General features: G+C 46.3%; 1 protein-coding gene across 1 annotated transcript; it reads right to left on the bottom strand.

Annotated features, from left to right (window-relative positions):
* Window positions 1-55639: 55639 nt before the first annotated feature.
* Window positions 55640-925334, bottom strand: PCMTD1 (protein-L-isoaspartate (D-aspartate) O-methyltransferase domain containing 1). The gene is made up of 6 exons (XM_069621034.1): window positions 925036-925334; window positions 808652-809083; window positions 585404-585506; window positions 339143-339314; window positions 205111-205234; window positions 55640-62708 (listed from the first exon to the last, which is right to left on the bottom strand). The coding sequence occupies exons 2-6, from the start codon at window positions 808956-808958 to the stop codon at window positions 62338-62340; spliced, it is 1077 nt and encodes a 358-aa protein (XP_069477135.1). The 5' UTR covers window positions 808959-809083; window positions 925036-925334; the 3' UTR covers window positions 55640-62337.
* Window positions 925335-1153433: the final 228099 nt, after the last annotated feature.

Here is a 1153433-nt window from a genome sequence, read left to right on the forward strand (position 1 = left end):
TCTTTAGCTCTGTGTCTCATTGGGACCTTTTCCCGTTGCTGCTTTGGTATACCTCATGAAGTAAGTACTGGGACAAGGAAGAGTGGACGTGGAGGTAATGCTCTGATTACCTACAGGTAATCTTCATTACTCCTAGTCCTACTCTTCCTCGTCACAGTACTGATGACCCTCCTCTACCTCCCTGCGGGGAAGGTCCCATGCTCTGGCTTGGTAATATGAAACTGAGTGACGTGGATGTGGGGGAGGAGTTATAGGATTTAAAGAAATAGAAGAAGGTCCTGTGTTCAGAGGCAGGGGCCTCATGAAGTAAGTACTGTGACGAGGAAGAGTAGGACTAGGAGTAATGAAGATTGCCGGTAAGTAATTGGAGCATTACTATTAAATAAGTGATGTGTTTTTAGCTCCACAGAACAATTTCACAAGTTGCATACATTCCAAATGCATCAGCAATTCATCCATTATATTTCATCCTCATCATTTAAACCTATAATACACATATTTTCACTTACTAAAGCTACTCTTTTCTCATAATTCCACTAAATAATAAAAACAATCATTTAATTTCATATGAATTCACACAATTTAACACCCACCACTGCCCATACATTATATAGTGCGATCATCAGGAAGTGTTATTAGAATTCAGGCAATAATTCCCACAAAACCTGAAAACCAATAAATACATTTAAAAAAATAAGAAGAAGAAGTCATGCAATAATTCCAGGTGGCTCCTCGCTTATATTGTTGACATTATGCACAAATCGGGCAAGCAGCTTGAAGTATAGGTGTCCCAGAGTCTCACAAGAGGTCAACATATGCTGTGCAGTCTCTGAGAGGTCAGATTTAAACAAAGGCGACAGGTACGCAACTTCCGAGCTATAAGAAGTGTAGGACCCACAGTGGTCAGTGTAGGGCGGTGACCCAGCCTCAGCAACAAATAAAAGCTACGCACCAAGCTAGAAGGACATTTCTGCAGGTTGTGCTGCAGAGTCGAATATGTATAGCTCAAGTGGCGATATCTTTTGAGGGATTGAACATGTGCATAATAAGCCACCCAATTCCATGCCTTTATTTCTTTCTCGAACTCCTTCTTCAGTTGGTGAAAGTCAAATGATCAATCCGGGGTTCAACCAAGCAATTCAAACAAGTCAAATTTTAACATTGCCCATGAGTATGGCCTATTGCCCTTGACCTTCTGCCAAATCAAATGACTCATACCTCTCAGCAGTGGGCACTTGGGGTCCTTCCATGCATTCATGAGCAATATTCCCCTTCTCCTAAGAATTAAGGAGGGGAGAGAGCAGCCCAAATGCAAGGTGCACAAGCTCAACTGGAACAGACCTGGGTAGGTTCAGTATACATCTCCAAAATGTACCCTCGATTACGTTTAACCATGACAGGTGGGTCATAAAGACTGCTCCCTGCCCCTATACTATGGCTGGGCAAAAGCTGTGTTTATACATAAGGACAATGACCTATAGCTGTACCCCGCCGTCTTGTTAGCAATGTTTGTATGAATGCAGTCTGGAGGCAAGCCTTACATTTCTTCTCTGCCATAAGTTCCACATGCTTTCCATTATCGAATTCCAAACCAAGATATCTATAGCAGGAAGTAAATTCGATCTTGCCCTCAGTAAGCATTATAGGAGTTTTCTTATGGCCCTTACCATAGCACATAAGATGTGTTTTGTCAGACCCACGTAAGTATGGTGAAGCAAAACAATGTCTTCCGTGTAGGACAGCCAGTGAACGTGTTCACCCATCAACTTCGGGGGGCAACCATTTACTTTCTCAAGGTAGTCAGGCAGATCTGAGATGTATGGGTTAAACAATAGGGGGGAAGCACACAATCCGGCTCTACCTAACAATTAGTGGGAACAGCATCAGTGCTGGTCCTGCCACTGTCCAACTGAACACAAATATAGGCTGATTTGTGCAGCTGTTTAATCATCTCCAGCAACCAGGCAAGGATGCCAAAGCACATAAACTTCTATTTCTTTATTTATTTATTTGTTTTGCAATTTGTATAGCACACGCCGGTCGGAGGCATCTGCGCGTTGTTCTTGACCGTGAAAGAACAATGAAAGTTACATGGTTACACAGGTGTTCTTGACAATAAGGGGTACAGTAGTTACAAGGTTGCGCATATGCAAAGAGTGGTACGTTACATTCTGCACGTTAGGTAGCAGTGATCATTTAGCTGTTAATAGGGTGCAAAATGCTGATAGTTATTTTAGTAGTTCCTGTGTGAAGAGCCAGGTTTTCAGATGTTTACGGAAGGTCCGGAAGGAAGCTTCTGACCGTAGTGAAACTGGTATTTGTATTTGTATTTGTATTTATTTATTTGTAATGTAATATTTGGTAATGTGTTCCATTGTTCAGCAGCTACCACTGGGAAGCTACTGCCTCCAGATTTCTGACGCTTGACTCTGGGGGTGGAGAGTTAATGTGCAGATGCTGAGCACGTGGGCCTATTAGTTTGGTTAGTGGTGAATTTGTCTGCCAGGTATTTAGGTACAGCTTTATGTAGACATTTGTGGATCACAGAGAGTTTTTTTTAAGAGGGTACGCTCTTGCATAGGAAGCCACTGTGTGTTCCATCTAATCATGGAAATGTGGGACTTTTTGGGGATATTTAGCGTGGTTCTCAAAGAGTTGTTTTGAATCACCTGCATTTTTTTGATATTGTATTTCTTGGACCTGCATAGAGGGCATTACAATAGTCAAGTCTGGATAAGATGAGGGCTCTGGCTAGCGTGATGCAGCTGTCGGTTGACAGAAAAGTCCTGCAGGCATTGATAAGCTTAGACATGTAGGCAACTGCTGATGCTGTGGCATTGACTTGTCTAGTTAAGGTGAGGGTTGAGACAAGGTAAAAGCTGAGAGTTTTGATTTCCTTGGATACCTTGATAGGGTTGCCGTCTACATTGAAGGATTTGAAGGAGTCTGAAAGTTTGTTAAGACGGTATTGTGATCCAATGAGAAGTTGTTCAGTTTTTTCATCATTAAAGCATAATCCATGTTGGGCCATACATGCCTGGGCGGTGTGAAAGATTATGTGATTCAGAATCAGTGTCATGAGAGCCCGGAGATGGGTATGAGGATTTGAGTGTCACCTGACTTATTAGTATAGATGACACCCAGATCGTTGTGATGGTTGAATAGTGCTTTTGTGAAAATATTATAGTGTGGGTGAGACACAAGAGCCTTGGTGTACACCGCATGTGACCGAGGCTGGTGAAGCTGCAGAGATAGGTGAAAAAACTCTCATGGTTCTGTCTGTGAGGAAAGATTGTATCCAATGGATGGCTTTTGGTGAGAAGTGGGCCGCTGATGCCAGATGAATACAAAGTATATTATGGTTGACTAGGTCAAATGCGGCAGACAAGTCTAGCAGGAGGAGGAGAGCTAAGATGCCATTGGGCCTCATTCCGAGTACGGCGCTAACCAATGGCGCTATTAACGCCTTGGTTGACGCCGTACCCGGACCGGCCGCGCCTTGGTGGATGGCGGAATCACCGCCCCATTCCAAGGTTGGCGGGGCGGTAATTCCCCAATCCCCATTTACCCTTCCCCATTCCCATTCTTGCCCCATAGGGCATAATGGGAGTGGGGAAGGCGTTAATTACGCCACCGTAAATTACGGTGGCGTAATTAACATCAAGGTCCCTTAGTGCCATGGATTTTAACACCTGCTAAAAGCAGGTGTTAAAACCTCCATGGTGCAAAGGGAACTCGGAGTATGGCGGTAAGGGATTACCGCCACTGCTCTCGTTAGCGGTGGCCGCTATCCCTTACCGCCATACTCGGAATGAGGCCCATTATCTTTCAACTCATCCATTTGTATTTTGAGGTCAAGTAACGCTGTTTCAGTCTCATGTCTTGGGTGGAAGCCAGATTGATGTCGGCTGAGGAGGTTATTCGTTTCCAGATAATTTTGGATCTGGAGATACGCTGCTCTATCAAAAATTCTGAGGAGCAATGGCACTGTGTTTATAGGTCAATAGTGTAACAGAATGTTAGGGTCAAGAGTAGATTTATTTTAGCAGAGGAAGGACCCATGCATCTTTAAGATTGGTGGGACAGTGCTACTTTCGAAGGAAGCGTTGATTAGTCTTGTGATGAACTGTATCAGTTCAGGCGCAACGTCTTTGATAAGTGAGGCTGGATATATAGTCACCTTGACATCTTGAAGGTTTGAGACTGGCTATGATTTTCGAGACTTCAGCATCAGATACAGGTGTGAATTTGAACGGCACGCCCGTTTTGTGACCCACGTGACTAAGAGTCTGTTGATGTTGGGAGTGTTTAAAGTTGATTTTTTTGGTTTCAATTTTAGATTGTAAAAGGGCTATTTTATCAAGGAGGGCTTTTTGAATGCCAAAGCACAAGCTCTCATCTTTGAGGCAGGCTTCTAGTGGTGGCACTGGTGACGAAAGTTCTCTCAGAATGTCGAAGAGTTCCTTGGTCCCCGATTTAGCATAGGTGATTCTCTCATTGTACATGGCACTTTTAGTTTGGAGGATAGCCTGCTTATGTTTTTTTGAGGCTTCGTTGAAGGTTGCTTTGTTCAGTTCAGTCGGGAATTTTTTCCAGTTGGACTCTGCAGTTCTCTTTGTGCTGCGCAATGTTTTGATGTTGGGGGTCTACCATGTATTAAGGGTATACACGCATTTCGCCGACCTATTTTTGGTCGTGGTACTTTTCATCGCTGGATTTTACATCGCCAGAAACCCCGTTTTTATTTTTTTTTATTTTGGGGGGTGTTTTGTTGGTGTTGGGGTATTATTATAATAGTAAGGGTGGGTCTGGGGGGGAACCCCCCCTAATAAAAAATAAAAAAAACAGGGTTTCTGGCGATGTAAAATCCGGCGATGAAAAGTACCACGACCAAAAATAGGTCGGCGAAATCACGTAGAACCATATTAAGGTGGGCTAGTGGTTTAGCTTTACACAGGGTTAGAGGCGCTACTTCGTCAATGGCTGCTCTGACAGTTTGCTTGTATATGTCAACCATGACTGCTGGGTCGTTAGTATGAAGGTTATGGCATGTAGTGATGGGGTGTAACAAAGGAAGCATATTATTTGCTGTGATGCTTCGTGAATTTCTCGATAAGGCAGCCGGTGCCATGGAGGGTGGGGAGTATGGCCCCAAGTTCTTGGTGATATTGAATGTGATGGTCAGACCAAGGGCATCGGGATTCAGAAATTATGTTTGTGTTGCAGTTGAGGTCCACTAGCCAGTGGAGTGTGCAACCTTTGATGTGTGTGGGGTTGTTGATCTGGTGTGTGTATCCTAATTCAGTGATGGTGTTAGCAAGATCTAAGTCATTGAAGCCCAGGTTAAGTTCTCCCAATAGCAAGGTTTGGGAGCTAGGCTTGGTATTGGTACAGAGGACCTGTGCTACATCATTCTCGAATGAGGAAATTGGGCCAGTAGGTCTGTAGATAAGGTTAGTGTTCAAGGTAGCCGTGGTGGGTAAGGCCCTTTTAATGGATAGTAATTCACCTGAGTGGAAAGTGTGGTTAGGAATTTCCCTGATGTTGGGAGTGTTCTTGCCGATAATTGCTACTCCACCGCCTTTGGCTGCTGGTCTATCAGTCCTATAGATGGTATAGTTTTCTGGGACAGCGAGCGAGAGAGCTGGGCCTGTAGCTGTGTGGCTAAAGAGTCAGGTTTATTGGCAGTAAGAAGGTCAGCGATTTTTAGGGCATGTGCTATGAGTGACCTGGCATTGATGACGGCACCCTGGAGAGTGGTTGTTTTCAGGTTAGTGTTGTGAGTTAGGGTACGAGAAGGGTCTGTGTTTTACAGTTGTATCAAGGTTTGAGGGACAGGTTTGCTAGGATTCAGCTACTGAACCCCTGTTACATGGAAACCCAGCCACTAAACTCTCAGTGTCATTGGGGAAGCTGGGCAGGGATCAGGCCTAACTGACTCAGTTACATACAGTGATATACATATTTCTGGCATCTCAGCACTCCGACCAACTGAAGAAATACGAAGATGCACTAGGCAATTTGCTCAGACCGTGGGGTTGGTCTGTCCATTGACCTGTTTCCAGACATGGAGTGATCATCTGTCCATTTCCAGGTCTGTGTTGGAGTACACACACCCTACAAAGTGCAGAGTGGCATGAGGCAAATGGCTTAGGAAAGTGCTTATTGCAAACTGTGTGCATGTTCTGTGGTGACATTGGCACATATGGTGCACTGACAACTTTTGTTGCCAACTCAGATCGCTATTTTTGGGAATGCATGCATATGGTGGGCCCTCCTCTCAGCTTTGACTCCCTCAATTATCCCTACGTGCAGATGTCGATGATGGTCAGTGTATCCTCCTCCCAAGGCTGCAGGCCCTGGAGGTGGAGGTTGTGACAGAATGCCATCTGCGAGGGTGGAATAGCCAGAATTTCTTTCCATTTTTGGTAATATAATTATGCAGGTAGATCCATCTCTGAAAGTGAGGTCTGCAAATCAGAACCCCTCTGCCTTCATAACACTCCATGCTGAATAGCATAGTGCAAACATGCAACTGTGATGGGCCCGTCTACTAACACCTCTCAGCAGCTGCATGTATTTTGCCAACATTAAAATACAAAGTGATATGTGCAATCCTGCCCCAAAATCAATCAAGCCCAAAAATCCGCTTTTAACTGTGGAAAGCCCTGATCCTAAATTAAATCATATATTTGTATACTCCCAGAACTTTGTTGCAGTTGATTAATAATTAAATATAAACCTTGTCTGCTTATGAAATGATGGTCTCAGGGAATCCTCAATTACACTTGCCAAACCCTTTCAGTGTCATTTATTGTCAGCTTGGTTTCTAGTGACCTTCAAGTCGGGGTCTCTTGTGTATTCACAGTTTGGGACTGAGTTTCACTTAAAACAGAGCAATTGGGTTCTGTACCAGTAAAAGCATTTGACTTCGCTAGGAAGGGTTGTCAGGAAATACAGGCACTGCCACACTGTCTGGGAGAGGTCCAGTACTTTAAAGGATAGGCTCTACCAGGCCAAAGGAAACCACACCAGGATGTAGGAAGGCAGGAGAAGAGGGAAAAGTTAGAGAAGCATCAGTCTACAAAAGGGTCCCACGTTCTTGGATTCTCAGAAGGCTCCCAAACTTCCTGTACCTCTACCCCACTTCCTGTAGTCAAAGCAATCTGGGTATAACATCACCGACAGAAACAGCAGGAGAACGAATCTCCTGCAGATTATTGCCTAGTTAACAGGTTGAGATCACCCCCCTTTTGAATCACTGAAGAAGGATAAGATTTGAAACTTTGTTGGGAGTGCAGTCTGCTCCAAAGACTTCTTCTGTATAAGGGAAGGCAAAGACATTCAAGAAAAGGGCACGTTTTTTCACTCAACCATCCACCGAGAGGAACATTTGGGGTGATCTGGTGGCTGTACCCAGGAACTGCTCACTGGAGGCCACATGCCCTGCAAGTGCTCTCTGAAAACCTTCCTGGATGGGAAGTAGCCCTCCAGATAGGTGTTGTACCAGGCTTTTTTTATGCATTAACATTTTGCAAATACCACACCTTTTATCTTTCGATGCGTACCATTTATGCACCAGATGATAGCAGAGGTCACTGCAAAGCACAGGTGACTTGACAGAAATCTGAGCACATGTTTTGATTCTTACCTGCATGGATGAAGTGGCACACCATGAAGGAGAGCGGTACAGACATTTTTCTCTAAGCTGTGCTCTCTGAACCTATCGGAAAGAGCACACAGTGAAATGAGAAGAACAAGTGACTTACCGCTGTTAACATTCTTTCGACTGGATGTTCCTCCTACATATTCCTCATCTTTTAATACGTTGTCAGGGTTCAGCTGCTTTGGAAAACAATTTTCGGCAGAGGGCACTGTGCGTCGATGGCATCGACTTGATGCCCCTCGAAGGCCTCCGTCGAGGATGATGTCAACGAAGGCATATATAACACGCACAGCACCCGTGTCTTCAGTTCTGTTTTTCCCCATTAACAGCAGAAAAACCTGCAAAACACGGGAGTGACCATACACATCCTTGATGGAAAGGAAGCTGTAATAGCACAGGAAATTCTACTGAGGGGTAGGATGGAAGGATGATGAGGAATACATGGGAGGAACATCCAGTCGAAAGAACATTACCAGGGGTGAGTAACTTGTTCTTTGAGTGGATTGTGTCCTCCCACGTATTCCACATCTTTTGACAGACTCCCACAGCAGTATTTGGTTTTGAGGAGGGAGTAGAATTTGATTTTATATATTTTCATTGACTGAGTGCAGGACGGCCTTACCAAAAGGTACCATTCTGACTGAGGGAAAATTCCAGACAAAAATGCTTTGTGAATGTGTGGATAGTAGACCACGTTGCTGTTTCACAAATGTTTTTAATTGGTACAACACTTTGCAGGGCTGTAGATATAGCCATGCCTCTGGTCGAATGGGCTCTTAAACCTTCAGGAGGATCCTTCCCTGCAAGCCTGTAACATTATGAGATAGCCAGAATTATCCATCTTGATAAGGTCTCTTTAGTAACAGCATGACCCAGCTTACGACCTGTATATCCAATGAAAAGTTGGTTATCAATACGTAGTATTGACATTGTAGATATATAAAAGCTTAACGCTCTCCGAGAGTCTAACCTATGTAGTCTTTCCTCCTCCTTGCCAGGATGAAGGTTTGACCATTAGAACAACCCTATCCTTGTCGAAGATAGTAAAGGGTGGCTTGGACAAAAGTGCCTGCAACTCGCTCACTCTACGGGTTGATGTTATAGCTATCGATAAAATGGTTTTAAAGGTTAACAACCTTAAAGGCCGCTCAAAAGGTGCACACATTAGAAATGTTATAACCAAATTAAGGTCCCAAACTGGAATGTGGAATAGAGATGGGGTGAACTAATTGGTTAGACCCTTCAGACATTGTGTCACCAGTGGTTGAATTTTGAAGTAGGAACATTCCTCTGACTAGCGCTTAAAGACGGAGAGTGCTGCCAAGTAGCCTTTAATAGTACCAATCTGGACCCTCAGTTTGGCTAAAGATAGTAGAAAGGATAATACATCTGGTGTTTTACATAGAAAACGATCTACATTCTTTTCTCTGCACCAGTTGCAGAATTTATTCCAACGGCAACAGTACAGAGACTTTGTTGCTGGCCTTCTGGCCAAAAGCAAAACCTCCATTATGTCATGTAGGAGGTCCCAATCCTTATATCTCAGCCTTTCAGAAAGCAAGCATGAAGGTTGAGTGTTTTGACCTCTGGATGGAGAGCCCGACCCTCCTCTCGCAAGAGAAGGTCCTCTCTTTGTGGAAGATGCATTGGAGGACAGATGGACAGGTCCGGGTACCACATCCTACTGGCCCAATATGGGCCCTTTAGGATCATGTGCTTCCCGAACCTTCTCAACCTCCTGTTCACATGAGGAATGACGGGGACTGAGGAAACACATACAGGAGTGGGAATTCCCAGTCCACAACAGACGCATCTCCTAGACCTCCTCTTGTGGGAAATTCCCTGGAGCAATACAGTTTGCACTTCTGGTTGATCCTCGTCGCAAACAGATCTACTTGAGGGGTTCCCCAAAGGGTGAATATCTCTTTAAGGACTTCCTGAACTAGTCCTCACTCGTTGGAGATGGTGCTCTGCCGGCTCAGAATGTCTGTCGCTGTGTTCTCCTCTCCGGTTATGTGAACTGCCGGTACACCTCCTCTTTTGTTTAGGTAGTACATGGCCACTGTGTTGTCTGTCATTATCAGAACATTCTTTCCCCGTAAAGAGGACAGAAAGGCATTCAGCGCTAGTCTGATTGCCCTCAGCTCCAAAGGATTGATGTGTAGTTTGCACTCCGATGGAGACCAACGACCGCTGACTGTCAGATCGTTGGCATGGCCTCCCCAACCTGTGAGTGAGGCATCCACCACTACTGTTATCTCCGGCCATGGTTGCCAAAAGGGTTCTCCCTTCTGAATATTGTCCTCACAGGCCCTCCACAGATGATCCTTTGAGACCCTGGTTGTAACTTGAAGTAGGTCCGACATCTTTCCTGACAACTGGGACCATTGAGTTCTTAGAGCCCATTGAAGGGATCTCATTCTCAGGTGGGCCTCTGGCGCCAGAAAAATGCAGGATGCCATGAGGTGGAGCAACCTCAAACAAATAGAAGGCCGGTAAACTGTGGACATTCTGAAACATGATAACCATCTGAAGAATGTCTTGAGCCCTCACCTCGGGTGGCGAGCTCTTTCCCAAGGATGTATCTAGTACAGCTCTGATGTACTGGAGCTTTTGAGAAGGTGTCATATGGGACTTTGTGTAATTGAGGGAGAAACCCAGTCTGTGAAGAGAGTGGCAGGCGACGTTGAGATGATCCGGGCTTGCTTATTCAGGAGAACGCACCCTGATCAGCCAATCATCAAGGTAGGGGCAGACGTGAATCCCCCCCTCTCCTGAGACTCGCTGCCACCACCGTCATCAGTTTGGTGAAAACCCTCGGGCGGAGGTTATCCCGAATGGCAGAACTCGAAATTGATAATCTGAACAGCCAACTGCGAACATCAAGTATTTTCTGTGCTTGAGATGGATTGGCAAATGAAAATAAGCATCTTGAAGGTCCAATGACATCCACCAATCCTGGAGTTGTAGGGCCTGAAGGATCTGATAAAATGTGATCATCTTGAACTTGTCCTTCCTGAGGAACTTGTTCAAGTACCTTAAGTCCAAGATGGGTCTCAGTCCTCTGTCCTTCTTGGGTATTAGAAAATAAGGGGAGTGCCATCCCTTGTTCCCATCCACTACAGGCACTAGTTCTATAGCACCTTTCTTTAGCAGGGTTAAAATCTCCTGCACAAGGAGCGGATCCAGAATCCTCAAAGAGTGGTTCCCAGGTGGATTGTTCTGAGGTCTCCTTATAAAAGAAAGGCAGTAACCGTGGGCTACAGCGTCTAGAGCCCAAGCATCCAAAGTAATGTCTTGCCATTCTTCTAGATGCTGAGACAGTCTGCCCCCCACTGGTGAACTGTGACTCAAGACCTCAGAGATGTGTTGAGGCGGCTGATGCACTGGCCGATGGAAGGAGGCTGCTGCTTGAGATAGCTTTGCACCTCTTCCTCGTCCACCACGAGGACCTTTTCTTCGGCCCCTTTGACTGGCCATTCCTCTCACCCTTCCAACTGAGGAGTAGTAGCGAAAATATCTACCCCTCAAAGGTTGCCGACTAGAATGAAAAGGCTGAGGTTGCCTAATAGCGCCGCCTAAATATTTTACTGCCACCTTTGAGGTCTGCAACTTCTCAAGACTCTTGTCAGCCTTGTTGCCAAAAAGATGAGACATGTCAAAAGGCATGTGGGAAGTCTGAATTGCACATCCGATACAAAACCCGACTTCCTCAACCATGCAAACCTGCGCACAACAGTGCTGGTAGCCATGGCTCTGCTGATGCTATCAGCAGAATCCAAACCTGACTGAAGAGACTCGCACATGGCCTCTTTGCCATCTCTAAGTATGGCTAAGAAGCCATCTCTTTCATCCCCTTCGGGAATGTGCTCTGCCGCCATGAGTGAACGTAAACTTTGCTGGGCACAAGTGGAGTTGGCAGATTTTCGTGCCATGCTCCCTGCAGAGAATACATTCCTTGCCCATCCATCTGCATGTTTGTTGTCCCTATCAGGAGGGATGGGAGGGTACGCTGCTTGTTTTGATGTTGCAGTAGCTGCCTGCACCACCAGGCTCTCCGGAGTGGGGTGTGTTGACAGGTAGCCGGGGTCACTACTGGAATGGCGATACTTCTTAGTTAAGTTTTTATCAACTGCCAGATTGATCACAGATGTCTCCCAGTTCCTGGTCACCCTTTTTTTGCCAGGCCAGGTGGAATGGTAAAATGGGATCGGACGGTGGGCCTTTGTCTAGAATGTCAGTAAGGTCGTCCTGTTCGTATGGCAATGCAGGCCTACTCCAACCCATGTAATCCACCACCTTTGACATGAGCTGCCTGAAGGACGCATCCACATGCTCCCCAACCTCCGGTTTCCCAAATTCTAGTTCAGGTGAGATATAAACCCCACTTGCAGTCTGCTGATTTTCATAAAGGTCCTTCATCCTGGACTCTTCCACATTGAAACTCTCTGGTATATTGGCCATACCATATTGTAGGCCAAATGGGGCCTCTTCATCAGACTGCTCCTCTTCTTCATGAATTGAAGAAAGAGATTTAAAAAAGTCTTTCCTAGGTAGTGGAATATAGGTTTTGCCAGGAATTATGGGTTTTGACAGAATTGGCTTTGATGCTGTATTAGTCGTCAATGTTTTCTTTATCGGCGCCATTGGTTTAGGAGGGGCTCTCTGTGTCGACGGCACAGCTGGTAAAGATGGTGCAGCTGGCATCCAAGTCTTCACCGTCTATATCTCGACACCAACCGTCTGGTAGGCGTCAAAGGCGCCGCCGGCGTTGAAGATGTCGATGCCATAGATGACCTCGACTTGTGCTTATGGCTCAAGTGATTGTTCAATGTTACATCGGATCAAGGCCTGGAAGGCTTTTTCCCGGGCTCAAGGGCACGCTAAACTTATGCTGAGACCTTTCCTTTCCGGCTTCTTTTGAAGGCCGGAGTGGACGTCTTGGTTGGACAACCAACTCTTTCTGGGTTAAGTGTCCGACGACAAAGTCGAAAAAGGCGACCTACAGTGCCTTCTCTTTGACTTCTTTGGGGACGAAGAAAAGTGGTGTGAGCCACTGCTCAACCTGGACCGCTTGGCCTTCTTCCTCCGAGGAGAGTCACCTCTCGACTCGTCAGTTGAATTTTTCACTGATCTGGTAGGGGATTTAGGGATTTTGCCTACCTTCAGCTTCCACTTCCGTTCCCTCAAGGCCTTTCCAGCCATAGACTGGCACTTAGAGCAGTCAGAGGTGTCATGGTCCGCTCTGAGGGACCACAAACAGATACAGTGCGGATCAGTCAGGGACATTTTCGATCTGCAATCCGGACACTTTTAAAAACCAGACTTTGGAATCGTCTGTGTTGATGATGAAGACATCTCAATGTCCAAGTGTAAGAAAGACATCACAAGATGTGAGAAAGTGCGCCTTATTTCTTCGTAGCTATCGCAGAAAAACAGAACTGAAGCAACGCGCGCTGCACGTGTTATATATGCCTTCAATGATATCCTCGACAGAGGCCTTCAAGGGACATTCAATCGATGCTATCGACGCACAGCACCCTCTGCCAAAATTTCTTTCCCGAAGCAGCTGAAACTGGACAGCATGTGTCAAAAGATGAGGAATACATGGGAGGACACAATCCATTCAAAATGGTTTCTTTCTGTTCAACTGCTGATGTGTTTTGTGTCTGGAGAGGCGCCTTATGCATGCATATCTATGTACCTAGCATTTTAGGATCATAGGAGTAATAAAATGGAAAACTTAGTTATAATTCAGAAGTATCGTTTTAACAAACAAATGATGCCTTTTGTTGCTTGCATTGCACAAAAGTATTTTTGTGAGTTCGGTGTTGTGTGCATTCATCATAAAGTTGCATCTTTGTGGTGCATTCATACTAAATGTGTAGGAGAACCATTTCCTCAAATGTAATTGTTTGAAGCCAGACATCTTTACTAAACAACTGTTTTGGTTATGTTTTCTATTCATTTTCAAGTTAAGTAATGTTCCGATTGCTTGTCCCATACTATTTACACTCTTGCTGATGCAAATAATATTTGCTCTTGCAACGTAATTTTGTTAAACCAGTGTGTAAAATACTTCCTAACGTAAAACATTATCTGGGGAATTGACGAGTATGCAATGTCTAGTTTAAACTTCCATTAAACCTTAACTTGGTGTCAATGTGTTAAATGGTACTATAAATTGTCAGAGGCTGCAAGGTCCTTGCTCAAGCGTGAGTGATTGTCATTACACCAATAAGAGGGGTCAAAGCTTCTTCCAAATCTTCAAGACTACACTTAAAGCATTCAAAACCTGACTCTCAAGCCAGTGCAAGGGCTGTTACAAAATAACAATGAAATGGTTGCATTTGCAAATGAAATATAAATTCAGTAAACAGGACTTCATGCAGAATACCACCAACTTCTAAGCACTGTTGTTATTATCTTAGTTGATAGTCAGTTTACTGACTTCTGAAGGATGCAAAGCTAACTAGGGCCAGCCAACATTTGACCATGAGATTAGATGTAGATTCTGACATTGAGCACTTGCCTTTCACATCACAATGCAGGCATACAATTAAGCATCACTAGGTCCAGTAAATGAGATCTTTCATGAATCAACAGACAATTCTGGTATCAAACCTCGAGACACATAATACAAGTGATTGTTAGTTTACTGTGTAAGTGGCCAGGTTTTGTGTGTGTTCAAAATTAAAATGTATACAAAGAACACATGTGCAAGCCTTTTTAAAGGAAAAATGAAAGTCTTAGTGAGTGACCTATCCCCTGTAAAATTAACATCCCCTGTTGCAACATGATTTATGAAGTGGAACAGCTGTGGAGTGGCTGGAAAATGGTCCACAAATGGTTGGTTGTGCTGAGGTTTAATTCCTTCTAATTACAGATTACTAAACTGCTTTGTGAAGTTTTTCTGATTTTGGTAGCAATTCACCTTAATATTTGAAGTAGTTACTATCAATGATCTATAAGTCTATCTGTGGGGAGCCTGCACTGTAGAGGCAATTCACTACTTCATGTTTGTGTGGGTGTTGCTCCCACTGCTCTTATGCTATTCATATTCTATATTTGAGGAGAGCTTGGATCATTTACCCCCTGCATGGCATGTTTGTTTGTGAGAGGAATTTGGACTACTAAGCCTATGCTGTTCCTATTCTATGTGAGTGTAGTTTGCATTCCTGAGGCCCTTCATTTACCTGTGTGGGGGTGTTTGCACTGCTCCATCTCATACAGTCCCTTCTTTGCGAGTGGAACTTCTAATGTTTGGACAGACTTCTCTGTAGTAATCTTGTACTACTACATGACGTTCCGATTCTATGTGTGGATTGAATGATCTACCGAGGCCCATGACATACCCTTTCTAAATTAGGAGGGGAGTGTGCACCCCTGAAGGCTATGTTGCGCCTGTTCTATATGAGGAGAGCTTCTACTATGGAACCCATTCCTTATCTGTTCTCTGTGTGGGTTTCTTCTACCCTTGCTTAACTTGCACTAATCCACTCCTGTAGCCCTAATTCTCCTTTCCAGTTTGTGTGAGGGAAGTCTGTTTGGCTCCTACTCAAGATGGCCGAGTCTGTGTGAGTGAAGAGCTGAAATGTGTATGCTGCTGTTGTACCGATTCTTAGAATGCAGCGGAGGAAGAGCACAGTGTTCGTGCTCATCCCTTCCACTTGCAAGAGGGTATTTGTTTTGCTGTAGACTGCTTTCCTGTCATGATGTGGACCTGCCACATAATGATTACCATACAGTTTTACCTTTTTAGATACGTCGGCTGGATTTCACACACCTTTTACTCTGTTGTGGAGGACAAAACTAATTTTCTCTCCTTTGAAATCGGATTTTAAGCAGTAAAATAGTGCCAAATCAAAATCTTATCTGGAGCAGCGCTGGAAAGTGAAGAAAAGGGGATTTACCTTGCCCCTAGAGGCCCTGGACAGGGTGCCCAAGCAAGAAGTCAAGAAAAAGATCTGGACCCTGTTATCCATCTTCAATCCAGTCTCAAGCTGGCTTGACCGGTATTGTATCAAAATAACGAGGCCCAACACAGCAGGTCACAAAACAACACTTTAAAATAAAATATTCTCATAGTTTTTCGAAAATTTAGAGATCCAATTGACCATCTCAAAACCCTTTGAACTGCTGCAAGCACTCGAAGCTGCCTTTTACACAGGCAGATTTCTGAACCAATGTAGAGACATTGAGCTACTGGCTCGATACATTGCCTATCTGTGCTCTCGCCACTTAAGCCGATCGGAGTGGCGCATCACATCATCTGACCTATTCGAGCCAACTTGACCGATTCTAGACACAAACTTGACCCATCACCTGCCTGTTCTTGACATCCGATCACTGCTGCAGGACCACATCACAGGAACTCTCAACACCTGTAATCCATTGGGAAGCATCGAGCCGAAACATATGAATGCCGACTGAACACATTTAAAGCACAGAGAAACCTGGCGCGATGCTGTTAAACCCGAAGAACAAGCGTTAAATGTATCTGAAGTAGTCCTGCCCCCTTAAAGGGCCCAAGCGACCAATAAGACCCCACTGTCTACCTTTTTAAAAGGCATCTTCATCAAACTTAATATTGCTGCTAAAGGTATTGCATGTGCACACCCTTATTTAAAAAAGCCAGAGTATCTCATTTCATTAAAAAGTCTGCATATTCTGTTTATTCTGTTTCCTCTTTTAAAGTGCGGTGAGGGGGGGATATAATGTTTTTGAGTAGTGCGTTTGTACATTTTAATCTAATTAAATGGTCCTATTTTTATAGAACCTTGGTTGGACATCATTTTGTTTTGGTACCACAGTCCTATTGGTGTCTGGACTACTTCTGTGCTAGCTCCCCCATGCAGAGTATGGCCTGCCCTTGGCCCATGCTACCTTCAAAAGGTGAAGAAGTTATATCTGTCGGGCATGCCTCCTAAGGGCAGACCTGTTTGGACTGCATGCCAGAGTGTTGACATTAGCCACGGTGGCCTTCTAGAGTGTACTGCTCTGGTGGAGTGGGGTCCTCTAGTAGGCGTGCTGCATCCTCCATAATGCCATACACCAGAGGCTCCACCTCTCCATCTGAGAACTTTAGATGTCTCCACTTGTACATGCTCCTGGAATCAGTATAGTGGTGTGGGGCAAAGAAGGAGGCAAGCAGGTCGGGCTGGAGAGAATTGTCCGACACACTGATGTTTGTTGGTGTGACTGCGAACGGGAAAATAAGCATTTCAGGGTCAATCCAGGAAAGTTAGAGGCAGAATGGGCAAGTTGCTGGTGCAAGGGCCGAAGGGGGAGCAGGAGAATGGGGGACTGTGTACTGCAGTCAGAGAGGGAACATGGGGTTAGAGGTTGAGCAGAGAAGTCAGGATAGGGATGGGTCAAAGCAGTCAGAAATCTGACAGAACAGCGATGGGGGGAGTGGATCAGCCAGAGAGGGCTGCACAGGGGCATAAGCAGGGGAGCAGAGAGGCAGCGGCAGACAGGGGGGGGGCACATGGGCGGGGGGGCGAAGCAGTGATGGAGCAGACCCAGGGGCAAGTACAGGGAACGTGTGTGGAGTCAGTTAATTCAAATGTAAAAACTATACAATGAAGATGTGACTGGCAGGCAAAAATGTGCTTTTGGGGATTCTGGGTGTTGTTTTCTGTAGAATGCAATAGCTTGATCTAGTGTGTGTTGTGTGGGGGTCTAGTGTTTTGGTTGACGTGAGCGCCGTGACTGTGTCATGACGCTCACGTGCGTGTGTAATAAAAGGGGCTCTGCTGGCGCTGCTAAGGCAGAGCAGCAGAGCCCCAGGAAGTGGCAACTCGTGTCTGTGTTTCTGTGTGTGCGGCCTGCCACGTGGACGTGGCTTATTGTGTGCCGCGGCCCGAGTATCCTCGGAGCCGCGGTTGAGACAACTGAGGGTGACACCCTCGCACCGTGAGTCTTGCGCCCGTTGTGACCGGACGCCGTAGGGTGCTCCCTATGCGCGGTTCGCCAGCTGCTACCAGGCTCGCCTCTCGTGTAGGGATCACCCGACACGAACGGTGGGCTGCCCCGGACACTGGTGGCAACCCACAACAGTGTGGTGCATCCTAGCACTGTCTGGCTTTAGATTTGCTGTGCATGGGCCCAGAAGCTGAAGTGATGCAATACGGTCAATCTGTGCCAAGTTCACACACATAATGCTCATCCTGTTTACCCATGACACCGTTTTTCTATGCAGACTGTTAACTTTGCATAGGAAGACCATGTCTGGCGTTAATGCATGAATATCATGCGTAAACAACCTACCACACACTTGTGCAGATTAGGTTGTAATTTCCAGAGCATATTTAGCAAACTCAGGAAAATGACCACATTTGTATCAAGAACCAGTAGTAGAAGAAAAGAAAGGAGTGTTACTTGCATCCAATAGTTTGAATACACTATCATGGACCACACAACCCTAAACAAAATGTAATTTGGAAGCCTTATATAGTACACAGTGCCTGCTTAAGACAAGTAAAGATGGGGGCTTGTATAAGCGCCAAACATGCTGCCCTGATCCATTCTTTCAGTTCAGTAAAGTTATAATTGGAGTTAAGCCAGTAGCAGCCGGTGAGCACGGGGGCAGCAGGGCGCAAGTGTGTGAGTCAAACCACTGCAAAATGCACAAGATTTATTTCCACATGCTGTTAACCATTTGTAAATCTTTCCTCATGGGGCACTTTGAAATGAGCACCAAACCTTTGTTGCAAGAAGTCAATCAGTTGCTGTCTACCACGTTCACAGCAAACAACTACTCTCAATTTGTGGCTGTTTGTCACAAGTGATTTAACAGAAAGCGCCAGCAGTAGAAGGAGTCCCCTTTTCCACAAGTCAAACTTTTGACAGGCACCCTGCTTCCAGTCTTAGTCCCACCCCCTTTTGACATGCTTTGATATAAACTTAATATAAATGTTGATATGAAAAGGATATACAAAAATATTGATATCGATTTCATATGCAATGTATTTTGAATACAAAATGTTTTCTAATTTATATAAGTTTTGATATAAAGTGAATATACATTTTATATAAAATCTATGTATAGATAGGAGCGGTGCTCGATGATGTTGCTTGGTTGGGTGCCAAGACCGAAGTGAGCTCTGAATAGAGGGACTGTGAATCTAGGGTTTCAAAGAGTGATACAGTGATGACGTCACAGAGGGGTTCTGCCCCGCTGTGATAGGAAGCGGGTATACATTTTAGGGCCGATTCATGGAATAAACGTGCGCCGAAAATCTTTGCGCAAGCAGGCGCAAGCGCAAAAAAACAGGCGCACGCGTGCGATTCATGGAAGTCCCTGTGCGTGTTTACCTCGGGATGTGCGCCAAACCCGTGCATGGCGCACACGTCACTGCAACATCCCGAAAGGCGTGCGCGACGCGCACAGTGAAAGCGCACAACCTCGGCGCATACACCAGAAAGTGGGCGGAACACGGGGCGTAACGCGCGGAATGGGGAACAACGGGCGTAACTGGGGATGTACTGCAGGGAAGCAGACGGAACGCCCACACGCACTCGAACCACACGTATTCATGCAATCGAATAGGGCAAAGCCACGCACAGCCAAAGACACGCACAAGCCGAAACACGTCCGCCACACGAAGGCAGGCGGTAGCGTCCCTGCGCATTACAAAAGTGGCAACATACAGCAATTGGGCCTGTGCGAGCGGGGCACGTGTATTTCGGGGGTGCGTGGGAAGTCACACACGTGATTGAGCGGGTACGTGTATTTCAGGGGTGCGCGGGAAGTTACACACGCGATTGAGCAGGGTACGTGTATTTCGGGGGTGCGCGGGAAGTTACACACGCGATTGAGCGGGGTATGTGTATTTCGGGGGTGCGCGGGAAGTTACACACGCGATTGAGTGGGGTACGTGTATTTCGGGGGTGCGCGGGAAATCACACACGCGATTGAGTGGGGTACGTGTATTTCGGGGGTGCGCGGGAAGTTACACATGCGATTGAGCGGGGTACGTGTATTTTGGGGGTGCGCGGGAAGCTACACACGCGATTGAGCGGGGTACGTGCATATCAGGGGTGCGCAGAAAGTATCACACGTGATTCCATCAGGGTACGTGTATTACAGGGGTGTGCGGGAAGTTCCACACGCGAATGTCCAGGCTACGTGTATTTCGGGGTGCGCGGGAAGCCTCACACGCGATTCCATCATGGTATGTGTATTCCAGGGGTGCGCGGGAAGTTCCACACGCGATTCCATCAGGGTACGTGTATTACAGGGGTGCGCGGGGAGCACCACACGTGAATTGCACGTGTGGGTCCTCCCAGGTGTTCCCTCTACACCCTCCACGGCCCCTGCAAGTGGCTCACACCACAGGGGCCTACCCTGCACATGTCCTGCAGGCACCCCATCCACCATGGCCATGCCCCCCAGCCAACCCACATGTCAACTTGCACTACTGCCCACCAACGCATGTCCCCCTGCACCCCCAGCCACCAGGGGCACCCTCCACCAGGCCCCCACCCATGTCTCCCACCACCCCCACCCCCCAGCAATGCAGGGTCACCCTCCACCAGGCCCCCACCCATGTCTCCCACCCCCCCACCCCCCAGCAGTGCAGGGTCACCCTCCACCAGGCCCCCACCCATGTCTCCCACCCCCCCCCAGCACTGTGGGGCACCTGCCAGCAGGCCCCCACTCATGTCTCCCACCCCCCCCACCCCCCAGCACTGTGGGGCACCTGCCAGCAGGCCCCCACCCATGTCTCCCACCACCCCCACCCCCCAGCAGTGCAGGGTCACCCTCCACCAGGCCCCCACCCATGTCTCCCACCCCCCCCAGCAATGCAGGGTCACCCTCCACCAGGCCCCCACCCATGTCTCCCACCCCCCCACCCCCCAGCACTGTGGGGCACCTGCCAGCAGGCCCCCACCCATGTCTCCCACTACCCCCACCCCCCAGCAGTGCAGGGTCACCCTCCACCAGGCCCCCACCCATGTCTCCCACCCCCCCCAGCAGTGCAGGGTCACCCTCCACCAGGCCCCCACCCATGTCTCCCACACCCCAACCCCCCAGCACTGTGGGGCACATGCCAGCAGGCCCCCACCCATGTCTCCCACCACCCCCACCCCCCAGCAGTGCAGGGTCACCCTCCACCAGGCCCCCACCCATGTCCAACTCATGTTCCCCTGCACCCCCAGCACTGTGGGGCACCTGCCAGCAGGCCCCCACCCATGTCTCCCACCACTCCCACCCCCCAGCAGTGCAGGGTCACCCTCCACCAGGCCCCCACCCATGTCTCCCACCCCTCCCTACCCCCGAGCACTGTGGGGCACCTGCCAGAAGGCCCCCACCCATGTCTCCCACCACCCCCACGCCACAGCAGTGCAGGGTCACCCTCCACCAGGCCCCCACCCATGTCTCCCACCCCCCCAGCAGTGCAGGGTCACCCTCCACCAGGCCCCCACCCATGTCTCCCACCTCCCCACCCCCGCCCCCCAGCACTGTGGGGCACCTGCCAGCAGGCCCCCACCCATGTCCAACTCATGTTCCCCAGCCTACATGTCCTCACAATCTAAATCCCTGGTCCCTATGGTCAGCCTCCAAATGCAAAACACCCACCCGAGTATTGCATCCACCCACTCATAATTGGCAATTACATGACAGAACACCAATTGCAAGTTCCGAAACAAACACATTTCCCTCACATACACCCAATGGGTGTCAGTGAATCTCAAAACCCATATCATGATATGCATGAAACCAATGAGATGATACTACACATTGAAGGTTGATAAAAAATATGTATTAAAGGACACATAAATAGAATCAAAAATAAAGAAACATAAATGGGAATGTACAAAAATGAAAAGAAGCATGTCGGAAAAAAAAGCAAAACCAAAAATCAAAATCCAAAGTAATGGTGTCCAAAGTCACTGTCCACAAAACAAAATCCAATGGGAAATAAAAAAGAAAGCCATTGCTCCATGGTTAAAATGTGAAAGAAAAATACAATCCAACAGTGAACTATGTACATACGAACAAGCCAGGGTCCATTATCCCAACAAAAGAAAGGAAACCTATCTAACTACACTAACTAATAAAATAAACTATATACAAAAATGTGGCCAATGTCCGAAAGGTCCAAAATAAATCAAAAAAAAAATGAAACCTAACACTACCTACATAACTATGTACAAGGGCAGCAGGCTAGTTTGACGGCTCACTTTTGGATATCCCGGGCCAGGGCATCATCGAACTCCTGCTCAATGTCCCGGAGGCGGTCCTCCTCCATGGCCCCGAGGGTCCGCAGGGCCGTCGACGTGTCCACCTCCAAACCCCTGCGGATTGCCTCGAAGCACTCGGCCCGCCTCAGGGCCCTCCGCATGGAGTTCTCCGCCCTGACCATTGTGAGCCGTGCCTCTTCCGCCCGCTGCCGCTCCGCATCTATGGCGTGGCCCAACCGCTGCCACACGGAAGACACTCTCTGTCCTTGGTCCTCCTGCCCTCCGGCCGATGCCTGCCCCTCCGATGTTGAAGGCCCCGAGCCTCTACCCGTGCACTGCCTCCTGCTGCCTGCACATCCTCCGCCGGCTGGGGTGCACTTGTTGATGTGGCCACCCCTGCTGGACGTCCGACTCCCGACTGTGGCAGGAATGCCTCCTCCATCAGTCTGGCCGCACCGTCAGAGGCAGCTCCACAGGGCCCCCAGGTGACTGATGGGTGGGAAGATGGCACGGAGGACGACTGGCGCGTAGGGGGTTCAGTTGAGGAGGGGGTCGTAGCAAGCCCCATCATACGGAGGAATCCGGCCTGGGTGACCTGTCCCAGCAGGCTGACGTGGTCAACAAGCCATTCGAGATGACGTCCAGTCTCCTCATGAAAAGACTGCAGGTCACCTCGCATGGCCCATTGACGCAATGCCACACCACTCAGAACAGGCTCAACCCGGACCCGGATAGCCACGTCCGCAGGCAGAGGAAGGCCAGTTGTCGTGAGCTCATCCCCTGCCTGAAAACGGGTCTGGACGTAGGCATCCCTGCTGGTGCAAGATGATGCAGGGACAGGATTGCACACAGGCACCTCCGCGGCGGCCTATGCTGCCTCCTGTCCATGGTCCTGCACTGCACCACTAGCACCAGTGGGATCCCCACCTCCAGACCCCGTCTCTGTTGCTTGCACGGCCTCCTCCACCACCAAACCCCCCTCCAACCTGGATGACTCTGTGCCATCTTCCCCCGTTGGGCCCTGTGGGGTGCCAGCTGCCCCTTCTGCTGCCGAGGGGTCCAACTCCAACCTCCGCCTCTTGGACCTCCCCCCGGCAGCTGCGGCCTGGGACGCGGCACCGGACTCCTCACTCCCCGACGAGATGACAACATGGGAGGGGAGCTGGGCCTTGCGTCTCCGGCTGGCGGTGGGATCCCCGCCGCTGTGCTCCACAGCACCTTCTCCGCCCTCTTCATCAGTTGACGCTGCAGACAGGGAGAAATAAAACACAGGCATCAGGGCACTGTACAATGGACACATACACACATGACAGTTGTACATGAGTGGCATTGGCAAACCTCAGACATGTCATCACAATCCCCAACACACATGTCATTTCAACTCGCACACATGAGCCATACCACAGCCATATCGCAACTGCCAGCACCATCCATACACATACAACAGCATGAGCAGGCAAAGGTGAGCCATCATCACATGCAACACAGGAAGTGCACCACACATGTACACACACCACCACACTTGCATGCATGTGTACACCTCTGCCAAGTGTCGCAGTGTTCATATGGGCATCCATGTCACATCTGCCGATCAGGCTCCCACATACCGCTGTCACATGCATCCATGTAGCATCACTGTTGCACCCTTGTCAAATACACACAGATGCACATGTACACAGTGCTCATACATGCAGCCGAAAACAACATACATGCGTGACATCACGGACATGTTGTCATGATCCCTGCTTCCAAGGGGTCAGGACTTGCCCCACGACCTTGGAATAAGGCCCATGACTCTGATCCCAGGAACCAGCCAGTCCCTATAGGGACCCTCTGGACCTTGTCCTGGCGCCAGTGGCGCCAGGCTCATGATGGTGACTGGTCCCGGCACAGGAAGCGCCGGGCTCATATTGGATAAGAGTGCTTGGTGGACCTACCTGTAGCAGACCATGCTGCTTACTTACCAGCTAACTGGTCTCCTGATCCTTCTCTGCCTGGAACTACTTTTTCTGTCTGGGTGGAGCAGGAGCCGCTCCCTGGAAGCAGAACACAGGAACTCTTTTAGAAATCTGGAACTCTTTTCTTACCTGGGTGGGGCCGTGGAAGGAGACGCCTAAGCACTACAGAAGGCTATTTAAACCACACCTGATTGGTTTCACGTGCTTCGCGTTATTCTGCATCTGCAGCAGGACGCTCACCGTGTCAGCTCCAGGAAACCTCCAGCTCCAGATCCTGTGAACACGAAATAACCTGCTGGAATCCAATCTTCAGTCTTCTTCAGTCTTCTGCAGCTCCTGCAAAACAAAGGCACAGGTTAGGCTAAAGTAAAGGCAGTGAATCTACTTACCTAATCCAACGGCAGCATCCAAGGCGCCTTTTTCTGCCTTTCTCTTCAGGCATCCGACATCTGCAAAGAGAGAGAACATCGATCAGTTATATTCGACTACAAGTTCTGCTTACCTGTGTTACGCCCGTTCCAACTCAGCTCGCGCTGCATTCCGGCACCTGTAAAGCAAGATACATCGGTTAGTAACGCTTAGTTACAAGACTGCTTACCTGTGTTATGCTCGCTTTCAATCTGTTCGCGCTGCACCTCAGCACCTGCAAAGACAAAAGAGGCATTACGGAGCATTCTCCAGCGCTAGTGCAGTCTTTCTACTTACGTGCCATTAGAAGGATAATCTTCATCGTCACAGCATCTGAAAAGGGAAAGACATAGACTTTACAGACTTAAGACTTTTGAAAGAGAAGAGAACAAGGCAAAAGGAACTTTAACACTTACAAGGCACGCTCGTGCATTAACGGCGTCTTCGCTCTCAGCAAATCCTCTGCTATCAAGAGGCAGAGCTCGCATCCAGTGAAGCAACTGGATCCAGCGCCCCTGCATAAGACGCAGGATGGAGAGCCCGGCATTTACCTATATAAGGTAAGCGCAATATCACCCCAGTTCCACGGAGAAAGAAAGGGCGAGAGGGGCTAGGAACTTTCCGAACCTTCCAAACACTAATACCTTGGTTTACCCTTGCAGACACCTCACTCTTCAGCTTAAACTGTCGGTGGGAAGGGGGCCCAGTCCGGGAGCAAAACGAACCCTGCGCCTAACACTGAAGACAGTATCCTCGCCAGATCAAGACCTGCGCCTCCGGGGGAACCAGGTGAGCGTTACACATGTCTACTTACATACACATTCATCCAAACATGTGTGCCCACACAACTGCATTTGGCATGCAAGCCTACACACACAAGCACCATCCATGTCTCACACATTCCAGCCCTCGCATGTGTTAGCCCCACAGCCCTGTACACCCCCACCCATACTCGACCCCATACAAACAGATGTGCAACCTGCACACTACTGAAAAATCACCAAACGCACAGCTCACAATCAGGATGCATGTACACTTACCGCTCGACTCCAGACGGGTCTGACTCTCAAGGACCTGGACGTGGAGCGCTGGGGATATGCGTTCCAGGACCCTCATCTGTTCTTCCGACAAGTGGCCCCTTGGCATCCGCTGCCTTCAAGAGGCGCTGGCCCTTGTTCAGGGTCCTGGACCTGAAGTCCTCCCAGCGCTTCTTGACATGTTGTAAGTCGCGGACTGCCACCCCCTCCGCGTTGATGGTAGTCACGATGTCAGTCCAGATCCAAGTCCGTCCTTCCTTGTCGGCGCGGGAACTTCCGAAGAGGGCATCATACTGCCCCAGGACTTGCTCCACCAGGACACCAACTTCGGTGGCACTGAAGCTGGTGCCCCCCTGCCTCTCTGGCCGGGGGTTGTCAGTGGTCTCAGATGGTGTTTGCCCCGACATGACAAGCCCAGAGGCAGGAGTGGGTGGTCAACTGGGTCCTGGGGCTGGGCTGTGGAGCGATGGAATCCCAGTCGGGAGTCTTCGGTTCCAGCAGGGGTGGTCACAGCAACAGCACCCCTGGCTGATGTGCAGGTAGCAAATGGCAGGGCACGTGGGCAGCAGGCAGTCAGGCAGCAGCAGATGGCAGGTGGGAGCGTGCTCGGGGCTCTGGGGGGCAGTAGTTCGGCCTTCTGGGCAGGAGCGTGGTCTTCCGTGTGCTTACGCGTGGCCAGCTTGATACAGAGTGAATTGGCACGTGCAAATCCTGCACGTTTGCGTGTAATTCGAGGAAAGGCCCTTAGCGTGTATGCACGGCAGCACGCATATGCGATTTCATTGGACCAAAGGCCCTTAGCGCGTGAGCGCATCTGTGACGTGACGCGCGCAGGTGTTTCCCTCATTGCACGTGATGACAGAACACACGTGGATTTCCACACATCGCGTGTGAAAGTTCCCGCGCACCCCGGAACACACGTACCCAGGCTAATCGCGTTTGGAACTTCACGCGCACCCCGAAACACACATACCCAGGCCAATCGCGTGTACGCTCACTTCCCTCCGATCACACGCCATGACACTCGGATGTACAGTTTTACCACGTATCCGAATACGGAAAACCCGCGCACGGCAGAAGACGTGCACAGGCGTCAACGCGTCCGCCACACGAAGGCAGGCGGAAGCGTCCCGGTGCACAGCATAAAAGTGCGCGCAAACAACAAACGCATATATACAGCTACGATTAATGCCCCATTTGTCGCAGCACTGATCGTGGGACACCGCAGGAGGAGGAGAATAGCCAGGGCACGCATTTTCGCACCACGGACAAGCCTTTTTGGGATGCCTGACGACCAGGGCTATGGCAGGTATAGGTTTCCACCCCATATCATCCTAGACCTGGTCAGGGAGTGGGAAGATGACCTTACATCCCCCACCCTTTGCTCCCAAGCATTGAGCCCCTTGGAGAAGCTGCTCAATGTCCTGCATTTTTTGGCCACTGTGTAATTTCAGCGGACCACTGCCATAGTGGGGGGGGGGGTCTCACAGGCCACGCAGTCACGCTGCCTACACCAGGTACTGGCAATCATGACAGCGCGCCCCTCAGTCCGCAGGCACATATACATGCCCAGAACACCCGCAGAAAGGCAGGCCGTTGTCCTGGATTTTTTCAGGGTGGCACACTTCCCCAAAGTGCTCGGTGCCATAGATTGCACCCATGTGGCCCTACGTCCACCTAGGGCCACTGAGCACATCTACCGAAACCGCAAGCACTGGCATTCCATCAATGTACAGGTGGTATGCGATGCAAAGGGAATCATCACCTCTGTCTATGCAAACTACCCTGGCTCCATCCATGACAGTTTCATATACAGAATGTCCGCCCTGAGCCGGGCCCTGGAAGCTGGGCAGCATGGCGACACATGGCTCCTAGGTCAGTACAAATGTCCCTGCACATGCATGCAAGTCACACACAGACAAATATCCAAACCCTAATAATCTCAACTATTATCACCTCCCCAGGGGACAGTACCTACCCTCTGAGCAACCACATGATGACGTCAATCCGGAACCCCACCACGCCACCCCAGGAAAGATACAACGCCGCCCATATTGCAACCAGGGGCATAGTGGAGCGCACATTCGGAGTGCTCAAGTCACGTTTCCGCTCCCTTGACCACTCTGGTGGGCAACTACTCTATGCACCACCAGTAGTGTGCAGGATCATTGTGGTAGCATGTGTCCTGCACAATGTTGCAACACGGCAGGGCGTCCCGATGGACATGGTGGTGCCCCCACATCCCCAACCACAGGCACAGGCGCTGCCCATGGGAGGGGACAGGGCACGTGGAGAGGAAGCCCGGACCCAGCTTGTGGCCAGATTTTTCACCTAAACTCCCACCCCTGCGGAGTGCACACAGGCCTGGCACATACCAGGTGACAATCGATGATGACGAAGAGACAGTCAACTGTCACAACCCTACCACCCTGAGATAGTTGCCATGGAAGTGCCACATCGTCTGCATCCCTAGCTACTTAAACACAAGCTATCCCGTGTGACCAAAAGGCACACATATGACATATGACATGATATGGCCTATACACAAGTATTTCAAGGTGCGATGAGGCAGGGACGGGGGAACAAGGGAAGACAGACAACGGTACTACTAGGCCAGGTGTCATTGAGATTGTGCAAGTGCAGGGGTAGGGGGAAGGGAAAAGTGCAAGGGGAAGGGGCGGGGTGCAGTACAGGGGAAGTAGACCAAAAAAAAAAAAATACATAGGTCGGCTGGTGGCAACTGCAAAGGTAAGTGCAGACAAGTGCTGGGAAGGGTGGGCTGTAGGGATAGAGAGACAGTACCGCAGTGCAGGGGTTGCCAGGGAGGCAGTGCAAGTGTAGAGTGGCTGGGCCAGGGACCGAGGTCGGTGAGAGTGGCCCAGTGGCAGCTCCAGTGCAGTTCCAGTGAAGAATCCTGCAAGGGAGAGGCAGAGAGAAAGCAGAAGCAAAAAGGAAGGTCTTGAGGTGCTTCCAGAACTGGAGATGGTTCCCGTCAAGTTCAAGTGAGGCAGGAAGGCTGTTCCAGAGGGAGGGCCCTGCCGCGGAGAGAGATCTACCCCCAGCTGGTTGCTCTGAGAAGCGGCTGACCCTGACATACAAGGTGTGCATCACACACACCTGCAAAACAGGCCATGGCCATCACTGTCATGTCACTCAAACCCTCCCAAACCACAACATGACATGGCAAGCAATACCCATACACCAACACAGAACGAGAAGGAACACATTGCCACGTCCTAAATGTACAGTCGCATCAGACAATGATGCCTGACCCGGAATCAGATGAAATGACAGACCAACCGAATCTCCCACCCAAAATAAGTCATTTCCAAATGCATTACAAGAGTCGTAGACGTAACATAACCATGAATGCTTGTCTACATGCACATTGTGCATTGCAAAATCAACACTGCAGCTCATGTGTGCTGTGTCCTACTCCTGCAACACACTGCTCAGCGCACAGCACAGTGAACAGCCATTGTGTGTGATGCACACCCTGAGCATCACATCCAAGTGACAGACCACATCAAACAGCAAATCAGGCATGTACAGGATCCATAATCGGTCACAGAACATGTGCTGCAGGGACACAGTGGGCACCAGAAGGCAAACAGTGTACACGTGGATATGCAAGGGTGGGAGTACATGTAGTGCATCAGAGTGCAAGTGTGTGGTTCTGCAAGGACATGCACTCCACATATGCATGTGCACTCAAGTGACCATTAGTGTTCTCCACACATCACATGTGAACATTCACCATGTGTACACCCCAGCATGTCAAACCACAACTATCCCCTCGCACCTGAAAGGAAAACACAACACATGAACAGGCATTGATCAGCAGAACACAACATTTACCTAGGATACCACCATTACAATGTCAGAGTTCCCATCACACTGCAGGGCAAGGCAACTATCAACAACAACCCCCACCTCCCTCACAAATGACCATGACCCACTGAACAACTGCACCTGGGTCATGGAGCCTCCAAACCTCAATTCCACTTGGCCACAGGATCACCTTTACCCTTCGTCACCATCTCCCACCTTGTGTGTAAAATGGTGCCTGCACCCTCATAATCCACACTCGTGTCCAAAATCACAAAATCCAAGCCAGAAAAACGAACCAGAACACCCTCCAGTAGATGACTTGACGTAGCAGTACCTCACAAAGGCCAAGTACTACCACAATGATGCAACAACCAAGGTAGCACAGTAAAACAATGTCACAACAGGATGTGAAACATGTGTGGTACATGACATAGGATGATGCACCATGAACGGATGTGTACTGTCACAGGTCCCCTGTACAGGCGCGGGAGTTTCACGAAACAACCACCCCCACCATGTCCCGGGTGCCTGCAAGGTCAAACTCACACAGGCCCCTGAGACCCTGGTGGGGAAGGAGGTTCAGGGATATGCAGTCGGGACAGGTCTTCACACACTGGATGACTGGAATGAGTGGCAGGAGAGGGGAGGAGGAATGACACATGAAAGTAGGGAATGCACGAAAATGTACTACCTGCATGAACACATACACAATCCAAACAAACTTGGACATCATTGTCATGGCCTTCTGTAGTCCAGGCTCAGGAGTGGTACGAACCAACCACCCCCTCTAGGGTTTTGGCGCCTGCAAGTTCGGGGCTTACACAGGCATCCGCAACCCCAGCGGGGAAAGAGGGTCAGGGAACGTTGCTTGGATAGGTACGGGAAGCAGGAACACCGGGTAGAGGGTACAGGGTTGAAAATTGCATAGGAGTATGGGTGATTAGGGAGAAAAAACATACCAAATTGAACCACACATACATCCATGCATTAGTACACTCCCCAGCAAGCCTATGCAGAGCAGTTCGAAAGAAAAACAACAAGACACTTAGCTCTGGTTTTGAGTGCTGGCCCCCTGCCTGCGCACTCTCAGGTCCGGTTACAGGAGCACTGCAATGCTGCAAAGAGAGCCACAGTCAACAACCTGTACGTGCCAATTACACAAAAACACTACACCAAACATGCCCCATAGCAACAAACTACTCTACAAACAGACAATCTGGTGTAGATGCTTCGTCCCCATATATAACATCAACCCTGTGACGGGTCATACACAGTCAATGCAGTAAGTCAGCCGCCGGTGGGTGCGTGGCAAATGGAACACCAATGTGTCACAATTCACACAACATGCAATGTTCCCTGGGTAAGCAGACAGACCCATATAGCAAGCCATGACTTTTGAGCAAGTTGCGTACCATTATGGCCGAAACAAAGTTGCCAGTGCATTTATCATAAAGTACATGGAAAATACATACACTGCACCCGAGTATGTCCCTTGCTGTATGTCCCTGTGAGCTGCCCCTTTCCATGTCTCGGAAGGCTACATGGTTGAAACAAGTGCCTCAATGGACCTTGGTCTACCGGAGGGTATGTGCCACTGCCCCTGCATGTGTCCCAGACAACCCTAATATCAACAGCCATCAGTCCACCAACACATCTGAGCTGCATTGTGTGCTTCAACACCAATATTCGTCTAAGCTCACCCTCAGTGCTGTGACTAAGCCTGCATGTGCAACTCGCCTGGTGCAAGCTTTGCTGTGTCGTGGCCCCCCTGTGCTGCTCACCTTGCCTGGAGTTCCTTGGAACATGTCAGCAGTTCTAGGATGTGGGTCTGCAATCCTTGTGCCTCTGCTTGTGCACACATGTGCATGTGGGCACCAACAAACGTGTCCAGAATTCCGTCGTCCAATGGGCATGTCTGCTGGCAAAGGTGCTCTGGAGGCTCATCCCCCTGCAGAAAGGGCATGAAACACATTATTAATGCTTCAAAGTCATCTGTGTGTGTCTCATCAGGCATCTCATTACTTGACCATGTCAGAGAGTCACATCACAAATCACACCATCAGTCCGTCTTTCACATCCAAAGAGTGGAACACTATCTACAGCATGAATTGCAACAAGCACGTGTACAGTAAAGATATGAAACATACTACACAATTCATAGCAATTAATGTACACATTAATCATGACACACCCCATCTAGCAAAAGGTGAACAGTGGACAATAACACCAAAATCATCCCCACTAGGGGTGTCAACACAAGTCACACAGCACCAGACATGCCACAGATATGACAGTCCAAAGCCCTTGTGTAAAATTCTGTAAGACCGAACCATCCTTGCGAGCCCATGGATAAGGGAGGCAGGAGTGGCATATGTGACAAGCCTGAAGGGCCCAGCTGGAACAGACAGTGGATGCCTTCAAAAGCCACAAAGCACCGCACCGTCACATGAAAGCACAATAGACTAGCCATTTTAAACTAAATCAACTATTAACTAATTACACTAACAATGGAAAACCTACATTACCTAATTAAACTAACTATCAAACAGAAACTTAACTAACTAAACTAAAAGAAAAATCAAAAATGGCCACATACGACCCGGGGGGGAGGGGAGGCACCCAGGAGGGAGAAGGTACAGGGTGCTGCTCAACATCCACATGCGATGATGCTGAGCCAAAAAAAAAACCTCCATGGGCTCGACGCCTGCACAGCCCGACCTATGTGGGAGATAGATGGTCGTCCGAGTCTGGCTCATCCTGTAAAGGAGGACGTGGCACAGTAGCCTGGCCACACCCAGCCGCAGCTTGCCCCTCGTCGGCAGCAAGTCTGCCGGACGGGTGAGCCTGGTTCTGTGTGGCGATGTGACGTAGGTCTGCATGCAGAACCTCACGAGATACACGTGCTTCCTCTTGCAAGGTAGCACGTGCAACACGGAGTTCCTCCTGCAAGGCCTGGCTGGACAACCGCTGCACCTCCCGGCAAGCCTGTAGCTCAGCCGAGATGGTGCTCTCAAGCTGTGCAAACCTCTCCTCTGCCTGCTGCCTCTGGAACATCATAAGGACACCCAGAGTGGATCTGAGGGAAGCATACGCCTCCCTCAGGGCATCCATGTGCGCCTCTGCGTGAGCAGCAATTGCTTGACGCAGAGACGACATTTCAGCCTGGCGTGCCCTGTCTGAGGCCGCCATGCCCAGCCTGAGCGAGCGGGCTGTGGACCGTGCCGCCTGCTGCTGGAGAAGCACCTGCCTAGCAGGGGGGAGCACAGATCGGGCCACGCGCTCCATGCTCTCAGCGATGTTCTCCATTGCTGCCCCTGCCGTTCGGAATTGGCAGTCATGTCTTGCTCCCACTCAGTATACAGCGGTTGCGCGCGGCGACCGCGTTGCCGGGCTTGACCCCTGCGGGACCCAAGGACCGGGGGTCCTCGCTGTGTTGGCACCGCCCGCGGCTGCACGACTACATGCCCCCGTCGACGTGATGTCCCAGGCACATCAGTGACTGGTGTGGAGGGTGACCCTGCGTCCCGATCCACCACGGGCGGAGGAACCAAGACTGTCTGATCCCTCAGTGCAGGGGTCGCAGACAGAGGAGTGTCCACATCAGAATCACTCACCCCTGACACATGGACCTGATGCTCATCTAACTCAACATGGGCGTCAGAGTCGTCATCAAGGCTGGACTCATAGGCAGCCAGAGACAAGATGGACTGCAGCACTTGGGGGTTTTCATGGCCTACCACCCCACGACCCCCACTAGTGCCGGGTTGATGTGGTGTTGCCAACCCTGTGTCTGGCATGACAACACCATCCTCCGCCTCCATTGCGTCATCAGCTTGTTCGTATGTACATAGTTCACTGTTGGATTGTATTTATCTTTCACATTTTAACCATGGAGCAATGGCTTTCAATTTTATTTCCCATTGGATTTTGTTTTTTGGACAGTGACTTTGGACACCATTAGTTTGGATTATGATTTTTGCTTTTGCTTTTTTTCACGGACATGCTTCTTTTCATTTTTGTACATTCCCATTTCTGTTTCTTTATTTTTGATTTTATTTATGTTTCCTTTAATACATATTTTTTTAGTGAACTTCAATGTGTAGTATCTCATTGGTTTCATGCATATCATGATATGGGTTTTGAGATTCACTGACACCCATTGGGTGTATGTGAGGGAAATGTGTTTGTTTCGGAACTTGCAATTGGTGTTCTGTCATGTAATTGCCAATTATGAGTGGGTGGATGCAATACTCGGGTGGGTGTTTTGCATTTGGAGGCTGACCATAGGGACCAGGGATCTAGATTGTGATGACATGTTGGATGGGGAACATGAGTTGGTCATGGGTGGGGGCCTGCTGGCAGGTGCCACACAGTGCTGGGGGGTGGGGGTGGTGGGAGACATGAGTTGGACATGAGTGGGGGCCTGCTGGCAGGTGCCTCACAGTGCTGGGGGGTGGGGGGGGTGGGAGACATGAGTGGGGGCCTGGTGGAGGCTGCCCCTGCACTGCTGGGGGGTGGGGGTGGTGGGAGACATGGTTGGGGGCCTGCTGGCAGGTGCCCCACAGTGCTGGGGGTTGGGGGGGTGGGAGACATGGGTGGGAGACATGGGTGGTGGCCTGCTGGCAGGTGCCCCACAGTGCTGGGGGGTAGGGGTGGTGGGGAACATGAGTTGGACATGGGTGGGGGCCTGCTGGCAGGTGCCCCACAGTGCTGGGGAGTGTGGGGGGTGGGAGACATGGGTGGGGGCCTGCTGGCAGGTGTCCCACAGTGCTGGGGGGGGTGGGAGACATGGGTGGGGGCCTGGTGGAGGGTGCCCCTGGTGGCTGGGGGTGCAGGGGGACATGCGTTGGTGGGCAGTAGTGCAAGTTGACATGTGGGTTGGCTGGGGGGCATGGCCATGGTGGATGGGGTGCCTGCAGGACATGTGCAGGGTAGGCCCCTGTGGTGTGAGCCACCTGCAGGGGCCGTGGAGGGTGTAGAGGGAACACCTGGGAGGACCCACACGTGCAATTCACGTGTGGTGCTCCCTGCGCACCCCTGTAATACACGTACCCTGATGGAATCGCGTGTGGAACTTCCCGCGCACCCCTGGAATACACATACCCTGCTGATGTTGCGTGTGATACTTCCCCCGCACCCCAGAATACATGTACCCTGATGAGATCGCGTGTGGAACTTCCCGCGCACCCCTGTAATACACGTACCCTGATGTAATCGCGTGTGGAACTTCCCGCGCACCCCTGGAATACACGTACCCTGCTGATGTCGCGTGTGACACTTCCCCCGCACCCTGAAATACACGTACCCTGATGGAATCGCGTGTGGAACTTCACGCGCACCCATTAAATACACGTACCCTGCGGAAATCGCGTGTGGAACTTCCCACGCACCCCTAAAAGACACGTACCATGCGGAAATCGCGTGTGGAACTTGCCGCGCACCCCTGAAATACACGTACCCTGCTCGCACGGGGCCAATCACGTGAGGTACTTCCCGCGCACCCCAGTGATACACGTAGCCCGCTTGCCGTGCTGGTACAGGGTTGGCGCAGCCCTTTGCGCTGGATTGGGGATTTTGATGGCTTTTCCCTGCGCGAGAGGCGTTCTTGGGGGCGTAACTGGCGCTGCTGCAGGGTCGCTGCGCCACGGCTGGTTTTGGTAGCTGGAATCCATGAATACGCTGTGTGCGGAAATGGGTTTTGGCGCACGCGGCTGGCGCAGGGATTCGCACGTGCACACTGTGCGCCAGCCGCGTGCGCCACTTGTGCGCTGAATTCTATGAATTACCCCCTTAATATTAAATTGATAAGCCACCCCAAGGTTTTTGATAGCTATTTTATTTAGCCTCAATACTTTTTATATAAACATTTTATATATTTTAAGAATCCCAAGAAAGTTTGCTATAAATTTTGATCTAAAGGGATGGCCCTATGGCCATGATTGCATAGAGTGGGGGGGGGGCTGAATACCCGGAAATGTAGCCTTTGTGGAAACATAAGTACTCTTTCATCTTTCCAAGGGTTATTCAGGAAACAACGATTATGAACAGCTACAGTTACGATGAGGGGAAAACACCCCCTGAAAACCGCAGGTTTATGACAATAGTCATATTTCTGATTGCTTTACAGTGTATGATGGAATGGAAGATGCCCAGGATTTAATGACCGACTATGAACCCAAAGAGTTTTGGGACGATGATGATGTGCTTTTGGAGCAACCAGCCACGGCCAATGTGGTCTCTGAAGACAGCGACTGTGAATCTAGGGTTTTGCAGGCAGTGATAATGTTGGAGACTGATCTAGCCCCCGGGTACTTGAATAAAAACAGGTCCTGTGTGCAGGGGTGAGAAGCGCCATGCTGTATCAGAGACTATCCATAGTTACTGTGTTTGCTGCTCAAACCAACGTGAAAACCCGGTGAATCCTGACAATCGCCTATGTAAGGAATGTGTTTTGCTAATGAAGACCGGTAGCATTAAAGACAACGTTATTATTCATTGTGTCTTGTGGCATCTTGTAGCATGTTTCATGATAATTCGATCTGAGAGGTAACATAGTGCCGCATTGCTCATGCATTTGTGTGTAAGTGAGGCAATTTTTTATTTGATTTTATCATGAGTGGACAGCCAGTTGTTATCTCTTCTCGTCACCGAAATGTGATCTCTTCTAGCAATTCCAAGAGCAGCTCCGAGAGCATTATTTTGCAAGAGTTGAATTTTCTTGATAATTTGTTTATTAGCTCCTATGTACAAGGCATTACAATAGTCAAGCTTAGATAAAATGAGTGCTCTGGCAAGGGTGATGCAACTAGTGTTTGAGAGGAAGGCCTTACCAGCTCTAATCAATTTGCAGGTATATGCCGTGGCCAAGCCCATGGCATTCACCTGTTTGTGGAACAAAAGAGTTGAGTCCAGGTAAAACCCCAGGGTTTTTACCTCCTTAGCGACAGTGATGATATTGTGGTCAATATTAAAGGCTGAGTATTTGGGACTCTGGTTTTTAAGGGAGGAGGGTGTGCCAAGGATGATGAGCTCAGTCTCATCATCATTCAGGCATAGCCTATGAGTGGCCATCCATGCCTGAATGATGAGATAAACCCTATTCACCAAGGCCAAATCTGTGGAGAAGTATATGGCTGAGTCCAAGTGGCTGCATAGTACCTGGTGATCAACCAAGTCAAAAGTGGCTGATAGGTCCAGGAGGAGGAGAAGGGCCGATTCCGCTTTGTCTCCGAGTGCATCGATCTGTCCTTTAGGTCTATTAACACTGTTTCGGTCACATGCTGCAGCTAATTGAGACCAATACCGACACGCCGGCTCTTTCCTGCATTGATATTCAGGCCATACAAGGGTTCATGACCATAGTGGCTGGGGCGTGTTTAAAACAACACTTTTTACAGATAGTGCTACAGACATTCATTGTGTCTGCTGTTCAAAACTAATTAGAAGCCCAGGGGATAACAGTCTGTGTAAGGAATGTAACTTGCTAATTGAGACCCATGCTGCGGCCGGAAACCTGATTGCCTTACTCCTAGTAGCGAGTTAGATTCCAAGTATTTTTGAATTTGTGTATAGGCCATTTTATCTAAGATTTTCAGGAGAAAAGGGTCTGTACTGATCGGTTAGTAGTTAGTGGGAATCAGCGGGTCTAAGGTTTGTTTTTTCAATAATGGGAGCACCCATGATTCCTTGAGGTTAGATGGGATAGTATTAGACACAAATAATGCCTCGATGAGTTTTGTAATAAAGGGGGCTAGGTCTCTAGCCGCATCCTTTATAAGTTGAGGGGGACATTGGTCGCCCTGACAATTTGATGGTTTGAGAGATAATATAGTATTTTCAGTTTCAATTATGGTGACTTTAGAGACTTAAAACGGGAAGGTAAGGTTGTGTTAATAGATGGATGTATTTTGGTGGACGTATTGCTGATTAATTAAGTTTTTTTCTGAGGAATTTTTAATTGTAGAGTTGAAACGTTGTTGGCTAGTGCTTGCTGAATGTTCGAGCACCAAAGTTTATCTATTACGCAATTGTCTGGCACTGGGATAGGAGCTTCTAACTCTTTAAGGATGACAAAGAGTTCCTTCATGCTAGAGTTTGCTTGGGAGATTCTGGCATTATAAGTTTCACGTTTAGCTAGGAGTATTTCCTTTTTGTATATGGCTGTGATGGTGCTAAGATTTGTTTTGTTTTCTTCAGATGGGAGTACTTTCCAAGATGTTTCACATTGCCTTTTTTTGGTGCGTAGTGTTTTTAGGTACGGTGTGAACAATGAGTTGAGATGGGCCTTGGGTTTGCTTTGTCTTAGTTTGAATGGCGCAATTGTGTCTAAGGAGGTGTTCCTGATATGATTATATTAAATGACCAAAGCATCCGGTCCTAGATTTTCCGGGATAGCATTGAGTGTAGGGAGGATATGTGGGAGTAAGTTGTCGCAGGTAATATTCTTTTTGTTCCAGGTGGGAATGGGTGGGGCTAGCAATACAGGCGTGGTAATGGGCTTTTCAGTGTGTAGAGTGAAGGTTATGAGATGGTGGTCAGACCAAATCTGAGGTGCTATAGCAGAGATACTGGCATTGGAATTATGGTCTGCTACCCAGTCTAGTGTTCTTCCTTTAACATGTGTAGGGTTGAGTACTTTTTGGCAAAGCCTTGATCCATTACAATATTAGCCACACTTGATGCGTGTGCATCTTTCGGGTCACTGTAACATAGGTTAAGGTCCCCTAGTGGTAGAACCTGAGAGGAGTTTTTTAAGTTATTGGATACAATATTAGATATGTCATCCTCAAACGTACCAATAGGGCTTGGAAGTCTATATATCAAATGGATTGTGAGTGTCTGGGAGCTGTTTATGTTGAGCTTGGCTGTCAAGTGCTCGCAAGTTTTGGTGGCGGGGGCTGGCACTAGTCTAATCAGAAGATTGGCTCTAGCTATGAGTGCAATCCCACCTCTGCGGGTATCAACTCTGTCTGATCTTAGGATAGAATATCCATTGGGTATAGCTAATGAGAGAGCTGGTCCTGCAGCGGCATGAAGCCAGGATTCAGTGATCGCTAAGATGTCGAGGTGTTGCGTGGATGATATCCGCTATCTGTGTAGCATGATCGACCATGGATCTTGCATTAATTAGGGCACTCTTAAGACTATTGGTGGCTGGTGCTGGTAGTGGTGAGCCTGCTATAGTTTGGGGCTTGGGGGTGGAAAGGTTGGGGGCAGTAAGTATAGGGCATTTTTTTGTTATGGTCATAGGGGAGACTGGAGTATGTTTCGATATTTTATTGGTGGAAGCAATGGATCTGGCTAAAGGTTCATAGAGTTTGGGTAATCTAGCATGGAGTCTTCCATTCCTGACAGTGGGGTTACACGGTTGGGCATTCAGTGGAGGACCTTGCGTGATAGATACAGTAGGCCAATGTTTACTTGTGAGAGTAGACGGTAGGGCCATGGTCCAATTTTGGGTGGTAAGGCGGTGGTAGTCTAACAGTATGATTGCTAAACATTCGGTCACTATTGCAGTAAAGAAGGAGGGTCGTAGGCTCCTACTGGTGTGCATGTTTGGGCGAGTGTGTGGTCAATGACAGGATCTAGTAGCTGGTGTCACAGTGGGTGAGTTAGGTTAGCAGTGAAGGATGTAAAGAAAAGGTTGCTTAGCTCGTCTGAAATACTCCTCCTTTCCCACTGGTAGGGAACAGTGTCATTAGGTGATCACCGCTTTATAGGCTCGGAGCTATGTTGCACTTGGCAGGCAGTACAGATCTAAATCAGGTTCGCGGATCATATTTCAAACTAATGTGTTGCAAGCAGTGAATATTGCAGGTGGGTAAAGCAATCTCAATACGGGCAGGCCACAGGCAGTGATTCTGGTTGCAGTCAAAGCAGTTCTATCGTGTATCATGCAATCTCAATACGGGCTGGCAACAGGCGGTGCTGCAAATGACAAACAAACCAGTTTTATTGTATATTAAGCAATCCCAATACGTGCGAGCAATAGGCGGTGCTGCAAGTAACAATCAAGGCAGTTATAGTATATATCATATGGTCATCAATTCTAAGCCAATATAGGAGGAACTGGAGTCTGCATAAAGTAGGCATAACTTTGTGTGACATTTATCCAGCTTGGGATGGTGATCGAATCAAAGCAGATTGTTGTGGCTAGACATTTGGAGGAGTTATGTAAAACTTAATCGAACAATCCTGTAGAATCAGTAGTAATGGCCTAATCAGACACAGCGTTCCAGTTAGTATTCAGTATACAGATGCAATAATTGACAAACTGGTAGATGAGGAAGCAGTTATGACATCATGCAGAGCCGTGCCGCAGGGGTACGCTGCTTATTGTGGCGAGATTATGACTATAAGGAAGATAGGCTGGAGAACATGGGCTTATGTTGATCGTCGGTCTAATGCTCCAGAGAGATACTGTGGGACGTTATGGAAGTGTACGCTCGTTGTGAAAGTTCTAGACTTTACATGATGGTGGAATATAACATAGTTACAACAATTCAGTTAGGGAGATTAGGCGGTGCGAAACAGTCAGGTGCTACAATGATATACTAGGGTGTCTTTAGCACAGGCTTACCGCTGCTTGGAACGAGGCGTTTCTTTGCGGATCTGCATGGTCCAGAAAGCAGTGAGGAGGGGCTTAAATCCGACCATGTGGATCGTCAATGGGGAGCGCTCCGGGCAGGGGTTTGTGCGCTGGTCACTGGACAGTCTTGGACAGGCACGGGACAGGTGCCTTATTTTGGTGCTTTTGTTTGGCCGGCTAACGCCTGCCAATGCACCCGGATTGGGTGTAAATACAGATGGCTGGCCAATCCCAGCATGCAGCCACTTCTAGCTCCTGGAGTGCTTCTCTGCTACAGGGGCGGCCATCTTTGTGAGGAAAACTCACATGGCTTCGGTGCAGTAAGGCGGCAAATGCACACAAAATGAGATCTGATGAGCATATAATTCAAAGAAGCTTTTTCCTCCGATGTGCAGAGGAGTTGTACCCATCACGTATGGGCTGTGTGGGATAGTAGCTGAAGATTATGCAAACGCACTGTATTAAGCGCATAGGCTTACCGATTCAAAATAGGGTTGGGCGAAGTGGGTAGGCTGCTCCTGCAGCCCACGGGAAGAGGGGAGCTCCTGCTCCTTCCTCCAGTGGATGGTGGATGAAACTGGCTCGAATACATTTTTGAAAATGTATTCGAGCAATCACAATCAAAACTATCAAATGATGCCAGATTCATTAAAAAGACATTACCTAATGTGTATAGATGTTGCAAAATGATCACAGTGTCTAAAAAATGTAAATGTGGGTCGTCTAGCCAATGATACACGTTTCATAACTTATTTTACAATTCGAAAACATTTATTAATAAACTCTCCCATATCAGTCCAGCCAGCCACATCCTCTGCAAGTTCCATCTTATGCAGCAATAGGTTGCCATAGGTTAATAGCGTTGGCTAAGGGTCTTCACCAAGTCAGTCGGATCAGGCCCTGGTGGAGCCTTCACACCACTAGATACCTCGGGAGGCATGAATAAAGTTAGTTTGTTTCTCTCTGCATCGCTGTGTCGGGCGTGCCTTAAGTATTTATGCAGAATATCCATATATAAGGCTGCTTTATCATGCACCAGTAAATAAGGTATGTTTAAAATATCCTTCATTTCCGGGGCGAGACGCATGGTGGTGGCCTTTTGTATATCCCAATCCGGCAGGCGCGTGGGGTCTTAAGACTTTCGAACTGCAGGTTGTCCACCAAATCCATTTTAGGGGTGCGCTCCATTAGTGACCCCTGAGCAAGCTGGTAATTAGCAGTAGGGCTATGCCTATCAAAAACCCTATGAATCCACCAGCCTGCAAGACCACTTTTCTTTTAGCCCTCAGCAATATTCACTTGTTGACCAGCTTCTTGATGACCTTCTTTTTCTTTTTCAACACACTTATTTGACGATGTGTTAGGGGCACGTGCCCCTTTAAAGTGTTCTGAGCAATCACCGAAATAGCGGCCATGAGATTGACGGAGGCCATGACTAGAATGACCTTGCGTTGCTGTGGGGTGGCATACAGAAGCCTTTTGAGCAGCTCCATGTTTCTCTGTATGCGTGTGGACACGGTGAAAGTACGACCGGTTACTGATGCTGTAATGAGATTAATGTTGGTTTTTTTAGATGTCTTTTTAGGAATATAAACAGCAGGTAACCCGGGCGGGAATATATTGGTGCACTATCTACAATCATCTAGAGTGGTTGCGTCTTCAAAGCCTCCATAAAGAAACGCGTTTTGGATGGAGACATCTGGTGGGCTATCACGGCTAATTATTGTTTATCCCAGGGTTAAATAACACTATGTTACTAGTGTTTAGCATTATAGATCTGTTACTCTTGCCCCAGTTGAACAAGTTCTGCACAATGAAACAAATGCTTATATTGCAGTGGTGGGATCATTGAGTAAAGTCTTTTTCTAGCTCAGCTTTCTAGTCCCATCGTTCATCAAATCGTTCCTGATGATCATATTCACCATGCTAGGCAGAATCAAACTATTGTCATTGAGTCTGTCGGGCATACACTCTACAAACAGAAGGTGTGTAAACAGCGGTCGCAAGGGGGTATGAAGAGAATGCCAGCAGCTGTAGAACCACAAAATATTATATAGAACACGTGTCATCGCTGTATGGGAATTTTCTAGAATTTTTCAGACAAAAAAACTCTTGCCGCAGCTGGAAAGTCCTGTCAGCACACACACACACAAATGGATATTGTAGACTGGTATCCATAACAACAAATACTTGAACACTAACAAACCATGTACAGATAGCTACATGCAAGCGCCCCGGGTGAGGTTAAATCACAGCAGGTGGTTAGCCGTTTAACCTTCTAAGGGTTGGTAAAACAAAAACTGCTCTAACTGGGCATGTATGTTCTGCGCTTATGCGCCACATGAAAAACTACAAATGAAATGCATGGTCTTCTCTCGCGTACCTAAAAGCAGTGAATAAAAACATGTGACAGTTTTTGCATATTTCCTCCAGCTATATGACATTAAAGACTATACAAAACACACATCCACTGTATATAATACACAAAATACCTTTAGATGTTATAATGAATCATCCAACATATAGCACCCCATCCATCACCCCTGTAGAAAACAATGGGTTGCCATTGGTCAGACACCCCATAACTCCTGTTCACAAGACCCGTTGATAAATCAAAAGGACAAGTCCGCTCATTGGGGTCCCAAGACGTTCCATGGCCTTTGATGAATCAAAACAAAAAAACGAACAACTCCATGCGTCGGGGCCCCCAGACATTATTTTTTAATTATCATTTGTTTATTTGAATTTTTAGAGCGCACTAGCAGCTAAGAGGCATTGAGGCGCTTGTCCAATGAAAATGTCTTAGTTACATGGTACAAAGGTTGCTACTGGTTACATAAAGTGTAGCAGTAAGGTACAGACAGTACAATACTTTCTGTTAGTTACATGAGCGGTTCATACGAAAAGCATGGTCTTGACTGCTTTGCAGAAGGCTAGGTGTGAGGTTATTCCTCTGAGATTAGGTGGTAGCGTGTTCCAGTGGGAGGCCACAATGAATGGAAAGCTGGCGCCTCTGGCGCATCTTCTCAAAACCTTGGGTACTGCGATACGGTTGGTGTATGGGGTTCGGTGGGTTTGGCAGTGTGTGGTCTCGAGATTCTTTGAGAGAGATACAAGGGGACTGTGTCATGAAGGAATTTCATGTGAGGGCAAGGGTTTTGAAGATGACCCTTTCTTTGATGTGGAGCCAGTGGGCTTGTTTCCTGGCAGCTGTTATGTTGTCTCTTTTGGGATGCCAATGGCTGCCCTGAGCGCTTTGTTTTGGACAACCTGGAGTTTTTCAATGTTTTTGGCAGAAGTGCCAGCCAGGAGGGTGTTACAATAATCAAGGCGGGATCCAATTATGGCTCTGGCTATGGTTAGGCAGTTTTGCTGGGAGAGGAAAGGTCTGGCAGCGGTGAGTAGTTTGGAGTGGTAGGCCGCTGCGGAAGATATGGTGTTGACCTGTCTTGACATAGATAGGTTAGTGTCCAAGTGGACACCAAGTGTTTTGATGGCTTGGGAGACAGATATGTGGACATTGTCGATGGGGAAGGCGTTGCATTTGTCATTGAGTTTCCTTAGGGTTTCCGGGGACCCAATTAGGAGGCGTTCAGTTTTGTCCCCATTAAGACAAAGCCAATTTTCAGCCCTCCATGTTTGGATGGCGTAGAGTTGAGGGTTTTGGTGTCAGATCCGTAGTCACTGGAGTGGGATGAGTGCCTGTGTTTCATCTGCGTAATTGGTGTAGGTGATGCCTAGGGCGTCAAGGATGAGGAATAATGGCCTGATGAATATGTTGTACAGAGTGGGGGAAATGCAGGAAACCTGCGGGACACCACACTTGATAATGTTGGGGTGTGCGGAGGCTTGGTCAGAGAAAATCTTCATGGTTCTGGAATGAGGTGACACTGGCTATGGCATTAGGGGAGAAGTTGGCAGCAGAGGCTAAGTGATGGCAGAGGGTGTCGTGGTCATCGAGGTTGAATGCTGCTGACAGGTCTACGAGGAGGAGGGCTGGCTTGCACTTATCCCTTATGTCATTCATTTGGTTTTTGAGGTCTAACAGAGCTGTTTCTGTCCTGTGACAAGGGCGGAAGCCAAGCTGGTGGAGACCAAGAGGTTTGTTGGTGTCTAGGAATGTTTGTACTTGGAGATATGCTGCTTTGTCCAAGATCTTTAGTAGAAATGGAACTGTGGTGATAGGTCTGTAGTCTCTGGTTTGGTTGGGTCAAGCAAGGTTTTCTTTAGGAGGGGGCGTACTCAAGCTTCCTTGAGGCTGGTTGGAACATGTCCAGTTGCGAAAGAGGCCATAATAAATGCGGTGAGAAAGGGGGCAAGTGTAGATGTGCATTCTTTGATAAGATGGACAGGGCAGATGTCACATTTGCAGTTGGATGGTTTAATGGAATTCATAAGATCAATGACTTCCTTTTCAGTGATGTCCTGAAAGTAGAAGAGGGGAGATTCACTCCCTTTGAGGTTTGAGGGGTTTTGAGGTGCAGATGTTTGGGGGTTTAGGGATTGTTGGTGGGCTCAGATTTTATTTTGAAGGGTGTTGAATTTGTCCAGCATGTCAGATTGGATGCTGTTGCACCAGGCTTTGGTGAAGGATTGCGGGGGATTCTACTCCCTGAATAATTTTTTTTTTGATTTACGCATTTAGTTTTTATTCAATCAAGAACAAACTTTTGCATATAAAAAAACACAAATTAAAATAGCATTCCTGCAACACAGCTTAAATAGCATTACCTGCTACATTTGGGGGAAAACCGATTCATCAACACAAGTAATTAAAAAGCAAAAACACCTCTATATATAAATCTGATCAGTCACCATTTGCCATATATGATAGGCAGCAGTGTTATGTACTATTGATTCTGCCTCTATCAGGTCCGACCAGAATTGGTCTCTGCTTATGCTCTCTATGTATGTGCCACGACCTCCATATCCTTTAATGTAGAGGGGTTTCAGTACAGTGCATGCAGTCAATGTCGAATTGTTTCCACTTCTATATCGCAATGCCTACACATTATATCTTCGACTTCATGGGCAGCCCTATTCCACTTGTTCATGTATTCTTTAGTTCCCAATATATTGAGTCTTAATTAAAGCGTAAATCTCCTAAGGATGGATTGGACCATTTCATTAGGTAGGTTTTGGGTTTACCCATCTTGAAGCCTTGGTGAGAGTACTCTCTATATCAGCTGAGCTTACACAGATTGTCTGTCAGTTACCATATCCCTCTCCCTGGATTTCTTTTTAATCACTGACACATAGCCCCATCGATCACATATTGTCTCTATATTTAGACCCAATTTGCGCAGATAGTCTTCTGTGAAAGTGCTCAGCTCCTTCCTAAAGTAGTTGGAACATTCACGCTTTGTTGTTTTACCCATTAGCTAAAAAAGAGGATTTGTGCCTGCTACCCTTTTTCCAATTGTTAGGTACAGAAGGGTTTTCTAATGGACCAACTTGAAAGTAATGGCTATGATCCATACTCCAGTTGCAAGGCCTCCACCGGAACACCCCTGGGCATATTCATTATGGACCGCAGAATTTTGCCTTCCAGTTTCCGTAACCACCCGACATCCTCTTCTGGCAGTGTCTCAAGTGTGTATAGTATCACCAGGCTCACACTAGATTTATAGATTTGTATAAACCCTTCTATGTTTCTGCTACCTCTGTGCTCCACGTAACATTTTATTGCCAAACACCTTCTGCATATCTTAGTTACAATATGTTCTTTATATTGCAAGGCCAATGGAGTCGCCCATATGGGGAAACCCAAATATAGCGCTTCTGTTGCCCTTTCCAATGTTATACTTTCCAAGAACCATGATTTTTTTTGTTTTTCTATAGGAATCTTTCAAACCCATCGTTCTTGTCTTGTTCTTGTTTATAATCATAAAATTCTCTTTAGCATATACTTCTAGGGCGTTCAGGGAGCGCTGAAGACCAATTTGTGTCTGGTTTAGGATTATTATATCATCGGCGTAAGCCATCATGAATATGGAGAAGATCTCTTTGGTGTCTGACTTGGCATTGGCTATTCCCGTGTTGAAAGAGGTGGCTTTGATGACAGCCATTTTGTACTCTTTGGATATTTTATTGAATTCTAGTTTTGTGACGTGACTTGGTTTGGCTTTCCACATCGAGAGAGCTTCTCTTTTCCTTGTGCGTAGTGCCAGGAGTTCAGGGGCGTACCAGGCGTTAGTGTGCTTAGTATGTTTAGCTTTCCTTGAAGTGAGAGGGGCCATGGAGTCTACAGCTTAAGTAATGATAGCGTTGAATATGTGTGCTAGAGACTCTGGGTCATTGGGGAAAGAGGGCTTGAGGGAAGGCACTAATAGGTGGGGTAAGAGCCTTTCTTTGGTCAGCATGCAGAAGCTTCTTGTGATTGCCGGGGGGAGGGGAGACTTTTGGCTGGGGGTGGCTTTAGTAGTGGACAGGTCAAAGAGAATGATGTGGTGGTCTGTCCATGGAAGGGGGAGTTGGAATTGATGGTGATGTGACAGTTGTGGTGTGCTATCCAATCAAGGGTGCGTCATTTAGTGGGGGTGGGACTTGTGATGACTTGTTTGAACTCTAGAGTTGGCAAAGCATTATATAAGGATTTGGCAGAGGTGTCATTGGGGTCATTTAGGCCCAGTTTGAGGTCTCCGAAGAGAATGGCTTTGGTGGTTCTTTTTAAGTTGTTGGATAGCAGGTGCAGTAGGGAGGCCTGGAAATTGGTGGCGGTTCCTGGAGGGCGGTAGACAATGTGGAAGGTGATGGTGCTGTTAGGGGATGGGCTTAGCTTGAGGGGCAGGTGGTCACTTTGGTTGCTTATCTCACGGTCCACCTTTCTGATTGGGATGGATTCTCTAGCTATGAGTGCCACCCCTCCTCCTTTAAGGTGAGGGCAGTCTTGCCTGATTACTGTGTAGCTGGGCGGGACTCCAAGGGCTAGTGCTGGGCTGGACGCTTCATGAAGCCAAGTTTCACTGATTATAAGGTCTAGATTCTGGCTGGTAATGAGACTGTGTATGTCTAGGGCGTGGGCTGGGCACGACCGTGCATTAATGAGGGCGCAGCTGAGTGTAGGTGTTTGTGCTCTGACAGGTTGGTGGTTTGCAGGGTGGTGGAGGTGGAGATCTTAAATGAGTGGTTTCTATTGGTCTTGTTTTGGGAGGGCAGCTTGCTTGAATGTCTCGTGAGTTTTGCATTAGTTCTTGAGGGCATCATGGTGTCTGTGGTAGTTGCATTTTGTGCAGGAGACATTACTGTGTTTCATGTCTGGAGCAGGGGAAAAGAGATATCCTTGTCAGTAGCAGATGCAGGAGGTTTGGCATATGAGTTGGCATGAGTAGGGGTAAAGTGAATGGCAGCAAGTATAGTAGTGTGTTCCAAGCGAGGTGAGTGCATCAGTGAGGTTCATAGATTTACTGGAGGGTGCATGGGGTTCAGGAAGTATTGCAGTGCCATCGGGTGTACGCCGTTCAGCAGTAGACCTTTTAGCAGAGTTCAAGGGCAGAAGGGGGGGTGACTTGGGTAGGAAGTTTGTTGGGGCAATATTGAGTGGGTTGGGGAGTACAGTAGCCATTTGTAGTTTTTGTTGATTGTGTTAGGCAGGGCTCACTAACTGTGCCATGGCCATCTTTAACAGAAAAGCTATGTAGGACGTCGGTGAGGGCCCAGGCCCTATTCTGTGTGATTCAGTAGTCCGGTTCTGTATGTAGGGCTGCCAAGGGCAGGCAGGCATAGTGCTAGGTGCAGCCAGTGAAAGGGTGCCCCAATGAGACTGGCGCCTAGAATCAACATTAGATACAGGCAGGAAGTAGGGCGTATAAATCACTATTTGTACAAATAGATAGCACAGTGTGACTTTTTTACTAGGTACTGTTGCACTGTATGACTAAGGAGGTAGACATGTTGGCTAATATATTTGGCATAGAAGGAGTTTGAGGCAATTGGCGTTACGTGAGGTTTGTTGGGCTACTGCTGTGATAATTAGAAATATGCAGGGCAGTCACACTAGTGTGCTATACGAAGTTCAGGCTCGAGGCAATTGTGTGCAGATTTCCAGAATATTCGGAAAGCTAGAGCAGTGTGCTTTCAGAATGATTAACTATGAAATCCTGGCTGGCGCACGTACTAAATCATACTGGGTAAAACAACTGGCAGCACCTTTAGGAGATGTACATGGAGTTCAGGGCGTTGTGGGTTTTTCAATGTTTGTTATGGGCAGCTGCTGACGTATACAAAAGATACTGGCTGATGCAGCTACGGGCATCTTTGTAAAGGAGTAAATAGTGGCAAAATCTTTTTTTTTTATGGAGACACAGCAGAAAAAGGGGTGGGAGCTTGTGAATTTCACACTGCTAGTTATAACCAAATGCTGACATATTCAAAGATATTGGCAAATGCAATTAGGGGCCCCTTTTTGATAATAGCTATGGCAGACACATCTACTTTTGAGCAATTGCAGCAGTGCGAGCGGTGTAGGCATTGCTCTGCTAGGTATGAACGGTTGCTAATACACATGAAAATATAGGCTGATGCGAATAAGGGCACCTTTTAGAAATAGTTGCGAAAACAATCCCATGTATCCAGTTGCTAATACACATGCAAATATAGGCTGATGCGACTAAGGGCACTTTTTAAAAATAGTTGCAAAAATCCCTCAGGTGAATTTCGCATTGCTAGCTATAACCCAGTAATGACACGTTGTAAATTATTGGCTATAGCAACCTCAGGCACGTATTAGTAATCTGCGGCTATGCGGGGAGGTGTGAGTTGCCCGATACTGGCTAAAAGCTAAAAGATGCGATATAGCAGCCAATGGTTAGTTGGAACTACGCAATGTTTGGCGCAAATAAACATTGAGGTACGTCTTTTTCACTAGGTACTGTTGCACTGTATGACTAAGGAGGCAGACATGTTGGCTAATATATTTGGCATAGGAGGAGGTTGAGGCAATTGCCATCACGTGAGGTGTGTTGGGCTAGTGCTGTGATAATTAGTAATATGCAGGGAGGTCAAGGTAATGTGCTATACGAGGTTCAGGCTCGATGTAACTGTGTGCAGATTTCCAGAATATTCAGAAAGCTAGTGCAGTGTGCTTTCAGGATGATTAACTATGATATCATGGCTGGAGCACATACTAAATCATACTTGGTAAAACAACTACCGGCACCTTTCGGAGGTGTACATGGAGTTCAGGGCGTTGTGGGTTTCTCAATGTTTGTTATGGGCAGCTGTTGACGCATACAGAACATACTGGCTGATGCAGCTACGGGCATCTTTGTAAAGGAGTAAATAGTGGCGAAATTAATCACACATGCAAATATAGGCTGATGCGACTAAGGGCACTTTTTGAGTTGCAAACATCACTGAGGTGAATTTCGTGTTGCTAGCTATAACCCAGTGATGACAAGTTGGGTTTTAGCAACCTCAGGCACGTCTTAGTAATCTGAGGCTATGTGGGGAGAGTTTGAGTTGCCCGATACTGGCTAAAAGCGCCAGGGATGCAATATAGCAGCCAACAGTTAGTTGGCGCTACGCTTTCACAGTGGACAGGTGAGCATGTGCATACGCCAGTCTATCTAATTACATGCCATTTATTGCTGTGGGTGGGGAGGTCCCAGGGGAAGCGTTCAGGTTCATAAATTACTTGGCTAGCAGAGGGGCTGTTTGTGCCATGACAATGTTAGTGGTTTGCTTGTAACCTTAGTTGAGCAATAAGGAAAATGGTAGTTTCTAGGAAGAGGTATACATGACAATTCTTATGCTAGATTGAGCCATGGTCGACAGTTACTGTTCATGGTGCAGCGTTTCTCCGTTACTCCCAGCTCCAACAGGCTCGGACAGGGCCTTTTCAGTAGGCCTTCGCTGGGGGCCGGCTTACACCTGCCGGTCCTCATATATAAATGAAGTCAATCAGCCAATCAGGTTGCAACAGAGGTTGCCTGGACAAAAGAGACCCCAAAACAACTTGAATATTACTCAGCAGACATCATTTCGTTCATCGTGATACACAGTATGCCCTCGTGCTGAGTATGTACTTGCTATGGGTGCACGAGGCGAATAGTCCAACTGGAAGCAGTGCACAATCATCTATGAATAAAGTGCATATATCTCATGGGGGGGGTCAGCAATAGGTGCTGCACTGCTCCTGCAGTGCACGATGTGTAGAGGCCTTCCTATGCTCTATGGCCCTTGAAAAAAAGAAAAAAGAACTATGCTCATCGGGCCTACAGACAATCCATGGCCCTTAATAAATAAAGAAGAAGAACAACTCCACGTGTGGGCCACCCCCGGAGATTCCATGGCCCTTGATGAATAAAAACAAATAACTATTCTACTCATTGGGGGCCCCAGACATTACATGGCCCTTGATGATTTGACAAAAACGGGCACCCCCATCCTAGGACCCTCAAAAAACAATGCTTCAAACTTAAATACTGTAGCAGCATCATCACATCCTGTAGTGCCGGTTCTTGATGTCAGAACCACGATCTATAGCACCCCATGATTTGTATCTTGATGGCTGTGTTATTCTCACAGCTGCATGTCCTCTGGTAATAAAGAAACAATGGGGGTCATTACAGGCTGTTGGGTTTGCGGATAATGGGGGCATCCAAAAACACTGTCCATTCCCAGGACACTTATTGCTGGAGCTCCTTGAACTACCTCAAAAGCCATTATACATCTTCGTGGCAAACACAAGCCCTAACACATTCTGGTGACACATTCCACAAATCCTTGCTATGCAGCCCCATCCTCAATGATTGTGTGAACTCGTCATCCATATCCATGGAAAACCCTAAATCCATGGTATCGTCGTATGTTGTTTGCAAGAGGCCACAAGCACACTGCGGGAACAGCAGAGAGACCATGATGGTTTGTCGGGCCCCCAAACACCATTCTTGGGCTGTCAAAACATCCAGAAATTGTTGAATTAGGTGCAGAATTGGTCATAAACCCAAGGAGCGTCGACTGCTGAGCTACGCAAGCAGTTTTTTCAGGGGCGGCCTGCTGTAACACCCAGTTGTTGGAAAACATTTATTAAAAAAACTGAAAAATATAGAAACAGGAGACAGCACCTTTTACATAGCGAGCATCAACACATTACAATATTCACCAACAATGTTATAACTATAGCAACACACAGTATGTTGCAATGTCAGCATCACCATATTTGATGCAATGTCACAACCAAGTACAGGTCCCTAAGAAATTTAAATTTAAATCAGTTCATATACAAGAATCACGGCTGTATCATTTGCGCAACTTGAGTGAACTTTGCCAAGTACTCAAATACCAACGTCAGATTGCACGCATTTGAAATATTTCATCAACTTTATTGCTGCTGTGAAGCTGAGACAAGGCATTGTGCGTGTTCAAATATGACACTTCACAAAAAGACAAGTGCACCAAAAGTGCAGTCAGTGTGTATTTAATGTTTAATTTAATGTTTGGAACAGCAATAAGGGCAGCAGGTTACAAGCTTTAATATTGAATTGTCTGATTGACTGTGTGAGTGTCTGAATGATTGTACGAGTGTCTGAATGATTGTGCTAGTGTCCGATTGATTGTGTGAGTGTGTGAATAATTGCTAACCTTAAAATGTCATCAACTGGAGTACTTTGTACCACTAACCATGGCTGTACCGTTTGTGCAACATATGTGATCTTGCATGCATTTGAAATATTTCATTAACTTTATCGGCACTGTGACCATATGTGTTTTCTGCTGATGCGTCTAGAATACTTCCCTATGAGTCACCACATTCCTGGGATTCACCAGGCCTTGTCGTAGATAAATACACCTAGCAGTGTTGCTTTGCAACTGCTTTTTGATTCGCATAGCGGCAAAGAGCCACACGTTGTTTGTCAGATTGTCAAGGCAATACTTTGCTTTTGCACAGTGTCTAGGGAACTCACTTTACTTATAATGTAAAAAGCTTTAGTTATTTCCAAGCCAATAGTTTGAACTTTTGTACAGGCTCTGGTAAGCACATTTTACTTATAAAGCAACCTTCTTTTCATTATTTATACTCTGTATCAAAGCCAGTTCATTTGAGATTGCTATACATTTTTATATCAAAATTGATACACATTTTTGATATCAACGTTTTAGGGGAAGTTTATATAAAATGTGTCATATCGAAATAAGATTTTGTATATAAAATTCTATATAAAAATATGATTTTTTAAAATATTTTTTGCATACATTATCAGAAAATATTTAAATATAAAATTCCATATAAAAAATATGATCTTTAATATTTTGTATATACATGTTTATATCGAAAGATATTTAAAATATTTTTTATATAAATGTTTAGATCGATAAATATACATTTTTATATAAATGTTTATACTAAAAAGATATAAAAATTGCTTGATATTTTCTGCTTCCTGTTGCAGCTAAGCGGAATCTCCCTGTGATATTATCAGTGTGTGACTCTGCGAAACCCTACATTCACAGTCCCCGTCTTCAGAGCTCACTTGACTCTCGATGGAGCAACTAAACATACATTTGATATAAAATAGATATCAAACATTTTTTTATATCCTTTTATATAAAATGTATATTACGTTTATATCAAAGCACATCAAAAGGGGGAGGGACTAATACTGGAAAAAGAAGGGGGTGTGACCACCCATCAAAATGTTGACTTGTACAAAAGGGGACCCCCTTTCTACTATTATTGCCAAAGTCTGACATTCCACTAGTTCCCCCCCTTGAAATGGGACTGTGAGTGTTGTTGGCAGAAACAGCCCTGGTGTAAATAGAAGCAAGAAAGCCAGCAAAGTGACATGGTTGATCCATGCTCAATATTGAGAATTCGAGTTAGATGTTTTCCAAACCTTATCTCATGAAGGACAAAAGCGAATATAATCATTGCAACATGCAATATCCAGTCTGATTTATTGGAATCATTGTGCTTGAAGGATTACGCAACGCCCAGCACGATTCCCCTACACTTGTCGTGAAGTTGTACAGCTTTTGCGCTCAGAGAAATCATTAAACTGGGTAAGATATGTACACCCTAATGTTTTAACACTCTATATAAGAACAATTTTGAGGCCGGGGATAGAACCCTTTCCTTAAGATACATTTCTTCTCTACCTATAGGCGCTTTGGGGTTTGAGAATTATCTGCAATCGTCAGCAGGCATCCAGACATACACAGAAGTTATGATGTTGTAGCAACATGCATTGGAATTACAAAAACGCAGTAAGATCAATAGATCTCCTATGAGTGATAGTGAGACCTTCCATCTTTTAGAATAAGACATGCATTTAGTGCTTATTAAATTTACTTAACTATTTTCTGAACAAGTACACACTTCTAAACACACCTCTCTGTTCATTTTGCGACAGAGAGAAACAGGAGCTTTCCACCACATTTTTACTTCCTGTCTTGATCAAATCCTCAGCAACATATATCAGCTAATGAATATTCATAATATGAATGGCCAAATACTGTTCTGTTGACTCCCCTTTCAGTGTCCATTTTTACACTGCAAATGTTTGTAATCTGATACATGTTGTCTACATGTTCATTTGTTTCACCTTGATCCCTGACCACTACAAGGGTATATACATTTTGTTTTACACTGTGATCTAGGCATATTCACCTGGATTAACAATGTATCACTCAGAAATACTGTTTCTGAACTGTTAAGTGTCCTGTTAAGATTCTTTAACAAAAACTACTTTTATGCATTAAATTATTTGGTAAAAATTAAGATGGTCTTTTGCCTGGCAGCAATGTCATTAATATTGTGAAACCCGCATAAGGTGTGTACACCACATTCAATCACCCTGATCACTGTTTTGTTTTTGATTATAAAGTATTCCACCACAGCACATTTCATGAAAACCAATGAGGGAAAAGATAACATTTCTCTCTTCCTGCTCTATGAGAGTTAGAGACGGCTTTGCAGCATGACTTCATACAGTGAAAGGGGTAACAAAGCATACCAATTTTCATTTATAAAAAACTGGATACCTTTAAGGAATATCATCCTTTTCCAGTGTGTTCATTTTAATATTAATCGTAATCCCACACATGCTACTTTGCCTCCAGGTCTTTCCTCTCTTCACACTACTAAAGACCCATCTTTAAGTGCCAAGCAGATTCCAATTACCGTGTGAGCTTCAATTAGCAATCATTCTCATGTTTGCACTGTTCTGAAAAAGTTCCTGTATTGCTACCCTTCTGCCTCCCTGTATTAATCCTCTGCCTGTCTGTCTCAGAAACCTTTGTGTGTTAAACATTTCTGTTTTATTGTTATGTCTAAGATACCTGGATTGCAGAAGTTTAATGTATGCCCCACTCCACCACCATACTACAAACACCTGTTCTGGAACAGAAAGAGGGCAATCTGGTAGAGTACATTTTGGATTGTCTACAATTGTTTGTTGTCTTTCTGAAGGAGGAGATTCCACATCTGTACACAGTACTCCAGCTTGAAGTTTTGTCATGAGGCCATCATGTGCATATATTGTATTCTCAAGAGAAAAGAAGCTTATTTCTTAACATTTCTTTGGTCATAATCTGGCAGGTGGTTTTCTGTCACGTGTAACAGGAAATGACTACACCAAGAACAGAAGTACAAGAAACACCATCTCAAATACGGAAACGACCCTCTTGAGTTGTGGATGGGACAGAGGTGGAGTAAAAAGAAGCCAATAGAATGACTGGTTGGTTCTCGAAATAAATACAAATACTGCAGTTTAGGCATATGATTAGTGAGATAGTAAAACTGACTGACAAGCTCTTTTTGCCCATTAGAAAACAGTGTAATAGTGCAGGAAACTCAAAAGAGGTCATTTTCCTCGCAGGCATAAATTGCCCCGAGAGGACCAATTATGTTTGAAATTAGGAGAAAACATGAACCCGCCAGGCAATTTTCATTATTTGCACAGCAAAAAAAGGTGTCAATAGATGCGTAATTGACTTTATTCCTTGGTTATTTACACTTTACAGTGAAAACACAGTTAACACTGCCAGCCATTGTATGCATGGTTTCATCTGCTTTTAGCTGTGTAAAAAGCAGGACAATTCCATAGCAATCCATTGGTTGCAGGCTAGCATGAACATGTCATGCTGGTGTAAAACCAAGTGGCTTTTGGAGGCAGAAGGGAAAAGAAGCAGAAACGCAACTCTCGTTCAATGCATTTGAGTGTAAATTAAGGTGTTAACACAGATGTAACACCTTTACACCTGTCTTTAGAAACTATAGTTATGCTATTGGGACCTGGAAAATGATTTCCAATATGACACTGCACCTTTTAAATTATGAAAAAGTAGATATGATCATTTGAATTTACAACACAATGCACTTGTGAGAATATATTCAATATCGGTGACAAAGAAATTGTTAGGACTCTTGCATTATATAAGTAAATGCCACCCATACTTTCTTTTCCACGTTTGGAGGCAGAACAATTAAATAACATACTTGCATCATTCAACAAATTGTTCTCAATACATTTCAACAGTTATATTGTGCGCAATAAACCCAAGACCAAAATGTGTCTTGCATTAGGTGATATTAGTTGAATATGTGAATACCTGTGCCAATCTGAATAAGTGGATGCATATTTTCTTTAAAAGCACGTCACACAATTCCTTTGCCAAAAATAAAAAAGTAGTAATACAACTTTTTTAAATACATTAATTTGTTTTATTGCAATATTGTCCCAATTGTCATTAATTACAGGAAATTTATTAAACTATGATATAATTCACTATTTCCTTATTTTAACTTCAGTAATATAAATTGGAAGGCAAACATGAATTCAGATCGTTCAAGCAAGAAAAAAAGATTTTCTTAAAAAATACAATTGGAGTTGTTAAATCACCATTTTCAATTTAAACATGTACACAACCAAATTATTGATTCTACATGTTATGCAATCCTCAAAAGCATTAGATTCAAAAGGTAGATGCAAAAAATAAACCATACAACCATTTGGGCTAACTGGGAAAGAAACATTTTATTGTAACATTTAGACTCCATGAAAAATTACACATGTTCCCTGCTATTCTAATGGAGATCAATCAAACAAAACATTAATATCAGCCACAGCTGCAATGGTCAACCTTTTTTTGTATTTGGGAAAACATTACATGTGTTTGCCTTTCTGCTATCACAATAAATGGCTGGTAGCTACAGCCAACTACAACATTAGTTTGAAAGTGCTCCACAACATTTATTTTGGAGGACACTACACTATAAATAAACTACATTCTGTAAAATAATATTTTAATTCAAATAGGCCATTTTGGATGACAAAATACACATCCGTTCCATAAACAAACTCAGTGTCCAAAATCTCCTCACCCTGCTGTGTATACAATGCTCAAAATATGCAGCGTATATTGTATATTTAAACAGAGTGGTATATTACAACCTTTTGAAGAACCTGTTGTATCGATATAGCTAACAATGTTATTAGCTTTAAGTTATATGCTCAGAAAAAACAACTAATGTACATTATGTCAAAGAAAAAGTTACCTACCTCTATTACCAGACTTAAATATTTTCAGTAGATTCACTCTCTGGGAGGTATATCCACAGCTTCCATTGTTAACATAAACTCCTCTTGCTGTCAGACCGGCGATAAATGAGGAACTGAAAATTCATTTTATCTTCAAATTTTGTTGGAAGTTGGAATAAAGGACATTTTCTAATAAGGGAGGGTTGCAATGGGTCTAAAAAGAAACTAAAGCTAGAGTGCTACTGTTACATTTAATCATTTATTTTCTAAAATGGAATAGTCTATGGGTTCACATGTTAATTAGACTAGAACACAAAACATGAACACTGAAGGAAAGGAGAGAATTAAATAATACATCTACAGCTGAGCAGGATTTGGAGAACATTGTCATTAACTTGACAACCATTAGGATCAGAGGCCAAACTGTAATGCTTACAGAAGTGTTACATTATTGTGTAGGTGAATGTTTAGCATAATCTGGCAAATGAATTCTATGAACAACAGAACAATGAGGTCCTTGATTCTTGTAGTATGAGAGCTAGAACTGAGTGGCACTGGGGTCATGTGGGGTGTGTAACCATTCTTACGGTAACATTTGTAGAATTCCCCATAACAATTAACACCCAACATACAGAATAACTGAGCTATATTCACATAACTTAGTTCTCTCATATTGTGTCAAGATTTTGCAAAGACTGATCAGTCTCTTCTAAACCAAAACACTATCAAATGGCTTGTAAAGCATAAACTAGAAAAGTTAGGTTGAAAGCCACGATTAGCTCTGAAAACGAATTGTTCAAAAACAGTACAAATGTAATCAATGCACAGAGAATGAAAACCACTGGGGTCTAATTTTTATTAAAATATGTAAACTGAATGGAAGGGGCCACCTATGTTTGCATATCCATGCATTTTAGCCCCACCAAGCAATTTTCATCATTTGCCAGATTTAGTGCAAAAGAAATTGTTAAAGCAGGTCAAATCATCTTACCACCCATTTTTTGACTTATTGTTTAGCAACAATCGTGCATACTGACCGATGTTTATGCATGGAAGACAGCATTTGCAATGTATTCCTATGGGTTCCACCAGTTTTTAGCATATTAAAAAATTAGGGAGATTCCATAGGAACCCATTGCTTGTCACCAGCATGAAAATGAGATGCTGGTGTAAAACCATTCCTTTTTTAGGCAGAGCAAGAAAGCACGGTAGAAACGGTCATCTCATTCTATGCCCCCACTGCAATATCTCCCAAAGTATAAATAAAGGTGTTAAACCTCACATAACCATTGTACACAACGTTTTTACACTTTAGTTTTATGTTCTGGCGTACTGGAAAATGAGCATGTAGTTGATCTAGAAGAAGCAATAGTGACTAAGATAATTCTCAAGTAAGAATCCCATGGTCCCATTTATGGAAATGCTCTAAAGAAGCTGTGTGTTTTTGAAAGAACCACATCTGGTTCTAAAGTCAGTGCAAGCCTCTTTACTGGGATATTCTCTTCTGCCATTTATGAATAGTATTAATCACAGTTACTTGAAAAAGACTGTTGTATGAAATGTCTCTGGAAGGCCCTTGAAGCTGATAGATGAAATATAATGAAATGCTATTAAAAACTGCACCATGTTAAGTACATGAGATGCAGTTGACCAAACCAGCTTTAAATTACACTGCAAAATATTAAAAGATGTTATGAAGGAATCTTTACTCAGAATTGACATAGGTTGGTGATTGACATCTGTCCAACGTCAATAGGTAGGCATGTACATTGTTTGACAAGTTACTGTGAAGCAGAGCATAGCCAATCCAGCAAAAGAGCTGTAATAGTGTTATTTGGCAGCTTGATTCAAAGGACCTAAAAACACTGGCCACGCCACAGTACCAAATCAGGAAATGCCAGGATACAGGAAAAATGCAGTGAAATTACAAATTTAATAATACAAGATATTAGTGCATAAATTGACAGACTCACATGAAAACTTAACAAAAACATTTTGAATACACTCATCAAGAGTCTGGTTTTGCATTTTTATGTGATGAAATGCAGAAACGTCCACAATGATCTCAGACTGCTGACTCTCAGATTCCTGACATTTTTAGGCATATTGCCAAAGCTGCTCTGCCAAGAGATTTTATTTTACTGATAGGTGGTTCGCTGAAAACGTTACACAGAGCCAAATCTTTGCAGCGTTGAGAACAATGTGTCGGACCCTGATCATCCCTCTTTCTGAACGTGCATCATTTCAATCAGATATTTCAATATTGATAGTCCCATTCCCTGACGAATTTCACTCAAAAGGCAATTAGCGCAAAAAAACATAAGGTGCTATTAAGTCTAGAAGGGTTTTACTGCATGTAGACCATGCAGTCAATAGAAGTACTGATTAGCTGATGGCACACATTGGATGGTTTCATTTCCAGCTCCTTTCAGTGGCAGAAATAGCATCCCAGTGGCAGAAATAGCATTCCATTAGGGGAAATTATTTTTCAACCTTAACTCATATTCCTTCGGCTCCTCTGCATAGGATTCGTTTGGATGCACTCAGACTCATTTTGACTCAGCATGGGCTTTGCTGGGTATGTCACTACAAATGTGCATCTTCCTGGAGAGTTTTGGGTATCTCTGACGTCTGTGCTTGACGAGAAATTATTAGGGATACTAAACAATTTATAAAATACAACCCTAGAATTATATAATTTGGCGAAGATTACAAGTGTGCTGTCCCTGTGGAGATTTATTTGCTGTTTTTCTCTTTGATTTTCAGGATTTTAAACTTCTAGAGACACATCAAAAGCATATTTATCGCTTTATTGAGAACATCAAGTTAGAGTCAAGGCTGCTCAGACAGGAATGTGTTTCAGTGAATCTCAAAATGTAAAGAAATGTAGGTCTTTGGTAAACATTAGGCTCTGTTTGGAAGTCAGTTTTGATCTACCAAAATTACATGCCATCTGGAAAATAGTAGCGCACAAAATGTTAATTTGGTCAAAAGAAAGCCTAGAATGCCAGAAGTGTCTGCGAATGTCACACTTGATGTCAGATGATTTATGGCCTTACTTTTGCTTCCCCATGAGCACTGGTCAATAGAAATCTGGATAGCAGATGTGTGTGGCCAGGTTAGAAATGTACTGTTAACATTCCAAAACCAGCATTTCATTTACAGGCTAAGCTGTTCCTAGGTACAGAAATATTGACAGATGCAGTGGAAGGCTTAAAGAATTGTCATCTGTGCAATGAACGAGGATGGAGAATCTTTACCCTCGGCTTCCTTCACAAACAATGTGAGGTCAAATTGTCAGCATCACCATCATGCTGAATGCAGAATTTGTCTTAAGAAAATATATAGGAATACAAGGAAAAGAAGAGCAGTCTGTTTGGGTGTCCCTGATTTAAGAGAGGAGAGGTCCTTTCAAATCTGTCAGTGACAAGGACCTTGGAGCCAATTACTTTGTAGAATATTTATTTTTGTTTGGATATGGGGTCTAAAGGATGAGATCAAGAGGACTGACTGAGAATAGAGACCCTATATGTTGGAAGTTAGTGTACTTAAGGGTGAACTGGACATTTACAATGGAATTTATCAGAAGCCATAAATGTGGTAAGCATTCTATAGGATCCATAATAGAGCATGCTGAAGTCACCAATGGGAGTTGGGGAAATCCTTCAAGGTCCCTCCTTTCCAAATCCTCAACAGCGAACAGAACAAAGAGGCATCTAATGTCAAAAGCCAAGACATTGTATTCCCCAAATCATCTGTACATCTTAAGAAACAGTCATTTACAGACATAGATTTCTGTTGCACCTTTGTTATGTGAAGAGCCATAAAGGCAACCCTTACTATTGGCATTACCTATCATTTTGATAGAGTCAGTAAAATGAGTTAGTTTCATTCCGGCGAAATTGTATAGAAAAAGACAGTAAAAAAACAAAATCAAATTGTAAAAGAGCAAAGTAATACAAATAAAATGTTTGACAAAAGACGTGCGCATTTAGGAATCTAGAGGAGGAACCATCACTGGTCAACAGATTGCTTCCAAATAATCAAAACAATGAACAGTTCTACTGAAAATAGTAAAAACAAACAAAGAAAACAGAAGAACAAAAAGAGTCTAACAATACCAAATAGGATTGTAGAAACGTTCAAGTGTCATGTGATCTTACTGTGTGAAACAGTAAAAGGTGCCAGGCCTTTTAAGAGATTTCAAATGCCACATGTATAGTTTGAATGCCAATGAGAGGCTAAACATGTTTTTTTACTAAAAGTGAGCGACTTCTCTTCCCCCGACACCAGGTGCTCTACCAATCATACACACCTATTGGATCACCCATCCTAATGAAATGTGTACCTATTTGTATAACCCACTGTTTGCGATTGCTTCAAAACTGACACAACAAGCGACTGTACTTTCAAATTCAAGGTTGCTGGTGAGTAATATCCTCCACTGGCAATGTTTTTTGCCTGTGCCATCTAGAAAAGGCATTTTCACGAAGTTAAAAAATAAAATCAACAGAATAGAAGGTCAAACATGTAAACACAATTGGCTTACCCCCTTTATTTTGGGATAGGGAGATTTCATCACAGTAGAATTAGTCAGATTCGTCAAATTTATTTACACAAATTTGGCTGCAAATATATGTGGGGGAGTGAGTAAAGGTAATATTTAAGGAACGGGGTGTGGGGGGGACTGCGGGCGATCCCCCTCCCATAGATTCGCAGCCAAATTGAATACATGAAAAAAATAAATGTGACGAAATCAGATTCAATGGTTTCTCCTCAGTGAAATCACATAGAACCCTTTATTTTAGAACAGAGTCCCAGTCCCAGCTAATTAGACATGTGAAAGCACAGATAAAGCTGCAATTGAACATCACAGAAATTAACGGGACCAGCATTGTTGGAAAAAGTGGTTGTCAAAGGATTTTGATGAGCCCTGTAGCAGCCCCTACATGGAAAGGATCACTGTTATTCTCTACTTTCAAGTACAATTGTATTTACATTACATTTATCATCAAACCATTACAATGCTGAGAGTGGCCCCAAAAACAAACATGGGTAAACTAACTCCAGCATGGTGAAACAAAACATTTAATTAAGTACAAAATTCATTGACTAAAGTGCATCTCAAAAAACCTTAGTAAGTGCTGCTTCTACAGCGGTCCATGGAAGTAAAACATGGTCATTATTTGAATCAGAAGTGCGGCGTGAATAACTCCGAATGCAAGTAAGCAGCTGAAATTCTTTAAAAATACTGACATTCGTGAGGAGTTTTCTACAATTAGGATTGTCACAAACCACTCTTTTGCTGCCCTATATTTTAAGTATGGCCTTCTCTGAGGCAGTGAGTGCGTAGTAAAATGTGTCAATTAGGTCTATATTTAAGACATACTGAAAAGGTTAAAATATTTCAGAACTGATTAACTGCTACAGAAATGTTGAACAGGTGCTATCAACCAAATCGATTGGCAGTAAGCAAGGCTTCAGGAAATCAAATGATTCAGAAAGTATTACCTCAGTGTGTTTTGAAAAAATGTTAACTTCAAATATCAAAATATTCATATGGAGTCCATGACATGTAATCTCCTTTACAGCCAACTCTATTAATGTTAGAGCACACACTTATATATACTACACTCATGTATTCCTTGGAATACATCAATACATAACACAGATCTAAGGGGCGTACGTAACACAATCGAGCAGAAAGAATAAAATGGTTTGCCCACGCCAGCTGATAGGAAATAGCTTGTTCCACCTGTACAACTTTCCCTACGGTAAGAAATACAGATAGTGGCAATTCAAGTCATAATGCATTTATCCCACTGCTATGAACTTAGCATCACATGTACAAAATGTTTGGGTATGTGACTCGCCCTTTAGCCATATCCATGTTCTACAAACCAAATAATATTTGCCATGCAAAAGTTTGGTTAATGTCACAAACCAAAACAGTTGTTCCTGCAAGTTAAAACAGTGTTAATCGTTGCTCAAGATCTAAAAAAAACCTTGGCTGTTGATTACAAAATCTGTATACGGCCAAGAAAGAATATCTAAGATTGTTTCGTAGTCTGAATACCAGGTGTAACCTGCCCAGCTGAATTATTTCCTGATAAATGCTACATTTTCAAGAAGGAATGAAACATCAAAAGGCATGAGAGTTTGTAGTTCAGGCACGTCATTTGTCTCTGTAGTATGTCAAATATGCCTTCAGAGATTCCGGCAGAGGCAGACTCATAATTTTCTCCCGGAGTACATTTTGAGCCGGTTCCTCTGGCTTTGAGGATTCAGTGTGCTCTTTTTCTTCTTCCTCTTTATTGTCCTCCTCCATCTTTTCGTCATCATCGCTATCCAGAGGTTGAGGGATGAGCTGATTGCCTACAAACACATAGGTGCCAAATCTACGTGTGCGACACCTTCGTCGCTTTCGTTTTGCTGGAGCTTTCTGTGGAATACCTTTGGCCAGCATTTCGTCATTAATGAAGTTTCGAAGAGTGCGACGAATGTAGATTCGAGCCAAGTCTTGCAGATTTCTCACAGCACACTCCGCTTCAAAAAGAAAATAAACAGGTATTAGAAAGTGCAATCTGATATTAAAAACTTGTCTGATGTATTTTCAAATGTTACTTAATGCCAACTTGGAGCACAAATGATGACCCAGCTATATTTACACTTATTGAACTTCTAAGCTCTCGTAATAAATGATGGCACGAGTTAAAACCAGTATTACCGTGTTCTACTATATAAGTGTTTAAAAAAATGTATTTGACTGTTCAATACGGAATCCTACTGTAGATGTACATAAACATATGCAGCTACTCTACTGTTCCTCCCCAGGAAACCATCATAATGGTAGAATACCTGTGCTATACACATAAGGCATTCTTTGTATTGTACTATATTGGTCAAGCTGCCACTTGAATGTAGCAAACATTACACTGTTGAATGTTCTGTGGCCCTGTAACACATCAAATCCAATTAATTAATTTAGCATTTATATGCATGCTTGATTATATACATTAATATATTATATATTAATTGATTTGGCACTTGTTGCATATGTTGGTAATTGCAAACATCTCCCTGAAAGATCGTTTAAATATCTTCATTTGTTTGTGCTTGTACATGATAGTAGGTAGAGCTGGCCCAATCACAAAGAAATACCTAAACAGTTACAAACCAATGAGCTTCTCTTATATGAGTCGATGGAGGAATATTATGCGAATAAAGATAAAATGAAGATGTCATCTTCAAATATGTACATATATTGTCACAATCAGAAATTCATCCATATCAATCTAAAAGATCTCTTGCATGTTTTGCAAACTCATAAGTGAAACTACAATACCAATGTGTGTTGCTTTATGAAGGTATGACTTGTTGCATACCTCGCCCTTCTCTCTGATCATAGAGGATGCACCACTATGATGGAGAATGACAGATAGTCTTTTGGGCCGATATACACTTTCTCGTCATCCTTATGGGAGAAAAAACAGTTTGGGAACCAGACGACAAACGGGAATTCCCTTACATTGTCTGTCATATGTAGCAAACATTTAACAAGTAAGATGTCAACAAACACCAGTTGAGAGATAGCATACGGGTAGACAAATTAAGCAATGCAAACAATTTATTAACATGAAACTCAAACTACAAAAATATCAATCGAAAAAAATTGCAATTGAGCTAAAATTATATACGTTTAGTTACTAGACTAAAGGGTATGTTAGGTGATGATCATAGTCTATGACAGTATACACATAGCTCTCTAAAAGGCTCTCTAAAAAGGCGGCAGGGTTTCTCTGAAGATTTTTATATTTAGCAGAGCAAGAGCTAGTCTAGCCAGAAGCCTTCATTAAACCAAGATGTAGTAGAGCGTGTTATTGCTGTTAACTATTTTAGACGTTTGTCAGAATCTTTGTATGGATCTGATTTCAGTAGGAGGGGGCCCAGTTGCGGCAGTACCAAGGTGAGTTTACCGTACTAGGATCGGCTGGGAGGGTGCTCATGGCAAGAAAGTCTTGAGATGGAGAAAAAGCACCACATTGGGCAAAGTGCTGCTGGAGACATCACCTGACTGGGTTAGTGGATTACCACGAGTTGGTTTAATGGATGTTGGTCTTTGAAGCAACATTCCTGAGGGGGTTGAATGTGCGTTGGCTAAGACAGGGTAAATGCAGGTATGATGCTTTTCAATCCGTTCAACAGGATTCCTCAAAGAACTTGAAAAACAAAGAAGGTTCTGAACCATTGTTTTCTTCTGCAGGCCACAGGGCACGTATGAGTGGCTTGACACTTGTTCCGACAGCAGATTTTAGTCAGCAACTCTTCCATAAGACTTGTACAGTTTCAATATGTGCTGTCTGGTCTCTCTTCTACAAATACTCCAGATACAGCATCTATGTTGTACCTATTCATTTATTTTATTTGTGAAACAGTGGGGTGTTGGCCTATAGCCTAAGCTCCTCTCTATATAGATAGCCAAACTAAGACTCATATGCTGGGTCAATATTGGATTGGAAAGAGACACTGATGAGGAGTCTGGCAGATTCAGCAGGAGGGTTTCCTCCAACAGTTTTTTAAAAAAATGGTTGATGTGGATCTGCTGGGGAGCCTACCCACAACCTATCTGGTATAGATGAATACACTTCTTCAGAGGGCAAGGGGGAAAACGCCCTGAAAACTTCCCTATTTGGAATGAAAGAGGTTCAGATGGAAGGTGGGGCAGATATAATCAGAGATTTAGGTGCTAGGGCCAATATGACTAATGCGAGAACCAAGTGAGATTTGTATGAGATAAAAGTGCGAGGAAAGAGTGTTGCAAAGGGCTTGCGAAGGGAGCAAGATGTCGAAGGGGGCTTAGAGTTCCTGAATACTACAATGATTTCGAGGGTTGGCAGACATCAAAAGACGTTTAGATTAAAAGTTGTATTTTTCCATCCAGATTGATTCATGACATTGTTTCTCTTCAGTATCTCAAAAGTGAGTTTCTCGCTTGCGCTTTATTTATGCCTTCATTTGTGAAGGAAATGCATGTTAGTTTCTTAAAGTTTCTTAAGATTTCCTGAGAACACAGCAAGGCTTGTGAGTCTTATCTTTTTGGCTGTTTTAATGTGGGAAAACACATCAATTGCTGTCAGAAACCAATCGTCAAATGACTTTAAACCTTAGATTGGTGAGCAATGAATGGCAAGAGCAGGAGTTAAGAAGAAGAGGTGTGGCATCCTCCTTGACATTAATATCTTTTAACTCCCTATGGTGAAAGGAATTCATAGGTGTAGCTACTGTTGACTTTATGGAGGAATTTGGGCAGAAAATAGAGCTATACGGTCTACCCACTGTAAGTGTAATAAAGTGAGTTGAATGAAAAATGTGGGACCCAAATATGACATAGACTTTGTGGCCTGCCTGATGTGTTGCCTCTGTGTGCAGCACACGTAGAGTCAAGGCTTTACAGTAGGAATCAGGTACTTTGTCAATCTGTTTTCATCTCCAGCTTGATGTTAAATTACCTAAAGACAGAGGTTTGAATATATGTGAGAAAATCGGTAATGAAATCAGCCTAATTCTCCCCGAATCAGGTTTTGTAGATGAGGAAGGAACCAGAGTATGTGAGGTTAATTTCCTTTTACAGAGAAGAGACTTGCATAATCGTGCTGCGATTTCTGGGAAGGAGGTGAGGGATATACACTCTTTGTATATAATGGCCAATCCTCCCCCTCTTTTCCCTCTGTTTTCTAACAGTTTATTGCATTCCTCCTGGAATTACTTTATGTATTACAGGAGAGTGATGGCAATTAAGCCAAGACAAGAACAAATGATCAGGGTCATGGGTGAGTATAAAGTAGCAGATATCTTATTTATGTTTAGAAAAGGCATGCACATTGAATAGAATGAAAATGGGAGGAGAAACTGAAGAGCCTAGTTTCTCTGACGTGATGTGCTTGTTGGGGGGAGCAGGTATAGAAGACGAGTCAATGACGGACATGTCAGTTCTTGGGTTTTAATGGATGCAAGATGGAGTTTATTGCAGTGGCAGTGCTTGTGCTTTCAGGAGATACTAAGGGAGATTTGGTGTGGCAGGTGTGTGGAGTGAAGGGGGAAGTTGTACTGACTTGCAGCTTTGAATGGGCTGAACGCTCTGGGTGGATGAGGTCCCTTTGTTCGAGGGTTGAGGCAACGGGTTGGGATAGTACGGAGGATTATGCGGGGTGGCGAAGGGTCAATTAAGGAACAATGTGCAATTCCCTATCACTTGTCTAGTAAGAGGTCTGATTTTGGGAATTCTTTAAGGCAAGGCAGTAGGACTTTTGAGGGCAAGCATAAGGGTAGAGGCTCTTCCTGGCTCACCACTCTATCAGTAATTTAATCACTGAGTAAAGTGCATATGGAGCAGGGGCATTTGCTTTAATAGTTATCGGGAAGGGTCTTCTAGTAGCAGTCTTGATGAAGGTGCAGGATGATTGTGTCAGTATTGGGTTAGACATGGGGCAGAGGAGAGAGGTCTATTGCCTCGACAGGGGTAGGGTGTGGCATGGCCATCTGTAGGAACGTTGAATCTGCCCTTCTCTCATTGCTACATGTGTATATTAAAAAGTATTTTTCTCCACCTGCCTGTAGGAAAGTTGAAACTAGGCGCCTCTTTAACATCTGTTACCCATTAGATGATTTGATGATTTGCTTGCTCTCTATGACTGTTATAGACTGTTATGGAATCTCAAATCTAAGCGTTTGTTAAAATCTGTTGCCCATTTGATTTGCATGCTTTTATGGCTGCTGGGGAATCCCAAATCTAGGCGTAAGCGTTTGCTAATATCTGTTGCCCATTTGATTTGCTTGTTTCTTGTGGTTGCTCTAGAATATCAAATCTAGGCGTTTGTTCAAATCTGTTGCCCAATCGACTTGCTTGCCTGACATTCATTATCTGGGAGTATGTAAAATGTGTTGCCCTGCTCTGGCATTCCTCATGTCTGTTTCAACTAGCAAATCTGGGTCTTTAACCATGCTGCCCTCATTCAATCTTGTGTAAAGTACCTGCTTCCATTGTTCCTACTTGGCTGCTAGGCTGCCTGGTGAGTTATTTTGTGTATTGTGCAGTTCTCTGTCTCTCGCTCCCCTGCCCCCCTTCCCTCCCCCTCTATGGTGCTCTCCATCTCCCCTATCTATTCTAATTGCTTATCTATCACCTGCTCTCCCTCTCTTTCAAAGCCTGGAAGGAAAAAAGTTTAAGAAGGCTATCCTGGTCTCTAACCCTGGTCTGCCCATTGCCAACAATTATGTCAATGCTCTCTACAGGCAGACTATTACCAACATTCTCCTTGTTGTTCCCTCCCCAGATCTATGGACCCCTCCATATGGTCTTTGTCCTCTCCCCCTTCTCCTCCTCTTCCATTAATGGTGGAACCAGGTGGGAAGTGCTCTTGGCAATCATCCAAGTGCATCATCAATGCCTACCTGAATGGCACTATCATGGCCCAGGGCTCTTGGCCCAAACTCTTCCTTCTTGACAGACGTATTTTGTCTCTCTTTAACTTCCTCCATTCTCCTTGCCCGGTCTACCACCTCCGCACCTTCTTTCCCCCCTCTGGTGGTGGGATCCCATCCGTGTATCCCTCCTAGGAAAACCTTTAAAGGGGGCAACCAGCTTCACTAAGATATCCTCAATTCTTGCTCTGCTGTCAACCACACTCCTCTGACATCTGTCACCTTCTTGAAGACTTTAACATTGATGTCTTCGCGCTCACCGAGACGTGGTTCAACGCCAGCTCTGTCAATGCATTTTGACAGTCTTCTTCCTGAGGGGTACACAATCCTCTCCAGGTCTAGGCCTAACCAGCCTGGAGGTTGCATTGCCCTCGTCTTCCCTGAATGGATCCCTGATTCTAACATACCCATTCCATCCTACTCCTCCTTTGAATGCCTTGTCTGCAAGGTTTGCATGCCCTCTACCCTATCGATCACTCTCGCTAGTCCCTACCATTTATAGAACCCCTGGGCTGATCTCCCTCTAACTATCGGAGCGGGCCATCCTCACCTCTTCTCTCCTGACCTCTACCTCAAGGTTTCTCCTCCTCAGAGACTAACATTCATATGTATTCCCCTGCTGCAGCTCTCACCTTTGGCAACCTCTGCGATTCCTTCTCCCTCAACAGTCTTCCCTCCAGTCTGACCCACTCAACATGCGCTCATCTCAGCTGACCTCAGCTGACCTCTCTCTCTCTCTCTCTCTCTCTCTCCCCCTCTCCCTCTCCCTCTCCCTCTCCCTCTAACCCTCTCAGTACACCGGTCTCTTGGTCTGAACACGCTCTCCTCTCCTCCTACCTGAAGCTCATAGGCTCCCCGGCTAAGCCTCTGTCTGCACGGTCAGCCTCCTCCTCCATCATCCGACCTATGAAGCGAGCGCAAGTTGCTGCCTCTTTTATCACTCCCCCTACTCCTTCTTTCGACTCTCACTCTGACTCAGTCCTTGCTAACCTTCACCTTTCCATTTCAAACACCCTTGACATCCCTGCCATGAGGATCTGTATGAAGCCTGCCTCCAAATGCAACAGTTGGCACGATTACGACCTAGACTTGTTGAAAAGCAAGTGTAGAGTTGAGGAATGGAAATGGCTGACTTCTCGCACACTCTTAGACAAACTGCTGCTGCCTGCTCCAAAGGCATTACAGACCCTACATTCGGTCCAAGAAGCAGGCCCACATCCAAGCCCGCCTCTCGGGGGCCACCAAAAGCACGGCTGAACTTTTCAAAATCTGTAGGGAACTTGCCAATGCTACTGCAGTCCCTACTGCTCTTCCTTCCCAGGACCTCTGCATGGCCTTGGCATTCGACTTCACAACAAAAACTCAGGACATCCTGTCCTCACTCTACTCCTCACTCCCTCCCTCCTCCACTTGATCTCAGGCCTCCCTTGGCCCCTCTCTCTCCCACCCCCCTTTTCTCCTCCTCCTCACCAATTGCACCCGATGAAGTCACCAAGACTATCTGTTCTATGAAATTCTCCTCCAAACAGGTGCTTCCCTGCTCATCGAGAACTATCAAGCACAATATTTCTGCCCTCGCTTCATCTTTGGCTGAGTTCTGCAACCACTATTTTACCACTGGATCTTTCCCTCAACCTCTCAAGTACTCGCGTGTGCACCCCTCTTAAAAAAGCCATCTGCGGACCCTGAAGCTGTTGGCTGCCTCCATGACCACTGGTCTTGCTTCACAGCAGCCAGAGGCACGGAAATTATACCCCTGAATACCTGTGATGACTTGCTCTCCAATATCGACTCCCGCTCTTCCCTCTGTTCTCATCCTCCTCGATCTTTCTTCTGCTGCGTTCGACACTGTCAATCATGCTACCTGCTTAAAGCGTCTTTGCGATACTCTTGGTATCACGGCCCGTGAACTGGCCTGGTTGACCTCTTTCCTTTTGAATCGGCCCTAGCAGGTTCAAATGGGCCATTCTCTTTCTCCTCTATCTCGCTCTCTACCTGAGGCGTCCCTTAGGGCTCTATCTCTCGCCGTAGCTTTTCAACATTTACCCTGCCCCTCTTGCACACTTGATCTCGAATTTCTCGCCTCATTTCCAGTGCTATGCCAATGGCACACAGCTTTCCTTTAAGCTCCCCTCCTCTACCACCCCTCTTTCCTCTCTCATTCACGATTGTCTGATAGCTATTCAGGCATGGTGTGCTCCTAATGATCTCTGTCTTAATGCCAGTAAATCTAAGATCCTCCTCATTGGAATGCCTGCCCCTTACCTTTCCCCCTAATCTCTGTCAGCCCTCCTTGTACCCTCACCCACCACCCTCTTGTGAGGCAAAACACCTGGGAGTCATCTTCGACTTCTCTCTATCCTTCTCACCTCATATCGCAGACCTTGCCAAGAAGGCCCACTTTCAGCTCTACCTCCTATGGGGCATTCTCCCTTTTCTCACCTTCCCCCAGAAATGCAATGTCTACAGACTGGACATTTGTAACAGCCTCTTCCTCAATATGCCCCTCTCCTCCCTCCACCCTCTCCAACTAATCCAGAATAGGACAGCAAGACTTATCCTTGGCCTCAAGTCCATGGACTGCATCTCTCCACTGGCTTCTGGTGGCTGCACGGATCAAATTCAAGACCCTCTGCATCATCCACAAGGCTTTCTGTGGCCTGGGGCTGCGCTATATTCAACATTGCCTCCCCAAATACCTCCCTTCTAGAGTTCTTTGGTCCTCTAGCTCTAATTCTCTGTAGGTCAAATGTTTCTCCAAGCAAAGAATGGGGAAATTATGTTGATCTCTTTCCTCGGCATGAGCCAGTTAGGATCCCGGCGGACAGACCCTCACTTACCCGCTTATCGGGACAGGACCGGAGCTTCAGTGCTGGTGCAGGCATGCCACAAGCACACCTGATCCGCAGGAGACCGGTCTTTGTGATATGCCGCTACCGTCTCCCTCTGCGCCTCAGGGACACCAGGAGGTGTTCTTAGTAAAACACCTCCATTCTACCTGTCCACGGCAACGCCGCGTGTCAGCTGACTTGTAATGTTGCACGAGATTCCTTTCCTCTAATCAGGACTAGCGCGCTGAGTCATGTATAAAGCTCCAGTATTACTAAACCGCTTTGTTCCCGCAATGGTCGCATACTCGTACAGCCAGAACCCAGTGCATTCAGACTTCATATAAGATTCCAGTTATTTAGGTATTAGTTATTTAGATAGGGACTGGATCATTCATTGAGTTCCTTGCTAGGAGCCTGCTTCCTTTTGGGTAAGTCTGCTATATGTTTTCATGTTAGTTGCCTGTCTCGGTTTTCCCTCTGCACTTTAACTAATTGTTCCCTCATGTCTACCATGCAGTTTTTGATCTTCTTCAAATCCTCCATGCAATTCTGACAGACCTGAAAGAGCCTCCCTCCGGACTGGCATCCATGCCCCTCTCAGACTTCAGCCGGATCTCCTAAGTTCTGGAAACTTCTCCAAGAAAAGACTTTCCTCTTCTCCTCTGCCTTCCCTCTCCCCCTCCCCTGCTTACTCCCTCCTGCTGCTAAGACTGGTTGTCTGCTCTATTCTGAGCCCTAGAAGGGCCAGGCCTTCTTCCTACCAGTCTTCCACAGTACCCCATTACCAGCATTTGCCTTTCGTGCACCTTCCCCAGACTAGCCTACTGAGACTGGTCCACCACTGCTCCTCACACTTGCCCATAGCCCTGACTCCCTTCGCACTTGCCCTCCATGTGTTAAAACGGATAAAATATTGTTTCGTACTCATTGTATATGTTGGCCTATGCCCAGTCGCTTTGCGAGGAAATCCGCATCACAACGTCGTGACCTTAAGTTAATCAAGCCTCCATTTTAGGTTAAAGCCGCCATTTTAGTTTGTCGTGCAAAGTCACCCTGTGGCCTAAAATGGCCGACCTGTGTTCTCTTGTTCTTACTTAACCTCTTCAACCTCTGTAGGCGAGTTAATGTCCAACCTGCCTGCAGGCTACATGTTAGGGTCATGTAGACCTTGTCCTTTGTTGACCTAGGGATCAGGGGATTACTTGAATCGGCGATGTTAACCTACAAGTCTACAAGAACAATAACGCCATTTAAACATGACATGCAAAACATCTGTTTGACCTGCATTGAAGCAAATGTGTAAAGAGTGTAAAGTTAAACCCAGAGAATAATAGTATTTGTTAGTAACTGTATTAAGAAGTAAACTGCATGCACAAGATATGTAAATTAGGAATGAACCTGGCGCGAACCCTAGCCCAGTACATGATTAATTTGTAGGAGGCTGGACATCGTTATGAAGAAACTGTATAAATATGCTGATGTCCACCTAGCAATTCCTGTTCACTGCTCACATTGAACCTGCTGGTGGTCTCTGTGATGTACTGACGGCCAAATAGCTATTTGTGTACTTTGTTTTGTAAACTGTTCAGTGTTGCAATAAAGATTCTGGGAATCTTTACAAGCCAGTGTTGGTGTATTTCTCGTTGCTCGGTGTAAAAGCCTTAATATTGTATTTTCTGATTCCACAGATGGCGCCCGAATAGGGACCCTCAAGATTGACTTTGTCTCGTTGAAGGTTGTCTCGGCTATCGGACCGGGATCGGACGGTGCCAACAAAACGGCCCCTCTGGACGAGAAGCGAATTCCTCGACAGAACAGCACGATCTGATCCCTGAACGGTGAGCTGTAGCCCGAGACGACGTCTTGACGAGGGTCCATATATCGAGGTGGGTAAATTTGCCGAAATCATCAGACACGTGGGTCCTTAGAATTGTCCTTAGTAACCCGATCGGGCCTCCCAGTCCTTTGGTCAGGTGAATCATGACCCGATTCTTAATTTAACCCTGACAATTTGAATTTGGCACATTGTACTCGCGAGCACAATTATTTGACCAGGTAACACCAGAATTCTGACATGCCTGAGAAATTGTCTGCCTGCTTCAGGGCATTATTCCGCAGCGACAGACAATCTTTGGAAGTTAGCCGTCCCGCACCACAGGAAGGGTCGCCGGCATGTACTATGTACTGTAAGAAAGGCTTTGGTAGTATAGAATTTAATGATATTTGGCACAGACAGAGCAGACATAACTCTAATCTTCGGTGGCCAACCAATGGTAGCTTTGAAATCCCTCGGTTAGAATATTTAGAGTCTGTATTGATAAAGAAACAGGCTAGACCTGCAGCATTTGACGCATTGCACAATTGAAAAACAGAAGCTTTGCAGCAACAAAAGAGTAGAGAGAAACATATGCGTCGAAATATGATGAATGCCGAAAAGGCACTGTTATATGATCAAAATAAACAATTGGAATCAGTTAGGAACATGGACAGAGCGTTTCAATTAGGCATTCAGAAAATGTACCCTTCAAAAGATTTTCATACGTCCGATGAATTTATTAACAAACCTTTGCATGAACGAAGGCCCGATGCCTCTGCGCCACCCCGTACGTCCCTCCTCCTGGTGCTTTGCCCCTTCCTGTCGTTATTCCTCCTCCTATAGTTCCTCCGGTCCTCCCTATTGTTTTTCCTGTTGTTCCTCCAGCCGTCGCTCCTTTGCCTGCCCCCTTGCCTCCACCTATCGACATTCAAAATGTGCCTACTCTTCCTCTTCCAAGTGATTCCGCATCGCTTGTAGTAGACCAGGGGGCGGGATCAAGGGTTGTGACTCGTAATACTGTGTCCCTAGATAAAAAGAATGAATTGATTGCTTGGGCTAAACATTGTATGGAGAAGGGTGAACAAGCTGATGTTTTTTCCACACTCGAAAATTTAAAAAGTATTCCTGAGAAAAATGTTTTTATTGAAGGGTTAGGGATTCATTTGAGTATAATGTGGAATAGATTAAACGATGTAGATCTCCCACAAGGGTTACGGGATTTGAACATCTTAGCGTTGTCTAGAGATACTGCGGAGAAAGTATTTGAGCATGTCAAGAGGATTTGTGTGTATAGGAAGGAGTTGGAAGAGTTACAGAATGAAGAAGCAGATGGTGATAGTTTAGGCGCTATGTTCTTACAGAAACGGTTTTCTCCTCGCCGTGAATTGATAGGTGAGGAAGTGCGAATTTGTACAAAGGATGCGATAAGATTGATTTCGGATATGTCGATAACTCCAGATGAAGTATATGACACGTATGGTCAGTATACGTTAGAAATGCAAAAGAAAGTGATACAGGTTATGGTAGAATACCTGCAGAATGAGTGTGTAAAAAGAAAGATTTGTTGTCCCTCAGAATTGTTGAGTGTTTATAAGAGAGCCTTTTCAATTGATACCTCTTCGACTGCCTTAGCGCTTGATTTGGCTCTGTTGCTTAGTAAGCGTTTGGAGCTACCTACTTCTCAGTTGCCTATAAGAGAGGTCCCTCCGACATTTGTCCCAAAAGTTGAGATTGCGGCCCATGCTGCACGAGGTATAGTCGCTGTGGACATTCCTGCACATTATGTTTCGCAGTTTGTTCACGTCCCGTTCTCGAGACAGGAAGTGAACACCATAAAGCAATCTATTCCTGATATAAGAAAGAATCCGATGGGGTTCTATAAAGAAATAGAGTCGGTCTTACAATCATTGGTATTCATCTTAAGTGATATTGATTTATTATTTCCCGTACTCCTGCCAGTTGATTTGTGGAAACAGATTAGGACTGTAGATGATGTACCTGGGTTAAGAGATACATGGGATAACATGGTTAGGCTCGACAGAGAAAAACCAGCTGGCGAGCGACCGCCTCAAGTGATATTAACTTTGCCTGATAGGATTATTGTAAAATTAAAAACCATAGTTCCTGAAAAAAGAATTATTTGGGACAAGCGTACAGCCTGTGTCCAAGGAAAGTCTGAGGGTGCTACCGAGTTCTTCAATCGGTTCGAACAGGTATTTTCAGATTTCAGTGGACAAGACTTAGGCACAGAGTCAGGGAAAAGGCTGTTTGTCGACAAATTTGTACGTGGATTGCTGCCTGACATCCAGTTACAGATTATGTCCTCCGAAAGCGCTTCGCAGGCGAAGTCTCAATCAGATGTACTGCATATGGCTCAGTACTATGAAAATCGTGTGAATAATGAAAAGGAAAAACTTGAGAAAAGAAAGGGTGACCTGAAAACAAAAGTACTATTACAACAGATTGTTAGAAGCCCTAGAGGGTGTAATACGCAATTTAGAGGTCAATACGTTCCACAGGGAAGTATGCCCCTGGCTCCGGTAACCATTAACCAGTGTGCCTATTGTCGACAGGAAGACCACTGGTGTGCACAATGTCCGACCTTGCAGCAAAGGTAATTTGGGAACATGGGTAGACGATCCAGAGGTCACCCAAGTGTAGAGGGCCCTGGTAGAGGTCAGTTTACGCCAGAATCACAGCAACCTTTTTCACAGGATAAACAAGTATCGAGTGTGGATAATAGAAATATTTTTGATCATCGTTCTGCCGCGTACCTCTCTGAAGAATTTCCTTTTGATGACATTCTGTTTCGTTAGGATTGCCCGAAGCAGGATTTGGAACCAACGCATATTCCCGTTCATCAGAAAGGTCCTTACGTTGAGATGGTGGTGGGAAATAATCTATTTTTAGTAGATACTGGAGCACAAAAGTGTTCCATTGACCATTCACGAGTTCCAAACATTCCCCTGTCAGGGCAATCCAACGTTTCCGTAGGGTTTTCAGGCACACCTGTAGTTTGTCCAGTCTCTTTGCCGGTACCGATAACACTGGGTCCCTTCACTGAGCAGTGTCCATTTCTACTTACTACAAACTGTGGAGAGAATTTGCTGGGGTTAAATTTGCTGAAGGAATTGAATGCAGTAATACATTGCTCATCGGACGGAGTTCGGTTAACAATTTCACCTCAGCAATCACTCGCCTCTCAGTTTTTGACTCGACCATTACCGCCAGAATTCAGTAACATTCCGGAATGCTTATGGGCAATTGATGATAATGATGTGGGCATTCTTCAAATTGAACCTGTTAAAATTATTCTGAAACATGGAGTAAAACTGTCGACATTCCACAATATAAAATCTCAGTTGAAGGCGAACAGGCTTTGAAATGCATAGTTTCTGATTTTGTACATCGTGGAGTAATTGAGGAAATTACAGGTAGTTTGTGTAACAGCCCGATTTTGCCGGTGTACAAAAAAGGTGATAATGCAATTACTGTTCGGTTTATAATTGATTTGCGTGCTATTAACAAAATTGTGGCTCCTCAATTTCCCATTGTACCTGATGTAACTATGATACTGACTAGGATTCCGGCTTCTGCCACTCACTTTAGCGTTGTGGACCTCAAAAATGCGTTTTTCAGTATTCCTATACATAAGGATAGTAGGTATTTGTTCGCGTTTACCCTAGGTGGACGCTCGTTCACATTCACTCGTGCACCACAAGGGTACACTGAGAGTCATAGTATTTATAGTAGAGCATTGAAAGAGCAACTCGATACTCTTGAATTGCCTACTACTTGCACTTTACTACAGTATGTAGATGATCTCCTCTTGGCTGCTGATTCTGAAAGTGCCTGTAAAGAAGGCGCCATGTTGTTGCTTTGTCATCTAGCAAAACATGGTCATAAAGCTGCACTCAAAAAATTCCAATATTGTTGCCAGGAGGTCGCCTATTTAGGCTATCTCCTGTCAAAGGAGGGAAGAACGTTGACACCTGAACGAATAAAAACTATTTCTGGCATGTCTGTCCCAAATACGCAGAACGAAGTTAGAGCCCTGATAGGTATGGCTTCTTACTGTAGATTGTGGATACCTAATTTTTCGTTAACGATTAAACCATTGCTGGCTTTGACAAAGAAGGGCATTTCTTTGCCATTGCCATGGACTTTGGAACACCAGACAGCATTTGATTTACTAAAAACTGCACTGTGTTCGGCACCGGTTTTAGGAACTCCAAATTATGAAAAGGCCTTTGTTTTGTATGTGCATGAATGTGATGGATGTGCTTCGGCTGTCTTAACGCAGGAACATGGAGGGAAGAATAGGCCATGCAGCTATTTCTCATCCGTCCTTGATCCTGTTGCATGCGATTTGCCGAGATGTTTGAGAGCTGTCGCTGCTGCTGCTGCCGTGTCTGTAAAACAGAGCAAGGGAATGGTTCTGGGTCATGCGTTAACCCTAATGGTACCTCACTCTGTAGATGTTCTATTAAATAGAACTCAAACACAACACCTTATGTCTGCACGATTGACAAGATACAAATTGATCTTATTTGCTCCCCACATCCAAATTCAGAGGTGTTGCATATTAAATCCGGCTGAACTTTTACTTGTCCCGCAAGATACTGTTGATGGTGACGAAACGTCACACGATTGCCTTTACTCTACAGAACAAGAGACTAAAGGTAGAATCGATTTGAAAGGCACGCCTTTGAATAGCCCACAAGGAGAGCTATTTTGTGATGGCTCCTGTTTCAAACTTCCGAATGGTACATCCACGGCTGCTTATGCCATCACTACCTTAAGCACGATTGTGGAAACCAAAAGAATTATGCAAAATTACGCGCTGGCCGCAGAAATTATAGCATTAACTCGAGCTTGTGAACTTTCTGAAGGGCTCAAAGTATATATATATACACCGACAGTCAGAATGCCTTTGGGGAGGTTCACAACTTCAGTAGACTTTGGAAAGAACGAGGTTTCTTGACCTCACATGGCACAAAAATACAGCACGGCACTTTAATAGTGCAATCACTTTCAGCGCTCACACTCCCTGTTCAGTTAGCCATTGTAAAATGTACAGCACGTAAGAAGGTTACAGATGATACAGGAAAAGGGAATGCTTTCGCTGATCAGATAGCTAAACCAACTGCCACTGATTTTAGTTCAGAAATGTATGCTCTAAGAGAAACTGTAAATGTTTGCACTTTTGGTGAAAGTATCGATTCTGTAAAAGACATTCATGCATATGCTACTGTAGAGGAGACCAAGAAATGGGTCGAGGGTGCAGGGAGATTGGATGGTGATGGGTGTTGGGTGGACAATGTTGAAGGAAAATGGTTACTCCCTGACGCCTATATTACAATGATGGTCATTATGGCTCATGGTCCGACCCATGCCTGTGCGCGTAAATTGACTAAAATGTTACACAGTGTAACATGTGTAACATTAAATTTTCTAAATTTTCAAAATTGCGGAGCGCTTTGTCCAAGGGTGCATGGTATGCTTGCAGCACAATGTAGAAAAAGGTACCTCGACTCCTAGAGGAAGTTTCGCTCCACCTTCTGTTCCGTTTGAGGTCATCCACTTTGATTTTATTGAGATGGAACGTTGCAACAATCTTAAATACGTGTTGGTTGTCATTTGTGCATTTAGCAAGTGGGTTGAGGCCTTCCCTGTCAGAGATGCAACAGCCATAACCACGGCAAAAACTCTGTTGAAAGATTTCTTTCCTAGGTTCGGGCTGCCGAGAGTCATCTGGTCGGATAATGGGCCACACTTTATTGCTGCTGTAATCCTACAAATATGCAAAGGATTGCAGATTGATAAACGGTTCCATTCGGCCAGACATGCCCAAAGTGCCGGATTAGTGGAAAGGCATAACAGCATTATAAAGAACAAGCTCGCTACGACGTGTGCTGGCACCAAGTTAATATGGCCGGACGCCTTACCGATCGTGTTGCTGTCGATGAGAACAACCCCTCAAACTAAGACTGGGCTCTCTCCCTTTGAGGTGGTAATGGGGAGGCCTGCTAATATTTGGGGTATGCCAAAGAGTCGCTCATTGTGAGATGTAGAGAATGTGCTTCTTTCAGATTACTGAAACCAGTTGACTAAAAATCTATTTGCAATTTATCACCAGGTGCGAGAGGCATTACCTGTATGGCACGAGGGTCCCGGTCACAGTCTACGACCGGGGGGACTGGATCCTCACGAAAGTTTTCGAAAGGTCGTCTTGCCTTGCACCTCGGTGGAGGGGTCCCTACCAGGTCCTGCTAGTCACCCAGACTGCAGTGCGGGTAGCGGGGTGGAAGAACTGGATACACGCAACGCACACCAAACAGATCCCGCAGCCAGTGCCATATGATACAGAAGACACACAATCCCTTTCCAATGTTGTAACCAAAGTGCCCGAAACAGCAACAACGGACAGGAGAATATCGGAAACCGTTCCAGAGTTCGTAAGGCCAGACAAAACAGCCATCTTGTCTCCGCACTCTCCAACAGTGGTACTTCCGGATCATCCATTTTCTGATCCCATTTCCGTTCATTCGCCACCTCCAGTGGGAAGTGACAACATACTGTTTTCTGATCCTTCAGCACCGGAAATTGTGAAATATAATTTACGTCCAAGAAGATAGACGTACGGCACGGTTTGACTGTGCGATTGAGGAAATCATTTGAGGGCTTGCCTTTTGGCCCGACTATACAAAAGGATTCTGTTGGCTAAGGGTTGTGGGAAAGACATTAAGAAGAGGCGCGACTGGAGTCGCCAGCAAACGAACAATTGGTGTTTTTCGATTGAAGACTATGATGTCTGCACCCACTACCGCTCGTACTGAACTTTTAGATAAATATGTGACTAGCAGAGACAATGATCAAGCATGTAAGGGGACCCCGAAAATGTATTGTTGCCTTTTTGTAATAATAACTGGGTTTTTAGTAACTACTGGTTTTGGGTTATGATACCTGGAGGAAGCATATCCGCTAGAGGACTTTTTACCTGTTGAAAATGTATCTGTTTTACCCACTTCTTCCGTGCAATTGCATACCTTGTCGCCTAGAGATTTTTTCGCATAGACGGAACTATCAGAATAATACTCTTTTGTTAATAATGAATGCCACTCATGCAATTTTGAATAGGACCAACTGCTGGATCTGCTTGCATTTACCGCAACATGGGGATAAAGGGCTAGATTGGTACATTCATCCTTTACCTTTGACAACTGCTTGTTATGCTTCTCTTAGAGCACTATTCTTTGGCCATTGGAATGACAGCATCTCAGGGTACTTTGATGGTACAAATTTGAATAGCTTTGGAAAACGTGTTTTGATGCCCCTGGGATGCTCGCTTTTTGCAAATAGGAGTAAGCCAAATGTTGCTTCCGTTAGGCCCTCTGATAGATTGTCTCGTCTATTTCAGTCTTTGATCTCTTTCAAAATGGCTCCTATAGGCAATAAGGATGCCACGCCTCCATCGTATTCTGTTAACCATAGCATAGCCCCGATTCAGTTTCCTTCTGCATACAGAGGAATGGAACACAGTCATTGGGTGATTTTTAGAAGTTGCGCCAACGTTGCGAATTTGACTAGTGAGAACAGATCTCTGTATGTAGGTGAACCTGTCTATTTTGTTTGCGGTAATGTGGCATTTCCATGGTTGCCCAGGGATTGGCAAGGAACTTGCTATTTAGGGATTCTATTACCTGGGGTATTCATTGCCAGTAATGCAGACATTTCGAAGACTCGTCCACGACGAGATGTGAAGGGGGATACTACAGCGCAAACTCTAGGAGAAATAATGAAATCCTTTGTGCCATTTTTTGGGCAGATTATGAATTCAGAAGACACCAGGGGACTAGCGAGAGTACTGGAGAGAACCATCAACCGGACCACTGACATACTCTATAATATGACGTTAGAACAGAAAGCGCTAAGATTAGTAGCTCTTCAGAACCGGATGGCATTAGATGTCATTCTGGCTGAGCGTGGAGGAGTATGTAAATTAGTGGGGTCCGCTTGCAGCGTTTACGTACCAGACTCCTCTCCAACGATCTTTAGGGCAATCCAAAATCTACATGTTCTTAGTTCGGAAGTGCATGTTCCTGAGGGAAACTGGGAACTTAGTGGTTTTGGGATCTCCTACGGTCGTGGGGATGGAATTTGCTTTCGGCCTTGCTGATTATCTTGGGTAGTTTACTGTTCCTTTGTTGTTGTATACAGTGTCTCACTGGTATATGTTCGGTATTAGGGGGATGTTGCGCGCAAGCAACAAGTGTATTAGGGCATAAAATATACGCCCCAGATAAGGTTTCCAAGGAGTATGTGTTGAAAGAAACTTTAGTGTCTGATCTAATGGCAATAGATATGTCTGATAATGATTCGGGGTGTATAGACATTGAAATGTGGAGTTAGTCGTAAAGTGATTAGAAGTAGTTTAGCGCTCTGCATAGGCCAAAAGGAGGGTTTCTTAAAACTGATATAATATTGTTTTGTCCTCATTGTATATGTTGGCCTATGCCCAGTCGCTTTGCGAGGAAATCGCATCGCAAGGTCGTGACCTTAAGCTAATCAAGTCTCCATTTTAGGTTAAAGCCGCCATTTTAGTTTGTCGTGCTAAGTAACCCTGTGGCCTAAAATGGCCAACCTGTGTTCTCTTGTTCTTACTTAACCTCTTCAACCTCTGTAGGCGAGTTAATGTCCAACCTGCCTGCAGGCTACATATTAGGGTCATGTAGACCTTGTCCTTTGCTGACCTCGGGATCAGGGGATTACTTGAATTGGCAATGTTAACCTACAAGTATACAAGAACAATAACGCTATTTAAACATGACATGCAAAACATCTGTTTGACCTGCATTGAAGCAAATGTGTAAAGAGTGTAAAGTTAAACCCAGAGAATAATAGTATTTGTTAGTAAATGTATTAAGAAGTAAACTGCATGCACGAGATATGTAAATTAGGAATGAACATGGCGTGAACCCTAGCCCATTACATGATTAACTTGTAGGAGGCTGGACATCGTTATGAAGAAACTCTATAAATATGCTGATGTCCAGCTAGCAATTCATGTTCACTGCTCACATTGAACCTGCTGGTGGTCTCTGTGATGTACTGACGGCCGAATAGCTATTTGTGTACTTTGTTGTGTAAACTGTTCAGTGTTGCAATAAAGATTCTGGGAATCTTTACAAGCCCGTGTTGGTGTATTTCTCTTTGCTCGGTGTAAAAGCCTTAATATTGTATTTTCTGATTCCACACATGGACTCCTTAGCGCTTACCCTGCCTAAGCCTTGTGGTCTCCTCCCCCCTGCACTTGTATACTGCACTTGCACGGTCCAAATGTCACAAGGCCTATAGGACCGTTTCTTCTATTTTATCCTCCCCTGCTCCCCTTCATCTTGAGGCACCTGGAAACACTTTGTGCTGTGCAGGCACCATAAAAAAACAGCAAAGTATAACAGTCCAAAATAAAGGAATGTCCAATCAAGGTTCTATAAAAATATATATACTTTAATTGAACACACTATGTACAACAATAACTAACATGAAAAACACTACACAAAATCGACCACTGAGGAAAGAACACAGTTTAAGCAAAGCTAGTAGATGCAGCACTCTGGGTAATGAATCAGGGGTGAAAGTTAAGCAAAAGCAACAACGTTTTTGAAAAAGTATATATATTTATGAGCATTGTTAGGCAAATTTATATGCAGTACCCTTTGGGAACACCACATACAATTAAGACTACAAGTGTAAGAACGATTTCACCTTTGGTACAAGCCTGTACTACACAGTAAAGTGGTAGCGATGACTGCGCAGCCAGACTTATCTCAAGAGTAGAGTGAGCAGTGTCAGAAGTTACACAAAGGAAAACAATTACTATGATTCAAGCAAACACTGATTCAATGTTTCTGAGTAAAATAATAGTTCATTATTATAAAGCAGTAAAGCAGCAGAAAATCACAAACTTAATACACTACAATGACCCCCAATAAATTCTGGACAAGTTAAGCTAAAAAATGAAGTGTGAGCAAAATGGTACTCCAGCAATTTAAAAGGGAGGAAAAGCCAAGGTTATTCAAAATCAACAACACCAACAAGTGATAGGCAGGGCAATCTAGAAAAAGCTTACTACAACATTCATGTCAATAGGCCTGGGCCAATGTTAATGGTTCAGAGTCTTTGCAGAGGATCACACAGTTCAGAGTAGTTTGCGGTTAAGTCTTTGCCAAAAGTTCAAAACGAAGTTGGTCGGAGGAAAACTTATTTAAAGGAGAAGAGAAGGACAAGCCTTCGGAGAGGTGAAAGATTTCAAACACTTTCACCTTGGTCGGACGGAATGAACGACCGGATTTGCACAGTACCTTAAATGAAGAAGAATGCTGTAGCTGAGGTGGTTGTTCCTGGCAGTTCCTGCAGGTTCACTCTTCCTGAAGCTACTGTTGGGGTGACAAGAAGGAGGAAGACTGGAGGGTCCTGCACTGCCCAGGGAAGAAGCCAGCAGCAGAGCAAAACGCAGAATAAAAGGTGCGCTCCTTAAAAGCACAAATTGACTCTCTCTCACTCTCTCACTGGCTATCCGGTTTCCTGTAGCACAGCAAATTCGACCAGGCTGAAGAGGAGGTCCAGGGGCTTTGTGAGCTGGTTGGCCCCACCAGGCTCAAGGGGAGAAGACTCCTTGTGGATCTCCTATGTCATAGAAGTTTCAGGCGATTCGGCCCTGCAGCAGGGCTTCACCGGGTGTCCAGTAGTTGCAGCAGTCATCTTCCTTCAGCTTCTCGTTGGTTCTCTCGATCCAGTGGCGACTGCCTTCCAAGCAGTTTTCCCCCATTCACACAGCCTGGCTCTCAATCACACAGCGGGGTGGCTGTCCTGGCAGGACCTAGCCGATCAAACTAGAGTGCAATTTGAGTCTCCAAGGAGACCCTGTGCAGGGGGCCTAAAACCCCTCCCTCACATCCTGTCCACCCAGAAACTCAGGCACCTAAGGAAGGATTCTGTGCAGAAGCCCGCCAAAGGATGGCGAACAAAGGAACCAAACCTGGTTTGGCGCGCAGAGTAAAACACGAGAAAGACCTTTACAAAAAGAAATGGCGAATAACCCAACCGGAACCGAATAAAAATAAAAGGGGTCCAGCGGGTTAGGGTTTGAGGCTACCACCATAGCCTCTAATGTTACCGAAGCTATTTTCATAGCCCGCTGTAAAATAAAAATGGTAGCTACCACTGCCACCAGCCAAATCTTAGAGAAAGGGGAACAAAATAATGTTCCCTGAGAGTCAGACAAAAAGGGATAACAATTAACCCCTCCAGTACTCTATTGGAAGATAGGTTGTACTGGGTTAGTAAATTTAAAAGGACTAGTAAAGTCAATGGCAACTTTACATGTTCTGGGAGACAGTAGTCAGTCCCAGAAAATGGAGATTAAAGTGGGAAGTCTAAGAAGACAACCCTGTGTCACTGCACTAAAGGTGCTGTGTGACACACAGTAAAAGGATGATGCCTATGGAGTGGGTGAGACTCCATAGTCCATGAGCACAAAAAATGTACAACACTTTGCAAAAACACATGTAAGAGTGGGAAGAAAGGCTCACACTCTTACGAGGTGAAAAAAAGAAATCCTAGAAATCTAACAAAGCTGCTGAGGGACTCAACAGGTAAGGGAAATGAGCCATTCTGGAGAATTCTAGTTAACAAGCATTAAGGGTTCAAACTGGCCTAACCAGGCGCTATGACCCAGAAATAGACCAAGGGGGTAGTTAGCAGCCAATAGTACCTTTTTTGCAGTTCTTGGTGGTTCAGCAGTGCTGAATCAGACTTGCATACTTCCTGATGCTTTGTGAAGATCAGGAGAGCACAGAAGGCAGCATCGGAGGGTCCTGCTAGTAAACATGTGTTTACCAGTTCCTGAAAAACATTCCAAGCAGTTCAATGGCAAGAAACACTTGGATCCTGGCAGTCTTGGCTCTTAGGGTGCTGTTAGTCCCACTCCATGGACTCAGGGACAAGATGGGTCCTTGTTCTCTGGCACACAACTGCAGGGGTCCTCCATCATGGTGAGGTCACGGGTACCGCATTGGCTGGCAGAGTGGCAGGTCCTGTTCCAGCAGAACACCCTCCAACAGTCCCTGGGGATGGTTAGGAGAGAGAGCTCTCCTTTGCCTTGGAACACCTGCCTTCACCACACAACTGGAGGACTCTAGAAAGGACTGCTCTCCCAGCAGGCTGCAACTAAATCTTCTCAAGCGATGATCTAAAGATGCTTCAAGATGATTCAAAGAAGTTGTGGTAGACCCCTTTAGTAGGAAAAAGTCTCTAGGTGATTGGACCAAGGCTAGTCAGCTTTAGGGCTCCAAACCCTGCTCTTCAAATGAATAGACATTGCCCTTTTGATGTCACAACCAAAGTACTTTGCCAGAGGAAGTGGAGTAGACAGGAAAGAGAAAGAGGGGCAAAGAGATTCAAGAAGTTGGAAGCCTCGTGCTCTTGAATAATGGTCACCTGACTACTGTAACACCGCCCCATCCCTTCTCTCTAAGAACAAAGGCCTTTAGAAATGCAGCCCCCTGGCATGAGACCAAAGTTGGATGTCACTGTAGCTTTCACAGGGGGGCCTGTTCCCTCTGAGACTGCTCTGTGCAACTGGTAGAGCATATGCTGTAAATCCGGATACTGATGCAGCGGGGCACAAGAACACACTATGCTTTTGGCATGGAGCTTCTGAAAGGGAAATATGATTAGCAGATTTCCCTTTCAGAGATGGTATTACCTGTATCATTTTATTTTTTAACACAAATCAAACAGCCAGGGCTTTCATACTCTTGCCAGATGGCAATTCATAGCACGACACACAGTCAAAAAAGTTAGAGAGATGTCCCAATGCTCAAGCTCTTGACCCTTCTCAACCGTGGTGCACTTTCTCTCTAATACCATCACCAACCTGTGAAGACAGGTAATAGGCTGATCAGTGACATCTGGGCTCAGCTGCACTGAGTCCACTCCAATTTCAGTTTTACAGGTGCCCTGTGTTGCGTTTATTTCCCTGTCCATAGTCTGAGTTATATAAATGGGGCCCTGCTTAAGCTGGCTTTCAGTGCTGGAAAGTGGTTTGGCAGGAAGAGGCCTGCTGAGGTTTCCATGGTGTCTGCACGGTGACAGAGATGACATGGGGTCCCCTGTCAATTATAACATCTTGGGGGGTATCCCACATGAGAGAAGTTACTTTTCCTCTCAAATGACCAACCAACCAGATGTAGTGGATTTTAAGTGGTCTGGTGTGTCTCTCCTGTCTTGTCAGTACCTAGGCAGGACTGATCTGAGGGCACAGTTAAATGATCTGAAAAGTTGTCAGATGTCCCAGCCATAATTAAGTGTCCAGCAGGTTTGTCAGGAACCAAGTCTTGTGGGAAACTCTTGGGCCTGGTGAACAACCAAATCCTGGATGTGCCCTGCCCCAGAATTCTTGGCCTCCTTGTCTTTGAACTGTCTAGGGCTTTCGCCTTGCACCGGCTCCTGGTTTTTGCATAGACCAGGGCTTTCACCCTACACATTTTCCCCTTTTAAGAGTGGTTCAGGACCTCCAACATGTAACTGATTTTCCGTCTGCCTCAACAGACTCGCTAGAGTGCGACAGTTCCTCTGTTCCTGGCAAAAGTCAACCTAATCTGGGCCTACAGCTAAAGACAACTCATCCAGCTCTTGCAGGCCCATCATGTCCGAAACATCCCAGTCGGCCATTCCAGGTATCTCCTCTATGCCCCTAGACAACCCTGAGATCACTGAATCTGGTGCTAACTCCATAATCACCTCAGTGGCCGCTGAATCCTCTCTCGCAAGAGTAGGAGCCTCAGGGGACTTCTGGCCTGTACTGGGAGCTACCGGTGAGGGAAACATACAAAAACGGACTCAAAAATGTTGACTGCGCTTTTCTGCGCTGTTGGCATTTTAGAGTTATGAGGGATCACTCTAGTATTAATAAATAGATTTCATAGACAGTGAGTAGTTTGTTTGGGTTGAAAAGAGAACCCAATTCTTTATTAACTTTTTCTTTTCTCTTTTATAGATTTCAAGTAAAGGATACGTCTTCAAGGTAGAGTCTTCAGTAAGCTGTAGCTGAATTTGCGCTTCAGGATGTTCAAGGTAACTTCTATCTTTCTGTGCTGTCTTTATATACTTCCCCTTTCTTTTCTAAACAGATTCCTATTACTGTCAGTTCAGGAAGATCTACAATCTTTCTCTTTCCACTCTTCGTGAATTCTGTTCTTTTCTTCTCTTAGAGTTTCCCTGTATTTGTGCTATGTTTTAATTTTGTTTTCCTTTTCCATTTCTTCTTCTTTCCAGAATACCTCTAATGTCCGTGTTTCCTGTTTACTCAACTAACGCAGGTTTCAGGGTGCTTGTGCTGTTGTAAGTGATTGTTCAAAACCTGAGCAATAGAGTTCATGAAAAACACTTTTGAAGGAGTACCTCTGTGAGGCGTTCGCTTTCATTCCATAAAACTGCTAATGAACACGTGAAAGTCTCTTCGTCTAAAACTGGGTTTCCTTAATAGTCTTTACCTCAAGCAGTCTTTATCAGCTAATTCTTGTTGGCTCGGATCTCAAATTCCACTGAAAAACCACTCCCCTTTCTTTACTACTCGCCCGATTCATTATTACGGAACGAGATTTCCTGAACAGCTGACGTCTTCAAGCAATCCTGCGGGTCTGCCCCTGCTGCGGCTGACAACGAAACAAACAGTCCTCCTCCCCTCAAGGCAAAGAGCGGTATGCTTCGATCTGCTGTCAGACGCTATCTTCGTTTGTTCGTTTCATCATGCTTCAACACTTACATACATAAATGGGGTCGGTTCGGAACCTCTCCTCAGCACAACGGCGCAGTTACTCGTGGCTCTGTTGAAACGGACAATCCGTTGGACTTCTCAGCTCCACTGACCTCACAGCCCCTCGTCAGTCGGCATTTTCACTTGTTCTTCTAACCGCCAGCAGACGGCGTCAATTTCTTTAACTCTCGAAGACGAGTACGGCTACTTTCGGCTTGTCACCAAAACAAAACAGCTCATTGGCGCAACAGCGCTTCTCTTCGCATGAAGCGACAACGATCGCTTTTGGTTTAACAAAACAAACAGCTCATTGATGTACGAGAATTACAGTTTCTTCCGATCTCTTCTCACTCTCAATAAGCCCAGCTGCAACCATTATTCTCCCCTTCCTCATGACGCCAGTTTCCTGGGCAACCATAAGCAGAGTGAAAAACATTAGAGGAACTTCCTGTATTTATAGCCTAGGCATCTGTAACCCAATGCAAGTAGATATCTACATTGTCACAAGAGTATGCTGAATCCCATTACTGCGCCCAAGTGGAGAGGGGGCTGCATGGGTGTCACCTGCTCTCCTTGGTCACAGTAATGGGAGTCAGGGGTTACAGGGGTGTCCCCCGCTTACCATTACAGTAAGCGGTGGACAGGATTAAGATAAAAGAAATGTTTTTAAAAAGGACCCTGCAGCGTCAGCACCGCCCCTGAGTGGGAGGAACTGGCGCTGCAGGGGTCCAAAGGAGTCTGCGGCGCACACAGAAGTTAATTGGGGTGCAGGAGGGGGTTGGGGTATTGTAGGCGTAATAGTGACCTATCTGATCACTGCTCCATGCCGTAATTGGCGTCGACATTTTCGTCTGTGTATTTATGGGTGGCGCAGTGATGAGAGAGAGACCGGTCTCTCACACTCTCCAGATGATGAAGCCTCAGGGCCTCATCCCTCAAGCGCTTCCTCACATGCTACTGTTTGAGCTAGCGTGTAAGTACTGCCTCGACTATGTCTGAATAAAGGAGGTCATTTCCTAACAAACACCCTACTGGAAAGGGGTTCTTGACTGCAACACGGTGCAGGGAGGTGTTACTGTCCATTGGCAATGGTAGAGCCTAGTTGGAGGTTAAGTCAGACCATCAAACCCTCTAATCAGTTGTATTAGTCCTGGAAAGTACTGCCCTTCCTTCACCCATTGTTGCCGGTCAGCTGTGATACTCACAGCAGTATCACGCAAAGTGGGAGACTTTTCCCCATTTATGGACAGTGTCCTGTAATATCTGAGTATTGACGGAAATGGGAGCCGCCTCAAAAGACCCAATACCATTCCCACACAGAATGAAGGAATGTTCAGCCACTCCCTGGCCTTGTGGGACTTCATCTGCTAAGATGCCCACAGTAAGGAACAAGTTACTTACCTGTAACTGTTGTTCTCCAGCATGGGTCTGGCATGGATTCACATGCTCATGAATATTCCCCGTCGTCAGGCTGGGAATCCTCGGTAAAGAAAAAATCAGTATCAGTTTCGTTTCTGATCTGTCTTTCTTAGTAGTAACCAATCACTGGTCTCTGGGTCATACTGCCCCCAGCCAATGACTGCCCTCTACCTAAGCCCCGCCCCTGGCAGCCATCCTCAGATTTGGTAGCACATAAAGTGGCAGTATGACCAAGTGAAGAGCCGCAGAAGGGTGGGAGGGAGATTTTGCATGTGAATCCATGCCAGACCCATGCTGGAGAACAACAGTTACAGGTAAGTAACTTGTTCCTTCTCCAGCATGGGGTCTGGCATGGATTCACATGCTCATGAATATAAGAATTCATAGCAGTACACACATGCACAACCACAGGAGGTGGCAAAGGCTCAACATTAAGCATTACATAAACTCAACATTAAGCAACTCTTACCTCCTCACCAGGCCCACCTTCAGGCGAACAGATTGCGCAGCACTGCTTGGCCAATCCTGGACTCCTCCCTGGAATCCCGGTCGATGCAGTAGAATCTCGTGAAGGTGTGCGTCGACCTCCATGTAGCAGCCCTGCAGATATCCAGCAGAGGCACACCAGACAAGAACACCATGGTAGCAGCGATCGCTCTGGTCGAATGGACTCTCGGACGGCCGGGCTACGGTCGGTTTGCCAACCGGTGACAGTGCATGATGCAGCCGGAGAGCCATCTGGAAATGGAAGCCTACAAGAGGGCCTTCCCTTGGTTCACAGTTGCAAAGTTCACAAAAAGCTGTGATGTCTTCCGAAAACTCTTTGTGTGGTCCACGTAGAACTTCAGCGCTCTAGCTACATCCAGCGAGAGCAAAGTCCTCTCGGCCGGTGATGAAGGCGACGGGAAGATAACTGGCAACACCAAGGGCTCGTTGAGGTGGAAGTCCGACGACACCTTGGGCATGAAGGAGGGTTGCGTCCTCAGCACCACCCTCATCTCGTGGAAAGTCAAGTATGGAGGCTTGCAGGACAGGGCCTGGATCTCTCCCACTCGTCGTGCAGTGGTGATGGCCACCAGGAACTCTGTTTTCCACAACAGGAACTTCAACAGTGCCGAATGCAGAGGCTCGAATGGCGGCCCATGAGCCTGGTCAGCACCACGTTGAGCTACCACACCGGGGCTGGAGCCTTCACCGGCGGGAACGATCGGAACAGTCCTTTCATAAATTCCTTCACCAGGCGATGAGACCACAGGGATGACAGTACTGTAGTCCTGGTGTATCGGGAAATCGCTGCCAGATGTATCTTGATGGAAGCGTGAACCAGTCCAGCCTTGGTCAGCGACAGTAGGTACGGTAGCACTTGAGGGGCCGTAATCCGTAGAGGGTTAATCTTCTGTGCACGGCACCAGACAGAGAACCTCTTCCACTTGTGTCCGTAGCACTTGAGAGTTGAGGACGCCCTGGCCTTTGCAAGAACCTCTCTGCAGTCCGCCGGGATATCGTACGCTCCAAACTCTAGTGCTGCAGGAGCCAGGCCTGCAAGTTCAGCGACTCCGGGTCTTGATGAAGGACGGCACCTCCTTCTCTGGAGAGAAGATCTGCGTCCATCGACAGTTTGACTGGTGGGGATGCTGACAAGTCCAGAAGGTCCGGGAACCAGATCTGTCTCGGCCACGCCGGTGCGACGAGGATCATCCTGCACCGGGACCTCTTGAGATGGTTGACGAGTTGCAGTAGCAACGGCAACGGAAGGAACGCATACAGGAACAGGCCGTCCCAGGGGAACGAGAAAGCATCGGCCATGCTCCTCGGCTGGGGAAACCTGCTGGCGAACCTCTGGCACATGGAGTTTGTCGCTGTCGCAAACAGGTCGATTTGGGGTTTGCCCCATCGTTGGAAGAGTCGATCCACTTGGTCCTGACGTAGTTCCCACTCGTGGCACGAGCGCAGCTCCTTGCTGAGTGAGTCGGCGATGGTGTTCTTTATCCCTGCTAGATGAAAGGGTACCAGAAACATCCCCTTGGCAACGGCCCATTGCCACAGATCCTGGGCTTCCTTGGATAGGGCTGGGGATCTGGTTCCTCCCTGCTTCCGGATGTAGAACATCATGGTGGTGTTGTCAGTGAAGATCCTCACCACCTTGCCCCTGAGGGACGGGAGAAACGACCTGAGGGCCCAGAACACTGCTCGGAGTTCCAGGATGTTGATGTGGAGTGGCCTCTCCTCCGGGAGCCAAAGGTCTCTCACATGAAGATCTCCGGTGTGCGCTCCCCACCCTTCCAGGGAGGCATCCGTCATCACTGTCACCTGGTGTGCTGGGGTCTGAAAGTCTGTGCCCGCCGCGAGATGCTTGCGGGTGCCCCACCACCGAATTACTTGACGGAAAACTTTGTTGAGCGGGATCTTGTCCTCGAAACTGCCCGCCGCTTGCATCCAACGGGCGTCGAGGAACTCCTGTAGGGGACGCATCCGAAGCTTGCATAGGCGCACCAGGTAGATGCATGAGGACATCATCCCGAAAAGGGACTTGATGGACCACACCCTGGCAAAGTCCGTGGCCAGCAGACGCTGCACCTTGCCCAGGATGGCCTTCGTCCTTTCCTCCGACGGCGAGGCCTGGCTCCCAGAAATAGTGCGACCTATGACAGAACCAGGTGGGATTTGGGGAAGTTGATGGAAAATCCCAGGTCCGTGAGCAGCTGGACGGTCTTTGCTGTGTGCTCGACGGCAAGTTCCCTTGTTCTTGCTCGGATGAGCCAATCGTCCAGGTAGGGGTAGACGTGGATCCCCTGCAGGCGCAGCTGCGCCGCCGCTGGTGCCAGGCACTTGGTGAATACCCTGGGCGCCGACTTCAATCCGAATGGGAGGTCCTTGAACTGGTAGTGCCGTCCTTGGACCATGAACCTGAGAAACTTTCAGTGTCCTTTTAGAATGGGGTTGTGAAAGTACGCAACCTCCAAATCCAACAATGATAGGAAGTCGCCCTCCCCGAGCGGGCACAGCACGTGCTGGAGGGTGACCATCCGGAACCTCTGTGCCTTGATGTATTTCTTTGATCGACGCAGTACCCTCCGGAGCCCCGGAGCCTCTTTGGGACAAGCTTGATGGCTCGTTTCTTGAGCATCGCCCTTACTTCTAACAGCAGTTGAGGGACGTGGTTTTCCTTCCTGGCCACGGGATGAATGCGGGTGCACTTTTTTAGAAATTTGAGAGTGTGCCCGCGGGCCAGGGCATCAAGCACCCAACGGTCGGTGGAGATGGACTCCCACACGCTGATGAACTACGCCAGCCGGCCTCCCACTGGGGTGCTCAGGTGGGGGCCCAACGCTACGGCCGGTTCCGTCTTGCTTGGCCACGGCCTTGGCCTCCCTGGTGACGACGGCGAGATCCACCCGACTTGCCTCGTCCTCTGTAGGCCTCTTGCGACGAGGAGCGGGCCGTCTGCCGGTACGTCGAGGAGCCACCGCCAAATTCTTTGGAGGCAACCTGCTTGCCGCCCAAGTTCCGAAAGGGCAGCTGTCGTTGCTGTAAAACTCCCAAGGCCCGAGCCATCTCTGTGTCGGTCTTGATAGCCTGAAGTGACTCATCCAGTGTTTTTCCAAACAGGTTGTTCCCGTCGAAGGGCATGTCCAAAACTCTGTTGCCTTGAGTCACCTCCGCTGTCGAAGGCAAAAGCTGTTGCCCAACTGGCGGAAACCAGTGTCGGCAATGTCCGTGGCCACCGTTATGGCGTGGTCCGACGCCACCTCACCTTCCTGTAGGATCGCCAGGGCCTCTGCCCTCTTGTCGTTCGGTACGAAGTCCAACAGGGGGGGATCTTGTACCACAACTCCCTGTCGTAGCGGGAGACAATCGATAGGGCGTTGGCCGCCTTAATCGTCGTCGCCGCAGACGAGATGACTCGTTGTCCCATGGCGTCCAGTTTCTTTCCCTCGCCGTCCGGTGGGGAAGTTGAAGCCGACGCCCCCGCCGCTTTCTTCTTGGCCGCCGCCTAAACGACCAAATCCGGGGTCGGCTGTGCCCTAAGGGACAAAGGGGCGGCATCGGGGACCCGGTACTTCTTCTCGTACCGGTCCCTCTTGGCAGGCATCGTGGTCGGGTTCTTCAGAAGAGCAAGTACCTCGTCCCAGATGTCATCCAGCAACGGCACCGCGAGGACTGTCTTCCTCTTGGCCTCGCGTCGTTGGTAGAGGAAGCCTTCCTTCTTCTGCTCTTTGGGGCAGAGCTGGAAAAGCTTGGATGCCCTGGCAGTCATGGCGTGGAAGGAGCCAATTTCGTCGGGCGGGGAGGCCAGGGATAGGGGAAGGCGATAAAGGCTGTGAGGGTTGGAAGCGCAGGGGTGGATGAACTCTCCTCCTCTTGTTTGGTGGACTTCCCAACGGGCCCGGTTCTGCTGGGTCGTCCATTGGGGGTGGGGCAATCTCATCCTTATCTCCGTGCATAAGGTTTGGATTGCCATCAAAATGTCCACCTAGTTGTCCTGTGGCTCAGGTTGCGATGGGCGCGATGGTTGCTCCTCCTCCACGGAAACCTTGTCAGCGTCACCATCGCTCTCTTCGTCCTCCTCGTCGGGATTCCTCCCGTGGGACGGACCTCCTCAAACTTCATGTTGCGGCCCCCCACAACTTCAACCAGCTCCTCCTCGGAGGCTGTATCCGTGTCCGTAATGGCCATCGTCCCTCCTCTTTTTCCACCGGGGTCTTCACAGGGGTCTTCTCGATGGGCTGAAAAGAGGATTCCCTCTGCGGTGCCAGGGAAACTCTGGGCCCCAAGGTCGCCTCCACTGGGGTAGCCTCCACAGGCTTCGCCAGGGCCACTGCGACTACCTCGGTAGAGGCCTTAGCCGGGTGAACGAAGGCCTTCACCACCTTGTGTGTGCCTGAGGCCTTCACCTTGGGGGGAGGGTCACCGCCTCGCTCCCCCTCCGCTGGTTCCTTCGAGATCGACCGGGGCCTCTCCAGAATCTTAGCCGGGTTCTCGGATTTTCTCTTCCCCGAGCCAGAGCGTTGGCTCGTGGTTGATGGCGCCAGTGAAGGTGCGCCCTACCTGGCAGCCGAGGAGCCCGACCGTTCGGCGCCCCCGGTGCCCGCGGACTTGCAGTGCTTTGCCTTTTGTTGGGCCCCCGTCACCGGAGCGCCCTCACCGGACTTAGAGGACCGCTCAGACGTCTTCTTCTTCTCACCTGCTGGAATCTTTCCTTCAATCCAGTTGGCGAGTCGGGTCCGACAATCCCTCATAGTCCGATCCGTCATGTTCATGCAAAACAGCAGTCCTTCTCCACATGCGTTTTGTCTTCGTGAAGGCAGTAGAGGCATCTAGAATGATCGTCCTCCTTGAACACATTCTGTAATTCGCATCCAGGACAGTTCCTAAACAGTTTGGATCCGGGTGTTGAGCTTCCCTTTTCCTGGGCCATGTCCACAAGGTAGGCCTCAGAAACTTCTGGAATCCTCGAAGAACCGTAACTTGACGAAAACTTCACCCTTGAGGGGCGTAGAAAATTCCAAAACGGGTCCCCTTTGATCGGAAGTAGAAACGGTGGAGCTTGAGGCTCGAATGACCTAAAAAATGAGAAACTCTTTGAAAAAATGCAAAAAGCAGTAAAGCTCAAGAGCTATAGTACGAGGACTCCCAACACTTGAACGTGCAGTAAAAATCTGAGGATGGCTGCCAGGGGCGGGGCTTAGGGAGAGGGCAGTCATTGGCTGGGGGCAGTATGACCCAGAGACCAGTGATTGGTTACTACTAAGAAAGACAGATCAGAAACAAAAATAATACTTATTTTTTCTTTACCGAGGATTCCCAGCCTGACGACGGGGAATATTCATGAGCATGTGAATCCATGCCAGACCCCATGCTGGAGAACTCTGGTCTCCTCTTCTAGGAGGCCAACAGTTACCATTGCTTGCTTAGGTATCCTCTAGCAAGCTGGATCTCCCTTTCTATGTGTTTGATCCCCACACAGAAAACAATCTCTGGGTGTAGAGGGTGCAGACACTTCAGTGCTACAGGGGCCTCGCTCTTCATTTCTACAGGGGCTGACCAACCATGGGGCTGTGATTTCCCTTTGTGTTTTTGGGGGCTTTCTTTGATGAAGTGTCAGAAACTCTGTCTATTATCATTCTCCTTGTAATCCGATTTATATGAATTAGTCTGGGCCTTTTTCTGGACTCAAGTACTGACATACTTGTCAGCAGCGTTAAAAAGCTCCCTAAGATCTGTGATATTCTTGTCCACTAAATGTTGGTGTAATTCCATCTCACATTATTCAAGGATAGTCTCAAATGCAATCAGATTGAATATTCCGTGGCATGTGTCAACTTTGTTACCTGTAAACCATCCTTTAAGATATTTCAAAGATTGATGTGCAAACGTCTGAAAGGTTTCACCTCCTTTCTTGGTGCGCGCTCTAAAGCTCCTGAGGTACTGGGTATTGTTTTGGAGTGTGTGGTGGTTCAGAACTTCCTGTGGAGGACAGCTTCAATTTTCTAATAAATAGATCTCTCCTTAAGAGCCAACTGAATTATCACATCAGTACCAGCCATCGGTAGACGACTCATAAGGGTTGCGCCCAACTCTTCTTCCACATTCTGCATGCAAAAGGCGAGATCCAGTCCCTCAAATCAATCATTTCATGTCCTTCCCCATCTCATAAGGAAAGATTAAGTCTTTGGGGATGTCGCACCCTAGGCTTCCCTTGGGTGCCACTGCTGGAGGTATGCCCTTCCCCACTGGAAGAGCATAAAGCCTGGCTGTTTCTACTCTCTGCTTTTGCTCCTCTAGAGCAGCAACAACCCGCTGTTTCTGTCTCTCCAGAACCAGAGCATCCCTCTGTTTCTGTATCTCTAAGGCTCACTTCTTTTCCTCAAGGAAGAGTTCCCTATTGGTTAAATCTGCTCTGGGTTGTCTAACCCGGGCCTTATTGGAAACCCTTGAGCTTATAGAATGTCAGGACCTAGCTGGGGCCTGGGACTTGTGGGACCTCCGGGAGACTATGCTACCTGCTCTCTGAGAGGAATGCTGGGAGGCATCATCAATGTCGTCCTCCCCATCCACTTCCATGCCCCTCCCCAGAGAAATGGGATCTTTAACTAGAGGCTCAGCACTGCTGGTGGCTTCCGGTAATATTCCAGCTCCCTACCTTCCCCAAAGGCTTGAATACTCTTCAGATGTTCAGTCTTCATCTTACTGCCACATGTCAGACCCCTGGCTTGACAAGGCTCTCACAGTTCAACCACTGACAGGTTGGTTGCAGAGCTCATATCAAGTCACTTAGAAAATATGCCTTGACAGTGAAACTAATGTTAAATGTGCACTCTTAATTTGGCTGAGCAGGCAATCTTTCTCTTTCTTTTTTATTGCCAAGAACAGGAGTCAATAATAACAATATGCTGATATGGAATCTGTGTAGATCACCTTCTAACTGTGTCACTGAAGTGCAAGACATAAGGCATAAGCAGTGTCGCAAAGCAATTTGCAATGCAATTCTGTAGGTTTGCTAATTAAATTGGTACTTGTGTAGCACAGTTGGATATTTAAATTACCTTGTGAAATGAAAGCACAGCTCACCCTGCATTTCTCTCAGGCTCTCTCCACATTCTTTTCTCTGCTCACTGCAAGTTCAAAGGGGCTAACAGAGACAGTGCAGCATAAATCATCTCTTCCACTCTTAAAAATGGCCAAGGCCTTCATGGAAGTGCTAGGCCAGAAATAGTCTTTTTTTTCAAATAATTGCAAACCAGAAGTAATCGGGAGAATACTTTTTATTAAGCTAACTATATCCCGTTTGGCAAAGACCAACTTGTGTTAAGACATTCCTGCTATTCCATTGCCAAAAATTGTAAGCCGATACATAATGCGTAATTACAGTATTGCTTTTGTAAAACATTGCATTGTCTCTGGTTTTCAATACCAGGCTGCAGATGCGTCCACTGCAAGAGTTCCTCGACGCCCGTTGGATGCAAGCGGCGGGCAGCTTCGAAGACAGGATCTCGCTCAACGAGACTTTCCGCCAAGCGATTCGGTGGTGGGGCACCCGCGCGCATCTCATGGGGGTATGGACTTCCAGACCCAGGCACATCAGGAGACGGTGACGACGGATGCCTCCCTGGAGCGATGGGGAGCGCACACCGGAGATCTCCACGCAAGAGGCCTTTGGCTCCCGGAGGAGAGGTCACTACACATCAACGTCCTGGAACTCTGAGCCATGTTCTGGGCCCTCAGGTCGTTCCTTCCGTGCTTCAAGGGCAAGGAGGTGAGGATCTTCACCGACAACACCACCACGATGTTCTACATCCGGAAGCAGGGAAGCACAAGGTCCCCAGCCCTATCCAAGGAGGCCCACGATCTGTGGCACTGGGCCAGTGCCCAAGGGATGTTTCTGGTACCCTTCCACCTGGCAGGAATAAAGAACACCATCGCTGACTCACTCAGCAGGGAGCTGCGCTCGTGCCATGAGTGGGAGCTGCGACAGGATCAAGTGGATCTGCTATTCCAACGATGGGGCAATCCCCAGATCGACTTATTTGCGACGGCGATGAACACCAAGTGCCGGAGGTTCGCCAGCAGGTTTCCCCAGCCCGGGAGCATGGGCGATGCCTTCTCATTCCCCTGGGATGGCCTGTTCCTCTATGCGTTCCCGCCATTGCTGTTGCTGCTGTGACTCATCAACCAACTCAGGCGGTCCCGGTGCAGGATGATCCTCGTTGCACCGGTGTGGCCGAGACAGATATGGTTCCCGGACCTTCTGGAAATGTCAGCGCCCCCCCCCCCCAGTCAAACTGCCGACAGACACGGATCTCCTCTCCAGAGAAGGAGGCACCATCCTCCACCACGACCCGGGGCCGCTGAGCTTGCAGGCCTGGCTCCTGCAGCACTAGAGTTTGGAGGGTACGATATCCCGGCGGACTGAAAGGAGGTGCTTGCAAAGGCCTGGGCGTCCTCAACTGTCAAGTGCTATGGACACAAAAGGAAGAGGTTTTCTGTCTGGTGCCGGGCACAGAAGATTAATCCTCTGCGGATCACGGCCCCTCAAGTGCAGCCGCACTTGCTATCGCTGGCCAAGGCGGGGCTGGCCCATGGCTCCATCAAGATCCATCTGGCGGCTATCTCCCGCTACACATGAACTCCGGGGCGCTCATCCCTGTGGTCCCATCGCCTGTTGAAGGAGTTCATGAAGGGATTGTTCCGATCGTTCCCGCTGGTGAAGTCTCCGGCCCCGGCGTGGGAGCTCAATGTGGTGCTGACCAGGCTCATGGGCCCGCCATTCGAGCCTCTGCATTCGGCACTGTTGAAGTTCCTGTCGTGGAAAACAGCGTTTCTTGTGGCCATCACCTCCGCACAATGAGTGGGAGAGATCCAGGCCCTCTCCTGCAAGCCCCGATACCCGACTTTCTACGAGACAAGGGTGGAGCTGAGGACGCACCCCTCCTTCATACCCAAGGTACCGTCGGACTTCCATCTCAACGAGCCTTTGGTGTTACCTGTTTTCTTCCCGTGGCCTTCATCACCGGCCAAGAGGACTTTGCACTCGCTGGATGTAGCTAGAGCGCTGAAGTTCTACGTGGACCGCACGAAGTGTTTTCGGAAGACATCACAGCTGTTTGTGAACTTTGGACCTGTGAACGAAGGGATCGCCCTCTCGAAGGCTTCCATTTCCAGATGGCTCTCCGGCTGCATCATGCACTGTCACCGGTTGGCAAACCGACCGTTGCCCGGCCGTTCGAGAGCACATTCGACCAGAGCGATTGCTGCTACCACGGCGTTCTTATCTGGTGTGCCCCTGCTGGACACCTGCAGGGCTGCTACGTGGAGGTTGACGCACACCTTCACGAGATTCTACTGCGTCGACCGGGATTCCAGGGAGGAGTCCAGAGTCGGCCAGGCAGTGCTGCGCAACCTGTTCGCCTGAAGGTGGGCCTGGTGAGGAGGTAAGAGATGCTTAATGTTGAGTTGATGAAATGCTTAATGTTGAGCCTTGCCACCTCCCGTGGTTGTGCATGTGTGTACTGCTATGTATTCTTGTATTCATGAGCATTTGAATCCATGCCAAACCCCATGCTGGAGAAGGAACAAGTTACTTAACTGTAACTGTTGTTCTCCAGCATGGGTCTGGCATGGATTCACATGCGAATCCTCCCTCCTACCCCTCTGTGGCTCTTCACTTGGTCCTACTGCCACTTTACATCCTACCAAATCCGAAGATGGCTGCCAGAGGAGGGGCTTAGGTAGAGGGCAGTCATTGGCTGGGGGCAGTATGACCCAGAGACCAGTGATTGGTTATTACGAGAAAGACAGTTCAGAAACTAAACAAACTGATTTTTTCTTTACCGAGGATTGCCAGCCTGACGACGGGGATATTCATGAGCATGTGAATCCATGCCAGACCCCATGCTGGAGAATGAACACTTTTGAAAATGTAAATGATTACATGGCCAAATGCTTTTGATGGAAAACCTAATTATGTGACTTGCTGGGTGCATACATCTGTGCAAATGGTGCTAAACCAATGAACTGATCCCAAACTCCTTGAATTTATATATATACTGAGCCTATTGCTTTATACCAGGTACCCTGAAAGTGAGATGGCTGCAAACTACAATATTCTACCTAGTATGCCCAGTTATCTGCCTGCTACGCCATCCACTCTGCTTAGTCTCTTACTTTCTTTCCTCTTACATAATGAATATACAAAGCTAACTAGATATTTATGCAAAGTAGTGATCAATTGTTCCATCCAATCTGTAAAGCTACATATCTACTGCAATACCATGCACTATAGTTAGCCACCAGAGCTCGCTTTGCTCTAAGATTATGAGTGCATTAAATATTGCCACCATGGGAAAGAGGTTGGGAACGCAAGCAAAATCTGCAAGTAGTGGGCCATATTTCATGCCGGGCTGCTGCGTCTCTACCTTGTCCTTGGTGGCGGTACCCTAGGACAAGTCTCCAATGGATTACCACACCTCCACACCCCTTCCCCTCCTGGCTCACATCCAGGTCCTGGAAATACTTATTTCCAATTGCAGACATATGTGTAATTCTTTTTCAAGGGAAGAATAAATGTACAAAGCCTGGTTCCCTTAAAAACGAACATAAAAAAGTATCAACATCTCAGATGAGACTCTGACTGCTGATAGTGATTAAATACTGCTTTCATGGGTGTGCAGGAGTGGAATTCTGCACTTGGGCCTACCTGGGTTCGGCTTGAGGACCTTTAGAGGCCCTGCCCTTCCCCAAAAGTGGTTTTCAACAGTATATTGAAAACAGGTGACATCAATGACAAGCAAGGGCCATCTTGCCCACCAGATGTTTACGATTACTCTACCTGCCGCAACTCCATACTATGTACTTAGTTTCACGCTATGACTTTCCTTTAACATTGCACACATTTAGATTTACAAAACCTCTGAACCTCTTACACTGCAAATGATGGGTGAAACATACAATATATGGGACAATGCCCTGTGCAACACCGATTGCACTCCGTTGCACAGAGCCTTGCACTGAAAACTGTTTTCGGAGCCTTTTTATAACATCTATTTATTTGTGTCCATTCATGCAGCTAAACTGTACATTTTACAGACACTCAACTCACTAATGTCTTACTTCAGCGGCACACAAAAAACCTGTCTTTTATGTCTTGGGTACAAATAACATCTGATGAAATTAAATATATCAGTACAACATTGCTAATCAATATTTTTGTTTGCTAATCAAGAAAACTTTAATTAGTAAACTCTCCTGATCAATTTATGAAAACTAATTTATGCCTTGAAAGTGGCTGTGAGAATTACATACAACCAGTTTGGTTTATGGTATTAAATAAACTAAACACTACATCCATACGTTTGCCATAGATCACATTTTTTGGAGTGCATGCATAGGGATGAACCTTTCTAAACTTAGTCTGTAGGGACAGCCTGTTCCAAATCCCAACCGCTGCCCACCAATATAAATAATTGACTTCTGCCCGGCAGAAGTACAAAGATGAGTGAAACTAAAACATCCATTCAGCCCCCACACTTCTACAATCCAAGAGCCAACAAAATCATATAGGTAGAACAGGCACAGTTAAAAGATATACCTCCTTTACCTTTTGTGACAACGTGAGCCAAGGGAAGGCTTTACTCTCAAGAGGGGTGTGAATGTGGTTCAATAGCAACACAAACAGCGAACTATAATAGTACAAAATAAAGCAATGTCCAATCAAGGTTCTGTACAAATATATATACTTTAAATAAACACACCATGTACAATAATAACTAGAAAAACTACACAAAACCCACCCCTGAGGAAACAACACAGAACAAGCAAAGATAGCAGCACATTGGGCAATGAATCAGGGGTGAGCAAAGTTATGTAGTTGTGAGCAAAAAGGGTTCAAAGTGACCTTGCCAGTCTCGACGGCCCACAAATGGACCAAGGGGGCAGTTGGCAGTCAAACGTACCTGCTTTGCAGTTCTTGGTGGTTCAGCAGCGCCGAGCCAGACCTCTTGGTGCTGTGTGAAGATCAGGAGAGAGCAAAAGGCAGCAAAAAAAGGTCCGGCTGGTTCAAGTGTGTTGAAAAGTTCTTTAAACATGCTCAAAGCTGTTCAATGACGAAAAACATTAGGCTCTCGGCTGTCTTGGCTTGCAGGGTGCTATGAGTCACAAACCAGGGGCTCCGGGACAATACAAGTCATTTTCTTGCGCTCCCAAACATGGGTGAGACTGGCACAAAACTGCAGGGGTCCTCCAACATGGTGAGGGCCTGGATACCGCTGTGGCTGGCAGAGAGACATCTCCTGTTCCAGTAACAGATAATCCTCAATGGTCTCTGGGGAGGGTTAGGGGACCAGGCTCTCCTCTGTCTTGAAACACCGGCCTTCACCTCACAGCTGGCGGAGTCTGGAAAGGAATGTCGTCTAGCAGTGTCCAACAAAACCTTCTCAAGTGATGATCCAAAGATGGTTCAAAATGATTCAAAGAAGTGGTGAGAGACTCCAGGTGATTGAACTAAAGCAAGCCTGCTTTAGCGTTCCAACCAATGTTCTTGAAATGAGCAGATCATGTCATTCTGATGTCACACCCAACGTGCTTTGCCAGAGGAAGTGGAGGGGACAGAAAAGAGATAGAGAGGCAGAGAGATTCAAGATGGTGGAAATCTCCTTCCCTTCAACAGAGTTCCCCTGACTACTCCAACCCCACCCCCTTCCTTTCTCTCTAAGATCAAAGGCCTTTAGAAATGCAGCACCCCTATGGATTGGGTGACCCTGGTAGAAGGGTGTTAACTGTCCTTACGAAGGATCAAAGAGACAATCCCACCAGGCTACAATCCTGCCAGCATGGCAGGGTCTAGCCTGTCTGGGCAAATACACATAACCCTTCCACAGCTGAACAGGGCCCACAGGGCTGACACATGTGCAATATCAATTTAATTTGGCTGAGAGAACTCGGAGATGCTGGCCGCCATATCCCAACTCAGATATGGCTTATTTGTACGGTTTAGCGTGCCAACAGGACAGATGTTCAGCGATATGCAGTTTTTTGGAACAGGGGTGCATATTTTAAATGCAGCCCTTGCGCTGCAGAAACTTGGATGTCTCTGCAGCTGTCAAGGGGGGACCTGTGACATCTGACCCTGCTTTGTGCAACTGACATAGCAGGTGCTGGGATTCAGGATGCGGATGCAGCAGGGCACAAGTACACACTTTGCTTTTGGGGATCGAACTATGAGATTTCCCTTTCCGGGATGGTATTATCTGCATCAATTTATTATTTAATAAAAACAAATAAAAGCAGGCCCTTCACATCCTTGCCAGATGGCAATTCATCACAGTTACCATGTGTATGACAAAATGCAGATAACCTATGTGCAATATATCAATGGCTACTCTTTTGATATATGGAGCAACAATAGAGTAAACCACAGTTGGGGTTTTTCTATACTATACCCTGTGAAGTAAATCACTTTTGAGTATTTCCAAGTGTGGGAGATGAGGCGCAGCAAGATGAAATGATTTGCCCTATATCACACACTTTATTTGGTTGTTACATACTGGGATTTGAGCATAGTTTGCTGTTTTGGCAAGCAACAACAAATATTCCTCCTCTCTTCCTGGGACTAATAGCAATATTTTGCTTTACAAAGAGGACATGAAAAGGACACAAACCATACAATAACCAAACAGGATAGTTGACAGAATTCCAATTTTACGGGATTCTATGGTCAGTTTCTAGGCCCAATGAACTTTTGGCTTTTTCGCCCTGCATGTATTTGGATGCCTGACTTATTCTGGTGGACAAAGGGACTTCTCCTGAAGCCTCCTGCCATTTCAACCCTTTTTCCTTTACTTATGGTATATGGTCATGGGTCGCACATAAGAATTCCAATCCCAGGCACCTTATGTTTGCCCTATGGTGATTAAAACTGGTTATAGGTAATAAGATGGTAGAAGGTGTAAAGGTGCAAGCCATGTTGCAGCATTGGTAGCCCAATGAACCTTTTGGTAGCCACTGGGATAAGAATGTATTTTCTTTAGTCCGGCTTTTAGGACTTATTTTTTTTCCGGGCAACCACGAGGCAAGCCTAAAAAGGCAGTTCTGGTCACATAGGCACTTTGTGAGCCCACATGGCAGCCTCCATATTGGTTCTAATTGATTAAGACCATTCCTATGTCCCCGAGATCGTCCTCTCGAATCCGGTGGGGGTGGTGTGGGCTGGGTGGCAGTTCTACTGGCCATTCACACAACATAATAAGGCCAGTTGGGTACTTTGATTCTTTCCAAACCCGAAACTGCTCAGGTTTAACACATCATACAAAGAATCACTGTGAATCACTGGTGCTAGGTGTCACTGACTCTTGCCCTAAAGAAAGTGCTAAGCCTTCCCTTAAAAATTGAAGGATATCCCCTAGTGTACAGTGAGTAAGTGAAAATGTGAATTTTAAAAACACAAAACATTGAACAGGAAGGAAATGTATCTTTCCTCTATGTCTATCAATATTGAGTTAAAAAGTAAACCAATATAAGATCATGGGAATGGCACGTTGAGATGATCAGATTGAAATAACAGCGATAACTAAGGAAACACTGTGCGTCATTATGCTCACTGTATTGCTCCTGTCTGGTTTTGTTTATATATGTTGAAATTATAAAAACAAAAAAAAAAAGATACATTTTTTTTTTAAAAGTAAACCAATTAATGGGGAAAACATTGAAAAAATGTAAAAACTGTTATGGCTAACAATTTTACAAACTATTTCTCTAGGGTAGCTCAAATCGATAACGGATATCTTTTTTTTCTGTTGACCAGTTTCAGCGTTGCCGGATTACTGTGCCGCTTTCTTCAGGACCGGCTGCTACCTTTACTAATATTGGGGTCAAATATCATGTAATTGTTTCATGGAGTGACTCTTAGTGTGGCATCTTTGCGTCTTTAGAGGGTTTTGGTGTCTATGTCCTAAGAGCAAAATTATTTGACATCCAACAGCCACTGAAGTAGGTAATCCTAAATGCGCCTTTGTGGTGAAGAAACGCCCAGGGTTTTACAGTATAGTTGGCCACCGGAATACTCTGTCCCTATCCCCTTTTGTGATTGGCGGTCTGACTTTGGCAAGCCCCTAAGGGCAGTGGTATTTTATGGTTTCTCCTTCCATTACTCACTTTCTTGTTGCAGAATCTTGGAAGAAGCTGGACCGCTGTCTGGAGGACTTTCCTGTGAATTCCTGATATTCTGTGCATTTTAGGCCCAATCTGGCTATACTGGCTGGATGCAGTGCCTTGGGTACCTCCCGGTTTGGAATTTTCTCTTCCTGGAAGACGAGGCTGGACCTTCTGCATCCATTCTCCTGCTTGACCTACTTTGGTGCTGGACCAAACCTCCATTGCTCGGACCATTTCACAGGCCATTTACCACCACTACCTGCTGTTTTACATCAGGGTCTTCCACCTTGTTGCAGGTAGCTGCTTCACCTAAAAGGGTGCTGGGACAAAAAGACCACACCTCATCTCATCGGCTCCTTTGGCCATCCTGGGTCATCTCCACCTTCGTTCTTATTGTGGCACTATCTTCTGTGGTCTTGCCACCCCTCCTTTTTCCACTGAGCTGCCAGAGTCTGTCTTCGTGTGATTCGCCTTCCCTGAGCCGTCCTTGCTGTTTTTTTCACTGCTGGCTCGAAGGGCTCAATCGCGTGAAGGTCCTTTGTTCTTCTTTTCCATCTTAGGGGTCTACATTGACACAGAGTTTAAGTCAATTGGCACCGGATGCTGTAAAAGGCCCTTACAAAAGAAGCCTGTACTTAATTGGGTTGTGTCGTGCTGCTGGGGCTTTTTCACCAAAACTGCAGATGTGACTACTTACTTCTGGGTTGTGTGATTATTGGAGATACTCATCCTCAGTGGTCCCTCTGGCCAAGGGTTAAGAGGCTCTTTAAGTGAATCTCTGCTGCATTTACCATTCATTAACATTGGGGGGTCTTCCTACTGTGCTGCATCTTCTTCTGGGGATTTTGGTTATGGGTCCAACCGCTTCATGGGGTTCTCCTCTGGTCCTCCCTGGGCTTATTTGCTAAAAAAAAGCTGAACCGCTAGGTTAAAAGAGAGACATACCTTCATTTTCCCCGAACTTGCAAATGCCCTTTGAATTCTCATAAAGTGCCTTTTGGAACATTAATCTCCCCAAGGACATTTTTTCTGTACTCAAAAGGAGCCCAGGGAGTTCAAAGCGAAGAAATTGATTTTTATTATTTACCCTGGATCTTTTATGTACTTTTAAAGTCATGCTTGCTACTTCTCTTACTGTGGATGCATTTTTACAATATTGCTATGACAACTATTTTCCCCTGAAGTGTATTACACTGGCAATTGTTTTCAAAATGTGTCCTCATTTTTTTGAGACGTTTGTATTCAGTTATTTATTTATTTTTATATTTGTTAAACGCACAAAACCCTCAGGCATCAAGGCGCTGTTACAAACAGTTACACTCAAATTATGAACCATGGAGGAGGGAGATACAGGTTCAAAGGAAAACATACATAAGTCTGAACTGTCAAGTGTCTTAAGCGAAGAGCAAGGTTTCAATGCTTTTCTGAAGGACCAGTATGATTGGTCAACTCTTAGATGTGTTGAGCAAGAATTCCACACATGCGCTGCTACTGATGGAAAACTTGCACCACCACTTTTTACCCATTAGGATTGGTTAAGTCTGTGGGTGTACGCCCATCTAAAAGACTGGGCCTTCGAGAATTTTTGGGAGAGGTAGGGAGAGGCGGAGTTAGACAAGCATTTGTGGGTGATGTAGCCTTTAATAGTAACAATCTGGAGCCCCAATCTGCCAAAGATAGCAGAAAGGATAAAACATCCGGTGTTTAAGGGTCTAGATTCTTTTTTCTGCATCAGTTGCAGAATTTATTCTAACGGCAATGGTACAAAGACTTTGTTGCTGGCCTTTCGGCCAAAAGCAAACTCTCCATTACGTAAACCAGGAGGTCCCAAACCTTGTATCTCAACCTTTCAGAAATCAAGCGTGAAGGTTGAGTGTCTTGACCTCTGGGTGGAGAACCTGACACTCCTCTCACTAGAGAAGGTCCTCTTTTTGTGGAAGATGTATTGGAGGACAGATGGACATGTCCAGAACCACGTCCTCCTGGCCCAATCCGGGGCAATTAGGATCATGTGTTTCCCAAACTTTCTAAACCTCCTGATCACTTGAGGAATGACTGGGACTGGAGGAAATGCATACATGAATGGAAATTCCCAGTCCACCACAAACGCGTCACCTAGAGCTCCTGGAGCAGTACAGATCACACTTCCGGTTGGCACTGGTCACAAACAGATCCACTTGGGTGGTTTCCCAAAGGATGGAAATCTCTTGAAGTACTTCCTGAGCTAGTTCCCACTCGTAGGAGACTGTGCTCTGTCTGCTCAGAATGTCCGCCGCTGTGTTCTCTTCTCCGGCTAGGTGAACTGCCGACAGGGAGATTCCTTCTTGTATTTCTCGTACCAGAGTTGTATTGCCTCTCTGCACATTGGAAGTGAGCCCACACCTCCTCTCTTGTTGAGGTAGTACATGGCCACTGTGTTGTCTGTCATTATCAGTACATTCTTTCCCTGTAAAGAGGGCAGGAAGGCCTTCAGCGCTAGTTTGATTGCCCCCACCTCCAAAAGATTGATATGTAGTCGGAACTCGAAGACACTGCCGGCGTCGAAGGTGTTGATGGCGTGGACAACCTCGACTTATGCTTTCGGCACAACTGATCCTTCAATGGAACTTCATTGGATCGAGGCCTCGAGGGCTCATGATGTCGATCGGGCCTTTGTCCCAGGCACAGCGGCGCGTGGCATTTAGGTCGAGCCATTTCCTTCCCAGCTTCTTTCAAAGGCGCGGTAGGAGTATGGCTTAGAAGCTTTTGTTTTTCAAATATTTTGAGAATCTCTGCTCAGCAGGCCTCCCACTCAGCCGGAGTGGACTTTTTGGCTGGGCATGAAACTCTCTTGGGGGAAGCGTCCAACGATGAAGTCGACGAAGGCGACCTACGGTGCCTTCACTTCGATTTCTTCGAGGACGATGACAGAGGTGGGAGCCACTCCTCGATCTCGACTGCTTGGCCTTCTTCCTCCGAGGAGAGTCGCCTCTCGACTCGTCAGTCGAAGGTTTCACGGTCAGGGTAGGAGATTTAGGGATTCGTCCTACCTTCAACTTCAAGGCCTTTCCAGTCATACTGGCACTTGGAGCAGTCGGAGGTGTTATGGTCCACCCTGAGGAACCACAAACAGATTAGATGGGGGGGTCAGTCAAAGACATTTTCGAACCATTATCCAGACACTTTTTGAACCCGGATCTCGGAATTGTCAGTGTCGATGATGAAGACATTTCTCGAAATAGCGAAGACATCACAAACGTGAAGAAGGGTGCCATATTTCTTGAAGCTAAAGCTGTCGCAGAAACACTGAATTGTAGCCAACGAACATCGATGCACAGCGCCCTCGGCCGAAAAATAAATAAATTCTGAAACAGATGAATTGAGACAATACATGTCAAAAGATGAGGAATATGTGGGAGGACACAATCCATTTGAATGGGGCGGTAGTTGGCTGGGCAAGCCGGGTCTGCAGAAGGTTTTTTTTAGGAGAGGGTGCACAAGGGAGTGCTTGAAAGAGGAGGGGAAAGATTTGGTTGCAAAAGAGTGGTTGCAGAAATCAGCAAGCGCAGGGTCAAGAGAGCCAATATTGGCCTTAATGGTTCTGGAGGAGCACAGGGAGACTTGTTTGGAGGAGACCTTCATGGAGCAGACCACTTTAGTAACCTCATTAGGTGTGATAGGAGAGAAGGAGGAGAGAAAGGCAGAGGGAGGATGGGAGGCTGTAGGAGGCAAGGTGGTGGGGAAAAGGTAGAGGGATGCGAGGGTGCTTAGGATGTCCCGAGTTCTCCCAGTGAAGTGTGTGCCCAGTGCGTTGTATAGGGCCTAGGAGGGAAGAGGTGAGGAGGAGACTGCGGAAGGGTTGGCTAGCCCCCTGCAGATTTTAAAGAGTTCAGCTGTGTTGTTGGATGCACCAGAGATGCGAGCCTGGATGTGGGCCCTTTTCTTGGTGCGGGTGGATAATCTGCATTGCCTTTGGAACAGGCTGCAGGCCAGTTTGAGCCTGAGGTCTGCCACTTCCGTTCCACAGCTCTGCAAATGCGTTTCAAGGCTGCAAGTTCGGAGTCGTACCAGGTGTTACCTTTGGAGGCATGTTTCAGGCGGATCCTCATGACTGGGGCAAGAATGTCAAAGGGTGTTAATAATGGCAAGATGGAGGTTGGTGAGAGCCGAGTCAGAGGTAGAGTCTGTAGTGGGGGTGAGTGGGAGGAAGGTAGATGCGAAGGCAGTAGCTGACACTCGTTTCATCGGGCGGATGTTGGTGAATGAGGTTGGCAGGGCTGGGGGAGTTGGGGTCAGAGGACAGAGAGGACCAAGGTGAAAGTAGAGGAGAGAGTGGTCGGACCAGGAGAGAGGGGACATCAGTGGGGAGGAGAGTGAAAGATCAGTGTCGATGAAGGCATCAAGAGTGTTTCCAGCTGAGTAAGTAGGACCAGAATGGAGAATCGAGAGGGAGAGCAAGGTGCAAAGGTCACAGAAGAGAGTGGATGCTCTGGTCGAGGCATCAAGGTGGATGTTGAAATCGCCCATGAGAAGGAGTTTAGAGGTGGTTGTGAGGACAGAGGAGGAGAAATCAGCCCATTCACAGAGGAACAGGGTGGTGGAGCCAGGTGGCGTGTAGTTAGTGGCAAGGGTCAGAGAGGAGGTGGGAGAGATGACCAGCTTGCAAACCAGGCTTTCGAAGGAAGAGTAAGGCTGGGTGGGTATGAGGGAAGAAGGGACCCACTCAGGAAAGATAAGAGCAGCCCCACCACCAGCACAGTTTGGGACGAGGCTTGGAGGTTATCTTGTAGCCATCAGGGAGAAGGGAGTCATAAGCAGTGACTGAGCTGACATTGAACCTCGTCTCAGTAATGGAGAGGATATCGAGGTCAAGGTCTTCAAGAAGGAGGCATATGTCGGAGGAATGTTTGATGGCAGAACGAGCCTTAAACGTGGCTAGGTGCAGGAGGTCCCCACCTTTGAAGGTCTTCCGAGGAGGGGTACAGGGCGTGGTACACTAGCCAGAGGAGGGAGGCCAAGAGCGAGAGGTGAAGTGAAGACCTGTCAGGAAGTTGCGCTGACATAGGTGCTCTGGATGTCTTTTTTAAGCTTTATTCTTCCAGACTTCATTAAAGAGTGAGGATAGGTGATAGTACAGCTGTTAGAGAAGACAGGGGAGATGGTGAGTGCCATAGGTGAGGAGGAGGGTAGTTGGAGGAAAGAGGAGGGGCTGCACAGCACTGTCCTAGCACAAATTCACCAGGCGGCCTAGTCGCGCCAACACACACAAGAGAGCAGGTGCACTAGGAATACTTTAGTACCGCAGATGGGGGCAGCAAAGTAAAAAAGAAGAAAAAAAGACACAACCCCAGGTGTTGAACCTCCAAAAGGACACAGAATGCAGTGCAAAAAAGTGTGCAAAGATGTTAAAAATACACACCTAGCTTCGGATTTGCAAAAGGACCCAGAACACAGTCCAAAAAGGGTGCAAAGATGTTAAAAACACACACCTGGCTTCGGACTTGCAAAAGGACACAGAATGCAGTGGAAAAAAGGGTGCAAAGATGTTAAAAAAATACACACCTAGCTTCAAATTTGTAAAAGGGCACAGAATACGATGTAAGAAGGAATAAGTGGGGCAAGGAAACCTAAGTGGTGTAGGCACACCGTGGTTCAATAGTAAGAGAAGCAGAGCCAATATTCAGCCTTCACACAGGTATTATGCATGATGCGTGAGGTTGCAGAACCCCAAATTCATGGGTATAACAGGCTGCCTGCCTGAGGACTATTGCATTTTTTGCTGCAGGGCAAAAAGAGGAAAAGAGCGCTTCAAGCCCTCCTAGGCCTGGACAGGCACAGACAGGGGCCTTTGATATGGGCCTTCAGTGCTCGGGGCCAGCTTAGTTGCCTGCCGGCTTTGGATTGGCTAGATGTAATGAGCTGTGGGCCAATCAGTGACAAGGCGACATGGATTCTATGGCAACCCTTGGAGGCACTCCGGTGCCGATGAAGAGGGCGGCCATAATGCTAAAAGGAAAGTCTCCATCTTGCTCTGCAAAGCGCACATTCATTTTCAGTTTTCTGGCTTTAAGAGCCTTGTTGGCAGCCCATGGCCGGGTGAAGCGCTTGCGGTGCAAATATGGATATTATATTCAATGAAACAAACAAAGTGCTAATGTGTGCCCCTGGTCCAAGTAGGCTCACCTTGGTGCTTAGCTCCAATGCTGGGACGACGTGAGAGATGCTGGGAGGGTGGGGAGAGGTCTTCCCGCAGCCACCATGCTTGCAGCTGTGCTCTCTTTTTGGAATGTTAAGAGCCCCTCGGATAGCATTGTTCAGGATCACTTGTAGTTTGTAGATGTTCTGCATAGAGGTGCCTGCGAAGAAGGCATTGTAGATGTCTACCCTGGCTCCAATGGTGGCTCTAGCAATGGTCAATCAGTTGTTGGGGGCTAGGAATGGTCTGGCACTGTTAATTAGCTTTGTGGTATAGCTGGCTGAGGTAGAAATGGTGTTGACCTATCGTGTCAGCAAGACCTGTATGTGGGAATTGTTACCAAGCTGAGCACTATTGCTAAATATAATTTTTGCATTTGTATTATTCAGATACTGCGCTCATGAGGGCCAGAGTTAATGTTGTACTTAGGGACCTTGATAACTAGTTTTCCTATTTGGCAAAATATTTTTATTCTGTTTTCTTCCCGCTGTTTGTCTATATGTGCTGTATGATTACCACCAGGTTTAGGGCCTAGAATATAGAGCAGGAGTAGTTTGTGCCTTTAACCTGATGTGCTATCTGTTGTGCAAGCACTAGGCACCTTGAACAGTTTTGTTGGACTGTCTGCCCCCTACAATATGTTGTGGGCCTATCTGTGATAGCGGACCCATATTTAAGAACAAGACATTTCTGTGTGTGTTGTAAGGAACTCATGGTGGCAGCAGTAAAGACGGACACAAGTGATCACAGTTCAAGGGTGTTTATTGAACTGTATACATAGGTTGAAAAATGCTAAATCTAAGATGGGTGCAAGCTTCGACCATCAGACAATAATGAGGCAGTACTAGTGGTGTTTTTGTCAAACAAAAGGGCCTATACTAAAAATCTATTACCAATCTTTACGCTAAATACAAAAAGAAGTGTTGGATAATGTTCATAAGAAAGAAGGAAGTGTTCACAAATAATAAATCAGGATGCGGTACTTGGGGTCTCCCTTCCCCACGTTTTCAGCATGAGATAAGGTGGGATTTAGGGGCACAGCACACGATGAAGCTTTTCCAGCACAAGCTAAAAGTTCTGCTCTAAGCTATCAGGGTCTTGGGTGGTTAAGTCTCTTTTTTACAAAAAGTCTCTTACTGCTGTAGGCCGGATATATTCGAAATAATAAACACAGGTTATTTTCTGCTTGCATGTTGGGTGATGCCTTTCATCCTTGGATCCCCTCTTCCGGGCACAGGTCCCTAGAAAGTACCTTAATGATAACAGGACCAACGGTAGTTATGTTTTCTTACTTTCAAGGGCCTGACAGGTTCAAAGTAAACGTTTCAACAAAAAGTTCTAGAGGTTTGGGTTTTATTTTGGGTGACAGTTCTTCACCCCTGGGTTCCTCCTCTTCCAGGATCAGACCCCTCTTGAATATTAGCTTTTGTCTGTCTTGTGCCACTCTGGCATAGCATGCCTTCAAAAGGCTTTCCCTCTTGTACTTTGCATTGTTGCAGTCACGGGTCGGTGGGTGTTAGCTTCTCACCCTTGGACCCCCCCCACTTTTCGGGTTCAGATCCGACTCGACTGTTCGCCTCCCTCGATTGGGTCCACTATGGCTTTCAATGCAATTTTGTTGTGACCTTTCCAAATATTAATGGCTTTTTATACAATTTACTGTGGACATCCCTCTGGCGGGTTCACTGGTGTCAACACACTGTATTTCGGGGCTTTAGACTTCGCCCCCTCTTTATCGGCTTCCCTCTTTTGGGTTCACTCTTGCCAATTTTGTCAATCGTGCCTTTCTCACTCAACTCTTACGATGCACGACTAATTTTCCTTGGCTTCACAATCACCTGTTGGTGAAAGACTTTTGACTGCACAGAGGACCCCTTCTATGACCACTTTGACCCCCTTCTTGCCACTCCCAAGACCTTCTGTTTATGGTAGCTTCATCAATCGGATAATCGGCCAGAGTTTCCTGAGTGAGCACTGATGTCGTGCCGGACTCCTCTGTTGCTGGTTTTCCCGCTTTTGGATCAAATGCTCTTTATGCTTTCACAGTTCAATTAGCCATTACCGCTTGGCTTTCTTGCTCTGTGGAGTCAAGGTTGGTACCACAGAGACAAGTGTTTCTCCCCGGCTTGGTTATCAGTGGAGGAGGATCTCATTTACCGTTGACATCTGCTGCAGCACATGCTGGCTATTGTCCGCTGTCTTACGCTTCCTTCTGCAAAGGTTTTCACGGGCCTTGGTCGGAAAGGGCAAGGTCGCTTCTCTTCTTCTCACCCTCTCGGTATGTGCCATCTTTCTCCTCCTCTTGAACTGCCGTGCTGAGTTACCTCTCACGTTGTGCAGTCTGCTTTGCTTGTATTGTGCTCTTGTGCTCCACCTTTTATCCCCGTGGGGAGGAGAAAAGGCTGTCAGGTGTGTGCGGTTCTGGTCAATTGACTGACTTTGCCTGACCCTGATGTTGGGACATGTCAGGTAAATGGTTTGAGTGTTAGTCCATCGTCCTTTGTAATATGCGAAAGTGTTTGCATCGGAAAAGGGGGGGGTGGTAAAGTGTTTGTGCATCCTACGTGGAAGGTTGGGAAAAAGTTGTCATAAGAAGTGGGCTACCACATCTCACCAGTCGGTGTCCCAATTACACTCTCCGAGGACCCCCACCATCCAGGTGAGGCTCCTTCACTGGTCCACCCCCAGGAACTGAATCCAATAGCGATGGCAGTGTCCTGGCCATCTGGATGACAGACATGGAGACACCTTCAGGTTTCTCACAGTATGTGTGTGTGTATATATATTCACTGAAAAAACGTTGTTAAAGGGACGTTACGGTTAAGTTGCACTAGCAAAAACTCATGAAATTCAGTGAAAACATGTTTTTAAAGGGACATTATGGTTATAAGTAAAACCCTTGAATTCGCCAGTTATGGTACACCAACCAACACTAACTCGCGCCACCGCCGTGCACTGCTAAGACTAACACCAAGGACATAAAGGATGACATCACAAATGTCATTGATGACATCAATGATGACATTACATATGAAATACACTACCATGGAATGCACCAATGACAAACAATGACTGCACACTTCATATAATCTTCTCACTACAACTCTGCATACAGATTGAGAAACACCAAGTGCTTATTGAACAAATAATTCTTACTAAACAGTAAGTGCATTGCATTTATTTCTCTATTATTAGCTTTCATTATGTAAACATGTGTTATAAGACAGAAGCACTTTTTTTCTCACAGAAATGGCAAGCACACTTGAGTGGCTAGAGGAGAACTTCCCAAAAAGAAGAAATGAGTGACGATAACCTCTCCTTTGGTATACAATACATATTTGAATGTAAACACATAATCAGCCTCATCACGAGTTTTGCAGTAACCCTTAAATGCAGCGGTAACGCTATTACTGCTGCACTTAAGGGTCCACCAAATCACGGGTTTGGCAACATTTACCCCCAGCTCTGAGCTGGTGGTAAATGCGCCAGTATAATTCCCAAATTTCGGAGCGCAATGAGGAATGGGGAATTGCCGTTACCGCCAAACCCGTGATCCGGAACTAATAGCGCCAGAGGGTTTGGTGGTAATGCTATTAGCCCAGGCGGTATCCCAGCGGCAATACCGCCGGGTTACCGCCCAATTAGTGATGAGGCCCAATGTATTTTGTACACACCTTACTAAAATAATAATTTCTATTTTTCTTACAGTACATAGTTTTCATGAAGAAACCACGCCCAAACTTTTACAGTATGTCAAAAATCACGTAATTAAAAAATGTCCCCATCACTGTCCTTCTTGCACCTGTCACCCTTGGTCCCAGCAATCATCCCCATCAAATTCTTAACATTTTAATCAAAGACGCTTTGATGAAACCTCACTCCCTTCCTCCCCTCATAATTATTGTACACAAATTCCTAATTCTCCCATTTATGTTTCCCATTCCGCTACCCCATCTCTTTCTTGAATAAATCTATTTTTAGTACTATAAATGTTTTATTTATTGTTGTTTGATATTTCCTTTTTTTTACTCCCATTATGAATCCACAGACACTATTGTCTGGGGTGTCCGCACTCAAAATGGAGGTGCCCCCGGACTGGCGCGATGTTCGGACATGTCCGGTTTTGCATGACATACTTAATTAGTCCGCGGACACCGCACCTGTTCTACAGACACCCAGCGCATGGGCCCTGCGTTTCCCGCTCGATGGGTGTCTGCGGACGGCCGCAAGACCCGCTGACGGCCGCGGACGTCATCATGTGACTGCACCTGTGCAGCATGACATGGTGTCCACGAACGGTGTGCGTGGCCGCGGATAGCTTAAAAGTGCTTTTCCAGCCAATTTAGGGTGTTTCAAGCAGAAACCTCACCCTTGCACAGATCCCAGACCCATTTTAAGTTGATCTGGCAACTTTTTACAACTTTTCAAGGCCTATTTTCAACTCCGTAGTCCGCGGACAGCAAGACTGCCCACGGACAGTTCCTTAGAAGGGCCCCACCCATTACTTTTCCTCATTCTCAATCTGGCTGTCCAGGAGAGAGCATTTGGGAAACACCTGCTCTGCAGATTTTTGAAAACCTGCCGCAATTACATCTACTATGGCTATCTCTGCTTCCTAACTACCCCCACCACCATCATCATCATCTGGAGGGCCTGTAGAGGGGAACAAGTCCAGTTATACAGAAGAGGAAGATCAACGGGAAGAAGAGGATGAAGTGGAGGAAGTCCCCCTCACGAGTACTCGATTTTAGTACAGTACGAGCAATTTTTGACAACCGTTGGAAATGTTCCAAAGGCTCTTTCAAGCAAGGTTCGATGCACTGAGTGCAAGTTGCACTCAGTCGCGGGAAACCTGGCTTGTATTCCTATGGGACTACTTCCATGAGGCGCCACACCAAATCGACCCACCCGACTGCTCTGAGAAGGGTAATACCTTTCGCAGGTAAGAGTAGGTTGACTTCCTCCAACCCATCATCTTCATCTGCTCCTGTCACCACAAATGATAATCCTTTGGGGCAGAGGATCCCAGTGGTGGCTTTACAGGCTATACAGAATGCTGTCAGGGTTTGCAACTGCCAGGGAGAGCCTGGTAAGCTAGAAACAAACAGCTACAACAAGCTACTTTTGACGCATGGGGCAAGTGGTGCCATACAAATTTAGCTATGTGATATTAACTATGCATGTTTGGGGATTTATATAAAGGACGATAAAGAACACACTTAAGGAACATTTTGAGCATTCTGGAGAACATCAAAAGTACAAAATGTTTCATCTTGTGCAAAGTTAGATTTGTATGTACTAGCTCCTGGTTCTCCAGAGGTTGCTCCTGCCTATCTGATTATGCCAGATACCCAGGAGCTGCTTTTTGCTCCTGGTCAACAAATCCCAATTTCGATCCCTGCTCTGTTGACCCTTACATTTCAATGGTCACTGTGCAATATATGTACTGTGAAGCACCCATCTGTAGGTGGGGGCAGTTTTGGGGTGCTTTCAAGGCTGCAGTTAAGGAGCATGGGAAACACTGCCACCTACCTGATTAAGTCTCGCCAAACATCTTCCTCTTGCCACTTGCCCCTTCATGCATGTGGTTGGTGCACCTTACCTCCCCTACTTTGCCTCTCCTGAAAAAAAGTCCCCTAAAAAACGATCAGAAAAACACAAAAAAGGTTTGTTTAGGAGCCACCTTTCAGATTTAAAATACAGAAGTGAGAAAAAAAATCGCAGGCCCCTGTGCAGCCTGCATAGTCCACGGACAGAGCGGTAGCTCGCGGAATTGTACAAAATTTGATGTGCAACGGGACAATTGAAAGCATTTTAATTGTTTTACGTTCAAAAAGGGTGGCTCTTAAAATAACCTTTTTGTGTTTTTGGCTTTTATTTTTTTGTAATTTTTGGTTTTATAAAAATAAATAAGAAAACATTTCACTGAATTTATATATTCTCACTTTCACAAAAACTGTTTCAAAGCATTTTTAATATTTTCCATAAAAATCTGATTACCCACATCAGTTAGATGGACTCCATCCCTCCGCAAAATGTTGGCCCTGTCAAATTTAATATTCTCATTATGAAACAATGTCATGCCAACATCTTGAACAAAAGCACACACAGCTTTATTGACGCTGCGCCTCGCTCTTTCCATTTGCAGACAAAATGAACTCGAACGCATCCACATCTGTCTCTGGGCAATGCGTGAAAAAATAATTTTTGAATTAGGGAACATTGCCTTTAACTTTACCAATGTCTCCTTCATAGCAAACTGCAATGACATTTCAGTCACGTTCCCCAAACTGTTCCCTCCACAATGAATGTCCAGTTGTCTCAATTCAACCATATTTGCACAGAACGGGAGCAAGTCCACCAACTTTATGCCTCGCACTCCATACCAGAACACTTCCAATTCAGGGAATCCAAGATTTTTGCATATTCCACAATGCTCAGCATACACCTTCAACCAATGAACCCAAGAGTCCCCCAAAATACAAACACTCTGCCTGCTGAAAGACATTGCCATGGCCATTTTCAATCCTCTCACAACTCCTACTAACAAAACTCCTGCAACCCTCTTTTCCTGTACACCACATCCAGGAAACCTGATTGGCTGATCCTCCAATGTCAGCCGACACCCACGACTGTCCGCGGTCTATGCAGTCTCCTTTCCATGCCAGGCAACCTTAAAAGACCCTGATGTGGCACGTGCCGTCCGAGGACTACCATAGTGTCCACAGACATCGCGGTCACTGAAAGGGGTGAGTGGAAAAATTAAACACAATTTAAGTTATTTCATCTTTAGTGGTGGCTTTGAAAAGAACCTTTTTTGAGTGAGGGGTTGTTAACAAACAGCCTTTTTTCCTTTTTTGTTTTTATATACAGTAGTACTGTTCACTCAACATCTTCCTTTACAATTTTCTTGCAGGGCATTTTTCAATGCATTATTAACATTGTAAAGGAAAATTGCATTTCCGACATGAACTCCATCTTGACAAAATAAATTCACACCATCAGAACTTATATTGTCATTCTCAAAAGATAACATTCCTGCAGCATACAAAAAAAGAAGACAGCTTTATTGACAAGCTGCCTTGATTCTTCAATATGTGGACTAAAGAAAATTGTCTACATCTCCATGTTGGCCTCTGATTTATTTCAGAAAAAATTATCTTAGCAGCAGGAAACAGTTGCATTAGGGTTTTAAAGAGATCCTTCTGAGCCACCTGCAAAGACAATGGAGTCTCAAACCCCAAAATGCCCCCTCCACAATGCACAATTACAATGACTGGACATTTAAAGTGAGCCATACTCTCACAGAATGAAAACAAACTTCTCCAGTATAAGCAACAAACTGCGTGCCACAAAACATCCACTTTTGCCAATCCAATAGTTCTAAGGATGCAATGATTTTCAGTATACACCTTCAATGACTGAATTGAAGAGACCCCCCGGGATCCACACAATCTGCCTTCTCAAACACTTAGCCATAGCCATTGTCAGTGCTCTCACAACTCCTGCAAACAAAACTCCTGCTACCACCTCTTCCTGTACACCAAACCTGATTGGCTAATCCCCACAGTCGCCTTTCCATGCCAGGCATCCACAAAACACCCAGATGTGGCATGTGCCATCTGCGGACAACTGTGGTCTCAACAGACCCTGTAAAAAACAGTGGAAGCCCTTCTACCCTTTCCACTTTCATGTTCTCAACACTCCCTCATTGGCTGCTTTCAAAGAGTCACACATTTATCACATCCAAAACCTCTACACCTAACCCTATCATCTCACTTCAACACTTCAGATGTACATTGAACTCTCAGAGTACATATCTCCTGTTAATGAAAGGCATCTGCATAAGAAACTACTGTGCAACTGTCCAAGATTTCTATTTCCAGATTTAACAAGATATGCATCTAACAAAACATAGTATAGGTATGCTTATATTTAAAAAAATGTTTTCTCCAACTCTTCCAGAATATATATATATATATATATATATATATATATATATATATATATATATATATATATATATGATACATTACTCACCGTAATCGTATTTCTGATGCTTGTATCTGCTTAGATTCACATGCTGTGCATAGGCCGACATCTAGTGGAAGCTGTGGAGTATTACAGTTTGTTTTTCGAAACTCGAAAATGGGCGTCGACACAGGGCGTGCCAGTAATACTATCCCTAGTGTGACGTCCACTGAACCCAAGATCCCTCACGTGTCTAGGATCCTCAGATTGTATTTTTCTGACATGAGGTAGCATGAGGAGTAGCGCGAGTACAGATAATCCAAGCAGATAGACGGAAAGGTAAGACTACCAGCAATCATGCTCCTTCTCTCAGAGGGGAGGAAGGGTGGGTTGCATGTGAATCTAAGCAGATACAAGCATCAGAAATATGATTACGGTGAGTAATGTATCCCTTCTGAGGCTTGTGGAATCTGCTTAGATCACATGCTGTGCATAGATTAGCGAGCAGTACCTGAAGAAGGAGGTGGGATGTGAGAAGGGTCATGAGCAAATAAGTGTCTTAGAACCGCTTGTCCCACTTGTGTATCTGCCTTGGAATGGGTGTCAATGCAGTAATGCTGAGTAAAAGTGTGAATAGAGCTCCAAGTAGCTGCTTTGCAAATGGTGTCAAGGGGTACATTTGCAATGAAAGCTAGAGTGGCCCCAATGCCTCTAGTAGAGTGGGCTCTTGGCGTGAAAGGCAGCGTTCTTTCAGAGAGTGAGTAACACAGATGGATACACTTAATAATCCACTTCGAGATGGCACCTTTAGAGACGCGATCCCCCTCTCTGCCTGTAGCTACGGAGACAAACAGTTGATCTGTTTTTCTTAGCGGTCTGGTTTTATTTACATAGTAGAGGACCGCCCTACGCACATTTAGGGTGTGTAGTTTCACGTCAGCCGAGCTTTGCGGGTCCTGAAAGAAAGCCGGAAGCTCGATGGACTGGTATACATGGAATTTAGATATAAATTTAGGTGAGAACTTAGGGTGTGTGCGTAAAACCAGTTTGTCTTTATGGACAGTAAAGAAGGGATCCTGCACCGACAGAGCGTGAATTTCACTGACCCTTCTTATAGAAGTAATAGCTACTAAGAAGGCCGTTTTATAAGTCAGGTGTTTGAGACTGCTTTTATGCATGGGTTCGAAAGGGGGGCCCATGAGCTTGGCTAGCACCACATTAAGGTCCCACACTGGTGGTGGGTTTGAAATAGGAGGGTGAAGTCTCTTTACTCCTTCCATGAAGGCTTTAACTACTGGTACTTTCCACCACAAAACCTTGCTATGGGAAGTGGTGTAAGCCGACAGGGCTGCCAGGTGTACTTTCAGTGAGTTAAAAACCAATCCTGCATCTAGCAGGTGGAGCATGTATATAACAATAGTGGAAGGAGTGCAATCAACCGGGTTGATTGATCTACTCTGGCACCAGATAACGAACCTCTTCCATTTGTCAAAGTAACAGTGCCTTGTGTTTGGTTTCCTAGATTCCTTTAGGATGTCCATACACCTCTGTGGCAAATTGAGATGTCCAAACTCTATGACCTCAGGAGCCAGGCTGCCAGGTTCATTGAGTTGGGTTGCTGGTGCACTGTTTGACCTTGGTGTTGGGACAGTAGGTTGTACCAGGCTAGAAGTTTGATGGGCTTGCACACCGACCATCCTGCATAGGTGTGGGAACCACGGTTGTCTTGCCCACATGGGAGCAACTAGGACGAGCGTCATTGACTCTCTGTTCATCTTGTTCACCACTTTTCTGATGAGAGGAGTTGGTGGAAAAGCGTACGCAAACATCCCTGACCAGTTCATCCACAGGGCGTTCCCCTGGGAGTCTGGTTGGGGGAACCTGGATGCAAATCCTGGGCATTGTCTGTTTTCGCTTGTGGCGAATAAGTCTATAGTGGGGAAACCCCACTGAGAGAAGATATTTTCTACGACCTCTCTGTGTAGAACCCATTCGTTTTCCTCTGGGAGGGAGTCTCTGCTCAGAGCATCCGCTAGGGAATTGAGCTCCCCTGGAACATGTTGTGATGACAGGAAGATGTTCCGTCTGAGTGCCCATATCCAGATTTTCTTCGCAAGCTTGGACAGATTTGGCGAGCAAGTCCCTCCTTGCTTGTTCAGGTAGAACCTGGCTGTTGTGCTGTCCGTCTGGATTTGCACTGACAGGTTTAGTAGGTGGGGCTCGAAAGCCTGAAGCGCTCTGAATACTGCCAGAAGCTCTAGCAGGTTGATGTGGTTCTTGGCCACTGAGTGAGACCAGAGACCCTGAGCTGTGTGGTGGAGATGGTGAGCTCCCCACCCCGTCAGGCATGCATCTGTAGTGACTATTGCCTGTACTTCGGGATCGTAAAATGGTTTCCCCTGTGCGAGATTCTCTCTTGTCCACCAGTGAAGGCTTTGTACCACTGTTGGCGAAACGACCACTAGATCGTCCCACTGACCACTTGCCTGAGACCACTGTTTCGCCAACCATTCCTGCATGGGACGCATGCGCAGGCGCGCATGGGGGACCAGGTAAATACATGACGCCATCATGCCCAGTAAGGAACAAGTTACTTACCTGTAACTGTTGTTCTCCAGCATGGGTCTGGCATGGATTCACATGCTCATGAATATTCCCCGTCGTCAGGCTGGGAATCCTCGGTAAAGAAAAAACCAGTCTCAGTTTCGTTTCTGATCTGTCTTTCGTAGTAACAACCAATCACTGGTCTCTGCGTCATACTGACCACAGCCAATGACTGCCCTCCACCTAAGCACCGCCTCTGGCAGCCATCTTCAGATTTGGAAGCACGTGAAGTGGCAGTATGACCAAGTGAAGAGCCGCAGAGGGGTAGGCGGGAGGGTTCGCATGTGAATCCATGCCAGACCCATGCTGGAGAACAACAGTTACAGGTAAGTAACTTGTTCCTTCTCCAGCATGGGGTCTGGCATGGATTCACATGCTCATGAATAAAGAATACATAGCAGTACACACATGCACAACCACGGGAGGTGGCAAAGGCTCAACATTAAGCAGTACATCAAACTCAACATTAAGCATCTTACCTCCTCACCAGGCTCACCTCAGGCGAACAGGTTGCGCAGCACTGCTTGGCCGACCCTGGACTCCTCCCTGGAATCCCGATCGACGCAGTAGAATTTCGTGAAGGTGTGCGTCGACCTCCACGTAGCAGCCCTGCATATGTCCAGCAGGGGCACACCAGAAAGGAACGCCGTGGTAGCTGCGATCGCTCTGGTGGAATGGGCTCTCGGACGGCCAGGCAGCGGTCGGTTTGCCAACCGATGACAGTAAATGATACAGCCGGAGAGCCATATGGAAATGGAAGCCTTCGAGAGAGCCTTCCCCTGATTGACAGGTCCAAAGTTCACAAAGAGTTGTGACGTCTTCCGAAAACACTTTGTGCGGTCCACGTAGAACTTCAGCGCTCTAGCCACATCCAGCGAGTGCAAAGTCCTCTCAGCCGGCGACGAAGGCGACGGGAAGAACACAGGCAACACCAAGGGTTCGTTGAGATGGAAGTCCGACGGTACCTTGGGCATGAAGGAGGGGTGCGTCCTGAGCACTACCCTCGTGTCGTGAAAAGTCAAGTACGGGGCCTTGCAGGAAAGGGCCTGGATCTCTCCCACTCGTCGTGCGGAGGTGATGGCCACAAGAAACGCTGTTTTCTACGACAGAAATTTCAACGGAGCTGAGTGCAGAGGCTCGAACGGAGGTCCCATGAGCTTGGTCAGCACCACGTTGAGCTCCCACGCCGGGGCCGGAGCCTTCACCCGCGGGAACGATCTGAACAGTCCCTTCATGAACTCTTTCACCAGACGATGAGACCACAAGGACGTCCGCCCCGTGGTTCTGGTGTATCGGGAGATCGCAGCAAGATGAATCTTGATGGACACGTGTGCCAGTCCAGCTTTGGCCAGCGTCAGCAGGTACGGCAGTACTTGGGGGGCCGTAATCCGTAGAGGGTTAATCTTCTGTGCGTGGCACCAGACAGAGAACCTCTTCCATTTGTGTCCGTAGCATTTAAGAGTCAAGGACGCCCTGGCCTTTGCAAGAACCTCTCTGCAGTCGGCCGGTATGTCGTATCCTCCAAACTCTAGCGCTGCAGGAGCCAGGCCTGCAAGTTCAGCAATTTCGGGTCGTGGTGGAGGATGGCGCCTCCTTCTCTGGAGAGTAGATCCGCGTCCACCGGCAGCTTGATTGGCGGGGACGCTGACAAGTCCAGAAGGTCCGGGAACCATATCTGCCTCGGCCACGCAGGTGCGACGAGGATCATCCTGCACCGTGACCTCTTGAGCTGGTTGACGAGCCGGATTAGCAGTGGCAAAGGAGGGAACGCGTAGAGGAACAGGCCCTCCCAGGGGAACGAGAAAGCATCGCCCATGCTCCTCGCCTGGGGAAACCTGCTGGCGAACCTCCGGCACTTGGAGTTCGTCGCCGTCGCGAACAGGTCGATCTGGGGTGTGCCCCACCGTCGGAAGAGGCGATTCACTAGATCCTGCCGTAGCTCCCACTCGTGGCACGAGCGCAGCTCCCTGCTGAGTGAGTCGGCGATGGTGTTTTTTATCCCTGCCAGATGAAACGGCACCAGAAATATCCTTTGGGCGATGGCCCAATGCCACAGGTCCTGCGCCTCCTTGGACAGTGCTGGGGACCTGGTTCCGCCCTGTTTCCTGATGTAAAACATGGTGGTGGTGTTGTCGGTGAAGATCCTCACCACCTTGCCCTTGAGGGACGGAAGGAAGGACCTGAGGGCCCAAAACACTGCACGGAGCTCCAGGACGTTGATATGTAGGGATTTCTCCGTCGGGAGCCAAAGGCCTCTTGCGTGCAGATTTTCGGTGTGCGCTCCCCACCCTTCCAGGGAGGCATCCGTGGTCACTGTCTCCTGGTGGGCTGGGGTCTGGAAGTCCAAGCCCGCCGTCAGATGCGCGCGGGTGCCCCACCACCGGATCGCTCGTCGGAAACTCTCGTCGAGTGTGATCCTTTCCTCGAAGCTGCCCGTCGTTTGGATCCAGCGCGCGTCCAGGAACTCCTGCAACGGGCGCATCCGGAGCCTGCACATGGGAATGAGGTAGATGCAGGAAGACATCATTCCGAGGAGGGACTTGATGGACCTCACCTTGGCCGCGTCAGCCACCAACATCCACTGCACCTTGCCCAGGATGGTCCTGGTCCTCTCCTCCGACGGGGAGGCCAGAAGGGACACTGTGTTGAGCCTCGCTCCCAGAAACAGAGCGTCTTGCGTGGGTACCAGGTGGGATTTGCCGTAGTTCACAGAGAATCCCAGGTCTGTGAGAAGTTGGACGGTCCTTGCCGTGTGAACCACGGCAAGCTCCCTCGTCTTGGCTCGGATGAGCCAGTCGTCCAGGTAGGGGTAGACGTGGACCCCGTCGCGGCGCAGCTGCGCCGCCACCGGTGCGAGGCACTTGGTGAATACCCTGGGTGCCGACCGTAGTCCGAAGGGGAGGGCTTTGAACTGGTAATGACGCCCTTGGACCACAAACCTGAGGAATTTTCGGTGCCCCTTTAGGATGGGAATATGGAAGTAGGCATCCTCCAAATCCAACGATGACAGGAAGTCTCCTTCCTCCGGCTGACCCAGGACGTGCTGGAGGGTGACCATCCGGAACTTCTGCACCTTGATGAACTTGTTCAGACGTCGCAGGTTCAGGATGGGGCGCCATCCCCCCGTCTTCTTCTTCACGAGGAAGTATCTCGAGTAAACTCCGGAGCCCCAAAGCCTCTTTGGGACGAGTTCGATGGCGCCCTTCCTGAGCATCGCTTTTACCTCCAGGAGAAGTTGAGGGACGTGAAGTTCTTTCCTGGCCACGGGGGGGGACGCGCGGGCACCTTCTCTGGAACTCGAGCGCGTGGCCCCGGGCCAAGGCGTCCAGCACCCAACGGTCGGTGGAGATGGACTCCCACACGCTGACGAAGCTCGCCAGCCGGCCTCCCACCGGGGTGCTTCGGTGGGGGCCCGACCCCACGGCCGGTTCAATCCTGCTTCGACGAGGCTTTGCCGCCTTGACCTCCTTGGCGACGACGGCGGGGTCCGCCAGACTTGCCTCGTCCTCTGTAGGCCTCCTGAGACGACGAGCGGGCCGCTTGACGGTAGGTGGAGAAACCGCCGCTGGAACCTTTGGAGGCGCCCTTGCCTCCGCTGCTCCGAAAGGGCGTCCGTCGTTGTTGCAGAACTCCCAGGGCCCGGGCCGTCTCAGTGTCCGCTTTAATGGCCTGAAGGGAATCGTCCACTGTTTTCCCAAACAGGTTGTTCCCATCGAAGGGCATGTCCAGGACTCTGGTCTGAACGTCTTGACGGAAGTCCGTAGCCTTGAGCCATCCACGCCGCCTAAGGCAAACGCCGTTGCCCAACTGGCGGAACCCGGTGTCGGTGATGTCCGTCGCAACGGTAATGGCGTGGTCCGAAGCCACCTCACCTTCCTGCAGGATCTACAGGGCCTCTGTCCTCTTGTCGTCCGGCAGGAAGTCCAGCAGGGGAGCCAGTTTGTACCAGAGCTCCCTGTCGTAGCGGGCCACGATAGCCAAGGCGTTGGCCGCTTTAATCGCTGCCGACGAGATGACTCTGCGTCCCATAGCGTCCAATTTCTTTCCCTCACCGTCCGGTGGGGAAGTCGATGTGGAGGCCGCACCCCCCCCCCCGCTTTCTTCCTGGCTGCCGCGGAGACGACGGAGTCCGGGGTAGGCTGCGCCCGGAGGCACAGGGGGGCCGTGTCCGGGACCCGGTACTTCTTCTCGTACCGGTCTCTTCTAGCTGGCGTCGTGGAAGGGTTCTTGAGGAGGGTGAGGCCCTCATCCCAAATGTCGTCCAATAGAGGCACTGAGAGGACCGTCTTCCTCTTGGCCTCTCGCCGCTGATAAAGGAAACCTTCCTTCTTCTTCTCCTCAGGGCAGAGTTGGAAAAGCTTGGATGCCCTGGTGATCATGGAGTGGAACGATCCAATCTCGTCGGGCGGAGAAGCCCTGGTGGGAGGCGACGACGGTACATCCTCGTCGTATACCTCGTCGTCCGTACCCGTCGCTGCCGTGTCAGTCCCCGTATCATCCCCTCGGGTGGACGGGGAGGAGTGCTGGACGGGGCGCGACGGCTGAAAAGTAGGTGGAGGGTGGATCCTTCTTTTCTTAGTAGGGGGAACACCAGAAGGTCCCGGTTCTGGGTCCCCCAACGGGAGAGGATCCTCCGTCGGCAACAGTAGTCTCGTCCTTATCTCTGAGCATAAGGACTGTATAGCCAACAAAATGGCCGCCGAGTTGTCTTGCGGTGCTGGCAGAGGGGAATCCGACGGGCGATCAGGGGCCCTGTCGGTACCCTCGACGATGTCGTCGTCACCTGCGTCGGGATCCATCCCGACGGGCCGGTCTTCTTCCACGCCTAGGCCGTGGCTTAAGACCTCGACCAGTTCCTCCTCCGAGGTTGAAGCCGAATCTACGACGACGCCCTGCCCCCCCTTTCTCTTCCCCTCGGGGGATTTCACGGGGGTACTATCGATGGGCACAAAAGAGGACTCCCTCCGAGGTGGCAGGGAGACTCTGAGCCCCGAGGTCGCCACCACTGGTGTAGCCTGCACAGGCTGAGCCAGGGCCGCCGCGACAGTTTCGATAGAGGGCTTGGCCGGATGGATTAAGGCCTTCACCACCTTAGGTGCGCTCACCGCCTTATCCTTGAGGGGGGGACACCGCCTCGCTCCCCCTCCGCCTTCGAGCTCGACCGGGGCCTCTCCAGGAGCTTCGCCGGGTGCTCGGCCTTCCTCTTACCTGACCCAGAGCGTTGGCTCGTGGTTGATGGTGCCGGGGAGGGTGCGCCCTGCCTGGCGCCCGTAGAGCCCGACCGTTCGGCGCTCCCGGTGCCAGCGGACTCGCGGTGCTTGGCCTTATGTTGGACCCCCGTCGCTGGGGCGTCCTCAAAGGTCTTAGAAGACAGCTCGGATTTCTTCTTCTTCTTCTCGCCGGATGGGCTCTTCGCTTCTAGCCAGTTGGCGAGACGTTGATGGCGGTCCTTCATGGTCCGCTCCGACATGTTGCCGCAAAACGCACAGTCCTTCTCCACGTGCGTCTTGTCCTCATGTAGGCAGTATAGACAAAAAGAGTGTTCGTCCTCCTTGAAGACGTTCTGCAGCTGGCATCCAGGGCAGACCCTGAACAGCTTTCCGGGCGTCGAGCTTCCCTTCTCCTGGGCCATGACCGGGCCTGAGAAACTTCTGGAGTCCTCCAAAAGCGTAGCTCGACGAAATCTTCACCCTTGAGGGGCGCAGACGAATCCGACACGGGTCCCCGTTGATCGGATAGAGAGTCGGTGGAGCTTGAGGCTCTTTTGACCGAAAAAAACCGAAGTTTTTGAGAAAAAACGTGAAAAAATAGCACTAACGCTCGAGAGCAATAGCACGAGGATCCCAACACATGAACGTGCGGTAAAAATCTGAAGATGGCTGCCAGAGGCGGTGCTTAGGTGGAGGGCAGTCATTGGCTGTGGTCAGTATGACACAGAGACCAGTGATTGGTTGTTACTACGAAAGACAGATCAGAAACGAAACTGATACTGGTTTTTTCTTTACCGAGGATTCCCAGCCTGACGACGGGGAATATTCATGAGCATGTGAATCCATGCCAGACCCCATGCTGGAGAAACACATTGCTTTGCGTACCATTATTTCTTGACCGGACTGATAATGCGGAATTTGCAGTAGTATATTCCAAATTCTTTCTTCTGAAGGAAAGGTCAACCCCTCTTGGGTATCTAGGATTGCTCCTAGGAATTGTTTTGAGGTGCTTGGCACTAGGCTTGACTTTTTCTCGTTGATTGAGAAGCCTAACTCATGGAGGAGGTCGATAGTCCTTTGAATGTTTGTCCTGCAAATTCCTGGGGTTTCCCCCGTTATGAGCCAGTCGTCCAGATAAGAGTACACTGGGATTGTCTCCCTGTGTAAGTGTGCAGCCGCCACCGCCAGTACCTTGGTGAATACCCTTGGTGCTGAAGCTATCCCGAAGGGCAGTACCTTGAATTGGTAGTGTTGACTGTCCACCTTGAAGCGCAAATACTTTCTGTGCGCTGGGAACATGGAAATATGAAAATAAGCATCTTTCATATCCAAGGTTGCCATGTAATCCCCCTTTTTTAGGAGGGGGATTACCTCTTGTAGCGTGGTCATACGAAATTTTTGGGGCTTGACATACTTGTTGGCAGGCCGTAAGTCCAATACTGGGCGCATTGTCAAATCTTTCTTTGGCACAAGGAAGTAAGTTAAATAAATACCCTTGTTTACCTGGTGTCCCGGGACGATTTCTATCGCGTCCTTTTCTAGCAGAATGGCGATCTCCTCGAGGAGAATCTTCTGATGTTCTAAAGAATGTACTCTTTGTCGTGGAGGATGGTTCCGGGGACGCTGTAGTAGTTCTATACAATATCCTGTGGATACTGTTGACAGCACCCATCTGTCTGATGTGATCCCTTCCCAAGCCTGGGTGAAGTTGGAAATGCGTCCCCCTACTGGGGTTGCGTGAGAAGGGACCCTGAACTGAGCGTCACTGCTTTGGTGGAGGCGTGCCGCCTCCCTTGTTGGGGCTGCCTCTGCCCTTACCACAACCTCTCCTATTACCCCTGCTGTAACCCTGGGTAGACTGTTGGTTGTTGTTCCACTGTGTACCCTGCCCCTGGGAATAGGTAGATCCTCTCTGGGAATTTTGGCCGCGTGGGCGATGAAAATTACTATTCCCTCTCTGGTTAGGGGGTTTATGGGTTAACTGGCCAAGGGACTTGAGTGTTTCGTATTCGTCCTTGGCATTCTTCAGTGCGTCTTCGACTGCCTTACCAAACAACAGATCGTTTTCCACCGGTTTGTCCAATAATGATGCCTGGGTTTCTGCCTTAAAACCAGACTGCCGTAACCACATATCTCTCTTGATAACAGTGCCTTCCGCTATCAATCTGCCTGCGTTGTCCGCGGCGTCGAAGGTTGCTTTCAAAATGCAACCAGACACGGCTCTACCCTCTGCGGAAATCCGAGCTAACTGGCTCTTTAAAGGTTCAGGAGCAAAGGCTATGAGTGCCGCGACTTCTTCCCACTGATGGCAGTTGTAGCTGGCCAACAGGGTGGTGGAGTTTGCAATCCTTGCTTTATAGACGGACGTTGAGGCTACTTTCCTGCCGAAACCGTATAGTTTTTTGCTCTCCTTGTCGGGAGGAGCTTCGGACGATGACAAGGGTGTTCCAGCCCTCTTACGAGTGTTGGTGACAACTAGGGAGTCTGGCTTCAGATGTCCTCTTATATAGAGAGGGTCAGACTGGGCCGCCCTGAAAAGCTTTTCAACCCTGGGATTGACTGCTCTGGTGAGGTTTGGGTTCACCAGGGACGGATCTATTCTCCGCTGAATGGACTTAAGGATAGGGATGGTCTGGGCAACAGGCCTCCTTTCTCCCACTAACTCTTCTGTGAAGTCCCTTTCCTCCTGGACACCGTGGGTGTCAATGTGGAAATTTTCTGCTGCGCGTGCGAGAACCTCGTTTAGGAGGGGTTGGTTATCGACCGGGGAGTCGGTAACCGGGGCTTCGTTCTCTACCGGGGAATCCACTCTGTATGTTTCCGGGTCCTCCTCTTCTTCTTCCTGATCCTCATCATCCCCATAGTAGCCCGTCCCGGTTTGCTCTTCTATCATACCAAATTCTTGGTCCTCACCAAAGGAAGCCTCTCCTTGATACAGTGAGTATGGTCTTGCGTATGGTTGTACCTCAAAGGGTTCTGACCTCATCGGAGTTTCAAACCGGGGCTTTTTATTTGGGGGGATAGGATCAGTAGAGCCCGAGGGTGTCGCCCCTTGTGGATCATACGAGAGGAAATGTTCTGGATTTTTATCATAAAAATCAGCCAAAGAAGACATTCTTGACATGACCCTATCTATGTCTTCACTGGACCATTTTTTGGAACTGGGAATGACTCACTCAGCAAGTCTATGGGATTTATCCTGAGTAGCTTTGCTGGTCTTAGACATATCAGCAGACCTGGTTTTGTCTGCCTGTTTAGGGGGAGTGGTGTGTTTCACAGGTGTGGAAGAGTGCAAAGGTTGTTTCTTCTGCTGTTTTCCCCCCTCCCCGTGCGTGGAAAAATGTTTTCCCTGTCCTTTAGTGGCTCCGGAGGTTTTCGACGCATGGCGTCGAGGATCGGGGGTGGTGTCCCCGTCCTTCGAGCGTGGGGCCTCGCTGGCTTTAACTGCGGGCTCTGACTCCTGGAGCGCGGCCTGGGGGTGGAAGTCGTCTTTGTCTTCCGACGATCAAACTTCTGTTAGCCTAGGGAGCGAGGCACTCTTGGCAAGAGTGGATGATTGCCTGGAGTCATGCGGCGATCTTGATCGAGAGCGCCCAGAGGACACCGAATCGGACCGTTCTGTTTGTGCCTCTTTCCGAGAACTCAACGTCGAGTCTCGGTTGGACTTAATGTGATTAGTGTGTGTAGTATGTGAAGCGCTTGTGTCACCGGGGGTCTTCCCCATAGCCGCCCTGCCGGACGACCTTCCGAGGTCGGGGACCTGCGCTCGGCTGTCTTTCAACGCCGTAATGCCCTCGCCGTCCGAAAGTACGGCGTCGCTGCCGTCGCTGAAGGCGCCCTCCGCTGCCATGGCCGCCTGCCTGGCGTGGTGGGCCCAATGCTTCGTCGAACGGTCCTTAAGTGTCTTAGGTTTAAACCTACTACACGCTCTGCAGTTCGCTTCGGGGTGGTCCCTCGGCAAGCATTGATTGCACGTGGCGTGCCTGTCGACCCAAGGGTATTTGCGATTGCACTTGGGGCAGAATTGAAAAGGGGTACCCTCCATACGCACCTTGAGGCAGCGGGCTGTTAAGTGTAGGAAATGTATAAGGTGTACCTATATACCAAGAGTGTAGAGTATGTACCACCCCCCACTCTCCCAACTTGCAGGGCCGAGGCCAGAGGCCTTCCAAGGCCCGGGCCGAGGCCAGCGGCCTTCCGAGGCCCAAATCCGTCGTGCAGCAGCCGACGGTTGATTTCTTCTCCAGCCGGCGTCGAGTGTCGAAGTTCGACGTTGGGGTGGGGAAGGATGTCAATAGATTATTATTTTAAATTTTTAGCAAAAGTATGGCTAAGGCCAGGGGACTCTGCAAAATGCTTCCGACCAGTATGGCTGAAAAAAACAATCTGAGGATCCTAGATGCGTGAGGGATCTTGGGTACAGTGGACGTCACACTAGGGATAGTATTACTGGCACGCCCTTTGTCGACGCCCATTTTTGAGTTTCGAAAAACAAACTGTAATACTCCGCAGCTTCCACTAGATGTCGGCCTATGCACAGCATGTGATCTAAGCAGATTCCACAAGCCTCAGAAATATATATATATATATTACACGGCCTGCGGTAGATGGAGTGTAGTTATAGTCAAACTCATGGGAAGAACACTTTTTGGGCGGCTTATAACTTCGCTCCCCCTGGACGAATCCTTATAAAACTTTGCAAAATAACTATATGGCCCGCTCTGAATCTTTTGGGCTAGTTTCATGAGGTTTCGTCAAGGAGGGGGCAAAGTTATAGGGGGGTCCCAAACATTTTATTTTCCATAGACGCAATGGAAAAATAATTTTGCTAACGCCTACACCCCAAACCGCTGGACCGATTTTCACCAAATTTGCAGCAGGAGCAGCGGCTTGGTCCTGAAAGCGTGCTTTTGTAAATTTGGTGTACATCCGTCCAGTAGTTTTATTTAAAACAAGCAAAATGTAGGTCCCAACAAATGAGTGATATCTGGGTCCGCTCTGCGGACCCATTTCCGTGTTTGCTCCACGGACAGAACTCCCGATTGGTCCAGGGGGCTGCGTGATGTCCGTGGATGCCCAATGCGCCCGCTGATTGGCTGGTGAAAAGCGTGATGTGCGTCATATTTTTCCGAAATGCCCGCCATGTTCTATCCGCGGACAGCCGCAGCTGTCTGCGGAAGCACGGTGGTGAACAGGGCTGGAAAATTGGGGTATCTGGTGTTGGGAAGAGGAGGTGGGACGGGTGGGGGATTGAAAGATGGTTGAGATTTGTATTTGTTTATTATTTATTAATATTGCGCACCGAACCCTGAGGTAACTGGGCGCTGGAAAAGACTTGTGAGTTACATACATGGAAATCAATGAAATCAATGGCAGTACAAATGTTGTTAGCAAGATCTGTGGTTACAGAAGGCCGTAAGCCACACACCCAAGAGTCTAGGGACTGGCCACAACCACCACAGAATAATGCATCCATGCACCCAACAATCTGGCTACTGGTTGCAAGTACTGTAATAATATGTGTACAGAAGTGAAATGTGGCCATTGGAAAAAACCATTACAATAATATGTGTATAGTGGGCCACAGACCAGGCCTTCGGGCGGACAGCTTATGTGGTGACTGCAGGCAGGCTTTGTTAGTGTAGGCGAGTGCAATGTAGATGATAGGAGGATGTTTGCATATGTTAAAAATAGGCCATACGCCCAAGAATCTACGCACTGGCAGAACAACTGCAGTATCATACGGCCATGCAACAAAGACTTTACCCACAACTATTGCATTAGCTAGTGTTTGGAGGGCAGTTTTAGAAACATGTTTGAGTTTGAGTTTATTTGGTGACTGCATCAGTGCTTCTTACAGTAGGAGAGTGGAGTCTGGATGATATGGTGACATTGGGAAAAATAGGGTTGGCGGTCTACTTTAATATGTGCATATGGTGTTCAAATTGGGAAGGTAAGGGCAAATTGTTGTGTGTGGGTTGTGGCCACTGGCCAGATTCTTGGGTGCATGGCCGTATTATGCTATGGTGGTTGTGCCATGCACCCAAGAGTCTAGGGGCTGGCCACAACCACCACAGCATAATACAGCCATGTACCCAAGAACGTGGGTACTGGCACAAACATTGCACTAATACGTGCGTAGCAATGCAATTGGCACCATTGGAAATAAGCATGAAACTAATATGTGTATACTCATTATGGATACTGTCCAGGCACTGTATAGTTTTTGGAACACAGTAACATAATACCATTGAATTGGAAATAGCACTTTTGATTGATGTGCCATTGCGGGCACACATTTTGTTTCTTGCACATGGCAATGCAAGAGAAATCTTTGCTTCTTTCTCTGTGAACAAAACAGCATAATGTGTTAGGTAAGGTACTTCATAATGTCATATTGTACACAAATTTCACATATTCAGACATTAGAAGTACAATGCTTCAAACAACTTTATGTGTTCTGTTGCATAATCATTGGGTCTGTGGGAAAATAAATCCATGCAGGATAAAAAAAAACCTAGTACATTTTTCTGATGTTCCGTATTACACTACGTTTCACTGAAGTGTGCAGTACTTACAGGAATGTTTAAGGTGCAGAACTATGTGTTTTGCTGTTACAAGCATTTTTGCAGTAGTAGGAATTGAAATGGTGTATGTGTTTTGCTTTTCGGAAGTGGTGGTGGTATGGTTGCAGTTAGATATCAGTTGGCGTATTCTAACTGTTGCTAGTTCTCCAGTTCTTGGTGCTATGTTTTGAAGTAGTTTGATTCCTGAAGGTGGATTTTAGCAGTTTCACTACTGTAAGTAATATTAGAGTACTATGGGTGTACTGATATAGGAGTTGGCGTATTCTTACTGTTGATACTTTATGAGTCTTGAAGGGCATCTTAAGAAGCATTTTCATTTTTGCTGGTCGATTTTACCTTTCATAGTAATGGAAAGTAATATTGCAGTATTATGGGTGCATTTAGATACCAGTTAGCGCATTCTACTTGTTCACAGTTTCACAGTTTTGCATGGTATGTTTCGAAGCACTTTCATTCCTGTTGGTGGATTTCAAGTTTTTCACTATTGGCAAGTGATTTTGCAGTATTATGGGTGCAGTTAGATGCCAGTTGCCGTATTCATTGCAGTGGTATGGGCACAGTTAGACAGCAGTTTGCATATTCTAACAGTTGCTAGTTTTACAGGTTAGTGAATACAGTTTGTAGACCCTCAAATTCAGTAAATTTTAAGTACTATGGGTGAAACAATATTAGTGCATGTTTTCCACAGTTGTTGTTTCTGTGTCTATAATCATTGGGTCATTGGGGAGAAAACTGTACAACATGCACATCTGTTGCCATATTGAAACTGTTTTCCATTTTAGAAACAGCATTGTAGCACTATGGATGTACTCACGTACAAGTTGATGTATGCCAAGCTGTTATAGTTTCACAGGTCAAAAGACTATTTTTCTTTTGCACTGAAGTCTACTGGGCAGTAGGTTATGCTACTTTTACAGGTCAGTGAGTACATTTAGATTTGAGGAATATTAAGAAGGCATTTGTTAGATTTGCTGGAAATCCCTCTTTCAGAGTAACAAAAGTATCAATCCATTCAAACCACCCACTCTTCTTTTTAATGTATGCAGTATAGTGACCTGCATCGGTTGTGGCACCTGTCTGGTAGATTATGCCTACTGTTGTGAAGGTTTTCTTACCAATCGATACTTTCCCGTGTGTGAAGCTAGTAAGCTTTCAGTTGTTTTTGGTACCATCTGCGCTGTATCTTAAAAGCATTACTATTACGTATTGACTATGTGAGTTTATGTGTAAGGTGGAACGATTGAATTGTAAACAGTACATAATATGCCATGATTTGCATTTTGCACCAGCTGCTGAAATGGAATGGATTCACAATTAGGTATAGATACATAAACAAAGCGCTCATTAGAGACTTACTCCTGCGCAACATGGTTGCAGAGAGTACATGTATGTTTCCACATATATGAAATCTGGAAGATTTCATTTATAGGTATATTTTTACTTTCTAGCACTTGCAGTAAGTACATTAGAAATTCTTGAGGATCTTCTTGTGTGTTTATGGTGAATATCACCATTCCCGCACAGTAGTCCAATTCCTGCCTTATTCCTGAGACACTGTAAGTGTTGTCAGGATTGTTTGTTGCATTTCTATGAAGGAGGAGCATTTGCAAACACAACTGGTCTGCGCCGTTCAAGTAAATGTTTTGAACAATTGGTGGCAATTGGAACAGAACATTGATTGCTACATTTGCATAGCAATTTACACAATTTGTGCTGGAATATTTGAATGGACCTGGTGTCATTTTCTGGAGCTCCACTTGTTTTTTTAGAAGACATATTTCTCTCTCTTTGTGCTGATGGATGTGCACCTGCGTTTGCACTACATCCTTTTGTGGTAATGCTCTTTGATGGAGTAACAGCTGCTTTCACTTGGTGGTACCGTTGGGAGATCTCTTATAAGTTCTGTTTGCATTACTTTTCATTTAACAAGTTTTCCTTTTTGAGGAAGAGGGTACATATCGAGATGGGATGTGTAGAGTGCACGTAGTCTGTTGTACTCCACAATGCAAGGAATGTCAGCTTTGACTTTGTATCAAAATTGACTAGAAATAGTTCTTCCAGTATATGTAGCCGTGACAGTGCTACGTAACTCATACCTTCTTTAAAGACTGTGCTGCCAATGTCAACCAATGCCTGATCTATGGTTAGACTTATCTATGAATAGGTACTGCATATGCAAGAGACAGGGAGAACTTGTCTCTGCGTACATACATGTCTTTCAAAATAAGTAATCGTGCTGTTCAGCATCCTATCCTTTTAACTTCTGAAAGTTTATCAAAGCGGATGTTGACAAACTGAATTTTGTTGTCACGTGGATATGTCTGGAAGCCAACAATTGTACCAAGTGCTCAATTAACAAAAACTTGCTCCACGTCAAGGTTACATTGTAGAATTACTCTACAGTTTAAACACAATGGTGATATTTTCTCCAAACCAGCTGTGTGGGAGATATAGTTTTCTAAGCTATTTATTTGTGCCGTGGCTTGTTGACACATAGGGAGTGTCACGCTGTGCACTTCCAGTTTGTCTGTGGAGTTAATTTGCACTATTGGTTGCATTTCTTTTAACATTGTCTCATTGAATTGTGTACAGCTGGCTAGGGTTGGCATTAAGGACATACATTTTGTGTGGTAATTGTTCTATGACATCAACAGGAAATGTGTTATGCCCGTATAGCTCATGGAGGAGTCTACTATTTAAGATAGATTGTGCATCCTTAGAAAGAAGACCAATCTGAATGCTTTTTAAAATGTTAGCATAGGTGAGTTCTGCAGACTGTCACATGTTTTGAGTTAGTTCCATGTATTGGAAATATTGCCAGAAATGTAAATTTCCTATGCTGCCAAGAGTGTTACAGCACAGTTTTTATCCTAAGGTTTTAAAAATAGGTTCACCTTTCACTGGTGTTAATTGTAGATCATCTCTGAAAACAATAACGTGTTTTCCTCCAAACAGTTTTTGAGGTTCATTTTAAGGACCTCTTGACATCTGAGGTGAATCAAAGCCAACATTAGGTTGGAGATCATGCTCACCTCATCTATTAGGAGAATTTCCATTTGAGAATTCTGCGCAGCTCCATAGCAGCTTCTGTTGAAAGTTTGTAGTACTCTAATTTGTTTTGGTGTTCTACTGGGAGGAGCAGCAGTCTGTGTAAAGTAACACCACCTGTGTTGTAGGAAGCTAACCCTTTGGGGGCTGTTATAACAGATGAAAGCTTATTGTTTGTTAATTTTTGGAGGAACTTGCTGATGATTTGTATTAAGAATGATTTGCCTGAACCGGCTTCACCATTTACATACAGGAGTACAGGTTTATAATTTTGACAGCTAAAAGTTTTAGTTTCGTGCTGCACACCATTTCTTTAGTTACTTCCAGGAAAATGCTACGTTGCTCATCATTGAGTTGTGATTTCAGCAGAGCAAAGTTTTCTTCAGATTCCTCATATTGACAAATGGTGTTTTCTACTTCAGCCATGGCTAATTCTGCTTCATTTACTATGAGTAGCTCTTCAAGTTGTTCTTGGCTTCCTGTAACAGAAGGTTGACTGCCCTAAGGAATGTCTTTATTTAGCTGTGCTTAAAACTCTTCCTCCTTCCTCTTGTTGGTGTTCATTGTTCAACATTTTTTGTACTACTTGAAATTGATATTTGTTATGCTGCTTTCATTTGCATTGAAAGCATCTTCATAGGGGTTGTGGGTGCCTAATAAATCTTCTTTTGTCCATGGTTTAAGAAGATGGAGTAGGGACATGTAGTAAAGTTCTCCATGTTGAGGAGTTTTAAATGATAGCTTTACATGATTAATCAGGCTTGCTTTGGTAAGTTTAACGAGACTGCCCTCACAGGTTTTGACTATGTATTTACCTTTTTTTCATCTGGTTTAATTTATGCTTGCATGAGAAATGTTGGGCTATGTTGTATATATTTATCTGAGTCACAGGAGACCCCACACTCTGGGTCTGGGTATTAGTATACTGCTAATTTCGGAAGAAAGATCCAGAGGATACAATTTAGACAAAAGGGAATCAAGAAATTAAATTAAACCTGATTCATTATTTAAATGTCAGAATTTTAATCATGATTTAATCATAGCACTCATAACAATTTCACATTGCAGGAAAAGGTTTAAGAACACATAATGTTACATACAATTCATACCATTCATACACATGCATCCATTAGCCATTCATACTAGCAATACAATAACAGGTGTAAGCTAAAAACTTTTATCCTAAAAAGGTCATAACAATTAATTATTGTCTTCATTAGAAAGAAAAATCTATAATCAATATATAAAGAGGACCACATCAAATTGCACAGGTGGTCATAAGTTGGGATGGGTCATATCAATGTCCAGAATCAACTTCATCTCTAATTTCACAGTTTCTAAACCTGTTTCGACGTATTTAACTTTAATTGAGTTTCGTCTTCATCAGGAGATAAGCCATTGCAATCTGAAAAAACAGGGAGACATACATACATGAGACCCCGTTTTTAAAGTGACCAAATAGGGAGAGCCCTCAAATTGTCAAACAATTAAGATTTTAAATAGAAATAATTTAAAACAAGAAAAAAGAAGAAAAAACAACCTGCCTCCACCCTTGTATCATAACTCCAAGGGGGAGCCTTTGCATGCTAAAAAGTGCTACCACTATAATTGATGCCCCATAGTGCAAGAGAGAACCTACATGTCATGGTCGACATAAGAGCCTATTTTTGTCTAAAGTGCAAGTGCATAGTGGTCCCATAAATTTACATATTGTGTCTTGGAACCCGAAAAGTATACTACATAAAATAAATAAACATGCAGTTGGCCTAATGGGGTCACTGACCTTTAAAGCGGAGACAAACAGCTAAGAATTCCTGATATAAATATCAGGAAGAAGCTGCTGCACCGAAAAGCACTGTCCCAAGAAATCTGAGCTGCATAACTGTCAGCCAAATTATGGTAGTAATCCAGTCTGTAATAAGTAATTTGCATCATTAGAAACTACGAACGTATATGATTAAGAACTTTTTTACTCTAACACACATAAGTAATACTTTCTACACTGACCAATGAATCTTACCTATAGTGTCTAATTCAATGAAGAATAGAGAAAATTATTGGGGAAAGGTGTCAGTCCTCCAAAAGTTATATTCATTAGCGCGATGATATTAGGAAAGTCAACACACCACTGCAGCTCTCGCGTTCTCTATGTAATAAAAGAGAGAAAGGGAGATCACAAAGATGGTCTATTCGGACACTCCCAAAACACGTAAATAACAATGGTAAATCTAAGCCAGGCAGAACAAATAAGCCCCAAGTTACAATAATTAATCGCAGAAAAAACATCCACCATAATAATGCAGTTAATTCCTTTGCAATGGCAACCAAAAAACAATAATAATAAAGCAACAATGTCAAACTACGCATAAGCGAAATGGTAACATCTTATACTAAGTACGGCCCGAAATAGTCCAATTAGTTCCTCCACAGTGGCGCGCCTGAAATGATTAGCGAAAAAAGTGCCAAACTATACATTAACGGACTAGCAGCATTTTATGCTAAGGGCAGCTCGCCGCTAAGAATTTACTGAACAGGGCTCGAAAAGGTGCCGCGTTCTAAGAGACCCATCAGCATGTTATAGAAACTCACTCACCATTCCAAGAAGAGCTGTCCTGCTCAAATACAACTGCTTGCGGGAGAGCCTGAATCAACCGGACGTCAGGGAAGCTCGGGCAACATGGAAACCAAATCAGCGTCATGTTAAATAATGAATCAATGTTGTCAGGTGATCACGATGAAGTGACACATGACCTGGGAACCGATCATTTGACTATTACTTATCCATCGAAATAAAAAAGGGACTATCAGCTTCATGCCGGCATTCGCTCATTAGTATACATATACTCAATATAATCAGACGGCTGTGCATAAAGACCCGTGCACGCCCGGGCAATCTAGTATCCAATGCTAATCAGTATAATCAGGGACCAAAGTCCTTGTTATAAAAAACTTTATACAGTTAGCCACAGTAAACGTAAGAAACAACAAAAGAGCTTGATATACGGAGGAAAACAAATGGGTGACCTTTTAGTCGACCACTAATGAAGGCACTTTAGGAATATGAATATCCTGTTTCTAATGTGTTAAGATCATTAGTTAATGTTTTCAAATTGAAAATCCATAATTGTTCTTTATAGGACAACATTTTTGTCATTTGGACCATATTAGGAACTTTAACTTTTTCAATACAAAACCACTCAATTTGTTCTGCAGTGTGGCCCATCTGTACAAAATGAATAACCATGGGAGCATTCAGATTCCGAGTGTTGATTTTTGAGCGATGCTCGTTAATACGAGTGCTCACTTCCCTCGTGGTCTTTCCAATGTACATCATTTTGCAAAGACATAAAATCGCATGAATGACATTTTTACTTTTGCACGTTGTAAAAATACGCAGGTCCCAGATTTTATTTTCCATTAAAAATGAAGTCGTTTTTTTGGAGAACTTATAGGCAGTGCATAAGGTACATAGGTAATGACCCAGCACTGGATCAAAATTGGTATCTCGAATGCCAGTAGTCTTCACCAAAGTTCTACTGGCACGGGTCATTTTTTGTTTTAAGTTTTTTCCTTTCTTAAAAGCAAATAGAGTCTTGGGCATAATCGTGCCCGACGCCTTGAGGATACGCCAACTTCTCAGGATAATGCCTTTGATGGCATTGCTATATTGGCAATAAATTGAGACACAAACCAATTGTTCTTTTTTGGTAATATTGTTTTTTGGTAACAATAGCAAATCTCGATTTGCATATCGGGCTCTCTTTCTGGAATGCGTGATAGGTTTTTTTGGGTAGCCACATTCTAGTAGTCTATTTTCCAAAATAGTGGCATGTTTGGTAAAGTTATCAATATCAGAACAGTTCCGGCAAAGCCGTAAAAACATGCCAAATGGTAAATTCCGAAGTAGTCTAGAAGGATGTTGGCTCTCAAAACCAAGTCTGGTGTTCCGTTCCGTTCTCTTTCTAAATAGTCAGTTCGGAGAACGCCTCCTTGTTCAAAAATAGACAAATCTAGAAAGGCAATCCTAGAAGTTGAGTACTCAAATGTAAAGTGAATGTCTAGGTCTACTTTGTTGAGCCATTCCACAAATTGTTGTAAGGACTGGGGACTCCCTTCCCATATTAAGAGAATGTCATCGATATATCGACGATACAACTTAATCTGTTGTATACAGGGATTGGAATCTGCCGGGATTTTATCTTCCTCAAGCAAAGCCATAAAAATTATGGGTAAATTTGGAGCAAATGTACAGCCCATAGCCGTCCCTTTGGTTTGTACGAAGAATTCTTCCTTAAATTTGAAAAAAGCTGTTAGTAAGAACTAACTTAGCAACTTTACACAAAAAGTCAGTGGGGACAGTATGTGGGAGTGGTCTTTAGCATAATTTGTAAACTTTGAACTGCTCTCTCTTGAGGTATGTTAGTATCGAGAGCCTCAATATCAAGCGTGACCAATATTTGTATATTGGGGTCAAAGTTCAAATTTTCTACCAAATTGATTACATCTCTCGAGTCAAGAAGGAAGGTAGGTGTTGACATAGCCAGAGGTTTGATGAAAAAATCAATGTACTTCGATAAAGGTTCGAGAATCGACCCACACCCTGAAACAATTGGACGTCCCGGGGGATTTACAATATCTTTATGTATTTTAGGCATGATGTAGAAAAGAGGAATACGGTCATCTGAATAATTGATGTATTCAATTTCTTTTATCGAAAGAAAACCTGCTTGGCTAACTTCTTCTGTGAGTTGCAATATTTTAAGTTTGATCATCTTTGACGGATCTTTGGCTATTTTGGTGTAATGACCTGGGGTGTAAAGAAGTCTCAAGACTCTTTGATCATATTTATCAGCATCCCACACTACTATCCCCCCACCTTTATCAGCAGCCTTGATGACTATAGTGGGATCTGAGGCCAGTGTCTTAATGGCCTGGAATTCCAATAGTTGAAAATTCAGTCCTGGCTGGTGTTTGGAATAACGGAACTGTTGTTCTAACTCTTTAAGAACCAGTTTTTCAAAAATGGCTACTTCAGGAGGGAGGGAGGGAGATCACTTAAACTTGGAGTAAACGAGGAAGGTTTAGAGAGACCAGAAATGTTAGGTTCCCTCGGTATCGTGTGCTCCAAGAAATAGAACCGAAGTCTGAGTTTACGTAAAAATTCCTTGATTTCACTTATCAGAGACATCGCACTGGGGTTCTGCGATGGAACAAACGATAGGCCACATTTCAATACTGCTGTCTCTGATGATGTTAATATGCTGGAAGAAAGATTAAAGATTGGTAATGTTTCGCTTACCATCTGTAGGCTCGGTTGCGTGTTTGAAAGTCCCGATGCATCATTCCCTGTGCGGGATTGTTCTGCATGGGCATACTGCGAGACATCCGGCCTTGGGGTGCATTTCTGCTGCCTTTTCGGCCGCCCCTTCCTCGAAAAGGAGAATTGCCCAAAGGTTGATTATTCGGGTCTTCATTACCCAAATTACTAGATGAAGTGTCTGAAAATGTAACCCATCTTTTTTTGGGTCCTGTATTCTGATTTGCATTAGTTTTCCAAAAAGTTTGGGGATTAAAGTCTTCTGCAAGGTACGGATATACCAGTTGCTTTTTAAAGAGTGAAATATCTTTCTTTCATAATTGTTAAATTCTTAAACTCTTGAAAAGACTTTTCAATCTGCTCTCTAATTTTTGTTTGGCTTCTGTAATTGATTCATTTGTCAGAAAAGACTTCTCCTGTTCCAATAATGTTTCCAGAATCTTAGCACTGACTCTCTGGGCTGTTATCATTAGCACCAAGAGATCCCGGCTACGTTTTGTGGCCACTTTACTAAACGCTATCTTATAATCATTGTCATCTAGGAAAAGACATGGAATAATTTTCACCTGTAATCCCTGTGGTATGATGCTTGATTTTAAATATTCTTTTAATACGTGCCCATGAATTTCGGTGCGAAATTGCTTCTTTTTCAGTCTGAAAAGTGTCTCGCATGTGGACCCTTGATTTTGTATAGGTAGTTGCAAATTCTCAAAAAATAAGGGGCCCTCAATAATTTCGGCTATTTGTGCCTACGTAAAATGAATAGTATAATAGTATGTGGTATAGGCACATATTTTTCAAAGTAGTACTCCTTTTTCAAAGTATGTGTCCAATAAATTGTTTTTCAAAATGTCCTGGCTGGTGGGATCATTTTTGGCTATGTCTTGATACGATTTGACCACTCTTTTTCTGAATGCAGCAGGACCAAGGGTTAGCCACACTATGTTTTCAGATTTCCCGTATAAGGCTGTGCCTGTTCCATGGTCTGCAACTTTGTAGCAACCACATTCTCTATGGGAGAGAATTTTTATGCCAAAACTGTATGATTTTTGTGACACTGTTTTGTCAGATGATTTGTCATCCCAGAGGTCTTTCAGCTCTGTTTTCTCAGCTTTGGTTAGGTAGGCTGTCACATATCGCGCAACAGTACTGTACATCTATGTTTGCATTCCACAAGAGGGTAATGATTGCATTGTAATCGTTGATGTACTTTGAAGCTTTACTTCTTTTAATGCAGTATGTTTTCTTAGCGGGGATTTGCCTTTTACACTGTGTCTAACAGAAGACATGAAACGGTTTACTTGCCCTTTTACTGAAACTGGTCTAGGGAACCCAAAGCGGCATTTGGTGTAGTATTTGCCTTTGTTTTTGAATCTGCGTCAACAATATTTGCCACATTTATATCTTTGAAAATGTAAAATGTGTGTATGTAGCTCTCTATGTGTGCTTTCTTAAGGGATGTTGCAAGTTACATATTGTGAATGAACTGCAAAACAGTGGCATAACTGTCCTGACAAAATTTAGGAGCGTCTGCTATCCACAAAAGCATGTGGATGTGTGGTGTTCCACTGAATTGATATTCTTTTCTCCAAAAGAAGTGTTGCACTTCTCCCAGGGGAGGAATTCCTGTATTACAGATGAAGTGCAGCATGGCAATAAAGCTGTGGAAGTACCATGATACATTTACGAGGTCAAGAGAGTAGAGTTCTCCTGATGTTTTAATGTCTATCCCTGCTTTGTTTTCATTTGCTATGCGTAGGAAGTCATGCACGTCTTCCCATGCACACTCTACACAGCTTAAAGTGACAAGTAACGTGGGTGGGCCTAGGTTCTGTAGCATACACTGTACATCTGCGTGACGTCAGAACCAGTATTCTATTGTACCACCCATGTCCACCAAAAGATTTGTGATACTTGACTGCAGACATTGTTTAAAAAAATTGGAACCTGTTTTCAATGTGTGCAACTCCGTAACAGAGTAGCTAGTTCACTTTCAAACAGGAGGTGGAATATGTATTCAACGTTTTGTCAGTATCTGGGGTCTTCAGAATACATTTGTAAAGAGCGTAATTCAGCTGCTGTTATTTGTATGCATCTTTCATAATACCTTCCCCCTTTTCCAGTAGGAAAGAGCAGAGGAGTGCTTCTAGACTTTTTCCCCATATGCTGATTGGAGATCCTTTGGCTTGCTGCATTTGATAGGTTTCTAATGCATTGTCTATGCTGTCTTTGGAGTGCAGTGGGTGAATTGTATACTGGTCTTAAATATTGGATGCTGTAATTGGATCTACACATTCAAGTTGGCCAGTTGATGAGGAATCCTGAATTATTTCTGTGGTTTCCCATAGGATTTCCTCAATGTTTATTTCTATGCAGTATTCATTGTTCTTTTTAGGATATTGTAGGGCTTCTCTAACTTTGTATAAGTCTACTAGTTGTTGCCAAATATGTTTGTCTTTCGTAGGTACACCATTCACTCGGATAATATTTCCAAGTTATTAGTGATAGCCTGTGAAGGCATTTGGTTATTATCAAGCTATGTAGTGCAGTATGTGCAAAGTATTGAGGGGTTAGTAATTGCGTATTTGTTTTCTGCTATAAGGTAGAGAGCTAATTGGAACCACTGGGATTCCTCATTATCTTCAATTTTGTATGTTATATCTACAGATTTGGTGCTCTTTGTATAAAAAGTTCTGCGACAACACACACATACTTGGTTTGGTACCTCAGCAGATGTGCTTTTAAACATTTCTTTTTTGTACGTGTGTATTAGAAGGTTGGCATATGTAAATTTGTCGCTACTCTTCTCGAAAGTTGCTGGATTTTCTAACTGCTCTTCACTTCCAAAATATTTGCTTTGGATATGATCTATTTCTTCAAGGAGTTCTTTGGCTGTCCCATGTAGGGGAATGTGATTAAAATGTTCCAGTTCTAAAGCAGGACTTTATGGCAATTGGGTTTGTCTGCTCTTGTTTGTATACCTCTTCATTGAAATATGGCTCTGTGCTGGTTGTGTGTATCTAATCACCTGCACATAAGTTTGCAAAGGTATCTATGTTGATATTGCGCATGTTGCAAAGTACAATTTGTAGTTTACTGATTCATTTTGTTAGGGGTTTTATTCTTCTTAATACATTTCTTTTTATTTTTACCTTTTGGAAGAGGGGCTAGGTGGTTCAGTTGTGTTCAGTGACTGTATTAACTGTTTTGTTTGAACATTTGCTACAAACTCTGCTAGAGGTGTATGACTATTTTGCATGCTTTTAGTTTTATCTGCTCTATTCATGCGTTGTTTTCTATGGAGTTGCTTTTCGGTAGACATTCTGTTCTGGCTGTTCGAGAAAAAAGGGAAAGTGTGTGTTTCAAAGTTGTGCAATGTATTTGTGTGCACTGTGCATGAGTGTCTGAATATCAGGGTAGACGGATGTGTGATTGTGCAATGGGCTGTTAGTTCTGGTTGGGAAGGTTGTACTAGTAGCTGTGTGTGTTGATATATAAAAGGTTTGCTTCAGAGTGTATAAAAGTGCAGTGTGCATGAATAAGTAAGGACAGTACGATGTGTTCATGATACTGGTGTTCAGATGAGAATACAAAGAGTGTACCTGCTGAGTGCAATGAGTAAGAGTGGAGCAAATGCTGTTGGATTCGATTAGAATTTTGCAGGCTACTATACAACAACACTGCACTGTATGAGTAACAGGAAGAATACTACTACACTATTGCACTTTGTTGGATGTGAAGAATAGTTTTCTTCTGGGTTTTATCTTCTAGTAGAGACGTTTCTGGCTTTCATGAGGCAGTTCTTCACTGCAATTACGAAAGAAGAAAATTAGTGGGTATGTGTGTTAATGGCAAGATAATTGTAGTAGGAGAACACATTATTTTCCACCGTAGTAGGATTTGTTGGGAAGAAGGGTTAGTAACATTGCACATGATTACGAATATGGTTGTAAAACTGCTGTTGGTGCAGACGGGTTGACAATAGATTCCTAATACTTGTTTGGCAGCAAGCTCCCCAGTGTCACTAGGATATTACAGACAATGTTGGCCTGGAAAGTCAGGCGTTGCAAAATGTTAGTCTGTATGTGTGTGCAATTGTACATAAGTGTATATGAATGGGGACTTGGGAGCATCAGCATCGTTGGTATTGGGGCTGGTGGTCCTGTGATAAGTATGCCCTACGGAGCTGCAGTTTTCCAAGTGTGAGAGTTGTTGTTGCACTGTTTGTATTGGAAATGGAGTAGTGCAAGTCCGAGTAGGTTGAGAAAAAGGCAGAAGCCCAGAAAGATGAACAGATTAGAAAGAAGAATGTTAGTGTGGGAAATTGAATTAACTTTCCCACACATGGATGCTTGCTACATGAGTCCTAATGCAGTATGTTGGAAAAATCCTTTCCTGTTTCTTTCCTTTATTTATTCTAATTTACAGACAGCAGTGTTGTAAATGTACACATGCATTCATTTGGTTTTCCTTCAGATGGTGCTGAAATTAGCAGTTTTAAGCGCAGTGCATTTTGTTAATTTTGAAATCCATGTCCCCGGCATGCTTTGGTAACAAAACAACAACAAATATGGACCTTGGCACATGAGATCAGAACATTTCTTAAACTTGATAACAGCATTTTTTGTCAAAAAATATATTTAGTTATATATATATTCAGTGAAAAAACTTTGTTAAAGGGACGTTATGGTTCCAAGTAAAACCGAAAAACCCTTGAAATTCGCCAGTTATGGTAAGCTAAGCAACCATAACTCGCGCCACCACTGTGCACTGCTAAGCCTAACACCCAGGACATCAAAGATGACATCACAAATGTCATTGATGACATCACTGATGACATCACATGTGCATTTACCTTTCATGAAAAGTCTGTACAAGGGATTCTTAGTGTAATGTTAATAAAAAAAAGTGTCAAAGATTATTGGAATAAATATCAAGTGCTAATCAGAAGGGAGACACAGGGCATGACCGGCGGGGTGGGGGGCAACAGGAGAGAGACACGGGGCATGAGAGAGGGGTGGGGTGTAACAGGAGAGAGACACGGGGCATGAGGGAGGGGTGGGGGCAACAGCAGGGAGACACGGGGCATGACCAGGGGGTGGGGGGCAACAGGAGAGAGACACGGGGCATGAGAGGGGGTGGGGGGCAACAGCAGGGAGACACGGGGCATGAGCGGGAGGTGGGGAAACATGAGGGAGACCCGGGGCATGAGAGGGGGGTGGGGGCAACATGAGAGAGACACGGGGCAGGAGCAGGGGGTGGGGGGCAACAGCAGGGAGACACGGGGCATGAGCGGGGGGTGGGGGAACATGAGGGAGACACGGGGCATGAGAGTGGGTGGGGGGTAACAGGAGAGAGACACGAGGCATGAGCGGGGGTGGGGGGCAACAGCAGCGAGACACGGGGCATGACCGGGGGATGGGGGCAACAGAAGGGAGACACGGGGCATGACCGGGGGGTGGGGGGCAGCAGGAGAGAGATACGGGGCATGAGAGGGGGGTGGCGGGTAACAGGAAAGAGACACAGGGCATGAGAGGGGGTGAGGGTAACAGGAGAGAGACACAGGACATGAGTTGGGGGTGGGGGGAAACAGCAGGGAGACACAGGGCGCGGTCGGGGGCTGGGTGGCAACAGGAGAGAGACACGGGGCATGAGAGGGGTGTGGGGGGTATCAGGAGAGAGACACGGGGCATGAGAGGGGGTGGGGGTAACAGCAGGGAGACACGGGGCATGAGTGGGGGGAACACTAGGGAGACACGGGGCATGAGAGGAGGGTGGGGGGTAACAGGAGAGACACACGGGGCATGAGCAGGGGGAGAGGGGCAACAGCAGGGAGACACGGGGCATGAGCGGGGGGCAACAGGAGAAAGACACGCGGCATGAGTGGGGGTGGGGGTAACAGGAGAGACACGAGGCAAAAGCGGGGGGTGGGGGAACAGGAGAGACATGGGGCGGGGGTGGGGGCAACAGCAAGGAGACACGGGGCATGACCAGGGGGTGTGGGGGGCAACAGGAGAGAGACACGGAGCATGAGCGGGGGGTGGGGGGCAACAGCAGGGAGACACGGGGCATGAGCGGGGGGTTGGGGGCAACAGCAGGGAGACACGGGGCATGACCGGGGGGTGGGGGTAACAGGAGAGAGACTCGGGGCATGAGCAGAGGGTGGGGGGCAACAGCAGGGAGACACAGGGTATGACCAGGGGGTGGGGGGGAACAGGAGAGAGACACGGGGCATGAGAGGGGGTGGGGGTAACAGGAGAGAGACACGGGGCATGAGCAGGGGTGGGGGTAACAGGAGAGAGACACGAGGCATGAGAGGGGGGTGGGGGCAACAGCAGGGAGACACAGGGCATGACCGGGGGGTGGGGGGCAACAGCAGGGAGACATGAGGCATGAGCAGGGGGTGGGGGTAACAGGAGAGAGAAATGGGGCATCAGCGGGGGGTGGGGGGCAACAGGAGAGAGACACGGGGCATGAGCGGGGGGTGGGGGAACATGAGGGAGACCCGCGGCATTAGAGGGGAGTGGGGGCAACATGAGAGAGACACGGGGCAGGAGTGGGGGCAACAGCAGGGAGACACGGGGCATGAGCGGGGGGTGGGGGAACATGAGGGAGACACGGGGCATGAGAGTGGGGTGGGAGGTAACAGGAGAGAAACACGAGGCATGAGCAGGGGGTGGGGGGCAACAGCAGGGAGACACGGGGCATGACCGGGGGATGGGGGCAACAGAAGGGAGACACGGGGCATGACCGGGGGGTAGGGGGCAGCAGGAGAGAGACACGGGGCATGAGAGGGGGATGGGGGCAACAGAAGGGAGACACGGGGCATGACCGGGGGGGTAGGGGGCAGCAGGAGAGAGACACAGGGCATGAGAGGGGGTGAGGGTAACAGGAGGGAGACACAGGACATGAGCGGGGGGTGGGGGGTATCAGGAGAGAGACACAGGGCATGAGAGGGGGTGGGGGTAACAGGAGAGAGACACGGGGCATGAGCGGCAGGTGGGGGGGGAAACAGCAGGGAGACACGGGGCATGACTGGGGGAACACTAGGGAGACACGGGGCATGAGAGGAGGGTGGGGGGTAACAGGAGAGACACACGGGGCATGAGCAGGGGGTGAGGGGCAACAGCAGGGAGACACGGGGCATGAGCGGGGGGCAACAGGAGAAAGACATGCGGCATGAGCGGGGGTGGGGGTAACAGGAGAGACGAGGCATAAGCGGGGGGTGGGGGAACAGGAGAGACATGGGGCGGGGGTGGGGGCAACAGCAGGGAGACACGGGGCATGACCAGGGGGGTGTGGGGGGCAACAGGAGAGAGACACGGAGCATGAGCGGGGGGTGGGGGGCAACAGCAGGGAAACACGGGGCATGAGCGGGGGTGGGGGGCAACAGCAGGGAGACATGGGGCATGACCGGGGGGTGGGGGGTAACAGGAGAGAGACTCGGGGCATGAGCAGGGGGTGGGGGGCAACAGCAGGGAGACACGGGGTATGACCGGGGGGTGGGGGGCAACAGGAGAGAGACACGGGGCATGAGAGGGGGTGGGGGGTAACAGGAGAGAGACACGGGGCATGAGCAGGGGTGGGGGTAACAGGAGAGAGACACGGGGCATGAGAGGGGGGTGGGGGGCAACAGCAGGGAGACACAGGGCATGACCGGGGGGTGGGGGCAACAGCAGGGAGACATGAGGCATGAGCAGGGGGTGGGGGTAACAGGAGAGAGAAATGGGGCATCAGCAGGGGGTGGGGGGCAACAGCAGGGAGACACGGGGCATGACCGGGGGGTGGGGGGCAACAGGAGAGAGACACGGGGCATGAGAGGGGGGTGGGGGTAACAGGAGAGAGACACGGGGCATGAGAGGGGGTGGGGGGTAACAGGAGAGAGACACGGGGCATGAGCAGGGGGGTGGGGGGACACGAGAGAGACACGGGGCATCAGCAGGGGGTGGGGGGCAACAGCAGGGAGACACGGGGCATGACCGGGGGGTGGGGGGCAACAGGAGAGAGACATGGGGCATGAGAGGGGGGTGGGGGTAACAGGAGAGAGACACGGGGCATGAGAGGGGGTGGGGGGTAACAGGAGAGAGACACGGGGCATGAGCAGGGGGGTGGGGGGACACGAGAGAGACACGGGGCATGAGAGGGGGTGGGGGGTAACAGGAGAGAGACACGGTGCATGACCCGGGGGGTGGGGGGCAACAGCAGGTACACATGTGGCATGAGCGGGGGGTTGAGGGTAACAGGGGAGAGACGCAGGGCATGAGCGGGGTGGGGGGGCAACAGCAGGGAGACACGTGGCATGAGCGGGGGCGGGGGGGGGACACTAGGGAGACATGGGGCATGAGAGGGGGTGGGGGCAACAGCAGGGAGACACGGGGCATGACGAGGGTGTGGGGGCAACAGAAGGGAGACACAGGGCATGACCAGGGGGTAGGGGGCAACAGGAGAGACACGGGGCATGAGAGGGGGGTAACAGGAGAGAGACACGGGGCATGAGAGGGGGTGGGGGCAACAGGAGAGATACACGGGGCATGAGCGGGGGGTGGGGGGTAACAGGAGAGACACGAGGCATGAGCCGGGGGTGAGGGGCAACAGCAGGGAGACACGGGGCATGAGCGGGGGGGCAACAGGAGAAAGACACGAAGCATGAGCGGGGGTGGGGGTAACAGGAGAGAGACACGGGGCATGAGCGGGGAGGGGGGGCACCAGCAGGGAGACACGGGGCATGACAAGGGGGTGGGGGGCAACAGGAGAGAGACACGGAGCATGAGCGGGGGGTGGGGGGCAACAGGAGAGAGACACGGGGCATGAGAGGGGGGTGGGGGTAACAGGAGAGAGACACGGGGCATGAGAGGGGGTGGGGGGTAACAGGAGAGAGACACAGGGCATGAGCAGGGGGGTGGGGGGACACGAGAGAGACACGGGGCATGAGAGGGGGTGGGGGGTAACAGGAGAGAGACACGGTGCATGACCCGGGGGGTGGGGGGCAACAGCATGTAGACATGGGGCATGAGCGGGGGGTGGAGGGTAACAGGGGAGAGACGCAGGGCATGAGCGGGGTGGGGGGGCAACAGCAGGGAGACACGGGGCATGAGCGGGGGCGGGGGGGGAACACTAGGGAGACATGGGGCATGAGAGGGGGTGAGGGCAACAGCAGGGAGACACGGGGCATGACGAGGGTGTGGGGGCAACAGAAGGGAGACACGGGGCATGAGCGGGGGGCAACAGGAGAAAGACACGAAGCATGAGCGGGGGTGGGGGTAACAGGAGAGAGACACGGGGCATGAGCGGGGAGGGGGGGCAACAGCAGGGAGACACGGGGCATGACAAGGGGGTGGGGGGCAACAGGAGAGAGACACGGAGCATGAGCGGGGGGTGGGGGGCAACAGCAGGGAGACACGGGGCATGAGTGGGGGGTGGAGGGCAACAGCAGGGAGACACGGGGCATGAGAGGGGGTGGGGGGTAACAGGAGAGAGACACAGGGCATGATCGGGGTGGGGGGCAACAGGAGAGTGACACGGGGCATGAGAGGGGGGTGGGGGTAACAGGAGAGATACACGGGGCATGAGCGGGGGTGGGGGCATTAGCAAGGAGACACGGGGCATGAGCTGGGGGTGGGGGGTAACAGGAGAGAGACACGAGGCATGAGCGGGGGGTGAGGGGCAACAGCAGGGAGACACGGGGCATGAGCGGGGGGGCAACAGGAGAAAGACACGCGGCATGAGCGGGGGTGGGGGTAACAGGTGAGGCATGAGACATAAGCAGGGGGTGGGGGGAACAGGAGAGAGACACGGGGCATGAGCGGGGAGTGGGGCAACAGCAGGGAGACACGGGGCATGACAAGGGGGTCGGGGGCAACAGGAGAGAGACACGGAGCATGAGCTGGGGGTGGGGGGCAACAGCAGGGAGACACAGGGCATGAGCGGGGGGTGAGGGGCAACAGCAGGGAGACACGGGGCATGACCGGGGGGTGGGGGGTAACAGGAGAGAGACACGGGGCATGAGCAGGGGGTAGGGGCAACAGCAGGGAGACACGGGGCATGACCGGCGGGGTGGGGGACAACAGGAGAGAGACACGGGGCATGAGCGGGGTGTGGGGGGCAACAGGAGAGAGACACGGGGCATAAGCGGGGGTGGGGGGCAACAGCAGGGAGACATGGGGCATGAGAGGGGATGGGGTAACAGGAGAGAGGCACAGGGCATGAGAGGGGGTTGGGGGCAACAGCAGGGAGACACGGGGCATGAGCGGAGGGTGGGGGGCAACAGCAGGGAGACCTGGGGGGTGGGGGGAACACGAGGGAGACACGGGGCATGAGCAGGGGGTGGGGGTAACAAGAGAGAGACACGGGGGTATGAGCAGGGGGTGGGGGGCAACATGAGAGAGATACAGACACGGGGCATGAGCGGGGGGTGGGGGGTAACAGGAGAGAGACACGGGGCATGAGCGGGGGGTGAGGGGCAACAGCAGGGAGACATGGGGCATGAGCGGAGGGACAACAGCAAGGAGACACAGGGCATGACCGGGGGGTGGTGGGCAACAGGAGAATGACACGGGGCATGAAAGGGGGGTAGGGGCAACAGCAGGGAGACACGGGGCATGAGTGGGGGGTGGGGGGAACACAAGGGAGACACGGGGCATGAGAGGAGGGGTGGGGGGTAACAGGAGAGAGACACGGTGCATGAACGGGGGGTGGGGGGCAACAGCAGGGAGACACAGGGCATGAGCGTGGGGTGGGGAGGCAACAGCAGGGAGACACGGGGCATGACCGGGGGGTGCGGGGCAACAGCAGGGAGACACGGGGCATGAGCGGGGGTGGGGGTAACAGGAGAGAGAAATGGGGCATGGGCAGGGGGTGGGGGGCAACAGCAGGGAGACACGGGGCATGACCGGGGGTGGGGGGCAACAGGAGAGAGACACAGGGCATGGAAGGGGGGTGGGGGTAAAAGGAGGGAGACACGGGGCATGAGAGGGGGTGGGGGGTAACAGGAGAGAGAACGGGGCATGAGAGGGTGGTGGGGGGAACACGAGGGAGACACGGGGCATGAGCGGGGGTGAGGGGTAACAGGAGAGAGACACGATGCATGAGCGGGGGGTGGGGGGCAACAGCAGGGAGACACGGGGCATGAGCGGGGGTGGGGGGCAACAGCAGGGAGACACGGGGCATAACCGGGGGTGGGGGCAACAGCAGGGAGACACGGGGTATGAGCGAGGGGTGAGGGTAACAGGAGAGAGACACGGGGCATGAGTGGGGGGTGGGGGGCAACAGCAGGGAGACAAGGGCATGACCGGGGGGTGGGGGGCAACAGCAGGGAGACACGGGGCATGATGGGGGTTGGGGGGCAACAGGAGAGAGACACAGGGCATGTGAGGGGGGTGGGGGGTAACAGGAGAGAGACACGGGGCATGAGAGGGGGTGGGGGTAACAGGAGAGAGACACGGGGCATGAGCAGGGGGTGGGGGGAACACGAGGGAGACACAGGGCATGAGAGGGGGTGGGGGGCAACAGCAGGGAGACACGGGGCATAACCGGGGGTGGGGGCAACAGCAGGGAGACACGGGGTATGAGCGAGGGGTGAGGGTAACAGGAGAGAGACACGGGGCATGAGTGGGGGGTGGGGGGCAACAGCAGGGAGACAAGGGCATGACCGGGGGGTGGGGGGCAACAGCAGGGAGACACGGGGCATGATGGGGGTTGGGGGGGCAACAGGAGAGAGACACAGGGCATGAGAGGGGGGTGGGGGGTAACAGGAGAGAGACACGGGGCATGAGAGGGGGTGGGGGTAACAGGAGAGAGACACGGGGCATGAGCAGGGGGTGGGGGGAACACGAGGGAGACACAGGGCATGAGAGGGGGTGGGGGTAACAGGAGAGAGACACGGGCATGAGCATGGGGTGGGGGAACACGAGGGAGACACAGGGCATGAGAAGGGGTGGGGGATAACAGGAGAGAGACACAGTGCATGAGCAGGGGGTGAGGGGAACAGCAGGGAGACACGGGGCATGAGCGGGGGGTGGGGGGCAACAGCAGGGAGACATGGGGCATGAGGGGGGGTGGGGGTAACAGGAGAGAGACACAGGGCATGAGTGGGGGTGGGGGGCAACAGCAGGGAGACACGGGGCATGACTGGGGGTGGGGGCAACAGGAGAGGGACACGGGGCATGAGCGGGGTGGGGGTAACAGGAGAGAGACACGGGGTATGAGAGGGGGTGGGGGGTAACAGGAGAGAGACACGGGGCATGAGAGGGGGGTGGGGGTAACAGGAGAGAGACACAGGGCATGAGCGGGGCGTGAGGGGGCAACAGCAGGGAGACACGGGGCATGAGAGGGGGTGGGGGTAACAGGAGAGAGACACAGGGCATGAGCGGGGGGGTGGGGGCAACAGGAGAGAGACACGGGGCATGAGAGGGAGGTAGGGGGTAACAGGAGACAGACACGGGGCATGAGCGGGGGTGGGGGCAACAGGAGAGAGACACGGGACATGAGCAGGGGGTGGGGGTAACAGGAGAGAGACACGGGACATGAGCGGGGTGTGGGGGGCAACAGGAGAGAGACACGGGGCATAAGCGGGGGTGGGGGCAACAGCAGGGAGACACGGGGCATGAGCGGGGGGTGAGGGGCAACAGCAGGGAGACACGGGGCATGAGTGGGGGGCAACAGGAGAGCAGGAGAGAGATACAGGGCATGAGCGGGGTATGGGGGGTAACAAGAGAGAGACACAGGGCATGAGCGGGGGTGGGGGTAACAGAAGAGAGACACGGGGCATAAGCGGGGGGTGGGGGCAACAGCAGGAAGACACAGGGCATGACCGGGGGTGGGGGGCAACAGGAGAGAGACAGAGAGACACGGGCCATGAGATGGGGTTGGGGGGGAAAAAAGGAGAGATACATGGGGCATGAGCGGGGGTGGGGGGCAACAGCAGGGAGACTCGGGGCATGAGAGGAGGGTGGGGGGTAACAGGAGAGAGACACGGGGCATGAGCGTGGGTGGGGGCAACAGCAGGGATACACGGGGCATGAGCGTGAGGTGGGGGCAACAGGAGAGAGACACGGGGCATGAGCGGGGTGCAACAGCAGGGAGACACAGGGCATGAACGCGGGGTGGGGGGCAACAGCAGGGAGACACGGGGCATGACCGGGGGTGGGGGGTCAACAGGAGAGAGACACGGGGCATGAGCAGGGGTGGGGGGGCAATAGCAGGGAGACACGTGGCATGAGCGGGGGTGGGGGGCAACAGCAGGGAGACACGGGGCATGAGCGGAGGTGGGGGGACCACGAGAGACACGGGGCATGAGCAGGGTGTGGGGGGAACACGAGGGAGACACGGGGCATGAGCGGGGGGTGGGGGGTAACAGGAGAGAGACACGGGGCATGAGGCGGGGGTCGGGAGGAACACGAGGGAGACACAGGGCATAAGCGGGGGGTGGGGGGCAACAGCAGGGAGACACGGGGCATGAGCGGGGGGTTGGGGGCAACAGCAGGGAGACACGGGGCATGACCGGGGGGTGGGGGTAACAGGAGAGAGACTCGGGGCATGAGCAGAGGGTGGGGGGCAACAGCAGGGAGACACAGGGTATGACCAGGGGGTGGGGGGGAACAGGAGAGAGACACGGGGCATGAGAGGGGGTGGGGGTAACAGGAGAGAGACACGGGGCATGAGCAGGGGTGGGGGTAACAGGAGAGAGACACGAGGCATGAGAGGGGGGTGGGGGCAACAGCAGGGAGACACAGGGCATGACCGGGGGGTGGGGGGCAACAGCAGGGAGACATGAGGCATGAGCAGGGGGTGGGGGTAACAGGAGAGAGAAATGGGGCATCAGCGGGGGGTGGGGGGCAACAGCAGGGAGACACGGAGCATGACCGGGGGGTGGGGGGCAACAGGAGAGAGACACGGGGCATGAGCGGGGGGTGGGGGAACATGAGGGAGACCCGCGGCATTAGAGGGGAGTGGGGGCAACATGAGAGAGACACGGAGCATGAGCGGGGGGTGGGGGGCAACAGGAGAGAGACACGGGGCATGAGAGGGGGGTGGGGGTAACAGGAGAGAGACACGGGGCATGAGAGGGGGTGGGGGGTAACAGGAGAGAGACACAGGGCATGAGCAGGGGGGTGGGGGGACACGAGAGAGACACGGGGCATGAGAGGGGGTGGGGGGTAACAGGAGAGAGACACGGTGCATGACCCGGGGGGTGGGGGGCAACAGCATGTAGACATGGGGCATGAGCGGGGGGTGGAGGGTAACAGGGGAGAGACGCAGGGCATGAGCGGGGTGGGGGGGCAACAGCAGGGAGACAGGGGGCATGAGCGGGGGCGGGGGGGGAACACTAGGGAGACATGGGGCATGAGAGGGGGTGAGGGCAACAGCAGGGAGACACGGGGCATGACGAGGGTGTGGGGGCAACAGAAGGGAGACACGGGGCATGAGCGGGGGGCAACAGGAGAAAGACACGAAGCATGAGCGGGGGTGGGGGTAACAGGAGAGAGACACGGGGCATGAGCGGGGAGGGGGGGCAACAGCAGGGAGACACGGGGCATGACAAGGGGGTGGGGGGCAACAGGAGAGAGACACGGAGCATGAGCGGGGGGTGGGGGGCAACAGCAGGGAGACACGGGGCATGAGTGGGGGGTGGAGGGCAACAGCAGGGAGACACGGGGCATGAGAGGGGGTGGGGGGTAACAGGAGAGAGACACAGGGCATGATCGGGGTGGGGGGCAACAGGAGAGTGACACGGGGCATGAGAGGGGGGTGGGGGTAACAGGAGAGATACACGGGGCATGAGCGGGGGTGGGGGCATTAGCAAGGAGACACGGGGCATGAGCTGGGGGTGGGGGGTAACAGGAGAGAGACACGAGGCATGAGCGGGGGGTGAGGGGCAACAGCAGGGAGACACGGGGCATGAGCGGGGGGGCAACAGGAGAAAGACACGCGGCATGAGCGGGGGTGGGGGTAACAGGTGAGGCATGAGACATAAGCAGGGGGTGGGGGGAACAGGAGAGAGACACGGGGCATGAGCGGGGAGTGGGGCAACAGCAGGGAGACACGGGGCATGACAAGGGGGTCGGGGGCAACAGGAGAGAGACACGGAGCATGAGCTGGGGGTGGGGGGCAACAGCAGGGAGACACAGGGCATGAGCGGGGGGTGAGGGGCAACAGCAGGGAGACACGGGGCATGACCGGGGGGTGGGGGGTAACAGGAGAGAGACACGGGGCATGAGCAGGGGGTAGGGGCAACAGCAGGGAGACACGGGGCATGACCGGCGGGGTGGGGGACAACAGGAGAGAGACACGGGGCATGAGCGGGGTGTGGGGGGCAACAGGAGAGAGACACGGGGCATAAGCGGGGGTGGGGGGCAACAGCAGGGAGACATGGGGCATGAGAGGGGATGGGGTAACAGGAGAGAGGCACAGGGCATGAGAGGGGGTTGGGGGCAACAGCAGGGAGACACGGGGCATGAGCGGAGGGTGGGGGGCAACAGCAGGGAGACCTGGGGGGTGGGGGGAACACGAGGGAGACACGGGGCATGAGCAGGGGGTGGGGGTAACAAGAGAGAGACACGGGGGTATGAGCAGGGGGTGGGGGGCAACATGAGAGAGATACAGACACGGGGCATGAGCGGGGGGTGGGGGGTAACAGGAGAGAGACACGGGGCATGAGCGGGGGGTGAGGGGCAACAGCAGGGAGACATGGGGCATGAGCGGAGGGACAACAGAAAGGAGACACAGGGCATGACCGGGGGGTGGTGGGCAACAGGAGAATGACACGGGGCATGAAAGGGGGGTAGGGGCAACAGCAGGGAGACACGGGGCATGAGTGGGGGGTGGGGGGAACACAAGGGAGACACGGGGCATGAGAGGAGGGGTGGGGGGTAACAGGAGAGAGACACGGTGCATGAACGGGGGGTGGGGGGCAACAGCAGGGAGACACAGGGCATGAGCGTGGGGTGGGGAGGCAACAGCAGGGAGACACGGGGCATGACCGGGGGGTGCGGGGCAACAGCAGGGAGACACGGGGCATGAGCGGGGGTGGGGGTAACAGGAGAGAGAAATGGGGCATGGGCAGGGGGTGGGGGGCAACAGCAGGGAGACACGGGGCATGACCGGGGGTGGGGGGCAACAGGAGAGAGACACAGGGCATGGAAGGGGGGTGGGGGTAAAAGGAGGGAGACACGGGGCATGAGAGGGGGTGGGGGGTAACAGGAGAGAGAACGGGGCATGAGAGGGTGGTGGGGGGAACACGAGGGAGACACGGGGCATGAGCGGGGGTGAGGGGTAACAGGAGAGAGACACGATGCATGAGCGGGGGGTGGGGGGCAACAGCAGGGAGACACGGGGCATGAGCGGGGGTGGGGGGCAACAGCAGGGAGACACGGGGCATAACCGGGGGTGGGGGCAACAGCAGGGAGACACGGGGTATGAGCGAGGGGTGAGGGTAACAGGAGAGAGACACGGGGCATGAGTGGGGGGTGGGGGGCAACAGCAGGGAGACAAGGGCATGACCGGGGGGTGGGGGGCAACAGCAGGGAGACACGGGGCATGATGGGGGTTGGGGGGCAACAGGAGAGAGACACAGGGCATGAGAGGGGGGTGGGGGGTAACAGGAGAGAGACACGGGGCATGAGAGGGGGTGGGGGTAACAGGAGAGAGACACGGGGCATGAGCAGGGGGTGGGGGGAACACGAGGGAGACACAGGGCATGAGAGGGGGTGGGGGGCAACAGCAGGGAGACACGGGGCATAACCGGGGATGGGGGCAACAGCAGGGAGACACGGGGTATGAGCGAGGGGTGAGGGTAACAGGAGAGAGACACGGGGCATGAGTGGGGGGTGGGGGGCAACAGCAGGGAGACAAGGGCATGACCGGGGGGTGGGGGGCAACAGCAGGGAGACACGGGGCATGATGGGGGTTGGGGGGGCAACAGGAGAGAGACACAGGGCATGAGAGGGGGGTGGGGGGTAACAGGAGAGAGACACGGGGCATGAGAGGGGGTGGGGGTAACAGGAGAGAGACACGGGGCATGAGCAGGGGGTGGGGGGAACACGAGGGAGACACAGGGCATGAGAGGGGGTGGGGGTAACAGGAGAGAGACACGGGCATGAGCATGGGGTGGGGGAACACGAGGGAGACACAGGGCATGAGAAGGGGTGGGGGATAACAGGAGAGAGACACAGTGCATGAGCAGGGGGTGAGGGGAACAGCAGGGAGACACGGGGCATGAGCGGGGGGTGGGGGGCAACAGCAGGGAGACATGGGGCATGAGGGGGGGTGGGGGTAACAGGAGAGAGACACAGGGCATGAGTGGGGGTGGGGGGCAACAGCAGGGAGACACGGGGCATGACTGGGGGTGGGGGCAACAGGAGAGGGACACGGGGCATGAGCGGGGTGGGGGTAACAGGAGAGAGACACGGGGTATGAGAGGGGGTGGGGGGTAACAGGAGAGAGACACGGGGCATGAGAGGGGGGTGGGGGTAACAGGAGAGAGACACAGGGCATGAGCGGGGCGTGAGGGGGCAACAGCAGGGAGACACGGGGCATGAGAGGGGGTGGGGGTAACAGGAGAGAGACACAGGGCATGAGCGGGGGGGTGGGGGCAACAGGAGAGAGACACGGGGCATGAGAGGGAGGTAGGGGGTAACAGGAGACAGACACGGGGCATGAGCGGGGGTGGGGGCAACAGGAGAGAGACACGGGACATGAGCAGGGGGTGGGGGTAACAGGAGAGAGACACGGGACATGAGCGGGGTGTGGGGGGCAACAGGAGAGAGACACGGGGCATAAGCGGGGGTGGGGGCAACAGCAGGGAGACACGGGGCATGAGCGGGGGGTGAGGGGCAACAGCAGGGAGACACGGGGCATGAGTGGGGGGCAACAGGAGAGCAGGAGAGAGATACAGGGCATGAGCGGGGTATGGGGGGTAACAAGAGAGAGACACAGGGCATGAGCGGGGGTGGGGGTAACAGAAGAGAGACACGGGGCATAAGCGGGGGGTGGGGGCAACAGCAGGAAGACACAGGGCATGACCGGGGGTGGGGGGCAACAGGAGAGAGACAGAGAGACACGGGCCATGAGATGGGGTTGGGGGGGAAAAAAGGAGAGATACATGGGGCATGAGCGGGGGTGGGGGGCAACAGCAGGGAGACTCGGGGCATGAGAGGAGGGTGGGGGGTAACAGGAGAGAGACACGGGGCATGAGCGTGGGTGGGGGCAACAGCAGGGATACACGGGGCATGAGCGTGAGGTGGGGGCAACAGGAGAGAGACACGGGGCATGAGCGGGGTGCAACAGCAGGGAGACACAGGGCATGAACGCGGGGTGGGGGGCAACAGCAGGGAGACACGGGGCATGACCGGGGGTGGGGGGTCAACAGGAGAGAGACACGGGGCATGAGCAGGGGTGGGGGGGCAATAGCAGGGAGACACGTGGCATGAGCGGGGGTGGGGGGCAACAGCAGGGAGACACGGGGCATGAGCGGAGGTGGGGGGACCACGAGAGACACGGGGCATGAGCAGGGTGTGGGGGGAACACGAGGGAGACACGGGGCATGAGCGGGGGGTGGGGGGTAACAGGAGAGAGACACGGGGCATGAGGCGGGGGTCGGGAGGAACACGAGGGAGACACAGGGCATAAGAGGGGGGTGGGGGTAACAGGAGAGAGACGCAGTGCATGAGCAGGGGGTGGGGGGCAACAGCAGGGAGACACAGGGCATGACCGGGGGGCAGGGGGCAACAGCAGGGAGACACGGGGCATGAGCGGGGGGTGAGAGGCACCAGCAGGGAGACACGGGGCATGAGCGGAGGGTGGGGGGTAACAGGAGAGAGACACAGGGCATGAGCGAAAGGTGGGGGGCAACAGCAGGGAGACACAGGGAATGAGCGGGGGATGAGGGGCACTAGCAGGGAGACACGAGGCATGAGCCGGGGTGGGGGCAACAGGAGAGACGCACGGGGCATGAGCAGGGGGTGGGGGTAACAGGAGAGAGGCACGGGGCATGAGCGGGGGGTGGGGGGTATTCAGAGTGGGCCATATACTTTTTTTGTAAAGTTTGGTGAGGATTCGTCCAGGGGGAGCGAAGTTATAAGCCGCCCAAAAAGTGCTCTTCCTATGGAAACAGAAACTTAACCATAACTACATGGCCACTACCCTGGCCATGTAATATATAACTTTAAATATTTGTTCGTATACTAGCTTTCGTGATACCATCAAAATATCTCTTATTTCCAACATCCACATCTACATACCATCATTCATTCCATTCTTCATTCACACTATGACTTCATGTATATATCTTCCACAAACAGGGCAATGTATAAACCTGAAAGCTCCTACTTTTACATAAATCACAACACCTCTCTCAATTTTCAATAAGTGTTAATAATACAAATCAAATAGCATCATGCTTATTCAATGTGACTCGACACATGTTTGATGTTTTGGTCGTCAAGGGGTAGACTCCCAATTGAGCCAATCAGTATAGGCGACCTTCTTCATGAGACGGATGGTTGGATTGAAACCACTCCGAGATGTCACAAGGTGGGGGATGTCATCTAGCGTCAATCTATAAACACATGTACAATACATTGAGGTTCCAATCTCTTATTTCTCAAGACACAGAAAAAACTTGTGTGCATACATCGATTAATATGTATACTTGATGACACTCACCTCCACAAACAATGACGGAGTCGCGTGTCAGCAGGGAAATTAATCTTACAGTTGTTGCGGGTTACTCCGCACAGAAAGTGCTTGGTGGTAGATAAAAATAACTTTTCGTATCACAACAGTTCGATATCCTCCTATATCCCCAACAACTGTTTTGGGCTTCTATGAATCACTTTGCCCATTACCCTTGTCAGTTCATCACAGCACTGCTGCCAGTATCGCTGAATAAGAGTGCATTCCCACAGGATGTGATGGAAGGAGCCTTCCTCACTTTTGCATCTCTAACAGGATGGATTGGTGGTTTTCCCCCCATCTGAATAGTGCTACCCTTGGATAATAAATTCTATGCAATATCTTCAGTTGGATTAGCCTGAGCCTGGAAGAGATAGCCGATTCTCTGGGAAACATCAATGCAGTTACCCATTCTTCCGGAGGTATGACACCCACGTCCCTCTCCCATTTGGTTTTCAGCCCTATTAGTTCATTGGTAGCAAAAGAGGTTATGGCACTGTACAAAGTTGACATAACTTTGTGTTTGATCATTTCTGGGAATAGGTTGCGTTCCAGCGGGGTATAATCAGGCATATCAATCATGTCGGGGAGATGGGCTTGCAGCACATGTTTAAGTTGCATGTAATGGTACTGCTCGTTCGGGGGGAGTTCAGAGGTGGTGACTAGATCTGTGAATGGTATTATCTCGTTTTCTCTCACAACATCTCCAATTTTTGTTATGCCTAGTTGTGACCAGGAGGGCCATTTAGGTAGCTTGTTCACTTCAGGAAGGTGTTTGTTCCACAGTGGTTGTACTGGGGTTAGTTTTTTATCCCAGCCTAAGTATTTGTGTGTGTCCGTCCATATTTGAGTTATGTGTGACAGCATGGACGGGGCAGCTGGCCGTTCAATTTTGAGATAAAGGTATTTCATGATGGACTTTTCTTGTGGATTTAGGTCTAGTGTTCTGTTGTGTGGCAGTGTAGTATCTCCGTGAAGTTTGTCGTTCACTATTGCCATTTGACTGGCCCAATAGTAGGTTTGTAACCGGGGGAGTCCAATCCCACCCTCCCATACGGATCTTTGTAAGGTGGTAAGTGCTAGGCGTGGGTGACCCCTGTTCCATAGGAGTTTCCTAAGTGTTTGGTCTATTTAATGAAATTCATTAGGCGCTATGGGTAACGGAGCGTTTTGCAATATATAAAGAAAGCGGGGGAGAGCCATCATCTTGAAAAGTGCTGCACGTCCTAGTAGTGTTAGTGGTAGGGACATCCAGTGTCGAGCGTCTTCCTTGAACCTTACCATTATTGGGTGTAAGTTTATGGGCACATCGTCCGTTAGCTTATGCGTGATTTGCATGCCTAGGTACTTGAAATGCTGCTTTTCAACGCGGTAGGGGGATTCGTCCGCCACTGTGTTATCTATTTGCTTCAATGGGAACAATATGGACTTAGACCAGTTGACACGGAGACCACTAAACATGCCATATCTATTTAATAACTGTGCCACGATGGGGCAGGATTCTCGCTGGTCTTTTAAGTATATTAACAGGTCGTCCGCATATAAGGACACCTTGTCTCCCCAGTCGTCCGACCACTTGAAGCCACTCCATGTTTGTGTGGTTCTTAATAGGATTGCCAGAGGTTCGATTGCCAAGGCAAAGATTAAAGCCGATAGGGGGCAGCCTTGTCTTGTACCTTTACCTAATTGGAATGGGTCCGAAACATGCCCATTTACCTTTGTTACTGCTTCAGGGGAGTTATATAGTAGTTTAACCCAGCTCAGAAAGTACAGTCCTATGCCCACGCGTTGCATAATTACCCAGATTGCTTCCCAATAGACCGAGTCGAAAGCTTTTTCAAAGTCTATAGCGAGTAGGGCCAGGGGACCTTGGAGCTCAGGTAGTTTTTCTAATGCTGTATGTAATCTATATATATTATGTCTAGTGGATTGTTACGCTCACCTGGCTCCCACAGAGGCGTCAATCTGAACTGGACAGCTGCGGTCTCCACAATGTGACGCGTAGGGCCGAGATGACGGACTGGACTGGCCCACCTAGCTTCGTTTGCTTGGCCCGTAGGAATATTCTTCTGCAAATGGAGAAAGGGAATTAACCACCCGTGGAGTTGAGCGTAAATCCCCCCACCCCCGCTGTTCTCCCCACTGATCACCTTGGATGTCCCCTCTTACAATCTCACCTGAGGGTTTGAAAAGATGAGCTCTCCATCCTGCATTGAGTACAGGGACGCGTAGATAACAAGTTGCTTCACTGGCTCGAAGGAATTGGCGAGTTCCAGAACAGCAAGACGCCGTAAGTATGTAGTTCATAAGAGTTCAAATGCCTGACTTTCACTCTTGTCCGATTCCTTGCAGGTTGCAGCTTGACCCTAGTGAAGAGTTCATCGTGGCAACCGGTAATATTCTGGTAAGGATTTGTATTATACAACTCAGTTCGATAAAATAATGTCAATATATAACCTGTTGCTTTCTCCCTTATTCAGGTGCTGAGAGAAAGTATGAAGTCTCGGGGAATAATGTCTCCGGCGGTAAAATCAGGTAAGTCTATTGTGGTGAGGAGGGTTCCCCTTGTTAGTCCCTTTGTTTCACCTTGCTGTCCTTTTGTTTTCCCTTAGGGGCCGGGGTTCGGCAAAGATGCAGTGGACGCTGCGCCGACCCGTGAAGAGGAATAGTACCACCGGTGGTAAAATCAGGTAAGTCTATGAGGGGGTAACTAATATTCCTCTGTGTATTCCCTTGGCTCACCTTGCTGTTCTTGTCTTCTCCTTAGGTGCCGGAGTGCGGTGGGAACATGCAGGAGGATGCGGTGGAACGTGAAGATGCTGCGAAGGCCGGTGAGTTCAGCGCGGCGCTGCAGCAGGCGAGGCGACGCGCATAAAATAACTTCTTTCTTCCAGCTCGAAGGCGCGATGGATCAGGAATTCAGGTAAGGATCAAAGGTATTGCTCTTGTTCTAACCTTTTCTCCTTCTTTCTCCCTTTTTCCTAGGAGCTCCAAACTCGAGGCGGGCGTGGCAGAAGACTGGATGCAGACTTGTAGGCACAGTGAGCATTACGCTGCTGGATGCAGAATAACGCGAAGCGCGTGCTGCTCTTCGGGCGTGGTTTAAATAGCCTCCAAAGTAGTCCCAGGTAAGTATTCCTCCCCAGCCCCACCCAAGTAAAAAAATAGTCCCTAGGTAAAGTAGTCCCTTCCAAGCCTCTTTGGGCTTGGAACTCTTGCAGCATGGTCTGCATCAGGTAAATTTGCAGCATGGTCTGCACCAGGTAAGTTTTAATCTGCGAGCCTGGCGCCTATGGCGCCATGACCGACTCTCCATATGAGCCTGGTGCCATAGGCGCCAGGACTGCACCCAAATAGCCCCTAGCAGGGGCTGTTGGGCTGCCTTGGGTTAACTTGATGCCTGCTTCCGGGGGTGCTGGACTTGGTCTGGGTCCCCGGGGGTAGGCATCCTGACATGGATCTTTGTGGCATGAATCCACATTGGTCCGGATGCACCACAAGTGTATTACTTGTTGCAGCCGGTTGTCCAGCACCTTCGCTTATAGTCTGGCCTCACTATTTGTAAGAGAGATGGGTCTGTAGGAGCTGCACTAGTGAGGGGGTTTATCTGCTTTCGGCAGGACTATTATCGTGGCTTTTCTTAGGTCTGGGGGGGGAGGCAGCCTTGTGAGTGTGAATGCTGTAATAGGCGTAATAAGTGTGGGGAAATTACATTTGCACCTATCTTCTTCCATACTTCGATGGGGAAGCCGTTCGGGCCTGGGGTTTTACCAGATTGGAGTTCTGACATGGCCAGGGTTATTTCTTCCTCTGTGATTTCTTGTTCTAATAGGTTAGACTGTTGTTCGTTTAGAGTGGGGAGGGCAATTTCCTCCAGGATGTCGGTTACAGGCGATGAGGATGGTGCTTTGTACAACTCAGCATAGTACTTTGCAAAGCCTTCTGCTATGTCTTGGTCTGCCATTAGTGGTTCCTATTCCCCTGTTGACAGTTTCTTGACTTGGGTGAGGCCCAGATCTATACGTTCTAGCCATGCCAGTATTTTCCCTGCCTTGTCCCCTTGCTGCCTTGCTCGCATCGCTGTGTGTGTGCTTGTTTTGCATTATCTAAAGCTATGTGTTGCAGTTGTTTCTGTGCTAGTTGTAATGCACGGTGTGTTTCTGGTGTGTTTCTGGTTGGTCAAGAGTCAGGTGGGCAGCCTCACCCTTTGTGTGCTTTAGTCCAGGACATAATTTCACCTCTGAGGACTGTTTTAAGTGCCTCCCATAGCATTCCCGGACTATCTACAGAACTGGTATTTATCTAAAAATATGATTCCGTGATCTTTTGAATATGTTCTACTAAGTCTGGAAATCCCAGATAGTAGCTATTCCGACGCCAATTGGGAGGGGGGGCCGATCTATTGGTTTTGATAGTTATTATGAGTGGGGAATGGTCCGATTTGCCTCTAGGGAGTAGTTGTGCTTCACATGCTTCATGTATATTAACTAATGGCAAGAATAAGTAATCTAGTCTAGACAGTGAGACATGTGCTCCGGAGTGATATGAGTATTCCTTTATATCGGTGTGTAGTGTCCTCCACACGTCTTGCAGCCCTAGTGCATTAGGGAATGTGCCGAGTTTGGTGCGTACGTCTGGGTTCCTAGATCGTACATGTGTTCGGTCAAGGTCTACGTTCATCACTTCGTTGAAGTCTCCTCCAATTATTGTGAGATCTCTAGGGTTGCTGGCAAGTAGGGGCGTGATGTCATTGGTCAGGGGGGTTCGTAAATTAGGTGGTGCGTATACAGCAAGCATGGTTATCGTATGTTCCCAAAGAGTCCCTGTTGTGTGTATAAATCTACCTGCCGTATCTTGTGTGACAGTAGAAGGTATGAAGGGGAATCTTTTGTGTACTAGAATTAGTACCCCTCGTGAACCCATGGTGAATACAGAGTGTAACGCCAGCCCAATGTGTGTTGGACATCTGGGGATGCGGTATGTTTGGCGTCGTTGTTGGGGGTTTTTCGCGTCCATGTGTGGGGTGGTCATTTAACTGGACATGCTCACTCGTTTGTGAGACGTGACTTACTGGTAAGGAAAGCATTACATCGTACGTGTTAGAGATGGTGTGATTTTTGAAACTACAACTTTGATCCCCCCACCTTGAAGCATCTGTCGCCCAATATAACAAAACTAAACTTTACTGTCGAAAGTAGACAGTTAACTTGATAACCCAATCGGAAGTGTTTATAATCCTAACACTTTGAACACTTTGGTTGTTAACTGCACCACGTACATCTACTACAACGCTCTATAGATCTGATGTCTAACCCTGAGGTGAGTGGTTGGGGAGAAGCTACCTTACGTGCTGTAGTGAAGGGGAGGGGCACACTAAGAACAAAACAACAGGGGGGTAGGGAGAGAGGGAGGGTGGCCTCCGCGAGACCGCATCATGAAAGCATGTCAGCATGTCTCGCCTTGTGTGAGGTATCAGAACATTCTACAGTACCCTGGGCACTTACCACGCACTGCTATTCGTGGGCGGTTTGCTGTGGGTCGAGGCGGGGCTCAACCACCAATATCTTCTGGTGGGTCATGTGCTGGTGCGTGGGGCAGGACTGGGCGCTGGTCGGATGGTGGTCTGGGGCGCCTGCCCCTGTTGCTAAGTGCTGTTGCCCAGTCCCCGTCTATGTGTTGCTCAGCCCAGCGCCATGCTTCTTTTGGATCGTTGAAGTGGACTGTTGTCCCTTTATGATAGATTTTAAGCTGAGCAGGGAAAAGCAAACCGTATTTTACTCCCATTGTTTGAAATTGCCTTTTGAGTTGGTCAAAGGATTGTCTGGCTTTCTGCACTTCGCGTGTGTAATCGGGAAAAAAGGCAACTCTGGAGCCATTGACGGTGATGGTGCCCTTGGCACAAGCCCGTTGTAGCAATGCATCACGGTCTCTGTAATTTAGGAGTCTCGCTATTACGGTTCGTGGGGGCGCACCAGGCAGTGGCCTTCCCGTGGGCATACTTTGAGCCCTCTCGATGGAAAAGAACTTCGAGAAGGAATCCGGTTCGAATAGATCTGTAAGCCATTGTTCAAGAAAGAGTTCCATGCAGGTGCCTTCAATTTTTTCGGGTATGCCTGGTATCCACACATTGTTCTGCCTGGATCTCCTTTCTCTCTCCTGAACTCTGTCTTCCAAGGTCTTGAGCTTGGCTGTGACGCCCTGGAGCTGTTGTTGCATGTTGGTTAGGCCGTCTTCTGCGTTGGAGATGCGTTGTTCGGCTTTCCCGGTACATGCTGACAATTTCTGTAGGTCATGCCTGAGGAGGGAGACGTCCAAGCTTATCCCGTCCATCTTCTGCTCCATTGATGTGCGTGAATCTGCTATAGTGGCCATGACGTCCTTCAAAGAGAGCATATGTTCAGGCTCCATTTTCATGGGGTCCGATGGTTGGAACTCCTGGGTTGGGATTGGGGGTATTGTGTATTGGTCTATTCTATTTTGTACGGGAGGTTTCTTCAGTTTGTCCTTTCCTATGTTTGGTGGCAGGTCTCGCCTCTGAGCAGGTTTGATTTTAATGTGTTGTTCGCTCTCTTAGCTGACTGGAAAGCTGTGTGTTACAGTTCAAGGTCTCATGATATTCGACACGCAGCCTTCTTTTGGGGTACAGTCGGTATTCTCATCTATCTGGGGGCTGTGCTGCGTTCGTATACCTCAGCAGGGGGAGAGGCAGCGTGACCGGGGGCAGGTCCCGCTGGGTGCGGAGGTGGCGTTGCACAATGTCGCCCGTTTAGCCCTTGATGGTTTCCAGGGGTATTCTGGTGTTCTGGCGCATTAGGTTGTATGCAGGGGCGTGCTCAATGTGCTATGCTTTTTGCTGGGGCCTGGACTTTTGACACTATCCACCACTCAACGTTGTTGGGGCCCAAGCGGCGATCCACAGCTCTGCGGCCCGTGTGGTCTGTGTTTCAGGGCTATGCTGACTCCTTCCTTTGGGTTACCTCTATGTCTGTGGGCCTCCTTCCTGGCGTGGGAGCGGTCGGTTGCCAAGGCAGTCGTGTGGGTGCTGTGGGCACTGCGCTCTCCTTGGAAGGGGCTATTTCGGCAGGGGAAGGTTCACTGGCGCAGAGCACAGCACATAGTGTGTCTCAAATTCTCCAGTTCTTGGTTCAGAGTGGTTAGTGAGGTTCTACAGGATCCCTTCAGTGAGTTACTGCTAGTATTCTATATAGTATGCACCTTTTCGCGGGGCACTGCGGGATTTCGGGTCCTTATGCTCACTGTTTCAGCTCTGGTTGCTTGAGAGCTACTTTACTGGGTGCTGCTCCCCAACTGAGGTCAGTACAGGCAGAAGGGGGACACAGAATTCGCACCTAGCCCCCAGTCCTTTCCCCCCCAGCCCCCACTTGGTTTTGTGTGAGTTGATGGAGTCACCCACTTCGATCTCCTTGTGCTGGGGGGGTTTCCCCAGAACCTGCGATGCGCGGGCCGCCGAGGGCACTCACCAGTGGGGCAGTGTGCTGGTCGTCTTCTACTTTGTGTGGAACTGGTTGTTAATTGCGTGTGTAGAGCACCCGTGTCCGGGGGGGCCGCAGCGGGGCAAGGCCAGCTCAGTGATCCACAGGGCCGGGGCGCATCTGCCTGCAGCCTCCGCTGGCTCGGTCGTCGTCCGGAGGCACCCTCCTCGGGATCCTGCCTACAAGGCGGCGGCTGCTCCAGGTCCGCAGGAGGGCATTTGCTTCCGCCTGCCCACCTCTCTCGTCCGGGACCGCAGGCCAGCAGCCAGTTGGGACAGCCTCTGGGCAGCAAACCCGCTTCGTTGTAGGTGTCAGGAAGAGTACTTGTTTGGAGTCCACAGCGGTGCCGTGCTGCTCGCCATACTCCACACGTAGGGCGGCCTCGCCTAGGAGGCCATCTTGGAGATGCGTGAGTCGGCACCCGTGCCTGTCTTCACTCGGTCTCAGCTCCGTTCCCTGCAGCCGATTTCCTTTGTCCCGCAGTCCAGTTGGGCACAAGGATGTCCGCTACATGTGGGGGTTATTCATGAACCCTGCAAATGATGAAAACAGGGGATTTTACCAGGATTGATGCCGCGGTCGCGGGAGCGGCAGAGACTTACGACGGTCTCATCCTTGATTTGTATTATTAACACTGACTGAAAATTGAGAGAGGTGTTGTGATTTATGTAAAACAGGAGCTTTCAGTTTTATACATTACCCTGTTTGTGGTAGATATATACTTGAAGTGAGAGTGTGAATGAAGAATGGAATGAATGGTGGTATGTAGATGTGGATGTTGGAAATAAGAGATATTTTGATTGTATCACGAGAGCTGGTATACGAACAAACATTTGAAGTTATATATAAATAAATATATTTTTTGACATAAATTGGTGTTGTCAAGTTTAAGAAATGTTCTGATCTCATGTGCCAAGGTCCATATTTGTTGTTGTTTTGATATATTTAGCCTAAAGGAACTTTGGCAGTTTAGGCATCCTGTATCTTTAAACATGCTTTGGTAACATACATGCACTTTTCGTTTTCTGTGTGCATTGTGGGAGTTTTACTACAGGTGTGTTAGTGAGAGAAGTGGTTTTAAAAGTGACACAATGCAAGAATAAGAGTTTGCACATTAGAATGGGTGAAATGGGCAAGCATGCATGTCGTGGTAATATATTGTACTTTCACATAGTATCTGGCAATTGAACATACTGTAGAAACGTTCCCAATTTGGTTTTCTTTTTTTTATTTTCTTTTTACAAGGAAATCACTGAGAGTGCTGCTAAAATTGAAATATTTGGTATGAAACTGTTATGAAAGTGGGCATTAAAAGAAAACTTTGAAAGCACAAAGCATTGTAAGTAACTGCCACTTGAAGTCAGGAGATGGGACAAATGAGAGTATGATTATTGAGTAGGTTATGCAGTTAAATTGGCAGGAAACCTGTTAATATGCATTTATAAAAGAGTTGGAAATGTACTGTACGAAATATATGCATACCTGTAGTTTGTGTTGATGGATGCAGATGTGGAAGATGCTGTGCTGGAAGTAGAAATCTTGAAGAGTTTTACAGTAGTTTTTGATGGAGGTGCTTTAGAATAACAGGAGACCTGTACTAGTGTTGAACAGTACATCTGAAGAGTTGAACTGTGATGACAAAGTTAGATGAAGAGATCTTGGATGTGATTGGTGGATGGGTTTGTGGCTGATTAACAGCAGCCAATGAGGGAGTGCTGCAAAGAGTGAAGTGGAAAGGGAAGAAGGGCTGCCACCTGTGTTATGGGGTCCGCGGACACCGCGGTAGTCTGTTGACAGGGAGTGCCACATCCGGGTCTTCTCAGCATGCCTGGCATGGAAATGGGACTGTGGGTATTAGCCAATAAGGTGTTGCGGTTCTGCTTTATAGGAAGAGAGAGTAATACCTTTTTTCATTGCTGTGTGCAGTGAAGATGGCAGAGATCCAGAGAGTCAGTGTGTTGATGCTGGGAGATTCTTTTGTAAGTGATCTGCAGAGATATACAGAGGGAAGAGGCATTTCTGCCAATCTTGGATTTCAAGTAGTAGAGGCTTTGTGGTGCGATGAGCCTGGCTGCAATTTGCAAGGATTGCTTGGACTTTGCAGAGATATGGCCACTTTCAGTACTCCTGATGTTGTAGTGGTGCATTGAGGAGCCCTGTATGTGGGTTATATTAGTGCTCCAAGTTTGCTCACTGCACTGAAGGACTTGCTGAAGGCACTGATGCTGCTTTTTCCCAGTGCAAAGGTGGTTTTCTCACAGATACCAACTAGAGCAGTATGGAACAACACCCATGTCCTCTGTCTTCAAAAAGAGGCTGGAAGGTGTCTTGTAAATAGAGGCATGTCTGCATTTTTTCATAGTGCTGCACAGTTCTCTTTCCACAATGAGAACATTAATTCTCTTAGTGTGAACTTTTTCATTGCAGATGGCATTCCTTTGTCCACCATTGGAAATGCCATTTTCTTTGACAATCTAAAGGATGCATTGAAGAGGTTCATGTCAGACTGTAAGGAGCAAAAGAAGAGAAAAGGCCCCAAAAAAATACAAAACACAAGGTATTTGATTACAAGCACCTAAAAAAAAAAGTCTCTTCAGAGCCACCACTAAAGAGGAAATCTCCTACCCGAGTTAAATTTCTGTCCCCACCCCCTTGAATTGGCTGATTTATCCACGGACACTGCGGTAGTCCACGGATCGCATGTGCCACATCCAGTGCTTTTGAGGATGGCAGGCATGGAAATGGGACTGTGGAGGCCAGGGGATTGGCCAATAAGGTTCCCTGGGTGTGGTGTGCAAGGAGAGAGTGTGGCGAGAGTGTGGCAGAAGGTCTGTTTGCTGAGAGGAGTGCAGATGGCTATGACTATGGCTGTGTCTTTCGGGGGCAGTGTGTCTGGATTTTGGGGATTTGTGGATACATTGGCTGCAGGTGTATGCAGAGCACTGTGGAGTGGCCCCACATCTTGGATTTGATCATATGATGTGCACTGGTATGGAGTGCGTGGCATGAAATGGGTGGACTTACTTCCCCTTTGTGCCACTTTGGTGATGCGCCATCATCGGCCATTATTATTGTTCATTGTGGAGAGAACAGTTTAGGCCATATTACCGGAATCTCACTGCAGTTTGCGACAAAGGTGGCATTTGGGAAAGTCATGGACATGGTCCCTACTCCAAAGTAATTTTTTCTCGCATTGCCCAGATACAGATGTGCCTCTTCATTTGGTCTGCAAATGGAGAAAGCGAGGCGAAATGTCAACAAGGCTAGTTGCGCATTTTTGAGAGATGTTGGCATGTCGTCCTTCCACAATGAAAACATTACATATTGTAGCACCAATACTTTTCGCAGAGATGGAGTCCATCTTACCGATGAGGGCAATCAGCTTTTTTTTTTGCGAAATATTCAAAATACTTTGCAGCCATTTTTGCAACTATAGCAAGCATCTTTCAGTATTTGTTGCCTACTTTTTCCCTAAACCTTCCAAAACAAAAAAAACAACAACAAGGCTATTTTCACAGCCACCACTTTCCCCCACTAAAGAGTGCAATGGTTTAGATGCTGCCACCACCCAATTTATTTTTATGTCTGCGGACTACAACGCTGTCCTCGGACTTCGCAGGCTGCTCTGGGGCGTGCACCATTTTTTTGGTACTTCTATTTTTCAACTGTGAAAAGTTGCTCTGAAAAGAGGTATTTCTTTTTTGATTTTTTTGTTTTGTTAATTTCTTTGTCTTTTTTGACATGACACAGAAGACAAGGAAGTGAAGGGAGGGCAGGGAGGGGGCACCAACCACAGGGACAAAGGGGCAGGCACAGAGAGGAAGATGTTGGGTGGGCCTCACTTAGGTAGGTGGCAGTCTTTCTCATGCTCCCTGGCTGTAGCCTTGAAAGCACTTTGAAATTGCTCCCCCCTGCAGAGTACTGAGTCGCAGTACAAACAAAGTACAGTGACACTCGAGAGGCAAGGGTCCACTGTTTTGTGTATGGCCTGTGAGGCTTGGTCGAGGATCCGCTGTCCCACAGGAGTGTTTCCTGTGGTGACAGGAGCAGATGCAGAGGATGTGATAGAGGAACTCAACCTGCTACCGCCTTCGAAGGGGACGACCCTTCGAACTACTGCCTTGTGGTTGGACCTCGGGTGTCGCCACATGGACGCGGTCCTGTAGCTGTACAGCCCAGGCTTGCCGTGACTCAGTAGCAAACCTTGGCCACATGCACCTTTGCTACCCCCCCAATGGCGGTAAAGAGCCTCCACACCCAAGACTCACGTTGGCAGCTGGTAGTAGGACTTCCACTACCTCATCCTCTTCCTCTTCCTGATCCCCCTCTGCATCACCACTCCTGTTCCCCTCTCCAGGCCCTCCAGAAGGTGGTGGTGCTGGTGGTGCTGAGGAAGAGGCAGCAGGAGGAGCAGACATGGATACCGTTATCCATGTAATCTGGAAACCAGCAACACAGCAATCTGGAAACCAGAAAAGAGACAGCTGCAGCAGTGGTCAGTAGTCCTGCTCAGCCAGAAATATAATTAGGAGCAGTAGTGGGGTGTGCCTTTTAAAGGGGTGCAGGGGAGTGCTCCTCGAACAGTTGTGCGCTTCACTGACACTTCGAGCCCCAGGTTAGGCTAAAAAAGTTGCAAAACATCTCTAGATCGACCAGGGTATAGTCTAGGACCTCTGCAAGGGTGCAGTTTCAGCTTAATACACCTTGCATTGGTCAAAAGGACTTTTTAGGTATCCACGGGTACGAACAGTGTCCGTGGATACGGACCGACACTGAGCATGGGTGCCTTCACATGGTGACGTCGCGAACGCTTGCGGATGGGACACCTGTCCATAGTACAGCTTTTGACTGGGATGTGATGTGCGCATGCGCCCAGGTATCTGTATGACAGGGTCGGGATCCCAAACTAATTAAAAGTGCGGCACGTGCAAGGGACAGTTCCGGACATATATATATAGATAGGGTTCCTGCTACTTACCCTGTAATAAGCTTCTCAATACGCATATTCTCTTTTTTAACCACTCTAGCGAATGCCATGCATTGCAACATTCATCACCTGCTCACATGAAGCAGCAAACAATTACAATGCTCTGTACTTCAAAATGTTTCTATTTACAATCATTGTGATGAAAGTAAAAAAATGCATGTGTGCATGTATAGCAGCACTGTGTCACTGTTTCATAATATAAAGGAAAAGCAGATAAAATAGATCTTTAGACCATTTCTAAGTAGCACTTAGTGTCTGCCAGTTTAATATGTTGGCAGCACATACATACATCCCAACCACACCCATTCCAATCTAAAGGTGCTTGTTAAGTCTTTATTTTTTCCTTTGCATTCTGTCACTTCCAATTGACGTTGCACGTTATAACACTGAAACTACAAATACCAGAATGCAAAGAAAAAAAAGACAACTTAACTTCAAGATTCAAAACTGTGACATGTATATCAAATAAACATACACCATCTGTGCTTTTCTAAATATTCTTTAAAATGCATATCTGCATTTAGAGCAGAACTGTGTCACTTTTTTAAAAAAAAGTAAAAGCAGATAAAATAGATTTGTACACCATTTGTAATTAGCACTCAGTGTGTGCCAGTTTAATTTATTGACAGTACACGTATACTTCCTAACATAACTCATTCCAAATCTTCAGCTGGTTATGTAGTCATACTTTTTTTCTCTACATTCTTTGACTTGCACTCCAACTTTCACAATGGTAAAAGTGGAACTACAAGTTCCAGAACGCAAACAAAAAATCTAGGTCTACATAAACACCTACAGATTAGAATGCATCATGTTGGCAAGTATGCATATGCCCCTTCCACACATCAGCTGCCATTTAAAAGTGTACTACAAATCCTTTCCATCAACTTTTCTTCTCTTTTACAAAACATTACAGAGATTCTTCAAATGCACAAATGCATTTCTTAACTTTCATGAAAATGCTCCTAAAAGCAACCATTTTTAACAGTCCACCAATTTTATTAACTTTATTCCCCACCACTCCTCCTTCCTTCATAAATATCAACCTTGCATACTAAAAGTACTTCACCATTATCACATAGTCCCACTAACTATCTTTTACAATTACAGAAAGAAGCACTTTACCGAAGACAACAACAGAAAAGCAAATACCCTTTGCATCCAACCAAGTACATTAATGTACAATGTATATTCACTAACAAAAACGTTTTTAAAGGGACATAATGTTTGTTCCTGACTGTTAGCGAAGAAAAGCACCTGGCCTACTTGTGGTAGTGAACAAATGAGAGGGAGACACACATGTGATGGCATCTTTGATGTCATGGGTGTTAGTCCTTGCAGTGCACACTGGTGGCACGAGTTATGGTTGCTTAGCTTACCATAACTGTCGAATTTCTGGGGGTTTCCGGTTTTACCTGTAACCATAACGTCCCTGTAACAAAGTGTTTCCATTGAATTTCATAGGTTTTTGATAGTATAATTTAATCATAACGTCGGTTTAACAATGTTTTTGTTAGTGAATTTCATAGGTTTTTAGTAGGGCACTGTAAGCAGAGCGTTGCATTAGCATAGTGTATTTATAAATGGTGTTATGATTGTAGTACCACAGCTGCACCATAACGATCCTTTAGCAGTTTTTTTTGTGGCTGATAATAATATAAAGCTCCTTGCAGAGTGTCACAATGTAAGTGGCAATGAAGGGAGGCAATGTGACGCGCATCATATACCCTCCACACAATTGTGTGCTAAATGGAAGGAACTGTGGTACTGTGGAAAACACTGCAGTGCAAACAGTTATAAATGGGTGGCCATTGAAACAGATGGTTGTGTGCGTTTTCATGAGCACAAGTGCGCAACAGCAAGCACAAACATTATTCCTATACTTCCAAAAAGGGCAGGAAGGCAATGTGTATAGAGCGTGCAGAATACGGAAGTCCAGTAATATCAACAAGATATCTGTGGGGAAACTGCTCGTGTTGTGAAATGATAGATTCCCATTTCTACAGTACGACAATGACACAAGTTGTAAAAAGATACAAATAGAGATCTTAACAATGTACCACGCTTTCTCAATTTCTGGACCAAATAAAAAATAACGGGCCTACCAGGTTGTCTGAATATTGGGATACAAAATTATGCAGGAGATCGGAAACAGAAGCATTACCTCGCCTACTACCTCCCTCTGCACCAACTCCACTGAAAACCCTGTTACATGGTCTGCATTTGTCCCTCCACAATCAATAACAATAATATTGTTGGGATTGAGCGCCACCAAAGTGTCACACACACAAATGAAAAGCAATCACTGCAGTGTAGGTGCTCCATACGCGTACAGACCCACATGATACACTCCACACAACTCCCACCGGACTGTTTTCCATTCACTGTCAAGTAATGTGCATACATTTCACCCACAAAGCATACGCTGTGGCGCGCACCACACACAGCCAAAAGCTCACCCTCTGCATGTAGGTCGCAAAATATACTGTATTCCACAGTCTGTGCGTGCACTCCACACCCAGAAAGCCTATTGCGCAATCCTGTGTCCTCTACAATCCCAAATATAAGATGGCCATATGCAAAAGGGGCAAAGGTTACACATTCAACCCTCCAACTGTTGCGATGTCCACTGACTTTTGCAGGTGTGCGTGTGCAGGAGTACGTGAATAAATGTCAACCAGGGTAGGGTATGTCTTTTGTAGTTGTGGCTCTTAAAAATGCCTTTTTTTTTATTTAAACCAGCTTCCACAGTAACAAATCTTTTTTTGGGCTTTCATAATTGTTATTATTTGTTGCACGGCGCCTCACATTCTTACAATAGCATTTTCAGTGCAGCTTGTAGATTGGAAAACCAAATGTCATTGCCACTGGGCAACAATGAAATGCCATTTCCATTGAGAAGGTGCACATATCGATAACCAATGTTGTCCTTCTCACAGGAGTACATTCCATCAGCACGCAAAAAGTTGCACATGCTTCTGTTGATAAGGCTCAGGCTCAAGCAGTAGCTCATCAGGCAACGGGTCAAACTACAATTTCCAACCATACACACCACAATTTGGTCATCTGGAGTTCCAAATACCCCTGCCCTCACAGTTCCCTTTTTTAGGTTCGAGGAGGACAAGGAACAGGATGGGGGCCACCTATGCAACCCCCCCTTGGAATATGCCCGACCCGGGACAACGCAAGCGCTTCAGGCAACGGAGGCTGCAATAGACTGCATTTATGAACACCTCACTCTTGACAATACTCAATCTCAAGTCCCACCTGAGTTCATTATTGAACTCACCACTTTAGCTCTTTGCAAAAAAAAAATTACTTTCAATAACCAGTTTATTTTTACAAAGGGGACAGCGATGGGCGCCACTTTTGCCCCTAGCTTGGCCATTCTCTTCATGGCATCCTTTGAAGAAAAATACATTTATAGCCAGACCAACCCATGGCAAACACACATCCTAGAATGCTGCAGATATATTGATGATGTCATCTTTCTATGGATCGGTGATGAACTATCTTTTAAATCTTTTCAACAGTGGCTCCATATGTGCAACAGTAACATCCAATTTACCATGGAGTACGACAAGAACTCGGTACATTTCTTGGATCTTCAAATTGCCTGTCAAGAAGGGAAACTTACATGCAACATGTATAGAAAACCCACTGACCGCAACACCCTTTTGCATTACAGCGATGACCATCCCTGTCACGTTAAACAAAATCTCCCATATGGACAATTTTGGGGGATCCGCAGAAACTGTTCCTTGGTGCAGGACTTTTATACAAATTTTGACACTGGCTGACAGACTAAAACTAAGAGGATATCCTTAAAAACTAGTGTTGACTGCAAGGAGCTAGATTTACCAATCGAGGCACACTTCTGGAATTGGGATCCACTCAAGATCAGGAACAACCAGACAGAATCACATGCGTGACCACACATGGTCCGAATTCTTTCAAGATCAAAAAGGTGATTCATAAATACTGGCCGATAGTTAAACTATAATTGCCAGATGAACCGCCACTGAGATTTGCTTTCAAGCGAGCAAGGAATGTCAAAGAACACTTAGTCCACTCAATGTATGTTCGAGACACCCCCCATTCAGGTCTCTGGAATCTCTGCAAGGTAACAGGACACTACCCCTGCGGGTTGTGCTCTGTATGCAGGTTCACAAGGAAAATCCAAATGTTCCCCATTGGAGAAAAACAGTGGACCCTAAAACACCAACCAAACTGTAAAAGTAGTCAGGTGGTGTACTGCATTGAATGCCCTTGTGGTTATCGCTACATAGGTCAAACCATGCGGAAGGCAGGAACCAGGATCTCTGAGCACCGCTCTAGGATCCGGTGTAAGCACATTACATCATCACCCATGGTAGCCCACTATTTGATGACCCAGCATACAGCTGATGATCTCTTATGGTGGGTTTTGGAGAAAATCAATTTTGGCCCAAATATTCAGACCAGACTCTTAAATCTGGAAAGTAGGTGGATCCACAGGCTGGACACTCATGAAAATGGACTCAATGAGCTATATATCCCCCAGACGTGAACATGATGATCCACTCATACGAATAATTCTAAAATGAATCAACTCTGGGTTGGTCTCTGCACCCAATCATAACTGATAAACTGAATAACACTGGGCTATGTGCTCCGATGCTGGTTCACCATCATTCCAACAATTGCTACAATGGGCTCCCAGAACGTGATTCACACAGTGTTCAACAGGGCCGTGCCTGCAATAGGTACTTTGCGGCTAGTGCATTTTTTCCTCAATCAGCAAAAAGATCTGCAAGGTCTGGGATCACAATAACAAAACAAACACTTCATTTTGGGTATCTTATAGGTACACATCCACCCTGTGCACTCATACGAGCCCGACGCATACCCCTTGAAACCTCTTGCGCTATGCACCAATAAGCATCTAGATGCCACTGCACGTGTGTTCCTGTCGGCTTTTTCCACACCGTCATGGAGTCTGTGCGAACGAGCCTTTGCCATGCCGTTACACTTGCTACGCAAGTGACACACGGCCTAGCTCCCTCATATTTACAGTCTTAATGGGCGGCACATTTTTCCGCTATGTGAAGTCCCACCCAGTAAATGACAAGAACCGATGGAGGCGTGGTATTCCGGCCGCACCTCCCTTCTTTTCTCTTAGCCACCATGCACTGATGAGCATTCTCATCTCCGCGTCCACTGATATAATGGGTGGCGTATGATGACTCTGTTGGTTCCCTCCAAGCAGTGACGAGCAGCAATGGGGACGCAGGACTCTGTTCGCCCCTCCTCTCATTTTCCTTAACAGCCATATGCTACCTGGTCTGCTAATTTCCGCATTCTGCAGGATCCCGGGCTGAGGGAAGCCCGACACCAGAAGAACCGGCTGCATACGTACTCGCTAGCGCTTACTCACAGGTAAACAAGCACAAAACCCCCCACTTTTCTCCACCCTTCTCATTTATGGAGACACAACAATGCCGGCTCCATGTACCCATGTACAGCCAGAGAAACATTAGTATACAAGAAAGCGAACTTGTCACCTGTATTTTTTTGCCAGGCAGTTTCCTCTTACCGCGACGCCCCACAGAGGCACCTTAGCCTGAACACAAATCTCTCCACCGGCCCCAGCCAACATCCCAAGCGTGGAACACCGATGTGAGACGAGGGCAGATGGACTCAGGTCACCCCAAGGTAAAAATCTTTTTTACAGTTAGGACTGTATTTCTTCCTCCACACACACATAAAAAAACACTTTCTGCATCATTACACAAATAACTGTTCCATTAGGGACCTACCAAGCAGCTCCCTCTCATTCTCTGTTATTTCTGCCCACAGCCGTTCATGCCAAGCTACAGGCACCTAGCGGCCCAAATCAAGACCGTCTCTGGCCACTTGAACTAATTTCAGGCAGCTGCCATGTACCTCTGGTCCTTTTGGACCACACAACAGGAGAACCCGAATATGTGGGATTATTTCCTCGAGCTCCCCCTAGATGCTCATTTTCTGTAAAGGTACTTATAAACAAGGTTGTCACAGTGTAGAGAGCAGGGAGTTTACCACTTGCTATTGCCTCTTTTAGAGACATTTCTTCTTCTTCATTAAGTTATATCTGCCTTTGACAGGCTTTTTTAAACACCCACCAAGAAAATTCGACTGGTCATACCCCATTTGTTTCTTCTCCTTTTTTGTGTATTGTATTGCAGGATTTCATGACTGAGGTCCTGGTGAAGGCGGAACTTTTCACTTTCCATACTTTGGCCTTTCCCGCCAAAACACAACATTTGTGAGGGGCTTACAGGTTTTTTTCTATAAAATCACACAAGACCTTGCCTTCAACCAGCTCTCCCACTGCGTTGACAGATTTGACCCCGGGAAACAAAGTCGTCCCCGAGACATATTGGTTTTGTATGCTTTGAACCTATGTTCATATTATAATTAGGATTGACAAGTTAGAATCGTGACTATGAGCTACATACTGAGTGCCTAGATCAGCATTTTGTCTATTAGACATGGAAATGATGCATCAATTTTGTCATCCTCCACTGTCACACCCCTTCGAGTTGTTTTTCTATATATTTGCAAAATTAATTTTCTCTATAGGTCTGTTCCCCCTTCCTTCCCCTTTTTCCTTTTCTGTTTACGGTTAACATTTAATGATTTTTTTAACATATGCATTCAGATCCTTTCTAACAAATTGTTAACTTCTGTACTGGCTCACATTATTTGAATGTTTGTTGTTATTGTATTTGTCTAACAGCCACCTGTTTGTCTGTTTAACTGAAGACAGAATTAATTCAGATCTCTTGGCCACCAGGTGTTTCCTTTTCCTGTCAAATGGCTGAATGTGATTTGCATCAATTATTTTTGGTTGTGTAGAGGTTTGGCATAAAGAGGTTACCAAATTAATTAACCTATTTGCTCCAAACCTCGGGTGCAGCAATATTCTTTTCCTTGGTTCAATCTGTTGATAAGACGCCTTGCCACCTCTGGCTGCCGACAACATTTATTGGAATAGTTATACACTGGACTTGGTGGTATACATGAGAAAAGCACCTTTGCAGTGGCAAAAATGCGCTGCACTTCTTTCATCATCTTTTTTGAGTTGACAGTACACACTTGCACAAGTTATGGAACCCAAAAGCAATGCTCCATAGTGCACTACCACAACGTGTACAGTACCTAAAGTGGCCACTCCTCGACATTCTGCAAGCAAATGGCCGTAAATATGGATGGGAACCCCGCACCATAAAGCGTCCACTTTGTCCAAATTCAAATTGCCATTAAGGCCTCTTTCCATGGCATCCTGGAGCAGATCTAGCACAAAGCAATCACCCACTATGAAAAATGTGCATCTCTCCATCTCTGCCAGCCTCACTAAACACAGTAATGAAGCCAAATATGGATGCCCTTTCCTGTGACGCACACTCTAACCACCTGATTGGACAATTGCAGCAATCACATTTCCATTGGTCAGCATGTTCAAAAGCGCAAAGTATCATGAGAGCTGCAACCCAGTAAATCATGAACATTCCCTTGTCCCTTTCCACAATCCGCTTCCCACCCCGCACTTATTAGATATTGGTAAGTACTCACACACGCATCCACCAACGCCTTCCAAGAATTCACCATCTTACAATCACAGTTCTACACAAGATTTCATATGTACAGTTACAAAATCACCCGGCACGTGTGCTGTATTTCGAAGTACGTCCAGTGGAAAGTTCAGTGAAACATTCCAGGAGTTAAACATGCACATTCATCCACATAAGCACCCATGACCACAAAACAGAGGTATGAAAATGTTTTGGGCAGTATGGTCAGAACTCTGTTTTAAGTGCCTCTGCGCATGATATCTGCCTCTAAGTGTCCACTATGTGTTTAAAACGCATACTGATGTTCCTCCCATCTCCTACCATGAAGTGCTAATTTGTTGGTATGTGCTTGCAACATTTTCATTTACCCATATCATACACTATCTTAGCGAAACAGGAACTCTGTTCCTTCTACTACATAACTCGTAAAAAGAAGTCACTAAAGCCACCACTGAATGTATCTTAGCAACCTGCAGTCATTTTCCAAAAGGTCAGTGTCTGCACGAGTATGGTGCTTTGTACGTTGCACTGTTGCCACAGGCTCTTTTCAAATCTGCCAGCTTCCACTCTGACCCCTCAGCAAGTCATCCATAAGAGGAGAGGGCAACTTGTCCTTCGCCTAAACGGCAGGGATTGCATCTCTGCTCGACTGAAATGAATGCAATAGCTCCCATTGGGTGTGAACAATAAAATAAAAGCCCTGTGCATTATGCAGAAGGTCTTCTAGTTCCTGGGACCTCAATACCTTGCACTCTCACTTCCTAAGTATCTGCTTGCTCCAGCTCTTCCCAAAACGCCTCCTACTCCGTCCAGGTCAGTTGCTTCTACACGCAACCAGATGGTGGTAGATGTGTTTCTTCTGCTGAGGCCTCCCTGTGCAACACGCTCTCTGTCTCCCTGGAAATTGAGGATAAGCATTGTAGGCTCTGAAAGCACCTGAAAACCTTTCCATGTGCTTCTTCCTTTTCCCCTCCTCACCCCTGCTCACTTCCTGCCTAAAAGGTATACTGCACTGGTTTCCTACCCACCCTATAATCTGTGCCCCAGACCACCTCCCTCCCTACAGTTCCACCCCTGCACTGGCTTTCTGCCAACTCCTGCACTTGGGGACTATTTTCTAAAACCCTAACAGTCCAGCCACCACTTGATGTCTACACTTAGCCTTGCACTTGCCAACACCGGGCTTAGTTGAATTTATTTCTAGTTTTTATTGTTCCCATGTACTGCACTTTGCCCTCCCCCTTCACATTCACTTGGGCACTCTCAATGTCAGCTGGCCTAGAGGAATCAATGTCTCTGTGTGGCCTCCTTTCCGCCTCCCTTTCCTCTGTGCGCCTTTACACACTTATATGGTGGCATGATACAAATGGCAAAAAATACCATAGCACATATCATATGATGCACAAACTGCACTCATAGCAACATGATGCCTGCCAGGTACCTTGTACACTTCACAATACGGTCTTCCCATTGTAATACATGTACTACAAATGTCGGAGAAGGGATCCCACAAAAGCAGCAGGGAATGTATATTAGCAACGTTAAGTAAGTGCGTGCAGTGCATACATACAAACAGGATGCATGCCACTTATCTTGCACACTTTCACCATATCATCCTACATTTATCTGTACAAACAGACCTTCTGTCACAGTGTTTGTGTACACTCCACAACCAGCAACCACATTGCCCAATGGCTTAGCCTCCACATTGCCAATGCTATAGGCGCATTCCTAAAAACAGCCGGATCTGCCACGTCTAATCCACAAAGTCACATGGAATCTGAAGCATTACCGTGCTAGAAACTCAAGGGGAGTATTCAAGGGGTGTTGGGGGGGTCATATAAGACAGGGGTGGGGATTGTGTCTTTAGGAATGTCTCTAAAAACGTATATATATATATATATATATATATATATGGGATACAATACTCACCGTAATCGTATTTCTGATGCTTGTATCTGCTTAGATTCACATGCTGTGCATAGGCCAACATCTAGTGGAAGCTGCGGAGTATTAGTTTGTTTTACGAAACTCGAAAATAGGCGTCCACACAGGGCGTGCCAGTAATACTATCCCTAGTGTGACGTCCCCTGTACCCATGATCCCTCACGTGTCTAGGACCCTCAGATTGTGTTTTTTCTGACATGAGGTAGCATGAGGAGTAGCGCGAGTACAGATAGTCCAAGCAGATAGAAGGTAGAAAGGTAAGACTAAAAGCATCCATGCGCCTTCTCTCAGAGGGGAGGAAGGGAGGGTCGCATGTGAATCTTAGCAGATACAAGCATCAGAAATACGATTACGGTGAGTAATGTATCCCTTCTGAGGCTTGTGGAATCTGCTTAGATCACATGCTGTGCATAGATTAGCGAGCAGTACCTGAAGAAGGAGGTGGGATGTGAGAAGGCTCATGAGCAAATAAATGTCTTAGAACCGCTTGTCCCACTTGTGTATCTGTCTTGGAATGAGTGTCAATGCAGTAGTGCTGAGTAAAAGTGTGAATAGAGCTCCAAGTAGCTGCTTTGCAAATGGAGTCAAGGGGTACATTTGCAATAAAAGCCAGGGTGGCCCCAATGCCTCTTGTGGAGTGGGCCCTAGGCGTGAAAGGCAGAGTCTTATCAGAAAGTAAGTAACACAGTTGGATACAGTTAACAAACCACCTTTAGAGACGCGATCCCCCTCTCTGCCTGTGGCTACGGAGACAAACAGCTGATCTGTTTTTCTTAGCGGTCTGGTCTTGTTTACATAGTAGAGGACCGCCCTACACACATCTAGTGTGTGTAGTTTCACCTCAGCCGAGCTTTTGGGGACTTGGAAGAAAGCCGGAAGCTCGATGGACTGGTTTACATGGAATTTTGAAATAAACTTAGGTGAGAACCTAGGGTGTGTACGTAAAACCAGTTTATCTTTGTGGACAGTAAAGAAGGGAACTTGCACTGACAGAGCCTGAATCTCACTGACCCTTCTTATTGAGGTAATAGCTACTAAGAAGGCAGTTTTATAAGTCAGGTGTTTGAGACTGCTTTTATGCATGGGTTCGAATGGGGGCCCCATGAGCTTAGCTAGCACCACATTAAGGTCCCATCCTGGAGGTGGGTTAGAAATAGGAGGGTGAAGTCTCTTTACTCCTTCCATGAAGGCCTTAACTACTGGTACTTTCCACCACAACACCTTGTTATGGGAAGTGGTGTATGCTGACAGGGCTGCCAAGTGTACCTTCAGTGAGTTAAAAACCAGTCCCGCATCCAGCAGGTGGAGCATGTAAGTAACAATAGTGGAAGGAGTGCAATCAACTGGGTTGACTTTCTTACTCTGGCACCAGATTACGAATCTGTTCCATTTGTCAAAGTAGCAGTGCCTCGTGTTGGGCTTCCTAGCCTCTTTTAGGATGTCCATACACCTCTGTGGCAAATTGAGATGTCCAAACTCTATGACCTCAGGAGCCATGCTGCCAGGTTCATTGAGTTGGGTTGAGGGTGCACTGTTTGACCTTGGTGCTGGGACAATAGGTTGTACCAGCTCGGAAGTCTGATGGGCTCGCACACCGCCAGTCTGCGTAAGTGTGGGAACCATGGTTGTCTCGCCTACATGGGAGCAACCAGGACGAGCGTCATTGATTCTCTGTTCATCTTGTTGACCACCTTCCTGATTAGAGGAGTTGGTGGAAAAGCATGCGCAAACATCCCTGACCAGTTCATCCACAGGGCGTTCCCCTGGGAGTCTGGTTGGGGGAGCCTGGATGCGAATCCTGGGCATTGTCTGTTTTCGCTTGTGGCGAATAAGTCTATAGTGGGGAAACCCCACTGAGAGAAGATATCTTCTACGACTTCTCTGTGTAGACACCACTCGTGTTCCTCTGGGAGGGGGTCTCTGCTCAGAGCATCCGCTAGGGAATTGAGATCCCCTGGAACATGTTGCGATGACAGGAAGATGTTCCGTCTGAGTGCCCATATCCAGATTTTCTGGGCAAGCTTGGACAGATTTGGCGAGCGAGTCCCTCCTTGTTTGTTCAGATAGAACATGGCTGTAGTGCTGTCCGTCCGGATTTGCAATGACAGGTTTGAAAGGTAGGGTTCGAAAGCTTGAAGTGCTCTGAATACTGCCAGAAGCTCTAGCAGGTTGATGTGATTCTTGGCCACTGCGTGAGACCAGAGACCCTGAGCTGTGTGGTGGAGATGGTGAGCTCCCCACCCCGTCAGGCATGCATCGGTTGTGACTAGCACCTGTATCTCGGGATCGTAAAAGGTTTTCCCCTTGGACAGATTCTCTCTTGTCCACCAGTGCAGGCTTTGTACCAGTGTTGGCGAAACGACCACTAGATCGTCCCACTGACCACTTGCCTGAGACCACTGTTTCGCCAACCATTCCTGCATGGGACGCATGCGCAGGCGCGCGTGGGGGACCAGGCAAATACATGACGCCATCATGCCCAGCAAACGCATTGCTTTGCGTACCATTATCTGGCGACCGGACTGGTATTGCGGAATTTGTCGCAGTATATTCCGAATTCTTTCCTCTGAAGGGAAGGTCAAGCCCTCTTGAGTGTCTAGGATAGCTCCTAAGAATTGTTTGGATGTGCTTGGCACTAGACTTGACTTTTTCTCGTTTATTGAGAAGCCCAATTCGAAGAGGAGGTCGATAGTCCTTTGAATGTTTGTTCTGCAAATTACTGGGGTTTCCCCCGTGATGAACCAGTCGTCCAGGTAAGGGTACACCGGGATTGCCTCCCTGCGTAGGTGTGCTGCCGCCACCGCCAATACCTTGGTGAATACCCTTGGAGCCGAAGCTATACCCAAGGGCAGTACCTTGAACCGGTAGTGCCGACTGTCCACCTTGAAGCGCAAGTATTTTCTGTGCGCTCGGAACATGGAAATATGAAAATAGGCATCTTTCATGTCCAATGTTGCCATGTAATCCCCCTTTTTTAGGAGGGGGATTACCTCTTGGAGAGTTGTCATGCGAAACTTTTGGGGCTTGACATACTTGTTGGCAGGCCGTAAGTCCAATACTGGGCGCATTGTCAAATCTTTTTTTGGCACAAGGAAGTAAGTTGAATAAATACCCTTGTTTACCTGGTGTCCCGGGACGAGTTCTATCGCGTCCTTTGCTAGCAGATTGACGATCTCTTCTAGGAGGATCTTCTGGTGTTCCAAAGAATGTATTTTTTGTCGTGGAGGGTGGTCTCGGGGACGCTCTAGTAGTTCTATACAGTACCCCTCGGATACTGTTGACAGCACCCATCTGTCTGATGTGATCCCTTCCCAAGCTTGGGTGAAGTTGGAAATGCGTCCCCCTACTGGGGTTGCGTGAGAAGGGACCCTGAACGGAGCGTCACTGTTTCGGTGGAGGTGTGCCGCCTCCTTTATTGGGGCTGCCTCTACCTCTAGCACGTCCTCTCTTATTACCCCTGCCATAACCCTGGGTAGACTGCTGGTTATTATTGTTCCACTGTGTACCCTGCGCCCCTGGGAATAGTTAGAACCTCTTTGGGAATTTTGGCCGCGTGGGCGACGAAAATTGCCATTCCCTCTCTGATTAGGGGGTTTAGTGGTTAGCTGGCCTAGGGATTTGAGTGTTTCATACTCGTCCACCGGTTTGTCCAATATAGAAGCTTGTGTTTCAGCCTTGAAACCAGACTGGCGTAGCCAAGCGTGTCTCTTAATAACAGTTCCTTCTGCTATTAATCTGCCGGCGTTATCCGCGGCATCAAAGGTTGCCTTTAAAATGCAACCGGACACAGCTCTTCCCTCCGATGAAACTCGCGCCAATTGGCTCTTTAAGGGTTCTGGTGCGGAGTCTATGAGTGCCGCGACCTCTTCCCACTGATGGCAGTTGTAGCTGGCCAACAGGGTGGTGGAGTTGGCAATCCTTGCCTGGTAGGCGGAAGTGGAGGCCACCTTCCTACCTAATCCGTACAGTCTTTTGCTCTCCTTGTCGGGAGGAGCCTCGGACGAAGATAAGGGTGTTCCAGCCCTCTTACGGGTGTTAGTAACAACTAGTGAGTCCGGCTTCAGATACCCTCTTATATAAAGTGGGTCTGATTGGGCCGCCTTGAAAAGTTTTTCAATCCTAGGGTTCACTGCTCTGGTGAGGTTAGGATTGAGGAGTGACGGGCCTATTCTTCTTTGAATAGATTTTAGGATAGGGATGGCCTGAGCAACAGGCCTCCTCTCCCCCACTAACTCTTCTGCGAAGTCTCTTTCCTCCTGGGCACCCTGGGTGTCGATGTGGAAATGTTCGGCTGCTCGAGACAGCACTTCATTCAGGAGAGGCTGGTTGTCGACAGGGGAGTCGGTAATGGGGGCCTCTGTTTCTACTGGGGAGTCTACACTGTAGGGGTCTTCCTCCTCCTCATCTTGATCCTCATCATCCCCATAGTAGCCTGTCCCAGTTTGTTTCTCCACCATGCCCAAATCTGGATCCTCAACAAAGGATGTCTCTCCACGGTAATGAGAGTAGGGCTGGACGTAGAAGGGGTCTGAAGACCCTGATGGTGTCTCAAAGTGGGACCTTGTACTTGGAGGTATAGGATCCTTAGAGCCAGAGGGTGCTGACCCGTCGGGAGTATAAGCAAGAAAGTGCTCTGGGTTTTTTGCATAAAAATCTGCCAAAGATGACATTCTTGACATTACCCTATCTATGTCGACACTGGTCCATTCTCTGGAACTGGGAATGACCCTTTCTGGGAGTTTTGAAATTTATCCTGACTAGACTTGGTAGCCTGTGCAGGGGTTTTGGTGTCATTAGAAGACCTGGACTTGTCTTTCTGATTTTGAGGAGTGGAGTGTTGTACGGGCTTGAAAGCAGGTAGAGACTGCTTCCTTTGCTGTTTCCCTCCCTCCCTGTGAGTGGAGGAGTGTTTCCCGTGTGTTCTTGGGCCCTCTGAGCTTTTCGACGCCTGGCGTCGAGGTTCGGGGGTCTTGACCCTATCCTTCGAGCGTGGAGGTAGGGGTTCGGGATCGGGCGCCGACTCTTGGAGTGCGGCCTGAGGGTGGAAGTCGGCTTCGTCTTCCGACGATCGAGCTTCCGTGACCTTAGGGAGCGAGGCACTCTTGGCAATAGTGGATGCTTGCCTGGCGTCGTGCGGCGATCTAGATCGAGAGCGCCCAGAGGACGCCGATTCGGACCGTTCTGTACGTGCCTCTTTCCGAGAACTCTACGTGCGCGTCGAGTCTCGGTTGGACTTTGTGTGTTTTGTGAAAGTGTTATGGGAAGCGCTCGTGTCGCTGGGGGTGTTCCCCATAGCCGGCCTGCCGGTCGACCTTTCGAGGTCGGGGACTTGCGCTCGGCTGTCTTTCGACGCCATAAAGCCCTCGCCGTCCGAAAGTACGGCGTCGCTGAAGGCGCCCTCTGCTGCCATGGCCTCTTGACGCCTGGCGTGGTGGGCCCAACGCTTGATTGAACGGTCCTCAAGTGTCTTAGGCTTAAACCTACTACAGGCTCTGCAATTTGCCTCGGGGTGGTCCCTCGGCAAGCAGAGATTGCACGTGGCGTGCCTGTCAACCCAAGATTATTTGCGATTGCACTTGGGGCAGAATTGGAAAGGGGTACCCTCCATACGCACCTTGTGGCAGCGGGCTGGTAAATGTAGGAATATATAAGTGTATCTATATATTACAAGAGTGTAGAGTGTACAGTATGACCACCCCCCACTCTCCCTACTTGCAGGGCCTTGGCCAGCGGCCTAGGCCCGGGCCGAGACGGAAGCCTTGAGGCCCAAAGTCGTCGTGCAGTCGACGGTCGAAATCCTCTCCGATCTGGCGTTGAGTGTAGAAATTCGGTATCTCGACGTTGGGGTGGAGAAGGGGGTAAATTATCAATATTTTGCAAAATTATGGCTTAGTGCCAGGAACTCCGCGAAATGCTTCCGACCAGTATGGCGGAAAAAAACAATCTGAGGGTCCTAGACGCGTGAGGGATCATGGGTACAGGGGACGTCACACTAGGGATAGTATTACTGGCACGCCCTGTGTCGACGCCCATTTTCGAGTTTCGAAAAACAAACTAATACTCCGCAGCTTCCAGTAGATGTCGGCCTATGCACAGCATGTGATCTAAGCAGATTCCACAAGCCTCAGAAATATATATATATATATTATATTGTTTTTGTTGTGTGTTTTATTGGTACGTGCATTCAAACATATATTTTCTTGTTTGTCTCTCTATTGCTCACTGTCTCTTCGCCTCCTGACATTTTTGTCGACTGAAGATCGACGGTTATCTGACATTGCTACAAGATTCTCTGCAAAGCTTTGTGCTGAGTGGCAAACACAACAGCATTGCCAATAGAAGTAAAAAGAATGCCATTTCCTTGGAACCACTGGAAATCTTGCTGTTTATTCTGTTTATTAATGCTTTCATAGTCGATGCAGAACATCCCAGCACTGCACAGAAAGTCGCACATGCTTCTATTTATCCAACGTCTCCCAACCTCTGGCTGTGGACAAATTACACCAGCATTCTCCCGATGTCCTCTTGGTGTCAGCAATGAGAAAATCACCTTTGCAGTAGGAAATATCTGCATCACAGCTGTCATCAACTTTTTTAAGTAAGCGAACAAACGTGAGCACGACATGCGCCCCAAATATAGTCCTCCAAAATGCACGACTACCACATCTACAGTACCAACAGAGGCCACACATTTGAAAAGGAGATCCAGGCACCCGAAACCCCACTCAAACTGTGCCCCAAAAAGCCTGCAATCCTTCCAAATGAAAGTCAGTATCAAAGCCTCTTTCCATGGCAGACCTGTGCAGATCATGCACAAAGGTATCACGACTATAAGCACTCGCCGTCTGTGCATCTCTGCCAACTTCACTGCATCGAGCTTTGGGTAAATATGTCACCGCCCCTTCCGATGAACCACACCCTTGAATCCTCATTGGAGAATACCCAACGTTCCATTTGCAAAAGATCCATCCTCAGAAGGCCATGATGTGGCACGTGCGGTTTCCCAGCTACAGCTAGGGACACGTCCCAGTAAAGCAGGCACAATTCTTACTTCCTTTGCACACAAATTTTCCCACACTCCCTTACTGGTGGCTATTGGCGACTATGCAATTTGCAAAAACACCTGCAACAATCACTTACTGAACCTCGGCATTGCACACTATCATTTCTGTACACAACTCCATATTTCCCGTTAAGCACTCTAAGAACATGTTCCCTTTGCTTCCAAAGCCCCTCCACCAGAAACATTTCCTACAGGATGCCCTATTTCAGCATACACAATGATCCTGCAGCACACCCAGCACACTTTTCGCCATGCACACAACAGTCCACCCTTGCCCACACCCAGAACAACACTATGAATCCATGCATGCGACCATGTGGGCAGCTAACATTGTGCACAAGCGTAACAACATACATAACGGCACCTCAACCCAACTCCCTCACACCGGAAAGCACCCATTCGCGAAAGCAGGTCGCAATTAGCAGCATCCATCACCCGTACCCACTGCCATTCACAAAGTATTATGTCACTACCAACCTATCCACAACCTTTTCACAACATTAGCTCTACTTCAACAAATTAGCATACAGCATAGTAAACAAGCACATTTCAGGTGCACTTCTACCATATCCTCTTCCATACTGACAGTACGCAACCCCAGCACCCACTGCCCACACTGCATGACTTTTCACACCACCATCGCCAAGTACACATCAAAAACTTTACCATGTTGTGACAGTGTCCTCACCTGCAAAACCAAACATGCACGCATGGCACCTCACTTCTCCTGCTCTATTACGTCTCAAATGTGCTCCACACCCATTCTTTACCACCCTCTAACTGCTGCAGAATCCAAAATGCATTACTGCAGTGTGTGTCCCACCCACAACCTTTTCAAAACATTGTCCCTACTTCAACAAATCAACACACACCATAGTAAGCAAGCACATTTAATGTGAACTTCTACCATATCCTCTTCCATACTCAGCAAACCCAGTGCCCACAGTGCATGCCTTTTCACACCACCGTCACCAAGTACACATCAAAAGCTTTACTATGTTGTAACAGTGTCCTCACTTGCAAAAGGAAACATGCACGCATGGCACCTCACTTCTCCTGCTCTATTGCGTCAGGGCACCACCCTCTAACTGCTGTAAAATCCAAAATGCATTACTGCTGTGTGTGTCCTAAAGTCCAAGCCTTTTAGTGCATGGCCTACGACCTTTGGCCATGAACCCAACAATCTAGGCCTTCAACACTCTCACTGCTACATAATGGCACTATCCATTTCACCATGTCACCAACTACGACAATCCACATACATAGCACTGCCACCAGCACTCCTACCCAACCTGCACACTGTCATACAGCTATACACGTAAAAGTTGCTACACTTACCACAATATAGAAAAACAACTCTGTCTCCTGCACCCCTGTGCACTTTCATTCACATAGTACGTATGTACCCAGTGCCATTCACAAAGTAATGTGTCACTGTAAACCTACCCACATACTGTTCAACACATAGCTCCTACTCCAACCAATCTGAACACACCACTCTATGCAAGCACCCCCCTCTACCGGATACAGACTCACACATGCATTGCAGCGGTGTGTGAGCTGAAGCCCTAGGCTCTTCGTCCATGCACCCAATAGTATAATCCTTCACCAAACCCACCCCAACTGCATGCACCCATGCATGCAACCATGTCCTCAATCACTGCTTCCACCCGCATAGCACAGGCACCCGTGCTTCCACCCACCATGTGCCATAACCAGTTCACTCCCGTTCTGAAAATCACCTGCCACCACTCACCACGGAAAGAGGTCGCCACAGACAGGTCACCAATATAGAACCAAAACACTGTCCCTGCACCCATGCGCACTTTCATTCACATACTACGAACGTAGCCACTTCCATTCACAAAGTATGGTACCACTGCCAACCTACCCACACAGTGTTCGCTACAGTAGCCCTACCCCAACCAATCTGCACACACCACACTATGCAAGCACCCCCCTCTACCATATACAGAGTAACACATGCATAGTAGTGGTGGGTTAGCTAAAGCCCTAGGCTCTTCAGAGCATGGGCTCTGGCCTACGGCCTTCGGCCATGCACCCAATAGTCTAATCGTTCACACCAACTACTGTAATCCATCCACACAGTACAGGCACCCATGCTCGCACCCATGCTCCCATCCACCCTATGCCATGTGCAAATCACTCCCCTTCTTAAAATCACCTGCCACCACTCGCCACGGAAAGAGGTCGCCGCAAAGAGCTCTCGGCAGAAGATAGCGTGCCATTACGACAGCAGCCTGAAATCACCACACAAAGGTAGGTGTCGGCTGTCTATTTACCCGGGAAATCGCGCCATACGCACCCATACTGAAGTCACTCCTCCGTCTTCTTCCACCTACCTACATATGTCACATAAACCACTTGTCACTCCCCACCCTTCCCCTCCCTTGCTGCGGCCAACACATTGTGAACGGTACATTCTGCAGATCCTTCCGCCGGTGCACTGTCCTCCGAGACACCATGGCAATGTTTTGCAAACATTGACGCACAGCACGCTTCCCTCCAGCCAACCACAGGCCGCGTCCAAAGTTCTCTGACAGCACGCGGTACCGCAGGCCAATGATACTTCGGTCCGCTGAGGGAACAGGGAGAAATCACTAATTTTTAGAGACGTACATTTTAAGTCATTTCCAACAAAAGTACGTGTCGGATTCCTAACGAAGACACAAAAGCACGCTTTCTGATCGAAACCCCTGCTCCTGCCGCAAATTTGGTGAAAATCCGTCCAGCCGTTTGAGCTGCAGCCGTGCGCAAAGTTTTTCCCCATTCAGTCTATGGAAAAAATAATAATTTGGGAACCCCCTTATAACTTTGTCCCCCACGAAACCGCCCGCAACCATATACTTTTTTTGCAAAGTTTGGTGATGATTCGTTCAGGGGGGGCGAAGTTATAAGCTGCCCAAAAAGTGCTCTTCCTACGAGTTAAGCAACTTAACCATAACTACACGGCCGCTACCACGGGCTTTGTAATGTATGTAAATACAGCAGCACAGTTCGACTATATATTACGCCAGACTACTCTTTTCAAACCAACATTTCTTTCACTCTAGCCCATTATGTTCCACCATTCACCCTCTTACTATTCCCATCTACACACCACCTCAAAACAGCACACTCACCCAATAGATTCCATCACACCACCACTCCCTTACTCACTAACCCAACACCATCACACAACTGCAGACTTACTCTCACAACCTCCCGAACCACACCTAAAAAACATCCTCATAATCAAACAGCACACTGTTCATCTCTACAATCAGACCCACAAACCCATGCACCATACATTGCAAAACTTTCCAACGCAACCTTTCTCTTTTCCCAACAGGCACAAAATGCCTACTAAAAAGCAACTCGTTAGAAAAGAAAGAAAAAAATAGAGCAGATAAGAATAAAACTACACCATATAATCTTCCACTTCAAACAATTTACAGAAAACATTTTAAAAAAAGCTAGTAAACCTCACTCAACAAAACTAAACCAGCCACGACTAAAAAGGTAAGGCGCCTCTTCGAAAAACCAAAAGTAAAAGAATATGTACAAAGAAAAGCAGACGTACTAACAATCCTAACCCCCTATCTACCAGTGTTAACATAGCGATCCAAAAAATGTATGGTACAGAAAATGTTCCACCGCATAGTTCTTCACAATCTTATAACAGCTGGGAAGTCGCGATCTACCCTTAACCTCTTAAGTGCCAAGGACGAGCTATCTCGTCCTTGACATTACCTCCGTATTGCCAAGGACGAGATAGAGCGTCCTTTTTGGCACGTCATTTTGTGCGATCCCTGCAATGCAGGGATCTCACATAATTGAAATCCAACCACCGGGCTATGTGAGGAGGAGGTTCCTCCTCACGATCCAGGGATTGGATTTCTGTCAGTTTCACGTTAGCAGTGTCTCAATACCTCCCCAAAGGGAAAAGCTGTAACGCAGCCCAGCCAGAACTCTAGGAAGGTTGGAGGGGATGTCCCTGGCCCTTGGCATCCTTTTCCCATGTGGGTGTACCATCCACAAGCACAACGCCAGCTCCAGGGAGCCCCCCAGCATGCCCCCCCCCCAAGGGAAATTCTGTAACGTAGCCCAGCCAGCGCTCCATGATGGTCGGGGGTGATGTCTCTGACCTTGGGCGGCTGTCTCCCATGTGGGACATCACCTCCAACCGTTCTGGAGTTTTGGCTGGCCTGTGTTACAGCTTTTCCCCACCAGATAGTCTCGGCAGTGGGCCAATACCTCCCCGAAGGGAAAAGCTGTAATGCAGCCCAGCCAGAACTCCAGGACGGTTGGAGGTGATGTTTCCAGCTGTGGATGGCTGTCTCCCATGTGGTTTGACTGTCCCCAAGCCCACCAGCTGTTCCAGGGAGCCCCTGCAGGGTCCCCGAGCTTTCCCGGATTGGAGAAGCTGTAACGCAGCACAGCCAGCGCTCCAGAATAGTCGGGGGTAATATCCCTGGCCTTGGTGGGCTGACTCCCATATGGGACTACCATCCCCAAGTGCAGCGGCTGTCCCAGGGAGCCCCTGCAGAGTCCCCATCCCTTCCCTGGGGCAAATTCTGTAACGCAGCTGAGCCAGAGCACCAGGATTTGTCGCAGGTGATGTCCCTGGCCTTGTGTTGCTGTCTCCCATGTGGGGCGACCGTCCCCACGTCCAGTGGCAGTTCCTGCAGGGTCCCCATTCTTCCCCGGAGGGAAAGGCTGTAACGCAGCCAGCCAGAGCTCCAGGCTGGGCTTGGGGATGGTCGACCCTCATGAGAGATGAGTGCCCAAGGCAAGGGACATCACCCCCGACCATACTGGAGATCTGGCTGGGATGCATTACACAATTTATCTCCGGGAAGGGAGGGGGGCTCTGCTGGGGTTCCCTGGAACCGCTGCTGCACTTTGGGATGGTCGCCTCATAGGGGAGACAGTCCACCAAGGCCAGTTACATTACCCCCGACTATCCTGGAGCTCTAGCTGGCCTGCGTTGCAGCTTCTCCCTCTGGGAAAGGTTGTGGCCCTACCGGTGCTCCCTTGGACTGCCGTAGAACTTGTGGACAGTTAACACTTTTTCTTTTCCACCCAGGTAGGTGCACGCACACATGTGTGGTACTGTTTCCCTTGGGACACCTGTGGGAAAGAGCAGGGCCATCTTAAGCACTTTTGGGGCCCTGGGCACGGACATCTTTGGGGCCCCCCTCCACCAACCCGAAGGAATTAAGTGATCAAGAATATCTGCTCTGCCCACACCACCCCTGCTGCAATCACAACCCATAGGTTGATATGCAGCCTCACAGCATCAAAAATAAGGATGTTTGCTCCCTTTAAGTCCCCTTACCCTCTTCGTTCTTGCTCTAATCAGAATGATAAACCAGTACCATTTGGAGGCCAACATTATCAGTCTACGAAGAGGTTACTTCTGTTCTAGCATAGATACATGAGACTTTTTCATCAATAGAATCCAGGAAGGTATGCAGCATGTAGTATTAACGCAGGACTGTAGGTACATGTAACCCAGAATAGACCGAGAACTTACATTTGCTGCCTCACAGAATGCAAAAGTGCTCAAGCATGGATCGAGGAGACCAATTGGTAGGAAGTAGAAAGGGATATAGGCTGGTTCATGCGCTCTGCACACTACTCATTAATATTAGGATTGTGCTGCGTTGTAGATGTCTTAGCCAGGTAACCACTAATGCCTGCTAAGGTGATACTCTATAAGATAAAGTGAGATGCAAATCACGCTCTTCCTAAAAATAACTCAAATATAATTATATATGATATCCCAATCTTGCACAAAATTAAAGTTTATTGATGATATTGATGGAAGGTCAGCCGACACTTGTTTCGACTACAAGTCGTTCTCAAGGCTGACATAATGTTCATAAAACGTATTAATACGAAAAAAAACAAAGAGTTCAAATGCATGAGGAAGAGAAACATCAGTTTGTAAAAATATTATCAATCACATACCCACATGTTGGTGAAGTTGGTTGTGGACACAGATTAAAATCATCAATGGTAGTAACAGTACGCTCATGTCTTCAAGCATTGGGTGTGCAAGGACAGAAACACAGGGTGACACCTCGCAGTCTAAAGATGGAGCTGGCTAATTAATAGAAATTGTTAAATTAAATGGTTGTGCGCCCATAAAGTGTAGTATAAAATAATTCATGCAGAAAAGTAGTTGATATAAGTTTGATAGCATAAGCCAGTGATTGATACGATATGATGTGGGCTATATGATATTAAAAAGCCAAACCACAAATTAGTTGGAGGGTCAGACACGTGATTGCTAAAATGAAATTAAATCTCAACTATTCTTATAACGATATGGTATATCAGAGCCTGGTAATAATACCGATCAATCAAACGTAGAATTGTCTTTAAAGTAGAGCTGTTGCAAGTAAGAAAGTATAAGAATGTTTATGGAATAGAACTGAGACTGCATAATTAAATAGTCAAAAAAATATATGTAATACGGAATAATTTTAGCTCACCCCTTGGCGTGTGAACACTTATATATGTTGCTCAAGATTCAAGGTAATGTCCCTCGATGGACGAATGATTCATAAATTAAGCCACCTATTGAAATGTAAAGTTTGTCGTCAATAATCTCAAAACGAGAGTGTATACGTGAAGTCATAAACTAATGGAAATTAGTCTGGTTACCTGTATAAATGGGCTCAATCCCGTTTAATACTGAAGCTGCTCTCGCTAATGCGAGTGCTGTGTGTGCAGCGTTTTATCAGTGCTGTTGCTATCAGGGATTCCCCATTGGTCCAAAAAAAGGGTGTTGTCAATGCGCATGTTCAGGGCGGCAAACCCTAGTCACCGACACATGCGCAATGGCTGATATGTCCCCGTACTACGCATGCGCAATGTTGAACCGGAGCCCATTAAGTGTATCTGAATCAACTTATGTGCAGTTAAAAAATATGCCGGAGAAATATGATGGTGTGTATAGAAAGTGTAAATCCACTGCATTATAAAATAGGAATCTGAGGTGAATGTGTCACTGCCCACTGTGCAAGCACACCCACGCCTGATATATCTTAAAGTGTGACTCTCACTGCATGTATGCTTAAACTGAAGCATGCACTATTGTTATGGTAATAATATAGTAAATCCTAGGTATGTAAAACGCTGTGATGTCCAATTTAGCATGAAGTCTTGTCTAAAAATTATCAAATGTATATATATAGTATGTTGCACACATGCTCAATTAAAGTTAAACTTTGCATAATCAACAGTAAGGTCAAAGTGCAAATAATTCTCATATACCATGCTGAGTCAAATTATAGGAACACATACATCTCATTGTCTGAATTGAGACCTTCCTGTGTACATCGAAATAAACAAATGCATTTAGCTTCTAATTGCCTGAGTTTCAGTACAATGTCACCACTTCTCTTTCCTAGTCTGGCCTTCATCAAGCCTGCAAAGCGAATATCGTCATTATTGTCATTTTGATCCAGATTCACACCGAGCCTAGGCACTGAGAATGTCATTGAGGCTTTTTACCAAGCCGACACACGTGATATACATCAACACATGGATAGGAAGACACACAAGACTAGACGCACATTTTCCAATCTCACACAGGCAGAAATTACATCACTTAATCGACTAGCTTCAGACCAATCTACCAATCTATTACGATTATGGAAGCGGACAAAGGGGGCAACGTAGTAGTGCTTAACACATCACACTATTTAGATATGGCCAATAAGCATTTAGCAACCCCGAATTGCTACAGATGTCTGAAAACCAATCCTACAAAAGAAGTTGTCAAAAACATGCTGACCATGATTAATGAATGGTACCAGTTGGATTATCTGACTGATTAAGAAAACGCATGTCTCAGTATCACTGATCCAATCATGCCGGCCACATATTTTTTGCCCAATATTCATAAAACGTTTGAGTGGGATAGGGTGGGCCACTGAAGGTATTTCAACATATTTAGATAATGTCATGAAACAGTTCATAACTCAAATACCATCATTCATTAGGGATACAACCCACGTGCTTCAAATGCTAGGTCAAATTCAGTGGCAGGCACATTATATGTTGGCAACTTTTGATGTGTCTGCCTTGTACATGAGTATAGACCATCCTTTAGCGATTGCAACTTTAGACTATACTTATCGTAATGTATCAGCCTCTCATCGGACTCATATCACTATTTTGTTTTTGAAATTCACACTAAATAATAATGTGTTCTTATTCAACAATCAATACTACACCCAGGTTAAGGGGGTGGCCATGGGAGCTAAATATGCCCCATTGTTGGCGAACCTATTTATGGCCCAAGTGGAAGAAAGTCATATCTTTCATCACACTCACTACACGTCTAACATTGTGTTATGAAGAGATTTATAGATGATGTATTTATGATATGGTCCGGGTCTATTTCAGACTTAGAGCAATTTATTATCTACATCAATAATAACACTTTTGGAATACAGTTTCCAGGACAGTACAGCACAGAACAGAGAGACTTTTTAGATTTTAGAATTTTCATCGAAGATGGTATAATTAATACCAAAACCTATCGTAAACCATCAGAGGTTAATTCAACCCTTTACTCTATGAGTTGTCACCGCGCATCTACTATACGTCCAATGGGCGAATTCTATAGGGCGCGCAGAAATTGCAACACGGATCAAGATTTTCACAATGAGTGTCAACTCTAATCTAACATATTCTCACAAAGAGGCTATTCCAAGGAGTGCATTAGGAAAGGTCTAGGCAGATATCGCACCATGGATAGAGCAGATACTTTACAACTCGAACAACCTAAATCTGATACATTAGGCACTGTTGACATCATCACCAAATACTCTAGAGACTCCAAATTTCTGTATAAACTTCTCCATAAGCATAGGGACATCCTTTTATTAGATAAGGACATTGCACCTTTTTTGGCTAATAACCCAAGACTCATATTCACTAGATCGGGAACCATTAGAGACAAATTCAGTCCATCTTTTCTGCAACTTCACAATGATGCACCGAGCGAGAAGGCTACTTGGTTGTCCTGAACCAGAAACTTCCACAAATGTGGCAACTGTTCCATGTGCAAATTTGCAGATACTAACATCACCAAATACACAGATGCCAATGGACAGGAAATACAGATCAGAGACTTCATTAATTGTCGAACAACTCATGTTGTCTATGTAATCAGATGTGTCTGTGCCAAAATGTATATTGGATCTACAATTAGACAACTACGTATAAGGATACGAGAACATTTGTCAAGCTTGGGCAGTCAAGACCCTAAACTGCCACTTGCCATACATTGGCAAACTTTACGTCAAAATGACAATAAGGACAATATTCGCTTTGCAGGCTTGATGAAGGCCAGACTACGGAAGAGAGGTGGTGACATTGTACTGAAACTCAGGCAATTAGAGGGTAAATGCATTTGTTTATTTCGATGTACACAGGAAGGTCTCAATTCAGACAATGAGATGTATGTGTTCCAATAATTTGACTCAGCATGGAATATGAGAATTATTTGCACTTTGACATTACTGTTGATTATGAAACTTTAACTTTACATGAGCATGTGTGCAACATACTATGAATGTATATTTGATCTTTTTTAGACAAGACGTAATGCTAAATTAGACATCACAGCGTTTTACATACCTAGGGTTTACTATATTATTACCATAATAATAATGCATGCTTCAGTTTAAGCATACATGCAGTGAGAGTCACACGTTAAGATATATTAGGCGTAGGTGTGCTTGCACAGTGGGCAGTGTGACATTCACCTCACATTCCTATTTTATAATGCAGTGGATTTACACTTTCTATACACACCATCATATTTCTCCGGCATGTTTTTTAACTGCACACAAATTGATTCAGATACACTTAATGGGCTCCGGTTCGACATTGCGCATGCGCAGTACGGGGACATATCAGCCATTGAGCATGTGTCGGTGACTAGTGTTTGCCGCCCTCAACATGCGCATTGACAACCCTCTTTTTTTGGACCAATGGGGAATCCCCGATAGCAACAGCACTGATAAAACGCTGAACACACAGCACTCGCGTTAGCGAGAACAGCGTCAGTATTCAACAGGACTGAGCCCATTTATACAGGTAACCAGACTAATTTCCATTAGTTTATGACTTCACATATACACTCTCGTTTTGAGATTATTGACGACAAACTGTACATTTCAATAGGTGGCACAATTTATGAATCATTCGTCCATCGAGGGACATTAACTTGAATCTTGAGCAACATATATAAGTGTTCACACGCCAATGGGTGAGCTAAAATTATTCCGTATTACATATTTTTTTTGACCATTTAATTATGCAGTCTCAGTTTTATTCTATAAACATGCTTATACTTTCTTACTTGCAGCAGCTCTACTTTAAAGACAATTCTACGTTGGATTGATCGGTGTTATTACCAGGCTCTGATACACCATATCATAAGAATAGTTGAGATTTCATTTCATTTTAGCAATCACGTGTCTGATCCTCCAACTAATTTGTGGTTTGGCTTTTTAATATCATATAGCCCCCATCATATCGTATCAATCACCGCCTTATGCTATCAAACTTATATCAACTACTTTTCTGCATTAATTATTTTATACTACACTTTATTGGCGCACATTCATTTAATTTAACAATTTCTACTAATTAGCCAGCTCCACCTTTAGACTGCGAGGTGTCACCCTGTTTTTCTGTCCTTGCACACCCAATGCTTGAAGACATGAGCGTACTGTTACTACCATTGATGATTTTAATCATGGTAAACATTGTTCATTAAGTTTTCTCTCTTCTTTTTGCTTCCGACCTGCATCTGTGTCCACAACCAACTTCACCAACATTTGGGTATGTGATTGATAATATTTTTACGAACTGATGTTTCTCTTCCTCATGCATTTGAACTCTTTGTTTTTTTTCGTATTAATATGTTTTATGAACCTTATGTCAGCCTGGAGAATGACTTGTAGTCGAAACACGTGTCGGCTGACCTCTCATCAATATCCTCAATAAACTTTCATTTTCTGCAAGATTGGGATATCATATATAATTCTATTTGAGTTGTTTTTAGGAAGAGCGCGATTTGCGTGTCACTTTATTTTATAGGGTATGAAGGAGAAAGCTACACATACCATAGCATGGATAGTGGATGAAGATTAGAAGCTGCCAGGAAGGTTTATGTATCCAGACAGACTGAGACATGGTGTTCAAATAGTGTTGCCATTAGAGGTCAAAAGAATAAAGTGCCTGTTATGTGCAAAATATCAATGCTCACTATTATAGTGAAGCAACACTATATCCAGTGAAACCAGGAGTGATGCTATTTTGAAGACCATACCCTGAGAAGGAAATCTCTCTGAAGGCCTGACAATTCTGAAAGGTTTAGGGACTGGCAATTTCGAGAGGCTAGCCAATACAAGATTACACAGGCTAGGCAATACAAGAATACAAGATTAAATTAGATGCACAGCATTGGGGTGAATCTGTGATGTGTGCCAATTCTGCAATTCCTACACTTGAACACTTTCATTACCAGTTCTTACCATGAACTAACACTCATTTTATAAAACTTACTTGGAAAGTACACCAATCACATTATGAAACATGATAGTTTTAAAAGAATAAGATATTATAGAGGGGTGTAACACAGAATGATTCTAGCTTCATTCTCTCCATCATCAAGAGAAGTATATAAGTATCAGCATACCAATCAGTGTGATTTCACAGATTTAATCTGGGTTGGTCTTTTGTATTTTAAAGCTTAACATATTTCCAAAACACTGGCTTGTGAAATTGTCATTTATAAAGGTGCAGAAAAACCTTTGACTTTTACAAAAATGCAAAGTGTTTTTTGTGTCAAACGAGCAGACTTTAAAATATGCTTGCCCGAGTCCTGCAACATCTGATCTGCTTACTTCTGTCTACCACCCCTTACACTCAAATGGCCTACATAAGAAGAAAGATCAAGTAATGGGTGAAACCATGCCACTAGCATGCAAGGAGGCATACCTCACAGAAAACAGTACAGTAATGCACAAGATATTAGATGATTTGACCAGGATCACTGCATTGTCTGCTGGCAAAGCCAGAATACGAGCATGAATGCTTTGGTCCCAAATATGGATACTTATTCATCTCTTGGACTAACAGTTTACGCTCATCGTTGGAGGTGATTGCCTATGTTTTACAACACCCCATCTGAACAAAACAATTTCTAGACCTTCACCATAAAGATGACACGTTCCTTTTTATAGCAACCACTATCAGGTGCAGGTACATTGCTGATAACAGCATCTGTTGTGCTGAAAGACAAAGTATATATGGAAGCAGGTTTATAAACGTCGGACATAAGAAAGGCTCAGTCAGCCTTACAGGAATGTACTATTCTAATCTTGCATAGAAACACATCTCTGCAATGAGTGCTTAACAAAATGAGCTAACTTCTGAACCGTTGTGGCACTCAATTTACCAATATATATACCACACTGAACACAGAAAGCACTGCATGATGAATTGATCGAGGCAAAATGTACTTGCCAAAACAGACAGGCAATAGGTTTAGAGCCTCAGCACCATGCCATAAAATATCCTGATGTGTGCTATTTAAGTCTGATGAACAAAGGAATCTTACTTCTTTAGATCAGGCAGTCTTGTGGGGCCCCCTCCAAGGTGGGGGCCCTGGGCAAGTGCCGCTTTTGCCCTCCCATAAAAATGTCTCTGGGAAAGAGGGAAAGTAGGACATGTGTTGTTGACGGCGTGTTTCGGTAGGAGGGCAGAGGGAAATGTTTTTTCCACCGAATTTCGCATTTTGCTGGGGCTTGTAGCTAATAAATTGTGGGGCGATTCACACAAATCAGACCTCTGTGGATTCCCACGGGTGTCTTCTTTTCGGAAATGATTGGGCTCCCTGTTTTCCTTGGTGGCTTCGACCCCCCAGGCCCAAATCTGTAGGTTGTCCACAAGAGCAAAATTTGTGGAGTGGTGTCTCTGACAGCTGCTTGCAGGAATCCTCACCACGCTCCTCTTTTGTCATGCCTGGTGCAGGCCTGCACAGTGTTCCTGTTAGGGAAACTGACAGTGAAAGCTCATGTGTGACTGAACTATCTGTTATGGTGTCCTTGACGACCCTAGAGTGAAGACGGGTGACCTTGGTCGCTGTGGGTTGTACTTGCCTGTGGATTAAGGGCCAGCATCTTTTGTAAAGAAAAAAGCTGAGGGTAGATCTCTGCCTTCGGCTGGTGCCTCCCTTTGGAACAGCCTCCCGGCCACCTTGAAACTTGAGGAAAACCATCTTCGGTTCCGGAAGCATCTCAAGACCTTCCTCTTTGCCTCTGCCCCCCTTCTACGCTGTTGATCTGTTTTTTCTTTTTGGCATTGTGCACCTGGCCACCCTCTGTCATTCAGGCCCAGGTACCTGCTCACCCTGCCACTCTCCTGCACTGCCTCCAGGCCTCCCTCTGCACTAGGCCACTGTATCTGTACCCATACATCCCCCCCCACATTTCGTCTGCACTTATCAGATATACCATATCGGACTAATTTTTCATTTGACACTTGCTGGCTGCACTATCATGGTTTATCACCCTTATTTGTTTATTATTTACTTATTTATTTATGTTTTATGTTCAGCCCTTTTCACTCCCCCCTTCCATGCACTACTCCCCCCTTCCAAGCACTTTCCCCCTTTTCCTTGCACTTTCTTAAATGTCACTGGTCCTAGTAAGATTGCGGTTTTCTTTTCTGTACTCCTTTGTTCCCCACCCTTTTTGCCTGGTCGCGCTCTGAGCACGATATAAATAAAATATCATTTCATTTCATCATGAGGAAGTTGTGCTAGTGACAACATTGCAGGTTGAAAAGTATCAGAAGGTTCCTGCATAGAGAGACAATTCCCTTTGATCTCAAGCTCTTTTGTGCTCTGCTTTGTCAGTCGCTTTAAGAAGCGGTTTTCCGGGGAGAACAAGCCTCTCCTGCTGGACTGCAGAGAAGATTTCAGAGCCTACATATATAAGCACTTTTAACTCTGTACCTAAGCCCTAGCCTGCATGATTTGGTGAACGAAAATGGCTGCCTTTGGGGGGAAAGCACATACTGTACACCCAATCACACCATACTGCCATCAATAACCGCACATCCAATCAGGTACTGCTTACATCACAAGAAACTTTAGCATCACCCACAAATCAATACATGGACATTGTCAGATACCTTTTACAACAAAATGTATCTGTAACTTGTTTATTTTAATACAAAATACATTAAAATATGTTACATAAAATAAAAGCTATTGTAAATATTTTGTAAAGCATCGAACAAGTCAAATAACTTTTTATTAACATTAACATACTCCTGCAACGACTCAAATGTCCCATCAAAATGGTCCTCTAGATAATGCAAAGCTCCTTTTTACTATCTTCATAATGCAGAAATGCAGACTACCTAAAATCTTTTCTATACTGTCCTGACAAGTTTCTTAGGTTAATCCAGCCCAGACGTGGCCAACATTTGGGAGATATGTAACCTTAAGCCATTATACTACTCACCATCTGATTATTAGGGTAATGTGGCAGCATGGAATGAGGAGTCTGATCAACATGGTGGAATAGTGGTTGCCATAGACTTATTTTAAAGCATAAAAAAATATCTATATCTCTAACTAGATGTGGTTTCCTTACCAAACAGTACAAATACCTTCAGATTCTAAACAATTACAACTGCAAGCAATTCAGAAGAGAGACAAATGAGTAGAATCTAGGGCTGATTCAGAGAAACCCTAACATCTGGTCCATTAAAAACACATAATGCTGAAAAGCATGGACGGCGGAAGGCTGTGTGCCATCTCAGACTAAGAAACCTTCTGGTAGCATCCTTACAATGGGACAGATTATTTGCTGCTGATAGGGCCATTCTGATGCACGCTTGTTCCCTTCAAGTGGCAACACAGTAGGGGCCACTTAGTTTTGCTTTGCTGTAGGACCAGCTATGTTAATTAGAAATATAGTTGTGCTAGGTCGCCATCAAATGTTAAGCTCACATTTCGACTATTGTTCATAACATTAAATGCTGTATGAATTTCTGGTGTACAAAAGATTAATTTGAAGTAAAAAGAAAATGTAGACTTTGCTTTTGTAATATATAAAAGTTAATTTATAGAATTGGGCGCAAAAAATATTTGGCATTAGAATTTCAAATAATAATAGGAGGACATGGGGATGACAATTTTATACATTAAAAACTTACGCAATCTAACAGAGTCAGATTTGTTGTTGTCATTCTTATTTGGTTGAATCAAAGGAGCAAAGGAGACCGCCAGGATATTTTTACTTTCCCACGTGCTTTGCCCAGTTCTCAGGATCTGAGTTAACTACACAAAAGAAGAAAAAAAAGACAAAACACTTCAGTTCTTAACTTGAAGGCATTCATATTTACAGACCTCTGTTACTGATCATTGTGTCTGCATTATTCTGGTAGATCCTGTCTAGATAACACATACTCACAAGCCACAATGAAAGAAAATACATTACGACAAGCAGAAGAAATATGCCTTTAGTTTACAATTGTACTAGCTCAAAATGTGAATTTCTAGGAGAGGGTTACGTGCATTGCCCTGGAATTTTGAAAGGCACGCACGTTTAATCCCTCCCAGTGAGGTTCTAAATTTTACATGCATTTTCCCTTCATATTTTAAAAATATCTTTAGTGGCCACTGGTGCAGTGGGTGGGTAAAAAGTCGTTAAGGCAATGTTTAGCAAAGTGTACAACAGAAAACAATCTCAAGGAGCTCTTCACGTGATGCTAACTAATTATTGCTACAATTGCAGATTTTTAAAAGGCAAGATTAGGGTAGGTTGCTTGCAATCAAAATTATAACAAGATGTGGCTCTGAGCTGATCCCATCATTTAACTTCTTTCCAGTGAAGGCAAGAGGAACTTTCAATGCTTTTGGGCATTGTTTCCAAGCAATCACATTAGAGATTTTAGGTCAGGTGGTTGTGCATGTGCCGTACTTTGTGGGCATGGAGAGACAGCGAGGAGCATCACTGCGCATCTCCACCACCACATACTTTTCAAAATGCCAGAGGCAGGCAGACAAGAACCGTGACATGAAGGCCCTTCTGGAGCCCCAGAGAGGGGAGTGAAAGTGAGAGACCCCCAAAATACAATTAAACCTCCCAATGGAGTCCAAAAGGACACCTCTCAAGAGGGAATGAGACCAAGACCAAGTGCTAGTGGTAAAGAAAGTCTTATCTAAAATAGGGCAAGCAGAATCTACTCTGCTCACGCCAAGAGCGCTCTGCAGAAAACATGTTACAACTCATTTTTATACAGCTTTTTTGTCATCCAGGAGAGGGGAGGCCTAAGGGGCACAGAGTCAATCGGGATTGGACACTAAGAGTGGTCACCTATAGGTGCCATAGGGCTTGGCGAACTTGGTTGGTGTAGAGGCACGTGGTGAGATGACGTGGTGTCCCGGGTTAATCGTTCAGCTGGGCTCATCAGGCTGGCACGCTGTGTTGAGATTTGGATTGTATCGTTGGAGTCATGTAACATTTGTCCTTGTGGCCACACATTCCCATTCATTCACTACCATGATTTGTTCGTCCGGTGACCTCAGAGGCCATTATCTTAATACTTGCAAAACATGGTTCAAGTGTACATTATTTATTACTGTTCATAGATCTGGCTTCATTAGTGAAATACTGTGTAGGATTTGTTTAGACAATTGAAGATATACTGACTAAGGGGTAGAGTCCTTGGGGTCATAGTAGGGTTTAGGGTGTCCATCTGGTAACAACAAAGGAGATGCTGAATATATGACTGAAAAGGGCTGGGTCACAAAAAGGCACATATCATCATGGATCTACATTTTCATTGTGGGTTCAACGATCAAGTGTCCAAATACCATTAAATTGTTTGCTGACCTCTTTTGACACCCTGATGGCATGGGAGAGTTAAGGCCTTCTTGTAAGTTGGTTATCTGTTGCATTATGTGACAGGGCTATTTAAAACACAATTGTACATGCAGGCTTTTGCACATGGCTTGCTGAATTACACTTAAATTATACTAGGTTAAAACATACCGTATTACCCTTTTAACTCATCGTACTTGCTGTCACAAAATGAAACATTAAAGTTCACAAAACACATACTTAGTTCAATGTTTATCGTTTTACATATACAAGGAAGCAGGGCGCTTCATAACGTGCGGCCTATATGCGAAAATGTACAAAGATTATGGCTTGCTGGAAAGGATTTGCTACTTCATTACTCTCGTGCACTTGTAATGGAGGTCCCAACCTATATAAATGTGTATTGAATCAACAGCTGAATGAAGTGGAGCCCCCCCCCACTTAAACCTAACCTGAGAAAGTCAAAGGGACTTATGTGGTGTTGAATTATGCGAAAATGGGTTTTATAATGTTACAACATACTAGTATTCTAAGGCATTGTGTTTATAAAGTCGAAAATGGCATTACCATGTTGTAGTAAGGTGGCAAAGCACAGAATGGACAAGGAGATAGTCTATACACGGACAGGAAATCATTCATGCTAAAAATGCCTTCAAATGAAAATGCATGTAACCAAAATGTGGCTTGAACACGAAGACTGAAGAGCTCAAAGTATGCAATGATGAGATCATTTTAAAAGTTGAGGCGTTCAGGGACAATCATGCCTTCAGAAACTTGACTAATGGACAAAAACTTAGACTTTTAATGAGGATGTGTCTGAAGCCTTATCTGAAAGAATCCAGCTGCCTAATTATAAGTTGAACCGAACATCGAAGCAGAGTTAGGAATGCATGTGAGAGTGTATTTCATTTTTGAAGGGTTTAGTCCAATTAAAATTAATTGGACAATGAGCTAATGTAATGAAGTAGTAGGCTAAGACTGTGCAGGGAGAGGTGGGGGCATTTTGCTCCCTCCATTTTGCTATAAATGTGTCCGTGTAATGCTGAGAGTGGTTTTCTTTCGAGGCAGGGAACATGTCCATAGCAGACAGTGCTGTGCCAGCAGGGAAATGGAATACATCTTTATGAACTTAACAGTCTCTGTGCTGATCCATTTGAGTGGTCCTTATTGAATTGTGTTGGAGTATGTGAACCCTGCACCCAACCTCATTGAGGTGCAGCTTCTTTGTCTTAAGGTATTCGAGGGCCAGCCCTGATCACATGGCCCGTCAGAGGTCATTAGGTCCTCGTTTACATTTGGTAGCAAGAGGACGGTTTCTGATCATCAATTATTGATTAAAAAAAAATGTCACCTAATGGCCGTAGACAAAGTAACTCTAGGTCTTTGGCAATATCACAAGTCCTTCGCCATTTCGGGCTGAGTGGACTGTAAAACTCCCCATAGACAATGACTGCAGACGGGGCCTGAAGGGACCAGCGGACCAGACGATAACCTGAAGAAGGCAGTGATCAAGAGAGGGTCGGGAGAACAGAAGGTGAGTGAAAAGCTGCCAGAGCCAATAGAGAGGGGGAACAAAACAAATACGTTAACTGCATTTAGAAATTAATAACAAGAGTAAAATATTAATGAGGGACATGCATGCAGGTGGTTGGGGTCTGTGTCTAACTCTGTTACATGTCACGCTATGTGTCTAAAAGTTGTATGTTGTGGCTGTTCATGAGGCTCGCTTCGTGCGTGCGCAGTTAAAACATTGGAACTAGTGTAAAGAATGATATTTTAAGCTGAATAAATAAATTGGCGTCAAGCCAAGGTTTTGAAATTGCAAAAATTGCATCAACAGAAGTGGTCAGATATTGTAGTTTAAAAGCACACAAATTCGTGGTGATTGCAGCCCAAACTGAGTTAGAGAAACTGTCAGAAGTGTAAAAATGCTGGTACTTTAAGCGAACACATTGTGTTTCAAACCAGCAGCTATGGATTTAAAGTTGTATTTCCTTGTAGCAGGCAAGATAGCTGATAGATCGTGCTAAGGATGATACATTTTCGCATTGAAATGGCTGAGTTATATTTGATTTATGGAAGTACTGCTCTCGTGCATTAAGCGCACTGCGCGAAAGGAATGCAACATGTGGCAATGTTTTAACTGTGAGGTGTAAGAGAGGTCCGGCTAAGAACCAGGAACTGAAAGCCTGGAATGTGTACAAATATAAGAAATGGTTGAAAAATTCTTAAAGCAAAAACAGAGCTTTGATTTTGTTAAAATGTCTGCATGAAGTTACAAGTGGGGATTAAACATAGTGTTCTTTTTGCTGTTTTAATAGAAGAGCAGCAGTTTGGAAAAACACAGTTGAGAACGAATATGTGAAAAGGGGGGTTGACAAGAGAAATAAATCAGACCCCTCACTAAGAGCCCACAAGAGAGAACGCGGTGATCAAGCCAGAAAGGAATGTGCAAATTAGCAGCCCTTGCAGATAGGCACGGAGTACGCTCTCCATGTGCGCCTTGCGAGATTGTCTAAATCACACAGAATCTTATAAAAAGACAGGCAGCCAAATATTTCCGTGGGATGGCTGGTAAACGCAGGGCTCAGATCTGGCTGGGTCATCACATGTTTTAATATTGACTCGTGGTGGGCATGCTAGCAGCCGATGTAATTGTGAGGTTATTTCAGTGATCTATAAAATGTTTGAGTGCATGTGTGTTATACATTGTATTTTTATTTTAAAACAGAGTGCATTGCATGCAGATTGAATGTGCCCCATGGCAGAGCAGCCCAGCAATTGTAGAAAAAGGGCTTGATTGCATGTTAATGCATCCGGCCTGTTGTGGAAAACACTGCAAGATTCTTTCATTTTAGTACTGGTAAGCGGACATCCCAGCTCTTAAAAGCCGGATGATTGAAGCTAACATTCCGATAAGGATGAATGCGCGGATGAAAAGACATCTGTTGCGTGCTGCCAATGAGGTTAACAAGAAATGCATTCTTACTAATAACTTGTGCGCTTCTCTCATGAGAGGCATTTGTATGGGAATATTCAGTATTACCTAGAGACTGCACTCTCTATGAGACATACTATGCTGCTGTTCAGCATTCAAGTTAAGCATGTGTCCGCCCATTTGAGGCCCCTACCCTCTCCATTCTTGCGCTATTCAGAATGAGAAACAAGAAACATTTGAAGGCCAACATTAGTAAATCTGCAAAGAGGTTACTTCACTTCTAGTATACAACCAAGATACCTTTAGCATCCGGAAAAGTATGCAGCCTGCAGTATTAATGTAGGACTATTTGTGACAAGATACATGCAACTCTGAATAGGCAGATTAGAAGCTGCCAGGAAGGTAGCTTTATCCAGGCAGACAGAGTAGGAATGGGACATGGTTTACAAATGGTGTCGCCATTAGAGAACGAGGGGACACGTTTCTGTAATATGCAACATGTCAACGCTCACTATCACATTGGGAACGACCACATAGCCAGTAATGGAGGAGTGCCACAATGAAAAACATACGCTAAGAAGAAAATTACCCTGCAGGACTGATGATTTCTGAGAGGTTAAGAGACTGGTAATTAAGAAATATTAGGCAATAAAAGATTAAATGAGAAGTCCAGGATCACACAGTGCTTAAGGGGTGAAGCTAAGATTTGTGCCAATATTGCAATTCCTGCAGTTGAACGCTTCTCTTCCAGCTCTTAACATGAACTAAGACAATATAATGTTATAAAATGACTTGCAAAAGTATGCAACCCGCATTTCCAAACCTGACAATTTAAAAACCTAAACATTACAGAAGGGGTTACACAACGTGGGAATGAAGTTAGCATCAGTTCTCCATTATCAAAGGGATTTCCTGCATGCAAGTAGGTAAAACCTCACAGACAATAGCACAGGAATGCAAGGGATCCTCTTTGTGTTGACCAGGATCACAGTACCGTCTGCTGGCACAGCCAAGATACAAGCATTAGCACAGTTGCTGCACGGCCTCGAATTGGCATACTTGTTTGCCGCTTGGACAGATATTCTATGCACAGCTTTCAAGGGATTGCTTAGGTTTTGAGAAATGCCCAGCTGAGCGAGCTAATTTTAACCCCTATCTGGTGCAGGAACAGTGCTGCTAAACGTGCCGCTTGTGCTGCAAAACCCAGTAATTGTGCAGGTATATTTGTCAACTTCAGATTTAAAAACGGTTCAGCCAGCCTCACTGGGATGCGCCCTTCTGATCCTTCACATGAACATATATCTCTACAATAAGTGCTTAACACACTGAAACAACTTCTGAACCCCCGTGGATGAATATGGATTTTAACTTTGGCTATTGCACAAGATCAGCAACGTTCCCACAGAGGAAAAGTAACGCTACAAAGGTCGTGTTACCCAAACTATGTATTCCACAATGAAAACGAAATGCAGTGCACGTTTTAATTAATCAAGGCAGAATGTACTTGTCAAAACCGTCAGGCAATGGGTTTGAAGCCTCAGCAGCATGCAGTCAAATTTTCCTGGCATGAGCTATTTTAGCCCAATATAAACTGGAATATTGCTTTAGACCAGGCAGCATTGTGGGGGCCCTAGACAACCACCCCACAAGCCCTCCAATAAAACGTCTCTGGGGTCTACTGTCGTGTGGCAAGGAATGAGCGATTCCTAGTAGCACGGAGCATTCCGAAGCCCGTAGGCATTGTGGTGCTATTTTAAAAAGGGCTTGCAGAATTACAGCAAAAGACATACACCAGGGGCTGTGTGATGAAGCGTTTCCTGTGGTTGTGGGACAAATAGATGTATGTTGTGGTTATTATGAATGGGCTGCATGTTGGGCTCACACTGGGTGGAGTATGTGCGTAGGGCACAGCATTGTGGTTAATTTAGCAAAAGGGGAATGAGTGCAGACACTGCTGGGAGAAAAGATAGAGGTAGGTAACCAAAGCAGGGTTGACAATTTTGCAGGAAATAAGAAGGGATGGTTCTGCGCCAAATCCACTAGAAAAGGATTCCATGATTTGGGGACAAGACGGGGGAGCTTAGCCCTGTGGCATTAGCCCTTTTGGTGAATAAGTACAGCAGTGGGTAACAAGGAGTCTGTGAGCAAGAGCACTGGGGAGTAGCGCAGGATTTAAGAAATGCTTGCTTCTCGCATTGCATATCGGAAAAGCTTCTCACCTAGGTAGGCCCTGCAGTCACATATGTGTATATGTCTATGTATGTACGGAAACAGAATGCTAGCAGTAGTGGTGATTTTTAACACTAATGTTGCAGAGTGAGCGCGCTTAACTGAATTGTTAAATGAGGATTTTAATCCTCGCATTTGGAAGGGAGAATTCAAAGCTGTGTGTGACCATCCTGCGCACCTAATGGGGGAACCAGCTATGACAATGAAACAAGTCTTAACTCCATTTCTATTCCTTTATATTGTGGGGTGGCAAGCAGCCTAGTGCAGGTAGCAATCCGGCCCTGGCCGAGCATCACAGAAAAAATTGGCTGGGCCATTGCGCCAGCAGTCCCAGTGGCACATACATGCAGGACTGCTAGCAACTTAGGCAAATGAAAGATGACAGTCGGTATGTGAATGTTGCTTTCTATAGCATGTGTGGCTCTGAAGGAGCCAGAGAATGGAGGTCATAGCCTAATTTAGCTGTCTCCTTGCTCTCAACCCCTTTCTGGGCTAGCAGGGATCCTGTAATGGGTAGATTCAGTGTCTGTGCATATCTGTGAATGCCACCAGCCTCATACATGTCACTCAATGGGGTGCTGTTGTAAAAACAAGGAAAAGATATCGAGGCTGAATACCCCAAAAGGAAATACACCGAATGCAGGTTACAAAGGAACATACAAAGATCTTTATTTTATACTGAACAGTTTCAAAGGACAATGTAACCGATAAGCTATCAGTCCCTCAGTACAACACAGCGAACTCCAGCATGGTTCGGTGTGTTCAGTGAGTGGGACTGTACATTAAAATAGTCTCGCTTTATATACCTTTGAAAACAGGATGTTCAACCCTACTGCGAGTTAATATTGGTTAATGCATTACAGATCTAGGGTTCGCGCCGAGTTCACACATCTGTACATTTAGGGTTTGCCTTTAATACATTCGCTAACAAGCCTCAATGGCGACAGTGTATTTTCTCGTAGAGCCTTCTCAAACCGTTTTATACAATGTAGTCAAATACGTGTCCACAGTTCAGCATTTGGATACGTTGTGTTTGACATATGCTCGCGGATTAGCTTCATTGGCACAAATAATCCTCTACACACAGGTCAGCGAAGGACAAGGTCTCAGTTTATTACCCTAACATGTGGCCTGCGGGCAAGTTACATATTAGTTTGTACACAGAGGTCAAGATGGCCATGTTACATTCAGAATGACACTGTCCACCATTTTAGACACAGGGTGACTTTACAGAGAGAACCTAAAATGACGGATAGACCTAAAATGGCAGCTTACATTAACTCTGAGGTCAAGACCTTGCGACGCGGATTTCCTTGCAACTGGCTTATAAGCAGCTTGGCGTAGGCCAATACACATATATTCATCAAAAAGGAGGCACAATATAATTTCCAGTTGGACACAGTTTGGACACGTGGCTTTCATGCCCTTTGGTTGCAGACACCTTGACTCAGATATTGCTCTATTTCTGATATGTGGACCTTTAGTTAAGTTCATTGTGTTAGTGCGTTGTATGGCAGAGGCACAGTGTTCCCAGTTTCTGTGAACTGCCTTTGGGGTTGTTGATAGGTGCTCTATTTTAGAAAATCATATTCGTGTGCATTATTTGTTAAATGCCCTCACATTAGTCCAGACCAGGTGTCAGTGAGCTGGGAAAAAAATATTGCAGACATTTCAGTAGGTTCCAGGCTGTTTAGACTAATGATTAGTCCAGGATTTGCGATGTCATATGTCTGTGGGCTTGAACAGTAAATTGCACATCTTGGAAGTTATTCTTTCCAAAATGCTTTGCAGAGGGAGAAGCCACCAGCACACTGAGTGGGGTGAGGTGGCCTAGCTCACTCCCAAATTCCCGCAAAGACATGTACCCCCCCACCAACTTCCAAGTCACCAGCCGCCACTGGGCTGAACGGACCCTAGCAGCAGCACCAGTTAAATGTACCAGCGCTGTGTAAGACTTACATTTGTGACTTTAAAAGAGTAGCCTTTCCTCCATGGTTGGCCAGTGAGCAGCTCATCTGGCACAAAGTCAGGTGTATTCTTTCAAAGAATACTGAGACTTGCATACTGCGGCACCCTGCACTTTTACAGGCTGTCAGGATTTTTGTGAGATGCCTGCAAGGATGGCGGAGTATTAATACAATTTAACACTGATAAGGACTCGAGAAATATGAGCAGGTGGGGCAGGTATGGCAGGGAAAGGAAAAGGCCGGAGGCATTAGCGTACACAATATTGAAAGGGAAGTAATGACACAGGCACATCGTCCCACCAAAAGGAAAAGAGGTAGCGGAAGTGACATCTCATGACCCTTGACCTATGATGATACCACTATAGGAAAGGGGTTAAACATTTTTTCAATCTCTAGGGCAGCAAAGGGGACCGCGGGGCAACGGGATACCTCTGGGGGTGCAGCCACAACCCTTGGCGACCCCCAAAATGACGTCCCTGCAATGGCACTGTAGCGATAAAAGAGCAGCAAACGGAGTGTAGCATGTAACCTGGCATGGTATTAGCAAGGGTTATTTTACAGCTACAAAAGTAGTGTTAGAATTAAAAGAGGTAGTGATAAACTTCATGAGATGAGGAGCGAGTGATTTTACATCGGGTGCTTAAATTAACGTGCAGGCAGGAGCAGGCACTGCCCTGTAGCTGAATGGTCCATAGCCATTCATGCGTTCTATCATTTTTTATAGAATGCCCTGAAATTAAAGGAGATTACTGGATCACCTACGACCGGCTTTTGGGAAATTTGGGGATAACACACATGTAGTATAGGGGCTTTTTGGGATGCTCATAAGAATTGTTTCTAGGAGCTACCCCGTGACTGGTAGGACAGTGTGCATGGAGTCATACCTGGGGTGGTAGGTTACAATTTTGAGACCTTGTCAGCCGGAGTGGAGAGCATTTTATTAAATGGAGAAAAAAAACTTTCAGTTTGAGACGGGCGGTTGAGATTCTGGTACCATAAGAATTAGATGAATGAAGAAAGACTTGAATGACAAAGCGTGAAAGCATGATGACAGTATTGTGCTTACCAGGGAAAGCATGATTATTTAGGGAATGCCTTAGTTAAACACAAGCAATTTTGAAGGCATAAACGGGGCAGAAGGCCAATGAGATTGGGTGAGTGAGAAGTAAAAGATTTTTAGTATTTTTGCAACATAATGAATATAGCCAGCGGTGTGACCTGGCGGAGGAAGAATGACATATTCTTAGAAAGGCAGGCGCAGACTGCGAATTATGAACATTTGCAGACACGAGGTAGAAACAGATGGCCTCCAGGAAAATAAAGGCAGCCATAAAATAGGGAAATATGGCAAATAAATAAAAGAACAAGTAGAATTAAATAAGAATCATGAAGGACAGTAGTGTTTCAGGTAAGAATTCCGGGGTGGGACACCGAGATAAAAACGTAAGAATTCCGGGGGGACACCTGCGATAAAAACGTGAGAATTCCGGGGGGACACCCGAGATAAAAACGTAAGAATTCCGGGGGGACACCCGAGAGAAAAAGTAAGGATACCGGGAGGACACCTGAGAGAAAAAGTAAGGATTATCAGGGGGGCACCTGAAGAAAAACGTAAGAATTCCAGGGTGACCCCGAGAGAAAAAGTAAGGATACCGGGAGGACACCCGAAAGAAAAAGTAAGGATTATCAGGGGGGCACCTGAAGAAAAACGTAAGAATTCAGGGGCGGGCACCCGAGATAAAAACTTAAGAATTCCAGGGGGCACCCGAGATAAAAACTGTAAGGAATACCGGGGGGCACCCGAGAGAAAACTGTAAGGAATACCCGGAGGGCACCCGAAAGAAAAATGTAAAATTTGCCTTGTTCCTGCCCTTTACAGAGCGGTCAGAAGAAACGTGAACCCAGAGCCCACATGATTGGGGACGATAGGCTACGGTGACGATTGAAGACGGCACAAATGGGGTTCGTTTAAACCCCATGTCGGGGTATTCATTAGAAGGCAGGTATATGTGTGTCCAGTTGGTGTTTGTTATACATGTCCTGTTGCATGTCAAATGTAAGGAATTTTGTCTCCTTGTTGGTTGAAATCAAGTAAAAAGTTTAATGCGATTCTACAGTTGAGAAGGAATCGCACATAGATTGATGATCTCGAGTAAAATGGCGGAAAAAAAAAATAATAATTTGCGGGAAGGGTCTGGATTGGAGCTTGCTGCATTTGATGCTCGTTCATAGTAATAGGAATTTTGGACTCACATAAGGATATGAATAGAAACAGAGTTAAGGCCGGAAAACATTGCTCCAATTGGAGGAGTGGGTTAAAGGTACCGCCACAAGATGTTATGCCCCGGCCACAAATTGAGCCTCAATCTAAAGCCATTTACCACGCATGGCAACTAACTTGCATGCCACACATACAAACAAAAAATTAGAAAAACGCTATGCTTCTCTCGAATTGTAAAAATATAAGAGCAAGGAAAGGAGGAAGAGCCTCCAGCAGCTTGGTTGAAATAGGTGGTGGGGGGGGTGAGACACCTGCAGCAACGCCTGCCCTACCTGAAACAGGAGCCGAGGGATGTAAGCCAAGGGGACTTTGCTATTATAGAGAGTTAAAAGCAACCACAGGTTATAGTAACCCCGCTCATGAGACACCTTCATACAGTAGTAGCAAAAAGCAAGAAAAGGTTAACAAGAATCTCGCATCCCTAGCCAAGGGACAAGGGGAGACACAATGATGCGTTAATGAAGAAGGGGATCAAGCACAGACAAGGGCATCTCTCAACAAGAGAGAGAGAAGGAAGAGGAAAGAAAGTGAAGACAGAACTGATGAGATAGCATTTACAAAGGACGAATGGATGGGAGGACAAATCTCATTGAAACTCAACGGGATAGGAAGTGATGATGGGAGGCCTGAGGAGGAGTTAGATGAGGCACAGAGGAAGAAGAAAGAGAAGGATTTAAGGGACGGAAGGATAAGAAGGAAAGTTAGGCTAAGACGAGAACAGCTTTATCGCAAAGAGCAAGGAAAGCAGCTCGATCGCAAACCAGAGAGCAGCCTATGAACATGACAGACAGAAACAGCAAAGGTTACAAGAAAAGCAAAGGTACGTGAAAGAAGGGATGAGGAAAGTCAAAGGAAAAATGAATATAGAGATAAGAAGAAAGGAAAAAGATTGGGTCAGAGAAGAGGCGAGGAAGCGCAAAAAGATTGATCACAGAAACAAATAACAAATGAATAAACAAATAAATAAATCAGGAAATACTGAAAGCAAGTGTTATCTTGGATAGAAAATGAATAGAAGGACAAGGGATACACTCAAAAGCATGAAGAAAAAAGAGCAGAAGGTGGAAAACAAATAGCACTTATGAGGTTTCCTGGCTAACAGGAAAAAGGAGCATTGGCTAATAAAAAACATCAGGAAACCTTGAAGACCAAGAAAAGGAGTATGGCAGATAGAATTGGGTAAATTAAACAAAGGAAAACTCGCACAAACCATTTTTTAAGTAAATATGGTGAAGTAAGCAAAACCACTTGTGAATGCCAGTAACAATTTTGATTTATTTTACAGACAAGCTATGAACCGCTTGCGTGGAAGCACAAGAAATCGTCTGCATGGCCTTAAATTAGGGAAAAAAGAGGAAAAGTTAAGTACTAGTTCACGCCAAAAGGGTGTGAAACGCAATTGATCAACACTGAAGGTAAGAGGATCCAGGTGAGTAACAGGAAAGGGTAGCAAGAGACGCAAGGTCTTCACAAGCTAGCTGTTTTTCCCAAGATAGGTATAATCAGGTGCGGAAAGAGTAGAGAAATAGATAAACAGCAATGCCATACCGGACAACCACAGAAAACAGAAGTAAAATTGAATGTGAGTACGTATTTTTATGTTTATAAGGTCAAATGGAGTGTGATGATAGAGGTATGCAAGCATTAGAATAGGCAAAACATGAATGGGAACAATAAACGTGGAGGCAGGTAGTAAGAATTGGTGCCATAGTCTTTGAAGACAGGGGTAGGCTAGACCAAGTCAGACAGGGACGGTGTGCAGCGAAACGCCTCTGTTTTATCTCCCTAGGATGAACACAAAGCACAAGCATAGACCATGGTCCAACCAACGAAGAAGAAAAGAACAGGAAGAATGGCTGCTAAGCTGAGGAAGTATGTGCAGCTAACCAGGAAGAATGGCTGCTAAGCATGAAGAAGAATTTACTGCTAACTAGGAAGAATTTACTGCTAACCTGGAAGAAATACAGCTAATCTGAGCAAATAACCCAGCCAAAACAAAATATCCCCGCGGGGTGGTTTGGGAATTAGTTGTTTATGTGCACCAACGAATAGGGGAGAATGAACCAGAGAGTATTTTTTGATAGCAGAAAGGGAGGAAGGGGGTTAAAGTCAGAAAGAAAACCCGACCCCTTGCAATTGCCCGAATGACTTTTTCCTTTATTCTGACTTTCTACAGACGACAGGGATCCCCACGGACATTTCCGTCATCTACTACGGACGAGCCTAGAAGGCCAGGAAGGAAGAAGACGTCTTTAATTGTTTTATCTCCTTAGGGTTGTATGTGGTACCCGGAAGGGGAAAATATGTCCCATGAAGGACGTGTTGTAACAAGTGATATTGAAAACAAAAATCATTTCCCAAGCCAGCTGACACAGTGCTAGGAATGGGGGGTATTTTAGTTATGGTGTAAAAATGACCCACAAAAGGGAAATGTTTAAAAGGAAATGTTTTGTAGCTTGTCTAGGAGGCAGTGGTGTCAAATAAGAGGGAATGTCTCAATTTCTAGGGAACAGGGTAAAAGAGCAAATGCGAAAAGAGGTTTTAAGGAAATGGGTTGGTAGGAAATGTGTTAGATAAGTAGAGACCCGGTTATTTACAAAAGAAACTCATTCCGTTTTATATCACAGGTATACGTCGAGGGACCTGTATGCCTTGGGAAATTGACGCCGAACTGCGTGAGGAGAGAGAAAGGTCATAGAGGAACCCAGTGAAAGCCCGGCGCTGAATTATGTCTGCAAAAGGACTCCCCCAACCCTGTTCCCCATGCCAAACCGTCCCCTCTTGTGGGCTCATTGAACCATGAACTCTTTTGAAAGAGAGACGCTGAGAAAAAAACAACACTGTACCTCATGTGATAAAGAAAAAACAATGGACTTCTGGTCTAAGTATCAAAGGAACCTGGGAGACCAACTGTGAAAACAGCACAATGGAAAGGAAAAGGCGACAGGACACAGACGGTCCACTAACGCCAAACTCATGACAACTACAATGGAAGATACAGAAAAGGAAAGAGTGTGGACAAGAGGAAAGGACGAAGTGAAATGATATTCATGGGCAGGAGAAGATGCTCAAGGAAAGACTGTACCTTGATGGGGTGGGAGTTGCAGACAAACTGTGACATACAGAGACACAATGGGCTAATGGGTTACCTCAAAGCTTGACCAAACCTCTTGAGTCTCACAATGGCTGTTAATAGTCCAAGGCATACAGTTAGATTAAAGGCACACAATTACAGGAAGTAGACACACATGTTTGTTTTAGTATGACAATGCGTTAGTATATGCCGAATTATAAGATCGTGTTAAGAAATGTTTAGATAAATGGTAAGGTGAATGGAAATAGAATATAGTTTAAAGTTGATGGTTTACAAACAACTGAACTTCAAAGACGGGGGAGTGTAAAGGAGGTCCCAACCTATATAAATGTGTATTGAATCAACAGCTGAATGAGTGGAGCCCCCCCCCACTTAAACCTAACCTGAGAAAGTCAAAGGGACTTTGGTGTTGAATTATGCGAAAATGGGTTTTATAATGTTACAACATACTAGTATTCTAAGGCATTGTGTTTATAAAGTCGAAAATGGCATTACCATGTTGTAGTAAGGTGGCAAAGCACAGAATGGACAATGAGATAGTCTACACACGGACAGGAAATCATTCAGGCTAAAAATGCCTTTAAATGAAAATGCATGTAACCAAAATGTGGCTTGAACAAGAAGACTGAGGAGCTCAAAGTATGCAATGATGAGATCATTTTAAAAGTTGAGACGTTCAGGGACAATCATGCCTTCAGAATCTTGACAAATGGACAAAAACTTCGACTTTTAATGAGGCTGTGTCTGAAGCCTTATCTGAAAGAATCCAGCTGCACAATTATAAGTTGAACCGAGCACCGAAGCAGAGTTAGGAATGCATGTGAGAGCGTATTTCATTTTTGAAGGGTTTAGTCCAATTAAAATTAATTAGACAATGAGCTAATGTAACGAAGTAGTTGCTTAAAACTGTGCAGGGAGAGGTGGGGGCATTTTGCTCCCTCCATTTTGCTATAAATGTGTCTGTGTAATGCTGAGAGGGGGTCCTCTTTCGAGGCAGGGAACTTGCCCATAGCAGACAGTGCTGTGCTGTGTCAGCAGGGAAATGGAATACATCTTTATGAACTTAACAGTCTCTGTGCTGATCCATTTGAGTGGTCCTTATTGAATTGTGTTGGAGTATGTGAACCCTGCACCCCAACCTCCTTGAGGTGCAGCTTCTTTGTCTTAAGGTATTCGAGGGCCAGCCCTGATCCCATGGGCCCGTCAGAGGTCATTAGGTCCTCGTTTACACACTGTATGCTCATATTTTTACATTTAAGCTCATAGGTTAATGGACATGAGGTAGCTCCATGCTGGTGTGCATAAGGTCATAACGGTACAGATGACATTGTCATACGTTGTTTCCATGAGCACTCTTATATCCTGTATTAGTATATGTTATACGCTCATTATTAAGGTTTAACATGAACATTTCTGGTTATACCTACATATTACATTGGCTACTTATGTTCATGTTGGCCCACGTAAAATTTACATAATTCTGTTTGCACAGATGTGTACAGGCTCTGTCCAAGTTACAATCGTAATGGATCAAAGCCTCAGGGGTCGCTCTTGTCTGTTGACTTTATCCAGGGGCATCATGTTTCTATGGCCGGGGTCTGTGGGGTTGTCAGTCGGGTTTATGGAGATGAATAACTTCTGCCCTGACACCGGCTCAGGGCTGTATCTGGGTTAGTGAAGTAAGACGGAAGGCAGAAGATACAGTGTGTATTTTGTTGCATTCTCGCAGACAGTCTTCTCATGGGAACTGAACGATTGCAAGGATGGTGAACAGGGGGAGGAGGTGGGGGGAACTCCCTCGCGGTGTGCGCCTGGCTGGGAGAGCTGCAGGCTTGCATTGGAATCACACGATTGTTCTATCATTTACAAAATGGAGTTGGGGCTTTACAAAATGGAGTAATGTCCATCTCCAATTCTACACTACTATGAGGGACGTCACAAGGGGGGTCCCGGTTCCAGAGGAATTCCCACGTGAGTGTGCCGGGGCAGTGAACCCAGAGCAGCCGCCACTGGGCCTACCAAGGAAGTACAGGAATAGGGGAGGGGGTCTAAAATACCCCCTCCTTTTACTCATTCCCCCCTTTTGTTACTTCAGTAACGAATAATGTAATCGTCCCAATCTCTTACGTTCCTCCTCTTCCGCCACTGCTTCGTCCCATGCAGGTGTTCCCTTTATGGACATCCATGCCCTACATACCGCTCTGAGGCTGTGTCCCCTTCTAGCGTACTCATCCAGGGTGCAGCTTATATAGATACACCCTTCATCACCTTCCAGATCTACCCATAATTCCTTGTACCATTCCAATTCTCTGGATTCCTTTATGGTTGTGTGATATAGACTGTCCACAATGTACCCTGTGTTATATACGGCAGTCATTCTATACTCGGGTTCTGAACTCTCCCCTGTTTGTACTTCTGCCTCATGCTTGATTTGTGTCATACCGGTTGCACGACCCACTGTCACCATCATCATTGCACCATTTGGCACCGCATTTGCGCAACATCGGAGTCCCAATTGACACACAAAAAATGAGAAGTAAAAAGACGATGAGTGGTACGAGAAATATTACTGCCATTCCTAGCCAAGACGGTACCCATGAAAAAAATATTGTCAAACCAGGTTCTGGACTGTGCCCCTCCCTCGTCCTTCAACCGCTCTCCAAGATTGTGTACCGCTGCTATTACGTGGGACAGGGAACCGTTCTCACATATATTACCCCTTGCGATCGAGAGTAACACGTTCGCTCGTTCTGCAAAAGTTCAGATGAAACTGTGTGTGCTTGAAAAGAGCTTTTTATGCGGCATAGTGCGAGATGTAGGAGACACTGGGCCTCTGCAAGTGGAATTTCTTGTGGCAACAACACCTTAGGCGTGCCCGAGGCATGAGGTATTAAGGAGCACACAACAACTTTCGTTAGTTGTTTGTTTGGCTGTGTTACTCATATCTGCATACCACTTGTTTGACTGATGGGGGTGCTGTGGGTCTTCAACTGTATCGAGGCGGATTTTATAATGTTCTTCCCATTTTCCCTGTTGTGGCTCTCTTTTCATCCTCCTAGGCCCCCCTTTCTCATTTCCCTGTGCCTGTGCACCATCCTCCTTCCCCTTCTGCGGCGTATACAAATTATAGTACACGGTTGTCATTTGGTTATCATCATCCCTCCTCTCTACAGTGTTTTTTTCAGAAACTAGCATGGCTGTTGGATACGGGTGATTCTGCACCCAAGTAATTTGGGAGGGGGTTTGGTCATTCATTGTGTACACACTGAACTCTGATCCATTCACATGTGGGGGCTGGGGGTGGCTGGGGTTGCTTCACTGGATGTGATACCTGGAGTGTCATTGTACTCCTTTTCTTAGTCCCTGTATGCCCATACCAACTTCGTGCCATCCCAAATCAGATGGGTTCCTTTTTCTCTATACCCACACACCCCTGGCCAGTATTAACTGTGATATACGTAATGATCCAATACAAGAACAGGCCAAACAGTGTAGTGAAAAATAATACTGCACACACAAATATATATATATCCTTCTATTTCTATCTACACTATTAATCATGGTAGATGGGGCCTCATCCATGCCCATTCTAGTTCCTAATAGGTGAGATAAAGCATTTGTTAATCATGAATACGGCCCTTTCTGCATTTCACATATTATATACATCATACATTTCTTCTCTTTGTTCATTTTCACTTTTCTGTTCCCTTACCCACATGGGTGAGTTTCTGTAGGAACCATTATGTTTGTATTTCACGTCCTTCCGTTTTCCTCCTCCACACCTCAAGTCTGGTGGAGGGAAACCAAGTTCTCGTATTTTCACTCTGTTGCTAAGGAAGGAAAAAGTCATCAGTGTAAACATTTTCAACTACTGGAACAGGAAAGAAGAACAAAATAACAAAATGAGAGAGAGAGAGAGAGAGAGAAAGAGAGAGAGAGAGAGAGAGAAATCATTTCATTTTATATCTCATCTTGTCACATACCACTGATGCTTTGAGAACCCATACATTTATGTCCAGTTTTTTTTTTTGTTGCTTACATTCGCACAGGGTCAATGTATTACATTTGTGTGCTTTGCTCATCCCCGTTATCTTCGTGATCCGTGCAAACTGTGCTCTCATTGGCCCTTCGAACAACTGACAAGTGTATCCAGTACCTTAAGCCTTGGACCTTAACTGCGGTTGGTGTGCAGTATATTAACCAGGTTACTCACCGTAGTGACCACCTACTCCTAGTCCATAGTCCCCTTTCCTCCATACTTATGGGACATCTCTCCGTCCTGTGGGACGGGAGCGAAACACTTTGTAAAAAGCATCCCAATTTTTTTTTTCACAAATGTGTCCTTCCTCTCTTTATTGTGCGGGGCCCAGCATGCGGCCGTAACCCCGCCCACCTTGGCTCCACCCCGTGCATCGCCCATCAGTCCTTTTCTATCGCCAGGTCAGAGACCCATTAGCAATAACAGAGGAACCTTATTAGAGGGGACAGCGGGCGGGCGTATCGAGGAAAGGGGACTATGGACTAGGAGTAAGGTGGTCACTACGGTGAGTAACCTCGTTATACTCCTACGTCCCATCCCCTTTCCTCCATACTTATGGGAGATTCCCAAGCACTTCTAACAGGAACTACGGGTGGATGGAAATACCCCTTACTGAAAAAGGTTCTTCAGTACAACCTGACCAAACTGAGCATCAGCTCTTGAGCTCATGTCAAGACAATAATGCTTACAAAAAGCAGATGGGGAGGCCCAAGTAGGTGCCCTAGCCATGGACTCCCAGGGGACATATTTCTGAGAAGCAACCGCGGCTGCCTTGCCCCGCACCAGGTGTGCATGAATACCCTTAGGAGGTTTCAGCCCTTGGACGATGAAAGACTCGGTAATGCAGGCGGCGATCCACTGGGAAATAGTCACCTTAGACGCCTGCTTACCTTGAGGGTTACCAAAAGTCACAACCAGTTGAGAAGAACTCCTAAGCTCGGAGGATCTGTCCAAATAGAACTTAAGAGCCCTTCTGACATCAAGACAATGCAGAACCCTTTCTGCCTCTGAGGTAGGGTTCGGAAAAAAGACCGGCAGGGAGATCGACTGATTCAGATGGAATTCAGTTACCACCTTCGGCAGAAAAGCAGGATTTGTCTGTAGGACTACCTTATCCATGTGAAAGACCAAAAAGGGATGCTCCACCGACAAGGCCTGGAGCTCACTCACCCGCCTCGCTGACGTAACGGCGACCAAAAAGGACACTTTCCAGGATAGGTACTTGAGGTCCACCATGGCCATTGGTTGAAAAGGTTTGTGGAACAACGCCGTCAGGACATTTAGATCCCACGGCGGGTGCGGACTACGAATTGGAGGGTAGAGGTGTGTCAAGCCTGCAAAATGCCTCTTTACTACTGGATTACCCAGAGAGTAAGAACATTGGACCGCAGAAAGATAAGCGGAGACCGCTGAAAGGTAAGTTCTGCATGACAGAACGTGAACACCCGACTCTGCTAGGAAGGATACGAAGGACAGCACCGTGTCAATCGTAGCCCCCCTTGGGTCCAACTGTTTTTCCAAATACCAATGACAGAACCTGAGCCATTTACTTCTGTATTGGGATCTAGTCGAGCATTTCCTGGCTGCCTGGATAATACGCATGTTATCCGCAGACAAGTTAAGATGTTCTAAAGACTTCAACTCAGGCACCATGCCGCCAAGCTGAGCGATTGTGGGGAGGGGTGCCACATCTGCTGTTCCCCTGGTTAAAGAAGATCGGGGGTCACTGGGTCACTAGTAACCTGATCGGCGGATATACCGACAGGTGTTGAAATTCTGAGAACCAAAACCTGGCCGGCCACCACGGGACTATGAGCAGAAGGGAACGGTTCACCGAGTTCTTCAGCTTCCAAATTGCTCGATGGACTAGAGGCAGAGGCGGGAAGGTGTAAGCTCTCATGTTGTGCCATGGAATCTCGAGAGCATCCCCAAGAGAGGAGGCTCCCAGCCCCCCTCTGGAGGCATACTGAGGAAGCTTCTCGTTTACCGCCGTAGCAAAGAGGTCCACCTACGGTGTGCCTCAATGGAAGAAAATCCATGAGAGGACCTCTGCCTTCAACTCCCACTCGTAGCTGACCACTGTCCGCCGGCTGAGGGCATCCGCTGTGACATTCAGCTGGCCTGGGATGTGCACTGCAAGCACCCAAACAACATGAAGCACAACATACTCCCAAATCTGGATGGACAGGTCCACAAGAGGAGGAGACTTCGTTCCCCATTGCTTTTGTAGTAATACATCAACACCACATTGTCCGTACATATGCGGATCACCTTGTTGGCTATGACCGGTCTGAACGCCCTGAGCGCTAGGAAGGTTGCCAGAAGCTCTGAATAATTTATGTGGAGGAGCTTGTTCTGAGGCGACCAGAGATCCGAGACCTGAGTAGGATCTAACATTGCACCCCACCCCAGGAGGGAGGAGTTCATCGTGATCGTCACCGTAGGGACCGGATCCTGAAACCCTGCACCTACCGACAGGTTGCTGAGAGATGACCACCATTCCAGGTCCGCACTCATGGAAGCCGGAATCATTATCAGCTTGGAATCCAGGTCCACAGCCTGACACCAAGAACTCCAAAGAGCCATCTGGGTCCGCCTCATCTTGAGACGAGCAAGAGGAAGAGCCAACACGCACAAGGCCATGAGGCCCAGAAGCCTCTGGAACCACCAGGCCGACATGCTCTCCGACTGCGCGAACATCTGACACGTGGCTAACAGATCCGCCATCCTGTCCCCGGTCAGGTACACTCTGCAGTCGATCATGCTCCAGCGAAAACCCAGGAAAATCAAGTCCTGTGAGACCGTCATGGAAGATTTCCGCCAGTTCACTGACAGCCCAAGGTGGAACAGCAGCTGAAGGAGAGACTGAAGATTGCCCGCTGCTTCCAACGTACAAGGGCTGCGTAAGAGCCAGTCATCCAAATACGGATACACTTGTATACCCTGCAGACGAAGATAGGCCGCAATCACCGACATCATCTTCGTGAAGATACGCGGCGCAGAGCCGAGGCCAAAAGGAAGCACTCGAAACTGGAAGTGCTCCTCTCCCAAAGAGAAGCGGAGATATCTCCTGTGTGGATTTCAAATCAGAATATACATGTACGCATCCTGAAGATCCACCACACTGAGCCAGTCGCCCCTCTGCAAGGAGGACCGTATCTGGCTGGGCGTGATCATCTTGAATTTCTCTTGGGGTAGGAAAAGATTGAACTGGGAAAGGTCTAGGATGGTGCGCAGGCCAGCCTGATTGGGTTTGGGCACCGTAAACAGCCGTGAGTAGAAGCCCTCCCCGCGCTCCCCGAGGGGAACGGGTTCCACAGCTCTGAGGTCCAGACGTTTCTGAACCTCAGCTTTGAGGGAGGGCGAGGGAGGGTTGAAGGGTGGTGTAGGGGGTAGGGGTAAGCGGAAGCCCGCCCGAGCGACTGACAAGACCCACCTGTCTTCGGTGATGGTCTGCCAGGCCTCCCAATGAGACGCAATGCGTCCTCCCACCGGGGTCTTGTGCGAGCGCGGAAAACCCTCATTTTTTCGGTGGTGTTGCCACCTGAACCTGAGGAGGAGGCTGAGGAGCGGGAGAAAAACCGAGTCCGTTGTTGCCTACGGTGGTTATTCCCCGAAGGGGTATCCACTCGGCGAGATTTCCGGTCTAGGAAGCCCCTAAAGACAGAGGAGGGTTGGTTCTTTACCAGTGGTCTATGGTTTTTGAAAGGGGTCTTAACAAGGAGCGATAAGGACTTAGCTATCTGAGTGCTATCCTTCGTCTTGGTGAGCTCTACATCTGTTGTAGAATGAAAGAGCTCCTTGTAATCGAACGGAAGGTCCAGCACCTTGTCCTGCACTTCTTTCGAGAATTTAGTGGCATGCAGCCACGCCTGTCGTGAGGTATCAACCCCCAACATAAGGCCGAGCAAAGGTGTCTACGTGATAAGCCGCAGCCTCCAGGAGATCCTGGGCCAAGACCCTGGTGTTGGATAATCCCGCTTTAAAGTCTTCCAGCTTCTCGACCGGGATGCACTCCTCAAACTCCGACAGACCTTTCCACATCTGCATATTAGCCCCCGCTAACACCAGTTTGGCATTGGCCTGCCTGAGCTGCAAGGCCGAGTTGGCGAAAACTTTTCTCACAAGGGAGTCAAGGAGCTTATCCTCCTTTTCCAGAACCTGAGTAGCCGTCGTGGAAGAGGATGCTGCAGGCCTGGACTGCAAAGTGGCCGCAGCCACCACTGTGGAGGAGGGGGGCGGACAAGATGACAAGATCACCTCTTCCGAAGAATGCAGCCTGTATTGCGCGTCAATTTTCTTATTGATGAAAAGTCCAGAGTGTGGCTTCTCCCAGACCCTACATACAAACCTCGGCCAGAACGTCCTTCTGCAAGAACAGGCCGGTACGCTCCAAAGGAGACAGGGTGAACGCCCCAGAAAGCACGCCCTCCTGCGGAGTGGGTGCCTCGGGTACCGGAACATCTAAGAAGGCCATCATGTCCAGTACCCGGCCATGGAAAGCTCTAATAGAGTGTGGCAGGTCCTCGTTGTCCTGATCGCCTTGCGCGTCATCCAACAGGTCAGGATCCTGCTGAGCCGTGTCGGGCGTTGCCTTGTCCACAGGGGACAATGGGGACAAAGGCGGAAGAGTCGGGGAAGGCACCGTAGGCAAGGGAGGCGCCGGCGGAACCACTGGAGGAACAGGTGGAGCCGGAGGCGCGGGTGGACATATCTCCCTAAAAAGCCCTTTGAAATATTCCCTCATGGGATCGGTACATATGAGCGTTTGAAATTTACCGAAAAAGGCTTCCTCCTCCAGGGACTGCTTTGGAACCTGAGGCGGCCTGTCATGAGGAGGATAATTCCAGGGACGTAACGGGGAATGGGTCCACACCGGCCCCTCCACCGACGTATCCACATAAATCAACGGTGCCGACCCTGCAGGCAACAAAACAGTGTGCGGAAGGGGCATCTGGGTGTTCCAATCATAAACTGCCCGATAAGGATGCGCACAAGGGACTCTATGTTCACCCACGGAACCAAGCCTTACACCTGAGCCCGATGGCGTAGTTGTAGGGGCAGCACCCAAAATGGCCGCTGCGGTTGTGGTGGGAACGGGCGCCATTTTGTCATCACCTGAGGGGAACTGCGGCACGTGAGGAAGTGAGGCAAGGGTCCCCGTCGATGGATCAGGGGTCTTAACTTTAGCCTTACATAAGTGACCTCGGCAGAGCTGGTACTATGAGGCCTGGAATGTTTATGCGACATACCAACCGCCAAATTAACCTTCCAAGGAAGGACCTCGGCACTGCCCCCTCAACAGGCCTGGTGTCGCCACAAGAGCGGGAATGGTGAGAAACAGCTTTCACCGATAAGGCCTTGCCAGGCCTCTCAGAACTGTTGGTAGCGAAGACCGGTAACAGCCCTATCGGCGCAGGCCTCGAACATCCGTTCGGTGACACCAAGCCCGACCAAGGCCTCGGGGCACACCCCGGTCTTATTCTTGAGGGAAGCCGAAAGAGGCCTCCGAGCGAGCTCCGGTACCCCCCCGAATCAGTAGAACTGGGTCTACAAACAGCCCCCACAGGAGGGGCCTCGGAGCGTGCTCCGGTATCCACAAGCCCCTTACGGAGACCCTTGAAGAAAACTCTGGTACAATTATTAGGCCCAACGGGCACCTCAGGGCAATACCCGGTGACAGAGCGATCAACGCTCCTCCCAGCCCGGGAGAAACCTGGGAAGGTATCCCCCAGCCGAGGTGCTCTGAAAAGTAAAGAACTTACCGGGCGTTTCTTCTTTTCGTCGATGAACGCTTGAAAATGCGAAGGAGGAGTTTGTCGGAACACCTGCTCCCACTGCTCCAACTGACGTTGAAGTGCCCAGACCGAAAGGGAGTCGCAGTAAAACAGGAGTCCCAACGGTGATCCGGACCCAAACACTCTAAACAAAGAGGATGGGGATCCACCCTCGCGAAGCGTCAGTGACATGATGAACAATCTGGAAAGCCTAGTTTGAACGACATAGACAGACTAGTACATGATCGCTAGCGAGAGCCAGAGAGGAAAGAAGGGAAGAACATTTTCAGAGGATGCAAGTGCGTCCAGTCCCGAACAAGCGGAGAAAAGGACTGATGGGCGATGCGCCGGGTGGAGCCAAGGTGGGCGGGGTTACGGCCGCATGCCGGGCCCCACACAAGAAAGAGAGGAAGGACACATTTAAAAAAAATAATAATTTGATGCTTTTACAAAGTGCTCCGGTCCCGTCCTACAGGACGGAGAGATGTCCCATAAGTATGGAGGAAAGGGGACGGGACGTAGGAGTATACCTTATATGGGCCGTGGAACCTTGGTCCATTCCATCTACGCACAAAACTCCTTACATATACCATGTCACCTGTCATCAGCTGTGTGATGCTGGAAATGCATCGGAGGGACAGGGCCTCCGTATCCTTGTCCTTTACTGCTTTTTATCGTGTGTTCTGTTGTGTTTTCCGCGCAGGAGTTCATGTGGGACTCCTGGCGGTGCGGCTCTCTTTCTTTTGGTTTGGTGAACGGACCCGTGGGATACCCTTATGGCACCCATGGGTGGGGGTACAACCCTGTGCTCCTAGTGTATGTTTTTGGGCACCTGTGGGTGGCCCAGAGAGCAGGGTATGGGCTGGTGGCAGCTCCATGCTGAATTTGACAGGTGCGCGGAGTATCCTCCATTTTGGGATACCCCGGCCCTGCCATTGGGATCAGTTGATTCCTGATGGAAAACAAGATGGCCCCGGTGGCCTCTTGCTTTCTATTACACATTACCTTGTTTTCCCAAAGTCCTGGGAAGCCCTGACTCTGTCCCTTCCCCCTGACTGGCTGTTGGATGGAAGTGCCATATATGGTGTTGTTGTGAAGGCCCAGTCAGACTAGCTGGAGCCTTCCCGGTGATTTATGTTGTGGGTACCTCCTGTGGGTGGGACCTGGGTGAATAGAGTGTGTGACGAATATGCATTCTGTGTTGTGGGTGTCTAGTATCTGGTGGTTGACACAATGACCGAGACAAACCTGCCCGAAACCGGTATGAATGCAGCTTGGAGTGTTGAATGGCTCGGTACTTGTCCCAATACACATAACTTGTTGTGAGTGTCTGCCTGCCTGCATGAATGCCCGTAGTCGTGATTGGATGCTTGAGTGTGACCCAGTGGAATGAATGGGAGATCAACAGTATATCTGGGGACCTCTCACTGCTAGGAATCGTGTTCAGAAGCTGAAGTCCACTACGACGAGTAACTGGATTAACTGACGCTTGAAATTGAAGCCGTGCTGGACGAGAAGAATTGCTGCGGCTCTCCTTCACAATCTGAAAGCTGCTGTGCCTCCAAGGACTGACCCAGAGAGGATCTGGTAAGGCGCCCTCTTCCCGAGCTACGAGGGACCATCGTGCACAGCTGATCTTTGCCAACGCTCCCTGGTAGACAGACCTTCGACAGGCTGCCGACCCGATACGGGGACTGCTGCGGAACTCCAAGGAGAAGCACTCGGACTATTGTCCGCCACTGTTGACGACTGCCGTCGCCGACCGGAGCCGCTGTGCTCCCGTTTGCCTAAGAACTTCCATTGATCATCGGACGCTCTCGTCTGCATCGTCACCCGCTTTTCTCCCGCTGGAGAAGGCCCGACCATCGACGCGCCGAGGAGTATCCACCGGTGGGTTTCCCACCACCTACAGACCGCAGAGACGCTGATGACTCGACGCCCTTGCTGGGCCACAGTTCTTCATCATCTCTTTGCAGTCCAGAACTACTGTCATCGAGGTGCCCCGCACGCCTCTTCCTTGCAGGACGCCAACGCTCTGTCGTCGACGAGCACCGCTAGGAACGAAGCGGCCACTTCCCTGCCATAGTTCACCCTGTTCACTGTCGGACGTTCGACGACCCGTGAATCCTGCATTAAAGGGAGGGCACTCAAGAAGGGCCGTCGATTCCCCGACACCGAATGCCAAGATCCCCGACACCCCTCGACGATCCGTGGCTCCCGTCTGAAAGGGAGGCACTCAAGAAGGATTGGTCGGTGCATCGTCGGAGAACTCTACTCCACCAGGTACATTCGGGGGGGTAAAACCTTAATAGGAAGAAGTAAGACTATTGAACATTATATGGACTGAGCTTGTGCTATATATCTTTATTTACAGGTTGCCCACGTGGGGGGGATCTCCACACAGAACTGTGCCTAGGGTACGGGGACAGTATGCTGCCTACTGTTTCAACCATCTTGCGTTCCTTCCTATCTCTATTGCTGGTTTACTCGTTATTGATCTGTGTGACATTTTAACCGTACAGTTGATGCACTTTAATGAGATTTGATAACATTAGTGGTACCACTCTAGACGTGTATATATTTATCATTATTGACTTCCAAGTACAAAGTGCGCTATTGTGATTGTGTTCATACCTTTGAATATTAATTATATAAAGACTGTTTTCAGTAATACAGTGTGTGGACATTCCTTTGGGGGGGTTTGGGGACTACACTGTACTTAGGAACCAGCCTGCATCACCTCCTGAGAAGCTAGGCCTTGAATCCTCGTCCATTGCTACCTTATAGAGAATCTTGGCTGGGGTATTCTGTGCCTCTCCTCTACCATATAGAGAGCAGAAGTACAGACACCCCCTACCGGTCTTTACAAGCTGGCAGTTTCGGCTATCTGTAGCTGGTGTTATTGTGTCAGTAGCATTTTCCTGTGTAAATGGGAGTGCTAGTTGTTTTGCTATAGCTCGGGCTGCTTTTGTCAAGTTTCTGAGATACTCACAGAACTCTTCTCCTAGAACTGTCGCACTTTGGTGTGCATCTGATTGCCTGCGCAGAGGACAGTGGGCTGTATGCATCCTCCTTCCTGTCACAATCTCATGGGGTGACAGGTGGTGGTTCTTGCTGGGTTGGTTTCTCATCTCAAAGAGTGCCAGGGGCAAACAATACACCCAATTTTTCTTGAGGGTGTGGCATAATTTTGACAATCTGCTCTTAAGTAGTCCGTTCATTTTTTCCACAAACCCATTCGACTGTGGATGATAAATCATGCAGAGCTTGTGGGTTATCCCTAACATCGCCGTGATGTGTTTGAACATGTCATTCACAAAATGCGTTACGTTGTCGGAGCGTATGACATCGCAGATGCCCCAACGGGGAAACACCTCCCCTCACTAAGAATTTGGCGGCGCATTGTGTGTCTGGGTGAGCGCAGGGACCGGTTTCCACCCACTGGGAAAAGGGGCATACAACAACAATTAAATATTGAGCCCCGTTACAGCGTTCTCCCATATCTGCATAATCTATGTGCAGTTCTCTGAAGGGTCCTTCTGGTCGTAGCAGTGTTCCCCTAAGGGTTTGTAATGTCATGCCCGAATTATACGTTTGTCAGGTGAAGCATTCTGTTATCAGCTTATTTACCTGTTCCTGTATCCCGGGGGAAAACCACTTTTCTTGTATATTTGCTATGATATGTTTTGCATTGTGGCAGGGAAGTGTAATTGTGTGAATGCGATCCCTAACCGTTTTGATGGCATCACTACCTTACCTGTATTGTTCTGTCTCCATAGTAAGTCTGTGGCAAACTGACTACACCCTCTCTTCACCCACATGTCCTTCTCCTCATTTGATGCATGTTGCTGAAGCTCAATGATTTGGGAAACTGGTAACGAGTTGAACCCATCTGGCAGTGTGTCTTCTTCTACTTTCTGTAACACATACTCACCTGTTGGGGGTTTTGGCAAGTAGGAGGCATCCTTTGCGGCTGTGTCCACTGCCACGTTCCCCAATGAGATGACGTCATCACCTCGCCTATGGGCCTGACACTTCACAACTGCTATGAGTGCTGGTTCTTTTAGTGCATCAATTAATTCCCCTAGTAATGTTGCATGCTGGACTGGGGACCCATCTGCCCTCCTGAATCCTCTTCTCCCCCATCTTGCAAGACCTCCATGTACTGTTGTTGCCATATAGGCGGAGTCTGTATAAATTGTTACTATGCACCCTCTTGCGGTGTGCAGTGCTTCGATGAGCACTACCAGCTCTGCTGCTTGGGCGGAAAAATGCGGTGGTAGCCTTTTTTGCACAATTACCTCAAATTCCCCGTCCTTTACTCTCGCTACTGCTGCTCCCACGTGTTTTTCTCCCATCTCACAATCTATGGAGGTGGAACCATCCAGAAAGTATATTTCCCCTTCTGACAGTGCATTCTCGTGTGCTTTGGGTGTGTCATCATCATCTCCTGTGTATGTGGCGCAGTCGTGCTGTTGCATATCTTCTTCTGTGCATGCTTCTGTAATGAATGTGGCCGGGTTTACACTTTTACACAGCACTATATGAAGGTTTGCACTGGAAATAATCAATTTGTATGCTGTGGCCCTTTGAGTTGTTAAGGTTCTCTTAGATCTTTCAAGGATGGCAAACAAGGAGTGTTCTACGTACAATGTGACAGAGCATCCCAACACAATGGTAGAACTTGTTTCTATTGTGAACGCGGCAGCTGCGAGAGCCTGTTCGCATGCAAAGTGTCCCTGCATCAAGAGTTCCACTGTAGAATGCCAGGGTTTGTGACCCAAAGATGTTTTAAGTGTCAGTACGGCCATCATGAGTGTGCCATTACAATGTGAGTATATGTAAAATTCCTGCTCATAATTAGGGGTTGCAAGCACTGGGGCCGTGGATATCAGTTCTTTAAGACTGTTAAAAGCAATATGCATTTCCTGTGTCCAGTGCAGGGTTGTGTTTTCCCGCTGCGCATCCTTGAGCGCCTGTAAAAGGGGCTTTGTGTATGCTGCATAATCCAGTATCCATGCGTGGCAGTAGTTGCACATACCGAGAAACTTTTGCATCTCTTTTACTGTGTTGGGCTCTTATGGCCGCTGCTCTGTCAGGTATGATTCTTTTACCATCTTTAGATATTAACTGCCTTAGATACAGGACCTCAGTCAGGCAATATTGCAGTTTTTGCTTGTCAACCTTATACCCCTTTTGGGCAAGATGCGTTAGCAGAATGATGGAATCCTTTCTGCACTCATTTTCATTTCGTCCGCAGACTAATAAATCATCTACGTACTAAATTCTGGGACTGGTCGTGTGTATGTTTCCAAGATCTTCATGCAATATTCTGTTAAAGATACTAGGGCTTTCACAGCACCCCAGAGGCAATCTACAGTGCTCGTATCTTTTCTCCCCTAGTGTGAATGCCGTCAGGTACCATGACCCTGCATCAAGCGGGATTGAGAAGAAAGCGTTTTTTAGGTCCACTACTGTGAAGTAAGTGGCTTCTGTCGGGATACTGCATAAAATTGAGGCAGGGTTCGGGACAAGAGGGAACTCTTTTTGTGATACGTCATTGAGGGGGTGTACGTCTTGGATCATCCTCCATGCCCCTCCCTTAGCTTTCTTGATTGGGTAAATGCAAGTGTTACAGGGTGAATTGGATGGTAGTATGATTCCTTGCGCCATCAGAGCAAAAATCATGTCTTTTTTCACTTCCTCTGCTTCCCTAGATAGGGGATATTGCTTTACTCGGGGCAGAATAGCCCCTTGTTTGAGCTTCATCTTCACCGGGGTTACCTGTGTAGCAGTCCTACATTGTGTGGACCTGTGGTCCACAACTGCTGTGGCACTTGAGACATATCGCCCTCAAAGTATGCTGCTGGTGCTTTAATTACTGCCACAAGGGGTAATGTTATTTCCCTTCTCTGGATCATAACATCACAAGGGATAGCAATTTCCTTCACCACTTCCCCATCATCTTCTGAATCGTGGAAAAGTTCCTCATCTGTCGGCTCACGCAGGGCCGTACTGGCATTGATGCATAGCACTGTTCTCCACTGGCATCCCTGCATGTCCATTGCCATCACTGTTGTCTGTGATTGGACGGAAGACTAATTCTGATGGCACTCTCCATTCTTTATTTTTCAACTCCGGCACTACTCTCGCAAGAATTCTCAGTCCCTGAATGAACATGTCCGGGTTCACGGGTATGCCGTGTGTTTGAGGGAAATTCGCTTGTGTATGTATCACTAGCATTGCGCAAACTGCACATATGCCTGGCGTAGAGCACACAATCCCACTTTCAGTGAAAGAAATAGTCATGTTGAGTTTGCTAAGGAGATCCCTCCCCGGTAAATTAATAGGTGACTCTTTGTAATGCAGCAGAGGTGCATGTATAGTCTTACCCCCCCACCGTTATGTCTAGCTGTTCAGTGTATGGAACCTCGACCACCGCCCCAGAGAACCCCTGCGTTTCCAATGTCCAATTAGAGAGTGGTAACCTACCTTCCTTGAGGCATGATTTTTCCGCTCCAGAATCCACCATGAATACGAATTGCTTGTTTCCTATCGCTGCCCCCACCAGTGGTTCCTCTGCTGCGTTACGGGTCGTCAACAGGACTGGCCACGCAAGTGCTCTCTGTGGGCTGTCCTATGCTGAATGCCACGGGAGTTCGTCTGCATCAAAAACATTTCCTGTTACCATTGCTGTCCCTCTACACAGTGTGGTTGGTGCGTCATTCCCTGTTGTAGCGTAAGCGTTATTGGGCACAGGGGTAACATTGTCGTGGCACTGGGAATGTGGCGCTCACTCATGTTTCGTCGATCAGGCTGGCCGTCTCTCCTGTTCCCACCCATTGGTAGCCCATAGGGGCTTCCTGGGTGAGGGTGTCCGATCTGGTGTTCGCTTGGATAGGGGTTACTTGGCCTGTTTCGACATTCTCTCATAAAATGTCCCCACCTCCTGCAATTCCAACACTGTCCTTGCCCTCCCCCACGGGGCCCCCCATACCCTGTACCTCCTCCTCTCAACCCCCTGAATCCGCCTCTGTTGCCCCTCCCCCCTCTCGATGGCCATTGTGGTTCCTCATACTGATTTTCCCCAAACCATTGTTCTTGGCCGTTACCTGTCCAATTCGCCACCATTTGCATTGGCATTCCTGTCTGGACGTCTTCCTCTTCTCGCTCCCTCCCTGCTGCGCTGGTTGCTGCTACTGTACTGACCTTCAACAGTTTGCTTTGCACTAACTTAGCTTCGTCTGCCAACGGCCGCTGGGCTATCTCCTTTTCCTTCTCTTTGATCCTCTTACAGTGGTGGACTATAATGCTTTGAATTTCAGGCCACCCGTTGGCTTCAATCCCGGCTATTTTATCAAGGGCCTTCTGCACTTCCTTCGGGAGCCCCCCTTTTATAATGAAGTAAAACAGGGATGTTGATTGATCACAGGCCGTACCCGTTTCCGCCCTCCACATATCCTGCACCCGGAGAATGGAGGATATCGCATCTTCCTCATCATTCATTGTACATTGCATCACTGACTGTAAATCTGGAGTGTCTGGGAATGTTTCTCTCAATGCATCCCCCACACGTGCTTGCACGGTGTTGAACGAGGCCACTTCGTGGCAGTGACAATCTAACGTTATTCCAGGAAACCCCGTCTTTGCCCAGACACTGTTAGCTTGGTCACCCACTCTAGATACCAGCAGGATTTTAACATCCCCCACTGCCAAGGGCACTCCTGCTGTGTGTTTCTCAAATGCATATATCCACTTGCTGGCGCCTCCTGACAGCAGGGGGGTAACTGCTTGAGTAAATTGGCCTTGTCCATTTGAGCCCATGGTATGTAATTTGGCCTTCCTGCCCCCTATGTATCAGTGGTAGCTGTAACCCTTTTCCTCTTGTCATAGTACTCACCTTCTTCCCCTTCTTCCTGATCACAGCCATGCACCCGGTTCCGTTTCTTAGCCTTCCCCTCCATTCTTCTCCGGCAGACAATCCCTCTCCCGACCCAGTCCCACCAGTGGCAATTCCCAGCCTTCCTCCTTCTTCCTCTTGTTCTTCTAAGTTACTCCAATACTCCTCTTCCCGATCTGATGCCATCCCTTCCTCTTCTACCACATGCTCACTATCAGCTGCATTTATTTCTATGATTCGTGTGGGAGTGTCATTTATCCAAAATAGTATCTCACCTTTCTTCCATCCATTATCCCCTGCCCCTACGCTCGGCTGGGGCGTCTCATCGCATTCCGCTCGGGGGGCAAGTGACCCCCCCTTGCTCACCCACAGCTCCCAGATGGGATAATTCAGCTCGAGCCATCGCTAATCGTGAATCTAAATCCTGTGTGAGTTTGTCGATATCGATTGTAGGGGTACTTACCTGTCTGATTGTCCCCTGACTCTAATAAGGGGGTGGTGCTGTGTTGGATGGTTTAATTGTGGGTGGCGCTGTAGGCTGTGCTACATATTTGGGATCACTATATCCTTCTGCAGGCACTGGCTTTGACAATAAGGGATAAACACGTGTTACCTCTACCATTCCCTCACTCTGCATGGTCGGCCCTTAACTGCCAGCTGTTGTCAGGGGAGATGTGTTATTCTCATTCATTTTTCTGGAAGCACTTCCTCGAACAGGTGCCACAAATCCAATATTTCTCTTCTATTCTGTAGCTGTTTTCCCTTATATTTAATGAACAAGCAAGTGGCGACCATGTCTATTACCGTTTTATAAAAGGACCCTCCTTGTGGCCATATCTGGGGCAGTCCTTCTCCCTTCAGCTCCACGACCCATTGGTCGTGATACTTATTTATTTTATCAGCATACCCCGGTAGGGTCTTACAAATATGAGCAAGGGGCGTTTCTGCACCCATTGTTTGTTAGTCTCAATGTAAGTCAATTCCAAATTCGTATATATGGGATACATTACTCACCATAATTGTATTTCTGATGCTTGTATCTGCTTAGATTCACATGCTGTGCATAGGCCGACATCTAGTGGAAGCTTCGGAGTATTACAGTTTGTTTTTCGAAACTCGAAAATGGGCGTCGACACATGGCGTGCCAGTAATACTATCGTAAACCTTTTGTGTAATGAGCTCAACACGCTTATGCAATTCTGCTAACAAATCAAAATAGTTAACTTACTTCTTGACACTTCTAGACAGCATCTCTGTCAGTACACCGCGTGTCATGCAATGTCGAAACCTCTTCATTAATACTTATCCACATAAACAACACTGATTTTCATTAAAAAAATCAACAAATGACGGACTGCACAAACAAAATTAAAAAGGACACATACTACACTTTATCGTCCCAAATATCCTGGTTGTCCCTACTTGGCTGCCCCCTTTGCTATTCCCCACCTCCCCTCTACTTGTTCCCGCCTACCCTGAACGGGGAGAAAAGGGGGATAGATAAGATACAGTTGGAAAGAAGCGTTTCTAAGACTACTCCGGGTCCTCCTTTGTGACCTCTACGTTATAGTTTTACTTTATATTTCCCATACTCATATATCCTGTACTAGTCGAGATAGCACTATGTGCCGCCGCCTTCCACCCCCCAACAGAGATAGGATTCCTTAACCTCTTCACACCTTATTTTCCCTCACCGTCCTAATGGCCATATGCGATAGACAAATAATAGATTGGAATATAGAGACAAAATAATAGTTCCCAACCCCTCTACTCTTCTCTCCTATACTCTATGTTTCACCACCCTTTCCTCCAACATTATGTAATCTGTCCCAATACCCTCTAATCTGACTCCCACCCACCTTTCAGTTCCACCCGCACTTGATACTCACGTGTCCGTCTTGATCCGAGACCCTCTGGACCCAATCGGTCAGTGCGCCGCTCCTCGCTCAAAGACCACGCCTGGCTCCGGCGAGTGGTACGTTTGGGTTTTGTTAAGAGGGTTTCCGTATCCGCTCTCCCTACTGCATGCACACGTCTAGGTGTAGCGGTTACCGTTGGCGGGTAGCTCTTGAGGGAGAGCGCTCTGGGTCAAAGCACGGGGACACCTCTCAAGAGAGAATGAGACCAAGACCAAGTGCTGGTGGTAAAGAAAGTCTTTTATCTAAAATAGAGCAAGCAGAATCTACTCTGCTCACGCCGACAGCACTCTTCAGAAAACATGTTTCAACTCATTTTTATACAGCTTTTTCGTCATCCAGGAGAGGGGAGGCCTAAAGGGCACAGAGTCAATCGGGATTGGACACTAAGGGCCTCATTACACGGAAGGCGGAGGACCAAGGTGCTATTAGCACCTTGGTCCATGCCGGTAAAATACCGGCACCGCCTTGGTGGAAAGGGGAATTACCGCCCCATTCCAAGGTTGGCGGGGTGGTAATTCCCCCTTCCACCACTGCCCTTCCCCATTCCCATTTTTGCCCCATAGGGCAAAATGGGAATGGGGAAGGTGCTAATTACGGCACCGCAATTTTGCGGTGCCGTAATTAGCACCAAGGTACCTTAGCGGGTTGGTTTTTAACGCCTGCAAAAAGCAGGCGTTAAAGCACCAACCCGCTAAGGGACCTCGTAGTAAGGCGGTAATGGTTAACGGTCACCGTTACCACTAACGGTGACTGTTAACCATTACCGCCTTCCGTGTAATGAGGCCCTAAGAGTTGTCACCTATAGGTATCATAGGGCTTGGCGAACTTGGTTGGTGTAGAGGCACGTGGTGAGATGACATGGTGTCAATCGGTCAGCTGGGCTCATCAGGCTGGCACGCTGTATTGAGATTTGGATTCCTTGTATCGTTGGAGTCATGTAACATTTTCCCTTGTGGCCACACATTCCCATTCATTCACTACCATGATTTGTTCGTCCGGTGACCTCAGAGGCCTGTATCTTAATACTTGCAAAACATGGTTCAAGGGAACATTATTTATTACTGGTCATAGACCCGGCTTCATTTGTGAAATACTGTGTAGGATTTGTTTAGACAATTCAGGATATACTGACTAAGGGGTAGAGTCCTTGGGGTCATAGTAGGGTTTAGGGTGTCCATCTGGTAACAACAAAGTAGATGTTCAATATATGACTGAAAAGGGCTGGGTCACAAAAAGGCACATATTATCATGGATCTACAATTTCATTGTGGGTTCAACGATCAAGTGTTCAAATACCATTAACTTGTTTGCTGACCTCTTTTGCAACCTTGATGGCATGGGAGATTTAAGGCCTTCTTGTAAGTTTCTTATCTGTTGCATTATGTGACAGGTCTATTTAAAACACAATTGTACATGCAGGTTTTTACACATGGCTTGCTGAATTACACTTAAATTATACTAGGTTAAAACATACCGTATTACCCTTTTAACTCATCGTACTTGCTGTCACAAAAAGAAGCATTAAAGTTCACAAAACACATACTTAGTTCAATGTTTATCGTTTTACAAGGGAGCATGGCGATTCATAACTTGCGGCGTAGATGCGAAAATATTCAAAGATTATGGCTTGCTGGAAAGGATTTGCTACTTAATTACTCTTGTGCACTGTATGCACATATATTTACATTTAAGCTCATAGGTTAATGGACATGAGATAGCTCTGTGCTGGTGTGCATAAGGTCATATCGGTACATATCACATTGTCATACGTTGTTTTCCCGAGCACTCTTATATCCTGTATTAGTATATGTTATATGCTCATTATTAAGGTTTAACATGAACATTTCTGGTTAGAACTACATATTACATTGGCTACTTATGTTCACGTTGGCCCACGTAATATTTACATAATTGTTTGCAGGATGTGTACTGGCTCTGTCTAAGTTACAATCGTAATGGATCAAAGCCTCAGGGGTCATTCTTGTCTGTTGACCTTATTCAGGGCCATCATGTTTCTATGGCCGGAGTCTGTGGAAAGAGACTGGGGAATCAAACAGAAAAGTGCCAAGTGTATATCTCCATTTCCTATATTTGGGATACTGATCTTCCTCAGGATGTCTATTCTCAACACAGTGTCTGGGCTAGAGTACCCAGCACATTTCGTTTATCATTGTCAGAGTCTTGGACATGCATTATCCACCTTACCTTTTCCCTAATCAGTGTCACTGGGATATAGACTTGGTTAGCGTTGTTGCACCAGTCATAACTATATAGAGCCCAGCTTGGTTATTTGCCCCAATCACATTGACATTCATGCAGCACCCATTTTGCTTCCTGGCTTCAATCACCCAGCATGATTTCCTGCATCAATTACAATTGCAAGGATATAGCACCCACCATGCTATTTGTAATAATACCAGGAGGATAGTACCTGGTTCACTTATTCCTGATCCTCAGGAACCAAAGTAATATGGTTCTTTGAAAATTGGAACCTCTTTCAGCATCTTCCAGCATCCTAATATTTTGGTGGCTCCTGGTACCTCTTTCCCTTTCTAAATAATGCTCTGCCCGTATGAAGGCCTTTGCATCGTGTTGTTCCATTAGCTATATACTAGATCTTTTGTGAGAAAACCACTGATACACATCAGCTACTTTTTGGCGTTGCAGGTCTGCAGCTTCTAAAGGTTTAATAATGCCTGGCGGCCATCGTGGGTCCAGAGGTAAGTCCAGAGGTAAGTACTGAGTGTTACGTTTGGCTACATTCCACTCTTTCTTGGCTCCTCTGCAATTTTTGAAAAAACTACTCTCTGCAACAATGAATCTATTGGGGCCATCTCTTGTTCGGTTGATTTGGTAAAAGTCTGTGGGGAGCCCTCATAGAATATGGTATGGTGCAGCACTGCATCATGCCATCTACTCATTATGCACTGGTTTCTGGGTCATGGGCCATTCAACATTCCTCCACAGAGGTTCCTGAATCTCTTTTTTTCTTTTCCACAGCCTTTCTATTCAGGAACTCAATATTTAAAAGGTAACTTCCACAAGGGTCCCCAGGGGCATATGGGTGCACAAGGGAGTGTAACCCTGCATTTGGATCTTTCTGCATTGTTCCTGAGCAAGGAGGGCCTGCCAATAAAGAGATTTGCTTCAGTTGGGTCCTACGTCCCCTGAATGACACAGATTGTGAATAGGTTTTTAAGGAGAGGGCATAGGTATCTCAGGATACTCTAGGCATTCATTGTCTAGGTGCTCAGATTCTCAAACAATGTATCCTGGAGCAGAGGTGTACCCCCTGTACCATTTCTTGGTAGCTCACTCCTCAGGTAACTACATTCTGGGGTATGCCAGCTTTTTCCGGGCTGCATATTCCGCCCCCGCATGCCTTGGGATGGAGTCAGGTATCTGACCTCATAACAGCTTTTACAATCCAGTGTCAGATTGGTGGAAAGAACAATCTAATGGTGTTTCAAAGATTGTGCTTTTCATTTTATGGTATGGATAAAATGTATGTGATGGATAATGTATTTGCACTGCAGCCATAGCATGCATTGCAGAGAGACTGTAGATGACAAAACACATTTTAAGTTGGGGGGTATACAATAATGGAGTTGTCCTGGCTAAGAGACTACCCTCTGCACACCTCCATCCACCATGGATCAAAGCCTCTGGGGTCATTCTTGTCTGTTGACCTTATCCAGGGCCATCATGTTTCTATGGCCGGAGTCTGTGGAGGTGTCAGTCGGGTTTATGGAGACAAATAACTTCTGCCCTTACCCCTGCTCAGGGCTGTATCTGGGTTAGTGAAGTAAGATGGAAAGCAGAAGATACAGTGTGTATTTTGCTGCATTCTCGTAGACAGTCTTCTCATGGGAACTGAACGATTGCAAGGATGGTGAACAGGGGGAGGAGGTGGGAGGGCACTCGCTTGCGGTGTGCGCCTGGCTGGGAGAACTGCAGGCTTGCATTGGAATCACACAATTGTTCTATCATTTACAAAATGGAGTCATGTCTATCTCCAATTCTACACTACTATGAGGGACGTCACAAGGGGGGTCGCGGTTCCAGAGGCATTCCCGCATGAGTACTCCGGGGCCCTGAACCCAGAGCAGCTGCAACTGGGCCTACCAAGGAAGTACATGAATAGGGGAGGGGGGTCTAAAATACCCCATCCTTCCACTCAGGAGCTATGAGAAAATCTGTTGGCTACACAGAGCAACCACATGCTGCCAACTTTGACAGACCCATTTTCTACCAATATCAAACTCATTCCCAAAGAGTACACATACATTACAGACATTGGGCCTCATTCCGAGGCTGGCGCTATCCATGGAGTAAATAGCACCATGGTAAGCAACCATGGAGCTATTTACTCCATGGAAATCCAGCATGGTGAATGGAGTAATTACCGGTCCATTCCAAGGTTGGAGGGACCGGTAATTCCCCATTCACCATACCGGTTCCCCATCCCCATTCCTGCCCCCATAGGGCTCAATGGGAATGGGGAAGGAGTAAATTACGGCACCATAAATTATGGTGCCGTAATTTACTCCAAGGTCCCTTTGCGGGTTGGATTTTTAACGCCTGCTAAAAGCAGGCGTTAAATGCCAACCCGCAAAAGGGAACTCGGAATATGGTGGTAAGTGTTAACGGTCACCGTTGCCATTAACGGTGACCGTTAACCCTTACCTTCAACCTCGGAATGACCCCCATTGTTCTAAAGAAGTCAGATATGTAAGAAGGGAAATGTCATTTATTTTTTTACTTTAAAAGGTTGAGGCTTATCCTTCAGGAATTTAACAGAATCTTAAATTATCATTGGCATTCCTTATGGAAATAAGGAGGACATTTCTACTTTGAATACAGAAGTGTGTCTTACTCAGAGATCAAAATGAAAGTTGTCTGAGTAGGAGCAGTCCCTGTGAGTTCTGCTAGTCATTCACTCCCCAGGAGAGCTAGGCTTTGCGGCGGACTGACAAATAAGTTACACAAAAAAACTATAGTACTTGATTTCTTGTAATCAGGATGTGGTTGGGAAACCCCTTTGGGGACTCCAGGTGTATCTACAACTAAAAAGTGTTTCCCAGTAAGAAAGTGGGATTAAAGGGTCACTCTTCAGAGCCTAACATTATGACAAATCTCCCTTTGAATCTGAGGTCATCCCTACTTCCTAAAATATTGACCAGAGTAGGTCTTCAAGTCTTCTATTCATAACAGATGGTGAATAGTGGTGCAGGCCTATGGGACCTAGGGGTTTCCCTTCAACAGAAAAAGAGGATCTGAAATTGGAGCAGTCAAAGTGAAAGGAGACTGGGGAATCAAACAGAAAAGTGCCAAGTGTATATCTCCATTTCCTATATTTGGGATACTGATCTTCCTCAGGATGTCTATTCTCAACACAGTGTCTGGGCTAGAGTACCCAGCACATTTCGTTTATCATTGTCAGAGTCTTGGACATGCATTATCCACCTTACCTTTTCCCTAATCAGTGTCACTGGGATATAGACTTGGTTAGCGTTGTTGCACCAGTCATAACTATATAGAGCCCAGCTTGGTTATTTGCCCCAATCACATTGACATTCATGCAGCACCCATTTTGCTTCCTGGCTTCAATCACCCAGCATGATTTCCTGCATCAATTACAATTGCAAGGATATAGCACCCACCATGCTATTTGTAATAATACCAGGAGGATAGTACCTGGTTCACTTATTCCTGATCCTCAGGAACCAAAGTAATATGGTTCTTTGAAAATTGGAACCTCTTTCAGCATCTTCCAGCATCCTAATATTTTGGTGGCTCCTGGTACCTCTTTCCCTTTCTAAATAATGCTCTGCCCGTATGAAGGCCTTTGCATGGTGTTGTTCCATTAGCTATATACTAGATCTTTTGTGAGAAAACCACTGATACACATCAGCTACTTTTTGGCGTTGCAGGTCTGCAGCTTCTAAAGGTTTAATAATGCCTGGCGGCCATCGTGGGTCCAGAGGTAAGTCCAGAGGTAAGTACTGAGTGTTACGTTTGGCTACATTCCACTCTTTCTTGGCTCCTCTGCAATTTTTGAAAAACTACTCTCTGCAACAATAAATCTATTGGGGCCATCTCTTGTTCGGTTGATTTGGTAAAAGTCTGTGGGGAGCCCTCATAGAATATGGTATGGTGCAGCACTACATCATGCCATCTACTCATTATGCACTGGCTTCTGGGTCATGGGCCATTCAACATTCCTCCACAGAGGTTCCTGAATCTCTTTTTTTCTTTTCCACAGCCTTTCTATTCAGGAACTCAATATTTAAAAGGTAACTTCCACAAGGGTCCCCAGGGGCATATGGGTGCACAAGGGAGTGTAACCCTGCATTTGGATCTTTCTGCATTGTTCCTGAGCAAGGAGGGCCTGCCAATAAAGAGATTTGCTTCAGTTGGGTCCTACGTCCCCTGAATGGCACAGATTGTGAATAGGTTTTTAAGGAGAGGGCATAGGTATCTCAGGATACTCTAGGCATTCATTGTCTAGGTGCTCAGATTCTCAAACAATGTATCCTGGAGCAGAGGTGTACCCCCTGTACCATTTCTTGGTAGCTCACTCCTCAGGTAACTACATTCTGGGGTATGCCAGCTTTTTCCGGGCTGCATATTCCGCCCCCGCATGCCTTGGGATGGAGTCAGGTATCTGACCTCATAACAGCTTTTACAATCCAGTGTCAGATTGGTGGAAAGAACAATCTAATGGTGTTTCAAAGATTGTGCTTTTCATTTTATGGTATGGATAAAATGTATGTGATGGATAATGTATTTGCACTGCAGCCATAGCATGCATTGCAGAGAGACTGTAGATGACAAAACACATTTTAAGTTGGGGGGTATACAATAATGGAGTTGTCCTGGCTAAGAGACTACCCTCTGCACACCTCCATCCACCATGGATCAAAGCCTCTGGGGTCATTCTTGTCTGTTGACCTTATCCAGGGCCATCATGTTTCTATGGCCGGAGTCTGTGGAGGTGTCAGTGGGGTTTATGGAGACAAATAACTTCTGCCCTTACCCCTGCTCAGGGCTGTATCTGGGTTAGTGAAGTAAGACGGAAGGCAGAAGATACAGTGTGTATTTTGCTGCATTCTCGTAGACAGTCTTCTCATGGGAACTGAACGATTGCAAGGATGGTGAACAGGGGGAGGAGGTGGGAGGGCATTCGCTCGCGGTGTGCGCCTGGCTGGGGGAACTGCAGGCTTGCATTCGAATCACACAATTGTTCTATCATTTACAAAATGGAGTCATGTCTATCTCCAATTCTACACTACTATGAGGGACGTCACAAGGGGGGTTGCGGTTCCAGAGGCATTCCCGCATGAGTGCTCCGGGGCCCTGAACCCAGAGCAGCCGCAACTGGGCCTACCAAGGAAGTACAGGAATAGGGGAGGGGGGGGGTCTAAAATACCCCATCCTTCCACTCAGGAGCTATGAGAAAATCTGTTGGCTACACAGAGCAACCACATGCTACCAACTTTGACAGACCCATTTTCTACCAATATCAAACTCATTCCCAAACAGTACACATACATTACAGACATTGTTCTAAAGAAGTCAGATATGTAAGAAGGGATATGTCATTTATTTTTTTACTTTAAAAGGTTGAGGCTTATCCTTCAGGAACTTAACAGAATCTTAAATTATCATTGGCATTCCTTATGGAAATAAGGAGGACATTTCTACTTTGAATACAGAAGTGTGTCTTACTCAGAGATCAAAATGAAAGTTGTCTGAGTAGGAGCAGTCCCTGTGAGTTCTGCTAGTCATTCACTCCCCAGGAGAGCTAGGCTTTGCGGTGGACTGACAAATAAGTTACACAAAAAAACTATAGTACTTGATTTCTTGTAATCAGGATGTGGTTGGGAAACCCCTTTGGGGACTCCAGGTGTATCTACAACTAAAAAGTGTTTCCCAGTAAGAAAGTGGGATTAAAGGGTCACTCTTCAGAGCCTAACATTATGACAAATCTCCCTTTGAATCTGAGGTCATCCCTACTTCCTGAAATATTGACCAGAGTAGGTCTTCAAGTCTTCTATTCATAACAGAGGGTGAATAGTGGTGCAGGCCTATGGGACCTAGGGGTTTCCCTTCAACAGAAAAAGAGGATCTGAAATTGGAGCAGTCAAAGTGAAAGGAGACTGGGGAATCAAACAGAAAAGTGCCAAGTGTATATCTCCATTTCCTATATTTGGGATACTGATCTTCCTCAGGATGTCTATTCTCAACACAGTGTCTGGGCTAGAGTACCCAGCACATTTCGTTTATCATTGTCAGAGTCTTGGGCATGCATTATCCACCTTATCTTTTCCCTAATCAGTGTCACAGGGATATAGACTTGGTTAGCGTTGTTGCACCAGTCATAACTATATAGAGCCTAGCTTGGTTATTTGCCCCAAGGAGAGGGCATAGCTATCTCAGGATACTCTAGGCATTCATTGTCTAGGTGCTCAGATTCTCAAACAATTTATCCTGGAGCAGAGATGTACCCCCTGTACCATTTCTTGGTAGCTCACTCCTCAGGTAACTACACTTTGGGGTATGCCAGCTTTTTCCGAGCTGCATATTCCGCCCCCGCATGCCTTGGGATGGAGTCAGGTATCTGACCTCATAACAGCTTTTACAATCAAGTGTCAGATTGGTGGAAAGAACAATCTAATGGTGTTTCAAAGATTGTGCTTTTCATTTTATGGTATGGATAAAATGTATGTGATGGATAATGTATTTGCACTGCAGCCATAGCATGCATTGCAGAGAGACTGTAGATGACAAAACACATTTTAAGTTGGGGGGTATACAATAATGGAGTTGTCCTAATATTTACATGCAGAGGAACACAGAACCTGAGGGCTGCAAAATGTGGTGGCTGGTAGAAGTGATTAAAGGTTTCAAGTGTGAGGGTTAGGTGTCCATAGGAATGCACTGGCTCACTGTATGGTTTTCTCTGAGAATGTAGAATTCTGGGGAGACAATTCAATGAACCATTTTCCAGAGCAGCTGAGAAGTGGTTTAGAAAAGCTTCATGTATTCTAAAGTTAGGGACTCTGCCCTGTAGAAGGGAGGCGAGGGGGCATGTGCATGTTGTTCTCTGGTAGGGATCAAAGATAAACATCCCCCTCTCAGATCTCAGTATGAAACATGGTCCTAGAATATCTATTTCAGGACTCTAGAGTAGGTTTGGGGTTGTTTGTTCTGCATTGGGGTCTGCCTGTTGAATCAAATTAAAAAGCAGCCTTAGGACAGTCTATGCTTTTGGAGGGTGAAACGGTTATTTTCAGACTCTAAGTGGGTAGCGAAAGAGAATGTTACAGCTACACAGAGGCAAGAAAGATCATTGAAAAGGCTGAAGCTTGCGGTAAGGAAAGAGAATTTTAACAAATACAGACATTATCAAAACAGGCTGAATTTAGAGCAACTAAAAGGATGGTTTTGAATGTTAACAACCTTAAAGGCCAAGAATGATTAGGTTTGAATGAGGTACACATAAGAAATTTTAGAACTAGGTTGAGATCCCAAAATGGAACCTGAAATGGGATTGGAAGGTACACATCCGTTACTCCCCTAAGACATGTTATCACTAGTGGCATTTTGAAGAAAGATACCTCTTCAGACGAGCTCTTAAAAATGGATTGCGCTGCCAGATACCCTTTAATTGTGCCAACCTGGAGCCCCAGATTAGCCAGGTGTAATAAGAACGCTAACAGCATAGGTGTGCTGCGCATAAAAGGATCCACATTCTTGTTCCTGCACCAACTGCAGTGCGGTACAAAGATTTTGTTCCTGTCCTTCTGGCCGAAAGCAAAATCCCCATTATGTCATCCGGGAGGTCCCAATCCTTATATCTCAACCTCGCAGAAACCATGCGTGAATATTGAGTGTCTTGACCTCTGGATAGAGAACCCGACCTTCGTCCTGCGTTAGAAGATCCTCTTTTTGAGGAAGATGTATGCATATGTCCAGAAGATCCGGAAACACGTCCTCCTGGCCCAATCTGGAGCAATTAGGATCATGAATTTCCCAAACTTTCTCAACCTCCTGATCACATGAGAAATTACAGGAACTGGAATAAACGCGTACAGAAGTGGAAACTCCCAGTGCACTACAAACGAGTCCCCTAGACCTCCTCTTGGGGGAAATTCCCTGGAGCAGTACAGCTCACACTTCCGATTGACACCGGTTGTGAACAGATGCACTTGAGGGGTTCCCCAAAGGGCGAAGATCTCTTGAAGGACTTCCTGAGCTAGTTCCCACTCGTGGGAGACTGTGCTTTGCCTGCTCAGAGCGTCCGCCGCCAAGTTCTCCTCTACGGCTTGGCGAATTGCTGATAGGGCTATCCCTTCTTAAAATTCCCAGAACCAGGGCTGCATTGCCTCTCTGTACAGTGGAAGTGACCCTAAATCTCCTCTCCTGTTGAGGTAGTAAATGGCCACTGTGTTCACCGCCATTATTAGAACATTCTTTCCCCGTATAGAGGGCAGAAAGGCCTTCAGCGCTAGTCTGATAGCCCTCAGCACCAAAAGATTGTTATGTAGTCTTGACTCTGATGGAGACCAACCACCGCTGATTGTCAGATCGTTTGCATGTGCTTCCCACCCAGTGAGTGAGGCATCTGTAATTACTATTATCTCCGGCCATGGTTGCTGAAAGGGTTTTCCCCTCAGAATTTTGTCCTCGCAGGCCCACCACTGAAGATCCTGTGCGACTCGGCGTGGAACTTGAAGAAGGTCTGACATCCTGCCCAAGAATTGGGACCATTGAGTCTTGGGAGACTATTGAAGAGATATCATTCTCAGGCGAGCCTCTGGCACCAGGAAAATGCAGGATGCCATGAGGCCGACCAACCTCAAAAATTTAAAGGTGGACTGGCCACCGGGGAGCACAGAGATGTGTTGATCTCTCTGTGCTGCTCCTCACCCTCGGGCAAGAACGGGACCTGAATACCCACTATAAGCCCCTGCTCAAGGTTGCAGCCACCCCCACACCCCTGTGTGCATTGAAACGCTGCAACCCGGCAGAAACAAGCCCTGAGTCCTGGGACACAGAGAAGCCAGAGAAACTATCCCTGCTTGTGTCTGTGGCGCAAGCCCGGTTCCCAAGACGATTTCTGGAACCAAGCCGCATCAAACAGAGCTCAGAGCCCACCTGCGACCTCCACATCACCGCCATGCGGCTGGTGTTTGCATCATCTATGTGCCGCCACTGCTTGCTCCTAGAGGCCTGCTGACCCCCCCCCTCCGTGGGGGAGTGCACACCATGAAGCCAAAGGGAACCTGAACGAGGGGCGCACAGTGAGAGCCCCCCCTTGGCTCAGGACGGAGAGGCTCAGAGACTACCCTCTGCACACCCCCATCCACCTACTGAGGAGTTGTGGGGGATCCCACACCCCCACCCTTGCCCAAAGGCTTCCCACAAGATTGGCACTGGGGCTGGACCGCAAAATTGGTCCCATCGACTCGCCTTGCCAAGGCCCTTCCAGCATCCACAGCGAAATTAAGATTTCCAGGCGTACTACGGAGGGCCACCCTGACCACAGGCAGGGCCACATATTGTCTGCCTTTTGCTCTTTGCCACCAGACAGAGGGGCCAACCCACTAAGCTCTTGAGTGCCTAACAGAAGCGACACACGCCCCCCCAGCAATAAAGGCCCGAGAGCACCTTTGGTTTCTGTCAGATCGATGTGGGGACACAAAACCAGTAGAAAGCCACAGTGTCTCCCACGATCGCTTACCAAGGCACATCTGTGAAGCTGTTGTAGGCGAGCACAAACCCCTGTTCAGGTTCAATGACCCCCGCCCCCCACGGTGCTACTTCCTCCTCAGGGCAGAAGAGGCCCAGTGGCAACAGGCCCTCCCCACACCCCCCATGAGCTGGGCAGCCTCATTCCATAAATTCCAGTACAAAGAGCTCTTTAACGATTCGTGAGTTCAACCGTTCAAAATTAGACCTCATGTTCCTGCAGGAGGCCCACTGGCAGAAGGGGGTGGAGCCATCCCTTAAAAGTAAGTCCTCATGCTTGTCTAAAAAAGCACAATAGAAAGACCCCAGTGGCCGCTTTGTAATGGTCAAGAGGAACATCAGCGGCCACACACTAACTATGGTGTCCCTATACTGCCCGAACAAAGCCCAAGAGCAATACTGGGACACAGTTAAGGGTGAGGTCCAAACATTTGCTGAGGGTTCACTGATAATAGGGGGCGGTTTTGATATGGTCCTAGATCCCGAGCTAGACAGGAAAAGGGCGGACCCATGTAACACCCCAATCACAGTACACAAAGGCCTCCACCTTTCAGCGAATCAATTCGGAGCTTAGGGTGGCAGATTCCCATACACCAACACTTGGCCTGGACCCCCTGTTCACTTACTACTCAAGGGTACACAATGCATTTTCAAGGATCGACTGCACCCTTGCTGACACCCCTCTACAGAATAGGATATGGGAATCAACAACGGAAATCATCCCGTGGTCGGACCATGTCCTGGTAAAAATCAGAATAAGTGAACTACCTCCATTGAAGTACGAGTCTAGATGGTCTTGCAATGATCTCTTGTTAAGAGATAATGAGCTTGTTCTTGTGCTGCTGAAACAAAACAAAAAATTGAGAATATGTTGAACTCAACGACAATGGCGAAGTATCGATCCCAGTAGTTTGGCACAATTCGATGAGCCCTGATAGGGATGGGAGCCAAGAAAGAGAGAGAAGTGGAAGTGGAGGCTCTTAGGTGGAAAATTGAGGCTCTTCAGCTGGGAGGGAGACTGAAATCCCAGATGTTCCCAGGGAAATCGAACAAACTCCAGGAAAACAAAGCAAGGCTGAAGGCCCTTTTGATTGGCCAAACCGAACGTAAATTAGCGTTTCTGAAAAAGAAATACATGGAAAAGGGGGAGTGAGCCAATAAAATTTTGGCCTTGACGTTGATGGAACAGAGGAAAGCCAGAAGGGTAGCTACTATACATTCAAAAAAATGAGAACGGCATCTCGAAGACAGACAAATAGTTGAGGAGTCCCTAGCATTTTATGAATCTCTCTATAGAGCAGAATATACAGGCGATGGAGCTGAGGTGGACAGCTTCCTGAACTCCCTCCTGATCCTGAGCCTCCCCCCAGAAGAAGCAGCTGCCCTGGAAGCCCTTATCACCGAGCAGGAAGTAATCAATACTATCAGTGGCCTGAAGGGGGGCACTACCCTGGGGGAGGATGGGTTCACGGTCTACTTTTTCAAAAGATTCCACTCCACCTTAGCCCCATTCTTGACAAAATTGTTTAACAACACGATGGAGGCAGGTTCTCTCCCTGACTCCATGCTCTCGGCTTTGATAATAGTCATCCTGAAAGATGGAAGACCCATCCCAATGCCAATCCTATTGCTCAATCTCCTTAGCTAATACAGATGCAAAAATCATGGCAAAGGGGTTGGCCAATAGACTCCACCACTGTATGAGCACCTTGGGCCACGGTGACCAAGTGGGGTTTCTCCCAGGCCGCCATGGTTCTGACAACGTGAGGAAAACTATAGGTCTAATGCACGATGCACAGTGCCTCGGAACAGGGGCATACCTGATTTCCATAGATTCAGAAAAAGCATTTGACCAAGTGGAGTGGGGTTACATGCGAAAAACCTTACAAAAATGAGGGCTTTGCAGTAACTTCAGTTGGTGGATTTCAGCCCTGTACAATAACCCCTCCGCAAAGGTGGCAGTGAATTGCATCACCTCAGCAACCACTCCATTTGACCAGAGGTATGAGACAGGGCTGCCCATCTCTCCCCTGTTGTACGGCCTTACTATGTAACCCCTGGCAATTGCAAATAGAGAAACCCCGGTGATCACAGGAATCCAATGTGGTGAAATCAACTTTAAATTGTCCCTATTTGCTGATGACATGCTCTGGTACATGACTAACATTGAAAAGTCGCTTCCTAAACTCCTAGGCCAAATAAAGTGATTCAGTAGATTTTCAGGCATGAAAATAAACATCCCCAAGCCAAATTTGATGCCCATCGGAGTCAAAGACGCAGCAACATAAGGTAGACACTCCATATGTGCAATGAGAATTTAGAATTCGGCCACCCCATACTTGGGGGCTAGTCTACCCAGTGACCTCTCGAGGTTGGTAGAGCTTAACTTCCTCCCACTACTAGAAAGAAATTAGCTTGGACCTCTCTCGCTGGGCACCCCTTACTTTGTCGTGGTTTGGGAGTATGGTGTCTGTAAAAATGAATATTCTCCCTTGCCTCTTATACCTGTTCACAGTACTTCCCTCACCCCTCCCGGAATCCTTCTTTGCCAAATTAAAATGCATGGTAACTAAATGAATATGTAATGGAAAGAAACCCAGAATTAAATATGACACTAACTCTCCTTAGGGACTTTGGAGGCTTCGGTCTCCCTGATTTAAAGCAATATAATAAAGCTGCACAATTGCGAGTCATGTTGGGACACCTTTGAGATGATCTGGGCACTTACTGGACCAATACCGAGGACCTGCTTACCCACTCTAAAAAAGTCAGAGATTTGTTATGGTCCCAGAGCAAAGTGATCCCTAGCCTCATCAAAATCCACCCTACCCTGGTGGTACGATGGAAGTTATGGAAGGAGAGCAAAGCTAATGCCTTCCTCTCCTCCTGGCCATCGCTGCTGATCTCGATATGGGGTGATCCACTAGACATGGGGAAGAGGAGCTTGCGTCACATACAAGCTTGGTCAGACGGGTGGGTTAGAGAGAGGCAGTTAGCTGTTTCCCAGATGGCACTTTATCGATTACGAGGCCCTATCTTAGATCTTGGGTGCAAACTCTATGAGTATACCCGACTACCTTCGCTTGAAAGGCAACACCTTAAGCGAAGCCACCTTGAGGAAGGGGATTCTTTCTAGAATATACAAGGTGCTAGTCACGGCAGAGCAAAAACAAAGGGGTGATGGCTGGAAGGTTTAGAATGAATCTTAACCAATGGCATTGCTCTGGGGAACCCTCCAGTCCATCGATCATCGCCTGCCAAGCCATTACAGAAGGGGAAAGACCATATTCAAATCAGGCTTGGTTCCACCCCTAAAGGGGCAGTCCAGCCCAAACTGCTAGGTCACATCCTTTCTGCATGAGACCACAAGCATCCCCAAACATGTTTCGGCCTTGTTGGGCCTCATCAGTGAGGAGTAGCTTGGGTCTCTAGGCTCAGCAGGCACGGCAGAACTAGGAGGTAGGCAGAAGTTTAAGCAAGTGTGGGCGGCCCAGATAAGGGGGGAAATCCCAGATAACATGTGGAGCAAGATATACAAGCTGATGTTCTCGGGTAATCTTTATACGTCAGCTATGGAGCATAACTTCAAAGTTTTGCATTCTTGGCACTTGCCCCCCATTGAAACTCTCAAAAATATTTTGGGCGATCCTCCCCCCTCTGCCCCAGACAATGTGGTCAAACGGGGTCATAGTGCCACCTGTGGTGGGAGTGCCCCCCACAAATACAGATATACTGGTCTGAAGTTCTCAGCTGTATCAGAGACACGATTGGTATATCCCCTAACCTAGATCCCCTCAAAATACTATTGGGCTTCCCAGAGGCTGACCAGGATGAACCCACATTCCCATAACTTACTGAATCTATGCGGAGAGCAGGGAGAGTAGCCCTGGCACAGAAATGGAACGACAGGGCCTCCATTGCAAGAAGGAATGGATGTACAAACGGTGGGATATATTTACATATGAGAAACTGGCAGCTGTGGTGAACTACCACCTGGAAACGTTCTCTCTTGATTGGGGAGCCTTTATTCTGAAATGGGGAAGTGGAAACCCATATGAGAAACATGAATGGAGGAGGTATTGAAGAATTACAGAACAAACCCTTGCCACAAAAAAAAATGTTTTATTCCAGCATTAAGTAGTTAATCCAATGTTCTGTCACCCAGAATTGTTATGGTTGAACAACCTAGGGGGAGTGGGTATAAGGGTGGGGGGGGGGGGAGAAAAAGGGGGAGTGACTGTCATTGCTTAACCTGAATGTTTGAATTATCTTCCAAAAAATTCCAACAAAGACCAATGAAAAAAAGAAATCAAAGGCAGGAAGATGCTGGGCACCCTGGAATTGGTGACAATCTACAGAATGTGTTGAGCCCCCACCTCGGGTAGCAAGGCTTTTCCCTGAGGATGCATCCAGGACCGCCCTGATGAATTGGATCCTTTGAGATGGTATCATGTGGGACTTCTGGAAATTTAGGGAGAAGCCCAGTCTGTAGAGGGAATGACAGGTGATACTGTCTCATAAAGCCCTTCATTCTTGACTCTTCTGGCCACTGGAACGCCTGGTGTTCTATAATCCAAGCCAAAAGGATGTGCTTCATCCTCTGATGGTTCATGTTCTTTAAATATTGAAGAGAGAGATTTGAAAAAATCTTTTCTTGGCAGAGGAGTGAGGGTTTCTGTTGATTTTTCAACATCCTTCGACACCTATGTCATTTTCATTGTTGAAGACGCTGTCGAAGTATTGCGCCCTCAACGCCGACAGTTTTGATGACCCTGGCAAGGGGGCCGACTCCTTTGACATCAAAGATATCTGAGTTGTTGCCTTCACACCTGTAGGCTTCTGACTCAACTGAACCTTCAAAAGTTCTCGAGGAGTTTTTTATGGTCACTCTGGCTCGATGGCGCACAGGGTTTGTCCTTTTCCCTTTCTTTGTCAAGTTTCTCCTCAACAGGGGCATGTCTCCTACTCTTCTACTTCGAGGGGGTCGGGCTGCATTCTCGAAGACTTGGAGCATTTTTTGGCTGAATCTCTCCCATTCAGCCAGAGAAGCTGATTTCGTCGGGCAGGTTACCCGTTCAGGGGAGAAACTGGATGAAGAAGACAGCGACCTGTGACGCCTTTTCTTCATGCGTGCTGAAGACGACGATGAGTGGTGAGATCCACTCCTGGATCGAGAACGTAATTTAGCTTTCTTCCGACGAGGAGAGTCGCACCTCGACTCATCCGAGGATCGCTTTTCGACAGAGTCGTCAAAGGGGATTTATGTGACCTACCTGCAGCTAATTTCCCTCTATGTTCTTTCAGGGCTTTCACTGTCATCAAAAGGCAGGATCCACACTCGGATGTCTTATGATCGGATCCCAAGCACCACAGACATACCCAATGGGGGTCCGGAACTGTAGCCAACGGTCGGTGCGTGTGCTATATGTACCAGTGATGATGTCGACATCGAGACGAAGGCCCTCGAGGGACATCAAGTCGACCAGCACCGATTTGCAGCACCGCCTGCTGGAAAATGTTTCCGAAGCATCTAAAGTTGAATATGGATATATCAAAAGATGAGGTATACGTGGGAGGTCACAATCCATTCAAAAAGTTTGTATATTTGTCTCTGTAACTAGGGACAGAGTTCCATTGCTTACAGGACTTCAAAGGTTAGTTGGGGTCAGCGTTAATGTTAGACAGAAACAAATATCACTTTGATAAGCATCCATATAGATAGAGACCACAAGATTTGGGGAAGATCTTGATAGAATCTGAGTCCTTGTCCTTGTAGGTAACTGACCAAAAACCCAAACGATAAAAACAATCCCAAATAGGCAAAATAATCAATGCACCGTTTGCAAGAAAAACATTTTATTACATGCAAAAATTATCAGACAGTCCCGTGAAATCGAACTAACTCGGAGCTCGCCCCACCCAAAGAAGTTACATCTTTTATAGCGGAAAAACGCAAATTAACAAAATTATGCATAATAACGAATGAGACATGATCTCACACTCCCCATAGGCTAACACCTTTATAAAATTTGAATTATCCCCTATACTCCATTACCCTATTGGTCACACAATACCTGAAACACATTCCCCTAAACACGTGACCTGCTTTATCTTTATTGTTATAGAAAAAAGGGAAAAGGCCACAACAGGAAAGTAACCTTAGTATCAGGGGGCAGTCACAGTGAAAAAAAGTAAGGATACTCAGAGGTGAAACTTAGGAGTTGATTGACTACCAAGTACATTGTTACCATAATACATTTCTCTAACGAGTAAACGTTACTGACCATCACATGATGTGCACCCCTCCGTTGGAGCCTGATCAAATTATGAAAAGCGAGGTCAACATCTGCATGGATAATACAATGGACCTGCTCATTATACCAGACACTATGGCATGCAGAAACCGCTCATTGCCCTTATAGATAACTTAATTGGCATCACCTCTGCTCCTCCCGTCCCAAATCACGGTAGAGCCCTAGCACGTCTCCCCCTTATCTCTCTGGGAACCCAGGTGCCCATGAATGATGTGATCAGGGCACAACTCTTATGTTTGAATTGTGCTTTTTTATTGATCCCTAGAGCGCAGTGCCTGCAGTTTAAATAGGATAACCGCTCTTCGGGTGAGGGCAGTAGTGCTCTAAATCTACATCAGGACTCTTGGCATCACAGAACCCCATGTCCTGTTCACATGAACTCAACCTTCAAAAGGCACAACCCCACCCTTCCTCCATGGACCTAACATTCCTTTCTCAGCTTCTCTGAGCTCTACAGCTGCACTCAATTAATGGTTATCGACACCACGCAGTTGCCTGTGGCCTAGGCAGCATAACTTCTCTCTGGGGGGAAGGAAGGGGGACTTGTCTCAGGATCAACTGGACAGAATCGCAGCTCCATGTTAGGCCTGTTTCTCATACATTCACCTGTAACGTGCCCTAAAACCCAACATGAAGGAACTCCTGCTATCTAGCCTCTGGACCTCACCTTTAACGCAACATTTCTCTCACTCCATCTCACATGCCTACGTATGTCAGTGAACTTCTAGCGCATACCCTAAAAAATAATACTGTATATTACTGCTAAATGCAAAATACAATACCCTATCTTTAAACTCTGCATCCCTAGCAGGAATACATTGTTTTGGTGTGGCTGTATGGTGTTTCTAATATGTGTCAAAGCTAACTACAAATGTATACATGTGCATTATACTGCACCCAACGAGAACTGCTAGCACTAGGCCGCCTGCTAATATGTTTTACACAGCCTAAATCTCTTCCCCTGCCTTGGACGTTGCACTTCCATCCAGGCGCCCCCCCCCTTTAGTTAAAGCTCCATTAACTAACCCAGCTGCTTCTCTTCTATAATCGTCTTTGGGCACCCACACTTTGCGCAGGTGATGTAAACTTTCCCCCATCTATGCATATTCTTCTGGGGTACAAGTCATAAAACAGCATCCCCCATCTCCTGCCAAATCTACCCAATGCGCCATGTAATCTTCTGGATCAGGTGGGGGGTAAGACAGTGTCCCGGGGGACCAAATGGTTGTTTTACTCTTACCATCCTGTGCTCTATTTCCTCACTCCACTTCTCAGTCCGTTTTTATTGAATTAAGACCCTGCTCTGTCTGGTTTGCTATCTGGAGCATCTATCATCTGGTTATCTGCAACCACTTTGCATTGGTTTTAATTTGGATGCCAGGCACAAGGAGGGAGGTAAAAAGTGTCTGCCTTTGTGAACAGACAGAACTGTTGTTGGATCGCTTTGAGCTTGTCAGACCAATAATTTGATCTCTTTTGTCGCTGAGCTCTTAGTGAGCACGTTGATGGGGAGGTGGTTTAGTTTTAACTGGAGGTGGCACATTTATGACAGTCAAATGGAAGTCGGACACTATGAGAACGGCCGAATGCAAGGTGGTGAGCGAGCAGACGCCACTCCAGGATGGGTGAAGGTGGAGAAAAACGTATTGCCCGCACACTCAATAGAAGTTCATTAATGCGGATGTGTCATTAGTCAGGTTGGGAATAAAAAAAGTCTTACTGCACCTTTCATTTGTACCTACGAGTACAGTGCCATTTCGTCTGAGAAAAAGGAAAAGTATGCCAGCATTTCCATCTTAGTGGGTTTTTCATTCAGTTTGATCCAGTTGAGTTTTGACACGTAGGTGCTCCAAGTTTTATAACGTTTCTGGTTGACACTTGCCACTACATCCTCTGAGAACCCCAGTAGACCTCCAATGACACCGCTCACTAGTCCTTTCACCCATCTATCATTGGAAAATAGTGCACCTTCCAATTACAGTAATGGTCTTATTTGACATTGTGCTTACTCTTTATTCTTGGCACACTCGCTTTCATCTCTGTCCAATATGACTGCCTGTACCATGTGTCCTTGAAACAGGCTTCGTATTCTGCAAAGGGTCAAATTAACTAAACATTGGGCTATAAGAGGTAGCATGTCTTGCTGCATAAAAAGCTTGCCAGGGGGTACGAGGGCCCATATGTAGCAGCTCTCATTTTACATTACGTTTTCCACCTCCCTCATGTAGTTGTACCACATATTATCTGAGTTGGAGATGATGCATATCTGCAACTGTATCTAAAATGACTCCTTTGTATTGATTATATTCAATTTCATTTTCTGTTTCTTTTATTTATTGATATCCCTAATGTTATCTGTTTCTGTGGCATTGTCATTACTGTACTCCCCCTGTATATGCACACTCCATATAAAATTACCTACAATAAAGGAAAGAGGAAGACAGAAACAGAAGCAGCCTATATATAACAATACGTACATTGCACTACTCCTTAATCGTGGGCGCTCTGGGGAAGAAAACAACAGTTTCACAGTGCCCGCTGGGGTGCATTTGTTGAAAGAATGTCACTAGAAAGGCAACTACAATAATTTTTTAACATCACTGTTCTTGAGGGCCTGCAGGAGATGAGGCTGTGCGAGTTGGTTTTCGGACGTCAGATGTATCCAATACCTCAGCTATTTCACTCATATAGCAGACAGGGTGGAATAGATGACCTTGAATGGACCTTGATACCGACAGTCGTTCCACTTCCTCACAGACGTGGATGAAATCTCTGGGGTAGAGCTGAGGCACCTGTAGAGACATTGGGTCAAACGTAAGCGTGACAGCTGTTTCTTCTCTCCTCGGGGCTAGCTGTTGGGAGATTACTTCTATACATTTTGTTAAGTTCCTCCAATACTCCTGAAACCCCTACTCCAATATCTCAGCTTCCCTGTGTGCATCCATCTGATACAGTGCTTGCAGGTGTGAGTGGTGTATGCAGCCTTCTCTCCATCACTATCGTGTGCGGGGACAAGTGGTGTTCCTTACCTGGCTGGTTCCCAAGGCTGCACAGAGTCAGAGGAAGACAATGCAGCCAGTTCCTCCCTAAAATATGGCACAACTTTGACAGTTTTTGTTTCAGAAGACCATTAAGAAATTCCACAAATCCGTTGGCTTGTGGGTCGTAAATCGAGTACAATGTATGTTTATTCCCTAGTAGGGATGTAATCTCATTAAATAATTCAATGCAAAAGTGAGTCCCATTGTCTGACTTTAGGACATCACATATCCCCCAGCGAGGAAAGACCTTGCGTACTAAAAATGTGGCCGCTGATTTAGCATCTGGTTCTGAACAGGAGCCTGCCTCAATCCAACTATAGAATGGACAAACCACAACATTAAGATAATGAAAGTTACTGCACCTGTTCATCATAGCCACATAACCTATGTGGAGCTCCCGAAGGGGTCCCTTTGGAAGGGATAATGTGCCACGCAACATCCTGTGGGTGTGACTGGTACTGTATAGGTGGCAGGTAGTGCAATTTTCCACAGATCTATCAACATATTCTTGAACATTGGTGACAAACCAGTTCTCCTGGATATCTGATGTAATATACTGTTTAGACATATGCGTTGAGTAATGCAGTTGCTCAAGAGCAATCATAATCAATTCCCACAGTATTACTACTTTACATGTAATGATTTGTCTCCAAATAAGATCTGTTGGTGAAATTGAACACTCACGTTTGACCCACAGGATCCTTCTCCTCTTGGGGTACCTGACCTTGCACTTCAATTATCTGAGCGAGCAGAACTGCTGTGTAAGGTACTGCTAGCTGCAATTGTTGCATGGCTACCTCAGGATATGCTGTGATGTCCGGCACTTAAATATGCTGCTTCTTTGGAGGGCCTGTCTGCGGCATCATTGAAACAAAGTCTGTGTCTCCAGTGTGGGCGGTGCATTTCACCACTGCTACTACTGATGGGGGGGATAAGGCATAAAATAATCTTTCTTGCAATACTGCATGCTGCACAGGCATCCCATAGGCCCTTTTGAACCCCCTCCATTGCCATCTGGACAACCCTAAATGTGTTGTAGATGTAACATACGCTGAATCAGAATATGTAGTTACTAGACACCCTTGTGATGCTTCTGGTGCTTCAATCAGCGCAAATAGTTCTGCTGCATGTGCAGAATAATGTGTTGGTAATCTCTTTTTAATTTCTACTTCACAGTCCCCATCTATGAGGTGCACTACCACAGCACCTGTATGCATTTGGCCAGTCTCCTGATCAATCGGCAATGAACCATCGATAAAGATCACCTCCCCCTCTTTGAGTGCATCCTCCCTCATTTGAGTCAAGTCCTCACAGGACCTTCGTATGTGACACAGTCATGAACCTCCTCCTCTGGCTCAGTTGGTACTGCAATTAATGTAGCAGGGTTCTGTGATGAATTCGATGGAGTCATCACTGATTCCCTGGAGGTTACCTCCTCCCATGTAGCCAGGGAATGGCAGCCGCTACCTGATCCTGACGCTGGGAGTGGCTATATAAGGGAGGATCACATGGGAGGAGACAACCTCCGGGGAGATGTCATGGCTTCAGTGGATGAGACACGGTATTGCCCATTTGCCCTTGAAGATAATTCTCCTATACAAAAGACCCTCATGGCTATTGTCATACATCTCCCCCTCCTCTGCCCCTAGGGAAAATAGGAGAAACTTTTCCCCGAATCTTACAGACCAAACCCTCAACTTTGGTCTATCCGGTAGAAATTACAAGACTACCTTTTCCAGTTCCATATTTCCATCATCCAAAACTGCTTTATCATTTAGAACTATTAAAAGTGATTGTTCAAGCTTTGTAAATCCAATACCTGGACTTAGTGTCCTAGAAACACTCAAGTACAGGGATGAGGAAGAGGCAAAGAGCAGTAGAGAGCGGAAAATGTCACAAGCCCATTGAGCACTCTAGTTGTTTCCCTGAAATACCTGTGCCTGGGAAATTTAAAGAATGTAAGGAAAAGGCTAGAGGCTGCTGTTGGCGAGAGAACGTTTCACCTCTTTTTTTAAGGAACCGAAAAAGCAGAAGCAGGCGTGGTGGAGCTGGGCGGCTCACTATACAGGAAGAAGGAAGGTGCTGCACGATTGGAACATGCTACCGAAATGCTAGGAGCCTGTTGAAGACTCCTGGCATTTGGCGACCGCAGAAATCAGTACCTTATTTACCGAGCCTGAAGAGAAGCATGCGTGTGGAAGAGATGTCATGAGAGACAGGAGAATGAAAAGAAAGCAGCCACAAAGGGAGAGAAGATGGTGTACCTTCACCGGTTGACCGCAAATGTATCCATAAACGCCAGCAAGAGCCGGTGAGTCAACCTAAAGACAGTGGGGACGCCGGGGCATATTGGCTACCGTGCCAAATGCAAATAGCATTAAATACAATAAAAGACAGAGAGAAAGCGAATAGACTAATTGCAAAAGGTTAAGAGAATCAAAGCCCTTATCAGTATATGAATTTATGGAATGTAAATACATGGGAACACCAAGTCGAATAATATATCAAGATGATAGATCATCCAACCAAGTAACTATACCACTGTGAAGATGGATATGAACGCCCTGTGAATGCAAGAAGCCCTGGCAGGATAGTTTACCACGCAATTACAAGTGTGTGATACAAGAAGCCCTGACAGGAGAGTATACAAGGGCAAATACAAGTGTGCGAATATGAGAGGTCCTGGCAGGAGAGTATACCAGGCAATCACAAGTGTGTGGGAACAAGAATTTCTAAGAAAAGGACTGTGTTGAACGGATAAGGAAAAAGGAAAGTCCCGTCAAACAAGGAAACCAGGTATTCTGAAACAAATAGAATTACAAAGCTAAAGAGCTTTGTGCGTGACAGTGACATTGTGGGCCAACAAAGACACAATTAACTATTGCATGGAGAACTATTTGTATTAAAGAGCAATCCAGGGAAAGGAAATCATCAAGGATCTGTAAACCTTGGAAAAATTGTTGAACTCTTCATCATTCATTGTTGGAATGATTTATTATTCTTTTATGAACACTTTTGCAAAGTGCTTCAAATGTTAAAGACATTTTCCTTTTCACCTTTTTAGTTCAGTCTATAGTGTGAGGGTCAGAATATAACTTTTGGGCAGAAGGACAGCTATGATGTTGACATCCTGACATAGATAGATCATTTGTTTTGGTTTAGGTAGGGAAATCCCTGTTAGAGAAGGGTGTCAGAGAGGCATTTTCCGAACCCTTTTATTTTTTAATAAAATCCTTTAACCAAAAGCATGGTTAACTCGTATCAGAGTTTCATTCCTGGCTCTTCACAGTTCACTGTGCGAAACCTTACAATGTGAATTGAAGGATTGGATAGTATGACCTCATAACCCGATCCTCTTTGGGCAGTAAGGGTTGATTTGGATCTCTCCAGAATGGAAAAAAACACATACTCCACATATAAATCAGCTGTAGCTGTTAACACCTGGTCACACAGGAAATGACCCGGCATCACTGTCTAAAGTCCTTCTGTAATAAGCTAAGGGCTTGTGCCCCAAAGATGTTGTCTGGGTTAACACTGCTATCATTACAGTGTGAAAACAAATACAATTCCTTTGTGTAATCAGGGGATGCTAACACTGGAGCTTTACTTATGGCATCCTTACGTTTTTGGAAACGTGATCATTTCTCCTGTCCATGTGAGTGACCCTTTAACTTGCTGTGCTTCTTTGAAGCTTTGCAACAAGGGCTTTCTGTAGCTAGAGAAGTTGAAAATCCATGCTCTACAATAGTTACGCAATCCTAGAAACTGCTGCATCTCTTTCATGGTGGTAGGACGTGTTGTGTTCTGTTCTGCAGTTGCTTTCTCTGGGGTACCCTTTTTCGTGATGAGGATATAATTGGTCCGAAATATACCACCTCTTTCTGGCAATGCTGCATTTTGTCTTGGTCCACTTTGTACCCCTTTTCTGTAAGCAATATCAGTAGTGCCACTGAGTCCTCTCTGATGGAGTTCAACACTGGATGCAGAGCTTGCCAACGTTAAATGACATTACAGAACAGTCAGCCATCTTTAATATTACAGATTTGCTCCTTTCGGGAAGTGAGGTTTCCCTCTTGAGTACGTGACTCTTTTGTCCCTAGCCAAACCCATTCTGATAGCCTTTTGGAGACTGTAATCAGGCAATTTCTTAGGAAAGTCAGATTAAGATTCTACTTTAGTGAGAGTGAAGGAGATATGATCCTTTATCACCTCTATGTGAAATCTAGTTTTCTTCTCCCCACGAAGATATGCAGGGTTCAAAATTGAGGGGAGCTATTTACCGCCTGCTTCTTGCTTAGTAGAGCCTGGTTAACTTAAAACCAACAGCTGCTAGCAGCTACTTTTGGCTCCCCAGGCCAATTGGTGTCTTACAAACATGAATATGTGACATTAACTTTGTGTATTTGACAATGCTTATAAAGAAGAATTTGGGCACATCTGGTGCATATTTAAACATAATGAATCATACAAAATGATCAGAAGGTTAATGTGTGCATCTCATGTGGAAGTAAGATTTTCGCTGCGCTGGATCCTCGCTCATGCTTCCCCAGCAGTAGCTCCTGCCTACTGGCTGATGTCTGACACCCAGGAGCTGGTTTTAACTCCTGCTCATTGAATCTTAATTTCAAACCCTGGATATGCCCAAAGAGGTTTTGACTTATGAGTCAGTAATCACTAAGGGGGTTTCCCAACCCCCGAGACACTCCACCCAGATGATAATCCCTCGCTTGACCACCACTAGGGTGAGGATCCAAAAGCAATGGCCTTTGCCTGAACACAGGCGTAAAGGAGCCCAGAGTAGGAGTGAGAATACCCTCAGGTTTCTCACATACACTTCCCCAATGAGGGTTGGACCGGGGGTGTTTCACAGAGAAACTGGGAGAGGAAGCATATGTTACCTGGCCCTTGGCCTCTCTGGGTTTCTTACTGTGGAGGAATCTAGGGAACGGTCCAAGACACCCCGCATATCTTTTAGGCTGGTTTCTCTTAGCTCAAGTGTTGGATTTTCTTCCAAAAAACAAATATATTCTCTTCACCACTATAGGTTCTTTGAAGGAAAACATTCAGTTTTAATAGTTTTTAATTTTATTTGTGCTATCTGAGAATCCCATTGATCAAAATGGGGTAACTCTGTTCCCAGAGCTAATTGGGATGGCAAGTTGGGAATTACTGCCACTGCCAGATGCCCTTCTCTACTCAAGATGGTAATGGGTATTTGAACTTGTGGGTAGGTTTCAATATGCCCACCCTTTTCTCACCATTCATGGGGCAGTAGTTCTGCTCGTAGGCACATTTCCTACCCCCACTATCTAGTTGGGCCCAAAGGGGTTTCCCTTCCAAGACTACAGGAACCCCAGTATATAAAAGGGGTAGAGTCGTCATCTGTTTTTAGTTTTCTTTCTCAGTTTATCAGGTTTATTTTCATCTCCTGTTAGCATAGCATGGGACTGCTTTGGGACTCACTAGGTTAGGAAATTCAGCCTAAAGAGAGAATTCTCCCTAACAGACCCTCCCAATTCTTGGGTGTTCATTAGGGAAAGGTTTTCCTTGCTTTCATTTTCAAGGTTAGGGTTCTAAAGGAGGGCTGTAACAGGTTTTGTGGTTTCTTGTCCCATAAAACTTGGATCTGTTTCAATTTGTTCTCTGCTTTTCTCTCCCTTTTTAAAACGAACTATTAGAGTGCCATCTACGTTAAGCGCTCACCGCTGTCTGAAAATAAGTGTTGCTTTACTTAAGACTTGTCTAACTAATCGTTGAAGGGAGTGTATATCTTTTAGTGACCGTGTCTTTGAACTGCTTGAGATTAGTGCCAGTGTGTTTTATTATATGTGGTTTAAAATAAATAATGATATCTCTTTTACACCAAGCTCTGGTCAGTGTTTGCTTGTTCTACTGTGTTCTTTTGACCCATTGTGAATACTCTGTATACTGCCTAACTCTTCTTGAGGGAAGTCTGACTGCTCAGCCACAGCTACCAAGTGAATCTGTGTGGTACAGACTGCTACCAAGTGGGTTTACTGCCAAACACCTGTAGTCTTAAATCTTTTTCAGTGGTCCCAGAGGGAACTGCACAGGTTTCTGCCTAACACTGGTCGCAGCGGTGGGATTCGTATTGAGTATACACTTTAGTGTGCTTTTTGAATACTTTAGGACAACTAACCACAAAGCTTAGCACTAAAAAGCTGATTTTCTAGCTATGTCTGCTATGGAGAGTTATACCCTAGAATCATTGTCTGCCAAAACTGCTGATTGCTTAAAAGTATTGTGTAGACATAAGAATCTCTCTGAGAAGGGCAAGAAAATGGAACTTGTAGAAAGATTGTTAGAAAACCAAAGTCTGGGTGGTACGGAGGAATCTACCCCCCCAGCAAATGTAGAAAACAGTGATGGTATTGACCTGAATCAAAGTCTTGATAATGAATCAGAAGAGGAAAGTGAACCTAATGAAGTTAGCCACTCGGAGCCTCTGTCTGCCTTACCTACTGTACGTACTGGGCCTATACCAGGTCCTACATGTAACCCTGCTTATTTCGAACTGGAAAAAATGAAGCTTGAATTAGAGTACAAACATTTTATTGCTCAATCTGAAAGAAACCAAGAGCTAGAGTTCAGAAGAATGAATGCCCTGGCTGAGCAGAAGCAAGCTGAGTTAAGACTCAGAGAAATAGAGCTTAATCATGAACTAGAAATGAAAAAGTTGTCTGTGGAAAATGCTTCTCTCTCCTCTGGTTCCTCTAGGAGTTCCAGTCCCAAAAGACCCTGGATGCCTAAGGACTTAGTGGGTATGTATGAGCCTAAGTTGGATGTGTTGGATTGGTTAAAAATGTTTGAGTACAATAATGGGCTCCAGGACATCACAGGGAATGAGTTACTTCCCTGGTTGTTCTCTAGGCTTCCCCCTGTTGCGACTGATCTGGTAATGGAGTTGGGGGAGGTGGATAAGAAGGATTATGAATGTGTGAAACTAGCTATAATAGCTAGATTTGGGAAAACCCCTTCCCAGTACCTTAAGAGGTTTAGGACCCTCAAAAAGCATGATGGTACTCATTGGGCTACCCGGGTGAGTGAAAGTTTGAAAAACTTAGAGGGATGGATTAAGGGTTACAGGTTTATCACTTATGAAGGAATGAAGAATCTTGTAATGTTGGAGTCAATTTATGATGCCTGCTCTCCTGAGCTCAGACAGCACTTGGCTGATTCAAAGGAATTGGATTCCAGGAAGTTAGCTAAGGCTGCTGACCTGTGGGTTGCCAACAGGGCCACTCACAAGGATTCTGGGGCTACTCAGAAAAAGGATGAGGGAAAACAGCCAAAAAAGGACTCCAAAGAGAATTCTAATAATTCCAATTCCAAAGAGGGCCCCAAACAAAACCAAAAGGGTAAGCCACAAGGGAAATCAAATCAGGCTAGTGTACCTTCTGGTGCCAAACCAGAAGGAGGTCAGAACAAGCCACCATTCCAGAAAGCATTTGGTAAATGCTTTGTTTGTGGCTCTACTGACCATGTCAAAGGAGATCCCAGATGTAAGGGTAAACCTTCAGGGGTCCAGCTTGTCTCCTTAGCCTTCGCTCCAGAGGAGGAAGTACAAATGGCAAGTGGAAACTTTCTATTGCTGGCTGATGAACCCATTGGAGTCTCAGCCAGTGTTTCTTTAGTGTCTCTGGGTTTGTGGGAACAACAGAATTTAGATGTCTATAATTCTATCCCAGATAATACTAAAGAGTATTATAAGGACAGTGTCCAGGTGAATGGTCAGGAGACTCCTGCCATTAGGGACACTGGGGCAGCATAACTGTGGTGGACAAATCGTTTTTTTCAGGCTGAGGATGTTGCTAAGGCACCCAAACGCCTCACCAAGGTAGCTGGAGGGCCTGTGCAGATGCTTCCCCAATTACCAGTTCTCATCCAGTGTAATGACATGACTGTGAAGATACCTGTCAGCATACAAAGTGAGGTGCCAGGAAGGGTTCTGTTGGGTAATGACTTGAAAACTCTTGGAGTAGTGTCACATACCCCCAGACTTCCTAGTAAAAGGTTACAGGAGCTCACCAGACCTGCAGATGACCATGAGAGGTGCTCTCAAGGGGATGACGAAGAAAGAGATCACTCCTGCCCCACTGGAGATGTCAGCTGCTGTCTCTAAGAAACTAGAAGAAAAAGGGAAACATAAAACTTCGAAAAAGAACCCCACAGCCAACACTCCAGTGCAGCCAACAAGGACCTCTCCCTAGGTTGTCCAAAGTTACACCAGTAACTCCCCCTCCAGCTGAGGCTGAGAGGGAGGTACAACCCTGTGTGGTTGAACTAGACTCTGAGGAAGAGCTAGTGGAAGGCCAGGAACTCATTGGAGATCTGGATCCCGTTGACCATCCTGAGCTGCAGTCTTTACTGGCAGAAGGTGGACCCAAAAGAGCAGACTTCAGTAAGGGACATAGAGAATGTCTAACTCTGGAAGGTCTTTGCCACTAGGCAGATGCTCAGGCTGAAGGGCAAGAGCCTGGGAAATATAGGTTACACTGGGAAGATGGCCTCTTCGACAGTGAACCAACGCAGTCTGCACCTGGGGACAACAAACGACTTGTAGTACCCCAAGAGAACAGACCACAGTTCTTGCAGTTAGCCCATGAGATTCCTTTGGCTGGTCACTTGAGTTTCAAGAAGACTAAGGAAAGGCTCTCACTCTACTTTTATTGGCCAAAGATGGGGGCTGAAGTAGATAAGTACTGCAGGAACTGCCACACCTGCCACACTTCTGGTAAGGTTGGCTCCAAGAATGTGTCACCTTTAGTGCCTCTCCCTGTAGTGGGAGTCCCATTTGAGAGAGTAGGGATTGACATTGTTGGTCCCCTTGATCCTCCAACCTCCTCAGGCAACAGGTTTATACTTGTTGTAGTAGACCATGCTACTAGGTACCCTGAGGCAATTCCTATGAGGACTGTTACAGCTCCGGCTGTGGCTAAGGCCCTCCTTGGTATTTTTACCAGGGTTGGGTTTCCTAAGGAAGTAATCTTTGACAGGGGGTCGAATTTTATGTCCCACTACATGAAAGCCATGTGGAAAACCTGCGGAGTTACTTACAAGTTCTCAACCGCAGACCACCCTCAGACAAATGGGCTGGTTGAAAGGTTCAACAGAACCATGAAGAGCATGATAGGTGCTTTAGAGGACCCCCTTAAAAGAAAGTGGGACCTTCTACTGCCATGCCTTCTCTTTGCTTATAGAGAAGTCTGTCAGGAGGGAGTAGGTTACTCTCCCTTTGAACTTCTTTATGGTCATCCGGTCAGAGGTCCATTGGCCCTGATCAAGGAGGGGTTGGAGAGTGCTCCTTCCCCCAAGCCAGTCAGAGTGACTGACTATGTGATAGGTCTCCGGAGGAGAATGTCGCAAATGATGGCAGAAGCAAGTGATAACTTGAAAGCTGGACAAGCATTGGTCAAGCACTGGCATGATCAAAAAGCTAACATGGTTGAGTTCACTCAGGACCAGCTAGTTCTCGTTATGATTCCAACAAGGCAGAGGGCCTTGCAAGACAAATGGATGGGGCCCTTCAAGGTTGTGGGTAAACTTGGAGAGGTCAACTATCTGGTGGACTTGGGCAATCCCAAGGAGGCTCCAACAGTCTTCCACACCAACAGACTAAAAGCGTATGTCTCCAGACCTGATGTAGGAGCTTTGCTTCTAGCATCATCAGAGGAAGAAGAAGAGAGTGAAGCTCTTCCTGATCTCCTCAGAGGCTTACCTTTAGACGAAAAGATTGAAGGAGTAAAGCTCTCTTCAAATCTGACACCTGAGCAAAAGGAAGAGTGCAAATCTATGTTAAATCAGTTTGCCTCCCTGTTCTCACTTTCACCAGGCTTGGCCCCTTGGGGACAGCAAGACATACTCACGGGTGACTGTCTGCCAGTCAAAAGCAGAGGATATCGAATGTCAGAGAATGTAAGAACCCACATCAAAGGTGAGGTCAGCAAGATGCTTGATATCGGGGTAATAGGGCCCTCTACTAGTCCATGGTCTAGCCCAGTTGTGTTAGTACCAAAGGCAGGATCTAAAGAACTTAGATTCTGTGTGGATTACAGAGCTCTTAATGCTCTTAATGCAGTCACTAAGACTGATGCCCACCCTTTGCCAAGGACAGATGAGTTGGTGGATAGACTTGGTGCAGCCATGTTCCTCAGCATATTTGACTTGACGTCAGGCTATTGGCAAATAGCCCTGACAGACCATGCCAAGGAGAAAACTGCATTTTCTACCCCAGTTGGCTTATACCAGTTTAAGGTTATGCCTTTTGGATTAAAAAATGCACCTGCTACATTTCAAAGGATGGTAAACCAGGTTCTGAATTGGATGGAGGACTTCTGCATGGCATACTTGGATGACATAGCAGTGTTCAGCGTTCAGCAATTCCTGGGAAGAACATGTGGACCACCTGCGATATGTTTTGCAGGCTCTTGGAAAGGACAATCTGACCATAAAGGCAAGTAAATGCCAGATTGGACAGAGTAAAGTGGTCTACCTTGGACATGAGGTAGGAGGTGGAGAAATAAGGCCTTTGCCCAGTAAGATTGAAGCTGTGCAAAATTGGACAACACCTACTACTCAGACCCAGGTGAGAGCCTTCTTAGGCCTCACTGGGTGCTACAGGAATTTCATAGAGAACTATGGGTCTATAGCTTCTCCACTGAATGTCATCTCCTCTCCTAAATTCCCTAAAAAGGTTAGGTGGAATGAGGAATGCGATCAGGCCTTTGAAACCCTGAAAAAGGCTCTTTGCCAAGCCCCAGTACTCAGAGCTCCTGACTACCACCAAACTTTCATTGTGCAGACAGATGCTTCAAATGTAGGAATAGGTGCAGTCCTCAGTCAACTGGAAGGGAAAGGTAGGGAGCACCCCATTTGCTTCATCAGTAGAAAACTGAAGGATCCTGAAACAAGGTGGGCAACCATTGAACGAGAGTGTTTTGCTATTGTGTGGGCTCTGAAGAAGTTAAGGCCATACTTGGACGGTTCTACTTTTGTCATTCAGACTGACCACCAACCCTTGAGATGGTTAATGCAAATGAAAGGGGAAAACCCAAAACTATTGAGATGGTCAATCTGCCTGCAAGGGTTTGATTTCACCATTGAGCACAGGTCAGGGTGTCACCACCAAAATGCTGATGGTCTCTCTAGGATGTATGTCATCGACTAGAGGTATGAGATTCATCCAGGAGTGGATTAAATCCTCCTGTCCCTTAGTCTGGGGGGGGGGGACGAGTGTTAGGGAGAATTCTCTGTTTAGGCTGAATTTCCTAACGTAGTGAGTGTGAGTCCCCCAGCAGCTTTGCTGGATTTCTGGAGTTTGTTTTTTTCTCCTGCCAAGAGTGAGTCTCTTTTCCGCACACTCTTGTGCAGTGACACAGGGGTGTCATAGTGACACCCCACCATAGACTCCATACCCTGGGACTGACTACTGTCTCCCAGGGCATGTAAAGTCACCATTGGCTTTTCTAGTCCCAAATGATTAACAGAAACCAGTACAAACCATCATATTGTGGACGTACTGGTCGGGGCAATTCGATTGCCCCGGGGTCTGTTATTCGAGGGGGCACGTCTCCGTCCCCCCTGATCGAGTTTTGGCTGGTGGCAGTGGATACTAATTTTTATATTCAACCGCAAATATATCTCTATGGGATTTTCCCATTGTTCGAGGCTACCAACTTTAATTATTTAATTCTCATAGCCTCAAACATACCGCCGGTTTATTTATTTAATATTAATTCGCTGGTTGGTATTTTCTGCCAGAACTCGATTCTAAAATGGTGTTTGTGTTCTCTTCTGTGACTCCAACCCAAGTCAAGCCCTTTGTTCCACTTTTTGGCGGGCTTCTCCACAGAAGCCTCCAAAAGTGGTGCCACTCTGTCTGGGTACCACACGGAGTGTGGGAGGGGGTTTAGGCACCCTGGACTGAGTTACCTTGGTAACTCAAGTCGCACTCTTGTGTGATTGGCCCAAGTGGTGAGCCGGCCGGCTCACCACTTAGCATGTTTGATTGACAGCTAGGCTGAGTGAATGGGGGTGTGCTGCATAAAAGCAGGGCTTTTGGGACTGGAACTTTAGAAGTCGCCACAGGACCTGAAAATCCGATGAGGGAGAAGCTGAGCCGACCTGCTACGATGACACCACCGGTGGAGCCCTGCTGAACCGACTCACCACTTCCCAACGACAGAGAAAAACTCCCGGCTGGAGAGTCTTCTTCCCCTGACTGGTGGGCACAACCAGTTTACCTTCTTTTTCTCGCATCCCCAGACGTCTTGTGGTCGAATTGCCCGTGCCAAGCACCCCAGCAACCGGATAGCCACTTACCACTGGACCGCGAATAAAAGGACCACTCCTTTTAACTGAGAACTCCACGGCTGGTTTCTTCCCTGGCAGTGCAATGGACTCCTGTCTTCCTCCCCGACGAGATCCTCTCTTCCCCCGGATGAAGCACGACTTGCACCCGCTGGTGTATTCTCACCACTTTAAGGTACTGTGTCCCACATGCCTCCCTTTCTAAAGATTGCTACAAGATAATAATGATCCCTTAACCTTCTGGACTGGGCTGGCTGCCTTGACCATCTAACTGGTCCCTTTCTTTTTGGTCCAACTCTTTCTGAACTGATTGCGAGACTTTTGGCACTTTGAACCGTGTGACCTTGGACACATTTCGACCGGAGCCTCTTAAAGTGGGTCTGGCCTTGTTAACTTTGACTTTACGGTTTTAACCTGCCTTCTTCTCCTACCGTCTTCTTCCGAAAGTGTTGGGATCTGTTTCTATCTTTGCTCTGCCTTTCTCTCCCTTTTAAACCAATTGATTAGAGTGCCATTTTCATTAAGCGCTCACCGCTGTCTGAAAATAAGTGTTGCTTTACTTAAGACTTGTCTAACTAATCGTTGAAGGGAGTATATATCTTTTAGTGACCGTGTCTTTGAACTGCTTGAGATTAGTGCCAGTGTGTTTTATTATATGTGGTTTAAAATAAATAATGATATCTCTTTTACACCAAGCTCTGGTCAGTGTTTGCTTGTTCTCCTGTGTTCTTTTGACCCATTGGGAATACTCTGTATACTGTCTAACTCTTCTTGAGGGAAGTCTGACTGCTCAGCCACAGCTACCAAGTGAATCTGTGTGGTACAGACTGCTACCAAGTGGGTTTACTGCCAAACACATGTAGTCTTAAATCTTTTGCAGTGGTCCCAGAGGGAACTGCACAGGTTTCTCCCTAACATCCTGTTGCTGCGTAATGCATAAAGCAATGTATGATATCCCTATATACGCTATGATTTCCTAAAAAATGTACATGTTTACAAATAGATAATTAAGTGTTGGAATAGGTATAGTTTCTAAATGTAATGGGTGCCAACTGTATAATAGAGTGTCCTTTGTAGCATTTGTTTACCCTCTGAGCATTGAGTTACACAGTCATATTAGGAGCAGAACCCACCCCATTTCAGAATGTGTAGAGCAAACTGGGCATCACTTTGCTACTCGGAGTAGATATCTTGTTTTAGAATTCAAGTTCTCTCTGGAACTTGAAAGGAAAAGATGTATAAATCAGGGATGGATTTATGAAAGATAGGAGGGAGGCGAGAATATTTATGATGTAAGAGTGCAGATAATTGGGTCATTACATGATCAAAACATGCACTTCATTTTGAGACAAATATTAATACATCTGCTTCACAGTGGTGTACGCATGAGAGGGAGAAAAGCTATACCAAGAAAAGTGCGTTTAAGGAACAAAGTTAGTAGGACTGCTGCGCACTAGCTTGCTGCATAGGACATAGGACGGCAAGTTTCTTTGAGGTGACTTAGGCCCTAATAGATCCCCATACTACAAGGGCTATGTATGAGGTACCCTTGGCCCCCAAAGGATGACCTGTAAAAGGTTCATTAAAAGCAGAGGAACCCTTGGCCCCCGTGCCCTTTTTTCGATAACATGTGTTACGGCTCTGCTGAGCCTTTTTCAAATCAGGGCTATATCTATATACATTTGTTCAACCATGTATACACGAAACAGTTAGCTAAATGTTTCGTGTATACATGGTTGAACAAATGTATATATGTGCAGCAGAGCCGAAACGCGTGTTATCGAGAAAAGGGCACGTTTGTACTGAGTTATGATTAAAGCATAAACATTACCAACTGAAAATTGGCGCAGAGTCCTGAAGTTTTTCTTCATTTTTACTGTATTATATGACGGTTTAGGCTTTATACCGTCTCACTCCAGTGAACTGTGACACCTCACTTATATCGTATGATTTTACCCTATGGACCACATCCTAAACTGTTTGAAGGAGGAATCAAGGGATTGGGAGGAGTCGCCGAGCAGACCAGCTTTCAATAAAGCCACTCCATTGACTGTATGGAAATATACCTAGTCTCTACTTTTGCTGTCTGGTTTACTATTGAATTCCTTTGTAAAGTGCTGCAGGATTCGACACTTCTGGTGTGCTCTTGATCCCTTTAGCCCATTAAGTTGTGTCCACATCCTTTGCATGAATTTCACATTGTCCATTACACTGTTGCCCAAGTCCCCTGGCGCCCTCCCAAACTGCCATGCCCCGGGCTGCCAGGATTCTCCAGAAAAAGCCCATAGGTAAGGGTTGGGGGTAATGGGGACTATGGATCTCCCCTATTATGAGCCAATAGTCCAAAGAGGTATAAAATTAAATTCCTCAATGGCTCAAATGTGTGGCTACCACTGCTGTGAATACACAAGGTGCCAAAGCAATTTCAAAAGAAGGACCTTGAACTCAAAACAGACACTTAACAACCTTGAATCTGAGGTTTTGTGATGACCTGGGAACACTGAAATATGAAATCATGCACATTTGGTAACTAAGGTTGCCATTTAGTCCCCTTGCTTTAGAAGAGGGATTACCTCTTGAAGTGTGGTCATTCTGAATTCATGAGTTTTGACAAACTGGGCCGACAGACGTTGGTGTCACACGTCAGTGTTTTCTTTTTTGCTAATAGGAAATATACAGTGTTTTTCTGATGTTTCGGTGCTTCTTCCATGGGCGTAGTAGATCCACTTCACTTTGAAGCAGCTCTTTGTGATATTGTAGCATTTGTCTGTAGCATGTGGGTAGATCGCACTGTGTCAACATTAGCTCAATGCAATATCAAGATTTTACTGTGCTTAGCCTCCACTTGATTGTTAAGATCCCCTGCCGTATGTGGGTGAATGATGTGATTCAACCACTTACTGGAGTGACATAGGAGGGCCCTACATGTGAGTCACTACTTTGTGGAGGAGGCCGCTTCATTGGAGAATGCACCTCTTCCTTGCTGCTATGACCTTTAGAGGGAGGTATACAAGCTTGACTGGCCTCCTGATGTGTTCTGTACCCATCCCCCTAAAGTTGGTTGGGTATATTGTGAGGAAGTGTGACCGAGGCCTTATCTATGAAAAGTATGTGTGCCTGACATTGTCCCTCGTCTTTGGTATAATCTACCTGAGATTTGCCCAATTGATGTTAGAGTCTCGTGCTCTTTGTCGGCTTTTTCAAGGGCATAACTGTTGTAGTACTAAATAGTAGAGAAACTTCTAGAGTCTTGTGTCTCAGGTTTAAAACTAGTGGCATTTAACCATGCTTTTTAACAAAAGCAGCTCACACAATCTGGCGTCCAGCAATTTCTGTTACATCTAGTGCATTCTTTATGAGGCTACTGAAAGACTGCTATCCATCCAGCAACATGTTTTGTACCCGTACTTAGAAGGCATCGTGCTTGAGAAAGTCATTAAGGTGCTCGGTTATATCTCGCCATGAAGTACTTGCCACATTTCCTATGTGATTACCTTTATTCAAACCCCATTTGCCTTTGGCTCCACATCCCATGATTAGAGTGTGGGGGGAGGCAGTCCCATAATTAAAAATAGTAGGGAATTAAGAGTCCTCTTACCTCAGATGTACCCTCGACTTGTGTTCTGCATGAGCCAAGAGAAACCATTAATACATGTCTGTGTGAGGATGGAAGTAGGGTTTTCAGTTACTTTTCATGCACGCTAACAGGCAACTTGCAAGAGCTTGCAATGTGTGTGATTCAAAATGACAGTTGTAAATTGTAGTATCCATTTTTGTTCATTGCAACCAAGAACTTTGCATTTGTAAAGCCCAACAATTTCAGTAGTACTTTTTTTGCGTATACAACATCCATCCTACATGTGGTCTCTGCTTTTTTGTTAATCTGTTCTTTGTGGGATTGTGTGCATTAAATTATGATGCGATGTCGAGCAAAATGAAGAGAACTAAAATTAATCTTGAAAACACCTTTAAAATAGTGCCTGTAGGTTTTTAAAAATGTATTTGTAAGGTTGGAATGTTATTTATTTAAAAAAAAACAACATGGCTTCATATTCAGCCAAATTCTTCACAAACTATTTAGTATTAATACCAAATACTAATTATGCTATTCAGTAAACCCCTACCATTAGGGCTCTGCCATTAGCAGCCCAAACACTTCAGAATGGAGACAGCAGAAGTTGCCAACTTCTGTGCCACAGAGTAAGTCTTCCTGCTCTCTCCTTGGGTGGGTGCTCAGAAAACAAAATGGTGCTGCACCCCTCTTTCTGGCTATTGTTAACCACTAGAGAATCAGATACTAGAGGCCTACTTGATCTGGAAGGGCAGCCTTCTTGTATTTTCTTTCTCCAATACATACTTTCATGGCTCTTGTTGAAGTGGATTTTAACAATGCGAGATGTGTTTCTTCAATTAATTAATTAATGGAATGCAATGAGCCATGAGTTTGGTTCTTCCAAAGTATCCTTGATGAAGTGTACATCTTCATCTGTCTCTTGTATTTTAATGCTGAACCTAAAGGTTGCCTCTTCAGCAGTGCTGTGTAGCAAACATTGGTTCCCAATACTATATGTAGGATGATTTGTTTTTGGGACTGCAATTCAGTCTTTGAATGCTTGGGCCACTTCCGTTTTGCAGTCACTGGGGCGCCAGAAGTCTTCTCTGTAGGCTGGCCCATTATTTTTTTTTTAAAACTTTATTTTTGTTTTTTTTTTAAAACAAAGCAACCAACAAACAGGCCCTGCACCGGCCGCAACTAAATTCCCATTTGTCTCCCTTCTCCGCTCCCTCCCCCCAATTTAGCCACATCAGAGTCAAACGCGCATCAGCCAGATTTACGTGGAGCCGTTGTCAGCATTTTGATCTGGAGGTGTTCGCTGTGTTGCTGCTGGGGACGAGTTCTGAGAAGAGACTGTCTGCAGTGGTGATCAGGTATGCGATATAGGGTCCCCAGATGTCGGGAGGTGAGGGGGTCGAGAGTGCAAAAGGAGAGTCTTTAAAAAACATGTCTCTTCATCCTGGCAGTAGGTCACATCATTTAGCCAGCGTTTCAGACCCAGTGGGGGCCATCATCCCCAGTTGATTGCGATCCTTCTTCGTGCCAGAACCAGCAGTAGGCTTTCCAGTTTGCGCCCTGAGGCTGGTAATTGCCTAGTTAGGCCAAGGAGTGCCAACGTAGGTTCAGGATCCAACTGTGTCTCTATAATTGCTGAGGTTTTCTCAAGTACCAGGTTCCAGAATGAGGAGATGCGCGGACAATACCACGCTAAATGAATGAAGTCTGCATCAGAGGCGCCGCAGCGGCTGCATTCTGTCGATATTGTTGGACGTTGTGCATGAAGCTTCGCTGGTGTGTGATACACTTGGTGCAGGTAATTGAAGTGTATTTGTTTATATCTTGTATTTAGTGAGACCTTCTGAGTCTGCCATAGTATATAAGCCCAGTCTTCATCTGCTAGTGGAGTGCCAAGCGCTTTTGCCCATTTTCCTCTGGGCCCGTGGGAAAGAGAGTTGTGTTGGCTAGGAGTGACTTGTATATCTTTGAGACCAGTCAGGCTTCTCCCTGAGATTGTATCACCCCATGCAGGAGTTGCCACGTAGGTGGTTGATGTGAAAAGGCAGCAAGGGTGGTTTGAAGAGCGTTGAGCAGCCGGAAGTAGATGAACATGTTTAGGGCGTTATTGCATCCCATGTCTCGGGCTTGTGGTGGCGATATAAATATGCCCTCAGGGAAGAGGTCATTTAGTGATTTTATATACAGTTTATCGGTCCATTGTAGGTAGATCCTCTCTGTGGTTATGGGCAGTCCCGGTATGAACCTTGCGGGGATGAGAGGGGAGAACCTGGACTGGATGTCTCTCTTTTGCGCCATTTTTTTTCAGGTGGTGTATGTGGTGAAGACTATATTCATTGTCGTACGAGGCGCTTGCAGCTGTCCAAAGATGATGGCTCTAAGGAGGTACAGGGACGCCAGGGCACTTTCAATCTGATTGTGGGGCCTGATAAAGTGTGTAGCGTACCAATGGGTGAGAAATTGGGCCTGTGCGGCCAGTAGTAATGTTCCAGGTCCGGAAGAGCAAGACCTCCCTTCATCACAGGTTGGATCAGTATGGTGTAAGCTACTCTCGCCACTTTGCCCGCCCACAGTAGGTCGAGGATCATGCTTCTGATGCGACCGAGAAAGCTTTGTGATAGCAGCAGCGGAATGTTAGAGAACAGGTATAGAAATTTAGGTAGGATAACCATTGTAACCAGGGAGACCCTCCCCCACAACGTAAGCGGGAAATGTTATCACCTGTTCACTTTGCTTTGAATTGTTTCTACTGTTTTTTCGTAGTTGTTTTGCATGATGTCTCGGGCGGAACTGGACTGCAGAAACCTAGGTATCTGACTTTTGATTGTTGCCACCGGAATCCAAAGTCGTCTGCGAATTCTTTAGTGTTGGCCGTCAGGAGGAATATAAAGGATTTCGAGTGGTTAATTTTCATCCCTAAAAAATTGATGAATTTGACCACTTCCCGCATCACCAGGTTCAAATTCTCTGCAGGGTTATGGCCGAATTGGGTTACGTCGTCTGTGTACAGGTAAATAATCAGTTTATGGGGGCCGAGGGAGAGGCCCTTGTCTAAGTGGTGGCATCGAAGATCAGAGGCACGTGGTTCCATTACCAGCGCAAATAGGACTGCAGACAGAGGGCAGCTCTGTCTTGTTCCCCTCTGCAGTTTTATGTCAGCTGACCAAGTGTTTCCCAGGATAATGTTTGAAGTGGGGTGTTTGTACAGGAGAGTGACTAACCTGACAAAGTAGTCGGCTAGGCCCATGCACCTCAGGATGGTGAAAAAGAAAGGCCACTCGACTGAGTCGAAGGCTTTTTCAGCATCGAGAAGGATTGCTGTCGCTTGGCACTCTGGATCAAGTCCCTCCATGACACCGAACATCCTTTTCATGCCAAAGGTTGTACTGCGGCATGGTATGAAGCCTGCTTGATCTGCTAGTACCATGGCAGGCATTAGGGGAAGCAGCCGTGCATTCAGGATATTTGTTAGGATCTGGTTGTCAAGGTTTATTAAAGAAATCGGTCTGTATAAGGTGCAATCTCCCTTTGGCTTGCCGGTTTTATGGAGAAGGATGAGGTTTGCCATTTGGAGGGTTGGTGGTAGTGTTCCGGTGGTCAATGCCTCATTATATACCTGCAACAGGAGTGGGGCTAGCAGGTGGGAGATGGTTTTATAAAATTCGCCTATTAGGCCATCTGGGCCTGGAAGGTTTTATAGAATTCGCCTATTAGGCCATCTGGGCCTGGAGCTTTGGTGTTAGGGAGTTCTTTCATTGCTTCGAGGATTTCTTCCAGGGAGATAGGATTGTTGAGTGGTTCTCTGAGCTCAGGTTTAGCCAATACAGTTCAATGTCGTCTAGGTATCTGGACAGGTCCCTTGGATCGGTGGCGTAGTGGGAATTGTATAATTTTTGGTAAAATTCACTAAAGGTTTCAACGATTTTTTCTTCAGCGTACACTAGTGTGCCATCTTGGGCGTGGACTCTTTCCACTAGGGTTGGTTTTCTTTCGGCTGCTACTAATCACGGCAGGAGGGCTCCGGGTCTCTGACCCTCGCCATATTGGTGTACTTTGTGGCCTCTGAACATTTATTTAGCTTCTCTCTCCACTATGGTTCTGACATTTTGAAGTTCTGCCTTGAGTGCTGCCTGGAGTTGCGGGTTGGTTCACGATGAGCACGCTTGCTCAAGCTCTTTCAGCCGGGATTTGCTGGTATTCAATGCACTCCTAATCAGCTTCAGGATCCAGTTCCCTTCCGGGAGGGATATCCCCCTGACATAGCACTTCAGCGATTCCCAGAGGGTGCCTGCTGATGGAACGGAACCTTGGTTTGTTTCAATAAAGGATTGTATTTCCGCTCGTAGTTCGTCTACGAAGACCGGATCTTGTAGCGTTCCAGGTTTAAATCTCCAATGGCAGTTGTCCTTTTTACTGCCCGCTATGGTGCATTTGAGAGTCACTGGGGAGTGGGCTGATAGAATTCTAGGCAGGATTTGGCCATGCCTACAGTGGAGCTGACTGTGGGAGGATACCAGTAAGTAATCAAGGCGTGAGCTTATGTTATGCACCCATGAGTGGTAGGTGAACTCTTGCGCCTCCCAATGTTTGTGCCTCCAGATGTCTCTGAGATCATAGGCAGCACATATTTCAGTGATCTGAAGGCTAGCCTTAGATAGGGAGCCTGTTGAGCCGTGAGATATATCTTTCCAGGGATCTAACGGTGTGTTCATGTCTCCTCCGCAGATGATTGTGGCTGATCCAGTGGTTTCCAAGTGGGTCATTACCCAATCAAAATTATTTGAACCATCAGAATTTGGGCCATAGGAGTTCACCAGAATGATTACCATACCCTCCAGTATCCCACATACCAGGAGTGCCCGTCCTTCTAAGTCTTTTTCGGTTGATGTTAGTCTAAACTTTTCTTTTTTGTCAATCAGGATGGCGACTCCTCTAGCGAAGGAGGAGTAGGAGGAGAAATATCTATGACAGACCTAGTTGTGGGCCCAGTTGTTCTCGGTGCTGGGAAGAAGGTGCATTTTCTGGGTCAAGGCATCGTCAATCTTGTGTCTTCGTATGTATTGTATTATTTTGCAAGCTTTGGTCGGCCAATTGCCCCCTCTGATATTCCAAGTAGCTATATTGAACATGATGTTTGTCGTCTAATCTTTGGCTGGAGTTTCTGGTGTTTTCTGTGCCTCGGGTTAGGGTGCTGTGTCATTCTGTCGGCTGTATGCTTATGATGGTCGGTCAGCCCACTGCGGGCTAGAGTTTGTGAGTTAGGGAGGGAACTGGCTTCGGGGCGGCTTGTACGTAGCCAGTGCATCTTTGAAACTGTGTACTTCTCTTGCTTGGGCAACCCCCAACTTGCCCACAATTTCCCACCCTGTCACACGGGCAACCCCCAACATGCCTGTAAGTTTACCTTCCCCTTGGAACACTATTGTGAACATTTGATGCACTTGAGGCGCTAGTGTCCTTCCAAGACATTGGGCTCCCGTATAGCCTCATAATTTAAGAATCCAGTGTGCGTGGTCGAGTCTTGAGGAGTGGATCGGACCCGGAAGAGGTGTGGGCTCATGGTGGGTTCAAACTAGCGCGGCCTCTCCTTGGTGGCTGTGGGTTATTATCTGTGGGTCTGTATCTCACCCGATCCAAGAAGGTGATTGGGTCTTCTGGTGAGTTAAAGAATTGTGCCTTTTAATCGTGCTGAATGTGAAATTTGGCCGGAATCAGCATGAAGTAGAGTAGGAGGTTGTCTTGCAATATACGCTTTACTCCTGCGAACGACCTCCTCTCGCTTGCACCGCAGGAGAAAAGTCTGGAAACAGCTGAATATTGTCTCCGTCGAATTGTAGTTCGCCTTTCTCTCTGGCCATGCGTAAAATGGTGTTGCAGTCTTTGTAATTGAGGAGCCTAGCTATGATCGGTCACGGAGCGGCTGCGGGGATGGTGCGGGTAGCGGGGACTCAGTGGGCCCTTTCAACCACGAATAACTGCAAAAAAGCAGAAACTCCTAACAGTTCTTTGCAAATGTTTTCAACTAGGTCTTCCATCTTTTTCGGGTTTTGTTGTTCGCGCACCCCAACCAGCCTGATGTTGTTGCGCCGAGAGCGTCCCTCCAAATCTTAATTTTTGGCCATAACGGCCTTCATCTGTCTTTCTCGGGTGGAGACTCTCGCCGCAAGTGAGGTTGAGCTATCATCAAGGAATGAGACTGTCAGCGATTATACTTTTTGGACATAAATGAGATTTTCTCCAGGTGAACAGAGAAGGAAAACAGAAAATCACCTACCTGAACTGAGTTAACGGAGAGCAATGTCCCGTGGACTGGTGATATCCAGTAATGAATCGCTCTGTGACCTTCCCTGCAGTAATTAGGAATTCCCCTGAAAACCCCTCCGGAGTCCGGCACAAAGGCTTGATCCCCGGGAGGTCCCCAGGGAAACCCTCACAGGGAATAGAACCCTGCGGAGAGCTGCTAGGGAGCGTTGTCTCCCCGAGATGTTCTTGCGCAGGATGTGATTCCGCCTTCTGGTGTTGGAGGCTTCTTAGCGAACGTAACTAAGGACTGGATATGAAGGTAAAGATTAGAGTAGGTTAGAGTAGGATAAGATTCCTTCAAGCTGTCAGACCTCCAGTAATATTCTATTCTATATCTTACCCCCGGTTTGTGGAAAGAAAGGCGTCTTGGGTAATAGATATGAAGGAAGGGGGAGGCCGCCTGGCGTTCCCAAGAATACTGGATAGATGGGCTAAGGAGAACAGTATAAATATAAACAGGGTAGATGAGGAAAAGATGATACAACAATAGCAACAATCCAAAGGAGCAAAAAAGAACGAAATACAAACGCCTACCGGTTTGTGAACAAGGGAAGCCACCCAGAGACTGCTCACGGGGGAGTGGCTGTAAGCCTGAAGTGTCGTGGTAGAAAGACCGCGCTAGAAGGAAAGCATGAAAAAGGGAACAACAGAGTACCCTAGAATGCAAATGGAAGGAGGATCAAGACAGGGCGTAATGTAATACCTCGTGAAGAGCGAGGATCCGAATACCTAAGCAAAGTGAGACTGGGCTGAAACCACGCTCCTAAAGGGCGTGGTTTTAATCGTCCGAGATCAGGTAACGATTTCTCTCGAACTGCCGTACCGGTCTGCGGATCAAGAATAGAAGGAAGGGTTAGCGAGGTTATGAAGAGCGTCAGAAAGGGAGTCAAGAGTAAGGAAGTAAGGATAGGTAAATCACAAACAAACTAACTCACATAGTGCTTGTATACTCCTATGAGAGTAGCAACGCACTGGGCTCTTGGAGGATTCTGTTGATAAGCTGTTTGGGAGTATGTGAAATCAGTGAGTTGCAGTGTGTTCTGGGATAGAACATCTAGACTGTTGCGTTTGCAATGATCGCCAGATAGGGCGGCCATGTTGGAATACTTCCAGGAATAAGAATCTGCCAAACAGAACATGACAACACGTTGTTCTACCGAGTCGAACCTGTCTCCGTGCTTGTCTAATCTATGTTGTAGCCGATCAACCTTGCAGGACAGGCTGTCCAGCTTGTTATCGAGACTGCCGATGCCTGCCTTCAGTTCCAACAGGATTTCTCTTATGTCATTGTTCAGGGGTGGTGCTTCGTCATCTTCTGCTATGCTGGCGGGAGACTCCGGTCGGTCGCTGTACTTGGATGACTTGATCTCCGAACCCGCCTCAAAGTTAAGTTTTCATTGGGATTTGTTGGTTTTCCCCATCTTGCGCGGTCTGTGTTTACTTCTAGAGAATTGGCCGCGCAAAGTGGATCTCTTTGGCAATTAGTGTGGGAAGCAGGTGTTCGCTGGAGGTTGCTGTTTTGAGTAAGTGTGATGGTGTGGACCTCGCTGGCGTGTTTAAGTCACAAGATGGGTCGCAATGGGGTTGTACCACCGTACCAGTGCAAGGAGATCGGTTCAGGTCTACCTGGCTGGCGATAGGGTCGCCTGGACGTGAGCTGAAGGTGACGGCGCAGTGCGATCCTCCCATCGCGGTTGAGTGGCCTGGACCTTGCTAGGTGCAGCTGGGGCACGGGGGGAAGGTTTGCTCGCTTGTGTGTAGGTGTTGCTGCGAAGCAGGAAATTGCGTTTAAGGCGAGGAGGCTGCCAGTGGTTGTCTGGTATCTTAAAGTGAAATCAGGATCACACCTCCTCATGTTTTGTGCCACTGGCGGAGATCAGGGGAATCAGAAAGTCGAGGTCTCTCTGTGGGCGCTGAGTGCAGTTCAAATATGGTGTAGCGGTTTGTTGACCGCTGTTGGAATCCCCCGGGGAGTCACTGCGTGGTGCGCTCCTATTGTGTTATTCCGTGCTACCGGGGACCCGCCGCGGCTCTGGGGAGCTGGGCCTGGCGTTGTGGGGGCTGGTGTTCTCCTTCAAGGAGCTGGGAGTTTCAAGGTGATTACCTCCCTTTCTGCTGTTGGTGCGGCCTCCTCGCTATCAAGGGGGTGCCGCGCTGTGGAATCAGAAAATACAATATTAAGGCTTTTACACCATACAAAGAGAAATACACCGACACGGGCTTGTAACGATTCCCAGAATCTTTATTGCAATTCTGTACAGTTTACAAAACAAAGTACACAAATAGCTATTTGGCCGTCAGTACATCACAGAGACCACCAGCAGGGTTCAATGTGAGCAATGAACAGGATTTGCTAGCTGGACATCAGTGTATTTATACAGTTTTGTTGCAACGATGTCCAGCCTCTTACAAGTTAATCATGTACTGGGCTAGGGTCGCGCCAGGTTCGTTTCCTAATTTACATATCTCGTGCATGCGGTTTACTTTTTAATACATTTGCTAACAAAACACTATTATTCTCTAGGTTTAACTTTACACTCTTTACACATTGCTTTAATACAGATCATACAGATGTTTCACATATCGTGTTTAGATAGCGTTATTGTTCTTGTATACTTGTAGGTTAACATCGCCGATTCAAGTAATCCCCTGATCCCGAGGTTAACAAAGGACAAGGTCTACATGACCCTAACATGTAGCCTGAAGGCAGGTTGGACATTAACTCTCCTACAGAGGTTGAAGAGGTTAAAGCAAGAACAAGAGAACACAAGACGGCCATTTTAGGGTGACTTTGTATAATATACTAAAATGGTGGCTTTAACCTAAAATGGAGGCTTGATTCGCTTAAGGTCACGACCTTGCAATACGGATTTCCTCGCAAAGCGACTGGGCATAGGCCAACATATACAATGAGGACGAAACAATATTATATCAGTTCTAACAAACCCTCCTTTTGGCCTATACCAAGCCCTAAACTACCTTCAATCACTTTGCGACTAACTCCACATTTCAACATCTATACACCCCGAATCATTGACATATCTATTGCCATTAAATCAGACACTAGAGTTTCTTTCAACACATACTCCTTGGAAACCTTATCTGGGGCGTATAATTTATGCCCTAATACACTTGTTGCTTGCGCGCAACACCCCCCTAATACTGAGCATATACCAGGGAGACACTGTATACAACAACAAAGGAACAGAAAACTTCCCAAGATAATCAGCAGGGCCGAAAACAACTTCCATCCCCACGACCGTAGGAGGTCCCAAAACCATGCACTAAGTTCCCAGTTTCCCTCAGGAACATGCACTTCTGAACTAAAAACATGTAGATCTTGGATAGCCCTAAAGATCGTTGGAGAGGAGTCTGGTACGTAAACGCAGCAAGCGGACCCCACTAATTTACATACTCCTCCACGCTCAGCCAAAATGACATCTAATGCCATCCGGTTCTGAAGAGCCACTAATCTTATCGCTTTCTGTTCTAACGTCATATTATGGAGTATGTCAGTGGTCCGGTTGATGGTTCTCTCCAATACTCTCGCTAGTCCCCTGATATCTTCTGAATTCGTAATTTGCTCAAAAAATGGCACAAAGGATTTCATGATGTCTCCTAGAGTTTGCGCTGGAGTGTCCCCTTTCACGCCTCGTCGTGGGCGAGTCTTCGAAATTTTTGCAGTACTGGCAATAAATACCCCAGGTAATAGAATCCCTAAATAACAGGTTCCTTGCCAATCCCTGGGAAACCAATGCCACATTACCGCAAACAAAATAGACAGGTTCACCTACGTACAGAGGTCTGTTCTCACTAGTCAAATTCGCAACGTTGGCGCATTTCCTAAAATTACCCATTGACCGTGTTCCATTCCTCTGTATGCAGAAGGATACTGAATCGGGGCTATGGTTAACAGAATAAGATGGAGGCGTGGCATCCTTATTGCCTATAGGAGCCATTTTGAAAGATCAAAGACTGAAAAGGACGAGACAATTTATCAGAGGGCCTAACAGAAGCAGCGTTTGGCTTACTCCTATTTGCAAAAAGCGAGCATCTCAGGGGCATCAAAACATGTTTTTCAAAACTATTCAAATTTGTACCATCAAAGTTCCCTGAGATGCTGTCATTCCATCAGCCAAAGAATAGTGCTCTAAGAGAAGCATAACAAGCAGTTGTCAAAGGTAAAGGATGAATATACCAACCTAGCCCCTTATCCCCATGTTGCGGTAGATGTGAGCAGATCCAGCAATTGGTCCTATTTAAAATTGCATGAGTGGCATTCATTATTAACAAAAGGGTATTATTCTGATAGTTCCGTCTATGCGAAGAATCTCTAAGCGATAAGGTATGCAATTGCACGGAAGGAGTGGGGAAAACTGATACATTTTCAATAGATAAAAAGTCCTCTAGCGGATATGCTTCCTCAAGATACCATAACCCAAAACCAATAGTTATTAATAACCCAGTTATTATTACAAAAAGGCAACAATACACTTTGGGTGTCCCCTTACATGCTTGATCATTGTCTCTGCTAGACACATATTTATCTAAATGTTCGGTACGAGCGGTAGCGGGTGCAGGCATCGTAGTCTTCAATCGAAAAAACACCAATTGTTTGTTTGCTGGTGACTCCAGTCGCTCGTCTTCTTAATGTCTTTCCCACAACCCTTAGCCAACAGAATCCTTTCGTACAATCGGGCCAAAAGACAAGCCCTCAAATGATTTCCTCGATCGCACAGTCAAACCGTTCTGTACGTCTATTTCCTTGGACGTAAATTATATTTCACTATTTCTGGTGCCGAAGGATCAGATAACAAGATGTCGTCACTTCCCACTGGAGGTGACGAGTGAACGGAAATGAGATCAGAAAATGATTGATCCGGAAGTACCACTGTTGGAGAGTGTGGAGACAAGATGGCCGTTTTGTCTGGCCTTGCGAACTCTGGAACGGTCTCTGATACTCTCGCGTCAGTTGTTGCTGTTTCGGGCACGTTGGTTACAGCAGTGGAAAGGGATTCTGTGTCTTCTGTATCGTATGGCACGGGCTGCGGGATCCGTTTGGTGTGCGTCGCGTGGATCCAGTTCTTACGACCCGTTACCCGCACAGCAGTCTGGGTGACTAGCAGGACCTGGTAGGGACCCCTCCACCGAGGTGCAAGGCAAGACGACCTCTCTAAAACTTTTGTGAGGATCCAGTCCCCCGGTCGTAGACTGTGACCAGGACCCTCGTAACGTACAGGTTATGCCTCTCGCACCTGGTGATAAATTGAAAACAGATTTTTAGTCAACTGGTTACAGTAATCTGAAAGAAGCACATTCTCTATATCCCGCAACAAGCTACTTTTTGGCATACCCCAAATATTAGCAGGCCTCCCCATCACCACCTCAAAGGGAGAGAGCCCAGTCTTAGTTTGAGGGGTTGTTCTCATCGACAGAAACACGATCGGTAAGGCGTCCGGCCATTTTAACTTGTTGCCAGCACACGTCTTAGCAAGCTTGTTCTTTATAATGCCGTTATGCCTTTCCACTAATCCGGCACTTTGGGCATGTCTGGCCGAATGGAACCGTTTATCAATCTGTAATCCTTTGCATATTTGTAGGATTACAGCAGCGATAAAGTGTGGCCCATTATCCGACCAGATGACTCTCGCTAGCCCGAACCTAGGAAAAAACTCTTTCAACAGAGTTTTAGCCGTGGTTATGGCCGTTGCATCTCTAACAGGGAAGGCCTCAACCCACTTACTAAAGGCACAAATGACAACCAACACATATTTAAGATTGTTGCAACGTTCCATTTCAATAAAATCAAAGTGAATAACCTCAAACAGAACAGAAGGTGGAGCGAAACTTCCTCCAGGAGTCGAGGTACCTTTTCCTACATTGTGCTGCAAGCAGACCATGCACCCTTGGACAAAGCGCTCCGCAATTTTAAAAATCTTATCATTGGCCCATACACTGTGTAGCATTTTAGTCAATTTACGTGCGCAGACATGTGTCGGAGCATGAGCCATAATAACCATCATTGTAATGTAGGCGTCAGGGAGTAACCATTTTCCTTCAACATTGTCCACCCAACAACCATCATCATCCAATCTTCCTGCACCCTCAACCCATTTCTTGGTTTCCTCTATAGTAGCATCTGCTTGAATGTCTTTTACAGAATCGATACTTTCACCCAAAGTGCAAATATTTACAGTTTCTCTTACAGCATACATTTCTGAACTAAAACCAGTGGCAGTTTGTTTAGCTATCTGATCAGCGAAAAGCATTCCCTTTTCCTATATCATCTGTAACCTTTTGATGTGCTGCACATTTTATAATAGCTAGCTGAACAGGGAGTGCGAGTGCTGAAAGTAATCGCACTATTAAAGTGCCATGCTGGATTTTCGTGCCATGTGAGGTCAAGAAACCTTGTTCTTTCCAAAGTCTACCGAAGTTGTGAACCACCCCAAAAGCATACTGACTGTCAGTATATATATTTACTGTAAGCCCTTCAGAAATTTCACAAGCTCGAGTTAACGCTATAATTTCTGCGGCCTGCACGGAATTATGCATAATTCTTTTGGTTTTCACAATCGTGCTTAAAGTGGTGACTGCATAATCAGCCGTGGATGTACCATTTGGAAGTTTGAAACAGGAGCCATCACAAAATAGCTCTCCTTGTGGGCTATTCAAAGGCATGTCTTTCAGATTGATTCTACCTTTAGTCTCTTGTTCTGTCACATAAAGGCAATCGTGTGATGTTTCGTTACCATCAACAGTATCTTGCGGGACAGGTAAAAGTTCAGCCGGATTTAATACACAACACCTCTGAATTTGAATGTGGGGTGCAAACAAGATCTATTCATATCTTGTCAATCGTGCGGAAGTGAGGTGTTGCGTTTGAATCCTATTCAATAAAATATCCATTAGTGTTAACGCATGACCCAGGACCATTTCCTCACTCTGTTTTACAGACACAGCAGCAGCAGCGACAGCTCTCAAACATCTCGGCAAAGTGCATGCAACAGGATCAAGGACGGATGAGAAATAGCCGCACAGCCTATTCTTCCCTCCATGTTCCTGCGTAAACACAGTCAAAGCACATCCATCACGTTCATGCACATACAACACAAAGGCCTTTTCATAAGTTGGAGTTGCTAAAACCGGCGCCGAACACAGCGCGGTTTTCAGCAAGTCAAATGCTGTCTGGTGTTCCAAAGTCCATGGCAATGGCAAAGAAATGCCCTTCTTTGTCAAAGCCAGCATTGGTTTAATCGTTAACGTAAAGTTAGGGATCCACAATCTACAGTAAGAAGCCATACCTATCAGGGCTCGAACTTCCTTCTGCGTATTTGAGACAGACATGCCAGAAATAGTTTTTATTCGTTCAGGTGTTAACCATCTTCCCTCCTTTGACAGGAGATAGCCTAAATAGGCGACCTCCTGACAACAATATTGGAATTTTTTGAGTGAAGATTTGTGGCCATGTTTTGCTACATGACAAAGCAACAACATAGTGCCTTCTTTACAGGCACTCTCAGAATCAGCAGCCAAGAGGAGATCATCTACATACTGTAGTAACGTGCAAGTAGTAGGCAACTCGAGAGTATCGAGCTGCTCTTTTAATGCCCTACTATAAATACTTGGACTCTCAGTGTACTCTTGTGGTGCACGAGTGAATGTGAACGAGCGTCCACCTAGGGTAAACGCGAACAAATACCTACTATCGTTGTGTATGGGAATAGTGAAAAACGTGTTTTTGAGATCAACAATGCTAAAGTGAGTGGCAGAAGCCGGAATCATGGTTAGTATCGTTGTAACATCAGGTACAATAGGGAATTGAGGAGCCACAATTTTGTTAATAGCACGTAAATCAATTATAAACCGAAAGGGAATCGCATTATCACCTTTTTTGTATACTGGCAAAATTGGACTGTTACACAAGCTACCCGTAATTTCCTCAATTACTCCACGATGTACAAAATCAGAGACTGTACATTTCAAAGCCTGTTCGCCTTCAACGGAGATCTTATATTGTGGGATGCAAGGCAATTTAACTCCATGTTTCAAAATAATTCTGACAGGCTCAATTTGAAGAATGCCCACATCATTATCATCAATTGCCCATAAGCATTCTGGAATATTACTTAATTCTGGCGGTAAAGGTAAAGGTCGAGTCAAAAACGAAGAGGCGAGTGATTGCTGAGGTGAAATTGTTAACCGAACTCCGCCCGGAAAACAATGTATTACTGCATGCAATTCCTTCAACAAATTTAACCCCAGCAAATTCTCCCCCCAGTTTGTGGTAAATAGAAATGGACACTGCTCCGTGAAGGGACCCAGTGTTATCGGTACCGGCAAAGAAACCGGACAAACTACAGGTGTGCCTGAAAACCCTACGGAAATGTTGGACTGCCCTGACAGGGGAATATTTGGAACCCGCGAATGGTCAATGGAACATTTCTGTGCTCCCGTATCTACTAAAAATAGATTCTTCCTATTTCCCACCGCCATCTCAACGTAGGGGCCTTTCCGATGTACGGGAATAGGCGTTGGTTCCAAATCCTGCTTCGGGCAATCCTAGCAAAACAAAATATTGTCAAAAGGAAGCTCTTCAGAGAGGTACGCGGCAGAAGGGTGATCAAAAATGTTTCTATTATCCACATTCGAAACTTGCTTAACCTGTGAAGGAGGTTGCTGTGATTCTGGTGCAAACTGACCTCTGCCAGGGCACCCTGCACCTGGGCGACCTCTGGACCGTCTACCCATGTTCCCAAATGACATTTGCTGCAAGGTCGGACATTGTGCACGCAAGTGGCCTTCCTGTCGACAATAGGCACACTGGTTAATGGTTACCGGAGCCAGGTGCGTACTTCCCTGTGGAACGTACTGACCTCTAAATCGATTACCCCCTCTAGGGTTTCTAGCAATCTGATGTAATAGGACTTTTGTTTTCAGGTCCCCTTTAAGTTTTTCCTTTTCATTATTCACACGATTTTCATAGTACTGAGCCATGTGCCATACTTCTGATTGAGACTTCGCCTGCCAAGCACTTTCGGAAGACATAATCTGTAACTGGATGTCAGGCAGCAATCCACATACAAATTTGTCGACAAACAGCCTTTTCCCTGACTCTGTGCCTAAGTTTTGTCCACTGAAATCTGAAAATACTTGCTCAAACCGATTGAAGAAATCGGTAGCACCCTCAGACTTTCCTTGGACACAGGCCATAAGCTTGTCCCAAATGATTCTTTTTTCAGGAACTATCATTTTTAATTTTACAATAATCCTATCAGGCAAAGTTAATATCACTTGAGGCGGTCGCTCGCCAGCTGGTCTTTCTCTGTCGAGCCTAACCATGTTATCCCATGTATCTCCTAACCCAGGTAGATCATTTACAGTCCTAATCTGTTTCCACAAATCAACTGGCAGGAGTACGGGAAATAATAAATCAATATCATTTAAAGTGAATATCGATGAATGTAAGACCGACTCTATTTCTTTATAGAACCCGGTCAGATTCTTTCTTACATCGGGAGTAGATTGCTTTATGGTGTTCACTTCCTGTCTTGAAAACGGGACGTGAACAAACTGTGATACGTAATGTGCAGGAATTTCCCCCGCGAGTATTCCTCGTGCAGCATCGGCCGCAATCTCAACTTTTGGGAAAAATGTCAGAGGGACCTCTCTCATAGGCAACTGAGAAGTAGGTAGCTCCGAACGCTTACTAAGCAACAGAGCCAAATCAAGCGCTAAGGCAGTCGAAGAAGTATCAATCGAAAAGGCTTTCTTATAGACACTCAACAATTCTGTGGGACAACAAATCTTTCTTTTTACACACTCGTTCTGCAGGTATTCTACCATAATCTGTATCACTTTCTTTTGCATTTCTAACGTATACTGACTATATGTGTCATATACTTCATCTGGAGTTATCGACATATCCAAAATCCATCTTATCACATCCTTTGTACAAATTCGCGCTTCCTTACCTTTTAATTCACGGCGAGGAGAAAACCGTTTCTGTAAGAACATAATACCTAAACTATCACCATCTGCTTCCTCATTCTGTAACCCTTCCAACTCCTTCCTATACACAAAAATCTTCTCGACATGCTCATATACTTTCTCCGCAGGATCTATGGATAACGCTAAGGCATTCAAATCCCGTAACCCTTGTGGGAGATCTACATCGTTTAATCTATTCCACATTATACTCAAATGAATCCCTAATCCTTCAATAAAGACATTTTTCTCAGGAATACCTTTTAAATTTTCGAGTGTGGAAAAAACATCAGCTTGTTCACCCTTCTCCATGCAATGTTTAGCCCAAGCAATCAATTCATTCTTTTTATCTGGGGACATAGTATTACGAGTCATAACCCTTGCTCCCGCTCCCTGGTCTACTACAAGCGATGCAGAATCACTTGGAAGAGTAGGCACATTCTGAATATCAACAGGTGGAAGCAAGGGGGCAGGCAAAGGAGCAACAGCTGGAAGAACAACAGGAAGAATAACAGGGAGAACCGGAGGAACTATAGGAGGAGGAATAACAACGGGAAGGGTCAAAGCGCCAGGAGGAGGGACGTACGGGGTTGGCGCGAAGGCATCGGACCTTCGTTCATGCAAAAGTTTATTAATCAATTCATCTGACGTATGAAAATCTTTCAAAGGGTACATTTTCTGAATGCCTAATTGAAACGCTCTGTCCGTGTTCCTAACTGACTCCAATTGTTTATTTTGATCATATAACCGTGCCTTTTCAACACTTGTCATATGTCGACGCATATGTTTCTCTCTACTCTTTTGTTGCTGCAAAGCTTCTGTTTTCCAACTGTGTAATGCGTCAAATGCTGCAGGTCTGGCCTTTTTCTTTACCAATACAGACTCTAGATATTCTATATGAGGGATTTCAAAGCTACCATTGGTTGGCCATCGAAGATTAGAGTTATGTCTGGTCTGTCTGTACCAAATGTCATTAAATGCTATACTACCAAAGCCTTTCTTACAGTACATAGTACATGCTGGCGACCCCTCCTGTGGTGCGGGATGGCTATCTTCCAAAGATTGTCTGTCGCTGCGGAATAATTCCCTAAAGCAGGCAGACAATTTCCCAGGTATATCAAAGTTCTGGTGTTACCTGGTCAAATAATTGTGCTCGCGAGTACAATGCGCCAAATTCAAATTGTCAGGGTTAAATGAAGAATCGGGGCACGATTCACCTGACCAAAGGACTGGGAGGCCCGATTGGGTTATTAAGGACAATGCTAAGGACCCACGTGTCTGGTGATTTCGGCAAATTTACCCACCTCGATATATGGACCATCGTCAAGACGTCGTCTCGGGCTACAGCTCGCCGTTCAGGGATCGGATCATGCTGTTCTGTTGAGGAATTAATTTCTCGTCCAGAGGGGCCGTTTCTGTTGGCACCGTCCGATCCCGGTCCGATAGCCGAGCCAAACTTCAACGAGGCGAAGTCGATCTTGAGGGTCCCTATTCGGGCGCCATCTATGGAATCTGAAAATACAATATTAAGGCTTTTACACCATGCAAAGAGAAATACACCGACACAGGCATCCCAGAATCTTTATTGCAATTCTGTACAGTTTACAAAACAAAGGACACAAATAGCTATTTGGCCGTTAGTACATCACAGAGACAACCAGCAGGGTTCAATGTGAGCAATGAACAGGATTTGCTAGCTGGACATCAGCGTATTTATACAGTTTTGTTGCAATGATGTCCAGCCTCTTACAAGTTAATAATGTACTGGGCTAGGGTCGCGCCAGGTTCGTTTCCTAATTTACATATCTCGTGCATGCGGTTTACCTTTTAATACATTTGCTAACAAAACACTATTATTCTCTAGGTTTAACTTTACACTCTTTACATGTTGCTTTAATACAGATCATACAGATGTTTCACATATCGTGTTTCGATAGCGTTATTGTTCTTGTATACTTGTAGGTTAACATTGCCGATTCAAGTAATCCCCTGATCCCGAGGTCATTAAAGGACAAGGTCTACATGACCCTAACATGTAGCCTGAAGCCAGATTGGACATTAACTCTCCTACAGAGTTTGAAGAGGTTAAAGCAAAAACAAGAAAACACAAGACGGCCATTTTAGGCCGCAGGGGGACTTTGTACAATAAACTAAAATGGCGGCTTTAACCTAAAATAGAGGCTTGATTCGCTTAAGGTCACGACCTTGCAATACAGATTTTCTCGCAAAGCAATTGGGCATAGGCCAACATATACAATGAGGACGAAACAATATTATATCAGTTCTAACAGCGCGCCGGGTGTCAGCTGCCCACGTAGGCCCAGTTCTGAAGCTGTGCTGAGACGTTGGACCCTGTGTGTGTTGTCAGACCGGTCCATGCGGGGCACAGGGGCCTCCGGGCTTCAGTTTCCTCGTAGCAAGGGTCTATGGCCCGGTCTTGTCTCTTAGGGCCCCACCAGGTATGAATGGAGATGGGCGCAGGGTGGGGGGGCTGCTTTTGCCTCACCTTGATTAGAGCCGTGTCTTGTTCGTGTCAGCAGTGGTGGCCGATGCGGTCGGCCTCCTTGAGGCTTTCGGGTCGCTTTTCTTCTGCCTGATGATGCAGCCGCTCCAGCGATTCCGGCGCGCTGTCCCTTCCAGCACACCTCTGTGGCCACGGCACCCCACAAGAGACCCGATCCCAGCGTCTCCACTCGGGCAGCCCCGCAGCACCCCGGCTGGTGACCTCCGCTGTTCTGCGTTCGGCAGCCGGGGGGTGGATGGGTGAATGGCTCCCGATGCTGTCCGGGTCGTCACTGGACCAGCAGTAGCCGTCCAGCCAGCCTTGTCTGCCCGTGGAGTCTCTCGGCTGCTTCTCAGGATCCTACAGTGTGTCAGCTCCAACACTGATTGGGGCCGGATCTCTCGGCTCTCAGCTTAGGGCCGCAGGGTGACACGCTCCGCTCGCCGCGTGTTATTATGAGCTGGGCTCTCGAGGGGTTTCTCCCTCCACTCTACCTCGCTGCTTGTCAGTGGCGTCGCTCGGGGAGTACCTGGGGGCCAGGGCCCCCGCTATGAAACCCTGTGCCCCTCCTTGTGCCCCCCTACCTAAGACGAGCAGTGACCATGTTCTCACCCTACTTTTGTCTGTGCCCCCCCACTTTTGTCTTTTGCCCCCTCTGTGCCCCTCCTAAATTTGATTCCTGGCGACACCACAGCTGCTTGTTCCTTCAATGTTCAGACACAGTTATGCATCGGCACCAGCCAACTGACGTACTGGACCACTTGATTGTCAGGATTAATTCGGGAGCCACGTCGGAACTCACAGAGGAGGCGCCATCTTGGTTGGCCCTCTAGCGCCCTCTTTCTGTAGGCTGGCCCATAGGTCTTTGGAGTTAGGGGCCAATTGAGAGGATGTCTATACGGAACACTACTTTGGTTTCTGGTCAGGATCGGTTTTGTCCCCCGTCTTCCATTCATTGACCACTAGAAACTTATCGCAGACAGAGATCGTCCTATTCTTGCTCTCTGTCTGCATAGTGTAGGTCGGAAAAATGCTTAACTCAACACTCTTTGAGAATCCTTACTTCAGATGTGTACATGCCGAGCAGTTGTCCTCAGCATGCTTCATTGGTAGGCAATGGTTACAAACCCTATGCGTGTCTTTCCAAAGGAACTTTGTGTTGTAATTGGGGCAGAATATGTACAGCGTCTTCTCTATTTGCAGACACGTAACCGTGGCACTATATACGTGTAGGTGTGTGGGAATCTGAAGGCATAGTAAAAGTCTGGAAAGAAATAAACATTCCACCTGCATGCCCCCTAGTGTACGGCGGGTGGCGGTTGTTGTCTAAAGGACTGGAATGTGTCACTGCGGATCCGTTGAAATGTCCACATATCGATTCGACAACTGGTAAAAATTGTTAGTCTGTGTCGATTTGTCTGCAATGTCAATAAGATAGAGTTCTCTGCGTACTCGCATGTAAAGAACAGAGGATAGCAATCTGAGGACGTCGATGCATGAAGGATCATGCATACCTGTACGTGTACGCTATGGATAGTGTAACAGAAGTGCCCCGTCTAAGCCCTTTTACTTTTTAAGTAAACAATCTGCAATACTCAATCAAACCACCGGATGGCGGCCTATGCAAAGTATTTGAGACTAAACATATTAATAAGCCACATTAAGATCTAGTTGGGTGAAACAAATAAATGTGGAATCCCCACCTCCCACTGAGTAATAGAGGATGGATTATATGCTGATTGTGCGATTTTCACTCAAGGAATTCTTAGTGCCACCAAACCAGGAGGACAATGACCCTCTCCCACTGCCTCATAAGCTTTATTATAATATGCATACATACATAGATACATAATTTTCATGCAGTGTATATTCATGACCTAATTATTTTAAGTGATGAGAATTTGACAAGAGCCCAACTTCATATTCTGGTCAGACACATCACGTAGGATTCTCCTGGTTACCCACACTTCACAGATGTTGTTCAAGGACTGTCTGCATGCATGCAGAGACTAGTAGGAAAAAATCCCTCAAAGGTCTTTCGTAGAGTTTCTGCATACATGTGAAAAATCCTCGTTTTCTCACAGCCATGTAGCTGCACAGCTCAGAGAAATTAAAGGGGCATTCTTTACGTTTGTATTCTTGTTCTGCAAGGACGACCCTGTACACTCCTACACTGGAGCCTTTCCCCATAAAATATAGCCGTGCTAATATTTTTTCATTCGCTGGCTGTGCCAGGTTTGAAGTGGTGTTCAGTTCCCAAGGTACAATCAGTTTCAGGGGACAACAGTGTCTTCCCATGCCGCAATGATAGAGCAGGCATGGAAAAAAAGTGCTCACATGCCACTGCTCTCTGCACAGTCACACAGGAGGAGGAGGATGTAGAAAGTAGTCCTGCATGACCATGGCGGTCTTGGTAGATTGTATTTTGTGGGAATTTGAAGTGATGTTTGGAAATCATTTTTGAATCCTTTTGCAGCCCATTTTGCTTTTGAAATTAATTTGGGCTGCATGGGTTAATCCTAAATGCCTTAGGTTTTCTGTTTTTATTTTTATTTTCATTGTGACTTGTCTTGCAACAATGCTTTTTCAAGTCACCCCTTCTAAAAGGGTCTGGAAAGATGTGTATTATAGTAGTCTTTCTTTTTTGAGAGAAAAGAGTCATAGTGAGGACTGTTCGTGAATGTTCTGTCAGGCTCCTTATTCAGATCATTTAATTAATTTAAGAGATGAAGTATACTAATCTGCAGCAAGATGCTCCCACGGGTGTCGAGCAGGAAGTCCAAGCTGCAATAGAACAAGCAGCGCAGAAACAAATGTATGTGCCTATTGCGTGGTTATGTGCTGTGTGTGAAAAAGCCCCTAAAAGTTCAGCCAGTAAATCAGCCATATACTGGTGCTACTGTATGCAAAACGAACAGTGACAACTATTTACTAGTTTAGTTTTTTTTAGATCCATGTGGACAATTAGTTACTCAATGAAGTTGTTCAACAAATCAAGTTGCATACCAGCAGTACTCAGGGGCCCATCTCTTTGTGAGATTTAACAGTGTGGGGACGTAACCTATTTATGGGTATAATTCACAATCTGTCTGGGCCTTTTTACTGGTCATATGAACCCATACAAGCCCTATTTAAAATGGAAATGATTACTTGATTTTGAGACGATTGCTGCATTAAAATGAGAATGCTGGTGATTTACCAAGAGAGCACGCAGATTGCGACAAGCCTTACAAGTTTGGACCTCTCTGCTCGACCACTTTTCCAAGCATTTTCTTGAGGTATGGACACTTGCGAATAATATTGAAGTTGATGAATCACTGATTCTGTTCAAGGGGTGTCTAGTGGTCATACTATGTATATAGAGCAAGAGAGCCTGGTACAGAATCATGTGTTGTGTGGAAGTTGTACTGGCTAAATCTACAGTTATAGAATGTATATTGATGGTGTTTGGGAACGTATTGAACTTGGGCTGCTCTTTGTACCTTGAACACTTGCATAACAGAATAGAGTTGTTCAAAGAGGTATTTATAGTAGGCACTCCATTATGTGGCATAATCCAGAGCAATGTACAAGGTTACCCTAGACATCTTGTTTGTAAAAAGATTGAAGAGGACAAGAAGTGCCTTAGAGAGCACGTGTATTGAATGAAGAAAAGTTACCAAATGTTTGAAGCTTAAAATCCAGACTGTAAGTCTCTTGTTTGCACAAAAGAGTTGGCTGTGCATATGATACAGTTAGCAATGCACAATGCCTTTGTTGTTTATTACTGTTGTATAGTGCCTGTCTTTGCATGTTGGAAGCCTGTGATAACACTTGGAATGTTGTGCTGTGAATGAGAGAATGTTTGGTTGAGGGGTCCAAGCCCAGGCAGTTAGAGAGTCCCTGCCTGGGTGATAGGTGCCAGTGTTTTGTATGTCCTATGTGATTTATATGTAACTTAAGAAGCTGTCATTAAACCTACAGTAACCTACAAGAAGCCTGGAGGTCACTTTACTACAATTTCTAAACCACCTAAGGTAAGGACATTGATTATTGCTATTCAATTATTTGGTGCTCCATTGCTCTAGACATTGTAGCACCACTCCATGGAATGGTGGAGAGTGTTACCAGGCTGGTGAGCATCACTTTTCTACTGTATCTTAGCCCCATATCAAAGAAGAGTGTTCCATTCCTGAGATGTCGACTCTGTGCCCAGAAAGGAATGAGAAAGACTCATCATTACTGTGCCCAAATGCCTCTACCAACAGGTTACGGTAACCCTACTTCTATAGACTTCAGCAGACAGAGCAAATTATTGGGAGACTTCCGGTCATGTAAATGCAAGACGTGTGTGAAAATTAGTACACGTGTCGCAAATGTTTGGCATATGGTTTTCTACAGGCACAATGCTGTTGAGTTTAGAAACAAAGAAGTTGTTCTTATGAAAATAAATATTTTACCTTGCATTTTCTTCATTCCTTGCCAACTGATGTGGGGTGAAAGTATGTTTCATGCAATGTCAATGTTGGATTCTATGTGGAGTTGTATAACTGGCACTTGCCCCACATCTGGTTTACGAAGTGGTTGGCATGTGAGCAGCATGTGACAAAAGCCACATTACCTGGACCAGCTGAAGCGGTAAGAGGGTTTGGAGGGCCAGGGATGCTCAAAAGCATGGTGATGTTCTCCCCAGAGGAGCTAAGGAGGACCACTCAGACTCCCTTCTGCACTAGCCAACCTTTTTTCCCTCTTGGAAACCATAGTAGCGGTTGCACACTCTGTAAATCAACTTCAAGAAAGATAAAAAGTATAGAAACCTGTTGCCACATTCTTTCAGTCAGACCACTCTGCCCCATCTATAATTAATATTTATACTTCCTATGATGGTCCCTTTTATCCCCAACCTCAGAGCCCACTTCAATGCCGTGTTCCATTATTCGTAAGTGACGTAGAAAGCTAGCTTCAGAGGTCCACTGACTAAGAGGTTCTGGCAAGAGAGCACTCCAACAAAGGACATGAGTAAATACTTACCACAGGCTCGGCTGTCATCAAAACCAAATATCCAGCGCGAACAAACTCACCACCCAGGTAGAGCAGAGCTCCAGAGCCCTGCTTTGTGGAGCCGCACAACAAACTGTTCCACCTACCTTCAAAAGGGCAAAACAGGTCTTTAAACCCTGGGTTCATATCAGGAAAGGCAGACAGCCAGCTAATCACAAAGATGAGAGCCAACACCTAAGAGACTCACAAAGGCAAAAATGAAAATATGAAAGGGAACATGGAAAACTAGGGCTGGTCCAATCCAGGATAAACAAGGAGCAAGATCAGATGAGCAAAAGAGCAGATGACCAACCCCAAGGATCACTGAACAATCAGAATAATCTGTAAACTATAATAGTTCATCTCAGATCAGGCAAAGGAAGGGTTTACTGGAGGGAGAGAAAAGGATAGAAGGACACGCCTGCTGAGCACTATATCTCAGACGCTGAATAAGATCAGCAACAAAGGAATTGCTTTCTGGGGGCTGTAAACCACAAGGTCAACCCCAGGCAAGCGGATGATAATAATACTGCCTGACAACAACCCTGGAAACGAGGAAGAAATACGTGCTGTCAAGACCAATACATTACCCTGGAAAGCGGGTAGATGTACTTGCTGGTACGCTCATTAGTAAAACATTGCAAAGAGGTGGGAGGGTGGGAAGACATACATACTAGAAAGGTGGTAATCTAAGGCACTGGGGGAATTAAATACTTTCTAGTAAGAGTGTGTTGTCATCATCTTAAGGAGAGTAGGCAGGCAACCCGCAGCAAGAGGGTGAGATTATCCGTGCATAGAAAAAACGTTGCGCTCTAACCCTGAGACTGTATTACAATAGGGGTGTCCGGCAAACACAGGGAGGCTTTTATATAGGTCTATGGATCCTATTTGAGTTATCCATTCAGAAACGTGAACAATTATTTACAGTTTAACTCTATACTCTATAAATAAAACATTCTCTGAACCCAACCTCTGTAAGTATGTTACAAAAGGAGTGGAACATGATGTCCTGTCTGAAGTGTTCTGTTAAAGCTCAATGAGCCTTCAACCTGTCTGGGGTTGCTTGTGTTATCCTGCAGGAGTAATGTGATCTAGCAGTTCTGGCTGGACTGTCCTTTTGGGGTGAGTCTAAACCTGATTTGTATTTGGTCTGTGTCCTTCTATAATGACATGGCAAGCTAAAATATGATGCCATTGGGGCGCTGTTGAGCGAGGGCCAAGATGGCGGCGTGAGCTCCGTAAAAAGTGGAGACTTGCGATGAAATGTTGGACCGTAAATGTGGCGTTCTTGATGATAAACCTGAAGGAAAAGTCTACCAAGGGGTGGGGGTATGCTCCACCATTGTTGAATAGAGCGATAAAACTGCTGAAGCCGTGTAGCTGCTGGCGGAGTGCAGAAGAGTCTGGAGACAACATTTTGCTGCAACGGGGATGGCGTGCAACTGTTGGCTGGAGGCCCTGATTGGTGCAGATTCGGAAGCGCAGCTGTTTATGCCGGCAGCCCCGGGAAGAGGCCTGCGAACCTGGTGTGTGTGGCCACGATGCAGGCGCTGTGAAAGGCAGGCCTGCCTGGAATATTGTCTTCCTATAACAGGTTGTTCCTGCAGACTTCTGCTGTGAGCGGCACCTCCAGGCTGATCAAGGTGAGCACTGCCTGGCTTAGGGGAACCCATGCAGGGGTTCTCTGAGCAGTGCTACATTGGGGACAGGCACGCATTAGGGCCCCTACCAGGCAGAATTATCTGCTGCAACTGGCAACCACAGGGGCTGCCGCAGCGTAATCATAGTGGGCGCACGCCATGGTGGGGACCCGCCGCGTGGTCATACCACGTGCAGTGGCTGGGGCCTGGTTTCTCTCAATGCTGCGCCCCTGCCACATGTGATGAGACGCTTGTGGTGAAGTGAGGGGTGTTCATAGTATCCCGTTCCTTGCCTCAGGTCTGTTGGCTGTTAGGTTAGAAGAACTGTCTTTGAGATGACCACCATATAACAAGCTCAGGACACGCTTGAACTGCTGGACGGAGGTGACGCTGCTGAGTGGTTGTGCGGATACTTCACTGGCTGGCTGGGACTCTTTTCCTATTCTGGACATCTAAGCAAACAAGGAAAAGGGAGTATCGGATCTGGTGCTGTTGTTGGGGCTCACTCCCTGATACATTGCAGCCTGGGTAGGCTGAATATAGAGGAAGATAACATGCCTAAAGGGGCCGGACCCAAAAAGAGTGGATATATGGATACATTTGCTAATCCCACTTTGAAGCCTGTCGAGATGGCATGTGAAGGTGCAAGTATCCAGGTACAGGTGGTGGGGGCTCTGTCCTCACCGCCCATAGACCTCCAGGGTGTCATGGCCATTATGCAGCAGGGATTTGCTTCTATCAACGACAAAGTAGATGGCATCACTGTTAACGTCACTACCATACGCGCTCAACTTGAGAAGGCTACGCAGTGGATCACAGAGACGGAAACACAGATTAGTATGGCCGAGAACACCATAATAGCACTTCAGGGGACTGTGACGTCCCTGGCTAAAGATATGGGCAACATCAAGAATAAGTGCAGAGATCTGGAGGCGAGGTTGAGGCAGAATAATGTCTGCATTATTGGCGTACCGGAAGATGCGCTGCAAGGGGCAATGGAGACAGCATTGGAGGAGTTACTCAAGGAGCTGCTGGGTGATCCTGCATTGTCCCCACTGTTTAATGTGGAACAAGCACATAGGGCTTTGATGGCAAAACCAAAGCCAAGGGGATTTCCTAGGTTGATAATTGGTCGAATAATGAATTATAGAGATAGAGACCTGGTGCTGAGGGCTGCACGCGAGAAGTAGGAGTTTAGAATGGGATCCAATGTGGTCAATCTTCCCAGACTATATGTTGTCGGTACAGCAGGAAAGACGCACTTTTGTTGGCATCAAAAAGCCACACAGGGAGCGCAAAATACCCTACACTATGCTCTACCCCGCCCGGCTCCGCCTTCAGTTCAATACCAAGACATATTTCTTCACATTCCCTGAGGAGGTTGCTTCATTTGTGGAGGCCACCATCCCACTCCCTGTGGGGCGTGAGTCAAGGGCAAAATGAAAGCTCCCTACGCTATGCTCAACAAGACATAGGGCCTCATTACGACCCTGCCGGTCCGGAAACAATGGTGGCAGTAAATCTGCTGCCACCGTTGTTTCCGGACCGGCTGATTCCGAGTGATGCAGGCGGGAGGTGTCACTCCCGCCATGTCTGACCTGACGGGAGTAACGCCCCCCCACCTGCAGGTGGAAATGGAAACACTGGCTCTTGTCATAGACGGAACCAGTGTTTCCATTGTCCCCATCCCCATGGAGTCCTATGGGACCCCATGGGAATGGGTATTTACGGAATTCCGCTACTAGAATTACTAGGTCACCAGGGTTGTAATGCCCCAGTGATTCCGGCAATCATGGAGGCGGAATGGTATTTCGGGTCAGGCGGCAGGCTGCTGGTTTTTCTGTTACGGCTACCGCCAGACTCGGAATGAGGCCCATATTCTTTACATTCCCTGAGGAGGCTTCCTCATTTGTGGGGGCTAACATTCCACTCCATGCCGGGTGTTAATCAAGGGCTAAATGATATAGGTATACAAAGTTGTGTGTATAGTTATACCTGGCAAACAGACTTCTTAATCGAGTATTCAATACTCTATAGTTAATTCAAGTCCCAGAACATAGTCAAAAACAAATGTAGCCATCCAGGTATGTGTATGGTGATTTATTCTTTTCACAGCCGACACGTGTTTCGACCAATCGGTCGTCCTCAAGGCTGTTGTGAATATTTGTGATTGCAACAACTGAATCGTCATAAACAAATATACAATTGTTGGTTTGTGGTGAATTACAAACATCAACATCACAAGTTATGCAAAGTCACCCAACATGCAATTGTGCAAGTAACAGTAACATTTGATTCCAAATTCATGCAATGTAAGTAACAATAAAAGGGTATACATACCCATGGTCAAGCAAAGACAGTCAGGGAGGATGGGAGCAGTTATGGGGGAACAAGATGTCAGTCTTTTAGCATCAGATCATGATTAATATCAAGATAATTCAATTCTAACATTGTTTGGCAAAATAATAATTGTTTCAATATTCATGTCCTGTATTAGAATTACACCCAGTTGTTAATATTTAGGTATAGGTGAACTGTGAATATTGGTTTGATTGTGCATTGATGAGACCCATTGACCAAAAATTAGGCATTCCAATAGTGCATGTTAGAAGTCATGCGATTTGGGGAGACTGAGGACTCACCAAATAGTTCAAGAGATGAATCCTACAGTAGTTAAAATAAAATAAGATAGAATACATTTTTGAATGATTATGTAAACTCAGCAACAATATGTATTCAAGAATTGGGCAACTCAAAGTTGGATGTATCATTGTAAAGTGGGATTCTTACCCTAGCAAGTTGTGCGCAATGTTCATCTAGTGATGGAAGTAATTAAGTTGTTGTTCGGATGTGTACCCATTTTCATTTTCTATTGTTAGATATCATCATGGATTGTGGCATAAGAGCCTAGAAGGATAAATAAACCCATTGGCTATGAGAACTTAATCTGGTGCGAAAAGCAAGAAGAGAATTCTAATCTCTAGGACACATTTACATTCAAATTACAGTTTTCTTTGCTCTCACCTTAAATATATTATGTAGATGCACCTTAGCCTCAATGAGTGACGAATTCTAAGTTTTATAAAGGTTCTAATACCTACAGTAGCAAAGAGATATGTGGTCACATAACCTTGATGTTATGTCCGCTGTTAATCACAAATATTTAAATTTAGCAAGGTTTACCTCCAAATATGTGTATCAGGGATGAATCCCGGGAGGATCGTCTGCAGTGGAGAGACCGCGCTATCCTGACGCTTAGTGTATGCGTGTATCGAGCGCGTGTGTCGTCATGCATATGCGCATGATGTCACGCGCATGAGTGTGTGACATCACGCACATGCGTAAATGCGTGTAATGGCATTAATGTAAACAAAAAGCCTAGAGTTACTGCGTTATATCATTTACTGATGCAACAGGATAAACAAATTGAAATATATGCAATTACTAATATAAAGAATAAGGTTTACTATGAGGTGGATAATAGAATTATTGACTAATATCCAATGTGCCAGTGAGATATAATTCAGTTCGAAAATAGAAGTCTGGCAATCGTGTATTGGACGTTGGGGTGGGAGTATAGTGAAGTGCACACAATTAGGTCTCCTGGTAGCCATATAAGAATCAGGAAAAACACGGGCCTGTGTGCTTGTGTCATGAAATTATTGTGTATTGACATAGATCATGCTCATAACGTGTGAGATAAGCCAGCTGAAATAAATGTTAGTTGTATTGATACCCATTGGATGGTCTTGATGACGCATTAATATTAATAAATCATTTGGATGGTGGGAAATTGGGTATGCTGATAGCCATATGACAATCAGAGGAAACATGGGCCAATGTGCTGGTGTCATAGGATTATTGTGTATTGAAATAGGTTATGCTCATATCGTGTAAAATGTGTCCACTGTAATATATGATACTTATATTAGTACCCATTGGATGGTCTTGATGGCTCGTTAATATTGATAAATCAGTTGGAAGTTCCAAAAATGGTGACTACATTATACAGGTCTTAATGGTGTAAGGATGGAGCTCACCAAGGCAAAAGCTATATTCGGGTTTACAAGTGGCAACATATATCCAGTATCATAAAAAACATTCATTTCAAGGTCCGTGTTTAAACCGTGTTGGACACATCGTAAACTGCAAATGGTCTTTGCTTCCAATTGTCTCAGTTTGAGTTTCAAATCTCCTCCTCTCTTGCCAATAGAGGCTTTCTACAGGCCGATGAATTGTATATTATCCACACTGTCCATCTGGGGGCATTCCTGCCAGTGAATGGCCAATGGTAACAAATGGTCTTGTTTATTGAGACTGCTGAGATGTTCTCGAATGCGAGTGCTCAGCTCCCTGATGGTACTGCCTACATATACCTTTAGGCATACACATATAAATCGCATAGACCACAAACTTGGTCCTACAGTTGATGAAGTCAGTAATCTTCATTTGTATACCTAGCTGTGTAGTAAATTCACTGCAGTCCGAGTGTGCATGCTTGCAAAACATACAGATTCCACATTTGTGAAACCCCTTCGCTGATTTCAGCCAATCTGATCCTTTGGGTTTAGAATTTATGATGTGTGAAGGGCAAGGTCTATTTTTCAAAGTTTGTGCTCTTGTATATACAAAGGATGGTTTGTCACTGACAAAGGGCACGATATCACTATCCAGTTTCAATAAATCCCAGTGTCTTTGCACAATGATGTATAACTTGTGTGCATCAGTGGAATATTGAGTGATGATATCTATACATTTCCTAGGTGTTCGTGTTGGTTTGTTAGTATTGTCAAGTCTCAGTATATCAAGTCTAGACTTCTTGTCAATTTTGGTTTGTGCTTTGGCTATGACATTTTCAGAGTAACCTCTTTCTCTGAATCTTGTGGTTATGAGTTCCTTCTCCTGTGCAAATGAGACATCAGTACTGCAGTTGCGTCGTGCCCGGTAGAATTCTCCAGCCGGGATATTCATGACGGTTGTTTTAAGATGGCAGCTATCAGCATGTAATGTGCTGTTAACCTCAGTCGGTTTGCGAAATGTCATGGTCTCAATTTTGCCCTGAGAAATGTAGATTCTTAGATCTAGGAACTTGATCAATGTGCTATCACACCCAACAGTCAGTTTAATCCCAAATGCATTGTTGTTTAAGTACTTTTCAAAGTGACAAAAAGCGGCAGCTGAACCCTTCCAGACTGATTGATTTATTTATAGAGCGCTTTACACCAAGGCGCTGGTATCAGCACATCGACAATAAAGCGTTTCCACAACAACACATTCTTAAGGTATGTTTATTATTGAAGATGTGTTGGTCCTCAAAATTGAACATAAAAAGGTTGGCCAGAGAGGGAGCGTATTTGGCCCCCATTGTTTCATCAAAAAGAAAGGCATTGTTGTTGAAAGTGAACTTCAAAAAGTCTTTTAGCATCTCCACATGTACTAGAAATGAGGCAGAATGATCTCTGAAAACATAATCAATAGTGCGTAAAGCCAGCTCATGACTAATTGACGTATAGAGGGCTGTCGCGTCCATAGTTGCTAGCATATAATCATCCTTCCAATCAATAGTTGATAAAATTTGGAGCACATGTGTACTGTCCCTAAAATAAGTTGGCATCTGCAGTACAAAGTGTTAAAGTATGTTGTCTATGTAAGTGGATAATACTTTGGTGGCCCACCCTATCCCACTCATAATCGGCCTTACTTCTGCCAGTGTACTGTAAGTTTTTTGGATTTTGGATAGGAAATACATCACAGGGATCACAGGATTACATATCTTCAAAAATGATCTCTCCTCATCAGTGATATTACCTTTGCTGTGCCATTTGTCAATCAGTAAATGCAAGTTTTGAATGATATTCGTAGTTGGACTACTAAGAAATTTCTTGTAACACCCCGTTGTCTGTAGGTGCAATTGTCCCATGTGAAGATAGTCCTTCATATTGAGCAGCACAAAGTTACCCCCCGTGTCAGCTTCACAGATAACTATGTTGGTATCTTTGCACAAATTATCAAGAGCTTTCTTTTCTTGTCTAGTTAGGTTACCTTTCCCTCTGTAAGTGAGGATCCTGGTCATTTTGCCTACATGCTTATGGATGTCCCTGATGACTGCTTGCTGAAATGTTTCTATGATATTCTCATTAGATAACTGTGGGGTAAATTTAGACGTTTTTCTTCAATACCTGTACAGGAAGGTTGAGTGATTCCACTCCCAAATCCTGACATGTCTCAGTGAGTTGTAGTGCAGAGTCTGAGACTAGCGAGACAGGCAAGTTGGTATGCACAGTATCTGCAATGGAAAAAGCACTAGGAACATCCGTAGTGTCCCCAGGTTTGTACTGTTTAACCTGAGTAGCAAAATATTTCTTGAGTTTCAGTTTTCGAGTGAATTTGAAAAGATCACTCTGGAAGTCAACCACATTTGTAGACACTGTAGGACAAAACAATAGGCCTTTGTTAAGTATTATCTCTTCTTGTTGTGTAAGTGTTCTATTTGAGAGATTGATAACTATCAATATTAACAAGCCATCAATACCATCCAATGGGTACTAATATAAGTATCATATATTAAAGTGGACACATTTTACACGATATGGGCATGGCCGATTTCAATACACAATAATCTCATGACACCAGCACATTGGCCCATGTTTTCTCTTATTGTCATATGGCTATCAGCATACCCAATTTCCCACCATCCAAATGATTTATTAATATTAATGAGTCATCAAGACCATCCAATGGGTATCAATACAACTAACATTTATTTCAGCTGGCTTATCTCACATGATTTGAGCATGATCTATGTCAATACAGAATAATAATTTCATGACACGAGAACACAGGCCTGTGTTTTTCCTGATTCTTATATGGCTACCAGGAGACCTAATTGTGTGCACTTCACTATACTCCCACCCCAACATCCAATACATCATTTCCAGACTTCTATTTTCGAACTGAATTATATCTCACTGGCACATTGGATATTAGTCAATAATTCTATTATCCACCTCATAGTAAACTTTATTCAAATGGATTGTGTCCTCCCACGTATTCCTCATCTTAGATAGATTCGCCAGCTTGCTGCTTCTTTCGGAAAATGTTTTTGCCAGAGGGCGCTGTGCTCGAGGCCGCGTAGCTAGCTTGGTCCCTCGAAGGCGGCCGTCGAGCGTCGACGTCATCTGTCGTATAAAGGGCTCGAGCCACGCCTGTTTCAGTTCCGTTTTTCCGAGCCTCTGCTTCAAGGTATCGAAACGGCGCGTCAGTTTTTTCATCGATTTTTGTCTTCTTCCTCAACTCCAACAACACCCAAGACAGGTTTTTAAAAGTGTCTGAAATGCAGAAGAGAGATTTCCGTTACGGATCCTCACCGCAACTGTCTTTGGTGCCTTAGTCCTGATCACTGAGTCGACGAGTGCGGGTTGTGCTAGGCGATGTCGAACAAGGCTCTTAAGGAACGGCAAGGTAAGCTAGCGGTGGGGCAAGAGTCTGAAGTTTGCGAAAGGACTAAAACACTCGGGAGAATCGAGAAAAAAAACTCCTCATGAGTTGAGGAGATCGAAGTCGAAAAGTCACTCGAGGAAGTACTCTTCCTCTTCATCGAAAAAATCAAAAAAGCGACATCATAGATCTTCGTCCTCTTCTTCCTCGCCCGACAGAAGGTCAACTTCTTGTCTTTCTAAACATGATTCCCCAAAAAAATGGGAGGACTTTAGGGCTTCAATGCTAAAAAAGTTTGAGAAGGCGGCTCTGACTCCCTAAAAAAAGTTGCGCGAAGAGCATGCCCGTGTCCACTCTAAAAGTGACAAAGGGAAATCTAAAACATCTCATGCAAAATCCGTCAAAAAGTCAAGGGCGTCCTCGGACGATGATTCTCCAGCACGTCATGAGACTATACAAAAACCTTTGGTGCATAAATCGACGTTGCCAGAGGACAAAATGGCATCCTCATCATCGAAGTCAGCTATCGACTCGGCGCGTCCTTCGACGACTTTGTCGAAGGCAAAAATGGCGTTGATACCTTCGGCCTCAGCGTTGAAGCCTTACTCGACATCGAAGCCCTCCTCAATGACCTCAGGGATTCCTTCGAGCATATCGATGCCTTTGTCGGGCAAATCTTTTATACCGTTTCCCAAGACGACAACTATGGCTAAAACTAGGTCTATTCCACCTTTACCAGAAAAAAATTTCCACCCTCAGCCCAGGCAGGACTTTTTTAAATCTATGTCTGCTATTTTTGAGGAACAAACCTCTGATGAGGAAATTACATCAGCTGGTGTTCGATTTGGGACAAGAGAAGTCCCTGAGGAACTACTAGATCCTAATTCAAAAATGACAGACCTTTATGACTGCCAACAATCGGCCAGTGGCCTAGATACCTCACCTGAGGTAGAATTTGAAAGACCTGACCCCACTGACCATGCTGAACCAGGGTATAGGAACGTCATGGGAAGAGTGATAGATTTTATGGGGTGGAAGTTAGTGTCTCCAAGATATGACCAGGACGACATAACTGATATTATTGATGAAGGACCTCAGAAAGACCCAGTCCTTCCTTTCCACAAAGCTCTTCAAAAGAGTTATGACAAATTGGGAGACCCCGGAGTCTTTACCAGCTGTAAACAAGAAATTTGTAGGAAAGTATAGACCTGCTCCCTCAGATCCAGAGTATTTGTCAAAACACCCTTCACCTGAAAGCTTGGTGATTCAAGCTGCGACTGCAAATAGACAATCGGCTTATCCCTCCATGCCCCCTGACAGGGACAAACAAAAGATTGACGCCTGGGCGAGGAAAGTTTTTACTTCCGGTAGTATGGCCCTTAAATCTACTAATGTGACTTGTACATTAGCTAGGTTTGCTTACAACCTGTGGAGCTGTTTAGATGCAGCGGCTGATCACATCCCGGAGGATGAGGAGCGGGATGGTTTCCTGGCGATAGTAAATGATGGGAAGGAGGCTATGGAGGAGTGCCTCAAGTCAGGATTGGATACTGCAGAGAGTATAAGCAGATCCATGGCATCTAGCGCAGTCTTGCGTAGATTCGCATTGGCTAAGGAAATCTGGCTTTGCATCTGACGTACAGTCCACATTACTTAATATGCCCTTTGACGGCTTGAGGTTGTTTGGCAGCAAGGCGGACGAGAGCTTGGAGAAGCTGCAGACCTCGAAAGTGGCAGCAAAATTACTCAGCGCTGCTATAAGGCAACTTCAGCAACACTTTTACGCAGGCTCCTCTTCCTGGAAGAGTCGTCCCTTTCGCTTCTATTCCTCTTTTGGAAGAGGGAGAGGGCAGGCCAGTCAGAGAGGACAACAAAGAAAACCCTTTTGTGGTGGAAAAGGGAGAGGCGCACGATCAGCCACACCAGCGGCTACTACCTCTTCAGCCACTGCTGCAGCCGCTGCAAAGCCACTTTGAGGTCTTAACGCACAAGACCCCAGTGGGAGGCAAAATCACTCAGTATCTGGACGAATGGCAGGGCATTACGTCAGATGCCTGGGCACTAGAGATAGTGACCCATGGTTACTGTCTTCCTTTTCATCAAAGACCTCAAGATCATCCACCGGGAGCCAACTCTGTCAAAATTCCAGACCCGCTCCTTGTGCAGGAGATTTTAACCCTGCTAGAGAAAGGTGCAATAGAAAACGTACCTGTAGCGGAGAGGAAAAAGGGTTGGTACTCCCCTTATTTTCTTACTCCCAAAAAGGACGGAGGATTGAGACCCATCTTGGACTTGATAAATTTGAACAAATTCCTCAGGAAGGACAAGTTCAAGATGGTGACCCTTTCTCAGATCCTTCAGGCTCTTCAACTTCAGGACTGGCTGGTTTCATTGGACCTTCAGGATGCTTACTTTCATATGCCAATCCATCTCAAACACAGAAAGTACCTGAGGTTTGCAATTGGCCAATCTCACCATCAGTTTCGAGTTCTACCATTTCGGCTGACCTCCGCCCCAAGGGTCTTCACCAAACTAATGGCGGTGGTGGCAGCGAGTCTCAGGAGGGAGGGGATTCACATCTACCCTTATCTGGAGGATTGGCTAATCAGGGCAAGTTCACCCAAATGGGCCCAGGAACATCTAGCCATGACCTGTCACTTCCTACACAAACTGGGCTTCTCCCTCAATTACAAGAAGTCACAAATGATTCTGAGCCAAAGACTCCAATTCATCAGAGCGGTCCTGGACACCACCTCAGGGAAAGCCTCGCCTCCCGAGGAAAGAGCTCACCACATTCTGCAGATGGAAACAAAATTTCAGAACGCCCAACATCTACCAGCATTCGACTTCCTCAGGTTGCTAGGCCTCATGGCATCCTGCATTTTTCTGATGTCAGAGGCTCAACTGAGGATGAGATCCCTGCAATGGGCCCTCAGGATTCAATGGTCCCAGTTTTCGGGGGAGATGTCAGATCTTCTACAAGTCCTGTCCAAGGTGGCTCAAGATCTCCTATGGTGGGCTTGCAAGGAGAATATCCTCAGAGAGGAACCTTTTTGGCAACCATGGCCGGAGATAACTGTAGTGACGGACGCCTCCCTCACAGGGTAGGGGGCCCACACCAACGATCTGACAATCAGCGGTCGTTGGTCTCCATTGGAGTCTAAACTACACATCAACCTTTTGGAGCTGAGGGCAATCAGACTAGCGCTGAAGGCCTTTCTGCCTTCTGTACAAGGAAATAATGTCCTGATAATGACGGGCAACACAGTGGCCATGTACTACCTCAACAAAAGACGAGGCGTAGGATCACTCCAACTGTGCGGAGAAGCAATGCAGCTCTGGTTCTGGGCAATGCAAGAAGTAATCTCTCTATCGGCAGTTCACCTAGCCGGAGAGCTGAACACGGAGGCGGACGCTCTGAGCAGGCATAGCAGTCTCCCACGAGTGGGAACTAGTTCAGGAAGTCCTTCAAGTGATCTTCGCCCTTTGGGCAACCCCTCACATGGATCTGTTTGCGACCGGTGCCAAACCGGAAGTGCAAACTGTATTGCTCAAGGGAATTTCCCCTGAGAGGAGCTCTAGGGGACGCGTTCGTAGTGGACTGGGTATTTCCACTCCTTTATGCGTTTCCTCCAGTCCACGTGATTCCTCAAGTAATCAGGAGGTTGAGAAAGTTCAGGAGAATCATGATCCTAATTGACCCGGACTGGGGCAGGAGGACGTGGTACCCGGACCTTCTGGACATGTCCATCTGCCCTTCAATATGTCTTCCACAAAGAGAGGATCTTCTCTCGCAAGAGGAAGGTCGGGTTCTCCATCCAGAGGTCAAGACTCAACCTTCACGCTTGGCTTCTGAGAGGTTGAGATATAAGGATTGGGACCTCCCGGATGACGTTATGGAGATTATGCTTTCGGCCAGAAGGCCAGCAACAAAATCCTTATACCGGTGTCATTGGAAGAAATTCAGTAACTGGTGCAGGGATTAGAATGTGGATCCTTTTCAATGTACCACTCCCATGGTGCTTTCCTTTCTATTACATTTAGCCAACTCAGGGCTCCACGTTGGAACTATTAAAGGATATTTGGCAGCATTATCTATCTTCAAGCGCTCCTCAGAAGAAGCTTCATATTTCAAAATGCCTTTAGTTATCCAATTTCTTAAAGGGATAACAAATGTGTTCCCTCTTACACCTTTCCAAGTTAGCATTTGGGATTTAAATTTAGTTTTAAAGTTTCTTATGTGTGCCCCTTTTGAGACTTTACATTCTTCTCCTTTAAGGCTCATAACTTTAAAAACTGTTTTACTAGTGGCTCTAACTTCAGCCCGCAGGGTGACTGAGTTACAGGTGCTCTCTTGTAAGCCTCCTCACGCGATTTTCCACAAGGATAAAGTTGTTTTAAAGGTCAAGCCTTTTTTCCTACCTAAAATAGTTTCAGATTTCCATCTGTCAGAGAAGATCACTTTACCGTCCTTTCATCCTCCTCCGCACTCTGGTAAAGAGGAGGAAAGATTCCACAGACTAGACCCCAAAAGGGCTCTCAGTTTCTACATATCTAGACTGGAAAGATTTAGACAAACAGATCAGTTGTTTTTCGGTTACACTGGACACAAATTGGGCCTTGGTGTGTCCAAACAAACCAGATGGATTATCCTAGCAATATCTGAATGTTACAAACTGGCTGGGAAGGAGCCTCCAGATGGTTTAAGGGCTCATTCAACCAGGGGCATAGCAACTTCCACGGCTCTTCAGAGGTGTGTCCCAGTGCAGGACATTTGTGCTGCGGCCATTTGGTCATCAATGCACACTTTTGCAAAACATTATTCTTTAGACACCACTTCTTACCAAGGAGGCCTTTTTGCAAAAGCCGTCCTTCATTCAGTACATATTTAAAAAACGATGGTACTCCCTCCTCCAAATTACAACTGCTGTGGGAGTCTAAGATGAGGAATACATGGGAGGACACAATCCATTCGAAGAACAAGTTACTTACCAACTGTAACGTTCTTTCGACTGGATGTTCCTCCCACGTATTCCTCATCGATCCTCCCAAACTACCCCTCTGTACAGTTTTTAAGCTTTTTGCACTTGTACTTCCTTCCTTAAGAGCCTGACATCTGCCGGCACAAAATACAACTGATGCGACCATTAACATCGAAAAAACAGAACTGAACCAACGGGCGCGGCTCGAGCCCTTTATACGATGGACGACATCGACGCTCGACTGCGGCCTTCAAGGGGCCAAGCTACGCGGCCTCGCGCACAGCACCCTCTGTCAATTTTATTTTTTTTCCGAAAGAAGCAGCAAGCTGGCGAATATATCCAAGATGAGGAATATGTGGGAGGAACATCCAGTCAAAAGAACGTTACAGTTGGTAAGTAACTTGTTCTTCTTTACATTAGTAATTGCATATATTTCGATTTGTTTATCCTGTTGCATCAGTAAATGATACAACGCAGTAACTCTAGGCTTTGTTTACATTAATGCCATTACACGCATTTACGCATGCGTGTGACGTCACACACTTGTGCGTGCATGCGCGTGACATCATGCGCATACACATGACGTCAGATGCACTCGATACACGCATACACTAAGCGTCAGGACAGCGCGGTCACTCCACTGCAGATGATCCACCTGGGATTCATCCCTGATACACATATTTGGAGGTAGACCTTGCTAAATTTAAATATTTGTGATTAACAGCGAACATAACATCAAGGTTATGTGACCACATGTGTCCTAGAGATTAGAATTATCTTCTTGTTTCTCGCACCAGATTATGTTCTCCTAGCCAATGGGTTTATTTATACTTTTAGGCTCCTATGCCACAATGAAAATGGGTACACATCCGAATAACAACTTGATTACTTCCATCACTAGATGAACATTGTGCACAACGTGCTAGTGTAAGAATCCCACTTTACAATGATACATCCAACTTTGAGTTGCCCAATTCTTCAATACATATTGGTTATGAGTTTACCTAATCATTCAAAAATGTATTCTATCTTATTTTATTTTAACTACTGTAGGATTCATCTCTTGAACTATTTGGTGAGTCCTCAGTTTCCCCAAATCGCATGACTGCTAACATGCACTATTGGAATGCCTAATTTTTGGTCAATGGGTCTCATCACTGCACAATCAAACCAATATTCACAGTTCACCTATACCTAAATATTAACAATTGGGTGCAATTATAGTACAGGATATGAATATTGAAACAATTATTATTTTGCCAAACAATATTAGAATTGAATTACCTTGATATTAATCATGATCTGATGCTAAAAGACTGACATCTTGTGCCCCCATAACTGCTCCCGTCCTCCCTGACTGTCTTTGCTTGACCATGGGTATGTATACCCTTTTATTGATACTTACATTGCATGACTTTGGAATCGAATATTACCGTTACTTGCACAATTGAATGTTGGGTCACTTCGCATAACTTGTGATGCTGATGTTTGTAATTCACCACAAACCAACAATTGTATATTTGTTTATGACAATTCAATCGTTGCAATCACAATAATTCACAACAGCCTTGAGGACGACCGATTGGTCGAAACACGTGTCAGCTGTGAAAAGAATAAATCACCATACACATATCTGGGAGCTACATTTGTTTTTGACTATGTTCTAGGACTTGAATTAACTAGAGAGTATTGAATACTCGATTAAGAAGTCTGTTTGCGCGGTATAACTATACACCCAACTTTGTATTGCTAATTTCTCTATGAGGGACCAAGAGGAACATCATGTATAGTTTCTGCTGCAACTTGACAACCATTGATTTAAGGAAGTTGAGAGCACCACAAACTGTTACTCCCCTACATTTATCTGGTACATCTACATGATATAGGGCTGTAGCAAATTCTCTCACCCATGATAATGTAATATGGATGTGTTGATGGTAATATTTACTTTGTTTTTGTTTATTCTGTGTCAAGAAGTTATAAGGTTAGAGCGCGGGACTCCGCTTGCTGCGGTAACAGTTGCCCCCAATGCGAGTTCATATACATGTTGGGGAGGGTAAGGTGGAGGGAGTAGATGAGTTGGGACATGCATAGTCAAAGTTTGGGATACTATGTGGGAGGGGGGTTTTGGGAAGGTGTTGGGTTATAAATGTTATAAAAATGCACACAGTGAATACAGTGAACGTGGATGGTCACAATGGGTAGTTGGATGAGGAAGCGCTGTTTGATGCATATCGTGGTGCTATGGCGGAAAAGGATATAGGTAATGAGAAATTATTAAGCTGGAATGTGAAGGGGCTGGGGTTCCCAATGAAAAAGCGTAAGGTGGTTTCATATGCTAATAAACTTGGGGTCAAGGTATTATTTTTGCAAGAGACCCATCTGCTAGAACATCAATCGCTCCTGGATGGGGAGACCTACGTTACTACACATCTTATTCTTATAGGGTGCCGGGGGGTCATGATCCTAGTATACCAGTCATTGCCATTTATCCATTATGAGACCGTGCAGGATGATTGTGGTAGGTTTGTGGATGTTCATGGGAGATTGGGGAATCTGGAGGTTCTTCTGATGAATGTTTATGGGCCTAATGTGGATGACTCAATCTTATGAAATTTTGTTTTGAAAATGTGGCAAATACCCCACAGCGTCAATTATTTGTGGAGAGGATTTTAACACTATATTAGACACAAAGCTGGATTGCACTTCTCCAACACCTGGGTCGTTAAAAAGCACTGCATGCACCATACACACACATATTGAGGATTTGGGGATGAAGGATGTGTGGCGTGAACTGAACAAAACACTGCGCGCACATACATTCTACTCATCAGTGTATGATATGCACTCACGCATCGATTTATTGTTAATAACGCATACGTTGCTGAGCTGGGTGGACGAGTGCTCAATACTACCTAGAACTTTGTCGGATCATTCCCCGATTCTGCTCTCGCTGTCCATTACCGGGAATAGGACAAATAGACCTCAGTGGCGCTTTAAAGCTGCATTGTTGGGGGACCCTACCTTCCAGGTAAGCATGTTGCAACACAGATAGTTATTTTGACATCAATGACGGGTCGCTGAGCATGCATGCTGTTCTCTGGCAAGCTTTTAAAGTATATATACATTAGGGGTATTGCAATGTTGACTGAATTCGGCAAACTGCATGATATTAGGGGAGATATGAGGAGATAATAGCGGAGTTATAAAAGGACAGCCCTGGCGATTCTTCGCCAAGGATCAAGAATGACATGAAGACATACCTAGATAAATACCGGGATGCTGCGAATAGGGAGCTATGTTATTTTGACAGGTCTGCGGCAGTACACCGATTTGGGGAACGGGATAGTCCTGGGAAACTACTGGCGCAATTAGTTCGTAGCGAGAGGGGCCGCGCCAATATCCCAAGCATAAAGAGATCTGATGGCACAGTGCCTAATAAGGTAGATAAGGTGAGTGAGGTATTCTACTATTTATACAGGGACTTATACTCCCCTAAAAGCTTGGCAACAGAGGTGGAGTTAGCCTAATATCTTGCGAAAATCCTTACTACGCTCCTGTCAGCGGAGGCGTGCAGTGCGCTGGAGGTGCCGATTAATCTAACAGAAATTAAGAACACTATTAGTGATCTTCTAAATGGGAAGGCCCGGGGGATCAGATGCTGGGGCAGAGTTTTATAAGGAGTTTGTGGATGTGCCATCTCCACGACTACTGTCGGTGTGGACAGGGGCACTGGAAGTGGGGACTTTCCGAGAGTCCATGCGGGAGGCGATAATCATCTTATTACTTACACCGGGTAAGACATCAGATGAATGTGGGTCATACTGACCCCTATCCTTAATAAACACTGATGCAAAAGTATTTGGCAAAATGTTGGCAGCCATATTAAACCAGTGAATGCCTTATATGGTACATGAAGATGAGGCAGGGTTTATATTGGGAAGGTCAACGGCATCTAACATACGCTGAATGTATAATGTGATTGCACGAATACCGCAGGGCGTCCAGCGGGTCGCTGGTTCTTTAGACATGCAGAAGTCATTCGACACAGTGAACTGGCCCTTCTTGTTCAGGGTGCTGAATAACTAGGGATTCGGGATGAACTTCATAAGGTGGGGGAAGATTCTATATACACAGCCATATGCCATAGTGTATGTAAATGGGGTATTATCACCGGTATTGACTTTGGAAGGCGGCCCCAGACAGGGGTGCCCATTATCGCCCCTGCTGTTCGCTTTAGTGATAGAACCTCTGGCAGACCTTATGAGAGCCCTCATTGTGAGTGGCGGCATTGAGATTACCGGGCGGGTGGAACTTATAACATTATATGCCGACGATATAATGATGTATATAAGGGACACGGCGAGACACTTTCAGAGGATATTAGCTGTAGTTCACACATTCGGGAAGTATTCTGGCCTGTGTTTAAATAATAAGAAATCAGAGGTATTTCCATTAACAGATGTTACACAAGAACCATCTAATATGTTTGGGCTGAGGTGGTCACACATGAATATAAGATATCTCGGTATTGTGATAGTGCACTCATCTACCCTTGTCAAATCGCTCAATTACGATTTACTGATCATCAAGCTGGACACCCAACATGAGCGGTGGAATTTACACCCCATCTCAGTGATAGGAAGGGTTGCATTGGTAAAAATTATCATCCTGCCCAAGCTTTTCTATTTGTTCAGCAATATACCGCTTTGGCCAGGCAGGTCTCTTTTTACTTAAGTGGCTAGGGCGTGCTCCTCATTTGTGTAGATGGGACAGGTATGTGTCCGTTGGCAACGGCTTATTTTGCCATACAAGCTTGGGGGCCTGACGGCGCCAGACTTTGAACTATATTATTTGACTGCTCAGGCATATTATGCGATATACTGGGTGGATGTGGGCCCGCAGTCATCACACATGGAGTTGGAGAAGTAGGGGGTTGCTCCGACCTTATTGATACACACATTAGAGACAGTGGAAGCTACACTTAAGGCTTGGTCTAGGCTAGTCAAGCGCCCTAAGAATACAGCACTGTATAATCGTGCCATACCAATACGGGACATGTCTTTTCTGAGTCCAACATGGTGTAAGGTGCTGGCAACACACTGGCGGGAGGCAGGTATACTACACCTGGGCGATCTGTTTTATGAGGAGGAATTTGTCTCATGGGCTCAGATCAAGGAACATGTGGGGATACATCGCTCCGCAAGCTTCAGTATTACCGAATTTGTTCTGTCATGGCTGTAGTGTGGCCAGAATTCCCACAAGAACCTGTATCACACCCATGTCTTAGTTATGTTCGGACGCTTGACATGAGGAAAAAGTCAGTATCTGCGCTTTAAAAGCTTGCATAGTTATCATGGGGGGGCAAAAACAGTGGACATCAGGGGTAAATGGGAAGGGGATCTGGAGGTCGCGTTCACAGACACACACTGACTGCAAGTATGTAGATTGACAAAGTATCATTAAGCTCTAGGTACAGGTTGATACACGTCAAGTTCCTAAACAGAACGCACCTTTCCCTGGCCCACCTTAAGAATATGTTTCCTACATTGGAGGGGAGGTGCCCCAGGTGCAAGGTCCTGGATGCAGATATAATACACATGTTGCGGGCGTGTCAGAAACTTTCTGAATACTGGGGGGCAATATGTCATGCATTGGAGGAGATCGTTGGTCAGCCCCTGCAGTGGGAACCATCAACGTGTTTATTGGGATATGTTAAGAGGTTGAGCCCTGGAAAACGTACATTGATTAACCTGGGCCTTGTTCTGATAAAAAGAGCCATTTTGATGCACTGGAAACAGACGGAAGCCTCCATGTATGATAACTGGCTTCACGGTATGGTTTGGGCCAATTATCAGAAAGAAGCGTATGTCAGCTTGGTGGTTCTGGAGGGTCGCACGCGGGTTATCTGGGGAGACTTTCGGCAATACTTGGAATGTCATAATGTAAATGGTGATGATAATTGATTGAAGTCGTGTTGCTTTGTATACGTCCCAACAACCTAATGACGACTGTGATGTGTAAAACTGTAACCTTGTGCAAGTTACATAAAGTTGTTTTCTTTTAAATAGGATGCCATTGAGTGTTGCCCAAAGTAATGCCAGAGGTTATGATTATTGCAAATCCTTCAAGCCTTCATGCTTCTGTCATACCATAGAGCCATACACCACTTCTTTGGGAAAGGTCCAGGATCCTTTGAGAAACATTATTTACTACCAGGACAAGCAAGGCCACAAGCCAAGACTGAGTTTACCAAACTGGAGCATAAGAACCAAGTAACAACCTAGCGATCTAACAATAGACTCTACTTAGGGAGAACAGAAGAATTGTTTCTGCAAATGTGCACAAACAATTGTAGATTTTCTATTTGAACAAGTGCTCTTTTGCACTGCAGCGGAGGCAAAAAGGATAATTGAGTAACACAAAATGCTTTCCTCTATACGAATGAGAATGTTTTTTGTGAGGGAACAAAGGTGTTGCCCCAATTGTCCTGGTGAACCCTCGCCCGATTTCCCACCTACCCTAATAGACAAACGTCCTTGAGTGGGTGGTATTCAACTGGATCACTAAGTACCCTGAGCAAAATGGCCTTTAAAATGCACTTTAATCTGGGTTTCATAGGAAGAACTCCATCGAGACTGTATTCCCGTATGTCTCCAACTTTTTCCCAACCACTTTTGACACTGTCAACCACACCTCTTTGCTAGCCACTTCTCTAGGACCTTGGGTTTCCAAATCTGCTCTGTCTGTATTGCTTCCTGTATAATCTCTTGCCACTTGCAAACCTCTGACCCCCAACCCTCTACGTCCTCCTAGAATGACTCCTTGGACCTCTGCTCTTCACCCTGCACATCTTTCAACTAGGTAGACTTACCTTGTGCTTTGGTTTTCATTACCACCTCCTTGCTGACATTTAAATCTTGTTCACCCTTCCTCCTTCACCCCAGTGATCTCAGAATGGATTACCAACTGTCTCACTGTAATCTGTGACTAGGTGGCTCTCCACTACCTTATGCGGAATTCTCACAAAATGACAGTCATATTTCACTCAGCTTCCAACTCCATCCCTGCCCTCCCTTCTCTTCTTTACGCTCTCCTGCCCATGGATTGCAATCTTGCGATCTCTTTAATAGCAATCTCCAACTCACTCCAACAATTTATAATTGCCGCTGTGGCTCATATGAACCTTCTGAACAATAGAAAATGTGCCATTTCTTACTCCCCACTCTATGAAAACACTAATCTCCACCCTCGTGCTCAGCAAACACAACTACTGCTCATACCTTCTCCATGACCTCACCCCCTTCCTCCTTCTACACAAAGTATTTTACTTCCCTACTTGTACACTCTACCCATATCCTCCCCCACTTACCTACTAACACCATGCTGAATGGCTTCCGATGCACAACCACTTCTTTTTCAAGTTCCTTCTCCTAGTCTACCAAGTTTGCTCCTCAGCACCTGGCTGACTGCATCTCGGTCTACTATCCATCTCGTTCACTCCGCTCCTCCTTTGTACTCAAACTCACTGTCCCATGCATATTGTGACTACTCTTACCCTGCCCTTTTTTCCCCTACTAGCCCCACTACAATGGAACCCGCTGCCAATCAAAATTAAAGGAGCCCAACTGTGGATCTCCTCTAAGTGTGGCTTAAATTGTATATACTGATCAAAGAGGGAGTGTACCAATCACCATCCACCCCACCACTCTCCTATGTTACACAATAGTTTTACATATCTACAGTATGTACAGTACTCCTCTTCAGTTTGCAGCACTTGCATCCTAGATTTCTGTTACCTTTGTCATTTTTGTTCCCAGTCTATGTTCCACTTTGGTCACACTCTTCTAGACTGGCTCTCATTTTTGTTTTGATGCTGTTGTACAGGCACCCTTGGAATACCTCTTCCATGTGTAAATGTGCTATTTTAAGTAATTTCTGATCAAAATGGATATCACTGTTCTTCAAATAAATACAACTAAAAAGAGCCCAGGCTGACAATCACCTGAACTCCAAATTGCTGTGACAATCAATGCATCCGGATAGGACTGGGTGAATATTAAATATATTGGATTCCTACAAAATGCACAAGAGAACCTATTTCACCTGCTAAGTTATAGAGGGAAAAGCATACTTAGAAATGTGTTTCTATCTCTAGTGAGAAAATGTGTGTGTGTAACTGGAACTTTAATGCCCTGTAGTGCACGGGAGGCACTATTTCCTACTCAGCTAAATAGCTGAATTGAAGGAATGGATTCAAATGGTTTAAGATCTTTTGAAGAGCCAGCACTCTTTGAGGTAGCATAGTCAAGCACTACCCCTGTATTTAAAGCTACAAAATGAATGAGAGGCTTTGAGACTGTTATTGTTTTGTTTAATTTAAGACATTTTTCCAGCATGAACCATATCAGTATTTGATTATCTGAGCACTGTAAAACAAATCGAACAAGTGATTGCACCACAAGGATCAAAATGAACGAAAAACAAATCGATAAAACGTGCATACAATAAAAAGTGTATGATTAAAAGATGTTAACCACTTCACCCAGGATTAAACTCAGCAAACGATAACAACACAACTGATGGCATAATATCATTAATTGTTCTTTGGGAAAAATAAATGTTTTCAAATGTTTCCTAAAATCAATGGAAGAAGGGGCTGACCAAATAAAGACAGGTAAAATATTCCCAATTAACTGCATTGCATAGGAAAATGCTTGTTTCTGAATCTTTGTTTTATTCAGTTTGGGAAGTTCAAGAAAAATGTTATTCCAGTTTCTGAAGGTTTCATTTTGGGACAAAATATGCAGTTTCAAAATAAATTAAGATGAATGTCCTAATCTTAAGGCTTTGAAGATTAAACAACCTAGTGTCAAATGGATATGATCCTCCAGCGGGAAGCAATTAAAGCTCTTCAAAATGGGTGACAGAGTCAAACCTTTTTGCTCTGAACATAGGTTTCTCACAAGCATGATAAGCTCGTTTTAAAGGCCTCAATAGATCTATTGGAAGGCCCACAAGTATAGCATTCCCGCTATCAACATAGGATATAACCAAAGACTGAATTACGTAACTGAATGAGGCAGGAGGAATAAACTCTACATTCTTGCATAGATGAAAATGTTGATAGTGAGCCAACTGAACATAATTTTTGATATACAGAGTCTCATTAGCAGATCAATATCACTGAAAAATCCCAAAGATTTAGCTGAAGAAGACAAACCTAATACCTAGTTCCTTAGGCTTTCTCATTGAATCTTCAATGGTGGATAACCAACTACCTAAACTAATAACAGCTTCGCATTTCACAGTTAGACACAGCTACGCATGGTCGGCATAGTGCTGTATATGGACTCTAAAGATTGACACCAGTTTTTCCAAAGTTGATCATATATAAATTAAACAATAATGGAGACAAAATGGAACCTTGTAGGACACCACAACAAACTAGTAGAGCAGAGGACTTGGCAGTGTCATTCATTTTGGCTGATCTGGTATCTACTTGATAGAAAAGAGCAAAACCGATTTAAGACAACATTGTCAATACCTATACGAAGTAACAAGGTGTCCAGCAGCATCTGATGATCCGCAGCATGAAATGCAACTGATAAATCAAGCAACACCAACAAGCAGGTATCCCAACAGTCAGTAATTAGAAGATCATCCATCACTTGTACTGTAGCAGTCTTGATACTATGATTAGCTCTAAAGCCTGATTAATAAGCTTTCAATAAGCTTGTATTATACATAGAATTAGCTAACTGGAACAATACAGCTTTTCCTAGAATTTTCACGAGGAATGGTAAACTAGCCACTGGACGAAAGTTGTTCAATTATGTGGTGTCCAGGTGATCTCTGTTTAGCAAAGGGATAATGATTCCCGTTTTAAACAAGGAAATATGCCATTTGTGAGGGAAGAAGTCATGATTTGATAAAGGGCATTTAATGATAATGATGATAAATTCTAAGCAATGATTACTGGAATCAACATAAAATGTAGGATTTAATTGTATGACTATTTTTACAAATTCTTAAAAAGTTGATAAGGTAAACGTATGGCAGTTTCTGTCCTTGGGTTTGATAGTTAAATTTGAACATGCCGTTGTATTCAAGGTTATGAATCCATGGGATTTATGTTGTCAATGAAAAAGATATTGCATTTTTAACAAATATCATCAGAGGCTCCTATAGTGTCTATTTTTAAAATACATCAACATTTCTTTACTGTTACAAACAGGATCTTTGGTTTATTTTCAGTCGCGGAAATTATTTGTGAGTAAGAATTTGCTTTTGCTTTTTTAAATCCATCTTTGGTTGGCTGTGGCAGTTTTTAAACTTAAAGAATCATCTCTGTTTTTTAATATTCATCATATTGTTTACTGTTTCCTAGTTTGACATGTATTTCCATTTAGATGTGTGTTATAACATGAGTTATTGACTTTCGTTTTTAATAAACAGAGCTTGTGGGGGAAGGACAATATCTAGGGCTTCAGATAATGCATTAAAATAATTTTCTACCAATGTGTCTTCTAACTTTTCATGCGGGAAGAAAGAATATATTATGACATTTTTGTTGACCTTGCTGGAGATCTGATATACGAAGAAAAGTAAAACGGAATTAAAAAATGCTTTGGCCAGTCTATTCGAATGGACAGTTGACAATGTAGTGATGAATGGTTGCCAATAATTAAATCCAGTAGATATCCCATTATGATGTATAGGAAAAGAAATATATTGAGGCACTTCTCCAAGATTTCGTAAAATTCATTCGATAATAGGACCTGTGCATTTCAGATGGCAGATTAAAATCATCTAAGAAAATCTTTTTGGCCCTTTCACTTAGAAAAATGAAAAAAAGTGGGACACACACCAGGATATCTGCAGTTCAAGTGGAAGTCATAGATGAGTTAGACACTTAAAGGAGAAAAAGGGTTTGTTAGATAAAATAGTTAGTTCTACAATCTCTGATAATCATGACCACATTAACTCCTCCAGTGCTGCTCCTATGAAACTAATATTGAATTAAATATTAAAGGTGTTGGGTATTATCTCATAGCTGTTGAGTTAAACCATGTTTCGGTTAAAAACAGTAAGTCGAAATCTGTCTCCAAATAACATTATTGTCATTTGAATAGACAGCCACTGATCAGCAATTTACCAAAGTGGCATTAATAGTGTGCAATGTCTCTATCGTATTAGGTTGTAGCTATTCAAAAATAACTAAGGGAACATTTTCTAAATTGTCCTGCACTGGCCCCTTTACATTTTATATTGATTTAAAACATGAACAGGACTAGGGAGGGCATTACGTAAAAAGCAAGTCACAACATTATTATTTAAATGGAGAAAGGTGTGGTCAGCTAATTTATTCCCTGTGTTGGGGACTATGGCATTATTATCCATTCCTAAATGTTTCATTTTTGATTAGTAATAATGCCAGGTGCCTATGGGGTATGGAAGAGTGGGATATGAATCTAAAGGTAGTGGCAGTTGCTAATGGTGGTTGTAGAATTCCTAGTATACGAAGAGTAGGTAGTCCTAGTCATGGAGTAGTCCAAGTAATGTCAGCATTATGGTGAGTAGATAGTTTTGGAGGAATTAGGGTTAAATGATCCTTTAATGTGTACTTCATAATGGGAAAACAAGATTGATTGGGCTTGGGTATGGTGCTGGAAATCATATGTCCTTTCAATGAAGTGCCAAAAATCTATTTACAATATTAGTGCAAAAAGATGAAATTCAAAAGAATTTATAGTAGCCCCCATCAAGAATCTAATGGGCCGATCAGTAGCTCAAATCATGTCTATTGAAGAAAGGAACTTGTGCAGCGCACAATTCAAAATCCATAGAAAGTCACAACAATCCAAACAGACGGAGTGACTGTCAGACCAGACAAAGGCAAAACAGGTTTTGCATCAGTGCACCTGAGGGGGCAGACAGAGAGCGTCATGGTATGCAGCGTACAGACCAAACAAAATGGGAAATATAGGCCCAATTCTTATAATGGATTGTATGGGACTGCATGCGATGATTTTGGCATAATTGTGATGTGCTTAAAGAGGTCTAGATTACAAAAAAGATACAACAGCTACTAAGAAGTATGAACACACTTAAGAAGATGATCTCGTAGGCCATTTGCTAAGAGAAAAGTTTAGGCCAGACAGTAGGACCCTGCACTATTATTGGGCTCCTCCTGTAACATGACATAATAATTTCCAGTGGGGCTTGCAAATGAGTATGCATTAATATGCGTCTTTCAGATCAGTAGCACAAAGGACTCCTACTGCAGAGCAGTGAGACTGTGTCTCAAACTCACTAATTCAAGGATTCATTTGTAAGGAACAACCTGAAATTGATTTTTAAGATGATATGTAGAGTGATGCAGAATCGATCTTTAACACAGTATGTGATTTGACTGACTAAACTAACCAGTCAGTCAGTCTTGTTTTGCTTGCTCAGCAGCGGATGTAGGGGAGAAACTCATAAACCGTCTGTTACCTTCGCTCGCCAGTGGCTGCCCTTTCCTGTGTTATCTTGCACTTGTCAACCAACAACAATCCTTGAATAGGCCTTGTCTTTCTTTGAAGTAAATCAAGACATTTACCTAAAAGGGAGGTTTTGCTGCAATGATATCCAGGGCCTTGTGGTAAAACCCCCAAGTCAGACTTGGTCAGCAGCTCAACTTAAGGAGTTAAAGGGGAAGAGAATAACTTTTGCTAGCTCATTTTTTATTATTAATAAAGCTAGTTTACAAAACTTAGCATTGCTTACAATTAATGTGATAAAAACAGCACAATAAATGCATTGCAGCTAAGATTGCCCAAGCGCACAGCGCAGGAAGTCTTGATTCTATTAAAGCCACAGAGGCAAGCATTGTGCTTTATCTTCTTTCATCTGCTTAACAACAGCTTTTCAAATCTTTTTTAATATACAGTCTTTTTTTCTACACAAGCCCAACTGGCTTAAAAAACAAAGAAACAACAAAATAACATGAGTAGAAATGGAGCGGATCAACTACATCTCCCATGATGCCCTCTCTGGCTAGTAATCCAAGCCTCAATCCTGTGCACCAATGAGGGCCCCTTCCCTAGTATAAGTCTCTATCAGCCTAGGTGCTTTCCTCTTCTTTTGCCTTTCTTCGAACTGCTAACATTAGGAACAGTCTATATGATAGTCTGATAACAAGCTTGCTGTCTTGTCTATTCTGCATGCTTCTCTGATCCTCCCAGTTGCTCTGCTAGGAGTTCATTCTTGAGAATTCTTCTCCTCCTCTCCTATGTGGAAAGAGATCAATAATTTAAGGGAGGGCAATTTGCTGCAATCCATCCAGAATATAACACTTTTCACTGATCATTTTCTGTTATGACAACATATCTTGTTATTTACATTCAAATTCCCAGAGGGAGGGATAATGCTCGCCTCCGTGTGTTTAATAGAATCAAGACTTCCTGCGCTGTGTGCTTGGGCAATCTTCATTCTATGACAAGACCGGAGGCGAGCATTATGCTTGTTCAAAGGTTTGTACTACTGCTGATGCAATATTAGAGACTGGCTTGAAATAGAAAGTTCTGAACGCTGAATCACTCGACCAGTCTGCTGCTTTCATGATCTCCTGCAGCGGAGCTCCGGCTGCAAAAGCTCTGTAAACCATTGCTCCTCTGGCCGAGTGGGCCCCAAAAACAGAAATATCTATCCCCGCTAGTTCCATCACTTCTTTTACCCATCTAGCTATAGTAGCTGATGACATTGTCTTATATGGTTTCCTGTGTGCTATCAATAGCTGGATTACACCTGTCGGTCGTAAATCTGCTGTCGCTGCCTCATAAGATGTTATGCACTGAGCTACGCAGAGCTTGCTGTTATCAGGGAAATAGGGGTAAGTAATGACTTAGGAATTGGTCTTAGTACGCTGCGCGATATTAAATGCCTTCCGGATAAAAGATCTTTCTGTCGATCTCGAGCGCTTTGACATCTGATACCCTTCTACAAGACACTAAGCATAGAAATGTGGCTAGTTTCCCCGACAGTTGTCTTCGTGAAAGGAGGTCATTTCTTGGCCATTGCTCGAATAGTTGAAGAACCCTATTAACATCCCAAAGGGACAAGTACCTTGGTAGCGGTGGCTTACTCACTTTCACTCCCTTAAGTAGTCTTGCTACGGCTGGGTGCACTCCCACTGCGGCGCCATCTACCAGCTCGTGTCCGGCTGAGATGGCCGATCTGAATACTCCTACTGTCCTAAAGGCTTTTCCTCCCGTGGTCAGTGATGCTAGAAAATTTATGACCTGAACTATAGGGACTGAAATGGGAGAACTACTCCTCCTCCTGCACCATGATTGCCAGGCCTGCCAAGGCTCCTGATTGTGGACGGAGCCCATGAGACTTTGATAAGATCTGTAGCCTACTCTGAAAGGCCTGGCAAGCACCACCTATGCCTGAAATTCTGCAGGCAAAGAGGGTCAGCGTCTGATTCTGGATTAGAGTATGGGGAGCTCCCACTGGATCTGAGAGGAGATCCGGCCTATGAGAAATCCTTTGGGGGAAATCCGTGGAAAGTTCCATCAGAACTGGAAACCATGCTTGCGATTTCCATTCCTGTGTCACTATCACTAGCTCCGCCTTGTCCCTGCGCACTTTTGCTAGTGCCCTCGCCAGCATTGCGAAGGGGCGAAAGGCGTAATGTCTGTGTTCTCCCCAGTAGTGCAGGAACGCGTCCATCCCCACTGCACCTGGATCCAGCCTCCAGCTGAGGTATCTTGGCAGCTGCGCATTTAGTCTCGAGGCAAAGAGATCTGTATGTAATGGCCCCCATCTCTGTTGTAACTTGTCGAAGGCTGACCTGTGTAGCTTCCAGTCGCTCGAGTCTACCAGGTATCGGGAGTTCCAGTCTGCTACTGTATTCTTTGCTCCCGGAAGTGTTCCGCCCTAACTTGTATCTCTCTCTCTAGGCAGGAGTGCCAGAAATCCTTGGCTAGTTCCGCTAGCATCTTGGACTTTGTGCCTCCCAGCTTGTTGATATACCTCACTGCAGATATGTTGTCCATCCTTAAAAGGATGCAACATTGCACTCTGCCTTTGGTGAAGGCTCTGATTGTGAAGAAGCCCGCTAGGAGCTCCAGTTGATGTGCAATGATAGTTCTTCCTGAGATCATTTTCCCCCCGTTTCTGTGTGGCCGTACCTGGCTCCCCAACCTGATTTGCTGGCGTCCGATGCTGCAAGTAGTCCCACTATCCTGGCTAGATTCCTAATCAATATAACTAGCTTCTTCAGGGCTGTCCTTAGATCCCTCTTTATCGCTTTATCTTGTGTGCAGAGAGTTCTAAGGTGGATTTCTTGGTGTCTATTGTAAAACCTAGGAATTCTAACCTCTTGGATGGAGTCAGTGACGATATCTCGGTGCTGATGAGGAATCCCAGCCCCGAGATCAGAGATGCTGCCCATTGGACCTGTCTCTGCAACCTCTCTTTGTCTACTGACATAAACAGGATGTCGTCCAGATAGATGATTATCCGAATTCCTTGATCTCGCAGGGCGGTTGCTAGGGGCCTCAGAAGCTTGGTGAAGGCCCATGGAGCGGAGGCTAGGCCGAACGGTAGGGTTTTTAACTGCCATATCTCCTCTCTCCACCTGAAATGCAAGAAATGCCGGAACTGAGGTGCTATGGGTAACGTAAGATAGGCGTCCTTCAAATCTAGACGCACCAACCAATCGTTGTTCCGTAGAAGACCGGCCAGGAGATGGATTCCTTCCAACTTGAAATGCCTGTATATCAGCCAGCTGTTCAGCTCCTTTAAATTGATAACTGGTCGAATGTTGCCTTTGCGGTGGACAAGAAACATGTTGCTGAGGAAACCTGCTGTATGTTGCTGGGCCTTCTCTATGGCTTGTTTGCGCGCCAGCGCCTGAATCTCTGCCTCTAATAAGTCTCTCTCTGCTTGAGAAGTGTGCATGCGCTGTGAGGTTGCTATCTGTAAGGGGGCATCCAGGTGAAATCCCTGCACTGTCTGCAATATCCATGCGTCTGATGAAAGCTTGTGCCAATTGTGCATAAAAAGCAAAGTTCTCCCTCCTACTGGAGGTATGCTGCTAAACGCTCTCTCACCTGAGGTGTTATGTTGTCTGAAGAATCCTCTGCCTCAACGGCCTCTGAAGCCTCTGCTTCTATTTGGGAAAAAGGCGTCCTCCTGCCGTGACTCCCAGTTCTGGGCCCTCGGACCCTGAGGTCTTCTATTAGAGTTGTATCGACCGGTCAATCGACCTCTGTAATGGCCGGCCCCTGCAAAAACCCATCCGGGGAATACTTTACTTATTGAAGCCTGCGCTTTTTCGAGTACTGTGTAAGTACCCACAAATTTGTTCATCTCTTTGACGAACGTGTCGCCAAATAGCAGGCCTTGCGCTCCTTCGCCAGCTTCATAAGATGCTAGGTCCCCCAGTTTATTATCTATTTTCAATAGCATTGATCTTCTTCTCTCGGCTGAAATTGCGCTATTCGCGTTTCCAAGCAAGCACACAGCACGCTGGGCCCAGCCTGCTAAGATGAAGGGGTCTACTGGCTCTCCCGTGTCCTTGGATCTCTCAGCTAGGTCCATGATTTTAGCGATGGGACCTGTAAGATCCAGGATCTTATCCTGACAGGACCGCCATGCCCGGTCCATTTCCTTTCGGGCGTCCTTGTTAGCCTTTGTAACGAAGGTGAGCATCTTCGGATCGAGTTCCGGGGTATCGCCCACCTTACCGGCAAGCTCTGGTCTGGGACATTCGGCTCTGAGCCGAAATCTGGTCTCCTTCTCTAACGGTTTCCTAATCTTTTGGGACATGTAAATTGCCACTCTCGGAGATGGGGTCCATTCCGTGGACCTAGGGGGCCTAATGACCTCTGGCTTAAACATAACTGATGTGTCCTCACCTTGGGGACTCTACACTAAGCTGGCTTTGGTGTCTCGCTCTTTTACGCTCTTTTTATCGAGGCCGATGAAATCCTCCTTGTCCTGGGCACGGCTGGTACTTTTGCCAAGAAGGCATTCTCGAGTCTGTTGAACGCATCAGCAGCCTCCTGGGGCTTTTCTCTTTTCCCCATATCTGAGACCGGGGGAGTAGAAGAGTGCTTTCTCTCCGGGCGACCTTACTCCCCCTTGAGTTGTTGTCTAGAGGCTTCAAAGTGGAGGTCCCCTCACCTGGGTCATCCTGCAAGCCAGCTCTGGTGCCCAATTTCTCTTCCAAGACTTGTAGTCTGTCTTGACTAGGCTGCACGCCCTGCGCTACCGCTTTCACTAGAGAATCTCCCAAAACTCTCTTGAAGCTCTGGGATAAGTCCATCTCTTCTTCCTGAACCTCCGGTTCGTGGTCACTGTACTCATACCAGTATTCTTCTGGTCTGCCAGAGGCCATAGCTAATCAAATTATACAGGAAAGTGCAGCAACAGGCTCTAGGGCTCTGCTAAGTTGACCTGTTAAGAGCACAGCAGTGCTAGGTCGAGCGTTCCCAAAATGGTTAGTCTTTTTTTTTTTTTTTTAAATGCTCTCAGGCTCTGTTTATCCTTGGGAACGCTGAAAGTCACGTTCAAAACGAGCAAATATAGGCAATTTTATAGGCAATTGTACTCCGGAGTGGCACGAAACGCTCTCCCGTTCGAAAAGGAACACTGGAGGTACTCCGAGCCTAAGGCGCATGTGTGCGCTTAGAGATGGTGCGTCACATTCCTGTCAGGCCGTATGATCCCCTCAGGCCTCGGGAACCTCTGCGCGTAAAGATACACTGAATGAATTAATGAATGCAGCCCTAAATGTGAGCAAGATCGCTCTCGGGCTGCTTTACAAGAACGGATGATGAATGACATGAGAAAACTTTCTAAGCGATTATCACAATTTATTTACTCATGTAAGTGCGACCACGCGCGCTGCTTCCCATATGCTGCACGTCCTAAATCATTATTACTACATTCAATGACTTGTCACACTGTAAATACACGCTTAAAGTTTTAGCTGTTGAAAGCAGCAAAAAAGACGAGGAAAGCACCCAGGGTGATATAGACTTATACTAGGGAAGGAGCCCTCATTGGTGCACAGGATTGAGGCTTGGACTACTAGCCTGAGAGGACATCATGGGAGATGTAGTTGATCCTCTACATTTCTACTCATGTTATTTTGTTTTATCTTTGTTTTTTAAGCCAGTTGTTCTTGTGTATAAAAAAAGAAAAACTTTATATTAAAAAAGAAGATTTGAAAAGCTGTTGTTAAGCAGATTAAAGAAGATAAAGCATAATGCACGTATCCGGTCTTGTCATAGAATTCAAAAACAATACAATTCATGTGTTCCTATAATCAGGAAATAGGTTTACACACAATTAAAATATGTACTAAAAATATTTCCTCATTTCCAGAACTATTTTAACAATTCCTTCAGTTCAACGAAAACACAGCTGTTCGAACTATTGGTATTGAATTTTCTAGATAGTCAGGAAGAGAGATTTTCCGGTTAGCATGATAAAACATTCTGATTCATACAATCTCAAGACAGTTTTAGTTTTACCAAGTCATAGGAACCTAAAGGGAAATATCAGGTGTCCTAAAGAGTATGAGGTTATCTCAGGAAGCTTTGCTTACCCATGGAGAAATCTGAATACGTGACATACCGGAAAAACGATTGGAGGAATAAAAACAGGGAAGGGCTGTAAAGAGTCCCGAAGAGGAGCTTTCATTTAGGAAAAAGAAGAGATTCTGCTTTCAAGCATCTTTCCGGAATCATCAGATGTGGTAACAGACCCAATGAAAAGTTCAATGAGGAAAGAAGGAAAGGGATCAGTTCCCTAAATGCCAATACCAAAGACTAAGAGCAGGCTTTTGAGCACTAGATTAGAAAATTAAAACCCTAACACAAAAAGAAGAAAGTGGGTTGGGGCAATGTCCACTGTGATCTTGGGCTCATCCGTGAGATTTGACTTGTGTGGATTTTGGTTGGTGCAGAACAGTCATGGTTGAGCTACATTTTGAATCCTTAGGCCTAGGAAGCATCTCCACATGCCATTACCTAGGTTAAAACTTTGAAAGCCCCCAAGAAAAGGCCTAGATAGATTTAGCAATAACAAGAGTGTTGAGTCTGAAACTGCAATACAGGCATTGGGGCGTTATTGTTTCTTCACTATCTTGAGATGGGAAGGCATCTGATCTTAGGCATTTAAATCACCTCCAGAACCCAATCTTTAAAAACATTTTTAAAAAATGCCAGTATCAACCTAACCCAATCTTGGTTAACCATTCACAGATAATTGTAGGAATTACCTGGAAGTAACAAATTACATAGTTGGGGTGGTGCCAGGAAATAAAAGGCACACTCACCCGAGACTTCAATTGAGCACTCTACTACACTACACAACTATTAAGTCCTGAAGCTAGGGCTGACTGAGATTGAGGGAAACAATGGGGATATGAATGTAAGACAGTGGATCCAAAGTGAAAGACAAACCACACTATTAGGGTAAGGCTGCTTGGGTTTCAGGCATTTATGGAAGATCCAATGCAACTCAGTTTTAAAGGTAACCTTTTTTCACTGAGGGAAAACAGGAGTCAGGAGCAAGACACAGTCGGAAGTCAATGTATGTGTCCAAGGTTCTAAAACATGGAGAAATAAATAGGCTAACTATGGGCCAAGTAGGGAACAGTTAACCAGGAGCAGAAGACTAAAACTATCATACGTGTGCATAAAGGTGGAGTCTGTGGCCTACGATTTACACTGGGATGCTTTTAAAAATAGATCCTGCTAATCAAGGAATTTTTCAGAATGCTGTCCTGCATTAAATACATCCCATAAGTCTGGATTAAGGGTCACAAAAATACCAATAAATACATTTGGATGATACCCTATGTGACAAATCCAGGGTAATTGTCCCTTCTGCCCAAGTCTAGGGAGGTAAGCCCGCTCATTGGGAGTGACTCCCCCTTGAGGTACAAGGACCCCCAATCGTTATCAAGATCTTAGTCCTCTCCACATATATGGGAGTAAGAGAGGCTTTTAAACTGGTAAAGCCTTTGGCTCTAACCAATCTAAATGCTGACCCTCCCTCAAGTTTGAAGCGTGGTAACCAACAGAACTGCATCTCTCATTAACCTCTTTAGTGCCAAGGACGAGGTATCTCGTCCTTTGGATTCCCTCCCTGTTGCCAAGGACGAGATACCTCGTCCTTTCAGGCACTCTGTTTTGTGCGATCCCTGCAAAGCAGGGATCGCACAAAACTGTAATCCAACCTCGGGCTATGTGAGGGGGAGGTCCCCCTTCACTGCCCGGCGGTTGGATTACCTTCAAGTTCACGTCGGCGTGCGTGACGTACGCCGACATGAAACTGAAAGTAAATTAACTGCGGCAGCCATTTTCGGCTGCCACGGTGAAGAGAGAAGGTAAGAGCCCCGCTCCCTCTGCCTCAATCTCTGGCTGTATTTCAAGCCCGAGATTGAGGCAGGTATCGTTGGAAAGAGGAGATTCTCCCCTTTCCAACGATACCTTGTGTGACAGCATTGCAGCCCGCGGATCGAGCGCAGAGCTCCATTTTTGAAGCATTGCTGGTCACAGATCGGCGCCGAGCGCTCGATCCGTGACCAGCAATGGCCACTTGATCACCAGGGATACGTTTGTGACTTGGGGGAGGGGGGCTGCTTACAGTAAGCAGCCTTCTCCCCCCCGGGCCCCGAAAGCATGGGGGCACATATCTAATAAACCCTGGGGGCAGATGGCTGATCATCTGCCCTCAGGGAAGGGGCAAAAATAAAAAATAAGGGGCTTTTGGGTGGGAGTGGGGGGGCACTAGCCACCAAGGATTTATTTTACAGAAAAGGGGGGTGGGCCTCTCCCCCTCACCCCAAGGGGAAATGGGGGCACCCCTTGTAGCCCTCCTTGGGGGCAGATATCTGCGCCTAGGAAGGGGCATCTGACCCCAGGGAGGGCTGCATGAGATGCCCCCCTCTTATCTGCCCCCAGGGAGGGCTGAATGATATGCCCCCCTGCATTTGGTGTGGGGGTAGAGGGTCACCCCCCATTACATTAGAAAATTACCTGGCGGTTTAGGGTGCCCCTCAGCCTGTGTAGTGTACCATTTTCCATTTTTTTCTTTGTTTACAAAACTTGCCTTGTCGCAGAGGGGCACATTGGTGTTCCATATGGGTGGCGGGGGCACCTCATGCAGGCCTCCCTGGGCCTCCTACAAACGGCTGCGTGAGGTACACCCCCCCCTCCATTTGGGGTGTGGGGGAGAGGGCCCCCAAAAATGGTGGGACAGGCCCCCCAGTGGGTGGGGCAGTAAGGTTTGGGTACCCCGGGGCCAGATTGGCACACCAATGTGACCCTCCGCGCCAAGGCAGGTTTATTAAACAAAGAAAATAATTCAAAATGCCAGGCTTCCCTTTAGCAGGGGCAGAGGGGCCCCCTACACCGCTGTGGAATTTTCTAATGTGAAGGGGGTTGCACCTCTCCACCCCTATCTCATGTAGCCCTCCCCAGGTTCAGATAAGGGGGGGCTGTCCTGCACTCCTCTCTGGGCTCAGGCGTCCGTTCCTAGGAGCAGATATCTGGTTCCAGGGCGGGCTGCATGACATGGCCCTTCTCCCATGTGGGTCTTTGCCGGGGGTTCTGGGTAGTAAATTCTGGGCCGATTTGCTTAAGTCAGACCTATGTGGATTCCCACGGGTGTCCTCTTTTGGGAAATGCATGGGGTTCCCTGTTTTCCTTGCTGGCTTCGACACCCTAGGCACAAATCTGTAGGTTGCCCACATGAACAAAATGTGCTGTGCCGAAAGGCTTGGGGTTACCAGTTGGTTACCCTTTTCCTTTTGTGCCCCCGGTAGGTGCACCCACACAGGTGAGGTACCGTTTTCGTCAGGACACCTGTGGGAACGCGGGAAGGTAGGCCATGTGTTGTTGGCGCGTGTTTCGGTGGGTGAGCGGAGTGAAATGTGTGGAAATAGTGTATTTTTTCACCAAATTTCAGAATTCGTCAGGGCTTCTGGGTAATACATTTTGGGCCAATTTGCACAAGTCAGCCCTCTGCGGATTCCCACCGGCGTCCTCTTTTCAGAAATGCATGGGGTTCCCAGTTTTCCTTGGTGGCTTGGACACCCTAGGCCCAAATCTGTATGGTGTGCCTGTCTGCCGAAAGTGTGAAATTCATGGGGTTTACTGTGTTTTAGGCTTTCCCCTTGGCGCCCAAGTAGGTGCACCTGCACATGTGAGGCACCGTTTTTATCGGGACACCTGTGGGAACGCGGGAAGGTAGGCCATGTTCTGTTGGCGGCGAGTTTCGATGGGTGAGCTGAGTGAAATGTGCGGAAAATGGGTTTTTTTCCCCACATTTCGGACTTTGCGGGGGTGTCTGGGTAATAAATTCTGGGCGATTTGCGCAAATCATACCTCTGCGAATTCCCACGGGTGTCCTCTTTTCGGAAATGCAGGAGGTTCCCTGTTTTCCTTGGTGGCTTGGACACCCGAGGCCCATATCTGTATGATGTGAGAGTGTGAAATTTAGGTGTGAAAACAGACTTGGGGTTACTTGTGTTTTAGGCTTTCCCCTTGGCGCCCAGTTAGGTGCACCCACACATGTGAGGTACCGTTTTCATCGGGACATCTGTGGGAACGCAGGAAGGTATAACATTTGTTGTGTTTGTGTGGTTTTCATAACGTTTTGACCCATTTGCTGGTGCCCTTTGTCACACAACCCTTTAATTTCCCAAATGTGACCTACATTTAGTCGCTGCTTTAGGCACCATACACTTTTGTAACCTGCAAAAGTCACCAACCCTTGAAAAGGTCTGCCTGTGCTCTTTCAAAGAATGTATGCTTGCCGTTCCTCACCACATTGGTTTTCCCGATTTACACATGCTAAGTGCGTCTGTTCAGGACGTGAGCATAAAACTCCTGTGTACTATGGCTCAGTGTTTGGCTTGTGGTATGGCTTGTTTTGTAAAACACTACAAAAAATGTGTGCTTTCCTAACTGCAAGAGTCGGGGAAATGTAGCGGAGCATTGCTTTTCTCAAAATTCATAGAAGCCATTGCCGTACCAAGCCAACAATGTCCAACACATACCTTCTTTTTTCTGTCATTTTCCCGCTTTTCCCCCAATCTATGGCATTTTCCCCTACCTAGTTGTTGCCTGACCTACACAAACCACCCGTTCCTAAACTTGAAATTATGTCTACCTTTCAGAAAGATATGCCTTTCTGTCCTCCAATTCGGCATTCCTACCCTTTTCTTCCATTCCGTCCATGCATGTCCAATTGGCAAAATGGCCAAAATCGCCTACCTCTCACAAAACAGTTGATAACCACATCAAAATATATTTTTTTTCGTTTCCACTCAACCTGTTCTTGAAAGCCAGGCAATTGGGGAATTCAGCACAGCAAACCATTTGTTCCTAGCACTTACAAGGAAAAAACCACAGGCTTCTTTGTACATCATTTTATTGGAATTTTTTGAAAACCCCCCAAAATTTCGCTCTTTTTGCTTATTTTCTCTCAACCCCCTGCAGCAACCTAAGATTCCTGGGTGGCGTTACGACCGCCTACATGTGGGAAGAAAAGGAGCCACATTTGGCCGAGATATATCGTGTAACAAAAAAGTTACAAGACTTTGAATGGCCACATACCAAAATCACCAAAAAAGGCCTTGGCACTGGGGGGAAAAAAACCCATGGCAGTTAAAGGGTTAAAGAGGCCCATATGAAGACCTTTCAATCCTCACCTGTAGCGAAAGACCAGCCGGTGTTGAGTCAATCACCTGTGGTCAAGATGTGAATAGCAGATGCAGCTGCTATCGCACAAAACCACTGCTGCCTGGATGCAGGACCAAAAGTGTATGTGGTGGGTAAGTAGCCTGCAGAACTTTGCTGAGTCCAGGAACGCCAGCCAAATAAATGTTTTGCTCTCGTCCGAAGAGGCGCAGACAGAGGAAGAGAAAGACACCACAAAGTCCCTGAGAATGCTGCCACCAGAGAAAGCCAGAGGAAGAGACACCAGCAAACCAATGAGAAGGCTGCCGCCATATAAAGCTAGAGGAAGACACCAGTGATTCTACGAGAAGGTGCCGCTGGAGAAAGACAGAGGAAGATACATCAGCAAGCCCACGAGCAGGCCGCCACCAAAGAAAGCCACAGAAAGACAATGGCGATCTACCAAGAAGGTCGCCAATGGACAGCGCCAGGAAGGGGTCCGATACAAAGATGTCTGCCGCCGATGGAGCCACCAACCTTCCCTGGAGACAGTACAACAGAATATCAGGTACATGGTCTGGGCATGAAAAGCAGAGGCAGGCGGTCAAGCTCTGTAACAAGTATGGGGAAGTAAAAAATCTAATGATATCCAAGGTAGGCAAAGTCCATGAGACCGCTGGTTGCCAACTCCACAAAGAGATACATATAACTCACAAGAAAATAGAGATGCAAGTCCAGCTTACATCAGACATATCAAGCTATGGGCTAAAAACACCAATCAATTAGATAAAGTGGACATTAATATCCATAGCAGGGTGTAAACCAAGGGACGAGAGAGCCCAGTAAAGGTCTAAATCGAACAATAAAAACACAGAAATCAAAGATAGTGAAGAGGGCCAGGAGGACCCTCAGAGAAAGTTGACAATAGCTCAAACACTGACCACAGCTCAGAGAAGAGGTGTACTTGTTCTGGAAAAGGGGCTGTTGAGATATCACAAAAATTTGGAAGGGGATGAGAAAAGTAACCTTTTTTTGCTTCAGTGACGCTTCCAAGTTTATGGAGGCTGAATGTGAAACCAGTTAAATTGGGAATACTTGAGAAGCAAATTGTGTTTTCATGAATAACAGCAAAACGGAGTGACTTTCGTACAAGGAACTGTTGGGAAACACCAAATAGAGAGAACTTTGATGAACATATATTTATTAACAGAGGAGAAGTTTAGCTACGCGATCCCAACAGCCCAAGCCTAACAAGCATTTACTTTAGGTGTTCTAATTTGTGTGTAGTGGTAGGACCAGTTAGATTAGGTTGAGGACCGAGGACAGAGTTATGTTGACCAAACATCCTGACGAGCACCTTCGGTTTTAGTTAAAGATAGGGAACCTCATCATAGCAGTAGGGCCACGTGAAGCAGTTTTCATTTTCGTTCATAAACAACATTCTGTTTAACCATGTCCAGTGGTCTAACACCGGTTTCTGGTTAACAAATCAACCACCCAACAAAAGCTATGTTACTGACAGTTTGGAGTTCTATAGCAACAACACAACTGTAAATCTGTAGCAATGCAATTGCGAATTATATTTTTACTATAACTATCTCTGCAACATAAATATGAAAAATAATGAGAGCTTTAGATCACCTGATCTTCAATAGGCATCACTAAAATACCCCCGATTTTCAGTAATATTTTCATATAGTTCTCGTGGTCTTTCTGGACACCTGCTCCACAGTAAATCCGATCATACTGGTGACTGTCAGATGAAATCTCCAGGCAGTTCCCTACCACAAAGGCAGGTTCACACAATTCAAACCTATAAAAAGAAATAATGGCTTTCAGAAAAATATCAATATGATCAAAACAGAATCAAACTTATGTTTAGTATTCTACATTCATGCACCCGAGTTTGCTTAATTTCAAGTATTGGGATACACCTGGATTAATTCTATCAGCAGGAACAGGAGCCTTTTTGTACCACTTGGAATAGCAAATGAATGTAATTTAAGCTGCAATGGTGAAATCAATCTGTGCTGTTCAATTGCTGTTCCGTTGCTGGCTTCACTAAATAGCATTAAAACATGCATGGTTGTTTTCACCATTGTGATGCCATAGATTGTTGCAAATGATATGGGCACTCACAGTGAAACTTCGTGGGTATAAATCAGCAGAAAATAATGAGCAGCTTTAAATCAACTCACCAGGTTGGCGAACTATTATTCTGAGAAAACATTGCTCTGTGTATGTATATAGTTGACTTACATGTCGCAAACCTGGCTAGAGAACAGCAGTGATCATGTGAGTGTCTACATGACAGCTGTTATTCACACTGGCTGCTTCTTGCCTAGAAAATCAAAAGTACCTGCTGGTTTATATCCCAGTCACAAAACATGGATATGAGACACACAAAGGTTAGCACATGGAGTCATGAAAACAAGAAAAGCAAACAGTATCACTACGACATAATCGTGTCTGGTCAACAAATGTGTATCTTCCAAAAGTACGTTTTTTCAAATTCAGATCACCATTTTGAAAACTATACTGCGTTACAATTATTACACATTTACACAAAGTAGATAAACTCACAGAGCATTTGCAAGGCACAAACGGAACGTCTTTTTCTAAAAATATAGGCTCTTTGCGTGAACACTACGGCCGACGTATGAAAAAAGTGCATTGCTTCTTCCATCCAGGGACCACCAGTGACTACACTTAGACCTCTTTACTAACAACGGGGGCACACAAGAAGAAGATATGCCAGGCTGCACGTGCTTCAGAGCCAAGGGCCCGCCTTTGCCTTTCGTAACAGCAAGCGGATACCTATTTTGCATACATTGGCATTGCTACCAATGTCTCGGGAGGATTGTTCAGGGGCAACGTGCTCGCCTTGGAAACAAGATAACAGAGCAACACAGGTTTGATCCCCGGGTCCGCGCTACCTATCATTCACATCACATCAATGGTTGGGCACACCGCAGGTGACAACCGTTTAGGGGATGCCGACATGCCATGCTGGTTTTACATTTCCACCTCTATTACAGGAAAAGGGTATTTCATATCAGGTTGGGGGGGGGGTTGTCTAAAAATAGCCCTCTCTGCATAACCGAGTCCCTTGCTAGTGGACAACAACTTGGCAGAATCGCTGTGGGAAACGCATCAAAGAGTGCCTCGCTTTGCGGATAGTGGATGAGGTGAGCTTTTAAACACCCTGGCATGACTAAAGCAGACCCGTTTTGCAATAGGGTCCAAATGTATGCGAAAAGGCATTTAGTCAATTAGGGTTGTTTGTCTCATGCACTCATTGCCCCTATTTGTATGTCCTGGAAGTATATGAAAGTCGAGCACATTACACTATGCCAAGCAATATAATCATATTAAAATGTGTGGCTCAAAATCAAGTGTGAATGTAACGATCCACAGCTGCATTTTTTGCCAAAATACTGAAAAGTGCTTTGCAAGAGTTTTGGTAAAATGAAGTAATCCATAGTATGCATATTTTCGTCCGACGACATTGTATTACAAATCTGCTTACTAGTTAGGTCTCTGCTTCAGAAAACGAATTAGAAAATATAGGATTTCAGCAACAAGTTTGCATGACACGTTAGATTCTGCAGACTGCGGAGATGTTCAATCAAGATCAACACAGATAAGCGTGTTCAACATCTGACAAGTCAAAGACTGGCTGTCATTATTGGCTTGGAGGAAGACCAAAGATAAACACTGACTAGTCAGTAAAAAACGATACGACGATAGGTGTCCATATCTTCGCTAGAAGGACATTTCCATAATTACATGGCTCAGCAGCACCCTCTCTAGAATACTGGTCAAGTAAGGGGTGTTCAGCAGAAGAAAAAAGAAAAAGAAAATCACATGACAACAGTTAGCGTGCAAACCAATCAAGGCCTTTGAAATATCGATCCTGTGTCTAATCCAAGAATGACAGCTTTAGAACAATTATAACTATAAGGGTGAAACAGCTGTGTACAGAGAAGGATTTGAAAAGAGGAGAGAGAAAACCAAGAAATAACAAATGAGGGGGAAGGAAAACGAACAGGCAGATCAACACCCCTAACACCTAGGTCCATACACTGTCCTCTCTTTCCTCCCCTGATCACTTTTCGTTCCATTGCAGACTATTGCCCTCCCTCCACTGTAGAGATCCCTACTCACTTGTTCCTATGCTCCTTAACCTTATTCTTCCCTCTATGATCGTAAAGCACTCCATTGTTTCCAGAAGCTAGGTACACGCTCCACAAAAACCCTAATAATAATAATGATAATAATAATAATAATAATACATTGAAGAGATAGTAAAGTAGGCGAGACAGTATTGACACCTGTTATCTGGATGACAGCTCATGACAACTAAGCAATAGGGTGGAACTTACCATCAGTAAGCAAAACTCTGAACCTAAATAAGCTCTACGATGGCATTTTACCTTAGCTCACGCTATATATCACATGCTTAGAATAGGACACCATCTAGTATTTGGCTTGGAGTATTACATTTATGGGGGATTTGAAAATAGGTCTTCACCAGGGGGTTGGGGGTTCCTTTCATGCCATCCCTATCCTACCTGTACAGGGGCCCGTGATCCCATAGATGTGGACATCCTCAAATAGTTTGATTTTCTGACAATTTAGCTGATTTGATGCTGTCCCGCTGGGAGGGCGCAGGGAGGGCACATGTCATTCTAAGCAGATACAAGCCACAGAAAGAGGATTACTGGGTAAGTGGTGTTTGTCTTCTGAGGCTTGTGAATCTGCTTAGATGCACATGCTTTGCATAGGCTAGAAAGCAGTACCAGAATAAGGTAGCGGGTGAGCTACGGTTACAGTTGTAAATAAATGCTTAAGAAAGCTTGACCTAACTGTGAATCAGCTCTTGCTTGTGTATCTACACAATGCTGTGTGAAAGTGTGTACTGAACTTCAAGTTGCAGCCTAACAAATCTCCTCCCATGGTACATTACCTACGAATGCAAAGGTTGCGCCTGTCTTACATGTGGAATGGGCCTGCGGGATGAAATTTAGTGATTTATAAGTCAGTGGGTCTCATTACGATACTGACAGTAGCCATGCCAGTAAAACAGGCACGGCTACCGCCGGTATCATTTTGTTTCCGGTGCCCGTGAATGGGCAATTACCGGATCATTACGGCCTTGCCGGACCCGGTAATTGCCCATTCACGGGCACCGGAAAAAAATGCTCCCCATTCCCATTTCAGCCCCATAGGGCTCAATGGGAATGGGAAGGTCGTATGCACCAGCACCATTCAGAATGGGGCCTGTGCATCCGACATGCTCTGCTTGTGGGTTCTGGTACGCCCGCCAGGCACCCGCGTGCTGAATTCATAGTTTTCCGGACCGGCAAACTTATAATGAGGTCCAGTGTGTTACAGAGTAGAATTCAGATAACAATTCATCTAGCAATGGTAGCTTTTGTCACTGGGTCACCTTCTCTACCAATCGCAAAAAAGAAAGAAAGAATTTGTTTGTTTCACATATTTCTTTGGTTCTGTTAAGGCAGAACATCACGACTCTGCAGACATCTAGAGTGCCCCACCTCTACTTTGTGGGTTTTTAAAAAAAATGACTGAAATTCAATGGATTGATAGAATATTGAAATCTATTTGGGTAAAAAACATGGAAGTGTCCTTAAGACCACTTTATTTTTGTGGACAGTAATACATTGTCGTGTGACAGAGTGGGCCAGCAGCTCACTTATCCTCCTGCTAGATATGACTGTTATTAAGAATGCTACTTTGTAATTGAGCTGCTTAAGAAGGACTTTATGCATCGGTTCAAATGGAGCCTGCATAGGAATTTGAAGGATTTACGGTATTAAAGTCCCATCCAGGAGGCGGGTGAGCAGCTGGTGGGTAAATGAGTTTTACTAAGGATACCTTGTGTTTTTTGTGTAATCAAACTTTATTTCAACATTTTTGACATAGAAGAATATGCATCTAAAAAACATACAATTCGTAAAATGTCTGCTTACAAATACCGTACAAATTCATAAACATCATTACCAAAAATAAAATCCATCATTCAATGCTCGAAATTGTGTTGCCTATTTTATTCTTGGATGTCAATAAGCGGTGCAGATTGGCTGAGAGATGGATTTTAAAAAGAGAAAGGAACATATCATAGTTTTAAACAGAATCCATCAACATAAAAAAATACCTAAGAACACAGGTAGAAAATATTCAGTAATCAGTCCAATATTTTTGTCTTATCAGCCATGCTCTTGATGAATAACTAGGAACTTCAAACAACACCTCCTTATGTTGTGTCATTATGCATAACGTAAAAGCATCTCCCATAGTTTTGTGCACTCACCCCCAGTCATCCATCTCACTGATGCTTATATAATTAGATGACAGCCTTTAACAATGGTAAGGGTACATTGTTGTTCACCAATGATTTCCATGGTTCTGATCTCGGAATCCGATCAAATGCAGATTTCAGACCCATGAACATTAGGTAAAACAAGTTACCCTTAAGAGAAATGTATTAGTTCATCAACAAGTAGAGCCTAAAGACTTTGTCAATAGTGCAGACTTCCTTAGAAAGCTCAGCTTGTAAATTACTTATTTGCAGGATACACTCCTCAAGCCTAATTAACAGAACCTTTCAGTATATTTTGCCACTCACGCCAACAGTAAAATTGGTCGATAACTACTGGCATTTGCACAACCTCCTGTCTGGTACGGGACAACATATGCAATATTCTAGGAGGCTTGGACCGGACCTCATTTAATTACAACATTAAAAAGTAATACAAATCTGGTGCCCAAACCAATGACTCATCCTTAAACAGATCCACAGGTATCCTATCTAGGACTGGTGCCTTACCCTGTGCTTGACTCATAGTGGTATAGACCTCAAATAGAATAAGTTATACATTTTCTTGTTCAGATTTCTCTAGTATAGTGTTTATCAATTCCTCAGTTTGGCCAAAAAAGGATAATCTGTGTTCCTAATATAGCACAGAAAAATGGTTGGACTAAATATTTTCAGGAATTACCAATTCAAGTGGATGGCCCACATTACTTACTCATTCAGAAATATTTTGCCAAAAGGTTATTGGGTCTTTTACATCAGTGGTCTGCATTAAGGATTCCCATCTTTGGCATTTTCCTGTTCAATCATTAATTTATATTCCCTTTTGAGTGTTTTCACCATTTCATGCTCAGTGTGGTCCCTCGATGTTATTGCTTCCACCAACTCATTTTCTTTCTCCTGCAATCATTGTCACACCAGCTAGCTCTCACAAGGTGTTTAACAGATACTGCTTTAGTTGGTTTTGTAGGTTTTGTAAATAAATAGTGGAGCTAGTATCATGTTATTTTCCTCAAGTGAGCTAAAAATAAAGTACCTATTTAATTATGAATATCCTTGACCTTAGTTTGAGCTCCAATGATCACAGCACCATCATTGCTTCACTTCTCAAGATGATTACCATTTCATGCACACTCTTCAAATTTTGAATGCTTATTTAGATATAATCAATACGGCTAGTTTTAAAACAGTTGTGGTAGCTGGAAATAGGTGGTATATCGCCAATAATTCCCTCATTGCAGGCCGTATCGCCTTTAAAAAATGTGTGCATTTTCAAGTGAAAATATGTAATACCTTATAGATTTTAAAGTGGTAGAGAGGGGATATGTCAATTGAGGTCCCCCTCTTTAACAAGAGCAAACATCTCGGATATGTGAGAAACCTGAGGGCGCCCTCACATTTACTCCCCTTGGGCCTTCTACGCATTTGCCAGGGATGGGACATCACTTTTGGATCCCAACCCTGAGGGTGGACGAGCGAGGGAGGATCACCTGGGTGGAAGGTCCTTGGGGATTGGAGATGGGAAGAACTTAGGTGAGATGTGGTATTCCACCTTATCCTTTCCTGAAGGAAACCCTATCCCAGATAGAAGAGGTGGTTATGGGATATTGTTCCCCATGTCCCCTTGTCCCTGAGAAGAACAGGAGATATTAAAAAACCAGACTTACCAGAAAGAGGAGAAGAAGGATTGGGAATAAAGTCCCTTGGGAAAAACCACACTATCCCTCGTATCCTCATGATAACCAGCCTAATTCCTCCCTAACCTTTATGCGTCATTATAAGCTAGTTCTCCTTTGCTCCCCTTTTGCGGTATCTAACAGAACTGAGAAAAGGAATAAACAACTGAGAGTAATAGACACCACTTCCTCTCACCACTTGGGTAGTGGGACAAATAAGGTGCATAAAGGTCAGGCATGTCTTTGTAATCAGAGTCCGGCACCTTTAATTAATGGAATACACCTGCAGCCCATTGAAGGACCACGTATAAAAGGTGGACTGCAGATGCATTGGGGAGCAACGGGAACGGGAAGACACAGCATAAGGAGCCGTATGATAAGCTGAGACACCTATCCAGATTCCTGCAGCCCTGCTGGTGGGACTCTGCAGGAAGGAGATCCCTGGAAAGGGGAGGAGGGAAGCAGAGGCTGTCGCAGAATGGAGATGGAGCTGAGCACAAGAGCCGGTGTATGCTGGATGAAGCACCCGGCGAACAGGCTTTTCCGTCGGGGGGAAAAGCCGCACAGACAGGAGCTGCCAGTCCGGATAAGTGTCAGAGACACAAGAAGCCCCCCGAAGGGCTCCAAGGCAACGCAAATAACAGAGGTCCCTGAAAACCGTCAAACTTAACCTTATTAAATATCTAATTTAACAAAACCGGCAACGTTGCCCTTATTGAATACCAAATTAAATGAAACAAGTCAATTTACATTTATTGAAGATCGAATTGAATGAAACAAGTCAAGTTGCATTTATTGAATACTGAACTGAATGAAACATTCAACGTTGCCCCTATTGAATACTGAATTGAATAAAACCGGCAAAGTGGTATTTAATGAACATTGAATTAAACGAAACAAGCAAGGTTGTTCTTACTGAACTCTGAATTGAATGAAACCAACAATGTGAATACCGAACTAAATTATATATGCAAAACCTGCACCTATTAAATATCAAAGTGAAAGGCAAGACAAAGACTAATCATTTTTTAACATTGAGTTATATGAAACAGCACAACTACTAATATGAAACAATGAACTGAAGGCAAACGGGAAACTACATTGAATAAAAGACTCTGGACCTCATTCAAAGTATGCCAGTGAAAAAATCGTAATTACCAGCATGCCGGTGCTACTGTGTCCGTGCGGCACTGCTGCCGGAATCAACGGCTGATTCCATGTCAGCGTGAACACGGATTTTGGCATGCCAGAAACGGTTGCACCAGCATGCCGGTAATACCACCAAACTCCCCCCCCCAAACTTCATGCTCCCGGAATAACCGACACCGTTGTTACCGGTGCCTTTATTACCATGACCGGAAATAACGTGATTGCTGGAACAGGAAATAGGCCGGCGGCCATTAACAAAACACAATCCATTGCAACCCTCTGTGCACAGGAGTCACAGCCACATTCCAGGCACAGATACACAACCAGAGACATGGCTTCCAGTGTACCAGCAGCACAGAGTCATAAGTTGCGGTTCAGCAAGGCTGAACTAAATATGCTGGCTGACACGTTAGTTGAAAATGCTGATGAAATGTTCAGCAGTGACCTACGGCGGCAAGCGCAAATGTGCAAAAAGACCATCTGGGCAGAGGTAGCCAGGACAGTCATGGCGGTCGGGACAACCCCAAGAACAGTCCAGGACTGCCACAAAAGGTGGGATGATCTACATCTCAGGGTGCGGAACCTCCTGTCAGGACAGCGCACCTAGGGCACGGCCACAGGAGGCAGACTGCATCCCCATCCACCAGCAGCCATGGGAGGAAACGTGCAGCAGTGTCATGCACCTCGAGACCATTGAGAAAGTAGGAGCAGCGGAAGCTGAAGGTGCAACATCGGATGAGGCTGGTGAGCACCCATAAACCCAATGTCAGATTGCACACCTTGTACCCTGTATACAATTGAGTAGGAAAACATGTCACGTATGTTGTACCCAACGCCAGTACAGCCCTGGGGCGGCCCACCGCCCTTCAACCTGGTTGCACACATACACAGAGCTTGCTCCCAAACCACAATCATACACCACTCACACATCACACAGGTCCCCTGTATTGCCCTCACAAGATGCACCTGCAGGCACTCAGACGCACATCCCCCTGACACAGCACAACTTCTGCTATCATCAACGTGCTAGGACATGGACAAAGTCACGTCAGCGTCAAGCACCTCCACCAAAAGCAAATGACCAGATGCACACATTAATGATACATGTGGCCCACTCACCCCATCCACCACGGCCCATCCCACTAAATCATCACCAATGCAGCTACTACCATAGGCAGCAGTCACATTGCCACAACACCATATCATACAGCTTGTGTGGCACACCCATAACATCCAAACCGGGAATCACCATTACCCCACGCAACAGCTACTGCACAAACCATGTTCGCACACCACACAGGCACCCATACAGCACCTCCGACACATGCATGTGTGCACCAGGCCATGTCCATGACGCAGCATTCACATCAGAATGTACTAGGACTAATGCCTGTCTCATGAATCCACACCCATCACTGATGCCCTGCTTTTCTGACCCCCACAGGCACATTATCTGCCAATGAGGCCGAACAGTCTAGCACATCCAGGACCACTAGGCCAGACCGGTGCCGGACCACCACCACCACCACGTCCACCCAGGACTCTACTGCATCTCCAGCTGACGAGAGCGGGCAACAAGTCCTTCCCCCCAGCCACCCACAATCCAAGAGGCAGCTGGGTGAGGGGCAGTGGAGAGGGATAGTAGGGGAGGGAGTGTGGGGATAGTTGGGGAGGAGGTGTGGGGAGGGCTAGTTGGGTGGGATTGTAGAGGGAGTTAAGGCTATTCACTTTTGTAAATAATTGTTTTTTTCGCAAAATGTTGGGTGTTGAAAAAGAAATCAAGACTGGACATTGATCCTTCCGTGTGAGTGCATTTATTCATGTACAGTGCCCAGTGTGCTAGATGCCCTGTGCCTTGTGAGTGATAGGTGCTCAAAAGTAGTGGTGAATGAGGTCTCCACGTGTGACACGTCCCTCCATGCCATCGCGGCACAGTGCAATAGACTGCTCATCTTCACTGTTGTCCTCAGCCTCTGGTGGGTGCATGTCCATGTCGGGGGGCAGTGGGACTTTGCGCATGATGCATATGTTGTGCAACATGGCACAGGCAAGCACAATTTTCCCTACCTTTTCAGGGCTGTACATGAGTGCACCCCCGATCTGCTGAGGCAGCGGAACCGGGCCTTCAACAAGTCAAAAGTATGTTCAATGGTGCAGCGAGTATGCACATGGGCACGTTATATGCCTGCTCGTCGATGTTTTGGGTTTGCCAGACAGGGGACATCATCCATGGCATCAGGGGATACCCAGCATCACCTGTACAGGGGCAACAGAAAGTGTGCATGTCAATTGACTGGTCCTTTCATGCTGGCACAGGCTGTATATTGTTCATTTGCAGAGTCAAAAATGCAGAAGCATGAATGAGATTAGCTAGCATATGTAATAATTTGGCTACCAGTACGGCTTTGTATGATGCGCGGGGATGTGGGGGAGGGGTTGTAAAGTGACATTCACATTAGCCATTCACAGTCAACATGAACTCTGACCCTTTTTGTAGAACTGACACACATGGAATGGATGGATATGTCACCAATGTGTTACATATTTATTCATGCCATATGGCCATGTACGACGGTACATTTGACATTTCTATGAGATGCATGTGTGGTTGTGACTGGCAATGTACCTTTCCAATTTGCATGCAGCAAATTATTTTGGTCCGTGCTTCAGTGTTCTCTGGTTGTGCATCATGAGTTGTGGTTTTGCTTCCCTGGGCCTCATAAGTTTCGCGGTAGCCTTGCTAGTAAAACCGGCAGGCTGCCGCCAAACTTGGGAAATATTCCGGCGCCCGCGAATGGGTAATTACCGGGTCATTACGGCCCTGCCGGACCCGGTAATTAGCCATTTGTGGGCTCTGGAATGAAATGCTCCACAATCCCATTTGAGCGCTCGCGGGTGCTGGTAAACCGGCAGGAAAGACCTGGCTGGCGGGAAGGCACCCGCGAGCAGAACTTGTAGTTTGCCGCTCTGGTAAGCTTACTGGTACTGTAGTTACCGGACCAGCAAACTTATGAGCCCTACTGTGTTTGTGCCTGTCATTGTCATTATAGTGCGGTGCATGTAGCTCATTGGTTTTTTGCTGTACAGGATAGATGTGGTTATGTTAGCACTGGGTATTTTTCATACATGGATGCACGTCTGTCAAGGACTTGCGCTTTGCCATGCTACCACTGTGCTGCACCTCCAGGAACACCTACCCATTTGCACATTTCATGCACTGCCAACCCTGAGTGGGGTCATCTTCACTTCAATGTATCAGGTGTACTTGTTTTACAGTTGTTGGTAATTATGTTCCTTGCTCTTGTTCACGGTCTGCCTTCCCCTTTTGCCACACTATCCGGCCTCTGTGCACTTACATGGAGGTTTTGTAATAGTCTCATCTAATTTCTGTGGGAGTAAAGATGGGTTCATGCATGCAGTGTGCTCATCCACTGGTCATGGCTGGTAAACTGGTCCATGATACGACACTGCACATGGCCTAGTAGTTAGACTCACCCAGCATCCAGGTATGCTATTCTGTTTACTGCCCCCATTCCCCAATTGTACACTGCACATGGCCTAGCAGTTAGACTCAACCAGCAGCCAGGTATGCTATGCTGTTTACTGCTCCCCCCCAATTGTACACTGCACATGGCCTAGTAGTTATAATCACCCAGCAACAAGGTACGCTGTCCAGTGTGTGGTGCCATGTACTGAGGCAGTGTGGAGTTGTGCAGCACCATGGAGTCGTGTGTTGACCCGGGATATCTTGCACAGCAATGGGTGATGGGTTGGCGGGCATCACACACCATCTGCACGTTCAGCGAATGGAAGAGCTTCCTGTTGCGGTACACTGCCTTCACAGCATGCCTGGCCACCAGCTCCACAAGTGTGCAGTCCACAGCACCAATAATGTTAGGCATGCCTGCAAGGGCATGGAAGGCAATGTTGGTGGCATTTACCTGGTCAACAGACCTGGGCATGCTGATGTGGTCTTGTACGTGACACAGGAGTGCACAAATCACCTGGAATAGCACGCGGCAGAAACAGGTTTGCAAAATGCCATGCAGCTCACCAACAGTGTGCTGTATGTACCTGTGGTCAGAAAGTGTAGCACAGAAACTACCTTCAGCAAGGGGTGGATGGCGGCGCAGATATTGATGATGCTGACCAGGTCGTCATGGATCATGTCCACTATTGAGGTGATGGTGTCCCTGTCTAGCCGGTACAGGGTGTGGATCTGACCTGGGCTGAGGTTGAATGGTGTGGCCCCTAAGGGAGGGATTGGTGCCTGCCTATGGGCTGCAACCTGCTGGACACTGTGTATTTGCTGGGTCATGATGGCCCTCCTCCTCCTCAAGCGCCTCCGCTGCATCCTCCGCCTCACTGCCTCTTCAATTAATAGCTCTGCAGGCATGGCCTCCGTCTCCAGTACTGCTACAGCAACTGTCAGCATTGTAGTGTTGGAAGGGGTGTGGGAGTGGTTCTTTCATGCTGTGGCACAGCCCATTGGGTCCACCTGTGCTGATTTTCAGCACCTGAGACATGTTTCTACACACCAGATTCCACTTACTGCCTGGTCCGTGATGCAAGTGTTTCCGGCATCATTTTCACATTCTTACCATGCCGGTGATTGCGTGTCTGTGCACCTCAGAATCTACACTTACTTATGCAATGCCAGTATCTCAGGCACGGCTGCCGCGTTTCTCGTTTCTCAGCAGATACCGGCAACGGTGTTACCGGATGCGGCGGGGCACTTTTGGTGTGTTGTTACCGGCATCGTTACTTGGACTACGACCATGCAAGAAAAAGATGCCGATACGGATATACTGGCACCGCTATTTCTGGACCGGCATACTTGTAATGAGGCCCTCTGAGTGCAAAGTGGGAGTCTAGGTTGCAAAACCACTTGTTTGGCTGAATACTGAAGTACTCAACGAGACCTGGAAATTCCTAATTGCGTGACCTCTATGGATTGTGCGATCCAACAACGGCACCTAGACCAGAGTAGTACTACCTATTGAATAAAGAACTGTTGAAAGTGAATAAAAGGTTCATGGTTGTGTGACCTGTAATGGGTGGACTGTGTGGTCTAACAACTGCGCCAAAACCAGGGAACCCTATATGCCATCAAGGATGTTTGCTCTTGTATTGAAAAGAAAAGCTAGCATTGGTGCATATCAGGTTTATTAAATAGAACCCTGAACTTTAAATAAATGTTGAAACACAGTCTAAAGAACAAAGCCTCAAGATACTTCTTTTTGTGTCATTCTTTAATATTGAACTTGGGGAAGGGAGCCCTGAAACGCGTTGCCCTGGATCTATTTGTAACTTGGGGAAGGGTATCTTGCCCTTTATAAAAGTATGGAACTGTACAACCTCAAGTCCACAAGAAGGTAAACTGAACATTGTAATGAACTTCTTGACATTTTGGGAAAAGATGCTGAAGAGTAAGACTAAGCTAGAAATAGCTCAGAACTTTACTTTTGGAACATTGTTTAGTTTATGGTTGACATCCCTACACATTGTATTGATTTCGTTGAGGACAAGCATAGGGTTTGGATACACTTAGAATTTTCAGTTGAACTTTCTGACACAGATTTTACTTAGTTTCCTTAGGTATGGAAATCCCACCTTAGCATAGGGCTAGTTAGGCCTTACTCCATCCTGACATTTTCTTTAATAAAAATCCTTTGTTATACATTGCATCTGTTGTCTGTGTCTCCTTCCATGATGCCAATCTCACAGCTAGGAGTTCAAACTGCAGAGTTAGACTACCCACATTTCAAGTTTCCCCCATATTCACTAACTCTTTGTTTGCAAAACGTCTCCATATTCTTGGTCCTGTATGGGTGATTGTACATGTTAAAAAAATCAAAAAGGACTATCCATGGCAACTTAAGATGTAATGCTTGTAAACACAGGAAATCCTTTTCCAGGACCTCTACAGAAGCATGTAACTTAATATACGCCCATATGATTAGTGCCCCCCCCCAACTTGGTCGACCTTGGTTACCTGCATCTTGTACCGCTGGTTTGATATAACAAGCATAACCGTACAACGTCAATTTTTAACATGCCCAATTTCTTGGAAACAGGCAATATCATACTGTGCAGTAAAATGAATCCCTTTAAGGCAAGGCAGACAAGTCATTTAAAAGGCTTGTGTCCCGCAGTGCAAAGGCCGTAGTGAGCAGGGGGGCTGGGAAGAGACAAGAATGAGCAGATCTTGACCGCGAGGGAGGAAGCTGTTATCTTTTAATTTTCCATTAACGTGAGTAACACATGAATTGTTCCGTCTCCTGCATTTAGTCTGAGCATGGAGGGAAACGTGAAGGACAACAAATGCACGCTTTAGAAATTGTTTTTCTTTTGAACAACGCCTGTTATGGCAAGCCAAACAAAGACTTGGACAACTGAATATGTTGTCAAGAAACTTTATTTAACTTAAAATTAACAATGCTTTTATAGCCCTATTGCTAAAGGGACGTTCCCTTCCTATTAGAACTATAACGAAGGTGCTCGTCGATAGTCAAAACAAAAATACTCCTCAAAACAAAAATACTCCTCAGTCCAAACCTATCAGCTAAACTGTACTCAGAGTGGTTTCAGCCCGATCTCGGTCTGGCTTCCCAGGGGTCTCTCCTGGTTCTGAATTCAATAATTGTAAAAAAAGTAGAGAGAATTGTTTTTTTTACAGACACGTCTTGGCAGTCTCTCAAAGTTCTGAAAAGTTCCTCACAGAAAGTATCAATTCCCTGAAAAAACAAAGTGTCTCAATTTCTTTAGGTGGAGGGATATTTCCCTGATCCCTCTCGACATCAACTTGAAGTGACCGCTCCCCACTTGCTTCACGTCTTGGGTGCATCTGTGCTCTCCTTGTATTCGTTATTCACTGTGTTTATTGGGCTTCTGTAGCACCTTTGGTTTTCCCTTTCCCGATGTCTTTCTGATCTCTCTTGGGATTTGGTAAACTCACTTTGTATGTGGCTCTTTCAGCTTCCTGAGGGGGGGGGCTGCAAGTTGTCCCATGGTTTACTTTGTCAAAATGTATCCCTTATCACTTTGGGGCATAGGTAAACCCTCTTGTTCTCTGGCTCTCTTATTTGTGGAGAGTTTCTCTGAGCCATTTGGTGGATTGCTATCCTCAGGTATCTTGGGGTCCTGGAACCCATTTTATTCTCTTGTTCCTTCTCTCTTTATGGGTCTCTGACCCTGGTTGGGGTATAGGGCAATCCTTCCTTCTTCCCCTTTTGTTCTCTCCTCTCTTTGCCTGCCTCTGCCCTGGATAACTCAGATTCCTTCTGTTCCGTTGGATTTGCTCCAGTGAGGCAGCGTCTCTTCAATAGCGGTGGCGTTCCCCACAGCTTCAAGTTTTTCCAGCTAGTATGCAAGCAGGCTTTCTGTTTCATCCCTCCACTCTTAGGCTCTTTCATTGAGAGCGCAGGATTCGCTCCTCCTCGACCCCTGGTTTCAGCAGCAGTTTGCGGGCGCTGGGCACAATAGTCCTCTGCATGGTCACGCCTTCAGGTAAGGTGCCTTGAGCAGCCTTTGCCTCTCTGGCTTTGAATTGCCCCTGTGTCGGGTCAGCGACATCTCACCTTCGTGTCGGCCTCTGCCCGTGCCACAGCCAGCTCCGCTGTGCAGCACGCCTCCTCCCCTCAATGACGTTCTCACGTTGGAGGATCGCCTCTGCTTAGCTTTCTCTCCCTCTATTCAAGGAGGTTAGTCCCTTTATTCTCACTCTGCTAATTCAAAGAGGCATATTGTTTATCGTCAACTGCAATTCATGGAGAATCCAGCACTGTCTTAAACACATAGAAGTAATAGCAGTTCTCCTATTCCTATTTTCTTTTAGACATAAGGAATGTCCCATGGGAGTACTTGTTCCCTAAAAGGGGCTCGGTGGCCACAATATCTTCCTTTCCCAAACTCGTAGGGAGTGCCTTGCTGAGTGGGCTCACCTCCCTAGCCTCAAAGGAATTGTCTCCCCCAAGTCTTCAGATTCGTCTCATTGTATATACACACACAATGATTATAATCTATGCAATCTAGTTGCTGTTTTTGTTAGGCCTATGCTATGGTTTAACTGCCAGTGTGATTGCTTTTATGACACACTCACCTGCTTGGGGAGTCTCCTGCATACATTAAACTATACTGCTTATTCTCTTATCCTGTGTCATTCATTCAAGCAACTGTCAAAGCGGTCAATTGAAGCCAGCGGGCCCCTAATCACTATTATTGCAAGACTGTATGTTAAGCCATGCAGATGGGCTCTCTGGGCCTTGTACAATGTGCAGAGCGCTAGCATGTGTAAATGGCTAGTCCTTTGGCATTAATGTAGACATGATGACTACAGCAATAGATCAAACTCCGACCAGGATATTGTGGAGAGTATTGGAGGGACAATGTACATGACTCCCCACATGCTCAATACCAAAAAAAAGAAATAATTAATTTGAAAACTACTTGTGTACTCTATTAAAGCGATACAGTGAATGCTTCACGTTGATTTCACAACTGCTCCACTGCCATGTTTAGCTGCAACAAAGACTGCCTTCCATAAATTCAGGTTGAACATTTCTTGTTGGATAAAAGAATGCCAGTCAAGATGAGCTCCACATGTTCACATGATTTTTTGGATCAAATGCACCAAAATCAGGACTTGGCAACGATGCCACTATTCTAAAATGTATAGAAAAAAACACATCACATGTTAAAACTACAGAAGAAACCAATTAAGACCTAGGAACCAGGAGGCTGCGCGTCCAAAGACATAAATGTGGTACACACAAATGATGCAGTTACAGAATCAAAGGGTAGTACTACACATCCTGCTGTTTCGGTCTCCCAAGGTCTGTATGCTCAAATGGTCAGAAACATAGTTTCACATCAGCTGTTAAACACTGGGTTTCTGGCATGTCTCTTGAAAATAAATGTAATATCAAAAGAGACAAAGCCTTCAAATACATTAACAAGTACAAACCAATCATTGCTTCCATATTGAATGCGGAAATATAAGTAAAGGTTTTGGCAGACAGTTCCTCAGCAGTAGCAAGGCTGCTGCTTATCCCATCAAAGCTGAAAAGGGTGATTTGAAAGACCTCTTGGATGACATTTCATTTGACGAAGCTCTTTATTAAAAATTATACAGCTTTGGTAGAAAAATCCTGTCACACATTGCTGTGCATACAAAGTGGGAAACTGCTTAACAGGCACAGTACTGTGCGTTAGATGTTGTGTCATTCAAATTTTATACTGCACAGATCACCACCATAGTGATCTCAAAAAGTCAAGCCTTGTCTGTGTTGAAACTAATTATTACACCCACCCAGGGTGGCTGCCAGACCGTGGTCTGTGGGGTGAATAGGAAATCCGGTCAAAAGGAGTGGCAAAGGAGGAAGAGTGGAGAAAGTCAGGGAGACAAAGACATACAGACTTATCTCACAACATGCAGGAAATTAAAATATAAAGGGGAGAAACAGTTATTGCTGCGATGTATAGTTTTTAGTGTTTTGACCGGAAACAAATGTAATTAAAAGAAAGGGCGAGAGCCTCACTTATTAGCTAGCAGAACATACATACAACTGGTGTGGTGTTATTACATGAAGTCATTTTGTGGATGTGCGAAGGCCTTGGATGTGCTCAAGTGTTTCTGGGAGTTGTGGGGGCTAATAACCAGATAATAATATTGGATTTGCTCCAGCTATTACCCGCAACGGGTTTTAGGTAAAGCAGAGCACAATTGTCAGAGTCAGGAATTGGTGGTGTTCAGAGTGAGTGTTGGAGACACAAAATGAGAGTTTGTCAGATCATCTCCCAATTCTCGAGCCATATCAGACTGGCCTTTGGCGAAGAAGAGAGCATATTTATTGAATCGGTGAATAAGCCACTGGAATTCAGTATGAGAGAATTAAATTAGAAGTAAGGTTATAAAATAGAGCATGACAGTCTAACTGGACTGAAAGAAGCATTCATAATAAGGACAAAGACCCAATGTGGGTAACAATCTATTTTAAGATCTGTGTGCAGAAGTAGCCTGGCACTGTAGGCACATGCCTTAGAGGCAAACTGCACTGTCTAGCTGTTTTCGAATTTGCATCCAAGGGAACAGGAGAGCACACTACTACTTATTTTTAAGCCCAGAACGGCCACAAATCTTCAGGCTCCGTAGGCAGAAAAGCTGGGAAGAACTACGGGAAGTCTTGAATGAGAGTAGGTTTTTATTTATGGCCCCTCTGGGAGCAAGGCCACAGACTGGTCTACCTGGAAGTTCTCGAGGCCTGCTAGGAGCTTTACGTGGCTTGTAAGGGCGGTGTAGCAGGTGTATTCCACTTGGGCTGATGCCGGACTATTCTTGAAGTTAAAGTAAAAAATCCAGCCTAATCTACATATTATCCAAACAGAAGTGCTATTTTAGAACACGTGCTTGTAGGAGGTAGCTCAGGATTAGATGAATAAGTTACTTACCCCAGGTAACGTTCTTTCGACTGGATGTTCCTCCCACCTATTCCTCATCTTGGGATATCTTTGTTTCCAGCTTCGGCTGCTTTGGAAAAATGTTTCTCTTGGCAGAGGGCGCTGTGCGTCGAGACGGTCGAGTCAATGTCCCTCGAGGGCTTCCAGCTCAGCTGACGTCATTGTTGAGTACATATAACACGCGCAGCGCCTGTTGGCTTCAGTTCTGTTTTTTGCCACCCGCATGCAGAATTACCACTCTTGATAAGAGCCTTTAATTTATCAGACCCTAAAAGAGCGCATGGTCTATAGCTCGAAAATTCTACAGTGGGCTAGGTTGGGAGGGATCGATGAGGAGTACGTGGGAGGAACATCCAGTCGGAAGAAGGTTACCAGGGGTAAGTAACTTGTTCTTTGAATGGATTGTGTCTTCCCATGTAGTCCTCCTCTTATGATAGATTCCCAAAGAAGTATTAGGTTCTCTTGGAGTAGAGAGTAAGAATTTGAGAGTTATTGTTTGTCCAGAATGGAGCATAGAACAGCATTCTGTAAGGAACTCATGGTGGCAACAGTAAAGACAGACAAGTGATCACAGTTCAAGGATGTTTATTAAACTGTAAATGCAGGGTGGAAAAATGCCTAATCTAAACCTAAATCTAAGATGGGAACAAGCGTCGACCATCAAAAGAAAAATAAGACAGTCCTTGTGGCATGTCAAAATAAAAGGGCCTATGCTAAGAAAAACGTGTGGTACGAGGGTTCAATAAAGAAAGACGTGCTCACCAATAATAAGTCATGATGTGATTGCCAGGGGTCTCCCTTCCCCACATTTTCAGCACGGGACAAGATGGATCTCCTTAGCACAGCACACACTCGAGCTTTCCCAGAACGAGCCGACAGTTTAGTTCCAGCTATCAGGTTCTTCAATGGCTAAGTCTCTTTATAATAAAAAGTGTCTAGCCTTCGAGGGCCTGATAATTTCCACAAAAGAACACTAAGTTCAGTTTCACGTATACCTTTGGGTGACGACTTCACCTCCGAGTCCCCCTCTTCCGGGCGCAAACTCCAAACACAAAGTTCTGCTTTACGGATGGCTTTGGGCGACGACCTTCCACCCCGGATCTCCCTCCTTCAGGCTCAGACCCCTTTTCAATCGTCAAACTCTCTCCTTTGGGTACACAATGGCTTTCCTTGTACTCACAAATCACAATGTCCCTTTAACACATATCACTGTGGACATCCCTCCGCCGGGTTCACTCTTGCCAACACAATGTTCCTGTACTTTTCAAACCATGCAGGATTCATTTCCCTTAGTTTGCCAATGCTCTGCCAGTCAAAGACTTTTGACTGTACGGAGAATTTGACAAGACCCCCATAGGACCACTTTGACTCCCTTCTGCCTTTTCCTAAGGCCTTCTGGTTACTGTAGTTGAGCAGCAGGGTCATCTCCCAGCATTTCTCAAGGGAACGCTCTTGGGAAGGAGCGAGCACCTTCCTTCACCCTCAAGCTCTTTAGAATTAGGCAAGACTTCTTTTGACTGCTTCTAGGCACTACAACGGACCGGGGGGAGGAAGGGCACAGAGAAAGCTTTTTCATGCAAATATATGCAAAGAATGCAGCCTGTGCTGAAATAGACTACAGGCATTGCCATGGTGTTCGCTAGTACTGGAAGAGCACACTAAGTAACTCAGCAGCTGTTTGCTGTCTGTCAAAAAGCCCATGCAGGCTAAGGCTCGAGGCACACAATGCAGAATTAATGGAAAATTAGTTTTAAAAGAAATTACAGGACCACATAAAAAGATGAGTAGAATAAATAAAATATGGAGAGCATGACGGGGAAAATGTTTTTATATATACGTCTTGATAGGTAGCAAAATAATGAAAAACATGAGCTACAGTGTTTTCTTTGCATAAGCTAGCAATATGTTAAGTAGCATGGCCTGACAGAAATCGCTGATGCTGAAGAAAGGAAGACTGGAGCATCCCTTGTATGGAAGCAGGACGGTGTGGGATGGAGCCATGCCCATATCCAGTGACCAAGCCAACAGTATAAAAGCTCCTGCCGGGCTTCAGTTTAGCAGGAGAAAGGAACAGTTGAGGGACAAAACAGACCGTTCTCTCAGCAGAGTTCTTTGCTCCTATCCTCATTTCTGTAAAGAATAAATGTGTTATCCTTGCAAGATAGTCTCTTGGCCTTACTTCCCTACAGGGGTGTACTTTACTCTGGTATGAGCGTGATTAGGGGCATCATTATAATTAGGGATATCCCTGTAAATTGGATACCCTTACACCACATACGTGGGGTTTGATTCTGTTATGCTGGCTTTCCCCTTTTCTCATACCAATAGTTGTTGTTCATTCAAAGTTCAGTTAGTTATTTGCTGCTTTCGTTCAACACAGTTCGATTTTTTTTTTTAATTGGTTCTCTCCTCGACTCACCGTCTGTGAAGAACTGCTTAACCTTCTTGTCTTGTAGAGTCAAGGCCGGTACAATTGGGCCATGCGTCACCCCCCGGCCTGGCTGTCAGCGGAGGAGGTGCCCTGGGGACCGTTGACATCTGCTGCAACACACACTGGCTATTGTTCGTGGTCTTACGATTCCTTCTCTTGAGGCTTCACAGGTCTCTGTCGATACGGGCAAGGTCACTTCTCCCCTTGGTATCTTCTCAACTTGCACTGTGTTTTGAGTTAGCTCTCACGTAGTGCGGTCGGCATTGCTCGTCGTGTGCTGTTGTGCTCCAGCTTTTATAGGGAAAGGGCCATCGGGTGTGGGTGTGCGATTCTGATCAATTGCCCGACTTTGCCTGACCCTTGTATTGGGACATGTCAGGTAAACGGCTCTGGTGTTAGTCCATTGTCTTTCGTGTTGTGCGAAAGTGTTTGTGTAAGAAAAGGGGGGGGCGGGATTAGAATATCCTATGTGGCAGGATGGGGAAAAGGTGTTTAAAGAAGGGGGATACTGTGTCTCACCCGTCGGTGTATCACTCCCCAAGGACCCCCCCCATCCAGGCAACCCACCCCTAAGAACTGGATACAAAAGCAATGGCCATGTCTTAGCCACCTGAATGAGAGAACCTCGGGGACTAGACAAGGAGACACCTTCAGGTTTCTCACACTTCCCAAATCTTCTTTCACTGTCAGAGATGTCTAAACAGTAATGTTTTGGAAACGTGTGAATGGTGGACCAGCTAGCTGCCTCGCAGATATCCTTTATAGGAACTCACCTTTGAAGGGAAGAGGAAGTTGCTATTCCCCTAGTGGAATGAGCCATTGAACCTTCACGTGGATCTTTCCCAGCTAGTGTTTAGCACTCCAAAATAGCCAGTATGATCCATCTGGATAGTCTGTAATGTAACTGACAGACCTATTTGGTTGTGCTGTCGCAGCTTTGCCATCCTTGAAACATAAAAGCTTACACCTCTCTTCGGATCGAGTCTATGAAATCTTTCCTCTTCCTTGCCAGGATGAGGGGGAGGATAGAAGGGCGGAAGCACCATTTTTGGTACTAAATGGTAATCCGATACAATCTTGAGTAGAAAAGAGGGTTTGACTTTAAGGACAACCTTATCCTAGTAAAAGGTGGTAAACTGATGTTAACAGAATAATGCCCGTAACTCACTCACCCTGCGTGCTATTGTTATCACTACTGACAAAATAGTTTTGTAAGTAGCCTTAAAGGGCAGGAATGGAGTGTCTTGAAAGGAGCACACGTCAAAAACTTTGAAACCAAGTTAAGGTCCAAAGTTGGTATTTGGAATGGTGTAGGAGGAAACACATTTCGGAGTCCTTGAAGAAATTGAATTATTAAGGGTATTTAGAAGTAGGTGGCTTGAATATGGAAAGTGCTGCTAAATATCCCTTGATTGTTCCAATCTGGAGCCCCAGATTTGCCAAATGTAGTAGAAAAGATAGCACCGTAGGTGTATCGCATTGATAAGGGTCCACATAATTTTCCCTACACCTGGCTGAATGCAAAATCTCCATTTCGTCATCCGGGAGGTCCCAATCCTTGTACCTCAGCATCTCAGAAACCATGAGTGAAGGCTGAGTGTCTTGACCTCTGGTTGGAGAACCCGTCCTCCTCCGCAGACGTATTGGAGGGCAGATGGACATGTCCAGAAGGTCCAGGTTAAAGGTCCTCCTGGCCCAATCCGTGGCAATTAGGACCATGGATTTTGCAAACTTTTTCAACCTTCTGATCACGTGAGGAATGACGGGGACTGGAGGAAATGCGTACAGAAGTGGAAACTCCCAGTCCGCTACGAACACGCCCCCTAGAGCTCCTCTTGGAGGAAATTCCTTGCAGCAAAACAGTTTGCACTTCCGGATGAGACTGGTCACGAACAGATCCACTTGAGGGGTTCCCCAAAAGTTGAAGATTTCTTGAAGGACTTCCTGAGCCAGTTCCCTTTTGTGGGGGACTGTGCTCTGCCTGCTCAGAGCATCCGCCGCTGTGTTCTGCATTGCTTTTCTGCACACTGGTAGTGACACTACGCCTCCTCTCTTGTTGAGGTAGTAAATGGCCACTGCGCTGTCCGCCATTATCGGGACATTCTTTACCCATACAGAGGGCAGTAAGGACTTCAGCGCTACTCTGATTGCCCTTAGCGCCAAAAGGTTGGTGTATAGTTTGGACACCATGGAGAGCAACGACCGCTGATGCTTGGAGGTTCTCCTATCTCCTTTCAGAATGTTGTCCTCGCAGGTTCGCTACAGAAAGTCATGTGTGACTCTGCTCGAAATCTGAAGGAGGTCCGTCATCCTGCCTGAGAAATGGGACAACTATGTCCTGTGAGCCCATTGAAGGGATCTCAATCTCAGATGAACCTCTGGAAGTGGAAGATGCAAGTCGATCTAGGTCACCTACCCTAAGCCCCGCCTACCTGGTGCCTTCCTGGCTGCCGCTCTTTTTCACCACTTAGCAAGCCACGCCCACCTGGTGCCTTCCTGCTTGCCGCTCTTTTCCCTACTTACGGAGCCCTCCAGCCTCCTTTCCTTTGCAGCTGGGGAGCATGGTCAAGTGGATCTAGGTCACCTGGCCTAAGCCCCACCCACCTTCTTAGACCTGCCTCTTCCTTCCTGCTCTTAACTCTTAGATAAAGGGTCTCTCTTGCCCTGGCCTCCGAAGTGAAGGGCAGACAAAGAAAAGGGAAATTCCTGTTTGGATCTGTTCGGATCAGGAGGACCCAGGGCCCGAACCCCTGCTCAGACAGCAGGCAAGCATGCACCATCATGTGTTTACACCCTCGGTCCCCTCAGACCATCCCCAACCCCTCTGGTCCCCCAGTGATGTTCCCTTGTGCCACCCCTTCTCGCACACAGGTGTTGCCTGTTTTGCTTGGTTCTTCTACCCTGCTTCCCCTCCCCCCTCCAGCCTACTTCGGCAGGAGTCTGTCCTGATACATTCTGGTTACACCATCACCGTCTTATGGCCAATGCTGGATTTGACTTCTATGGACTTCATTGATTCACAGTGCGTCACCCTTTCTTGGACTTCCTTTGCACCTTGTACTCATGGTGGCCCTGAATCATGCTGTTCCCATCTTCGTCTTGTATCCTGGTTTGCAACATTATGTGTTACTACTGACATCTGCAATTGTATTCGCTCTCCCCTCTTGCTTCTCCACTCTTTTTGACTGCTTACTATCTGTTCTCTCCTCCTCTCCCTTTTCCTATCTCCTCCCCTCATCCCCTTACTTTCTTCTATGCACTTACTCTATCAGAACTATCCCTGGACCTAGTGTGATAGCAACCTTGTCTGTCTCCTCCCTCTGCCCCTTACTGTCCCCCCGCCCTCCAGCACTATCTGAAATGTTGTCAGGCCTAGTACGATAGTTGCTTGTTTTGTTACTCCCCTCCCTTTCTGCACCCCTCTCCCTCACCTTTTGTTTTTCTCCAGCTCTACCAGAAATGTTGTCAGGCCTAGTACAGTAGTCGCCGTCTGTTTCCATTTCCTTCCCACTCTCCCCCGCGATTTCTTATCTATGTCTTAGCTCTTGCACTATCTGAAATGTCATCAGCCCGAGTACGATAGTTAATTTCACATCCTTACTGTTCATGGCCTGTAAGAATGTCATTGTATTTTCCCTTGTTCCCTGCCTTGCAGCGCTTTGAAACACATTGTGTATAGGCGCTAAATAAATAAACTATCATATCATATCTTAACTATCATAACCACAAGAATACAGGATGCTATGAGGCCGAGCAACCTCAAAAAGTCGAAGGACGGAAGACGTGGGCACTCTGAAACTTGGTGACCATGTGTAGAATGTCTTGAGCCCTCACTGCGGGTGCCAAGACTTTTCTCAAGGATGCATCCAGGACTGCTCCAATGAACTGGAGTCTCTCAGATGGTATCATATGGGACTTCTTGTAATTGAGGGAGAAGCCCATTCTGTGGAGGGAGTGGCAGGTGATACTGAGATGTTCCTGGGCCTGTTTGGATGAACGTGCCCTGATCAGCCCATTGTCCTGGTAGGGGTAGACGTGAATCCCCCCTCTCCTGAGACTCGCTGCGACCACTGCCATTAACTTGGTCAAAACCCTCAGGCAGAGGTCAGCCCGAATGGCAGAACTCGAAACTGATAATGGGAACCACCAATGGTGAACCTCAGGAACTTCCTGTGCTTGTGATGGATTGGCACATGAAAGTAAGCATCCTGAAGGTCCAACGATACCATCCAATCCTGGAGCTGGAGGGCCTGAAGGATCTGAGAAAGTGCGACCATCTTGAACTTGTCCTCCCTGAGGAAAATTGTTCGAGTATCTAAAGTCCAAGATAGGTCTCAGTCCTCTGTCCTTCTTGGGGATTAGGAAATAGGGAGAATACCATCCTCTGTTCCTCTCGATCACAGTTACTGGTTCTATAGAACCTTTCTCCAGCAGGGTCAACATTTCCTGCAACAGGAATGGATCTGAAACATTTAGAGAATGGCTTCCCGGTGGATGATCCTGAGGTCTCTGTATGAAGGGGAGGCAGTAACCCTGGGATGCTGTTTCCAGTGCCCATGCATCCAAAGTAATACCTCGCCATTCTTTCAGATGCTGTGACAGCCTGCCTCCTACCAGGTGTTTTGTTAGTCAAGACCTCAAAGTGGTTTTGAGGTGGCGGAAACTAAGAGGGTATGGTCTTCACATACGAAATTTAAGAAACATTTAAGATACATTTTATGTAATATCTATCAGAATCAAAAGATGACATTTTGTATTGTGCAAGTGTAATAAACATCAATTGCAATGAACTTATTTTTTTCTTCTTCAAAAAACAAAGTGTACATCTTGTTCTAAACTCAAGCAGCTCAGGTGTACTCCAAATGTACTCACTATACATGGTGCTATATGTTCTCTTATTATGGTTTTACACTGTAATGCATATCTATTGCATCTGCACTCAGTTAAATCTACAAAAGGTATACATTTAATCAAAAATACTCAATAAAATGCAATAAATTAACAATTCCCAACACATAACACTTACATGTATTCTTATTTACATCTATACTATATAATACAAGTAGAAATTAACAAAGACACTACCAATATATAAAATGCACTTAAATTGCCCATTCCTCCTAGCCTGCAGCCTGGGCTAGGCTGCAGGACGAATCGTTTTGTGTGACGAAGAGGGCGTGGCTTGGCGGCCATGCGGTAGGAAGCACGACTGAAAAGCTCCTTCGAGATCCTGAAGAAGATCTGATCAAACTGGTACCAAAACGCTGGGGATTTATCTGAAAATCACAGAATAGACGTCGGAATACCTGCAGAACATTCGCTGAGTCTCCCGAAGGAAATCGGAGGTCGAATTGCAGAGAAAAGGCAAAAACATAAGCTGCCCACGCGAAACAAAATGGCGGACGCGAGGAGCTGAACGGCCGGGGAGAACGCCAGAACCTTGTGAGCGAGGAAATCACAGGCGTGCAGCGGCAGGCCGGAGACAAAACAACATCCAGCTGGTCCAGGGATCTGCCGGAGAGGGGATCGACGATCGGCACAGGCGACCCAGCAACGAGCCCGGCCCGGCCACTCGTAAAGACACGGAAGCGGTGAAAGTGGGGAGAGCACGCCAGGGGCCCCACCCTGATACGGCAAGGCGGCGCACGGACTGCATCGCCCTCCCGCAAGCATCACAGCCGCAAGGCGGGAAGAGACGGCAGCAGGAAGGGGACCCGCATAGACCAGAAATTTGCGGTAGACAGCAGGGGCACATACGGCCGGGAAAGCGGACTCTAATTCGGCAGACAGGACGCCGGAACATCCGTACAACAAATCGGCGCTCGAAGCCAGGGGAGGACGGGAGCGGCCAGCCCGAAAAACAGGCAACACCCGGAGCAGTGGTTGGAGACCCAGGAAGGGAACCCGTGCGCACAGAGGGGGACTTCCAGGAATCGACGACCCCGGGCACGGTCGGATCCGGATTAACTGAGGGCCAGGCCGCACCAAGCGAGTCCCGACGGCATAATGCCAAGTCGAAAGACGGAGGGGAAGGCAAAGCAGACCAGCATAGAAACGTTCACTACACCACCTGGAAATAAACAACCTGCCCAGCCCACTACGGCAATGGCCTCCTCAGCTACTGGACAACAAGCGGGAAACACTATGGAAGGACCGATCGAGGAGGCCATAGCCGCTCTGCAAACATCCCTTGAAGCCAATATGGACGCAGCGATAGGGGCCCTCAAGGCTTCCTTGGAGAACAAACTCGACACTGTCATGGTTGATGTGGGCCTTCTTCGGCAGGACGCCAGAAACTTGACAGAAAGAGTAACAACGGCAGAACAGCAAGTGCAGCAAAACACCACGGACGTCGCGGCCACACAAGCACAAATGTCGGAGGCAGTACGGAAGATCAAGATCCTGGAACAAAGGACCGAGGACGCGGAAGGAAGGGCACGAAGGAACAATATTCGTATAATCGGGCTTCCGGAGGGCGAAGAAGGCAGAGATTCCACAGAATATGTCGAATCTATGCTGCTCCAAGAGATTGGTGCCGGATCACTGTCCCAGGGCTTTGCGGTTGAGAGGGCACATAGGGCATTGACCAAAAGACCACGGCCGGGTGCCCCCCCAAGAGCGATGATTGCCAAGATCATGAACTTTAGGGACAGGGAGAAGATACTAACATTCTCAAGAGAAGGGGGAGAGATTATAAGGAACTCTTCTAAGATCGCCATTTACCCCGACTATACCGTCATGGTCCAGCAACAAAGAGCAAGATTCGGCCCAACCAAAGAACATCTCAGGTCGGCAGGAGTGCGATACATGCTCCTATATCCAGCCAAACTTAAGGAACTACACCAATGAAATCATGGTTCTTTGACTCAACGGAAGAAGCCCACATATGGATGGACCAGCAGGGCCTCCCCCAGCAGGGACGGAGAAACATGAACAATAATGAGAATCGGCCCCGGTGAAAAGGAGCACAGACTCCCAGGAACAAGACGTCAAGGTGATTTGACCAGGCCAGATGCATAGCACGAAAGAGCAACTCGCTCTAACCCAGCTGGGATGGCACAGGAAAACCACCCCCCAATTCAGAAAGTTCTACAAGTTCGGATGCCAGTTTGGAGGCATCACGCTGCGGCAAGCCAGTCCCTCCTCCTGGGACAGAGCAAGAGAAGCGGCGTGGCCCGAGCAGGGGAAGGGTGGCTGGGCGTTAGTTTGAAAGTTATGGTTTATGTGTTGGTTGGCTGTAGGTAGGGCCGGCTGGCCCACGGCGGCAAGGGTGGAAGGAACAATGTATATGTACATGAAACAGCTCGAGTGAGCAGGTACCAGGTCGACAGACCGCAATGCCAAGAAGGAAATCACCCCAAGCGCAGAGGCAAAAAGGACATAGGGGAAAGAGGTACGCCCCGAAGACCGGACGGAAAGAGAAGAAACAAGGGAAAACACGAATGGAAGGCTATGGGACAACGGAGCCAGAGTGAACACTACAAATATGGGTCTTGACGAAATAACTATAGCAACCTGGAATGTACGAGGACTCAATGCTTATGTCAAAAGACTCAGGGTGTACGCCTGGTTGAACAGAATGAAAGTCAAGATAGCAATGCTACAAGAGACTCATCTGACAGCGGATAAACAGGCCAGGGTGAACATGAAATGGGAAGGACAAGTATACAGCACAACATACTCAAACTATGCAAGGGGAGCATTAATATGGATTGCACCGGGAGTACCGTTCCAGCTAATAAAGCAGGATAGTGACCAGGAGGGGAGAATGGTGCTGGTGGACGGGATGCTTGAAAGCAGGGAAATATGCTTGATCAACACCTACGCCCCAAATCACGTCGCCACCGCCTTTTTTAGGAATCTAGCGCCCAAACTGGCTCAGTACAGGGGAGCCATGTTCCTCTGGGCCGGAGACTTTAACTGCACCTTGAACCCGCTTCTAGACAGGTCGGACCACAAGCACAAGAAGCCAGCACCCCCTACCAGGGAGCTTCACAAGACCCTCACACGATTGCAGCTGGTGGACGTCTGGAGGCAGGTACATGGAGATGGGAGAGGGTACACACATTATAGCGCACCCCATGGGGTATTTACACAAATAGATTCCCTATTCACTGGCAGTGACTCTCTGAAAGAATTCACGGAAATCGACATTAAAGCATGTACACTTTCAGATCATGCCCCGATACTGGCAACATGGGTGCACACACACAGAAAAACCCCAATACCAACATGGCACCTCCGCGCAGGAGCACTAGGAGAGGGCGAATTTAAGGCATATCTGCAGGAGGTGATAGAAGATTATTTTGAACAAAATGAGGGGAGCGTGGAGAGCAATGCCACGCTCTGGGACGTCTTCAAAGTAGTGATAAGAGGGGCGGCAATTGGGAAAACGGCAGGGTTGAATGGTGCAATCGTGGCTGAGCTGGACGAAATAGAAAGGGAGGATAAAACAGAGGAACGAAGGGCGGAAAGGGTGGGCCGGGAACCCAGGGAATTACTGGAGCTAAGAACGAGATGTATAGTACTCTGGGAGAAACTGGGGAAGCTGAATTATTGGAAATATTTACAGAGATTGCATGCAGAAGGGGATAAACCCAGTAGGCTACTAGCGTGGCTTACCAAACAGGACAGCAAGAGGGACCCCATAGCAGTATTAAATGATGACACGGGAACAGAGGTTAGGAATCAGGAAGATATAAATAACCTGTTCCCCGACTTCTATGAGCGGCTTTATGCTCCGAATCCGGAAGTGGAGCCGGAAGACATCCCAGACGCCCTAGCAGAGATTAGGTTACCGAAGCTGACAGCAGACCAGGCCCAACTATTGGGCGCCCCGATTACAGTAGAGGAAATTGAAATGGTGATCTCTGAGCTCCCCTCGGGTAAAACCCCGGGCCCGGATGGGCTCCCCGGGGAGTTCTATAAGACATACAAAAGCACCATTGCCCCAAAACTGCTGGAAACATATCAGGAGGCATACGAGGAGTCACAATTGCCTAATAGCATGTCGGAAACGATAATAGTCCCGATCCTAAAGCCAGGGAAATCCCCAGTAGAATTTACCTCATACAGGCCGATCTCCCTCATCAACCAGGACACCAAAATACTTACAACGGTTCTAGCGAACTGTCTGAAATCCGTTATATCCACGTTGATCCACTCAGACGAAACGGGCTACGTCCCAGGGCGAAACATGTCATGGAACATCCGCAGATTACATTATGTGATAGAACAGACGAATCAGAGGAATGCGCAGTAGCGTCATTAGACGCCGTTAAGGCCTTTCATTCTGTGAGTTGGAAGTGGTTGCTGATCGTCCTCGCCCACTTTGGTTTGGGGAGGGATTTCTCAGATGGATTAGATTGTTGTACGGGGACCCTAGAGCTTGAGTGAAAACGGGAAGGCACATTTCAAAAGCTTGGAGGATATACAGGGGAACCAAACAAGGCTGCCCTCTGTCACCGATGTTGTACATACTGGCTTTCGAGCCGTGGGGGTCTTCCTCCGTGCAGAGTATGGGGACACAGGGATTGACATAGACGGGGTGGTCCATCAGATCTCGCTGTACGCGGATGACATCCTTCTTTTCGTTGAAAATCCGCGCCCCAAACTAGCCTGCCTGCTGGAGGCGGCGGATGCATACGCCAGACTTTCAGGGATAGCCATCAATAGAGAGAAATCGGTCTTATTCCTCTTGGCTGACTTAAGACAGGTCCCCCGAGACAGACTCCCAGATATGGGGATAGCTTGGGCTCAGGGCTCCTTCCGATATCTGGGAATAGAGATACACCATAACACTGCAGAGTCACACAAATATAATACACAGGCAGCCCTAGATAGAATACAAAAGGCCATGGGTTTCTGGGAGACACTCCCATTGGGGATGATAGGGAGAGCGGCCATCCTGAAAATGGTAGTACTCCCACAGTTATTATACTATTTCACAAACATTCCCCATGCCATACCCAGAGCTTTCTTCATGAAGTTGAACACAATGACACGGAGGTTCCTATGGGGAGGGGGAAGGTGTAAAATTGCCATGTCAACATTGCAGAGGGGCCACGAGGAGGGGAGCATCAGGGTGCCGGACTTCGAAAGATACTACCTGGCAGTGCAACTCCAATATGTAGTTAAATGGCTGGGAGAAGATGAATCAATAGACAAAATACTCTTCCAACCAGCACTGAGATACTTTTATCTACGGGAAATCCTATGGATAGACAAACCTCTGCTCAAGCCCCTACCCAACATGCTTAGGATAGCAACAGAGCTCTGGTTGAGGGCATGGAGACTCCAGGGGACCAAAGACCCTTGCTTGCTGCAGATTCCACTAAGGGGAATAATAGGCAAGGACACAAATACACTAGCAATATATAGATCCCACTGGGAAGCCAAAGGAATAGCGTAAATAGGAGATTTGAGGAGGGAAGACCAATGGGCGGAGTTCAGAGATATGGTGGAAGAATATGACATACACGAAGGCCAATTCCTCCTATATAATAGAATGATGCTGACAATCAGGAAGAGGTGACCGGACTGGCCAGAACAAGAGGATACAGGAGGAGAACTAGATGCATGGTATGATATATCGGAAGGGGGACATACAAACTCCAGGCTATACGAACAGTTGTTAAAATCCAAGAATTCACAAGTCCTACGAACAAGAGGGAGATGGGAGGACGAACTAGGAAGACCCCTCAGCGATCATGAATGGGCTAGGGCGCTGAGATACCCCAAAAAAGTATCAAGGAACGCAAGGTTCAAGCAAGCACAATTATACACTACACACAGGGCGTACCTCACACCTAAGAGAATGAACAGGATGCTGCTGGGAGATCCCCGCACATGTCCCCGCTGCCCGGAAGAGGATGCGGACATGATACACATGTTCTGGACCTGCCCAGTGATACAGGTCTTTTGGGATGGAATCAGAAGCAAGGAGGCGGGAAGTGGACTCCAAATACAAGCGAGAAGTCCAGAAATGTATCTGCTGGGCCTCTTCCCAAGAGGAGGCAAGAATAGGTCGCACCTCACGAAAATGAAAGACTTGATATGCATACTGGCCAAACAGCGGATAGCGATGACTTGGAAACCGAGAGAGGGCCCGAGGATAGACTAATGGTGGGCAGATTTTCAGAAAAGGGCAATGACTGAAACGGCGGTGTGGATGAGGGCAGTACAGAAAGGTGAAGGGGAAACAGGACAAAAAATAATGGCATGGAACTCACTGATGCAGAGCTTATTTGAAAACAGGGAGGAGAGTGGAGAGGCAGAGCCGGGAGGGGAGGAGGAGCGGTAAAGGGGAAAAACACAGGTCAAACCTTCAAGCAAGGGTGTGCCACGAACTAAGACACTTTCAAAACCACTACGGGGAGAGAGACACCTTAAAGCGAAGAGATTCCTTGCTTACTCGAAGACGTAACAGGCGGAGGAGTAACCGCGCTTGGGACCGACAGCCAGCCTTGTTTTTTGTTTATGTTTGTTTATGAAGTGTTAGTTTGTTTGTTTGTAATGTTATCTAAAAACCCAATAGGTATGTGGGACGAAGAAAATGAGGAGTGGCAACAGGGAGTGCAGGCAGCGTTGGGAGGGAGGGGTAGATCTGCGCAGATGGATCAGAGTTTAGGAAACAAAAAATGATTGCGGTTGCAGGATTAGAGGCAACTAGGAGTTCCCTTACTCCACTGGAATACATGTGTACAGCACTCTAGCCGTACCAGGAAAAAATGATGAAGTACCATAGGGAGTGGAACGCTGATACAAGAGGAGGGATGTACAAGCCGTGGCCCGAAGAAGGAACAAATAATAAAGATGTTCTGGGCCACTTGTACACATATTTAGCAGCAAAATATAAGAGGAGGAAGTTGAAGAATAGGAAGGGTATTCTTTACCTCCCGAGAATGGCTAGGGATGTGTAAAATGTCCCAGAGGACCCTAAAAGGAGAGAAATTGTAATACAAGCCCCATGTGTCACCCCCACACTTAACATAGCGCCTACTTCCTGTGATAAACCTACAACCCCCACAGCCCTGTCACCTCCACAGGGGTGTTACCCTATGCAAGCAGCTGAAGGTTATACTAATACACAGCATTTCCCCCATGCAGCCTAGTGACAGAGTCCCTGCAACCTTTGAAAATGTCCCACAACCCCCAGCAGCAAATGCAATGCGCGACCCATTAGAACAGAGAACAAGGCACAAAGAGACTTAGAAACAGCGCTGCAAAGGACAGAGGCGGAACCTGAATGAGAAAAGCTAGAACAGGAGGAAGGGTGAAGATCACCAATAGACACTGATGAATGGAGAGCGGGTGATATTTTATTTAGAATTGATAGTTCCGTGATTAGGGACTTACATGTTGAAACGAAGGACGATTGTCACAAAAATGAGAGGTATTGAGAGGGACTACCACAGGCGGACAGTTTAGAATACGGTCAATCATATCAGATGCCGATGCAGGAGCAGCAGAGGAGGAGGAATGGGGAGCAGTTGAGGAACAGGGAGATGAGATGCCGCCTTGGGTGACACAGAGAGCAGAACGTTTGTGGGTTCCAAGACTGAGAGCGCGGCCGCATGACGGTGATGAAGGGCCAACGAGTGGGGAAACAAGTTACCGGCTAAGCAGGTAGGAACACAGTTTCCATTGTTACATTAAGGTCCCGGCAGAGTATTCAGACAACAAAGGTCACCAGGGAGGTTATCAGGGAGGTTACCGAAGAGGGAGAGAGGGATTCTGAGGAGAGCTAGGAGGTATTTTGAGGGATGGGGTTGAGAATTGGTGGGCCAAGATCGTGTTGGTTGTGTGGGAGAATGGGCCATTTTGCACGAGAGTGTAGGAGCAGGAAAGCACCTGCGTATGATCCCTGCGCATATTCCAGTGGACCGGCATCCCCAGTCACATATCAACGGCAGTATGGAATCATGGCTGCAAGTGCCCCATACAGTGGGGTACGCGCAGGTGTCCAAGCAGGGACAAATGCCCCAGTATCAATATCAGACGCCTGTGCCACAACAGATGCAACCCCCAGTGCCCAATAGCATGCCAATGTATGCACAGCACCAGCCAGCACCATAAATATGGGACAAAAATGCTTTGCTGCATGGCACAGTGACACTGTATACAAAGGTGAGTGCGATGGGCTGTAACCCATTCGTATTCCCAGGGTTGAACACATACCCAGATTAGGACAGCCCACAGAGAGCTCTGATGGGCCCAGTCCTATCAGTCAGTGCCGACCCGGAAGAGGAACTCCGGGTAGGTGTAAATATAGGCAACAAATCATTTCTTTACATGGTTGACACAGGTCCAACAAAATCATGCAAGGAAGGGTGCTTCCCCTTATCAGGAAAGGTAATGGACATGCAAGGGTTCTCTAGGGCAATATATTATGTTCCATTTGCAGAAGCCTTAACCATCAAAGTAAGCAACCAAGAGGTGTTGGCTCTGCTACTATTTTTAACTGCAGCACTGGTGAATTTGTGAGACATAGGTCTGTTAAGCAAGTTAAATATGACAATGTAGTTTCTCAGAAGAGTGGATAGTGTGTTCTACACCAGGAATTTGTTATGGTAGGGTTCTGGCGATAACATGTGCATTGTACAGTGATGGCGACACAAGAGGAAAGCTTCTGCACCCGGATTTGTTTATTTATGGAGAGACCCTGTGGTTGAATTGGGTGCCAGGCACCAGAAAGAAACCATGGAGAGTGCCCTACAAATTTTTGTTTAGGCCAGCAGTGCCCCAAGATCATGCTCCGGGTACCATTATCACATTAGATTTGAAGGAGGTGCTGATTGCGGACTACAAGATAGTGTTGATAGGGACTGATGAAATGAGAGATGAGTGGCGTACAGTTCTGTGTATTGACCCGGCTCAATCACTGAGTCAGGTGTCAGATGGGCAGCTGATTGAAGATGCTGATAATGATGGTAAAATGATACTGGAGGTTTGTCTCCCATGTCAAATAATGACTCAGTATAGGAATGTACCGTGCCCCATACTCATTGGCAAGTGCATGCATGCCTATTTACAAGAAGATTTGATAAGGGGCCCAGCACTTTATGGGCAATCCCCAAGATGTAGGGCTCTTGAAGAGCTTAGGAGCAGTATGTATAAAGTTGACAGAGGGAACAGGATTACCCAAAGTGCAACTGTATCCATTGTCAAGGGAAGCAGATGAGGGAATACATGAGATAATGGTGGCGTTATGGAAGCGGGGCATTATAGTACCCTCAAAATCACCATGTAATAAGGCAAGATATCCTGTCAAGAAAGTGAAGGGGGCAAGCTGGAGGATGATCCAGGACCTACGTCCATTGAATAATATTGTTGAAGCAGATTTTCTGGATCTATGTGATTTTGTCACATGCGAGATCATCGAACAGTATTTAATTAAAAAAAAAAACAAGATTGAAAAGCCAAATTACACGGAAAGCTAATAGGCACACATATAAATCTGATGTAACTGCCCGCAATGCTTTTTCGGGCCAAAATAGGGGTTTTCATAAACCACTTACAATTGTGTGCAGCCTTGTCGGTTTCAAAGTGAAAAGGAATAAGAGTTCCACATTCGTGTTAATCTGCCAAAATCTTGCAAGATTATGGCACAGCAGAAATAAACTTTGCAAGCCTAATAAGAGGACGTACTTAACATATTGATGAAATGGAGTTGCAAATATTTGAAAGAAGCGGGGGATATCCCTGCAACTCCCAATCACATGTGACTACTACACGCCTTATCCCAAAAACCCACATTCCCAAAACAAAATAAACTTTTTAAAAACTCATCAATGAAAGCTACCTATACCGATTTCACAGTAGAACCGAACCCAGCCACGATCCTTTGCAATATACCCGTTGAGGCCACATCATCATTGATTTTAAAAAATGTGTTCTTTTCCATTCCACTGCATCACGATTCTCAATATCTCACTGTGTTTACCTATCGAGGGCAAAGGTTACAACAAACCAGACTTTCCCAGGGGTACTGTGAGTTCCTTAGCCTTTTTAACAGAGTGCTCCATATGGATATGGGCAACATACATATACAGAGTATGGTCATTCAGTACGTAGATGGCCTCCTAGCATGCAGCACAACAGAAGACATATGTAGAGCAGTTACACTGCTAATACTGCTTACATCCAAAGGATACAAAATAGATAAGGATAACATGCAATACTGCAAGAAAGAGGTGGTGCGTTTGGGACAAATAATATCGTCAGCAGGGAAAAGTGTAACTCCAGAAAGAGCAGCTGCAGTACAGAACACACCACAGCCCACTAGGATTAAAGAAATGCAACAGTCTTTGGGTTTGTGTGACTATTGTAGAGCATGGATTTTTGACTATTTGGGTTACACAAAACCTCTACTGCAGGGGTTTAAAGAATCACAGAGAATAAAGGAACACCAACATGGACAGAAGAAATTATAACATGTTTCCAGGAACTCAAAATGGCCATAAGTAACGCAAAAGTAGCAATCCCTGAGTAAACGAAACAATGTTATTTGTGCTCACATTCCAATGGTCAAGTAATGACGGCTGTGTTGGCTCAGCAAACAACCCTAGGACACAAACCCATAGCATATTGCAGCTGCATATTAGATTCAGTTATGCATGGTCAATTCCCTTGTTAACAGGCACTGGCCGCTAGCAGACTTTTTTACCGAATAATCCTCAACAAATAATATGGGTTACTCAGTGACACTATATGTAGAGCACACAGTGTTCACAATTTTTGAGCAATCTAAATTCACTTTAACCACACAAAGGGCCTCAGCATATGAAGTTATTTTGGCAAGCCTGTCTAATCACAATGTAAGGTGTCGCACTGTCGAACCCTGCTACGTGTATTGCAATACCTGTAGAAGAAGGTGAGGAAGTGCAGGATTGTGCTACATACAAAGGTCCTGAGGATGATTTAATAAGAGCAAAGGAGGATGCACTTGAAGAGGGGGAAGTCTTCTTCATTGAGAGATCATCAGCGATTGAACAGGAGACTGTCCAGAGACACACAGGTGCCGCAGTGGTGCGCCTTGTAGATGGGGAATATGAGGTTGTAGTTCAGAAAAGGTTGCCAAAATAATATTCGGTCCAGGCAGCAGAATTGATTGCATGAATTAAAAGCACTAGAAGCTTCCCAAGGATGCTTAGTGAAGTTATATTCTGAATCCGTGCATATGACCACCAACGTACATTTAGGGTTGTCCAGATGGGAAAGGAGGGGATTTCAAGGTCAGATGGCATGCCTGTATGCTTTCATTGCTCACAACATAATTAAAACAGAATATAGGTTTCTTATCTAGAATATAGGTCAGCAAAAGGCAACCATTGTATTACAGATGGCTATAGGTCTCAAAACCCCATGAAGATTTAGAAGTTCTGGAAACACAGAAAATGTGCTGTGTGCAAATCAAGAAAGGGGGTGTCTGGGTAGAAGCCAAGGTTGACTGAGAGCAGCTGGGAACAGGTGCAGATCAGTTGGCAACATTTAAGAGCACAAGATCTGATTTTCAATGGTGCGACCCATAAAACGAAACTGGAACACAGTCAAAAATAGATAAGCCGGGCGAGATGGCCTTGGACAGAATGTACTAGAAATCTGGAAAGTAAATGCGTCATTTCTAGAACTTGTTTTGTTCAGTTTTAAGGTTGCAACATATATCTGGTGGTTCAGTGAAATTTGGCAAACTATCAATCTTGCTAATTAGCATAGGAAGTCATGTGTTTCAGGAAATGTTTTTGTCCAATGAAAATCAAGTGGTGTTTGACCGTTAAAGGATAGTTCCGGGACTTTTTTTTTATTGTCCCTACGGTTCGGCCATGTGTTTTTAAGCATAACTCGGTAGATCGTAGAAAACTTTCCTATGGACCTTAACCGACTTTTCGTCCATTAACGCACTTGAAATCAGCTGCCATTTTCTGATAATCCTATCATTTCCCCCCATCGCCCTGGCTCACCTGCTTTTGCGGCACTAAATCAAATCCCCGCCCCTGAGCCTGACATCAGCAGACGCGTACCGCCCATTTCCCAACGCCAAAGCACGTTTCGTGTCAACAATCGCTGCGCCTCAGCTAATGAAGTGTCGCCATGGAAATGGCAGGACGCCTCTTTCCTCAATAAGTATAAACACACCGTTTCACAACACACAGCAGCAGATTTTCGATTCCATTCCTCTCTCTCTGTGTTACTTTGAGTATTCTGTGACTCGTTTCTGTGCTCTGGTCAGCTACCTTCGCCGCTTCTAGGCCTTGTGAACACCTGTACCATCTCTGTAAATTATTTTACTTTCTTTACCACACAATGGCTACAATAATGCCGTATATGTACGAGACCGAGTACACGGAGGAGGAACTACTGGAAAGGCAAGCACGCGGAAACGATGGGGATTCGGACGGCAGTTGGGAGGACCAGTCAACGGATGAAGAGCCTGGACCATGTCGCATGGACGGCGTCTCCACCTGGTGCACGTGCAATCGGTGCGAGCTAATGCCAACTGAGGAGGAGAACTGCTGCTGCCGTGAAAATTCCGGCTGCTTGGCCTACATTTCGGAAGGCGAGCCAAGTCCGCAATGCATCACCGAGCTGCCAGAGTTCAGGGAAGCCTGCCTCTCACGGACCGTGTTGAGGATGATGATGGTGCTTATGCACGAACTTCGCGGCACTGTTCGTCTGCGTAATCCGAGTAACGAGTAAGTATACTCTGGTTGTGATGTCAGTGATGCCACTACTATGTCATGGTCGTCTCCCACATATAAATTACATCTACATATCATTCGAATGCATGTAAATTGGTTCCATATTGTGCATTTTCTAGATAGAATTTTTTTCTAAGCAGAATGACATTTTTTACCTGAATCGACAGTGATAAGAAAGTTTTGTCATTTTAATACAGTTTGCATCTTTCATTTTCACAGGTGGTACAGGCTGGTGGCCTATCGTTGCTTCACTTGGTGGCTTCACGGGAGGCTCGGACACCGCGTTCGGAGAGTAATACCTGCCTGTGCGGTACTTGCCATTAGACAACATTTCCCTAGCGAAAGTGGACAATACCGCGGATTTTCCCTGGATGTACTGCAACCGGAACTTTACAATGTGTAATGTTTATTATTTATGTTCAATTGAAATTAAGATCTAAAATAAAACCCAACATATATTTTAACAATGGTTGTTTTGATTTTTTAAATGAATCTAGTGTGTCTCCATTGAATAGTCTTCCTGTGCCTTGTCTTGTCACACCACATGTCTCGTTGACTAACTGCCTAGGCATCCAGGGTCTCCAGGGTGAACTGCACCCATATATTCTCCTGGGAGGGTGAGGTATTTATAAACTCACCCCCTGCCTTCCATGTACTAGATCCTGCAGCCTGCCTCTTACATGCAGTTAGATGGCCTCTCCTTGGTGAGGCCCTGCGGCAAACGAGTCTTGTCTGCACGACCACCGCCCCAATCCACACCCCCCCGCCCTATCAAAGGCATTTCGCACCGGGGTACTTGTGTTGGCAAGTGGAGCTGTCAGGGAGCGATAAAGGCCAAGAGGTGCCAAAGACCATGTACACTTCAAAGTGGTCTATAGAGCATGAGTTGTTGTTCCCATGTCTACCTCCAGACCCCGTGTCTCCTGCCAAGCATCCCCCTCACGCTGGACGCCCCCCTGCAATCCACAAGTGTGTCTCCATTCACGAGTCTTCCTGTGTCTTGTCTGCACGACCACCGCCCCAATCCACCCCCCGCCCTATCAAAGGCAGTTCGCACCGGGGTACTTGTGCTGGCAAGTGGAGCTGTCAGGGAGCGATAAAGGCCAAGAGGTGCCAAAGACCATGTACACTTCAAAGTGGTCTATAGAGCATGGGTTGTTGTTCCCATGTCTACCTCCAGACCCCGTGTCTCCTGCCAAGCATCCCCCTCACGCTGGACGCCCCCCTGCAATCCACATAAGTGTGTCTCCATTCACGAGTCTTCCTGTGTCTTGTCTGCACGACCACCGCCCCAATCCACCCCCCGCCCTATCAAAGGCAGTTCGCACCGGGGTACTTGTGCTGGCAAGTGGAGCTGTCAGGGAGCGATAAAGGCCAAGAGGTGCCAAAGACCATGTACACTTCAAAGTGGTCTATAGAGCATGGGTTGTTGTTCCCATGTCTACCTCCAGACCCCGTGTCTCCTGCCAAGCATCCCCCTCACGCTGGACGCCCCCCTGCAAACCGCATAATGCCACGACATATACACGTCATTCATTCACAAACACACCCCTGTTTCGAATCCTTTATAACCCACTTCATATTTCTAATGAGCACTTCTTTGCGCTTTGCTAGTCAACCCGTGAAGGTGCTGGTTATCTGCTCTTCGTCTCTGTGAACTTCCGTGACCACTTCGAGGAAACTCCTCAGTTTGCAACCTGTGAACTGCTCCCTGTTCTACGACAAGAAACTACTCTGATCCCTGCATCTAACTGTTTGTTCGTCAAGGTAAGGCCATGTACCATAATCATTTTGCGTCCAATTTCTTTTCGTTCAAGACAGTACATGCAAGGAACTAGTCACATGTTCTGAGTTTAGTCAAATTATTTTTCTATTTTTTTTAAAGTTATTCAAATACTTATCCGCATGTGAATAACGTGTATAGTTACAAGAACCAAAACGAACCTTGCATTGAACCTTTTATGTGTCATTTAATTTTTTAACACATTGGTATTCATAGAGAATTGTTGATCTTTACTTTTCAGAACTTTCCACAATGCCTGCCTGTTCCATTGGCGGTTGCCCTTCGAAGACCCATAATAAATCTGAAGGTACTATAATGCATGTTTTCCCTAAGACAATAGATCAGATAAGAGAATGGGTCCGATATTGCGGATATCCACCGTCTGAGCTTGAAAGTAGAGTCCTAGAAGTCTTTGCGGACAAGAGGGGTGATCGATACCGCATCTGCAGCAGGCACTTTAGCTCAGACATGTACTCCACATCAATGCTAATAAAGAAGAACACACCGCGAGCGAGGCGAAAATTGCTCTCAACCGCTATTCCCACTCTATTCGTCCACATCCCTCCACTGGTGAGTCAAGTTTACGTATTTATCTCTCGGCCTTGCGGTAGTGTGTAGCATTAGCTAACAATAATTTCTCCATTTATGTATCCACTCAATATGAAGGCGGAAGATTCTCCATCCGTGTCGTTATTGCAGTCATCAGCCACTTCAAGCGCCTATCGGGTAATCTTACTTGGCTATTCTGCCACTGACTTCTTTTAGGCATGTAAATCAATAATTTTAATTGATCGTGTAATTATTTTACCTAATGGTACACCCTTGTACTCGTCCTCTAGTCTTTGTTTTCAGTTATAATTATTGTTATCCAAAATAATGCAAGTACTGTCTTTCAGGGAGATGCTGAGGAGTCCAACGTATTGACGACAACCGTTGATGTCACTCAGATGCTCGAGGTACGTTTCCGGACAGTTCCATCGATGGAGATCATCAGATCTTGCATTCTTGTAGCGTGATTGTTACACACAATGTTTCTTTCGTTTTTAGCCATTGATATGTCCTTCTGTCGTCGCCCTCCTATGTGTCTTCTTTTTTCAATATTGTGTTCATTACTAATGAAAGTCCTATGTTTCAGGGAGTCGATGGAGCATTAGTCCAAGAAGAAGGGGGAGCATGCAGTTACGGGTCGGCGCAACAGCTTGCAGAAGTGTGCACCGCAGTTACATCGTCCCTTGATGTTCTTATGCATTTCGAGGTATGGATACTGACAGTTCGATCAAGCGAAATCATATGACCTGATTACATCCGCTATACTTCCTTCTTTATTAACGCAAGTACTATGTTTCAGGGAGATGACGGAGCTTCTTCTACAAGAACATCACCCCTAGTAGTTGATGCAGATCTCTGGGTGGTGACACTTCCAACGATCGAGCAAATCGAATCATATTTACATATCCATTATTTATTTTAGACAACTGATCATTTGTGCAGGTCTATTTAGATGAGCCGTTGACGCCTGCACAAAGTTTATGTTCTTTTTAACAAAATAGAAAACCATACTAATGCAATTACTGTGTTTCAGGGAGTTACTGAAGCATCATCTTCAATAATATCATCAATGGAAGTCTATGAGGAGCCCGAGGTATGGATCTTGACAGTTCCATCTAACTAGATCAACAATGCGTGAATAATTGTCGTTTGAATGTTCTACACAAAGCGTTCATTCGTGTTTTGCTATTGAGATGTACGTGGGTATTGGTCCCCAAGTACATTTTGTGTTTTCGATATTATTATACATACTAATGAAAGTTCTATGTTTCAGGGAGTCGATGGAGCGTCAGTGCGTGATGGATGTGCTTATCATGAAAATATAGTCGTTGCAGCGCAAGAGGAAGTGGAGACATGCACACACGAGTCGGAGCAACAGCGTCCCGATGTTGAAGTTCGAGGCAAGAAAGTTTCAAAGAAAAGAAAGAAAAAGAAGGTTAGTGTCCTGGTCACTATATTATGTTGTTTTTCACTGTAAATAGTTCAATACTGTAAGTTGTGTTTAAACTGAACATCCCTTTTCCAATCTGTCCTCTAGTTGCGAGTGGGTGTACGAACTAGATCTACACAGACAGTGAAGCGAACGAGAGATGTTGCTTGTCAAACCTTTTGGCAGGGACTTGAGACTGGAGATGGATCGTGCCAATGGGAAGAATATGAAGTGATTGACAACGGAGCTATACCACATCCAGCCATTGATAGTGAATGTCCTCCTGGTAGTTCGGATGCAGTCGGAGATCAATTCACAGAATCCACACCCGCAAAAACTAAGACCGCAAGAAAGTTGAAGAAATTGTCTTATTCACCCATCGCCGGAGAAGGAACAGATGTTGCAATGGAAGAGAATGAAGTGGACTACAATGAAACACCATCAATATCACTGAACATAGCGGAAGACGATATCAGAGATTCTACCTTTCATGTGAGTGACATGTCCTCAACGTTACAGGCCGAACCTGCTGGGATGCAGAGTGACAGTATAAGGAAAGAGGCCAAATTCATTGTATTCGATAGTTGTTTGATTGATATTATTATTCGGTTGAAATGTGGGCATTCGGTAGGTGGGGAAGTATGTGGGGAGCCATTGATTAATGTGACTCGTGCAATTCGAGGCACTAACCTTAAAATACATGCCACCTGTACAAAATATCATCCTTTCTCATGGTCTGCACAACCCATGCTGGGGCAACTGCCAGCAGGCAATCTACTTTGTGCAGCGGCTGCACTTTTTAGTGGTTCAAGTTTTAAAAAGTTAGAGTCTTTCTTTCAGTTTGTGGGAATCCATTTCATTGCGAAAACTCAGTTCTACAAATACCAAACCGATTATCTATTTCCAGCCATTAGCGAAGCTTGGAGAATGGAAAAAATGTCTATTGATAGTACATTCGCGGGCAAACGGTTCAGGCTAGCCGGTGATGGACAGTGCGACAGCCCAGGATTTTCAGCCAAGTACTGCACCTACCACTTTCAGGACATGGAAAGTAAGAAAATTGTGAGTTCGGTGGTCGGGCAGGTGTCACAAAGTACATCCTCAGTGGCCATGGAGAAAGTTGGCTTTGTAGCATCATTGCAAGAACTACAATCGCGGGGAATGGTGATCGACCTGATAGCCACGGACAGACACGTTTCAATTGCCAAGACAATGAGAGAAGAGTACAAAAATATAAATCACCAATTTGACGTTTGGCATCTTGCAAAAACAATCAATAAAAAAATGTCGGCTGCAGGTAAAAAAAAAGAAATGCAAGGTATTTCACAGTGGTCCAAGTCAATCAGCAACCATCTTTGGTGGAGCTCAAAAACATGTGGAGGGTCGTTGGAAATTCTACTGGAAAAATGGCGGTCAGTAATGCTACACTGCACAAACGTTCACAGTTGGAACGCAAACCAACATTTCCACAATTGTGAACATGGCCATTTGTCCACAGAGGAGGCACGGAAGAAGAAGTGGTTGATTCCTTCATCACCCACTCACAAAGCCATTGAAAAGATTGTATTTGATAAAACTATAACAAGAGATTTGAGGGGACTCACGGAATTCTGCCACACAGGAGATTTGGAGGTGTTCCACAATATGTGCCTAAAGTACAGGCCAAAACGATTGCATTTTGGCATGGAGGGCATGATAAATCGGACTCTTCTAGCGGTCTTGGCACATAACCATAATGTTGGCCGTCAACAAAGTAGGACGACCGGAACTTTAGGGACGCTTCGCTACAATAAGGCCTTCACTAAAAGAAGTAAACAATGGGTGATCAAACCAGTGTTTGAGGATATGCAATATGAGTTTATTGAGAGACTTATTGTTGACGTCCTAGATAGGCACATAAATGGAGTTGTGAACGAACCTGTGCAGGGGACAACTGCATTGCCACCCAACATTGCCTCTGTTCCATGTCCACCTAAAGAAGAGCTCATTGAGAAATACACATCACGGTTTAAATGATTGTAATTTGATTGTCTGTTCTCTCGAGTCTCCTCATGTCGCAGGCCCATTGAATATGTGTATCTATGTAATATGTAAATAAAAGTGATTGCTCAGTGTACATGCAATGTGTCTCTCCACCGTTGCCCCTCCCTTCACCGTGCAGTTGTGCGAACCACCCGGGTGTCACCTGTGACTTTGCTCTGGAGTCTCCTCATGTTGCAGGCCCATTGAATATGTGTAACTATGTATTGTGTAAATAAAAGTGATTGCTCAATGTACATGCAATGTGTCTATCCAACCTTGTTCATTTGCGCATTAAATTAAACCAAACAGTAATATAAATCATTTTTCAAAAAATATAGAATGTCTCCGTATTTATGGTTCTCTGGGGCTGCAAAGCATGCAGACAAAATGCAAAGATGGAGTGTAAATTTCAAGTCCTGTGAGATGGCCTTACACTGAATGTAGCTAACTAGGAATGTGTGCTCGTTCAAAGTGAAGGTCAGCTGCTTTGATTTTTTGCTCGGGTGCCGGAATGGCCCACGACTCAGTATAAGGTTCTATTGTTATTTGACCTTGACAGGCCGGGACCATCCCGAAAGACTTCTTTTTGGGGGTGTGGGGCAATAACGTAAGAAACGATAATGAATATAATTTCAGAAAGAAAGCCATATAATGTTCGTTCATTAGAAGAAATAACGTCGGCATAGAAGGAGTGGTATTTCGGGGCTGCCCTACGCACAGACACAATGGAAAATGCAAATATAATGTAAGTAACTCTTTAGATGACTTTATACCGCAATTTAATTACTATACAGTAGCTTTAAAGACGGGATTAAGTTGTACTTGTTCGTTCTATGTGGCATATTGTTTTGTACCGCGCACTATTTTGAGGAGAACCATCTCCTTTTACGGAAGCACCTCAAAACCTTCCTCTTTGCTTCTGCTTTCTCTCTCCCTCTCCCCTGCTACAACTGGTCCACTGTCTGCGACCTCGGTCCTGGGCCCTTCCACTCTCCACCTGCACTGCCTCCCTGTCAACCCCTGCACTGGGGGACTGTCTCAGTATCCTACAGCCCCCCCTTGACGTATAATACCCAGTTGCACTGTCCTAGCTATGAAATAATTTCCCGACCTAATATATAAAATGAATAATTTTAATAAAGATCTGATGGTGAGACTAATTTCATTTTTTATGTTTGTCAAACAGGTACATCATCCATTATTGTCTGTGTCACGAGTACCAGACACCGGCGGATGGGTTTTTCAACCGCCAGTTGCTTCTCCGCGTGAACAACGTTACCACCCTGACCATTTTATGGGACGATCGCCAAGTACAAGTATGCCCTTACGCGGTACTAACGGCTAGATGCAACATACAGACCGTTGTGGTGGCCTAGTGCCTCGTTGTTGGAACAGCCATGCGATTATCAGTGCGACCGCTGAATATTCAAATCGCTGAATATTCTCAAAACATTTGATGTCAAATAAATGTACTTTGCCAAATGTACAATCTTGCCGTTTGCTTTTAAACCACAGTTTCATATTCCGAATTGTGGCGCTGTATTGTGAGATGATCTAAGACCCTGTGTACAGCAAAGGAACATCGTGTGCCTCAAAAACGAACTTTTTGGAACGTGAGCAAATAAAAATGCAAATCACTGAATATTCTCAAAACATTTGATGTCAAATAAATGTACTTTACCAAATTTACAATCTTGCGGTTTAATTTAAAAGTACAGTTTCATATTCCCAATTGTGGCGCGCTGTGTTGTGTGAGCTCATCTGTGTTGATTTCCTGGTTCTGTGTGGAGTCGCGTAGAAGACGTCTGGGCGCGTTTGCCTACGCAGCTCAGTCACGTCACGGATAGAGGCGGGGAATATGAATGTTTTGATCAAGTCTGTTTCAGGGGCGGGGGATTTGATTTAGTGCCGCAAAAGCAGGTGAGCCAGGGCGATGGGGGGAAATGATAGGATTATCAGAAAATGGCGGCTGATTTCGAGTGCGTTAATGGACGAAAAGTCGGGTAAGGTCCATAGGAAAGTTTTCTACGATCTACCGATTTATGCTTAAAAACACATGGCCGAACCATAGGAACAATAAAAAAAAAGTCCCGGAACTATCCTTTAAGTAAAATGGCCACGCAAAGCCTATTCAAATATAAGGTTTATATTAGCATAAATGATTGTGCAATCTGTTGCATGTATACAAAAGTGATGTGTGAAGTACAAAGTTGAGACATTTCCTTTTTCAGTTTTAAGAAGAAGTGATCATATCAACCATTTTGAGGCAAACTGAGCAACGTGTCATCTTTACATCACTGGACAGACTCTCAGGAAGTTGCGTGGCACATTGCCCATCTGATTGGACCCTTCCGGGAACGCCACATTGATTATGTGGACATGCTTAACAGGTGCAGTAATTACTGGTACCTTATTGTTGTAATATGTCTGTTCTCCCGCTGGATGGAGGCTCGTCCTTGTGCACAACCCGATGCAGAATCGGCAGAAAACTTTCTTGTAAGCAAGGTATTGCCTGGCTGAGGGGTATGTGAGGTCTTACAATCTGATAATGGAACTCACTTTTTTAATGAATTATTTAAAGAGATTGCATTCCTATTAGGTATACGGCACAAACTATGCTTGATATATCATCCTCAGACCAACGGGATTCTAGAGAAACTGAACATACTATTAAAGAGTAAACTGTTGAAGATATGTACTACATTAGGGAGGAACTGGCTACACTGTCTCCCTCTGCCTTTGTTTAGTCTGAGAATGCAGTCCAGTAAAGATCACTACTTGTCCCCGCATGAAATAGTGACGCAGAGAAGAATGCACACACCTCTCACACTTACATGCAAAGTATCATATGCTCATAGGGCAGCAGGAGTTAGGGAGGAGTTCAGGGGTATTTGAGGGAGCTAGCAAAAAACAAAAAAGTATAAAGCTCTTGTCTCGGCAGGTTACTCCATTAAGAGAGCAGATAGCTGAATCATCGCTGACAGATGAATTGAACTTAACAGTGGCACAACTATACCCCATGGACCAGGTGTACGTCCATAATTTTGTCTGGAGCTGGAAATAGCAGTGGTTACAGGGACCCTTCACTGTCGTCTTTGCAACGCCATTTGTAGTTCGTGTGAAAGATTTGCGGTACTGGGTCCACTTGTCTGATGTTCGGAAAGCACCCGGCAATGCTCCACCTTCTCGCCAGGATGAATAAGTTACTGAGTAATATTAAAGTATACCTTGCTGAATTTTTCTTTATGATACTACAATTGGTCAATCCTTGTAATATGATGAAATGTATGGATTGTTCAGCATGTTTTCCGTTTTTTTTCTATCCCTCTTCAGGTTCAGCACTACAAGAGTGTAATAGATATGCTATGTTGCATACGTTGTATTCTTTTTGGAGTAGGTATAGTGTTTCTTTGTGGTTATTTGATATGGTTGGGGTATGTGAAGGTGAGTATGGAAATGAAAATGAAAATGGTGCAGATGTATCATTGGGGATAACACAAACCAGGAGGGAAACTGAGGCAGAGATCGGATATAATCAATATAAAGGGGTAATGATGGACACTATGGTGGATGTGTACTATCCCGAATTGGATAACATGGGATATAATCACATGCACGAAGTGGGGAGGGAGAGGTCAAACGAGAACTGCTATGTATGCTCTTTAACACCTAATGTGCCGGGTGCACCCAAGTGGTTTATATCTCAAGAAATGCCACCTCTTATAGCCTAGTGTTTGGTACACTTGACCCTGTGCAGAGTACAAGGGGACTTATCAGAAGTTGGGCGGTGCAGCAAAAATGCAGCGGTAATAGCGTTTCTGCCGCATTACCACACTGTTCAATCACGGGTTTGGGGGCAAGTTGGAGAATTCACCTCAAGTTCTGAGCTGGAGGTGAATGCGCTGACTTTCCACCCATTTTCAGCGCAATTACTGCCGAAAATGCTCCATTGAGTCCTATAGACTCAAATAAAATGAGGACTTACACCACCACCGCCACTTGTGATCCGGTGGTAATAACGCCGGACCAAGTGGTGGTAATGGCAATTGCGTTGAGCAGTCTTCCGCCGGGAAACCACCCAAATCCTGTTGAGGCCCAAAGTCTTTTCCCCAGGCACACGGTACAAGCAATAATAATGGACAGAGATGATGAAGAATGTGCGAAGAAGAAAGAACAAGCATGTTGTATAATAAGTCTCTAGTTGAAAATGGAAGGAGTGCTGTTTTCCAACGATAGATGGATGGCACTTTGCGCTCCTCAACTGCTACCTCCACAGATATATGATCTGATAGGTTATTTATAACCCGCTCAATACCTAGAGGCTTCTAAGTGCGGACCCGGGGATCGAACCTGTGGTGCTCCTTGTCGTCTTGCTTCCAACACGGCCGGGCTCCGATCCCAAATGACAAGGCCCTGTGACTTTCCCTCTATTTGGTTCACTTCCGTCAACACACTGTTCATAGGGACTTCAGGCCTCACCCCTTCTCGTTAGCATCCGTCCGCCGGGTTCACTCTTGCAAACTTTATGAAACACAGTTCATTGGGCTTTGCCCTTGGTTCTCTTTTTCCCTCTGTCGGGTTCACTCCCGCCGACTTTCACCAGCAATGACTTCTAGACTTCGCCCCCTTTCATTAGAATCCCTCCGCCACGTTCACTCTTGCTAATCTTCACCATTCGGGATTCACTTCCTCTTCTTCACAATCATCGGTCAATGACTTTCGACTTACAAGACCCCTGTATGACCACTTTGACCTCTCTTCGCCTGTTCCCAAGGCCTTTTGGTTACTGTAGTTCAACAACAGGGTAATCGCCCAGCGTTTCTCAAGTGAACACCCACATGGTGCTTAATTCTGTTATGATGGCTTCCCCCTTTCCTCATATCAATAGTTCTGTGTTCATTCAAAGTTCAGTTAGCTATTTGCTACTTTCGTTCAACACAGTTTGGTTTCTTTATCGGCTCTCCCATCGACTCACCGGCTGTGATGAACTGATTTGCTTTCTTGTCTTGTCTTGTAGAGTCAAGGCCGGTACCATTGGTCCATGCATCTCTCCCCGGCTGGCTGTCAGCGGAGGAGGCGTCCGGGTACAGCTGACATCTGCTGCAACGCATGCTGGCTATTGTTTGCGATCTTACGATTCCTTCTCTTGAGGCTTCATGGGTCTCTGTCGACAAGGGCAAGGTCACTTCTCCCCTTGGTATCTTCTTGACTCGTGCAGTCTTTCTCTTCCTTTTGAACCGCTGTGCTGAGCTAGCTCTCGTCGTGTGGTCTGCCTTGCTTGTATTGTGCTGCCGTGCTCTACCTTTTATTCCTGTGGGGAAGAGCGTCAGGTGTGTTTGATTCTGGTTAATTGCCTAACTCTGCCTGGCCTTAGGGTTCGGAGATGTCAGGTAAACAGGTTTGGACTTGGTCCGTTGTCTTCTGTGGTGTGTGAAAGTGTTTTTGTCAGAAAAGGGGGAAGCCGGAGTTAGAGTGTTCAAGTATCCCACCACAACAATGTATATATTGAACAATCTGCTTGTATAAAGACTAAACAATCTACATATAAGTTGTTTAGATGAATACAAACATTTCAATGGTCTACCAATTTCTGTGACACACCTCGGAATGTATGTCTGCTGTGAATCAGAGTCCACAGGTTTAGGGCAACATGATGGAATTTCAACCGCGCCTGATATATTATTTAAGGTACTGTGTGCACTGTGTATTGTCGTAAAATAGTGGTTCTACCCTTGGCCATGATACAATTTTGTGAGTTTCTCAAATACCTCTAACTCAAGTAGCAGTGGTGAATCAGATAGTGGTAATACAGCGACCACCTCTAACACCAATGGACAACCACAGTTTTTCAGTGGGAGAGGGCGACTGTCCTGCAATTGGCAACAGGGACCACCGAGAATGCAAACTTGCAAATGGCGGGGACCCCCGCTGACTTGGCGATCCCAGTCTTTAACTTATCCTCACACCTTCTTTATCCTCACACCCTCTCACTCTTATAGAAAACAACATCTTAAAAAACGGGTTGAGTTTCGTACCCACGGCCCCAGCCAGAGATTTTGAAACACAAATCGAGCTACAAATTTTCTTTAGGCTAATACGGTTGAAATTCTTTTTCAATGACTCACCGCCATCCAATAAAGAACAGAGTGTTACAGGCCTAAAACCACCATCAATTTTTGCCCCTACCAACTCAATGGTCTCACCAGCCATCTTGGCCTTTGAGAATAAAGTAGTTGAAGACATTCAAACACTCCTTAAGACAAAAAACCATCAAAAAGATAATATGTCAAAAGAAGAGAGACTGGCGTTACAAGCAGTTAAAAACAATTCCTCTTTTCACATAAAACCAGCAGACAAAGGCGGTGGAATAGTCCTGTTGGACAAAATCTTATACGAAACCGAGGTAAATTTCCAACTCAATATCCCCATGTTCTATCGGAAATTGGAAAGAGATCCAACACCACGTATTCGCAATGAAATTACAGGCCTCATGGACCACGCTTTGGGTGAAGGGTGAATAGATCAGGATGAACATCATTTTTTGATCAATGAAAATCCCACCATTCCGGCTTTCTACCTTCTCCCCAAAATTCATAAAAACACCACTACACCACCAGGGAGACCGATTGTTTCTGCCCTAAATTCGATCCTTTCCATCTACTCTGATTTTTTTCTAAGACTTTCGTTAGATCAATGAATTCCTTTGTGAAGAATACCACTGATATGATCTATTGGTCACCCTCGATGCTACTGCCTTATACAGCAGTATTCCACAGGCTGAATGTCTGCAAGTCATGGAATCATTTTTGAACAAATGCATTTCCACAATTAATAAAGTACCAACAAACTTCATTTTGGAATGCATTAGACTAGCCCTGACAGAAAACTGTTTTCTGTACAATGGTTGCTTCTACCGCCAGACACATGGTACGAGCATAGGCGCTACTTTCGCCCCTGATCTGGCGAACCTTTTTATGGACTCTTTTGAGGCATCGTCCATATATCATGAAGCCAACCCATATCAACATAACATTATAAAATGGTTCCAATACATTGATGATATGCTGATGTTATGGAGGGGTGGTATTCCAACTTTACAAACCTTTTTGACTTGGCTTAATAATCAGAACACATGCATTCAGTTTACCATGTCCTTTGAGTTAGTACAAATCTCTTTCTTGGACCTTTTGATCAAAAAAACAACTGCTGGGCCCCTCATAACCACATTATTCCGAAAACCCACCGATAAGAATACACTATTTAAATACACCAGCTTTCATCCATTGAGTCTTCACGAAAACCTCCCGGTGGGCCTTCGCATTAGACGCAACTGTACATCTGTGAACGACTGTGTCTATGAAGGAAAAGACCTGAAACTGAGGTTGAAAGCTCAAGGATATCTAAATAAAACTATCCATTGTGCTTATAAACGAGCACAACATGCAGATAGGGACAGGTGCCTTAATCCTGACTAAACTATTAAGGAAGACACAATATCACTTGCATCAGCACTATCAGCAATGGACTAAGACGCATTATCAAAAAACACTGTTATATGTTAAGAACAACAGACTTCAATCCTGTGACTCCCCGGTTCGCTTTTAAGAGACAAAAGAACTATAGGGACATATTAGTACATAGATATCCAGTTCCATCTAAGCCTATCCAACAGACCACATTATGGGGTTTGCCCCCTGTGGTGGGGCACTTTAAATGTGGGCGATGTTCATTCTGTTCATTGACAAAAAACATCATGTCCATCGACCTCAACGGTAAAAATTGGCAACTGCGGGAATTTCCCCCTGCACACACCTCAATCCCCCCCAATATGCAATATAGAGAGATAGGAGGAGAGAGAGAACAGGTTTCAGGAATGCAGAATTCAAGCAAATATATCAATCCCAATTTCCCCACAGCAAATAGAAGAGAGAAACAGAACTAATTGGCAAACTGTCCAAATGGTTTTAAAGTTGGCTTGGAATGAATAGGTAAAACACTAATTATGGGCTTAGTCACAGAAATTGTTGAAATTCTAATGGGAGCCGCTTTATATGGTTGCAGACAAACACTAGCAATGATTTGAGAGCAAACAGCAAGTTGAAAACTTAATTTTGAGATCGTTTGCAATGAAAAGCTATTTTACATGTAGATTTTGCCAAAATGAAAAATTTGCGGCAAACCTTTCCACGCACGGTAATCGTGATCGCGGGAGAGCTATGAGGATTTGGGATCCGGTTTTGGGTTCTCTAGAAAGCTTAGGATGTTAGCTACAAGCAGACACTTACATTTTCTAGCATGAAAATTGAAGAAGTTATGAACGTTTTCAAAGATCTCCTCCCCTGATTTAATTCTCACAAATGTATGACTTCCTGGCCTTGGTGGGAAGCAGGAGAGAGATGCCTTTTGTTGGGGGAAAGCTGTGGAACTGGTTTGGGTGGCTTTGAGTCAGCTTAAATTGAATGTCATTTTCTTATATTTTTCTTGGTTTAAAACAAAACTTGCAATTTTCACACAGCAGCTAAAACTCTTATTCCAGCTTCTAAACCATGGAAATTAAATAGTTACAACATAGGTTCCGCTTAATAACAGGCCACTTAATTTCCAGACATTTGATTTCAATTGCACAAGTTTAAACTTGTGATGCAAATTAATGACTGCTGTCATACAGTCGGCCTCTGGTACTGCACCCATATTTTGACAGATTTTCATAGGCAGGCACACTTTTACTGTGGATATTTTGATGACAGATTCCGCTTTCCATGACATTGTAGGTTCATAATGATTTCTTAAAGGAGGTGACGGGTAACACCCAGTAAGGATGTTGGATGTTTTGTGGTGTTTTGGACCGGTATTTTGTATTTTCAGCAACCAAGAAAAAGGGATTTAAGAACAATTTCTGGTTTTTCTTCAGTAAAGCACTGCCTTTCATGCAGTTTCAATTTTTACTTGGTGGGCAGCCCAGTGGCATGTTTCAGCAGTGAGGTCTCCATTCCACCACTGACACAGGCAAGGTAGATTTGGCAGCCATCTTTTTGTGCTTGGTAGAGTGCAATTTCCTTAGGTTTTGGCGCGCATGGGGTTTTCGCAGCCTTTTTTCTGATTCTGGAGCCACCAGCACACAGTGATGCCGCAGGGCAGAGCTGATGCCGCAGGGCAGAGCAGAGTGGGTTAAAACATCCCACAATGTGGTTTATGTATCTGTGGCTTATGTTAGCTTCAAGATCACTTTTGTCTGGCACATGTTTGTTCAAAAATATATACGGGGATGTCTTGCATCCAGAAGGCTGTGCTCTTTCCAATTGAACTATCGGACACTGACAAGACCAAACACAGCCTTCTGGATGCCCCATATATATTTTTAGAACAAGGGTGTCCTATACCGTTAGGACTTGGGGCAGATTCTACTCATATAACACTGTGTGTCCTAAGAGTCAAATTCAATCAATCTGAAATTCATGTATCATTCAGAAACCCTAAACATGGTATTCAATATGTATTTCCCTTCTTAGCTATTCAATAATTCAATAACTGACTCTTTTTCTGTGAAGTTGAATTTTCCCGTGGGGCTTTTTTCATTGCCCATTATATTTAGTATATATTTTTCTTTTTTTCTCTTTTTCAAACGCTAATAGCAATTCATTTAGGGCTCTTTAGAGATAAAAATGTCCAATTTTCATTTATACATCGACGTGACATGAGACATACATTAGAAGAGCAGTACATTGTGCTGCCAAATGCATCACATTTAAAAACAGATACAGATATAAGCAATACTTTAACAAAAGAAATACATATCAAAGGAAAAAAAATCAAAACGGCAAACAGGCAAAAAAGCTAAAGAAACAAAAAAACAAACAACCACTGTACAAATAATCATTTGGTAGAGTCTACCCCTAAAATGCCAGAGTGTTCTTCATTTGTATGTGTGAGCTTTGTACGGTATTATTCTTCCTCAGCTATCCCCACTTATGGGCACAAAGGTAGGATCTATTAGGGCGCAATATTGGCTATAGTGGTCCGTCTTGACCAATCCTTTGTCGACGTTGCTAATAGTTCGCTATTTGTAAACCCAGGGGTTGGATTAAGGGAGATCCAGACCCTTCTTTTGACGTTTCAGCAGGACGTGGTGAATTCAACTGCCTTCTTCTGGACATAGATTGGATGTCCCTGAGAGGAGAAGAGAGAATGAGAAAAGTGAAAGAACGAACAGAGAGAGAGATGGGAAAGAGAAAGAGGGGTGAGAAACAAACAGAGGGAGAACAGGCACTGGATTATTCAGGTTGTGTATGTATGCACTGTGCACCAGTTAAAGTGTACATTCAAACTTTAAAATGAAAGGGAAACGGAGGGCCCTTAAGGACCATTCAAACACTAACCTTAATAGGACCAGGATTAGCGGGTATTATAAGGAAGGCATAGTATCAACAGTAAGACAGACACAAGTGACCACAGTTCAAGGGTGTTTATTGAACTTCAACAAGGGTATGATGAACACCTATCTAATCCTAAATCTACAGATGGGAGCAAGCTACGGCCATTAAATAATAATAATAATGCAGTCCTGGTGGTGTCTTGTCAAAATAAAAGGGCCTATACCAAGAAAAATGAAGCCATTCCTTACCTGTAAATACAAATAGTGTGGGGGTACTGTTTATGAAAAAAAATGAGTGTTCACAAAAATAATATGAAAAAGGAACAAACCAAACTGACTACCCCTCTCTCTACGGCCTGTCGATGACACAGGTGAAAGTGCAATAGAACTGTGTTATATTTTTACAGTCCCACAAACCTTTAGTGAGCCAGTTATGTGACTGAGTCCGATGAATACAAAATTGTAAATCACTTTAATAGTTACATAAAACCTTAACATAAAAACAATCATTGGATAATTCATTCATCAATCACACCTTTCATTCCAATTCATATATTATATGGACTAGGGGTTAAACAGATTACAATTTTTTAAGCATATTGGCTGTTTACAATATGCATGACAAAACACATTCCGTTGTCATGCATATTGTAAACAGCCAATATGCTTAAAAAATTGTAATCTGTTTAACCCCTAGTCCATATAATATATGAATTGGAATGAAAGGTGTGATTGATGAATGAATTATCCAATGATTGTTTTTATGTTAAGGTTTTATGTAACTATTAAAGTGATTTACAATTTTGTATTCATCGGACTCAGTCACATAACTGGCTCACTAAAGGTTTGTGGGACTGTAAAAATATAACACAGTTCTATTGCACTTTCACCTGTGTCATCGACAGGCCGTAGAGAGAGGGGTAGTCAGTTTGGTTTGTTCCTTTTTCTTTTCAATAAACCTCCCTGTTTACATATCTGACCCCCCGAGAACAAAAAATCTGGGAGGACCCATTTTTATTACTTCCACAAAAATAATATGTCTGGATGTTCAGGCCGTTAGCCTCCCTTTCCCACATTTTCAGCATGGGACAAGTAGGTTCACTTGAGCATAGCACAATCTCTGGCTTCTTTAGCAAAAGGATACAGTTCAATCATTAGCATCAGGGCCTTCTGTGCCCAAGTCTCTTTGCCTATCAAAGTCTCTTCATGCAGAGGGCCTGATACAACAAAGCAAACAAGAAGTTATTTTCCTCTTACAAGTACTCAATCAATTCAGGTGATTCACTATTCACACCAGGTCCCCTTCAGCCAGGCTCAGATCCCTTTAATACAGCAATCATCACTTTGGATCCCCCTTTTCTGGGCTCAGATCCCATTTCACAATGTTCATAGAATTTTCTTTCTCGGGTGACTCACGGTTCACTCCAGATCCCCCTCAGCCAGGCTCTGATCCCATTCTTAATACAATTAGTCTCAGTCAGCCGGGTTCGGACCAATTTCATTTAGCATCAACTATCGATGCTTTTGAATGTGCATTGAGTTTGGCTTGACCCGTTGCAGGACCACTTTGATTTCCCAATTCCTTTTTACATTTGCCACCTTTCAGTTGGATACCCAACAGAGACCTTCGAATGAGCACCCATGTGGCTCCAGACCACTCCGTTTACGGTATCTGTCTTGGCTTCAAAAGTTCAGTCACTCATCAATTATATTTGCGTCGCTTGTCACATACGCTTCACACACTGTTCTCTTCAGTTTTCTCTATACAATGTTGCCTCTTGCAACCTTGGCTTTAACACAGACTAGTCTGGTATCAGTCTCCTTAACTCACCAGCTGTGCTGATTTTACTGGCACTGCTTTGTTGGAGGAGTCAACAAAAGTACCACAGCGGCAAACAATCCTGCCCGCATTGGCCATTGACGCGGGAGAGCCCAGCGCTCCTGCGACACACAATGCAGGTTTCTTCAACTTTGATTCTCGGTCTTATGTTTCTTATTCACAAAGGCTCATGAAAGTAACATTTTTTCTCTGAAAAGGTCAAGGGCCCTTCCCTCCTTGCAACCCTCTTCGGTCTTGCTGTCTTTCTCCTTGTATTAAATTGCCATCTTGGAACTGCTGCTTGCTCGTGTGCTTTGCCTTGCTCAGAGTGCGTGTTGGTGCTCGCCTTTCATCCGTGTGGGGAAGTGTGTTGGAATTCAGGTGTTTGGAATGATCATTAATTGCCTGAGCCTCCCTGAACATTGTATTGGGAGATGTCAGGTATACGGTTCGAGTGCTAGTCCGTTTTCTCTCACAGTGAGCTGTCCGTGAGAAAGTGTTTGTGTCGGAAAAGGGGGGGGGGTTGAGTTCCTAATTATCCTACCTGGTGGGATGGAGAAAAGGTGTTACAGGGAAAGGGGATACAGCGTTTCGTCGTCCGGTGTCCCACTTCCACTCCCCGAAGACCCCTCATCCAGATGATGGTCCCGCACTAGTCCACCCCAGGAACTGGATACAAAAGCGATGGTCATGTCCTGGCCACCTGGATGACAGATCCCTGGAGACTAGCAGGGGAAAGACCTTCAGGTTTCTCACAGTATGGAGGGTCAAGTGGGCGGCCAGGTAGCAGCTGGGTTCTATGGCTAAGGTGTGTATCTGTGCTGGTTCAATGTGCTGACTGCTAGGGTATCAAGTATGTTGGCCTGCCTGGAACTGAGTACTTCGGCGAACACTGTATATGAAACACAAATGGGTAGATGCTGCTAGAGATCTCAGTTTCCTAAATTTACCAGAATGGACAACAGGGCCCATGCCAGAGCCATTGTATGCAGTTCTGTAGCTGGGAGTCCGAGAGTTTGTGTATCCGTAGTTTGGAACGCTCCCATCCAGCGCAACGTGTTTAAGTCATCAGCACATTTCGGGAATAGATAGCAGCGTTTTGGGTCAAAACTCTAAGGAGATCTAAATAAGAATAGAGCAGCATCGGTATTCTGGGAACATTTGAGAGAGGGGGTGGAAGATTATTTCAGGAAAAATACAGGTAGTCTAAACTCAGCAGGAACACTGAGGGAAGCCTTTAAAGTAGTGATTAGGGGGGTGGCAATAGCCAACGCAAAGGGTTCTGGACGTCATCATAGAAGAGGACCTGCGGGAAGCAGAAACCAAGGTAGAGACTATGGATTGCTCAGACGACACGTCCAGGGACCGTACATCGGAGGTTGCCCGGCTGAAGCAGGAATGTTTGGGACACTGGGAAAGTTTGGGTACACTTAGCTACAAGAATTATGTAGAACGACAACATGCTGTAGGAGGCAAGACGGGACATTTACTAACCTTACTTTATAAAAGCGAATCTAAGAGGGAAATGATAAGGGTGGTAACAGGTGAGGATGGTGCGATGTGTAAGACACAAGAAATTATAAATAAGCACTTTTATGACTATTAAAAGGTGTATGCAGAAACCTCAGCGACACAGTTGCCAGAATTAGAGGAGGCTCTGGAGCAGATAGACCTTCCCAAGCTGGTTCCAGAAGCAGTGAGTCGGCTAGAATCTCCGATTACTATTGAGGAACTTGAAGCACCATTAGAGGGCTGCTGACAGTCAAAGCCCCATGAACAGATGGGTTGCCAAGTGAATTTTATAAGGAGTTCCTAGCAGAGCTGGCACCCCTGTTACAGGTCATGCTGAATGAGGCATTAGACGTAGGCATGCTGCCGACATCATTGAGGGAATCTATTACTGTCCCATTGCTGAAGCCCAATAAACGGGACACAGATTGTGGATCTTATAGACACTTGTTGCTGCTGAACCAAGATGGGGAAATATTTATAGCCCTCATGGCTAATAGGCTTAAACTGGCGATATCTACACTTATACACCCAGATCAGTCAGGTTACGTCCCAGACAGAAATATCACATGTAGCCTGAGGAGGCTGCATCATGTCATTGACCACACGCAAGCCAGCACACAAATATGTCGTAGTCTCGTTGGACGCGGCCAAGGCATTTGACTCGGTTAGATGGCAATGATTGTTAGCAGTGATGCAGAGGTTTGGTATGGGACCCACATACATACAAAGGGTATGGTTGCTAAATAGCAGCCCAGTATCTATGGTCAAGACAGGAAACTACATTTCAGAACAATGGTCACTGGGAAAAGGCACCAGACAGGGCTGTCCATGGTCAACCATGCTATTTATTCTGGCCTTACAGCCATTAGCGGTGTATTTCCAGAAGGACTATCAAGATGCGGGTATAGTTATACAAGGTGGCAATCACTTGATCTCATTATAGGCGAATGATATGCTTTTGTACTTGCAACAACTGGAAACCAATCTACAGTATATCTTAGATGTATTGGAGCAGAAATCGTGTTTGTTGCCACTGGCAGGGTACAGGAATACTCTGCTGATCAAACTACCAGAGCTACCAATCAAGTGGGAGGGGTCTACATTCGGATACCTGGGAGTGGATGTGTTCCATGACCCTAGCACAGAACATTTACAGAATACACAGAATGAAGTAGATGAAGTAGAAAAGTCCATGACTTTTTGGGCGTGGCTGCTGCTCTCACTGATGAGAAGGGCTGCACTACTAAAGATGGTGGTGCTTCCAAGGCTTCTCCACTTCTTTACCAATATCCCTTACAATATACCTAAAAGAGTTTTTAACACACTTGACACTATATGTTGCAGCACCTTGTGGAACAATTCGAGCAGCTGGATGGCACTAGCAAAACTACAGAAGCTGCATGAATTAGGAGGCATAAAAGTGCCCAATTTTGAAGCATATTTCATAGCGTGCCAACTGCAATTTGTCAGATGAGCAGACACATGACACTGTACTGCTACAGCCATTGTGCGCCCAGTTTTTCTTGAAAGAAGCTACCTGGACCTTAGTGCCGCAAGCCCTGAGGTCACCAATGCTGCTGACACTGGCAGGAATGCATGGCATAAAGCTTGTCATTTTCTGGAGAAAGAATTGCCCTACTCCCCCCAGGTCCCACTGGTGGCATTGAAGGAGGAAGACCCACAATTTGGACTAAATATAAGATACTTTGAACCTACCGGAGTGGTGACGGTGGGTGACCTACTGAGAGAAGGTTGACCTATGGACTTTGATACACTTACCTCAGAACTGGGTGTACACGAAGTACAACATATAATACATGCTTCACTCCGTGTCAGACTAAAACGGAAATGGGCCAGAATTGAAGGACGAAAGACGAAACGATAGAGACATTTTATGATATTTCGGAGGGTGGGTACATGGTGTCTAGAATTGACGAATTATTAATGACACAGTCAGGGGACATGCTAGTACAGACCAGACGTAGCTGGGAAGCAGACCTGCAGGAGTAGCTGACAGACGCAACCTGGCGTAGGGTGCTAATTTATCACAAAAAGGTGTCCAGAAATGCTAAATTCCAATTGATTCAATTGTACATAACTCAAAGAGCATATCTAACCCCGAAAACAATTGCCAAATTCAGTACGACAGTGGAACAAGCTTGCCCAAAATGTGGTCAGTTTAATGTAGACATAATGCATATGTTCTGGGCTTGTGCGAAGATCCGTCAATACTGGGAAGACATAGCCCAGGCTTTGGCTGAGGCAGGTATAAAGTTGGACACGAGTTCTCCCACAGCCTGTATGCTTGGAATTTTTGAACGCCCAAAGCATGTAACACTTGCAGTAAGTTAAAAGATCTACCATACATCTTGGTGAAACGCAGAATAGCATTGGGGTGGAAGGCACAAAACAGTCCGGGAGTGCGCCTATGGTGGAGTGACTTACAAAAATGGTCACTAGCAGAAACGTCAGTATGTCAGGAGTCGTCCCGCTGGGGCCAAAGAGAACAGAACATAGACCTTGATTCTTGGAGGTATATGGGGCAAGAACTGACAGCTTTGGCACATAATGCTACCAGGGAAGAAATAACCGAGCCAACACAGTCAGTTACATAATGTAAATGGATAAACCAAATACAGTCAGATGTGCTAAGTGTAACTAACGAAGGTGGAATAGGCTGGGGTGTGGGGCGTTGGGGGGGTGGGGCACATATAGATAAGAATGTTGGTATTTTATCATGCATTGTTTAACATGTGAGTATAAATTACAATGTTGTGCATAAACCAATAAAATAAAAATAAAGAATAGAGCAGCATCCGTTTTTAGGCAGACCCTCACTGGGGCACAATTCTGTCCATAATGGGTCCAGAGAGGCTGGGTACTGATATTCCATTTACCTAGCACTGATCTGCAAGGTCTGTGCCATGTGCAACATTTGCGGCGGGACGTGGTCGGTTGCCTTGGTAACAGGGAGACACTAGTCCTGCGCACATGCGCATTACACAGTGCCCGAACAGCATATCTGTCAACCCATGAGGTGGCCATATTTGAGCTCAGTGTCCGTAATGGATGCCTGGCAAACAACCAGGTTACTCACCGTAGTGACCATCTTACTCCTAGTCCATAGTCCCCCTTCCTCCATACTTATGGGACATTCCTCCCTCCTGTGGGACGGGACCGGAGCACTTTGTAAAAAGCATCAAATGTTTCCTTCCTCTCTTATTACGCGGTGTACCGCACGCGGCCGTAACCCTGCCCTTCTTAGCTCCACCCAGCGCATCGCCCATCAGTCTTTTTCTATCGCTAGGTCAGAGACCTATAAGCAATAATATAGGAACCTTATTAGAGGGGACGGCAGGCGGGCGTATGGAGGAAAGGGGACTATGGACTAGGAGTAAGGTGGTCACTACAGTGAGTAACCTGGTTATACTCCTATGTCCCGTCTCCTCCATACTTATGGGCGATTCCAAGCACTCATCACAGGACCTACGGGTGGATGGAAACCCCTTACTGAAAAAGGTTTTTCAGCACAGCCTGGCCAAACTGAGCATCAGATCTAGAGCTCAGGTCCAAGCAGTAATATTTACAAAAAGCTGATGGGGAAGCCCAAGTAGCCGCTTTCGCGATGGTCTCCCAGGGGACATACTTTTGAAAGGCAACAGCAGCTGCCTTGCCCCATACCAGAAGTGCATGAATCCCTTTAGGAGGCTGGGGACCCTGAATAGTGTAGGACTCCGTAATACAGGCAGCAATCCATCTGGAGATAGTCGCTTTGGAGGCCTGCATGCCCTGCGGGTTACCAAAGGTCACCAATAGTTGAGAAGAACTCCTAAATTCAGATGTTCTGTCCAGATAGAACTTAAGAGCTCTTCCAACATCCAGGCAATGCAAAACCCTCTCAGCTTCCGAAGCCGGGTTTGGAAAGAAGACAGGCAGCGAGATTGATTGATTTAGATGGAAATCAGAAACCACCTTTGGTAAGAAAGAAGGATTTGTCCTAAGGACATCTTTGTGGAAAATCAAGAAGGAATGCTCCACCGACAAAGCTTGGAGCTCACTCACACGCCTTGCCGAGGTAACGGCGACCAAGAAAGACATCTTCCACGCAAGTTGCTTAAGATCTACCGTAGCCATTGGTTCGAAAGGCTTATGGCACAAGGCCGTAAGAAACACGTTCAGATCCCACGTCCGATGCGGTTTGCGAACCGGAGGGTAAAGACGCATTGGACCCGCAAAGTGCCGTTTAATCACTGGATTTGACAGTGAAAAAATGCACTGGTCCGTGGATAGGTAGGCGGCCACAGCCGAAAGATAAGTCCTGCATGACAGGACATGAATGCCCGACTCTGCTAGATGTGAGACGAAGGACAGCACCGTGTCAATCATAGCCACCCTGGGGTCCAGCTGTTTGGCTAAGCACCAGTGACAGAACCAAAACCACTTACTTCTATACTGAGACCTCGTCGAGGGCTTCCTGGCTGCCTGTATAAAACGCATGTTTTCAGCAGACAGGTTGAGATGTTCTAAAGATCTGAACTCAGGCACCATGCCGTCAAACTGAACGATTGTGGGGAGGGGTGCCAATGCGGCCCATCTCTCTGGTGAAGCAGGTCGGGAACCAGCGGAAGCCTGATCGGTGCACACACCGATAGATGTTGAAGCTCTGAAAACCAGAACCTGGCTGGCCACCACGGAGCTATGAGCAGAAGAAAACAGTTCACTGTGTTCTTCAGCTTGCAAATCGTCCGAGGAATCAGAGGCAGAGGCGGAAAAGCATAGGCCCTCATGTTGTGCCATGTAATCTTGAGAGCATCTCCCAGAGAGGAGGCTCCCAGCCCATTTCTGGAGGCATACAGTGGAAGTTTCTTGCTTGCTGATGTTGCGAAGAGGTCCACTTCCGGAGTGCCCCAACACAGGAATATCTGTAAGAGGACCTCCGCTTTCAATTCCCACTCGTAGCTGACCATTGTTCGTCGGCTGAGGGCATCTGCCGTGACGTTCAGCTGCCCCGGGATGTGCACTGCTACCAGCCAGACTCCATGCTGAACCGTCCATTCCCAAATCTGAATGGCAAGATCCACAAGAGGAGGAGACTTGGTGCCCCCCTGCTTGTTGATGTAAAACATGGACACCACATTATCCGTGTGGACATAACCACTTTGTTGGCAATGAACGGCCTGAATGCCTTGAGCGCCAGGAAGATCGCCAAAAGCTCCAGATGATTTATGTGAAGGAACTTGTCTTGGGACGACCAGAGATCGGAGACCTGAAGAAAATCCAACGTCGCACCCCACCCCAGAAGGGAGGAGTCCGTCACCATTGGGGCAGTGTCTTGAAAACCTGCGCCCACTGACAGGTTTCTGAGAGAAGACCACCAGCCAAGGTCCATTCTAATGAAAGCCGGAATCGATATTATCTTGGAGTCCGGTTCCACAGCCTGACGCCAAGAACTCCGAAGAGCCATCTGCGTCCGCCTCATCTTGAGCTTAGCAAGAGGAAGAGCCAATACGCACAAGGCCATAAGGCCCAGAAGCTTCTGGAACAACCAGGCCGACATGGTCTCCGAATGCGCAAACATCTGACACGTGGTCAACAGATCTGCCATTCTGTCCCCAGTCAGGTAAATTCTGCAGTTGATCGTGTTGCAACGAAAACCCAGGAAAGTCAAGTCCTGGGAGACCGTCATGGAAGATTTCCACCAGTTCACCGACAGCCCACGGTGGAACAGGAGCTGGAGGAGAGACTGAAGTTTGCTCAAAGCTTTCAGCGGGCAAGGACTGCGCAACAGCCAATCGTCCAAATACGGATACACATGGATACCCTGAAGCCGAAGATAAGCTGCGATAACCGACATCATCTTCGTAAAGACACGCGGTGCCGAGCTGAGGCCAAAAGGGAGCACTTGAAACTGGATGTGCTCCTCCCCCACGGAAAACCGTAGGTATCTCCGGTGTGGATTGCAGATCAGAATATGTATATACGCATCCTGAAGGTCCACCACGCTGAGCCAATTGCCCTTCTGCAGCGAGGACTTTATCTGACAAGGCTTGATCATCTTGAATTTCTCTTGGAGTAGAAAAAGATTGAACTGGGAAAGGTCTAGGATGGTGCGCAGGCCAGCCTGGTTGGATTTGGGCACTGTAAGCAGCCGGGAGTCAAAGCCCTCCCCTCGCTCCCCTAGGGGAACGGGCTCCACCGCTCTGAGATCCAGTAATTTCAGAATCTCGGCTCTGAGGGAGGGCGACCCTGACTGCTGGAAGGGAGGATTAGTGGGTGGGGTAGGGGGAAGGGGGAAGCGGAAGCCCGCCCGAGCCACTGGACCCACCATACCTGGATGGTATGCCACGTCTCCCAATGAGACGCAATGCGTCCTCCCACCGGCGTCTAGTCCGAGCGCAGAAAACCCTCATTTAGCTGGTTTCTTGGTTGAAGCGCCACCTGAACCTGAGGAGGAGGCTGAGGAGCGGGAGAAAAACCGACTCCGTTGCTGCCTTCGGTGGGAATTTCCCGAAGGGGTGTCAACCCTGCAGGATTTTTGATCTAGAAAACCCCTGAAACCAGAGGAAGGCTGAGGCTGCGACAACAAACTCTGTGTCCTGAGAGGTGGTTTTACCAGGACAGACAAGGACTTGGCCGTCTTAGTGCTGTCCTTAGTTTTGGTCAGCTCCACATCTGTTTTAGAATGAAAGAGCTCCTTGCCATCAAAAGGCAGGTCCAAAACCTTATCCTGCACATCCTTAGAGAACTTGGTGGCGTGCAGCCAAGCCTGACGAATCCACGCCAGCATAAGGCCCCAGGCCGAGGTGTCGACATGATGCGCCGCAGCCTCCAGCAGATCCTGTGCCAGGACCCTGGCATTGCGACAATCCCGCTTTGAAATCTTCAAGCTTTTCAGCGGGAATAAACCCCTCAAACTGCCATATTCGCCCCCACTAACATCAGTTCTGCATTGGTTTGATGCAGCTGCAGGGCTGAGTTAGCGAAAATCCATCGGAGAAGAGGATGCCACAGGTCTGGATTGCAAAGTGGCCGCAGCCACTACCGTGGAGGAGTTGGGCGGACATGACGCTAAGGCCACCTCTTCCGATGAATGGAGCCTATAGCGCACGTCAATTTTCTTGTTTGTCCAGAGTGTGGTTTCTCCCAGACTTTACGGACCTCGTCCGAAATGTCCTTCTGCAAGAACAAGCCGGTACGCTCCGAAGTAAACAAGGTGAATGCCTCCGAAAGCACGCACTCCTGCGAAGCGGATGCTTTGGGTACTGGAACATCCATCATGTCCAGCACCCGGTCGTGAAAGGCTCTGATAGAGCGGGGCTGGTCTTCGCTGTCCTGATCGCCCTGTGCGTCGTCCTACAGGTCCGGATCAGGCTGAGTCGCATCAGGCACCACAATGGTCTTGTCGACCGGGGACAACGGAGGCAGGGTTGGAAGAGTCGGGGTATGCCCAGCGGGTAAAGGCGGCGTCGGCGGAACCTCAGGAACCGCAGCTGGGACCGACGGCGCAGACGGGCATATCTCCCTAAACAAGCCTCAAAAGTATTCCTTCATGGGGTCAGAACGCATACATTTTTGAAACTTGCCGAAAAAGGCATCCTGCGCCGACGATTTAGGCGCGACCAGAGGAGGCCTTTCATGAGGGGAGTAATTCCAGGGACGCAAGGGAGAGGGTTGCCAAGAGGGCCTTTCCCCACTGGTGTCCACATAAATCAATTTACGGTTCAAAACCTCACTCCTTGCCCCCTCAATAGAACTGGAGTCACCACAAGAGCGGGAACAATGAGGAACACACCAAGACCTTAACAGGCCTCTCAGAACTGTTAGTCACCTTAGCCTCTAAACGAGGGACATTGGACCCGAGTCCGGTAAAAGCCTCTTCACGTCGGGCCTCAAATTTCCATTCGGTATCAACAACCCCAACCGAGGCCTCAGGGCGTACCCCAGTGTTTTTACGGGAAGCTCCAGTCAAGGAGACCTCGAAGCAAGCTCTGGTACCAGAACTGGGCACACAAACAGCCCCCACAGGATGGGCCTCGGAATGTAATCCGGTGTGATCCGGTGTGAATAGGCCCCTTACGGAGGCCCTCGGAGAAAACTCTGGTACACGTTTTAGGCCTGGAAGGCACCTCAGGGCAAGCCCCGGTAATAGAGCTTTTGACGCTCCTCCCAGACCGGGAAGACCGCGAGAAGACCGCGAGAAGGAGTCCCCCGGCCGGGGTGCTCTAAAAAGTAAAGAACTCACTGGGCGTTTCTTCTTCTCGTCGATGAAAGTTTGAAAATGTGCCGGGGGAGTACGGTGAAACACCTCCTCCCACCGCTCTTAATGACGTTGAAGCCCCCGGACCGAAAGAGAATCGCAATAAAAGCACGAGTCCCACTGCTGGTCCGGACCCAAACACTCCCCAAAAAAAGAGGATGGGGATCCGCCTTAGCGAAGCGTCGCTGACACGAAGAACAATTTGGAAAGTCTAGCTGAAACGGCATAGACGCGACCGCTAAGCCAGAGGAAGAGAGGAGAAAACTAGAAGGAAAAAAGTCTTCCGCAGATGCAAGTGCGTCCAGTCCCGAACGAGCAAAGTAAAGGACTGATGGCCGATGCGCTGGGCGGAGCTAAGAATGGCGGTGTTACGGCTGCGTGCGGTACCCCGAGTAGAAAGAGAGGAAGGACACATTTTTTAAAAATATTATGCTTTTTACAAAGTGCTCCCGTCCCGTCTCACAGGACGGAGGAATGTCCCATAAGTATGGAGAAAAGGGGACGGAACGTAGGAGTAAAAATGGATACAGACATATTGAGACATCTAGGGTGATCGAACTGGCATAGCAGACTATGCATGAGCACATTTATGGTACCCTCATAGACAGGACCCCTCCGTTAAAAAGAGGGGGCTGCAAGGTCTATAATGGTATGTGGTATATAGTCCATGACTGGACTGTGGGTACCTGTGAGGGTGCAGAAAGTGCAAGAACATACATATTGGACCCCCAATTTGCGTGCATGCTGGATCAGACCCTAAAAATGTGTTTTTTGTATGTAAACATATTGCCAGTAATTGTGCTGGGGTACCATCTCATTCAAACCAAGTGAGTGGGCCTCATTACGACCCAGGCGGTAATCTTCCGTCATTACCGCCATGGCGTAATGAGCGTTTACGCCGTGGGCCGATGGCGTAAAGAGCACCACATTACGACCCATCCCGCACGAGCATTACGCCATGGCGGTAATGCAATTAACGCCATGGCGGAAAAGGCCCCTACCGGCATCGTAAAGCAAGCAAGGTGCACTTCCGCCACCGTAAGTAGCGGCCACCGTAATTAGCGCCCACCGTAAGTATCGGCCACCGTAATTTGTGGCGGCCGTAAAAAGCAGAACCGGAAATAGCGTCAGCGCGCCGGAACGGGAAACAGCACGTCGGCCATCTTCAAAAACACAATCCATTGCCATCCTACCGAACAACACCAGATCCAACCCTGACACCTGTCCCAACCAATCACCCACCCATCCAAGTACCCGAAAATGCCTAAAGTTGTAAAGAAGGCATGTGACCGCCAGCGCCAGGAGAGATTCAGCCGGGAGGAACTCTGCATGCTTGCGGAGACCCTGCAAGACAACGCAGGTGTCGTTTTCTCCCCGGAAATGACCAGGACAGCGATAGCGAAGAAGAAGGCCATCTGGGCCCTGGTGGCCGAGCGCGTCAGCGCGGTGGGGACCGTACCCCGCACCCGACAGCAGTGCAGGAAGCGCTGGGATGACCTACGCATACGGGTCAGAGCCGTCATCTCTGCAAACCGCAACCTTGCCCTGGGTACCGGTGGAGGGCCGGAATCCCCACTAAAACTCCAACCGTGGGAGGAGATCTGTGCAACCACGATTGGCATGGAATCCATTGAAGGCGTCGGAGGGATGGAAAGGGGAGCTCCGAAATCAGGCGATGAAGGTAGGTGCCTCAAACAAGACATGCCATAGTCACTGCAGTCCATTCATGTGTAGCACAAGGTTGCCCTACAGTGTAAATGCAACACATTTCAACACTGTCCATAGCCACATGCGAGCACCACCCTGTATACACTGCTGGCACCCGCATACCTGCATCCACATTCCACACTAAAAGGAGACAACCTGCATGGCCCTGCCTGAAATCTGCCTCATCTACTGACCAGAATAATGTCAATCATTGTCATTCCAAAGTCCGCAGACCCATCAATAACGCCCTCCCTCCTTTGCTCCACCACAGGCACAGATTCACACCCCGAGGACCAGGACACCCCTGCGACGAAGAGAGCCAAGAAGGCCATCAATACCGTCCCCGCACCCTCAACCTCAGCTGCAGTGAGGCAGACCCCACAACAAGCAGGACCCACTGTGAGAATACCGGACGTCCCACCGGCAAGCACCCCTGTAGGCAGCAGGCCAGCAGCAGCTGCTCCACCTCTACCGACATTGCCTGCCACAGAAGGCACCGGGTCAGCGGCCAGCAGCAACATCGGTGAGACAGCTGCAATAGCTGCATGTTCAGACTCAGACATGGAGCACGAGGTCAGAAGCCCCACTGACCTACTACATTCCCCCTGTTTCTCAGACGCCAGCCCCCATGAGGAACACACACAGGGGGACACAGAGGTAGAGGAGTGGCCTTCCACCCCATGCCCAGTCCTCACTCCACAGGAGGGGAGCAGCCCCTCCATCACACCACCAGCACTGGCCATGGGCCAGCAGGGGCAGCAGTCCCTCGAGGACATCACAGAACGGCAGCAACAACTGTCCACGATGCTGACTGAGCATGCCGCGGAATGTGTGGGGGCTAGGGCAACCATTGAACAGGCCACGGAGACCCTAAGGGCCAAATTAGCGCAGAGCACTGCCACCCTGAGGGATGCCATGCAGGCCATGTCCATGGACATCTGTGCTGAACTTGCCGGCCTGCGTCGTGCGCTCACTGAGCTCACCCACACCCTACAGGACGTGCATGCACGGGGGCAGGCAGGGACATCCTCCACTGCCAGTTCTGCACAGAGCAGCCACTGTCACAGGCATCTGTTGACACCTACATGGGGTGTGTTGGGGTGTGCAGGGGGGAGGTGGGGGGGGTGTGTTGGGGTGTGCAGGGGGGAGGTGGGAGGGGATGTGTTGGGGTGTGCAGGGGGGAGGTGGGGGGGTGTGTTGGGGTGTGCAGGGGAGGTGGGGGGGGTGTGTTGGGGTGTGCAGGGGGGAGGTGGGAGGGGGTGTGTCACGACGATTCATAGTTTGAATACACTTTTTTCTTTCCGAAGAAGAAATGTGTGGACATTTTCATTGCGTATGTGTGCTTTATTGGTGTACAGTCCACAGTGTGCATGTCCCAGAGCCACACAGTGCCCCAAGTGCAGTCACCATGTGATACACACCAGCCGTGTGTGCTAGAAGCAGTGGTCGATGATACTTTGGCGCATTGCACGCCCCTCCTGTGCATCGCCTCCTCCATGGGGTGCCGCCCCATCTGCACCCTCCTCATCCTCATCGTCAGGTGGTTGCAGTTCTGCGTCAGGGGGCAGGGGCTCATTCCGTCTGACGCACATATTGTGTAGCATGACACATGCCATGACGATCTTTGCCACCTTCTCATGGCCATACAGGAGTGCCACACCAGACCTGCTGAGGCTTCGGAACCGTGCCTTCAATAGGCCGAATGTCTGCTCTATGACCACACGAGTACGTGTATGTGCACGGTTGAAGTCCTCCTCGTGCTGGTTCTGCGGGTTCCGGACTGGTGTAAGGAGCCACCTCTTCAGGGGATAACCTGCATCACCTGTATGTAGGCGAGAATGTATGCGTCAGTCATGTTGTTTGATCAAGAACATGATGTTCCACCATGGCTTGCATCCAATTGTTACTTTGGCTCACTTCTACATGCACTAATTGATTCACACAATGCAACCAGTATATGCTCATGGCTCCCATGGCCTGTTTTGCATGCCATCACCCAATGTATGCAGAGGGGTTGTGTGCATTGTGAGTGCCCATTCTCTGTCTCCGTTCTCTGTGTTACTCACAGCCAGGTGGCGTATGCATCCCCCCCCCCCCTTTCAGCCTGGTGGAGTATGCATCATCCCCCCCCCCTTTCAGCCAGGTGGAGTATGCATCACCCCCCCCCCTTTCAGCCAGGTGGAGTATGCATCATCCCCCCCCCCTTTCAGCCAAGTGGAGTATGCATCATCCCTCCCCCTTTCAGCCAGGTGGAGTATGCATCGGTACGTCATTCACCTGCCCACCTCCATGACATTGGACTCACCGAGTAGCCAGGATCTTGGCCCTGCATGTCGCTCCATGTAGCGTGGTATTGTGGAGTTCCTCAGGACCATAGAATCATGGGTTGATCCAGGGAATTGGGCACAACAATGTGTGATGATCTTGTTGGAGTCACAGACCATTTGCACGTTGATTGAGTGGAACTGTTTCCGGTTGCGGTACGGTACCTCCATGGCACGTGGAACCACCAATTCCACATGGGTGCAGTCGATGGCACCAATGCAACCGGGTATGCCGGCTAGTGCATGGAAACCCACTTTGGTGTTTGCAATCTCCTAGCCAGTCCGTGGTAATGAGATGTGGTCGTCTGTGTGCTTGAGGAGGGCATCGAGCACTTGGATGAGTGTTCGTGAGAATAATGGTTGTGAAATGCCATGCAGGTGCCCCACTCTGTGCTGGTAGGTGCCTGTGGCCAGGAAGTGGAGTACAGACACTACCTTCAGTAGGGGGGGGATGGCGGTTGGAGTTTCTATCATGCTGACGATGTCGTTGTGTGTCATGTCTATGATGGCGGTGATGGTGTCCCGGTCCAAACGGTACAGGGTGTGGATCTGCTCAGCAGTGAGGTTGAATGGATTGGCTCTGATGCGTGGGATTGGGGGCTGCCTGCGTGGTGGCACTGGCTGTGCTGGTGGGGCTTGCTGGGCCTGCCTTGCCCTCCTTCTCCTCCTGCGTCTCCTCTGTGCTGCCTGTTGTTGTTGTTGCTGTTGTAGCACATGCATTGCTATCAGGTCCTCCAGCCCCAACATTGCTAGTCGTATTGGTATCATTGTGGAGTGTGACTGGGTGTGGGAAGGGGTGGGGTGTGCTCTTTTTGTACTTCCTGAGTCTGTATTGCCTTCACCTGTGCTGTTTCTGTGCACCTGTGGCAGCTGCATTCACTTAACATGGCCCTTTACGGTTGGTTCGCAATGGCGTTATTAGCACCATGGCGGTAAGGTACTTAACGGGCTGGGTGATGGCGTTCGGTGCATGTCCGCTTGGGTCGGCATTTGCGTACCTTTCCGCCATGGCGCTAAGTACGGTGTGGGCGGTCGCGTGCGTGCACCCTTAGCGCAGTTAGCGGCAGCGTTAACTACGATGCCGCTAATGGCATCGTAGTTAACGGTCACGGGTCATGATCGGACCTGGCGGAAAACGATGGCGGTAACCATTTACCGCCATCGTTTTTCACTTAGCGCCAGGGTCGTAATGAGGCCCAGTATGTCTAATCTATGAATCCAACAAGCCTCCTTATATAGCAGAGCGTTCTTAATATTGGTGTTTTTTATTTACTAGATCCACCACCCACCACAGTATATCACCCGGCCCATGTTGGACTTCGATAAAATGTTGGATCATAGGCAATGTGTGCACTTCAATCTAATTTTGGAGTGGTGTTCACCAATCCTTTTTTTCACAGGGCATATGGTCTGCCCCACATAGCGCAGGCCACAGGGGCACCAGATTACGTATATCACTTTGTTAGTCTTGAAGCTTGAAAAGTGTCTTAGTGTCCATTCCGTTTCTGCTATTGTATACGATTTAACTTTCTTTGTGAATCTGCAAGACATGCAGTTCCCACAGGGGTGATGTCCAAGGGTGAAGTCCAGTTATTGCCCTCAGGTCCCACAGATCACTTCTCGTTTCTTTTTTGCCAATGTGTGCATGTGTTAGATACTCCTTGAGGTTCTTTGCTCTTTTCAATGCCATTCTTGGAAGTGGTTCTCTTGGCAAACCTAGCTGTATCAGGGGCCAGAACCTTTTAATTATGGCCGTTGTTTTGCCAGTATTGGGGCCAAAGGTTGTCACACATGTTAGCATGTTATCCCCGCCATTGTTGATTTCTGAAAGAGAGTCAGTTATTGAATCATTGAAAAACTAAATGAAGGGAAATAAATATTGAATACCATGTTTACGGTTTCTGAATGATACATGAATTGAAGATTGATTGAATTTGACTCTTAGGACACACTTTGCCTAATTACAAGTTTGCCTGTCCGGAACATCCGACCCGCGACGGCAGAAACACTGTCACCGCAAAGTGACCCCCACAGTGCTGCTGCACCGTGGGGGTCACTTTATCCTGCTGTAACCGCAAACAGCAGGACAAATCACTGTACGTCCCTGAATTACCAGCATGTCGGTATACCGGGTACATTACGAGTACCACCTACACGGAAACACTGCCATAAAAATGCTGTTGGCACCGTGACCACCGCGCCTGTATAACTGCCACCGCGGACTAGGCGTTAAACAGTACCAGGTGAGCACCAACATGTCCCAGGTGGCCAAAATTAGCCCAGCTGCACACCATTGGCCACTGGGAACCTAAAAATGGACCACACCCACACCCAACCCACCTCCCAACACAACCATGTTGGCAGTCGGTCTGGCAGCAATTGGGCTGGAGAACCTGCAAGCAGCTATGGAGTTAGAAGCAGCACTGAGGCAGAGGAGGAGCCATAGGTGCAGGAGGCAAATGAGGATCCAGTTGGCCATCCCAAACATCCTTCTGCAGCAGGTAACCCCCGCAGGCAGCCACCAATACCCTGCATCAGGGCCTCGCCCTGGAACCTGACACCAAGCCAAATCCACACCTTATACCGGCTTGACAGGGACACCATAATGTCAATAGTCACCCTCATTAATGACGGCATCTGCAGCATCATAAATATCCAGATTGTAATCCCACCCTTGCTGAAGGTAGTGTCGGTACTGCACTTCCTTGCAAACAGCACATATCAGCACACCGTTGGAGAGCTGCACCAGCTGTCACAACCCTGTTTTTCAAGGATAAAGTTCCAGGTACTGGATACGCTGCTGCGCCATGTGTCAGACCACATTGCCCTACCCCGTACCCTTGCACAGGTCAATGCAACCAAAGTGGCCTTCCATGCCCTTGCCGGCATGCCCCATTGCATAGGTGGGCTAGATTGCACCCATGTGGAGTGGACTGCCAGACATGCAATTGAGGTGGTGTATAGAAATCGGAAACAATTCCACTCCCTCAACGTGCAGATGGTCTGTTATGCTGAACAACTCATCACCCATTGCTGTGCACATTTCCCAGGATCGACACACGACTCAATGGTTTTGCGGAACTCCACATTGCCAGGGTACATGGCACGTTACCACGGAGAGAGAGCACATGGCTGTTGGGTGAGTAGAATGGCCAATGCAGGACCTCTGTGTAGTTGGGGACAGGGGGCAAATAGACACTCAGCAGAGGGCTCATGGCTGTTGGGGGTATCCAGGCATTGTTTCGAAAACATAGTTTCAAATGCTGAAGTTTTTTTAAAAAAACGCATCGAAAAAATTCATTTTTTTGTAGGGATAGGATTTTTTTTTTTAATAACTAAAATGGGTGTTAAGGGTTAAAAAAACAGGGTTGGGGGGACCTCCCCCCATTTAAAAAAAATGCATTTTTTCGATGCATTTTTTTTCGAACATTTGCCATTCGAAACTTTGGCATTCGAAACAATCACTAGGAACCGCTGTTGGGTGAGTAGAATGACCAATGCAGGACCTCTGTGTAGTGGGGGAGCGGGGGAAAATGGACACTCACCAGAGATCACCCAGTTTACCGCTGCAATAGGCAAATTACAGTTTGCCATGTCACAGAAATCCATATACTGGCTAATGGTAACACCCCAGAACCATGCAGTGGCAGACCATGCAATGGTGACATGTGAATTTGAATATCGACCCCGGCGAGAAAGTAGCAGGTGCTTCCATGTGCACAATGCCTCTTTCGCCCACTCCGCACAGCAGTGTCTTCACTCCTGTGCGCTGCGGTATACAACGCTGATTTTGACAGCACCTTACAAGACATGAGGCCCCTAGTACAAACACAAACAGCATTGTGCCCTACCCCCCTGTACAAACATTTTAAGGAATAAGACATGTAGTTGCCTAGAAGGTATCATGTATGCACACATTGAGCACATCAAACAGTCTCAGTAGGAATGAGTGAGCCAAGTGTGTAATATTGAAGAGTACATCCAAGACAATTTGGCAGGTTGCATTCTGAAATCTGTGCCATGTACTATGTACTGTGCTAACAAAATACTTGCGACTGTGTACATGCTATCATCGCCAATGCACAATTCCCACCATAAACATCAGATCACCTTTCTGTCACTACCATGCAGGTGATGCCAGATACCCCCTCATGCCATCTCTCAGGACACCCATTAGACGACCACGGAACAGGCATGAAGAGGCCTACAACTGGGCACACATATATGTACATGGGGCATCATAGAGCAGACTTTTGGACTGCTGATGGCCATGTTCTGCTGCCCCAGCAGATCCGGTGAGGCATTGCTGAATAGCCCTGTGAAGGTTGGGAAAATGGTACTGGCATGTGCCATGCTGCACAATATGTGTATATGCTGGAACGTTGCACTACCCTGGACATGCACCCAGCAGATGAGGAGGAAGAGGATGACGACAATGATGATGGGATGGGTGTGCAACCAGGGCAGGGTGCCATGGATGGAAAACATGCACAGGAAGCACTTATTCACAATTTTTTCTGACCAATCACCACAAGCACATTGAGCACATATCCCACACGTTACTTTGAACACTTGCATTAAATCATTCATTCACACACAGAAGAAGATTGTCCACTCGTTATTCTGATTAACAACTGAGTGTATTAGGAATGAAAAATTAAACAGGTGCTACAACAATACACCCACAAAAGTACCCTCCCACCTCCCAGGCCCAAGCTACCTATCCCAACTATAGACCCCCCTCCACCTCCCAAACATACCCACCCACCTCCCAGGCCCCAGACCTAATATACCAACATGTGCAACAATTGACAGTCAAACTGCACTACTTCTTGCCATGCTTGGGCGCATGAATGTCCCTCTGTGATGCCCCAGACAGCCGCGTGGACCTCCTCCTGGGCCTGCCTGCCTGTGAGCTGGTTCGTGTGGTGCTGGTGGAGGCCATTGTGGGGTTATGTGGCGGTAGGTGCATCATGGTGGCCTGTAGGGCCAGCGCCATTGTTTCCGCTATTGTTGACTGTACACTGGTTCCATCACAGACCCTCTGTGACAGCTGCATATTTGAGGTGGCACAACGCCCAATGACACGTGCAACCTGGCGCCCAATGTTCTGGCTGCTCTCACGTTGCAGCCTAGACTCCTCCAGATACTGCTGGACCAGTGCGGCCAGCATGTCCTGCCATTCCTCAATCCGTTGTAGACGGCTGCCGATCTTCTGCAAAGATGGGGTTGGGGGCGCATGGGACTCCTGGGGTTCATGGGGCTGAATGTGCCCAGTGGTTCAGGGGAGTTGGGGTTCTCTCCACTGCCAATTCCGGCTGCCTCAATGGGCAGTTCCTCTGGACTGCTGTCCGTGCCCTGGGACTCGGCCTGGTGGGGTGCTGGTGGTGCACGTCCCTGTGGGATTGCAGTGGCAGCAGGGGTGTTGGGCTGGGGTGCCTGCTGTGTCCCAGGGGCAGCAGAGGTGTTGGGCTGGGGTGCCTGCTGTGTCCCAGGGGCAGCAGGGGTGTTGGGCTGGGGTGCCTGCTGTGTCCTAGGGGCAGCAGGGTTGTTGGTCTCCTGGGCGTGGTGTACCTGGGCCTCCGTTACTTCCCGGATGGCTGAGGTGCCTGCAGCGGATGTTGACTGACCTTGTGCTGGCCGATGTGCACGTCCCGTCTCCCTCAACGTCCCTGGTTGTTGGCCATCGGTCTAAGATGATGTTGCTGTAGGTGAATGAAAGGCGTTATGTTAGTGGACTGACAGGATGTGTATAGTACATTGACATGCAACACAGTTATCGGGCAACATTGCATTGTGGTTACACGCATTGATGTGTGCTGCATAGTCATGTGCGTGGGTATGGGTCAAACCTGGTTGAAAGCCATCTGACTGGCTCTACACTGTATTCTGTGGGGGGGCATGGCAGTACTGGTTGTGCGCAGGTTGATGTGGACTGTGATATGTGTATTTCTGTGCATTGATGGGGGCAGTATTAGCTTGGTACAGCTTCATATTTGTGCACTTTCTGTACTCACGAGCCTCGCCAGGTGTCCCAGCTCCTGCCTCCGCTGCACCGACTTCATAAAAACCCTCGAGGTGCAGCACACTGCTGCACTTTTCCTCCGATGGAGAAGCTTTAGGGGTGAGTGTGGTCCACCACCTGTTGCAGTGCATTGACGTCTGTGGGCTGACAGAAGGTTGTCCACCCTTATGCAGAGGTCATCCCATCTCTTATGGCAGTCCTACAGGCTGACACACCCACAGCTGTCACCTTCTGGGCAGCCTCAGCCCATATGGCCTTGCGCCTCAGCTGCGTGCTGCGCCGCTGGTCAGCTGAGAATAACTCCCCTGCATTTTTCACAAAGTGGTCAACCTGCAGGGTGAGTTCTGCTTCACTGAAGCATGGCTTGCGCACGCAATGCTGTGGGATTCTTGATGCCATGTCCCTCTGTGTGCTTGGTCCCTCACTGTTGCTGGATGCCTTCTGGTACAGGAGGATTGCAGTGGATTGGTATTTTTTGTAATGGCTGTCGCTCTTTCCGGATCCGGTGATCACGATATTTCCGGTTCCGGTGTTTCCGGCTCCGAGTATGCGGTGCCGCTATGTCCAGCATGCACGTGGCAGAGGCGGATGCACTGGCAACTTTTGTGGCGGTACATCTGTTACCGCCGGTGTTTCCGTGATGGCGTGGCACCGGTTCCGCACATTAGTGATGCACGTGTGCGCTAAGCGATAATCCTACCTTGTTTCTGCCACCACATGTGGTGGTGGAAACAGCACGACCACAATCACGGTAACACCAGATTTTTGCTGCTGGACCCGTAATGAGGGCCACTGTGCTATATGAGTATCCCCATATATATTGACAGAATGACAGAAATGTGCTCTTAGAACTAGAAAATAATCACAAACTGGTCCTGCGCGATGGTGCTACTGTAAAAACCTTTTGCTGTTAATCCGAAACTGTTCTATGATATGATATGACATGATATGATGATTGGTTATTTATGACGCGCTTAATACTAGGATGTTGAGGCCCTACTTCCATGGGACCCACTTCACTGCGTATACTCCCCCTCAAACCTTGAAGTGGTTGATAGATTTTAAGGGAGAGGATCCAAAGTGGCTCAGGTGGTTCATGAGTCTGCAGGCCTTGAACTTCACTATTGGGCATAGACCAAATCCCAAATGTAGCAATGTTGATGGGCTGTCCAAAAGGGATAACCGACTGGAATAGAGGACCCATCCAGTGGTGGATTAGTTCCACCTGTCCCTTGCGTGTGTTAGGAAAGATAGTCTTTACTGCACCTTTCCTTCCATTTTTATGGAACCCCTAAACTTTTTGCTTTTATTTTTTAATCTGACCTGTAGTTTTTGCAGTACAGTGAAGCCTTAAGCTTTCACTGCACTGGCCTTTGCTCATACGTTATGGGGGAACTGATATGTCCTTCGGGCTATCAGTACTGGGAAACATGTCGTGTTACTATGTTGCTACTTGCGTTCACTTTTGTATCACTTGTGGTAACTTTTTTTCATTTCACAATGCAGTTTACAATGCAGTGCAATGGGGTGCATTTTTGTTTTGCCCTAGACTAACACTCAGAGGAGTCTTTGGTTACTCTAGGTGTGCTTAAACGATGGGCTGGTGGCAGCAGTGACTTGTCCCCACTTTTTGGGGAATTTCATTTTAGCTTCAAACTTACGTTGACTACTAAGTGTGGCTACTGGTCAGACATGGCCGTGCCATGAGATTTGTCATCTGTTCTCTTTCCATCTTGTTGTTTAGCCTTCTTCCTGGCCTCAGAGGCCTGGTAATTCCTTATAAGGACTTCCAGGGCCCGGGAAAGCAGAAGGTTTTTGGCGGGCTACCGGAGGGTTGTGTGTGTTTGCAGGCAGGATGTGTGGTGGGTCAGTCTGACTCCAATGCACATGGGGGTTTCTGTGTGTCTGAGTGGTATGCATGAATGTTCCTGCCAATGGTTCTCATTGGACCACTGCTGGGGTGTGTGCAGGTCTCCAGATAAGGTGCGTACTAGGCCTTTTTACACATAAAAATCTTGTAAATTTGACCGCTTTATTAATTTCCTGTGTACATTTACACGCAAGTTTAGAGCATAGGGCAGTGCAAAGGTCATGTTACTAGAAACCAGAACGATTCTTTTGATTTTTATAAGCATAGATGTAATTGCAAGCCATGGAGAAAAGCGTCTGAAACATAGTATATATGTTATGTTATGTTACTTGCCATTTATATAGCGCCTTATATATCATTGGTATGACCTCAAAGCGCTGGTAAGTGGAATGCCCTCGGGAACTGTAGTTCAAGTCAGTAGAGAGAGATAGTGTTGTATGGTGCATGGGTGCACCGGCTATGTGTGCAGCTGGTCTAGTTGTTGGATGAAAGCTGCTTTCTAGCGATAGTTGTGGTGATGAAGATATGAGTGGATGTGTGCAGTCTGGTGGGTGGACACTCAGACTGGGTTCTGGCTGTGTTAGGCCTGAGGAACACCTATGAGAACAGCTAGGCTAAAATGTGCTCAGCTAGCTGCGTTTTATTAGGGTGATGAGGTGTTCATGGGGTCGTATTTGTAAGTGAACAGCCAGGCCGAATTATCAGGGGTATAGCTGTGTTCTAGTTGAATGCTGGTGTATACTAGAGAGTTTCAAGCGTAAGCGGTGTGATATGGTGGTTAACTGTAGAAGCGCCTGAGACAAGGCACGTGGACAGGACGGTGGGGACATACATAGCGACATACGGATAAACAGTGACAGGAGTCAATACAGGTATATATGGGGATAGAGATATATACGGCGATACATACATATATAGCGTAAATAGGGAATACAGATGTATGGCAACAATTCCATCCACTCTGTCCAACTGCACCCGCTCAGTCCAGTTCCATCCACTCTGCCCAGTCCCATCCACTCTGTCCAGTTCCATTCCATCTCTGAAGCCTTTAAAAAAAAGAAACTGCACACTGTGATAAAAGGAATGGTTTCTTTCTATTCAGCTTCTGGGGTGATGATGCTCATGGAGCAAACAGCAGCACCGTGCATATGTATTTTCCCAGCATTTTAGAACTGTATAATTAATACGATTTAAAACTAAGTTGAAATTGAGAATAATCTTCTATGCTTTTTTTCCAGTGAAAAGAAACCAGTGTAGCACAATTGGGTGCTTGTGCTTTGTGCATATCATGCGTAGGAGGATCGTTTTTATACTCATAATTTAATTTACACTCTAATTGTAAAAACAGTGTGTAAAATGATGAGTATGCACTGTCTAGTTTACATCCATTCAACCTTGCAGTCAATGGGGTACATTACTATAAATGGTCAGTGGCAGCAGAGTCTTTGCTCAAGGGTGAGTGATTGTCATTACACCAATCACAGGTGTTCTAGCATCTCAAATCTTGAAGTCTACAATCAAAACATCCAAAACCTGACTCTACAGGAAGTGCAAGCACTGTTCAAAAACAAACAAATGAAATTTACATTTGTAATTGAACTGGAAACTCAGAAAAACCGGTCCCTGTGATAATCTAGATAGGTATTTAACTTCATGTAGCGCTTCATACATGGTTCATCCAACATCTAGGCACTGTGATTTATTTATTGATTTATTTATTCAGATTTGTAGAGCGCACGTCAGCCCGTGGGCATCGTGGCGCTTGTTACAAACAATGTCTTAGTTACGCAGGATGCAATATTTACATACAATTACAATATTTACAATAGACATGTACACATTAGCAGAGCAGTATATTTACAAGGATTCCTGTAAATTTCCTATTATTTTGCATGGAATGAGGTTTTCAGTTTCCTGCGAAAAACAGAGAGAGAGTTTTCCGCTCTAATGTCTGCAGGAAGAGCGTTCCAGGTCTTGGCTGCGATGTAGGGGAAGCTTAGACCTCCGGCTTTGGCTTTATTGATGCGTGGGATGCAAAGTAGGTTGGAGTATTGCGTCCTGGTGGGACGGGAGGGGGATGGTTTGAAGATGGTTTCTGATAGATAGGACGGGGCGGAGAGAGAGAGGCATTTGTGTGTAAGTGTGAGGATTTTGAGAGTGATCCGCTCTTTGACCGGGAGCCATTGGGCTGAGTGCCTGGCATGGGTGATATGCTCTCTTCTTGGGATACTGAGAGCGGGCCGGAGAGCATTGTTTTGCGTGACTTGTAGTCTGTTTAGGTTTTTGGCTGATGTGCCTGCTAGGAGTGCATTACAGTAGTCCAGTTTGGCTCCAATGGTTGCTCTCGCTATAGAGAGGCAGTTGGGTTTGGAGAGGTAGGGCTTGATGGCGTTTATGAGTTTGTTGGTGTGCGCAGATGAGGAAGTGATTGCGCTGACTTGTCTAGTCATAGATAATGAGGAGTCAAGGTATACTCCCAGAGTCTTTACGGTAGTGGATATGGGGATGATGCAGTTGTCAATGGAGAAGTTAGCGTACAGTTTGTCAAGTTTGTCTAGGGTGTTCTGTTGACTAAATATCATGATTTCAGTCTTGTCTCCATTGAGGTAGAGGCCATTAACTGCCATCCATGCCTTGATAGTGGAGTAGATTGTGTGGAGAGCCGTAGCGTCTTCGTTGTATGATCCTGATAGAGGTAGAATTACTTGTGTGTCGTCTTCGTAGTTTGTGTATGTGATGCCGTAAGAGTCGAGTTTCTCAAAGAGGGGCTTGATGAATAAGTTGTAGAGTGTGGGTGCAGTGCATGATCCTTGAGGGACCCCGCAGTGGATTGTCGTAGGGGTGGCGTTGGCGATATCCGAGAAGACTTTCATGGCTCTTCCCTCTAGGAAGGAGGTGATCCAGAGAGCTGACTCTTTAGAGAAGTTGGCTGAGTGTGTGAGGTGTGAAGTGAGAGTCTTGTGATCAACCAGATCGAAAGCGGCTGAGAGATCTAGAATGAGCAGAAGAGCAGGCTTGCCTGTGTCCATAATTTGGGTGATCTGGCTCTTCAGATCCACCAGGGCTGTTTCTGTGCCATGTCTTTTTCGGAAGCCTGATTGCCTAGTCCCGAGGATGGAGTGGGTTTCCAGGAATTGTTGGATTTGGCAATGTGCGGCTTTGTCCATTAATTTCAGGAGGAATGGCAATGTGGTTATAGGTCTGTAGTTGTTTGGTTGTAAGGGGTAGAGAGTAGGTTTTTAAGGAGAGGCCGGACCCAAGCCTCTTTGAGGTTAGCTGGGATGATGCCGGTTTTAAAGGACGCATTGATGAATGCCGTGAAGAGCAGCGCAAAGCAGTCTGCGCAGTCTTTGACGAGTTTAGGTGGGCAAATATCGCCATTACATGGGGAAGGTTTGCGATTTTTCAGTAGGTTGATGACTTCTGATACAGTGACGTCTCTGAAGGAGAAGTCAGGTATGGTGGGCTTGGGCGAGGTGGGTGGGTGTTGGGTGGGTTTGGTTTCTGTCTGTTGAGGAAGTGCTTTGCAGTGGTCTTTGATTTTTTTTGGAGGAGGTCATTTTTATGTAGCATGGCAGCTTGAATGCTGGTACACCAGGCTTCATCTTTGATTATTTCGTCTGGTGTATTGTGGGGGGAGATAAGCTCATTAAAAATGGTGAAAATCTCTTTAGAGTGTGATTTGGCATTAGAGATTCGGGTGTTGAAAGCGTTGGCTTTGGCCTTGGTGATAGATATCTTGTATTGGTGGGAGATTAGATTGAAATTGTTTTTGGTGCTAGTGCAGGGGTCAGATTGCCAGTTTTTTAGTGCTGCTCTTTTGTCGAATTGCATAGATTGCAGATCTTCAGTAAACCAAGAGTTGGCGTGTAGAGATTTCTTCTCTTTTTTCTATTTGAGTGGTGCTATTTCATTGATAGCTTTGGTGATGACATCTTTGTAGATGTCTGCTAGAACATTGGGATCATTAGCGAATGGGGAGCTAGCTCGGGGGTATTGAGGTAAGGACGCAGGTTATCCTCTGAGTTTTTTTGAGCTTCTGACTTGTGCAGCGCTAGCAGGGGTCAGAGTTTTGTGGTTTTGGGTGATGGGAATAGAGAACTCGATGCAGTTGTGGTCAGTCCAGGGCAATGAGAAGTTAGAGATGATAGTGGAGAGGCAGTTATGGTCTGCAATCCAATCAAGGATGCAGCCTTTGGCGTGAGTAGGACTTTCTACTTTTGGGTGAAGCCCAGGTCGATAAGTTCCTTGGTAAGAGTGGCTGCAGATTTGTCTTAAGTATCGTTGAATCCGAGATTGAGGTCCCCTAGTAGAAGGGTTTTGGTGTAGCTTTTGATGTTATTGCTGAGGATGTGAATTATGTTATCCTGGGAGTCTGGGGTGTTGCCTGGGGGGCGGTATAGTAGGTGGATGTTAATGGTGCTGTTGGGTGACAGTGTGAGTTTGGTCGATAAGAGGTCAGAGTTGTTGGTCGAGGGGTGTTGACAGGTCGGAGCTGGAGGTTTTCCTTGTAGATGAAGGCTACTCCGCCTCCTATTCGATCTGGCCGGTCTTGTCTGAGTATGGTGAAGCCAGGTGGTTGTGCAAGAGCAACGGCAGGGCCTGATGCTTCATGTAACCATGTTTCAGTGATGGCTAATAAGTCTATGTTATTGTTGACTATGAGGTCATGAATATCAGATGCATGACCTGGGAGTGATCGGACATTGAGGAGGGCACATTTGTTGTGAGGTGTGTGTGGTTTGTTTGTGGGAGTGTGAGCGGTGGTTGTAGCTGATATGTTGAGTGTGGTGGTATTGTGAGGTGTGGCGAGGTAAGTGGGAGGTGGACTGTGGGAGAGTGGGTGTCCTATGCGGGAGTAGCATTTGGAGGTGGTGCGGGAGCTCAGTCTATAGTTTCTGTGTTCTGTGGGAAGGGGTTGTGTGCTAAGTTCTGTGGTTTGTGTGCGAGCTCTAAGCCTTTCTCGTCTATGCATAATTGCGACACAGGGTGTGTGAGGTGGCATGGTTAGTGAGGTATCTGGGGTAGCAGGATGCATGGGGTAGGGGAGTGGTCTTAGTGTTGTGGGCATGTGGGGATGTGTAGGAGTATGGAGTTGTAGAGCAGTGAGTGTTGCGAGGAGAGTGAGCAGCGTGGTGGTGGCAGCGGTGGGCTTGCAGGACACTGTGGGCATGATTGTATGCTGGGCGAGGATGTGTGAGGAGGAGGACACAGTCAGGTAGGGTGGACCTAGCCAGAGGTGGCAGGAGTGAGCGACCATAAGGCACAACACAGTTCAAATGTGGTCTGAAAAGCGACCATAAGGCACAACACAGTTCAAATGTGGTCTGAAAGGCGACCATAAGGCACAACACAGTTCAAATGTGGTCTGAAAAGCGACCATAAGGCACAACACAGTTCAAATGTGGTCTGAAAGGCGACCATAAGGCACAACACAGTTCAAATGTGGTCTGAAAGGCGACCATAAGGCACAACATAGTTCAAATGTGGTCTGAAAGGCGACCATAAGGCACAACATAAGGCACAACACAGTGCAAATGTGTTCTGAAAGGCGAACATAAGGCACAACACAGTTCAAATGTGGTCTGAAAGGCGACCATAAGGCACAACACAGTTCAAATGTGGTCTGAAAGGCGACCATAAGGCACAACACAGTTCAAATGTGGTCTGAAAGGCGACCATAAGGCACAACACAATTCAAATGTGGTCTGAAAGTGACCAAGAGGCATTACACAGATCAAATGTGCAGCGATCAATGCTACATTCAGAAAGGCACAGTAGGGCTGAGATGCAAGGTGGGTGAAACGTGATGGATACAATGAGTGGGCGCCTTAAAATGGGATAACATATTTGGGGTGGATAGTAACGTGATACTTATGGAAGCAGTCAGGTACAAAAGTAAGGGGCGCAAGTAGTATAGTCATTAGGCAGCGTTGTTAAGGCAGCTCAGTGCTGGTCCATTAATATATTGTGGAGTGAGCAACAGAGTTAAATGAATCCGGGAGGTTGCAGTACATTGAATCACAAGTACATTTGGCGACTGGGCGCTTAGAGACCAGGTGTACTGCATTAGTTGTTGGGCGTGTGCATATTCACTAGTAGTAACAGGGTTGGAGTGATAATGCAACAGTGTCACAGGTGGTTGTAGTGATTACCTTCCGCGCATGTGGATTGGCGTGAGCAGGGGTTCTGTACTGACGGCCTGACGGCAAGTGACAGGCTCGGGACAGGCACTGTGAGAGCCTTTGTCGTTGTGTGCCTTCGTTGAGGTGGGCCGGCCTGAACTCGTGATTATCATACTTCAGTCGAAACTCAGTTTACCGATCTCTGAAGGATGTTAGCCAATAAGATAGCTCAGCCGTTTGAGTGCTAGTTGCGATCTTTGTGTGATCTGTAGTTTGCAGGTTTGAATCCCGGCAAGGCCAACTCAGCCTTTCATCCTTTCGTTTGGTGATCATTGTGATAAATATGTTCTATGTACAGCGTTTTGCCAAAAGCGCTATACAAATAACCATTTGACCATGAGATTAGATATATAATTTGGCATGGAGTCTTTGCCTCTCTGCACTGTTGTATCATAACATAGGCATACTGTCAGGTAGTAATAGCTCCAGGAAATGAGGACTTTAAGCATCAAAAGACAATCCTGCTATCGAACCTCAAAACACACAATACAATTCATGTTGGCTTTACTATGTAATTGGCTAGGTTTTTGTGTTTTCAACATTTAAATATATACAGGAGAGATCAAATGGCCAGACCTTGGAGAAATAATGAAAGGTGTATTCTGTCACAATGCAGAAAATTGCCACATAGTAATGATTTCCATACAGTTTTTGCACACGTCGGCTGGATGTCACATACATTTTACTCTCTTGCAAAGGAGAAAAGTCAGTTTTACTCTCTTGAAATCAGATTTACTCTCAAGATTTAAAAATAGAGAGTAAAATACTCCCACCTCAAAATCCTATCTGGAGCACTGGGTGTGGGTATGGGCTAGTCCTTACATTGGATTGTGGGAGTTTCAGCTCTTACCTGGCTTTCAGGATAAGAAGAGGACCCCTGCAGCCATTCTTCAGAGATTCTGGAGAAACCTGAAGGAGCCAAGTATCCTGTCCCGCTGTGACACCCGCAAAGAAACCTGAAACCTGACTGAAGGAGGCCTGGCTACCAACTTCTGCTGCAGTCTGGTCGAGCCCTGTCTTGCTCGTGATCTTTAGTAGCCCTGCGAAGGTGCTTGGAGTAGAGGGATCATCCATTCCCAGCGTATGCTCGGTGCCCTGCCGAAGACAGCCTTCAGACATGCCCTGGAACCATCCTGGTGCTGACCAGCTTTGTTTTTATGGCTACTGTGCTAGCGAAGTCACTGCACCGAGTTTCGGCCTAAAACCTGGTGTACCCTCGGCTGCCACTGCAAGGCCCCCCTCCTGCGAAAATTGGCGTCCTAGCACAAAGGGGACCCGAGATAGACGGGAAAGTCTGACCGCGGCTACTGAATCCTGTTGCATCGCTGTGCGCGGCGTTCACCATCCGAAAACTGCTTACCCGACCGGAGTCCAGTCGTGAGAGGGGTGCTGAATCATTTTTGCATTCTTTGACCGAGAGTCCTCGCACTAGCAATAGACACCAACCTGAGTGGAGCTCGAACCTGCAACCCCTGGAAATCGAGGCGGAAAAAGCAACATAGGACACCCTTCCTTTGTTCTACCAAGTCTGAGGAAGATTTGGAGTAAGGGGGTTAAGTTACTGAGCTTTTAACATACCCCTATACTCCCATTATAAGTCAATGGGCTTATAATAAACCTATTTCCAACACTTTTGGTTTTGCCATTGCTTGCCTATGCAAGACTTCTGACTGTTGGGGCTAATGTTGGGCATTAGTCTACATTGAACCCTAACTCTAAGAACCCTTCACTGGACCCCAGATACTCTACCAGAATTTTTTCCTGCATCCTAAATTCTGTTGAACTGTATCCAGAACAATAGGGCACAAGGCCCCAGGCAACTCAGGGCTGGACAATTTTATCTAGGGATCATCTCTGTAGACCTTTTTGTGTATAATACTTGTCTAACCTTTCCTTTGCAGGAGTATCTGATTTGTATTATGCATTTGAACCAAGTGAATGTGTTTAATAGCGTTGTATGATAAGTCTACCTGCTTGTAGTCATTTTCCTATCGTGTTTTTTGGCAATAATTAAATAACTGTATTTTTATACGTCCTGTCTAAGTGTAATTTGTGATGCCCATTGCGTGACCTCATTGTGGACCCTTTACAAGCTCACCACCTCTGAAGAATTTAGCCTAGACCGCCTGTCACTGGTACCTAAACTGGTTTGGCTACAGCTTCCCAGAGTTGTTCCTGTCACAAAAGTGTATACTATAAAGCAAAGACAACGGTACAAATGACATTCCTATGTCTTTTGCACTGCTCCACGTAACTCTCAAATCCATGCAAAAAAGGATTTCTCCACTATATTTTGAAGTAAATGTTAGTTAAAACAGACAATCAACTTTGAACTCTGCCGATATTTCAATAATTGATCAAATGTAAAATGAGAAATAATAGATTTCAATACATACATTTATGATGTGTACCATTCCTGATACAATTTCAATTATTACAATACAGTAGCATATTATATCAATTTGGGCGACCTTGAGATTATTTAAGAGCACACTACCAATTCTAATATTTGGAAGTGGTGAAAACAGTACAATCTTACATAAAGAAGCACATACCATCTTTTGTCATTCCCAAAGGCTAAAACCTTAATACCAATGAGAATTGCAAGTACACATTGTGGAGCATTATGGAGCACAAGGTAGCACAAATAAAAAAAACACAACTCACTCACAAAGGAGACCTGCATGCTTTAGTTTCGGAAACACCTTTCCAACACAAATGCAAGACAATCTTCCAGCACCATTTTAGGTGCTTGGGGCATATATAACAGTGACATGGCTTTAAAAGGGGGTAAGAAAGTAGACCTCAGGAATTCCTTACTCGGGTGGCCACGGGAGGGCTTGCGCTCTCAGATCTCAACCCTTGAGGTGGACGAGCGAAGGAGGATCACATGGGTAGCGGAACCCGGGGTTATGCTTGGGGGGAAAACTCCAGGTGAGACGCAGTATCATGCCGAGGAAGAAGGAGTGAAGAATGAGATCCTGGAAACCTTTGTAGGTTGTACCACAGCTATCTCTCTTCCTCCCAATGAAGCGCCCCTTTTCGAATCCCACCACCCATAGACCGCTGATAAAACAATCAAAAGCCCAAATCCCGTCATAGTAGGAAATCACCTCTCTCAGAATCCTTGATTTCATGTTGCTCACCAGAATACTCCCGGTCATGCTTCTCCATGTCCCCCTGATAATTAATTCCCGAACACCCAATCTACCTTGACAAAACACTACAGTTCCCCCAATCCCCCCTGTTCAGTTCAGAATCGCGGCTATCCCTGTTCGCTTCCTAAACCCCATCAACCCTGTCCTTCGGATGATCATTTTCTGAATTCCCAGTCGAATCTGACCAACATCTACTGTTCCCATAAACCCATTTACCCATTTCACAAACCCTACACAAACCACCCTTCCAAGATTACCCAAACCCCTAGGAGGAAAACTACATTTCCATATAACACCTCTTTCCCTTCCGACCCTGTAGGATACTTGGAAACTCGACCAGCTTCCTTTTCTAACACAAACACCTTCCCCTACAGTAAAAGACAATGGATTAAATCTGAAGCAGTTTACCTGACATGTCCCAACCCAAGGGCCAGGCAGAGTCAGGCAATAGACCCGAATCACACACCTGACGGCCCATTCCTTTCCACACAGGGATAAAAGGTGGAGCACGACAGCACACGACGAGCAAAGGCAGACTGCACAACGTGAGAGCTAACTCATCACGGCAGTTCAAGAGGGGGAGAAAGACGGCACGGGTCCAGAGGATACCAAGGGGAGAAGTGATCTTGCCCTTATCGACAGAGACCCGTGAAGCCTCAAGATAAGGAATCATAAGACTGAACAATAGCCAGCGTGTGCTGCAGCAGATGTCAACGGTACCTGAGCACCTCCTTCGCTGACAGCCAAGCCGGGGAGAGACGTATGGCTCAAAGGTACCAGCCTTGACTCTACAAGACAAGAAGGCAAAGCAGTTCATCACAGTCGGTGAGTCGAGGGGAGAGCCGATAAAGAAACCGAACTGTGTTGAACAAAAGTAGCAAGTGGCTAATTGAACTTTGAATGAACAAAGAACTATTGATATGAGAAAAGGGGAAAGCCAGCATAAAAGAATCAAACACCACGTGGGTATTCACTTAAGAAACGCTGGGCGATTATCTTGCTGCTGAACTACAGTAACCAGGAAGCCTTAGAAAAAGGTGGAAGGGGGTCAAAGTGGTCATACAGGGGTCTTGTCAAATCCTCCATACAGTCAAAAGTCTTTGATCGGCAGAAGACTGGGAAACAAAAGGAAATTAATCCCGCATGGTTTGAAAAGTACATGAACATTGTGTTGGCAAGAGTGAACACGGCGGAGGGATGCTAATGAAAGAGGGCGAAAAAATAAAAGTCCCGGGAGGAATTGTTGGTAAAGGTCGGAAGGAGTGAACCCGGCAGAGGGAAGCCGACAACCAAGTGCAAAGCCCAATGAACTGTGTTTCGTAAAGTTGGCAAGAGTGAACCCGGTGGAGGGATGCTAACGAGAAGGGGCGAGGCCTGAAGTCCCTATGAATAGTGTGTTAACAGAAGTGAACCAAATTGAGGGAAAGTCACACTGCATTGTTTGAAAAGACATTAAGATTTCTTTAAGCAGGAAATGATCCAAGACAAAGGGAAATTAAGTGTCCCCCTTGTCATTTGGGGTCTGAGCCTGGCCGAGGGAGATCCAGGGGTGGAAAGTCAACACCCAAAGGAAGGAATTACTTGTTCTTGCTTCCATACTTAGTGGGTACCTTCCTGAGGCACCCCCTATCAAGTGGGTAAGCATTTTCTGTCTTCCACCGTTTCAAGATTGTAACACAATATGTGAACAACCCGTAGGTTCACATATATATATATGTAGGGGGCGTGGCTACATGGCCACGTAGCAAGACGTGGTCCCGAGGTGCTCCTGCCGATCCGTTCCTGATCCCTTAATATATACATGCTTGGAGGCAGTTCAGATAAGGAAACCAGAACCCACAGAAGTATAAAGGTGCCGGGCACACTGCGGTCGATACCCTGGTGAAGATCGGAGCATTGGCAGTGAACCGCGGGCTACAGAAGATTTCAGCACCTGATGAGGGTGACAAACAAGATGGCGGCCTCTGGGGAACAAAGGAAAGCACCGTGAGACGGCTGGTAGGCAGAGAGAGAAACAAATGTAAAAATCGCACCGCAGCCAAAAACGAAGACGGACCCTGGTCGGGGAACAAGAGGGGCCGGCTGAGAGAGAGACACTAACAGCCGCCTGCGTCTGCCTGCCACAGAGGCGGACGCACTAACAGAAAAAGGAGCTTCGGTGACAGCCAAAGAAGCAACCCACAAGAGCCCAGCTGACTGTGAGGAGCACGAATTGCTGGCCCTGGCGGAGGAGGAAACCAGGGATCTCAGCGTGAGCCACCTCGACGGAAGAGGAAAGGACACCGGAACGCCAACTGGCTTCGGAGACCCCAGCGGGCTAGCAGAAGTGTCCACAAACGTCCCGCAGAACGTTTGGAGCAGGGGTGTAGACACAATATCGAGCGGCGGGGGCCACATAGAGCCCGCTGCAGTGGGCGCATATACAGCGTGCTGCGCAGGAAAATACGAACTCTGCAGCATCCAACATTATCGTGGCAAACCCGTCTCACCAGCGTGACACGGATTATGAACACACAGTGCAGCCGGTCACTAAAGCGGCCCCACCAATTCATGAGCGCACCTCGCCACATTATGACAACAACCTGGGGGGATCCCTGCGCCTCCCGGACAGGCTGACCTGGACGTAATCCCAACCGAGAATGGAACCACAAATGGACTTCCCAAGACCACCTCTCAATGGGTAAGAAGTACAAATAAACACCGGGAGGTAATAAAAAATAAAAAGCACAATACGCAATCCCTCAGGCCATACGAACAAGGTGCACATAGCAGCACATTGCAAAAGGGAGATAATCTGCACAAGGGTGTGCTCGAAAACTGTAGCCCGATCAGAAGGTAGAAGGGAAAGCAAAGCGCACAACCCAGGTGTGCAAAGGAAGAACAATAAGCCCTGGAAGGCCGCACGGCTTGAATCACAATTAGAAACAGCCAATGCACCCTCTGCCTGGAGACCCACCATAAACACCAGATAAGGTGTAGTTGTGGCACGCCTCACAATCAACTTGGATAGCTGGGAGAGAGCAGACAGCAAATGTGCACATGGCGAACAGCACAACAGTCATGGATCGTGCGGCGCAGAGGCTGGAGGCAAACTCATGAGCACAAACATACGTGTGAATGCCAGGCACGGGCAGGCATTACAGTCCGAACAGGGAGCGTAGCAAAGAGGCCCAGTGGCATTCAAAGAACCAACGGGACAGACACGAGTCCGGCATAGGACCAAGAATCCCAAAGAGCAGATGCGGTGACAAGACCCAAGGAGGGCTGGTATACAAAGGCATCAGCAGCGTCAGCAGTTGAGAGACCTAGTGGAGCACAACCCATTTGTAGGAGAATACAAACAGCACATGTGGACTCAACAACCAAGTCTCCCCCATGAACCACAGCTAACTACATAACAAACCTGAACTAACGTGGGAAACTAAACTGGAGTCAGCGATGGTTGAACTTAAGGCAGCACTGGAACTCAGAGTCGGCGCAGTCCAGGAGGAAGTTAATCTTCTCAGACAAGATGTCAGAGCGCTAGCAGAACGCACAGGCGAATTAGAAAGAGAAGTGACCCCAAACACTGCCGCATGTGCGTCCCATACATCAGAGATCCATATCATGAAGCAACAAGGGAACAACCTGGAAAATAGAGTGGAGGAAGCGGAAGGACGCGCTCGGAGAAATAACATGTGGGACTACCAGAAGGCACAGAGGGACCAAATCCAACGGACTATGTGGAGACGATGTTGCTGCAAGAAATAGGGGGAGGGGTGCTCACCCAAGGATTTGCGGTGGAAAGAGCGCACAGAGCTCTAACAAGGAAGCCACCGCCAGAAAATCCAGAATTATCGAGAAGATCCTACAACACTTCCGGAAAGGTGGTACGATACAGAGGGCTTCTCTGAATATTACTGCGTACCCGGACTACACACTCCTGGTGCAGCGAGGACGAATGAACTATGGGTCAGTGAAGAAAAGATTACGAGGGGCGGGTTACAAATATATGTTGATGTACCCGGCGAAACTGAAGGTGTATCACAGGAGCAGAGCTCTGTTCTTTGACACCCCGGAGGATGCAATGGAGTGGCTGGACACCCAGAACTGCCCGTCGGAAACAGACAATCAGAAAGAAGATGGACCAGATCAGTAAGACGGCGACTGCAGTAACCGAGGTGCCGTAAAATCAGACATTGGGACTTGAATATAAGCTAGGGCGAGGCCAGTTGGGATAGACTAGAGGTGGGTTAAATAAAAGGATACGACCGAGCATGGCGCAAAGTACAGAATTGCAGGAACCTTGATTGACTCGCTCTTACACCCTCACAGATAGCTTAATTAGGTTGCCAATAGATTGGCAGCCCCCTGCAGGGATCCTAAAATCGGCAACACCGAGAAAGGACCAAATGCGGGATAGCCTGAGATCCAGGGATGGAGCTGGCCAACAGTTGGGTATGGGACGGGTGGGGGGAGGAGGGGAGTTGGGAGGTGTGCAGTGTATTTAGTTGGGAAGATTGGAGGGTAGGGGTAGTTGGGGGTTTCATGTTGAAATTAGACAGGGAACGAGCACACAACCACGCCAAATTGTGGAGGGAAGGACAAAGAGGGAGGGAGAAGGGACAGGATATGGATGACAATGGGAGACCTTAGAATAGTAACCTGGAATGTTAGAGGCCTCGACAGCTACCTGAAGAGAAACAAGGTGATGACGTACCTGAGAAGGCAAAAAGTGGATATATCCTTATTGCAAGAAACCCACCTCACCAAAGAGAAACAAGAGGTGGTAAAGAAAAAGTGGAGAGGGACCGCCATAGGAGAAACGTACTCGGCATACGCCACAGGGGTAATCATTTGAGTGGCGCTACTCGTGCCCTTCCAGTTGCTACAGGCCACGGAGGAGCCGGACAGGAGGATGGTGGCGATTTGAGGGCTGTTAGAGAACAGAGAACTGTGTATTATAAATACTTATGCCCCTAACCAAGACACAGTGGCCTACTTTAGGACACTACATAGCAAAATCGTCCCCCACATGGGAAGCGGGGTTCTATGGGGTAGGGACTTCAATGGCACGCTGAACCCCAAAATGGCAGGTCAGATACCAGATTGGATAAGCCCACTCCCGCAGCGTAAATGCTACAAGCTCTGCTGGGAGACTTCGGGCTGGAAGATATATGGAAGCAGCAACACCCAAATGATCGGCATTGCTCACACTATGCCGCCCCACACAGCCTGTACATGAGACTGGATTACATGTTCACCACTTCGGAACTTGCTGGGGAAATGACGGGTGCAGAATATAAGGCGAGAATACTATCAGACCACTCCCCTCTGGTCCTGGCTCTAGGGGGTGACATCAGCCCGCTAGAGCCAGGATCCCTACATGGAAGCTTAGAGTTGAGGCACTGAAGGACAATGCATTCCGAGATGACTTAATTGAGGAGATAATCGGGTGCTTTGAGAATAACACAGGAAGCGTGGAGTCAGAGGGAACCCTGTGGGAGGCCTTCAAAGTGGTAGTGAGGGGGCAGCCATATCGAAATCTAAAGGGCTCCAAGGGGGTATAGTGCGTGAATTACAGGAGACAGAAAAGAAACTAGAAGTAATTATGAAAAGAGGGGGCACCTCACTGGCAGATGCCGAACAGGTGAGCCAATTACAACAGGCTTGTAGTGGGCTCTGGGAGAGGCTATGCAACCTGAATTACAAAAAATACCTTGAAAGACAATATGCAGGGGGAGACAAACCGAGGAGGCTGCTAGCATGGCTATACAAAAACGAGACGCCAAGATCAGCGATTAGGGAGATAACGGGAGAAGCGGGCCACATCTGGAAAACCCAGGAGAGTGTGAACGAGACATTCCTTAGATTCCATAAGCGCCTCTATGAAGATGCAGGGGAGTCCACAGAGCAGGAGACTCAGGAGACGCTAGAATACATAGGATTACCTAAATTGAATGAGGAAGACAGAGAGAACCTGGATGCTCCCATCACAATAGATGAATTAGAGACAGTGGTAATACACCTGCCCATGAGCAAAGCCCCTGGGACAGACAGGCTCCCCAGTGAATTCTATAAAACGTAAAGAAAAGATGTGCTCCCCCCGCTACTGGCAATGCTAAACAAGGCCTTCGAGAAAGGGAGACTGCCTCAATCCCTGAGGAAGGCGATGATAATTCCACTTCTCAAACCTGACAAGCCAAGCACAGACTGTGGGTCGTACAGACCCCTATCCATGCCAAATCAGGATAGTAAAATCCTTACGGCCATACTGGTGAATAGACTGAAGAGGGTAATAAACAAACTTATACACCCCGACCAAACCGGATATGTCCCAGCCAGAAGTATATCTGATAACCACAGGAGGCTCCACCAGATTATAGAACAGGCGAAGGGCGAACCAAGCGAAATTGCAATAGTCTCGCTGGATGCAGTAAAGGCCTTTGACTTTGTAAGGTGGCCTTGGCTGATGGCAGTCATGAAAGAATACGGGATGGGTCCAGGGTACCTGCAGTGGGTGAAAATGGTCTATAGCTCCCCGACAGCTAGGGTCAAAACAGGAGCGATCATTTCAGAAAAATGGCAATTTAGCAGAGGCAGGAGACAGGGATGCCCATGGCCTCCGATGTTGTACATCCTTGCGTTAGAACCATTAGCGATCAGTCTGAGACAGCAGTACGAAGAAATAGAGGTCTATACTAAGGGGGGACCGCACTTGATATCAATATGTGCGGATGATATGCTGCTGTACCTGCGGTACCCAGAGGAAAACTTACAATACATCTTGGAGGTGATGGAGCGCTACGGGACTCTGTCGGGCATAGCGGTAAGCCCCCAAAAATCGTGCATGTTCCCATTGGGGAGGTACAGGGGAGTCCCACGGGAGAACTTGCCCATTTTGCAGATAGCCTGGGAGACCACAGCATTCAGATTCCTGGGGATAAACATATACCACACGATTGAAGATGAGCTTAAATATAATACGGAGAGAGCAGTGGAAGGAATCAAGAATAGCATGGGGTTCTGGACAAAGCTCCCCCTGGCCATGGTGGGAAGGGCGGCTTTGCTGAAAATGGTGGTCCTACCCAGACTACTACATTTCTTCGTAAACATCCCACACATGTTGCCCAGACTGTTTTTTAGCAAGCTCGAGAGTTTACGCAGAGGTTTTCTGTGGCACAATTCCAGAAACAGAGTGGCCCTATGGAAGTTACAGAACACGTATGACAGAGGGGGCATAAACCTGCTGAGATATACCACCTGGCAGGGCAGCTACAATATGTCGCTAGGTGGCTGTCGGAAGATGAGACAGCAGAATCTAGATTGCTGAAGGGTGAATGTGACCCCTATTTCCTAAAAGAATTGATATGGCTACCCAAACCAGAGTTGCAGGGGCGACCGAGATTGCTGGAACTGGGGTGGAAGACATGGCACAAAGCGTGCCGAATCATGGGAAACCCGACCCTGTGTTCCCCGCAGGCGCCACTCGTGGCGCTACGCGGGGTGGATGAGCAACTGCGGAAAGGGATCCGCACACTAGGAGCCGGTAGGCCTAGCGACCCTGGGAGATATATGGCAAGAAGGGAAGGCACTGGACTTCCAAACGATAGTAGACCAGACAGGGGTACACGTGGGGCAATAAATCACATATAATAAAATAATCAGACTGGTGAAAGAAACATGGTCCGCAATAACACTAGGAACAACCTGACACTGCCATAGAAACGATGTATGATATCTCAGAGGGAGGGCATGAAACATCCCGAATTTATGAACTAGTTATGTCCAGAGTGGGTAAGGAGCTGCTCCATCTGAGACATGATTGGGAGGAAGAAAGCGGGTGAACCCATACTAAACGGGCAGTGGGAAAGAGCTCGGAGATACCACAAAAAGGTGTCTAGGAATGCTAGGCTGCAGCAGATACAGCTGTACGTCACTCACAGGGCACAACATGACCCCCAAAAAGGTTGCCAGATTTGGAAGTAATGAAGAACAAAAATGTCCCAAGTGCGGGGAGGTTGATGCCAGGATGATCCATATGTTCTGGGCGTGCCCGGAGGTGGGAAGATTCTGGGAGGCAGTGAAGCTTCGACTATTTGAAAAGGGCATCTAGATGTGGAATCCATATGGGCATGCATGATGGGAGGTTTTACCAGACCACGCAACTTAAAACATGCATCCAAACTCAAGGACCTGGCCTATATCCTGGCCAAGAGGAGAATAGCCATGAGCTGGAAAGCAGCCCACAGACCCAGATTAGAAGTATGGTGGAAGGACCTACTGAAATGGGCAGAAGCCGAGACAGTATTATGGTACGAAACAGCCAGCAGAGGGGAGGATGGCGAAGCGGGACGTCTGATAGCATGGAGATAAATGGTAGTCACATTGTCGAGATCCTCTCATGCCAATTCTAGTGAACATGACACGTCCAAGAACGATGAAGTGGATTAACCCCAAAAGGAGGGCAAGCTGATGAACTGAGGTGGAGGCTCGAGTTGGAATGGGGGGAGCAGGAAAGACTGTAATAAAATCTGCATATGTATGCTAAAGAAGCTTGTAACTGAATATGTAGGGTGTGATGGTTATGTTTTGTTTGTTAAAAAATATATGGGATACATTACTCACCGTAATCATATTTCTGATGCTTGTATCTGCTTAGATTCACATGCTGTGCATAGGCCGACATCTAGTGGAAGCTGCAGAGTATTACAGTTTGTTTTTCGAAACTCGAAAATGGGCGTCGACACAGGGCGTGCCAGTAATACTATCCCTAGTGTGACGTCCCCTGTACCCATGATCCCTCACGCGTCTAGGACCCTTAGATTGTGTTTTTTTCTGACATGAGGTAGCATGAGGAGTAGCGTGAGTACAGATAGTCCAAGCAGATAGAAGGTAGAAAGGTAAGACTACAAGCATCCATGCGCCTTCTCTCACAGGGGAGGAACGGAGGGTCGCATGTGAATCTAAGCAGATACAAGCATCAGAAATACGATTACGGTGAGTAATGTATCCCTTCTGAGGCTTGTGGAATCTGCTTAGATCACATGCTGTGCATAGATTCGCGAGCAGTACTTGAAGGAGGTGGGATGTGAGAAGGCTCATGAGCAAATAAATGTCTTAGAACCGCTTGTCCCACTTGTGTATCTGTCTTGGAATGAGTGTCAATGCAGTAGTGCTGAGTAAAAGTGTGAATAGAGCTCCAAGTAGCTGCTTTGCAAATGGAGTCAAGGGGGACATTTGCAATAAAAGCCAGGGTGGCCCCAATGCCTCTTGTGGAGTGGGCCCTAGGCGTGAAAGGCAGAGTCTTTTCAGAAAGTGAGTAACAAAGTTGGATACAGTTAACAATCCACTTAGAGATGGCACCTTTAGAGACGCGATTCCCCTCTCTGCCTGTCGCTACAGAGACAAACAGCTGATCTGTTTTCCTTAGAGGTCTGGTCTTGTTTACATAGTAGAGGACTGCCCTACGCACATCTAGTGTGTGTAGTTTCACCTCAGCCCAGCTTTTGGGGACTTGGAAGAAAGCCGGAAGCTCGATGGACTGGTTTACATGGAATTTTGAAATAAACTTAGGTGAGAACCTAGGGTGTGTACGTAAAACCAGTTTATCTTTATGGACAGTAAAGAAGGGATCTTGCACTGACAGAGCCTGAATTTCACTGACCCTTCTTATCGAGGTAATAGCTACTAAGAAGGCAGTTTTATAAGTCAGGTGTTTGAGACTGCTCTTATGCATGGGCTCGAATGGGGGGCCCATGAGCTTAGATAGCACCACATTAAGGTCCCATCCTGGAGGTGGGTTAGAAATAGGAGGGTGAAGTCTCTTTACTCCTTCCATGAAGGCCTTAACTACTGGTACTTTCCACCACAACACCCTGTTATGGGAAGTGGTGTTGGCTGCCAAGTGTACCTTCAGTGAGTTAAAAACCAGTCCGCATCCAGCAGGTGGAGCATGTAAGTAACAATAGTGGAAGGAGTGCAGTCAACTGGGTTGACTTGCTTACTCTGGCACCAGATTACGAATCTCTTCCATTTGTTAAAGTAGCAGTGCCTCGTGTTGGGCTTCCTAGCCTCTTTTAGGATGTCCATACACCTCTGTGGTAAATTGTGATGTCCAAATTCTATGACCTCAGGAGCCATGCTGCCAGGTTCATTGAGTTGGGTTGAGGATGCACTGTTTGACCTTGGTGCTGGGACAATAGGTTGTACCAGCTCGGAAGTCTGATGGGTTCGCACACCGCCAGTCTGCGTAAGTGTGGGAACCGTGGTTGTCTCGCCCACATGGGAGCAACCAGGACGAGCGTCATCGATTCTCTGTTCATCTTGTTGACCACCTTCCTGATTAGAGGAGTTGGTGGTAAATCGTACGCAAACATCCCTGACCAGTTCATCCATAGGGCGTTCCCCTGGGAGTCTGGTTGGGGGAACCTGGATGCGAATCCTGGGCATTGTCTGTTTTCGCTTGTGGCGAAAAGGTCTATAGTGGGGAAACCCCACTGAGAGAAGATATCTTGTACGACTTCTCTGTGTAGACACCACTCGTGTTCCTCTGGGAGGGGGTCTCTGCTCAGAGCATCCGCTAGGGAATTGAGATCCCCTGGAACATGTTGCGATGACAGGAAGATGTTCCGTCTGAGTGCCCATATCCAGATTTTCTGGGCAAGCTTGGACAGATTTGGCGAGCGAGTCCCTCCTTGTTTGTTCAGGTAGAACATGGCTGTAGTGCTGTCCGTCCGGATTTGCACTGACAGGTTTAAAAGGTAGGGTTTGAAAGCTTGAAGCGCTCTGAATACTGCCAGAAGCTCTAGCAGGTTGATGTGATTCTTGGCCACTGCGTGAGACCAGAGACCCTGAGCTGTGTGGTGGAGATGGTGAGCTCCCCACCCCATCAGGCATGCATCGGTTGTGACTACCGCCTGTATCTCGGGATCGTAAAAGCGTTTCCCCTTGGACAGATTCTCTCTTGTCCACCAGTGAAGGCTTTGTACCAGTGTTGGCGAAACGACCACTAGATCGTCCCACTGACCACTTGCCTGAGACCACTGTTTCACCAACCATTCCTGCATGGGACGCATGCGCAGGCGCGCGTGGGGGACCAGGTAAATACATGACGCCATCATGCCCAGCAAACGCATTGCTTTGCGTACCGTTATCTGGCGACCGGACTGATATTGCGGAATTTGCAGCAGTATATTCCGAATTCTTTCCTCTGAAGGAAAGGTCAACCCCTCTTGAGTGTCTAGGATAGCTCCTAAGAATTGTTTGGATGTGCTTGGCACTAGACTTGACTTTTTCTCGTTTATTGAGAAGCCCAATTCAAAGAGGAGGTCAATAGTCCTTTGAATGTTTGTTCTGCAAATTACTGGGGTTTCCCCCGTGATGAGCCAGTCGTCCAGGTAAGGGTACACCGGGATTGCCTCCCTGCGTAGGTGTGCTGCCGCCACTGCCAGTACCTTGGTGAATACCCTGGGGGCCGAAGCTATCCCGAAGGGCAGTACCTTGAACTGGTAGTGCCGACTGTCCACCTTGAATCGCAAGTATTTTCTGTGCGCTAGGAACATGGAAATATGAAAATAGGCATATTTCATGTCCAATGTTGCCATGTAATCCCCCTTTTTTAGGAGGGGGATTACCTCTTGGAGAGTTGTCATGCGAAACTTTTGGGGCTTGACATACTTGTTGGCAGGCCGTAAGTCCAACACTGGGCGCATTGTCAAATCTTTTTTTGGCACAAGGAAGTAAGTTGAATAAATACCCTTGTTTACCTGGTGTCCCGGGACAAGTTCTATCGCGTCCTTTGCTAGCAGATTGACAATCTCTTCTAGGAGGATCTTCTGGTGTTCCAAAGAGTATATTTTTTGTCGTGGAGGATGGGACGCTCTAGTAGTTCTATACAGTACCCCTTGGATACTGTTGACAGCACCCATCTGTCTGATGTGATCCCTTCCCAAGCTTGGGTGAAGTTGGAAATGCGTCCACCTACTGGGGTTGCGTGAGAAGGGACACTGAACGGAGCGTCACTGTTTCGGTGGAGGCGTGCCACCTCCTTTATTGGGGCTGCCTCTACCTCTACCACGTCCTCTCTTATTACCCCTGCCGTAACCCTGGGTAGACTGCTGTTTATTATTGTTCCACTGTGTACCCTGCCCCTGGGAATAGTTAGAACCTCTCTGGGAATTTTGGCCGCGTGGGCGACGAAAATTGCCATCCCCTCTCTGATTAGGGGGTTTAGTGGTTAGCTGGCCTAGGGATTTGAGTGTTTCATACTCGTCCTTAGCATTCTTTAGTGCGTCCTCGACCGCCTTACCAAACAACAGAACCGGCTCCACCGGTTTGTCCAATAATGACGCTTGTGTTTCAGCCTTGAAACCTGACTGGCGTAGCCAAGCGTGTCTCTTAATAACAGTTCCTTCTGCTATTAATCTTGCAGCGTTATCCGCGGCATCAAAGGTTGCCTTTAAAATGCAACCGGACACGGCTCTTCCCTCCGCTGAAACTCGTGCCAATTGGCTCTTTAAGGGTTCTGGTGCGGAGTCGATGAGTGTCGCGACCTCTTCCCACTGATGGCAGTTGTAGCTGGCCAACAGGGTGGTGGAGTTGGCAATCCTTGCCTGGTAGGCGGAAGTGGAGGCCACTTTCCTGCCTAACCCGTACAGTCTTTTGCTCTCCTTGTCGGGAGGAGCCTCGGACGATAAGGGTGTTCCAGCCCTCTTACGGGTGTTAGTAACAACCAGTGAATCCGGCTTCAGATGCCCCCTTATATATAGTGGGTCTGATTGGGCAGCCTTGAAAAGTTTTTCAATCCTAGGGTTCACTGCTCTGGTGAGGTTAGGATTGAGGAGTGACGGGTCTATACTTCTTTGAATAGATTTGAGGATAGGGATGGCCTGAGCAACAGGCCTCCTCTCCCCCACTAACTCTTCTGCGAAGTCTCTTTCCTCCTGGGCACCCTGGGTGTCGATGTGGAAATGTTCGGCTGCTCGAGACAGCACTTCATTCAGGAGCGGCTGGTTGCCGACAGGGGAGTCGGTAACCGGGGCCTCTCCTTCTACTGGGGAGTCTACCCTGTAGGGGTCTTCCTCCTCCTCATCTTGATCCTCATCATCCCCATAGTAGCCTGTCCCAGTTTGTTCCTCCACCATGCCCAAATCTGGATCCTCAACAAAGGATGTCTCTCCCTGGTAATGAGAGTAGGGCTGGACGTAGAAGGGGTCTGAGGACCCTGTTGGTGTCTCAAAGTGGGACCTTGTACTTGGAGGTATAGGATCCTTAGAGCCAGAGGGTGCTGACCCGTCGGGAGTATACGCAAGAAAGTGCTCTGGGTTTTTTGCATAAAAATCTCCCAAAGATGCCATTCTTGACATTAACCTATCTATGTCAACACTGGTCCACTCTCTAGAACTGGGAATGACCCTTTCTGGGAGTTTTTCAAATTTATCCTGACTAGACTTGGTAGCCTGTGCAGGGGTTTTGGTGTTATTAGAAGACCTGGACTTGTCTTTCTGTTTTTGAGGAGCGGAGTGTTCTACGGGCTTGGAAGTGGGTAGAGACTGCTTCCTTTGCTGTTTCCCTCCCTCCCCGTGACTGGAGGAGTGTTTCCCGGGTGTTTTAGGGCCCTCTGAGCTTTTCGACGCCTGGCGTCGAGGTTCGGGGGTCTTGACCCTATCCTTCGAGCGTGGAGGTAGGGGTTTGGGATCTGTAGTAATTCGGTCTGCGGGCGCCGACTCTTGGAGTGCGGCCTGAGGGTGGAAGTCGGCTTTGTCTCCCGACGATCGAGCTTCCGTGACCTTAGGGAGCGAGGCACTCTTGGCAATAGTGGATGCTTGCCTGGCGTTGTGCGGCGATCTAGATCGAGAGCGCCCAGACGACGCCGATTCGGACTGTTCTCTACGTGCCTCTTTCCGAGAACTCGACGTGCGCGTCGAGTCTCGGTAGGACTTTGTTTGCTTTGTGAAAGTGTAATGGGGAGCGCTCGTGTCGCCGGGGGTGTTCCCCATAGCCGGCCTGCCGGTCGACCTTCCGAGGTCGGGGACTTGCTTTAGGCTTAAACCTACTACAGGCTCTGCAATTTGCCTTGGGGTGGTCCCTCGGCAAACAGTGGTTGCACGTGGCGTGCCTGTCGACCCAAGGGTATTTGCGATTGCACTTGGGGCAGAATTGGAAAGGGGTACCCTCCATACGCACCTTGTGGCAGCGGGCTGGTAAATGTAGGAATATAAAGTGTATCTATATATTACAAGAGTGTAGAGTATGACCACCCCCCACTCTCCCTACTTGCAGGGGCTTGGCCAGCGGCCCAGGCCCGGGCCGAGACGGAAGCCTCGAGGCCCAAATTCGTCGTGCAGTCGACGGTCGAAATCCTCTCCGATCCGGCGTCGAGTGTAGAAATTCGATATCTCGACGTTGGGGTGGAGAAAGGGGTAAAATTATCAATATTTTGCAAAATTATGGCTTAGTGCCAGGAACTCCGCGAAATGCTTCCGACCAGTATGGCGGAAAAAAACAATCTGAGGGTCCTAGATGCGTGAGGGATCATGGGTACAGGGGACGTCACACTAGGGATAGTATTACTGGCACGCCCTGTGTCGACGCCCATTTTCGAGTTTCGAAAAACAAACTGTAATACTCCGCAGCTTCCACTAGATGTCGGCCTATGCACAGCATGTGATCTAAGCAGATTCCACAAGCCTCAGAAATATATATTCTAAAAAAATATATATATGTAGGGTTATCAGAAAACCTGTGTTTTACTAAACTGATAATTTGGATTATCTTTTATTAACATCCACACCCCCTAGATCAGTACTACAGGTCATTAAACTTGTATTCTTAACTTGAGTAGTCTGATCTAGTGTGTGATTATGCTACCCTTGCTTGTTTTTTACTGCTAGTCACCCTGCATGCTACATGTTCCACGCAGTGTGTATGACTCTATTCTGTTCACGGGAGATCATTCAAATACCCTAATTATATTCTGTCAGGTGCATTCTAGAAATTGGTAAATATTCCTTTCTGTATTCTTTTAACTTTTAGATAAGCAGCACACCAGTGATTTATAGCATTAGAGGGCACATAGGTAGCGCTAGATAGAACCTCCTTCTATCCTTCTGTCTCCTTTGTATGCACACTGAACATTAGGGTGTCTCCTGTTGCTTTTCCGCAGTAGCTCTCTTCACGAGAGCCCCTACGGATTTACGTGACTAATGTTGCTACCGTTCTTGGTATAGGACCTTTTATTTTGACACAGCACCACAAGGACAGCCTTATATATCTTCTGATGATCGATGCTTGCTCCTATCTTAGATTTAGGTTTAAATTAAGTGTTTTTCCTCCCTGTCTTTACAGTTTGATAAATACCCTTCAACTGTGATCTTTACTGTTGCCACCACAAGTTCCTTACAGCATCCATGATAGAAGACTACTTCAATAACAGGAATCAACTCTTTCCACAAGAATATCAGTTAAAGAAGTGACCCACTAGAACTCACAGGTGAAATCTCCAGTTTGTACTACATAGCCATCTCCCAAGTACATTTTCCTCTCACAATACCAGAGCTAACCCACCACAGGAAGATCAAACAAAAAAAGAACATAATTGAAAACAAGATTTTATAGATGGTAAAAGGCAAGGCTCAAAATGTGCACTTGCCACTAGCCATTGGCTAGTGACAATTGCGTATTGGCGAATAAGAAATGGTGCTATGTTTGTATATGTAGAATTGAAGTGAGAGACGTATTATGGCTTGGTTATGGCTTGCAACATAATTTCCCCTCGGTAAAGGTTTCCCTTCTACACGTAATTTCTACTGAAATCATACACTGTACAATCCAAACGTTCAACCTCTCCAAAATATTGGACTATATTCTCCTACCCAAGATGCAGATGCAGCTATGGCAATAGAAATATTATCAATAAACTTACAGACTTTATAAATTATCACTGCTATTGCTATGGTCCAGTTACCTTCAGCAATACCTTGACACCATTTGATTAGGTTTGTTAATTTATAAACACGCATAATTCCTTATTTGTGGATAAAGCCAGACAGATGAGAACTAGAGTTGTGGAAATTATTGGAAAAGGTAGGTTTTGAGGATTTTTTTTAAATAAAAAAAAATCAATTTTATGAAGATCAATAGGGAACTAGTTCCAGGAACGGTGACCCATCACTGAGAAACACCCATCACCTCTGTGCACAAAGTGGGATGAAAGTACAACGAAGAGGTGTTGATTGGAAGATCATAAAGATCATACAGATTGGTAGAGCACAAGCTTAGTTGAAAGGAAGCCAGGGGCATGGCCGTGAAGGCACTTGAAAATAAGACATAAGATCTTAAAAAGAATCTTCTGTTCCACCAGTAGCCCACAAGTGCTCTACGGTGAGAAGAAATGGCACATGCAAAAGAACTCTGCCTTTTGGGCTTTTTGTACAATGAATTTGTTTTGCTGGAATTCTTGAAAGGATACAGTTGCAATAGTACAGTTTGGAATGTATCAGTGAGCCGGCAACTACCCGTGGATCATTCTCTTGAGATAAGAGAAAGTATTGGTAGTAAGAGTCTAAGGGGATAGTAAATAGACTTCACTGTTTCGTTGACCTGCTGATTGCAGTCCAAATTGGACTGACAAAGGCAGCTGAGATTTTTGACCTCATGTGCTTAAGTAAGAAGGTTAAGTAAAGCAGGAAAGGAAGGTAGTTTAAATGAATTATCCAAGAGATATTTGGGACCAAAAAGAATAAGAATTCAACTGCACCATATTGGACATCAACCAACTTTTATTTCCAATGCACAGTCAGAAATCCGTTTAATAGACATAAGAGTGGCAGTGTAAATCAAATTTTGTGAAGATACTGAAGAGAGGGTCACAGGAATGCCCCACTTATCCCCTCATCCCCATGAACATGACGGCCCGAAGAGTCAACAATGCACAAAGTCACTCATTATTCGGACAATCCCCAGGAGCATCAGTGACTGACACATTTGCAGAAAGATATTCTCTCAGACAGCCATTCCAATCTTATCCAGTGAATGTCTTTAAGGATACAGGGGCTTCAACAGTGTTCATGGACCCAAATGCCATGATGAATAACGTTGACTAAATGCTGAGAAACCACTGTGCTGACGTCATTAGGGACACCACGGCATAGGCACGTTAGTCATGAAGTACACTTGCACTGTACACAGCTCACACACTCACTCGTATACACGAAGAACATGCTTACACAGTTCTGTAGAGGACAGATACATACTGTCAAATCTTTTATTATTTCTTTACTTAGCCAAGTGTAGAAACACTGAACGCAAGGCAAGCAAAGAGATGCAGAGCAAGCTTGCAGATTCTTATGGCAACTAACACTATGGAACTACATGATTACATAAGGACCCTTGTAGGATGAAGTACGACTAACCTATGGGAAATGTAGCACAAAATAAGTGTGTAGAAATCATAGTATAAGTCTAATGAAAATCACAGAAGGCCTCAAGCCGTAGGACAAGAGATGAGGGAAGCAGAACCAGGCTGCCAAGCCAAGGTCAGAGATAAAAAGCACACTCCAAAACTCAAGCCACAAGGGGCCAGCTGCAGAAAGGAAGAGCAAATCCCCATTATTGCAGACCTGGAGAGCTCCATTTTGTGGTCCACAACCACGTAATGCGGCCGAGCTAGACAATGGTCATTCACTGCAGTGGGAAGATGAACAGTTCTCAGCCACCCAGACAAGAAGTGAAACATGAACAAGTTAACAATGTTAACGTGGAGAGAACTCCCATAGGCAAGTGTGGTGTTGCTACCAGATACATTGGGAACACAGTCATTTCACATCACCTTGAAGAGGTGCACAGTGGGCTGAGAACCAAACTATGTCCCAGGCCTGAGAGACCAACCAACCAGGTGACAGAAATCCAAAGGTGGATGGCAGGGGGCAAGGGCCAATGGTAATTCTGCGACCCTGCAACAATGTAATAGTTTCTTGGGGAAAGGGGCAGACCAGCCACTTGCCATGGGAGGACCAATGGAGTAAGATGTATATGGGCAATCTATAGGGTCTACCTATCTGAGCACCCTATGAAAACGTGTGATAGGTTTTTTGGGGAGGGCCTAGGTGCTGATGCAATTCTGCATCAAAAAGGGGAGAAACGTTTGTTGGAATTGGGGACTCTGGAGATTTGCGAATGTCCTGTATGATCCCTGTTCTAATGTTCCGTTGGCCGAGTCCTCCGTTTGTTCTGGGGAAAGGGTTCTTGGGCCCTTGGGAGCTGAACAGGTGAGCTTGTAGCAATCCCCAGACATCTGGCATACCGAACAACCTCACCAACAAGTTGGAAGCAGAGAATCGGTTGGCTACGCCCGTTCGGCATGGAGCCGCCTCTCCCGCCGAAGCGCTTAGAGGGCTGCGAGGCACCTTGCGGGACGAGAGACAATGGGGAAGTGCACCTCCATACAGAGGCCGTCAGGAGCCAGCCTGGAAATCTCCTGCCCATGATCCATGAGGAGTCCAGCAGACCAGAAATTAAGATTCTGCTAAAATTGGATGGGAAGACAACGAGAGAAGCAGCAGAGGAGATTAAGAAATGGAGGGCCTTAAGGGGAGCGGCGAAGTGAAGAAATGGGCAGAGATAATGGAAGAAGCAGAGAAAAAGGAGAAGGAAGAAGAGGAGAGATGTGAAAAAGTGCATAGGGACAAGCAAAGAGAGGAAGAGAGAGCATGAGCAGCAAGAGAGGAGAAGGGGGAACTCGCAGAGATAGAGAGATGAAAGGAAGAAGACAAGAAGGAAAAGTTTTACTCAAGAGGAAACAGAGAAAGTGGGAAATAGAGTGACTCACAAGAGAGCGCAAACGCAACAAGGAGGAGGAGCGCGCGATCAGAGCCATAAGGACAAAGTGGAGAATGGGCACGGGAGACGACAAAATGGGAGGAAGTAGACTAACAGGGCCAGATAGTCCCACCACACAGGATTGGACAGCCACTTTATCAGACAAGACAGCCATGGGATCTTTAGGGGAAAGGGACACCGAGGAATTGATTGACTTTGCAGGGAAGCCCAGCGCAGACAAAGGCTTTGGGAGGCTGAGCTTCATTGACAATTTTTGCAGCGCTATGGACACCAACTCAGACAGAGGCGCAGGGGGAAGTGAGGAAGAGGGTTGAGGCGATCCAAGCATAAGTCGACGGGGAAAAGAGCAGATAGAAGTGTTACATGTGAAGTAGGAAAGGACACAGGGGGATCTACAGGTGACAAGGACGATCGATCACAACAGCCCATAGACGCATTGTGCAGTCTAGACAACCTGATCCCATATGTGCAGAGGCTTAGAGATCTCCCAGGGTGACAGAAGGGGGAGCCAACAAAGGCATGCACTGACATTAGAGACGCCGGCCGACCTGATAGACAGATCAGGATGACACGAGGAGCAAATGGGGAGATTGCATTCACACAGTTGCCCCTACTGGAAAAGGGAGGGGGGACGACCTCAATATATACCATGAAAGCACAGACAAGAAAAACCTGGGGTGTAGGCTACCCTTGTTGACCGCGGGTGCAGGGAAATGTATATATGAAATGGAAAGAATGACAAAGCGGGACAGAAACTAGCCATGGGCGACGTAAAGGGGCTACTAGTGGCAATCCTCTGGGAGGACGCTGATGATGTATGGAGAAGGGCGGGGGACCCAGGAGTACCCACGCAGGACAATGGGCATGATGGTTGGCCATTTGCAAATTGTTTAGTGGCCGTATGGCAAACGTTAAGGACACAATAGCCAGACATTAGTGCGATTATGGCACGCAAAATGGGGGAAGACAAAGACCCCTTACACTACATTCAGATGATTCAAGAGCTTTGGCACCACCTTGAAACGCGAGAACCATGGGATAAAACAGTAGCATTATTCCATCACATATTATGCCAAGGGTGGCCAGAGCAGGTGGAAAAGCAACTCAAGAAATTGATGGGGAAGGAGGCAAAGCCTTGGTCAGAAACACAACTCAAGATAGTACAGTGTTGTAGGCTAATACAAGAAAACATGAGGAAAAAGCGCAAGGAAAGGAAGGAAGAGGAAGCGAATTTAGTACAAAGGACGCTATCTAAATACACCATAGAAGGGGCAGTGTTGACGAGCATGGGAAGACAAGGGGCCCCGCAGTACGCACTGCTGCCCACGGGGAGAGGATTCATGGGGTGGGGGAATGCACAGCACAGGTTTCCAGGAAGGGGGGCACCTAGAGGACACAGGTACGGGAAACAGATGCAGCAGAATCAAGTGGTGCTTCCAGAGGGGGGTGGGGTTCGGGGATACGGGCAACAGATGCAGCCAGGCCCAGGGTGATTTTCTGGGGGGTCCCAAGGGCAGGAGAGGGAACCACCCCAATGCTGTGTGTGAGAACAGATATAACACATCGAGAGTGTGCAGAAGCAGGGGAATTCCACAGAATGGGGGAATGGAATAGCAGCTAGCATACCAACAAGTATTACACGTAGGACCAGACACCACCCGCAGGCACACCAGCCCATGGCACAGGCACCACAAATGCAAGAGCCTATGCACCAGTATTCGCAAGCACCACAGATGCCACAAATGCAGGGTAACAAAGCATGCATATACGACACAGCAAATGCCACAGATGCAGAACAGCACAAAACCAAATGACGGGATGAGGGCATGCACAGACACTATGACCACGACTGCCATTAGGAAATTGGGGGGTCACTGTAGTGGGGGCAACCCATTCCTAAGGAACGGGCTATCTTTATACCCTCAATAGGACAGCACACAGACTGACTTGATGTGTTCCATCCCATCAATTACACCCAACCCTGCAGAGGAACCACGCATAGGGGTGAAGATAGGTGACAAAAATGTTTCATTTCTTGTAGACACAGGGGCGACTAAATCCTGCATATGGGAAGGGAAATATACTACGTCAGGCAATGCCATGAATGCTCAAGGATTCTCTCGGGCGATGGAAGTGGTTCCTTTTACAAATGATATTGCCCTTTCTACAGGGGAGCCTGATCTATCTTTCCCCCTACTTTACTCTCGACAGACACCTGTAAATATATTGGGGAGAGACAGTATGAGCAGACTTAACATGACCATTTAATTTACTGATAAGGGGATAATATGCTCCATACCAGGGATACACCTTAATGTGAGGGAAATCATTCAAGCCTATTGTGGTCAAATGGTAGTGGCCAGTGGGCGAGTAGCTGTTCCAATAAGGGACTGAGAATGTAATAGAATTGCTTCCAGGTATCCGTGGGAAGATGTGGCACCTTCCAAATGAGTACTTATTCAGGCCAGAGATACCATTAGATGAGGAGAAAGGGACGATAGTGCCACTAGAATTAGAGGCAGTAATATGGAAGACGATTGGATAGCAGTGCATGGGACAGATGACACAGGGTGACCATGGTGAGCAGCGATCACCATAGCTGAAGGATACAGGCTGACCACAGTCACACATGACAAACTGTTTAGATATGACACCAGGAGGGGCCTGAAGCTGGTGAGGACAGCAACAGCCTATAGGACTTGATTATCCAGCCACCTTTATATCCAGGAGACCAGGTTCACCTTAAATTTCTCTAGACGGTGGGATGTGCCTAGGTTCACGGGCCCCCACACCATTGTGACAGCGACTGAAAGAGCGATCAAACTAATTGGGAAAAGTGTTTGGAACCACTTGGGAGACATCAAGCTGTGGCCTCACCTGGCAACAATATCGACAGGGCTAACAATACTCAACAAGCGGAGCAAAGAGATGATTCAAAATCAGCACTGCCAAGCAGAGGACACCCAAATGTTACCCGCTCAAGGGCAGCAGAGTTTGGGCAAGGACTTCCTACACATCCAGATTGAGGGTACACTGTTAGTTTTCTTTTCGCACACATTCACTATGAAAGTGCAACAGTTTTATTGCATTTCTTCCATGCTAGCCACTGATCCTCAACCTGATACCTTTCAAAGCCAATTTGTCCAATCTATTAGAAGGACCAACAGATTCCGAGCATGTCTTCCTAATGTGTATTATGACGTCTTCATAGCATACTTGGCCCAAGCTTACCCACAATTTGAACAAGGAAACCCATCTTTCCTTGCTGTACTCAGAGACCCTAGAATTAGGACTGTGTGGGAACAACTATTCATTTTTGCCATGACAGATTATATAATCAACGGGGCTTGAACTACTACAACACTAACACATTAACGCTTAGTATTTGCTCATTTCAGATGGGCAACTGATGTCCTCGGGCTGCACAAGGATCCAAGCAGCACAGGTAATGGAGAGGGTTACTGACAACATGCTCATCTTGTTTTGTCTCTTATTTCCGAGTGGTGTCATCTCTCTTTTGTGAATATCTCTTGTATCCTATACTAATACTATCCCAAATCCAGCAGGTGGAACAACCATGTCAGGTGGACACAGGAGCACTGTAAGCACGGTAAGTAGAGGTAAGCGCAGTGCTGACACAGACATGGGAGTGGTGGACCTATATCTCACCGACACTGCTTGAGTGTCCAACAATATGTGGTACAAGCACATAACCAAAGTAGGTAAAGAAACCAATGGGGAGAGATGTTATGTATGCTCACTAATCCCCTATGCCATGAGTGCCTCCAGATTGTTTATAGCAACTGAAATATCAGCAGTAAGAGCACAATGCCTTATGTACCTATCCATGGTCACAACCCGAGGAACATTACAAGGGAAAACAGTAACCTTGAGATGGATTTCTTAGACAACATTCCCCTATGAAAACAGTTATATGAAAACTCTTGATGTGATGAATAATTACTGGCAAGCTATACAATACGTAACTAATGGCTCACAGAAAGAGAGACAAAAATAATAACACTGAAGGACCTACCATGCCTGAAGAGGGGGGGTTCAAGGAAATAGGAGAATCAGGATGCAGGGAAAGACCACAGATGCTTGTGTATGGCCAAGTATAGACATCAGAAGGATGGAAAGAGGGAGTAGTAGAAGCAAAGCACACACGCTAGTACAAGCAGCAGTGAGCACAGTACAAGGAGAAAATGACAAGGGTCTGAAAGAATGGGATGCAAGCACTAAGCTGCTCACCTGGGTAGACAATGAAGCTGGACCAATGCCCATAATACCACTGAAGAAACCAGCAGTATGTTACCAGAATGAAGGTGCAGTTAAGGTTGGAGACAACACAGAGCGGAGGTTCACAGAAAAGCATCCAGCAATGAAGATCGGCACAGCATTATTAATGGAACACTATTGGGCGTGTGGATGCAAGGCATAGGAGAAGCTGCCACCCAACTGGGGAGGAGTTTGCTCGTTGGTACACATTAATATGCCAGCACTGGTAGTGCCACAAAAAGGCGTGAAGATAGACGACTTCCCTAAAATGGATACTAACACGAGAAAGAAGAGACGATAGAGGGGGAAGAGAAGGGAAGAAAGAAGCGGTTAGTGGAAGTGAGTAGAGTGAAGAGAGACAACTATTTCTCATCGAAATCAGAAGCATCACTAGACGATGTACCACCTGAACATCAGTTATTCAACATGACAGAGACGTTTTTCGCATCACTGGTTCCAGCTGTCCAGACAAATACAAACATGAAATGGGTGCAGATAACCAGATGGGAGCTCATCCAGACAAACTCTACAAACAGATATGTTCTAGACCTTCTCACAGTTATAGAAGGAGTTTGCGCCAAGATCGGGAGTTCCTGTTGCACATTCGTGCCTGCCAATGACAGAGAATGTTACACTGACAGAAGCTGTGACAAGATTATCGAAGATGCACACCAAGATGGAGGCAGAAGCCAAGAGGGACAGGAAAAGACCAGAGCTGTTTGTCATAAATATGGTCCTGGATGCCATCATCGCTAGTTGACGGACTGAAAGTATTACTAGGGCACTAATATTAGTACTAGTGGGACTGTGTGTGGTGAAGATCTGTATTACACAATGCTACAAAACTACTAAGAAGAAAATAGGGATGAAGCTGATGGTTGATATGACTATGGAGAAAGAAAAATACAAGATAGTAGAAGAAAGAGACAACCTGAGGACAAAGATAAAGGAATGTCCACTGTACCCGACTGAGATCACTTTTTTAAATTATTTTTTTATTATAACATATAGTTTATTACAAACTTTTATTACAAAAATGAACCAAGAAAGTTCCTCTATTTCTATATCCCACCTGTAACAACTAATTTTCTACTTCTTTACATCAACTTTCACACCATTTCCACACATGATAGTGTCTACAAAATGTATGACGGAGCATGACATATGCACTGAACTCCCGCTTATTAATCAAAACCACCAATCATCCATATCCATGTTTTTAGGAGCAAACTGTCCCAGATGCAGAGTTCTCAAGTGTTTAAGCATATGACAGTCTGTAATTAAATGCCTCATCGATTCTATTTCAGACCCACAATATCTACATACATTGTCCTTTGTGGTCTGATCATGTCTCATTAATAGCATTTCTTTTGTTTTGATGGCATTCAATAGCAAGCGAAGAAAACCATCACAATGATGTTGTGACGGAAATTGCAACAGATACCTCGGCATTACGTTCAATTTATTCTTGGTGGGGCCAGGTTTTGGGGCAGTTGGTAAGCTTTCAAGTATTGCAAGGTTTTGGATCCACGCCCATTCTTGCAGTTTTCTTTTTGCAATTTGTGGTTGGGCCGTCAGCATCTCACTATTTATTTCGGCAGCGTGCATAATTGCCTTTAGGTCTTTTACCCATTTCGAGAGTATTCCCACATACGGTCGACTACGATTGGGTGCAAGTATTTCGTACGCCGGTTCCGGATTTGGGATTATCATCTTTCTTAACAGGGCTAGCGACTTCCAAATCACATTTACATAAAGTGCATCTAATGCCAACTCATGTCTAATAACTGTGATCGATATATATTTTGGCAGTTTTAATACTCGCTTCCAGAATAGCCCTTCCAATTTTGCCCAAATTCTGTGGTCTACATTCCACCCTGCTTCTGCACCAAAGGTGATGGCCGGTATTATCTTCTGTAGGTAAATCGTCCGTACTGATGTTAATATAAATTTTCCATATAGATTGTGGATTTGTGCACCTTGTATGGCTAAGGTTTTGGTTCAATGCACAATATCTTGTACCCAACTCCATTCACATATTGATTTGCTGACCATGACGCCCAAGTATCTGATTTCCACTATTTCTGCGAAAGATATGTTTTCAATCCTCCAACAAAAGTTTTTATTTTTGACACCTTTTACTGATCCAATTTGCATGATTTTTGTTTTGCTGACATTTATTTTTAACTCATTGCGGTTCATATAAAGTTGGAGATTTGTCAGCAATCGTTGGAGTCCTATCTGTGTAGTATCCATCAAGACTAAATCGTCAGCGTAGGTTATACAATTGATTTGTTGCCCATTTATCTTAGGAGGAAAACATTTCACATCACTCAATGCAGCAGGTACATCGGCAATGAGCAATTTGAACAAACATGCAGCAATCGGGCAGCCGATTTGAATTGTTGTCATTGTATGTAGGGCCTTTATAGGTTGTAAGAGACTTTCCGGACAATCCCAATTTTTTATTTTCTGCCACAGCATTTCCCGGTTAATTGTATCGAATGCTTGGTGCATGTCAATATATGCTATAAAAAGCTTTGGTTTTTTTTCTATAGCGTCCAATTTTAGAATGTTTACCAATGTCAAATTGATTTTTGTCCCTACACCCTTGGTGAAACCAGTTTGACGACAATCGGTAATTTTTTTCTTATTTGCCCATGCTGTTAGTTTCCGCTGTAGGAAGTTCGCAAAAATCTTTCCAATTGTGTGAAGTAGGGCAATCGGGCGGTAGTTGGCTGGATCGGCCCGATTGCCCTTCTTAAAGATTGGAACTATTATGGCCGTTGTCCAAGAATGCAGTATTTTCTTAAGCTCTGCAATTCTTGCGAATAGATTTGCAATGAAAATCGACCATTCATGTTTGTTTGATTTCAACATAACATTAGTGATGCCGTCCCGCCCAGCCACACGTGAGTTTTTCAACTTTACAATTACGGCATATATATCTTCGGCTGTCTCATTGCAATCCCAACGCGCCGCTACTTCTTCTTGTATAGGGGCGGATGTTACATTATCTTTCGAGAACACTTTGTTATGTTTTTTCCAGTCACTTTCAGCAAACCCATTGGCCATCGTGTCGGCTTGATTTCTAGTGCAATTATTCATGATACGCCAAATTTCTCTACAATTGTTTGATTTAATTAGGCCCAACATAGCTTCACCTTGTTCTTGATCACGAAAAAAGGCAAAGGCTTTAACCCAATTACGGTATTTTTACTTCCGTTGTTTGATCAATGCCAGGACCTTCGGCCCACCTTGCATTTTCAGTTTACGCATTTCTTTGTGAGCCTTCTTTTTTTCCTCTTTGACTTTCGTACTCCATTCATGAGTGTGTATTTTAGTTGGGTTTTTTCAATAAAGATCTTTCTTTTTGACGAAGAAGCAATACAAGATAATTTAATGCATCTCCATGAGACTTGGCCAGTTGTTGGAAATTATTGTTCAGTAATGTTATTTGTTTATTACTTATTCTTAACCTGTTTTTCCCATTTGTCACCTCCAGATTTTGGTCAATTGTCAAAATATCTGTTTTTAGGGGCATGATCAAGTCTAAAACCAAGACATCATGATCGCTATTTGTTGTCTGGATTATTCTCAGTCTCACAATTTTATGCCAAAAGTGTTTCGACAACCAGATATAATCCAAGATTTTCTCACAGCCCATGTTATGCCAGGTCGCGTGGGGCGGTATATCGCCCTCCACCTGCCCATTTACCATTGCACAATCACGTGCCTCCATTTCGATTTCCCATTTGGCACTTCTTGAGTGCATAATTTGCCCTTCCTTCCTGGTCGCTTCCATTCTTTCTCCATTTGTGTTGAACCAGGTAGTATTCATATCACCGCATATGATTATAGTCAAGTCACGATGGACTTGTTGATGTTTATCTATAATCATTGTCACTGATGTCACACATTTTTCTGATACACATTAATTAGCAGAAAATACTGCATTTTAGATGTTTTTGTGGTATCGTGTTGCATCAATGTACTTTGCACAAATAAGTTTGGATTCTCAACTTCGAGCACTTTGCAATTTGTCCCAATTTTTACCATCGTTATTAATCCTGAGAATGGGCGACCTTGGGCGTTTTTCCCTGCGGGATTTAGTAAGGTGACATATCCGTCTTTCACCGGAGTGCTAAGCCATGTTTCCTGGAGACATATTGCCAGGTTATTGCTCAGGTGTCCAGGAAAGTCCTCGTATAGATGATGAAATCCTTGTGTATTCCATGATAACAGTGTAGAGTATGATTCTCCAAGGCTCTGTGTTAGCTAGCGGTTCCTCCCACCAGTCTTCCCTTTTCCAGATATTTTCTGCTGGTTTGGCACTGTGGTCAGATGTTGTCTTATCTCATCCCTACGCTGCTCTTTAATGAGCTCGTTCTGGCACTTCTCACTGTTTTTAAATTGATTTGACTGTGTTCCATGCAACACTTCAGACAACTCAAAACCTAACAGCAGCAGTTCTTCTTTTGCAGACAATATGATCTGGAGTACGGCCTGAGATTTTATATGCAGGTATACTTGGTCAGCTTGTTCTTCAGAGATGTATTCAACAATTGAAATATCACGAGCGGACACAGTTCTTAAAGCCGGTACTGAATGCAGAAGTCGCATTATGTTTCCTCTATTTAGATTAACATCGTTTTCATCTTCAAAGATGTTCGCGACCAAGATTTTCAAAGTCAAATATTTGAAGTCCACCCTAAAAATATTTTGTTCAACTTGAGTTTGCTCCTTCTGTCGCTGAGCTGCAGTTAATTTGGGATTCGCGCACCAAGGAAGTGCCCAGAAGTGCCTGTTAGCCTGGAGAAAACGCTGCTGGACTAATCTCTCGTTATCTCAAGGATAAGCCCCGCCCCCGGCTCCCAGAATTCTTCAAGAAGGCTGGGCTGCGCGCACCTGCGCGCGCGCACCAAGGAAGTGCCCAGAAGTGCCAGTTAGCCTGGAGAAAACGCTGCTGGACTAATCTCTCGTTATCTCAAGGGTGAGCTTTTTTAGCTCACACATGGACACAGTGATATCAATTTGTATTGAAAGTAATTGTATTTACTAAAGAAGGCAACATCAAAAGCTAAAAAGCTTTAAATACTTATATATCTCTTTCTTTAGATAAGCCCCGCCCCCGGCTCCCAGAATTCTTCAAGAAGGCTGGGCTGCGCGCACCTGCGCGCGCGCACCAAGGAAGTGCCCAGAAGTGCCTGTTAGCCTGGAGAAAACGCTGCTGGACTAATCTCTCGTTATCTCAAGGGTGAGCTTTTTTAGCTCACACATGGACACAGTGATATCAATTTGTATTGAAAGTAATTGTATTTACTAAAGAAGGCAACATCAAAAGCTAAAAAGCTTTAAATACTTATATATCTCTTTCTTTAGATAAGCCCCGCCCCCGGCTCCCAGAATTCTTCAAGAAGGCTGGGCTGCGCGCACCTGCGCGCGCGCACCAAGGAAGTGCCCAGAAGTGCCTGTTAGCCTGGAGAAAACGCTGCTGGACTAATCTCTCGTTATCTCAAGGGTGAGCTTTTTTAGCTCACACATGGACACAGTGATATCAATTTGTATTGAAAGTAATTGTATTTACTAAAGAAGGCAACATCAAAAGCTAAAAAGCTTTAAATACTTATATATCTCTTTCTTTAGATAAGCCCCGCCCCCGGCTCCCAGAATTCTTCAAGAAGGCTGGGCTGCGCGCACCTGCGCGCGCGCACCAAGGAAGTGCCCAGAAGTGCCTGTTAGCCTGTTAGCCGGGGGCTGGGCGCTGGAGGCTGCGAGCATTGTTTGCTCGCCGTCTTATTTAAAACGTTGTGAGGAGCTAGTGGGATTGATCACTCTTCTGACAACACTCTGTCGTCTGCTGGCTAAAAGTCACTGTAACTGATGTTGAGAGGTATGTGTTTAAAGAAATTGCGGTCGATTTTTGCCAATATCTGAGTAAAGTTCTGATTACTGTGGCGTTTGAAGTGTTGAAAGCATTCCGCACACGGGAGTCTGCAGAGAATGCAAGCGGCTAAGTGCTGTGAAAACTCAACAGCCGTGTGTTATAAAATGGTAATGACGAATGCACAACGTAGATAATCTCGTAGAGGCACGAGTCTGACACATGTGCTTTTGATATTTAATGAAGATCTGTAAAACTACAACGCCGCTGCAAGATATAGATTGCAATTTAAATAACATAAGTTGAGAACCATATAAGCACTGTTGGCTGGGTTTGCCTGACCTCCTGTCCTAATTTCGTTTGGAGGACGGCTGAACCCGTGAAATGGTCCTATCGCCTAACTCTATAGGAAGAAGGCTTTTTCTCACTGCTGGAAATCGCGCTCCCCGTTTTTGAAACGCCTCTTCCTGGGTCGGTAATAGCTTATTTACTAGCGCACTGTGCGCACTGTTATGTACCATACAGGTACGGGTGTTGTTTGCTGTATGAAGTACAAGGTGTGGGGAAAGGCTACAAAGCAGTAAGAAATTAACCTTCTTGTAGAAATCATATAACGAGTGTGCTGGATGGTTGAGGATATAGAAATTAGGATATTGACAAAACCCATAATAAGTGCTGTATGCATTTATCCCTTACATTAGTGGTTAATAACAGAAATTTCTGACTGTGGTATCAAAGCATGGTGAAAAAACTAAGGAATGGGAAAAGGTGTCTGAATGGGTCTCCATCATTACTTGGAGAAGGAAACATGTCGGATGACGAAATAATGCATGACACCATAAATCAAACAAAAAAAAAGGGGAGAACTAATAGTAAGATGGCTAGTGATAGGGAGCTAGCATTACCATCAGCAAGCTCACTTATTCCTAACTCAACAGTAGATGAGATGGTAAACTCAAATGAAGCACCAAAAATAAATAAAGTTATATCAGCCCAAATACATATGGAGAACACGGAAGGGTTTACATATCCGATAAACCCCATATGTAATATACCAATCACTGATAGCTCAATGCTAGGTGCAGTTAGTGAGGAACACAGTCTATTTACTGGTGATACCTCTCTGGTTGCACCAGCGGTTCTAGCAGAACTACATAGTAGAGCACGTCTATCAAATGGCCCATCAACTCCTGCAGCGAGCTCGCGGGGAGTGAGAGATCAAGTTCATTTCCACGCAGCAATTGCTGCCAATTTGGAACAATTAAATGAAAAAAGAACTAATGGGAAAGAGAAGGGTGAGAAAGAAAAGAAACAAAATGCAAGCTCTCCAGCCCACGATTTAGTAACTAATCCATTGGAGATAATTTATCCACACTCACCTGTGCTAGGGGCCGATTCTCTTCAAGCCAAACCACTATCTGACTCAATACGCCAACCGAACTCATCTCTGCCACTGTTTCCACTTGAAGATACGCTCGTGGATTTGAATCAACAAGAATTACAAAACTTCCCTGTGTTGGCAAGGATTCTTAACTTACTTGATAAGGGTCACGAATATACCCATGGTGCAATTGGTGCATTGAGCACGGCAATGTCTGACATTGGTAACAGAATAAGTAGAATGGAAGGATATATGATGGCTCAGGAAAAATGCCACACTTTCTGGGCTGAGCAACTTCTCAGAGACAAAATCACCAAGGAGAAAATGGTGGTAGAGAAAATGGGTACGGCAAATAGTGGTGCTATTCCTGCTCAAAAATCACAATTTACCCAAACACAGTGGGGGAGTATAGAAAATGGTGCTGAAGAAACAATAGAGTCCCACTCACTAGATAAGAACATAGAAAAACTCCCCACTTATGCAGAAATTGCAAAACTCCAGCATGACAGAATTTTGGCATTAGAACAAATAGTACTAACTGCAAACTTAGCTTCTGATGCCATACATGTTGGAGAACAGACGGCTCAAGAGGATATGCGTGACTCTCTGACACATAGAGGGCCTGATAGTCCCTCGGATCTTACAGACCTTATTGATTTGACTGAAGGAGCTAACGGGGAAGCACCTCCGTCAAATAAAAATGACAATGAAGAACCTGTGGCAAATCAAACATTATATTTTATGTCCCGAAAAGCAAAAAAACTTCACGCAAGAGCAAAAAAAAGACAAGCAATTAGAGGAAATCAAATGACTTCAACTCAGGTGGTGGGCATTACAAACAAAAAAGAAGAAAATAAAAATCAAAAAAAAGGATTGGTGACAGGAGATTTCTTTAAAAAGAATAAATCTAGTGTAAATAAAGTGAAGGAGACACCACAAATTGATCAATTTCAACTAAATAAGGAAAGTCAGGTACACTTGGAAGAGAATGATAGTTTAGTTGATATTAAAGACACGACGAATATATCGACACCTCATCTTATACAAACACAACTTCAACGCTTTTTTGAGAGGATGGATAAGAAAATATCGTCCTTTACTCAATCATCTCAGGGTACTGGGCAGATGATCAATGACACAGCTCAGATCACAGCTTTAGGGTCCAATAAGGACATATTGACGGCACAAAGAGAGGAAAAAGAACCTGTGACATCAAGGGTAAGTGAGCATGTTAACCCACATGTAAATACATTACAAATAGATGCACACTCTAAAGAGAAATCGGAAATAGAGATTAAGTCACAGGGTAGTTGCAAGGCTAAGGATGGAATTGACTATAAACAACTGTCGCCCGAGATGAAACTGGTGATGGGCTGGACGGTAGATCCAGCAAAGGTGGAAAAACCACAATTAAACCGCGCATCACTAATGAAGGTATTTCACCAAATTCCAAACCTACGTAATTTGGTATCAAATGATATTGATTGGGTCAGGCTCCCCTATGTTCCAAACTGCAGGATGTTATGTAAATATCAAAATATAATAATTGCATCGCTAATATGGCAACATGTTAAAGATTTCGAACTGTTGGGCTATGAATTGTAGTTGTATGTTTCAATGGAAGAAGCGAGTGGTTTTGTTGAATATCAGCCAACATTGGGCCATAGTGATTCTAACATAGGAGGGCGAGAAAGTGAAATTGTAAGAATCCACGAAAAAATAAGGGAACAATCAGAAGCAGTCGCCCAGATAGCCACTACTCTTGCATTGCTTGAGCCACTGATTAAGACTCTAAATAGTGAGCAATTAGGAAAAACAAACCTATAACATAGGCCTTTGAGTATATGTTCATGGAACTGCTGTGGTTTAAAGAACTTGCAGGCATGGTTCCAGAAAAGTCATCGGGAGGAATTGCCTGATTTAATTGTGGTACAGGAAACAATGGCATTAGCGGATGTTTACCTGGAAGGATACATGGCATATTGTGCACATGCAGTGAGGGGCAAAATGGGGCGGCCAGCTGGCGGATTGGCGATCTTCGTGAAACATCTATATGCGGTTAAAATACGGCAACTTTTTACATTTGATGAAATACTTGCAATAGAAATTAGATCAAGTAACACCGGGTATCCACACATATTATTAATATCTTTATACTGGAATCCGTCTACAATCACTTTAGATACCATACTAGAAAAATTATCAAATGTGATGACGGTAGTCATAGAAGAATCCCCCAACGTGATGATCATTATAGGTGGTGACTTTAATTGTATCCTTGATAAAAGCAGCGCAGACCGAATGATATCTAACCAGGGTTATATTACATCCTCCGTGGAAAGGGGACAAATTTGGTTAAAATTTTTTGAACAATGGGACATGAATATTATACCTTATGCTGTCAAAGAGCCACTATTTACTTGGTCGCGCGGGTCGAAGAAATCCACAATTGACTATATTGTGATGTCTGGACCAATAGCGAACACTACATCCTTGTGCACAATCACACAATCACAATTTAGCGACCACTGCATATTGGAGTGTTATTGTGAATGTCCTCTCCAAAGATATGATGTACTAGTGCCACTTGTACTATTGGAAATAGATCGGCAAGCACTATCAATACGATGGAATACGAGACTATATAGGGAACTTAACTTCCTGGTGAATAGGGACATGGTTAAAATGAATCCACAGTTCTTGAGTATAGGAGAAGCTAATAATCTAGAATCAAAGAATGCCATTATGATACACAATCATATTGAAAGGTTAGCAGCGCAAAAAGATAACAACATACAGAAAAAGAAAACTGAAAAGAGATTATATAATGCAGAAATTGCCAATAGGAAAAAAACCAAGAATCGAGAACTGCGGAACCTACTAAAATTTGGGAATGGTAACTTCGGTAGCACATACTATAATGAAAAAAAGGCTATTATGAGTAGCTATAAAAATGATGTAAAACAAATAAAAATGGTAAAATATCAAAAAGTTAATCAGAACATGATATATAACTTATGCCAAAAAAACACAAGAGAAATTTGGGCACTGTTAAGAGATCCTGCAATGATGGAAGGATCGTCTCTGCCTTCGGCTGTCAGCGGTGAAGCCTGGACAGAGGTATATAATAATAAATATGCGATGCCATCAAAATTTAAAAATATGTATACCGAAGTTGACATGACAGATTTGCCAACTAAATGCCCATGGGGACTAGAAGATATTGAAATGGTTATAATGAACCTAAAGTCATCTAAGGCGGCAGGTCCCGACGGAATTCCACCCTGTGTTCTAAAAGATGACCCTAAGTTGTGGGCGGCTATTATACTGAGAAGCATAGAGGGTGTGCTGAAAACTAAGAGAGTACCGACATCATGGTTGTCGGCGATTGTGATCCCCATTCACAAAAAAGGGCCACTGAATGATCCAGCAAATTTTAGACCGGTGGCACTTATAGATGTAACAGCGAAAGTATTTGCTGCCCTTATTCTAAAAGATTTAAATGTATTCATCACAAAAAAAGAAATTTTATCCCGATTCCAAACTGGATTCAGAAAAGGGATGGGAACACAGCTAAATGCGACTGTTTTGGCTCACTTACTAAAATTAACGAGGGTAAAAAATCATGGACCGATTTACATGGCTTTGCTCGATATATCAGGAGCATTTGACTCAGTGATAAGGCAGATACTATGGAAAAGAATGAAAGAACACAATATACCAGCACAAATTATAGCAATGATTGCACTACTCCATACGAACACAACTTATAGGATAAAGATAGATCAAAATGGATCGCTTACTTCTCCAATTAAAACATATATTGGCGTAAAACAAGGATGTAATTTGGCTGCCACACTATTCAATCTGTATCTAACAGAAATTGGTGCAATATGGTCAGGATGTAATGCCTTTTCAGTAAAATTGGGTCTACTCCGCTTGGATTGGATGGCATTTGCGGATGACTTGATACTATTTGATCCTACTCCCTTTGGACTTCAAAACAAAATGACATGCTTGGCAGAATTTTGCGCTAATCACAACTTGAAAATAAACACAAAGAAATCAAACATTATGATCTTCACAAACAAAAAAAAGATTATTCGGTATAACTGGAACATTGATGGGCTATGTATACCAAGGGCATTGGGACTGATCTATCTGGGGTATAACTTAACAAATGCCGATTCGATCGAAAAATGGCAGTCGCAAATTAACACAAAAGCACTGCCACTTATCTCTCAAATGAAACTAATATACAAGAAATGTTGTCAATTTTCATTGATACCACTGATTGATTATTATATTCTTAAAGTGGAACCAATAATTATTTACGGGTTAGACTTATGTACTCTCGAAATTGGCAAAATTCTTAATAAAGTACAAGGAAAAATATGGAAACAAGTATTGCGATTACCGATGTCATTGCCCAATGTGATAATTATTCATGAATTAGGGTTAAACTCATTAGCCTCAAAATATTTGTGGCGCAAAATAGTTAGTTATGCAAAGATGTTAGACCCTGTACCAAATTCATTGTATGTAGATCTGGGTGAAATGTTAAAACTGGGAAATCCTAAATGGATAAAAGATGCAGGACAACAATGTATAATAGCGATGGAAAGCTTTGCAATGAACTCAGTGGACTTAATTACACGTCCACAAACAGTGAAGCTCAAACTACGCGAATTTGATTGGGCAGATACAGCCGACAAAATTGGGCTCTATAAATTGTATAGAGAATATGCAAAATTCCGTCATCCCAGAAAACCAGTACTGGGATATATCATGCAGTTACCTGGTCAAAAGCTTAGAGAGAACTACATGCGTTTTAGATTCAATCTTTTTAGAACGAGAGAGAGGATTAAAAACTGGAATCAGATGGTATCAGCCTATGTAGAAGGTTGTAGATTCTGTAATGTAACAACAATTGAGTCCTTGAAACATCTGGTCATTTATTGCTCCTATTTTTCCATGCAGAGGCAACTTTTTTTGGGAAAATATTTCAATGAATCTAATAACCATGACCTGGAATTATTATGGATCCAATGTATGTGGGGAGTAAGGAAATCATTGATTGTCGATCTGCACTATTTTCTGATTGCAATTGAAAGTAAATTGGAAAGTGAAGCGGTTAATGAGAGTACGATAATGATGTGATTGGGCCTCAATGTTAACTCCTACCTGACTGCTTTTGAGGAGAAAATTTCTTTTTATCCGTTCTGTTTTTAATATTACGTAAATGAAATTGTTATACTAGAGTAATATGAATATGGTTTGATTTATGTAATTTTATGCGATCTTATAAAATTTGGTTGTTGTAAAGATTTTATTGAAAAACAACACAATAAAGTTTTAAAAAAAAAAAAAAAAAAAAAAAAAAATTTGGGATTCAATTTCACTGACGGTTTAGATTTCGATTTTTGATCAACAATTTGTTGGCTTTCATTGACATGTCTTTGGATTTGTGCCAATATGGCCTTTCCTTTCCTTAGTCCGCTTTGTCTATGCCGATCCTTCAGGGTACCGTCATAATCGGAACTTAATCCAGTATTTGTTATTAGAGTCCACGGATTTCGAAAGTTCACCTCAGCCTTATTTGCCTGCTTGTCCAGATCATCAGGACAAGTTGCACTCTCTTCGCACCCATCGAGGGAATTTTCTTCCTCATAATTTTCGGAGTAAGTGGAGAGGTTACACAATTCTTCGGATGACGTCACTGACTGGATTGACTCTACTTCCGAGTCTAATCTTAGTCTTTTTTTAGGATTTGATGTAACCAATGTCACCGTTCTGACCTCTACAGTTTTCAGCGCATCCAAGTTGCGTGATTTGACTGTCTCCTCCTTTTTTTCTCGTTCAAATAGACTTGGTTTCATTGGTGTTGTTAGATTTCGTATAAACTTTGAGTTGCTGTTCGTTTTATTTGATGCACAATTTTTCTTTTTCTCCTTTTTTTTTTGGTTTGGTTAACACCTGTCTCTTGCACTTTCTGCTTTGAGTTTGTGGTCTTCAAATTTTTTGCAGCTCCACTAAATATGCTAAATGACATTTTTGTTGATGAGCAGTGTGCAATGACAGGAGATTGTTGTAAAGGGGCTTTTTCTACCACCTCGTTATTTGCCTTTTTCTCTGCCTTATCAGCAATTACTAACGGTCTAATTTCCAGCTCAATAGTTTCTTCTTGAGTATCTTCTGTCACATATGGAATCGCACTCTGAATGGCCGGTGTCTCATTTGGCATCAATGCTAATAAGGTGTCATTTTCTTTGGGAATTAAATTTCTAGATTCTTGCAGAGTGTCGAGATTGAGGACAACAGTTTGCTGTATGTTTATCATGGAAGCTTCACTACGGCTAACCTCAGAGACCACTGTGGGATTTTGTCCCATGATATTAATCAATTGATTCATACACTTGATCATCGTGTCCATCAGTACTTTCTTTTCCAGAGTGTCAGTCACAGCTATTTCATTCAGTCTATTATGCCACAAGGTCGAAGTTGCGGCTTCATTAGCCAGTCGACCTTCTAGCATTGTGTGCAAGCTTTCCATTTTTGTTAACTTTTCATTTAGTTGCCCTACCATTACCCCATTATTTTGTACCGCTTCTTGTAAGTTTTCATAAAGCTTGGTAAATGGAATGAGTGCCAATGATGTCGCTGCTAATACATTGTTGTGGATCTGAATAGCGGCTGCTGCCGACAGGTTGGATTTGATAGCAGAAGATGCCTCTTTTAGAGCGTGCGTCCAATCATTTTCATTGCTCGTGTTACACGGTTCAGAATCATTTTGAACCTCCAGTCTCTCGAGCCCCTGCAACCGCTGGTTGGAGTCATTCAAATTGGACTGTGTCTTTGGGGTAGAAAAGTGAGTCAGGTGCCTTGCTGGTAAGATTTTATCTTAAGTATTATGAAGGGGCTCGTTGGCTCGATTATGCACTGATTTGATATTCAAGCCTTGTTCGAAAAATCGACCGGACCTCAAATCCTTGTACTGTGGCAACTCTGCATATTGCATTTGGTCTACATGGGTTGGCTGTAAGTTTTGCAGCAGACTCCATCCTTCCACCATTTGCGACTTTTCAGAAGTCGGGCCCTGTGGTTTTTTTCCAACATTCACAAAGCTCTCAGACAGACGACCCTTCAATATCTCGAAGTCTGCTCTGAGACGCTCTGTGAGCCGGGCTTCCGGCCCAGCAAGATCAAGCCCGATGGGATCCACGATGGATTCTTTAATCTGCACTCTTCCCGTTTTTATGTGCAATTGTGAAGTCATTTTATGCGACTCACTCTTTGCATTGGAAATGGGATTCTTCAGTGTTCCTTTCGCATCTTTCTTTGTGAACATGGTATTTGTTTTGTTAAAATTTGTTTGCAGTACCATTTTAGACTGCTTCTCGATAACGGATGGCTCTAAGACTCTGTTTCTGATATTAGCAAGACGGGTACTAGCCGCTTTTGTTTTTTCAGGAAAAGAAAATTTTAAAAGTCTTGTATCATTGTTGATTGTAGGCACTTCCATCTCCAACAATTCGATGTCAGTTACATCGAATGGAGACTGAAAGGCGGTGATTATCACTTCGATCGTATTTAAGTTGTCTTCCATGTTTTTATCGACAAGCGAGTCCGTATTTCCACCGTTATTCATGGTGAGTTTGCAGTCGGCCTTTGCTCTATTAGCAACCTCGCTGGGTGAAACCTCTGCCTCAGCCTGCGGGGCGCTTGTAGCAGCGTTGGCTACACCATCGTCGCCATGGGTACTGGCGCTGAGTACAAGTGCTGCATTAATTTCATCTGCTACGATTATAGCTACATGTGCTGCCATTGCGTCCTGACTTACGGTATGCAGGTGCTTCGTTACAATGTGCACTGGTGAAGAAGGGAGGCTGCTTGATGGTATATGGGGCGAGATATGTGGGGGAGAGGTACATTGTCAGTGTATTGTGAATGTTCAGGATTTTGAGATCCAGGTCTAACATCCTCATGCTCTTCCGTCCCCCTCCTTGACCAGTCATAGCCATCCAATGACTCGGATAGTTTTGCCCCATCCCCATCTCCTTGAAGTTCCAACATATTTTGGTTTACAACACAGTCTCTCAAATGCAGGGATTGTTTTAACTTGGAGCGTGTCTGTGGGCCGAGTTCGGCCATGTATTTAGCTAGAGGTAAGCCTCTGCGTACGTCTGCGCTCTGTGCCCAAACTCCTCCAGATGTACTTCTGTTGGCTCAGTCCAGGGTCCGTAGCCTACTGCCAGGTGTGTGCATCCAACTGTTATCGCCACTCAGAGCCAAACAGCAGCAAACCAGTTCTGGTAAATACAGAATGCACCGCCCTTTACTCCGTGGCCGGGCTTAACGCCGCAAGGGTGATTGTGGCGGCTCTTTGAAATGGGTAAAAGTCACGTGATTGAACACGTGACCGCCAGCAGGCTCCGCCCCCTCCGGGGAGCGAGCGTGATGCAGCAAGAGTCCTTCATGACTCGCAGTGTTGGGGTTGAAGCAGCAAACACACAAACGTTCCTTGTGTCAAAAACAGTTCACCTTAATGCAGCAATACTCACCGCTCGGCCGATTGTGGCTGCTCTTTGAAGTGGGTAAAAGTCACGTGATTGAACACGGGACTGCCAGCAGGCTCTGCCCCCTCCGGGGAGCGAGCGTGGTGCAGCAAGAGTCCTTCGTGACTCGCAGTGCTGGGGTTGAAACAGCAAACACACAAACGTTCCTTGTGTCAAAAACAGTTCACCTTAATGCAGCAATACTCCAGTAATGATATGATAATGAGATGATAACATTTGACAATCCCTTAGGTACAGGTACCAGGAGAAATGGGTGTGATGCAACCCAGAAGGAGACTTTAGCTTTATGACCTGGAGTTTCTATGATCATGTAAATTCCTATGTACATCTTGGAGGGGTAACGAAGATATGGCTACTAAGAACAAGAGTGACAAAGTATGGAGGATTGGGTGACCAGAGGGGGGAATGAAGAGAGGGTCCCAAGAAAACCACCCTCTCATCCCCATGAACATGACAGCCCGAAGAGTCAAGAATGAACAAAGTCACTCATTATTCGAACAATCCCCAGGAGCACCAGTGGCTGACAAATATGCAAAAAGATATTCTCTCAGCCATTTGAACCTTATCTAGTGAATGTCTTTATGGACACAGGGGCTTCAACAGTGGTCATGGACCCAAATGCCATTATAAATAACGTTGACTAAATGCTGAGAAACCCCTGTGGTGATGTCAATAGTGACACCACGACATAGCCAGGTTAGTAATGAAGTACACTCACAACCATGCACAGCTCACACAAATACACACTCGTATACACGAAGAACATGCTTACACAGTTCTGTAGATAGAGGACAGATACATATACACACACTGTCGAAGCCTTTATTATTTCTCTCATTAGACAAGTGGAGGAACGCTGAATGCAAGGCAACAAAGAGATGCAGAGCAAGTTTGCAGATGCGTATGGAAACTAACTCTATGGAAATAAAGGATTACATACGGAGCCTGGTAGGACCAAGTACGACTAACCTATATGAAATATAGCACAATATAAGTGTGTAGAAATCATAGAATAAGTCTAATGAAAATCATAGAAGGCCTTAAGCCGGAGGACAAGAGAAGAGGAAAGCAGTGCCAGGCTGCACACAGCGGGAAGGCCAGAGCTCGCTGTCATGACCCTTGCCCCTGGCCCTCACTGGCAAGTCAGCCTTCCAGTTAGGACCAGGTCAAAGGCCTTAAAACCTCATCCAAGACACTCTTGGAGTCAGTCTTGGCGCCTTTGGCGCCAGGCTCATAACCATCATGAAGACCAACATTAGAATGGGACTATTTACTTGGGACTATTTAACTTGGGGGAGTTCAGCCAACATGGAGGCACACACATAGCTCAGTTACAAGGAACTGAGCTATGCAGTCTAGTCGTTTGGGTGTGGCAGGCCTGGGACTACTTTAACCGGACTACTTTGGGTGTGGCAGGAGTAGGACTATTTTACCTGGACTACTTTACCTGAGACTATTTAAAGCAAACCCAAAGAGCAGAACATGTTTTGCGTTATTCTGCTGTGGGGAGCGTAACGCTCACTGTGTCCAGTTCTTTGATGCCAGCTTACCTGAAACCAAGGACCTGCAGAGAGAGAAAGAACACTACAAAACTTACCTGGAACAGTATCCTGTCTTATCCGCAGCAAACCTACGGAGTCACAGCAGGCCTGGATTCCCACAGGGGGGCTTGCACCAGTGAAGTAACTTGGTCGCTGCTCGCCCCCCACATCTACTCACCCCTGCCACGAGGAGCAGGATGGAGAATCCACCTTTTACAATATTAAGGTGAGGAGAAGGCCCAAGGGGGAGGAAGGAGTCGAGGCCAGGGGCGGTGGGAAAACAAAGACAATCTGGTATTGAATCCAGCTCTCCTATATTGCAGACCCATCTTTAACCAGAGGCCTTACCAAGGGACCAGGAGAGGGTTCGAGAGTGCAAATCATCCAATCAGGGCTGGGTGGCGTCTCCGTGGATACCAGGTGAGCATAACACTCAAAGCCAAGGTGAGAAATAAACAGCACATTCCAAACTTCAAGCGACAAGGGGCCAGCTGCAGAAAAGCAGAATAAATCCTCATAATTGCAGACCTGGACATCTTAATTTTGTGGTCCACAACCACCTGATGACGCCGAGCTAGACAATGGTCATTCACTGCAGTGGTAAGACAAAGAGTTCTCAGCCACCCAGAGAAGAAGTGAAACATGAACAAGTTAATAATGTTGCAACGTGGAGAGCACTCCCATAGGCAAGAGTGTTGTTGCTACCAGATACATGTGAAATTACTGTATTCCCAATCACCTTGAAGAGGTGCACAGAGAGCTCAGAACCGAACTGGGTCCCAGGCCTGAGGAGACCAGTTCCAGCCAACCAGGGGACATAAATCTAAGAGTGGATGGCAGGGGGCAAGAGCCAATGGTAATCCTGCGACCCTGCAACAATGTAGTAGACAATTTCTCGAGGAAAGGGGCAGGCCAGCCACCTGACATGGGAGGGTAAATAGAGTAGGATGTATATGGGCAATCTATAGGGTCTACCACTCTGAGCACCCAATGAAAATGTGTGATAGGTTTTTTGGTACGAGCCCAGGTGCAGACCCAATTCTGCATCAAAAAGGGGAGACACGTTTGTTGGAATTGGTGACTCTGGAGATTTGTGAATGCCCTGTATGATCCCGGTCGGTTTTTGTAATAAACAACAGTTCTAATTTGCCCTTGGCTGAGTCTTCCGTTTGTTCTGAGGAAAGGGTTGTTGGGCCCTTGGGGAGCAGAACGGGTGAGCTTGTAGCAATCCACTGGTCTTTGGTATACCGAAAACCAAACCAACAGTGCTTGGAGGGCTTCGAAGCAACTTGCGGGACCCGAGACAACAGGGAAGTGCACCCCAGCACAGAGGCCGTCAAGAGCCAGCTTGGAAATATCTTGCCCGTGATTCATGAGGAGTCCAGCAGACCAGAAAGGTGGCGTGGCAGCTTTGTGAGCCCCGCTAGCCGAACAGCATTAGTGGATAACGGAGTGTAAGTATTGCCTCATCCACACAGCAACTAAGGGGAGTGGGAAAGTAACGGAGGTGCGAGGTTGATACCGAGTATTGTTGAGTATTGCCTAGTATTGTCGAGTATCGTCAAGCACATTAGGGAAAGAAGCACAGGTAGATGTCATTTTTGTGGTTAGAGCACATTCAGTCTTGAGGAAAAAGGTTCTGGTGAATAACCTAGAGTATTGACTTAAGGGCACCGATGACAGAAGTTCTGTGAATTTTGGATTCCCTGTGGGTTGGGCGTTTTAGCTTGTGTCATAGATGATGGTAACCTTGTGTAAGGTTTAGCAGAGAGAGCTGGCCTAAATTGCGGAAGGTTTGCGTCTGGTCAAGTGTCGATGAGATGTATTATTTTCAAGGCGTCGCTGCAGATAGATTGAACACAAAGAATATTGGCATCCTCTGTTAGAAGACAGGAAGACAGCTGTGGGCTCATGGTGGGTTTTTATAAATGTTTGCGTAGCAGGACCTTAGCATTGTGCCCGCTGTAAGTGATCTTTAGCACTACCTTGTTTAGTGAATTGGTGACGTCACCCATTAGGTGTTGTGGTAGCGGTGTTGAGGAAACTCAAAATTGACAGAGGAGGTTGCCCACTGGCAATGCGCGGAAGGCGCATGTGCGAGATTGGTGGGTGTGCCTGAGGAGGCGAAGAGTTGCAGAAGCGCGGTGCATGGAGCCCACCTGTCAGGTTGTAAGAAGGTCAAGTAAAGCGGGGCAGGAAGGTAATTTAGATGAATTGTCCAAGAGATGTTTGGGACCAAAAAAAATAACCTATGTTTTGGAAGGATTCAACTGTACCATATTGGACATCATCCAACTTTTTATTTCTAATGCACAGTCAGAAATCTGTTTACTAGACATAGGAGTGATAGTTTAAATCAAATTCAGAGAAGCTACTCAAAAGTGGCCAAATGTATAATATCATATGATGTGGCATTTATAACACGCCTCTACACAAGTGTTTCTAGGTGCAAAATATCAAAACACAGGGGTGATAGAGAAGAAGAGCCCTGTGGAACCCTGCATGGGACTAGGTGTGGGGTGGAGTAATAATCTCCTATTTTGACCTGTTGGGTTCGTTCAGACAAAGAAGAAGTGAACCATTTTGAAGAATCTTCTGACACATGGGCAACTTCAATCAGTCTGGACGTAAGAATATTAAAGTCAACTGTGTGAAATGCCACCGAGAGGTTGAGAAGGAGCAACAGGCTGAGGTCACCTTGGTTGGCTGATCTCAGAATGTTGTCCCAGACTATGATAATTGTTTTTGCTCCATGACAAGGCCTGATGCCCTACTGAAATGGATCTAAGAGACAGTGTTCTTCCGTGAATTTTTGTAATTGAACAGTAGCTACCTTTTCAAGAATCTTTGCAGGCCAGCAATGGGGCAATCATTCTAATACTATGGTTCAATGAGCGTTTGTTTAGCAAAGGGGTTATGATTGATCCTTTAAGTTCTTTGGGATCCATACATTGAGAGAAGAAAGAAATGAAAAAGCAAACATGAATTCACTTAACTCAGTAGCATGGTGTTTGGTCAAGCATGCAGGCAAATAGTAATAATTATGATTTGTGGGTTTCAGGGTCATAATTAAGGTCAGTATTTCCTCAGTAGTAAATTGAGTCAATGTAAACGCATACGCATGGACAGATGTCATGGGATTTATTCAGATGTCGTGGGATTTATTTCAAGTATAGACGTGTGAGGGATAGAAGTATGTGTATCAACCTTCTCTCAAATTGTGTTATCTTTATTCAGGAAAAATGCTGAACTCATTGGGCAATTTAGGGGGCAACGACAAGGTAGACGATATGCATGAAGGGTTAAATAGTCTTCTAATGTCATCTAAAAGCTCTATTGGCTTGTTGATCGCTGTATTAATATGGTATTGCAAGAAACATGATTTAGCAGAGGGGTCTTGAGGGCTATTATGGCTCCCAAACCATAAGCAGGATAATTTGTTTTCACCACATTTTCTCATTCTTATGATAATGCTGCTTAGTAACCCGAAGGGTGGTAGAGTATCACTTATTGTTCTTGTTTTACCTATCTAGATTTGACTGGGGCGATTCTATTACAGACTATGCACCGCTTAGTCAGATTTGATGGAAAAAAGTCTTTGCATGCAAAATGTGCAAAATGTGGTGTTCGGGGGTGCTGTTGTGCGAGCGACAGGATAGCAGTGGCTGTGTAAGCTCCATGTGAACAGTGAGATTCCCGACAAAATCACGACATGCATTGAGGCGTGTTTGGCGTGAAAAACCCTGAACGGCTGTGTGAAGGGTGTGGGCATAACTAGCCTTGATGGCGAGCGGACTGCTTCGATACCCGCAGAGAAATCACGTTAGAAAGTATGGCGGCCCGCACTGAGCAGACTTACAGTGCAGCGTACTACTTAACAGTAGAAGACTTCTCCTGCCGGGGAGGAGCCTGCGGCGGATAGCCGGTGGAGCCCGTTGCCAAAGAAATATGCGGGCTGGCGAACGGGGGCCATGAGGAAGACAGGGTTGCTGGACTGCCCCCTAGACAGCAGGAAATCATGGCAGGCTGTGGCGGCACCCGCCGCGTTGCAGGCACTCCATGTGAAGAGGGAGGTCCTTGGCTTCCCCCAGGCTGTGGACATTCTGCAGAGGGCTGCGGTGACGCTCGTCGCATTGAAGATTCAATTGTGACGGAAAGTGGTTACTGGCTCCCCCGGGGCTGTCAACACTCTGCAGCGGGCTGTGGCAGCGCCAGCCACAGCGCTGACAATTTGGGAGGAGGATGAGACCGCTGGTTTGCCCTGGCTGCACGTATACTGCAGCGGGCTGTGGCAATGCCCGCAGCGTTACAGTAATCGCATACAAGGGAGGAGATTGCTGGCATACCACAAGGCTGTGAACATACCGGGCTGTGATAAGGCCCGTCATGTTGCAGGAGCACTGTGTGGGAGGAGTTGAAGCCAGATGGAGATCGGCCCAACTCGTACAGCTGGGTCCATAGGCGGCCCCACTGATGCCGTGGAATACTGAGAGCTGCGTCTACAGTCTGCAATAGTGGGCTATGGAAGTTGGTTCAGAGAAGGAACAGTGACAGTGACGGTGCGAGAGGGCCTCGGCTCGCAGTGGTTCCTGCTGCGAGGCAGCATCCAGGGCTCTTTCTCATCTAGGCGATACCAGCAGCCGGCGGAGCAGGTAGGTGCTGGTCTATGTTTCTACAGACAGAGGAGTCTGCGCTGGAGGCTGTATTTCTGCCCCTCCCACTCTACCTAACATTGCCCCTCCTCCCTATGCAGTAGCTGTGCCCATATCTAGGCACTGGGGGAGATGGAGACACTGAATGCTATTGCTCCCATGCTGGGGAGCTGAAGACAGATCGGGCTGACTCTTCGGTAGCAACCCATAGGGCAGCCAAGTTGGAGGAGTACTGGTTATTGCAGCGAGCTTTCCGAGACCCCACTGTTCTGTGGTCTCAAGCAAAAGGGCGCTGCCCCCCCTGGGTGAACAGGCAGCGCTCCCATCTCATCTGGAGCTAGGTGGTCCTTGGCCAGGTGGTGTGGATTGAGTGGGGAAGCATCTTCTTGTCGTCTGTCGCTTGCTTAGTTCCTTCTTTCCGCTCGCTGGGGCACATTTAGAACGTGGCAATGAGGCCAGTGGCCTCCAAATAACATCCAAATCAACAAGACCACATTGGTAGGGATCAGGGCCTGTGCGACTTGGATAAAAAAAGGCGCGTGAGCAAGGCAGGTGAACGTCTGTAAAGACTCAGTGGGCTCTTGCTCTAATGCCTGTGACACAGTCAGTGTCTTCTTTGGGTAGCGTACTACAAATTCGATTATGCCAAAGACATCTATCCTGCTGAGCTGTAAATTGGGAGGGCGGACTGAAAGACATAGCGTAATGCCTAAAGGTGCTGGCCCCAAAAAAGAGCGGCACGATGGACAAATATACCAGGCCCAACTCCAGGCAAGCAGAGGTGGTGTGCGAGGGGGGCAAGCAATGTGGGGCAGGCAGAAGCAGCACCCCCGGTGGTGCCCATTGATCTACAGGGAGTCATGGCCATTATGCAGCAAGGATTCACTTCCATCAATACCAAGCCAGATGCCATTACCATCAATGTCACCACAATCCGTACTCAGCTTGAAAAGGCCACCCAAAGGAATACAGAAACAGAGAGGCGGATCAGCACAGCGGAGGATGCTATAACAGCACTGCAAGGGACCGTGACGGTAATGGCGAAAGATCTGGGCAGCATCAAAATTAATTGTGAGGACCTGGAGGCAAGATCAAGGCACAGGAATGTTCGCATCATAGAGGTCCCGGAAGGCACCCTGAAAAGCCCTATGGAAACAGCAATAGAAGAACTGCTAAGAGAACTGTTCGGGGATCCTCAATGGTTTCAAATGTTCGTAGTGGAGTGAGCGTACAGGGTGCTGATGGCAAAACCCAAAATAGGAGGATTCCCCCAACGAATAATTGCATGCCTCATGAACTACAGAGACAGAGATTTAGCTTTGAAGGTTGCATGAGAGAAACAGGAGTTAAAGATCGGCTTCAGCGTGGTCCATATATTCCCAGACTACACACTGGCAGCGCAACAGGAGAGACGCTCATTTGTGGGGGTTAAAAAAAGCTATTGAGCGAAAGCAGAATCCCTTTACGCCATGTTACACCCTGATAGAATGTGCCTAGAACATAATAATAATAAGACCTATTTTTTTTATGTTCCCAGAGGAGGCGGCATTCTTTGTGGAGGCGAACATACCCCTGCCGGAAGGGCAAATGTTGGAGGCAACTTGATTTCTAAAGCTACCAGTGTTCCACACCTGAACTATGTAAAGTTAGATGTGTTTATGGTAACGTATGTCAAATCACTATGGTTATGGCTCTAATCTAGCCAAGGCAAGACAATGTAGAAACAGGGATCTCCACACACCATGGAAGCTGTTGCCCTGAATGCTGGTGCAGGTATTTGTTGGGGAGGGTTCGGATAAAGGGCAAAGCATAGTCGAAGTGTGGGGTACTATGAGAGAGGGGGAGGGGGGATCCGGGGGAGTTGGGGTGTAACAGTTAAAAAACGCACATGTTAAGCATGGTTTATTATGGATTGGTCAAGAGATAGCACAAAGTTGAGTGGAAGGTCTGAAAATGCATAGTAGGAGATGGCAGGACACGATCCGAGCGATGTTAAGCTATTGAATAGGAATGTGTGGGGTTTGGCCATCCCTATGAAGATGTGTAAAGTGATGGCATATGTAAATAGACAAGGGGCCAAGCTCCCGTTTTTACAAGAAACACACCTGATGGAGCATCAGGCATGTAAGGTTGCCCCAGGTTGGGGGGGATTAGCGTTATAACACTTCATACTCTACTAGAGCAGGTAGGGCTATGATCCTGGTGCACCGGTCACTGACATTCACGCATTATGCGACCAAGTGTAATGACTGTGGCCGGTTTGTGATTGTTCATGGGAAACTGGGCAGTCCAGAAATACTCTTGATAAATGTATATGGTCCAAATGTGGATGACCCGGAATTCTATGAGGCCTTATTCCAAAAGTACGCCAGGTATCCTACTGCATTAGTAATTTGTGGCAGTGATTTCAACATGATACTTGATGTACAACTTGACTGCACATCCACCACACTTCAAACCCTAACAAATGCAGCGCGCACTATACACACGCACATAGAGAATCTAGGACTGAAAGATGTTTGGCGCACACTCCATGGCACGCAAGGCGTTTCACTTTTTACTCCTCGGTGCATGACATGCACTTGCGTATTGATTATTGGCTGACATCCCATAGGTTAGTAAATTGGGTGACTGAATGTTACCTACTGCCCAGAACTCTGTCCTATCACTCTGCAGTGTTGCTTTCATTGAGCATTCCCGGTGGTGCGCCCTAGCGACCACAGTGGCGCTTTAAGGCCACATCCCTGATAGAGCCAGTCTTCCGGGCTAGCATGGCGCACCACATAGATAGCTATTTTGAAAATAACGAGAGATCACCTGGCAGGCGTTTAAGGTGTATATGAGAGGGGTTGCAATGTCAACTGAATTTGCGGTATTGCGCGACATCAGGAAGGAATTAAAGAGGCGCGAGGACACATTGGCGAAACTGCAGGCAAAAAATTTGGAGAACCCGTCACCGCACATTAGCAAAGATATTAAGGCACAGTTAGACGAATATTGGGATGCAGCAGATAGAGAGTTGCGTTACTTCGATAAGCCAGCAGCAGTGTGCCGGTACGGGAGGCAGGAGAGGCGGCGGCAACTCCTGGCACAGACAGTTTGCTGCAAGAAGGGTAGTGCTAACATTCTGTGCATAACCAGGGTGGACGGAATGGTGGTCAACCGACCGGAAGAAGTGAGTGAGGTGTTTTATGATTTTTTAGGAGAGTCTGTACTCGCCACAAAGTGTGGCTACAGGAGATTAAATAGATGAGTATCTAGCCAGGATACCCACGACGCTTCTGCCGGCAGAAGCTCGGAACACGCTGGAAGAACCAATAACGTTGAGTGAAATTAAGGAAGCGATGAGGGGTTTTCCGGGTGGGAAAGCCCCAGGTTCAGATGGTCTAGGTGCGGAATTCTGCAAAGAATTCATAGATGTATTATCTCCCCGGCTGTTATTGGTGTGGGCGGAGGCACTAGAATTCGGTGTCCTGCCGGAGTCAATGCACGAGACGGTAATCACTCTAAAACCGGGAAATGCCCCGGAAGACTGTGGGTCGCACCGTCCATTGTCCCTTATAAACACTGATGTAAAAGTATTTGCAAAAATACTAGCTTCTAGGCTCAATCCGTTAATGCCCTACAAGGTGCACAAGGACCAGGCAGAGATTGTACAGGGGAGATCGACAGCATCCAATATTCGTCGATTATATAATATAATGGCGCAAATTCCACAGGATGTCGAGGGGGTTGCTGTATCCCTAGACATGCAGAAAGCATTCAACACAGTATATTGGCCCTTCTTGTTTAGGCTCCTACATAACTATGGGTTCGGAATGAATTTTGTAAAATGGGTGCACATTTTATACTCACACCCCTATGCCAGGGTGCACGTGAATGGGGTGCTGTCACCGATAATTGCACTAGCAGGAGGCACTAGGCAAGGATGCCCGCTATCCCCTTTACTGTTTACGCTGGTGATAGACCCCCTGGCAGATCTTATGAGGTCTCGGCATTCCCGTGCCGGCATTAACATCGCTGGGCAGATAGAGCTTATAACATTATACACTGATGACATCATGATGTATGTAAGAGATCCTGGGAAATATTTGCAAAGTATACTGGCTGCAGTTCGGGAAATATTCTGGACTACGCCTGAATAACAACAAGTCGGAGGTCTTCCCACTAACGGATAGTACACCTGAACCTAGAAACATGTTCGCGTTGAGATGGGCACATCAGCATATTAAATACATTGGGGTTCAGATTGCCCGTTCAGCAACCCTTGTTCGGTCCCTTAACTATGGCCCGGTGGTCCAGGCAATGTGCGCCAAATTGGAGTGGTGGAATGAGCTCCCCATTTCTCTGATGGGACAAGTGGCACTAATAAAGATGATTATTTTGCCAAAACTTTTTTATCTCTTTAGTAATGTGCCTGTATGGCCTGGCAGAGCCTTTTTTACTAAAATTACTGGAGGGTGTTCATCGTTCGTATGGAAGGAGCAGATAAGGGTCAGCTGGAAGCACCTCACATTGCTGTATGAGGGAGGAGGGCTGGCAGCCCCAGACTTCAAGCTTTATTACTTAGCGGCTCAGGCATATTATGCAGCACACTGGGTGGAGGGGGGTCCTCAAGTATCCTATGTAGAACTAGAAAAGCAGGGTAAGGCAAAAGCAACTCTCCTGAACAAGCTGGCCATAGGAACATGGGGGAATGTTAACCAACTGGATCCTGTGTCCGTCACCCAGGAGGCATGGTCGAGACTAGTCAAGCCTCCCAGGAATATTGTATTGTACAGTCAGGGCATGCCAATTTGGGGCAAGCTCTTCCCTGGCCCGGTGAGGGAGGCACTGCTGGCGGCACACTGGCACAAGGAGGGCATATTGAATATGGGTGAACTGATTCACAAAGGAGTATTTGTAACAGTGGACATGATCAAGGAGCATGTAGGTGACACCCCAGTTTGGAAGCTTCAATATTGTAGGCTTCGCTCAGCTGTGGCATCGATGTGGTCTGAATTTCCACAGGAGCCACCTTTCTACCAGAGTCTTGATTACATACTGTCCCCAGGGACAATGAAGAAGTCTGCTTCAGCAATATACAAACTACCACAAATATCCAGGGGGGTGCAAACTCCAGATGTTAAAGGGGATTGGGAAAGGGACCTGGGTGTCACCTTCACTGAAACACACTGGTTACAAATATGTAGGCTGACGAGGCAGATATCGTTCAACTCCAGATATAGGTTGATACACTATAAGATCCTGAACAGAGTACATTTTACCCCAGCTCGCCAAAACAAAATGTATCGTAACTCGGGCGAGCTATGCCCCAGATGCATGGAGGGTGATGCTGATATAATACATAGGTTGTGGGCGTGCAGGGCATTGTTGAAATATTGGGATGAGCTATGTCGAGCGCTAGAAGAGATGGTGGACCAGCCCGTAATGTGGGACCATACGACATGTATATTGGGATACGTGCATAAATTGAATCTGATGAAGCGTAAATTGATGAATATTGGTCTGTTGCTGGCTAATAGGGCTATACTGATGAGGTGGAAGAGCAAAATTGGCCCCACAATTGATGACTGGCCTGAGGACATGATTTGGGCAAATGATAAGGAGTTATACACTAGCTTGATACCGCCGACAAGCCAACCAAGGGATATATGGGGTGGCTTTCGACAATATCTGATGAATAGAAGTGTAGATGAAGAAGGAGAAGTGTACTGTAAAATGGTATATGTAGTGAGCTGCTCTTAATAATGCTAACATATTAACTCTCTGTGCTATGTACTCTATGGAAAGTATGGTTTTACAATGAGATGTATCTGTACAAGTAAAATAAAGTTTTTAAAAAAAATGTGGTGTTCAAGGTAACAGTACTGAAGAGAGTTCCTGACCTGAGATTTTATTAAGATCCTTTATGCTAAATCTTTTTTTTTTAATTGTTTTAGCTGAAACAAGTCAACTTTACAATTTTTGTTAATTCTTATTACATAGGTACAAAATACATAAATTAGAACAATTAATCAATCAGATTAAAACATAACAAAATTTGATCAAATCACCATGTATGATCGGAGAAACATATTTGTAATTGAATTTTCATTTCACAATTTCAGTTCTCCATGCGTCTATTCAACTCTGGGATACTTCTCAAAAATCGGATAGTACCAATTCTTAGAGATACAGAAAGACCTGACTTAATCATAAGCCAAAGAGTATCCTTAGAGACATCGTAATGTTCTTTAAGGGGAGGTTTTAAATACAATAATCTTCTATCACATGTCACATAACATTCAGTCAGTATATGTTTTAAAGTTTCAACTTCTGTAACACTTTTACATAAACGGCAGAATTTTTGGGTTGGTAGAATGATTTTATGCTTTGCTTGTACTTCTTGATTTGGCCAGAGATGTAATCTTATTCTCAGGAAGTCAGATCTATGTTGCATTGATGGTGACTTGATCATATAATATAAGATTCAGCAAAACTATATTTTTTATGTAAAAAGACGTTTCCGTAAAAAATCTTTGTATTTAAAACAAGTAAGTCTGTTTCTTGCCCAGTCCCATTGAAACAGCTTTGTCTTTACACGTGTTGGGTTTTGTAAAAGCAGTTCAATTGAGGCATCAGCATAGGAAAGTGCATTAATGGCCTCCTGATGCCATTTTCCAGCAAAAATGACTTTAGATTTTAAAAATTAATGGGCTAGGATTCCTAATAGCATGTTTGAATCATATTCTTGGATGCATTTATGGAACAAGGATAATATTTGCCATAAGTAATGGCTGAACAATGATGTTAACCCTAATTCGTTGCGAATAAATGCAATTGGTGTACATCCCGGTAAACATAAAATACGTCTCCAAAATTTTGCTTCGAATTTTTCCCAAACTGATTCTGATATAATAGGTAAGGTCTCAGCACCATATTGAAGAATCGGGGTCACTTTTTGTTTAAAATATATCAGGACTGGTATCACTGAAAATTTCCCAAATTTAGCTTGAAATATAATAGATTGTGAAATCATTGTGTTGAACTTAGTCTTCCATCTGACAACTGAGCACCAGTTCCAGCATCTGAGATGGCTATACCTAGGTAGATGTATTTGTTCACCTTCTCAAGATTTGTACCTTGTAGTGACCATGTATAGTTTTTGCATTTAGAATTCTTTGGTAGATTGCGCAACATTACTTTAGTTTTTCCAAGATTAATTGTTAACAAATTTCTGTCAACATATATAGACAAGGCATCAAGAAGTCTTTGTAGTCCTGAAGGAGATTTTGATATTAGAATCAAGTCATCTGCGTAAAGCAAGGCTGGAATCTTTCGAGATTCAATTTTCGGTGCGTCCGATTCAATCTCAACAAAATCTTTACAAATATCTGATATGAAGAAACTGAATAGCGCTGCAGCTAAAATACAACCCCGACGCAGTCCTCTCTAGGTGTTTATTGACCTTGACAAAAGCCCTTCTAGGTTTAATCTGACAGTAATATTTGTCCTGTTATGAAGGGCGTAAATAAGAGTGATAATATAAGTCGGGCAATTGTTTTCTGTCAGTTTTTTAAGAAGTTTACGAGATACAGAGTCAAAAGCGGCTCTTAAATCAACAAACACCATATAAAGAGGTTGTTTCTTCTCTGAGTGATGGTTTATAAGGGCCGTCAAGGTTGTTAGATTAATTGAGGTTCCCAAGCCCGGAACAAACCCTGTTTGATATGGGTCTCTCAGTGAACTAGAGTTTAGCCAATCATTAAAGTCCCTCAAAACAAAACGAGCAAACAATTTCCCAGGGACGTCCAAAAGGGCGATCGGTCTATAATTTGTTGGTTTAGATCGGTCGCCCTTTTTAAAGCCAAGAGGGCGGAATAATATCTGTCAAAAGAACCTTAGAGAAGATATTACATAGAATCCTATACCATAACAAGGGATGTTGTTTAAGAGTATAATTACTGAGACCATCTGGTCCGGGAGCTCTAGAGTTATGAAGTATAAAATATATTCTTCTAGGATCTGCATATGATTCGTTCTTGGGCTTAGTTTTTGAATATCATACTCTTCTAGAGTGGTATTCGCATATAGGGTTGTAAAGTGTGTTATCCAGTCTGCTTCGAGAACTCCATTTATTTGTATTGGATATTGAGTAATTTTATTTGACGCATTTAGAAGATTCCAAATTTGAGCTGAGTTTTTGGAAGTGATAGCGGCTAGCATGGTTTTGCCATTTTGTTGATAAAGCCAAGTTTTATGACTTCGGGTCCAATTTCTGTATTTGTTTTTTAAAACTCTTAAAACTTCATATCTTTGGGAAGCAGGGAGTTGTAAGGCAGTTCTTTTTTCTTTGCGAAATTGAGTCTTACGTTGTTGCATCATATTGTCGTAAGAGTATCGTAGGATTTTTTTGCATTGGGTAATAGAACCAGGTTGCAATTTATAGTAATGAAGTGTTGAAATATACGTTTTTTCTTCCAAATTCGCAGCAATTTTAATTTTCACAAAATCCTTATGTAAATTTCTCAGCATTTTCTCATTCCAGCGAAATCTAATTCTGCTGTTGTTTACAGAGAGTTGAGGATCATAACGCATGGTATCTTGAGTACTGGAAATATCATTAAGTTGACAGCATGCAGTGAGTATTTCATGGTCACTATGCGTTGAGTAGATCACTTCAAAGTTGGAAACCAGGTTATATGTAGCACTATCTACATAGATGTAATCAATGATCGATGAGTTTAGACCTCGCTGCCAGGTACAATGAGCTGGAATGTCATTCTTCATGGTACCATTCAACATTTGAAAATTACGGCTTTTTATTATCTCTTACCATTTACCACAAGATTGATTTTTTTTAGATAAAGATGTTGACATACAGTGAAGATTCAAATCACCCACAATAATAATGTTCGTTATCTCAACAGACAAATATATGATGTTTAACAGTTTTTCTAATTCTGCAAAAAAGACCTTATCAGCTAGCCCGATAGGGTTTCAATAAATATTCAGTAGAGCAAAAGTGTTGTCTTGTATGGTTATTCTAACCAATTGCAAATAGGGATTCGGTTGGACCCAAGGGAAGATTCTAAAACCTGATTCGAGTCTGACAGTGACCAGAAGTCCAGAAATGGGTCTTCCTTTCAGCCCCTTACTCTCTGGGGAAAGTATAATTTCATATCCATTTCAAACTGGGGCAGACATGAACCACGTTTCCTGCAGGGCTATTACATTAAATGATGAAAGGTAAGAGCTGTCCTCCAGCAGATGTGAGTGCCCACAAGTGTTCCAACTTGCAATGGTAAAGATCGTATCATTTTTTGTTGTATTTAGTTATAGAGGGTGATCATAGGTATTTGTACGCAAATTGTTTGTTTGTGTATCTCTTGTGGCAAGTTCGTTTTGGAACTGTTTTTCGTTCGCATTATAGAGCTTCAGCTCTCCAGTCGGGATAAATGGAGTATTTTGGGGATTCTGAGGTTTTTCTATAATCTTGGGAGTAGGGTGAATTGCTAGAATGAAACCACACGCAAACAGGTCCATACGAGCTTGCCAGAGAACATTGCGTACCACATTTGAGCTCAACCACAGTCTCACTATAGTTAGAGTCACATCACTTATAAATTCAACTTGCACTATATCCTTGGAAGTGATGTCACTCAAGGCAGGAATATCTTCAAAAATGGCCAAGACACTAGCTCGACATAAATCGTATGCACCAAATGGAGCATCTCTGCATTTTAGTATAAACCGATGGTTATCGCTTTGGTCGAGTGTGTGTCTTGACAATTTGTTGGTTACAATTGGAATATTCGGATGTAGTGTTTTTTTACATTCTGAGGTGTAGTCTGGAGGGGGATTACTTTGATATTCTCTTGGATGTGGGGTCATCAGATCATTGTTAGGTTCAAGAGTATTTAATAGAGAACCTTTATTTTGGAAGTATTCGTCCATTGCGTGATGGACTTCTGTCCTAATAATAGAATATGGATTGTCTCTCCCATTATGCTTAATCTCATCTTGCACGTCTGAATGACGAGTCAAGTTAGTCGATGGTGGATCAGGGTTAGTAAAGGAGCGAGGTTGGCAACCTTCATCAAGATTTCTAGAGCCTTCCTTCATTTCCAGTATATTTACGTTTGGAGGAACAACTGGTTTGAGAGGCAATACAGGTTCTAAATGAGTAGATGTAAATTTGGATTCTTGAAATTGTTTGTATTCTTCTAACGTTCTACGAATTTCTGCTTGGATATCTTTCAGAATTTCGTTTGAGAAAAGGGATTTATTTGTGCATTGTTGAGGTTCATTCGCAATTCTCAGGTTTAGTGATTTGGCATTATTTATAGGACCAGTGGTTTTACTTGCTACCTCAGGTGGTTGTGCCAAAACATTTTCACATTCAGCTAGACAAGGCGTAATTTTGTCTACAGCAGGGCAATTGTTTACAGTGCTATCAGCAACTAAAATGGGATCTCTATTGGCCTGATCATTTTCCGTGATCGAGGTTTGCAAGGTATTCGGGGACGTGATCATTGCTACGAGATCATTTAGAGGGACATAGTTTTTATTAAGAGCAAGAGAGTCTTTTTTGTTTATTGATTTGTATTTATTTTGTAGGGCTTTCCTTACTGTGGTTTTCAAACTTTTAACCGAAGTCAGCCGTTGAACAAATTGCTTGACATTTGAAGAACCAAGAGGACGTGGATTCTTTAGTTTTTTGTTTTTTTTAAAGAGTTGTCAACAATAGTAATTTGAGCTAGGTCTTTACCAGTTTTCTTTGTAGAGGGGTCAAACAAGTTGTAAACAACGCCTGTCTTCCCAGGCGGTGGTATCATTGGAAGTGAAATAGTAGGTGGAAGGTCTTTTTCTGTAAGGTCAACCATATTTCCAGAATTAAGACCTATGATTTTATTAATAGTTGGATGTGGACAATCATGTGGTATTGAATTGGGTTCAGATGATTTAAGAGGAGGGTTCACACTTTTAGTTATCGATTTCTCACAATTTCCATTTGTTTGTAAATTACAGCAAGAATTTTCAACTATGCCTCCTTCTTTTTTGGTATTTGATATTTTATTCCACTCATTCATCCATTTAACAATCTTATCGATTTTTTTAGATTGTTGTGTGATCTTGATTTCTAGAAACTCAAATAACTTCAACAGTGACATAATGGTAGTACTCATAGCGTTAAGGGTTATTTCGAATAACAGATTTTGTTTCTCTGGTAAATCAGTCTGTTTTACAGGTGAGTGAATATTAGAGCTACTAGTTTGTTTCTTTCTCGGAGTTGGTTGAACAAAAGAGATTGGACTTCCAGGTATGGAGTCATTTGAGTGATTAAATAAGCTCGGGGACTGGTATAGGCTTATTTCATCAACATGGGTCGGTGACGATGTTAACATCGGTAACTGAGTTTTTTTACATGGAGATAGCTTGTTAGAGCGGCTACTATTCGTGTGAGCACTTCCCATTGAAATGTTATCACCAACAACAGAGTCATCTTTTTTTGTAAGGCATGTAGTATTCAAGGTTGTGGAAGAGCCTTTTTCAGCATTATGTGCTTTGACCTGAGAAGTTAAATCTATGATAGTAGAGACAACATTTCCACTCGAAATGGCAGCCATAATTTGAGTATCTGAAAACGTTATCTCAGATAGTGGTACTATCGGCTCTTTTACAGTATCATTTTTCACTGTTGTTTCAGATATCGGTACATTTGCAACAGGAATGGTGTTCGTGATTATGGCAGGCATAGGTACAGTTATAGCAGAGCTATCTTCTGAGGTAACATTAGTTGCAATACATGGAAAGTAAAACTCACGAATGTCTGTTGTAGGAGTCTTTTTTCCACGGTGTTTGGAGGTTGGCCACAAATTTTCCTTTTAATTGCAATGTTTGGTAACGGTCTCATAGGAGATGCTTTCAGTTGGAGAGAGGTACATGAGGTCATGAGACCGAGAGGCATTCCAGATTTCAAGGTGAAAGGCAGATTTTTGCTTGACATTTGATCCAAAAGGAAAAAGAAAAAAAAGGGGACAAGGGAGGGACACAGATGTATATATCCGAAAGTCGCGTTTCGCGTCAGCTGCTCAGCTGAACAGCTTAACAGTGTAACAGCGACTTTTGCAAGCGACTTGTTTGAAGTGCGTGCGCAGAAGCGCGCGACCGTTGCTTTTTATGAGGCTTCTGGGTAATTTGGGCGGGAAGTACCACGTATGGAGGCAGAGAAATCCTTACAGCAGCAGCAATCCAGGTAAATCCAACAGCCAATTGCCTTATGCTACATCAGGTAATACCAATAGAGTGGCATAACCCAATGGATGTAAGGGGGTCTTTGTGGATCCTAAATATCCTGGCATAGGGACAAGACCATGCAACTAGTATGGTCTCCTGTTATGCAAGTCCCTGGCCTTTATATAATATTACGTCGAGACAATGTCCTTGACAGAAGGCGGGAGAGGAAATACTATGTGAAAATGTATTTCGTAAGTTTAATTATGTCCGGATTATCTGGAATATTGTACCAGATGTTAAAATCCCCAAGGATGATTCATTTAGAATATTTTAGGGCAGTGGTTCCTAGGAACTTGTCTAGATTTTCTAGAAACAAATTGGTGGGGTCCTGGAGGACGATAGCAAATAACCATATAACAAGAACATGTAGGTGATCAGTGTAAATTAAAAACATAAATCTGGGATACTTCGTCCCAGATTAATTATTCGAAATGTCTTACGGTGAAGAATAAATTCAAAACAATTGACCGCCCCCCCACCCTCCTTGGGTCTCCCGATTAATCCATTTAATCTGGTACAGGGATGGAAATTAAGATTTGATAAACAGGAGCAGGAGCTAAATGCAGTTTCTGGGTATCGAGCATTAACAAGTGACCAGGAGCTACCAGTGAAGAACCAGGAGTTAGTAACATAGCGTTTTGCCCATCTAATTTACAAATATGCACAAATATACCATATTTTGTCCATTATTTATGACTGACCCCTTATGCTTTAAATGTCATAGATGTGTCATAATGCTGATTTATAGTGTCAAACATGCAGCATTAAATCCACATAAGGTGTGTTTGTACTTCATCAGTTGGCCTTGGAAGCCAAAAGAAGCTTCTGGAAGCTGTTGGTGTCAAGCTAACCAGGCTCTTCTAGGCCACAAACAGGAGCTAAATAGCTCCCCTCAATTTCGAACCCTTTGGTAGTCGGGAGGTGACAAAAGGTGAAAAACGGAGGTAAAGCTGACATTGAAACAGGTATCATGTTCAGGTCATGCAATTCAGTAAAGTCAGCTGTGTTCTTCACTACTGATCTGGCATTGACCAGGACAGCGCAGAGAGTAAAAGCCTGGTCATTTAGTGACCTTACAGATAAAGATACAGGAATATTGTGGGATTTCTTTTTCTCACGCCATTTAGCCTAATTTTATTTAAGGTAAGAAGAGTAAAGGAGTAATGGCTGTTATTTAGGGCCAGAGGGCCACTGGTTCTGCTTTCATGTACATTATAACTAATGTAATTTAACGAGAACAAAGTTAAATAATTTACCCAAGAAGGTCGGACTGAATTCGGTATGAATATAACAAACTGTATGAGCGGAAGGAATAAAAAAAAACAATCAGAATCCCTCGTCAACCGACAAACTTTCCTATAACAGGCTCAAACACGTTTTTTTTCAGTAACCTGGAATGATTACTCCGCCTTAAGCATGCACATCTAGAATGTTACATACCTATTAAGTGCCAAGTTCTCAAAACCTCTTTACACACCAATAATGAGATGCAGTAGCACAAATTATAATTTGCACCATAAAACATGTACCCTGTTCTCAAGTTGCATGTATATGTGAACTTTGTAATACGCTCATAGAATGCCTTTCTCGCCCGTCTCGGTTTGCGAAAATCAAGCAGCATATATATACATTGTAAAACACATCCTGTGTTCATAAAAGGGATAATCTTTACAAAACACACAAAACTAAGAAATTCCCTATGCCTCTTTGGAAATGGCACAAACGTATAAAACAATGATTTTTTATTTATATATTTATATTTCGCCAAAGTGCTAAAATATTTACATGCAATTATCACCCAACCGAAGATGGTACTCCTGTATCGACCTTGGAAGGATAAAAGGCTGAGTTGTCCTAGACGGAATTCGAACCTGCGACCTACACATCAGACACAGATCACAGCAGCAAGCGCTCAACCCACTAAGCTATCCTGCCAATTATAGAAATCTATACAAACAATAACCAAATTAATTCGGACCCTGTCAAGTGACCCTTTTAAGTGGAACAGCAGCAGTAGAAAACCCTCCTTCCCTCCAATAAGCATATACAAGCTTGTTGTGCATATCACAATAGGGGGATAGAACATTATCCATGCCATTATTTATTTATTTATTTATTTATTTATTTTTATTTATTTATTTGCATTTATAAAGCGCACAGAACTGCCCTGGGGCATCGTGGCGCTGTTACAGCAGACTTAGTCATGAACACAAGCATAGGAATGTGTTTACAGATGTAAACCGAGTTACCGAGTACATTTCACATTGGTAATAAACATTGAGCTTAGAGGTTATGCTATGCTGTGGTTACAATGCTGTGGTTACAATGCAAGCATGAGAGTGCATGTGGAAGACTTTAGCGGAATAGGTTTTATCCTTTTTAAGGGTGCTGTGGGGTGAGGGCAGAGGGAACTTAAGTGCCCATTAAACATTTTGGAGTATTTGCCAAAGAAAGGCGGTTACATTTTTTACCACTTGTGATCACAGTGAATCGACCATATTATGAGCATCAGAATGTCAGGGATTTAACCCATTCCTGGAGTCCAGATGACTACACTGGGAATATGGAGGATTTACTGATGGCAGTAATACCATCCCAGGAAAATAAACATTATGGAGGTTAAGTAGAGGAAAAAAAAACAGTAAGTGCTTATGGTAGTTCCTTTATTTGACCCAGAAACTCAGAATCAAGCAGAGAGGGAAATTAGTGGTAAAATTACTTACTGCCAAATAAATTTAACGACAATTTCCTGCACCACCAAACCTGTGATGATGCAATTTGTATTGTTTAGGTTGCACATATATATTAATATCGTATTTATTGAGCGCTGACCTAGCTTCGAGAAGCAACAGAGCGCTTTACAGAGGTGTACAGCATTACAGATGCATAATGGATCACTTTTCCGTGGTAACAACAGAACAGATATACAGTGGGGGTAGGATAAAGAGAGGGACAGGAGGGGTACAGCTGTACCAGATGTGGGGAGGAGAGGGGCGGGTGGCATCTAGTATGTCAGGTGGCGGTAGGGGTGGCGTGATGGCCAAGGTGTTGAGGAGAGACTCCGTGAACAGGTGTATCTTGAGTTCTTTGCTGAACTGTAGGAGTGAGTGGGTGAGACTAATGCCGACAGGGAGTAGGATCCATAGTCTTGGGGCTTAGGCAGAAAAGGCTTGTTTTCTGGTCCTTCCCTTTTTGCAGCAGCAGATTTCAACTCTGCACGTGTCAGGGCTTCCAGTGGTTTGCTGTCTGCCAGAGATACAGAGGTTACCGCGAGGTAGCTGAGTGACTTGAGGGCAACTGCCTTATAGAACTGCCTTAAAGATGATGCACGAAGACTTGAAGGTGATTTGTGCTTGCAATGGGAGCCATTGAAGGTTAATGAGGGCCGGGGTGATGTGCTCATATCTGCGTAGACCCATGATGAGCTGTGCGTCTGTGTGTCGCGCGTAGGACACTTCTCAGGGGCACAAGGGGGGGTGACGGGAGGCCTTCGAGGAGTGCAATGCCCCCATCCAAGTGGGATAGGACCAGTGCTTTAACGGTGGATCTAAATCTGTCCAGAGGGAAGAAGGGCGTCACTTTTCACAGGAGGGACAGCTGATACCAAGCTGTCCGAGTTATTTTGTTAGCTGTCTTGATGGAGAGGTGTTTGCAGGGGTGGAACCTGAGTGACTTGGCGCAGGAGGTGATCTCGGGTGTGAACCCCTCAGAGGTCATGGTTGATAGCCAGGTCTGTATATCTGGGTGTTCAGGGTTTTGTTGAGGAGTAGGAATTCGGTCTTGGAGGGGTTGAGCCTCAAGTATGCACTGGACATCCAAGAGTGGATCAGCGAGAAGCAGGTTTTGAGCCCATGGATGTCCTTGATTGAGAGGTATAGATGTGTGCCGTTGGCGTATTGGTAGATATGGATGTTGTGTGTGGCTAGGAGGGCTCAAAGCGGCTCGATGTATAGATTTAAGATCACTGGGGACAGGATGGATCCCTACAGGACTCCATAGGTAACAGGTAGCATTGGCAATTTAGAGGAATCCATCTGAACAAACTGCTTGTGGTTGGCGAGGTAGGTCTTAAACCAATGTAGGACAAGGTTGTTGATCCCCATGCACCGATATAGGGTGGTCTACTGTGTCGAAAGCGGCCGAGAGGTCGAGTAGAACCAGGAGGCAGGGGTGGCTGTCGTCATGGACTTTGAGGGCATTGCCGACCACCTGTATGGTTGCTGTTTCCGTGCTGCATCTGTGTCTGAATCCGGATTGGTAGGTTTGGAGGAGATTGTTGGGGTCGATGTGTTGCTGCAGTTGTGTGGCTACTGCTTTCTCAATGATCTTATCTAGGAAGGGAAGATGGGTCATGGGGCGATAGTTACTTAGGTTGTCAGGATCCAGAGTGAGATTCTTTAGTAGAAGGAGGATTTGTCCTGTTTTAAGGGTTGATGGAAAGGTGCCTTGAGTTAGGGAGCTGTTGATGATCTCCAGGTATGTAAGGAGAGCTTCTGCGGGTAGGGTATTGAGGAAGGATGCTGTGAGGATGTAATCTGTACACAATGTGGCTTTGAGGGCAGCCAGGGTTTCTACCAGGTCCTCTGTCGAGGTCTTGAATGTTGTCCAGGGTGTGGAGTTTTTTACGAGGAGGGACATGAGGTGGCAGTGTGGATGCAGAGCTGGGGTCTATGAGCTGCTGAATCTAATTTTGGCGATGAAGGTGTTGATGGCAGTGGATTTTTCGATGGAATGTCATATGGCAGAGTTGGGTAGTGGGTTGACACACTGCTTGATCGCTTTGAAGAGGGCTCTACTTTTGTTGTTGACTTCTGCTATGGTATTCTGATAGTAGGAGGCCTTAGCTGTGTTGATTAGTTGTCGGCAGGTTGCTCAGAGTTCCTTGAAGAGTTTTGATGTATTCCTGGAGCGGCACATTGTTTTCTCTCGTTTCCTGATTAATCTTTTGCTGAGGTGTACCAGGGTGCTGACGGTTTCCGTTTGCAGGTCTGTTTTTCAGCGGCGTCTGTTGGTTGTTGAAGGCTGAGAGGATGGTGTTGAGTGCTTCCAGTAGAGAGTCGCAGTTCGGTTGGTGATGTTCGGTCCATGTAGGTTGCAAGGTCTTCTGTGAGGGCTCCCACTGGGAAGTTCTTGAAGGAACTCAAGGATTGTCTGCTGGGTTTCTGCTGAGAGTGCTTGACTTGGGTAGTGTGCAGGATGTTCAAAGGCATGGCTAGTTGGTCAGACCAGCCAGGCGGGAGAAGAGAGGAGAGCTGTAGTGGTGGGAAGACAGTGCAGTGATGATTAGTTTGAGGCAGTTACCTTTCTCGTGTTTTGGGTCTTTGGTGTACTGTGCGAGGCTAAGGGTGTCAAGAAGGCAGAGGAGAGCTTCCTTCATCCGTTTGGTGGCTTTATTGCCTGGGAGGTTTAAGTCCCCTAGAAAGATGTTGTTTGCGTGCGTGAGGGACATGGTGGTGACCAGATTGGTGAAGTCTCTGATGAAGGCGGGGTTGGATTTGGGTGGTCTGTAGATGAGATGGATGGTGACTGTGAGTGTCGGGGAGAGTGGGAAGTGGCAGGATAGGACTTGAAAGGAGCCAATGTTCTTGATGTCAAGTCTGGTGCAGGGCCACGAGGTATTGTGTATGAATGCAAGGGCTCTTTCTGTCTTGTTCGGCCGGTCTTTCTGTTGGATGCTATAGCCGTTGGGGATATGGGCGCCTAGGATGTGGGTAGAGGTGGGTGTCAGCCAGGTCCCAGTGATGAAGATGGCATCAGGTTAGTGTGTAGTGATGAGGTCAGTGATGTCTAATGCATGGGTGACAGCTGAGTTGAAGTTGGCGAGCATAAACTTGCATGTTGTGGACGGTGGGGGTGGGGTTGATGGGTTTGAAGCTGGTGTGGGTGAGGTTGCTGCATTTCAGAGTCCATGCCTTAGAGGAGGTGCAATGTTGTTGACCTTGGCGTTACCTGGTGATGGTGGGGATGGTCTGTGGGGACAGAGGGAGAAAAAACATGTTGCTGCATGCTTATCTGTTGTCTGAGCAGGGGTTCGGGCCCTGGGTCCTTCTGGTCTGAACAAGTCCAAACAGGAATTGCCCATTTATTCATCTGCCCTTCACTTTGGACGCCTGGGCAAAAGACACAGTTGATCTTGAGAGCAGAAGGGAAGAGGCAGGGCTTAGAAGGTGGATGGGGTTTAGGCCAGGTAACCTAGATTTACTTACATTTGCTCACCAACTTCAAAGGAAAGAGACTGGAGGGCTGCTTAATTAGGGGAAAAGGGCGGGAATACAGGAAGACGCCAACAGTTTAAGGTGATTGACAGGTGGGCGGGGATTAGGCAAGGTGACCTAGATCCACTTGCACCTGCTCACCAACTGCAAAGGAAAGAGGCTGGAGGGCTGCTTAAGTAGGGAAAAGGGGTACGTTCCTTACCTGTAACTCCATTTCTCCAGCATTGGTATCTTTTATAGATTCACATGCTACGAACAATTCCCTGACGTCAGGCTGGGGATCCTCGGTTAACTTTTTACAACAAAAATTTGGAGAAATGGAGTTACAGGTAAGAAACATACCCCTTCTCTAGCATTGGATCTTTCATTTATTCACATGCTATGAACAGATTTTAAAGCAGTATGAACTTAGATGGCAGTAGGATAACGGTGAAAAGCCTACCTTATTTGAATAGATGCTGCAGGACTGCCTCCCTTTTCTTGCATAAGCTGTGTGTTGTTCTTGAAGGCAGTAATACCTCGTGAAGGTGTGCGGCACGGCCCATGTGGCTGCTTGACAAATGTCTTTGAGCGATACCCCTGCCCACATTACTGCTGATGCCGCTGTGTCCTTTGTTGAATGGGCTTCAGCAGGGCCAGTCAGTGGTTTGTTAGCTTTGGTGTGATAGAAGGATATGGTAGAGGATATGTACCTTGCAATTCCCTGCTGCCTTTCCTTTGTTTGGATGCCCGTAGTCGAGAAACAGAGGAGTGGAATTCCTTGAGGATTGCGTCCTGTGTAGATAGTAATTTAGTGCTCTTTTAACGTCCAAAGAGTGCAACGCAATCTCCACCGGGGTCTTTTGTTCCTGGAAGAAAACGGGCAGCGTAACCGATGTATGTTTACGGAATGGAATGCAGATGGCACTTTGGGTATAGACCGTGGGTTGGTTGTAAGGACCAATTTGTCTTTGTAAAAATGTAAGTATGGCTCTGTGACCGTGAGCACGTGTAGTTCCGACACTCTTCTCAATTAATTAACGGCTATGAGGAATGCCACCTTCCAGGAAAAGAATTTTAGGTGCCCTGTCGCTAATGGTTCAACTGGCGCTCTCATGAATCCCGCTAGGACAATATTGAAACTACATTGTGGTGGAAACCTTTTCGCTGGGGGAAAGGTTCTGAACAGCCCCCTGAGAAAATACTTGACCAGACGATCACTGAAGAGTGGAGATGTCCCACTTTTTCTGGTGTACCTGGAGATGGCCGACAGATGCATTTTTATCGAGGTGTGCGAGAGTCCTCCTTGAGCTAACGATAGGAAGTAAAGTAGGATAGTTTCCGGGCTTGTTGAAAGCTGTCGAACGGTTACCTGCCCTGCACACCATGCACAGATTCTCTTCCACTTGCTTTGATAGGAATGATTTGTGGCCGGAGCATGTGCTGAGGTTAGGATGTCCTTACATTCCTGTGACAAATTTACGCCACACAGTCAACTTTAGTGATTACGGGTTGTGATGCAGCACTTTTCCATGGCTTTGCGATATTATGTTGGCTTGATTGAGGAGAGGGATCTGCGGGCCCTCTAACATATGAATAAGGTTGGAGTACCATGCTTGCCTCTGCCAGTTCAGGGCTAGGAGCAACACTGTGCACAGATATGTTTGAATCATTTCGATCACTTTGCAGATAATTGGAAAAGGTGGGAAGGCATAGGCGAAGAGGTCAGGCAACAGGAACGAAAATGCATTCCCCATCGACCCCCGTTGTTGTGTTCTGCTAGCAAAGTATGCACATTTGGCATTCTGCTTTGTCGCAAATAGGTCGACTTCCGGATACCCCCACTGAGCAAATATGCGTTGGAGCTGGTTGTCGCATGGCTCCCAATCGTGGCACTGGCGTGGACCCTCTGAGACTGTCTGCCACCTTGTTTATTCCCGGCAGGTGAACCTCTTGGAGCGTTATCGCATTGGTGATGGCCCAATGCAAAATCTTTTGTGCTTCCTGAGAGAGGGTTGGGTACCTTGTCCCCCCTCTTGCTTCCTGAGGTAGTATGAGTTCAGGGCCCAGCCCACTGCCAAGAGTTCCAGTGCATTTATGTGTAGTCTGGCTTCCTCTGCAGTCCATTTTCCTTTTATGTGGAGAGAGCCCACATGCACACCCCACCCGGACAGCAAAGCACCCGTCACCAATGGGGTATTGAAATCCGCCCTTTCCCCCCTCTTGCTTCCTGAGGTAGTATGAGTTCAGGGCCCATCCCACTGCCGAGAGTTCCAGTGCATTTATGTGTAGTCTGGCTTCCTCTGCAGTCCATTTTCCTTTTATGTGGAGAGAGCCCACATGCACACCCCAGCCGGACAGCAAAGCACCCGTCACCAATGGGGTATTGAAATCCGCATCCAATGCTGATGTCCGATTTTGTCCACCACTGTAGTTGGGGGTTTAGTTGTGCTGTAATCCGCAGCTTGTCGTCCCACAACCCTGTGACCTGGGACCATCTACTGGCGAGAAAATCTTGCAGCAGAAGCATGTTTAGTCTGCAGTACAGTATGAGGGGAATGCAGGAGGCCATGATCCCTAGGAGACCCATGCATTTCCTGACTGATAACCACTTTTTGGTTTGAACAGAGGAATCATTGCGAACTAGGGCTTTGTATGTTGCGAAGAGAGCTCCCAGAAAGACCAGGCTCTTGGATGGTGATAGAGAGGATTTTACTAAGTTTATCTGGAATCCCAACTGCTGCAGTAAGAGCTTTGTCTCTGCAATTGATGAGTGGGCGTCTCCCATGGTCTGTGCTCACACGAGCCAATCGTCTAGATATGGATAGATGTGAGGGGGCGCTGTTGCGTGGCTTGTGATATGCCCGCCGCCTTAGAAGCTCTGGCGACGGCTACATTATCCTGATCAATATCCTGCACCCTGGGACCCAGTTCGATCTCCAGAGGCAAAAACGAGATCTATGAAAGTTGCGGGCTTGCTCGAGGCTTATCCGCGCTTGTCCTGGTCCCTTGTGAAGAGCGGAATTGACATCGAGTGACGGCGGCCTTGCTGGGCCCCGGAGAACGAGGTGGGGGAGGGGCGCCCGTCCTGAGGACGGACTCTGAGCCCGTGGCTGGCTGCAGTCAGAGTATTAAAGGCTACGCCTAGAGCCATGAATAATTGATTGCTGAGTCTCGCCATCTTTACACTGCCCCGGATAGGATTCCACTGTGTGGGTGCTGCCGTCTGGAGCCCCTGGACACCTGCTGGCCTGGGCGGGTGAGGCCCGGGGGACACGGCGGACTGGTTTGGAGTTGCCTCTGTGGTCTTGTCTTGCGGGCAGGCCGATCCTGGCCCGGCGCTCCTCTGCTTTCTGGACTGCCTTCCCCAGGTACGCCTGGACTGCGGGGGAGGGCTGGCGTGGTCGCATGTCGGGGTCGGGGTTGGCGGCTGTGCGGACCCAGAGCGGATCGTTGACGTGCACTGCCCAGCGCTCCTTTGGGCGGCCAGCTCCCTGAGTTGATGACGACAGAGGATCCAACACCTGCTCTGGAGTCGGGGCCCGACCTGGAACCTTGCCACACCTTGAAAGAGGCCCTCTGCGGAGGCTACTGGCATGTTACGTGGTATTGCCGTACCAAGTCTACCCGGCGTGGCTAGGGCTGGTGGCTTTGTGGCGCCCGCTATGTCACCACTGCCCCCTGTGTGAAGAGGTGAGTCGTTGTGCTGGTCCCTAGCTTGGAGCACTGTGCTGGTGGGGGGGGCTCTCCTTCCTGGCACTGGACACATCCTGCGTGGACTGCAAGTCTAGCCTGGGGGGCAGCGCAGGACTTTGGGACCCTTAACAATATTGGAGGGCTCGGCATCGCCGTGACCCGCTCAGGCGCCGGCCCTGCGCATGCCTCCACATAGGGACGGGCCCCGCCCGGTTGATGCTGTGGACGCATGTGGGGGTAGAGGCTCAAACATACTGGAAAAATCGGCGGGGCTTACCGAGCTGCCCCTGGGGGCTGGATCAGCACACTTACATCGCCATTGACCCGCTATTCGGCTGGGTGTAGCCTGCAGCAACAATCACGGCCCTGGATGCATGCGGCTCACTCCGCCGGTGGGTGTGGGGCGTGGCGGCATTTGGGAATGCAGACACTGATTTTAGCTGCAAAGTGATGCCGGGAGACACTAGCATGGAGCACAAAGATTGCCATGAATAGTTGGTGCATATTCCTACAATCACTGCTCGGCCCCCCTCTGGAACTTATTTATACCTTAATGACTCTACGCCCCTGGGGGCACCCTGGCTTAATACTACTGGACGGCAACTGGAGGCGGAAGCTGCGGACCGGTGATTCAGCTCCGGGGGGCTTGAACCGTTGCTGTGTGGCCCTGCAGCCGCCTGGCCTCAGTACTGGCTGGGATGGGGGCCCGTATCCCTTTCTGCAGGCAACACGTGGTTTCTCTCTCTTTCTCGGCTGCCAGTGGTCTAATCCTGTACCGGAATTGAATGAGTGTCGCTCCCGCGGAGAAAAACTCAGATATAGCCCCTAGTATGGGAATCCCCTGGAAACAAGCCAAGATGGACTAATTTGCCAGACCCGATCAGGCCCATACATCACCAGCTACCTCGACAGGCAAACAGCAGGCCCAGCTGGATGTGGCTGCCCTGAACCAGAAGCTACTGGCCCTAAAGTGCAGCACGGACGGTCTAGGGGCCAAAATTGATGCCCTCACGTATAAGGTTGACGTGTCAGTGGTACAAATAGAGAAACTGTGTGGCCATATGACTGAGGCTGAACAACACACTGGGCGGGAGAGGACAGAGTGGCCACTCTCCAACGAGAGATGGCAGAAATACAACTAACGGTTAAGAAGATAAGGGCCAACAACGAAGACTTGGAGGGGCGATCTAGGCGTAATATCCATATACTGGGTGTGCCAGAGTCGACAGCCATTGAAAATATGGAGACATTTGTGGAAACTCTACTAGTGGAAGTGCTAGGCAATCCCCCACTCACAACAATGTTTATGGTGGAGAGGGCCCATAGAACCCTGGCCACTCGGCCCCACCAGGGACCCCCGAGCGACCAATCATAGACAGAATATTCAATTACAAAGATCGGCACAATATTCTCCGCATAGCCAGGGAGAAAAGGGAATTGCGGTGGGGCTCCTACACGATCCGGCTGTTCCCCGACTTCAGCCCGGGGGTACAGGACCAGCGGAAAATGTTCCAAGCTGCAAAAACAACCCTACGCGAAAAAAGTAGCAAATAGGCAATGTTGTTCCCCGCCAAGCTCCAGGTGCAACATAATGGATCAATGGTCTTCTTCACATCACTGTAAGCTGCGGAGCAATTCGCGTCGAATTTGCCTGACCCCGGAGGATCGCCAGACCGTTCTCCACAACACCCCTGATCAGTTATAGCACTACAGCGAGCCCTGGAATGTATGAGTAACAATGTTCTAATTAAGGACCTGAAATAACTGGAGTATGTCCCAGTGGTGGCATTATGATAGCCGCCACCAATTGGAGCACGTGAGCCGCCCTTAGCGCACCTCTATCCGCAATCACAGCGGGTTGTTCTGTTTGCAGCAGGGGTTTAGTTGACAGTAGGGTGCGGGTGGGGAGCTGGTAGGTTTTGGTTTCTGGCGTGGGTGGGAAGGGGCAGGGGGGATGCCAACTATTTGGCGGGTACATTTAATTGTTCTTGGTGTTGGGAATTTATGTTGGTGCTTGAAAACTCACAGGGGATACACAATTACAGCGGACAGTTTACTTTAACATCACACCTCATGCACACGTGACAGACCTCATGACGATGAATAACATGACCCTGCCTGGGACGTGACTAACCCAACCCCTGGGGGATCCCCCGGGATGACACTGACAATTCTCTCCTGGAACATCGGGGGGATTATCAACCAAAAGAAATCATGCTTAATAGCAAACTATGGCATGAACCATGGGGTAATGTTTTGTGCCTTCAAGAAACACACTTAACCCGCGGCACTCCTCTGCCTAGATTACCAGGGTGGGCCATCCACAGATATGACTCCTCCTACATCTCCCATTCCAGAGGGGTTGCCATTTATATACATAGTTCACTACAATTCAGACTGCACGCACAGATCAGATGAAGAGGGGCATTTCATAATGCTTGCGGGTGAGATACTTGGCACTAAACTCCTGTTGATGAATATTTATGCACTGAATACTGACTCGCCCAAGCTCTTTTATCAATGCACTAGCCATATATGCAAGTTTACAGGATATGAAATATTATGGGCAGACGACTTTAACCTCGCCCTCACCCTAGATCTGGATAGATCCACAACAACGCAAATAACCCTGCCGCAAGCGGTTAAGGCATGGTCTTCGATATCCCAATATCATGATCTGCTTGATGTGTGGAGATGCAGGCATCCTGAGGGCAGGGAATACACATTCTTCTCCGGGGTACACGGTAGTGAATCCAGGATAGACTATATTATGGCCACCTACGCCACGTTGAGTGGAGTCTCCGAAGCGTCCATTCTATCCCGGACCCTCTCCGACCACTCACCGTTCAGGGTTCGCCTGGAGATCTCCAAGACTCCCCAGGCCCACTTAGGTGGTAATTTAGGGCCTCAACGCTTGAGGGCGTGGCATTCCGCTCTGAAATTGAGCAGGATATCAATACCTACTTTAAAGCAAACAAGTGATCAGTGCCTGACCAGGGTGTAATCTGGGAAGCCTTCAAAGTTTATATAAGGGGCTGTTGTATCTCCAAAGAAGGGGGGGTCCTAAAGGCTATCCGTCGTTCAAGGGCTGGAAGTCAAGATCTGCGAAAGGGAGAACAGACAGGGAGAGCAGGATACACCTGAACTACGTAGCAAACTCAGGGAAGAGCATCGACAACTGGCGAATGATGAAGAGAGGTTCATTGGAGATCCAATTCTGGCAGCCAAACACGGGGAGGGCAACAGACCGAGCAAAACACTGGCTTGGGCCATCTGTAAGGAACGCTACTCCACCTCTATAGCAGACATTGAGGGCAAAGACGGGTTGCTAAAGATAGACTCACAGGGGATTAATAAGGAATTCAGGGAGAACTATGAACAGGTATACCTCTAGACCCACTCCCGGGCATGATGAGCTAATACGTTATTTAGATGAGATAGCCCAGGGGTAGATAGATCGGGACCAGGGCAGCGCTCTCAATGACCCCATTACAGAGTATGAGATACGGGCTCCTATTCAGTCTCTCCCCAGCGGGAAGGCCGCCGGGATGGATGGCATAACGGCGGAATTTTACAAACCATACGCTGACCTGGTAATCCCTCACTTGATGGGTATGTACGAAAACGCCCTGACCATCGGTACCTTCCCTGAATCCAATAGATCTGCATTAGTGACCGTTCTCCTGAAGCTTGGCAAAAAACCCTGATTGATGATCATACAGACCATTATCACTGATTAACAAGGACAATAAAATACTGGCTAAGATCCTCACAAACTGTATCCTTCCTCATAAGCCCTCCTTGGTTCACCCTGATCAGACAGGATTTATTCCTGGTAGGTCCACCAAACATAACCTGCGCTGGCTCTTCACGCTCATGCACAATGTCAATCAAGAGGTACCCATGGTGGTCGCTGCGCTGGATGTGGAAAAGGCCTTCGATTCAGTCGAGTGGCCTTTCCTATTGGAGGTGCTGTGCCGCTCGGGTTTTGGGCTTACCTACATCAACTGGGTCAAACTATTATACACAGCCCCTCACGCAGCAATATACATGAATGGTTTGGTCTCGTTGTATATTTACCCTACACGCGGCACTCGGCAGGGCTGCCCCTTCTCACTGGTCCTATTTGCACTCGCAATGGCACCCCTGGCCAGCCATATCCGAGAGCTACATGCACAGCGCGGGATTCATATCCAAACCCACCTATCCACCATATTCTTATATGCCGATGGCATATTGCTCTACATTAAACATCCTTGTGAAAACTTAAACCCACTGACACAGGAAGTGGTTAGATTCGGCGAACACTCGGGACTCAGGATTAACTAGGACAAGTCCGAAATACTCCCCCCTCACCCACTCACCCCAGAAGGGTGAGGTAGGCGACAAATTCCGCGTGTGTCCACCAGGGATACAGTACCTGGGCATCATCGTATCCACTGAAAGGGACAGGCTATACAGGGATAACTATACAATCCCAATGGAAGCAATAGAACAAAAAGTTGAGACATGGGTGCGGCTCCCTATCTCACAGGCAGCCCTTGTAGCCCCAAACTTCTGTATGTCTATAATAATGGACCGGTGTGGCCCCCGGTTCACTACTGGAGCAGCATAAAGAGAATGATGTCCAGACTAGTGTGGGCAGGGAAACGGCCTAGGATAGCCTATGATATATTGACCCGACCATACGATCTTGGTGGCTTGGAATACCCAGACATGTATGTATATTATTTGGCGGCCCATATACAATACATAGCCGATTGGAACTCCCCGACTAGTGCCACCCCCACATACCCGATTGCCGAGAGCTATCACCAGCCCGGATGCACTGTTGGGCATGCTTTGGGGGGAGAGGGGTACATTCCCACAGGACGAGATCCAACCCATAGTGATAACAAGTAGAGCCTGGGACCGGATGTGTCAATTGATAGGTGCCGCCTCTCCTGATATGCCCGATTTGCCTCTATACAACACAATAGGGATCCCCACTCACGCATGAAAAGTCATTCAGGTAACTCTTTCAAACATTGAGAGTCGAGACCTTGGGGGACATGGTGCAGAATGGACAATTCATACTATGGGAAAAGCTTTGCTCCAGAGGTGCACATAATGCAGTGACGCTACTACACTATCATAGGCTACACAGTATCCTTAAAAATAAATAGCCTAACTTCCTGCTACCCCTACCCCACACCCTGCATAAAGTCATGTGATTAACCCTGTCACAACTGGAAAGTTGGTCTCCATTATCTAAAAAATGGTTAGGGCTGGAAGAGGGGCGGAAAGGCACTGTTACAAAACCAGAAGGGAAACGACATGGGGTAAAACGTTAAGTGAGGCCCAATAGAAACTTGTTTGTATGCAAACCCGCTATATATCTATGAACTGCCGATATAGAATGATACATTACAAGTTTGTTCACCAGATCTATTACTCCCTGTATACCCTAAATAGGTTCTTCACGGATAGGTCGCCTGCCTGCAGGAGATGTGGTACAGAGCTGGCAGAATTATGTTGCGTGGTGTTGCCCCGCGGTTCAAACTTTTTGGAACTCCATAGAAAATGCAATGTCTGGAATGTTGTCATCTACAAGGACTTACGAACCAGACTTATGGTTACTAGCCCTAATTGAGGGAGGAACCCGTACCGAGAAAACACTACTAGATATGGCCACGGTTGTGGCCAGGTCCCTTGTGGCAAGGACATGGCCCAGACCCGTAGCCCCCATGTTTTCAAGATGGCTAGACAGCATGAGACTCTGCAAACAGAGGGAAACCAGGTATGCAGTGACACTTCCTGCCTCCAGTCACCCGTTTGACTGCTGGCCCCCTTTCAGGCAATACTTGATTGAACTTGATCAGGAACCCCAGTCCCCGGAATCCACCCCGAGTTAAAGACCCACTAACCGCGGACTAGATCCACACTGGCAGTTATAGTGAGATGATAGTGTTCTTGTGTCCAAATATTCTTTTTTGTTTTTCTTGTCCGCTTGTGTGATACCAACAAACTTAAGTGAAACGTGTTACTATTGTCGCTGAATTGTACCTATGTGAGCGCAGTTTGGAGGTATGGGGGGGTGTTTATTACAATAAAAAAAGAAAGTTTAAAAAAATAGATATGGATAGATGTGGTGGGCCTTTTTTTTGAGGGCTGCTGCGACTGGTTCTAGGAATTTGGTAAATGTTTGCAGCGCTGATTTTACCCGAACAGAAGCATCTTGAATTGATAGTGTTGAATTGATAGACCTGCTACCACGAAGCATAGATACTGTTGATGTTTCCAGTGCACCAGGATGTGGAAGTACTTGTCTTTTAGCTCGTAAAAGACACCAGGAAGTCGTGCAGTTCTACCGCCCGTATGACTTGTTGCAGCGTGACCATTTTCAAGCGCTGCTTTTTGATGAATTTGTTTAGCCTGCGCAGATCTAGTCTCGGGCGCCACTTCTTGTCCGGCTTCTGCACCACAAAGTATTGAGAGTAAACACCCTTTCCTCTTTGTTGATTTGATACTTTTTCTATTGTGTTTTTTTTTAACATTGGTTTTATTTCTTGTTTGAGCACCTTCATATGTGCAGTGGAGGTTTTCAATGGCGGGATGTTTGGTGGTTGTTTGGTGAGCTCTAGCAGGTGACCTGATTTGACTACTTGCAATACCCACTCGTCTGTTATTTGTCACCACCGATGTAAATGGTGCACCACTTTTCCCCCCGCAGTTGCTGTCCGGGATGTAGAGTCAGACCTGAGGTTTTGCTCTACCCCTCTGTAAGCCTGAAGATCCCTGACTCTACTGTTTCTACCTGTATTCTCTTGGTCTTTAGTAGCCTTGGGATGGTTTCTTGTATCCCTGTGAATAATTTGAGGTTTTGCAGTACTGCCTGGAGCCTCCAGCGTTTCCCAATGGGGTTAATCTTCCCGTTGGTTCCCGAAACATACGTAAATTACGTTTTGTTTGTAGGGTGGTGAGAGAGCAGACTGTGCCTGTCAGTTTTAATCGTCTCATCGATTTTGGGCCCAAACAGACTGTCACCTTTGAAAGGCATGTCGAGCACCTTCTGCTGGACATCAGATCGAAAATCTGTGCAGTGAAGTCATCAGTGCCTTCTGCAAACTACCCCATTGTTAATTTGCTTAAATCCAGTCTCGGCTGGATCAACTGTGACGTTGATGCTGTGGTTCGCAGCCTCCTCTCCTTCCTTCAAGATGGCAATTGCTTCGGCACACTTCTGTTCCGGCAAGTGCTGGAGAATGGGTGCCAATCTATACCACATTTCACAGTCTTACCTGGACATGATAGCTAGCGCGTTGGCCTCTTTTACTGTAGTGGCCCCCACCGTAAGTACCACCTTTCACAGAGTGCCCATCTTCCAGCTTTCTGTTTCTGGTGACACAGTACATTTACGTGACTGAGTGTGCAACTTCCTGCTGGCTGCCGCTGAGACAACTGACTCCAGGGAAGGCCACGGCGTGAGACACTTGAGAGTGGTTTCTGGTGACTTGAACCTTTTTTCTAGCCTGCCTTTAAATGCCAGCTCTGTAAAATGGTGTCTCATGGTACTGAACCACGTGGTCGAGGATTGGAATTGCCACCACTGATTTCCTTCTTTTGTTCATATGATCGAACAAAAATCATGTTGTTTTCTCCTAGGAGGGGATAAGGCCAAGCGTCTGTAATGAGTGAGTGGAATGCCCCAATCTTGTCTGGCAGTGATGGTTTTGGGCTTCCTCCGGCTGGTGGTCCAACTGACCGTCCAACTGACCATCGTCTGTGTCCCACTGGTCATCATCCTGTGGTGGCGATGTAGTGGTGGAGGCTGTGTCTTGCAGGCCTTGATCTGTGCCCGTATCCATATGCTCCCCTTCCTCTTGGCAGATGCAGCGTATTTCTGCTTTATTAGAGCCTGTATGCCTGGATTTCGCTTGCCTTTTAGGGCTGCAATGATATGGGGAGAGCAATCTCTCTCTTTGTTTTTGTTTCTTGTTCGCTTTTCGTGGACAATAGGCGGTCATTTGTGGCTGGTGTCTGAGTTTTGTAAGTGCCAATGGATCTATGGGCGGACCCCCTTATGTTTCTGGGTGCCTTTGTGGTGCTAAAGGTGGTTGTGAAGCCACTGGGGCCTGTGGTCCAGTGGAAAGTCCAGTGTCCTGTTGACGCCACAAATTCTGGAGTGTGGACAGAACCTGCAGTGAGAAGAGATTGTGGATTTAGCAGGGGCTCTTGTGGTTGTGTCACAGGAATATCCCTTAGCTCTGCTATGTCGTGGCCGATGTGGGAGATGTGGCAACCTTAATGGTGGAGGGGTTGCAAGAGCCTTCCCATGGTTGTGGACTCGTCTGAGTCAGAACACTGGCGACGCTGTTGCGCTTCAAACAGGGAAACCACTTTGTACTGCAGGATGTCTTTGAACAGGATTGGTGAATATGTGATTGGGTGGTGTTGGATTGTTTCTCACACCCCTGATTGGTCCAATTCCGCCTGGGAAAGTTGTGTGGATTCAGCACTTGCAGGCTCCTGCCTGTGCTTGCCTTTGTCCACAGGTCTTTTTCCGTCCCCAGGAATTGTTTTCCCCATAGACAGTTGTTTTTGTCTACCGCTGTTTGCCCATCGACTACCTGTCTCGGTCAGGTAGATTTCTGTCTGGCGGCGAGTGGGTCCTGGCCGCCTTTTTGCCGTTGAGCGCTCGCCTGTGGTTATATGTTTTTCCGTCAAGGCCTGGCCCTTAGCAGTGATTTGTTTTATGACTAATTAAGAATGTTTTGCTGGCCTTTCTTCAGATGTTGCCCTTTTTGACCCAGATTCCCTTTTTATGGACATCTTGGGATTGCCAGGCTTCTTGGGGACTCTGCCTCTGAAGTGGGGTGATGGCCTTCATTCAGCCAGCATACCAGGTGTCTCTTTATGTCTTTCAGTGTTTTTGAGCTGAAGGTTTTACATATTTCACACTCTTCAGCAGAGTGGTCAGTGGTGTGCGTGAAGGCAATAAACACATTCTTCATGCCTGTCCCCATCAAAAACGTTTTTTAGGCCACAGTTACAGCAGGCTCTAACGAGGGACTTCCTTCACTCCATTTCAATGCCCCCCTTTTTCACTTATCTGACAGAAAAAGGTGAAGCTCCTGAACATATATTTTCGTTTTTGAAAAGCTGTCGAGATTTCTCTCTGAAGCAACACACGAGAACTCCTGGCAGCATGACTATAGACAATTGCTTATAGCATTTGAATCTATTTAAGGTCCAATGCTGGAGAAACATAATAACTCAATTCTTCACTCCATTCTCCCTATAATGCTGGTCCATATGGAACACCATAGAGGATGGAAATGGGAGCCAGGTAGGCCAAACACCACATCAAATTATAGGTGGTAAACTATAAACTAAGGAGGGCATTTCACTCCAAGTTTCTGACTAACATCGCAGACGATTTGAGCTTCCTTATCATTGCCCATCAGATATCACATGATAGCCCTCACTGTAGTATATCCCCATAGTTGATAGCTACCCATCTACGATTGTATATTTATTTTATTATAATCTATATGCAATTCTCTCTTTTATGTAACAAGAGATCCCCTGCCCCCACTGTGGAGTATCTAAGGGGCATGTCAGCATTCCCAGATGGCACGTGCAATGTCTGCGAGCACCAACAGTAGTTCCCAGACATTGCAACAGGGCAAAAATAGGTTTCCTTCTTCTCTTTCAACTCATATATCCAAGCCTAGAAACTCTGATTGGCTTACTTCAACCAGACACACACACATTCAACAATCGAATGAACAAATGCTTGATCAAACCTTTTCATCTCAGCTCAACACTCATCTTTCACCTATGCAAGAGCACTTCTGCTGTGAATCAGAGCAAGATATAAAAACACATTCTGACATTTTAATCCATCTAAATCCTCTTTTGCAGTATTTCTCTGCATATGTTTAAAACAGTAGTATACATTTTAAATTCTTTAACTATATATGGAAAAGTATGTTCTGTCTAAGTAACCAACGTAAAAAAAATCATGAGGTTTAACAGGGAAAGTGAGCTAGAAAAGAGAATCTAAATGCCTTCATACATCAAGCTGATACTTACATGGCAATTCCTATTTGAGGTATACAAATAGAGCATCAACTGATAAAATATGCTTCTGAATGTAACAACACAATTCACCTCAGTATTAACCAAACTGAATAAAGAAGCCAAAAACTGAACACACACATGATATGATATGATATGATATGATATGATATGATATGATATGGCATCTATAGCGCGCCTATACACATATACACAAGTGTTTCAAGGTGCAAAACAGAAGAAGATGATCAAGAAAAGAAGATGAAGATCTTGCAGAATCTTCAAGTGGTTATAACAAATCTGGCATACAAACGAAAAACAAAACATTTTCCCAGTTGAGCATTTCTACATAATGGATCTTATACTGTACACTTCAAAAGAATGAAAGCTGCATCAATGACTTGTCTGTGTCTTCTATACAGTTGCAGCTAACGTCCAAAGATGTGCACAGACATTTATTTTCTTTAACTATGTTTTGAATTGTATTCTTTCCTAAACTCCTTGTAATACTTTAAAACCTACTAAAACATTCATGACTTTTAAAAAGAAAAGAGAGATGAAAACACATTTAAAATGCCCAAATAGATCATGTGCACAATTACATGGAAATTGGTAGTTGACTGTGTCAACTTATGCTACTACATCAAAACAATGTAAATTATGCAATGTCAACCTTAACTGGTCTAAATAAAGAACCAGTCAGAAATTGCACACAAATCACATGAGGAGATTACAATAACAACAGTACACAAAAGCAGTGGTTGAAGAAGAGAAGGTAGAAGATGTAGCTTGATGTTCAAATAGAAGTAGGAATCTTCAGTGTACAAGTAATAAATAATTACTCACAACTCTACGAAGTAGAAACCACTTATGCATGTTCTCCAAAAGGTATTCCAGTTCCAATTATGGTTTAGTGTCTTTGTAGGTATGCTGGCAAATAGATAGTTCAACCAGGTGCTAAACATCCCCAAACTCACAAAAGTGCCTAAAACAAATATCCCTTTTTTCATACAAAAATGTCTGCAGACATCATTATTGTTTGCAGACGGAGTACAAAAAGGATACTGGTATTGTATCATGGCAAGGACTAGTATTCTATCATTTTGCAAACTTCTCCCAACTGTAGAGAGAAGTATGTAGGGATAACTGGGGGCTATGAGGTACAGGAGTTCATGCATATGTAGGGGTTTCATGTAGAAATACAAACATCATAAATGGTTGGCGCACATCATAAATGAAAATATTCTGGCAGTGAGCACATGTTTTAAAAATCCTATAGTTCAGGATAACATTTCATCTGTCTGGCTTGCACTATATTTTAGTACTAATATGAACTAACAATCCCTTCCCAGTAATCTATAACATGTCATTAACAAATTAGTGCAAATGGGTTCAGATGAAATAACCTGAAGATGAGTTTGGTAAAGTGCTCTTCTGCAATGGAGTTAAAGGTCATGCCCAGGAGCTGGGCTGAGCCAGTGCTGGTAGCTGCTAGGATCGGGACATTCCTGATCAGTGACACACCAAGGGAGAGGGTTCTTCCACAGTCAGCAGTGCAAGGAATTTCACCAATTTATAGGTAATTATGGTTCCAAGTGAGGCGATGATGGATTTGCCTGTTCGATAGTCAGTCAGGAGGGGGTAATTTCATGTGTAATGTTTCAGTGTTAAAAGTGTTTGCTGTTCTGAACTTATACAATTTTTTTTTTATGAGGATATTCACAAAGCGCAAATCCTGCCAAGTCAAATAACTCAAGGTCGGGTTGCCAGGGCGGATTACAGTTCATTCTATTCTTGAGATGTGTCTTTTGCAATTGTTTTTTTTTCATGTTCGCACTGGCAAATGTATTCTAGGCACAGCTGTTACCATGTGCAATTGGTAAGTTTATCTGTCATGATAAAGACACAGCATAAAAATTACTTTGTGTTCTGATGCATTCTGTGACCTTTGGTTATTCTATTTAATCTTCACACCCAGGCAATTGCGTGATAGTGAATACTTTCATGGGAATGATTTGATGTGAATTCTATATTTAGAAAGTGTGCGATTGTGCAGTATTTCATTTTGCATGTTTAAAACTGTGCAGATCTGCTATCAGGGCATTTTTCAGCATCGTACATAAGTTGCTGAATGGTAAATCTACCGCCAAAGCTAAGTGTATTAAGTCCAGTATCTGATATAACAAAAAAAACGGGATGAGAGAAGACATTTGTTAGAGTATATTCTGAGGAGAGTGGCAACATTATAAAGGGGGATTATCACAAAGGTGTTATGCTACAATAAATATCACTACTTACCACCTAATAAGCTACCATAGAATTAGGTATAACTTCTTCAGAAAATATAGCTAACATATTTAGGGCGTATGCCTTTGGGAACTTTAAAGCAGCTACTGGGCGTGACATTGTGTTAGGCATATAGCCATTGGGTGCACTTAAAAGTGAATTAACTCTGAAGAGATAGTGCAGTGCTGTGTGCAGTGTCACCCTGTCCCAAGTAGAAGCTGATTTTTCTGATCTGGCGAACTACCTTGAGGCAAAGCTTTTTGCCAATGGGGTTTGGTCTTTAGAAAATGCAACCTTATGGAAATACAGGATATGCGGAGAAGTGCAATATGAACCACTGCAGGATATTTTTGAGGAAGGGAGCATCGTACAAGTATGTCTCATAAGACTGTTTAAAGCTCTAGACTGAAAGGGGGAGATGGATTGTATAATACGTCTATGGGCTAAATTATTGTTTCTCCTACACCGGTCTTTGAAAATGTAAGGAAATGATACTGAGTTAATTAGTAAATTGCCGGGCAGTTTGGATGATGCAATTGATCAAATAAAGTGCCTAAAAGCGGAATTGGAGCAGTCTAGTACAGAATTGCAGTCTAAATGTAACAATATGGATACTCAATTGACTCAGAAGGAAAAACAATTTAATGAAAGTGAGCAAAAATTGATGCACTTAAAGAGGGTCTTAGATGCAATAAGACAAGACAAGGATGATGCCATTTCAGAACACTTAGAAAGAATAAAATGGAGAAAGATAAGGAATTCCGTGCTGTAGAACAAGAAATGGTTAAATTGTTGGAAGAGAATGACAAGAAAGAGAGCTTTTGACCAGTGCCAAGTACAAATAAGCAAACTGCAGGCCGTGATCAATAAAATTAGGGATGCCAATTCTAATCTTTGTCAGGAGGCAGAACGGCTTCATGGACAATGCAAGGATCTGGAACATCAAATATTTCGTTTTAAATCGCAGGAAAAGCGGCAAGGCACTACATTCAATAGAGTTGAGATTAACCCCACCTCTGCCCAAAGGATAAGTGTACCAATAGCTACTCCTGTGGCCAGACCGGATTATAGCCCGCTGGGGGCGGGGGGTATGAGTCACCGTCAGTGGGTACAATCATTCCTGCCCACCAGAAAACAGAAATGAGCGACAGAATGATGCACCCCAAAATGCACACCAAAATGCACCATGTAGCCCTATCAAAATCATGAAGTCAATCAAAACTTTAATTAAACCATTCAATAAGGGAGGCAACTGTTGCATGGAAGACCATTTAGAAACAGTCCACAATATATTCAAAGCCCTCCAGATACCCAGGGAGCAGTATAGACAGTACTTTCACCTAACACTTTACTCAGCAGCTTCTAGTGTCATTGGAGGTTAGCCATCAATTTTCACCTTATCAGTCGATACAAGAGGCCAAAAAGCAGCATATACAATGACTGCAAAGTCAGATACGTCCCATCACCAGTTCCCCCAAGATTTAAAAAAAGCATTTTTGCGCATTGATGTGTCCTTTCTGTGTCCTTTCTGCAGAATTTAAGACTGCATACTTTAAAAATATTGTATTCCAGTTAATTTGTGAATTTGAGAGGGGAATATCATTAGAATGGATAATAGAACAGTGGAACCAAACTATATGAAGTAATCTATTGTCAGAGAGAGGAATGGTCTAAGAATAAAGATGGAAAATTGAAATCTAAAGAATCCACACCAGCAATAATGGAGATAAAATCTGCAGCAATGCCACTTGAATCAGCCCAAACTCAGGCAAGGAACAACATGACACCTAATCAGAGAGGCATAGCACCACAGAGGATACCACCCCAAACTCCAGTGTTTCAATCTGTTGATCCGAGCAATAGGTAGTCTTACATAAGCCCTAGCTATCTGGGCAATGCCCCCAGGGTGGGATTTGTGCCCCGATATGTCAGGCATGAATAACAATCGAAATCAAATGTATAATGGCCCATACCAGACACTGGGGGCGCAGAGCAGATTTTACCCTAATACAATGACATATGGCCACCAAGAAAGACCACGGTATGTGGATAGATTCAATGAAAATGGAAATCAGCATAGGGGACAATTCCCACCAAATGAAAGACAAAATATGAATGATGTCCCGCACCATTATAACCAATCACCACCACCAGTCGACCATGGTCAAAGCATGGTCACACCGCGTTCCCCGCCTCCTATGGCCCATGAGTTCAGAAATAACACAAATGGAAATCAATTTCCTAAGAGGTACCAAAATAGGGCCAATCAGGGTGAGTTTAATCAATATAGGCCCAGGCCACAAAGAGAAGAATCCAGGGACATGGACAGGTTTCAATGCCTAGAGGCCCAAATTAAAATGTTGTCTGAACAAATAGGAACACATAGTGCAGTTCAAAAACAGAAGCCAAGTTAAGGTGCAGAATACCATAGGAGTGATCTTGTGCGTTCTGACAAGTGAATATTTAATAGCCCCTGCACTGATAAAAACACAGAAACCCATGAATCAACTTGGTATAACTGTCCTGAATTGATTGCTGATCCAGAAATAAGAAGACAAACAAATGGAAGTGAGACAATGAATGCCCCCACACACAAAAAAGAGTGTGGTTCAATATGGAGTTGAATCATACTGTTAAAGTGTGTGCTGATGAAGAACAAAAAGGGGAAAATGAACAAGAAAAACCTAAAGGACAGAGATACAGATTTAAAAAGGAGCATGCAATGTGAAAATAAAACACCAGATGAAGAGGTAGGATTGGTAGTTCCTCCCCTGATAGTCAAACTACTGTTGTGCTCCAGACAGAAACAACGGTAGCTCAAAAGGAGGGTGTAGCTCAGTCACCTGAGGAGTATTCCACAGATATTCCAAAAGACAGAAAGGTCAGGCACCATGCAAAACACAAATGGGTGCCCTGAGCCAAAAAATGACAGGCTGCCATGTGACACCTGTGGAAATGTTCAGTAAAAAAGCTGCATTGTCAACGCTGATAGTCCCAGGTCAGAGGGGCAGTCAGTGGCTACGCTCCAAATGGGTTCTGAGCCCAGAAAAATAGATATAGAAATCCAAAACGACGTGGGTAAAAAGGGGGGACAAATATCAGTTCACATGCCCAAGTGTTTCGCAAGGAGTGAAAAGGGGCTAAGAAAGGTGAGTCCTGAAATCAGCAAGAACTCACACTTTTTGTGTGTGCTAGAGGAAGTTGAAGATAGGTACAATACTCCTATCACTGTGGATGAAAAATGTAATGCATTTACAATGAATGACACGGGTGTGCAGGCCACGATAATGTCCAAGGAGTTGGTAAAAAGTATCAATGATGGGAGATCCCCACAAAATCATATAAAGGTGAGACGAAACAACGGCCCTGTGCACAATTTCAATGGTGAGTAAATACCTATCGAAGGTGTGACTGAGGTTGACATAAAGACAGGGAAGCATGGGATGAGACAGGAAGTATTGATCACATCCATCAGTGAAATACCTTTTCTCATAGGGACAAATTGCCTGAAGAGGTTGTCACCCCTCATTGATGGGGTAAATGGGGTCTTATGGTCCCTACCCAAAAAACCATTGAGGCCTAAGAAAGTGATGTCACAAAACAACAGTATAAAAGAATGCCATTCCGTGGCTAAGGCAGAAAGTGCAGTGGAAGCATATCTTCAGAATGGCTGTGTGCCTAGTGTCACTGTCACTCATGTGTCAGGGTGCAATGTGAGGTGAAAAAGAGAAGCAGTCTCTGAAAATGTATTTGGACCGCAAGAAGAAATGGCAAACAGAAATAAATGAAAACTCATTGCACTTTTATTTCAAAGGAAGAGACGTGCAAGTAAAATGTCACTCCAGAGATAAACACAGAAAAGCACATTTCAACTCTTTCTGAAATAGGCATGGGAGATGGGCAGCCATGGATCTCTATCCATGTAAATGGGCATTCTGAAATGATAGAAGCCACTTAGCACTTAAGCAGGAAAGAAGTTTTATTAATGAAAAAATACCCAAGCAGATAATTGACAGGGAGGAGATCCCAAAATTCAGAATAAAGAACCAACACATATTTGGGTTGGATGATCCAGAGTCAGGAAATAGGGTTGTAGGGAGGCGGATGTTAAAGATTACAATTGGCCCTAAGAGGATCCATCACAATGTTTGGATCGTAAGTGGGACACAAAATACATTTTATTTGGGAAATGACATGTTTATGGTGTTAGATTTTCTTAATCAGAATGTTTGATCCAGGTTGGGAGGGGCTGCACCTGAATTTGAGGACAAGAGACAAGCTTATCATTGCACCCAGATAGCCCCATATGCAATTGAATTGCAGGCGGGAAAGGATATTACCATGTCCTTATTCACCGAAAAAGTGGTAATAACACTAAAATACAGAAAGGGACAACAGTTAAAAGATTCTGATTCCTAAATGGATACATGAGGCAGCAAGGGCTGGAATGCAAATATACACCACTGATAGAGATTGAGGATGGACCTATTAAAATGCTGGTGGACAATAAAGTATGCCAGGACATTCATTTAGAGGAGAATTCAGCAATAGGAATGGCAATACAAAAATCTCATCATACTGCACATTTCAGTAATGCAGTGATTGGGAACATCCCTAAAAGGTAAATGACTGTGCAGGGTGAGTTGCTGGAATCCTTGGACTCTCAACCCAAAGGAATCTTTAACGTTCAGTATGTGTATCCTTATGAGTCAAGTGAAACCGTGTGCTGTTATCAAGATGATTGCATCCTATTTGATATAAATGAGAATAAAACAGAAAAGCAGCATATTGAAATGGTAATCAATGTTCCAAAATATTTCAATGTGTCGACTCTCCAAAGAGATACAGCAACACGGTTCGAGGAGAGTACGCAGGTTCCTCCGTTGGAGGACTTCCCAGTGTGGGGTACATTTACGAGCCCTAACAGAAATTCCCTTCATCACAACACCACATTTCAACATTTCACCCAAAAACAACTGTGTTGTGTTCTCCTTGGCACATGTGTGAAGAGCTTTGGACACTGTCACCCCAGAGAATGGCTGCATTTGTTCTGCTTCAAATCAAGCGCAAGAAAAATTACCTGCATTCAAGACGCCATCGCAATTTGTCCTCCTTTCATTTTGAACACCATAAAGTTTGGCTCCATTAAACACAGCTCTGCTTTGTATTTCATCTGATTGCCATGAAGTAAGGCAATACCTTCCAGAACAGCATCATTTTCACTGAGAAAGTACATGCAGAGCAAGCATTCTGTTACAGTCAACACAGCTATGATTTCCTTTGGAAATAGATCGGAGTACTAAAATTACTGCAAAGGAAAGCAATAGCGTGGCTCTCTCTCTTGTTCCATGTCAATTTCAAAGAAATGCCTGGCAGTATATCTCTCGGTGTCCAGAAACTGACCGTATCTGTAAAAGCCCTACAGAAGGTTAAGTAACAAGTAACTGTGTGTGGCAGGAACCGCATTTGTAAACTTGACATAAAAGAAAAATGAAACCATGTGTAAAACAGTGCTTTTGCAACACAGGAGAATGCCGTTTGAATGTGAAATGCAATTGCAGCCTGTGCGCACACAAAATGGGATTAAATATGTGGGGATGGGGGTCTTGCTATAAAATGTGTATTATATTTATTCCCAAAAAGACTTGGTTTCTGTTGAAAGAAATAAAAAATAAAAAAATATGTGAAACTAGCAGAACAGGTTTGGCCCAGGCACTTACTTCAAAGTTGCCTTGCCTCCCATGGGAAAAGAATTACCTCCACAAGTGAACCAGCTCCCATGGGCATATGAAAGGCCCAAATTGTGGAAGTTTGTGGCCTCGTCAGACTGGCCGGCATCCCTACAGAAAGGAACAAAGGACCGAAGGGGAACTAGCATTTTCACCAAGAGGTGTGATTTCCTTTGACATCCCTCCTCAGCCCCAACTGCATGGTTTCAAAGGGCATCATGGAAACCCTTTGTTCAGATTGACCCAAGGGAAGACAACTTGGCTGTGAGGGTTTGCAGCACCACCGACACATGTGAGTATTCCAGCCCATTGACTTTAAAGAACTTTTTATATTAAGACATTTCTCCCAATGCCCCGAATAAGCAGTAATGTTATATTATGCCAGCATTTTATGTGAGTTATGGACACACCCAAAGAGACTAAGCACAGGTTTGTAGCACCTGGGGAACTGGAATGACAGGAAAAATGCATTTCTGGGTGAAGTATAAATGATACAGACCTCGGACTTGGTGAAAATATGCAGAATAGTAATGAGCATATGTGTAGCCACTTGCAGAATTTTAAATATTATGTTTCTCCAAAAAATGTTGGCGATTGGACTGTCCAATTCCCTTTGAAATATGGAATCTGCATATCTGTTTCTTATTATGGTGACTAATATAGATTTGAAGTTTTGCTCCATAACTTATTTTTGTAAAAAGTAACTTTGGGAAACAAAGAAAGCCTTGAATGCAAATGCACACACATAAAATGATGTAATTTCTGCTGAACCAATCAACCTGGAGGGAGGAGGGAATACCAGGAGCCTGGCCTCAGTAGAGGGTTAAGTCCAAAGTACTTCCACCCAGTTTGTAAAATTATATGATCTCACTATGGCTATATAAAGCAGGAGACAGAGATATTCAAGGGATTCAAAAACTCAAAAACCAGAGGCAGCTGATTTCATCCAGGCAGAACCATCCAGGCAGAAACACCTCTCCAGATCCAGCCATATCCTAGCATCCAGGGAGAAATGAGGAAAGGCAGCTGATCCCATTTAGGAGAGCCCAGCGACCAGATCTTTCTCAGCTGCCCCATCCCGCTGTCCACAGTGGCCAGGCCTTGCCCAGCTGATCCCATCCAGGAGAGCCCCGCTGTCCCAGTGACCAAATTCCTTGGCCCCACTGTCCAGAGACCTCGCTGGCTGTCCAAATTACCAAACTCAAGCTTACCTTGTAAGTATCGCATCACCCTGTACCCAAAAATGGCATATCCCGCTCTTTTACCCTTGCATCCTATTCAAATCCTATTAAAATCCCATACAAAATCCCAAATTGATAGTATCGCCTGTTCACCTTTCCTTTGAAGAATCTGTATTAGTCCATATCTGTTAGTGTATTCCTTTTATAATTATTTCAGTTACCTGTGGAAGTCCTTAGTAGCATTTTGAAATAAATTAACTAATTCCCCTATAAGGAAGTACGTAGTGCAAGCTGATTAAAATTCCAAACTAACCCCTTTGCGCGCAGTGTCTTCTTTAATAATATAGTCATTAAAATGAATCCTCAGTAGAACCAGTCATTGTGCAACAAAAATCGAATTTGCCCATGTATTGTGCTTTCTAAATTCTGATTTGCCTTGTTCCTATAAAAACCCCAAACATATCCCATTAAGAATATTCCCTTTCCTTCAGAATCCGGTCTGTTATGTGCCTTTGTTTCTCCTCCAAAAAACGATTTCCGATTTTGACAGCTAAGCCCCTTTTCTTAGCTGCTTGTCATTTTAAAGCCTGTGTGAAATAAGAGTTGCAATTCTTCCGCATGTGTTTTCTTTTGCATTGTTTTCCTCCCAAAATCAATGTTCTTACCTGTGTCACGTTGCATTGGTGCCCTGTTCAGTAGTCTGTAAACTTCCTTATCATTTAAGTGCAGCCACACACATTTCTGTCCTAGCTATCATACCGCAATTGTAACCCGATATATAAGTAACTAGTAATATCCGAGTATGCCATTTTGCTCCTTTTGAAGGTTTTCATTTTCATTTCTGGCCTCCCATCTTGGAGTGGTGGGCTGAAGTTTCAATTTGATTTTCCCTCTTCTTTCTGACTCCTTGTCACTGCTGTGCAGGGGGGAGTGCTTAAATTGTGTGCTATCTGTTATTTTGAAGAAAAGTTATTTTGTTCCTGTTTCTATTTAAGGTTATGCATCTTATGTTAGGAGTGTGAAGTAACAGTATTGTGGGATTTTTGCATACATACTGCCACTTTGTGGTGGCTGCTACCCCAATTGTGATTTGCTTGATTTTCTTTGAATTCTAAAAATGAAGAAATAATTCATTGTTACACACCGGCCTGGCTCATAGTCCATTGCGACACAGGGTTTTTGTTAAGGTGGGTGCAAGACGAGTTGAGTGCCTACTCAAACCAAGAACCCTGGGTTCAAATAAAGATAAAAAGCGTTTTTATTGTGCGCCGCATTCATTGTCAGTAGAAAGAGTGCCTGGCTGAAGTGTGCCGTGTTCTAAAACCGTTACACCAGAGTTCTCTGAAATGGTAGAAGAGCAGATTGAAGCTGCAGATGCGAGCACACATGAAGAAGAAAAGAACCAATTGAGAAAAATATTTATAGTATTTAAAGAGGTTTTTGCCAAAGATGCATATGATTGTGGATTAACAGATTTACATGTTGCCACATTACTAGAAGGACATGGTAGGTAACCAGTATTTGTGCAACAATATCGGTTGCCCCTGGCATGTTTGGAATCACTAGCTGAAATAATAAAAAATTTAGAATCCAGAGGAATCATTCGGCCCATTCATAGCACATCAAACACTCCCATATTAGGTGTGTTAAAACCTAATGGCCAATGGCGTTTGTGTGCGGATCTTCAAGAATTAAACAAGAGAGTACCTGTTTCAAGGTGGCCACTTCCATTTATTGATCAGGGTCTTGCCCAGCTTCACGGGTCAAAGGCATTTACCACCACATTAGATCTTACAGCTGGATACTGGGGTGTACCACTGGCTGAAGAAATCCAAAACATGTTTGCATTGTCTTTTGACAAATCACAATATGCGTGTTCCCGGACACCTTTTGAGTATGTCAATAGTGGGAGTGAATTTGGGATATTTCTAAGCAAGGCACTCCCAGATATGGCTGTAACGTTCACCTGGCTCCCACAGAGGCGCTGGTCTGGTCTGGGTTGCTGTGGCCTCTTTAAGTGTGATGCGCAGAATTCGGACCACCGATTGAACAGGACCCCCAAATCTTGCTTGTCGGGCCCGTAGGAATATCCTTCTGCAGATGAGAAAGGGGATTAACTGCTTGCTGCAGAGTGTGCTGGCTTTCACTCTTTCCCCCTTCGTTCTTCTCCGATTCCTCCAAAACCCCTGGTTTAAGCTCACCTTATGGTTTGGAAGGATGAACTCTCCATCCTGCTTCTGGTGCAGGGGCGCGCGTTTGTCCAGTTACTTCACTGGTTTTCAGAATGGCGCTGGCACAACCACTTGACTTTTCTGAGCGATACGCCGTAAGTATGAAGATGCAAAAGTTCAAGTGTGAGCCTCCTTTTATGTTGTCTTTTCTGTCCTTTATTTCAGGTGCAGAACAAAGGCGATGCTTTGAGGGGTTAAATTGCCGGTGGTAAAATCAGGTGAGTTAGTGATGAGGGCGACCCCTCTAAATGTCTTTATAATTCCCCAGTAATGTCTTTTGTCCTTTCCCCATAGGGGCCGGGGTGCGGTACCTGCCAAAGATGCGGCGCCGACCCGGGATGTGGAATGGTTCAGCAAGAAAAGCCGGTAAGTAATATGGCTGAAAATTCGTCTTTCCTCTTGTGTTCCCTTGCTCACCTTTTGTCTCTTCTTCTCTCCCCTAGGTGCAGAGATGTGGCGACCGCTGCTGAGAGCCGCGATGGAGCCGGGCGGCGTCTCGGGAACAGGTGAGTGAAGCGCGGCGCTGCAGCGAGCAACGCAGTGCTTTTAAATGGAAGTCTTCCTTCAGGAATGCTGGCGTGAAGATTCCAGATGCAGGTAAGAAGGTTGAAAGTCCCAGCTGAGTCCTTTACGTCAGTGTGTTCGTGCCCCAGTCACCACAAGGGGTTAACTGCTTTGTGAGAAGGAGAGGAGGAGGCGGAGCTGCTTCAACAAGAAGCCCGGGAAGCGCGGAGCGCAGCGGAGTCCCAGCTTAGTCCTTTACGTCAGTGTGTTCGTGCCCCAGTCACCACAAGGGGTTAACTGCTTTGTGAGAAGGAGAGGAGGAGGCGGAGCTGCTTCAACAAGAAGCCCGGGAAGCCCGGAGCGCAGCGGAGTCCCAGCTGAGTCCTTTACGTCAGTGTGTTCGTGCCCCAGTCACCACAAGGGGTTAACTGCTTTGTGAGAAGGAGAGGAGGAGGCGGAGCTGCTCAACAAGAAGCCCGGGAAGCGCGGAGCGCAGCGGAGTCCCAGCTGAGTCCTTTACGTCAGTGTGTTCGTGCCCCAGTCACCACAAGGGGTTAACTGCTTTGTGAGAAGGAGAGGAGGAGGCGGAGCTGCTTCAACAAGAAGCCCGGGAAGCGCGGAGCGCAGCGGAGTCCCAGCTGAGTCCTTTATGTCAGTGTGTTCGTGCCCCAGTCACCACAAGGGGTTAACTGCTTTGTGAGAAGGAGAGGAGGAGGCGGAGCTGCTTCAACAAGAAGCCCGGGAAGCGCGGAGCGCAGCGGAGTCCCAGCTGAGTCCTTTACGTCCTTCACGGCAAGAGCGTAGGAGTGTAACGGCGATGAGCTGCATTACATCTCTATAACCCCCGTGCACACGTGTCCATCCGGTGGCCGTGGGTGCTTTAAAGTGTGTGGAGTTACAAGAAAGCCATCTACGACGGTTTCCGCCTGCTGACATTCTTGGAGTCAGGTACGTCCGGCACTCGAGTTCACTTGAGGGTTTCAGCTGTCTCCAATTTGCATGGTAGGAGGGTGGGGGGGGGAGAGACGGACTAAGGCTGCTCCTTAAGCTGTCGGGCGTTCCCCCGCCCTTCCAGATTAGTGGCACCGTAAACGGCCTTGGCCTCTATGGTTTTTGGAGGGAGCGCACGTTTGGATGTGCCTCCTTTGTAGCCAAATGGATTTATTGGGCTAATGAACTTTAAGACCATAGACATTTATCACGTCGCACTTTGCACTTTGCTCTTTTGCACTTTTTCTTTACTATGGCAGTAAAAGGCCTATAGGACAAAGAACACTGGACATTGGACACTGGACATTGGGTTATAAAACCTTATTTTGAATAGTTAAAGTGTTTCTGTCATACCAGTTTATTCATTAATTTATTTGTTGGCTATTTTTTGTTGTCGTGGTTGTTGTTGTTGCCATATTAGGAGGGATTTTTAACAGGTGGCTATTAATTTTATATATCTTTTTGTCTTTTACTTGTATTTTATTTCATTTGTACCCTATTTCCACCTTTTTCTTTGGTAGGAGGTTGCGTGGGGGTTGCGAGATTTTTTTTTTTTTTTTTTTTCTTCTCCCCCACTCCTCCTACTCTTTGGCGTCTAACCCCCCATTTAGAGTCTGAATCTGTGAGGGTGAGTGGTTGTTTCATCCCCCTACCCCCCCCTCCCCCTAAAGCTTGTGCGGATTTAGTGGTATCTATAATCCGCTTATATGGGGAAGCGTAAAGCAGGAGAGGGGGGGTATAGGGAACGGGGCAAAAAAAAACAAAAAATGCAGCTACAACTAAAATGAACAAACTTCCGAAATCGGTTAAGTCTACAGCGAACAGAGTTGTTAACCCTTCCCAAAGATCGCTGGACTCTTACATGGATGTCATGGCCAGCAAAATTGTGAATTGCATGAATGCAGCGGAGTGTGCCCCTAGAGTGGTTAGCCCACAGCATAATGGTAGTGGTTTTGTAGGTCTAGAGGGGTTGGGAGAGGGAGGTGCAGCCCCCAGTGTAAGTCCCAGGCCGACTGGGGCCATAACTCAAGCAGTGGTAGATGGTGCAGGGATACCCCCGTTGACGTTACAACCCCAGTGTTTGAGGGAGGAGGCCCCTAGATTCATTGGTAAAGAGCTTGAGATTTTGGATCCTGGGTCTCTGGATAGCTCTATAGCTAGCGAAGGAGATAAAGTATGGTTAGAGGCCCTACTGGAGGAAAAACTCAAACCTCTACAATTATTGCTGAACTCTCTGAAGGGACTCAAAGAGGGGGTATTAAACACTCTGGCCATAATGGATGACTCCATCAGAGCAGTCTCCCTTAAGATGGGCACTCTGGTTAATGTTGTGGAGGAGCTGGGAAAAGTGGCTAGGACCTGCCAATGCACACTATTAACTCCACCATCCAATGTTATTACCTCGAATAGTGGAAGGGGTTTAGATTTACAGGGGAGGGCACCTGATGTTATTGTTATAGGGCATGCGGAAGTAGCCACCGAGGCCCAGAGGGGGGCAAGGGAGTCTGAGTTGGACAGAGTGAAGGAAGGGCAAACATGATGATAGGCCAAAGTCACAAGGCCCGGGGTTGGGGCAGGGGAGTGTAACCATTTTAAATCTCCCCCCGGAAGCGACCCCTTTTGTGGGGATTATCACAGGACTACCTGGGCTTCCATCCGGAAACTTTGAATCAACTCTCTCACTGATTAATAAAGCATCCCACTGGATCAACATCAATCTGATGGGGCCCAAGATAGATCCCAAACTCATTCGCATGGCTAGGCGAGTGGGTTGGGTGGGGAACAGGCCAAAGAACTTGAGCGGGGATTGTGTGGTAATTACACTATCAGATCCACAGATTATGGAATATCTTCTGAATACTAATTTGGCCCGAGGCCTTAAGTCCAATGGTAATCAATTGTTTAGCAAATTACTCCCTTTGGACTATTTTTATGCACGCGAAGGGGGGCAACTGGTGCATAATCAACCCACTAGAAGCTTGAGGCGAGGAGGGTCTGTAGGGATCGATAACATCTTGGGTGGGCAGCCCCCCACCAACAACTCGGTGGGTAGTTGGAGTACTGTCCGGGCGAATAAGGGTCAGTGTATTGTCCCGGGTAGGAATGTCTCAGCCCCCCTGCCCCTGGATAACCGATTTGAGATCCTAACATCCTGTGAGGATATAGACTGACAATTGGAGGATGTAGTGGGAACTGTAATGGTGCAATCCTTGTCCGTACCCCAGGAGGCATGCGCAGATGAAAGGCCACACCTGCGCATGCTGTCTTGGAATATAGCAGGCTCAGTAAGAAAATTGAAGTTGGTCCCGGTGATGGAGCTGCTGCAAGCCAACTCAGTAGTTTTACTCCAGGAAACATGGGCAATAGAAACCCCGCACCTTGATGGTTTTGTCTCCTTTGATATCCCAGCCAATAAAAAACCGAGAGGCAGACATTACGGTGGTCTATGTATACTAATAAAGACTTCTCTTGAATGTACGATTGAGCGGTTACAGACAGGGTTGGATTTCTTACAGGCGATATTTCTAACTACTCGTAAGGGAGCCGTCTTATGTATTATCAACTTCTATAACAGCCCCCATATCTCTGACCTGGACAGGCTAACTAAAGTTAAAAAGTTTATGGAAGATCTACTGTCCAGGGGCAGGAACAAAAGTATTTTTTATATCTGGGGAGGTGATTTCAATATCAAAATGGGAGGGGGGATTGACTTGGACATTCTTGATCCTTTGGAGGATCAGATAGAGAATATCCCGCCCAGATGTATGCGAGATGGGAGAGTCTGCCCTAAGGGTTTACAGTTAAGTTTATGGCTGCTGGAGTGGGGTTTTCGTATAGTGAATGGCCGATTGGCTCCAGATATACCGGGTGAAGTGACTTTTAATAACCATCTTGGAAGTTCTACAATCGATTATTTTTGTATTTCCATAAACCTCTGGGAATCAGCTGTAAGCTTTGAAGTGTTGGCTGACCCACACAGTGACCATCTACCCATCTGTCTGAAGCTGAAGGGATTGATGGGGGAGGGGGTCTCGCAGGTAATAGCCCCTACCCCTCCCATGGGCCTATTTACTGGCACCAGAAGAATTAATTGGGGGAAAATTCAAAGGGGGGATTTACACTATAAAGCCATCACTGACAATATATCCCTCGTGATGGATATTCTGGATGATTGTTCACCCCCGGGGGTAACTGTAGCGAAATTTGTGGAACTGACGGTTGCCTTCACAACCAAATTTTCGACAGTAACTAGGCCAAATGGTAAGGAAATAAACAGAGGTTGGATTGATGAAGCTTGCAAAGGGGCAAAAAAAACTCTGCTACTAACTTTAAAGGATCCGTCCAGTAGTAGATCTACGATTGCCCAAGTTAGGAAGACCTATAAACTGGAACTAAAGAGGAGGAAAAATGAGTTTGGAAAGGGCAGCCTGGGAAGGTTTTTTGGAAGTCGCTCGAAGGGGGGATCAGAAGGCCTTTTGGGCCTATGTAAAAAGGGGCCCAGAGGGATACGGCTCCAACGAAGGAAGGGGTACTCACGTGGAAGAAGGGGCTTGGTTATCCCATTTTGGGAATTTATTTGGGACAGAGTGTGCACAGGCTGCTTTAGATCACGCAGACGCCTGCTTGAAATTTGAGGTGGAGGAGACGGTAAAGGCCATAAAGCTCCAAGCACACAACCGAGCTCCGGGGCCGGATCTGATCCCTTCGGACCTGTTTCAGGACCCTATTGATTTGTGGGCACCGCTTCTAACAGTGGTCTTTAATGCCTGCTTAAAGTTAGGGGAGTATCCCCCGTCCTGGAAAAAGGCCATAATTTTTCCGATTTTCAAAAAAAGAGAGATTTCCAGTCCAGGTGCATACAGGCCAATCTCCTTGCTGGACTCTTCCTTTAAGATCTTTGGGAGAATTCTGTTAGCCCGAATCGAAAACTGGATTGGGGCACAGTCGATCTTGTCAGATATCCAATTTGGTTTTCGCCCTGGTGTAGGCACCATTGAACAGAGCCTTAACCTTTATATTTTGGTGGCGAATTCGGTATTTAGTCTGGGTGAGTCAGTATATCTGGCTTTCATGGACCTAAGCACTGCCTTTGATAAAGTTGATAGAGCTAAGCTCTGGGCAGTGCTTGGGTCCTTGGGGTGTCCTGGGGAGATTCTGCAGGCTTTGGTTGACCTTCACACGGATAACAAGGCCTGTGTACGTAGTGGGCCGGGTGGGCACTGTACAGCTTGTTTCCGGGTGGGTTGTGGTGTAAGGCAGGGGTGTGTGCTCGCTCCCATCTGTTTTTGCCTCTATATCAATGGTCTTTCGCGGGACCTCATTGATGTAAGGGCAGACCATTTGGTTTTGGGGGGGAAGGGGCTTTCCGGTTCTGGCTTATGCGGACGATACAGTCCTAATAGCCAGAACGCCAAGGGCACTACAGGTTTTGATCGATGCCTATGCAACCTTTATGAACAATCTGGGCCTAAAAATCAACACTAAAAAGTCAGCGGTTATGGCATGTGTTGGAAGGAAACGTTCAGCACCAATGAAACCCATGCTATGCGGTGGGGAAACAATCCCTAGAGTTAAGGTGTTCGACTACCTTGGGATTCGTTTCTCAGAGGCCCTAAATGGAAGGGCTCATGTGGCGAAGCAATCGGTAAAAATGAGCCAACAGATAGGTGGACTTTTTAGATTTGCGTCAAGAAGTAGAGCCCAGCCTCTTGACGTGATCTTGAAAATTTATGGTGCACAAACTTTGGCAACCACCCTGTATGGTGCAGCCATTTGGGGTTTCCAAAACGCGGCTGAAATTCAAGGTAAAGAAAATAAATTCTTTAAAAACCTGCTGGGGCTACCGACCAGCGCCCCCGGAATAGCTATTCATAGAGAACTGGGGGCAGAGTTCTGGGAGGATCAGTGGGCGATGGCACCTCTACTCTTTTGGATTCGGCTGTGGGCTAATGAACACGCAACTCTGTGCCATTTTATCTTACGTACTGTGTTGGGCAGACCAGGATGGAAAAAAATCCCATGGTTAGCCTGTGTTTCTGCTAAATTGGGGGAAGTTAACCTAAGTGCCCTGTTTCCGCCTGAATTCTTAATTACTAAGCCTGAGGGGGCAGCCTATAAGGTTAAACTGGGAGAAATTGTAGCTAGGAAAAAAACTCTCCTGGGACACACTCAGAAACGTGATTCTTTTCACTCTAGCATCAGCAATCTCTCTGGAATCCAAGCATATTTGATTAGGAGCACTTTTAAAACAGACAGGTGGCTGATTACGAGGGCCCGCTTCGATTGTCTTCGGCTACAGGGAAATACGTGCAACTGGAAAAGTTTTCCCAGTGATGCCGGCTGCCCAGTCTGTGGCCACAAGCGTGAGGACCTTTTGCATTTGTTGTTCTTTTGCACAGGTTATGCGGGTATCCGCAGAATGACCCTGGTCCCCGCCCTCAAGAAAACGGAGATTCGATCACACAAGGTCGCACTCGAGTTTCTTTTGAGTGCCGAGTCAGTTTTTACATCCTGGGCTCTGTTGACCTTTTTAAAAAGAGCGATGTATTTTAGAAAGAACTTATTAAACCTGCAAGGTGGGGGCAGTTAGTGCCACTAATTTTTACGATGAATTGTGTATGGGGAAAAGTGGTTGAGTCCTGTTTTATGCTTGATTATAATGTATAATTTTTAAATATCCCGTCCCGATTGGCAAGTAAGTGTTAGTTATTTTTATCATTGTGGATTGTGATTTGTAATTTTTGGTATCTACCTTATATGTCTTTTACACAATCGGTGTCTTTGTAATGTTGAAAATGTATAATCTATTTTTTTTTTTTGTCGTTTAATGGAATTTTTTATATTCCCGAATAAACTTGTTTGATTGATTGAATAAGTTCTTGGTTTTCACCTTTCTCTTCTCTTATTCCCTTACAGGTGTTCCAGGTTCGAGGCGGACGTAGCTGGAGTCCAGTTGCAGGAGCAGACACGGTGAGCGTTCATCTGCTGGGATGCAGAACAACGCGAAGCACGTGTGGCTGTCCGGGCGTGGCTTAAATAGCTTTGGAAGAAGTTCCAGGTGAGTATTCTTCCACAGCCCCACCCAAGTAACAAAATAGTTCCTTCAGAAAAATAGTCCCTCCTAAGCCTCATTTGGCTTGGTTCTTCATGCAGCATGGTCTGCATCAGGTGAGTGTGCAGCATGGTCTGCTTCGGGTAAGTGCACCAAACACTTCCCCTTATGAGCACCAAACACTTCCCCTTATGAGCCTGGCGCCTATGGCGCCAGGACTGATGCCCAACATGAGCCTGGCGCCAACAGCGCCAGGACAGAGTCCAAAGAGCCCCTATAAAGGGCCGCTGGGCTTTTACCCGGGGGCGTGATGCCTGCTCCCGGGGGTGCTGGGCCTGGCCTGGTGCTCCGGGGGTAGGCATCATGACAGCACTCCCCCCCAAGGTCGTTTCCCCAGGAGGTTTCGGTTTGTTCGGGAAATTCCGATGGAACCTTTTTACTAGCCGAGGTGCATGTACGTGGTCGTTGGGTTCCCAAGATCTTTCCTGAGGCCTGTACCCCTTCCAATCAATTAGATAGAAAAGTTTTGATTTTGAGATCTTAGAGTCCAAAATATTCTTCACCTCGAATTCAGGCTCCCCATCTATCTGGATTGGTTCTGGTGGCTTTATTAATCTCGTTCCTGGTTGCACTGGTTTAAAAAGCGACACTTTAAAAAACGGGGTGAACCCGCATGTTAGCTGGTAGATCTAGCTTGATTGCCACTGGGTTAATTATAGCTTTGATCGAGTAAGGGCCTAAATACCTTGGATTAAAAGTCCGAGGTCCCTTGAGCGATAAGTGTTTGGTAGCCAACCATACTTGATCCCCAATTTGGTATGGAGGCGCCTCCTTTCGATGCAGATCTGCATTCTTTTTGTATTTCCCTTTCGCATGTTGTAAGTGTGCAGTAACATCCTTGAAGGCTTGAGTAATCGTAGAATGCAAATGTTCCACTGCGGGCATTTCGAGGCTCAAAGGTGAGTCCAAGTCTGAAGTACGAGGGTGATGTCCATATAGGGTATAAAAGGGGCTCTGACCAGTTCCAGAGTGTATCGAGTTATTGTATGCATATTCAGCCACCCATAAAATATCCTTCCAATTACCCTCCGATTGGTGCAACATACATCGTAGATATTGTTCAAGGGTCTGGTTCGTTCTCTCCGTCTGACCATCGGTCTGTGGGTGGTGGCTGCTTGAGAGTCTTACGTCGATTTGTGCCAGTTGACAACACTTTTTCCAAAAATGAGAAATAAACTGGCTTCCCCGATCGGAGATTAGTATGGACAGGAATCCATGAAGACGGATGATATTTTCGAGGAATTCCTTGGCAAGAACAAAAGCTGAAGGTAATCCTTTCAACAGAATAAAATGGGCCATCTTGGAAAATAAATCCACCACAACCAGAATAGTATTGTATCCATTACAAGAGTGCAGGTCCGTGATAAAATCTAGTGACAAGGTGTGCCAAGGTGCTGGTGGAATGTCTAAGGGTTGAAGAAGACCGCCGGGTTTTGTTTTTTTACCTTTGTTTTGGGCGCAAACTCCACAGGACATCACGAAAGATTTAATATCCTTTCGCCAGGACGGCCACCAGAATTGTCGTTTAACTTTTCCCTCTGTTTTGGCAATGCCAGGATGTCCTTCCATCAGAGTATCGTGATAACGGGAAATAACCAGTTCTTGCAATTCCTTTTCTGGCAAAAATAAACGTCCTTGGAAGTAAGGTAAGCCATCGTTGATTGAAAAGGCAGACCCCCTTTTGATCCAATCCTGCAAGGCTGAAGAGTCCAGGAATAGTTTAACCCGTGCTTGAATGTCTTCAAGGGTTTGTAAAGTGGTTATCCCCAAGATTCTTTGTTTGGGAATTATCGGCACAGGTTCTGAGTTTGTGTCCATTTCTCCCATTCCAATTCGAGATAGCGCGTCCGCTTTGTCATTCTTACAGCCGGGACGGTAGGTGATTTCAAAATCGAACTCAGCAAAGAATAAAGCCCATCGGAGCTGTCGTGAAGACTGAGCCTTGGCAGTTTTTAAATATTGTAAATTTCGGTGATCAGTGATCACGGTGATGGTATGCCTGGCGCCAAGAAGATAATGCCGCCAAGCCTTAAAGGCGGACTTAATGGCTAATAATTCCTTATCGGTGATTGCATAATTTATCTCCGGCGGTGAGAACTTTCTGGACCAAAATGCTACGGGGTGCAGTTGGTTGGTTTCGGGGTCTCTCTGAGACAGGACAGCCCCCATGGCTAAGCTGGATGCGTCGGTTTCGACTATATATGGGAGATCAGGACGCGGGTGTTTCAAAATAGGTGCGGACGTAAATTTAGCTTTTAATTCCTGAAAGGCCTGTTCAGCTTCCTCGGTCCATTCAAAACGTTTATTCTTCCGCAAGAGAGCAGTGATGGGTTGCACCACCCGTGAAAATTCCGGGATAAACCTGCGATAAAAATTGGCAAAACCAAGCATGCTTTGGACACCTTTCACCGAACTAGGTGATGGCCATTTGAGGATGGCATCCACTTTCCGTGAGTCCATTCGGACCCCTTTAGATGTCAGGATGAATCCAAGAAACTCAACCTCGGTGGTATGGAAAACGCATTTTTCCAGCTTTGCAAACAGTTTGTGCTGCCGCAATTTCTCAAGGACGGCTCTGACATGTTTTCTGTGATCAGATTCCGAAGAGGAGTACACCAGAATGTCATCGATATACACGACAACACAGACATCGATGAGTTCCCGAAGGACATCGTTCATGAAGAATTGGAAGGCAGCAGGCGCGTTGCACAACCCGAAAGGCATCACCTGGTATTCGAATAGTCCATATTTTGTACGGAAGGCCGTTTTCCATTCGTCGCCTTCTTTTACTCGTACCACATGATAAGCCCCCCGGAGATCTAACTTGGTGTATATGCAAGCGTCCTTCACCTGGTCAAGGAGTTCAGGATCAAAGGCAGAGGGTAACGATTTTTAACAGTTATCTGGCTCAATGCGCGGTAATCGATACAAGTTCTAAGGTCGCCTTCTTTTTTTGGCACGAAGAACAAAGCCGAGGATGCCGGAGACTTTGACGGGCGAATGAAACCATTGGCTAGGTATTGATCTAAATATTGTCTCAAATGCAGATTCTCCGGCTCAGTAAGGGCATAAATCCTGCTACAAGGGGGTTGTGCACCGGGCACCAGATCGATTTGGCAATCGTACGATCTGTGAGGAGGTAACGTGTTTGCCTGTTCCTTTTGGAAGACGTCCTGAAAGTCTTGGTATTCCGGAGGTAGTTGCATAGAGACAGAGGTTACAGATGCTAGACTGATCTTCAGATTTTCTGGGTAGCAGGTTCGTGCACACTTGGGAAAGGTTATTCTCTTCGCTCGCTAATCAATTCGAGGATTATGTGTCTCTAACCAAGGGATTCCGAGAATAACCTGAAACTGTGGAGCATTGATTACATCAAACACAACTGCCTCCCGATGGCCGTCCGGACCTACAAGTGTCACCTCAGCTGTGGAATGTGTTACCGGTCCCGAGGCAATTTCGGTTCCATCAACTGTGGTCATGAGATCTTTGCTGGTTTTAGGACGCAGGGGAAGGTTAATCCTGGAGACCAATTCACGATCCACGTAGTTTCCTATAGCCCCACTATCGATGTATGCCTTTATTGCATGCAACCCCTTAGGCTGTTCCGGATCTACGAGGACCATTGGCACAGTGAAATGCGAGGTCTGAGAGTTCATTTTCAAGCTCGGCAAGCGGACCCCTACGCTTGTCGGGCGGGGTCGTTTCCCGATACAGAGGTTTCATGGATTTTATCAGCGGCTCCTACCACCTTCCTGGGCGTCCTTGCCGGACAATCTCCTAGAAAGTGTCCAGAGGATCCACAATAAAGACATAAGTGCATCTGCCGTCTTCTTTCACGTTCCTTTTGCGTTAAAGGTCCTTTAACTCCTCCGATTTGCATTGGCTCAGAGGCTTCAGCCCCCTTGAGGTTAGCGTGGGTCTTGACTAACACCCGGGTCTCAAACTTGGACCGATCAGCTTTTCTGTTTTGCAGTCTGTGATCCAATTGGACCACTAAGTCTATATATTCTGAGCATTCTTGGGGCGGATTTACAACTTCGGCCAGGACATCTTTAAGTTCTCCGCGTAGACCTCGATAAAATAACGTGATTCTTTTATCCTCTGGCCACCCAGTTTCCACAATTAGTCTATTAAAGGTTGCAATGTAGGAAAGGAGGTCTTGATTGCCCTGTCGCAGAGATAGAAGTTCGTCATCTAGAGCCTGCCCCTGGGAGTGACGAGCAAATAACCTTTCCATGCTTGCTTGAAATCCTTGAAAATCACGAAGAATCAGGTCATCTTGAGTTACCAGTGGAACTGACCAATCGGCAGCACTGCCGCTGAGATATGACAATACAAAGGCTACCTTGGTCTGGTCATTAGGGAAGGCCCCAGGTCTGCACAGGAAATGCAAACAACACTGATTCATGAATACGGCAAATCGTTTGGGGTCCCCAGCAAAGCGTTCGGGTGGGGCCAGCGGCATGTTTCCAGGTAGATTAATCTGCACCGGGTTACTGGAAAGCACAGGAGCGGGGTTCCCTCTGGAACCGGGTAAAGGAGTTTGTCCAGCTTGACCTTGCAAAAGCTGTCTAGCCAGGTCATCAGCTCTTTCCTTTGTTACAATCACTTCCCTCCTGAGAGCATTAGTCTCTTGACGAGCGGCGTGTACTTCGGCCCGTAATTCCCCCAGAAGTTGGGCCAACTGGTCAGTCTCGGAAGTTTCCATAGCGCCTGGGTGGGAATTTGTAGGAAGGCTTCGCGTTCTGTAACGCTCACCTGGCTCCCACGGAGGCGCTGGTCTGGGTTGCTGTGGCCTCTTCAAGCGTGATGCGCAGAATTCGGACCACCGATTGAACAGGACCCCCAAATCTTGCTTGTCGGGCCCGTAGGAATATCCTTCTGCAGATGAGAAAGGGGATTAACTGTCTGCTGAATAGTGTGCTTGCTCCCCCCTTTCCCCCTTCGTTCTTCTCTGATTCCTCCAAAACCCCCGGTTTAAGCTCACCTTATGGTTTGGAAGGATGAACTCTCCATCCTGCTTCTGGTGCAGGGGCGCGCGTTCGTCCAGTTACTTCACTGGTTTTCAGAATGGCGCTGGCACATCCACTTGACTTTTCTGAGCGATACGCCGTAAGTATGAAGATGCAAAAGTTCAAGTGTGAGCCTCCTTTTATGTTGTCTTTTCTGTCCTTTATTTCAGGTGCAGAACAAAGGCGATGCTTTGAGGGGTTAAATTGCCAGTGGTAAAATCAGGTGAGTTAGTGATGAGGGCGACCCCTCTAAATGTCTTTATAATTCCCCAGTAATGTCTTTTGTCCTTTCCCCATAGGGGCCGGGGTGCGGTACCTGCCAAAGATGCGGCGCCGACCCGAGATGTGGAATGGTTCAGCAAGAAAAGCCGGTAAGTAATATGGCTGAAAATTCGGCTTTCCTCTTGTGTTCCCTTGCTCACCTTTTGTCTCTTCTTCTCTCCCCTAGGTGCAGAGATGTGGCGACCGCTGCTGAGAGCCGCGATGGAGCCAGGCGGCGTCTCGGGAACAGGTGAGTGAAGCGCGGCGGCTGCTTTTAAACAGAAGTCTTCCTTCAGGAATGCTGGCGTGAAGATTCCGGATGCAGGTAAGAAGATTGAATAAGTTCTTGGTTTTCACCTTTCTCTTCTCTTATTCCCTTACAGGTGTTCCAGGTTTGAGGCGGGCGTGGCTGGAGTCCAGGTGCAGCAGCAGACACGGTGAGCGTTCAGCTGCTGGGATGCAGAACAACGCGAAGCACGTGTGGCTGTCCGGGCGTGGCTTAAATAGCTTTGGAAGAAGTTCCAGGTGAGTATTCTTCCACAGCCCCACCCAAGTAACAAAATAGTTCCTTCAGAAAAATAGTCCCTCCTAAGCCTCATTTGGCTTGGTTCTTCATGCAGCATGGTCTGCATCAGGTGAGTGTGCAGCATGGTCTGCTTCGGGTAAGTGCACCAAACACTTCCCCTTATGAGCCTGGCGCCTATGGCGCCAGGACTGATGCCCAACATGAGCCTGGCGCCAACGGCGCCAGGACAGAGTCCAAAGAGCCCCTATAAAGGGCCGCTGGGCTTTTACCCGGGGGCGTGATGCCTGCTCCCGGGGGTGCTGGGCCTGGCCTGGTGCTCCGGGGGTAGGCATCATGACAGTGGCAGAAAGGGGGACAATAGTTTACGTGGATGATGTGCTAATTAAAAGTGAGAATCTGAAAAATAATTTCAATGAGATTAGACATGTGCTTAGCAGGTTACAGAAGGCTGCAGCCACAGTATCTTTACAGAAATCACAATGGTGTTAAAAATGGGTTAAACCCACAAAAGAAGAAGGTGGAGGCAGTACATAAATAGAAAGATCCTACTAATTTGAAGGTGTTAAAAAGTGTATTAGGGATGACAGGTTATAACAGGAAATTAATTGAGAATTATGCAGAGATTACACAACCTTTAATGAGATTGCTAAAACAGGGTGTACCCTGCAAATGGGAAAAAGAGCAATGTGAAGCGGTGGCCAGGCCAAAGGAATGTCTCATGAAGGTGCCATGTCTGGAATATCTCATAAAGAACCAGGATTTCTTTATAGAGATAGGGTTCACTGATCAATGCATGTCAGCCATATTATATCAAAAGCATGATGTGAATAGCAAAACTATTGCATATGCTGGCAAGGCCTTGTCACAGGTTGAAAATAAGTTCAGTAAATGTGAAAAAGCACTCCTAACCGCTGTCTGGGCGTTACATTTCCATTCTATAATTCAAGGGGAAAGAGTAATTAATGAAACAAATCATCAGCTTCGGCAATTTCTGCAAATTAAAAGAGATAGCGCTTCGGAGCTTTCCTGTAGAAGTGAGATATGGGCAAAATAAAAACAGCCTGCTTGCCCAAGGGCTAGCAGATTTGCATGATTGTGCAGCAGAATGTGCATCTGAGGGCGCAGAAATGGAATCAAGTTTGGATGAGTTTGAACAATCCCAACACAAAGCATTCAATGAGGAGGCAGGTAGGGCTATACCAACTGTATATTTAGATGGCTGTGCATACCATGTGGAGAATAACACAGAAAAAGAGCTTGTGGCAGGAATAGGAAATATCTGGTTTAAACGTGACAACATTCCAGGGGTCTCATCACGAGTTGGGTGGTATCCTGGCGGTATGACCGCCTGCGCTAATAGTTCTGCCGCCAACCAGTCTGGCGCTTTTAGTGCCAGATCACAGGTTTGGCAGAACGGTAGTTCCTCATTCCCCATTGGGCCCATTCAGGAATTCCCCATTGGATCCAATGGGGAATTTTCGGCGGGATTACCATTGGCAGTATTGCAGAGCGGTAATAGTGCTGAAAATCAGCAAATTCTTGGCACATTTCCCCCCAGCTCGGAGCTGGGGGTAAATCCTAACAAACCTGTGATTTTGCAGACCCTTAAATGCGGCAGTAATAGCGTTACCGACACATTTAAGGGTTACCGCCAAACTTGGGATGACCCCGCAAGAGTAAGCATAAGGATTGGGCCTAGAAGCAGCCAGGTGGCAGAATTGGTCGCTATTTATAAAGCAGTCTCTACAGCTGTAATAAACAAACCCAAAGAAATAGTTCTAGTAACTGATTCTGATTATGCATGAAATAGTTTTGTAGAATATTTACCTGGCTGGAAGGTAAAAGGCAAGATCACTTATAACAAAAAAACACTCAAAAATGGCAAGATAATTCAAGCCATAGACAAACTTATATCAGAAAATGATTTGGTAATACATTGGAGGAAAATACGTGGCCATTTGAAGACACTGGGTGAGGACAAAGAGGGGAATGACAAGGAAGATCAGTTAGCCAAAATTGTAGCTGTGATGGGAGAGTTGTTTCCTATTGAAGACCTACTTGGTGAAATACAGGTAGATGCGATAACACGCTCCAAATCCCCTAAGTAGTTGAGCAGCCTGAGGTGCAATGGAGTTTTGATACTCCAAACCGGGACCTGGTCAAAGCGCAAAAGGAGGATCTGATTTTAGGCATATTCTATAATCATCTGTTAGATGCTGAGAAAAATCCTCTGACTGAAGAAGTTTGTAAAGGGAAAGATGAGTTGGGGCTGTTGCCAAAAAAGAAAAAGAATTAGGTTACAAGATGGACTGATGATTAGAGAATCTGTGACCGGTGAAATACAATGGGTAGTGCCCATGTCGTTTCGGGGACTGATGTTACATCATGCCCATGATGCTATGACTGCAGGACACAGGGGTTCACAGAAAACTTTGGAAATTTTAAAAGATTATTCTTATTGGTCACACATGTTACAAGATGTTGAACTATACACCGGAAGGTGTCTAGTATGTGCACAATTCCAACCTGCTTCACCTATGCATAGAGTACCATTAATGAAAAGGGGTTTGACCCTCCCATGGTCTGATTTGCAAATTGTCGAGCCTGTAAATGTTATATGTTAACAGTAGTTAGTTTAATGTCCAAATAGGTGGAGTGCATTCAGCGCCAGATTGCAGTGCACAAACGGCAGCCACGTTACTTGGGAATCATATTTTTTCAAGATTTGGGTTAACCCAAAGGATAGAGTCAGACCGGGGAAGTCATTTTACTAGTGGATTGATGACAAAATATGGCATATTTTGGGTGTGAAAAGAAAACTACATATCTCATATCAGCCTTACTCTTCAGGTGGAATGGAACGGTGTAACAGGTCAGTGGTGGAGATGTTAAAGAAATTTGTGGCTGAAACAGGTTCTAGTTGGGACCTTTGGCTCCCATTGGTATTAATGGCCATTAGGTTGACTCCAGGTAAATCAACACATCTCAGCCCTGATGAAATTCTGACGGGAAGAAAAATGGTGTTGCCACAGCATTTACTTTACAAGAACCATGAACAAACCCTTGTAAATGCCTCCACAATTCACAAACATGTGGAAGAGTTGAGGAAGCACTTGCAACATGCATTTGCATTTGTGCAGCAGAATTTAGAAAAGGCCACTGACAGTGCAAAAACATATTAGGATAGGAAGACATCTACAAAGGAGTATGAGATCAGATTTATAAATTTGACTTTGGAAAGGGAAGACATCAAAAACTCTAAGGGGGTAATTCATAGAATTCAGCGCACAAGTGGCGCACGCGGCTGGCACACAGTGTGCGCGTGCGAATCCCTGCGCCAGCCGCGTGCGCTAAAATCCATTTCCGCGCACAGCGTATTCATGGATTCCAGCCACCAAAACCAGCCGTGGCGCACAGTGGCGCAGCGACCCTGCAGCAGCGCCAGTTAGGCCCCCAAGAACGCCTCTCGCGCAGGGAAAAGCCATCAATATACCTAATCCAGCGCAAAGGGCTGCGCTAACCCTGTACCAGCACGGCAAGCGGGCTACGTGTATCACTGGGGTACGCAGGAAGTACCTCACGCGATTGGCCCCGTGCGAGCAGGGTATGCGTATTTCAGGGGTGCGCGGGAAGTTCCACACGCGATTTCCGCAGGGTACGCATATCTCAGGGGTGCGCGTGAAGTGCCACACGCGATTTCAGCAGGGTACGTGTATTTCGGGGTGCGGGGCAAGTTTCACACGCGATCTCAGCATGGTATGTGTATTTCAGAGGTGTGCAGGATCTTCCACACGCGATTGGGCCTGTGCGAGCAGGGTACGCGTATCTCAGGGGTGCGCGGGAAGTGCCACACGCGATTTCAGAAGGGAAGGTGTATTTCAGGGGTGTGCGGGAATTTCCACACGTGATTGGGCCCGTGCGAGCAGGGTACGCGTATTTCAGGGGTGCGCGGGAAGTGCCACACACGATTTCAGCAGGGTACGTGTATTTCAGGGGTGCGCGGGAATTTCCGCACGCGATTGGGGGTACGTGTATCTCAGGGGTGCGCGGGAAGTGCCACACGCGATTTCAGCAGGGTACGTGTATTTCAGGGGTGCGCGGGAAATTCCACACGCGATTTCATCATGGTACGTGTATTTCAGGGGTGTGCAGGAATTTGCACACGCGATTGGGCCCGTGCGAGCAGGGTACGCGTATCTCAGGGGTGCGCGGGAAGTGCCACACGCGATTTCAGCAGGGAAGGTGTATTTCAGGGGTGCGCGGGAATTTCCACAAGCGATTGGGCCCGTGCGAGCAGGGTATGCGTATCTCAGGGGTGCGCGGGAAGTGCCACACGCGATTTCAGCAGGGTACGTGTATTTCAGGGGTGCGCTGGAATTTCCACACGCGATTGGGGGTATGCGTATATCAGGGGTGCGCGGGAAGTGCCACACGCGACATCAGCAGGGCACGTGTATTTCAGGGGTGCGCGGGAAGTTCCACACGCAATCTCATCAGGGTATGTGTATTTCGTGGTGCGGGGGAAGTTTCACACGCGACATAAGCAGGGTACGTGTATTCCAGGGGTGCGCGGGAAGTTCCACACGCGATTCCATCAGGATACGTGTATTCCAGGGGTGCACGGGAAGTTCCACACGCGATTGGGCCCGTGCGAGCAGGGTACGCGCATTTCAGAGGTGCGCGAGAAGTTCCACACGCGATTCCATCAGGGTACGTGTATTACAGGGGTGCGCGGGGAGCACCACACGTGAATTGCACGTGTGGGTCCTCCCAGGTGTTCCCTCTACCCCCTTACGGCCCCTGCAGGTGGCTCACACCACAGGGGCCTACCCTGCACATGTCCTGCAGGCACACCATCCACCATGGCCATGACCCCCAGCCAACCCACATGTCAACTTGCACTACTGCCCACCAACGCATGTCCCCCTGCACCCCCAGCCACCAGGGGCACCCTCCAACAGGCCCCCACCCATGTCTCCCACCACCCCCACCCCCCAGCCACCAGGGGCAGCCTCCACCAGGCCCCCACCCATGTCTCCCACCACCCCCACCCCCACACCCCCAGCACTGTGGGGCACCCACCACCAGGCCCCCACCCATGTCTCCCAGCACCCCCACCGCCCAACAATGCAGGGGTAGCCTCCACCAGGCCCCCACCCATGTCTCCCACCACCCCAGCCACCAGGGGCAGCCTCCACCAGGCCCCCACCCATGTCTCCCAGCACCCTCACCCCCAAGCCACCAGGGGCAGCATCCACTAGGCCCCCACCCATGTCTCCCACCACCCCCACCCCCCAGCCACCAGGGGCAGCCTCCACCAGGCCCCCACCCATGTCTCCCAGCACCCCCATCCCCCAGCACTGTGGGGCACCCACCACCAGGCCCCCACCCATGTCTCCCAGCACCCCCACCCCCCAGCAGTCCAAGGGCAGCCGCCACCAGGCCCCCACCCATGTCTCCCCCCGCCCCCCAGCCACCAGGGGCAGCCTCCACCAGGCCCCCACCTATGTCTCCCACCACCCCCACCCCCCAGCAGTACAGGGGCAGCCTCCACCAGGCCCCCACACATGTCTCCCAGCACCCCCACCCCCCAGCCACCAGGGGCAGCCTCCACCAGGCCCCCACCCATGTCTCCCACCACCCCCACCCCCCAGCACTGTGGGGCACCTGCCAGCAGGCCCCCACCCATGTCTCCCAGCACCCCCACCCCCCAGCAGTGCAGGGGCAGCCTCCACCAGGCCCCCACCCATGTCTCCCACCACCCCCACCCCCCAGCACTGTGGGGCACCCACCACCAGGCCCCCACCCATGTCTCCCAGCACCCCCACCCCCCAGCAGTGCAGGGGCAGCCTCCACCAGGCCCCCACCCATGTCTCCCACCACCCCCACCCCCCAGCCACCAGGGGCAGCCTCCACCAGGCCCCCACCTATGTCTCCCACCACCCCCACCCCCCAGCAGTGCAGGGGCAGCCTCCACCAGGCCCCCACCCATGTCTCCCAGCACCTCCACCCCCCAGCCACCAGGGGCAGCCTCCACCAGGCCCCCACCCATGTCTCCCACCACCCCACCCCCCAGCACTGTGGGGCACCTGCCAGCAGGCCCCCACCCATGTCTCCCACCACCCCCACCCCCCAGCCACCAGGGGCAGCCTCCACCAGGCCCCCACCCATGTCTCCCACCACCCCCACCCCCCCAGCAGTGCAGGGGCACCCACCACCACGCCCCCACCCATGTCTCCCACCACCCCCACCCCCCCAGCCACCAGGGGCAGCCTCCACCAGGCCCCCACCTATGTCTCCCACCACCCCCACCCCCCAGCAGTGCAGGGGCAGCCTCCACCAGGCCCCCACCCATGTCTCCCAGCACCTCCACCCCCCAGCCACCAGGGGCAGTCTCCACCAGGCCCCCACCCATGTCTCCCACCACCCCACCCCCCAGCACCGTGGGGCACCTGCCAGCAGGCCCCCACCCATGTCGACCACCACCCCCACCCCCCAGCCACCAGGGGCAGCCTCCACCAGGCCCCCACCCATGTCTCCCACCACCCCCACCCCCCCAGCAGTGCAGGGGCACCCACCACCACGCCCCCACCCATGTCTCCCACCACCCCCACCCCCCCAGCCACCAGGGGCAGCCTCCACCAGGCCCCCACCCATGTCTCCCACCACCCCCACCCCCCCAGCAGTGCAGGGGCACCCTCCACCAGGCCCCACCCATGTCTCCCAGCACCCCCACCCCCCAGCCACCAGGGGCAGCCTCCACCAGGCCCCCACCCATGTCTCCCACCACCCCCACCCCCCAGCCACCAGGGGCAGCCTCCACCAGGCCCCCACCCATGTCTCCCACCACCCCCACCCCCCAGCAGTGCAGGGGCAGCCTCGACCAGGCCCCCACCCATGTCTCCCAGCACCCCCACCCCCCAGCCACCAGGGGCAGCCTCCACCAGGCCCACACCCATGTCTCCCACCACCCCCACCCCCCAGCAGTGCAGGTGCAGCCTCCACCAGGCCCCCACCCATGTCTCCCAGCACCCCCCAGCCACCAGGTGCAGCCTCCACCAGGCCCCCACCCATGTCTCCCACCACCCCCACCCCCCAGCAGTGCAGGGGCACCCACCACCAGGCCCCCATCCATGTCTCCCAGCACCTCCACCCCCCAGCCACCAGGGGCAGCCTCCACCAGGCCCCCACCCATGTCCAACTCCTGTTACCCACCACCCCCACCCCCCAACACTGTGGGGCACCTGCCAGCAGGCCCCCACCCATGTCCAACTCATGTTCCCCACCACCCCCACCCCCCAGCACTATGGGGCACCTGCCAGCAGGCCCCCACCCATGTCCAACTCATGTTCCCCACCACCCCCACCCCCCAGCAGGCCCCCACCCATGTCCAACTCATGTTCCCCACCACCCCCACCCCCCAGCACTGTGGGGCACCTGCCAGCAGCCCCCCCCCATGTGCAACTCATGTTCCCCAGCCAACATGTCATCACAATCTAGATCCCTGGTCCCTATGGTCAGCCTCCAAATGCAAAACACCCACCCGAGTATTGCATCCACCCACTCATAATTTGCAATTACATCACAGAACACCAATTGCAAGTTCCGAAACAAACACATTTCCCTCACATACACCCAATGGGTGTCAGTGAATCTCAAAACACATATCATGAAATGCATGAAACCAATGAGATACCACACATTGAAGTTCACCAAAAAAAATATGTATTAAAGGAAACATAAATAGAATCAAAAATGAAGAAACAGAAATGTGAATGTACAAAAATTAAAAGAAGCATGTCCGTGAAAAAAAGCAAAACCAAAAATAAAATTCCAAAGTAATGTTGTCCAAAGTCAATGTCCACAAAACAAAATCCAAATGGGAAATAAAAAAGAAAGCCATTGCTCCATGGTTAAAATGTGAAGAAAAATACAATCCAACAGTGAACTATGTACATGGGAACAAGCCAGGGTCCATTATCCGAACAAAAGAAAGGAAACCTATCTAATTACACTAACTAATAAAATAAACTATATACAAAAATGTGGCCAATTTCCGAAAGGTCCAAATAAAATCAAAACAAAAATGAAACCTAACACTACCTACATAACTATGTACAAGGGCAGCGGGCTAGTTTCACGGCTCACTTGTGGATGTCCCGGGCCAGGGCATCATCGAACTCCTCCTCAATGTCCTGGAGGCGGTCCTCCTCCATGGCCCAGAGGGTACGCAGGGCCGTCGACGTGTCCACCTCCAAACCCCTGCGGATTGCCTCGAGGCACTCGGCCCGCCTCAGGGCCCTCCGCATCGAGTTCTCCGCCCTGACCATTGTGAGCCGGGCCTCTTCCGCCCGCTGCCGCTTCGCATCTATGGCGTGGCCCAACCGCTGCCACACGGAAGATACTCTCTGTCCTGGGTCCTCCTGCCCTCCGGCCGATGCCTGCCCCTCTGATGTTGAAGGCCCCGAGCCTTCATGGCTCCCACCACGTTGCTGCTGCTGCTGTGCCTCTGCCCGTGCACTGCCTCCTGCTGCCTGCACATCCTCCGCCGGCTGGGGTGCAGTCGTAGATGTGGCCACCCCTGCTGGACGTCCAACTCCCGACTGTGGCAGAGATGCCTCCTCCACCAGCCTGGCCGCACCGTCAGAGGCAGCTCCACAGGGCACCCAGGTGACTGATGGGTGGGAAGGTGGAACGGAGGACGACTGGCGCATAGGGGGTCCAGTTGAGGAGGGGGTCGTAGCAAGCCCCATCAGACGGAGGAATCCGGCCTGGGTGACCTGTCCCAGCAGGCTGACGTGGTCAACGAGCCATTCGAGATGAAGTGCAATCTCCTCATGAAAAGACTGCAGGTCACCTCGCATGGCCCGTTGACGCAACGCCACACCAGCCAGGACAGGCTCAACCCGGACCCGGATAGCCACGTCCGCAGGCAGAGGAAGGCCAGTTGACGTGAGCTCATCCCCTGCCTGAAAACGGGTCTGGACGTAGGCATCCCTGCTGGTGCAAGATGATGCAGGGACAGGATCAGGGACAGGATTGCACACAGGCACCTCCGCGGCGGCCTGTGCTGCCTCCTGTCCCTGGTCCTGCACTGCACCACTAGCACCAGTGGGATCCCCACCTCCAGACCCCGTCTCTGGTGCTTGCACAGCCTCCTCCTCCACCAAACCCCCCACCAACCTGGATGACTCCGTGCCATCTTCCCCTGTTAGGCCCTGTGGGGTCCCAGCTGCCCCTTCTGCTGCCGAGGAGTCCAACTCCAACCTCCGCCTCTTGGACCTCCCCCCGGCTGCTGCGGCTTGGGACGCAGCACCGGACTCCTCACTCCCCGACGAGAGCACAACATGGGAGGGTAGCCGGGCCTTGCGTCTCCGGCTGGCGGTGGGATCCCCGCCGCTGTGCTCCACAGCACCTTCTCCGCCCTCTTCATCAGTTGACGCTGCAGACAGGGAGAAACAAAACACAGGCATCAGGGCACTGTACAATGGACACATACACACATGACAGTTGTACATGAGTGGCATTGGCAAACCTCAAACATGTCATCACAATCCCCAACACACATGTCATTTCAACTCGCACACATGAGCCATACCACAGCCATATCGCAACTGCCAGCACCATCCATACACATAAAACAGCATGAGCAGCCAAAGGTGAGCCAGACATCACATGCAACACAGGAAGTGCACCACACATGTACACACACCACCACACTTGCATGCATGTGTACACCTCTGCCAAGTGTCGCAGTGTTCAGACGGGCATCCATGTCACATCTGCCAATCAGGCTTCCACATACCGCTGTCACATGCATCCATGTTGCATCACTGTTGCACCCATGTCAAATACACACACATGCACATGTACACAGTGCTGATACATGCAGCCGAAAACAACATACATGCGTGACATCACGGACATGTCTACTTACATACACATTCATCCAAACATGTGTGCCCACACAACTGCATTTGGCATGCAAGCCTACACACACAAGCACCATCCATGTCTCACACATTCCAGCCCTCGCATGTGTTAGCCCCATGGCCCTGTACACCCCCACCCATACTCGACCCCATACAAACAGATGTGCAACCTGCACACTACTGAATAATCACCACACGCACTGCTCACAATCAGGATGCATGTACACTCACCGCTCGACTCCAGACGGGTCTGCCTCTCAAGAACCTGGACGTGGAGTGCTGGGGATATGCATTCCAGGACCCTCATCTGTTCTTCCGACAAGTGGCCCCGGCGCCCCTTGGCATCCGCTGCCTTCAAGAGGCGCCGGGCCTTGTTCAGGGTCCTGGACCTGAAGTCCTCCCAGCGCTTCTTGACATGTTGTAAGTCGCGGACTGCCACCCCCTCCGCGTTGATGGCAGTCACGATGTCAGTCCAGATCCGAGTCCGTCCTTCCTTGTCGGCGCGGGAACTTCCGAAGAGGGCATCATACTGCCCCAGGACTTGCTCCACCAGGACACCAACTTCGGTGGCACTGAAGCTGGTGCCCCTCTGCCTCTCTGGCCGGGGGTTGTCAGTGGTCTCAGATGGTGTTTGCCCCGACATGACAACCCCAGAGGCAGGAGTTGGTGGGCAAATGGGTCCTGGGGCTGGGCTGTGGAGCGATGGAATCCCAGTCGGGAGTCTTCGGTTCCAGCAGGGGTGGTCACAGCAAAAGCACCCCTGGCTGATGTGCAGGCAGCAAATGGCAGGGCACGTGGGCAGCAGGCAGTCAGGCAGCAGCAGATGGCAGGTGGGAGCGTGCTCGGGGCTCTGGGGGGCAGTAGTTCGGCCTTCTGGGCAGGAGCGTGGTCTTCCGTGTGCTTACGCGTGGCCAGCTTGATACGGAGTGATTTGGCACGTGAAAAATCTGCACGTCAGCGTGTAATTCGAGGAAAGGGCCTTAGCGCGTAAGCGCGTCTGCACTCATATGCATTTTCATTGGACAGAAGGCCCATCAAGCGCAAGCGCCCCTGTGACGTGACGTGTACAGACGTGCATGGGCATTTCAGCGCGTGTGAAAAACTGCACGTCCGCGTGTAATACGGGGAAAGGGCCCATGCGCGTAAGCGCGCGTGGAAAACTGCACGTCCGCGTGCAATACGAGGAAAGGGCCCATGCGCGTAAGTGACGTGACGCGCGCGTGCGTTTCCCTCAGCACGGGTTAAAGGTGAGCGGGCCCAGCAGTTCGCTCTACGTGCCTTTCATGGAGACCGACGTGTGTTGCTGCTTCCTGTTGTTTAGTGCGCCATCACAACTTCACAGCTATCAAGGACGTATCTCTTCTTTTGTCAGGGGTATTGGCTACGCGTGTTTTTCTGCATCGCGCTAGTCAGACGGTGAGTCGCACACGCTCTTTTTCCCACTGCGGGTGCGCCCATTTTCGATGTCATAGTAGCCTGCGTGTCCCACGCGTATGCGTTATTCGTGTTACTGGGTGCCACCGCATACTGCGGGAGGTTGAATCCACGCACGTAGGCTGCAGGGTTGCGTGCACGGTTTTACTGCAGTTTTGGGGTGCCCGAGCGTTGGGTGACTCGTCACCACATCACCGGGGTCACATACAGCCTTGCAGGTGCAGGGGGGCTGTTAACATCTTGCTTCCCACCCCCTTCACCCCAATTGCCCAGGTCAATTGTGGTGTACACCTCCCATTGGCACCACTCCATCTGTGCCAGCACTACTACATCTGTGCCATGGTTGGGAGGCCACCAAAGGTGAGGGGCGCCTCAGCTGAGCGTCCTCCTCGTGGCGGGCGTGGTCGGGGACATGGCCGTGGTGACCAGGGAGTAGGGGGACTCCAGGGTGTCCAGGGCAGCCACAGAGGGGGAAGAGGCAGGGGTGCGCCACTTGAGCACAATGTTGTGCCATGTGTCGGTGCAGCCATGCCACCACCCCCTGTGGTTCTGGGGGATGCAGCTCCTGCATCTGGCACTGGCACCCGTATGACCCGGCAGTCCGTTCCATCGACTGCCACGGGCCCAAGGGTAGTGGTAGCTGCAGGTGCAGCTGTGGACACCGCCACCCAGGCTCAGGGTCTGCCAGCGCAGGCTGCGTTGGCACTTGAAGAGCCCTTGGTAGATCTCCAACAGGCCAGGGGGGAAACCATAGGGGCACGCCGGGCTGCTCAGACCAAGACACGTGTCCCTGGGGCAGCCATGTCATCTGCTGCCCCGAACAGCCGGGTGTTGGCAAGTGCAGGGGCAGATGCACCCAACAGCACCCCGGTTGTGAGTCTGCCAACCAGGACCGTTGCGGTCAATGACCCTGCCACAGCTGATGTTGCTGTGCAGGGTCCATTAGTGGGCACCCAGCTGCCACTGACACAAGTCAGGCCTTTGGTCATCCCTCCACCTGCCACTCCCTTGGATCAATCCACCGAACCCACTGGCCATACTGGTCAGGGTGGCATTAGCCAGCCAGGGTCTGCGCCACCGTCCAAGAGGAGGAAGGTTGCACCTGCAGCACAGGCTGGGACCTCACACACAGCCACGACCTCCTGCACGTCGAGGAAGAAGCCTTTCTGTAAGCAGGAACTGGACTTCCTCGTGGACTACGTGCGGGGCCACAGCCGTGACATGCTAGTGGGTGCCAATAGTCAGACTACGGCTGCCCAACGATACACCCACTGGAAGCATGTTGCGGAACATGTCAGTTCATTCGGCCATGAGGTGCGCACGGCGCAGGAGTGCAAAAAGCGTTGGAATGACATCAAGCGCAGCACTAAGGCCAAGCGTGCCTCAAATTACAACTTGACTCTGGTGACTGGCGGTGGGCCTGCACCAGAGGAGGAAGAACTCACTCCGCATGAGGCTCTCGTTGCGGAGTTCATACCACCTGAATTGGTCGAGTGGGAGAGATGCTGGACTTTGATGCCCAGTCCAGTGAGTGTTGATGCGTGTTTGTTGAGGACGTGTGTGTTTCACTTGCGGGATGTGTTGTGCATGATTGCTGATACATGTGACGTGTACATGGTTCTGATGTGTAAGTAATGCAATGCTACCGTCATGCATGTCTCCTCTGCCTGCATGCGGGACTCCATGTGGGCATGCTCCCTTGCCCCTCCTCCGCCACTCTGCACTCCAGTTCCACCTTTGCACCGGTCTGCTTCAATCTTGCCAATGTGTAGTTTCTTGTTCATGTGTCCTGTGTAGATGCTAACTTCCAGCGTAGAAACTGCCAGACATATGCCGTGTGGTACAGCCTTAGTACTCGATGCAGGGTATCTCACTTGTACTGTGCATGGGTCAGATGTCCCACAGGGACATGAGTGCCCATTCATGCTCCATGTGCATTGCACGCATGCCCCTATGTGTCCTTGACTGGATGCTCACTGTAATTTGTCCTTGGTTACATACATTGCCTGCCATCTCATCGGCCTCCCCATGTCAACTGTGGCTCAGTCCTGCGTTGCACACATGTTTAGGCTCTGACAATCTGTGTGGCTCACAGGCCTCAGCCTGTTCAATGGCCAATGACTCTGTCCAACTCTTGTTGTGTCTTCTTCACACGTGGGCGGCCTCCGGAGATTTCATCATGTGTCCTGCCCACTGTCCCAGCATCATTTGCAGTGTTGTAATTTGAATCACATTAAGCTGTTGATGCCAGTCAACACTGCCTGTCAATACACAGGTGTATGGTCAGCCTTTTGATACCATGCTAGGCATCCCTGCTTTGGTACTGGGGAGGAGGGGTTCTTGGCTTCTAGACATGGTACACATTGAATGCACAATGCACGTGATGTCTGAATTTGACATTGCACTGCCTTCACATTTCCTGGCACACACCATGGAGTGCTTGTACATGTAGGTAGTGAGTGGCGTACACATTTTCTGCACTGCATAGACCCACTTCCATGGAAACTGCCACCTTTCAACAGGTCTGATCACAGAAGCTATTCAAAGTAGACCCAGCATGCATGCCAGGTCATATGTTGTGTGTCACATGTCTGTCGGATGCCTTTGCTGACGGTGTGTGTGTGTGTCGTGTGCTTCTGACATGTGTAGTGACCTTTTTCTCTCTATTTTTCAGGTGATGACGCAATGGAGGCGGAGGATGGTGTTGTCATGCCAGACACAGGGTTGGTAACACCACATCAACCCGGCACTAGTGGGGGTCGTGGGGTGGTAGGCCACGAAAACCCCCAAGTGCTGCAGTCCATCTTGTCTCTGGCTGCCTATGAGTCCAGCCTTGATGACGACTCTGACGTCCATGTTGAGTTGGATGAGCATCAAGTCCATGTTTCAGGGGTGAGTGATTCTGATGTGGACACTCCTCTGTCTGCGACACCTGCACTGAGGGATCTCTGTCTGCGACACCTGCACTGAGGGATCAGACAGTCTTGGTTCCTCTGCCCGTGGTGGATCGGGACGCAGGGTCACCCTCCACACCAGTCACTGATGTGCCTGGGACATCACGTCGACGGGGGCATGTAGTCGTGCAGCCGGAGGTGGTGCCAACACAGCGAGGACCCCCGTTCCTTGGTTCCCGCAGGGGACAAGCCCGGCAACGCGGTCGCCGCGCGCAACCGCTGTATACTGAGTCGGAGCAAGACATGACTGCCAATTCCGAACGGCAGGGGGCAGCAATGGAGAACATCGCTGAGAGCATGGAGCGTGTGGCCCGATCTGTGCTCCCCCCTGCTAGGCAAGTGCTTCTCCAGCAGCAGGCGGCACGGTCCACGGCCCGCTCGCTCAGGCTGGGCATGGTGGCCTCAGACAGGGCACGCCAGGCTGAAATGTCGTCTCTGCGTCAAGCAATTGCTGCTTACACAGAGGCGCACATGGATGCCCTGAGGGAGGAGTATGCTTCCCTCAGATCCACTCTGGGTGTCCTTATGATGTCCCAGAGGCAGCAGGCAGAGGAGAGGTTTGCACAGCTTGAGCGTACCATCTCTGCTGAGCTACAGGCTTGCCGGGAGGTGCAGCGGTTGTCCAGCCAGGCCTTGCAGGAGGAACTCCGTGTTACACGTGCTACCTTGCAAGAGGAAACACGTGTATCACGTGAGGTTCTGCATGCAGACCTATGTCACATCGCCACACAGAACTAGGCTCACCCGTCCGGCAGACTTGCTGCCGACGAGGGGCAAGCTGCGGCTAGGCGTGGCCAGGCTACTGTGCCACGTCCTCCTTTACAGGATGAGCCAGACTCGGACGACCATCTATCTCCCACATAGGTCGGGCTGTGCAGGCGTTGAGCCCATGGAGGATTTTTTTTTTGGCTCAGCATCATCGCATGTGGATGTTGAGAAGCACCCTGTACCTCCCCCCTCCTGGGTGCCTCCCCTCCCCCCCTGGGTCGTATGTGGCCATTTTTGATTTTTCTTTTAGTTTAGTTAGTTAGGTTTCTGTTTGATAGTTAGTTTAAATAGGTAATGTAGGTTTTCCATAGTTAGTGTAATTAGTTAATAGTTGAGTTAGTTTAACATTGCTAGTCTATTGTGCTTTCATGTGACGGTGCGGTGCTTTGTGGCTTTTGAAGGCATCCACTGTCTGTTCCAGCTGGGCCCTTCATGGTTGTCTTGTGTATGTGTTTGCTGATTGGGGTCCTTGACTCACATATGCTACTCCTGCCTCCCTTATCCATGGGCTCGCAAGGATGGTTCGGTGTTACAGAATATTACACAAGGGCTTTGGACTGTCATATCTGTGGCATGTCTGGTGCTGTGTGACTTGTGTTGACACCCCTGATGATTAAGGTGTCATTGTCCACTGTTCAGCTTTTGCTAGATGGGGTGTGTCATGATTAATGTGTACATTGATTGCTATGCATTGTGTAGTATGTTTCATATCATTCCTGTACACGTGCTTGTTGCAATTCATGCTGTAGATAGTGTTCCACACTTTGGAGGTGAAAGACGGACTGATGGTGTGATTTGTGATGTGACTCTCTGACATGTTCAAGTAATGAGATGCCTGATGAGACACACAGATGACTTTGAAGCATTAATCATGTGTTTCATGCCCTTTCTGCAGGGGGATGAGCCTCCAGGGCACCTTTGCCAGCAGACATGACCCATTGGCCGACGGAATTCTGGACCTGTTTGTTAGTGCCCACATGCACAGGTGTGCACAAGCAGAGGCACAGTGATTGCAGACCCACATCCTAGAACTGCTGACATGTTCCAAGGAACTCCAGGCAAGGTGAGCATCACAGGGGGGCCACGACACAGCAAAGCTTGCACCAGGCGAGTTGCACATGCAGGCTTAGTCACAGCACTGAGGGTGAGCTTAGACGAATAATGGTGTTGAAGCACACAATGCAGCTCAGATGTGTGTGTGGACTGATGGCTGTTGATAGTAGGGTTGTCTGGGACACATGCAGGGGCAGTGGCACATACCCTCCGGTACACCAAGGTCCATTGAGGCACTTGTATCAACCATGTAGCCTTCCGAGACATGGAAAGGGGCAGCTCACAGGGACATACAGCAAGGGACATACTCGGGTGCAGTGCATGTCTTTTCCACGTACTTCATGATAAATGCACTGCCAACTTTGTTTCGGTCACGGTGGTACGCAACTTGCTCTGTAGTCATGGCTTGCTATATGGGTCTGTCTGCTTACCCAGGGAACATTGCATGTTGTGTGAATTGTGACACATTGGTGTTCCATTTGCCACGCACCCACCAGCGGCTGACTTACTGCATTGACTGTGTATGACCCGTCACAGGGGTGATGTTATATATGGGTACGAAGCATCGAGCACAGATTGTCTGTTTGTAGAGTAGTTTGTTGCTGTGGGGCATGTTTGGTGTTGTGTTTTTGTGTAATTGGCACGTACAGGTTGTTGACTGTGGCTCTCTTTGCATCATCGCAGTGCTCCTGTAACCGGACCTGAGAGTGCGCAGGCAGGAGGCCAGCACTCAAAACCAGAGCTAAGTGTCTTGTTGTTTTTCTTTCGAACTGCTCTGCATAGGCTTGCTGGGGAGTGTACTGATGCATGGGTGTATGTGTGGTTCAATTTGGTATGTTTTTTCTCCCTAATCACCCGTGATCCTATGCAATTTTGAAACCTGTACCCTCTACCCGGTGTTCCTGCTTCCCGTACCTATCCAAGCAACGTTCCCTGACCCTCTTTCCCCACTGGGGTTGCGGATGCCTGTGTAAGCCCCGAACTTGCAGGCGCCAAAACCCTAGAGGGGGTGGTTGGTTCGTACCACTCCTGAGCCTGGACTACAGAAGGCCATGACAATGATGTCCAAGTTTGTTTGGATTGTGTATGTGTTCATGCAGGTTGTACATTTTCGTGCATTCCCTAGTTTCATGCGTCATTCCTCCTCCCCTCTCCTGCCACTCATTCCAGTCATCCAGTGTGTCAACACCTGTCCCGACTGCATATCCCTGAACCTCATTCCCCACCAGGGTCTCAGGGGCCTGTGTGAGTTTGACCTTGCAGGCACCCGGGACATGGTGGGGGTGGTTGTTTCGTGACACTCCCGCGCCTGTACAGGGGACCTGTGACAGTACACATCCATTCATGGTGCATCATCCTATGTCATGTACCACACATGTCTCACATCCTGTCGTGACATTGTTTTGCTGTGCTACCTTGGTTGTTGCATCATTGTGGTAGTACTTGGCCTTTGTGAGGTACTGCTACGTCAAGTCATCTACTGGAGGGTGTTCGGGTTCGTTTTTATGCCTTGGATTTTGTGATTTTGGAAATGAGTGTGGATTCTGAGGGTTCAGGCATCTTTTTACACACAAGGTGGGAGATGGTGACGAAGGGTAAAGGTGATCCTGTGGCCAGGTGGAATTGAGGTTTGGAGGCTCCATGACCCAGGTGCAGTTGTTCAGTGGGTCATGGTCATTTGTGAGGGGGGGGGTGTTGTTGATAGTTGCCTTGCCCTGCAGTGTGATGGGAACTCTGACATAGTAATGGTGGTATCCTATGTACATGTTGTGTTCTGCTGATCAATGCCTGTTCATGTGTTGTGTTTTCCTTTCAGGTGCGAGGGGATAGTTGTGGTTTGACATGCTGGGGTGTACACATGGTGGATGTTCACATGTGATGTGTAGGGAACACTGATGGTCACTTGAGTGCACATGCATATGTGGAGTGCATGTCCTTGCAGAACCACACACTTGCACTCTGATGCACTACATGTACTCCCACCCTTGCATATCCACGTGTACACTGTTTGCCTTCTGGTGCCCACTGTGTCCCGGCAGCACATGTTCTGTGACCGATTATGGATCCAGCACATGCCTAATTTGATGTTTGACGTGGTCTGTCACTTAGATGTGATGCTCAGGGTGTGCATCACACACAATGGCTGTTCACTGTGCTGTGCGCTGAGCAGTGTGATGCAGGAGTAGGACACTGCACACATGAGCTGCAGTGTTGTTTTTGCAATGCATAATGTGCATGTAGACAGGCATTCATTGTTATGTTACGTCTACGACTGTTGTAATGCATTTGAAAATGACTTATTTTGGGTGGGAGATTTTGTTGGTCTGTCATTTCATCTGATTCCGGGTCAGGCATCATTGTCCGATGCCACTGTACATTTAGGACATGGCAATGTGTACCTTATCGTTACTGCGTTGGTGTATGGGTATTGCTTGCCATGTCATGTTGATGTTTGGGAGGGTTTGAGTGACATGACAGTGATGGCCATGGCCTGTTTTGCAGGTGTGTGTGATGCACACCTTGCATGTACGGGTCATCCGCTTCTCAGAGCATCTAGCTGGGGGTAGATTTCTCTCCGCAGCAGGGCCCTCCCCCTGGAACAGACTTCCTGCCTGACTTGAACTTGAGGGGAACCATCTCCAGTTCTGGAAGCACCTCAAGACCTTCCTCTTTGCTTCTGCTTACTCTCTGCCTCTCCCTTGCAGAATTCTTCACTGGAACTGCACAGGAGCTGCAACTGGGCCCCTCTCACCGACCTCGGTCCCTGGCCCAGCCACTCTCCACTTGCACTGCCTCCCTGGCAACCCCTGCACTGCAGTACTGTCTCTCTATCCCTACAGCCCTCCCTTCCCAGCACTTGTCTGCACTTACCTTTGCAGTTGCCACCAGGCGACCCATGTATTATTATTTTGGGCTACTTCCCCTGTACTGGACTCCCCCCACCCTTCCCCTTGCACTTTTCCCTTCCCCCTACCCCTGCATTTGCTCGATCTCAATGACACCTGGCTTAGTAGTACCGTTCTCTGTGTTCCCTTGTTCCCCCCTCCCTGCCTCATTGTGCCTTGGAATACTTGTGTATGGCCCTTATCATATGCTTGTGTTTAAGTAGCTAGCGATGCAGACGATGTGGCACTTCCATGGCAACTATCTCAGGGTGGTAGGGTTGTGACAGTTGACTGTCTCTTTGTCATCATCGATTGTCACCTGGTATGTGCCAGGCCAGAGTGCACTCCACAGGGGTGGGAGTATAGGTGAAAAATGTGGCCACAAGCTGGGTCCGGGCTTCCTCGCCACGTGCCCTGTCCCCTCCCATGGGCAGCGCCTGTGCCTGTGGTTGGGGATGTGGGGGCACCACCATGTCCACCGGGACGCCCTGCCGTGTTGCAACATTGTGCAGGACACATGCTGCCACAATGATCCTGCACACTACTGGTGGTGCATAGAGTAGTTGCCCACCAGAGCAGTCAAGGGAGCGGAAATGTGACTTGAGCACTCCGAATGTGCGCTCCACTATGCCCCTGGTTGCAATATGGGCGGCGTTGTATCTTACCTGGGGTGGTGTGGTGGGGTTCCGGATTGGCGTCATCATGTGGTTGCTCAGAGGGTAGGCACTGTCCCCTGGGGAGGTGATAATAGTTGAGATCATTAGGGTTTGGATATTTGTCTGTGTGTGACTTGCATGCATGTGCAAGGGCATTTGTACTGACCTAGGAGCCATGTGTCGCCATGCTGCCCAGCTTCCAGGGCCCGGCTCAGGGCAGACATTCTGTATATGAAACTGTCATGGGTGGAGCCAGGGTAGTTTGCATAGACAGAGGTGATGATTCCCTTTGCATCACATACCACCTGTACATTGATGGAATGCCAGTGCTTGCAGTTTCGGTAGATGTGCTCAATGGCCCTAGGTGGACGTAGGGCCACATGGGTGCAATCTATGGCACCGAGCACTTTGGGGAAGTGTGCCACCCTGAAAAAATCGAGGACAACGGCCTGCCTTTCTGCGGGTGTTCTGGGCATGTATGTGGGCCTGCGGACTGAGGGGTGCGCTGTCATGATTGCCAGTACCTGGTGTAGGCAGCGTGACTGCGTGGCCTGTGAGACCCCCCCCACTATGGCAGTGGTCCGCTGAAATGAGCCAGTGGCCAAAACATGCAGGACATTGAGCAGCTTCTCCAAGGGGCTCAATGCTTGGGAGCAAAGGGTGGGGGATGTGAGGTCATCTTCCCACTCCCTGACCAGGTCTAGGATGATATGGGGTGGAAACCTATACCTGCCGTAGACCTGGTCGTCAGGCATCCCAAAAAGGCTTGTCCGTGGTGCGAAAATGCGTGCCCTAGCTATTCTCCTCCTCCTGCGGTGTCCCACGATCAGTGCAGCGACAAATGGGGCATTCATCGTAGCTGTATATACGCGTTTGTTGTTTGCGCGCACTTTTATGCTGTGCGCAGGGACGCCTCCGCCTGCCTTCGTGTGGGCGGACGCATTGATGCCTGTGCACGTCTTTTGCCGTGCGCGGGTTTCCCGTATTCGGATACGTGGTAAGACTGTAGGTCCGAGTGTCATCGCGTGTGATCGGAGGGGAGTGAGCGTACACGCGATTGGCCTGGGTACGTGTGTTTCGGGGTGCGCGGGAAGTTCCACACGCGATTAGCCTGGGTACGTGTGTTCCGGGGTGCCGGGAACTTTCACACACGATTGGTGGAAATCCACATGTGTTCTGTCATCACGTGCAATGAGGGGAAACACCCGCGCGCGTCACATCACAGACGCGCTCACGCGCTAAGGGCCTTTGGTCCAATGAAATCGCATATGCGTGCTGCCGTGCATACGCGCTAAGGGCCTTTCCTCGTATTACATGCGGACGTGCAGTTTTCCACGCACGCTTACGCGCATGGGCCCTTTCCTCGTATTACACGCGGACGTGCAGTTTTTCACGCGCGCTGAAATGCCCATGCACGTCTGTACGCGTCACGTCACGGGGCGCTTGCGCTTGAGGGGCCTTCTGTCCAATGAAAATGCGTATGCGTGCAGACACGCTTACGCGCTAAGGCCCTTTCCTCGAATTACATGCTGACGTGCAGATTTTTCACGTGCCAAATCACTCCGTATCAAGCTGGCCACGCGTAAGCACACGGAAGACCACGCTCCTGCCCAGAAGGCCGAACTACTGCCCCCCAGAGCCCCGAGCACGCTCCCACCTGCCATCTGCTGCTGCCTGACTGCCTGCTGCCCACGTGCCCTGCCATTTGCTGCCTGCACATCAGCCAGGGGTGCTGTTGCTGTGACCACCCCTGCTGGAACCGAAGACTCCCGACTGGGATTCCATCGCTCCACAGCCCAGCCCCAGGACCCAGTTGCCCACCCACTCCTGCCTCTGGGGTTGTCATGTCGGGGCAAACACCATCTGAGACCACTGACAACCCCCGGCCAGAGAGGCAGAGGGGCACCAGGTTCAGTGCCACCGAAGTTGGTGTCCTGGTGGAGCAAGTCCTGGGGCAGTATGATGCCCTCTTCGGAAGTTCCTGCGCCGACAAGGAAGGACGGACTCAGATCTGGACTGACATGGTGACTGTCATCAACGCGGAGGGGGTGGCAGTCCGCGACTTACAACATGTCAAGAAGCGCTGGGAGGACTTCAGGTCCAGGACCCTGAACAAGGCCCGGCGCCTCTTGAAGGCAGCGGATGCCAAGGGGCGCCAGGGCCACTTGTCGGAAGAACAGATGAGGGTCCTGGAACGCATATGCCCAGCGCTCCACGTCCAGGTCCTTGAGAGGCAGACCCGTCTGGAGTCGAGCTGTGAGTGTACATGCATCCTGATTGTGAGCAGTGCGTGTGGTGATTATTCAGTAGTGTGCAGGTTGCACATCTGTTTGTATGGGGTCGAGTATGGGTGGGGGTGTACAGGGCCGTGGGGCTAACACATGCGAGGGCTGGAATGTGTGAGACATGGATGGTGCTTGTGTGTGTAGGCTTGCATGCCAAATGCAGTTGTGTGGGCACACATGTTTGCATGAATGTGTATGTAAGTAGACATGTCCGTGATGCCACGCATGTATGTTGTTTTCGGCTGCATGTATCAGCACTGTGTACATGTGTGTGTATTTGACAAGGGTGCAACAGTGATGCAACATGGATGCATGTGACAGCGGTATGTGGAAGCCTGATTAGCAGATGTGACATGGATGCCCGTCTGAACACTGCGACACTTGGTAGAGGTGTACACATGCATGCAAGTGTGGTGGTGTGTGTACATGTGTGGTGCACTTCCTGTGTTGCATGTGATGTCTGGCTCACCTTTGGCTGCTCATGCTGTTGTATGTGTATGGATGGTGCTGGCAGTTGCGATATGGCTGTGGTATGGCTCATGTGTGCGAGTTGTAATGACATGTGTGTTGGGGATTGTGATGACATGTCTGAGGTTTGCCAATGCCACTCATGTACAACTGTCATGTGTGTATGTGTCCATTTTACAGTGCCCTGATGCCTGTGTTTTGTTTCTCCCTGTCTGCAGCGTCAACTGATGAAGAGGGCGGAGAAGGTGCTGTGGAGCACAGCGGCGGGGATCCCACCGCCAGCCGGAGACGCAAGGCCCGGCTCCCCTCCCATGGTGTGGTCTCGTCGGGGAGTGAGGAGTCTGGTGCCGCGTCCCAGGCCGCAGCTACCGGGGGGAGGTCCAAGAGGCGGAGGTTGGACTCCTCGATAGCAGAAGGGGGAGCTGGGTCCCCACAGGGCCCAACAGGGGAAAATGGCACGGAGTCATCCAGGTTGGTGGGGGGTTTGGTGGAGGAGGAGGCTGTGCAAGCACCAGAGACGGGGTCTGGAGGTGGGGATCCCACTGGTGCTAGTGGTGCAGTGCAGGACCAGGGACAGGAGGCAGCACAGGCCGCCGCGGAGGTGCCTGTGTGCAATCCTGTCCCTGATCCTGTCCCTGCATCATCTTGCACCAGCAGGGATGCCTACATCCAGACCCGTTTTCAGGCAGGGGATGAGCTCACGTCAACTGGCCTTCCTCTGCCTGCGGACGTGGCTATCCGGGTCCGGGTTGAGCCTGTCCTGGCTGGTGTGGCGTTGCGTCAACGGGCCATGCGAGGTGACCTGCAGTATTTTCATGAGGAGACTGCACGTCATCTCGAATGGCTCATTGACCACGTCAGCCTGCTGGGACAGGTCACCCAGGCCGGATTCCTCCGTCTGATGGGGCTTGCTACGACCCCCTCATCAACTGGACCCCCTACGCGCCAGTCATCCTCCGTGCCATCTTCCCACCCATCAGTCACCTGGGTGCCCTGTGGAGCTGCCTCTGATGGTGCGGCCAGGCTGGTGGAGGAGGCATCCCTGCCACAGTCGGGAGTCGGACGTCCAGCAGGGGTGGCCACATCTACGACTGCACCCCAGCCGGCGGAGGATGTGCAGGCAGCAGGAGGCAGTGCACGGGCAGAGGCACAGCAGCAGCAGCAACGTGGTGGGAGCCATGAAGGCTCGGGGCCTTCAACATCGGAGGGGCAGGCATCGGCCGGAGGGCAGGAGGACCCAGGACAGAGAGTGTCTTCCATGTGGCAGCGGTTGGGCCACGCCATAGATGCGGAGCGGCAGCGGGCGGAAGAGGCACGGCTCACAATGGTCAGGGCGGAGAACTCCATGCGGAGGGCCCTGAGGCGGGCCAAGTGCCTCGAGGCAATCCGCAGGGGTTTGGAGGTGGACACGTCGACGGCCCTGCGGACCCTCGGGCCATGGAGGAGGACCGCCTCCGGGACATTGAGGAGGAGTTCGATGATGCCCTGGCCCGGGACATCCACAAGTGAGCCGTGAAACTAGCCCGCTGCCCTTGTACATAGTTATGTAGGTAGTGTTAGGTTTCATTTTTGTTTTGATTTTATTTGGACCTTTCGGACATTGGCCACATTTTTGTATATAGTTTATTTTATTAGTTAGTGTAGTTAGATAGGTTTCCTTTCTTTTGTTGGGATAATGGACCCTGGCTTGTTCCCATGTACATAGTTCACTGTTGGATTGTATTTTTTTTCACATTTTAACCATGGAGCAATGGCTTTCTTTTTCATTTCCCATTGGATTTTGTTTTGTGGACATTGACTTTGGACAACATTACTTTGGAATTTTATTTTTGGTTTTGCTTTTTTTCACGGACATGCTTCTTTTAATTTTTGTACATTCACATTTCTGTTTCTTCATTTTTGATTCTATTTATGTTTCCTTTAATACATATTTTTTTTGGTGAACTTCAATGTGTGGTATCTCATTGGTTTCATGCATTTCATGATATGTGTTTTGAGATTCACTGACACCCATTGGGTGTATGTGAGGGAAATGTGTTTGTTTCGGAACTTGCAATTGGTGTTCTGTGATGTAATTGCAAATTATGAGTGGGTGGATGCAATACTCGGGTGGGTGTTTTGCATTTGGAGGCTGACCATAGGGACCAGGGATCTAGATTGTGATGACATGTTGGCTGGGGAACATGAGTTGCACATGGGGGGGGGCTGCTGGCAGGTGCCCCACAGTGCTGGGGGGTGGGGGTGGTGGGGAACATGAGTTGGACATGGGTGGGGGCCTGCTGGCAGGTGCCCCACAGTGCTGGGGGGTGGGAGTGGTGGGGAACATGAGTTGGACATGGGTCGGGGCCTGCTGGCAGGTGCCCCACAGTGCTGGGGGGTGGGGGTGGTGGGAGACATGGGTGGGGGCCTGGTGGAGGCTGCCCCTGGTGGCTGGTGGTTGGGGGTGCTGGGAGACATGTGTGGGGGCCTGGTGGAGGCTGCCTCTGCACTGCTGGGGGGTGGGGGTGGTGGGAGACATGGGTGGGGGCCTGGTGGAGGCTGCCCCTGGTGGCTGGGGGGTGGGGGTGCTGGGAGACATGGGTGGGGGCCTGGTGGAGGCTGCCCCTGGTGGCAGGGGGGTTGGGGTGCTGGGAGAAATGGGTGGGGACCTGGTGGTGGGTGCCCCTGGTGGCTGGGGGGTGGGGGTGCTGGGAGACATGGGTGGGGGCCTGGTGGTGGGTGCCACTGGTGGCTGGGGGTGCAGGGGGACATGCGTTGGTGGGCAGTAGTGCAAGTTGACATGTGGGTTGGCTGGGGGGCATGGCCATGGTGGATGGGGTGCCTGCAGGATATGTGCTGGGTAGGCCCCTGTGGTGTGAGCCACCTGCAGGGGCCGTGGAGGGTGTAGCGGGAACACCTGGGAGGACCCACCTGTGCAATTCACGTGTGCTGCTCCCCGCGCACCCCTGTAATACACGTACCCTGATGAGATTGCGTTTGGGACTTCCCGCGCACCCCTGTAATACACGTACCCTGATGGAATTGCGTGTGGAACTTCCTGCGCACCCCTGGAATACACGTACCCTGCTGATGTTGCGTGGGATACTTCCCCCGCACCCTGAAATACACGTACCCTGATGAGATCGCGTGTGTGACTTCCCGCAAACCCCCGAAATACACGTACCCCGCTCAATCGCGTGTGTAACTTCCCGCGCACCCCTGAAATACACGTACCCCGCTCAATCACGTGTGTAACTTCCCGCGCACCCCCGAAATACATGTACCCCGCTCAATCGCATGTGTAACTTCCCGTGCATCCTCGAAATACACGTACCCCGCTCAATCGCGTGTGTAACTTCCCGCGCACCCCCGAAATACACGTACCCCGCTCAATCGCATGTGTAACTTCCCGCGCGCCCCCGAAATACACGTACCCCGCTCAATCGCGTGTGTAACTTCCCGCGCGCCCCCGAAATACACGTACCCCGCTCAATCGCGTGGGTAACTTCCCGCGCACCCCCGAAATACACGTACCCCGGTCAATCGCGTGTGTAACTTCCCGCGCGCCCCCGAAATACACGTACCCCGCTCAATCGCGTGTGTAACTTCCCGCGCGCCCCCGAAATACACATACCCCGCTCATTCGCGTGTGTAACTTCCCGCGCGCCCCCGAAATACACGTACCCCGCTCATTCGCGTGTGTAACTTCCCGCGCGCCCCCGAAATACACGTACCCCGCTCAACCGCGTGTAACTTCCCGCGCACCCCCGATGTACACGTACCCCGCTCAATCGCGTGTGACTTCCCGCGCACCCCCGATGTACACGTACCCCGCTCAATCGCGTGTAACTTCCCGCGTACCCCCGATGTACACGTACCCCACTCAATCGCGTGTGTTGCTTCCTGCGCACCCCCGCAATACACGTGCCCCGCTCGCACAGGCCCAATTGCTGTATGTTGCCACTTTTGTGATGCGCTGGGACTCTACCGCCTGCCTTCGTGTGGCGGACGTGTTTCAGCTTGTGCGTGTCTTTGGCTGTGCGTGGCTTTGCCCTATTCGATTCCATGAATACGTGTGGTTCGAGTGCGTGTGGGCGTTCCGTCTGCTTCCCTGCAGTACATCCCCAGTTACACCCTTATTTTCGCGCGCTGTTCCCCATTCCGCGCGTTACGCCCCGTGTCCCGCCCACTTTCTGGTGTATGCGCCAAAGTTGTGCGCTTTCACTGTGCGCGTCGCGCACGCCTTTCGGGATGTTGCAGTGACTTGTGCGCCATGCACGGGTTTGGCGCACATCCCGAGGTGAACACGCGCAGGGACTTCCATGAATCGCACGCGTGCGCGTGCGCCTGTTTTTTTCCGCTTGCGCCTGCTTGCGCGAAGATTTTCGGCGCACGTTTGTTCCATGAATCGGCCCCTAAATTTCTTGCAGCGTGGCAAGGGCCATATAAAATTACAGACAAGATATATCACCCATAGTGTATACAATATCTAAAAAGCAGGGTGAGACGACAGTGGAGCAGTTTGTCCATGTTAATCAGGTAAAACCTTTCACCTGAAACATGAGGAGAAGAGGCTTAAGCAAGATGAGACTAGTAAAAAAATTATAATAATGAGTGCAAAGAGCCCCAGCCAGGGGGTAGATGTGAATAGTACTTGTAAAAGGAAAGTGCTAAGGTGTTCTGGTATAAAGGTATAATGTGGGGAAGTGTGTGCTTTTTGGAAATTGTTTTGGTTGCATGACGTATTATTTCCCTGATTTGCATAATAATACATTTATTTTCAGGTGTTCTGCATGGCGGACTGGTACCTATGGTTGCGCTAAATAATAATAATACCATTTAATTTCAGGTGTTCCAGCAGAGGAGGGATGAAAAATGTATTGTGCTTGGCACTTAATGTGTCTTTCTTTTTACTCTAGAAAATGTATTCATTACCTCATCAGCGCCGGAACCTGGGAGCGCTGGACCCATGGAGGATACCACTGGATCGGAGGCCCCTGGAAAGCCCCCAGGACCGAAGAAAGGGCGTGAAGATACAGAGCCCGAGACACCATAGAAATTATGCCTTTGGGGGAGGTCCCATGGAGTCAGGACTGGAGGAGTTCCATCAACAACAGCGTTATGTGCATTGGTAGTACAAATATTGGCGGACAGTATAGACCCGATGCGTAGTGCGTTCTACTCTTGTTACCAAGAACTATCTTACCACAGGACACATACAGTTTTTTTCTTTTTGTTTATTTTCATCTTTTTCTTTTTATTGATTTTACATTTAATTAAATGACACCGATGTGTAAATATTGTCTGGAAATGGTAATGATTTGATTGTGATCTATTACAAAAATAATAATAATAATATATATATATACAATTGGATCACCAGCAAAAAAAAAAAAACATTGAAAGATGGTGATCAGATTAAAAAGATAAAGATCTCTTTAAAAAATAATAAAAGAAATGATGAGATCTGATAAAAAAAAATTATTGTTTACAAAATATACACTATTTATTTATGTTGAAATATTGCTATTGTATCTATGAGTGGGAATGATAATTGTTTGTTTGAGGCAAGGGGGATGTGTAGGATCTTCTGATGCCCGGGTTTAATGTATATAATATTTATTTTCAGATATAGAAAATTCAATTGGGAGCAACACATACATTTTAAAGCGTTTGGCTTTGTTTCTCCTGCAGTGATGTCCAGTGGATCCCAGTAGTAGAAAAAGGAGGGATAAGTATGCAGGGATAACTGGGGGCTGTGAGGTACAGGGGTTCATGCTTATGTAGGGGAAAGGGGTTCATGTAGAAATACAAACATCATAAATGAACAGCGCGCATCATGAATGAAATGCACATATTCTGGCAGTGAGCACATGTTTTAAAAATCCTATAGTTCAGGGAAACATTTCATCTGTCTGGCTTGCACTATATTTAAGTACTAATATGAACTAACAATCCTTTCCCAGTAATCTATAACATGTCATTAACAAATGAGTGCAAATGGGTGGAGATGAAATAACCTGAAAATGAATTTGGTGAAGTGCTCTTCTGCAATGGAGTTAAACGTGCAAGCAGTAATCAACTGTGTGGTTTCATTCAGCATGGCATGAGCTGCGAAGATGGAATGTGCCCTTTTGAAAAACAACATTGTGTGTGCAGGAAGCAATGTTACAGTTAAGCAAGATTGTTGTTTTCACAACATCATTAAGCTCCTGGCGGCCGATGATGCAATCGACGAACCAAGGACCGAACGGATCCACAGAGCACAAGGTCCGCCGAGAGGCCCAAGATCCGTCCTCGCTCACTTACATCGATATCAGGACAAGGCTAAGATTCTCGAAAAGGCAAGGCGTGGAGGTGTGATCACTCTTAATGAAGCACAAATAACTATATACCAGGACCTATCCGCCATGACGCTAGCTCTTAGGAGGATGTGTGGCCCCCTGACGAAATGGTTGAAGGAACGAGACACCAGATACAGGTGGGGATACCCCTTCTCCCTCCCTTTTGAGCATAGTGGCACGAAATTCAGACTACAATCAGAGAGAGAAATAAAGGCATGTATATCCGAGCTCGTGGAGACACGTGAGCAAAGGGACAATGGAAATGCACCAAGAGGCCAAGGGAGAGACTGGCAAATTCAAGGTCCTAAGAGACGGAGAGTGAAGGGATCGAGAAAATATCAAAGAGGCAACATTTCCCCAGAGGGGGGCAAGTGAACCCAATCAGAAATAACGGCTTCATGCTATGTTGGCGATTCGAATATTGTCTGTTTTTGATCCTACATAAAAAGTTATGTTTGATTGTTGTAAAATGAGGTTTGAACGGGGGGAGGCAGTAGGGGCTCAAGGTTATGTGGAAGTTATTTCAGCAATAAGACCGTGAGGTAATGGTCCCCTCTGGTGGTTCGTTGCTGGTTCAGTGTATCCAACTGGATCTGCTCGGACACCGCCACGCGAGGGGCAGGAGGTGTGTGGGAGGGAGGGGGGAACAGTTACAAGATAAGGTAGGGGTAAAGACCAAAATAGAATCATTAACCACTGCTGATGGGGGTAAAGTATCACGGCTCGATCAAGAGACAGAACATAGGGGGTTGCAGCTTAATATCTTAAATACCTCGATGCAACATAAAGATGGCCATCATTCCAGATAGCACACGGGGCCCCTTGACGGTGGGGACTAAAGGGCTTAATTCGCCAACCAAGAGGTCACTAGTATTGAGGGAATTTCGGAGAGGCAAAATTGACATTCTCCTCCTACAAGAAACCAAATACATGAGGGGGGAGGAGAGATCTATCCTGGGAAAACTTATGGGCCTGGAATTTTGGGGATCTGAAGCGCTGCATAGAGGTGGATTGGGAATCCTCATTTGAAAGGGTATCGAGTTCTAGGCCACTAAGACCTGGTCAGACCCAGAGGGGCAAGCCCTACTAGTAGTTGGAACCATTGGAAACGTCGTGGTGACGATAGTCACAATCGACTTCCCTAACGTGGGTCAACTCAGGTTCCTCTCTAGAACCATCCCCAAAATAATGTTGGAGGCTACTGGGCACATGATTCTGTGCGGGGACTTTAATCTATGGGCAAACCACGACTTGGACCGGAAAGCAGGCAACCCAGCCCCTGATAACGAAAATAAGAGGGGACCGTGACGATTATGCAAAAATGATGCAAGTGCATGCGTTGGTTGACGTATGGAGGGAAATGCACCCGGATGAGAGAGGATATACATTCCATTCAGCCCCACACAACACTTTCACCCAAATTGATTATATTTACCTCTCACAAGAGTTACACAACGTCACAACACACTCAGAGATCATCCCAATAAAATGGTCAGATCATGACATGGTCACAGTTAACATACAGTGGGAACATTTACCGACCAGAGGTGGGAAATTGAGATGTAATGAGGCCCTGTGGAAAGACTCTGTCTTTAAAACCGAATTGGAAACAGAGATTGAAGAATACGTCAAAGCAACAACACCGGGGAGGTCTCTAAGCAGGGGGTGTGGGAAGCGGCCAAAGCAACCTGGAAGGCAGTCCTCATACAGGAGGGGGCCCGGAAGAAAAGAGAAAGAATGCTAATTGGAAATAGACTCAAAGGTGAAATATGTCATTTAGACAGGGAAGCTAGGGAGGGAGACATCACAGACCCCAACAAGATTCAAGAGGCAAAAATGAAACGGGAAGAACTCTGTCATTTAGAGAACGGCCAGGTAGTGCGTAAACTGCATCTTTTAAAAAAAAAGTTTTATGAAAAAGGTGACAAAGCCGACGCACTACTAGCAGCTAGACTCAGAATGCAACGAGCAGCGCGCAGGGTGATAAAGATAACAGATGACAAGCCCGAACAGGGGTCAAGTAAACCCTCCATCCCCGAAGCGTTTGCTAATTTTTATGAATCTTTATACACCTCAGAGACAGATCCAGACTCAGGGGAAATAGACAATTACCTCGCTGGCATCGACCTCACCAAAGTGGCGGCCATGGACTCAGCCCACCTGGAGTCCCCCATAATAGAAGAGGAAATACAGGACGCAATTAAAAGATTGGTATTGGGCAACTCCCCGGGAGAAGATGGATACACAGCCGGCTTCTACAAAACCTTCAGTGCCCACCTCACTCCATTCCTAGTCGAATTATTCAATGAAATTCTTGAATCAGGAATAGCTCCCGATTCCTTTGTCCGAGCGCTCATCACGGTCATTCCCAAGGAAGGAAGAGATCCCAAACAATGCGGGTCGTACTGCCCTATATCTCTACTTAATGTAGACGCCAAAATCTACACAAGGGTATTAGCAGCGAGACTAGAAACCCACATGCTCCACCTCATCCACTCTGACCAAGTCGGATTCATAATCGTGAGACAAGGGGCAGATACCATGCGGAAGACCCTCCATTTGGTTGCAGCCTCCCAAGGTATGAATGACGAGCCCGCTCTACTTTCTATTGGCGCTGAAAAACCTTTCGACAGAGTGGAATGGGACTTCCTCGCAGCAGTCCTCCGCACAGTAGGAAGAGGACCGAAACTCAGAAGGGGAATAAGAGCAGTTTATACAGCACCCAAGGCCTCAGTATCTGTTAACAGGGAATACTCAAGATGGTTTGAATTAAAACGCGGCACCCGGCAGGGATGCCCCCTCTCAGCCATCCTCTTTGCCCTTTCAGTAGAGCCTCTGGCCCAAAAAATTAGAGAGGATATCCAGGTAGAGGGAATGCGACTAGGGCAGGCGGATTACAAAGTAGCACTGTACGCCGATGACATGCTCCTCCATGTGACAAACCCAATTGCATCCATCCCCAGAGCACTGTACCTCCTGGAGGAATACGGCCACATGTCGAGGGTTCAAAGTTAATAAATATAAGTCAGTAATCTTCCCCCTACAGGGATCTGCATAAATAAACAATGATATATACTCCCTGATAGGTCTCACGACAGAACATAGTAAGTTAAAGTACCTAGGAATACAAGTCACAAGAAAATTAGATGATCTCTACGAAGCCAACTTCCCAACGCTCCTCCAAAATTTCCACGCGGACCTTGCCCGGTGAGACAAATTGACCATATGCTGGCTAGGACACCTCAAAGCAATAAAAATGACCTGTCTCTCGAGGTTTCTTGCTCCCCATTAAGATGCCACAACAATTCTTTGCAGAAGTCAAGAAGGCGATTGTAAAGTTCCTTTGGCAAGGGAAAAAAGCTAGAATTGCATACAACAACCTGACACTACCCAAAGATAGAGGTGGCGTGAGCCTCCCAGATAATCCAAAATACTATGAAGTGGTCCAATTACGAGTTCTCATTCCTCACCTCCGCAATCAAAAAGAGCCCCAGTGGATCTCGATGGACAACCACTACTTGTCCCCAGTGACGGTCTCTGAGTGGCTATGGGCCCCTTGGAGGAGAGTATTGAGGAGATCGAAAGCACACCCGATGTTAGAAACTATATGGGAAATATGGCGAGATAGTATGGAAATGAAGAACATCACCACATGGCCGTCACCACTGAGTCACCTGTGGTCCCCCGGCATTAATGACCAGATTCCCAACATAGAAAGATTTCAATCCTGGTATGAAGCGGGCATAGAAAGGGTAGGACAGCTCCTGAAAAAATACTCATTTATCATGCTCCCGAATTAGAGGAAGCCTTGGGAATAGGCGTACTGTCCGCAATCCACTTCCTGCAGATCAAAGGTGTCCTAACGAAACCTGAATGGAAAGATAAACTGAGAAGAGAACTCACCCCATTTGAATCCCTATTGAACTCTAGGACAGAAACGAAGGGACTGATTTCGGTTCTATACAAAACACTGATAGAAGCAGGAAAGGGCACAACAGAACCCCTCAAACTAAAATGGGAGTAAGATATAGGGGAAAATATTGATCCAGAGACATGGGAAAAGATATGTCGAGCAGTGCCTAGAGCCTCGATTTCATGCCAATACAATCTACACGCAATCGAAGTATTAAACAGATGGCAATATGACCCGCACAGACTCTCCAAAATGTACCAATCATCCAGTCCACTGTGTTGGCGAGGATGTGAATCCTCAGCAGACTACTGGCACATGTGGTGGGGCTGCCCTCGAATTAAAGTATATTGGGATGAAGGACAGCAAACCCCTATCTCGTTTTGTTTGGATTTGAAAAAACTGAGGACGAGGGGAGGAGGGTCATAGACCTGGCTGCGCAGTTGCTATTAGCTGCAAGGGCTCTGTTAACCACAAAATAGAAATCGCCCACAGTCCCAACTGAGAAAGAATGGGTAACGTAATATCCAATATATGCACCATGGAGAAAATAACATCATCCCTACATGGGAAATCCACACAATGCGACATTCTGTGGATGGAGTTCCTCAATAAGTATATGCCAGGACAATACATTAACATGTGACGACTAGCCAATCCCATGACCCCATGCTGTGAAAAGACACCCTCTAAAAGATCACACAACTCAAGAAGGAGATGTAACATGATAAGCTCCCCAACAAGGTGGTCTCCAAAACCTGCTATGCAACCCACCAAATGCTAGGCAACACAACCCTCATCAGATGTAAATAGAGTCTTGGTGGGAGGGAAGGGCGGCAGGGAGGGAGGGAGGGAGTGAGAAGGGTATAAGAATTGCAAATGCATATGGTCTTTGCAAATGGGTACAAATTAAGGATGGAAAACCTATGAGATTCATGCTGATATACAATTCTGAATTATTATTCTTTTGAAAATGCCTGACAAAGATATAAATTTAATTTTCGGTCGATATCCTGTAAATTGCTGTGACCTCGTTTGAAACAAAATCTAATAAAAACAAATTTTAAAAAAAGAAATTACTTTGAGTTCTGATGCATTCAGTGACCTTTGGTTATTCTATTTAATCTGCACACACAGACAAGTGCGCGATAGTGAATACTTTCATGGGAATGATTTGATGTGAATTCTATAGTTAGAAATTGCACAGTATTTCATTTTGCATGTTTACAACTATGCAGATCTGACATCAGGGCATTTTTCAGCATCGTAGAGAAGTTGCTGAACGGTAAATTTACTGCCCAAGCCAAGTGTATTAAGTCCAGTATCTGATATTACAAAAGAACCGGGATGAGAGAAGACATTTGTTGGAGTTTATTCTGAGGATAGTGCCAACATTATAAAAGGAGATTATCACAAGAGGTGCTATGCTACAATAAATACCAGTACTTACCACCATAATAAGCTACCACAGAATTAGGTATAACTTCTTCAGAAAACATATCTAACACATTCCAACATAACCAACTCACACGCTCACTCACAATATTTTAAGTTTAAGACTACTGTAATGCTCCTTTTTACCTATTGTGAGTAGCACCCTGTCAACAATCTGATGGCTAAATGCGCAGACATCACCAAGAAAATGACAGCTTCATTTGGCCCTTAAGTAAACATAGCCCACCCAATAGTGACCGACTCTCCCTCTCCCACACCCTTGACATTGCAGTATGCAAAATAGTACTGCCATATTATATTTCTGCAACTTTCCTCAACGCAATGTGGATCGTTTTACTTATTAAGGGCATGGCTGCTTCCAAACTTGTAATGAGGCCCATAGTGTCTATTTCTATTTTTGTTTACATTCTCTGTGTTTTTTCCCAATATAAGTCAATTGAAATTTTAAAATGTTTAGGACCCTCCTTACACTTTGTCCAACAACCCCCCGACGAAACATCATAAAACCTTCCCAAAAATTCAGTTAGGTCCATATTTTTTGGGGAAAGTTTTGCATGGATTTGTCAAACAGAGCCAAAGTTAATAACCGCCAAAAAACTGCTCTTCCTCTGCTTCTTATGGGAAAAGAAAATTGACCCTAGAGTCACTATTACAGACGCTCTGATGAGGAAAATGCTATTTACCTAGTAAAGGTTTTTCTGGCGCTTGCATCTGTTTATAGTCACATAATATGCATATTCAACCATCTAATGGTAAGCCTGGAGTATTACCATGTGTTTTCTTCAGACCTAAAAGTAGGCATTGACAATGGCATTCCAACCACATTATTCCTCTTTAAGGTTGGTGGTACACCCAAAATGCCCTGTAAAGTAGTGACAAACCCGTTTTAGAACTGTAAGCCTTCCTCAGGAACCAGTGTTAAATCAGTTGAGCCACCTGAGACAATATTGGAGATTCTGTGACCCCGGTTTCTTTAGATAAAACATTGCTGTTTTGTTGTCCGTCTTTATGTGAACACTCTTGTTGATTATTAGTTATTAGAGTATTAGTTTGGAAGTAATGCCTTGTGGACTGTTAGGGCTTTAATGACACTGATGTGTAAATGAGTCCACTGAATTTTCTCTCTTCCTTGGACGAGGGACCTTTGTTCAAGCTCCTGCAAGTGAGCACCCAATGGTATTATGGAGAAATGGCCCCAAAACAGCCAGATTATGCACCAGTGGAAGGGCTTTACTAAAGCACACTCCTTGTTCTTGGCAAATGGTGTGCTTCCTGGAGACTGTCCGCCGCAGTATTCATGGTGAAGAGGATGTAAACATTCTATATTTTGTATATACGGATAAAGTCACCTTTGCAAATGCTGTACATCTAGAGGTGATTGAACAATCCCACAGCGACCATAACATGATAACGTTAAGGTGGCAGCTGGATAAATCAGACCTAGAGACAATGAAGTCGCTGTATCCTGGCCAGTTAAACATCAACCCAGGTAAAAATCATTTGCATTGGTCCATTGAAAAACTTGGACAGTTTAAAAACTAAGTGGAAAATCATCAAGGGTCTATTCAAGAACATGGATATCATCTAGTGGGCCATTAAGTCACCGTGTTGCAGCTCTTTGTTGTCCACTCCTCTAATACAGTGTAACTACTTCACAGACAAAAGCATGCGTATGACCTGGAGCTGCGTTTGAAGAAAGCAGAATATCGCAAAAATAAGAGAGTTGCCAAACATATTGATACATTCGATAAAGCAAATGCTTTAAAAACGCGGTATCAAAATTGGATCTGCAGCATACGGGCATATATATATCAACAAGATGGAGAATCCATGTTGCGGGTGCTTGCATTAAAGTCATCTGCAGCAACCTGGAACATTCTGAAAAGTGTAACTAACACTTCTCAAGGAGTGACAAATAAATGGTGTGACGGCTAAGCCGTGGTATGATCATTTTCTTCATCTCTACGCTGCAACAGATTCTTCCTTATGCTGCCCCTTGGTGGATGAAAAACCATCCACAGTAATGAACAGCTCCTATTTTGACCTAGACATCTCCAAGGAAGACATCATGTACTATATCCAGAAGTTCAGTCATTCGAGAGCCCCCGGGCCCGGCGGCCTGAGTAACAGCATGTTCAAAGAACATTCAATTGAATGGGCAGCTATATTATATGAGCTCTTTGAACAGGTCATAACTACGAATGCATTACCAAAGTCATAGTTAAAGTCAGTAGTAATACTGATGCACAAATAAGGAAACAGACAGCCACCAACAAACTACCGACCAATCACGTTGCTAGATGCACCAAGTAAAATATTTACACGTTTCATCTTAGAAAAATGTAATCAATGGACCGTAGACTCTAGAAATTGCGATGTCTATCAAACAGGTTACGTCACGGGCCTAGGCACATCAGTTCATTTGATGCTTATTTCCATCATACAAGCGCAAGCCCGGACTCAAAAGCAAGCATTGTATTTTAGTTTTATACACTTCGGGCTGCCTTTGATTCTGTTTCAAGACACCTTTTGTATAAAAAACGAAATGCAAACTGTCCAACATCTATCTTGACTTTGATCATGCTATTCCACACAAACACCTCCATCCAGATTCGACTATCACTGAATGGTTTGTTACTGGAGCAGATTGCCATTTTTAGAGGACTGAAGCAGGGGTGTAGCCTCGCTTCAGCCCTCTTCAATTTTTTAATTGCAGACTTGGTGAAGGACCTCATGCTCTTGTTGACTGATGCACCCAAGGGGGGCCCTCATTGTATTCCGTGCCTATTCTATGAAGACGATCTGGTGCTGATGTCCAAGACGCTGAAAAGATTGCAAAAGATGCTAAATGCTTTAGACATATATGCTACTCAAAACTCTCTTAATATCAGCTTAGAGAAAACTAAAGTGATGATATGCCCATGATATGCCCAGGTAAAGCATAAGAAAATCATTACTAGAGCCTGGACTTTTGCTCATACACCTCTTGAAAATGTACACCAGTACATTTACTTAGGAGCTCACACAAATGATCATCCGTCTGATACCCCATACCTGGCCTCAATTACCTCTAAAATATATGTGGCTATCTCACAAGCTAAAATCATACACGCCAAGTATGGTAAATTGTCATGCCTACCAATCTTAACCTTTTTTAAACAAAAGGTGGCTCCTCAAGTACTATATGGAGCAGAAACAAAACCAATGATGATATAGTTATTCTGGCTAAGATTGGAAGGCAAGTACTGGACACAACTTTTGTGTTTGCCCAAAGCCTCCCCTATTGCCATAGTCAGACACAAATTGTGTGCCTCTTCCTTGTATTGTTTATACCTGTGGTAATTATGCTTATTCTACAGAAAGTGTTTATTATGTACAGATGGACATTATTTACTGACTGTTTTAGCAAATTTCTTTTGTTCATCAAACCTCAAATTCATTGTGGAATCGAGGAAAACTGACTGATGTTTTAATCGCAGCTGATGTTAAACGATCCAACTCGAGCAAAGTTGATTGCAATACAAAGATTTCAACCAGAATCCATTTATTCCTAAAAGCACGGTAGATGGGCATATGGCCAAATGTCCCTCCCCAAAGCTCAGAAAAACATGGATGCGAATAAGACTCAATTTATGGCCGACTAGACACGTTTTGACGCGTCGTTATATGATATCTCTAAATCAGAATGGTTGTCGACATTGTCATAAATTAGAATATGATGAGACGCTGAAGCACTTAATAGCGGAGTGCTCCAGCTTAAGTGAAGAATGTAATTTACATTTTAGACCACTTTTTTTGAATCATCAAGGCCTGGATGTTGATACCTATTGGATTTTGTTTTTACAACTAACAAAATCAGTTTCAGAATAGCCACAATTAATTTTTGAGGCTTTAAATTGGGATGCTGAAGAGTAATCATGTACATCCAATATTTGTTTATACATTATACTTTAAGTCAGAATTCTTGGAGGTATATATTCTTCAGAATCTCTTGTCATATGTATTAGCTGTTGAATATATTTCTGTATGTTTTGTTTGTTTTACTTGCACATTTAAAATAATCACATAGTACACATTTAAAAAAGAAAAAAAAATACTAAAAGAAGAATAAAGTAAAATAGTACACACAGAATTACCAAACAGAAAAACAAAATGAGTTAAGAGAAAGATAATCAATTTGGGTTCAATACATCAACAGAAGTTCGCCCTCAAGGTGAATTAACTGGGTTGATTCAGTGTGCACACAACAGTTAATACCACAGATAGAGCAGCATATAAAAAAAGGTCAGCAATGACATTCATATCAGATCTTATATACTACCAGTTGTAGTATAAAAACAGTGAATACACAGGCAATTCAAATAAAATGAATAAATTCAGAATAAGTCTAAATTTTGCAGGTCGCGTCAAGTTAAGTAAAAATAAAATGCATCCCCTGCCAAGTATCATCAGTTTACCAGTTCTACAAATTCAATGATTTGATGAAACCAGCTACGGCCAACCCTTCCCGGATATTAAAGTTTTCAAGACAATGTTTCCATATCATATTTTCATCATAAAGGAATGGATTCATTACTAGTGGTCCCAGATACTGGATTCTTAAGGCCTCTAGTGGCAGGCATTCAAGCACCAGATGCCTTAAGGTTTCCAACTTTGCCATACAAAACCTACAAGTAGCTAACTCTGCCGTGATAAGCAATCTCCTAAGCTGGATTTCCCTGGTTGGTAGCAAGTTCCACCTCACCCTTAATAGGATGCCCCTGTAGTGACGATTAGGAAATTGTAACAGGAGCCTACTCAAGGTTCCTCTTCGTCTGTGCTCATGTGTCAGGTGGCACATAGATGGGTAAGAGTGAAACGTATCGGTATTCTGAGACCAATCATAGTCAAATAAGGCTCACTTAGCCTTAGTAGGGTTCGAGATCAGTGTTTCCACAGACACACCAATCTCATTTAGGGTACATTCAGACCGAGCTCGAAAGGCTATTAATACAGATGAGTGTTCCATATTTCTGCTCATTAGTTGGTATAAGGAGTCAGGAATGTGCGCAATCATTTTTGACTAGAGAACAATGGAAGCCCTTTGAAACCGTGTGCACAACAACACCATACCAAACTCAAAGCGGATATCTGAGATCAGAATCGCGTTTGGCACTACAAGGATTCTCCTCCAAAATGTTTCCTCAATTCTGCTCAAGATTTTACACAAATTATCAGATCTTAATTCTAAACCATAAGTCAATTTAGGCACAATTTTGCCTTTGAAGAACATCATTGAGGGTTTGAGGGAGAATCTGCCAAACTTTCGGTCAATTCTAATAATCTGAGCTTCTAAGAGTTTAGCCTTGTGCAGCAAGATTTCATTAACTATTTTAGGCCCTTTACAGGTGGAGAAATAGAAGCCCAGATACCGAACTGAATCCGCTAATTTCAGGGGCATGCCTCCAACTATACATACAGGGTCTTTAGTCAACCCTATTGCTTTCTTAAAGGCGAGAATCTTAGTTTTAGTTGGCTTGATAATAAGCCCGTTGTCATTGGCATAGTTCTCAAAGTTGTTTAGAGATCTTTGCAGCCCACCTTTAGTGCAATCAAAAATCAGTACATCATCTGCATATATTCGACATATCATTTTTTCCTTACCGATCCTTGGGGCAATCAGCCCCTCTTTAGCCAGTGACAGTATTACATCAGAGAAGTACTGAATTAATAGCCTAGGGGCCAGGACACACCCTTGCCTCATGCCCCGGTAGGATCGTACTCTCCTAGAGATGTCCCCTTTTAAGTTAATCGGACCTGTATGCCACAGTTTTCGTACACACCGCTGAGTCTTAGCAGCCCATCAGGCAACACCCATTTGGCAAGTTTGAACCATAATCTGCCACGGTCGATTCAGTCAAATGCGGCAGTTAGATCAATTGAGGCCATATAAGTACATCCCTTAATTTGAAGCCAAGCTTCTTCCTGCACAAACTTGAGTGCCAAGCCGTTAATGTTTGTAGAATATCCCTTCCTTGGGCCAACGGATGATAAGTGGTAGCCCAATCCTCCAAGTGTGAGATCAGGAATGCTGAAAAGATTTTACCATCGGCATCGATTAGAGAACTTGGTCGATAATTACTGTGATCAGTCCTGCCCCCACACTTGAAGATAGGGACCTCATGTGCCGTATTCCAGGAGCTCAGAGTGATCCCGGTAGAAATGATGTCTCTAAACTCCAGATACAGGAGGTTCGTCCACAAATTACGGTCTCCTTTAAAGGTGTTATTTGTGAGACCATTAGGGCCTGAGGCACGAGATGACTTGCATCTAGAGTTTAAACCATAAATAGTGGATAGACCCAGCTGAGGATCCCACGTGGCATTTCCTGTTGTTTTGTTTATTGTCAGGCTATTGGTCAGCGGGTGCCAAAGTCTGTCCTCATAAACTTGCACCCACTCTTGTTCAGAAATTGAGTTACGCTGGGATACAACATAATTAGGGTCTTACCCATTGACCAGATACCAGAATGAGCTGACTTCAGATTTAATCAAAATCCCAAACATCTGTTCTGCATCTCGCTGTAGAGTAGAGTAAGATATTTCTGGGATTTGTCAAAATTCCTATAGGACTTTCTGACCTTTCTAGTCAGCTCATTACATGTAGCCTGTTCAGAGTTGGTACATTGTATTATTCAAATTTCCCTTCTCATAACCCTTTTTGCTTCTGCTAATTCCATACTAAAGCCATGGGTATGCCTAGGTGTTTTTTTTACGCTTGCTACCTGGTACTGCCCCAATATCACATACCAAGCCCCCAACAAGATTCTGGAATTCGTTAGTATTGAAACAATTAATCTTCCACTCATAGGTGGATAAGTCGAGATTGTTCCTTACCCTTCCTCAGGTGCCCTGCTGTATCTGTACCTCCCCGACATCGTGCGCAATCGTAAATCGCTATCTTTTCTCATAATTCGCAAAAACGAAATGCAGGGCGCATTGCAGCGCCAGATCGAGGCTGGGCGTCGTACCTGTTGCTAAGCACACTTTTGAATTTATTGTGGAACATACGCCGCTAGGCGGAAGGAGTCGGCCAGACGAAGGCCTGAATGGGCCCTGATCGCCACAGGGCGCAAAGGAGCTATCTATATCTAATGCCATGCTGCCACAAATTTGCAGCAGAAGGCAGATAACTCTGTACTCCCATCGAATCTACACTCATTGCTCTACGTAAACACTCGCGCAACGGCCTCTCTCATATGTATAGTATATCATCTGCCCACACGACTTGAATACTATATGCATGTACACGTCGCCATAATCGTTTCAATCTTCTCTATGCTATTTGCACCCATACTTGTGCCAGCACGCCTCCTATGAAGCCAGAACGGTAGCATTTGATTTTGATCTGCAGAGCCTCGCAGATTACTGCTCAGCACCCCACCGAACTATTTAAAGTCGCTGCTACAACACGAGTGCCGTCAATGCTTTTCGTACCGTATAGCTTGGTTTCTAGTAGCCCAGCAACCCATATAATCCCCATAACTTGCTGATACCACTTGAGTGCCTCCCATTGATCTATGTACCGCACAGCCCTGTACGATAGCATCTAGTATGTTTTCACTTGTACCCACACTCGATCACCCCTGGATCTTTTGCACGGCATAGTTCTGCCTACATTAGCAGTACAGTGCTGTATCTAATGCACCTATACCTGTGGATGTTATCTGGGTACATTCTGTTCCTCTGCACGGAACAATCCTGCATATTAGCTGCCTAGTGCTGCATTTAACGTACCTACACTTGCTGATGTACTGTATCCTATTTTGTTCTAGTGCTGCATCTAATGTGCCCAGACCTGGTGATGCACAGTATTCTACATTGTTTAATCCGGCTTATTAGCAGCCCAATGCTGTTTCTATAAAGGTGTTTATATTCGTTGTTACTACTAGAGCATCTTCTCATGCTCCTCTGTTCAACACATTCTGGCATATTAGCAGCTTAGTATTCCTTTGATTGTACCAAACTCGCTGCTGTTACTCGAATGCCCACCCACTATCTACGTACCACACAGCATTTCATGATATGCTATTGAGACTCCCACTATGCGTACCACCAGCCTCAATTTCAACATCTTAGGCACAGTATTCATACTAATTATATTAACATGCTCTGCTAGACCATCCACCCCTTACTGCTGTTATCCCTTGGGTCTGAACAACCCTATAATGCTCTCAGACACCTCACTGCGCTTACCTGAACCTAGCAATCTAACCCAGGCTCTATTCCTAAGTAATCCCTGTAATACAGACACTAGGAATACCAGACTCCGTTCCAGACTAGCCAAATTATTTGAACCCCTTGCCAGATTTACCCCCCCCCTGGACTTTAAAAGTAATCATCCCCCCTCCAGTCAAACCTTCCGACAATTGGGCCCTTCTTCCTGCTACTCGCAAGTACTGTACCACTAAACAACCTAAGAGTGGTGCCACTAACATCCCTCCTATATCCGCCTCAGATCACCTTATCCCTCCGTTCAAAGGGGCACTAATAAACGCTAGATCTCTGGTTGCACATGCCAAGGAGATCGCTGACCTGATTCTGGCAGAAAATCTTGACCTTCTGGCCATCACTGAGTCATGGCTGCACGCTGCAGCAGGCCCCATGCTCATGCTAGTAGTTCCCGACGGCTACTCGATTCTAAGACACGATAGACAGGAGGCGTGAGGCGGAGGCACTGCCATCACCATTTTGAAACAGTAACCTGGCAGACTTAATGGAGAAACGTTAGCATGGTAACTAGCTATGTATTTACTTATTTTACGTTTATAATCTGCTGCACAAAAAAATTATTTAGAGATATGTTTACAAAGCCAATAAAATATTGGGGCACATTCATAAAGTTATTTCAAATGAATATTACTAAAAGTGTGTTAAGGCTTAATTGCATTTGATGTGAGCATCTTCATGGGTTATCTCATGCAGACTGGAAGCCGACATTGAATGTTTGAAATTGCCCGTTTCTGTAGAGCCAGGCATTGTGCTAATTGGGGAAGACGGAAACCCTCCCTAGTGAGGTTATGAAACCTCAATTTTACATCAATGTACTGTAAAGTGCATTAATGGTAGTGAATGTTGGGGCAGGTGCCAGTCTGGGATTGCATCGAGGACAGCATGTTCTTGTAGGTGTAAACCTTGAGGTGCGGTCAATAAAGATTTGACATACCAACCTCATCCAAAATAGAGTCACCTGTGACTTTCTGAGACAAGGTACTTTTGTAGTAATAAAAAAGTCATATCCAAGGGTGTATTTCAGTCACTTGATTCATAATCAATAGAGCATCCCAGCATAAAGCCATGAATAAAAGTATTCAGTTTGACTCATGGCTGAACAAAAACGTAATTTTTAAACTGAAGATGCATGAAGATAAACACCTCGATTATTTGTGTATTTGTGTCCATGAATGTTAGGATGAAGATATGTTAGGCTAGCCATGACAAATGCCCTGTGCACTGCAGTATATGTTAACCCTTATTTACTAATTCATAATTCATAACTAGATGATACAATGACATAACTAATCACAATTACATAATTCAATGAAGTGCACTAAATTGATCCTAAATGATCTAACACAATTCAAAGTATTGCAATGTGGTCTGAAAGTGATCTAAAGCAATTCAACAATAATCCAAGAATAATCCAAAGCAATGCGAAAAAAAATGAATTACTCTGAACCTAAAGCAAAGCAATCTGAAATAATATGAAGTAATTTATAGTAATATGAAGACATTTGAAATTAAATTCAAACTTGTGTTCCTTCTCAGAATACCACAAATGGCAATCTATTGTTACGAACGAAAATATATTGAGCTTTAACAAATAATAAGTATTAGTAAAGACAATAGGTTTGTTTTATGGTTTGTTAGCCAGTGTTAATGGCCAAGGAAGGGCAGTTAATTGTTTGTATTCTTTTCTATGTAAAAGGTAAACACTAATAGTAACTTTATTAATTTTAAAAGGATGATTTGGAGAAACGTCGAGCTTCCTTTCTCCTGGGCCATGTTCGGGTAGGCCGCAGAAACTTCTGGAATCCTCCAAGAAGCGTAACTTGACAAAATCTTCACCCTTGAAGGGCGTAGACAAAATCCGACACGGATCCCAGTTAATTGGATGTAGAGACGGTGGAGCTTGATGCTCTATTTGACCGAAAAATGAGAAATTCTCTTTGAAATAGCGCAAAAACGCAGCAAAAGCTCGAGAGCCAAGCACGAGGACTCCCAACACTTGAGCGCGCGGTAAAAATCTGAAGATGGCTGCCAGAGGCGGGGCTTAGAGAGGGGCAGTCATTGGCTGGAGGCAGTATGACCCAGAGACCAGTGATTGGTTACTACTGAGAAAGACAGATCAGAAACGAAACTGATACTGATTTTTTCTTTACCGAGGATTCCCGGCCTGACGACGGGGAATATTCATGAGCATGTGAATCCATGCCAGACCCCATGCTGGAGAAGAACAAGTTACTCCTTACCTGGTAACGTTCTTTCGATGGGATGTTCCTCCAACGTATTCCTTATCTATGATATTTGTATCTCCAGCTTGCTGGCCTTGGAAAAAAAAATTTCCCAGTAGAGGGCGCTGTGCGTCGACGTCCGTCGAGTAGGTGTTCCTCCACAGCCACCGTATCGACGCCGACGTCATCATGCCTATAAATGGCCACGCGCAGCGTCCGTTGCTCAGTTCCGTTTTGTAGAGTAAGGTAGTTATTGCATGAATGGTTACTACGCTTGAAGGAGCGTAAGCTGCAACCACAAGGGAAAAGTTACTGCGGGGATGGATGGGAGGGGCGATAAGGAATACGTCGGAGGAACATCCCATCGAAAGAACGTTACCAGGTAAGGAGTAACTTGTTCTTCGAAGGGATTGTGTCCTCCGACGTATTCTTTATCTATGATAGACTCCCCTAGCAGTGGTATGTGATTGGAGGTGGGAGTAAGAGATGCCATACTACACTTTAAGAATGAACAGAGTGTAACACAGCTTTGCCAAATCTAGTCTCTTGACTAGAGGAGGAATCCAGGCTATAAAATTTGGTAAAGGTATGTGCGGAAGACCATGTGGCAGCCGCACATATGTCTCGAATTGGTACCCCTCTTTGAAGAGCTGAGGAGGCTGCGATACCCCTGGTCGAATGAGCCCTTAGATTTTGAGGGGGCTCTTTCCCTGCCAGTTTGTAGCATTCCAGAATGGCTAAAATAATCCATCTGGAGATGGTTTGTTTGGTTATTGGTAATCCCAATTTATGTCCTGCGTAACCTACAAAGAGTTGGTCTGCTTGTCTAATTTTAGCAAGTCTACTGATATAAAAACTCAAGGCTCGCTTAGGGTCCAGCCTGTGTAGTCTCTCTTCCTCTTTCCCCGGATGGGGAGGAGGATAGAATGAAGGTAAAGTAATCTTCTGAGTAATGTGAAATTCAGAAACTACCTTTGGGAGGAAGTTAGGCTTCACCTGTAGAACGACTTTGTCCTTATGAAAAATTGTATGAGGAGGTTTACAAGATAGGGCTTGTATCTCGCTAACCCTTCTAGCAGATGTTAATGCTACCAATAAAACAGTTTTGAGGGTGAGAAACTTCAATGAACAAGAGTGGAGTGGTTCAAATGGAGCACCCTTTAGGAAGTTTAAAACTAGATTTAAGTCCCATAAGGGAACTTGAAATGGTCTTGGAGGGTAAACATTAGTTAGACCTTTCAGGTATTGTATTACCAATGGAATTTTGAAATATGAAGGCTCCTCTGCAGTGCGCTTAAAGATCGATAGCGCTGCGAGATAGCCCTTAATAGTGCCAACTTGAAGGCCCGAATTTGCCAAATAAAGTAAGAAGGATAACACCACAGGTGTACCACATGAAAAGGGTTCGATATTCTTTTCTCTGCACCAGCTGCAAAATTTATTCCAACGGCAGCGGTATATAGTTTTAGTTGCTGGCCTTCTGGCCGAAAGCAACACCTCCATGACGTCATCTGGAAGGTCCCAATCCTTGTACCTCAACCTTTCAGATACCAAGGTTGAGGGTCTTGATGGCTGGATGGAGAACCTGACCTCCCTTCTGCGAGAGAAGATCCTCTCTGTACGGTAGACGAATTGGAGGGTGGATGGACATGTCCAGAACGTCGGGGTACCACGTTCTCCTGGCCCAATCCGGGGCAATTAGGATCATTGTCTTCCGAAACCTTCTCAACCTCCTGATCATTTGAGGAATGACAGGGACCGGAGGAAACGCGTACAGAAGTGGGAACTCCCAGTCCACTATAAACGCGTCTCCTAGAGCTCTCTCGGGGGAAATTCCCTTGAGCAAAATCTGTCGCACTTCCTGTTGATACTGGTGGTGAACAGATCCACTTGAGGGGTTCCCCAAAGGGCGAATATCTCTTGAAGGACTTCCTGAGCTATCTCCCACTCGTGGGAGACTGTTCTGCCTGCTCAGAGCGTCCGCTGTCAAGTTCTTCTCTCCGTCTTGGTGAATTGCCGATAGAGAGATTCCTTCCTGAATTGCCCAAAACCAGAGCTGCATCGCCTCTCTGCACAGTTGCAGTGACCCTACGCCTCCTCTTTTGTTGAGGTAGTGCATGGCCACTGTATTGACTGTCATTATCAGGACGTTTCTTCCCCGTACAGACGGCAGAAAAGCCTTCAGTGCCAGTCTGATGGCTCTCAGCTCCAACAGGTTGATATGTAGTCTGGACTCCGATGGAGACCAACGACCGCTGATGGTCAAGTCGTTGGCATGGGCTCCCCACCCCGTGAGTGAGGCATCTGTGACTACTGTTATCTCCGGCCATGGTTGCCAAAACAGTTCTCCTTTCAGAATGTTCTCCCGACAGGCCCACCACTGAACGTCTCGAGCCAGTCTGACCGGAATCTGAAGGAGATCTGTCATCCTCCCTGAGAATTGTGACCACTGAGTCCTCAGTGCCCATTGAAGGGATCTCATTCTCAGGCGAGCCTCTGGCACAAGGGATATGCAGGATGCCATGAGGCCTAGCAACCTCAAAAAGTCGTAGGCTGGGAGACTTTGGGCATTTTGAAACCTGGTGACCATCTGCAGAATATCTTGAGCCCTCACCTCTGATGGCGAGGCTTTTCCCAGGGACGTGTCCAGGACTGCTCCAATGAACTGGAGTCTCTGTGATGGTATCATCTGTGACTTCTTTAAATTGAGGGAGAAGCCCAGCTTGTGAAGGAAGTGGCAGACATAATCTAGTTGGATCCGAGCTTGTTCCGAAGAAACTGCTCTGATCAACCAATCGCCCAGGTAGGGGTAGACGTGAATCCCTTTCCTCCTTAGACTTGCAGCCACAACCGACATTAGCTTGGTGAAGACCCTCGGGCGGAGGTCAGCCCAAATGGCAGAACTCGAAATTGATATTGAGAGTTGCCAATTGCGAACCTCAGGTACCTCCTGTGCTTGGGATGGCTTGGCACATGGAAATAAGCATCCTGAAGGTCCAGAGATACCAACCAGTCCTGAAGCTGGAGGGCCTGAAGGATCTGCGAGAGAGTTACCATCTTGAACTTGTCCTTCCTGAGGAACTTGTTCAATTCTCGTAAGTCCAGGATGGGTCTCAGTCCTCCGTCTTTCTTTGGTATGAGAAAGTAGGGGGGAGTACCAGCCCTTGTTCCTGTCCGCTACAGGTACCGGTTCTATGGCACCTTTCTCTAGCAGGTCTACAGTTTCCTGCAAGAGGAGCAGATCCGGCACTTTCAGAGAGCTGTTCCCCCGGTGGATGGCTCTGAGGGATGCGTAGAAAAGGCAGGCAGTAACCTTGGGCAACTGTCTCCAATACCCAAGCATCTGACGTAATAGCCTGTCGTTCCGTCAGATAGTGAGTTAACCTGCCCCCTACCGGTGTCTTGTGATGGGGGACCTCAGAGTGGTTTGGGAGCGGCTGATGCAGTTGCCGAAGGTAAAGCGGCTCCTGCTGATGTGGCTTTCTTTCCTCTACCCCGTCCACCACGGGTAAACTTTCCTTGGCCTCTTTGAGCCGGCCGTCCTCTGCCTCTTCGATATGAGGAATAATAGCAAAAGGACCTTCCTCTCCAAGAGGATCCTGAGGGACGAAAATTAGTTTGGCGGATTGCAGCTCCTAGTGACTTGGCTGCTGCTTTAGATGTTTGCAGTTTTTCCAAACTGTCATCCGCCTTTTTACCAAACAGGGAAGAGCCGTCAAAGGGCATATTTAAAAGTCTGGCCTGTACGTCAGAAGCAAAGCCGGACTTTCTCAACCACCCATGCCTGCGGATTGTGGTACTTGCCGCCATGGCCCTCCTGATACCGTCAGCAGAATCAATGCCAGTTTGAAGGGACTCACACATTGCATCTTTACCATCTGATGATATTCAAAAATGCGTCCCTTTCTTCTCCTTCCTGGAGGCAGTCAGCCGCTGATGAAGCACACTCCCAAAGAGTGTGGCTGAACCTAGCGAGCGTACAAGTCGCTTTAATAGATTTTAAAGCCATGCTACAGGCCGAGAAGACTTTCTTAGCCATGGCATCATATTTGTTATCATCCCTATCCTGTGGAGCAGTGGGGTATGCAGATGTACTGCCTGATGAAGTTGCAGCCTGGACTACCAGACTCTCTGGAGTAGGGTGTTTAGATAGGTATTCAGGGTCAGAAGCAGATACCCTATATTTCGCTGACAACTTCTTGTTAACCGCAGGGATAACTTCTGGAGTTTCCCAGTTAGTTAAAATCTTTCTCTGTAAGGCAGAGTGAAATGGAACCACAGGATCCTCCTGTGGACCTTTATCCAAAATGTCAGTGAGGCCATCCTGCTGAAAAACAGGTGAAGGTGCAGACCAACCCATGAATTCTATGATTCTTGACATTAGGGTTCTATAAGGGGTTTCAGCATGTTCCCCTGGGTCTAATTTGACAAATTCCACTTCAGGGGAAGTGTCTAAACCACTTGCTTCCTTTAATACATCCTGAAGGTCTTCCAACCTTCTTTCCTCAGAGTCAAAAGTCTCTGGTTCAGGTGATCTGGTCCTCTGCAGCCCAAAAGGCCTTTCTTGATCAGAATCTTCCCTTTCTTCATAAATTGAAGTTAAGGGGGGATGCTCTGGCCTGTGAAATGGTATAAAACCCATCTCTAAAGCAGAGGGAGCCATCATCAGTGGCCTTGAAAAGGTCGATGTCGTCGACGCCGATGTAAAAATCCTCGAAGGCGCCGACAAAGGCGTCGAGAAAACTGGGAGAGGCCTCGAAGAACTCGAGAGGATCGGAATCCTGCTCGAGGATGTTGACGACATTCTCGACGTTGTTTCGAAGGCTCTCGGTGTAACCGTTGGCTGTGGAGTAGCCGTGGGTTTTTCTTTTATCGGCGTCGATGTCGGCGTCGACGCCGGCGTCGACTCGATCGACGGATGCGAAGAACCCCTCGATAACGGCGTCGATGGCGCCGATCTATGCTTCGAGGGGACTTTCGACGATGGCGTTGAAGATGCTTTGTTTCCCGATGGCTCGTGGCGCTTTCGGGTAGACTCTTTCGCCGGGTACTTCGACTCACGGCGTTTAGATTTTTTGGCCTTTTCACCCGGGGTATCACCCTCAGCTGTCTTCGAGGGGGTCGAGGCCGCTTTCTCGAAGACGCTTAGCATCTTTTTTCTGAATTCCTCCCACTCAGCCTGAGAACTGTGTTTTGTGGGGCAAGGTACTTTTTCAGGGGAATTAGAAGAAGATGTTGACGAGTGGTGGGAGCCACTTCTAGACCTAGAATGATAGTGTTTTCGATGGCGAGGAGACGAATGTCTCAACTCTACCTCGGAAACTTTCGAGGAAGTTTTAACTGACCTACCTCTCTCGAGCTTCCCCTTACGCTCCTTCAAGGCTTTCGCCGTCATGGACAAGCATTCCTCACACTCTGAACACTGGTGCTCGACTCCCAGACACCACAAACATATCCTGTGAGGATCCGTCAATGACATTTTCTTCCCACGGTCTCGACATTTTTTGAAGCCGGACCGAGGAGTCGTCGGGTCGGAGGAGGAAGCCATCGAGTACGAGTCGGTATTCTCGAGGAATAATGAAGTATATTTCAACTGAAGAACTGAGCAACGATATTCCGAGGCACACGAAGCGCGGAAAAACGGAACTGAGCAACGGACACTGCGCGTGGCCATTTATAGGCATGATGACGTCCGCGTCGATACGGTGGCTGTCGAGGAACACCTACTCGACGGACGTCGACGCATAGCGCCCTCTACTGGGAAAAAAAAAATTCTGAGGCCAGCATGTTGGAGATACAAATATCATAGATAAGGAATACGTCGGAGGACAGAATCCCTTCGAAGTGTAATGTATATAAAACTTGCAATGTTCAAAATATAAAAGGATAAACAAAGAAAAAGCTTCTGGTGTTGTCACTGTTTGTGTATTCAATGAAAGAAATTGCACACAAGATATTACAGATGTGGAGTACATATTTATGACTCTGCTGGATGTGCAGGACATTTCAGGAATAATCGACAACACCCTATTCCTGAGACAAGAAAAGCAAGCTATGATAGGGTGCTCCTGTTGGAACACTGTCAGGACTCATGAAATTGGCCAATCCTCTTATTTTTTTAATGGCTGTCCAATAAAAGGGGCTAAGAAACAGAATGCCCAGGAGAAGTTAACTTGCTACATCATCATGTCTAAGTAGGATATGTGGCAAACCAGGAGTGGCAATCCAGGAGAAATGGACTACCTAAAAAAAAATGTCTCTCTGACCCCATTTCTATGAGGGGTTTGCCTACCTATAAAGTAAACTAAGGGTGCTCAGCATTCATCAACAAAAAAGCAGTCCTCAGTCCGTAGCCTATCTACTATCTAGCCCTACCACTAAATTCAAATAACATTAAATAAGCCATGGTGATGGTCTTCTCACTTAGGCTTTCTTGGGCCAATTTTCAGAGGATCTCACTCTGGAGATAGTTTTCACAAACAGTTCAAAATAAAAAGGGTTTCTGCTCTCCTTTTGAACTTTTTAGGAAAAGTTGCAAGTCTCTCTTTAAAGTAAATGTCTCTAGTTCTTTACATGTAGGAATGATTTCCTTATCCTTTTCCCACCTTCTCTTTGAGATTTATCTCTTGACCCACTTGCTCAGACCCTCCGGGTTCCCTTCTCTTTGGATTTCCCAAATGTCTCTGTGGGGTTATATCAGGACCCACTTACTTGAATCTTCTGGATTCCCTTTTTTGGGGGTTTCACCAAATGTCTCAGATTTCTTTTGAGCCTTTCAGACCCCCTTTTCTCCCTGTGTTCCTTAAGGACTGTGCTGGCTTCAATGTTTCTACCACATATTCATTTCTCAGGTTTCTCAGGGTCCCGAGGCCCTCTTTCTCTCCGTTTGTGGGGTTCCGATTGCCACCCTTTGCCCTGAGCAACCCTGGGACCTTCTGTGTTTCTGAGCGTGCTCCAGCGAGGTGACTTTCCACCGGGGTTGTGGCTGTTCACCTCCAATTTCGGGTGCTCTTGACCCGTAATTGTTCACTTCTGCAATGCTGCCACGTACGGCAGACTCCTTGGGTATCCAGAACAGAGAGATTGTTTCCTCTGCTCCCTTCCTGGTCTCAGCACCATTTCTCGGGTCCCTAATCCACCACAGCTGCAATGTGGCCGCACCACCCAGGAAGATGGTTTTCCAGTCTCTGTTTCTCATTCGGCTGCATCGCCTCTGTAGGCATCTGCTTCTCAGATACTACCCAGCACGACAAACTCCTTGGATCTCACATCCCGAAAGGAGGCTTCTATCTTCTATTCTCTCCTGGTCTTGGCGTTATTTCTCCGGTCCTTGATCGGTGGGTCAATCCTCCATTCTGGATATGAGATTCAAGGCGTCGCGTGGTCTCGGCTGTAGAGTGGTCTCCCCACCAAATTGGACGGTTCACGCGTCACCATCTATCTTTCAACTGTGTCGCCTCTCTCAGCACATTGTGGGTCTTTTCTTCCAAGTTTCTCTTCCACACTATAGCTGGCTCCGTGGTCTAGCGCTAGAGTCTTGCCTATGCTGTTGGGGACAACAACTCCCATTCCAGTAAGGAACTCCCAGTCCTTGACCCCCTTTCTGCCTATATGGGTGTTGGAAATACTTTGGTATCTCCTGTTATGACTATAATCAACTAAGACCCTTCTTTCACTCTTTTGGATTCAGGTAATGCTGAAGATCGTCTGAATACCATAATCACAGAAGACAAACAATTCTGTTGGATTTGATGACGTGCACAACAGCAGAGCGGCCTGCGAATGGAGGAGAGACTCCTGCGGAGCTAGGAGAGTAACTGCTATGCAGCGGCAAACGTCTGTAGAGAAGACGCCCTGTAGGTGGAGAGCCACGCCAAGCTGCAGAACCACAGTGGCGTGGAGGAAGCAAGACCCGCTAGCTGGAGACTGAACGGCGGGCAGAGATAGCAATAAAACTGTCTGTACTGGTGGAGCCACCACTGAAGAGCAGTGGTGGCCCTGGCGCCTGGCAACCGACGCCGAGACTAGAAGAAGGAAAGGAGCCCAGGACCCCGAGTTCCACACAGCAAGTGCCATTGCCGCAGAGACTAACACCAACATGGAAGTAAAGGTCTGGACGTAAGAAGGTCAGTGAGGGCTATGAACTTTGGATTCCAAGCTTACCAAAACCGACAAGGTTATGGAAACCGAAAAACACCAAAGGAGAGATCCACGGCTGGGAAAGCCAACAAAGGTACGAGAAACTGAGAGAATGGAACAGGCACACACCACGCCATGTAGAAAAGAGTGAAAGAGACATATTGTAGATCAAGGCTGGAGGATCTGACAAAATTATGAGCGCCTGAAAGAACTGAACAGGCATACGCCACGTGTAACATGGAGTAAAATGAATATTTTTTTTGTTTTTTACCAGGACTGGCAAAGCCGACAAAGGTACGAGCAACTGATCAAATCGGACAAGCGTGCGTCGTACGTGAAACCTACTGAAAGGAGAGCGAACACTCTGCAACCAGGCTGACAAATCCAATTACAGGACAGAAACCTGCATAAATAAAATAAAAGTGTAGGAAGCAGTTGAAATGTGCACTTCAGTGCACTGCACTGAACGTTCCCTTAAACAGCAGGCACATTTGTTTGGGGGTTTCTACTATGTGAGGGAGGGGGCGTGGCAACCGTCACGCTTACCTCTGGTGCCCTGCAGGAGTGCCAGGTCCGTCGGTGCTGCAGAATGGTCCATGTGCTGATCCCCTTTTCAACCGGCCGTATGTCCAAAACCACGCCTTGCCACATCTGTCTCCTGGAGGAAAGACCTCCAAGGGGGCAGTGAAGTTGGGATGGGTTTGGGTGTGTTCGGGACTTGCGTTCTGGTGTCCGGGGTGTGGTGGAACCTAAGAGGCGAACAAAGGGTAAGTGTACTGTGGGAAAGTACGGTAGTGTTCTCCCCCTCCCTTCTTCCTTTTTCTAATCCCCTTAAGCTGCGAGGCTGGCTGGAGTGCGTGGTTGCGGCTCACCTGTGGTTCTGTGTCTGCAATCGCGGCTCCGGAGATGAGTCCCGAAGAGGGGTTGAAGCTGGTAACAGTCTCTGTAGTTGTGCTGTCTTTGTTAATTGTCTTATGTTCTTTCTCTCCCTCCAGTTGTGGGAGCGCGGGCGTTGAACTGGTGGAGGAGCCTTGCAGGAGACTCGCTCGTTCTGGGATACAGGTAAGTTCTCGAGTTCTTAAGTGGGGAGTGGTTCTGATGGGCGAAGGACGGAAGATGGACACTAACCCTGTTGCTTGCATTCGAACAGGGTCTGACACCAAGAGCTGAGGGAGCCTGGAATACCTAGGGCGAATAGCAGGTCCCCGCGGATGCGGGGAGGATGGAGCCCGCCGCACAGCAGCGTTAAACAGGATGCTGAAGGCCGAAGACTGTGATGAAAGGCCAAAGTCCTGAAGATCGCTGGAGGATGCCGAAGCACCGAAGGATGCGGAAGGACCGAATGATGCAGAAGGACCGAAGGATGCGGAAGGAGTCCCAACTGGATGCAGATGAATGCTCTTGATCGAGGAGCTCAACGCGGCAAGATGGTTGAGTGCCGGAGCGGTAACCGAAACACTACTCTTGTTAGGAGCAGAAACAACGCTAAGCACAGGGTGCAGTTCGGGGCACGGCTTTATAGTCCTGCGCCACACCCTGCCGACGCTAGATGCGTAAAGGCGTTGGCTTCATGCATGTACCAGGTGAATTACTGCACATGCCGGGCTTGCACGTGCCCCGTGCTTCTTGGCTGGTGATGGGCAGTGCCCTTGTCTTCCGCTCTTTCCTGTGGGCCGCAACCAGACCACGCCCACCCACACGCTCACGCCAGCCAGCCACCATCCCTGTCCACCTTTTCCCTATTGTATAATAGGGGGGTTCCCTTCCCCTGTTAGCCTGCCTCCCCTGGGCCTATAACAGGGTCGTGACAGCAAAAGGGTTTTTGGGGAGTGGGGCATGCCAGCATGGAACATAGTTCCACTACTTCTTTTCATACACTACAACCACTGCAAGGCGGGTGGCTCCCCCATGGGGAGAAACAACAAATTTCATAGATATGTCAAAGATACTATATAAAAATAGCAATGCTCTGAGCTTCAAAATTATTTGAAGTTGTAACCAATATTGCGGCTTCTAACTCTCCTGACCGCATTTCCAAAATGACATATTTTAACAAACGCAGATCGGAAATTGTGATTTTATTTCGCCAGTTCAAAATAAAATGTTTATTATTTGCGATTAGGTTTCAAGCCTCCCAATGCCATTCTACTAGTAGTTTAAAAAGACATTCTACTTCTGATAAAGAGACCCAAACACGCTGAAGAATAGAATAACTTGTCAAACAGCACCTAATTCTGACTGCACCGCAATCTTCTTCGAACGCATCCCAAATGTGTTCAGTTTCTCCATTCAGCAAGGTTCTGTTCCAAACTCCCTCACAATTGGATATGCCACTCTTCGTTTCAAAAAGCCCACATTTAGAGCCCTTTATTTTGGGAACATAATGCCTAATAGCTGTTGTATCCTGGGACGCTAAAATTTTAGAAGATGGTATCACCAACAACTCCAGACCAATGTAGAAAACCATAAACAGGGATACAAATTTAAAGTTGCAAGCTGCTAGCCAGCCATAAAAACAGACTTGTCCACTCAGTTATGCGCATGCACACAGCACACAATTTCCTACTCTACAATGGCTAGTGCAGAATACACATTTCGTGGCTGGACCATAATATGTTCCACAACCTGACCTTCAAAATAGTCTTTGAACTGACGCAACACCTGTGAAAGTATGGGATGACAACCTTCATATGGCAGACCAAAGCACACCCTCAATACTCATTCTCTTTGATTTCTAAGCGGCCTTTAGCAGTGTAAACCACAATTGCCTCTTGTAGCAATTGGGTTCAATTGGATGGACTCACAAGAAACCGCCTGGAGATGGTTTCACAACTTGCAGTCCAACAGCATTAGAGACCAACAGTCAACAGAAAGTAAGATTGAGTGAATCCTGTCCTCCTTCCTATCTTGTTTCATAGGGGTTCCCCTAGGCTGCCTCCTCGCCCCTGTACTCTTCAAGCAGCTTTCAAACCTATGCTGATACAGAAATTTACCATAGCAAATCAGCAATGAAGACATGTTTGTAACAACAGCACCTCAGCAGCCTGAAATTAAATGAGGGGGGGGTGCAATCTTTTTCAGCTCAGCAATCCACATCTCCACCAAAGTGAGGGATTTTGAATACATTTGTTTTGTCCATTTGAAATGCATACTAATGCATACATTATCTATTCATTGCAGTTATGAAGTCCTCCTTCAAAATTGAAGACTGTAAAAAAGTATTTCCTTTCATTCCCAAAGAGATGCATCCTTCTGTAGGTGGTTCCCTAGGTTAAGACACCTTTCGATTAAGTCAGCCAATGCTTGTAATGTTCAATTTGTAATTTGTGGACTATAAAACGTAAAGGCTGCAAAAAGGTTTCAAACTCTGCCTAAAAACTCATCATTGGAATCCAAAAGAACCTAACAATCACTCTGCATAATAAATACCTGCAGTGAATTCCAGTCCTTTAATATTGCACAGATAACAGAATCCAAATGTCTGTCCTGTTCAAATACCTTCAATTAGTTTTTTGCTAGAAGCATGTGAGCAGGAAAGAGCAGATTTTGTGTTGCTTAATCAGCATCCCTGCTTCACTTCAGAGAACAATTGAAAACATTGCTGTCCAACTAATACAAACTGGGCTTTTGGTTTCGTACCATCGATACCTCATACCTCGAATCAGTGTGGAGTTCTTCCTCAGTCACTCCTTCTCTCTTCATTCTCTGACCCACTGCTCTTGCTTTCTCTGCTTTGTCCAGTTCATCTTTCTACTCCTTTTGCATACCATCTTCCTGTCTTTTCCCAGTCTACTCACAATATTGCTGTGTCTAGTAACAAGCAGCAAGACATTCTGGGCCCAATTCACAGAACGTTTGGGATTGCACCATTATAAAACACGTCTGTGAATCAGGCCCATTGTGTTTCTTCTCAATATAAGAAATTAAAAGCATATACACCAGAACATTTTACCTACATCTCCAAAAGCATGCACCATAAGGTGGCATTAAGCTTTCACTAATTCATAAAAATAGATGTTCAGTTCAGATAACCTAGCCAACAATAACTGAGTAATATGTTGAAGAATCGCAGCTGCTATGCTATTTGCGCACTGCAAAGCAATAACAGTTATGACCGTTTACAAAAAACAAGGTGTTGATAATATTACATACAAGCTAAACAAAGAAAAGGCAATGCCACACTTACTTGTCAAAGCTATCACTATTTCTGATGAAACACTCTAGTTTTTCCTTGGCATACTCGACCACGTCAGAATGAAGTTCAATGCCATGATTTATTCCAAAAGGACCTGAATCAAACAGGAAACAAACTCACATGTAAATTCAAATACAGCTTACTTAGCGTTTTTATTAAGTAAAGTAGTTTGTATCACCAGTGTTAACTAAACAACAAGGCAACGCACAGTGAAAGTGAATTAGCACACACAAAGCACATCTGGTTGCAACAAAAAGAAACAAAGCATTGCACTGGTCTGATGAAGAGGTACAGTCAAACCAAAGGAGCTAATCCATAGAGCACTGATAACAAGTGCTGGAGAGAAGAGCAGTCCAGGTTGGACAATGGATCCTGCTTATTCATTAGAAACTGAACACCACTTCATTAGCTGCCACCATTGATCCTGCCCAATTCAAAGAGGCTGATCATTTCAGTACAGGTTTATTCAATGAGAAATCACTTGGCCAAGGGTGAATGGAAATGCGGTTTCTAATTCCTCAGTGCACTATACCATGCAATCATCTGTGTGACACATGGACAAATAAAAGCATCAGCTAATAAAATTAAAGGTGTGGGTATGCACACTTGGATTGGAATGTTTATGCTTGGTCTTTCCTGAAAGATAACCACCTAATGCTTTTGCAGGGAACCCGCCTAACAAACTGCCCTCAGGTGGATGGTTATGAGCTCTTCCATCAAGCAGTTAAATCAGGGGTTACGGGTAGACCATCTGCGAGGTTAATTATTGCAATACGAACTGGCCAAGGCTTGAAGAAGGAGCAAATTGTTAATTTACCTTTCGGGATCTTGGCAGTGGAAATGCACTCTCCGGAATTGTGTGTGCCCATACTCCTGGTAAACATTTACTGGCATAAAGGGATAGCTGACCTAGACGATTTCCTACACAGTTTGCAATTGTGCATATCAGATTGGAAAATGTTAAACAAGAGGGGGTCGATTCTGGTTGCTGGAGATTTAAATGCTCACTGTCCTGACACCCTATTAGATGAAGTTCTTGGCCGTGCCTAGACGGGATTAAATTGGATAGGCTTGTTAGGCTTGTTAGGCTTATGTATAATGAACAGGGTCAGTTGCTCTACGGGCAAATGACTACCTACCTGGCATAAAGGGACAAATTACTCTAGGCTGGATTACATCTTTGTAGATCGACTCTTACTTGAGGCCTGCACCGATTTCTTGGTATTGGAGAATAAGTGACCACAGTATGATAGTGGCTAGTTTTGATGAGATATATTCTGGGGTAAAGCCAAATGGTTCAGTGAATCTGACTGTTAATAATATAAGGAACAGGTTGTCATGGACTCACTGGGCCTCATTAAGGGTGCCGGTAATCCCTTACCTCCATATTCGAGGTCCCTTAGCGGGTGCCTTCCTTAATGCCTGGTCTGACCAGGTGTTAAGGACAGGACCCGCTAAGGGACTTCAGAGCTAATAACGGTAACGCAATTAGCTACTTCCCCATTCCCATTGAGCCCTATGGAGGCTCAAATGGGAATGGGGAATGGGTCTCAGAATGGGGATTTACCGGGTCCTTCAAGGTTGGAATGACCCGGTAAGTACCCATTCCGAGAACCCGGACCCGGTATGCGGTAAGGGGGTAGCCATGGTGCTTGTAACACCATGGCTACCTCCTACCTTGTAATGAGGACCACTGAGCCACAATGAAAATGAATAAAGTACTTTAGGGCCTCATGTATAGTTCAACATATGAATGAAAACTAGTCTGCTTTGGGGTGGAGGAATTGCAGATACTATATCTCTCTGCTTGTCTAACATGACAGAGGGCCAGAGTAAATCAAAGTGTGCCCTTACACCATTACAATGAAAAATTGATCATAAAGAAACGGTTATTTAGAGAGCGATATTAGGTCAGTAAGGAATCAGTCATGTGAGCAACCTTTAAAACATTTGAAAATAAAATGTTTAAACAAGATTACAGAAATGTCTGTTGAAAACACAAAGGAGTTTAACTACAAGATGATGAAGAAGCCATGTTAAGAACTCTAATCAGCAAAGATTCATGTAAATTCTGGGATACCGTGAATTCAATAATCAAGTCTCAAACTTGTATACAGTTGAATGCGGTGTCGGAATCTGCGTGGGTATACCATTTTAAAAATGTGCATGTAAGGGAAAACATACTCGCGAAAGACTTGATCCAGCTGCAGCCGGTACTAGATGTAGGGCTGTCTATTCCAAAACCAGACCCCGAAGAAATCCTGGCAGTAATTTAAAAAGCCACGTCCTCAGGGGCCCAGGGCCCTACGGGCTTAATGTCTTGAAGTGCGATCCACACGTCTGGTCGGTCATTCTCTCTAATTATAATCGCTAGTGTGGTGGGCATGTGTTCTATTGGGTCATTTAGAGAGGTGGGTAAGGTCCACTGGTAGATTAGATTTCCATCAAACAGGCTTTTGCCACAGACACTCCACTTACATAAGCGGTGCAGTCATGTACGAGCTTCAAGAGTCAATAAAGAGGATGCTGAGGCAAACAGTTTTTGTTGCATTAACAGACCTATATGCGGCCTTTGACACGGTGGACCGTGGGAGGCTGTAGTCCAAACTAGCAAATTGGGGGGGTACCCACTGATCTCCTGCGTTTGATTATTTGCCTACATACTAAAACAGGCATTCCTGTACGATTGAATCAAGCAGGGGATCTGTCACAAAGAGTACTCACTGAGCTGGTACTCAAGCAGGGATGCATGTTGGCTGCCTGCCTTTTTAACTTGTATGTCTCAGACATCGGCAAAACACTGAAAGTGGCAGTGTTAATTCCCCCTATCTTTGGTGGAGTAAAAACCTCATGGATGGCATACGCAGGTGACTTCCTGCTCTTTGATCGATCAAAGACAGGTATGCACAGACTCCGAATAGCGTTTACCAACTATTTGTATTTTGTATTTGTATTTGTTTATTTATAACGCGCAAACCATCAGGCCCGGGGGCATCAGGGCGCAATTTGTACAAAGTTGCAGAAAAAAATACAGACAGAAAAAAATGACATTCCAAAATTTACAGTGAGAGCATATTAACTGTCTTTCGAATTACATATATTACATAGATTACATTGCCACTAGGAATAACAGAGGAGATACCTTAGGGTGTACAGAAATAGTAACAGAGGTATCGGGCCAGAAATAGTATCAGAGGAGGCGCACCAGAGTATGTAGGACAGAGACGCCCAGCATGTTTTATTGCTGGTCAAAGAGCCAAGATTTGGTTTTGGTCTTGAAGGTGTTGAAAGAATCTTCAGCTCTGATAATAGCAGGGACGGTGTTCCATAGTTTAGAGGCTAGGACAGGGAAGCTAGTGCCCCCCACTTTTTGAATCTTAAACCTGGGGATCGATAGGCAATGAGCCTGGGCAGTTCTTAGTGGTCGGGCGGTAGAGTGGCGAGATAGCCGAGTGCAGAGATAGATCGGGGCTTTGTTGGCCAGGCATTTGTGCGTGAGGGCAAGTGTTTTTAAGGAGATTCTCTGCTTGACAGGTAACCACTTTAGGTTGGTTCTGGCTTCTGAAATGTGGTGGTTGCGGGGGATGTTCAAGGCCGCTCGAATGGCATTATTCTGGGTAGTTTGGAGTTTGCTCAGGTTCTCTTGGCTGGTACCTAAGTAAATAGCACAGCAATAATCCATTTTTGCCATAATGAGGGTTCTAGCTTTAGTGACACTGTTGGGGGTGGTAAGAAACGGTCTGCAGGCTGCAATAAGTTTGCACGTGTAAGCAGAGGCAGACCTGACTGCATCTATTTGTCTGGATAGGGATAGGTTGGAGTCAAGGTAAAAGCCTAACGTTTTGGTGTCTTTCGAGACTCGTATGATATTACCATGTATGGTGAATGACTGATAGGACGGCTCAAGTTTGCTCAACTATGCTAAGGAGAATGTGTTTGAGATAAATCCATCAAAAACAAAAATGCTAGTTTTGTCCAACGGCAGGAAGTATGTGGGAGGTAAATGGTGGTTGCATTCAAAAGAGTTGGAAGAGGTTTCCAGCTTGACATATTTAGACTATTATGTTTCATCTCGATCCAAGTTCCAAGACATACAGGCATTAGTCATTTGGAAGGCGAAGAACTTGGCTAATCGGCTAAGCTTGATCGGCAAGAGATATGGAAGGTTCTCTATTAAGACAGCCTACAATTTTATGAAGGAAATGTGATTCTAAACTTGATATACAGGTTGGAACTTTGGCCAAATAAGTTGCAACTTTGGCTAGACACAATCAGGGGAAAATGTGGACACATGTTTTGAGAATCCCTAATGCTATCCCTATAGCAGCCTTAAGATATGAATTAAGGCTTTTCTCTCTGTAGGTTCATGTGCAGTGGTAGACTCTGTCCTTATATTATACAATCCTCACATCTGAGCAGGGCACATTATATTCAGAAGCCTGATTTGCATTGGACAGACAGAAGGGGTCTCGATCAGTAGGCTTCCTACACAAGTTGAAAATGCATAGCAAATTAATTCTTCACAAACTGGGTTTAGAGGCAGAGTTTTGGAAATTAACGCCGGGGAAGGATAAAGTTGCCCTGTACGAGCAAGATTGGATAAAGACGGTGGACACCTTCCATCATTAGGGTTTTCTTCAACACAAGTCTCACGAATATAAGAGGAGAGGAACGGTACACCCCTACTTATTAGTCTTTCCGAATAAATATTTTCATTCCATGATACTCCTTCTTCGCTGGAACTTATTTCACACAAGGGAGATTCTGATAAGGTGGGGTCTTACTGATACCTCAAACTCATCTTGTAGACATTGTAATGACAATAAGGTTGTTGAGAATATTAGACATCTGTTCATGGATTTCCCAGCCCTACAGTTTGAACGGAGAACATATTTTAATAGAATTATAGGTGCTGTTAATAAATGGGCCCTAAATGAAATGTGGAAAAGAATGTTGAATCCAACTTTGACCGCTGAAGGGCTGGCAATAGCTGCATTTGTAAAAACATGGGAAATATCGATATCAAATGAAATAGCTTAATGTTTTGGGGTTGGTGGAACTCTTTTAGAATGGTTTATGGGATCTGCATTTTTCGGTTACAGGACGAATCCAATGTGTACTGGTATATGAAATTTTATCGTTTGTGTTAATATATGGATTTGTAGGATTGTTTTATATGATTGTTCCTATATTCTGCTCTGTACTGGTTAATATTTTTTTTTCTTTTTTTGAAAAGGTTTGGAACAAACCAAATACAAATAAAAAAAATAAAGAACATGCAAATCTACAGGAAACTGACGATCTTGATAGGTCATTTGCCTCTGAAGAAGAAAGTTATGTAAAATCACTGACAGTTTCACATGTGTGCCAAGTTTGCATTCAAGTAAGAAAAAAAAAAAACATTTTGCAGGTGCTTTTCTTAAAAAAAAAAAAATGCATTTGCAAATCCCATTGTGCATGAAGAGCTTATACCCCCATAAAACGTGTGCTTCTAAGGAATGTAGCAGAGCAGATGCCTCACCCCTGTGAACATCCCCGATTCACAACATCCCTGTGCCATTGTTGAATAAAACATCATATCATTTAAATAAACAATTATGAAGTGCTTCAAAATGGCAAAAGTAGAACCCATATGTGTCTGAAATATAGCATGGGGGAACTACAAAACACAAAATGGCATACGAGATACTCTCAATGACATAAGGGTGTCCCAAAATGGTCTACGGCTCATCTACAGGCCTACTTTGCAGAATATGATAAGCCTACATGTCCAATTTAGTGAACAAAATGGCACTTTGAACAGACTGAAAAGTATACTCCACTAAAGCAAAATGATACAAAGCATTTATAGTCCTGCTATGATCCACACATGGGTGCAAGATCAACACATGGGTACAATGTCATTGGGCACAAAAATAGATAATTTACAGGTGTGGAATGGAAGGGACAAGTGTCTCCTATGCATATTAATTGAAAGCATCCTTTCCTTTTTAAGACAGGGTATACATAAAAACAAAATGAACCACAAAACCTAGCTCCATACAATGAGATTGAAAAGTATGCAATACATTAAATTCACCCATGGCTGATTCATTAGCAATAGCCAACTGCCCCAAGTTATACTGCTCTTAAGTCCTCAGTTCCTCTAATCCTACATCTGAAGGCAATGACCAGTACCCAGCAGCTATCAAAGAATTACTATCATGAAATTATGATGCCAGTAAAACAAACTGGGAGGTCCAGTTCATGCAAGGATTAGGGCTCAACCCATGGAGCTCCAAAACAGAAAGGAAAATGGGTGATGAGATCAAATCAAAGAACAATACCTGCCTGTGATTACCAAGCTAAACCACAAAAGATCTTCAGTGATAATGGGAATGATATTTTGGGATAATAACTACTGGGGAATTGGGTATTTCAGAATTTCAAACTGCTTGCCCACTGTATGCGAACAAAGCCGTTCATTGATGAAAGTCAAATGGGAAAGTGCCCATTTCAAAATAACCTGCAGAAAAAGTGCGACAGAGAGGTGGGTAATTGATAAGACCACCACAAAGTGAACTATATTAATGAAAACCATTTGGTAAGGCCAAAGACTTATATAAAGCGTGCCACCCCTATATGGCAAAGTCAAAAGGCTGACCAGGAGAAGTCAAGACAGTGTAAAGCTGCATGTTTTGTGGGGGTTGAAGAGCGTAGGGTTCCTGGTTGCGCGACCTGTGATGGGTGGGTTGTGCGGTCTGACATCTGCACCTACACCAGGGAATCCTAAAAAGTGAAAACCAAAGACATTGTAAAATACACCAAGAAAGAACATCATAAGTGAACTGTTGATACAACCCAGAGGAAAGGTCAAGCTAACCTGGAGTTGTGCTGAACTTTTGAAACCCATGGACAAGTATAAAATGCTACGTTGAAGTCTTGGGGAAGGGAACCCTGAGTCACGAGGAATTGGAGATGCTGTCTTGAGGACAGAGCCTCAAGACCCTTTTCCTATTGAGCTGTGTTGCCTTGAACTTGGGGAAGGGAAGCTGAAAAGAAAGCAAAGAGCTGGAAGAAGATCAGAACTTTCTTTTGATCACTATTTCTTTGAATATAAACACCCCTACACATTGTTTAGCTTTAGTTGTGAGGGCAAGAATATGTTTTGGACACAGACAGCTTTTTAAGTTGAACTCTTTGACTCAGAATTTCCTTAGTTTCGTTCAGGAAGGGAAATCACACCTTAGCATAGGGCAGGTTAGGCCTTCTGCAATGCTGACATTTGATTTAATACATAATTTTTGTATGAATTTTGAATCTGTTGTCTGTGTCTTGCTTCATGATGCCTTCACAACCACCACTCCAAATAATAGCAATGGCGGTGGTGAAATATTGTCAGTATTCCAGAAATTGACTGTGGGCAGATGTTGCACAGGGTATGCTATTTCTTTTGGTGCTGGTGCTCCACATTGTGTATGATGGCCTTGCTGATTACAGCTTGCCTTAAGTCTGTGTGTGTTGTGCCTTCCAGCTTCTTCTCTGAAAGTCAAGAGCGACGGAGGAGGCTTCTGCAGTGGGTGCCAGGCCGGGACTAAAGAAGGTGAGAGGAGGGGCTGGGGATTCTGACGACAATGGTAGCCCATGGCGTCTAATAGCCTGTGGGAATGTGGATCTGTAGAGGAAGTCTCAGGCAAAGGTAAAACTTTACCTGGGCCTCTACAGACACTCGGTGTAGGCATTGTGGTGCCAGTTCCTGGGTGAAGTTGTGTGCAGTACACAGGTGCAATAATCCACCCAATATTGAGATGTCTGGGATCAGCGGGTGGTATATTTTGAAATCATGAGCTACTGGACAAGCTGCATGAGGCAGGTCTCTTGGCTCTTGGTTGTGGTAATATTAATCTATGCACCATAATGGAACCAGTGAGAGTAGTGCGGTAGTTGAGCCAGAGGAAGAGGCACAGAGCAGAACTATGTTGCCCAACAGATAGACCTAATGGACAAAGCGTTCAGTCTCTGCATGTATGAACTGTGAGTTATTTCATGATGGGGAAGGCCGAAAAGCATCAGAACTTTGGCACAGAGTATTATAAACAATGACAAATATAAGTTGTCAGAGGAAGTGAGACAAGTTGTGTCTCAAATTCCAAAATACAAATTCATGTTTTCTGTATTATCGATGGCATTGGCAGTAAACAGGAAGTGGTGACCTGTAAACTGGAATTCATTCCAGTTAGCTAGGAAAGCATGATACCAGAAGAGAGAATAGCCAAACTTGATAGTGTGAGAGGTAGTATGAAGGTGTCCATCCAAAGTTTAGCTAAGATGGTCAGGTGAACAAAACCAAAAACGAGGACCTATAGGCACACTCTTAGAAGAACAATCTGCACATTAGCAGCATGGCTTGGGCTTCAAAGATCCCAGGGAGGAGTTTGTATGTAAAAGACAAGAGAAATCCTCAATTAACTATGGGCAAACCTTGTGTTATGGCCCACAAAACACTTAGATCCCTGGAGCCAGGGATCCAGTCGAGCACCACCTCATACTATTTTAACTATAACATGCTGTCAAGGACATACTGTTCACATGCCTCCCGAAAATGGGGCTCACTGGAGTGCCCAGGGGTGCAACATCTGTATTTTCTAGAAACTTTACTGCAAGTATGCAGGCTGGTATAAAAACACCTCATACAGTTGTAACAGGGTTATTGACTTGACCCTGTCAAGAGGGGATGGGGACCCCTCTCAGCCTGCAGTGGGAGGTCTACCACTGAGATCCACAGAGCCAGTCCTGCCCCGCAGGTGGGGTGTGAGTTGGGAGAACCCCAGTGCATGTTCCTTCTGTTTGTGCGTGAAGACAGTACCAACATCACCTCATATATACACAGCACCATTCTGACCAGTGTCTTTCTCTAGGTCTCTATGGATCTACAAGGTAAGAGATATAACACAGAATACTAAAGGAAAAGGAAAAGGAAAGCTCAAAGTCCCATTAAGGAACCTATACTAATCTACAGACTGATACTAGAAGTATCCGTACGAGAAGGGAGTCATTCTACGAGCCTTGATTAGCTTATATAGTGGTAGGGTCAGTTAGGGTAGTCTGGACAGCAGACCTCTTTAATTTGACTTCGACGTCAGAATGAGAAGAACATTAGTCAGTAAGATAGGTAGGGAACACCCATAGTGATAGGGAAAGTTAGGCCTTACAATTCTTACTTTAATAAACCATCCTGAAAATGGCAGCTGAGAGTCTGTGTCCTTCTGACCCACCACAATTTCCATTCCGATGCAAACCTGCTCTGGAAGATGCATGGGACATTTCGGACTGAGTTGGATGTCAAAATGTGTTTGCAAGCCAAGTCGATAGGGTAACTATTATGGTCCATGTGAGTGGGGACGTTTGCCCTGGGGAACCAGCACTGTTGGTTTGGAGCAGATAGGTCACTTTCCTTGCACCCAGGTACATATTTGATGGATATTGTAGGGCTGGTGTCCTGGCTAAGTTTCCTATTACTATTTCTGGCCCAATAATGGGGACTAAGTGAGGGTGAACAGAGGATCCTCCCCATACTGCACCTAGGCCCATCTTCCACTAGATTGAGGAGGCATAGTTCCCCTTCGTCAAAGCAATGGAAGTTCCCAGCGTCAGCAGGGAACTTCATCACAGTACATAAGGTAATGCATTTCCCTGAGAGGAAAGCTTTGTTGTATAGTTGGGGCAGGTGGGTCATGCTTATGTGCTCTGCATTTGCGACAGGACCAGACAATGGATAATGTACACAGCACTGTGAACATATATATGGGATGAAGATTGCATTACGATCTTAGATGTGAATCTGCATAGGTTAGTTTGGTTGCTAGTCATTGTCAGTCTTATCACCAGCAATAATTCAGTTGATGCAATTCTATGGGATGAGTTGAGGTACTTGCATATCAAAACGTGAATCCAAGAGCAATATTACATAAGGATGGGACAAACCATAGAGTCTCAAGGTCTGTAACCCATTAAGAAAATTGGTCTCCCTCAAAGTCATTATTTTGTCCAACAGTCTCTCTGATGTAGCATCCAACATACCTCTAATCCAAGTAGGAAGATTGTTGGTTAAATACCCAAGGGTTCAAGAGGCATTAGGATAGAAATCATAGGGGTCACCAATATAAACTCAAGTAGAATAGAATTAGTTGCAAAATTAAAAGGTAGTTGTGCCACATTGAGGGAGTTTGGTTGCAGCATACACTGAGAAGATCACTGAGAAATATAGGGTGCTGAATACACTGTGAAGATTAGTAAGAAATACATGCACAAAGAAACACTATTCCTGATGAACATGGCACGTCACTGAGGACGAATGGCCTGGATGTTGGGTGAGTACATTTACAATCCCAGCTACCTTGCAGCTTGAGTGACAGGCAATGGGGGGTGTAACAATATAACATATGCATGTCCGAAATGCGCCCTGCACATGCAGGACCCACCTAAATTGACAGGCCACAACAAACAGGGGTAGCACATGACTTATGATGTAGCAGTCACTAAGCAGGCCATTGCAACCCCAATGGGACAACCACACGCAACGTACTACAGGTACCAGGATGCAACCCCACATCACCCCCAATGAAAAGGCAGTGTAACATCAGACATGGCCACTTAGGGTCACCAAATGTATGTCCTGGGACAACACCCTGAGCAGTGCAATACGCATGCAAGGACTGGAATGTGAAACAGTGTGGCACAATGTGAAATGGGACATGCATGCACAGACTGACCATTGCAATGCCACCATCACGGGCAATGCTGTTACCAATCTACAGTACTGACACCTATTCCCCTCTACCTTGTAGGTGACTCTGGATACCCACTGCTTCCATGGCTGATCACCCCTCTGAACGATCCCCAGACGCCAAAGTGGCATACAACTGGGGACCAGGCTGGGGATTGAGCGGACCTACAACATCCTGAAGGGCCGAATCAGATGTCTGCACATTTCTGGGGGTGCGCTCATGTACAGATCAGAGAAGGTGGGATGGAATGTATTGGCTTGTGCAATGTTGCACAATAGCTCCATCAGGCGCAACATACTCTGCCCCCAGATCTGGACATCCCTCCTCCAGTCTGTGCCAGTCTGTCACATGCAACCGCGCACTAAGCGTTTTGAGTCCAGGGATCGATGCATGACCCAGCAAGAACTCACTGGTAGCCTTTTCCGAGTTCAACCTCCACTAAGCACTACCCTTGCACATTACTGTATATCATGCATAATCACAGTAAACTCTTGCTTGAAGAAATGGAATGTACAGTCATTGCTTCAAGTGAAAAGAATGTAATAACAGTAACATGAATGCACACATACCTTTCACCCATCCACAAACACCCCCTACCCAAATACACCCCTCCATCTCCTGCCCAATTACACCCAGTAGAGCACCCAGTATTGTAATTTTCACTTGCGGGCCCTCTTGGCCATGGGGCTCTTGCCAGACTCCTGTGTGGGCCGTAGTCTCTGTGACCGGTGCATTGGGCTGCCTTGCTGGGAGCCCTCAGTAGTGATCACATATGTTCGTGAGTGTGACCCCTTGGCATGCTTGTTGTCCAGGCAGAGTTGGGCGACAGGTGTCATGACCTCTACCGCGGAGGAGGTGATCTGTTTTCCCTCACTCACTCTTTGTGCAAGGGTGAGGAGGGCTGCGATTGCATAGCCTCAGACTTGGCACTCCTGTGACTAGAGGCCTGCATACACTCCCTCATGAATCTCAACTCATTGAGCTCTGAATGTGCAATGGAAGTAACATCTCCCTTCTGGGATTCTATTGCACGCAGGCGTGCATTGATGGTACGGAGGCTGAGCAGTGGTATTGGTGGGGGTCTATGCGATGGCAAGGGGCTGTAACGGGCAGATGGGTATGTTGTGTTGTTGTCCTCCTCCTCATCCTCCGCAGCAACACAGTCATGGTTGCCAGGCGGCTGATACACCTGTGGTGGAGTGGAGGACACAGGAGGGACATTGGAGCCACAGACCACAGGTGTGGCGGGTCCAGCCGTGCCACATGCAGCGGTAGGTGGCGGTGGCGATGGCACTGGTGGTGGGGCTGATGGTGTCTGCGATATGGCAGTTGCACTGCCCTGCTGCCTGGGCCTGCTTGCCTCTGCAGGTCTGTCTGCAGCTGCTCAGCCTGATGGCGGTACTGGGACGTCACTGTCGGAGGATAGTGTGCCTGTTGGGAAGAGATGACCATGCTGTTGGTATTCTGGGTGTCACGACTGTGGCCTTGCATTTCATTCATGGCACATTGTGTGTGTACTGCTCGTGTCGTGAGGCTTCTCTGTCTGTTGGCTGCCAATGTGTGCATCTACAGTGTATGGTGGTAGTGCACATTGCATGTTGGTCTGCCAAGGTGGCCTGTTGTGTGTGCGGTGGGCCTACGATTCATGTCCTGTTCTCCCTTGGAACACATGTGTTGGACTGTACATATTGGCAACAGTGCTTTTGCATGGCTACTTCTACCTGCATCCCCTTGCATGTGTCTTGGATCAGCCATTTGCTATGTCTGACATGTATTGGACTGGGGATGCATGTATTTGGACGCAGGAATGGAATTTACATGGGGAGTTTCGTGCTTACCACCATCATCTTGGGTTCCAGCTCCTGCTTCTGCTGTCCCACCACCCTCGATGCCCTTCAAATGCAGGATGGAGCTGTGCCTTTCCTCCCAGGGCATGAGGTTGAGGGGTGATGGCGTCCCTCCACCTGTGGCTGAGGATTCCCTCCTGTAGGTGGTGATGATTTTACGCACTCTCAGAAGCAGGTCATGCCAGCAGCGCGTGTGGAAGTCCCTGGTTGGCTTTCATGCTGTCTGCAACCTCACGCCATATGGCGTCTTCCACTTTTGGCTGATTTTGCGGTGTCTGGCCCCAAAAAGCTCCTTGGCGTGCTGGACAACTGTGTCCACCAATGATGTTAGTTCAGCCTCTGAGAAGTTAGGTTTCCAGATGTGGATGTCAGCGACACGTGCCTTCTTTTCCTGTGACAAGTAGTATGTCTCCTCTCATACTCAATGCAACAGGAAATGGGCGATTGAGACTGGATTGTGTTTTTCAAGATGGCCACCAGCAAACTTCCCGTTCTGTCAGTGACGCAATTTCTGGTGCCATTGATTCTGGAAGTTTGGGTGCCGGTATTGAGTTACTGGCACACATCTGCCGGTGATCGTGGCAAATTGCTGTTGGTGCCAGTATTACCATTATCGGCGGGTGGTGCGCGCGCCCGTAGAATCGTAAAATGGCAGAAATGTCAAGGATCGCCCCGCCAGTAACGGTAATACCGGCACGCAAGTATTACCGCCGTTTTGCTGGCATACTCGTAATGAGCCCCATGGTTTTTTTGGAAAGACAGCACCTCAACAGTGCGGATTACCATGAGGCCCTGGGACTGTACATATGCTTCCGCAATAATTTTCTGAGCCCTCAGAATCAGCAGGTTTAGAGCAGGACCCGCCAAGCCTCGGTTCCCACAGAAGCAGTCAATGCATAGAATATGAAACAAAGATGGTGCCAGGCCTTAACATATCACAAAAAATAAGTGGGTGATCACCTTAACCCATTGACAGCAGAGTAACTGTAATCAAAAACTAATGCACGTGGTGTCACATGGGATACATTAATATTCATCAATCACACAATGTAAACATCAATTTGAAAATATTTTCTTATCCTGAGCTATGACACATAAAGGTGTAATTTGTCAAGCATGAAATTCCTTTAATGTACAGTGTGTTAGTTCAGCAATACATGTGCTGGATTAAAAACCTAATTTACAATTAATTACAATGTACAATCTGCAATACAATAATAAATACATGAATCATTTCTTCAAAAAAACACAAACGCACAGAATCAATAAAATACACCGAAAAAATAAAAGTTGAATCATCAAGTTGGGTCAATTAGCTGTGGTAATCCATTTATACTCCAGGACCACGAATAAATGTCCCAAAAAACCTTCATGTCCCAAAAAACCTTCAGTATTTCTTGTTTTGACAGAGACTTAGTTAATATGTTCATTTGGCTTCCCCCGGACCAAAAACGCTGGCAAACTGAAAAATAAAAACCATATTGAGAAAAGGAGAAAGATACATGTGTCAAACAACAAGAAAGTGGAATATGTATTATTGAAAAGGTTAAGAAAAACCATTTACCTCTGTCTCAATCCATGCGTGTACAACTGTTTGTCCTAATTTTACAAATTAATTATGTATGTCAGGCCTAGCATTGCTTGCAAAGAATATTACAGTGTTATTGTGGCAAAAAGCTTATACTACACTGGAAAACATTGTCTAGTTCGCCATAAATCATGACCTTGTTTCAAGCGTATAAGGGGTGGAGGGAGCCATCTTCTATTCAGCATTACCTCAGGTGTCAGTCTAGATGACAAACGGCAGACCCTCCAATGCTGGGATGTACGTGATTATTTTGTTGACGAAAATGTTGAATTCGAAAATCACAAATTCAAAATACCAGTCACTAAATCTCATACATGACCGCAGCCCCTTAAACCCCACCCTGCAACCCCCTCTGCATGCTTGTGTGTGTGCTTCCAGGATGTGGGCTGGACTGTCTGGTTCCAATACACATCCTGGGTACCAGAGAGTCTGGTGTCCTGTGAATGCCTGGGACCACCGTGGTCCACGATTGGTCCATGCATGGTGTGCCTGTATGTGAGCAGTTCTCTCATTGGGTCGTCTTCGTTTTGGCGCAAAGGAGATTCTGGATAAGAGAAGGCTCCAAACACCCATAACATGTAGATCTCTTGAGTTCTCACTGAACGAAGAATAGGATCCAAGTATCCTGAAACTAAGAAGCCGAGTCGAGGAACCGCTGGTGGCCCTCTAGATGGTTTGGAACCCTGAGCCTGCTGTTGTCCCGCTGGACCCTTCTGCAATTGATCGAACTAGAAGGTCTGCGAAGACGCTTCGACTCATTGGAATAGTGGGACTAACCATTCTCGGCACCTTCATCAAACCCTGCACGTAAGCCTTCTCGGGAGTGTCCAACCAGTGGGCTGACCAGCTTGCACAGGATCTTTGCCCTAATACCGCCGACATTTCGAGGAGACCTTTGAAACTTGGTACATCGCAAGCTCTATGTTCACGGCACTCTCACACCGTATACTGGGCGTTCCCAGGTCTGGAGTAAAGAGAGAGCACCGGAAACCGGAGTTCACACTGTTACCGTGTCGCCAAGCCATGGTGACGAACTTTGCAAGTGCATTGCAGCTGTGCCCTGAAGGCTGCTACAGTGAAACAGGCCTGATCCAGCCACCAGGAGCAGAGAAATCGCCACTGTCCCATTTGGGAATCAACACTGTAACTTCGTTGCTGAAAGCCGCAGAGCTGCGACGAGATTGCCGCATTTGAATCTGCAACCGAATTGGACTCGACTGCCGAAGTTTGGTCCGTATTGCGCCAAGGGTCGGTGAGTAATTGCAACCCTTACCGGTGACCCCTAGCGCATCTATCCATTTCTACGCACAAGTGGCACCAGAAGGACCCTCTGCTTTCCACAGATAGCCTGAGCTATCAAACTATTCCCAACTCCTGGAACCTGTTCTGCCCTCTCGGGGAGACCCTCCACAAATAGTGGGAACCTATTCTGCATCACCTCACTCACCTTCCTGGGCTGCTACAGACCCTACAAGAGACCCCATTTTCACCCATCTGCACTACCGCATGCACCAGGATTGCAGTTAGGATTGTGAGTACAGCAGAACTGCTAAAAGACTCTTTGCATTACCTGCTTCCATCCCTTTGCTAGGCTGTGGACACATTTCATGCATTAACCCTTTAGGGCCCTTGGTTTTGAATATATGTATTTTAGAAGGATTGTGTTGGTTTAACAGTGTTACTGTTAATAACTATTGTGTTGAAACTCAAAGGACTAGAATGAATGTATTTGTATTTTTACTATATTTTTAATATATATACACCTGACTGGGAGTGATTTGGAAGTGTCCTTTACTCTGTGTGCTCATTAAGGTTTTTCAGTCACCCTCACCCCTCCTGAGACCTAGTCTTGACTGCCGCCAATGCTACCTTGCTTGGTTTGGCTTGTCCAGAAGGTTACCCTGTTCCAAGAAACTAGGCTGGCCTTCTGAACCTCTGCCCACCAGGTCATTGTTCAGAAATCCATCTCGGGTGTGCATTGTGAACAGGAGAAAAATGAAGATTCAACAGCAGTCAGGAAAAACATGTGTACCAAGTGCTTGTGTTCAGCAAGAAGACAAAAAAATAAAAACATGAACTCACAGAAAGTCAGGGAGCCTCAGCTTGGGGTCAGCAGTCTCCTATGAAAGCGCTACAAGATCATAGCATAGGAGGTGGGTTCTAACCATAGACTTCAGGGCCCAGGCCACAGGCCAGATATATTACTGAAACATGCACAACAGCTGAAAACAAGTCAAAGTAAATGTCATACACACATGGAGAAAGAAGAACCATTGCAGAAATTCTATCAATTAGCAAACCCCCAATGAGAAAATAGGCCCATAAATCAGAACACTCACTTGGACAATAAATCTAAAAACACTTGTACAAAAAAGGCAAATATCAAGAGCAAGCTTAAGACTGAGATAACGAAGTGTGATGGGGCAATGAATAATCACTGTGAGTGACAAACACTGACCATGATTGATGCCATTAAATACTTGATTAGACTAGAACAAGGACCTTAGGTGCCTTTAGAGAACCTCCACTGAATGTACTTTTTTGGGAGGGGTAGAGTTCTGCCCTATGCAGAACATGCACTGACCAATTCCATTATTTTCCACTGGAGTAGCTGGCAAGGCCACTAGCAGGAAATAGACTACATTCATACCTTTGTTTGCATTACTTTTGCTGGTACAAGTCTTGGTGCCAACTAGGCATTCTGTTTGTTTTCGTACCTGTTGCCCATGCTACCTACTCTGTCTGATCCCCTGAATCAAAGCAGTTACCTTGAGAACTATTGCTTTGGTAGTGTTCTGTACATCAGTGTAGCTCTCCATTTATAAAACTATTTCCCATAGGAAGAAACAAAAAACAGTAATTCCAAATGGGGTTGGAAATTATGAATATACTACCCTACATCGTTATAGGGGGTAAAAGGTTAAGGAGAACTGTAAGGTGGATATGGTGATGGGAGATGGGGGCATGAATGGCAAAAAAGGATAACAAAGAGAAACTTCAAACAGCCATGTGTTTATTCAAAAGTTAGCAATTCATTGAGTCAGGGGTGGCAAATAGATTGGTTCCTCTAAAGATGCCACTGTTCATACCAATCCTTGGAAACCTTATAAGATATATGCCTGAACACTAAAGGTTGACACCAACCCAGATTATGGTGGCACATTGAATATTCCAGTTTTCACCACAAGAACGTTTTCCAGAAACTTTACCCCACTAGCTAAATATTTGCATCTTGGCTTACACGACTCCCTCAGGTAGCTTGCTACAGATTTTGTCATGTGATCACGGTTTTATGTTCTTACATCGCCAGTTTTATTTTTGCAGAGATTTTTGCTGAACATTTGAGGCTGAAAAAACCCAGCAAATGTTTACAAAAATATTTTGGTGGGTTCTCTCCCAAGCCCCATTCCCTATTATCTTGTCCCTATTCCCCATGCCCATCCCTTGGATCCCCATTTACACCTCCCTCCATCCCCATCTTTTTCTATGAGTTTTTTTTGGCAAAAACAACTCCCCAAATAAAAGCTGGCATTGTGACGTTGTACCGTGATCACATAGGCTGCTTAAAAAGGAAAGTAATTCCTACTGCTTCTGCTTAATAAGGAAAGCAATTCCTCCTGCTTACTCAAAAAACCCTCACTGTTCCCTTCATGCTGTGTTCTGGGACATGGGTGCATGAACTGATGCAAGTACACCTGTGGGTTGTAACTGGTGCTTCCTTTCCTACACAAGATGTTAAGGTCTGGCTACTAATGTAGGGATTTCGAGCAATGACGACATACAACACAGATTTAGTTCAACAATGTTTCATTAGGATTCAAAATATCACATTTGTGGTTGGATGAACCCCGATAGGCAGTAGGGAATTGTTCTAGAAATAAGGAAACTCTTAAGAAACTAGTGTAAAGGTTGGGTTAACTGTGTGTGTTCCTAGTACCTCAGGCTGATCAGATCACGGTCATGACCCCATTCTTAGAAGTCTCTGTTCCTAAAGGGACGCCATATTCTAACAACCAAAATGCAAACTGTGATGGCCAACAGAAAAGTTCCAACCTATTCTAATCATTAAGCCTCCACACTAACCTTAATTTAAACTTAATTTACAGCAAAACGGGTTCTTCAAGGAGGGCCAACAAAACGTTTTCATAAACCAAACCTAGCCTTTGAAAGTCCATCACTATTCTGGAAACAAGTAAACAGCAGTAAATGCTATCCTCAGCAACCCCACCCTGTGGTTACTTACAGTTCAACCTTCAACAGGATCTGTAGTCGCACATTGTTTTAGGCCTCCCATGGCCATTGCTTCTTGAATACATCAATCTTATTTGGTTTCCCCCGTGCAGGTCTGTACACAACCTTAGATTCATTCAACACAACATTCTTGACAGTAAAGGGTATTTCTCCACCTATCTTTCAGGGTCCTTTTCATACAGACTATAGCCTCACCCTCCGCCAAGGGTGCCTCTTCCCAGGTTTCTCAAGAAGTGGCTTGCTTTCAGGACTTTTCCTCTGGTATCAAGTTCTGTGACAAGAACCTGTTCCTAGGTGCTCTCTAACACAGCTCCAGCCCTTCTGGTTGAAATGCTGATATCCTCTTGCCAGAGTAACTGTTACACAGCAATTAGAAAACACATTACCTTTTCCCAGGTTGTGCTCCTACCATGAATCAAAGGAGCAGATTAAAGAATATACGATTCCCGTCATCTCCGATTGGTGTTTTCCACCTTCTTTGAAGGGGCTGAACCATTGGGCAATTTCCTAAACCAACCCAAGACTGTTTCTTTCAGTGTGTCTTGTTTAAACTGTCCTGATACATTTGTTTTCTCATGATGCTGCATTTGAAACATGGGCGTATTATTGTTACCTTTGAGTATAGATCAGGGTTTAATTGATGTTTAAATTGCATAACTGTCGTCCCAAGCTTTTACACAGGGACCAAGCTCTTGGCAGCATTTTGGATCTGTAAATATGTGCAGGGGCTCTTCCACAGTGTTCCACAGTGTCCAATGACCACAAAGTGAGTTTTATGTTTTCAAGCAACAGCAAGCATTCTGGTTCTCACTGGGAAGATAGTGCTTCTCCAACTAACCACACCATAGAGGTTGAATGACTCTACAAGTGTGTTCACCTAATGGGAATGAATCTGTGAGAATTATGAGCGAACACCCTCCCTGTGGGGATCACTGGTAGGGGTGTTGGTGTGGGTCTGGGTCTGGGGGCCCCACGGCTACTCCTTTTGTGGCCCTGCATATTACCATGTAATGTGGGGTCATGAACAACCCTGTACCTATACACTTGGTGGTCCTACATAGGTGTATGGGTGGAAGAAGAGTAAGCATTCCTGTGACAGGCCCCTGCATTAGGGTGGGAACACAGGGCGGGTGGATCCACGTATACCACTTCTGGGTTCATCATCCACTAGCCCAGGGTGGCATCCAGCCCAGTTGTCCACCCCATTGTGGTTTCCCAAGTTTAGGAAGGGTAATTTGTAAAGCCTTGCAGAGCCAGGTACTATATTATGTACCAATTACTGACTAACAGCTTCAGCTTAAGTCATCATGTGCAGTTACAGTACATCCTCATGTGACCAATTTGAGGCCCTCGTGGAATATAATGTAATGTAAAGGGATCTTGTATTGCTCACTTCTGAAATGGCAGCCTTGTTGCGTGTGGCTTTGAAATAAGGCAGGAAAGGGAGGGTGTGGCAGTACAATCAAGGAGAGGTGGGTGCAAAATCAGAGGTGTTGATGAGTGCAGGCTAGACAAACCAAATTCCTGAGTGCTAGTATGGGCTGAGGTGGTTTGGCAGTGGTACTTGGGTTCTGTGTTTTATCCAGCGGGAGAGCCCAAGATGTAAAAAATGAGTACTGCAAGATTGGGTTGGCCACTGTCCTAAAGGTGCGTTTGATAGAGTTAAAGATTTCCTTGTTGGCACTGCCCAATCAGGTTAATGAGTTATTGCAAGGCATCAAATTGCTGATTGCAGTAGAGTCTGTGCATGTAGTTCAAGGTGGTAGGGGATTTAGAGGAGAGTCCTTTTGTGAGAATATTTGGTTTACATGAAGTCTTCTTTTATGGCATCTTACTGCTTCACAGAACCATTAAAGTTCCAAACTGCAGTTGGTCCACAAATGTTTTTTAATCTAGTTGTTCTCTTTAGGGGGGAAGCATCTTGTTGTTTCAGTTTGTTTGAAAAAAAAGAGCAGAAGAGACCAAGCAGTCTCAGTCCAATCTCCCAAGTATATTGATCAATGTTTTTATGGGTTGGTGAGACTAATCAAAAGGATGCCGCCTCTGTTAGGTTTTTGACAGGATACTTGTTCCTGGCTTTCATTTTGAAAGAGCGTTGTTTATCTAGGTCTGCCGGTCATCAGTGTTTCAGGATTTCTGAAGGGCTTCATCTTTGGCTGTTTGCTCAATTGTCAGTTTGTTTCCAAAGGACATTTGAATCAAATAGGACTGCTGGTTGAGGTTGTTCTGGTAGAAGTGTATTTGTTCTGGGATTTGAGGGTGCTTTCTAGTGTATCAGATGCATTCTTGAGACTAGCCAGGTTTTGAGGGAGCATATGAAGATGAAGTTGGCTTCCACTATGCCCAGACACCTATGCATTGAGTTTCACCCGTTTAGGATGAACATGAGAAGATAGATACACTCTGACAATTCCGTTTGAAGCTTTTAACTGCTAATGAAGCTGCATTGTCAGAGCGGAGCTCTCTAGCTTGGTTTGTACTAAGTGAATTTCCTGTTGGTTGATGTTCTGAACTCTGGAGTGGAAAGGAAGGTAGGCAACCCAAAAGGTCTTGAATTGTACCCTACATTTGACCAGGAGTCAATGGCATGTTTGGAGGGTCAGAGTGATGTGAGGTGGTCTTTGGAGTTCCAGAAGGAGCTTGGCTGATGTATTTTCAGCTCTTTGTAGTCTGTTTAGTTAGTATTATGGAAGGCCTAGGAAGAGGCTGCTTGTGTAGTCTGGACTGGAGAGTACAATTGCGATGACCACCATGGTTCTTTGTGGGAAATTAATGCAACAAATGTTTCAGTGGCGGAAGAAACAGCTTCTTACAATAGACTTTACCTGAAGTTACAGTGTGAGAGCAGCCCATAAAAGAGCCTGAGGTTTTTGATCATTGTAGTCCATTGTTGGGAGGCTGTTGGTAGGTTCCCATTTTCTCACGCTGTAGTGTTTGTTGTGGTGCCGCTCATCATCATTTTGGTTAAGTTTGAGTCAGTTTGTCATCATCCAAATGTCAACTTGCGCGAGGCAGGTGATAAAGTCGGATGTTGGTTAAAAGAACGTGGATGAAAAGCTCGAAATTGCAAAACAGAGAAGCCCACTCTGCCGCATTTTGCAATTCGAGCCTTTCTTTTTTAAATTGTTTTTTTGTCCCCCGCATTGTTTCATCTATGCTAGGGACACCCCTGCAGCCCCTGAACGGAAAATACCAAAGTAGGAGTAAGGGGGACACCCCTGCAACCCCCCTCACCTACCCCTGTATTTTCGGATTCAGTCATTTATACCTGTGCCGAATGTGGCAAAACCGTATCTACGACCCTCTAGATATGATCTTTTGGGTCGATACCGATAAAGTCTAGTTTATGTAACAGAGCTGTTGGTAAATTTGTAAAGGATTAAAGTATTGCAAAGTTGAAGAAGATGATGTCTGAGATGCTGATGGGTTAAAGAGGGGAGTGTCACAAGGGTGAATAGTCTCCTCAAAGGACATAAGCAGTCAATAGGTTCAACTTAACTTATTAGTGATTATTTAAGAGGCTTGGCCAAAAAGAACAAATAAAACTGATGGTAAGAAAGGCAAGCTCTCCAGTTGCTCTTGTTTATCAGTCTTCAAAGTCTATAGGCCTCATTAACAACAGTGCAGGAATAAATGGTGGGAGTTGGTGGTAATTCAGTTACAGCCACTTTAATGTGACATTACTGCATCACTGTAGTATTGGTTACCTCCTGTTTTAATTCTGAAAAAATCCCCATGGATTCCAATGGAGAATTATACAGTTGTCCTACTGCTCATGATCCTGTGGTGATTAACCGGGAAGGAGTAGCAGTAACGGTAATCGATTTTTGTGATCCTTCGGCAGAGTTACTGACAAACCTATAACAATACCCAATGTCTTTTTAAAAAGTCTTTCTGGCTATCTTCCCTGCATCCTCAGAGTCTTTCCATGGAAACACAGGTTCTACGTTTAGCTGATCTTTCAGCTTTCCTTGACTTATAACTGGTGGGTGAATCAGTCTTCTTGCCCAGGTCCCTTGGTTGCTGGATGCAAAAAGTCCATACTTTGGCTTTTATTGGGCTTAGTATCCACAGGACCCACTGGTTCCTCCAAATGTAAGTCCATAGGCTATTTGCCAGGCTCTAGAACACCTCCCTATCCAGGGGTCTTGGTTCTACTGCCCACTATCCAATTCTTGCTTTCCTACTCATTGACCAACCATGTGCTTGTGTCTAAGGGTCCTTAGAGTAATCCCTTTCTGCCCTCCTTACTACTTGGTAAAAAAAGGTTACTCACCGTAGTGACAACAGTATTCATAGTCCTTAGTCCCCTTTCCTCCATCCTTATGGGCGTCCCCCAACGTGGGGTACCGGAAACTTTTGGCAGCGTAATATATGAGCTTCCCCTTTAAATTTAGGATAGTGCGTGAGGGCGCAGCCACATGCATAGGCACGCCCACAAGGCCTCGCCCTCAGGCGCCTCACCTCAGTCCCCTTTTGACACATCGGACACTTGTAAACCTGGCTGTACTAATTACCTTTTAGCCCCTGGCCTACTAGAGGGGGACGGTGGGTGGGATGTATGAAGGAAATGGGACTAAAGGACTAGGAGTACTGTAGTCAAAATGCTGAGTAACTTTTATTACTCATACATCCCGTCCCCCTTACTCCATCCCTATGGGCGATTCCACCGAAAAGCAAAAAAAACTGGGTGGTGAACACAAGTCCAGTTAGAGGCAAACAAGTTCTGGAGGACTGCCTGCCCAAACTCAGCATCCCTCCTGGAGCTGATGTCCAAAGAGTAATGCCTGCAGAAGGCTGAGGGAGAAGCCCAAGTAGCTGTCTTGCTAATGGTCTCCCAGGAAGGTTGCCTTGCAACGCCACTGCTGTGGCCTTGGCCCTCACTGCATGAGCGTGGATTCCTTCTGGCACCTTTCTACCCATGGCCGTGTAGGACTCAGAAATGGCCATAACCAAACAGCGGGCAATGGATGCCATAGAGGCCCGAGTCCCAGGGACTGTGCCCCCAAACGTGACAAACAGAGTTTCTGCCTTTCTTAAATGCTTTGACCTTGAGAGGTAGAATTTAAGCACCCTCTGCAGATCCAGGGAATGCAGAGACCATTCCGCTTCTGACTGCGTATTGGGAAAGATGATCAGTAGGCATATCTCCTGATTCAGGTGAAAGAGAGAACACTTTCGGCAAGAACATTGGATGAGTGCGAAGAACCACCTTATCCTGGTGGAAAACCATAAATGGCTTGCAAGCAGACAGAGCTTGCAGCTCGCTAATCCTCTATGCTGAAGTGAGCACCACCAGAAAAGCAGTCTTCAGTGTTGCCCATTTGAGGTCAGCTGAGGCCAATGGTTCAAATAGATTGTGCCGAAGTGCAGAAAGCACCACATTCAGATCCTAAATAGGATGCAGTCTATGAGCCAGTGGAAACAGTCGCAGCAACCCCTTGAGGAGAGCCTTGGCCACTGGATTTACTGCTGAAAAGAAGCCATCATCCAAATTCTTGTAGGCCCAAATCGCTGCCAAGTAGGTGCAACAAGTGTCAACCGGAAGCCTGGTACAAGCCAGGCGGGCCGGGAGCAGAGAACATCATTCATTGAGCAAAAGAAAGGGTCAACCCTGCACTCCAGAGACCAATGACAGAACCGTGGCCACTTGCTTTTATACTGTGCACGGGTAAAGGGCTTTCTGGCCTCCTGGATTATATCCCAGTTGTCCTCCAAGGCAAGCTGCTAGGGACAGCCTGGCTTGGTCCGGGTGTTGCAACACTCCAGCCCTCCCACCCTCTCCTTCTAATGTGTCAGGAAGCTCCCGTTGCGGATCAGCAGCGGGATTGGTCCCTGCGCCCTGACCTGGAGAAGGTTGAAAAACAAGGGCCTCGAAAGGAAATGAGGGTCAATGAGGAGATGTCTGCTGCAAACCGCCACCCTGAGCTTGCGGAGAAGCCTTTGGAGCAAGGGACGAGGAGGAAACACATATCCATTGAGGTTGTCCCAGGAGAGCTGTAAAGCGTCCCCCAGGAAACCCAACTCCTGTCCTGCCCACGATGCTAACAGCAAGCACTTGTGGTTGTCCTGAGAAGCAAAGAGGTTGACGTGAGGCATGTGGCCCAGGAAAAAGGTACAATCCAGGACGTTGTTGTCCAGTTCCCATTCATAAGTGTTTGAACCCAGCCAGCTCAACCAGTCAGCTTCCGCATTGCCTGGAAGATGAACTGCTCTGATCCAGATGCTCGAGACAGAGCCCATTCTTGGATCGAGACCGCCTCCATGCTGCGTGCCCTTGAGCTGGTCCCCCACGCCCCCGCTTGTTCAGAGAACACTGTTGACGGATCGTCGGTCCTGACAAGCACCGATCTGCCTTCTAACAGGGGAAGAAAAGCCCAGAGTTCCAAGGCCACTGCCATGAGCTCCAGAAGATAAATGTGAGAATTGGTCTCCTACATGGACCACAAGCCACAAATGGAATACACCGCTACCATCACCCTGCCCCCATCCCTGGAAGGACGAGTCCGTGATCGCTACCAGAGAGGGTTCCAGAGGAGCAAATGGGGCACCCCCTGCCACATTGATGTCGAGCAGCCACCAGTGTAGGTTTGGGTGAAGAGTAGAAGGAATGCACAGCTTGTCTGACTGTGATCCAGGTTCCTGGTCCCACGAAGCTGCCAAGTGCAGCTGGAGCTTCCTCCTCTTGAGCCTGGTGTGAAGAATTTTAAGGACACACAAAGCCAGTAGGCCCAGCAGGTGCTGAAACTACCACGCTGACATTGCAGAATTGCGAGGGAAGTGGTGCACCGCTTTGCGGATTACCGCCAGCCACTCGGGAGTAGGAAAAACCTGAGCTGCTGTATCCCACGTGACTCCCAGGAACTGTAGAGACTGAGAGGGGATTAGCTGGGACTAATTCAGTTCAGCGAAAATCCTAACTGGAAGACCACATCTGCCAGCCTCTGGCACGACTGGAGGGCCTTCTCTGGCTAACTGGACCTCAGCAGCCAGTCGTCCAGGAAAGGCTACCGGTGAAGGCCCACCAGCCTGAGGAGGCTCGCCCCGGCCGAATTGAAGCCAAACAGCAGCACATTGTACTGAAAATGGTTGTGACATGATGGTGAACCACAGTAAATGTGTGCGGTCAAAAGATGGGAAAGTGGAGATATGCATCTTTTAGGTATAGGGAACACATTCAGTCTCCTGCGTATAATGGCTCTGCAATTTGTGCAGGCAAGATAATTTTGAAACGTTCCAGGGGTAGGGACAGGTTGAGGAAAGAGATCCAGGACTACCCTCAGTCCCGCCGGGTTGGTTTTGGGTACAGCTTCAGGATCTCTCTCAGTAAGGCTCGGGAGTGTATCTGTGGCAGTGGCGGTGAACGGGGAAGGGAGGAGCCAAGGGTTTGTGAACATGTGCTTCCACGCCTCAATATGCAAAGTCAGACAACCCCCAACCAGAGAGCTGTGGTTCCCAACCATACCTTAATTGTTTTTTCACCATCTGAGGCAGGGGGGAGGAATGAAAAAAGCCCCTTGTGGTGCGTTACTGCTTTCAGCGATGTGCACTGGGCGACCTGTCGGGCTGAAGGGATTTCCTCATCTGGAAGCTCCTAAACCCCACAAACAAATGAGTCTTATGGTCAGACCTGCCCTGGCTGTGAGGAAAGGATTTCTGCCCAGTCTTGGTTACAAGGGCCAAACACTTTACAGTCTGGGTCGAAGTATTTTCCCTTGTCAGCTCGTCATCTGTTGACGAGTGAAACAGACCCGAGCCCTAAAAGGGTAAGTCCAGGATCTGTTCTGGAACATCAGTGGAAAACCTGGTGGCTTACATCCACATGGTCCTCCGCATCGGCACCCCCACACACATGTCCCTGCTGGCCGTGTCAATATGAGAGACCGCAGACTCCATCAGGTCCTGTGCAAAAGTCCTGGCCTGCATGAGGCCCACCTTGAAGGCAGCTTGCCTCTCTGCTGAAGATCAGGGAGAACATTGCTGATCTCCCTCCACAGCTTCTGATTAATGGCTCACAGAAGTGTGTCCACATTTGTTTGCCAAAGGTGTAGCCAGAATTAAGGTAAACCTTCCTGCCAAATGACTCTAGCAATTTGACCCCCTTTTAGAGGCAACTGGTCGCCGAAGACAAGGAACCCGAAAGCTTAGAGTACAAAGAGGGCACCACTACAACCGACGAATGCGGCTGAGGGTGCGCATAAAGCAGCACCAGATCCTCCGCCATCTGCTGAAAATGACCATCAAGCCGCTTGTTCATTTGTGAATTGGCACCTGGCTTTTCCCAGACCTTCGGGTGACTGAAATGACATCCTTTTGAAGGTGGATGCAGGAGTCATCATCAGTTTCATCCTGGGCCTGAGAGAGAACGTCATCCCGCTGGTTACCTGGGGAGACTGCCTGGGGATTCGTGTCCTGGATGGCCAAAGCCAGTGGCTACGGAGGCGGCGGGAGAGGTGGAGCCATGGGAGCCTGCAGTGGAGGCATGGGAGCCAGCGGCAGCACCATAAGCAAGACCAGAGGAACCGCGGCAGCCAGGGGTGGTGGCGGGGGCACTAGTGGGGGAGGCGTGGCAGGCAGCATCTGGGGCACCATGTCCCAGATAAGGTAGTTAAGCTACCCTGCCATTTCTTGTGATTTCATGAGTGTTAAGAAGCGCTTGAAAAAACAGTCCTCACACGCTGTATGGCTCAGCCAAGGGGCCCGGCCCTTTACAGCACTTGGAGCCCATGGTTGATCCCAGACCTCGGGGCACTAGATGGCCTCGAAGGCTCCACCCTCCTGGGGGCGTGAAGAGGGTAGCCCCATGGCTGACTAGAGAACTGTTACCCTTGAGGAGACCAATCGACCCAGGCTTGCCTACCTCTGGCAGGGCAGGGGTTTATGCTCCCTTATGCGGCCCACAACAAGGGAGACTGTGGCACCGGGGGCCAACATCAGGGCCCAAAATCCAGCCTTGATGCTACCGCTATGGTCTTGGAATATGACCTGGGGGCGGGGAGGCTGTGCGAGATCCTGTCCTCTTGTGCAGAGTCCGGCCTGGAAGGTGGTGCCATGTGCTTGCCCGCCATTTTGTAGTCACGCGACAGAAGCTGAGCAATACTTTGGGCCTCCAAACAGGATGGCCCAGCCTGAGCATCAGGGATCTCAGACAGGACTCCAGAAGGTGTGGTACCTCAGTCGAACGGCTGGTAGTCCACTGGCGCTAAACCTTAACCTTGGAGATGGCTATGGTTGGTGCTCCGCCCTAGGTGAAAGCACCAGTAGTCTATGCGCCCTCTTTTTTGAGCTAGAGCCCAAAGGCCCCTCAAACCCTGGTGTGGTCTCAGATCCAAGAAATCCCTCAGAGGCAGAACTGGTAGGGCCCCTTGTAGCCTTCACGGCCTCAGGCCTACCTCTGGTAGAAGAGCCCCTCCCAGATGGTGACCCTGGGAAGGAATCACTGTGCTGGGTTGCTTTATTGAAGCAGTGACTAACCTTGTCGTACCGTGATGATTTGCAGACTAATTCCTTCAGATATCTGGGCGACGAAATGTTGAAAATCTCACGCGTCCCAATGGTGGTCTGGCCCTAAGCACTACAAGCAAGTGCGTGGGGGTCCGACACCGGGAAGGACCTGTCACACGAGGCGCACCTGGAGATGCCTCCTGCTACCTACATGTGCCAGGGAAGGTGAGGAACCGAAGGGAGATAAGAATGAGACGAGAAAATTGCAAGGGGAAGTGCGAGAAGCTCGTAAAAAGAGGCCCACGCAAGCTGTCAGATCCGTTACTTTCCGAGCAGAAAAAGGGACTGGGGTGAGGCGCTGAAGGGTGTGGTCTAGTGGGCATGCTTACACCTGCGGCCGCGCCCCTGCACGCTATCCTAAAATGATTAGGGAAAGCTCATATTTTTCGCTGCCAAGAGGTTCCAGTACCGTCCCCACACTGGGGGATGGGGGAAAGGGGATGGTACTAACGAGTACTTCTATTACTTCAGTGCTTTGTCATGGGCTTCTTGTCCCTCCACCCACCACTCTCGCACACACCACAAGAGTGCATTGCACGCAACCCTGCCTGTTCTCTCCATCCCTTAACTGATCTTATTTCAGCTCCCCTCCTTCAGAGTTCTCCGAAAACCATCACCTCCTCTGGATATCAAAAGCTCCTCCTGACACCTCTCCTCCTCTTCAACTCCTCCCAACACCTACAGCCTTCTCTCTGCCTCTAGCACTTCTGCTCTCCAACTGCCTCCAAAAACCCTCTTCTCACTTCCAAAACACCCACAATCACCCTCTCTGTCTTCCATGTTTTAAAATCCTGCTGATCCCTCTCGTGGGCTGTGCCTCATGTGAGTGTTTGCATCCTTGAGGGATTTTCCATCCCTGAATATGATAGACTGTTCCTTCATTGGTTAACAAGTTCAAGGCGTTTCTCTCTTCCCAGCATGGGTCACTTGGGCAATGCAGACCAAGCCAATGAAAGGCCAGTCTGCCATCTTCAAGCTTTCCCTATTCGCATGGGAGAGAGGGCACCATCCTACACAGACTAAGCCAGGGCTGCCTGAAGTGCATCTCTAAAGTTGGTCCCTTTTAACTGCAACAACCCCGATAGCTCCAGATTTTTATTCTGGCCCAATCAATCACATTACTCATGCCCACTTCAGTGAGCAGGACATTTATTAAAGGGACCACAGACTATCTGGCTTGCACCCTACCAGGCATAGTAACCTTTGTTGTATCGCTACTTAAAAAGGGGAAGTAGTCGTATTAGGGCACATGTGGCGAACCACTGTCTCAGGTGCTATGAGGGTGACCACGTGTTCCTCCCTACACCACCCCTGGGCCCTGCATCCATAGGGGCAGCGCCAGGCCTGTAAGGATATTTGGCGTGTTACAGTACAGAGTACAGCACTACTGCACAGGTAGCAAACAGCACAGAGTACAGCACTACTGCACAGGTAGCAATTTTTTTTCGCAGCACCACCACAAGGGTGCGGTGCATTGCTATATGGGTTACCAGATTAACAAGGAAAGACAGGCTATTCAGTCAAAAACGATTTTAACATATAAGATGCAAATCTATTTTTACAGTTAAAAGCACACGTGCTCATTTAAAAATGCACACTATTTTTCACCTGAAATGCCTATGGTGCGAGAGACACATTTGAAAATTAACAGCTAACCTATTAACCATTAACCTGACTAATAAAACCTTATTTAACATAACCCACTAATAAAATGTGTTCTCCACTGCAGAATTAGGCATACTCTGAAAGCCATTTAAATGTGTGTGCAGATTTTTTTTCTTCTCTTCTCTGCCTGATTCTCCGTGTTTTTGTGCACAGTAACTGCAGGAAGAAGGAAGTCAGATTTGCAACAATTGCAAATGTATAAGCGAAGCTATTGTTGAGAGTAGGAGGATGAGAGATGATGGATTTCATTGGGACACGTCATACAGAGGGCTGAGATGAAAGTTTTAGTGGGCAGTATCGGGGAAAAAGACAGACAGACATTTTTCTGCACTACTGGGGAGAAGACCTGGCTGTGGGGCTCCTGACTGAATGCAGATTCCTGTGTCCTGCTGCAGTCGAGATTGGGGAGAGCTGAAAGAAGGACCTTTCCACTGGCTGAGGCATTCCTATCTGCAAAAGCTGAGAATTCCAGGCAATGACCCCGGTTTGAGAAGGCAAGCGTTCCTTTTTGCTGGAGTTAATCTTCAAGGGAGTCACATTCACAAAGAGAACAGCCAAAGAGAACAACTAAAAAGATAAGGTAATGAGAAGTGTGGGAGCTGAGTGTGTACGGTAATATGCAGTCAGTGTAGGATTCCTGTGCGTGTCTTAATCAAATACCAATGTTGCAATTTGAGTTCTGTTCTCCGCCACGCTCTTTGCAGTGTGTCATAGACAATGCTTTTACTGTACCATTTTATTTATTTCTGTAAAGAATGAGATCGTGTTTAAATGCAACTTTTATAATACAGAAAAATATTTGAAAACAGACGGGTGGTGTATTTACTATTTACCATTACAATGCCGATGATGTGGGGAGATTTTTAAACAGTGCAATGGTCATTTTAAGACAGATGTGTGCATGTCAGAATCAGAATGAATAATTGTGAGTGACTGTAGCATAGCTCGTTGGAGGTACATGAGCCAACGGGAAGAGAGACTCTCTGAACATAGCTCCCTACCGTATATAAGGTAGTGGAAATTACCACAAGACTACCATATATAGCTCTCTGTCGTAAATAAGTCAGTGAGTTCGCCCATGGTGGCACACCAACACTATCACTGAAAAATGTGGTATTCCTAAAATGTAGGTCTGGGGTCTCTCTAGTGATCACACGAAAAATCTAAGCAAAGATAAGGGATTCTGGACATTGGGGCCACAAATAAAACAAGGGAATTATGCTCACCAAAATACCACCAACCACGTATACCAAATATGCAGGTCTGGGTGCTGAAATAATGCATGTCCATTGTATTATTGTTGCACATGGCCAAATCTGAATACAAAGAGTGATTATTGCTAAGTTATTTTTCGGCGGTAATAAAATACCGTCAGGCCCCAAATCTCCACAAAATACCCTACATATTTATGGTGCGTTGCAGGCCGGGAAAGTGATCCTAGAGTACCTACTGGGCGTGGCAAGCGTGTCTCACACTGCCATTTGCACATTAAAGGGAACCCATTTTATAATAGCAGTGTACCACTAAAAACGAATTTCAGAATGCCACAAAGGGAAACCACATTCTCAGATCTAGTGCAATATTTAGAGGCAAAGTTATTTGCACATGGGAATTGGTCTTCGAATAGCACGTTAGAATGGAGTAACCGCATTCAGGGTGAGGTGCAGAAAGAAAAACTAGACAATATTTTTGCAGAAGGCAGCATAATTCAGGTCTGCCTTACAAGATTATTGAATGCAGCCGATAAAAGTGCAGAGAAAGACTGTTTAATACGGCTATGCGGCAAAATATGGTTTATTTTAAACAAGTCCCTGCGAATGCAAAAGAATGATACTCAGCTAATTAACAGGTTAAAGACTGAATTAGAGGGGACAAGTAAAAATCAGGAAATGTTGAGAGTAGAATTGGATGTATGCCAAAAAGACATGCAATTAAAATGCAGAGACTTTGATACTCAGTTATCCAAAAGCAAGAAACAATTTGAAGATAGTGAGCAAGAATTGGCACACTTAAAAGCCTTAGTGGATCACATTAGGCAGGATAAAGATGAGGTTGTTTCAGAAATGCAGATTTTACAAAAAGAACATTGTGAAAAAGAAGGTGATCTCCAGAGTGCAGAACAAGAAATGATTAAAATGATCCAAGAAAGAGACAAGAGAAATAAAGAGTTCAATGAATGCCAAATGCAAATGTGCGAAATGCAGGAGGTGATTAATAAAATGAGTGATGAAAATAATTATTTGCATGATGAAGCCAACAGACTCCTTAAAAAGTGTAAGGACTTAGAACAGCAAATGTGCATTCCCAGGTCCCAGGAGAGGCGGCAGGGTACCACATTCAATGGAGTGGAGGTGAATTCTAGCTCTGCCCAAAGAGCTAGTGCCCCAGTGACTGGGCCGGTGACTGAACTTGGTTGCAGCGCCCTTGGGGGATTTGATACTCCCATTGGGGGCAGCCACCAATCTCATACACCTGAAAACAGGATTGAATCACAAAATAGTGCAATTCCATGCATTGCAACAAGTAGCCCCATAAAAATAATGAAATCCATTAAAGCCCTGATCAAACCATTTAAAAAGGGAGGAGAATGCTGCATTGAGGATCACTTAGAAGCGGTGCATGACATTTTTAAAGCACTCCAGATACCTAGGGAACAGTACAGACAATATTTTCATTTAACTTTAGATGCCCCGACGGCCAGCATCATAAGGGGATTAAATGAACAGCAGAATATGACATGGCTGGAGTTTGAAAAAGAAATTAGGCGTCATTTTTCTCCTTTTCAGTCATTGCAGGAGGCAAAGAAAGTCGCGTACACAATTACTGCTGGACATAATACATCACCTCGCCAATTTTTACAAGACTTAAAAAGAGCATTCTCTCGCTTTGATGTATCTTTTGACTCAAATTCCAATGAGTTTAAAACCGCATACTTCTATGGGCTACAGAAAGACATCATATCCCAATTGGTCCCTGAATTTGACCGTGACAAGTCCCTTGAATGGAATGTACATCAAAGCACAAAGCTATATGAGGTACTCTATTGTCAGGGTAGAGAAAGTGATAAAATGAAAGATACCAGGCCTAAATCTAAAGAACCCTCAGCCACAGTAATGGAAATCAGGTCAGCCAAAATGTCCCTTGAGTCTGCTCAAAGCCAAGGTAAAAATAATGTGACACCTGAACAAAGGGGTAATCAACAAAGATCGCCATTTCCTGTACCAATGTTCCAAACACATGATCCTAGTAATAGAGAGAGCTATATCAGCCCTAGATATTTAGGGGATAGACCCCGGGTAGGATATCGGCCTGATATGGCAGGTATGAACAATAACCAGAGACAAAATCAAGATCAAAGAAATGATGGTCCCTACCAGTCATTGGGGACACAGAGTAGGTTTGATCCCAACACCATGATATATGGTAATCAGGATAGGCCCCGATATGTGGATCGATTTACTGATAATGGAAATCAACATAGGGGCCAGTACCCACAATCTGAGAGACAGGACATGAGGCAAAACGTGAACTACAGTCCACGCCAGTACAATGATTCCCCACCAGGGGACTATAATCAAAGGATGGGTGCAACCCGCTCCCCTCCACAAATGAATCAAGAGTTCAGAAACCATCCCAACCGACATCAATCACCTGAGAGGTATCAGAATAGATCCAATCAGGGGGAAAACAACCAATATCGACCTAGGCCACAGAAAGAGGATCCTAGAGAGATGGAAAGGTTCCAGTGCCTTGAGGCCCAAGTGAAAATGTTAGCTGAGCAAATAGGAAAGCTCTATACAGCGCAAAAACAACCTTCCAAAGAGGGGGCTGATGGCCATAGCAATGACCGGGGGGCTTCCGAAAAGTGACTAAGTACTCATGATAATCGCAGTGCCAAAATGACAGATTGCTCTGATATAATTTTGCATAACAACTCTGAGATGCCTAATGGATTAAAAATGAAAGTACCAGTAAATGAAATTGTGATAGCAAGTGCAAATATTTCTAAAAAAGAGGTAAGGTTTAACTTAGAGCTAAATAAAACAGTAAAGATTTGCACAAATCAAAAAGAAACATTAGGAATTCCAAAAGAACAAAGGAACAGATTTAAGAAAAATGACTCATGCATGGGGAATACCAGTGAACAGGGGGTAAGTGGGGATGCCATAGCTCCTTCCCTGGGCAAGCAAAACAATGACCAAACACAGACAGAAAAAGGAAATACTCACAAGGAGGGTACAAGTCAATCACCTGAAGAATTCTTTGAGCCACATATTTTTGAAGAGGCTGAAAGGGCTGGTATTACACTAAATGATCACAAATGCACAGAATTAAAAAATGACAAATTGCTGAATGATGTTGTTACACATGTTCAGTTGGAAGGTTGTAATGTGGTCTCTGATGTTACCCAGATGGATGGGCGAACAGTGGCCACACTCCAAAAAACCTCTGAACATGGAGAAATGAATAAAATATCTCGCACAGAAATGGGTAAAAAGGAGGGAAAAATGTCTTTTCATTTACCAAAGTGCTTAGCCAAAAGTGAAAAAGATCTGAGAAAGGTGAGCCCTGAAATCAGTAAGAATTCACATTTCTTATGTGTATTAGAGGAAGTTGAGGACAGATATTATGCACCCATCACTGTAGAAGAAAAATGCCACACCTTCGCTATGATTGACACTGGCGCACAGGCCACAATTATGTCCAAGGAGCTGGTAAAGAGTATCAATGAAGGGAGGCCTCCACAGAGTCAGATCACAGTGAAGGCAAATCAAGGCCCAGTGCATAACTTTAATGGGGAGGAGGTGCCCATCATAGGTGTAACTGAGGTTGACATAAAAATAGGAAAGCACAGAATGAAACAAGAGGTATTGATCACATCTATTTGTGAAATTCCATTTCTGATGGGGACAGATTGCCTGAAAAGATTGTCTCCTCTCATAGATGGGGTGAATGGAGTGCTGTGGTCCTTAACCAAAAAACCATTGAGGCCTAAGAAACTAAAATCACAAAACAGCAATATAAATGAATGCCACACCGTTGCCAAAACAAATGATGCTGTGGAGGTATATCTCCAGAATAGCTGCATACCTAGTGTCACTGTTATATTAATGTGTCAAGACAAAATGCAGAGCGACAATGAAAAACTACCTGTACAAATATACTTGGACCCAAGGAAAGATTGGCAGACTGCCATAGATGAGCACACATTACGTTTCTATTTAAAAGAGAAAACATGCAAACAGAATATTATTCCTAAAACAGATTCAGAAAAACACATTACCACTCTGGCAGAAATACACATGGAAGATGAGCAACCATGGGTTCATGTTGGTATAAATGATTATCTTAAAACAATAAAAGCCACTTTAGCACTTGAACATGAAAGGAGTTTCATTAATGAGAAATTGTTGCAAAAAATTATGGAGAGGGAAGAAATCCCGAAATTTAGGATTAAAAACCAATATGTTTCTGGGTTGGACAGTCCAGACTTTGAAAACCGAATTGCAGGCAGATGCATGCTTAAAATTAGCATTGGGCAGAAAACAATTTACCATAATGTATGGATAGTGAGTGGAGCACAAAATGAATTTTACATGGGCAATGACATCATGCACAGAATGTGTATGGTGTTAGATTTCCTTAATCAAAAAATATGGTCACGCCTAGGTGGCCCGGCACCTGAATTTGAAGACAAAAGAAGGGCTTATCATTGTGCACAACTGGTTCCTTATGCAGTCGAATTACAAATAAGGAAAGATACTATTATTCCTGCATTTACAAAACAGTTTGCAATAACACTGAAATGCAAAAATGGGCAGCAGATGAAAGGCTCTGATGCATTTGTATGCCTGAATGAATCCATAAAACAGCAAGGCCTGGATTATGAATACATTCCATTGATAGACATTGTTGAGGGATCTGTAAAAATCATGGTAAATAATAAAGGTTGTCAGGATATTCATTTAGAGGAAAACTCCCCATTAGGAATGGCCATACAAAAGTCACATTATACGGCAGATTTAAATAACATGGTGATTGGGAATATTCCTGAAAAATATGTAGATGCCAAGGGCGAGTTGCCATAACACCTGGACTCTCAGCCCAAAGGAATATTTAAAATTCATTCTGTGTATCCTTATGATTCAAATGAGACAGTGTGCTGCCATCAAGAGGATTGCATAATATTTAATTTAAATGAAAATGAAACAGGAAATCAGCCCATTGAAGTGGAAGCTGATATGCCAAAATATTTAAAAGTGGCAGCTCTACAAAAAGACACAGCCACACAGTTAGAGGAAAGCGCTGAGATTCCTTTACCAGAAGAGTTTCCAGAATTTTCCAGAATGGTAGAAGAGCAGATCTCCTTAGCGGATGCATGTGACAGCGATAAGGATAGAGACGACCTGAGGGAAATATTTATGGAGTTTAAGGATGTATTTGCAAAAGATGCTTATGATTGTGGTTTAACTGATTTACATGTGGCCACACTACCAGAAGGTTGTAGCAGAAATCCAGTGTTTGTACGCCAGTATAGACTACCGCTGGCATGTTTAGAATCATTGGAAGAGATTATTAAAAATTTGGAATCACGGGGAATAATCAGGCCCATTCATAGCACATCCAATACGCCTATTTTAGGTGTGTTAAAGCCAAATGGTCAATGGCGGCTGTGTGCAGACTTAAGAGAGTTAAATAAAAGAGTACCAGTATCTAGATGGCCACTACCATTCATTGATCAGGGCCTAGCTCAGATACATGGTTCAAATGTATTTACCACATTAGATCTCACATCTGGATATTGGTGTGTGCCATTGGCAGAGGAGATACAACACTTATTTTCCTTTACATTTGACAGGACTCAATATGCCTGGCTTAGAGCTCCGTTCGGGTACATCAATAGTGGGAGTGAATTTGGCATATTTTTGAGAAAGGCCATGCCGGATGCAGCGGAAAGAGGAACAATAGTTTATGTGGATGATGTCCTGATAAAAAATGAAAGCCTGAAAAGCCATTTTGATGAAATAAGACATGTACTTGGCCAATTGCAGAAAGCAGGCGCCAAAGTATCTTTGCAAAAAGCACAATGGTGCAAGAAAAAAGTGAACTTTCTAGGGCATGAAGTGACTGAACGTGGGCTAAATCCACAAAGGAAGAAAATAGAGGCCATACAAAGATTAAAAGATCCTAAAGATGTGAAAGGAGTAAAAAGTTTATTAGGGATGACAGGCTATAACAGAAAGTTCATTGAGAATTATGCAGAAATCACTCAACCATTGACTAAACTGCTTAAACTAAATACTCCCTGGAGATGGGAAAGAGAGCAGTCTGATGCAGTGGCTAGATTGAAGGAATGTCTTGTAAAGGCACCATGTTTAGCATACCCCATAAAGGACAGGGATTTCTTTATAGAAATAGGTTTTTCTGAACATTGTATGTCAGCAGTGTTATCACAAAAACACGATTTGAATCACAAAACCATTGCATATGCAAGTAAGGCATTTTCCCAAGTTGAAATGAAATTTAATGAATGTGAAAAGGCCCTATTAACCACTGTGTGGGCGCTACAACATTTCCGCCCCATTGTTCAGGGAGAAAAGGTGATTATTGAAACAAATCATCAACCTTTGCAATTTTTAGAGAGTAAAAGAATTAGATCAGGCAATCTAGCGCAATCCAGAATCACTTCATGGACGCTGGCATTACAAGGTTTTCCCGTAGAAGTGAGATATGGACAAAATAAAAAGAGCCCAATTGCTCAAGGGTTAGCTGACTTACATGACTGTGCAGCTGAACAAATACCAAATGAAATGGAAGTGGAAACTAGTTTACAGGAATTTGAACAATCACCACACAAAGCTTTTGATGAAAAAACATGCAAGGATTTGCCAACTGTATATGTGGATGGTTGTGCTTTTCACATTGAAAATGACAGTAATAAACAATTAGTGGCAGGAATAGGAAATGTCTGGTTGAAATGTGAAGGCGTTCCTAGTATAGGGATGAGGATTGGAGATAGGAGCAGTCAGGTGGCGGAATTGGCAGCCATTTATAAAGCAATTGCTACTGCAGTTGATAAAAAGTTCAGTGAAATTGTCCTGGTGACTGATTCTGACTATGCACGGAATAGCTTTGTGGAGTATTTGCCTGGTTGGAAAGCAAGAGGCATGGTTACATACAACAAAAAGCCACTTAAACATGGAAAAATGATACAAGCCATAGACAAATTGGTGTCAGAAAATAATTTAACAATATACTGGAGAAAAATTTGTGGGCATTTAAAAACACCAGGAGAGGATAAGGAGGGAAATGATAAGGCAGACCATCTGGCTAAGATTGGGGCTGTGATGGGAGAATTGCTACATATTGATTATTTAATGGGTGAAATACAAATTGATGCAGTGACACGTTCTAAAGCACCAAAGGAGGTAGATCAACCGGTGGTGCAGTGGAGTCATGACACGCCAGACCAAGATTTGATTGAGGCACAAAAGAATGATCAAATTTTGGGAATCTATTATAATCATTTGATAGATCCTGAACAAAATCCTTTAACAGAAAAAGATTGTATGGGAAAAGAAGAGTTGATGGTGTTATTAAAGAACAAAACACAAATTAGATTACAGGATGGGCTCATGATTAGAGAGTCCATAACAGGGCAAATACAGTGGGTAGTACCCCTTTCATTCAGAGGACTAATGCTACACCATGCACATGATGCCATAACTGCAGGCCATAGAGGTTCACAAAAAACATTAGCAATACTAAAAGATTATGCTTACTGGCCACATATGTCCCAAGATGTGGAATTATATACTAGAGGATGTCTAGTATGCGCCCAATTTAAACCTGCTTCACCAATGCATAGAGCACCATTGATGAAAAGAGGCCTAACTCTTCCATGGTCAGATTTGCAAATAGACTATGTAGGTCCTTTAAAAAGGTCGAGCAGGGGACACCGTTATATTTTGAGTGTGGTATGTTTGATGTCAAAGTGGATTGAGTGCATTCCTGCACCAGATTGTAGTGCGCAAACAGCAGCCACATTGCTGGTGAACCATGTGTTCTCAAGGTTTGGGTTGCCACAAAGAATTGAGTCAGACAGAGGAAGTCATTTCACAAGTGCTCTGATGAGTAAGGTATGGCAAATACTAGGTGTGAAAAGGAAACTACATATCGCATATCGGGCGGCGTCTTCAGGTACAGTTGAAAGAAGCAATAGGTCTGTTGTGGATATTTTAAAGAAATTTGTGGCAGAAGCAGGTTCCAGCTGGGATTTACGTTTACCATTGGTTTTGATGGCAATCAGATCGACTCCTGCCAAAGCAACAGGTGTTAGCCCTCATGAGGTCTTGACAGGTAGGAAAATGGTGTTACCACAACACCTACTATACAGAACACATGAGCAAACTCTAGTGAGTGCATCCACAGTTCATGAATATATTGATGAACTGAGGAGGCATTTGCAACATGCATTTGCTTTTGTGCAGAGAAATCTGGAAAGAGCTGCTGACAGTGCAAAGTCATATTATGATAAAAAGACATCAGCAAAGGAATACAGTGTAGGGGATCAGGTGTACAAGTTTCATTTTGGAAAAAGTAAACAGAAAAATTCTAAATTTCTAGCAGCCTGGCAGGGGCCATTTCGGATTATAGATAAGGTCTCTCCTGTAGTGTATAAAATTTTGAAAAATGAAGGTGAAACAGCAATAGAGCAGTTTGTCCATGTAAATCAAATCAAACCATGCCATCCCAGACATGAGATCAGGCGGCTTGAGCATGTAGAAACAGATAAAATCCCTTGAACACAAAAAGAGAAAATAAATGGGTACAATCAGGAGGCAGTGACAAAGAAGTTAAAAAAAAGTTGATTGTTATGATGGCACATAAACACTGTAGTATATGTAAAATATAATATAAAATAAATATAAATAAATAAATAAATAAATGCACATATAATGGAAGCTCATGGTTGGTGTGCAGAGAGAAAATGTATTAAATATTGAATGCTGTTGTATTTGTGATTGTTTTCTTTTAACTTGTGTTTAATTTCAGAAAAAAAAAAAAATGAAATATTTTTACCAAGCATGTTTTATTTTTGGCAAAAGGATGAAGTTAGTATTGTGCTATGTACTTAATCTGTTTATTTTCTATTTTGATTTAGACAATTAACATTATTTGGTCGGAGGTTCCGGGATCAGAGGCCACGAGAGACGATGGAGTCCTGGAGTCCCCTGGATGAAGACCAAAAGATGCCTGCCTCCAGGTGGAGGTGAAGACAAAATAACCGGAATGCCAAAAGAGATGACTACTGTGGATTCAAGATTGCCAAGATGAAAGAGTACTCGAATGAACCGAATAACATCGCTGGTCGGGACATACCAAAAGAGACAAAACAAAAGTTCCGGCATATGAAGTTCCACGTATTTATTATTTTAATTATTTATTTTAATTTGTTATATTAATTATTTGTTTTAGTTAGTTGTTTTATTTCGTTGTTTTTAATTGACTTGGAAAATTTAAACTTAAAGTAATGCCACTTCAACTGAGAAGGCAAATGTGGAACATTTTATGAACTGATGGACTCAGATGAAATGTTGATTGCAAATTTTCATTGATGCACATGAATATTCATTTTGTTGGATTGCTATTTTGTAAAAAAAAAAAGAAAGAACAAGTTGTTTTTAGGAATTGGCTTGGATTATAGCCAAGTTCTAAAAACAAAAGGAGGGTATATGTAAGGATATTTGGCGTGTTACAGTACAGAGTACAGCACTACTGCACAGGTAGCAAACAGCACAGAGTACAGCACTACTGCACAGGTAGCAATTTTTTTTCGCAGCACCACCACAAGGGTGCGGTGCATTGCTATATGGGTTACCAGATTAACAAGGAAAGACAGGCTATTCAGTCAAAAACGATTTTAACATATAAGATGCAAATCTATTTTTACAGTTAAAAGCACACGTGCTCATTTAAAAATGCACACTATTTTTCACCTGAAATGCCTATGGTGCGAGAGACACATTTGAAAATTAACAGCTAACCTATTAACCATTAACCTGACTAATAAAACCTTATTTAACATAACCCACTAATAAAATGTGTTCTCCACTGCAGAATTAGGCATACTCTGAAAGCCATTTAAATGTGTGTGCAGATTTTTTTTCTTCTCTTCTCTGCCTGATTCTCCGTGTTTTTGTGCACAGTAACTGCAGGAAGAAGGAAGTCAGATTTGCAACAATTGCAAATGTATAAGCGAAGCTATTGTTGAGAGTAGGAGGATGAGAGATGATGGATTTCATTGGGACACGTCATACAGAGGGCTGAGATGAAAGTTTTAGTGGGCAGGATCGGGGAAAAAGACAGGCAGACATTTTTCTGCACTACTGGGGAGAAGACCTGGCTGTGGGGCTCCTGACTGAATGCAGATTCCTGTGTCCTGCTGCAGTCGAGATTGGGGAGAGCTGAAAGAAGGACCTTTCCACTGGCTGAGGCATTCCTATCTGCAAAAGCTGAGAATTCCAGGCAATGACCCCGGTTTGAGAAGGCAAGCGTTCCTTTTTGCTGGAGTTAATCTTCAAGGGAGTCACATTCACAAAGAGAACAGCCAAAGAGAACAACTAAAAAGATAAGGTAATGAGAAGTGTGGGAGCTGAGTGTGTACGGTAATATGCAGTCAGTGTAGGATTCCTGTGCGTGTCTTAATCAAATACCAATGTTGCAATTTGAGTTCTGTTCTCCGCCACGCTCTTTGCAGTGTGTCATAGACAATGCTTTTACTGTACCATTTTATTTATTTCTGTAAAGAATGAGATCGTGTTTAAATGCAAGTTTTATAATACAGAAAAATATTTGAAAACAGACGGGTGGTGTATTTACTATTTACCATTACAATGCCGATGATGTGGGGAGATTTTTAAACAGTGCAATGGTCATTTTAAGACAGATGTGTGCATGTCAGAATCAGTATGAATAATTGTGAGTGACTGTAGCATAGCTCGTTGGAGGTACATGAGCCAACGGGAAGAGAGACTCTCTGAACATAGCTCCCTACCGTATATAAGGTAGTGGAAATTACCACAAGACTACCATATATAGCTCTCTGTCGTAAATAAGTCAGTGAGTTCGCCCATGGTGGCACACCAACACTATCACTGAAAAATGTGGTATTCCTAAAATGTAGGTCTGGGGTCTCTCTAGTGATCACACGAAAAATCTAAGCAAAGATAAGGGATTCTGGACATTGGGGCCACAAATAAAACAAGGGAATTATGCTCACCAAAATACCACCAACCACGTATACCAAATATGCAGGTCTGGGTGCTGAAATAATACATGTCCATTGTATTATTGTTGCACATGGCCAAATCTGAATACAAAGAGTGATTATTGCTAAGTTATTTTTCGGCGGTAATAAAATACCGTCAGGCCCCAAATCTCCACAAGCTATGAGGGTGACCACGTGTTCCTCCCTACACCACCCCTGGGCCCTGCATCCATAGGGGCAGCGCCAGGCCCCCAAGGTCCACCCCAGACAGCGTACATATCAGGCATGGAAAATTGTTACAGGAGTCATGTAAATGTTGAAGAGTACTGGTGAAAGACTGTATAGTTCGGAGTACTCCATAGGTGATGATGCAGTGGCACAAACTAAAAATGACATAAGGGCAGCCTTTGTCCCATCCAGCTGTTATCAGGTAATCCAGCAAAGCACAATTCCCTCTACTTCCCTCTAATCCTAGTAATCTTTTGGCTGATGGTGTTGAATGTTGCTGACATGACCAGGATGATGATTGTGAGAGGGACACAGATTCAAAAGGGTTAGCTTGAAAACCTTTATTTACTAAAGCTTTTGGGTTGGTGTAATGCCTAACTGGCCCCAACTCTAAAGGGGAAGTTCCCTTAACTGATGTTTCTAATGGCCCTCGTCTAGTAGTCCAAAATAAAAGTCTGTCTGTGTCTGAACATATGCTTGCCTTCACTATTTAAAAATGTGATAGGGAGTCTTTAAAATAAAAATAAGAATATAGTGGCACGAATAAAACGGGAACCGGGGTTGGTTCCAGGTGTTCATATTACCAGGTGCTGCTTGATCAATGTCAAACAATAGAGCTGTTTGTAGGACCTTCTTCTTAGAGCCTTGTAGTTAAACAAAGTTCTTAATTCTCTGGGATTCCTTTCCTCACATTTCAGTTTGGTCAAACTCCAAAATACCATAAAAGACACATGTATAACAGTTCCTTTCGTAAGCTTCTTGGGGTTCCCTTCCACAAGCTTCAAATCTCTTAATAACACAACCAAATGTCAAGTCTTCAAGCCACTTGAGGTTCTTTTCCCCAAGCTCAGGCCCCTTTCAACTCTTGAACACAAAGTCACTCTTTATCAGGTTGTATGATTTACTGAACAGTTCTTTCATACACGGTTTCTTCTTGGGGGTAGGACCAGAGGCTTTCGAGAACGGAAGGCTTTTGGCTTTTCCTAGGTGGGACCACTCTGACCCTGTTGCCCCTATCTTGGCTCTTGTTTCTCTCTCTTTATCTTCGTGCCTTTTGCACCTTCTTGCTTTGCTTGTGCGCCTGCACCTTTTGTTTCATTCACTCATCTCTTCCCGGGTCACTTGTCCACTCGTGACTCTCTCGTGCACTGTCACACTTTCCTTTCTTTCACTTTGCTTCTTTCTATCTGCTTTGCTCCTTTTGGGCCACTTGCCCAGCTTTACTTTGAACTTGCTTTTCACTTTTGTTTCGGGCCACTTGCCCACTTTCAGTTCTGCTTACTTTCTGTCCTTCTTGCTACTATTTCTGCTTTCCGCTTTTCACTACATCTTTTATCTTGCGTTACTTGTCTTTCTCTCTGTGTCACCTCGCACTTTCACAATACTGTTATCCCACTTCAGTCACATACGTCACTGGGTCTGTATTTCTTACCCCATGAAGCGAGGCCCTGGTGAGTCCTTCCTCAGGGATGCAGCTGGGCTCAGCGACTCACCACCTGCCCCTCAGACATCTCTGGGACCAGCTAGCATCCCAGAGAAATGAGCACTTGCATGGACCTTGCCAGCAGGGTCCCAGCTACCTTCCTCCGGCTTGCAGGAGGCATGGCTCCTTCAACACGCTACAGCCCACTCTGCACACCTGTTCAGTGTTCCATCATGGCACTCCTCCGGATCCTTCTACCTGCAGCTCCCAGCTTCTCGGCTTCTCCTGTCCTCTGTGCTTCCCCAGCTCGCTCATTCAACCGATCGTAACTGCACCTGATCTAGGGAACAGGCTTGTTAAGTGGAGTCAGATGGAAACAGTCAGTATTGGGTGCCTGACTATCAACGAGACATTGTATTTTCTACAGTCGGTTGCCCTTGCTTTCCACATTTTATTCCTAGGGGTAATCTTCATGGATCTCAGTGGCCTCCTCCTCGTCTCAGTATTTCTCAAGATTGGGGAGGGGGACATGAAGTGTGATTGTAAACGCCCCCTTCAGTTTAAGGAAAAATGTTTAAGGGGAAACGAGATTTAGACGGTGTCTCAAGCATTTTATCAGGATATTGATAAGGATAGTAAGAAGATCTCCCGAGGTGCCCTTCCCGAGAGGAGGTTATACTCTCTGTTATACCTTTGGATGGTTCATATATGCAAAGTTCTCTATATGGGCTTCTTTATAGTTGGAATATGATAATGGAAGCTTGTTTCCAGAGCTCTGGCTCTGTGTTATTGGGACCTTCCTTCCTTTCCCTCTTGGGTATTCAATTCCTTCTCTTCTTGCTCTAGGGCCAGGATAAGTAGAACGAGATTGACAAATCTGGTCACTTGGATTTGGGTTATGGGAACCAAGATATCCCAAGAAGGCATCTGGGACTTCTTCATCCTCCTTTGTCTGGTGGGGATACCGCGTCTCCCTTAGGGCATTCCCCCAAAAGCAACCCTGGTCTCCCCTACCCAGGTGATTCTCCCTTGCTTGTCCACCCCCAGGGTTGGGATCCAAAAACGATGGCCCTCCCCTGGCCAGCTGAATAGAGTATTCTTGGAGTCTGAATGGGAGAGTACCCTTAGGTTTCTCACATGATGCAGATGGTGTGTTTGCATCAGCATTGTTTAGCGTGTCCCAGATGGAGGAGAATATCAATAATTAACGTTATTTACGTTCATCCATGTTATAATTTGTTTAAGAGGCTGTTTGTTTCTGAGAGATCCTAGTTCTGATATATGGATTTCTCCAGGATTCTAGCTGTATATGTTGAGTTGGAGATGAAGCAACAATTTTTCAGGTCAGCTGTCGATTTTTGGAGCAGAGACTTAACATAATCTTTTGAAGACTTGTGGGGTGATGCTTGTGCTATAGAGGAGTTGAGGAGGCATTGGAATATATGCGCAAGGCTAGATCATTGAATTGTTAATTTGGAGATGTTGGGGGGCATCTGTCTAAGCAATCACGTGTTGGTGGCATGGAAAGTGGCTGCAAATTCTTTCAATGAGATGGGCTGGAAGGCTCCTACTGTGTTCATTGTCTGTTTGATGCTACTTCCAATGTTGGGTTGAGTGTGGTTGTGTCTTGGCGCCTCATTCCAAGTAGGGCGGTAAGGGATACCGGGCACCGGTAAAGAGACCGGTGCCGGTAATCCCTTACCGCCATACTACGAGGTCCCTTAGCGGGTCCCTTCCTTAACGCCTGGTCTGACCAGGTGTTAAGGACGGGACCCGTTAAGGGACTTCAGAGCTAATAACAGTACCGCAAATTGCAGTACCGTTATTAGCTACTTCCCTATGGGGGCTCAAATGGGAATGGGGAATGGTTTTTTCAAGGGGGACTTACTGGTCCCGCAAAGGTCAGACTACACCGTGACCGGTGCTGGTACTGTTATTAGAGGCAGTCATGGTGCAAATAGTGCCATGACTACCTCCAATCTCGGAATGAGGCCCACGGTCCTGGAACTTCTGTTTTCTCGTTGAAGTGACCCGAGATAGCATTGCAGTTGTTAGGAAAGGGTCAGAAATGTGTTCAAGGCATAAGCATTTTTAATTTCCTTGATCATCTGACATTTTATTCAGGCCACATTGTGTAGACTATTCTGTGTGTAGAAAGAATTGTTTGATTATCTTTTCTCTGCTCTGGACTTGTAGCTCATTCGCCATTCTGTCCATTGGTGAGTAGCTTTTGCTGCATTTTCACTTGCGCCTCCCATTTTCTTTTTTGGAGTAGTTGAGTCCTTAAAGCTTAGTTAAAGTTGTAATTGTCCAGTTAAAACCATTATTAGCACCCTTCCAACCTTCTTAGAACAGACATGCCAAGACCAGCTTCACATGCCTACATAGCCCCACCATATGTAGCCTCTAGCTCACCCTACCATATGTAGCCTTTGATGCTCAGGTACTGTTATCATATGCCAGTAGCAGCATAAACCCAGCTATAAATATAACATACTTAGGAGACAAAGTGTATGGACGACTTAAAAGATGATTATTTCAGAGAAGCAGGCTATGGAAAAGAGGTCTTCTTAACAAGGGCTACCCTGGACACTGCCTTAATAGAACTGAATTGCACAAGAGAAAGAATCCATGGATTCTGTGGGATAACGCGTCATCCTGCCAAAAAATCTAAAATCTTGTCCTGGACCAGAGACTCATGGACCCAGATAAATACAACATTTTAGTATTACCTTACCGTGGGGAGGAAAGTAAACCACTTAGAGTCCTCATGTTCTTTAAGCTGGACAACCCATCTGCTGCCTCTGCTGTCACCCTAGAAAGCCATTGAAGCCTCCAGAGGTCCTAGATCTCGAGTCATCCTTAGAAGAAGAGGCTGTTTGGAAGGACTTTGTCGGCTATTTGTTTAGCACTGCTAATGATTTGTCTGTCAAGGTAGTGGTCTTTTTCAGAAGCTCTTCATCAGTCAAGCAGTGAAATAGCTCTGGCTCTTCAGAGTGTAAAACTAGAATGTTCTCATGTACATCTTGAGCAAAATTTGAAGAGTGTAGCAACACCAGTCTCCACGTGTCCACTCCTATGCGCATATGCTGTTATTTTAGAACCATTTGTAGAGTGCAACTTACACCACAAATGGTTTCTTGGTGCTAGCATATTGTCCCAATAGCATCAAGATTGTAAACATAAGGCTAGATCCGCAAAAGCCTAATTGTACAACAAAGTCTTACGTTTAGTTAAAAAGATATTAAGCGATGGGGATTTGCATAACGATATTGGATGATTATTCCAAAGATGCAGTGGCAATGTTCAAAAGGCCCAACTGCCCTTTCAGGCATTTCTAAAACGAGGGACACTAGTAAGCCTAAAATGTTAAGATCTCCGATTGCAAGAAGGTACATAGGCCATAAATCTTGAGACCAAACATTTAGGTGCAAAGACAACGATAGGTGAGACATTGACCCTCATTACAAGTTTGCCGGTCAGGGAAAAATGCTGGTAAAAGTGGCAGTAATACCGTGACCGGCACTTTCCCCAGACCGACAAACTACAGGTTTGCCAGTGGGGGTTCCCTGATGGCCCCCACTGGCAAACAACAGCTGGTATTTCCCTCCATGGAGTCCTATGGGAATGGGGATTTACCGCCCTTTCTGCCGCCTGTAATATCCCAGTAATTTCCGGGATATCAGGTGGCAGAAACGGTAGGTCTGTTTAACGGTATCCCGCCGGAATTAGCGGCGGGATACCAGCAAACTTGGAATGAAGGCCAATGGGTCTTAAAATTCACTCTTTGACCAGAAGCCAGTGAAGACAAGCCAGAAACGGTGAGCTAGATCAATACTTCTTAAAACTGAAAGTCAGATGGACCGCCGCATACTTCAGCAATTGTAGGTGATATATACAATAGAGAGAAGATCCTGGCTATCTCGCACTGGTATATTTGGAAAGGATAAATATCCACGCTGTTTCAACTTCTAAGGTCTTTATAAAGGCTATGGTCCGGGTTGGGGTGGTGGGGCTGGTCTTTAGTCCCGGAAGGGGTCCCTGTTAGGGATGATCGGATTCTCTATGGTCACAGTCTCGGGTCCTGGATAGGCCTATTGGCCTATAGTAGCTGGTCCTGTATGGAACGCTGTCCTAGATGGGTCCCATCCGGGACTACAGACCACCGCCACAACCCGGACCGTAGCCTTGATAAAGATCCTAGAGGTCGAAACACGTGTCGACTGACCACTACTAAGACCAAAAGTCTTCACTTAAATAAACGTACACCATATTAACTGCACACAGCGTGAATATTCATCCTTTCCAAATATACCAGTGCGAGGTAGCCGCGATCTTGTCTCTAACTTTACCAAAGAGGTGTGGGAGTCACCTCCACCAACCTGTGACCTTGCAGTATATAATCACTAGAGCACCAGAAACCCAGAGCACAGCGCAGGATTGGTCGCAATCTAGGGCCTGCCATTCTTCCATTGATATATACAATAGTTGGGCATTTCGAGCAGCAAAAAGTTGGCATATGACAAAGAAAGACTGAATTCATGTTGTAGCTGTGAAGATGCAAGCAGCATGGATCAAAAACAGAAACAGTTGATGAAGGACTTTTAAGTAGTAAAACCAAAGGGTTTGCAATTGATGTGGGTTTCAAACGAAAACTCACAATTAAATTGTACACCCAGAATTTAAATTACAAAGTTGGGACTACAATGTGAACCAATATCAGAAGGCCAAATATATCACTCCATAGCTCGATTTTAACTCCACAAACTATCACTTCAGCTTTGTCAGTTTTGATCCAAAGATAGCTGTTCTTCATCCATGCAACTATGGCAGACAGTTTTGAAAACAAGCGGAAGACACTTCACGATCACTGTTAAACCTGATTATAAGGTGGGTCACTGCATAAGAAATGAAAGAGTACCAACATGATTCTATGAGTACGCATTAATGCCATGAGCGACTGTACATATATGTTAAAAAACAAGGGGGCAGTGAAGAACCTCATGTACGTCCAGTCTTAAATGCTTTGAAAAAACTGTGTGCTGCCAACTTGTGAGACAAGACTCAAGCCAGTCAAACACAGAATCTACAATCACTGCCTCTTTAAGACAAATGTGATGATCAATAGTGTCAAAGGAGGGAGATTTCACAATTGCAATTACAGTGCAGAGTTAGCGTAAACCATTTTCCACCAGCGAGTCCTAACTTTTTTTCTCCTTACCAGGATAGGACGACGACCTGGGGGATGATGAGGAGACTGCACTTGTGGGCCACTTATGCTACAGGGATGTCACCACAAACACTGACGAGGACAGCGGACGGTGTACAGAGAAGTACACTTAATAGAAAGGCATAGGTCTGTACTTCAGGTCCAGCATTTTACTGGTTGGAGTACCCAAACAGGGCTTGCACAAAACCTTTGCTGCATGGCCAAAATGTCTTTCAAGGGAAATCCTTCAAAGGATCTGCTACTTTGAGCCACAAGATACTGGACAAGACCATATGAGACTATCATGGGGGGGTTTGGTCCTCAACTGGCGGGTCTGTTGGAGGTAAATAGGCTGGCACTGGCAAAGGACCTGGAGGCATTGGTGGGGGAGCACCAATGCCAGGGTAGTTGGTCCACCAAGGAGCAAGCTATGGCCCAAGCAGGGGAGGCAGTGGAAGCAGAACTGGAGCAGAAAGAGGGAGCAGTTCATTAATGAGGCCCATAAAGTAAGACAACATGGCCTGGGGTTGCATTAATGAATGAAAATGATCGACTAAGTGGTCCTGGGTGTGGGCAGATATTGAAGTCCAGGTAGCTGAAGAGACCAGAGTTCAGATTGTGCAGTAGCATGGTTGATTTGGCTAGTTGGCCCAAGGATCAAAAAAACGTGTTGCCGTGGAACTACGTTGGCCAAGAATGCATTGTCATAGGAGACCCATGGTGTAAAGGAGCCCTTGGGCTTGGTCTGGTCTAGAAATCTCTAGAACCTTGAGGCAAGTCACCCAAGCCCTGAGGCGAGTAGATCGCTGGCACATAATCAATGGAGATCAAGATGGCACCCGACTTCCCCTCATGATGTGATGCCATTTTGTGAGATGAGGCTTGTGATGCAGCAGAGGACTTTGCAGCTGGTTCAGGCTTCACCTTTTCCCTGGCTCGAGGCTAAGCCCAACCCTCAGGCTGGGATCCTGTTGTTATAGTGCAGACTTCAGAGCAAGCTTCAGCAGAAGGTTGTTGTCCCTTATAGCATGTCACCTCAGTAGGAGTCTGTTAGGCTCTGGCAAGCCCTCTGCCAGTAGACTGGTGAAAACCCTAATAGGCCCTCAGTGGTGACACTGGTGCAAGGCCCCTTGAGGTCCTAGCATGGGCTCCAGTGAGAGAGCCTTGGAGGCTATGAGGTTGCCAATGGGAGAGATGCCGGTAGCCACTGAAGGGCCCAATCGGTCCCTCCCAGGAAGTGGTCGCCCCACCAGAGTGCCTGGAAAAAAGGGTTCGCTCACCTGTTCTCCTTGAGTATAAATGAAATACATGACGTGTTCAAAAGGAACCCTGTGGAAGATCTCTGCCTAGTGCGCTAATCTCTTTCAGGGCACAGCAAGAGAGGGAGTCGCAGTCCATGCACGCGTCTCCACAGTGATCAGGGCCCAAACGCAAGGAGTTTGTGTCCGGCACTCAAAAATTACATAAAAACACGACTGGCAGAGAGCAAACCTTGCTTTTATCCCCAACAAACATGCAAGGATTTGCAGGAGCCACAGGGAATATATTGTAAGAAAAAATAGAAGTAAAAAATAAAGTGGGCCACGGTAAGCCCTGCTGTCTGACCAGGTAAGTTAGTGGGGAAAAAGAGACTGCCAAATGGGTTCCATGTAATAATGTCCCCGCAAAAATGTCCCCTGACAAAAAAGCTGCAGTTTTTTGCAGGGACATTGCATTGAACATGCGGGGGGCAACCCCTCTTTTTTTGTTTTTAATGGGAGCAGGAAACATCCCCGCAACCCATCCCCAGACATAATATCACCGTATATAATGTTGGCAATGGCTTTTCCTGGCGACATTATGCATGGGGGCATTATGTATGGTGACATTATTACCCGATACCGCCAGATGTTGATGGTGAGCAGAGTCTGCGAGCACTGTAATCCCACTCTATGCTTGGGCGTGCTCTGCCCTGAAACTTTACATTTGGAGACATGTTTTGCTATGCAAATGTATCTGTCCCAAACTGTATGGGGCAGACACCCATGAAGTATGGAGGAAAGGAGATGGGGCATTTGCATACAGGTGTTTTGTTGTGCTAAACTGGCACCTTAATGTCTTTTCAACTGGTTCACCTTAACTGATTCTTAACTAAAGATATTTCACAGAATTTCAAAGGATTTTGGTGCATTGGCCTGATTCTGCGTAATTGTTTCTTAACTAAAGCTTTTGCACTGTATTTCAAAGGTCTGTGTTGCATTGACCCGATTCACCTAATTGTTTCTTAACTAAATAAAGATTGTGTTATGCATTATTTCACACTACCTGCAGTACTAACGTTTTTCATTTAGATGTTGCAATTTATGTCATATGCAAAACTATCAGTTTGTTTCCAAGGTATGCCTCATGGGATTCTCCACATTTTGGGTCTGTGGAACACAGGATATGTCGTAAAGCTGTGGCCAGTGGCTACTTTGTCTGGTGCATGGCCTTTGACCATGCCCTAACCCCGGTTTTACAATCCGATAATGGAAAGGAGGAAATGGGACAAGGAAGAGGGACTGACCTGGATGCACCCATAGAACTGTCATGCAAGGAACTGTGACAGGGATACATGCAAGGGACTGACGGGGATGCACATAAGCATAGCTCTCAACCTTTTTTGACACCAAGGCGGGTGAAAACTAGGTTGACCAGATTTAAAAAAAAAAAGAAAAAGCATACAGGCCATAAACATAGAAGTAGGACTGCCCTAAAAATAAATACAACGGTAGTCCTACTTCTATGTCGCTGACCTTTTGCGGGAGGGGTATGGGGGGGTGTCTGATCCCTCTTACAAGGCACAATCCTCTCATTGGAGGAGAGCGCCGGGGGGGATGGGGGAGGGGGAAGATATGTGCTTTTCACGCCCCCATTCGCACAGGAAGAGTCGCGCCGGGACCCGATTTCGGGATTTCGAAATCGGGTCCTGGCAAAAATTAGTCCATGGCTCCAAGGTGGGTGAAACAGATGAGCTGGGGGGTGGGTGGGTGTCTGGATGCTTTTGTGGGTGTTTGGATGCTTTTGGCGGGTGACACCCGCCAAAAACGGGTACGTTCAGAGCTATGCATAAGGGACACTTACAGGAATGCAGCAAGGGATTCTAAAGGGAGATACAAGCGACTATGGCGGTGAATGAACACGAGGGACTGTGACAGATACTGCACATGAAGAACTGTGACATGGGATTTGTGCAAGGCGTAGTAATGGAGTTCTAACAAGGTACCAAAGAGAGGATGAGGGTGGCGGGGGTAATGGATTATTAAGGAGGAACTGGGGAGAGGAAATAGGTGGCGGGTGATGGATAACTAATGGGGGGACCAAGACGAGGGACGTGGGGATGATGGATTACTAATGGGATACCGGGACGAGGAAGAGGGAGCGTTTTGTTTATGAAGAAAAAGGTTTTTTTTGTATGTGACTTTTAGTGTAGTAACATAATGACAAAACTTCAGTTATAAAAACGTTTAAAATTCATTGAAAAAACATCAGTAAACGGATGTTAAAGGAATGGTTCGGTAAACATTTTTTATTGCCCCTACGGGTCGGCCATGTGTTTTTAAGCCTAAATCGCTCGATTTTAGAAAAATTTCCTACGGACCTTACCCGAGTTTTCGTCCATTAAACACACGCGAAAACAGGCAGTAGGGCGCCGCCATTTTGTGATAATCTTATCACTTGCCGCATCGCCCTGGCTGACCTGCTTTTGCGGCACTAAATCATATCCCCCACCCCCGAGCCTGACATTATCAAAACATTCATATTCCCCGCCTCTCTCCGTGATGTTTCTGTGCTGCGTAGGCAAACGTGCCCAGTCGTCTTCTACGCGACTTCACACAGAACCCGGAAACCAACACAGATCAACTCACAACACAGCGTGCCACAATTCGGAATATGAAACTGTACTTTAAAATCAAACAGCAACACGGTACATTTGGTAAAGTACATTTATTTGACATTAAATGTTTATAGAATATTCAGCAATTGCCATATGAACTCAGAATGCCATTTATTTTCTTTTATCTCTATCCGCAAATCCGTAAAAGTTTATTGTGAGTCACACGCTGTTCCTTTATGGTACACAGGGTGTTGGTTTTCGTTAAAAGAAGCACTTTGGTCGCACGGTGAACCGCAAGGCTGTTCCATCAAGTAGGCACTAGGCCAGCATAAAGGTTGATATGTTGCTTCTAGCCGCTAGTACCGCGTAAGGGCATATGGGCCCTTGGCGATCGTCCCATAAAATCGTCAAAGTGGTGCATTTGTTTACAAGAAGCTGCAGCTGGCGGTTGAAAAAACCATCTGCCGGGGTCTGAAACTGGTGGCAGTAGCAGTAGGGAAGGATATACCTGTTTTGAAAACATAACATTTATAATTAGTCTCGCCAGCCGACCTGCATTCATATTATTCATTTTATTCATTACGGCCGAGCTGAAACTATTTGCTTTCAAGGATAGTGCAATGGAGTATGTTCGGCTCTAAAATCAATGCGAAAAGTAACGAAATAAATCGAGGTTAGCACACAATGAGAAACGAATGTCTACATGCGTGTGGAATGTGGACCTGCATGCCCATGTGCCCGCTACAAGGACGATTCCACAAACGTTTTCCTAGCTCTTCATTCATTCATTTATTCATGCATCCATTCATTAATTCTTCATTCCGGTATAAAAGCGTCTAAAGAGTTACTTACATTATATTTGCAATTTCCATTGTGTCTCTGCGTAATGCAGTCCGTAAATCCCACTGTGCTCTTGACAATGATTTTTCGTATACTGGACTTACATGAAACTCGGTCTAGTCTCAGAATTTTTTGCCTTATCATCTCTTACGTTATTGCAGCCCCCCCCTTCAAATGAAGTTCTTTCGGCATGGTCCCTGTCAGGGCGCGAGCTGAAAATCAAAGCCGCTGACCTTCACTACTAGAAATTAGCATACATTCTTTCTTTGCAACATCCCGTAGTAAAGCCATCTGTGAGAACTTGAAGTTTCAAATCCATCTATGTACTGCGCCTCAATGTGCAAATGCGAACTGGCTTCTCTCCCATCTGCAACGGCTCGCTTGGCGCATTCTAAGGCCCCCAAATTTTGTCCTGGTTGTCTGCGAGCTTTGAAGCCCCAAAGAACCATAACTATTGAGACTTTTAATTTTTTGGGGAAGGTCAGGGAAAGTATAAAGTACCCGAGGAGTTAGTTGAAAGTGAGATTTATTGTTTGTTTGTTTTATTATTTGTAATACGCAAGCCTCCCCTCGGTTAACAGTGCGCAGCATTTACATGAGATTGCGAAATTTAGTTACATCAACAAAAATATATACATACACATATAGACAAGGTCAGCAATATGAGGTGAATAGAGAGAGAATTCAAAGATGACACCCAGGTTGTTCGCCACCCAGGATGGTGAAGGTAGGGGTTAGGGTTAGCGTTCTTTATATGTACACTGTACAATAACATTTATTTACAAAAAGACAATCGTATTACAATTATTTAAACCGCGATTTGTACTTCACAACCAGCTCTCCTTTGGGTGGACATGGCACAGTGGCAATGTTGGGTGGCAATGGATCAGTGCTCTGCACAGAAACGTTCAAAATTCCATATCTGTGCTTCTCTAATGCAGCAACAATAAGGCTTTTGACAAAGTCGAACTCCATTTCCTTATTGACTAGTTTGATCACCCATTGCTTACTTCTTTTTGAAAAGGCCTTAGTGTAGCGAGGCATCCTTACATTACCCGTAGTCCTAGATTGTTCACGACCGAGATTCTCATTATGGGCCAAGACGGCAAGTAGAGTCCTATGTCTCATGCCCTGTATGCTGAAATGCAAGCGCTTTGGCCTGTACTTTAGGCACATATTGTGGAACACCTCCAAACCTCCGGTGTGACAGAATTCTGTCAGTCCCCTCAAATCTCTTGATAGAGTTTTATCGAAAACAATCTTCTCAATGGCTTTGTGTGTCAGTGAAGATGGATTCAACCACTTCTGCTTCCGTGCCTCCACTGAGGACAAAGGGCCATGTTCACATTGGTGGAAATGTAGGTTTTCTGACCAGCGGTGCACGTTGGTACAGTGGTGCATCAGTGACCGCCATTTTTCAAGTAGTATTTCCACTGATCCTTCACAAGTTTTGGAGCTCCACCAAAGATGGTTGCTGATAGACTGGGATCACTCTGAAATACTTTCCAAACCTTTTTTTTCCCTGCAGCCGAGATTTTCTTATTGATTGATTTAGCAAGATGCCATACGTCAAATTGATGTTTAATATGTGGGAACTGCTCTCTCATTGTCTTGGCAATTGAAACGTGTCTGTCAGTGGCTATGAGGTCGATGTGCACGCCCCTCGATTGTAGATATTCCACTGATTTTATAAATCCTAGTTTCTCCATGGCCACTGAGGATGTACATTGTGTAACCTGCACGACCACCGAACTCACAATTTTCTTACTATCCATGTCCTGAAAGTGGTAGGTGCAGTACTTGGCAGAAAATCCAGGGCTGTCGCACTGTCCATCGCCGGCTAGCCTGAATCGTTTGTCTTCGAATGCACTTGCTAGAGACAATTGTTCAATTTTTTCCAAGCATCACTAATGGCCGGAAACATCATGTTGGTATTTGTAGTACTGCGTCCCACAAACTGAAAGAAAGGCTCTAACTATCTAAAACTGGAGCCACTAAAAAGTGATGCAGCTGCACACAGTAGATTGCCTGCTGGCAGTTTCACCAGCATCGGTTGTGCAGACCATGAGAACGTATGATTTAATCTACAGGCGGCATGTATAGTTACGTTACTGCCTTGTTTTTGACGAGTCACATGAATCAATGGCTTCCTACATACTTTCCCTCTGACGGAATGCCCACATTTCAGCATACTTATAATATCCATCAAACAACTGTTGAATACTATGTATTTACTCTCTTTCATTAGACTGTCATCCTGCGTCAAAGTTGTTTCGGCTTGTGACGTTGAGGACATATCACCACATTTGAAAGAAATATCGCTGCTATCAAGTTCTGATGCGTCGATGAATGCTGCTGCTGGTTCATTCTCTGTCATTTCAACATCTGCTACTTCAACATTGATGGGAGAACACAAAAATGTCGACAGCTTTTTTGGTGGCAATTTTTTGGCGGGTGTAGATTGTGTGAATTGATCTGCGACTACTTCAGAGCTATCTTCAATACATCCGGTATCATGTTGTTGTGGTGGTGCGGTCAAACTGTAGCAATGGTCCAATACAACTTTGCTGGATTCTCCGGGCGCATTCATTTCATGTTCTGGCCATTGGACATGAGCATCCCTAGTCTCAACATGCTGCGTCTGAATTAATAGTTCCTCCATAGTGTAAATGGTCTGGCAAGCAACATCTCTCATTTGCTTCACTGTCTGTGTATGTATAGTTCGTAGACCCACGGGTAACTAGAGGACAGATTGGAAAAGGGATGTTCAGTTTAAACACAAGATAAAGTATAGTACAATTGACTGGAAAAAAACATAAAATAGTCCCCAGCACAAAACAATTTCCAAAGTTATGAACTGTTTGTAACTAAACTTATTTTTGTTTCTTTTCTTTGTAACTTTTTTGACTCGACCTTCAACATCTGCACGCTGTTGCTCCGATTCGTATCCGCATGTCTCCCCTTCCTCTTGCGCTGCAACGACTATATTTTCTGCATCCGCATAGATAGCACGGAATGAGGCCCCATCGACTCCTTGAAACATAGTATTTTCATTACTGTGTATCAAAATATTGTTAGTATAAAACACACGTGAGGACGAACACACAGGTACATCTCAATAGCCAAACACGATTTAAACATTGTGTGGAACAATCAAACAACAAGTATTCGAGCTCTGATGACCTAGTTCGATGGAGCTGTCAGTATCCATACCTCTGGCTCTGCATGGACTGCCACGAATGATTGTATTGAAGAGGAGGCATCAGCAACTCCCTGAAACACAGTACTTGCGTTAGTATGGTTTTCAATATTGTAAACATAACACACACTTGGGGTCGACGGCACAGGTACATATAAAGAGATAACCACAAATGTTGCATTGTCTAAAAGAAACAAGGAATATTTAAATATGATCAGATTTAATCGACTTATTGCTCCGATTTCTTTACATCTGCATCGTCTAAATGGGTTCTTGTGATTGTAGTGGAAGCTCCATCGTCTCCCTGAAACACAGTACTTGCGTTAATAGGGAAGAAAGTATAGCAAATGGAATCACGTTATATGATCATGCTCGATGGAGCTGTCAGTATCCATACCTCGTGCTGCTGAAGAATATCTATGGATGTTGTAAATGTGGTGCGCACTTCCGAAAGCTGTTGCGCCGATTCGTATCCGCATGGTTACGCTTCCGCTGGAATTACTTGAATGTCAGGCTCCGCATCAAGTGCGTGGATTGACTCTTCAACAACTGCCTGAAACATAGTATTTGCATTAGTAAGGATTACAATATTGAAAACACAACACACACTTGGGGTCGACCGCACAGGTACATATCAATGGCTAACCACGAATGAAACATGGTGTAGAACAATCAAACGACAAGTGTTCCAGTCCTGATGATCACGGTCGATGGAGCTGTCAGTATCCATACCTCGTGCTGCTGAAGAACATCTAGGGCTGTTGTCAATGTGGTGGACGCTTCAGCATCTCCCTGAAAGACAGTACTTGCATTAGTATGGATAACACTAATTATAACTGAAAACAAACACCAGGGGACGACAACTAAGGTGTATATCAATTGGAAAGCACTAACCAAACAATTGGTAAAATAATCACACGATACATAAAAACTATTACTTGACATGCATAAAACAAGTCTGTAGCGGAATAGCCAAGTATGATTACCCGATACGTGCTAGAAGTGGTTGATAACTGCGGGCATGTCATGGATGTAGAATGTTCTTGCTTCAGATTCAGTGGATAGTCAAGCAGTTGTAAAGGTAAATTATTGTTTGATGATGAAATGCAAATATTAAAAAATTGCCATGTAAACCGACAGAATACTTGAGAATAATTCTATTGAAAATGCGCAATATAGAATAGTTCCCTGTGCCCATAAATAGATTTCCTTTGGGGGTTATAAAATCGAAAAATAATTTATTGATAAATGTCATTATTCAAAAAGCTATACACTCACATCAATATCGAAAGTATTACAAGGGACACAACACCTAAAATATCAATTAATCCATTTGGCTACCTACACACTACCGCAAGGCCTAAAGCTAAATCCGGACACTTGACTCACCACTGGTGGAATGTGGACGAATAGAGTTGGAATAGCGTTTGCGAGCAATTTTCGTGTTGTTCGCCATTTATTCTTCTTTGTTACCCAAGATGTGGTGTACATGTTAAAGGAAAAGTGCTGGCTGCAGATGCGGTATCGATCACCCCTCTTGTCCCCTAAGACTTGTTGGACTCTACTTTCCAGCTCATCTAGTGGATATCCGCAATGTCTAACCCATTCTCTTATTCGATCAGCAGTTTTCGGGAATACATGCATTGTAGTGCCTTCAGATTTAGCATGGGTCTTCGAAGGGCAACTGCTAATCGAACAGGCAGGCATTGTTGAAAATTCTGAAAAGTAAATATCAAGATTATTATAAAACCATGATGAATAAAAATGTCATAAAAAAGTAAATGAACCATACCATGCTCAATGCAAGGTTTGTTTTGGTCGCCGGAACTATACCAGTTCATCATGTGCAGCTTAGTATTTGCATAAGTTACAGAACTTTTTTAAATTATGTGACTAAACTCTGAACATGTGACTCGTCCCTTGGATGTTCTGTCTTGCACGAAAAGGAAACATGCTTACATTATAGACTGGACCCCCGAAGGATGCAATTCGATGACAATTGACACAGATGAAAATAAATAGATCTATTGATAGCATAACACTTGAAACTCAAGTCAATAGCAATGAGACCAATGACCATAGCACTATTGGGTACTGTAATCGCAAATAGATAGAAATGTAAAAATGACCGAAATATGACTTAGATACATGGCCTTACCTTGACCAACAAACAGTTGGATTCAGCAGGCCGAGCAGTATGTTGCAGGAGAACAGGTAGATGGCCACAGGCGAGTTTGCTCGAAGCGGTCACAGATAGCACGACGACGAGCAGATAAGCATAGATCTCAGTGCTTATCAGGTAGAAGGTTCAGGAGTTGACTTGCAAAGCACAAAGATGTTCTCATGAGACATATCAAGTGCTTTATAAAGTATTAGAAACAGGGGTGTGTTTGTGAATGAATGACATGTGTATGTCGTGGTATTATGTGGTTTGCAGGGGGGCAGCCTGCCTCAGGGGAGGCCTGCCTGGAGACACGGGGTCTGAGGAGGCCATGTGAGCGATGGCCTCTGGGTGTGGGATGCCTTTTGAAGTGTACATGTTGTTTGGCACCTTGGCCGTTTGCGCCTGTGACAGCCCCCCATGCCAGTGCTCATCCCCGGGTGCGAACCGCCTTTGATAGCGGGGGGTGGGATGGATGGGCCTGGGGTGTGCAGATAAGGCACAGGAAGACTGCTGAATGGAGACACACTTATGTGGATTGCTTGGGGGCGGCCTGCCTCAGGGGAGGCCTGCCGGGAGACACGGGGTCTGAGGAGGCCATGTGAGCGATGGCCTCTGAGCTTGGGATGCCTTTTGAAGTGTACATGCTGTTTGGCACCTTGGCCGTTTGCGCCCGTGACAGCCCCCCATGCCAGCGCTCATCCCCGGGTGCGAACCGCCTTTGATAGAGGGGGGTGGGATGGATGGGCCTGGGGCGTGCAGATAAGGCACAGGAAGACTGCTGAATGGAGACACACTTATGTAGATTGCAGGGGGGGTGGCCTGCCTCAGGGGAAGCCTGCTTGGAGACACGGGGTCTGAGGAGGCCATGTGAGCGATGTCCCCTGGGCGTGGGATGCCTTTTGAAGTGTACATGTTGTTTGGCACCTTTGCCGTTTGCGCCTGTGACAGCCCCCCATGCCAGCGCTCATCCCCGGGTGCGAACCACCTTTGATAGAGGGGGGTGGGATGGATGGGCCGGTGGGCATGCAGGCACGTGTGTGGGAGCGAGGGGCCATCAGGCCCCTCTCATCCGTTACTTCTCAGCATCTCAGCAGAAACTCGGACCAAGTGCCTCCAGTAGTGGGTTCGCCCCTTGCCCTATGTGATAACTTTGGTTGACATTCGCGTAGATGGGACCACTGAGCAGAACACGGGGCATCCATTTTTGTACCCCCTTTCCAATCCATCTTGGTGACCAGGCCTCACTGCGCACAGCACATGGTCCCCACCCTCGTTCCCACTCTGACTGGAAAACTCCAGAGGTATTTGCAACAGCTAATAAATGTAACACATCACTCTTCCTCATCGATCACTGTCCTGCATGTGAACCAGCCTGAACTAAGCACATAGCTCGTTCATCTCCACAAACGTACCCTCAATACCTGCATGCATTATTGAGAATATATTATGTTAGCGTAGATAGTGACCAACCTGCTTCACAGCGACCTGACCTTCACCCATTCGGAGCACAGATGTCTGACGTCCATCCTTGAATGGAGACACACTCGATTCATTTAAAAAAATCGAAACAACCGTTGTTAAAATATATGTGGTGGTTTATTTTGTATCTTATTTTGATGACACAAAAATACAAAACTTTACACATTATACAGGTCAGGTTGCAGCACAGTGAGAGAAAATCCCCTGTACTGACCGCTGTCACTCGGGAACGTTTCTCTTACGGCACGAACAGCACAGGTGGGTATTACTCTTCGAACGCGGTGTCCAAGCCTCCCGTGGAGCCACCATGTAAAGGAACGATAGGCCACCAGCCTGTACCACCTGTGAAAAGGAATGAAAAACTGTTTTTAAATGACCAAGATAAGTTTAATAAACATTTGTTGTCAATGACAATTCTTGTAACTAATGGTATTCTGCTCGGACAAATGCTATCTAGACACTGCACACTATTGAACGACTTTCATGCGTTACAATGATATGTATATGTAATTTTGGATATAGTAGAAGACAATGAAATAGGAGTGGCATGACAAGCAGAGTATACTTACTCGTTACTCGGATTACGAGGACGAACAGTTGCACAAAGCTCGTGCATAAGCACCATCATTATCCTCAACACGGACCGTGTGAGGCAGGCTGCCCTGAAGTCTGGCAGCTCGGTGATGCATTGCGGTCATGGCTCGCCTTCCGAAATGTAGGCCACGCATCCCAAGTTTTCACAGCAGCAGCAGTTCTCGTCCTCGGTTGGCATTAGCTTGCACCGATTGCATGTGCACCAGGTGGAAACACCGTCCATGCGACTAGGTCCAGGCTCTTCAGCCGTTGAATCGTCCTCCCAACTGCCATCCGAAGACCCATCGTTTTCGCGTGTTTCCCTTTCCAGTAGTTCCTCCTCGGTATACTCGGGCTCGTACATGTAGGGCATTATTGTAGCCATTGTGTGTTAAACAAACTAAAATAATTTATAGCGGTGGTACTGGTATCTGTTCACACGGGCTACAAGCAACGAAGGTAGCTGACCAGAGCACATAAACGAGTCACAGAATACTCAAAGTAACACAGAGAGAGGAATGGAATCTAAAATCTGCTGCTGTGTGTTGTGAAACGGTCTGTTTATACTTATTGAGGAAAGAGGCATCCTGCCATTTCCATGGCGACACGTCATTAGCTGAAGCGCAGAGAATGTTGACACGAGACATGCTTTGGCGTTGTGAAATGGGCAGTACGCGTCTGCTGATGACAGGCTCAGGGGCGGGGGATATGATTTGGTGCTGCAAAAGCAGGTCAGCCAGGGCGATGGGGGAAATTATAGGATTATCACAAAATGGCAGCTCCCTGATGCCTGTTTTCGCGTGCGTTTAATGGACGAAAACTCGGGTAAGGTCCATAGGAAATTTTTCTAAAATCGAGAGACTTAGGCTTAAAAACACATGGCCGACACGTAGGGGCAATACATTTTTTTACCGAACCATTCCTTTAACGCTATAAAAACATGCATATAAAGTAAAAAAATGTAGTTGAAGGGCCGTTACAGTTCCAGTTATAAGCTGCATAACCACAACTCCCATCCCTAGCATACACTGTTCACAACATCATGCATGCCATCACAGATGAGATTACAAAAACCATAATCAATGAAGTCACTGAGGACATCACATTATGCTACCAATCTGTAGACATTCTGACAATATGTGCTTATTACGTTTTTTTGTTTAGGGTATGCCAAATTGATTTTAATCCTGTTTTATAGATATTTTAATATGTTTTGCATTTAGGGTATGCCAAATTGATTTTAATCCTGTTTTATAGATATTTTAATATGTTTTGCATTGTAGGTTTTGCTTGCCTGAAATTAACAATTGATTTGAATCCATTATAGATAAATCTTCTACGTACAGCACTTGCGCTAGATAAATAATGCATTATTATTATACCTTCTTCATCGCAATTCCCCCCTGAGCAACTCCCATCTGTGTTACAGTCCCCCATCCGCATCACCCGACACGTGAACCCTGTCCTCGCCTTCCATCCTCATCACAGCCCTCCCACATGCATGCATCCCATCCTTGTTGCAGTCCCACCTGCACGCGCTTCCTTTCCTCACTGGTGCCCCCCGCCCCCCAAGGCGTACGTGCAACCCATCCTCTTTGCAGCCTCCCAACCCCACACGTCTCCCATCGCAGTGTGGTAAAGGTGCAGATTCAGCGGTGCCAATGGGGGTGCGCCTACTAGCTGCGCAAATGATGGGATCGGGGACGGGGTATCCCCAGAAGGGACATCGTAGACAGCTGCAAGTTGTAGTATATGTGCCGAGTTCCCACGTGCAACTGGAGATGTCTGAGGGCAATACAGGAGCGGAGGGCACTCAAGAGGGGACACATGGGGACAAGGGAACACAGTGCTGAAGCGGGGGTAGAAATGATAGTACAATGCAATGGGAAGCACATAGCCATCGTGGTGCAAAAACCACAGGTAAGTAAACCACTTGTGTTTCACACTGACAGGCCCTGCATAGCGGGAAGACATACATTTCACGAGCGCCTCGCAAGAGGGGTGTGCTGGAGAAAGGTTGCAAGCTGGCTGTTCCCAGGAGACAGTAACTGGGAAAGGGGACTGGCAGATGCTTACAAGGTCGGCGAGTCAGGCTCTTGGGCGCTCACAGGAAAAGGAGAAAATTAAAAAGGCATGGATGCATTCCAGGAGAGAAATTCACAGTGGGGTCAGCAGATTCAAATTGCCCCTTGGCAGATGGGCCAGGGAAGAAGGTTGCTGGGCGAGGAGATGAGACAGAAGGGCCAATCAGCAGATGAGTTTTGGTATCCCAGAGATTCAATAGTGTTTTGTGTTTTTGTCGATGTGTGCGGGGCACCTAATTGGTTGGATGGCGTGTGAATGCCTCCCTTCTCACAAGCTCAGGGTGTCTCGCGTTTCTCATGTGTTCTGATCAATGGCAGATTAATAAAGTTCCGGTGGTCAGCGCACAAATTATATATTGCTAATAAAAGTAATTCCTGGGGCAGAGGAGGAAGGTATGCAATGTCACGTGGGTGGTAATGAACAGAGGGGTCACAATTGTTTGCTCCAATCATTTTTGATTAACCTATGTCTAGCTATAGGGGACTGACGTAGTACCACCAATCAGCTTTGTTCAATGTCTAATATTTTGAAACAATACTTGCAACTGTTTCTGAGCATGCAAATAGTGTGTAACTGTATACAAGATTTCTCGTCAGCCCCTATCAACCAGTTCCATTCCACTGTGCTGTTTGATTTGTGCTTTCCCAGTTGTAATAAACAGCATTACTTCTTGCTTGGTGTACACTCCTTTTTGGATTACATTTTGTACCCCAGTGATTACCTGCCTTTGGGGGACCCCATGTACATTTTGGAGGCCCCAGCGAGATCCTCAGTACTCTCTGCCAGCTAAGATTATTCCAGCCACCATACTGGGGGTATGGTCAGCCAGGGCTGGTCCGGCGACCGCAGACCCGTTTCACGCGCACATCCGAGGAGGTTGTGCACAAGCTCACAAATGTCTGCTTGGTCCCGAGGGCCGCCCGTGCTCAGGTGGAGGAGCGGGCCATCAAGGAAGGCTTGGTGCGGAAAGGGCTTGAGGATCTCTAGGACACCTGAGTGCACCCTTGCACGAATGCGCCATACCGTGGTTGCATGCCCTATGGATGGGGAGGGGTTTCCGTTAATGGTGTTTAGGATGCATCCTCAAAGAGGGAGGACAATCGGCCATAGTAGTTATAGATTTTAGCTCCATCCACCTGATATGGAGTGGACGCCTGGCGGGCACATCTGTGTTAGAGCAGAAGAGTGCGTAGAAGGTGGCGGGCCCCGTTAGATGGGAGTTGCGTGTAGTGCAGGCAAATGTATAGTTGCATCATTGGGGAAGAGGAGGGTTCTTTTTTGATTTGTTGGAGTGTTGGAGGATGCAGGTGGTAAACTAGTACATGCAGGGATGTTCGTTGTGCAGTATTTATTAGTTTGTGTGGGTACGGCTAAGGTGGAAGCGTCAACACCCAAGGTAACTTGTATATAAATTGTGCTTGGCACAGTAGCGGTGGACACCAGCCCGGAGAAGCGTTGTGGTCTGGTGGCTGCACACTAACATAGGGGAAGGTGGGCCTGCAGAGAGGGCCGATGATATACTAACAGAGTGAATGGGTGGGCCTCAGGAAAGGACCGGCGTGTATCGTACGTGTGAGAGGGCAGGACTGTGGATAGGGCCATGGCCGTGAACAGGGTGTAAGGAGAATGTAAGGTAATAATGGACGTTTGAGAAGTTAATGGGAGTTAAGGCGTGAGTGAGGAGGAGGTTAAGCAAGGGTAAGCATGAAGGGGATAAGGGTGATTTAAAAAGCAGGGAGGAGCTATTGGGATATAAAAGGGGAGGACATTCTTAGCAACTGGAGAAGACACATAAAAAGGGGGGGGGGTAATGGCATTTAGGGATTGTCGCCTGGACCATATGTGTGATAAGTTACCCCAATATCGCAATAAAATATTAAAATATAATTTCGAGTGGGTTCAGGACACTGCAGCCCAGGGGAAGGAATGTTCAACAGTAAAGTTATAGAACACATGTTCTCATACTAGTTAACAGAGTATAAAGGTTCTAAACTTAAGAGCAGACAAAATAGTTTAGGGCTTTGGAAGCTCTATGAAGAGAAAAAGGAAGAGCCTGTGGCAGAACAGCCCAGTGCCCCACCTCCTCTGTACGGAGTGTGCCCGATATTACAACATGCCTCAGGGTATACCAATTCACGGCATGGGTCCCTAGATAGAGGAGAGGGGGAAAAGGACAAGCAGGGGGAGCGGACAGGAGGAAAGAGAGGACAAGGGAGCCAGAAGGTACCTGACAGACATAGAAAAAGAGCATGCAGCAACATGTAGACGATTTGTTTAATGAGGCATAGAGGGTCATAGAGAAGTAGGTGAGGAGGAATGAAAAGAAACAGGGGGACACAGGATGAACAAGGGTGGACATCAGAGAGGATAACGTTTAAATGGGATTGCGAGGAATACGACAAGGGGGAGGAGGAGGTGGAAATGTGGGACGATGACATGGTCGTCTCAGACGAAGAGGAGAGGGAGGTGTGAGAAACCTTATGGTATTCTCCCACCCACTCCCTCAGGATCTTCCATTCAGGTGCCCAGGGAAGGGCCATCGCTTTTGGATCACGACCTTGGTGGTGGACAAGCGCGGGAGGATCACCTGAGTGGAGAGTCACAGGGGGATTGGGAGGAGGATACCCGAGGGCAAGACATGGTATTATCCCAGTCCCAAAAATACCCTAACCTACTCTCCCACAAAGCCTCTCCCTCAGGCTTTGTGGGGTATCTCCAATCTCACCCCATCACCCCCTCCCCATTTCCAACAAACACTGAGACGAGGAGGCAACTAAGATCAGTACAGATTACCCATAGGAACATGGGGATGATAAGGGAAACCTACCTTAGAAAGAACTCAGGTTGTCCCACTAATAGATTCAGGCAGGGTCGGACATTCAGTAGTAGCCACTCACACCTGACTCCCCTTGACTGGTCTGTTCACTATAAAATGTGTGGTCTTGCACATATGAATGAGCGAGCTGGGGATGCAATCTGAACCTGAAGAGCCCAGGAGCAGAGAGAAGCAGGAGCTGCAGGCTGGAGGATGGCATGCAGAGACGCTGGCCAGGTGTGGATTAAGGGCTGCAGCATGGCGAGGGAGCCAAGTCTGTAGGGAGCTGGAGAAATGCAGCCTGCACCCTGTCGGCCAGGTTCAACAGAGCGCTTGTTCCCTTGGGCCCTGTGCTGACCACAAGGGTATCTGAGGGGCAATTTGCGAGACCCTGAACTCAAACCTACATACCCCAGAGGTAACAGAAAAGGGGGTGCAAGGTACCATGAGAAGAGTAAAGGAGTAAAGGAAAACTGCCAGGGGAAAAAAAGGAAGGCAACAGGGCACGTGTGCACAGAGAGGAAAGGAAAGGTAAAGGGGTGCAGGAAGTACCTGAAGAAGACCGAAAGAGAAGAAAGAAATACAGAGAGGGGTGTAAGGAACTCATGGTGGCAACAGTAAATACAGACACAAGTGAGCACAGTTCAAGGATGAGAAAAACACCTAATCTAAACCTAAAGCTAAGATGGAGCAAGCAACGCCCATCAAATAATAAGGCAGTCCCAGTAGCGTCATGTCAAATAAAAAGGACCTATACTAAAAAAAATAACTATTGCCAATCCTTACTACTAAGTCACAAAAAGAGTGCAGGATAATGTTCACCAGAAAAGAAAGAAGTATTCTCAAAATAAGTCAGGATGGTATGGCTGGGTCTCACTTCCCCACGTTTCAAGCATGGGACAAGCCGGAACTCCTGAGCACAGCACACTCCTGGGCCTTCCAGCACGAGGCTCACAAATCCAGTTCAACAATACCAGAACCGTAAGGAGCCAAGTCTCTTTCCTCAAAGTCTCTAGCCTTCGATGGCCTACTGGATCAAAATAACAAACAGACAAAGGTTCCTTCGATGGTCTTGCACCTTCGGGCGATTGCTCTTCGCCCCTAGGAACTCCCTCTGCCGGGCTTGGATCCCCTTTAAAAAACGGGCCTCCCTCTGTCGGGTTCACTACAGCCTTTCTTTAACACAGTTCATGAATTTCTAACACAGATCATGATTTGCTCAATTTCACCAGAAAGCGGGGTTCCCTTCCCCTAGCTTTCTCTCGGCCATGGGTCAGAGACTTTCGATTGTACAAAGGATTTGATGTGACCTTTGTAGGATATTGATATTGATATTTTATTGGTATCGCGCTCGTACACAACTGTTTCAGAACGCGACAGGGCAAGGCAGGGGAACATGGGAGAACAAAAACGACGCTCTTACTAGGACCAGTGACACTGAGAACGAGCAAGTGCATGGGAAAGGGAAAGGGGAAAAGTGCATGGAAGTGTGGAGAAGTGGAAAGTGCGGAGCAAAGGAAAAACAGATAAATAATAAAAATGAAATAAATAATAAAATGCAACAAACAGTGGTAGTGCAGCCAGCAAGTGGCAAGTGCTGGGTTTAAGGCATCAGACAGGGTATGTCTGAAAAGTGCAGGAAAGAAAGGGGGGGACGGCATAGTTACAGATACAGACCCCAGAGCAAGGGTGGGTGGAAGGGTGAGCAGGTACCAAGGCCGGGAAGACAAAGGGTAGGCCAGGTGCACGGTGCAGAGAGAGAACAGATCAGCAGGGGAGAGGAGGGGCGAAGGCAGAAGCAAAGAGAAAGGTCTTAAGGTGCTTTCGGAACCGGAGATGGTTCTCCTCAAGTTTCACAGTGGCAAGGAGGCTGATCCAGAGGGAGGCCCCAGCCGAAGACAGATCTACCCCCAGCTCGTTTCTTTGAAAAATAACTAACCCTGAGGGAGTTAGAGGTAGAGGAGCAAGGAGCACTCTGACATCTCATGTCGCCCTTTCCTAGGGCCTTCTGGTACTTGCAGTTTTCCACACAAAAGGGGCCAGCGAGAGTCCTTCGAATGAGCACTCCTACGGCGACTGACCAATCTGCAGCTGGCCCTTCACTGGGCTTTCACAAAAGTTCGAACACACACAACTTCTTTGTTCCAGTTTCCTGCGTTCATCCAATGTTGCTACTTGCAACCTTGGGCTCAACACATGTCGGTTTTCTATCAGCTTCCTCCGACTCACCGGCTGTATTGAACCCATTAGCTTGTCTTGCCTCTGGAGTGAAGGATGGTGCCACGATAGCCAGCATGCCTACCTGCCTGTGCTATTAATGCGGGAGGCCCCTGTGTACCGTTTGCATCTGCTCCTCCATACACCAACTGTAACTCCCGGTCTTATGATTTCCCTTTCGGAGGCTTCCCGGGTCGGAGTTGAACAAGGCAAGGGCAGTTACCCATTCGTCGTCCCTCCAGGTCTTCTTTTCGCCTTTCTCCTCCGTTTGAACTGCTGGTCTGGTACAGCTGTGTCCTTGTGCGTCCGGCCTTGCTTGTAGTGTGCTCTCGTGCTCTGCATTTTATCCCTGCGGGGAAGCTAAAGTGCCATCAGGTGTGCGTGGTTAGTGTCAATTGTCTGACTCTGCCAGACCTGTGTGTTGGGACATGACAGGTAAACGGCTCTGGTGTTAGTCCGTTGTCTGTTACGGTGTAAGAAAGTGTTTGCATCAGAAAAAGGGGTGGAGGGTAGAGCTTCTAAATGTCCTACAGGGCAAGATGGGGAAAAGGTGTTACAAGGAAGGGGTACCATGTCTCGCCCGTCGGTGTCCCACTTCCACTCCCCAAAGACCCATCATCCAGGTGATCCTCCCTCACTGGTCCGCCCCCAGGAACTGGATCCAATAACAATGGCTGTGTCCTGGCCACCTAGATGACAGATCTCCATGGACTAGCGGGTGAGACACCTTCAGGTTTCTCACAAGGGTCATAGGTTGGAGTGGTCACGCTGAGGAAGAGCAAATACCCTGGCATTTTCTAAAGTCTCTAACTTCACCCCATGAGCCAATGATGTGCAAAGAACTGTATAGAAAAGGCAAGGTTCATCCTGGCAACTTGAACAGAGTTATGAGTTGAACTGATGTTTTATTTTAAGCTCAAGAGGGGCCCACGCTTGGGGAAGGGAACCCTGAAAGGCCTACCAAAAGCTGAGTACTAATTTTGGAAATAACGAGGCATAAACTTGGGGAAGGGCACCCTGAGAAGCCTAAAAGGAACTGTGATATATTTTGTTTTGTGTTTGAAAGCTGGAAGAGGCCTTAGTTTGGAGAAGGGAACCCTGAAAGGCCTACCAAAGAAATCAAAGAACATCCTGATAACACCGACGTTGTGTTTGAAGGCCCAACCAAGTTGGAGACTTATTTGTTTTCTTTATGGTGTTGAAGGATTGAAGAGTTGGGAAGGGGACCCCGAGAAGCTTAAAAAAAGGAACATTGTTACATTTCTTCTATGGTATTTGAAACTTGAATAAGCTGAGGTTTGGGGAAGGGAACCCCAAGGAACTCAAAGACACTGAAGGTAGTTAGAATCACTACAAGGGCCCTGTGGAGAAGGCATTACGAACAGCCCTGCTGATTGAACTCTCTTTTGTGAAATTGACCAAACTGCACCTGGAGAGAAGACCACCTGAAACCAACTTTGGTTTCCCACTTTTTTTGTTGAACCACCATTTTCCTTTTCAAAAGACCTCCCATCACATTTTTGTAAAGAGTGAGGGCAAGCATAGGTTTAGACGCAGGCAGACTTTTATTTATTCTATTAGACAGCGATAGCCATTATATACATCAGTTCAGGAACTATCCCTGTAGAGTTACGGCCAGGCAGGCATTACACCAACCCACAAACTTCAGTAAATAAAGTTTTTAAATGCCTGTCTCACAGAGGCCAGCAGAGAGGATGATGAACTGTGGAAAGAGGAGAAAGAAAGATGAGGAAGGGGATAAAAGCAGAGGAAGGAAGAAAAGGGGGAGCCAAGCAGAAACTGGTCCACGATCCCCCTGAAGCGGAGGGGGAAGACAAAGATAGGACAAAGATAAGAACAACACAGGTAAAGATAGGGGGAAGGGAAGAAGGGCCAAGGGCAATGCAAATGCCACTATTACAGAAATGGAGGGGAGAAGCACACTATGTACCATGGCAGACAATGGACAGAGACAATCTCATTTGTAGCTTGCCTTCCCTCATGATGGAGGTGAGCAAGTGGATACACGCTCTTGAGAAGGAAACAGCAGGGGTAATGCTAGCAATAGGGGACATGAAGAGCCTATTTGCGAACATAATAGGGGAGTGAGGGGACAAAAAATGGGAACAAGTGGGGTACAACGGGGTGAAATTCAGCACAAATGCACACGATGGAGCCCCATTTAACAACTGCCGCGCCCATATGTGGAGGGAACTAAGGAGTATGTACCCCGATAGTTTGGATCTAGGACCCTGCAGAATATATACAACAGGTTCAGGAGCTTTGGATATTGGAGACACCGAAACCCTGGGACAAATACATAGATTTATTTTACCATATATTGGTCAAGGGCCTCCCATCAGATGTGCAGGCCGCCCTAGGGAAAATAGTGGGGATAGAGACAAAGGGTTGGCCAGAAATACAGACAACAATAGTACACTATTGTAAGAGGAAGCACGAGAATGAGAGGAAGACAACAGATAATGCTGCAAAGGCAGATAACAAGCTGGTACAGAAAAAGCTTGCAAAGTTGGCGATGGAAGGGGCGATGCTCATCCCAGATGTTGCAGCACTGGCCCCGGCCCAACAGGGGGGGTTCCCAGTATGGAGTGTGCCACAGCCAGCGGGAGAAGTACAGTGACAGAATGCCGCACAATGGGGGGTACAGCAGCCACTGAGTTATTTACAAGGGGGGGATGTACCAGCCCATGGGATATTATCCACAATGGAGAGGGTATTCACAATGGGGTCGAGGAGACGGGCACAGAGGACATTTCACACGTATGTGCCCTTTTGGACAGCAAGCGCAAGCATACCAACTAGCAAAACAGCGAGTTCAACCACACAGCAGGCAAAATCCCAGCAGTTCCAACAGCAGGTGCAGCCCCAACAGCTACAAACCCAGCATGTGCAACCTCAGCCCCTGCAGGCACAGCCTTTCATCCAAGCAGGACCAGTAGGGGTTCAGGGGACCCCTCCAGAGTGTATTACACGCACTGGCACACACTCAAGGGGACAGTAAACTATTGGGCCAGAATGTGGTACCATAACTACACGGAAGTAAGTGTTCAGGGGGAGATCCTGGCCTGTTCCTGCAAACTATAGCACCGCAATACGAGTGCCCACAGAAAGCGCACCTTGGGCACCAGTTTGGCTTTCCCACATATCTCAAATGTTCATGTGGCATGTGGATGCGTGGAGTGGCTTGCATCGTGTTTTTACTCCTCTCTCCATGATGATTTGTTCTCTCCATCTCTGTGTCTTGCTACACTTTGTTTTTTTCTTCATTTTCTTTCCCTTTTTGTGAATTTATCTCACATTGTATTGGACTGTGAGCATGTTTTCTTCATGTTTTATAGGGTCCTGAATTCTCCCATTCAGATGGCTCAATGATGTCAGCAGTCCTTACAAAGAAGCAACCACAGGGGCAGAAGCCTCTGGCCTACTATAGCCATCTTTTAGATCCAAGGAAGGAAATTAACCTCTCCTATCCCCTTATGCGCTTTAGGGTGAAGTAAGTCCCATAGATACGCTTGCGATGTACCAGGGGGGTATGCGAAGACACCCTGCACAAACACAATATTACAAAAGGATAGAATGAGTGCGCACATTTGAAGAAGCACCATTTTTGTAGTTATGGTAGGAACATACAGCCCTTCATGGCTGCGCGGTAAACACAGGCCCAACGAAAAAACCTGAACAGACGCAACCACTGATGGCAGAAAGATTCACGCTGCTAACTCCCATAGAAACCTCTCTTTGTTCCATAACTGGTGCAAAAACTTGTTATCCCAAGAAGGAATGCACCCTCCAAGGCGCCGAGACAGCACCAGGCGCCTCACTGTGCACATTCATCAAAGCCAGGCCAAAAGCAGACCTCCAGCCCCCACCCAACCCACCAAGAGTCATGATACCCACAGCTGCCCCAGTACAAGACCCTTAAATTTCACGATAGCTGGTAACCCCAGACCACCACCCATAAACCCTGTGGTCAAAAAAGATCTAAGAAGACCACAACCCTATTTCATAATGACTTTGTAATAGGAGGTACAGGGTGGAATACATTATAGTACAAAGCGAGGGTGGAAACCTTGGGTGCGGATAGTGCGATATAGAAGGAGTGAAGAATGTGTGGGTGAGCATGATCTTAAGCCTCACTGTGTCAGCCATAGAGCTTCTCAGGTGCCTGCCATAATGATAGAATAGCATTGTTTTACAATAGTAAATAATGGAGAACATGACCTTCATTCCCTGGAGACGATGAGCCCAGCTGACCCCACATGATGGAAGATGGACGGACGGGGATGGGACCAATAGCAGCCTGGTATCCACTATGGAATAGGCCACCCATGTATACGGTCTCACCAACCAGCCACGCAGGTTTTTTACTGTACATGTGACATCATTAGGGACAATGTATTCCCTTATAACTTTCTGCTTGTACTATTTTTCGACAGAACGTTCTCGTGCAGCAGAGTTCTTTGCGGGCCTACCTATTTTTTTTGTGTTTAAAAACGTTTTATCCTTGGAAGAATCTCTTGGCCTTTTTTCGAAGAGGGTTGTATTTTTTGTGGCGTGAGCATTCAGGGCATGCCCTCTTTTGGTGACCCCAACGTGATCCCAGCACCCCCGTACCTGCAGAGGTGTCCAGTCAGCCGCTTTGGAAGGGCCGCGCGCACCTACAGTGACCAGCCCCAAAAACACGTATCCCTGAGTGGCTTTGCAGGAGCCGTCTTTTCAGAATTCCTGTCTACTCTTTGGACTGGGGCACGGCTCTGAGGAAAAGTGCAGGCCGGTGTTGTTGGAACCCCGTGACGGAGGAGTTTGGGTGAAGGCATGCATGTGAGTATAGCCTTGCAAGGGATAAAAAGTAGGGGACAGATGTATGGGAAACTGTAAACAGTGTGAACACGCCGAGATTGAAATTGGGAGTGGGGCATGCATGTGGTTTGTTTTGCTTTTTGTTTTTATTAACTTTTTAAGGAGAATAAGGAAAACGGAATGGTAGGTAGCATCCCTGAGTGAGGGGAGAAGGTGGCGCCACCCATATTGTTTAACAAAGAAGAAAAAAAGGAAATACATAGGAGACACGTATAATCAGAAGCCTCAGGAATGAATAGTAGTGGTTATTTTAGTTTGTTATTTTAGCTTGTTTTGTTCGTGTTTTTATTGTGTAGTATAGAGGCCCAGGAGGGGTGTTGTGTGATTTTTGGTGTGTGGGAAGAATGTGGTTTGTGCGAGTAAGGAGACTGAAGGGAGGGGGGAAATCGAATGTGTTTTTGACAATATATAAAACTGTGTAGCGCATTAGCACAGGTGTAGCAACAGCAAGGGCACAACCAATGGGACTATGAAAGGAGAAATGCCCATAGAATACATGTGTAAGGCCCTGCTGTTATACCGAGACAGGATAAAAAAACACCATAACCAGTGGATGATGGAGACAAGGAGACAGGGATGCCCCGCTCATGGCCAGAGCAGGGCTCCTATCACAGAACTGTTCTGGAACACATGTCCATATTTTTGACAACAAAGTATAAAGGAAAACAATTACAGAACAGAAGGGAAATATTGATCCTCTGGAAGATGTTTGAGGATACAGAGGAGCTCAAAGAGGAGGAGGGGTTGCACTGTGATAGCAAAGACGCTGGCTTGAGTGAAAATGGGAAGATGTCGACTGGACAAGGGAATATAACCCTTAGCAGCCCACCCGCAGTAGGACAGACAACCCCAATTTACATGTCAACACCGGCAACAGTCCCACCAACCCCATATATATCCCCACCGGATGTTGCAGCACATGCAAACATCAATAAGAGAAATTTAGAGGCAGCACCTGCCTCGACGCGCACAGAACAAAGAATGCGGGCTGCACAAAACGTGACTCAGGTAGCCAAGCCAGCAGAGCCGGGGGCAGATGAGTGGAAGTCAGGAGATATTTTGTTCAGGATCAACAGCGCGCCCATGAGAACTGTACAAGTAGAGCATGATAGTGAAATTGATAGCTTGAGTTATGAGAATGTTGGTTCCCGTAGGGCAGAGGAAGATGGGTGGAGCACGTTTGACGAAGCAGGGGATGATGAGGAAAAGGAGGCAGAGCAAGCGCCTCAACGTGCCCGCAGACTAGAGAGCTTATGAGACAGAAGGTTGAGAGAGAGGTTTGGTCTGATGGCAATAGCAAGGAGCAAGGAAAGAGGGATATCCGAAGAAGGGCGATAGAAATAAACCAAAAATGCAAATGCCCCTAATACGCAAGGGTACTGGGAGAACGCACTATGTGCTATGGGCACAGATGGACAAAAGCAACTTAATAAAAGGCGCTTCCAGCCCTTACAGCGGGTGTGGGGAAATAGATATACACATTTGAAAACCAAAAGACAGGGGTACCCCTAGCAGTAGGAGACATCAAATGTTTAGTGGTAGCTACTATCGGAGAGCAGGCTGCCAATGTGTGGGTGAAGGTGGGGTAACCGGGAATACCTCTGGGCAACGATGCACATGATGGAGCTTCCCTTGGGGGGCGTGGCCAGCGAGCATGCCGTGAGGACGTGTGCTCGAGAAGCTCCTGCCCGCGATCCTGGTACGGGTGAAATTGCGCCGACCTAACAACCCCATAAGCGCCCAAAAATAACATATCCGGAAAGGGGAGCCTCTCCCCCCTACCTGGAACCTGCTCCCAAGAAAAACCGAGCCGGGCAAGCCCAAGAACGGGACCGGCGAAGAGGTGCCCCTCGGCCCCACAAGATGGCGGCGCCCGTGGCGCTGGTGGGGGAGGGGGACTGGAGCTCCCGGACGAAGAGACTCTGAGACCCCGGCGGACCAGCGGAGACCACCTCACGCTTGCCCCATCCTAGCGCTGTGAAGACCTACCCCCGAACTGCTGGAGATCTGGCTAAGTGTGTGGCTGGGCCGCGGTGTGAATTGAGAGGAAGAGGCGGACACCTGGGCGAGCGGGTGCCCCTCTCCTCAACCGGCGTCCTCGGAAGCCCTACCTCGAGCGAAAGGCGGCGAAACAACGGTACCGCTTGAAAGGATTGGGAGACACACCACGCGACCTCGTCGTGCTGAGCCAGAGGAGGAGCAGGAGAGGCGCCTGGAGCTGGAGAACGGAACGCGGACTGCGGCGTCCGCGGAGGCCTACCGCGCAGGGAGGTGAGTCCAGGGTCCGTGCGGCCGCCGGGGAGGTCAAGCTGCGGCCCCCGTCACCCCCACCCCCAGTGAGGCCACACTTTATCCCTTGACTGCCACGGGCAGGAAAAGGCTCGCGACACCTACGGAGCAGCTTCTCCCCACTGCAACTGGGTGGCTACACACACGCAAACGAAGATTGCACCCCACAGTCACAATCTGAGGCGACGCATAAGCCCACAAGTGGAACTAAATCGTGGCTCAAAGCAAGCTAGTACCCTACTTAACACTGGACCTACAGGCAGAGATGCCCCCAACTAAAGCGAAGACAAAACTGTCAACGACAATGGACTCCTACACGACGGTCAGGCCCAAACAGCCGTTACAGCAGGCCCCAGACCCCAATGCAGCGCAGTCGCAGCCGCAGCCGGAGGCGGAACCCAAGGACACAGTGGTCCTTCAAGCTATTGCAGCACTGCGCACCTCTATCGAAACAAAAATAGGGGAAATGAGGGCGCAACCTAACGGAGAGAGTAAACACGAATGAAGCTACCCTGCGAGACAACGTCGCTAACACCTCAGACCTGAAGGCAAAGGTAACGGAATTGGAACTGAAAGTAGCGAGGCTGGAGGCGAGATCTGAGGATGCGGAGGGCCGCGCACGACGCAATAATGTCAGGATCCTGGGGGTCCCGGAAGACATGGAAGGCTCGGACCCCACAGACTTTGTAGAGACATTGCTCCTACAAGAAATCGGGGCGGGGAAACTTTCCCAGGGGTTCTCAGTGGAGCGTGCCCACAGATCTCTCCAAAAGCGCCCCCCCCCCAGGGTCGCACCCGCGCCCGATAATAGCAAAAATCCTCAACTTCCGCGACAGGGAAACAATATTACGCCACTCCAGGGAAGGCGAAGCGATTAGAAGACAGGACTCCAGAATAGTCGTATACCCTGATTACACCCCTACGGTACAACGAGCCAGGAATTCCTTTATACCAGTGAAAGCCAGGCTACGAACGCTTAACATAAAATACATGCTGCTCTACCCATCTCGCCTTAAAGTCTTATACAAAGGGAAGGCAATCTTCTTAGAGACCCCAGAGGCGGCAACCATGTGGATGGAGCACAACAATTTGGCCGGGAACGGAGAGGACCCTCAAGAAAACAGATAGGAGCGAAATGGACAACAAAATGAACACCCATGAAATGTCCCACACTGGTGATGAGACACTTAACCGGATACTACAAGGGACCGCACTGAGAATATAGCTACGTCGGGCAGGACCACGAAGAACCACGAGCAAATACACCGCTGACACGCCCCTTCACGGCAGGTGCAGGTCAAATGCCTACACACCACCCGCGCAGAAAGGCCTGGAGAGGCCCAGAAGGCCCGGGAGCCCCTGAGCGCTGCAAGTTAGAAGCAACTGCTGGGGGCAGTTTGCAGTTAAACATTTTTGGTTATTCATCCGTTCAGATGAAAGTTACAACCGTTGGTAAGTCTCCAGAATGTATCAACCTGAATGAAGGGGAGAGGGCTGGAGGGGGCAACACCCTGGGGGTAACCTCCCTGCGAAACATTGAGATCAGTAACCTCCAACCTAAAACAAAATGGCGGGAAATGTGAAAATAATGACATGGAACGTGAGGGGTCTTGGTACTTACCTCCGAAGGAATAGAATTAAGTCATATCTACAGAGGAAGAAGGTTGGGATAGCGCTCTTGCAGGAGACGCATTGCACAACGACATCTATGGACAAACTTCAGGAGCACTGGGGGGACAGGGATTTGGTACTGCCTACTCGAAATATGCTAGAGGGGTATACACATGGATCCACCCCCAGCTCCCCTTCCGTCTATCCAAATTTATTACCGATCCTGAGGGCAGGTATGTGATTGTATGGGGAAACATCGAACAACAAGAGTTATGCATAGTGAACTCTTACCTACCCAACATCAGCATCCCGGCATACCTGGCCTCGATGTACGACATAACCACCCTACATAGAGACTGCCTTTTTATTTGGGGTGGTGACTTCAACTGTGTACGAGATCCCATGCTAGATAGGTCGCTACCACCGCCTACCACCACTATGGCAGCCTCGACAGCACTAAACACGCTGATAGACAGACTAGAACTGGCTGATATATGGAGAGAACTACACCCCCATACACGGAATTATTCCTACTTCTCATCCCCACATGGCCTCCACACGAGGCTAGACTACATTTTTGTCGGCAGGGAACACCTATCCCAGATGGAAGAAGCAGAATACTTAGGAAGAACGATCTCAGACCACTCCCCCCTAATGGTAAATTGGAATCGTGCTGGCCCCAGGCCCCCCATCCCTATGTGGCGCATGCCAATAACGGCTCTGAAGGACCAGGCATTCAGAGACGAACTGCAGGATACGATAGACGACTACATAGAGCTAAATAAGGGAAGCGTAGATTATGTAAGCACGACATGGGAGGCCCTAAAGGTGGTGACCAGGGGAGAGATACTGGCGAATGCGGGTGGCATCAGAAGATCGCTACGCAAAGAATTAGAGCTGGGCGAGGCGGAGATTCAGAAGCTTAGTACGGACCCCATAGACCCACAACAGCATGAAGGCAGACTTCGTACACTCCGCGGAGAATGCTCGAATGCTTGGAGCAGGCTCGCTAAGTTCGACTTTGCCACCAGAATGAACAGGAGGCACACAGAAGCAGATAGACCTAGTAGGCTCCTGGCCTGGCTCTGCAGGAAGGAGCACCCCAGACACACCATTACCCTGATCCAAGATGAACAGGGCAATACACACCAGACTCAGCAGGAAATAAATGACACCTTCAAGAATTACTACGAACACCTATACTCCCACGAAACAGAAATATCTGGGGACTACATAGCAGACACCTTAGACGAGATAGGGCTGCCTAGGCTCTCCCCGGAGCAGGCCGAAGAACTAGAGGCAGATATTACAACAGAGGACATTGCCGAAGCGATCAAGGCACAAGCTGCGGCTAAAGCTCCGGGGAGCGATGGGTTGCCCTCGGAATTCTACAAAACTTATAGCTCCTCTCTGACACCACTCTTACATGAGGTCTTCCAGGAAATATACGAGCGAGGTATCTTACCCGACAGCATGAAGGAAACCCTAGTGGTCCCAGTTCTTAAGCCGAACAAGCCAGCGGAGCACTGCGATTCATACCGCCCGCTGGCTATGCTCAACCACGATGTTAAATTGTTAACCACAATCCTAGCTCAGAGACTGTCCAGACAGATAGGAGACATCGTACACTCAGATCAGTGTGGGTTTGTCCCAGGCCGAAATACGACCATGAACTTACGCAGACTTCAACACGTTATTGCACAAACTGATGCGATCACTGAACCCTACGCCCTGCTGTCACTAGATGCCATCAAGGCGTTCGATTCCATATACTGGGAGTGGCTATTAGCAGTTCTGAAGGAATTCGGGTTTGGCCCACGCTTTATCAGGTGGATCCGAATACTATACACCGAACCAAGAGCACAGGTAAAAACTGGGAGACATGTGTCGGAAGTTTGGGAGATATGCAGAGGTACCCGTCAGGGCTGTCCGCTATCCCCCATGCTTTACATACTGGGATTAGAACCCATAGCTATCTATTTTCGGAAACAATTTTTCGATGCCGGAATAAGGCTAGGGACGACAGATCACATAATCTCACTGTACGCGGACGATGTGCTTTTGTATGTCAGGGACCCCCACCTCAATGTCCCAACCATGCTAGACGTCCTTGATAATTTTTCCAAAGTCTCAGGCATACAATTCAACAAGGCAAAATCCTGCCTATTCCCACTAGCTGGCCTTAGGGACAGATGCTCGGAGGAGCTTCCAACACTAGGGATACAGTGGCAGACCACCAGGTTCCGCTACTTGGGCATCCAGATCATGCACACTCCCCAACTGATGCACGAAAATAACACTAATGCAGCAATACCTGTGCTGCGCAGATCAATGTCCTTCTGGGCAAAGCTCCCACTGTCGGCAATGGGGAGAATTTCGGTAACCAAAATGATAGTCCTCCCTAGGCTCTTGTATAGGTTCCAAAATGTGCAATATTACATCAAGAACTCATTTTTCCGCCTCTTAGGGTCCATAACACGAGATTTTATTTGGGGGCGGGGCAGGCACAGAATAGCACACTCCACACTAGTTCTACAACACGCTCAAGGTGGAACCCAACTCCCGCACTTCGAAAAATATTACTTGGCAGCCCAGCTCAGCTTTGTGTCCAAATGGCTAGCTGACGAGATCACATCCGAGACTCCCCTGCTACAGTCCCTGATTTCTCCACTGCAACTTAAAGAACTCATTTGGGCACCACAACACCTGCTGAGTGACACACCCTTCATAGCCACTCTGGGGAAACAAATTTGGCAAAGAACGAAATCACTAAGGAATCTAACACACCTGTACTCCCCAGAAATACCACTGATCTGGGACCTGTGTAGGTCAGACTTGGACTTGTTGCATCTCAGGACCTGGGAGAAGAAGGGGGTTTACACGTGGGGAGATCTTTATGAAGAAGGCTCCTTTAAAGAGTTCAACATACTACACAACGTAGACGGGATACCCACTAGTCAATACTTGTGGTACCGAAAGATACGCGAAATAGCAAGACACAAATGGGACACCTGGCCAGAAGAACCTGAATCTGATCCTCTCACAACTTTATTATATAACCTAGGCGAGGGGCAAAGGCCGGTCTCCCAAATATACAGCCACCTCAACGATAATCCCAACCCAAAGGGAGAGACCCTGAAAAACAAATGGGAAACGGACATTGGCCGAGAACTCTCGGAGGCAGAATGGTCCAGGGCGCTAATATTCCCTAAGGCTGTGTCGAGAAACCACAGATTCCGCTTTATACAACTAAATGTCCTGCATCGGACATATCTCACCCCGCACAGACTGGCGACATTCAACAGGAATGCGAGCTCCGACTGTCCATGGTGCAGGGCAGAAGGGGCTGACCTCATACATATGTTCTGGGAGTGCAACAAAGTACAATCCCTCTGGGCAAAAGTCAAGCTAACACTTGAGAAGGCAGGAACCTCCAAATACAGATGGACTCCTGAAGAATGCATCCTAGGAACGTACTCTAGACCGGCCAAACTTAAGCACCTGGTGAAACTAATGGACCTATCGTGCCTTCTGGCCAAAAGACATATCGCCATGTCCTGGAGAAAGCCAACAGGGCCCAGATATGGCGCCTGGCACAGCGAACTTATCAGATGGGCAGATGCAGAAACTAAGGCTTGGGAAGACAGCGTTTCCAGATCTACCGATGAGTCCAGCTCCACCCTAGAAGCATGGAGGGAGATAGTTAGAACTATAACATACCCCTCGGACGATAAACCCCCGTGAACAGGCACTAACTAGATTGTGCTGAACTGCAAAACCTAGAAACTCATGTGGGAGGCCCCCAAACACCTATGGAAACTGCTGCATTCAAGAGCCCCCCCCCCCTATACCACCCTCTACAGAAGCCTTGGCAAATGCACGAGGAAGACTGGATACGGAGACAGTTTATGTTAATGTTATCAGTTTACTGTTTATTGTTTGGAACACTCCCTCATTCTATATCTATTGCTTCCCCGCTCCCCCCCTCTCCCCTCTCTCTCTCCCCCCCCCTGCTTTCCCCCCCCCTTTTTTCGCCCTTCCCCCCTTCTTCCCATCCCCCCCCTCACCTTTGTTCACTAAGATATTACTGCAAAGAGTTAGCATCATTTGGCACGATTGACAGGCTATGTGCTACTGATTTTATGATAAATGCCAATAAACAAATTTGAAAATAAATGATGGAGCTTCCCTTAATAAGATTAGAGCGAAAGTATGGGATGCGCTGCAGCGTATTTTCCTGGACACACCTGACTTGCAGTCTATTATGCAATGTAGCATGGGCGATAATGAAGATGCCAGGCAAATTATTCTTAAAGTCCGAGAGACATGGAGAGCAGGGACAGAGAACTCATGGGATCAATCGATCCCTTTTCTATTTTATTGTCAAGCAAGGCTTACCCAAAGAAGTAGAAAAGGCATCAGACATAATTGTGTCGATCGAAGCGAAGGGGTAGGCCGAAACACACCACTGCAGAAGAATAAAAGAGTGTGAGAAGCAAAGAACTCAGAGGAGACAGGCAGAGGAAGCAAAACAAGTACAAAACAAATTAGCCAAAGTAGCTGTGGAGCCATCAGTGTTTACGCCAGCACACATGGAAGTGGCAGGGTACACCCCTAATTTTGCGAAGGCCAGAATCACTGTGGTGTGGTCAGGAGGAGGACAAGGATAGTGGGGCGGGAACACACAATACCCTGGCTTGCACTGGCAAGGAGGGCAACATAGAGGAAGAGGTGGGTTCTGAGGATCACAGGGATGGGGGTTTGGAGCTTTGGGATCCCGAGAGAAGGAATGGGGCAATGCTGCAACTGTGGGAAGTGGGGATACTTCTCAAGAGAATGTAGAAGCAGACAGGGGATGGGATACAGTTATGGCCAACAGAATTATGGTATGTCCCCTCAAGGGGCACCGCAGGGGCTGACTCCCACAACGACGCCAGGCATACATGCAGTTTCCCCTGCAAATACCAGGCCCTGTCCTACAGCAAAAACCACAGCAAGCGATACAACAATACCTGCATAACAACTTGCAGCAGGCAAGAAAAGCGAACCCCCTTTAACAGTACGCACAGTGGCCCAGTTCTAAGGCGCTACAGTGGTGGGGGGGGAAACTACTTCTCATTCCCGGGGACAAGTACCTATCCTGACTAGGACAGCCCACAGAGAACGCTTGCGTGTCCGGTCCTGTCAATGACCCTCAACCCAGAAGAGGAACCCTTGGTGGGGGCAGAGATGGGAAACAAGCAATTCATTGTTATGGTTGTCTCGGGAGCTGAGACATCATGCATCAGTGAAGGGGACTTCCCGTTATCTGGCAAAACTCTCGACACAGGGATTCTCTTGGGCTATTTCTACAGTTCCATACACTAAAGATTTGGCTGTAAAGGTGGGGGGGGATTAGTACGTGCTCCTGTATTGTATTCTGAGACCTCTCCTGTCAACTTGCTCCGCAGGGATCTGCTTAGCAAGTGGAACATGACAATCTCACTTACCAATAACGGCATTGTCTGCGCCACTTCAGGAATGTGCCCAATGAGAGCAATGCTCATAATACACGCCATGACACGTGACATAGTAGTATGAGGCATGCCCGTGAACCCAGACATGTTCATCTATGGCAGGGGTCTCCAACCTTTATATTGGCGTGAGCTACTTTCAGTGGAGGGCCAACAGCGAGAGCTACTTGCGGGCGATATCAGGGGTCGAGGATGTTCATAAACATTGGAACTTGTACACTGTTTTTAGCTGTAATTTTCCCTTTATAAATATAGGGAATAACATATCCCTTCACGATTATGTTAGTAAGTTCAAAAACCTCTTTATTGCATTCTTTTTCATTAGACGCTGTCTCATAAAAAGAGTTTCAAAATATAGGAAAATGATAGGGACATTCAGTGTGAAGTTTGACACTGCATGCCATCCACCAGTGCTCTGTAGTCTGGTGTATAGTGCAGATACCCTCCTTGCCATTGGGTTTGCACCTAACTGCACATCTGAAATGGCAGACTGGTTTTAAAAACCAAGTAATATTCTTTTGTCTGGCATTACTTTCCATGGTGCCCTGTAGGGTGGGGAAAATAAAGCTAAAGCCATACTTATTTTACTCAAGCTGTTTCTTTAACAATTTACATAGTGTATGTTTAGTTTATCATGACATACTTGTTTATTATGCTGTGGTCTAGGGCCACAATGAGTCCACACAGAGCAACAACATTAATTCCATTTATTAGGCCTTCACAATGCACACTAAGCAAAGTAAAATCTACTAGTCAGATATTTGACAATCATGACATAAGGATTGTCCCTCCCTATTCAAACGTGTTACCTAAGGGCTAGACCCCACTCTTATTCTCCCTGGCTGGATCTATTTGACACTACTCACCCATTCACACTCCACACAGGTACCGTTTGCAGCCTCCCACTTTTTCCCGCCCTCCCTTCTTGATTCCCAATCAATGACAGCAACCACCTCCATAAATTAGCTAAATTCCAATGACCAGTTTCATGATTCCCCAAGAAGTAACTGGTCTCAATAGGGAGCCCTCAGTCCCTTATGGTGCTAGAAGTTAACTCCAACAACCATGATGGTGGATTGCACATCTGTAGATCCTGTGATTACTGCAGCTCCATTTCGTGTTTGTATTGTGTTGCCACGGTTTACTCTTTCCAGCTGCTTCCACATCCAGTTTATTGCATTAAGTACCACATCATGACTAAAGCACAGAACAAAGGAACCGTGGAGTGACCTGCTGACACTGCAAACACTCACTCACCGACCCACATTCCAACAAAACATTCCATGCACACATATGAATGTCCTACTGTCCTGGCAAGCATATTAGTACAGACTGTCTCCGCCATCAACGTGTACTTTGTGCAGTGCTTTTAGTCAAAACAATTTTAATTTTAATAAACAGATGTGAGTAGGTTATACAATTTTTAAAAATTTGACCTTTCCAAGCCAGCTAGGACATAATTCATAGCTCTTAATGTCATCACGGAGAATTGAAGACTGTCCGATGAACGAACATACCGTTGGTTGCCTAACCAATTTGAGGCCATTAAGTCAAACGCCACAATTGCAATCAAAAATGGATTCAGCCCTGCCAATTTGGGCCGGTTTGAGGAGTTAATTACCTCTGTGGCTCGTAGTTTTAACCAGTGTTGCTGAATAAATGTTCTTTAAAATGCACAATTTGCATTATGCGTTGTCAAAACACTCCCCTTTGGTTACTATCAGTTTCACAAAAGCAATGAATAGCCATTTGCAACTATGGGCCTCTTGTTCATTGATGCTCCGAGACAATTGTATCGCCCAGTCTGACCCTTGGAGTTGGGCTTGATCCCAGAGCCCGGCTGTTTCTAAATTTAGCCTCTGTAACTGAAAATTAACGCAAGACGAAGTGGAAAAATGCCTCCATTTCACCCGAGGCTAATTTTCAGTTACAGGAGCTCAATTTGGTAACGGCAGGGCTCTGAGAGCAAGCCATGCTTATTTTCTAAATGTGACAAGCTGAACCAGTGTCTGTATGACAGCTTTTCACACGTGCATTCGTGCAAACGGAGCAGGGCTTGCTCCCAGACCCTGCCATTTCAGAATTGATCTGCTGAGGCAGGTAATGAGTGCAGCGCGAAACGAAGGGATGAAGCTATCATGCTGAATGTCTCCGCTTTGCCCTATGCTCATTTGAAGTCATAAAAGCTACTCTTAGAAACGGCAGTGCTCTGGCAAGTAAGTCCTGAGAGGGCTTGCTCGCCAGAGCCCTGTCATCTAAAAGTAGCTTACACGATTGCAAATGAGCCCAGGATGAAGCGGAGACATTAAGCATGATAGCTGCATGCCTCAGTTTCACCCTGTGCTCCGTTCTGCTGAGCTGGCGGCACTTCCTCCAACAGCACAAATGAAAGGAGGAGGGGCCGCAGTGACTCGCAGACAAACAAAAATAAATGCATAATCAACTTACCCCGACCCGACCTCACTTACCGTAGCAGCTAAAGATTAGCTCTATGCAGCTTGTCAGTGCCCGTCCTCCAATCCAAGCCCGGCAAACTCACTAGCACAAAGGGAAGTCACTGTGGCCAATGGGAGCACAGCTTCAGGCAAGGAACTTGCTCTGGCCAATCACAAGGTGTAATCTATATGCTATACAGATTTGCAGGCCTGTGATTAGTCAGAGCACTTCCTTGCATCATTTTTTTTTCATTCTTTTTTTTTCGAAAGTCGAGCGCCAGCGACTTCAAAGGCTCAGGCGAGCTACTGGTCGCTCGCGATCGACTGTTTGGCGACCACTGATCTATGGCATAACAGTGCTTGTAGAAGCAGTGCCACAAATTGCCAAAACCTGTTGGAGTGCCAACTGATTTCATTTTCCGCCCTGTGGTGTCCCCAGAATTGGTAGCAGGCATAATACTGTCCGTACATTTACAAGGGTTGTTAGTACTTTCAAAAAGGGTGGTTGTCCTTGGAACAGACAAAGAAGGGTACCAGTGGTGTACTGTATTGTGCATCGACCCCACCATACCCCTCAAAGAAGTGACAGATGCAGATCTTTTCGAAGAGAATGACAATGACGGGGAGATACTTGAAAATGTGCATCCCCTGCAAGGTCATGGTGCAATACAGAACAGTGCAGTGCCCCCTAATGGCCTTTGTCGCCCCACCTCCCTTCATCCAGACTGACTTAGAGTATGTGCCATTACAATTGTGGACAACCAACCTGCATGACATAGGGCTACTAAAGGAAGTGACACTAGTGCAGATCACAAAAGAAAATGAAGCAGTATTACCCCGAGTAAAACAGTACCCATTATCAAGAGAGGCAGAAGTGGGGATAAAAGACACAATACAGACTCTACCACACCAAGGGATAATAGAGCTCTCTTCCCCACCATGAAATACTGCCATATACCCTGTCAGAAAAACAAGGGGGCAATTGGAGAATGATCCAGGATCTCTGCCCACTTAATGATGTAATACAGAAAGAATTTTCTCTAGTTTCGAACTCTGCCACCATTTTGAGCAGTATCCCTAAAGAAGCAACACACTTCACAGTGGTTGATTAAAAGAACACCTTCTTTTCAATACCCTTGAACCCTCAGTCACAGTACCTCACATCATTTACACATTGAATAACGTGCTACGAGCACACTCTTTTGCTCCAAGGGTATTGCAAAAGCCCAAGCACATTCAACAAAATATTACAGAAAGACTTAGGCAACACTCATGTGCCCAGCACACTAATCCAGTACGTGGTCAAATTACTGGTTTGCAGTGAAAGTGAGCAGTACTGTCATAAAGATTCTATTACCCTGCTACAACTATTGGCCCACAAGGGGTACAAGGTTGACCAGGATAAACTCCAATACTGCCAACTTGAGGTGCTCTACTTAGGACAGCTGATCTCAGCAGATGGCAAAAGAATAATACCAGACAGAGCAGCAACTGTGCGCGCCACGCCCAAACCTATTATAGTATAAGACATGCAGAAATTCCTGGGGTCGTGTAATTACTGTAGGGAATGGATTCTGGACTAAGCAGCATACACGAGACAGCTCTTACAGGGTCTCAAGGAAGCACCGAAAGGAAACCATGAACTAGAATGGACAGCAGACATGGTACAAAATTGTAATGACTTGAAGGAGGTGATTTCCACAGCCCCGGTTCTTGCTACCCCAGATTACACACAAGAGTTCTATATATTCTCACATTCAAATGACACACTCATGACTGCCGTGCTAACACAGAAGAGCATAATGGGCCAGAAGCCATTGGCCTACTATACCGGTACACTAGATTCAGTTATGCAAGGGAAGTTTGCATGTGAACAAGCTCTTGCTGAAACTGCATTCGCCAGTGAGAAAAGCCCCACAACCGTAATGGAATGCTCAGTGACATTGTACATGGAGCATTCAGTATTTGCGATCTTGGAAAGATCAAAGTCTATCCTGACAACCCAGAGCGCATCCGCATAAAGGATGATTATCTCAAGCCCAAATATTCATGTAGTGCCAAGCAAAACCGTAAATCCAGCCCTGTTCCTAAAAGAAGTGTGCACAAACGAGGACTTGCAGCAACACAACTGTGCCACATACAAAGGTGAAGAAGATGACATCCCGAAAGCATAGGACAGTCCACTAGAGGAGGGGGAGGTACTTTTTGTTGACAGGTCAGCAATAATTGACCAGGACACAGGCAGTAGTGCGACTTGAAGGGGGAGAATATGAAATGTTAGTGATGAAGATGTTACTCATGCACTATTCAGCACAGGCGGTGGAGTTTGTGGCGCTCATCGAGGTGCTACAAACATGTCAAGGATGCCATGTAACCATTTATTCAGACTCTGCATACGTCACTACAACAGTGCATGCCTGGTTGTCAAGATGGAAAAGGAGAGGGTTCCGCAGAGCAGACTGTTCCCAATACAACACGCCACACTTTTAGACACACTCATTTCTGCACTGTCACAACCTTCTGTGGTAGTGGCCGTTAAGTGCGCCGTCCACACTGGTAACACTGACGAAATATCATTAGGAAACGCTGCAGCGGATACTACAGCCAAAATGGTGGCCTACCTTCCTCTCCCAGTAATTTCAGAGTAAATCATGACTACATCATTGCATAATACACAACACATATCTTAACACAGCGCTGCCCATCATACAACTGATTGAACTACAGGGAAAAGCACCAAATGAGGGAAAAGAACTATGGTCCAAGAGAAGGTGTAAACAGTCCCCCATGGACTTACTCTGGAGACAAGAATGCACTGGCAAGGCAGTAATGCCTATAGAGCTCTTGGCAAAAGATTTCAACCAGTAACACCATCCATCCCACAGCTCCAAACAGCATATTGCGACAGAGATACAGGAAGATTGGTTCATACCAAACCTTCAGAAGCATCTCACAAACAGGATTATTTATACACTGCACCACTTGTCAAATTTTCAGCACTGGTATGACTCTCCGAACAATACGAGGCACCATGCCTCATCCCATTGGGCAATTCCGTGAGTTACACATAGATTATCCAGACATGTGAGAAAGATTAAATGGTTCACGATACCTGATAGTAGTAGAATGCCCTTATTCACAATGGGTTGAAGCTGAACTTTGTGCAAATCCGGATGTCAAATGCGCTGCTAAATTTTTAGTGTGCAAGGTTTTACCTTGATGGGGAGTGTGCAATGTAATAAAGTCTGACAACGGCACCCACTTCTTCAATGAAGTCTTCAAAGAAATCACAGCAGTACTTGGCATTAAACACCAGATGTGCTCAATTTAAGACCCCCCCAAGCAAACTGCATTGTTGAACAAATCAACAGCCTTCTTAAAAGCAAGCTCTCCAATCTCTGTACCACCTTAAAGAAAAACTGGGTGCATTGCTTACCCCTGGCCTTGTTCAGTTTGAGCACTTAGCCAAGTAAAGTCCATCACGTTTCACCAGACGAAATATTAACTGGCAGGCACATGCATACACCCAACTCCCCAGTAAGGAGAGCATCAGAGGCCCATAGAGCTGCAGCGGTTCTGGGTGAAGAATTCAAACAGCACTTAAAAACTTGACACTTGCAATCAAAGATGTCTCCCAACAGAACAACACCACCCGCGCAGAAAGGCCTGGAGAGGCCCAGAAGGCCCGGGAGCCCCTGAGCGCTGCAAGTTAGAAGCAACTGCTGGGGGCAGTTTGCAGTTAAACATTTTTGGTTATTCATCCGTTCAGATGAAAGTTACAACCGTTGGTAAGTCTCCAGAATGTATCAACCTGAATGAAGGGGAGAGGGCTGGAGGGGGCAACACCCTGGGGGTAACCTCCCTGCGAAACATTGAGATCAGTAACCTCCAACCTAAAACAAAATGGCGGGAAATGTGAAAATAATGACATGGAACGTGAGGGGTCTTGGTACTTACCTCCGAAGGAATAGAATTAAGTCATATCTACAGAGGAAGAAGGTTGGGATAGCGCTCTTGCAGGAGACGCATTGCACAACGACATCTATGGACAAACTTCAGGAGCACTGGGGGGACAGGGATTTGGTACTGCCTACTCGAAATATGCTAGAGGGGTATACACATGGATCCACCCCCAGCTCCCCTTCCGTCTATCCAAATTTATTACCGATCCTGAGGGCAGGTATGTGATTGTATGGGGAAACATCGAACAACAAGAGTTATGCATAGTGAACTCTTACCTACCCAACATCAGCATCCCGGCATACCTGGCCTCGATGTACGACATAACCACCCTACATAGAGACTGCCTTTTTATTTGGGGTGGTGACTTCAACTGTGTACGAGATCCCATGCTAGATAGGTCGCTACCACCGCCTACCACCACTATGGCAGCCTCGACAGCACTAAACACGCTGATAGACAGACTAGAACTGGCTGATATATGGAGAGAACTACACCCCCATACACGGAATTATTCCTACTTCTCATCCCCACATGGCCTCCACACGAGGCTAGACTACATTTTTGTCGGCAGGGAACACCTATCCCAGATGGAAGAAGCAGAATACTTAGGAAGAACGATCTCAGACCACTCCCCCCTAATGGTAAATTGGAATCGTGCTGGCCCCAGGCCCCCCATCCCTATGTGGCGCATGCCAATAACGGCTCTGAAGGACCAGGCATTCAGAGACGAACTGCAGGATACGATAGACGACTACATAGAGCTAAATAAGGGAAGCGTAGATTATGTAAGCACGACATGGGAGGCCCTAAAGGTGGTGACCAGGGGAGAGATACTGGCGAATGCGGGTGGCATCAGAAGATCGCTACGCAAAGAATTAGAGCTGGGCGAGGCGGAGATTCAGAAGCTTAGTACGGACCCCATAGACCCACAACAGCATGAAGGCAGACTTCGTACACTCCGCGGAGAATGCTCGAATGCTTGGAGCAGGCTCGCTAAGTTCGACTTTGCCACCAGAATGAACAGGAGGCACACAGAAGCAGATAGACCTAGTAGGCTCCTGGCCTGGCTCTGCAGGAAGGAGCACCCCAGACACACCATTACCCTGATCCAAGATGAACAGGGCAATACACACCAGACTCAGCAGGAAATAAATGACACCTTCAAGAATTACTACGAACACCTATACTCCCACGAAACAGAAATATCTGGGGACTACATAGCAGACACCTTAGACGAGATAGGGCTGCCTAGGCTCTCCCCGGAGCAGGCCGAAGAACTAGAGGCAGATATTACAACAGAGGACATTGCCGAAGCGATCAAGGCACAAGCTGCGGCTAAAGCTCCGGGGAGCGATGGGTTGCCCTCGGAATTCTACAAAACTTATAGCTCCTCTCTGACACCACTCTTACATGAGGTCTTCCAGGAAATATACGAGCGAGGTATCTTACCCGACAGCATGAAGGAAACCCTAGTGGTCCCAGTTCTTAAGCCGAACAAGCCAGCGGAGCACTGCGATTCATACCGCCCGCTGGCTATGCTCAACCACGATGTTAAATTGTTAACCACAATCCTAGCTCAGAGACTGTCCAGACAGATAGGAGACATCGTACACTCAGATCAGTGTGGGTTTGTCCCAGGCCGAAATACGACCATGAACTTACGCAGACTTCAACACGTTATTGCACAAACTGATGCGATCACTGAACCCTACGCCCTGCTGTCACTAGATGCCATCAAGGCGTTCGATTCCATATACTGGGAGTGGCTATTAGCAGTTCTGAAGGAATTCGGGTTTGGCCCACGCTTTATCAGGTGGATCCGAATACTATACACCGAACCAAGAGCACAGGTAAAAACTGGGAGACATGTGTCGGAAGTTTGGGAGATATGCAGAGGTACCCGTCAGGGCTGTCCGCTATCCCCCATGCTTTACATACTGGGATTAGAACCCATAGCTATCTATTTTCGGAAACAATTTTTCGATGCCGGAATAAGGCTAGGGACGACAGATCACATAATCTCACTGTACGCGGACGATGTGCTTTTGTATGTCAGGGACCCCCACCTCAATGTCCCAACCATGCTAGACGTCCTTGATAATTTTTCCAAAGTCTCAGGCATACAATTCAACAAGGCAAAATCCTGCCTATTCCCACTAGCTGGCCTTAGGGACAGATGCTCGGAGGAGCTTCCAACACTAGGGATACAGTGGCAGACCACCAGGTTCCGCTACTTGGGCATCCAGATCATGCACACTCCCCAACTGATGCACGAAAATAACACTAATGCAGCAATACCTGCGCTGCGCAGATCAATGTCCTTCTGGGCAAAGCTCCCACTGTCGGCAATGGGGAGAATTTCGGTAACCAAAATGATAGTCCTCCCTAGGCTCTTGTATAGGTTCCAAAATGTGCAATATTACATCAAGAACTCATTTTTCCGCCTCTTAGGGTCCATAACACGAGATTTTATTTGGGGGCGGGGCAGGCACAGAATAGCACACTCCACACTAGTTCTACAACACGCTCAAGGTGGAACCCAACTCCCGCACTTCGAAAAATATTACTTGGCAGCCCAGCTCAGCTTTGTGTCCAAATGGCTAGCTGACGAGATCACATCCGAGACTCCCCTGCTACAGTCCCTGATTTCTCCACTGCAACTTAAAGAACTCATTTGGGCACCACAACACCTGCTGAGTGACACACCCTTCATAGCCACTCTGGGGAAACAAATTTGGCAAAGAACGAAATCACTAAGGAATCTAACACACCTGTACTCCCCAGAAATACCACTGATCTGGGACCTGTGTAGGTCAGACTTGGACTTGTTGCATCTCAGGACCTGGGAGAAGAAGGGGGTTTACACGTGGGGAGATCTTTATGAAGAAGGCTCCTTTAAAGAGTTCAACATACTACACAACGTAGACGGGATACCCACTAGTCAATACTTGTGGTACCGAAAGATACGCGAAATAGCAAGACACAAATGGGACACCTGGCCAGAAGAACCTGAATCTGATCCTCTCACAACTTTATTATATAACCTAGGCGAGGGGCAAAGGCCGGTCTCCCAAATATACAGCCACCTCAACGATAATCCCAACCCAAAGGGAGAGACCCTGAAAAACAAATGGGAAACGGACATTGGCCGAGAACTCTCGGAGGCAGAATGGTCCAGGGCGCTAATATTCCCTAAGGCTGTGTCGAGAAACCACAGATTCCGCTTTATACAACTAAATGTCCTGCATCGGACATATCTCACCCCGCACAGACTGGCGACATTCAACAGGAATGCGAGCTCCGACTGTCCATGGTGCAGGGCAGAAGGGGCTGACCTCATACATATGTTCTGGGAGTGCAACAAAGTACAATCCCTCTGGGCAAAAGTCAAGCTAACACTTGAGAAGGCAGGAACCTCCAAATACAGATGGACTCCTGAAGAATGCATCCTAGGAACGTACTCTAGACCGGCCAAACTTAAGCACCTGGTGAAACTAATGGACCTATCGTGCCTTCTGGCCAAAAGACATATCGCCATGTCCTGGAGAAAGCCAACAGGGCCCAGATATGGCGCCTGGCACAGCGAACTTATCAGATGGGCAGATGCAGAAACTAAGGCTTGGGAAGACAGCGTTTCCAGATCTACCGATGAGTCCAGCTCCACCCTAGAAGCATGGAGGGAGATAGTTAGAACTATAACATACCCCTCGGACGATAAACCCCCGTGAACAGGCACTAACTAGATTGTGCTGAACTGCAAAACCTAGAAACTCATGTGGGAGGCCCCCAAACACCTATGGAAACTGCTGCATTCAAGAGCCCCCCCCCCCTATACCACCCTCTACAGAAGCCTTGGCAAATGCACGAGGAAGACTGGATACGGAGACAGTTTATGTTAATGTTATCAGTTTACTGTTTATTGTTTGGAACACTCCCTCATTCTATATCTATTGCTTCCCCGCTCCCCCCCTCTCCCCTCTCTCTCTCCCCCCCCCTGCTTTCCCCCCCCCTTTTTTCGCCCTTCCCCCCTTCTTCCCATCCCCCCCCTCACCTTTGTTCACTAAGATATTACTGCAAAGAGTTAGCATCATTTGGCACGATTGACAGGCTATGTGCTACTGATTTTATGATAAATGCCAATAAACAAATTTGAAAATAAATGATGGAGCTTCCCTTAATAAGATTAGAGCGAAAGTATGGGATGCGCTGCAGCGTATTTTCCTGGACACACCTGACTTGCAGTCTATTATGCAATGTAGCATGGGCGATAATGAAGATGCCAGGCAAATTATTCTTAAAGTCCGAGAGACATGGAGAGCAGGGACAGAGAACTCATGGGATCAATCGATCCCTTTTCTATTTTATTGTCAAGCAAGGCTTACCCAAAGAAGTAGAAAAGGCATCAGACATAATTGTGTCGATCGAAGCGAAGGGGTAGGCCGAAACACACCACTGCAGAAGAATAAAAGAGTGTGAGAAGCAAAGAACTCAGAGGAGACAGGCAGAGGAAGCAAAACAAGTACAAAACAAATTAGCCAAAGTAGCTGTGGAGCCATCAGTGTTTACGCCAGCACACATGGAAGTGGCAGGGTACACCCCTAATTTTGCGAAGGCCAGAATCACTGTGGTGTGGTCAGGAGGAGGACAAGGATAGTGGGGCGGGAACACACAATACCCTGGCTTGCACTGGCAAGGAGGGCAACATAGAGGAAGAGGTGGGTTCTGAGGATCACAGGGATGGGGGTTTGGAGCTTTGGGATCCCGAGAGAAGGAATGGGGCAATGCTGCAACTGTGGGAAGTGGGGATACTTCTCAAGAGAATGTAGAAGCAGACAGGGGATGGGATACAGTTATGGCCAACAGAATTATGGTATGTCCCCTCAAGGGGCACCGCAGGGGCTGACTCCCACAACGACGCCAGGCATACATGCAGTTTCCCCTGCAAATACCAGGCCCTGTCCTACAGCAAAAACCACAGCAAGCGATACAACAATACCTGCATAACAACTTGCAGCAGGCAAGAAAAGCGAACCCCCTTTAACAGTACGCACAGTGGCCCAGTTCTAAGGCGCTACAGTGGTGGGGGGGGAAACTACTTCTCATTCCCGGGGACAAGTACCTATCCTGACTAGGACAGCCCACAGAGAACGCTTGCGTGTCCGGTCCTGTCAATGACCCTCAACCCAGAAGAGGAACCCTTGGTGGGGGCAGAGATGGGAAACAAGCAATTCATTGTTATGGTTGTCTCGGGAGCTGAGACATCATGCATCAGTGAAGGGGACTTCCCGTTATCTGGCAAAACTCTCGACACAGGGATTCTCTTGGGCTATTTCTACAGTTCCATACACTAAAGATTTGGCTGTAAAGGTGGGGGGGGATTAGTACGTGCTCCTGTATTGTATTCTGAGACCTCTCCTGTCAACTTGCTCCGCAGGGATCTGCTTAGCAAGTGGAACATGACAATCTCACTTACCAATAACGGCATTGTCTGCGCCACTTCAGGAATGTGCCCAATGAGAGCAATGCTCATAATACACGCCATGACACGTGACATAGTAGTATGAGGCATGCCCGTGAACCCAGACATGTTCATCTATGGCAGGGGTCTCCAACCTTTATATTGGCGTGAGCTACTTTCAGTGGAGGGCCAACAGCGAGAGCTACTTGCGGGCGATATCAGGGGTCGAGGATGTTCATAAACATTGGAACTTGTACACTGTTTTTAGCTGTAATTTTCCCTTTATAAATATAGGGAATAACATATCCCTTCACGATTATGTTAGTAAGTTCAAAAACCTCTTTATTGCATTCTTTTTCATTAGACGCTGTCTCATAAAAAGAGTTTCAAAATATAGGAAAATGATAGGGACATTCAGTGTGAAGTTTGACACTGCATGCCATCCACCAGTGCTCTGTAGTCTGGTGTATAGTGCAGATACCCTCCTTGCCATTGGGTTTGCACCTAACTGCACATCTGAAATGGCAGACTGGTTTTAAAAACCAAGTAATATTCTTTTGTCTGGCATTACTTTCCATGGTGCCCTGTAGGGTGGGGAAAATAAAGCTAAAGCCATACTTATTTTACTCAAGCTGTTTCTTTAACAATTTACATAGTGTATGTTTAGTTTATCATGACATACTTGTTTATTATGCTGTGGTCTAGGGCCACAATGAGTCCACACAGAGCAACAACATTAATTCCATTTATTAGGCCTTCACAATGCACACTAAGCAAAGTAAAATCTACTAGTCAGATATTTGACAATCATGACATAAGGATTGTCCCTCCCTATTCAAACGTGTTACCTAAGGGCTAGACCCCACTCTTATTCTCCCTGGCTGGATCTATTTGACACTACTCACCCATTCACACTCCACACAGGTACCGTTTGCAGCCTCCCACTTTTTCCCGCCCTCCCTTCTTGATTCCCAATCAATGACAGCAACCACCTCCATAAATTAGCTAAATTCCAATGACCAGTTTCATGATTCCCCAAGAAGTAACTGGTCTCAATAGGGAGCCCTCAGTCCCTTATGGTGCTAGAAGTTAACTCCAACAACCATGATGGTGGATTGCACATCTGTAGATCCTGTGATTACTGCAGCTCCATTTCGTGTTTGTATTGTGTTGCCACGGTTTACTCTTTCCAGCTGCTTCCACATCCAGTTTATTGCATTAAGTACCACATCATGACTAAAGCACAGAACAAAGGAACCGTGGAGTGACCTGCTGACACTGCAAACACTCACTCACCGACCCACATTCCAACAAAACATTCCATGCACACATATGAATGTCCTACTGTCCTGGCAAGCATATTAGTACAGACTGTCTCCGCCATCAACGTGTACTTTGTGCAGTGCTTTTAGTCAAAACAATTTTAATTTTAATAAACAGATGTGAGTAGGTTATACAATTTTTAAAAATTTGACCTTTCCAAGCCAGCTAGGACATAATTCATAGCTCTTAATGTCATCACGGAGAATTGAAGACTGTCCGATGAACGAACATACCGTTGGTTGCCTAACCAATTTGAGGCCATTAAGTCAAACGCCACAATTGCAATCAAAAATGGATTCAGCCCTGCCAATTTGGGCCGGTTTGAGGAGTTAATTACCTCTGTGGCTCGTAGTTTTAACCAGTGTTGCTGAATAAATGTTCTTTAAAATGCACAATTTGCATTATGCGTTGTCAAAACACTCCCCTTTGGTTACTATCAGTTTCACAAAAGCAATGAATAGCCATTTGCAACTATGGGCCTCTTGTTCATTGATGCTCCGAGACAATTGTATCGCCCAGTCTGACCCTTGGAGTTGGGCTTGATCCCAGAGCCCGGCTGTTTCTAAATTTAGCCTCTGTAACTGAAAATTAACGCAAGACGAAGTGGAAAAATGCCTCCATTTCACCCGAGGCTAATTTTCAGTTACAGGAGCTCAATTTGGTAACGGCAGGGCTCTGAGAGCAAGCCATGCTTATTTTCTAAATGTGACAAGCTGAACCAGTGTCTGTATGACAGCTTTTCACACGTGCATTCGTGCAAACGGAGCAGGGCTTGCTCCCAGACCCTGCCATTTCAGAATTGATCTGCTGAGGCAGGTAATGAGTGCAGCGCGAAACGAAGGGATGAAGCTATCATGCTGAATGTCTCCGCTTTGCCCTATGCTCATTTGAAGTCATAAAAGCTACTCTTAGAAACGGCAGTGCTCTGGCAAGTAAGTCCTGAGAGGGCTTGCTCGCCAGAGCCCTGTCATCTAAAAGTAGCTTACACGATTGCAAATGAGCCCAGGATGAAGCGGAGACATTAAGCATGATAGCTGCATGCCTCAGTTTCACCCTGTGCTCCGTTCTGCTGAGCTGGCGGCACTTCCTCCAACAGCACAAATGAAAGGAGGAGGGGCCGCAGTGACTCGCAGACAAACAAAAATAAATGCATAATCAACTTACCCCGACCCGACCTCACTTACCGTAGCAGCTAAAGATTAGCTCTATGCAGCTTGTCAGTGCCCGTCCTCCAATCCAAGCCCGGCAAACTCACTAGCACAAAGGGAAGTCACTGTGGCCAATGGGAGCACAGCTTCAGGCAAGGAACTTGCTCTGGCCAATCACAAGGTGTAATCTATATGCTATACAGATTTGCAGGCCTGTGATTAGTCAGAGCACTTCCTTGCATCATTTTTTTTTCATTCTTTTTTTTTCGAAAGTCGAGCGCCAGCGACTTCAAAGGCTCAGGCGAGCTACTGGTCGCTCGCGATCGACTGTTTGGCGACCACTGATCTATGGCATAACAGTGCTTGTAGAAGCAGTGCCACAAATTGCCAAAACCTGTTGGAGTGCCAACTGATTTCATTTTCCGCCCTGTGGTGTCCCCAGAATTGGTAGCAGGCATAATACTGTCCGTACATTTACAAGGGTTGTTAGTACTTTCAAAAAGGGTGGTTGTCCTTGGAACAGACAAAGAAGGGTACCAGTGGTGTACTGTATTGTGCATCGACCCCACCATACCCCTCAAAGAAGTGACAGATGCAGATCTTTTCGAAGAGAATGACAATGACGGGGAGATACTTGAAAATGTGCATCCCCTGCAAGGTCATGGTGCAATACAGAACAGTGCAGTGCCCCCTAATGGCCTTTGTCGCCCCACCTCCCTTCATCCAGACTGACTTAGAGTATGTGCCATTACAATTGTGGACAACCAACCTGCATGACATAGGGCTACTAAAGGAAGTGACACTAGTGCAGATCACAAAAGAAAATGAAGCAGTATTACCCCGAGTAAAACAGTACCCATTATCAAGAGAGGCAGAAGTGGGGATAAAAGACACAATACAGACTCTACCACACCAAGGGATAATAGAGCTCTCTTCCCCACCATGAAATACTGCCATATACCCTGTCAGAAAAACAAGGGGGCAATTGGAGAATGATCCAGGATCTCTGCCCACTTAATGATGTAATACAGAAAGAATTTTCTCTAGTTTCGAACTCTGCCACCATTTTGAGCAGTATCCCTAAAGAAGCAACACACTTCACAGTGGTTGATTAAAAGAACACCTTCTTTTCAATACCCTTGAACCCTCAGTCACAGTACCTCACATCATTTACACATTGAATAACGTGCTACGAGCACACTCTTTTGCTCCAAGGGTATTGCAAAAGCCCAAGCACATTCAACAAAATATTACAGAAAGACTTAGGCAACACTCATGTGCCCAGCACACTAATCCAGTACGTGGTCAAATTACTGGTTTGCAGTGAAAGTGAGCAGTACTGTCATAAAGATTCTATTACCCTGCTACAACTATTGGCCCACAAGGGGTACAAGGTTGACCAGGATAAACTCCAATACTGCCAACTTGAGGTGCTCTACTTAGGACAGCTGATCTCAGCAGATGGCAAAAGAATAATACCAGACAGAGCAGCAACTGTGCGCGCCACGCCCAAACCTATTATAGTATAAGACATGCAGAAATTCCTGGGGTCGTGTAATTACTGTAGGGAATGGATTCTGGACTAAGCAGCATACACGAGACAGCTCTTACAGGGTCTCAAGGAAGCACCGAAAGGAAACCATGAACTAGAATGGACAGCAGACATGGTACAAAATTGTAATGACTTGAAGGAGGTGATTTCCACAGCCCCGGTTCTTGCTACCCCAGATTACACACAAGAGTTCTATATATTCTCACATTCAAATGACACACTCATGACTGCCGTGCTAACACAGAAGAGCATAATGGGCCAGAAGCCATTGGCCTACTATACCGGTACACTAGATTCAGTTATGCAAGGGAAGTTTGCATGTGAACAAGCTCTTGCTGAAACTGCATTCGCCAGTGAGAAAAGCCCCACAACCGTAATGGAATGCTCAGTGACATTGTACATGGAGCATTCAGTATTTGCGATCTTGGAAAGATCAAAGTCTATCCTGACAACCCAGAGCGCATCCGCATAAAGGATGATTATCTCAAGCCCAAATATTCATGTAGTGCCAAGCAAAACCGTAAATCCAGCCCTGTTCCTAAAAGAAGTGTGCACAAACGAGGACTTGCAGCAACACAACTGTGCCACATACAAAGGTGAAGAAGATGACATCCCGAAAGCATAGGACAGTCCACTAGAGGAGGGGGAGGTACTTTTTGTTGACAGGTCAGCAATAATTGACCAGGACACAGGCAGTAGTGCGACTTGAAGGGGGAGAATATGAAATGTTAGTGATGAAGATGTTACTCATGCACTATTCAGCACAGGCGGTGGAGTTTGTGGCGCTCATCGAGGTGCTACAAACATGTCAAGGATGCCATGTAACCATTTATTCAGACTCTGCATACGTCACTACAACAGTGCATGCCTGGTTGTCAAGATGGAAAAGGAGAGGGTTCCGCAGAGCAGACTGTTCCCAATACAACACGCCACACTTTTAGACACACTCATTTCTGCACTGTCACAACCTTCTGTGGTAGTGGCCGTTAAGTGCGCCGTCCACACTGGTAACACTGACGAAATATCATTAGGAAACGCTGCAGCGGATACTACAGCCAAAATGGTGGCCTACCTTCCTCTCCCAGTAATTTCAGAGTAAATCATGACTACATCATTGCATAATACACAACACATATCTTAACACAGCGCTGCCCATCATACAACTGATTGAACTACAGGGAAAAGCACCAAATGAGGGAAAAGAACTATGGTCCAAGAGAAGGTGTAAACAGTCCCCCATGGACTTACTCTGGAGACAAGAATGCACTGGCAAGGCAGTAATGCCTATAGAGCTCTTGGCAAAAGATTTCAACCAGTAACACCATCCATCCCACAGCTCCAAACAGCATATTGCGACAGAGATACAGGAAGATTGGTTCATACCAAACCTTCAGAAGCATCTCACAAACAGGATTATTTATACACTGCACCACTTGTCAAATTTTCAGCACTGGTATGACTCTCCGAACAATACGAGGCACCATGCCTCATCCCATTGGGCAATTCCGTGAGTTACACATAGATTATCCAGACATGTGAGAAAGATTAAATGGTTCACGATACCTGATAGTAGTAGAATGCCCTTATTCACAATGGGTTGAAGCTGAACTTTGTGCAAATCCGGATGTCAAATGCGCTGCTAAATTTTTAGTGTGCAAGGTTTTACCTTGATGGGGAGTGTGCAATGTAATAAAGTCTGACAACGGCACCCACTTCTTCAATGAAGTCTTCAAAGAAATCACAGCAGTACTTGGCATTAAACACCAGATGTGCTCAATTTAAGACCCCCCCAAGCAAACTGCATTGTTGAACAAATCAACAGCCTTCTTAAAAGCAAGCTCTCCAATCTCTGTACCACCTTAAAGAAAAACTGGGTGCATTGCTTACCCCTGGCCTTGTTCAGTTTGAGCACTTAGCCAAGTAAAGTCCATCACGTTTCACCAGACGAAATATTAACTGGCAGGCACATGCATACACCCAACTCCCCAGTAAGGAGAGCATCAGAGGCCCATAGAGCTGCAGCGGTTCTGGGTGAAGAATTCAAACAGCACTTAAAAACTTGACACTTGCAATCAAAGATGTCTCCCAACAGATTGCACCGTCTTGCCTAGAGAACAGACAAGGCACTGCAGAGCAACCTACCACAGACACCACACTCACCCCACCGCTGCTGCCAGGTGAGCCGATATATGTCAAGAGCTTTGTGCACAAATGGAGCAACCCTAGGTTCCATGGCCCCTACAGAGTGGTGCTTTCCACCCCTCTCACAGTGAAGGGGCTTTCGATATTGGATACACCTCTCAGAGGTTCGTAGGGCACCCCCAAATACCTCTTAATGAAACTGAGATACAGACTATTCTGACAGTTCAAGACACTGAAAAGATTGAATATAATTCCTTCAGTTATGCTAAAATAAATGTGGTAACACAACATAACATAAAAGAGAAGTTAATACAATACATATTAAAACTCAAGGCACTTTTGAATAGTACGTTGTTTTACAATCTCAGTGATGGTGAAGTGGGTAACAATGTACACACAAATGTACTTTTAATTCAAAACAAAATGAGCTTCCGGTTCACTACAGTGAGAACATGAAGTGGTACATAAACTTGTTTATCTTCTGGGTCTTTTATCACTGTGTAAAATATCACAGGTTATCATCTATACATTTTTCTGTTCGAATAACCATTAGTGTTGAACATTCTTCAAGAGTTCATCACCCAAATATTAAATTGGTTCGCTGTAGTAATTGGCATAATTCACAGTTCATGTTTCTTGTAAATAATCTTGGCCTGCAAAGGCCATGGCTTAGGCCTGGATGCTATTGAATTTATAAGACATCCCAAGCACTTTAATAGCAGGTATATAGACGTGAGTGCCGTAGGAAGACAAACAACCAATGGTAGCCGTTATGTATGCTCATTAATAACGCACGCATCAGGGGCATCCAAGGTTTTAATACCACAGGAAGTTCCAATTATAGAAGCACAATGACCGGTTCATCTTGCGCTATGTAGAATAAAGAGCACATTCAAGGCACACAGCGCGCAACTAGAGCTTGTTGATCCAGACTCCCTGCAATGCAAAAACAGCCTCAGCCTGAAAAACGTCAGCTACTTACAACAACCATATTTAGAGAATGACGGGTTGAAGTACATAAACAGCAGGTGGCAGGAAACAATGCTCAGCTGCCTAGTTGAAGGCCACCTGGGATATGAAAAGGAAGTAATGGCGTTCATGGGAAAGACATGTGCACAAATATGGACAGAGCATGTCACAAAACTGACATGGATTGCAGTGATGGAGAAGCCAGTGAAAGTGCACCGAGAGGAGAGCTATGAATTATTCTTCCACAGCGAAGGGACCATCTTCGTCGGCTCAAATGAACAATGCTACAGGACATTGTTGATTCCAGAGTTGAAAAGGGTTACAGCGGCAGTGATGGACTACTACTGGGTTTGTGGCCAACAAGTGTACTTGCACCTCCCACCATCATGGAGGGGCTACTGATCGCTTGCCACGCTACACTCAGCATTACTAGTAGTCCCAACAGAACACTTGAAAGGATGGCCAATACCTGAGACAACACCAACAAATTCCCCAGTGTTCGAAGAACAAAACCCAATGCCGCCACCAGAATTTTGCATCCTACCCGGGAAGAGCTAATATGATCCACTGTGAAGAAAGAAGAGAGCATCAAACTATCTAACAAAAGACTCAACCGCACTGCTTGGGGAAATACCTGAAGAATAAACACTGTTCAGCTCTGCTGAAACTTTTTTCGCCTCACTATTGCTACCCGACATACAGGCTGCAGCAAATGCTAAATGGCTGCAGATAGTATGCTGGGAACTGGTCCAGTTGGCAAACGACACCGAGCATGGGTACAACGTCATAAAGGTTGTGCTGCGTGCCCTAAGATTGATGACGATGCAGAATGACTACGTCTGATGGTAATGGAAGGAGGCATGTGGCAAAAACATCAGTGACTCCTCCCGAAGATGCCAAAAATGTATCATTTCACATAATAGCGGCAGTACACGGTCTGGGAGTGTGCATGAAAAAAGAAGCTGAAAGAAGTGTGGGTAGATTTAGCTGCTAACAGGGGATGTATCTACATTACATGGACTCCCAAAGAATATGCGCAAGCAGGGGAAAGCCTGGATGATGTATGTAGGGCATGGATGCCAATTAAGGGAACACCACCATATGAGGTTGCAGTAACACGGGAAAATGAACGCAAGTATGCAGAAGAATTTGTTACTATAGAAGTAACGAAAGGGGGGAATGTTGGGAACGAAATGAACCTCTTGAAAACCCCTATGCACTTTAGGGTGAGTCGAGTCCCATAGATATGTACCAGGAGGGAGGGGACATGCTAAAACACCCTGCACAAACACAATATTACAAATGCATAGAATGAGTGCAGACATATAAAGAAGTGCCACTTTTGTAGTTATGGTAGGAACATTCGGCCCAGCATGGCTGTGTGGTAAATACAGGCTCAATGAAGAAACCTGAACAGGCCCAACCACTGATGGCAAAAAGACGTGCGTTACTAACACCCATAGAAACTTCTCTTTGTTCCATAACTGTTGCAAATACTTTATCCCAAGAAGTAATGTACCCTGCAAGGCCATGTGCACATTCATCACAGCCAGGCCAAAAGCAGACCTCCAACCCCCACTGGACCCACCTTAAGCCTCCCACTGTGTCAGCCCTAGCGATTCCCAGGTGCCAGCCATAATGACAGAATAGCATTGTTTTACAATAGGAAATAATGAGGAACTTGTCTTTCATTCACTGGAGTCGATGAGCCAAGCTGACCTCACGTGATGGAAGATGGACGAACGGGGCTGGGACCAATAGCAGCTTGGCATCCCCTATGGAGCAGGCTGCCCATGTATAGGGTCACACCAACCAGTCACACAGGTTTTTTACTGTACATGTGATGTCATTAGAGACAATGGGCCTCATTACAAGTCAGCCGGTCTGGAAACAACAGTGGCGGTACATCTGCCACCACCGTTGTTTCCGGACCGGCTGATTCTGAGTTCTGCAGGCGGGAGGTGTCACTCCCGCCAGGTCTGACCTGGTGGGAGTAACACCACCCGACTGCAGGCGGACATGGAAACACTGGGTCTGTCATAGACGGAACCAGTGTTTTCAAGGTCCCCATCCCCATGGAGTCCTATGGGACTCCATGGGACTGGGGATTTACAGAATCCCGCCTCCAGAATTACCGGGTCACTGGGGTTGTAATGCCCCAGTGATTCCAGCAATCACGGAGGCAAAATGGTATTACGGGTCCGACGGCAGCCTGTCGGTTTTTCCGGCACGGCTACCGCCGGACTCGTAGTGAGGCCCAATGTGTTCCCTTATAACCTTCTGCTTGTACTTATTTTTGGCAGAACATTCTCGAACAGCAGAGTTATTTGCTAGCCTACCTATTTTTTGTATGATTAAAAACGTGTTATCCTTGCAAGAATCTCTTGCCCTTTTGCCCCTAGGGGGTTGTATTTTTTCTGGCATGAGCATTCAGTGGTGTGGCTTCACCTGCGAGCACGATGGAGTGTCCAGTAGTTTAGTACATCGAACACTCACTTTTCGCCATATTGGAAATATCAAAATCCACTCTGACCACACAGAGGACTTCAGGTTATGAGATTATACTGACAAACCCATCCATTGAGGTCATCCGGTGTCGTGTTGTAAACCCAGCCACTTTCATAGCAGAACTAGGCGCACCAGGGAAGTACATTCATAACTGAACATCTTATATGGATAGAATGGAGGGGAACATCCAGGTTAAGGAAGAAGAAATAGAGGGAGGAGATATGGTTTTTGTTGACGGGTCCTCAAACAGATTCCAGCACAGGACACAGGCACACTGGTGCCACAGTGGTATGTCACATACATGGGGAATCCTGTATTACCTCCCAAATGCAGTTGCTGTCACACCATTCAGCAAAGGCAGCAGAGCTAGTGGCCCTAATAAGTGCACTACACCTGTCTGAAGGTCATGTGGCTAACATTTTCTCTGGCTCGGCTTACGTTTAGTTATTTTATTTATTGTGCATTTGTCAGGTGCTTACACATCAAGTTAATTGGGTTTCACAGGGAGGGAACATGGGAATAAAAAGCAAATATAATAATGAAAGATAGAGGAAGACCTACTAGGCCTTGTGAGCATTCAGAACGTGCAAGTGCAGAGAGAGTGAGAGAGATAGAGAAGGGACGATGGAGTGGTGGGGGGTAAGTGCTAAGTGTACCAAGAGTGAAGTGCTATGGAGTTAGCAGATGTTAAGTGACAAAGTGAGAGTGATCAGCTGCCAATAAATAAGTGCAGGCCTGTGGTGGCATAGGCTAGTGGGTGCCAAGGCAAGTGCTGGGAGCGGTCAGAGGCTGAAGGTGATTGGATGTGGGAGGCTAGGACCCAAGAGGACACACAAGGGCCCTGGTCACCAGTGTCAGAAACTGTGGGGTTTATGTTACCTCCACAGTACAATCAGGGTTGGACCAGTGGGAAAGAAGTGGGATCAGGAGTGATGAATCCCCAGTTCAACATGCAGAGTGGCTGATGCAGCTGATTGAAGCATTAAAACTCCCCATGGAAGTAGCAATAATAAAGTGTGCTGCCCACACAGGGGGGCAGGAATTCATCTCCCAGGGGAACAACATGGCCAACAAAGCAGCAAAAGAGGCAGCCTACCTGGACCAAAAGCTTGTACCCCAGTGCAAAGGGAAAACTTAAGAAGAGCTTTGAGGATCCAGAGCATTTTAATGCACACCCCATTGCACAGATATTTTACCTACAGAGGGGAGTGCCCCAGGATGAAAAGGATCTAAGTGAACAGAGGGGCTGCTCTTTCTCCCCTACCGATTTGGTGTGGAGGCAGAATAGTACAGAGAAACCAGTAAAGCCAGGAAGGTTGTTGACTGTAGCATTGGAGCAGCTCCACTTTCCCACCCACATGTCAAAAGAAAACGTGGCAGCAGAAATAAACAAAAGGTGGTTTGTTCTAGAACTCCATGAATTGGTGGGCAAGTTTACCGGGAACTGTTTGACATGGCAAACGTTTCTGGCAGGACACACATTAAAAACAATAAAAGGAACACTACCGCAACCGAAGGGGCCCTTCCTGTACTTGCATACTGCTTATGTTGATATGCAAGATAGATGTGCTTCTTAAAAGGTATATGATTGTCGTTGTCTGTCCTTTTGCACATTGGATTGAAGCGGGACCCTGTTCTCATAATGACGCAAAGTCGGCGACACAATTTATGGTGTAGGAGGTGTTCTCAATATGGAGAATATGTGAAGAAGGGAGGTCTGATAATGGCCAACATTTTTCTAATCTAATTCTATGTTTAAGGAGGTTACAAATCTCATGGGGATAAACCACTGCCTATGCACAGTGTACCACCCACAAGTGAGCGGTCTTGTGGAGCGATTAAATGGCCTGCTTAAGGAGCGATTATAAAAGCTAACAACTTTAAGCAAATACTGGGTTTATTGCCTCCCGTTAGTGTCTTTTGCATTACGTAACTCATACGCTGCGGATCATCATTTGACTCTGCATGAAATTGGTACTGGCAGGTGAATGCATGTGCCTTTTTCTCATGCACATTCGATTTCAGATGCTAACACAACTGCACAGGTCTTGGGGGAAGAATTCAGCGCATACTTGACTGAACTCACTAAAGCTATAAAATACATATCTTGTCAGGTGCAGCCATGATCAAGCCCGCCGGCCAAAGAAACAACGCCAACAATTACACACAAAGAGGGCATGTTTCCACAAGTGGTTCCCCTCTATCCAGGAGAGAAAATCTTAATAAGTAATTTTTTCTGAAAAAGGAAAGAACCTAGGTTTGCTGGGCCCCACGAAGAAGTATATACAACACCTACAGCAGTGAAAGTCACAGACATGCACGCCTTTTGGACATGCGCAGAGACAACAGTGTCGCCCCCTCGGGAGAAGAGGAGATGGGCCCAACTTGATGGGGATTATCAGTCAACTGTTGTTAACTTTTATCTCTGCTATTAGAGTTTACAGGGGGCCTGTGGAAGAGGAGAGAACTGTGCATGGCAGCAGTGGGGGGGAAATGAAGAAAGTATACAAATTATGTGCTTTGGATGGGTGAAGGATTGCTTTGGCTTGTTCTGTTTTATTCTTCTTTGGTTTTTATTGCATTAAGAAACAGACAGCGTGTTAATGGAAAATGATAAAAATGTACAAGGTAAAAGGACTATGTTTAACATAGAAAAGTTTCATGACACAATTGGGGGAGGGCAGGACATGGCGTCCGGGAACATGTGTGTCACGGTTTGCCCGTGGAAGTTATGGCAAAGATGGAGGCTTCACTGAGCCATTGCGGGATCAGCAGCAACGTTCCAGCCTCTCCGAGGCTTTGGTACATAGGGAAGCCACGCCCCCTGCCCGAGACGCTGCAATTCACGCAGTCAGTTTCTCCTTGTACTGCTTCGCTAGCGTTTGCCATGCCTTCGTTTCCTCCATTCCTCCAGCATTTTGCCTCCCAGGCGTTTTTCCAGTCTCAGTATCCCCTCCTTGCTCCGGTATTCTTGTTTGTATCCCTCCTGCTACCATTTTTGGACGCGCTCTTAGTGTTTTCACTTTTTCCTCCTTCCTTCCGCTCTGCCGCCTGTCTCTGTCGGTCCCTTCTCTTCTACTCCCTTTTTCCGGGTTAGCTCTGGTTGGCTTCCTTTTGACTGGTTCTTCTTATCCACGTTTGCTCTTCTATTACCTCACTAGCCTTACAGTTTGGCTGCTGCCACTCTCTCTTCTTTCTGCCTGCTCCACTCTCACCTTCGGTAGGCTTTCACTCGCTCACTTTCCTGTTCCTTCTTATCTTTTATTTCGTGCCTTCCTCTCTTTTACGTCCTGTCTTCTCCACTTACCTTCAAGCTCCTGTAGCTGAAGTCTGTTCTTCCTTCCTTTACTCAGGCGTTCTGCACTTCGGGTCCTTGTTTAGTTTTCGGGTTTCTTTCCCGTCTTACTCTCCTTCTTCTCAGAGTGCTCTCCTTTAGTTTTCTTTCTTCTAGCAATCTCGCCTCCTAAGTACAGTGTGGGTCTATGCCTATGCAGTATTCAGCGGCAGCAGGATCCTACCCATAATTCTGCCCTCCTTTTCGGAAACAGTCTTCACCACCAAGGTCTACCATCTGCTGATCCCGCATATAACAATGCAGGGTTTTTTGTGCCTTCATCAGCATTTTCCCTGGAACTTGGGGCAAGCTCCCTTGGGTCCGCCTGACTGTAGTTGCAACACCGGTCAAGGTGGCCTCAGGTGGAGCTTGTCCTTATCTCTGCGAACAGAAGAAGGGAAAGAAGGTCGTGGAGACAGGAGGAGACCAGAAGCCCCGCAAGAAAGAAAGAAGAGAGAAGGAATCCATCAGAGACTACACTCCGGAGGACCCAGGTGAGGAGACACAGGGGGAGGTAACTTCAGACTTTGACAATGTGGTACGAGGAAATGAAACATGTGGGGCGAGAGAGGGCTAATGGTATCTGCTATGTGTACTTTCTAATCCCACACCTTACATTTGTAGAGTGTCTTATATACCATTGGTGTCTTATATACCATTGGTATGATCGCAAAGTGCTGTGGGTTGAACACCCTCAGGGACCGTAGTCCAGGTCAATGGAGAGAGTAGAGTAGTAAATAGTGCTTGGGTGTACTCAGTATGTGTACAGCAAGTGCAGTTATTCGTGGTGTGTAGCTGCATTCTAATACTAGGTGTGGTGCAGTGGTTGTGTGAGATCAGCAGAATGTGTGCAGCATGGAAACTGCATTCTGGCGGTGGGGGAGCTTCTGTATGAAATTATATATGCAGCTAGGCTGATTTTTTATAGTGGCGTATAGCTGCGTTCTAAAGACTGTAGAGGTGTTCATGTGGTGTGTAGGTATGTGTGCAGCTAGGTCAAAATTGATCGAGGCGTATACCTGCATTCTATTGTTTGTTGGTGTAGAGGAGTGAGAATTTCGGTATTTGTGAGTGGCTTTGGGGATTAGTGGGAGACCCCCATTCCTGATTACCTTCCAGTGCCTGCTGAGCTGACTGTATCTATTCTAGAGGTTTGGAGCATTGGTTCACCGAGAGAAATTCTCCGTCTAGTGTGGAGTTTGTTATGATTACCAGACTTGAGGTTGTCTTTCCCGGTTTGGCAGTGGCATCAGTGTGGCGTTGCCCTATTCTTAATCTTTATTGGGTTAAGCTACTTGCAGGTCTATTGTCTTCCCTGTGTCGTGTTGTGTCTGCCATGGTTTATTGGATGATACCTTCTTGTTGTGCAGTTACTGTCATGACCACGGTGAGGGGGTACAAGTTGTGCCACAAGCAAGCTCCCACCAGAACCCTGAGGACCTTATAACCACTGCAAAAGGGCTCCTAGAGCCAATCCTGGCGTCTTTGGCACCAGGCTCTTATGTAGGAAGGAAGGGCTGTTCAAACTAGGTCCCATTTATGTACATGGGCCTTTATATCAAACATGGACGCACCCACACGGTCTAGGTCTAAGAACCAAGCCATGTAGTCTAGTGTTTTGGGTGTGGCAGGCCTGGAACTACTTTCCCTGGTACTACTTTACCTGGGCTATATAAACCACACCCTGACTGCAGAACACGCTTTGTGTTATTCTGCAACCCGCAGCATGACGCTCACCGTGTTCAGCTCCTGGTCTTCAGGATCTTCCTGTAATCTTGCAGGAACAAGATTATTCTGTCTTACCTGAAAAAACACCATCCAGCACTCAGCATCTCAACTGGGCTGCAATCTGTGGAAACCGAGAGAAGAAGAAACATCACTCACCTGCGAGTAATAGCTTAAGGATTTCCGGAGAACCGCTACCACAGTTGTTGTTCGAACATTGCGACCTGCAATAATGAGAAAGGGAAAAACAATATTAGAACGTACGCTTCCAAACATCGAATTCCATCAGTCTTACCTGAAATCCATCGCGCTACGCCACGCTTCCATCCAGACCACCACAGCAACATCTGCAAAGGAAAAGAGACATATTCAGGTTCACTTTCAATATTAAACAACCGCACAGCGCTGTACTTACCTTAACGAATTCCGGGGGCCTGTTTTCCATCGCGCTCTCATCCACTCGCAGCACCACAGCGGCCTGTGAAGAGAAGAAGAAGAAAACACAGGTTAGCTTTAAAAGACAATAAAGGCGCTGCGCTTCGTGCTTTCTCTTACCTAGAAAAAGTGCCTCTCCATCCGGCACGCCAGCATCAAGACCTTTGCACCTGAAAAGAAGGAGATAAAGACATTAACGAATTCCCACCATAAACAAAACAAAGACTTACAATTAACAAACCTACCTGCCTACCAGCAGATTCGGGGTCACAGCAGGCCTGGGCCCAAGGAAGGCGAACTGCACCAGTGAAGCAACTCGGGCAGCTCGCCAACAAACATCAAGCGCCCCTGCACAAGAAACGCAGGACGGATAGCTCACCCTACAAATAACTAAGATTCATTATTCAGCACTGGACAACTACGCATCCAGGGTTCCAGATCTCAGAGCCTTTCAGACGCCCCCGGGGGTATCAGGTGAGCGTAACAGTTACATCCACTTCTGTTCTGCCGGACATACGAGTACTTACTAGATTCGATGACTGGTTTCATTGGACCGAAGGTCCAGCATCAGCGACTATGGTCATCTCTTTGTCTCGATGAGACTACAGTTGCTTACAGGATGACACCTTATCAGTGTGCATTTAGTGCATTTACTTCAGTTCTGTTTTATCGGACATACAAGTACATTGCAGGTATAAAGACAGGTGCTCAGTGAACCCGTAGGTCCAGAAACTGATCAGGCCATGATGTTAGTGGTGTCTGACTGGCATTGTTTCATGCAGCGGGGGGTTAGAGTGTTCCTGATCTGGTATGTGTTTTGGAGTATTGATGACAGTTGTAAGAAATTCATGGTGGCAACAGTAAAGACAGAGAAGTGATCACAGTTCAAGGGTGTTGATTAAACTGTAAATGCAGGGTGGAAAAACGCCTAAACTAAACCTAAACCGAGGATGGGAGCAAGCTTCGATCATCAAATGAAAAATAGAACAGTCCTTGTTGTGTCTTGTCAAAGTAAAAGGCCTATGCTAAAAAAAAAACTATTGCCAAATCCTTAAAACTAACTACAGAAAGAGTGTGGGATAGGGTTTTCAATAAAGAAAGTAGTGTTTACAAATAAGTCAGGATATAATTACCAGGGGTCTTCCTTCCCCACGTTTTCAGCACAGGAAAAAGTGGATCTCCTCAGCACAGTAAACACTCAAGCTTTTTCAGCATGAGCCGACAGTTCTGTTGCAGCAATTAACTTCTTCGATGGTTAAGTCTCTTTTCAATGAAAAGTCTCTTGCCTTCGAGGGCCGGATGTATTCAAATAAACAAACAGACAAACAAAAAGTTGCTTTCCAAATGGATTTTGGGTGATCGCTTTTTACACCTGGATCTCCCTCAATCGGGCTCGGATCCAAATGCCAAGAGGGACAATCTACTTCCCCTGGTCTTACAATACTCCTTGCATTCACAAATCTTAATGTCTTTTTAAACAGCTCCTGAGGCTTTGCCCTTTCTGTCGGCCTCCCTCTGCCGGATTCACTCTTGCCAACCTTTGCTAAACAGTTCACTATGGACATCCCTCGATCGGGTTCACTCCTGTCAACACACTGCTCAAAGGGACTTCAGGCTTCACCCCTTTTGTTAGCAACTCTCTGCCGGGTTCACTCTAACAACTAACAGTTCACTATGGACCCCTCTGTCGGGTTCACTTGTGTTAACATACTGTATTTTATCTGCATCCCTCCTTCAAGTTCACTCTTGCCAACTTTTCATTTTTATCTTTTCCAGTAGTTTCTTATCATGCGGTACTCACTTCTCTTTGCTTCAAACAAATCTGTCGGTCCGTACAGAGAATTTTACAAGGGCTGTGTATGATCACTTTGACCCCCTCATGCCTTTTCCTAAGGCCTTCTGGTTACAGTAGTCTCTCCCATAGGGTAATTGCCCAGGGTTTCCTGTGTGAGCACCCACGTGGTGCCAGACTCCTCTGTTGCTGGTTTGCCCCCCTTTCTATTAATAGCTCTGTAAGACTTTAACAGTTCTAATTAGCTGTTTGCTACTTTTCCTTCAACACAGGTCAGTTTCTTATCGACTCTTCCCTCGACTCACTGTCTGTAATGAACCGCTTGACTTTCTTTCTTGCTGGAGTCAAGGTTGGTTCCACAAAGGCAAGTGTCTCTCCACAGCGGTTTTATGGTTCTTTCTGCTGAGTTTTCATAGGCATTGGTCAGAAAGGACAAGGTTGCTTTTCTCCTTGTCACCCTCTTGGTGTGCGCCGTCGTTCTCCTCCTCTTGAACTGCCATGCTGAGTTAGCGCTCACATCTTGCGGTCTGCCTTGCTCGACCTGTGCTCTCGTACTCCACCTTTTATCCCTGTGGGGAAGGGACAGGGCCCTCAGGTGTGTGTGATTCAGGTCAGTTGCCTGACTTTGCCTGACCCTTGTATTGGGACATGTCAGGTAAACAGCTCCGGTGCTAGTCTGTCTTTCTTGTTGTGCGAAAGTGTTCGTGTTGGAAAGGGAGTGGCAGTGTTTTGTAATATCCTACATGGTAGGATGGGGAAAAAGTGTTGAAAGAAGGGGGATACCGTGTCTCACTCGTCGGTGTCCCACTGCCAAAGGACCCCCCATCCAGGTCATCATCCCTCACTTTTCCACCCCAATGAACTGGATCCAATAGCGATGCCCGTGTCCTGGACACCTGGATGACAGATCCCCAGGGACTAGCTAGGGAGACACCTTCAGGTTTCTCACACAGTCAATTTCTGAAGCTGGGTTTAAGTGCTAGTGGGCCCATTTTCCAGGTACCGCTTAATAGGTTATAGCAAGTGGATGGGTATTACTGTCTTAGCTTATGGTTTGAATTGTGGAATTATACTGCATCATTGTCCATTGTGAGAGCTAAGGGTGCTGGACATTCTACAGGCATGACATTCCATGGCGCCACACCAGACCATTGATGAGAATACAATACAAGAATCTGTGTTTCTCTATGGAAGATGGGACGGGGGCATGGTACAGTGTCGCGCAGAGGAATTAGTGGGATTTGAGGAAGATGTGACAGCAAAAATAAATGAGAGTTGTCGGGCGGTCTGGAACAGGCATGTGCATGCTCTGACTTGGATAGATGAGAGACATCAACTAGTTCACATAAAGCCTCTTACACATTTCTCCTTATGCTTCAGATATACAGGATCAACAATCCTGGGGGGGTCAACACTGGCTGCGCGAAGACGATGAGCACCCTGGCACTGCAGCGCTGATGGACCACTGGTGGGCTTGTCGGTCCAAGGCATATGCCCAGCTGTCTCCAGACTGGGGAAGAGTGTGCACCATCGTCACGCTCCACAGCCCTGCATTGGCCGTGCCTCAAGCAGATTTAATATCTTTCAATGACCACCCACAATTACTGCAAAGAAAGATGATGGCGGAACCAAGGGCACAAGAAGGACGGCAGCGCACAATAAGAAGGAGAAGCAGAAACTATTTGTCAGACTAATCATCACGATGTTTCGATGCAAACCCTCACCATTTTTGAATGTTCACAAAAGTTGCTGTTTCTTCTTGCATCACTATTGTTCCCTGGAGTACAAGTAGCCACTAATGCTAAGCGCTTCAGATCACAAGGTATGAAGTGCTAAAACTGGGAATAACTGCAGTAAGGGAAGAACTTTGTGCGGTACAATTAGTAGCACTTCAGAACAAATTAATTTTGGACATGCTCAGAGCAATGGAGGGAGGAGTCTGTCATAAAATTAGAAGCAGCTGCTACACAGTGTACCCTGCCAATGATGCAGCCAAAGGGACACCGACTGAGGCCATCGAAGAAATTCACACTCTCCATTAAAAGATGACAAAGGAGACACATGCTGGGAAAAAAGACCAAGGTTAAATAGCCTTCAGTGTGGGCTGTAATCCCCAAAATCCACAAAGTGGTTTTATTAAATGCTTAGATCCGGTTGCTCGTATTTATTCAAAGTCGAGTTTCTTGGTTAAAAATACTAAATACTGTTGAATTCCAAAGATTGCTTTTGTTTATTCATTAGAAAGTCGGTGCAGTTGCAACAATTGCCAATGTATTTCGGACTATAACCAGTCTATCAGAGTGGGATTCAATCATCTGTTCATTACAAAGTTGGCCAATCAGTTCAGCCATCATTATCTCCATCATTATGTCCACACCCCATTCATTATCCACAGTTATATCACAACGTGGTTCGCAATTTTGTTAATTCAAGAAAAATTATTGATCACACGCAACCAATCACAGCGAGTGAAACCCAGCTGCTGAATTGGTAAAAAAAAATTAATGAGTCAATCCATACTTAGACCACCAATAGTGATACAGTGACCGGGTGTGTCATAGTCAGCCCTCCAAATAAGGTGCCTACCCGGACTTTTTATGCACATATATCTTGTCAATATGGCCTTTTCAATTCTTCCTTGCGTACCACTTACGCTATTTGTGGCAGTGCCCCCATAAATCATGGAGTTGGTGATGACAGCCTGGCAAGCAGCAGCTTGCAAATCCACGCTTTACTTTAGCAATCCACACAGTTCCTTGAAAGAAGCAACTGGGATGAGTCCAGGTCCGTTTATTTACATTTTTTTCCAAATAACTTTTTATTGGCATTTCGTTAAAGCATAACAACTTTGAACACTTAATTTCCCCCCAAGTCCCACCTCCCTCCACCCCCGAGGTCTTAGTTGGTCCAGTCGCCCTCTTCATTTTGGTTTGTGCATCCTCGTGTCCTATATCCTCTTGTGTAGTCCCTTCCCTTGGTCTTCTTGTGTTTGGTGGGTCACCTTCTCCTCTTATCCCCTTCTTCGCTCCTCTCTCTAATTTGTCAGTGGGTTGTTGTTATGACTGGATTTGCGTCCTGGGGTGTGGCATTATATGATCCCTACTAATTTCATCCTTTTCGGGCACCACATACTCTTAGAGTCTTTCTTCAGGAATTTCATTACCAGGTCCCATTCCAAAAGGAATTTGCAGTGTTAGCCCCGCAGAGAGTACGACATCCATTCCATGTCTACGAAATAACATATTTTCTCCACCCACCCATGTTCTGTAGGTGCGTTTATTGATTTCCATTTGTGGGCCAGAAGCAGGGCCCCCACCATAAACAGTATTACGTAGACTTTGCGTTGTGCTTTCGTGGGAAGGTTGCTAAATCCATCCCCAACCCCATTATAAACAACCCGATCCTGTGTTTTTCTTCCACCCACAGGATTTCTTAAACTGCTGCTTGTATCATCTCCCAGAATGGGCAGATTTTTGGCAACTCCCACCAGATGTGCCTCCAGTTTCCACCTTTCCCGCATTCCCTCCAGCAAAGATTAGATGTGGACCGGTAGTATGCTGCTAATTTGGAGGGGGTTAGGTACCATTGTTAAAACTGATATAATATTATTTCGTCCTCATTGTATATGTTGGCTTATGCCCAGTCGCTTTGCGAGGAAATTCGTATTGCAAGGTCGCGACCTTAAGTGAATCAAGCCTCCATTTTAGGTTAAAGCCGCCATCTTAATTTATCGTGCAAAGTCACCCTGTGGCCTAAAATGGCCGACCTGTGTTCTCTTGTTCTTACTTTAACCTCGTCAACCTCTGTAGGAGAGTTAATGTCCAACCTGCCTGCAGGCTACATGTTAGGGTCATGTAGACCTTGTCCTTTGTTGAGCTCGGGATCAGGGGATTACTTGAATCGGCGATGTTAACCTACAAGAATACAAGAACAATAACGCTATCTAAACACGACATGCAAAACATCTGTTTGACCTGTATTAAAGCAATGTGTAAAGAGTGTAAAGTTAAACCTAGAGAATAATAGTGTTTGTTAGCAAATGTATTAAAAACTATACCGCATGCACGAGATATGTAAATTAGGAAACGAACCTGGCGCGACCCTAGCCCAGTACATGATTAACTTGTAGGAGGCTGGACATCGTTATAATGAAACTGTATAAATACGCTGATGTCCAGCTAGCAATTCCTGTTCACTGCTCACAATGAACCCTGCTGGTGGTTTCTGTGATGTACTGACGGCCAAATAGCTATTTGTGCACTTTGTTTTGTAAAACTGTACAGAATTGCAATAAAGATTCTGGGAATCTTTACAAGCCCGTGTTGGTGTATTTCTCTTTGCATAGTGTAAAAGCCTTAATATTGTATTTTCTGATTCCACAGGTGGCGCCCGAATAGGGACCGTCAAGATTGACTTTGTCTCGTTGAAGGTTGGCTCGGCTATCGGACCGGGATTGGACGGTGCAAACAAAACGGCCCCACAGGACAAGAAATGAATTCCTCGGCGGAACAGCACGATCCGATCCCTGAACGGTGAGCTGTAGCCCGAGACGACGTCTCGACGAGGGTCCATATATCGAGGTGGGTAAATTTGCCGAAATCACAAGACACGTGGGTCCTTAGAACTGTTCTTAGTAACCCGATCGGGCCTCCCAGTCCTTTGGTCAGGGGAATCGTTAACCCTGACAATTTGAATTTGGCGCATTGTACTCGCGAGCACAATTATTTGACCAGGTAACACCAGAACTCTGATATGCCTGGGAAATTGTCTGCATGCTTCAGAGCATTATTCCGCAGCGACAGACAATCTTTGGAAGATAGCCGTCCCGCACCACAGGAGGGGTCGCCGGCATGTACTATGTACTGTAAGAAAAGCTTTGGTAGTATAGCATTTAATGACTAAAGGGTCTGGTTGGCTCTAGGATTGGAACCTGCCCATGCTAAGCACCATTTATAGGTTGGAAGGTTTGTTCTGGTGTCGCAAGATCACAGGAGTGGTTAGGGGTTTAGCCAGGACCCCAATTTGGTGCGTATGAGAAGTGGGTTTACTCCTGGTTATCTTGTCTGATTTTCGGTATCAATAATCCTTCTAACACGGTAGTTGGTGCGATACAGGTTCGCTTTTATTGATGGTTTTTGAAAGATTTCCACTTGATACAATGATTAGTGTGTAGAACACTGTTATGGCATTTTGTGCCTTGGTGCGGTCAGCCGACACGTGTTTCAACCCATAAGGGTCTTTCTCAAGGCAGGTATGTCATGCTGCGATCCCTAGGTGGGGTTCTTATTGTGTTGTGGGTGGCTGTCCTTGTGGCAGTCTAGCTCCTATTGGGCTCTTCGTCAGAGTAGTGTCTGTGATGAGTTGCTCCCTGCGGCTTCAGTGACAACACAATAAGTATCAAGTGGAAATCTTTCAAAAACCATCAATAAAAGCGAACCTGTATCGCACTAACTACCGTGTTAGAAGGATTATTGATACCGAAAATCAGACAAGATAACCAGGAGTAAACCCACTTCTCATAGCATTTAATGACATTTGGCACAGACAGACCAGACATAATTCTAATCTTCGGTGGCCAACCAATGGTAGCTTTGAAATCCCTTGTATAGAATATTTAGAGTCTGTATTGGTAAAGAAAAAGGCTAGATCTGCAGCATTTGACGCATTGCACAGTTGGAAAACAGAAGCTTTGCAGCAACAAAAGAGTAGAGAGAAGCATATGCCTCGACATATGACCAGTGTCGAAAAGGCACAGTTATATGATCAAAATAAGCAATTAGAATCAATCAGGAATGCGGACAGAGCGTTTCAATTAGGCATTCAGAAAATCTACCCTTCGAAAGATTTTCATACGTCCGATGAATTGATTAACAAACTTCTGCATGAACGAAGGCCCGATGCTCCTGCACCACCCCCGTACGTCCCTCCTCCTGGTCCTTTGCCCCTTCCTGTTATTTCTCCTCCTATAGTTCCTCCGGTCCTCCCTGTTGTTCCTCCTGTTGTTCCTCCAGCTGCCGCTACTTTGCCTGCCCACTTGCCTACACCTGTTGACATTCAGAATGTGCCTACTCTTCCTCTTCCAAGTGATTCCGTATCGCTTGTAGTAGACCAGGGAGCGGGATCAAGGGTTGTGATTCGTAATACTGTGTCCCCAGATAAAAAGAATGAATTGATTGCTTGGGCTAAACATTGTATGGAGAAGGGTAAATAAGCTGATGTTTTTTCCACACTCGAAAATTTAAAAAGTATTCCTGAGAAAAATGTTTTTATTGAAGGGTTAGGAATTCAATTGAGCATAATGTGGAATAGATTAAACAATGTAGATCTCCCACAAGGGTTACGGGATTTGAACGCCTTAGCGTTGTCTAGAGATACTTCGGAGAAAGTATATGAGCATGTCGATAGGATTTTTGTGTATAGGAAGGAGTTGGAAGGGTTACACAATGAGGAAGCAGATGGTGATAGTTTAGGTATTATGTTCTTACAGAAACGGTTTTCTCCTCGCCGTGAATTAAAAAGTGAGGAAGCACGAATTTGTACAAAGGATGCGATAAGATGGATTTCGGATATGTCGATAACTCCAGATGAAGTATATGACACATATGGTCAGTATACGTTAGAAATGCAAAAGAAAGTGATACAGGTTATGGTAGAATACCTGCAGAATGAGTGTGTAAAAAGAAAGATTTGTTGTACCGCAGAATTGTTGAGTGTTTATAAGAGAGCCTTTTCGATTGATACTTCTTCGAAGGCCTTAGCGCTTGATATGGCTCTGTTGCTTAGTAAGCGTTCGGAGCTGCCTACTTCTAAGCTGCCTATGAGAGAGCTTCCTCCGACATTTGTCCCGAAAGTTGAGATTGCGGCCAATGCTGCACAAGAAATACTCGCGGTGGACATTCCTGCACATTACGTATCACAGTTTGTTCACGTCCCGTTCTCAAGACAGGAAGTGAACACTTTAAAGCAATCTATTCCTGATATAAGAAAGAATCCGACGGGGTTCTATAAAGAAATAGAGTCAGTCTTACAATCATCGGTATTCACCTTAAGTGATATTGATTTATTATTTCCCGTGCACCTGCCAGTTGATTTTTAGAAACAGATTAGGACTATAGATGATGTACCTGGGTTAGGAGATACATGGGATAACATGGTTAGGCTCGACAGAGAAAGACCAGCTGGCGAGCGACCGCCTCAAGTGATATTAACTTTGCCTGATAGGATTATTGTAAAATTAAAAACTATAGTTCCTGAAAAAAGAATAATTTGGGACAAGCTTACGGCCTGTGTCCAAGGAAAGTCTGAGGGTGCTATCGATTTCTTCAATCGGTTTGAACAGGCATTTTCAGACTTCAGTGGACAAGACTTAGGCACAGAGTTAGGGAAAAGGCTGTTTGTCGACAAATTTGTACGTGGATTATTGCCTGATATCCAGTTACAGATTATGCCCTCCGAAAGCGCTTGGCAGGCGAAGTCTCAATCAGAGGTACTGCACATGGCTCAGTACTATGAAAATCGTGTAAATAATGAAAAGGAAAAACTTGAGAAAAAAAAGGGTGACCTAAAAACAAAAGTACTATTGCAACAGATTGTTAGAAACCCTAGAGGAGGTAATCAATTTAGAGGTCAGTACATTCCACAGGGAAGTACGCCCCTGGCTCCGGTAACCTTTAACCAGTGTGCCTATTGTCAACAGGAAGGTCACTGGCGCGCACAATGTCCGACGTTGCAGCAAAGGGCATTTGGGAACATGGGTAGACGATCCAGAGGTCGCCCAGGTGCAGGGGGCCCTGGCAGAGGTCAGTTTGCACCAGAATCACAGCAACCTCCTTCACAGGATAAGCAAGTTTCGAATGTGGATAATAGAAACATTTTTTATCACCCTTCTGCCGCGTACCTCTCTGAAGAGCTTCCTTTTTATAACATTCTGTTCCGTTAGGATTGCCCGAAACAGAATTTGGAACCAATGCCTATTCCCGTTCATCAGAAAGGCCCCTACGTTGAGATGGCGGTGGGAAATAGGAAGCATCTATTTTTAGTAGATACGGGAGCACAAAAGTGTTCCATTGACCATTCACGGGTTCCAAACATTCCCCTGTCAGGGCAGTCCAACGTTTCCGTAGGGTTTTCAGGCACACCTGTAGTTTGTCCGGTCTCTTTGCCGGTACCGATAACACTGGGTCCCTTCACGGAGCAGTGTCCATTTTTACTTACCACAAACTGTGGGGAGAATTAGCTGGGGTTAAATTTGTTGAAGGAATTGCATGTCATAATACATTGCTCCCCGGACGGAGTTCGGTTAACAATTTCACCTCAGCAATCACTCGCCTCTCAGTTTTTGACTCGACCTTTACCGCCAGAATTCAGTAACATTCCGGAATGCTTATAGGCAATTGATGATAATGATGCTGGCATTCTTCAAATTGAACCTGTTAAAATTATTCTGAAACACGGAGTAAAATTGCCTCGCATCCCGCAATATAAGATCTCAGTTGAAGGCGAACAGGCTTTGAAATGTATAGTTTCCGATTTTGTACATCGTGGAGTAATTGAGGAAATTACAGGTAGTGTGTGTAATAGCCCGATTTTGCCAGTATATAAAAAAAGGTGATAATGCGATTCCTTTTCGATTTATAATTGATTTACGTGCTATTAACAAAATTGTGGCTCCTCAATTTCCCATTGCACCTGATGTTACCACGATACTAACTATGATTCCGGCTTCTGCCACTCACTTTAGCGCTGTAGACCTTAAAAACGCATTTTTCAGTATTCCTATACATAAGGATAGTAGGTATTTCTTTGCATTTACCCTAGGTGGACGCTCGTTCACATTCACTCGTGCACCACAAGGGAACACTGAGAGTCCAAGTATTTATAGTAGAGCATTGAAAGAGCAACTCAATACTCTCGAGTTGCCTACTACTTGCACGTTACTACAGTATGTAGATGATCTCCTCTTGGCTGCTGATTCTGAGAATGCCTGTAAAGAAGGCACCGTGTTGTTGCTTTGTCATCTAGCAAAACATGGCCATAAAGCTTCACTCAAGAAATTTCAATATTGTTGTCAGGAGGTCGCCTATTTAGGCTATCTCCTGTCAAAGGAGGGAAGACGGTTGACACCTGAACGAATAAAAACTATTTCTGGCATGTCTGTCCCAAAAACGCAGAAGGAAGTTAGGGCCCTGATAGGTATGGCTTCTTACTGCAGATTGTGGATCCCTAACTTTTCATTAACGATTAAACCAATGCTGGCTTTGACAAAGAAGGGCATTTCTTTGCCATTGCCATGGACTTTGGAACACCAGACAGCATTTGACTTGCTCAAAACCGCGCTGTATTCGGCACCAGTTTTAGGAACTCCAAATTATGAAAAGGCCTTTGTGTTGGGTTTTAGGAACTCCAAATTATTAAAAGGCCTTTGTGTTGTATGTGCATGAATGTGATGGATGTGCTTTGGCTGTGTTAATGCAGGAACATGGAGGGAAAAATAGGCCGTGCGGCTATTTCTCACGCATCCTTGATCCTGTTGCATGCGCTTTGCCGAGATGTTTGAGAGCTGTCGCTGCTGCTGCTGCGTCTGTAAAACAGAGTGAGGGAATGGTCCTGGGTCATGCGTTAACCCTAATGTACCTCACTCTGTAGATATGTTATTGAATAGGACTCAAACGCAACACCTCACTTCCGCACGATTGACAAGATACAAATTGATCTTGTTTGCTCCCCACATTCAAATTCAGAGGTGTTGTGTATCAAATCCGGCTGAACGTTTACCTGTCCCGCAAGATACTGTTGATGGTGACGAAACGTCACACGATTGCCTTTATACGACAGAACAAGAGACTAAAGGTAGAATCGATTTGAAAGACACGCCTTTGAATAGCCCACACGGAGAGCTATTTTGTGATGGCTCTTGTTTCAAACTTCCGAATGGTACATCCACGGCTGCTTATGCCGTCACTACTTTAAGTACGATTGTGGAAACCAAAAAGATTATGCATAATTCCGTGCAGGCCGCAGAAATTATAGCGTTAACTCGAACTTGTGAAATTTCTGAAGGGCTTACGGTAAATATATATACCGACTGTCAGTATGCCTTTGGGGTGGTTCACAACTTCGGTAGACTTTGGAAAGAACAAGGTTTCTTGACCTCACATGGCACGAAAATTCAGCATGGCACTTTAATAGTGCAATTACTTTCAGCACTCGCACTCCCTGTTCAGTTAGCTATTATAAAATGTGCAGCACATCAAAAGGTTACAGATGATATAGGAAAAGGGAATGCTTTTGCTGATCAGATAGCTAAGCAAACTGCCACTGATTTTAGTTCAGAAATGTATGCTGTAAGAGAAACTGTAAATCTTTGCACTTTTGGTGAAAGTTTCGATTCTGTAAAAGACATTCAAACAGATGCTACTGTAGAGGAGACCAAGAAATGGGTTCAGGGTGCAGGAAGATTGGATGAAGATGGGTGTTGGGTGGACAATGTTGAAGGAAAATGGTTACTCCCCGACGCCTACATTACAATGATGGTCATTATGGCTCATGGTCCGACACATGTCTGCGTGTGTAAATTGACTAAAATGCTACACAGTGTATGGGCCAATGATACAATTTTCTAAATTGCGGAGCGCCTTGTTCAAGGGTGCATGGTCTGCTTGCAGCACAATGTAGGAAAAGGTACCTCGACTCCTAGAGGAAGTTTCGCTCCACCTTCTGTTCCGTTTGAGGTTATCCACTTTGATTTTATTGAAATGGAACATTGCAACAATCTTAAATATGTGTTGGTTGTCATTTGTGCATATAGCAAGTGGGTTGAGGCCTTCCCTGTTAGGGATGCAACAGCCATAACTACGGCAAAAACTTTGTTTAAGGAGTTCTTTCCTAGGTTCGGGCTGCCGAGAGTTATCTGGTTGGATAATGGGCCACACTTTATCGCTGCCGTAATCCTACAAATATGCAAAGGATTGCAGATTGATAAACGTTTCCATTCGGCCAGACATGCCCAAAGTTCCGGATTAGTGGAAAGGCACAACGGCATTTTAAAGAACAAGCTCGCTAAGACGTGTGCTGGCACCAAGTTAAAATGGCCGGACGCCTTACCAATCGTGTTGCTGTCGATGAGAACAACCCCTCAAACTAAGACTGGGCTCTCTCCCTTTGAGGTGGTAATGGGGAGGCCTGCTAATATTTGGGGTATGCCAAAAAGTTGCTCGTTGCGGGATATAGAGAATGTGCTTATTTCAGATTACTGTAACCAGATTGACTAAAAATCTATTTTCAATTTATCACCAGGTGCAAGAGGCATTACCTGTACGATACGAGGGTCCTCGTCACAGTCTACGACCGGGGGACTGGATCCTCACGAAAGTTTGAGAGGTCGTCTTGCCTTGCACCTCGGTGGAGGGGTTCCTACCAGGTCCTGCTAGTCACTCAGACTGCTGTGCGGGTAGCGGGGCGTAAGAACTGGATCCACACGACACACACCAAACGGATCCCGCTGTGATGGTTTCTAATGTGCATTTCGCCTTCCGACCTATTTCCAAAATGGCCGCCACTTCTGCACTAGGAAATCGTCTACTCCACAGTCTAGTTGAGACTGATTCCAAGATGGCCACCACAGCGGTTACCATCGCTAGCGTACAATGCAGGCTAGTTGTTAATTCCCAGGAAGCCTTGCAACCTTCCACCATCACTTCCTGTTCACTCCCTTATAATCCAGCAACAACAGAAGGAAGATGCGTTGCTACTCTCTCAGGAGCCGGCACACGCTTCGTAAGTTCGCCTCACTAGGATTACAAGGACATTTCCTCTCAACCATTTTTTGTCTACTTTACTCACCTTCTTGTTCTCCATTCCTCCCTTTTATTTCAGAAGGCTTTACGGAACCTTTCATTTTCATTTCCGGCATTTCCGGGATCGATTCTGCTTCTAAGCACGCTTAGACCCGGAATCTCCTCCATACCTCCCTCCAGGGAGTCTCTAGGTACTAATCTACTTTTCATCTTACTTCTTCAATCACTCCCGGCTATCGGACTTCTGTTTCTAACTCCTCACCCTTCCTTTATAGCAATACCTTGTTGGGAACCTCCAGATTTTCCTCATCCACTCAGGCTGGCTCAAAAGGACTTGGAAGTAAAAGGGTAGGCTTTCTCCTAGTTCATCCTACTCTTATAGAACTAGATACATCCACCCTAAATCTTACGGGTCTTTTCTTTCCCTCATCATAGTGCCCTCTTACTTTTGCAACAGAACAGAGATTCCTTACCTCTCCACTCTCTTCATGTCAAGTACATGGTAAGCTCTTAGAACCCTCTATAGGAACTTCTCCTTTCCTTACTTTCAGGAATAACTGTGTTCATTTTTACCCACTATATTTAGCTCAGTTTCAAAGGCCTCTCGTCTAAAACAGCCAGAAAGAATACCCACACCAGCTCTCACCGGGTCTCCACAGGAAGACAACGCCCACCAGCAGCTCTTCCAGGGTTTTATCCCCCACAAGGGTTTCCCTCAGAGTTTCACGAAGGACAAGCTTTTGTAGGTCCTTTGAGGAGTTCTCAGGGGGATTTCTCCTATTCTTCGAAGATCCACCAGGGTTTCTTCAGACATCTGTTCACCATATAAATCCCCAGGTAGGTGGTTTTTTGTTTCTTCCCAGTGTATTTCGGAACAATTTTGTTGTCTTTACAAAACAGTTAACAGTTAGCAACGCCTGTGTTATCTTTTGTTCCTAGTACTCTGGGTAGAAACATAGGAATCACAAATCATGGATCAGCAACAGCAGCAACAAATTCAACAGCTGATTGCTGCTGTTCAATCCCTAACTACTGAAGTACAGCAGTTAAAGCATGAGAATGCCTCCTTAAGACAGCTCCAACAGCAAACGGCCCAACAGGCTGCAGCCCCTCGTATCCCACACTGCTCAGACGTTCCTCCAGGACCCTTACTAGGAGGACAGTTTGATGGTAACCCGCATAAGGTTAAGGAGTTCTTGGACTCCTGCTCTGTGCAATTTGCCTTTAAAGCAGCTTATTTTCATACTGATAGAGATCGTGTGGGATATATGGTCTCACAAATGACTGGACCATCATTGGCTTGGGCAACACCTTTAGTCACAATCAATAACCCTATTTTAGACTCTCATACAGCATTTTGCAATAGCACCCGTACCATGTTTGGCCGCCAAAAGATTGGTGTAGCGTCACAAGAACACCTCCTTGACCTAAAACAAGGAAGTTTAGATATTTTGGCTTACATAACCAAATTCAAACAGATGGCAAGCGAAACCACTTGGTCAGATGACGCTCAGGTCACACTCTTCAGAAGAGGTTTATCTGAAGACCTCAAAGACGAGGTGTCTCGGGTCCCTCGCCCCTCTACACTAACTGAATTCATCGCACTGGTAATGCAAATAGATTACCGTATGAAGGAAAGAGTAATGGAGAGAAAAAAGGGAAGGAATACATGAACTACGTTCTCTCCTTCTTCTTCTCGTCCTCAGTCCAATGATGAACCGATGCAATTGGGTTCAACAGCTCGAGGCCCCTTGACTCCCGAAGAGAGAAACCGGAGGAGGACCTTGGGTCTTTGTATGTACTGTGGTTCAAATAACCACACGGTACAAGATTGCCCAATTACACCACCTCGGCGTTCGGGAAACGCCAGCTCCCGGCCGTAAGGGGAACCACGGTATGGGAACCAACACCTAAACAGGGTTCCTCACAAACCTCTTACTCCTCTTTCTGTACTAGTCAGACCGATTCTCATATGGTGGTACTCTTGGTCTCTTTCTCCTTCGGTGATCGTCTACTACAGAACATACCGGCACTAGTGGACAGTGGAGCGGCCGGAAATTTCATTGATGATCAATGGGCCATCTCACACAGAATTCCCAGGTCCACTAAGGTAGAACCTATTCCAGTGGAAAGTGTGGATAGTAGCCCTTTGGTTTCCGGACCCATCAAAGATCAAACTAATCCAATCTTGATGAACATCTCTGGTCATCAAGAGATTCTCACGGATATCATTCGGGCAGCCCATCATCCAGTAATTCTAGGATTACCGTGGTTAAGGAAACACAACCCGTTCATTAACTGGACAGCTGGATCTTTCTTTCTGGGGTCTGAATACTGCATAACCCATTGTGTCAAAAATCAGCAAAAGGTGATGGTTGACTCTGCTCCAGTTCCCTTGAATCACCAGTGGGTAACCTCCCTTAACCATGTATCTGGGCTTCCAGAACGCTATCATAAATTCCAGGAAGTTTTTTCTGTCTCAGAATACACTCAACTTTCCCCTCACCGTAGGGATGACTGCTCTATAGAGCTGGTTCCTGACCAGCCATTACCATTTGGGCGAATGTATATCTTATCTGAAAACGAAAAGGAGGTCCTACGTGAGTATCTTCGAACCCATCTTAAGAATGGACTGATCACCGAATCCACTTCACCTGCGGCTGCCTCTTTGTTTTTTGTTTCCAAAAGAAACTCTACGGAACTCCGCCCGTGCATAGATTTCCGTGGGCTGAATAAAATCACAGTTCCTGACAAATACCCTATGCCATTAATACCAGACATTCTTGAAGCAGTCAAAGGGGCCAACATTTACACCAAATTGGATCTCAAGGGAGCGTATCATCTTATTCGAATAAAACCGGGTGACGAATGGAAGACAGCATTTAGAACTCCGTTTGGACATTTTCAATACAGAGTGATGCCTTTTGGATTGTCCAACGCCCCGGCTATTTTCCAAAGGTTTATGGATCACATCTTTGCAGATCTGCTACTTCATAATATGGTCGTATATTTAGTTGATATTTTGATATTCTCTTTCAATATCCAAGAACATCAGAAACATGTTGAAGAGGTGTTACGGCGGCTCCAACAAAACCATTTGTATTGTAAGATAGAGAAATGCTCCTTCCATCAAACTCAGGTTACCTACCTAGGATATGTTCTTTCGGCCGAAGGAATAGCAATGGACCCTGAAAAGGTGTCTGCTGTCCAAAACTGGCCCACTCCCTCTTCCGGCTAGGACATGCAACGCTTTGTTGGATTCGCTAATTTCTATCGAAGGTTTATTCCCGAATTCTCAAGACTTACTTAACCTTTGACGAATCTACTAAAAAAGGGAAAAAAGTTTTTATGGTCTCCGATCACAGACCAAGCATTCAATAAACTTAAGGAATTGTTTACCTCAGCTCCTATCCTGTTAACACCTGATCAATCCCGCAGGTTTATTATTGAAACCGATGCCTCACAGTACGCTTTAGGAGCAGTTCTACTTCAACTAGACGATTCTAATCAAGAACGCCCTGTAGCATATCTATCCAAGACACTTGCTCCTGCCGAACTAAACTATACTGTTCTAGAAAAAGAACTCTTAGCCATCAAGCGAGCCTTTGAGGAGTGGCGTCATTTACTCTTAGATATGATATGATATGATATGATATGGTATTTGTAACGCGCCTATACACATGTGTTTCAAGGCGCGACGAGGCAGGGAGGGGGGGGACAAGGGGAGACAGACAACGATCTTACTAGGCCAGGTGTCATTCAGATCGCGCAAGTGCAGGGGTGGGGGAGGGGGAAAAGTGCAAGGGGAAGGGGAGGGGGGGAAGTGTAGTACAAGGTAAGTGGCGTAACGTAATAAATAAATAAATAGGGCCAGCTGGTGGCAAGTGTGAGGTAAGTGCAGAACAAGTGCTGGGGGGGGGGCTGTAGGGATACAGAGACAGTCCCGCAGTGCAAAGGGGTTCCAGGGCATCAGTGCAAGTGGAGAGTGGCAGGGCCCAGGGCCGAGGCCGTTTAGAGTGGTCCAGTTGCAGGATCAGTGCAGTTTCAGTGAGGAATTAAATTAGCTGTTCAGCAGGGGAGAGGGAGAGAGAAAGCAGAAGCAAAGAGGAAGGTTTTGAGGTGCTTCCGGAACTGGAGATGGTTCTCCTCAAGTTTCAGGGAGGCAGGAAAGCTGTTCCAGAGGGAGGCCCCTGCCGCGGAGAGAGATCTACCCCCAGCTCGTTGCTTCGAGAAGCGGCTAACCCTGAGGGAATTGGAGGCGGATGAGCGAAGGGCTCGGGAAGGAAGATATTTGGGAAGAGAGAGTTGAAGGTATTTAGGACCCAGGCCCCAGAAGGCCTTGTGGACAATGCAGAGGGTTTTGAACTTTATCCTCGCAGCCACTGGGAGCCAGTGTAGAGATTTCAGTCCTGGAGAGATACGGTCCCTGGGCTTGAGGCCAAGGACAAGTCTCGCAGTTCTGTTCTGGATGAGTTGCAGAGGGCAGAGAGTGGAGGCAGGCAGATTAAGATAGAGGCTGTTACAGTAGTCCAGCTTCGAGAGAACCAGGGCTCGGGAGACAGTGAGCTTCTGGGGGAAGGAGAGGAAGGGAAGAATACCTCTGAGGAGGTGCAGCTGGTAGTGTGACCTCTTGGCGACGTCAGAAATATGAGGAGAGAAGGAGAGTGTGGAGTCGAAGATGACCCCAAGGTTTTTTGCCTTGCAGGTAGGAGCAGGGAGGGGGCCAAGGGAGGCAGGCCAGAGAGCTACAGGGAAGGAGGGAGTGGGAGTACCGATGAGTAGGATCTCAGTCTTACTGGCATTAAGGCAGATGTCATTGGCGGCACACCATTCTTGGATAGCAGACAGACAGTCAGAGATGAGGGAAGGAGAGGGGGAGGCTGAGGGTAGCCTGAAGATGAGTTGGGTATCGTCCGCATAGCACTGGAAATTAGGGCAGAGAGCGGCGATGCGGTGGGCAAGGAGTGCCAGATACTGGTTGAACAGCCAGGGAGAGAGATTAGATCCCTGGGGGACACCACAGGTGGAGAAAAAGATGTTGGAGAGGAAGGACCCCAGTTGGACCTGGGAGGGTCGATTTGAAAGGAAAGAGGTCAACCACGCCAGAGCCTGACCAGTGATACCCAGGTTTTCCCGGAGATGGTTGAGCAGGATGGCATGGTTGACAGTGTCAAAGGCAGAGGAGAGATCGAGCAGAATGAGAGCACACGGAGTGTTGGAATCGAGGTTCAAGAGCAGGTCTTCACGGATGTTCAGGAGAGCAGTTTCCGTGCTTCTGGCAGCTCTGAAGCCAGATTGATGGTCATGAAGACTACCAACAGATTCAGCATGGAGGTTAAGCTGGGAGATGGCCAGTTTCTCCAGGAAACCAGACATCCTGTTGAAGTCAGGACAGATCATCACAACCTCCGGATTCTGCAGTACGCACAAACCTGTAATAGCCGCCAGGCTCGCTGGGCTCATTTCTTCTCTCCATACAGGATCACTTTCTCATTTATTCCCGGAAGGGATAATTCGAAGGCGGATGCTCTTTCACGGAAAGAACACCTTCCCAACAAACTTTTCAAGACAGAACTCATCTTTCCCCTGATGGCTTCAGGTTTACAAACCACATCAGATTTTTTGTCACGACTTAAGGTCCAATCTAGGCACATTACCAAGGACCAACTGTCACTTACCGATAAAACGGCTTTGATCAAGGAAGACAATTGTTATTTTCATGGAAATAAGGCATTAATTCCCACTCGACCACTCCAGAAAGAAGTCTTGGACATGTGTCACTCTTCACAGATAGCTGGACACCGTGGAGTCCTGTCAACTCTGGAATTGATCTCACGTTTTTTCTGGTGGCCTACGTTCCGGAAGGATGTCAAGGAATACATTAGGTCCTGCCCCGTCTGCCTACAAACCAAGGTTCCTCGAAAAGCACCTCTTGGGGAATTGGTAAAGATGCCATTACCCTCTCGCCCTTGGCAGATAATATCAACGGATTTTATTGTTGATCTTCCACCTTCAGGGGGTTGTTCCACTATAATGGTAACCATCGATACCCTTACCAAAATGGCTCACTTCACTCCTCTGATAGGAGTACCATTGGCAGCACGAATGGCCCACATCTTTATCAGTAACATCTTCACCTTACATGGTTTACCCGAGACTATCATCTCTGACAGGGGTTCACAGTATACCTCACGATATTGGAAGCTTGTCTGTTCACACCTCGGTATTTCTCGGGCTCTCAGTTCAGGCTATCACCCTCAATCGAATGGCCAGACTGAGAGACTCAATCAAACATTGGAAGGATATCTCCAGAGCTATGTTTCTGCAGCCCAAGATAACTGGAAGGAACTCCTGCCCATGGCCGAATTCACATACAATAACTCATACCATTCTGCCATTAACACAACTCCTTTTCATTGTACATATGGATTCAATCCCACTTCTTTCCCGATAATGAAAAGATCCGAAACCAAATTTCCAGATGTGGACTCTCTAATGCTCCAGATATGTCACGGACATAGCTCCGCCTTGACCGCATTACAAAATTCACAAGTCAAAAGGAAACATTTTGCAGATCGCCACAGAACCCCAGCACCAGTGATCAAGAAAGGGGACTGGGTTTGGCTATCCTCTAGATTTCTCCCTCGCCATTTAGTACCATCTAAGCTTTCTCCTCGATTTTTTGGACCTTTTCAGGTTATTTCAACGATTGGTACCGCAGCTTTTAAACTCCGACTCCCGACCTCCTGGTCCCGGATTCATCCTGTTTTTCACATATCACAATTGAAACCAGACAATCGAAGTATTTTTCACCCTGTGGTCTCGATTCGTCCTCCACCAGAGATGTGTGAAACCAGACCAGAATACGAAGTCAAAGAAATTTGTGGCTCTCGGTACCATCGGGGTCGGTTACAGTATCTTGTGGACTGGAAGGGGTATTCTCCTGCCGACCGCACATGGGAACCTGAGACTGAGATTCATGCTCCCCGTCTTATTAAGAAATTTCACCTCAAACACCTGTCTAAACCGGGAGGAAGCAGGTCTAAAAAGGGGCATACTGTGATGGTTTCTAATGTGCATTTCGCCTTCCGACCTATTCCCAACATGGCCGCCACTTCTGCACTAGGAAATCGTCTACTCCACAGTCTAGTTGAGACTGATTCCAAGATGGCCGCCACAGCAGTTACCATCGCTAGCGTACAATGCAGGCTAGTTGTTAATTCCCAGGAAGCCTTGCAACCTTCCACCATCACTTCCTGTTCACTCCCTTATAATCCAGCAACAACAGAAGGAAGATGCGTTGCTACTCTCTCAGGAGCCGGCACACGCTTCGTAACTTCGCCTCACTAGGATTACGAAGACATTTCCTCTCAACCATTTTTTGTCTACTTTACTCACCTTCTTGTTCTTTATTCCTCCCTTTTATTTCAGAAGGCTTTACGGAACCTTTCATTTTCATTTCCGGCATTTCCGGGATCGATTCTGCTTCTAAGCACGCTTAGACCCGGAATCTCCTCCATACCTCCCTCCAGGGAGTCTCTAGGTACTAATCTACTTTTCATCTTACTTCTTCAATCACTCCCGGCTATCGGACTTCTGTTTCTAACTCCTCACCCTTCCTTTATAGCAATACCTTGTTGGGAACCTCCAGATTTTCCTCATCCACTCAGGCTGGCTCAAAAGGACTTGGAAGTAAAAGGGTAGGCTTTCTCCTGGTTCATCCTACTCTTATAGAACTAGATACATCCACCCTAAATCTTACGGGTCTTTTCTTTCCCTCATCATAGTGCCCTCTTACTTTTGCAACACGACGAAGATTCCTTACCTCTCCGCTCTTTTCATGTCTAGCATATGGTAAGCTCTTAGAACCCTCTATAGGAACTTCTCCTTTCCTTACTTTCAGGAATAACTGTGTTCATTTTTACCCACTATATTTAGCTCAGTTTCAAAGGCCTCTCGTCTAAAACAGCCAGAAAGAATACCCAGACCAGCTCTCACCGGGTCTCCACAGGAAGACAACGCCCACCAGCAGCTCTTCCAGGGTTTTATCCCCCACAAGGGTTTCCCTCAGAGTTTCACGAAGGACAAGCTTTTGCAGGTCCTTTGAGGAGTTCTCAGGGGGATTTCTCCTATTCTTCGAAGATCCACCAGGGTTTCTTCAGACATCTGTTCACCATATAAATCCCCAGGTAGGTGGTTTTTTGTTTCTTCCCAGTGTATTTCGGAACAACTTTGTTGTCTTTACAAAACAGTTAACACCCGCAGCCCGTGCCATACGATACAGAAGACACAGAATCCCTTTCCAATGCTGTAACCAATGTGCCTGAAACAGCAACAGCCGACAAGAGAGTATCGGAGACCGTTCCAGTATTCGTAAGGCCAGGTAAAACGGCTATCTTGTCTCCGCACTCTCCAACAGTGGTACTTCCGGATCAATCATTTTCTGATCCCATTTCCGTTCACTCGCCACCTCCAGTGGGAAGTGACGACATACTTTTCTCTGACCCTTCAGCACCGGAAATTGTGAAATATAATTTACGTCCAAGGAGATAGACGTACGGCACGGTTTAACTGTGCGATCGAGAAAATCATTTGAGGGCTTGCCTTTTGGCCCGACTGTACGAAAGCATTCTTTTGGCTAAGGGTTGTGGGAAAGACATTAAGAAGACATGCGACTGGAGTCACCAGCAAACGAACAATTGGTGTTTTTTCGATTGAAGACTACAATGCCTGCACCCGCTACCGCTCGCACTAAATATGTGGCTAGCAGAGACAATGAACAAGCGTGTAGGGGGACCCCGAAAATGTATTGTTGCCTTTTAGTAATAATAACTGGGTTTGTAGTAACTATTGGTTTTGGGTTATGGAATCTGGAGGAAGCATATCGCTAGAGGACTTTTTACCTGTTGAAAATGTATCTGTTTTCCCCACTCCTTCTGTGCAATAGCATACCTTGTCGCCTAGAGATTCTTCGCTTAGACAGAACTATCAGAATAATACTCTTTTGTTAATAATGAATGCCACTCATGCAATTTTGAATAGAACCAACTGCTGGATCTGCTCACATCTACCGCAACATGGGGATAAGGGGCTAGGTTGGTATATTCATCCTTTACCTTTGACAACTGCTTGTTATGCTTCTCATAGAGCACTATTCTTTGGCCGATGGAATGATAGCATCTCAGGGAACTTTCATGGTACAAATTTGAATAGTTTTGAAAAACGTGTTTTGATGCCCCTGGGATGCTCACTTTTTGCAAATAGGAGTAAGCCAAACGTTGCTTCTGTTAGGCCCTCTGATAGATTGTCTCGTCCTTTTCAGTCTTTGATCTCTTTCAAAATGGCTCCTATAGGCAATAAGGATGCCACGCCTCCATCTTATTCTGTTAACCATAGCCCCGATTCAGTATCCTTCTGCATACAGAGGAATGGAACACGGTCAATGGGTAATTTTAGAAAATGCACCAACATTGCGAATTTGACTAGTGAGAACAGACCTCTGTACGTAGGTGAACCTGTCTATTTCGTTTGTGGTAATGTGGCATTTCCATGGTTGCCCAGGGATTGGCAAGGAACCTGCTATTTAGGGATTCTATTACCTGGGGTATTTATTGCCAGTACGGCAGAAATTTCTAAGACTCGTCCACAACGAGGTGTGAAAGGGGATACTCCAGCGCAAACTCTAGGAGACATTATGAAATCCTTTGTGCCATTTTTTGGGCAAATTACGAATTCAGAAGATATCAGGGGACTAGCGAGAGTACTGGAGAGAACCATCAACCGGACCACTGGCATACTCTATAATATGACGTTAGAACAGAAAGTGATAAGATTAGTAGCTCTTCAGAACCGGATGGCATTAGATGTCATTCTGGCAGAGCGTGGAGGAGTATGTAAATTAGTGGGGTCCGCTTGCTGCGTTTACGTACCACTATGTGGGCTATCCTTCGGGTGTTATTATGCATCTGTCTACTCCTTATGAAGGCTGACTGGTCAGGGTCAATCAATCGGGGGAGACGGTGTTCTAAGCGATTTGCTAGGGTTTTGGTCAAAATTTGTGCATCTGTTTTAATGAGGGCTATTGACCTGTATGAGCCACACAAGGTAGGTTCCTTCCCAGCTTTGGGCGGTAGTATAACTTTCCCTTCGTTCATTGATGGCGTGATCCCTCCCCCCTGTCCCATTTCATCGAAAAGCATGAATAGATGGGGTATTAAGGTTTCCCGAAATTCCCTATAGAATTCTGTCGTAAAGTTGTCTGGCCCTGGGGCTTTATTAGTTGGGAGTTTATTTTTTAATTTGTTTATTTAAACCTTTAAAAACAGAAGTGAAAGGAACAAAACATTGTTGTCATTTCATTGTCACAATTATTCATTGTGTGTTTATGATTACAGTTATTTCTCGTTTGCGGTTCATGAGTCATTCCTACATTTGTGGCTGCATGCTTCACTAGTCAACGCATGTCTTTGCCAAAAGCTCTTTTAAGTCTTTCAAATACAGTGCTAATGCAAAAATCAGCTTTCTGTCAGTCCCATCAAACATTGATTGCCACCAATCATCTTCACTCGCCGTTCTTTGTTTGAGAATTACGGGACCTAAGATCCTAGTTCTTAGGGTTCTTAAGTTCAGGCAGAACAGCGTTAAATGTTTAACGTTTCATTATTTAAAGTGCAAAATCTGAATGTTAGATTTATTTTGTCATATTTAGGCCATGTGCTTATTCATCCTTTTGTCTTGAATGCATTTAATTGCAACTGCATGTATAAGGCTCTGTGGTGCGGACTGGGAAACAATGTGACATAGTTTGACATTTCACTGTGTGCTCTCGCCTCATGATGAGCTTCTTTCATGAGCCTGGAATTCCTTCTTAATTCGCCCGTCTGAATCCAATCTGATAGCCACAGTTTTGTTTTTGCCAGTTCTGGGTTCTCATGTAATGTTGTTAAATCAATACCAGTCTCTTCTAGTATTTTGAGGCATTGCACGTTCCATGTCGATAGTATTGAATTAGGATTCCCACCTCCAGAGTTGTGTAGTATTCGAAACTGAGGTAAAGGATTGCTCAGCGTTGTCTTCCGAAAAAAAAGGTTTAATAAGTTCCAACACACACTAGCATTGATCGAAATAAAAAAGTTCATAGCGCAAACACACGGTCGAGGTTCCTTTAGGTAGTTGAAGAACCTTGACCCAGAATATGTTTTCCAAAGTCGACCAAAGCTTGTGTGGACATCCAAAGGCATTTTCCGCTCCAAAGATCAGTGTGGGAACAACCTTTTGTCGGTAAAACTTGATGACAGATTTTAGTGAGAATTTGCCATATTGTTTATTTAGGGCACTTGCTTGGCTAGCCAAAGAGCTACACTTACTTTTTACTGTTACCACCCATGGTGTGTCGTTGATCTTAGCACTGACCATCATCCTCATCCTTGGATTTTGGAAGCACATTATTTAACTTTTTTTTTGGTTGCTGACAAGGCTGTTGTTTTTGACGTATGCGTCAACTACATCCAATTTACGTTGAAGTCCAATTGGAGTCATATTGAGTAGAATTAGGTTGTCTACATACATCAGCCAGCTCACATGACAGCCATTGAGTTTTGGTGAAAAGGAATGTGCATCGTCAATTGCAGGGGCCTACGTCTGAAGAGGGCAAACTTGTTTTACTCCCTTGTAGGTGTCAATTGGTGTTGATAGAGTCCACTTAGAATCCATCCGAATTTTGATGCTATTATCGGTGTGGAGTTCTTTGATGGCTGCCAATAAGCAAGGAGGGCAATCCCAACTCCTCAGTTTTCTCCAGAGTTTAGATCGATCAATACTATCAAAAGCGTGTGAGAAGTCTACGAACGCCAAATAGATTTCATCTTGGGTTCGTAGTGCTTCCATTTTGAAGAGGTTTAGAATTAGGAGATTGAGAAAACATCCCACACCCTTCACAAACCCAGTTTGTCTGATGTCAATGTGGTTGGTTTCTGTGGACCATTTTAGGAGTTTTTGTTGAAGGAGTGTTGCGTATACTTTACCCAAGACGTCTAACAATGCTATCAGCCGTTAATCCTTAGGATTGGATCTATTTCCTTTTTTGAAGATCGGCACGACAAAATCAGTTTTCCAGGATCTTGGGGTTGCGCGTGCTCAATAGACTTGCCTTTTTAATGGTACTTAAGATGTCATCTTTTTCGAATACCAAGTCCCAGTGTGTAAGAAAGGGTAGGTTTAAGGCATCCGTCTCACTTGTGTTACTGAAAAGTTCAATATACAAGGCAATCTAAGCGGCTTCCGAGACCGTGTTTGTCTGTAGTGCAGCTTGTGAAGCGCATTTGTTGTTGATAAGTTTCCAAAACTCAGAGGAATTTTGATTTCTCAGTTTTGATAACATTAGTTATGCATCCTTTTGTTGCATAACCGCTTTATGAGCTATGATCCAATTTTTGTATTTCTGTTTGACTGTTTATTTGTTGCCAGGAAGATTATTGGATTGTCGTGTGAGGTGTTTCTTATTTCACTCTGCATTAGCCGTTTATGCTTAAAAATGTCCAGATCAATTTGTGTTTTGGCACAAAGCTGGAGTGTTTCAAGCCTTGTTTTTTCTCCATGAATTGACATAGCAAATGTTGGTATTCCATCTCATCGTCTGCGTTGAGGTATTTTCGAGTTATGTCATTCACTGCCTCATTCGTGAGTTTTAGTCTTATTCGGCAGGAGTCGACCAGCACCTCGTGTTTCCATTCAAGTTTACCATTATCGCCTGGAAAAGATAAGATAACTTTAATTTCACCATGTCATGGTCACTGGAGGTCATGGGTATAACTTCTAGACTATCCACCATGACATGCAAGGCTTCAGAGACAAAGATGTAGTCAAGAATTGATCTTTGATCTGCTCTTCTCATGTTGGGTTTGCTGGAATATCGCCAACTGTATTGCCGTTTAGCATGAATATCTTTCTGAGGTCCATCTCAAGACACCACTGAGATGCTAGCTGTCCTTTATCAAGCCTGTTCATGATTTCTGTGTTTCCCGCTTCATCACAATTGTTATTGAAATCACCACAAATGATTATGTTAGGCAAGTTATTTTCTTCTAATAATATGTCCAGAACCGCAGTGACTTGGTCTATGAATAGAAAAGTTCCTGTTGCAATGTGATTCCAGTATAGATTGATGATATATAGCAGTTCCAATTCACCACTGGAGTTTTTTGATCTCGTAACAGTTGTTACTTGATTGAATGCGGAGATGTTCCAGACTTGACAATGCTGAGCCCAGAGGATTTCTTAACTAGGGATAAGTGCTTGTGAGTGCTTGTGGCCCCCGACCTCGATTTTGGCCTGCAGACCCCCCTTCCCACCGCATCCCGCATCCCTCCCCGAGCGTGTCCCTGCTCCCTCCCGCCTCCCAACCCGCCCACCACCCGTGATTGGTTACTGGGCTTCCGGGCCCAGGGTCTAGCGACCCGCGCTGCAGGCGCCCACTGCCTCCTAAAAAATCCTCGGCAGGTGAGTGCATTTTGGCCTGCAGATCCCCCCCCCTTCCCACCGCATCCCGCATCCTTCCCCGAGCGTGTCCCTGCTCCCTCCCGCCTCCCAACCCGCCCACCGCCCGTGAAGGCGCCCACTGCCTTTCACCAACCAAAGCCCGCCTCTCCTCTCCCAGCACCGTTCTCATTGGTCCCTCCAGCCTTTATCACCGGTCCCCCCAGGGCAGCCCTCTGCCCGGCAGCCCCCAGCGGCTAAGGGCCCCGAGGCCAAGGGCGACTCCAACAGCGGCGACTCCAGGAAGTGTCAGCAGGTGTCTGCAGGGGAAGCCACCCCAGTGGTCAGCCGTCAACCAGCGACTACAAGGACCAGTAAGGTAGGAGGGCCGGGGTTGGGAGAGGTACAGCTTTACACCAGATACCTAACCTCGTTGCCCCAAACTGCATTTGATAGAAGGGCCGCCGTGCCCAACTTGCATTGTCTGTTCTCCAAACTGCATTGATAGAAGGGCCGCCGTGCCCATATTGCATTGTCTGTTCTCCACACTGCATTGATAGGCTTTTCTCCCACTATACAGGTGTCTCAAAGTTAGCAGGGCCACCGTGCCCAAATTGCATTGTCTGTTCTCCAAACTGCATTGATAGAAGGGCCGCCGTGCCCAAATTGCATAGTCTGTTCTCCAAACTGCATTGATAGAAGGGCCGCCTTGCCCATATTGCATTGTCTGTTCTCCAAACTGCATTGATAGAAGGGCCGCCGTGCCCATATTGCATTGTCTGTTCTCCAAACTGCATTGATAGAAGGGCTGCATTGCCCAAATTGCTTCATCTGTTCTCCAAACTGCATTGACAGGCTTTTCTCCCACTATACAGGTGTCTCAAAGTTAGCAGGGCCACTGTGCCCAAATTGCATTATCTGTTCTCCAAACTGCACTGATAGGCTTTTCTCCCACTATACAGGTGTCTCAAACTTAGCAGGGCCACCGCGCCCAAATTGCATTGTCTGTTCTCCAAACTGCATTGATAGAAGGGCCGCCGTGCCCAAATTGCATTGTCTGTTCTCCAAACTGCACTGATAGAAGGGCCGCCGTGCCCAAATTGCATTGTCTGTTCTCCAAACTGCACTGATAGGCCACTCCCACACTATACAGGTGTCTAAAACCTAGCAGGGCCGCCGCGCCCAAATTGCATTGTCTGTTCTCCAAATTGCACTGATAGGCTTTTCTCCCACTATACAGGTGTCTCAAACTTAGCAGGGCCGCCGTGCCCAAAGTGTATTGTCTGTTCTCCAAACTGCATTGATAGGCCACTCCCACACTGTACAGGTGTCTCAAACCTAGCAGGGCCGCCGTGCCCAAACTGCATTGTCTGTTCTCCAAACTGCATTGATAGGCCTCTCTCCCACTATACAGGTGTCTCTCAAACGTAGCAGATAGAAGGCCGCCTTGCCCAAATTGCATTGTCTGTTCTCCAAGCTGCATTGATGGGCCTCTCTCCCACTTTACAGGTGTCTCTCAAACTTAGCAGATAGAAGGGCCGCCGTGCCCAAATTGCATTGTTTGTTCTCCAAACTGCATTGATAGGCCTCTCTCCCTCTATACAGTTGTCTCAAATTTAGCAGGGCCGCCGTGCCCAAAGTGTATTGTCTGTTCTCCAAACTGCACTGATAGGCCACTCCCACACTATACAGGTGTCTCAAACCTAGCAGGGCCACCGTGCCCAAATTGCATTGTCTGTTCTCCAAACTGCTCTGATAGGCTTTTCTCCCACTATACAGGCGTCTGAAACTTAGCAGGGCCACCGTGCCAAAATTACATTGTCTGTCCCCCAAACTGCATTGATAGGCCTCTCTCCCTCTATACAGTTGCCTCAAATTTAGCCGGGCCGCCGTGCCCAAAGTGTATTGTCTGTTCTCCAAACTGCACTGATAGGCCACTCCCACACTATACAGGTGTCTCAAACCTAGCAGGGCCGCCGCGCCCAAACTGCATTGTCTATTCTCCAGACTGCTTTGACAGGCCTCTCTCCCACTATACAGGTGTCTGAAACCTAGCAGGGCCGCCGTGCCCAAATTTGCATTGTCGCTAAGGGAGACGGAGACTAAAGAGAGCCACTGTTAGAACCCAATTATATAACTATACAACCCTTAACTCCACCCTTACACCCCGACCAAGACAACAACTAGACTAAAACAACTCGGAATCGTACAATGTCGCGCAAACGACCCACCCAGAGGGAAAGAAGAGAAGAAAGAACAAACACCCCGAAACTTCAACTAAGAACCGCAACAACAGAACACACCCCCACAGACAGGTTCAAAGATCGGACCAACACTGAAAGAAGAGACAAATCCCTTTATCTAACTCCATACCTCACTGAGACCTACTCACCAGATCGAACCAACGCGACGCCAAAACCAACTACACTGAACAACCTACCAACATCACGAAGAAGGACAAACCCCACCAGATACAACAAGCACACAACTGAAGCAATAACACCATACATCACCAAAGCAAGAAGAACCCCCAACCCACAAGCATGTCCCCTGGAAGACGAACCAGATGAAAACAAAAACCCTAGGCTAAACCTAGAAGTACTACTCGGGAACACCGACAACCTGAAACCTGCTCCTGAACAAGATCAGAAAACGACCCTAACAAAAAAAGGCAAACCAAGCTACACCTCTAAACTCCACTGCAATCTAATAAATGCAAGATCCATGTCAAAACACTCTACAGAGATCTTCGACCTACTCGACGACAACGGCATCGACATCCTCTTCATCACAGAAACTTAGCTGGACGACAACTACAAAATCACACTCCAAAGCTGCCTTCCAGCAAACTTTAAATGCCTTCAAATAAACAGGAAAAACAAAAAAGGAGGAGGCATCGCAATAGCATTTAAAGAGCAGCTGAAAATAAGAACAGACGAACCACTCAACATCCCCAACTGCGAGTCCATGGTCATACACCTAACAACTAGCCCAAAAACCAACATCACATTCATCCTGGTGTACAGACCCCCAACTTATGATGCATCCTTCGTCAACAACTTCATAGAAGCCACAACCAACATAGCCATCAACCACGAACACCTAATCATACTGGGGGATTTCAACATCTGGTTCTAAGACAGTCATGCCAACTCCCAAAACTCACTGATTGAACAACTCGCCACCATGAAACTACGACAACTAGTAAAAGAGGCAACTCACTCGGCAGGACACACCTTGGACGCAATATTCGCAGAGGAAAAACTCATCACCATGGCACCGCCGATACAAATACTGTGGAGTGACCATCCATCATCCCATTCGTAATCACTCTGCCTACTCAAGTCTACATCCAACCTCCCAAACTCACAGCCACCACAAAAAGAAACTGGAAAGACGTCAAAAAAGGCAACCTATTCGAACAACTGGAGTTAACCAAGCCCTCAACAACAGAACTAGACCTAGCTGACCTAGACAGGAAAGCAGAGATACTACACAAATGGATTGCAGATACAATCGACAAGATGGCCCCAGAAAAATTATTCACACCATCAAAAAAAAAGAGCAATGGCAAAATGGTTTACCCCACTACTAAGCACCATGAAAAAAGAAAACAAAAAGATGGAAACGGAATGGAGGAAAGATTACAATCCAGACAAAAAAACAATGTTCCAGAAGCACATTCGCGCATACAAGAAGGAAAGTCAAAAGGCAAAGAGAAGGCATTATGATGACAGAATCACAAATGCCACCAACACACAAAAAGTAATGTTCCGTATCATTAAAGAAATGAGAAACCCACCAGGCTGTGACAACACCCCAACCCCCTCGGAGAAACTATGCAACAACCTTGCAGACCACTTCAAAAAGAAAATCAATGACATCCGACAAACCATCCAACAGAGACCAACCAGCAGCGACTTACAACCAAACGAACCTAAATCAGAACCGCAGCACAAACTCAATAACTACCCTCAAATATCAGCAGAGGCATTCGCAATGCTGATAAAACACAGCAAGAAAGCGGGCTCACCGATGGATCCCTGCCCCCCGGACATCTACAAATCAATCTCAGACAAGGAACACCAGCAGAATACTTCAGAAACCTTCTAAATCTATCACTGGCAACAGGAACAGTACCAAGGATCTTCAAATCGGCTTACATCAAACGACTTCTGAAAAACACAAGCGGGGACGTAGATGACCTCTCCAACTACAGACCAATCTCCAACATCCCCTACCCGGCCAAACTCCTCGAAACCTACGTATACAAACTAACCCAAGAGTACGTTGAAGAACACCACCTGCTAGACCAAGCTCAAGTCGGCTTCAGACCCACAAGATGTACAGAAACAGCACTACTATCCATCTGGGATGACCTAAAAACAAACGCAGACTCCAACACAACATCTGCCCTTAGCCTGCTCGACCTCTCTGCAGCCTTCGACACAGTTAGCCATGACACCCTAACCAAAAGACTAGAAGACATAGGCATAACAGACACAGCGCTACGCTGGACTAAATCATTCATAGCAGACAGAACTGAAACCGTCTGGATCAAACCCTTCAAATCCACCCCACGAGTCAACGACTGTGGAGTACCACAAGGATCCTCACTATCTCCACTGTACTTCAACATCTACCAAACCCCAGTAATCAGAATCTTCAAGAAACACAACATCAAATGCTACAACTATGCAGACGACACTCAAATCATCTACAAGATCGAAGACACCCAAGCCGATCATTCAAACTTAACCGACTGTCTAAAAGAAGTCTTCAACTGGATGAATGCCAACAACCTGAAAATCAACCCAGGAAAAACCAAAATCATGATCATATCCAAAGACCAAGAGAAGGAAACCGCCATCCCGTGGCCAACGGAAATGTGATCTACACCATCACCATCTAAGGTAGTACAAAATCTGGGAGTCCTGATGGACAACACCCTAACCTTAGAACCGCAAATAAACGCAACAGTCAAGAAATGCTTCTTCCTCCTCCACACGGCAAGAAAAATACTACCTTTCCTCTCCTTCACACACAAAACACTCACCATCGTCGGCCTCATCATGTCAAGTATCGACTATGCAAACAGCCTCTACCTCGGTATACCGGAATACCTACTGAAGAAGCCACAACGGATCCAAAACACTGCAGCCAGACTACTCCTCAAACTATCCAGAAGAGACCACATCACCCCGGCCCTAAAAACACTACACTGGCTCCCAGTAAAACAGCGTATCATCTTCAAAACAATGTGCATAACGCACAGGGCAATCAGCGGACAAGGAGCAGAATTCCTACAAAAAAAAATAATCTACAAGCCAACGAGACCGCTCAGGTCAACCAACGAAATCCGACTGGAACAAAAACCTTACATCAAGAAGAAACTCGGAGGCACAGCTTTCTACCACGTAGCTGCGAAAACCTGGAACAACATCCCAAAAGTAATAAGGAACACCAAAGATCACCTTAAATTCAGAAAATTACTAAAAACCTGCCTCTTCAACACCGGAGACTAAAACCGAAACAACAATAAGACAAACAACTCATCAAAAAAGGACATTGACAAACCCCTAGAACCGACAGAAGTACCCTGGGCACCAGTAGGGCTGACGCTGGACACAGGGGTCCACCCGCGAGACCCAGAGAAACGGATACAACTACTCCAGCCAACCCTTACCATCCCCCACCGCCCGTACAGCCACAACTAGGTTCCACGAGGCTGTGGAACGGACAAGATACCACCAATCACCACACAACCGGGTGTATGGACACTAGCAGCGGCGCTAGTCATGTGGAGGGGGTGAGGAGCATGCAAGGTTATTAAGGGAGCGGGCGGAGGGGACAGCTAGATCCTCAAACGGCCTTGAATGAAAGAAACAGGCACGTACCTCCGGAGGCTCAGGGTGTACAAGCATCCCGTCGGGTAAGATTACACGAGCCCAACCGGTTCAGTCCAGGATAGAGATGACTAACGAATACCATTAACAATTTCCTTCTCTGCATACACCTCTCAAACTCCAAACCAAACACAACCACAAACCTCTAGCGCAGCAAACCGCACGAACTTCACTACACTGCAACAACAAAACAAAAACACACATAGACTCGCACATCAGCACACGACGACTACCGGCCGCATACACCCCAGGCCCAGCCGACGGAACCACCGGGCTGAGGCTGCCAACAGCACATCACTGCAATCTTGCACTTTTCCAGCCTCCACCCACTAACCCACCCTCCCCCCCCGTTTCAGAGCCGCCAGAGCGCCAGGGGACCACTCCGGTGGTGATAGTGTGCGGTACAAATGACCTTTAACATTAACATTAACATAAAAGACCTGCCATTGGCCTTCCCTTTGGTTTTTTGTACCCGGATTCATTGCAATTTCGAATCCACACAAAATTGGACATTGTGAAAGCCATGTTTCTTGTAGGCATGCTAAATCTAGCTCATCGATCCATTGTGTCTGAAACAAATGTGTAAAGCCTCTGGTATGCCATATCCTGAAGGTACAAAAGATGGAATCTCTCACTTTCTGGCATTCGGTTTTAGCTTTCCGATGCACGGTGGAGGCTAACCAGGACCAATCATTAGATTTTTCTTGGTTATTTCCAAGTGTGCGTTGATTGTCACTTGTGAAGGCTTGATCACCACTGTTGCCTTCGATGGCGATTCTTATGGTCATCCTGGTGCGATTTAGACGTTGCTTGATTTTCTACTTCAAGGCAGTGCCCCATTGCAGCACTCGCTGCCTCGTAGGCTGCGTTCGCTTTGTTGACAATGGCCTTTCCACTGTCACGAAGCGGGCTCGTCATTGGCGTGTCTCTATTGGATGACTCATTCATACGACTGTCGAGCTCCTGATCTGATGCTTTGTGTGTGTCAAATTCCAGTGACGCTAGGACCGATGCAGCTTCAATGAGAATGTCAGATATGATTCTAGACTGCAGGTGGACAAATACTATGTCGTTCCGCACCTCATCTGGAAATTCTATTGTCATTAGATCTTCTGATTCAATGGTTCTGAGACTGGGCACGAGGTGGAACAACCGTAGCACGTTGTGCCGGTTGAGGATTAAGTCATCACTGTTATCAATCCGTTCGAGCCACAATCTGTAAGGGGCTTGCACTTTAGTATTTCCTCGTGTGGTTTGTTTATTGTTCATTTGGTGAGGACGACTTTGTTCAGCATTGCCATCCCGTCCTTGCGATTTTTTCACTTTTTCCACCATTTTGTTAGGCATGCTTAGTTCTTTGCGATCACCATTACTGTTGGTCCAAGATGCAGGCCCTTTGACCATTGGTAAGGGGACACACAGAGATCGGCCTTGGGACGTGACCGAGGACTGTTTGTTGGGCCAGCTGTTTCCATTTGTCATTTAAAGTTATGAACATTGGGATTTTCCCAGGAGGTTCCGAAAGGGACAGTATTTCCCGGTGTACTAAAGTGCAGATTCTGCCAGATTTGCCTGGTTTATGCAAACCAATTGGATCTTCTGTGGTGGATTTTTTAATGGCTGCATCAGGTGGAACATGGGGAGAAGGTGACACGCTTCTGTCATCCTTCTCCTCGTCTTCGTATGTTGACAAGTTCAGTAGGTCTATAGGTATGTCGTCAATGCAGACTATCTCACCATCCTGGTCTTGTTTGTTCTGCGGGTCCAGCTTTTTCAGGACTTCAGTATCAGTGTTCTTTTTGGTTTGCGATAAGGACTCCCTTTGAGTGGTGCTATTAACTATGACATTGACTGTCTTGATGTTACGAAGAAATTTTCTTGAATTATTGTTGCACCTTACTTTCTTGGCAGTCTGGTATTTGGTCTTTTTGGTTGGACCTTGCTTTGATGTTGGTTTGGGAGAAGTATTGAGGACTACAGCAGAAGGTCCTTTGAAAATGGGAAAGACGCTGTTTGCATTATTAGCCTCAGATGCGGCAGTGATTAAAGTTTCCGTCACAAGAGTGGTACTACCAGGCATTGTAAAAGAGGAAGTGGCTGTTTGTGGATTTAGCAGGACAGGATTGACAGAAGCCAAGCTGTTTTTGACGGCCATATTGAAGGAGGTAATTGAATTTTCTCCTTGGGGTAGTGATGACTGCACTTCATTATGGTCTCAAGTCAGCAGAGCAACTTGGTCAGCTTTATTTTTTTCAGGTAGATACGAGGCTGGAGCCACTTCATGACCACTTGATCAACGCTCATTTTTGTCATTAGTGGATGGGATGGAAGGGGGCATTCTTTTCAAGCTCCCGCCGATGTCATAATTGCATGCACAGCTAGATGGTTTGCCTCGATTCGTAGAATTGATAGCAATCAGCACATTATCCTCTGATCTCAACGTATGATCCATGTTATTGAATTGTTCTTTGTTGCATGTTGGTTGCTGAGTATTTAGCGGCTCGCTCATTGAAGACTACTAAACTAAGTTATAGTCTTGTTTGTGGCCTTCACCCAAGCTGAGCTTTTTATTTTTAAAAAGAGTCCCAGCGCTTCTTTCGCCACCTCAGCCAAGAGCTTTTTTTCCATACTGTTGTTTCTTGTTTGATCTGTCACGATCTTTAAGGAGTCCTCAATTGATTTGTTTGAGTCCAGATGGAGTAGTTTCAACTCATGATTATCGTGTTCCAATTTAAGTATTTTTGTGTTGATTATTGCAATCAGAGTTGAGAGGTCCTTGATGTTATCATTTAGGTGTTCATATAGCTTAACAAAGGGAGCAATTGTGATGGCCATTGATGCCATTATGGTCAAATGTGACTCATGATTGAAACTCTCCCTTTGTGCGCCGGTGTCTTCTGCACCTTTAGGTGGTAAGCGAGGCATGCCAACATTGTTCCCACGCCTGACTTTTGGGAAATCCCGATCCATGATTGAAGAGTCAGACGTGGAAGACTCCGAAGTAATTGAGCTTCCTGTATTAGGTCTTGCTGGGTGTCTTATTTTCAGGTGAATCGTCGTTTGAGCCTCTGGCCTATTGTTTTGGTATTGTACGATTTTATTTTGATATTTCTTCGCTGAGAACATCGAATGTTGGGTGAGACACTCGACTCAGTTCTTCGACGTTTAGCTTGACCATTTCGCCATGTATTAGGTGGTGTGTTGAGTACAGCGTCAGTTGAAGTGGGAGCGTTATGCTCACCTGTAGCAGTGTTGTCTCCTGAGGCACCTTTAAGGTTGCATTCTTTGTATATTTGCTTCAGGTCAAACAATAGTTTGTCTCTCGCTGTGGATGTCTGAGACAACTGACGGTCCTTGTATAAGACCTTGGCGGCCATCTGTTCCTTTAATTAGAGTTTCAAAAGAGTCCAGAAGTGAATTAAATACCTCATCATCATTTAGTGTGTGCAGATTGTCAGTCCCAGTGCCCGAGTTTCGGTCTGCAGAACTTGTGAATGTGAAGAATTGAGTCCTCTCCCTTTGTATCTTGCTTAGGTATTTTTTTTCATTTGTGTTTTGATGTTCCGTTGCCAGAGAAGAAATTAAGACATCTTGGGCCCCTTGTGCTTTATAACACTCCAGCATGTTTAAGTCCTTGTCATGGTTCCCTCTTGGCACTAAAGATGGGGTTGACCCCATGGGTCTTTCAGTCAGGTCAACATCACAGGGGAAAACGTGAGCAGCCGCACAGGGTGTACTGTTCGAGCCGTCCGTCTTCCAAGCTTCATCTCCCGTGACAAAGGGAGTCGTTGTTTCTGCCTGTGGACAGGTGTACATAACTCAATTCTGCGTGTTGTCATCTCGACTATTGTCGTCCAGCGAGCAACCTAGATGGGTGTTGCACAAGGATTGCGAGTCCGGTCCTCGGACTTCATCACTGGTAAGCCCAAGGAAACCGCGCGGAGGCACACTGGGCTCCGTTCGGCTAGTATGGAGGACAAAAGAGTCAACAAAACCATCAGAGGGATCAACGGGAAATGCAGGGGAGACGTCAATGTAAACATTGTTGTCAGCGGCTAGGAGAAGCATGCGAGGACACACAGTGAGTGATGCTGTAGTGTTTTTAGCAAGAACTCTTACTTGGTTGATGGATGAAGGAGGGTATGACACGCCGGCACCAACTCCAACTGTTGCTTCCCGCTTCCTCCAACTGCCACCGACTCCAATGACTCTGCTTGACTCTGCAAACGCTCCACGGTGCGAGTCAGCTTTTAAGAGTCACGCCCAAGGCAGGGAAAGGGAGGACACACTCAGCCAGCAGTAGCAGGGGAACAGGAAAAGCAGTCCTTCCACGACATGTATCTCAGCTCCAATGACTCTGCTCCACTCTGTGACCGCTACGCGGTGCAAGTCAGCTTTTAAGAGTCACGCCCCCAGGCAGGGAAAGGGAGGACACACTCAGCCAGCAGTAGCAGGGGAACAGGAAAAGCAGTCCTTCCACGACACGTATCTCAGCTCCAATGACTCTGCTCGTCTCTGCCATGATGGTTTTGCGTACCTCCTCCCTAGTAATATCTTTCTCTAGTTCTTCCCTCTCCGGAGTTGTTATTTTTGGGATGATGCAGTTTGACAGATAGTCTAAATCAGGTCCAATCTCCTCCGTTTCTGAACTGTATAGAGAGGTGTAACATTTTGTGAATTCCTTCTTTATAGATGCCTGGTCAGATCTTATTACCTCCTCTGGCTTCTTAATTTTTATATGATGATCCTATCTTTTTCCTCCTTTCTCAGCATCCACGCGAGGAGCCTGTCTGCCTTATTTGCCTTAATGTAAAATCATTGCCTGAAGTGTATCAAGGAGCTTTCTGCTCTACTCGTTTGTAGGAGCTCAAGCTGGGCCCTGATTGACCTGTATTTCCTCCTTATTTCTCTTGTTGCCTCTATTGCCATTTTAAGCATTACTTCTTTCATTTTGGCTTGGAGGCCTTCCTCTATTAACCTGCGTCCCCTATCCTTTCTAGCCTAGATTGCTATGATCTTCACCCGTATCATGGCGTTAAAAGCGTCCCAGATCATGTAGGGGGATGTTGCCTGGTTCTCGTTGGTCATGAAGTACATATCTATTTCTTTTTTCAGTTCGCCTCTCAGGGTTTCATCTTTAAAATATGTGGCCCGGGAATTTCGATTTCCATCGCCCCAAGCAGTATTGTTTTCTTTTAATTGATATTATCATAGGGGCATAGTCTGATATTGTGAGTACTACTAGCTCCACATCCTCAACTTGACCCAGTAGTGAGTTTGATATCCAAAAGTAATCGATTCTTGACGCAGGCCTATGCACATGCAAGTAGAACGTGTATTCCCTCAATGACCCTTGCTTTTTCCTCCATGCATCTACCAGGGCTAGATTATCCATTTTGTCCCTCCGTTCTTTTGATGGTTTGTTCTGGGAGTATGCAATTTTAGCACTCCTATCCTTTTCTGGGTCCCACGCTAAGTTAAAGTCACTAGTGAGGATGATTCTTGCCATTGAAAACCCCTCTAGTTTTCATAGAGATGATTGTATGTACCGGTCTTGTCCTCAGTTAGGGGCATAAATGGAGGCCAGAGTGAAGGTTTCGTCCTTCTCCTGGAGTTGTATGGCTAGGTACCTTCCATTGGGTTCTTTCTTGACTTTTAGTACCTTGAGGTCCAAGTTGTTCCTTATTGATATTAGAACCCCAGCTTTCTTATTCGCTTCATTCAATTGGTAGCTAAGATTGTCACCTTGTATTCAGATCGTATGCTCATCTTTCTTTTTTATGTGGGTTTGTTGCAATGTAACTAGATCTGCTTTTCTCTTGCTAGGTAGTGGTGCAATTTTTTTCCTTTTTATGGGCGAGGTCAGCCCTTTAATGTTTAATGAAAGGACTTGCATGGTACTTTCCTTACTCATTGTCTATTGGATTTCTGGTTGCAGTCCGAGGATTATTTGCTCCTGTGACTGGTCCTAGACCTGGCACCCCCACTAGTCCTTTCTCCCTCCACCTCTTGACCTGTCAAAACTGGGGTCTTTCCTCTTCCCTCCCCCCTTGCCCTCCCCTCTTCCCTAGCCCTCACCCTGCACTGGGTTGACACAACCAGCCTCTGGCCCGTCCCCAATCTCCTCCTCGGGGGTTTGAGTCCCGTCTTCTCCCAGCTTGGTCCCTTGCGGACCTCCCCCGACCCACTTCTTGAGTTCAAGATTTCCCTACTGTTGTCTACCCCTCTGTGAATGCATTATGTTTCCCCTCCCCGGGTATTTGTATGATCTGCCCTTGGTCCCCGGTCTCACTTTACTTGGGGGGGAGGGGGGGGGAGAAATCCTCTGCGGGGACTCTCCCTCTTTTTCCTTGTTTTCCTCCTTAACTCTTGAGTGAACCAATCCCAGGCCTTCCTTTTCGGTTGCTATTCTGGTGGGCTTTGCATCTCTTTGGTGGCTGTTTGTGTCCAGTCCCAGAATGGACGCTCACTCTTCATTCGACGTGATTCTCCTTTGCCTCTCGTCTAGCTCAAATAGAAGGCCAAATGGGACCGTCCATCTGTATATGATCTTTCTTTTTGACAGTTTTTGTACAACTGGTCGCATCATCCTCTTGGTGAGCATGACCTGGGATAGGTCCTGGAATAGTTGGATTGCCGTGCCATTGTAGTCGAGGTCTGTTGCTCTTCTTGCTGCGGCTTTCCTTTTGGGTGTAATTGTGCATTGCCACTAGTGTGTCTCTTGGTCTGGCACTCGGCTCTATTTTTGGTCCCACCCTGTGTAGGTGATCGATCTTAATTTCTGTCAGGTACGTTGCGTCTAATAAGTCGGCAAAGATTTGGTTTATAGCTTGGAGCAATTCGCCCTCGAGGATTGCCTCTGGTAGTGCTCTAATTCTGATGTTTGATCTCCTCAATCTGTTTTCAAGATCCTCTGTTTGGATCTCTAGGTTGTGGGTGGCCCTAGCTAAGTGGTCCATTAGTTCCTCTGTGTTATGGGAGTTGTCCGCCAGCTCCTGTAGTGCTTCTTTGTTGGTGTGAACTCTGGCTTCAAGCTGGTGTAGGTCTCCCTGCACTTCTTTTAGGGCCCCTGTTAGATCTTCCTTCATTTTGTCCAGTTAGGATTGGATGGTGTTCACCATTCTGTCTCTCCAAAGTCTTCAAAGCATTGCTCGAGAATTATTTTCATGACCACCCCCTCTGGGTTTCATTCCTTGGGGCTTCTACTGCATTGCTGTCCTCCTCCTGCTCCTCGTCGAGTTGTGACCCCCCGTCTTTCCTACTTCTGTATTGCCCCCTCCTGAAGTTTCTTGCCCCCTTTTGCTGGGCACTGGCCTTCCCTACCTTTGTTTTTCGACATGGCCCCTTAGTCTGTAGGCCAGTGTGCCCTGGCAGTTTGTTTGTGAGTAGCTTTGGTGGCTCTGGTGTGGCTGAGGGGCAAATGTTGTAGGTTCTCCTGTCGGTGGTGAGCATGGAGGCTGCTCAGGGCCTCTGGTAGTTCTTCCTTTTTGGTTGGGTGTCTCTACACCCAGTCTTATCCTCTACTGGTGCGAGGGCTTCCTGTGGTCCACTTATTTGCCTTGGTCTTGGGGGCGTGGGGGGTTCTTGTCTCCTGCCTTCGTGGCAATCCAGTGTGCCCCTGCTCCTGCCTCCTGGTGCTGGCTCTTGGCTAGCACGGGTTGTTTGTTTCTGTCCGTTCAGTCTGATTTTCCCAGACTTGTTTTTATTTATGGGCTTATGCCCTTTCCGTGGTGCTCCTGCCTTGTGGGGGACCCTCGCGCTTGTTTGGGTTGTTGGGAGAGCCCTGGAGCTGTGAGGTGTGGCCAGGCCCTTTGCCCTCCAGCCTAACTCGGGGGCGTCTAGTTGGGGCCTCTCTGCTTGCCTGGACTCCCCTGGGCCGGTCCACTAAGGGAGCCTTCCCCCCAGGAGAGCGTGTAGTTGATTACTGTGCTGTCTGTATCATCCCTGAGCTGCTGGGATGATCGCACTTTCCTTGCCACCTGATGTTGAGGCCCCCAACCCTTAGTGGTCTTGCCAGTGATTTGTTTCCCCCAGTGGGGGTCCTCTAGTCGCTGGGTCCGGTTTCGAGGGAGTAAGAGGTGGAGGGATCTTACCAGATTTACGGGATCACTGCTTGCTGCTCTTCCCAGCCCGACTCTTCAGTTTATGTTCCTCCTCTGGATGTCCCTGCTATGCTGCAGCGGCTTCTCCCTCACGCAGGTACCCCTGCTCGAAATGTTGGAGTCCCGCTCACGCTCCGGCCGTACTCTTCTACTTCACTTTACTGCTCCGGTCCACCGTCTCTCATCGCAGGGGGGGGCTCACAGCGCCGCTGACACTGCCGGGTTAGGGCTGGCTTTGGCTGGCGGCGAGCCGGCTACACTGCCCGCTTCGCTGGGAGCCCACTCCTGCTCCCGCCACACCTCTGTGCCTACTTGTTTCTCCGGTCCTCCATCGCCCGCCCCAGGTGACGCATGGCTCTGCTGTCTCTGCAGGGTAGGGGTTGGTTTTGCCAGAATGCGCACTGGCTGTACTGTCCACTTCATTGGGGGCCTGCTCCTGCTCCCGCTGCACTCCACTGTACCTTCTTGCGACTCCGGTCTTCCCTCCCCCACCCCACAGCTCTGCTGTTGCTGCGGGTTGGGGCTGGCTATGCTGTGAGGAGGCCTGCGGCTGCCCGTAAACACTCCTGGGTGGTCTTGTCTGATTTTCGTTTGGCAGCGCTGTGCTTCGTCTCCCCTGAGGTTTCGCTCAGTTTATTTTTGTTATCTTTTTCCCTTCCCTACTTTTGTGTGGCTGCTCCTTGTCCAGGCTCTGTTATATGCCGTTAGAGTCCCGTTTAAGCCTTTTGAAGCTTTGTGGGAGACGGAGCACACCTCCTCCCAGTGTGCTCCATATGGCAGCCATCTGGAGTCCCGTCCGTTTATTTTTTGAACACTCTCCTCTGTTAATGATTTCATCAAGATACCATCTTCTGAGTAATGTAGAAGGGAATTTGTGTTTTATTCACTTTGTTCAACTGCTTGAATTTTGTAGGTTGGTGTTATTAAAGCATTTTGAATCATGAACATGCTTTTCATGTTGCATTAGGACACATGCAGTATTGTGTAAAAAGAAAATTGTCTTAAACAAGGCCTGCATTTCTGCTTCATTTTCCTCAGTTTTAATCCACTTTAATGGAGGCAGCGCATATGGAGCATCATAGGCATTTTGTACTTTGTTTTCTTGTACTGTTTCGCAGAAGCACATCAATTGCATTCAACGGCTTGGGGTTCTTGATGTTTTAGGAGAGCCTTCTAGCAAGCAGTTGTTGGGCATTTGTGAGAAGGAAATCTTTTGGTGTTCTATATGAAGATTTTTTTTGTCTTAAAATTGCATGTGTTCACGTGCATGCACGTGTATGAAAGGGCACTGTACATAGTTTGATTTCTTAAAGAGCAAGGAATAGCTAGGCATGCAGCCTGAACTTTACTTAAATTCCCTTTCTGACCACCCACTGCAAGCAGGTATAACGGATACAGGTAGAAGCAGTGTATATGTTCAGTGGCACATATTGTACCGTTACCTCTCAACAGGACTGCTATATATTCAGTCAAAGTAGCCTAATTTATCATCAGAGCCGCTATAGGTATCATGGCACACTGGCAATTATTCACAGCAGGGCTGATTGCATCATGCCCACATTTCTTAGTAGGACTGCTATGTTTTGGGACAGTCCATGCATTTCTTAACAGCTGGAGGAATGACACAGCACCGACATTTGTTGGCGCTTTCTGCGCATCTTGTTATGGCCGGTGGGACGGCCACGAATGATTTTGGCGTGTTCCCTCGCCGTGGGACGGCCATGAATGATTTTGGCGTGTTCCCTCTAGTAGGGATAGAGAAATTGATAAGGTAGTGGTCAGTCCATGGGGCCGGAGTACTGGAGCTGATGTCCACATTGCAATTGTGGTCTACTACCCAGTCTAGTATGCAACCTTTGCAGTGGGTGGGATGGAGGACTTTTTGCTGGAAGCCAAAGTCATGGAGTACTTTGGATTAGGACTTGCACTGTTTATCTTTATGATCATTGAACCCTAGATTTAAGTCACCCAGGAAAATGGATTTAGTGGTGGTTTTTAGATTTTCTCCAAAGAGATGGATTAAATTGTCATTCATGAAAGTCAGACAGTGGGCCTGACGGGCGGTATACTATGTGCATAGCAATGGTGGTGTTGGGAGAGATAGAGATCTTAACTGCGAGTGAGTCCACATTGTCTCCAAGAAATTATGTGGTTTGTCTAACTGCTAAAGTATCTTTAACTATGAGGGCTACTCCCCCACCTTTGGCCTCTGGTCTATCTTGTCTGAAGATAGTGTATGCTGGTGCGAAGGCTAGTGAGATGGAGGGTCGGAGGCTTCATGAAGCCAAGTTTCGGTAATGCCTTTAGCATCCAGGTTCAAGTTGGTGATCAAGTCATGTATTTCCATAGCATGTGCCGGGAGAAATCTAGCATTTATCAGTGCGCATTGCAGTTGATAGTGCTCTGGCATTGCTTTTGTAATGCTTTTGGGTGACTGTGAGGTTATTCGTACCATGGTAGGGCTATCCACTACCTGTGTAGATGGTATCACGGGGTGTGAACTTTGTGAAAAAGTCTTAAAGTGTTTTACTTTGGAGGATTGGCCGGAGAGCTGGCCTAAGAGTTTATTTCTTGTGCCAGTCGATCTGGGCCGCTTGATGAAGAGGAGAGGTTTGGTGCGGCTGCAGAGCCAATAGAATGTGGTGGAGATAGTCGGTTGGGTGTTGTGGTCAGGTGGTTTGGGCAGCAGAGATGGCAGGAAATGGATGGGGGGGGAACATCCTCAGATTTGGGTGGTTCCTTGGCAGCCATGCTAGGGTTGATGTTGGCGGAAGGATGGTAGTAGTTTTGGAATGCAGCTACTATGTTAGTGACTGACTGCAGTTACTTTGCTGGTAACTGATTATGGGTAAGGTGCAAATTGGATAAGCCCCTACAGTGCTATGAGATGGTAATAGGATACAACGCAATACAGGTAAGCATCTATAGTGCTAATACACAATAAAAGTAGGCAGTAGGTATGCTAGTACATGGTCATATGAAACAGCGCAATACAGGTAAGTAGATATACTGCTAGTATATAACGCTAGTACAAGTACATGGTATTGGGCCACATCGCAATGCAGGTAAGTATTTACAATGCTGGTACAAGCACCAGTAACCAGGTATGGTAGTACATGATCATATCAAGCAGCGCAATACAGGTAAGACTCTACAAAGCTAGTACAAAATTAAAGGGCACAGCGCCATGTAGGTACGCAACTACTATGCCAGTGTATTTTTGAAGTACCACTGTGCTTTTCAATATTCAAATAGTATATTGTTATTCAGTGACAAACTTATATTATCGGCAGCATGAAGAGCATGTGTTAATATCTGTGGGCGAAAGGTAGTTTGTAGTCAATTAACGTGATCCCATTGGAGGAGGTAACCTTGATGGGGTGACACGGTCAAACAGGGCGTACTAACGCCTAATGCAACTTCTAACGTTCATGTGGTGTGGCTATCAGTCGCTATGCAGAGCTTACTAGTCAGCGACATGACAAATGACATCAGTAGTCAGAGGAGAAGGTAGCAGGTGGTAAGGTGCTGCAAATCTTGCCGAAAAGCTGTAATCATGGGGAGGTGATCAGTGAGTCTGGTAACAGTGAGATAAGGAAGATATGGTACTCTGATGGGGGTGAGGCGTGTGGCAGAGGGAGCACAGGGTACAGGATAAGAATACTGTGGTGAAGCATTTACGATGCGATAGCAGTGCTGTGCGCTAATCACAATCTTACCCATGATGTTTCAGGAGCTTTCTGAGGTCAGCGATGCTTATGCGTTGGCCATTAAGAGTTATAGGTGCCGTGTGAATAAGTTAGAAATGTGCATGGCAGCCCTCCAGCCCTCCTGTCTCCGACAGGCCCGGGACAGGGCCTTAGGCTGGGTGCCTTTGGCAGGGGCCGGCTTCCACCTGCCGGCGTGGCCTATTGAGCTAAAAGGAGGATGACGCCTCTGGTTGCTTAGCAACCAAATATACAACAAGAGGACGGCGTGTCGGTGGCCATCTTAGGTCAGATGGAACATGCTGAAGCTGGCGCTCCTCGTGGCGCTAAAGGTCTGATCACGAATCTGCCTCTAAATTCAGATGCGCAGCATGTAGAATGCAGGTGGTGGATTACAGGCAAGGCAGGTGTATGCCAGGATGATGTTTGTCTCTGTAGAGGTAACGTAGCAGCAGTCCGTGAAACAGTAGACGGTCGAGCGAGGGTCTTGCTCTTCTACTCAGAGGCGGAAATAGCAGAGCAGCAGGGTGCAGGGGTGCAGGGGCTCCTACTCTCCTTGGTGATGAAGTGCTTTCTGCTGCCTTGCATGGCAGGATGTTTTGTGTCATCACATGAGTTCAGTCTGTGTACTGGGGTGGGTCAATCAGCATTCTGCACTTGTTCTGGGCCTTTCTATTGTTGCCTCATGGGACTTGTAGTTGTTTCACATTGCTACTCATTATGTACCCCATGTGTGTTACAGTTATTTCTGTAAACGGGTTGACTATTACTTACCCACAAGCCATGTAAGCTGTCCGCTGTGTGTGTCTGTGTACGCTGGTAGGATGCTGTTCCTCAGTAACATGGCATCATGTGTGGCACCAAGATATCGGGCGCAGCAGTGGCTGATTGTAAGGTCTATATCACATGTCATTTTTACATTCATGAAATGGTACGGTTTCCTATTTCGGCATGCCAGTTCCATTGCCTTGGGGGGCGGGGGGGAAACCAATGCCACGTGTGTACAATCCAATGCCGCTAACGTATTGGAGAAATGGGCAATGGTGTAGAGACGTGCCTTCGCTGCATGAACCTGGGTGATGGGCATGCTTCATAAGCGCATCAAGGACTTGGTCCAGCACCTTGGAGAAAGTGGACTGTGACATCCCATGCAGTGTCCCAACTGTGTGTTGGAATCTGCCCGTACCAAAGAAGTGTAAGACTGAAACAAGCTTCAGTGGGCAGAGGGTGGAGATGGGGGGGTATGGCAGTTCTGATTGCGATGACACTCTGGAGATCACCCTGGATCAGGGTGAGCAGGTCTGTGATGGTGGGACAGTCCAATCGATGTAGGGTCACTGATTGGCTGTCCGTCAGTGTCCATGGGGATGGGCAGACACGTGGTATGGGTGCCCACCGCAGCACGTCTCTTGTGCCTTTGTGGTGCCCGTCTCCTTCCCTGCTGTGGTCTTGCGTGCTGCTGTAGCTGAATGTATAGTAAGAAGTTGTGACTGCATGTTATTTGGATGTGTGTTTGGGGAAGGTGTGGCCTTTTTATGCTCCTCCTCAGTGGTTCTAGTGCACCTGTGTCTTGATTTCTGACACCTGTATGCATTTATTGCCACCTTTTCGGTGGAGGTAACTGTACAGTGTTTTATGCTGAATTGCCACCGATTTCTGGAAGTAATTCCGCTGATGTTGGCCTTATAATGTGGCGGAAATGGGTTTTTGTTTTTTGGAGGTAATTCCATCAACGGAATTAGCCCCAGCGCTAATTCCGCCAATTCTTGGCGGAATTACCACCAGAGGAAATTCCGCCTGAGGTAATTCCGCTGGGGGAATTACGACACATTTATCTGTAGGTCATGATTTGGCGCAGGGGTAAAGTTAGAGGTAATGGAATTACCGCCAATTTTACCACTTACTGTCATACTTGTAATGAGGCCCATAGTGTGCATATTACATTCAAACTGTAGTTTAACGACAGCAGCAAAACTATATCTACAAGTTTCAAAATGTTGCTATGTATTGTACTGATCAACATATTCTAAGCAGTTAACATTTCAAACTACCACAAACTTAAGCTGGCAAGCCCCAAACCATAAATCGCATCCACAAAAGTAATGTTGTGCTGGACCCATTACTCAGTTTCACTCTTGGGGTGTTGTATATGTACAAAAGTGCAAACAGCAATGATTTAAGTATCAATTATCTATATTCATAAAAGTGAACATTTTTGGGTTTGTGGCTGGGTTTGTGGCTTGGTGAAGCGTTGTTATACAATTCCACACTGTTTCACCAATCTGCAACAAATCTTGCATAGTTTCCAGTTAGGAACCTCTGGACAATACTGGCTACATGACATTCATTTGGACACCCCACCCCTTTCCCTGGATTTCAGCAGCTTCACACATGAGCCGGTTGCCTGAAATCAGCAAAACATCAATGTGGTCATAGAAGGACCGGTCCTCATCCCTGGAATGCATGGTTTCTGGGATATTTGCAGAGCAATGCACTGCAACGACCTGCACCACGCCCGGTTGAGGCAACAGGTGGGGAGAGAGCACAGTAGGTCCCAGTATGCAGCAGCACACCAACTCTCACCTCCCCCCAACGTCTGCTCCAGGGTATGTCAGCCAGCCACACACGCCCAGTGCAGTTTACTTACATCAAGCAATAAGCAAATAGGAACAATGGCATACAGGATCATTCATTTTCAGGAATTGACGAGTGTTGTCATGTCTGCCACAGAACCCGTTCGGAGGATGGGTACTTTTTTGCTTGTTTGTTATAAAAGCTTCCTGCGCTGCACAGCAGGGGAATTGAAGTATGTTATGGAGCTTTAAAAGAGTGAACTGGCATCAGTGGGAGTCTGATGGCGAGGATAGTACTTAAGAGGAAAGAGGAGGTTCGAGCATATGCGGACAAATGACTTTTTAATGAGTTGCTTGGCAAAAATACACAAACCACCAATCAAAATTCACCCTGCAGTGAACCACCAGCCAATCAATAGCTCTATAGTGCATCAAAATGAAAATTGTATTTACTCACAAAACAACAGACGGTTGCACCAATGCATTCAACAGTGTCAAGTACAACTTCTAGATTTACTCTTCTTAAAAATGATAAAGCTCCGACAGGGAGCTAGACGACCCTCTTTTGCCGCACCTGCATAAAAACACAGGCTCATTTCCTTCATTGGGTAAGGATTATGGAACCTAAGTAAGGGCTGCAATACCATACGGGTGCAGTAGGGAGTCCCACGGCTCATGTTATCGGAAAGCACGTTTGGCAGTTTTCGGGTAATACAGTCACAAAATACCACTGCTGTTAATATTCCAATGTACAACCTTGTTAATCTACAACACATTAAACTGGTTTACAATTTTACTTAAGTCTTGGTAACATTGTATTTCAAAACAATTTATTCAAATCTTTCTGAAGTGAAATGGAAGTTGCCTTTCTTACGTGTAGATACTACTGTAAAAAGTGTATGCTGTGGCCACAAATGCTTCTTTTTCTAGGTTTGTTTCTTTGGGTGTAGGCATGTAGTAGAGAATACGGCTCCTCTTGAGAAAGCAAATACACAGATACTTTGAGCAAAGATGAGCTTGGTTGGATGAGAAAGTCAAAGAATAAGTGGATCAGATCCAGACACTGCACACAGCAGAGGTATTTTTGCTGTGGTTGCTGAACTGGGGAAGAAAACCGCGGCAAATCTCACAGGAAAGCGTATAGAAGGGCTGCGTTTGGCAGGTGGAGGATTCCACTCGAAGACAGCTTTCGACATAATAGGATACAATTCACCCGAAGAAGAGCTCACTGAGAAAGCAAACCAGTTTACAGCTGAACAAACAGAGCACAGCTCAAACACGCATTAATACAAAACAACGCTCTAAACTGGTTTTTCCAGTCCTCGTTATGATCAAAAGAAAATCGTGACTCATTAACCGAGGAGCCCTCCAAAATGTACTTAACAAATAATCTGTTTTTATACGGAGGTGAACTTGCAAGTAGAAATGTACCCAAAATGAAGGAGCTTGCATACATTCAACAGTAGAATCACAGCTCGTGTACAAAGTCTAAATAGTAAGGTCTTAATAGTATTTAGGTTCTGTAACCTAACAGTGCACATACCCTAAAATCAGAACTATCTAAAGAATACACTTTGTGTAATGTTGTAGGACCAGGCTACAGTACTTTAAAGTATTCAATGAGCTGCAACTATAGAAGAGATGCAGAGCGATATTTTAACCATAAAAAGCATGCCAATGATGTTTATTATAAACTATTTATGAAGCAGATGCTTCATGCCACTCGTCTATTTTACCAGAAATGTAATATCGTATGCTGGAGTGAAGGGACAAGTGCTGGCCAAACCATTGAGAAACATACTCTAAGGACTGATTTCCTATACTCTGGCCTAGTGGACAGATGTATAGGTCAACCTATATTGTGACAGGGACAACTCTGGGAGATGAAGACAAACCAGTTCAAGGTAGCAAGGCGAGTGGTCTAGGCTAAGTCGCAAGAGGTGGTGAGCTTATATAACAGAGTGTAGCAGTCAAGGAACACCCTTAGACAAACGGGTATAAAAGACTTATATACTTATGGCCAAATAACACAGTGAAAAATGACTACTAACAGGTAAGTTTATCACTCAATACTAAAAATTAGATACATATCGACAATTACTGGTGTAGGGTAAACTACATATCAAAACCGCTGAAAAGGAAGGTACAGATTAATATTTGCACTAACATTCCACCGAGATTCAATCCTAACTTCATAAATCCATCCCAAAGATGTATGGGGCCTTGTGCCCAAAAGTTTAGCAAAGTTCACAGTTTTGTGAAGCCTGGAAAAAATGAAAGTAAGGTCCCTGGGGTCCAGTGAACAGTTCCAAATGTCTGGGGACGAGTTAAACTAGCTAACAAATGTGTTCCCAACTTTCAGAGTACTTGTGTGAACAAGCAATGGCAAAGCCAAAGTAGTCTAAAAGTTTGGTAACTTTTAGAAAGTTTTAAACGGGAGTAGAGGAGGTCAGGCACGTATTGCTACAACTCACCCCCCCTACTCGGATTTTTCACAGGACTTGGCAGGTCGATTGAAGGTCGTAGATCCCTTTTCCCACCATCAGCCTCAGCCCTTGATTCCCAGGGATTGCAAGTTCGAGCAGCTCTCTTGTTGGTATCTAATGCAGGTGGAAGGTCTCCCAGTTGAAGAATGCAGAAGAATTTGATGAGGGGCCCACCTGAGGACAGGAATGGACACAGGTAAGCAGTTTTGGATGATGGCCACCGATTCACGGCAACGGAAAGGGATTCACTTTCACTCCTATCTACCTTTGTTACTAGGAACACAAAATGTCGTAGAGGTAAGTACTGTTGCACAGGCTGAGGATACCCCAAGTTCCAGGCCTCAACTCAGAACGGCAACTTCTGCAGCACGGTAGCCCAAACTCAGAAGCGGTCAGCCAAAGGGCGGTACTGGGGCACTTCCGAAGGCTCTTCTGGACTCAAGCTGACATCGAAAATGGATGTTCCCTCCACTTCAAGGGTCAAAGCTCCTTTGCAGGACTGCTGTAGATCTTCCACATAACAAGGCTCTACCAGGGCAGTAGCAGAAGTTGCTCGCTAGGCCTTCTTCCTACGGGTCCACAGTCTCCTTGCAAGTCTTGTAGCTGGACAGGAGTCTTGCCTCCTTCAAATTCTTCCAGGATCTCTCCAGAGTGGGTGCAAGGGTCCTCTTATTAGCCTAAAAGCCAGGAAGAGCTGCTGCTCCCACTAGCCAATGACAGATCTGCTCTACACACACACACACACCCCAGCAGTGGTCCAATCAGGACCACTGGCGGCAAAACTCATGCATACCACTCAGACACACTGGCACCAGTTTGTGGATTTGGACCAGACAGTCCCAGCCCACTTCCTGGCAGCAAACACCCATAGCTCTCCAGTAGCCTGCTGGGCATTGGAAGTCCACATAAGGATTTTCCTAGCCTCACAAGCAAGAAGGCTAAAAGACAAGATGGCCAAGGGGCAAGTGAAAAATCTTGTGGCATGGCCATTTTTAACCACTAGCCACAGTTAGTAGCCAAACGTGGTAAGGCTAAAACGAAATGCACCAACAAGTGGTTAAAGGTCACTGCTGCCACCAGCTTGTCCATTTAGCACACCTAGAGCAACCAAAAATATTCTGAATGTTAGTCTAGGGTAAAACAAAAAGTGTAAGATGCATTGTAAGATGCATTGTACAATGATGAAAAGTTATCACAAGTGATAACAAGTTACTAGAGGTAGTAACAAAGTAACCAGACTAAGGGAAACCGTGTTTCCCAGTACTGACAGCCTGAAGAGCATGTCCATTTCCCCATAACAGATTACCAAAAGCCAGTGTAGTGAAGCTTAAGTTTTCACTGCACGGTAAAAAGAACAGGTCAGATACAAAAATAAAAGCAAAAAGTTTGGGGGTCCATAGAAATAGAAGGAAACTTGCAGTAAAGAGGAATCTTACCTGACACGTACAATAAGAAATTATGTTATTCTTTTATGAAGTGTATCTGCCCTTACAGAGTAATTTCTGGGAGGACCATGCAGGGGTTCTGGGGACCACTGGGGGCCAGGGGAAAACACCTGCTTTGGGACGCCGCCAGTGGCAGTGGTGTTGGCTTATGGCCCTTAAATAGGTAGCATATTGTGCAGTAGATTGGATACAGAGTAACTCAGGTTACATGTCTTTATATCGAAGTAATTTATAACGAATGCCCATATATCGAATCTTTTATCTTGAAAACCTTTACAGTGAATTCCTTTTTTTGGGGGGGTGGGGGGTCCCACCCAGGGGGGGGTCCCACGGGGGGGTCCCACCCAAACCCTCATTTCCCACCCTTAAAAGTCCATCACGACCATTTTCAAAACAAATGTAACCCTTTACCCCACCCTAAATAAATTCACTATAAAGGTTTTCAAGATAAAAAATTCAATATATGGGCATTCAATATAAAGGATTTGATATAAACACTGTATACCAGTAACTCTTACACCAAATAATCAGACCGACTTAGGAAGTTGCCAAAAAGTCTCATCTGACTGTTTTAATATCAATTGTCTAAAACAGGGAGTTTCAACTGACATCAACAGACGTCGCACAGCGTAATCGTTCTCAAAACATTTAATAAAAATAACATTTATATAGTAAAAATGTGTCATACGTGACATCATACCACTTGCAAATAAGAAAAACCTATGGGGTGTTGTGGTTGGTTAAAAGGGATCATCTAAGCATATCTTCCATAAGGGAATCGGGCTGTGATTGGTGCTCTGCAGTCAGGTGGACAACTTATGCCCATCAGTAGTGCAAGTCATCTTCAACAATTATTTGACACACAGTACACCATTGGCTATCAAACTATAAGGCTCTTCGTTATATGGCCTTCTATAATTGGTTGGCACGCTTGTACCCTTCTGGAACATTCGGCACACTAGCAGAACGTAAGCTGGTACCCCAGGTGTCAGTGGGTGGACTTTACCGTGTCTCCCCACCCAATTAGTCTGACATCTCTCATCGTCCATATATAAGCCATGGAGAATGCCTTTGAACTTGGCCTTGCAAAGTATCCTTGCTCCTCGGAATATAAGGGAGTTTGAGCATACGCTATCTTAAATTCAGAGCTGCATGCCCACCTTCGACACCAGGCCAGACAGCCTTTCTCGGCCTCTCCTCGATTCCAACTGCTTTCTTGCTGCGACACAGCTTTCGATCATTCTTTCTCAGTGGGTCTGAGCTTACTAAATATGTGACACCGATGTCCAGATTTCTATATAATGGCGGTACCGCCTGCAGTCTATTTACTACGTATAGCTAGCTTTTAAGATTACTTGATCTACTTGTGTTACTGCACCTGTACAGTATAAAACGGCTTGCATTTTCTGTAGTGCTTCTCACACGTGCAATCTTCACTTTGTACATGAAAGTTTACTCAATTCCTTACTTCGTCGTCAGATTCCATAAGATCTATACATCCTCTTCTTCAGCAACTCTTCTTAACGCGGAACACTTGCTTCTTGTGATGTCACCAACTACTCTTTCTGTCGTCCTCATATTCCTTCGGGGTTTGCTTCTAAGATGATACATCAGATAGGGCTTTCTTAGTGGATACCTTTTCTCAAAGACTCTCTTGGAGTAGTCACACTCATTGGTGTCATGCATGGCGCGATTTCTGGCTTCCAGCATATAGGAAGGATGGGGGCATTCAGCTGCTCCTCTACAGTGGTATATGGAGGAGCCCCCAGGTCTCCCATGTGGCAGTCCCAAGCATGCCCCAAACAATCATCTCTGAAAGGAAAGATCTTTAGGGTTTCCCAGTAGGAAAGTCCTCCCAAGAAGAATGAGGGAGACTGCCAACTATCATCAACAAGTGAGGGAAATACAGGGAGAAGAAAATCAGTTTGAGAAAAGGTTTGCCATGATAACCTCTTATGTGGGAGAGTTTAAGAGAGCAATTAGCTCTGTCTGCATATCCACCCACTTGGCAGGATACTACAAGCACGTTGGGTTCACAATATACGCAAAATCTGTTCCTCCCTCACATTCCACGCCACCAAACTCCTAATTTCCACTCTCATCTTCTCCCGCCTCTTCTACTGCTCTTCTCTAATCTTTGGACTTCCCGCTTCTCAATTTGCCCCTCTTAAATCCATATACCACTCTGCTGTTCGTACCCTCCGTCTCCTTACCTCCCGTGACTCCATCTCTTCCTCACTCTCGTACCTTGGCTGGCTACCTTTCCACTCACAGCTTAAATTCCACTTTCTCTGCCTTGTCTTTAAATCCCTCTATGGTCTTGCTCCTCCTTATCTCTCCTCCCTTCTCTCCTTCTACTCCCCATCCCGCCCCCTTCGCTCTGCTGACCATTTCCTCCTCACTGTTCCTCCTTCCCCCTGCGTTTCCTCCCGTTTCCGCTCATTCCAACTCCTTGCACCTACGCACTGGAACTTACTCCCTCTTACAATCCGCTCTACTACGACCTTCGCCTCATTTCGCACTTCCCTTAAATCCGTCCTCCTCCATTCTCCCCCTTGAAAACTTCCCCTATCACCCGATTCCTCTCTCTTCAACTTTCCTTCGCCCTGTACAACTCCCTCTCCTCCCCCACCTCTTCCCTCTCCCCTTGCTACCCCCCTCAGTTAATTGCTCGTTGCACTGTTTTGTTGAATGATTCAAGATGTACATTTTGCTCCCATTGTTAAGTGTTATTGGTTTTTTGTAATCTGTTGTTCCATTGTACAGCGCCTTGGTGTAAAGCGCTCTATAAATAAATAAATCAATCAATCAACAAGGCTCAACTTGAGAGCAGGGCTGAACCCAACAAGAAATACAACCGGCAAGGGAAAAAACATAGACCAAGTGTACACACGCTGTGCACATAAGTGATAGAAAGCAAAATTAAATTAAACAACGTGTTGACAGCATGAAAGTTAAATCGCTTGGCTACCATGACACAAATACAGGTTTCCACAATGGCTGACAGGCTATTTGAGACCTTGGCCCACAGGTGTTGGACAAAAGGCCAAATTGGATTATCAGGACAACAACAACACATGAACATAAGTGTTAGCAGAGGTTATACAAAAGGATGAGAGGTGGAATAGCACTAAGCACCTAACCAAAACTAATGGGTAAACCTGACCCATGAACCAGCACTCTCATAAAAACAATGAATGCCCAAGCCAAGCTATAACAAGTAACAGAAGCCTCCAGACTGAGGAGGTTAGCACAGTAATCCAAGGAGTTGGTGCTACTGCAGTGAAAAGAGCAGAAGAAGATGTAGGAGAGAACAGGAGAGTGTCAAGCCAACTTGGCCAAACCTTGGAAGAGCTGAGAAATGAAAGCTGTTTGACCATATGACATACTGCAAAAGTGCTCAAGTTGGCAGGAGAAAAGAGAACAGGCCCCCTTTGAACATTGTCTGAAGGCCCAGATAGGATGTACAAAAGGCTAGACATATGAAACCCGATTTACAGGATTTATTTACAAACAGGCCAACAAAAACAGAAATAATAGAAAAGGGAACCTCCCAGTAGCCTTGTGCCCTTCATGAACCCAGATGAAGTCTCTTGAGTAGTTGTTGACTGGCCTGGCACACCAAAGTTACTTGGATAAGCCCTACAGTCTCTTCCACCAGCTGAAGGTATAGGGATGTGTCATGCCAGAGTCACAGCGGACATGCACAACGGGAACAAACTCATCACGCCGAAGTTGTGCTAAAGTTAAGCCTGTCTGGACCCGTCCAGGCTAAGGATGGGCAGGACGGCTATACTGAATTTGCTGCACATTAAGCTGACAGACAGACATTTAAAATCTTGCACCATCAGGGGCAGAACTTCCCAATACTTTTTTCGTCTGCTAGTCCAGTCAGTATTACTTAATTCCTACAGAGCATATTTCGTTAATGCTCTGTCTCTGGTCGCACATGCAGCGTTAGTTTATTACTGAATACCACCCTGATGTTCTCTGTCTAACTGAACCGTGGCTCAGAGTTTCCTCTGGCCCTGCAGTTGTTCAGCGTTTTCTGATAATTTTGATATTTTACATCTAGATCGGGTCTCAGATAATCCAGGGAGGTTTGGGGAGGGCGTTGCAACAATTTTTAAATCCCATCTTTCACTATCAGCAATTTCGCATCCCCATGCCTTTAAAATGGAGTCTCTTTTAGAGCGTTTTGCTATGTCTGCTTCCTTCTCAACACACATTCTTATTGTTTATCTTCCTGTGGGCACAGATCCCTGCTGCTGTTTAAAATCTTTTTAGATCTGCCGCAATGCTGCAAGTTACATTTTCCAATGTATTCGTTTTGGGTGAGTTTAACATTAGGTATAATTTGCCCAATTCTTTAGCAGAAGCACCGTTTTTTAAGTCTATGCTGGATGTAGGTCTAAATCAGCTTGGTCGGAAGCCTACTCACTCACTGGCCAACGTTTTAGATCTTATTTTTTCAGTTAAGTCATTTGTTCATGTTTCCCCAGTCATGCAAGTTCTGTGGTCTGATCACCAAATAGTGTCTTTATTGATGCGTTCTCCGGTGCCTCACACTAAATGTGCAAGCTGTTAGCAGGCATAGTTGGCACTTAGTAGAGTGTGACTCCTTGTTGTTTTTTATTAATGATAAATGCAACAGTGTTTGTGCTGTGGATGCGTCATTTCTATCTCAGACGATCAGCCTCACAGCGAACCGCTTTGCACCTGTTAAACTGGTTAGATCTCGTGGACAGCCTTCTGAGCCATGGTTTACCGATCTGAAAGCGCTGCATCTCAAATTGAGGCAAACCTAAAGCAAATGGTGCTTATCTTATGGACTTGAAAAGATGTCTATTCGCCAGCTTACCAAACAATATCATCTAGCCATACTTGACACAAAGCATGTTTTGTTTATTAATAAAGTAAAAACTGCGCTGAGCCCTCCCAAAGAATGATTTGCTGTGGTTAAGTCCCTCTCATATACAGCTCAATCTTCTCCTAGAGTTGCCCCTACTCCAATACTCTGCAACACTTTGTCTGACAGTTTTGTCCAAAAAATTGTGGACATACGTAATAATATCCGTCTAGCTAATCAGGATGTTGTTGATTCATTTCTAGTCGAACATGAAACAGTTTCATCTCATTCGTGGTCCCATTTTTCTGTTTTTTCCTCAGAGGCAGCATTGACTGCCATCAGAGGACTTAAGTCAGCAGCCCCCTTGCAATCTATCCCATTGGGCATACTTAAAGATATTAATGCAAATATAGTCACCTGGGTTACGCAGGCAGTTAACCCGTCACGCCATCTGGCTCGATTCCAGCTGAATTAAAACAGGCCATTGCTATTCCTCTTCTTAAGAAACCAACATTAGATTTGTCTATTCTGGCTAATTTACATCCTATCCATCTTCTTCATTCTTTATTAAACTTTTGGAGTCTTGGGTTTCCCCTCTGCTCTGTTCCTTCTAGATTCTTCTAGTCTGTTGGACCCCTTTCAGTCTGGGTTCTGTCTGGGGCGTGGCAATGAGAGTGTCCTCGTCTCCGTAGCGGATGACCTAGCCAGGCTAGTTGACAAGGAAGGAGTGGCAGCCTTCATCTTATTAGATCTTTCAGCAGCTTTTGACACCATTGACCACTCCCCTTGTGTTGTCTCGTATGGCTTTGGCAGGTCTCTCTTGGCCAGTACTATCCTGGTTCGAATCTTTTTTGACTCACATGGGCCAATCTCTTTCTCTGTTTCCCTCTTGTTCCTGCTCACTTTCATGTGGAGTTCCTCAGGGCTACGCCTGTCCCCTACGCTATTTAACATCCATCTACAGCCCCTTCTCTGTCTCATCCGCTCCTACAGCCTTCGGTGCTATTCTTATGGCGACGACACCCAGATTGTTGTTCGATTAGACCTTAACCAATCTAAGGCATTGTCGTGCTTAAGTGGGTGCATGGTGGCTGTGAATGGGTGGATGAACAGCAATTGGCTCAAGCTCAATGGGAACAAGACAAAGGTTTTAGTGGTGGCTCCCCCTCTATTTCTACTTTCTGGACTTCTGCTTTCTGACCTTGGGTGTCTATCTGTCCACGTCGCTTTCAATGGCTGCCCAGGTCAGCGCGGTTTGCAAGGTCATCCACTTTCATCTTAAGGTTCTTCGCAAGGTGTTACCTTTTTTGCCTAAGCATCTGCAGCCTTTGGTAGTTTCCCTGTTAGTTCTAAGCCGCAATGATTGCTGCAATGCCTTGTTTATAGCCCAGACACATTATCTACTGCACTGGCTGCAATTACTTCAAAATCATGCAGCTCGGATTGCTACTGACACTCCCTATGGGGCGCACAATACTGTGGTGCTCCAGTCTTTACATTGGCTGCCTGTAACCAAGAGGGTTGAATTCAAGTCCCTATACCTGGTGCATAGGGCTTACTATCACCACGGGGGCGATTAGCTTCAGGATAAGTTTGTTATCCCAATCTTCCTGGGCATACCCTCTGCTCTGTTACTGTGTTTGCTTACAGTTCAGTGTTTTTGGCTATCCAGGATTGGTGGCCATGCATTCTCATTTGCTGCAGTGAGATTGTGGAATGCTTTGCCATTCACTCTCGGATGTACTGAGAATCATTATGAGTTTAGGCGCTTACTGAAAACACTTATTTGAGATGCTCGGTGGAGGTCTCTGTTGTACTCTGAATGTCCTAGGGCCAAGATGCCCTTGCGTGGATGTGAGCTATAAGAATAAGGTGCTTCTCTGTCGGAGTGAGGAGGAGCCAGGGGTTGCTCTCGCTATTTCTAACAGTCAGTTTACTCCCTAGGTCTTTCCATATAAAAACATGAGGCTTCCCATGCTTGACTGCCCTGACTTATGCTATTCTGGCCGGGGTCTCATTCCTCCTCCCACCTATTTAGGGCCAATACAGCCTCATTGTGCCATTCTGCTCTGTTTGGTTAGGGGATTTCCCTCCTCCTATGCTGCTACCACCTCAAATGTTATCACCTCCACCTCCTCGGCCTTCTACCCACTTGCCTCCAACACCTCTACTTACGCAATATGGATGCTCAATGTTTTCCAGCCATCTGCCACAATTTTCTCCAGGAACATACACAGTTGCTGACTGGGGAACCTGGGTTGGACTTGGAGTGCCTGCACCGGTTTTTGATAATTGGGGCTGGGTTGGGATAGGCAGCTGCTCCTGAGAACACCTTGCCTCAATGTGAGCCAAAAGGAACAAACCAAGACTCCAACTGGCCCAGCTGCCATCTTGGATCCCAGATCGTCCTCTCTACCCCTCCACCCCCGCTGCTGTCCACTCATCACATGTTTTAAAGGCTGGAAATTCTATTGCTAAGTTATAACCTCCTGGATAAGCGAACTGTTGGCTCATTGTGGACTTGCAAAATTGTATCCTCAGCGATTAAATGCTCTGCAGGGGGACTGTCTCACAAGCAAGAATCTCTGCGGTCGGGAAAGCAGAAACTTGCAAGTTTGTATCAAGCGCTGGCCTCCAGAGCTCAGAGAGTGTCCTGCATACCTTCAACACGGTATTAAGCACGGGCCTCAGTAGGACATGTAACATTTTGTTAGGGTTCTGGAATGGCTTCTATGATAACACTGGTTGAATTGAAATATTATCAGGACAAAGATTACCAAAAGTGTGTGAAAGAAATGAGCACTGAATGAAGTGAGGTGTTTTTTACTGTCCAGTTTTTGGGTCTGCCTAGAGAGTTTCAGGCTCTCTCTGTTGGGGTTGTGGAGCCTGACCAAGAGCTTATATGACTGTCCCCTTCCATGTAGCAGGGACCAATGGAGGGTGACAAGGGGATCGTCCCCATACATCTCACAGGTACATAACGAACTTGCTCTGTGGGGGAAGGGGGGTGGGCACTCAGACCCCCTGCGACAGCTTCTCCACTGTCCCCATAGCCAGACATAAGACTTTGTCACATCATTGACCCAGAAGCTGACATGAGGCAGGGGACATTAAAGCGGCAAAGTAAGAGTCGCCTGCTGCAGGAATTATCAGAGAACCTAGTGGTAGATACAAAGCCACCACAGCTGAAGAGAAGCCATGATCCAGAGTAGCCTTTAAAGGGCTAAAGTCCAAGATGGTTGCGGTTGGATGAGATCTATCATTACTAAAGCCTGGCAAGTATCCAGAGAGTGATGAAGTCCCACCCAAAAAGATCCCTTAGGATAAGGGAGTGGGGGAACATTACATGAGATTGCCTTGGTAAAGAATTGATAGAGGCCCTGAGAGCAAGGGGGAGGAAGACTGTCACAAGACTACAAAGTCTAGCCCAGTGTGGAAAAGTTACTCGTAGTGACCACTGTATTTCTAACCTATAGTTCTGTTTCCTCCATATTTATGGGACACTCCCTCTGACAGGACGAGACTGCAGTGTTTTTCTTAGCTCCAAGAAAATTAAGTCCTTGATTAATTTTGAGCAATGCCAGATACATGCGTGCCTCAGCCCGCTTCCCCAAGTGCCGCCCGAGCTTCGGGTCTCATTCTTTTTCCAGCTGACTAGGCCCTACCCGAATGATGGCTATGCTTTTAGAGGAGAAGGAAAGCAGACATTTGGAGGAAAGAAGACTATGGACTAGGACGACAGCGAGTAGCTTTTCCTTACTCCTACATCCAGTCACTGATCCGCTGTACTTATGGGAGATTCGCACACACTGAAAAACAGACAGGAAGGTGTTTATTTGTATTTTATTTTATTGAGCATCTGTTAGGCGCCTAGACAACATAATTGTGTTTCAAAGCACCACAAGGCTAAATGGGAAGGGAACACGGAAATAATAACAAGGGCAAAAACAGAAATATGCAGTCATGGTCCTAGTAGACCTTGTGGCATTCGGACATGCAAGTGCAGTGAGGAGAGGTGCAGGGTGTGGCGGAGGGAGGAGGGGGGGGCAGAGGAGTGGACAAGCACTGGTGGAGGGCCCGGAAAGGAAGTACTAAGGGGAGCCAAGGAGGAGAACCTCAGGTTATGTGCTAATGCAGGAGACTCCCAAGGGTGGGATGCAGAGCCGCCAAGCAGGGGCCTGCAAGAGAAGTGCAATGTGGGGGAAGGGTGACGGTATCGACTGGGAAGAAGGGCCTGGAATCCTGTGAGATTCATAAGGATCGGGCCACCGGTCACATAGGCAGTGGGGTGATTAATAGGGAAGGGAAAGAGGAAAGAGATACAGAGCAGCAGATTTTTGAACAGTTTCCGGACCTCCTGGAGGTCTGGCTCAAGTCTGAGAGGGGCACCGAGACCTGCCACCCACTCTCTGGTTGTAGAAGCGTTTGACAGTCAAAGAGTTGGAGTTAGAGGAGCGTACGGCTCTAGCAGAAGACTATGGACTAGGACGACCGTGAGTAGCTTTTCCTTACTCCTACATCCAGTCACTGATCCGCTGTACTTATGGGAGATTCCCACCCACCGAAAAATGGACAGGAGGGTATTTATTTATATTTTATTTTATTGAGCATTTGTTAGGCGCCTTTACAAGCGAAAGGGAAGGAAAGCTGGTGATAGAATGGTCCCAGGCCCCAGAAGGCCTTGTGGATGATGCCGAGGGTCTTGAATTTAATCCTTGCAGCCACCGGGAGCCAGTGGAGAGATTTTAGGGCTGGGGAGATACAGTCCCTGGGCTTGAGGCCAATGATAAGTCTTGCAGCCCTATTCTGGATTAGCTGGAGGGGGCGTGGGGAGGTGTTAAGACGGATTTCTGAACTCTGTCCTGGAGGGGCAAAGGTTCAGAAGGCCAGCCTAGTTTCTTGGAACAGGGTAACCTCTGGACAAGCCAGACCAATCAGGGTAGCGATTGCGGCGGTCAAGACTAGGTCTCAAGAGGGGTGAGGGTGACTGAAAGCCCGCAATGAGCACACAAAGCAAGGACACTTACAAATTACTCCAAGCAGGTGTTATATTAAAAATATATACACATTTATTACAAGGTCTTTGTAACATTGACCGTAGTGAGAAATCACAATAACACTCAAGTAAACCAACACATCCAAACCAATACAATATATATATACAAATACAAACGAGTCTAACGAGTTAGACGCACGAAATGTGTAGACCAACTAGATGGGGAGGAAAACAGGCAGTGCAAATAATAATTAGACCCAGTCCGCCTTCAGAGGCACCTAACTAAAAGGAAGTCCAAGCCCTACGAAGAGTGGAGCCTTGTGCTCAAAAGTACCTGCACACGCTGGTGCCAACGGGCAAAAAGGGGAGTCTCTTCGAGGGAATCAGGCAGTTTAGTTCGGTGAACAAATGAAGATGACCAGAGCTCCGCGACTCTAGCGCAGCCTCCACAGTGGGCAGAAGCAGAGCGCGAGTACGCAAAGCCGTGCTGTTAGACACAGCGGGGAAAAGCTATGGGCTCCTGCAGGAGGGCGACCAGTTCCTAGCGATGCTACTCACCGGTCCCCAATGCAAGCAGACCCAGGCTTCTCCGCGTTAGTTTCAGTGCTGGCAGGTTCAGATACAAGCAGGGGATGTCTCGGCGTAGTGTAGATTCCGCAGCAGCAGAAGTTGAGTTGAGGATGTCCCAAACGCAGTGAACCCGCACAGATTGTTACCACAGCAGGACAACGGAGCGGCCGTGTGTATTTCAGCCAAATGTACACTACTCACTTCAGACCTGGGAATGCCATGTGTACGAATCGTGTGAGAGTGACAAGGACCAGTAATACAACACAACCTGACGGCGGTTACAGAGCAAGACTCCTGGGTAGGCTGGTCAGTCTGCTGGATGGCCCAGAGACACTTCCGAAGGCTTACGTGCAGGAGATGGTGAAGATGCCGAGAATAGTTGTTCCCACTATTCCAAGGGTCGAAGTACCAGTACAGGCCTTCTCGTTCGATCCCAGGTAGAAAGGGTTTCACAAAGCGACAGCAGTGCAGAGGAGCAGTCCTTCAGCGGGTCACCAGCGATTCCTCGCTTCAGCCTCGTGGTTGCAGGATACTTGGCTCCTGTATTCCTTTGTTCGTGAGAACTCAGGAGATCGACATGGTAGTGGCGTTTCCAGCCCCCTCTTATCCACGGTTCCCTTCGCGCAAAAACGGAGGGGACCGAATGGGAGAACCACTCATAAAACACTCACACCATATGTGGACCTTATCACGGACCACGGGGGTCCCAGGCATTCACACCACCCTAGACTCTCTGGCGCCCAGGATGTGTATTGGGACCAGACATCCCAACCCCCATCCTGGAGGCACACACAAGGCCTGTAGAAGCCCGCAAAAGCATCTGTGTTTCGCGGGAAAGTACATGCCCAAATAAGGAAGGCCCCGGGTCGGCTCGAGCTGGGGGAGGTGAAGGGGGCAAGACGGTCAGCGGACAGGACAAAGAGCCTCGTGGTCTGGCCATTTTGGGGGCCAGGCCACCATTTTGGGCTAAGCGCGAGAAACGCGCTTAAAACGCCAAAAGGAGCTCAAAAACACAAGAAAGGATCGCTGCCACCAATCCCGTCCGTGATTCACTTGCACCATTCATTTACAATCCAAAGACAGTATCTAGGGCCTGTAGAAGACTAGAGACCCAAGAGAGCAGTAACTTAGCTTACAGTGCCCTCTTGTGCCATATTGCGCGAAAGCTGCAACATGATAAAGAAATTACGGAAAACAACGTTTCCCGTTACTGACTATCTTAAGGGCATGTCAGTTTCCCCGTAAGAATGGAGCGAAAGCCCAGAGGAGTGCGGCAGAAGGCTGCACTTCTCTGGCAAAGTCTAGATCATGGTGAAAACAACAGCAAAAAGTTTAGGGGTTGCCACATGGAAGGAAAATTACCCAGTATTAAGAAATCTTTCCTAACACTCGCCCCTCTCAGACTATGGACAGGGGGAACTAATCCACCCCTGGATGAGTCTTGTGTTCAGGTCAGTTAAACATTCTGGACAACCCATCAGCATTGCTATGTTGGACACCTGGCCTATGCTCAATAGTGAAGTCGAAGCCTTGTAGACTTATGGACCACCTAAGCAACTTTGGATTCTCTCCCTTCATGTTCATTAGCCACTTTAAGGGCTTATGGTCAGTTTGCACAGTGAAGTGGGTCCCATAGAGGTAGGGCCTCAGCTTCCGTAGGGCCCACACAACAGAGAAACATTCTTTCTCCAATGTGGACCATCTGAGCTCTCTGTCCTTAAGCTGGCGACTAATAAAACCAATAGGGTGTTCCTTACCCTTCTCATCTACTTGCGATAGTACAGCTCCTATCCCAGTGTCAGAGGCGTCTGTCTGCACGATAAAAGGTCTTTGATAATCAGGTGCCCTGAGGACAGGGGCCTGGCACAAGGAGTCTTTTAAGCCATTGAAGGCCTTCTCACACTCGTCGGTCCAAGTTACCTTCTTGGGTTTCTTCGGAGTAGTGAGGGCAGTCAGAGGGGCAGCTATGGTGCCATAGTCTGTCATGAAATTGCGGTAATACCCCGTGAGTCCTAAGAAGGCTCTCACTTTGGTCTGTGTAGTGGGGGTAGGCCAGTCTTGTACTGCTTTTACTTTACTGGGAAGAGGCTGTATCCTCCCTCCACTTACTTCATGTCCAAGGTAAACCACTGAGCCTTGTCCAATCTGGCATTTACTAGCCTTTATGGTCAAGTGTGCTTTCTGAAGAGCCTGGAGCACAATCCCGAGGTGTTTCACATGGTCTTCCCAGGTGGCACTGAAAACTGCTATATCGTCCAGATATGCAAGACAGAATTCGTCCAACCTATTCAACACATGATTCACAAGCCTCTGGAAAGTGGCAGGTGCATTTTTAAACCCGAACGGCATTACCCTGAATTGGTAAAGGCCGTCTGGAGTAGAAAACGCTGTGTTCTCCTTAGCATGTTCTGCTAAAGCTATTTGCCAATAGCCAGCAGTGAGGTCAAACGTGCTGAGGTACTTGGAGGCACCCAAAGTATCCACCAGCTCATCTGTTCGAGGCAAGGGGTGTGCATCTGTCTTGGTGACAGCATTCAGAGCCCTGTAATCCACGCAGAACCTCAATTCAGAAGTGCCTGCCTTTGGAACCAAAACCACAGGGCTGGACCAAGGACTACTAGAGGGTTCAATCACCCCAAGGTCTAACATCTTGTTGACCTCGGTCTTAATGTAAGACCGTACTTTATCTGACATCCTGTATCCCCTACCTTTGGTAGGTACACTGTCTCCTGTGTCTATGTTCTGTTTGCACCAAGGTGTCAAACCAGGCGACTGTGAAAACAGGGGGGAAAACTGCCGAAGCAAGCTTTTCACCTCAGCCTGCTGATTAGAAGTCAGGTGAAGGGCCACTCGGACACCCTCAAAGGAGCTTTCTGAAGGACCGCTTTGGAACAGGTCGGGGAGAGGTTCAGACTCCTCTTCCTCAGCATCTGAAGCCAGTAGCAGTGCTGTGATTTCGACTCTTGGGACGAAAGCCTTCAGCCTATTTACGTGGAACACTTTTGGAGCCTGTCCAGGCCTTCCAAGGTCCACTAAATAGTTAACCTCACCCAGGGGCTCCACCACTGTGTAAGGGCCTGACCATTTGTCCTGTAAAGCTCGAGGCCTTATGGGATTCATGATCAGGACTTGCTGACCAGGTGTAAAGTTGATGAGGGAAGCTTTCTGGTCGTACCAATGGTTCACCAGTGCTTGTCCTGCCTTCAATTTATCACTAGCCAAGCCCATCAGAAGTACCATCCGTTTTCTGAGCCCCAGCACATAATCTACTACGTTGGTAGTAACAGGGGGAGTGGGCATCTCCCATCCCTCTTTGACTATGGCTAAGGGTCCCCGTACAGGATGACCGAACAGAAGTTCGAAGGGGCTGAAGCAACACCCTCCTGTGGTACCTCTCGGTAGGCAAACAGTAAGCATGGTAAAAGAAGATCCCATTTTCTTCTCTGAGGTTCTTCCAGAGCCCCAATCATGCTCTTTAGCGTTCTTTTGAAACGTTCCACCAGACCATTGGTCTGGGGGTGGTATGCAGAAGAGAACTTGTAGGTGACCCCACATTCTTTCCACATAGCCTGCATATACTTTGACATAAAGTTGCTGCCTCTATCAGACACAACTTCTTTCTGGGGACGTTTCTCTGAATGCTCACTGGAATCCTGACTGCTGTACCATTTAAAGTAAGATTTACAGGTATTACTGGAAACATGCGAGGTGGGCCGTCAGCCAACTTAGTGGGCATCAGAGTAGCTCTGGCAACTTCCTCTGAGTCTACCAAGGTAGAATCCACTACAGTTCAACTGCACCCACTATCCCTAAGAGCTGGAGTATCCACTCCATTGATCAGCACACTGTCTTTAAAGTAGTGCTTGGCATTATCTGGAATCCTAGCACAAGCCTCTGCGACTTTAGGCTCCCAGGAACCCAGGGAAACTAAAACTACCTCAGCTTCTATCCCGCTGGGGAAGGAGTCTGAGGAGAAGGATGCTCCTGTAATCTCTTCTTCCTCGTAGGAGGAGAAGGCCAGATTAGCGGAGTGGACCCCCAAAGGTTTAACCTTACACCGGGGATCCCCCTTCACGTGGTCAGTTGCTCCACAAGCAAAACAAGATCCATTGGGTCTGTTTACATAGGGAGGCTTATTGTAACCAGAGTTCTGTTTCGGAGGCTGACCTCCACTACCCTGTGAGTTCTCTTGTGTCTTACCCTTATTTTTCTTTTTGTGGCCCTTTTGAAAAGAAGATTTATCAGATTCTCCACCCTCCTTATCTTTGGACTTTTGCCCTTCCTCCTGCTTACCAGGATGAGTTTTGTCCTTATGGGACACTCGATGTGACACCCATAAATCTGCGGCAATGGCCAGCTTCTTAGGATCTATCTCCTTTGAATCGGCCAAATGCTGCTTAAGCTCCGGGGAAGAAAATGCAAAAATATGTTCCAGCATGACAAGACTTATCATGCCTTCAAAGGTAGAAACCTTATAACCTTCGGCCCAGCCAGTCAAGTTTCTTAAGGATTCGGTTACATAAGATACCCAAGTACCACCTTCTTTCTTCTTATACTCTCGGAATCGTTTTAAATATTGGGCAGGAGTCTTTCCAAACTTTAAAATGAGAGTTTGCTTTAACATTGCGAAATCCGCTCGCTCAGCCTCTGACATTTCCATAATGGCACTACAGCCAGAATGGGGCAGTCTGCTGAGTAACTAGGCAATCTTATCAGCATTGTCAACTTGTTGAACTTCGCATGTATACTCAAATGTATTCAGCCAGTCCATAATGTCATTATTTTCCTCATACACACTGAGCAGATCTTTTGGAAACCGTGGATGAGAGGAGGCCCCAGACCCATGTCCAGGACCCTTGGATCCATTTGCAACCTGAAGCTTGGCCAGTTCCAACTGGTGATCCCTGTCTTTCTGTTTTTCTGCCTGTTCGATTTTTAACTTGACCCTATTGAACTCAAGCTCTTCCTGTAGTTTGGCCATATTGAACTAAAGCTCCTTCTGCCTAAACAGCAGCTCTTGCTTCTTGAATTCAAGCATGGCCTCCCCATCAACACTGGCAGAGGAAACATTTGACATCTCATCCTCCCTGTCCTCGTGGTCGCGGTGGACCAGTGCAGCGACAGAACCGTCGGTTCTACCAGTGAGAGCAGCCCCACCTCCTTCCGCACTGTCCTCAGAAGTTATAGCGTCAAGCTGCGCTTCTTGCCACGCCACGATTCTTTGGATCATATCCATTTTGGTGCCTTGAGAGGAGACACCTCTCTCCGCACACATCTTTTTCAATGTTTCGGATTTAGAAGCATTTAAAGTTAACAAGGTATTTGTTTCCATACTGTTAGATAGGACTATGGCCTTTTAAAAGTTATACTACGACAATTCGCTACGTGTCCTGGTATGAATAACTTGAAATGCCCTTGCTCGTGCGCAACACTGGATACCTTCAGTCGTATCCCACCGCTGTACACCAATTTGTTAAGACGGATTTCTGAACTCTGTCCTGGAGGGGCAGAGGTTCAGAAGGCCAGCCTAGTCTCTTGGAACAGGGTAACCTCTGGACAAGCCAGACCAATCAGGGTAGCGATCCCGGCGGTCAAGACTAGGTCTCAAGAGGGGTGAGGGTGACTGAAAGCCCGCAATGAGCACACAAAGCAAGGACACTTACAAATTACTCCAAGCAGGTGTTATATTAAAAATATATACACATTTATTTACAAGGCCTTTGTAACATTGACCGTAGCGAGAAATCACAATAAAACTCAAGTAAACCAACACATACCAAACCAATACAGTATATGGGATACATTACTCACCGTAATCGTATTTCTGATGCTTGTATCTGCTTAGATTCACATGCTGTGCATAGGCCGACATCTAGTGGAAGCTGCGGAGTATTACAGTTTGTTTTTCGAAAATCGAAAATGGGCGTCGACACAGGGCGTGCCAGTAATACTATCCCTAGTGAGACGTCCACTGTACCCAAGATCCCTCACGCGTCTAGGATCCTCAGATTGTATTTTTTCTGACATGAGGTAGCATGAGGAGTAGCGTGAGTACAGATAATCCAAGCAGATAGATAGAAAGGTAAGACTACAAGCAACCATGCGCCTTCTCTCAGAGGGGAGGAAGGGTGGGTCGCATGTGAATCTAAGCAGATACAAGCATCAGAAATACGATTACGGTGAGTAATGTATCCCTTCTGAGGCTTGTGGAATCTGCTTAGATCACATGCTGTGCATAGATTAGCGAGCAGTACCTGAAGAAGGAGGTGGGATGTGAGAAGGGTCATGAGCAAATAAGTGTCTTAGACACTTAGACACTTGTCCCACATGTGTATCTGCCTTGGAATGGGTGTCAATGCAGTAATGCTGAGTAAAAGTGTGAATAGAGCTCCAAGTAGCTGCTTTGCAAATGGTGTCAAGGGGTACATTTGCAATGAAAGCCAGAGTGGCCCCAATGCCTCTAGTAGAGTGGGCTCTTGGCGTGAAAGGCAGAGTTCTTTGAGAGTGAGTAACACAGCTGGATACAGTTAACAATCCACTTCGAGATGGCACCTTTAGAGACGCGATCCCCCCTCTCTGCCTGTAGCTACGGAGACAAACAGTTGATCTGTTTTTCTTAGCGGTCTGGTCTTATTTACATAGTAGAGGACCGCCCTACGCACATCTAGGGTGTGTAGTTTCACCTCAGCCGAGCTTTGCGGGTCCTGGAAGAAAGCCGGAAGCTCGATGGACTGGTTTACGTGGAATTTTGATATAAACTTAGGTGAGAACCTAGGGTGTGTGCGTAAAACCAGTTGTCTTTATGGACAGTAAAGAAGGGGTCCTGCACTGACAGAGCCTGAATTTCACTGACCCTTCTTATAGAAGTAATAGCTACTAAGAAGGCCGTTTTATAAGTCAGGTGTTTGAGACTGCTTTTATGCATGGGCTCGAAAGGGGGTCCCATGAGCTTGGATAGCACCACATTAAGGTCCCACCCTGGTGGTGGGTTTGAAATAGGAGAGTGAAGTCTCTTTACTTCTTCCATGAAGGCTTTAACTACTGGTACTTTCCACCACGAGACCTTGCTATGGGAAGTGGTGTATGCCGACAGGGCTGCCAAGTGTACTTTCAGTGAGTTAAAAACCAATCCTGCATCTAGCAGGTGGAGCATGTATGTAACAATAGTGGAAGGAGTGCAATCAACAGGGTTGATTTGTCTACTCTGGCACCTGACAACGAACCTCTTCCACTTGTCAAAGTAACAGTGCCTTGTGTTTGGTTTCCTAGATTCTTTTAGGATGTCCATACACCTCTGTGGTAATTTGAGATGTCCAAACTCTATGACCTCAGGAGCCCTGCTGCCAGGTTCATTGAGTTGGGTTGCTGGTGCACCGTTTGACCTTGGTGCTGGGACAGTAGGTTGTACCAGGCTGGAAGTTTGATGGGCTCGCACACCGTCATCCTGCGTAGGTGTGGGAACCACGGTTGTCTTGCCCACATGGGAGCAACTAGGACGAGCGTCATCGACTCTCTGTTCATCTTGTTCACCACCTTCCTGATGAGAGGAGTTGGTGGAAAAGTGTACGCAAACATCCCTGACCAGTTCATCTACAGGGCGTTCCTCTCGGAGTCTGGTTGGGGGAACCTGGATGCAAATCCTGGGCATTGTCTGTTTTCGCTTGTGGCGAATAAGTCTATAGTGGGGAAACCCCACTGAGAGAAGATATCTTCTACGACCTCTCTGTGTAGAACCCATTCGTGTTCCTCTGGGAGGGAGTCTCTGCTTAGAGCATCCGCTAGGGAATTGAGCTCCCCTGGAACATGTTGTGATGACAGGAAGATGTTCCGTCTGAGTGCCCATATCCAGATTTTCTGGGCAAGCTTGGACAGATTTGGCGAACGAGTCCCTCCTTGCTTGTTCAGGTAGAACATGGCTGTTGTGCGGTCCGTCCGGATCGGCACTGACAGGTTTAGTAGGTGGGGCTCGAACGCTTGAAGCGCTCTGAATACTGCCAGAAGCTCTAGCAGGTTGATGTGGTTCTTGGCCACTGAAGGAGACCAGAGACCCTGAGCTGTGTGGTGGAGATGGTGAGCTCCCCACCCCGTCAGACATGCATCGGTAGTGACTACCGCCTGTACTTCGGGATCGTAAAAGGGTTTTCCCTGTGCAAGATTCTCTCTTGTCCACCAGTGCAGGCTTTGTACTAGTGTTGGCGAAACGACCACTAGATCGTCCCACTGACCACTTGCCTGAGACCACTGTTTCGCCAACCATTCCTGCATGGGACGCATGCGCAGGCGCGCGTTGGGGACCAGGTAAATACATGACACCATCATGCCCAGTAAACGCATTGCTTTGCGTAGCGTTATTTGGTGACCGGACTGATAATGCGGAATTTGCAGTAGTATATTCCGAATTCTTTCCTCTGAAGGAAAGGACAACCCCTCTTCAGTATCTAGGATTGCTCCTAGGAACTGTTTGGAGGTGCTTGGCACCAGGCTTGACTTTTTCTCGTTGATTGAGAAGCCTAACTCGTGGAGGAGGTCGATAGTCCTTTGAATGTTTGTCCTGCAAATTACTGGGGTTTCCCCCGTTATGAGCCAGTCGTCCAGATAAGGGTACACCGGGATTGCCTCCCTGCGTAGGTGTGCAGCCGCCACCGCCAGTACCTTGGTGAATACCCTTGGTGCCGAAGCTATCCCGAAGGGCAGTACCTTGAATTGGTAGTGCCGACTGTCCACCTTGAAGCGCAAATACCTTCTGTGCGCTGGGAACATGGAAATATGAAAATAAGCATCTTTCATATCCAAGGTTGCCATGTAATCCCCCTTTTTTAGGAGGGGGATTACCTCTTGTAGCGTAGTCATACGAAACTTTTGGGGCTTGACATACTTGTTGGCAGGCCGTAAGTCCAATACTGGGCGCATTGTCAAATCTTTCTTTGGCACAAGGAAGTAAGTTGAATAAATACCCTTGTTTACCTGGTGTCCCGGGACGAGTTCTATCGCGTCCTTTTCTAGCAGAATGGCGATCTCCTCGAGGAGAATCTTCTGATGTTCTAAAGAGTGTATTCTTTGTCGTGGAGGATGGTTCCGGGGACACTGCAGTAATTCTATACAGTACCCTGTGGATACTGTTGACAGCACCCATCTGTCTGATGTGATCCCTTCCCTTACTATTCCTTCTCTGGTTAGGGGGTTTATTGGTTAACTGGCCAAGGGACTTGAGGGTGTTGTATTCGTACTTGGCATTCTTCAGTGCGTCTTCGACCGCCTTACCAAACAACAGATCGGCTTCCACTGGTTTGTCCAACAATGATGCCTGGGTTTCTGCCTTAAAACCAGACTGCCGTAACCACGCATGTCTCTTGATAACAGTGCCTTCTGCCATCAATCTGCCTGCGTTGTCCGCAGCGTCAAAGGTTGCTTTCAAAATGCAACCAGACACGGCTCTACCCTCTGCTGAAATCCGAGCTAACGGGCCCTTTAAAGGTTCCGGAGCAGAGGCTATGAGTGCCGCGACTTCTTCCCACTGATGGCAGTTGTAGCTGGCCAACAGGGTGGTGGAGTTTGCAATCCTTGCTTGATAGGCGGACGTTGAGGCTACTTTCCTGCCGAAACCATATAGTTTTTTGCTCTCCTTGTCGGGGGGAGCTTCAGACGATGACAAGGGTGTTCCAGCCCTCTTACGAGTGTTAGTGACAACTAGGGAGTCTGGCTTCAGATGTCCTCTTATATAGAGAGGGTCAGACTGGGCTGCCCTGAAACGTTTTTCAACCCTGGGATTGACTGCTCTGGTGAGGTTTGGGTTCACCAGGGACGGGTCTATTCTTCGCTGAATGGACTTAAGGATAGGGATGGTCTGGGCAACAGGCCTCCTTTCTCCCACTAACTCCTCTGCGAAGTACCTCTCCTCCTGGACACCGTGGGTGTCAATATGGAAATGTTCTGCTGCACGTGCGAGAACCTCGTTTAGGAGGGGTTGGTTATCGACAGGGGCGTCGGTAACCGGGGCTTCGTTTTCTACCGAGGAATCTACTCTGTAGGTTTCAGGGTCTTCCTCTTCCTCTTCTTGGTCCTCATCATCCCCATAGTAGCCCGTCCCGGTTTGCTCTTCTACCATGCCAAATTCTTGGTCCTCACCAAAGGAAGCCTCTCCTTGATACCGTGAGTATCGTCGAGAGTATGGTTGTACCTCGAAGGGGTCAGTAGACCTCATCGGTGTCTCAAACCGGGGTTTATTACTCGGGGGGACAGGATTGTTAGAGCCTGAGGGTGTCGCCCCTTGTGGATCATATGAAAGGAAATGGTCTGGATTTTTATCGTAAAAGTCAGCCAAAGTAGACATCCTTGACATGACCCTATCTATGTCTTCCCTGGACCATTTTTTGGAACTGGGAATGACTCTCTCAGCAAGTCTTGGGGATTTATCTTGAGTAGATTTGCTGGTTTTAGACATATCAGCAGACCTGGTCTTGTCTGTCTGTTTAGGGGGAGTGGTGTGTTTCACAGGTGTGGAAGAGTGCAAAGGCTGCTTCTTATGCTGTTTTCCCCCCTCCCCGTGAGTGGAAAAATGTTTTCCCTGTCCTTTTGTGGCTCCGGAGGTTTTCGACGCCTGGCGTCGAGGATCGTGGGTAGAGTCCCTGTCCTTCGAGCGTGGGGCCTCGCTGATCTTGTCTATGGGCTCCGACTCCTGGAGCGCGGCCTGGGGGTGGAAGTCGTCTTCGTCCTCCGACGGTCAAACTTCTGTTAGCCTAGGGAGCGAGGCACTCTTGGCAAGAGTGGATGATTGCCTGGAGTCATGCGGCGATCTCGATCGAGAACGCCCAGAGGACACCGAATCGGACCGTTCTGTTTGTGCCTCTTTCCGAGAACTCGACGTCGTCGAGTCTCGGTTGGACTTCGTGTGTTTAGTGTGTGTGGTGTGTGAAGCGCTTGTGTCACCGGGGGTCTTCCCCATAGCCGCCCTGCCGGACGACCTTCCGAGGTCAGGGACTTGTGCTCGGCTGTCTTTCGACGCCGTAATGCCCTCGCCGTCCGAAAGTACGGCGTCGCTGCCGTCGCTGAAGGCGCCCTCCGCTGCCATGGCCGCCTGCCTGGCGTGGTGGGCCCAACGCTTCGTCGAACGGTCCTTAAGTGTCTTAGGTTTAAACCTACTACACGCTCTCCAGTTCGCTTCGGGGTGGTCCCTCGGCAAGCAGAGATTGCACGTGGCGTGCCTGTCGACCCAAGGGTATTTGCGATTGCACTTGGGGCAGAATTGAAAAGGGGTACCCTCCATACACACCTTGAGGCAGCGGGCTGTTAAGTGTAGGAAATGTATAAGGTGTACCTATATACCAAGAGTGTAGAGTATGTCCAACCCCCCACTCTCCCTACTTGCAGGGCCAAGGCCAGAGGCCTTCCAAGGCCCGGGCCGAGGCCAGAGGCCTTCCGAGGCCCAAATCCGTCATGCAGCAGCCGACCGTCAATTTCTTCTCCAGCCGGCGTTGAGTGTCGAAGTTCGACGTTGGGATGGGGAAGAATGTAAATAATTTAATATTTTTAGCAAAAGTATGGCTAAGGCCAGGGGACTCCGCAAAATGCTTCCGACCAGTATGGCGGAAAAAAACAATCTGAGGATCCTAGAGGCGTGAGGGATCTTGGGTACAGTGGACGTCACACTAGGGATAGTATTACTGGCACGCCCTGTGTCGAAGCCCATTTTCGAGTTTCGAAAAACAAACTGTAATACTTCGCAGCTTCCACTAGATGTCGGCCTATGCATTCCACTAGATGTCGGCCTATGCACAGCATGTGATCAAGCAGATTCCACAAGCCTCAGAAGGGATACATTACTCACCGTAATCGTATTTCTGATGCTTGTATCTCCTTAGATTCACATGCGACCCACCCTTCCTCCCCTCTGAGAGAAGGCGCATGGTTGCTTGTAGTCTTACCTTTCTATCTATCTGCTTGGATTATTTTTCTCTCGCTACTCCTCATGCTACCTCATGTCAGAAAAAATACAATCTGAGGATCCTAGACGCGTGAGGGATCTTGGGTACAGTGGACGTCACACTAGGGATAGTATTACTGGCACGCCCTGTGTCGACGCCCATTTTCGAGTTTCGAAAAACAAACTGTAATACTCCGCAGCTTCCACTAGATGTCGCAGGAAATGTGTAGACCACCTAGATGGGGAGGAAAACAGGCAGTGCGAATAATAATTAGACCCAGTCCGCCTTTCAGAGGCACCTAACTAAAAGGAAGTCCAAGCCCTACGAAGAGTGGAGCCTTGTGCTCAAAAGTACCTGCACACGCTGGTGCCAACGAGCAAAAAGGGGAGTCTCTTCGAGGGAATCAGGCAGTTTAGTTCGGTGAACAAATGAAGATGACCAGAGCTCCGCGACTCAAGCGCAGCCTCCACTGTGGGCAGAAGCAGAGCGCGAGTACGGAAAGGCGTGCTGTTAGACACAGCGGGGAAAAGCTATGGGCTCCTGCAGGAGGGCGACCAGTTCCTAGCGATGCTACACACCGGTCTCCGATGCAAGCAAACCCAGGCTTCTCCGCGTCAGTTTCAGTGCTGGCAGGTTCAGATACGAGCAGGGGACGTCTCGGCGTCGTGTAGTTTCCGCAGCAGCAGAAGTTGAGTTGAGTTGAGGATGTCCCAAACGCAGTGAACCCGCACAGATTGTTAGCACAGCAGGGCAACGGAGCGGCCGTGTGTATTTCAGCCAAATGTACACTACTCACTTCAGACCTGGGAATGCCAAATGTACGAATCGTGTGAGAGTGACAAGGACTCGTAATACAACACAACCTGACGGCGGTTACAGAGCAAGACTCCTGGGTAGGCTGGTCAGTCTGCTGGATGGCCCAGAGGCACTTCTGAAGGCTTACATGCAGGAGATGGTGAAGATGCCGAGAATAGTTGTTCCCACTATTCCAAGGGTCGAAGTACCAGTACAGGCCTTCTTGTTCGATCCGAGGTAGAAAGGGTTTCACAAAGCGACAGCAGTGCAGGGGAGCAGTCCTTCAGCGGGTCACCAGCGATTCCTCGGTTCAGCCTCGTGGTTGCAGGATACTTGGCTCCTGTATTCCTTTGTTCGTGAGAACTCAGGAGATCGACATGGTAGTGGCGTTTCCAGCCCCCTCTTATCCACGGTTCCCTTCGCGCCAAAACAGAGGGAACCGAATGGGAGATCCGCTCATAAAACACTCACACCATATGTGGACCTTATCACGGACCACGGGGGTCCCAGGCATTCACACCACCCTAGACTCTCTGGCGCCCAGGATGTGTATTGGGACCAGACATCCCAGCCCCCATCCTGGAGAGGCACACAAGGCCTGTAGAAGCCCGCGAAAGCATCTGTGTTTCGCGGGAAAGTACATGCCCAAATAAGGAAGGCCCTGGGTCGGCTCGACCTGGGGGAAGTGAAGGGGGCAAGACGGTCAGCGGACAGGACAAAGAGCCTCGTGGTCTGGCCATTTTGGAAGCCAGGCCACCATTTTGGGCTAAGCGCGAGAAACGCGCTTAAAACGCCAAAAGGAGCTCAAAAACACAAGATATGATCGCTGCCACCAATCCCGTCCGTGATTCACTTGCACCGTTCATTTACAATCCAAAGAGAGTATCTAGGGCCTGTAGAAGACTAGAGACCCAAGAGAGCAGTAACTTAGCTCACAGTCCCCTCTTGTGCCATGTTGCGCGAAAGCTGCAACATGATAAAGAAACTACGGAAAACAACGTTTCCTGGTACTGACTGTCTTAAGGGCATGTCAGTTTCCCCGTAAGAATGGAGCGAAAGCCCAGAGGAGTGCGGCAGAAGGCTGCACTTCTCTGGCAAAGTCTAGATCATGGTGAAAACAACAGCAAAAAGTTTAGGGGTTGCCACATGGAAGGAAAATTAGTATTAAGAAATCTTTCCTAACAGGAGGAAAGAGGGAGATTGAGAAAGAGGCTGTTGGAGTGGAGTAGTCCAGCATGGAGAGGACCAGAGCTCTGGAGAGATTGAGCTTCTGGGGGAAGGTGAGAAAAGGAAGAATGCCTCGGAGGAGTGGGACTTCTTAGTAAGTTCCATGATGTAAAAGGTGGAGGAGAGAGTGGAATTGAAGAGGACCCAAAGCTTTTTTGGCCTCACAGGATGGTGGGGGTAGAGGGCCCAATGAGGATGGCCAGATGGTAGGGATCTACGTTTTACTGGCATTAAGACATAGATCGCTAGCTACATACCATGCCTAAATGGTGGACAGACAGTTAGGGATCAGAGAGGATGAAGAGGAGGTAGTAGAGGGAAGTTTGAAGGAAAGCTCATTATCATTGGCATAACACTGGAAATGAGGAGAGGAGGAGGAAATCAGGTGTGCAAGGAGGGAAAGATAGAAATTGAAGAGCCATGGCGATAGGATAGAGCCCTGGGGGACACCAAAGGTAGAGAGTGAGGTAGTGGAGGAGAAAGGGCCCAGTTGCAACTGGGAAGGGCGGTTAGTCAGGAAAGAGGTTCAGCCAATCCAGTGCCCGGTCAGTGATGCCAAAGGTGTCACGGCTCCTTTTATATGGATAGAATGGTTGACAGTGTCAAAGGCAGAGGAGAGATCAAGGAGAACTAAAACAGAAGGAGGGTTGGAGTCGAGATTTGCATACATGGTTTCACAGGTGTTCAGTAGAGCAGTTTCCATGCCTCTGGATGCCAGGAATCCAGATTGATGGTCATGAAGGCAGCCAAAAAGATCAGTGTGGAGAGTCAGTTGGGAGGACCAGCTTCTCCAAGAGTTTACCCAGGAAAGTGGTTGTGGAAATAGGGTGATAGTTAGCCGGGTAGGAGGGGTCAGCAGACAGCTTTTTAAAGAGAGGCCGCACAAGGTAGTGCTTGAGGTATAGGGGTTGTGAGCCAGTCGCAAGAAGTCAGAAAGAGCAGGGGCAAGAGAGAAGATGTTGTCCTTAATGGTTCTGGAAGAGTAAGGGAGCACCTGTTTGGAAGAGACCTTCATAAAGCGGACGACTTTAGAGAACTCATCTGGTGCTATGGGCAGGAGGGAGGCGAGTGAGGGGGTGGAAGGATGGGGGGCAAGGTAGACAGGGGAGCAGGCGGGAAGTGGAGATGGGGTGGATGAGTGAGGATAAGATGTCTTGAGTTTTTTATGTGAAATGGGAGGCCAAAGCGGTGCAGACCGCCTGAGAAAGAAGGAGAGAGGTGGAGACTGCAGCTGGATTGGCGAGTTCCTTGCAGATTTTGAAAAGCTTGGCTGTGTTGTTAGTGGCTCCAGAGATGCAGGCTTGGATGTGGGCCCGCTTCTTGGAGCGGATAGAGAAGCAATATTGTCTTTGGAGCAGGCTGCAGGGCAGTTTGTCAGAGGGTAAAACCAAGGTCTGCCACTTCCGTTCAGCTCTGCCCTTGATTTTCAGAGATGCTAGATTGGAGTCGAACCAGCTGTTGTTCTTGGAGGCAGGTTTTAGGCGGATCCTCATAACAAGGTCAAGGCTGTGCGTAGCTACTATATTTTAAATATAATTTTGCTTTTATTTTTCTTTCTCACTTGTTTGGGCCATTGTTTTCTCCTTGTAGTCGACTTCGGCGGAGGTTGCCCGACTCCAGCTGCATCCTGGAGGCTCGTGCTTGCGATTGCAGTCTTTCTTTACTTTCACTCCCCCACGCACCACCTGGGTAGTTTTTCCTCAATGCCCTCGAGGGGAAGGAGCAGACTGGCTCTGGTAATATCAATGGCATCTTTAAAAGTAATTTGAAGGCAGCGCAGCTGCCGCCAAAGTTAATCCTGTCTGGGCCCGTCCGGGTCACAGGCGGATCCAGGGGAGGAGCCTCCTCATCATTGAGCTATACACGAGACATGCGGCTGGCCCTATGTCCCAGACATTATATACTTCCTAAAGGTATGCTGACATGTGGTCCATGCCCATTGGCTAACAGCCAAGCAATGCAGTTCTAGCTGCCCTAATGATTAATGCACGTCCATGGTCTCTAATGCCCTGTCATTGTATGAGGTCCTATGGGACACTCAACCTGATCTTGTCTTTGTAACAGAGAACTGGCTAACGGAGGCTGCAACACCCGCATTTTCTCATGCCCTCCCGGACCATTATAGTTTCATTCATCTTGATAGGGCTTCGGAGCACCTAGAAGGGGGGGGGGGTTGCAGTCATTTTTAAATACTCGCTATCGATCTATATGATCCCTCTGACACATGTGTTCGGTATGCAAGCATCGTTGGTTCGCTTTACATTTTCGGCTTCTCATTCCTGCCATTTTCTTATTGTTTATCGGCCACCAGATCCTTGTGCCTCATTTCTACATCCTTTTTTGGACCTGGTCGCAGCCCTTCAGGCTGACTATGTAAATCTGATAGTTCTGTATTGTATTATATTGTATAGTATATGCATTTGTAATGCACACCAATGACCCGAAGACTTACGGGCGCCGACAGAGACACACACAAAAGAACAAGGCCAAATTAAAGGAGCAGAGAATACAGGTAGTTTCAGGAAGAACATTTGTCGATAAATCCAGATGCTAGGAGAGCGGGTTTAGCAAAAAAGAAGTGTTTTAAGTTTCTTCTTAAATGATTCAATAGACATTATGTCTCTCAGATCATCAGGGAGAGCATTCCAAGCTCTGGGGGCAGCATTAACAAATGAACCCTTCAGAGATTTGTTAGAGTTGCATTGTGGAGTCTCTAATGGATTTAAATTGTTTGATCTTAGAGGTCTTACGTTATATTTCCTCAGCAATTAATCTCTGAGATAGGATGGCATGAGTTCCATTCGACATTTTTGAGTGATCGATAAGAGCCGAAACCGAATTCTAGCCTTTATTGGCAGCCAGTGCAGGCCTCGCCTTGCTGTGCCTCAGATATGGTTGTTCCATTTCAGCCCAGTAACCTCCCTTACGGCACTGTATTGTATCACCTGAAATCGGTTGAGCTTTGCTTGAGGGCTGCCAATTAGCAGGCTGCAACAGTAATCGATGTTGGAACCGATAATAGCACGGGCAATTGTCTCTGCATCCTATTGCGAGATAAAAGGCCGAATTGAAGTCAGTAGTTTAATATAATAGATGGAAGTAGAAACTAAACTACTAATCTGCTATCTCATATTCAAATTTTGGTCCTGAGTAATGCCCAGAGTTTTAACTTTACTCTGAACTACAATATTTCAGCCTGCAATGGAGAAGCAATTATATAAATGACCAAACTTTTGAATTTTATTTGTAGAACCAACAACCATTAGTTGCATTTTATCCTTGTTTAGTGCCAATTCAATTTGAAGCATCCATGTTTTGATGTTATCATATACTAGGTTGACTTTGTTTTCATCCTCCTTGTGTACTCCTGTTAGCGGAATGACACACTACGTATCATCCGCATAGTTTGTGAGTATAATATCATTACTTTCCAAGGTATCAAAAAACGAGATCATAAAAAGATTATATAATGAGTGGGAGAAGCATGCTCCCTGCGTTACCCTAAATAATAAGGTAAAGGGTTTAAGCTTTGGCGTCTCCCACCACCACCCTGCATTGCCTATTGCTCAAAAAAGAAGAAATCCAAAAGTACTGCCTCCTTGGAGAAATTAGCCACATCCCTCAACCTGGTGGACAGTATGGAATGATCCACCAGGTCGAAGTCTGCAGACAGGTCCAAAATCATAAGCAAGGATGCTTGGCCCCTATCCATGGTCTGCTATAGCCTCGCTTGCTAGTCAAGCAAAGCAGTTTCAGTACCATAAAGCTGTCTGAATCCAGATTGATAATTATTCAGGATCTGATGTTGATTTAAGTATTGGGCAATCTGAAAATAGGCAATCCTATCTAAAATCTGTAACAAGAAGGGTGTGTTAGAAATAGGCCTATAATTAGTAGCCGTCAACAGACATAAACCTGTTTTTTTTTAACAAAGGTACATGCCTTTTTATGCTATTAGGAACAAGGTTTTCAGCAAAGGATCTGTTAACAAATGTACATATAGCTGGTAAGAGTGGAGCTGGACATGTTTTAATAATCATTGAAGAGCCAGGATCCCCACTACATTTAGAGTTCTTCAGTTTCGTAATGACCTTAAGTAGTTCTGGTTCAGAAATAGGAGCGAAGTTAAACTCCTCAGGCAGACCTGCATGGCGGTGCGTAAACCCTGCTGAGCCATCTAAGCGTTGATTATGCAATAGCTTCTGCTCTTCTATTCCTCATTTGATATTAATTAATTTCCCAACCATTGCGTCCTGTATTTTATTGCACCAATTATCATCTTTACAGATGATTTTCTTGTGTGATCCTTTAAGAGTTTCTTGTTCTCTCAAGATCTTGAACAGTTTCTTGCTCTCTGAGGCAGCCTTGGAGATTCTGTTGTTGTACAATTCACTTTTAGCCAGCAGAACAGCAACCTTGTAGTCCTTGGCTGCTGTTCTATAGCATATCAGGTTTTGAGGATCCTGATTTTTCCTCCATTTGTAAAGAAGTTTCAATTTAGCTGACTTCAACCTTTGAAGCTCCATGTTAACCATTTGTTTTTATTGTGCACATCAGAGATACATTTTTTCTTAAATTGGGCTAAAAAGTCCAGGGCCTCTTGGCAAGTACGTACAAGTAAATTAGTTGGGCCTTGTAAATCATCTGTTGATGAAATTTTGAGCGCTGCAGGCTCGAGCAGCAGCATTAAAGCCTCTGGGGTAATTATTTTCCAATTTCTAATCGAAATATGTAACCTCTGACCACTTTGCCGGTCATAGACATATTGTGGATCTGAAAGTGGATGCAATAATGATCAGACCATGGGAAGGGGAAAACCTTCTGCTCGGTAATGTCAACCTCATGGGAGGTTACCCAGTCCAAGGTATGTCCTTCATCATGAGTGGGCTTCCTTATCTGCTATTGAAAGCCCAGCATAGACAAGGCATCCTCTAAAGCCCCTGATATAGGGTCTTCTTCGCATCCTAGCCAAAAGTTAAAGTAACCCATTAAAATAAATTTAGAATGAGGTTTAAGGATGGGGAGAAAAAGATTGCTCAACAAAGTAGGAAAATCCTTCCCTACTCTTGGGGCTCTATATAACAAGTACACAAGTTCTGGGTGATTTTAACCTGAGATTTAACATTCCCATGTCTTTGGATGCATCTCAATTTTGTGAGGCTATGTTGGATCTAAAACTTGTCCAATGTGTTAGTACTCCTACACATAAATCGAGGTGGTATTCTCAACCTAATTTTTGGCTCAGAGACTAGTATTTCGAAGGTGCAGGTGAAACAGGCACTTTGGATGGACCATAGTCTAATTTATTTTACTATTTTTTGCCCCTCTGAACAGTTAAAAGCACCCCCTGTGGCATGTTGGAGACGAAACTGGCGGACGGTGGATCCTCATAGACTCTCCACCGAAATAATTCTCCAGTGTAATGCTGTTGACGGTATGGACTTTTCCATACTGTCAGACTTCCTAGTGGATGCTGGGAATCATTTGTCTCCTCCCAAACTAGTTCAAACCAGGAGACGGCCGTCAGAGCCATGGTTTACTGAGGCTCTGAAAGCCTCTTCCGTGCTGGTGAGACAGGCAGAGTGCAACTGGGCCGGGGCTTATGGGACTGCTGATAAAGCCTCTTTTTGTTTTCTCTCAAGAACCTATCATCACAATGTTATTTTGGCTAAACAAGTTTATTTCACGTGTAAAGTGGAATCTGCTCTTAGCCAATCCAAGGAGCTTTTCTCTGTGGTCAAATCATTCTCTTCGGGGTCTTGGTTCTCCTCTTTAGTGCCTTTGTCGCAGGCCTAGTGCAACTCACTATCTGAATGTTTCTATACTAAAGTAACAGATATTCGTGCCAACATTTCATGTAATGAACAGGTGATGGTTACCTCCACCCTTGGAGATGGATTACCTATGGAGAGCAATAGTTGGAATAGTTTTCCAGTCTTCCAGGCCTCGTACATCCATCAAGCTGTTGGGCACCTTAAGTCGGCTGCCCCATTTGATCCAATTCCTATGGCCAGCCTTAAAAAGATTCTGGCAGATATAATACCTTGCATTGTAGAGGCGGTTAACGCCTCTTGCCGGGACGGTGTTGTGCCATCAGAGCTAAAACAGGCTACAGTGATCCCACTCCTGAAGAAACCATCTTTGGGTGCAACAGTATTGGCAACCCTTTGCCCTATCTCACTGCTTCCATTCTCTATGAAGTTATTGCAGTCCCTAATTGCCCCGCTGATTTCTTTTTTTCTGGAGTCATCCTTTTTCTTCAACCCCTTTCAGTCGGGTTTCAGCCCGGGTCGGGGTACTGAGAGTCTATAGTCGATAACTTGACCATGTTAACTGATCAGGGCGGTGTGGGAGCCCGGATACTAATAGATCTGTCAGCGGCATTTGATACAGTTGACCGTGCCGTACTGTTATCTCACCTACAGGAAGCAGGGATCTCAGGACCTGTCCTAACTTGGTTCTCTTCTTTTCTTACTGATCGTGGTCAATCTATTTCTCTACCTCCCTATTTCTCATCTTCTCAGATTCTTTCTTGCGGGGTCCCTCAGGATTCAGCCTCGTCCCCCATGTTGTTTAATATCTATACTCAGCCGCTGATTCGCCTCATCCGTACCTACGGTTTTCGATGCTACTCTTATGCCAACGACCCTCAGATCCTGGTCTGTTTGGATCAGGATCATGATACTGTGTCCGTGAGATTTTGGGACTGTCTGTCGGCATTAGTAAATCAGAGCGCAAATTGGCTGAAATTGAATGGGGACAAGACCGAGATTTTGGTGGTGGGTTCTTCTCCGATCATGGCTGAATGGTCGGGTTCCTTTTGGCCTTCTACCTTGGGTGACTGTCCTTCTCCGGTGAAGGTGGTTAAGAATCTTGGGGTCTTTCCTCTGATCTGTCCATGTCACCGCAGGTTAATGCTGTTTGCAAGACTGGCCATTTTGTCCTTAGAGTTCTTCGCCGTGTCCTGCCTTTTTTGCTGGAAGACCTGCAACCCCTAGTGGTGTCCTCCTTGATTACTAGTCAGCTGTACTACTGCAATGCCCTCTATCTGGCGCAAACTCTTGGGGTGGTGCACCGTCTCCAACTGTTGAAGAAACTAGAGGCCAGGGTGGCGACTGCATCGCCTTGAGGCGCTCATATAAGACCCGTACTTCAGGCACTCCAATGGTTCCAAGTAGCCCAGAGGATTCAATTTAAGTTCCTGTGCTTAATACACCGTGCCTTCCTTAAACAGGCACCTGAATATCTACAGGATAAGTTATCTCCGTATGTTCCTGGCAGATCTCTGCGGTCAGGAGATGCGAAGCTAGTGGCCGTCCCAAAGATATACAGGGCTCGCCTAGGTGGGCAGGCTTTTTCGTATGCGGCCAGCCAACTCTGGAATGAGCCATTTGTTGGCCTTAGATCTGTAGCAAATCATCTACAATTCAGAAAAGCTCTGAAAACATGGACCTGGCTATGACCCGTACATTTTTTGTCCTCACGCTAAAATGCCTTCAGGCGATAGTGCGCGTAATAAATCGCCTTAACATAACATAACAGAGGGAGTCACAGAGGACACGAAACTGAGAGGTGGATGATTCAAGGGAGTAGGTGGATATTGAAATCACCAAGGAGGAGCAATTTGGAAGCAGATGTTGAGAGGGAGGAGGCAAGGTCTGCCCATTCAGAGAGGAAGAGAGATATAGGGCCAGTGGGCATATAGATAGTGGTGAGGGTGAGAGAGAGGGTAGGCGAGCCCCCAAGCCTACAGACAAGGCTTTCAAAACAGGAGTAGGATTGAGTAGGCATGATGAAGGCAGGGCCCCACTCAGGGAAGATCAGGGCCACTCCACCTTCAAGCCTGTTGGGTCTGGGGTTGGAGAGGATGTTGTAGCCCTTAGGATAGAGAGTGTCAAGAGCAGTGACAGAGCTGGCATTGAACCGCGTCTCGGTAAGAGCGAGGACGTCTAGGTCAAAATCTTTGAGAAGGAGACCGATGTCAGAAGAGTTTGACAGCAGTGAAGCCGATTACCACCTTTGAAGTTTTTCCGAGAAGGGGGGACAGGGGCGTGGTACTCTTGTCGGTGGTGGTGGAGAGGTGAGAGGAGCAGAAGAAGGAGTGGCAGGAGCGGGCAGGAAGTTTATGAGAGAGGGCAGGGGCCAGTGGAGAAGAAGAAGAGTAGGTTGAGAACCTTGGGCCATGGTAGTACCATTGCAATAGACATCAATGATACACCTAGAGGATGAGAGGTATGCCAAGAGTACTTCCCACCTAGTGTCACCATTAATAGGTGAGGAGCAGAAAGGGGAGAGAGTGGAGACCAGATTGGGGGGGGGGGTCCATAGGTCAGGGGAGGGGACAGAAAAGAGTATGTGCGTAATAGACTGCCTGGAAGTGGCATTGATATAGGTGTCAGCAATAGGTAGGCCTGGGTTAGAGTCCAGGAGAGCTTATTTCTGCTTTTTTCTTCCAGACTTCGTGAGAGAGGTAGGATAGGTGATAAAATAGCAGTTGGAATAGATATGGGAGATAAAGAGTGCCAAGGGAGCAGCAGAAGAGTGAGTGTGAGAGAGAGAGAGACAGAGAAAGAGAGAGAGAGAGAGAGAGAGAGAGAGAGAGAGAGAGAGAGAGAGAGAGAGAGAGAGAGAGAGAGAGAGAGAGAGAGAGAGAGAGAGAGAGAGAGAGAGAGAGAGAGAGAGAGAGAGAGAGAGAGAGAGAGAGAGACACAGGGGAGCTGCACAGTGCACAGGATCTCACCAAGTGGCCTAGTAGCCAGGCAGGCACAGAAGAAGGTGGTGTGCAATGGGAGACAATCAATGCACAGATTTAAGAGCACACCAACATTTGAATTTTTAATAGAGCACTAAAAAGCAGCACGAAATGGAGAATGCACAGATTTTTTTTTTTCATAACATTTTATTGGGTTTTACAAATCAATACGACATTCACAACAATGCATTAATTGCTAGTTGCATCACAGTAAAGTGTCTCTCGAGGTGTTTGATGGGTGAGGGGACTGTCAGTGATCTTGTCGCCATTGTCCATGATCCGTTCTGTTCGTGAACGGATGTGAATCCTGTTTCTGAGGTGCTTTGGATGAGGATTGATGTTTAATAAAGCGGGCTACATTGGAGCCATCTGGTAAGTGGAGGTCTCTTGGTGAGGGCTGGGAATTTAGCCACGTAGTCCATGAATGGGTCCCATATGTTCATGGTTCTGTTCAGTGAGCCAGCTCGTATTGCAGTGATTTTTTCGGCCACTGCTATGTCCCAACACTTGGACCACCATAGAGCTATTGAAGGTCCGTTTTTGTTTTTCCACAGTCGGGACATTGTGATTTTTGCTGCTAGGAGTAGGTGCGTGCATAGACGGGGGATTTGACCTGAGATTGGAAATGCGCCATCTGCTGTTTCGCCCAGCAAAATGAATCCCGGATCCCAAGGTATGGAGAGACCGGAGATTTCTTTGATGTGTTTTAATATTTCTCACCAGTATGCCTCCGCCTTCGGGCAGGTCCATACCATGTGGAATAATGAGCTGGGGACCAGGCAACCCACCAGCAGGTTCTAGGGATATTCGGGTTGGCCTTATGGATTTGAGCTGTGGTGATATAGTACCTATAACAGAGTTTATATCCCCCTTCCCTATTCATAATGCATTGAGAGCTTTTGTGCAATCTAGCCCATGTTTTCCCTCACTCTTCCACCTCTATATCTCGACCCAGGTCCTTTTCCCACACCAGCATATCTCTTTCTTTTTTTGCGGGGTCTGCCCTGTCTAGGAGGCGATAGATGGTGGACGGTCCTACCTCTTCTAGTTGGTGTTGTCAACGAAAGCTCCAGTGCGGTTCGCTCTATGGAGCATTTTTCTCGGGTTACCCTATGGGACATCCAGATCCCTCTTCTAGAAAGACGCTCGTTTTTTTCAGACCGCCCTCTATCCAGGATTGAAAGTCGAACGGGGACATTCCTGGTGAAAAGTCGCATTATTCCAAATGGGGGTCAGGGGACCCAGAGCTCCTCGTATGCCCCATTTCCGAGCTGTAGTTTTCCAGCATTGGACCGTTGCAATCGTAGTTAAGAGGGGACCGCTATTTGCTTGGGGCTTTATGTTTGGTAGGTGTGGGAGATTAGAGGGTGTGACCGGACACCAGGCTTCTTCTATTTGTGTCCATTTCGGGGAATCCGTCTCTTGTACCCAGGAGAATGCATGTTATAGTTGAGCGGCTAGGGTGTATCTAGACAAATCGTGTACTCCCAGCCCTCCCTGTGTTTTCCCCCTCATCATAATTCGCTTCCCGATTCGGGGTCCTCCCATCCCCCCAAATAAATTCTTGCATTTTCTTTTGTAGGGCCTTTAGGGCCGGGCCTGGGATCTGGATTGGTAGTGCTGTGCAGTGGTACAGCCATCTGGGGGATTAGATTCATTTTAATGGCGGTAATCCGTCCGAACCACAAGATTTCATGCCGTTTCCACCTTTTAAGATCGTTTTGAAGGTCACCGATTAGTTGCGGGATGTTGCTCGAGTACAAGCGCAGTGGGTCTTTTGTGATATGGACCCAGAGATATTCAATTGCTCCTTTAGCCCATGGGATTGGTGTTAGGGGGGGCTAGAGAATCTCTTTCTTGCGTAGATAGGTTAATGGCTAAGGCTGACGACTTGGCTAGATTCACCCTGATAGGGCACCAAATTCTTTGATTTCTTCCCATAGTGCCTCCAGGGACGTTGCCAAGTTTGACGCTGTAATTAACACATCGTCTGGGTATAACGCAATTTTGTATTCTTGGTCTCCCACAGTTAGCCCTTGTATCCTATTGTTTTACCTAAATTCTAGCAGCAAAAGGCTCCATAGAAAACAAGGGGTGAGAGTGGGCATCCCTGTCTAGTGCCCCTGGATATATGTATACTTCCCGACCTAATGCCATTGACCCGCAGTTGTGTGGTGGGAATTTGATAGTTAGCCATTACCCATGTGGTGAAATTAGGGCCAAAGCCGAAATGCTCAAGAACCGCTCGAATGTACCTCCAGTCCACCCGGTCAAAGGCTTTGTGGGCATCTGATGAAATAACAGCCATACCTACCTTCATTTTGTGGGTGCTTTCAATTATGTTTATCGTCCGCCTGATGTTGTCGTGAGTCCCTCTCCCCGGTATGAATCCCGTTTGATCTTGGTCGATTAGAAATAGGAGAATCACTCCCAGTCTCCTGGCTACTACTTTGGCAAAGATCTTGCCATCATTGTTCAGGAGTGATATCGGGCGGTAAGAGTCAGGTAATTCGGGATCCTTCCCGGGCTTATGTAGCAGGACTGTAAGCAACTCAGCCATTGATTCAGTGACCGATCTTGCGGACAGAAAGGAGTTGAATAAAGCAGCCATCTGAGGTGCTAAAATTCTGGCATATTTTTTGTAAAAGTTTGCAGAGAGTCCATCTGGTCCTGGAGCGGTAGATTTAAGAGATTTGATGGCTTTGTTGATTTCTTCAATATTGATGGGGGCTTCCAGGGATTCCAGCTAGGTTGAGCTTTGGTGGGGTATAGCACTCAGATATTCTGGCAGGTTGTCTAAAACCGTGGGATCTCCGGACATTACAGATTTATGGTGTTTCACCAGTTCATTAATTTTATCTATATCGGAGTAGTGTAATTTCCCATCTTATCCCAGTAGTTTAAGAATGTTGTTTCGGCTGTGGATCTTTTTCAGCTTCTGTCCTAGTACTTGATTTGCTTTATTCCCTTTAGTGTAATAGAACTGCTTTATGTATGCTAATGATTTGGCTGTTCGGTCGGCGCAGTGCATTTCTAGCGCTGTTTTGGCCTTTCTCAGAGATCTCTCTGTTTTTCTAGTGTGGCGTGTTTTCAGTTCAGCTTCTAGTTGATTCACTTCTTCTTCCAGTTTGGTTGCTGCGATGTTCGAGATCCTTCTCTGTTCCATCCCTGCACCAATCAGGGATCCTCTTACTACAGCTTTCATTGCGTCCCAGATGATGTTGGTAGGAGAGTTCTCCGTGGTATTTTCTTTGAAATAGTTGGTTATTGTGATCTCCACTTCCGTTCTGATACATTCGTCTAGCAGTAGGGAGTCATTCAATTTCCAATACCTCTCTACAGGGTTTTTTTGGCCCGATATGGCAAAATGTGCGGAATCTGGGGTGTGATCAGATATCATGCAGGTATGAATTTCTGCAGTGTTTAGGCATGGGAACAGCACTCCGGATATTAGGATAAGGTCTATTCTTGAGTATCCTTTATGTAAATTGGAATAGTGAGTGTAGTCTCGTGAGTTGTCATTGAATAGCCTCCAGGCGCCAACAGTCTCAGTTTCTCTGAAGAGTTTAGCTAGGGATAGAGCTTGCGCGTAGTCTGCATTTGTGGGGGGTAGAGTCTTGTCCAAATGTGGGTTTGGCATGGAGTTAAAATCCCCACCGAATATAAAGTGCCCTTTGCGAAAAGCCAGAATTATCGGGATTAGGTCTGAGATGAGTTTGGGATGTGTTGGGGCCATATACTGTGACGATTGTGATGGGAAGTTCTTCGAAAAGGCCTTTAAGTAAGAGAAAGCGACCTTCTGGATCTCTTCTTATTGTGATATTTGATAGTGGGACTCTGTCGCTTAATAATATAGCTACCCCTCTTTTCTTCTTCCCTGCTGTGGTGAAATAGGCTTTTTTATATCTGTTGAATTTTATTCGGTGTTCATCTTCTTGTACCAGGTGGGTTTCTTGGGGTAGTACAATGTCTCTGGACAATTGACCTAACCTATTTTCCACTGACCTGCGCTTTCTTGGCGAGTTCATGCCTTGGACGTTCCATGAGAGGATTTGTATCTCGCTTGTGTCAGCCGTCACCTATTACTTTTGTGTTGAGTATGCATCGTACTTTGTCCCCCACCTAGAGCTGTGAGATTGTTAAGCGTGCTGTGTAGCTATGTCGGTATGGTATATATCTTGTTGTGGTTGTTGTTGTATGTTGTGGTGTTCTTCGATAGGACGAAACTTGAGATAGTTGGAGTTCCAAACTTTTGATGGGTCCTTTCAAAACCCATTTCCCCTCCCTCCCCCTCTCCGTATTGAACTGGTAGGAGAAACGTCATCCTACTGCCACTGGGAAAACTGGTGGCACCAATGCGCTTGCTGTTGGCCAACTGGGCCGCCGAAATGAAATATGGTGGAGCTCAGGCAGTGCTCCCGCATTGTTAGAGTAGTTGTATGTAATTTTCTCTGAGAGGTTGCCTCATTATAGTTCAAGAGGAATAATCACCTGTGGCGGAGAGCCTGTATTCTCTGGCGATGCTGGTGAATAATCATCCTGTGCTGATGTCTTTCTTAGAGGGACCCCGGAGTCTGCGTCGTCTGCTGGCTTTTGACCATTCTCCCCCCAGGGGCTTTCTTGGAGGGGGGGGGGGGATTGATTTGGTTCTTCGGGTTCGGAATCCTCATCTGTTCTCCTGCGGCCCATAAATTTGTCCGCCTCTTTCAGTGACTGAATTTGCTTCTGGGATCCCTCCCATATAAACCTCACCGAGGCTGGGAATCCCCAGTGGTATGGGATCTTCCTTTCGCATAGCCACTCTGTTAATGGCCGCATAATTTTTCGTTTTTGGAGGGTTGAGTTCGCCAAGTCCTGGTATAACGATATTGTAGATCCCTGAAAGGTGATTTAGCGCATCTGTCTCGCTTTGCGCATGATTTCCTCCTTTATTTGGAAAATGTGTACCCTCGCCAGGACATCAGGGGGGGAACGTGGATGTCTTCCTCGGGATTGTTCTGTGCACCCGGTCCAATTCCAAAGGTGAGTCATCCGGGAGGGTGATTATGAACCGAAGTAGATCCGAGACATAGGTTTTCAGGTCTGTATCTGGGATAGAGGATGGGATCCCCTGAATGCGGATGTTATTCCTTCGAGATCGGTTTTCTGCGTCCTCTTGTTTTGCTTGCAGGATGCTGCATCTCGCCTCAAGGGCTGATATTCCCACCCTGTCCTGTTCGTTTTCAAATCTTTGGTCACAGACCTCGGATTCCAGTTCGGTGGTTCGGCGTTCCACTTCCACCACTCTTTTGTCCAGAGAATTGATTTTCTTTGTGACTTCTTCTGTGCTTTTTTGGTTTCCCTGGTTAGTGCCGATAATAGGTCTTGAAGATCGGCTTTAGTGGCCGCTTGTGATGGGTTGTGATCTGGTGCGGCTGAGGTGGGTGTAGTATTCTTGGTGGAGTCCTCTGGTGGGTCCATCTTTCTAGATCTCTCAGTGGATGAGTTAGCCATAAGGGTGGCAATATCTGTTTGTTTGGCCGTCTTCCCACTTTTTGACATTTTGCCACCGGTGGATATATATGCCCGCGCTTACTGCGAGATGTTTCTGCTTCTACTTCGTACAGTAGGTTGCCCAGGGTCCAGCGCTGACCTCTTACGCTCCCAATCTCCACTGAGCTGTCTCCAATGGGGAGTAGGGAAGGAGGGTGTAAGCGCATAGGGTCTAGTTATTGCTGGATAAGCTGGAGTTCAGTGCGCTACTTGACGGGCCCTGGGTAGTGGTGAGGAGACTGATTAGAAGGAGGTGACGTTGGTGGAGGCTCTGGGCCAAACGGGATCTAATGGCAATTGTCACTTGAAGCTAAAGCAGAGTTGTTTGCAGATAATGATTTCGGGACCCAAACGGGTCAGAAGAGGCACCTCTTCCCTCCCGACTCCTCACCTTAAACAGCTTGAGCTGGTGTGTTCTCTAGCAGGTGCTGAGTCTCCCCTCTGCCCCAGGAGGCTCCACCTTTCCGGACCCAAGCTTCATGGACTGCAATTACCGCAGCTCCCACCTTGCGGATGATTAGTTGAGTGGGGGCTCGTTGAGCCGGATTTCCTCGCTGGTGGTGTAGTTTGTCTGCAATCGTGCACTGGATTGTGAGCCCTTCAGCTAGCAGGCCCCTCTGTGGCGAACTCTGAGGTTGCTGAGGCGTAGACCCCCCCCCCGGGGTCCCGGCGTGTTGCTCCACGGAAGGGCCGAAGCATCTTGCTCTTAGGCGTGAGGGGCCCGCTGTTGGGTAGATGTAGTGAGGCTCCAGGCGATCACCCGTGCGTCGCTCTTACGACCCCCCGCCGCAGGAGCTCGGAGGTCGAGCGCAGGCGCTCCGCCGAGCGCAGGCTGGAACCCAGATCAGCGAACAAAGGTGGGGAGCACCGGGTCCATGGACCACAGCAGATGCCACAGCACTGTGCTTCAGTCTCCGTATCCCGCCACGGCTCCGGGATGCATCCCGCTGACCAGCCGATGCCGGAAGGTGTGACACTGACTAGCATTGCTTGATATGCAAGGCTGGTATGTCCGCTGTAGTGCGGGAGAGCGTGCTAAGGGCATTCAGCGGCCTTAGTTTTTAGATCGCTTGCCCATCTCCCTTATTGCGGATCCTCCTTGCTGAAGAGCGCGGTGGCCATCTTGGAATCGAGTGGGTCCCGTTTGGTAAATGAGCCGAAAACATGATAAATCAGCAGCGGCACGGGGATCCATTCGAACGACACCCTCAGGAGAGCTTCCGACACAATATTTTCTTTTTAATTTTTTTTAAGCTTTTGTTTATTGGCAGGTGGTCAAGACAGGTACAGCACAGTTAGCATGTAAGCGAGAAAAACAACATGACAGTATCAATATTCATTGCATCGCAAATAATGTCAACTTCACATTTTAGAAGGGGTGAACATAGTGGAATAGTAGAATAGCACGCATGAGACATGTATCTAGATGAGTCTGGTGGTGCCGGTGAGGGGGCGGAGGTCCACTCGACCCCATCTTTGCTGTTCAGGTAACTACAGAATTCAGTCCACACATTTGTAGGGCGGGATGGCACGGGCAAGGATCCGATGTACTCCTCCTCGCATGTTTGTACCCACGTGAGGGCCCTCAACCACATGCTGAGGGTGGGGGGAGTGCGGCGCTTCCATCATTGTAATATACATCTTTTGGCAACAATAGCACTTACATTCAAAAGTTTTGACAGTTTCCTTACATTTTTCTCCCGTCCAAATGCCAAACAGCAAGGCTAATGGGTCCATCTCTACCGGGGAGCCAATTATCTCTGACAGCGCCTCTGTCACCTCCACCCAAAACCTGCACAGCGCTGCGCAGGACCAAAACATATAAACATGATCTGCTTCATTTGATTCGCATTTCGGGCATTTATGTGTCGAAGCAAGCGTGAATTTTGCAACTCTGTACGGCGTGCAGTAGAGCCTGTTGAGTAATTTGTATAGAATGCAGCGGAGCCTGGCGCTGAGTGATACCTTGCGCGTGTGTGCACACATTTTGCCCCACATTTCGTCAGTGATCTCTGTTTCGAGCTCCCTGGCCCATGCCTCCTGTGGCACCAGGGAAGTATTCTCTAGTTTGCCCATCTGCATTTTACACAGGGAGGATATTATGCCCCTACAGCCTGTGGAGTTTGCTATGTACTGGAGTTCAGGTGAGTCTGGAGGCTCCTCTGGGAAGGAGGGCCACATTGTCCGTACCGCTGCTCTCAATCTGTAGTACTCCAACAAGTCGAGCGCGGAGCTGGAGTGCCCGGGGCGCAGTGTTCGGGGGGTAATGAATGAGCCATCGGAATACAGGTCAGTCAGGGCACCATATCCCAGACTCTCCCACCGTCGAGAGAGGTGTTGGTCATGATTAGGGGTGAGGCCGGGAAATTGCCATAAGGGGAGCCACTTATAGTATGGGCGCTGTACAGGACTAGGGGGGGAAGGATATTATTCCATGCCCTAATCGTGGAAGCTACCGGGTCCCATGGGGCATCAGCACGAAAGCCATGGTGTAGTAGGAAGGCCATGATGTGGGTACCGTCCCCCGCAATTCTTTCCAGTTTAACATGTGGGGGCGGGTTGGGGTGTGTGTACCAATGAGTAGCGTGTTGGGCCTGTGCAGCGTTAAAGTAGAAAGTTAAATCGGGGGCATTAAAGCCCCCCTTCTCATAAGGCAGGGTCATATGTTGCCACTTCTTGCGGACCGCCCCGGAGTGCCAGAGGAATTGAGCAAACGCCGCGTGAAGCCTCTTGAAATACTGCTTGCCTGGCCACACCGGCACATTTACAAATATGTAGAGTAGCTTAGGTACCGTGATCATTTTTATTAGGGAGAGTCTAACCGCAAGGGATAGAGGGAGATTACGCCACTTGAGCATCTTGGATTCAACGAGCTGCGCCGTTGCTTCATAGTTATCTGCCAGCAGGGAAACTTTAGCCAGTGACACCTGAACCCCGAGATACTTGATCCCAGTCGGGGACCAGCATAGGGGGAATTTGCAAGACGGTTGCTGAGTTGTTTTAGTGAGAGGAAAGATTTCGGATTTTGAGTAGTTTATGGTGAAGCCCGAATAGGTTCCTATTTTTGTTATATCTCGAATGATAGGGTCCAAGTATGTGGAGGGTTGTCTGACATAGAGGAGTACGTCATCCGCGTACAGCAAGATGATTTCCGGTGTGCCCTGCAACCGGACGCTCTTATGAGTATGTCGATTTCTGACATGATCGGCCATGGGTTCAATGGCAAGCGCAAAAAGGATGGGGGAGAATGGGCACAGCCTTGTTGGGTACCCCAGTGTAATTCAAAGGGGGAAAAGCCGACGGTCCCGTGTACAACAGTTTTATGTAAGAAATCATATTTGGCCCAATTCCCATTTTCTCCAAGACCGCCCATAAGTATTGCCACAAAACCATGTTGAACGCCTTTTGGGCGTCTAGTGTGACTGCCACCGTGTCCGTGTTTGGATCAATTCTAGACAGTACGTTGAATAGACGCCAGACGTTAAGTGCCGTGGAGCGGCCAGGGACGAATCCGCTCTGGTCGGCATGGACTAAGTGAGGCATGAATGGGAGGAACCTATGGGCAATTACTTTAGCAAAGATCTTCATGTCAGTATTAATGAGGGACAGGGGCCTGTAGGAACCGCATTCGTCTGGAGGTTTCCCTGGTTTGGGGAGGACAGTGATTAATGCTTCTCTTAATGAGGGGGGGGAGAGTGTGTGAGTGGAGTGATTCAGTCCAGACCCCATGCAGTATCGGCGCTAATATGGCAACATGCTCTTGATAAAACTCAGATGTGAGTCCGTCGGGGCCCGGGGCTTTGCCCTTAGGGAGATCTGAGATCACCTGGACGATCTCGTCTGAATGAAAACGGGGCATCAAACAGTTCGCTGGTGCTTTGAGAGATCAAGGTCATAGGGATGGACTCTAGCAGGTCGTCAAGGTCACGGGCCGTGTGCTCTGGTTGGGGGCCGTATAGGGTGGCACAAAAACTGGCGAAAGTGTCAAGGATAGCATGGTCTGACCAGTGTCTCGACCCCTTATCATCAATAATACTATCTATACGAGTCCTGCCTCCCTCAGAACGGACCAGCCTGGCCAGGGTCCTGCCCTGTCTGTCCCCCTTGCCATATCTCCGGGCGGCCGCCGGGCGGGTATGGTATCTCACTTCACTAAGGGCATGTGCTTCAAATAGCTCCAGTTCCGTCCTAATCTTCGCTAGGGTGGCAGGTGCTGGGCTGGAGGCGTACTCTTGTTCCAAAGTTAAGTTTGGATTCGGAGAGATTTAAGGCCTGTTTTATGGATTTGAGGACCCCTGCCTCTCTAGAGATACACATTCCCCTGATGTAAACTTTGAATGCCTCCCAACGGGTCCCCTCGGACGTGTCAGAAACATTGTTGTTTTCGTAGAACAGGTTTATGTTGGCTAGTATCTCCGCCCTAAAGACGATATCTGATAGGGCGTCGGATTTGAAACGCCAGGCGGGGCGAGCTCCAGAGGCATAACCCAGCTGGATCTGAAGTAGCACGGGGGAGTGGTCGGTGAGTGTGCGCGCCAAGAACATAAAATCGGAAACCCTGCCCATCCGGCTACCTGACAGGAGGAATAGATCTATTCTCGAGGAACTATCGTGTACCATGGAATAAAAGGTGTAGTCCCTCTCCTGGGGGTGGAGTGTTCTCCAAGCATCGTGTAGATTCAAGGAGCTCATGTGAGTTAGCAGCCGCTTGGCCGCTCGGGTTATAGGTCTCCGGGCCGTGGTTGTCCTGTCTAGGGCCGTATCGAGTATGAGGTTCATGTCACCGCCCCATATGATGGGGATATCCACATATTACATGAGAATGGAAGACACCGTATCCATGAAGTCGGGAGAATCAATATTGGGAGCATACGAATTCACAAGCAGGCATTCTTCGCCAGCTAAGGTACAGTGTAGGATCACAAATCTACCTTCAGGATCAATGTGGGATGTGTGAAGTGTGAACCCAATTGATTTGTGGATGAGAGTGAGGACTCCCCTTGACTGAGTGGAGTACTGAGTATAGTACCTGTTGGGGCCCCAGGCCTGTGCGAGGTTTGATGACAAGAGTTTCTTAGCGTGTGTCTCCTGCAACAGGAGGATCTTGACCCCATGTCTCTGTGCATACGCAGTAATTCTACGAGATTTGGTAAAATTGGTCAACCCCCGTACATTCCACGTCAATATTTTAATAGCCATACTAAAAGGTTAAGGAACATCCCAGATGTGGATTCTCACTTCGAATATTAACTGGAGCGCTGTGATGAGGCAGGCCTGCCACCCTGCCGCACCAGTCAAGACCAACCCGCCATTTTGTGGAAAACAAACTCCAACTGTCCCTCCCCCCACCCTTACCGCCCTGTAATGACTAGCAGTGTATAGGCAACCACCCCAAAGCGAAACTGCGTGCCAACCCCAACTCGGCAACGCCTGAGAAGTAGCCCAAACGGGGCTCGAACACAAACTTACTGCCATAAACGGCATTGCAGCTGCAGTGGGGGCTGCTGCTGCCGTCTAGCCCACCAATGTTAAAACTTTGGATGAATAACAACAACCACATTTTTCAGCATTGTTCGGCTATTAAAGTAGAGATTACAAATAAAGGATAACCATGGTTTTCAGAATAGCAAGGACGAAATTGGGACTACCACAGGTCAGTGCATGACGGTGCAGCCCGGTTTCTGGAGTGGTGGCCTAGGTTTTGGCAACAAAATCATGAAATACAGGGTGGCAACTCCTGCAGGATGAAAAGTACTAGCTAGGGTGCCAGGGGACCACGGCCGGCCAGCAAGTGGGATGACAAGGGGGGCGGGCCGCATTGCGCCAGGTGAACAGTTTCACGGCCTCATCGACCGCCAGAGGTCAGCGGAGGAACCTAGGGAGTACAGGGTCAGTTGTCATCCATTTGTTCCTCTGGAGGATTCAACAGAGGGACCTGTGCTTCGATAAACTTAACGGCCTCGTCCGGAACCGTAAAGAAATAGCTTTTGTTGCGATGAATAAATTTCAGGCGAGCTGGGAAGAGCATAGAGTACTCAATTTTCCTATCTCTCAACATCTTCTTAACCCCGCTAAATCGGAGTCGCTCATCTGGACCCCCACCGAAAAGTCAGGAAAAATTCTGATGATTTGGGACTCGAGCCTCAGCTCCCCCCTCTCTCTGGCCAAACGGAGAATGTGATCCCTGTCTTTGTAGCACAGTAATTTTGCGATGATTGGCCTGGGGAAGTCTCCCGGTTTAGGGCGGGGCGCCAGAGAGCGGTGCGCTCTTTCAACCGTGAAGAATGGTGAGAGCTCAGGGTTACCAAGGAGATCTTTGATGAGCTGCTCAACCGCGGGCTCCATTCGTCCCTTGAGTGCTGATTCGGGAACCCCCACTATGCGAATGTTATTTCGCCGTGACCTCGATTCGAGGTCATCATTCTTGGCCTTGACCGGTTTCATGTCGCGGACGAGCTCTGTGACTGTGGTCTGGAGGGTATGAATGTGGTCCTCGTTGGTACCAATCCGTTGCTCCGTCTCCATGAGCCTGGACCCGTGCTGGTCAATTTGAGCGTGTAGGGAGGCGCCATTGGCGTTGATGTCGTCCAGCTTTTCATGGAAGGATGCAAAGTTTTTAGCCATGGACTCCATCATGGTGGTGAGGTCTGGTTGTGGGGGATCCGGCAATGTCTCGCAGTCTTCCTGTGTCGCAGAGGAGGACGCAGGATCCACCCGGGGGGCCGCCTTGGCAAATTTGTCCATAGCGCCCACTTTGTTAGCACCCCGCGCTCTGTTGGACATTATAGTGGTGGGGGGTCTCCAACAAATCTGGCAGAGTGAGAGGTGGGCGGCGGCTGGGAGATGGAGAAAAGGCTGTAGCCGCCAACCGCAGGTATTGTAGGCCCAAGGGTACTGATAGTGTGCCGACGGGGTGGGGAAGACGGATTACAGCGTGGCAGCAGAGATGGTGTAGGCCAGCAGGGGGTATGCGTGATCCAGGACAGTGCGGGTCTCGTGGGGAGCGGAGGCTTCGCCGGTCAAGGGAGCCGAGGGGCCCCGCGTATCTTGTGCGACTGTTGGGTCTCCCACACCTGGCTAGGCCCAGAGCGCTGAGGTGACAACCTGTCGGCGCGGATACCACACACCGCCCAGGGAATGACACCACAGCCGGACAGTAGAGTGAGTGGGGCAACTCCCCTTGCAAAGGCACCCTACAGTGTGTCAGTCCTCTGTAGTGGCCCCGGCCCAATGAGTTCCAGAGCGAGATGTGGCAAGAGGCAAGGAAATGGGTGCGCGACCACCACTGCTAGGTAGGCCGCAGCGCCGGAGGGGAGGCAGGATGCAGGAGCCTCACTTCGTGGAGAAGAAAAAGTCCCGTGGGGGCCGAGCCCCTATGCAGGCAGCCCAGCAGCAAGCGGAGAAGCCACCAGGCAAGAGTACAAGTGGCCGGAGGAAGCAGTGGCCCGCACCAGGAGGCAGCAGGAAGAGTAAGACGCGGCCCACAGCACCCACCTTGCGGCCTTTGGGGTGGCTAGACCCGCTCGTCGTCTGAAGTACAATGGGTGCAGGCCCACAGCTGGCAGCAGTTCATCAGCGTGATCCACTTGGCTGATTGGAGAGGGTGAGTGAAGGAAGTCCCAGCGGCGGTGCCCACAGGATGGGTTCATGGGTTTCCCCCCTCCACGGGGAAGCGACCGCCTGCCCAACGGACGGCCCAACCAGCCAGCCCAGGCAGTCGCCGGCACCACCGCCAGCAAGGCCCCCACAGCTCAGGAGCAGGCGAGAGGTCCGCCCCCCGTTGCGGAGGTAGCGGGCTACCGCCCAGTCGCGGCACACAGGGCCCGCCAGGTGCCGCAAGCCCGCAGCGGCCGGGAAACCCTCCGGGCAACAACAAGGAGGACAGGTGCGGCGGCGAGGAGGAGCCGCGGGAGGCCTCGGGCAGCAGCTCGGGAGTAACGGGAGCTGCAGCACCTCCCGGCACTGGGGACACAGGTGAAAGGAAGTCCCGGGGTGCAGACTCCGCGGGCGGCAGCAAGGGAGGCCGGGCAGCGAGGGGGCACCGCAGGCGGCCGCGGGCAGCAGCGCGGGAGGCCCCGGAGCCACAGCACCTCCCGGCGGCAGCGAAGCCAGCGGCCTCGAGTAATCACGGGAGGCCGCGAAGAGGCCTCGGATGTCGGAAGTGCGGGTCCCGGGCACCGATTCAGCCCAAAATCACAGGCGAGGGTAGAGGACGATGCCGGCAGAAAAATCGTGGTAGATGCTGCGGCAGGCAGATAGGATTAGCGCTGATGTGGCAAGGATTCAGGTGGGTCACGTCGGAGCTCCAAAGCTAGGCGGCCATCTTGCTTGGCTGCCCAACAGCGCCCCCCGACACAATATATTTAAATTGTGGCTCTTAACTGGGTCCAGGAGCTGCGTTGTTGGGTACGGCACATTGGGCCAGGCAGGAGCTCCTAGGAAGCCATGCTGTTTGCGGCAGCTCCGAGCCACCCCCCCACCAAATGCACACATTTAAAAGTACACTTAAAGACTACTTTTGAGTTAGGCACCAACAAGCAACAGAAAGCAAGCAGTGTGCGAGGTTAAAGAAGATACTTATATCAAGTGGTCCAGAAGAACAAGTTACTTACCCCTCGTAACATTCTTTCGATTGGATATTCCTCCCACGTATTCCTCATATTATGATAATTATCTCTGCTTTGAAAATAAATGTCGACAGAGGGCACAGTGTGATGTGTCGTCGAGTCGATGTCCGATGGGTGACGTCATCATTAGTATAAGTAGCGCATGCAGCGCCCGTTGGCTTCAGTTTAGTTTTCCCCCTGAAGAGGAATTACCAGGCGTACCCTAGACCATAGGCTCACAGAAAGAGTAAAGTGTAAGAACCCGTAAATTGTATGGCGGGGTAGGATGGGAGGGGCGATGAGGAATACGTGGGAAGAACATCCAATCGAAAGAACATTTCCAGGGGTAAGTGACTTGTTCTTCGAATGGATTGTGTCCTCCCACGTATTCTCATCTTATGATAGACTCCCAAAGAAGTAATAATTTGGAGGTGGGAGTACCAATTAAATATAGATCTAATCATGAACTGAATGAAGGACCGCTTTTGCAAATTGTCTTCCCTGACTGGAAGATGAATCCAAGCAGTAATGTCTTACAAAGGTATGGATAGACAACCAAGTGGCAGCTGAACAAATATCATTGATTGGGACACCGCTTTGAAGAACAGCAGAGGTTGCCATGCCCCTTGTGGAATGTGCGCTTAGGCGTTCCGGTGGGTCCTTGCCCGCTAATCTGTAATATTCGCTAATAGCCAGGATGATCCATTTGGATATGGTTTGTTTAGTAACCGCAAGACCCAATTTGGGACCAGTATATCCAATAAATAATTGGTCATCTCGGCGAAACGTAGCCATTCTTGATATCTAAAAACTGAGAGCCCTTTTTGGGTCTAGTCTATGCAACCACTCCTCCTCCTTTTCTGGATGAGGAGGTGGATAGTAAGTTTGTATTTGGAGACTACCTTCATTAAAAAAGAAGGGTTTATCTTGAGGATGACCTTGTCTTTATGGAACACTGTACGTGGAGGTTTACAGGAAAGGGCCTGCAACTCGCTTACACTGTGGGTTGACATTATTGCAATAAGCAAAGCGGTTTTTAATGTCACGAGTCTTAATGGGCATGAGTGTAAAGGCTCAAAGGGAATGCATGTTAACAACCACAACACTAGATTAAGATCCCATACGGGGACATTGAATGGGACTGGTGGATATACATTAGTAAGGCCTTTCAAGAATTGAACAATCTTAGAGATCTTAAAATATGAATCCTCCTCTGAAGAGCGCATGAAAATGGAAAGCGCTGCTAGGTAACCCTTAATTGTTCCTATCTGGAGCCCCAGATTTGCCAAATGTTATAGAAAGGAAATCACCATAGGTGTGTCACATAGAAAGGGATCCACATTATTATCCCTGCAGCAGTTGCTGAACTTGTTCCAACGGCAACGGTACAAAGATTTTGTTGCTGGCCTTCTGCCCGAAAGCGAAATCTCCATTACGTCATCCGGGAGGTCCCAATCCTTGTATCTCAGCCTTTCAGAAACCAAGTGTCTTGACCTCTGGATGGAGACCCCAACCTTCCTCTTGCGAGAGAAGATCTTCTCTTTGTAGAAGACGTATTGGAGGGCAGATGGACAGGTCCAGAAGATTCGGATACCACGTCCTCTTGGCCCAATCGGGGGCAATTAGGATCATGGGTTTCCTGAACTTTCTCAACCTCCTGATCATGCAAGGAATGACGGGGACTGGAGGAAACGCGTACAGGAGTGGAAATTCCCAGTCCACCATGAACGCGTCCCCTAGTGCCACTTTTGGAGGAAATTCCCTTGAGCAAAACAGTTTGCACTTCCGATTAACACTGGCCGCGAACAGATCCACTTGAGGGGTTCCCCATAAGTGAAGTTCTCTTGAAGGACTTCCTGAGCTAGTTCCCACTTGTGGGAGACTGTGCTCTGCCTTCTCAGAGTGTCCACCGCCGTGTTCTGCTCTCCGGCTAGGTAAACTCGTGATAGAGAGATTCCTTCTTGTATTGGCCAGAACCAAAGTTGCATTGCCCCTCTGCACAGTAGTAGTGACCCTACACCTTGTCTCTTGCTGAGGTAGTACATGGCCACTGTGTTGTCGGTCATTATCAGGACATTCTTTCCCTATACAGATGGCAGGAAGACCTTCAGGGCTAGTCTGATTGCCCTCAGCTCCTAAAAGTTGATATGTAGTTTGAACTCCGATGGAGAGCAACGACAACTAACTGTTAGATCGATGGTGTGGGCTCCCCACCCTGTGAGTGAGGCATCCATCACAACCGTTATCTCTGGGCATGGCTGCCAAAAAGATTCTCCCTTAAGAATATTGTTTGTGCAAGTCCACCACAGAAGGTTCTGAGCAACTCTGTTCGTAACTTGCAGCTGGTCTGACATTCTGCCCGAGAACTGGAGCCACTGAGGCCCCATTGGAGGGATCTTATTCTCAGGCGAGTCTCTGGCACCAGGAAAATGCAGGATGCCATGAGACTGAGCAACCTCAGAAAATCGAAGGCCGGAAGATGCGGGGCACTCTGGAATTTGATAACCATCTTCAGAATGGGTTGAGCTCTCACCTCGGGTGGCGAGGCTTTCCCTGAGGAAGTATCCAGGACTGCTCCAATAAATTTGATTCTTTGGGATGGTATCCAGTGGGACTTCTTGTAATTGAGGGAGAAGCCCAGTTTGTGGAGAGAGTGGCAGGTCACACGGAGATGTTCCAGGACTTGTTCGGGTGAACGCGCCCTGATCAGCCAATCAGCCAATCGTCTAGGTAGGGGTACGATATGATATGATATGGCATTTGTAACGCACCTATACACAAGCGTTTCAAGGCGCGACGAGGCGGGGGGGGGACAAAGGGGAGACAGACAACGATCCTACTAGGCCAGGTGTCATTCAGATTGCGCAAGTGCAAGGGTAGAAGGGAAGGGAAATGTGCAAGGGGGAAAGGGATGGGGAAAGTGCAGTACAAGGTTAGTAGAATACAAGATAAATAATAAGGGCCAGCTGGTGGCAAGTGCAAGGTAAGTGCAGACAGGTGCTGGGAAGGGGGGCTGTAGGGATACGGAGACAGTCCCGCAGTGCAGGGGTTGCCAGGGAGGCAGTGCAGGGGAGAGTGGCTGGGCCAAGGACCGAGATCGGTGAGTGGCCCAGTTGCAGATTCAGTGCAGTTTCAGTAATTTTAACAGGGGAGAGAAAGCAGAGGCGAAGAGGAAGGTTTTGAGGTGCTTCCGGAACCGGAGATGGTTCTCCTCAAGTTTCAGGGAGGCACTCTCTGGGTAGACGTGAATCCCCCCTCTCCTGAGACTCGCTGCCACTAATGCCATCAACTTGGTGAAAACCCTCGGGGCGGAGGTCAGCCTGAATGGCAGAACTAGAAACTGATAATAAGAGCCGCCAACCACAAACCTAAGGTACTTTCTGTGCTTGGGATGGATAGGCATATGAAAGTAAGCATCCTGGAGGTCCAATGATACCATCCAGTCTGGAGTTTGAGAGTGTGAAGGATCTGAGAAAGTGTTACCATCTTGAACTTGTCCTTCCTGAGGAACTTGTTCAAGCTTCTTAAGTCCAAGATGGGTCTCAATCCTCAGTGCTTTTTGGAAATCAGAAAGTATGGGGAATACCAACCCTTGTTCCTTTCCGCTACAGATACATGTTCTATTGCACCTTTCACTAGCAGGATAAAAATGTCTTACAGAAGGAGCAGAATTCAGAATTTTGAAAGAGTTGTTCCCCGATGGATGATCCAGAGACCTTTTTTGGAACAGAATGCAGTAACCTTGTGCCACAATTTCCAGTGCCCAAGCATCTGAAGTAATGCCCCGCCATTCGTTCAGATGCTGAGTAAGTCTGCCTCCCACTGAGGTCTTGTGAGTCAAGGCCTCAGAGTGGTTTACAGGCAGCTGAAGCAGCATCTGAAGGTAAGGGTGCGGCTGCTTGGGCTGACTTAGCATCTCTCCCTAGTCCGCCATGAGGGAATATTCTCTGACCTCTTTGAGCTGCTTGTCCTCTTCCTCTTCCTCTTCCAAATGAGGAGTAGAATCGAAAGGACTTACCCTTCCAGGAAGATTAGCATGAATAGGGTTGTTGAGGCTGTCTAATGGCGGCGCTAGGGATTTAGCTGCCGCCTTTGAGGTCTGCAGCTTTTCCAAACTCTCATCTGCCTTGCTGCCAAACAGCCTTGAGCCGTCAAAGGGCTTGTTGAGTAGTCTAGCTTGCACATCTGGTGCAAACCCAGACTTCCTCAACCACGCAAATCTTCTTAAGACTGTGCTAGCTGCCATGGATCTGCTGATGCCGTCTGTAGTATCCAAACCTGATGGAGACATTCACCCATGGCCTCCTTACCATCCTTGACAATTGCCAGGAAGCCGTCGCTTTCCTCTCCTTCCGGGATGTGGTCAACCGCCATCGCAAGACCGTTCTACAGGGTAAAGTTAGATCTTGATAATGTGCAAGTCACATTTGCCGACTTCAATGGCATACGACCCGAAGTGAATTTTTTCACTCTCTTATCATCCCTGTCAGGAGGGATCGATTGGTAAATTGAATGCTTGGTAGATGTAGCAGCCTGAACCATCACGCTTTCTGGTGTGGGATACTTAGTGATGTACTCCGGGTCACTGCTGGATGGTCTGTACTTCCACGCAAAGTTTTTATTTACTGCAGCCGCAGTTACTGGTGTTTGCCAATTTGCAGAGATCCTTCTCTGTAATGCCTGGTTCAAGATGTCCGTCATGTCGTCATCCTGCTCAAAAGAAGGAGTAGGCCTACTCCATCCTAAAAATTCAATAACCTTTCCCATAGGTTTTATGTATGAAGAGTCAGCATGCTGAGCATGCTCAGTTTGGTCTGGTTTGCCAAACGTTAACTCTGGCGAGGTATCTAACCCACTGGCTGTCTGGTGGTTATCATATAAATATCTTAGCCTGGACGCATCATATATTAGTTCCTCTGGCACATTAGGGGTGCCGAACTGTAGTCCAAAAGGTGGTGTATTGTCATCAGAAGGAGGTTCCTCATCATATATGGCTGACAAATACTTAAAATAGTCCTTTTTAGGTAAAGGTTTGTAAACATTTTCCTGTACCACTACTGGCTTGGACAATGTCTAAGTAGTTGTTGTAGTCTTCGACAACGGTTTCGACACCAGTGCCAATTTAGACAGCGTCTACTTCGGCATCAGCGTTGATGGCTCTGACGAGTCGGCGAAGGCGTCGAAGTTGACGACATCTTGTGCTTCCTCCACAGAACCCTGGATGGGCTAGGTTCCCGACTCATCAATGCCCTTGACAATTTTTTGTCGGATCGTGACATTTCTCGATGTAAAACGGGGTTCAAGCTCGGCTTCGAAGATTTTGTCTTCGACTTCCCTTTGTTATCCTTATGCGGAGCGACTGGGGCATGGCTTTTCTGCATGTCCTTCGAGGGGGTCGAGGCTGCATTCTCAAAGATTCGAAGCATCTCACTATGGAATGCATCCCATTTAGCAGGGCAATCCGATTCAAAGAAGACGAAGAATGGCGCGATCGACTTCTCAATTGAGACCGTTTGGATTTTTTGCATCGGGAAGAATCCCTCGACTCATCAGTCTTTTTTGACCTCGTCGAAGGTGACTTCGAAGGTAACTTCTGCACTGCCAATTTACCTTTACACTCCCTGAGAGCCTTCTCGGTCATCGCCTGACAGGAGCCACAGTCAGCGGTACAGTGCCCGGAACCCAGACACCACAGACATACGCGGTGAGGGTCGGCGATCAACATCTTCGACCCGCAGTATTGCCACTATTTAAAAGGCCAACTTGGGCGTGTATGGTATTGACGAAGAAGACCGTTTTTCAAACGAAAATCACTATTTTCACTGAAGAACAAAGCACGCTGTAATTCTCTTGAAGCGTTAGCTGGGAAAAACGGAACTGAAGCCCACAGCCACTATCAAGTTTATGCCTTTTGAAGAGGAACTTCACGCACACAAAATATATGGGGAGATTGGGCAAAGGAACTACATCTTGCTTCAACACTTCCTATACCGTAAATAGATGCGTGTGCCTGCCCGTTTTTCTTTTTGTTCGATATGTTTATAGATGTTCGACTTGCCATTCCTTAATTTATGAGTCTTTGTACTACTGCGTTTTGGGTTGCTACAATTATCACCTCATACCCCTCCTTAGTATAGCTTGCACTTAGCCTTGTCATCACAAAACATAAAAGGAAGTATACCCACCAGACTGTGTTAGTCTTACCTTTATTATTGGGAACACGGCTGGTAGTGTGGGGCAGAGTAAGCAGTTTAGCCACTAATCATCCCTGTACTACTGCAGAACAGTAGTCATTTAATCAGACCTGCACACTGTTGACTCCTAGTAGATCAAAGTAGTTTTTGTCATGGCGTGTGGGTAGGAAACAGCACAGCTGGCTCAACAAGATGGTTTATCAGACATTGAGGATTGGTGTATGGAGCCGCTGGAAGGAGGGCCAGTGACCGCAAGCACCTGCACAGTGCACACAGTCAGTTTGCTAATAGCTGCCCTGTTGTGGGTTGGAGGTGCTGCATGTTGCTTCATTCATGGGTATGCTTGTATGCTAGGAAATAAAGCGGCGTGGACTTGAGCAGCAGCGCAACTCTTCCGGCAACCAGGGGCACGAGTACAGTGTGCTGCGTCGCATCGGTAATCGGTGGACAAGCTTCCTGAGAGCAAGCTTAAGACAGAGTGGGAAATTTGCAGGCTATGCCAGCTCTTCCAGTCTGCTGATCCACCAATCCCCACACTGCTCGCAGCTTGGGAATGTTCCAACTAACCTTTATATATCTTACCCGATGTCAGTAACAAGAGTTTTGGACCCTGAAGATCAAATTAATGATAGGAGCACAGAATGGCATTTAACAAGACTTACGGGCTCAATAACGCCAAGTACGACCAAGTACGACCTGAGGGCTGAGTCTATAAAGCTATTATTACCAGAGCCACTGGATACTATATTGGATGGTTACTTATTATGTGACCCTCCAGGTGTTTCAGACTTCATCTCCCATGACCCCTAACCATCATAATCAATGGTCAAGGATCATGGGAGTTTTAGTCTTAAACACCACAAGTGAATGAGGAACCCTGGTATAAAGTATGCAAGTATATAGATATTATTACTTAAATCCATCTGGGTGGTGGCAGGGAATTGGCTGCATGTACATCTGCACTGTCGCAAATTTTGGAATGCATCAATTGTTGGGGTATACTATGGCTTAAACCCCTTGGCGCGGAGGTGGGGGGGCAGACATGGGTGATAACGGCCCGCCAGGCCATGCCAAGGTAGGCCTGTGGGCTGTTACCGTCCATTACCACCCACCTGCCAAGGGGGTGAAAGCCATTTGCACTGCAAGGTTCATCCAGGGTACAAATGTTTTGTTTCCCCTCAGGATATTCCTGCTGCTTTCAGGTCTTGCATGTAAATTGGGAGGCAGGGAGGAGGAATGGGTTTGGTTGGTTTTTGGAGTGGGGAACGTGGGTAGGAAACAGGGAGTCGTCTGCAGTTATACCAACCATACAGAATTATTATTTGAAATCAAAAATCAACCATGGCATTCTCAGCTGTCCATATCCTGTCTACTGACAGAGAATCCCATGTGATCAAATGTTAGCACTGCATACGCTGCACTAATGAATCCTTTTGGCTTCTCCAGACATATCTTTTATTATTTTCTCGCCTCCAGAGTTTGAGATTGTTTCATGGATTTACCATATTAAATGGAAGATTCAATGTGCTCAGTCTCAAAATAAAACCAATACTGACTGCACTGCTGAATGACAAGAGGCGCAGGCCAAAGTAGAAACTTTGACAAGGAAAACATGTTTATTGAGTGTCTGAAGTGACAGTGGCAAGCATCCACTGGTAGATTGAGGCAAAGGTGCAGATATTGGTGCTCAAGAATAATTATTATTTATACTAGTAGTTTCACACATCAATCATAATTGAACATAACCACCAACATGGCTTCTAAATCAGTTTACACTGTTGCACCTGAAATTAGAGAGCCTTCCGACCTGGGAGGCTCGCTGCAGATCAAACCGAACACAGGGAAATTATTGAAATTCACTGCCTGTATGTGCCACAAGGGAAGTAATGCATTGTCCACCCATTTGCAACTGCCACCTAACACTGGTATTTATTGCTTGCAGTTTATAATTTGAGAAGAGGTCATCAACCCAGAACATTAGAAATTGAAAGCATGACAGCCTTGCAACTAAAGATAATTCTAGCATGAGTTTCAGGGTGGCTTGGGCAAAATTCTGAGAAGAGTTATATCCAGAAATGGACCAGCTTCAGGTGCACCATCCTAGGGTTTTTATTTAATACCCTACCCAAATGCCATGAGCATCTGTTGCCATGCACAGGTACTGAAGACCTTGAAAAGGACGGTAGACTGAACATACATTGCAGTAACGATGCAATGTTCATACAAAAAGATTGTTTAACCACTGGAGTTTACTGTCACGGATGTTAGCTATGGGTCCCTATTACAGTCAAGTCAGATATGTGGAGCAAACCTTTTTGCCCATTTCTACAGTTCTACTATCCTTTGCCAATTGGAGTAATCAATCTAATAATAAGTCAACTCAATGGAGCAATACAGTTTTCATGGAAAATCCAAAATCTATTGAGAAGACGAAATGGCTCAGATATCAAAGGGGATTTCTTCATGAAATGATTGGTAGAACGGTTAACAATTACCCTAAAATGTTAAGTTAGCAGAAGGGATTGGAATAGGATTACAGAAGACTGAGCAGTCCTTCAACTTTGGGAACTGATGCATAAACTGGGTCTCAAAGTATGAGAAATGATGCCAACTTGCAGTGTGAAAGCAAAAATAAACTGAATAGAACAAATGACTTACCCCTGGTAATATTCGTTCTATTGGTTATTCCTTCCACGGATTCCTCATCTTTGACATACTGATATCCTCCTTGCAGCTTCAGAAAAGTTTGACAGCAGAGAGTGCTGTGCTTCGACGAGTCGATGTCCCTCAGCGGCTTCCATCTCCACGCTCGGACGTAATGTCGACGTTGGTATGAATGGTGCACCTGTTGCCTCAGTTCTAGTGTTTCCCTCTTTATGCACAGCCAGAGGATACATAACCCTCTTGGGCGTTGAAAGAGAGAGAAGTATATTACAAAATGAATTCACCCACAGTCAGAGGAGTAGGCTGGGAGGGCGATGAGGAATCCGTGGGAGGAAAATTCAGTAGAAAGAACATTACCGGGGTAAGTAATTTGTTCTTTTATTGGATTGTGTCCACACACAGATTCCTCATCTTTGAGAGACTTGCATAGCAGTTAGATAGAAGGGGGTGGTACCAGTGTATTTTTGTTACTGGTTTATATTGTGTAGAACAGCTTTGCCAAACCTAGTGTCCTGACCCGACAAGGTGTCAAGACAGTAATGTGTTGAGAATGTGTGCATCGAAAACCAAGTTGCAGCATAACTAATATCCTGCATCCGTACACCCCTTTGCAGAGCCGAAGTGGTTGCCACTCCTCTGGTGGAATGTGCCCTTTGATTTTCAGGCACATCTTTCCCAGTTACAGAAAAAACATTCTGAAATACACAGTCACGACTTGACCCAGTCTGTGCCCAGTGTAACCAACCAAGAGTTGATAGTCTTGCTTGGCATTTGCCAATCTGGCAATATAAAAACTCAGAGCACTTCTTGGGTCCAGTCAGTGCAACCTCTCTTCATCCTTGGACGGATGAGGATGTAAGTAAAATGTTGGCCAGGTAATCTTTTGTGCCAGGTGAAATCCCAACACCACCTTGGGAAGGAAGGCGGGATGAACACTCAAGACTACCTTCTCCTTGAAAAATGTGGTTAAAGGAGGCTTACATGAAAGAGCCTGTAGCTCACACACTCTGCAAGCAGAAGGGATGGCCACCAGGAAATTGTATTGAATGTCAATCTGAGAAGGCAGGAATAAAGAGGTTCAAATGGAGCTCCCATATAAAAAGTCAGCACCAAGTTCAGATCCCAAAGCGGGACTATAAAAGGGACCGGTGGGAAAATAGTGGGAAAATATCGGTCAGTCCCTTGAGAAACTGTATGACAATATGCATTTTAAAATAAGAGTCTTGCTCTGGCGTGCGCTTAAAGATGAATAACGCTGCCAGGAAGCCCTTGGAAGTAGCCACCTGCAACCCTTTATGGGCCAGGTATATCAGTAAAGACAGCACTGTAGGAGTATTGCACATAAAAGGATCCATTTCTTTAGTTCTACACCAGCTGTAAAACCTATTCCAACGACAGTGGTATAGCGCGTTTGTTGCTGGCCTTCTGGCTGAAAGAAACCCCTCCATCACGTCTTCTGGGAGGTCCCAATATGTGTATCTTAACCTCTCAGAAACCAGGTTCAGAGTTCTGGGTGAAGAAGACAGCCTCCCTCTTTCAAGAGTAGCTCCACTCTCTGAGCAAGACAAAATGCAGGGCAGACGAACATGTCCACAGGTTCCGGGTGCCACTTCCTCCGGGCCCAATCAGGAGCAATCAGGATCATGGACTTCCCAACTTCCTCAACCTCATGATGATACGAGGAATTACAGGGATTGGTAGGAACGCGTAGAGGAGTGCAAAATCCCAGTCCACCACAAATACTTCCCCCCCAGGGCTCCTGAAGAAATTCCCTGCAGAACAGGTCACATTTCCTATTGATACGGTGTGCAAACAATCTACTTGAGGGGTTCCTCAAAGGGAGAGGTTCTCTAGAAGGATTTAATGAGCAAACTCAAAATTGTGCTCTGCCTGCTCAGAGTGTCAGCTCTTGCGTTCTCCTCTCTGGCTAGGTGAACAGTCGACAGTGTCCATTTTGCAGTGCCAAAACCAGAGCTGCATTGCCTCCCTGCACAGTGGTAGTGACCCTGCACCTCCTCTTTTGTTGAGGTAATACATGTCCACTGTGTTGTCCATCATTATAAGGACGTTCTTCCCCTGGATGGATGTCAAAAAGGACATCAGTGCCAGTCTGATTGCCCTCAGCTCTGAAAGTTTTAGGGGGGTCATTACGCCCTGGAGGTAGCCATGCCGCTATTTGCCCTTCCGGGTACCAGGTCCGGGTTCATGGGATGGGGAAATACTGGGCCATTCCGACCTTGGAGGGCCCGGTATTTCCCCATTCCAGGAACCCAGACCCTGTACATCCCCATTCCCATTCGAGCCCCCATAGGGCTCAATAGGAATGGGGAGGATGTAAACAACAGGCCCGTTAATGACGGCCTCATTGTTTGCATCCTGGTCTGCTCACGGGACCCGCTAAGGATGCCTGGCAAAACCAGGCGTCCTTAGCGGGTCCTGCCAGGAGACCTCGTAATGAGGCGGTAGGGGGTTAACGGGGCCAGCAGCTCTACCGGCCCAGTTAACCCCCTACCGCCTTCTGTGTAATGAGGTCCTATGTGTCGTCTAGATTCTGATGATGACCAAAGACCACTGATCGTGAGATTGTTCATGTGAGCCATCCAGTTTGTGAGGGAAGAATTTGTGACTGCAGTCATCTCCGCCAGGGTTGACGAAAAGGTTCCCCTATCATTTCATTCTCTATACATGCCCACCACAGGAGATCCCGTGCGACCTTGCTCGGGACCTGAGAAGGTCCATCATCCTGCCTGAGAATTGTGACTATTGGGATCCAAGGGCCCACTGTAGGGACCATATCCTTAGACGAGCCTCTGGCACCAGAATAATGCAGGATGACATGAGGCCCGGCACACTCAGAAAATCAAAAGCTGGTAGACCATGTGCAAGCTATGTTGAACCCTCAAATCGGGAGGCAAAGACTTTCACGAGGAAGAATCCAGGAGTGCTTCAATGAATTGCAGATTTTAGGAAGGTTTTACCTGGGACTTGAAATTGATGGTTAACAGCAGTTTGTGGGGAGAGTGGCAGGTGCTGTTGAGATGTTCCAGAGCCTGTTTGGGAGATCAAGCCAATCGTCTAGGTAGGGAAAGCTGTGGATCCCTCCCTTAGATCCGCTGCCACTACTGCCATCAGCTGGGTGTAGACCCTCGGGCGGATGTCAGCCTGAAAAGCAGTACTCGAAACTGAGAACTGCCAATGGCGAACCTCAGGTACTTCCTGTGCTTGGGATGTATAGGCACATGAAAGTAAGCATCCTGAAGATCGAGCGACACCATCTAATCGTGGAGTTGAAGGGCCTGGAGGATATGCGAAAGAGTGACCATCTTGAATCTGCTCTTCCTGAGGAAATTGTTCAAGTGTCTCAGATACAAGATGGGTTACAGTCCTCCAAGTACGAACCTTGGTATTGCTCCGCTACAGGTACCCTTTCCACAGTACCTTTCTCCAGCAGGGAGAGAATCTCCTGCAGAAGGAGTGGGTCTGGTTGCCGAAGGGATCACTCTGTCGCGGGACAATCTGGAGGCCTTTTCAAAAATGGGAGACAGTACCCTTGAGCTACTGTCTGTAGTGCCCAAGCATCTGAAGTAATGTTTTGCCATTCTTTGATATGCTGGGTTAGCCTGCCTCCCACCAGAAACTTGGGACATAAGAACTCAAAGTGGTTTTGGAGATGTGGCAGAGGGTAAGAAGGTAGAAACTGTTCTTCCTCCACAGCCCCATATGCTGCGTAGAAATCTCCTTTGGCCTCTTTGAGCAGCCTGTTCGACTGTTCTGTCCATTTGAGGAACATAAAAGAAAGGAACGTCCTCTCCAATTCTGGGAAGATGGTTGATGCTGTTGGGGCCGACAGATGGCTGCACCTGAAGATTTTGCCGCCGTCTTAGAAGCTTTCAACTTCTCTAGACTTTTGTCAGTCTTTGCCCCAAAGAGGTTTGACCCATCGAAGGGCAAGCCCAGAAGTTTTGATTGGTCATGGGGAGCAAATCCTGATTTGAGCCGTCATGCCAACCTTCTTGTGACTGCACTTGCAGCCATAGAGTGACCAACACAGTCGACGCATCAAGTCCTGATTGGAGAGACAGACATGAAGCCTCTTTACCATCCTGAATGATGTTCAGAAAACTATCTCTCATTTCCACATCAGGAACATTCTCTGCCGTTTGGGAGACTACAGCCCACAGAGTGTAGGTGTATGTGGCTAAATCACAAGATGCGTTAATGGCCTTAAGTACCATGTTCCCAGCTGAGAACACTCTTTTCCCTAACACATCATATATCATCCCTATCAGGTGGGTAGGCAGCTGCTTTGAATGTAAGTCACTGTTTGTACCACCAAGCTTTCAGGGTCAGGGTGCATGGAAATGAATTAATGATGTATAGCCGATGGCTTGTATTTCTTTACTACTATCTCCTTGTTGACACAGGAGTGGTATCTGCCTTCTGCCAATTGTCCAATATATTTGTATTCAGTGCAGAGTGAAAGAGCAGAACAGGTTCTTTGAAGGGGTCCCTTGACCAGGATATCAGTGAGATCATTGCATACAATATACTTTGCAGGACATCCCCAACCCAAATATTCAGTGACCATACTCATCACTGACCTGTACGCCACAACGGGATAGGCAGCTGAATCTGGAGTGGCAAAGTCCACTTCTAATAAAGTGGACAATCCACTGGCTTCCCCTTTAGGCATATAGCCAAGTCCTCAGTTCTGGATTCCTCTGAAATGAGTTCCGCAGGGACATTGGGCACACCAAAACGTTCAAACTTAAAGGGTAAAACATCTCATTATTCTTCCTCCTCTTCATAAATTCACCCAATAGACTTAAAGTCTTTTTTTGACAAGGGTTTAAACCCTGAATATGGGTCGGAGGATGACGGGGACGGCTTCGATGTCGAAGACCTCAACGCCGAGTCCTTCGATAACGAACAAGTGGAAGACTTTAGTTTTGATGGTTCTTGTATGGTCGACACCACTGCAGTAGGCATCGCAGGCTTTTGGCCAGGCTCTTGGCCGTGCAAATCAAGGCCTTTGACGACAACCTGACGGCTTTAGGAGGCACAGTGAAATAAATGGGCTTTTTTGGCTCTTCAGAGGGACCGGGAGAGGCCACTTTTGAAAAATCATCATTTTGAGACGGTACTCTCCCCAATCTGCTTTTGAAGTAGACTTGTCTTGGACACTAACCTTTTTTCCTTCAGGTGAGGAATCCGATAAATTGGAACGTTTGCGTCTCTTCTTGGATTTTCTTTGAGAAGATGAAGAGTGGTGCAAATCGCTCCTTGACTTCAACTACTTTGAATGTTTGGAATGCTTTTTAGATCTCGGAGGAGACTTATCCCTCAAACTCCAGTCTTTGGAAGATTTTCTCTTTGAAGGATAGGGATTTTGACACCGACCAACCTAAGGTGAGGTTTGACTTCCTCTCCTGCAAGGCCTTACTAGTCATGGACTGACAAGACCCAAAGTTATCGACCTTGTGCTCTTCATTGAGACACCAGCAGCATATTCTATAAAGATCTGTGATCGACATCTTCGATTCACAGTCCGCACACCTCTTGAAACCCATCTTCAGATCAGACGTATCAAAGAATTTAGAACTACTTAATAGAAAGAATCGCTGAAGTCAAACCATCATGGAGCATGCTGTGCACGTGGATAAACAGAACTGAGGAAACAGGCGCAGCGCATGCCATTTACATATACTTCGACACCATGTCCGAGCGTGGGAATGGAAGCCACCGAGCGACATCAACTTGACTATGCACAACGCCCTCTGCTGTCGAAAAAGTTTCCGAAGCTGCAAACAGGATATCAGTATATCAAAGATGAGAAATCCGTGCGAGGACCCAATCCATTAGAAAATCAGATCTAAGAAATACTTTCAGGTGCATGAATGTAGGCTATAATTTCTGGATATCATTATTTGCACAACAACTGATGTGAAGCCACTATTTTAAGTCAGTTTTTTAAAAAAACTGTTGCAACTTGAACACCATCTAAAAAAATACCCCAAATAACTTTTTATTGTTGTCAGAGAAATTGAGAGTGCAATAAATTAGAACACGTAGTCTCTGTGTCTTTCTTCAAAAAACAAAAAAACTGTACAATGAGCAAATAACTTCTCAAATGTTGTCATGTGCAAAGACTATGATATACAGGGCCTGGGACTCACTGCTTCATTGTTCTTCAATTGGTCAGTTCTTGAGAGAGTTAAATGAATACAGTTACCATTATAACCTATGATTTTACATAGTTGCTAAGAGTGACATGACATGCACACATACATGTTTGAGCATGCATGTGTACAAACCCATGGTTGCATATATAACAATTACTATTCCTTCACTGCCTGTTCATAACACATTTGTTGAGATTTTTTTAGGTTGTAAATAAAATATACATCATGGCATTGGTATGGTAAGTACACAGTCGGGCTGCAATTAAAATAGACATTACCATCATGTTTGAAATAAAACAAAGAGCATTCGGCATTCTAAGTAACTTTCTTTAAACTGTATGCAGTAACTGAAGCACCCACAGCAGAGTTATACGAAGTGAAACTGTATACGTAAAAAAAGTATTACCTAATATTAAGCCCACCATTGTACTCAAATACCCGGTTCCGCTTCCCAGGTTGAGGAATGACAATCCTGGATGAAGCTTCAGTGCCTCCATGACTTCGGAGTATATACAGGGGGCTGATAAATGTATATTCCCATGCTTCCAAGCTAAGTCTTTGTATGCATTGTCCCTGTAGCCTTCCAGGTAATAATCCCCTCTATCAATCGCTCTGAAGGCTTGCTCCACTCGATCGGTACGAATGTACTGTGCTTCTTTCAGGTTATCAATTAAATCATCATTGTCTTCCCCAGCACTCACTGCTCCCCCCATGACAATGTCACTCAACGTTTCAATTAATTTGAGAACACATTGGCAGGTGTGTTTGAGGAATTCACTTCATGTCAACGTTAGATCGCTTCTTTCACCAGTGCATGAGAACATCAGCAAAGCAAAGCCTGAAAGACACAGGAGGCAAAAGATACATTAGAGCAAAATAAATAATTCATGTTTTTTTCTCCATACATTCTCAGTTAAGATGTCCTACATGGTTAATTTGAATAAGTGAATAATACTTAAATTTACTATGTCAGAAATACATCAGTTTTAATTCTCAAAACACAGAGGGCACATATTACTTTCAATCAGGGGGCACAAATCCAAGTTGGAAGCTACTAGCCAGCCATATAAAAGTCACTTGCCACCTCAGTTTCATATACACACAGTACACCATTCCTTACTCGCCAAGTGCCAAATATCACTAGGCAATGGCTAGTGTTAAGTGCACATTTTGCACCCTGCGTTCGTTAATACCATATCTCTGGAGCAGACATTAGGTTTCTGCTACTTGTGAAGAGTCCAACAGGTTAATACCACAGTATTTCAGAACAGTAGTGTGAATAAGCAGGCTCGCAAGTTAACAGAGAGAAATAGGCCTTCTAGAGGATCCCCGATCAATGGAACATAAAATAATAAAGGGGCGGTCCTGGGGTGCTGGAGAGGCTGGCCTCTGGGCCCCTGGCCAGCCTGGACTTGACAGGGCCCTCGAGGGGAGCGGGTGCCTTACATTGGAGTCAGCCCCCTGGATGAAGAGGGGTTCAGAGGAGGGTGGACCCTGGTAAGAGTGGGGGCGGCGCAATTCCCCCCCCACCCCTGCCCCCCGGTGGCCAGCTGTGAAGGTTTCTTGAGAGGGCTGAGAGGCACCAGGGGGTTGTTGGACATATCCAGCCTTGACCTATGGGGCCCTAAGGAAACTGAGGACACAAAGAACCTGATGCCCTCCAGGGCCAAGGGCAAAGCGTCGCGGTCCGGCCAGTCCATGGGAGACCCCATGGCTACCCTCGCTTCCATGTGGTCGGCGATGGACACCAGGGATAACAGAGGGGACGATAATGGGCAACACAAGAAGCAGCCGGCCCGGGAGGGAGCGGGGGACCAGGAGCTTTTGACACGACAGGACCTTAGAGGCGAGATGCAGGCTCTAGGAGAAACCTTAGCTAAAACGTTTCAGGATCAGTTTCAGTTAATGAGATCCGACTTGAATGTTGCGTTGGGAGAGCTGAAACAGAACATGGCCCAGCTAGGGGAGAGAACAGACCTACTGGAAAGGGGTCTGCAGGAGGTGGAAAAGGATTCGACAGCCAACGGGGAAGCTATTGATCGTCTGGACCTGGCAACGCGCAACTTAGAAGCCCAAGTGGAGGACCTCGAAAATAGATCAAGAAGGGTCAATATCAGGGTGAAGCTTCTGCCGGAATCGGTAGGAGAGAAGGACTTGAAGGCAGAAATCCAGAGACTTTTCATGGGACTATTGGGTGAGGGGGACCCCGAAGCGATTGAGTTGGACAGGGTGCACAGAGTGGGCCGGATCTCCCAGGGACCCAACGCAAGGCCTCGAGATGTTCTGGCCGCGTTTGCGAGGTATGCCCAAAAAGAGGCGGTCCTGCGCGCTGCGAGGCTCCAGGAACCAGTGAGCTACAAGGGTCAGGAGATCGCCCTGTTCCAGGACTTGGCAAATAGCACCCTAGTGAAGAGGAGGAAGATGGGTCCTCCCCTCAGAGAACTCACTGGAAGAGGCATTAAGTACAGGTGGACCTTTCCATTTGGGCTTGTGTTCGAGTGGGAGGGAGTCCAGAGAGCGGGCCGGAGAGGTCCGCAGGAGCGGAGGAGGAATGGAGCAGCATCTGGGTTGGGATAATTTTGCAGCGTCGAACCGGGGCAGTTCTTAAAACGGGGGTGGTGGGGTATAGGCCTTTTACAGATCTGGGGGGGTGGTAGTGCACTTCTTGGAACACGCAAGGACAAGTGAGTCCGGGGAGGGGAGTGGGGGTTTCGGTTCACTTTCCAAGTTGGGCTCCAGAGGGTGGTGGGGGTTGGGGGGGGTCAAGGTGAGTCCACCAGCGGGGTGGAGCTGGCAGCGTGTCCGTATGGGGAGGGGTTCTCCCCAAGGGAGAGCTGGAGGAGACACGAGAGGGGCCGAGTTCCGGGAGGGGCTGCCCCGCGGGTGTCGAACGGGACAGCAGGCGCGCAGCACCTCCTACGGGGAGTTTGGGGGCTCATATGAGCCGGATCTTCGTTCCCAATTCAAGTTGGGGGGGCGGCGGGGGTGGGAAGGGAGGGGACAGCGCGGGGTGGTCACAGCACATAATGGGGAAGGTTAGCCTCGAGTGGATAGTGGATGAGGGGCCAACGGGGACCGTGGGGGGAGGAGGAAGCCCGAGCCCCATACCAGGAAGGAAGGGGAGATGGTGGCCGGGGTGCATCCGGGGAGTGCCGAAGGGCTGGATGAAGGGGACGCCACATGTTCAAACTCTGTTTTTCGGTGGCTAACACATAATGTGAGGGGGCTTAACTCCCCCCTCAAGCGTACGAAACTGGAGCAATTCACAAGATCCCACAAGCCGGACATGTTGGCTTTGCAGGAAACCCACTTAAGGCGGCAAGATCAAGGCCGGCTTCGCCTAAAGGGGTTCCCACAGATATGGTTTGCGTCTGGCTCTACGAAGAGGGGGGGCGTTGCCCTAGCTTTTGGAAGGGGGGTCGATTTTAGGCTACAAGAGATTCTCAGAGATAGTAATGGAAGGTATATTATGGTGAGGGGGACAATAATGGGTTCCTGCTACACTATTGCGTTGGTATATTCCCCCAATGTGGGCCAGGATCAGTTCCTGCGGGATACCTTGAGTGTCCTGGAGAATTTTGCGAGGGGTCAAGTGGTTCTGATGGGGGATTTTAATTTGGCTTGGGACAAGAGTCGGGACCGCTCCCGTCATGAAAGGTGAGGGGGGGTGTGGTAGCCTCTCCTCTATTGAGGGAAAGTTGGGAAGAGGCCGGCTTGTGGGATGTCTGGCAGGTGCTACGGGGAGACGAGGAAGGTTTTACCTTCCTTTCGGATGTTCACAGGACCCAGTCCCGTATTGATTATATTTCGGTTTCTGCCAGTCTACTTGGAGCAGTAGAGGCGGTGGAGGCGGGCCCTCTGGGAATAGCCGACCACAAGGTTGTGCAAATGAACCTGAGGCTTGGAAGGCGAAGGCCGGGGGCGTGGAGCTGGAAATTCCCGGGCGAGCTTCTGACGGATTCTGTGATAGGTAGGGAGCTGGAGGGCGGGATTCAGGAGTTTTTTGTAAGGAACACCTGCATGGACACGAGCTTCAGCACAAGATGGGACGCCTTTAAGGCTACTCTGAGGGTGGAACTCATTGCATTAAAGGCGGAGAGAAATAAAACGTTAAGGTGGCTGGAGGCTCAGCTCGAGAGGGAGGTTGAGGCTGCTAGAACCCGGATGCGGGAAACCCCCACAAGGAAGGTTTATAGGAAGTACAGGCTTGCGGAGGGCCAGCTCGGGATCTTAAGAACCAAGAAGGCAGAAGAAGCTTTGTTGAGGGTTCGACAAAAATGTTATGCTAAGGCTAATAAGGCAGGCTCACTGCTAGCGCGCCTCCTGAGGGGTCAGAGGGAACAGAAAGTAATTCCGGCTATTAAAGACCAGGGGGGTAGGAGACTAACCCGAGCTGATGAAATAAAGGGGAGGTTGGTGGAGTTCTACCAAACCCTTTACTCTTCCCATTACCCAGCCCCACTACCACAGAAAGAGTTCTGAAGGAACTTACCACTCCCGCAACTGTCCAGAGAGGAGGGCGGGGAGCTGGGCTGACCGATTACGGAGGACGAGGTGAGGGCGACAATAGCATCCCTTCCCCGAAACAAGGCTCCCGGGCCCGACGGGTATCCCGCTTCCTTCTACAAGGCATTCTGCCATCTCTTGGTCCCGCATTTAACGCAGCTATTTAATTCATTCGGCGCCGAAGGTGGAATCACCCGGACGATGGAAGAGTCTAAAATTATTCTTATTCATAAAGCAGGGAAAGATCCGGAGGAATGGACCTCCTATCGTCCCATTGCCCTCATCAACACAGAGGCAAACATTTTCACGAAGATCTTGGCAAGGCGTCTGGAAAAACACCTACCCTCGCTAATTCACCAACACCAGTCAGGCTTTGTAATTGCTGCAAACTGCTGACAACATAAGGAGGGTCGCTCACCTGGTGGAGAAATCGCGTAAGACGGCCACTCCGGCAGTCCTTTTAGCACATGATGCCGAAAAGGCGTTCGACCGGGTGGAGTGGTCGTTCTTATTTCAGGTGATGGGGAGGATGGGACTGGGGGAGGGTTTCATAAACCTGGTCGCCGCTAATTATAAGAACCCCACGTAATGCATCCTGGTTAATGGGGAGATGTCCCAGTCTTTTAGGCTCCAGCGGGGGACGAAGCAGGGGTGTCCCCTCTCCCCGCTACTCTACGCTATCTATCTGGAGCCACTCCTTTTGGCACTCCGTCAGGTAGAAGATATTAGGGGTATTCCTTTCGGAGGGAACCAACATAAAGTAGCAGCCTTCGCCGATGATATGTTGCTCACACTATCTAACCCAAAGGGGTCCGTACAAGCATGCATGGCCCTAATAACCACCTTTGGCGAAATCTCAGGCTTGCGTGTTAACTTCCAAAAGTCGAAATTGATGAATTTGTCTCTGGGGGTGCAAGAGGCGAGGGAGACGAGGGAGATGTCCCCGTTCAAGTGGAGCCCGTCTGGGTTGCGGTATTTGGGAGTAAAGATAACCCCCTGGCTGGCGGGCTGGTACGGAGCAAACTACGAGCCGATTCTCCTAGCAATTAAAAAAGATTTACGGAAGTGGGGAGCCCTGCCCATCTCCTGGTTGGGTAGGGGGGCAGTCCTTAGAATGGTGATTCTCCCTCGAGTACTTTATCTATTCCAGGCTATCCCCTTGAGGGTTCCCGAAAGTTTCTTCAGGAGGCTGGACCGGGTGACCAGGGAATTCGTTTGGGGTGGGAAGAGATCGCGTCTGTCCAGGCAGTTACTTACGGCATATAGGGAGAGGGGGGGCTTGGCATTTCCCGACTTTCGCCGCTACCATGAAGCGGCACAGCTTAGGGTAATCAAGGAGTGGTTCTTGAAGGATTACCTGAAGCATTGGGTGAAGATGGATAGGGCAGTTGCCCGACACCACCTAAGGGAGGTCCTGTGGCTCCCACGTAGGCTGAGACAGGCCCACCTTTATTTGAGTGCCATCACTAAAAGTGTGGTTGATAGTTGGGATCGGGCGGTAGAGAAGCGGGGGGTCACAACTTTCCCTTCGCCGTTTACTCCTCTCTTTAATATTGGGGACTTCTCACCGGGACTGGAGAGGGGGGCATTCCTTGCATGGGAGCAGTCGGGGTGTGCAAATGGGAGTTCGGCCTGGGGGAGCGGGAGAGGCTCCCGAAATTCCAAATCAGGCACTGGGTTATGTCTGCGGAGGTCAGGAGGGCCGCGACTAGAGATTTAATCAACTTTGAAAGGTTCGTAACAACCCATGAGGGTTCTAGGGGGTTAATTTCAGATTTGTACAAACAGTTGGAGAGAACCGGCCTGAGTGTCAGTTGGGCCTTCATGGAGGACTGGGGGCGGTACTCTGGGGTTCGAATGGAGCAGAGGGACTGGGAGAGGCTGTGTCGACAGATCCCTAAGGTTGCAAAAGCGATCCAGCTGCGGGAAAGCTGGGACAAATATTTGTATGGTTGGCCTTACACTCCTGCCCGACTCCACGCTATGTATCCTGCTACTTCAGGGGAGTGCTGGAGGGGTTGCGGGGAAATAGGCACGGCTACGCACGTATGGTGGGATTGCCCCGTTATATGACCTTTTTGGAGCGTAATCATGAGCGCGCTTGCTCATGCTCTGGGGGAGGGGCTCACCAGGATCCCCGGGAGATCTTATTGGGGATAAGCGGGCGGGAGAACGAAGTGGAAAGGCGGGGGTGTACCAAGGCGAAAGTAATATTTATGTTGGCTGCAATGTTCCTCATCGCGCAGAAGTGGAAAGGCCCCACGGTCCCTACAGAGCAGGAATGGCAGAGGAAAATGTGGGACATTGTCTCATTGGAATGGGCAACGTATGCTGCCGACAACAAACTGGAAAGCTTTTATGCAGATTGGAGGGAATCCTTGGAATACTTGAAAGGGGAATTCAGGGAACAATGGTGCCCCCAAAGACTTAAACTGTTGGACATCTTCAACTGAAAGAGAGGTTGGGAAATGGATGGAGGGAAGGACTACAGGGACTGTGACGGGGGGTTTGGGAGGAGTGGGGGTTTATTTCATTGTTGAACCTTATTTGTTTTTCTTTGTCAATGAAACAATAAAAAGAAGTAAAAAAAAAATGAAGTTCTATTAATGGTAAGAGAACAAAAATAATTAACAAGACAATCTAATCTGCTATATACAATTGTGGCCACAAATGTAAGGTCAGGCTGCTTGTTATAGACAATACAAACACAATTGTGTTTAAGAACAAGGCTTAATTTACTCCCTCCCTCTTAAAGCAGGGTATTAGCACCTGGGACATAAACAATATGACGGATAATAACCGTTTGTTATGTAATGCTCACATACAGAATGTACTTTTTTCTTTCTGGCGGACGTATTTTATTATCAGGAAATCAACGATTTTACCATTGCTTGTAAGTCTCGGTTTTCGGCATTGTAAACCTGCCCTTTGTTTTCTTTTGATGGCCGAGTCTTCTTTGGTGGCCTGGACTACTGACATACTTAAGACCATAGCTGAATATGAGGAAAGTGTTAATCAATTCCATCTAAAATGCCATTTTATTCAAATTTTGTTATGTCTAATGTATATGAATCTTGTGCCCATTGATGATGTTTACACAGATATATTGTTTGAGATTTCTAAGACATTGGTGTCAATTACTATCATTAATGATATATATGTTATTTATATTCACAATGTGATTTTATCCTTCTTAATTTTATGTGATGCATTATTGTTATTGTATGGATTTGAACCTCGATGGATTTTTTATCTGAATAAAGTTTTAACGACCAACATAAAGGTAACGCTGCCATGCTAGTGGGATTCTGGAAAAAGGTGGGTGGTTCTATTGATTGGTTCACATGGAACTTTGAAATAAATTTAGGCGCAAATCGTGGGAAAGTGCGCAGGACCGCCTTGTCCTTGTGAATCGTGACAAATGGGTCTTGAACTGACAGGGCCTGCAGTTCACCAACTCTCCTTATCAATGTGACTGCCACCAGGAAGGCGGTCTTGTAAGCAAGTGCTTTAAGGCTAGCCTTATGAATAGGTTCAAAGGGAGGTCCCATCAGTCTAGTGAGCACACTGAATAAATACCCTTGTTTACCCGATGAATGGGGACGACTTCTATGGCGCCCTTTTCTTGAAGGATCTGCACCTCTTCCAGCAGAATCTGCAGGTGTGCTGGCGATAGGAGTCTGCTTCTTGGTGGACGGTATCGAGGTGGCTGGTGGAACTCGATACAATAACCGTGGTTGACGATCTTGAGCACCCACTGGTCTGAAGTGATCCCCTCCCATGTGTGAAGAAAAGATGTTGAACATCTCCTGACCGGGAAGGCATGGTAGGGGACCCGGACTGGCGAGTACTTTCAAAGTGGAGGCCAATGAACCTCTTGGGGTGGAGTTTCTGCCTCTACCCTTGCCTCGTTGTTGTCCCCTCTGCTGGTATTGGCTGTTGCCAGCTGTGCCTTGTCCGGAGGCCCATGGGGTACCTCCTGCGCCATACTGGCCATGTGGAGATCAGGAAAAAGACTGGCCCCAAAAGGACCAGCAAGAGTTAGCCCCTTCCCGTTGTTGAGAAGGTCTAGCAGTGATTTGCTTAAGAGACTTCTTGTGCTCTTTTTTTAGCCATCTCCAAGGCATCGTCTACAGCCTTGCCAAACAAACTTGTGTCTTCCACAAGTTTGTTTATTAAGGAGGCTGGAGTCTCCGGCTTAAACCCTGTGTTCTTTAGCAAAGCATGCCTTTTGAGAAGAGTACCCTGGGCCAGAGTATGCCCCGCCGTCTCAGCTGCATCCAATGTATCTTTTAGGATGTTGTGGGTTACCGGTTTTCCTTCCGAGACGATTGTCAGTAAGCGTGATCGCACAGGTTTGGGGACTTCTTGGAGGCCTTACCGAAGCAGGTTGCAACGTCACATCACTATAACTCACAAAAAGGGTACAATTATTAGCAATTCTTGTCGACTATGCCGCCAAAGTGGTGATGCGTTTGCCCAGGTCGTACAGTTTTTTGCAGTCTTTGTGGGGGCGCTTCTGCAGTAGACAGTGGCACCCCTGCCCGCTGACTGGTGGTAGCAACAGCCAGGGAGTCTGGAGTGGCATGCTCTTCAATGTACAAAGGGTCAGAAGGAGAGGGGTGAAACAGTTTTTCAACCCGAGGGCTGCCAGCCCTTGTAAGGGAAGGGGACAGCAAAGAAGGTGTGAGGAGCTTTTTGAGGAAATTGAACAGGGGGTATTGCCTGACTAGTGGGTTTTCTTTCCTTCAGTATGTCTTCAATAAAGTCAGTGTCTTGAACAGATTCCTGCGTGGCAATTTGGAAGTGGTCTGCAGCCCTTTTCAGGATTGCATTAAAAGCCATATGATCGTCAATAGGCGATGCCTGCCTCTGTGGCGTCTGGGTCAGGAGTTGGAGTGGGGGAAAGCCAAGGTGCTTCCTCTGCAGGCTGATGTTGACCCGAATCTGGGCACTGGTCAGGTATGTCCTGCCCAAACAGATTGTCTTCATGACCATAGGCATCCTCGTATACCTCTTCTGGTTCAGAGAACTCAAAAAACCTCTTGGTAAGAGTTTTGCTTGAAAGCCTCTGCACCTTTGGTAAAATAGGGCAGGATTCCTCCTCCCTAGGTCTCTTGTGGGTAATAAACTTTTCTGAAAAGTCTACAAACTGTGATAGTTTGTCCATGTAGTTCTCAAACCTTACTCTGGTCCACAGGGATGAACCAGAGAGGTCTGGAGGGGGGAAAGGCTCTCCAGGAGGAATAGGTTCCTTAGAAGGAAGGGACATCTCAGACAAAGCCTGAGAAAGGGGCTGAGACCCTTCAGAATACTTCTCTTGACAAGAAGGGGTGCTTTTTGGTCTGTTCGCCGCCGAAACAATAGGTGCAAGACTCTCACTTAGCTCTGGTGGATGAGAGAGGGATTTTGATGTGCCTGTAGACGTCGTCGTGGTCTTTGGCTCCGCCAAAACATTTGGGGCTGACGGTGTCTTAGATGGCGCATCAGCGCTTGTGTTTTTTGGAAGAGACACCCTTATGGGTGGAATGCCCAGATACATGCTGAGAAGACGGATGCAGGGAGGGCGGTCAATCATGAGGATCGGTAGGCGCCGTCGACATTTTCTATGGGCCTATTGGCGCCTGATGCTTCCTCAACGTATACGTCGAGGGAGCCCATGGGGTTGTATGTTTATCCTTAGGTGGTGCTGATGTGCCTCTGTCGCCGGGGTGTGATCTCCCCATAGCAGTACCGGTGGCCTGCCGGTCGGGCCGGGGACGGGCAACTAGGAACCGGACGGTTCTGCAGAAATGTCTATGGCCTTAACATCGGAGCCAGGGCTGCTGTTGAGAGTTCTCGTCACTCGAGGCGACACCGCCTATGGGAGAACCACTCTCGGCTTGCATCGCGATCACCATTAGATGTCGGACTATATGCGGAGCATGTGATTCTAAGCAGATTAACAAGCATCAGAAACATCCTTTACCCAGTCCCTACCTTGTTTACTTGCTGTATTTGCCCAGGAATTTGGCTCTTGTTTTCCTTCCTGACGGCTGTGTTGCATTGGGCTTGTGCAGCTTGACCCCTACCTCACTGTTAATTGGCACACGTGCATTTCTCGCACTTAGCAATAAACTGTACCAGTAAGCCATAGGAAGTAAATAGGAAATATGATGGCGCTATGGGAGCAAAACGTACTGTGGTGGTGAAGCGTAGGCTGCGCTCTAACTCCAGCACAGAAAGAGAGCCAGACCAAGGATTTTCAAATAACACCATTGCAGGCACACGCAAGCCTACAGCGCTGCTTGGGATTGTAACTGAGCCAAGAGGGGAGGGGACCAGCTGGAGGTGTGGTGTCTGATAAAATCACTTCTATTGCCCAGTCACCACGTGGATGTCCCCAGAGGATCGTCAGGCTGAAGGACACTAAGCCCATACTGTACTTGGACCCTGTACCAGCAAACACTTTAACTACTACCCCCTGCTGCCCTCCGCAATTAAAGAAGCAGCAATTGAACTGTGCGAGGACTTGATGGGGGAATTGATGATTTCTGCCCCCTGTTTGGGATCCAAGTCCGTTGAAATGTTGGTTACTGCCATGATTATACCAGGGGCGGATCTCTTGTCCGAGATAGTTTTGAGCTCACCTATTGCAGGCAATGTGTCCAGTAATCACAAAAGAAATAGGAGTAGGAGTTTGAGCCCCATAACAACTCAAGGAGAATCAGAAACTCCTAACATCGATTTGGCACCTGCCATTGGTGAGGAATCTTTTTCCTCAAGTGTGGCTTTAGCTTTTCAAGCGAACATACTTTAGAGCCTATGGCTTCATCCTCAAGTAATTAACACCTGCCTGTTTGGAGGCAGGGGTGGGGAGTACAGCCGAGGAAACGCTCACAGAATGCAGTATGAGCTCGCCTGATTCGGACACAAGTAGTTCCTCCGCAACTAGGTTTTCCATTTTGGAGGGACTTTTGACAGACCTGACCCAGAAATATGAGATGACAGCAGTGAAACTAGACACGGTTTGTGATAAAATTGACAAACTTACCCACCTGCTCAATGAACTACTCAAGGCATCTTACCACCTAAAAAGAGGGGAGGCCATGTTAAGCCAAGAAGTTAAGTGCATCCATGCCCCATTACAAAAGGAACCCCTGCAGACCGTGAAACGTGCGACAGGTGCTAAGGGTGTGGGAGCAGCAACTGCTCTTCCCAGTGAGATGAACTCTGCAGCCTGGTATGCACGGCCAAGGAAAAGGGGTACCAAACAACCAGTGAGACAGGCCATGATGTATGAACAATTAACTGACAAAAAAAGGCGTTATCTAAAAGGAGGAGATTCCTCACTTATCGTGAGTAAAACAAAGCATGGGGCTGATAAGTCCCAACATAGCTGCTCAAATTGTTCTGCTGGGACTACAACTGGTACAAAAAAGGTGGAGGGAGGGGGCGCTGTTGCGTGCGATGGTGCTGGCAGCCTAAGTGCCGAGCTCCGGACCGAGGCAACTTCAAAATATTACCGGCTTTACGCCAATAATCCTCTTTCATCTACCCGAATCCTGGGCGACAGACTGCCATAGTCGATCCTTACTGATCCACAGAGCCCGGGATCCCAAGACTGCGGAGCTACGGCGGATCCTGACACCGGCGGGGGAGCTTCCTGGCTTTCCCTGCTCTCCGGCTCCAGGGAGTGTGGCCTGCCCAACTGCTGTGTCCCACGGCGCGGCGGCCTGAGAGGGGGAGGGGTGACTCGCCCTTCGTTGCGTGCCTTTCTACCGGCAGACTACTGGAAGCAGCGAGGGAGATCTGGTCTGGGCTTGGGTTGTCCCCATGGAGCCGTGGAGGTGGCGGTCGGTCGCCCGCTGTGCCCCATACACTAGCCTCGATCCTGCTGCTCGCGTGTTACCCGGCGGGCGGGCGCGGTCCTGGCTGGTGCCCCGCTGGAAGATAGCAGCGTGCGGTGGTAGCCGCGCTGGCCTCCCGGCCCCCCCCCCGCTCCCCTGGTTGACAGAGGAGCCCCGCTCACAGGGGGACACGGTAAGGAGCTGGGGAGGATTGCCTGGCATAGCAAGGCCCTGTGGGGCAAGCCCTCACGGTGGTGGCTCCCATACCTGCACTTGTATACCTGTCAGAGGGGCTATTGACACTCCACCAAAAAAATTGGCAGCCATTACTCGCCCCGTGCGCACACCGCTGGAGCGGCCCTGCCTCTCAGTGGTCGTCCCTACTACTGGGTTGGGGGAGGCCCCCCCCATTATCTAACATTCGCCGACACTGTGAGCAAACTGCCTTAAGGACTGGAACTCTGATACCTCATCAAATAAATCAAGCCCCTTACCCGACACCCTACAGGAGTCTTCCTACTGGTCCTGCTCTGTATCGGATTAACTGCCTACACTGCACATGGTTAGGCGGGACTCCTTAAACCCCAGCACCTGGCGCAAACCTCTCAGATAGGGAGAAGGCACAAAATCCGCTAGCATACTCTCTGCCCCCCTGGAGGAGCCGGGGGTTAACTTACCTGAAAGGACCCAAAGCAGAGCTCTTGGCGATCCGACCAGAGCGGTTTTGAATAGCCTGCTACTCGCGGTGTGGCAATGCAACATTGACATATCTAGCCACCCATACCTGCCCATATACTCAGAACCCCCCTCCGCTGACACCATGACCAAAGGAGCGGGTACCGGGAAAAAACAAAGCTCCCTAAACATGTTCACAACAACCCCAGCTAAATCAACTGCTGAGGCACAGCATGAGGCCCCTGCAACATCGGCCACTCCGGCCCCTGATGACTCACAGAAGATGCTAGAGTATATCCGCGAGGAGTTCACCACACTACACACCAAACTCAATGACATGAATGGCACTATCTCATCTATTAAGGCGCACATCGAGAAGACTGATGGCGGAGTTGAAACAAGGGTAGGTGCCACCGAAGATGAACTGGGTTCTCTACGGGCCACGGTCTCCTCACTCTCTACTCGGGTGCTGACGGTTGAAAAAAAGAACGATGACCTAGAATCTTGCTCGAGACGCAACATCCGGCACATAATCGGAGTGCCTGAGGACAATACCAACGAGCCCATGGAAGACTTTGTGGAGCACATGTTGCTGACAGTGCTAGACTCACCTAAACACACTCCACAGTTCGTAGTTGAAAGAGCACATTGTTCCTTGATTGCAAAGCCTAAGCCTGGCGCACCCCCGCGCCCCATCATTGCCAGAATCTTAAATTTCCGGGACCGCGATGCTCTCCTCAGAGCGGCCAGAGTCGAGTGTGAACTGCGACTGGTTACGGCTAGGATCCATCTTTACCCTGATTTCTCTGTGGCGGTGCAACAGGAGCGCAAGGTCTTTTCAACAGTTAAGAAACGGCTCCGAGATCTAGGGGTTAAATACTCCATGTTATTTCCCGCCAAACTACGGATTGAACACTCTAATCAGACCTTCTTCTTTACGATCACGGAGGAGGCATCAAAATTCATTGACTAACATTTCCCTGGCTGATCCTCCGCCATTACGATGGAACCACTGTGGCCCAATCATTGTACACCAAGTCCTTGCCTGGAAACAGGCCCATCGAAAGCTGCATATTCAGTTGTGTTGGTGTGCCACGGGTTCCCATTAACAGATTGATTTTGTTCTTCTACTGTTGATCCTCCACTTACCAGGTTCATTCCAATTATACTGGTGAATTGTCCGGTATTGAAAATCTCCTTACACTTTCCCCGGTCCGGGGCAACACCGCCAAGCCAGCTAACAGGCCCCCAGGCGTTGTTCCCAATGAGTTGGCTGTTGTTATGGTTAGGTTGGGCTATCATTAACTCTGTTTGGGGGAGGGATGTGGGTGTGGGGGAGAGGGTGCAGGAGTTATGTTAAAAAAGTCTTGACAACCACAAGAGATGCCACACATGCCGCAGTATTAGGTCACAGGCATACTTGGGTTGGCACTGGCCAATGCTACTACGTAGACCGGAGCTCAGCCAAAATCCCCACACAAATGATGGATAGTAACTTGCTATTCATGAGCTGGAATGTAAGGGGTCTGGGTAACCACAAAAAGATGCGGCAGATACAACTTTATACTGAACGCCATGGCGTTAATATCCTATACTTACAGGAGACTCATGCCCGCTCTGAACAAGGCGAAAAGTTTGCTAAACAGTGGGGACCCCAGAGGTATTATATTAACTATTCCACCCAAAGTCGAGGTGTCCTTACTCTGATACACAGAAGTCTTAAGGAGGTATGTACTAATGCTCGGCAGGCTGCAAAATCAAGAGGTAGCCATTTTGAATATCTACGGCCCAAACATCGATGACCCAGAGTTTTACCTGCATCTGGCCTCTTTGTTGGAGAGTTATCCCCTGGTCCCATACAATAATAGAAATCAACCTGGACAGTTCGGGCTCCAGACCCCGCCGGCTTTCCAAAGCGGCCTACACTATCCTGAAAACGCTCCCCCGTTTGGCAGTTGTGGACGATTGGCGGCTCTTGTACCCAAACTCCCGTACTTACTTCTATTATTCCTCAGTGCACGACTCACACTCTAAAATAGAGAAGATGGCTCATATCAGGCATATTGATCAGAGGCCTGTCCCATCTAGCGATCCTCCCTAGAACCCTATCCGACCACTCGCCAGTGATCATCTCCTTGAACTGGGGTCAAGACTACAATAGAGAGAGACAGTGGAAAATGAGGCCTCATGCCCTACTTGATCAGGTCTTCGCTTCTGAACTCGAATCCTCCATCGAGGAATTTTTTGAGGTTAATACCAATTCTGTGCCATCACAGGCCACTCTCTGGGAATCCTTTAAGGCATATATTAGGGAGTGGTATTCTGAAAGGAATCCGCTCGGATATTGCTAGCAGCGAATCGACCCTAGCTACCCTCGAGACGCAATATGCCCTAGATCACACCCCTGAAACATTAGCGCAACTAGGGACAGAACTAAACACATTCCGAAATCTAGCCGAAAGTGAAGTCAAATTCCTGGACAGACCCAATTCAGTAAGGAAATATGGCGAGGGAGAACGGCCAGGCCGATTGTTGGCCAGGTTGATAGGCCAAGAGTTTGGAGCCCCCAACATACCGGCGATAGAGAGACCTGATGGAGCACTGGCGACATCACCACAAGACATTAACGTTGAATTTCTAGCATTCTATACTTTGCTATATTCGAAAACCGATGGCGCCCAGATATCAGAAATAGATTCCTATTTAGAAAGCCTCCCTCTCTTGGTCCTCTCTGCTGACACCAGCATTACCCTGGAAAGACCGTTCACTCCTGAAGAACTTGCTGAGGCCATTGAATCGCTGGCATGATAACGGTCCTTCTCAAACCTGGCAAACCCCCCCATCCAATGCGGCTCATACGTCCCCTTTCGCTAATCAAATGCAACGTCAAAATATATGCTAAACTATTAGCCATCCAACTAGCCTCATTCATGCCCCACATCATTCACCCTGATCAAGAAAGATTTAACCCAGGAAGATCCACCTCCCTCAACCTAAGAAGGCTCTTCAATGTGATAAGTAGGATTGGGCCGGAGGTGCAGGCAGTGGCTGCCACCCTAGATATGCAGAAGGCATTTGACTCAGTGTCATGGGAATACTTGTAGCGAGTCCTAGTGACATGCAAATTTGGCCCCAACTTTCGAACCTGGGTTAAGCTGCTCTACACCGGTCCATCGGCTAGAGTCTGCACTGAGGATAGGTGCTCCACCCCCTTTCAGATAGCCAGCCAAGACAGGGCTGCCCTTTTTCCTCGCTAATATTCGCTATAGCCATGGAACCTTTTGCCGACATGATGCGCCAGTCACATTCCCATAGAGGCTTGCGTACTGCGGGCCAGTCCGATATGATCTCCCTGTACGCCGACGATGCCCTCCTTTATATCCGCTCCCCTGAAAACAATCTGGCCCCAATCTTAGAGGATGTGGTTCGGTTTGGACACATTTTCGTGCTTAGGGTAAACTGCTCTAAATCTGTCCTATTTCCACTTACAGACTGCACACAGCCCCCCTCTGACCTAAGGGGATTCACATGGTCCCAATCTAACTTCACGTACCTGGGGGTGGTGGTTTCCCAGCACACAGCGGAGCGGCGTGAGGACAACTATCGTAATTACCTCACGAATCTGGCCACCAAAACCGCTGGCTGGGCTAGACTTCCTATTTCATTAGCTGGTCGGATAGGGATACTTAAAATGGTTGTACTACTCCAACTCCTCTACCGATTCACTAATCTACCACTGTGGCCAGGCGATGACTTCTTCCAGACGCTACGCCAAATAACCAACACCTTCCTATGGCACTCCGGCGCAGTCCGACTCAAATTAACAACATTGACCACTCCTATGGAACTTGGCGGGTTTAGCACCCCCGACTTCACCAAGTATTGGTTGGTAGCCCAGTCCCAATTCGCCTCCCACTGGTTTAACACCGCCGACCCCTCCCCCGCACGTCCGATTAGAGAAATTTACAGTCAGCGATCGAGTAATTGGCTCCCTTATTCTCAAACCCGCCCCAGCTGACCCTGACTCAGCGGACCCGGTTACAAGTACATCCCTAGCTCTAACTAAGATTTGGAAACTGGTAGGCACACCTTACCCCTTCCACGGAGACCTCCCGCTCTGGAATTTCTTCCCTGATGTCCCACATATCCCACAATCCACTGTATCTCGTTGGGCTGACGCAGGCTTCTTGACACTCCGGGATGTCTTTGAACAGGGAAACTTTCTCGAAAGGGCAGACCTTCCACCTCCCCTTAAGCGGAAACCTTCAGTATGGCTGCAATACTCCTCTCTCCGGAGAAATCTCAAAGCCAGATACCCCAACTTCCCTACAATGCCACCTGACGAGCCCATAATGGCGGAGTTATGCTCCTTCGATTCCTTTAGGGGGAAGGCTTTATTCTCTACTGCAGACTAGAACTGCCCCCCCTTCACTGAACTGAGACACAGGTGGGAGGAGGATCTCAGAGTGGAGATTACTGATGAACGCTGGTCCCGAATGTGTGCCCGCACCCACAACGTATCATACAACTCTAGTTTAAATTAAAACAATTTAAGATATTACACAGATTTCATCATACCCCAGGCAGACTACATCATATGTTCAGTGAACTCCCCTCCAGCTGCCCTAGATGTGGTACAGACCAAGCTCCCTACATCCACATGATCTGGTGCTGCCCATGACTGTCACAATTTTGGTCCGGAATATGTTCCACATTATCTGCCATACTAGATCACACCATAGACCCATCCCCGCTGCGATGCCTCTTCCACGACTTCCCCCAGTTGGGTTCCAACTCAAAGAGACTAGCTGGACTCTGCATGGTACTAGCTGTACGTTGCATCTTGATGAACTGGCTTCGGCCTAGAGCACCTACGTATGCACAGTGGCTCAGAGCAGTCACATGGGCACATGATACTAAGGAGGCCTGGGGTTGCTTGCAGCATCCGCACTCTAGACCAAGAGACATTTGGCGGAAATTTCACACAGCTATATGTCCGCTGGTACCTCGAATTCGGACACGGAATACTCTACCTCCGCCCTCTCCCTCCCTGGTGTCATCCCTTGAATTGTGTCTCTTGAGTCCTGTATCGGTGACAGTGCCTCGACCCCGTTCATCCTAGTTGTACATGAAATGCCAACACTGTACTGTAAAGTATGCTTGTGTAAAGATATGTCTTGTTGCTACGCTGTGAGCGTCTCTGTTTACCCGTGTTGTCAAGTCGAATAAATAAAGGTTTTAAAACATTTTTTTTTAAAAGATGGAGGGGCAGCAGTGTATCGAAGCACAGTACCAGCTTCTGAAAGGCGTCACCCAGTCAGATTCTTTGGGGGACCTACTCCGACCCCATGTGATCCAGCTATGGGCAACACCAAAGATGACACCATATGTAATTTAAAAGGACTGTTTGAACCAACTATGGACATAGAGAGGGGTGTGGAAGCCGGTAATGCGCCCAAGATTGTGGCAGAACATTGTGCAGGAAGAAAGGCAGTGGATGTTCTGCAACCCCGAGTAACTAGGATGAAGGCTCTCCAGATTGTGAGACTATTTCGCGGGAGCGACAGTCTGTTTCTGAATCGCACAGGTGTCTTGGATCTATTACATGCTATACTACCACTGCGTAGCATAAAAAGGAGACATTCAGATTGTGAACATGTGTGAGGACTCACATTATGCCACATCCATTGTCCACTTTTTCGATGAGAACATGTTAACATACATCATGGGATCCGTTAGCGATTCACAATCTAGGATATTATTGCTCCATAGTTGACTCCGCTGGCCGAGGGGGGACAAAATTTCCTACCGATTCCTCGGGCATGATCCCATCGGGTAAACACGCGTCAACCAGTCTGGCGTGGTTAACTAGGGGTCGACCAGAACCAGTGTAACAAGGCAGTAAGAATGAAGAATCTCATTGGGCCTGGCTGGAATCCCTAGTTAAATCAAGGAGGTGTGCAAAGTTCCTAGCCAGGGCCAAGGGCCCATCTACTTGATGATGAGCTGGAACGCCATCACTTATTTCAGGAAGATGGCCTCTAACTATCTGGACAACCTCAATGTGGTACTATTACAAGAAACATGGCTAACTGAACCACTGCTGGCAGATGGCTGGAACTTTATCACGAGAGCTGCAACTAAGGGCTCCCGAGGACACCCCAATGGAGGTTTAGCTTTGGGAATGAAGCACCCAATGGGATAGCGGAGATACCCACATCATCCGCCAACATTCTTGCACTTAGGGCAGTCCCTGTGGAGAACATTGATTCAACTGGGTCGCAGGGGCTACTCTGGATAAATGTTTATGTGCCGCCATATATAAAGGAAGTCAAGGGCCCCGTGAGGGAACTTGAGGTATTCTTGAATGGAATAGAACAATTAGGTCCCATAATCCTGTGTGCCAATTTTAATGCAATCATTCCGCTGCCTCTGAGGCAGGTCCGAATTATATGATATGATATGAAATGGCATTTATAACGCGCCTATATACAAGTGTTTCAAGGCGCGACGCGGCATGGGAAGCGGAAAGAGGGAAGACAGAGACAACGATCCTACTAGGCCAGGTGTCATTCAGATTGCACAAGTTCAGGGGAAGGGGGAAGAGGAAAAGTGCAGAGTGGAGGGGTTGGGGAAAGTGCAGTACATGGGGTAATAGAATAAATAAAATAAGAGAAGTAGGGCCAGCTTGTGGCATGTGCAAAGGGTAAGTGCAGACACAGGTATCAAGTGCAGGTGGGGGACTGTAGGGATACAGAAAAACAGTCTCCAAGTGCGGGTGATGCCAGGGAGGCAGTGCAGGTGTGTCACTGGCAGGGGAGGGGACCTGGGCCCGAGATCAGAGGGTGACCAGGTGACCCGTGAAGTTTCGTTCAGTAGGGGAGAAGAGGTGAGAAAGCAGAAGCAAATAGGAAAGTTTTGAGGTGCTTCCGGAACCGGAGATGGTTCTCCTCAAGTTTCAGGGAGGTTGTTCCAGAGGGAGGCCCCAGCCGAAAAAAGAGATCTGCCACAAACTCGTTGCTTGGTGAATCGACTTACCCTGAGAAGTTGGAGGCGGATGAGCAAAGAGCGTGAGAAGGAATATATTGAGGAAGAGAGAGTTGAAGGTATTGAGGCCCCAGGCCTCAGAAGGCCTTGTGGACAACGCAGAGGATTTTGAACTTAATCCTTGCAGCCACTGGGAGCCAGTGCAGAGATTTCAGTCCTGGAGAGATAAGATCCCTGGGCTTGAGGCCAAGGACAAGTCTCGCAGTCCTGTTCTGGATGAGTTGCAGAGGGCGGAGAGTAGAAGCAGGCAGATTTAAAAAGAGGCTGTTGCAGTAGTCCAGCCTAGAGAGAACCAGAGCTCTGGAGACAGTGAGCTTCTGGGGGAAGGACAGGAAAGGAAGAATACCTCTGAGGAGGTGCAGCTGGTAGTGTGACTTCTTAGAAACGTAAGAGATGTGAGGAGAGAAGGAGAGTGTTGAGTCAAAGATGACCCCAAGGTTTTTTGCCTCGCAGGTGGGAGCAGGAAGAGGGCCCAAAGAGGCCGGCCAGAGAGTGACAGGAAAGGAGGGAACGGGTGAGCCGATGAGGAGAATCACAGTCTTACTGGCATTACGGCAGAGATAACTGGCGGCACACCACTCCTGGATAGCAGACAGACTGTCAGAGATGAGAGACGGAGAAGAGGTGGTCGAAGGTATCCTGAAAATGAGCCGAGTGGCCGATGAAACTAGCACTGCCATTGGTAGCTAAAAGAGAGCAGCTAAATGGGGCATGGACTGGGTGTGTTTACTTTCCTTCTTTGGGTTCAGCGTCTCAAATAGGGCAAATGCATCCGACGACCCCCCCAAACTTCACCAGGATGGGAATAGGGGGCAGTAGAATTCTTGAGTACATTTTTATGGCCAATCTTCAGGAGATTTTGGAAGATATGTGCATTTATTAATGTCCCGAAAGTGGCCATTACCCAATATTGGCACGCCTCAGATTACAAGAAATATACACTGAGGTGAGGGAGTCTGGCCTACTCTGCATTGATCCCAGCCTAAGCTGCATCACATGGAGTGACCACAACTTCTAGGACGTGGCGGGGGTGGCAAGGGGAGTCTTTAATACACCTTGCTTGAAGGATGCCGGTTCCGAGGGGCCATATGCAAGGCAAGTTATGTCCTTCTTTGAAGCTAACATCGAGGTTGCTCGCAAATGAGCACTGAAGCAGATCAAATCAGCAGGCATAATCGCCGGGGGGGGGGGGGGGAAATCAAGCAACATCATCGCCACCTCTATGATCATGTCATAAGGAATGAAAAGAGGAAATTAAGAGGGGAGCTACGTGGGATAGCAGGAATTGAGTCCTCGCCCCTAGTGCATAGTGGAACGGTCAGATCTGAAGTTAAGAAATCTCAAGATAGGAATGAGGTAACTTCTATAAGGGTGATCACACCATGCACAAAACCGAAATGTAATGTTGATTTCTAAGACGGTACAATCGCAACCATAATAACCATTGCTTTCCAAGTTCCAGTCTTGTTGGTTTGCAGCCAAATGAAGCTTGTGAAAGGAGAGAAAAGTAAAAATGCTTGCTGCATAGTCATTTCACACCCAGGACAGGAAAGAATCATAGATCATGTGAGAATAGGGTCAAAATGCCCTTACTGTGTGTTTAGCAAAGTGGTTTAGCAACTGGGAATGGTCATACTTATCGTGTGCTAGCTTTAAAACCGTTCTTTTTGGAAGATTTGAGTAAGTGAATTGTATCCTAACCAACCACAAAAAGAGAAGAAAAATCAAGCATCCCAGAGAATGGAGGAACACAATATAAATTAAATGATTTCTTCCAATTAACATATGATTGCAAATCCCCAAGTATTAATATAATAACATTTTAAATCACAACAAAGAGAGCCAATCATAGTGTAGAAGTCAGAACTCTAATTTATGTTTCAAAATACAGGGGAGCGTTTGCTAAGTTTGGGACTCCCAATAATGATCTTGAGAACTTAATCTCACTATAAGGGCTACTCTAGCACAAACTTGGGTGCCATAATGTGCAATTCTCCCAGATCTTGCTTGATATACCTTCAGAACAGAGAGAAAAACAGGACCCCTGAATTATTTAGAAAAGCGTAACATCCCAATGTTTGCCTGGTTTATCAATAAAGCCACCCTTTCCACATGGGATTTCCTGAAGTGTTTATATCTAATCAGCAAAACAACAGGGAGTGCTGGAAGGTTTAGAATTAATCTTAACCACTGGCATCGCTCTAGGCTATCCTCCAGACCATCGTTCTTCGCCTGTCAAGCCATGACAGAAATGGGAAAGACCATATGCAAATCAGGTTTGGTCCCACCCAAAAGTAGCAGTTCAGCCCGAACTGCTTGGCCACATCCCTTTGGCAAGAGACATGTCTGGGGTTGTATTCCCATTGCCAACATCAATTACAGTAAGGCGCACATGCTGACATTGTTTAAATCACAACAGTGGCAACAACATATTTTTGTTAATGTTTTTCCTAAAATTTTACATTTAAGACTTGTGATCTGGATTTCAATTTCATTGAGTTTCTATTCATCTCCATTTGCCAGTCAGCAAATGGCCCGGTTTGTCTTACATTCAATCTATCAAACGAGTCCTTTTAGTACAGTGCGGTCACTTCTTAGAACTGAAAGGAGAATGCAGCGATAGAAAAATCTTTGTTGTTTAATTGCTTTTACATGGTGCAAGTAACAGGAAGTAACGTGTTCTAGTGTCATGATGAGTTACACTGGAGCACTGCTTCTTTTCTTTTTTCTATTACTTTCTGTTCACAATCCAAGTCTTGGTTCAGTTGGTTTGACTATGAGGTTCTGGCTGATTGGAGTTGGGAACAACGCGATTGTCGCTATATGTAGTTAGTAACCGCTGTTCATAGTCCTTAGCACCATCTATTTATTTGTGGGAGCATAAATCTATCCAAACACAGACGCTGCAAACTGATGGAGGCATAAAGAATTAAGGCCAAAGAGAAATAAGAGTGCCTCAAATTAATCTGTGCATTCTTGTGTGCCTAATCCAATGTTTATTGTTCATGTAGCATCACACACTGAGACCGCGTTTCAACATTACGTTGGAATTCTACACAGCAAGAATTTGTAGCTCACAATGAAGATTGTGCAGTGAAGCATTTAAGAGATAAAATTAGGTACAGAGGTGCTTAATGAGCTTCAAGATGTTAAAAAAAACCACAGAACATCGCACGATTATGTGTTGTTCAGATGCCATGTTATTCCAAAAACATAAACACAGCCATGTTTTTGAGCAGCTATGTGTGATGGAACTCTGGCTAATGCCGTAAATTTCAAGCAGATATTTACATAATGATGGGGAAAATAAAGTTCTGCAAAGCTCACAGGTATGCTTCACTCACAAGAGTCTGATTTCATAGGTGGTAGCCATCATAGTTTCAGTTGTGTTCTAAAAACAAAACTGGAATTGTTATAACAGGGTTGTGTTTTTCAGACCAGTATGAAGAATGAGAGCTGCTAAACACCTAATCAGCACCATTTGTGATAGCATGCAGGAGTCTCTTAATGTTCTATGTGTTACATATAGTATGTTCCCCCTCTGCCACATTCTTGGCTTGTTGTTTCTTTCCTGTGCTCTATCATTTATGTGATTAATTCTCTCAGAACTCTAAACGATTGTTTTCCATGATAGAGAAACGTTTTTGTTTGTATAGAAATTAGCCTTTAGTTTAATAGAACTGGTCTAAGCTTATGCTGAAATCCAGCTCTTCAGAGTACCCTGGTATTCTACAAGGAATTTTTTTTTTCTTTATCCTACATTGTAATTATTATCTTCATATGATGGCATACCATGAGGTGTGATTGGGGGAATGTATTAAACTGCCATTCTATGACAAGACAGGAGGCTTGCATTATGCTTTTCTTTCTTTAATACTGCCATAATAGCATTTCAAAAAACATGACTTTTAAACGTTAGCATTTGTGCTTTTCTGTTACAACAAAGAAATAGCCAAACTGAGGTTTTAAAAGTCCAACTAAAGTGATCCTTCCTTCAAGATGACTATAAAACTAAAACTCCCATGATGCCTATGGGGTGTTGTAGTCCTGACCCTAACTCCTGCTCCAATCAGCTCATAGGTCAGTCTATAAGAACCTTGCCCCCCAGGTCCCTTCCCCTTTCTTTTTTGCTGCCAAAGATTGACCCAGAAGCGATCAGGCACCCAAAATCTTCAGATTGGGTCCCGTCGCCCAGAGTAGCAGCCTATATGGCGCAGCATATTAGGAAACCTCTGGACAAGGAGGTAAGGTCCAGGATGCGGTCAGAATGCCCTCGACCAGAGTTGCCATTCAAACTGGCGGAGACACCGGAGCTTGACTCCAAGATGGTCACTTTTGTGACGAAAACAGCGCGAGATATCCGGAAAGGAATAGACAGGGCCTGGCGAGGGTGCCAAGATAAGCTTCTGGACATTGCAGGTCCCTTAGCTAAGATAATGGACCTGGCGGAAAAAGCCAAGGACACAGGAACACCAGTAGACGCTTCGGCTCTGGCGAACTGGGCACAAAGAGCTGTCTGTCTCATGGGCAACGCTAACTGCGCTATGTCTTCGGAACGTAGGAGAGGTGTTCTTCTGAAAATAGACAATAAACTGAGTGACTTGGCCTCGTATGAGGCTGGTGAAGGAGCTAGAGGTCTATTGTTTGGCGAAGCCTTTGCGAAGGAAATGTCGCAATTTGTAGGCACGTATTCCGCACTGGAAAGGGTGCAAAGCGCAATCAAGAAGATATTCCCTGGTCGAGTTTTTTCCGGGACCGGACGTTACAGGGGTCGTACGTCCGGTCGCTTCAATTATTCCCGTAGACCCCAAGGGCCGCGCGCCCAATACTGGGAAGGGAAGCAACAGGACACCTTCTTCCCGTCTAGAGCCAAGTTCCCCAGAGGCCATAGAGGAAGAGGATCTCACAGACAACCCAATGCCTCATGAGGTGAGTGAGTGTAATAAGCGTGAAAGTAGGAGGGAGAAACCTTCAATTTCTGAGCGCATGGCAGGCGTTATCGCGCGATGCATGGGTATTACAGGCAGTAGCGGGATTACAGCTAGAGTTCATACAGGACCCCATTCAGGGCTCAGAACCCCGTCCCATCCAGGTGTCCCGGGGAGAAGAAGAGTTGTTACACAGAGAGTTGCTCAGCCTAGCAGACAAGAATGCAATAGAAAAAGATACTCAGGGGGGACCAGGATTCCTCAGCAATATGTTTCTAGTTCACCGAGGGGACAAAACTCGTCCGGTGATAAATTTAAAAAGTTTGAACGAATGGGTTGTTTACAACCATTTCAAGATGGAGGGCATCCATTTACTGCGAGACCTCCTCCGAACAGGGGACTGGTTAGCGAGATTAGATCTCAAAGACGCTTACCTCACGATTCCGATAGCCCAGGATCATCGGAGATATCTACGGTTCCGCTGGGGCGGGGAAATATGGCGGTTCACATGTCTCCCGTTCGGCCTAGCATCAGCGCCATGGGCCTTCACCAAAATCATGAGGCCCGTAGCAGCAGCTATTCGGGAAAGAGGAATTCGTATTATCGTCTACCTGGACGACATTCTAGTGCTAGGGTCAGACAAAACCTTGCTATCCAAGAACGTGCAATGGATATTCACGCTCTTGTCATCTCTGGGCTTCTTAGTGAACTTGGACAAATCCCAGCTGGTACCTGTGCAAAATATAGAGTTCCTAGGGTTCAACATAGACACAATCAAAGCTACACTCGAGCTTCCACACCACAAAGTAAGAGCGATAAAGAAGGAGATCAGAGTACTGATAGCAAAGGAGATGATCTCTCTTCGAGCTCTAGCGAGAGTAGTAGGCCTCCTAGCAGCCTCGATTCAAGCGATTTTTCCAGCCCCACTGCATTATCGAGCATTGCAGAGGCTCAAGATAAAGCATCTACAGGGAGGACTCCGTTATCACCAGCTGATAACCCTGGATCAGGAAGCGCTTTCGGAGCTTCAGTGGTGGCTTCTCAACATGGAAGCCTGGAATGGCAGAGCGATTTTCGGAGACATTCCAAACATCATTATAGAATCAGACGCAAGCAGATCCGGATGGGGGGCAAGATGCGAAAACGTAGAGACAGGAGGAAAATGGTCAGGACAAGAATTACAACTACACATAAACTGTCTCGAACTACTAGCGGGATCGTTCGCAGTGCGTGCCTTTACGAAGGACAAAGTGCAATGCTGCGTGCTGCTGATGATGGACAACATCTCGGCAGTGCGTTACATAAACAAACTGGGAGGAACGAGATCCCGCATGCTGGCAGAGTTAGCAAAAGATTTCTGGCATTATTGCCTGCAGAATCAGATAACGGTTACAGCAGAATACCTTGGTTCACCCCCCAGCTTAAAGACCTGAGAAATCAGAAACGAAAACTCCAAACTATCTGGCGTAACTCGCCCACCGACGACAACAAGGCTAACTTAACCCAATTTACTAAACTTTACAAGTCTGAAATTATCAACACTAAAAAAAATGTATTCAATAACAGAATTACCAATGCCAAATCTAATACTAAGGAACTCTTTGCCATCCTCAGGGAAATGGAATCTCCCATCCAACCTACTGATACAATTCCCAAAGACAAGATATGGTGCACGAATATCCAGAATGCCCTATCAAATAAAATTGCCACCCTCCAACTTAAAATAACTAATAAAAAGGACACCCTCTCTCCCACTGTTCAACAAGTACCACTAGTGACTGAACCCAATACTATCCCCCCTTTTAGCTTTAAACCTATCTCTATCATCGACACTGAGAAGGTTATACTCTCACTGAAGCCTTCCAACTGCAAGGGTGACAGTTGCCCTGCCCAAATAATAAAGGACGCAGCTAGAGATTTAGCCCCATTTATCTCGAAGCTCATTAACTCCTCCTTCAAATCCAACACAGTGCCAGCCAACCTAAAAGAATCGTGGGTCCTCCCCCTTCTTAAAAAACAAACCCTTGACCCTTCCATCCCGACTAACTATAGGCCTATCACCACTGTACCCTTTCTACTAAAAATCATCGATAGAGTGGCCTATCTCCAAATTCAAGATTACTTAGAATTCAACCATCTACTTGGCTCACGCCAATCGGGCTTCCGCCCCCTCCATGGCACCGAAACAGCCTTAATAGATCTTAAAACTAAAATGGATGAATTTAAGGATAGTGGTAAAACAGCGCTGCTGCTCCTACTGGACCTGTCAGCAGCTTTTGATCTGGTGGATCATGCAGTCTTATGCAACCACCTCAAGCTCGCTGCCAACTTCACAGGAGAAGCTATAGCATGGGTACAATCCTTTCTAGCCAACCGCACCATGAGAGTGTTTTCCACATCCACCTGTGCCGACCCCATCCAAATTACATGTGGAGTCCCTCAGGGCTCTTGTGTCTCACCCACCATGTACAATATCTTCACCAAGCCACTGTTTGACAAGTTGGACAGACTGGGTGTCACCTATACAAATTACGCAGATGACACCCAGATCCTCATACCCCTTTCGGGCAACTATGGAGCGGACCTGGCTTTGGTGAATAAAATCTACATCCTCATTCAGGCATGGATGGCCACCCATGGCCTCTGCCTGAACGACGATAAAACTGAAATATTGCTCCTCGGCTCAGACCATAACCTTTCTAAACTCACCCCGGACTATGCCTCATTCAACATCGACAATAATACTATTAAGGTTATGCGCGAGGTTAAAACTCTAGGTTTTTACCTCGATTCAGCTCTCTCCCTCAAAAAGCAAGTGAACTCCCTAGCCTCCACAACCACTTACACGTGTAAACTTATCCGTGCTGCCAGACCCTTCCTGTCAAGTGCCAGCTGCCTCACCTTGGCCAATGCTCTTGTCATGTCCAGACTGGACTATTGCAACGCCCTATATTCAGGTGCAAACAAGGCGGTCACAGACAAACTACAAAGATTACAGAATAATGCTCTTAGAGCAGCCCTGAATATCCCACGTAGAGAGCACATTTCCAAACATCGGACCGAGGCACACTGGCTCAAGATCAAGGACAGAATCTTCCTCAAAACCATCTCTCTCACAGCCAAATGCCTTAACAACCAAGCACCCCCATACCTAGCTGAAAGAATCCTATGGTGGTCCTCTAACCGATCGACAAGATCTGCCAACACCTACTTACTTGAAGTCCCTAGATTTAAACTCACCACGGCGGGTGGATCTAGCTTCCCAGTCAGAGCTGCCCAAGCATGGAACACACTCCCACTTGACCTTAGACGCCCCCTACCTTACACTAGATTTAGATCTAATGCCATCAAATGGCTGCACAACAACGATTGCAACACCTGTTAAGACAACATTCCTCTGCGCTTCCTCCTGCTGATCCTACATGTACTGCCTCACCTGTATCACCGGCTGTAAAGTATCACTTGCTGTAAATTACCACTGTTTTTGTAATAGGCTGTGTTCAGGCCTCTGTAACTAAGTTTCGAATCTACTTGTTTTGCTGCGCCCGACTGCCCACGGGCTTGGAGCGCATTAATAAATAAATAAACAAACAAACAAACAAACCTACCAGGGAATCTGAACGAAGTAGCAGACTGGAACTCACGATATCTGGTGGATTCCAGCGATTGGAGACTGCATCCCAGGGTGTTCAGAGCGTTAACAGACCTTTGGGGTCCAGTACACATAGATCTGTTAGCGTCCAGACTGAACGCTCAGACACAGACATATTTCAGTTGGAGGATAGACCCGGGTGCAGCTGGCACAGACGCGTTTCTCCAATCATGGAAAGGGACGCTTCATTATGCCTTCCCTCCGTTTCTGATGATCACGAGGACTCTAGCGGAGGTACGCAGAGACCAAGCAGACCTAATAGTGGTGCTCCCTATCTGGAAATCTCAGCCATGGTTTCCAGTAGTGATGGAACTTTCTACGGATTTTCCGAGGATTGTTCCGCACCAGCCGGACCTTCTACTCGACCCGACCGGGAGAGCGCATCCGCTAATCTTAGCGGGCACTCTACGACTAATGGCCTGCAGGGTTTCAGGAGAAAATGGGAATTGCCTGGCATTTCGCGACTCGCTGCAGACTGTATCAGAGATTCGTGGGCGCCTTCCACCATTAAGAGCTATAACGCCGCATGGAACAGTTGGGTGCACTGGTGTGCAGAGCAGAGTGCGGATCCCGTTTCTGCCCCTGTAGTGCAACTGCTAAACTTCTTAGCAGTGAGATTTCAGGAAGGCAACGCCTTTAGAACAATAGGAGTATTACGGTCCGCAATATCAGCAGGGCACGATCAAGTAGAGGGTAACGCCATTGGCCAACACCCCACGGTGCTGCGACTCCTGAGAGGTATGAAGTTGAAAAAGCCTCCAGAACCGAGATACACAACCCTGTGGGATGTTAAAGAGGTCTTCCGACTTTTCCTGGAATGGCCAGATAACGGTAATTTATCCCGATCCCAGCTGTCATGCAAGCTAGCAATGTTATTGTGTCTTACGGCATGCCGAAGAGTATCGGACGTTAAGGCATTAGAAATAGATAGGAAAATATTCTATCCCGAAGGAGTGGCCTTTACAATAACCAAGCGAACGAAACCAGATTCACGTGTTATCTCATACCCCTATTTTACGGGAAACAAAAAATTATGTGTAGCGCCATGTATCAAAGATTACGAGACCATCACAGCGTAGTACAGGCCGCTAGGTGTTACACAGCTGCTAATAGCGCGTAGGAATCCTTTTCATGCAGTTGCGACAATAGCTAGATGGGTGCGCGAGGTCATGCAGTGGGCAGGAATTGACTTTTCCCAGTTTGGTGCACATTCTGCGAGGGGCGCTATGGCTTCTAGAGCTTTCTCCGCCGGAGAGCAACTCCAAGACATAATGAAAGCAGCAGATTGGTCATCTGAATCGACCTTTAAGACATTTTATTTTAACCCTGTATCCGATATACCTGATAGAGTGGTAGCGAGCTTTGAATAAGCATAATGCGAGCCTCCTGTCTTGTCATAGAATAAAGATTGCCCACGCTAACAGCTCAGGAAGTCTTCATTCTATTAAAGACGAGGAGGCGAGCATTATATCCCACCCGAAGTGTAGACAACTGTTGAACTAATGTAAGATTTATTTAAGATGTTCAACTTGTCGTGATACCCACCCTCATAATTGGTTCTCCGTTTTTCCCTAGGAGACGACCAGAAAGCAGCATGATCACGAGCACTGAGTCTTCAGAGCGGAGTCAAGTTATTCGCCCAGGAGTTGCAAAGAGTTATAGTTCATGGACCTGGGACACAGTTAGATTGGAAATCCTGAGTTGATTGTTCATAAGACTGTTGAGTTTGTTACCGGAGAGTTGGACCGCAAAAGAAAGAGGAAGGGACCTGGGGGGCAAGGTTCTTATAGACTGACCTATGAGCTGATTGGAGCAGGAGTTAGGGTCAGGACTACAACACCCCATAGGCATCATGGGAGTTTTAGTTTTATAGTCATCTTGAAGGAAGGATCACTTTAGTTGGACTTTTAAAACCTCAGTTTGGCTATTTCTTTGTTGTAACAGAAAAGCACAAATGCTAAAGTTTAAAAGTCATGTTTTTTCAAATGCTATTATGGCAGTATTAAAGAAAGAAAAGCATAATGCTCGCCTCCTCGTCTTTAATAGAATGAAGACTTCCTGAGCTGTTAGCGTGGGCAATCTTTATTGTCACATTTATTGTTTACATAGGCTGAGCATCATGAAGCTGTGGCAGTCAGAAGTGTGATCCCGGTGCCTGGAGCCAGAACAGAGGCACAGCCAGACACACAGTTGGAGGGTGAACGTACTTGGAATGAGTCATAAAAAGTGCATCTAATATACTAATGTACCCATGATGTCACGCTTGAAATCTTTGCAGAAATATACAAGGACATCACCAGGCAAACGCAAAGTAGGGGGGCAGTACTTAAGACACAGCGTGCACCTCACTTGCCGGCCAATGGGGCATTCCAAAGCACATCAGCACAATGTATAGGCACCTCACATTCAGATGTGGCAAAGAACACTCAAACCCCTACGTTCTTCAGATGTGAACCAAAGTGTACATAAAGGGAAGTGTTTGCCAGTCGATCAACACATAATCATATGCAACACATCACAAATTGAAGCATTAGGATGCCCGTCTCAGCACACAACAGGCACAGCCAGAAGGGGACAATACAGACACTCCTGGATCCTAGTTAAGTACAAAATTAAATGATGTGCGAACATTGAACAAAATACAGACATGAAAATGGTTCTCAAATCCATTTTCATAGGTAACAACAGCTGTGCAATAAGCCAATAATTAATGACATACATCGGTAATCTACAAACACTGGAACTGGGAAGAGGGTGTGAGCTACACCAAATTTAACATGTGGCATCGTCACGCATACACCCGGAATACTTAATTGAGGTTTCAGAATGGCATCACTCCTCTGAAGGCGTTCTTCAAGATGACTTGCGGTATTGTGCGAGAAGACCCTTACAGGTTTCATACTGCACAACGTGGAATACCATGATGATGATGATGCAAATCAGCCCACATTGTGTGGTCACTACGGCTGAACACGGCAGGCAGTCACCCACATAGGGGATAGACTCATCACAGAATGCTTTAATTAAAGCACGACCAATCATACAGAGTGTGTGCGTATAAATGGAACACAGAAATTGGTTTTGCCCTTTTACACCTTTATTTGTGAATGCAATAAAGTGACAACATCAACACCCACAGATATTTTATTAATTTTTTATTTATTTGTTTATGGTTTGTTATAAACCTTTACAAACAGAACACAAAAAAAGACATTGTTTTCAAAGACATTTTACAACAAATTACCATAGACATAACTCATAAAATCCATTTCCGTATAACCCAATACAATTCGAATTATGCTAAAATACACATCAAAACGTGTCAATTCAACAACATCATATCTTACATTTTTAAAATTTACCAATCCTCGGCAAACTTATCACCCACAGATAATAAATGCATTCTCCTACCCACTCGTTAAGCCACACAAGCATCACTACCCCTTCATGAAAGCTATTATCCTACCCCCCAGTTAGTGGACGCACAAGGTCTTTGGGGACAGGTTGAAATCCCCTCCACTCCAAAGATCTGATACAGTGCATTGACGATGCGACTCACGCCTCTTGCACCAGCCCATCTCTTCTGACTTGGTTCCAAAAGCAGTTGCCAAGCTGGTGATTCAGTGTTGAGACTGTATTTTCTTGGCCCTACAGCTTGTGTGCATATCCCCAATGCCCATTTCTGCTGCATTCATCTTAGTGGGAACCTCTGCCATATTATTTCCCTGCCAAACTGGATACCTTGGCAGTATTAGTCTCATAAAAAGGTGTCACAAAGGGCGTGTTTCCTCTCCCTCTGCTCTTTGACGTTCATCCTGCTCACCTCCTCATCTGCACTAGTGACTGTGGGCTGGTCAGGAGGAGCTGATGTGCATCCCGCGTGCAGTTGTGGACACGTTTGGGGGGCAAAGGAGGTGTGGGATATGTTGTTTTGGGCCTGGCCTGAATCTGCTGCTATTGTGGGTGCCCTGTTGTGTCCTCCTCCTCCTCTCCTTGGGATGCGTTTTACTGTGAAAAGCTGTTGTGAGCTCCGTAGCTGTGTGCTCTATTTGTACACGCATTTTACGATCGTGAACACACAAAAATTGTACCATCAGCAATTAGAAAAATACTGTAGAGCTAGGAGATCATTATTCTTGCCTTCATCTTGGCACTATAACATTTTTCACAAAATTAAGATGTCCTATGCATTCCTCTGGCAGAGGACCAGAATACCAACTGTACTGCTGTCATTTCATGGACAGGACGGAATGTGTAGCAGAGTGGTACTGCACAAAGCAGGTGGTATCTGAAGAACAAAGCTCATGGTCCATCCAAGTAAGTTCACTCGTGCAGCCTCTCGTTCACAAACTGGACGTTGTGCCCACTGCTCCAGTGCATGTTTTGGTAGACATTTCTTCCTATTCCTATTCTAATATTTCATCTGTCTGTAGAATGTACGGTCAATAGTTTGCTCATGTGCACGAACATAGTGCTGCCATATGTCACAAGTCAGAAGAGAAGGAAAATAACGATCAACCCACATATCGGGTTACAATTGTTATACTCTTAAATAAATGAAGCATTCGTGTATTGGGCTCAAAGGAAAAGGTGTATACAACAAACAGATCAACTGCCATTACATGTGCTCCGCAAAGTAACAATAAGGACCAGCAGTGAATTTGCCTCTAGATTCTCGTTCTCTCTCTTCTAGTACTGGTTTAGTGGCACAAGGTAAGACTCCTAGTCTTGGTCCAGAGGTGGCCATACCTCACGCTTGGAACGAAGGGCCAGGGTCCGGGTAATACATTTACTGGGCCTTATGGTATAGCACCAAAATACAAAAAGATTCAACAGTGTCTGGCTGGTGTAGTAAACAAATCCAATTCCAGAGTCTAGTTTACAAGGACTTAAGTTTCCAGGCAAATGTTCGATTCTCTACGCCCCTGAAAGCGTCTGTCCTTCAGTTCACTCCTTGTCAGGGTGTCCAAAGTGCCCTAATAGGCTTCTTTTTTGATGTGGCATTTGACTTCAGCAGATTCGTAGTTTTCCTGCATTCTGTAGCTGTAGTTCCAACACACTTCTACCATGTCAAAAACGTGCACTTTCACCCCCTAGCCCTGATGACTCATTGGATAGACAGGATGCTCTCTCACAAGCAGCTCTACATAAAAGTGGCGTATCAGCCACTTTTACACACTAAAGATAGGCAAATACTCCAAGAAAAGTAAAATAGAGTTAAAATACTCCCACCAAAAAAACAGGAAACCGACACAGTGGAAATTGAGCCCCTGCTTTCACCCACACAGCTCCATGGATAGGTTTTGACCAGTAGTGCACGTAGTACCACAGGAACAAACTACGATGATTACTGCCCGATCGCAAGAAATCCATGAAACGCTGGAAGATTGCTGGAGCGTTACTGAGACCAAAAGGCATTAAATTGTATTGAAAATGACCAAAGGGTATTTTCAATGCTGTCTTCCACTGATGTTCCGATTTTATTCTAAGTTTTACTGTGAAAAGCTGGTTAGATCTAGTTTGGAGAATATTTTGGCATTACATACGGATTCCAAATGTCAGTGATAAAGGGCAATGGGTTGCGATCCTTAATGGTAATCTTGTTGAGCAGACTGTAGTCGATACAGCGTCGTAGCGTTCCTTCCCTTTAAGGAACAAGAAATAGAGGCGAACCAAGCAGAGATTTAGAGGGAGATATATATCCATGTCTAAGACACTCATCCAGGTATTTTATCCATTCGGTTTTCTCAGTTTCAGTCAGGGAAAAGATTTGTTGATTAGGTAAAACATGGTTGGCTTCTAGATTCAGCTCACAATCGAAATCCCTGTGTGGAGGTAAAGGAATTGTACCAGGTTCACGAAAAACATCCTGAAACTGTTGGTAATCAACTGGCAAGGAAAGACACACAATCTTTTGGATCATACTATCTCTAAGGGGAGACAGAACAGTTTCTTATATAGATGAGTCGCAATCAGAAGTACAAAAATGGGTAGTACAATAATCAGAGGCAAATATTATGGACATGTGTAGACCAATTGATGCATGGGTTGTGAGTCATAAGCCATGGTATGCCCAATACCACTGGATACACAGGAGATTTCATGATGTCAAAGGAGAAACATTCATGATGTTTATTAACTTCCAACAACAGAGGCTTAGAGTGATGATCAATAGGTCCAGAAGAAAGCGGAGTACTGTCAATAAGTTGTACTTCAGTCATTTGTTTCTTTAGTTCTTTTAGAATGGAAGAAGACAGTACAACACCTTTATCCAGATAGTTGCCAGTGGCACCATAGTCCAGTAACAACAGTGCTAGAACAGATTCAGAGTTTTAATACCCAAGGCCAGACGCACAAGAAGGACAAATTGGGGCTTAGGAGGCATTAAGGTTCCGGTTAACACAGAAAGACTAAGACTATTCTCAGATTGGGTAAGGCCTGCTGCTTTGCTTCCCATTCTGGGGCAGGCCCTTTAGTTTACCGAACTTCTAGTAGGACGTACTGGACAAGTATCGAGAAAGTGCCCAGACTTTCCACAATACATACAAAGATGGCTGACTCTCTGATGACGTCTTTCAGCTTCAGTCAAAGGACCACATAAAGGTCCTATCTGCATGGGTTCTCCATCTGTCTCCCCTTGGGGCGCAGGAATGGTTTCCCCTCTACAACAAAAGGTTGTGAAGCACCGGGGTCAGTGTTCGCTTTGTTTTATACTGTGAAGAACCGTGAGGAGCCTTGAGCACTTGTTGGCGAGTTTCTATGGCAACAGACCAAGCCGTTCTAGCCACACAAGCGTGGAAGCCTGCTGCTCGTCGCTGGAGAATGTACGTAGCAGGCAACATGGCGGCCCCCAGCAGCGAGGAGTACCCGATCCGCGTATGCCGGGGAAGGTGATCGCGAAGGTGCCGTCAAGCCTGCCACAGAAGAGAAACTTGGCGGGCCGATCTGGTAAGAGCTGTGACATAAATAAAGGAACTAAAGGTGCTCTTCTGTCGTCAGGAAGTTCCCAATAAAGAAATGTCCTCAGTCCAAACCTAATTCTACCTGACCCTACCACTAATATGATCAACTTAAACAATGCCAGAGGACTGGTGTAATTCCCCTGGTTTTCTGTTACCTTCCGATAGTCTCTTTATATCCATGCTTCTCTTTCTTGTGTTTGATTCCAACACAGTCTTTTATAATAATCTCTAAGTATTTCCTTGATTAATTCTTGTAGCTCTTCCACAATATTCTTGGGGTACTCCCTTTACTGATGTGTCTGTGACAACTTTCCTTGTGATATTTGCTCACATTCTTGACTAAACTTGTAGAACTCTTCAAAGTCTGTTAATCCAGGCTTTCTCAACTTAAATGTGGTTTGATTAAATTTGGTATTCCCCTCTCCCGGGTTCCCTCTCTGAAACTATCTTGTTCACCTTATATTCTTACCCCCTCTCCGTTATTACAGTATTTTAGCTCAGACTTTCTCCACTCTTAACCTTTGAACTCAAAGGGGAATTTCCCTTCTTTTATTGGTCTTTGTTCGCAATATTTACCTACTTCCCCCACAGGGTTAATCGTTCATCTCGTTATCTGATTTTTACACATTCAGTTAAACAGTACTGCATTATGAGTTTCTCTCTCCGTATAATGGTGTCCCGTTGGCATCCATCTTCTCCCGTTCTCCCCGTTACATCTCTGTATGCAGGGGTCCGCTGCAGGGCATGGCCTTCACTCGGGTATTCCTCTTCAGTGTTTGCCTTCTCGTTCCACGATTTCGCTGATCCTCCGTTCTGGGCTTCCCTCTTGGCTTTTTCCATATATGGGTGCTGGCATCAGGAAGCTGTTCCTTCTCCGATGGTCTTGGAATAGTTTGTTGGGCGTCCTGCCCACCATGATATGGACGTTGTCCCGCCACCAGATGTTACAGGATTCTGCTGCCGTGCTACACAACAGCTTGTGATGGATGCGCCATCCCTCTGGCATGTCAGACTGGCGTTCTGTGCCTCCTCGAAAGTCGCGGACTCCGCCGCTCATCTCAGGTCTGCCTCTTCTAGGTGTGATCAGGTCAGTGGGCTTCCCCTGCGTACAATACTCTCCTCTTCCACAGTACTCAGATACAAAGGTTACATTATTCTTCGTAGCAGACAGTCATATATATATACTACTATGGTACGTGGTTTAGGGAGTTTCTCACACGATCTGAGTCCTTGTCCCCTGAGGGGGAGTCTCTCCCAGTGAAGTCCGACTTGGGTCTTGCAGAGCGGGCTCACCTACTTAGCCACAGAGGGGAAGGCTCCTCCTTAGGGAGAAGGGATGAATTCCCTCAATTCATCACAGTAGGCATACCCACTTACACAGCGAAAGATAATGGCTTGTTCTTATCTTCTCTATATATATGCTCTATTAGATGCTCTAGATGAATGTGTCACATATCAGTATGCCTGACCAAACTTTTTTCATGGACTATGGGTATTCACAAGTCTCTATGAAAGGTTTCTTTCACACACTTACAACCAGAATCTCTCAATCTTGTTCACAACTCATGAATTTTACAGGATGTCCAGGGAAGTTTGGGTTTCATGCAGGGATTCATGGTACGAACAACACTCATGGGATGAATGGAAAGGAATAACGAACAAATACTGGAATGAAGAGAAAGGGTGTGTGGTTACATTGGAAAAAGGGTACACAAGAGGAAAAATGTGTATGCAAGTCCTATCGAGAACAGCACTTTGTAAGCATGCAGTGCGATATCTCAAGAGGGTTGCACATGCTGCAGCGATCTGGGTGCAACCTATAGGCCACATGTCTGAATCGGGAAAAGCATGACCCAATTAATACTTCTTCAGAATTCAACAAATTAAGTACCAATGAAGAGTGTAATTGTAGATTTCAGATTAGCCCGTAATTCGGTAGGTCTGTGGTTAAAACGACAATTGTGTCTGAAAATTGACAGTACACAGTGTTTTTATTGGGTTCAAAATCTTTATTGAAATGTTTAGAGCATACAGGAGAAGGCATACATCAAAATATATATGGCCAAAAAAAATACACAATGACAAACAATTCACACAGATATTACACAACCATACTAGAATCGTACAACTGAAAATTAGAAGTAAAACGAATGTCTTTTAATGGATACATTTTTTTGTAGGAGGTAAAAAGTGAACACTACTTTGTATATGGGACAATACTGCCATCACACCTCAAATCAATTACCAGTTGGTGCTTTCTATTTTGCTTACAGAAACTCGCTGCAAGCTGAAAGTGTTTCAGAATCAATCCCAAGCAAATATTCGGTATAATTATCGAACTTGGATTAGCTTGTGTTCTTCAGAACGAATGATTACATAATTATTACATAATTCCGTAGTAACTAGATACACAGCATTTTATTCAAATTTAGATATTCAATCTATTAAGACTACATTCTGGTGTAAAATTCTTCACATTGATTGTGTGGTGCTGAGTTTATTTTTTACCTTATTTAATAGAATTAAGATTGTGCTATTACGTAGATTATGCAGTTTATTTCACCCTTACTGTACTAGTTGTTTCACATGTTCTGAAACTAATTTTACACTGTAATGGAAATCTTATTAGTCTTAAAATCAAACCCATTTAAATGTTAAAGAACATGTCTCTTGTTACATAACACCTTTAACTGTCAGCAGCGTAGCAGGCATGTTCAATGTTGAGCTTCCCACCTGCCCAAGCCTGTGAAAAATGGAACAAAGAAAATATCAGAGCGACTCAACAAGGGATTTAAAATTAGTTCCTTACTAAAAAGGTACCACGAACAGCAGCCAGAAAACAAAAGTTAAAAGAGGAGAGGGAAAAGGGGGAAATAAAATGGAGACTCAGGTTTCTGCATACATATCAACCACACAATTGATGGACTCCCAAAAGCAGACTATAATAGCTTAGTCCTGGAGAACCGTATAATGTAAATCACAAATAAGGTTTAAAAGGCTAATATTAATCACTTGCAAGAAAGATAATCTTGTACAGGAATTAGAATGTCATTGCAGCATTCAATGAACAAGTCAAAATGAGCAAGCATATGTAATCCCAAAGAAATACTGTTCCTAAAACTCAAGTTAAGATGGCTCGTAGAAGTGAAGGACCAAAATAGGATGTAAACAACAGACCATTTTCTAGTTAAAATTAAGATTGCCTGTTGACCAATTTCTAGCTTCCTGCGGGCTTATGAAGTAGACACTGAGAAGAATTTTCTATTTTGTAACAGTGAAGCAGAGAGCTTCATGCTCAATCTGAGCCTGTGCGTGGCTTTCAGGAAAAGATTGGTGCTATCAAAACGGCTTCAGGATGAAGTCTGTCTACCTTACTTTGAAATAACTGCATCATCAAGAAAAGCTTTGCAATACAAACTATAAATGAAAATCAACAAAGAATCATAGAAATGCTATGCAAGTTAAAAGGGTCAAAAGTAAAAAGAAGTTTAAAACCTGCAAATCTAAGACAATTTCATGGGGCGATGCATGTAGCACAGAGAATTCAAAGCAGCTACACCATCTCAAATGCAAGTCCATTAATTAGGTTCCTCAATTTCCATGATCAGCTTATGTACTTGGAGACCACACAAACCACATTACTTAAATGCTGCATGACGATACAGAGCTGCAGGGTGTGCCAGACGACATAATATCAGTAAAATCCAATATTTAGGCAGGGTACCGCAGACCAATGTACAGTGAAGGTAGCAAATGATATATATGCCCAAGTAAAATGTTAGGAACAGTCCAATGTAATCTAGGTAGACTTTGATACGCTCCGATTCTTTGATCGCCAGGTAGCGACAAAGACAACCTTGATATTTGTTAACGAACAAGTCGCTGATCTACTGGTCTGAATAACAAGTTTGTATTGCTACCTTCAAGTACTCATTAATTAGGGTGACGTTAGCACACAGATGTTCATATCCATGCTTGTGAAAAAGTCTGATCAGCTTTAACCATGGTGATATGTCTTGTCCTTGTGGTGATGCATTATATGCATTTGAGCAGATGTCCTGCTGGTCTTCCTTACTGATTGGTAGAATGGTGATCAGTGTGGGTGGTTGGCAGGTCAGTTAATGTTGAAAGAATGATGATACACGAGTTCTGAATGTGTCCGTTGAGACATGAGCTGAAATATCGGCGGATGGCCGGTGGGTGTGCGCCTGCTACCAACATATAAAGAGTAAATGTAACTAACCTGTAACTATGAAAATGAAGAGATGTGCTTTTCTATCATGGAGTCCTGCGCCACCTGTCCTACAGAGAAACTCACTTTATAATACATGGCATGTGATATGCCCCACACAGCAACAAGGGGAGTGGAATTTGTTTTTAAAAAATCTACTTGTCTAAGGGACAAGACGTTCAAGAAATCGACTTATCCTGTAAACAAATCTACTTATCAGATCTCGTTGGGTCACATTTCGTAAAGCTGGAAAAAAACATGATTTGGTTGTCTGGCACTCGAGCTTTTCTAGAGTACATCATCCCTGCTTTTTTCGATGAAAGATTAACATGTGTACAAACTGGAGGCATGCGGGAATTACTAGTGGGAGTTGGATAGGGAGTCTCATTTAAATAGGTAGTTGAGAGCTTGAACTTCAATGGTTCTAGAATTATCAGGAACGGGAAATGAGGCGCATGCCAGTACCTATTCAATGGCATGTAAATGGTTATGTAGCAGTCTTGAATCAAGCAATCAGAAATATCAGCATATGTGAATCTAAAGGTTTCAACATGAAAAGAAAATATTCAGTACAGCAGACAAGACAGGGTTGCTTGCAGTGGCAGGAGGAGGCTTGCCAAATCAAGCTCAACAATCAATTAAGTGTGTTTACCAAAGCACAGCTCTAGGCCACAAGGAAAGTGTGCCCCATAACAGCAGGTGGGCTCAGTCTTGGTCATATTTCATATCAATTTCATTACACTGTGGGCAGCACTCAGGCGGTTCCCAGATCATGTGAGATATTAGACTGCTGTCACAGGTTGTGAACTGGCAGCAGGAGTGACAGGAGTGTACAGGCAACGCTTCTGGACATCCAACATTGCTTTTCAAATAACCGGCAGGCTTGAATTGGAACTGTTTATCAACCTTAATTGATTATGTATGTCCCGTCCTTACATGTCCTTTTGTGTTTTTGTGGGCGCCCTGATGCCTGCAGGCTCTGGTGGTATAAATAAATAAATAAATACATAACTAAATAAATAAATAAAATAACCCATTTCTTTGCTTTATTCTTCATGTACTTAAGAGTCCACTGGTGGCTTGTAGGCAAAATGAAATCTGAAGACACCTGTAATTAAATTTAACCTGTGCAGTCTCCCAAAGGGTAGGAAGCTTTTTTTTTACTTATGAAAAAATGATTCCTTGTATGAAAGACAACCTCCATTATAGTCACATTTCGAAATGGTGTCAGTCTTTCTTCATGAGAACGTGTACTCTGAATCTATAAATGGATACTTCACAAAAAGTGTATGAAAAATACAACACGTATGTTGCCTAAATAAACCCAAGTAGTGTATCATAAGCGTGTTTCCTCTGCATCCACAAAAGAGGCCACACAGGAAATATCGACCACAGAAGACTTCTCACATGAAAAAGGAGGGCAAAGGAACGTGCAGCATGGACAGGTAAGCCGGTCTGTCAGAGAGTGGACCAGGAGGGAGAGGACCAGGAAATGGAAGGGTATGGGCAGGTGGGTATCGGGTGCCATTGTTAGGAGAAGAGAGAGCAGTTCAGCAGACGGGCAGGGGTGGGTGAGCCAGGACAGGTGCGGAGAGGGTTTGGGGAGTGTGCGGGTGGAACCCCCTCACACCTGATGAGGAGGATATGATGTCTGTTGGCTCCCTGGTAGAGGTCACGTCAAAATAAGAGCAGCATAATAAAGGACTGATAATCGACTAAAGGACGACCAACAGACATAGAACCAACAAACTTTCAAAGAGAAGGCTTCAGCAAATGCACTTTCCTACCCTAAAGCAACAAGGTTTGAATCACAGTACTCCATCCCCGGCCTCATTTACATGTTACTTTCTGGAAATAACCCAGCCCTAACTGTCGTCTACATGCTTATCCCTGAACCTACATGTACAGCTCACATTCAAGAGTTTAAAGTATGTGACTTAAACTATCACATCCTCAGAAAAAATGAAACCCTGCCACAAGCCCAGTCCAAAACAGCACTACAGCTTGAGCACTATTACAAAAAGTCAAGACTTAAAGCATTGTGCTAAACATATTTTGTTGCCAAGTGCATGGACATTCAAATGTGGCTGGAGTTTCCTTTGTGGTCATAGGAAGGACGTTCTTCCCCCACTATGTCTGCCTACGCTTTCCATTGTTATAATAAAAACGGGAAAGTGTACAACAGACAGTACTACTTACCTTTGGCCACATGAACAATTTTGTCACACGAGCAATGTTAAATAAAGCAAATGCAATGTCAAAGAGAATGGGAATCACCAGTGTAAACAACTGATCCTTATTGTCTTTTTTTGAACAACAGTACCACTTAATGCATGCTATTGGTTCGGGTGTCCAGTAGACAAAATATCTGAACTAAAGTGTTGTCCTGGCCAACAAAACAACTTATCCTGGGTGCAGGATTTACACACCCCTGAAGCAATAGCTTCAGCAGGACCTCCATGTAATTTAGGAGCCACGGTGAAGACCAGATCTAAATCCAAATCAATATCTTAAGCTTGATATGATACTGAATAACCAGATAGCCACATTCTAAAAATAGCAGGCTCTTTAGTGTGCTACACGGTCTAATTGCTTCTTGAGGGACCTGTGCTCTTCTTCTATTAGAGGAGTTATAATGTAGGCACCGCCAATTTCTGAACTGTAAGCTGCAGCAGCAAGCGATTGGGCCTCAAAGACCTTTATTGCACGTGTTATTGCTTTCCCACAAAAAGTAGAAAACCCTGACCGATTCTCCACTTCTTGCCAGTAGCGTTTTGTTTTTTGAGAGCTGACCATTTCAAACAGATTGCCCATTGATCTCAACTCCTAGAAAGTCAAAAGTTGTCGTCAACCTGTCCCCCCCATCCCCTTCAGTGGGTGGGATCTGTGACGTGCGTTTGGTTCTCCCAAGTTAATTATTTGGCCCTTGGCTCTACAAGTGTCATGGAAGATATTTAATTGGCGTTGCCCACTGTGAGGAGCCAGGAATGAGACGCGGACACAGAGGAATCATGGTTATGGTTGTAGACTTTTATGAAATGATAAAGGGGTTGGAAAATGCCTTCCTATCCCTAATCTAGGAGGTATTTCCCTACCTTAACCAAAACAAAGGGTTTCTCCTTTGTTAAGATGTCCAAAGTAAAAATATGTCCTATGTTTGAAATCCTATTCTAGCCCTGAGACTCCAAATCTAAATAACATGCTAAGGGTATTGTCTCTCATTCGCAAAGTGCACAAATGTTTAAATCCAACACAACAGTAAGAATTCAACCAAATGTTCCAAGTATACAGTGTTCACAATTGCAGGTAATGACTTCCCCAGGTTTTCAATTCTTTATGGTTTCAAATAAACCTTTACAATATCATACAAAAGAGGTAAACAATAAAATAAATGTTTACATACACATTATATATAATACAATTACATTTACATACACTGTATTAAGGAGAAAGGGACACTCCTAAAATCATTTTATCCTTTAAAAATATGAAAACAGAAGTTTGATCCATCACGATAACCCACACATTTCTAAAAATCAGACTATTGTGCAGAGGACTGCAAACTGTGCGGCCGCAACCCTGAGAGGGGTCGGGGGAGGCGGGGGATTGCGAGAGCCCGGCATGAAGTGTAAAAAATATATATATATTATATATATATATTTAGATTGAAGAAAATGGCCAGGGACGGTTCACATGGGTCGGACTGGAGCATTAAACTGTCTCAGGCAACGGTGAGAAAGTGGCCCCCAGTTGCAAATGGATATTCATTACTTTAGTCACAGACTATTTGAATAGTATCCAAGGGGGTGTTTGTTAAAACGTAAGCAAATTGTGATATTTAAAGAACATTTATTCAGCAACAAGGGTCAAAACTAGCTGCATAGTGAAGTAACTCATCAAACTGGCCCACATTAGCAAAAAAGGTGGCCCATTTGGACTGGCCCACGCCCGCATTTTTGGTACAGGCATTGCCCTATTGCCCTATAGGCCAGTCCTATAGTATAGTGAGTGACATCGAAACAGATTTGCCTCCCAACATATAAAGCCAAAGGTATTCCCAATCCACTGCTTCCAAATTACGCACCAATTTAGCAAACAGGGAAATGTGCTGCAGTAAGAGGCCAGACAAGAGATAATTAGATGTTTCAAATCCTCCCTAGTCTACACATTTTTACAGTATCTGCAGAATGCTAAATTTGTAGGCAGTCCACTTCATATGCAAATGATCTCATTGGTATTAATTAGATTCATTCGAAATCTAATATACAAATTACGGGCAGACTGGTCAGGGAATTTCCATACATAGGATTGCTCCATACCTAATCTTGTATATACCACTCTAGCTCTTACATATAGGGACTATATCCCAGTGGAATTCCAGGTCGCAATCCAATCATTTTGCACGATCTTCAGTTTTACTCTGTCTAGGTGGTCTAGAAGAGTTGAAGTTGTTACTTTCAATTCCAACATTATTTTTAGTACAATAATCAGCTAAGTCCTTCACCGGGAATTCACCATAAGCAGACATTTCTTACCCCATATGACCATACTGTGAGAAACCAGAAGGTGTCTCACGTATTAGTCCCTGGGGATTCATCGCTGTTAGACGCAGGTCCTGGGGGTGGACCAGTTTGGGAGGATCACCTGGGTGAGGGATCGTCGGGGAGTAGTATAGGCGCACCCGATGGTGAGATGCGGTATCCCCTTCCCTTCCCTTCCCTTTGTGATCTCATCCCCAACCTACTTTACAGGATTTACTGACTCCACCCCTTTTTCCCTCAAACAATGAGACAAGGAGTAGAGGGATTGGGAGGATGACGATTACTGACGAAAAACATGCTCAGAGACAGAAGTCAGACTCTTTCCTTTTGACAGCAGACTGTCTAGTAATGAGGCCAGGCAAAGTCAGGCCTCCCTTTACAACTATGCACACCTGAACCTAATTGCCACTCCCAGGAGGTATAAAAGGTGGAAAACAAGGCACTTTTTGAGCGAAGTGGGGATGCTGGAAGGTGCCGGGGAGAGCAGGAGAAAGACCAACCGAGCTGCAGAGACCCTGGGAGTCCTGGAGGAGGAGAAAACCGCCCATGCACTGGCTCTGGGAGTTGAGAGGAGACTGCAGTGTGGAGAGGGAACTATACCTCCAGAAGGCAAGACAAGGGGCAGTTGGGGTTGCCTGCCGGTACCCACAGCAGAACTCCTCCCCTGGGCCAGTCAAGAGAACCCAGGTCTCTGAGGGGCAGGAGATGAGACCCTGACCTCATTTGAGCATGCTCCTTTTGGGCTCCTGCAGCTCCCAAAATCATGGAATGCCATTTTGGGGGACTCTGAAGTGCGAAAGAAATGATCACAGTGCATTCTGGGACTGGGAGTCCAAAAACATATTTTGAGTACTGTGAATTTTGAGAGGAGGCTCGAGCCCGGCAGAGGAAATTCTTCTATGTGAACTATAAATCTTGAGGAGAGGAGTCCGAACCCGGTGGAGGGAGACCCCAAAAGATCGAGACAAAACACATGAGGAAACAGCAGTTCCAAGATGGCAGTTTAATACAAGGAAAAAGGCGGCCTAGACCAGAGAGGGTTGCAAGGAGGGAAGTGCCCTTGACCTTAAATAATGCTTACTTTTGTGAACCTTGGAAAGTAAGAAACCTAAGACCAGGAACTAAAGCTGGTGTGTCGGCGGTACCCGGGGCTCTCCCACGTCGATCACCAAGGCAGGGAGGAGCGATTGCCGCCACGTTAATGGCTTTGGCTCCTACAATAAAGCAGTGTCAGTAAAGACAGCACAGCCGCTGAGTCAGAGAGACTGATACCAAACCGGCCTGTGTTTTGAACCAAGGTTGCAAGCAGCAATATTGTATGAAGATATCTAAAGATAACAATGTGTGAGGCGTATGTGACGAGCGACTTGAATATAATTGGAAACCAAAGGAGTAACTGAACTTTGGGAGGCCAAGAAAAGATACAGCAGACAAAGTGGTCTGGCGCCACGTGGGTGCTCATTCGAAAGTCTCTGTTAGGTTTCCAACTGATGCTAAGTGTGAAAAAAGGGAATCTTGAGATTGAAATGGTCCTGCAACCGGTCAAGCTAAACCCTGTGCACAATCGAAAGTCTTTGCTGGTTTAATTTATATTGTAATTGGTCTGAGCCCAGCTGAGGGAGACTTATTGGATAAAAGAAAGGGATCTGAGTCTGGCTGAGGGGGATCCGGGGTGAACCGTGAGTAACCTGATAAAGAATATTCTTTGACCATTTTAATAAGAGGATCCGAGCCTGGAAGAGGGGGATCCAGGGTGAACACCCAAATGGAATACTTGTAAAACGAAAATAACTTTTGCATCTTGTTTTTGTACATCAGGCCCTCTGGATCAAGAGCCTTTTTAAGAATTAAAGAAACTTGGACACAGAAGGTCCTGATGCTGGTAATGGAACTGTATCTTTGTGCCACAGAAGCCAGAGTGTGTGCTTTGCTCGAGTGAACTGCCTTGCCCTGGCTGAAAACGTTGGGAAGTGAGGCCAACGGCACGAACATCCCGACATATCAATTTCTGAACACTTATTTCTTTTTCATGGACACTCCCCCACACTATTTGTAAATTAGCAGGCAGGATTGGCATTAGGTTTTTTAGTATAGGCCTTTTTAATTTGACAAAACTCCACTAGGACTGCATTATTATTATTTAATAGTCGTAGCTTTCTCCCATATGTAGATTTAGGTTAAGATAGGCGTTTATCACACCCTTGCGAAAGTTCAATAAACACCCTTGAACTGTGGTCACTTGTGTCCATTTTACTATTGATACCATGCCTTCCTTACAATAAAGGGCTGCCAACGGACAACCTAGCCTTTTCCTGAACAGAGTCAGGCGTCTCCACGGCACCCAGTTTTGTAATGATTGTAGACCTAAATCATATTGTATAAGAGCTATCGGTAAACATTTGGGCAAGAAGTATAAAACCTTTGTCCAGTATGTTACTAAGGTACCGCCTTGCCTCTATAACATTTGAACAATGGCACTAGTGTGAATGTACCAAATGCCCCGTTAATCACCTTCATCTACCGCCAATATCAATGCCTTTTATTTCAGCCATTCTCTGAGAGAAGATTTGCATGGAAGTGCCGTAATGGGTATGCCTAGATACAGTATTGTGTTGGTTATCTCCAGGCACTCTTTATTAATATACCACACATGTTTGCACTTTCTATCCTTCATACAAAATTTAATTATTGTTGTCTTTGAGGGATTGAGTTTTAATTTACATTTCTCAAATGCACTAAGCAGGTGCTGTAGGCCGATTAGGGTCCCGTCAAATATAATAAAATCATCTGCATACGCTACCAATGTGACATGCAGTTCCCCTACCGTTGGACTCACAAACGCAGCACTTTAAGTTTTCTCCTATGTCCACCACATATAAAATAAAAAAGCAAGGGGCCAACATGCACCCTTGCCTTAACCCAGAACATTTATTTCCCACAACATTTTCCCCCTCTGCGTTTAGTCTTACTTGGACTGAAGTACCTGAGTGGAGATAATCAAAATTCTCAGTAAGCCCAAAGGCAGACCCCAGACATGTACCTTCTTCCACAACAGGCTTCTATCCCAGAGGTCAAACGCCACTGAAAGATCTAGGGAGGCAGCATATATTGGCGTTGTATCTTTATTCCATGCCAGCTTTCTGATACAGGATATAAGAAACCCCTTGCAATCGGTCCCAATATTTCTCCTAAAACCTGTTTGGAATTTACTTAAAATGTGCTTTTCCCTTTCCCAATTTTCAAACTTTTCAAGAATTAAGGTGAGAAAAGGTTTGCTATTCGCATCTACTATAGTAATAGGCTGGTTATTTAGCGGACTCATCCTGTCCCACTTTTTATATATCAGGGCTATAAAAAGAGGTTTTCCAAGAATTCAGGTACAAATTGCCCACAGGATAGGTGCCTGTTTAAAAACTTTGACAATTGATCCCTCTGCCGCCCGCTCTAAAATTAGTCAATTTCCTAATAATTCTTTCGATATCTTCTATATTAAAATCCAACTGCCACTTTGATTCAAGTCTATCCACTCTGCTACAAGCTTACTTGCTCTGTCCCACACAGGCTTTTAAAATTTTGGGCTCACATTTTTTCCTTTATAAAATTAGTTTGCAACTCCACTTGTTCACTTGTTTAGTGTTCAGTGAATTAACTAATTTCCCAAAAATTCATATCTTGTGTTTTTTGTTTGTTTTTTTAACAGTATTTTTATTTGCATTTCTTAAACAGTTATAACATTCCCCCCTAAGCCTCCCTCACCTCTTGAGGAACCAGGTCTCCACTTTGCTTCATTTGGATATACTGTCTTTGCTTCCATGCACTCTGCCTTTTCGGAACTCAGCAGTTCATATCTAGTACCCGGATGTTCGGAGGGCACCATTGTTGGACAAAGTCACTTTCCAGGAACCGTAGCATTTCCCCCATTTCCTGCTGGAACATCTTGTTTTTTTAGGCATAATATCCAATATAACCTCCCCATCTCTTTGGATGAGGAAGTGTTGGTGGGATTTACACCAAGTACGCCACTGTTGCTTCTTCTTCCTAATAAGGGAAGCCTTTTCTATGACAGTTAATTCATACTTATTGATTTCTCTAATCCTTTTTTACTCTCTTTTTCCCCCTCAAGTACCATTCTGTCAAACCTGTGACGTTTGGGTGCACTTTTTGTACTGGAAAGGCCCGATATTATAGGTGCCATAAACGGTCACATCATCCTATTGATGTTTTTCACAGTAACAACTGTAGCTTTTCCTCTAAAGTGGTTCGGATAAATGTGCATTATATTTCTTCACTAAACAACATTATATTCCACTAATTCCATTTGGCACGATTACCGCTGCAATTTACTGTAATGGGCTTGATCATGGTTCTGGGCGTCTAGCTTTAATTCCCTAAAAAGTCTGCAATAAGCATGTTATGATCACTAAGCAAGGTTTCCTTAACTTGAAAGTTAGCACAATTCTCTAATAACACTTTAGAAATAAAAACATAATCCAGCACCAACACTGCCTGACCATTTTTCCAAGTGAGGTGAGACAACAGACCAACTGGAAATTGATAGTTTAGCATATAAAGGACACACTTCTCTGTAAATGATCTCCACATAACCCCTCGCCTATAGTGTTCCAAAACCTCATGACGGGTGTTACATTCCTTGTATTTTAATTCTGTTTCCGTTCTTCAAAACAATAAGAATTTATATCACCCACCACCGTTTTTTTTTTAATTTTGCCATTTATTCAAAGAAAATGGGGCTCTGATAAATGCCTAACTTTCCCAAACCGAACAAAGAGGTCCCTGTCTAGCAAACTAAAGCTAAAGAAAACAAAATGACCTACTGTCCAAAATATCTCTGGCCCTCACACTTATACATTCAATCAAATCATACAAGGAAAATATGACTGACTTTTGGTTCAACAAAAACATTCTTTGTAATTCAAACAACTGTTCTTGAAGTACTCCTTGTGACCAGGGCTGTATTGCCTTCCCCTGCATCAATTCAGGAATAGTAAAATTACAGATCTGATTCAACAATGTTCTGTACAAAGAAACAGAAAAGTCTTTTTCAACCACTTTGTCTTTCTCAGAGATCACAAGTGTTCTTTTAAGTTATCAACCAACTGTGATGAATGAAAACAAGTCAATCGGCCTCATTACATTGTTGCCGGTCCTGAAACGAGGGTGCCGGTAAACTCACTGGCACCCGGTTTCCGGACAGGCGAACTACATGTTTGCCTGCCGGAGCCACTGTGCCCGACAGGTCTGAACCTGCCGGGCGCAGCGGTCACGGTAGGCAAACCCTTCACGGAAGCACCAGCACCGTTAGAAACAGTGCTGGTGCTTCCGTGTCCCCACTCCCATAACGTCCTATGGGACTCTATGGGAATAGGGATTAACAACTATACCGGCACCTGACTTCCTGGCCGCCAGACTCGTAATGATCCGGTGGCACCGGGAAGTCATGTGCCAGTAAATGTTTACCGGTCTGGCAGAAACCCGCCGGTAGCACTGGCAGGGTTACCTCTGGACCTATATTGAGGCCCAATGTTCTCTACAGTATATCTTTCGTGATGGGATGATCAACTTACCTATCAAACACAGGTTCAAAGCCAGATATTATTCTGGCACCACGTAACACTTTCTTCAAAGAAACTACTTCTTGTCAAGACAGCACTTCAATATTTCTCAATACGTCTTCTTGTTTCAAACACTTATCAGGATAGCAAAAAGCAACTTTTCTCAACAGTGCTACTGCTTCTCAAACACAAACTACAGTACATAAATTATCTTAATTCAACACAAGTTATTTTCAAATGTCTTTCTGCCACAAGTATATCAAACCACCACCTTCTTTCATGGTCCACTCACTTGCCAGGACTAACTACTATAGGCCCTTTCCTGGTATACTCGCCTGTCAGGAAGAAACCTCTTACAACTAACTTCAAACTTGGTGGCAATATTGATTCCAGTATTCTCCACACCAGTCTCTCTTGGCTTGAGATTTAGCCAACACTTGCTTTTTTCTTATCATGTTTTGTCTCTTGACATTTTGTATTCCAGTTTTCCTTTAACTCAGAACGGACTGTAGAAGAATTATTCTCAACTGACCCTTTTACAACTTCTTGAAAGCATTTTGACTTGTAGTAGTTTGGGTTACAAAATTTCCTCCAGTTGGGGGCATGGCTAACGGCCGTTGCAAATGGCCGCCTAACCTAGCCAGTCCGCCATCACCAGGGGAACAGAAGCGGACATGGGGCAGATCGCTGCCACAAATTGGCAAGGAATGTGAGCACCGAATGCGGCGTACCCTCGTGCAGCGTAGGGGCAGACATCATCAGCCTCACCTACAGAGAAACGGAGATTGGTGTCCTGCTAGAGCAGACCGCAAGAGCCCCTTTGCCGCGAACCGCACCAGCACAAACAAGTAGGTGAGGGCACAGCCAGGGAAGCAGAGTGAATGGCCCCGGGATGCGCGCTCCCACAGGCCCTGAGGCGGGTCGTTACAGACCGGCGCCTGGTCCCTGCAAGACACAGCGCTCCTGGCCGTATCAGCCAGAGGGTGGAACCATGAGAAAGAGCACTTAAGGAGACATCAGCCACGGTGACAGAGGGGAGCAGGAGCCCCACAGTGAACACCAGGCGGACACTGCAGTCCAGCAACGCAGGCGAGAGACACCGCAGAAGCAGTGGGATGAGGGGGTAACTGAGTTCATCTGAGAGGGAATGGGCAGAAGGCTCCCCAATAGCAAGGACACGGAGGCTGCAGACAATCACAACAGATATACCAAGGGTCTGGAGGTTAGCCTTGGGAGCAGCTGCAAGCTCTGCTGCGGTCCCCTGCATGAAAGGGTTGATGCAAGCCCTCGAACTCCAAGAACAAAAGGCAAAAACAACACCTGGAGACCCCAGCCTTCTCCACCTCTGGAGCCTCAAGCATTCTGTGAGGGACCTTTGGCTGGGGAAGGACAATCTGCTTAGCTGCAGGCGAAACAACACAAAAGGAGTGGCTGGTGGACATTGCTGCGACCTGGTGTGATGGTCGATGGGAGTAGACATAAGTGAAGCAGCAGAACCACTGAGAAGACAAGGGCAGTGCGTCCGTACTAGCGATCAGGGAGGAGTAAATCCCCTGGGAGCCCGCCAGATCCGCTACACAGAAGTTAGAGCCCTCGTCCAGTCGTGGGATCCCAGCACAGAGGAATGAGCGCAGCAGGGGTAGCAATTCAGGAAACCGGAGAGCTTTGAAGGCTGCCCCTGGACTGACAGGAATTACAGAAGGAGGGGTTTTCGAGGATGGCACTGAACGAGCAGATGTCGCACCGCAGACGGACGTGCCGATGCACACAAGATCAAACCCTGAGCAACCGGCAGGAAAGAAGAAGCAGGCCGCAATATCGGGGGCAGGGTCTGTGAGAAAGGAAGAAACAATGGAGACGATAGCACAGACATCTTCCGCAGGGCTATCCAAAGCCGACCTTATAGATTGCCTTCAGAGCTTCAAAACAGAGCTCAGTGAGGAGATCACACCATTGAAGAGCTGAAAAAATCAATAGCCGCCTTGATCCAGGACTCAAAAAAACTTAACGCCCGAGTAGGAGACACTGAAACATCATTACAATCTCTGCAAGAGTATGTCCTCCACCTACAAGGAGAGCTAGCTAGCACAAAGCAAGATATGTCACTCCTATTGACAACCATAAAGGACCTGGAAAATATGCACCGGCTGGAGACCCTCTGCATACAAGGAGCACCGGAGAGAGAGAGGAAGGGACCGACCTCTGTGGCTGGGTGCAACAAGCCTTTGAAACCATAGTCCCTGAAGTGGCTGCCAGAGGCATAAACCTGGACCGCGTCCATTGGGCGGACCCTCTAAGAAGAAACCAGAAGGCACAACCAAGGGACATAATGAAATTCCACTCACACACCACGAAAGAAGAGATCCTTCGAGCCTCAAGGAAGATAAGAACTTTCAACGGACTGCTGTTCACCTGGAACTCCCTGGAAACGAGATGCACGACACCCGAAGAGGCTGCCCAGGTTCTTGAGGCTGCAACTTGAGCATGGACAAAGCGATGTGAGCGATAGGCAATGGTCCACGGCCCCTATTCGCAGATGTCCTCGAGGCCCGCCAGACACAGGAGGGGAATGCAAGGTAGAGCTGCAGCGCTCACGATCACCGGAAGCACGATGATAACTATAAGAGGAATTGGCCGGTAATAACTAAAACTGAGGGGTGGGGACAGTCCATAGTCCCAAAATATTCCCGTGGGAGAGATCAAAAGGAAGAAAAGGTGGAGGGATAACGGCCAGGTCCGGAGGACCGACAACTAGGGTCATCCAGTCGTGGACCCCTTGCTCACTGTACTCAAGAGAGGCACAGCTCCACCTCACTGATGAGGCCCAACTAGACAGAAACATGTGTATGGGGTTGCTGTTGGTACTCTTGTTCAGATGGGAATTGCCATAGTATTTCGGTTCTGGACTGTCCATGTGGGTGGGACAAAGGTGGATATGCAAATGGATATTTCCCCATCTGTGAAAGGTACAGTGAGCTAAAGTGTGGGTGCGGACTCTTGAGCGTGTACCTTCCAAAAGTACAGGTCAATGGGGCATGTTCGTTCTTGCAGAGGGGCGCCTATGGACTATTTTTTCCTTATTGATATCACACGCAAAACCAAGACCCCCGCCATGCTGGTAGCCCTGGATGCTGAAAAAGCGTTTGACCGGAGGAATGGGGCTCTCTCCAGGAGGTGCTACATAAATTCGAACTGGGCGATCAATTTATAAAAGGGAAATTCAAGGGATCAAGTATGGAGGAGCAGAACACAAAAAAGTGTTGTACACAGATGACATTCTCTATCGAACCCAAGGGACTAACTCCCTCAGCTACTCAAACTCCTCGACAGGTACAGGTGTGTGTCCGGGTTTAAAGTATATCTAGACAAATGTGAGGCACTAATCATATCTCTGGGAGACGCTGAGCAGGGGGACATAACTAGGGTCTCGCCCTTTAAATGGCCAGAGAGAACAATCCGGTGCCTAGGGATATACCTCACAGCGCAAGTTGGTGACCTATATGCCGCAAACTACTCGCAGACCCTCAGGGAGATCAGGAATAACCTATTAAAATGGAGCTCGCAGGAACTCTCTATGGTGGGTAGAATAGCGGTCATCAAAATGAATATCCTGCGAAAGTATTGTATCTTGTTTCAGACATTACCCATAAGCGCCCCCAGGAAAATATAACAAAGCCTCCAAAAGGACTTCAGCACTACAACAAGCCAGCCAGGATCGCTGTCGCCAAGACAGGAGGGAGGGTTAGTGCTTCCTAATCTCTGGAAATATTTTCAGGCAACACAACGGCTCATCCTGCATGATTATGTGGACCCACAGTCCACTAGACCATGGAAGCAGATAGAGGAGCTTGTAGTGGGCCGGCTTCTGCGTGTAATCGGCCCATCTGTCTATAGGAATTACCTTCCATGTCCACAGCATTTAAAGTATGGGTGCAGTCGCTCGAAGGTTAGACTTAACCTCATCTCCAGGCCTTGCCACCCCAATTCACCACAACAGTAACTTCACACCGGCCTATGGGAACAACAACTTCCAGTCCTGGCAGGAGGGAGGCTGTGAATAGATTGCACATATGTTTGAGGGCAGCACCATTAGGTCCTTACTGGAGTGCAAATACACCTTTGGAGTAACGGAAAGTGCATGTTTTACATACATGCAGCTATTTCATTGGATGCTACAAGGGGACAACAAAAGGGGAGCCACAAGAGCCCTTACCGCCTTTGAAAAGTTGATCTTCACCCAGGGGAGGATCGGCCGGCCTGATATCGCAGCTATACCGCTGCCTTAATGGGCAGGTACTAACCGGGCTCCGTTCCTACCGTAAGGGGTGGCATAATGACCTGGGTTTGGAGCTAGACCAAGTGATATTGCGGGGGCCACAAAGATGACAGTCAGTGCACAGGAAGCAGAGCAGAACTATAAAATGCTAGCGAGGTAGTATATTTGCCCAGTGAGAGAGGCGCGCATGTGCTCAAGTGACTCTGGGTTGTGTTAGCGGGGCTGTGGGTCTGCGGGTATTTACATACATGTTTGGTGGAAATGCCCCAAGCTGCGACCCTGGAGGGAAATGTTGGTTGACACACTAAAGGTTATAATGGGTATCCAGCTACAAGGCTCAGCTAAACTCCATCTACTGGGCTGGTGGTCCCCTTGCCAAGCTAAGTTAAGTTAACAGGCATCCAAGGATGACCGCTCCAGCTGATAAGACTGATGCTATTGGTTTCAAGAAACACCATCGCAGCCTGATGCAAGTCCTTACAAATCCCCACACAGGATGACTGAATTAGCTGCATGTGGAGATTACTCATATGTGAAAAAAATGACTTACACTCTGCACAACACAATTGCGTCATTCTTCCACAAATGAGGTGCATTTCTACAACATAATAAGGATGTAAAAAAAACTGTACTTGTCTTCCCAGACTTAGGGCCATAGTACTCTTGAACTTGTCATAAGTAGAAACACCCATTATTGCTACGAGGCGAGAGTACCGTCACCCATGAACTAAGAGAGACCTAAGAGTGAATCGTGCTATGGACAAAGGGGAGGGAGGTTGGAGGGGGGTGCAGGGAGGGGGCAAGGGTGGGAGAGAGGAGGCGGTTGTAAGCCTACAGTTAACAGATTAAGCTGACGTGTACGTTTTGAAACGACAATTTAACCCATTGTAAATTGTTTTGTTGAGTAATCTAGCTATGCTTGGTTTATGTTATTTCTCTTGAACATTTCAATAGAAAGAGTTGAATACAAATTTCCCCCGGTTGAAATCCCAAAAAGGAAGAGTTGCACCCTTGTCACTTAAATGTAGTTTCACAGTCACTTGGCTGTTAGCAGTATGAAATACAAGCTTTCCCAAAAGTATAGATCTGAAAAGGAAATGTATGCCTTGGTTGCTTTAAGACTTTCTCACAACTTCTTAGCTGGGGGTTTTGCTGGTTTTTAACTTTTCCCATGGGTTGTCTTGATCTAATACACTCATAGCCTTTGAGATGTGAGTAGTATTGGTTAGAGGTTTTCCCCACCGGTTGTTTTCCCAGTCTTTTGACAGCCTCTTGGCTGTGGGTTGTACTGGTTGTTATCTTTCCCTTCTTGTGGTTACTATAAGGAAACTTTCTTTTCTGCCACTTAGCTTTGTTTTATTTGTTCTACATCAAATAAATTATTTTTGCTTTGCTTTATCAATTGTTATCATTTGTTCGGTATCCCAAATTACTTCTTTTTAACAGCTTTTGTATCCAGAGTGCCCCGGGTTTAGCATTCACTCTCTGCCAACTCACCAGTTATCTGCAGCGGCTTCCGTGCTGCTGGGCTTCACTGCGGTCATTCAGCACCCCCTCGACTTTCTTCTCCGCCTCTACGAGCCTTGGATAAGTTGCTTGTCGGTCTTCAGGAGTGTTGACAGCTCCATTGATCTTCTGTGGCTTTAATGGTCTGCTTCTCGCTGCTCACTTCTCTTCCTCAGCTGGGCATCTTGTTAGTATGCCGCTTTCCGCTGAGCGTACTCTGCAATTCAGCTGGGCTTCACCTTTCGGGGCGAGTCTCGCTTGCCACACGCTGCTTCGTTCACACTTCTCCTCTTCACCTGAGCTTCTTCTTAGTAAGAAGCTTTCTGCTGTGCGTGCTCTGCAGTTCTGCTGGACTTTCAGGGCGACTCCTCCTTGAGGGCTTCACCTCGTGGTTGCTCCTGCACCTCGGAAGGCTTCAGCTTTCCCAGCTAAGCGTCCCGCATGGCCATCAACTGCTCCTTAGCCTTCTTCTGTTGCACTTTCGTTCTCGGAGCCCACATCAGTTTCAACCACAACTCCCTTCTGCTGGTCCTCAACTTGGGATTTAAATATCCCAAGATGAGGACCAGCAGAATGACAGCAACTGGACCACACCTTTGAGTTCTCACCATTCTAAATCCCCATTGTCTCCGAGCTCCTCTTCTTCATCCCAGTACTTTTAGCATAATGGGAACTGAAGTCCATAGACGAACGTTTAACATTAAGTTGTTTCATGCTATTTTTAATTAAGTCAGGCTGTTCTATGTGCTGGAAGTTATTAGAGGACGGGGAGATTGTGGAAGGAGTTTGAAATTCCACATTAGAATGAGAATGTCTCAAAAAAGGTAGAAGTATGACAATTCAAGGTTTTTCTCTTCAATGCCTGAACCTTTGAGGCACCAATTATGTTCACGGCAAATGACTTTTTATAACATGCTCTTTGAACATTAATATCAGAGGGACTAGCACATTGATAGCATGCCATTAAGTATTTGGGAATGATTTCACCGCACCCTCAGAGGAAGATGAATACGGAGTCTCTCCTATTGGAGTCACGACTTCCCCTTGATAGCCGTCTCATCCCATGTGATCCTTCCCCCTGATACCAACCCCAGGGTTAAAATCAGGAAGCGGCTGTCTTCCCCTGGCCACAGGGGAGGAGACTTTAGGTTGGGTTTTGGTGATGACACTTCATCACAATTCCTCCAAAGTATTTGCAAGGGATTCTAAAAATGAACGATGTCCAGATGTGAGTTTGTCCTGTACTTGTCAACAACCAACAGATCAATAACACTTCCCCCATAAGGGCCTTAAACTGTAACAGCCAACATCCCCCTTTCCCTAACTAACTGTTTCACAATTAACATTTCAGCATCATTTCAGATGGCCGTTATAAGAGCCCCAGAAGGCCGTCCCAATTTTCCTTACAGAGCCGGCTGTAATACAGTTTGATATCCACTCATCACAGGATAGACCTTTAGCCACACTTCGTGCAGAATAAGTAGATTGTGCAACCTTAGAAACAAACATAATTCCCCATTATTCATTAGTCCTCTGGGCCACAGAACATTCCATATTATGCATTTAAAGTACCTTTGGGTGCTAAAGGCATACTTTCATATCCTTCAACTGTGCAACAGACTCGTTGAGGGTCAGGGGTAACCATATCTACTCCCCAACATTACTTAAATACTCTTCTCTCTCCATATATTTCTCTTTTTTGTCTCTTTCCCCATAGCCCACATTCTTGTGAGTATTAGACCACAGTTTCCCCTATCCTGAGTCATCTCGCTCTCCTTTATTGGAGGGAAATCATATGCAAATTGTCTTAAGTAGTTGATCTCCAAGGATCACTTCCTGCACAATTCTAGGTGGAATCTCTGATAGGACACAAACATCCCTTTTGGGATAAATAAATTCCACATTAATTATCAAATCATTAATTTTAGATGACTCTTATGGGCATCAAATAGCCCTTTGGACCCCGCTTCTTCTTCAACATTACTCCGCTTGGCCAAATACCACACAACCTTTCCCTTTAGCCCATCCCTCCCGACACCCCTAATCCCTGCCCCTTTACTAAGTTCCCCCCCCCACACCCTGTAGACATTTACAGGGCAGATCAACATCAATCCCCATCTCTTTCAAAATGTGTTTAGGAGCCTGAATTTCTTTCAAATCACTAGTCTGGCATTCCACATTACAGTTACAAATGTTCTTGTCCTCCAATGTTCCCACTTTCATAGACATGTCCTTTGGTTGGTGGCCTGCCCACAAGCCCACCTTATGGATATGAACCACTCACTCCCCTAGGCATCCCCATCAACGTGTTCTGCTTTACATTCGGTGTAGAGGTCTTAGGGTAGGAATGTTCTGTATCACCATTTATGGTCACATCCCCAATTGTCAAGATATAAATGGCCTCATCCCAGACAGGGCCTTTGCAGTTAAAGTCCTCTTGTTCCATTGAGTCACTTTTATCCACAGCTTTACCATTACCCTTTATTTGTTTCACTTTATCTCCAGAAATTCTCATACCATTTGTCCTTTTCTTCTCAGCTAGTTTAAGCCCCATGTCATATTTAGGGTAAACATCACGTAAGAATTTCCTGGAGGATGTGCGGCCATCTTTCTGCTTTTTCGTATGTTTTTCTTCCCTTTTATCACCTGAAGATCTTTGGTAATAACAACTGGACTCCCCTCATTTCATTCCAAACCAACTGACTTTTTCTTTTTTCGCTTTGTAAAAGAAGTGACCCTGTTCCTCACTTTTCCTCTCATTCACCTTGTCAAAATCGAGATGGGCTTCTGGGACTGAACACTTTTCTCAGGATAACCACTCACAACCCCCTCCCTTCCCACCAACATCTCTGTTTTAATCATTCAAGTGATGTTCAGATAATACCAAGATGATTTGATTGGTCATTTATTTCGTTGCACATCATATTACAAGTCTGCAGCAAGGATGAGAACACTGAATAGAAGTCAGACAAGTAGGGGCATTATTTGTGTTGCTTTCATGTACAGAATACTCCACTAAATTGCAATACTCCTCACTCAGTTCCCCAGTAAACAAATTCTCAACAGGTTAATCTGCCTCTGTAAAATTTGCCGGTCTATTTAATAATGAGGCACTTGATGGTGGTAAGTGAATCCCATGGGTCTTTAAATTGATGGCAGCACTCTCCTCATGTATTTTACTACTTTTGCACAATATTTGGTTCTCTATAGTCAGTGGAAGATAAACAAAATCACTTTCATGAGCTGGGTCCAGAGATTTCTCAATTTTACACGTTACCAGGAAATGATCATCCATTTTGTTCTTAATCACCTTCTTCTTTGGACCCTGCTGCAAAAGCACTTCACTGACATTACCTGGGCGAATGTTAGTAAATGGGGGTGAGAGCAGTAGAGGCATTGCCATGGCCAAGCCCATCCTGTCTTTTTTATTAGAAAATGATTTAATGCCACTGCTTGCATTTTGCGTCTTAAGTTTGGTATCTTTTCAGTTAGGAAAATATAATTATGAACAGGGTACAGTAGTTCAAATGCCCAAATTGCAGTGAAAGAAAGAACAGAAAAGCAAAGCAGTATCCAGAGGCTGGCTCAACCTCCTTTCAGTCTCACCATTCCCTTTGCAGGGACTAGCCTCGACTGCCTCAACTGCCGCTACTGCCCAATCACGCCCTTTGTGCCAGAAAAAGGTTTATAAAAAAGGCGCTACCTGCCTCGTATCAAAGCGATGGTAGGCAGCAAAGAAGGACTTCCTGTAGTCCTTTAGTCCAAATGCTATTTTGTTGCCACAACAATGCTTTGGAAAACTGAAACCACACAGGAGCCTTTCAGCAAACAGAGGGTTTTCCTCCATGCGAGCACATGAGAGGTTCCTGACGCAACTGCCATTCACGACCTTCCCCAGATTTTTATCCTCCACAAATGAAAGGTTCAAAACAAAGAATAACCAAGTTCCTTGGAGCCCTTGTAGCCCTAAGAGGATAACTCCCTCCCTTTGGTGTTGCAATCCACTCCCGGGGAAATGGCTCTCTTCCCCAGGTTTCTCTCCACACTCAAGATAGGTAAAAATCCTAAGGGCATGAGTCTTCCTTGGGATTCTCTTCTTACTATATTACAATTTGGGTGTGGGTCCCAGACTTGCAGGATACCTGGTATACTCCACTGCCAGGTTCTCTTTCACATTCAATGCAACTCAAAATCTTAATGGCATGGGTCTTCCTTGGTATTTTCCAGTGCAGTTCAGTTCAGTTCACACAATTGACTTTGCCTGGTTTAATCTCCTGCCAGGACTTTCATACACAGTTCATTTACAGGGTCCCATAGACTTTTCTCAGCTGTATTTCGTGGCGTGCGAGCAGGAAACTCGCCTAACTTTCCTAGGGCTTCCGACCCTTTGACACTTTTGCTATATGGCTTCTCCGGGTCTCCAGCCCCCTTTCGTCTGCCTGTGTACATCTCTCCTTGGTTTGTGTCTGCGGGAGAGGGGGTCGTCTCTCCAAGGCTCCTGTAGCTCATAGGTACCTCGGCTTGCTGCTTTCTGTGTGGTTGGCTTCTGCGTCTCTTCCTGCGCATCTCGCCTTCCTGAAGAGTTTCGTCCAAGGCTCTGGTAGCTTTCGGATGCTGCGATTCTCTGTGCAGATAGTTTCCACACCTAGGCCAGGGCGTCTCACCTCCTTGTTTCTGCTCTCCATTTCCCAGAGCGGGCACTGTGTCTCCTTTTGGGTTCCTGGGGTTGCTACCACGCTTTCTCCAGCAGTTCTGCCGTCGTCAGCTCGGTCTTTCCCGGGACTCCCAACACTTGTCAGGGACAGTGAACTCTTTGTCTTCCTCGTGACCGCAGAGCAGAACAGGGTTTCTGCAATTCTGCAGATACCTCGCTCTACACCAAGCTGGAGAACTCTGCGTTTCTCTTCCGAGCATTGTTTTAAACGATGTTGAGCCAATTGGATTTTCCCTGCGACTAGACTGCTGTTGTTGGTTCTCATTGTGAGTAATCATCACTACTTCTTGCCACTTCCTCGTCTCAGTTGTTGTCAAGATACTCTTCATGTGAGATTGAGGAATACTGGCAATATACTTGGCAAGTGGTTGCGGGAGATTGTTACAATATGCCATCAAGGCATGAGGAAGGGATGGAACCTCCCTAAAAGGGAATGGGGGTTATGTGACTTCCTACAACGATGCTGTATCATCCCCCGGAGGGTCACCTCCTCCCATGTGGTCCTCCCTCAAATAGCCCCCCCCCATGGTCAGGATCAGGTAGTGGTGCCATCCCCTGGCCTCCTGAGTAGAGGCTACCTCAGGGAAAGGAGTGATGATATCAGCAGATTCATCACACCAACAGGTGTCTTAGAAAACAATATATGGTTAGTTATTAGAGCCTGCACTCTACCCTGACAACCCTGCCCCATAGCAAACTCACAGAAATACATTGTGAAAGTATTTTTTTTTAAATGCATTGTGAAACCTAGCCCCCCCCCCCTTACAGACTTAGGTGTGTTATTTAGTTGGGTTCAAACAAAATTGCATTGTGAAAGTATTTAAAATTGCATTGTGAAACTTAGGCCTTTTTTCCCCCCTTATAGGACTCTCAGACTTAGGTGCATTTCTCCAGCATCTCAATATCACTGTGAGAGTAGTGCCATTCTGTGGTTGGCTTCTTAGTTAAGCACTCATTTACCAGGTGTCTACCATTGTCTGAGTGCCGGCCGGCCGTCTCGGCCGACTTTCAGCTTGTCCCGTCTCTCTCTGTCTCATCTGCTTACACCCCTCCCTGTGTCCTTGCCTAGTGTTCTCCCCTACCTATCCCACTCCCTGCCTCTTCTCTCCTTTCCCTACCTACTCTCTGGTGCCATCTATCTCTATCTTTTATAACTGCTTCTCTATGGACTATCCTGCTCTCCTCACTAAATCTGGTAGGAAGAAGTTTAAAAAGGATATCCTGGTCTCCAACCCAGGCCTCCCTATCGCTGACACCTATACCAGTGCCACCTCTGGGCAAACCTTCACTGGCATCCACTTTGTCGTTCCCTCACCAGACCTATGGGCTCTTCATATTGTCTCTGTGCTTTCTCCTTTCTCTTCTTCTCCCATCAATGGTGGCACCCGGTGGGAGGCCCCCCTGCCCTCCTTCCACTCCTCTAAGGTCATCATTAAGGTTTATTTGAATGGCACCGCCTTGGTCCAAGGCCCTCAGGCCAATCTTCTCCTCTTTGAAAGACGCTTCCCGTGCTTCATCAATTTCCTTCCCTCTCCTGCTGTTCCCTCTCTTCCTACTATGGCTTCCTCGCCTTCGCCTGCTGTCTCCTCCTTGGCTACCTTGCCCTCTCCTCCTTCCTCTCCTACACCTCCGCAGGGCGTACCTCTGATTTGTACCGCTCCCCAGAAGTCTTTCAAGGACGGCAACCTTCTCCATATTGCCACTCTAAATCTCGCTCAGCTGTCAAACACTCCTCTGACATCTCCCGTCTCCTGGAGGAACTTGACCTTGATGTCCTTGGTCTCACTGAGACTTGGTTCACGGCCAGCTCTGTCACGAGCTTTGACACTCTCCTCCCTGACGGCTACAAGATCCTCTCCGCGCCCAGGTCCATCCGCTCCGGAGGGGTGTAGCCCTGATCTTCACCAAGTGGATTACTGCCTCTGTCATTCCTACGCAGGCCTACTCCTCTTTCAAATGCCTTGTCTGAAGACGTTCTCTCTCTCCTACCCATTCCCTTACTGTGGCTACTATCTATCGGCCACCTGGTCAGATCTCTTCCTTCCTCTCAGAATGGGTGGACCTTTCCTCTTCCCTCCTGGTCTCGACCACTCAACTCCTCCTTCTGGGAGACCAACATCCACCTGGATGCTTCCTGTCCTTCCTTTGGAATCTTTTGTGACCTCTGTGACTCTCTCTAACTCTCTGTTCTCCCCTCTGGCCCGACTCACTCTGCAGGGCACACTCTGGATGTTCTGATCTCCTCAGACCTTCCCCTTTCTATCCCTCTCACACCACTCCTCTCTCCTGGAGTGATCACTTTCTCCTCTCCTCCCAGCTCACCCTTTCTTCCCCCCAGGCTAAGCCAATTCCAGCACTGCCACCCACCTTCTCGGTTATCCGACCCATGAAGCGTGTGTCAGTTGAGGCTATCGCCGCCACTTTCTCACCCTTCCTCCCCCTTGGCTGACTCACACCCTGACACAGTCCTTTGCATGCTCCACTCTGCTATATCAGATACTCTCGATATTCTTGCCCCGGTCAGGAGGGTCCGCTTGAAGCCCAAAGCCAAGTGCAATTCCTGGTACGACTCAGACCTCGTCACCCTCAAACGCAATTGCAGGGTGGCTAAGCGTAAATGGCTTGCTTCTGTTTCATCCTCTGACAAACTGGCCTGCCACCTGCTCCAAAGGCAGTACTGGCTCCCTGTCCGCACCAAGAAGAGAGCCCACATCCAAGCCCGTGTCTCTGCGGCATCTAACCACTCTGCCGAACTCTTTCAAATCTGCAAGGAACTGGCCAATCCTGCTGCAGTCTCTACCTCTCCTGTCCCTTCCCAAGCCCTCTGCACAGCTCTGGCTTCTCATTTCATCTCTAAAACTCAGGACATACTGTCCTCACTCTCTTCCTCTACCCCTACCCCCTCTACTCCCTGCTCTTCCACTGGCCCTTTCTTCGGCCACCTCTCCTCCCCCCTTCACTGCCTTTCCCCTGATAATGTTTCTAGACAAGTCCGATCTATGAAGGTCTCATCAAAATAGGTTCCTCCCTATTCCTCCAAAACCATTAAGGACCACATTGACTCCCTGGCTATCGCTCTGGCTGACTTCTGCAACCATTCCTTCGCCACTGGAGTCTTCCCATCCCCCTAAACACTTCCTTGTGCACCCTCTTCTTAAGAAACCCTCTGCCGACCTGTCCTGCCCAGCTAACTATCGCCCAGTCTTCATCACTCCCTTCCTGGGCAAACTCCTGGAAAAGCTAGCCATCTGCCAGCTTAATCTTCACACTGAATCTGTTGGTTGTCTACATGATCAACAGTCTGGCTTCAGAGCTGCCAGAAGCACAGAAACTGCTCTTCTGAACATCCATGAAGAACTGCTCTCCAACCTTGAGTCCAACACCCCTGAGTCCTCATCTTACTTGATCTCTCTTCTGCCTTTGACACGGTCAACCATGTCATCCTGCTCAATTGTCTCCGTGATAATCCTGTCTTGGCTGACTTCTTTCCTCTCTGATCTGATCCCAGGTCCAACTTGGGTCCTTCCTCTCCTCTATCTCTACCAGGGGTCTAACTTCTGTCCCTGGCTGTTCAACCAATACCTGTCACTTCTTGCCTACTGCATTGCCTCTCTCTGCCCCAACTTTGAGTGCTATGCAGATGACGCTTAGCTTATTTTCAGGCTACCTTCAGCCACCTCTTCTCCATCTCTCATCACTGATTGTCTGTCTGCTATCCAGGAGTGAGTTGCTGCCAATGATCTTGGCCTTAATGCCAGTAAGACTGATTCTCCTTATGGGCCCACCCGCTCCCTCCTTTCTTGTTGCTCTCTGGCCGGCCTCCCTTGGCCCTCTTCCTGCTCCCACCTGCAAAGCTAAAAACCTTGGGGTCATCTTTGAACCCACACTTTCCTTCTCTCCTCACATCTCTGACATCTCCAAGTAGTCACACTACCAGCTGCACCTACTCAGAGGTATTCTTCCTTTCCTCTACTTCCCCGGAAGCTCACTGTCTCCAGAGCCCTGGTTCTCTCTAGGCTGGACTATTGCAAAAGCCCCTTTCTAAATCTGCCTGCTTCTACTCTCCACCCTCTGCAACTCATCCAGAACAGGACTGCGAGACTGGTCCTTGGCCTCAAGCCCAGGGATCGTATCTCTCCAGGACTGAAATCTCTGCACTGGCTCCCAGTGGCTGCCAGGATTACGTTCAAAACCCTCTGCGTTGTCCACAAGGCCTTGTGGGGCCTCAATACCTGCAACTCTCTCTTCCTAAATATTTTCCTTCTCAAGCTCTTCGCTCATCTGCCTCCAACTCCCTCAGGGTCAGTCTCTTCTCCAAGCAACAAGTTGGTGGTAGATCTCTTTCTTCGGCTGGGGCTTCCCTCTGGAACAACCTCCCTGCCTCCCTGAAACTTGAGGAGAACCATCTCCGGTTCCGGAAGCACCTCAAAACCATCCTCTTTGCTTCTGCTTTCTCTCCTCCTCTCCCCTGCTGAATTCCTGGCTAAAACTGTACTGGTTTCCTGGCCACCCTCGGATCTCGGGCCCAAATTCCCTCCGCCGCCAGTTACACACCTGCACTGCCTCCCTGGCAAACCCTGCACTTGGGGACTGTTCTCTGTATCCCTACAGTCCCCCACCAGCACTTGACACCCGATGCCTGCACTTACCCTTGCACTTGCCACCAGCTGGCCCTAGATCTCTCATTATTTTATTTATTCTTTTACCCCATATCCTGCACTGTCCCCACCCCCTCCTACTGCGCACTTTTCCTCTTCTCTCTTCCCCCTCACTTGCACGATCTGAATGACACCTGGCCTAGTAGGATCGCCGCCTCTGTCTTCCCTCTGTTTCCCCATCCCTTGCCGCGTCGTGCCTTGAAACACTTGTGTATAGACGCATTATAAATGCCATATCATTTCATATGTAATCATCTGTGAAATGTAATGCACCTATTTTCTGCTTTCTGCGGGGTGACAGCCTTAATGGTAGAAATACCAACAACAATGGCACTGATATAAAGGGAAAAGCGGAGGAGAGCAAGAATGGAGCCCTACCTGACACTTTTGTCAGCTGTGAAGGCTCTAATTTCCCTCCTAGCCTAGACACCATTGTACCATTGCATAATTATCTAAGTTCTGACAGCAAAAACAGTATTTGGGGGCATGAAGTTCCTCAAAAGACACCCAAAAGAAACTCTGTTAGCCCAAGATCAGGGGGAATAAAATGAAGATGCAAGCTACTGGCAGCCATAAAAAGTCACTTGACACTTCAATTCTATGAATACACAAGGCACACCATTTCTTTATCGGCAAGAGACAAATATCACTACCACTGGCTAGTGGCGAGTGCAATTATTGCACCCTGCCAAGATAAGATCTTTGCTGTAGTGAAAGAGGTGAAATACAATTATATTGTGATCAACAAACGACTGAGACAGTCGAGCCAGCAGCACTTTACCAAACACTTGGCACAGAGTAACAGAAAAGACAGAACCTAATTGGAAGGTTCACAGCACCTTTCTAGCTATTATAAAACAGCAAGTGTTTGTGTAATTAACATTAAAAGGAATCCATACACCTTGTTTCTTTTTTAAAGCTCCACAGGAGGAAGATTGGGTCTGGGTGCCTCATCCTAGGTGCCTCATCTGACTTCTGAGAGTCAGAGCTGAAGGCTATTTCATTGTGGGTAACATGAATTAACAGCATTCTTGGTTCCTAGAATAATACAGAGACCAGTAATGGTCATTATGACCCAGGCGTTAACCATGGCGCTATTAGCGCCATGGTGGACGCCGGTATTTTAACGATTGCGCCATGGTGGATGGCCGAATTACTGACCAATTCCAAGGTTGGCGGGGCGGTAATTCCCCATTCCCATTTTTGCCCCCATAGGGCTCAATGGGAATGGGAAAGGCAGTAATTACGGTACCGCAAATTGCGGTACCGTAATTATCTCCAAGGTCCCTTTGCGGGTCCAATCCTTAACGGCTGGTCAAGACCAGCCGTTAAGGTAGGGACACGCAAAGGGACCTCGTAATTAGGCAGTAAGGGGTTAACGGCACCGCAACCTTTTACGGCGCCGTTAACCCCTTACCGCATGGGTCATAATGAGGCCCATAGTGTCCCTATAAGGAGCATACATATAACGGATGTAAACATACCAAAAACCCTTTGTGACATTATGGTCATGTGGGCTAACATTTACAACAGAGCCCATGGCTAGGTTTGGCAATCTTTTGTCACAACAGTTTCTTTTTAAAATTATACATTTTTGCCAAGAATTCTTCTTTTTTGTTTTCAACCAAGTCTTCAAATCTTTTTCTTATGGTCCTTGGTTCAAAATCCTTAATTCCCAGTCCTTGTGGTTGAAGTTAACAACTCTTACTTAGCAAGCTTACAATATCTGACTAAATAGACACAGTTCAAATGGACTTGCATTCTTTAGAAACATGTGGCCCTTCTACAGAAACCAGACAGTTAGAAGAATCCACTGCTAGATTTACAGAGTTTGGTGACCAAAGGAAGGTCTTCAACAAAGGGAGAAGATACACATAGATTTGCAGGATATCTATCAAGGGATTAAGACGAGACCAGACAATCCTCGGCTTGTTGGAAGATACAGTAGCCTCAACATTTGTATAAGCTCTACCATTTCTCACTTTCCTGGCGTATAATATACTAGTTTCCATAAGTAAAGGATTGTGGTTACTCTCCAGCTGTGTGACCACATGCAGCCTGGTCCGCGAAATCCAACATAGTAGATATAGAAAAATATAATCTATGAGGCTGGATCTTGTAGTAGCCCTAAAAGACGGCAGTGCCAGGATATTGCCAATAAATCTGCTATCAAATGCCTTTAATCTTGAATTAAGGGTGTTTTGGCATTCAGTCCTGGAATACCCCAGGTTTAATCTTCTTGCCATGGATGTTATTAAATGATCACTGGGGCTTGTTTTGAAAGTTAAAGTAACTAAATCAGAATAAGTGGGCCGCAATGCCCAGATCAGAGTGGTCTGGCATAGAACATTGGATAGATATCTGTTTTACCCAGTCAAACACACAATGATGTATTTAAACAAACCTGCAGTATCATGAAAAATGATTTTCATTTTCATTACAATCTGGTGAGTCAATAGGCATCTTGCTCATCTGGGTTGACGGTCAACTGAAACTCAACACAAGAGACCCTCACCTGGGTCTTCTTCTTAATACCTTCATGGCTGATTTTCAGAAGGGGTCATTATTCCGTTTGTGATGGGGCACAAAGAACCATGTTTCCTGAAAACATAAAACATGCACTCTTTGAGTGAATTCCTGCCAATCAATATGACAGACATTGCCCATCAAAGCAGCTACGCTCTAGGACAAAGAAAAGCCAGGTAGTCTGGAGCTACCACACCATGTGTACCATCATATATCAATGGTTTGATTGCTTGGTAATGGTGACTCGGGCAGGGGCTCAACCCATCAATCAAGTTTAATTAAGGACCCTAGTATGCAGTTAGGCCCAGCATTTCCCTTACACGCTCCATAACCTGTATTCAAGGAAAAAACACAAGGGCCCTCGTTCTGTTGCCCACAGACTCTTTGCTAATATGGTGACCTATGTGTATTCTCACTTTGCAAGCTTACAATCCCCGTCTAAACAGAAACCGATCAAATGTCCTTAAATTCTTTCATAAACCAGACAGTCATAAGGAATCTATGTGATCACTGTGCCGCCCGTTAACAGCGCAGACGAAAATGTCAACACCAATTACAGTACGGCACAGTGATCGGATAGATTACTGTGCCTGCAACCGTCGGCCTGCATTTCCCTTCCCAACCCCCCTAGCCCACTTACCTTTACGACAGCACACTTCTGTGCATGCAGTCTACACCATGCTATCCCTGCAGAGTCAGCTCCTCCCACTAACGTAGGTTAGAGCTGACGTTGCAGGGTGCTTTTCTTTCCTGTCCCCTGCTTACCAAAATGGTAAGCAAGGGAAACCCCCTGCAACCCCGGACTCCCGCAGTAAATCTCGCCCTCATTTTGTGCGCCCACAAAGTCGCAGTAACTGCAGGGGCGCACAAATGTTGGTGACATTTCAGCATGATTCCGTTATAAGTATCCACAGAGTGTTGTGGGAGTGTTCCTTGTGTCCATTTTGCTGCCAGTGCTGGAGCTTGCTGCAGTGTTTTTTTCTGTTCCATCAGTGGAGGAAGAGCGTAACAATAAAACCGAAACCCAGACGTGCAGCGTCGGAGTGTTGTGGGAGTGTTCCCTGTGTCCCGTGTGGACCGTGCGGGACAGTGGACGGCAGAGTACCAATGGATCTCAAGAGGTTGATGAGTCAGCCTCTACCACGGTCACAGCTGAAGCGCTGCAATTCTCCATCAACAAGGGCATCCAAAATGCTGATGCACACAGAAGCAAATGTACCAGAGTTAAGCCAAGTAAGTAAAAATGTAAGTGGAGATGTGAGGCGTGAGGAGAGGAGTGAGAGTGAAAGTGACATTGATGCCCCATTGTCGTTTCAAACCACTGTTGATTCAGCATGATATCGCTCGCAGCCCCCTCCACCCTCTCCTCCCTCCTGGCTCTGCCCCCATTTCTCCTGTTTCTCCTCCTTTCCCTCCCTGCCTGCTGACTTAGGACAAAAGAATGGAACCAACGAAGTGCATGACTGCAAGAGCGGGAGTAGTGAAAGTGCCCTCAGTGCAACCGGATTATGACTCCACTCAATGGTTATGGCAGACGTTAAGTGATCACACGCTGCCAGCTGGTAACCAAAGTTGTAACCAAAGTCGGGTGGAAAACTTGCCGCTAAAAACATTAGACGACAGAGATCTACGCATAATTCTTTCTTTATGAGTCCTTGCATGGAGGGCGAAGGAGCATGCCACTTTGACTGAAAACCATGCTAAATCGGACAGAGGGGAAAATAAAACACGGGAGGGAAGGATCTGCTGCTTCAGAGAGGAACAAAAGCAAAATGGAAGCAAATAGCATGGCGCTTCAGAGTTCAGCGACTCCCCTGGTGAGTGAGCTGCACAACGAGAATCAGGGCACAGTACAGATCCCGAATGTAAAGACCGGAGGGGGGGCTCTGCACTTCCAATCTCTATATGATAGAGGGGAGGCACAGAGAGCCCTGCCAAGATTCTCTATTTATGGTAACGTAGTCGAGCAATCAAGGCCTAGCTTCTCAGGAGGTGATGCAAGCTGGTTCTTAAGTACAGTGTAGTCCCCGAGCACCCACAAAGGAATGTCCACACACGATATCGGTTAAAACACAGTCTTTATATAATTAATATTTACGGTCATATACAGAATCACGATAACTCACTTTGTACTCCGAAAATCAACAATGGTAAATATGTACAATTCTAAAGTGGTACCACTAACGTTATTAGATCTTATTCAAGTGCATACGGTCAGAATGACACATAGATCCGAACAAAGAGGAAACCAGCAGTAGAGCGAGGAAGGAAAGCAAGATGGTTGAACAATAGGCAGAATACTGGTAACTACCGTTAAACACAGCTCTGTGTGGAGATCCCCCCCCCCCACCTGGGCAACCTGTAGAAGAAAGATACAAGCCCAGTCCATATATTGTTCACCCTTAGACTTCCCAAGAGTTCTGCAACCCCAAAGTACCTTGGTGTTGTAGCGTTCCACGTCGGGGAGATCGACAACCCTTCTCGAGTGTCCTCCCTTTCAGGCAGGAGTCACGGGTCGTCGAACGTCCGACAGAGAACAGGTCGAGCTACGACGGTGAAGTGGCCGCGTCGTTCCTAGCTGTGCTCGTTGACAGGGAAGCGTAAACGTCCTGCAAGGAAGAGGCGTGCGGGGCACCTCAGTGTTGATAGTTCTGGACTGCAAAGAGTTGAAGAACTGTGGCCCAGCAAGGGCGTCGAGTGATAGGCGTCTCTGTGGTCTTTGGGTGGCGGGAAACCCACCGGTGGATGCTCCTCGGCGCGTCGGGTGGCGGGAAACCCACCGGTGGATGCTCCTCTGCGCGTCAACGGTCAGGCCTTCTCCAGCAGGATACAGCGGTGATGATGCGGACGAGAGCGTCCTTGGATCAATTAAGTTTCTTAGGCAACGGGAGCACAGCGGCTCCAGTCGGCGACGGCGGTCGACGACAGTGACGGACAACAGTTCGGGCGCTTCTCCTTGGAGTTCCGCAGCAGTCCCCGTATCGGGTCAGCAGCCTGTCGAAGGTCTGTCTACCAGGAAGCTTAGGCAAAGATCAGCTCTGCACGATGGTCCCTCGTAGCTGGGGAAGAGTGCGCCTTACCAGGTCATCTCTGGGTCAGTTCTTGAAGCACAGCAGCTTTCAGATTGCGAAGGAGAGCAAGAGCAATTCTTCTCGTCCAGCAGGGCTCAAGGTTAAGCTTCACTCCAGTTACTCGTCGTAGTGGACTTCAGCTTCTGAGCATGAAAAATATAAAAACGAGATAATAACGAATCTTCTAAAAGACTCTTCAATAAACAATGGAGACGATAAAAGATTACTAGCCGAGGTTGAAAAGAAGCCTTCTTGGTACTAAAAAGAAACCAGATACCAAGAGATGAGCGGCCATCCGTGAATTCAGAAGTAGTGTGAGTGAGAAACGAAAGTCTAAGACTTAGCTCATTAACAACCAAGAACCCTACAAAGATCACAGAAAAGCAAGATCAGGAAATTGCTGGTGTAAGTGAGCGCCTCATAAGCACTGCAGTCGATCTACCATCCAATGCGGCTGTGTCGCCCTGCTTGGCTCGCGTGAACTGTCCAGAATCTTACAGGATAACGAAGCCACGAATTAGCCAAATTCACTTAATACTGAGCGAGTGGTGGACTTGGAGGAGGCTCGTCCTTCGACCTCGGCGAATGCAGAGGGAACGGGGATAAACCCTGTAAGTGTGCCCACTGAGGGGGGGGAATAGCAACAAAACAAGCAAATGAAACCTATGGAATTTATGAAAAGCAAAAAAGGAGACAATCAAATTCAAAGAACTGAACCCCCAGGGCATGCCAAAAGTAAAAGAAAAATATGAGAAATATGATAAAATCAAAGACAATTAATGCAAAAAATGCTTGTACATTCCTTAGAAATATTAAAGCATTAAATGTTAAAATTCAAACTGCTGACTGGAAAAATATAAAAGCTAATGGAACCAATGGAAAGATAATAGAACAAATAAATGATAAAACCAAGGAAACAAGTGAAAAAAGCAAAAATGTATTAGTGGAGACAACGGAAGAAGTAACGATGATGAAAGAACTAATAAGCCTCTCAACATATGATAGAACCGAAGAGGAAGATGACGAGCCTTGTGAGAACCATCAGAAGGGCAGAATCATCTTATGCTCAGACGCGGAAAATGAAATGGTCGCTACATTGCCACAGGAGCTGATGGAGCCCACCGATAAATGGAACAAACGAGTATGCTTCATTCAGTCTTCGCCCAAGGAGGTTGTTAACTCTAACCAAGAAGTGAGTATAATGACCCCAGAAAAGGGCGAGCCCGTCACAATTGAGGATCGAAGAAAAAGCATATCTAGAATGATTAAACCAACACAGAAATGTAATATGAAAGAAAGGCCGCAAGTTACGTTCGAAAATATGGACTCTGAGCAGAATTCGCTGACAGGTTGTGAGCCAAACCTGGGCAACAAAAGAAAGATAGAAAACAAACCCGATGAAGATGATGAGTGGAGAACAGACAAACCTCCCATAGTCCCAGCTAGTGAGAAGAAGACAAACAAAGACAAAAAAAAAAAAAGAAGGAGGACAGCTTTTGCCTGCTATTGGAAAGAAATAGACAACTAGAGGCGGTCTTATCTTGAATAGATGCAATGTCTTACAATTGTTCCATCATCTGCCAGCACTGGATTCAATCTTGTCCAATGACATCAAGACTGTGGAATTCATCTCAGGGTCCAGTTTTGATTAAGTGTTGATACACATTTACTCCAGAATCATCTGTGACATCATTTTAGATCGATCTTCTGAATTTTGGAATATTGGCTTCTACGTCAAAGAGATTGACATAAGAGACACTCTCCTGAACAACCATAGCCAATCAAATCTTGTGGAAAAAATAAAAGTACGGAGATGTATACAATAAAGACAGAACAAAGGAAATATGAGCGAAAAAGAGAAAACGTTAATACATCGGTTGAAAGAGAGGAAAACGAGTTAGAAGAAGAAAAGAACTTATCGGTAGGAATCATAAGTCCAAAAAAAGTAATAAAAAAAATATTCCAAAGTAATAATCACGCTACAGAGAGCAACGTTACTCTCAAAGAAAATACAACCAAAAGCAAAACAGATGAAAACTGGAGTTGGTTGGCAGAAGCCCTGAGCACTAAGAAGGCCAGCTAACGTGAACAAAAGTGTGCAGAACAAATTAAGTAGATGGGCTCCAGGAGCACCCGTGGCTTTACCCATGTGCTTGACAAATCAAACAAAATTCTTGAATCGCTGGATATCATGTGCTTGCAGGAAACATGGTTAGCATAAATACCATGTATAGATGGATACGAGCTTGCCCTAAACCCTGCTATCACTGGAAGCAAAGGACGACCAATGTCCGGTTTAATCACTATGGTTAAACGTGAAAGTGGACTTAGAATGTTAAGGAAAAGTAATCCCACAGCATATATTAAACATACCACTGTTGAATTAGGAGCGAATTTGGCAGAAAATTCCATGAAAATACACATTGTGAACGTCTATTGGCAACATCAAGCTGCAGGAAAGATGACATTTGTCGATGAAATATGTAATTTTCTGGATAACGTTACATTCATCCAGCCCAATGCCCATATTATCTTGTGTGAAGATCTTAACATCGAAATAGTAAGAAAGGAAATATCCCACAAGTGCAGAGGCGCTAAAAATTAGATGGAAAGCACCTTAAAAACAACATGGATGGAAGGATGGAAGTTAGAAGCATAATATTATTGAACGAAAACACACATGGAGACATACCACCAAATGTAACTTGGGAAAGAGGACAGCAAAGTTCAATATTGGGCTTGTCTTCTTATCAGCAAATATGACGAAAAATATCTAGGGACTTAAGGTGGTCAGGACACAACAAAGTGACCACAACTTAGTGAACATTTTCTTTACAGGTGAAACGGCTATCCCGGCAAAAATTTGGAAACAATCGTTAAAACTAAAACCTGGGTGTAACCGACTGAGATTGGACAGTAGGAAAATCAGAACCTTGACAAAGGCTTTGCATGACAAAGATAGGGAGCATGCAAGCGATACGGTAGAATATGTCTCTCTTCTTCAAATATACAAAGACCGAAATAAGGGCAATAAAAAGTCAAATGTGAGGAAACATGTATACGATCCAGAAGTCGTGGCTAAAAAACGAGAACTACGTAAAAGGTTCAGAGGTATCACAAAGAATCATTTGCCAAATCAAGAGGTAGAAAAAAGGAAAAAGAAAATGCAATACAAAAAGTGGCTTACGTGGCACAAAAGAGCCATGGAACAACAAGATGCTGAAAACATGCTACAGAGCCTAGCACAGAAACTCCAGAGACTTTTGGGCCCTGATTAATGAAATGGAAATCCCACAAAACACAAGCCAGTGCAATATGGTGGCTGAAGAGCAGTGCACCGTACACTACACAGTCTTATTCCAGAAGCAAGGTATATTTCCTGATCCTGGACTCGCAACACTAATTCACTGGGACATCGGGATTACAAGAGAGTTGTACATATTTTAACAACATTAAGAGGCTAAGTTCATCTCGAGCCCCTGGCCCTGACGGCCTCACAAATCATATGTTAAAAAAAGATCTGCACGAATGGGCAGATTTCTTCTACAAACTGTTAAATATACTTAAAAAGGCAGAATACCGTGCTCATGGAAACGCGCAATAATTGTGCCAATTTTCAAAATGGGCTCAAGAGCAGACCCTAAAAATTATCGTCCCATAGCATTGCTTGATGCGGTAGGTAAAATCTTTGTCACTCAACTATTAGCCCAACTAACATCATGGATCAAATCTGTGGGAGCCGTTGATCCCTGCCAGACGGGCTTCGTTAAAGGTGTGGGATGCAGTATTAACCTCCTCATTTTAAAACTATTAAAAATGGAAGCAATTAGAAAGGGGATACCCATCTATGTTGCTTTCATAGACCTGGCTTCCACCTTCGATGGGGTTGATCGAGAGATGCTTTGGACGAAAATGGCAAACAGAGGATGTCCAGCCAGTTTAATTGGCGCAATTAAAGAGCTGTATTCCGAAACTCAGATTCAAATACATCTAGACAGAAATGGGCCATTGACATCGCCAATAAACACCTCTCGAGGTGTGACACAGGGGTGTCCGCTGGGATCAACCCTCTTCAACTTATTAGCAGATGTGGGCCTAACCCTGGAAGAAACAAAATCATTCCTGCCTAAAATCAACGGAAAGCAAATTAATTGGATGATCTATGTGTATGATAGTGTGCTTCTAGATTCAACACCTATCGGCCTACATAGGAAGCTGGCAGCGTTGAAAAAATACATCTATTCTAACGGCCTAGAAATTAACGTTCAAAAGACAGAGATCCTAATTCTAAAAAACTTACAAGGATCTAAAAAAAGAAGAGAAAAGTTCCAATGGAAGTTGGGAAAGGACAGTTTGAAATGGGTATCACAAACATCATACTTAGGAATAATGATGAATTCAAATATCACTGATATGCCAATGACAAGAACAATTGTATCAAAGTGCAAAAAACTGGCTGCCCAGCGGGCGACGATACATAAAACATGGCAAATACACGCTAAAGCCAGTGGTAAACATTTATAGAAATAAAGTTATCCCGGCACTTGTTCATGGAGCGGAAAACCTTTTTGGCTGCCCGTATACTCTCTGGACGCAGTGTGAATATTTATTTTGGAAGATAATTCTACAACTGCCAAGGGGCTTTCCTACAGCCTGCATGAGGTATGAGATCAGTCTGACCTCCATTAATGCAAGAGTGGTGTGGAATACGTTGACGCTCTATAGAAAGGTGGCAGGAGTGGATAGCTTGCTGCAATTTAAGATCTTAAACAATCCGGCTGAGCATGGGTCCGAACACACTCTTGATTATGTGGAGGCAAAATTGCGAAACACTTCTCACACATTTGAATACAGACACGGTTGCAAAATCCAGATGCAGTAATAAAAAAATAAAAATAAATAAATAAAAAAAAGCTACAACAACTTGATTAGATTGAAACAATCGATTTGAGAGCGCAACACAAGCGAATGAAGAACGCTGAATGGGAAGAAAAACGCTAGCTAAGTACATGGAGCAATTTCCCTGTAAGAGGCGAAGAACAATGTTTCTAAGTTTCAGATTACATTTATTCAGAACCAAAAGAAATATGAAACATGAGAAAAGAAAATTAAGATAAAGATTGATTATGTAGATTCTCTAACAATACAGAGGAGTCCCTGAAACATCTTGACCTGTTTCGTCCAGAATTGAGAAAAGCAAGAACTAAACACATGAGGTTGGAAATTGCCAAAAATCCATCGCTAACAGGAGAAGAATGGTGGACAAGAATGCACAATGGAGAGAACAACAAGTTGACGTATGCTTTGGCTTTCTATCTTGATGAACTGAATAAGAGTTTGATGAATCAAGACCCTCCATAGTGGCCAATGGCAGTGAATTGGCCATAGATCCCTATTGTATACCATCTAAAATAGAAAATGGCCCTGCCGTGAAACTTAGATCAACCTGAAGAGACATATACGTGCCTTTATGTTGTCAATTGACAAGAGGAGACTGCTGGCTTTCGCCCTCACAACAAACTTGTATTTCAACCCCTCATGTGCATGCTGTCCGTGTCTGGGTCTTCTTTTCTCTCGTTGTTTCTTTTATGTTCTTACGTTTCCTTGATTCATTGCTACCAAATTGGCACTCATGGTCATTCAACTAGTGATCATAAAGACAAAGATACTTTGAGGTTTAACTGTCATAGATGAAAGTATGTAATTCAGTGCATTTGATGACAAGTTTTCATTTCCTTTTTTTTTTTTAAGTTTGTAATAAAATAAAATAAAACATCTTTTTTTTAAAAAAAGTATCCACTGGTAGATTTTCTGAGTTTGGTGACCAAAAGTAGGCTTTCAACAAAGGGAGAAGATCCTCATAGATTTGCAGTATATCTACCAAGGGCCATCTGTTGCCCACAGACTCTTTGCTAATATGGTGACCGATGTGTATTCTTAAAGTCAATTGAGAATGGGAACTGTATTCAACTGTACAGGGACAATCAAACAAGTAGTTGTGGAATAACATCAACCTGATGATATCTCATCCGAGTTGAACCCAACCAGTACAACACAAATGATATCATCCCGGATAATCAACAAGCAGACCTTTTTTTGCCACAGCCAATGAAACATTTATTTTTTGTAAATAATCTACTCACTCCCTGGTATCTTCAGCCAGCTCTCGAACCTGTCAAATACACACTGGTGCTCTCCCAACTACCCACTGAAGAACACCATCTAGCATGATCCAAGGAAACGTAACTGTTTGGTGGTTTTGCCAAATTGAAGAGCAGTACTGCCATCATTAGGCGGCTGCTTAGGGGCCTTGTGAGTGTTTAATTGTACTGCAGCAGGGGTTCTTTGATCCATAATAAACTATGGCAGAAGAAAATGTTGCATTTTGTTGCATATTTATCACATCTAGATTTTTGATTGTAATTTCTGTGCTGTCCATTCTTTCTGGGAACTGAGACACTGTCTGTGAGGCTCCTGAAATTGGATTGCTTAGGTTTGCATCGGCTGGGCCCACCCTCGTTATGCCAAGTGTGGGTTCCCAGGGCCTAGTGATAAGTGACGACCCATTGGACCTGGATATGGTGCTTAGCAGTAATCAGCCAATGGTTGATGTGAGACAGTTCAATAAATGCTTGCAGTTTTGCATGTTCATCTTTATTCAAATATAGCTGTGTGCACAGAAACCTTGTAAAATTCATTAGACAACAGCTATAGGCACAATCACAGCACTGTGATCCAGCAAAGTAGACGAAGGCTGGAAAGTACTATGCTTTCCACAAACAGTTGTTGTAGGGTTATACCACCCTGGTTTAGATGTGGTGTCAGTCATAATGATCAAGGATTATATTTGATTGTGAGTGCTCCGTCTGTGGTGTAGGTGAAAGTGCAAAAGCGCTTGGAGGGGATTATTCCAGCTTTGGCTCTAGTGTCATCGTCAGTTTTATCCAGAAGCAATAATAGTTCAAACTCAACCAAGATACTACCTTTTATAAACTGGACCTTTTGGACCCCAGTAAAATTGCATTGAGTTTGCCTCTCGTGGTCTGACAAATGCTAGTAATGTCTCACAGATAGACGTACAAGTATACACGGTCAAAGAAGGCAGACCATGCTCACCATTTTGGGGAGATCTCTGAGAAATAATTACAAGACATGTAATTCATGACTTCTGACTGCATTGGTGGTCGAATATAGTTCTGTAGTTACTGGTCCCACACTAAAATGTAAACCCATTATTTTTACTCACATCATAAATACTTCTCCCATCCAAAGAACAAGAACTGGAAATTCGCCGAAAATATTGTCTTTGCTAAACAGCAGAAAGAAAGATGATGTGACACGAAATGTTAATACGCAATGTCGGGGAATGTGATTCTAATGAACAACACTAACATAGATGGGATATCTAGAATAGCATGCAAAAATTGTGCTCGCCTACTTGCAATTTTGAGGTACCTTTGATAACTAGCAAAGGTGAATTATTTTAACACTCCGACTGTCAATATGCGCCAGTAAGGCTCCTCCATGTACACGCTTACTTTGGTCTTAAACAATAAGGAGGATTGCCACTGTAAGAATGGGCATGTGCTGGCTTTGCTCAATAAGGCCAGGAGGACTGCAGTGCCAGACTGCAGTGCCACACTGCAAGTAGCCCCCCATGCGTACATAACACATGCTCACACACAAACACAGGTGCTCACAGACAATGAAACCTTACTGTCAGGGATTAAAAGAGTTGTCACTTGGGGAGAATTTAGTTTGTCTTTTGCTAGATTCTTGTCAGGGTCTAGTGGATTTAAACAAATATATATATTTTATTAAAACACAGGTTTCTAACTGAATTAATTTTCATTATATTTTTCTTTCCATAGTTCCGATTTGAAGAGTTGAGTTGAAACATGGTTTTCATTTCAGTTTTCTTCAAATGTTTCAATTATAGGACTTTTGTTCCAAACAAATCATAGATATGAGCCTTATAGCACATGTTTCACTGTTTCTAACAGCCTCGTCAGGATGTTATGTGGTACTTACGGGTTGTATTTGTTTCATTACAAAATAGGATACAGAAAGAGTTATATAAGGCAACGGGGGGGGGGTGCATGTTCTTGAATAGGCTGCAATGCTACAGGTTCAAAAAGGGAAAAACTGAGATCAGTTTATATTTATAAACCTATACAAACCACATAAAAGAAGCTGGGGTAGGAGCAGAACAGATTCATAGTCATGGGGTTTGGAATTAAAACTCACTGATGAACTTTCCTAAAACATGCATTCATTAAGCAATGTATAAACAAATGTTTAAGCAAAACTTGTGAAAGAATAAAGAGTTGGTAACAGACCTCCAGATGGACTGTAAAGGTTAGATATGGTCATTGAGAGAATCCTGAAGGTGTCTCAACCGCTAGTCCCCGGGGAAATGTCATGCAGGTGGCCAGGACACAGCCATCACTTTTGGATCCAGTTCCTGGGGGTGGACCAGTGCGGGAGGATCACCTGAATGGTGGTCTTCAGGGAGTGGAAGTAGGACACTGAACGGTGAGACGCAGCATCCCCTTTCCTGTAACACCTTCACCCCATCCAACCCGGTAGGATACATAGGGTCTGAACCCCCCGCCCCCTTTTCCGACACAAACACTTTCTCACGGACAACTCACTGTGAGGGGAAAACGGACTAACACCCGAGCCATATACCTGACATGTCCCACTACAATGGTCAGGAAGGGTCAGGCAATTACTGATCATTACACAAACCTGACTTCCATCACACTTCGTCACACAGAGCACGAAAGCACACTGAGCAAGGCAAAGCAGATGAGGAAGCAGCATTTCCAAGATGGCAGTTTAATACAAGGTAGAAGACGGCAAGACCGAAGAGGATTGCAAAGAGGGAAATTCCCTTGACCGTTTCACTGACAAACCGCATCTTTCATGAAAGCTAAAGAATCCTGCATTGTGTGTCGGAGATACCGGGGCTGTCCCGCTTCGATGGTCAAGACAGGGAGAAGCGCTTGCTGTTGTGGTACTGTCCTTGGCTCCTACAACAAAGCAAAACCAGTGAAGTCAGCACTGCCAGTGAGTTGGGGAGACCGATTATGCCAAACCCTGTGCACATTGAACTGTCTTCGATACTTGATGTAAAATTGACATTGGTCCGAGCCCGGCTGAGGGAGACAAATTGTGTAGAAGGGATCTGAGCCCGCAGAGAGGGATCCGGAGTGAACTGCAAGTCACCCGAAAAGGAAGAACATACGAACATTGTGCAAAGTGAAAGGTGAAAGACAGACTGGAGCCAGGCAGAGGGAAGCCTGTAAGGAAGTTTATGCTAATAGGATCTCAGCCTGGTTGAGGGGGATCTGGGTTGGATAATGAATGTGAATACTTGTAAAGTCTAGAAGGGAAAAGAACTTGTTGGCGATGTGGTTGCATCAGGCCCTTAGTGAAGAGTCTTGATAAGCAAGGAGACTTACGCTCCGGAGGCCCCGATGATGATGAGTGAACTGTAACCTTGTGCTAACAAAGCCAGAGACTGTGCTATGCTCGAGTCAACCTCCTTATCCTGTGATAAAAACGTGGGGGAGGGAGGCCAACGGCCTGAAAACCTGACCTATCATTTTGAAGACTTCTTTCTTTTTCATAACCTTATTTCCCACACTATTTGTATTTAGAGGCAAGGATTGGCAATAGTTTTTTTTAGTATAGGCCCTTTTATTTTGACAAAGACACCACTAAGACTGCATTATTATTTGATGGTTGTAGCTGGCTGCCATCTGTATATTTAGGTTTAGATAAGCGTTTCTCACGCATTTTCTTGAAGTTCAATAAACACCCTTGAACTGTGGTCACTTGTGTTTATCTTACTGTTAATGCCATGCCTGCCTTTAATCGTGTTTAATCACGTTGGGAATGCACAATGATGCTGTCAGAGTTTAAAGAACAATGAACATCTAAGTATTTTAGTAAGTAAAATGTAATTCACTATATTAAAGGAGCATTTAAATCCTCAGCAAGTTATGGTAAGTTTGTCAGTCAGCAGCAATATATCTAGTAGTGCTGATCTATGTTTACAATTGAAGCAGACCAATAGTTAGATTTAATGGAGCGTATCAAAATACATTTGTAGTTGTTTAAAACGAAGCACCTTTTTACAAACCAAGAGCCAACACAGTCATAAAGGTAAAACAGGCACAGTTAAGAGATACACCTCCTCTGTCTTTTTTGTTAACATATGGGCCAAGGGAAGGTTATACTCTCAAGAGGGGTGTGAATGTGGTTCAGTAGCAACCCAAACCCTGGAGTAGAACAGTCCAAAATAAAGGAATGTCCAATCCAGTTTCGAGAAAACATTACAAAAAAGAAAAAAAAACACCCCTGTAGAAAGAACACAAAATTTGCAAAGATAGCATATACAGCACTCTGGCTAATGAGACAGGGGAGTCCTTTTCTTGTGTTCCTAAGCATGTGGGATGCCACAAATGCTTGGGTCCTTCAACACGGTGAGGTCTTGGGTACGGCTGTGGCTGGCAAAAACGCATGCCTTGTTCCAGCAGCCGGTTCACCCACAATGGTTCATGGGGATGGTTAGGGGACAGCGCTTGCCTTCGCCTTGGAGCAGCTGTCTTCATCTCACAACTGGAGGTATTGGAAATATCTGCTCTCTCAGCAGGGTCCAAACAAACTCTTCCAATACAAGATTAAAAGATAATTCAAAGAGGTGGTGGGAGACCCCTTCTTTTGAAGGTAAAAGTCCACAGGTGATTGAACTAAAACTGGCCTGACTTAGTAGTCCAATCCCTGTTCTAACATCATATCCAAAGTTCTCTGTTCTAGAGTAAGTGGAGGGGACAGGAAGGAGAGAGAGGCAGAGAGAAACAAGATGGTGGCAGTCTTCCTCCACAATACAGAGTCCTACTGTCTCATCAAAACCCACCCCTTACATTCTCACTATGATCAAAGTTCTTTAGAAACGCAGCACACTGGTGCGAGGCTACACCCTTTGAATGGATGTGCTCCTTTGATGCCTTGGCCCAGGACAGCTGCCTGTTGTTGGCTGTCTCTAGAGGAGTGTGTTACCTTTCCTTGCAAAGAGATCATAGAAGAGGCATTATTATTAGGGGATTTACTGAGCGCAGATCTCGCTTCAAGAAGCAACAGAGCACTTTACAAATCATAGCGGGAAGAACACAGTGAGGGAAACAGACAAAAGCGAGTAGGGGACTAACATATGAGGACGAGGGTAGGTAAATGGCAGCAAGGGATCTACAAGCAACCAGGGTTGGAGACAGTGGGGAGCACTTTGTTGGTAGGGGGAACTTATGTGATTAGCAATTTAGTACTGATATTTTGAATGTCACAAGAAGTTATTTGTACTCAAGACATAAAATGAGCAACAATACAACATTTTTGTGTAATGCGGAAGTACGTCATTAGTGAGACATGGCCATTCAGGTTCCTGTCCTATCACTTTGGCAGGATCAGCCTGTCTGGCTAGAATACACATCACCTTCCGTCCACAGCTGAGCTGACTAACAGGAGCTGGCACATGTGTGATATCAAATTGAATTTTGATGCAATGATCATGGGTAGTACCATGCACCATGCCTTAAGCCAAGCATGGCTTATATTTCGAGTTTATCCTGCCCCCAACATGGGCTGCTTATGATCATCTTAGTTTTGGCGCAGACGTGCAGATCTTAAACACAGCCTGTGAGCTGCAGAGCCATGACCATCACTGCACCTTTCAAATGGGAAAATCTGACCTCTGCATTTGCTGTGAGCCACTGCCATAGGAGATGCAGCAGGGCACAGATACACACCATGCTTTTGGCATGGAGCTTATGAAAGGGGAATCTGATCAGCAGATTACCCTTTCACAGATGGAATTACCTGCATCATTTTATTATTTTAAAAAATTCAAAAATGCCAGGGCTTTCACACCCTTGCCAGGTGGCAAGTCGTCACTTATATACTACTGCCTCAATACTGCCTCAATATCAGGCTAATTATACATTCGTTCTCAGAAATTGATTTGCTGAGTTTGCCAATTATACCTTTCTTGATTAGCAATTTTGTACTCATATTTTTAATGTCACCAGAAATAATTTGTACTCAAGACATAAAATGAGCATCAATAAAACATGTTGAGTAATGCTCAAGTAGGACATTAGTGAGAAGAATGTGTGTAAAATGTAAAGGTTTGCTGCATGAATAAACACAAATCAATAGAAATGGTAAAACAGCTCCGAAAACAGTATTCATTGGAGGGATCTGTGCAGTTGGGTGCAGTCAATGTTGTACAGAGTTGTTTGACCCATATATATTGTATGCTTGACCCAGCAGTTGCTGTGTAAGTGGAAGTTTCAAGAATCAAAAAGTTCACAATACTAAAAGAATGTCACAGCATGAGACTAAATACTGTGAGGGGTCATAAATGAGAGACAGACACAAAGTTGTAGGCGTCTCAACATCTGCCATGTTTATTAAACAAAAAGGGTGGAATAAAAGCCTATCAGTCCCTATCCTAATGCAAATGTCCCTACCTATGAAACTAAAACTAAAGGAAATTGACTGTGTATCCAATCGGTCTCTGACCCTCACAATAGCATACTCAAAAAGGCGCAAGGCAATTGTCTCTGACTCCACTAAAACAAATGATAATGTGAAAGTTCAAAATAGATAATTCCAATAAATGCAATCCTTGTATTCAGGTGTTGGCTCCCTTCAACCGAACCAATTAAGGAAGCCTGTTGAAATATGTAATTCTAATAATGTTCTTGTCAAATGAATGAAAAATGTCTTTCCCACACAAAACATCTTCCTTGATAAAGCAAAATGCCTCATCCACAGAATACTGTTGTCAGAATAGCAAAACACTGGGGTTCTCCATAATGTCTTTAGTAGAATGACAAAAGCCACATGTCTCTTTCATAGAACACTTTTTATAATGATCATGTTTCTCCTTTGCACAATTGTTAATTTTCTGGTATACTCCCCTGTCATGAATCTCTCAACTCCTTAATATCCTAGATCCTGGCTTAGACTCCTGCCAGGAATATCTACCTTTTGGTTTGTACAGATCCCCTGGTATACTTTCCTGCCAGGTATCACTTTCCAAAAAGGATTAATACATGATACCCTTATTAGGACTTGATGCAATCTTCCTTCCACTTTAGGTATCACACAATCATACTTCTTCTATAACTCAACTGGCTAACTTCAGTGGTTACTTGTACCAAGTTCCTCCATGCAGACGTTTCACATATGAGGGTGTGTTCAAGCTCTGTCAACCTTCCTTTCAATCTCTCTTGGCAATGCTTGTCCCAACTTTCTCCCAAATGACATTTCATGTCAGGAGAATTGTACCATATTTGCCTTCTCTTTCTAACTTCACTCAGTCGATATTCATAAGCATTTTTCAAATGTTCTTTAATGTATCTGCACGCCATCTATTTTGATTTTCTCTCAGACTGACTCACGGCTAAACCGTGCCGTTGATGGGAGTGTCTTCCCCCACTGTGAAGAGGTCCATTTAGTTCTCGTGTCAGCGTTCACTGCCTTCTTCGTCTGAACTGGCTCAGCTCTGCAGGGCCTCTCCTCCTTGGACCCCGCTGTGCGTCGTTTTCCCTCACCTCACCAGAGCTTCTGTTCTCCATGGCAGAATGCTACTGTCTTGCCATTGGCAGTCGCTCACCACTCTCCTCGCTGCCTCTTGTCACCGGTATCGCTTCCTACTCTGTGTACTTCAGGTTTAAATGTCACATGCAGCTGATTCCACCTTGAACAACTAGAATGCACTTCATACTTAATGTCACATTTACTCCCCATTGACTCCCTGCTCTTCTTCGTCCCAGTGCCCCAGGCCTTATGGGACTTGGAGTCCAGGTAGGTTTCAGACTTTTCAAGGTTATATTGTTTTAGATGTTTGTGAAAATAGAGTGCGTCAGACCTAGGAGAGGTTATATGAATATTATGTTTGGTGCCGTTTTGCTCAGTACCCTTATCCAGGTCAAAATTAGTATAATCAAAACATGGAGAATACATGAGGGGTAAATGTTATTCTGTTGGGGGAGGGGAAATTATACACAGTGGTTTGGGCTTTAACATGGGAAGGATTTGTCAAAATACATCATAGCATCAGGTATTCAGGGATTACAGATACTTCCTCTTCATATAGAGGATACTGCGTCTCCCCTACAGACGCCATTACATCTCCCCAACAGTCATCTCTTCGCATGTGATCCTCCCTCATAATGTGACCCACAGGGTCAGGATCAGGTAGTGGCTGCCTTCCCCTGGCCACATGGGAAGAGACTTTAGGCTGGGGGTTCAGTGATGACTCTGCAGGATTCATCACAATACGTAGTACGGTGTTGCAGCAGGCAGGGCAATTGTCAACTGCATGTGGACAAGATGGCCCTTGCCCATCTTTGATATGAAATGTTTTCAATATAGCATTAACTGTCACATTCGGGGGAGGGCAGGGCCATTAAAAGCCCTCAAGCCTGAGCCAGGAAAGCCCAAGCTCAGCATTACAGCAATGCGCATCATGAAAGTGATCTTTATCGCTATTTGCACTCGAAAACACCATTTACAGATACTTCTTTGTGCAATTCCTGCCACCCTTAAAAACTAATTACACATATGTCTGCGATTGAAAATAACTATTTCCAGTATCTGGATGTGAGTTTGGAGGTGTGCAGGCGAATTGGTCGAGGTGTGGCACTTCAGTGGAGATGCAGCCTGGGGCACCACCTCCAAGGGGAGGGTGAAGGCTGGGCAGAGGTACAGCAGCTCGCATGAAAGGCGGGTGGCTACCTGCAGATTCTGCTTGCATTCCTGGCCTCTGGATTGGCCAGCTCTCTCCTGCAGGTGCCAATGTATATTGCAATCAAAATTGTAAAGCAAAGAAAGTTATGGAGGATAATTAGAGTTTATAGTATTGCAGTAGATCTGTAAACACACCGACTGGACGGAACTATGGATCACTACTTTGCATAAACAGTGTAGATGGCACAGAAGATAGAGAAGTAGTCAATCTAGGTGGAATATTGTAGTTTGAGGCCATCTCATTTTCGGGTTAGCTGGTATAAAGCAACAGGGTGAGAAGATAGAATGTCTAGGAGTTTGGGATTAGCTCATGGGTTGAGCACCAGTTACACAGATGTACGCAACCAGCAGGTCACAAAACAAGATTCGCCATCAACAACATGTGCCTGTGTTATCATACACATTTTCAAAAGGGTTCACTCGTCAATATGGTGAGCTTCCCCAAGAAAATAAATTATAGCTGACACTGAGATTTAGATACATTAACCTAAACTTTCCAGAAAAAACATGGCAACAACATAGTGTACTACAGTAGCAATACAGTAATTATACAACAACCTAGATTTTTTTGGAATGGAATTGCAGGTCTGTCTTTAAAAAAAGAATAAACGCGTTCTGCTCTTAGCCACACAGGACATGCACTCTCTGTCCCTTTGCTACTTTGAACTTCCAGTGCAGAGTAAAAAGAGGGAAGAGAGAGCCCTGAGGGAAAGAGAAGAATGCAGGGTGAGCTGTGCTTTCACTGAACAAGGCAACACTGCTTATTTTATGCCTCGTGAGGCAGTGATGGAGGTTGAAAGTCTACGTTCACAGATGGCTGGCGGTGATAAGTGTGTATATATATGCCAACACGAAAAAAGTGCTAAGCCTAAGGGGAAAGAGGGCTGGTAGCATGGCTGGTAGCATGTAGCAAGATTAGGGTCCCTGGCTATGGCACAATGCCATATATTAGAGTGTATTAGCTTGAGCTTTGCTGATTTTTTAATACAAAATGATGCTAGTAATTCTTCCTCAGAAAGTGAGATCTGCTCATCAGACCTCACTTTCAAAATACGTCAGGCTGAAAAAGTATAATGCAAATATGTACTTCTGAAGGAATAGTCAACTTGCACCCCACAGCAGCTGCCTTTTAGTTTAGCAACAGGGCAGTTGCAGAGTAACACTTGCATTCCAAACAGCCTGCTGGAGCTCAAAGTTCCAACAGGCAGGGGCTTGCCTTAAACTCAGGCAACCCTGATCAAAATGATATATAAATGTGTACCTGCAGGGCTGGTGGCAGTTGAATTGATAAATACATCTAAACCATATCTGGTTTGAGCTGGCAGAATATTAGAGTATTCAATTATACTAGCCAAAACCTTTGGTGTTGTTTGTGTGTCAACCTGGTTTCTAGTGACAGCTTCAGCTTTCAGGGTCTTTTGTGATCAGCTACCTGGGACTGATTTTCACACACACAGCACAAACTATTTGAGCCCAGCCCTAGAAACTCCCTTGTGTTATCTCTGGGACGGCTGATCACCTTCCTGAGAGGACAGGAAATATCACCAAGGACAATGGAGAGGTCACACCAGGGTAGTAATTACTAGACACTCTTTGCTGTAGGCAGACAGTGGAAAGGGCAGGAATTAGAATAGCCCAGGAGAATAGATTAAGCCAAGAGGGAGGATCCACCATGTTGGACTTTCTTGGGGTACTTACATTTCTGGTACGTTGTTCCCTCTTCCTGCAGAGAAAATACTCTGGGGCTAACATCATCAGGCAGCGATTGTTGTCGCAGCAGCCAATCAATCTGCTGTGGCAAATTTAGTACGAAAGGGGTGAGATCCCTTCCTTTAAAATGAGTCCTCTTTGAATCATCTTTGGATAGCAGAAGAAAGTGGTTTAACCTGGAACTTTATTGGAGTGCCAGTCTGCCTAAATTAATCTACCATAAGGGTGAAGATAAACACTCCAAGGAGGGAGTATAACCGTCCCATCACCCATCCCAGAGAAAAATTTGGGGTCCACCGCTGTTTGGACAAGGCCTGCTGCTACCTTCCTTCTCGCTGGAGGGGACAGCCCCTGCATGTGCTCACCAGCAACCTTCCTTGCTTGAAAGGGATGAATACATACTGCCCTTATCCTTGGAGACTGCAGAGAGGATCCCTGAGCAACCCAAGAACTAAGAACATTTCCTTCAATTTGGCATCAGGGGACCATTGTCGTTTGCATGCTTCTTTACTACACCCCTCCTGAGGAGTATATCCTGCCCTTGGCCCATGTTAACACAAGAGCCAAAGAAGGTGTACCTGTCGGGTTGTGCCCGTTTCACCTTTGTGACTGAGATCACTGCTGACGTAGGAAAGTGGGGATGGGTAGGCATTTTATCAACTTCTCATCCCTGTACTCTTGCAGATTAGTATTCATTTTGTCAAATGCCCTTAATGATTGGAGACCATGAAGTGACGAATCCCTAGACGTTGTCCCTTTTTCTCCCCCAAGGGGGAGCCCCTTCACATGAGACCAGGTAGGTGAGGCCACTACCCGATAGTCTCCCTTGTGGTGGTACACAGCAGGAGGATCTCATGGGGAGAGACACCCACTCTTGGGACAGGGACAAACATCTAGGGAGAATGCAGTATGACTCCCTCCCAATTACCCCTCCTACACCTATGGTACACCCAGGTAATATACCCAACCACCCCATGTACCCGTGTAGGACCAGAGTCCAGACTACCCAAGTACGACATACATCACAAAGACTGGGACGAGGAGGAGGTACGGAAAACTACGAAGATCACTAACAGAAGTAGGTGTGACCATTCCAGTTCTCCACTAAGGGCCACTACCAACACGAACATAAAAACAGAAGACAGACTAGGGAGTTGGTCAAGCCCTCCCTAGAGGAGCCGCGAGCAAGGAAGCAATTCGGCGTGGAAACAAGGAGGGGTTGCTACCCGGTAGGCTGGTGATAAGACGGCGATGTCCCCACAAGGCACAGCGTTGAAGGACCAACCTAGAAGCTGGTAAAGAAGAGGTGCAGACCCACGGAGAAGCTGTCTGCGAGAGACCAGAGATTGTAGAGCAGCCGCAGTAAAAATCCTAAAAAAGGTACCTGGGGGCACAATGGAGTCGGGAAGAACCTTAAATATCTAATGAGAGAACACCCACAAGAAGGGAGAAGTACAAGTCATCTTCTTCGTGGCAGTACCTGGCAGGAAAGTAAACCAGGTCTGCCAGAGCGAAGCAGTAGAGAGATACGGGTCTGGAACCCACACCCACAAGAGAGAGAAGCATAAGCCATATTCCTCATGGAAGTACTTGCGTTAGTAAGTAACAGTTTATCAATCAGATGTTTCCATCTACATACATCACTAAGCACATCATGGCAGAAACTAAAATGTATACAAAATATAAAATCAGTTAAAAACACAGTGTTAAAGAGAATTCACTCACTTCAATTTCAGTGTAAAATGTTCTTCGAACGTCTTATCAGGGCCTTGCTCACATAGGAACCCAAGTTACAAATAAAGTCAAGGTCAGGACAGTTCCAAATAAAATACAGTGCCACTTTACAGTCCCTTATCTGATTTTATTAACTCCATCAGGCTCAGGTCTCTTGCTGAGGTCAGGGACTCAATCCCTACTGTCAACAGTGCGTTAAAACCCTCCCAAAACCACTTGAACTTTAAACAGAAACCTGAGCCTGCCATCTCTGATAACAGGAACTGAATATTGTAATTTTTAAGGGGTACCTGAAAAACCTCTGAAGATATGGCACCTTATCTCAATTTAGCTTTTGTGGCTATCCTTGTAATTCCGAGCTCCAAAAGCAGGGTGCAATTTGGGGTTCCCATTGACAGACCTATCAGCCTTTTCATAATTATATTTTGGGCGACCTCCAATTTCTCAGTTAGAACTCCCCAGATTTCAATGCCATACAGTAGCATATTCCCCACCTTACACTTGTAGACCTCTATTGCCTTACCCAGCATGCGCCCACCAAATTTATGATAGAATCTAATTAACCCATTTAAGCTGGACCTGGCCTTCAGACATACCAAATCCAAATGCTTTCCCCACTTCCTGTTACTGTTGAAGGTCAGGCCCAGATACCGGAATGAGTCCACAACCTTGATTTTCTCACCACTGAGATACCATGAATAGTCTACCTTCTTCCTGCTATTACTAAAAACTACAATCTTTGTTTCATCCTTGTTCAAGGTTCACTTGATAGCCTTACAATACTCAGCAGCATTGTGAAGACCAGTCAAGACCAGACAGTGTCCCATAAGCCCCACAGGGGTCAGGTACCTGTGTCATCAGCATATAACAGTGCATCGAAAGACCTGCCCCCCAAACGGGGCAGATTGGTCCTAGAATTAACTTTTTCAGGGTTAAAGTCAGCTAAAAATAGGAGGAACAGCAACAGAGCCAGGGAACAACCCTGTTTAACTCCTCCGTTTGGAGAGAATTCCTCCGTTAATCGACATTGATTATTTACCCTTACAGTGGCTGTGGTATCTTGGTAGCTGCATAGAATCAGCTGCAACAGATTTAGAGGTATATTTATGTTCCTAGGTTTCTGCCATAAAATTCCCATGTTAATTTTTATCAAACTCCTACTCAACGTACTAAAAAGCCACATTCAGCCTATTGAACACTACTTTTCAAATAGGATATGTAAAACTAGGCAACGGTCCATAGTTGAAAACTCACTATGGAACCCTGCTTGGGAGGTAGGTAGCGCTGCATGACTCTCTGCCCACTGTTCGAATCTCCTCTTTATACATTTATGAAAGATCTTACTGGGAATAGCCGGGAGCGAGATTGGGCGGTAACAATCGGGGGGGGGGTCATTAGATGTGCCCTTCTTAAAAATTGGGACAATTGTAACTTTCTTCCAAGAACTGGGGACCACGTTAGAGATAGTAATAGCATTAAAATGTTTTCCTAAAATAGTGGCCCACCAAACATGACTCCACTTCAAGAGGTCCGACTGAAGACCATGAGAGCCTGCCGCCTTCACCAATTTAAGATGAACCATACACGCCAGGATCTCCCCCTCTTTAAAAACTATAGGCTCCCCCACTTTGCCCTGGTCTCACTGCGGGGGAACACCCTCCCCTCCCACTTCCCATATGATGTTAGTGTAATGGACACCCACTTACTGCAGGGATCAACCTTATTTGGAGTCAAACCGTCTGCTAACTAAGCTCCAAAAGAGATTATAGTTATTATTTAAAACCGCTTACTCTAACCTTCCCCACTGTTTCACTTTATAGTCCATCCTCTTAGTTTTCAACAACTTTCTATAGTCAGATTTGAGAGCATATAATTGACCAGAGTTAATGTCTCTGTGTTTCGTTGCCCCAATAATTTTCCATTTCAGGGCCCTACAATATTGATCGAACCAAACTGCACCTCCACAGTGTAACCTTACAGGCTGGTTCACACTCGGGAGCAGTTTCCTGCATTTGCCTACTAGTAGCTCTAGTAATTCTTCATAGCTATTGATGCATGCTACGCGTCCAATCAGGTGTCATAGAACTCTAGCACCTTATCTACAACCCTAGGTACCCTCAGAGACAACTCCCAGTGGTCCTTCCTTATACGCGGTAGGTGCTGGCATACCCTCATACCATTTTCTTCCCCCGAGGCAAGGGCCAATCCAGAAAACTCCATAGCCATAACCAGAGGGAAATGGTCACTCTCCTGGCGGGCTATCACCTCAAATCTGATTGTACTTGCAAAGGAATAGCGGTCTACCAAACAGTAGTCTATAACAGACCCATGTTTACCCCGACTACAGGTACGCTTTCGGAGGGTGATCACCTTTACATCTCCCATTTAACTCGACTAGGTGGTATTGCTTCATGAAAGCACTTCTTTACCCTGGCTATCTTCTCTTGTGTTCAATTGACATCTGGCTGGTATCCCAAGCTCTAACTCCAGGTGACAACAGTCCTCTCGGTCACTCACTGGTAATCCCAGTTTGGCGTTAAAGTCACCCACAATAAGAACATAACATGGGATTTCATGCTCCAAAGGTTCCCCTAACACCTTCCTCCAGCAAACATTCCCCAATTGACAGTTGTTTGGTGGTATGTACACATTCACCACCAGCAGGTCCATTATACCTGGCCTGGTTTTTAACAGAACGACCACCGCAAATCCATTGCCTACTGCCACCCTTCCAGCTGACCAGAATGGGGCCATCCTTATGTAAGTAAGCACCCCCTGCCCCGCTCAACCTCCCTCTACCTACACCTTTTGCCTCTAGTGCAAACCTAGCATAATTTTTAAGTGTCGGAGCAGCCTTAACCCGTGTTTCTTGTAGGCAGATGATATCATATCCGGAGATAAAAGTGATCCATTACTTGTCGATCATTTTGCTGTTTAAAAAGGCCACATTACAGGAAATGAGTTTATAATTGCTGCCCTTGGCCTGCGCTGTTACCTTTAGAGGCAGGTCTGACTATGCATTCCAAAATGAAAATTGGCTGGGGCACAGCCATACACCCTGTCCTTGGCTTTCCTAGAGATCATTATAACAGGTCTTGCATTAGCTGGGAACTCCTGGTTAACCTGTAGGGATTGGGGTTCTAGCACTCACTACTTTCCAATTTAGCTCAGTGATCTTCACAAAATCCCTCACCTTCCCCATTTGCCTTGCCTTCCCCGTTACAGTCCACCCCCAGTACAATGGCCTCATGCCAAGTGTTGTGTAGATGGCATATTTTGGCCAAGGTGTCCAGCAAGATCTCAGAACCCATGTCAGCAAGCAAACCTCTGCACTGGATCATGCAAGCACCAACATATGGATTGTTAACTCCTATACCCAAGTTACTTCCACCACAGAACATACAGTCTGACAAATGCAGGTAAGGGAAAATATTTTAAACTAGATACCTTCCAAACTTAAAACCGTCCCCAGTACTCCAACAACTTGTCTCTTGTATGAGTTTATATTACCGTGGGTCCTGCCTCTAAAAGTACAAATTATATTCAACTGCCTCCAGTCCTCCAAGGGATCAGGCCTTACATTTTCATAGTTTTAAAATTGCAGGGTGGACAGATGGCTCTGGGGTAGACTTCAAACGCAAGATTGGTTGAACCAGCGGAGTTGGTTGTGAAGTCGTAGTATCAGCTCTAGGGGCCGCCTGGGTTGGGGGAATCAGACTTACCAAAGACCAACCCAAAGGCTGGAACTGCCTCTTGATTTTTTTTGCACTCAAGAAAGCCCTTTTCAGTCGAATACTGGCTGTAACATTGACTTGACCAGTTGCAGCTACAGATTGCTGCCCTTCATTAGCAGGGAATTTCCAGAGGTGTGTACCAGTCAAATCTAAACCAGCCACTGGACCAGGCTTTTCCCCAGGTTTATTTGCTCTCCACCTTGGGCTACCTGGTGGGTCAGACTTTCACCATTCTGAATTTCAGGCTGCCTGCCCTTGACGTTACCTGCACCAGCCCTGGAAAGTCTTGGGGCCCCAAACCCATACAACACCCCTTTGATAATCCAGTGTTTGACTTGGGGCCAGGTGGAAGTGGAATCAGGCAGGAGAGTGAACAAAGTCTGCCCAAGTCTAGAGACAGGAAAACCTGCCCCTGGGACCCATGATATGAAAAGGCCAGAGAGCGCGACCCTCTCCCTCGTTGCTGTACTTGGCAAGCCAGAAGACAAGTGGGCTATACTGGGGAAACCTAGGTCAAGAACCCTACTTGTATATGAACTACTGAAAAAGAAAGGAAACGGTGAAACAAGGATCATCGGGTGAAGGGAGTCTCTCCCCCGAGTACCGCTGAGGGTAAAATTACTGAAATCAAAATACCAGGAGAAGCAAGTCATTCTTCTAGTAGTTCTACATCTCCAAGAAAAAGGACAATCTAACCAAGATGCCATGAGAAAGGGAGTCATTCACCTGGTAGCGGAATCTGCAAAAAGGATAAAACCACTGAATATTGTGATCCACAGGAAGGGAGTCATTCCCCGTGGGGTGAGGAAATGGAAAACATTTCTGATATAGAGTATTACAATATTGACAATCCTTTGTTTGTGAAGTATTGGGACCAGGGGAAGAGAGTCATTCCCCCTGGTTAAGAACTTGCAACCAGAACTGTGATATCCAGTCTAGGAGAAAGGAGTCATTCTCCTTGACCAAGAACATATAAGTGTAAGGGACAGAGTTAGTTAACCAGGACATTCTTATAAACCCATTAGCCTTTTAGTTGAGGCAGGGACCCCCTCATAGAAGTAGGGAAAGTTAGGTTTTCTCTGTATTCTCTTCGTAAATAAAAAGTCTATAGCAAGCACTGTACCACCTGTGTGTCAGTCTCCCCCTTCTGCACCCTTTAAAATACCCATACAATTTGTAAGGTAATTCAAAGTGTACCAGAAGTACTATGAGATGTAACAATCAAGAAGGGTTGGAGTACCTGCAGTAGCAATTGTTTGTCAATTCATGACGTGCCAACCCTGGTATGGTGACCAGTAACGTCATCAGCATTAGAGAACAAAAGTAGTTCTTCACAGTGAAAATCATATACCAAAAGTGTAAATGCTACACGAAGCATAGGGCTCCTCAGTTAAGAGGTGTGACACAGGGATATGTGCCGTTCAAAGACGTAAGGCACAGGTTGGGCAGCAATCAAAGGAGTCACTTGCTGAATAGCCAACAATGGGGTGATCAGAGAAGTTGCGGAAAAATGTTTAAAGAGGAGTAAAAAAACTGGATAAGATTTATGAAATGGTATAAGAAATTCATATTGCACCTTGGGAGAGAAATGGGTTATCCTACAAGGCATCAGATTTATTGCCACTCTGCAATGTTTAAGACATAACATGCAGTCATAAACCAAAGTTTTCCAACTGTAGCATGGCATTATCAGATGTTGACATAGTAGGAGAGATATTACATGTTCATGAAAATCCGCCATGTTGTATAGGAGAAATAATATTGGTCTTCCTTTCAAACTGTGATTTTGGTTGTTACGGGTCCGTCATCTCCCTGTTAAAAGCCCCTTTCAGCAATTTAACAGTCCATCAGCAATTACCTTTGACGCTATGAGGTAGGACGGACCCAGGTATATGACTGTAGTCTTCACTGTGTAAACACATGAAGCCTTCTTAAAAACATTGCGCATTATAGTTACTACAGTTCACAAGCTTTAGACGTATGCCAATGTAACCACTTTTTTAATTTCTATTCCTCTAGGGATATTACATGGCTGCATTTTCTAGTGAGTGTGTGATTTGCATGTGGTAACGGGGGCATTATTTGACCTTTCTTACAGCAAGCAGAAGCAAACAAATGTATGACTGCCCATTTCTGGAAGGGAAAACTTCAGTATTTAGATTGATATTGTGTTTACTTTTGGTGTAAACACATTAAGAAGTCTGCCTCCGTAAATGCAAATTTGTTCCAGTTTGTACAAAGCACACAAGCTCAGAGCTTGTGACAAATTAACCCTCCAAAATCTAGCAGAGAGGCCATGGTTTTACATTCTGAACAGGTTAGGTAGGAACCAGAGAAACTATATGATTTAGGTTGGTGTAGACTACGAAATATTGGAGCTGGGTATGGGTGGAAGTTGACTTTGGAATTCAATGACACACAGGGGCGGGCTGCGAAGGAGGGCAAGGTGCCCCCTGCTCCCCTTCGCCAGCTGGCTGGGCTGTTACTCCCTGTGCCAAAGCTGCAAAATGCAAATACAATTAAAAAAGGTAAAATCCTTCATTATCCAGCCCGCCTCGTAAGAAACGAGTGCTGCAAGGCCTGCTTGGCTTCTATTTTGATGGCATGGGACACACGTCTTGATGTTGCTGATGCACATAGGCAACCCTGACACGTGGGGCTCCACAGAGGTAATGGGAGGTAGGACAGCCTAGGCACAGGGCAGGTTCATACCACCCAGCGGAAATGTATGCATTTAAATGACAGATTCTGTAACCCTGGATGGTAATGTTGGCCCTTCTCCGGCCCATAAACCATTGGTCTTATACAATCCTCAGCAGCATATCACGACCCCCACTTTCCAAGGAAGTAAGGGTCCATATCTTATCAGAGTTTATCCTAATTTTCATTCTGTAAAAATGCTTCCCCTATGCTCTAGTGAATGCCACCATCATTGGTGGGTTCATTACAAAAACTGTTAGTAACACACTGAATAGCATCCACGGATATTATCATATGCTGTTTACAGGCATGGCTGTTAAATTCTTTGTGGTACTCACTGGGGCACAGTTGAAAAACACACTGTTGTAACATTCAGGTGTTAATCTTTATTAGAGTAAAAACTAAGGGTGTCATTTACAGTTGGATGGATTTTTTGTATAAAATACCACTAGAAAAGTACCACCTCCTCTAGAGATATTTCCAAAAATCTGTACAATTCAATGTTTGCCACTGTGGTATTTATTTTCTTAACATTTCCACAGTTATTTTAGAAACACACCTTCAAAGATGGGACCATGAAAAAGTGCTTCAAAATAATTTTTTTAAAAAAAAAGACCTTCAGCCATTTCCACCGTTAGTGTGAAAGTGAAAATGGATTATGCACAGTAGTGATTCCTAAGACTACTGTACATATTTTGCATGCGTAAAACAGTCAGTTCTGACACTTTTATGTATTAGGGGGTAGAGGGGCATAAGAGACGCCCAACTTTTCATCCCTTACCATGGCTCTTTGTAAAAATGTGTTTCACTGTTTTGAAAGTAAGCGTCAAGTTGTCAAATAATTGGGGCCAATTTGGCATTTTAAACGCGGTGGGGGCAAAAATAAAAATAGGTGCAAAATCTGCCTAAAAAACTGATGCCGGTATTCCCATGGGAAACTGCTGGTGGTATTTGACCAAACCCTAATTTGGTTGGACAGTAAAATCAGCAGTATTTACCATTACCACCTCTGAATGACCCCCTTAGGTTTACATGTGCTAGTCTTGTCCAAAACACTACTACCGCAACAACAAAAGACAAACGTATAAATCAACAACATATTCATAATATATATATATATATATACACATATATATATATATACACACACACAAACACACACACACACACACCTTATCCAGTCACAAATAAACTCAAAAACTCAAACACATCGCCATAGCACACATACCGAACATAAACACACAGACACAAAAGCACCCCACCTTCCTTGAAAACACAAATAAATATGATAGGTTGCGATTACTCCTTCTCCATCACTAGATCCCAGATGGACTCCCCTTGCAGCCCCCTCTGCTTCTGTGAAATATATAGCTGACTTCCCAAAAAAGTGCATCTTGGGAATCAGAGTAAAATCCCCTCGCCACATTTACCAACAAAACATCCTTGCACGTCACCCTGACCACAGTTTCTTGTCATGTCTGGCAGAGGCTGACAAGCAAATCCAGGTGGTCTACTGTCTACATGTGAGCCATGCCAATGGAAGGAGGTGAGTGACAAGGAATTGACGACTGAGCAATGTGCGCAAGTGACAGGGATGCGAGCGAGGTAAGGGAAGGGGACTGGATTAAGAGTAAAGGGATTGTGCAGAATGGAAACAGAATTCTGAAAGTTAAGTATAAGGAAGGAGGTGAAGGGGTAGCGAGGATGCGGTGCAAAAGAAGGACACCACAGGGTGATGGGTACAGGAAATAGGGTAAAAGAGGGGGATGTACATATCTGTAAAGGTGGATCAGCATGAGTGACTGTTGCTGAGATCTGTACCTAACCTGCATGCCACTGCACCCGATTGTTGGATTGGCTCAACATCTTCCTTTTTGTTATTAAAATGATTCATACTTGCTTTATGAACATACGTTGTAACTAAGACTCTGCTTATATTCTGTCAGGTTAATTGATCATGTGGCTTGGATTAAACAGTGTACTAGTTTAGCCCTTGCGTATCAACTTTGCCAAAAGCATTTTGTTCTAATGTAGAAGATGGAATAGGAGAAGTTCAAGTCTTCTATGCTGTCTAAATTTAAAACTGTGGAACAAGAAGCTAGGGCTTACATCCATGCCTTCCACAATTGCACAATGTCAAATCCAGAACCAACTACTTTTCATCACTGTGCCTTATTTTGCTTAACTGTGTGTAGGGAACGTCCCACTTATAAGGGTTTATAATCTATAGTGGTACGCCATAAATAAATATTAACCATTTATTATGTGATACATACTGGTGGGGAGACAGTAAGGCAAGTGAGGTTTTTATGTTGTGGGGCCGTGGGTAGACTGCCAGGCATGGCATATGTGTTGTACAGTGGGGAGGCAGGAAGCTACAGCTATGCGTCTTTTGCTGTGTCAGCTTGTGTTTGTCTCTTAAAGGGAAGACATAGCCCCTAACTCTAGTCTACAAATGAATTATCTAGCTTTTCCACATGTTTACCCCATTGGATGGGAGAAGATGTAGCCAGCTGTCCAAATGAAAACTGGTACACAAGAAAACCTGGTCTCAAATTGCAGCTTTTCCATTTCACCAAATTACATTTTCAGGGTGAAACCAATTTACCCCGCATTTTACCACATTTGGCATTTAGGTTCATGGGTCTCTAAGAAACCACAAACATAACTGAAAGATATGTTGCATAAAAGGAAGGTAATGTCAATAATGCTATTGTATATATACACTATATACACTTGAGAATGTGTAGGTGGTGAGAGCTTTATATGGAGTTAAATTGTTCTGGAAGTTGGGGCTGCTGCATTGTGGGTGTGGGCCACTGCACCATGGGCCAGAAAATTGTACTCCCCTCCCCCCCCCCCCGAGGACAAAGGAGGCCAGTCCTCCCCTGATGACACAGTAAGACCATAGCTTATTCAGTGTGCTACCAATATTTTAAAAGACTATGAAAGTAATTCCGAGAGTCAATGAAAAATATAACCAGAGCAGCGGGGGACAGTACTGACAATCATATGGATTATGGATCGAGAGTGATACAGGAATGCACTGAAGCTTTTGTTCTTCTTTCTACTGGTTCAATAAGGTAATGAAGCGATACACTAAATTATAACTTCATTAATGTGGCAGGTATAGATTACACACAAGCGCATGATACACCAGATGAAACACTCATCTTTTTGCTTTACCAACCAGAAACACAATGGAAGTAGATGCTTGGTATGTGTGGTGTGGCCCCTTTAACATAAATGTATTGCCCGTTTTAGAGACAATAGTTAATAAAAGGGGCTTCAGTGCACACGTGCAGCAGTAGACCCAGAGTGTCAGCCTGGTGTTGACGTCTTATTGTGCGGTGTATCTGCCGTGTGTTCACGGCCTCTGAGGGAGCCTTGGCCCATGTGCCCACGGAGCCAAGGAGTATGTTGAGGCAGAAGTAGGCAACAATCATTTCACGTGACACGGGGTGGGCTTAGGAGCGGGGAGGAAGGGGAGGGCCAGGGGAACAGGAAGAGCAGTTTCCAGGTTGAGTGAATAAAGAGAAGTTGACTGCACAAGAGGGTCTGTGTCATCTGTGCCCGCCATATCATAAATCATAACAACTGGCAACAAGGACGAACCCGCGTGCAGGGAGACAACTGCAGGCACCCACACCGCGGCAAACAGAGCGTGACCCGATGAGCGGGTCGGAGGGCACTGCATCACTGGACCTACTTGGTGCCAGTGAGGGCGTGTCAGCTCGGATAGGCCTGGAGGCAAGCTGCCTGCACATACAGTGTGCACGCAGCCCGCCGGAGGAATGGACACGCGTGACAACTATTGTGTGGAGGACAGTGGAAGAGGAGGAAAGGGGAGGAGGATCCTAATAAAGGCTGACAACAGGAGGGTAGGCAGCACTGCGCAGAAGAGGAGGAGGGGACCAGTGGTCGCCACGGTAATAAGTGGCACTGAGGAAAGAACACGTCACAGTAAGGAGGACAACAACAAAAAAGAGGAAAGGCCCGAAATACATCAGAAACATCAAGGAGAGCAACATCAAACAGGAGGGGGAGAAGGAGCCAGGGGCTGCCACAGCAGCACACCTGCAACAGCAAGGAGGGGAATACCACACAGGAAGTGGAGGGGGATCCAGAGGCCACTGCAGCCGCAAGTGTAACACAACTGCAATCACCAGGGGGAAAGTAACACCTCGACGGATACCCATCCAACACAAAGATACCACACAGCAGCAAGATAATAGAGAACACCATGGAGAACGAAGCCCCACTAGCTGCAAGTGGGGGTGAAGGAGGACCGGCACACGCGCAATAGGAACATCCTCTAGAGCAACATTCCTGAGACGACACAGCCCTTTCACACTTCAAACCGACCAGGGGCCAAGATGGAATGGATGGAGGAGTTTGAGGATTTCATGAGAGCAATGGGAGACCAAGACTCCCCTAACAAAGCAGACATACTGAGGTCCACATACACACTGCTGACCACAGTGATCAACCCAAAAATAGTCATACTAACAAACAGAGACTACGAAAGATACACATTTAATCAATGCACAAAACCATGGGAAAGTGTGTTATTATACTACAAAGGAAGATCAGCCACTGCGACTTGGCACGTTTCTCCGACGAGGAAGCAACATACTCAGGATAATTGAGGGAGGCACATCTCAGTATTTAGGAAGAACTCCTGAAGAAACCACTCTCACTACAAGAAATAATAGACCTATCCAGAGTCTATGAAAGAGTAGATGTACAAGCGGCAGCCATAGAGAATCCGAAGAAAAGCGACAGCGTCGCAGTCATACAGCAAGGTCCACCCATGAACAACCGAGGACAAGGAACCCCGCTGAGAATGACGCCCAGAAGTCTATACCCAAGGCAAACAGGAGAAAAACAATGCTATACATGCAGGTTCAAATTCCCCCAAAAGGGACAGTGCCCGGCAATGGGGCAAACGTGTATGAGATGTGGTCAAGAGAACCATTTTCTGTCAGTCTGCAAAGAATAATTCACACTCCCCAACTACAGGCCCACATCACCACTGGGATTTTAGAGATGACAGGAACCGCCTGAAGGCCCGATTAAAGAACATACCCTGATCAGAATGCGCAGAGGACATACCAAGGGATATACTCGGCACCAAGCGGGATCCAAACGGGTGTGATAAGGGTAATGGAGGAGCAAATGCAACATTACAATGAATACGACTACCAGCCAAATGTGGGGGAATACCAAGTCTACTACCTCAAGCAGTATGGCTCTCAATACAGGACAGACCTGCATGCAAACTCATCTCCCAACTATATCAGAGACCCTTATGAGAACCCTCCCCAGACCTCAACGAGAAGCCGCAGGGATAAGAACAATACGACAGATACAGCAAAGAGCAAGTGTGATTGATCAGTGAAGAAACAGATGAAAGCATAGCCCCAAACGTTACAATACAGATAGGAGGGCTAAACCACCACTTCATTGTGAACACGGGTGTGACAGCGAAGGTCATGAATGACACCCTCTACCATGCAATAAAAGACACGTACGCCTTGAGCCCATATCAGGCCCGCACATTCCAAACTGCACATGCACTGGAGCTCATAGAAATACACTACAACCAATCCGAGGTCGTCCAAGGACTCGCAATGCAATCGCACAAACTGAATACAGTGACCTGCCATGAAATGACCCTGCAAAAGATTACAACCCTATTCCCAGCACTATCTGAAGGAGTGGGCAGATTCAAAGATGCAGTAATCAATCTCCACATCGACCAAAAAGTCACCCTGATAACCCAACACCCACGCCGGTTCGGCTTCCATCTGCAAGCATGAGTAGCACAAGAACTACAACTTCTCATCGACAATGACATTATTGAAAAAGTGAACGGCCCAACGCCGTGGGTAAAACACTGGTAGTTGCCCAAAGGAGAACCAATGATTACGCCTGTGCGTTGACATGCACATTCCCAACGTTGCCATCCAGAGGCCCCAACATAGAGGACATGCTGGTCAGGCTGAATTGAGCCTCTCGGTTCTCCAAGCTGGACCTCAACCAAGGCTTTCCCCAGCCAGTCACCCACTCTGACTCCAGACCAATCAACACGTTCACAACACACAACTTTTCTGCTACAAGCGGCTCAACTTTGGAATATCCTCAGCGGCGGAGATTTTCCAGGAAACAATCCACAGGCTAATATCATCCGTGCCCTGCACATTCACCTACCACAACGACATTCTAGTGTTCAGCAAGTCGCAAGACCAGCATAATGAGGCTTTGATGAGGGTGTGTGACATCCTACACTCAGCAGGCCTTACCCTCAACAGACACAAGTGCGACATAAACCAACACAGCCTCAAGTTCTTTGGCCACATATTTTCAGATCAAGGGATCTCAGATGACCCCGAGAAATTGTAAGCGCCATTGTAGACCGAGCACCCCAACCCCCCGCACCCCCCCCGACAGAGGTCGCTGAACTCCGTTCATTTATGGGCATGGCGGGATATTGCGCCCGCTATTTCCCAGACTACGCCACACTCACAGACCCCCTCAGACTGTTACTTAAAAAGGACGTCCCTTTCAACTGGGGCGCAGCATGCAGAGATGCCTTTCCATCCATCAAGAGGGAACTAACCAATAACACAACACTAGTATACTTCGACCCGGACTGGGACACCAAAATCACAGTGGATGCCAGCCTTGTGGGCCTAGGAGCAATCCTGGCCCAAACTGATCTCAAGGGACAACAGGGCCGCAGCATCGTAGCCTACGCAAGCAGAGCCCTATCGCCCAAACGCGCACACTCCCAAGCTGAGAGGGAGAGCATGGTGGCTGTCTGGGCATGTGAAAAGTAGTTTCACCCTCATAACGGACCACCAAGCACTCACCTCTTTCTTTGGGAACCCGAAGACGAGAATGCCCCTGCGACACTGGGGCATCAGACTCCAAGAATATGACTTTTGCATCATACACAAACCGGGGGAGATGCAAACCCAGCCGGCAATTTATCAAGGCACCCGGAGGGGCGCATGAATGACTCACTAGAAGAAGAGGCAGAGCATTATATCCAGTACCTATCAGAGAATGCTTACCCTCACCCTGTTCGAGGACAAAAGCAAATCAAACGGCACCATCAAAGCAGCTGTGCAACTAGCCAACACAAACAGGTGGAGAACCTATCAGAAAGAAGTGGCAGAGAGGTGGTCAGGAAGGAGAAAGAATCGCCAGGCTACAAGGAGAGCTAGCCACCATGGAACAAGGAACCCTGCTAAGGGGAAATCGACTGGTAGTCCAGGTGTCCGAGGAAAAAGAATGGTAAACTTGGCACACGAGGGCCACCGAAGACTAGCGAACACGAAAAAGATACACTGCAACAGAGTATGGTTCCCATATATGGACACCATAGTAGAAGATATCTTAACACACTGCCAGGCTTGCCAGAGAGCCGCAGCAACAACAACACCATGCTCCCGAAGAATAGTACCAGGGGAGGAGGACCCTGGCAACAGGTGGCACTGGACTTCTATGGACCCCTGGTTGCAATGAATGAGTCAGTAGAGTCTACAGCATTCAATGATGTAGTAGGAACCATTGGCGACATATTCAGTGAGTGGGGGATACCAAAGGTCGTAAAGACGGACAATAGGACCACATTGCAAGGACTAGAATTCTGGAAACTGACAGCGCACCAGGGTTTCAACACCAAAAAATAACCCCTCTATGGGCACAAGCCAACAGAATGGTGGAGCGATTTATGTCCACCATCAAGCAAACAGGGCAAAAAGCTCACATTGACCTAGCATCATTCCCCAAACAATATGTCAAATGCTGAGAAGCTACAGGAACACTCCACACGGACGCCAGTGGAAATCATGCTAAATTACAAACCCAAACACGATTGTTACAGCTGGAGAACTACACCACCGAGAAAGACACAGAGAAATACGGGAACGAGATGCCGAGAGGAAAAGAAAGGGCGGCCCAACGTAGGAAAGCCAAGGAGCCACAGCTACCTGTGGGAGAGTTAGTGCTAGTACGCCAGAGACAACAGAGGAATACGGATCCGCAATATGACCCGGAACCACTCCTGGTGACGAAAGCCAAAGGATCAATGATTACAGCAACAGGAGACGGATGTGAAATAACCCGAAATGCCTTGTTCTTCCGCCGGCTCCACGCATCAGAACCCAGAGAAACACACAGAGGGGAAGAACAAGGAAACGAGAGAGAGATTATGAAAGAAGCAAGGGCTGAGGATAAGCCGGAGAACAGTCAATGCGAGACAGATGAAAGACACAACAAGCCTCCGGAGCCAGGAGGAAGGCAGAACCAAGTGGTAAAGAAGCCACCATGGCTGATAGAAGAGATACAAGATCGAGAATGCTTCATGATATGCACAGGGGAGGTGTTGCGGCAGAAGAAGGCAACAAACTCTTTAAGAGGGAGAGTCACGTGGCACGGGGTGGCCTGTTTCCAGGTACAGTGAATTAAGAGAAGTTGACTGCACGAGAGGCTCCATGTCATCTGTGCCCGCCAGATCATAAGCCAGAATAGAGAAATTGCACTGGATGCTCCCAGTGCCTGTAACCTGCCGGGTGATCCCAGCTGTAGCATGGTGCTGCCCCTGCCATATCTGAAGCTGCGTGATTGCAGCGCATTGGATCTTGCTGGGTGCTTCCCAGCAGTTACATGCCTGGCCCGGGTGCCCCTGAGGCGGACACAACAGTATAGTGTGGTGTGTCACCCCTCCTGGGAGCATGGTCTCTCCCAGGGCTCGTACCAAGGTCACATGTGGCCATGTGACTAGATAGTAAAAGAGACGGGCTGTTTCCGGCTCATCAGTCGATGCAAACTGGCTCCTGCCTGCTGTGTGTCCTTCGCTGCAGCTCGATGCTGGTGCTGCTTAGTAGGCAGAGGGTCTGCTGCTGCGGGGCCCTCCCCCCCAACAGTGCCCCTAATGGGCAAAGCTGTCGCTGATGCCCACCCTTCCCCCCCCATGTCAGCAGAGCCCCTGCTGGGCAACTCTGCATCCCCATGTTCGCAGAGTGCCTGCCAGGCAACTCTGCATTGAGGAGCAGGTGCCGCTGCTGAGCAACTATGTTGCCATGTTTGGTATTAGCATGGGTGCCCTCAGGCCATAGAAGAGCCTGTGTGCCCACGGGCTGACAGGGTGCCCCCTGTCCACGGATGTTGCTGGGTGCTCCCAGCATGTTCGCTGGGTGCCCCCAGTCTTGGTCTGCCTGCCCGTAGACCAGGACATAAAAATGCCGACGAGGAGTTTGGGCCCCCGTGCCCTGGTTGAAAAGCAGCATCTGCTGCTGTATGGAGGAGGAGCATGTGTGACCGATAAGGCTGTCCGGCGGTCTGCTGGGCCCTGCAAGGGTTTTGCGCTTTGCTCCGTGTCCGTGTTGGAGGTTGTAAGGAAGGGGGTGCCGGCCTCGCTGCCGTACGACAGTGTGGAATAAAGATACCTCTGCCCCTGAGAGGGAAAGGAGGGAAGGTGTGGTCCAGCCCCGGTGGCTGCGAGCTACAGGCTGCCGCTCCGTCGGAGCCCCAGAAAGGTCCCAGGCCGCCCCATGGTGACAGAAATGTAAGGCTTTGCGGGGGTGACAATGAAAGAGCTCTGGTGTCGGAGCTGTGAAACTAGAAGCCCTGCTGCCCTGCTGCTACTGCAGATATCCTGCAGATATCATGGGCTGATGGGGCAGTGAATACTCCTGTTCAGAGGCTGCTCAGTAGAAGATCCCGGGCTGACTGAAGGGATTCAGGTGAAGGGATTATCTTACAACTGGAGTCACAGGGTCAGCCTGTTCTGTCTCAACCCAAATTCAATGTTACATAAATTAGACAGAGCCACTTTATCAGAAAAAATATTCCTTCTGCTAAAGTCCCTACATCTAACTAGATAGCCCTACAAAGAGAATCTTGCTATCCCTACTTCCAATGTACTACCCCTAGTAAGCGCTGCTGTAACACCTATCTAGGGGTAGGGATAGACAAGAGGCTCACCCTATCCTCTCTCACTGCTTTCACTAAGTGCTAAAATTCAGTGCACACTCTTTGGAAGTCGATTATTTCCCTTTTTATTTTTATCGCTTCCATTGTGTTTGTTTTATCAATTTGTAAATCAAATGATCCTTCACAAATCAAGTATTAAAACACAAACCTCTTCCTGCATTGTTTAGTGTCTATCTTGACTTTAGACTAATCTAAATAAAATGATATGATTTTGCGAAGCTCACACAAAGATATTCTTCGTCTCAGAGGTCAGGTAATCACCCTGAACCTTAATGTTGTCGACAGATTCCAGCGGATTTCGAACCCTCTCTGCTTTATTCAGGACAATTATTAGGACATTAAATCATCATATACTGTTCACAATAAAAAAGACAATCTTCTCATTTCTTGTCTTGGTCTCCGTTTTCTAGTCTGGGGAGAGCGTCTCATATTTTCTCTAACAGACGTCTTGTTTTGATTCCGAATGCCCTAAAAGTGGAATACACATAAAGGGGCATAAATGACGCTCTCCCTAGACTAGCGGAGAGGGTTTCAAAAACCGCTGAAACCGTCTGAAACTATTGTCTGCAACTATCTGAAAAGCATGGCAGCATTAGATGCAACTATAAAAGAATTCAATCTACATTTTTTTTAAAATCACAAAAAACTTAAAGATATTGCATCCTTTTCACATGAAAAGAAATACGCAAATACTACTGTAAGTGGTTTCAACCCAGCACTCAACCTAAGTCAATGCCTAGCGTGAGATGCCCAGCTGGAACCCTTAATTATATATTTGTATGTCTAAAGTTCTGTTATTTCTGAATGATGTACCCTGATATCACACCCCTCTCTTTGAATCCCCCCCCCCGGTCTCACTGAACCAAGAAGTAGGTTGTTTTGAAAAGTTCAAAAAATGTATTGTATGGATTTGAACTATATATATATATATCAAACTTTTATGAATATGAACAAGATCTAAATATCACACTTATTAATATTTATACAATGATCACCAATGGGTGATATTACAATCAACAATCTCTTTAATCAATAGGAGTATGGACGAGAAGAATAATGTAGCATAGAATAAAACTTTGTGTGGGTTCAATGAAATGCAAGGATAGGAAATTAATGCAACACAGAAAGAATACTTTTTTGTGTTCAATCCAATGCAATGTAATCACTCTTTCCCCCTGATACTATTCAATCCCCCCTAATATGCAATATGGAGATGGAAGGGGAGAAAACAGGTTTCAGGAATAAACACTCTACAAATGCAGTTTCAATCCCAATTCCCCCAGCAAGCTTAGAGAGAAACAGGAATGATTTTAACACAGGTCAATTGCTTTTGAATGTGGCTTGTAATCAATGGGAAAAACACTGAAAATGACTTTAATTCGCTAAATAGGATTCAGAACTAGTGGGAGCTGCTTTGGATAGTTCCAGGTAGACACTAGCAATGATGTTTGAATGACTAGCAGATAAAAAACTGAATTCGGAGGTTGAATGCAAAGAAATAGCTATTTTACATGTGGTGAAATTGAACCAAATGTAGAATCGCAGCAAACTGTTCCGTGCACGTTAGGCGCGATTGCGGCAAAACTATAAGGAGTTGAAATGGATTCGTTTGAAAGCTGAGGATGTTAGCTTCAATCTGACATTGAAATTTTTTTTGCCCGTACGGTTCCAAGAGTAAAGGTCGATTTTTCTCAAAAAGAGTCAAGATTTCAAAGGAAAGATGCGCTTTTGAAGATTACAAACAAGAATTGGCTTTACACTAAGGGGCCATGAAGATGCGAGATACCAACGGTACAGCCACCAGTCCAGAGGCGCCTCTGTCTGATCTTTGCCCGCTGCGACACTTGCCTTCTCCAGCAGAAATATATTAGCGCAAAGATGATTTATCACTACAATTATCACAGGATTATATGGATGAGAGAAGGATTCAGGACAGACAAACGAGATTCTACAATGCAGTTCTGGATATGATAGAATGGGTTGGATGGGATTACTTAGGGATAAGAGATTGGCTATGGACAGTTCTATGCTAGATACAACTATGGTTTTGGAATGGGCCCATTAGGATCTGGTCAAAGGGTTTTGGACTGGAATCTGCTGGCCACCGGACAGGATTCAGGGCCCCTAGTTCTGCTCTCAGCACGGCACTCTGTCTTTGCACGGCCTCTGGTTCTGGATCTGATGGGTTGGTTCTGGGTTACAGCTCTGCTCTACTGGTTTGGATCTCTGGGTTCTAGCAAGGGTTCTTGGCAAGAAGCAGAAAAACAGCACAGCCCGGCTGAATTTGTTGTGCCCCTGGGAAGTTTGGGGTTAAAATCAGGTTGCAAGATTTAAAAGGCCAGCTGAGAAGGGTTCAGCTTTGGATTTGGGCCTTCTGCTTTCACAGTTCTGGAGTCTCGATCTGGGTTCTTCCTGAAGAGCACTTCGCCAGTCAATCAGTTGATGGGTGAATGTGTGTCTGTGTCCCTATGTCCTCAACAACAGTCCCCATTTATATATTTCCCAAGGGGGTGGATAGGCTGATTATACTATGCCCACCCTCTAGGAAACTGATTGGTCAAAGTATTCCCTCTCTCCTGATTTGAGAAGCAAACAGAGTGTCATGATGTGTCATGATGATGCTGTGTTTATGGTCCAGGGAAAAAACCCTCTGCTTTGTTTCTTCACAGAAAATATATTTTTCATATAAAGCATATTTACAATATCACCAACTTGCTAATAATACATATTTACATCCCAAATTAAATAAGGCACGTATCTGTCCAAGTCCCATCTTCTTAAGAGTTTCGGTTCACAAACGACAGTTTTTCGCGCTTTTGATTGGTTACCCAGTGTCATTCTGTAAATGTTCATATTCCTAGCATTATCACAATTGCTACAATATCAACATTTTCGTGGTTCAGTCTCTGAACATCTCACAAATTCCAGAGTAGTTTCTACTTGTGAGCAACATTTTCATTTTAACAAGCTATAACTTTCAGATTTTTACCAGTTTGTCACAGTTTTCTATGTGTCTTTTTCTCAAAAATATATTTTCTACTGCTCCAGATACACATTTCAGTCTAGCCCTGCCCCCAAGGATTTGGCTGGGCCAGAGCAACCTGAGCCTCTTGCTGCCAGCAGCTGGTTTCTGTTGACGCCCAAATTTGCATTTCCTTTCATTCAAGGGAGTCTTTTGTTTCCTGTCAGAGCAACAGACCCAAGTCCTCCTCCCACCTCCATTAATACCTCCCTGCCAGTTCCTCAGCAGAGAGCAGGGGGGGAAGATTCCTTTATTTGGGAGAAGTTGTGGAATGTCTTTGGAGTCCAGTGTGGCTGGCTTTAGCTCATTTATGAAACCCTGTTTAAAATGGTCTTTTTCTAAAATACAAATTACATTTTTAACAAATATAGCCACAAATCTCTTAATTCCAGCCTTTTTCAAACATAGAGATTGAATTGTATCCCTATATTGCTTTTGATGGGAAGTCTCTTCTTTTCCACACTTTGATTTTAATGTACAAGTTTAAACTGACAGTAAATGACAGTTTCTGACACAGGCGAGCGGCAGTACTGCGCCCATATTCGACATATTTTCCCCATGCAAGCACCTTTTGAATGTGGATTTTTTTATGATGAAAGGTGTTTCTCCTGACCTTGTGTTTATGGGGTTCCTTAAATAAGGTGATGGTGAACACCCCACAAGGATGTTGGATCTTCTCTACTGTTTGAGAATTATTTTGCAAATTTAACAGCCAAGGAACAACAGATATTTTAAAGCAGTTCTGGGTTTCCCTTGCAATGCAGCACTGCTTTTTCAAGTAGTTTCATTTTACTATGTGGGCAGGCCAATGATAGGTTTTGGCAGTGGTCTACTGTGTTACCACTGACATAGGAAAAATGGATTGGTGGCCTATTTTTCAGGTTTTCCTGCGCACTTAAGGCTTTTCGGCAGCCGTTCTGTTTCTGATGCAAGCAGCGCACAGTAATGTTGCAGGGCATAGACTAGTGGGTTAGAACATCCCACACTACCAACGAGTATTATGAGGAAGCCGACAAAAATAGTAACCAAAATACCAACAATGGACAACAAAAAGGATGGCAATTCCAACAGAAAAACAGACCGAGACTTAATAATTGGAATTTCTCAAATGGGAGCTCTGATGAAGATTCAAGAAGGCCTGGAAAGAAAGTACGTTTTGAAGACCAAGAACAAAATAGACGTGGCAACACCCAGGGATTTCAACCACCCAGAGGACGAGGGAGACCGAGAGGATGGTGGCAAGAACAATCTCCGAGAATGAGAAGAAACAGAGGCAGGGGCTGGTGCGAGCAAAAAGCCCCAGGGATGTAAATTGGAAAAGTAAGAGAAATGCAATGGGAGAACAGAGAGTAGAATCATTAGTGGTGAATGCATCTAATACACCTCTAAATTCCACAGAAATTAAGGTTTTACAGAAAGGACTTTCTTTTATTCCAACCATGCCACATTCCAGACTAGAATCGGACTGACTCAATTGATGAGGAAAATGTGATTAAAACAACACTTTGCAAATAGTACAGGTAGAGGTGAAAAAGACATTACTAATCTTCGTAACAAGTCCACCTTCTAGCCACATCCCCACTCGATTACAGCTGAACTTACCTTTGAGAAAGCTATGCTTAAAAAAATGGAAGAGATAGAGGCAGAAAACTGTAACCCCTTTTTCAATTTAAGCAAAATGGAAACATTAGCACTTAAAAATCTCCAAAACAATAATGGTATTGTAATCAAATCTACAGACCAGGGAGGGGCCAACAACTACCAAACTATGGTCTATACCTTGGTTGACGACAGAACCACCTATAGGAGGTTGGGCAGCGATCCCACTGGTATACTGAGGAATGTAATCAACCCAGGGATTGAGGAAGCATTAGCAGAAGGACACATTAGCCAAAAGGAGGCAGATTTTCGCTGTCCAAAACATTTGAGATGCCCGGTCTTCTATTTACTGTCAAAAATCCACAAGGGAAAAATACCACCACCTGGGCGCCCTATAATTTCGGGAATAGGTTTGATACTGGAACCCCTGTCACAATTTGTTGATTTTCTTTAAAATCAAAGATGAAGTAGCCCTCATGAGATCATACACAAAGGATACCACAGCAGTACTAGTACATCTAGAAGATATGGTTTTAGAGACTGATAACATCTACATTGTCACGATGGTCATTAAATCTCTCTACTCCAAGATTTCACAGAGACTCTCAAAGTAATTGAGAAAGTGTTACAAACAAAACAACCGCCAACTGAGATGCCTATCTCCCTTACTATGCAATTTGCAATAGCGTTGACAAAAAACTAATTCCCGGTGGAAGATAGGTACTACGAACAGATTTCGGGTACAGCTATGGGGGCAACATTTGCCCCCACTCTTAGCAAATCTGTACGTAGCAGACTTTGAAGAACGGAGCATCTATCACCAATCTAACTCATACTCAAAGAACATCCTGAGCTGGCATTGATTTATAGACAATGTTTTGATGTTCTTTGAAGGGGACGAAGCTACCCTAGTTGAATTCATGAATTGGTTGAATGGCTTGAATCCCTTTTTGAAATTAACCCATGAATACAGCAAAAAAGAGGCCACCTTTCTTGACCTAAAGCTCGTCAGAACAGGCTCTGAAGTAGAAACAACTGCATATCAAAAAAACCACTGACAGAAACTCTCTGTTGGAGTTCAACAGTTTTCATCAGAGAACTCTTAAAGAGAACATACCATTTGGGCAATTCCTTCAATTTAGAAGGAACTGTGCCACTTGACAAGAATACGACAGACAGGCAGAAAGGCTGACACAGAACCTGAGATATCCAGAAAGAACTATCAGGCATGCCAGAAAAAGAGCTAGAAATATACCTAGAGAAGTAACCCTAACACTAACCTAACCCTAAGGAGACAATGGGTGAGAATCAAATAACGGCTGTTTTCAGCCACTCACCAGTTGTCAATCGCATAAAAAAAAAAGAAATAAGGAGACTACGGCATATACTGAATGTGGGTGACAACGACTTGAATCCTCCATTATTTGCCATAAAAAGGAGAATAAATATCAGAGATGTATTGGTACATACATACAAAGAGGACAGAAAAGGGATCCAAAATCAGCCCACCTTAGGGGGGGTAACAAGAGCCACTTGACATACACCTTGCGGAGGATGCTCAGTATGCCCCTTGACAGAACGCACGACTGCCATTGATATAGGCTGGAAAACACTGTGGGAGCAAAGATCGCTCACTAATTGTAACACCACAAATGTGGTATATCTTATCAAATGTCTGTGTGATAAGAAGTACATGGGAATGACAAGACCTATAGAAATCAGAATATGTGAACATAGGTCCAGTACTAGGACGAAACGTATAACAGTTCCACTTGTTGAACATTTCATACAGAAGAAACATTCAGAAAATGACATCTGATGGACCATAATCGAAAAGGTAGTGGTCCCGAAGAGAGGTGTCAACATAGCAGCCCTACTCTTGAGAAGAGAACAAATGTGGATTGATAGGCTCAAAAGTCACCAACTAGTCCTCAATGAAGAGATATGTTGGCAGACTTTAGCCACATTATAATATTTTAACATCTAAGCCACCTGCTTTTATAAAATCAGGTATTATGAACCAAAGAGGTACCCGATTCGATCCCTTGTATAATCAGACCTGTACACTGCTGGGATATTTTGGGTGAAATAGGGCCATGACGAAATAACAGGTTTAGTACCCATATGGAAGAAACATTCATCAGCTTAACATTACATGCAATATGGGAGTACTACATTAACCCAAGCAAAAATCAGGTCACAAATAGTATTGCCCACAATATGACCACTGAAGGAATGGAGGTAATACAGTAACAGAGTTAGAGGTATGTATTGAGTCCGGCCTGTGAACAGAAAGAGACGGACAGACCTTTAAAGATGAGATCCATCGAGAAATCTGTATCCCAATGCTACAGTGTGGATATAATTCAAAATATACCTTTCGTATTTTCGGTAATGAGCACAATGACTATTTACTATCAATGGAACCAAGGATGGTTGCATATTAGGTCATAATATCAAAACCGCATTACTAAGAACGGGAATGTAGGAATCCAACTAGCCGAAACTACACTACCCAGAAAGCCGAGGAACTGATGGCTTTTAAAAGAAGAACACAAACACGCACCGATGTTATCTTTCAAATGCTGTACTATTGTGACTTTATTCACTGGCCATGAACAGAACCATCAGCACCATTAGAGAATGTCAGGAAATTAAAGATCGTATTAACTACATAATTGGCGTCCCAGCAGTCTTATGCGTAAAAACTACAAAACCCAGAAAGCCGGGAGACTAAGAGCTTTATATACGAACATAAACATTGTGCCAAAAAACATTATAGATGGAAGTAATCTTTTTAATGTTTGTAAATACATAAAGTGGAGTGACATCTGTGCCTGGATTTCATTTGAGACAGATGAATCGGAACAAAAGAATCAAATACGCGATCACGTGGAATTTAGGTCACGTGAGCGATATAGATATATATATATATATATATATATATATATATATATAAAGAAAGGTTGCCAAGATGGCAGTTGCCATTTAAAACCGGGAGGAAGAAAGGAGAGTGTGTCCGGAAATGCCATTACAGGTAAGAACAAGCCTGTGTAAATGTATGGAGCACGCAAATGAGGTGGGATTGGTGTGGCGCATATTGGGTAGTAAAAATGGAACAAAAAAAAATGAAATAGGCTGCCGCAGAAGTGGGCTAAGCAACATCAATATCAATAATAGGCCTTAGGAACTCAGATGGGTGAAAACTCAGGAAAGCATAACAACTTCCTGCACTGAATATACTAAGATTTAACTGGGCACATTTTGAATAAATGCCTCACGACAACATCTTCCGTGTAGGTTACCATATCGACAAGGAATGATAAGACCACATAGAGGGAAGCAACATATCCTGAATAGTGACACATTAAGAAGATCCTGTAGAAGATCACACATAACAGGAATTATAATTGAGAACAGGTAAGAATCATTTATTTAAAGTGGCTGGGTGGTGAGCTCCTAGTGTATACAAATATTCTAATTTTGGACCACCTATACATAGGGTAGACGTGGCCAACATTCGAAGTAACAAACACTAGACTGCATGAGAAATCGACATGCCCAAGCTCTCAATGAAGACTGGCAAGGGATTCCAGTATAAGAACAAACTTACCCAAAAGTATAGAGATGTCAAAATTGCAAATCTGATTAGAGAGAGTCACTGGTGGTGGCCCTTTATGTGTAAGATCTCTGTTAGAGAAAATATGAGATGCTCTCCCTAGACTAGAAAACGGGGACCAAGACAAAAAATGGGAAGATTGTCTTTTTTATTGTGAACAGTATATGATGATTTAATGTCATAATAATTGTTCTGAAGAAAGCTGAGAGGGTTTGAAATCTGCTGAAACCGGTGGACAACATTAAGGTTCAGGGTGATTACCTGACCTCTGAGACAAACAATATCTTTGTGTGAGCTCGGCAAAATCCTATCATTTTTTAGATTAGTGTAAAGTCAAGATAGACACTAAACAAACCAGGAAGAGGGTGGTGTTTTAATACTTGATTTGTGAATGATCGATTGATAAGACACACACAATGGAAGCAATAAAAATAAAAAGGGAAATAATCGACTTCCAAAGGGTGTGCACGGAATTTTAGCACTTAGTGAAAGCAGTGAGAGAGGATAGGGTGAGTCTCTTGTCTATCCCTATCCCTAGATAGGTGTTAGAGCAGTGGTTTCTAGGGGCGGTACATTGGATGTAGGGATAGCAAGATTCTCTTTGTAGGGCTATCTAGTTAGATGTAGGGACTTTAGCAGCAGGAATATTTTTTCTAATAAAGTGGCTGTGTCTAATTTGTGATGGTAAAGGGAAACTAAAATTCTGCGCTCCATGGCGGCGCTGCGAGAACACAATGAAGAGGGTCCCTCCAGATCCCAGGGCGATCAGCTGTGTGTTGGGTGAAGGGAGAGCAACAAAGAACTCAATGTCGGCCCCATGTGAGGAGCATGCAAATTGCCCTCTGTAGTACCTGGGCCAAGTGGCGGTGACACGTGAGGAGCTCGGTGTCAGCGTTATAGGGAAATGAAGAGAAGAGGTCAGCGATCATCCTGCAGACATCCTGGGCCCAAATGGCGATGATTTGGAAAAGAACAAAATCTGTGGCTAATGGGCAGATGAGGGTTGCAGCTCTCACGAGTGCTTGGGCGTCCAACCATGCCAATGGAACAATCCTGCATTGGGGAAGAAATTAGGTAGTTTGGCCGCCCCGCTCATGTGAAAACATGCAGGCCAACCACCCCAGTGGAAGCTGGGAGTGTATGCAAGAAGGGAAATGGCAAACAAGGGTTGTGGCTCCCATGAGTGCCTGTGCGCCTTTACGCCAAAAGTCCCTGCCTGGAAGGGGAAGTGAAACGCGTGACCTGTCACCTGGCCACCAGTGTTGTTGCCTGCCCACCGTCAGTGGACCAAGCAGATGCAGCCCCTGGTGCCCCAGGAGCAGCTTTGCCGGGCCCTGAACTATAAACTGAACTGTGCTGAACAGATGGTAACGGAAGTTGGACTGGTCTCCTGTAGCCCTGCAATTGCTCAATATGGACTCAGTAGCCATCTCTATGAAGGCTGGGAGCCTGCAGACCCTGGACATGCTTAAAATGGGCCCAGCCAGGTTGTGGTGTGAAGCTGTGATCCTGCGTATTGTGGACATACTTAAGTGGTGCCAGGTGCTAACGATGGTGTCATACAGTGGTTTAAGTTCCACTCACCCAGTTTAATAAAGGGTTTGCTTATATGTGGAATTTCCAACATGTCACCAGCAATCCACCAACCCCGATTGTCAACCCATATCTGTACCCATGCTCAGTAGAGGTGTTATGTTTTCCAAGGCTGCGATTGTCCCAACCTGAGTTCCTATGCACGTGAACATTATTTGCACCTGGATTCCAAGCTTTACAGTTTGTGACTGTTAATTGATTTAATGTCCAGTGGTGTTTCTCATTTGTTCTTCCATATGGAAAAGGAGGAGTGTGTTTGGAGCATGGTCTGTGCTAAGATCACATGTTCTGACCATGTGACTAGTAATAAAAGAGACAGGCCGTTTCCAACTTGTCAGTCAATGCGAATGGACTCCTGCCTGCTGGTGTGGCCTTGGCTGCAGCAAGATGCTGGCGCTGCGTTGCTGCAGGGCCCTCCACCCTGACAGGACCCCTGCTGGTCAACGCTGTCTCTGATGCCCACCTCCGCCCATGTCAGCAGAGCCCCTGCTGGGTAACTCTGCATCCCCATGTTCGTAGAGTCCCTGCCAGGCAACTCTGCATTGAGGTGCCATTGCCGCTGCTGGGCATCTATGTCGCTGTGTTTGGTATTAGCCTGGGTACCACCAGGCTGCGGAAGAGCCTGTGTACTCACGGCTGACACGGTGCCCCCTGTCCACGGACGTCCGCTGGGTATTCCCAGCATGTCGACTGGGTGCCCTTGGTCTGCCTGGCCTAACTGATCCACTAATAGATTACTTTTTCTATAACATGTTTGCATCTGCGTCCGCTATCTTAATTGTACACCCCCAGGTCCATGTTAATCTGGTCTACGTGGTTTCATCAAGAAATCATCCCTTCTGACTTTTTCCCCTGTGCTCTGCTCGAGTTATGCGAGGCGCCGGGTTAGCATTCGGCTGGCATCGGGGAAATAACTCGTCTGTAGGGCTCTGGCCTTTGTGTTGACAACCCATAGACTTATTAGGTGCAGGTTTAATGAAAAATAGGTTTATTTCCGTGTGTCTGCAGTTTGAGGTTACCTTCCACTAAAATAGACCCCGAAGCAGTACGAATATATTGGCCACGCAAAGCTGGGCCTGACAGAGACCGTAGACAGTAACAACTAGAAGAGAAACAGTACGGGGGAGCAGATAGGAAGAGTGAACCAACAGAAACCTCATCCCTTCAAAACAACAAAAGCTGTTGCAGCACAGCGACAGCGAGTTCAGGACACAGCTCAGAACGTGCATTACACAAGCGTGTAGTAATGCCAGACCGAGGACATCAATGCCATCCTCCTACGGCAACACAGCAGTAAACAAATAATATTGATTATCACCGGAGTTAAATGTCCCCGTGTCACAAACTGCTCGTTCTGGAAGCGCTCTAAATACCCAAAACAACATGCCTGGCTTGAGGTATGTAACAAAGACAATCAATCCTTTTACCCCACTCCATCCCCACCCAAAGCAACTTTGGGAATGCCTGGATTGCACCTACCGCTACAGAAGCTCAGATCTGGGTAACTCGAAGCACAAGACCGAAGCCAGAACATGTAACAACACCATTTTAATTACCTGGCTTCCACTGCCGCTATTTCTAGCGCCCCCAGTACCTGCCGCCGGACGCGGCACCTGAAACTCCTTCAAAGCGTCGATCTCAGGCCATAGCCATGGCAAGGTTTTGGGCACCAGCTACCCCTTCACCTCCACACTCTCATCCGACCAGAAAAACATAACCCTCGGGAGGGGGCGGAGCGCCGCCGCTATGTTTACAACCTCAGTCCAATGCCCGAGCAGCGTCTGAAGGGACGTGGGCGGGACTCCGGCAAGCGTATTTCCGGCAGCTGAGCGCTTGTCAACAGAAGGAAGATTTCACCCACTTCAGCCTGTAAACAAGAGCTGGAGGACGCGCGTGGGCCATTGTTATGATGGCACCGGAAGTATTATTCCCAGCCATGTTCTGAATAATGAACATAAACAAAAGACTAGGGTGCATTGTACTATGTAAAGCTCACGCCATTTGTCAGCAGCAAAAATGCTTTAATGTGGGGATGTAGTTTAAGATAATATTCAAAAGCAAAAGGGCAGTATAAAAACAAGCATTGGCAATGCCAATCATTTGGGATTTTGTGTAGGACTTCAGTGGCTTTGGAGTGATTGTTTTTAAGAAGAGTGCAGTGAAGGACACGATGAGTGCTTACAAATCGAATTGCTGAAGATAGGACTACTAAGAAATGTTTATTACACCAGTAAGTAGTGTGTTTACAACTCCAATATAGTCATTAACTCAGAAGACTGCTTTGAACAAAAACTGGCTGGCACTTTGAATGCAAAGCTGTTGGAGGCTACTGCGGCATTAAGAGCCGGAAGAGTGAGGAGGAGAAAGCGGCAGAGCCTGGGGAAACCAGCAGTTATGAGATGTATGAGGTTGAAGGAGGTAATAAAGGGAAAGAGCTCCCTAAACCTGTTGTCGCGTCCTTCATTTTCATTGCAGTATAACAACTGGCGACAAGGATTTATCCTGCACACCGGCCTCTGACCTCATTCCCCGGTGATCCCACCGTGATACAGTGACATTCCTGGGCGCACGCAGGTGATCCCGCCCACCTCCATTGGGAGTCTGCGTCCTCCCACATCCAGGCGATCCCGCTGTCCACGGCATTCACGGGTGCCCTCTGGTGATCCCACCACACCCCTGACTACACGCCAGTCAGCCAGCTGAGGGTAGGGCGATCGCGCCAACCTGTCCAGCATGGCAATCTGCCATTTTCCTTTCAACTATACAGCAATCCCGCCAAAACCATCCTCCTATGGCCTACGCAGCAGGAGCTGCACACCGCGGTGATCAAGGGGCTTCGCACAGACGCAGGCTACGCAGTGGACCCTGCCATCCCTCAATCACGAGTGACAGCACTCCCAGCAAGGTAAGCCCTGCCCCTTGCAGGCCTTACACCTCCCCACGCTCTTCAGCACCCTCGTGGAGGCAGGAGCCCCACTGAGGAACCCAAAGACAGGTTCAACTCCTGCTCACAAGAACAAAAAAGTGCAGGGGAAAGCCTGAAGAGAAAGGGGGGCACTGCAGCGCCACCAGGTGGCAGAGAAGATTATTTGCAATCCATCCAAACATCCAGGAAGCACCATGCCCACCATTGACACTAAACCACACCAGGAACAGTCAACAAACAAGAAACATAAAAAAGGAAGCACACATATGGCAACTGAGCACCATAAGCAGCCCAAACTCACCCACATGTCAAGGGACACAACCCCAAGTCATGGCCTCGACATCAAAGGCTGCGCTGTTGAGGAAGCCTCTCCCATTCACACTAATTCCGCAGAGTGACAAAGGGCCCAGGTGGGTTGAGTGGGTCGAAGATTTCAACTACTTTGTCAAGGGGGCAGGAGAGGAACAATCACCAACGCTGTGTGACATGTTCAATAACCTGGTAGGGGAGAGATAAAAACCATTATCAAGACAATCCCTCCAAATGAAAAAGACAGGTATGCATCACTCATCTCAGCACTTAACAAGAAGCTCATCATCAAACCCAATCGTGACTACGAGCGGTATGTTTTCAACCAATGTTCCCAAAGACCGGGCAAAACCATAGATGAGTTAATCACACACCTGTGGCTGAAGAGCACACACTGCCGTTTTCATGAATTCTCAGTAGAAGAAGTTATCAGGCTGCGTGTGATCGAAGGCTGCCTCTCACCAACATTCAGGAGACAACTCCTCAAGAAACCATTATCCATTGATGAAGTGAGTGAACTGAGAATATTTGAGAGAGTCGACGCACAGGCAGCATCCATGGAGAATGCCCCAAGGGACAAAAGGGAGCAAACAAAGTCAATTGCAGCGATTCACCCCCAGCGGATAACAGAGCGGGGACTGCCCTCAGGAAGACAAACAACCAAACGTTCCAATGGACCCAAACACAATGCTAGTGATGCGCAATGAACATCCCACACTGAGGAATATGCTTCTAACACAAAAATGCGCTAACTGTGGAAGAGAGGGGCACTTCCAGTCCATATGTTGGGAAGGGAGGCTGTCCCCATACCAAGAATGAACCCTCCACCCAGAGGAAGACAATTCAACAGAGCATTTCAACAACCGCACTACACCCAGTGCCCCCAACCGACACAATTTCAAGGATATCGATGGTTCGTGAGGGCAATGGACGAGATGACATTTCATGACCCAGAACAAGGTTATGATCAAGGTGATGGGAGCACACAATTTGGAGATGAGTACGATGAACCCTCGCACCAATAACAATACTGTGGGGAACAACATCCAGGACATTCATATGACTACGCTTATGACTATGACCACGCCGAGGCAGACGAGTACGTCAACCTCATCCATGATGAACAAAAAGCTAAAGAAGCGTCCAGGATTACTATTAGCCTCGGGAACAGACACTACTGCTTCTTAGTGGACTCGGGCACGACCATAAACATAATGGGGGAACAAGAATTCCTATTGATGCCAGAGAAACCGTCACTCACAGAGACATCTTTGAGAATCTTCCAGTGGGGAGCTGCCCAGCCGTTACACTCTGTAGGTCAGTTTTGGTGCACGCTGGTGCACAACAGCCATTCAGTCATCACCCTCATCCATGTACTACACAGTCCCACCAAAGGTTGTTGACGGTTGAGCTACCACACTGCGAGTCAGCTGGGATTGATCGACATCCACTATCAAAACTGTGAAGTAATCCAATCCACCGAGACACTTATAACCATACCGGAAATGATAAATGCAGTGTCCAACAGGTACACCGGGGAACACCATTATCGAAAGAGGTAATCCACACAAAATTCCTGGACCTGTGCAAAGGGCTCAGAAAACTGAAGAACGTGCTGATCCAACTGCACGTTGATAAGATGGTGCAACCTATCCCCCAGCACTGGCAGAGAGTAGGAGTCCATCTCCAAAAAGCAGTATTGCAGGAATTGAACCAACTGCTGATGAACGGCATAATAGTGCCAGCCACCAAACCCACTCCATGGGTTTCTTCACTTGTGATTGTCCCCAAAGAAGTGGGACGCATAAGACTGTGCGTTGATATGAGAATTGCCAATGCCGCCATTCAACGGGAACGTCACTCTGGTCCATGTTTTGAAGATATGATAGTGCAGTTAAACAGGGCAACCACATTTTCAAAACTCGACTTGGTCCAAGGGAACCATCAGCTGGAACTACACCCAGAGTCGAGGGTTATTTCCACGTTCTCGACACACGAAGGGCTCTTTCGATACTGACGCCTACATTTCCACATCTCCTCAGCAGCAGAGATATTCTAGGAGGCCATCAGGCAAGTCATCCGCCCTATCAAAGACTCGCTGAATTACAGCGACGGCATCCAGGTCTTCGAGGCGACACAGGAAGAACATGACACTGCATTGCTGCTTACATGCAAGGCATTACAAAGCACTGGCCTCTTGCTGAAAATAGAAAAATGTAGGTTCAATAAGAAAAGACTCAGATTATTCAGTCACTTTTTTTGGATGCAGCAATGACACAAGACCCGGATAAAGTGAACACAATAACAAACCTAAAAGCATCTCGCCAGGTGGCAGAGGTGCGTTCATTCCTCGGAATGGCAAGGTGCTGTGAAAGGTACATTCCACACTACGCGACCTGCGCAGAACCCCTGCAACGCCTTCTACAGAAAAACATGAGATTTGCATGGACTGAGGAATGCCAGGATTCGTTCGATAATGTTAAACGCATGCTGGTGGAAGCCAAATGCCTTGTCTAGTTTGATCCCGCCTGGCACACAGAGATCATTGTGGACACCAGCCCCGTCGGGCTTGGGGCCATCCTCACCCAAACCAGCACTGAAGACACGCACCCCAGACACATAGTGGCATATGCAAACCGAGCCCTCTCGCCCACAGAAAAAACACACTCGCAGGCGAAAAAAGTAAGCCTAGCAGCAATCGTGGTGTGTGAACATTTTCACAACTTCATCATAGGGATGACTTTTACCTTAATCACCGACCATCGGGCCCTCCTCTCACTTTTCGGGAACCTGAGGACCAAAATGGCACTGAGAATTGAGTGCTGGGGCATACACCTCCAGGAATGCGACTACTCTATCATTCACAGACCCGGGGAGGACCAGAATCCGGCGGATTACATCTCACTCCACTCCACAGGGAACCAAATAGGAAAGGGGACATAGAATATCAACTACGCAACAGCAAATGCATTACCGCTGGCACTTTCACCGCAGACGGTTGCCTCTGCATCAGCAGCTGATGCGTCCATGGCACTGGCAATAACACTCACCACCAACAAGTGGGGAGACTATTGCCGACAGCTCACAAGCCACCCTTGTGCAAGCAGAGAAGAGATTGAGAGAATGGCCAAAATACACACAGAATTGGCTGTCAAGGACCAAATGATGCTACTGCAGGGATGTAAGCTGGTCATCCCTCCTACTCACAAAGGGCACAGAGGAGCCGATAACACAAAAAACAACTGAGGTGCCACGCCTGGTTCCCTTTCATGGACTCCCTGATGGAAGAGTGGATAAAGAACTGTTTGCCCTGCCAATGCACTGCGAGAGAGGAGACTGCCATACCATTGCAATCCACACAAATCCCAGACAGATCATGGAACCGCGTGGCCGTTGGTTTCTATGGCCTGATGGGCACAGGTAGTATTCACTGACAAGTAATCACGATTCCCAATCATCCAGAGGGTAATCATGACGGCATCTTCACAGGTTGCCGCCACATTTGACAAGGTGTTGAGTGAATGGGGCATTCCTTGCACAATCAAATCCGACAACAGGCCCCCGTTCAGCAGCCACAATTTCACCATCGTTGTGAGACACATGGGGTTTCACCACCAAAGGATTACACCCAGATGGACACAGGCCAACGGGATGGCAGAAAGGTTCATTGCATCCATCAAAAAGACCATCCAGAGGGTCCATGTCGAAGCTGTAAACCCCCACCTGGTGCTTTGCAGGATGCTCAGGGATTACCGGAATACCCCCCATGAAGCAACTGGCAGAACATCGGCCAAAAGAATGATGAGTTACCAGGTACATACCAGGATGATGAGAAACCCAATCAACCTGGAAGAATCGAATGAGAACATAACAACTAGAGACGCAGAAAGGAAAGAGCGTGCATAACGTGACAATGGTGCTCGACGAAGAGCAGTGCCCAAGGAATTAGTGGTCGGCGAGGAGGTTCTAGTTAGACAACTGATGAATAGGAAAACAGACACCCGCTACTCACCAAAAGCCCTACAGTCGTGGCCCTCAAAGGGACTATGGTGGCAGCGCAGAATGCAAGGCAAGAAGTTAAAAGGAATGCCTTGCAGTTCAAACACTTTGTCAAATGAGAAGGGGACGCCCCACTAGCGGACCTGGAACCTGAATGGGCCGAACTACCCAGTGTCCCATGGTTGTGAACCCACAGAGGTCTTTAAATCAGTAACAAGTCTTGCATGGATGAGATGCAGAATAACTCTTACACCAAATATTCAGACCGACTCAGGAAGTTGGCAGGAAGTCTCATCCGACTGTTTTATTATCAATTGTCTGAAACAGGGAGTTACAACGGACATCAACAGATGTTCGCTCAAGCTCTCAAATAATTTGCATAAAAAACATATTTATATACTAAAAATGCATCATACGTGACCTCATACTACATGGCAAACAAGAAAAACCGTTGGGGTGCTGTGATACGCTCAAGGGGAACACCTAAGTATACTTTCTATATAGGGACGTGTTGTGATGGGGTCTCCACAGTCAGGTGGACAACTTATGCCCACCCCTAGAGCAAGTCATCTTCAACAGTTATTAAGTACACAGTATATCATTGGCTTTCAAACTATAAGGACCTTTGTTATATGACCCTCAACAATTGGTTGGCATGCTCATGCCCTTTTGAAACATTTGGCTCACTAGCAGCACATAAGCTGGTACCCTAGGTGTCAGCTGGTGGACTTGACCTTGTATCCCACCCAATTAGCCATACATCTCTCGGTGCTCATGCCTTCTGCATTCAGACTGTCTTTGAACTTGGCCTTGCAAAGTGTCCTTGCTCCTGGGAATAAAGGGGAGTGCAAGCACATGCTATCTCAAGTTTAGAGCAGCATGTGCACCTTCTATTTCTATTCATAGCACACGTGACAGGAGACTGTGTTTTGGACTGTTTTGCAGCATTTAATTGTCTTGAATTAATAAACTTGGCACTTGTGGTGTTCTTTCTTTGCATCTTAACAAGGGCTGATTCAGCATCTCACGTTCGCTGTGCTTTAAGGATAGATAACCAGTTCTTGGCCGCTCCATCCTTTGACACCAGGCCAGACAGCTCTTCCAGGTATTTCCATGCTCTTAGCTGCTTCATGTTGCTGCGACACAGCTTTCTGATCCTTCCTTCTCCATGGGTCTGAGCTTAGCAAATATGTGACACCGATGTCCAGCTTCTATATAATGGTGGCATCGCCTTCAGTCTATTCACTGCGTATAGCTAGCCTTTAAGATTACTTAGTCTACTTGCGTTACTGCATCTGTACATTCATAAAACGGCTTGCATTTTCTGCAGTGCACTTTACATGTGCAATCTTCATTCTGCATATGAAAGGATATTTATAAGTCTATATATACTTTTCTTCAGCCACTCTTATCAGTGTGTCTCGCTTGCTTCTTGTGATGCCACCAACTTCTCTTTCTCTCATCTTCATATTCCTTCGGGGATCTCCTCCAAGAGATAGTAATCTCTATGGGGATACATCAGGTAGGATTTTCTTAATGGATACCTTTTCTCGAAGGCTGTCCATGGAATGGGCACCATCACTGGTCTTGTGCATGTCGCAATCTGTGGCTTCCAGCATATAGGAAGGATGGGGGTGGAACTTCCTGCAGAGGCATTCAGCTGCTCCTCTACACTCCGCCCTCTAGTTGATTCATAGACCACTCCTTCACCAGTCTCCACATCTTGGAACCTTTCTTGAAGAAGTGCTTCTTTGGAGTCCAGGTCTTTATCCCTCCTTTCAGGGATCCTGCTGGTTTTACACATTCATCAATGCTCCAGGTCATGTAGCTGCACTGTCCATTCGGACTACAATAGACCCATCAACCTACATACTTCTTATGATTTCTTGGATGCAGGAACTTTGTTCCCTCAGGTGCTAAGATGCTGGTTTCTACATATTTCCTGATCTCTTCAACTATCAGCTCCTTGGGTCTGGGCCCTGATTTGACATCCATCATGATCTTCATTCCTACTACCTTTTTTGCTGTCTTCTTGCACTGTGTAATTATTATCCTGATCACACAGAATCCAAACATCACAATCACCAGTTTTGCTCCAAGAAACTTAAAGATGTTAACCATCCATTGTGGAACCCATGAGAAGATAGACGCGAACCAACTGTCATCTGCAATGTCTTCTATCTCATCTTTCAGCTGATTGTGCAATTTCATCAGCAACGTTATGACCTCTGTCAAGGTCCCATTCTCGTCATCATGAGAAGGTATGAACGTCCAACATGATTGCCCGATTTTGACACAAACTCCTGCATCCATCGCTGAGGTCATGTCAAAGACATATCTGTTTTGGAGGGTCATTAATCTTATGGCCCTCAATTCTTCCTTGATAGAATTGAATCTCTTTATGGTAGTGTTGATTGTCTGCAGGAGCTCCCAGTGAGAGATTTGCAACCACTTTGCGTTCGCCATCGTCTGGATCCCTGGCATAAAGGTAGTCGTGAAATTTGCTGAAGTCTGGCTGAACAACTTGTGCTCATACGGAATAGCATCAAAAGTAATTCTCCCTCCTTGTTCGATTGAGTAATTTGAGTGATCCTCTCCTCTAATGGGCATCTGCTTTTGGAAACTCTCCAATATTCAGGTCAGTCCTAGGAATCACTAATGCTGGAACATGGATAAGCATTATGAAGCACACCCCACCCCAATATTTGGGAAGCTTCATGTAGGCTCTAGACCCACAAGCCCAACAGTGATCCATTAAGAAAACTGTTCCATCCTTCATGCCTGGTACATCCAAAATTCGGCCACGCTGGTGATTTTTTCCAACTTTCCTTATACCATTATTTCTGAAACATAAGGACGCACTTTTCAGAGGTATTATCTGCAATGGTCCTACTTTATCGTCGAACCATGTCAACAACTTTGTAATCTTTGGCCATTGATCCTTGCATTCTTTTTCTGCTGTTAACACAACTTCTTCCTGCTGTCCGGTTATTGCTGCTGCTTTGCACACAACCAATCCTTCAGCCCACCCTTCATGAGTAAGCACTGTTCCTTTGATTTGTAGCTGGCTTCTTTCCCAAGATATCCATATCTCCTCTTTATCCTTGCCTTGGCAATTTAACACCTTGTTTTCTTCCATCCCGATTCCTGCTCTGCTCATTCAAGGCTTTTCATATTACTAGATTCCTTGTTTCTGGCCTCTCTCTTGTCTTCAAATCTTGCATGTAATTATCTTCTCTTTGATTTGTTGCTTTATTCATCCACACCAACGATGCTGTTCAACCCTGGAACTGTCCTCTTGCCGTGCACAGTGCGAGATGCGTCAGGCAATGAGCTTTTTTCACTGGGACTTCTGTAGCTATGAACAATTTGGAAGTTCACATGGCTTAAGGTACGAGAGTCCAGATGTTGCAGCTTTCCTTCTATGTTTTCTGTCCCACTTTTTTCATGTGCTGGTACCACATGTTAGTCCCCAAGTGTGCTGTACTATCTAGCTAAGTGTTTATCCCATCATAGTCTTCCACTGCGCCCCTCCTGTGTCTCCCTAGCAAACTGTTTGCATCCCATGGAAACATCTCTAACGCAGCTTTACTCTGAGGAAACAACACAAGGGGCTTTGGCCCATCGGTAATGGGCAAATCTACAAGAGTTCCTGGAGCGGTTAGGATTAAAGGGACTTCTGCCTTGTTTGGATAAATGAGACAGAAAAAGTGAATCAGAAAAAACAGAAAGACACAAAGCATAATCGTTCATATGTATATCACAAACCAGCATATTAATCCCCCCCACCTGTGCCATGCTGGAGTTTTTTGGGGTTGCTCATTCTCTGAAATCGTACCAGCTTCAACATTCATCATTTTTACTGCAATTTAAGGAAGGAAAAACACTTTACTCCGGTAACTGTAATGAATTTGGTAACTGCAGTAATTCATCTACTATTGCTACAAGCAGCCTTCTGATTACAGGGCCATTCTTAGGATCCTGTACAAAAGTGTGGATGTCCACATCCCGCCTGACAAGAGCAGGATACCACCAACAAATAGTCTGGGTGCTGATAATAGTTCACTTGATCTGGTTGCTGAATGGTTTTCATCTGTGTTCTGAGACCGAACCCCCTGGCGCTTGAGTTGATCTGAAATGAGAGAGATGCTAGAGGTCATACATGTCAAATATTCACATAACTCATTTCCTAACATTTTTTTATGTACTCTGGGCATTACTTCTACTCCTCGATGGAGGAGTTAAAGGCGTTCCCATTCACCATTCTGTTACTAGTTCATGGGGTGTGAAGTGATGGTCTGAACCAGGCTGATTCCTTAGGGCAGAGAAAGCTAAGGGCAGGCAATATAGCCATCCCTCTTTCAAAGTTAGCTTGAGCTTGGCAATCCTTTCTTTAAGGAGGCAGTTGAGTCTCTCACATATCCTGTTCGCTTGCAGGTGGCAAGCAGAAGAAAACCTGTGCTTAATACTCAACAATAGTCCTATCTTCCTATCTGTTCAAACACTTCATTGACAAAATGTGGCCCATTATTGGATCTCAGCACTTCACACACTCCCCATCTTGGAAAGACTCCACGTATTAGAAATTGTGCTGCGCAAGGGGCATTAGGGTGTGTACAGGTACCTGCTTCAATACACCTAGAGAAGGGACACACCGCCACTATCTACCTGTATCCACTACACACTTGCAGCATATCAACGTAGTCAATATGTAAAAGCTGAAAAGGACCATTCAGTTGAGAAATTACTCCTCTAATTGTTCGCAGTATATGCCCAGCGGTAAACCTTTGACATACGATGCAGTTTACTACATAAAATATAACATGTGCTAACACATTTGGAATAAACCAGTATTCCACAGTCATTGCAACAAAACTTTCCCTACTTGCATGCGTAGGGTAGTGCAGCTGTTCAAGCGCTACCTTTAACAATGCTACTGGCATCACCAGCTTTCCAGTGCTATCCTTTTGCCATAATGCTTCAGTGGGGGGTAAAGAACACTACATTTGCTTCCATAATTCCTGCTCTTCCTGTGGTACACTCCCTTGAATCCCCATTAATTGAGTTATCAGCAAATTATGAAATCCTTATTTCACTACCTTACTCGTGACTACCTTCTCCTTGACATCTGGAGTATCAAAACTTGAAATATTTTGTGAATATGCAACCCTTTTGGCTTCTGCATCTGCGGCTTCGTTCCCACAAGAAATAAAGTCTGCACCCTTAGTGTGAGCGGCACATTTAAAGACAGCTATGGCTACTGGGAGCTGTAGTGCCTTAGTGAGCCTGTCCAATAAGGATGCGTGCTGCACTGGAGTGCTGTCCGCTCTGACTTAGCCCCGCCTTTTCCAACGTGCTAGCCCTGCATGTACGGTTGACGTCACAAAGGCGGAGTCACTCCACACTGTCACTTCCTGCCCTTCATGATGCTCGAGCGCGACAATAAGCGCTACCAATTCTGCCACTTGCGCAGAAAAGTGAGACGCTAGTCTTGCACTTGCTACAACTTCAAACTCACCATTTGCTCTATGCCTCAGTACAGCTGCCCCAGAATGCCTTTCTCCACTAATTTGATCCATTTTCAAAGAAACATCAATAAAGAGAATTTCCCCTCCTGCCAATGCATTCTCTTTTATGCAAGGTATATCATCATAGAATTCAACGTAGTTTGCACAATCATGCACATGGTCACTTTCTGTCACTAGCTCAGTTGTAAACGTGGCAGGATTCACTATTTTACATCTGACAATTTTAATCACTGGGTTCAAAATCATCACTTCGTAAGCAGAAACTCTCTGGCATGTCAATGTACCTTTGGGTTTCTCTAAAATGGCAAACAAAGTATGCTCCACAAAAAAGAGTCATAGAACAACTCATTACCATGCTTATAGACTTCTCAATTGCAAACGCGGCGGCTGCCAATGACTGTTCACATGGAAAGTATCCCTTCATAACTGGGTCTAGAATCCCACTGTAATACGCTACAGGCTTGTACCCCAATGTGGTCCTGTGTGTAAGCACTGCAGTCATTACTGTCTCATTTGTGTGCAATAATAAGAAAAACTCATAATTGGAAATTCCTAAAACAGGAGCTGTATAGATTGCTTTTTTCAACTCCTCAAATCCTTCCTCAATTTCCTCAGTCCATCCTATTGTCTCTTTGTTTCCCTGTGCCTTCATTGAAGCCTGCAAAAGGGGTCTTGTGTATGAACTGTAGTCAAAAACCCAGGCTCTAACCTAATTACATAGTCCCAAAAACCGTTGCCTCTGTTTCACTGTATGTGGTTTTGCAGTTTTCATGATCGCCTCAGCCCTTTCAGGTGTCATCTTCCTTCCCGCATGTGAGATCAACTGTCCTATGTACAACACCTCTTCTTGACAATACTGCAATTTTTCCTTGTCTACCTTGTATCCCTTGTCGGCTAGGATACTAATCAACTGAATCGAGTCCTGCCTATACTCATCTTCTGTGGTGCTACAAATTAAAATATAATCTATGACTGTATCACGGCACTCTTCAAATCAATATAGCCTTAGTCCACCTGTAGGACTCTATTATAGATCAATGGGGACTCACATTACCCTTGGGGCAGCTTAGTATGTTTCAGACAAGTTTGTCAAAACGTAAATTAAGTCATGTCTTCTGAGTCCTTGTGCAACGGAATTGAGAAAAATGCATTTTTCAAAATTGATCACCATGAAATATCGAGCTTCTACTGTGAAACTGACCAGTATCGTCGCAGGTTTAGGAACTAAAGGAAACTCTGCCCCTTCAATCTGGTTAATCGGTCTCATATCTTGTATAAATCTCCACAACCCTCCCTTTCAGTTTTTCACAGGATACTCGACAGTCTTACATGATGATTCTGACGGTACCAGAATACCTTGTTCCATCAGTGCTGAGATAGTCTTGAAAATACCACAATCCGCCTCTCGATGCATTGGGTACTGTCTTGCTTGAGGTAAAATCGCCCCTGGCTTCAGCTTTATTTTAACTTCTCCTATTCCCTTTAACAGTCCTATTTCATAAGGGCCTGTAGTCCATAAGACACTTGGTACCTTCTCCAAGCCTTCATCAAAAGATTCTGGACGCTGTCGCATTATCACCATTTGCTGTGGGATTTCCCTTTTCTCTATTCTAATCCAATATTTAATGCTCATAAAGAACACTACTTCATCATCTGTTGGGTCATCTCTAAACATGTCATCTTCACTAATATCAGTCAGCCTGTACTCTTCTTCAATAGCTTTCACTGTTCTCCATGGTCTACCCTCATCATCAGTTCCTTCGAGCATCACCATTTTCCCTCGTACTATGGCTGCATCTAATTCTGTAGAGATGGTTTGTCCCCCCTCTTCGTCCATGGGTATTTGTGGTCTAAACAAAAATTCATCAGGTATATAGTTTTTCCTACTAAGCAAGGTAGCCATGTCAGTAGAATGCTCACCCCATAAAGAAAAACCTCTGGCTCTTCTGGAACACAGCGCAGAGCCACTTGCCCTGTGACTGCCAATATAAATTCACCCACATCCATATAATGTATTCCAGGAGTGGAACATACTATCCCTTCATCAGTAAAAGAAATTGTCATGTTGAGTTTTGTCATCATATCTCATTGCAAAATGTTAATTGGTGTCTGTTGCGAATGCAACAATGGAACAGACATATCACACTCTCCTTTAGAGACCGGTAATTCATCAGTAAAAGGAACTCAACTCGTAGCTCCAGAGAACCATTGAGCATTCATGGCAATTCCGACATTGGATATTTTCCCTCTTGTATACATGAAAGAGTAGCCCCAGTGTCTACTAAAAAAGAAAAAGATTTGCCTACTATTGTCTAATCGACCCTTGGTTTCTCTTGGGGGTTTGTGTCACTGATAATACTGAACACATCAAGTCGCCCTGTTAGCTATCCTATTGTGGATACATGCATACCCCTGTACCCATGAAAGAATTTCCTCCCACCACAGTGACACCTCCTATTCTAGGTTTCAGCAATTGTTCTGTGTTTGCATACTGCTGTATCTGCATGGGGCGTGCTGCGACTGCCCTTGCAGTGTATTCATTTGCACTTGCTGTCGTTGCTCTGCCTTTTGCGTTTGCGGTGCCTGTGTTTGAGATACTGTCTGATCTTTTGCAAACCCTTCCCTAGCTTGTGAACAATATGCTGGAGGATTAGCTGTACCCCCTCTTGAAAATTGACCATTCTGTACATTCCCTTGGCTCCCACATGCATGCGCAATGTGACCTGTCACTCCACAAGTCCAACATGCCAGAGGAGCCTGCCTGATTAGTCCCTCTCGGTTAAATCCTCCTTGTGCATTCTGATTCTCATTCTCTGCATTCTGAAACCTGCCTTGATTGCTTTGGAATCATATCTCTTCTTATTTTTCTCCTGCAACAGCCGACAGTGATGCACTATTGTCAACTGTATTTAAGCCTATGGCTTTGCTTCAATTCCCACTTGTTTTTTCATTTGCCTCTGTACTTGCTCGGCCAACCCCCGACATAAAAAGTGCTAAAATAATGCCACCATATTTTCCCACGGTTCCCTCGTTTCAAGAGTCCAACACTCTTGAATATCCTGAAGAGAAGCAAGTGGGTCTTCATCTTGTTTCATCTTATGTGTCATGATTGCAGCCGTGTCTGACATGTCAGAATACTGTACTCTGAGAGCCCCCCAAACATCTGCTCTACAATTATTAAACAGCGCTCCATTGTGCGCTGTGTTCTGTGCTGTCACTCTCGAATAGCCTGCTTTCTTTCATATGTCATCAGCTCTTTCCCCCAAAAAAGCTGCTAAGAGACCCTTAATGTCCCCAATGGCTAGTGTATTTCTTCCTGTCAATTTTTCCAATTCATAAATCCATTTTCCCACACCCGATGTCAAACATGGGAGTTTGCATCTTAAATTATCCTTGTCCATCTGGGGCCATGGAATATACTTTGGTCTTATTCCCTGTTTTTCCAATAAGGCAAACTGCGGTAAACCCTAACCCGCAATCGGCTCCCATTGTCTGCCTATACATGGTAGGGAAAATGGTTCCTGACCGCCTCCTCCCTGGCAATGATCTTAACCTGCTCACATGTGGCAGTAATTCTCCCTTCTCACTATACGATCGTACTCTGGGACACTCTGGATATGCTATGGGATGAGCATCCTATCCTTAGGTTGCTCTAGATCGGACTATCTTACTTCCTTGTCCACCTGAAGGCTTCCCTCTGGGGCACATGTACCTCTTCCCTCTTCCCCATGGAAGTATTTTCTCTCCTCGTCTGACATATCAAGTCCCCAACTAGTGTAACTCTCGCCCCTTCTCTAAGGTCAGTCTGTTTAAGGATAAGGCTCTATGCTCGAGACTGAATGGATTTTCCTCTTAGCTTTGTGATTGGAAGACTAGGGTTTGATCTCCCTTCCCTCGGTGTCCCGATTTGCTACTTGTCTCCTTTCTCCGATACTTCCTATTCTCTTTTAAGCCCACTCTAGATGGCCCTGACGTCACTCCCTTTAACGGAAGGAACTCTTCCACTCTGTCCCATTGTATTGTAGGACTTGGCTTCTTTAGCTTCTTTTCAATGTGGTCAGTCTCACGCTCCCGCTATCTTCTCTTTTGTTCTAATTCTTCATCTAATTCTCTTTGCTTTTTGCTTCCCATTTAACTTTCTCCTCTCCCTGTCTTATCTCTTCTCTCCTTACCCCTGCTCTCCTTCCTTCCTCTTCTCTTCGTCTCTGTATTCTTTTGTCCCTTAATTTCTGCGCTTCCTCAACTCCTCTCTTCCTTTCTCTTCTATCCCGCTCTTCCATTGCTCTCTGACTGTTGTTATACTTCCTTTGCTCCTCTGCCCTTTCTTCTTTCTTTTGATGCTCCTCCTGATACATCTGTTCTCTCCGATGTCTGCTCTTTATTTTATGCTCACCTTCCCTTAGTCTCTTTTCTCATTCCCTGTCTTTTCTATCCTGTTCGTCGCGATCTTCCTTTTGCCTTACTTCCTCAATGCTTTTTCCATCTAGCTTGAGTAATATCTGTCCTCCCATCCTTCTTTCCGTACGAGCGTTACCTCGTCAGCTTTCTCCTTTTCTCCTTTCCATCTCTTTATCTCTCGTTCTATCTCTGCCGATACATTCGATCGCTCACTTTTCTCCTCCTTGTCCTGCAAGATCTTAAAGATCTCCTCTTTTCTCTTACTCTCCTCTGGACTGTCGTCACTGCTATAAGCAGGCAGTTTGTACATCAGATTTCTATACCCCTTCGGAGCTTTCAGTTCCTTTAAAGGATACAACCCTATTTCTTCCATACTATTGCCTTTTACTTCCAGCGAGGTAAGGGGAGCTGAGGGCTCAAAACCTTCCGCCTTACGCTGGTTAAGCATCCATTCTTCGGGTGGCAGATCCTCCCTCTCTTCCTGGTACATTTTCCAAAGCTCTAAAATAGGTAACCTTTTCTCTAACTTCTTTCCCGTGTACGCAGAGTGCAAGTATGTCATCATGTGTTGCAATACCGCTTTTGACAATGATCCCCCCTGTGGCCATGGCATGCACATCTTATCTGCTGTGTCTGTCACCCATTCTGCACTATACTGTTTGAACTTGGGCATGTCCTTTGGCAATGTCTTATATAAATGCCTCAGAGGAGTGATATCTCCCATTGTGACAAGTCTCAATTGACTGTCAATACTTATCAGTTTATAAAATATCTTTGCCGCTTTTCAATTCTTAAAAACAATAAATATGAGCACGCTCCAACAATCGCTGCCCAAAACCTCTATTTCTCGAATTTTCTCTGTCTACCTCTGGATTGGTACCAACCACTTCCCTAGATAGATACTATAACTTCTTGACTTTGTCTCAATTCTTACACAATTATTCGTGACGCTCCTCGAGACCTTCATTCAACATAAATACATAAACAGACTAGTCGACTCTTCACATAAAACCCTCAGTGATCACCCTTATTCTCTTGCCCCTAAATTATACTCTGATCACAGAGTTTAGATTGTCATCTTATGCGGACCTGTCCTGCATGTAGCCTATTTTACTCTGACTGGAATGTGAGACAACCTCTCCTAAAACTCCTTGGGTTAGGACTCTTGGGCATTATATCTCTCTCTCTTTACACAATATTTCCTGTTACTCCCGTTACTGTCATTAATTTTGTTACTTTTGTTACTTTTGTTACTTTTTTAATTATTACACCCACGTCCCCTTAGTTTGCCATTCCCGTCAGTCTACTCACTATTCGCTCATTTGGCTCGAAGCCCTCGGTATCGTATCCTCCTCCAATCAACCACTTTTGCCTTCCGTCCGCAAAGCGCCTGTGGTAACCAGCTAGGGATTTCATCAAAGAAGGGCCCTGCCCAACGCCTCGATTTTCTAGCAAGATTTCTATTCGGCCTCTCTCCACAGGAAACCCTGCGATCTTCCAGCTAGATGGCAGAGGATATCCGATCGTTCGAAGCTCTGGAGTCAACAGGTCGATGGGTCTTTTTCAACCATCCAACATTGCTACCACGTGAACCCGCGGCGGTCCTTAAATCAGTAACAAGTCATTATCAATTGTCTAAAACAGGGAGTTACAACGGACATCAACGGACGTTCACTCAAGCTCTCAAATATTTTGCTTAAAAAACATATTTGTATACTGAATATTTGTCATACGTGGCGTCATCTTACGTGGCAAACAAGAAAAACCTATGGGGTGTTGTGATACGCTCAAGCGGAACATCCACATATACTTTGTATATATTGACGGGTTGTGATTGTATCTCTACAGTCAGGTGGACAACCTATGCCCACCCCTAGTGCAAGCCATCATCAACAGTTATTAAGTACACATTATATCATTGGCTCTCAAACTATAAGCCCCTTCGTTATATGGCCCTTCTAGAACATTTGGCTCACTAGCAGCACGTAAACTGGTACTCCAGGTGTCAGTGGATGGACTTCACTATGTCTCCCCACACAATTAGCCCAACATCTCCCATTGCTCATGCCTTCTGCCATTCAGATTGTATTTGAAATTGGCCTTGCAAAGTATCCTTGCTCCTGGGAATAAAAGGGAGTGCATGCCCACCTTCTATTTCTATCCATAGCCCACGTGAGAGTAGACCGTATTTCGGCCTGTTTTGCAGCATTTAATTGTCTTGAATTAATAAACTTGCCACTCGTGGTGTTCTTTCTTTGCACCTTAACAAGGGCTGATTCAGCGTCTCACGTTCACTGTTCTTTAAGGATAGATAACCAGTTCTTGGCCACTCCATCCTTTCATACTAGGCCAGCCAGCTCTTCCAGGCCTTTCTATGCTCTTAGCTTCATGTTGCTGCGACACAGCTTTCCGATCCTTCCTTCGTCGTGGGTCTGAGCTTACTAAATATGTGACACCGATGTTCAGCTTCTATAGAATGGTAGCACCGCCTGCAGTCTATTCACTACGTATAGCTCGCCTTTAAGATTACTTAGTCTACTTGCGTTATTGCATCTGTACAGTTATAAAACAGCTTGCATTTTCTGCAATGATCTTCACAAGTGCAATCTTCATTCTGCATATGAAAGTTTACTTGATTCTTTATTTCGTCATCAAATTTCATAAAGTCTACACATCCTTTTCTTCAGCCACTCTTCTCAATGCGTCAAGCTTGCTTTTTGTGACGTCACCAACATCTCTTTCTCTCATCTTCATATTCCTTGAGGGATCTCCTCCAAGATATTGTCATCTCTACGGGGATACATCATATAGGGCTTTCTCAATGGATACCTTTTCTCGAAGGCTCTCTGTGGAATAGGCACCATCACTGGTGTCGTGCATGTCAAGATCCCTGGCTTCCAGCATATAGGAAGGATAGGGGCTGGACTTCCTGTAGAGGCATTCAGCTGCTCCTCTACAGTTGCCACCAGCCAGAGTGGTGCAAAGTGAAAAAGAACAAAAAGAAGAACGAGTTGAGGAAACTACTGAAGACAGAGGATGCTGCCCCTTTTGGGTCATCAAGTGGCCCACCCGACTAGTAGAAGAATGCTGAGCCAGACCTTTGAACATAAGTCTGGGGAGGTTTTGAAGGCTACTGTGCCTTTAAGCAAAGCCGAGGAAGCAGAGCGGGAAGAGGGAGGAGGAGAAAGGTGCAGAGCCGGGTGAAACCCTCAGTTATGAGATGTATGAGTTTGAAGGTGGTAATAAAGGGAAGGAGCTCCCTAAACCTGGTGTGGCGTCATTCAATTGCATTGCCGTATAACAAAAGCCTGATGGTAAGGCTTGATGAAAGCAAGCTCAAAGAGTTCCCATGAGGAGGTGGGCAGAGGCAAGAATGGGTGGGAATGGCCAGAGGGATTAGCATGGCCATAGGCAGGGAATGGGTGGGCTCATAACCAAACAACACCTATACATACATGCCAACCCTCCCTATTTAGGCAGGAGACTCCCGAATTTTTGACTAAAAATAGCGCTATTTTTTACTGTCTCCTGACAAAAATAACGGTATTACCCAATTTGATCGATTTTAATTGATCAAATGGTAGATCTGGCCGAATTAGGCCAGTACTATTTGAACGATTAAAATAGTTTGAATCGGGTAATCAGTATCGAATATGGGGAGCGGGAGCTGCAGGGATGTCCCCCGCCCCCCATGTTCGGTATTGATGACCTTGAGGACTGGCAGGGGTGTCCCCTGCTTCCTGAGGATTGGAGGCAGGGATGGAGAAAATGAGAAAAGGGGACCCTGTGGCATCGGATCTGACCAGCGTAAGAGGGACAGAACTGATTTTGCAGGGCCAGAGGGAAGTAGACGTGCAAAAGGTAAGTGGGGGTTGTGGGCGGATGTATTGGGGGTGGATGGGCAAATATTTGTGGGGTTTGGCCATGGCAAAATTGGTTTCGCAGCAGAATGGACTACGGTCAAATCCGCCACAAACAATTCTGCCATGGCCAAATCACGTAGATCCAAAATAACAACATCACCAATGTAATCCCATGGGAAAATGATCTTCTCCCAATTTCTGTAGGGAAATTTCATGCTCAGGGGCTTAATAATGTTGGCATGTCTACCTATAGACTGTGTGTCCCTTCTCAAATGTCATTCCTGTGTGTCCGCCATCATGTGCCATACCTCGCTATCTTTACTCAAATCTGTACTCAAATGCAATAGTTTGGGCTTATAGGTGACACCTAATAGACCAAACTAAAAAGAAGTGCATTACGTAGTAGCTTAGTGGCATACGAGTCTCAGGATGCTCCTGTAAATTGTATCAAACAGCTGTTATTTACACGTTTTCCTTGGAATAGACACAGGTTAAGTGGCAAATATCAGTGACCATTTGTGTGTTTTTCACTGGCAAGTTTAAGCTACTTCCAGCAACAGCGTTACACGTAACGACTGTAGTGCACAAAGCAACTAAAAAATACCAGTGGTAACAAATCTCCATCAATGATATGCCTGATTAATAATAATAATAATAATAATAATAATAATAATAATAATAATAATAATAATAATAATAATAATAATAATAATAATAATAATAATACATGTGCACTAATGGGTTTGTATTGATTGAAATGCCCCGCTCTGTCTGGACAATGTTTACTGCTGCCTAATATAAAACACACACCGCAGGGTATGTACTACAAAGATGGTACCAGTTTGCGAAACACTCACACGCTTTTGAGGCAATACCTTTAGGAGGGGGCTCACGCTGATTCCATGTACACACATACCAGAATAGGCTGTAGGAAAAGCAATTAGCATTACTAGTCAGTTGACTATGATTCCTGGATGGTTAAGCACCACCCCCAACACACACACACACACACACACACACACACATACACACACACACAACACCCAGTTATACTTGTGGCTCCATCGGCTTGCTTACCAGGATAATAAGACAAGTTAAAACACTGGTTCGGGAAGATATCTCGCGCTCACACCCCTCAACAATTTTAGTCAAAACAACATCGATTTAAGTCCATGAGTACAATGATTTCCAACAAAAATTGTTTTTTTAATTTGTCAAAGAAAAACAGCCGACACGTGTTTCGACCTTAGGTCGTTCTCAAGGCTATGTGAAATTATACAATCAAATAATATATAGCAATTAAGAAAATTATAAATGAAAAACCACACCATATAGTTCCACATGTCAGGTCAGGATGAGAGAGGTTTTTTGCCATAGTCAAATATTTGAAATGATATGAAAAGAAAATCACAAAAATCAAAAGCCATAAATTAGTTCATATATCCAGGAAATCTCTAATATGGAGACATTACCCCCATAAAAACCATTCTTTATAACGACTTCCAAATTAAACTAAATTTTGAAGAAATTAATATTTAGTATTTCAAAATGCTTATTACATGCATAGTTAGTTTTTAAACACAAAATCCTATTTTATTTTATTTTTTCACCTTGTGAGACCACTCTAGCTAGACCAAAATATAAATTCTCGTGAATTTGTGAATTTGACTGTGTTCCCCTGTTAATACTAGATCAATCATGCAATATTACTGTAACTAAGGCTTACCCCATATATAGATCACTAGAATTCTCCTGTTTGAAGTGTAACGGATCACTCAATTTGCTCGGTCTCGAGTTGTCAATTCAATTTTCAGATCTGTATAAGAGATTCCTTTTTTAATTTAATTCTTTAGTTAAAGTTACTAAACTAACTAGTATAATGGAATAATAAAAAAATGATAAAAAATGCTCACCAGCTTTTAACGTTTGAGTTTCCTGAAAATATTTTTATATATAGCTGAATGCGATCACATTCCAAACTTTTTAACACATAAATGTGTATCTGGAAACAAAGTTCACCTACAAAAATAATAATAAGTTCATTCGTATATATTGCTATGATACAATCTCCTCCATTAAACACTAATCTAGAATTATCTTAAAACTCACCATTCAAAGGGTTAGATCCCACGTCTGTTATTTTCTAAAGGGTTCCTGCACCCATCACAGGATCTTATATGTATTTTACCCGCGAAAACGCGGGCCGTGTTTACAGTGACGTCACGCGTACACGGACGCGATGACGTCATGCGTAAAATACCGTGATGACGTCACGCGTAAGGGCGCGCAACGTCGTGCTCGTGTAAATTTAACAAACGCGGGCATATGACTTGTCATTTACTGTGCTCGCATCAAATGGCTATTCTTTGAAGAAATTAAATTCTCACAAAATAACTCAGTATCCCTCAATTGGACTTCAAATTTTACAATAAATTTAGACTATATAATTAAAATGACATAATAAAAATATATGAAAAGTATGTAAAAATTACCTTATGGAATATACAAATTAGGTTTAATTACACATTATTAATTTTGGTATATAATAGAGTGGCTTCACAAATGATGAATATGTCATAGATATTCATAAAAGAAATATCGCCAATTTATAAAAACATATGCATCTCATGATCATGATTGAGACCATTTAAAGTACTCCTAAAATAACAAATTAACTTGCATTCTTCTTGCCTTAATTTGAGCCTAAGATTACCACCTCATTTCCCCAATGTAATCTGTGTTAGTCCAATATACCTAATATTTTCTTGATTATCTACCTGATGACATTGCTGCCAATGGATTGCAAGAGGTGACTTCGGATCAATACTTCTTAGACTAGCCAAATGTTCCCTTATTCGAAATCTCAATTGACGAATGGTGCTACCAATATAAAGTTTTCCACATATACAGATGATGGCATAAATAACATAACTAGTTTTGCAATTAATAAATTCCTTAATCTTGATAGTCATTCCATTGATATCAGAAAAAACATCACAATTTACATGTGCATACTTGCACTGATTGCAATTACCACATTTGAAAAACCTTTCTTTCCTTTTAACCAAGTCTCCTTAATATTTTCCTCTTTGATATTCAAAAAGGACGTTTGTTTCCAGATACACATTTATGTGTTAAAAAGTTTGGAATGTGATAGCATTCAGCTATATATAAAAAAATGTTCACGAAACTCAAACGTTAAAAGCTGGTGAGCATTTTTTATCATTTTTTTATTATTCCATTATACTAGTTAGTTTAGTAACTTTAACTAAAGAATTAAATTAAAAAAGGAATCTCTTATACAGATCTGAAAATTGAATTGACAACTCGAGACCGAGCAAATTGAGTGATCCGTTACACTTCAAACAGGAGAATTCTAGTGATCTATATATGGGGTAAGCCTTAGTTACAGTAATATTGCATGATTGATCTAGTATTAACAGGGGAACACAGTCAAATTCACAAATTCACGAGAATTTATATTTTGGTCTAGCTAGAGTGGTCTCACAAGGTGAAAAAATAAAATAAAATAGGATTTTGTGTTTAAAAACTAACTATGCATGTAATAAGCATTTTGAAATACTAAATATTAATTTCTTCAAAATTTAGTTTAATTTGGAAGTCGTTATAAAGAATGGTTTTTATGGGGGTAATGTCTCCATATTAGAGATTTCCTGGATATATGAACTAATTTATGGCTTTTGATTTTTGTGATTTTCTTTTCATATCATTTCAAATATTTGACTATGGCAAAAAACCTCTCTCATCCTGACCTGACATGTGGAACTATATGGTATGGTTTTTCATTTATAATTTTCTTAATTGCTATATATTATTTGATTGTATAATTTCACATAGCCTTGAGAACGACCTAAGGTCGAAACACGTGTCGGCTGTTTTTCTTTGACAAATTAAAAAAACAATTTTTGTTGGGAATCATTGTACTCATGGACTTAAATTGATGTTGTTTTGACTAAAATTGTTCAGGGGTGTGAGCGCGAGATATCTTCCCGAACCAGTTTTTTAACTTGTATTTTTGTCACAAACTTTGTGGGAAGTTTGAGGGTAAGATATAACTTGCTGCCGACCAATTTTTTAAAATTTTGGTGGTAAATAGTGCACATGACCTAATAGCGATCCCACAAGTGTTGGTAACAGGATAATAAGACACCTAGCTGTCAGGATCAGAGGACTGTGAACCAAGCTCTATGGAAGTGTCTGCTGTCCCAAGAGAGCGCTCCTTTCCGACTTGATTAGTGAAGATAATAAACATCGGTTGAGGTTTGAACTGTAGAAATTACTCTGTGTACACAGCTGATGCATTTTAGGTTTGAAACAGACAGGTGGTGAAGGTACAGGAGGACAGAGGGTGAGACAGGCAACAAGCTAACATGGAATTGAGAAAGCAGCCCGAGGCTACCCCCATTACACGTCTATGTAGCTGCAAGCACTATGCAGCGGAGTGCATAGAAGCAGCAATTGGAAGGCTGTGCCATCTGAGCAACAACACCTGGAGTCCCCCCGAGCAGTCATATGAGGAGCAGAGGGCCCAGGACACAATTCCACACATCTTCTCTGAACAACCCACCAACATCTGTGCCATCATCCCTTTGACACAAAAGACAGAGGGCCTCATTACGAGTTCACCGGTCCGGATTCAACACTGCTGGTAGCACCATACCAGTACCGTTTTCTGGACTGGCACATCTGACCCGTAATGGCAGAAACACTGTCACTGCAAAGTGACCTCCACGGTGCTGCCACACCCGGTAGCACTGTGACCGCGAACAGTGGGATGATTCGCCTGATGTCCCTGAATTACCAGCACGCCACATTATGAGTACCACCTACACAGAAACACCACCATAAAAATGGCGTTCACACTGTCACCACCGCACCTGTATTACCGCCACCACAGACCAGGCGTTAAACAGTGCCAGGTGAGCAGCAACAGGCCCCATCTGGCCAAAATTAGCCCATCTGCACACCATTGGCCACTGGGAACTAACAAATGGACCACACCCACACCCAACCCACCTCCCAACACAACCATGCTGGCAGTCAGTCTAGCAGCAATTGGGCTGGAGAACCTGCAAGCAGCTATGGAGTCAGAAGCAGCACTGAGGCAGAGGAGGAGCCATAGGAGCAGGAGGCAAATGAGTAACCAGGTGGCCATCCCAAACATCATTCTGTAGCAGGTACCACCCGCAGGCATCCACCAATACCCCGCATCAGGGCCTCGCCCTGGAACCTGACCCCAAGCCAAATCCACACCTTATACTGGCTTGACAGGGACACCATAATATCAATAGTCACCCTCATCAATGACGACATATGCAGCATCATAAACATCTGGACTGCAATTCCAGCCTTGCTGAAGGTAGTGTTAGTACTTCACTTCCTTGCAACTGGCACATACCAGCACAACAATGGTGAGCTGCACGGGCTGTCACAACCCTGTTTTTCAAGGATAATGTTCCAGGTATTGGATGCACTGCTGCATCATGTGTCAGACCACATTGCCTTACCCCGAACCCCTGCACAGGTCAATGCCACCAGAGTGGCATTCCATGCCCTTGCCAGCATGCCCAATTGCATTGGTGTGTTAGTTTGCGCCAATGTGGAGTTGACTGTGGAGTCTGAGGAGGTGTTTGAGGTGGAGTGTTGCTGTGTTGTCCTGCTGCAGTGTTCCTACAGTGTTTATTCCTCTGAGCGTGATTCTTCTACAAAACTTAACTCCCCCCGTGGAGCGGGCGTAGTGTCTGGCAGAGTCTGAGGAGGTGTTCAAGGTGGAGTGTTGCTGTGCTCTTCTGCTGCAGTGTTTCTACAGTGTTTATTCCTCTCGGCGTGACTCTTCAACAAAACCTAACTCCCCCCGCGGAGTACGAGGAAGTCCGTGGCAGTCTGGTGGCTGCTTTCCCCCACGCCGGCAACGCGTTGAGTATGAGCAGCTCAATACATGAAAGACCGAAAGCCACGCTCTGCCACAAGACGCGAGTGCAACGTCAGCTACAATCCTCTGTGGAGCGGTCTTCTGTTGCGGCTCTCAACGCAGCTAACCAAGTAACTTCTGATGACCCAAAAGGAATCACTGGAGGTGTGGCTGAGACGGTGGTCTTGCATGACCTTTAACTTTGATGTCTCTGTTGCTTCACGAAAGCGTGACTGTGTTGACCTCTCATCCCACAAACGATAAAGACACCCCTCCAATGTCGGGGCTGTTGTATGACCACGCGGTACACTTGGACTTCAAATCCGTAACCGTGGGCCGATCTAGCATAGATGGATGCCCAGCGGACGCTGTTTCTTGTCGCCCTGGTCTATGCCCACCCCCGCTTCCCAAATTGCGGTAACTTGCCTGGCAGGCCTACAAATTACTTACACGTTGTGCACGCGACTCAAACAAAGACTATGAATTTGTATCGTACGGAGCCCCGTGCCCTCTGGCCCAGCCTCGCTCGGAGCCTCCTTTCTGTTCCCCATCACCCACACACAAAACAGCTGTGGATGCTAAATACCAGAAAAGGTCCAAGTATTATAGTGCCATAGTGGCCCCGGATGACCTGACTACTTCGCTACCAGCTGACAAAGTGCACACAGGGGAAGCTGAGGAAGACGATGTGTTTATGCAGTCCTCCGACGTTCTTGGTCAGAACTTTCAGACCTTCGACCAGCAAAAACATGCGTTCAAGGACTCTCAACAAGTCTTATACAGCACTGAGAATAGACGCAACTCCCTGTATGTGGTGAATAAATTACTGTCCAACCTAACATGGCTCAATAAGGCTCGATCCATGAAAATTGGAGCAAAAGATGCACAGACAACGGAGTATCAAAGTTTGGAAAAAGAAAAGAATGTTCAATCCTCGCCACATGAGTGTTCCATAACAACAGCGGCTCGACGGGAGGCCTTAACAAAACGCAGAAGAACTGAGGCGAGTAGTTCCCCTAGCCTCAGATGTTCTCAGAGAAAAAAAGCTAAATGGGACAGTAACTCTAAAAAGAATGATTCCAGAAATGAAAGGAACAAAGACGAAAGTGCATTACGTCTCTAGAGAGACCATCCTCGTCATCCTCTCACTGCTCCTCAGATGAGTCCTCCTTAATGGAGTGACCATACCCCAAAATTAGGAGAGTGCAAAATTTCCCGTGGCAGAGGCCTTCAGGAGCGGCCAAGGAAAAAGCCTCTTCTGGCAATGATAACTGGTTAAGCGAGTTACACTCAACCATTATATCATCTATGGTCATAACACTCGCGCCGTACACAAAGCTGTATGAACACCTTAATGAGAAAATTAAAGACCTTTCCACATTAGTGGCCATTTTGAATACAACATTTCTTGATCTTGACCGTAATTGTATTCACCTTAAAGATGCCCAGCATACATTAAACAACAAATACGACTTAATGCTAAGCACGATTACTGATCAATGGAAAAATAATAACATGGACAAAAAACGACTGGCAGAGGTGGCTAAGCAGGTGCTGGGTCTCTTCAAGAAGAACAGTGCTTGAGCTGTTCAAGTATCGCTTCCGATAAGCATGGACCCTCCCCTCATATCTCCTTGCGTGAGAGTTTGAGAGAACCCACACCTGATCTAACCAAGGAGAGTAAAGATGTCCTGGTTAAAGAATTAAGCCTAGAGTTGACGTCTACTCCTGGAGTGTGTTTGGGAAATGGTATTAGTCCCACCCACGAAGCTCTCATAACTGGGAAACGAATCGAAAGGTGTTTAGAGGTCCAGAAACACCTGACCGACACAGACTGTAGCCCTGAGATGGAATCCCAATATGTACTCTCAACACCCCCAGTCCTAAAGTTGATAATCTACCAAAGAAAATGGAACCTACTTCCTTTACTGAAGCGTTGGAGAACAGCCTCTCAACCGGGAACCTAGCTCTTCAAAATCCACAAACCGCATCAACTTCAGAAAGTGCAAAGGACGTGTTGATAATTGACACCGGATCCATGGTCCTCTTGAACAAGGTAGGAGAAAATCGATCTGAACTGTTTGACATCTTCAAAGTTGTTTCTGGCCCATTTAATGGTAAATTCGTGAAGTGACAAAAAAAACTAAAAACCAACCATCAAAAAAACGGAGACAAGGAAACAACTCAAGAAAATTCTTACGCAACATAAAAACAGTAAACGTAACAGTAAACACAAATAGTCTGAATGGGAAAGCTTGCATCCCAAAAGTGCATTACGTCTGTAGATAGACCATCCTCGCCATCCTCTCACTGCTCCTCAGATGAGTCCTCCTTAATGGAGTGACCATACCCCAAAATTAGGAGAGTGCGAAATTTGCCATGGCGGAGGCTTTCAGGAGCGGCCAAGGAAAAAGCCTCTTCAGGCAATGATAACTGGTTAAGCGAGTTACACTCGACCATTATATCATCTATGGTCATAACACTTGTGCCGTTCACAAAGCTGTATGAACACCTTAATGAGAACATTAAAGACCTTTCCACATTAGTGGCCATTTTGAATACAACATTCCTTGATCTTGACAGTAATTGTATTCACCTTAAAGATGCCCAGCATGCATTAAACAACAAATACGACTTAATGCTAAGCACGATTACTGATCAATGGAAAAATAATAACATGGACAAAAAACGACTGGCAGAGGTGGCTAAGAAGGCGCTGAGTCTCTTCAAGAAGAACAGTGCAGGAGCTGTTCAAGTATCGCTTCCGATAAGCATGGACCCTCCCCTCATATCTCCTGTGCGTGAGACTTTGAGAGAATCCACACCTGATCTAACCAAGGAGAGTAAAGAAGTCCTGGTTAAAGAATTAAGCCTAGAGTTGACTTCTACTCCTGGAGTGTGTTTGGGAAATGGTATTATTCCCACCCACGGAGCTCTCGTAACTGGGAAACCAATCGAAAGGCGTTTAGAGGTCCAGAAACACCTGACCGACACACACTGTACCCCTAAGATGGAATCTCAAGATGTACTCTCAACACCCCCCAGTCCTAAAGTTGATAATCTACCTAAGATCATGGAACCTACTTGCTTTACTCAAGCGTTGAAGAACAGCCTCTTAACCTGAAACCTAGCTCTTCAAAATCCACAAACCGCATCAACTTCATAAAGTGCAAAGGACGTGTTGATGATTGACACCGGATCCATGGGCCTCTTGAACAAGGTAGGAGAAAACCGATCTGAACTGTTTGACATCTTCAAAGTTGTTTCTGGCCCATTTAATGGTAAATTCGTAAAGCGACAAAAAAAACTAAAAACCAACCATCAAAAAAACGGAGACAAGGAAACAACTCAAGAAAATTCTTACGCAACATAAAAACAGTAAACGTAACAGTAAACACAAATAGTCTGAATGGGAAAGCTTGCAACCCAAAAGTGCATTACGTCTCTAGAGAGACCATCATCGTCATCCTCTCACTGCTCCTCAGATGAGTCCTCCTTAATGGAGTGACCATACCCCAAAATTAGGAGAGTGCAAAATTTGCCATGGCAGAGGCCTTCAGGAGCAGCCAAGGAAAAAGCCTCTTCAGGCAATGATAACTGGTTAAGCGAGTTACACTCGACCATTATATCATCTATGGTCATAACACTCGCGCCGTTCACAAAGCTGTATGAACACCTTAATGAGAACATTAAAGACCTTTCCACATTAGTGGCCATTTTGAATACCGAATTTCTTGATCTTGACAGTAATTGTATTCACCTTAAAGATGCCCAGCATGCATTAAACAACAAATACGACTTAATGCTAAACACGATTACTGATCAATGGAAAAATAATAACATGGACAAAAAACGACTGACAGAGGTGGCTAAGGAGGCGCTGGGTCTCGTCAAGAAGGACAGTGAGGGAGCTGTTCACGTGTCGCTTCCGATAAGCATGGACACTCGCCTCATATCTTCTGTGCGTGAGACTTTGAGAGAACCCACAACTGATCTAACCAAGGAGAGTAAAGAAGTCCTGGTCAAAGAATTAAGCCTAGAGTTGACTTCTACTCCTGGAGTTTGTTTGGGAAATGGTATTATTCCCACCCACGGCGCTCTCGTAACTGGGAAACCAATCGAAAGGTGTTTAGAGGTCCAGAAACACCTGACCGACACACACTGTACCCCTGAGATGGAATCCCAAGATGTATTCTCAACACCCCCAGTTCTAAAGTTTATAATCTACCAAAGAACATGGAACCTACTTCGTTTAATGAAGCGTTGAAGAACACCCTCTCAACCGGGAACCTAGCTCTTCAAAATTCACAAACCGCATCAACTTCAGAAAGTGCAAAGGACGTGTTGATAATTGACACCGGATCCTTGGGCCTCTTGAACAAGGTAGGAGAAAATCGATCTGAACTGTTTGACATCTTCAAAGGTGTTTCTAGCCCATTTAATGGTACATTCGTGAAGTGACAAAAAACACTAAAAACCAACCATCAAAAAAACTGAGACAAGGAAACAACTCAAGAAAATTCTTAAGCAACATAAAAACAGTAAAAGTAACAGTAAACACAAATAGTCTGAATGGGAAAGCTTGCAACCCAAACAAAAAATCAGACTAGTGACGAGGTAACACAAAGGGAAGCAGATGAAGAGTCAATCGATTTGACAAACTTATCTACTTATGAAGATGTGGATGTAGTCGCAACTCAAGAGCTATCTTTCTCGGACTCTCCAACTAACCCGATACCTGATGAGGGTTCTTTAAGGATGGTCGCAGTCGAAATTTCAAGCGTGCCTGAAGTAAATATATGCCAACAATTATGCACGCTGGTCCAAGTCCCTGACCCTGTTGAACGTGGAAAAGAATGTTACACTCCTCCTTTTTTAACTATGGAGGAAAAACGGAAGCAGCTGGTCATGTTAAGTGTGGCACTAAGCGTAGCTGAATCTAGTAACTTAACTCCTCCGATTATGCCTTTGAGCATTACAAGTCTTCGTGTGCGGAACCAACAAGCAACTGGGCAATTTGACCCCAATGATGTTTCGAAATCTGAACCTCGGACTCAAGTTCCTCTTAATGGTCAATCGATTGATCGCAATAAGAAGAGCAACTACCTGGCTCAAAAGAAGGACCCTAAAACAACAAGCAACTCGTCAAAAATGTATCCTTTGTACAAAGTGACACTAGAATGAATAGACAACTCTAATGATCTAATTCTAAATCGCCAAAACGTGATGCGACTATTTCATCTTGTTCCGAACCTGAGGGCTATAGTTTCTGAGGACTTGAAAATTGTGGAATTCCTTGATGAAAGCAGAGACGACAAAGTTATTTTACATGTGCACTCAAAAATTATATTTCACATTTTGCTAGAAGCAGGCTCAGTCTTGCTATCCCTTGGATTTGACATCTATAAGGGATCGGATAAGTGTCTAGGAGCACACATGAGCTCTAAACCAGATGACCTCAGGCCTGTGTCAAGACCATTCACATGCAAAATGACCAAGGAAGCGAACAACTCAATTGGCGCAATGGAGACTTCCTTGAGACACGTACACACTGACAACCAGAAGGAAGAAACAGCCTTAAAACCTGGCGATCAAGTAAAAATAACTATTGAAGGGTTGGCTGGCTCCGTGGTCTCTACGTGTGACATCGAATCACAGCTGGAATGCACAAACAAGAAAAACGAGTGGGCTTGGATTGCGTCAGCACTAAACACCCGATTGGCCAAATAATGCCAGGTGACCAACGAACGGCCCGTACTTAACCTGGGATCTTGGAACACAAGAGGATTTTGCCATCTGTTCCAAACACCTTGGCTCTAAGACCTTCACTTGGCTTGTTTACAAGAAACGTGGCTATCTGAATGTCCCACTCTACAAGACTTTGAAATAGTGATAAACCCTGCGATAAAACAATCCAAAGGAAGACCGATGGCTGGGTTGTTGATCACTGCAAGAAAATCCTCTGGCCTTAGAATAGAGAACTCTTCCTACTTTTCACCATTCATCCAAGTTGCAAGGCTGACTACACCAGGGATGAGCAGGGGTGTCTTTGAGACTTTCAACATCATCAACGTATACTGGAACTACTCTGCTGCAGGCACTGTATTTTTTATAGATCAAGTCACCACAATAGTTGACGCATTGCTCGAAGACTGCGGCGCAACAAATTTAATAATTTGTGGTGATCTCAACACACATTGTGTGAATCATGTCAACCAGAAGATCGCTCAGAAAGGGGGAACTACCACCCGTGAAGAGGCTGCCTTGAAATGGTGCAGAGAAATGGACGCAAAAAGGTTGCCTATGCTAAATGACAACTTGGCAGGAGACACTCCAGCAAATCCAACCTGGAGAAGACTAGAACAACGCTCCGTTCTCGACTACATCTTTGTCTCGGAATTGGTCCATATAAGAGCCACTCGACTAGAGAGCAAACATATGGATCATAGCAATCCCGACATGGTGAAGCTGAGCTTCAATGCCTTAAGTTTACCAGCTTAAATTTCCAGGCCTCACTCGGTGGGTGTCAGCTCCAGTAGAATACGTCTAGAACTTAGAGACGAGGATGTCGACAAAATCGTCACCAATCTCAATCATGAGAAATGTGAGATTGAATACTTTCACTTGCTTTCTCAGTTCACAGAGCATAAACAAGGTCTAAAACAGAGGAAATTTGTTCATAAACACAAATACGATTTACAAGTGCAACAGCGAAAAAGAACAATGCAACGAGAGATAAGAATTCTGCCGAAACATGACAATGAGCTTTTCTCAGTAATTAAAAAAGCAGTGAAACAAGAATACAAGAACTGGAGTAAGGCTCACAATGGCGTACTACTGCAGAATGACTTGGTGGAAATGATGGCCAAAATGGCGAATAAAAACTCATCAGAATTTTGGAGACTTATAAACAACAAGTTTTCTCCACAAGACACGCTACAAGCGAACCAAATCTCCGAAGCGACCTGGATCACTTTTTACACAGACATGTTTAGTAAGAACGGGTGCGCTGAGGACTGGAACCCTCCTAAACTTGACTGTTGAGACCTGTTGTTTGATCAAGTAGATATTCTAAACTCAATAAAGAAAGTTTGTGCTTCTAGAGCCCCGAGCCCTGATGGACTTACAAACTACACCATTAAGCGCAACCCGGAGGCATGGGCAGATTTTTGTGTGATGCTGTTCGAAAGAATAACAATTAAACGTGCCTCCCCTACATCATGGAAAAGCGCAATAGTTGTCCCGGTCTTTAAGAAGGGCAATAGGGCAAACCGGAAGGACTACAGGCCTATAGCCTCCTTGCCGTACTCAGAAAGATATATGCGACTCAACTACAACAAAAGTTGCTAAAATGGTCCATTGAATGCAACCACGTTGACCCAAGACAATCTGGATTCGTGAAGGGCGTGGGTTGCGGCCTCAACCTTTTACTGTTGAATTTAATTAAGATGGAAGCACTAAGAACTAACACAAAAGTATACTTGGCACTCATAGATTTCTCCTGTGCTATTGACAGTATTGATCGTGGAGCACTGTGGAAAAAACTAAGCATGTGGAACTGTCCATCGAGTCTTATGGAAGAAATCAGAGAACTTCACACCAATACAAACATTAAGATCAGGCTGGAACGTAATGGGACTTTATCAACTCCAATACATACATACAAAGATGTCAAACAGGGTTGCCCATAGGCTGCTATCATCTTTAACTTATTCTTGTCTGACATCAGCAAAGCATTTGGCAAAGTCTCTACATTTCCACCTAAGCTTAATGGCACGCATGTCAGTTGGCTCATCTAGGCCGATGATTTAACACTTCTAGACATGACGCCTATTGGGCTGCAATGCAAACTTGATGCTCTCGAGGTATATGTGCATAAGAACGGATTGCACATTAACAAACAAAAGTGCGAGATAATGATCCTTCAAAACCTGCGAACCGATAAAATCAAACAAAACAAATATGTGTGGCAACTTGAAAAAACTAATCAGAACACCACACGAAACACCAAATAGTTGGGCATTAGGATAAGTGCCAATGTAAATGACGCCCCTTGGGCAGAAACTGTGAAAACTAAATGCTGACAATTGGCGTGCCAGGCATCCATTATCAATAAACAATATGGGAAATTTTCACTAAAACCAACCGTAGCTTTCTATCGCCAAAAAGCAGTCCCAGTGATAATTTTTGGCACAAAAAATGCATTTGGATGCTCTTACAAACTTTGGAACACTTTGGAAAACATATTCTTGGTGAGAGTTCTACATCTACCAAGAGGAACTGCTACTGTGTGTATACGCTACGATTTCGGTCTAATCTCACTGCACGCTAGAGTAAGCTGGAATTTACCATGCTTATTCAAGAAAAACAATCCTAACTACACCTGCCTTACAGTTTGAAATACTACATAATCCAAGTTAGGACAAAGAGTACACTGTTTTATCCATGTGGAATAAGCAATGCTTGGAAGTCCTGGAAGAGCATGACATTACTCTAGCAACTTTATTAGAAAATCCAGACTTGGCCAAAAGAAAATTATGGAGTTCAGACTGGCACCAATCATGTGAATTAAGGCGGAAATCTAGACTTTTGACCGAAGTTCCAAGTGAAGCAAGAGCCTCTGGCAAGCTACAAACCTACCTACTGCAATTTCCTGAGCAAAAGTCAAGATCCTTGTACATGAAGTTCAGATGTAATTTACTGGACACTAAAGAATGTCTAAGCCTGCGCACACAAAATATTAACATGGATGTGACCTGTCATTTTTGTGATCTGGGCATTGAGACTCTAAAGCACTTTACCTTATTTTGCCCAAGATTACGGAAACTGAGAACTCAAACTCTTGGCACTATCATCTGTAAATACCAAACAATGTGTGCCGCTGACTGGTGGCAAACTATGTTCGACGGATCAAATCTAAAACTAATGTTTGCACTGGTAACATTTCTTAAAGAAGTAAAGGAATGTCTTGTGGACAGGGGATTGGACTTGAAAATTACTAATGAGTAAACCTATCCTTATAAAACAGATCCTAGGATCTAAATCTGCATGGGTTTGTTGATGTGGACACCAGACGTGGGGGCGGATTAATCATAATGTTTTTAAAGGTTTATATAAACCATATTAAAAAAAAAGAAATTAAAAAAAGAAATCGGAAACAATTCCACTCCCTGAACGTGCAGATGGACTGTGATGCAGAACAACTCATCACCCATTGCTGTGCACATTTCCCAGGATCGACACATGACTCAATGGTTTTGTGGAACTCCACATTGCCTGGGTACATTGCATGTTACATCGGAGATAGCACCTGGCTGTTGGGTGAGTAGAATGACCAATGCAGGGCCTCTGTGTAGTGCGGGGGGGGGGGCAAATAGACTCTCACCAGAGTGCTCATGGCTGTTGGGTGAGTATAATGACCAATGCAGGACCTCTGTGTAGTGGGGGTGGTAAATAGACACTCATCAGAGTGCTCATGGCTGTTGGGTGAGTAGAATAACCAATTCAGGACCTCTGTGTAGTGGGGGGGGGCAAATAGACACTCACCAGAGTGCTCATGGCTGTTGGGTGAGTAGAATGACCAATGCAGGACCTCTGTGTAGTGGGGGGGGCAAATAGATACTCACTAGAGTTCACCCAGCTTACCGCCGCAATAGGTAAATGACACTTTGCCATGTCACATGACTCCATATACTGGCTAATGGAAACACCCCCTAACCATTGAGTGGCACACCATGCAATGGTGACATGTGAAATTGAGTTCCGGCACCAGTGAGAAAGTAGCAGGTGCTCCCATGTGCACAATGCCTATTTCTCCCGCTCTGTGCAGCAGTGTCTTCACACCTGTGTGCTGCGGGTGCATGATGCTGATTTTGATAGCAATTTACAAGACATGAGGCACCTAATATGTACACAAACACCATTGTGCAAATTGTAAGGAATAAGACATGTGGTTGCCTAGAAGGTATCATTAATGCAGACATTGAGCACACCAAACAGTCTCAGTAGGAATGAGTGAGCCAAGTGAGTAATATTGGAGAGTAGATCCAAGACAATTTAGCAGGTTGGATTCTGAAATCTGTGCCATGTACTATGTTGTGTGCTGACAACATACTTGAGACAGTGTACATGCTTTCATCGCCAACAACAAATTCCCACCATAAACATCCGATCACCTTTCTGTAACTCCCATGCAGGTGATGCCGGATACCCCATCATGCCATGGCTCATGACACCCATCAGACGACCACGGAACAGGCATGAGGAGGCCTACAACCGGGTACACATATGTAAACAGGGCATCATAGAGCAGACTTTTGGACTGCTGAAGGCCAGGTTCTACTGCCTCAGCAAATCCGGTGGGGCATTGATGTATAGCCCCATAAAGGTTGGCAAAATTGTGCTGGCTTGTGCCATGCTGCACACTATGTGTATACGCTGGAACATTGCACTGCCCCCAGCCATGGACCCAGCAGATAAGGAGGAAGAGGAAGACGACGATGATGATGGAATGGGTGTGCAACCACCAGGCAGGGAGCCATGGATGGAAACATGCACAGGAAGCCCTTCACAATTCTTTCTGAATTATCATCACAAGCACATTAAACACATTATCCCATGCCTAATTTTGAACACTTGCATTCAATAATTCAGTCACACACAAAAGAAGATTGTCCACTCTGTCTTCAGTTTAACAACCCAGTGTATTATGATGACAACATTAAACAGGTGCTACAACAATACATGTCCAAACATACCCACCAACCCACCCCCATGCCCCAACTACCTTCCCAACTATGGACCCCACCCCACCAACTCCCAAATGTACCCACCCACCCCCTAGGCTAGGCCCCAACTACCTATCCCAACTATGGACCCCCCTCCACCTCCCAAACGTATCCAGCCATCCCCCAGGTCCGAATTACCTATCCCAACTATGGACCCCCCTCCACCTCCCAAACGCACCCACCCACCTCCCAGGCCCCAGACCCAGTATGCCAACATGTGCAACAATTGTCAGTCAAACAACACTAATTCTTGCCATTCTTGTCTGCCCCTCTGAGATGCCCTAGACAGTCGCATGGACCTTCTCCTGGGGCTACCTGCCTGTGAGCTAGTTGGTGTGGTGCTGGTGGAGGTTATGTGGTGGTAGGCGCGTCATGATGGCCTGTAGGGCCAGCACCATTGTTTCCGCTATGTTTAACTGGACACTGTTGCCCTCAATGACCCTCCGTGACATCTGCATATTGGATGTGGCACAACGCCCAATGGCACGTGCAACCCGGTGTCAAATGGTCTGGTTGCTCTCACGTTGCAGCCTAGACTCCTCAAGGTACTGCTGTACCAGCAAGGCCAGCATGTCCTGCCATTCCTTAATCAGTTGGAGACGGCTGCTGATCGGCTGCAAAGATGGTGTTGGGGAGCGCATGGGACTTCTGGGGCTGAATGCGCCCAGTGCTTCAGGGGTGTTCGGGTTCTCCTTACTGCCGATTCTGGCTTCCTCAACAGGCAGTTCCTCTGGACCTCTGTCCGTGCTATGGGACTCAGCCTGGTGGGGTGGTGGTGGGGCACATCCTTGTGGGATGGCAGTGGCAGCAGGAGTGTTGGTCTGGGATGCCTGCTTTGTCCCAGGGGCAGCTGGGGTGCTGGGGCTGGGCTGGGGTGCCTGCTGTATCCCAGGAGCAGCAGGGGTGTTGGGCTAGAGTGCCTGCTGTGTCCCAGGGGCAGCAGGAATGTTGGTGTCCTGGACATGGTGTACCTGGGCAGTCGTGACTTCCCGGATGGCCGAGGTGCCCGCAGCAGATGTTGACTGACGTTGTGCTGGCCGATGTGCATGTCCGTCTCCCTTGACGTCCCTGGTTGTCCGCCATCGGTCTCAGATGATGTTCCTATGGGTGAATGAAAGGCATGCTGTTAGTGGACTGACAGGATGTGTATAGTATAATTACATGCAACACATTCATCGAGCATGCACAAAATTTCAATTGTCCCTAGACAAAAGCAAGCCCTCCAAACATTTACAATACAATTCACTCTTTTAGAGCGCCCCTCAATCCCCTCCAAGAATGAACCTGCTTGAAAAATCTGATTTCTAGACAAAACGCATTTTATTTATTAAATTTCTTTTTATTTTATTCATAAATTGATTATCATGTAAATACGTCTACAAAATATACAACCATTTATTGCCCATGATTAAAAAACAACTGTAAAAAGCATACACATATCACACCTTCTAGTGAACACATATCACACATCATTCATCCCATATACTTTCATCCCCATTCATACCCAACCTTTCATACTTGTGCAATAAACGCAATGTAATCTATTCTAGAACCAGCCTATCTATCTATATTGTAGATATTTCACTGCTGGATATTTGTTCGTTTTCAACTAAAGTGCATCAACATCAATCTTAGAAGTGGAATATTTTATCAACCTTGCTTGAAACATATGCTAATTGCCACACATTTCTTTATATATAAACCCAAGTCCGAGCCAACTCCTGGTGGAGTTAGATCTAAGGTTATGTCTACTCGACTTTCGGGCAACTAGACAGTAGTGCAATTCCCATCTAGTGCACCTCATCAGGACATATACTCCTTCAAAAAAAATACAGTTTGTTAAAAACAATTCAAGTTGGTGTGTGTTCAATTTAGTCCAGATTGCCATATGGATTCTTCCAGCTTGCAGTTTTCAAACCCTCTATAGGTCAGATGTGTTACCAATGATTGGTGGATGAGAGAACAATGGATGTCCCGCGGCACGCATGCCCATTCATAGGGAAATGTGTTTGTTCCATATCCCAGCGGATTGCTCAACCATTAATGTTTCCTCCGTTCGATATTCTGTTCCATCTTAAACCGGCATCATATCTACTTCAAGGTACACCTCCTTGCCCTAACACATGAACAGCAGGTGGAAGGGACCCAAGAAAAAACAAGTTTCTCGTCCCGTTGTGAGTACTAACTGGTGCCACTTCCTCGTTTCAACCACCTGTTGCAGTGCATTGACGTCTGTGGACTGCCAGAAAGTTCTGCACCCTTAGGTGGAGGTCATCCCATCTCTTATGGAAGTCCTTGATGCTAGGGGCTGTGACACCCATAGCTGTCACCTTCCGGGCAGCCTCAGCACATATGGCCTTGCACCTCAGCTGCATGCTGCGCCTCTGGTCAGCTGAGAATAGCTCTCCACATGTGGTCAACCAGCCTGGTGAGTTCTGCTTCACTGAAGCAGGGCTTGCACACGCGGTTTTGTGGGATTCTTGCTGCCATGTCCCTCTGTATGTTTGGCCACTCACTGTTGCTGGATGTCTTCTGGTACAGGAGGCTTGCAGTGGATTGTGATTTTTGGAATGGCCAACTCGCTCTCTCCGGTTCCGTCAATCACGTTATTTCCAGTTCTGTTGTTTACGGCTCCGTGTATGCGGTGCCACTATGTCTGGCATGCACGCGGCGGAGGCGGATGCACCACCAACATTTGTGGCGGTACATCCATCTCGCCTGTGTTTCTGTGATGGCAGTGGCACCGGTTCCATGCATTAGTGATGCACGCGGCCACCAAGCCGTAATCCTACCTTGTTTCTGCCACCACACGGTGGCGGAAACGGTACTACCGCCATCACGGTAAAACCAAGTTTCTACCGCCGGACCCGTAATGAGGGCCAGAATCTGAAAACAGCAACAGCAACAAAAAATGAACATCCACGCAGCCAGCGCCTTACGTCGGCACGTTGCACGAGCTACTATCAATGAATCAAAAGGCTTGGTTAAAGTGTGCAAGCTCAAAGAGCTTCCATGAGGAGGAGTTTTGGGTGGGGAGGGGCAGGAATGGGTGGGAACAGCCATAGGGATTAGCATGGCCATCAGCATGGAATGATTGGGCTCATAACCAGACACCACCTAAACACCTTGGGTGGGGAGGGGCAGGAATGGGTGGGAACAGCCATAGGGATTAGCATGGCCATCAGCATGGAATGATTGGGCTCATAACCAGACACCACCTAAACACCTATTGACTGTGTGTGGGCCTCCTCAAATGTTATTCATGTGTCCCCTCATCATATGGCTTTCCTCCCTATCTGTAGTCAAATTTGTACTCAAACGCAATAGTTTGGGCTTATAGGTGTCGCATAGCAACACCTAATAGCGCAAACTAATGATGTCTCAAGATACAGAGACTACGATTTTGAATTCACCTTCATTTTTTTTCCCAAAAACTTTTATTCAACATAGTGTGGGAAATAATGTGTGCATGAACAGAGCAGTTACAATTCAATGAGACATGTTGACTGAGTCGTGCAAAATGGCAAATCGTCAGTGCAACTAAAAGAGACAGGCCCAGTTCCTCAATACCCCTTCGCTCACTCCCACTGCTCATTTGGCCCCTCGAACCCCTTCACCACCCACCAAACAACCATTGTTACAGCAATGAGAAGTGTTGCAGAGGCGGGGGCTTGGCCACTAACGCAGAGTAGTTTGCTGCAAAGTTAATGAAAGTTTTTCAAACAGTGACGCATTTGCCATAGCGTCCTTCACAGAGTGCTGTGATTTTGTCTACCAGCATGATGTCCCACAGTTTTACACACCACATCTGAACCACTGGGCCATCCTCGGACTTCCATGTACAGGCCATAGCCATCTTCACTGCCAAAAGAAGATGTCCAATCAGAGCAGCCATCAGGCCCTAGAGAAAATAACCCATCACCTGTGTCAACCAAAACACTACCCAGGGAACCATGGGAAGAGACTACACTTAAATTCACCTTCTCTAAGGAAGTTCCACCAGCAAAGAATACATTAACCACTTAATTCATCATGGAAACAGAAAAGAAGTACTCTGTCCATTCATGCCAACATTATCCATTCAGGAGACAAAAGTTCAAGCCAAAGTTTAACCTTGTATCCTGGGACTTGTAGTCCTGGAATTCTCCATTATAAACGCAGTTGTGGGGCACTAGTCTTGCGGGACCAGCGCATGCCAAGATCTTCGAGAGACTTCCTAAAAGTGGCTGAAGGGAGCACAAGAGAGCGGAGGATGAGCGAGGAGAGCAGTCACACACACGATGCAACTTTTGTGCCCTAAAAGGACATCAATAACTTATATCCTTTATGACCTGGGACCTGTATATTGAAGACAGTAATTACTGAACTGTCAATCCTGTTCCTGTTTACTATCATAATAGAAATAAACACCTTTATTATACTCTTTTGTGGAAATCCTGATATTAGGTCAGAACATAATTGACGAGGAGAACGGAATCAAGTCAGTGTGTGGCCACAGAGAAATTGTGCAAGAAAAGATGTAAGGAGCTATGCCACCCCTAGTATTTTTACAGACGCCAGGTAGGCCGGTGATTCCATGGCCCAAGTGGCAAGCACTATTTACTATGTGGATACCTAGGGAGGGGCAGAGTACACCTCGGCATATAAGAAGGCAACAGGATGCAATTATTGCGCCATGTACACATATTGACATAATGTTATATTTGTCACAACAACAATGACGCAAAGCGTAAGGCGCTTAATAAATCAATCAATAAATAAAATAAATAAAAACAATAAGAGATATAAAGAGGAGTACATCATCTTGTAATCATTTCACTGATATCAGGAATATATAAACCTGGAGAATTACAGCTCTAAAACTGTATCAGGAAACATCTGCTTTAGCAAGCAAATCCAAAAAAGAATTCAAATGGCCAAACACCGCCGCAATTGGCACTGCAGAAAGCAAGATTTAGGTCAGTCTCAATGATGTCACGCGCATGATGTGTGACATCATTATTTACTATATATTAGTATTTCCCAAAATGGCGGACAAAGCGAAAACATTGTGCCACACGAAAAACACGGAAACTACATAAACTCCAAAAGGTAAAAACATGCCATAGTGACTCAGCATTTCTATTTGGGACCATGCCTCTTTACGTCTTTAGATGGGCACTAGCTATCACTAACGTATTAGCGCTTACTAGTAATACTGATGGGTTTATGTCTGACCTCTACACAGAACTTTTTTCCCCACTCCGGCTGCAGTTGCCCAATGCAGCACATGGGGAGTACCACACAATATTTTTTAGAGACGTTGTTATTTATTAACCCCCTGCTTGACCCTTTGTATCAATGCTGGTTATTTCAAACTCTAGTGGACATCTTTCACAACGGCTTTAGCACAATTAAGAGTGCATATATATGGTGGACATATTACAACCTTACATTGACAACTCTCAACATATGCTGGGCTCCCCATTACATTGTTTATTTTGTCCAATACTTTTTCCCACTTTCAGAAATATGGATCTAGAACAGTGGTCTTCAAACTTTTTTGGCCGGGCCCCCCTGAGCAAAATGTGGGCAGGCCGGGACCCCCCAGAAATGCCAAATGGACAGTATGGGCCTCATTACGACCCTGGCACAAATGGGTTAACGGTGCCGTAAAAGGCTGTGACGCTATGAACCCATTAGCGCCTGATTACGAGGTCCCTTTGCGGGACCCGACCTTAACGGCTGGTCTACACCAGCCGTTAAAGTAGGGACCCGCAAAGGGACCTTGGTGCTAAGTACGGTACCGCAATTTGCAGTACCGTACTTAGCGCCTTCCCCATTCCCAATGAGCCCTATGGGGCAAAAATGGGAATGAGGAAGGGCCATGGAGGAAGGGGGAATTACCGCCCCGCCAACCTTGTAATGGGGTGGTAATTCCCCCTTTCTCCATGGCGGAGTGGGTAAGTTACCGGCATGGACCATGGTGCTATTAGCACCATGGTTTTCCGCTTGGGTAGTAATGAGGCCCTATGTATTGCACGCTGTCATCTGCTCCCATCACAGTCACTGGGCTCCCTCATCCCACTCCTACCCAGTTCCTGGTCTCTCCCCACCCCATCACACACCCTGGGCTCTCCCCACTCTGCTCCCACCACTATCCAATGGTTCCCGCCCATTGTGCTCCCATCATAGTCCCTAGGTTCCCCCCATCCCGTTCCCGACACAGTCTGAGGGCCAGTGGTGGCTGGTGATTTTTTTTAAATTGAGGGGCATAACTATTTCCCCCAAAAATGCCATAACGACTGAGCATAGTGAGGGAGCCCGAACCAATAAAGGGAGGTTCGGGGGGGTTCCCCCTGTGAATTATTTTTAAATAATGGGTTAAAATGTTGCATTGTAGAGCATACTTTTAACAAAAAAATGGGTAAATAGCCAAACAGTTTGCAATTGGTGCTGGGGGGGCCAAGGGGCAGGCATGACATTTTTTACTGGACATCTATGATAGATGTCCAGTAAAAAGATACCATCCCTGTCCTCTGGGCCCCACTGGGCCTAACACAATCAATATGATTATGGGCCTCATTACGAGGTATGCCGGTAGCCATGCCGCTATTGGCGGCATGGCTGCCGGCAAAACCGCATCTGTGTCCTCGGAATGAGGACTTACCGGACCATTCCGAGTTCGGATGGCCCGGTAATTCCTCACTTGAGGACACGGACACGGTTCATCCCCATTCCCATTTCAGCCCCCATAGGGCTGAATGGGAATGGGAGAGGGAGTAAACAACGGGCCATTACGAGATGGCCCGTTGTTTGCTCCCTCTTCCCCTCGCGGGACCCGGTATGCACGCCTGGTTTTCCCAGGCGTGCTTAACGTGTCCCGCGAGGGGACCTTGTAATGTGGCGGAAGGGGTTGAACGGCGCTGCAGCCATTTACGGCGCCGTTTAACCCGTTCCGCCAGGGTCGTAATGAAGCCCAATGTGTGTATGCAAGGCGCTGCACATTCATACAGCAATCACTCTATCATTCACACGAGCATCCATCACCCTACACTCACTCATAACATAAGCACACACGCATCCGTACACATGTTTAAAATAAATTAACATAAACGTGCCTTCTGCATTGGCCTGCGTGTGGGTGCTGAAACGCCCTGCTCCAGGCTGCTCTGTCCGTATGTGCGAGGAGGCGCAGGAGCTCCCCTCGTACATACAGACATGCAGTGCCCCAGCCAGCATTTCCAATGAGCTATGCAATGCTGGCGAAGCAAAACTCCCCAGCACTTGCATGGCTCAGTGAGCATGGGCGGCTGGGGAACTAAACTGAACTGTCAAAGGGAAACAGTGTTTCCCTTTGACCGTTCAGCCAGCCAAGGAGCACTCCATCAGCTGGAAGCAGCTGAGGGAGTGCTCACTGTTTCACTGGGCTGACTCTTTAGCTCCTCCAGAATGGGTGAGGGGTCACTGGGTGGGCGCCCCCTGGCCATTATGGATGAGCCGCCAAGCTCCGACTGGCCTATAGGGCAATGCCTGTACCAAAAATGTAAAATGCTAGTGTAGGCCAGTCAAAATGGGCCACCGTTTTGGCCAATGTGGACCAGTTTGATTAGTTACTTTAATATGCAGTTAGTCATTTTGACCATTGTTGCTGAATATATCACAATTTACTTACATTTTAACACAAAGCACCCCCTTGTGTACTATTGAAACAGTGGGCCTCATTACAACCCTAACCCTGGAGGTAGCTGTGCCGGTAAAACCGGCACGGCTGCGCCGGAGTTGCATCCGTGTCCGGCACCAGCGGATGGGCAATTACCGGGTCATGCCGAGTTGGGCGGACCTGATAATTGCCCTTTCGTGGGTGCCGGTACCGGTAGATCCCCATTCCCATATGAGCCCCATAGCGAATGGGGAGCCCGGATGCACCATTACTAATGGTGCCGGTGCATCCGATGAGCTGTGCTCGCGGGTGCCGCTCGGCCTGCCAGGTCAGACATGGCGGGCTGTCAGGCACCCGCAAGCACATCTCGTACTATGGCGGTACGGTAGCAACGGTGCCAGTAGCTTACCAGCACCGTTGTTACCGTACCACCATAGTTGTAATGAGGCCCAGTCTGTGACTAAAGGAATGAATATCCATTTACAACTGCGGCCACTTTTTCATTGTTGCCTGAGACAGTTTAATGCCTCAGCCCGACCATGTGAGCCACCCCTGCCCATTTCTTCCAATCTCAAAATAAAAAAAAAAAGATTTTTTTTTTACATTTCATGCTGAGCTCTCAGGGCCCGCCAGAGATGCACCCGTGGACCCCTGGTGGGTTGCGCCCCACAGTTTGAATACCGCTGATCTAGACTAACAAGTAATTACGGATACAAGCAACAATTGAAGCAACAGTGGAGCACGCATATTTACAAAAGCCAGTACCATGATGAAACACAATTTGTAACACCTCACCTATTAATAACTGCCAACCTACTCTGATCAAAATTGCCATTGACTCCAACACCACCATCTCTGTCTTATCACTATATATTGTCCACCTGTAAGCATGGCTCTGTTCGAAGAACAGTTGTTTAGGATTCTTGGTGACTTTATTAAACCCTCCTCCTATGTCATCATCCTTGGTGACTTTAATTATTGGGCATATAGCGCTCAGGACTCTGAAGCTACCAATCTCATGCTCTCACTAGAGGCCTATGGCTTACATGAACAAATAAAATTGCTCACTCATAAAGATCGACATACCTTGGATTGGGTACTGTCTCTTCGGCTATCTTTGACTAATTTGGAAGTCATGACCTGTCCTTGGTCTGATCATTGTCTTATTTCTTTTTGACTGGATATTCTGTCTAAAATTGTTAGACGGAACTCCAGTGCTTAATTTGTGGGGGTGGTTGCCGGTGCCCAACACCAGCACTCTTTTTTTGGCACCGGATCTCATGCGAGGCCAACGCACATGCAATTGCTTTGTTTGTTCTTCCACTTTGCTTTGATTCGATTATAAATCATTGGGATTTGTCATTCTGATCTCCATCTCTCTCGTGCTTGCAGGTTGCAGGCCATGGCTGGCTGGGCCTGGGAGGCAAAAGGGATGGGCCCCAGCCACCCAAATATATGTTTTTTCTTTTAAAATCTTAACTTCCGTGGGGCCGCTGCGCCGTGCACCTATTTTTGTCATCAGGCTCAGCATGGCCGTGGCGGTGGTGGCCCAATGGAAGGTAGCCTAAGTGATTGAGGCAAGGCAAAGCCCAGGACCGGGCGGGGCCCGGGTGGCAACGTGGTCCCACTAGTGTCTGTCACAAAAGGAATTAAATGTTGTTTGCAACTTTGGCCACTTTTTCATTGGTGCTGAGCCCGACTCGAGACAATTTTATGCCCCAGTCCGACCCTGGATAGCATTCATCTAAGCAAAACATGAACTGTGAATTTGTGCCTGGGTGTTTCCATTCTTCCTTTTAATATTATCGGCCTCATTAGTTCACAAACGAGCTTCAGCGAAGGGACCCGGAACGGTGCACGTATAGGGCCGAAACCGAACCGGCTGCAGTTCGCAAGAAAAGCCCATGCAAAGACGAACTTCTGAAATGTCATTTCAGGCTTAAAGATCCACACATGGAAACTAGACAGGGACAAACATGGTGCACGTGCCCACTAATCTGTCGTCATAAATAAAAGCACTAGTTGAATATTCGTGTATAGTTCTCAACCGTCTTTTGCTGTCATTTTTTTACATAATTCCAGCGCATGTTTTCTATCCTGATGTGTGGTTTATACACCAGATTTGGCCCCTTAACCTGGGTACAATACTCTCCGAGCATGTGCTCCGAATGAGAGCACATGCAATCCTCAGATAGGAATCCTCAGATAGGGAGGTGGGTGTCTGTTACACCCTGAAGTTTATTGAAGTATGTCAAGAACAGGTCAGTGGGAAGGAGATATCCGAATATGCATTCTCCTCTGGCTCCTGAATATTGGGTGACAAAACATATTTAGTTTTTTAATATGTGTTAAGGTGGAAAGAGGCCCTAAAGCAGAAGTAGCACAGGCCGTTGATTTCACAACAATGTCTTGCAGAAATGACTTTTTCTAAGTTATACAACACCATGCTCATGCTTGAAGGAAGGGTGAAGGGGGATGCATTTATGAGATGTGATGACTGATAAGGGCTTGAGAGTAAATTGATAACACGAAACACCTGGATGAGGTGACTGAAGAACGGGCTGAGGGGAGGGTGCTCTTCCTGGAGGTAACCGATTAACAATACTTGGTTTACTTTAACAGACTGTCAGATGGGGCAGAAGGGGTAGAGACAAATACAGTGCAACAGTGACTGAAACAGAATGCTTTTTTATTTATTTGACTTTTGAAAGCGCTCACAAAGCATTGAGGTGCAGTTACAGGAGGAGCATGTCTTAGTTGCATATTTACTACTAGCCTGTGCCAGCAGTTGCTGCACCAAACATGTGACATGGAGCAGCAGCAGTGTGATGGGCTGGTGGTGGGCCGATCTAGATAGGTCTAACACTGAACTGGCGCACCTGCGCTGATGGGAGGCGCCACACCCGCGCTAAGGGCGGCACCGCGCCCAGCATTATGGAGCCAATATTTTTTGGGCACTGGCACTTATTTTTTTACAAATTAAGCACTGCGGAACTCCAACCCTCATGTTAAACACACAGTCAGGAATATTAGCAAAACTTCCCTCGCTGCTTTCAGTGAACTTGCTCAACCTAGGCTTTCAAACTTCCTACCTTCACGCTGTACCACCACCCTAGTTGATCAATACAAAGATATTGGGCCTCATTCTTACTATGCCAGTCCGGTAACCCGGTGCCGGTAAGGCTACATGCACCGTTGTTACCAGAACAGTACAACTTTGCGGGCGGGTGCCATCCCGCCCACCAGATCTGACCCTGGCGGGCGGAATGGCACCCGCCTGCAGAGTTTCACGGAAGCACCAGCACCGTTATTAACAGTGCCGGTGCTTCCAGGGTCCCCATTCCCTTTGAGTCCCATGGGAATAGGGATTTACAATTAGCGGCGCCTGACTTCCTAGAACACCGGGGTTGTAAGCCAGGTGCCGGTAATATTCGCAAGTCCGGCAACAACCTGCTAGTTTTACTGCCACGGTTACCGCCAGACTTGTGATGAGGCCCATTGTCTCCTCTGTCACAGACACTCTTGCCCCCCCCCCCACCGAAAACTGTCAAGACGGAAATGCTGGGCCAATCATGGTTCTGTGACAAAATCCTTGACCTAAGAACTCATAAAAGGAAAAGGGAACAGGCCTGGCAGAAGAACACTTCTGAGGGTAATCTTTCTTTTTATCACAAAGCCGCCACTGACTACAAAATTGCTATCCTGGTTGCTGAACACGATTTCTATGACAATGGCATCAGTAATGTCAAGTCATCTCAAGAAGAACTCTTTGCCATTTTAAAAGGTTCCGAGTTAAGTACTTCACTGCCTATCAAGTACATTACCTCACTCATAAGTACCTCACAGACAATGCCCCATCTTACTTGAAAGAAAGGATTAAGCTCTCTCAGTCATCTCAGTCATCTCGCGTTCTACGATCCAACAAATCCAATAACCTTAAGAAACCTTGTTAGAAGTTTGCCCGCTTCGGTGGCACTAGCTTCAGTTCTGTTGCTCCACGTTTCTGGAACTCTCTTCCTGTTTCTCTGCGCACCTGCCCTGCTCTTTCTTCTTTTAAGAAATCTCTTAAAACATTTATTTTTAATTCTTACGACTAGAGTCTATTAACCCCTGCGTCTCCCGGGTCTGCTCCTTTGCTTCTTTCTACTGAGCTCTCTTACTTGCTGCGCACTGAGGCCTATGTGCAAGTTCCGCCTAACAAGAAATAATTAACATTAACATTAATTTATAGACATTATAACCAGTACTATTCGTAAGTGTTCATTTTTATCGTAAAGGAATACATATTCATGTCATACAGCACTGTAGAGAGGTACGCAACCTTCAAATCTGTACATCTTATATTCTTAGGAGCCTATGAAGGAAACATATGAATGCTTGGATTGCCTGTCCGCTAGGATTCTATTAGCACCGAGATCAATTGGATCTTTCGCAGAAAATAGGTAAGATCCTTTATTTGACTAATCATATTAGACTAGAATTTGTTTTTGAGGTGACACAATAATTAAATTTCTTCATTTTCTTTTTCTTTTCTCCCCCTTTTTCTTCTACATATTGGGCCTCATTACAAATCGCCCAGTATGGAAACAACGGTGGCGGTAAACCCGCCGCCACCATTGATTCCATGCCGGGCGATCACAACTCCTGCAGGCGGGAGAAGACGTTCCCTTCTGACCGGGTTTAACACCGCCTACCTGCAGGCGGACGAGGAAACACCGGCAGCATTACGAGATGCTGCCGGTGTTTCCATGATCCCCATTCCCATTGAGTCCCATAGGACTCAATGGGAATGGGGATTAACACCATTCCGCCTCCGTGATTCCCGGGAAACCGGGGTTGTAATGCCCCGGTAATTTCGGTAATCACGGAGTCGGAATGGTAATACAAGTCCGGCGGTAACCAGGCGGTTTTACCGCTGCGGTTACCGACGGACTCGTAATGAGGCCCATTGTCTTTACCCTCGTCCATGTTATGGCATATTCTTATTTACCAACATTATTGTCTTAAAATATTTTCGTATTATGTATTTCTTGACTTCGACCTTGTCCAAACAATCAAATACATTTTATATCTTTTGAACTACACAAAAATGGATCAAACATGTTGGAAATATTTCTTGTGAATTATGCATGACTAAAACTTATTGTGTCATTCACACACTATATGTGATAGTCTTCTTGTTTTCTTACCTTGTTTTTTCCTCTTTGCTGTTTTTCTTTTGAATAATCTTATGTAACATGTAATCAGTACTTGAGCCTTGAAAAAGACTGATCAGGTTGAAACATGTGTCGGCCAAGTTTCAGCAGTTTAATAAAGAAACATATGCTCTAGATGGATACATTTCTGGAACAACAGTTTCATTGACTTGGAACAGTACAATCATAGGGGACTTGCGCACACAATCACAAGCCCTTACCATGATAAAAATTGATTTATAATTGTGACATTAGGCATGTGCTAGTACCTGAGTCACGTGGACCTTGTCCTGATGGTCGGCACTGATGAGGATGGACAAGCCACTGAGTTAACCAGTGATTTCCGCTAATATGAGGGAAGTAGGGATCACTGACCCTACCCGGTTTTCCTGCCTCATGTGATAATGGGTTGTATAGGAAACGCTACGAAAGAACCCACTCCTGCCCACTTTTGTCTAATTGAACTGGATTAAAGAAAAGGGGATTTGCTGGAGGTTTTAACTTTTGTAAAAATTGCATTGCAATTTAATCAAAATATATTTTTTAAAAAGATAATAATAATAATGGGATGGACAAACGTGCCTTGCAGGCACTGTGTCGTGATGTGAATGAATTATAGGTGTATTGGACACTCTTCTTTAGAGATGAGGTGATAGAGCCAGGGAAGTAGATCAGGTTGCAATTATAAGAAGGTAAATGTATATCCCAGTTTATGCCATAGGATGATACAGAAAATGGGGAGGAAGATAAGGTAGTGGCTTACCTTGCTTGAGGGAGACCGGGGCAATGAGGATTGCAATAACAAAAATAGAACGGTTTGGTAGTTTATTGCCCCAAAAAATATATAGGTACTACCCTATTATCTTTGTGAGAGAAGTTTGTAAACACACTTCTCATTAGCAGATACTTCCAAAAAGTAGTTCTAAACTGTGAAGGATAACCTAACCTATGAAGATTTAGTCGTCCTACTAAAAGTCTTCCTACTTCGCCCTACACCTAGTGTAGCTTACTTACTGGTAGCAGTGGGCTTTTGGTTTCGAAAATACACCTCTCTTTGTGATCGTGGGTGCAAGGACACTGCATTGATTGTCTTTCCTCGTTTTGTAAAGGCGAACCGAAAGTTGTATAATCACTTCTGGGTTGCATGTCATTATTGCCTGACTAGCGCCTGGTGTGCCGCCATCTTGAGGGCAGGCACAATTACAGATGCCAGTCCATGGCATCCCCATGAAGCTGCTTGCTTTCTAAACATGTTTCCTGGATGAGAACGGTAAGTATGGGAGGGGGTTGGGTTCTGTGGGAGAGAGGGACAGGTTTTCCTACCAGCATTGGCACATTGCTTGTGATCTCGCAGCAGTCCAAGTTACTATTATGCATTTTCAACCACAGGATCTAGTTACCCAGCGCAGGCCCTGATGTCCCCACATGCCCCATCTCATATACTTATTAATATAAAAATAGTGACAGACAGGTGCCTGGTACCATGCAACAACAAATTGATTCTATTGCTGAAGCAGGCAAAGTATTTCTCAAAGTTGGATATGCAGGATGCACATCATCAGATAAGTTTACACAAGGAGTGAAGGTTGCTGACTGCGTTCATAACAGGAACATATTAGGAATTAAGAACCTATCCAATGCCATTTGGTCTATCCTCTGTAGTGTCTGTGTTTCAGGGAATGATGGGCTCTTTGCTGTGCAACTTGGGAATGTGTTGTATTTCCAGGATCATATCCTCATATATGCAGAAGATGAAGAGACTCATGCCCTTGTGCTGAGGAATGTACTTAGCAACTTGCAGAATGCAGGAGGGCAATTGACCTACACGGAGTGCAGGATCAAGGCAAAGGAAGTACAATATTTGGGGTATAAGTTATCACAGGAAGGCATCAGCCCTAAAAAGAAACTCCTGCAAGCCATTGTAGATGCATCCACACTGTGCATCCCAAAGATGAGCTACAGTCTTTTCTAGGCCTTGTAGAATATTATGCAAAATTCGTTCTCCTTTTTCTATAACTGACATCTCTAATGAGGGAGTTACTGTAAAGGGTGGTTGAGTATTGATGGACAATGGCAATATAGACTGCGTTCAATGCAGTGAAGAAGATGATATTGGAAACCCCATGTCTATGCCTGTTTAATCCAATGTGGAAGATGTATATCACCACAGATGGGAGTGCTTAAGGTCTAGGGGCAACTCCCACACAAAAGAGAGGTGATGTGTAGCATGCAGTAGCTTTTGTGTCAAAGGCACTGTCCGAAGCAAAGAAGAACTATTCTGCAATTGAAAAGGAGATACTCGCTTGTGTTTGGGAAGGGGAGTATTTTAGGACTTACATATGGGGAACCAAGTTCTTCTGGTAAGAGATCACAAGCCCTTGGTGCACATTCTGGACCCGGGGGGGGGGGGGCATGAAGACATCCAATCCATGACTAGAATGCATAGCAGTGAAGCTGCAAGAATAATCATATGAGATCATGAACATTCCGGAATGGAAGAACTCCCATGCGGATCGGCTGTCCTGACTGCCTGATTCGAATGGAAAAAATCTCATGTTCCTACAAAACGAGTGCATTGTGGCATCAGTGGAAGATATAAGGAGCAAGGAGTTACTGGTGGGAGATGATTGAGCAACACTGATTGGAGGAATCAGCCAAGGATGAGTCTGTACCGAAATTGACAATATGGATCAAGAATGGCCAGATTCGGATTGGCCCCTCAGCCTTTCGGCCCGTGGCCGGGCTGAAATCGTGCCTGGGGAGTGGGGGCCGGTTTCTGGCAATGCCTGGGCCAGTTTGGAGGAAAAAAAAGTGCAAAAGAAATATTTTCTTTTCAACATTTTTTTAAAAAATAAAGCCTTTCATCCTTCTTAGGTCGATAAATGAGTACCAACACAGGTTGGGTGATATTGTGGTGATATTGTATGCATATTTGTTCTATAAAAAAGAGCTTAAGCGTAAGTGCTGTACAATAACATATTATCATTTGGCCTTGGACGTCTGCTTGGATTTACAGTAATTTAGTGTACTTAGGAACAATGCTATTTGATGCCACTTCCTGTTTTGTCAAGGGGTAAAAGGTCGTGTTTCATCACTTCCCAGGATGTCACTTTGGGGTGGGGTCAAATGACATCACTCCCTGTGATGTCATCAGAGGTCAAGGGTCATGAGGCGAGGGGTGGGCCACTTTTTTGAGGCAAGGGGTGGGCCACTTTTTTTTTGGGTGACCAGTCCTATTTCTTGTCCCATTCTGACCCTGAGAATGGCTGGCCGAATGAAAGGGAAGATCCAGAAAGCCTGCGACCATACTGAAAAGTAGAAGATGAGATATATGAATGGAATGGCTTCCTGTCCAAAGATGACAGAGGGATACCTCCCATGACTCTAAGGAAAACCATTATAGATTGAGCCCACTCTGGGCATTTATGGAGTAACATGACAAGACACAGGAAACGAGAATCGTACTAGTGGCCCAGCATGGACCGCAACATAAAGAATATGCTGGAGAGACGCCTCGAGTGCCTAAACTAAGACAAATGCTTTCGAGGTGAGACAAGCACCACTCATTCCCACATATTCTGAACAGAGTTACAGTCAGATTTTATGGGCCTCTTGGAACTGTAAGGGAGGCATCATATCACAAGTATGACACTGACACAAAAGGTGTGACTTTATTGAAGTTTGAATGGGGTTGGAGAAACTCCTACTTTGCCCTATATCTAGGATGGGAATAGTCTCGACCATCAAATCATAATCAAAACAGTCCTAGTTGAGTCTGTCAAACAAAATGGCCTATGCTAACAACAATCTAATGCCTGTCCTATACCTTGTGAAAAAGAGTGAAAAGGAATAGATGTATGCAAAGGAAACTCTGTGTTCAAATATAAAGTATAAATGTGGCTGAGTCAGCTCTCCTCCCCACGTTGGACAGCACAGGGTAAGGCGGTCCCTGTAGACAAGATGACACTCTTATGGCTCAGGCTCAAAACACAAAGGCAGTTCAAAACCTGGATCGAGGCCCGCTTGGCCTTCCACTTTAAAGTCTTACTTTCCAATTTCTGAAACACAGTTCACCAAAACGCTCACAGGGTCCCCCCTCTGTCGGGCTCTGGCCTTTCAAAGCAAAGATTCACATTGGTGCCCCTTTCTCGGGCTCAGACCTAACAAAGCAAACATTCACAACACTTGTAGGGGTTCCCTTGCCCAAGCTTAACTCATATTCTTTAGGGGTTCCCTTCTCCTAATTTATTACACTTCCAGTCTAACTCAGTCGGACTTGGACAAATACCTGATGTCGAAGAGTTTCGATTGTGCGCAGCTTTCTTCAACTCACACTCCTATGTAATCTGCCCCAGTGCTTCTTGGTCTGGATAGTTCACTGTATTATTCACCAAAGTTCAACATTCACCTTCTACTTTCCCCTTCTCTCAGGGGTTAATTTCAATCACCTTGCTTTTGCTTTTACAGTTCATTAACTTTATTGCTACAAATGTTTCACCTTTTACATAGACTTTGGAGTGAGCTAGTTCCTTTTGCCGGACCACTCGTTACTCAGTATTGCTGACTTTACAGCTATCATTATTTCAAGGTTCATTCGCAGGTTTGCCTTTTTCCACGTCTCATCCACATGCTTGCAGCCTTCAATTATGCGATATAATGTTGCCACTTCAATCTTTCTTTAGCACACACTGGTCTCTCATGTCGCTTGCCAACTCACCGGCTGTGTGCATTTATGCCTTATCTTTATTGTCTTCCTGTGAGTCAAGGTTAGTATCACAGGCTTGGCCTCACCTCCCCAACTCTGCCGTTCACCCGGGAGGGTCTCTGGCATCCTTGATACACAATGCAGCCTTCTGGGATTTGGCCTTCTCCACGTATCTTTTGCGGCCTTTTGGAGGCAACAACCTCCTGCAGGAAACTCCTGGGGATCTCAATCTGTGGCTATCAGCCCTCGGTCCGTTGCTCTGCTCCAGTAGGTTTGCCTTCACACTAGAAGTTCTACTCTTACTCGTGTTCCACCTTTCTCAGAGTGTGTCTTTATGTTTCACCTTTTATTCGGTGATGAGAGCTGTTTGGTTTCGGATGTATGCACTTAGAGTCAAGTACCTGACATTGCCTGACCCAATTAGCGGGACATGTCCAATGCGATGTGAATCCTATGAAATTAGAGCGATCATGGGTACTGGAAAGGGAGGAATACCACGTCTCAACATCGGCTGCCTCACCCCCACTCCCTAAAGACTCCTAACCCAGGAGGTCCTCGCACACTGGTCCACCCCCAGGGTCTGGATCCAAAGGCGATGGCCATGCCCTTGCCAACTGAGGGAGAGATCCACAGGGACTAGGAGGTGAGACACCCTTTGGATTCTCACATACCCTTCCCCCATGCAATGTAGCGACATCTGTTTCACAGGGAAACCGGGAAAGGAAATCAACATTCCCCTGTTCCTTACCTTTTCTGTGTTTCATTGTGAAACAGTAGGGTTGCAGGTCTAAGAACCATTGCATGACTCGAGGATTAGATTCCTTTTGTTGAATTATCCATACCAAAGGTGAGTGGTCGGTAACAAGTGTGAACTTTCTCCCCAGTAGATAGTACCTCATATGAATAATTGCTCATTTGATGGCAAGGGCCTCTAATTCCAACACAGAGTTGTTTTTCTCACGTGGAAAGAGTTTACGATTAGTAAATAGGATGGGGTATTCTAATCCATTGCATATTTGTGACAATACTGCACCTAACTCTGTGAGGGAGGCATCAGTATGTCATACAAATTCCTTTGAGGAGTCTACCACTTTTAGTATTGGATTTTGGCATAAGGTTTTTTTCAGGTTATTATAACACGCATCGTCCTCATCAGTCCAACAAATGTTCTGGGACTCCGCATTTCTTAGTCTGTCTGTCAGTCTGGCTGTTCTGTCAGAAAGTTGTATTCCTACGGTAATAACCAATCAGTCTTAGGAATGTCCTGAGGTCTCTCTTGGTCTTAGGTGTGGAGGCATCTAGGATGGTTTCCATTTTTTCTTGCTGGGGCTGGTCACAGTCATTCTCTACAAAGAATCGTAGGTATTTCATGGCCGATGGAACCAATTTACATTTTGATGGATTGGCAGTTAAGCCGGCCTGACTGAGGGTCCTCATAATCGTAGAAAGATAAGAAAGATGCTCTTCCCATGTTTTACTATAAATGACTATGTCATCAATATAGGCCCTGCAAAAATCAGAGTACGTTTGTGATATCCTGTCCATAAGTCGTAAAAGGGAGGACTTTGAATTGGAATAGTCCCATTGGTGTCGAAAAAGCTGTCTTTTCCTTATCAGGTCTATGTACAGGGACCTGCCAATATCCCTCGGTTATATCTAGGGTTGACAGGAATGTGGCATTTCCAAGTTTATCTATCACTTAATCGATGCGTGGCATAGGATAGGCATCGAAGGTTGAGATGTTGTTGACCTGTACGAAGTCTATGCAAAACCTCCAAGAATGATCAGGTTTTGCCACCAACACAATAGGGGAGGACCGTGGACTTGAAGAGGGCTCGATAATGTTTGCCTTCAGCATATTTTTAACTTCATCAATTACCATCTGCTTTTGTGCTTCTGGGAGTCTATATGGTTTCAAATTGACTACTTTTCTCTTTGGAGTTCTGATATAATGATAAGTACACTTGTTTCTCACAGAATACATCAAGGAATGCCTACTAAGATTGTTCAAATCTTCTGGTTTCTGTTTAGATAGTTCTTGGGGAATAAGTTCATAGTTGTCTATCTCCTTGGGTACCAAACATGACAATATAGAGGAGGTAGTAGCGGAAGGATATTCTTTCCACTCTTTTAAGACCCTTCTATCAGGTTGGGCTATTTTAAAGGGTACAGGTTCCCGTTTGCTCTAGCACTTCATAGGGCCCATGCCACTTTGAGACAAGTTTATTTTCATGGGTAGGTAAGAGGACTAATACTTTCTGTCCCACTGAGAATGTTCTTAAATGTACCTTCTTGTCATAGATGGATTTTTGTTAGGCTTGAGCTTTCTCCAAGTGAGTGTGGACTAGACGAGTTTCATGTGCTCTCGCAATCGTGTAGCTGTCTGATAGAGGGGAATAGGTGCCTCTTCTCTTTCTTACTAGGTCTCCCAGAGCACGTCTAAGACATCTCTTGGTTCTCTACTGTACAGTAACTCAAAATGGGAGAATCCTGTGGATGCTTGAGGGGTCTTTCTCACTGCACATAGGGGCCACAGGATCATATGATCCCAGTGCTTCCCATTCTCAACAACCAATTTTCTCAAAATTATTTTGAAGGTTTTGTTTAACCTCTCTACCAATGCATCTGTTTGGGGGTGGTAAACCGAGGTTCTTAAGGTGGAAATGTGTAGTAATTTTTTGACTTCACCCATAAGCATACTCATGAAATTGGATCCCTGATCTGTTAGAATTTCCTTGGGTAAACCAACCCTAGAAAGAATGGCAGCAGGTGTTTTAAAATGTGTTAGGTTGTGTTGTTCCACATGCGCAAGGCTTCTGGGTATCGGGTAGTGTAATCAATGATTACAAGAACATATTTACTACCCAGTTTAGAAGTTTACAATGGCCCAATGATATCCATCCCAACTTGTCATGATCCCTGTCTCTAGCCCCTTTAGGCAAAACACTGGAGCCAGGCCACGATCCCCCACATGGACCTTGAGGGCCTCCCCATCTCCTCAGAGACTCACTTGGAGCCATTTCTGGCACCTGTGGTGCCAGGCTCATTCATGATGCAGAAGACTGACTTGGAACTGGACTTGGCATTGCACTTGGGGCAATATGGATGCCCCCACATAACTCAGTTCGATGAACTGAGTTATGCGGTATAGCTTTTTGGTTGTGGTCCAACCTAGGGATGCCTGGGATACCTGGAGTCTACATAAACCAAGCCTGGACAGAAAAACACACTTTGCATTACTCTGCGCCTGCAGCGTGACACTCGCCGGGTTTGGATTGGTCTGCTGTAGGCCTTTGCCTTTCCTCCGTATCCCGCGCACCTGCAAGAACAAGAACAGCATTAATATCATGGTTACCGAGGAGAATCCTGTTTCCATCCAACGCTCCTCTGGTCCTGCGGACAGCTGTGGGATGTTCTTACCCACTAGGCTGCCCTGCAACATCACTGTGTGCTGCTTTCATCAAAAACAACAGAATGGCTGCCAAAAAGCCCTATGTGCTAAAAATGTCTGAGAAGTGCGCAGGGAAACCTGAAAAATAGGCCGCCAATCCATTTTGCTTATGTCAGTGGTAAAAACAGGAGACCACACTGCCAAAACCTATCATTGGGCTGCCCGCAGGGTGAAGTGAAACTACTTGAAAAGGCAATGCTACATTCCAAAGGAAAACCCAGAAGTGCTTTAAAAATCTGTTTTTCTGTGGCTGTTGAAAGTGCAAAATCAGGGTTCCCAAACAGCAGAGACGATCCAACATCCTTGTGAGGTGTTCACCATCACCTTATTTAAGGGTTCCCGATAAGCACAATGTCAGCAGGAGCACCTTTCATCATAAAAAAATCCACATTCAAAAGGTGCTTGCATGTGAAAAATATGTCAGATATGGGCGCAGTACCGCCACTCGCCTGTATCCAAGCTGTCATTTACCTATCCTGTCAGTTTAAAACTTGTGTCTTAAAGTCAAATTGTAGAAAAGAAGAGACTTGCCATCAAAAGCAATATGGGTTGCTACAATTCAATTTCTATGTTTTAAAAAGACTGGAATGAAGAGATCTATGTGTATATTTGTAGAAAATGTAAATTGTATTTTAGAAAATATCATTTTAAACAGTGTTTTAAAAGTGAACTAATGTCAGCCACAATGGACTTCAAAGACATTCCACAGCTGCTCCCAAACAAAGGAATCTTCCTCCTGGTCTCTGCTCAGGAACTGGCATTGAGTTGTTAATGGAGGTGGGAGGAGATTTTGGCCTGTTGCTCTGAGTGGGGACAAAAGACTCCCTTGACTGAAAGGAAATGCAAATTCGGGTATCAACAGAAACCAACTGCCAAAGGAAGTAAAGCCTGGGATGTGCTCTGGCCCAGCCCAACCATGGAGGCAGGACTAGACAAATGTGTGTATCTTAAACTCCAGGGAAATATCTTTTTGGAAAAAGACTCATAGAAAACTGCGAAAATTTGGAAAAATCCGTATTTTATAGGTTGTTAATATGAAAATGCTGCTCACAGTTTGAAACTACTCTGAACCCTGTTCAATATTCAGAGACCAGACTACTAAAATGTTGATGTTGTAGCAATTGTAATAATGCTAGGAATATGAAAATTTACAGGATTATGCCCAGATGTCATGCGCATGTATGTGGAAAAATGTGTACAGATCTGACACTGGGTAACCAACCAAAAGCATGAAAAACTATCAATTTTGAACCGAAACTCTCAAGAAGATAGGACTCGTACAGATACGTGCTTTATTAAATCTGTGATGTGAATATGTATTATTAGCAAGTTGGTGATATTGTAAATATGCTTTATATGAAAAATAGGTTTTCTGTGTAGAAACAAAGGGGAGGTTTTTCCCTGGATTGTAAATTGCAGCATCACTATGACACTAGATTTCCTTCTCAAATCAGGAGAGGGAAAATACTCTGACCAATCAGATTCCTAGAGGGTGGGCTTAGTATAATCAGCCTACCCACCCCTTTGAGAAATACATAAATAGGGACTGTTTAGGACCTAGACAGACACACATTCACCCATCAACTGATTTACTGGCGAAGCGCTCTGCAGGAGAACCGAGATCCAAGACTCCAGAACTCTGAAAGCAGAAGGCCCAATTCCAAAGCTGAACCCTTCTCAGCTGGCCTTTAAAATCTTGCAACCTGATTTTAACCCCAGCCTTCCAAGGGGAAACCCACAAAAAGAAGAGCCGGGCGTGCTGTTTCTGTTTTCTTGCCAAGAACTCTTGCTAGAACCTAGAGATCCAAACCAGTAGAGCAGAGCTGTAACCCAGAACCAACCCGTCAGATCTAGAACCAGAGGCTGTGCAGTGTCCAGAGTGCCGTGCTGAGTGCAGAACCAAGCGTCTGAATCATGTTCGGTGGGCTAGCAGAATTCCAGTCGAGAACCCTTTGACCAGATCTTTGACGGGCCTATTCCAAACCATAGTTGTGAGTATCTAGCATAGAATTGTCCATAGCCAATCTCTTATCCTTAAGTAATCCTATCCAACCCATTCTAACATATCCAGAATTGCATTGTAGAATCTCTTTTGTTTTTCTTGAATCTTTCCCTCACCCATATAGTCCTTTGATAATTGTAGTGATAATATCATCATTGCGCTAATATATTTACTGAAGAAAGGCAAGCGTCTTGGCAGATAGAAACCATCCGTGGGCGTCACTGGATCGGTGGCTGTGCTGTCGTGTAGCTTGTTGCTTCATAGACTCCCTAGTGTAAAGAAATCTTTGTTTGTAGTATTCAAAAGCGCATCTTTCATTTGAAAATCTTGACTGTTTTTGAGAAAAATCGACCTCTACTAAAACCTCTGTAACCTTTGAACCGCATATGCTAGAAACGAATCTACAAGCTCATTCCAACTCCTTATAGTTTTTCTGTAATCGCGTTTCTCACACGCTGAAAAGTTTGCCGCAATTCTGCATTTGGCTCCATTTCATCACATGTAAAATAGCTATTCTTTGCATCCGACCGCAGAATTCAGTTTCCAATCTGCTAGTCATTCAATCCTCATTGCTAGTGTTTACCTGAAGCTATCCAAAGCGGCTCCCACTAGTTTTGAATCCATTTTAGAGGATTACATTCATTTTTCAGTATTTTTCCCATTCATTCAAAACCACATTCAAAAGCATTTGACCTGTTTTGAAATCATTCCTATTTCTCTCTAAGCTTGCTGGGGGGAATTGGGATTGAAACTGCAATTGTTGAGTGTATATTCCTGAAACCTGTTTTCTCTCCTTCCGTCTCTATATTGCATAGTAGGGGGGATTGAGTAGTATCGGGGGAAAGAGTGATTACATTGCATTTGATTGAACACACAAGTATTATTTCTGTGCTGCATTAATTTCCTATCATTGTATTTGACTTAACCCACACAAAGTGTTACTCTATGCTACATTATTATTCTCATCCATACTCCTACTGATTAAAGAGATTGTTGATTGTAATATCACCCATTGGTGATCATTGTATAAATATTAATAAGTGTGATATCTAGATATTGATCAAATTCATAAATGTGTGATATATATCTTGTTCAATCCATAAAATAAATCTTTAACTTTGCAAAACAACCTTCTTCTTCGTTCAGTGAGACCGGGGGGGATTCAAAGAGAGGGGCGTGATATAAGGGTACATCATTCAGAAATAAATGAACTTTACACATAAAAATATATAATTAAGGTTTCCAGCTGGGCATTACACGCTAGTCATTGACTTATGTGGAGTGCTGGGTTGAAACCACTTACACAGCATTTCGGCGGCGTCATCTTCATCCCGGAATGCTGCATCCTGCGAAGAAAAGGAACGAGAGAAAAGACATTAGTAAGCATTCTCGTATCCCGAATCCCTAAAACAACAAGAAGAGTCAAACACTTACCTGAACTCGAGTCGCTCTTGGTAACTTCAGCTCCAGAGCACGCCATCGACGTACAACCGGCAGCTGTTGTTACGCTCACCTGATATCCCCGGGGGCGTCTGAAAGGCTCTGAGATCTGGAACCCTGGATGCGTGGTTGCCCAGTGCTGAATAATGAATCTGCAATTACAGAAGTTAGGATTTGAGATAACTGTATCTAAGGGGTGAATCTCCCACCTCCCTCTGATCGATTCCCTTCCCACTGGGTTCTTTTCTCACCTTAGTTATTTTTAGGATAAGCTATCCATCCTGCGTTTCTTATGCAGGGGCGCTTGACGTTTGTTGGTTGCTTCACTGGTGCACTGCGCCTTCTTTGGGCCCAGGCCTGCTGTGACCCCAAATCTGCTGGCAGGCAGCTAGGTTTGTTAATTGTAAGTCTTTGTTCTGTTTATGGTGGGAATTTGTTAATGTCTTTATCTCCTTCTTTTCAGGTGCGAAGGTCTTGATGCTGGCGTGCCGGATGGAGAGGCACATTTTCTAGGTAAGAGAAAGCGTGAAGCGTAGCGCCTTTATTTTCTTTTAAAGCTAACGTGTGTCTTCTTCTTCTTTTCCTCACAGGCCGCTGTGGTGCAGCGAGTGGATGAGAGCGCGATGAAAAACAGGCCCCCGGAATCCGTTAAGGCAAGTACAGCGCTGTGCGGTTATTTAATATTGAAAGCGAACCTGAATATGTCTATTTTCCTTTGCAGATGTTGCTGTGGTGTTCCCATGGAATTCAGGTAAGACTGATGGAATTCGATGTTTTGGAAGTGCACGTTCTAATATTGTTTTCCCCTTTCTCATTATTGCAGGTCGCAATGTTCGAACAGCAGCTGTGGTATGGTTCGTCGGAAGTCCTTAAGCTAGTAATCACAGGTGAGTGATGTTTCTTCTTCTCTCGGTTTCCACAGATTGCAGCCCAGTTGAGATGCTGAGTGCTGGATGGTGTTTTCTCAGGTAAAACAGAATACTCTTGTTCTTGTTCTTGCAGGATTACAGGAAGATGCTGAAGACCAGGATCTGGACACGGTGAGTGTCACGCTGCGGGTTGCAGAATAACACGAAGCGTGTTCTGCAGTCAGGGTGTGGTTTATATAGCCCAGGTAAAGTAGTAACAAGGAAAGTAGTTCCAGGCCTGCCACACCCAAAACACTAGACCGCATGGCTTGGATCTTAGAACTAGACTGTGTGGGTGCTTCCATGTTGGATTTAAAGGCCCATGTACATAAATGGCACCTACATTGAACAGCCCTTGCTTCCTACATATGAACCTGGTGCCAAAGACGCCAGGACTGGCTTCAGGAGCCCTTTTGCAGTGGTTTTAAGGCCCTCAGTGTTCTGGTGGGAGCCTGCTTGTGGCACAACTTGTGTCCCCTCACAGTGGTCATGACAGCACTTCACCCCAAGGCCCCTCTCATGGTATCCTTCCTTTCTTGTCCGGGTTTGGTGGGGTTATCCAGGTGAAACTTCTTAATCAGACGTGGTGCGTGAATATGTTCACTTGGTTCCCAAGTTCTGTCTTGAGGCCCGTACCCTTTCCAGTCCACTAAATAGTATAGCTTAGATCTGGTATGTTTCGAATCCAGGATGTTTTTAACTTCAAATTCAGGCTCTCCATCAACTAGCACATGTTTTGGTGGTTTTGGTGGTTTTAAGACTCGGGTTCCTGCTTGTACAGGTTTTACAAGTGACACATGGAACACCGGATGAATTTGCATGCTTGCTAGTAAGGCTAACTTGACGGCCACTGGATTTATCACCGTTTCAATGGTATAGGGTCCTAGATATTTTGGATGAAAGGTCCGGGTACCTTTTATGGGCACATGTCTTGATGCCAGCCAACTTGGTAATCAGGAGCTTTCTTTCGATGCCGGTCCGAGAATATTTTTGTCTGTCTTTGGCTTGCAGTAAATGTTCATTTGCCCTTTTGAAGGCTTGGGTTATGCTTGTGTGTAGAGACTTTACCGCTGACATTTCCAAGGTCGTGGGGGAGTCTAGTTCAGCAGTACGTGGATGTCATCCGTATATTGTGTCGAACATGCTTTGTCCCGTGCTTTGTCCCGTGCTGGTGTGTATGGAGTTATTGTATGCGGATTCCGCTATCCATAACAAGTCTTTCCAATTCTCTTCCACTTGATGCAGCATGCAAAGTAGATACTGATGTCTGGTTTGTTCTTTCTGTTTGTCTATCCGTTTGGGGGTGAAGGCTAGTGGAGCCGGTGGAATATCCAGTGGTTGTAGGAGGTCAGCTGGTTTCCGTTTTTTGTGATTTATTCTGTGCACATATCCCACAGGATAGAACAAATCGAGCAATGTCCTTACGCCAGGTTGGCCACCAATAATTCTGTTTAACCTTGGCTAGAGTCTTAGCAATTCCGGGATGGCCTTCGATCAGGGAATCGTGATAACCAGACATGACCAATTCTTGAAGATCTTTACTTGGTAGATATAGTCGTTCCCTGAAGTAGGCTAATACATCCAGAACCGTGTGATGTTCATTTTGGGAATTCCATTTCTGCAAGATCTTGGGGTTCATTAAGGTTCAAATCTTATCTGAAGTTCACTCAGAGTCAATGTGGTAGTGAGTCCCAGTAGTTTATCACTTGGGATGATGGCAACAGGGTCCAGGGTACTGTTCATTTTCTCTTAAACACCCATATGAGATAAGGCATCGGTCTTCCCATTCTGAACTCCCGGTCGGTATGTTATTACGTAATCGTATTCTGCGAAGAACAGAGCCCACCGCAACTGTTGTGACGATTGGGCTTTTGCTGTCTTTAGGTATTGAAGGTTTCGGTGATCTGTGATTACTGTGATGGTATGTCTGTCACCTAATAGATACTGCCACCAGGCTTCGAAGGCTGATTTTATTGCCAACAATTCTGGTGAGAATTTACGTGACCAAAAGTCCACAGGGTGTAATTGGCCTATCTCTGGATCTCTTTGAGGGAGAATGCTCCCATAGCTACGCTGGAAGCATCGGTTTCCACTACATAGGGGAGATCAGGGCGAGGATGTCATAAAATTGGCGCTGAGGTGAATCTTTTCTTGAGTTCTTGAAAGGCCTGTTCCGCCTCTTCAGTCCCATTGGAAATTTTTGTTGTTTTTTCTCAGTAATGATGTGATTGGGTGGACTATCCGTGAGAAATCTGGAATAAATCGGCGATAAAAATTTGCAAAGCCGAGCATGCTTTGGGTTCCTTTAAGTGAAGAACGTGACCGCCAATTAAGGATGGCATCTACTTTGTGTAAATCCATCTTGACTATCTTTGGTGAGAGAACAAAACCGAGGAACTCAACTTCGGTGACATGGAAGGAGCATTTCTCGAGTTTAGCGTAGAGTTTGTGCTGGCAAAGTTTTGCAAGGACTAAGGGACATGTTCCACATGATCTCTTTCAGAGGGGGAATATACCAGGATGTTGTCAATATAGACCAGGGCACAGACATCGATTCATTCCAGTCATATTTGTACAGGCCATACTTGGTGCGAAACGCGGTTTTCCATTCATCCTCTTTCTTAACATGTACAAGGTGGTATGCTCCTCTGAGGTCTAGTTTGGTGTAGATTCTGTCATCCTTGACTTGGTCCAACAGTTCCGGGATAAGGGACAAAGGGTAGCGTTTTTTTACTGTGATTTGATTAAGTGCACGGTAATCGATGCAAGTCCTCAAATCTCCTTTCTTCTTGGGTACGAAGAATAAGAGAGAGGCTGCCGGTGACTTTGGCGGGCGGATAAACCCATTAGCCAGGTATTGATCCAGAGAGGACTTCAAGTGGAGATTTTCGGTTTCCGTAAGTGCATAAATTCGACCACAAGGAACCTGTGCGCCAGGTATCAGGTTGATCTGACAGTCATAGGGCCTATGTGACGGTAATGTGTTAGCCTGTTACTTCTGAAATACATCTTGATAATCCTGATATTCTTTTGGTAAGGTGTCCATTCGTTCCGCGATCCCCGATGCTATTCCTTGAACAGATTTCAGGTTTAGCTGTGGTATAGATTTTGGGTAGCAAGCGTGGGCGCTTTCATCGGAAAAGGTCAGTCTCTTTGCACGCCAGCCTATGTGGGGATTATGAGTTACTAACCATGGCATCCCTAAGATCAACCGGAACTGAGGAGTTTTGATGAGGTCAAACGTGATTGCTTCTTGATGTCCATCCTGACACAGAAGGGTTAATTCTGTTGTGCATTGGGTTACTGGTCCCGAAGCAATTCCTGTACCGTCAACAGTAGTTACCTTTTCAGTTGTTGGTTTTGAGCATAAGGGAAGTCTCATTTCTGTTGCCAGACCTCAATCTATGTAATTACCAACTGCTCCGCTGTCTATATATGCCTCTATGACATGCATCCGTGATGGTCATTGGTGATTGATCAGGGCAGGGATGGACTGGGAACTAAAAGAGGCCCTGGAAATAATTACTGGGGACCAAAAGAGGCCCTGGAAATAAAGTTCAAAATGGCCCTATATGACACATTTTCAGCAAGCCCAATGCTTTTCCTATGAAAAAATTTGGAAATACCACAGAAAAGAGGCCCAGGGTGCAGAGGCCCACCGGGAAATCTCCAGAGTTCCCTAAAGGCCAGTCCCCCCCTGGATCAGGGTTACTGTTAGGGCAAAATGTGAGGTCTGTGACTCATCCTTCTCGCTCGACAAGCGGACCTCTACACTTGCCGGGCCTAGTAGTTTTCCGATTCCTTTCCATCATCTTCTTTCTCTGTAGCACCTACCACCTTCCGTGGAGGTTTCACTGGGCATTCTTTGAGGTAGTGATCTGATTTACCGCAGTAAAGGCATAACTGTAGCTGTCTCCTCTTGTCTGTTTCACCCTTGGTTAAAGGGGGTCGTACTCCTCCAATCTGCATGGGTACTGTGGTATTTTCTGGTGGACGTTGAACATTACCTTTTGAACGTAAGTACATGGCACGATTTTCGAGTCTACTTCGGTCCGTTCTTCTATCCTGTAATCTGTGGTCCAACTGAACTACCAGGTTGATAAACTCTGCACAGTCTTTAGGTGGGTCTACCACTTGAGCAAGGACATCCTTCAGGTCTCCTCGTAGGCCCCGATGGAACAATGTGGTCCTTTTATCTTATGGCCACCCTGCATCTACAACTAATCTATTAAAGGTGGCAACATAAGTCAGCAAATCTTGATTCCCTTGGCAGAGTCGCAGGAGTTCGTTAAGAAGAGCTTGTCCATGCAAGTGTCGAGCAAATAGCTTTACCATCTCCTGTTGAAAATCCCTGAAGTTCTGCAGTAATGGGTCATCTCGGCTCACTAAAGGTACCGACCAGTCTGCGGCACTTCCACTCAAATAAGAAGGCCACCCTCGCCTGATCGTTTGGGAAAGCCCAAGGCCTACAAAGAAAATGGAGATTGCACTGGTTCATGAATGTTGCATACCTTCTGGGGTCTCCATTAAACTGTTCTGGTGGTGCCAGGGGTACTGCTGCCGGCAACGTTATGTGTACTGGATTGACTTATGATGGTGTAGCGACGGATGGGGCAAATCCAGGCAATGGAGCCTGCCCCGCCTGTGTTTGTAGTAGCTGTTTGCTTAGTTCATCAATATGGTCTTTTGTGACTATTAACTCTTGTCTTAAGCCATTGGTTTCCTGCCGGGCTGCGTGTACCTCGGAGCTTAATTGTCTCAAAAGGTGGGCTAACTGATCATTTTCAGATGTCTCCATGACGCCCAGGTGGATAAGGTTTAAAGGCTTTGTGTTCTGTTACGCTCACCTGATATCCCCGGGGCCGTATGGAAGGCTCTGATCTCTGGAACCCTGGATGAGTAGTTGCCCAGTGCTGAATAATGAATCTGCAATTACAGAAGGTAGGATTTGTGATAACTGTCTCTAATGGGTGAACCTCCCATCTCCCTCCACCGATTGCCTTCCCACTGCGTTCTTTTCTCACCTTAGTTATTTTTATGGTGAGCTATCCGTCCTGCGTTTCTTGTGCAGGGGCGCTTGATGTTTGTTGGCGAGCTGCCCGAGTTGCTTCACTGGTGCAATACACCTTCCTTGGGCCTAGGCCTGCTGTGACCCCGAATCTGCTGGCAGGCAGGTAGGTTTGTTAATTGTAAGTCTTTGTTCTGTTTATGGTGGGAATTTGTTAATGTCTTTATCTCCTTCTTTTCAGGTGCGAAGGTCTTGATGCTGCCGTGCCGGAGAGAGAGGCACAATTTCTAGGTAAGAGAAAGCGGTTGTTTAATATTGAAAGTGTATCTGAATATGTTTATTTTCCTTTGTAGATGTTGCTGTGGTGCTCCGGATGGAAGCGTGGCATAGCGCGATGGAATTCAGGTAAGACTGATGGAATTCAATGTTTTGGAAGCACGCGTTTGAATATTGTTTTTCCCTTTCTCGTTATTCCAGGTCGCAATGTTCGAACAGCAGCTGTGGTAGCGGTTCGTCGGAAGTCCTTAAACTAGTACTCACAGGTGAGTGATGTTTCTTCTTCTCTCGGTTTTCACAGATTGCAGCCCAGTTGAGATGCTGAGTGCTGTATGGTGTTTTCTCAGGTAAGACAGAATAATCTTGTTCTTGTTCTTGCAGGATTACAGGAAGATGCTGAAGACCAGGAGCTGGATACGGTGAGCGTCACGCTGCGGGTTGCAGAATAACACGAAGCATGTTCTGCAGTCAGGGTGTGGTTTATATAGCCCAGGTAAAGTAGTACCAGGGAAAGTAGTTCCAGGCCTGCCACACCCAAAACACTAGACCGCATGGCTTGGTTCTTAGAACTAGACTGTGTGGCTACTTCCATGTTGGATTTAAAGGGCCATGCACATAAATGGGACCTAGTTTGAACAGCCGTTCCTTCCTACATATGAGCCTGGTGCCAAAGTCACCAGGAGCCCTTTTGCAGTGGTTTTAAGGCCCTCAGGGTTCTGGTGGGAGCCTGCTTGTGGCACAACTTGTGCCCCCTCACAGTGGTCATGACAGCCGTACTGGGACATTGCAGCGGTCTGCAAGGGGCAAAGAGCGACATAGGTCAGCATTAGAAGAAGCGAACAGATACGTGCATCGCGCTTTCACTCACCGTTCAGCGCTCGGCTTCCTTAAGCAGCACAACACCATTTTTTTATTTTTTTATTTTTTATTACTTGGTTCAATTGTTAAAACAGAGAACAATTTTTACAAGATTTCTTGTCAAGAATCGGTTTCTTGGTCTGAAGACTTCGCAATAACTCCTGATCGCACCAGCCTCCGTCTTCTAGAGAAGAAGTTGGTTCCCTTCAGATTGCCGTTTTTTTTGGTTCTGGGCGTTTTGATAAGCCTAGGCTTTCAAAGAATCCCACCACTGCTATAGTCCATCTGGTATTTTCTCCACTCATCAGATTGTTCCATCTTTCCTCTTTGTCGAAGCAATAAGCATTGCCAAATAAGCGGCCCAGGTAGAGGGTGCCTGCTGCGTCCACCCCTCTGCATCTTAATAGCAAATTCTTAAGTTTTTTGGTTGTATCTGGTTGAGTGCAGAATCGGCAGAGGCTGGTGTTTGATTGTTTTCGTCTAGCCAGTATTTCCTTTGTGTATAAAATGTTCAGTCTGATGCGCAAGAGGTTTTCACACAGCTTTCTCGATGGGCATTTTAATAGGTATGCTCTGGTTCCGTTAACTCTTGCTGGATTATTGGGTCCTTCCTTTGTGAGTTTCGAGGCTTGCGCTTCATCCAGGTTTTGGATCCAGTCTCTCTCCATCAAGCGCCTCTTTACTTTTCCTGGGTTGGAGATAAGTTCCTCTTGGGAACAGCCTGCCCAGTCTAGCTGTTGTTGGTTTTTCTCCACCCAGTGAAGAAGCATCTTGCACGTTCCTGCCCGACTTTCTTGCTCTATTGCCTTCAGTATCAATTGTGGATGTGGCAGGAGCGTCTTTCTGTAGAGCAAGAGCTTGTTCCAGGTTATGATGGAGTTTAGTGGTTGGAGTGTTAATTCCCTCCTGATCATCACCGCAGGTGTAGATTGTGGTAGGTTTAGACTTTTCGCCAGTACAGGCCTTCTACTCTCTGCCAGAAGGTTGCCGGAATGTTTGGCATTGCTCCTGCAGCATATGTTACTGTGGGGATGACTTTCATCCTGTAGAATGTGAGGACAGGGGACAGGGAAAAGCGCCCGTATTTGTTTGATAGGATTCTGGTCTGTGTTATCAAGAGACAGACATTTTTCAGCAGGGTTTCGCACATCGGGTCTTCTTTGACGTTTTTATTCAGTGTTACTCTGAGGTATCTGAATTCATTCACGATCTCCAGAGTCTCGTCTCGTATCGTCCAGGCAAAGTTCTCTCTTTTCCTAGTGCATTTTCCCAAGGTCATGATTTTGGTTTTTTCTCGATTCATCTGTAGATGATTAGCTTGAAGATAGGAGTCAAGGTTTGTGAGTTGTCTTTGAAGACCTATCAGCGTTTGGTCCATCAAGATGATATCACCTATCTTTTTTTTTGATAACACATTTTATTGATTTTTAAGACAAACAAACAAGTACAAGCACACTACTAATGAGGTCATTGTCTGTTTCCCCCAGTACATGCAAATAGTTGAGAATGAGTCTACATGTTACATAAAATCATACCCCATTCCCCTGTTATGAGCACACAAGAAACACTAAGATGTGCCCCAAGATGTCCCTTCAATCAACTATTCCGAGTTGTATTTCAGTGGGCGTACCCTCTTCAGTCTCGCACCGCAGGCAGGCTGGGTCATTTATCCTTCCCCATTTATAGAGGGCAACCCTAGGGTAGTATACCCTATGCAGTATCTTTAGTTGAATCAGCCTAAATCTTGATGATATAGCTACTTCCCTGGGAAACATCAGTGCAGAGACCCATTCCTCCGGTAGTATAGTACCCACGTCAGTTTCCTATTTGGCTTGTAGGCCTGACAGTTCTGTTGTGCCGAAGGAGGTTAGGGCATTGTACAAAACGGATGTTACTTTGTGGGTGATTCATTCTGGAAATAGGTTTCGTTCTATTGGGGTGTATTCCGGCAGGGAGTTCATATCGGGGAGGCTGACCTGTAGTGCGTGATGCAGCTGGGTGTAGTGGTATTGTTCGGATAGCTGGAGGTTGAAGCGGATTGCCAGTTCCGTAAATGGAATTATGTTGCCTTCTTTCACGACATCGCCTAACGTCAGCGTCCCATGCCGTGACCAGTTCGGCCATTTGGGAAGCGTGTACACTTCCGGGAGGTTCTTGCTGTTCTATAGTGGCTGTGCTTAGGATAGCTTATTTTCCCATCCCACGAATTTATGTATGTCTGCCCAGATCTGGGTTGTGTGTAATTGCATGGTGGGAATGGTCGTTCGGGTTTTCCTCTTATAGAGGTATTTCATGATGGGTTTTTCGGGAGTGTCCGTATCTGGTGGTCTGTTATGCGACGCAGAGGTGTCTCCATGCAGTTAATCATTCACGACTGCCATTTGGCTGGCCCAGTAGTACGTCTGCAGTCGGGTGAGCCCAATTCCACCCTCCCATATGGACCTCTGGAGAGTAGCGAGCACCATGCGTGGGTGGCCGTCATTCCATAGCAGCTTCTGGAGTGTTTGATCTATTTTCCTAAACTCGTTTGGAGGGACATGTAATGGGGCATTTTGTGATATATATAGGAAATGGGGCAGGGCCATCATTTTGAAGAGTGCCGCTCTGCCTAATAGTGTTAATGGAAGGTTTGACCAGTGTCAGACATCTTCCGCAAATTCAGTCATTACCGGGTTTAAGTTCTTAGGAATGTATTCGTTCAAGTTGTTCATGATTTGTATACCCAGGTATTTGAATTGTTCCCTCTCTACTTGGTAGGGGCAGTGGGATCGTATTGTTTCTTCTTCCTGTCCTAATGGGAACAGAATGGATTTGGCCCAGTAAACGCGTAGGCCGCTAAGCGAGCCGTATCTCTCCAGCACAGTAGTTACTATGGGGCAGGATCTTACTGGGTCTTTTAAGTATATAAGCAGGTCGTCTGCGTATAGGGACACTTTGTCTTCCCAGTTTTCCGACCAGCGGAAGCCGTTCCATGTCCCTGTGTCTCTTAACACTATCGCAAGGGGTTTGATCGCTATCGTGAAGATCATAGCTGATAGGGGGCATCCCTGTCTTGTCCCTTTTCCTAATTCAAAGGGGTTAGATACATAGTTGTTCACTTTTGTTACTGCTACCAGTGATTTATACAGTAGTTTGACCCAGTTTATGAATTGCGGCCCGAATCACATTCTCTGCATCATTTCCCAGATTGCTTCCCAGTTGACTGAATCAAGCGCTTTTTCAAAATCCACCGCCAGTAAAGCTAATGGGCCCTGAATAGTGGTCGCTTTCTCCAATGCTGTGTGTAACCTGTGTATATTCATAGGCGTGGATCTTTGCGGCATGAATCCACATTGATCCGGGTGGATCAAGGAGGGTATGATCTGGTTTCGTTATTAATGAGACGGATGGGTCTGTAAGAACTACATCTGTCTGGAGGTTTGTTTGCCTTGGGCAATACTACTATAGTGGCTTTCCTAAGATCCTGCAGGAGACATCCCTCTCTGCGTGAGGCTTCGTACATCCTCAATAGGTGTGGCGTTATCGCATTTGTGCCTATTTTTTTCCACACTTCTACTGGGAGGCCATTGGGTCCCAGGGTTTTCCCGGATTGGAGGTCCACTATGGCTGTGGTTAGTTCATCTTCTGTGATATCTTTTTCTAACAGAGATATCTGGTTGGGTTTAAGGATGGGGAGGGTGATTCCTGTTAGGATTGAAGTGTCTATGGGGGGAGGTTGGTGTTTTATAGAGTTCAGCATAATAGGTTGCGAATCCTTCTGCTATGTCCCGATCTGCTGTTATTGGTGCGTCATCTTGTAATCTGATTGCCCTAACATGTCTGAGACCCTCATCCCTCCTCTCCAACCATGCCAGCATTTTGCCCACTTTTTTTCCGGTTTCATACACTCTGGCTCGCATTGCTGTGTGTGCCTGCTTGGCACTATCTAGGGCAATATTCTGTAGCTGTTTTTGTGCCAGCTGTAATGCGCGGTGTGACTCTGGTTGGTTTAGGGATAGTGGGTTGCCTCTGCTCTTTGTACTTGTGCTTCGGCTTCCCTGAGTGATTTTAACTGTTTTCTCCTGTGGGCTGTGATCCAGGAGATGAGTTCCCCTCTTAGAACCCGTTTAAATGCCTCCAACAGCACTGTCGGGTTTCCCACTGAGGCGGCATTTAGTTCAAAGTACGATTCCGTAGCTTTCTGGACATGCTCCACTAGTTCAGGGAAACCCAAGTAATAATTGTTTAGCCGCCAGGTGGGCGGGGAAGTCGGCCTATTGGTGGTAAGTTCTAGCATGAGAGGGGAGTGGTCTGAGATGCCTCTGGGTAGTAGCCATGCCTCGCTTGCTAGGTGTAATTCAGTTGCCGGGAGAAAGAAGTAGTCAAGCCTCGAGAGGGAGGCATGCGCTCCAGAGTGGAACAAGTATTCTCTTGCACCAGGGTGTAAGTGTCTCCACACATCCTTCAATCCCAGAGCATCGGTAAATGTAGCTAGTTTGGTACGTGTGGAGGGGTTCCTTGTGTGTATATGTGTGCGATCGAGTTCCAGATTCATGACCTCATTGAAATCTCCCCCTATTATCATCAGGTTCGAAGGGTCTACAGTGATTATGTGTGTTATGTCATTAAGTAAGGAGGTAAGCAGGGTTGGCGGTGCGTAGATAGCTAACATGGATGTAGCGAGTTCCCAGAGAATTCCGGTTATATGTACAAATCTACCCCCTGTGTCTTGTGTGACGGATATCAGGTTAAATGGTAGCTGTTTGTGTATTAGGATGAGTACTCCACAGGACCCCATAGAGAAACCCGAATGTAATGCTATGCGGTAGTTGGTTCGTTTAAATAAGTTGCAGTTCGTGCCTGCTAAATGCGTTTCGGTCAGGAACGCTGCATCTGGTGCGTACCAATTTAGTTGTTGTAATACTAGGCGCCTCTTAATGCTACTGCCTAGCCCATTCACATTCCATGTGATAATACTAATGGATTTGGTATTGGTTCTATTGGGAGATCCTGTCATTCCAGCTGGGGGATGGGTGTGTCAGGGTGTGTTGTGTGTATCTTGCTATGGTGCATTGCATCCCTACGGTGGGAGCCAGACCTTGACCCGAATTGTGCGTTAACTTCCAGCCCCAAGTATGAACAAGAGCCTTCTTAGAACAATGATCTAAACAAACAATTGCAAATTCCCCTAACCCCTCCCCATACTCCGCCCCAACTCAAAGTACCTGTTGTCCGAACATCAGTCGGAGCTTAACTAAAGTCTACTCCAAACTGCAATTAACAACACTTACAATGTCCACAGCTGTTCCCGAGGAGCTGGGGGCCTGCGTTCGTTCAAGGCGCCCGCTTATGTATTTTCATCCATATCGAGTGTCTTACTGTGTTACTTTCGTCTGTCGGGAGTCCCCTGCTGCTTTGGCGCCGGTTTTCAAGTGTGTGGTGCGGTGCTGGTTCTTGTATCAGCCCTCCCCCTCATGTGGAGGTAAGATTTTATCTTGGTCCGGTGGTTGTTCAGGGGGGTGCTCTCTGACCGGTAGGATTCCAAGGTGCCCATTTCTGCTTCTCCGAGTCGATCTCCAATCTCCATCTATGTGCAGTTCCGCCCATCTCCAAGCTTCCTTCGGGTCGGTAAAATGGACTGTAGTCCCTTTATGGAAGATTTTCAGTTGAGCTGGAAAGATTAGGCCATATTTAACGTTCTAGGAGCGCAGTTGTTTCTTAAGTTGGTCAAATGACTGCCTTGCCTTTTGTATTTCTCTTGTGTAATCTGGGAAAAAGGCTATCCTTGAGACATTGTAGGTTATCGTACCTTTTGTGCATGCTATTTGCAGCAGTGCGTCCCGGTCTTTGTAGAATAGAAACTTTGCCACCACTGTGCGTGGCGGGGTGCCGGGCATTGTGTCAGGAATAGGGTCTGGGGCAAGCCCAGGAGACAGTATATTAGAAAATGAGGAGAAAACTACGATTCCCAGCATGTTTAGGGGCGAGTTGTAGCCTATGGAATTCACGCCGTGAGACAGCTGAAGCCATTAGGAGAGTATTTAGCCATTGACTGCCCATACACAGGTGCTGATAATTGAGGTTGTGCAACACGGGCGATCTTGACGGCGTGTGAGGAACGTTGGAGGATCTGATGGCGAGCTGGAGAGAAACATTCACGGAGGCGAACGGGGGCTGCAGGCAACACGACAGTGAGAGAGAGGGTTGCCGGCCCGCACATGCGGATCCTTGCTGGCGGACTCTGGAGGCAATGCGAGTTCCGCGGCAGCCCCCCCCTCTGGACTCAGTGAACTCCTTCATACCGCTGCCTTCAGACTATGCACGGCAGTAGCTCCCAGAGGCTACAGTGTTTCACGGCGGCATGTCCTGATGTCGGGGTGTACTCTCGAGGCACCCGGACCGTAAGATAAGTAAATCCAAGTATTCATGTGAATTTTGCAAGCTTTATGTTATTTGCTACGTTTTGAGAGACTTCATGAGTTCTTGATAATAGGTAAACCGGTGTGAGTAGCACGGTTATACCCGTAGTATGAGGCAATACTCGCAGTAAAGAGTGGAAAAATTTACTAATGGGAAGGGGCAAGGTTGTTCAGTCCTACCACGACAGGAAAGTCATGATTTATGTATTTGCTTCTGTTTGCTCATGTTAAATGTCAGCCCACGGAGCCATGTGTCGTCTTGAAAGTCATGTAGGGAAGATTCCCTTGTATGTGCCATAAAGTTTGTGTTGCTTCATGTCTGCTATATGTGATAACCACATGGTCAGGGTCAGGGGTATGGTGTAGGGTAATTAAGAACCCTAATCTCTTCTTAAGTGTACTCAGGAGTTGGAGAGGCTAGGCAGGAGTTTCAGTATTAGGTGTCTGTGTTTTATATATATATATATATTACATGGCCACAGTAGTGGCCATGTAGTTACGGTTAAGTTGCTGTTTCCATAGGAAGAACACTTTTTGGGTGGCTTATAACTTCGCTCTCCCTGGACGGATCCTCACCAAACTTTGCAAAAAAAGTATTTGGGTCACTCTGAATTTTTTTTTTGGTGAGGATTCGTCCAGGGGGGGGGGGCAAAGTTATAGGGGGGGTCCCAAAACTTTTTTTTTCCCATAGACTGAATGGGAAAAAAATTTTGCTCGCGCCTACAGCCCAAACCGATGGACGGATTTCCACCAAATTTGGACCAGGAGCAGCGGCTTGGTCCCGAAAGCGTGCTTTTGCAAATTTGGTGAAAATCCGTCCAGTAGTTTTTTTAAAAATGACCAAAAAGTAGGTAAAAAAAAATTAGTGATATCTGTGTTCGGTTCGCGGACACACTTCCCTGTTAGCTCCGCGGACAGTGTCCTGATTGGCCAATCGTCTTGCGTGATGTTCGCGGACATGCAACGTGTTCGCTGATTGGACGCGTGGAGCGTGAAGCGCGTCAGATTTTTCGGTAGCGCCCGCCATCGCGGACAGAGCGGTGAAACTTTGTTCAAAATGTGTATTTAGTAGAGTGTGTTGGTGTGTAGTAGTGTTTGGGGAGGGTGGGAGTGTATGAGATAGGATCAAAGTTGTGTTTTTTATGTGTTAGACATTCTTTTTGTGTCCAATTTGTTTGCGGACATCACGGGTGTTCTGAAATGTTCTTAATAAACTGACTGGGGGGTGTTCTAAGGACTCAATATGTGTACGTTTTGTTCGCAAGCAAAGTGAAACTGTTCTAAGAACACTCACGGTGTCTGGGGAGTGTTCGTAGGGGGTGTCCTGAGGACGCTGTCCGTATTGTTCTCTGTCAAGTTGAATGTGTTGTAAGAACACCCGCGGTGTCCTGAAATGTTCTCAAATTATCAAAATGGGGGTGTTCTGAAGACGTTTTTGAGAACACTCCCGGTGTCCTGAAATGTTCGTAGGGGGTGTTGTAGTAAATTTCCTCATTAAGTGAAGACAGGAGCCGGAATTTACTTGCACCAGTGGTTTATTTAAGATGGAGTGCAGTGATAAACTGAAGCTGCAATATCAATGGCCAACGGGCCTAACAATGCTGAGGCTCAGGATTCCTCAGGCTGCATAAACGCGATGGTTTTCGGTCCCGTGCTCGGAGGAGCCGGGGAGACGCTTCTCCTCGCGTCTTAAGCTTGTCCCGTAATGCGCGCGTAGCGCGCGGGGCGGAGCCGTGTTTACGCGCGAGGTCTCGCGAGAGCGGGGCTCTCGCGATCGCACTACACACCTCCCTTTTTTCAAAGCAGAACGAGTTCATTGTAATACATAGTCATTGTATCTCACCGGTCTTCTGTGTTCCCTTCTGGGTCTCTCACCGATTCCAGGGCAAGGTCCCAGCTGCTCAGGTTCTGGGTTTAGATAGAGTTCTTCAGGTTCTGTCTCGGTTTCTTCTCTTTCTCCGTCGTTTCCTTCAGGTTCTCGTTCGTCGTTTCCCCCATAGTCCTTTTCGGTTTCCACACGGGGTGTCTCTGGGGTTCTCGCCTTTTCTTGCCTCCGCTGGTATAATGCTACTCTTTCAAAGTTCCATGCGCGCCCATCTTCTGTATGGACATGATTTGTCCCTTTGTGAGTTACTTTTATGGGCTGACTATACCGGGATCCTGTAGTTTGATCTTTTCTTGGTAGTTTTATTTTCACCCAGTCCCCTTTTCCTATGTCGAGCGCTTGCTTCGTCCGCCTTCTTTCGTCGCTCCACGATTTCATGCGTGACTTGTTTTTCTCAATGCGCCATACTACATCAGCCATGTTCAGTGCTTCATCTTCCCTTACTTTCGACAGCCATGGTGGGATGAGCGTAGATGCAGCACTCCTCCCTCTCAACATTTTGAACGGGGATACTTGTGTAATTCCGTTTGGCGTGAGCCTGTGGGCTGCTATGGCTTCTTTGGTGGTTTTGAGTGGGTCCATGCCGGAAGCCGTGGCCAGTTGGATGGCGCCCTTTATGAATCTATTTGCCCTCTCGACGAGTCCATTGGCTTGGGGGTGATATAGTGCTGCTTTCTTTTGTTTGATGTGGTTCCTTTTTAAAAATTCTTCCATGTCTTTGGAAACTAGTTGTACACCATTGTCTGTGACGACCTCTTTGGGGAGGCCCTCCCTTTGAAAAATTTCTGTGAGTACTTCTATGACTGTCTCAGTAGTTATGTTTGGTACAAACTCTGCTTCCACCCACTTGGATAGATAGTCGACAAGTACTATGCCGTATCTGTGTTCAGTCGTCATCGCCTCCAGGGGCCCTATGAAGTCGATGCCCACTTTGGACCATACTGCTTCTGGTATCTCTGTGGGTATGAGGGGTGCCTGGCGAACCTTAAGTCTTTTGTCGCTATTCAGGCATTCGTGGCAGCGTTCTATCATAGCACGAATTTCTTGATCCATAGACGGCCACCAGTAGGCTTCTCTCACCCTGCGACGTGTCATCGTGTTCCCCAAATGTCCCGCATGGGCCCTACAGAGGATGGTGCGTCTCATTCCTGTAGGGGGGATGATTTGGTCCGTCTTTAAGATTATCCCTTCTGTTTCCGACAACTCATCTTGCACTTTCCAATATGGTCTCATGCCTTCGGGCAGCGTTTTTTCATCGGGCCACCCTTCCCTGATCCATCCGCGAATCTTTGCCATGGTGGAGTCTTTCCCATCTTCTTCTTCCCAATGCCTTTCGCTGAGTTCCAGGTACTCTGGTGCCGTTATGTCTGTGATGGATGCAACTATGCATTCCCCATGTAGAAACGTGGTAGCCTCCTCTTTGCCCTCCGGCAGCCTCGACATGCAGTCGGCTTGGGAGTTTTTCCAGCCTGAGATGTGCTGGATTTCAAATGTGTACTCCTGTAGTTTAGCTGCGATGCGGGCTAGTCTGGGCGTGGATGCCTTGGTGCCTCCTGGACTGAGCATGTGGATGAGCGGCTTGTGATCTGTCACCAGCTTAAACTTTGTGCCCCACACGTATGTTCGGAAATGTTCTACTGCCCATGCGCATGCGAGCATTTCTTTTTCAATGGTGGAATAGTTCTGTTCCGCCTCTGACAGTGCCTTTGAGGCAAAGGCCACTACATGTTCGGTGTCACCTCTCTTCTGCGTTAGCACTGCCCCTAGTCCGTACGCACTGGCGTCTGTTGTGATTACTGTTTCCCACTCTGGGTTAAAAGGTTGAAGACATGGGGCTCTCACTATGTGCTGTTTTATGGTTTCCGTCGCCCTCTTCTGGGGCTCTCGCCACGTGAATTCTGACCCTTTCTTGAGCAGATCTCGGAGAGGTGTGGTGATTTCTGAAAACCTGGGTATGAATTTCGCATAGTATTCGGCCAATCCTAAAAATGACCTCACCTCTTCTTTAGTGGTGGGTTCCGGAGCTTGGGTGATGGCCTGCAGGAGGTTCTGTTTGGGACTGATCCCCTTTTCCGATATCTTGTACCCTAAGTATTCGACTTCTTTCACCCCGAATGAACATTTTTCGTGGCGTAGGCGCACTCCAGCTTCTTGTAACTTGTTGAGAACTACTTTGAGCGTGGCATTGTGCGTCTGTTCATCTCTAGCATATACCAGGATGTCATCCTGGAAATATACAACGTTTTTAACTTTCCGTAGCAGGACGTCCATCATGCGTTGGAAGGCAGATGCAGCTGACGACAGCCCGAAAGGCATTTTGGTGAATTGGTATGTACCAAAAGGAGTGATGAATGCCGTAAGGGGTTTTGATTCTTCGTGCAGCTGTATTTGGTGGTATGCATTTCTCATGTCCAGTTTAGAGAATATTTTGGCTTCTTTCATTAGTAATATGAGTTCATTAATGCTCGGGAGCGGGTAGTTGTCCGTGATGACTTCTAGGTTTAAACTGCGCAGGTCTATACACACCCTTAATTCTTGTGATTGGGGTTTCTTAATGAGGATGACTGGGCTCAGCCATTCGGACGCTTCAATTTCTTCTATTACCCCTTCCGATTTCATTTTGTCCAGCTGTTGTTTTAGGGTGTCTCTTGCTGTGGCTGGTACTGGTCTCACCCGGTGTTTGACTGGGACTGCATTTCTTTTGAGCACAATTTTGTGAAGAAAATTTTTGATGTGCCCCGGCTCCTCCGAGAACAGTGTTGGATAATCGCTCTTGACAATTGACCCGTTCCTTGCACTGACAGACAGGACCTGATCTTCTGTACTGGGGTCTAGTTTGATTTTTAACTTGTCTTGGTCGTCCCAGCCCAAGACCGCTGGACCTTCGTGACTGAAATAGACTCGGGTGGTGGTTTCTCTCCCTTTGAATTCGACTTTTCCATTGATGTAACCCAACAGTTCAACTGACGCCCCTCCAAACACAGTGAGCTTGTGTCGCGTGGTGAGGACCTGCACTTTCTCCTTTCCCACCATTTCTTTGTATGTGCGCAGGGGTAAAATGGTGAGATCTGATCCAGAGTCTGCCATGACCCTTGTCTCTTTTCCATCGATTTTGATTAGGCAATGGGGCTTCTCTCTCCTGGCCCGTGTGCTGTTCACCATAATGACTGTGGGTCTTCCTTCATCTTCTGAGGAGGATTCTCTTACCGCCGTTCGATCTGTGGTGAGGCTGGTGACTTTCTTGTTTCTCCATCGACACACTATGGAGAAGTGCCCGATGCGTTTGCAGATGGAGCACTCCTTGTCTCTGGCTGGGCACTCTCGGTCAAACGCCAAGTGCTTCGTGCTGGTGCACCTGTGGCACTTGAGTGGTTCTTTCTTGTTTCCTCTCACCTCTCTCGTGTCCGCTGTCGACCTATCTTTTCTTATGTGGAAGCCCACCGCTTGAATTTCCGCGGGACCCTGGGCCCCTGCAAATTCCTTTCTTCTTCCCGCCGTTTCTTCTACCGCTCTGGCGATCTCGACGGCTTTCTCTAACTGTAGCTCCTTTTCGAGGATAAATTTATCTTGGACCTTACGACTGTTAGTGTGTACGACCAACATATCGCATATACGGTTCTCTGCGTTGGTGCCGAAGTTACATAAGGCTGCTAATTCCCTCAATTTGGTGACATAGTCATCGACGGGTTCAGACTGTTCCTGTTTCCGAGTGTAAAAACGTATTCTGTGGAGCACTGTGTTCTCCTTGCTGGCGAATCTCTTAATGATTCTCCTGACCGCCTCTTTGAACACATCATCATTGTCATCGTTCCCTGGAATCGGGGTAAGGCCCTCGAATATTCTTTGCCCCTCCACTCCTAGGGCATTGAGTAACATGGCCCTGCGTCTTGCCGCCGAAAACCCTGCTCCGCCCATAGCCTCCACGTATGTCATAAACAGGGGCTGCCATTGGGGCCATGGAATAGCAGGCCTACCTGGCGTTTGCAGAAAGGGTGGCAGTGGCGTGGCTCCTTGCATGCTTCTGTGCGGGTTCTGGTGGTGATCCTCGTCGCCAATTTATGTAGTAAATTTCCTCATTAAGTGAAGACAGGAGCCGGAATTTACTTGCACCAGTGGTTTATTTAAGATGGAGTGCAGTGATAAACTGAAGCTGCAATATCAATGGCCAACGGGCCTAACAATGCTGAGGCTCAGGATTCCTCAGGCTGCATAAACGCGATGGTTTTCGGTCCCGTGCTCGGAGGAGCCGGGGAGACGCTTCTCCTCGCGTCTTGAGCTTGTCCCGTAATGCGCGCGTAGTGCGCGGGGCGGAGCCGTGTTTACGCGCGAGGTCTCGCGAGAGCGGGGCTCTCGCGATCGCACTACAGGTGTCCTGAGGACGCTGTCTGTATTGTTCTCTGTCAAGTTGAATGTGTTCTAAGAACCCCCGCGGTGTCCTGAAATGTTCGCAAATAAACAAAATGGGGGTGTTCTGAAGACGCTTCTAAGAACACTCGCGGTGTCCGGGGAGTGTTCGTAGGGGGTGTCCTGAGGATGCTGTCCGTATTGTTCTCTGTCAAGTTGAATGTGTCCTAAGAACACTCGCGGTGTCCTGAAATGTTCGCAAATAAACAAAATGGGGGTGTTCTGAAGACGCTTCTAAGAACACTTGCGGTGTCCAGGGAGTGTTCGTAGGGGGTGTCCTGAGGACGCTGTCCGTATTGTTCTCTGTCAAGTTAAATGTGTCCTAAGAACACTTGCGGTGTCCTGAAATGTTCGCAAATAAACAAGATGGTGGTGTTCTGAAGACGCTTCTAAGAACGCTCGCGGTGTCCGGGGAGTGTTCGTAGGGGGTGTCCTGAGGACGCTGTCCGTATTGTTCTCTGTCAAGTTGAATGTGTCCTAAGAACACTCGCGGTGTCCTGAAATGTTCGCAAATAAACAAGATGGTGGTGTTCTGAAGAAGCTTCTAAGAACACTCCCGGTGTCCTGGAATGTTCGTAGAGGGTGTCCTGAGAACGCTGTCCCTATTGTTCTCTGTCAAGTTGAATGTGTTCTAAGAACACACGCGGTGTCCTGAAATGTTCGCAAATAAACAAAATGGGGGTGTTCTGAAGACGTTTTTGAGAACACTCCCGGTGTCCTGGAATGTTCGTAGGGGGTGTCCTTAGGACACTGTCCGTATTGTTCGTTGTTAAGTTGAAAGTGTTCTAAGAACTATCGCGTTGTTCTGAAATGTTCGTAGGGGGTGTCCTGAAAACGGTGTCCGTATTGTTCGCTGGCAAGTTCAAAGTGTTCTAAGAACACTCACATTGTTCGTGGACATTAAAAGATTCCCATAGATCATAGTTGAAATGTTTGACTCTATGGATGTGATATGCTGCGGTGGTTGTTGCCAGGGCATAAAGTCTTGGGTGCATGGCCATTTGGCCATGCACCCAAGACTGTATGCCCTGGCAACAACCACCGCAGCATATCACATTCATATTTGCTTATAACTTTGGGTGAAAAACAAATGTATGGTTCTCTGTCAAGTTGAATGTGTCCTAAGAACACTCGCGGCGTCCTGAAATGTTCGCAAATAAACAAGATGGTGGTGTTCTGAAGACGCTTCTAAGAACACTCGCGGTGTCCGGGGAGTGTTCGTAGGGGGTGTCCTGAGGACGCTGTCCGTATTGTTCTCTGTCAAGTTGAATGTGTCCTAAGAACACTCGCGGTGTCCTGAAATGTTCGCAAATAAACAAGATGGTGGTGTTCTGAAGAAGCTTCTAAGAACACTCCCGGTGTCCTGGAATGTTCGTAGGGGGTGTCCTGAGGACGCTGTCCGTATTGTTCTCTGTCAAGTTGAATGTGTCCTAAGAACACTCGCGGTGTCCTGAAATGTTCGCAAATAAACAAGATGGTGGTGTTCTGAAGACGCTTCTAAGAACACTCGCGGTGTCCGGGGAGTGTTCGTAGGGGGTGTCCTGAGGACGCTGTCCGTATTGTTCGCTGGCAAGTTCAAAGTGTTCTAAGAACACTCACATTGTTCGCGGACATTAAAAGTTTCCCATAGATCATAGTTGAAATGTTTGACTCTATGGATGTGATATGCTGCGGTGGTTGTTGCCAGGGCATACAGTCCAAGGCTCTATGCCCTGGCAACAACCACCGCAGCATATCACATTCATATTTGCTTATAACTTTGGGTGAAAAACAAATGTATAAGGAACAAAGATATTAGATACTATGGATGTGATATGCTGCTATGGTTGTCCTTATTATTGTATACTTACTGTTTGGTCTAGTAATGGGAGTCCATGTTTTTCTTCTTCATTTCTGTGATAAAAGAAAATAGCATGTTAGTATTAGTATTTTGTAATGACTTATTACATTGTATAAGCAATATACTTTTATTTTTTTTCGACCCTCATATTTAGTAGAGTACAAATCAGAGTACTGTGCAATTTGCTCAGTTTCTGTATTTGTTGCTAAAATCATTGGGTCTGTGGGAGAAAAAATAATCCATGTTGGATTAAAAAAAACCTTTTTCTGTTATGCTACAGTTTATTTGTTTGTTTGTTTTCAGTGTTCACTTGTTGTTTCTGGTTTTTCTTTTGAAATGATTTTCTACAAAAGTTTTTAAATTATTAAAATTAGCCAACAATACATCCATTTTTTCTTCTATATTGTGAAGACTGTTATCCATAACAGGGTTTTCTGAAGTTTTTTCTATTTTGGTATGCTCTGTACAAAAAAATAATATATATGTTAAATGTATATAAACAAAATAATAAATAAATGGTTTATATTATAAAGTGTTTACCATTAGTTACACTATCTTGTGACATTTCTTCATGTGGGAAATTGTCCTCTAGCCATTCCAGAGTACTAGACATTTCTGTGAGAAAAAAAAAAAAAGATAATTTATTTTTTAATCTAATACAGAAAGTTTATAAATATATGAGTAAAATGAAGTACACTTACTATTTCTGGTAAGATAAGTCCTATGTATTCAGTGGGTCTGGTCTTGTTCTCAGTTCTGTTGTGTCTGTGAGGTAATTATGTTGGAAGCCAATTTATCTTCTTGTGGTATATTCCATTTCAGAACATATTGTATTTAAATGAATGGTTAGTGTGTTACATATATGGGTTACATTTCTTATGTATTACTATATATAATGTGTTTGTGTGCTGCTTTTTGAATTTGTTAAATGTTCCTATATTATGATATAACAATCAAACATACCCCACCACCCCCCCCCCCCCAAAGTTTTTAGGTAGTGGTACTGTTCTCCGAACATGTCCGCGAACATTAAATAAGTTTGCGGACATCAAGTTCATAAGAAGAGATCTAGTCAGTTCCATATGACATGTATATAAAGTCAAAGTCATTATTGTTAAGTTGTGCTACTAAAAAACTATGAAATTCAGTGAAAAAACTTTGTTAGAGGGACGTTATGGTTAAGTTGCGCTACTAAAAACCTATGAAATTCAGTGAAAAAAACTTTGTTAAAGGGACGTTATGGTTAAGTTGCGCTACTAAAAACCTATGAAATTCAGTGAAAAAACTTTGTTAAAGGGACGTTATGGTTCCAAGTAAAACCGAAAAACCCTTGAAATTCGCCAGTTATGGTAAGCTAAGCAACCATAACTCGTGCCACCACCGTGCACTGCTAAGACTAACACCCAGGACATCAAAGATGACATCACAAATGTCATTGATGACATCACTGATGACATCACATGTCTGGCTCACTATTTTTACTTTTGCTGACATATCTAGGCCACATGGTTTTCTTCAGTAACAGTCAGAAACTAAGAATTGTATTCAGAAACTGGTTGGCCAGAGGATAAAAGAATCACGTTATTCTATCGAGGTCTACGCGGAGAACTTAAAGATGTCCTGGCACAAGTTGTAAATCCGCCCGAAGAATGCACTGAATATATAGACTTAGTGGTCCAGTTGGATCACAGGCTGCAAAACAGAAAAGCAGATCGATCCAAGTTTGAAACCCGGGTGTGGGCCAAAACCCACGCTAACCCCAAGGGGGCTGATGCCTCGGAGCCTATGCAAATCGGAGGAGTTAAAGGACCCCTAACTCAAAAAGAACGGGAAAGAAGACGACAGATTATGCCTTTATTGTGGGTCCTCAGGACACTTTCTACGAGATTGCCCGGTTAAACCGCCCAAGGTGGTAGGAGCTGCTGATAAAATCCATGGAAACTGTGTATCGGGAAAACGACCACGCCCGGCAAGCATAGGGGTCCGCTTGCCGAGCTTGAAAACTAACTCTCAGACCTCGCATTTCATTGTGCCAATGTTCCTCATAGATCCGGAACAGCCAAAACGGTTGCATGCTATAAAGGCATACATCGATAGCGGGGCTATAGGAAACTATGTGGATCGAGAATTGGTCTCTAGGATAAACCTCCCTCTGCGTCCTAAAACCAGCAAAGATGTCATCACCACTGTAGATGGAACCGAAATTGCCTCTGGACCGGTAACACATTCCACAGCTGAGGTGACACTTGTAGGTCCGGATGGCCATCGGGAGGCAGTTGTGTTTGATGTGATCAAGGATCCACAATTTCAGCTTATTCTCGGAGTCCCTTGGTTAGAGACACATAATCCTCGAATTGATTGGCGAGCGAAGAGAATAACCTTCCCGGATTGTGCACAAACCTGCTACCCAGAAAATCCAAAGATTAATCTAGCATCAGTAACCTCTGTCCCCGTGCAACTACCTCCAGAGTACCAAGACTTTCAGGACGTCTTCCAAAAGGAACAGGCCAACACGTTACCTCCCCACAGATCGTACGATTGCCAAATCGATCTGGTGCCCGGTGCACAACCCCCTTGTAGCAGGATTTATGCCCTTACTGAACCTGAGAATCTGCATTTGAGACAATATTTAGATCAATACCTCGCCAATGGTTTCATTCGCCCGTCAAAGTCCCCCGCATCTTCAGCTTTGTTCTTCGTGCCTAAAAAAGAGGGTGACCTTAGGACTTGTATCGTTACCCTCTACCTCTGATCCCTGAACTCCTTGACCAGGTGAAGGACGCTTGCGTATACACCAAGTTAGATCTCCGGGGGGCTTATCATCTGGTACGAGTAAAAGAAGGCGACGAATGGAAAACGGCCTTCCGTACAAAATATGGACTATTCGAATACCAGGTGATGCCTTTCGGGTTGTGCAACGCGCCTGCTGCCTTCCAATTCTTCATGAATGATGTCCTTCGGGAACTCATCGATGTCTGTGTTATCGTGTATATCGATGACATTCTTGTGTACTCCTCTTCGGAATCTGATCACAGAAAACATGTCAGGGCCGTCCTAGAGAAACTGCGCCAGCACAAACTGTTTGCCAAGCTGGAAAAATGCGTTTTCCATACCACCGAGGTTGAGTTTCTCGGATTCATCCTGACACCTAAAGGGGTCCGAATGGATTCACGGAAAGTGGATGGCATCCTCAAATGGCCATCACCTAGTTCAGTGAAAGGTGTCCAAAGCATGCTTGGTTTTGCCAACTTTTATCGCAGGTTTATCCCGGAGTTTTCACGTGTGGTGCAACCCATCACTGCACTCTTGCGAAAAAATAAACGTTTTGAATGGACCGAGGAAGCCGTACAGGCCTTTCAGGAGTTGAAAGCTAAGTTCACGTCCGCACCTATTTTGAAGCACCCGCGTCCTGATCTCCCATATATAGTCGAAACCGACGCGTCCAGCTTAGCCATGGGAGCTGTCCTGTCTCAGAGAGACCCTGAAACCAACCAACTGCACCCCGTAGCATTTTGGTCCAGAAAGTTCTCACCGCCCGAGATAAATGATGCGATTACCGATAAGGAACTATTAGCCATTAAGTCCGCCTTTAAGGCTTGGTGGCATTATCTCCTCGGCGCCCGGTATACCATCACCGTGATCACTGATCACCGAAATTTACAATATTTAAAAACTGCCAAGGCCCAATCGTCTTGACAGCTCCGATGGGCTTTGTTCTTTGCTGAGTTCGATTTTGTAATCACCTACCGCCCCGGTTCTAAGAATGGTAAGGCGGACGCTCTATCCCGAATTGGAATGGAAGAAATAGACACAAACTCAGAACATGTGCCGATAATTCCCGAACAAAGAATTTTGGGAATAACCACTTTGCAAACCCTTGAAGACATTCAAGCACGAGTAAAACAAGTCCTGGACTCTTCAGCCTTGCAGGATTGGATCAAAAAGGGGTCTAACTTTTCAGTCAAGGATGGCTTACCTTACTTCCAAGGACGCTTGTTTTTGCCAGAAAAGGAATTGCAAGAACTGGTTATTTCCCGTCATCATGGCACCCTGATGGAAGCACATCCTGGCATTGCCAAAACTGAGGAAAAGGTTAGATGACAATTCTGGTGGCCTTCCTGGCGAAAGGATATTAAATCTTTCGTGATGTCCTGTGGAGTTTGTGCCCAAAACAAAGGTCAAAAGACAAGACCCGTCGGTCTTCTTCAGCCCATAGACATTCCACCAGCACCTTGGCACACCCTGTCACTAGATTTTATCACGGACCTGCCCTCTTGTAATGGTTACAATACTATTCTGGTCGTGGTGGATTTATTTTCCAAAATGGCCCACTTTATTCCGTTGAAAGGATTACCTTCAGCCTTTGTTCTTGCCAAGGAATTCCTTGAGAATATCATCCGTTTGCATGGATTCCCGTCCATACTAGTCTCCGATCGGGGAAGCCAGTTTATTTCTCATTTTCGGAAAAAGTGTTGTCAGCTGGCACAAATCGACGTAAGACTCTCAACCAGCCACCACCCACAGACCGATGGTCAGACGGAGAGAAAGAACCAGACCCTTGAACAATTTCTACGATGTATGTTGCACCAATCGGAGGGTAATTGGAAGGATATTCTGTGGGTGGCTGAATATGCTTATAATAACTTGATACACTCTGGAACGGGTCAAAGCCCCTTTTTTACCATATATGGACATCACCCTCGTACTTCAGACTTGGACTCACCTTCGAGCCTTGAAATGCCCGCAGTGGATCATTTGCATTCTACGATAACTCAAGCCTTCAAGGATGCAACTGCACATTTGCAACATGCGAAAGAGAAATACAAAAAGAATGCGGATCTACATCGAAAGGAGGCGCCTCCATACCAAATTGGGGATCAAGTATGGTTGGCTACCAAACACTTATCGCTCAAGGGACCTCAAACTTTTAATCCAAGGTATTTAGGCCCTTACTCAATCAAAGCTATAATTAACCCAGTAGCAGTCAAGCTCGATCTACCAGCCAACATGCGGATTCACCCCGTTTTTCATGTGTCACTTTTGAAACCAGTACAACCATGAACCAGATTAATAAATCCACCAGACCCAATGCTGATAGATGGAGAGCCAGAATTCGAAGTAAAGAACATTTTGGATTCCAAAATCTTAAAATCAAAGCTTTTCTATCTAATTGATTGGAAAGGGTACGGGCCTCAGGAAAGGTCTTGGGAACCCAGTGATCACATACATGCACCTCGGCTGGTAAAAAGGTTCCATCGGAATTTCCCAAACAAACCAAAACCTCCAGAAGGAACGACCTTGGGAGGGGCCTTGGGGGGGAGTGCTGTCATGATGCCTACCCCCAGAGCATCAGGCCAGGCCCAGCACCCCCGGAAGCAGGCATCATGCCCTCGGGTAAAAGCCCAGCGGCCCCTTATAGGGACTCTTTGGACTCAGTCCTGGCGCCTTTGGCGCCAGGCTCATGTTGGACATCAGTCCTGGCGCCATAGGCGCCAGGCTCATAAAGGGAGGTGTTTTGTGCACTTACCTGATGCAGACCATGCTGCACGCTTCAGGCCTCCCTGAGACCTGAAAGGGACTATTTTTTCATAGGGACTATTTTTTCACTCGGGCGTGGCCAGGGAAGGATACATACCTAGTTGGGGAAGGATACATACCTGGGACTTCTTTGGAGGCTATTTAAGCCACGCCCAGACAGCAGCTCATGCTTCGCGTTGTTCTGCTTCCTGCAGCTTAACGCTCACCGTGTCTGCTCCTGCTCCTGGACTACAGCCACGCCCGTCTTGAACCTGGAAGATCTGCAAGGAAGGAAGAGAAGAGAAAGGTGAAAACCAAGGATTATTTCAAGCTTCTTACCTGCATCCGGAATCTTCTCGCCAGCATCCCTGAAGGAAGACTTCAATTTAAAAGCATCACGTTGCTCGCTGCAGCGCCACGCTTCACTCACCTGTCCTGTCCTCGAGACATCTCCCGGCTCCATCGCGGCTGTCAGCATCGGACGCCACATCTCTGCACCTAGGGGAGAGAGGAAGAAACAAAAGGTGAGCAGAAGGACACACAGAAGGAAAGCCTGATTAACAGCCATAATACTTACCGGCTTTTCTTCCACGTTTCAGGTCGGCGCCGCCCCGTTGGCAGGTACCGTACCCCGGCCCCTATGGGGAAAGGACTAGAGACATTTCAGAGGAATGATAAGGACATCTAGAGGGATCGCCCTCTTTACTACTCACCTCGGCAGGTTAACCCCTCGACGCATCGCCTTCATTCTGCACCTGAAATAAAGGACAGATCACAGGTGAGAAAGACAGCATAAAGGGGGCCTCACTTGAACTTTGAACTTTCATACTTACGGCGCATCGCTCAGGAAAGTCAAGTGGATTTTGCCAGCGCCATTCTGAAAACCAGTGAAGTAACTGGACGAACGCGCGCCCCTGCACCAGAAGCAGGATGGAGAGTTCAACCTTCCAAACCATAAGGTGAGCTTAAACCGGGTTTGGAGGGATAGAGAGGAACGGAGGGGGGAAGGGGGGAGCTAGCACACCATTCTGCAGACTGTTAATCCCCTTTCTCATCTGCAGAAGGATATTCCTACGGGCCAAGGAAGCACGATTTGGAGGTCCTGTCCAATCGGTGTTCCGGGTCCTGCGCATCACGCTAGAAGAGACCGCAGTAATCCAGACTAGATCAGCGCCCCGTGGGAACCAGGTGGGCGTTACAGAAACCTTTTTGGTCGAACAAGTCCGTGAGCCATTGCTCCAGAAACAACTCCATGCTGGAGCCTTCGGCTTTCTCCGGCAATCCTAGGATCCGTACATTGTTCCGTCTTGATCTGCCCTCTCCTTCATCCACCCTCCCTCCCTTCCAGTACTTTTGGGTGGGTTGTAGCCCTATTCAGCTGCTGTTCTAGGTTCCTCAGTCCATCCTCCGCCCCAGATATGCGCTGCTCTGCTTCCCCAGTGCGGGAGGTTAGTTTTTGGAGATTGTTGCGTAGTAGTGAGACATCCACGCTAATTCCATATATTTTCTGCTCCATGGAGGCACGTGAGTCGGCGATTGCCTCCATGATGTCCTTCAAGGATTTTGGGTCCCCTTCCCCCTCCATTGTTTCCAAGTGGGTCTGTTCTGCCAACGTTTTGTCACAGATGTGGTGAATTGATCAATCCTGATTTGCCTTCCCAGCTTTTTGGTTTTTTCTTTGCCCATATTGGAGGCAGTGATTGTGCTCAGCGAGTTGTGCCCTACTCGTGTCTGGGCATGTTGGGAACTGCTTATTTTGTTGTCGTCTATCACCGACGATTGGCAGTTTGTTGCTGCTTGTACGGGCACCCTTCGGATGTTGCACACAGCTGCTGCTCCTGAATTGGCCCAGTTGTTCCCACTGGAACAGTGGGGTCTTTACTATCACGTTTGCAGGGTGTTTGTGTCCTTTGGTTTGGTGCACTCTGGTGCACAAGCTCACTCCTATGGGGGAGTTTGTTACTGTGGTCTCCTGCCGTTGGGCATTGTCCGGGTACGCACCGGTCCGATGTGTTCTTAGGAGTGCACCCACTATGGTGGCGTATATTGTTGACTTTCAGGTCCGGGGTATGTTTGCTTTGTGTGGCTTCCCGCTTTCTGACTTTTGGGGTTATTAGAGTTTTATGGATTAGCTGCTTGTTTTGCTTTGGGTGGAGGCTCCATTTTCTGTTTCCCGGTTCGGATGTTCCTGCCCCCGGCCACACCTTGCTGCTCCCCAGTGTCAGCTCTCAATCCTCCTCCAGTGCAGCAATGGCTTGCGTATTGGGTGTCGGGGTGCCCTGAACCGGTTGTTGCTTCTTGCTTTGTTTCAAGTAAGCTCACCACGGGGTTTGGGTGGGGGTGCCCTCGCTCCCTCGCCGCAGTGCAATCACCGGCCTTGAGTTTTGTTTGGGAGGGTTCGGGGGTTCCAGCCGTGCCTGGCTCTTTTGGCCACGTACCACGCAGCTGCTTCCTTGCGTCAGTTCCTCGTTGGTGCCCCTTTCCACCAGGGTATTCCTCTTAGTACCCGCTTCAGGCGTGGTGGGCCTGCCCGCTCTCGATGGTTTTGCGGCGAGGGGGGGGAAGGCCGTTCTGGTGCGCAGATGTTATGGTCTTGCGTATAGCATTCTTGATATTTTCGCTTCACCTAACCTTGGTGAGAAGCTACGAACTTTGATCTCCTGTTCTTTGTAGTCAGCTATATATGCATTATAGAGCGCCGGGGCGAGGCGACATCCTTGCTTGACTCCACAAGCGGTTTCTATCCAAGATGACAGTAGGCCTTGCTGGTTCAGTCGTACACAGATCAATGTTCTGCTGTACAGTTCCTTGATGGGATTCAGGATTGCTGGCGGGCAGTGATGATTTCCAGTTTGTCCCATAGGAGTGTCCTGTCCACGCCGTCGAAGGCTTGAGTAAGGTCGATAAAGGCCATATAGATTTTAGCGTGGCCCTCTGGTACTTTGGCCTTCAAGACGCTCAGGGCCAAGATGTTGGCTGTCGTCCCTAGGTTTTTTACGAAACCTGCTTGCAATGGGTCGATCATTTTGGCGGTGTCTGACCAGCCTTGGAAACTTTCCAAGATGAATAATGCGAAAAGTTTCCCGATGGGATCTAGTGAGGCTATAGGTCGGTAGTGACTTGGGTTGTCTCTTGCGCCTTTTTTGAAGATAGGTACAACTATGGCCTTCTTCCAGGACGGTGGAATGGCTGCCGATGTGTTGCAGTTTTTGAATACTTCCCCGACAAACATTGCCCAGCTTTCGGCCCTTTGTTTCAGGTCAAAGTTAGTGATACCGTCAGGCCCAGCCGCACGCGAGCCATTGAGTTTTTTAATTTTGTCCATGATGGTTTCTCGATCCATAGGGATCTGCCATTCGGCTTTCATTGTTGGTGGTGCAGGTACTGGGGGATTCTTGGGGGCTCTATACAGTTGCTCAAAGTGTTTTATCCACCTCGGTTTGCCCACTGCGTTGGTGAGTAGCTGGCTGTCACCCTTTGCGTTACCAGTGACTAATGACCAGAAATACCTTGTTTTCTTACTGCAGATAGTCCTCAGCACCGTTTCTGTGCCATCTTGGTTTCTCTGGTTTTTGGTGGCTCTCAGCCAAGACTGGTACTGTTTGACATCTTTCAGTACTTCCTCTGTTTTTGTTTTTGAGCCTGGTTTGTTTGCTTCTCTTTTTAATCTTCTGATGTGCTTCCTCCTCTCCACCAATTGTCTATCAAAGACGTGGACTGTTGAAGTTGGGTGGTTAGAGGTTTTTTTACGGAGGTTTTAAAGACTGCGAGGACTGTTGAATAATCAGCGATGTTCCTGGAGCTTGTGTTGTTCTGATTCGTGCGAACTACGTAGTTTTGCATCAGTGTGTTGATTGCAGAGTCCGAGAGGCGAAGGCGGGTACCGTAGGTGTTGACGTTTAAGGTGGTGTTCATTGCCCGTTTTTCCTTTTTATTAGTGCACCACTCGTAAGACAGTAGATTGTGATCACTGTGTGCTGTGCTTGTCACTTTGAAAGAGACAAACTATTTCAGCAAGCTTCTGGGCACGTGGATATAGTCTATGGCTGCCCCTATGCCGTTTTTCTCCCACTTTGGGGTATGACTGGGCTTTCTGTTGGTTATAAGATGCAAGTTATGCAAATCTCTTGATTCCATTAATTTGGGCCACAGGAATGCTAGGCCTCCAAGATTTGCCTGACGGGTAAGTAAGTCGACGTTGAAGTCTCCTGCGATCATTATGTGTTTGACATCTTCCTCTATGAGAGCTGAGTCGATTGTCGATTCCAGCTCCATCAGGAATCTTTCGTTAGGTATTCGCAGAAGGTTCCAGTAGATGTCTAGGAGTAGAATCTTTTCTTGCGTCTTTCTCTTGAGACTTGAGGAAGGGGTGACCCAGTCGATGATTGATGCCAGTATGAATTTGGTTTCTTTGGTGATTTTTGTCAGAGACAGGCTGCTGCCTGATTTTAACGCTGTTATTAGTCCCGAAAGTGGTCTTCCTTTGGGACCCTTGTGTGCGGGGTAGTGAGCCAGCTCAAATCCGTCCAGAGAAGGTTTTCGAATGAGCCACGTCTCCTGTAGACATAATACGTCAAAGTTGGATAGATGCATGTCAGATTTTGTAGTCAAGTGGGAAAATCCCCTGGTGTTCCAGGAGCCCACTAGCAGTGTCGCTGTGGTATCCAATCCCAAGGAAGTTTTCTTATGCCCTGAGACCTGTTTTGCCTTGATTGGTGGCTACTTGGTTCTGAGCTTATCCACTTGCTTCTTGAACCAGTTGCAGTTGTTTTCTTTTGGAGTTTCTTTCGTGTTGTACCTAAGAGACCACCTTTTTTCACCTTTAGGGGCCCAGATGCATTTCAGTCGTGTTGCGTTGTCTTTTATGATCGAACGTCTCGACACCATTCCGACCCCTTTCCAACACCTAAGGGAGAAAGGGGGGACATCAGTAAGGGCGCAAGAGAAGAAAAGGACAGTTCTCCAAGAACCAACAAACCTACCTTATCGGGGTGGAGTTACAACAAGCCCAGACTCTTTGGGGCCACACCAGTGGAGCAACTAAGTCACGCAGTGCCCACATCAAGTGATGCACCGCTGCACCGAAGAGCAGGATGGAGAGCACACTACACAAGAAAACAAGTTGAGGAGAGGACATAGGGGAAGGATCGGTCCTCAAGGGAAGTGGGGGTCAAACAACTTGAGACAATAAAGCTAAAATCTAGAAATCCTGTATTTCAGACCCAGTTCCCAGTTGAACGGATTCCAGGGAAGGGTTTGAGATCGTGGTTGGTCCGAGCAGTCTGAGTGGCGTCCCCGTGGATATCAAGTGAGCGTTACAGACTCAGGAGAAAGGGCTTCTATTAACGGTAATGGGTTTAGAGGGGCAGGCAAGGGAATATGTAAGCTGGTTTTTTGGCATATCTTACATGTCTGAATGACGTTCTTTATGTCAGCATGGATACCCGGTCAATAGAATTTCCTACTCATGTGAGCTTGAGTTTTAGATTGTCCCAAGTGTCCCTGTATTAAATGAGGGTGTGTGATCTCTAGCATGATATTGCAATGGGTTTTGGGTATTACTAACTGAGTTTTACTTAGGCCTTCCCTGGAGTTTTCCCTTCTATATAGTAATCCCAGTTTCGGGAAGAAAAAGGGGCTCCCCTTCTCTTGTCCGTCTCCCTCAGGAATCACTTGTAAGAAAGTCTCTGCGAGTACTGGATCATTTCGCTGGGCAGAGGCTAGATCGGAAAGGATGCTAGGTTCCTCTTCCCTTTCTGCCTCAGTGATACATGTCTCATTGGCCTCTACAAAGCCTAAGCTACCTCTCTAAGTTTCCTCTGGTTCACTTTCATCCTCAAAACAGGGAAATAGAGCTTTCTCAAGAATTCTCTGTGCAATTTTGTCCCCAGGAATTATTTCAAACAGAGTTTCGCCATGGTTCTGTAGGAGAACCTTTATGTCTCCCCGAAAGTGTGGATCTATAATGCTTGTTAGGGCATCTAGACCAAACTTCCAGGCCAGGCCAGATTTTGCAACCAATCTTATATAACAACCTGCAGGGATATTAGAACTAAGTCTGTGGGAATCATCCTTCTTTTCCCGGGGGGGGGTAGTGGTTTCTCTGCTGCTACAAATATCAAAGCCTATGGATTATTTTGTGGCAGTAAAAGTGTCTGAGGCTCTGTGACTACGTTTCTGGAATTTTAGGGTCCCCCAATTTGCTCAATTGAGTCGTATCTGTGAGAAACCTTAAGGTGTCTCACCCGCTAGTCCCTGGTGATCTGTCATCCAGGTGGCAAGGACACGGCCATCGCTTTTGGATCACAGTTCCTGGGGGTGGACCAGTGTGGGAGGATCACCTGGGTGAGAGGTTCCCAGGTAGTGGAAGTGGAACACTAGATGGTGAGACGCGGTATCCCCTTCCCTGTAACACCTTTACCCCATCCTACCAGGTAGGATACTTAGGAATTCAACCTCCCCCTTTCCCAACACATACACTTTCTCACATACAGCTCACTGTGAGAGAAAACTGACTAACACTCGAGCCTTATAACGGAAATGTCTCAATACAATGGTCAGACAGGGTCAGGCAATTAATGATCATTACACACCTGACTTCCATCACGCTTCCCCACACAGATACAAAGCAGAGCACAAAAGCACACCCTGAGCAAGGCAATGCACATGACAAAGCAGCAGTTCCAAGATGGCAGCTTAATACAAGGTGAAAGACGATAGAACAAGAGAGGATTGCAAGGAGGGAAGTGCCCTTCACCTTTTCAATGAAAGACCCTTATTTTCAAGAACCTTTGAGAATAAGAAATCTAAGACCAGGAATCGATGCTGAAGAATCCTGCATTGTGTGTCGGAGGTACCAGGGGCTTTCCCACATCGATAATCAAGGCAGGGAGAATCGTTTGCCGCTGTGGTACTGTCCTTGGCTCCTACAACAAAGCAGCGCCAGTGAAGTCAGCACAGCCGGTGAGTTGGGGAGAATGATACCAAACCAGTCTGTGTTAAAGCCAAGGTTGAAAGCAGCAACATTGTATGGTGAAAACTGAAGAGAACAGTACATGAAGCCTATGTGGCAAGCTACGCGAGCCCAATTAAACCAGCAGATGAGTGATTGAACTTTGAAGCCAAGATATGATACCCTAGACAGAGTGTTCTGGCACCACGTGGGTGCTCATTTGAAAGTCTCTGTTAGGCATCCAGCTGATAGGTGGCAAAAATTGACAAAGAATTGTTAAATCGAAGTGGTCTTGCAGCGGGCCAAGCAAAATCCTGTACACATTTGAAAGTCTTTGATAACTGATGAAATCGTGTAGAAAGTTTGTCCGAGCCTGGCGGAGGGAGAACAACTAATACCTTTGGTTAAAGCGAGTCGTTGTAAAATGATGAACATTGTGTTACAAGGAATCTGAACCTGACCGAGAGGATTCACGATCTGAGCCAGACCGAGGGGGATCCGAGATCAGAGCCCGATTGAGGGGGCATTGATACTGATATTTTATTTGTATTGCGCTCGTACACAAGTGTTTCAGAGCGAGATGAGGCAAAGGAGGGGAAAAAGGGAAAACAAAACAATGATCTTACTAGGCCAGTGACATTGAGAACGCACAAGTGCATCGGAGAAAGAAAGGAGAAAGTTCATGGGAAATCGTGTAGAAAGTTTGTCCGAGCCCGGCGGATGGAGAACAACTAATACCTTTGGTTAAAGCGAGTCGTTGTAAAATGATGAACATTGTGTTACAAGGAATCTGAACCTGACCGAGGGGATTCACGATCTGAGCCAGACCGAGGGAGATCCGAGATCGGAGCCCGATTGAGGGGGCATTGATACTGATATTTTATTTGTATTGTGCTCGTACACAAGTGTTTCAGAGCGAGATGAGGCAAAGGAGGGGAAAAAGGGAAAACAAAACAATGATCTTACTAGGCCAGTGACATTGAGAACGCACAAGTGCATCGGAGAAGGAAAGGGGAAAGTTCATGGGAGGAGGGAGAAGTGGAAAGCACTGAGAAAGGAATAAAAATAAATACAAATAAATGATAAATAAACAAATAAATAAAAAATGAAAAGCAACAAACAGTGGTAGTGCAGCCAGCAAGTGGCAAGTTGTATGGTTAATGTTACGCTCACCTTATATCCCCGGGGGTGTCTGGAAGGCTCTGAGATCTGTAACCCTGGATGCGTAGTTGCCTTGTGCTGAATAATGAATCTTAGTTATTTGAAGGGAGAGCTATCCATCCTGCGTTTCTTGGGCAGGAGCGCTTGACGTTTGTTGGCGAGCTGCCCGAGTTACTTCACTGGTGTAGTATGCCTTCCTTGGGCCCAGGCCTGCTGTGATCCCGAATCTGCTGGTAGGCAGGTAGGTTTGTTAATTGTAAGTCTTTGTTCTGTTTATGGTGGAAATTCGTTAATGTCTTTATCTCCTTCTTTTCAGGTGCGAAGGTCTTGATGCTGGCGTGCCGGATGGAGAGGCATGTTTTCTAGGTAAGAGAAAGCGCAAAGCACAGCGCCTTTATTGTCTTTTAAAGCTAACCTGTGTTTTCTTCTTTTCTCCTCACAGGCCGATGTGGTGCTGTGAGTGGATGAGAGCGCGATGAAAAACAGGCCCCCGGAATCGGTTAAGGTAAATACAGCGCTGTGCGGTTGTTTAATATTGAAAGCGAACCTGAATGTCTCATTTCCTTTGCAGATGTTGCTGTGGTACTCCGGATGGAAGCATGGCGTAGCGCGATGGAATTCAGGTAAGACTAATGGAATTCGATGTTTTGGAAGCGCGTATTCTAATATTGTTTTTCCCTTTCTCCTTATTGCAGGTTGCAATGTTCGAGCAGCAGCTGTGGTAGCCGTTTGCCGGAAGTCCTTAAGCTAGTACTCACAGGTGAGTGATGTTTCTTCTTCCCTCGGTTTCCACAGATTGCAGCCCAGTTGAGATGCTGAGTGCTGGATGGTGTTCTCTCAGGCAAGACAGAACAATCTTGCTCTTGTTTCTTGCAGGATTACAGGAAGATGCTGAAGACCAGGAGCTGGACACAGTGAGCGTCACACTGCTGGCTGCAGAATAACACAAAGTGTGTTCTCCAGTCAGGGTGTGGTTTATCTAGCCCAGATAAAGTACTACCAGGGAAAGTAGTTCCATGCCTGCCACACCCAAAACACTAGACCGCATGGCTTGGTTCTTAGAACTAGACTGTGTGGGTGCTTCCATGTTGGATTTAAGGGCCCATGTACATAAATGGGACCTAGTTTGAACAGCCCTTCCTTCCTACATATGAGCCTGGTGCCAAAGGCGCCAGGACTGGCTTCAGGAGCCCTTTAGCAGTGGTTTTAAGGCCCTCAGGGTTCTGGTGGGAGCCTTCTTGTGGCACAACTTGTGCCCCCTCACAGTTGTCATGACAGCACTCACACCCAAGGCCCCTCTCATGGTATCCTTCCTGTCCAGTCCGGGTTTGGTGGGGTTATCCAGGTGAAACCTCTTAATCAGATGTGGTGCGTGAATATGTTCACTTGGTTCCCAAGTTCTGTCTTGAGGCCCGTACCCTTTCCAGTCCACTAAATAGTTTAGCTTAGATCTGGTATCCTGCATTGTGTGTCGGAGGTACCAGGGGCTTTCCCACATCGATAATCAAGGCAGGGAGAATCGTTTGCCGCTGTGGTACTGTCCTTGGCTCCTACAGCAAAGCAGCGCCAGTGAAGTCAGCACAGCCGGTGAGTTGGGGAGAATGATACCAAACCAGTCTGTGTTAAAGCCAAGGTTGAAAGCAGCAACATTGTATGGTGAAAACTGAAGAGAACAGTACATGAAGCCTATGTGGCAAGCTACGCGAGCCCAATTAAACCAGCAGATGAGTGATTGAACTTTGAAGCCAAGATATGATACCCTAGACAGAGTGTTCTGGCACCACGTGGGTGCTCATTTGAAAGTCTCTGTTAGGCATCCAGCTGATAGGTGGCAAAAATTGACAAAGAATTGTTAAATCGAAGTGGTCTTGCAGCGGGCCAAGCAAAATCCTGTACACATTTGAAAGTCTTTGATAACTGATGAAATCGTGTAGAAAGTTTGTCCGAGCCTGGCGGAGGGAGAACAACTAATACCTTTGGTTAAAGCGAGTCGTTGTAAAATGATGAACATTGTGTTACAAGGAATCTGAACCTGACCGAGAGGATTCACGATCTGAGCCAGACCGAGGGGGATCCGAGATCAGAGCCCGATTGAGGGGGCATTTATACTGATATTTTATTTGTATTGCGCTCGTACACAAGTGTTTCAGAGCGAGATGAGGCAAAGGAGGGGAAAAAGGGAAAACAAAACAATGATCTTACTAGGCCAGTGACATTGAGAACGCACAAGTGCATCGGAGAAAGAAAGGAGAAAGTTCATGGGAAATCGTGTAGAAAGTTTGTCCGAGCCCGGCGGATGGAGAACAACTAATACCTTTGGTTAAAGCGAGTCGTTGTAAAATGATGAACATTGTGTTACAAGGAATCTGAACCTGACCGAGGGGATTCACGATCTGAGCCAGACCGAGGGAGATCCGAGATCGGAGCCCGATTGAGGGGGCATTGATACTGATATTTTATTTGTATTGTGCTCGTACACAAGTGTTTCAGAGCGAGATGAGGCAAAGGAGGGGAAAAAGGGAAAACAAAACAATGATCTTACTAGGCCAGTGACATTGAGAACGCACAAGTGCATCGGAGAAGGAAAGGGGAAAGTTCATGGGAGGAGGGAGAAGTGGAAAGCACTGAGAAAGGAATAAAAATAAATACAAATAAATGATAAATAAACAAATAAATAAAAAATGAAAAGCAACAAACAGTGGTAGTGCAGCCAGCAAGTGGCAAGTTGTATGGTTAATGTTACGCTCACCTTATATCCCCGGGGGTGTCTGGAAGGCTCTGAGATCTGTAACCCTGGATGCGTAGTTGCCTTGTGCTGAATAATGAATCTTAGTTATTTGAAGGGAGAGCTATCCATCCTGCGTTTCTTGGGCAGGAGCGCTTGACGTTTGTTGGCGAGCTGCCCGAGTTACTTCACTGGTGTAGTATGCCTTCCTTGGGCCCAGGCCTGCTGTGATCCCGAATCTGCTGGTAGGCAGGTAGGTTTGTTAATTGTAAGTCTTTGTTCTGTTTATGGTGGAAATTCGTTAATGTCTTTATCTCCTTCTTTTCAGGTGCGAAGGTCTTGATGCTGGCGTGCCGGATGGAGAGGCATGTTTTCTAGGTAAGAGAAAGCGCAAAGCACAGCGCCTTTATTGTCTTTTAAAGCTAACCTGTGTTTTCTTCTTTTCTCCTCACAGGCCGATGTGGTGCTGTGAGTGGATGAGAGCGCGATGAAAAACAGGCCCCCGGAATCGGTTAAGGTAAATACAGCGCTGTGCGGTTGTTTAATATTGAAAGCGAACCTGAATGTCTCATTTCCTTTGCAGATGTTGCTGTGGTACTCCGGATGGAAGCATGGCGTAGCGCGATGGAATTCAGGTAAGACTAATGGAATTCGATGTTTTGGAAGCGCGCATTCTAATATTGTTTTTCCCTTTCTCCTTATTGCAGGTTGCAATGTTCGAGCAGCAGCTGTGGTAGCCGTTTGCCGGAAGTCCTTAAGCTAGTACTCACAGGTGAGTGATGTTTCTTCTTCCCTCGGTTTCCACAGATTGCAGCCCAGTTGAGATGCTGAGTGCTGGATGGTGTTCTCTCAGGCAAGACAGAACAATCTTGCTCTTGTTTCTTGCAGGATTACAGGAAGATGCTGAAGACCAGGAGCTGGACACAGTGAGCGTCACACTGCTGGCTGCAGAATAACACAAAGTGTGTTCTCCAGTCAGGGTGTGGTTTATCTAGCCCAGATAAAGTACTACCAGGGAAAGTAGTTCCATGCCTGCCACACCCAAAACACTAGACCGCATGGCTTGGTTCTTAGAACTAGACTGTGTGGGTGCTTCCATGTTGGATTTAAGGGCCCATGTACATAAATGGGACCTAGTTTGAACAGCCCTTCCTTCCTACATATGAGCCTGGTGCCAAAGGCGCCAGGACTGGCTTCAGGAGCCCTTTAGCAGTGGTTTTAAGGCCCTCAGGGTTCTGGTGGGAGCCTTCTTGTGGCACAACTTGTGCCCCCTCACAGTTGTCATGACAGCACTCACACCCAAGGCCCCTCTCATGGTATCCTTCCTGTCCAGTCCGGGTTTGGTGGGGTTATCCAGGTGAAACCTCTTAATCAGATGTGGTGCGTGAATATGTTCACTTGGTTCCCAAGTTCTGTCTTGAGGCCCGTACCCTTTCCAGTCCACTAAATAGTTTAGCTTAGATCTGGTACGTTTCAAATCCAGGATGTTTTTAACTTCAAATTCAGGCTCTCCATCAACTAGCACAGGTTTTGGTGGTGTTAAGACTCGGGTTCCTGGTTGTACAGGTTTTACAAGTGACACATGGAACACCGGATGAATTTGCATGCTTGGTGGTAACTTGACGGCCACCGGATTTAACACCGATTCGATGGTATAGGGTCCTAGATATATTGGACGAAAGGTCCGGGTACCTTCTATGGGCACATGTTTTGATGCCAACCAGACTTCGTCTCCAAGAATTTTTTTGGTCTGTCCTTGGCTTGCAGTAAATGTTCATTTGCCCTTTTGAAGGCTTGGGTTATGCTTGTGTGTAGAGTATTTACCGCTGGCATTTCCAAGGTCGTGGGGGAGTCTAGTTCAGAGGTACGTGGATGTCTTCCATATATTGTGTAGAACAGGTTTTGTCCTGTGCTGGTGTGTATGGAGTTATTGTATGCGTATTCCACTTTCTATAACAAGTCTTTCCAATTCTCTTCCACTTGATGCAGCATGCAACGTAGATACTGTTCTAATGGCTGGTTTGTTCTTTCTGTTTGTCCATCCGTTTGGGGGTGATGGCTAGTGGACAATCAAACATCGATGTGTGCCATGGTACAACATTTCCTCCAGAAGTTGGATACAAATTGGCTTCCACGATCTGAGATTAGGACTGAGGGGAAACCATGCAGTTTTGTAATCTGTTCAAGACATGCTTTTGCCAGACCGGTAGCATTAGTAAGTCCTTTGAATGGAATGAAATGTGCCATTTTAGAGAACAGGTCTACAACCACCAGAATGGTATTAAAACCTTGAGAGGGAGGTAAGTTTGTAATAAAATCAAGAGAAAGAGTATGCCAGGGAGCCGGTGGAATATCCAGTGGTTGTACGAGGCCAGCTGGTTTCTGTTTTTGTGATTTATTCTGTGCACATATCCCAAAGGATAGAATAAATTGAGCAATGCCCTTACACCAGGTTGGCCACCAATAATTCCATTTAACCTTGGCTAGAGTCTTAGCAATTCTGGGATGACCTTCAATCGGAATCGTGATAACCAGACATGACCAATTCTTGCAGATCTTTACTTGGTAGATATAGTCGTTCCCTGAAGTAGGGTAATCGATCCAGAACCGTGTGATGTTCATTTTGGGAATTCCATTTCTGCAAGATCTCTGGGTTCATTTAGGTTCAAATCTTATCTTGAAGTTCACTCAGAGTCAATGTGGTGGTGAGACCCAGTAGTTTATCACTTGGGATGATGGCAACAGGGTCCAGGGTACTGTTCATTTTCTCTTCAACACCCATACGAGACAAGGCATCGGCCTTCCCATTCGGAACTCCCGGTCGGTATGTTATTACGTAATCATATTCTGTGAAGAATAGAGCCCATCGCAACTGTCGTGACGATTGGGCTTTTGCTGACTTTAGGTATTGAAGGTTTCGGTGATCTGTGATTACTGTGATGGTATGTCTGCACCTAATAGATACTGACGCCAGGCTTTGAAGGCTGATTTTATTGCCAACAATTCTTTGTCTGTAATTGCATAGTTAAGTACTGGTGGTGAGAATTTACGTGACCAAAAGGCCACAGGGTGTAATTGGCCTGTCTTTGGATCTCTTTGAGAGAGAACTGCTCCCACAGCTACGCTGGAAGCATCAGTTTCCACTACATAGGGGAGATCAGAGCGAGGATGTCGTAAAATTGGCGCAGAGGTGAATCTTTTCTTGAGTTCTTGAAAGGCCTGTTCCGCCTCTTCAGTCCATTGGAATTTGTTGTTGTTTTTTCTCAGTAACGATGTGATTGGGTGGACTATCCGTGAGAAATTTGGAATAAATCGGCAATAAAAATGTGCAAAGCCGAGCATGCATGAGGTTCCTTTAAGTGAAGAAGGTGACGGCCAATTAAGGATGGCATCTACTGTGTGTAAATCCATCTTGACTCCCTTTGGCAAGAGAAAAAAAACAAGGAACTCAACTTCGCTGACATGGAAGGAGAATTTCTCGAGTTTAGCGTACAGTTTGTGCTGGTGAAGTTTTGCAAGGACTGAGCGAACATGTTCCACATTATCTCTTTCAGAGGGGGAATACACCAGGATGTCGTCAATATAGACCAGGGCACAGATATCAATTAATTCCCGCAATACATAATTCATGAAGTATTGTAACGCTGCAGGAGCGTTGCAGAGCCCGAAAGGCATTACCTGATATTCATACAGGCCATAGTTGGTGCGAAACACGGTTTCCATTCATCCCCTTTCTTAACACGTACAAGGTGGTATGCTCCTCTGAGGTCTAGTTTGGTGTAGATTCGGGCATCCTGGACTTGGTCCAGCGGTTCCGGGATAAGGGGCAAAGGGTAGCAGTTTTTTACTGTGATTTGATTAAGTGCACGGTAATCGATGCAAGTCCTCAAATATCCTTCCTTCTTGGGTACAGGGAGAGGCTGCGAGTGACTTTGATGGGCGGATAAACCCATTAGCCAGGTATTGCTCCAGATAGGACTTCAAGTGGATATTTTCAGTTTCCGTAAGTGCATAAATTCGACCACAAGGAACCTGTGCGCCAGGTATCAGGTTGATCTGACAGTCATAGGGCCTATGTGACGGTAATGTGTTAGCCTGTTCCTTCTGAAATACATCTTGATAATCCTGATATTCTTTTGGTAAGGTGTCCATTGGTCCCGCAATCCCTGATGCTATTCCTTGAACAGATTTCGGGTTTGGCTGTGGTATAGATTTCGGGTAGCAAGCGTGGGCACATTCGTCGGAAAAGGTCAGTCTCTTTGTACGCCAGTCTATGTGGGGATTGTGAGTTACTAACCAATGATCCCTAAGATCAACCGGAACGGAGGAGCTTTGATGAGATCAAAGGTGATTGCTTCTTGATGTCCATCGTGACACAGAAGGGTTAATTCTGTTGTGCATTGGGTTACTGGTCCCGAAGCAATTTCTGTACCGTCAACAGTAGTTACGTTTTCAGTTGTTGGTTTTGTGTGTAAGGGAAGTCCCATTTCTATTGCCAGATTTCGATCTATGTAATTACCAACTGCTCCGCTGTCTATATATGCCTCTATGGCATGCATCTGTGACGGTTGTTGGTGATTGATCAGGGTTACTGGTAGGGCAAAATGTGAGGTCTGTGACTCATCCGTCTCGCTGGACAAGCGGACCTCTACACTTGCAGGGCCTGGTAGTTTTCCGATTCCTTTCCATCATCTTCTTTCTCTGTAGCACCTACCACCTTCCGTGGAGGTTTCACTGGACATTCTTTGAGGTAGTAATCCGATTTACGGCAGTAAAGGCATAACTGTAGCTGTCTCCTCTTGTCTCTTTCACCCTTGGTTAAGGGGCGTCGTACTCCTTCAATCTGCATGGGTTCTGTGGTATTTTCTGATGGAGGTTGAACATTATCTTTTGAACGTATGTACATGGCACGATTTTTGAGTCTACTTTGGTCTGTTCTTCGATCCTGTAATCTGTGGTCCAACTGAACTAACAAGTTGATAAACTCTGCACAGTCTTTAGGTGGGCCTACCACTTGAGCAAGGACATCCTTCAGGTCTCCTCGTAGGCCCAGATGAAACAACGTGGTTCTTTTATCTTCTGGCCACCCAGCTTCTACAACCAGTCTACTAAAGGTGACAATATAAGTCAGAAAATATTGATTCCCTTGGTGGAGGGACAGGAGTTCATTATCAAGAGCTTGTCCATGCAAGTGTCGAGCAAATAACTTTTCCATCTCCTGTTGAAAACCCCTGAAGTTCTGCAGTAATGGGTCATCCCGGCTCACTAAAGGTACCGACCAGTCTGCGGCACTTCCACTCAAATATGATAACACAAAGCCCACCCTCTCCTGGTCGTTTGGGAAAGCCCCAGGCCTACAAAGAAAATGGAGGCGACACTGGTTCATGAATGTTGCGTACCTTCTCGAGCCTGCCCCGCCTGTGTTTGTAGTAGCGGTTTGCTTAGTTCATCAGTACAGTCTTTTGTGACTATTAACTCTCGTCTTAAGGCATTGGTTTCCTGCTGGACTGCTTGTACCTCAGCGCGTAATTGTCCCAAAAACTGGGCTAACTGATCTGTTTCAGATGTCTCCATGATGCCCAGGTCGATAAGGTTTAAAGTCTTTGTGTTCTGTTACGCTCACCTGATATCCCAGGGGGTGTCTGGAAGGCTCTGAGATCTGGAACCCTGGATGCGTAGTTGCCCAGTGCTGAATAATGAATCTTAGTTATTTGTAGGGTGAGCTATCCATCCTATGTTTCTTGTGCAGGGGCGCTTGATGTTTGTTGGCAAGCTGCCCAAGTTGCTTCACTGGTGCAGTACGCCTTCCTTGGGCCCAGGCCTGCTGTGACCCCGAATCTGCTGGTAGGCAGGAAGGTTTGTTAATTGTAAGTCTTTGTTCTGTTTATGGTGGAAATTTGTTAATGTCTTATCTCCTTCTTTTCAGGTGCGAAGGTCTTGATGCTGGCATGCCAGATGGAGAGGCACACTTTCTAGGTAAGAGAAAGCGCGAAGCGCAGCTCCTTTATTGTCTTTTAAAACTAACCTCTCTTTTCTTCTTTTTCTCCTCACAGGCCGATGTGGTGCTGCGAGTGGATGAGAGCGCAAAGAAAAACAGGCAGGTGAGTGATGTTTCTTCTTCCTTCGGTTTCCACAGATTGCAGCCCAGTTGAGATGCTGAACGCTGGATGGTGTTCTCTCAGGCAAGACAGAACAATCTTGTTCTTGTTCTTGCAGGATTACAAGAAGATGCTGAAGACCAGGAGCTAGACACGGTGAGCGTCACGCTGCTGGCTGCAGAATAACACGAAGCGTGTTCTGCAGTCAGGGTGTGGTTTATATAGCCCAGGTAAAGTAGTACCAGGGAAAGTAGTTCCAGGCCTGCCACACCCAAAACACTAGACCGCATGGTTTGGTTCTTAGAACTAGACTGTGTGGGTGCTTCTATGTTGGATTTAAAGGCCCATGTACATAAATGGGACCTAGTTTGAACAGCCCTTCCTTCCTGCATATGAACCTGGTGCCAAAGGCACCAGGACTGACTCCAGGAGCCCTTTAGCAGTGGTTTTAAGGCCCTCAGGGTTCTGGTCGGAGCCTGTTTGTGGCACAACTTGTGCCCCCTCACAGTGGTCATGACAGTTAATGCAACAGACAGGGTGTGTCTGATAACTGCAGAAAAAAGGGGGAGGACTGTAGGGTTACAGATACAGACCCCAGTGAAAGGAATTGCCAAGAGGCAGAACATCAGAGGGTAACCAGGTGCATGATGCCGAGACAGAGCATATCAGCAGGGGAGAAGAGGATCAAAGGCAGATGCAAAGGAAGGTCTTGAGGTGCTTCCGGAACCGGAGATGGTTCTCCTCAAGTTGAGTGTGGCAGGGAAGCTGTTCCAGCGGGAGGCCCCAGGTGAAGACAGAGATCTACCTCCAGCTTGTTTCTTTGAAAAACGACTGACCCTGAGGGAGTTAGAGGTGGAGGAGCAAAGAGCTCATGAGGGATGGTATTTACGGAGGGACAGCTGAAGGTATTTTGGACCGAGGCCCCAAAAAGCCTTGTGGGCAATGCAAAGGGTCTTGAAATTAATCCTTGCAGCCACCTGGAGCCAGTGGAGAGATTTCAGGGCTGGAGAGATACGATCCCAGGGCTTGAGGCCAAGGACAAGCCTCGCAGTCCTGTTCTGGATACGTTGAAAAGTGCAGAGAGTAGAAGCAGGCAGATTTAGAAAGAAGCTGTTGCAGTAATCCAACCTAGAGAGAACAAGGGCTTGAGAGACAGTGAGCTTCTGAGGGAAGGAGAAGAAAGGCAGAATACCTCTGAGGAGGTGCAGTAGGAAGTTTGAATTTTTAGACACATCAGAAATGTGGGCAGAAAAGGAATGCATGGAGTCAAAGATGACCCCAAGGTTCTTAGCCTCGCAGGTGGGGGTAGGAGGAGGGCCAAGGGAGGCCGGCCAGAGAGTGACAGGAAAGGAGGGTGAAGGTGTGTCGATGAGGAGGATCTCCGTCTTGCTGACGTTCAGGCAGAGATCGTTGGCGGCATACCAATCATGAATGGCAGATAGACAAACAGAAATGAGAGAAGGAGAAGAGGTGGCCAAGGGAAGCCTGGAAATGAGTTGAGTGTCATCTGCATAGCACTGAAAATTGGAGCAGAAAATGGCAATGCGGTTGGCGAGAGTTGCCAGGTGTTGGTTGAAAAGCCAGGGTGAGAGGTTAGACCTCTGGGGAACACCGCAGGTAGAAAGGGAGATAAATGAGAGGAAGGACCCAAGTTGGACCTGGAAGGGTCGATCAGAGAGGAAAGAAGTCAGCCAGGCCAGAGCCTGATCGGTGATACACAGGTTGTCACAGAGACGGTTGAGCAGGATGGTATGGTTGACTGTGTCAAATGCAGAAGAGAGCTCAAGCAAGATGAGGACAGAGGGAATGTTGTAGAGCATATCTTCACAGATGTTCAGGAGCGCAGTTTCCGTGCTTCTGGCAACTTTAAAGCCAGACTGATGGTTGTGGAGACAACCAACAGAATCGGAGTGATGGTTAAGCTGCGAGATGGACATCTTTTCCTGGAGTTTGCCCAGAAAAGGAGGGATGGAGATTGGGCGAAAGTTAGCCGGGCAAGAAGGGTCAGCTGTGGGTTTCTTAAGAAGCAAGTGCACAAGAGAGTGATTCAGAGTTCAGCCAAGTTGTTAGATGCTGCAGAGACACAGGCTTATATGTGGGCTCTCTTCTTAGTGTGGACAGAGAGACGTTATTGCTTTTGGAGCATCCAACAGGCCAGTTTGTCAGAGGATGAACAAGAAGCCCTCCATCTCCTCTTAGCTACCCTACACTTATGTTTAAGTGTAGCTTGGTCAGAGTCATACCAAAGATTGCACTTGGCTTTGGGCTTCAAACAGATCCTCATGACAGGGGCAAGAGCATCAAGAGTATCGGTAATAGAGAGTAGAGCATAGACAGGGCTGTGTCAGGACTTGAGTCAGCCAAAGGTGGAGGGGGGGAGAGAAAGTGGCGGCAAAAGCCTCAACTGACACACGCTTCATGGGCCGGATGTTGGAGAAGGTAGGCGGCAGTGTTGGGGTAGGCTTGGCCTTGGGGTAGAAAGGGAGTGATGAGAGGAGAGGAGGGAGTGATCCCTCCAGGACAGAGGAGTGGTCATAGGGATGGAGGACAGAGGAGATCAAGACATCAAGTATGTGCCCTACAGAGTGAGTCGGACCAGAGGGAAGGATAGAAAGTGAGAGGGAATCACTGAGGTCACAGAAGAGTACAGTGGAGGAACAAGGAAAGTCTAGATGTATATTGAGGTCACCAAGAAGGAGTTGAGTGGTTGAGGCCAGGAGGGAAGAGGAGAGGGCCACCCACTCAGAGAGAAATTAGGAGATATGACCAAGAAGCCGGTAGATAGTAGCCACTGTAAGAGAGTGGCTAGGAGAGAGAGGAAGCCTTCAGACAAGGCTTTCAAAAGAGGAGTATGTCTGCGTGGGAATGGTAGAGGCAGGAACCCACTCAGGAAAGGTCAGGGCTATACCCCCTCCAGACCAGGTGGATCTGGGTATGGAGAGGATCTTGTAGCCATCAGGGAGAAGAGTTTCAAAGCTGGTGACAGAGCTGGCCGTGAACCATGTCTCGGTAAGACCGAAGACATCGAGGTCAAGTTCTTCCAGGAGATGGCGGATGTCAGAGGAGTGTTTGACAGCAGAGCAAGAGTTGAGAGTGGCAATATGAAGAAGGTTGTCAGCTTTAAAGGCCTTCCGGGGAGGGGTACAAATCAGAGGTACGCCCTGCGAAGGTAAAGAAGGAGCCCAAGGTGGGGCAGAAGAGGAGGGAGGAGAGGGCAAGGTAGCCAAGGGGGGGAGGAGGGCACAGCAGGAGATGAAAGGAAATTGATGAGGTGACGGAAGCACCTATCAAAGAGGAGGAGATTGGCCTGAGGGCCTTGGACCATGACGGTCCAATCAAGGTAGACATTAATGATGATTTTGGAGGAGTCAAAGGGAGCCATGAGAACTTCCCAGCGAGTGCCGCCATTAATCGGAGAGGAGGAGACAGGACAGAGCGCAGAGATCATATGAAGAGTCCATAAATCTGGAACCACAAAGAGGATACCAGTGAGGGTCTGTCTGGAGAAAGCGCTGGCATAGGTGTCAGCGATAGAGAGACCAGGGTTGGAGGCTAAAATGTCCTTTTTGAACTTCTTCCGACCAGACTTAGTGAGAAGGGAAGGATAGTCAATGAAGAAGCAGTGGAGAAGATAGGAGAAACAGAAAGCGTCATAGGTGTGGTAGCGAGAAAAAGGGGGGAGAAGCAAGGTAAGAGTGGAACAAAGAGGTCACTGGGCCAGCAAGTTACAGAGAAGCAACACTACAAGCAAGTGCAGAGCATGTTAGCTAAAAAACAGCAAGATTTGACTTTTAACCAAAATGCAAAACACAGCAAGATTTGACTTTTAGCCAAAATGAAAAACAAAGCAAGATTTGACTTTTAACCAAAATGCAAAACACAGCAATTTTTGGAAATTTACAATTCGGTTCAGATGCTAGCAAAGGGTGTGAAAACACAATGCAATTGAGAATATAAATAGTGGAGAAACAAGCAGAGAAGGACAGTGAAAGTCAAAAGAGGGTAGGCGTGAGTCCAGAAGGAGGGAACTAACCCATAGTTAAGGAGTTGTGAATGTCATGGTAGTCCGGATTTCTGTGAAGAGTGAGGTAGCAGTATCATGAATATTCCTGTGCTGGGGTACAGAAAAGACACCAAGTAGCATTCTGGTAGTTGACAGGGAGCAGACAGGGGCCTTAGAAGTGGGCCTTTGGTGAGCGGACCGGCTAAAGCCTGTCGGTGCCAAGTTGGTTCGAAAAGGCACTCCGGTGGCAAATTAGGGTGCAGGAGGAAAAAAGGAGGCACAGCCACAATGCCTTCAGCACAAAGAAAGGCCGGCGGGTACTTCCGAAAAGCAAGCTACACAAATTTAAAAACGAGTGTGTGCTGCAAGAAGGCAGCTTGAGGGCACTGGAGTGAGGGAGGTCAAAATGTAAAGTTTTCTGCTTTTTTCTTTCCTTTTTCTTGATTCTATTATTCCCCAGGAGGTGCAGTAGATCCAAAGCAAGTGCACCTACCTTTTGGAGGGGTCCACAGCTGCCCGGCACAACCTCTAGTCAAGCAGTGCAGATGGAAGGGTAGAGGGATGCTGGAACTCGCGTTCCATTGTTGTGCTGAGGGATGATTCCGAAATCAAGGCAGTGGGCCTTGTCCCCAGTTGGTTGGAAAAGGCAATCCGGTGGCCAATTAGGGTGCAGGAGGAAGAAAGGAGGCACATCCACAATGCCTACAGCACAAAGACAAGGCGGCGCCCATCTTAGAAGTGCTGCAGGGTACTTCAGAAAAGCAGGCTGCACAAATTTAAAAATGACTGTGTGCTGCAAGAAGGCAGCTTGAGGGCACTGGAGAGAAATTCAAGGCAGGGCAATGGTAAAGAGCAAAAAGTCAAATTATTTCCAGGTCAAAATTAAAGGTTTTCTGTTTTTTTTCTTTCCTTTTTCTTGATTCTATTATTCCCCAGGAGGTGCAGTAGATCCAAAGCAAGTGCACCTAAGTTGTGGAGGGGTCCACAGCTGTCCAGGCACGACCTCTAGTCCAGCAATGCAGATGTAAGGGGAGAGGGAATCTGAACCTCGCACTCTGTTGTTGTGCTGAGGGATGATTCCAAAATCAAGGCCGTGGTGAACTGTGGTGAACCGTGAATCACCCAAGAAAGAATACTTAAGAGAAATCAGATGCATAAATAAAGTGCAAACAGTGTGTTAGGAGAATCTGAGCCCGGCCGAGGCGGATCCGAGGTGAATAGCGAATTGCCTAAGAAGTTGTATAATTGTGATAATCTGGAAAAGGAAAAGAACCTATTGTTTCTTTGTCGTATCAGGCCCTCTGAATGGAGACTTTGAAAGACAAAGAGACTTGGGCATGGAAGGCCCTGATGCTCATGATTGAACTGTATCCCCGTGCTGGCCAGATACTGTGCTAAGCTCGAGTGCACTGCCATGTCCCATGCTGAAAACATGGGAAAGGGAGGTCAATGGCCTGGATATCTTGACATATCATTTTGTGAACACTCCTTTCTTTTTGTAACATTCCCACACTATTTGCATTTGGAGGTAAGGATTGGCAATAGGTTTATTAGTATGGGCCCTTTTATTTGACCCGACACCACTAGGACTGCGTTATTATTATTTGATGGTCGCAGCTTGCTCCCATCTGTAGATTTAGGATTAGATATGCTTTTTTCCAACTCTTTTTTTGAAGTTCAATAAACAGATTTGAACTGTGGTCACTTGTGTCTGTCTTACTGTTGATACCATGCCTTCCTTACATATCCCACGGCTGACACCATATTTAAGGGAGTCAAAGTATGACAAGTTGACACTGACACAAAAGGTACGACTTGTAAAACCTTTATTGAAGTTTCAATGCTTTTGAATAAACTCCTACTTTGCCCTATTGCTAGGATGGGAGTATTCTTGACCATCAAATCATAAACAAAACAGTCCTAGTTGAGTCAGTCAAATCAAAATGACCTATACTAACAAAACCTAAAGCCTTCCTTATATCCTGTACACAAAGAGTAAAAAAGAATTTATGTAGGCAAAGGAAAGTCAGTTTGCAAATATAAAGAATAAATGTGTCTGAGTCAGCTTTCCTCCCCACGTTGGGCAGCACAGAGTAAGGCAGTCCCTGTAGACAAGATGACACACTCTGGCTCAGGCTCTTAGGCAGCTCAAAACGTGGATCGAGGCCCGTCTGGTCTTCCACGTTAAAGTCTTACTTTCCAATTTCAGAAACACAGTTCATCGAAAAGTTCACAGCGGACCCCTCTGTCAGGCTCAGACCTCTCAAAGCAAAAGTTCACAGCACTTGTAGGGGTTTCCTTCCCTAAGCTTAACTCATATCCTTTAGGAGTTCCCTTCCCCTAATGTATTACACTTACGTTCTCCCTCAGTCGGGCTCGGACCATTTCCTGACGACGAAGACTTTCGAATGTCATGGCTTTTTTCAAAAAACCTCTGCAGGAGCCCTTCAACTTTCCAGCTTTCAACTCACACTCCTATCTTATTTGCCCCAGTGATTATTGGTCTGGGTAGTTCACTGTATTATTCACCAAAGTTCAACATTCACGTTTTACTTTCCCCTTCTCACAGGAAATAATTTCAAACACCTCGCTTTTACAGTTCAGTCACTTTATCGTTGCAAACCTTTCACCTTTCACAGAGACTTTCGAGTGGGTGACTTCTTTTCACCGGACAACTCTGTTACTCAGTATCGCTGACTTTACAGCTATTGTTACTTCAAGGTTAATTCGCAGGTCTGCCTTTCTTTGCATCTTATCCACATGCATCTGCCCTTCAATTATGCAATATATTGTTGCCACTTCAATCTTTATTTAGCACAAACATGTCTCTCATGTCACTTGCCAACTCACCGGCTGTGTGCGTTTCTTTGTTGACTTTATTGCCTTACAGTTTACGAATCAAGGTTAGTACCACAGGCTTGTCCTGACCTCCCAAACTCTGCCGCTCAACTGGGAGGGTCGCTGGCATCCTTGAAACACAATGCAGCCTTCTTGTTTGGGATTTGGCCTTCTCCACCTACCTTTTGGAGGCAACAACCTACTGCAGGGAACTCCTGGGGTTCTCGACCAGTGACTCTCGCCTCTCGGTCCGTTGCTCTGCTGCAGTAGGTTTGATTCACCCTAGAAGTTCTGCTCTTACTTGTGTTCCATCTTGCTCATCTTGCTCCGCCTTTTATCCGTGTGTTGGAAAGCTAATTAGTTTCAGATGTATGCACTTAGAGTCAAGTGCCTGACACAATTAGCGGGACATGTCCAATGTGATTTGAATCCTATGAAATAGGAGGAATCATGGGTACAGCTGCTTTACCCCCACTTCCTGAAGACCCCTCAACCAGGTGATCCTCCCGCACTGGTCCACCCCAACGGTCTGGTTCCAAAGCCGATGGCTGTGCCATGGCCACCTGAGAGAGACATCCCTGGGCACTAGCAGGTGAGACACTCTTTGATTTCTCACAGAACCCATGAATCCTGAGCATCATTATGCTGTACTGATAGTAGACTATTTATCAAAGTGGGTGGATACCAAGTTTGTGCTAGACATCACTACAAAGTGTGAAGGCATCATGAAGAAGGACATAGACAATAGATTCCAAATTCAAACAATCAATTTTTATTAACTTAAATGTCAGGATGCAAAAAGGCCTAACGTGCCCTATGTTAAGGTGGGATTTCCCTAAATAAATTAAACTAAGGAGAGTCTGAGTCAAAGAGTTAAACTTAGGAATCTGTCCAAAACCTATGCTTGCCCAAACAAAACAATGACTATACAACATGTACGGATGTCGGCAATACAAAAGAAAACAGTGTTCAACACAAAGTCCTGGGCTTCTCCGGGCTTGCAGCTTCCTTTCAGCTCACTTCCCCAAGTATAAAACAGTTCAACAAAGTAAAGTCTCAAAATCCCCTTAAGATGTCTCTTCAGGTCTCGGGTTTCCTTCCCAAAGTTAGGACTTGGGATTCCCTTCCCCAAGTTCAAATCCATACAAAAATTACCTTAAGATGAAAGGCTTCTAATCAGGACTCAGGGGTCCTTTTCCTAAGTTTCAAAACACAATTCCAAAATGTCGCAGTTTGTTACGCGGTCAAACTCAACTCAGGGAGTTCCTTTCCCCCCAATGAATGTGGCACATAATAAAGCACTATTAGTTTTGTTACGGTTCAATTTGATATGGCCTCCAACCCGTCTCGCAACCAACTCCAACAAGTACCCAGTGCCACAATGGACTAAGAACCAGGACGGTGTGTAATCAGAATATATATATTTATTATTTTATTCAACCCAAATTTGACAAACAGACTAAGATCAGCCACCAGTGCTGTGGCAACACAAGAAGCAAAATGACTTCAGTAAAGGCACCAAAACAGAGATATGCTGTCACAATGCTTTTCAAATCACCCACCAATACAGAAAAAGAACGGTTCAAGACACACAGCGTTTGATGATTTGGTTATAATACTTTGCTCCCAGCAACCTCCATCCTCCAAACATCAACTAGACTTGATCCATCTAAATTGAAGGCCATTGGCAGGGAGTGGGAACACAATGGGGAAATCACTTTTGCGATTCTAATCACAGATGCAAAAGGAGAGAAAGAAAAAGCAATGGGAAATTAATTTTACCACACCTAAAAAGAACAGGCAGGGCTTTGGGGTTTTGGTCAGAGCACAATGGGATCAATGGAGAATTTCATTTTTACACCCTGCACACTCACGTGGAAACAGGGTTTTGGGATTAATTCTTTTGGCATATCTTTATGTATATACCGGCTCAAAACACACTGGGGGCAGCTTGTTGGTTTCAAATGCCAACAAGTACCACCCCGGGATTGCTAGAGGGGAATTAATTGATTTACTTTAATTAAATATGCTAGGGATCTACAACATTTTCTATGGGGCAATAACTAGAACAATATTTGAAAAATCATGCGGGCCTACACAATCTATGGCTTTGTGGTACTTTTACTTACAGGAGAGGCCTTGAAATAGGCATCAGGGAACAGCAGGACACCGCTGGGGAAGCAAGGGAGTCCATCAAGGATCTCCAGTGAATCCTCCAAGGGGTCCCAGTCAGCTTCTATGTCTCCTGGTTCCTGTCTTCAATCCAAGATTTAGGCCTCTCTGCTGGGATGTTTCTTGCCAGGTTTCAGCAGCAGGTTGCCTCCCGGATTAAGTGGAAAAGGTCCAGTTCTAATACAAACTGATCTACTTATAGGGCAAATGACATCACAAACACGCATAATTCCTGCGAAAGGAATTGGTTGCTTTTCTCTAACCACCTTCCACCTGTGTGCTAATAGGACAAGGAGATGGGGGAAGTGAGTCAGGACAGCTGTGAGAGGAGAAATCATCATGCCACTTTGACAGGTGGGCTTGGCATGTTTTAAAACTCAAAAATCTCTCAACATGGCAAGTACCCTAAATTTACAAATCTTTACATGTATGAATATATTTTTAAGAACTACATTTTAAGGCGAATCAGATGATGCTAGTCTGAAGTCGGCATGCCCTTCCTATGCAGAGCTATGTTTTTCTTAATTTACTCAGGGGCCATATCAGTGAAACATATGCCACTTTATAGTCCTCATGTTAATTATTTCCCTCACGCTCCAACTTTCAAATCTCTGGAATCAAGGGAAGGCCCAAATCAAATTTTCATTAATAACCTTGGTTACATTTATCACACCAAACTCGTTTTAGCACGGTTAAAAGGGGGTTACTATCACCTTTAATAAAAGGCTGTAATGACCATGTGGCACATACGTTGCGCTTGTTATGCAATAATATGTGTTTTTCTGTTTCACTGAAACTGCAGTTTTATTTTGAATTTTAAAAAAAAAATCAAAACTTTTATTTATTGGCAGAGGATTACAGCGCACGTCGTTGGGAAAGGTTTAAGTGATACATGTACAGGTACAACTCTCATTTAACAGTAATATACAATTCATAGAGTACATCTTCAAAACACAATGTTCCACATTAACATTTTTGTTTGGGTTGGTCATTGGTTTAGGTTTGGGCAGGTGAACCCTGATCTGTTTCACTTAGGTTAATAAGGCAACTACGAAAGTCATTCCATGTGTTTCTTGGATGAACTAGTGTTGAGAGGGAGTTTATATATTCCTCCTCACAGGTCTGGGTCCAGGTGAGTACATTTAGCCACATTTGAAAAGTTGGAGGGGAAGACATTTTCAGCACTGGAGGATGCATCTCTTTGCCACCATACAGCTTATGTTAAAAAATGTTGACACTTTCTTGACACTGGAATTGCTCCATAGTCCAAACAGTATACCAATCAGCTCAGGACCCACCACAGTACCCACAATTTCAGACAATGCCTGTAGAATATCCCCACAATAGTTGTGCAATTTGTCACATGTCGAAAACATGTGTGTGTGGTCAGCAGCACCGGTCTGGCATCTTGGGCAAGTGTATGTAGCATCACGATTGAAATTACTGAGTTTATGGCGGCTATAATATAGTATATTCAACATTTTGTATTGAATGCAACGTACATAAAGATAAGAGAAACTTTGCACGTGTGAGAGCACAGTTTCTTCCATATGTCATCTGTGATCTCGAAGTGTAATTCAGTAGCCCAATCATTATGTGCTTTAGGGGGTTGATCCAGAGTTATTGCTAATAACATCTTATATAGTGAGGAAACCAGACCTCGGACACCACTTGAAATTGCTATGAAGTGTATTTCAGGTGTGTCAGGGGGTTCGTCAGGGTAGCACAGCCACTTATTGCAGACTGATGCCCGGAGTCTATAATATTGCAACATTTCCAGAGCCGACCCTGAATGTCCAGGTCTCCACGTTTGTGAGGTAATGAACTTACCCTCCAGGAATAAGTAATTCAGCATTTGGTACCCCAGTGTTTGCCAGTGCTGCGACAGGAGTCTATTGTGTGTGGCTTCAAGCCCTGGATACCCCCAGATAGGCAGCCATTTGTAATAGGGGTGCAGCTCTGAAGATGAACGCAATAGGTAGTCCCAGGCCAGTAGTTTGGATGTAGTGGGATCTAGTGGCAAATCATCCCTGTATGATCGGTGTAGGATCAATGTTTTTAGATTGATTTTGGCCACTGCTGATCTTCAAGCTTAACATAAGGGGGAGCAGCAGAGGTAGAGTACAAATGTGTGGGATACTGAGCTTGTGCAGCAATCCAGTATAGCCTAAGGTTGGGGGCCGCGAAGACCCCTCTCTCATACGGTAAGGTCATGTGTTCCCATTTTTTGCAAACTGCGCTTGCATGCCATAAAAAATGTGCGCTCATTTTTTGTAGGCTGGCAAAATATTGTTGTCCTCACCATATGGGGACATTAGTAAACATATAGAGGAGTTTAGGAACCAAGATCATCTTCACCAATGATAGTTTACTGGCCAGTGAAAACGGGAGGATTCGTATGGAGGCTGTTGGTTCGCCGTAGTAAGTGGAAAAATCTCAGACTTGCTGTAGTTGATCGTGAAACCGGAGTAGGTGCCTATTCGGGTCACGTCCCTTAGTATAGGGTCCAGATTTGTGGATGGGTCCCTGATGTACAACAGGACGTCATCCACATACAATGAAATTATTTCAGGGGTATCCTGTAGTCTTATTCCCTTCCGAGCATGTCACGCTCTGATGTAATCTGCCATTGGTTCAATGACCAGTGCGAAAGGGATGTGTGAGAACGGGCAAACCTGTCGGGTTCCCCTGTTCAGTGCAAAGGATGCCGAAGTGTGAGAATTGACTAGTACTTTCGCCGTGGGATTTGTGTACAATAGTTTGATAACATGGATCATATTAGCTCCTACACCCATGTTTCTCAAGACTTCCCACATACATTGCCATGTGACCATGTCAAACGCCTTTTGGGCATCAACGGTGACGGCCATGGCATCTACATTCTGGTCTATTCTGGACAGTACGTTGAAAAGCTGTCGTATATTGAGTGCTGTGGACCACCCAGGGACAAATTCTCCAAGGTCCTCATGTACCAAGTGAGGCATAATTAGGAACAACCTATTTGCTATTGTTTTGGCAAAGATCTTTGTATCTGTGTTTATGAGCGACAGGGGCCTATACGATCTGCACTCGGCTCTGGGTTTGCCAGGTTTCAGAAGGACTGTGATAGTAGCCTCTCTTAGAGAGGGAGGGAGGACAGAGTCCCGAAGCGACTCAGTCCAAACCTCCAGCAGTTTTGGTGCCAGGAGTGCCACATGCTCTTGATAGAATTCTGAGGTAAGGCTGTCTTGCCCAGAGGCTTTACCCTTCAGTAAATCGGTTATGGCCTTGACTATTTCTTCGAGCGAGATCGGGCTATCGAGTTGATCTCTGGTTGAGCGGGGGATGGTGGTGACAGGGATACAATCTAGTAGCTCACGTAAAACTGCAGTTTTTTCTTTATTCACTTTCAGTTCCATTTTTCCTTAAACAGGTGACTAGGCAGAGGCTGACTCATGTCTATATTTGCTTCCCCCTTCCAGGCCTGTGAGGCCCTGATAGCAACTCTTAATGGAGACTTTTATGGGAATTGTGACCTCAAGGTCTTTTCTGATGAAAGTACAGACATGGGTTTATCAGTCCTTACGTGGTTTACATCTAAGCAGTGTATTTCTTTCTTATATTTTTAAGTAATGGCTCTGATTGATGATGACACCCAGGCCCCTCTCTTCAGGGCAGCAGAGGAAAGGTCTTGGAGGTTAAGTTTCATCTCTGGAGAAATTACCGACTCATGTACCCTGCCAGAAAATGGCCCTTTAAACTCACTCATAATGCATTTTCCATGACATCTTATGAGGATTTCACACTTTCAAAATACATGAGTATCACTTCTGGATTGTCCATAGGTATAAGGCCGTTATATGAGAAAACCATGTTCAAACTTTTAAAGTCTAGTGAGCATTTTCTCTGCATACTGTCATTTGGATGAGGGAAAAACAAACAGGAAAATCTTTTATTTCTTTTACATGCAAGGAGCTCTGTTTCATTTTAGCTGCTTGGAGCACAATCTGGTATTCCATTGCAGATAATGTACGCACTGCCGTTTCTTTATATATAAGTGCAGCACTCCATGGATTGAATAACATGGCATTATCAGCCATATGTCATTTACAGTTTTGTCTGGTCCCTCTTTTCTGGAGTCACCTCTGATCTTTTTTCAATAGATGGTCAAATCATCCAAGATGACCAGATCATCAATTGCTTGTATTAATTTCCCATGCTTGAATGGTTTGTTATTCGTACACAGCCAGCCTTGATTTTTCCAATTAATCAGGTGCTCTACTAACGCATTCCTGACATAATCTGAATCAGCGATTATGACCAGTTCTTTGAGTTGGTGTTGCATGGCAGTGAGGAGGGCTTGCTGTACCGCCATCAACTCTGCCACCTGATTACTTCAGGGACCTATCTATGAACCCAGCAGGGGGCACTGGGGCATCATTCACCCAGGCATTCCCAATGCCAGCCACTAGTTATTTTTCCCCGTGATTATCAACATGGTAGGAGCACCCACCCACATAAACTGTGGGTATCCCCTGGTACATGTCTTCCTCATAGACTTTGTGCGGGGAAGCAAGGTACACCTCCATATTGTCTTTGGTCTTTTCACTTTCGTCCTAGAGACAGTTCTCTTGAGCACAGTCGTGCAAGTCAGCCAAACCTTGCGCTAGGGGACTCTTCTTGTTTTGGCCATATCTGACCTCCACAGTAAAGTCTTGCATGGACAGAATCGAGGAAGTTATTCTGGAATTACTCACGTTCCCTGTTCGGATTTGGTCACTTTGGAGATATTGCAAGGGCTGGTGAGGAGTCTCGACAATTATGTGCTCCCACTGGATGAACAGGCGGCAATTCTTCAATGCCCAAACCATTGCCAGGATTGCCTTTTCACAAAAGTTAAATTGTTCCTCCACAGAGGACAAAGTCTTGCTCGCGTACGTTGACCTTGTCGTGCTTCTGGTATAATACTGCTGTTAAGCAGGTATTTGAGAACCCCGTCTCCAAGAAGAACTCCTTGTTTTTTATGTAGTAAGCCAAACAAGATGCTTGTGAAAGGCTTCTCTTTAGTTGTTTTACTGCCTCAGATTGTTCTGGACCTCGCTCCCTCTTGACCCCGGTCTGCATCTAAGGACTAAATAGATTTAAGAGTGGAGGTATCCTTAATCCTTTCATCTCGCCCACATTATGGAGCTATTGAAAGTTCTCCCCTCTCAACCATCAAAGATATACCCTTGCCATCTCGCAATTCTCAGATTTTGGTTGAGAACACAAGTCGCTCGCAAGTAAAAAGTACACTCACAGGATTCAATGATCAATCCAAGCTATTGTTCTTATTCTCAAACATCATCTCTGAAGTACTTCAGCGTTTTCATGTCTCTGAAACTACACTCTAGGGAAGAGATCAAATTAGGTTCCTGAGTTGGAATACTCGGGCCCTCTCTCTTTTCGACATGATGAAACGAGACAGTAGATTTTTACTGAGTTTGATTTTGTGTTATTTCAAGAGACATGGCTCATTGATGACATATACTTAGATGGTTATACTACGATTTCCCAACTAGCAACTTGTATTAATGGTGGCCGACCACCTGGAGGCCTTATGATTGCAGTTCGTAATTCAGTGGGAGCGGATGTTTTGTACCTCAGCAATGATATTTATGGGATTCTCGTCCATCGATCTAAGATTGCTTGCGGTACAGTCACTCGAGGTCTACTATTATTCAACATCTATTTGAATCCTGCAGTTTGTGAACTTTCTTATTTTCGTGGATCATTCTCCTGAATTATGACTGACTTGAAAATTTTCTTCCCTACAGATTTACCTTTCATTGGTGGCGATTTTAATTCATGTTGTGCACCTTCTGCAAGGCGTTTGTCTAATTCAAAGCGCAACAATGATCATGGTCTTATGTGGGACCAACTGTTCATCAAGGGGAATTTTATTATTGTTAATGACAATATTCATTCTGATTGCCTCCCTGTTAGTACATGGTTGAATGCTAAAAGCTCATCTACAATAGATTACATTGTTGTTTGTAATGATCTATTTCAGCACTGTCAATCGATCTATGTTTCTCCCATGTCATACAGTGATCATTCATCGTTAAAAATATTTTTTTCCATCAAACCATTTGACTTTCCTAAGTGTTATGATATCAATTTGGCTGTGAACACACATGGGAATCGTGTTGTGTTGTCTCCTTTGGAAAAGGAGGACAGTTGTTGAATGACAAGTTGATATCCACTGTAAATTCCGATCGTCTTTTTGAATTTACAAGATTTTGTTGTCCTGGTGAGTCTGTGAACTTTATTTGGCATCTCAATCCACCAAGGTCTTCTCCCGATGTCGTTATTCCATCTCATGTCCATACTTTTGATGAAATTACCCACATTAAGAAAAAAGCAATAAAAAAACTTGCATGCTTTAAAATCTTGAATTGCATCTGTACCTCTCAAAAAGATCTAAATTGATCAATTATTACAACAATTGGTCTAGAGGGCACAACATTTTAAGGAATATTCAAGATGGACAGAAAATGTTAACTTCCCTTTTGCCGATGCATGCAAGGAATTTTTGGGCCTTGGTCAATTCAAAAAGCGAGCCTCATAGTGTTCGCCAAACCACCATCATTTCCTCTGCCACTTGGGTGTCATATTTGTCTGATAAAACACGACCTGACATCTTTTGTGAACCATTTTTCAGGAGTCAACCACTGTGGACCTTAAGTATAGCAGAGGATTTATGTATTTATGTATTTATTCGTATTTGTATAGCGCGCAGCAGCCCGTAGGCATCGTGGTGCTTCTTACAGAGAATGAGCAATCTTAGTTACAGCGATAAGCATTTATCATTTACAATTTTTACATATTTACATTACAATATACAATTTTAGTTGAAGGCAGTAGGAGCAGGAGTGGGATGGCTGAGAGAGGTGGATGAGTTAGTTAAAGAGGGAGGTTTTGAGGTTTTTACAGAAGGTATGGAGTGAGGTTTCCGCTCTGAGGGTGGTGGGTAACGAGTGCCAAAGTTTAGGGGCATGTATGGGAAACCAATCCCGCCTGCTTTAACCCTACGGATGTGGGGGGTGGAGAGTTGGTTAGTGTATTGAAATCTTGTGGGACGCGAGGAGGTGGTTCTGGATATGGTTTCTGATAGGTATATGGGTCCCGTAAGGTTGAGGCATTTGTGCGTAATAGTTTGTTTGTTTGTTTGTTTATTTATTTATAGTGCGCACCAGACCCAAAGGTATCAGGGCACAAGAACAAGGATACTTTAAGCTTACATAGTTACAAGGTTACATAGTTACGTAGTTACCAGGGCAATACAACAATACAGAGCGTGATACATGTTATCTTACAAGTATGGTTGCACAAATGCAGAGCAAGATCCATCGTAGGTTGCAGTTCAAATACAAAAGGATTGGCAGATTATACTAGAGCTAAAGATCATTTTCTTTAAGCCAGTTGATGATATTTAATCTAAAATGTGGGTAAGTTTGGTCAGTCCTTAAGGTGAGTGGGAGGGAATTCCAGAGCTGGGCTGCTTTGACAGGGAAGCTGTTCCCACCGATTGTCGTCATTTTGAAGGAGGGGACTGATAAGCAGTTAGTGTAAGCCCCTCTAGTAGGTTTGGACGTGAGTCTTCTTTTGAACCTCTCTGTCAGGTAGCATGGTGCTGCATTATTGACGCACTTGAAGGTTAGAGATGCAGTTTTAAGTTTAATTTTCTCAATAGTTGAGAGCCAGTTGGATTGTCTTCTAGTTGATGAAATGTGTTCTCTTTTAGAAATTCCTAAGGCTGCTCTCAGGGCGTTATTTTGAAGTATTTGAATTTTGTTCGTAATGTGTTTATTAGATCCCAAATAGAGGGTGTTGCAGTAGTCCAGTTTGGAAAGCACACATGCTCTTGCCAAGGTGGTGCAACTGCTTGTGGAGAGGTATGGTTTCGCTGATTTAATCAACTTACATGTGTAGGCAGTGGAAGATGCCATTGCGTTCACTTGTTTTGCCAGAGTAAGGCTAGAGTCGAGGTAAAAACCTAGTGTTTTTACTTCCTTAGCAACCTTAATTGTGTTGCCATCCATGTCAAAGGATGTGTAGTCATGGCTGAGTTTCTTAATGTTGGATGTAGTCCCCAGGATGATGAGTCACGTTTTGTCATCATTCAGGCATAGACCATGAAGTGCCATCCATGCCTGGATGATGAGGTATATCCTATTCACCAAGGCGAAATCCTGATTGTAATCCCCAGAAAGTGGGATGAGAATCTGGGTTTGTCATCTGCATAGTTAGTATAGGTGACACCTAGATAGTTCAGATCATCAAACAGGGGCTTGGTAAAAATGTTATACATGGTGGGGGAGACACAAGATCCCTGGGGTACGCCACACGTGATAGGAATGGGGTCAGCAGCTGCTGATGTGGAGAAGACCCAAATAGTTTTCTCACTTAAGAATGATTGGATCCATGCTATTGCTTGAGGCGAGAAATGCGCTGCTGACTCTAGATGGTTGCAGAGTACCTTATGGCCCATTAAGCCAAATGTTGCTGAGACATCCAGGAGGAGTAAGGCAGATTTTCCCTGGTTTCTCAACTCATCGACCTGGGCCTTAAGATCAATGAGTGCTGTTTCAGTACTGTGCTGAAGTCTGAAACCTGATTGTCGGGTGCCAAGGAGTTGGTCCATCTCCAAGAACTTCTGAACCTGTAAATAAGCCACTCTGTCTAGTATCTTTAGGAGGAATGGCACCGTAGTGATTGACCTATAGTTTGTGGGTATAGCCGGGTCCACCGTTTGCTTCTTAAGGAGAGGGAGGACCCAAGATTCCGTAAGGTTGTTCGGTAGGGTACCTGAGGTGAATGACACATCGATAAGCTTAGATATGAAGGGGGATAAATCTCTTGCAGCGTCTTTTATAATTTGGGCAGGACAATTATCACCTCGACAATTTGATGGTTTAAGTGACAGTATTGTTTTTTCAACCTACAGTATGGATATTTGGGCAAAATTGAATCGCTGTTCTGGTTTGACAGCATTGTGTGGTTTGTCAATTTGGGTGGTAGCGGGTGGTATGTTTAATCTTTTCTTATCGATTTTAACTTGGAGAGTGGTAATTTTGTCACTGTGTGCCTTCTGTATGTCAGAGCACCACGTTTTATCTTTGACACAGTTGTCAGTTACCGGGATAGGGTTCTCCAGTTCCTTTAGTATTGCAAAAAGCTCTGTGGTGCCTGATTTAGCTTGCAGTATTCTGTTGTCGAAGCTTTCCTTTTTAGCTCGCCGTATTTCAGTTTTGTATTTTGTGGAAGTATTAATAAGGATGGCTTTGTTAGCCTCAGATGGTGTTAGCCTCGAAGTAAATTTGCACTTAAGTTTTTATTTCCTTAGTGATTTTAGGTATGGGGTAAACCAGGCATTTAGGTGTGCTCTGCATTTGCTACTCCTCATTTTTAGTGGGGCGATAGTGTCAAGGGCATTAGCCATGGCTGTATTAAATTTGTTGACTAGGGTGGATGGATCTAGTGTGTCTGGTAATGAGTTTAAGGTTGGGAGTATTAGCGGTAATAATTTGTCGATAGTTATATTCTTTTTATTCCTCGTTAGCGTGGGAGGTGCTATTGGGTTATTTTGGGTCAGGTGGTTTTTAGCATCTATAGTGAAGGCTATAACAGAGTGGTCTATCCATACCTGCGAACTGATGGTGGTGATCGTGGTATTGCAGTTATAGTCAGCCACCCAGTCGAGCGTTCTGCCCGTCTCATGGGTAGGCTGTGACACTTTTTGGGTAAAGCCGAGCTCCGAGAGGACATTGGCTATGGTTGTGGCTTGTACATCTTTGGGATCGTTAAAGCCCAAATTTAAGTCTCCTAGTAAGAGAGCTTGTGATGTATTTTTTAGATTATCCGAGAGGATCATAGCTATGTCCTCCTCGAAGAAGCCAATGGGGCATGGTGGTCTGTAAATAAGGTGTATAGTGATAGTTTGGAAATTTTAGATGGCTAGCTTAACTGTCAGGGATTCGCAAGATTTGGCATGCAGAGGTGCTGCTATTCTCATTGACAAGTTAGTTTTAGCTATGATAGCTATGCCTCCTCCGCAGGTATTTAGAAAAAAGGGGGGGTCAGGCGTGCACTCTAGCTGCCAGCTTTGTGTACCTTCTGCAGTTCAGTTTCTCTTCTCCTCCAAGCACTTTCATGCGTCTTGCAATCTTCAGGGAGGCAGTCTACTTACGTGTTTCTGATTAGTACCCATTTTGGCCTCAGGGAATTTTGGTAGCTGTAGTCAATGCTGGTAGCCAGGAACCAACTCCCCTCCTATTGCACAATATAAATCCCACGGTGGGGGGTATTGGCTCTATCTTCTCTGAGGGTAGTATAGTTGGCTGGCACAGCAAGCATCAAGACGAGGCCAGCTGCTTGGTGTAGCTAAGTTTCGATGATGGCTAAGAAGTCATAATTACCTATTTGTAAAAGGTCGGCAATTTCTGTAGCATGAGCTACTAATGACCTAGCATTAATGAGTGCTCTTTTGAGGGCCGGAGTCGCTGTTAGTTGAGAAGATGGGGCAAAACTACTGTGTTCAGCTGGAATAATTCAAGGTTTATTGTGTTTGTCTATTCCAGAGTTATAAATGGCAATGGCGCTTGGTAGGATGTAGTTCGTCTTAGTAGAGGTAGTCTCATGTTTATTCCTATGATGGGCACATGCGGTGTGGTACCTGGCAGGCATTTCGAATATTTCGGGCAATCTTGATCGTAGTTTGGTGTTCCTATGTGTAAGGTAGTAAGGATTATAAAGGTAATGCAGTCTTTGACCGGGAGCCAGTGTGCTGCCTGTCTGGCTTGAGAGATGTGGTCCCTTCTAGGGATGCTCAGTGCTGCTCTAAGAGCATTGTTTTAAGTTGTTTGAAGTCTGTTTAAATTTTTTGTGGAAGTGCCTGCTAGGAGAGCATTACAATAGTCTAGTTTGGCACCTATGGTTGCTCTAGCTATTGCTATTGATATGCTCAATATTATTAGTCATCTTTCTAAATCTCAAGCAGCAGGTCCTGATGGTCTCACAAATGAGATATTTCGGGCCGCACCTGCCTGCTGCGTAATCATTCTTTGTCATCTGTTTTGACAGATTATTATACTTAGCAATTTCCACATTCATGGACGCAAGCCATCGTTATTGCGACCTATAAGAAGGGACCTCGCTCGGGTGTTGCAGGATGTTGAAGCTTGAACAGTGAAGAAGGGCATACTATCAAAATGTCAGGTCGGTTTACGTAAGGGGTTATGTACATTGCTTAAAGGCTTAATTTTTAACACCTTAAAAGCTCAGTCACAGAAGAAAGATTGAAGACCAACACACATTGCTTTAATTGATTTTACAAAAGCCTTTGACCTAGTAAATAGGTCAAAAGGATGCCAAAAATGTAAATCTTGGACATTCCTGAGGATTTGGTCATATCACCATTGCCCTACATTCTAATAGTACTATTAAGATTCAGTTAAACCAAAAAGGCGATTTATCCCCTACCATTTCATTTGCAAAAGGAGTATGGCAGGGTTGTCTTCTGCCCACTCTCCTATTTAATTTATAACTTTCTCATTTGGCCCCTTTTCTTCTAAATTCCATCTTTGTATGTCCTATCATTTGGCATATGCCGATGATATTGCATTAATTGATAACACCCCAGTAGGGCTACAACATCTCCTCAATGTCCAAGAGGATTGTGTAACAACTAATGAGCTTGTGGTCAATCCGGATAAATCTGCCATAATTGTGTTTACCAAAAATTGTAAAAAAAAACCTAAGTTACATTGGTCACTTATTGGCCAAACAATTCCTATAGAGAATAATATTAAATGCTTAGGATTTAACATTCGTACTAACCATGCAGATGTGGATCTTACTAGGGAGATGGAGGGTAAGGCTTTATAATTTACATGTCAAATTAAAACATTATTCCACTCATTTTGTAGATTCTCCCTCTTGCCCCTCATTGAATTTATTAAGGGCAAGATTCTCCCCTCAATTGTATATGGCATGGAATGTCATCCCTGTGCCAATAAAGTTAACTGGGACCGGTTTGAAGGCCGAATATGGAAGAACTGCCTATCTCTACCATCATCTCTTCCTATCACAAAATTAAGGTACGAGTTAGGCCTTCATTTTTTACAGGCATACTTTCAGTGGAAGGTTCTTGCTCTTTGCAGACTTATTCTCATACCTCAGGATCAGTCATTATATATAGACATTAACACTGATCTCTCTGAACATCAGAACTTGTATTTGTCATCCTTGTATATTGATGCTGTATCAATTCTTCAGAATTGTGATAGTAATGGCGATATATTGAAAAAGAATCCAGATAAGGTCAAACTTGCCCTGCTGTGCGCAGACTGGATTAAGACCAGAGCTTCGATTAGCAGTTTGAAACACACTAAAAGCTATACTCTGTGTGAAAAATCAAGCCAGTATTTGCTGCCATATGTTAGGCGTTTTCCTAATCCTTCATGGCGGGCAGAACTATTATGCTTTTGACTCAACCTGCTTAAAACCAATGAAATGGTATGTAAGTGGCAAAAACTTGACCCGGCAGCCTCTGAATGTACCCTCTGTGGAGAGAAGGTTTCATACAAGACTCATACCATCTACTCATATCTTGTTCTGCAACCTTTGTGCAGCGAGTAAATTATTTCGCCCACTTTGTACACGATCCATCTTGGCTTCTCACTCATGATTTTTGGCATAGGATATCTTCTGGGAAAGAGATCCCTTTATCAATTGCCTTGTTAAAATTCTTAAATGAATTAAACTTCATAAAAATGTCATTATGATTCTTAATATGTGTTGTTTTGATGTGTGCTTATTCGTTAGAGAGAATCAATACATTTTGTGGTTGCATAGCGAGAATAGAATGTATTGTTCTCTATTGTTGTTATTTTATGCTTTAGATCATTTGTTTTCAGTTAGGCCCAAGCCTTTAACAAATGGACCAAGGGTTGTGTGACCTCTGTGTAGTCTTCGATGAACTTTCTACTATGATGAGTGAGTCCAAGAAGGCTTTGATGATCTCGCAGAGTAGTAGGGTCTTTTAATTTCAATAATGCTTCTACCTTTTTCACCTGGGGACTGAGACCTTTAGGGGTGATTTGATCCCTAAGAAGTTCACGCAGGTCTTACACCACTGTGCCTTTTGAAAGGACAGTTTTGCTCCGGCTTTATGCAGCTGGGTTGGAACATATTGTATTTCAGCAATGTGTTCCTCTACAGTCAAGCTCTTGATTAAAAAGTAATTTACATAGGGTAGGTTTCCCCTTTTGCCGAAGTCGGGCATGGCCTTATGTAGGAAGATGTTAAATTTGTTGCCAGCATTTATGTAACCAAAGAGGGTTCGGGTCCACGTGTATTGCTGCCCGCCAAAGGTAAAGGCAAACTTGTACTGTTCTTCCCTACTCACTGGTACTGTCCAGTAACCGTTGGTCAGATCAATGGCGGTAAACACCTTTAACCCTTGGATCTGGGCCAGTCCCTGATCGATGTAGAGAAGGGGTCATCTTGACATGTGGACCTGTTTATTTAACTCCCTAAGGTCTGTGCAAAGTCTATATTGGTCATTGGGTTTGAGTATCCCCACTACCGGGTTGTTAAAGGTATTGTGGACTGGACGAATTATCCCACAGGATTCTACGTTTTCTATAATCTCTGTGAGGGACTCCATAGATGTGAGGGGCAACTGGTATTGCTTCACTAATACAGGAGCCATCTCGGGGTCCATAGGTATGGAGGTTGAATGCATCTCTTTGCACCCACAGTCAAACGAATCTGCTGCAAAGATCTCCTAAAAATCCCAAAACACCTGTTTCAGCTACTGCTTCTGCTCTTTGGTCTCACAGGCATCAGCGAGATTGATTCGTTCTTCAACCATCTGCTTAAAGCCTGTAAAGACCTTGGGTTTGGCAATTTTGGGAGTATCCTCCAGTTTGGTGGAGAGACCTCTTGTTATGGTGTCGGCGTGGACATGATGTTTCAAGGCTGGGAGGTTGTCACTGTTGACTTGAAATACCACCTCATCCTTCCTGATGTCACAGGTCACCTCTTCCCCACCATAAGGGCAGGAAGAGTACACCAAGAAATTCCCCCCTTGCTGGGTGAAAATCTTTTTCGGAAGGATATCGTCATCAAAATTGTAAGAGTCATTTGGAATTGGTCTGATGATCTCCTTACCTATGTCAATAGAATAATGTTGGGCATCAACCGCCATTCCATAAAGGTGTTTGCGCCCAAAGTGATACTTTTAGGGTCACTGTTATCCACCAATATGCGTATGGTTTCATGTTCTAGGTCAACTAGTGGTGTTGGATGTAAATACAAACTTTGCTGTTGGAAGTGATAATTCAAATTTATATAAGCGTCCTTGTTTTTGAGGTTCTGTCCCCGCTTAATTTTTAGGGGAATTGTAAATTGTCATACATGTCCTGGGATGGTGACCTCTTCTCCTGTTTGAATTTCAACTGCATACAGCAGCAATTGAGCTGACTGAAATTCTTTCTCAGTGTTGTCAAAGCCCATGGGGTTACCCCCCAGTCAGGACCAGGCTTTGTAATTAATTAAGTCCAAATTAATTGCAAATCGATTGAGAATGTCACTGCCTAAGTGAAAGGTGGAAGAGACATCTCTCGCAACACAACAATTATGTTCTGTGCTTTTGTCACCTTTGGAAATTTTTAGCATCCACCTCCTGCTATGCAGGAAATGTTTGGAATTTGGAGTTTCCAGGCACATTTCCCACTTATTTATCAACTTAAACGTGGGAATGGTTTGATCTTTTGGGAATCTCCTGAATAATGCTTTGCTGATGAAGCGTCTTCCGTTACTCGGGCACACTCTGGTGAAAACAGCCCCCTTTCTTCATTTACAGGAATGGGGTTAAACAGCTGTTCACCCTTTCTCTGGATGCCGGTCAAGCTAGTTTTTCAACACCTTTTGTCATGGAATTTTGGTGTTCTTCTGATTGTGGATCGGTATAAAGTTTCAGAGTATTTCCTTCCATTGTGGAATGCCACTTAAAACTAGGAGGAAGGTTAACTTTTAAAAATGGAGAAGGGTGCCCATCACCAGTTTGCTCTCCTACAGAGATGACAGTGATGTCTGAGAATTGATTGTTCCTAAAATGGAATTCTATTTTGTTTTTTTGTTGGACCGTTGTTCAATCATGTGGCATGTGCCATTTAAACATAATTTGTACTTTGTTTCAATTTGATTGGCCAGTTAGTCTGAGTCCAGAGGACCTTGTTCACATAGTCAATCAGGGGTGATAACCTCCAAAGGAGATCATTCCCCAGTAGACAGGGTGTTCCCTCTGGAGTGACGACTATCACCGGGTGTTTCACCGTATGTCGTCCAATTTGAATCTCCAGATCCGCAGTCCCTTCGACGGAAATATCATTTCCATCAAAGTTTAGGAGTTGTCCAGGAAGTGGTGTGAAGGGAAGTTTGTGACTCTCCCCCCTTCCTGAATTAATTTGGTCAAAGGCCTTTTTGGACAGGAGGGTGGCTTGGGATCCAGTCTCCACCAGCGCTGATAATGCACATTGACCCTGTACCTTGACAGAGGCATACAATCTCACTTTTCTCTTTTCAAGGGAACAAAGAAAATGTTCATTTTGTGCCAGCTTGGTGGATAATTGTTTTATATTGAAATCTGACACTGCATGATCTTGGACAGTTTTCTGTGTCGGAGTCCGGGAATTTGTAAAGAAAATGTTGCTCCAACATATCTGTTGGATTGTGAAATCCCCTTTTTCCCCTGATTCTTTGCTGCCCCCTTTTCCTGGAGACAGTTACCCAAACCTTTATTGGTGGAGAATGCCTCATTGCTTTCAGGGTCATCTGGGTGACATTGTTGGGGGTTTAAGAATGTGTGGCTCTGGGTCAGGCTCCATACTTACCCAGTCTAAGTTAGGGTCTTTTGGAACCCATTTTCCTTAGGGGGGATTCCTGCATCCCTGAAAGAGAATATTTTCTTACCTCAATCCTCCAGGGATTCTTCCACTTCAAACAGGATGATACAGACTTCTTCCACAAAGTGGGCTTTCTTTCACTCTTGATTTCTCCTACTTACCCTCTGTTACCTAGGTTCCAGCTTTTCAGGGGTAGGAGATTTGTGTTGAGGTTCAGAGGTTTACTGGGGTTTTTCTCTGGTGAGAAAGGAAGCTTCCTCAGGGATTTGTATCTCTGTTCCCCTCGCCAACCTCCTCTGTAACCTGTTTGTTTTTGGGGGTTTCTTCCCATCATTTCTCCGGAGCACCAGACCCAGGTGTTGAGATGTTCTGGACAGAAATGTCCATTTGAGGGCTCTGCTGAGTCCTCAACATGCGACCCAGGCCTTTTGTCGACTGTTAGACCTGGTGCTCGAGTTGAGACATCTATTCTGGTTGGTAGGGGGGGGTCTGGATTCATATCTTTGCTGCTCTCGGAAAGGGTAGCTGTCCCTTCTCCCAGATTAGCTCCAGTATTGAGAGTTTCTCTGATAACCCTCCATCCTTGGTCTCCCTTCGCCCTAATTTGGGAATCTATGGTCCTGAAAGCAGGGAGAGAGAGGAGGATTGTTCAGGAAATTGGGGTTTGAATGGAATCTGGGAAAGAAACTCAGTTTGTGGGGTGGAGTATTTCTTCCCTCCTGGGGGAAGTTCCGAGGGATGTTTTGAGGGAGGTTTACTGGGGCAGTACTTACCTGATTGAACCCCAACCCCTTGTGCCAGGGGAGTCCATACATATCCCAAGATGGGTCTGTTACTCTTGTATCTAGGGCTGATATAGCTGGCAGGATCAGATGGATCGTAGGTCGGATACCCTGCCTGGCTACCACCCAATTAGGTTGGATCAGAGGGCCTCTTCTGCCTCTCATTCTGCTTATTAGTATTAGTGGGAGGAGTATTTTTAGGCCCCCCCTTTCCAAGTCCAATATGGGGGTATTTTCCACCTCTGCCACCTTTGCAGTAGCGGGTGTGCTTGATGGTTTGGGATTTTTAGGATTATTTTTGTTCTCAAAGGGCTTTTGTACTTTATAAATCCGGGTGGCATGTTCTATCACCCAATTTAGGGTCCTATGCTCGTGGAAGTCCCTTAGCAGATGGGTCATGATGTATTTTGGGAGTGCATGGAAATACGTATTGATTAACTCCCGGCTATTTGTGTTCACCCGCTTAGAGGTCTGGTGAAATGCCTGCTTCAGCTCTTGCACAAACTTTCTAGGTGGTTGGTCTTCTCCACACTGCAGGTCGTAAGGTCGTAGGCCACCTTGCAGACCTCCTGAGGGTTCCTGTGAACAGGGAAATGCTTTAAGATAGCTGCCTTATAGTTGGACCATCTTTGGTGATCTTGATCCTCCAGTCTTGCAAAGAAGCTGGAGTATCCTGGGTAGAATGTCCATTTGACGAACTCCATGGAATTGTGGTAATTCTTGATATCAAATGATGTCATCATCTGGCCATACAGTTCTAGATGCTCCCATCCTGACTATTTGGAATTCTTGTGGTAGGGAGTCATAAAGCTCTTTATGGCCTTTATTTGCCGAATTGGGTCTTTCATAAGACCCCTCTTCTGTTTGGCAGCCTTCCTTTTCTGATACACCTGAGTCCACTCACCCTCTGACTCAGAACTGCTACGATTGGTGGTCCACTCCCTGTCCTCTAGGTGCTCCCTACCTCTATGAGACTGGCAATCCCTCCCAGAATGATGGGGTCTGGTCTTTTCTCCCCCGTGGTTGTGTGGGCTCTCAGGGTCACTTCCCTTGTACTCCCCTTTCGCACAGGGGAGCACTCATCTTCCTCATCCCTTCTTCCGGGTAGGGTGAATTCCCCCCACCTCCTTGAATGTGTGAACGTTTTTAAAATGCTATTTTGCGGACTGGTTCTTCTCTGTCTGCAAAGTGGATCAGGAGGTCCCTTTGTAACTTTAGTTTCTGCCAATTTAACTCCCAGATCTTCTCATCATAGGAGCCCTCCTTTTCGGATGTACCTGCTAGGTTATTTTTAAATCTGGGTAGAGATTAATACCCATCAATATCTGATAAGGACTGGCCTTCCGGCTCAGTTTCACTAGGCCTGGTCGAGTCCAGCTGCCTCATATTTCCCTGTTCTTGCAAACTGGCAGGCATGAAGCTAGCAGCCCCCTGTGTATATAAGTATAAAATGTGGGGAGTTGGCTTGAGGTCCCTGGTAAAGAGGTCATCACTCTGTGATCAGGGGGTGCCTTTCCATACTCTAACTGGCCGGTGTCACTCAAAGCCTGTTTGTACTTGGCTATTTCCTTTTCCAATCCCTCAGCTTTATTTTTCTCAGCCCCTATCTCTTAGTGATATATAGAGGCCTGAGTTTTCAACTCTGATATCAGGGCTTGTGCAGCTTCTAGCACTTTCTTTGGTGCCACTACTTGGTCACTGAGTCCCTTGTTCTCCTCAAAAAAGGACTAATTCTCCTTCAGTGAGACTTGTATTGTCTGGGCATATTCAGACCTCTTCTTTTTCAGGAGACTAATCTCCTCCCTTTGTGCACTTGTAGCCTGTGTTTCCTGCTCTATGCCAACCTCTGCTTACCTCACATGTTCCCTTAATTTTTCATTTTCTATCCTCATGTTAGTCAGTTCCTAAGAACATAACTCACTTTTCTCCATGTCCGTCCTTAACTGACACACCTCCTGACACAATTTGCTATTCTCTTCCCTGAGGTGCTCTCTCTGTTGTTTCAGAGTGTTCATTGGCTCATCTGATCGAATTCTGTCTGGGAATTGACAACCCTAATGATCAACTGGCTATTTTCATCTTTCAGTTGTTTAATCTGCGTGAGAAATGCAAAAATGTTCTCTAAACAGGCTCAATTGTGCACAACTTGCTCACTTAATTTTGACTCACGCTCAAGTTTTGATATTTCACTTTCAGTGCAGAATTCTAAGCCTCACGCTCTGCATTTGCATGTTGTTGTGTCACTAACTTATCCTTTAGCTGCTGAATACTGTATTTTCATTTCAACTCTGAATTTTGGCTCTGTTTTGCTTTTTCCTTTAATTGTTTCAATCCTCTCTGTGCTTGATCCAAAAGCTCAGATTGGTTTTGCACAGCGGCTACACTCTCCTGCTATCTTTCTTCCACGATCATCATATGGAAGTACATATATGCTGTGAGCTGAGCCATTTTAATTTTCTCATCTCTGCTGGTCCGTGTCATATAAAAGTATGTCAGGGCCTGATGTAACAGCCCATTATCCTGCCAAATATCATCGTTTGCAGAGGTAACCTCCTGCATCATTCTAGCCTGCCACATTGCATGCTCTTTTTCTACCCATTCACACTTAATAAACAATTTGGATAGAAGGTGCTTCCTGGCCATATTGATTTCTACAGCGCTCATTATGAAATGTGTTCTGCACCTAATATGCTTTCTATGGAAGGGCAAAATCTCAACCCTGTTCCTGCTCAGTTTATACTTACAATGACAAACAATTAATAATGTTATCTACAAACCGCCCTGAAATCCAGGTCTTCACATGGCGCCTTCACAATGCATCACAACCTTTCATCCACTGAAATGCAATTGCACCTAAATGGATAGTCTGCTGCTACAGCACTGTCACGAGTGAAAACTCTCTGCCAATCTTGGCACGAGCCCCCAGTTTCGTTGCGGTTTATTATTACATGGTCACACTCAACTCAGGGAGTTCCATCCCCCCAATGAATGTGGCGCACAATAAAGCACTGTTAGTTTTGTTACGGTTCAATTTGGTAAGGCTTCCAACCCATCTCGCACCCTACCCCAACAAGTACCCGGTGCCACAATGGACTAAGAACCAGGCCGGTATATAATCAGAATATATATTTATTAATTTATTCAAACCAAATTTGACAAATAGACTAACATCAGCAACCAGTGCTGTGGCAACACAAGAACCAAAATGACTTCAGTAGAGGCACCAACACAGAGATATGCGGTCTCAATGTCTTTTCAAATCACCCACCAATACAGAAAAATAACGATTCAAGACACACAGTGATTGCTGATTTGGTTATAATACTTTGCGCCCAGCAACCCCCACCCTCCAAACATCAAATAGCCTTGATCCCTCTGAAGGCCAGTGGCAGAGAGTGGGAACACAATGGGAAAATCGGTTTTGGGATTCTAATCACAGATGCAATAGGAGGGAAAGAAAAAGCAATGGGATATTTGTTTTTATCACACCTAAAAAGAACAGGCAGGGCTTTGGGGTTTTGGTCAGAGTACAATGGGAACAAGGGGCAATTTCATTTTGCACCCTGCACATGCAAAGGCATTACCAGGCTCCACACTTCTGGTTTAAAATGAAGGTTCAATTGCGAATTTAGTTTTTTACATCCTGCGCACTCACGTGGAAACAGGTATTTGAGATTCATTCTTTTGGCAAATCTTTATGTCTATACCAGCTCAAAACACATTGGGGAGAGCTTGTTGGTTTCAAATGCCAACAAGACCCACCCTGTGTTTGCTATAAGGGAATTCATTGATTTACTTTAATTAAATATGCTAGGGATGTACACCAACAAACAGGATATTTTTCTATGGGGAAATAACTAGGAAAATACTTGAAAAATAATGTGGGCCTATGCAATCTAGGCTTTGGAGTAGTTTTACTTACAGGAGAGGCCTTGAAATGGGCATCAGGGAACAGCAGGGCACCTCTGGGGCAGCAAGGGGGTCAGTCATGGATCTCCTGTGAATCCTCCAAGGGGTCCAGTCAGCTTCTATGTCTCTTGGTTGCTGTCCCCAATGCAAGATTTGGGCCTCTCTGCTGGGATGTTTCTCGCCAGATTTCAGCAGCAGGTTGCCTCCCGGATTAAGTGGAAAATATCTAGTTCTATTGCAAACTGATCTACTTATAGGAAAAATGACATCACAAACTTGTCATAATTCCTGCGAAAGGGATTGGTTGCTTTTCAATACCCAACTCCCACCTGTGTGCTAATCGTACAAGAAGATGGGGGGAGTGAGTCAGGACAGCTGTGGGAGGAGAAGGCGTCGTCATCCCACTTTGACAGGTGGGCTCAGCATGTTTTAAAACTCAAAAATCTCTCAACATGGCAAGTACCCTAAATTTTCAAATCTTTACATGTATGAATATTTTTTCAAGAACTACATTTTAAGGTGAATCAGATGATGCTAGTCTGAAATCGCCACACCCTTCTTATGCAGATATACGTTTTCTCTTAATTTACTCTGTAGCCATATCAGGGAAAAATATGCCACTTTACAGTCCTCATGTTACCTATTTCCCTCATGCTCATACCAACTTTCAAATCTCTCGGAATCAAGGGAAGGCCCAAATAAAATGTTAATTAATAACTCTAGATATGTTTATCACACCAAAATCGTTTTAGCGTGGTTAAAAGAGGGTTACTATCACCTTTCATAAAAGTCTGAAATAATCTTTGTGGTACATACGCTGCCCTTTTTATGCAATAATATGCGTTTTTCCATTTCACTTAAATTGCAGTTTTTTCTTTATTCGATTTCAGTTCCATTTTCCCTTAAACATGTGACTAAGCAGAGGCTGGCTCATGTTTATCTTCACTTCCCCCTTCCAGGCCTGTGAGGCCATGATAGCAACTCTTAAAGGAAACTTTCATGGGAATTGTGACCTCAAGGTCACTTCTGCTGAAAGAACATACATGGGCTTATCAGTACTTACCGTTGTTTACGTCTAACCAGTGTATTTCTTTCTTATATTTTTAAGTAATGGCTCTGATTGATGATGACACTCAGGCCCCTCTCTTAAGGGCAGCGGAGGAAAGGTCTTGGAGGTTAACTTTAATCTCTGGAGAAATGACCGGCTCATATTCTCTGCCAGCAAATGGTCCTTTAAACTCACACATAATTCATTTTCCATGACATCGTATAAGGCTTTCATAGTTTCAAAATACATCAGTATCACTTTTGGATTGCCCATATGTATAAGGCAGTTATATGAGAAAACCATGTTCAAACTTTAAAAGTCTAGTGGCCATTTTCTTTGCATACTGTCATTTGGATGAGGGAAAAACAAACAGGAAAGTATTTTATTTCTTGTACATGCAAGGAGCTCAGTTTCACTTTAGCTGATTGGAGCACAATCTGGTATTCCATTGAAGATAATGTACGCACTGCCGTTTCTTTACATATAGGTGCACCTCTCCATGGATTGAATAACAGGGCATTATCAGCCATTTGTCTTTCTTTTCCTTGCTGAAATGCATTGCGAATATCTTCGCACTTTTGATTTAGGCCCATTTTCTTTCCTTTAGAGTTTAGGTTCATTAGGCCTTATACTTCTGTGGGCTTTTACAAATGACCCAGGCATCTTGATTGCTAGCATTCAGGGGCTATATTTCACCCCACTAAATGTCCTTATAGTCCACATTTTGGTTACTGTTGTTTTCAAATGCACAGATCAAATGATTGTGTAGTGTTTCCACATGTTGAAATTGTCTAAATGATTTTGTAGCTTTCCCACACATTGAAATTGTCTCTGTTTACCAGGCTGCAGTGTCCGTTGTCCGCCTGTTCGTATAACCTTTTGGTTTCAAAGCTTTTGTCTCTGTTTTGTAACACAGTCTTAATTCAATTTGGTGTTCAATAATTAAATCTATGGCTTAAGGTTTGTTTTCCCTTTATATAGAGCTCAATAAATATTTGTGTCACTTTAAATGTATTATTCAGTAGGCAGAGGCCTTTGGAAACATGCTTCTCATCACACGCGAGCACTCCGATGCAAGATGTTCCCTTTTGTTTAATGGTAGACACATTTAACTTGAAAGAAAGACCTTGGCTGTTAAGCCAGCTGTGTGGGCTGCACTCCCAGTTGGCAAAAGATTGGCTTTTCTTACTTGTAAAAAAACAATTTGGGAAAGCATTTTCAACACTATTTAATGTTATTAGCTAATTTATTCTTGTATTTGTATTTGGTTTATTTATAAAGCGCAGCCAGGCCCAGGGGCATACGGGCGCGTAAGTTTGAGATCAGGTTACATAAGAGTACAGTTACGTTAGCAAGCAGTAGGCAACAGTTACACTGGTTGCGGTTACAAATAAATACATACATTGGTATGATTAGTACTCAACGTTGTTGCACATTCACAAGGGCCTATGTATTTCGGACACCACTGTCCTTCATCAGGGCCTGTGAGGTTATCATCATCATCATCAAGTACCAAATCCATATAATTCCATTGTCTGCAGGAAACCTGGCTGCGTGATCCTCCAGTTGTTGAGGGTTACTCCAGCCACTTAAACCCTGCGATCAAGGGTGACAAAGGACGGCATATGTGAGGTCGACTCATTCTTATTAAAAACCACCTCCAGATTACAATATTGAAAGAATTGACTCCAACTTCCCTAATTCAAATATTAGTGGGAAAATTGGAAACTACAATACCAATGCACATAAAACACTCATTACCTTCAATCTGTACTGGAATCCAGGATCCATTGCTAGCCTGAGTTTTCCAGACCAGGTGGAGAGATGGATTGTCTACTGTAAAGAGAAGTGGTCGAACCTGTGGTTCATTATTTGTGGAGATCTGAACTCAAAGTGCCTTGATGGACGGAGTGAACTTATTAAATATAACTGTTAAAGCTACACCTGCAGAAAAAGAGGGTACCAGTGGAATATGACCATGTAAGCTGGGGAACTGTTCTTTCTCAATGGCACCACTGTGGGCGATATACCTGCAAATATCACTAGAAAAAACCGCAGTGGTGGCCAAATATTGGACTACATATTCGTCTCAGATGAGATGATATCATTGACAAACAAGATGGTTGTAGAACACATGAATGACAGTGATCATAACTTGCTCTCTACCACACTGATGCCAGTCTCCAACAGTACCAGCTATGTGAACTTGACATCAATGGAAGTCACGATGGGAAGAAACTACATAAAATTCCCTCCGTCCAAATTACCTGAGTTGACCAATAGCTTAATTACCTCAGTGAACCTCCTCTGGTCGGAAGGGGCTGTCGAAGCATTGCACTATCTGAGTTTCTTCAAAATATTTGAGAAGAAACCAAAGCAAGTTGGGTTGAAGAGTTTGTCTCATTGTCACACCTATGATGCCGAGAGTTTACTTCAAAAAAAGCTCAAGAGACAACGTCTAAACATTTTGAAATATGACAATTCCCCAACGGTCACATTACGAAGGAAGAACATTCGGCAACATTATTGTGATTGGTTACGCCCCACAAAAAGGCGTTATAGAGGAATGATGTGGAAATGATGATGGACTCCATCAAAACCTCCAACACAGCAGAAATGTGGAAACTGATGAATCAGTTAGACATCGAGCAAGATCACTGATGATGACACCAATTCTACCTGCGACATGGGTTTCCTACTTTAGCTCCTCCTTCAACCAAGCACAAAAAGTTACGACATCAAGTTCCTCCAATGTGGAGAGGAAACCAATAGACACCTCTGTGGAAGTGGTCACGGATGTCATCAAAAAACGATCTCGCTCAAGAGCGTGTGGTCCGTATGGCCTTAGTAATATGACTCTAAAAGAAGACATAGCCCAATGGGCCAAGTTTTTGTCGATTCTCTTTGACTACATCTCCAAAGTTCATAAGATTCCTTCCTCATGGAAGGAGTCTATAATCATACCCATTGTCATGAACTGCTGATTACGTCCGTTCTGGACTTCATGGTCCCTGACCCATAGAGGACTGAATTCAGTGATCCTTCCAACATGGCCGTTGGATATGAAACGTAACTTACCAGCCTTTACGCATTACGTTCTACTTCCTACAAAACAGTCACGCCCCGCGGCTCTGCACGTCTCAACGCTACCGCTTAGTGTGCTCAGACGTGTGTTGTAGGAGTTTGCTCGGGTCTCCTTCCGAGTCCCGTTGTTCCATATCCTTGATTATCTCCTTTTCTATTCCCATTCCTTGAACTACCCCTTCTGTGCCTTTCTTCCTGGAATCCTACGGTGCTCTGGTCACGGCGTTCCGTGCCTCCGACCTTAGATACTGGGCCTCATTACGACCCAGGCGCTAATGGGTTAACGGCGCCGTAAAAGGCTGCGGCGCCGTTAACCAATTAGCGCTTAATTACGAGGTCCCTTTGCGGGACCCGACCTTAATGGCTGTTGTAGACCAGCGGTTAAAGTAGGGACCCGCAAAGGGACCTTGGTGCTAATTACGGTGCTGCAATTTGCGGCACCGTACTTAGCGCCTTCCCCATTCCCATTGAGCCCTACGGGGCAAAAATGGGAATGGGCAAGGGCCATGGAGGAAGGGGGAATTACCGCTCCGCCAACCTTGTAATGGGTCGGTAATTCCTCCTTTCTCCATGGCGGAGTCGGTAACTTACCGGCATGGACCATGTTGCTAATAGCACCATGGTCTTCCGCCAGGGTTGTAATGAGGCCCACTGTTTCTTTCCTGGTTCCCGGTCCTGGATATTTGAACGCTACTTGGCATAGGAATTGCAACCCTCACGCTGGAATCCGAAGACCTGCACACGGGATTGTACAAATCCCAGATCGTGCGAAAGAACACATCCAAGAAGGTCGCAAGCAAAGAGAAACAGGTGAGAAGGGGAGAGACTTGTGACAGATTGAGACGCCTTAAAACTGATACAAATACAGAGATGGAAGCCGCGGTGCAAGACTTCATGGGAGGTATGCAGGAAGTAACCACTGAGGTCCAGAACCTTAAGGCAGAGAACGCTGCATTGAAGCAGTTAGTCTTATCTCGTGACTCTGCAGCCATAGAAAGTGTCTTATTGGGAGGAGTAGTGGACAAATACGATGGCTCTTCAAAAACCCTCTGTGCCTTCCTTGATTCATGTTTGGTACATTTTACCTTCAAGCCGTACTACTTTTCAACCCCACGAGCAAAGGTGGGATTCATGATATCACATCTCACGGGCAATGCCCTGACCTGGGCAACCCCCCTAGTCAATACAGGCGACGCCCTCCTGGATGATTATGATGGGTTCGTTGAAGCCCTAAAGGCCATGTTTGATTGCCCAGAACTAGTTTACAGTGCTCAAGAAAGACTGCTCGAATTTCACCAAGGGTCCCAGGATATGCTCTCATATGTAACCCGCTTTAAACAATTGGTGAAAGAGGACGATTGGTCACAGGAAGCCAGCTTCACCCTCTTTCGAAGAGGCCTAAATGATGGGATAAAGGACGAGTTAGCCGAGTTAGCCCGCCCAAGCTCTTTCCAAGCTCTCATGGATCTCTCTCTACAAATCGATTTCCAGATCCAGGAAAGGAAGGCAGAGAAAAGGAAGACTAAATCAACATCCACAAAGGCTGCTACTGATCTTTCATACAAACAAGAAACCGCTGCATCTTCAGCCCCGGACCCAGAACCCATGCAACTAGGAGCCTTCCGAGGACCCATTACCCCACAAGAGAGGATGCGTTGGATTAACACCGGACTGTGCATGTATTGTGCCTCTGATAAACACCTTGTAAGAGAGTGCCCTATTGCACCACCTCAGCCTTTGGGAAATGCCAGCTCCCGATCCTAAGTGGGGCACAGTTTCGGGAGAAAGATGTCTGCTCCACACCAATTCCTTCCTTGAACTCCCCAGGACAGAGCAATCTTGTGATTTTACAGGCATACCTGTCACCTTCCAAGAAAGAGTCATACCCCATACTGGCTTTAGTGGATTGCGGAGCCATGGGCATATTCATAGACCATGATTGGGTCATCAGTCATCACATTCCCCGCGTAGCAAAAGAGACAATGCAACCTGTTGAAGCCATCGATGGGAGACCTCTGTCTTTAGGACCCATATCCCACCAAACCAAAGAGATTCTTCTTTCAATAAATAACCACCAAGAGAGGATCAGATTCGACATCATAAGATCTGCCCACTATCCCATGGTTCTAGGTATGCCCTGGCTGAATAAACACAATCCCTTCATCAATTGGGCAGCAGTTTCCTTATTTCTTGGCTCAGAACTTTGTATGGCCCATTGTTTGTCTCCTACCACCTTACCAAGTCCCTTAGAAGACTTCCAAGAAACTAAACAACTTCCAGTAACTGTCTCCAACATTATCCGGATTCCCCAAGCTTACCAGACATACTCAGATGTGTTCTCAACAGCCATTGTTCAGTCTCTTCCACCCCACAGACCTGAGGATTGTGCCATTGACACCGAGCCTTCAGCAGTGATTCCCTTCGGTAGAATGTTCATCCTATCTGAAACTGAAAAAGGGCCCTCCGGGAGTATCTGGACACCAAGTTGACAAATGGAATGATTCGACCATCCAAGTCCCCAGCGGGAGCTTCCCTCTTCTTCGTTCCTAAGAAAGATTCCAAGGAGCTTAGGCCATGTTTGGACTACCGTGGCCTTAACCAATGCACCCTCAAGGATCGTTACCCATTATCTCTTATTTCGGACATCCTGGAAGCTGTGAGGGGTGCAGTCATCTTCATAAATCTTGATCTCAGGGGTGCCTACAATCTCATTCGTATAAAGGAAGGTGATGAATGGAAAACAGCTTTTAGAACACCCTTTGGCCACTTTGAGTATCTGGTCATGCCCTTTGGACTTGCTAATGCCCCCGCAATTTTCCAACGTTTCATGGATCGGGTCTTTTCTGACATGTTGTTCCTTTTCGTCATTGTATACCTAGACGACATACTGATTTACTCCAAGGAACCTCAGAAACATGAAGAACAGGTAAGGCAGTTCTACAGTGTTTACGAGAACATAAACTCCTGGCCAAACCTGAAAAATGCCTTTTCCATATACAAACTGTTCACTTTCTTGGATTTGTTCTTAGCCCAAGGGGTATTGGAATGGATTCTTCCAAAGTTGATTCCATTTTATCTTGGCCTGTTCCTACCACTGTGAAACAAATCCAATCCTTCCTGGGGCTTGCTGACTTTTACAGGAAATTCATACCTGCATTTTCTGATATTGTGCATCCCATTGTCACACTATTAAAGAAAGACACCCCCTTTCAGTGGTCCTCAGCTCAAGACTCTGCATTTCAACAGTTAAAGACAGAGATCACACAAGCCCCCATCCTGGCTCAACCTTACACAGACCGTCCCTTCCTTGTTGAGACTGATGCATCCAACTACGCCATCGGAGCAGTTCTGAAACAAGAACTTAATGACAAAATAGAACACCCCATTGCCTATCTCTCCCGCACCTTGACTCCCAGTGAAACTCATTATTCCGTCCTGGAGAAGGAGTTGCTAGCCATTCGACAAGCCTTCCCTGACTGGTGCCATCTCCTTCTGGGAGCCAAACGCCTGGTACAAGTCCGTACAGACCATTAGAACCTTCAAGTCCTACAATCCCTGGAGTGCAGAAACAGCCATCAGGCCCGCTTGGCCTTCTTTTTTGCCCAATATCAATTTCAAATCCATCACTTTCCTGGAGCACATAACATCATAGCCGACGCCTTGTCAAGACGTCCTGATTATGAACCCCTTGAGGACCGGACCTTTCCCAAGATGTTTCCCAACTCAATATTCGTAGCTCAAGCCATTACTCTCCTGGAGAATATTCGAGTCAAAACTCAGTCTTCCGAACTTAAAGGAAACGATCGATGGAATCTCAAGATAAAAGACGGATACCTATTTAAGGATACACGGCTAGCCATTCCCACTCCAGGGCTGAGACATAAGATCACAAACCTATGCCATGATACCCTCCATTCTGGACACCGTGGAATCTCCAACACCCTCCATCTTGTACAGAGATAATTCTGGTGGCCAAAGATGAAAGGTGACATAAGAACCTATGTTCAAACCTGTGCAGTTTGTAACCAGAATAAACAAGATAACATAAAACCAGCAGGTTTTCTACACCAACCAGCATTACCAACAAAACCCTGGGAAATCATTGACATGGATTTTATTGTGGAATTGCCTTCTTCTAGAGGATACACAACCATAATGGTTACCATTGATTTGTTCACGCATTTGGCTCATTTCACCCCTCTATACAAATTACCATCCTCATCTGAACCAGCTTGGATTTTTTTAGAACACATATTCCGTCTTCATGGACTACCGTCCAAAATCATTTCCGACAGAGAGCCCCAAAACATATCCCAGTTTTGGAAACAACTATGTCAGATATTGGGGATCCAACGTGCCTTCTCCTCAGGTTATCATCCATAAACCAATGGAGCTACAGAACGAGTAAACCAAACCCTGGAACAGTATCTTTGCTGCTTCGCCACCAAAGTCCAGGATGATTGGTCACTTTTGATACCTGTGGCCGAATTCGCTTACAACAATTCGGAACATTCAGCCATCAAGACCAGCCCTTTCTTCTGTAGCCAAGGATTTCACCCTTCAGTTCTACCATCCATTCTCCCACATCCTACCCCAGTTCCTGCGGTCGATTCCTGAATTGAAACACTGATCAATGTACACAAAGAAGCAAAGGAACACCTGGAAAAGGCCTGAAAAGGTGTTAACCAATATGCAGACACCAAAAGAAGGCCTAGTCCTTCTTATTCAATAGGAGATGAAGTCTGGTTATCTTCGAAACTCCTTCCTCGTCACCTACGATCAAATAAATTGGCTCCCAGGTATTACAGACCTTTTTCCATAAAGGAAATTGTTAATCCAGTGGCCTTTCGACTCCAACTACCAGAGTCGTGCAAAAAGATTCATCCAGTCTTCCACACTTCTCTGTTAAAACCATATGTACAGTCCACTCGAACTGCCCCAAGATCTACTACAGTGATTGTCGATAACCAACTTGAATACGAGGTCTCTAGGATTTGTGACTCCAGGTACCGACGAGGTCAACTACAGTATTTGGTCAAACGGAAGGGATATCCTCCCAGTAGTGCACCTGGGAACCCGTCTCTAACATGAATGCCCCCCGGCTGATACGAAGATATCATCTTATCCACCCAGGCAAACCCGGAGGTGCGGGGCTTCAGAGGAGGCATATTGTCATGAACCGCCAATTACGTCCGTCTGGACTTCATGGTCCCTGACCCATAGAGGACTGAATTCAGAGATCCTTCCAACATGGCCGTTGGATACGAAACGTAACTTACCAGCCTTTACGCGTTACGTTTAACTTTCTACAAAACAGTCATGCCCCCACAGCTCTGCACGTCTCGACGCTACAGCTTAGTGTGTTCAGACGTGTGTTTTAGGAGTTCGCTCAGGTCTCCTTCCGAGTCACGTTGTTCCATATCCTTGATTACCTTTTTTTTTCATTCCCATTCCTTGAAGTACCCCTTCCATGCCTTTCTTCCTGGAATCCTACGGTGCTCGGGTCACAGTGTTCCGTTCCTTCCGACCTTAGATACTGTTTCTTTCCTGGTTCCCGGTCCTGGATATTTGACCGCTACTTGGTGTAGGAATTGCATCCCTCACGCTGGAATCCGAAGACCTGCACACGGGCTTGTACAAATCCCGGACCGTGCGAAAGAACACATCCAAGAAGGTTGCAAGCAAAGAGAAACAGGTGAGAAGGGGAGAGACTTGTGACACCCATTCACAAGAAGGGGAGCAGGTTGGAACCATGTAATTACCGCCCCATAGCCTTGTTAGACGCCCGGGCAAAATCTTTGGGACCCTCATATTAAAATCTTTACCAGCATGGGAAAAATCATCTAGTCATCTGGACCCCTAGCAATCAGTGTTTGTACATGGAATTGGGACTGCCCTTAACATCTTCATTTTAAACTTGCTAAAAAGTCATACTGAAAGAAGAAAAGAGCTGAAAATGTACATTGAGTTTATCGATCTTACACAAGCATTTGACATCGTCTTGCGCCCTTTATTATGGGCAAAATTATCTCAGTGGGGATGTACTCCCTCATTAGTAGCTCCTATCAAGGATTTTCATCAGGACACCACCCTATAAATACGACTTAATAAAGCAGGCTTGCTAACCAGACCAATACCCACTAACAAAAGTCTAAAGCAGGGATGCCCGATGGCTTCAGAATTATTAGATCTTTTTATTTCTGACGTAGACTCTGCATTTGAGGACATCAGATGCTTCCCTCCATCTTTAGCAAACATGAAATTGGGAAGACTCATGTACGCTCTTGATGTGGTCCTCATAGACCAGACTCCGGTGAATCTTCAGAGACAATTAAATGCTCTGCAAATTTACTTGGATAAAAAAGGGCTCACCATTAATCCAAGAAAATCTGTTATATTGCCTCTGGGCATTAAAAAGGGACAAATGAGAGTGAAAAACTTGCATTGGTCCCTGTTAGGGGTAAATATCTCGGTGGTCCACTCTCTTCTGTATTTGGGAGTATGGCTGAATTCGAGTAGCTCCACTGTACCAGGCACTCTTGAAAAAAGCTGCAAACCTGGTAGGCCTAGTCAAGATCATATTAAAGCACTATTGTGGATTCAGCCTAATTCCTTTAATTTCATTTTATAAATCCAAGGTTGTTCCCATACTAACCTATATGGCAGAAACTTCTCTTAACTTCGAAATAAAAAACTGGTCAAAGTTGGAAGGGCGCTTTTGGAAGAGGACATTGAGATTGCCCAAGGGCACCCCAATACAGTCCATGAGAATGGAGCTGGGTCTGACCTCTCTGGCAGCAGTCGCTGAATGGAAGGTGCTTTCCTTTTGCAGGAAATGCATAGATGAACTTCCTAAGGAAGGGTTTGATTGTCTCATAAAAGCCCTGGTCGAACATAGGGAGCCGCATTGATCCAGTGGGAAGCTAAGTGCCAAAGCCTATTCCAAAACTTAGGCAAAACAAATGACATTTTGATCAATAATTCGACAAAATTAAGAATAAATTATACTCCCAAAACTGGTCCAGGACAGAGGAAGAAAGATTAACCAGTAAGCTTTATGGTAAATCGTGGGAGGACAGTAGGAAACCGAACTCGTTACCAAGCTATTTCCTCACTGGTTTTTTAGAAATACATTTTTCAGATTTCGATTGAATCTAATAAAAACAAAGGAAACTTCCTGGTGTCGAGCTCTCAAAGACAGTCCCCCCACATGTTGCTTATGCAAAGAAGACGAGTCAATTGAACATGTGCAACATTTGGTAATGGACTGTATGGCTCTATCATCCCAAAGAGAGTTGTTAATGAATTATGTTATAAAGAAATATGGGCACAGACCTAAGGACCTATGGTGGAAGATTATGTTGTCAGGTGACAAAACACCAATAACTTTGGCCTTGGTAAAACCCTGTGATTAAAGGTGTTCAATTGCATAACCATGTAAATCACATTAAATAAAAAAATTTAAAATAATCATAGTTGTCAAACAATAAAGCAAAGATTATCAAAACGTATGCAATTCAGAAACCATTAGAATCATATGTCAGAGTATTCCACACATCATTATACCATTCATAGTTCCAAAAGCGATTTGAACCAACATGTTGTGATGATATTAATCATTGAAGAAATCCCCAGTTGTAGTTCATGTGACAGTATAAATCAATATTAGACTTAGGCATTATACATACGTGTGATGCAGTCGTCATGAAGGTTGCACAATAAAAGAAAAAGAAAGAGAGTACTTTTAGGCGCTGGAAATGTCAGTATGGTGTTGAAGTTAAATGGTATCATCTAGAGCCTGGCCCATATTGCAAAAAACTCAACTGACCTGTTTAACCGTAGTGAATGTAGAACTAAGTTCAGTGTAAATATCTCCACCGTCCACGGAGAATCAATATAAGGCTCTACTGTCATTCTTCTCTATTCCTGCACAGTAAAAATAATGTTTTTGTAATGTTTGTCTATTAAGGACATCTCGTGCCTAATATAAACAAAAAGGCTTCTTACCATAGGAATGGATGTAATAATCAAACGAGTAGACAGCTAAAAAGAATTTTTCTCAATATATGTGCCTCGTGTTGCACGAGTCACTGGCAGCTTCTGCGTGCATATACACGCGTTTTACTAACATTGCTACGATGATACATTACAAGGTTACAACATGTCGTCAATCGTCTTCTATCTATGTAAGATTCACAAAAAGAATAATTCTTAATATCTCTGCCACGTGTTGCCCGTACATAGCTGGCAGCTTCTGCATATACATGAACGTTTTAAGCAGCGGTTGCTGATTACTAAACATTGCTAAATTAATGTATGCGCTCAAAACGCCTCATATCTATGTCAGATTATCATACCTTCAGAAACGCACCAACACCACAGCAAGAAACCATCGCTGTGCGCTGAGCGCTACTGAACATGTAAACTGTTGCTGTGGTGATGGAACCACGTGGGTCAAGTGGCCATTTTGGAATGGGGCGGGGCTCGTATACTGCAATGGTAGTCTATGTGCATGTTGTCTATGCAGAGGTCGGATCTGTGAAAAAATATCATTTTCAGGCATACACCTAAAGACTATGGGGGTCATTACGACCTTGGGGCTAAGGGGTTAACGCGCCGTAAAAGGCTGCGGCGCCGTTAACCCCTTAGCGGCTTACTACGAGGTCCCTTTGCCGACCCGACCTGAACAGCTGGTCTGGACCAGCCGTTAAAGTAGGGACCCGCAAAGGGACCTTGATGGCAATTACGGTACCGCAACTCGCGGTACCGTAATTGCGGGCTTCCTCATTCCCATTGAGCCCTATGGGGCAAATATGGGAATGGGGAAGGGCCATGGAGAAAGGGGGAATTACCGCCCCGCCAACCTTGGAATGGGGTGGTAATTCCCCCTTTCTCCATGGCGGACTCCGGCATGGACCATGGTGCTAATAGCACCATGGTTTAGCGCCGGAGTCCTAATGAGGGCCTATGTCTTCCTACTTAGCAAGATACGAAAGTATGGAACTCATATGTTAAAAACTAACCAAGGTCACGATGAATTTAAAGGAAAAAGGCTCAGATGATGACAATCGAAGAAGGAAAAAGTCACAGTGAAGTACAGGCCTGTTGGAACAATGGTCTAGGACCCCACATCATGTTTCAAAAACAGCATTTCTTTAGTTGCATGAAGATTTAAACGTAATCGCAGGAATTGGTCCAGATGATATCTTGATGGAAACTTTCTCAGATATTCTGGGATAACATTTATTCCACGTGCTTCACCTCCAAGATCTAATGCGGTAGCAAGATTGCATCTTTTGTTGACAGTTTCAATCCAGTCCCAGTATCTTAAATTTTTCTTTACAGCACAAGGCTTATTCCAAAGTATCTTTATGTCAATATTTGCATGTACCAGTTGAGCATGGATCTTTGTTAGGTTTAGGTTATTTATAAATGTTTACTATACCGCATATAAGGATATATACAAGTTATGTATTACACATAAGTATATGTTACATTGTGTCTTATACACTTTTGAGTATCACGTTGTGGTCAATGCTCTACTTACCTGAGGATATGAATCCTTGACTGACATTATGAAGTCAGGGGTTAGTGTTCCATGGTCCATGTGTGATGACTTAGGGATGGGGGTTCTAGAATGTGAGGTTGACAGTTGGATGAGAGTTGGGACAGCAGCTGTGAGCAGTGCCTGCTGTCGTGTTGACAGATCTCAATAAAACCTCTTTTATAAAATATTTGCTGCCTCCGCCTTCATTTAAAAATATTCCTAGACCATTGTTCCAACAGGCATGTATAAAGCTTTCCTGGGTTCGGGTTCAAGATATGACAGGGGATTGCAGAAGATTTCGTTAGCATTTTCCTCATCATTGCCACCGATTTCCAAAGCACTGTTGAAAACAAAGACTGTAACCCCAGCTCATAACGGATGGTAAAAATTGATATGCTTCTTTGCAGACGAAGGACTTTGCGCCACAATTGGCCTTCTAAAATATCCCATGTTGTTCCGCTTATATTGAAACATGCTACGCTACCAATGGTGATAGCCGTAACCGCCTTCTGCTGGTAGAACATGATCACAGGCTTCAGTGTAAATTTGCCAACATCTGCATGTAATTTTGCACCTTGCAGCATTAGATTATTCATTCTTGTTTTCAAATCTTGGGTCCACTGTCATTCCCTCTTGATGTGTTAAAAAGAATACCCAGATATCAAACATCTACATTTTCCAGTTGTTTACCTTCTGTGAACCAGTAAAAGTTTTTCCCCTCTTTTCCCAAGATTCCAGCCAAAGGAAACAGGTTTGGACTTTCTGACATTTATTTCCAGATCACTCTTTTTTAAGTATATTTCCAAGTTGTTCAATAGGCACTGTAGACCTATTTGCGTGGTGTCTAAAAGCACTAGATCATCAGCATAGATTGGCCACCCGATCTGATATCCATTGATTCTGGGAGGAAAGGTGTTACACTCCAATAAAGCCGCTGGAAAATCAGCAATGTGAAGCTTAAAGATTTAAGCTGCTAACGGGCAGCCCTGCTTTACGCATTTTTCCGTTGTGATTTTTTCTGTCAGTTCACCCTCAGTATTAATTCTCACTTGGATCGATGTATCAGAGTGTAAAGATTGAATAGCTTGTAGCCTTTTCTTCGTCCCAGTACTGCCAGGTGTCGATGGTGGAGAAATGAGGAGAGCTGGCTTACAATAGCCCATTCAGGTTGGAGAGAGGCTGGGTTGGTTGTCACTAGGGAAAGGGGGAAACCATGTTTCACCCAAAGGCACTCTATTTTTTCACACCCTCCTTTTGGGTCTTCAAGGCTTGTCTTTTCTCCTGATGTTATTCTGACCGGAGGGAATGGGGTAACAATATCCCACAAAAGCTTCTGGGACTAGGGTTTCATCATGGCATGGAAGAGGGAAATAGCGATTCGCACCTGGGAACATTTCACTCCCCCTCCCGAAGAACCCTCCACCCAGGTGATTCTCCCTTGCTTTTCCACCCCCAGGGTCGGGATCTGACATCAATGGGCGTTTCCTTGCCACCTTCTCCGAGGATCTAAGGGAAGTTGATGTGAGAACGCCCTCAGGTTTCTCACAAAAACATTGATTGACATTTTTAGATCGCTTTCCAAAGAGAAGTCTTGTCAATGGTAACTGACAATGGAGTCGAGCAGACCTCAGCAGAGATTACCAAATTCATGCAGGATAACAATATACAGCAATTCAAGGCAGCCTAATATCATCCACAGGCCAACGGCTTAAGTGAAAGAGCAAATAGGTTTGTGAAGGGAGCCATTCAGCTAGCCATGGCATCAGGCGTGCACCCGCATAAGATAGTGAGTGAGGCTGTTGCAGCCCACAGAATGACACCCAATGCCACCACCAGGGCATTAATCCTGGCAATTCTTCCAGGACTGCCTGAGAAGCAGGAGAGCTATACCCATAGTAGTACCCCTTTGGCTCTTCATTGTCAGGGAGGATGATACAATAAATATGGAAGAGGGGTAATGGAGGATCAGGAAAATCAAATATCACATGAAGAGGTGGTATGACCGCCGCAGGGCAGCTCGAAGTTCAGATGCTGAAGAAGGAGAGATTTTAAAGATCAGACTACCTCATAAGGGCCGGACAACAGGGTCCCGCTACAGTTAACCAATCAAAGAAGTGAAGAAGGGCACGAATCATGGGTGCAACTAAGATGGAAAAAATATGTAATCTAGAGAGGGTGGATTTGTTTGCGAAGGGTGCCTCACAAGTAAGAGGTGCACATTAGCAATGAAACAGAGAGGGAGTGTTGGCAATGGAGAGAGAATAAAGAAGTGAATGGAATGACCAAAGAACAGTCACTGATGTGATGGACAAGGAAAACAAGTCAAGGGGTTGAGAAGAGCAGATCAAGCTGAGTGATATGGTGCAGAGAGAAAGTAAGATAGAAGAATGTGAAGAACCAGTGACCAATTAAGCACATGATGGTGGCCGTTTGCAGAGGGTGAGAAGGAGACCAGCAAAGTAAAGTGACTCTGTGATGTAGTGATGAAGAACCATCTTCTCAATAAAAGGAAGTATGTGGAGGACTAGTCTCACAAGACTGCCACACGCTGAGATCTCGCAATACTTTGAGCCACACAAGTGGCAGATGTGAGGGAGGGCATGAGACAGCAGCATATGAATGAGGAGAGCAGTCAGACCCGCAATGCTTCTCCTGTGCTCATCACTAACCTATATGCTTTATATCCTGGCATTTGTATATTGAAGACAGTAATCATAGAACTGTTAGTCCTTTTCCTGCTTACCATCATAATAGAATTAAACACCTTTATTATATTCTCTTGTGGACGTCCTGATTCTGTTTAGGCCACAGCATCAGTCCTACAAGCCAGCAATGCAAAGTTAAAACGGAATGGATAATGTTGGCATGCATGTCCACCGAAGTGGTCCCAGGTGATTACAAACATCATTAATAATCTATAAATATCTGGTGCTTGACAGTCACATCCTAAATTTTGCTGCTGCCTTCATGACATAATTTGTGTTGTGTGGGTGGAAGTTTGAAAGGATGATGCTGAGGCAGGTTATAGTTTAACACCTTTATTTTAGCACTGTTCTTCATTCTTCCCGTGCCCCTCGCGCCTGCTCTGCATCATACAATAGAAGCGCAGGGTGGCACGCATGCCTGTGACATGGAGCAGAGAAGAGCCCAGGCTTAAAGTAGCTAGAACGATGCTAAATCATCCCCCTTTGTCAGTTCAATGAAGTTCATACTGACTAGACCTTGTTGGTACACTTTGCTTCCTAGTGGGCTGATCCGCAACATGGGGATGGCTGGTTCTTCCTCTTGTCCTTCCTGCACTTCATTCACCAATCTCTATGGGTATGTGTTACGCTCACCTGGTATCCACGGGGACGCCACCCAGCCAGTTGGTCGTTGGTGCCCTTCTCTATGGCTCCCTGGTGTGGTTCTCGGTGTCGATGGGATTCCGCCTGGAAATGAAGACTATATTAGGACTGAACGACCAAGGTACGTTTTCCCCCACCTCTCTTGTGTTTTCAGCCCCTCCGGGTTCTCTCCTCACCTGGCTGTCGGAATTGGTGAGCTCTCCATCCTGCTCTCTGGGCAGGGGCACGTTGTCTTTTGTGGGCGCGGGCGGTCCAGTTACTTCACTGACTGCAGCCCTTGTAGTGTCTTTCAGGTAGGTTTTATTGCGATTGATGGCGTTGTTATTCTTGCATGCTTTTTCTCTGTTCTAAAATGTCTCTTTTTATCTCCCTTAGGTGCACGGAGTATCCGCTTGGAGAACTGGGTAGGCTGGTTCTCACCGGTAGATGATGGCGCACAATAGCGCTATCATGCAGTAAGGAGGCGCTTTGCGCAGCGCAGCAATGTCTTGTCCTCACTGACCTGTGCTTTTCTCTTTTTCGTAGGTCTCAGTGTGCTCCCAGCGCAGATGGAGTTCCGGAGCTATGCCGGTCAAAAATCAGCCAGCCAGGTAAGTCTCTAAACGCTTCGTGGTTGTAATGTCTCTTTTACCTCCTTTAATAATGTCTTTCTCCCTTTTTTCAGATCCTTCGATCTGGGCGGCAAACTCTTCAAACGGAGCTGCCCAGGAGCTGCGAACAGTGAAGGATGGAGATTACATGTAATATTCTGCTGCTAACGATGTTCTTTGTTTTCTGCAGGTCTGGAATTCGTCAGGCTCATGAGAAAGCTGGACACAGTGAGCATCACGTTGCTAGTAGCAAAGTAACGCAAAGCGTGTTGTCTTGTTCGGGTGTGGTTTAAATAGCCACTGCAAAGTAGTCCAGGTAAAGTAGTCCCTAGGACACCACACCCAAAACACTAGACCGCATAGCTTGGTTCTAGGAATAAAGCTATGTGGATGCCTCCATGTTGGCTGAAAGCCCTAAAAAGTAGTTCCACAAGCAGATGTCTATCTTTGTTTATGAGCCTGGCGACAAAGGCACCAAGCCTGGCCCCAAGAGGGCCTGGGAAGTGGATGCCAGGCCTTATAAGCAATCCAAGTCCTGATTCCACCTGGCCAATGGGCTTGCCAGTGGGGATCAGGGCTGAGGGTCGTGACAGCACCCCCCCCCCCACCAAGGCCCCTCCCATGGTGTGTCTCCTGCCTGGTCCAGGTTTAGTTGGGAAGTTCTGGTGAAACTTCTTGATTAGACGTGGTGCATGGATGTTCTCACTGGGTTCCCAGGACCTATCTTGAGGCCTAAATCCCTTCCAGTCGACGAGATAATATAACTTGGCTCTAGAGTATTTTGAATCCAGGATGCCTTTGACTTCGAATTCTGGTTCTCCGTCAATTAGTATGGGTCGAAGTGGTGTCTTGACTCGTGTACCGGGTTGCATTGGTTTTAAGAGGGATACATGGAATACCGGATGGATTTGTAGATTAGGTGGTAAGTCCAATTTGACGGCTGCCGGGTTGATAATTGCCTTGATGGTATAGGGTCCCAAATATCAAGGATGGAAGGTCCGGGTCCCTTTGATGTGTACAGATTTGGCGGTTAACCAAACCTGGTCTCCTACTTGATAGTCTGGGGCCTTTTTCCGATGCTGGTCGGTGAAGTGCTTTTGTTTTTCTTTGGCATGAATGAGATGGTCCTTCGCCTTTCTGAACGCCTCAGTGATGGTTGTGTGAAGAGTCTTTACTGCAGGCATTTCCAAGTTGGCAGGAAGGTCGAGTTCTGAGGTAGGTGGATGTCTGCCATACAGGGTGTAAAAAGGTGTTTGTCCCGTGCTAGAATGTACGGAGTTGTTATATGCGTACTCAGCTACCCAAAGTAAGTCCTTCCAATCTCTCAATTAATGGTGCAGCATGCACCGTAAATACTGCTCGAGGGTCTGGTTGGTCCTCTCGGTTTGGCCGTCCGTTTGGGGGTGGTGACTGGTAGATAGCCGGATGTCAATCTGTGCCATTGCACAACATTTTCTCCAAAAATTGGATACGAACTGGCTGCCTCGATCGGAGACCAGAACTGATGGAAAACCATCTAGCTTGACAATGTTTTCCAGAAATACTTCTGCCAGGGTGGATGCGTCCGGGAGGCCCTTGAGAGGAATAAAATGTGCCATCTTAGAGAACAAATCCCCGACTACAAGAATGGTGTTAAAACCTTGACTCAGTGGCAGATCAGTGATAAAGTCAAGGGAAAGAGTGTGCCATGGAGCGGGAGGGATGTCCAGTGGTTGTAGGAGACCCGATGGTTTCTGTTTCTGGGATTTATTTTGTGCATAGACGCCGCAGGACTGAACATACTGGACAATGTCCTTACGCCAGGTAGGCCACCAAAAGTTCTTTTTCACCTTGGCTAAGGTTTTAGCGATGCCAGGGTGTCCTTCGATCAGAGAGTCATGATAGCCTGAAATATATGCTGTTGTAACTCCTTCTTGGGTACAGATAGCCGGTCCTTAAAAAAAGGTAACTGATCGTTGATGCAATATTGTTCTCCTTGAGTTTGCCATGCGAGGAAAGCATCCGGGCTCATTGACTGTCACATTTCGTTTTGTAATTCGGCTTGTGATAGGGTTGTTGTGATACCCAAAGGTTTGTCTTCTAGTATGATGGGTACCGGGTCTGGCGTTGTATACACTGTTTCATCGATGCCCATCCGAGATAAGGCATCAGCTTTCCCATTCTTGTCCCCAGGTCGAAAGGTGATCACATAGTCATATTCGGCGAAGAAGAGGGCCCACCGTAACTGGCGTGAAGACCGGGCTTTGGCTGTTTTAAGATATTGTAGGTTCTGGTGGTCTATGATCACTGTAATGGTGTGTCTAGCTCCCAGAAGATAGTGTCGCCACGCCTTGAAAGTGGACTTGATGGGTAGGAGTTCATTGTCCGTGATAGCATAATTAATTTCCGGAGGTGAGAACTTTTTTGACCAGAAGGCCACAGGATGCAGCTGGCCAGTTTCTGGGTCCCTCTGTGAAAGGACCGCTCCCATTGCCATACTGGAAGCATCAGTTTCTACGATACAAGGGAAGTCTGGACAAGGGTGCCGCAGGATTAGAGCAGAGGTGAACCTTCATTTCAGTTCCTGAAAGGCTCTTTCTGCTTCCTCGGTCCAAGCAAACTTTTTATTGCATTTTCGTAGCAGTACTGTGATCGGGTGCACAACCTGAGAGAAGTGTGGGATAAATCGGCGGTAAAAGTTCGCAAAACCTAGCATGCTCTGTATCCCCTTCTGAGATGTTGGTGATGGCCATTTTAGAATAGGGTCAACCTTATGTACGTCCATTCTGATGCCTTTGGGCGAAAGGATGAAACCAAGAAATTCTACTTTGGTGACGTGAAAAAACATTTCTCCAGTTTTGCATATAAACGATGTAGGCGGAGCTTGGTGAGGACTGAACGAACGTGCCTGATGTAATCTTGTTTTTGAGGCTGAGTAGACCAAGATGTCATCTATGTACACTAAGGCACAAACGTCAGTTCTCTCAATACATCATTCATGAAATATTGAAACGCTGTGGGAGCATTGCATAAGCCAAAAGGCATGACTTGATATTCAAACAAGCCATATTTGGTACGGAAAGCGGTTTTCCACTCATCTCCGCTTCTGACCCAGACCAGGTGGTATGCTCCCCGAAGGTCTAATTTGGTATAGATCTGGGCATCTTTATCTATGTAGTATACTGAGCTACTAATGGAGAAAGATAGCATTGTCATCAATGACATTTGTGATGTCATCTTTGATGTCCTGGGTGTTAGTGTTAGCAGTGCACGGTGGCGCGAGTTATGGTTGCTTATCTTACCATAACTGCCGAATTTTAGGGGTTTTTCGGTTTTACTTTGAACCATAACGTCCCTTTAACAAAGTTTTTTCACTGAATTTCATAGGTTTTTAGTAGCGCAACTTAACCATAACGTCCCTTTAACAAAGTTTTTTCACTGAATATATATATATATATATATATATATATATATATATATATATATATATATATATATATATATATACATATATACATATATATATTAAAACTTATGTGTGATTTGAATATAAATAAATAAATAAATAAATCTTTACTTTTACAAATTAGCCTGATTCCTGGTCCAGTGTGACCTGGGAGGTATTTTGAGACGGGTGTAATATGAGTGTATATCATTCAGAATATTGAACTTATAGACACAAAAAAATAAGTATTTCATTTGCGCACTACATGCTAGGTGAGACCCGGGTGTGTGCCTGATTGAAATCCTTAACAGATTTTGGGGGCTCGTGCTGTGATTCTGAGTTTGAGATACCATCCGTGACAGTCTAGCACAGCATACTAGCCTGCAGGATACAGACACCTTGCTGGGTTGGGGTACTGTGCTACACTGTACAAGCACCTCTTAAAATTAATACTCAAAAAATCAGGCCTGTTTGTAAAAGTAAATTAACCCTAAAATAAGTCATAAGGAAATTGATATTTCTAAAATGGCGACCCCGGTAGAAATTAATATTGCTAGGGAGCAGCCCCTGCGCAAACTGTCAGGGGTGAGTGGCCAGAACAGAATGAGCAGATCTGGCCACAATAAATCAAAGAACAGGTCACTGCCATAGACCTAGATAAATAGCAGGACAAGGGCCCATTACACCAAGTGCTTAGTGAACTGCACATGGCCCCAAAAGTAAAAGAGGAGCAGACAAAAATTGCCTCCACATAGGAGTAATACAGGAAAAGCATGCAGAAAACATAGTTCTGGCAGAGAAGCAGGTGGAAACACTACAGAAAATCCAAACTGATCTAGACTCTGCAGGGCAAAGGCTACAGAAGAGCCAAGAGTTAGAGACAGAAGCTAGGCAGTATATTACCAAATTAAAACAAGATCTGGCTCTCCTACAGCAAAAGAATGCAGAGCAAGGTAAGCAGGTTCAGGCACTGCAAGAGGAGTGTCAGGAAAGGGTTGACCCTTTACAACAGAGTTAACAGAAACTAGCACAACAATAAAATTTTAACAGAGCCTGCGCAGAGCAGGTAGTCACTTTACAAAACCACACAGAAATCTTGAAAGAGGAAAACAATAAATTAATTCTTAAAGATTTAGAATCTCAAACAGAATTTGATGAGGAGCGCCAGAAACCCCATGCATTAAAAAAACACAGGGACGACCTGGCTAAACAGAGGGGCGCCCTAAATCAGGAGAGGGACGCCTTAGGCCAGGAAGTCAGCCAATTAAAAACCAAGTTAGAGGAAAGAAAGCAGGCCCTACAGGAGCTTAGTGAAGTTAAAACCGAACATGAGAAGCTATTAGAGCACACCAGGTGGGTGGAGGATGCTCTGGAAAAGGACACCCAGACCAATAATGATAAAACACAGGAGGTGAGTCTCCTGCAGTAGAAATTGGCCCAGTATTTTCAATCCAGGCAGGAAGCACAGAGAGACAATGAGGCTCTCTGTGAAAAGAATGATAGGCTCCACAAACAGATAGCCATGCAAGAGCAGATCATTCAGACCAGTAAGGCCTTAATAGAGGAGCAGAAGAGTCAGATTTTGGCATGTCACCAGGGAATAGCGGCTGAAAGAGATGAGGTAGGTAGGGACAGAGAAACCCCTGAGCATAACATCAGGACCCCTGTAATCAGGGACTCCAACCCCTTCAGTACTATGGACTCTGCCGCCTTCATGTCCACTGGCTCATATGAACCAAGGGGCATGGGGATGGTAGACTTCAGTAGAATTGGCAACATGGGAATGACAGATCAGCGCCTCCCAGAAATGGATGGACGGGCGTCTCTGTACAGATTCCCAAATGTTAGGACTGGCCTCTCTGATCAGGAAGAGTTCTGTGAGGGGAGAATCAGGGAATTGGATCCTCAAAAATACCGCGTACCAAAGGATCAGTTTGTCAAATTTGGTGGGGAACTCCAGGAAAGCAGGCCCACAAAGAGTATCCTAAAGATCTCTTCCCAGCTAGGGCAGTGGGGGGGTACTCACCCAATCCTGGGAGCAAGGGAGAGTCAGAAGACTCTTCTGAGCGCCACAGGCATTAAGAAACTAGGCCCCCATATTCTGCAAGCCATTCACAAGCTCGCAGATCAGGGAGAACCTAGACAATCAGATAGCCACCTCCTGTAGCAGTGCCTCTGAGTCAGAGAATGAGTGGACAATGGTGACTAAAACCAAAAAGGCCAACAAAATTAAGAGGGCTCTACTAAAAGATACCCTGAAACAGATCAAGGCCATTAAGAGCGTCAATTCTCCCTATCACAAAAATTCCAAGTATTCAGTCTGGGAGCACATTGAGTTATACGAGCAAATGATGGATACTTTCCATCTGAAAGATAGCCAGAGTTGCATCCAATATGTCAAATGGACATTTTCCCCAGAGTACTCCAGCTTCTTTGTGGGGCTGGAGGATCAGAACCTCTCAAGATGGTCCACCTACAGGGTGGCCATCTTTAAAAAAATTCTGTACATAGGAATCCCCAAGAGGTCCACAAGGCGGCCTACAATCTGCAGTGTGGGGAAGGCCAAGCCCCACAAGAATTTGTGCAAGAACTAAAACGTGCCTTTGCGCAGACCACCAGGAGGGTGCGCACAGACAGTAGGGAGTTCATTAATACCTTCTTTCACGCACTCCCTAAATACATCATGACCCAGCTGGTGAGGGACTTTCATGAGAAGAGATCACTAGACTGGGTCATTGAACAGGCGACTCGTATTAAACCGGTAGAGAATAAAAATACAAATAAAAACCCTAAACCAGCTAACACCCTGCTGCTGCTTAGGTGTCGGAGGTGAAGGTTGCCCCCATTTTAGACCTGGAGATGGGGAGCCTAAAAATATTCCTGTACAGAATCTATCTTCTAACCAAAGAACCAGAAGGCCCTCGGGCCAATCCCAAACAGGTGGTCAGGGAGGTAACCACACAAATGGGACCCCTAACTCCCCTGATTATATTATCCCCCGTTACAAGGGCAAAAACCCATCCTGGGTTATGTGTGGACTCCCCCAGCCCAAGGGGGGGGAATGCAACCAGGTATCTACCAACCCAGGAAACTTCCCTCCTAACTTTCCCCAGAGGGCAGTAATTCCCCAAATGCCGGGTTGAGCTTCTTTCCCCGGTACCCACCAAAACTTCAACCCACAAAACAACCCTGCTTTCTTTCCCCACTTTCCTGAGCCCAGACAGACTACTCCGGGAGAGGGGAAGCCAAGGGTGGAGGGTTACCAGAACTATCCCAACCAAGGGTATTATGGGCAAAGGGACAGTTACCCTTCCCGTGATCCACCTAGGATGGACCAAAGACCCCTGTACCAGCCAGAGTGGGTGTCCCAACCGGAGCAGTAGGTCCAGAACTCAGAAAATCAAGGGTCTGGTACTCCAGAGCAATGACAGGGAGAGAACCCCGATAACCCACCAGTTCCAAAGGAGGAGGCACGGGGGAAGGTGGGTGTAAAGCCTTAGAGGAAGCTTCCTTCCCCACTTGTAAAAATCCCCTGGAAACCCAGGAACCGGAACCAAACTCTCCTGCCCCCGAAGGTCTGCAACCTAAGGAACAGAGGGTGAGCAGGAGAAATAAAGGACCTAAAAAGACCCATTTTGTGAAGGAGGTTAGTGTCTACCAATTTGAAGGAGAGAGGTCCTCAGAGGACTCTGGGAAAAGGATCCTCTTCTTCAGTGATGGGGGAACTCCTCCCAAAGAAAAATGGGTCCCGAGAGATCCTAATCAAGACTGGGTAAATGTGGGGACTGAGTTAGGACCGCCCATCATTGAACCCCACAATGATCAGCCAGAAAGCCACCTTGCCCAAACATATTCTGGGGACTTCCTCCACAAAGGGGGGGAGGGGTGCAGCCCAGAGTCAGAACAAGGGGAGCCCACAACTCCCCCATTATCCAACTGCCACATTTTTCTTACAGATCCCCTAGCTCCCACACCGAATCCTGCCCAAACTACCCCTGTGTCAGAATCAAGAGTTAAGAAATTAACCCACCAACTGGCCGAAAATGCACATTATCTTTGCCCCCGTGAGGAGAAAGAGGGAAGATTTTTTGCCCCGGTCCAAGTACAAAGGCGATGTACATTTTTGGCACTGGTGGACACTGGACTTTGATCAGCTGAATTCAGGAAGGAGGGAGAGATACCAGATCCCCCTCACCCCTCTTCCTGGACAACTTCAGAACTTCGATGGGAAGGAAATTCCTGTCGAGGGGACAGCGGATTTAGAAATTAAAATTGAGCGACACAAAGTGAAACATCCGGTCATAGTTGTGACTCCAGAGGGCACACCATGTTTACTGGGGAATGACATCCTGCGTAGATTGTCTCCCCTAATGGATTGTGTAAACAAGGTCCTCTGGACCCAGACTAACTGACCAATATAATTAAAACATAGTGTCAACCATGTTAGTTTTAATGGCACATGCCACATGGTTGAACAAAAACAGGATCACATTGAATTCCATTTTCAGAATAACAAAACCCCTGATGTGACAGTAATTGCAGTAGGACAACAAACTGTTGGTGGGAAGTCCTCAATATTTCTGAAAATCAACCTTCCTTTAAGTCTCAAGTGGCATTCCACACTGGAAGGAAATACTCTAAAATTCTATACCAATTCACAATCAGAAAATCCCACTTCCATAGTCCAAAATGATGAGAAACCAGCTCAAAGCTTGGCCGACATTCAGAAGATTGGAGAACAGTTGTTCATCCCTATTCAGTTAAATGAGGGGAAGGACTCTGTTCTCGCCCGAGTGTGCGTGAACAACGGTAAGAGCTTCATCAGCGAAGCCATGTTCCGAAAACTCCCAAAAGATCCAGCCATTCACACATTTAAATTGATAGACAAACGGGAAATGGACCTGGAAACTACCAATTTCAAACCTCTCCTGCCTAGCAGGTGTATGCTCAAAATTTCCATAGGCAATAAGAGCATAGTCCATAATTGTTGGGTCGTGCGAGATGTCCCTGCTGCATTTTATTTAGGCAGTGACATTCTCAATCGCTTTGCCATTTGTTTGGACCTGATAAACTTCAACGCCTGGTCCCGATTAGCGGGCAATCCCATGGACTTTGATGATCCAGAGAAAGCATTTCGGTCAGCTCAACTGCTGCCATATGCAGTTGAAGTGCAGATTGGAGAGGAAGTCACCATCCCAGAACAGACCCGACTATTCCCACTTAAGGTAAAAAATAAAAGAGGACAGAAACTGCAAAATCCTGACGCATATGTTCACTTCAACGCCCGTCTCCAACAGCAAGGGTTGGGGTTAAACCCAACACCACTAGTCAATACAGAACACAACACCATTCCAATACTGGTGGATAACAGCGACCTTAGGAGTATCACTCTGGGCGCAAGCACCATTATTGGAATGGCGGTTGATGACTGACATTTTTCCATAGATTTAGGTAATGAATTTATAGGACCAATCCACAATGACTGTTTTGAAAGTGATAGCGACAATGACACAACACCAGACAGGATCTTCACCGGGCATTGGGGGAATTTCCTGGTGTACTCTTCCTGCCCTTATGGTAAGGAAGAGGTGACCTGTGACTTCAGGAGGGATGTGGTGATCTTTCAAGTCCACCAGGACTGCCTTCCCCACCTGAAGCTATCAGTCCAAGTTAGTACTTTAACCAGGGACTTCTCCAGCCAGCTGGAGGAGGCTGCTGAGATAGCCAAACTAGAAGTCTTTCTGGGCTTCAGGCAAATGGTTGAAGAGAGAGTCAACCTAGCTGATGCCTGTGAGACTCTGGAACAAAAGCAAAAATGAAACAAGTTTTCTTAGATTTTCAGGATCTCTTTGCAGTGGACTCATATGACTGTGGTCGCACCGAAATCCATACAACAACAATTCCCACAGACCCTGGTATGACTCCAGTTTTTGTAAAGCAATACGGCTTGCCTCTCGCATCCATGGAGTCCCTCACAGAAATAATTAAAACCCTTAAGTCTAATGGAATAATTAATCCAGTCCACAGCACCTTCAATAATCCGGTGCTGGGGATTTTGAAACCAAACGGCCAGTGGAGACTCTGTGCTGACTTGAGGGAGCTAAACAAACGGGTCCACACTTCCCGATGGCCTCTTCCCTACATTGACCAAGGGCTGGCCCAGATCCAGGGATCAAAGGTATGCACTGCCATTGACCTGACCAATGGGTACTGGACCGTACCTGTCAATAGGGAGGACCAATACAAGCTGGCCTTTACCTTTGGGGGGGGCAGCAGTAAACTTGGACCCGGACTCCCTTCGGATGCATAAACTCTGGCAATGAATTTAATATCTTCTTGCATAAGGTCATGCCCAACTTGGGTGAAAGGTGTAACCTGGCCTAGGTAGATGATGTTCTGATCAAAAGCTCAACTGCGGAGGAACACATAGCAGAGATCCGTTATTTTCTGACACAGTTGAGGGCTGCCGGAGCAAAACTATCTTTCCAAATGGCACAGTGGTGTAGGACTCGTGTAAATTTCCCGAGGCATTAGATAACTCCTGAGGGTCTCTGTCCCCAGGAAAAGAAAGTAGAAGCACTCCTGAAACTAAAAGTCCCCACAACTCTGCGTGAGCTAAGGAACCTCCTTGGACTGACTAATTATAGCAGAAAGTTAATTGAAAATTACGCAGAGATCACAAGACCCCTGATCCATCTGTTGAAGGGGGGGTCAAGTGGGAGTGGGGTCCAGAAGAAACCGAGGCAGTAAGACAACTCAAAAGAAGCCTCTCACAAGCACCTTGCGTAGCTTACCCTGTCAAAAACAAGGAGTTCTTCTTGGAGACAGGATTCTCAAATACATGCTTGACCACTGTATTATACCAGAAGCATGACAAGGTCAATAAAGTCATCTCCTATGCGAGTAAGACTGCAGTAAATCGGGTCACTACCTCAAAGGATGCCCAGTGAAACCTCCAAGGAAGGTGGTAGGCGCTACAGACAAAGAAGATGATGGAAAGGAATCGGAAAACTACCAGGCCCGGCAAGCGTAGAGGTCCGCTTGTCGAGCGAGAAGGCCAAGTCACAGACCTCACATTTTACCCTACTAGTAACCTTGATCAATCACCAACGACCATCATGGATGCATGCCTTAGAGGCATATATAGACAGCGGAGCAGTTGGTAATTAGGTAGATCGAGATCCGGCAACAGAAATGGGACTTCCCTTATGTACAAAACCGACAACTGAAAAGGTAACTACTGTTGACGGTACAGAAATTGCTTCGGGACCAGTAACCCAATGCACAACAGAATTAACCCTTCTGTGTCAGAATGGACATCAAGAAGCAATGACGTTTGACCTCATCAAAGCTCCTCAGTTCCGGTTGATCTTAGGGATCATTGGTTAGTAACTCACAATACCCACATAGACTGCTGTGCAAAGAGACTGACCTTTTCCGAAGAAATGCGCCCACGCTTGCTACCCGAAATCTATACCACAGCCAAACATGAAATCTGTTCAAGGAATAGCAGTGGGGATCGCAGAACCAATGGACACCTTACGAAAAGAATATCAAGATCATCAAGAGGTTTTTCAGAAGGAACAGGATAACACATTACCGACACATAGGCCCTATGACTGTCAGATCGACCTGATACCTGGCGCACAGGTTCCTTGTGGTTGAATTTATGCACTTACGGAAACCAAAAATCTCCACTTGAAATCCTATCTGGATCAATACCTGGCTAATGGGTCAAAGACACTGGCAGCCTCTCCCTTTTTCTTCGTACCCAAGAAGGAAGGAGATTTGAGGACTTGCATCCATTACCGCGCACTTAATCAAATCACAGTAAAAAAACCCATATCCTTTGCCCCTTATCCCAGAACTGTTGGACCAAGTCAAGGATGTCCGAATCTACACCAAACTAGACCTCAAAGGAGCATACCACCTTGTACATGTTAAGAAAGGGGATGAATTGAAAACCGCGTTTCGCACCAACTATGCCCTGCACGAATATCAGGTAATGCCTTTCGGGCTGTGCAACTCTCCCGCAGCGTTCCAATACTTCATGAATGATGTACTACAGGAATTAATCAATGTCTGTGCCCTGGTCTGTAATGACGACATCCTGGTGTATTCCCCCTCTGAAAGAGATCATGTGGAACATGTTCGCTCAGTCCTTGCAAAACTTCGCCAGCACAAACTGTACGCTAAACCCGAGAAATGCTCCTTCCATGCAACCGAAGTTGAGTTCCTCGGTTTTCTTCTCTTGCCAAAGGGAGTCAAGATGGATTTACACAAAGTAGATGCCATCCTTAATTGGCCACCACCTTCTTCACTTAAAGGAACCCAAAGCATGCTCGGCTTTGCACATTTTTATCGCAGATTTATTCCAGATTTCTCACAGATAGTCACATCATTACTGAGAAAAAACAACAAAAAATTTCAATGGACTGAAGAGGCGAACAGGCTTTTCAAGAACTCAAGATTCACCTTCGCGCCAATTTTACGACATCCTCACCCTGATCTCCCCTAAGTAGTGGAAACTGATGCTTCCAGCGTAGCTATGGGAGCAGTTCTCTCTCAAAGTGATCCAGAGACAGGCCAATTACACCCCGTGGCCTTTTGGTCATGTAAATTCTCACCACCAGAACTTAACTATGCAATTACAGACAAAGAATTGTTGGCAATGAAATCAGCCTTCAAAGCCTGGCGACAGTATCTATTAGATGGCAGACATACCATCACAGTAATCACAGATCACCGAAACCTTCAATACCTGAAGTCAGCAAAAGCCCAATCGTCACGACAGTTGCGGTGGGCTCTATTCTTCGCAGAATATGATTACGTAATAACATACTGACCGGGAGTTCGGAATGGGAAGGCCGACGCCTTGTCTCGTATGGGTTTTGAAGAGAAAACAAACAGTACCCTGGACCCTGTTGCCATCATCGCAAGTGATAAACTACTGGGACACACCACCACATTGACTCTGAGTGAACTTCAAGATAAGATTCAAACCTTAATGAACCCCAAGATCTTGCAGAAATGAAATTCCCAAAATGAACATCACACGATTCTGGATGGATTACCCTACTTCAGGGAACGACTATATCTACCAACTAAAGATCTGCACGAATTGGTGATATCTGATTATCACGATTCCCTGATCGAAGGCCATCCTGGAATTTCTAAGACTCTAGCCAAGGTTAAACAGAATTTTTGGTGGCCAACCTGGCGTAAGGACATTGCTCGATTTGTTCTATCCTATGGGATATGTGCACAGAATAAATCACAAAAACAGAAACCAGCTGGCATCCTACAACCACTGGATATTCCACCGGCTCTCTGGCATACTCTTTCTCTTGATTGTATTACGGACTTACCTCCCTGTCAAGGTTTTAATACCATTCTGGTGGTTGTAGACCTGTTCTCTAAAATGGCACATTTCATTCCATTCAAAGGACTTCCTAATGCTACCGGTCTGGCAAAAGCATTTCTTGTGAAGAGTTACGAGCGGCCGTGAGTAACTGATTCATGCGTGGCATTCTCTTTTCCATAGTCATAAATATAGTGTAATAAAACCAATCTGTCATTTTTAAAACCGAGTTTCTGCTTTTCCCTGCGCCTTTTTTTCAAAAAATGGCTCATACTAAAAGTTTGATAACTTCTTCCATTTTATAGATAGAAACCTAATTTCAACTCTCACTTATAGCTAAGACCCTTAGCTACACCCACAACCATATCGCGGAACAGTGTTTTTGACCCATTTTTATCTAAAATCTTATAGTGAAATTTTGCTGTGAATGTGCAGTTTTCAAAAGTTTCCCACGTGTCTTTTTCGCATTCGAAGTATTTCTAAACTCGCATACTGATCTAAAGTGTGTACTGTTGTTTATCTTGTAGCTCATGTGTGTTAGGACCTGTTTTGTGTTGCCTTCATAAGAATTTTTATCAATTTAAACATGTTTGCACCCTTTTTAAACAGTTTCACAACGCCATTTTCCCTGTCATTTTAAAGGTGTCAATTTCTAAAAACGGTTTTCTCTCTTGTTTGGGGAGGGAATATTGCATTCTAACTCTAGACATTGTCTTTCATTCCTGAATACCTGCTGCGTACTTACCTCTGTGTAGGATTGCTTATTTGTGCCTCAAGAACATTGCAGAGGGAAATATTAAACTAAATGCTATCAGTTCACAAACCAAAACTGTTCTTTTTCCTGTGTTTTCTATTCTGCATTATTATAAGTGAATTCAATTGCTTTACTTATTTTAAATTGTATTGTCACAGCTTGGTGATTGCTGCCCCATATATATATATATATATATATATATATATATATATATATATATATATATATATATATTACATGGCCACGGTAGTGGCCATGTAGTTATGGTTAAGTTGCTGTTTCCATAGGAAGAGCACTTTTTGGGTGGCTTATAACTTTGCTCTCCCTGGACGGATCCTCACCAAACTTTGCAAAAAAAAGTAGTTGGGTCACTCTGAATTTTTTTGCAAAGTTTGGTGAGGATTCGTCCAGGGGGGGAAAAGTTATAGGGGGGGTCCCAAAACTTTTGTTTTCCCATAGACTGAATGGATTTATACCAAATTTGTGGCAGGAGCGGCAGCCTGGTCCCAAAAGCGTGCTTTTGTAAATTTGGTGTAAATCTGTCCAGTAGTTTTTTAAAAATGACCAAAATCTAAGGCAAAAAAATTAGTGATATCTGCGTTCGCTTCGCGGACGGACTTCCCTGGCCCATGGGCTTGCGTCATGTCCGCGGACATGCAATGTGTTCGCTGATTGGACGTCGAGGGGCGTGGAGCGCGTCAGATTTTCTGTGGCGCCCACCATCTTGTATTAGCAGTCGACCGCGTACAGCGCAGTGAAACGTGGATAAAAAATTGTATTTAGTGCCGTGTGTTGGTGTGTAAGAGTGTTTGGGGAGGGTGGGGGAGTATGAGATAGGTTCAATGTTTTGTTTTTTTATGTGCTAGACCTTTTTGTTGCGTTCGATTTGTCCGCGGAGAACACGGCTGTTCTGACATTTTGTAAATAATCTAAATGATGGGGTGTTTAGAGGACGGAGTATGTGTCATTTTTGTTCGCAAGGAAGGTAAAAATGAGCTATGAACACTTGCGGTGTACTTAATTGTTCGTAAATACACAAACTGGGGGTGTCCTCAGGACGCTGTCCGTATTGTAATCTGTCTAGTTGAATGTGTTCTAAGAACACTCGCAGTGTCCCGAAATGGTTGCAATTACACAAAATGGGGGTGTTCTGAGAACGTTGTTTGTATTGTTCATTGTCAGGGTGAAAGTGTTTTAAGAGCACTCCTTTTGTTCGCTAATAGTACAATTTCCTAGGGGCGTCAACCGACTTTTTGTCCACTAAAGAAACGATAAATCCGGCTGGTGTGCGCCGACATTATGTGATAATCCTATGACTAGCGCTATTGACCTGGCTGACTTGCTTTTGCGACACTGAATCATATCTCCCGCCCCTAAGCCTGATATTATCAAAGCATTCATATTCCCCGCCTCTCTCCGTGACGTTACAGGGTGCGTCATCAAACGCGCCCAGTCGTCTCCAGTACTACGCGACTTTACACAGAACCCGGAAGACAACACACATTATGTCACAACACAGCGCGCCACAATTCGGAATATGAAACTGTGATTTCAAAGCAAAGAGCAAGATTGTAAATGTTGTAAAGTACATTTATTTGACATCAAATGTTTAGAGAACATTCAGCAATTTGCATTTGTCTTTGTTGTCGATCCGCAAAAGTTCATGTTGAGACACGCAATGTTCCTTTGCGGTACAGAGAGTGTTAGATCAGCTTACAACTCAGTGTGCCACAATTCGGAATATGAAACTGTGGTTTAAAAGTAAACAGCAGGATTGTACATTTGGTAAAGTACATTTATTTCACATGAAATGTTTAGTGAATATTCAGCGATTTGCTAATGTCTCTGCTGTCGATCAGGAAAAGTTTATTTGGAGCCACGCGTTGTTCCTTTGCAGTAGATAGGCTGTTGGTTTATGATAAAAGCAGTAATTGGTTTATGATAAAAGCAGTAAATGGTCGCTCTGATAATCGGAAGGTTGCTCCAACAACGAGCCATTAGACCACTCTATTGGTTGGTATGTTGTTTGTAGCCTCTTGTACTGCGTAAGGGCATATTGGTCCTTGGCGATTGTCCCATAAAATGGTGAGGGTCATGAAGTTGCATATTTGGACTTGCACCTGGCAGTTGAAGACCCCATCCGCTGGAGTCTGTAAATCGTGACATAGACAAAATGGGGCCACGTACCTGTTTTAAAAAACATAAATTATTCTCACCAGCCGATCTTCATTAAAAATCATCATTTTATTTATTAGGGCGTGAAACTATTTGCTATCGAAGTAATAATAAAATAATAATATTTTCCCATTCATATAGCGCTAAGAACCGTGAGGTATGTAAGCAGTGCTTATTATTAACCACGGTGTGTGGTGCTCATTTATCGACCATGGAAGGATGAAAGGCTGAGTTTCGCCTTGCAGGGATTCAAACTTCCGTTAGCAAGCTGTGCACGGATGTCAAAGCGAGCGCTGTACTCGCTGTGCCACTTGACAGGCTACAGTGAAGTGGCACAGCGAGTAGAGCGCTTGACCGCGTATATACCGGTTAAATTATTTCTATTAACCCACCTTGTGTCGTCTGCCTTTTTCAGAGCCCTCTAAACGACAGGGGATCAATTTGGCGGTGATAGTGCGCGGTAGAAAACATTATGCCACTTTCAACAAACAAGTTCAACTTCAGCGGTCTTTAATGCTACGCTATTGTAATTATATTTGGTATAAAATAATCTAAAGGGTTACTTACAGTACAATTGCAATTTCCATTGTCTACGAGTGGTGCAGTCCCAAAATACGACTCCGCGTGTGCCAACGATCTTTCGCATAGTGATATAATATATAAAAGTGGTTTCGTTTCAGAAATTTCATATTTATCTTCTCTTACGTTTTAGCAACACTCCTTCAAGAGAAGTCTTTCATCACAATCTCTGTCTGTCAAGGTCAAAACACAATACAACCTTATAGTCTGCTTCGTGAGCCTCTCCGGGGCCCGAGAAAAAAATGGAAGCAGCTGACCTTCACTGTGAACGAGCATAAATTCTTACTTTCCAACATTCTGTGTAAAGCCATCTGTAGAAGTTGGTTTTTGCACGCCATGTTTGTATATTGTTTGCGTGATATTAAAAAAAGTTTGTTTAAAGGACGTTATGGTTCTAAGTACAGCCAAAAGACCCCTGAAAATAGCAAGTTATGGTAAGCTATGAAAAATAACTCGCGCCACCACCGTGCACTGCTAAGACTAACACCCAGGACATCAAAGATGACATTGCAAATGTCATTGATGAAATCACTGATGACATCACATGTGTATGTACTTTTCATGGAATTTGTGTACTAGCGATTTTTATTATAATGTTCCGAAAAAAGTGTGAAGGATATTGCAATAAATATCATACCGTTATTAGTGCTTTGAACGATGCATTGATATAAATAGCATTGTATTATGGGATTCTATGTAGTATACTGAGCTACTAATGGAGAAAGATAGCATTGTCATCAATGACATTTGTGATGTCATCTTTGATGTCCTGGGTGTTAGTGTTAGCAGTGCACGGTGGCGCGAGTTATGGTTGCTTATCTTACCATAACTGCCGAATTTTAGGGGTTTTTCGGTTTTACTTTGAACCATAACGTCCCTTTAACAAAGTTTTTTCACTGAATTTCATAGGTTTTTAGTAGCGCAACTTAACCATAACGTCCCTTTAACAAAGTTTTTTCACTGAATATATATATATATATATATATATATATATATATATATATATATATATATACATATACACATATACATATATATATTAAAACTTATGTGTGATTTGAATATAGATAAATAAATAAATAAATCTTTACTTTTACAAATTAGCCTGATTCCTGGTCCAGTGTGACCTGGGGGGTATTTTGAGACGGGTGTAATATGAGTGTATATCATTCAGAATATTGAACTTATAGACACAAAAAAATAAGTATTTCATTTGCGCACTACATGCTAGGTGAGACCCGGGTGTGTGCCTGATTGAAATCCTTAACAGATTTTGGGGGCTCGTGCTGTGATTCTGAGTTTGAGATACCACCCGTGACAGTTTAGCACAGCATACTAGCCTGCAGGGTACAGACACCTTGCTGGGTTGGGGTACTGTGCTACACTGTACAAGCACCTCTTAAAATAAATACTCAAAAAATCAGGCCTGTTTGTAAAAGTAAATTAACCCTAAAATAAGTCATAAGGAAATTGATATTTCTAAAATGGCGACCCCGGTAGAAATTAATATTGCTAGGGAGCAGCCCCTGCGCAAACTGTCAGGGGTGAGTGGCCAGAACAGAATGAGCAGATCTGGCCACAATAAATCAAAGAACAGGTCACTGCCATAGACCTAGATAAATAGCAGGACAAGGGCCCATTACACCAAGTGCTTAGTGAACTGCACATGGCCCCAAAAGTAAAAGAGGAGCAGACAAAAATTGCCTCCACATAGGAGTAATACAGGAAAAGCATGCAGAAAACATAGTTCTGGCAGAGAAGCAGGTGGAAACACTACAGAAAATCCAAACTGATCTAGACTCTGCAGGGCAAAGGCTACAGAAGAGCCAAGAGTTAGAGACAGAAGCTAGGCAGTATATTACCAAATTAAAACAAGATCTGGCTCTCCTACAGCAAAAGAATGCAGAGCAAGGTAAGCAGGTTCAGGCACTGCAAGAGGAGTGTCAGGAAAGGGTTGACCCTTTACAACAGAGTTAACAGAAACTAGCACAACAATAAAATTTTAACAGAGCCTGCGCAGAGCAGGTAGTCACTTTACAAAACCACACAGAAATCTTGAAAGAGGAAAACAATAAATTAATTCTTAAAGATTTAGAATCTCAAACAGAATTTGATGAGGAGCGCCAGAAACCCCATGCATTAAAAAAACACAGGGACGACCTGGCTAAACAGAGGGGCGCCCTAAATCAGGAGAGGGACGCCTTAGGCCAGGAAGTCAGCCAATTAAAAACCAAGTTAGAGGAAAGAAAGCAGGCCCTACAGGAGCTTAGTGAAGTTAAAACCGAACATGAGAAGCTATTAGAGCACACCAGGTGGGTGGAGGATGCTCTGGAAAAGGACACCCAGACCAATAATGATAAAACACAGGAGGTGAGTCTCCTGCAGTAGAAATTGGCCCAGTATTTTCAATCCAGGCAGGAAGCACAGAGAGACAATGAGGCTCTCTGTGAAAAGAATGATAGGCTCCACAAACAGATAGCCATGCAAGAGCAGATCATTCAGACCAGTAAGGCCTTAATAGAGGAGCAGAAGAGTCAGATTTTGGCATGTCACCAGGGAATAGCGGCTGAAAGAGATGAGGTAGGTAGGGACAGAGAAACCCCTGAGCATAACATCAGGACCCCTGTAATCAGGGACTCCAACCCCTTCAGTACTATGGACTCTGCCGCCTTCATGTCCACTGGCTCATATGAACCAAGGGGCATGGGGATGGTAGACTTCAGTAGAATTGGCAACATGGGAATGACAGATCAGCGCCTCCCAGAAATGGATGGACGGGCGTCTCTGTACAGATTCCCAAATGTTAGGACTGGCCTCTCTGATCAGGAAGAGTTCTGTGAGGGGAGAATCAGGGAATTGGATCCTCAAAAATACCGCGTACCAAAGGATCAGTTTGTCAAATTTGGTGGGGAACTCCAGGAAAGCAGGCCCACAAAGAGTATCCTAAAGATCTCTTCCCAGCTAGGGCAGTGGGGGGGTACTCACCCAATCCTGGGAGCAAGGGAGAGTCAGAAGACTCTTCTGAGCGCCACAGGCATTAAGAAACTAGGCCCCCATATTCTGCAAGCCATTCACAAGCTCGCAGATCAGGGAGAACCTAGACAATCAGATAGCCACCTCCTGTAGCAGTGCCTCTGAGTCAGAGAATGAGTGGACAATGGTGACTAAAACCAAAAAGGCCAACAGAATTAAGAGGGCTCTACTAAAAGATACCCTGAAACAGATCAAGGCCATTAAGAGCGTCAATTCTCCCTATCACAAAAATTCCAAGTATTCAGTCTGGGAGCACATTGAGTTATACGAGCAAATGATGGATACTTTCCATCTGAAAGATAGCCAGAGTTGCATCCAATATGTCAAATGGACATTTTCCCCAGAGTACTCCAGCTTCTTTGTGGGGCTGGAGGATCAGAACCTCTCAAGATGGTCCACCTACAGGGTGGCCATCTTTAAAAAAATTCTGTGCATAGGAATCCCCAAGAGGTCCACAAGGCGGCCTACAATCTGCAGTGTGGGGAAGGCCAAGCCCCACAAGAATTTGTGCAAGAACTAAAACGTGCATTTGCGCAGACCACCAGGAGGGTGCGCACAGACAGTAGGGAGTTCATTAATACCTTCTTTCACGCACTCCCTAAATACATCATGACCCAGCTGGTGAGGGACTTTCATGAGAAGAGATCACTAGACTGGGTCATTGAACAGGCGACTCGTATTAAACCGGTAGAGAATAAAAATACAAATAAAAACCCTAAACCAGCTAACACCCTGCTGCTGCTTAGGTGTCGGAGGTGAAGGTTGCCCCCATTTTAGACCTGGAGATGGGGAGCCTAAAAATATTCCTGTACAGAATCTATCTTCTAACCAAAGAACCAGAAGGCCCTCGGGCCAATCCCAAACAGGTGGTCAGGGAGGTAACCACACAAATGGGACCCCTAACTCCCCTGATTATATTATCCCCCGTTACAAGGGCAAAAAACCCATCCTGGGTTATGTGTGGACTCCCCCAGCCCAAGGGGGGGGAATGCAACCAGGTATCTACCAACCCAGGAAACTTCCCTCCTAACTTTCCCCAGAGGGCAGTAATTCCCCAAATGCCGGGTTGAGCTTCTTTCCCCGGTACCCACCAAAACTTCAACCCACAAAACAACCCTGCTTTCTTTCCCCACTTTCCTGAGCCCAGACAGACTACTCCGGGAGAGGGGAAGCCAAGGGTGGAGGGTTACCAGAACTATCCCAACCAAGGGTATTATGGGCAAAGGGACAGTTACCCTTCCCGTGATCCACCTAGGATGGACCAAAGACCCCTGTACCAGCCAGAGTGGGTGTCCCAACCGGAGCAGTAGGTCCAGAACTCAGAAAATCAAGGGTCTGGTACTCCAGAGCAATGACAGGGAGAGAACCCCGATAACCCACCAGTTCCAAAGGAGGAGGCACGGGGGAAGGTGGGTGTAAAGCCTTAGAGGAAGCTTCCTTCCCCACTTGTAAAAATCCCCTGGAAACCCAGGAACCGGAACCAAACTCTCCTGCCCCCGAAGGTCTGCAACCTAAGGAACAGAGGGTGAGCAGGAGAAATAAAGGACCTAAAAAGACCCATTTTGTGAAGGAGGTTAGTGTCTACCAATTTGAAGGAGAGAGGTCCTCAGAGGACTCTGGGAAAAGGATCCTCTTCTTCAGTGATGGGGGAACTCCTCCCAAAGAAAAATGGGTCCCGAGAGATCCTAATCAAGACTGGGTAAATGTGGGGACTGAGTTAGGACCGCCCATCATTGAACCCCACAATGATCAGCCAGAAAGCCACCTTGCCCAAACATATTCTGGGGACTGCCTCCACAAAGGGGGGGAGGGGTGCAGCCCAGAGTCAGAACAAGGGGAGCCCACAACTCCCCCATTATCCAACTGCCACATTTTTCTTACAGATCCCCAAGCTCCCACACCGAATCCTGCCCAAACTACCCCTGTGTCAGAATCAAGAGTTAAGAAATTAACCCACCAACTGGCCGAAAATGCACATTATCTTTGCCCCCGTGAGGAGAAAGAGGGAAGATTTTTTGCCCCGGTCCAAGTACAAAGGCGATGTACATTTTTGGCACTGGTGGACACTGGACTTTGATCAGCTGAATTCAGGAAGGAGGGAGAGATACCAGATCCCCCTCACCCCTCTTCCTGGACAACTTCAGAACTTCGATGGGAAGGAAATTCCTGTCGAGGGGACAGCGGATTTAGAAATTAAAATTGAGCGACACAAAGTGAAACATCCGGTCATAGTTGTGACTCCAGAGGGCACACCATGTTTACTGGGGAATGACATCCTGCGTAGATTGTCTCCCCTAATGGATTGTGTAAACAAGGTCCTCTGGACCCAGACTAACTGACCAATATAATTAAAACATAGTGTCAACCATGTTAGTTTTAATGGCACATGCCACATGGTTGAACAAAAACAGGATCACATTGAATTCCATTTTCAGAATAACAAAATCCCTGATGTGACAGTAATTGCAGTAGGACAACAAACTGTTGGTGGGAAGTCCTCAATATTTCTGAAAATCAACCTTCCTTTAAGTCTCAAGTGGCATTCCACACTGGAAGGAAATACTCTAAAATTCTATACCAATTCACAATCAGAAAATCCCACTTCCATAGTCCAAAATGATGAGAAACCAGCTCAAAGCTTGGCCGACATTCAGAAGATTGGAGAACAGTTGTTCATCCCTATTCAGTTAAATGAGGGGAAGGACTCTGTTCTCGCCCGAGTGTGCGTGAACAACGGTAAGAGCTTCATCAGCGAAGCCATGTTCCGAAAACTCCCAAAAGATCCAGCCATTCACACATTTAAATTGATAGACAAACGGGAAATGGACCTGGAAACTACCAATTCCAAACCTCTCCTGCCTAGCAGGTGTATGCTCAAAATTTCCATAGGCAATAAGAGCATAGTCCATAATTGTTGGGTCGTGCGAGATGTCCCTGCTGCATTTTATTTAGGCAGTGACATTCTCAATCGCTTTGCCATTTGTTTGGACCTGATAAACTTCAACGCCTGGTCCCGATTAGCGGGCAATCCCATGGACTTTGATGATCCAGAGAAAGAATTTCGGTCAGCTCAACTGCTGCCATATGCAGTTGAAGTGCAGATTGGAGAGGAAGTCACCATCCCAGAACAGACCCGACTATTCCCACTTAAGGTAAAAAATAAAAGAGGACAGAAACTGCAAAATCCTGACGCATATGTTCACTTCAACGCCAGTCTCCAACAGCAAGGGTTGGGGTTAAACCCAACACCACTAGTCAATACAGAACACAACACCATTCCAATACTGGTGGATAACAGCGACCTTAGGAGTATCACTCTGGGCGCAAGCACCATTATTGGAATGGCGGTTGATGACTGACATTTTTCCATAGATTTAGGTAATGAATTTATAGGACCAATCCACAATGACTGTTTTGAAAGTGATAGCGACAATGACACAACACCAGACAGGATCTTCACCGGGCATTGGGGGAATTTCCTGGTGTACTCTTCCTGCCCTTATGGTAAGGAAGAGGTGACCTGTGACTTCAGGAGGGATGTGGTGATCTTTCAAGTCCACCAGGACTGCCTTCGCCACCTGAAGCTATCAATCCAAGTTAGTACTCTAACCAGGGACTTCTCCAGCCAGCTGGAGGAGGCTGCTGAGATAGCCAAACTAGAAGTCTTTCTGGGCTTCAGGCAAATGGTTGAAGAGAGAGTCAACCTAGCTGATGCCTGTGAGACTCTGGAACAAAAGCAAAAATGAAACAAGTTTTCTTAGATTTTCAGGATCTCTTTGCAGTGGACTCATATGACTGTGGTCGCACCGAAATCCATACAACAACAATTCCCACAGACCCTGGTATGACTCCAGTTTTTGTAAAGCAATACGGCTTGCCTCTCGCATCCATGGAGTCCCTCACAGAAATAATTAAAACCCTTAAGTCTAATGGAATAATTAATCCAGTCCACAGCACCTTCAATAATCCGGTGCTGGGGATTTTGAAACCAAACGGCCAGTGGAGACTCTGTGCTGACTTGAGGGAGCTAAACAAACGGGTCCACACTTCCCGATGGCCTCTTCTCTACATTGACCAAGGGCTGGCCCAGATCCAGGGATCAAAGGTATGCACTGCCATTGACCTGACCAATGGGTACTGGACCGTACCTGTCAGTAGGGAGGACCAATACAAGCTGGCCTTTACCTTTGGGGGGGGCAGCAGTAAACTTGGACCCGGACTCCCTTCGGATGCATAAACTCTGGCAATGAATTTAATATCTTCTTGCATAAGGTCATGCCCAACTTGGGTGAAAGGTGTAACCTGGCCTAGGTAGATGATGTTCTGATCAAAAGCTCAACTGCGGAGGAACACATAGCAGAGATCCGTTATTTTCTGACACAGTTGAGCGCTGCCGGAGCAAAACTATCTTTCCAAATGGCACAGTGGTGTAGGACTCGTGTAAATTTCCCGAGGCATTAGATAACTCCTGAGGGTCTCTGTCCCCAGGAAAAGAAAGTAGAAGCACTCCTGAAACTAAAAGTCCCCACAACTCTGCGTGAGCTAAGGAACCTCCTTGGACTGACTAATTATAGCAGAAAGTTAATTGAAAATTACGCAGAGATCACAAGACCCCTGATCCATCTGTTGAAGGGGGGGTCAAGTGGGAGTGGGGTCCAGAAGAAACCGAGGCAGTAAGACAACTCAAAAGAAGCCTCTCACAAGCACCTTGCGTAGCTTACCCTGTCAAAAACAAGGAGCTCTTCTTGGAGACAGGATTCTCAAATACATGCTTGACCACTGTATTATACCAGAAGCATGACAAGGTCAATAAAGTCATCTCCTATGCGAGTAAGACTTTATCCTCTGTGGAGGAAAAATTCAACGATTGTGAGAAGACATACCTGGCAACGGGGTGGGCATTGAAGAATTACTAGCCATTCATCCAGGGAGAACACATCATAGTGGAGACTCCACACCAGCCTATGCAATATCTTCAAAGTGACAGAATCCGGGCCGGAAATGTGAGTAATTCCCAAATTACTTCCTGGATTCTGTCAATGCAAGGCTTTCCTGTGGAGGTCAGATATGGCCAAAACAAGAAGAGTCCCCTCGCGCAAGGTCTGGCTGATTTGCATGATTGTGCCAGAGAAAACTGTCTCGAGGACGAAAGTCTTAAAATCGAGGACAACATGGAGGCGTACCTCAATTCCCCACACAAAGTCTATGAAAAAGACAAGTGTGAGGGAATGCCAACTTTCTATGTGGATGGGTGCTCCTACCATGTCGACAACAACGGGGAAAAGGAACTAGTGGCCAGTGTGGGGAATGCTTGGGTGAATGATGCCCCAGAACCCTCCGCTGGGTACAAAATCGGTCCCTGTAATAGTTAAGTGGCAGAGCTGATGGCTGTGCATGAATCCATCCTCACTGCTGTCCAGCACCACATCCACAAACTGATCATAATCACTGATCTAGATTATTTCCAGAACGGGTTTGTGGAACACCTGGTTAAATGGAAAACCAGAGGCAAGCTATGTGCTAACAATAAACCACTAAAACATGGAAAACTAATGCAGAATATTGATGATCTGGTCACCTCTAGTGGGATGACCATCTACTGGAAAAAGATCAAGGGTCATTCTAAAGTAGAGGGACCAGACAAAACTGGAAAATGACTTAGCTGATCAGCAGGCCAAAACCAGAGCCATCCAAGGGGATCTACTTGAGATTGAGTCCCTGTTGGGGGAAATCCAGGTCACTGCTATCACTAGGTCCCAGACAAATGCTCACAATGAACTCTCAACTGCCCAGTGGAGTAAGGAGACCCGAGATGCTGATTTGATTACGGCTCAAAAAGGGGATCCAATAATTGGTACGTTTTATCAACACATTGAGGACCCTGATAACTTTCCCCTGACGGATACCGATTGCATTGGGAAAGCGGACCTCAGAGTGCTGATGAAATGTCCAAAAATGTTCCGAATCCAAGATGGTTTATTGGTGAGGAGATCCATATCTGGCTGTGACCAGTGGGTGGTCCCTACCTCATTCTGAAGCCTGATGCTAAGTCACACCCATGATGCGGCCACAGCCGGTCATCGGGCGTTTCATATGACATTAGAAATCTTGTGAGAGGTTGCGTAATGGCCACACATGGGGCAGGACATCGACCAATACTTGAAAAGGTGTCTTGTGTGTGCACAATTTCAGCCAACATCACTCACACCGTGCTCCCCTCCAAAAGAGGAGGATGACACTGCCTTGGTCAGATTTGCAAGTCGATTTCATCAAGCCCGTGATTTGCTCCTCTAGGGGGAACAAGTACATGTTAACCATAACATGCTTCTTTACTAAGTGGGTGTAATCTCTCCCGGCCCCAAATTGCAAGGCAGAAACAGCAACTGCCCTGATGATCAATCACATTTCTCGCATTTTGGACTACCCCAAAAGATTGAGTCAGACCGAGGTTGTCACTTCACTAGCAAAGTGATGAGAAAGATGTGGGAGATACTTGAGGTAAAAAGGAAATTACACATTGCATACCACCGGTCCTCTAGTGGTGGAGTTCAGAGGTACAATAAAACCATTGTGAGAGTATTAAAAAGGTTTGTGGCAGACTCAGGCCCAAGTTGGGATATTTGATTACCCCTTGTCCTGATGGCCATCAGATCTACCCCTTCTTCTGCAACAAAAATGTCTCCATTTGAGCTGATGACTGGACAAAGGATGTTGCTACTCCAGCATCTCCTCTATAGATCCCTAGAGCAGACCTTGATAAATGCCTACAGAACTCATGAGTATGTTTAGAATCTGAGAAAACACCTTCAACATGCTTTTGTGTATGCTCAGCGGAATCTAGAAAAATCTGCAGAGAGTATGAAGACCCACTATGACCTTAAGATAACCAAAAAGGAATATCAAGTAGGAGACAGGGTCTACTTCTACAATTTCCAAAGGAACCAAGCCAAAGAGCGCAAATTCCTGCCAAGTTGGCAGGGTCCTTTTGAAATTGTGCACATAATCTCACCAGTTGCCTACAGAATCCACATCCCCAATGAAATTTGACAGAAGGGGAAGACAAGTGGGTCCACATAAATCAGCTAAAGAGTTGCCATCCCAGGCATACTTTGCAGCAAATAGAAGAGCCTACTGGAAACCCAGAGGGGGAAAATCCGGACATCTAGAAAAATGATTAAATGTTCATTGATTACGTGCGAGGAAATTGTTAAGATTATTATTGAATATATGCGGGGAGTATTGCCAATTGTTATTAAATGCATGCATCTGTCCCACTGCTGAAATCCTCTGGGGAACAGAAGTGGGGAAACTTTTCATAATTGTGCTATGTTCTGTTTTCTAGTACTGGAACTAAATCCACCTAATCACCAAGGAGGGCCTCTTCAGGGACCAGGAGGAAAAACCCAAGAGATCCAGTGTCCCTCCACACTTCCAACCAGAACCAGTGAGGAGAGCATGTCGCATGCATTGCTGACGGGAAAAGCAACCGGATTTCTTCACATGGCAGAAGCAAAAAAATCCCACATGCCTGACCTCCGCCACAACTGGAAGTCACACCGAAGTCAGGGGGGATTTGTGGGATATTTTTACCCATGCCACTGCACCCCTTTGCCAATAGGGGAAAGAAGCAGCCAAAAATGGATGTGCTAACCTCTGTGCATGCCAAATCTGCATAACTGCGCATGGTTCATAAATCACTAAAAGGCTGCAACACCTGACACACACACAGTCAATGTTGATGTTAAAACAGAAATCTCTGCAGGAGAATGTCAGTGGGTGCTGTTAGCTGTCACATGAAGCAAGGCCACAGAAGTGGGCTAAATCTGAAAATGCCTTTAAAATACAGTTTTCCTAATCAATTGCAACCTTAGAAGTGTTGTTTTGGCACTAAATTCAGTCATTTTCCAAGTGAACCATTAAAATGAAACATCTGCTGAAACCACAGACCATCCAGTGCAGTCAAAGAAAACCGGCCTCACTGACTGACAGCAGCTAAGAAATGCATTTTATGAAACACCAGCCCAGCAACAATTTGTTTTCAATTACACATGAAAAATGGGCACATATCAATTTCAGCTGTGCAGAGGAAACTCCAAGCATAAGCTGAATACTTCCTTCCATATTGCAAATAATTTCCAGCACTCAAAGACAGAATAATGCCGAGTTGAATGTGTGTGCTGCATAAGAAAATAAGATGTAAAAACCGAGTTTAAATGTGTTTCTTTTTCTCTGAAGAAGTGCAAAATTTGCCTTTTTAAAGCCTGTTTGTGAAAAACTTAATTCTTCTAAATATCCAAATGCCTTATAAACTGTGCTTATTTTTATATCTGTTAACGGAAATACCTTCAAGTGCATTTTAAAGTAACCCAGTTATGAACATACTTAATTCTGACCTGACAGAGCCCAGCCCTGGGAAGATGACACTTCAATTGACACTACCTTGCTACAGGAACCCTTAATGGGTGTTTGAGGTTCCCGCATATTTAGATAATGACCTCATTAGACATTCGTCTCTAGCTGAGTCCAGGACAATGGCAGGCTGCCTATTGATCTCTACAGGGGAGCCTCCCTCTCAAGGAAGAGGACACACTTCCCTGATCAAAGGAATGTGACAGCTCTGCCTGTGAAAGGGAGGTTACAAAGGAAAAAAAAACTGCCCAGAACTTTTTGGTGTTTAAATCCTTGTATGTGATTAAGTTTGAAACTCTTTAACTGTGCAACCTGAAGGAGGATGAGAATTGGTAGATGTTAACCTGACTTAAGGCCAATGCTTTGAAGACATTAATGAACCCTGTACCACATAAGGAACCAAAGTTACAGGACAAACCCTAATTGTAGCAAAACTATTAATGCTGCAAGTCTAAGATTGTATATTCAAGCTCTAATGATAATCGTCCAGATGTGTACTGAATTAGAAATTATTAGTCCAAACTGTTATGATTACAATTGATAAAATTCCATAGAATGACAAAGACAGCTCTCACAGAGATGGGGATTGAATGTGAAAATAACCCCTCAGATATACAATGTATGTGTCCGATTTTATTAGGGGACATATTTTTAGAAATGTACATTTGTGGGGGGCGTGGCTTGGAGCACCATCGATGTGGTCGCTCCTGTGAGGCCGCCCGTGGGATGCCCACCGCCGCCATCAATTTCCGGCGGTTCTAAGCGGGTTACCGTGTCGCCAATGCCATTTAAGGCGACCGGAACCGACATGGCACAACCTGTCCAAACATAACCTTAGACCGAGGAGGCGTTCTACCAGAATTTAGCAGCCGAACCTCTCCCCCGTCACCAGCCGAAGAAAACAAGATGGCGGCCAAGCCGGAACCCAGCAACGCACTCCGCACCTGGTGGTGACGGGGCTTTAGAGCGCCAGGGAGTTGGAGGAGGGGAGCAGACTCCAGCACAGAGCCATCCGATTCATACCAAGACTGCCCGGAATACACACGAGTGCATCCTCGGTTGCTGGGGCCTGAGAGTTCAACGCACACTCTGGGGGACTGGGAGAGCGGGCCTTTCCCCTCCTCTGCTACGTAGAGCGAGTCGGGACCTCCTCTCAGCGACAGCCAATGCCATTACGGAACCGCACATGGGAGGTTCACAGAGGGATCTGAGTCCTCCATCAGCGAAGGACCACCGATAGGGACATGAGGAGGGGCTGGGAAGCAGCGAGATAACCGCTTTCATCCGGAGAGGCCATGAGCCCCCCCAAACGCTTCCTGGGGCGCCCCAGCCCACTCGCCCAGACCTGGACCAGAGAGGGGGTTGAGAGCGATACACACCCCGAGTGCAGCCTCCCACTGCCCTGGGCCCCGCTGCTACTCTTTCAATCAAGACCGCCCAATATGTCTAGGCAAACAAAGGTGAGTAAGGGCACAGATATCTCTGCAATGTTTACTGCACCGGAGAAACCCAAGAAACAAGACCCTCCTAAACTGACCCCACAGAAGCCACAAGAGGACAGGGGCGCCCTCGCTACCAAAGGAGACCTGATAGCCTTCATGGCGGACATTAAATCGGAGTTCCGCGCCTGCCTCTCAGAACTTACCACTAAAGTTGAACAGATGGACCAAAGGGTTACAGAGATCGAACAGAGGCTCGGAGAAATTGAGGACCATTCGCAGGATCACACTACCGCGCTGGGGGAAATGCAAAGATCCATTGATTCCCTGCATCACAAATGCGAGATCCTGGAGTTCAAACATGAAGACCTTGAAAATAGGGCACGTTGCAACAACCTCCGCATTCGGGGCGTCCCAATCTCTGTCCCCGACAGCAAATTAGCGGACTACGTGGGAAGCTTCTTTGAGGCCCTACTCCCGGATCTGGATAAATCTCAGCTGCTGCTAGACCGGACCCACAGACTCCGCCCGTGCTGAGGGACAGATTCGGACCCCCCCAGATGTTATTACCAGGGTCCACTTCTTCACAACCAAAGAGGCGATATCAGCGATCAGCCGCCAAGGAGAGGAGATCACTTTTCAGAGCACTCTACTTCAAATATACCAGGACCTCTCACCACTTACTCTTCAGAAAAGAAGAGCACTCCGACCTCTGGCAGTGTTCCTTCAGGAGCAACAGGTCCGTTACAGGTGGCTGTTTCCGACGGCTCTGCAGTTTACATATAAAGGCACCCTACGCCGGATCAGTCACCTGGAAGACACAGAGAGAATCTTGCATCCAGCCTCGCCCCGAGATCCTTCCACGCCAAACCCAGAGAGGACTGAGGACTCTGGGCCGCCTCCCTCCCCAAAGCCCAAACGCACATCATGGTCGTCAACCCAGCGGAGCAACAGAAAGAGATGAACAAGGGTGCTTCCGCGGTCCCAGTTTCCGTCAGCAACTTAGCCTGGACGCGAGTGCCCTTACCTAAATTAAGACCCGCCACCTTTGTCTCGAACTGAGGAGCCTTGAAGGCGGTGGCGGCGGGCCATACCCATGGTTCATACCCACTCCAAGGATACTTTCCAACCTTTGTTCCTTGGAAACCCACAGTACACAATACGTGATGGGACAGTTGGCCCGGTTAGCCGAGGGTACGCCCGTATTTACAATGTCGGTCTACCCTCCAGTTAAAGTTGCGGCCCCCCGTTGGGGCTCCGCGTTAAAACCTCAAGTGCAGGATGATATTAAGGGATTTCCCAACAGACATGGCAGCTGAATCACCAGCCCACAACCCCCCCCCAACCCAAGGAAAGGAGAGTGAGACTCCAGCGGACCGCCAAACACTTTGGGTCCTCTCCCTGAATGTTAATGGTCTGAACTCCCCTAACAAGCGGAAGGCAATCCTACTGAAACTGCGGGACGAAGACGCAGCGATAGCCATGCTCCAAGAGACTCACTTGCTGCGGATAGACGTGACCCGGCTTCGTTCCCGGCTATTCCCGCTCCAATTAGGAAAGACTTGAACCCACAGATTCTGGAAACGAGAATCTGCCCGGAAGGCCGATTTACTGCGGTCAAATGCCTCCTAATGGGAGATCTATATACCCTCGTCTCGGTGTACGCCCCTAACACTGGACAATCTCACTTCTATGACTCCTTGGGCACATCTCTCTCTGGCTTTGTGGAGGGCCAAACGATAGTCGGTGGGGACTTCAATGGGGTTCCCGACCCCACCAAAGACAGGTCACACCCCCCGACTCCAAGCGACTTCACCCAAGCACTCAGCCTCCTCCGGCTCTTCAGGTCCCTGGAGATAATAGATTCATGGCGGGTGTTCCACCCCGACGAAAAAGACTTCTCTTTTTACTCATTCGTCCATCGCACCTTTTCAAGGATCGACCTGTTCCTGATCTCCCTGCAAACTTTCCCTTCTGTCAAAGAAGTCTCCATCGGCACAAGAGCGATATCCGACCACGCCCCAGTGCTCTTGGAACTCCGGGTTCAGAACCTCAACCTCAATAACCCACGTAAATGGACGTTGTACGACCCGATCCTTAACGATATGGCTACCAGACACAAGATCGCAACAGGGATAAGAAATTTCTATGACAAAAATCCAGCCTCGGACACCTCGTTAGCGAACAACTGGGACGCCATGAAGGCAGTAATCAGGGGCTCCCTAATTGCCCAAGGAGCGGCCTACCACCGAGACAGGCATCAGACCCGGATGGCTCTAGAGGACGAACTAAGAGAGGCCGAGGCACTCCACAAGGAGAAAGGCTGGTCCCCCAAAACGCAACGGATCATTCGCACAGCAAGGAAAAAACTGGAAGCCCACTATGCGGAACAAACCGCCCAACTAATGGCGAAGGCCAAACAGTCATACTACGCAAAGGGTAACAAGGCAAACAGGTTCCTGGTGGCCAAGCTAGCCAAGCGGAGATGCGTCAACACGATCACTGGTCTGCGTGATCCCAACGGGGTCACACTGTACTCAGAGCCCGAAAAGCAACGACTCGTAATAGATTATCTGACCCAAATCATGAAGGCTACCCCACGAAACATATCACAACAGAAGGAATACCTGCAGCAAGCAGCAGCGCCCCGTCTCTCCGACACAGCGAGAGACGAACTGGAGGAGCTCAGTACAGGGGAGGAAGTTGAGGAGGCCATCAAATCACTTAAAACGCGGGCCCCCAGCCCAGACGGCTTCTCAACCATGTTTTACAAACTATTCAGAGCACAACTGATCCCCCACCTGGTTACCCTATTCAACTCCTTCAGGGAAACGGGATCAGTGACCCCATCGATGCAGGAATCAACCACCATCCTCCTGCCCAAACCTGGAAAAGATCCAAGAAGCTTAACGTCCCACAGACCGATCGCACTTTTAAACATCGATGCAAACATATACTCAAAAATACTAGCAACCCGCTTAAATCACATCTTGCCGAAGATCATTCACCCCGACCAGGCAGGTTTCATCCTACACCGGACAGCAGGTGACAACATTCGGAGAACCTTGAACCTGGTGGACCTTGCCTCCCGGAACTCCCAAAAACTAGTCTTAGTGGCTCTCGACGCAGCTAAGGCATTTGATAAGGTGGATTGGACATTCATGAAACACACCCTAGGGGCCTTCGGCTTCGGGTCAACTTTCCAAACGATGGTTCTAGCCAACTATAATAGCCCTAAAACCAGCCTGAGAATCAACGGACACAGCTTGGCTCCAATCCCCCTATCATGCGGAACCCGGCAAGGCTGTCCGCTGTCACCCTTGCTTTTCGCACTCACCATGGAGCCCTTTGCCCAAAAGATCAGGCGAAACAACCAAATCAAGGGCATACAAAGTGGCCCCACGCAACACAAAATCGCCCTATACACGGACGACATTCTGCTCACGATCTCGGAGGCCCACTCATCTCTAAACAACGCGATACGGGAAATCGCCAGCTATGGGGAGGTCTCAGGCCTCACCATAAACTTCAACAAATCATCGGCCTTGGGCATCGGCCTCACCCCAGCAGAACGGGAACCACTGACTAAGATGTGCCCGATAACATGGGAAAAAAGAGCCATCCCCTACCTAGGGATCCACATCCCGGCTGACCCAAGAGACACATACAAAGCCAATTTCCCCCGACTCTTTAAAGAATTGGAAGGCGTCTTGAAACGCTGGGAGACCCAAGAGATCTCACTGCTCGGGCGCATCACTGCATGCAAGATGAACCTCCTTCCGAGGTTCCCATACGCCTGCGCCTCCCTATCAGTAGCGATCCCCACACCAACTCTTCGAGGGACCCAGAGGAAAATGCTGAACTTTATTTGGAAAGGTAAGAAAGCGAGAATCCCTCTCAGAACTATGCTGGGGAGTTCCAAATTGGGAGGGTTGGGGGTCCCAGACTTGCAGGCCTACAGAGTGGCAGCTCAATTGGCACAGGTTCAGGCATGGCAAAATACAACAAACCGTCTTAGATGGGTAGAGTTGGAACAATCACAAGTGCCCCTACCCTTACACTTTCTACCACATATCCCGCCCCCCCTCAGGACACAATGGGGAGATCTCCTTCTATCAACCAAACACACCCTTAGCTCCTGGGACTGGGCGCTGAAACGAAAGGGAGTGCCAAGAGGACTGAGCCCACGCTCCCCGGTCTTCCATAATCCAACGTTCGCACCTGGAACAAATCCTCACAATTTTCGTAACTGGATTAAGGGCGGGCTGGAGACCATACGCCAGCTGTATAGGGGGGGGAGACCTCTCACATTTGCCCAATGCAAGGAGAAATTCCAACTCCAGGAAAGGGACAGATTCACCTATGTTCAATTACGCCACTGGTGCTCACACCCCCAAACTCTGCAAGCAGCGACATGCCCTCCTACTGCCCTAGAACTCACTCTGGGAGACCTTCCAACCCGCGGCAGAGTATCCACCCTATACAGGCGCTTCCTAAGTGACTTCCTGACCACAAAGACCCGCTGCATGGCCCAATGGGAGGCGGACCTGGGTCATCCAATAGAGGATCAAACCTGGGTGGACATATGGACCAGAACACACACCTCATCCACCTGCATCACCAATAGGGAATGTGCGTACAAGATCACGCTGCGGTGGTGCTCTCCGCCCCGCCGACTTCACCATATGAACCCTCAGGTGGATCATTCCTGTTGGAGAGGATGCGGCCACCCAGGCTCCTTCTTCCACATGTGGTGGGCTTGCCCAAAGATCCAACAATTCTGGAAATCATGCCTGGGGTCCATCACACGAATTACCGGAATGACGATTCCCCTGGAACCAGAACCAGTCTTGCTGGGAGCTCCAATCCCCGGAATCTACCCGCGCCCCGGGACCAGATCGAAACTACTATCTCACTGCCTACTAGCAGGAAAAACGGTGGTGGCCCGAGCTTGGAAAGCCCCGGGAGGCCCTCACATAGCCCAATGGTGGACTAAAGTTTGGGACATTCTGGTGGCGGAGAAGGTGACGGCAGCACAAGCGGGAACTCTCCATCGTTTCCAGAATGTTTGGGCCCCAGTGCTGGAATACGACCAGCGCTTCCCCGCCCTGACCTATAAACCTATCCCGGCCCGCTGGATCCTGAAAAACCAAGAGATCCCTGAGGAAGATACATAGACGCTGAGGCACAGACTGGACAGCCCAGGAGGGAAGATTCCGCCTACAATGACTAAGGGACAGAGGGACCAGAGGGAGGTGGGGGGAGGAAACTTAAGGGGGCATGGGGGACTGGGGATCAACATGCCTAAATAATCACTGCTTATAATGTTTGTAATTGTCATCCTGCCTTGATTTAAAATAAACAAAGTTAAAAAAAAAAAGAAATGTACATTTGTACAAAAGTTAAGTTTTGGTCAAAATCAATGAGGGTGTTCCTAAATCCCATCATAAAGATGACAGCTCTGTTCTAACTGCCCACCAGAACAAGGCAAGTGTCTCTGTCATTTGGTAGGATAAATATAGGAACTTCATCACACATAGGGACACACTGCTTCCTGAACACATCCAGATTTCCGTGTAGTGCTTTGTCCCAGAACTCTTCAGCTTGCATCTGATCCAAGACTTCTTTGCAGAATCTAGACCTTAGCATTGCTGAACTCTTTTTCGCTAGACCCAAATTCAACCATCCCAAACTTAAGAGAATTGAATTCTGATCAAGTTTGGCTTGCTACCATTAAGGCTTGCCTGCTAATCTTCTGTGTCCAGTGGCCAGAAGGGCCAATCCATTCCAAATCCAGTTGAGGTGCCGTCCAAATTGACCAGAATTGCCCAGCTGACTGATCCCTCCAGAAGTGCCCTGTTGCCAGTAGACCCGATCCGATGACCATAACCCTGACAGTCCAATCTTAATTACAAGGGACTGTAAGTATCAACAGGAAGAACAGTGACCCATAGTATATTGCCTTGTCTCATCCTAATCTCAACCCATCCCATCTTTAACTTCAAATCCCTAATATTGTCTGAGCTATTCTTGCGCTGATTTTTCTCTCCTCTGTTTCATTAAACCATAACCCATTAGTGATTAGGGTTATGTAAAGTAATTCCCATACAAAACGAAAACTAGAGTATCACACGTGAAGAGTTACGAGCAGCCGTGAGTAACTGATTCATATGTGGCATTCTCTTTTCCATAGTCATAAATATAGTGTGATAAAACCAATCTGTCATTTTTAAAACCGAATTTCTGCTTTTCTCTGTGCCTTTTTTTCAAAAATGCCTCATACTAAAACTTTGATAACTTCTTCCATTTTATAGACAGACCATCTCGGAACAGTGTATTTGACCCATTCTTATCAAAAATCGCAGAGTGAAATTTTGCTGCGAATTTACTCATTCAAAGTATTTCTACACTCCCATCCTGATCTAAAGTGTGTACTGTTGTTTATCTTGTAGCTCATGTGTGTTAGGACCTGTTTTGTGTTGCTTTCTTAAGAATTTTTAGCAATTTAAACATTTTTGCATCCTTTTGCATTGTTTCACAAAGCCATTTTCCCTGTCATTTTAAAAGTGTCCATTTCTAAAAATGGTTTTCTCTCTTGTTTGGGGAGGGAAGCTTGCATTCTAACTCTAGACATTGTCTTTCATTCCTGAATACCTGCTGCTTACTTACCTCTGTGTAGGATTGCTCATTTGTGCTTCAAGAACATTGCAGGGGGAAATATTAACCTAAACGCTATCTGTTCACAAACCAAACTGTTCTCTTTCCTGTGTTTTCTATTCTGCATTATTATAAGTGAATTCAATTGCTTTACTTATTTTAAATTGTATTGTCACCGCTTGGTGATTGCTGCCCCATATATATATATAAAAAACATATGTGTGATTTGAATATAAAATAAATAAATAAATCTTTACCTTTACAAACTAGCCTGATTCCTGGTCCAGTGTGACCTGGGGGCTATTTTGAGACAGGTGTGATATGAGTGGTATACCATTCAGAATATTGAACTTATAGACACAAAAAAATAAGTATTTCATTTGGGCACTACATGCTAGGCGAGACCCGGGTGTGTGCCTGATTGACATCCTTAACAGACATGATACACATTGGTGCTGGTTATGTCACATAAAATGCAGATTATGCTCCTTTCACCCTGAATACTCTCTACCAGGAGGGCTGCACTTCTGTCACAACAGACATTTAGGGGGTAATTCATAGAATTTAGCGCACAAGTGGCGCACGCGGCTGACGCACAGTGTGCGCGTGCGATAGTCTGCGCCAGCCGCATGCACTAAAATCCATTTCGGCGCACAGCGTATTCATGGATTTTAGCCACCAAAAGCAGCCGCAGCGCAAAGTGGCGCAGCGACCCTGCAGCAGCGCCATTAACGCCCCCAAGAACGCCCCTGCCACAAGGAAAAGCCATCAAAATCCCCAATCCAGCGCAAAAGGCTGCGCTAACCCTGGACCAGTATACAGGGCCGCCACACAGCACACGGCAAGCGGGGAACGTGTATTACTGGGGTTTGCGGGAAGTTTCACCTGCGATTTCAGCAGGGTACGTGTATTTCTGGGGTGCGGGGAAGTTTGACACGCGATTTCAGCAGGGTACGTATATTACTGGGGTGCGGGAAGTTTAACATGCGATTTCAGTAGGGTACGTGTATTTCTGGGGTGCGCGGGAAGTTCCACACGCAATTTCAGCAGGGTACGTGTATTTCTGGGGTGCGGGGAAGTTTAACACGCAATTTCAGCAGGGTACGTGTATTACTGGGGTGCACGGGAAGTTCCACACGCGATTTCAGCAGGGTATGTGTATTTCTGGGGTGCGGGGAAGTTTAACACGTGATTTCAGCAGGGTACGTGTATTTCTGGGGTGCGGGGAAGTTCCACACGCGATTTCAGCAGGGTACGTGTATTTCTGGGGTGCGGGGAAGTTTAACACGCAATTTCAGCAGGGTATGTGTATTTCTGAGGTGCGCAGGAAGTTCCAAACGTGATTTCAGCAGGGTACGTGTATTTCTGGGGTGCGGGGAAGTTTAACACGTGATTTCAGCAGGGTATGTGTATTTCTGGGGTGCGCAGGAAGTTCCACACGTGATTTCAGCAGGGTACATGTATTTGTGGGGTGCGGGGAAGTTTAACACGGGATTTCAGCAGGGTACGTGTATTACTGGGGTGTGCGGGAAGTTCCACACACGATTTCTGCAGGGTACGTGTATTTCTGGGGTGCGGTGGAAGTTTAACACGCGATTTCAGCAGGGAATTCCTACACGTGAATTGGCAGTGTGGGTCCTCCCAGATGTTCCCTCTACACCCTCCACGGCCCCTGCAGGCAGACCACACCACAGGGGACTACCCTGCACCCCTGGTGTTGTCCTGCAGGCAGCCCATCCACCATGGGCATGCCCCCCCAGCCAAGCAACATGTCACCTTGCACTAGTGATCACCAACGCATTACCCCCTTGCACCACCACCCCCCAGCTGTGCCACTCATGTCCCCCAGCACCCCCAGCAGTCAGGGGCACCTGCCTGCAGGCCCCCATTCATGTCCCCCAGCACTCCCACCCCCCAGCAGTCAGGGGCACCTGCCAGCAGGCCCCCACTCATGTCCCACTCATGTCCCCTTGCACCCCCACCCCCCAGCAGTCAGGGGCACCTGCCAGCAGGCCCCCACTCATGTCCCACTCATGTCCCCTTGCACCCCCAACCCAAGCAGTGCGGGGCACCTGCCAGCAGGCCCCCACTCATGTCCCCTTGCACCTCCACCCCCCATTAGTCAGGGGCACCTTCCAGCAGGCCCCCACTCATGTCCTACTCATGTCCCCTTGCACCTCCACCCCCCAGCAGTCAGGGGCACCTGCCAGCAGGCCCCCACTCATGTCCCCTAGTACCCCCACCCCCCAGCAGTCAGGGGCAACTGCCTGCAGGCCGCCATTCATGTCCCCCAGCACCCCCGACCCCCAGCAGTCAGGGGCACCTGCCAGCAGGCCCCCACTCTTGTCCCACTCATGTCCCCTTGCACCCCCACCCCCCAGCAGTCAGGGGCACCTGCCAGCAGGCCCCCACTCATGTCCCACTCATGTCCCCTTGCACCCCCAACCCAAGCAGTGTGGGGCACCTGCCAGCAGGCCCCCACTCATGTCCCCTTGCACCTCCACCCCCCAGCAGTCAGGGGCACCTGCCAGCAGGCCCCCACTCATGTCCCACTCATGTCCCCTTGCACCCCCACCACCCAGCAGTCAGGGGCACCTGCCAGCAGGCCCCCACTCATGTCCCACTCATGTCCCCTTGCACCCCCTCCCCCCAGCAGTGCGGTGCACCTGCCAGCAGGCCCCCACTCATGTCCCCTTGCACCCCCACCCCCCAGCAGTGCAGGGCACCTGCCAGCAGGCCCCCACTCATGTCCCACTCATGTCCCCTTGCACCCCCACCCCCCAGCAGTGCGGGGCACCTGCCAGCAGGCCCCCACTCATGCCCCCTTGCACCCCCACCCCCAGCAGTCAGGGGCACCTGCCAGCAGGCCCCCACTCATGTCCCACTCATGTCCCCTTACACCCCCACCCCCAGCAGTCAGGGGCACCTGCCAGCAGGCCCCCACTCATGTCCCACTCATGTCCCCTTGCACCCCCACCCCCAGCAGAGTGGGGCACCTGCCAGCAGGCCCCCACTCATGTCCCCTTGCACCCCCACCCCCCAGCAGTGCAGGGCACCTGCCAGCAGGCCCCCACTCATGTCCCACTGATGTCCCCTTGCACTCCCACGCCCCAGCACTGAGGGGCACCTGCCAGCAGGCCCCCACACCTATCGCCTGCACCCCCACACCCCAGCAGTGCGGGGCACCTGCCAGCATGCCCCGACACATGTCCCCCAGCCAACACGTCATCACAATCTAGATCCCTGGCCCTTATGGGCAGCCTCCACATGCCAAAGACCCACCCAAGTATTGCATCCACCCACATAGAAATGCCAATTGCATGATACAACCTCAATGGCAAGTATGTAAATGAACACATGTCCGTCACACACACACAATGGGTGCAAGTGAATGTCAAAACCCATATCATGACATGCATGAAACCAATGAGATAATACCACAAATGGAAGTATACAAAAATATATATTAAAGATAACATGAACGTAAATCAAATTAAACACACAACAATGGGAATAACAAAAGAAATGGTCCATGTCCGATAAATTATGAAAATCAAGAAAACATAAGCAAAAGAAATCCCAAAAGAAATGTTGTCCGAAGTCACAGTTCAATAAATCAAATCCAAGGGAAAATAAAAAGTAAAAACCATTGCTCCATGGTGAACACAAAAAAAATATTAAAAAAGATGAATCCAATGTAGAACTATGTACAATAGAAGAATCCAGGGTCCATGAGCCCAACTTAAGAAATGAAACCTACCACACTTACCTGGGGTGGTGTGGTGGAGTTCCGGATTGGCGTCATCATGTGGTTGCTCAGAGGGTAGGCACTGTCCCCTGGGGAGGTGAAAATGGTTGTGATTATTGGGGTTTGTGTATTTGTGTGTGTGTGTGTGACATGCATGCATGTGCAAGGGCATTTGTACTCACCTAGGAGCCATGTGTCGCCATTCTGCCCAGCTTCCAGGGCCCGGCTCAGGGCGGACATTCTGTATATGAAACTGTCATGGGTGGAGCCAGGGTAGTTTGCATAGACAGAGGCGATGATTCCCTTTGCATCGCATACCACCTGTACATTGATGGAATGCCAGTGCTTGCGGTTTCGGTAGATGTGCTCAGTGGCCCTAGGTGGACGTAGGGCCACATGGGTGCAATCTATGGCACCGAGCACTTTGGGAAAGTGTGCCACCCTGTAAAAATCCAGGACAACGGCCTGCCTTTCTGCGGGTGTTTTGGGCATGTATATGTGCCTGCGGACCGAGGGGCGCGCTGTCATGATTGCCAAGACCTGGTGTAGGCAGCGTGACTGTGTGGCCTGTGAGACCCCCCCTCACTATGGCAGTAGTCTGCTGAAATGACCCAGTGGCCAAAAAATGCAGGACATTGAGCACCTTCTCCAAGGGGCTCAATGCTTGGGAGCAAAGGGTGGGGGATGTAAGGTCATCTTCAAACTCCCTGACCAGGTCTAGGATGATATGGGGTGGAAACCTATACCTGCCGTAGACCTGGTCGTCAGGCATCCCAAAAAGGCTTGTCCGTGGTGAGAAAATGTGTGCCCTGGCTATTCTCCTCCTCCTGCGGTGTCCCACGATCAGTGCTGCGACAAATGGGGCATTCATCGTAGCTGTATATACGTGTTTGTTGTTTGCACGCACTTTTATACTGTGCGTGGGGACGCTTCCGCCTGCCTTCGTGTGGCGGACGCGTTGACGCCTGTGCGTGTCTTTTGCCGTGCGCGGGTTTCCCGTATTCGAATCCATGAATACGGGTTGTTCGCGTGCGTGTGGGCGTTCCGTGTAAATCCCTGCAGTACCTCCCCAGTTACGCCTTCTTTTTCACGCGTTGTTCCCCATTCCGCATGTTACGCCCACTGTTACGCCCATTTTTGTTGTTTGCGCCGCGCTATGTGCGCTTTTGCTGTGCGCATAGCGCACGCCGTTTGATGAAGTGTGTGCCCGTGTGCGACATGCATGGATTTGGCGCACGACCAGCGGGAAACAAGCGCAGCGCCTTCCTTGAATCGCATGCGTGCGCTTGATTTCTCACGCTTGCGCCACCTTGCGCCTGCTTGCGCTGCGATTTTCGGCGCACGTTTGTTCCATGAATCGACCCCTTAGTTTTCAACAATATCAGGATCAACACCTTCAACATGAGCTACTTCTGCTGGTTAAACATAAAACACATTTATTTATTGTTTATTTATATATTTATTGTTTATTTATATAGCGCTAATACACAGGTGAAAGATGTTGTTTGTACCACACTTGGGATTACCACCTGCAAGGTAGATTCTGCTCCTCTCCTCCTGAATACTGGTTATCAGGATGGCAGCTCTTCTGCCACACTTGTTTTCCCCTTCGTACACCAACCAAATGCTGATAAGGGCTTTTTATCTCACTTGTTCCTCTGTGGCTTGGACAATGCTTGTTTGGGTCTTTATACACTACTGCCTCTTCCTCTGTGGGACAGTAATATGCATAATTGGTCTGTTTCTTAATTGCCTTCTTTAGGTTTTGGCAATATTGGTTGTTAGTAATGGCTTCCAATATTGCCCTCTTTTGGCTTTGGCAATGGTGTTTTTTTGTTGCCTTCAAAATCGCCATTGGCCCCAATGTTCTTATTCTGCCACTTTAACTGGTGAGCCTTAGATTGGTATGCAAAATTACACTTGGTTTGCCATTTATGCTTCTTTACATTAGTTCCATATTAAAAAGTGTCAAGACAGGCTAGTGGGCAATTACATAGCATTCCGGGGTCACATACAACTAGTGAACTCACAGGGTGCTGCAAATGCGTCCACTCGTTCCGCTGCTTTCGTGTTTTCTGCTTCCTCTGCTTCCCTTCACCAAGTAAGAGACTGATTTCTCATATCAGTGGCCCCCGCCGGTCGGGAGAGGAGCAATCCTTGCTCCACGAGCACTCCGGTGCTCGCCTGCCATGGAGCACACGTTACTTGGGAGAAAGCTTTTAAAATGAACACTTCCCGCCACGCAACCTCTGCATAAAAAGTCTTCAGGTGGAAATCTTCCCAGGAGAATGCTTCCCACTGAGCAACCTCTGCATTCAGGTTCTCGAAGGACAGAGACCCTCACGAGGCCGGCATCTGCTTCACCCAGCATCTGATTCACCCACAGCGGTAGCTCCGGGACTTGATCATCCTGCAACTTCTGCTGGCACTGCAACGTGGAATGTGGACCACTACTCCACCCTCTGCTTCTCCTTATGGCCTGCACCTGAGGAGGCCCTTTATACTCAGCAGACCCTCTAAGGTGTGGGTCATTAGAATCACTGGGCTGCACCTTGCAGTACAGTGCCTCCAAATCCCTCTACCTCATCCCAGTACATTGGGCATTGTGGGATTTGGAGTCCCCAATGTTACAATTAGCTTTTTCACTCTGCATATTACATTTAAATAAATAAACTCTGCTTCCATTCATAATCATGTTTCCAGGAGACCTTTTAAAAGGAGTCAATGATTGTTTTGAAATCAAAGGTGTTCTATCAGAGCATAGGATAGTAATGGTCTGATGTTCACCCCTAATTTCCTCTTGTTGACCACAGGAGTTCTAACCATCATAAACGTGGACAACTCTATGAGGGGGACTTTGTGTCTAATAAATGATTGATTAAGACAAGCTTCACCACCCCTAGGGTAAATAACTTTAGAACAAGAAATCTCACTCTGGCAACAAGCCATTACATATACTGGCATCACTGACATCTCTTCCTCCAAGTGAGACAAATACCGCATCTCACCCAACAGAGTCCTCCTATTCCCTTGGGGCTCTTCTCCTCGCAGGTGATCCTCCTGGCTAATACCACCCCCAGGGTTAGGATCAGGTAGCGGCTGCCTTCCCCTGGCCACCTGGGAGGAGACTTTAGGTAGGGTTTCTGTGAGGACTCTGCAGGATTCATCACACAAATAACCACTACACTGCTTTGCAAGGTAAAACAATGTGTATTACATACAAAAAGGTCCCAGAGGTCCTGTAGAACTAAACTGACATGGAGCTCATCATGCCCCAAGATGTTACAGGTTATATAGCAGAACAATGCATATTAGCCTACATGGGATACAATGTCATCCCACCACCCTCATTGGCTGTTACCTATAGAACATGCTAATTGTGATGCTGGAAATGCATCGGAGGGACAGGGCCTCAGAATCCTTATCCTTTATTGTTTTATCATGTATGTTCTGACTTGTTTTCCGTGCCGGAGTTCACGTGGGACTCCTGGCAGTGCGGCTCTTCCTGTATTTGGTTTGGTGAACAGACCCTTTGGATACCCTTATGGCACCCATCGGTGTGAGTACGACCCTGTACTCCTAGTGTACATTTCTGGGCACCTGTGTGTGGGCCACAGAGCAGGGTACGGGCTGGTGGCAGCTCTGTGCTTAATTGACAGGTGCCCTGTGCATCCTCCATTTTGGGGTGCCCAGGCTCTGTCATTGGAATTGGTAGATTCCTGATAGGAAACAAGATGGCCCCTGTGGCCTCTTGCTTTGTATCGCCTGTTACCTTACTCTTCCCGAAGTCCCGGTAATCCCTGACTTTGTCCCTTCCCCCAGACGCTGAGGCACATATAAGCTGCACGCCTCCAACCTTGTACTAAATTTACTGGTATCACGTCTGCTCCTCCTATCCCAATTCACAGAATGTTCCAAACACAACTACCCCCTTATCCTCTTCAAGCCCCAGGTGCCTGTAATGACATGACCAAGGCACCACTTTTGAGCCTGAATTTCACTGATTTAGTTGCTTTAATTTTGCGTCTACTAGTAGTTCAAATCGAAGGACCACTCCGTATGTGAGGGCAGTATAGCTCTAAATCTTCACCTGGCCTATTGGCATCACAGAACCTTGTTCCCTATTCTCATGAATGTATCCTTGAAAGGGCACATCCCTACCTGCACTTCTCACAGCTAACATTCAGTCCCCTCTGCTTTCAGGCTCTGCAGCTGGGTACAAATAGCATTGCCTGTGAGGGGTCACTGTTGCTTGTAGAGACTGCCTGTTCTACTGCAGGTCATTTAATGGCATTATCTCTGCTCCTCCTATCCCTAATCACAGAATGCTCCAGACACGGCTCCCCCTTTATCTCCTTCGAGCCCCAGGTGCCAATAATGACATGACCAAGGCACCACTCTTGAGTCTGAATTTCACTGATACGGTTGCTTTAATTATGCATCTACTAGTAGTTCAAATCGTAGGACCTCTCCTTGTGTGAGGGCAGTAGAGCTCTAAATCTTTACTTGGCCTAATGGTATCACAAAACCTTGTGCCCTATTCTCATAAATTTATCCTTCAAAGGGCACATCCCTACATGCACTTCCCACAGCCTTCAGGCTCGGCAGCTGGGTACAAATAGCATAGCCTTTTAAGGGACACTATTGCTTGTAGCGACTGCCTGTTCTGCTGCAGGTCATACTGGGGTGCACGGGAAGTTCCACACACGATTTCTGCAGGGTACGTGTATTTCTGGGGTGCGGTGGAAGTTTAACACACGATTTCAGCAGGGTACATTTATTACTGGGGTGCGCGGGAAGTTCCACACGCGATAGGCCCTGTGCGAGTGGGGTACGTGTATTTCGGGGGTGCAGGGGATTCCTACACGTGAATTGGCAGTGTGGGTCCTCCCAGATGTTCCCTCTACACCCTCCACGGCCCCTGCAGGCAGACCACACCACAGGGGACTACCCTGCACCCCTGGTGTTGTCCTGCAGGCAGCCCATCCACCATGGGCATGCCCCCCCAGCCAAGCAACATGTCACCTTGCACTAGTGATCACCAACGCATTACCCCCTTGCACCACCACCCCCCAGCTGTGCCACTCATGTCCCCCAGCACCCCCAGCAGTCAGGGGCACCTGCCTGCAGGCCCCCATTCATGTCCCCCAGCACTCCCACCCCCCAGCAGTCAGGGGCACCTGCCAGCAGGCCCCCACTCATGTCCCACTCATGTCCCCTTGCACCCCCACCCCCCAGCAGTCAGGGGCACCTGCCAGCAGGCCCCCACTCATGTCCCACTCATGTTCCCTTGCACCCCCAACCCAAGCAGTGCGGGGCACCTGCCAGCAGGCCCCCACTCATGTCCCCTTGCACCTCCACCCCCCAGTAGTCAGGGGCACCTGCCAGCAGGCCCCCACTCATGTCCTACTCATGTCCCCTTGCACCTCCACCCCCCAGCAGTCAGGGGCACCTGCCAGCAGGCCCCCACTCATGTCCCCTAGTACCCCCACCCCCCAGCAGTCAGGGGCACCTGCCTGCAGGCCGCCATTCATGTCCCCCAGCACCCCCGACCCCCAGCAGTCAGGGGCACCTGCCAGCAGGCCCCCACTCTTGTCCCACTCATGTCCCCTTGCACCCCCACCCCCCAGCAGTCAGGGGCACCTGCCAGCAGGCCCCCACTCATGTCCCACTCATGTCCCCTTGCACCCCCAACCCAAGCAGTGTGGGGCACCTGCCAGCAGGCCCCCACTCATGTCCCCTTGCACCTCCACCCCCAGCAGTCAGGGGCACCTGCCAGCAGGCCCCCACTCATGTCCCACTCATGTCCCCTTGCACCCCCACCACCCAGCAGTCAGGGGCACCTGCCAGCAGGCCCCCACTCATGTCCCACTCATGTCCCCTTGCACCCCCTCCCCCCAGCAGTGCGGTGCACCTGCCAGCAGGCCCCCACTCATGTCCCCTTGCACCCCCACCCCCCAGCAGTGCAGGGCACCTGCCAGCAGGCCCCCACTCATGTCCCACTCATGTCCCCTTGCACCCCCACCCCCCAGCAGTGCGGGGCACCTGCCAGCAGGCCCCCACTCATGTCCCCTTGCACCCCCACCCCCAGCAGTCAGGGGCACCTGCCAGCAGGCCCCCACTCATGTCCCACTCATGTCCCCTTACACCCCCACCCCCAGCAGTCAGGGGCACCTGCCAGCAGGCCCCCACTCATGTCCCACTCATGTCCCCTTGCACCCCCACCCCCAGCAGAGTGGGGCACCTGCCAGCAGGCCCCCACTCATGTCCCCTTGCACCCCCACCCCCCAGCAGTGCAGGGCACCTGCCAGCAGGCCCCCACTCATGTCCCACTGATGTCCCCTTGCACTCCCACGCCCCAGCACTGAGGGGCACCTGCCAGCAGGCCCCCACACCTATCGCCTGCACCCCCACACCCCAGCAGTGCGGGGCACCTGCCAGCATGCCCCGACACATGTCCCCCAGCCAACACGTCATCACAATCTAGATCCCTGGCCCTTATGGGCAGCCTCCACATGCCAAAGACCCACCCAAGTATTGCATCCACCCACATAGAAATGCCAATTGCATGATACAACCTCAATGGCAAGTATGTAAATGAACACATGTCCGTCACACACACACAATGGGTGCAAGTGAATGTCAAAACCCATATCATGACATGCATGAAACCAATGAGATAATACCACAAATGGAAGTATACAAAAATATATATTAAAGATAACATGAACGTAAATCAAATTAAACACACAACAATGGGAATAACAAAAGAAATGGTCCATGTCCGATAAATTATGAAAATCAAGAAAACATAAGCAAAAGAAATCCCAAAAGAAATGTTGTCCGAAGTCACAGTTCAATAAATCAAATCCAAGGGAAAATAAAAAGTAAAAACCATTGCTCCATGGTGAACACAAAAAAAATATTAAAAAAGATGAATCCAATGTAGAACTATGTACAATAGAAGAATCCAGGGTCCATGAGCCCAACTTAAGAAATGAAACCTACCACACTTACCTGGGGTGGTGTGGTGGAGTTCCGGATTGGCGTCATCATGTGGTTGCTCAGAGGGTAGGCACTGTCCCCTGGGGAGGTGAAAATGGTTGTGATTATTGGGGTTTGTGTATTTGTGTGTGTGTGTGTGACATGCATGCATGTGCAAGGGCATTTGTACTCACCTAGGAGCCATGTGTCGCCATTCTGCCCAGCTTCCAGGGCCCGGCTCAGGGCGGACATTCTGTATATGAAACTGTCATGGGTGGAGCCAGGGTAGTTTGCATAGACAGAGGCGATGATTCCCTTTGCATCGCATACCACCTGTACATTGATGGAATGCCAGTGCTTGCGGTTTCGGTAGATGTGCTCAGTGGCCCTAGGTGGACGTAGGGCCACATGGGTGCAATCTATGGCACCGAGCACTTTGGGAAAGTGTGCCACCCTGTAAAAATCCAGGACAACGGCCTGCCTTTCTGCGGGTGTTTTGGGCATGTATATGTGCCTGCGGACCGAGGGGCGCGCTGTCATGATTGCCAAGACCTGGTGTAGGCAGCGTGACTGTGTGGCCTGTGAGACCCCCCCCCACTATGGCAGTAGTCTGCTGAAATGACCCAGTGGCCAAAAAATGCAGGACATTGAGCACCTTCTCCAAGGGGCTCAATGCTTGGGAGCAAAGGGTGGGGGATGTAAGGTCATCTTCAAACTCCCTGACCAGGTCTAGGATGATATGGGGTGGAAACCTATACCTGCCGTAGACCTGGTCGTCAGGCATCCCAAAAAGGCTTGTCCGTGGTGAGAAAATGTGTGCCCTGGCTATTCTCCTCCTCCTGCGGTGTCCCACGATCAGTGCTGCGACAAATGGGGCATTCATCGTAGCTGTATATACGTGTTTGTTGTTTGCACGCACTTTTATACTGTGCGTGGGGACGCTTCCGCCTGCCTTCGTGTGGCGGACGTGTTGACGCCTGTGCGTGTCTTTTGCCGTGTGCGGGTTTCCCGTATTCGAATCCATGAATACGGGTTGTTCGCGTGCGTGTGGGCGTTCCGTGTAAATCCCTGCAGTACCTCCCCAGTTACGCCTTCTTTTTCACGCGTTGTTCCCCATTCCGCATGTTACGCCCACTGTTACGCCCATTTTTGTTGTTTGCGCCGCGCTATGTGCGCTTTTGCTGTGCGCATAGCGCACGCCGTTTGATGAAGTGTGTGCCCGTGTGCGACATGCATGGATTTGGCGCACGACCAGCGGGAAACAAGCGCAGCGCCTTCCTTGAATCGCATGCGTGCGCTTGATTTCTCACGCTTGCGCCACCTTGCGCCTGCTTGCGCTGCGATTTTCGGCGCACGTTTGTTCCATGAATCGACCCCTTAGTTTTCAACAATATCAGGATCAACACCTTCAACATGAGCTACTTCTGCTGGTTAAACATAAAACACATTTATTTATTGTTTATTTATATATTTATTGTTTATTTATATAGCGCTAATACACAGGTGAAAGATGTTGTTTGTACCACACTTGGGATTACCACCTGCAAGGTAGATTCTGCTCCTCTCCTCCTGAATACTGGTTATCAGGATGGCAGCTCTATTGCCACACTTGTTTTCCCCTTCGTACACCAACCAAATGCTGATAAGGGCTTTTTATCTCACTTGTTCCTCTGTGGCTTGGACAATGCTTGTTTGGGTCTTTATACACTACTGCCTCTTCCTCTGTGGGACAGTAATATGCATAATTGGTCTGTTTCTTAATTGCCTTCTTTAGGTTTTGGCAATATTGGTTGTTAGTAATGGCTTCCAATATTGCCCTCTTTTGGCTTTGGCAATGGTGTTTTTTTGTTGCCTTCAAAATCGCCATTGGCCCCAATGTTCTTATTCTGCCACTTTAACTGGTGAGCCTTAGATTGGTATGCAAAATTACACTTGGTTTGCCATTTATGCTTCTTTACATTAGTTCCATATTAAAAAGTGTCAAGACAGGCTAGTGGGCAATTACATAGCATTCCGGGGTCACATACAACTAGTGAACTCACAGGGTGCTGCAAATGCGTCCACTCGTTCCGCTGCTTTCGTGTTTTCTGCTTCCTCTGCTTCCCTTCACCAAGTAAGAGACTGATTTCTCATATCAGTGGCCCCCGCCGGTCGGGAGAGGAGCAATCCTTGCTCCACGAGCACTCCGGTGCTCGCCTGCCATGGAGCACACGTTACTTGGGAGAAAGCTTTTAAAATGAACACTTCCCGCCACGCAACCTCTGCATAAAAAGTCTTCAGGTGGAAATCTTCCCAGGAGAATGCTTCCCACTGAGCAACCTCTGCATTCAGGTTCTCGAAGGACAGAGACCCTCACGAGGCCGGCATCTGCTTCACCCAGCATCTGATTCACCCACAGCGGTAGCTCCGGGACTTGATCATCCTGCAACTTCTGCTGCCACTGCAACGTGGAATGTGGACCACTACTCCACCCTCTGCTTCTCCTTATGGCCTGCACCTGAGGAGGCCCTTTATACTCAGCAGACCCTCTAAGGTGTGGGTCATTAGAATCACTGGGCTGCACCTTGCAGTACAGTGCCTCCAAATCCCTCTACCTCATCCCAGTACATTGGGCATTGTGGGATTTGGAGTCCCCAATGTTACAATTAGCTTTTTCACTCTGCATATTACATTTAAATAAATAAACTCTGCTTCCATTCATAATCATGTTTCCAGGAGACCTTTTAAAAGGAGTCAATGATTGTTTTGAAATCAAAGGTGTTCTATCAGAGCATAGGATAGTAATGGTCTGATGTTCACCCCTAATTTCCTCTTGTTGACCACAGGAGTTCTAACCATCATAAACGTGGACAACTCTATGAGGGGGACTTTGTGTCTAATAAATGATTGATTAAGACAAGCTTCACCACCCCTAGGGTAAATAACTTTAGAACAAGAAATCTCACTCTGGCAACAAGCCATTACATATACTGGCATCACTGACATCTCTTCCTCCAAGTGAGACAAATACCGCATCTCACCCAACAGAGTCCTCCTATTCCCTTGGGGCTCTTCTCCTCGCAGGTGATCCTCCTGGCTAATACCACCCCCAGGGTTAGGATCAGGTAGCGGCTGCCTTCCCCTGGCCACCTGGGAGGAGACTTTAGGTAGGGTTTCTGTGAGGACTCTGCAGGATTCATCACACAAATAACCACTACACTGCTTTGCAAGGTAAAACAATGTGTATTACATACAAAAAGGTCCCAGAGGTCCTGTAGAACTAAACTGACATGGAGCTCATCATGCCCCAAGATGTTACAGGTTATATAGCAGAACAATGCATATTAGCCTACATGGGATACAATGTCATCCCACCACCCTCATTGGCTGTTACCTATAGAACATGCTAATTGTGATGCTGGAAATGCATCGGAGGGACAGGGCCTCAGAATCCTTATCCTTTATTGTTTTATCATGTATGTTCTGACTTGTTTTCCGTGCCGGAGTTCACGTGGGACTCCTGGCAGTGCGGCTCTTCCTGTATTTGGTTTGGTGAACAGACCCTTTGGATACCCTTATGGCACCCATCGGTGTGAGTACGACCCTGTACTCCTAGTGTACATTTCTGGGCACCTGTGTGTGGGCCACAGAGCAGGGTACGGGCTGGTGGCAGCTCTGTGCTTAATTGACAGGTGCCCTGTGCATCCTCCATTTTGGGGTGCCCAGGCTCTGTCATTGGAATTGGTAGATTCCTGATAGGAAACAAGATGGCCCCTGTGGCCTCTTGCTTTGTATCGCCTGTTACCTTACTCTTCCCGAAGTCCCGGTAATCCCTGACTTTGTCCCTTCCCCCAGACGCTGAGGCACATATAAGCTGCACGCCTCCAACCTTGTACTAAATTTACTGGTATCACGTCTGCTCCTCCTATCCCAATTCACAGAATGTTCCAAACACAACTACCCCCTTATCCTCTTCAAGCCCCAGGTGCCTATAATGACATGACCAAGGCACCACTTTTGAGCCTGAATTTCACTGGTTTAGTTGCTTTAATTTTGCGTCTACTAGTAGTTCAAATCGAAGGACCACTCCGTATGTGAGGGCAGTATAGCTCTAAATCTTCACCTGGCCTATTGGCATCACAGAACCTTGTTCCCTATTCTCATGAATGTATCCTTGAAAGGGCACATCCCTACCTGCACTTCTCACAGCTAACATTCAGTCCCCTCTGCTTTCAGGCTCTGCAGCTGGGTACAAATAGCATTGCCTGTGAGGGGTCACTGTTGCTTGTAGAGACTGCCTGTTCTACTGCAGGTCATTTAATGGCATTATCTCTGCTCCTCCTATCCCTAATCACAGAATGCTCCAGACACGGCTCCCCCTTTATCTCCTTCGAGCCCCAGGTGCCAATAATGACATGACCAAGGCACCACTCTTGAGTCTGAATTTCACTGATACGGTTGCTTTAATTATGCATCTACTAGTAGTTCAAATCGTAGGACCTCTCCTTGTGTGAGGGCAGTAGAGCTCTAAATCTTTACTTGGCCTAATGGTATCACAAAACCTTGTGCCCTATTCTCATAAATTTATCCTTCAAAGGGCACATCCCTACATGCACTTCCCACAGCCTTCAGGCTCGGCAGCTGGGTACAAATAGCATAGCCTTTTAAGGGACACTATTGCTTGTAGCGACTGCCTGTTCTGCTGCAGGTCATACTGGGGTGCACGGGAAGTTCCACACACGATTTCTGCAGGGTACGTGTATTTCTGGGGTGCGGTGGAAGTTTAACACGCGATTTCAGCAGGGTACATTTATTACTGGGGTGCGCGGGAAGTTCCACACGCGATAGGCCCTGTGCGAGTGGGGTACGTGTATTTCGGGGGTGCAGGGGATTCCTACACGTGAATTGGCAGTGTGGGTCCTCCCAGATGTTCCCTCTACACCCTCCACGGCCCCTGCAGGCAGACCACACCACAGGGGACTACCCTGCACCCCTGGTGTTGTCCTGCAGGCAGCCCATCCACCATGGGCATGCCCCCCCAGCCAAGCAACATGTCACCTTGCACTAGTGATCACCAACGCATTACCCCCTTGCACCACCACCCCCCAGCTGTGCCACTCATGTCCCCCAGCACCCCCAGCAGTCAGGGGCACCTGCCTGCAGGCCCCCATTCATGTCCCCCAGCACTCCCACCCCCCAGCAGTCAGGGGCACCTGCCAGCAGGCCCCCACTCATGTCCCACTCATGTCCCCTTGCACCCCCACCCCCCAGCAGTCAGGGGCACCTGCCAGCAGGCCCCCACTCATGTCCCACTCATGTTCCCTTGCACCCCCAACCCAAGCAGTGCGGGGCACCTGCCAGCAGGCCCCCACTCATGTCCCCTTGCACCTCCACCCCCCAGTAGTCAGGGGCACCTGCCAGCAGGCCCCCACTCATGTCCTACTCATGTCCCCTTGCACCTCCACCCCCCAGCAGTCAGGGGCACCTGCCAGCAGGCCCCCACTCATGTCCCCTAGTACCCCCACCCCCCAGCAGTCAGGGGCACCTGCCTGCAGGCCGCCATTCATGTCCCCCAGCACCCCCGACCCCCAGCAGTCAGGGGCACCTGCCAGCAGGCCCCCACTCTTGTCCCACTCATGTCCCCTTGCACCCCCACCCCCCAGCAGTCAGGGGCACCTGCCAGCAGGCCCCCACTCATGTCCCACTCATGTCCCCTTGCACCCCCAACCCAAGCAGTGTGGGGCACCTGCCAGCAGGCCCCCACTCATGTCCCCTTGCACCTCCACCCCCAGCAGTCAGGGGCACCTGCCAGCAGGCCCCCACTCATGTCCCACTCATGTCCCCTTGCACCCCCACCACCCAGCATTCAGGGGCACCTGCCAGCAGGCCCCCACTCATGTCCCACTCATGTCCCCTTGCACCCCCTCCCCCCAGCAGTGCGGTGCACCTGCCAGCAGGCCCCCACTCATGTCCCCTTGCACCCCCACCCCCCAGCAGTGCAGGGCACCTGCCAGCAGGCCCCCACTCATGTCCCACTCATGTCCCCTTGCACCCCCACCCCCCAGCAGTGCGGGGCACCTGCCAGCAGGCCCCCACTCATGTCCCCTTGCACCCCCACCCCCAGCAGTCAGGGGCACCTGCCAGCAGGCCCCCACTCATGTCCCACTCATGTCCCCTTACACCCCCACCCCCAGCAGTCAGGGGCACCTGCCAGCAGGCCCCCACTCATGTCCCACTCATGTCCCCTTGCACCCCCACCCCCAGCAGAGTGGGGCACCTGCCAGCAGGCCCCCACTCATGTCCCCTTGCACCCCCACCCCCCAGCAGTGCAGGGCACCTGCCAGCAGGCCCCCACTCATGTCCCACTGATGTCCCCTTGCACTCCCACGCCCCAGCACTGAGGGGCACCTGCCAGCAGGCCCCCACACCTATCGCCTGCACCCCCACACCCCAGCAGTGCGGGGCACCTGCCAGCATGCCCCGACACATGTCCCCCAGCCAACACGTCATCACAATCTAGATCCCTGGCCCTTATGGGCAGCCTCCACATGCCAAAGACCCACCCAAGTATTGCATCCACCCACATAGAAATGCCAATTGCATGATACAACCTCAATGGCAAGTATGTAAATGAACACATGTCCGTCACACACACACAATGGGTGCAAGTGAATGTCAAAACCCATATCATGACATGCATGAAACCAATGAGATAATACCACAAATGGAAGTATACAAAAATATATATTAAAGATAACATGAACGTAAATCAAATTAAACACACAACAATGGGAATAACAAAAGAAATGGTCCATGTCCGATAAATTATGAAAATCAAGAAAACATAAGCAAAAGAAATCCCAAAAGAAATGTTGTCCGAAGTCACAGTTCAATAAATCAAATCCAAGGGAAAATAAAAAGTAAAAACCATTGCTCCATGGTGAACACAAAAAAAATATTAAAAAAGATGAATCCAATGTAGAACTATGTACAATAGAAGAATCCAGGGTCCATGAGCCCAACTTAAGAAATGAAACCTACCACACTTACCTGGGGTGGTGTGGTGGAGTTCCGGATTGGCGTCATCCTGTGGTTGCTCAGAGGGTAGGCACTGTCCCCTGGGGAGGTGAAAATGGTTGTGATTATTGGGGTTTGTGTATTTGTGTGTGTGTGTGTGACATGCATGCATGTGCAAGGGCATTTGTACTCACCTAGGAGCCATGTGTCGCCATTCTGCCCAGCTTCCAGGGCCCGGCTCAGGGCGGACATTCTGTATATGAAACTGTCATGGGTGGAGCCAGGGTAGTTTGCATAGACAGAGGCGATGATTCCCTTTGCATCGCATACCACCTGTACATTGATGGAATGCCAGTGCTTGCGGTTTCGGTAGATGTGCTCAGTGGCCCTAGGTGGACGTAGGGCCACATGGGTGCAATCTATGGCACCGAGCACTTTGGGAAAGTGTGCCACCCTGTAAAAATCCAGGACAACGGCCTGCATTTCTGCGGGTGTTCTGGGCATGTATATGTGCCTGCGGACCGAGGGGCGCGCTGTCATGATTGCCAAGACCTGGTGTAGGCAGCGTGACTGTGTGGCCTGTGAGACCCCCCCCCACTATGGCAGTAGTCTGCTGAAATGACCCAGTGGCCAAAAAATGCAGGACATTGAGCACCTTCTCCAAGGGGCTCAATGCTTGGGAGCAAAGGGTGGGGGATGTAAGGTCATCTTCAAACTCCCTGACCAGGTCTAGGATGATATGGGGTGGAAACCTATACCTGCCGTAGACCTGGTCGTCAGGCATCCCAAAAAGGCTTGTCCGTGGTGAGAAAATGTGTGCCCTGGCTATTCTCCTCCTCCTGCGGTGTCCCACGATCAGTGCTGCGACAAATGGGGCATTCATCGTAGCTGTATATACGTGTTTGTTGTTTGCACGCACTTTTATACTGTGCGTGGGGACGCTTCCGCCTGCCTTCGTGTGGCGGACGCGTTGACGCCTGTGCGTGTCTTTTGCCGTGCGCGGGTTTCCCGTATTCGAATCCATGAATACGGGTTGTTCGCGTGCGTGTGGGCGTTCCGTGTAAATCCCTGCAGTACCTCCCCAGTTACGCCTTCTTTTTCACGCGTTGTTCCCCATTCCGCATGTTACGCCCACTGTTACGCCCATTTTTGTTGTGTGCGCCGCGCTATGTGCGCTTTTGCTGTGCGCATAGCGCACGCCGTTTGATGAAGTGTGTGCCCGTGTGCGACATGCATGGATTTGGCGCACGACCAGCGGGAAACAAGCGCAGCGCCTTCCTTGAATCGCATGCGTGCGCTTGATTTCTCACGCTTGCGCCACCTTGCGCCTGCTTGCGCTGCGATTTTCGGCGCACGTTTGTTCCATGAATCGACCCCTTAGTTTTCAACAATATCAGGATCAACACCTTCAACATGAGCTACTTCTGCTGGTTAAACATAAAACACATTTATTTATTGTTTATTTATATATTTATTGTTTATTTATATAGCGCTAATACACACGTGAAAGATGTTGTTTGTACCACACTTGGGATTACCACCTGCAAGGTAGATTCTGCTCCTCTCCTCCTGAATACTGGTTATCAGGATGGCAGCTCTTCTGCCACACTTGTTTTCCCCTTCGTACACCAACCAAATGCTGATAAAGGCTTTTTATCTCACTTGTTCCTCTGTGGCTTGGACAATGCTTGTTTGGGTCTTTATACACTACTGCCTCTTCCTCTGTGGGACAGTAATATGCATAATTGGTCTGTTTCTTAATTGCCTTCTTTAGGTTTTGGCAATATTGGTTGTTAGTAATGGCTTCCAATATTGCCCTCTTTTGGCTTTGGCAATGGTGTTTTTTTGTTGCCTTCAAAATCGCCATTGGCCCCAATGTTCTTATTCTGCCACTTTAACTGGTGAGCCTTAGATTGGTATGCAAAATTACACTTGGTTTGCCATTTATGCTTCTTTACATTAGTTCCATATTAAAAAGTGTCAAGACAGGCTAGTGGGCAATTACATAGCATTCCGGGGTCACATACAACTAGTGAACTCACAGGGTGCTGCAAATGCGTCCACTCGTTCCGCTGCTTTCGTGTTTTCTGCTTCCTCTGCTTCCCTTCACCAAGTAAGAGACTGATTTCTCATATCAGTGGCCCCCGCCGGTCGGGAGAGGAGCAATCCTTGCTCCACGAGCACTCCGGTGCTCGCCTGCCATGGAGCACACGTTACTTGGGAGAAAGCTTTTAAAATGAACACTTCCCGCCACGCAACCTCTGCATAAAAAGTCTTCAGGTGGAAATCTTCCCAGGAGAATGCTTCCCACTGAGCAACCTCTGCATTCAGGTTCTCGAAGGACAGAGACCCTCACGAGGCCGGCATCTGCTTCACCCAGCATCTGATTCACCCACAGCGGTAGCTCCGGGGCTTGATCATCCTGCAACTTCTGCTGCCACTGCAACGTGGAATGTGGACCACTACTCCACCCTCTGCTTCTCCTTATGGCCTGCACCTGAGGAGGCCCTTTATACTCAGCAGACCCTCTAAGGTGTGGGTCATTAGAATCACTGGGCTGCACCTTGCAGTACAGTGCCTCCAAATCCCTCTACCTCATCCCAGTACATTGGGCATTGTGGGATTTGGAGTCCCCAATGTTACAATTAGCTTTTTCACTCTGCATATCACATTTAAATAAATAAACTCTGCTTCCATTCATAATCATGTTTCCAGGAGACCTTTTAAAAGGAGTCAATGATTGTTTTGAAATCAAAGGTGTTCTATCAGAGCATAGGATAGTAATGGTCTGATGTTCACCCCTAATTTCCTCTTGTTGACCACAGGAGTTCTAACCATCATAAACGTGGACAACTCTATGAGGGGGACTTTGTGTCTAATAAATGATTGATTAAGACAAGCTTCACCACCCCTAGGGTAAATAACTTTAGAACAAGAAATCTCACTCTGGCAACAAGTCATTACATATACTGGCATCACTGACATCTCTTCCTCCAAGTGAGACAAATACCGCATCTCACCCAACAGAGTCCTCCTATTCCCTTGGGGCTCTTCTCCTCGCAGGTGATCCTCCTGGCTAATACCACCCCCAGGGTTAGGATCAGGTAGCGGCTGCCTTCCCCTGGCCACCTAGGAGGAGACTTTAGGTAGGGTTTCTGTGAGGACTCTGCAGGATTCATCACACAAATAACCACTACACTGCTTTGCAAGGTAAAACAATGTGTATTACATACAAAAAGGTCCCAGAGGTCCTGTAGAACTAAACTGACATGGAGCTCATCATGCCCCAAGATGTTACAGGTTATATAGCAGAACAATGCATATTAGCCTACATGGGATGCAATGTCATCCCACCACCCTCATTGGCTGTTACCTATAGAACATGCTAATTGTGATGCTGGAAATGCATCGGAGGGACAGGGCCTCAGAATCCTTATCCTTTATTGTTTTATCATGTATGTTCTGACTTGTTTTCCGTGCCGGAGTTCACGTGGGACTCCTGGCAGTGCGGCTCTTCCTGTATTTGGTTTGGTGAACAGACCCTTTGGATACCCTTATGGCACCCATCGGTGTGAGTACGACCCTGTACTCCTAGTGTACATTTCTGGGCACCTGTGTGTGGGCCACAGAGCAGGCTACGGGCTGGTGGCAGCTCTGTGCTTAATTGACAGGTGCCCTGTGCATCCTCCATTTTGGGGTGCCCAGGCTCTGTCATTGGAATTGGTAGATTCCTGATAGGAAACAAGATGGCCCCTGTGGCCTCTTGCTTTGTATCGCCTGTTACCTTACTCTTCCCGAAGTCCCGGTAATCCCTGACTTTGTCCCTTCCCCCAGACGCTGAGGCACATATAAGCTGCACGCCTCCAACCTTGTACTAAATTTACTGGTATCACGTCTGCTCCTCCTATCCCAATTCACAGAATGTTCCAAACACAACTACCCCCTTATCCTCTTCAAGCCCCAGGTGCCTGTAATGACATGACCAAGGCACCACTTTTGAGCCTGAATTTCACTGATTTAGTTGCTTTAATTTTGCGTCTACTAGTAGTTCAAATCGAAGGACCACTCCGTGTGTGAGGGCAGTATAGCTCTAAATCTTCACCTGGCCTATTGGCATCACAGAACCTTGTTCCCTATTCTCATGAATGTATCCTTGAAAGGGCACATCCCTACCTGCACTTCTCACAGCTAACATTCAGTCCCCTCTGCTTTCAGGCTCTGCAGCTGGGTACAAATAGCATTGCCTGTGAGGGGTCACTGTTGCTTGTAGAGACTGCCTGTTCTACTGCAGGTCATTTAATGGCATTATCTCTGCTCCTCCTATCCCTAATCACAGAATGCTCCAGACACGGCTCCCCCTTTATCTCCTTCGAGCCCCAGGTGCCAATAATGACATGACCAAGGCACCACTCTTGAGTCTGAATTTCACTGATACGGTTGCTTTAATTATGCATCTACTAGTAGTTCAAATCGTAGGACCTCTCCTTGTGTGAGGGCAGTAGAGCTCTAAATCTTCACTTGGCCTAATGGTATCACAAAACCTTGTGCCCTATTCTCATAAATGTATCCTTCAAAGGGCACATCCCTACATGCACTTCCCACAGCCTTCAGGCTCGGCAGCTGGGTACAAATAGCATAGCCTTTTAAGGGACACTATTGCTTGTAGCGACTGCCTGTTCTGCTGCAGGTCATACTGGTGGGATTGGCGCTCTGAGTTTTTTGGCCATCCCTGCAGGGAAATTAATGCAGCATGCTGTGGAGCTCAAGAGGTGAGCCTTATTGAACTTGGGAACTTGTCTTCTTGTTCTTATGATGGCCCCCCTCAGAGTTGCCTGGTTTGGCTCACTCACCATGTCCCTGGTATAGATGTTGGTGTAGCTCAGGGGAGCCACAGGATAGCCTATTCTTCACCTGTTTCCCCATTTATGGTGAATATTGTGCAGCGTTTACAGGAACTGGAAAATGTGGTATGGGAGCACAGTGAAGCTAGGAAAAGTGGTGATGGCTGTGTTGAGAAGTGCTTAAGTATTGTTTCTAGCCTCTAAACCATGCTTGTTTTTCTAAAAACATGTGCTCCTCAGTTACTTAATCAATGGAACAGCCAATTGCGAGGCAGCATAAGACGGATAGAACCTCGCAAAAGCCCAGGTGACTGGCATAGTGTTGAAGTCCATCCAGCTGTCCAGGAGGTGGCCAAAGGGACCCAGGAGGTAGCTATTCTGCCACAGCCGAGGTAGGCCAATCAGCTGCCCCTGGCTTCTGCCTCAGCATCATTTCCTGCAAAGGCCGGAGGTGATTTGTCTACTCCTTCTCGGGAGCTAACACCAATGGCAGGTGCTGCTCCTGTGAGCAAGTACAGGAGGCCTGTGAAAGGGAGTGGCCTAGCCCCAAGCATGGTTCCACATCTTGAAGCGGACAAGGCTCAGCGGGCGTGCCCCCGGGGGAATTTGTTGCCAGCAGTGTCATCTGCGTAGTCGGGGGAAGTTGCAGCTAATGCACTGGTACCGGACCCGCTACAAGCTTGGCGATCCACAAGCCTAATATTTTATTTACCTTCAAGGGCAAGACTCTTGGGAACAAGAGCATGTATAAGCGTGCCCTGGTAAAAGCTCTGTCGGTAGTGCTTAAAGTCAATGACATTACCAGTATTATTTTTTCAACGTGTAGAATACTTTTGGACTGTATGTTCTGTGGGGGGTGTAATGTTAGGTTTGGTCTCATTAACCTCTATGCTTTAGGTTTTGGAAAAATAATCATTTTAGCTTTCTCATTTGAGGGAGTTATATGTCCAGTTTCTTTCAATGAGGTATACAGTTTTGTCAATCTAGGGCTCAGTATCGATTGATAGGTTTTATAAAATGGGGATGAGTATACATGGGGACCTGGAGCCTTATTGAGACGCAGGCTTTGGATCACCTGTGAAATTTCCTTTGTCAAGCTGTTCACGTACCTGAGGCGTAATAGTAGAAAGCTTAAATGAGTGTAGATATGTTTTTTGAACTATTGTGTCTGGAGTATTGCATTGATATAGAGTCGAGTAAACCTCCCCGAATTGTGTCCATTATTCCTAAAATAGTTTGGGTTTCCCTTTTATGCCTTAGCTGTCTGGCCAGCAGTTAATCAGCTTTAGTCGCTTTTACATCATATTTTTGTTTCACGTATCATATACCTTTTACCAATTTTGTCGTTTGCAAAAGCTGTAGTCTCCCCATATATTTCTATATGCCTTTTTAATTGCTAACCCTCCATCCGTTTCCATTGTTTTGATTGTTTGCTTCAGTTCACACTCTAGCTCGGACTCTAAGGCTCCCCTTTGTCTATGTCTACTATCTCCCTCTGATATGAGTTCCCCGCGAAACATAGCCTTAAACACATCCAATAATGTGTTTATCGCTAATTCACCTGTATTGTTTAGTTATAAAAAATCCTCAATCTTACCCCCTAGTTATTCCCTCACTACCAAATCTCAAAAAAGTTCTGTTGGACAAACCCAGGACCATATCCCTGGTGTTGTTCTTGGAATGGAGAGCTCTATTTCTAAAGGTGCATGATATGACAGTGCAATCGGATAAATCTCCATTTTGAGAATGATTTATGAATGTGAGAGTAGGGCATATACCCTTTTCTGTCCCTTTCAGATTTACCCATACATAGGTGATCGCTAATTGTCCAACCTTTAAGCATAGACCATTTATAGGAGGGGAATGACCATATTGAGTCCTCACATTTCTGTCCCGGTGTGGGTCCCGTGCCATATTAAAATCTCCAAGTATTAGCCGCTCCCCTGCAATAAACGTTTCCACCTCCGCCAGAGTCTTTATCAGAAACTCATCTTGGCCAGTGTTTGGGGCATAGATTGAAGCCAGGTAATCTTTGTTGATTCTATTTCAGCTAAGATAAATAAGTAGTGACTTTCCCCTGTCTGCCTTGTTGTTAAATACAATAAATAATAAATTACCCCTATCCTAATTGCAATTAAAACGCTGGCTGTTTTTCTATGCACATTGGCTTGTATGATTATGGGAAAATGTTGTATATGGAGTCGATCGATGTTTGTCCTGCTGCCTTATGTGGGTTTCCTGAAATGCCAGTACATCTGGACAATGTCGAGCTAGAAACCCCTCTAATGTATTAAGTTTTATTGGGGTATTTAACCCCTGAATAATAAGATATTCTGGGGCTTTTTACAGGTCCGGCGGTAACCGTGCAGGTGATACCGGTGGGTTGCCGCCGGACCCGTATATATTTACTGGCACCTGACTTTCCGGTGCTACTGGGGATTACAATCCCGACGGCCTGGAAAGTAGGACTCTATGGGAGAGGGGATCACGGAAGCACCAGCATCGTTGCTAATGGTGCTGGTGCTTCTGTGACTGTCTGCCTAATGTGGCCGCTGTTCGGCAGGGTCAGACCTGGCGGGCACAGCGTCTCTGGCAGGCAGACCTGGTGTATGCTAGTCCGGAAACAACAGTGCAGATAAGCTTACCGACACCATTGTTTCCAGATCGGTAGGCTCAGAATGTGCTGGGTTTTTAATATTGTGCTTGTATACTTTGCCCAAAGCCCAGACATTGTTCTTAATTTCTGCGTATTCCTCCTCGTGCAGTTCTTCCCCTCCCCTCTCCCCATACTTTGTACCCTTTCACCCCCAAATTTGTAACTCTTTTCCCATAATTCCTGATTCCCTCGCTCCCCCACTCTGGTGTGACCCATAGTACCTACAGTGACTTTGAAAACCTCTCCTTTGCCATGGATGACCACATCCTCCAGGGTTCCCCATAGGGTATCTTAAAACCCTCTTCATCTCCAATCCCCAGATTCCAAGTTGGAATGCCTCGTCCTAGGCCACCTGTTCGGTACCATGATTGTCACATCGCTCAAACGATTCCTCCCTTTTCGCTCAAATGGTGTCAAAATTTCAACTGACCTCTAAGATAAGAGTTCCAGCGATTCCAGCTTGATCCTTTGCGTCGAGTGCTTCCAGCATCCCTGCTCGGTCTTTCACGCAATGTCCAAAGGAGTCGATGACCAGGTTGTTGTTGACGGCTCCAAACCTTCATCTTCCCTGATATTTAACAATTCTATTCCTTCTTCCCGGGAGGTGATCTTGTGCTGCTTACCATCAACGGCAAATGTCACGCCAAATGGGACATTTCTTTCTTATTTATAGTATTTTACCACAATTTGCATTTCCCTGCATTTTCTTTTTTTTCTATCTCTTTATTTAAATGTTCACAAAAAACAACTTATTCAGACATTACATGGGCTTCAAAATTATTCCAGTTTCAAGATAATCAGAATGCATTTTATCTAACTTATCACATGACATATTACCAGCAATGAAATAAAGATCTATGAATTGCACTATTCACACTAAACCCAACTATTATAAGGCAAAAAGGTATCATACACAAACCACATACACAAAAACCGGAAAAATCACTAAACAAACCCACACCCCCGTATAGATACCCCCCAACTAGACTGACATATATATAGTCACTCATTAAATGCTCTATTTTACACTCATCCATACATATCATTGAAGGGCCCCCATAATTCCAAATAAGGTTCCTTGTGGTTCTGTTTCAACAGCATATATTTTTCAAAATTTGAAAGAGTTTGCATGTCTGATAACCAAGCCTCTACAAGTGGTTTCTGTCTTGTTTTCCACACTCTCAGAATTTGCATAGTTGCCACAAGAAGTACGTTGTCGATCTAGCATGATGACTCACATGTAATATCACATCTACCCTTGGGTGACAGCAGGATCACAGCTGACAAGGTCCTTGGGAATGTATCACTCCAGATTGTATTTAGTCTATCAAGCACATCCTTCCAAAAGTCAACCACTCTAGTGCAATTCCACAGCATATGCAGTAATGAGCCTCTCTCCTGTCGGCAGCCCCAGCACAAATCAGTATCCATCGTGCCTAACTCATTCATTCGTACTGGAGTCCAATAGAGCCAACCTAAAATCCTCTGGTGAATATAATGTAAATTTAAATCCATCTTGGCCCTAATGGCCACCTTCCAGAGCCCCTCTCATTCTTTCACTGATATATTCCTACCTAGCTCATCAACCCAGGTTTGCCTCAGTTATTCCCATGAATCAAGCAAGTGGTCTTCCACTGGCATCATTTTAAGAAAGGTTGAGACCATACGGGGCGGTCTGAAAAACAATTCACAGATCTTGGGTTTTTCCATCATTGGCGCATTCAGCATCCATTGCCTTTCAAATAACAAGCCCTGTATCTCCGAAGCTCCCTCTTACTCACGCCATATTTCTCCAAAGGTTTCACAAAGGGTATAATTTTCCCTTCCTGCCAAATGTCCCCAATCTTCAGAATTCCTTTATTAACCTAGCTGCGCCAATTCAACATTCTATTGTCTATATGCAACCCCGGGTTACACCAGATTGATGCCTCATTATACATACATACATTCTGTCAACACCACAGAATCCACAATGTCAATTCAGTCTTAGTAGTGACAACAGTCTGCAGCTTTACTGACAGCTTGGGCATTTTCCCAAATGAGTACAAACCACCTAGATAGTAAGGCAGTAGTCTTTCCCTTTCAATCCATACCCACAATGGCCCATTGACAATTCCAATCAGCTAGTCCATTGCACAAAGAGGGTTCTTTAATCAGGAAAACACCAGTTTTCACTCAATTGATTTTGTACCCTGAAAGTAGTCCCACCTCCACGGGCAGAACTTTGAAAAGAGTGCCCCCCTCCTCAGGGTTTGCCAGAATTATGGTCATATCATCTGCATAGGCAAGGACCTTCACCTCCCTGTCCCCCACACGTTTTTGAAGTGTAAGTGGAGACAGATCTTGATATATTTGTATGTTTGAGCCATTATATGAGATCGGATCTGCTTGTCTGGCTGTCCTTAGAATTTGTTATTTTTGTGGGTAAACCCCAATGCTACCAGCACATCTCTAGAGCATGCCCCGGGATTGTATCTCTTCGGGCCCACCCTGTGGACACGGTTAAAGGTATCTTCTCTTATTCGTCATTACCCAGTAGATATTTTAAGATAGAAATTACTGTGTCTTTTAATTCCGGGTCAGCGACTGATTCAGGAAGATATCCAATTCGAATGTTCGCCCTACAAGGCCTATTTTCTAAATCTTCACATTGTATTTCAAGATTGTGTGTTGATCTCACCATATGTTCAAAAAAATCCTCTGATTGCTCGTTTTCTTGGGTCAATTCCTGTATCGTTTCTTCATTTGCATCTGTACGTTCACCCAGGTCTGTTAGGTCTTTTCTAAATTCTGTTATAATTTGTTTGATCTCTGATGCAAATGTAGTAAATTGCTTTTGACATGCTGCTGTGAATGAACCCTGTAAATCCCGGAAACTCTTCTCAAAATCTTCCTTGGCTCCTGCCATTGCTGCGGAAGCATCAGTTGCTCGAGTAGGGGTACTTAGTTGTTGAGTCCTGGAAGCTCTAGCCCAAATATCCTGTAACACACTTTCTTTTGTGGTTTGAGTGTTGGAACGGCCAGCCAATGCAAACTTCTTATTTGTAGCCGGCATAGAGCGCTTTCCTCAGTGGAGGAACTTCCTGTGAGTCCATTGTGTTTTCCGGGTAGGGGCTCTTCTTGACCCAAGTAATCTGCCTTATATTTGCTTATTACATAACCTCTAGATTTCGCTCGGAGGCATGCAGCCATATGCTCTGTCTTTTCCCAGTATTTGATGAAACTATGACTATGATCGTGGAAGCGGATCTTGACGCTAGGCACTTGCTGGTGTTATTGGTGCACAACGCTGTGTTGCAGTTACAGTGGTGTAGTTAGCGCTGGATCGGGTGCAACTGGTATTGGTGTGTCCCTGCGAGTACTGTTGCCTCTTTCACTGTGCCTGGGGTTGCATTGCATAGAGATGTGATGATATGAAGTTCAAATGCCGATGAAGATGATTTAATAGTGGAGCATTTTTTGTTACGACAGTAGTTAGAAAAAGTATGGTGTTTCAGATATGACAATAGGTGCTTGTATCAGTCGGAGCTAAGATAATGGGCATCCACTGATGCTGATGTCAAAGGGCTCTATATTTGATGTGGCATGTGTTGTTGATTCCGTAGTTGGTGAACCCTCTGTGGAACGTATGTGTACGCTACTGGTGGCCCTGGTTTGACGAGTACTACAGGCGCTGTGCATTCATGTACATGTACATTTATTGGACGTAGAGATTATGGCGCCAAAGTGCTTCAGGTAGTGGAGTTTCAGCTACTTGCAGTCGTCTTGGCGTTCCTGCAAAGGGTTTTAGAATTATACACTTGGAGACGGTCCTACAAGTTCAGTTGTGCTGGAGATGCCAAATGAATTACTGTATGTTCTGACACTTGTATGACTCTGTGTCAGGTTTTGATAGTGCCAGTGGGATAGGGACTAAAGGCAGTAACTATTTTGCTACAGGTGTTACGAAGGTGATACGGCTGTAACAGCTACTTCATCGACTCTCTCTTCCTCCACCCTCCTCACAGATTTCGACCAGCCAATACTTTATGCGCCCACCCTGTGATGATAGCAGGGCACCACAATAATAATCAGCCGCTATTTCTGTCCTTTTAAGTCAGTAGTCCCACAGCTTCGATTAGTTTTCCCCAGTTAGAAATCTATAAATTACCTCCTGGTTGCCAGCGAGTTACAATGCCTGTTAGGTGTCATGATCCTGTGCCCCGCGTGGTCCACGCGACAATTGGACGCAGCTTTTCAAAGCGTTATAGGATGAGAAGACCTTCTTCCTTACACATTGATTTCCTTAGGCCAGTTCAACTAGCTTAGAGGCATATCACATTGCACAGCGGCGGCGGGCTCATTCAATGACAATGGGCTGCTGACGCACCCTATTAATATCATTACCTCCTCGTTTTAAAAAAATTAAAGTGCCCCATCTTTGCCCCCCCCTCCTGCTCCGCTCCCTGTTAAGCAAGGGGCACGCGCAGGGGGCTGGGGGCACCAATTCGCCCAGGGCGCGGCTGCCATTATTGGCCAGCCCTGCTCACCCGTACTTGCAGCACCTCACGTCCGTCAGCAAGGTCTCTGGTGTGGTCTGTCTATTTGTCTCCTTTTTCACCAGCTTCATTAGGTCATTTCTTCTCCGGGTGGCAGCAGACCCTTGCAAAACTTCCTCGTTATCGCGGGGAAGGCAGAACAGCTGAATCAGAGTTAATGCGCTGTGCCAGTGATAATTACTCCGGGACAAGGTGCGCCCGCCCACATCTCTAGTGCACAGCAACCATCTTGGCAATAGCACAGCTTTTAAATTCCTTGACAACCAATAATTATTTTTTGGGTATAATAGTGCAAACAGTATGGGCTGCATTTCTAAATGTATTTTCTTTACATTTTGGGTTATGTCTTGGGTTACCGCAACTCCCCCACAAATTGCTTAACACATTACACTTTTGCTTGCTCTACAGGTGGGTCGTTACTGGAATGTGAGCTACGTTTTGGAGTTCATTTCTTACCTTTTTTACAGAATCTCCTAACTATGTGTTCTGTACTGTATGAAGGCTTTCAGGTTGTGCCAATACATTTTCTGTAAATACAACAGAAAACAGAATTTTCAACTCATAGGCCTTGTGGTGCTGCCCCTTTATGGATTTCGGCACGTGGCGGAGTGACGTTGCACTCTGCCGCGTGCCTTTAAATAAAGGGGGCGTGCCCAAGTCACGCAGTACGACAGGGGAGCCCGAGCCTGTAACACGTCTCTGTGTGAGTCTGTGCCAGAGGAGGGCTGGGGGCTCACGGAACATCGCGAGGGATATGGGACACCCCCACAACAGTTGCGACGAGGCCGGTAATGCACCAGGCCTGGCGATGATGATTACTGCAATTTTTGAAGTGAACGAGGGACGGAATCCACTTGTTCTATGCCTGGGAGAAAGTGCGGCCCACGCGGCGGTGGCCATTTTGTCTTCAGGCTACCAAAGTTTTGCAGAGCTCCAGAGGGGCCCACGAATGTCATCCAAACCCAATTTTTGCAAATTTGAATAGCTGACAACTATTCTTACATGGACATGCCTTGGATTTTGACAATTTTTCAATTTTCGAGGTGAATCTCGTCGAGTGAATGTGAGCTACTATGGGGATCCTGTTTGTTTCATGCATGTCCCCTAGAACTCCCTGGCTCCATTTTTGGACACTTCTCACTGAACTTTGGGGCCTCTTTATACCCTCAGTGGCCATCCAACCTGTCTGGACCTTCTGTTGCATGCTCTGGGCCCTGAATCTGTGCTGGTGTGGACTTCTGAAGATCAAGAAGGCCTGCAGGGGTTTGGTCCTGTGATGTCCTGGTGTGGAGGTTTTGAAGATCAAGGTGGCCTCATGAGGCCAATCTGTCTGGGTGAGTTGCGGCCCCTGTGCAATCCTAGAGGGGTGCTCGTGCGCTTGACCCATGATTGATCCAGCGAACCAGGACGGGGGCAGGCAGGGCCACAACAACAGCAGCCTCAATGACAGCCCCCACCTCCACCTCCAGCAATGGCCCAGATGAGGGCTCGGCGGCCCTTACACCGATCCCAGAGTTTGTTGTGTCTGGCCCCCCATCCAGCCTTGGAACTAGGTGGAAAAGATTGGTGGATAGATTAGACATGTACGTTCGGGCAACAATGGAAACCAGTGATGACAGCAAGCTGGCTACACTGCTATATGCTGCGGGGCCTGCAGTGCACAAGATTTTTGACTCCCTCCAGCCCACAGACACGTCATGTGGTGCAGCAAAGACTGCTCTCCAAAATTACTTCCTCCCCTTGGCCAATGCTGACTATTAGCATTTTGTCATGCTATCCACTCACCAGAAAAGAAAGAAGTGTTCACAAAATGAAAAGTCTGGATCGTATGGCTGGGTCTCCCTTCCTCACGTTTCAAGCACAGGACAAGGCAGGACTTCTGAGCACAACACACTCCTTAGCCTCATCAGCACAAGGTTCACAGTTCAAGCTCAACAATTTCAAAGACCTTCAGAGGCTAAGTCTCTTTCCAGCAAAAGTCTTTTGCCTTTAGAAAGCCTGCTGATTCACAATAACAAACAAAAGTTCTCTCTGTGATCTTGCACCTTGGGGGATTGTACTTCGCCCCCAGGATATCCCTCCGCCGGGCTTGTATCCTCCTTACAGTTTGGGCCTCCCTCCGTCGGGTTCACTTCGGCCTTTCTTTCAAACAGTTCATGTATTTCTAGCACAGTTCATGAATTGCTTATTTTTATCATAAAGTGGGGTTTTCCTTTTCCTAGCTTTCATTCAGCATCCCTCTGTCGGGTTCACACTTGCCTTAGTCCACAATTCACAATCTTATCGGAAAGCGGGGTTCTGTTCCCCTAGATTTCCTCTGGCAACGGTTCACAGACTTTTGATTGTTCAGGGGATTTGACATGACACTTGTAGGACTACTCCGATGCCTCTCACCACCCCCTCATAGGGCCTTCTGGTCCCGGTCAGAATCTTTTGAATGATCGCCCAAGTGGCCATCTGCACCTGGACCTCAACTGGGCTTTCTTTGAAGTTAAAACACACACACAAGTTCTTTCTGTTTCAAATTCCTTGCATTCAAAATGTTGCTACTTGAAACCTTGGGCTCAACACAGTTCGGTTTGCGATCCGAGTCCTCCGGCTCATCGGCTGTGCTGAACCCCTTGGCTTCCCTGGAGTCAAGGAGAGTACCATGGTAGCCAACTTGCCTCACCACCTGCGATATCAATGCAGGAGACCCCTGTGTACTGTTGACATCTGCTGCTCCGCACAACAGCTTTAACTCCTGGTGTTACGATTTCCCTTTTGGAGCTTTCGCAGGTCTGAGTCGAAAAGGGCAAGGGTAATTCCCCCTTCGTTGTCCTTCCAGGTCTCGTCGCCTTTCTCCTCCGAATGAACTGCCGGTTTGGTGTAGCTGTCTCCTCATGCGTTCGGCCTTGCTCGAAGTGTGCTTTTGTGCTCTGCCTTTTATCCCTGTGTGGAAGGTAAAGGGCCATCAGGTGTGTGGGATTATTGTTAATTGCCTGACTCTGCCTGACCCGTGTGTTGGGAGATGTCAGGTAAACAGCTCTGGTGTTAGTTTGTTGTCTGTTACCGTGTAAGAAAGTGTTCGTGTGCGAAAAGGGGGATGTCATGATCCCTAGCAGAACTCACAGTGTAGGGAAGGCCTGGGCTCTGGCAATGGCTGGTTGGCGCAGGTTGCGGCTTGGAACTGGTAATGCCACCTTCAAAATGGCCACTGGCTTTGTAAGCCCAGCGGGAACCAAGATGGCCCCTGGAAAATCCATTCAAAGACATCCATGGTGGTCTAGTGGTGCTGGGTGCAGCCCAGGGCTATATAAGCCCCGCCGTGGCCCACACCCAGCGATCAGCGTTTTCTCAGTCTGCAGAGGACAAGCAGCATAAAGCTTGCCCTGCATTTCCAGTCCCCACGTGTTACGAGGCAACCTTTCTGCTTACCTGATCGGATCCAGCTCTGCTGCAGATACCTACGTATGGATGTTCATTGCTGAAGTCAGCATTCTACCTCACTTCCTGTGAAACCTTCAAGGCAAGAAATCACATGTTAGCAGTTCCAACTGCTCCCTGCATGCAAGCAGCACTCGTTAGCAGCATTCTGGCTGCTCCGCACGCACCTCATCATCCCTCATTTCACCCACTTACCTCTGTTCAATCCAACCACTTCCTCCTGCTTTTTCGCGTGGGAGGCCACTCCAATATCCAGCTGGCTGGAACACGGCAGGGACCCTGCAAAGAAGGAAAGACATAACACGTTAGAAACGCTCGGTGAGGCAGCAGACTTCTCTAAGAGTTAAAGGACCCAAAGGAACTGGCCAGCAGTACGCTACAGCACTGCAGCTTACAGGCATTAATGCACAGCGCTGCTTTAGAAGGACACATATTGCAACGTGCAAAGGACACATATTGCAATGTGCCAAGCAGGAACATTTACCAACCACATCACATGCGCCGCAGCAGGTCTGGGCACCACCACTTCCATTGAAGCAACTGGAAGACAGAAGCCATTCCAGTGAATCATGCTTTAAGATTGGATAACAAGGTGAGCCTATGCCCAGCTTGCCTGCCAGCCAGTTCATCTAGGGGATGTGGGGGGCTGGGTGGGAGGCACAAACAGACACCAGGCACTACATCTCACCCCTTTTTATTGTTTCATCACCTATAGATCCACCCTGAGGGTCGCACCAAAAGCATCATCCCAAAGGCCTCCAAATCACTGCCAACCTACCGTGTGCTGGGCTGTTAGCCTCTGAGATGGACAGTGGGGAGGGAGTGGTTTGGGATCAGCAGCCAGCACAGCTTTAACCAAGAACCACACATTCGGCAATCCGGACCAGGAACTCCTGCAGGGAACCAGAGGTAAGTGTTACAGAACGCTAAGCCCACGTGCATATGCCCTGCCTGAGTGTCATGGCTTCGGAGGTCGATCAGATAGCCGCACTGTTGGGTGAACTGCGGGCCAACGTACACACTACCCGGTCAGAAACTAACGCAATGACAAGGAATCAGTCGTTAACATGGAAAGAACAGAATAGCTAGCCAAACGTTTGACTAGGATGCAAGCTGGACAGACCCCCTTACCTAGCCTACCTGATGGCACTGCAGCAGCTCTCCCTTAGATGCAAGTCACTACCCCGGTCACCGTCCCTTTGACCCCCCCGAGAGATACACGGGGGATACGTACAAATACGCTGTCTTCATGAATCAGCGTCGGCTCCATTTCCTGTGCCGTCCAGGGGTGTTCCCGACCGACCAAACCAAGGTGGCCTTTGTCCTGTCATATCTAGAGGGGCATGCAGCCAGTTGGTTAGTGCCACTGGTTAACTGGGACAACTTTGTTCTGTACAATTTTGCTGGTTTCCAACAGGAAACGGGCAAGCTATTTGCCTATCGAACCCAGGGGCATGCTTTAGATGGGGAGTTGTTGGCCTTTTGACAGGGTTCCCATGACCTGTTAGCATATATTACCACATTCAATCGGCTGGTGGCTGAAATCAATTGGCCCGAAGACAAAAGAACTACAGTTTTACCGAGGTCTCCGGAGTGAATTAAAAGACGTGTTGACATAGGTTGGGAAACCACCCAAATGATTTGCAGAATACATAGATCTGGTGGTACAGCTGGATCACCGGCTACAGTAAAGGCAGTCTGACCGCTCTCATTTTGAGGGCCGACCTCTGCATGTACGTTCCCGGGAAGTTCCCTGAATCACAGAAAGCACGCCAGAGTTTATGCAGTTGGGCAGCATAAAGGACCATTAACCAAAGAAGAGAGGGAGCGACGCAGGAAGCAATAGCTCTGTTTGTATTGTGGCAAGGCAGGACACTTCTTAAAGGATTGCCCAAGCAAGAACCCCTGGAAACCAAAGGGGGCCCTTTACGTAAGCATTGTAGAACCCAAGGACCTGTTGGAAAACTCTATGGCTCGACAAGAATAGAGATCGGCTTGTCGGGAAAGGAAAGGACTTCAACTGTCTCACACCTTACAACACTGGTAATCCTACTATGCCCCGATTAGCCTCAACAGATGCATGCGCTAGAAGCATACAACGACTGTGGAGCTGTAGGGAACTACATGGACATCACTGTGGCCCTACGAATTGGTGTGCCCATCCAAAGACGGGAAAAAGTAGATAACATTGTGTCTGTGAATGGAACTCAAGTGTCGTCCGGACCAGTGACCTAATGTACAGGGCAGGTGGTATTAATATGCCATGACGGCCACCGGGAGCACATAGTCTTTGACCTGATCAATGCACCCCAGTTCCAGTTAATACTAGGCATGCCCTGGTTGGAGTGCCATAACCTGGCCATAGATTGACAAACCCATTCATTGACCTTCTCAGCTGAGTGTGCTCGGACATGTTATCCAGCTGCATCAAGAACTAGGAGCCAACAAGGTGTCCAGGGTGATGATCGGTATCATGGGGAAACCACCTCTGGAATATGAAGTCTACCAGGATGTCTTTCAAAAGGATCAAGCTAATCCCTTGCCACCCCACATGCCTTATGACTGCCAAATTGACCTGGTTCCAGGGGCTCAAGTGCCGTGTTGTTGTACATACGCGCTTACGGAGAGAGAGAATCAGCATCTGCGCAGCTACTTGGACCAGTACCTAGTCAATGGGTTCATTCGACCAACCAAATCACCCGCCTCCTCGGCCCTTTTCTTCGTCCCTAAGAAAGAAGGAGACCTCAGAACTTGTATAGATTACAGGTAACTTAACAAAATCACCATAAAAAAACGGTAACCTTTACCATGAATCCCAGTGCTATTGAATCAAGTAAAGGGGGCAAAGATCTCCACAAAACTGGACCTCAAAGGAGCCTACCATCTGGTTTGCGTGAAGGCCGGGGACGAGTGGAAGATGGCCTTCCGCACAAAGTTCGGATCATTCGAGTACACTGTCATGCCCTTTGGAATGTGCAATGCACCGGCAGCATTCCAATTTTTCATGAATGACGTTCTGAGGGAATTACTGGATGTTTGCGCTATGGTATACATAGACGACATCTTAATCTAGTCCACGACCTTGGAAGAACACATAAACCATGTCAAGGCTGTCTTGGAGAAGTTACGCTAGCACCATCTGTTTGCGAAGCTCGAGAAGTGCACTTTCCATGTGACCAAAGTGGAGTTCCTCGGATTCATACTGACTCCCCATGGCATCCAAATGGACAACCGCAAAGTGGAAGCAATACTACAATGACCTTCGCCTACCTCCGTCAAAGCAGTCCAAAGCTTTTTAGGAATCGCTCATTTTTACAGGCCGTGCATCGCAGACTTCTCGGACATAGTCCATCCCATTACCTCCTTACTCTGAAGAAACCTCACATTTAATTGGACCACCAAAGCTGAGCAGGTCTTTATGCAACTGAAGCACCATTTCACCACTGCCCCAGTACTCAAGCACCTGGAACCCGAACTCCCGTATCTGGTCGAGACTGATGCTTCCATGTGGCTATGGGGGCAGTTTTGTCCCAAAGGGATCCTGAAACCCACCAGGTATATCCAGTGGCGTTTTGGTCCAGGAAATTTAATCCAGCAGAGTTAAACTATGCTGTGACTGATAAGGAATTATTCGCCATCAAAACTGCCTTTAAGGAGTGGCGACATCATCTCCTTGGAGCACGTCATACAGTCACAGTGCTTACAGACCATCGCAACTTGCAATTCCTGCAGACAGCCAAGGCACAATCTCCACACCAGGTACGACGGGCCCAGTTCTTCTCAGAGTATGATTTCACAGTGACCTACCGCCCTGGTGTGAGGAACGGGAAGGCAAATGCACTATCCCGGATTGGTTGGGATACTGATGTTGAAGATACATATGCAAGTCCTCTGGACATACCAATCATACCAGAAGAAAAACTATTGGGAATCACGAGACCCAGCTCTTCCTCGTTAGATGAGCTGCAGGACAAAGTCAGAAAACACATGGAATCTGAGCAAGTGCAAGTCTGGGTCTCTCAGGGAAGTCAACGGACGGAAGCGGATGAACTTCTGTATTATCAGAATCGCTTATATCTACCACACCCTGCAATGCATAACCAAGTCATTGAAACCTACCATGATGCACTCACAGCAGGACATCCAGGTATAGCAAAGACGATGGCAAAGGTCTGGCAGTTCTTTTGGTGGCCCACGTGGTGGAAAGACGTTGTGCAATATGTAAAGACCTGTGATATCTGTGCCAGAAACAAGACGCCAAGGAGCAAACCACAAGGGTTACTACATCCATTATCTGTTCCACCGGCCCCTTGGCATGCCATCTTGCTGCACTTCATCACTGAATTACCGCCCTGAAATGGTTATAATACCATATCAGTTGTTGTTGACCTCCTAACCAAAATGGTACACTTCATCACCCTGAAGGGAATACCGAGTGTAGGAGTTCTGGCGCAAACCTTCTTAGCAAACATCATCAAACTGCACAGCTTTTCCTCTGTAGTAATATCCGACCGGGGAAGTCAATTTGTTTCCAAGTTCTGGAGAAACTGTTGTGCTAAAGCCCAGATTGAAGTTCGTCTATCCACCAGTCACCACCCACAGACAGACGGCCAGACTGAAAGAACAAATCAAACTCTTGAGCAATATCTACGATGTATGCTTAGTCAAGTAGACTCAAGTTGGGTGGATTTACTATGGGCCGCCGAATATGCATATAACAAGACCATCCATAGTTCCAACGGATTTTCACAATTTTTCTTCCTACATGGGAGGGACCCACGCACTACAGCCCTTGACCCTCCAGTACCCCTAGAAATGCCTGCCATTAGTACCCTGCACACGAGCATTAAGGAAACCCTGAAAAAGGCCACCCAGACCTGGAATCAAATGCAGCTCACAAGTACTTTGCAGACAAAAAGAGAATTAAGGAGCCCAAGTACCAAGTAGGAGACAAAGTGTGGCTTGCCATACGACATATCCAATTGAAAGGGCCCAGGAAATTTCCTCCATGGTAATTTCCTCCACAGTATGTTGGTCCATATCCTATAAAGTCCATCATTAATCCTGTGGCAGTTAAACTGACATTGCCATCCATGCTTCGCATACACCCAGTCTTTCAGGTATCACTATTGAAGCCCATGCACTCACGTACTCAGAGATCCCTGAGACAGCCCCCGCCAGTAGACGTACAGGGAGACGAAGTGGAATTCGAGGTCAAAGAAATCCTAGATTCCACAATAGTACGATGCAAGCTTTACCATCTAGTGGATTGGAAAGGATGTAGCGTACTAGACAGAACCTGGGAACCAGTAGAAAACATACATGCCCCACGCCTACTGGCGCGGTTTCATCGCAATCACCCGGGGTGACCAGGTCCAGGTATAGCTCTCCTTGGGGGCGAATTGGGGGTGTGCTGTCATGATCCCTAGCAGAACCCCTGTGTAGGGAAGGCCTGGGCTCTGGAAATGGCTGGGTGGTGCAGGTTGTGGCTTGGAACTGGTAATGCCACCTTCAAAATGGCCACCCGATTTGGATGCCCAGCGGGAACCAAGATGGCAGTTGGAAAATCCATTCAGAGCCATCCATGTTGGTCTAGTGGTGCTGGGTGCAGCCCAGGGTTATATAAGCACCGCCCTGGGCCATACCCAGCGCTTAGCGGTTTTTCCGGCTGCAGAAGACAAGCAGCATAATGCTTGCCCTGCATTTCCAGTCCCCAGGTGTTACGAGGCAACCTTTCTGCTTACTTGATCAGATCCAGCGCTGCTGCAGATACCTATGTGTGGACACTTTCCCCGTTGCTCCCCGCGGGGCCTGCAAGACAAGAAAACAGATGTTAGCAGTTCCAACTGCTCCCCGCACGCAAGCAGCACTCGTTAGCAGTGTTCTGGCTGCTCCCCACACACCTCATCATCCTCATTTCACCTGCATACCTCAGTTTTCAATCCAACCTCTTCCTCCTGCTTTTTTGCGTCAGAGGCCGCTCCAATATCCAGCTGGCTGGAACTCAGCAGGAACCCTGCAAAGAAGGAAAGACATAACACGTTAGAAACACTGGACAAGGGAGCAGACTACTCTCACAGTTAAAGGACCCCAAGGAACTCGCCAGCAGCGCGCTACAGCACTGCAGCTTACAGGCATTAATGCACAGCACTGCTTTCGAAGAACATCCGTAACCACAGCGCAAAGGACACATATTGCAACGTGCCAAGTAGGAATACTTACCAACTACATCACATGTACCGCAGAATGTCTGGGCGCCACCACTTCCAGTGATGCAGTTGGAAGGCAGATGCCCATCATTTCCAGTGAAGCAACTGCAAGACAGAAGCCATTCCAGTGAATCCTGCTTTAAGATTGGATAACAAGGTGAGCCTAGGCACAGCTTGCCTGCCAGCCAGTTCATCTAGGGGAAGTGCGGGTCTGGGTGGGAGGCACAAAGGTACTGCATTTTTTTTATTGTTTCATCACTTATAGTTCCACCCTGAGGGTCGCACCAAAACCATCATCATAAGGGCCTCTAAATCACTCCCAACCTACTGTGTGGTGGGCTGTTAGCCTCTCAGCTGGACATTGGGGAGGGAGTGGTTTGGGATCAGCAGCCAGTACAGCTTTTACCAAGAACCGCACATTCAACGATCCGGACCAGGCACTCCTGCAGGGCACCAGAGGTAAGCGATACAGGGGGTAGAGCTTCTAAATATCCTACAAGGTAGAATGGGGAAAAGGTGTTACAGGGAAGGGTATACCGCGTCTCAACCCTCGGTGTCCAATGGATGACAGAATTCTGGGGCCTAGAGTGTGAAACACCTTCAGGTTTCTAATGGCCCCCATAGAAAGATTAGGGGATGTGGCAATAGGGACAGAGAAGGAAGAGGATGAATGGTAAACAGATGATGAGCAGGCAGGACATGGGGTAGTAGTTGTGCCTCCCGCTCCAGCAGTAATTTGGGAAAGCACACCAGGGGGCCTTGAGACGCATTGTGGGGCTCACATAGCTGTAGCGAAAGGACGAGGACAGATGAGGAAAGCCCCAGAAAAGATAGCAGCAACTCAATTCCCACTTTTCCAGAAGGGGCAGGGGAATGTGCATTATATCCCATTGGACACACATGTACTGGAATAATTTAATGAAGACGCTTCCTTTGCTCACTGCAGGGGCGGCGAAGTGGTTTTATGCTTTGGAAAAACAAACTGGTATCATGTTAGCGATTGGGGACATGAAGAGCCTTTTCAGAGACTTGATAGGGGGATGGGCAGATGAGCTCTGGAAAAATGTGGGATAGCCGGGGGTTCAATTCAACACGAACACCTGTGATGGAGCGGCCTTTAATAATTATAGGGCACACGTTTGGGGGGCATTGAGAATGATGTACCCCGATGTGCCTGATATAAACTCTATCTTGGCAAAAACAATGAATCTAGATGAAGATCCTACTGCCTATATTCAATTAATTCAAGAAATGCAGAAGGCAGAG

This window comes from Ambystoma mexicanum, chromosome 5q (genome assembly GCF_040938575.1).
Source record: "Ambystoma mexicanum isolate Mex_15411 chromosome 5q, UKY_AmexF1_1, whole genome shotgun sequence".
In the NCBI taxonomy this organism is placed as follows: Eukaryota; Metazoa; Chordata; class Amphibia; order Caudata; family Ambystomatidae; genus Ambystoma; species Ambystoma mexicanum.

Coding starts and splice junctions, on each gene's coding strand:
- PCMTD1 (XM_069621034.1), bottom strand. CDS start 808,958: ATGGGGGGAGCAGTGAGTGCTGGGGAAGACAATGATGATTTAATTGAT. Junction 585,507..808,651: donor AATGGTGGGCTTAATATTAG/GTAATACTTTTT, acceptor TGTTTGATTCAG/GTCCTTTTGGAATAAATCAT. Junction 62,709..205,110: donor ATCTGACTCTGTTAGATTGC/GTAAGTTTTTAA, acceptor TTCTTTTTGAAG/CGGAGTGTGCTGTGAGAAAT.